Source organism: Maniola jurtina, chromosome 22, assembly GCF_905333055.1.
Source record: "Maniola jurtina chromosome 22, ilManJurt1.1, whole genome shotgun sequence".
NCBI lineage: Eukaryota > Metazoa > Arthropoda > Insecta > Lepidoptera > Nymphalidae > Maniola > Maniola jurtina.
Window position 1 is genome coordinate 9,327,316 of NC_060050.1, and position 1,126,989 is coordinate 10,454,304.

At 37.8% G+C, this 1,126,989-nt stretch overlaps 21 protein-coding genes and 7 long non-coding RNA genes across 51 annotated transcripts; 13 read left to right on the forward strand and 15 right to left on the reverse strand.

The window, feature by feature from the left end:
- The first annotated feature begins 3,059 nt into the window (after nucleotides 1-3,059).
- Nucleotides 3,060-16,636, forward strand: LOC123877105. Its single transcript, XM_045923610.1, has 17 exons — nucleotides 3,060-3,074; nucleotides 3,570-3,719; nucleotides 3,929-4,013; nucleotides 5,035-5,227; nucleotides 5,671-5,868; nucleotides 6,418-6,637; nucleotides 7,074-7,293; nucleotides 7,447-7,657; nucleotides 8,037-8,307; nucleotides 10,957-11,106; nucleotides 11,413-11,497; nucleotides 11,930-12,122; nucleotides 12,917-13,114; nucleotides 13,626-13,845; nucleotides 14,301-14,520; nucleotides 15,346-15,565; nucleotides 16,227-16,636. The coding sequence occupies exons 2-17, from the start codon at nucleotides 3,573-3,575 to the stop codon at nucleotides 16,495-16,497; spliced, it is 3,102 nt and encodes a 1,033-aa protein (XP_045779566.1). The 5' UTR covers nucleotides 3,060-3,074; nucleotides 3,570-3,572; the 3' UTR covers nucleotides 16,498-16,636.
- Nucleotides 8,445-28,743, reverse strand: LOC123876965 (UDP-glucosyltransferase 2-like). Of its 2 annotated transcripts, XM_045923424.1 has the most exons (9): nucleotides 28,563-28,743; nucleotides 25,750-25,840; nucleotides 24,609-24,801; nucleotides 23,477-23,668; nucleotides 21,335-21,554; nucleotides 19,978-20,197; nucleotides 18,639-18,858; nucleotides 17,090-17,367; nucleotides 8,445-8,467 (listed from the first exon to the last, which is right to left on the reverse strand). In XM_045923424.1, the coding sequence occupies exons 1-8, from the start codon at nucleotides 28,713-28,715 to the stop codon at nucleotides 17,097-17,099; spliced, it is 1,560 nt and encodes a 519-aa protein (XP_045779380.1). In that variant the 5' UTR covers nucleotides 28,716-28,743; the 3' UTR covers nucleotides 8,445-8,467; nucleotides 17,090-17,096. The 2 variants fall into 2 exon arrangements, with proteins under 2 accessions (XP_045779380.1, XP_045779379.1); XM_045923423.1 differs by lacking the exon at nucleotides 8,445-8,467 and having other exon boundaries at nucleotides 17,072-17,367.
- A 3,811-nt stretch (nucleotides 28,744-32,554) lies between these two features.
- On the forward strand, nucleotides 32,555-54,770 carry LOC123877106. The gene is made up of 19 exons (XM_045923612.1): nucleotides 32,555-32,587; nucleotides 32,879-33,031; nucleotides 34,472-34,574; nucleotides 35,252-35,441; nucleotides 40,623-40,817; nucleotides 41,355-41,577; nucleotides 42,321-42,540; nucleotides 43,065-43,281; nucleotides 43,701-43,969; nucleotides 47,292-47,343; nucleotides 47,392-47,425; nucleotides 47,687-47,842; nucleotides 49,023-49,125; nucleotides 50,687-50,876; nucleotides 51,221-51,415; nucleotides 51,864-52,086; nucleotides 52,654-52,873; nucleotides 53,427-53,646; nucleotides 54,175-54,770. The coding sequence occupies exons 2-19, from the start codon at nucleotides 32,879-32,881 to the stop codon at nucleotides 54,443-54,445; spliced, it is 3,234 nt and encodes a 1,077-aa protein (XP_045779568.1). The 5' UTR covers nucleotides 32,555-32,587; the 3' UTR covers nucleotides 54,446-54,770.
- A 5,400-nt stretch (nucleotides 54,771-60,170) lies between these two features.
- On the reverse strand, nucleotides 60,171-108,795 carry LOC123877107. Its single transcript, XM_045923613.1, has 12 exons — nucleotides 108,559-108,795; nucleotides 92,423-92,516; nucleotides 71,934-72,080; nucleotides 68,006-71,188; nucleotides 66,480-66,505; nucleotides 65,081-65,382; nucleotides 64,491-64,659; nucleotides 63,643-63,797; nucleotides 63,179-63,275; nucleotides 62,613-62,716; nucleotides 61,988-62,046; nucleotides 60,171-61,339 (listed from the first exon to the last, which is right to left on the reverse strand). Exons 3-12 carry the CDS (start codon nucleotides 72,020-72,022, stop codon nucleotides 61,213-61,215), a joined length of 4,311 nt encoding a protein of 1,436 aa, XP_045779569.1. The 5' UTR covers nucleotides 72,023-72,080; nucleotides 92,423-92,516; nucleotides 108,559-108,795; the 3' UTR covers nucleotides 60,171-61,212.
- An 18,210-nt stretch (nucleotides 108,796-127,005) lies between these two features.
- LOC123876973 lies at nucleotides 127,006-130,130 on the forward strand. Its single transcript, XM_045923442.1, has 2 exons — nucleotides 127,006-127,660; nucleotides 128,585-130,130. The coding sequence occupies exons 1-2, from the start codon at nucleotides 127,459-127,461 to the stop codon at nucleotides 129,220-129,222; spliced, it is 840 nt and encodes a 279-aa protein (XP_045779398.1). The 5' UTR covers nucleotides 127,006-127,458; the 3' UTR covers nucleotides 129,223-130,130.
- LOC123877108 lies at nucleotides 130,091-132,187 on the reverse strand. The gene is made up of 3 exons (XM_045923614.1): nucleotides 132,140-132,187; nucleotides 131,228-131,873; nucleotides 130,091-130,095 (listed from the first exon to the last, which is right to left on the reverse strand). Exons 1-3 carry the CDS (start codon nucleotides 132,185-132,187, stop codon nucleotides 130,091-130,093), a joined length of 699 nt encoding a protein of 232 aa, XP_045779570.1.
- A 24,711-nt stretch (nucleotides 132,188-156,898) lies between these two features.
- On the forward strand, nucleotides 156,899-831,080 carry LOC123876958 (dystrophin, isoforms A/C/F/G/H-like). Of its 8 annotated transcripts, XM_045923412.1 has the most exons (66): nucleotides 156,899-157,100; nucleotides 183,055-183,116; nucleotides 184,298-184,390; nucleotides 184,579-184,717; nucleotides 185,223-185,344; nucleotides 185,761-185,959; nucleotides 186,317-186,498; nucleotides 187,108-187,323; nucleotides 187,700-187,807; nucleotides 188,149-188,273; nucleotides 188,645-188,829; nucleotides 189,312-189,478; nucleotides 190,109-190,327; nucleotides 190,761-190,964; nucleotides 191,570-191,738; nucleotides 191,955-192,701; nucleotides 193,057-193,196; nucleotides 193,954-194,341; nucleotides 194,843-194,951; nucleotides 195,468-195,612; nucleotides 195,985-196,137; nucleotides 196,769-196,906; nucleotides 197,219-197,344; nucleotides 197,712-197,945; nucleotides 201,003-201,632; nucleotides 203,369-204,550; nucleotides 204,954-205,205; nucleotides 205,970-206,182; nucleotides 206,839-207,318; nucleotides 208,082-208,228; nucleotides 208,760-208,926; nucleotides 209,263-209,404; nucleotides 209,807-209,967; nucleotides 211,397-211,544; nucleotides 220,652-220,765; nucleotides 232,974-233,138; nucleotides 234,383-234,641; nucleotides 280,173-280,261; nucleotides 285,630-285,728; nucleotides 296,744-296,849; nucleotides 392,737-392,805; nucleotides 400,260-400,471; nucleotides 400,939-401,093; nucleotides 401,747-401,888; nucleotides 706,557-706,729; nucleotides 714,910-715,054; nucleotides 721,567-721,690; nucleotides 729,312-729,478; nucleotides 809,243-809,502; nucleotides 809,998-810,156; nucleotides 810,522-810,658; nucleotides 811,370-811,488; nucleotides 812,383-812,552; nucleotides 813,247-813,328; nucleotides 813,849-813,981; nucleotides 815,015-815,240; nucleotides 815,739-815,850; nucleotides 816,418-816,538; nucleotides 817,050-817,197; nucleotides 822,921-823,067; nucleotides 823,285-823,411; nucleotides 824,327-824,455; nucleotides 824,899-825,031; nucleotides 825,652-825,738; nucleotides 827,174-827,188; nucleotides 827,440-827,569. In XM_045923412.1, exons 1-65 carry the CDS (start codon nucleotides 156,989-156,991, stop codon nucleotides 827,185-827,187), a joined length of 12,327 nt encoding a protein of 4,108 aa, XP_045779368.1. In that variant the 5' UTR covers nucleotides 156,899-156,988; the 3' UTR covers nucleotide 827,188; nucleotides 827,440-827,569. The 8 variants fall into 8 exon arrangements, with proteins under 8 accessions (XP_045779368.1, XP_045779362.1, XP_045779361.1 ...); XM_045923406.1 differs by lacking the exon at nucleotides 827,174-827,188 and having other exon boundaries at nucleotides 815,018-815,240; nucleotides 827,440-831,080; XM_045923405.1 differs by lacking the exon at nucleotides 827,174-827,188 and having other exon boundaries at nucleotides 156,900-157,100; nucleotides 827,440-831,080.
- Nucleotides 170,549-189,170, reverse strand: LOC123876984. The gene is made up of 3 exons (XR_006798469.1): nucleotides 189,098-189,170; nucleotides 182,292-182,296; nucleotides 170,549-170,560 (listed from the first exon to the last, which is right to left on the reverse strand). It is a non-coding gene; the product is annotated as an uncharacterized LOC123876984 (long non-coding RNA).
- LOC123876981 lies at nucleotides 280,221-282,700 on the reverse strand. Its single transcript, XR_006798466.1, has 3 exons — nucleotides 282,592-282,700; nucleotides 280,754-280,761; nucleotides 280,221-280,231 (listed from the first exon to the last, which is right to left on the reverse strand). It is a non-coding gene; the product is annotated as an uncharacterized LOC123876981 (long non-coding RNA).
- LOC123876975 lies at nucleotides 520,368-533,498 on the reverse strand. Of its 3 annotated transcripts, XM_045923444.1 has the most exons (6): nucleotides 533,185-533,498; nucleotides 523,532-523,654; nucleotides 522,141-522,284; nucleotides 521,510-521,627; nucleotides 521,033-521,190; nucleotides 520,368-520,681 (listed from the first exon to the last, which is right to left on the reverse strand). In XM_045923444.1, exons 2-6 carry the CDS (start codon nucleotides 523,599-523,601, stop codon nucleotides 520,515-520,517), a joined length of 657 nt encoding a protein of 218 aa, XP_045779400.1. In that variant the 5' UTR covers nucleotides 523,602-523,654; nucleotides 533,185-533,498; the 3' UTR covers nucleotides 520,368-520,514. The 3 variants fall into 3 exon arrangements, with proteins under 3 accessions (XP_045779400.1, XP_045779401.1, XP_045779402.1); XM_045923445.1 differs by lacking the exons at nucleotides 523,532-523,654; nucleotides 533,185-533,498 and adding an exon at nucleotides 523,402-523,519 and having other exon boundaries at nucleotides 521,510-521,629; nucleotides 522,140-522,284; XM_045923446.1 differs by lacking the exons at nucleotides 520,368-520,681; nucleotides 521,033-521,190; nucleotides 521,510-521,627; nucleotides 522,141-522,284; nucleotides 523,532-523,654 and adding exons at nucleotides 525,315-525,417; nucleotides 526,254-526,411; nucleotides 526,796-526,876; nucleotides 527,569-527,740.
- Nucleotides 534,987-550,482, reverse strand: LOC123876960. 4 transcript variants are annotated; one of them, XM_045923417.1, is made up of 24 exons: nucleotides 550,288-550,482; nucleotides 549,012-549,420; nucleotides 548,552-548,619; nucleotides 548,437-548,466; nucleotides 548,299-548,355; nucleotides 547,831-548,052; nucleotides 547,000-547,137; nucleotides 546,345-546,371; nucleotides 546,226-546,258; nucleotides 545,566-545,706; nucleotides 545,046-545,210; nucleotides 543,766-543,831; nucleotides 543,195-543,332; nucleotides 542,736-542,756; nucleotides 542,632-542,658; nucleotides 541,179-541,196; nucleotides 540,881-540,997; nucleotides 540,496-540,525; nucleotides 540,390-540,404; nucleotides 538,958-540,183; nucleotides 538,417-538,888; nucleotides 537,433-537,489; nucleotides 536,055-536,187; nucleotides 534,987-535,174 (listed from the first exon to the last, which is right to left on the reverse strand). In XM_045923417.1, exons 1-23 carry the CDS (start codon nucleotides 550,382-550,384, stop codon nucleotides 536,069-536,071), a joined length of 3,693 nt encoding a protein of 1,230 aa, XP_045779373.1. In that variant the 5' UTR covers nucleotides 550,385-550,482; the 3' UTR covers nucleotides 534,987-535,174; nucleotides 536,055-536,068. The 4 variants fall into 4 exon arrangements, with proteins under 4 accessions (XP_045779373.1, XP_045779371.1, XP_045779372.1 ...); XM_045923415.1 differs by having other exon boundaries at nucleotides 538,417-540,183; XM_045923416.1 differs by lacking the exon at nucleotides 540,390-540,404 and having other exon boundaries at nucleotides 538,417-540,183.
- On the reverse strand, nucleotides 556,393-560,110 carry LOC123876979 (nematocyst expressed protein 4-like). 3 transcript variants are annotated; one of them, XM_045923453.1, is made up of 5 exons: nucleotides 559,992-560,110; nucleotides 559,019-559,126; nucleotides 558,238-558,279; nucleotides 558,058-558,123; nucleotides 556,393-556,571 (listed from the first exon to the last, which is right to left on the reverse strand). In XM_045923453.1, exons 1-5 carry the CDS (start codon nucleotides 560,047-560,049, stop codon nucleotides 556,408-556,410), a joined length of 438 nt encoding a protein of 145 aa, XP_045779409.1. In that variant the 5' UTR covers nucleotides 560,050-560,110; the 3' UTR covers nucleotides 556,393-556,407. The 3 variants fall into 3 exon arrangements, with proteins under 3 accessions (XP_045779409.1, XP_045779408.1, XP_045779410.1); XM_045923452.1 differs by having other exon boundaries at nucleotides 558,058-558,144; XM_045923454.1 differs by lacking the exon at nucleotides 558,058-558,123.
- LOC123876986 lies at nucleotides 563,196-576,791 on the forward strand. The gene is made up of 3 exons (XR_006798471.1): nucleotides 563,196-563,285; nucleotides 572,412-572,417; nucleotides 576,778-576,791. It is a non-coding gene; the product is annotated as an uncharacterized LOC123876986 (long non-coding RNA).
- Nucleotides 602,343-690,781, forward strand: LOC123876983. The gene is made up of 3 exons (XR_006798468.1): nucleotides 602,343-602,738; nucleotides 678,628-678,664; nucleotides 690,630-690,781. It is a non-coding gene; the product is annotated as an uncharacterized LOC123876983 (long non-coding RNA).
- A 1,257-nt stretch (nucleotides 831,081-832,337) lies between the features above and the next one.
- Nucleotides 832,338-834,897, reverse strand: LOC123876980 (cyclin-dependent kinases regulatory subunit 1). The gene is made up of 2 exons (XM_045923455.1): nucleotides 834,677-834,897; nucleotides 832,338-833,728 (listed from the first exon to the last, which is right to left on the reverse strand). Exons 1-2 carry the CDS (start codon nucleotides 834,733-834,735, stop codon nucleotides 833,491-833,493), a joined length of 297 nt encoding a protein of 98 aa, XP_045779411.1. The 5' UTR covers nucleotides 834,736-834,897; the 3' UTR covers nucleotides 832,338-833,490.
- Nucleotides 834,898-836,423: 1,526 nt separating this feature from the next.
- LOC123876969 lies at nucleotides 836,424-851,436 on the forward strand. Of its 2 annotated transcripts, XM_045923432.1 has the most exons (7): nucleotides 836,424-836,583; nucleotides 837,336-837,834; nucleotides 838,192-838,460; nucleotides 839,093-839,292; nucleotides 839,853-839,964; nucleotides 841,061-841,196; nucleotides 851,405-851,436. In XM_045923432.1, exons 1-6 carry the CDS (start codon nucleotides 836,506-836,508, stop codon nucleotides 841,172-841,174), a joined length of 1,272 nt encoding a protein of 423 aa, XP_045779388.1. In that variant the 5' UTR covers nucleotides 836,424-836,505; the 3' UTR covers nucleotides 841,175-841,196; nucleotides 851,405-851,436. The 2 variants fall into 2 exon arrangements, with proteins under 2 accessions (XP_045779388.1, XP_045779387.1); XM_045923431.1 differs by lacking the exon at nucleotides 851,405-851,436 and having other exon boundaries at nucleotides 841,061-841,259.
- Nucleotides 842,383-939,764, reverse strand: LOC123876959 (inverted formin-2). Its single transcript, XM_045923414.1, has 25 exons — nucleotides 939,653-939,764; nucleotides 924,052-924,215; nucleotides 878,944-878,973; nucleotides 861,602-861,710; nucleotides 860,476-860,556; nucleotides 859,275-859,434; nucleotides 858,694-858,727; nucleotides 854,328-854,466; nucleotides 853,793-853,972; nucleotides 852,970-853,087; nucleotides 852,492-852,694; nucleotides 851,912-852,016; nucleotides 851,189-851,349; nucleotides 850,452-850,640; nucleotides 849,919-850,045; nucleotides 849,534-849,686; nucleotides 849,019-849,213; nucleotides 848,698-848,820; nucleotides 848,307-848,442; nucleotides 847,806-847,931; nucleotides 847,430-847,567; nucleotides 847,175-847,316; nucleotides 846,154-846,278; nucleotides 845,461-845,568; nucleotides 842,383-845,008 (listed from the first exon to the last, which is right to left on the reverse strand). Exons 4-25 carry the CDS (start codon nucleotides 861,701-861,703, stop codon nucleotides 843,600-843,602), a joined length of 4,254 nt encoding a protein of 1,417 aa, XP_045779370.1. The 5' UTR covers nucleotides 861,704-861,710; nucleotides 878,944-878,973; nucleotides 924,052-924,215; nucleotides 939,653-939,764; the 3' UTR covers nucleotides 842,383-843,599.
- On the forward strand, nucleotides 917,386-933,764 carry LOC123876982. The gene is made up of 3 exons (XR_006798467.1): nucleotides 917,386-917,396; nucleotides 919,205-919,210; nucleotides 933,615-933,764. It is a non-coding gene; the product is annotated as an uncharacterized LOC123876982 (long non-coding RNA).
- A 6,770-nt stretch (nucleotides 939,765-946,534) lies between the features above and the next one.
- On the reverse strand, nucleotides 946,535-951,838 carry LOC123877109 (GATA zinc finger domain-containing protein 14). The gene is made up of 6 exons (XM_045923616.1): nucleotides 951,728-951,838; nucleotides 950,609-950,966; nucleotides 949,455-949,647; nucleotides 948,665-948,844; nucleotides 947,094-947,768; nucleotides 946,535-946,862 (listed from the first exon to the last, which is right to left on the reverse strand). The coding sequence occupies exons 1-6, from the start codon at nucleotides 951,836-951,838 to the stop codon at nucleotides 946,535-946,537; spliced, it is 1,845 nt and encodes a 614-aa protein (XP_045779572.1).
- Nucleotides 951,839-961,108: 9,270 nt separating this feature from the next.
- LOC123876968 (organic cation transporter protein-like) lies at nucleotides 961,109-977,494 on the forward strand. The gene is made up of 5 exons (XM_045923430.1): nucleotides 961,109-961,301; nucleotides 966,378-966,862; nucleotides 973,752-974,159; nucleotides 974,962-975,205; nucleotides 975,885-977,494. Exons 2-5 carry the CDS (start codon nucleotides 966,462-966,464, stop codon nucleotides 976,317-976,319), a joined length of 1,488 nt encoding a protein of 495 aa, XP_045779386.1. The 5' UTR covers nucleotides 961,109-961,301; nucleotides 966,378-966,461; the 3' UTR covers nucleotides 976,320-977,494.
- A 932-nt stretch (nucleotides 977,495-978,426) lies between these two features.
- On the reverse strand, nucleotides 978,427-989,613 carry LOC123876972 (pancreatic triacylglycerol lipase-like). Its single transcript, XM_045923441.1, has 9 exons — nucleotides 989,341-989,613; nucleotides 983,502-983,591; nucleotides 983,117-983,168; nucleotides 982,752-982,856; nucleotides 982,129-982,270; nucleotides 981,039-981,187; nucleotides 979,648-979,862; nucleotides 978,956-979,097; nucleotides 978,427-978,577 (listed from the first exon to the last, which is right to left on the reverse strand). Exons 1-9 carry the CDS (start codon nucleotides 989,378-989,380, stop codon nucleotides 978,505-978,507), a joined length of 1,008 nt encoding a protein of 335 aa, XP_045779397.1. The 5' UTR covers nucleotides 989,381-989,613; the 3' UTR covers nucleotides 978,427-978,504.
- Nucleotides 989,614-990,625: 1,012 nt separating this feature from the next.
- LOC123876970 (synapse-associated protein of 47 kDa) lies at nucleotides 990,626-1,087,109 on the reverse strand. Of its 6 annotated transcripts, none has more exons than XM_045923434.1 (11): nucleotides 1,086,724-1,087,109; nucleotides 1,085,706-1,085,906; nucleotides 1,082,161-1,082,240; nucleotides 1,081,159-1,081,218; nucleotides 1,079,543-1,079,664; nucleotides 1,007,454-1,007,591; nucleotides 1,005,995-1,006,134; nucleotides 1,005,154-1,005,266; nucleotides 1,004,358-1,004,471; nucleotides 992,871-993,010; nucleotides 990,626-992,079 (listed from the first exon to the last, which is right to left on the reverse strand). In XM_045923434.1, the coding sequence occupies exons 1-10, from the start codon at nucleotides 1,086,852-1,086,854 to the stop codon at nucleotides 992,886-992,888; spliced, it is 1,224 nt and encodes a 407-aa protein (XP_045779390.1). In that variant the 5' UTR covers nucleotides 1,086,855-1,087,109; the 3' UTR covers nucleotides 990,626-992,079; nucleotides 992,871-992,885. The 6 variants fall into 6 exon arrangements, with proteins under 6 accessions (XP_045779390.1, XP_045779389.1, XP_045779392.1 ...); XM_045923433.1 differs by having other exon boundaries at nucleotides 1,085,697-1,085,906; XM_045923436.1 differs by lacking the exon at nucleotides 1,081,159-1,081,218.
- Nucleotides 1,056,386-1,075,352, reverse strand: LOC123876985. Its single transcript, XR_006798470.1, has 3 exons — nucleotides 1,075,340-1,075,352; nucleotides 1,059,177-1,059,181; nucleotides 1,056,386-1,056,459 (listed from the first exon to the last, which is right to left on the reverse strand). It is a non-coding gene; the product is annotated as an uncharacterized LOC123876985 (long non-coding RNA).
- Nucleotides 1,061,270-1,077,661, forward strand: LOC123876987. Its single transcript, XR_006798472.1, has 3 exons — nucleotides 1,061,270-1,061,283; nucleotides 1,070,140-1,070,144; nucleotides 1,077,560-1,077,661. It is a non-coding gene; the product is annotated as an uncharacterized LOC123876987 (long non-coding RNA).
- A 373-nt stretch (nucleotides 1,087,110-1,087,482) lies between the features above and the next one.
- LOC123876963 (ubiquitin carboxyl-terminal hydrolase 8) lies at nucleotides 1,087,483-1,105,896 on the forward strand. Of its 2 annotated transcripts, XM_045923420.1 has the most exons (20): nucleotides 1,087,483-1,087,763; nucleotides 1,087,854-1,088,084; nucleotides 1,088,477-1,088,613; nucleotides 1,088,938-1,089,100; nucleotides 1,089,649-1,089,805; nucleotides 1,090,104-1,090,245; nucleotides 1,090,609-1,090,715; nucleotides 1,090,804-1,090,923; nucleotides 1,091,402-1,091,527; nucleotides 1,092,226-1,092,358; nucleotides 1,092,836-1,093,005; nucleotides 1,093,439-1,093,531; nucleotides 1,094,037-1,094,156; nucleotides 1,100,789-1,100,919; nucleotides 1,102,067-1,102,166; nucleotides 1,102,611-1,102,736; nucleotides 1,103,223-1,103,306; nucleotides 1,103,699-1,103,809; nucleotides 1,104,870-1,105,213; nucleotides 1,105,666-1,105,896. In XM_045923420.1, exons 1-20 carry the CDS (start codon nucleotides 1,087,663-1,087,665, stop codon nucleotides 1,105,766-1,105,768), a joined length of 2,799 nt encoding a protein of 932 aa, XP_045779376.1. In that variant the 5' UTR covers nucleotides 1,087,483-1,087,662; the 3' UTR covers nucleotides 1,105,769-1,105,896. The 2 variants fall into 2 exon arrangements, with proteins under 2 accessions (XP_045779376.1, XP_045779377.1); XM_045923421.1 differs by lacking the exons at nucleotides 1,087,483-1,087,763; nucleotides 1,087,854-1,088,084; nucleotides 1,088,477-1,088,613; ... (8 more) ...; nucleotides 1,093,439-1,093,531; nucleotides 1,094,037-1,094,156 and adding an exon at nucleotides 1,098,554-1,099,395.
- Nucleotides 1,105,897-1,110,229: 4,333 nt separating this feature from the next.
- On the reverse strand, nucleotides 1,110,230-1,113,320 carry LOC123876977. Of its 2 annotated transcripts, none has more exons than XM_045923449.1 (4): nucleotides 1,113,046-1,113,320; nucleotides 1,112,388-1,112,631; nucleotides 1,111,454-1,111,567; nucleotides 1,110,230-1,111,044 (listed from the first exon to the last, which is right to left on the reverse strand). In XM_045923449.1, exons 1-3 carry the CDS (start codon nucleotides 1,113,169-1,113,171, stop codon nucleotides 1,111,455-1,111,457), a joined length of 483 nt encoding a protein of 160 aa, XP_045779405.1. In that variant the 5' UTR covers nucleotides 1,113,172-1,113,320; the 3' UTR covers nucleotides 1,110,230-1,111,044; nucleotide 1,111,454. The 2 variants fall into 2 exon arrangements, with proteins under 2 accessions (XP_045779405.1, XP_045779406.1); XM_045923450.1 differs by having other exon boundaries at nucleotides 1,110,230-1,111,043; nucleotides 1,111,450-1,111,567.
- A 392-nt stretch (nucleotides 1,113,321-1,113,712) lies between these two features.
- Nucleotides 1,113,713-1,115,344, forward strand: LOC123876976. Its single transcript, XM_045923447.1, has 2 exons — nucleotides 1,113,713-1,114,124; nucleotides 1,114,599-1,115,344. The coding sequence occupies exons 1-2, from the start codon at nucleotides 1,113,797-1,113,799 to the stop codon at nucleotides 1,114,823-1,114,825; spliced, it is 555 nt and encodes a 184-aa protein (XP_045779403.1). The 5' UTR covers nucleotides 1,113,713-1,113,796; the 3' UTR covers nucleotides 1,114,826-1,115,344.
- Nucleotides 1,115,345-1,116,093: 749 nt separating this feature from the next.
- On the forward strand, nucleotides 1,116,094-1,118,858 carry LOC123876978 (protein C19orf12 homolog). Its single transcript, XM_045923451.1, has 3 exons — nucleotides 1,116,094-1,116,422; nucleotides 1,116,828-1,116,986; nucleotides 1,117,605-1,118,858. Exons 1-3 carry the CDS (start codon nucleotides 1,116,335-1,116,337, stop codon nucleotides 1,117,829-1,117,831), a joined length of 474 nt encoding a protein of 157 aa, XP_045779407.1. The 5' UTR covers nucleotides 1,116,094-1,116,334; the 3' UTR covers nucleotides 1,117,832-1,118,858.
- The last annotated feature ends 8,131 nt before the right edge of the window (nucleotides 1,118,859-1,126,989 follow it).

Consider the following 1,126,989-nt stretch of genomic DNA (forward strand, 5'->3'; position numbering starts at 1 on the left):
AAAAGAAAAAGGGCATCTGTGAAGTTTAAGTACTGTTCCATACATTAAAAAATGCAATGTTATAAAAATCATAGTCGAACTAGGTACTTACTTACTCGTGCATAAATCATTCAAAAAATGTTCCATAACTGAATTTCGTTGTCGATAAGTAAACACTTATACTTACCTTAACCTGTGGTTAAGACTTTGGTTTGCTATTCGGAAGCCTGCCTGAGGGTTTTTCATAATATTCTCATTCAATGTATAAGGAGACGTAGAGAATATACGTTTTGACTAAAAGCACGATGAAGCTTGCATTGGTATATTCAAGGGGGAAAACATAGTTGCAACTTGCAAGCCATTTTGCAGTTCCGCGTCATCACTCCCTCTAGTAATAACGACAACTCTATGTCACAAAGAATAAAAGAACAACTGTCTGAAATTTCTTTTATTGTTTTTCTTATCTTTAAAGTTTCGCTTGACTCACTGACATTCGTATGGAGATACCTACGACACAAGTGTAAATTAAAAATTTATAACACCCCCGACGATGACTCTGAGTTTTCCAAAACATCATTTTCAAATAAATAATTATATATCTAGGCAACGTCCATCTTGACAGCTAGTCATTTGTCAATTGACATAATATTATGAACCTAACGGTCTGTTACAAAGTTATAAGAAAACTAGAAAAGAGCTGATAACTTTTAAACGGCTGAACCAATTTTTTTGGATTATAGCTAAGAACACTCTCGATCAAGCCAAAAAAAAAACTAAAATAAAATCGGTTCATTCGTTTAGGCGCTACGATGCCACAGACAGATACACAGATACACAGATACACAGATACACACGTCAAACTTATAACACCCATCTTTTTGGGTCGGGGGTTAAAAAAAATGTAGCTAAGTATCATTAAAAATCATTTATTTTAATAATACCAGTAGTGGTAGTATAGTTATCTCAAACAGACGTGATTGCATGACACAGCAGAAAAAATATAATCTGGCTAATGTTATTATTATTGTGTCTATTGTTTCACGTTTCAAGGTCATTATGAATGTTTTTTATCCAGATAGAAGTTAGCCTTTGACTGCAATCTCACCTGGTGGTAAGTAATGATGCAGTGTAAAATGGTAACGCCGGGGTAACGTGGAAGAAGTATGGCAGTTTTATTAAACCCATACCCCTTTGGTTTCTACACAGCAATGTACCGAAACGTTCAATCGCTTGGCGACACAACTTTGCCAGTAGGGTGGTAACTAGCCACGGCCAAAGCCTCTCACGCAAGCAGACCTGAGATTTAGAAATTATAAGCAAACTTCTGCCGGGAATCGAACCCGGGATCTCTTACAAATAAACCTAAAACACAGCGCTTACTACTCGTACTCCTAATAACCTAGTAAGTTTAAACCTCATCAAACTTTCAAAAGATCATTAGGTACACATCAAAGACTCTAGAGGCCAGACCTACTGCCATACAATTTGCAATTTGAGTGTAACTTTTATTGCCAAGAAACTATGAGAGTAAGCAAGAATCCACTGAGAATTTCTTGACAAAAAAAAACTTTTTTGGCCCGACTTAGGACTCGAATCCGGGACATAATCATGAGCTGAATAAATGAATAATTAAATGATATGTAAATTTTGTTTCCATATCATCACTTAAATTATCAAAGGAAACTATGTTCAGGCGGCCAATAACAATGCAAATGGTATCTATTTATAGTGTAAGTGTTTACTAGCAATACAACTTGCTGAAAGTCAGCAGTTGTAATAGTTAAGTCATTTTTTGTACACCATGTTAAACAAGGTCCTTATATTTGTAGGTTTCCGTACCTCAAAAAGAAAAAAGGAAACCTTATAGGATCACTTTGTGGTCTGTCTGTATATCTGTCCGTCCGTCCGTTCGTCCGTCAGTCCTGTACGTCGTGACTGTCAAGAAAACCTGGAGGGTATCCGTATCTCCTTCGATGATCGCACAAAAACCATCGGTGACAAAAACTGACTGAACATGGACGGGGCTATGTCGGATATCGTATCAGAGTGGCGTATTTTGATTTCCACAATTCAGTAGAAAATTAGTAATTTATCATCGTATCACACTAATATTATAAAGGCGAAAGTTTTTGTGTGTGTGTGTGTGTATGTTTGTTACTCCTTCACGCAAAAACTACTAGACGGATTTGGCTGAAATTTGGAATAAAGATAGATAATATCCTGGATTAGCACATAGGCTACTTTTATCTCGGAAAATCAAAGATTTCCCACGGGATTTTAAAAACCTAAATCCACGCGCGCGAAGTCGCGGGCATCGGCTAGTAATTAATAAAATCTTCGCTCACTGCGCTCCTGCTCATGGTCCATCGGTTATTTTATAATTTATATCATTTTTTTGCAAGTTTTATTGCTGGTAGACACTTATATTAATATGACCAAGATAATTACATAACAAAACAAAAATAAATATTATATATTTTGTTCTTATCAGTAGTTACGAGTAGGGTAACGTCCTAAAATGTAGACCTGTGACTTTATAGTATAATAAAAGGAAAAAAAATACTGACACGTACGGTTCACATGGCTGTGAGATTTTGCTTTCTCCATAACTATCTAATAAGAGAGTATTATCAGGAATTAAATCCGACCATACCTTGTCCTCATCTATGGTGCTGAAACGTGGACTTTGACAAATGGCCTTGTTTACAAATTCAAAGTTGCTCAGCGAGCTATGGAGAGGGCTATGTCAGGAGTTTCCCTGAGGGATAAAATCCAAAATGAGGAGATCCGCAGGAGAACCAAGGTCACTGACATAGCTCAAATTATTAGCAAGCTGAAGTGGCAGTGGGCAGGCCATGCCTCTCGTAGAGGCCGGTAGATGGCCGTCGGAGCCGGAAAGTCCTTGAGTGAAGACCACGTTTAAGCAATCATTATTTGGGACGCCCTCCAGCACGATGGACCGACGATATAAGGCGGCTGGCGGGAAGTGGCTGGATGAGTAAGGCTGAGGACCGGGTGAAGAATTTAAATCATTCAGTTCATTATCGTCCAGTAACCAGTTTTATTATAAATAATAGATAGACAATTTATTAATAGTAAGTATGCCTATACGTACACAATGATATTTATTGTTAATTTATCTGCTCGAGCGGTACAAAACGTTCGTTCAACAAAACAATAATTGTATTATTTTAGTTTTTAAATCAATCTGTAACCTTTATACTTAACTTATGTTACTTACTAGTGTTAAAAAGTGTAAAAAGTGTTTCTATTTGACGACTAAGTTTCTAAATAGGAGTTAGTAAAATCAACATTAATTTTATATTTATTTGTACCAGAAAGTTGTAACAATAAAGAGAAAAAGGAAGAAAAAGTGGACAGGGAGGCCCTTATCTCTATAAGAGATCTCTACCAGTGACCCTTGGCAGTGCGAGAGGTTGTAAAGGGAGTAGAATAGGTTCAGCAAAGATATGAAGTATTCATGAAAAAAGCTTAATATAATATATCATGTTACATTATATAATATACAAGTAAATAATAATATAATATAAAAGTAATAATTACTAACATACATTTTTATTATATTTCAGAAAATGTGGAAACTAGTGCTATCCATACTATCAGTCCTAGTATGTTTCTCAGAAGCCTATAAGATTCTACTAGTAGCTCCAACTCCTAGTAAAAGCCACGATATCCTGAATCAAGGATTGATCCGACATTTGACTAAAGCTGGTCATGAGGTGAGATGAAAGGCCTACCTAAAAGGTAGTACCTAAACACACGTTGGCCAAACGTGTTGGAGCGTTGGCCCAACGTGTACAAGACTATAGTTGAATTTGTAATTAAACAACACGTTTTGACATTAGCTAATGTCAATTCGTAAAATAATGATGCCATATTTAAAACATCTCTACCATAGATTAAGACTGAATTCCTATACTTGTTACAGGTTACTTATATCGCTATCATTCCACAAGAAAGCCCCCTACCAGGAGTCACTGTAGTCGATATCAGTGATGCATATTATCTTACAGGTATTTAATTAATAGCTATTATACTCTATATTATACTTTCAAAACTATGAGGCCGGCATAAGCTTCATGGCGTGTGTAAATAATGGACTAAGAGCCAGCGCACGCCAGAAATTTTATAAAAGCTGCAAGTTTCTCTGCGTATTGTCCCCAACCCAGGGAAGAACGATGAGCGACTATAAAGTTTGGATCCAAACTTCATAGTCGCTGATCGTCTTCCCTATGTTGCGGATGATGACAAATAAATTTACTTTTAGCTTTTCTAAAATAACGAAGGTCTGGCACGCGCTGGTTTTCTCTGTACAATGTTATGTCTCGGGCCGGGAACCACAATTCCACAATTGATGTTCCACAAGTGTGAATCGACCTTTATTCCGTCGGAGGACGCGTCGACTCATTCATTTACACTATAAACTACTAATTACCCAGTATTTACTCTAATTCACGAACGTTTTCCATAAAATAACAAAAACCCGCTGTCATTATTTAGTGAAACACTCATAGTTAATTCAATACTGGTTTATTGAGTGCCCACATTTAAATATATTTTTATGCTACCTACATACACCACAAGTAACAAATTTCAATGCAGTAACAGTAATTTTTATTGCATTGAACCGTATATTGCAAGTATCGGTCTGTACATGGCATAAAACCTGTGAATTTGAAGTAACGACTGAGGATAGCAAATTACTCGCAATTAGTGTAAGAGTAATAGGAAACTGCATTTCCTCATGAAATTCCTCGAACACGTATGAAACGATTTGCTTCCTCTTTCCTGATTCGAACCGCTAGGATATGGAACGCCCTTCCGGCATCAGTTTTCCCTTCCACCTATAATATGGGTACCTTCAAGTCAAGAGTGAATAGGCAACTTCTAGGCAAGCGCGCTCCATCTTAGGCTGCATCATCACTTGTCTGCAGGTCTGATTGCAGCCAAGCGCTAATCTATATAATTAAAAAAACAATTAAGTAAACATTAAATACGATTGTTTAACTATTGACGTTTTTGTTCAATTTCCAGATAGTTTTGTTAATGTACAAGATATTATGGACAAGAAATTTGATATACACGAGGTAACTGGTTTCCTGCCATACATTTTGCGATCGAGTAAAGTTGCGATAGAACATCCGAGTGTTCATAAGTTAATGGCAGACAAAACTCAAGAATTCGACCTTGTTATTGCAGAGTTTTTATTTAATGCCGTGTATGCTGGGTAAGCAAGAATTTTTCAACTCGATTTCCGATAGACGTCTGTTGCTGGATATACGAGTCTGTTGCAGGGACCTTAACACGCCACGATCTTGCGCCGCCGCCTGAATCCAGCGGCTCCCTACGACTCGTTTGACCTGTCCACTTAGTGAGAAGCTTTCCAACGCTGCGCTTTCTGGCGCGAGGTCACCATACTAGCACCTCGGGACCCCAATCGGTTTTTCGAACTATGTGCCCTGCCCATTGCCACTTCAGCTTTACAACCCATTGAGTTATGTCGGTTACTCTGAAAATTAAAATTTTCAGACACAGAAGGATATTGGATGAAAACATATCTGGAAGCTCACTGAACGCTACTCATAACCAAGTTGATAACTATTATAAACATCAATAAAAGTAATGTACTTAAACTTTAAAAAAAAAACCTTTTTTTTCACCCTTTTACAGGTTTTCAGGGCTGTACAACTGCCCCCTGGTCTGGTTTTCACCTACCGTTCCCAACTGGATGGTGTTGGAACTGATAGACGAAGCTACCAACCCTGCGTACAGCGTTGGAGTTTCATCTACCAGCGTTCCACCGCTGACCTTCATAGAACGAGTTGCTGAACTAGGCTCCATTGTCTTTAGGAAGCTAATACAAATACTGTACGTACCTAGTAATTTATCTCAACTGCATCGGCGCGCCGGCGCACAACAGACTACGGGTCTCGTTTGAGAGTGAGAACTAAGGAAGGGTTTTTGCCATAGTCTAGCACGCTGGCCAAATGCGGATTGACAAACTTCAAAACCCCGGATGGAGGACTCTCAGGCATGCAGGTTTTCTCACGATGTTTTCCTTCACCGTCGAAGTGAATGATTTTTAAAAAAATTAGCAGTGCATGCCCGGAATCAAACCCCCACCTTGGATTAAGATGCGGATGTCCTAACCACTAGGCTATCAATGCACCAGACAGACACTGTAAAGGGTGCCTAAGTGCCCGGCAAACAACTTAGACCTGAAGCAGTAAAGTGGGAGAAAGTTGGCGAATCCGGGAAGCAAAAGTCGACGTATCAACCAATCGCGCCCATCCGCGCTGACTGATCAACCAATCGCGTGCTCCCGCCATTCATCAGCCAATCGCTTCTATGCTCAAGTTGTTTGCCGGGCACTGTTCCTGCAATGTTCTTTTAAAAAGTCACCATGATTTATTTCAGGTGGAGCTTAAGATTTGACAACGATATGTACGAGAAAAATTTCGTTCCGTTTATACGACAGAGAAGAAGCACTGTGCCAACTTTCGAGAGTCTTGCGTATAATGGATCTCTTATGTTGAGCAACTACCATTATTCCATGGGTGCTACTGTACGGGCACCCCAGAATCTGATATCAATCGGTGGTTTCCATATTGACCTGGATGTCACACCCTTACCAAAGGTAAATATTAAGCAGTCCGTCCGTCCGTCGTGTCTGTCAAGAAAACCTATAGGGTCTTCCCGTTGACCTAGAATCATGAAAGGCAGGTAGGTAGGTCTTATAGCACAAGTAAAGGAAAATCGGAAAACCGTGAATTTGTGGTTACATCACAAAGCAAATTAAAATGTATTCATGAACGAATAATTTATAGTTTCAATTTTCAAAGTAAGATTTTTATTTATTTTTATGCATAATAGTTTTTGATTTATCGTGCAAAATTACAAAAAAAAAACCCGAGTACGGAACCCTCGGTGCGCGAGTCCGACTCGCACTTGGCCGTTTTTTTTTTGAACGATTTCGCTGGGATTTTGCAAATATGTGTCAAAGGCATACGTCATTATGGTAGTACTATCATTAGCTGAATGCATTTTACCAAATCAGAGATTTTTTGATTTAGGATTTGCAAAAACTTATGGACGACGCAAAAGACGGCGCGATTTACTTCAGTCTGGGTTCGAATATGAAAAGCAAGCATTTGGCAAGCGAAATAAAACGAGACCTTTTGAAGATGTTCGGTAAACTCAAGCAAACAGTTCTATGGAAATTCGAAGGGGATTTACCAAACAGACCGAACAACGTCCACCTTGTTCAGTGGGCACCGCAACAAAGTATTTTAGGTAACCTACACCTCGCTTTTTTCAACCCCTTGTTTATGCATGCTCGGAGCACACATACAAATTCCTTGTTTATGCATTCCGTTTGGCATTTTATCGTTTCCTACCAAGAAGAAGAGGTCTGTATTAAAGGTGATAATAATAATCTGTTTACAGCACATAAGAACTGCATAATCTTCATCACACACGGAGGTCTTCTATCGACTACAGAAGCATTACATTTTGGGGTACCCATTATAGGGATACCGGGCTTTTATGACCAGTTCATAAATATTCAAAGAACTGTTAATATGGGTTTCGCTAAGAAAGTTGATCTTACCTATTCGATTCTGGAGTTGGCCATTCAAGATATTCTTGAAGATCCTAAGTAAGTAGTTCAAAATAAATAAACAGCTTGATCAAAAAAAAATAAAGTTAGTGAAGAGTTGCGGTGAAGGAAAACATTGTGAGAATCTGCATGCCTGAGTTGCCACCACACAAAAACATGAAAAGGAACATAACACAAACGGAAGAAACAGAAAAAAATCATTGTGTGCACAGACGGCCTTATTGCTTAGAGCAATCTCCACCAGGCAACCTTTGCTGAAAGGAGACACGGAGAAATCTCAGGCATGCAGATTTTCTCACGATGTTTTCTTTCACCGTTAAATCAAGTGATATTTAATTGCTTAAAACGCACATACAGCCTAACTCCGAAAGGTGCTTGTACAAGATTGAATTGTGTCCTATTGTGTTTGTTGTTTCAGGTACACCACTAAAGCCCATGAACTTTCAGAGATTTACCATGACAGACCAGTGCCTCCAGGAAAGGAGTTAGTCCACTGGGTAGAACATGTCATAAAGACGCGAGGGGCACTTCATCTGCGCTCTCCTGCATTTCTAACGCCCTGGTACCAGAAGTTGTACCTAGATCTTATCTTAGTTGTGTTGATCTTAGTTTTAGTGTTGAAATATGCATTCCAGTTCATGTGTAGTACAAAATCTAAATTAGTAACGAAAGGAAAAGAGAAAAAGAATTAATACTTACAGTATGCATTTTTTGCATAAAAGCCTCATGGCAACTTTTGAATTATCCAAACTGGATTTGAACAATAAAACAGTGTGAAGTGATCATGTTGGTATATTATTATACTTATTCACGAACTAAAAAGTAAAGTATAGCTAAAATACAATTTAATTAATTGAAATCTTTGTTTTAATGGCTTCAGATTTACAAAAGAGTTTGAATATTTTAGAATAGAGCCTGGCCTGCCTATCTTCCCGTGTTTTTTTTTTTTTTTGAAAATAGCGGCCACGCATGAAACTTGCAAACCAAATAGCTGGCATCAACACAAACCTGGTAATATTATGAGACAAATCTTCCAAAGTGCCTTTCTGATGTATAAGCTACCAAAGTTGTACTGGTGGCTAGACTGTTATACTAATTTTTTGCTTTTTTGAGTCACTGCCTGTCTGATTGACTGCCTTTAAGATGAGGTTTTATGCATGGCCGCTATTTGGAAAAAAAAATATGGTGGACTAAATAGTCCAAAATCTTCAAAATCATTTGAAGGTCAAAAAGCTGCCTTGTAGCTGTTTGAACAACTGGTAGTGCAAGCGATCTAAGGTTGATCACGTAACTATAGTTCGCGACAGGTCGAGATGGCAATTGGGGTATGAGGCGGGGGGGGACCCCGGGTACCATACATTTTGTCTTCACAGCATCCCATCCGCAAGCTTGCTCGGGCGCGCCGGCCGCTTGCTATACTTACCAAGTCCCTAAAACTTCCACTCCCATACTGCGAGTGTTAACACAGTGTAGTGACATGCCAGAGTTGATTTCCTATAAGACCTTTGGCCAAGATAATTATACAAAAACACAATGATTATATTATTATTCTTATGAGCATTTACGAATAAGGTAAAGTCCTAATATATGGACTTTTACTCGAGGATGCCCGCGACTTCATCCGCGTGGATTTAGGTTTTTAAAGATTCCGTGGCAATTATTTGATTCTCCAGGTTAAAATGCCTATGTCAATTACAGGGACGTAAGCTACCTTGGTACCAAACATACAAATCGGTTAAGTGGATGGGTTTTTAGGAATCCCGTGGAAACTCTTTGATTTTCCGGGATAAAAAGTTGCCTATGTCCGTCTCCGGGATATAAGCTAACCCTGTACCAAACTTCAGAATCGGTTAAACTGTTGGGCCGTGAAAAGGTAGCAGACAGACCGACAGACAGACACACTTTTGCATTTATGATATTAGTATAGATTGTTACTACACGATTAGTTACTTCAAGAATGCAGTCTGCGACCGTTAATGTACAGTTGGCATAAAGATTTATATTTTATTTTATTTATTATTAATAACTTAATGATATTTTGTATATAAATAATAATTAATTAATGGTGTAATCATTGAGTGTAATACACAGTCACGGCTGAAGCCTCTGACCAAACAAGATTTAATCGGTGTTTAAATGTTTTTAACCCCCGACCCAAAAAGAGGGGTGTTATAAGTTAGACGTGTGTATCTGTGTGTCTGTCTGTGGCATCGTAGCTCCTAAACTAATGAACCGATTTTAATTGAGTTGTTTTTTGTTTGAAAGGTGGCTTGATCGAGAGTGTTCTTAGCTATAATCCAAGAAAATCGGTTTAGCCGTTTGAAAGTTATTAGCTCTTTTCTAGTTACTGTAACCTTCACTTGTTGGGGGTGTTATAAATTTTTAATTTACACTTGTGAATTTCCCAGACTAGCAGGTTTCAGCTAGGCAGCGTTGCATGCTAACGGTACTAAGTACTTTAGGACGTGCATTGAGAGGAAGCGTGGGACGAGGTTACTGCATAGTTGAAGAAGTCGTGTAATAGGTACATGCAGTATGTCTATAGGATCAATACAAAACTAAATTCTTAATAATGTTTTCGTTTTAATCAGTCATCAGACCTTATAGACCTTGTAGATCTTAATATATGTAAAAAAGTGTTTTTATTCAATGTCAGCGCTCGACGGCAATCTTATCTAATGGTAAGTGTCAATAGTTCTATCCTATCCTTTATACTGTCTGGAACAAGTGGCTCCATGGAAGACCCATGGAGCCACTAGTTCCCTATGTTTCTGCCAAAGACAGCAAATACTGAGTGGAGTCTATTTTGGTACTAAACCCCACGTATCTTGTTTTGAATTAAGTATTCATCTATACTGTTTGTGGTTCCAAATAAACAATTGTTAGGGTTCCGTACCCGATTGGTGCTTGAGACTCTATTTCTAAGCGTCCGCTGTCCGTCCGTCCGTTCGTCTGTGTGCATGTCTGTCTGTCAGTTAGCCAGTATCTCATAAACTGTAATAGGTAAAGAGTTGAAATTTTCAGTGTGTATTTCTTTGATAAGATTTTTTTGATTACCTTGGTTGGAAATCAACCGTGTAGACGTAGGTTGATGCAATTTTTGGTTGGTCAACTACCTAGGTAGGTAACCTTCAACCACTGGTCGGTTACATCCCTCTCTAGCAAGGGCAAATAGATGTCATTGAGTTGCTCGCTACGATCGTTTGTATTATAGTTTATTTTTAAAATGGCTGTGACACACACACAAACGTTCATAAGAACTGGACGAAACTATAAGGGTCCTTGTTTTACAACGGAACCCGAAAACAATTTAAAAAATCATGTTTTTTTTTTTTCAGAAAATGTGGAAGACAGTGCTATTCATACTAACAATTCTAGTATGTTTCTCAAAAGCCTACAAGATTCTACTTGTGTCTCCGACTCCTAGTAAGAGCCACGATATCCTTAATCATGGATTGATCAGACATTTGACTGAGGCTGGTCATAAGGTGAGATGGAAGCCTATTAAAAGTTTTTTTTATAAGAATACTAGCCATGCTAATCATGGCTAATACTCCCCTTTCCCCTCCAATTAAGCGTAAAGCTTGAGCCAGGAGTGGGTACGACAATAGTGCAACGGGTGGGGTTTGAACCGCCGACCTTTCGTAATTCAGTCCGCTCCTCAACCGTTGAGCTATCGAGGCTCTCAGTTGGCCAAATGATTTAGAATTTGGGAGAATATCTTGGTCCAACGTGTATAGGACCTGTTTGTGTTAGGTAAATACTATAAATTAACATACCAATACTTGTTACAGATTACTTATATCGCCATCTGTCCACAAGAAAAACGCCTACCAGGAGTTACTGTAGTCGATATTAGTGATGCATTTACTCCTTCAGGTATTTATTAACCCCCGATACCAAAAGAGGTACTTCGGTATGTTATAAGTTTGACCACTTTGCCTGCCTGTCTGTCTGTTTGTCTATCTACGTGTCTATCAGTGGCATTGTAGCTCTCAATCGATAGATCGATTTCTTCGGTTTTCTATGTTAAATAATGAAAAACTATTGGATTTATGGCAAACTTTCATATTTCATTTTCATGTGGATGTTTCAACACTTGAAAAGAGCAACCGCCGAGTTTCTTACTGGTTCTTCTCGGTAGGAACGGCATTCCGAACCAGTGGTAGATTATTTTGACGATTCAAAAGCATTTTTGATGCATTTAGTTGATTGGATTGCAATACTTTGCTGAGGTCACTACTAGGCCAGTGTGTTATCAGTTCTTTAGTTCCAATTAATAATCTAGTGATATTTTCGTATACTTTTCAGACGATTTACTAAACGTACAACATATAATGAACAAGAGATTTGATATAAACGAGGTAACCGGTTTTCTGCCATTGATTTTGGAAATTAATCAAAAGGCTATAGAACATCCGAATGTACAGAAGTTAATAGCTGATAAAAGTCAAGAATTCGACCTTGTTATTTCAGAGTTTTTATTTAGTAACATCAATGCTGGGTAAGCAAGATATTTTCATAAGCATCTAATTTGGTTAACTGAGCTTGACCTATCGGTTCTTCGGTGCCCTGCCCAATTGCCACTTCTACGTTGTGACTCGTTAAGCTATATCGGGTAGTCTGGTTTTTAGGGTTCTGTACTCGAAGTTTGCCAACGGAACCCTATTACTAAGCCTCCGCTGTCCGTCCGTCAGTCCGTCTGTCTGTCTGTCAGCGGGCTGTATCTCGTGAATCGTAATAGGTGGAGAATTGAATTTTCACAGAATGTGTATTTCTATTGCCTGCCGGCTATAACAACAAATAATAAACATTTCAAAATGGCCGCCAAAATATTCATAATAGTGTTATATCTTGTGCGATAACACTACGGGCCGTACTCCGACTCCGACTCACACACGAGGGGTCCGTACCCTTGGCCGGTTCTTTACGGATCTTCTCATTCTCTAAATCTCCATCGATCTAGCAACTGTAGATCTTCTTAGTTAGCAACCATTTAGAACCAATTAGATCAAAAAAAGCAGGGAAGGTACTAACTCCCATGACACAGTTCTTACTTCTTTGGGAGTTAGTGGTCAAAAATTGATATGAACATTATTTTTGCAAATAAAGATCATTTATTTAATTCTCTGAGCGGCATATCATTATTGCCAACACGCACTTTCAAAGATTTTAGTTTTCATGCACTGAAAAACTATGGACGAGAAAAAATCTCGAAGCTGACCATCCGATAATTATTATAAAAAACATAAAGATGAAGAAAATAAAAAAGTTATGTATTTTTTCACATCTTTACAGGTTTTCAGGGCTGTACAATTGCCCATTGATCTGGTTTTCACCAAGCATCCCCAACTGGATGGTGTTGGAACTGATAGACGAGGCCACCAACCCTGCTTACAGTGTTGGAGTGGCATCTACCAGTATTCCACCCCTGACCTTCATAGAACGAGTTGCTGAACTAGGCTCTCTTGTCTTTAGGAAGCTAGTACAAATACTGTACGTACTTGAAGATTTTAACCTTACAGAGACGAACGGCTGACTTTACAACGGCGTGTTATGATTTCAGCGACTTATATCAACCCGTATAAAGTTCTGGTTGTTATCGAAAAACAAGTGTTACGAGAAAGTCCATGATACACAAGGAATAAAAAGTTTAATTAACCATATCATAACTTAAAATTTAAAAACCCCCGACACAAAAACCTCTAAGAGAAAACTACAGAAGAGCTGATAACTTTCAAACGGCTGAACCGATTTTCTTGGATTAGAGCTAAGAACACTCTCGATCAAGGCACCTTTCAAACAAAAACAAAGTAAATTAAAATCGGTTCATTAGTTTAGGAGCTACGATGCCACGACAGATACACAGATACGCAGATAAACACGTCAAACTTATAACACCCCTCTTTTTGGGTCGGGGGTTAAAAAATTTTTTTAAAAAGCAAGATTTTCTGTAAATGAGCAACTGCAATTTTTTTTTTGAAAAGAAACCATTAATTTTTTACAGGTGGAGCTCAAGATTGGATAACGATATATACGAGAAAAATTTTGTTCCATTCATACGACAGAGAAGAAGCACCGTGCCCACTTTCGAAAGTCTTGCTTATAATGGATCTCTTGTGTTGAGCAACTACCACCATTCCATGGGCATTACTCTACGGGCACCACCGAATTTTATATCAATCGGAGGGTTTCATATAGACCAGAATGTCAAACCCTTACCAAAGGTAAATAAAGTGCAATAATGATAAATGTTTTGGTCCCTGTTATTATCTATTTTGTCCCTGTGTCATAAGTGCCACTAATCACACATCTGTTCCTTTAAGCTTTTGTGCTTTTATTTTCAACGAGCAGGACAATAAAGAAATCTAGTTACACATTAAGATTTGCCAATCACAGTAGATCAGAGACGGTCGAAGTGATGCAGGGTAGTTAAGAACCTGCGTCCTGCATATAGATTAAGAAAACAGCCGCTGCAAAATCAAATCACAGATAAGTTCCACCATGTCTGAAGAGTTGAGCCATATTCTTCAAAATGTCTTCAGACTATTCCACTTCTGTTTCGCATGTCATAGAACTGACAAGTCCAACACTGCTGCAATGGTTTCATCTGGCTAAAGCTGATGCTGGTATTGCTAAAGCTAAAAAGATTACCTACCTAACAAAACGCTTCTTATTTTAGGATTTGCAAAAAATTATGGACGAAGCAAAACAAGGCGTGATCTACTTCAGTCTGGGTTCGAATATGAAAAGCAAGCATTTCCCAAGTGAAATAAAACGAGACCTGTTGAAGATGTTCGGTAAACTCAAGCAAACAGTCCTATGGAAATTCGAAGAGGATTTACCAAACAGACCGAACAACGTCCACATTGTGCAATGGGCGCCGCAACAAAGTATTTTAGGTTAGTGTACTTTTGTTTTCCCCTGTTATACATTATAACTAGATGATGCCCGCAGCTTCACCCGTGTGGATTGGTCAGATCCCCTGCAGCATCAGGATTGAGGAGTTGGAATCCTAATTTTTTATCGAACAATGTCGCAATGTTCCTGTATCGATTAAAATAAATTACGCAAATCGGTTCAGAAATCTCGGAGATACCAATATATAGGTAAAAAACACAACTCCTTCATTTTTAAAGTCGGTTAGAAAAGTAGCCTAGGTTACTCCTTGGTTAATCCTCTACTTGTCTGTGAAAGTCCCGTCAAAATAGGTTCAGCCATTCCGAAGATTAGCCCGTTCAAACAGACAGACACTTCAATTTTATTTTGTAGTATAGATGGCTATACGTTACTCTTGTCAATGCTTGTATCAACCTCTATAAAATATGGCTAATACAAAATAATCATTAGAATATGAAATGATAATAAATACAAATTCCATTTGGTATTTTCCTACAAATTCGTCCGTGTGGATTTAGGTTTTCGAAAATGCCGTATTAATTATTCAAAATCCTTTCTCATATTAGTAAGTATAGATTGTATAAAGAGAACCTAATCTAACAGATTTTCTTATTAAATCCTTTCTTAGCGACGGGCTAGAGCTACTTCATAGAAAATTCCTACACACCTACAATACAACATCTAAAATTGCTAGGCCCATTGGTTTAAGCTGCTGGGCGTTGATAGTCAGTCAGTTTAGCGTAATTCTAATGTATTATGTAGCTAGAAGAAGAAAACTAGCTTATTATTCATTTTCAGTTACAAAGATTATGTTTATCTGTTTACAGCACATAAGAACTGCACAATCTTCATAACGCATGGCGGTCTTTTATCGACTACAGAAGCAATACATTTTGGCGTACCCACTATAGGGATACCGGGTTATTATGACCAATTTATGAATGTTAAACGATCTGCTAACATGGGCTTCGCTAAGAAAGTTGATCTTACATATTCGATTGTTAAAGACCTGGAGTTGGCCATTCAAGATGTACTCGAAAATCCAAAGTAAGTACATAGTTGGACTTTGTCTGTTTTGGTGTTAGTTGGCGGCTGTGCTCTGTCTTTTTGGAGTGTTTTTTTTTTGTTAAAACTGACTGGAAAGCGCTCTAAGGGAGTGCCGTGCGTATGTCGACGAGCGCCGGCACAGACGGGGTCCATACTTGTATAGTTTCCTTAACTTGTTACAAATAACTACAAACTTGACATTGGCTAATCTTTGTAAAGCCAGACGAGAGAAAAAAAAAATTAAGTAGTTCTATAATCAATTAAAACTTAAAGCAAGTACATTAAATTCCATTGCCCACATCTGTTCAAAGGCTCTTCAAAAATACTCATGAAAACAAAGCAAATGGGTCCAAATTCGCTATGTTATCTGCCCTATGCTGGCCTGCCATGTTCATAACAAAGTGTCAATATTCACTTCCCAACTTTACCATCAGAGACGCACAATGGACTCAATGGACAACCATAACCATTTATAGACATTGAAAATACACGTGTCTGCAAAATTTTAACTCAATCGGACGAAGCAGCCGAGGAACCAGTCACCAATCTCAACGAAATGACAATATAGGCGGTGAAACCTACCATTCCCATCTCATTTCGATCACAAATATCTATGCTTTCTTTGTGGTCCTGTAGGTTTAATACAATCTTATTGTTCCAGCTACACTTCTAAAGCCCAGGAACTATCAAAGATCTACCATGACAGAACAGTTCCTCCAGGAAAGGAGTTAGTCCACTGGGTAGAACATGTCATAAGGACCCGAGGGGCACTTCATCTGCGCTCTCCTGCATTTCTGACGCCCTGGTACCAGAAGCTATATCTAGACCTTGGCTTTCTTCTGTTGTCCTTAGCTTTAGTGCTAAAATATGCATTCCGGCTGACGTGTACAAAAACTAAAGGAGTAACGAAAGGGAAACAGAAAAAGAATTGATGCTTAAGTTTTGCTTCAAGTCATAATACTCGTATAGTCATATTGCAACTTGGATTTGAAAAACTTAAATACATAGTAGGAAGAAATCGTGATACTAATATGTATAAGCGCTGTGTGGGTGGTAATTTTGTAATTAAAACAAGTGTAAATTAAAAATTTATAACACCCCCGACGATCCAAAGTATCTGAGTTTTCCAAAACATCATTTTCAAATAAATAATTATGTATTTAGGCAACGTCCACCTTGACAGCTTGACATTTGTCAATTGACATAATATTATGAACCTAACGGTTATCTAACCTTCTTTTCTACAAGAAAACTAGAAAAGAGCTGATAACTCTTAAACGGCTGAACCAATTTTTTTAGATTATAGCTAAGAACACTCTCGATCAAGCCATCTTTCAAACAAAAAAAACTAAATTAAAATCGGTTCATTCGTTTAGGCGCTACGATGCCACAGACAGATACACAGATACACAGATACACAGATACACAGACACACAGATACACAGATACACACGTCAAACTTATAACACCCCTCTTTTTGGGTCGGGGGTTAATAAAAAGCAATCGTGTAATTAAAATGCAATTTAATTAATTAAGATCTTTTCTTTTTAGGACTTTCGCCTTTTCTTACTAACCTAAACAGACATTCACAAAGTTTGAAACATAAAATAACTCCTAATAGTAAAACGAGTGCTAAATCTAAGTGAATGGTTTTGTACCAGCTGACTTGTAATGCCGGCGATCTAAGGTGGAAGGCGCCTTTAGTTTTGATCACGTACTCGACCCAATAGGACAGCTGCTGTCCCGGAGTTACAATGTTGTTTTTAAAGATGGGAGAAAGTTCTTCCACGCGTTGCCGGTAACTGGAAAATAAAGTGATCTCTTTACATAAGAAGCTACAAAGAATATACTTCTAATACTACATCCATACTAATATTATAATTGCGAAAGTGTGTCTGTCTGTCTATCTGTCTGCTACCTTTTCACGGCCCAACAGTTAAACTGATTCGGACTTTTGGTACAGGGTTAGCTTATATCCCAGGGACGGACATAGGCTACTTTTTATCCCGGAAAATCAAAGAGTTCCCACGGGATTCCCAAAAACCCATCCGCTTAACCGATTTGTATGAAAGGTACCGAGCTAGCTTGCGTCTCTGTAATTGATATAGGCAACTTTTTATTCCGGAAAATCAAACAATTCCCACGCGATCTTTAAAAACCTAAATCCATGCGGGCGAAGCTGCGGGCATCAGCTAGTATTACAAAGTATTACAATAAACCTTAAAGCTAGCCTCATTTAATTACTATACAAATCATGCCCGCATGGAATGGCGCCAAGAATACTGGCTGCTTTTCAGCGCTGGACAGCTAGACTGATCCGTTGCACCAAACATGAGCCAGCCTTTCTGTCATCAGATGAGACTATTAATCGCGGTGAAATGTCTCGTAAGAATTTTTAGCACAAAGACTGTATAGCCTCAAGACTATTGCATATTATGTAAGTAGGTACTATTATTTTTATGATAATGTTCTCATCACTGAATTCAAATCATCAAATCAAAAATAAAATCAAAGGGGTATATGGGTTTAATAAAACTGGCATAGTACCCCTTCCGAGTTGCTCGCTTCCATCTTAGACTGCATGATTATTCATCACTTACCACCCGGTTAAATTGCAGTCAAGGGCTAACTTGTATCTGAATGGAAAAAAACCGGCCAAGTGCGAGTCAGACTCGCGCACTGAGGGTTCCGTGCTCGGGTATTTTATCCAACATTTTGTACGATAAATCAAAAACTATTAAGTATACATAAAAATAAAAAATAAAACTGTTTTAGAATGTACAGATAAAGCCCTTTCATATTTGATACCCCACTTGATATAGTTATCTAACTCTGAAAATTGAAACACATTTTAATTTTTTTTATATTATATAACCACAAATCCGCGGTTTTCAGATTTATTCCTGTACTTGTGCTCTAAAAGACCTACCTACCTGCCAAATTTCATTTCATTTCATTCTAGGTCAACGGGAAGTACCCTATAGGTTTATTGACGGACAGACAGACAACAAAGTGATCCTATAAAGGTTCTGTTTTTCCTTTTGAGGCACGGAACCCTAAAAACTGACCTCACCTTGGATTTTCCACCATTTCCTTTATGGCAACTCTTAGACTCTCAGCAACGTTTTCATCAAAGTCTATCCGCATTCCAAAGCCCCTAGCCTCTGCTCTTTCGCTATTAAGGAATTGGTCAGCGTAGAACGGCATTCCTATGATGGGTACACCAGCACTCAGGGTTTCCATTATAGACAGGAGACCTCCATGTGTGATGAAGAGTATGCAATTAGGGTGACCTGAAAAAACCGAGTACATTGAAGACCTTCCTGTGAAAGCATAGTCCAGAGTCCTATATAAGTAAGAGGTCCAGGTTCTATTTATCGGTTCTTCTACTAGTTCATAACAAAATTACAGAATATTAGACTGACTTTGATTTAAGTTGGTATATTCTTCTCAAAAGTGGTGATAGCTCAATTCAAATTCAAATTATTTTTATTCAATTAAACTTTTACGAGTGCTTTTGAATCGTCAATATAATCTACCACTGGTTCGGAATGCTGTTCCTACCGAGAAGAACCAGCAAGAAACTCGGCGGTTGCTCTTCAAATGTTCAATTTACAATAATATGCCATACTGTATACAAGCAATTGCAGCGCCGTGTATTGCTGGAGCGAGTCAAATCCAAGCTTTTTTGTCATTTACATAATCTTGGATTGTTTAATAGGCTTTTTTCAGGTTTCAATTCAATGGTTAAGACACTCGCGGGGTTGGGGGTTCGATTCCAGGCACGCACCTTGAACTTTTCGAAATTTTGTGCGTTTCAAGAAATTAAATATCACTTGTTTTAACGGTGAAGGAAAACATGGTGATGAAACTTGCGAAACATGGCGATGAAACGTGTGAAGTCTGCCAATCCACACTTGGCCAGCGTGGTGGACAATGGCCTAAATCTTGCTCATTCTGAGAGTATCCTACCAGAAGTGAGCTAGAGATGGGCTAGTTATGATGATGATGTCCTTATTTTCAATATAAATATACTTAAAGGTATAATAATGTTCATGGAGGGGCGTGTGGCCTAGTTGTGACAACGCATATATCAATCGATTTTGATTATTAAACAACGTTGACCCAAGTCGGTAACTGGATGGGTGACCGATATCAGAGGTCTGAATTTGGCCTTTTCGTTTCCTCCGTGGCTCGGAGAGAACACGTAAAGCCGTGATCCCGGTTATTATCGCTAACATCTGATAATAACTGTAAATTAACCTAGTCGAAATCTCGTTCTCTTGAGTTCTATAAGGATTTTGGGGACCCACCACATTATTATCCCAAGGGGACTTCTACCATTATAGGATTAATGGAAAGGGGTCACGACCCTCAGTAATGAGAAATACGACTATGGAGAGAAATCGTACCCAAAATGCTTTGCTGTGGAGCCCAGGTAGTAACATGCACGTTCTTTGGCACATCCGGTATTACTTGTTCCAACTTCCAAATCACAGTTTGCTTTAGTTCTCCAAACATATTCAGTAGGTTCCTCTTGATGTGGTCTGGTATCCGACTGCTTTTTAACATGGTACCCATGCTGAAGTAGATAACACCATTCTTTGATTCGTCCATGAGCTTTTGTAAATCCTAAAAGTAAAAAACCGGCCAAGGGTGAATCAGACTCGCGCACCGAGGGTTACGCGGTACTACAGTCGTGTTTTTACCACATTTTGCACGATAAATCAAAAACTGTTATGCATACTTAAAAATAAATGGTTTTAAAATGTTTATACCCCACTTTGACCACATTGTAATATAACTTTTTTGTGATGTAACCACAAAGTCACGTTTTTCGGATTTTTCCCCTTATGTGTGCTATACCTACCTGCCAAATTTCATAATTCTGGGTCAACGGAAAGTACCCTATATTCTTGACAGGCATGATAGACAGACAACGAAGCGATCCTATAAGGGTTTCTTTTTCCTTTTGAGGTTCGGAACCCTAAAAATGCAAAATTTCTTCACAAAAAAATTGAATCTCGAAGTCCTTCTTGAGCAGGCTATGAAAGTTTCAAGGACACCTTAGTAGGTTTTGCTACCTCATGAAAACAACTGAATAAAAACTTCACGCTCTTCGATAGAGAAAATTTGATTAAACCAACCCTACTCATTGCTGAAAAATATCTTTACCAGGTTTAGCGAACTCTAGCAAAATAAGCTTGCTATCCCTGTTGTTATCACAAAAACAAAAACCTACTCAGTATTGAAACACGCAGCGTTGGCCTCCACCCCTTATAATATATCCTCCATATATCTTACAAATCTAACAATTCTGCCATCAAAAGGCGGTAAGGACCCTCTTACAATAGGACCTACTTTGAAAAAAAAACCATTTCATAAATCAAAAACTATTATGCATAAAAATAAATAAAATTCTGTTTTAGAATGTACAGGCACGGTAAAGCCCTTTCATATAATATCCCACTTGGTATAGTTATCTTACTTTGAAAATTGGAACACATTTTAATTTTTTTTACACGATATAACCACAAACTCGTGCTTTTCAGATTTATTCCTGTATTTGTACTAAAAGACCTACCTACCTGCCAAATTTCATGATTCTAGGTCAATGGGAAGTAGGTACCCTATAGGTTTTCTTGACAGACTCGAAGGACGGACAGACAGACAGACAACAAAGTGATCCTATAAGGGTTCCGTTTTTCCTTTTGAGGTACGGAACCCTATTAATGATTTTGGGTTTGATAATGAGTTACCAGTTCCTACCTTTGGTAGAGGTTCATCCACTTCTTTCATATGGTATCCTCCGATATGTTTATAGTTCTCTGGTAAAGCGATCCTGTCGCCTGTAACTGCGTGGGAGTTACCAAGCATCAGGGATGCGTTGTATCTGACGTCGTCAAAGTGCGGTAGTCGGTTTCCCCTTTTGACCGTGGCCGCTCCGAATACGTTCTTCATCTTTTCGTCGAATTCGTTACGTGTAGACCTTGAACATTATATCTTACTGAATCTAGATGATGTTGTAGAATGTAAGTCAGGGCGGATAAATGAATAAATGATTAAGTAAATGATATCACCTACTGGTTATAATATGTATTGTAATCAACATACAAACAGACAGACAGACAGGTAGACAAACATTTTAAAACCGTGCGATTCAATTATGGTAAAGTTCAAATAACCATAATTTGAGCTCAAAATGAGGTAGTTATTTCGAAATTACAGACAAACATTTCAATTTAATTTATTAGTATAGATATTATACACAAAATATTTTATAAAAACAATTATAATTAGTAAATATCAGCGAAATATGTGCGAACGAAAACAAAATAAACGACACTGCGTCCTTTTGTTTTTAATAAGTCAATTTTTTTTTTAATATTTTACTTAAGTATTTATTATTTACTTATATAATTGTTTTTATATAAGTAAGTTTTATTTCACAACAATTTCATTAACAATGAAATGTCACTTTTTATGTCCTCATTAACTTCCTGGTTACACAAACAATGGATAATAAATAATTAATTATGCTGAATGTATTATTGATGATGGGTGTTAGAAAAAATGTAATATTATATTATTGAAACGCATATAGGTGTTAGGTAGCTAGCTATTACCATCTCATCTTCAAATGTGTGAACATACTCGTAGTTGTCTTTATCTATATTTATTTTAGAATGTAAATTTTATTTCATATTTCATATTTGACCTCTAGTACAATTAGACATAGATATTAGTTTCTAGAATATGTCTGCAACATTTCATGGACTTTGGTTGCTTAATCTATATCTATACATATAATAAAATTGTAGAAAAGTGGTGTCTGTACAATGGAAATATATAAAAAAAAAGTAGCAGGGGTTGTTATTATATCGATGCCGAACCCGAAATTGTAATTAATTTTTTTTTTGTCTGTTTGTCTGTTTGTCTGTTTGTCTGTGTGTTTGTGCACGCTAATCTCAGAAACGGCTTATTCGATTTAGATACGGTTTTCACTAATATATTGTAGTAAGCTTCACTTAGGATTTAGTGTTTATTTCATGTCAATCGGTTCATAAATAAAAAAGTTATGTCAATTTAAAGAATCACGGCGCCTCGCGCCTGAGCGTCCGTGGCTATATAAAGCGCGAAAAGTCACTATTCCACGCGAACGAAGTCGCGGGCACAGCTAGTATTCAAATAAATTGGAACTACGATTGTATGAAACGAGTGACGGAGGGAGCCCTCTTAATGACAGGAAATTGTCGTAGCAAAACATAATTTATGTTGATTGCAGCAATTTGCATACCTGCTATCGTTTTTGCAACTCACCATCTTGTTTTATAATATTTAACAGGGCTCTCTCCGTCACTGACTCCATACAATCGTAGTTCCAATTTCATTTGAATATTAAGCAACCAAAGTCCATGAAATTTTGCAGACATATTCTAGAAACTAATATCTGTGTGGAGGCCTAATAGCACAGTTTTTGGTAATAGGGTCCCGTTGGCACCGCAGCTTTTGGGTATACAAAGTGTAACCAGAACGCTAGCAAAAACTTAGGTTTATTATTAACCACAATTTAATAGCAATAACCATTTGACTTATCTTGTAGTTTTAGTGAATCAGTATTATTCAAACCCGCAATGTATAGCGTGCAAAACTCGGGTCAATACCCCACCTACGTGACGGCATTAACTCCGAGTGGCCTATTTACGTAACCGTTCATTGACCTCTAGCGTCAGTCAGATGATTTATTTGCTATATATTGTGAACTTTTAAAAAATACTGTTTTTTTTAATTCGCATTTTTTTGTGGTACCTTATCAGTCTATCCTTATAACCTAATCATCAGTATTATCACCTGTTTTCGTTTTTGCTAGCCTTCTTGTTACATCTTGTAGAAAGCGTTCTTTAAACTCACCATCTGTAATACGTCAGTTTAGTGATGAAGCGCCAGTGCTCCAATCTATCCCAGAATGTGGTGGTGTAGTGAAAGGATAAGTGATCGACACTATACGCTGGGTTGACGTGGGTGTCTATCAGGGACAGCACTGCTGTGTGTGGGATCATCGAGGATGCCCAGATGTATGGGCAGTTGAAGACTGTCGAGAACCTGGAAAATAAATTTTAGATTTAGGTATATTAGAGTGAAGCTACACGATGCGTGGCGTTGGCAGTGCGGCGCTTTCTGAGCGCATTTTTATCTGTCTGTCTCTCTGTCCGTCTGTTTGAATGGACTAATCATCGGAATCTCGAGATCTTAAAAGATCTAGATTGTTCGTGCCTTTTCATACGTATAGGACCGAAGTTCGCACGAAAACGCATACTTACCTGTCTTTTTTTTTAATTCAGATACATATTAGCCCTTGACTGCAATCTCACCTGGTGGTAAGTGATGATGCAGTCTAAGATGGTGGGGGGTAACCAGTAAGGGGTATGGCAGTTTTCATTAAACCCGTACTCCTTTAGTTTCTACACGGCATCGTACCGAAACGCTAAATCGCTTGGCGATACGGCTTTGCCGGTAGGATGCTAACTAGCCACAGCCGAAGCCAGCCAGACCAGACCAGAATTTTAGAAATTATAAAATCTCAAACCCCTGCCGGGAATCGAACCCGGCATCTCCCACTAATGGCCACAGGGCTTACTACTGCGTAGTAAGCCCTGCTCGCTGCTTCAAAGCGAGCGTCTTAGGTAGGTACATATTATATTATAATATGACATGACATATTATATAATATGTACTTATACTTAATATGTGCGAAAGTCAAGGCGGCGCGGTACGCTCTCGACATCTGAGCGTGCTGGTCGCACCGCTGCTGAACCGACTAATCATAAAGGTGCCCACGCACTTGAACTGAACTGCAGCTGAACTGCGCGTCGTGTCAGCGCCCCGCACGATATTCTCTCCAGCCGCGACGCGCGTACGTCACTGCCGCGCGGCGCGGCTGGAAAGAATATCGTGCTGGGCGCTGACGCGACGCACAGTTCAGCTGCAGTTCAGTTCGAGTGCGTGGGCACCTTAAAGCGGCCTTAGCCTAACTATCGCTTACCCAGCAGACAATTCCGAGTAAAGCCACTCCACAACAGCAACATCGTACCGTTCCTTAGGATCATTTATAAACCTTTGTAAGACAGGCAGTTGGTACGTTTGGTACATCATATTTTCCATCGCTTTATGGAACGGCATATATTCCTGTATATTATCTAACTTGGTCATTAACTGCTTTATGTCGAACATTTCATCTGGAAATAAAAAATGTGTGACATCACAACCCATTTTTAGGGTTCCGTAACTCAAAAGGAAGAAAGAAACTTCCCGTTGACCTAGAATCATGAAATTAACTTTTATATAGAAGACTAGCTGATGCCCGTAACTTCGTTCGCGTGGATGTAGGTCTTAAAAATCCCGTGGGAACTCTTTAGTTTTCCAGGATAAAAAGTAGCTAATCCAGGGTATAATCTATCTCCATTCTAAATTTCAGCCCAATCCGTACAGTACTTTTTGCGTGAAGAAGTAACAAACATACACACACACACACACATACAAATTTTTGCTTTTATAATATTAGTGTGAGAGTGTGAAGTGTGATAGAGAATAACTTCTGTATAGAGAATAGAGTATATTAATTACATAATATAGCTTATACATTGCTAAATCAAAATCAGAACCTTTTAATTTTAGCCTTGGTAGGTACCTTTTACCTTGACAATTCTGATAAAAAAACCGAAACACATAAATCTTAATAGTAATAATCTAATGTAATTTGATGGTAGGTAATAAATCAAAAATTAAGGAAACCTTATTACAAAAACCGGCCAAGTGCGAGTCGGACTCGCACACGAAAGGTTCCGTAATATCGTACAAGAAATACCTAATAGGTACTTTTTAACTACAAAACAGTTTTCGGATTTTTCCCTTTACTTGTAGTATATCTAGGCAACGTCCATCTTGACGATGGACGTTGCCTAGATATACATAATTATTTATTTGAAAATGATGTTTTGGAAAACTCAGATACTTTGGATCGTAGGCGCCGAATAGTCAAAGAAAATCGGTTCAGCCGTTTGAAAGTTATCAGTTCTTTTCTAGTTACTGTAACCTAACCTTCACTGGTCGGGGGTGTTGAAAATTTTTAATTTACACTTGTTATTTTTAGTTTTGTCTTTAAAATGCTTTAAACACATACTTACCTACAGCGAGATATTTCAAATTTTCAGATACATCAACCTGGCGTAGTCTTGGAGGTGGTTCTTTCATAGGAACCGGTGTTATGTAAGTCACCTGTAAAAAAAATTAGTGCATGACGTAATCCTCACGAGTCGTAAAAAGGTAACAGACCTTAGCATTTATAGTATTGGAAGTATGGGTTATCTCCGTCCGAGACCTTTTATTGACTTTAGTAATATCTTATCAGTCAGGTAAAGATAACCCCTTTACTATCATAGCTAGCTAATCCACCCAGCTTGGCTTGAGTAAAAGATTTATTTCATGTAGGCCAATAATCACACTTAATATTATAAAGGCGAAAGTTTGTATGTGTGTGTGTGTGTATGTTTGTTACTCCTTCACGCAAAAACTACTGGACGGATTTGGCTGAAATTTGGAATGGAGATAGATAATATCCTGGATTAGCACATAGGCTACTTTTTATCCCGGAAAATCAAAGAGTTCCCACGGGATTTCAAAAAACCTAAATCCACACGGGCGAAGTCGCGGGCATCGGCTAGTTAATTATAATTATTACCCATCTTCTTTTTCTCGGCAGTGGTGCAACTAGGTGATTCGCCAACTCAGTAGCTAACACTGAATGGTAGCACCGAGATTAGTTTGTTCTACATTACTGCTTCAATGGGTGATATTAAAATATTGTTTTGTAGAAAACCTTCAATGGATTAAAAAATGAGCTCAGTGGCCATCATTCATTGTTAGACACTGAGTAAGCGAATCATCCCGCTGGTCTATACCTGTAGTATGTCTATATAGGTATTAACCTAAGCTAAATAAAATATAAATAAAACTATTATGAGGTAAAATAATCATTACAATTTTTTATCCAAGTATGATAGTGCGTTAATCGGCGTATGTGTGTGTGTGTTTGTTTGTTTATCAGTTCATCGACTCGCTAGTATTTCATCATGATCAACCCTCCGCCGGCACACTAAGTATAGACCACGGGGCATCTACTCAGAATGAGAAGGGTTTCGGCAAGAGTCTACCACGCTGGCCAGGTGTGGATTGGCAAACTTCACATACCTCTGAGAACATTATGGAGAACTCTCAAGTATGCAGGTTTCCTCACGATGTTTTCCTTCGCCGTTAAAGCAAGTGATACATATTTAATTACTTAAAAATCACATCATTCCGAAAAGTAAGAGGTGCGTGCCCGGGATCGAACCCCCGACGTCCTGTGGGAGGCGGACGTTCTAACCACTACGCTATCATAGCTTTTTTATCAGAATTTGCTAATAATTACTAAGTAGATATTGGAAAATGAGGTGTTGCTGGCTTCGTCTTAGTATCAAACAATCTAGATTACATAACATAATACTTATCTACTTATTTAACTTTTTTTCATAAATACTTTCTATCTTTGTTGTACCTATTCTACTCCCTTTACAACCTCTCGCACTGCCAAGGGTCATTGGTAGAGATCTCTTATGGAGATTAGTGCTTCCCTGTCCACCTTTTCTTCCTTTTTCTCTTTATTGCTACAACTTTCTGGTACAATTACTATATATATTCTAGATAATCATATCTTCCCTACTGAATTTTAATCTATAACAAATCTACTCGGACAAAGTTGCTGGGCAACGCTATAGGTATATACCATTTAAGTATTTCAATGAGAAGAGACGTATAAGTATAGACAAAAAAAAGGTACATAATATATTCTTGCTGTACCAAGGCTTTATTTAAAGATAAATGAGTTGTTTTTAGGATTTCTATTTACCTACTTATTTTTTTAGGTGCGGCCTCCAAATACCTACTGTTTAAACATAATATTATTAGCATTGTCCTAGGTACCTACTGGTAATTTTTAATCGACTTCCAAAAAAGGAGGAGGTTCTCAATTCGTCGGAATCTTTTTTTTTTTATTTAATTCATGAAATCACTGTTTATATGCCTGTAGTCTTTCAGTATAATTTTATTATTTAACTAGTTATACCACAAAGAAAGCTGTGATAGCTTAGTGGTTAGGAAGTCCGCCTCCTAATCAGGGTTTGGGGGTTCGATCCCAGGCAGGCACCTCTAGTTTTCGGAGTAATGTCATTTTAAGTAATTAAATATCACCATTCGAAAATATCGTGAGGAAACTTGCATACCTGAGAGTTCACCATAATGGTTTCAAAACTCAATAAAACGACAATTATGCTGCAATCAAGCATGTCAAGTGAAATATATGAAATGTTTATATTTTTGCGATTAGTTCGATCGATTGTTATATACTTAGATAAATAAATATTTGATAATAAAATATATTAATTACCTCATGTCCAGCTGCCAGCAAACGCCTAACATACCCCTCTCCGACTATGGATACGACTTACGAGAACTATATACCCATAACAATAGTTGACCACAACACTCAATACAAGTGTAAATTAAAAATTTATAACACCCCCGACAAGTTAAGGTTACCGTGACAAGAAAAAAGCTGATAACTTTCAAACGGCTAAACCGATTTTCTTGAATTATAGCTAAGAACACTCTCGATCAAGCCACCTTTCAAACAAAAAAACTAAATTAAAATAGGTTCATTAGTTTAGAATCTACGATGCCACAGACAGATACACAGATACACATATACACACGTCAAACTTATAACACCCCTCTTTTTGGGTCGGGGGTTAAAAACTACATAAAAAAGCATTGTCTTACTGTTACTAAGTGACATCGTAATATGAAAAGTGTAAATATAAGTGATAATAATTTTATCTTGTAGGGATTAATTTTATCAATAATAATTAATACCGATAAATCCCTAATAATAAGTAATAATTACCTCATGTCCAGCTGCCAGTAAATGCCTGACATACCCCTCTCCGAGTATGGAGTGACTTTTCCCTGGCACTGGAAATACCACGAGAATTCTATACCCATAACAATAGTTCGCCACAACACTCAATAAAATAGCGATTTTGCTGCTAACAAACATGTCTGTTACTGAGCTGTTATCGCCTTAATCTGGCATCTGTTGCAGACTGTGCTTTTTGTTGGCATTTATTATAAACTAGATGTTGCCCGCATCTTCGCCCGCGTGGATTTAGGTTCTAAAAAATTCCTTCGGAATATTGATTTTCTAGGTCAAAAATAGCTCGTCTCCGGGATGGAATGATCCTTTAAAAATCCCGTGGGATCACCAGGATTTAGGAATGCAATTCCTTACAGCATCAGGGTTGAGAAGTTGGGTCCGCCAGGTCAACAACAAAGTCTTTACTTGGTATAGATACCTTCAATATAAGTTTATAACGATCGATGTGTAAACCGACAGTTTCTAAGTCCCATCAGCTTTGGTGGTCAGGTCCCCTCCAGCATCAGGATTGAAGAGTTGGAATCCAAATTTTTTATGGAACAAATTCGCAAAGTTTTTCTATCGTTTAAAAAATAATTACCCAAATCGGTTCAGAAATCTCGGATGTAAACCCAAGTCTTCTATTTTTGAAAGTCGGTTAAAAAAGCAGCCTATGTTACTCCTTGGTTAATCCTCTACTTGTCTGTGAAAGTCTCGTCAAAATAGGTTCAGTCGTTCCGAGGATTAGCCCGTTCAAACAGACACACAGACAAAAATTTTCAAAACGTGTGATTCAGTTATGGTACAGTTCAAATAACCATATAATGAGCTTAATATTATGAGGTATGTAGTGATTTCGAAATTAGACAGATACTTACTTCAATTTTATTTATTAGTATAGAAGTTGTAAAATAACATAATCATACATATTATCACGTAAAACTGTGATAATTATCATCCGAAGTCCCGTACTAATATTTTAAACAAAAAACTGTGTCTGTTTGTGTATTACTTTAACGAAAGACAGAGGTATTGATTGAATGAATTTGTATTTAGGAATTATTTTAATTTGGGCATGCGTTTGTTTGTTAATTTGTTGATCTGTCTTAAAATTGGTAAATTATTTTGACGATTTAAAAGCACTTGTAAAAGTTTATTTGAATAAAAATCTATTCTATTCTAATGGATCGACATGATTTTTACAGAAATATCCAAGATAGGTACATTTCTATCTCTGATTAGTATAAAACAAAGCCGCTTCCTGCCGTCTGGTCCTCTGTACCTGCGCTTATATCTTTTAAAAAACTACGAAACGGTTTCTAATGAGGTTTTCACCAATAGATAGAGTGTTACCAGAGGAAGGTTGTTTAATAATTTGTCGAAATATGACGATAATTGTTCAAAATAGCATATAATATAGCGGCTTGTTCAGCGAATTCAAAACGCCTGTATACGATTCTGCTATAATGTTCCTCCAAGATCGCACATCTCGCCCTACATCAATAAAGGAAACCTGCTCAATATGAAAACCAGAAGGAAGTTGCACTTGGCCTCGTTACTGTTTGGGGTGATACAGTCTCAAAAGCCTCACCGCCTCTTTAATAAGATCGAATGGGCCAAAAAGACCAACACTCGCTCCAACAGAGTCTGGACTCTAAAAACTCCTCATCATGTAACCGCAGCATTTCGTGGTAGCTTTAAATATGCCGCTACGAAATGCTGGAACAACTTGCCTCCTCCCTTGCGCGATATAAGCAAATCAAAAACATGGTTCAAATCAAATTTAAGAATTTTGTTATTGCGTCAGCAAAAGGGTGAGGAAGGCGCGTAGTTCAGGTCCTCCCACATCTTTATTCTACTTTATTTTATTATATACCTACTTTATCATTAAATTATTGTACTAACCCTATATCTACTAACCACATTATTTATTTTGTATTGTATTTGTATTTTGTATATTGCATCCTATAGTTACCGTCCGAAACTTCTGGCTTCACGGAAGACCAGCGCTGTGCCTGCGTTCCCGACACAGGCGCAGCAAATGCTGAGTGGAGTCCATTTTTGCACCACACACCACGCGTCCCATTTCATATTTTATTTATTTTAAGTTATTGTTGGTACCAAATAAACAGTTTTTCTTTCTTTTCTTTCTTATAATATCTTAATACATAGTTCTACTCAATGTCTAGTTTTTAGGGTTGATGTTAGGTAGGTAGGTACAACACGATTACTTTATTTTCGATTTTTGGCAATTGTTTAGCTTTGTTTTGTAAAATTTTAGTTTTTGGTGTATACTTAGTTGTTCTAAGGCGACACGTTCATTATCTTGTTGACTGCATCTGTACCTACACACTTTTTTTTGGAGAGTGGCTAGTTTTTTTTTTGTAGTACTTGATGTATATTATAATAATTGAAAAATCTTCATTATTATTTCAGCGCCATCTTTCGGTCTCCGTAGAAACTCGTACGCTAGTTTGCTAACGTAACGTTCGGTTCAGTTATTACGTGCTCACTCAAGTGTAATGTGCTCACGCATACTAGTTCCGAGCTTTGAAATAGATGACGCTTGGACATAATCTGATCCTAAGATCTTGGACACACAGTTTTACGATGTACTGCGGGGTGATTCGCTACCTCAGTGTCTAACAATAAATGATAGACATCGAGCTCATTTTTAACCCCCGACCAAAAAAGAGGGGTGTTATAAGTTTGACGTGTGTATCTGTGTATCTGTCTGTGGCATCGTAGCTCCTAAACTAATGAACCGATTTAAATTTAGTTTTTTTTGTTTGAAAGGTGGCTTGATCGAGCGAGAGTGTTCTTAGCTATAATTCAAGAAAATCGGTTCAGCCGTTTGAAAGTTATCAGCTCTTTTCTAGTTATTACTGTAACCTTCACTTGTCGGGGGTGTTATAAATTTTTAATTTACACTTGTATTAATCATTAAAGGTTTTCCACGAGACAATATTTCAATATCATCCAGTGAAGCAACAAGCACCGACCAACCTCGGTGGCTATCATTCTGTGTTAGACACTGAACTCAGTTCACACCTCTTCCAAGTTCGCCCACTTCCATCTGACTGTATTATCAGTCATCGCTTAAACTGTGATCACTTATCACCACAAATTCACGGTTTTCGGATTTTTTCCTTTACTTGTGCTATTAGAATATCTACCTACCTGCCGAATTTCATGATTCTAGGTCAACGGGAAGTAGTACTCTATAGGTTTTCTTGACAGACACGAAAAACGGACAGACGGATAGACAGACAGACGGACAGACAGACAACGAAGTGATCATATTAAGGGTTCCGTTTTTCCTTTTGCGGTACGGAACCCTAAAAAATACTACTTTAGGTGCAATCATAAACTCGTAACATGACTTATAGTCAGACTGTCATGTCATCTGCCAGACTCAGGCTTGCCTGAACTGAACCTAAACCCTGCTCAGTGCTCAGATATTAGTGTTTGATGTGAGTGATAATATTATGTACCTACCTACTTCAATAATATTGCGGTGAGGAATACCTGAAGAAGTAGTAGGTAGGTAGGTAGTAGGTACCTACCTGCGGCTACGGTTTACAAAATATTCTACATAGTTTACGTTTAATAATAAGCCAAGCCTTTACTTTTTCTTATCAATTAATAGTAATTAAGTACCTATTTATTCAAAGTTTCTAAATGTATCCTAGTTAATATCTATTCTAATTGTATTAGTCAGTATACGTGTGTGTTGTGTTTGGCTAGGCCCATACCCACTGAGTTTCAATTTAATACTTACCTTAGGTATGTAGGTAGTTAGGTACGTTGCAAAAGTGATTTTGTTGAAATTATTAATAGTTATCTATTTGTTATTAAGTAATTATTATTTACGAAATATCTAATAAGTAATTTTAAAATTTTAATTTTATACATAATATAGTATAAATAATAATTTATTATTAGATGAATAATTTAATCTTTATCTAAGAATATATTTTTAGGTTGAATTCGAAGTCGGTCTCGCGTACTTGAAAGTAAGTATTACATATATTTCTTCAGTCTTAGGCCTCATTCGCACGAGAGCTTTTTTAACGTCCGTTAAAAAAGCTCTCGTGCGAACGAGGTATTAGTGAGAATGCACAGATATTAGTTTCTATAAAATGTCTGCAAAATTTCATGGACTTTAGTTGCCTAATATTCAAATGAAATTGGGACTACGATTGTATGGAGTAAGTGACGGAGAGAGCCCTGTTAAGTCTAAGCAAAGTCAAAGTGTGTTCTATAGATTTCAACCTAAGTACCTTCTAATATTTTTCTCATTACAGATGGCTTCAGTCATCATGTTTGGTTTAGCCTTCACTTTGCTGGTGGCTTCCAGTGAAGCTCTGAGGATCCTCGTATTCTTTCCTCTGCAAGCAAGGAGTCACAGCATATTGGGGCACGGCGTTGCCAATCGTTTACTAGAAGCTGGCCACGAGGTAAGCATAGCGGCGCTGCGCATCAAAATTCCGCTATGTGGAAAAACAGTTTTCAGCATACTCTTTTAAACTTAAATTTTTTTTTAAATATGCTTTACTTTTAGATCAAAATGACATAGCTAAAAAGATTATACAAGTGTTAATCAAATAACACCCCCGACAAGTGAAGGTTACAGTAACTAGAAAAGAGCTGATAACTTTCAAACGGCTGAACCGATTTTCTTGGATTATAGCTAAGAACACTCTCGATCAAGCCACTTTTCAAACAAAAAAAAACTAAATCAAAATCTGTTCATTAGTTTAGGAGCTACGATGCCCCAGACAAAGATACACACGTCAAACTTATAACACTCCTCTTTTTGGGTCGAGGGTTAAAAAGAAAGATAAGAAGCTGTACCCTACAGGTTTTCCTGACAGACACGACAGATGGACAGACGGACAGTCGCACAGACAGACAGACAACAAGTGATCCTATAAGAGTTCCGTTTTTCCTTTTGAGGCACGGAACCCTAAAAATTATAAAGCACATATTAAGTACCTAGTGTGAAATCTCGTACGACGGTACGGAACCCTTCGTGTGTGAGTCCGACTCGCACTTGGCCGGTTTTTAATTTCTCATTTTAAAAGCCACGTCACGACCGACGATAAAAGTTGTTATTTTTATAGGTAGAAACTTCTATATATATTACATTAAAATGCCTCCTTATCTATCAACGTACGCTATAGGTAGTTAAAATTAATTCAAGCGACTAATTTACTATTATATAAGCAATAGTAACTAAGTAGGTATATATACTAAGGGCGGCTACGCACTATCCGATCCGAATCCGTGAAAATACGTTTCGAAGTAGTCATAGAACTATTTGGATAATAGCTACGCACTTGATCCGACTTCCGCCATCCGATTTCTCTCCATCATCCGTGAGAATATCTCGGATATAGAATCAAATCGGACATAATGACGTATAATATATGTAATGTAGGTATATAGTATGTCAAACATGACCAATGAATAGCTTGGATTTGGATCGTAGAATGGATTAGTGCGTAAGCAATATCCGAATTCGGCCCGAATTTCCTATATCCGTATTTTCCGGATTCGGATCGGATGAGAGCGTGACCGCTCTGATTATATTAAAACTGTAACTGGACGATTCTTGTAAATTACTTATAAATAATGTTTGTTGAAAATTTTAAGTGGACGAAACATTGTTGTCATTGTAGACCCCAAAACATTTAATTTTTTATTTTTTGCCTATCTCAGATCGCATAGTCACAGCTTTTGAAGGAGATTAAAAAGGATTCTGTAGTTCCAGAGATTACTTCCTGCAAACATACTTACAAACTTTACCTCTTTATAATATTAGTGTAGATAATACGGGAAGCATGGCAACTAACACTAGATAAAAAGGAAATGTTGTTATCATGTTTGTAAATCAGGTGGTGCATATAACTTCATTTCCTCGAGAAAACCCAGTAACAAACTTGACTGAAGTAAGCTTGGAAGAGACGAGGAAAATCACGAGCGCTGCGATAGCAAAAGGTAAAACTATCATTTTTACCCGACTGCGGCAATGCCAAAAAGAAGGGTTATGATTTTAACAGTCTATGTATGTATGTTTGTATCCAGATTCTGTGTGTTCCCCCCTAGTGTCTAAACTACTGGGTCTGATGAATATTCGTCAATTAATTCGTTGTTAAGGTCCTAGTGACACAGGCTATATTTTATACGAAAAAAATTGACCTAACGGTTGTTACATCAAAAAAGTGGAAGTCTCCAAAAAAATTTTATGCTATTGTATCGAGTGGGATGTCAAATGAAAGAGGAAAAAATCCTGAGCTTATGAATATAAATGTACAACGATATTTAAATATACCAAGCGACAGAAAAACAATTTTACTCTAACATTTCAGCGTTTATTAAGACGATCACAGTCGGGTTTTAGTTTTCAACTTTATCTTGTTTTAAATCTTTTTCAATAACTTGGTCTCACCTTGTCTAGTCCTATTACTAAGGCTCTGCTGTCCGTCCGCCCATCCGCCTGTTTATCTGTCAGCGGGCGATATCTCATGAACCGTAAGAGGTAGAGAGTTGAAATTTTCATAGAATATGTACCTGCACGTGTAGAAACAAAAATTATTTTTACTTTGTTGTGGTTTTGGAAGTCGGTTTTTTAGATATTTTTTCATAATATCTAAGTTCCAATGGACCCCTTGCAGATGATACGTTCAAAATCAAGAACATGGTTGGCAGAGGAAATTTCTGTGACTCCATATTCTTTAAGTACTTCGAGTACAAGGCCCATGAGCGGATCCTCGCAGCACCAGAACTGGTGGAATTCCTCAAGGATCCTTCACAGAGGTTTGATGCTGTCATCGTTGAGTGGTTCTTCTCCGATTTTGTTGCTGGGTGAGTCATCATCAGTATCAACTGATATTTTCCATCAAAATTTTTGATTATACTTAATTCCATAGTTTAAAAATTAATAACAAATATTTATAAATTAGTAGATGTCCTTTGTCATTATTTTTAGGTACTAAAGGGGACGGTATATTCCAGGTATAATTTCAAATCTAGAGATGGCGATACACATTGTATCGGCATCTCTCTTAGACGCCCCTGAACCGGTTGCGCATCGCCACAGTGTAGATTATTATTTTCACATCGCTCCTGCATTTAATCATTACGTCACCCCACTTCAGTGTTTACGATGGAGTAAAAAGTCAAGTTATGTATAAGTTTAAAATTCAAAGTTATAGTGATAAAAAATATTTATTATGAAATAATTAAAAATTTATTTAAAAAAATTAATCTGTAGGTATCATCAGAATCGATTACATTCGACTTCGCTGGGTTACTTTATTGTTATATATAACATTGCGTATCTATAAAAAATATGTGTACAAGTTAAATATTGTTTTATATACTACTAGAGGATCCCTGCGGCTTCGCCTGCGTTGATTTCGGTTTTTTTGAATCCCGTAGGAACTCTTCATTTTTCCGGGATAAAAAGTAGCCTATGTCCTTCTCCGGGATGTATCCCAAGTCTGTACCAAATTTCATTAAAATCGGTTCAGTGGTTGGGCCGTGAAAACGTAGCAGACAGACAGACACACTTTCGCATTTATAATATTAGTATGGATTTTAATGCACACTGTTGCCAAGTTACTATCATTAGTTAGTAAACAGTCACTGATAAAAAAAAAACAACAATACTATAATGTACTTTTATTGTTTTGTCAACAACGAGAAATAATGAATGAGATCTATTTACAATCATGCTAATAGGTGTCTTTTTCAACCTGTATGCTTATTATAGTAGGAGATTTAACATTTCACCAACTTTCATAGAATGAGATCACACACACACAGTAACATTAAATTAAAATGGGCCTAAATAACCTTGACTTAAGGTCCTAAATTCAATTACACCGATTTTAATTTCTGGTTCTGTCTGACTGGCTATACATGAATGGATTAATTTGAGCTATAAAACAAGGCGGTTAAGGTCTATTTTACGTTAACGTTCTCATTATAAACCCCTATCTGCCAGTTTTGGTCATTACTGTGGTGACCATTACATTTGGCCTTGAAAGAAGATACTTCACATGGATAAAAGATTATAGCATGGACAAGTCCAAGTTTCTGAAATTTTCACTTATTGATAATGATAATACTGTCATTCCTAATTACTTACATTTATAGGTAAATCTTATATTTTCTATATCTTATTGCTATTATAGATGCTGAGATTATAGAAATTACACTCAACTGAAATTCAATGAAAATATAGTTAGCACGGACATTACACAAGTAACTATTTATTGCATTTCACTAATTACCGAGATCGTAAAATCCTATTTTTTCATATTATCAAAACGTTTACAGTAAAAAAATATCACACGCGCTAGGCGTGCAAAAACACCTGAAAGAGATTATATGCACCTGCAGCCATAACAGGATAACATTATAATATATTTCGTGTTGTATAAAAAGCTGTTTTGTTTATAATCCTTGTTTTTGTTTATTCAATATGGTTACAGTCAAACCGGCCCGCTCGGAGCTAATAGCCATAAAAGTTAACTAATTAGGTGAAATATTCCAAAAGAGCATAAGTAGGTATGTACACATTCAATACGCTAACTTAACTGTTTACGTTAAGGTTCAAAGTCAAAGCGCTGGAGAAATGTTTTTATATGATACTGAACAAAGTCAAGACAGAGATTAAAATATTTTATAGCTTTTTTGTTATATTCAGATTCGGGCCATTGATTCAAATTTTAAATTTGTAGTAATTATTTTCTCTAATTCAGAAGCTGAGCTCTTTTTCTGGATGCCTATCATTAGGCATCCAGAAAAAGAGGTCATTACCTTTTCGCTAAAAGACAATTTTACGTTGACTGACATGAAAGCAAAGTGCCTAGTAAGCCAATAGACAATTCAGCTAGATGACATCAAAGCAGATTACCCAGTCAGCAGAGAGTCAACTTAGCTGTACGCCATAAAAACAGAATGCACAAGTAGCAAAACGTCTGGAATTGTGAATAGTCTGTATGATTAGAACACCTCATGAGCCAGACGTCAAATTACATAGTTGGATGACATAAACGCTGAATGAGATAGTATCTAAAACGTCTGGAAAAGTAAATAGTCTAAATGGTCTGTTGCTTGCTCCTTTTTTAATTTTTAACCAACTTCCAAAAAGAAGGTGGTTCTCAATTCAGCCTGTTTTTTTACCCCATTGCGGCAAAGCCTAAAGGAAGAGTTATGATTTTAGCAGTCTGTATATGTATGTGTGTGTGTTTGTATCCAGATTCTGTGTGTTCCACCGTAGCGCCGAAACTACTGGGCTGATTTTGATGAATGAGGTGTAAATCCGGGTAACATAGGCTACATTTTATACGAAAAAAATTGACCTAACGGATGTAATATGAAAAAAAGTGGGGGTGAAAAGGTACTACCACTAACTAACAATTGTGCCAGGACTGGTCCTGATGGGATTTTGAAGTTTGAAAAGGTGCAGTTGGTTCTCTATATAACGTAGACCCGCACTAAGACAGGATTTTGAGAAATTTGATCTGTAAATTGACCAAATTATCATACAACAATACTACTTCTCACGAACCTATAAAAGCTACGAACAAACGATTTCAGTAGTTACATTTTATTACTGTTCTTACCTTTCGATTCAAAACAAGAAAAATTGATACACTGATTTGGCATTCCAAAACGAAGCAACTCTCGTCCTAATAACAATTTAATGTATACTTTAAGAATAACTGCATAAGGTAAGTTTTACAACGAATATTTTAACATCGATATTTTAATGTTAGTATACGTGAGTGAGAACACAAAAGCCACAAAGATCCTTTGTATTGACAAAGGCAAACACAATAGGATCTTTCATTTCTTGTAAATTGAACTAGTTTTATGAGAAAAAGTATTAAGTACGTATGAAATTTTGTTTTGCACATTTTCAACTTTTAAGCTGTGACAATAAGGTCTAAGTTGAAGGAATATTAAATAGTATGATTATTTTTTTGATCTATAAAACATTTATGACACTGCAATTTTTAGTCAAACTTATTATTGACTACTTAGTGACGTATATACATAAAAAAACCAGCCAAGTGCGAGTCAGACTCGCGCACCAAGTTTCCGTATCCGTACTCAGGTATTTTTCCGACATTTTGCAAGATAAATCAAAAACTATTATGCTTAAAAATAAATTAAAATCAGTTTTAGAATGTTCAGGTAAAACCCTTTTATATGATACCCCACTTGGTATAGTTATCTTACTTTGAAAATTGAAACACATTGTTTTTTAATGAACCCATAAATTCATGGTTTTTGCCAAATTTCATGATTCTAGGTCAACGGGAAGTACCCTATAGGTTTTCCTGACAGACACAACACACACGGACAAAACAGACTAACAGGCGGACAGATAGACAGACATACAGTTAGATAGACAGACAAACAGACAGCAAATTGATCCTATAAGCGTTCCGCTTTTCTTTTTGAGGTACGGAACCCTAATAAATGATATCATTGCATAGCAAGTGAAGAAACTAAAAATTATAACACCTTGGATAAACATCTCGGACTTGAAAGTGGATGTCATTTTCATAATAATCATGATCATCATCATCATCATTATGAGCCCGTGGATGTCCACTGTTGGACATGGGCCTTCCCTAAAGAGCGCCAGCCGCTTTATATCATCAGTCCATCGTGCTGGAGGACGTCCTACACTACGCTTGCTTATACGCGGTCTCCTCTCATCCTATTTTCATAATAATTAGTACTTTCCCCTAAAAACCTTTAAATTGATATCAATAAAGTTTTTTTTCCATCTTATCTTCTAATACTTATGCATTTTACAAGTTTGGTTTTTGATCTTTGAGCTACCGGGATAGAGCACTCAGATTAATTAATTTTTATTTTCAAATTATAAGTCCTGGTCTATAATGACCTAATATTAGCTTCACTACACTGCAATGTACTGTTTACTGCATTCTTTTTAAAATAATTACTTTTTTAATGTAATAAATGCACAATATAAACTTATCTTAAAATCTAGAAAAATCCTAAATAAAAATACTTTATAACATAGTACTGAATTTACTACTCTATGGCATTCTGTACAATTACAGTATGACAAAATGCTTATGAAACCCGAAACAGGTCCTGCCGCGCTGAGGCGACGGGTATGACTGACAAGATAACGTAATTACGGCCCATAAGACTCAACAATAGGGTCGAAAATTCTTTGTACTCGCTCTGTACGCGATTTGAAGAGAATAAGCGAGGAAGCGTGAAATCAAATAATTTAGAATATAATTTGAAATATAGCACTTACTGTGAAATGATCGGACCGAATTATTTATTTGATTGTTTTACACCTATGGTGAAAGTTACGTCTTTAAGAGCTTTGTCATTAAAGAGAAAAACCCAAAAGTCTAAGGTTTTAGACCAAACTTCTGATTTTTTTTCTATCGAGGAAAGTTTGTCCAATCATGTTTTAATCGGACCAAATCCAAGGGGATATAATGAAAAATATTATATATTAATTTCAAATTTTTCGATCCATGCGTTCCTAACTTAATTCCATTTTAGTAAACTTTAGTATCGACGAAAACGGAGACCGCCGCGTTAAGGGGCAAGCGACGGGTCTGTCCGCGAAATTCAAATTTTATTTGGTTTCGCAATTTGTAAACTAATACGACGCGCTTGGCCGGTTATTTCTTTTTTATTCTAATATAAGTTAGCCCTTGACTGCGATCTCGCCTAATGATAGTGATGAAGCAGTCTAAGAGGAGCGAACTTACTTGGAAGTTGGAATGGTAGTTTCATTAGCCCATAATACCCCTACTCAGTTTCTAAGCGACATCTCTCGGAAACTAAGCTTAGAATTTCGAAAAAATATAAAAAACTGTTTTTTACTCATCAATTAAGCACACGAAAACCTAGAAGAAATCTATGTTCTTTGACATCCTAAATCTCTCAATGTTGTGCGTGCTAATTTACAAATTCATCCTACGGAACCCTCTCCACGCGAGTTCAACTCGCATTTTTCCGATTTTTCAGAATAGCTCCGCTTTTCCAGTGTCCACTGATCTGGTTCAGCGCTACAGAAGCTCACTGGCAAACCCTTAGGCTCATCGATGAAGTACCCAACCCATCTTATAATGTGGACATTTTCTCCTTTAGTAGTCCACCTCTGGGATTGTGGGAGAGGACTAAAGAACTTTATACGATAATTAAAAAGATGATTATGTTAAGGTATGTAACAAGTGAATTTATTTGGAAAATCAGCTAGGTATTGAAATCGAGATAGATATTGAAGGAGGTATCAGCTAGGATTTGAAATGTGGCAGTGTGCCTGTCTGTCTGTTAACTTTTCACGGCTCTCATCTATGTAAATTTTTTTGACGAAATTGTGCAAAGATAGCTTGCATCCCAGAGAAGGTTACGTTATAGTCTACTTTTGTCCCCGAAAATCAAAGCGTTCCCACAAGATTCTTATAAGAAGCCCTTTTTCCCAAAACAATTACAGTTATTTTCAAAGTATGTCCATTATTACATTATTTTACTTTAAATTAATTTAAATTAAATTTATATTTCATTAGTACTATCAAATCAAAATATTAAAACTCAATAAGTACTTATAATTATTTAAAAAAAGACAAAGCGAACAACAAAAAATGACCAAAAATATTACATTATTATATTAATAAATTCGAAGGATTTATATAAATGAATCTAAGTCTACTAATGTAAATATAACAATAAAATGTTTTTACTTATATCATTTTTCAGTGTAATATTCACCCCGCTGGAGAAATCACTATACAATGATGTATTTCCAAGGATCGCTGCCGCAAAAGGACTTACCATGCCTTCCTACGATGAAGCTGTTTACAATGGATCTCTCTTATTGCTCAACTCCCATCCATCTATTGGCACTCCGTTTAGACTCCCACAGAGTGCTAAATATATTGCTGGATTCTATATTGATAGTACAATTAAGCCTTTGCCTAAGGTAAGGATCAGCAGTCAGCACAGTTCTTGGTAGGGAAAGTCGGTGGTAAGGAATATATCCATCCATAGGGATTATACCTACTAATTGCATCGAAAAATTGTTTTACGGATTGTACCTTTAAAAATTAATAGTAAAAAAATATAATAATTGCACCTAATGCATTTTATGTTGTTGTGTGTCGGTCGCACTATGTCAGTGTTACGCAAGTGTCAACAAAAAATCCTCAACTCAATCGGATGAAAGATGCGCGAACGCATTTGGTTACAGATGCTGTATGGTGAACTTAAGATGTTTCGAGTGGTTCAGGTTGGCGAATCAAAGGATATCCACAACTAATGATAGGATGAATAATAGGTGATAATTAATTACCGAACTTTTTAAAGAACCGAATGTTGTCAAAACCATTAAACTGTCAAGAATGCGATAGGCAGGACATGTGCAACGCATGTACGACACACGAGCCCCGAAAAAGTTGTTGGACAGCAAACCAGAGGGCTGCAGAGGCCGAGGAAGACGTAGAGGTCGGTGGATTGATGGAGTGGAGAAGGACATGAGGGTTTTGGGGTTTCGGAGCTGGAAGGAAGCTGCATCTAATCAGCACTGATGGCGGAGTTTACTTGCCAAGCCAAGGTCCACCCAGGGCTGTAGTGCTTTGATGATGAATCAAAATTTGGAAATCCACAACTAATAATTTAGAATGAATAATAGGTAATAATTAAAGTTCTTAAAAATTATAATTTCAGGACCTTCAAAAACTGTTGGACGAAGCAAAGCATGGCGTGATATACTTCAGCATGGGCAGTAATTGGAAAAGTGCAGATATGTCGGATAACATGAAGGCCTCCTTGCTCAACATGTTCGCCAAATTGAAGCAAACAGTGATTTGGAAGTTTGAGGAAGATATGGAGAAGGTGCCAGCTAATGTTCATCTGGTGAAGTGGGCACCACAACTGGCCATACTTGGTAAATTGTCACCTTCATCACAGTTATGATGGATGTCCACTGTTGGACATAGGTCTCTTGCAATCCGTGGAATTTCGACTACGTACGGTTGCAGACTAGCGATGCCTTGCGGTACGATAGTAGAAAGGACGTACGAAGCAATTTGCTTCCTCTTTTCTTATCCGAACCGCTAGGATATGGAACGCCCTTCCGGCATCAGTTTTCCCTTCCACCTATAATATGCAGGGTACCTTCAAGTCAAGAATGAATAGGCAACGTCTAGGCAAGCGCGCTCCATCTTAGGCTGCATCATCACTTGCTAGCCAAGCACTAGTCTAATAAAAATAAAAAACAGGTGAAGGAGAAACCAAGTCAAAAAGCCTGCTCACCTAATATCCAACTTGTCATAACCCAATACTGAAAAAATAGTTATTGACCTCAAACTTTTGAGGATCTAAAGCCCTAGACTAGGCATAATATTCAAATACCAATATCTATAAATCCCATCCATTTTAACTTTCATACCAATTTTTTTTTTTTTTCAGCTCACCCAAACCTGAAACTCTTCATCAACCATGGCGGTCTGCTATCAACAACTGAGGCCATACACTTCGGAGTGCCAGTAATTGGCATACCCCTTGCCGCAGACCACCATGTAAACATGCAGTCTGTGACCAACAAGGGTTTTGGTATATTGGTAACCTTGGCGGAAGATATGGCTAATCACATTTATGAGGCTATTCAGATGTTGGGAAGTGCCACGTATGTAATATTTTAGTGTTTTAACGATGACAAGTGCAAGCGTTTTAATACGGGGTGTAACTAGAGCGCTAGCAAAAACAAAGACCGGTAAATAAAATTAAAATGTGTTTTAATTTTCAAAGTAAGATAACTATACCAAGTGGGGTATCATATGAAAGGGCTTTACCTGTACATTCTAAAACAGATTTTTATTTATTTTTATGTCTAACAGTTTTTGATTTATCGTGCAAAATGTTGGAAAAAATACCCGGGTACGGAACCCTCAGTGCGCGAGTCTGACTCGCACTTGGCTTTTAACAAACAAAATACATTTTCATGATTCCGACAACATGTAATTAACATGTAAAACAAGGGGGGAAACCAAAACCATTCTGATATTATTCGGACTATCGTATTTTCAAACCTAATTTTTGTTACAGTTACAAAATAAGGGCTAAAGAACTATCGTTCATCTACCATCACCGAAACCAGAAGCCAGGAGACGAGCTGGTCTTTTGGATCGAGCATGTGGTAGCCACGGGTGGCGCCAAACACTTGAAGTCTCCCGCGTTGTCTGTACCGTGGTACCAGAAAATGTACTTAGATGTACTTGCAGTATTGGTCGCAGTATTATTTATAGCTTTTAAGTTGATTAAGAGGGTAGTTAGGAAAGAAAACAGTTGTATAGACAAGAAAGAGAAAACAAAATAGGTACTTACATAAAAAATTAAAGAATATCATTATTTTATTTACTTGTTTATTAATTTGAGATCTCAAGATTATGCCTAATAAGCCTCGATAGCTCAACGGTTGAGGAGCGGACTGAATTTCGAAAGTTCGTCGGTTCAAACCCCATACGTTGCACTATTGTCACGGTAATATATACATACCATTACCGTGCTATTGTCGTACCCACTCCTGGCACAAACTTTACGCTTAATTGGAGGTGAAAGGGGAGTATTAGTCATGATTAGCATGGCTAATATTTAAAAACAAAAAGTATTTTATTTATTTCAGTTTTCCCTTCCACCTATAATATGGGTACCTTCAAGTCAAGAGTGCATAGGCAACTTCTAGGCAAGCGCGCTCCATCTTAGGCTGCATCATCACTTGCTAGCAGGTCTGATTGCAGCCAAGTGCTGGTCTAGATATAATTTAAAAAATAAATTATTCATTCAAGATCTTGAGCGGATATAAAAGGATGATATTATGAAAAAATGAATTCAAATTCAAATTCAAAATATTTTTATTCAATTAGACTTTTACAAGTTCTTTTGAATCGTCAAAAGCATCTACCAAATATCATCAAAAGAATATAGCCAAAATTATAATTGACCGATTGTTCTTTGTGACCGTTGGTTAAATCGAATAAGGTAAATCGATCCATATTATTCCCCTCAAGTATGCATTAACCTCCTAACTACTTATTAGTCACAACTCACAACTTATGGTGGCCATGATCGTACGCGTAAAGAACTGGTCACACAAAACGCGGCATGACAACGAAGCATGACCGACAGCGACTCAATAACTTTTTGATAACGTCCCTGTTGCAGTAGGTAGGTAGGAACCTACTGTGCTCTTATAAATGGGAGGTCCCATTTATCCTAGGGCCATTTGGAAATTCATAATTTTTAAATGGTTTCTCAACCCATTTTTGAACACGGGTCTTTTTTTTACGGAAAATAATTGTTGAACCAACTCCCTAAAACTGGTGGTAACAATTTTTACTCTCATTGTGGTTGCGTATCAAAAAAATATCGATATCGATTACCCGTGATGTGTGTGACCTCACTAGAAACTGTCGCGAATAATAAATCCATACTAATATTATAAATGCGAAAGTGTGTCTGTCTGTCTGTCTGCTACATTTTCACGGCCCAACAGTTTAACTAATTCTGACGAAATTTGGTACAAAGTTAGCTTATATCCCGGGGACGGACCAGGCTACTTTTTATCCCGGAAAATGAAAGAGTTCCCACGGGATTCCTAAACACCCATCCGCTTAACCGATTTGTACGGGAACCGAGGTAGCTCGCGTCCCTGCAAGCTACCTGCAACTTTTTATACCGGAAAATGAAAGAGTTCCCACGGGATTCCTAAACACCCATCCGCTTAACCGATTTGTACGAAATTTGGAACCGAGGTAGCTTGCGTCCCTGCAAGCTACCTGCAACGTTTATCCCGGAAAATCAAAAGGTTCCAATGGGATCTTTAAAAACCGAAATCCACGCGGACGATGTCGCGGGCATCCTCTAGTACTCAATAAAATGATTGTCGCTACCACAGATCATGTTCGCTACCTACCTACCTACTTGCTAATTATGGAGTAAAAAGTAAAAAACACGCTTACCGCGGTTGCCGCTCGGGAGATCCCTATACCGTCTAGTTATATTCAGTCTGTCATGGGACTCAGGTCTTTGTTGGTGTGAGTGCTAACTAAATAATACTGTGGTGACGAAAATATAGCAAAAGTAGTGTAGAGAAAGTGCAACCTAGTTTACTTTACCTAATTTTGTAAGAGGTATACATATTTTTAAGAAGAAATACTTCGGTACCTACAGACTAAAAAGTGCATTTTAAAAAAGGTAAGTGAAATGGAATAATTTATTGTGAAATGATTAATCTCTCAATTATTTTCTCACGAATTTAGTGGTAGTGAAATCATGTAGTTTCATAAGCAATTTCACGTGTAAACGTCTAATTTCGTGCGTATTGAAATTAGTTGGGCGACATTAATCTCAACATGCATGAAAGTAATTTCGCAATGTAAATTCCGCTTAGCTAAGATTTTAAAGGTTTTGAAAGTTGGAAAAAGGGTTTAGAAGACAAGCATACACTACTAAGATATAAGAATTTAAGATTTTAAATAAACATGAATTATTCATACAAAAAATTACAAGAAATTATTGATTTAATGGACAAAAAATCAGTCAAGTGTATATAAATTGGTTTTGAGTCAACGTTTTACACCAACTACCACAATTTCAGCTTTGCAACCCATTTCGTCTCCGAGCTAGGAGACCTATGACACACGGACAGACAGGGTTCCGTTTTACCTTTGGGCAAGGAACCCTAAAAACTAAATTCGAGCGGGCGTAGTCGCGGGCTATTAATGTTTATGAGAATCTTCACAGCGGCACAGCATGTGAAGATGTAGACAAAAACATTATAATGGCATTCTAATAATAAACTCGTGCGTGTATGCACACCTACGACGAGCGAAAAAACGTCGAATACGACATTTTTATTTCTGTCGAAATCTCGCCTCGGCATTATCTCGACTGATTTTGATTAAAATTCTAGCAGTATTTGTATCAGTATTTCTTATTTTATTAAGTAGGTACTTGTCTTTATTTTTTCAAAGAAATACATGAGGTATAACTCAAAAATTTAAAAAACCCCGACACAAAAACCTCTATAAGAAAACTAGAAAAGAGCTGATAACTTTCAAACGGCTGCACCGATTTTTTCGATTATAGCCAAGAACACTCTCGATCAAGCCACCTGTCAAACAAAAAACTACCTAAATTAAAATCGGTTCATAGGTTTAGGAGCAAAAATACCACAGACAGATACACAGATACACACGTCAAACTTATAACACCCCTCTTTTTGGGTCGGGGGTTAAAAATAGGGGTTTGAAATTCGCGTAGTCCATATGTGTATGAAGACGCGGGTATAAGCTAGTACATTATAAGACATTTTTGTCTTTAGTGTGTTGACTCGGTCCTAATTTATGACGCGAATACTTTCAATAGAGTTAGGACGTACTCATGGGTAACAATTGTATTTAACAAGCACTTGACCATGACTACAAATTAAAGGTATTAGACTATTCTACTTATGCAATAATACAACAGTAAATCATAGATTATTCTTCAAAAAAGGAATTTTTTATACTGTGTTGCTATGTTCTACGTATCACAATATACGTAAATACCTATGATATTATTAATTGAATATTATTTTTATCACATGAAAATTTAGTCCTTGACCGCGTGCCTTGACTGTGATCTCACCTGAAGAAGCGATGATTCAGTCTACGGCACAACGCACACCGGCAGATAGAGTAGAGTCGAGGTGTAGCATCTTTTAAGTCAAACTAAGATTTTTTCACTTTGACATGAGGGCGTGGACGTCCTTGGTGTCTTGTCTCTTTCAGGTTTTATTCTTAGTATTCCAATTTTAACCGTATTCATCATTATCATCATCGGCCTGTGGAGTTCCACTGTTGAACATAGGTCTTCCCTATAGAGCGCCACCACGCCCGGTCCTCAGCCTTCGCGTAACGCTTTGGCCGTATTAAAGTAAGCTAAAATTGTTATTGAAAGATCTCCTCTCCACTCCACACCATCCGTAAGCTCTGACTCTAACGATCCTTCTGCTTTGATACTAATCAATTTTATAACATTTCTCATTACAGATGGTTAGAAACATCATCGCTTTTGGTTTAGCCATAGCATTGCTGGTGTCTTCCAGCGAAGCTTTGAGGATCCTCGTGTTCTTCCCACTATATTCCAAGAGTCACAGCATATTGGGACACGGCGTCGTCAATCGATTACTAGAAGCTGGCCATGAGGTACGTTTTGATGTTTAAATATCATTAGTTGAGCAAGAAAAGCCGTAGTAGCTTAGTGGTGAGATCCACCTCGTACTGGGGAAGTCAGGGGTTCAATCCCGGACATGCATCTCTAACTTATATCAGTCGCTTGAACGGTAAAGGAAAACATCGAAAGGAAAGGCATACATCTAAGAGATCCCCATAATGATCTCAAAGGTGAATGAAACCTGCTGACCCACACGTGTCCAGCGTGGCGCACTATGGGCAAAACTCTTCTCTCTTCTCATTCTGAGGAGGGACTCGTACTCAGTAGTGGGCTGGTTAGTTATGATGATGATCGTAATAAGCAACTTCTAGAAATTAAAGTTCTTTTTTGGTATTCTACTTAAAATTGCGAGCATTTGACAAAGTGGTTACGGTACTTCAGTCTAGCGTTATAAGGTATTTTTTATATCGATAAAATATTGGTAATAGAATATTTTTATCGCTCTTATCAATATTTTAAGAATTACTCACTAAACTTGAAATCTATCCCGTAAAAGTTATATTTTGACTTTTGATGATTTTTATAATACCTATCTAGTATCTATAAGTATGCGAAAGTTAAAGTCACCGTTCGATGCCTATAAACTTATGCCAGATGGTCGTTGCGGGAGCATTTCTTTTAATAAATCTGTCTATTGAGTAGACACATATACATAAAAAGTACATGCAGCGGTAGACTAACCGTCGTCGTAGTCCTGTGGTATCATTTACTTAATGAGGCCCCCATACTCTGTTATAATTTTTGACGTGACAACGTCTTATAATTCGATAGAGCCGGCTGCACGCACGAAAAAACATGACTCATGCGGCGTTACCTCGCTCTGAGGCGTTCCATGTAATGCAAGCGACAGCGCGGAACGAGCGACAAAGAAGCACAATCGGCCTTTGTTGTCACGTTCAACTATCGTCAGTAAACCGACTTTACAGACAACCAATTTTTTGTTGATAAGTGATATCAATCGAAACATGCACGAAAGAAACGTAATGTGAATTCCGCCTAACGGCCGACGCTTACTAACGGAATGGAGTGGAGTCGAGTCTTTAAACAACTTAAACTGAGCCATTTTCAAATAATACGGGTAATGATGACTTAGATACATTGGTAATGGTAATTCAAATAGTGTAAGTAGAATCGTTGCTTTCATGGTTTCAGGTGGTGCATATAACTTCATTTCCCCGCGAAAATCCAGTGGCGAATTTGACAGAATTAAGCCTGGAAGAGACAGGGAAACGATGGAAAGCTGCGATGGCAAACGGTAAAGTAGTTAATTGATACAAGTGTAAAATAAATAACACCCCCGACAAGTGAAGGTTAAAGTAACTAGAAAAGAGCTGATAACTTTCAAACGCCTGAACCGATTTTCTTAGATTGTAGCTAAGAACACTCACGATCAAGCCACCTTTCAAACAAAAAAAAAAACTTAATTATAATCGGTTCATTAGTTAAGGAGCTACGATGCCACAGACAGATACACACGTCAAACTTATAACACGCCTCTTTTTGGGTCGGGGGTTAAAAAGTGCCTAGTTAAATGACAAAATTGACTAAAGGCTGTTTTACGCCAGTGTTTTATTCGTCAAAGGCAAAGGCAAAGTCAAATCATTCATTCATAAAATCATAACCCTTCCTTTCGGCTTTGCCGTAGTCGGGTAAAAATAGGTACCTTTTTGATTGTCAATTCTTGGATTTATAAGATAATGATGTACTTACTTAATGGGGTTAAATTATTAGGTACGTAAACTTAAAACTAAAGTTACGAGAATTCCAATCTGCTGACGACTCTTGCTACATTTAAAATTAGGTGGGTACCTATATTTATTGTACGTATCATGCATAGGAACCAGTGACATAATGAGTTCCTTGTTAAATATTTACCTACTTGTAAACAGTATGTAAACAGTATTAGGTAAATGTTTTCCTCGTCATGTAGAGATAAGACTGATTTAAAATAGTACCTAAAGTTGACGTCAAGGAAAAGACCTCTGCTTTGCATAGATATAGTTAAAATACCTAAAAAGTTCTTTATATCCCGGAAAATCAAAGAATGCGATGGGATCCATGGGGATGGGATTTAGGTTTTTAAAATCTCATGGGATTTTAAAAACCTAAATCCTCGCGGACAAATTCACGGGCATCAACGTAGTATCTCGATAATTCTCTCCATCTCTCCATCCATCAATCACTCATGATTGACGGAATTGACTAACACAGACCCTAACTAATAGGCCCAGTGGCGTGCACAAGTACTCAACCTTGGGTAAGCATTTAGGTATGAACCTATTTAATCATATAAAAAAGGCTGACTGACTGAATGACTGATCTATCGATGCACAGTTCAACTACTAGACTGATCGAGCTGAAATTTGGCATGCAGAAAGCTATTATGACGTAGACATCCGCAAACAAGGGATTTTTGAAAATTCGATCCTTAAAGGGGTAAAACTCTTGTAGTCCACGCGGACGAAGTCGTAGGCATAAGCTAGTAAAAAATAAGCACTGAGTTATTAGAACTAGGGTCAGTAGGTTAAGCAGTGCATTTATACCTTTACTAGCTGATGCCCGCGACTTCGTTCGCGTGGATGTAGGTTTTTAAAAATCCCGAGGGAACTCTTTAACTTTCCGGGATAAAAATTAGCCTATGTGCTAATCCAGGGTTTAATCTGTCTCCATTACTTTCAGCCCAAACCGTTCAGTAGTTTTTGCGTGAAGGAGTAACAAACATACACACACCCATACACACAAAGTTACCCCTTTATAAAATTAGTGTGAAGTGTGATGACCTGCACGCTACTTTCTAATACATGCTTTACTTACAGATGAAACATACAAAATCAAGAACCTAGTGGGCAAAGGGAACTTTGGTGACTCCATATTCTTCATGTACTTCACGTACGAGATCCACAAGGGGATCTTCTCAGCACCAGAACTGGTGGAGTTCCTCAAGGATCCCTCACAGAAGTTTGATGTTGTCATCCTGGAGTGGTTCTTCTCTGATGTTATCGCTGGGTTAGTAGAAAGGCTAGCAGGCCTATGCCCTTTTCTACACCTATCTCAGACGTTATGTAGTAATTAACCCCCCGACCCAAAAAGAGGGATGTTATAAGTTTGACGTGTGTATCTGTCTGTGGCATCGTAGCTCCTAAACTAATGAACTGATTTAATTTAGTTTTTTTCGTTTGAAAAGTGGCTTGATCAAGAGTGTTCTTAGCTATAATCCAAGAAAATCGGTTCAGCCGTTTGAAAGTTATCAGCTCTTTTCTAGTTAATGTACCTAACCTTCACTTGTCGGGGGTGTTATAAATTTTTAAATTACACTTGTAAAATTAAATAGATGTCCATTCTTTTTTCAGGATAGCTCCACTTTTCCAGTGCCCAATGATCTGGTTCGGGTCTACCGAAGCTCACTGGCAAACCCTTAAGCTCATCGATGAAGTACCCAACCCGTCCTACAATGTGGACATATTCTCCGTCAGTACACCACCTCTGGGATTGTGGGAGAGGACTATAGAACTTTACACGATGATCAAAAAGATGATTTTATTTAGGTAACAAATTAAACTATTTAGAAACTGCAATGAATTAAAAATAATATGTCAAATGAGCTCGGTGTCTATCAGTCAGTGTTAGGTACTAAATTAGCGAATCAGTACACCGGTGAGAGGCTGAGGCCGTGGTTAGTAACTATTCATTATTATTTAGTTATCGTGCAAAGAAAAGTGGCAGACATGACGATGCCTGATCACACAAGCCACAAGGTTATCGTGGCCAAAAAACTTGCTTCAGTGGATTGGAAAGGGCTGCACAGCATACTATTTTGGGGCACAGTCTCAAAAATTGAAATCAAATTGTCAAATTTCAACCAATGTCAAATAAGCACGGTGGCTACTATTCAGTGTTAGACACTAAGTTAGCGAATCACCCCGCAGATGTGCACAGTATGTTATTGCTGTAAAAGCAGTGGTCATATCTGCAATATTTGTTTAAAAATTTCAGTGTAATATTCACACCGCTGGAGAAATCAATGTACAACGATGTATTTCCGAGCATCGCTGCTGCGAAAGGATTTAGCATGCCCTCTTACAATGAAGCTGTTTACAATGGGTCATTCATATTTTTCAACTCCCATCCATCTATTGGCACTCCGTTTAGACTTCCACAGAGTGCTAAATATATTGCTGGGTACCATATTGATAGTAACGTCAAGCCTTTACCTAAGGTAAGTATCACATGATGAACTTTTTTAAGGACAATGAAAACGTTTGAATTAAGGGCCTACTAGTCATAACGACGCCGCGCCTATACTGGTCAAGACTCACGTGAAATCAATTTTTTTATAGATCAACCAAGGAACGATGCGGAAAGATTTAGGAAACCGTCGATATTATCCTAATGTCTACGATTATTTATGATAAATGAAAGAGTTTATTACCCTCAGCAACGAGGAGACAGGGCAAGGAGTGTAGGTGGATTACTGAATAGGTCACGGAAATTGCATCATCAAGACATCGCCAATGCGTTACCTACATATTAGGACTTTGTTTATCTGCTCCTCATAACTAAATTATTACTAAATTATTTATTGAATTAAAAAAAAAAATATCCATCGAACAGTTTGAGTCTTAAAAACTCCTAGGTGTTATCAAACACCTTCAGAAGCAAATCTATATTACGTTCCGCTCACTCGTGCTCGCTGTCCAGAAAATGAGTTTCACTTTTTACCATTTATTTCCCCATCGCAAACGTCGAATAAGTAGGTTCACTTCAAAAATATTTGGGATTCCAGGATTTACAGAAACATATGGACGAAGCAAAGCACGGTGTGATATACTTCAGCATGGGCAGTAACTGGAAGAGTGTGGATATGTCAGACAACATGAAACTCTCTCTGCTCAACATGTTCGCCAAATTGAAGCAGACAGTGATTTGGAAGTTTGAGGAAGATATGGAGAAGGTGCCGGCTAATGTTCATCTGGTGAAGTGGGCACCACAACTTGCCATACTCGGTGAGTCAGCTTATTGGCTTACCAGATGAAGTTAGTGTGGTCAAAAGTTCCAATACAATTCTATTTCCACTCACTCTGATCACGTCATCACTCTGTTTATATCATATCAATTCTTTTTTAGGGTTCCGTACCTCAAAAGGAAAAACGGAACTCTTATAGGATCACTTTGTTGTCTGTCTGTCTGCCTGTCCCCTGTCCGTCTGTCCGTCCGTCGTGTTTGTCAAGAAAACCTATAGGGAACTTCCCGTTGACCTAGAATCATGAAATTTGGCAGGTAGGTAGGTCTTATAGCACAATTAAAGGGAAAAATCCGAAAACCGTGAATTTGTGGTTACATCACATATAAAAAAATTAAAATGTGTTTTAATTTTCAAATACCAAGTGGGATATCATATGAAAAGGCTTTATCTGCATATTCTAAAACAGATTTTTATATATTTTTAGGCACGATAGTTTTTGATTTATCGTGCAAAATGTCGGAAAAAATACCTGAGTACGGAACCCTCGGTGCGCGAGCCTGACTCGCACTTGACCGGTTTATTTCTAATTTCAGCTCACCCGAACCTGAAATTCTTTATTACCCACGGAGGTCAGCTATCAACAACAGAGGCCATACACTTCGGAGTGCCAGTCATTGGCATACCCATAGCGGGGGACCAGTATGTGAACATGCGGTCTGTGACCAGTAAGGGATTTGGTCTATCAGTGACCTTGGCGGAAGATATGGCTGGTCACATTTATGAGGCTATTCAGAAGATGTTGGGAAGTGCCACGTGAGTAATATTTCTTGGTGAAGATGTGCATTGTAGCGTTGAAGTTAGAAGACCTGGGTTTCATCCTGGCTGGTTCAATCAGAAAACGAGTATTATTACAGCGTCATTATGACGTCACTGAAACTTTATCTTCTTAGGTATGACCACGACTGCTCTTGGCAGAGCGATCTTGATTATAACTGAGTGCAATGTTATATCAACTTGTCTGTAATGCTCCATTCCTCTCTGAAGGGAGTTGACAAGTGCATTTGGATGCTTGATGAAACGATTTCTATGCTTTGTGGTTATTATCATGTTTATTTCTTCGTCGATTGTTAGCAGTTCAACATACAGTTTGATGAAATGATGTTCATACACCAGGTCCACGTCGCGTTATTAAATTGTTTTATGTTATTTCGATTCGGACCCTTTTATTAACCGACTTCCTAAAAAAGAGGTGGTTTCCAATTTGCAGCATTTTTTTCTATACCGATTTCTCCTACTGATTAGTGTTGCTCAGACAATTTGCTTACTTCTTTGTTGTTACAGGTACAAGGCAAAGGCTAAAGAACTATCGTTCATCTACCACAACCGCAATCAGAAGCCTGGTGATGAGTTAGTCTTCTGGACGGAGTATGTGGTGGCCACGGGTGGCGCCAAGCACTTGAAGTCCCCCGCGTTGTCTGTACCGTTCTACCAAAAAATGTATTTAGATGTACTTGCAGTATTGGTCGCAGTATTATTTATAGCTTTTAAGTTGATTAAGAGGGTAGTTAGAAAAGAAAAGAATCCGCAAGGCAAGAAAGAGAAAACGAAGTAGGCAAATGTGATAAAATTTCGAGCCGCCCAAATAGTAAATAAATAGAAGTTTATTTTAAACAACAAATACTCATAAAAATACTAATTACCTAAAAGATTACATGTGAATATGATGTGTACGTGAGTCACATATATGGTATGAAACCTAGGAGAACAAAGTCGCAGATTTGTTCGCATTATTTGAGGACTAAGCAAAACCTTAATTTTTTACTACCCGTTTGATAGCTGATTAAAGAAAATTAGATAAGTAGATAAGTATTAAAACATTTTTCTATATGCTGAAAAGACTATACTAAAGTAATATTGTTTTTGTAATTAATATAATAATAAAATAAATGTAATATTATAATGAAATAAAAAACATAGTACAATTGAAAACAATGTTTAATAATTTGGTTAACATTTTTGTACTTATATAATTGATGATTAAACGAACTTACCTGAAGTGAAGTTCTATCCCAATTATACGAGTTGCTTCGTCCGAAGAGATTAGGTATACATTGTAGTAATACGTCCAAGTATTGCCTTTCTACCACTTGTTTGAAAGCAGAAAATCTGCACTTCTATTTTTTGTATTTTTTGTTGGTACCACTGGAGCGTTCCCATCTCATTTAGTTGAAAGCCTGCCTGGAACATTAATATTTCACTTATCAGGGGTCCTAGGGCTGGGAGGGACCTAATCTCTTCGGACGAAGCAACTCGTATAATTGGGATAGAACTTCACTTCAGGTAAGTTCGTTTAATCATCAATTATACCTCATTGCTTCGTCCTTTGAGATTAGGTATACATTGTAGATTTTGAAAGATAGTGAAATATTAAAACACTTCTAGGTTTAATAATATTGTATTTATATTATCAATTTTGACAAGCAAAATAAAGCCAAAAATAAATAAAAGATATTATCATAATTACGGTTACTTCATCCGTATTTAAGTAGATACTTAGTGATTTTTATAATCACTGTATTATAAGTAAAAATAAAATACTTTTAAAGCTGCTGATTCAAATTTATTTTACTTAAAATAAATTTTAATCAGCTGCTCAGTGTTCCAGATTGATTTATGAATAATAAATAATAGGAGTGATAGAGCAATCTGATTAGATTGATCACATTGAATACCTCTACGATAAACTCTGGCACACAGCATAGAGTTGCCCACGCTAAGGCCGCTGTATTTCGTATTAGGTATATCAATATTGATACCTTTACTGTGAGCTGCGGAGGTAGCTGCATGCCTGACGGAATAAGCGAAAAAAAAATATAGAAGTATTATATTTTTATCCACTGACTGATACTGTTCGTAGATACCGATTTATGCGGACTCTTAAATCTTACTATTGTAATGGGGCATTTTTTTTTTTTTTTTTTTCGTAGGGGTTACATTCTATCGATGTATTCTAACAATGTTTCTGCTGGATAAAGTTATCTTCGGTGAATGTTTATTAGAAAGGAACATTTAGGCAAGGTTGAGCTGAATCTGGGTATGACGATCTTGTTAGGTCATGTATTTCGACTGATGTTTGTTAAATTAATATTATTATTAACAATTACACTACGTATCTAAATTAATTTTCAAAATATGGTTTGCACCTTATGTGTAATTATACCAGCATGAGTAATGTGACGTTAATCAAATATTCTAAATTCAAATTGTTATTTGGATTCCAATTAACAAAAATTCTAAAACTATGGACAGATCTCATGGTATAACAACATCAAATCTTGAGAGTGGAGGACGATGAAAAAACAGACGTTACTCTCGAACCTAGGATCAACGATAGAGCTGAGCCATGGCTGTGTTTTATGAACCCATCAAGCTTATAGCCTGACCGGCTAATTCAGATAGACATTTTCATCGGAGTTGACGCTTCATAATATACAATATACCTTTATTTCAGGACACAGAGTTCGTTCTGTCGTGTGCACCTATTTTTTTTTTTTTTTTACAAAAAACTAACCCAACACCATCTTGCGAAGTTGATCATAATATATACAAAGATGACGGTGCTACGCTCCTCTCTACCTAGTAGTACCGTCTTGATAACTTCCATGCAACCAACATAATATGCAATCAACAGGGTGGCTGAAACAGATAATGCATTATCATTATGTCTAAATTGAATTTAGAACCGAACAGAGAAGGCTCTGAAATGGTGGAAACCAGGGTTTTTTTTTTTCCTTTTTGCCAAAACCAACATGTGGTTGCCCTAAGGCTGGTACTATTTATTTAAATACATGTTCTTCTAGTTCCCGTTTCCCTTGATAAGATCTTCGTGACTCCGCATTTCGTTGTTTTTTAAACTAATGTATGAAGCGAACACAAATCTCCTGTGAGCTTCACAGCATAATTATAGATTTTGATATTCTCGTAAGAAGTGGACATCTAACTCCATCTATATAGTTAAATAGGAAAGAGAGCACTTTATTGTCTTACGCAATAAAATGCCTTTTTTTTTTTTTTTTATAGATTCCATTTTCTGAAAACCTGAAAGTCCAAAAAAAAAACAGTCAGTAATTTTAGCTACTTCATATGTTTGACAGATTCAAAACTAAACTCAGAATCCACTGGCCATCGGTGGTCTTCTCACAGCGTGTCGCCCCTACCCTATATCGTTAGCATCCGAAAAAAAAAAAATAATTCTAGACAGTCTATTTTGTCAAATAGGATTGACTGTCACTTCGATAGATTTTTACCATTATGTAAATAATCCTGCAAAGACTGTGTTGAATGCTGATGTGTCAATGCTGAGCTATCTTAGTGATTTGCATTACACAACAAGATATTTAAAACATCTTTCTGTCCGTTTTTGTAGGTGTACCGTATCTACTTACTAAATCGCGGGTAAGTCGCAGTAAGTCATTAACAACGAGTTTTGTATGTAAATTTAGCTCTTGATTGATTAAATATCATTTTTCTTCAGACGGGTCAACGTATTTTTTTTTTTTTTTTTTAATCAGGTAATTGCAATATTTGCGCACAGTAGGTACTCGGGCTGTACAGCTCTTTTTTACATTGATGATAAATCTTAAGAACTCTAAAGTATTTATTGTTTGTAAAATAATTTTAGATAACCCTGATAACTTTTAAAAATCAACTATATCTTGTAAATATATGTTATGTATATACCTAGTTGACAAGTAACCCAAAAATCTGAGTAAATACATAAATCACCGGCTTTAGTACTCGTAGTTTTGTAAAGACGAGAGGCGGAAAGTATATTCAGACCAAAATAGTAAACCATTAAATTGGAATAATTCTCGTTCATTTTAAATCGTAGATACTTTCTATAGATAGGTAGTAAAATCTTTTATAACTCCTAAAAAATAAATCTAACGTGGCCATCCAACTATTCATTGATGTAGCTGTAATTGACCTTAATGTTGTTATGTAAGCACCCACTTTAAGAATTTTTCGTTTAAGAATTTTAGACTTATTATAAGTCTGTTATTTCCATTGGATTTATAATAAAAAATGAAAAGAAGGAAACGATCCTTCACACGAATCACATTGTGATAAGCATAACTTCACTAAACATAAAGTCTATGATATTATATTCAGATGATAGGAGACATGCTGGGTCGTGAGATTAAGATACTGGTTTTAGAAATGGAATCCCGTATCCTCTTACCCACAATAGTATGACTGGGTCCTAAATTAATTGCCATTAGTCCTAAAAGTAGAATGAACGTTCCTGCGGAACGTACCGGGTGCAGCGACGAGGGTCCCCGGTGACACTGGCAGAGCCAGCGGCGCGGCGACTGTCACAGCTGCCGTGAGCACGGTGACTTCGTGGGTTCGTACTTCGTATATAATCGTTGCTCCCGCTTGTTGTATTGCCGGGAGCGGATGCTCCTGGTTTAAAGTCTGGATAGGAGCCGGTGTCGGCTTCTGCGTTGCAGGAGGTTTTCTTGCGGGTGGGATTATTCATATCTTGGCACCGGATCATAATATTACAAGCCCGAATGTATCGGCTAGCTTCACGCTGTATAAGACACAGTCTATTTCTGTATGAGCTGATCTTTAATATTTTTCTTTATTAAAAAAGAATATGAAGTTTTTTCTTGTCATAGATTCGTTGTGCTGGGTATCGCACATCAGTCTGGCTGGATCTTTAATAATAATTAATTTACGGACTGATCACTTTATTCTAAAGAGAAAAAATGAGTGAGAGCTTTCTCATGAGCATATCCGATAAAGCGAAGCGAAGACTAGTTTTTTCTTGACGATGGCTTAATTTTATGGTTGACGTGCTTGGCTGCGTTTCGACAACAATCATTGGCACTAACTCAGGTTCGAGTTGTAATCCGTCTGTACAATGGTATTTTAAACCATTTACCCTTAACTTTTCTATCAGTAGCGAAAGGGTACATCCTTATTAGAAGACCGCAACATAAATGTATAAACTATATGAAGGTATGAAGAAGGTATTTAATATGTGTAAATCTCAAATGATCTCATTTTTACTCGATAATAGCACTTGATATCTCATGATTCATGTAGACACATTTCATTCACAAATAATAATCAAAGTAAAGGTAATAATATTCCTTTTTAAATGTATTCCATCACGATAATATTTTCAAAGCTTTCGGAATTCCAAATGATGTGAAGGTAACATCCCCATGAGATGTACACAACACCGATTGGAAATTGATATCATTCCATTAGTCTGATACGGAAATAGTCCTAATAACTATTCACAATATCATTAGTAATAGGTAATGTTTTACTGTAAATACCTTCATGGTCTGGGCTTCCAAATGACGTGAAGGTTACATCCCCATGAGATGTACACAGCACTATTGGAAAGTGATGTCATATCATCACCAGTGTGATACGGAAATATCAGCATTTCACTGTTAAATACCTTCATGTTCCGGGATTCCAATTAACGTGAAGGTCACATCCCCACAAGATGTACACAACACAATAGGAAAGTGATGTCATATTCTCAGTGTGATACGGAAATAGTCCTTGCAACTATTCACAATATCCTAAGAAATAAATAACATTTCACTGTAAACACCTTCATGTTCCGGGATTCTAATTGATGTGAAGGTCACATCCCCACAAGATGTACACAACACAATAGGAAAGTAATGTCGTATTTTATTAGTGTGATATGGAAATAATCCTAGCAAATTTTCACAATATCCTTAGAAGTAGGCAACATTTCACTGTAAATACCTTTTTATTTCGGGATTCCAAGTGACGTATCATATATATCATATCACTAGTTTGATTCGTAAACAGTCCCAGAAGCTATTCATAATATGTTTAGAATTAGGTAACACGTCTTCACTGAAATACCTTATGGTCCGGAATTCCAAATCACGTGAAAGTAACATCGCCATGTTGTCATATGTCAAGGTAACATCGCAATGCACAAAACATTAATTGCATAGTGATATCATATCACCAGACACTATTATAATAAAACCTTATAACATAAAAATATGTAACAAATAAATAAATAAATAAATCACTATCGTTTTGGTGACTACGCTTTTGTAACGTTTTTTAAAACTTGAATAACGTGGTGATCGGCGAGGCACTAAAACGCGAATGAGATGGGAACGCTCCAGTGGTACCAACAAAAAATACAAAAAATAGAAGTGCAGATTTTCTGCTTTCAAACAAGTGGTAGAAAGGCAATACTTGGACGTATTACTACAATGTATACCTAATCTCAAAGGACGAAGCAATGAGGTATAATTTTAATTGAAATCACTACTTTCCTTACAAATTTTAACAATACACGTTAACAGTACTACTGCTTTTATATGTCGCATGGGTAAAATTAATTTGCCCAGAAAACGGGAACGTAACACCAACTCAAACGACCAATGAAATACGGACCTTATTACTTGACGTTAAGATTTCAAACACAAGAACGACAGACTCTTGCTATCTCGCTCATAATTCGTGCATACAAATCATGGCGGATAGGTAACAACCAATTGGCTCAGATAATTTCGCGCCATTCAAATAGATTTCTGCGCAGGTACATCGATGTTACTTATAAAAGTGGCAGTACTGTATTAAACTGTACTTACCTATATACTCTACTATTTTTATATCTACTAGTACTTAAGTTACTACTTAATTTTCCAACTTGACCACAATCAATGACCTGATGGATGGCATCATAGTTAGGAAGGATAGATAAGAAAGTCGCAGGTATGATATTATGGCTGATTCTGTGTACACACAAACTCTAAACTACAATGACAGTTCAGCTATCCCTTTCTTAATGCCCGTGCGGAAAATAATAGCAATGATTTAAACTTGTCAATATATTCTTGTTTAGAGATTATGTACAACAGAATTAACCAATTGGACAAGAGATCTCTGTTCCGTGATATTTCCTTAGTAGTAAGTTCCACATGTGAAATACAGAACTCCCTTTATGAAACGAAGAATTAGAATAATCCATTGAAATTTCAGAAATTTCCTGCTAGGTACGGATTCGTACAATGTGATTTGCTTCCTCACTTCTAATACGCATTTTCTATTTTTCACGCTAAATATTGGCCAAATAAACCTTCAAAAGAAGCTTGAATAGGCAGCTTCTAGGTAGGCTTGCTCCACCTTAGGCTACATCATCAACTTGTCAAGATTGAAGTCAAGTACAAGCCTCTATTCAACCAAATTACAAATCACAAGAATTTCAAAATACGGGAATAGGAAGGGAATAATGGAATATGAGGAATATCAATTCCCAGGGTAGCATAGGCAACCCCAGAATGGGAGATATGGTCTGATCTAGAAGAGATGTCGTAGATGTCGGGAAAGAGGTCCACGCGTGAGGTCTCGTTCACTCATTGAAGGCACTCGCGGTTTGCGATGGGGCACGATAGCGCTTCCTTCCACAGCCAGGCCGTTACGTGCCCTGAAAAACATAATTTTGTCTATTTTAGAGAAGCAATGGACCAACACTGAAGCATTTACCATGGACATCTACAAAATAATGCCGCTTTGCAGATGTAGGTGGAACAGTTATCGCAAAACAAGTAGTCAGTCTGAGCAGGTGTATAAATAAGTACCCGCTACTGCATAGGCAGGAAGAGCCTTCTACTTTGGCTTGTAGACAGATTTTTGGCCACCTACTTCGGTTTCATCATTCTGTTTGCCTTGGAGACCACGTAAACGAAATGTTGGCGAATAATCAGGAAAGTAGACGGCAAAAGCGTGTAGATTTCGAATACTTGAAGGTTTTAGTATGATTTTGTCTAATATACCGGTAATCCTATTGATTAAGTAGTCAGCCTCTTAGGCAAGAATCCAGGCGGGGCACGCACTTTTAACTTTCAGGGACTATGTGCGTTTTCGACAATTTAAAATATCACTTGCTTAAACCGTTAAGGAAAACATAGTGAGGAAACCAGCATGTCTGAAAATTTTCCAATTTATTCTCAAAGGTATGTGAAGTCTGCCAATCCACTCTCAGCCAGTGTGACCTATGGCCAAGCCCTGCTCATTCAGAGAGAAGATCGAGTGAGTCGACGATGGGTTGATCATAATGAGGATGATTTCTAACCTTATCGGCGTAGGCTCTTCTTCTGGAAGCCAGCAGTGCAGGGAGTACCCCCGCCGCGTCTGAAACAACCGCCTTCTTACATTGGTAAATAATACGTTTGATCACGAGCCTTTTCTTAACCAAAATTATTTGTACCACCATGATTCTTTACGATTTGACTACCAGTCTAAGGTCTTTTGCACGCAACATGTTGTTGTATACGCACTATGCATATAGAACAATATAAACCTACTATGGGATACATAGTACCTACTTGTATCCCATAGTAGATTTATAGTCAAAGACATCGACATCAGATCCCAAGTTTCGACATTTTACATTAATTCTTCAGGTCCTTAATACTATTTTAAAATTTGTTTTTTCCTTAAAATTGGCATGATTCTTTGAACCACGACATAGTTTCTCTATTTTTCTAAGGCAAAATGCAACATGCTTTGCATGCAGCGTCATGCATGCAATGCATGTTGCTGCATGCAGCAGTCGCTGCTGTACCATAGCTAGATTTATTTATATTAGATTTTTAGCACCTGTTTATCTATGAATCATGATTCATAAACATGTGTAAAATCTGCCCCATGTCAGAAAAGTTTAACGTAGTAAGTAAAGAATTATGTAGAACTCCTACCTTGACAGAGCTTCGCGTTTTGCTCCGAGAGGCGCGGTAGGTGTGCAGGTCAGGCAGGAGATCCGATGACTTCTTGACACTCTTCGACGCTACGATTGAAGAGTCTGAAATACGGAAACAAATTTTTTACTCTATGCATCGCATTCCTTAATGCTGAGGGTTGTGATAATGCCAGGAACCAGGAATGTACTTTAAAAAACACCACCGCGATTGATAGCCTAGTCATTAATGTCCGCCTCCTTAGATTCCGGGTATGCACCTCTAGTTTTCAGAGTTACAATAAAATGTCACTTACTTTAACGGTGCCAATCCACATTTGGCTAGCGAGGTGGATGCTATGCCAACGTGCCAATTGTTCTTATTATCTCATATAGTTATTACAGGTTTAATGCGTGGCCGCTACTTTGAAAAAAAAAGATGTCCATGTAGGCAGACCGGTTTCCATACTAAAATATTCAAAGCCCTTTCTACCGTCTGGTAGCACGTGATTGGTTGATCAGTCTCCTTCTTGGATCCCGCAAAGTTTCTCTAATTATGCCGCTTTTTGATAAAGTTGTTCTACTGACCTGAAGCCTCTTTCTTCACGGTGAGAGTGAGCCTGCTCGTGTCGTCCAGGACGCGTCGCGTGTGCCCGCTCTGCGTGCATTGCGCGCCGCATTCCACCTGCAGCATGATTCAACCGACTCTATAGGGCTAAGTACGATTCGAATCAATAATACAATATTCAAATATAATCACAGGAGGTGGTTTCCTGGGTATGCAGTATGCACACCTAACTTTTCAGATTTTTTATCGATTAGTTGTCCCTTCACTGCGATTCACCGGATGGTAAGTGATGATGAAAGCGGGCTAACTTGTGTGACAGTTTTATTAACAATGTACTTAGTATAAATAAGTTTTTAAGTAAATGCAAGAATTAACTAAATGTAAGAGGTCGAAATTGCTCAAAATTGACTCAGGGGGTATGAATCCTCTTAAAGTTACTTGCCGACCCCTGGTCTAGCATAAACCATCCCTTATGGTAACTTACGGCGCGGGGGCAAGCGGGCGGCGGAGGAGGCTTGGCCTGCGGGGTAGACGCGGGCGCCGCAGTCCTGCGACACGGGTCGGGGAAGCGCAGTCGCATCTCCACGTCGTTGGGCAGCGCCGCCGGGCACGAACCCGCTACCGTCACCGCCCATTCCCCTGCGGTCACACTGATCCTTTATCTATAGAAAACTGATAAAGTTCGCGCGGATTGCTGTTGGCGTCACGTAATGAGTACCTTAAACTTGCGCAGTAGATGATTTATCGATCTATTCGGTAATAAGAATTAGGTAATGAAAATTCATGTTTTATAAATTATTTGTTGTACACCAAAAGAGAAATACAAACAAACAATGAAATAAACATAAGAAAATTAGGTAGGTTACAATTGAACGAACAGTACCTACAAGAAGTTTCAAAGTGAGATGCGAAGGGGTATCTGCCCCGCCGCGCTATTTGTTCGTTAGCTTTTGCTTCTCGCGCTGTAGGAAAGAGTAGTTCAAATATATACCTACCCATGTCAGAAACATTCTCCTTTGTTGTCCAAAGCTCTTTTTTGTACCGCCATCTGAACGGCTCGTTTGTGATCTTCTTTTTTTAATTATATAGACTAGCGCTTGGCTGCAATCAGACCTGCTAGCAAGTGATGATGCAGACTAAGATGGGGCGCGCTTGCCTAGAAGTTGCCTATTCACTCTTGACTTGAAGGTACCCATATTAAAAGTGGGAGGAAAACTGGTGCCGGAAGGGCATTCCATATCCTATCTATCACCAACGAGCGGTCTATCACGAACGAGCTCCAGATCATACACTTCGACTGGTCTTAGTAGTAAAGCTAAGGCATGTGCACACCTGGGGCTGCGGCGCGTCGTCGTCTGCGCCGCGCGGTGAGCCACGCGGGCGCCAGAGAGCACAGCAAGCTGCCACTCGACTCGCTCGAGCTCCACATCTCTTCCGCTCCATCCTCCTCGCTCCGTCCATATGCGGCTTTCTGCACTCGCTCCTTCTTGTGTGACTCGACCTTTATAACTTTTTTTATTATAACGGATCACTAGGTATTTGATCACAAAACAAATAACTTAGGATCTTGCTGCTTAAAAAATGACAGAGTCTAAAATAGACTACTTCCATCATTCATTACCATACATTCATTACAATATATTGAGTTTTAGTTGATAAAAAAGACGCCGCGGCTTGCTGCCACTCTTTTGCATTTGTGGGCATCACACCTAGGTATTATAAAAAGTATAGGGTTTTTTTTAACTGGGACAGTGTTAGGAAATCCAAAACCATGGGAGATACAGAGAAACTATCTTAGGAATCCAATTTGAAAAACAGACTGTATAGGATTGCGCCTAATTGCAATCACACCAAACAGTAGACGATGATGCAGCCTAAGGTGGAGTTCACTTGCCTACAAGGTGCCTATCCACTCTTCTTACCTTAACTTCCGTTTTGCCCCGTCTTCCACCCAGCACATCTTTAACTCTCGACCTCTCCTTCCTCCGATCTACATCCCCGATAGAGGACACTTCCTCCGAAGAACGTCTCTCGCCCACTAATTTGGACCCCAGTAGTCCATCTTTCTTTCCACGTTTGAGTGTAAAGAGAGTATTTGATTCAGTTTCGCTATAACCACCACGCAATCGTCTTGTAGGTTCATGTTGTGACGATATAGATGCACGTCTTGTTGAACCTTTGGACATACAATAAAAGATTGCACCACGAATCTTTGTATAAGATTAGTTACTTCACTCCCTATAGTTCTATTATTTTTAATGTGTGTAATTGTTATGATACATTGATTGTGTGTGTGTGTTTGTTACTCCTTCACGCAAAAACTACTGGACGGATTGGGCTGAAATTTAGAATGGAGATAGATTATACCCTGGATTAGCACATAGGCTACTTTTTATCCCGGAAAATTAAAGAGTTCCCACGGGAATTTAAAAAACCTACATCCAAGCGAACGAAGTCGCGGGCATCAGCTAGTCAGTCTACAAATGATAGACACCCTGTACTATATATATACTATATACTGATTTGTTAAAAGCTGGTTCTACCTATAATAAAAGAGAATTTTATGCTGTTTTTATCTTGTTTTTGTCTTTGCATACCTACTTTACTGCCATAACACCATAATAAAATAAGACTTTTCTATAAATTTTATGACAATATAAAAATAAACATGTATAAAACACCTAGGCTCTAATTGCTTCGTAGAAAATATAACTTTGTGTATATTTCGCCTTCCATTAAAATATGCAGGTATTACGTGTACAATCTGAAAATTTTTTCACCATATTTGTTACATTCTATCTATGTGTTAACTGTCATGTCAAAAATGACATTTGACACATACAGCCAACATGGCGAGTACTTTCTCAGTTAGTACGTTATGTAATTAATTTTTGATATAAGTACGTTATATAAGTAATTGGTGGTCAAATAAAACTGTTAAAACAATAAAATTACAAGCGTGTGAAAACTTAATATTGTGGCAATGGTTAACTATGAGTGCCAGCAAAAACCATGGCTGATTTCTGAAAATTAAACTATTTTAAGCAGAGTTTACATTACGAATTTAATAGCATGAAATTAGTTTCATGACATTAATTTCATAAGCAATTTCACGTGTAAACGTCTAATTTCGTGCATATTGAAATTAGTTGCGTGGCATTAATCTCAACATGCATGAAAGTAATTTCGTAATGTAAGTTCCGCTTTAGGGACCTAAATATTTTTGTGTAGACACTTCAAACAAATATAAAAAATAAAACTACGTTCTAATTCCAATATTATTTTATTCAGACCACAAAAATATACTTCTAGTCTACAAACGGTGCTTGCTCGTGCCTCTCGAAATGCTGTGACGTAACAAACAACAATGTTAACATAACTTTGGTGTTCAAAATGTGATATACAGGATGTTATATTTTTAACTGAAAAAGGAAGAGGTTTTCAATTCGTCTGAATCTTTAATAGTAAGACAATTTTCGGAACTATCAGCTATTAAATTAAATAACTTACAAAAGTATTGAAATCAAAATTAAATATTGCTCTATCTTTTAAGTTTTCATTCCTTTTTGCAGATATCGGTTGCTACGTCGATAGACGAATAATGTGACCTAACTCTGATGGCACCGACGAACGCGACCGACATCAGCGTTAGAGAAATGCAAGCCTAATCAAAACCAATCTACCTACAGTATAAACCCGAATTTCTAATGATTCCATCATTAGCAATTCGTTTTTAATGAGGAATTTCTAATAAGCGAAGCTGAGTGAAAATCTAGTAAAACATAAAAAATATCATCAAAGTTTTCAAAGATAGCAGTTGTCTAACATCTAGGTATTTTAAGAGTTCTTAAACAGATAAACAGAAACACCCTGTATTTTCTATCTTACAAAATACATTATAATATGGAACGTAACTATACAATTTGACGTAAGCGATATTGCACGACGCAAAGAAATGCTCTAATTAACTGACATGTACAAGGATGCGGCAAAATCTGTGCTCATATCGCAAACGAGATACGTTTTTTTTTTAACATAGTAAGATCTATATACAGATGGAAATAGCCTTTTCATGAAAATTAAACGTTCTATAAGCCTCCAATAACTAATATGTATGAGGATTACTCTTTGAGCGGATTGTGTTGGTAGTCAATTTTGCGCCTAGAAAAGATGCTATACAATGCCGTAGCCATGTCACGGCATTGTAGATATAGCACGAATTACTTGATAGCATCCTCCAATTTGAGAGTAGTTAATAAAATAAATAATCCCAAAATTTACTCATTTTCCAAAACAAGACCATGTTGTAGTCAAAATCTTTTTTTTTATTGTATAAAATAGGCTTGCACTAGAGGATAATCATGTCTTATGAAAAGCAATGATGAGATCTAGATTGAAGCGCGCTTGCCTAGATGGTAGTTATTCACTCTTCGCCTGAAAGCAAGTGGCAATACCGCGTGGCAGGAAAGACGGACGCCGAAAGGGCGTTTCAAATCTTAGCGGTTCGTATCAGAAACGTTGGACAAGCACTTCGCCAAAATGAGAATCAAAGATTGCAAAACTATTAGTCTGTGTTTTAGGTGGTAAGACTATGTTGCTAACAGATACAGGTCCCCGAAAAGTTATTTAGCTACTCTGGTTTATTACTTATTAATCTTATTATAATTATTTATTAACGCAACAGACCTACATTCCAAATAATTATGAAATGAGAATATAGGTAATATTAAATAATTATTAAATAAGAATGTAGGTATGTTAAACCATAATACATTTAACTATAGGAGTTCACTAGAACAATTTTATGTAAGGGTGTAAATCTCCACTTTGGGCGTATTGGTCGGAGCTATTCTACAAATATGGTGGAAGCTGTGCGGTGAGATAGCAGCGGTGCGAGAGTGCGCGGGATACCTTCTTCCTCCCGCCTCTGAGGAGTCACTCGCTTGGCTTTTTGCTGCTGCTGGCTTAAGGGCGACTGATAATGAACCTTTTCCTTCGTCTCCGTACTGGCTATCCGAATTGGGCTGGTCCCTGCAGATTTGCGAATCGGAGACGTCATTGCACCTACACTAACTTGCGATCGATAAGGATCGGCCATTGGAGATGTCCCAGTATTCCTCACATCAGGAACTCGCGACTCCTTCGACCGGTATTGAGTCTCAGGCGATCGAATTCTCCTTTCTTCCTGATCAGTGGAATGTAATCCTTCGCTCAAACTTGGCGCCGATGCCCTACGGTTATATGAGTCATCAGTCGATTCTATACTTAGACTACTCCTTTCTTCTGGTATGATATCGAATACGTTTTTGAAACGTAAAGAGTTCGATCTGGCACGTGTTTCAGAAGGCACGGAAGCGCGACGGACTGGCATGTCATAGGCGATATCATCGTCTTCGAGCACATCCAGTAACATATTGGCTAGCAGGTGACTCGGCTTACCGTTTCTCTCTCGTGAGAGGATCGGTGGAGTTATTCTGCTACCATTACTCCTTTGGCTTTTCTGGGGACTGCCTTTATGTGTCCTTTGAACTTTTTCGCTAACAGGAACGGGAATTCTCGACTTTTTATTCCTTGAGCTCAAATTATGGTTTTCATCTGAGTTAGTTGTGTCAGAATTTTGCGGGCTGTTCACATATTCAAGTATTTCGAGAATTTCTATACATTTATTCCCATCACGTATCTCAGATTTCTGATAGATTCTTTTCGGAGGGCTCTCATCAGTCGATGAATTTGAAGTCTGATGGGATTGAAGGGAAAGTTTCCCTCGAATAAGACGTTCTCCTTTACGATGTGCCTTATCAAGGTTATCTGAACATGAATGGGAAACTATATTTTTGGACAATTTGCGAGCGTTCCTGCTGTTGTTATTTTCACTGTCTTTCTTCCAATGTTTTCTTAATAGATTTTCATCTGATTTAGCGGCACCTAATTTATTTGACCTTTGACTTATACGCATACATTTATACTCATCTTGCGCAATTTTTGAAATAACATCGTCAATAAGTGCATTTATTATGAGCATGCATTCTTTTTCCATTTCTTTCTTAGATTTGTACACTTCCTTTTGATTTTTGAGATTTTCGTTTTCAAGTTCCCTTTTGAGTTGTTTTACTTTACTTCGTCTCGCACATTCCATACGCATTTCTCTTTTCCTATGTCTTTTGAATAACCTTTGTTTTATGGTTTCTGGCATATGATCAGCTACGGTAATATTTTCTTTTTCACAATCACAATCATCATCTTTTATTCTTATAAAGAATGCTTCACCTTTCTCTTTTGGGGATAAACTTTCGTTTTTATCGGCATTTTCTGGTAGTAAATCTAAAACATCTATAGCCGAACGCACTAGCTCACTTCTTTTCATATTACTATTAGACCTTCGAAGGAAAATTGATCGTGGTGAGTTTGGATCATCCAAGCTATCTACAAGACTTGTGCAATCCGAACCGAGAATTTCAGCATCATCTGATGACGAAGTGTTTACCTCCATTGATTCTGTGTGTGGAAAAGCGGAAAACCGTGGAACAATTGCATTGTCATCATTTTCTTCGTAATAATTTCCTGCACCAACACCACCTAATACTTCATATTCAGAAGAATTTCTTTGTGTTTGCACTTCAATGGCATCATTGTTCAAGAAAGAACCTCCGTTGTTGTCTATGAATACATCTACATTTGAGATTTCAATATGCGAGATGCTCGGCATAGGTCCGTCTGGCGAGTTTATATCTGGTTCCATACTCTGAAGTTCTTCCTGAAAGAGTTTTTGTATTTGTTGTAAGACCGCTTTATTCACTGTTTCACTTGGAATATTTAAGAACGGTTCTGCTTTAGGTTGATCGTTAATATGTATTGTGTCGTCGATTCGTAAGCTCTCCGCAGATGTAAAGTTATTATTTGTTTCTATGCTTATTGCACTTTCACGAATATTGCTGCTACAGATTTCACGTGGATTGTTACAATCATCACGTCTGTTATCACTCTCATAAAGTTCCTCGTTACCAAAAATGATTTGATTATTTGACGTTGGACTCAAATGTACAATAGTGTTAACACCTGTGTTTTGAAGCTTTACCTTTATTTCTTTTTCAACTATACTCATTTTTCTATCATTGCCAATCGAGGCATTCATTGACTCTAGTTGATCTGTCAATGAATTGAGACTCTCTACCAATATATTTGAAACATACTGATCTAAATCTATATTAGGTGGCGGGGGCTTCTTGTGATTAAACAACTGTGGATTAACCACCTGATTTCGGACTATCTGTGGAGGTGATTTTTCAGGCGACACACTTTTAATAGCCGGAGGTGGTCTGATATCCAATGTTTCCGATACAACAATTTCTAAAATATCGTAAGGTGTGTCTATCGTCAGTGGTTTATTATATGGTACCATATTACTTTCCTCATTCTCAGCGCTAACAGATCTTTCACTTACTCGACCATCAATGTAGTCGCTTGTAGAAATCTGGGCGTATGATTCTGAACCTCTGTATCCGACTTCTTTCATAGTGGGCATCGATGTTGTGAAAGCATCTGAGGAGTCTGTAAAAGATCGATCGTCTACATGGAGTATTGGACTATCCACTGGGGTACGAACGATTCTCGTCTCTGGCATCCGTCTTGGCGACATCTCTCTAGGTAGTGATACATCTGGTATTGGATCTGTGCAAGATGAAGCAGCTCGGGCTGGTGATCCTGACGAGTCTGAGTTACGGTCTCGAGATGTATCTAAGCGTAACCGACGTGGTGATGTATGCAGCTCAGAGTGGGAAGCATCGAGCGACCGAGTTCCACAGGGAGCACAAGGGACACAGGGACATGCTCTGGCAGGAGATGCTCCTGCACGTCCCCAAAGGCGTAAAAGCGCAGATTTGCGCATATGTTCCCTTTCCCTTCGTGCACCGTTGCCGGCTCGAACACCGCACCACGCGCAAGAAGCTCGCGTTCCTGATGATGCCTCGGTAGCGCTCCATCTGCCAGCATCATCACCCTCACCTTCTGACCGTTGTTGGGCTAATCGATATCTGGAATAAAAAAAATGTTTGTTTGAACATAATAATATCTAGATCTATACATCCATTTAACAAAAGGGTAAATTGCGATTTGGTTGATATTGAGGCGGTGCAATAACTAACTCTCGGTTATTTAAGTAATCGATATCTACTGCTACAGAATTGCAACACGCAAAAGAGATTTTGTCGTCGATAAAGGTTTCGTTACTAATCGTGGCACCCAAAATATATTAGCAGAACTAGCTCATAAGAACTGTTGCTTGAAATTTTCACCTTAATTGCCCATTTCTGGCCACAATATGCTTAATTTTAACAAGTCTTTTGTTCCAATTGCTAAATGAAGACTGACAATGTTATGACAGAAATATGTTTGCCGCACCTCAGCGAAATAGTTGTTGTGTTTCTGAAAATATCTGATGGATTTTATTTGGGTCAACTCGCGTCACGTCGCATGACAAAGGGTGGCGTGTTGAAAATTTATTGGCATTATGTGAACCATTTAGCACACGATAGCAAGTTATTTACTCATGGTGGTTTTTGGTACCACCAGCACAGGAGGCCGAGGTAGGTGGAAGAAACAACGACAGAACATCACTGCCCAAGATATCGGCTTGCATTTTTCACCCTAGTTATTGGCGATAAGTATACCTAAACGCTGGTGCATAGATGATGTCTGATGGTACCTCTCCGCTTCACAAATGAATTCTCACCGTTACTGGTTGATCAAAGTTACTATCTGTTGCATATATAAACGTACTTTCTCATAATGGTCTCTGGCATGGAGTACCTCCGACGCAAGAGGCCAGGCGAGGCAGAGGGCCGCGCTGGGACCTCTCCACTCCACATGTTGGCTCGCACGCTTGCCTGCTCACACGTTTCACAGGAATCTTCGCTCACCGCTTTCCTGAAATTAAAGAAGTGCTTACATGAATATGATAAACTTGTAACCACGGTGGGGTTTGTTATTTTGAGGTTAACGGAGGCTGTGCCAAATTTCATTTTATTTAACGTCGCTGCGGCCTACATAAAATCCTCTGTAATCCCTTCCGTTCATGATAGCTCATACTCAAAGCCTAAGGCCCGAGAACTTATATCTGAATAAGAAATCCGGGCAAGTGCGAGTCGGACACGCACACGAAGGGTTCCGTTCCATCGTACAAGATATAACGTAGTACGTACCTACTTACCGAACACTTTTACGAAGAATAAGTAAATTAATTTTTTCGTGAACACATCTTATTAATTTTTGGAACGTTACCACAAATTCATATTATAGTTTTATAAGACCTGACAAATTTCATGATTCTAGGTCAACGGGAAGTACCCATAGGTTTTCTTGAAAGACACGACAGACGGACAGACGCACAGACAGATAGACAGGAAAGTGATCCTATAAGGCTTTCATTTTTCCTTTTGAGGTACGGAATCCTAAAAATGAGCTATTTTTTGCCCGAAACTCCTAATTTAATGCAGACATTGCAGGCATAATCATTCATCAACTATTTATCGACAAATCATGACCTGTCAGTCAGCATTAGGTACTTATAAAATACAAAAATCCATGAGCTACATTTCACCTCCTAATTTTTGACGAGGGTTTGTCACAATGAGAGGAAAATTCGCGCCGCAAATCGGATTCAGTCATTAGCGATGCGGTAACTCTTAAAACTGTGTCCCCGTTATGGGACGAGGTCAATGTGTCAAAGAAGTGTCAAAGTAATTAGGGTCCACCCCCGTTCCCAAAAACATGTGCCAAGCCATCTCGACTAATCTCTAATTCATTATGTCCTCATTTATAATAATACTAGCTGATGCCCGCGACTTCGTTCGCGTGGATGTAGGTTTTTTAAAAATCCCTTGGGAACTCTTTGATTTTCCGGGATAAAAAGTAGCCTATATGCTAATCCAGGGTATAATCTATCACCATTCTCAGTCCAATCCGTTAATATATTTATTGGTTTGAATCCCAAACTTGGAAGAAATTTTCGTATCTTTGATTAGTCCAGATGCTATTAATTAGTAAGTAATGTTTTATAGAGTTTAAGACATTAAAAAAAGAGTAAATTTTAGAGATTATAAGATTGAAAAAATTGTCTTCATCAATATTCAATAGGATTACTTTAAGATACTTAGTAATAAGGTTAGGTAGGTCTAGGTACTCATTTCCTCATATTTTAGTAACAATTTTGCTGCTAATACAGCAACTTCAAATAAATTGGCCTTGAAAGCTTTTCACCTACTAAATACCTACGTAGATAAACCTAGCGTAGACAGCAGTTTCCGACAGAAAACTGATAAGAATTTAATGCTACTTCAGGTAAAAGCATTAAGACGAAGTAAAGGGACAAATTAATTAGGTAATGGGTCTTAGAAACCAAGTACCTATCTAATATCTAGGTAACACATCATCACCACATATAATCGGATCAAAGAGATGGTTGTCTTTTAACGTTTCTTTATCCGGTAAAGTAGTTGATTGTAAGTTAAAATTGTTTAAAGGTAGGACCTTCAAACCACCTGAAATATCAGCCAAATACTAGTCGTTCAAACTGATGAGTTTTCATATTTTACAAAGGCGTGCAACCAACAAGCATGGTAGATAACAAACAATATGCGTTCCATTCCGCGCAGGTTATTGGAAATTGTAATAATTTATGGAAACGCGATGGTAGAGGCCGAGGAAACGGAGCGTGCTAAAGAAAATATGCTGGCTATTTATAAAACTGAGAAGTGTTTGCTGTGGGTCTGTATTCTCCATTGAAAATTGATTTTCAAAGAAAATAATTTAAGTGGGGTCTCTCCGTCACTCGCTTCATACAAACGTAGTTCCAATTTCATTTGAATATTAAGCAACCAAAGTCCATGAAATTTTGCAGACATATTCTAGACACTAATATCTATGTCTGTGGTTTTCCAGATTTCTGTTAAAATATTCGGTTTCAAAGTTACGCGGTCTTTAAAATTTACATACAAATCTTTGAGCCCCTGTAATTTTAAAACTACATATTTTTAGAAAAATCTAGAACACCACAGACACAGATATTAGTTTCTAGAATATGTCTGCAAAATTTCATGGACTTTGGTTGCTTAATATTCAAAGGAAATTGGAACTACGATTGTATGAAACGAGTGGAAACGAGTGACGGAGAGAGCCCTGTTAATTAGTTAAAAACCAAATATAAACGATCAAACAATGGATAGCCTGATTGTGAAAAAGTTTAGGTACCTACCTTATAAAATTTGAAAATCCTATTTGAGAACTTTCCTAGCGAATGCAATGTAGGTAGCTACTAGCTACTGTGAAAACTAAAACACAATAGGTAAAATAATAAGGTACTTAAACAAGTTAGGATACCTAACTATAATTATAAGGTAAAATAGATAAGATAGTAAGGTAAGGTATAACAAGGATTCAACAATATTTTGTGGTAAGTTTTAATAAGTACTTAATCATTTTTTTGTTGGATTTTTTTTTAAATACAGGCTGGTTTTATCAGTGACCCATTTGCTTGGCAATATGACTCCACTGGTAGGTAAGTTTATAGTCACCCAAGAATGTAGTTGGCTTTAATATACTTAAAGGTTTTTGGTTTTTACCAAGGAGTTCTTGTGACTCATAACACGTCAAAGACTTGTGTCTAGCCTTTAATAAAATTAAGCCTACGAAAAATCCATATTCATCACTACTCAGCATAATTCCCTTTTTTCGTATTAGGAATTTATTGCTTTGTTTACAGCGTCAGAGAAATAAAGGGGAGTTCTCAGAATTTATGGCTGTCAACACAAAGGTTGGGCCACGACTCTTTATCGCTTCTAAAGGTATTTGTATAAGCTTCAAGCAAGCGGAAAAGAGAAGGGACAAGATATATTTTAACGGCCTTCCAGCTTACGCTGTGGCCTGTGATAAGCCGAGTTTACATTACGAATTTAGGGGTGTCAAACTAGTTTCACGTGTAAAAGTATAATTTCGTGTGTTTTGAAATTAGATGTTTTGCGTTCAGATACGAAGAAAGCTAATAATAAGCTTTCTAGTTTAACGTTTCCTATCTTCTGTTAGGGATATCACAATAAATATTGTCATCAAATAAAACACTGCAGCTTGCCTCTAAGGTTGAAATCTATGCACTTTAGCTTTGCTTAGACTGAAGTTTCAGTTAAAACGAGATAGACTTATGTCAGCGGTATAACGCTGTCTCGTTTCAACAGTGTCTTAAGTCTGAGCAAAGTCAAAATGCGCTCTATTGATCTCAGCCTTCATTGGGACTGTAGTATTGGTATTATAAGCGTATTGTACGTAAGGTACAATACCACTAACTGTAATAACAATAATTATTTTCGAAATTAAAGCAGCCCGCAGCATTCAGTAAGCAATTTAAAGTTTACGTAACACATCCGCTACGCTAGACGCTTCATTCGCATCACCCGTGACCCTACAGCAAGGGTATTCAAGCGTCAGTGCCCGAGCCGGGAATAGAACTGGCATCCCAACAAAAGTATACCAGGATCAATCGACCGAGCAGCCGCAGCTTACTGTGACTCATGAAGAAGCTAAGTGGAGCTTAGTAATATTCATATTTGTGTTATTCATTCGATTTAAGTGTAAGCCCGCCCTGAGAAATGTTCCCAAGCGATTTTCCTGCAGAATTCCAGTTTTTTTTATTCAGATACAAGTTAGCCCTTGACTGCAATCTCATCTGGCGCTAAGTGACAATGCAGTCTAAGATGGAAGCGGACTAAGGGATTGGCAGTTTTCATTAAACCTCCTTTGGTTTCTACACGGCATTGTACCGGGATGCTAAATCGCTTGGCGGTACGACTTTTCCGCTAGGGTGGTAACTAAGCCACGGCCGAAGCCGCCCACCAGATGAGATCAGTAGAAATTATAAAATTCCAAACCCCTGCCGGGAATCGAACCCAGCACCTCCCACTAATAAGACCACAGCGCTTACCACTGTGCCAGGCCGTCATTCTATGACTATATAAAGCCATTCCCGTATATTAGCTTCGCGAGTGTGTGCGGCTTTATACAATTCCCTTATGTCATAGAATTCTGCAGTGCAGGTGAGATTGCAGTCAGTCGAAGCTACGACAGAACAGCCAATTAGGATAAGAGTTTTCCTGATTTACCAAGCCGTGAACCAAAATATGAGACCTTGCAATCGATAATCCTATCATTTCAATCCTTCGCCGACCCACTACCACCACGGATCTCCTCTTAGAATGGATAGGGCCACACTGGTCACCACAGCTGGTCAATTGTGGATTGGACCTTACACAACTTTGATGGAGATGACTGAGGCATGCAGGTTTCCTCACAGTGTTTTCCTTTTACGATACAGCAAAAGATATTGATTAATGGCATAAAACGCTCATAACTTCGAAAAGTGTGCTACAGTGTGAGGATCGAAAACGATTCTGATTGGCCGACACTCGCACACTATTAGCTGAAATGCATTGCTGCAATAAGAATGCCATAAATTCTACCAATCACAGCAATTGAGATTGTAATAATGATTGATGCTGCTTTTCTATAATCGACGAGTTGTACCCCCTGGATTGATAGCATAACATCCATACTATCCATACTAATATTATAAATGCGAAAGTGTTTCTGTCTGTCTGTCTGTGTCTGTCTGGCTGTCTATCTGCTACCTTTTCACGGCCCAACAGTTTAACCGATTCTGATGAAATTTGGTACACGGTTAGCTTATATCCTAGGGACGGACATAGGCTACTTTTTATCCCGGAAAATCAAACAGTTCCCACGGGATCTTTAAAAACCTAAATCCATGTGGACGAAGTCGCGGGCATCCTCTAATTACTAATATAGCACGAAGGATTGCATCCTACTCATGATTATGGTATTAGATAGCAGACGGAAGCGCCAAGCGAAATGACTAAAATAGTCTTCTATGTTAGAACTAGACGCTGGTCTAGAAGGCATCTCGCGATCAACGCGGTCTTGTTAGTCCTTGCTGGAATGTTGGATCATGCATGTTTATAAATATAACTGCAACGCTACGGTGTTAGACCGTTTCTTGCGTACATTAGGAAGTTACGTAGGTATAAAAGGATAATTCTTTCTACATTCAGGTTAAAGTAAAGTACCTAATATTATCTTAATTTATGATTTATCTTACACCAAAAATTATATCACTAAGGTAGAATAATATTATATCATATAATCATATATATATCACATCATATAATAATAATCGATCGATATTTTTTTAATGAAAATACCAACGAAACTTAAGTGCTTTAAAATCGCTTCCGTCTTTTCTTCTCAAGAAAAAGAAAGTTAGGTATATGTATTTAACAGAGCTCTCTCCGTCACTTACTCCATACAATCGTAGTTCCCATTTCATTTGAATATTAAGCAACCAAAGTCCATGAAATTTTGCAGACATAGTCTAGAAACTAATATCTGTGTCTGTGGTGTTTTAGATTTTTCTAAAAATATGTAGTTTTAAAATTACAGGGGCTCAAAGATTTGTATTTTTCTTTAAAAAAAGGCCCAACTTTGTGCTCGTTTTTCTAGACAACGAAGCAATTTAATGAAATTTGGAAAAACCACAGACCTAGAAAATTTAATGAATATTATGTAGTAAAAAAATTATCGTTATATATTTTATATTGTTATAATTATGTGGGAACTACGAAAACCAGAAATTACACCCAGAAATCTTGAAAATTTCGTGCTGTCTCGATTTGCGCAAGCGGGGTGGTGAAGTGCGGGGGACGACACGTAAAACTGACAGAAACTGACAGTCTAAACACACGGGCCACGTTTAGACTGCACCCAACTCCAAACTTGTCGATAGGTCTAACTAAATACACTGGTACATTTCAACTTGCGTTAGACGTATGCGTTACCTACTCAGACGTTGCCTGTAGATAAAAATATGTCTCATGTTTGCTGGCAATAGCGCATGCATCAAACCCTGCAAGTTGCAACTCTCTTGCAACCTATTCCTCACGCAATACGCACAGCTTTAATATTATAATTTTTGACAATGTATACTATATGTAATGCCATATCACAGGTCACTCTCTGATTTATTGCTAACAATTTACTTCCAAATGCAAAGAAATCTAAGTGTGTTGAATTCACACTGCCCAATACCAGGACCTTAAATGACATAAATTCATTGATAAATAATCATATGTTGAAAATAAAGGAGAACCCCGTGTTTCTCGGTATAATGTTAGATGCAAAGCTTCTATGGAACACCCACATATCAACACTTGATGGTAAACTCAGCTCTGCTGCTTACACTGTTAGAAAAATTCGACAGGTACTGACGTGGAAACTGCAAAAATTGTATATTTTGCTTATTTTCACTGTATTATGTCTTACGGACTCTTGCTATGAGATAAAGCGGTAGATATTGAGAAAAAAATGTATTACAGAAAAGGACAGGACGTGCAATTTATAATTTAAAACCGCGCGCTGCCATACAATAAAAATATAAGGAAATAAGTACCTTATCTATTATCTTATAGTAGCTTCTAAATATATTTACAACTAGCTAATGCCCGCAGCTTCGCTCGCGTGGATTTAGGTTTTTAAAAATCCCGATCCTTTCATTTCCCAGAACAAAAGTTGCCTCTCCGTAATAGCCCGTCCCTGGGATGCAACTTGTTTCTGTATCACGTAAGAATATTTAAACGGATGATCCTTTTCAAATCCCGAGGGATCACCAGGATTTAGGAATGCAATTTCTTACAGCATCAGGGTTGAGGTCAACGACAAAGTGTTTACTTGGTATAGATACCTTCAATATCAATTAATAATCGACACTTTTTAAATCCCATTAGCTTTAGTAGTCAGGTCCCCTGCAACATCAGGGTTGAGGAGTTGGAATCCAAATTTTTTATTGAACAATGTCGCAAACTTTCTTTATCGATTAAAAAACTACCCAAAATTACGCAGTTAGGTTACCTGCCAAATTTCATGGTTTTGAGTCAACGGGCAGTACCCTAGAGGTTTTCTTGACACACACGACAGACAGAGAGATAGACAACAAAGTGATCCTATGAGAGTTCCGTTTTTCGTTTTGAGGTACGAAACCCTAGAAAACGTAGGAACGGCATTCCGAACCAGTGGTAAATTTTTCTGACCATTCAAAAACACTTTGAAGTATACCTAAAAGTTTACAGGAATAAAAATTTATCATTGTATTCCATTCCATTTCATTCTATTCCATTCTGTTCAAAGATAAATAGATTATAAAAATATTTGTCATCGAAACAATAATTTACGATACATCAACCAATATCAATTTTACTGATGACAATCTGACTATTACCAAAGTGAACGACTACTATAATATCTATTATATACGACTAACATAATATGTATTATAAATTGTGTGCCGTTTGCATTCTCACTAAGTTCTCATTAAGTTTGTTTTATTTGGTTAAACTTTCTGGCATTTATATTGTTATGACGTTTAATTGGCAAACAGTCTGTTTATTGGCTGAAACTCAAAAATTCAGCCAATCACAACAAAGAAAATATTGTAATAATGATTGATGCAGCTTTCTGTAATTGAAAACAAAATATTTGACATTAACTTGAATGTGACAGTGTTTTCCGAATAGGGTTGCCAGAGGCCCCGTATTTTACTGGTTACCCCGTATTTCAGGATAGAGAAACCGGTAATTATGAAAATAAAATACGGGGCAAATAAAACTAAATATTTTTAGGGTTCCGTAACTCAAAAGCAAAAAGAACTCTTATAGGATCACTTCGTTGTCTATCAGTCTGTCTGTCTTTCCGTCTGTCCGTCTGTCCATCTGTCCTTCTATCCGTCTGTCATGTGTTCATGAACAAATATTAGTAAGTATTTTCAATTTTCAAAGTAAGATAACTACATATATCAAGTGGGTTATCATATGAAAGGGCTTTACCTGTTCATTCTAAAACAGATTTTTATTTATTTTTATGCATAATTTTTTTAATGCATAACAGTTTTTGATTTCTCGTGTAAAATGTCGAAAAAAATACCCGAATTGGAACCCTCGGTGCGTGAGTCTGACTCGCACTTGGCTGGCGAAACCGAACACTGACGTTATGTCCAGTAGAAAGAATATTTTCCTTTTGCGGCAATGCGTAGCCGAAACCCACTCGATATTGATCATGGTCGTAGTCAAGGCGGCGGGGCTTGGTTTGAGGATGTTAGCCTTTTTTTATACAAGTTAGCCCGTGACTTTAATCTTTTCTAGTGGTAAGTGATGATGCAGTTTAATTTTTTGGCCGTTAGGGCCATACTAACCATATAACTAGCCATGACCGAAGCCTCCCACCAGACCAGAAATTTAGAAATGGCGACTGCGCCTGGGAAGCCGTCAAAAACCTAAGCCTAAAATAATACTTACACTATTTCTTGCACTTGCTTACCAATTTTTTTTTGGAAATATATCCAACATTTCGCGCTCACTTCACTCGCGCTTTGAATTTGTATTACTTGGTGTAAGCCCCACAATTTCGTTTGCATGAATTTAGAGTTTTAAAAATTCCGTGGGGGATTTTCCGGACTAAAAAGCTTATGTCTGGGATGCAAGTTACCTCTGAATAGTAAGTACCAAAATTTTGGTAAAGAAGATGGGCCGTGAAAGGGTAACAAATAGATAGGCAAATAGATATACTGTCGTATTCGTAATATTAGTATGGATAGGGAGCTTTAAAAATAAAATCTTGCCATGGCTAAACTCGTTTCCCTTTCACTTTAATTCTTTCTGTATTGAACCAAAAACACTTACGCTCACTGCGCTCGCGCTTTTTTATTGTTGTATTTTATCTCACTGTCAAATTGAAAGGCGAAATTCCACTAACCAGGTAATTAGCCCATAAAGTTGAGCGAATGTTTTTTTCCTCATGACATGATTCAGTTCCGGCCCTGATAAAACCTCTCCCGCAATCGATTCCTGGCTACGGCCATAGTATTGATACTGTGAAGGTGGAATTACAAATTAAATGTAATTTTAAGTTAAAATTAAAAGATTGTATGCATGAAATGTATAACATTTTGCTTTACAAAACTAAGAGTTTTTAAAAGCTATTTAAATAAATAAATCTTTTATTTAAAACCACATTGCAAACACAGTTCACCAATCAAGACACGGCAACATACAGAGAAAAAATACAAAACTTACAAATAAACTGAAATATCTAAATAGGCTTTCCATGCATTTCAGAGAGAACCACCGCCTGTTTCTTCAAATACTTCAAATTTTCAAATTTCTTCAAATCTAAACCCCGTATTTTTGATGGTGGTAGCCTGTAAATCAAAAAGAGGCAGGTGGCAACCCTAGACTAGACCTAGACAGAATGAAAAATTGTTTTCATTACTCGGTATGCCTACTGCCATAGTGTGACAGAAAGTGTGACGGTAGTTGTGACCTCTGATTGGCCGACTCTCTTTCACTATTTGCTAAAATTGATGATTGCAACAACAATATTTTCTTTTATGTAATCGAAAACAGAACACGGACGTCAAACAGGTTGACTAATTGCAATCATTTCTGACCGGCTAACATTGTTCCACTAGTGGCTCAAACTCATTGTCGCAGCAAGAACATGGTAAATTCAGCCAATCACAGCAATTTGAATTGGATATCACAAATGTACCGATCTAGGAACCGAGAATGCACGAACCAGGGCAGATAGAGATGAGAACAATAATATCATACGTAGGAAATCGACGGGGGATCGTTGACAATGATCCTCTTAATTTTCAGTGAGGACCATAAAAAGTTTGGAAGCTGTCCAGTTTAAACAGCGTAGTTTTCAGGATTCTCTGAATCACCGCCAAAACAGGGCTAACTGTTCTTTATCCTATTGTTTGTTAACTGCTCTGGTGCTTTGCCAATTGCTAGTGAAATAATATTTAGGAAGTTCGTGGTACCTTTCAATTTTTTTTTTCTTTATTATTTTATATTTTCAAGATATTCACATATACCTACTATAAAGACTTAAATATAAAAAAAACAGGCCAAGTGTGTGTCAGACTCGCGCACTGTGGGTTCCGTACTCGCGTATTTTTTCCAACATTTTGCACAATAAATCAAAAAATATTATACATAAAAATAAATAAATAAAAGAAGGTTTCTATAATAAGTATAAGTTTAACAGGCTGATGATGATTCCCTAATGGCTCTTCATTCTATGCTTGACTTTAAATAAGTAATCGCTTCCACATTCTCTTATCTACCAAAGAATCTGTTGAGTATATCCTAAATTTCAATTAGAACGATAAAAAGTTTGGAAGCTATCCAGCTTAAACAGCGTCTGGCGTAGCATCCAGGATTCCCTGAATCACCGCTAGAACAGGGTTAAATGTTCTTTATTCCATTGTATATTATCTGGTTACAGCCACATCTTATTGGCAGTTTGCCAAATGCCAATGAAATAATATTCAGGAAGTTTGCGGTCCGTTTCAATTCAAGTTTAATAAATATTTCTTAAGGAGACAGTAAAAAATAATGGCCATGCTCTGAAACCATATTACCGAGCACTCCAATTTTTGTCCTTTCGACTTACGAGTATCCTTGACTTTAATGTAAGTAACTGGAGGTCCAAAACTAATCGGACATAACATTGTGTACTATAACCATACGCTGTTGATGAGACAGCAAAATTTATATACTATCTAATGCGCGCGACTTCACTCTTATAGATTCGTTTTTTAAAAATCCCGTGCAAACTCTACTATTTTTCGAGATAAAAATCGGGAAAAAAGATAGACCTACACTTCCGCATAAAATGAATGAATGAGGATAGATTTTAAAGTATATTTGTAAACAAAGAGTTCCCACAAAATAACCTGTGTCCGTCTCCAAAATGCGAGCTGTATTCGAGCCAAATTTCGTCAATATCGATTTAGCTGTTGGATCGTGATCTACTTACGCATATTGTATTAGTATTGGTATTGTGAATATGGATTTTAGTTTTTAAGTTATAGTAGCGGGTATAGTTAAGTCTTTGTTAACTAACCTAGTTAGGTAAATACGTGTTAATAAGCAGGTATGTGGAATCTTATGAGATGCAATTTCCAGGCTAACGCGGTCCGATAAGTATTAACCGTTGTGCTCCAGAACCGTTGAAGTGTGAACAGCAACAATTTCACCGCATAGCTAATCACAGCCAGTGCCTAGCAAACGTTGCTTCTCATTAAATCTCTACAACATATACTTAGTAGTCTCTAGAAATAGAAAATGCTTTTTGCCTACCACTGAGTAGGCCTCATACGCTCTCATTAAATTTTTATAGTAGGTAGGTAATGTTCACAGAATGCCTATTGCCTCAGAAGGCCTACCCACTTTGATAATGCGTTCTCATTAAATCATTAAATTATTCAGTAATGTTCGAGGAATGCCTATTGCCTACACCTCAGAAGGCCTTACTTTGAATAATTCGTTCTCATTAAATGTCTAAGTATATTATTCAGTGATGTTCAAGGAATGCCTATTGCCTCAGAAGGCCTACCCACTTTGAATAATACGTTCTCATTAAATCTCTGTATTGTATTATTCAGTAATGTTCAGAGAATGCCTATTGCCCACCCCTCAGAAGGACTTTTAGAGTGTTTTTTTTTAAATATCTCTATCTCCTTTATAGGAGATTCTTCTACCAACCTTTTCTTCGACCATTTTGTTATGAGTTATGGTGAATACTACTTAGAATATCCATACTAATATTGTAAAAACGAAAGTGTGTACGTCTGTATGTCTGCTAGTTTCTCAAGGCATATCCGCTTAACCAATTTTGATGAAATTTGGTACAGAGTCCTTCAATCACATCGCAACGGGGCAAGATAGCGTGATTTGGCATGGGTACAGTTAAAGACCCGGAAAGTGGCATGGAGTACTTTTTATATCGGAAACTCAAAGAGTACACGGGATTTCAAAATCCACGCGGATGAAGTTGCAGGCATTTTCTAATATAATTATTATCACACTGATAATAATTGTAACATGTTATGTATTACCCAAAAAGGTAAATTTACCCAAGTGAAGGTATTCCTTGTTTAATTAAGACTCCGTTACAAGAAGTTTGGAAGCGCGCCAGTATGTAAGCATCTGCCATATATCTAATGCCTTACATAGTCGGATATGGATAATCTCATAGTTCAAGAGTGTCTTGCACTTTAAACTCGGAATGAACCGATCTTCTAAATTAAGCGTCCCCTATTAGGCACATGGGGACAGATGAATCACGCGTCGACCTAAAAAGGAGATAACAGTCATGCGAACCGAGAAACTAAGTTGTTTTTAACATAATCTTAGTCTGCAACTAATACTTATTAGTAAGAAATAAGCTAAGAAATTCCAGATATTGTTTGTATAACAAAAATTCCAGGATGCGGGGTTTTTGTTTGACAATATTGTACATGCAAAGATTACAGTTTTTTTTTTAAATATCATAAAGATTAATTAAACATTTGACTGTAGATTGTAATGATCTAGCCGACGATTAACAGAGCTCTCTCCGTCACTCGTTTCATACATTCGTAGTTCCAATTTCATTTAAATATTAAGCAACCAAAGTCCATAAAATTTTGCAGACATATTCTAGAAACTAATATCTGTGTCTGTGGTGTTTCAGATTTTTCTAAAAATACGTAGTTTTAAAATTACAGGGGCTCAAAGATTTGTATGAAAATTTTTAAGACCGCGTAACGTTGTAACCGAATATTTTAACAGAAACAAGTTTCTTGCTTAGGAACTTAGGTAACATACGCACAAACCTTATTAGTTAACCTTACAAGTTAAAGTCGGTTAAATGTCAACACAAAAATATGTAAAGCATCATTCAACTCATAAGTCAAATAAGCGATCCCGCGTTAAAAATAATAAACTGAAGAGAAGAGGTATGTCCCAGTCACATAGACACTTCCAATTAAACAATGAACGCAACATTACTTTATTATGAAGGTACTCCTAGAACTTTGGAAAAATCTATGCATAAACTAAATAATATATAAAAGGAAAAGCTCAATGACTGGCTGACTGATCTTTTCAACACTAGCTAGCTAGTAGCTCAAACTACTTTATGGAAATTTCACATGCAGATAGAGGTGTTATGACGTAGACATCCGCTAAGAAATGAATTTTAAAAATTCAACCCTTAAAGGAGTAAAATAGGGGTTCAAAATTTATGTACCTAGTCCACGCGGAGTTAGCCGCAGGCATGAGCTAGTATACTGTAACTTTAAGATCCTTCCTTAAGCTTTCATCTAACTATAATTTCCATAAAAGAAAAGTCACAGTTTGTAACACAACATTCAATGTAACGGAATATATATCATTTTTTTAATTCTGATAAAAATATTTTGTATTAAAATTTTCTAAACTTGAAACACCTACACCCTTTATAATTGGAAATTTCTATATGACGAGGGCATAAAGTGTAGGGCTCACCTTTCAACATCCAATAATAAAGCATCCGTGGCGTTACATTTTCGAAAAAAGTTCTATTTAAATCACACACTAAACTTATTTGATTTCGGAGTTAGCACATGTTCGTTCGTTATCGTATTATTATTTTTAATTTTTTTTCAGTACAAGAGCCCACACGACTGCTCGGCGGGTTAGTAAGATCATGACTGAAGCTGAACTGAAGAGTAAAGACTGAAGTTCTGATTTTATGTAAGCACTGAAGTGGAATGGTTCATTCATAAATAATATCTTTTTAGCGCATATAACTGAATTGAGCAATACAATACAAAATTATATTATCTATACTAATATATAAAATTGAAATGTCAGTCTGTTTGAACGGGCTAATCTTCGGAATGTGACGGGACTTTCACAGACAAGTAGAAGGTTAACCAAGGAGTAACATAGGCTACTTTTTTAACGGACTTTAAAAAATAGAGGAGCTGTGTTTTTCTACCTATGTACACTGATATCTCCGAGATTTCTGAACCGATTTGCGTAATTTTTTTTAATCGATAAAGGAACTGCGAAATTGTTCCATAAAAAATTTGGATTCCACTCCTCAATCCTGATGCTACAGGGGATCTGACCAATCCACGCGGGCGAAGCTGCGGGCACCATCTAGTAGGTATATAATATAAGTCTTAGATAAGTATCCGTTTCTTTACGAATCCGTTCTATAATAAGTTATTGATCCTTTTAGGTATATTGTGGAATTGGTTTTATTTAATTCATACCGGTTAGCCCTTGTCTGCTATCTCACCTGGTGGTAAGTGATGACGCAGTTTAAGATGAAGCTGGCTAACCTGGCACCATTCCACGCGGGCATGATTTGTACAGTAATTAGATAAAAAAACCAAAGGGTGTTTCTACATAGAGTAGGTAATGTGATGATTTGTCTATGGAGAGTTTAACTGAGTCATCCTACAGGACTTCCAAGTAATTACAAAAGTACTCATGTTAGGTAAATTAGACAATCGTTAAGTATGATAATAACATGATAAGAGCTTTGTGTAACGATTGACTAATGCGGTATTTTTAATTGTAATGGTTTCTCCTAACTGGTAAATAATGACAACTGCTTTTGGAATTTTCTGAAGTTAAAACCAACAAAATAGCATTTAAAAAAAACCGTGAAAAAGAAAAAGGAAATGGGGGACCGTCAAAATTTTCAGTTTTAGACCATTTTTGTGACGGGGGCTATCTTAAAAACTAAACTAGTTAAGAATATGAAATTTCGGTATATTATGTAAGTTACTGTACTTTAAGCAACGAATACTGAAAACAACGATTTATAAAGCTGTGACCAAAAAAAGTTTTTCTTTCACGGTTTATTGCGATGTCCAAATTACGATGTTCATAATTATGTACGGAACCCAAAAACAGCGAGGCGAGGCTCGCACTTACCCGTTTTTTTTTCTCTTTCACGGTTGCATAACTCCATTACGCCGACGTAAACCAACTAATCCATACGGATTAACTGTCACGGAATCTAATGGAAACCCTATCGAGCTGCGCGCAGTATGGGCTCGCTTTGTTGCCCATAGGTAATTGTTTATTACCTTCTTAAGGCTAATACTTTTATCCTGAAGTGTGGCTATAGTGGCAGTTTTTGAAAAGAGCACCCACCGAGTTTCTTGCTAGTTTTCTTGGTTGCAAAGGCATTTAGATCCAGTAGAATCGGTTGACAATTCGAAAGCCCTTGTAAAAGTTTCATTAATTAAAAAAGCTTTTCTATTATTTTTATTACCTATCTAGGTATTTAGTAGGAATATGGATAAGACTTTTGTATGAGGAACATAACAAGTCATTTATTCGCTACTAGCTTATGCCCACGATTTTATCCGCATAGATACACAAAGAATCCCATTTTTACCCCTTGGGGCTTGAAATTTCTAAAACCCTTTCTTAGTGGATGTCTACGTTACAATAGCTATCTGCATTCTAAATTTCAGTTCGATCTATCCAATAGTTTGAGCTGTGCGTTGATAGATCAGTCAGTCGGTCAGTCAGTCAGTCAGCTCATCCTTTTAATATAGATTCAATGTATATTCCCGTCCAATCCGCTAAGACCGATAGGTATATGTGTCGCAATCCGACTATGTCCTTCATTCCCGAACCTGAAGCACAATTTCACAAAACAAAGCACGATCCATTGATCAAACGAAATTGTTCCAGAAATTGTGTTAGTGTATAGTGTTTTGTGTTGAGTTGTATGCATTTCGCGGTAAGCGATTACGGACGCCTGTATCCAGGTTACCTTCATTACTGACACTTGAAAAGCGAGAATGTATGTCTAAGGTTCAGTGTATTATTTGCAAGCTAGACGGAAAGTATTTTTTTTCTAATCTAACTTATTATATAATTGCAAGCTAACAGCCCCATTTTAAAAATAAATTAATACTTTTCATCATCATATAAGTAGGTCAATGGCTTGCATATAATATAAGTTCCTATCTCACAGACCTATCTAAGATAAGAAAAAAAAAAAGATTCCGACGAATTGAGAACCTCCTCCTTTTTTGGAAGTCGGTTAAAAAATGAAGAGAACAAAAAAATGGCAATGCAATAAAGTACCTACCTATAGTCTTAGGGTTGGATTTTCGCTAGAGTGATATTTTCAGTCCAGTATAAGTTTGAGATTCCTGCCTGCTGATTCGCTAACTCAGTGTCTAACACTGAATCGCCACCGAGCTCTTTGACATTTATTTTTAATCCATCGAAGGCTTTCTACGAAACATTATTTAAATATCACTCAGTGAAGCAGCAACGTAGAACCAACCAATGTCAAATGAGCTATCATTCAGTGTTAGACACTGAGTTAGCAAATCACGCGCTGGGGGATGCAATTAATGCAATGGTCAATTTCCAACAAGTGTAAATTAAAAATTTATAACACCCCCGACAAGTGAACTTATATATATATTGGCTAATTATAGCTAAGAACACTCTCGCTCAAGCCACTTTTCAAACAAAAAACTAAATTAAAATTAGTTCATTAGTTTAGGAGCTACGATGCCACAGACAGATACACAGATACACACGTCAAACATATAACAACCCTCTTTTTGGGATAAAAAATACGATTCACATATTGTTACCTAGTTTATTTATATGAAAAAATGTTCATATACCTACAAATAAGTGAAAAAACAGCAAAAGAAAAATGCTCAGAGACAAAGTAAGAGTTTTCATGGTAAAGAAAATTATTTTCCTAGAAAGACCTAACTGCTAGTTGGTATTCCAGAAATTCATAACTCTCCTTAAAGTCGTACAACAAAGTACCTACGGGAGAGTTTCTTTGTTGAGGAACTAGGTCGAGATGGAGTCGCGGAGTTGTAAAAACTTTTAATTTTAACAAAGATCGGATTAACTCTTTTAAAAACAAGAATTAAAAAGTGTACAACAACGATTCCGGTTTACGAGTACTTTAATTTTACTTCAAGTAGGTTCTCGGTTGTTTGGTTTGCGCTATTTAAAAGAAAAATATTTTTTATAAAGTTTCGAAGTAAAGCAGAATTTTTGTATTGTAGAGCAACTTTGAATAGCCTTTTTTCTTTTCGAGCTAAAAAATACAGATAGAATGAATTATTTTACAATAGGAATAATTTTTCGTTAGTAATTATTGTTGTTATCATAACATGTCTCTTTCTGTGCCTAAATGCGATCTATTTTTCTGTGCATCTTTGTATATGAATGTCTGTCTGTGGCATCGTAGCACACAAACGGATGCCGAATGGGCCGATTTGAATGCAGTTTCTTTCATTCGAAAGCCTGTTTAATCAAGATGGCTCTTAGCTATGTTTCATGAAAATCTGTTAATGAAGTGAAAATCTGTCGGACTGTGCAGGTGTGCGGGGCATCGTCACCCCGATAGCCATGTCGACCTGTCGCGAACTATACCTACCTATCTAAAAAAGATTTTTAAAGCCCTAAAATAATCCTTGCTTTTCTTCTTATCAGCAAGCATTTATCAATCAGAACCAATTTGTGAGGCATAGCACGTCATAGTTTGTCTGTATTCTATAAATACCTACCTACATAATATATTCCAACTAACTGCGGTGTAAAGGCTTGGGTAGAGAGAACGCGTGACGAATAGGTCCCGTGGCAGTAGTATACCAAACACCGCGCGCCGTTGGAGGGGATACTAATAAAACGACGGGAAGTGGTGGTAGAGGTCGACCTCCTATTCGGGAGGTCAGGGGTCACGAAATCCCTGACCTCTAATTTCTTGGACCTACGAGTATGTGTATTTTGTTGTGCAACTGAAATAATATACGTTGCTTAACGTTAAAGGAAAACATTTTGAGAAAACCTACATGTCATGCCATCTTCAAGTAGTTCTCAAAGAAATGTGAAGCCTGCTAACCCGCATTGGGCCAGCAGCGTGGCAGACTATTGATCTATTGGTTTTCTCTGACCCGTACTCAGTACCTAGTGGGCCGGCGATGGGTTGATCATGATGATGATGATGGACGGGAAAGGGATAAAAAATCTTTTCATACTGAAATGAACGACAGATTACGCATAGCTAAACTACACGACTACAGCAGCTAGGGCCTCTACACGTCCTGTCACGCGCCGCAACGCTCTGTGTATGTCCAGGCCTTAACTGCGGTACTCTAAAAGTATTGTGAACGAGCCACCCGTGTGGTGACACTTTCCCCCTCTCCCCACTCCACGGGACGGTAGCCAACAGAATCAGATCACGACCGAAATTCCAGTAAAAATATTTTAACATATTTTTATTTTATTCTAATATTTTTGTGTGTCAAACTCTAGTTTGTAGCTGTAGTAAAAATCTCTAAATTTTTACTACGGCTACACTATTAGGGTTCCGTGCCTCAACAGGAAAAACGGAACCCTTATAGGATGACTCTGTGGTATGTCTGTCTGTCCGTCCGTCCGTCGTGTCTATCAAGAAAACCTATAGGGTACTTCCCGTTGACCTAGAATCATGAAATTTGGCAGGCAGGTAGATCTTATAGCACAAGTAAAGGAATAAATCCGAAAACCGTGAATTTGTGTTTTCATTACAGAAAAAAATTAAAATGTGTTTCAATTTTCAAATTAAGATAACTACCCCAAGTGGGGTATCATATGAAAGAGCTTTACCTTTATATTCTAAAACAGATCTTTATTTATTTTTATGCATAATAGTTTTTGATTTATCGTGCAAAATGTCGGAAAAAATACCCGAGTACGGAACCCTCAGTGCGCGGGTCTGACTCGCACTTGGCCGGTTTTTGCTATTGCTTTGCTTTGTAATTGCACTGCACAAATATAAACGTATTTCAACTCCTCAACAGCAGTCTAATAATAGCCATAGGAAAGGAAGTAATTGCATGGATCGGCAGTTATCTTAATGCACATGTTCGCATTAGCTCGAGAGGCAGAATTGATGCTGTGCAACTCATCTCCAAATAGAGACGCCTTGTAGGGGATAGGTAAGTATGTATTTATAAACGGACATTGGCGTATGACTTATTTTGTGTTTTATTCGAATTAATAAATGTCGATCTGGTCTATGAGTCAGACTCACGCACCGAGGATTCCTTATTCGGGTATTTTTCCGACATTTTGCACGATAAATCAAAAACTGTTATGCATAAAAATAAATTAAAACCCGTTTTAGAATGTACAGGCAAGGCCCTTTCATATGATACCCCACTTGTTATACTTTGAAAATTGCAAATCCTAATTATTTGTTCATGAACACATATTAATTTTTGTTATGTAACCACAAATTCACGTTTTCGGATTTTTTCCTTTACTTGTGTTATAAGACCTACCTACCTGCCTTTCATCATTCTAGGTGAACGCGAAGTATCCTATAGGTTTTCTTTCTTGAGAGATGGTCCGACGGCCAGACAGACAGACAACAAAGTGATCGTATAAGGGTTCCGTTTTTCTCATTAAGGTACGGAATCCTACAAAACCTATTACATAAAAGCCGAGAAAGTAATAAACCACTAAAGTCTGACCACAAATATCAGTACTAAGGTAACTTAATAGCCGAGTAAAAGTGGTAAAACCTCCAGGGTGGCATTACAAACTTATATAAGAAACCAAACTACGCAAAAACATACTCTGGCTCGTATTACCTTCGGTGTAATGCGGGGGTTTCATTTTATTGCTATGGAATTATTTGTAGGCGGTAACAAAAATGTAGACAACGAGGGGGTACTGTAAATGCTTATAGTACCTAATGAATATTGGTCAGTGACCTCTACTGATACAAGTATGCTGGACTTGCTTTTAGGGTTCCACAGAAAACAACTCTTATAGTTTCGCCATGGCCGACTGTATGTCCGTCCACCCGCCGCTTAGCTCAGAGAATATTAGAACTTATTAGTACATGAAAGTTGGCTTGAATGTACCTATATATTAATCACGCGTGAACTAAAGAATGCCCGCGACTTCGTCCGCGTGGATTTAGGTTTTTAAAGATCCCGTGGAAACTGTTTGATTTTCCGGGATAAAATGCCTAAGTCAATTACAGGTACGCAAGCTACCTCGGTACCTCATACAAATCGGTTGAGCGGATGGGTTTTTAGGAATCCCGTGGGAACTCTTTGATTTTCCGGGATAAAAAGTAGCCTATGTCCGTCCCCGGGATATAAGCTAACCATGTACCAAACGTCAGAATCGGTTAAACTGTTGGGCCGTGAAAAGGTAGCAGAGCAGACAGACAAACACTTTCGCATTTATAATATTAGTATGGATTTTAAAAAAAAATTCACCATGTATATAAATTAGTGTAGTTTTCTTAGTAAAACAATGGAAAAAAAATCTGACCAGCGGTCCCTGAGCGCTCTAGGTTCGGTCCACGCCTCCCGCAGCACTCTCAAAGCTTCGCGCAAAGCTGGTGACGCGTGCCTCGCTCTTCCTCCTGGAAAATAAACAAAATTCATATCAAATCAATGAAAAACTTTGTTACAAGCAAAAACATAGAGAACAAAAGAGACCAAATAACAGATAAATCCCCAGGCTTAGGAAGATAGGTACATACCTAGGTTGTAAAATCGAATCAGATTTTAGAATTATAAAGCCGGGTGAAGGAACGAAAAAAGAAAAATCAAAGTTTGAAACCTACTGATTGATGACACCTATGAACATATTGCTAGGCCAACATACTTAAACTGCGAAGGACCTTCCCGTAGAATGTACGAGACAAACCTTCCCGTACTAGGGTTAAAAGGTATTTATTTGATGGGCCATAATATTAGGAGTACTTTTTACCCAACCTTATTTTGTGACATAATGTCCCAGATAAGGTTGATTTTACCACAGAGGTACAAAGTTATGTAGATTCCTCCGACATCAATGGATCTTATCCTCTGCTAAGTAATGCCCGGCAATCGGCATACACTAACATTCATGCAAATGCCAACAACAACTGTGCAAAATATCAATTCAATTGGATGGATGACGTGCGAATGCATAAGTGACTAACAGACAAACGTTAAGTTTTACGTATCTAATAAGATTTTACTAAGGGATTGTATAGGATTGAACACAGCTCAGCTTGAATGTCCATGTATTGTTTACTGAGGATGCCCGCGGCTTCACCCGCTTGGATTTCAGTTTTTTAAAATCCTGCAGGAACTCTTTGTTTTTCCGGGATAAAAATTAGCCTAAGCCCTTCCCCGGGATGTATCCCATGTCTGTACCTTTCATTAAAATCGGTTCAGCGGTTGGGCCGTGAAAACGTAGCAGACAGACAGACAGACAGACAGACAGATAGATAGACACACTTTCGCATTTATAATATTAGTATGGATATGGATGAAGCAAGTTTAGTCTTTGTGTTTACTGTTTATACAATAAAACAAAAAGCAAAGTTTCCGTACAGAGGAGAAAATGTTTCCATTCCGAAAATTGAAATGTTTTCATATTCTCTTTGTGGCCGAGCCATCTCTTTAATAATACAGATTATTAAAGAGAGGAGAGGTGGGCTTTGTTTCTCGCATAAAAAAGATAAGTGGGTATAAAATTTCCAAATTAAATTTCCTTTTTCCTTACTCATAAATAAGTAATTAGTGCTATTCAGATTGCCTTGAATCTAGTGTCTGTCATGTATAAAAAACCGGCCATGTGCGAGTCAGACTCGCGCACCGAGGGTTCCGTACTCGGGTATTTTTTTTTCGACCTTTTTCACGATAAATTAAAAACTATTAAGTATGCATAAAAATTAAAACTAAATAAAAAGACAAGGCTCAGTTAAATTTTTAATGCTGGCACTTTTGGCTGCTTTTGTGTAAAACTTAAAGCATAACAAAAGTTAACTAAATCTTTTCTAAATCATTTAAAAGATCTTTCTGCAAGTGGGTCTTACTGTTTAATAATAATTAATAATTAATCGATAATCGATGTTTAGTAATAAATAATAATTAATCGATACTATCAAGTCTGGTAAGAGGTAAGACTAGAATGAGTAATAATTAATTTAAAAATAATAGCACGTCCTAGGAAGTAGGAACTAAGTAAGTGAGTCATAAGTGGTAGTCTACATTATTTATGTATAGGTCCAATTGCAGGTGTCCTAGGTCGTTGAACCTAGAGTGGAGAGTCGAGACCTACATTTGGGTCACTCGCGCGGCCACTTGGTAACCTACTTGAATTACCCATGTTATGTGGAGCTTGGAATTAAATGTTTTTTCATGTGGAAAATATTATGTTAGTTATTATTTATTTTTAATTTGGTTTCTACCTGTGCCTACCTATTTATTAATGTATAGGTCTCAATTACAGGTGTCCTAGGTCATTGACCATAGAGTTGAGAGGCGAGACAGTTGGAACGGAAGTTCTGAAAAGTTTAAGATTTTGGAAGCTTTTTATTTGAAAAAAAACCTACTTTAATATATCAATATTATGTAAGGTTATTTTTAAAAAGTTGATTTGAGTTGTCAAAAATAATATAAAATTATTAATTTAGCTGATGAAGGTAGTTTGGTAAAATCGATATTTGGCTCATTCGATGTCATACAATCTGTTGCTAGGAGGCCAACAAGATTGAACTTGCATAAATACGGGTGTTTCGAAGGTTTTAGTTCAGTCTCCTTCTGAGATTCGGAGCGATATCGCATATTTTCGGTATTTGGATTGTGAACTGAATAATTAGATGTTGTGATAGCAATCACGCTCTAATTAAATTATTTATTTTGGCATTAGTTTGTTTAGATTAAAACTCTCGGATAACCTTACACATTAAACTTGTGTTTCTTTGTGTTGGTTTTGGAGAGGACATTCCAATAATTCGATAAAAATATTTAAATAATACCTGTTTTTCTGAGTGACGCCAATAATTAGGATGCTCTTTTTGGGTCTTTAGTCTAAATTCAAATCAAAAAATGGAAGGTAGAAACACGCTTGGATACAATTATTTATTCTCAGTTTCACAGAAAAAAAAATTGGTTTTAATCGGAAATTTTTCTGCATACTTTTTTTGATTATACCTACCTACTGGATAGTTAATTACAATTTCCAAAAAAGGTTATTAAATTAATTTGATTTTTGGCTTCATTGCCATTTGCCATGATTGCAGTACGCTACAGCGAAATCTATCCTTACATTTTACTTCGTCCCTGAAGTTACAAAATCGCTTAAACTTTTTTTAATGATGTAATCACAAATTCGCGGTTTTCAGATTTATTCCTGTACTTGTGCTATAAGACCTACCTACCTACCAAATTTCATGATTCTAGGTCAACGGGAAGTTCCCTATAAGTTTCTTTACAGACAGACAGACAGACAGAACAAAGTGATCCTATAAAGGTTCCGTTTTTCCTTTTGAGGTTCGAAACACTAAAGCACATAATTTTACAAATTCCTTCCCTCAGCACGGCTCCTTGTAGAGAGCAAACACGTTTATTGCTCTATTAGCATACGACATTGGCGCTTACGACTACGAGTATGAGTTAGGACGTGACTCATACTGTTCTTGTTAGGGTTGTCACAAACTCAATTCATATTACAAAGAGGCCTTTACAGCTCATTCACACAGGCTGCGTGAGAGTTGCGTAAGCGTAGACGTAGCATGTACCATTGCGTTGTAATGTATGGAACTGTATGAGACATGGCATACCGCTTGCGTGGCGTGAACGTTCGCGGTAGACGTAATGCGTGCAGTTATGTCTACGGACGTGTCACGTGTACGTGCGCGCGTATGAATCGGCCTCTACAGGAGATTTTTACAGGTTTCTTGGTGCGAATGAAGTGAATGCAACGTACGCTGCGTACCTACGCTAGATATGTTACGCATTTCAAGTTGCAATAGCAGGTACAGACGGATCACGGAGTGATGGCGCAGAAATATGTTTGCCGTTTTTTTACCCGACTGCGGCAAAGCCAAAAGGAAAGGTTATGATTTTAGCAGTCTATGTATGTATGTGTGTATGATTGTATCCAGATTCTGTGTTCCATTGTAGCGCCTGAACTTCTGGGCCGATTTTGATGAATGAGGAGTCAATCGATTCGTCGTAAAGGTCCGGGTGACAAAGGCTACAGTTTATACGAAAAAAATTGACCAATTGATTGAATTTGAAAAATTGAATTGATACTTGGAGCTGATTAAAGTTGGGTCAGCCCTTATAGATGACGCAGGACTGCCAAGCGTCTGGCCGGCGCGCGGCGCTTAGCCACAATCCACAGCCTATTTAATTCATGATGGTAGCAGAAAATCAATTATCCCGGTATAACCTAAAGCTTTCAACAAAGTTACGTCACACCGAATGCGCGCGTACCTAGGTACGTATCGTATCACGTACGATTTAAAGCTAGGACACACCAAACGCGTATGCAGCACGTAAGCGTAGAGGTAGCGCGTACCATGACGTTGTAATGTATGGAACTGTATGAGATATGGCATACCGCTTGCGTGACATGAACGTTTGCGTAGACGTAATGCGTGCTGTCATGTCTATGGATTCACGCGCGTGATCACGTGTACGTGCTTGGTGTGAATCGGCTCTTAGACACTAAACAGCTGTCTTAATCTCATATAACACAAAGAGTTTAAATCGCGCCTAAAGTTTTTGTAATAAGACCCTTAGTTATTATAGGCTAGCTGGGTCATTTTCACCAAATCCCTTAGGGTATCAACTGACCCTATTTCTTGTAAGCCTCTCAGCTTTTAGCTCTGAATGTGTCTACCTAGAAGATGTTGTGTAACCAAAACAAAATAGGTAGGCAGGAATTCTACGCAATAGAAAGGCTAGACAGTACGGGATCTAGAATAAAATACTACGCAAAGCTATTAAAAGTTAGCTATCTTCTCGTCATATTATAAGGCCCTATCTTTCGCTATAATCTAAGCGGTTTAGCTGAATCATTTTGGTTAAACCCCTTAGGCTATCAACTGACCTAATTTCTTATAAGCCTTAGCTTTTTTTAATTCTTAACCTAAACCTTATTGGTTTTTACACGGCGTCGTAACGGTACGCTAAATCGCTTAGCGGCATGGCTTTGTCGATAGGGTGGTAACTAACCATGGCCTTAACCCCCAGATAATTTGGAAATTATAAATTGTCCCTGCCTGGAATCGAACCCGGGATTTTCCACTTATAAGACCACAGAGCTCACCGCGCCAGGAAGGTCGTCAAAAGCTTTTAGCTCTGAATGTGTCTACGTAAGATGTATTATTATTATTATTATTAATTATTAAGCCTTTATTTATTCCTTATCTTACAAATTTTTCCTTATCTCTAATCTTAACTATTACAATTTAGTTTCTTAGTATTAGTATTATAAATTATTTTATCGATAAGGATCCCTCATTGGGTATAGGCCTCCCCCAGTTTCTGCCATTTAACTCTATCCTTTGCATTTTTAATCCAGTTTTTACCCGCTATGGGTACTAAATCGTCACACCAGCGTGACCTTGGTCTTCCCACGCGTCTTTTTCCTGCAGGACCAGGCCATGTTGTAGTTGCAAGTGTACATCTTTAATCAGTCGTTCTAGCAAGGTGACCTGTCCATCTCCATTTCAACTGTAATGCTCGTTGCATCGGTCAGCTTCGTCTTTTTTCTTATATTTTTCCACAGCAACATCCTATAATAGTGGCGCAGCAGAATAGCAATTATCATCTAAGGACCCTCCTCCTCCTCCAACACGGTTGGTCACCGCGGAGGAGTATGACCCAAACCCCCCCCAGTAAGATGTATAACCCAAACAAAATAGGTAGGCAGGAATTCTACGCAATAGAAAGGCTAGACAGTGGGGGATCGAGATCTAGATTAAAATAAGATTACGTAATCGTTGGTGTGAAATGAGTCATACTCGTTATACTAGTGTTGCCATATGCCGCGCATTTCGCGGAAGTTTTCCGGGGTCTTTTGTACCGGGGCTTCACATGGATAGACACAGGGTATGCCATAAGAGTGTCGATAGCATAGTTGTTAACACGTCTTACAGTTCGGCCTCGTGGGAAGGTCTGGAGTTCGGACTTGTCGGAGTTATGTGCATTTTCAAGCAATTAAATATCACTTGCTTTAACGGTGAAGGATAATATGGTGAAAACGCCTGCATGCTTGAGAGTTCTCCGTAATGTTCTGAAAGGTCTGTGAAGTCTCCCAATCCATATTTTCCAGGATAAAAAGTCGCCATAGGGCCTATGGCCGTGTTCAATCAGATCCATGCAAAGAATCACGTCGGCGTCGATCCGTTGCTCCGATGCGGTGTGATTGAAGGACAAACGAACAAACAAATAGGTACTTACATTTTCGATTTCAAATTTATAATATTACTACTAGCTGATGCCTGCGACTTCGTCCGCGTGGATTTGGATTCTAAAATTCCGTGGGAAGTCCTTAATTTATTGGTATAAAAAGTAGTCTATGTGACTCTGCAGGTCTTTAACCAGATCAATACAAAAAATCATGTCGATCCGTAGGTCCATTGCAGCCTGAATAAAGGACAAATCAACAAACCGAAAAACCAACACTTTCACATTTTGAATAATATGGGTAATGATAAATTATCCTACTAATATTATAAATACGTAAGTTTGTATGCATGTATGGATGTTTGTTATTTTTTCTCGCAAAAACTACTGGACGGATTTGGCTGATGGAGATAGATTATACCCCTGGGTCACACCCCTGGGTGTACTGGGTTACTGAGTACACATAGGCTACTTTTTATCCCGGAAAATCAATGAGTTCCCACGGGATTTTTAGAAACCTGTATGATCTACGGGAACGAAGTCTCGGGCATCAGCTAGTACCTAATAAAATAACCATCAGATAAGGTCAAGCGCAAAAAATTTAAATAAGTATAGCTAATAACTAAATAATAATAGGTATGAAATGCTATATCGAAGGAGATTCACTATGACTGTAATGATATCTTATGCACAGATGACAGACAATGTCAGGGCCGACCACTAGTCGCTTCGTAAGTCATTTGTGCTGGCCTTGTTAGGTAATTGTGCGCTGACCGGTTTGGTTTCATGATAATTTTCCATCTTGGTACACTTACTTGCTTAATAAGGTCATACTGGACATAAAGGCACGGGATAATGGAATAGCTTAGGGGTCTAGGGAATACGATATGGAATCAACATTATTAGGGTTATTTGACGACCTCTCTGGTAGCGTCGGTCGTATGTGTGAAAGTGGCTAGATTCACTCCCGGTATGTACAATTTAGGAAATTATCTATATACTTAGCTTATTTATTTACCTATATATTATGCATATAATAGGTATAGTATAGCTTAGTAAAAAACCGGCAAAGTATGACTCAATCTCGCGCACCGAGAGTTCCGTACTCGGGTAGGTATTTTTCCGACATTTTGCACGATAAACAAAACTATGCATAAAAATAAATAAAAATCTGTTTTAGAATTTACATGTAAAGACCTTTCATATGATATCCCACATGGTATAATTACTTTGAAAAATTGAAAAATTAGGTATGTGGCTCGTGAACACTTTTTTTTTGTGTGATGTAAGTAACCATCAAAATTCAAATTTCACGGTTTTCGGATTTTTTCCTTTACATGTGCTTTAAGACTTACCTACCTGCCATTCTAGATCAACGGGAAGTACTCTATAGACTTTCTTGGGGTTTCTTTTTCATTTTGTGGCACGGAATCCTAAAAATTACCAAGCTAGTGAGATAGCAAAGTTTTGAATTTAAAATCTAGGTCAGACTCGAGCCGGCCTACGCCTGCTGCGGCTTAGATACCTATTGATAAAAATGAGATGAGAAATGAAGCGGGGAAGCTTCATTAATGGAGCTTTAATAAGTACCTAAGTAGGTACTTCGAACAATTCAAAGTTTCAGTCAAATTGTGGAACTTACCACCCTTAAACTGGTGTATGGCAAGGGGTTGCCACGACACTAAGTGTCTGGCAATGCATGACGTGATTTCTAATAATATTCCGAAGAAAGTATACCTAAACAATAAGTGTAATTAAAAATTTATAACACCCACGACACGTGAAGGTTACAATAACTAGAAAAGAGCTGATAACATTCAAACAGCTAAACCGATTTTCTTGGATTATAGCTAATTGACATCTCATTCATCAAAATTAGTTTAGGCGCTACGGTGGAACACACAGAATTTGGATACAAACATACATACATAGACTGCTAAAATCATAACCCTTCCTTTTAGCTTTGCCGCAGTCGAGTAAAAAGATTGCGATTGTGTTTTAGGAGTCGATTGGTTATTCAAAGGCTTCCATAGGTCAATTATTTTCGGGCTACAGAGAATATCGGGCTTTTACACGTGACCGAACTAATTTGTTTCGATAAATACCAAGTTCGTTTCGACTTATTTAACCTTTGGGCAGAAGGCCAACTGAGGTGTTACTGCGGGGGTGACCATTTTATTCGGATTTATTACACAACTGCTCAAAAAAGAGTGTATAATATATAATTATGCCTTAGGTCGTGTCCACAAATTCAAAGTTGCTCAGGTCTATGTTAGGAGTTTCCCTGAGGGATAAGATCCGAAACGAGGAGATCCGCAGGAGAACCAAGGTCACTGACATAGCCCAAACTATTAGCAAGCTGAAGTGGCAGTGGGCAGGCCGTCGTAGAGGCGATGGCCGTTGGAGCCGGAAAGTCCTTGAGTGGAGACCGCGTTTAAGCAAGCGTAGTGTGGGACGCCCTCCAGCACGATGGACCGACGATATAAAGCGGCTGGCGGTAAGTGGCTGGATGAGGAAGGCTGAGGACCGGGTGTGGTGGCGCTCTTTAGGGAAGGCCTAGTCCAACAGTGGACTTCCACAAGCTGATGATGATGATGATTATGATGATATGTATGCTTGTATGTATGTAAGTTTCTTAATTCCAGCATAATTTCTAAATGCCTGAACAGACTTGGATGTAGGGATATCGCTAGAATCCTTACATCATACCGACTATACTTTAAACTAGACTATAAATTTAAAAAAATCAATATGGCGGCTGTTCGTCGGTTCTGCGACAGACATGCCTGCCCCCTGCTACTTCAGCTTGCTTCATTTAAAAAAAAGTAGTCAATAAAATATTTTAACGGAAGACAGTGTGTTCCATTGTGATATTTAATACCTAAGTATTATTAGAAGAGACAGCTTTTAAAAGCTCTTCAATTTGTGAAATCATTTCATGTTAACTTAGTAATTCCGCCTTCACAGAATCAATACTCAGTCAGAGTCAGCTACGCGGGTATTGGTCCACGCATTGCTGCACAAGAAAAACATTTTTTCTAATGGACAAAACGTCAGTTTGGTTTCGAAAGCCAGTTCCGGCTGAATTTTGCAAAAATACGGGAGCTTTATTTACCCCGTATTTTATTTTCGCTATTACGGGTTTCTGAAATGCCGTGAAATACGGGGTAAACCGTAAAATACATCTGGCATGACTTGAAGACCAACTTGATCGTATATGGCCAGCGTTAGAGACTCTCTTGTTGGATACTCATGTGCTCTCGGTCCAGTGGTCTGACGCCAAACGCCGCTAGCTAGTGTAGGTAGGTATATTATCCTAACATTTCTAACTAATCTCACTTTGAAATATATTAGCACAATATCGTTTGAACTTTGCTAACAAAACAGTGCCTAATTATACATACCAAACAGCCTACCCGTTACAATGTGTTTATTATGTGTGTATCAAGCGTGGGATGAACTAAAGTGCTCTAAAGACCCCATTAGTGGTTCCGTTACAATAACACCATCGTATGATGTATGACGCGATCAGTTACACTTTCTTGTATTGAGCTTCTCATGGTTACAAAGCTATTAAGTTTTTTACTGTCTGTCCGTCTGTCGTGTCCGTCAAGAAAACTCTCCGTCACTCGCTCCATACAAACGTAGTTCCAATTTCATTTGAATATTAAGCAATCAAAGTCCATGAAATTTTGCAGACATATTCTAGAAACTAATATCTATGTCTGTGGTTTTCCAGATTTCTGTTAAAATATTCGGTTCTTCGGTCTTAAAAATTCACATACAAATCTTTGAGCCCCTTTAATTTTAAAACCACATATTTTTAGGAAAATCTAAAACACCACAGGCACATATATTAGTTTCTAAAATATGTCTGCAAAATTTCATGGACTTTGGTTGCTTATTATTTAAATGAAATTGGAACTACGATTGTATGGAGTAAGTGACGGAGAGAGCCCTGGTAAGGGTACCTACTTCCTGTTGACCTTGAATCATGAAATTTGGCAGGTAACTAGGTCTTATAGCACAAGTAAAGGAAAAAATCCGAAAACCGAGAATTTGTGGTTACATAAAAAAAAAATTAGAATGTGTTTCAATTTCCAAAGTAAGACAACTCTACCAAGTGGGGTATCATATGAAAGGGCTTTACCTTCACATTCTGAAGCAGATTTTTATTTATATATTGAATGCATAATAGTTTTTGATTTATCGTGCAAAATATCGGAAAAAATATCCGAATGTATTTAAGTAAGTAATAAAGTAATTTGTTAGTGTCTATGATTATAATAATACATAATTATTGAAACTATAATAGGTGCCTATGCCTATTGCCTAGTAGTTATTATGTTACCTACTGAGATAATCTAGATACAGACAAAATAACATAAATACAATAACAAAAAATTTAAAAGTACATAGTGTATCGGTGTACGGCGGTGGTACGGAACCCTTTGTGTGAGAGTCTGATTCGCGCTTGACCGGTTTAATTTCCTTGAAAATAAAATAAATTTACTTTAATTAGGTAGGTAATTACTTTCATTATGCAAGGTCTACTTTTTTAAACACAGAAAAATGTTCTTACTTTTTACTGCATTACTTTTCCCGAAGTAGGCACTTTACATTGGCGCCATATATCACTTTTATGGCACTCTTTATGCCTATCATTTTATTCGTTGGCCTCTTTTTATCGCTAGCACATTAGGATTAAAAATTCAACGCGGTTCAATTCAGCAACTATGATCTAGTATCTAGATTCTTTTTTAAATTCATGTACAAGTTCGCCCTTAACTGCAATCTCACCTAGTAATCTCACTTAGAAGGGGTATGGCAGTTTTCATTAAACACATATGGCACATGTTTTGGTTTCTACACGGCATCGTACGGGAACGCTAAATCGCTTGGCGGCACGGCTTTGCCGGTAGGGTGGTAACTAGCCACGGCCGAAGCCTCCCACCAAACAACGGTATAGTGGATACCTAACCTTTAGGCGCAACGTAGTAGTAGTTTAGTAATCTTTATTTACTCTCAAATAATGGTAAACTTGAAGGACGTAATATACAAAAAAAATATCTGTATTATTACTTTATGAATAAAAGTATTCTTTACAATAAAAAAATTGTTAAAAAAAATATTTGACTCGGCTTCATGCAATCGTCTATATGCATCAACCCAAAATTAGTTACTTTTGTGTCTGTATGCAGTAGGTAGGTACTCTTATGTAGAGTATATAATGAAAGTATTTATATCCACAAATTATGTATAATAATTTAATAAGATAAAAACTCAAAGTGATTAAAACAACTGTAACAAGACCCAAGTGTTATAATGCGGTCATTACAACACGCATCAGTGAACCATTAGCAATGAAAAAGCCCATTGAGGACTTATCTCCCCATCAAATAAAGTTCATGGGAAGACAGACTCGAAAGCTCTCGAGGTTGTTAACATTTGCCATGGGAATGAATGGCAATGCTAAGCGTAGGATACACTGGTGTTAATTCAAATATTTTTCTTTAAACTAAATTTAGAGTATATCTGCATCTTTTTCTTTTAACATTGTCAAAAAAGGATGGAAAATGAATATATAAATTTTAAATTAACAACTCTTATCGACTTCCTACTTTACTTTAAACACTCAAGTCACTCACACTACAATTGCTCAATGTCAATATTGGCACCTAAAGTCACGAGGTTGGATAGTTCTTAATTAAATCAGCCGCGCTAAGAATGAGTACTTGTATTGATAATATTATTTTCTATCTGACTGATAGCTGTGCGTGTTTTAGTATCTTACTAGCTGATGTCCGCGACTTCGTTCACGTGGATATGGGTTTTTAAAAATCCCGTGGGAACCCGACACAAAAAGTAGCCTATGCGTTAATCCATGGTATAATCCACCTCCATTCTAAATTTCAGCCAAATCCTTCAAGTAGTTTTTTGCGTGAAAGAGTTAACAAACATACACACTTACACACATCCATACACACAAACTTTCGCCTTTATAATATTAGTGTGAAGTGTGATAATGTGATTTAGTAAATCACACTAATATTATAAAGGCGAAAGTTAGGGTGTATGTGTGTGTGTGTGTGTGTGTATGTTTGTTACTCCTTCACGTAAAAACTACTGGACGGATTTGGCTTAAATTTGGAATGGAGTTACATTATACCCTGGATTAACATATAGGCTACTTTTTATCCCGGAAAATCAAAAGGTTCCCGTATTTTAGTTTCCCCCCTTATTTTAGTCCAAATAAATTCGCACTAAATTATAATATGATTGTACTCTAAGCTTTACATGGATTGGCAATCTTGGCTGCATCCGGTATAGGTCTGTATTACTCATGCCACACTGAATTGATACACTTTATAGTTCATGCGAAGGATAAACCAATGCTAAATAAGATCATTATAATATTAATACTAGCTTATAACCTCGGCTTCGGCCGCATAAAATTCGGACCAAGAACTCATATTTTAAAAGGTTCTACGGCTGATGAAATATTACCTATCAAGTATTTCAATCGATAAAAAAAGATTCCGATGAATTGATAACCTCCTCCTTTTTCGAAGTCGGTTAAAAATGGTGTTTGCGTGATAATATGCATATTAACTAATCATCATCGTCATCATTATTATCTCAAGTTTCAACTTATCGCTGGTCCACTACTGAGCAAAAAAAATTTGCCTATATGTTAATCCAGGGCGGGTATAATATCTCCATTCTCAGCCAAACTCGTCGGGTACCTAGTTTTTGCGTGAAAGACTAACAAACATACACACACACCTCCGCCTTTAGAGCTAGTTCACACAGGCTGCGTGAGCGTTGCATAAACGTAAACGTAGCGCGTACCATTGCATTGTAATGTATAGAACTGTATGAAACATGGCATACAGCTTGCGTGGCGTGAACGTTCACGTAGACGTAATGCATGCAGTTACGCCTACGGGTTTACGGGCGTCACTACGCACGTGTCACGTATACGTGCTGCATACGCAATTGGTGTGAATCAGCCATAAGTAATACTAGTGTGATAGTGTGATACAGAAAGAATACCAGCTACCACAAAGAGATAGAATAAGTAGGTACGTAACTATTTCTACCTCTGTAGAATACCATAAACTCAACAATTGAAATTATGCCAATGATTGATGCAGCTTTTTCGCAATCGACCAGCCGGTTTTTTAACGATGTTTTGCTCTGGCAATATTGGAGTTAAAACCCATAAGCCAGCCTTGATAAAGTGCGGTGGACGCAAGCTCCATATCCCTCTTTATTATTAGGTTTCACTTAAATTATTGATTGGATTAAAATGTAAATCAACATGCTTACCTGCCTACAATAATATCGTCAGAAAGATAGGTGTAATTTGCACCTTAATCTATGCTAATGTGGATTGTGGAACACGGCTTGGCGGCACAGTATTTAGCTATCGATTTAGTCATGGCAACTAAGCTAGTCTACCACTAACTAAGCCAAAAATAGGACTGGATATCCATACTAATATTATAAATGCGAAAGTGTGTCTGTCTGTCTATCTGTCTGTCTGCTACGTTTTCACGGCCCAACCGCTGAACCGATTTTAATGGAATGTGGTACAGACTTAGGATATATCCCGGGGAAGGACGTAGGCTGTTTTTAAGTATTTTAATGTAATAGCTTTTCCATTTATTCAAGTACTTACTTACCTATTAAAGTAATTAAGACATTTACATACATAATATATCACTTCAAGTTATCCGTGTTTGTCGCGACAAGTACGCAAGTAAACCTGTCCCTACATTACAATAGTCTCATATTACCAACTAAGACATAAAATAACTTTATATTTTTTAACCCCCGACCCAAAAAGAGGGGTGTTATAAGTTTGACGTGTGTATCTGTGTATCTGTCTGTGGCATCGTAGCTCCTAAACTAATGAACCGATTTTAATTTAGTTTTTAGGGTTCCGTACCTCAAAAGGAAAAACGAACCCTTATAGGATCACTTTGTTGTCTGTCTGTCCGTCGTGTCTATCAGGAAACCTATAGGGTACTTCCCGTTGACCTAGAATCATGAAATTTGGCAGATAGGTAGGTCTTATAGTACAAATACAGGAATAAATCTGAAAACCGCGAATTTGTGGTTACATCATTTAAAAAAAAATTAAAATGTGTTTCAATTTTCAAAATAAGAAAACTATACCAAGTGGGGTATCATATAAAAGGGCTTTACCTGTACATTCTAAAACAGATTTTTATTTATTTTTATGCATAATAGTTTTTAATTTATCGTGCAAAATGTTAGAAATAATACCCGAGTACCCTCAGTGCGCGAGTCTGACTCGCACTTGGCCCGTTTTTAATTTACCGATAGCAAATGCATAACACAGCGCAGCATAAAAACACTGATAAGCAAACCGTGACCATCAAATCACGTCACAAAATACCTAATTTGTTACCCACCTATGCACGTGTTCTTGGTGCTTATCAAACAGCATATAAAACCTAACAAGTATGGTAACTTAATACGCGAATGGTATTTTAAACTCTACCTAATCTCATGTAAGTAGAGACGTTTAGTTCAATAGCCTGAGCCTCAATGGCTCAACGGTTGAGGAGCGGACTGAATTCCGAAAGATCGCCGGTTCAAGCGAATGGTACTTTAAACTCTACCTAAGCTCATGTAAATAGGGACGTTTAGCTCAATAGCCTGAGCTTCAATGGCTCAACGGTTGAGAAGCGGACTGAATTCCGAAAGATCGCCGGTTCAAGCGAATGGTACTTTAAACTCTATCTAATCTCACGTAGAGACGTTTAGCCTGAGCTTCAATGGCTCAAAGGTTGGGGAGCGGGCTGAATTCCGAAAGGTTGGCGGTTCAAACCCACTCGTTGCACTATTGTTGTACTTACTCCTAGTACCTACAAGGCTTACGCTTTGTTGGAGGGGAAAGGGGCATATTAGTCATGATTATCATGGCTAAGATTTTTTTTAAAAAGCTATGTGCTAGAAGTCCCATCCAAACCTTAATTTTCCAAATATTCTGTTTCTACTCTTTGGATCGTACTCTTCATTGCTGAGGGTCGTGCCCCCTTCCCATTAATCAGGATGGTAGGTAGGATTTTCTTGGGATAATATCGGTGGGCACCCAAATCCATCCGCATACGATTCGGCTATAAGAAAATTTGTCAGATCATTCCGCATATGATTCAGTTTTGTTTGAAAGATAAAAGAAAGTCCCTACTTACTTACCATAACTACCTTAATTAATGACACAAAGGTAACCTTCTATTTAATCATACTAGGTACCTACTCAGTCATAATCATAAAATACCCGATAATCTTAAGCCTGACAGGCAAAAGGGCAAACCTTGAAAGGAAATAATCCAACGTCCTACCTACGTAGGTATATCCTGGTAACTGCAATTTTTATGTAGTTTATTGTTTTAGTAAACCTGAAGGGTAGGCTATAAAGGCCTGGACACACAAGCAGCCTTATCGCAACCCTAATAGCTCAACAGTAATTAAAGAGGATGATGCTAGTCCCCTAGATTCAAATCCTGCACGTCGGAGTTATACCTAATATACCTTCTACATTTCATGAGATACAGCCCACTGACAGACAGACGGACAGGCGGACGGCGGGGGCTTAGTAATAGGGTCCTGTTGGCACTTGTTGGATTCGGTCTTCGGGAAAAAAGCTTGTATATTATTGTAAGTTTTAGGCATGTAGTTAGGTACTCCAAAAAAGGCAAATCTAGTAGTCTACATAATATTATTTAAATAATTTTTATAAAAAAAATAATTTAGGGTTCCGTACCGCAAAAGGAAAAAAGAAACCTTTATAGGATCACTTCTTTGATTCTGTCTATCTGTCGTGTCTGTCGAGAAACCTATGGGTACTTCTCGTTGAAATAGAGTCATGAAATTTGGCAGGTAGGGGGCTTTACCTAATACCTATATACTATAAAACAAATTTTTATTTGATTTTATTTCCACGGTTTTTTTTTAAAACCTATCTGCGTATAGGTTTTTTAAAAATCCCGTGGAAACTCATTAATTTTTCCAAGATAAAAGTAGCCTATGTGTTTATCCAGGGTATAATCTATCTCCATTAAAAATTTCACCCAAATCCGTCCATTAGTTTTTACGTGAAAGGGTAACAAACATACACACAAACTTTCGCCTTTATAATATCAGTGCGATACCTTTACCCTGGATCTAAAAAGCTTTAGTAGCGAAAGCTTCAAGTAGTGCACGCTATTAACATAAAAAGAAATCGATACTAACTTCAAACAACGGACGGTGACCACTCGTTGACCACTCGAATTGAAATATTCAAAAAAAAAAAACAGCAACTTAAAAAAATGGTAATAAAAATCGGTACCACGTTCAACACCCTTCAGGGATTTCAGAAACGCGGCGCCTATTCGAACTTTTTTTAAAAATTTCGTTTACGTTCGCTCGATTCAGTTCAGCCCAAAGGGCTCTAACTGACTGCGCGATCCACGTTCGGCCTGCTTTAGCGGCCGGCTGATACTGTTGGACCGGCTGTTTGTTTCTTGGATCGTGGGCTTGTGTTGCTATGTTAAAGCCTTCCAAGTTTCCAATCCATACTCATACCATCCATACTCCATCCATATATCCATACCCCATAGTCCATACTAATATTATAAACGCAAAAGTATATCTGTGTGTCTGTCTGTCCACCTATCTGCTAGCTTTTCACGGCCAAACAGTTAAACCGATTTTGATGAAAGGTATAGAATTAGCTAACATCCCGGGGACGGACATAGGCTAATTTTTATTCTGGATTATCAAACCAATTTACTTAAATGTTTGGTTCAGAGGTAGTTGACATAGACAACTTTACATCCTGGAAAATTAACGATTTCCATTTTTCTGAATAAGGATTTTCAAAATTTCCACCACAGCCAATAAATTCCACCAGTTAGTGAATCAGAAGACCAATTTAGAGCACTCCTAATGTAAATTAGTGTGGGTTTACGGTTTATAATACGGAAGTTAGCATGAAATCCTGTGACGAAGCGTGGAAAATTAAGTGAAAATAACCGCAAATTCCTTAGTTAACTCAAATTCTTTATCGGACGCAGATATAGGTACATTTGAAAGACCTAAAATTATAACCCAAAGATTATATAAAGTTAGGTAAGTAGATAAGTTATACATTGAAAGCATATTTTTTACTAGCTGATGCCCGTGACTTCGTTCGCGTGGATGTAGGTTTTTAAAATTCCCGTGGGAACTCTTTGATTTTCCGAGATATAAAGTAGCCTATGTGCTAATGCAGGGTATAATCTATCTCCATTCTAAATTTCATCCCAATCCGTCCAGTAGTTTTTGCGTGAAGGAGTTACAAACATACACACACATACAAACTTTCTCCTTTATAATATTAGTGTGATGCCTACTTCATTTATCACTTTATTATAATAATTCGATAGCAATATGTTATCGAAGCCATCAGTCTATCTGATGCATTAATTTAGTCAGATAAATTTCCTTTTTACAGATAAAATGTTTTGTTAGCGATTACAGTGTACTTACTTGCTATTTTATCACTAAGTGCATGTCCAATAAAACAGATAGGTTGTAAAGGCATTGGCTAAATGCCCTGTTTTACTGTTTTATTACTAGACTTACTTTGTGGAAGTCATACATACATAATGAACAAGTGTAAATTAAAAATTAAAACACCCCCGGCAAGTGAAGGTTATAGTAACTAGAAAAAAGCTGATAACTTTCAAACGACTGAACCGATTTTCTTGAAGTGTAGCTAAGAACATTGCCGATTAAGCCACCTTTCAAAACAAAAAAAACTATATTAAAATCGGTTCATTAGTTTAGGAGCTATTATGCCACAGACAGATACACAGATACACACGTCAAACTTATAACACCCCTCTTTTTGGGTCGGGGGTTAAAAACCAGCTTCATCATGATCAACCCATTACTGGCCCACTAATGAGCACTGATTTGCTCCCAGAATGAGAAGGGCTATATTCTGCCACGCTGGCCCAGTACCTACCAGGTGTCACCCAAAAATCAGCCAAGTGCAAGTCGGAGTATGAATTCGATCATGTTTGACATAATACATTCCTACAAAGGAGATGTTTACAAAAATAATATGACGCCCTGCCCAAGATTTTGTTCAGTGTAAAGTTCCACGATGGACAAAGTCGTGGAACGAATACTAGTAAATTAATAAACCTGTAAAATGTTAGTTTTTTTTTTCACTTACAGAAATTACAAAAGTAAATGTGTCTGTTTGCACATCGCAGTGTCACATTTAGACTCTTAAATACTAAACCGATTTTGATGATTTTTTTACAACTTCAAAGCCGACCGTAAAATCGTTGTGGGCATGCCCATCGTGCCCACAACGATGGATCCACGCTTGCCCAGTACGGATTATATCAGACACGCACCACACAAAAGTGTGTCTAACTGTGTTTATACACCCTTTTTTTAAAGAATATTAGCCATGACTAATACTCTCCTTTTCCCTCCAACTAAGCGTAAAGCTTGTGCCAGGAATAGGTACGACAATAGTGCAACGGGTGGGGTTTGAACCGGCGACCTTTCGGAATTCAGTCCGCTCCTCAACAGTTGAGCTATCGAGGCTCTACACTTTACCCTTTTGGTCCTGAAAGGAGACCCGTACTCAGTAGTGGGTCGGTTGTGATGATGGTAGTGACTTCGCATGATACGGGCAGCTAAATTGAACAGGGCAACACTGTTGCCGCGGTGCGGCACTCTGTGACCTCCGCGCGAGGTCCCGCGGAAGGAAGTAGCCACTCACCGGACAATAAAACTTATTGGGCAAACTAATAGCCTGTGATTATAAGTGCGTGCGTGCGTGCGTGCGTGCGTGCGTGCGTGCGTGCGTGCGTGCGTGCGTGCGTGCGTGCGTGCGTGCGTGCGTGCGTGCGTGCGTGCGTGCGTGCGTGCGTGCGTGCGTGCGTGCGTGCGTGCGTGCGTGCGTGCGTGCGTGCGTGCGTGCGTGCGTGCGTGCGTGCGTGCGTGCGTGCGTGCGTGCGTGCGTGCGTGCGTGCGTGCGTGCGTGCGTGCGTGCGTGCGTGCGTGCGTGCGTGCGTGCGTGCGTGCGTGCGTGCGTGCGTGCGTGCGTGCGTGCGTGCGTGCGTGCGTGCGTGCGTGCGTGCGTGCGTGCGTGCGTGCGTGCGTGCGTGCGTGCGTGCGTGCGTGCGTGCGTGCGTGCGTGCGTGCGTGCGTGCGTGCGTGCGTGCGTGCGTGTGTGTGTGTGTGTGTGTGTTACTCTTTCACGCAATAACTACTCAATGGATTTGGCTGGGAATGGAGATTGATAATATCCTGGATTAGCACATAGGCTACTTTTTATCCCGGAAAATCAAAGAATTCCTACGGGATTTAAAAAAAACCGAACCGACCTACTTAGTCGAAGGGCACTAACGGAAAGGGAACCCTATAATTGTGCTATTACTAAGACAGTCTGTCAGTCTGTCTGTCTCTCTGTCAGTGGGCTGTTACTACCTATCTCGTGAACTGTAGCGTAATAGGCAGAGAGTTAAGCTTTTATATAAATGACAGAATGTAGTATTTCTGTTGACGCTATAACAACGTATACCTACCTAATAAAAATTTCCAAATAGCACCATGAAAATTGATACAAAATTAAAAAGTATTATTTACTACTGACTACTGATGCCTTCGTGTGTGACTCCGACTCGTACTTGACCGATTCTTGGGTTCCGTACCTCAAAAGGAAAAAAGGAACCCTTATACGATTACTTTGTTGTCTGTCTGTCAAGAATCCTATTGGGTACTTCCCACTGACCTAGAATCATGAAATTTGGCAGTTAGATAGGTCTTATTCCGAAACCCGTGAATTTGTACAAAAAATGCTTTTTTTTTGTATAATGGTACAGAACCCTTCGTGTGTGATTCAGATTCGCACTTGACTGATTTTTAACATACCTACATATTTTATCCAAAATTAAAATCGTTATGTTTTGATGGTCGTAGGAGATATTATAAATAATTAAATATCTCGATGTTTTATAATTAACCTTAATTAACGGTACAGCCTTTTAATTGCATGCCAAATTAAGTCTTCATGCTTTAATAGTTAATGTAGGGGCTACATTTTGCCAGCATTTTTCGAGATTTTTCCTTATTCTTAATTTGGTATACGATACCCACAATTTGTTAATTTTTTAGGGTTCTGTACCCGAGGATGCCAATGGGATCCTATTACTAAGCATCCGTGTCCGTCCATCCGTCTACCCATCCGTCCGTCTATCTATCAGTCAGAGGGCTGTATCTCGTGAACCGTAATAGAGAATTGAAATTTTCGCAGAATATGTATTTCTGTTGCCACTATAAAAATAATAATAGTAAAAAATTCGAAATGGCATGAAAATTAAAAAAAAACTTGTGCGATGGTACGGAATCCTTCTTGAGCCAGCCCGACTCGCACTTGACCGGTTTTAGCCAACGTTTTACTAAAGTTTGGTTAAAACCGGTTTTACTTTAAAAAAATACATCCTGTATTTTTGAGTAATTTTATTTGATTTTGAATTCTACACATTCAATTTCAATATTTTTTTACGTGACCATTTTTTTAACTTATTTTATGGTAACCCTGATTAGCTGTCAAAATATAACCTTTTGTGTAAAATTGATAACAGTACTTATTATGTAAATACGTACAGAATTTTATTTTAATGAGTTATTTAATTCCAGTAAAATATAAGCACTTTGCTAATTAGTAGCGTTTTACCTGAAAATAAAACGCATATTAAAATACTTACCTCACTGGAAGCTTTATATTGAGAGTAGCATTTCCGTTTCCGTCGATTTCATGCCAGTTTTCGTACTTTTATTGATGTCATATCCGGTTTTGTGGCGCCACCTGGCGGGGTCGCGCTCAAAGTTTTCGTAAATTGCTCAGCGCGGCCATGGCTTCATTGGCTCAATATCACCAGGCAGGAATTACTGAAAGCTTCCAGTGAGGTAAGTATTTTAATATGCGTTTTATTTTCAGGTAAAACGCTACTATTAAATAACTTGACCGTAACTGGAAGCTTTATATTGAGACCCTGTTTGTTTTCGCCTGGTGACGCCACATAATAGATATTAGAATTCTACGCCAATGTGATAACATTTGTACCATAATGAGTACTTATATGATATTATGTTCTTTTTCATAAACAAAATTTTGTTTATTTGAATACAAAATCAATAAAGAAAAGAATTTTAACTATCAGTCATAGAACTGAAGAATAGTTAGTTGAGCGATACCACCTGGACTAAGTACATTGCCTTCAATCACTTTACATTTAGAAAATTTTTGAATTGTATTAGCTGATTGCTAATTTTCATGGGCCATCTCATCATAAGAATGATTTTCCCTGAGTTGAGTGTATGCTACTAGAAGTAGCAGATATGCTTGCTTCTTTCAAAAAGGTTTTTACCCAGTCTGCTATACCTACTGTACGAGAGGCACGTTTAATCCGTTAACCATTATAAAATATAGAGCATTATATTTTGTAGCATATCATACTCTGTCGTTCAATAACTAATTACCAATTACACATATAAATCCAAAAAGAGGGTAAAGATACCCGTTATGACTATTCCTATTACAAGCAATTTCTGATTGGTTGTCTATTTCAGATTTTGAGCCGAATTTAGGGCAAATGTCAGATTTTAATTTTATAATCATCAAATTTTATTAAATACACATCATTCGTTCTAAGGTACGATTTTGATGCAATATGAAGTTATCTGAATAGTAAGCAGTAATAAAAACGCAGATATTACAAATGATTAGTTAAGTAATAAGTTATTATTAGCACCCCAAACGGGTGGATTTCAAATCTTTCTGAAGAAATCCATTTTAAAACATGCTTGGACATGAATACATAATTGAGTGAATTTGTTAATTTAAAAAAAAAACATATAAAACACGCGCATTAACAAACGTTACTTGACTTTTATTTCATACATCCAATAACAGATCCAATTACAGATTCGTGTAAGAGGAATGAAAATTCTAAATTATGTCATTTATATTATGTGCCAAAACTGGTGCTAATTGTGATACTTTAGGTTCGTATCAATATTTTTCTTTAAAAACCATGAAGATCAACGTTTTCAAGCTTATTCAATAGTTTCAAGATAGATTTCCGCTTGAAATTAAGCAGTGATTTACTGCTTAGGTTTTATGTGTCTAATGTATAGGACCACTCATTATTTCTAGACTTCTTAAGACAGTGACAGACCCATTGCGAGTCAATGAGGCTGTGTTTTATATAAACGGTCGAGGCCCGCCAAACACTTTCGATCGGAGTAAATTATATAAACTAAATCAACTATTCAAAAAATATTCCTTTTGACCAATTGAGATGGGTCAAGAGTCAAGACGAAGAATTGAAAATAATGGCGTAAACCAACTATGCCAATGGAAACTTTCATGAGATACAGCATCGTGAAACAGGACTTGATGGTCCATCAAATCTAAGAGTGCATAGTTGTGTACTTCGAATGCTTTCTCCGAGGTGAATAGATCGACCTCCAGGATTACCCACTTTGCAAATATTATTTCCACACAAGCTCGTATTGCCACTCTGGGAGGTTGGCTATGACATTAGATACAAATTATTTACATGATTACTATACATACCGGATATAATGTTGTATGCTATGGTGTATTTGTCAAGCCATAATTCCAGTATCTGGAATGTTTTATTCAATAAGGATAACAACATCCTTAAACCATGTAAATATGCTTTATTAACAAATGAATGAATGAAAGAATGAACATCATTCCTCTTTTTCTTAGTAAATGAGAGAGTAACGTCTCGTCGTTACTAAGGCGTAAGAAGTGAGCCTTCTTGAAGCTTCTGAAGGGTAAATTAGACTATCATTTTGAAGAGTAAAGCATTTGTTCCTTTCCTGTCAAAGAGCATGATAGATGAAGATTGTTTATTAATGCTCCCAAGCCTGATCCAAAGCATCCGTTACTAGAACATGAACTAGTGAAGGTAGCTAATATTTCTCCTTTAGCCCTTATAATTTATTTATCGCATCTGCCAGCTTGGAGTGCAGCGTGGAGATCGCCACTTGATGGATAGACGACATTTAACGAGTCGCAGGGATCCGCTGGATTCATGCAGTGTAATTACGTGGCATGTGGTAGTCTCTTTATGAGACCTATGTCCAGCTGTGGACGTCTAACGAATGATAATAGTGATCTACCAGTATTGGATAGATCTTGGATTATCCAGCGGTCATTGGTTTGTTAACTAGCGTTTCTCTAACTGTTCTTACATCCAACCGCCCTCTTTGGAGGCATTTTCTAGGGTCTCCATAGTATTTCTAAATAGTTAGACTCACTCTTTCGTGGTCAAAGAACCAATTCTCAAATTTTATATACCAAAAACAGTAAGTTCGACTGTAGTAGATATTAACTTAATGCATGTAAAAAATGTACATGTATTAAGTCTCTTGTACATTTAGCATGTACTTGCCTTAACTTGCTATGACAAGTTGATTAAGTAAAATAGGACTCATATTTCACCATTCTCTTAATATCACCCATAGACACCGTGGTTAGTCCGAACGGCAGGTAGGTTATCATCTAATCTATCTAACTTTCCCGTATGGCCTCAATAAGAAGCACTGACACAAGACTGTTTCACTACATGAAAACAGACTTTGCATGTTTATCAAAATGAAATGTTCTGCCATACATACATAGTTGTTTCGTACTCTAAGATGTGGTCTTGGTCGGGATGACACTTCGGAGTTCGGTACCAGAAACAAGGTGAAAAGGAAGCTTGGCGTGCGGTGCAAGCTTCATGATTCATTTTACGCACTATTGCATACAGTTCCTTGGGAAAAACAATAGGTGGCTCTTTAAATGTTGGTATGCGATACCATTGAAATAACCTTTGTATAACCTCTGGTGCCTCTATTTTCTTTCATTGCGAAAGACAGTGCACTAAATAACCTGCTTGGAACGAGGTCGGTTTAGTTTCTCTGATTTGTCTTGGAGAATTCGGGTGCAAATAATCATGCTGTGGCTTACTTACCTTTTTGGACCTCCAGTCCTGATTGAGGAACGATAAGAACTTTTTAGATGACCTTTGTAGATATTACCGGTATGTTCGTTTCCACCCCGCGAGGGTGTATGATATAGATCATGTTGGCATCCACCCCGCGAGGGTGGATGATATTGATCATACTGGTATTCACACCGTGAGGGTGTATGAGATTGCTCAAACTAGCATCCACCCCGCGAGGGTGGATGATATTGAGCATACTGGTATCCACCCCGCGAGGGTGTTATAATATTGCTCATGTTAGGAACAACCCTGCGAAGGTTGAATGATATTGATCATACTGGTATCCAACCCACGAGAGTGGATAATATTGATCATTGAATAGGCTCAATGCACGGCAAAGGTAGTCATGGCAGCTCTATGTATTGAAATGGTAACATTTGAAATGCATGGCCCCTACGAGGGGCGGGTGACCATTTTTCAGAAAAGCAATGTGCATATCGAGTAGTTCCACGCGATGGAACGGCAACAATTATAATTTTCTGTGCTTGTGAAGCGGCGAACGCGTTCAATGTGTTTTCTATTTATTGCTGGGTCAAATAAATTTATCTTATCTTTATTCAAATACACTTTTGCAATTGCTATTGAATCGTCAAAATAATTTACCTATGTATGCAAAATAGTTCCACGCGATGGAATGGTAACATTTTCAATGCCTTGCCCCCGCGAGAGGCAGCGGACTAATAATAATTGCTTAGCTTTTGACTGAATAAATGTGTTCTTTTCGACCCAAAAAATATTAACAAACTCCACTCGTTTTTTCCCATATGGATGTAACCAAAAGACCCACCTGGCTCGTGATAATTTCGCAGCGCATCGCAATACCTTCTATGCTGTAGCTACCCACTAATTGTGGAAAGACCCGACGAAGTCTGATTATTGATTTCAGTCAATATTTTAGTTAATTTAATATTATTATTTAAGTTAATATTGATTTTCAGTTAATTTATATACGAATAAAAATAAAGTCAAGAAAGCACAATTTTTAGGAAAACCTAGGCTTATTTTTGTTTATGCAGTATGTGATAGCTGCATAAGCTTTATCTGCTAGAAATTGCAAGGTATCATACTTTTTTACCTCTTTGTTTGTTTCTAGGTCTATGAACCTTGAGTTTTATCAAAGACTTTTTAATGTACTGTGTAGGTACACGTAAAAATCAAGATGCGCTAGCTAAACCTGAAAAACCTGGAACCTGGTTAATTAATGGTTAGAACCTGTTGAAAGTAAAATCTAAACACGAACTTTGTTATTCGATTTCATCCTGATGATCGTCAGGTGTGATATTTTTATTTTTATAAAGGTTACCTGTAATTTCATTACTATTCGATGTAACAATTTGAATTAACAATAACAATAACTAGAAAAGACATATCATAATCTTAAAAGAATTTCTCGTATAAATCCGAGAGGATTCATTTCAAAATGCAATCGGGGTCATAACTATTGTCATGTACCCTCTCGATAAAATGAGCATATTGTAACAGACTTAAAAGGTAAATTTTAGCTAATAATATTAATTTCAATTATTTGAAATTCATTTCTAATAATCGGTTTCTAATTGTTACATCGTCTCAAGTACGAAAAGTTTTTAATAACTACCTTCTGGCAAATAAATATAAAGTACTGTGATCCGAACGGACAAACCGTTAAAAATATTGATCACGTACATATTATTATATTTTACATTTTACATAATGTAATATAAATTAAAAATAAGTACTAACTGCGAATTATTCACCAAATTCACTTTATAAAGTACCACACAATAAAATAAAATAAAATATCTTGCAACGTTTCGTGTTGACTGATTGCAAGTTGCTTCGACGGCAAACAAAACGCCAATGAAGCCATGGCCGCGCTGAGCAATTTACGAAAACTTTGAGCGCGACCCCGCCAGGTGGCGCCACAAAACCGGATATGACATCAATAAAAGTACGAAAACTGGCATGAAATCGACGGAAACGGAAATGCTACTCTCAATATAAAGCTTCCAGTTACGGTCAAGTTATTTAATGACTGTTGACCTACATTAATAAAGGTTGCTGCACTTTTTAATTAAGATAAAATTTAAGTTCATGCATCAAGTACTCTTCTATTGTAACTCTTCAGCTAAATTAGGGTAAAAAAACCGGCCAAGTGCGAGTCAGACTCGCGCACTGAGGGTTCCGTTCTCGGGTATTTTTTCCAACATTTTGCACGATAAATCAAAAACTATTACACATAAAAATAAATAAAAATCTGTTTTAAAATGTACAAGTAAAGCCCTTTCATATGATACCCCACTTGGTATAGTCTTATTTTGAAAATTGAAACACATTTTTTTTAAATGATGTAACCACAAATTCGCAGTTTTCAGATTTATTCCTGTACTTGTGCTATAAGACCTACCTACCTACCAAATTTCATGATTCTAGGTCAACGAAAAATACCCTATAGGTTTCTTGACAGACAGACAGACAACAAAGTGATCCTATAAGGGTTCCGTTTTTCCTTTTGAGGTACGGAACCCTAAAAAACGTAATCAAAAATTTTTTTAAACACGAAGTTACTCTGATGAAACAGTGGGTTTAAATAAAAAGAGCAAATCAGTATAATCGCCCAAATTTATTATGTCACTTCACTAAACACACTAATACAAATCACTCATTGCTTTATTACTATTGTTACTTTGTTACTATTTATATAATTTACACTTGTTTACACAAATGGACATAGTTTCAGCTTACAATGCGTACGATAGAACAATAATCCTAAAAGTGAGCTCGCATAGCTTTATATGGCGTTATCCCCACCGAAGGCATTCGGCAGTGGTGGCGGAGTTGCGTTCGGCTGTCAATGGCGCTGGCGTTGATTGGCTGTCATGGCGGCAGTAGGCTATGATTGGCCGTCTTGGCGGTTATCGGCTGTAACAGGCGGTGATTGGCCAGCTTGGCTTGACTCGGATAGTCTGCTTGGCGTTGGCGCGTTGCGATTGGCTGAGGCGGCGTGGCGTTACATTCGGCCGTCCTGAAACAATGAATTGCTCCCGCAATGGGAAAATGCTTGGTTAGCTTTCTGGTAGACAATAGCTCAACAAGGTCTTCGGTTTCAAGTTATTTATCGGAACAGTTAGCACTGTTGGATATAAGAGCCGTAGGCGCTGTGATATGGCTTTAAAGAGTCTGCTCAGGCATGTACAAGCTTCGTAGCCTCGAAACCCCTTAACACTTCGAGTTCTCTTAATGCCTACCAGCTTGGTTACGAAAATGAACCTGAGTAAATGCTATCAGTGTTTACTTCTATCGCAATGCTTGTGGGAACTTGCCACTAAATAACTAAATTCCTTTGTTATAATTAAATGAAATATTAATTTTGTCAGTTACATTATCTAGTTAGCTTTATCCTATCGCTTGCTATCCTTTACCGAGCATTTGCCTTGTTACGCATAACCATCCCGAGTTCGCTAATTTTACATTAATAGTAACATGGCATCGTGACCTAGGTAAATACCAAATTATGGATATCACATTCATTGAGAGTATTGTCAGTAGTCCAAATAATATCAGTTAACAGTTTGTCCAATCATTTTATTCGCAGTTTCGCTAGGACCTGTGGCACAACGCGTTTAACATGGTCTGGTTAGTGCTTGGCTTGGCTTGACTAGGCACTTGGCTCGTGGTAGTATCATGGAGGTCAAAACATACCTAACTATTAATCAGTCGACACTCGGAAACTCTAAAATGTCTACTAGTAAAAGCATTCTTATGCTCACTTTATAAGTTTACTAGGATGTCCAAATAAGGCAAATTATGTATAATATTCTACGAAACTGATCGTTTTCGGCTAATAACAAATTTTGCAAAAGCATCTGTAATAATCAAATTGTACCTACACTACTGATGAGCGATATCCTTTCGCTGTCTTACAAAATGGTTTTACAAAATGTGGTCAGTATGAACTCTACAAAATTCTAATCCAATGCCATTGGTCTGTGATCTAAACTGCAATCTTATCTACTTTAAAACCAAGACGAAACAAAAGAACATTATTTAATTTAAAAATTATTATCGTTTTCAGTTGTACTATTTTTCCACGTTTTACTTTAGAGACATTTTTGAAAGAAAAACCGTCAACAGACTGGCTTGTAGAAAGGAAAATAGCTTGTAAATAGCTTCTCGTGAAGCTGTGAATGCTATTACTCTGACTTGAAAAGGAATCTCACTTAAATCCTTGCAGGGAGATCTCTCAACGAGCAACGAGATGAAAGTACTCCTATCGAAAGTAAAACTAGGCTTTCGAAAGTAAAAATTGGCTACCGAAAGTAAAACTTGGCTATTGAAAGTAAAACTTGGCTACCGAAAGTAAAACTTGGCTACCGAAAGTAAAACTTGGCTACCGAAAGTAAAACTTGGCTACCGAAAGTAAAACTTGGCTACCGAAAGTAAAACTTGGCTACCGAAAGTAAGACTTGGCTGCAGAAAGTAAGACCTGGCTGCAGAAAGTAAGACCTGGCTGCAGAAAGTAAGACTTGGCTGCAGAAAGTAAGACTTGGCAGCTGAAAGTAAGACTTGGCAGCAGAAAGTAAGACTTGGCTGCAGAAAGTAAGACTTGGCTGCAGAAAGTAAGACTTGGCTGCAGAAAGTAAGACTTGGCTGCAGAAAGTAAGACTTGGCTGCAGAAAGTAAGACTTGGCTGCAGAAAGTAAGACTTGGCTGCAGAAAGTAAGACTTGGCTGCAGAAAGTAAGACTTGGCTACTGTCTTCACTTCGGCATCTATGTAATTCCGAAAACAGTTCACGATTGAATTTAGGTAATACAGGATCATCAGTCAAATAACAGTTTTCTATTCCATTCCTATTCCCTACTATGTAAGCTACATAACCAGGCAGGCATACTAACACCAACTGAACTCAAGATATTATGTAAAACGTCAGTCTAGTCGGCTTAGTGAAAATTCTTACGGTACGTCCGGTCCACCTGACTAACAATGAACGGCACAAAGCTATATCATGGTTATAATTAAAAGTGCCACTTGAACTTTCTACTTACATTATGATTGGACCGACAATCTTAAGGTAGAATGATGAAATTGACTCGATTGAAAGTTGGCAAAAGTACGTAACATACATGCTGCCTACAAGCACTACTTTTTTTTTTCTAAAATGACAAAAGCATTATCAAAATCATAAGGATATCTAACTGGTAATAGTTATTATTACGTTTCCTCCAAGTGCCCAATTCTGCCTACATTACACTACCTATTTGTATTTACTCATACGCTGTGCCACTGGCTTGTATATTATACGAGACAGTTCCAAAGCCGTGAGTAAGATCTACTTACTATGCTCTCAATCATTCAAAGAATGTGATTTAAACTACAAGTTACAACACGTACAGACTTCATAAACACTAACTTTTAGTAAAAATAAAAGAACAGTCATACCATACAGCATAAACGCTTAACAGCGCTTATGTCACCCCAAATAGGCAACAATGCGGCGGCTTATAGATACCCATTGGCTGCAACCCTGCACCGTTAGCGCGCCACGATGTGGTGCCTCGCAGTGACGCGCTCGGCATCAGGCACACAGCACACAGCAAAGCATCAGTGGTGACCATCGTAGGCGATGACGTTTGCACTTCACGAACTCACCAAAAATTCCGAGAAAAGAAAGATAAACACAATATTATTGTTTGACTACAAGTAGCTCCCAGTCGATTCATAAAGTACGTCTGCCCCAATTATGAAGATCTATATTCATATTACATAACAATCATATAACCACATGAAAATCAATTTCACAAGAAACTCAAAAGTGAACATCATAAAACAATTCGATTTTACATTCAAATTGCGATCGCCATGCTATATGCAAAACTGGATTTGAGCACACTGAAAGTGTTCATCAACCGATTCTGACGTAAATGATATTATTGTACCCTTAAAAATAATTTACAGGTACCCAACACGTACCCCGTGTTGTCTGTATGACTGCAGCGGGAATATCACCGACGACGCGAAAAAAATAACCTTAAAGGTTTATAGAACCTTATACTATAACTGAGCCTTGTGCAAATAAAAACACTAATAGCGTCAAAACTTGTTTCTTGAAAACTTCTGGTTGAAATTTTCGGGTAGTCTGAGAACTATTGTTACCATCCGATATACTAGATCTTTTTTTTTAAATTAATTCCTGATCAGTATGTATTTGCGTCAGTTCATAACCACTCAATAATTTTAACCGATTTTGATAAATGATACGTCATTCGTCTTGATGGCGTGTGTGTCAATGGATATATAAAATTCTTTAAACAATCAATGTGGTGGATTTTATACGATTTAATGTAAGAGCCGAAAAATATGCAGCGCAAACTGCAGTCGGGAGTTTTTATTTTTTATTATTTAACTTATTGAATTACTTGTTAACTTTTTCGTACCGGTAGCACTTGGTCATAATTTCCACATACTGGAAAGCACTACTACTAACCCACTAAGTACGTTTTCTAGAATTAAACTGCGAATTCAAATTGCGGGTATCTCGGCGAGATGCAACGTGAAAAGTGGATGGTTGAACGGGCTTTTACCTGATTCGATAAAAAGTTGACTAAATCAATCGGTTGCAATTTTAGCATTAGTATTCACCGCCATTATTTCATCAGTTATATATATACAACACGTGTATTTTTGTTAGGAAAACTATAAATAAAACAATACACGCAAATATCACATTTACAAAAATTAAAACTAAAACTGGTCGAGCTAGTTACCTTGCCTTACCCAAAACTAGAACAATTTATGGCAGAAAAACCCTTACCTATGAAGGAGCTAAACTGTACATCAAAATACCTGCACACATAAAAAAAATGTACACTCATTCAATCCATTTAAAACTGAATTAGCTGCTCACACTATGAGTAATGCGAATTACTTCAACAAATGCGCTGAATGAGTACTTAATTAAATGGCGAATATTGTAAACTTTATTTTCTTAGAATTAAGTTCTTATGTAAATGACTTTTTTGTTTTTATGAGAATTAAACATCTTTAAACCTAAACCTTTATTTGACGGTCAGATATGCCACAAATTATAGTTATATTTATCTTCAGCTATCACTCAAACCATTCACTATCCGCGAGCGTATAATGACCACCTATCATAACCCGCGTGCTCTAATACTAATTTCATAACCTCAAACAGAGTGTTAGCAATATTAACCTTTCACGGTCATCTCATCAGTAGAGGTTACAAACACGATCAACCTCATTACACTATGCATCAATATCATTAAAAACGGGATTAGAAATGGAATAATGGATGGATCATACCTCAGTTATTACGCGTAGAAGTTGAGGGTAGGTTGCCATCGGGCGTAGAAACCATGCACGCTGCAGATGAATGTACCTCCGGTTCGACACTCTTCTAAGGACCTTCCGGGCCCCAGAAGTGGACGATCTTCATTGTCGCTTGATTTTTACACGATGATTCGTTTCATCCTTGCGGATGAACAAAGTAGATGGCATGTCTTTGCCGACTCGTTAATTGGCGCGATTATGCATCATAACTTTCTTTATTAATCCCACTTCTGAGATGAAACAGTGGGTTTAAATAAAAAGAGCAAATCAGTATAATCGCCCAAATTTATTATGTCACTTCACTAAACACACTAATACAAATCACTCATTGCTTTATTACTATTGTTACTTTGTTACTATTTATATAATTTACACTTGTTTACACAAATGGACATAGTTTCAGCTTACAATGCGTACGATAGAACAATAATCCTAAAAGTGAGCTCGCATAGCTTTATATGGCGTTATCCCCACCGAAGGCATTCGGCAGTGGTGGCGGAGTTGCGTTCGGCTGTCAATGGCGCTGGCGTTGATTGGCTGTCATGGCGGCAGTAGGCTATGATTGGCCGTCTTGGCGGTTATCGGCTGTAACAGGCGGTGATTGGCCAGCTTGGCTTGACTCGGATAGTCTGCTTGGCGTTGGCGCGTTGCGATTGGCTGAGGCGGCGTGGCGTTACACTGCTAAAACTTGAACTTATTTAAAAAAAAATTCCTATTTGAAAATGGCGCCATTCGGCCACGATATTCATTTTTTTCAAAAAATTATATCCAGTGTTATTCGAGATAAAGTAAGACCTCTCGAATCAATATATACGGTCTACAATCTACATCCAAATCTGTTAAGCATTTAGAAGTACTTACCTGATGGTGGAATAAAAACTTTCATGAACTCTGAAAAAATTATACTCCTTTTTCTGGGCAGTCGTGGAAAAATCTGATCAAGTGCGTATCAGAAATTCAGAACACGCAAGGTAATTTCCTGAAATTCCTTTAGATATTTTTTTCAAAAGCGATTCCTTCCAAAAGGGAGAACATTTCCTTTCCGTAAGCGGTAAAGGAAAACACTCCCTTTTGAAAATGAATTCTCCTGGAAGGAGGAAATCATATGGAAAGTTCTTTTTAACCCCCGACCCAAAAAGAGGGGTGTTATAAGTTTGACGTGTGTATCTGTGTATCTGTCTGTTGCATCGTAGCTCGTAAACTAATGAACCAATTTTAATTTAGTTTTTTTTTATTTGAAAGGTGGCTTGATCGAGAGTGTTCTTAGCTATAATCCCAGAAAATCGGTTCAGCCGTTTGAAAGTTATCAGCTCTTTTCTAGTAACTGTAACCTTCACTTGTCGGGGGTGTTATTTTTTAATTTACACTTGTTATAGTGTATTGAGCGAGGACAGCCGACTCAAACGATGAGTTAAACGATTCGCAGGGAGCCAGGCTGCGCCAGATCGTGGCTTGTGGAAGTCCCTACAAGAGACTTAACCTACAAGACCTTTGGACTCTATTCGCGATGATGATGATGATGATACTGAGTCAGTTGGTAGAGATATTAGGTAGGTATCTAAGTAGCACATAGTAGGAGTAGATTCTTTGGTCTTCAAAACTTGTTTATCTGCTAGGTAGCAAGCTAGGTAGTTATATTGGTACTATAATATTATGAAGATATTTATCACGATGTAAAGGAGTGTTTCCAGTCCACGCCCATCACTCATTGTTTCATTCGGGCTGGTCTCATGTCAATTGGCGTTTATAATGATATCAGTCACATCAATGACCGTGGCACGACCCGGTCCCAGGGGGGCTAGCACGGAAGATGTGACTAACCGACTACCACATTGCGATTATCGCAATTCGTCAAGTTCTAACCTAAGTCAAAAATATGTTGCTAATTTTGAATTCAAAGTTAGCAACTTACAAGATTGAGAAAAAGCGGCCAAGTGCGAGTCAAACTCGCGCACTGAGGGTTCCGTACTCGGGTAATTTTTCCGACATTTTGCACGATAAATCAAAAACTATTATGCATAAAAATAAATAGGAATCGTTTTTAGAATATACAGGTAAAGGCCTTTCATACGATGGGTATAGTTATCCTACTTGGAAAATTGAAACACATGGAACGTTGATTCAAGCTCAAACCGAGAGTTCTCTCACTCTAGTTCACTCTGCCTATACAAAGATCAGCAATGGCCGGATGAGCTTATCAACTGTGTAAGTGGTGATACTTTGCGTCTACCTACATTCTCGCACGTATAATTTGGTCATTTGACGTTTCTATAGAATAGTCAGAGAATAGTATGAAAAACATTTTTAGTTTTTATATAAGCAAGCCAACTAAATTAACTTTTGGTACCTAGGTACTGGGTACACTAGGCATGATTTATTATGCTGGCCTCTAGGTCTATGGGTGGCCGAAACAGTTTCGTAGCCTAGCCTACTAGGTACATCGTAAAAACTAATAGGTCTATGGTCCACATAAGCTAATATTAAATGTCAAGGTAGTATCATTCCTATTTTAGGTAACTTATATTTCGAAAAATTGTGCATTTCTTTCAAGAATTTCTAAAATTATTTCTGAAAGATAATATTTTTAGAAGCGCCATCTATCAATCACCTAGGAACTAATATTCTTCGTTTCATGCTTTCTTGCTTACACAAAAGATGGCGCTAAGCTGACTAACTACATTTTTAAAATTTTTGGGAAACTTAGCTTAGCTAAACATGGAAACCACAGAGTAGGTACTTTGTTTGGAAACTGAAAAAACGAAAAAATCGGATGCGTAAAATTGATACATATTTTAAAAATATTTAGAAGCTTAAGTATCATCATTATTTATTATAATTCTAGGCGATGCCCGCGACTTCGCTCGCGTGGATTTAGGTTTTTGAAATCCCGTGGGAACTCTTTGATTTTCCGGGATAAAAAGTAGCCTCTGTGCTAATCCAGGATATTATTTACTCCCATTTCAAATTTCAGCCAAATCCGTCTAGTAGTTTTTGCGTGAAGGAGTAACAAACATACACACATACATACACAAACTTTCGCCTTTATAATATTATAGTGTGAAGTACCTGTTAATTAGGTAAGTAGGTAGGTATTATGATAGATCTAAGGCAAGCTTCTTACCTAATTAGGTAGGATGAAATACGGAAGGTACCTGCCTTCCCATCTACAAGATCTCTACCTACCTACAGCTGGCTGAGGAGGATTTATACTATCTAAAGAGATCTTACGATGCAGTTACTAAGTGTTATCTTTGGAAAGACCCTGAGCCCTGATTCGGAACGGTCGATTGCGGATGAATGCGTTACGCGAGGGAGAAACGAGGGGAAGAGGGGCAACCTCGCCTCGCCTCGCTTCGTTTCGTATGTCATCGCACCGTGCCGTCACGAACACACGCAAACCGACCAAGCGCATAGCTGGTGTAACAAGTAAAACCAGTCATTCATCAGTGTTTTGTGGTTTTAACACCGAATTAACAGTTTACTCGTGTTTAATCTTACAAGTTTTGTGATGTTTAAATAAAAATTGAGCGAAAATTTTGTATTGTGTTATGAAAAGTGCATTAAAAACTTTCGTGCGTATTCGTCTACATTCGGCGTCACACGTCACGATGTGATAACTTGGCATTGTGTGACGTTTGTTTTTATCTCGCTCTTGCTCCAACGAAGGAGAGAGAAAACAAATCTAAGCCCGCGAGTTTTAAAAATAAAAATAAACAGCAAATTTATCGATGGGCACGAAAAGTAAGAAGATTTTAGAGGAAATACATCCTTTAAGTTTAATCCAGGAAGTGCAAAAATGGCCGGTTATATACGTGAAGGACAATCCGGACAGAACAAACCATCACTTCAAGAATAAAGTGTGGCACGAAATAGCAAAGAAGCTGTTCACTGATTGGGAAACTTACACTGATTGGGAGAAGGAATCCAAAGGTAAGATCAATCTAGATAATATACCAATAAATAAAGGAATAGGTATGGGTTAAATAAAAACTGCCATAAGCCTTCCAGCTTCCAGGTTAGCCCACTTCCTTAGAGTGTATCATCAATTTACCACCAGATTGCATTCAAGGCCAATTTGTATCTGAATATTTTTTTTTAAATATTTGTCTGTGTCTGATCTGTCGATTACTCGGTAGCTGTATAGTAATTTATAGGTAACTTGGTAACTAGCGACACGCCCCGGCTTCGCACGGGTAGCTTATTACAATTTTCATAGGGATCTCTAATTTTTTAGACTAAAATATAATATAGATTCAGGAATAATGTAGTTTAAAACAAGAGTGAATAGGCACCTTCTGGGTAAACGCGTCCCATCTTAGACCACATCATCACTTTCCATCAGGTGTGATTGTGGTCAAGCGGTTACCTATAGTGAATAATAAAAAAAAAAGTTTTTTATTGGTTAAAGAATTTTCAAAATCGGTTCAGTAGTTCCAGAGATTACCTCCTACAAACGATTTTACAAACTTTACCTCTTTATAATATTAGTAGGATTAACCTATGGATTTGTCTGTCTGTTTGTCTCATTTTACAAATTATAATATGAGTTTTCCCAGCTAATCTTCGAAATGGCGAAGTCGAATCCTTCAGATCGAGTTTTTTCGCATAAAATGAACCTAGCCTATGTCACCCGGGCTATAATAACGAATTGATTGATACCTCATTCACAAAATCTGCCCAGTAATTTAGGCGCTATGGTGGAACAAACATACATACATATATACAGACATATTATTGTTAAAATCATAGCCCCTTTTAGCTTTGCCGTAGTCGGGCACTAAAAACCGCCATGTACAACTTGTAGAACCTTTAGCTTTAACTTACAAGAGCCACCTAACATTTAATTCTTTACAGTTACAGATTTAATGAAGAAATGGCGGAACCTTCGTGACACATTCAAAAGACAAATAGAAACGGAGAAAAAGATAAGAGAAGGTCAAGATATTAAGAAAAAAACATACGTTTTTTTCAAACACATGCTGTATCTGTTACCTCATATGTCAACTTCCGGAGATGCAGCATCCGATCCCGCCGTCGAACCTAAACTCGACGAGTACTTTAAAAGATCAACAAAGAGATCATCATCAAACAAACAACAAGACAGAAAGGTTAAAAGAGAGAAACGTCTTGAGAAACACATGCCTATAAATTCTGTAATAATTCCTGAGATGCCTTCAAGATCAGCAGATATAGAGGATTTAATAGACGAAGACAAACATTTCTTAATGTCTCTTGTACCGTCTTTCAAACGAATGAACGACGATGAAAAGCTCGAGGCGAAAGTTAAAATTCTCAAAGTTATTAAAGGTATAAGAAGAAATAAAAGCAACGCTGATTCCCTAGAATGTAATTCCGTAACTGATACCTTGTCGTATAATTTAGATGATATTGCTTATAATGACGTCAAAGTGGAGATGGTCACAGATGATGTCGATGAGTGTGAGAGTCAGTCCAATGCTTCGGAGTCTGATGGTGCTGATAATTCTGATTAGATAAATACCTGAGTTGATTTTAAGATAAGATATACAAGATGTGTGGACAAACTAATAAAACCCCTCAAAGCGCTGTGGAGTGAGCTATGTTACTCTCAGGTAGGTAGATATTACTCTCAGGGATAAAATCTGGAACGAGGAAATTCCCAGAAGAACAAAAGTGACCGACATAGCTCTAAGGATTAGCAAGCTGAAGTGGCAATGGGCAGCTCATGTCTGTCGCAGAACCGACGGCCGATGGGGCAGACGTGTTCTCGAGTGGAGACCGCGTACCGGTAAGCGCAGTGAGGGACGCCTTCAGCCCGCTGGACCAATGACCTGAAGAAGGTGGCGGGGAGAGGGTGAATGAGGAAGGCGGAGGTCCTTGTTTGGTGGCGCGCTCTTGGAAAGGCCTTGGATGTCCAGTAATAGACGCATACATTCTGATAGACTGGAAGAAAAGATTATAGTAGGGAACACTGGCTGAATTGATTGTTATTATTGTTTTCATCTAAAATGCAACAAGACAAGAAGTCATTGTGGCTAGTTTTTAACCGACTTCCAAAAAGGAGAAGGTTCTCAATTCGTCAGAATCTTTTTTTTTTGTTGTACAAAATCTCTAAACTAAACTAAATTGAATTGAGTTAATAAATTGGTCTAAATGCTGTCCTTATTAGCAGGAAACATTATGAATGGAATATTAATTAAATATGTTTAGACCGGTATTTTAGATTAGAAATTGTATTAACAGCTGTAATAGTTATTTATGTATTTAAATTAATTTAAAAGTAAATATTATAATATTTAAGTTGAAAATTTCGGTAATTTAAAAGATTTAAGTTAGTCCATTCCATCGTTTCGATATTATGTTCTGTTAAAAATGAGATCGCTAACCTAAGGAAAAGAAAAATATATTTTTTGTAAACCTTTTTTGTGTTAAATGTTATTTTTTTATTACAAAATTGTATTTATTAGCTTTTCTGTTTCATTTTCAAATACAATGAATCGATCGCAATAAAAAGCACAAATAATTTCTTCCAAATGGGACGAACAATTAATGAAACTCTAGAGATACCTACCTACCCGAATTCCATCTAACGCTCAGGGGTTGCGAAGCTGAAGTGGCAATGGGTAGGGAACATAGTTCAAAAACCGATAGACGATAGCGTCTCAAGGTGCTAGGATAATAGTTGTGACCTGGCACCGAAAAGAAAGTTTTTTAACCGACTTCCAAAAAAGGAGGAGGTTCTCAATTCGTCGGAATCTTTTTTTTTTGCCTGTACTATAAAATACTAAACTGTTTCATGTTGCTGGATGAAATCGGTTGAATGGAACCAGTAAAATAGCTTTACTTACCCGAATTTCACGCTGGTTTAAATCCATACTAATATTATAAATGCGAAAGTGTGTCTGTCTGTCTGTCTGCTACGTTTTCACGGCCCAACCGCTGAACCGATTTTAATGAAAGGTACAGATTTGGGATAGGTACATCCCGGGGAAGGACACAGGCTACTTTTTATCCCGTAAAATCAAAGAGTTCCTACGGGATTTTAAAAAAAACCGAAATCCACGCGGGATATTTTTTTTTCTTGTAGATTTTATTATAATAACAAAACTTCAGAGTCACTGAACAGATTACACAGTTATATTGATAGATAGATATGTAACAAAATAAATAATACTAAAGGCCGATTTATCAACGTACAAGTGTAAATTAAAAATTTATAGCACCCCCGACAAGTGAAGGTTACAGTAATTAGAAAAGAGCTGATAACTTTCAAACGGCTGAGCCGATTTTCTTGGATTAAAGCTAAGAACACTCTCGATGAGGCCACCTTCCAAACAAAAAAACTAAATTAAAATCGGTTCATTAGTTTAGAGCTACGATACCACAGACAGATACATAGATACACGCGTCAAACTTATAACACCCCTCTTTTTGAATCGGGGGTTAAAAACAAGCAAGCCTATCCATTGACTGTTTGATAGAGTTAAATAAAGGATTTAGGAACTAGAAGAAACGTACCTCTGACGTTTCGCTGGATGAGATACGTGATCATCCTTCTGACACTGCCAGCTCGCGTCCTCCGTCTCTGCTTCCTAACTCCAAACACACGTCGATGTCTCTTAAATGTTTCACTATCACACACTGACACTTTATCATCAAAGAAATCCTCGCTCACACCACTCACGGGCAACTCGATTGGGGGTAAAGAAAATTTTCCAGGATTCAAACACTTTTTTGGCCAAACATCGTCCGAACTGTCGAAATCCAACGGTAAATCTCGAGGAGTAGGCAACTGGAGCGGTGGTAATATCCTATTGTATGGAACAACGCGTCTCTCACACCCAAATCTGGAGCTGGCACTTGAACTGAACCACATATCACTCGAAAATAGTGATGAAGAGACGGAATCTCTTCTAAAATCCAATTCATAGTTCCGAACTAGGTTGATGGGGTTTCTGTGAACTGTTGCATTCCCGAGGTCATAGCTTGGACGTGTAGATGTGGTGTCATATCCTGGGGAAGAGGATGAGGTCCAGAATGGTGGGACGGGTTCCATGTTGACGTAAGTACGCGCGATGTTTTGCGGTGCCACGGTAACCGTGGGCGGCTCTGGAGATAGGACCCCGAAAGGATGCGTGAAGTAGAACAGGCAGAGTGGCCGTCCCTGAAAACATTTACTAGAATTCAAAAAAAATTACTGGATGAGTACTAGGAAATATGTAGAGTTTTATATATGGCAGCTACTAATAAAGTTCAAATAGCCAACATGAATCCAACCATCAATAAAGAGCTATACAGAAGTGGCCTTATGATTCTCTTGCATTAGCAGAAGTTTGCGATAACTAGGTAAGCCAATAGATTAAACTTGAATAACAAAGTTGATCTGGATTCAGAATCTATCTTTAAACTTAAGAAACTTATACATCATACCTTTACATCATCGGTAGAGGTGGATGCATCAGCTCTGCCACCATTCATGATTATAGGCTTTTTACTATCACACAAAAATAATCTCTAACACTAACAATACAATATAAAAGAAAAAAAAACAACGGATGTTCCATTTTTTGAGATCATAAGTTTATACCTATGCCGTGGTTTAAAAACCTAAACAAAGAATTCCGCAGAATTGATAAATTACTTTCACTCCTTTAAACGATTGAATTCAGAATAAAATTAGTTTAAGTAATTAAACTTATATAAATAACGGTTATAGATACAATAACTAAATCAGCGTTAACATCGAATATTAAAGTCTTTTTTTCAGACACTTTTTCACACGAGACTCGAGTCTAAGGTACCGATTGTAGGAGGTTTAAAACTTTGGTTTTAGGGGGCTTGGTGAGTTAGGAGAGGTATCGGAACAAGACTGAAGGTTTGTTTGGCCCACGAGGTCGGTGTCAGGCACGCGCCGCGCACGCCCCGCGCTGCCTTTCAGACTGGGACGGACTGATTACAAGATTGTTTAATCGAACTTCAATTTCTTTTTCTTTGAAATCACAATACTTTATAATGCTAATGAGCCTTGTAAGGCTGGGCTACAAATAAAAGGTTAATCTGACTCACTGATAAACAACACAGTTTTAGAGTTATGAGATTTTTCATGGAGGTTTTCGGTTTAAGGTAGACAGTTCTAAGGCAAAAGATGGACACAGATTTCTGAAGGACTTGAATGAAGTTGCTTGAACGCACTACAAAATGCAGCGTTGAAAGACCATCGCTGGATAAAACCCCACAAGTCGATTCAGTGGCTATCTGTGCAACAGACCTCAGGGTGGTTCAGACTCCGATAATGACCATGGTCATGGCCAGTTGCAAATCACTACCAGCCGCAAATGATCTGTGAAAAGATCTAGAAAAAACTAGAGGATCAAGAAAATATACAAAAAATCATTCGCAGAAACGGTCCTGTGGCGTTCAAAAGGTTTCATTCAGTACATTATTTCAGGAACATCAGTTCAGCCGCCATTATTCCATAATGAAGCCGTGCTGGGCCGCGACGTCGCTGCCACCTAATTCATCGGCCTTTCTTTGCCCTCGCACCACAACGTCCCTCCGGCCCTCTGCCCTCCGACAACAAAACACTTTCAGAACATTCGCTATTGCTATTTAGCGCTGCCTACCTCAACTCAATGTGCCTCTTATATCGTCGGCGTAACTACTTCCTTGACTTTATAGTCTTTGTCGGAATGAACGAGTGTTGTTGACTAATGATTTATTTGAATTTGGAACAGTAGAGTACGTATAGTACGCGACCGGTCGAGATGGCAATCGGGGTGCAACACCCCGCACACCCGCACAACCCCCACCGCGCTTAAAACCCGATGCGGGATAGCGCGGGTGACGTGCGGCATCCTCTCGCCTTATACCCCGATTGCCATCTCGATCTGTCGTGTACTTTAAGCACTTTAGCACAGTGCGGTAATAAGTGTTGATAGCCTAGTGGTTAAGACGTCCTCCTATTCAGGAGATCGGGGGTTCGACCTGGCCATACACCTCGTAACTTTTCGGAGTTACCTATGTACCTTTTAAATATTACTCGTAAATATCACTTGCCTCAACGTGAAAGAAACATCGTGAGGAAACCTGCATAGCTGAGAGTTCGAGCCATAATGTTCTCAAAGGTATGTGAAGTCTGCCAATTCGCACTCGGTCAGTGTGTGTGTGTGTGTGTGTGTGTGTGTGTGTGTGTGTGTGTGTCTAAACCCTTCTCATTCTGAGAGAAAACCCGTGTTCAGTAGTGTGCCGGCGATGGGTCTTTGAGCTGCAGAGCCTGCACTTTTGCTTCTTTGTGATCTTGTCTTTCTTTATGGAAACAACGCCATCTCTGTGAATTCAGTAATACCAAGTACCTACTACTAGCAGTAACCACAACCAGTGAAAGCCTACCATACTTCACCGCTAGATAGTGTATCGTGTAGCTGGTACAATATAGTCAAGAACTTTTGATCTATAGAGACAGAGTTAGGGTGCAGTAGGGTTTGACTGACTGACTGACTGACTGACAGGACGGGGACGGATCGGGATGAAAAATGGCAAGCAGATAGCTAACTATTATGACGTAGAATCCGCTAAGAAAGGATTTTTGAAAATTCAACCCCTAGGTAGTCAAATAGAAATAGAATAGAAATAGGTTGAACAAATTAAAATTTGTTCAACCCACGCTAACAACATCGTGGGGATAAGCTGTTTGGTAAATAATGTTAGAAATTAGAATGAGGAGGTTGAGGGTTCAAATCAATTAAAATCAATCTGATCACAATGCGCATTCCGTTTAATCATAATAATTAGGTATGTAGGTACTCATTATGTAGGTATGTCTTGAAATAACTTTTTATCTTTTGTTTTATAAAGAATATTAGTCATTTTTAATCATGACTAACATTCCCCTTTCCCCTCCAACTAAGCGTTAAGCTTGTGCTAGGAGTGGGTACGACAATAATGCAACGGGGGGGGAGGGGGGGGTGGGGGGTTTGAACCGGCGACCTTTCGGATTTCAGTCCGCTCCTATAACCGTTGAGCTATTGAGGCTTAACTAGATGATGATCGCGATTTCGTCTGCGTGGGAGTTTATTTAAAAATCCGGGAACTCTTTAATTTTCCAATTTCAGAGAAACTATAGAACTCCTAAGTTTGACGTCCTCTCGAGTCCACGTGTTGTCCTCAAATAGGTACACATTCTCTAATGAATATTAAATATTTAGAACAATGGCATTCACGAGGTAATGAGTACCAGGGTTACCACTTAATGGTGAAAATAATCTACCAACCTAGATAGAAATCTCTGTTGGTAGAGTTGGCAAAATAGAAGATATTTGGTATGACCTTTTCACAATACTTGCGGTGCGACATCGCAGAGTGAAATTCCACGACAACGCACCTCGCATCGTGGGAATTTACATGGGAATCATCTCAATATCTCTGGTAGAGTTCACGAAATAGAATATTTTTGGCATGACCCTTTCACAATACATGCGGTGCGACATCGCATAGTAATATTCTACGACAACGCACATCGCATCGTGGGAATTTACATAGTAATCACACTGAGGTGACTGAAGTATACAACGTTCTTGCGATGCGACATCGTAGGTACAACAAGTATTATGAAATTTTCAACTATATTATAATTTTAAGCAAACCTTTGAGTTTTTCGGCAATGAAATTGTATAAAGTTAGTTATTCTCTCAAATTGTTATAGTTTTAGATAATATAACTATAGTTATAAGTTAGTTTGCAACGATGCGATGGGGCTGGCATAAACCTAGGTCACCTATAAAAGCCCCTTAAAAAATAAAATACTTAATCAGATTTTAAAAAGTAGGTAGTGTGAAAAGGCTCATAGACAGCCCTGACTATTCAGTTGAACTTCGAAGTATCTCGGCCAAATATTAATTTATGCGCGATCGTAATTCGTAAAGCACTATGAGGACCTGTTGAGCAATTGCGCTACAAATTATTTAGATTCCTATAAATAATAATAGAACAGAAGTCTTTATTTAGATCAATTGCTGATCATATAGGATGCCTACCATTGACCATTCTAGATTTCACTCTCTTTTCACCGTACTTAATTAAAATCACGATCCGGAAAAAATCGGTCAAGTGCTAGTCAGACTCTCACACGAAGGGTTCCGTATAAAAAAATAACATTTAAATTTTTTCAAATTTTCATGGCAGCCATTTTTTTTTTTTTTTATTTGTTGTTCTAGCAGTAAGATAAATGCACATTCTATGAAAATTTCAGCTCTCTACCGATTGTGGTTCACGAGATACGGCCCGCTGACGATAGACGGACGGACGGACGGACGGACGGACAGTGGAGGGTGGGTCCCATTGGCACCCATCGGGTCTTCGGGTACGGAACACTAAAATTAACAAAATTCCAAGTGTGAACTCTGTGAAGTGTAAATGTGAATGAGGCGTAGATACGTCGCAGGCAAAACTTACTTTACTCACTAAAATTATTTTTCTATTCAACATTTCTACGGTGTGTAACATGTCTATTGCACATGCACAGCATCCCGGGGCACAGATGTTATCTCCGAACTTCAGGCGGTCGTTGACCCGGCCGCTTATTAATTTAGCGGCTTTGTCAACCGCATCACTCGCTGTGCCCGCTAGTTTCCTGGTAATTGAAAGTGTGCCAGAAAATTATCAGTAGGTAAATGAGGAAGTACCTAAACTACCTATAGGTACTCTATCTGCGAAAAGAAGTTAGTATAGCCCTTTCTTTGTTATGTAATTCCATACAAATGACAGAGACAAAAATCTCAGTGGGCCCAAACCATTTTTAACCCCCGACCCAAAAGGAGGGGTGTTATAAGTTTGACGTGTGTATCTGTGTATCTGTCTGTGGCACCGTAGCGCCTAAACTAATGAACCGATTTTAAATTAGTTTTTTTTGTTTGAAAGGTAGCTTGATCGAGAGTGTTCTTAGCTATAATCCAAAAAAATCGGTTCAGCCGTTTGAAAGTTATCAGCTCTTTTCTAGTTGCTGTAACCTTCACTTGTGTTATTTTTTAATTTACACTTGTGACTCATCAACTAATCACAAACGAACCTATGTTTATGTAGGTACCTTCCCAATAAAATTGCAAATGTTTTTTGAAAAAAAAAACTAATTGAATTTCGAATGTGTTTTGAAAACATGTAATGTGATTGATTGGTGACTAAAAATCCCAGATTGTATGTATCTCTTTCATTTTTATGGGATTGCGTAACAGAGAGAGCGCTATACTTACTAACTTTTTTCTGCAGATAGAGTATAGGTACACAGGTAGGTAGGTATTTGTAGGTATACTATAAAGTTATAAGACACGTAACGTCGTAGTCAGGCTCAGCATCTCATGGCGGCCCACTACGAAGCACTTCTCAAAAATAATAAGAAGTGTTTAGCCGAAGACCACTTTTAAAAAATAATAATGATGCCGACCATTGTTAGGTTCTCCTAAGTCCTATAAAGTAGATCCTTCAGATTTAGATCATTAAGTAGGTATAAACTCCGTATCGATACAGTCTCACGAATCATGAGTCCACCACATGGGAGGCATCAAGCAATAAACAAAAAGAAACCGATTGATGGGACAGCCGAATTAATTACTGACTGCTTTTGTACGTAAACAACATTTTGACATTTGCCTCTGCATTCGAAGAACGCGCTTAATTCGTCGACTTTATTTTTATAAAAGCCTCAGAAAAAACTATAATAGGAATATAACAGGAATACTAATACTGAGTTGCCGAAAAAACCCGAAAACATAGATCTAGATCAGACTCAGGGCCCTTCTTAGCCTTGGGCGTGTTTGGAACCCTTGTAGCTTTAGTTTTAAGTTAACTTAGTTAATTATCACCACTACATCATTGTTTGACAATCTGAAAGTGTACAATAACACTTACCCAATTTGAATTGACTTTAACTTTGATCATAGTAGGTTCGTAACATATTATTCAAAGTTTAAACTACTTTTAAGCATCAATTAATTTAATCAGGAATTAAATTTTTGACTTTTAACAAGTGAAGTAGTTTTTTTCAAAATTAGGTTTAAGTGGTAACTAAGAAAAACAAGTAGTGTAACTATAGCGCAAGCGGCTTTACGGACAAGTGTCTAAAAGTCAAAAACCAAGATCTTAGACGAATAGATTCGGATGATTGATAATAAAACCTCGTGATAGAATAGACCTAAAAACTGATCATTGATACCCAATATCTTGTCCCCCAGAAATAAAGAAACTCGTCTTGGCAGGAGCACTGCCGTGCCCCCTGATAAAAAAAAAGAAGTTTTTGTTATTAAATCTATTATTTCATTTTATTTTTTTTGATCTTTATCAATTTAACTGTCATCTCTTCATGACGATTGCAGTCTAAGATAGAATCAGGATAATTTAGAAATTATAAAGTCCCGATTATTATATTATACTAGCCGATGCCCGCGGCTTCACCCGCGTGGATTTAGGTTTTTCGAAATCCCGTGGGAACTCTTTGATTTTCCGGGATGAAAAGTAGCCTATGTGCTAATCCTGGATATTAACTATCTCCATTCCGAATTTCAGCCAAATCCGTCCAGTAGTTTTTGCGTGAAGGAGTAACAAACATACACACACACACACACACACACACACATACAAACTTTCGGCTTTATAATATTAGTGTGATAAATTAGTGCCACGAAATTAGTTTCACGATATTAATTTCACAATCGATTGCACGTGTAAACGTGTAATTTCGTAATGCATGCACGAAATTAGACGTTTACGCGTGCAATTGATAATGCAATTATTGTCGTATTGTAATTAACTACTACTACTATGTCGTACTGTAACTAATTCCGTAATGTAAATTCCACTTTATCGAACTAGGATCCTCCCGATTATAAGACGCACTTACCAATGCACCATTGCGTGTCATAAGTTCATAACACATGGAGGCGGACGGAGCCACGAGAACATATTAGTTTATAATGTAGCACGCGATCTTCTCGCATAAGTATTTATTTACGCTATATACATCGATGGCTATATCAATACGAAAGTTGCATTTCAGTGTTTACTATTGAATCGAAATACATTGAGCAGACGTGGAACGGTGGATTCCCGCGTTTTTTGACAGTTGCCCGCCGCGCACTCAACCGTAGAGACGCGTTCTACGTTCAGGATTTCGATCGAAATAAAATCGAACGCGAATCGTATCGTAATTACTGTACTTGTTATTTTTGCATTGCGACAATCGCCTTTGACACTTTATTTCTATTTTGTAATCGCAATTGTTTTATTGATGATCAGTCGTTACGAACACAAAACTCAACTAAACTACATTGCCAGTGCCAAAAATCAAGTTTTTCTCAAAACGCGACAATTTTAACGTAAAAGTTCACAAAATTTATGTCCTAAGACCTTATTAAAAAATGTAAAATCATTTTTGAAAAGAGACCGTCGAATTTTTTACAGGTTCTTGTCAGGAAGAAGAAAATCATTCCAAACTCATTATCACCTGACAGCCGGTGGACTTATCTTAGGCATTTGAAAAACTCAATTTAATTAACTAAGAATGAAATTTAGCTGGTCAATACTTCAACTAAAATTGGCTCTACAATTTGTATTATCAATAAAAATATAGGATCTAGATTTAAAAACAAATCAATTATTTAGCTTAGGTTTAGATGTTCAAGTTTTGTTACATACAATCAAATCATCATTGGCTGAATTTGAGGCACAATTTTGTTAAAATCTATCTATCAGCCCATCAGAACAATTGCGATTGACTTGATCAGGTTCAAAGTTTAGCACTAAATATTGAATAGTGCATTGTTTAGTGTTGTTTATATAGTGTGACAAATTGATTCACGACAATGATAGCCTGATATAGTGCACTGTGCCAGCGATAATTGAAATTTACTGCCTCTAGCGTGCTACATAGCGCCGCGATTAGATAAAAATATTACGACTCATATCGATCTATTTTGTCATAAACTACATTCAAATAAACTGAGGAGCTGGTGTGTAAAACGGTGTATTTACTCTGCTGATCAAAATATTTCTTTTCTGTAATCCGGACGTTTTACAGCCCACTAAATACAAATTGGAACTCATTTCTATGATCTAAAACTGATATGAAGTTGCATCCAAAGTTTACGATTTTGATCACTGAATACATACTTGAACTCGTTTTCAAACAAATATGCATAAAATTATACTAAAATCGAGAACAAAGTTTAGTATTCATTCAGTTTAAATTCAGATACAAGTTAGCCCTAGACTACAATCTCAACTGGTGGTAAGTGATGATGCAGTCTAAGATTTAAGATGAAAGTGGGCTAACTTGGAAGGGATATGGCAATTTTTAATAAACCCAATGCCCATACGCCTTATTCTAAGCCATACATACCCCTTGGGTTTATACACGGCTTCGTACCGGAACGCTAAATCGTTTGGCGGCATGGCATTGCCGGTAGGGTGGTATCTGGCCATGGCCAAAGCCTCCCATCAAAAAACAAAACTTTTTGCTCCTCCTGTAAAATTTTATTTCGTGCAATTACACCGTTTTGTTCGCCAGGACCTCAATTTATATTATTACCTAATACCTAGCAAGGTTAACGTGAAAATAGAGTTTCCGGTAATTTTTACTAGGGTCACCAACCTTTTCACATACCCCAGGACAGGAATGTAATAATTAATTTTAGTCATAATATCTTCGGAATATTAAAAAGATTATTTTGAGTAGTGTGCACGAACCAAAATCCTCTTCATCCGATACAATCTTCTTACGGCCTTAGAATTGATATATTTTTTTAATCCTATCAATCGTATTTATTTCATTTCGAAAGAAAGGTTGGCTTACTGCGGCTTAAAAAATCCTTAAAATAACTTTATTTAGTGTAACTTTTTAATGTCTAATATCTAATAGATACTTAATAGTCATACAAATATTAAGTGAAAGATTACAATATACTCACTAACACTCCACTCGATTGGATTATTATTTATCGTTAATCGAATTTTAAGTGGTTTTAAATAACAATACGAATTTTAGTAGTTCCGCGTAATATTTTTCCTAAAAAGGGTAACTAATCCATATTTATTCATACTTTACTTACTTACTAATATATTAATAAAGAGGTAGGTAAAGTTTGTGAGTTTGTTTGTAGGAAGTAATCTCTGGAACAACTGGATCGATTTTGAAGATTCTGTCACCAGTAGAACGCTACATTATTATTAGATATAATAAGAATCGAGAGTCCTGCTTAATATTATGACTAAACGATGTTTAAGGTTAGTGCAGTAAGTACTGTAGAGTTTAGTTTCTTCCATCTTCTGTCTGAATGAAGTTTTTAAATAACTCTAAATTGTAAGTAATATACGAGTAACTCAATATCAAAAATTGTGGAACCGGCAGGATTCAAACTTGCGTCTCCCTTGGGTATCGCACCCGGAATAAACCTTGAAGTGTAGGTAAAACACTAGCATAAAAATAATAGATTGAACAAGTTTTTTGTTACAAGTAAATATATAAATTTTGCAAGTTATCATTGTAACAACTTTTCACCCACCAGGTAATGCTTGTTGTTCCACCTACATCTTCTACATAAGGTGCTGCGATGCACAAGGTTGCTAAAACCCACGCTATTATGATTTTTTAACATGCAATTTTTTATACCTATTAATTACGTATATCTACAGATTTTTGTTTGTTTCATGTATTTTTGATAAAGAATTTTTTTCACGCAGGTAGAGTACCTACTAAAAATTTTAAAAAAAAATTAAGTATCTTTAACATTTCCTTTTTTAAAAACTAGACCCATTCTCAATTTTTTTGAGTATTTATTTTTGCTCTAAGTCCTTGTAATAATTGTGTTCGATAGTAACCCTATCTCTATTAATAAGTAGCGTTTAATTGGCACTTTTTCCTTGTCCATACAATAAGCAAAAGTCATTTCACGCATTAATTTTATGAAAAAAATTTATTGTTATGCCTCCATTAAAAAATATACAGTAAAAAGTTAATGAGTGCCTACTGTAACGTTACGTTACGATCTAATAATATCCCATTGGTTCTCTATAAGCAGCTAATGGAACAAGACATTCTAGTAAGTATTTACTCGTTGACAATCCAGCATCTAAGAAAATACTTTCCCAAAAATTCCAGAATATAAGAACTTAGATTTTCACTGTTTTGTTTTCTTTTGTCTAGAAATGTTGTGAGTTTGTGTACTAAATGTAGAAATAGTATGTATTTAAAAACGATTCCCAAGAGCAAGTAACTTATTATAAATAGTAAGAGAAGTCATTTGAATAAGTTTTGAGTTCAGAACATTGTCTTATAATATCTATCTTGTACTTTCTAATAATCAAACATCTTATACGATACAAAGCAGGGATTAAGTAAAGCTGAAGGGCTTAAAAAAGGAAAAAAATAAATCTGCTGAGTCAGCGGAATTCGAGCCGTTCGACTGTTGTATCAAAAGTTCATTTACCTACCTGATACATTCCTCGAACTTAGTGAGCAGGTAAATCTTAATTAATTATTGCATTAATCGAAGCGGTAGTTACCTAAGTATATGTGCCTAATGCCCGCGACTTCATCCGCGTGGATTTAGGTTTTTAAAAACCCTGTGAACGCTTTGATTTTCCGAAATAACAAGTAGTCTATGGGCGTCTCTGTACCAAGTATGTATATGATGCCCGCAAGTTCATTCATGTGGACCAGGATTTTTAGAATCCCGTGGGAAAGTAGCCTATGCCCCTCCCTGGGATGCAAGCAATCTCGGTTTTGAATTTCATCAAAATTGGTTAAACGGAAGGGCCATGAAAAGTTAATAGACAGACAGACATACTGATAGACTTTCGCATTTATACCTAATATTAAGTATGGATTAATATGGGTTACATGGACATGGATTTAAAAAATATACATTATGTAACGTAATTTTTTTAAATAATAACAGGTTGAGCACCCATGCATAGCGATCAATTAAAAGTGATGAAGTTTTATGGAATTTGCTAATCTTTAAAAAAGTAATATCGAATGAAAGTAAGTAGCTATTATAAATGAATAGAAGCGCATCAAAAACACATTTAATTTGCTGACTCAGCCATGTTCCGTAGGTTTAGTATAAGATTCATCTCACCGATATTGATAGAATTCGACCGTTGAGTCACTTCAGAGTTAAACTAAACAAGTCATAATTAATAACAATTAAAAAAAACCGACTGACCTGCCAAAAAACATGGTAAAAAGTAATAATTTGAAAATGGCACCATTCCGCGTTATAGATATTGATTTTTTTTTCAAAAAAATTATAGCCAGTGTTACTGTGGATGATGTTGGATTCTAACGACACCCCTTACATCAAAATCTATTCTAGCATTTAGAAGTTATGGTGGAATAAAGAAACTCACAATAGATGCATACATACATACAAAGTACAAACATGTTCATAATATATTATATACATGAACCCTGAGAACTTAACACTCCCTTTTTGGGCAAATAGTCGTGGCTTTGATTTGAAGTTCAAGTTCGTCCATACATCTACAACCAGCGCTCCAAGCGGAAACGTGCGAAATTAAAATGATGTTACTGAATTTTTGACTTTACACTAAGAATTTTAGGTCCATTTTACACTAACGTTATTGTGTTTCGTAGCTCGAATTCTATCAAGTATCAACGTTTTGCGTTGGTGATGTAAAAGCCCGTACTAAGCACACTGGTGGAGCCGTTTATAACAGCTCAGTTAACTGGCTTCGCTGACAAGTATGCCGACCCAAATTGATTAAAATATAGCCAGACGGACACCATTTGCACTTATAGGGATATTATATATCTATACCGCGACTTTGCACCGAATTTTTTTGAAGTGAAAGATGAAAATCTTCTTTAGGCGCGTTAGGCGATTTTGGGATGGGTGAAAACTTCAAGGTCGTGTTACTACTCACTGACATGCTAATGTTAGAAAAACTAAACTAATGTTAATGGTTACAAATTAAAACCGTTGCTATTTCATACTTTTTAAGTTTTCACTACTGTCGACAGCCTCCTAACTGCCATTTTTTATTAAATTCACACCAGAATAAATCCTATCATTGGTTTCTGAGTTTTCAGATACTGTCCCACATAAAAGAAATTATGCACACCCTACTTATCCTTATACTAATTGGTATTTATGTACTATTATTATTATAATATCTTATATAAAATGAATCTTTAAGAAAACTTGTATTTTCGTAAATTAAACGATTTTTATCGGGTGGGAGGTCTCGGTCGTGGCTAGTTAACTAAGTACCACCCTACTGGCAAAGCCGTGCCTCCTAGCGATTTAGCGTTACGGTACGATGCCTTGTAGAAATCTAGAAACTTATGGGTGTGATAAAAACTGCCACACCTTGCCCAAGTCAGCCCGCTACCATCTTAGACTGCATCATCAACTCATCATTGAAAACCAGGTGAGAGTCAAGGGTTAAACAAACAAACCAATATACTTAATTGCTTGACTTGTACGCAACTCTCTAAAGTCTAAATAGATTCTGTATGATGTTATGTCCGTCTGTACACATAGCTTGTACCTATAATATATCTAATACAAACTCTCTCTGCAGTCTGCGAGTAAGTTGTAAAAGCTGCGAATGGCTCAGCCATTAAAATCTTCACTTACACTGTGACACATTTACGCACGGCTGTAAATGATAAAGCAGCAGTAGGCAGACAGCAGCTAGGTTGGACCAAAGGGGAGATTCGCTAACTCAGTGTCTAATACTGTATGATAGCCACCGAGTGAATTTTTTAATCCATTGAAGGTTTTCTACGAAAAAATATTTTCATACCACACAGTGAAGCAGCAAGTAGAACCAACCAACCTCGGTGGCTATCATTCAGTGTTAGACATTGAGTAAGCGAATCACCCTGTAATTCCCTAACTCAGTGTCTAACACTGAATGATAGCCACCGAGTGAATTTTTTAATCCATTGAAGGTTTTCTACGAAAAAATATTGTCATATTACACAGTGAAGCAACAATGTCCAACCAACCTTGGTGGCTATCATTCAGTGTTAGACATTGAGTACCTAAGCGAATCACTCTGCAGTTCGCGAACTCAGTGTCTAACACTAAATAATAGCCACAGAGCTCATTTTGACATTTATTTTAACTAAGTAGGTAGTTGATGCCCGCGACTTCGTCCGCGTGGATTTAGGTCATTAAAATCATAATTACCCGTGGGAACTCTATCGTTTTCCGGGATAAATAAAATAAAATAAAAAAATAAAAAGTAGCCTATAGTCACTCTCCAGGTTTTTACTTATAGGTAGTGGTATGGGGTACCCATGCAAAAAAAACACGTTGATCTGTTGCACCGTTGCGAGTTGCGACTCGATTGTAGGACAAACCAATAAACCAACAAACAAACACACTTCCGCAATTGTTAAATGGATAGTGATCAGTAGTGATGTTCTCTGGTCTGTGGTAGTGATCCATTGAAGGTTTTCTACGAAAAATCATTTCAATATCACTCAGAGAAGCAGTAATGTAGAACCAATCAATGTCAAATGCGCTCGGTGGTTATCATTCAGTGTTAGACACTGAGTTAGTAAATCAGCTCGACGGTCGTTCTTTTTGTTCATTTAGATGAAGTTTCTCATTCAACATTTAGGATGAAATGTGCGAGTCAGACTCGCACTCGAAGGATTCCGCACCTACTATCGTACAAGATATAATTACACTAAAGTGTCTACTTTTAATTTTTTTATTTGGCATGGTGGCCATTTTGAAATTTTTATTGTTTGTTGTTACAGCGGCAATAGAAATACACATTCTGACTCTCAAAATCGCTACTCTCGTCCTGTTACGGTTCATGAGATATTGCCCGCTGACAGAAAGACGGACGGACGGACAGCGGAGGTTTAGTGATAGGGTCCCGTAGGCAACTTTCGGTACGGAACCCTGAAAATAAATCATATCTTTCATTTAGGTAGTAGGTAGGCAGTAGTTCCATCGAAGTGGATATTATTATATGACATCCTTCTTTTCGTGATAAATATCTAAATCCTTATAGCGATATAATTAGTTGAAGAAGTCATTAAAATTGATTAAGTTGCTAAGAAGGTATAGGTGGGTAGGCAACTCGGCGAGAACTTATTGCATACCTAGGTACCGTAACTAATAACCGTCCTCTTTAGGAGAATTATTCTAGATTTTATTGAGGGCAATCAAACATAGGCAAACTGGTTTTTTTCGCAGATTCATTTTTAGAGGATAATTATATGTTAATGACGTGTAAGTACCTCTACCTACCTGCGTGACTATTTTGCAATATCCTTCAAAAACCGGCTAAGTGCGAGTCAGACTCGCGCACTGAGGGTTAAGATAAAGTAAGATGACTATACCAAGTGGGGTATCATATGAAAGGGCTTTACCATTCTAAAACATATTTTTATTTATTTTTATGCATAATAGTTTTTGATTTATCACGCAAAATGTCGGAAAAAAACCCGAGTACGGAACCCTCAGTGCGCGAGTCTGACTCGCACTTAGCCGGTTTTTTAATACATAATACATATAGCGAGCAAACGAGCAGGTGCGGGTCAGCTGAATATGATGTTATGAGTACCGCTGCCTAAGAACATTTGCAGCACTAGAGGAGGTTCTCTAATGCGTCACCAATGCGTTGCTGGCCTTTCAGGAATTTGTTGAACTTATTGTTGTCGAGACGGGCATTCGTTCCACTGAGTCAGATGATGTTAATAAAGTAAATATACCCAGTTACCAGAGTCGGGGAGATCTAAAACAGGCGCGAAATGTCAGTTAATATTAGCCCCCTCACACACACCCTTGCGCGGTACTTTGTTTCTTCTACGAGCTGATACCACGATACTTTCACAAAAGATATAAATACCTTTTGTCTAACAATTCCTCTTATGCGCTATGTTTATCGAAATTCTAAACACGTTACAGCAGCAAGATTTTTAAGGCTCCGTAGTAGACCAAGAAACCCTTAGGCCAGCCTTACTCGGGCAGCTTGAAGCAGTCAGGACTGCTTCAAGCTGCGACTACATATTGAACTACAGTCTTCTATTTGCATAGGTATCTACTTACACGGAACCGCTCGAGCAGTTGCAACTGCTCCGGGCAGTCAGCAGCCGTTATCACTGGCAGTTTCAAGTTGTTAATCAATGACAACTTGAGCGGTCTGTGTATTTTGATCACTGGCTAACTGCTTGAACTGCCCGTGTAAGGCCGGCCTTATAGTTTCGTCCAGTCCATGTGTCTGTCGAAGAAAGTTATCCCAAATCTCTTTAAGGAAGGAAGAATACGTTGTAAAAGCACACCCAGCATGATTAGTTTCTAGGGCCGCCATCTTCTTAATAAATGTAAAATATTACCCATCCTGTTCCTTAATATCCTTTAGTTGTTAAGGTAGCCTGATCCCCAACCATCAGGGATTTTATTCCCGTACGAAGGTACGGAATGGACGGAACCCTAGAATCTAAATATCAACCAATTACATAGGTACTTTGGGAGTCCACGGAATTCCCCTTATGGTACCTATGTATTTAGGTGTGATATGTGAATGAATGTTGGTTGTGCAAGTGACAAAATGCTACCGTTAGTCCACATGAGTAGATGTCGCGGTATGAGCACATGAGTAGGTATGACTTTTTGTTGCTATTGTGTTGTGTTGAGTGATTTATGACGCGGCGGAATACGCACCGCGCATACTTAATCACCAAAATTTTTAGGCATTTACCTAGATTTTAATCTACCTAATTTCTTTTTGGGTAAGTAAAACACAAAAAACGCTTTTTAATTTTTATGGCGGCCGTTTTGAAATTTTTATCAAGAATTTGTTATTATGTACCTAAACTTAGCGAACATATTTTGACGGATTCGTACAAACACGAATCAAATGAGCGCACAGGCGAACGTACATTTTGTATAACGGCCACTACGAAAACACGAATCGTATTTTTACAAAAAAAAAATGAATACGAACGAGTGCACAAACGCCCTTATACGAGTACGTGACAAAATCAAATCGAATAGCCGCCGCCCGTGTGAACGTAGCCTTATAATATGGAAGTATTTTAAAAGGCTTAACCGCGGCAGACGCGTGACAAAACGAAACATGAGAGTCGAGAGAGCAGGTGATGTTAGTTTGAAAAAAAAAGAAAAGGCTTAACCGCGTAAAGCGCTTCCAGACTCTGACATCATTATTATCGTAGCTCGATAAAGTTAATGCAGCCACTTAGGTGCCTAGAATGTGTAGTAGGTACCACACTGTGCCTGTTGTAAGTAGGTATTCATTTTATTAACCCCCGACCCAAAAAGAGGGGTATTATAAGTTTGACGTGTGTATCTGTCTATCTGTCTGTGGCATCGTACCTAGCTCCTAAACAAATTAAACGATTTTAATTTAGTTTTTTTTTGTTTGAAAGGTGGCTTGATCGAGAGTTTTCTTAGCTATAATCGAAGAAAATCGGTTCAGCCGTTTGAAAGTTATCAGCTCTTTTCTAGTTTCCTTATAGAGGTTTTTGTGTCAGGGGTTTTTTAAATTTTGAGTTATCTGCCTCTACCTAGTGCCTCTACAACACTCTCTAGTGCATTAATTTTGAGCAAAGCTACCTATTTACATTACGAAATTAGTGGCACGAAATTAGTTTCACGACATTAATTTCATTATCAATTGTACGTGTAAACGTCCGATTTCGTAATGCAATGCAACTTTTACACGTGCAATTGATATAATTAAAGAAATTAATGTCGTGAAACTAATTTCGTGCCACTAATTAGGCTTCCGTACCTCAAAAGGAAAAACGGATGTGCAGATTTTCCAAAATTTTTCCTTTTTTCCAAACCTTGTCCTTACAAAATATACGAATAGGTAGGTACCTACTACCTATCATCCCATCAGTCAGCTGTTCATCACTTTTAGATGTACATATTTACTACTAGAGGATGCCGCGACTTTATCCGCGTGGATTTAGATTTTTATAGATCCCGTGGGAATTCTTTGATTTTCCGGGATAAAAAGTAGCCTATGTCCGTCCCCGGGATATTAAGCTAACCCTGTACCTAATTTCGTTAGAAATCCGTTACGCTGTTGGGCCGTGAAAAGGTAACAGATAGACAGACAGACAGATAGACAGACAGACAGACAGACAGACACACTTTCGCATTTATAATATTAGTATGGATTTAGGTACATACTACTTACTAACCGTACTAACCTAAGTTTGAAATTATTGTACTGGCAATACGTTCAAATTATCCGCAAAACAATCAAAGTTCGAATAGCTACAGCTGTTCTTGCCCAACCTTTAAAATGTAAAGCCAAGCAATGTTGTATCTTATCTGCTTTATCAGATAATTTCCGTCTCTACACGCGACCGTAGGAATGCTTGCGTTTTGAATGCCATTCAAACATTCCTATTGAATAATATTTGTACAGTTTCTTTAAGGAGGTATTTGCACACTTGTATAGATTTTCGGTACGCTTTGTGGCTAAAATATACTAAGTAAATTGGAACTACAGATTGCTAAAAATAGATTGGTCCTTTATCTCCAGAGATCGAGTAATTTTTTGATAAAATCATTAATTTTGATACTATAAGAACGATTTTCCTTCACCTCTTCCACGCAGAATTAACGATTTAGGGTCAAGTTTAGGTACATTTTTCTCAGTTTACGTACGGATTTTATTCTTCTAATAAATATTTTCCGTTAGCACATAATGTGCACCTCAAAATATAGGATTATTATATTAATAATAGTATAAAAATAAATAAAAACATCGTGTATAAATTTTTCACGTATTTTGCTTCAACCGCAAACCTTAATACAGTGCACTAAGGGTTATTTTGATATTGGGCAGGCAATGGTATGATTTCAAAATTATATCAGTCAGCGGCCAGCCGCCTTCGTGGGTGGTCTCTGCGTCGGTTGCTATAATTTTTTGATGTGGAAAAGATCGCTGTACGAACACAAAATAGTTCGACAAAACCCTAACTGATATTTATAGGTACTTATTCCGTGATTGTGCTGATATTTTGGCAAGGTAAGATAATAATGATAATATTATGTACCTATTATCACATTTTATCGTTAGCTGGATTTTTTTCTTGAGCATGATAGTGATCTGATAGTGAACTTCGAAGGCTGCGACAGGAACTTGAAGACTAGAAGAACTAGATGTGTCCAGTTTGGGCTGGTTTTCTTAGTCATGACGAGATCTTACCTCCGGATTTGTGGAGTGACCTGATGGTATACCTCGAAAGTCACTATTGGAACTCGGAGACGAATAGAGCTAGGTGTTTCGAGTTTGGGCTCATTTTCTTAGTCATGATGAGATCTTACCTCCGGATTTGTGGAGTGACCTGATGGTATACCTCGAAAGTCACTATTGGAACTCGGAGACGAATAGAGCTAGGTGTTTCGAGTTTGGGCTCATTTTCTTAGTCATGATGAGATCTTACCTCCGGATTTGTGGAGTGACCTGATGGTATACCTCGAAAGTCACTATTGGAACTCGGAGACGAATAGAGCTAGGTGTTTCGAGTTTGGGCTCATTTTCTTAGTCATGATGAGATCTTACCTCCGGATTTGTGGAGTGACCTGATGGTATACCTCGGAAGTCACTATTGGAACTCGGAGACGAATAGAGCTAGGTGTTTCGAGTTTGGGCTCATTTTCTTAGACATGATGAGATCTTACCTCCGGATTTGTGGAGTGACCTGATGGTATACCTCGGAAGTCACTATTGGAACTCGGAGACGAATAGAGCTAGGTGTTTCGAGTTTGAGCTCATTTTCTTAGTAATGATGAGATCTTACCTCCGGATTTGTGGAGTGACCTGATGGTATACCTCGGAAGTCACTATTGGAACTCGGAGACGAATAGAGCTAGGTGTTTCGAGTTTGGGCTCATTTTCTTAGTCATGATGAGATCTTACCTCCGGATTTGTGGAGTGACCTGATGGTATACCTCGGAAGTCACTATTGGAACTCGGAGACGAATAGAGCTAGGTGTTTCGAGTTTGGGCTCATTTTCTTAGTAATGATGAGATCTTACCTCCGGATTTGTGGAGTGACCTGATGGTATACCTCGGAAGTCACTATTGGAACTCGGAGACGAATAGAGCTAGGTGTTTCGAGTTTGGGCTCATTTTCTTAGTAATGATGAGATCTTACCTCCGGATTTGTGGAGTGACCTGATGGTATACCTCGGAAGTCACTATTGGAACTCGGAGACGAATAGAGCTAGGTGTTTCGAGTTTGGGCTCATTTTCTTAGTAATGATGAGATCTTACCTCCGGATTTGTGGAGTGACCTGATGGTATACCTCGGAAGTCACTATTGGAACTCGGAGACGAATAGAGCTAGGTGTTTCGAGTTTGGGCTCATTTTCTTAGTCATGATGAGATCTTACCTCCGGATTTGTGGAGTGACCTGATGGTATACCTCGGAAGTCACTATTGGAACTCGGAGACGAATAGAGCTAGGTGTTTCGAGTTTGGGCTCATTTTCTTAGTCATGATAAGATCTTACCTCCGGATTTGTGGAGTGACCTGATGGTATACCTCGGAAGTCACTATTGGAACTCGGAGACGAATAGAGCTAGCTGTTTCGAGTTCGGGCTCATTTTGTTAGTCATGATGAGATATTACCTCCGGATTTGTGGAGTGACCTGATGGTACACCTCGGAAGTCACTATTGGAACTCGGAGACGAATAGAGCTAGGTGTTTCGAGTTTGGGCTCATTTTCTAAGTCATGATGAGATCTTACCTCCGGATTTGTGGAGTGACCTGATGGTATACCTCGGAAATCATTATTGGAACTCGGAGACGAATAGAGCTAGGTGTTTCGAGTTTGGGCTCATTTTCTTAGTCATGATGAGATGTTACCTCCGGATTTGTGAAGTGACCTGATGGTATACCTCGGAAGTCACTATTGGAACTCGGAGACGAATAGAGCTAGCTGTTTCGAGTTCGAGCTCATTTTCTTAGTCATGATGAGATCTTACCTCCATATTTGTGGAGTGACCTGATGGTATACCTCGGAAGTCACTATTGGAACTCGGAGACGAATAGAGCTAGATGTTTCGAGTTTGGGCTCATTTTCTTAGTCATGATGAGATCTTACCTCCGGATTTGTGGAGTGACCTGATAGTATACCTCGGAAGCCACTATTGGAACTCGGAGACGAATAGAGCTAGGTGTTTCGAGTTTGGGCTCATTTTCTTAGTCATGATGAGATCTTACCTCCGGATTTGTGGAGTGACCTGATAGTATACCTCGGAAGCCACTATTGGAACTCGGAGACGAATAGAGCTAGGTGTTTCGAGTTTGGGCTCATTTTCTTAGTCATGATGAGATCTTACCTCCGGATTTGTGGAGTGACCTGATGGTATACCTCGGAAGTCACTATTGGAACTCGGAGACGAATAGAGCTAGGTGTTTCGAGTTTGGGCTCATTTTCTTAGTCATGATGAGATCTTACCTCCGGATTTGTGAAGTGACCTGATGGTATACCTCGGAAGTCACTATTGGAACTCGGAGACGAATAGAGCTAGCTGTTTCGAGTTCGGGCTCATTTTCTTAGTCATGATGAGATCTTACCTCCAGATTTGTGGAGTGACCTGATGGTATACCTCGGAAGTCACTATTGGAACTCGGAGACGAATAGAGCTAGGTGTTTCGAGTTTGGGCTCATTTTCTTAGTCATGATGAGATCTTACCTCCGGATTTGTGGAGTGACCTGATAGTATACCTCGGAAGCCACTATTGGAACTCGGAGACGAATAGAGCTAGGTTTTTCGAGTTTGAGCTCATTTTCTTAGTCATGATGAGATCTTACCTCCGGATTTGTGGAGTGACCTGATGGTATACCTCGGAAGTCACTATTGGAACTCGGAGACGAATAGAGCTAGGTGTTTCGAGTTTGGGCTCATTTTCTTAGTCATGATGAGATGTTACCTCCGGATTCGTGAAGTGACCTGATGGTATACCTCGGATGTCACTATTGGAACTCGGAGACGAATAAAGCTAGCTGTTTCGAGTTCGGGCTCATTTTCTTAGTCATGATGAGATCTTGCCTCCGGATTTGTGGAGTGACCTGATGGTATACCTCGGAAGTCACTATTGGAACTTACAAAACGAGCTCAAACTCATAACATCTAACTCTACTCGACTCGAAAGTCCAATAGTGGCTTTTGAAGTATACCTTCAGAGCACTCCAACAAGTTTCAAGGTATAATCTCGTCATAACTAACAAAACGAGCCCAAACTCGAAACACCTAGCTCTATTCGTCTCCGAGTTCCAATAGTGACTTCCGAGGTATACCATCAGGTCACTCCACAAATCCGGAGGTAAGATCTCATCATGACTAAGAAAATGAGCTCAAACTCGAAAAACCTAGCTCTATTCGTCTCCGAGTTCCAATAGTGGCTTCCGAGGTATACCATCAGGTCACTCCACAAATCCGGAGGTAAGATCTCATCATGACTAAGAAAATGAGCCCAAACTCGAAACACCTAGCTCTATTCGTCTCCGAGTTCCAATAGTGACTTCCGAGGTATACCATCAGGTCACTCCACAAATCCGGAGGTAAGATCTCATCATGACTAAGAAAATGAGCCCAAACTCGAAACACCTAGCTCTATTCGTCTCCGAGTTCCAATAGTGACTTCCGATGATACCATCAGGTCACTCCACAAATCCGGAGGTAAGATCTCATCATGACTAAGAAAATGAGCCCAAACTCGAAACACCTAGCTCTATTCGTCTCCGAGTTCCAATAGTGACTTCCGAGGTATACCATCAGGTCACTCCACAAATCCGGAGGTAAGATCTCATCATGACTAAGAAAATGAGCCCAAACTCGAAACACCTAGCTCTATTCGTCTCCGAGTTCTAATAGTGACTTCCGATGATACCATCAGGTCACTCCACAAATCCGGAGGTAAGATCTCATCATGACTAAGAAAATGAGTCCAAACTCGAAACACCTAGCTCTATTCGTCTTCGAGTTCCAATAGTGACTTCCAAAGTATACCATCAGGTCACTCCACAAATCCGGAGGTAAGATCTCATCATGACTAAGAAAATGAGCCCAAACTCGAAACACCTAGCTCTATTCGTCTCCGAGTTCCAATAGTGACTTCCGAGGTATACCATCAGGTCACTCCACAAATCCGGAGGTAAGATCTCATCATGACTAATAAAATGAGCCCAAACTCGAAACACCTAGCTCTATTCGTCTCCGAGTTCCAACAGTGACTTTCGAGGTATACCATCAGGTCACTCCACAAATCCGGAGGTAAGATCTCATCATGACTAAGAAAATGAGCCCAAACTCGAAACACCTAGCTCTATTCGTCTCCGAGTTCCAATAGTGACTTCCGAGGTATACCATCAGGTCACTCCACAAATCCGGAGGTAAGATCTCATCATGACTAAGAAAATGAGCCCAAACTCGAAACACCTAGCTCTATTCGTCTCCGAGTTCCAATAGTGACTTCCGAGGTATACCATCAGGTCACTCCACAAATCCGGAGGTAAGATCTCATCATGACTAAGAAAATGAGCCCGAACTCGAAACAGCTAGCTGTATTCGTCTCCGAGTTCCAATAGTGACTTCCGAGGTATACCATCAGGTCACTCCACAAATCCGGAGGTAAGATCTCATCATGACTAAGAAAATGAGCCCAAACTCGAAACACCTAGCTCTATTCGTCTCCGAGTTCCAATAGTGACTTCCGAGGTATACCATCAGGTCACTCCACAAATCCGGAGGTAAGATCTCATCATGACTAAGAAAATGAGCCCAAACTCGAAACACCTAGCTCTATTCGTCTCCGAGTTCCAATAGTGACTTCCGAGGTGTACCATCAGGTCACTCCACAAATCCGGAGGTAAGATCTCTTCATGACTAAGAAAATGAGCCCAAACTCGAAACACCTAGCTCTATTCGTCTCCGAGTTCCAATAGTGACTTCCGAGGATACCATCAGGTCACTCCACAAATCCGGAGGTAAGATCTCATCATGACTAAGAAAATGAGTCCAAACTCGAAACACCTAGCTCTATTCGTCTCCGAGTTCCAATAGTGACTTCCAAAGTATACCATCAGGTCACTCCACAAATCCGGAGGTAAGATCTCATCATGACTAAGAAAATGAGCCCAAACTCGAAACACCTAGCTCTATTCGTCTCCGAGTTCCAATAGTGACTTCCGAGGTATACCATCAGGTCACTCCACAAATCCGGAGGTAAGATCTCATCATGACTAAGAAAATGAGCCCAAACTCGAAACACCTAGCTCTATTCGTCTCCGAGTTCCAATAGTGACTTTCGAGGTATACCATCAGGTCACTCCACAAATCCGGAGGTAAGATCTCATCATGACTAAGAAAATGAGCCCAAACTCGAAACACCTAGCTCTATTCGTCTCTGAGTTCCAGTAGTAGGTTTCAAAGTATGCAATTTCATCAAGTCGGGAGGTAATGTAATGCTATCCTTCTCAGATTATTTTAGTCATAGTAGGAGCTCATAATTTCATAAGCATGGAAATGTTGTTCATTGCCAAGAAGTCATGGTGAAATATTTCATCATCAGACCCTTAGTCTGTAGGCACTGTTCTACTTACTGTATTATTGTCAAGATACATATTTAAAAAAAAAACTGTTAAAAAAAATAGATGACCAAATATAAAATAAAATAAAAATATCAAAGTATCAAAATCAAGTCGATTCACTCATTTTGACGCAGCTGTGTGCGTGTGGGCAGTGTACTTATGTAGTAGTGCAATTTTGATACCTATTCATTTTGCAAAGACGTCCTTAATTCTATTACTTAGATAGAAGTTAGTTCCAGCGCATACATGCGATGTAGAGTAGATATAAGGGTACGTTTTCACTGAAACGGAGCGGAGTGGACTTAACACGTCTTAGATGCTCGATTAGTTCCACACTCTGCTGGTGTGCGTTGTGCAATTCTTCATCCAAGATGTTTTTTGAGATTCCGTACCTCAAAAGGAAAAAAGAATCCTTATAGAATTACTTTGTTGTCTCAAGTGTCAAGTTATTGAGGCTGATCCGGATGACTTTACATCATTTATACATAAGTCCAGTTTGTATACGATCACTGAGGTAAGACGCAATGAGACTAAGCGCAGTGTCTTTGATTCCATAGTGGCTCAATTTAGCCAAGAGAGTCCATGCGCACTTTTGAAGTACGGAGCTCTAAAAAAAAAAAGGAAAACCTTTACTTAGGTACCTACTTCTGAAATTGAGCCACACATCACAGAAGAGTTGGTAATTAATCCCTACGCTTTTTAACCCCCGACCCTAAAAGAGGGATAAGTTTGACGTGTGTATCCGTGTATCTGTCTGTGGCATCGTACCTAGCTCCTAAACTAATGAACCGATTTTAATTTAGTTTTTTTTTTGTTTGAAAGGTGGCTTGATCGAGAGTGTTCTTAGCTATAATTCAAGAAAATCGGTACAGGCGTTTGAAAGTTATCTCTAGTAGTTAAGTAAGTTAGTTATAGACACATAGAGCTCTTTTCTAGTTTTCTTATAGAGGTTTTTGTGTCAGGGGTTTTTTCACTTGAACTCTGCTAAACGGGCCTGCAAAAATACGGCGATGCACTTTCGCCATGGCGGTCAATGCAGTCCATTTGGTTTTATTCGTCCTATTTTATCTCCGGCTATTTTAAGCGCGGTTCACCTTGAGACTGAATCCACGATCCTGCTCCTTGGTCCCTTGCACCTATGAATTAGCCCCGAGCCTAGGTATTTGCGTGATAGGGCCGACTTTATAAACTGGTTCATCATTAAAAAGCTTTAAAAAATAGTTCTCGCTTATACATAGTTAGGTTAGGTTAGGTACTCTGTCTGAATTACAGTATCTACTAGGTACTGTATGTAATTCAAATTTAATTTGGTTTTTCGCAATTTGTAAACTAATACGACAGCGTAGGCTTATGGCATTTTAATTGCGCCAATGGCAGTATCATCCTCATAGGTTGAACCTATGAGGATGATACCTGGAAGTTTTATTGCTAATGGGCACTTCGTTTTAGTTTGAATCGTTATTAATCAATTAAATATTGAAGTGAATTTTAATCTTGTTCATGCTTTTTAACAATTTTCAGTGCTAATTATTTTTGTAATTATTTTACCATGCTTTTAAAAGTGAATCTTTTGTTGTAAACGCCATCTAGTGTGAAACATGGATATTAAGTGGTGAGTGTGAAGTTAAGTTTACGTTGTGATGTATAGTGTGGCTACGAGATGGCACTACCATCGCCGTTACGCCAACGCCAGCTGACATGGATCGTAGAAATTGGCGAAGTACCGCCATATAGGACTGGGCCCTATGAAATACATCTCAACAACAGCAAATGTAAGTACATACAACTACACAGCATACTAATAAAATGTTAATATTTGAATCATGATGATTTTAACATTGTCTTCTCACTGTTTGTTAAAATAAGAATACTTTCTTACTATTTTCAATTTAGTTTTAAGTTTGCCGCCACTTAAAATGTCAAAACCACTGATGTACACTTAAAATAGAAACAGACGAACCAATTTAATTGGAGGACCACCTGTTGTTTTGGTTGATTGATCGTAATTATAAGGTTTTAATTAATAGTTAGGGGTTGAGGAAATCAAGGGGTTGGAGGTTGAAGTCGTGATAATATTGTGACTCAAAATAAAATGAGGCCGTGATGTTGTGAGTTCGTGATTCAAGAGATTGTAAAGTATTGTGACTTATGAGGACGTGACAGAATGTCAAGTCCGTGAGATTATAAAGTCATATTATCGTGAAGTTATTCCGTTGATGGCTATGCCATTATTGATTTTACACTTTTCAAAAAAGTTTTTATTTTATACAGCACAAGCTTTTCTGATGACTTCGTCCGCGTAGAAGGACGTTAAATTTTTATAGATCTTGTTGGAATTTTTCAAATTCTACCAGAGTGAAGTCGGGATGTGTCAGATATTATTGTTTAAATTGAAACTTAAACTGGAAAGGGCACGGTGCATTGTGCTATTATTGCTGCAAAATTTTTTGTCATTTCTAAAACTTTTTGGCCCACTCATGATTCGGTGTCCAGCATTCTGGGTGGACAGTAGCCACCCAGAATGAGAAAGTTTAAGCCATAATCTATTGCACAAGTCAGATGGGCAAACAATGTTTTTTGAGAACATTGTGAATAACAACATACAATATTATACATGCAAGTTCACGATGTAGGTAATAATTTTATTACTAACCCATTTTTCAAATATTACTGAACGTATTTTATTTTGTGAATTTCAGCTTGAAATCCTTCAATTTTATGAAAGTTTTTTGTGAATCTGAAAAGAAGAAAGAAATAATAAATGGTTCTTCAACTCCATTCGAGTAAACCAAGTAATTAATGAGTAAAATAAAAACATATTATAGCTGATCCGACTCACACCCGACCGTATCAGCGACAACCAAATTGGTTAGTCTGTTTAATTTTAGTTATCTGTGGTCAACCGCACGGCAAACGACGTGCGCGGCTGCCCTCCTGTCATTTTGTTTGAAGAATTGAAGTTTTGTTTCGAAGTTTGGTTTACACTTGGAATTTCGTCTCGCTTCTGAGTTCTGTCCGCGATAATGATTGCTACAATTTTAATCGCTTTTTCCGGCATATCCCGCGCGTGAATGTGAAAAAAAGTACTTAAAACTCGTGTACAAGTTGTGATAAACTTAACGTCGAAGTTGGAAAAAGTTTTGTGATTGTTTCAAAGTTTGGAATAAGTTTGTGGGAGTGGTTTGTGTTGTCATGTCTAAGAAAGTTGGTATCATCACATAAACTTGGATTATCTAGCGGAGATAATAGTTTTGAGAAGATGGAGCCCAGTTGTGTGGGTGAGTGAACTAATTTTATTGAGTGGACGCGCTTGAGCGCCAAAGCAGTCGTATTACTTAACTTCTCAAGTTATTAAGACCTTGATTCCGGCGTTTTATGTCCACTAGTGATGCAACTATGTATCACTGATCGCGCCTCAAAAGTTACGCATATTATACGATGCATGTATACCTATAAAATTATACTTTCATAAGTAATTCTGAAGCCGCGATATCTTATCTCGACAATGTGTACGTAAATATTTGATAAAGAGTTCCAAAGACTTTCTTCTCAAACTTTTAATAGATTGTCCAGTAGTTTGATAACATGTGATACTAAAAAGTGTATGTAGGTCACAGTTTCAAATACTTTAAAATGTTTAAACATTAAAAATTATCTATCTTTCTTTCTTCTTTGTAGGTTATTCAACTTAATATTACTTAAGAACTTACTTAAAAATTATTAAGTTATTCTTATATGAAGAGGAGTAGAGGTAGTTAGTTATTTTGATTGTATTAAACTAACTATACAAAACCTTAGTCATTAAGCCTTTTGGCACTTGTGAAATTGTATGCCAATTCTAGAGTTTAAAAACTCAAACTCAAAATCATTTATTAAAATTAGGCACCATTGTAATCCTTTTGGTGTTCGGAATTGTTAGGTTTGTAGTGGTGACAATTAATTACTATAAACTTGAAATTAAATATTAGCATTAGGAACTTACTTTACTAATACCATTATTTAGTAAGTAGTGTATATTGTATAAGTAGTATAAGGTCAGAGAATAAAGGCTCTTTTTATTTTATTTCACTAACTTAGGGACTTACAAGAGAAGTGTAAAACTTTAGTAGATCACAAATGTGAATTAAAAATTTATAACACCCCCGACAAGTGAAGGTTACAGTAACTAGAAAAGAGCTGATAACTTTCAAACGGCTGAACCGATTTTCTTGGATTATAGCTAAGAACACTCTCAATCAAGCCACCTTACAAACAAAAAAAAAAAAACTAAATTAAAATCTGTTCATTAGTTAGGAGATACACAAATACACATGTCCATAATGCACATCAATAATGCTTGTGGCCGTACTCTGTACCATGTCATAAGCCAGTATAAGCCTATTTTAATCAATGTTGTTAATATCTTTATGTACTGAACTATGAGTAATAGTTTGTGGATGATAAACTTAGATCATCTCACCTCTTTTTTAGTACATTTTCAGTACAAGGCTAGTAGCGTTGCTTTACTGAATCTAAACAATCACTCAGAGAAACCAAGAAATTTGCAAAGTTACACCCAGTGTTCAAATGTTCAGTACCACTAACTTTTACACTACAGTACAGTACACAGTTACAGTAGGTTATTCCTGTAGGCACCCTTTGATTTTTAGGTCAAACAAGTGTAAATTAAAAATTTATAACACCCCCGACGATCCAAAGTATCTGAGTTTTCCAAAACATCATTTTCAGATAAATAATTATGTATTTAGGCAACGTCCATCTTGACAGCTTGACATTTGTCTATTGACATAATATTATGAACCTAACGGTTATCTTACCTTCTTTTCTACAAGAAAACTAGAAAAGAGCTGATAACTCTTAAACGGCTGAACCAATTTTTTTAGATTATAGCTAAAAACACTCTCGATCAAGCCACCTTTCAAACAAATAAAACTAAATTAAAATCGGTTCATTCGTTTAGGCGCTACGATGCCACAGACAGATACACAGATACACAGATACACAGACACACAGATACACACGTCAAACTTATAACACCCCTCTTTTTGGGTCGGGGGTTAAAAATGGTGTGCAACAGGATGCAAGCTATCTCTAAAGTACATATACCAAATTTCATCAAAATCGGTTTAACAGATGGGCCATGTAAAGCTATCAGACAGACAGACAGGTAAACTTTCACATTTATAATACTGGATGAGCCTGCAACATTGTCCATGTGAATTTAGTTTTTAAATTCTGTGGAACTCTTTATTTTTTAATATTAGCTAATTCATGACTAATACACCCCTTTCCCCTCCAATTAAGCGTAAAGCTTGTGCCAGGAGTGGGCACGACAATACTGCAAGAGATGGGGTTTGAACCGCCGACCTTTCGATATTCAGTCCGCTCCTCAACCATTTCGCTATTGAGGCTTTAATTTTCAGGACAATAAAATAGTTATGTTCTTCCCTGGGATGCAAGTTATTTCTGTACCACCTTGTTTCAAAATCGGTTAAATAGATGGGCACTGGGCAGTGAAAACAATTTTTGCATATTTTCTAATATTAAGTAGTCACAGAAGTAAATTAGCAAGTAATAACTATAGAAGTATTGATATGGATTTTTTGAAATAATCCAACCTGAAACCTGTCCTAAAATGAAACATCCTCAATTTACTACCTAACTGTATGTAATAATATTGTAGCATTCCAAGTCATGCTCCAATTGCACTAAAGAAAGCAAACTCAAACTCGCAGACACTGCATCTTACAAAAAGATCAAGTATTAAGGTGCCCACGCACTCGAACTGAACTGCAGCTGAACTGCGCGTCGCGTCAGCGCCCCGCACGATATTCTCTCCAGCCGCGACGCGCGTACGTCACTGCCGCGCGGCGCGGCTTGAGAGAATATCGTGCGGGGCGCTGACGCGACGCGCAGTTCAGCTGCAGTTCAGTTCGAGTGCGTGGGCACCTTTATACACTCATGTAATTCGGTAAAGCTACGCCGCTTTATGTTACTGTATACCAAACTGACCTGTTTGTATGTTATGCAATATGTTACTAGTTAAGTTCTTATTTCACTTTCAATCATACAACTTATAATTTCAATTTTTTTGTGTGTATTTTGTAGTGTTGTAAGAAGTTGTAGTAGGTATGATGTAACTCGTGTTTGGAGAACCAATGATTAATTTCATCAATAGTTTGTGACATCATTGCTGATATTCAACTCGTTTGATGTTGTCTGTCCGTCTATTGAGGGATCTGTTAATGCTGAGCTTTCCAGTGCACACTCGCCATTCCTATAATAGACTCTACAGAACAGAATCCACAAGATACAACCTTAGTCTTGTTAGATTCAGGTGGTCTGAAATCCATATAGATTGGCCAAAATGTCCTCAAGCCTGACCAATGCATTAATATCTTGCCTACTCCTAGCCTAAGGTTGTTGCTTGATTGTAATGGAATTGGGAAGTCTTGTCATGTTGAACATAGCTAAGTATTTTCTTTTCCCTTTAATGCATAGTAGTCCTGGAACAATTAGCACAACCATCTATTGAAATTAAATGTATAATTATGTGATGTAGGACAACTTGTGCTACTTATTGTATACTAGAGGATGCCCGCGACTTCGTCCGCGTGGATTTAGGTTTTTAAAGATCCCGTGGGAATTGCTTGATTTTCCGGAATAAAAAGTTGCCTATGTCAATTACAAGGATGCAAGCTACCTCGGTACCAAATTTCATACAAATCGGTTAAGCGGATGGGTTTTTAGGAATCCCGCGGGAACTCTTTGATTTTCCGGGATAAAAAGTAGCCTATGTCCGTCCCCGGGATATATGCTAACCCTGTACCAATTTTCGTCAGAATCGGTTAAACTGTTGGGCCGTGAAAAGGTAGCAGATAGACAGACAGACGGACACACTTTCGCATTTATAATAATAGTATGGATCAGGGTTTTACTACCACTGGTTTGGAAAGAAGTTTCCACTGAGAAAAGCCAGGAAAAAACTCAAATGTTACTATTTTCAAAGCTATATCAAATCAATTTTTAAAGCAGGGTCCAAAAGTAGGTCCAAAACAATACTCTATCATAATTTACCACAAGCCGATAACGCAGTTAACCAACACCACGCGTCTGTGTGTGTGACAATTACAAGTAGGTACAAGTGATGTCATGACACTAATTTTTTGAAGCAATTTACAGTCTACTGCTATTAAACCTTGGGAGACCTTCGATTCTATTCTTGTCTAAAGTTTTTGTTGTCTTAAGAATTAGTCGTTGTTTTGACTATAAATAACGACTTTAAGCTTCACGCTTTTCTCAAACCTTGTTTAACCATGGTCACTCCCGTAGTCCCTGGGAGGTAGGTTTTTTACCCGTGGTCCCTCCGACAAATACAATGCGGCCGAGTTAAAATGATAGTCCCTCGGGTAGTCCCTGGAAGCTACCGTCCCTCCGAGAAATACATCATCATCATGATCAACCCTTCGCCGGCTCACTACAGAGCACGGGTCTCCTCTCAGTGCCTATGAGAAGGGTTTGATCTGAGAAGTACAATGCTACCGAATTAAATAATAAATTGTACCTAAGTCATGAATCTTAATGCAGTCAAAAGGTATTATTTAAAAAACTTATTTACAAAAAAAAAAAACAACGGACTGCCAAGTAAAATAGCTACAAAGTCAAAAATATTTTTAATTTCGGAAGTCCATGGCAAAAAAAACGAAAATACAAAACCAAAGACACTGACTTCCAAAATTAGATTGCATCCTGGAGGCCGACTCACTTTACATTCACAGAAAATTGGAGTTCCTGCGGGAATTTTTAAAAACCTTAATCCACGAGACAGCACGAGTATCAAACCAGTCTACAAGTGTAAATTAAAAATTTATAACACCCCCGACGATCCAAAGTATTTGAGTTTTCCAAAATATCATTTTCAAATAAATAATTATGTATTTAGGCAACGTCCATCTTGACAGCTTGACATTTGTCTATTGACATAATATTATGAACCTAACGGTTATCTAACCTTCTTTTCTACAAGAAAACTAGAAAAGAGCTGATAACTCTTAAACGGCTGAACCAATTTTTTTAGATTATAGCTAAGAACACTCGATCAAGCCACCTTTGAAACAAAAAAAAACTAAATTAAAATCGGTTCATTCGTTTAGGCGCTACGATGCCACAGACAGATACACAGATACACAGATACACAGATACACAGACACACAGACACACAGATACACACGTCAAACTTATAACACCCCTCTTTTTGGGTCGGGGGTTAAAAATATTCCTGCTTAGTTTGAATAAAATGCAATATCTTCATTATTAGAGTTAACTAAGTAAACCACAAAGTCCGATATAAAAACCAGTTGGTAGTGATTTATATCGGGATTTGATCCAAATGGTTATACACGCAGAATGCCTTGCTACCGCCGGCTAGTGGGGTTAGTATGAGATTTTAAATCTCATCAATGTTTATAGAATTCGAGTTTCGGCACTGGTATTCTACTTTTACACTGTTCCATACTTTTTATCCGACTGCGGCGAAGCCCAAAGGAGGGTTATGCGTTTGATCTGTATGTAGGTAGGTATTTCCGTTCATATGTCCGCTCGTAACTACTTAACGGCTCATATATGCATCGAACTCTCAGGCATGCACGATGTTTTCCTTCACTGTAAAGCAAGTGATATTTAACGCCCATAAATATTATTGTACCTAACTCCGTAAAGTTAAAGGACCGAACCTAGTACTCCCCGAATAGGAGGATGACATTTTAACCACTGGACTGTCACCCTTCTTGGATCTAGCCTTGCTTTTACAGCTCAATTCGTCTATATACATCTATAGTCAGTGTTCGAAGCGGAAACTTTGCGAGATTAAAATCGTTAGTACTGGACTTTTGACTCCATTTTACTCTGGCGTTATCGCTGGTCAAACACGATCAAGTTTACCGTCAAAATTGCAGCAGATTCGAAGTGGTCAACTTGATATTGTATGGTCAGCGTATTGTTTTTCAATGCTCGTATTCTATCAACGTGAGTGAGATGTCATAATCTCATACTAAGCACACAGGCTGATAATGAAAATCTTTCGTGCGTGTTATTACAACTGAGTTTATTTCTTCACATCTACAGACATTCACGTTGCGATGAAATCAATGAATTATGTATTAATTAATTTTATTGGTTTAATTAGAGAATGGGAAGCATTTGAGTTAGTAGGTAGTTACTTAGTTTATTGAATTTAACTATGTTGTTTCAACTTTCATTAATCGGCCCTTAATTTTTTTTATTTATTATTTGTTTTGTTTGTTATTCAGTGCCACAAAAACCACAGTCGGTTTTATTACCGTGCACTGTGTTCTATTATTAGACACCTACTTTAAAAAAGTAATTTATGTTATTTCCTAAAAAGTAAATATCAAAGTAAAAATCTTAACGCGGCGGTCTCCGTTTTCGTCGATACTAAAGTTTACTAAAATGGAATTAAGTTAGGAACGCATGGATCGAAAAATTTGAAATTAATATATAATATTTTTCATTATATCCCCTTGGATTTGGTCCGATTAAAACATGATTGGACAAACTTTCCTCGATAGAAAAAAAATCAGAAGTTTGGTCTAAAACCTTAGACTTTTGGGTTTTTCTCTTTAATGACAAAGCTCTTAAAGACGTAACTTTCACCATAGGTGTAAAACAATCAAATAAATAATTCGGTCCGATCATTTCACAGTAAGTGCTATATTTCAAATTATATTCTAAATTATTTGATTTCACGCTTCCTCGCTTATTCTGTTCAAATCGCGTACAGAGCGAGTACAAAGAATTTTCGACCCTATTGTTGAGTCTTATGGGCCGTAATTACGTTATCTTGTCAGTCATACCCGTCGCCTCAGCGCGGCAGGACCTGTTTCGGGTTTCATAAGCATTTTGTCATACTGTAATTGTACAGAACGCCATAGAGTAGTAAATTCAGTACTATGTTATAAAGTATTTTTATTTAGGATTTTTCTAGATTTTAAGATAAGTTTATATTGTGCATTTATTACATTAAAAAAGTAATTATTTTAAAAAGAATGCAGTAAACAGTACATTGCAGTGTAGTGAAGCTAATATTAGGTCATTATAGACCAGGACTTACAAATTGAAAATAAAAATTAATTAATCTGAGTGCTCTATCCCGGTAGCTCAAAGATCAAAAACCAAACTTGTAAAATGCATAAGTATTAGAAGATAAGATGGAAAAAAAACTTTATTGATATCAATTTAAAGGTTTTTAGGGGAAAGTACTAATTATTATGAAAATAGGATGAGAGGAGACCGCGTATAAGCAAGCGTAGTGTAGGACGTCCTCCAGCACGATGGACTGATGATATAAAGCGGCTGGCGCTCTTTAGGGAAGGCCCATGTCCAACAGTGGACATCCACGGGCTCATAATGATGATGATGATGATCATGATTATTATGAAAATGACATCCACTTTCAAGTCCGAGATGTTTATCTAAGGTGTTATAATTTTTAGTTTCTTCACTTGCTATGCAATGATATCACTTATTAGGGTTCCGTACCTCAAAAAGAAAAGCGGAACGCTTATAGGATCAATTTGCTGTCTGTTTGTCCGTCTATCTAACTGTATGTCTGTCTATCTGTCCGCCTGTCAGTCTGTTTTGTCCGTGTGTGTTGTGTCTGTCAGGAAAACCTATAGGGTACTTCCCGTTGACCTAGAATCATGAAATTTGGCAAAAACCATGAATTTATGGGTTCATTAAAAAACAATGTGTTTCAATTTTCAAAGTAAGATAACTATACCAAGTGGGGTATCATATAAAAGGGTTTTACCTGAACATTCTAAAACTGATTTTAATTTATTTTTAAGCATAATAGTTTTTGATTTATCTTGCAAAATGTCGGAAAAATACCTGAGTACGGATACGGAAACTTGGTGCGCGAGTCTGACTCGCACTTGGCTGGTTTTTTTATGTATATACGTCACTAAGTAGTCAATAATAAGTTTGACTAAAAATTGCAGTGTCATAAATGTTTTATAGATCAAAAAAATAATCATACTATTAAATATTCCTTCAACTTAGACCTTATTGTCACAGCTTAAAAGTTGAAAATGTGCAAAACAAAATTTCATACGTACTTAATACTTTTTCTCATAAAACTAGTTCAATTTACAAGAAATGAAAGATCCTATTGTGTTTGCCTTTGTCAATACAAAGGATCTTTGTGGCTTTTGTGTTCTCACTCACGTATACTAACATTAAAATATCGATGTTAAAATATTCGTTGTAAAACTTACCTTATGCAGTTATTCTTAAAGTATACATTAAATTGTTATTAGGACGAGAGTTGCTTCGTTTTGGAATGCCAAATCAGTGTATCAATTTTTCTTGTTTTGAATCGAAAGGTAAGAACAGTAATAAAATGTAACTACTGAAATCGTTTGTTCGTAGCTTTTATAGGTTCGTGAGAAGTAGTATTGTTGTATGATAATTTGGTCAATTTACAGATCAAATTTCTCAAAATCCTGTCTTAGTGCGGGTCTACGTTATATAGAGAACCAACTGCACCTTTTCAAACTTCAAAATGCCATCAGGACCAGTCCTGGCACAATTGTTAGTTAGTGGTAGTACCTTTTCACCCCCACTTTTTTCATATTACATCCGTTAGGTCAATTTTTTTCGTATAAAATGTAGCCTATGTTACCCGGATTTACACCTCATTCATCAAAATCAGCCCAGTAGTTTCGGCGCTACGGTGGAACACACAGAATCTGGATACAAACACACACACATACATATACAGACTGCTAAAATCATAACTCTTCCTTTAGGCTTTGCCGCAATGGGGTAAAAAAACAGGCTGAATTGAGAACCACCTTCTTTTTGGAAGTTGGTTAAAAATTAAAAAGGGAGCAAGCAACAGACCATTTAGACTATTTACTTTTCCAGACGTTTTAGATACTATCTCATTCAGCGTTTATGTCATCCAACTATGTAATTTGACGTCTGGCTAATGAGGTGTTCTAATCATACAAACTATTCACAATTCCAGACGTTTTGCTACTTGTGCATTCTGTTTTTATGGCGTACAGCTAAGTTGACTCTCTGCTGACTGGGTAATCTGCTTTGATGTCATCTAGCTGAATTGTCTATTGGCTTACTAGGCACTTTGCTTTCATGTCAGTCAACGTAAAATTGTCTTTTAGCGAAAAGGTAATGACCTCTTTTTCTGGATGCCTAATGATAGGCATCCAGAAAAAGAGCTCAGCTTCTGAATTAGAGAAAATAATTACTACAAATTTAAAATTTGAATCAATGGCCCGAATCTGAATATAACAAAAAAGCTATAAAATATTTTAATCTCTGTCTTGACTTTGTTCAGTATCATATAAAAACATTTCTCCAGCGCTTTGACTTTGAACCTTAACGTAAACAGTTAAGTTAGCGTATTGAATGTGTACATACCTACTTATGCTTTTTTGGAATATTTCACCTAATTAGTTAACTTTTATGGCTATTAGCTCCGAGCGGGCCGGTTTGACTGTAACCATATTGAATAAACAAAAACAAGGATTATAAACAAAACAGCTTTTTATACAACACGAAATATATTTTAATGTTATCCTGTTATGGCTGCAGGTGCATATAATCTCTTTCAGGTGTTTTTGCACGCCTAGCGCGTGTGATATTTTTTTACTGTAAACGTTTTGATAATATGAAAAAAATAGGATTTTACGATCTCGGTAATTAGTGAAATGCAATAAATAGTTACTTGTGTAATGTCCGTGCTAACTATATTTTCATTGAATTTCAGTTGAGTGTAATTTCTATAATCTCAGCATCTATAATAGCAATAAGATATAGAAAATATAAGATTTACCTATAAATGTAAGTAATTAGGAATGACAGTATTATCATTATCAATAAGTGAAAATTTCAGAAACTTGGACTTGTCCATGCTATAATCTTTTATCCATGTGAAGTATCTTCTTTCAAGGCCAAATGTAATGGTCACCACAGTAATGACCAAAACTGGCAGGTAGGGGTTTATAATGAGAACGTTAACGTAAAATAGACCTTAACCGCCTTGTTTTATAGCTCAAATTAATCCATTCATGTATAGCCAGTCAGACAGAACCAGAAATTAAAATCGGTGTAATTGAATTTAGGACCTTAAGTCAAGGTTGTTTAGGCCCATTTTAATTTAATGTTACTGTGTGTGTGTGATCTCATTCTATGAAAGTTGGTGAAATGTTAAATCTCCTACTATAATAAGCATACAGGTTGAAAAAGACACCTATTAGCATGATTGTAAATAGATCTCATTCATTATTTCTCGTTGTTGACAAAACAATAAAAGTACATTATAATATTGTTGTTTTTTTTTATCAGTGACTGTTTACTAACTAATGATAGTAACTTGGCAACAGTGTGCATTAAAATCCATACTAATATTATAAATGCGAAAGTGTGTCTGTCTGTCTGCTACGTTTTCACGGCCCAACCACTGAACCGATTTTAATGAAATTTGGTACAGACTTGGGATACATCCCGGAGAAGGACATAGGCTACTTTTTATCCCGGAAAAATGAAGAGTTCCTACGGGATTCAAAAAAACCGAAATCAACGCAGGCGAAGCCGCAGGGATCCTCTAGTAGTATATAAAACAATATTTAACTTGTACACATATTTTTTATAGATACGCAATGTTATATATTACAATAAAGTAACCCAGCGAAGTCGAATGTAATCGATTCTGATGATACCTACAGATTAATTTTTTTAAATAAATTTTTAATTATTTCATAATAAATATTTTTTATCACTATAACTTTGAATTTTAAACTTATACATAACTTGACTTTTTACTCCATCGTAAACACTGAAGTGGGGTGACGTAATGATTAAATGCAGGAGCGATGTGAAAATAATAATCTACACTGTGGCGATGCGCAACCGGTTCAGGGGCGTCTAAGAGAGATGCCGATACAATGTGTATCGCCATCTCTAGATTTGAAATTATACCTGGAATATACCGTCCCCTTAAGTAGAGATAAAGTTGTAAAACAAACTTGGTTTCTTTAAGTAAACTAAAATTAGTCATAGAATGGAAGGATGCTATTTATTGACGGAAATGAATGTTTTGACAGCCGGCATGTGCGTGTGCGCCGGCAAATGTCCTTTTCCTAGCTTGTAGCGTTGTAATTTTATTAATAAACTAGCTGATGCCCGCAGCTTCGCCCGCGTGGATTGGTCAGATCCCCTGCAGCATCAGGATTGAGGAGATGGACTCCAAATTTTTTATGAAACAATGTCGCAAAGTTCCTCTATCGATTAAAAAAGAAATGACGCAAATCGGTTCAGAAATCTCGGAGATTTCGGTGTACATAGGTAGAAAAACACAACTCCCTTTTTAAAAGTCGGTTAAAAAAGTAGCCTATTTTACGCCCTGGTCAATCCTCTACTTGCCTGTGAAAGTCCCGTCAAAATCGGTTCAGCCGTTCCAAAGATTAGCCTTTTCAAACAGACAGACAGACAGACAGACAGACAAAAATTTTAAAAACGTGTGATTCAGTTATGGTATCGTTCAAATAACCATATGAGCTTAATATGAGGTAGTTATTTCGAAATTACAGACAGATACTCCAATTTTATTTATTAGTATAGATTAGTATAGACTAGCTGATGCCCGCAACTTCGTCCGCGTGGATCACACAAATTTCTAACGTTTCAAAAACGTTTTCTTAGCGGATGTCTACATCATAATAGTTATCTGCATGCCAAATTCAGCCCAATCCGTTCTTTGATAGATCAGTTAGTTAGTCAGTCACCTTTTCCATCGACTCATAATAAAATAGAGACCCATTGTAGCGTCGAAAAAGTCAAAATTTGTCTCTTTCTATGCTATGTCTTATATCATCAAACTCGAAATCCTTAAATTAGGTCTCTATAATTCTAAATTCAAATTCAAAATATTTTTATTCAATTAGACTTTTACAAGTTCTTTTGAATCGTCAAAAGCATCTACCACTGGTTCGGAATGCCTTTCCTACCGAGAAGAACCAGCAAGAAACTCGGCGGTTGCTCTTTTCAAAGATTTGACATACAATATTATGCCATGTATAAAAGCAATTGAAGTCCTGCGCATTGCTGGAGCGAATTGCAGGTCAAATCCACGCTTTTTTATCATTTACATATTCTGAAGGGGAGACATTTAGATGGCGATTTGAATTTTCTACGTAGATCACCTATGTGTCACCATATTATGTGCCTACGTAAATGCAGTTACTTGTTGAGTACCTACATCTACATCATCAACTAATCTTGTTTATTCAGCATCTCTCTGGTACATACAGGATGTAACCAGAACGGTAGCAAAAACTTAGCGTTATTATTATACTACCTTAACACAATCTGATACCAATAACCATTTGCCTTAACTTGTAGTTTTTGTGATTTAGTATTTTTCAAACCCTCATTGTATAGCATGCAAAACTCGGGTCAACGCCCCACCTACGACGCGGCATTGACTACGAGTGACCTATTTACGGAACGTTCGTTGATCTCTAGCGTCAGTCAGATGTTTTATTTGCAATATATTGTGAACTTTTAAGAAATACAGGTTTTTTGCGTAGTTCCTCCTTCACCTTTCTACCATCGTACTGCCAGGCATCGTCAAGGTCTGCATCCATACGTAGTCGAAATTCCTCGAACACGTACGAAGCGATTTGCTTCCTCGTTTCTAATCCGAATCGCTAGGATATGGAACGCCCTTCTGGCATCAGTTTTCCCTTCCATCTATAATATGGGTACCTTCAAGTCAAGAGTGAATAGGCAACTTCTAGGCAAGCGCGCTCCATTTTAGGCTGCATCATCACTTGCTAGCAGGTCTGATTGCAGCCAAGCGCTAGTCTATATAATTTAAAAAGAAAATTTTTGTCTGGTATCTTATCAGTAATCATCAGTACTATCATTTGTCTTCGGTTTTGCTAACGTTCTGGTTGCACCCTGTATACCTACGAATCCTACGATCACTCACGTCACAAAGTCATCAGCACACATCATTATTCACACCGTGGGCCGGCTCGTCCTACGTACGTTTGTGTAACCACCTAACTGTTTCCCGTAACCGAGTGACACGTGCTTCCGCGTCGATGCATACCGGGTGTAAGCTCTCCGTTTATACTTTGTTTGCTTATACAGAGAGAGCCAGCGCGTGCCAGACTTTCGTTACTTTATAAAAAAAATTGGTTGTTTGTAAAGTCGGTTTACTGACGATAGTTGAACGTGACAACAAAGGCCGATTGTGCTTCTTTGTCGCTCGTTCCGCGCTCTCGCTTGCACTTCAGCCTTACATGGAACGCTTCAGAGCGAGGTAACGCCGCATGAGTCATGTTTTTTCGTGCGTGCAGCCGGCTCTATCGAATTATAAGACGTTGTCACGTCAAAAGAGCCCCAGACGTAGGAGATACCCCAAGGTCTATCGGTTTTTCGAATATGCAGTTAGGCTAAAACATTTATTTAGTCTATTTAGTTTATTTAGAGCATAGGCTCTTGCACAAAAAAATTGCATTTACGGGCCCATAATATAATTCTTTTACACGACTTTCACGTACAAAACGGGCCATAGCTCCACGCGGACCGCGTTCTTTGCACGTGTTTCATTGGATACCTACATACATGCCTATTACCTACATACAACGGTGGTCTTTTCCCTTGTCAATGATTTTCGAGAAAAACTTGCATAATCCATTGCCATGAACGGGTTGATGTAACTACTTAATGTTGAACGGTATAAAAGGTTTTTGAGAAAGTTTAAAATTAACCTGAAATACAGAGATGAAGAAACGCCTTAGTCCTTTCATTATGTTCCTACTTACCTTTGTGATGACTGATGTCTGTCAATCCGCAATTGATCAGTGTGGTGGACTAACGCTTAAGCAATTTTTACTGTGAGATGAGACCCGACCCACCTTAAGTATGATCGATGGTGGTTCAAGTTATTAACTAGGTGTTTAAGTTTATAACTAGGCGGTTAATTAAGTAAGATAAAAGTTAACGAGTTTTTTTTCCCTTATTCTTTTCCTGGTCTTAATCTTTTTTATTCGGGGACCATTTCCGTGCACTTGACTGTGATTTTGAGCCGATAGTGATAATGTTAAGCAATTGAAATCTTAAACGAAACAATTCGTTGAAATAGAAGCGCAGGCGCAATGACAAATGGTCAAGGAGTTATGATTGTCGTGTGAAAATGATTGTTTGATGAATGACTTCACTGATGGAATAGCTGCATGACTGTCGGGGTCAACGACCTCTATATTACGGAATAGAATGGTTATTCCGAACAAAAATCGTGTGTTCCGAACAAAATTAGTATGAAAATGGCCAATGGCCATAATGCAAAAGCGAGTTGCAGCCCGTTAAAATTTTAGCTCAGAATGATCCGTCTAGTGCATAGAGATCATTGGAAAGTAGTAGTTACCGAGTTATTGGTTTATTTCTCTAATCTCTTCTTATTCTTATTGGCACGACGAGTATCCAGCCTTAGCCTGCCTACACAATTGCATAAGGATCGGTGCATGTAATAGCTTCAATGAAAACAACTAATTTGTTAGTAAGATAGGCACGCGAGAATGTCATTAGCTAAGGGAGAAACGGTTCACTTATTACGAATGCGTTAGGACCAATTGTTACTACTTAATACCCAGAAGTTCTTTTAATTACATCAATAAAGTATTAGGGAGCCGCTGGATATAAGCAACAAGACGTGTGGAAGCCTCTATAAGAGACCTACGTCCAGATGTAAAAGGTAGAGGTCCCTTTGTAGTATCCATTTGTGGACGCCATCCATTGACGAAGATGATGACTTTTATTTTAATAAGGACCTGTAGTGAGTGCTACGAAACTCGTATTTCCAAAGATAGTATAGTGGTGATTGTAAAACAGCGTTGGAACTTGGAAGACCCATTTTTTTCCTTGAGGAAAATCCGTCATGGATACTATCGGCCACGGCGGAGCACAGTGGTTATGTCGGACTCGTACTGACTAAAAACCTCATGAAGTTCCATCCCACCGCTGACGACGGAGCACAAGGGACCGACAACGCCACGTTACTCCGCCAGCGGATGCCCGCCGCAGAAGACCCACCACTGGTACACTACATGCTCCCAAACACCGCCGGTTGAGGCATGCCGGAACCACAGCACGCCAACCAACCCGAGGACCACTGACGATGGACCGCGGCCCGTGTCCAACATCCACAGGTTCTTCCGAGGGCTAGGGTTTCCCATCCTCAACATCTCCCGCATCCGTCACCAAAATGGACAGGCGAGAAACCGGTGAGGCAGCCAACACTCATCACCAACCATCCAACACACCCAAAACAGCGTTGGGACTTGGGACTTGGGAGACTCTCCTTAAGTGAATAGAGCACCACAAGCCAGTGGCTGTGGCCTGTGAGCCACTAGACACAAACGCTTTGTCGCTTCATCCAGCAGCATAAAGGTGCCCACGCACTTGAACTGAACTGCAGCTGAACTGCGCGTCGCGGCAGTGCCCCGCACGATATTCTCTCCAGCCGCGACGCGTTTACCGCGTAGCGCGTCACTGCCGCGTGTCGCGACCGGAGAGAATATCGTGCTTGGCGCTGCCGCGACGCGCAGTTCAGTTGCAGTTCAGTTCAAGTGCGTGGGCACCTTAAATAGGCGTAAGTTAAGTAGGTACTTAAAAACACCGGTGCATTGAAAAATTATGCGACACCTTGTCGGCGGCGCCTCACGTCGCAGTCATAATGCAGCCGGTATTCAGTAGGTGTTACGTAACGCAGGTAAATTCATTCATAGCCATATCAGTAGGTAGCTACTAGCTACTAGCTTCACTTGGGCATGACCTTACGTACTTGCATCATAACTAGTATTACGAGTACATAAGTTATGTTGAATATAATTAATAATTCAATTGTTATTCATGCGAGGCGAAACGGGTAGTCCTTATTGAAATCCAAGTTTTATTTCCGAAAGTACATGTACTGCCGTTGCTAGGTCAATTCTCAGGTCCAAGGAAGAGGTCCTTGTTTTACACCTTCTAGGCAAGCGCACTCCACCTTAGGCTACATCACCTACTTTGGGGTAATAGCATAGTCATGCAAGCGCATGCCTATTTACTTTAAAAAAACATTGAACCTTAATAAACGAATTTTTGTGAATTCTTCTCGTAGCACATAATATAATATAACTATGTACTTACGTTAAACTTTAAGATGAGACATTTCTCCGCGGTTTCGTTGAGGCCCATTTTTGGCGCAAAAGAACCAATTTGTAATTATAATAAACATTGTATTAAATTTCTCGTTTGTTTCTGTTATTTAATTTTTTTTCAGTTCCGTTATTTTATTTTTTAAACATTTTTTTTAAAATATGGTAATAATAAGATAATACATAAATGAAATATTAAATATAAGTAGTATATTCCTGGCACCATTCCACGCGGGAATGATTTGTACAGTAATTAGATAAATTTTATTTTAATATTTTCCATAAATTCAAATGGGAATCAAACTAAGTAAAAGTCCCCTGATAATTAGAAAAAAATTATCACGATGTTAACTAGAAAAAAAGTCTGGCAAGATATCAACAAAGTAAACAATCTTTTATCTACATAGTAGTAGATGTTGTACGTAAACACTTGTGGAATCAAGAGAGGATTTTTTACGAAGAGAAATCTCGTCGGCAGCGCAGCGTGGCGCGTTTGGCATCCCGACCATGATCCGGGCCGTTTGTCTACGAGTACGCTGCAAAAAGGAAAATAAATGGCCTAACCACTCTTCCTATCCGACACTTTAGTACGGTCGGCCTCAGAATTCGGGTAGCAATCCCGCGAAACTTTTGCATCAAAAACCTGTAGCATTTATGTACCTTTATTGACACACACCAAATTCAAATTCAAAATGTTTTCGTTCAATTAAACTTTTACAAGTGCTTTTGAATCGTCAAAAAAATCTACCACTGGTTCGGAATGCCGTTCCTACCGAGAAGAACCAGCAAGAAACTCGAACACCTAACGCATGTGCATATCTGTGCCACGCGAATACACTAATACATGTACAGTTTTCGGATTTATTCCTTTACTTGTTTTATAAGAGCAGCTACCTGCCAAATTTCATAATTCTAGGTCAACGGGAAGTACCCCATAGGTTTTCTTGAAAGACACGACAGACGGACAGACAGGCAGACAGGCAACAAAGTGATCCTATAAGGGCTCCGTTTTTCCTTTTGAGGCACGGAACCCTAATAACTATGAGAGATTCCCTCATATTACTTATCATTCTGAATGCTGATAAGCGCGCGTAGCCGTCCAGACTCTCGACTGGCGTCACACGTGGGCGAGCCCCTATTTAATGGAAAGTTATGCCCATATCCATCCTCGTCAGCCGTCCAAATTAGTCAATTCTTGCTCACTGACATTTAAGCATGTTTTTGGGTTCCGTACCTCAAAAGTGAAAACGGAACCCTTACAGGTTCACTTTGTTGTTTGTCTGTCTGTCTGTCAAGAAACCTATAGGGCTTAATAAATTTGGTAGGTAGGTAGGTCTTATAGCACAAGTACAGGAATAAATCTGAAAACCGCGAATTTGTGGTTACATCATTTAAAAAAAAATTAAAATATGTTTCAATTTTCTAAATAAGATAACTATACCAAGTGGGGTGTCATATGAAAGGGCTTTATCTGTACATCCTAAAAGAGATTTTTATTTATTTTTATGTAAGTATAATAGTTTTTGATTTATCGTGCAAAATGTTAGAAAAAATACCTGAGTACGGAACCCTCAGTGCGCGAGTCTGACTCGCACTTGGCCGGTTTTTTCTTGAGAACTTTTCAGTCCATGCGAAGAAACTTGGATAATTTTATGAGTCCAATTAGACTTGTAAGGAAAGTTGCATTGAAACCAAGATTGAAACACTTTTTAAACGCCTCGTTATTAAAAATGTTTTTCATACTGTTTGATTCAGCATTCTTGTTCCTTCGTGCGTATCTTTTAAAATATCAACCAGGTCAAATAGGTACGGCTAATAATTGATTCAGTTGTGATACAAAGAGTTGCTTGGGATGATAGATAATTTAATTATCACCTAACAACTCGATTCGATGGTGAAGTCACAGAGATGGCAAAATATTATCAGACAAATACTCGTAGGTACTTACCTGCTTATAATGTGGCTGACTCTGTTGTGAACAATCTCTCAACTAAATAAAAAAATAAGCCTCAATAGCTCAGCGGTTATAGGAGCGGTCTGAAATCCGAAAGGTTGGCGGTTCAATCCCCACCCGTTGCACTATTGTCGTACCCACTACTAGCACAAGCTTTACGCTTAGTTGGAGAGGAAAGGGGATTGTTAGTCATGATTAAAATGGTTAATATTCTTTTTTATTTTATTTAATAAACAGGTCTAAATGTATTGTTATTCCATTCATAATGATCTCTGCAGAAAAGGATAACACTAGATTTAGACTGGTCAATTAAGTTTAGTATACAGATTGCGTACAAGAGAATTGGCCACTTATCAGACTTCGAGGTTAATTTCCAAGAAAAAGCAACATCGAAGATCAATTGTCATTAAAGAATCAGAATTTGCTAGGTTGCAGTCAGAGCCCTTTAAAATACCGGGAATTGACTTGCCATTGGCTCAATCGATATCGTCCCGTACGATTTACAAATTATAAATAGGCACATATGAAAAACCTGCCCTGACTGACCAACTGATCTATACACGCACAGCCTAAACCGCAGAAACTTAACAGGGCTCTCTCCGTCACTCGCTTCATACAATCGTAGTTCCAATTTCATTTGAATATTAAGCAACCAAAGTCCATGAAATTTTGCAGACATATTGTAGAAAATAATATCTGTGTCTGTGGTGTTTTAGATTTTTGTAAAAATATGTAGTTTTAAAATTACAGGGGCTCAAAGATTTGTATGTTAATTTTTAAGACCGTGTAACATTGGAACCGAATATTTTAACAGAAATCTGGCAAACCACAGACATAGATATTAGTTTCTAGAATATGTCTGCAAAATTTCATGGTTTTTGGTTGCTTAATATTCAAATGAAATTGGAACTACGTTTGTATGAAGCGAGTGACGGAGAGACCCCTCTTTAAATTTTGACAGTTGATTAGTAGAAGTTGGAACATATAAATGCTGTATAACATAATATTATGCAACTTGATAAACATTAAAACAATAATATCGAAAAGAATGGCTGTATTATGTACGTAATTATAAAAGGAAAATCTTGGAATCACTATAATGATATTAAGTGTGCAAAAAATGACATTGAATCTTGTCTCGTAGTGTTAGTAGGTAGCTAAAACTAAAAATATTAACATTGTCTGTCTGTCTGTCCGTCTGTCGAGTCTGTCAAGAAAACCTATAGCTTACTTCCTGTTGACCTAGAATCATGAAAGGCAGGTAGGTAGTTCTTATAGCACAAGTAAAGGAAAAAATTCGAAAACCGTTTTGTGGTTACATCACAAAAAAAATTTGAGCTCATGAACAAATATAATTAGTATTTTCAATTTTACCAAGTGACCTCACTTCATATAAAAAGGCTTTACCTGTACATTCTAAAACAGATTTTAATTTATTTTTATGCATACTAGTTTTTGATTTATCGTGCAAAATGTCGGAAAAAGTACCCGAGTACGGAACCCTCGGTGCGCGAGTCTGACATGCACTTGGCCGTTTTTTATTTAAAATTTTTGTTGCTAGACAATAAATATCTGATGCTCGGAGGTCGGGCACAAGGCCATGGGCATGGGCAAAGGTGTGGTCTAAAGTTGGGCAGGGTTTAGACAACTGTGATTTGTCGCGCGTCAAATACTTACCTACTCCCAGCACGAATGGTCGGATAAAGAAAAGTGAAAATATTTTCTGTGCAATGGGCACCCTAGTGCATGTTAATTACTATAGCCAGGGTCAAATGTGCGGTGTAAAGTGAGGTAGAATTTAGACAGTTACAGCACGTCCAATACTTACCTCAATAGGTACGAGTGGTCAGATTGTGGAAATCTCTAATGCTGCGGGATCCGCATTTCGACCCCCTCAATCGTATTTTTTTTTCCGAAAGAAAGACCTCGAAGAAGCAAGAAAAATTAAGAGATTAAGGTGGTTCTTACAAACGGCATTATTGCGATAGAGCTCGCAAAGAGAGGCATATTTATGGTACTTCAGGTTCTGCCCCCCAATTGTGTAAGAAAAACGTATTCATCGTTATCGTAATCGGTAGCAATTTCTGCCCCTTGATTGGCTAAGAAAAAAGGTAAACAGCGAATCAATCAAAGACAGTACGACAGTAGAAAGAGCACATAGCTCGATGTTTGTGGAGGTCCTTGTAAGAGATCTTCGTCTAATAGTAGACGTCTAACCGTTGAGAAGTCGATGTCATCTAAACTGATTGCTATCAAGCCCGCTATAAACAAAATACGCTCTTGATATTTGAGTGTATCTGATTTGCATGCGAGCCCATTGCGGCGTTACATAACAATGCAAACATAGACTTATATCCGTCGAAGCGCATCTAACGGGATCTGTCATTTGCTCCTGTGCATATCCAGTCCGCGATATATGCTCGAACGACTGGCTATGTTATAATATTAGTGAGAGTGATTTGTATTAGTGATATCATTCTAATTGCAATATGGGGGCAAAAAAATCTGTCGACCATTTGAAATAATCTATTAATAATCGCTGAAAGCAGCTGAAGTTCACGAATCATAATACATAAGGATATTCAGTGAAGAATTTGGATGGCTTAAGAATCCGAAGTGGATTTTGGCGCTTTCCGTGACTATGAAACGCCTGTTTTGAACACTCTCTTGTGCTCATCTTCCTAATGATATCAAGGGCAGTTTATTACAGATGAGACATCTCCTGGGCATTCCTCTTTTCTTCTCTCCTTCTTTCTACAGATATCTATCTAAGTAGAATATCCTTAATTTTCTTAAAATAGGGGTTTGATTTGATTAGGCTTTAGATAGGATTTTCTATTCATGGCTAAAAGAAAAACTCTGTAATGAGAGTGTTTCGTTAACCATCATGTAAACCCATCGCCCACCCAATCTTAATACGGGTCTCCTCTCAGAGTTAGGCCATAGTCTAGCGCGCTAGCCAAGTGCGGATTGGCAGACTTCACACACTTTTGAGTTAACTAACTATGCGCAGGACAAACTTTCATAATAACGTGGTTCCAACTTCCAATATCTTTGATTGATTTTCCCACTTGTCAATTGATTGTTTTCCATTTATTGATTGGATGAAGGAGCCCTCCTTCGTCCAATTGGCTGTCTATTTCTGGTCTTAGATATCAATTCATTGTTTAGTGCCAATTTAGAGAGAAATCAATTCTCAGTAAGAATTTCTCTCAGCAGTTAACTTTACTCTTCCTGTAGATCTTTCTAGATTTCAGCCTTTAATAATAAGTTATAACAATTCTATTATACACTGTCCTTTTTCTAAAACGCCGTTAACTGAAAGAGTTATCACCAAAATATGGGATTTTAGAAAAACTGAAGTTTCTAAAAAGTATGCTACGCAGGACCAAATCACACCAAACTAAAAAATTAACTAGAAACCTTGGTCTTGTATAGCATTTTTTTGGAAGATTAGTTTTTGATAATTTCTACGTTTTTTGGCGATAACACAAAACAATTTTTTTTCTTTTGACGGCTTTTTAACCCCCGACCCAAAAAGAGGGGTGTTATAAGTTTGACTTGTGTATCTGTGTATCTGTCTGTGGCATTGTAGCTCCTAAACGAATGAACCGATTTTAATTTAGTTTTTTTTGTTTGAAAGGTGGCTTGATCGAGAGTGTTCTTAGCCATAATCCGAGAAAATCGGTTCAGCCGTTTGAAAGTTATCAGCTCTTTTCTAGTTACAGTAACCTTCACTTGTCGGGGGCGTTATAAATTTTTAATTTACACTTGTTAGATATAACAGCATAAAATATAGGCTGCAGTAAACATGCCGGTAAGACGTGTTAAGTTAGGATTATCGTCTACTTGCTAATTCGGTGCTAAATCACTCGTGCCCAGTATCTTGGTCAGTCGTATCAATCGCATTCACCTCAATGCCCATATTGAATATCGAATCGAGGTTTCGATTATTTTATTTCAAGTGCAGTTAACTCTACATTGCTACAAATTGTTGTGATATTATGTTGTTGAAAATTTCGGAAATATCATTTCGTTTGTTGTAGTTTACTATGTACAGCAGTTGGAAAATGTGGTTGTTTATCATTGAAAGAGTGTGAAGGTTATTAAATAGAAATAATTAAGTTATTCCGAGAAAAAGAAGGAAAGGAGATATGCAATAGACGAAGATTCCAAAAATAATATTGCTGGATAGACATTACAGAACGACCTTATTCATCGAAAGTTCTGAAGTGGTTTCAGGATAAGAAGTTACTGGTTACATTTTTCAACTAATGAGAAAAATAAACGTTTGATAAGTATTTAAAAGTTTATTGAAGTTAGAATTATGGTACCTGAAGAAGAGTTTAAGAACAAAATGTTAGAATGTTGACGCTGTTGAAAACTTGGGAAGTGTTGGTCGGAACTAAAGTGCAATTGGAGGAGACTGACGATCACTTATGTAATTAAGTTCAATAAAATATTCATTAAGAGGGGTCTCTCCGTCACTCGCTTCATACAAACGTAGTTCTAATTTCATTTGAATATTAAGCAACCAAAGTCCATGAAATTTTGCAGACATATTCTAGAAACTATCTAGAATATCTATGTCTGTGGTTTTCCAGATTTCTGTTAAAATATTCGGTTTCAGAGTTCTTAAAAATTCTTCACACTTCTAATTCACGCGGTCTTAAAAATTTACATACAAATGTTTGAGCCCCTGTAATTTTAAAAGTACATATTTTTAGAAAAATCTAAAACACCACAGACACAGATATTAGTTTCTAGAATATGTCTGCAAAATTTCATGGACTTTGGTTGCTTAATATTCAAATGAAATTGGAACTACGATTGTATGAAGCGAGTGACGGAGAGAGCCCTGTTATAACAAACTAGATGAAATAGACTTTTTATGCTTAGTGTATTTGAATTATTTTAAAATAAACGGGCTGCAATCCTACTATGGCTGCAATGCTCTTTGTTGCTTTACTTATGTTACTAGCCTATGCCCGCGACTTCGTCCGCACGGACTACACAAATATCGAACCCCTATTTTACCCCCTTAGGGGTTGAATTTTCTAAAATCCTTTCTTAGCGGATGTCTACGTCATAATCGTTATCTGTATATATGCCAAACAGCCCGATCCGTACGATTGTTTGATCTGTGCGGTGATATAGATCAGTCAGTCAGCTTTTTAACCCCCGACCCATAAAGAGGGGTGTTATAAGTTTGACGTTTGTATCTGTGTATCTTTGTACCTGTTTGTGGCATCGCACGAATGAACCGATTTTAATTTACTTAGTTCACGTGAAGTTAGTCCAAGTGAATTTACGTTTCTGAAAAACCGACGGGAACTCTTTGATTTCCCTGAATAAAAAGGAGCCGATCTCACTCTCCACTTCTTTAACTACAATATTCATCCAACAAATCACGTCGATCCGTTCCTCCCTGACAGCGTAATTGAAAGACAGACTAACAAACAAACACACTTTTGCATGGGAAATGAATTTTTGAGTGACCAGACCCGCGCTCTACCAAAAGTTGCCTGCAAGAGATAGCTATAGCAATAAGGCCGCCTTTGCACCATCTAGTATAGTTTCTTCTGTATATATGTTTCTGTATATGTATTCTTTCTGTATATGTTGTGTTCAATAAAGTTTTTAAAATAAAAATAAAGACCTGGAGAGTGTCATAAGCTATTTTTTATCCCAGATAATCAAAGAGCTCCCACGGGATTTTTAAAAGCTCTACGCGAGCAAAACTGCGGGCGTTATTTAACTATACCTACTTGTAGTTATTTATACTTAATTCATTGATGCGTAAAATTTTCTCGTAAATAAATGAATTGATGCGTGTTTAATTTGAATAAATAAATAAGTAACTTTCGTTGTTAATAAGATTCGATTTTATGATAAACTTAAAAAAATATATTATTAAGTATGCTAAACTGTAGATGTTTTTAGCGAACTATTGCAAATCCATACTAATATTATAAATGCGAAAGTGTGTCTGTCTGTCTGTCTGCTACTTTCACAGCCCAACAGTTTAACCGATTCTGACGAAATTTGGTAAAGGGTTAGCCTATATCCCGGGGACGGACATAGGGTACTATTTATCCCGGAAAATCATAATCAAAGAGTTCCAGCGAGATTCCTAAAGACCCATCCGCTTAACCGATTTGTATGAATGGTACCGAAGTAGCTTGCGTCCCTGTAATTGACATAGGCATTTTATCCCGGAAAATCAAACAGTTCCCACGGGATCTTTAAAAACCTAAATCCACGCAGACGAAGTCGCGGGCATCCTCTAGTTCTAAATAAAGACGAATACTTAAATCATTTAAGAGAGACGATGGTAGAGATTTCTTTCCTTGGCACTTCTAAAACTCAATTTCGCCTAGAATTTGTACTTAGATGTTGAATTATCGACCATAGATTAGACTACGACCGATTACGATACGATACGATAGATTAGAGTTCCTAGATATAGACTATGACCTACATATAATTTGAAAATTCAACGAGTTTTTTTCTATTTTTCAGATGAGCGGGAGGATGTACAAAAGAAAACGTTTGCCAAATGGATAAACTCACAACTTGCTAAGGTAAGTACTTCCTTGATTATTTTATAAAGAAATCTTAAATTAGAAAAGAAAAATTGTCAAGTGCTTGTGAGGTAGGGCTCCGTAGCCATGCTAGTTGCTAAAAACTTTAGCGACATAATTTCGGTGTTTTTTTCGAAAACTGTCTTAGGTATCTAATAATGATTTTTAATATACCTATTTAACGACATAGGTAATAGGTATTTATCACTCGAGGGCGTAAACCAATTTTTTCTAAAATTTAATTAAGTATTTGTAGGATAACAGGTTTATGTAACTGTGCAATTTCAACTTTACAGCTTTTGTAATTTATTTTTGAATGACTGTGACACATAAACAGACCGACAGATAGACTGGATGAAATTAAGGATTCCTTGTCTTACTACTGAACCCTAAAACTACGATAACGAGATCAGTGCAACTGCACTATACGAAATATACTCGTATATATGAAGGCACTCTCCATCAAAAGGACTAAACCATTAAAAGTAAACTTGGATAAAGATGAATCAATCGGCCCCTCTATTTAATAATGCTTGAGAAATAATTTATTTTTGATATAGGACCTCCAGGACCTCGTCATCTGCAGTCCAACATTTTAACCATAAACCACCAGAGCAGCGAGGCAGTTTATCAGAAAAGAAACTATTATTACTCATTGACTACAAACTAGGCTAAAACCGCGTTCCGTCGGATTTTTATTAATATTGATAGGGGCTTCAATCGCCTAAAAAACCGGCGTTCTGTTCACATCGTGCATGTATCAATTAAGGACAATTAGAGTTTCCATTGTAGTTAGCTGTAAAAGTTTACTGACACTGCAAACTAATTTGCTAACTTCCCGTTATAGATAGAGTTAAACCTAGTATTTACAGTAAAGGTGTATTTCCACTGAAGAGGAGCGGAGCGGAGACGTAGCATAGACCAATTAGCTTATGGTTAGTTGACATGTCAATTTTATTACGTGTAAGATGCGGCGAAGAATTTATGTGCGTTCCACCGCCTAAACTACTGAGCCGATTTTGATGAATGAGATGTCAATCGATTCGTTATTATAATCCGGGTGACATAGGCTACATTTTATACGAAAAAAATAACCTAACGGATGTAACATCCAAAAAAAGTAGGGGTCTCCAAAAATTTTTTTTGCTTTTACCAAATCACTTTACTCTTGTGTATTTCAGAATGGAAAACCGTTAGTAGAAGACCTATTCCAAGACCTGCGTGATGGAGAAGTGCTGCTGTCCTTACTGGAGATACTAACCGCACAGCAGTTCGTAAGTAGAAGCCTGTAAAACTTAATTAAAATTCAGTACTAAAAAGTACCTCAGCCGGAGACATACAAAAACACCTAGATTATTAAACACGTCCCCGCCTGCGCTGAATCAAAATCGAAAATCAAACGAAAATCTTTCTACTTGTCGACATAGGTAGACAAATAAAGGTGATGGTATAATTTTTGCAGAAACGCGAACGCGGTCACATGCGTGTACATCAACTCAACAACGTGAACGCTGCGTTACGGGCTTTAGCTGCGGCAGGGGTGCGCCTCGTCAACATCAGCAGCGGAGACATTGTCGATGGCAACCCTAAGCTTATACTCGGTAAGGCTCAACCCTAACTCCAGTTAATGAAGCTTCTAAAACCTGAACACTTAACATGGCCGCTTTTAACTTCAATTTGTCCGTTAGCTTGTACAAACTAACAATGGAAATTAAATAGTTAGAATGAATCAAAACAAAATTTGTAAGAAAATCCACAGCCTTTTCAAGAATTTCGTAGTCTTGAATAGTTTAGGACTGTTGATGCTGAGTTGCTGTTGATCGTCTTTGAAATAAAATGCATTTATTTCATGTAAGACAACTTGTGCCACTTATGCTATTATGAAATGATTATACCAGATGTTCGGAAAGCAGATTCTGCTGAGAAGAGCGTGAAAGAAATTCACACTCATATCAAATCAGATTTGCGAAGCATAGAAGTTATCCTATGAATTCAATTTTTTTACATTATACAATGTAAGCGAATGTGCTATCTAAAGATCAAGAATATTCTTCGCAAACTTAGTCCTTGATTTAAGCTGAAATATATTATGTGCTGTCATTCCAGGTCTAGTATGGAGCATAATACTACATTGGCAAGTACACTACCATCTAAAGGAGTTGATGTCAGAGTTGCAACAGACCAATTTGGAGAAAACGCTACTCGCCTGGTGTCGGACACACACGCAGGTATGTCAAAAATTCAAAAATAGGAGAATCTTTCTAGGACTTCTACTTAGTCAGTCTAGCTAAGAGTTTTTCTAGGTTGATTAAAATTGGGAAATAGGTTATCTATTCTCTTCCTTCACTTTAAGTGGGATGAATCTACTAAATTAAACACGATTTGCAATTTGAATATGTTTTCTATTTAAAAGTGTTGTTCTGGAACAGCCAAAAGCAAAACCAAAAGCAGAAAATGTATATTCATTCATTCATAGTTATAGTAGATGGCAAAGAAATAGGTATAAACAAAATATATTAAAACTAAATCGACATCATACATATTTTCTGCTGAAAACATTGTGAAAAAGTTGAGGCATTATTTTAGTTATTTCAATTGAATTCAATAGCAAAGTTTGACTAATTATTGAAACATCACTTTACAGAACTACATGGGTGTTAAGGTTGAGAACTTCACATCATCATGGTCAGACGGACTGGCATTTAACGCGTTGCTGCACAGATGGAGACCACAACTCTTCGACTATTCCACGTTATTGCGCTTGACAGCTGCACAACGGCTCGAACATGCTTTCGCTTTGGCCCAAAGACACCTGGGGATTGACCGCCTATTAGACCCTGAAGGTAATTATTTTACACTAGATAACAGATCAAGGGTTAACTTCTGAATTCTGATTATGACAGAAAAAGCCAATTCTTGTTATGCAAAAGCTAAAAAATTTTTTATTTAGAACTGTCAAACCTCGTGACTTTAGGTGCCAGTTGTGAGCCTATTGTTTGTAGAGTGCTCTAAAATTTCGATTCTTTCAATTTGAAAAAAATTTCCGTCCTTTTTAGCAATATTTAAAAAAGTTGCAGATGCTCCAAAAGTTTAGACGAAAACATCAGAATCGACGCCATTGTAATTTTATTATGATTTACTGTATACCAACCGATTGTGGTTAGTTCTATATAATTTCTTAATTTACATCTCTATTTTAGATGTGAACACACCAAATCCAGACAAGAAGTCAATAATGATGTACGTCATGTGCCTGTTTCAATCACTACCTCATGCAAGTGAAGAAGTCGCCCATACAGAAAATGCAGAACAAGTAGAGCATACGGAAGGACCTTCAGACACTGGGGATGAACAGGCTAGCCCTGTTGATGCCAATGCTGAGGTACGGAATCAATCAATCAACTACCCACTGCCCAAGCCAAAAAAAATTGGTTGTCTGTAAAGTCGGTTTACTGACGATAGTTGAACGTGACAACAAAGGCCGATTGTGCTTCTTTGTCGCTCGTTCCGCGCTCTCGCTTGCACTTCAAACCTTACATGGAACGCCTCAGAGCGAGGTAACGTCGCATGAGTCATGTTTTTTCGTGCGTGCAGCCGGCTCTATCGAATTATAAGACGTTGTCACGTCAAAAACTAGACTAGACTATAATATAAATTCCCGAAATGCCCCTGCTAGGAATTGAACCCGGGATTTCCCACAGACTACAGTGCTTACCACTGCACCAAAGAGGTCTTTAAAAATGTCTTATATTTTCTTTCTTTGCCCCAATATTCTTTGACTGGGAATGTGATAAAATAATCTGGTAGCGATAAGATGTAAACAAAAAAAAAAAACAACAAAAGACCGCAAGCCACCAGATTTAGGCGGTGCAAGACCGTGGCATGTTTAAGTCTCTACAAGAGGTCTAGTTTTGCTGTGGACGTTTATCGGTTGATAGTGTTGATGGTGATGATTATTTAAAATTTTCTGCGAACGTGAATTTTATTTCAGGTTGGTGGTGGAGGAAGTGCCGCGGCATCCCGACCGGTATCAGTAGCAACAACTTGCTCAGTAGAGTTAGGCGCGTATGGCGCTGCATTAGAGGACGCGCTTGCCGCTTTATTAGATGGAGAAGAGAGATTAAACGCTTCTCCGCTGCCGGAGGAGGCAGAAGACCAACCAGGCGCATACCTTGCCGCGCTCAAGGAGCACTTCCATTCGCATGAGGTAATCATAACGCATCCGGTTCCATGGACCATTCTATGGAATCACTTAGTTACTTTTATGAGTTATCAAAGTTCCTAATAGCATGTTAATTATATTCCTATTATATTCCGGTGTTGAGCCAGAATAATTTAGCAAATTGCATCTATTTATATGAAATTGATAACTGTGTGATGTAAGTGTGATGCAAATTGGTATAGAGATATCTGTGTATTATTTTGTTAACTAAAAATATCCAAAACTTTGTGGTTCTATTTAAAACCATCATTGTTATAGGTTAGCGTCCCATTACCTCCAGGTTATACCTTATATGCTTTATTAAGTATACATCCCACTTCTGATGTTAGGTATGACTAATAAATTAATTAATTCATTACAGAAATTCCTATTGGAGCTGTCAGAGCAGCAATGTCGCGTTGGCGCCGTGTTAGAAGAAGGTGCACGTTTAGTCCGAGAACAAGCCTTATCTAGAGATGAGGCCAATGAGGTGAAAGTCTTTCACGTATATTATGATTCGCCAACTTGTAGTTTGAAAAAAACTTGCTAATAACCATAATACTTAGTGGTGATAGCCTATTGGATAGGACGTTGGCCTTCTTTTCGGGAGGTCGGGGGTTCGATTCCGGCCAAACACCTCTGACTTTTCGGAGTTATTATTATTTGCTTTAACGGTGAAGATAACATAGTAAGAAAAATTGCATGGCTGAGAGTTCTACATAATATTCTCAAAGGTGTGTGTGTGTGTGTGTAAAGTCGTCAAGTCTGCCAATCCGCACAAAGAAAGCGTGGCGGACTGTGGCTGTAGTGTAAAAGTTGACTTTTTTTTAGGTCCGGCTTCAAATGCGTTTGCTGAACCAACGCTGGGAGCAGTTGCGTTTAGGCGCTATGGACAAACAGGCGCGCGTTCACCGCGCTCTGATGCGGGCGCAACATCAACAGCTCAATGCATTTCGGTATGTAATGTCTGAATATGTCCCTTTGAATACAATACTACTACTTTTATCGCATCGGTAAAATTTGTTTGTGCAGAAAAACGCAATGTAACGTCGACTAAAACGAATGTACACCAATGAAATACAGACCTTATTGCTTGACGTTAAGATTTTAAATATAAGAACAACAGAGACTCGTGCTATCTCTCTCTAAACAGCACAAAATCGATTTTAGCACTCTAGGTTCAGAATTTTTTTTTTCCTTTACTTTTATTTATGATGTTTCAAATGAAGCCTTTTAATAACAATTATTTTGCTTCACCTTAGCGCCTCCTACTCACTACTTTTGACTACCTACACTACTTTTAAGTACATAACGTTGTTCCTTGCAGGCAATGGCTGACATCAACCGAGGACCGCATGTCTCGCATGGAGACGGAGGAGCAAGCCTCGGGGCCAGATACCGCGTTAGAGAGCACGGTCGCGCTACACGCGGACCTTCGGCGTCAGCAGCCGCTCGTCGACGCGCTCGCCGACTGCGTGCTCGTCGTCGACGACGATGACGCGCACTTGGCCAGTACGTATTTAGTTTAGTATAGTAGATAGAGAGATAGAAAACTTTATCGCACACAAAACATGAAATAACCAAGACAAAACAAAGAAACTAAAAACATGCAAAGGCGGCCTTATCGCTCAGAGTAATCTCCACCAGGCAACCTTTGGTGAAAGGAGAAAATAGGTGTGTTGGATAGTACTAGTAGTAATAGTAGTAGTAGTATTTAGTTTTATAATGCGAATCAGGAGGTAATTGCTCCCAGTCGGTATAGTTATCAAAAAAAATTCACTCATTAGGGCCTTTTCAGTGCGACGCGGACGACCCACGCGGACGCCCGCGACGGACGGCAAAATGTATGAAACCTCAACAGCGCGTTCAGAGCGACGCGGAGCTGTCCGCGTCGCGGAGTTGAGGTTTCATACATTCACCGTCCGCGCAGGCCATCCGCGTCGCACTGAAAAGGCCCTTATGTTCACACAATTCTGAAGTTGCTTTTTTCCTAGGTGTATCAGAAATCGAGGACCAACTGCGCGCTTTAGGCGAGCGTTGGTCGCACGCTTGTCAGTGGACGCTCGCCCGCCTCGAGCGGTTGCAGCGCGGCGCGGCGCTCGACCAGCAGAGCACGGAGTTACACGAACAAGTGCATACTCTTGAGGCGGACCTAAAACAGGTATGCACTCAACATGTTCCAGCCACTAACATATTGGTGTAGTTTACGACATCTATGATCAACGAACGTAAACTGTACTGTATTGTATCACGCTATCAAAAATTTTTGTTTCATATTTTTTTCAGCATGTATTTGCTGTAATAAATACTGAAATGTGCTTCAAGGTTATGCTAGTAATTAGCTTACCAGAAGATTGAAAGAATTTTGTGTTTTTCAATTGGTGCTTCTGGAATTCTGGATACAGGATTAGCTTGGGGTTCCAAGCGAGATATGTATAGTACCTCAACTTTTAGGCAGTTGATGCTACTGTATGAAATGCCCTTTGGACATGGGATGGACTATGCTCCGTTTTATCGAAATTATCTATCTCGAAACTTATTTAAAAAGACAGGCAACCAGTGATATGATTCTATATCTTTGGCTTGTCAGAGACTTCGGCCGTGTGTAGTTACCACCCTACCGGCAAAGCCGTGCCGCCAAGCGATTTAGCGTTTCGGTATGATGCTGCGTAGAAACCTAAGGGGTACGGGTTTAATAAAAACTATCATACTCCTTCCATGTTAGCCCGCTTCCATCTTATACCGAATCATCAGTTACTACCAGATGAAATTGCAAAATACTGTTTTACAGATGGAAGCATACCCAGCGAGCGAGATCGGCGAAGTCCTCGAACGCATTTCAGCGCTGCAGCGCTGTAGTTCTTCACTAGCAAGTCAACGACGTGGACTCGCAATGCTACAGCAGCGCTTGTCAGCGATTGAAGGGACGGAGCGGTTAGCGGACAGTGCTGACGCCTTGCACGATAGGCTTGATGCTTTGGAGTTGATACTTCGAGTGCAAGCTGATAGAGTAAGTTTTTGTAACTACATAATTCAATTAATTATCGACCTTACCTACCTTCCTTCCTACCTTCGAGAGTTTCTGGAAATCCTTTCTTACTGGTGCTGTATGTTATAGAGAAAACTTATAAGTAAAATCTCATCCTACTTTTCTGACTTGTCTAAGTTAGTAAGCCTGGTTTTTATAGGTATTTTTTTAATACCAAGAAGTTGCTATTTAGTGTGAGTGATTTCGCATTATTTTCGAATACGGAAGAACCGTATTTAAAATTAACCGCTAAACAGAACAGTTGTTTGGAGACCCCAAACGAAATGGGACAAGAGAAAGAAGAAGAAAAGACCAGCTGTTTGAGGCCGATCTTTTAAACAATTTTATTAAACTTTTTACTTCAACCGTGTTTAAAGGTAACCGTGTGTTACATGCTCTAAATTTTTGTTTGCAGATAAAGGAACTAGGTTTTGAATTCGATATCACGACGGAATCTAGTGCCGATGGTACCACCACCATAACTACCACGACTACGACGTTAGAACTCGACCATCGAACGAAGAAGCCACGACTCAGTGACAAATCCAGCGCGGACTTCCAGATTGGGTACAAAGTGTTTGACAACTGGGCTCAGGCTACTGAGAAGGCCCTTGCGGATGTAAGTTGCAATCAATCAGCCTGTTTGCGTTCCTGCTGGACATAGGCCTTCCCAAGAGCGCGCCACTACACACGGTCCTCCGCCTTGCTCATCCACCCACTTCCCACTACCTTCCATGATTACGCTCCCCTAAGGGAAAAAGTGCCGACAAGCAGTTTAGCGTTCCACTACGATGCTGTGTAAGAATTAGGCAGAATAGATTAATTATTTCTATTCAAAGATAACGTCATAACTTCTTCATCTATTGAATTGAAATTGAACTGACTGAACTGACTGAAAGCATTTCTTCTCCGCTCCTGAACTATTAAACTGTCATACCTGCGATCGCGATCTTATTATCGATCGATCAGTGATCCAATTTTGTTTATACACAGTCAGTAATCGTTGATGTGGGTTTTAAATATCATCGTATCTTGATTTTTTTTTGTAATTCAAAGTTGAAAATATTTTTATTAATTTAAACTTTTACAAGTACTTTTGAATCGTCAAAAGCATCTACCACTGGTTCGAAATGCTTTTCCTACCGAAAAGAACCAGTAAGATAAAAAAAAACAGGATAATCGAATTGGTTGTGTACCCACCCCAAATAATAATGTTTGTTCTAGTGTATGCGAGAGCTAAGCGAAGGATCGAGCGACCAGTCTCGCGACCAGTCGCGCGACTCAGCGCGTGCTTTACTACAGCGCGTACAACGTGAGAGCGAGGAGCAACGCGCGGACTTTGCTAACGTTGAGGAGATACAGAGGCGATTAGCTGCCGATTCTTCTCTCAGAGGTATAATATACTCTCTCTCTCTCTTTGCGTCGGTTTGCTTTGCTGAGGGTCCTGATCGCTACCATTGATTAATTACCGGGAATTTTCCATTCCATTCCATCAGCCTGTATGCGTCTACTGCTGGACATAGTCCTGCATGTTTCCGCGTTCCGAAAATGAATGTGTTTTTTTTGTTGGCAAATAACCAAAATATGTAAATTAACATTCTCCTTTCAGAGGAAGCGAAACAACACGCGGACAGTATAGAGGAACTTAAAAAACGATGGGAGGGCATCCAAGAGACCCTCCTTAGCATACGAAACATGATGAATCTTCTAGAAGATAAAGAGAACTTCTACAAGAACGTGGAAGGTTTGCAGAGGGAACTTGACGACGTCCATAAATGGAAAGACAAGATGTTAAAGGAACCACCTTCTAATAACCAATTAATACACTTACGAAACCGAATACGTGCAGTCAAACAACTAGAGATGAAACTCAAAGAATTGAACGCACAATCGATTATACTACTCACGAAATCGATATCGAAATCGCACAAAGACGATATCGAGAGGGATGCGAAACGAATAAACGAAGATTTCGAAGAGCTATTGTTATATCTAAGCAAAAGAGAAGTTGAGATTAAAATAGCTTTAAACAAAAGAACACCAACCGCGCAGAGTGAAGATGACTATAAAACTGTCCAAAAGAAAATTCAGGATATGGAGTCCCAAATTATTGCAGAACATGCAATCATATCTTCAAAGGACGAAATGGCGAAAAAGTTGGAGGATTTAAAACAAATGCGGAAGCAGTTCGACGATCTACAATCCTCTTATGATAGTGTTGTGAAACAGAAAAGGGAGAAGTATGAAAAAGGAAGTGTTGAGGAGTTGAACTTGAGGAGCAGCCTTGAGAATCTGGTTATGAGGTTCTCGGATTCTAAGACGATTTTGGAGCAGAAGATAAATAAAATAGATAAAGGTAAGTTTTTAGTGCCATCTCAATAAAGTTGCAATAAAGTTTGAAAAATATTAAATAATGCTTCTTATATTTGTCTATGAAAATGAAAAAAAAAAAATCTTTATTTTTCTCTCTACATTGATTGCCTTAAAAGTAAAGAACGGTAACAACGCCCACCTCCAGATTGAGAAATTGCTAAAGACTTGCTCTCAATTACATGCTTCTTCACAGACCAGAGTGCTTTTGGAGCCCTTGTAGCTTTAGTTTTAAGTTGGCGACTACCTCATTTCTATTAGTTGTTAAATCCAACTATTTTGACTTTTGATTTTGAACTTTTTACTTTTGTATAGTTGATCATAAACAATTTCGTTTTTAGCCATAGAGCTACTAGACAAACTGGATGTAGAACAACGAGAGTTGACCCAATGGCTAGACAAGGTGCAAGCATTTGTGGACAGCAAATCAGTCCCTTTTGGCGATGTACAGGAGTTGGAAAGGCTATTGGATACTAGCAATGTAAGTTGTGGCTATTCTTTAATTAAAGAAAATAAAGGAAATTACAATACGACCTAGATTATGAAACTTCAAAAAAAAATTTTTCTTCTGCTTTTAATAAAATTATTTATTAAAACAATGAACCTAAAACAAAAAACCTTAAAAAATTTAATACAATAACTAAAATAAATTATTAAAATAAGTCCCTTTAGGCAAGGTTCAGAAGATACTGGTACCATTCCCCCTTTGAATAGCTAGACTAATTCTTTGTCCGAGGTAGCTGCCAGCTCTTCCGTCAAGGCAGCTTCAAAGTTGTTTTTATCTATGACCTCTAAATCTAGGTACTTACCTACCTTTACCTACCTATACCGATACTTGATTATAGTCTAGCAAGTTGAATAAAAAGTAATAGTTATGCATACATTTTGAGATCGCATTCCCCATTTTTGCTAACACACAACTGTCAAAAGTACAGTTTACCCTTAAATTAAGGTCTAAAATCGTTTTTTGAGATGACAGTTGACATAATGCAAGACCTTTCTCCAAATGTACTGATAAATATTGCCCATGTAAGTTACATTAGTGAGGTACAGGTTTTTGAAAATCCTAGGAGAACTCTTTGATTTTCCTGAATAAAAAGTTGCCTATGTTCGTCTTGGTAATACATTTCATCAAAGTCGGTTAAAAGGTAACAGAGTACAGAGAGGCACACTTTCGCATTTGTATTACTAGTATGGATGAAAATCGTACGTCTTATTATAAAACTGATTTGTTTCAGAAATTCTATGACCAACAAGCCGCCTACAAACAGAAAATGGAAAGCATTGAAGCAACCAAAGAAACAATACTAGAAGACTGCGATGAAACCCTATCCAAAACGCTAATAACGGATGTCAAAGAATTGCGAAAACGATACGAAACGCTTACGGAAACCTCTCTTAAACTTAACGAGGGTTTAAGAAGGGCTTTGGAGAAGTCTGAGGGATTGTTCCGTAGGATTGACGAAATGGAGAAATGGTTAGCGGATCTTGAACAGGAAATGCCGAAGGAAGATGAGTGTAACATAACTGATTCAGCTGAGTTGTATCAGATGAAGACGCGGTTCCAGACTTTGAAGGATAAGTGTGATGATAAGACGCCAGAGTTTAGGAATTTGAACGAAGATGGTGAGTTTTATAAGCCTTACTAGATACGGGCATCATCTTTTTCGTAGCGTAAGTTTTAATTTTTTTAATCCCGTGGGAAATCTGATTTTTCGGAATTAAAAGTACCCTATCTCTGGGATGCAAGTTATCTGTGTACCAAATAGATGATACGTGTGACTTGTTCTGTATGGATTAAGTTTTTAAAATCCCGTGGGAACTCTTTGATTTTCTGGGGCAAAAAGTAGTCTGTCTTTCTCCAGGAGTTAAGCTATCTCTGTAGTCTTTACCTGTCAAAATCGTTTCAATAGATGGGTTGTGAAAAGCTGGTAGACAGACAGACGCGCTTTCGTATTTATAATATTAGTAAAAATATTCTGGCTGAAAATGTAAGTTCAGGAATCGACTAATCACTTTATCTTTACCGATACTTTTTAAATGAATATGGATGCCATTTTGGGGACAGTTTGAATTGTAAAATGATATCCATTTCATCTATCTAGCAATAATTTTATGTTTCCTTAGGAAACGAAGCGTTACTTGCTGCGGAAAGTGCTCCAGCGTTGGCTAGACGTCTAACACAACTCAATGCGGGTTGGACGCGGGCTACGCATTCTGTATATGAGAGATATAAGTGAGTGTTTTTTTTTAAATAAAAATAGCAATTGAGCAGGCGGGTCACTTGACCCTGATGGCTGGGCGAGTATGTTCGTGTTTTACCAACTAGTTAGTAATTGCTTGATTTAAGCGCACTTTAATAGTTTCTGTATAATTTACGAACAGTCCTATGTACTTTGAAAATGGTGAAATAATTTTTAAGTTAAAATCAAAATCATTTATTCAAAGTTGGTACTATTGTACGCCTTTTAAGGATCGTCTGATTCGTAAGAAGATAATATAGTGGTGATAATTAATTGTGTAAACTTAAAACTAAAGCTACGAGGGTTCCAAACGCGCCCAGGTCTGAGAAAAGCCCGCAACAAACTCAACCTATAGGCGGATCCAGGGAAATGGAATGTTGACTGAAGAAACAATCGCGCAGCGGAAAATACACCCCAACTTCGCGTCTAACTTCTTACCAACCAGTCTTCTATATACTTAAACCTGTGTTATAGGTGACGGGGAGTGAAAATTGTTTGTTTTTTATCAGGGTGCTAGCAGAGGCCTGGCACGAATCAGGCGAGTTACGCGCTTGGTTGGCTCAGCAAAGCGCTTGGTTAGACGGCTTACAACGACGACTGACCAAGGAGACAAGAGCAAGAGCTGATGCTGAGGACATCTCTGACGAGCTTTATGTGCGTATTTTACCTGAAATTTTTAAGGAGCTTTTACAAGTAACCTATCTACCAGCTAAAATCCTTACAAATTAATTACAAATCGTACGAAGCGATTTGCTTCCTCGTTTCTAATAAGCACTGCTAGAATATGGAATGCCCTTCTGGCTTTCGTTTTTCCGCTAGCTATAATATTGGTACCTTCAAAAGAAGATTGAATAAACCTTCTGGGCAGGCGCGCTCTACCAATTTGAGAGAATCACTTACGATCAGCACACTTGCTGTCATTTTACCGCCCTTGGAGATTTTTCCACATTATGAATATTAAAGATCCGAAAGACGCCTTTTTGTACTCTATCTTCTAGTCTTGATTATTTTGTCTATTTTTAACAGGATCTAGAAAACTACGTGTCCAACCGCAGCGAAGAGCGAATGTCTCGTATCGAGGCAGTGGGACGACAGTTGGCGGACGCTCACATCATGCCCAACTGGATCAGAGCCGAGATCGATGCGCTCACACGACGCTGGGAGTCGCTGCAGAAACAGGTAAAACTAATGCTGAGATCTATAGAGCGTACTTTGATTTTGTTCAGACTTAAGTATCAGTAAGAAAGAGACAGATTTATACCAGCGATATAACGCTGTCTCTTTTTAACAGTGTCTTAAGTTAGAGCTAAGTTAAAGTTCGTTCTATAGGTCTTAGTTATTGGTCACGTCTGTGGCATCGGAGCTTCCAGTAGGTTATTTAACACCGAGCAAGAAAAATATGAAAATGTATAAACAAGATAGTATTACCTATAAGCAATCGAAAAATGTTGATTTCAGTTTACAAAATTATATAATTCATTTTGAAGATTTCACTTTTTTATCTGCTCTACAAATATTCGAAACGCACGAAAATGTAGCCTCCATGATGAATTCTGACTGTGACTACACTAAGAAAATGTCGTTGTTTATCAATCCGTGTGACGTCATGACAGTTAAGGTTTCGTGGGGAAAGAAATATAAAATTTAAATGTTTTTATTGCCTTGTCGATCGAATAATTTTTTTATGAATTTATTGGTAGTTTATTATCACATTAGGATCAAATTAAGACACTTTCAAAAAAGGATATTTTACAGCCTGTTGGATGGAATGTTCGAATTGGATGATCCTAAAATATATGTTTCTGAACAGGCGGCTGATAGAACCGCGGAGTTAGAAGCCGCAGCTCGAGAGGCGGCGCGATGCGAAGTATCGCTTGACAACTTACAGCAATGGTTGACTTCGGTGCAGAACAGGGCCTTTAGAGACGACCCTCTAGATGAACAACAGGTATCGATTTATATATTTAACCAGCCATATGCCCGATTTCTCATCATCCTCTATTTAGGGTCAATTCACAATGGCAGTGAATACGAATCGACCTTTAGGGGTTTAATTTTCAATTTTACAGACAGACAGACAACAAAGTAATCCTATAAGGGTTCCGTTCTTCCTTTTAGGTACGGAACCCTAAAAAATTATACCGAGCCTACTGAACTGTATTCCATTATCAGTTGATATTTTGTCAGGGATACCGGATTTCATGTAAACCATGCGTAGATTTTAATAAGAAAAACTGTGACCAAGTCTTTACATTCGTAGTTGCCCGTGGAGTTTGCAGCACAACGCGAAGTGTTGCGTGAGGTCGAACAACAAGTTGAGGCGTATCGCGAAGCGGGCAAACTGGAGGCGGCCGACCGTTTACGCGACCAGCTAGACCATGTCCGGGTAACTGTATAATTTATATATAACTAGAAGATGCCCGCGACTTCGTCCGCGTGGATTTAGGTTTTTAAAGATCCCGTGGGAACTGTTTGATTTTCCGGGATAAAATGCCTATGTCAATTACAGGGACGCAAGCTACCTCGGTACCAAATTTCATACAAATCGGTTAAGCGGATGGGTTCTTAGGAATCCCGTGGGAACTCTTTGATTTTCCGGGATAAAAAAAGCCTATGTCCGTCCCCGGGATATAAGCTAACCCTGTACCAAATTTCGTCAGAATCTATCTCGAGAGTTACTAAAACTTACATATATCATCTTTATTTTAGCCTTTGATTCGTAAGTGGGTTTTAATAAAAAATGTTCCAAACAGCGCAACCTAAACGAAACCGAAGAACAGCTTAAAATATTGAAGAAAGAGCAAGACGAGGACTCAAACAGCGTTACTGAAGCCGGAACAGAATCGGAGTCAGAAGCTGTGCGACTTGCGACAAGATTGACGCGTGCGACTGACGCGTTGCGGGAAGTTCAGCGCGGCGCGACTGCTGCGTTGTCTCTACGCGCCGCGGATCCTGATGCGGTTCGCGCTCAGCTGCGGACTTGCCTTGTAAGTATTGCCTTTTGTATCTAGTGCGAATTGTGACAAGACTGACTTGTGCGACTGACGCGTTGTGGATTTTAAAATTAGTGTGACACAAACTTGCGTCAATTTGTTGTTAAGGTCCGGGTGACACACACTTGACACATAGGCTACATTTTATTCGAACAAAATCAATATGACGGACGGATTCCAAATAAGTGGGAGGTCTCTGATTTATATTTTGCGATCGTATCAAACAAGGAGAAAATTCTGAGTTCGTAAGGCCTCATTCGCACGAGAGAAACAAATGCATTCCCAAGTATCTGTTCACACGTCAACGCTGTTTTAACGCGCACTTTGTATTTTCAGCGCAACGCCGGGTTTTTAACGCTCGTGCGAATTAAGGCTTTTGAACAAGTAATATGTACAATAGTAAAATAAACCGACACTTAAAAAAAAATCTTGTTAAGAATACTTAGCCTGACTTTACTTTCTATTTATTTTTGATTCCAGTTAAGTTATTAATATCAAGGTATTAATATTATTGTGGTACATATCGGAAATGCGGTGAAGAGTCATGAGTTATAGCAGTATAGTTTGCGTAAACTAATATTAGTTTTGGCATTGATTTGTGGCGGGCGCCAATTAGCGGTTGCGGTTAGTGTTTGGAAGCCTGTGATAATATGTTTAGGGTCAATAAATGCTCCGTTTATAATAATGCTGTTATGCACTGTTACTCACAATAATTAATAGTACATAATATATTACGTATACTATAAATACTATAGACTAAAGATATAAGTATAGACTAAATATAGGTATTGACTGACTGATTCATCACGCAGAGCCTAAATCGCCTGGGGTTATAACCTTGCAATTTTGACCGGTTCTTTTAATAACTCCTTGGCACACAGGAAGGATTTTGTGGAAATTCCACCCCTAAAGCTGTTAAGCCCCCCACCATGGATGGGGGTTATAGGAAAGTCCATATCCCTAAAAGTTGGTATTTGGGTACATAACTTCCTATGATTTTACATTTATTTGGTACGCGAGCAGACATTATAAGAATTCGCTTTGCAAGCAAAAGTTTTATTAGTTATTATTAGTTCGACGTGAATCGCTAAATAAATGATTTAAAATAATGAGTATCTACACTCTACAGAATGAACAAACCGAAACCGTCAATGCGGTGCCACACCGCATGTTAATGTAGGTCCAAGTAGAAGTATTAATCCCATCAATAACTACGATGAGCAGTTCAATAAACTACTGGTATCGTGCGGCGGTTGAAAGGATTCTGGCCGTTCGTTATGATGTACGAATGATTGGAGCGGCTTCTAATAAATACTTTTTTTTAATTCATTAATAGGCACACGCTTGTCACGATCACATCTAATGGGGAGTGATGATGTAGGACGTGTTTGCCTAGAAGGGCTCTATTCACTCTTGTCTTAAGCAAAGTTAGGTACTCTGATTGTAGTTGGTAGGAAACACTGATTAAATTATTATTTATTGTACAATTACTACATTGTTTTTGTCTAACTTTAACTATATTTACGCACCTTACACCACATAAGCGTTCAGATGGGACGACTTTTCGGACTTGCAAAATTATCACAATATTTTCGCAAAATGTTCATAAATCTATAATTTATACCTATAACTTTGGATAACCCTTGTTGCTTTTGTGAAAATCGGATGAAAATCCGTACGGTGTTCGAGATTAGTCCGAACAAACGAGGCTCTCTCCGTCACTTACTCTATACAATCGTAGCTCCAATTTCATTTGAATACTAAGCAACCAAAGTTTCTAGAATATGTCTGCAAAATTTCATGGACTTTGGTTGCATAATATTCAAATGAAATTGGAACTACGTTTGTATGGAGCGAGTGACGGAGAGACCCCTCTTTAATTTATAGTCACTTTTACTTTCGAAACCAACTATCAACAGATGAACTCAATATTTACCTCGATTATATGATAAAAAATGCCACCTACAAACGTTTAATGCATCGCTGCCTAGAATCAATCGGAGTAGTACAATAGGACTACTCATTTCATTCGGCCGCGCCTCCGCATACCGTTAACTAGTACTAGCCAATTATTGTAGTTTGAAAAATACGATCTGTTTTGAAGTCGGTTTAAAAAGTTTACTTTCCATGCTGGAAATGAATGTGGACCTTTTCTATTTGATTGCCGTCCTGTGTTTCGCTTTGCTCAAGTGGATTGTAAGATTTTTTATAAATTTTTACTTATGACCACACTAACGTAATCACTACTAATTTATTATATAAATCTGAAAGTGCTGTTGGTTTGTCCTTCAATCACGCCGCAACACAGCAACGTCTGGTGTGATTTTTTGCATGGATATACTTAAGGACCTGGAAAGTAATATAGGCCCTTTTTTATTGCGGACAATCAACGAGTTCCCACGGGATTTTAAGAATCGAAATCCACGCGTTCCAGTTATTATTCATTAAGTAAGGACAAGCGTATATCTTTTGAAATGCTCCAATCTCTCTACTTCTTAGTTCTTAACAGAAATAGAATGTATAAAAAATTGTGTCGATCTCAAAAAGTGCCCATAGGGTTTATTTAAGTTTAAAATACAGACAGACAGACAACAAAGTGATCCTATAACGGTTCCGTTTTTCCTTTTGAGGTACGAAACCCTAAAAAACTGGAGGCTGCTGAAGCCATGACACATCAGTTAATATATTAAAAAGTTAACTAAATAATTGAAAGGATACAAAATCACACTGTCCCGTTCTACAGGTCCTTACTTCTAGACATATGCAATATAGTATATGTTAGGATTTTTACTATTACAGTAAGGTTTTGTTTAAATCAGTTTTTTTTAAAGAATATTAGCCAAATTTATTATGCTGACTAATATTCCCTTTTCGCCTCCAACTAAGCGTAAAGCTTGTGCTAGGAGTGGGTACGACAATAGTGCAACGGGTGGAGTTTGAACCGGCGACCTTTCGGTTTTCAGTCCGCTCCTTTAACCATTGGGCTATCGAGGCTATTATCGAGTTGTGGTCGCAAAATATAATTCGACTAACCTAATTTATTGTCCACAGAGATTCTACCGCACGCTAAGCGAAATCAAATCGGAAGTTGAGTCAATAATAAAAACCGGCCGTAAGATGGTCGAAGAGAAAGCCGTACCAGGACCACAGGAGTTTTCCAAAAAGATTGACATGTTAAAAGAGCTTTATAATAGACTCGGGGCTCATGTCACTGAATCAAAGACCAAGTTGGAAACTGCCTTATTAACAGCTAGGGAGATACAAAACGACCTACAATCCCTTACGTCCTGGCTTCACGGTCTAGGCAATGTCGGCAAACAGACTCTAGAACTAGAAATGTCCAGAATGGAAGCTATTAAGGACAAACTTAACGCAAATTACGTAGAATTCGGCAAAAATTGCGATCAGGTTTACTTAGAAAGTCTTCGCGAGCAAATCGACGATATTAACACGAGATGGGATAACTTAAAACGACATGGCTTAGGAAAGAAGGAAACTGAAGTGGAAAGTCTTCAAAGGTACTTAAATGATATAGAACAGGAGTTAGAATGCCCTGAAACTTTGTCGACGGCGAAACTGAGGTTACTTAAAACTGAGGTTCGAGGCAAAGCGAGCGATGTAGACGCTATGGATAGCAAAGCGTTGTCCAAACAGTGGGAGAGGATATTGGAGAAGATAACTGTGAGTATTCGCTTTATATTTATTCAAGCATTTTTATACTAAGACAAAGTTCAGACGGTCAATAAACGATACCTGTCTAATTAATTTATCATATCCTCAGTTAATAACGGTCTTATATAACATTTACCATTAAAAATAATTTAATTGAATTTCTGATTCAATATTTGGTTTTGGGTCAACGTTCTACACCAAATACCAAAATTTCAATGTTGTAACTCATTTAGTTTACGAGCTAGAAACCTGTGACACGCAGACAGACAGACAGCAGAGTGATATTTATAGGGTTCCGTTTTACCTTTGGGTACGGAACCCTAAAAAAGAATCATAACGAAGCGTATAATTAATTATACACAGGTATACAGTGTTAGTAAGATCGAATGATTTATTGCTGCTTTGTTCGATTTGTCATTTTATCGGCACGCGTTATACGTCGTTTAAACATATTTTTTTTTGGAGAGGAGCACAAATATCGTATTATTCATCGTTTGATCCTTGTCTTACACCAGAGTCAAAGCTTTGACAATAACCAAGGTCCAGTATCATGACGGCCGGTTAAAGTTACATTATGAATACCGTTAAACTTTAACCGTCAATGAAAGCAAAGTAAGTGGCAGATCAATTAGATTTTGGTAACTTTAGACCAAAATACTTTTAATCTTAATCATGGAGGTCTGAATACTGACTTGTAGAATACTCTCTGCATTTATTTGTGGTCAAAAAACGGTTAGTGTTATGTAACTTTAACCATTTGTCATGCAATTGAACCTAAGTGCAGCGATCAGTGTCGTGATGAAGATACGTGTCTTTCATTTTTTATACTATTTAACTTAGAGGCATCCACCTGAAGTTACTTGCTAGTATCGCTGACTTAAGAGCCATAAACGTAAAAGCCGTGGCTCTGGCGTTTAATTGCAGTCAGGTATAATTTTATCTTAATGTCATCCATCAATCGCGAGCATTAACAAAATGGAACTTTTTTAATCTGTTAAAAATGGGTAGCTGATTATGTTTCACTGTATTATACAATATTGCACCTGTAAAATGTTATTAGTAATTTTGCAAAGGAAGGAATTAAATACTATAAAGAAATGCTATACGTAATTATTAATGGATGACTGTTAGGAAATTGTGCTTGAAAAAGTGTTTCATACTGTTGTTTCTGTGTGCAATTTAAACTTTCCTATCATATAAGATCGTTTTTCCACAAGAATTTTTCTTTTACGCTTATTTTGATCACTGTTTATACACGAGAGCACATAGACGCTACGTCGGCCGGCATTCCGTATTGTTTACCCGTGTTTACATGACTGTGCAAGTGGACTAGTTTATAATAAACTAAAACATACTGATAAACAGTTTGTTGTGTGCCTTTCATTACTAAAAACATCGATATGTACAAAACACTACGCTACGTGAACTTTTACAACGTTAATTGAATTTAGTTTGGTGGTACTTCATTTGTAAATAACTAGATGTGTAAATAAGTGAAATTGGTGTTGGTGTTATTTTTGTGTGGTGTAAAACGCTTAATGTATCACAGCATAACGACCATTATGCCGGAAAGGCTTAAGGAGTCACAGGGATCATGCTTTCACTCATCACGCGATGCTTTGGGAATCATGCTATAAGATCATCCCGGTCATACACCGAACGGGATCATTGAGATTTCGACTAACATGTAAATAACAAGTTTTAACAAACATTATCGCAAAGTCTAAGACGGTTTGTGCTTGCAGGCCGCAACAAGTATAAATGACAAAGAATCGACGGTAATCGAATACGAAAACGTTACTGACACTATTAAAAGACGATTAGAAAGTCCAGTGAATTCACCTGAAACTGAGAGACCTGAATTTAAAAAGTCCAGAATTCCTCTGGCTTTGAAAAGTCCCGTTCCAATTAAAAAAGACGTCAAAGAAGGCGGTAATAGAAGTAGAGGATCTTCATTAGAACGACGTAAAAAGAAAGCCGATAGTCCAATGACAGATAGCATCACAAGTACTATGTCGACGGATTCTATGGAAGGGTCTATGTCTTTAATGGGTTCCGTACCATCAACTCCGGAAACGTCGCGGAAGGACAGTAGCACTTTTAATTTACTAAAGGACAGTGATTTGTTTACGCAAATATCAAAAAACAAAATAGAGCCAAAACCACCTCTTCCCCCAAAAATGGCAAAACAAGAAAAGTGTCACGTTGTAGAAGTTAAAGAACACGAGATTGTCAAATCCACCGTCAGCCCCATAGAGCCAATGGAAATATATCCATGTGATACTGTTGAAACCGTCATGGAGTTTATCCCTCAAACTGTAGAAACTGTCAATATTATTGAGGACACGGAGAATGAATCTATCGAATCCGACGAAGATACGGATTCGAAACGGTCATCGGTCGACTTGGGAACTGAACCGAAAACTTTTGTTGTTGAAGTGAAAACGTTTGAACAGCGAATGAAACCCACGCTCGGGATTCTAAAACGCAGAGGTGTTAATGACGTAGAGAAGGCTAAAGTCATGAAAGTGTCTATAGCTGAGGTTCCTGATCTAATACCAGCTTCAGAAACGCAAGAACAAGACGTGTCGATGAGAACACCGCCTCCCACACCTTTCGAAGAAGTTAACCTGGAATGTCCTTTGTTGTATGATCTTGCAGTAAGACAGACCGAAGCTCAGAAGCATTTGTTGAGGGATGAAGTCAACGAGTACTTGATTTTGGACGAAGTGCCTAAAGACCAGGCAGCGTTGCCAGAACCTTCTGCTACTGAGACGTTGGCTTCAGATAAAGTGGAAGATTTACATGCTGGTAAAGCTACAGAAATAAAGAAAGGAGACTCTGAACATGAATATGTTGAGAATAAACCATTGGGTAGTGTCGCGGAAGAAGAAGTCATATATTCAGAAGTTGAATATGCAACGCAGGTATTGAAACTTGAATTGATAAAAAACAAACGATGAAAATAAACTATGTATTAGAATTAATATAATTGCTTGTTTTGAGTGATTTAAGAGAGATTTCAAGTATTTTATATCAGCGTGTTAATTTAGTTTTAAACTTGTCTCAATCCGAATTTTAACTGTTAATAATAAATAATTATTGTTTATCAAAGAAGTCTTGGTGTAGGACGCGCAGTTTAATCATAAAAAAACAATACAAACAGTTAGACAATTTCTATCACTCAGTAAAATGTTGAAAAATGCCCTCATTAAAGTTTTATTTAGAATAACCCGCTAAACTTAGACGAATGCTCCAGTTTTATATTTCGTGTGAGACGTTATGGGAATTCATATAAAGCTTTTTGCTATAAAATACAACCATTTATAGGTCCGTCTGTCATCATCGGAATTCGATGTGAAAGAACCGTTGTCCACATCAACACCAATAAAAGACGACAAAACTAAGAAACAAGTGCAAGTAGTGGCCATGTCTCCCAAACCACCTCAAGAGGATGAAGTTCCTCCATCGCCAAAGACTAAGACCTCCGCTAGTCCACTGTTGGGACTCAAGTCACAGATACCTGTAAAAGAAAAGATGACCTTGAACGAAAAGTATCAGCGCACGGATGATTATTCACAAGTGAGTGGTCTACTTTCTATTTTACCGCTAAACCTATATTTTATTCCCGTATGCCGTTATTAAATAGAAAAATTCACATTTCTAATTTGATGAATTTAATGTGGTTTTTTCACTCCAATTAAAAAAACTATATATAAAGTTTTATTTATGTGTATTGTATTAATTTCCATTAAATGAGGATTATATTATTATCGATGATTTATTGAATTATTACTTCGAGAATGCTTAGTAGTTCAAGTTTGTGTAGTTTGTTTGACTGCAAGTATAGTACGCGACAGGTCGAGATGGCAATCGAGGGAGGACGTCTCGCTCACCCGCACATCCCCCGTGCTAGCTCGGTGCGGGATAGCGCGGGTGACGTGCGGATGTACAGGGTCCCCCCGCCTCACCCCGATTGCCATCTCGAACTGTCCTGTACGGATTAGACATACGGAACATAGATCGGTTCAAACAGTCTGCTTTACATCTCAATCTCTTTAGAAGCTAACATTCAATCACTTTTTCAGATAAAATTTCAGTTAGCCCAAATCAGTTTTTTGAAATTTTAACCACAAACTATCTCCTTTTGCCTCAAAATTAAGCGTAAACGCACGACATCAGTGCACCCGTATGGATCTTTAACATTTCTGATTCCAGCCCGTCTCTTCTCCGTAGTTCAAGGATTGAGGCGCGAAAATTAGCAGACAGACACACAATATTAGTATAGACTAAAGAGTTTAAATATAGAAGTATGTATTGTGCTTGACAAGTTTCTTTCTTACCAGGGATCCAAATCCGAAGTCACAGACGACGATATAAGCGAGACCTCAGAAATTATCGAGGTGACATCAGAGTTAAAGAAACGGTTCCCCACCGCCTGCGACGAAGAACTGGAACGGTTTGAAGCAGCGGCGGAACGTATGGCGCGTCGGATGCACGTCATGCTGCTCACTGTTGGCGGCGTGGCCAGTGAACGCGATCCTGCTAAGCGACTTGAGGTTAGTGTATGAATGAATGAATGAAAGAATGAATGAATATACTTTTATCCTACACCACAAAATTAGTAGTGTACTTAAGAGCTTCTTGAAAGCTTTTCAGGTTGAAATCTATAATGCGTAACTTTGCTTAGACTTAAGGCACTGTTAAAACGAGACAGCGCTATACTGCTGACATATAACTGTCTCGTTTTAACTGAAGAAGTCTGAGCAAGTCAAAATGCGCTTTATACTAGATCTCACACTCAAATATAAGGGTGAGATCTATAGAACGCGCTCTGACTTTGCTTAGCCTTAAGACAGAGTTAAAACGGGACAGAGATATATCTCTCATATAAATCTGTTAAGCCTGAAAAAAGTCAAAGTACACTATAGATCTCAGCCTAAGAGATAGTTTCTTAGACTAAGAAGTCATGTTTGAGCTACGCAGAGGGTCTTCAAAGGCATGTCGCTAAAAGACTTGAGGATAGTAAGTCTTCATACTATACTAGCATTCGACTAATGCGTTTGCGTTCATACGCATCAAGAAATTACCTACCTTTACAGGTTTTTGTACAACCGAATTAGCACTACTATCACAAACCCTAAACAAAGTTGTTCCTGATATTTCTACTGATAAATCTACTTTAAACGCTTATGATTGAATTTTTGCCATCCAGATCCTAAAGAACCAATTAGGAGCCGTAGCGCCAGACGCGGCAGCATTAATATCACGCGGAGACAGTCTAGTTTACGCCAAACACAAAGATAATCCACAGTTAGCAGAATACCTCCAAACACACTTCCAAGACAAACTACGCAACAAATGGTCCATGGTCATGTCTGAAATTGAGACCAAAAGAAACGCTGCCCTCAAAGCAGAAGACGATGTCAAAGAACTAACCAATCTTATAGAGTCTATCCAGAAATGGGGGGTAGGCAAAGATTATGACATGAAGAAACAAAATGGTGGCGAAAATCTTAAATCGGAACTACTCGATCGGGAGAATGATTTGGAAAGGATACAGGATCTGTGTCGGGAGTTAAGGGTACAGAGGGTTGCGTTCCCGGAAAAAGCTGCTACGGAAGTGGCAACTATTGTTGGCAAGATAAGAGACGCATATGAAGCCACCGCGCCGAAGAAGGATAAGAAGAAATTGGTAAGTTAAAGTGAATATTTTGTCTCGTGAGAATAGAATTTATTCGGGCGGTTATAGAAGTTCAGTAAAAACATGGTGAAACCTGACAAGAGATATATATGTCTCAGTGCGTAAATGCGTATGTATTCATCTTCTGGGGTTCATTTCTTTCAATTGAAGCCCATAAAATACGCTCTAAAATAGCCGTAGACCGTAATGCTGTATTTTGGGTTCGGATTACACGCTGTGATCAATGTAGTCAATACATCTTTTTCTCGTATTCTGGTCGAATTAGTGCATCTGATCGAAAAAGCGCCTTGAAAAGTAGATAATATTACTGCAGATAGATTAAAAGATTTCTCACCTTAAACCTGCGCAGTGGGTGATTTGTTGAATAGCTAATCACTTAATGACTTAATCACTTAATTATCTAATCACTTAACGATCTAATGAGTTAATCACTTAATGGCTAATCCCTTCGTGAGCTACCTAATAACATAATTATATCAAAGCACTTAATGAAGCTAAGCATTGAAGAATTACTTAATGATTTAATAATTTAATGTCATAATCACTAAATAACTTAATCACTTAATGAGCTAATCATTCAATTATCTAGGCCATAACTGGATTCGTAACCCACTCATACAAAGCAGAGGATTTCTGTCCAGTTGTGGAATTAAATGAAAGTTGCCATTTTGTTTTGTCTAAAGGTTCTTTTTTATATATTTGAAGTTTAACTGAATCCTATTAAGTAAAGAACTTTGTTTATTGTTGTTCATAGGATACATCCGATGCTCGCAACGGCGAGTTCGTAACCCGTACCAACCGCGCCCGCGAAGCTATTACCACTATCATGACTGCGCTCCGATCGCCTCCGCTCTCCGGAAAGGACTACGATGAATTCCCATTACAAGAGGACGCTTTGGCGGTGAGACTCTTATCTCTTTCTATAACATTAATTTGTTTTCAGGTTCCGTACCTCTGAAGGGAAAAAGGAACCCTTATCACTTCATCCTTATCAAAGGATCACTTCGTTGTCTGTCTGTCTGTCCGTCTGTCGTGTCTGTCAAGAAACCGGTGTCCCGTTGACCTAGAATCATGAAATCTGGCAGGTCTTATAGCACACATAAGGGTAAAAATCCGGAAACCGTGAATTTGTGGTTGCTTAAAAAAAAAATATGGTCATGAACAAATAATTAGTATTTTCAACTTTCAAAGTAAAATTAATATACCAAGAGGGGTATCATATGAAAGGGCTTTACCTGTACATTCTAAAACTGATTTTTATTTATTTCTATACACAAAAGTTTTCGATTTATCGTGCGAAATGTCAAAAAATACGACTGTAGTACGGAACCCGCGGGCCGCGAGTCTGACTCGCACTTGGTCGGTTTTTTTTTAAATTTAGATATGTTCCTGCTCATACTCTAATATTTGATACTTGTTGTTATCGGAACAGAGGATAAAATCATCAATGGAGGACGTACAATCCCAAGTGGAAGAAATAGAGAGTTCATACTCTTGGGCTGCACGAAAGTCTGGTGCGGAGCAAGTGCGTCGCGTACGGGATAAGTTGGGTACTGAGTGGAGCACGCTTCTGGACGCTTACAGAGATCGACATGAAAGGTAACAACTATTTAATAGACTGCAGCATTGCATCACAAGCTAAAGATGCTGCCTATTTTTACCTCACTAAGGAAAGGTTTTTTTTAAATCTAAATATATGAAAGGAAAAGCTAACTGATTGCTCTATCAACCCAAAGCTCAATTTACTAGACGGATCAGTCTGAAATTGGGCATGCCGACACCTATTATGAAAAGCTATTACTAATGTTATGAAAGGATATTTGAAAATTTAGCCCCTAAGGCTAATTAAATAGGGGGTAATTAAATTGTGTTTTCCACGTGAAGCAAGTCACGGGCCTAATAAAGTACATAATTAATAACAAAAATTTCCCACAGATGGTCTCGTTGCCAAACATCATGGGCTGCATTATACGCGGCGTTGGAAAAGGGAGGTGAGGCATTGGATTCCCTTGAACGTGAGCTGGATTCCGCCGCGGAAAATGTCACTTCGCAACAGTTGGAGGAATTGGAGAAACAGGTATGTATCCTCAAAAAAAAAAAAAAAACTTAGGTACAAAATCGGTTAAACTATTGGGTCGTGAAGAGCTAGCAGCAGACAGACAGACAGACACACTTTCGCATTTATAATATACGTAGTAATACAACATGGAGCTCCATATGATATGACATTCTTCGAGATTGAAGCCTCAATAGCTCAACGGTTATAGGAGCGGACTGAACTCCGAAATTTCGGCGGTTCAAACCCCACCCGTTGCACTATTGTCGTACCCACTCCTAGGACAAGTTTAACGGTTAGTTGGAGGGAAAAGGGGAATGTTAGTCATGATTAAAATGACCACAAAATGGCTAATATTCTTTTTAAAAATATAAAAAAAAAGATTGTTCTTGGTTCTATATGATTTCATTGGTCATTATACAGGTCCGAGCCCGTCAACGCGAAGCCAACGAAATAACAGCAATGGGTCGGGCTGTGGTTCGTTTGTGTGGAGGCACCCTAGCCAACGCTATTCGCGAACAACTCGACGCGCATCACTTGAGAGCGAGGCATGCTGCGTTCGCTCTAAATAAACTGCGGGACAAGTAAGTCTCTTTACGCACTGCATCATAAACTGCGGGACCAATAAAGTCTCTCTACGCACTGCATCATCGTGATCAGCCGAGATGTACAATGCTGGACATAGGTCTATTGCTTCCAAGCCTCCAGCAACTCGACGCACATCACTTGAGAGCGAGGCATGCTGCGTTCGCTCTAAATAAACTGCGGGACAAGTAAGTCTCTTTACGCACTGCATCATAAACTGCGGGACCAATAAAGTCTCTCTACGCACTGCATCATCGTGATCAGCCGAGACGTACAATGCTGGACATAGGTCTATTGCTTCCAAGCCTCCAGCAACTCGACGCGCATCACTTGAGAGCGAGGCATGCTGCGTTCGCTCTAAATAAACTGCGGGACAAGTAAGTCTCTTTACGCACTAAATCATAAACTGCGGGACAAATAAGTCTCTCTACGCACTGCATCATCGTTATCAGCCGAGACGTACAATGCTGGACATAGGTCTATTGCTTCCAAGCCTCCAGCAACTCTACGCGCATCACTTGAGGGTGCGTACCTAGGTACGCTGTGCTAGCACTAATTAACTGAACGATAAGCCTCTTTACGCACTGCATCACCGTCATTACTAACCGATAGATGCCCACAGCTGGACACAGTCTCTTGTCGGGACGTCCACACGCCTCGCCATCCAGCGGCTATGACTCGTTTGGCATCATCTGCCCACCAGTGAAAGGATTTACAACGCTGCGCTTTCTGGTGCGAGGTTGCCTTTCTTGGGATTACCAATTGCCTCCTTACGCACTGCATACATACAAATCATCATTTCAAAGAGGGCACACGATTATGATGCTTTAAAGCCGATTCACACCAAGCACGTGCATTACGTCTACGCGAACGTTCATGCCACGCAAGCGGTATGCCATGTCCCATACAGTTCTATACATTACAACGCAATGGTACGCGCTACGTCTACGCTTACGCGACGCATACGCGGCCTGTGTGGCCGACGCTTTATATGAGAACCTCTGTTTTGGAGTCTGGCAAAGAAAAACAAAAAGTAGAAAGAGATAAGCTTGTAATTTTTTTTTGTACTTCAGTGTAATAACATTACGGATACATAGCCTCCGGCAAATCAGGAAATTTTCATATCGAATTTCACTCTCAATTTTTCTGTTACTTATTTGATTACTTTATAGTATCACAGTATAAAGAGAGACACAGTAGTCCAATGCCTTTCATCTCGTAGTAAATGACGACTACAACGACCTATCAACATAGGACCCTAACTATGTATGACGAGTACGGGTCCTTCTTTGTCCCGCTCTTTCCGCACGATCGCTCTGTTTCGTCGAACCTCTGTATGTAATATGAGATATCCTTACCCTGAGATAGTATAAAGTACTAGATACTATTGTATGAAGTTTATACAACACCAATAAAATTTCTTATCAGGTGTTCTGAATCCGAGAAAAAGGCAAGCAGCGAAAAGAGTATGAGCGGCGCAGAGGCGGCTTTACACAGCGTACGGGAACTACTGTTGACTACCAGCGCCAACCCTTCTGATCACACCAGCCTGGCTATTAGACTGAGCCTTGTCAAGGTAAGCTATTACTAGTAGTTCGCCTGGAATTATCACAGAATATTTAATAGTACCTTCAAAATCCAGAAGGATCACTCCGCAAAGACGTTTCAGTAAATAGTGACTCTTGTTACGACGTAATGAAGTGCAATGAAGCTTGCACAAAACATAGGCCGCTATATTGCGCGACTGGGCACACTTGGGTTACGCGACCCGAGATGAGAGGGAGAGAGATATATGTATGTTGGAGAAGGGGAGAGAGATGGACAGACGGACTGACAATCAAAGAGAGAGAGAGAAGAGAGAGACAGACAAACAGAAAGAAATAGACACACAAACTGAGAGAGAGAAAGAGCGAGAGAGATATAAGAGAAGCGTTTATGTCAGTCTTTGGGGAGTGAGCCTTCTGTACCTTAAGGTAAAGTATTTTGTGGTTAAAGTGAGTTATAGAGAAGAGTATGAGTAGCGTCGAAGCGTGTGCGAGGCGTGTGCGTTTTTGTCAAAGGGTTTCAAAGAGAATTTTAGATGTCTAAATATACGCGGTAAAACGCGCCACTGATGAACAAACCCGACTGATAGCGAATAGACAGATGGCAGACGACAGACGATAGACATCTATTCACTGAAAGTTGATTACACATCCACTCGATGAGCGGTCGACGAAATGTGAGCAAATAACGAGCAAGTCTAAAACAGAAACACGAACCAGGCTTCCCCGAACGAAACGATGTGGATCACGATACGACGTCCATGTCCCAGTGAGATATTATATCTATGGAGGAACAAACCCAACAAACCCACAAAGCTAGAAGACTCATTGGTGATGAAGCACTGATGAATACTAAACTCCAAAGTTTAGAACATCGGCGTAAAGTTGCCAGTCTATCGGTATTCTACAGGATATATTTCGGAGAGTGTGCACAAGAACTCTTTGACCTGGTTCCTCCTTCACCTTTCTACCATCGTACTGCCAGGCATCGTGAAGGTCTGCACCCGTACGTAGTCGAAATTCCTCGAACACGTACGAAACGATTTGCTTCCTCTTTCCTAATTCGAACCGCTAGGATATGGAACATCCTTCCGGCATCAGTTTTCCCTTCCACATATAATATGGGTACCTTCAAGTCAAGAGTGAATAGGCAACTTCTAGGCAAGCGCGCTCCATCTTAGGCTGTATCATCACTTGCTAGCAGGTCTGATTGCAGCCAAGCGCTAGTCTATATAATTAAAAAAAAAAAAAACCTTAATGCGACTTGCTTCCTTGATTGGTTGATGACTCAAAATGGTTAACGCCCACTGAGATTTTTGGCTCTGTGCATGGGCCTATGTACAGAGGCCTATACTAACTTCTTTCCGTGTATAAGCTATAGAATATGGAATGCTCTTCCGGTTTCCATTTATTCCGCTAGCTATAATATTGGTACCTTCCTAGAATAGTGAATAGGCATCTTCTAGGCAGGCGCGCTCCACCTTAGGCTGCATCATCTCGTGTTTGGTGTGATTGCAGTCAAACGAAAGCCTATATAGTTTAAAAAATCATCGGAAAAAAAGGATCCACCAATCTGATTATTGAATAATGAAACGCCGCGTCTATTTTCAATCTGATTTATAACAAACCCATTATGACAATACAAAGACGTAAGCTTGAAGCTAATATTTTTACGCAAGCTTAGTTTTAAAAAAAAATTAAAAATAGCGAGCAAAAAAGCAGGCGAGTCACTTGATGTTAAATGATTAGCGCCGCCCATGTACCTTTACAGCACCAGAGGGACCGCCAATGCGTTGCTGGTCTTTCAGGAATTTGTTGATCCGTCCTTTGTATAAAGAATATTTAGTCATGTTTAAGTATTTGTGAGACATTGCTACTCTAGCAATATGAAAATCTCCGCACCTAGCCACGATACTCGAACAAATAAAAACAAAGCCTGTATCAACACACCGCCAACTTTAAACTTTATTGACTCTGTAATACGAACTAAATAGCTGTAAAGTTTGTTCAAATATTTGTTTCAAACAATCGCGAACATGCCAATGCGAATTCAACCATAAACTAATGCTTTAGAGTCTGTTTTTGAATGCGACAACTATTGTGTACGCCTGGCGTAAAGCCAGAGTCATGGGGTAAGCCAAAACTGTGACAGTATAGGTTTCAGATTTAGTAGGATTTAGTATCTACCTATTGGTAGTTGGTGCACTGACATCTTAAAATGTACCTATAGTAACGAAGCGCCATTGGAATTGTATTTATAGACTTTCAGAAGAATATTTCAGCTTCAAAGGCATATTTAAGGACACTTTGTTCCTAAACTACAGTACAATAGACAGTATAAAGTCAGAATTAATTTGTCATTTCCCCTTTTCGTAAACCTGTGTGTTCACTAGCAATAAAACTAGCCAAAGTCTGTTGAGATTATCATTATACTTTTTGCAAGCTTTGAAGGGCTTATCTAAAATTGACTTGCTGCGAGTGTTCGTTCAAACGGTACAAGAGACGTACAAGTGAATTGCTCTCAGAATAAATAGGGGTGGCGCTTCCAAAACAACAATGGACTTGCCAAAGGTAAATCTGCAAGTTTTATTGCTAGTCCACACGGCTTTAAAATACTTTCTGCAGGTAGAAATTCACCGATTTCCGCGCATTATAGAGACCTGTCATCTCCATACAGAACTTGATTTGACAGCGCCGATCGTCGCGTTGTTGAGATTTCTTTAGAGAGGACAGACTCCGACTCGGTTTTTTAATGTCAAAAAGATTAACAGGGCTCTCTCCGTCACTTACTCCATACAATCGTAGTCTCAATTTCACTTGAATATTAAACGACTTAAGTCCATGACATTTTGCAGGCATATTCTAGAAAGTCATATCTGTGCCTTTGGTGTTTTAGATATTTCCAAAAATATGTAGTTTTAAAATTACAGGGGCTCAAAGATTTGTATGTGAATTTTTATGAAACCGAATATTTTAACGGACATCTGGAAAACCACAGGCATAGATATTAGTTCCCGGATCGTTTCTAATGAGAGACGAACTACGTTTGTATGGAGCGAGTGACGGAGAGACTCCTCTTAAGGTTGAAATCTATAGAGCGCACTTTGACTTTGCTCAAACTTAAGGCACTGTTAAAACGAGACAGATTTATGCCAGCTATATAACGCTGTCTCGTTTTAACAGTGTCTTAAGTCTGAGCATATTCAAATATGGCGCTCTTTAGATTTCAACCTCGGTCCCCACTGAAGATGTTATCAAATCTAAACCAATCGTTCAGCTGTATCGAAAAAATAATTCTGACTAGATTCTATTTGAAGATTACGTTTCTGCAGCAAATCAATTTCATTTGTAGAGCACATAAGTCAGAACGAAAATAAACTGAAAATATGATTCGCAAACGAAATATTCTCCGCCCGAGCGGGAGAGGAAGTGAGAGACGCCGCCGGAAGTTGTCTCTTGCGATCGCGACGCCCACCGGACCTCGGCTTATTGCGAGTTTTTAAACCTTCCGCGCTTGAAATATTGGAACTGGAAAGCAAGTGATATAAACTGCAGATTTATTGGTTTTGCTTTTGCACTTAAAATTATAGGAATATCCCGAATATCCGAAATACACTATGAAATCACAATTTTTTTTAAATAAAAATAACAAGCAAACGAGCAGGCGGATCACCTGATGTTAAGTGATAACCGCCGCCCATAAAAATTTGCAGTACCAGAGGAACCACCAATGTGTTGCCTGTCAGGAATTTGTTGGTCCACCCCTTGAATAACCCCATGTAATCTAATGGAACTTTTTTTTTTTAATGAAAATATTACAATAAAACTTAAAGCTAGCCATATCTAATTACTATACAAATCATGCCCGCGTGGAATGGTGCCAAGAATACTTGCTGCATTTCCGCGTTGGACAGCCAGGCTGATCCGTTGCGCAAAAAATGGAACTTACCCGTAATCAACAAACAAACACATTTTCACATTTGTCGGTTTATTGGTTTGTCTTGCAATCACGTCGCAATAATCAAATGGATATTTTGCGTGGGTTTAAAGACCTGGAGAGTGACATAGACTACTTTTTATTTCGGAAAATCAAAGAGTTCCCACGGTATTTTTAAAAACCTAAATCCACGCGGTCGAAGCGGTATTTTTGTCATCGTCGTGGTCGTGGTCGTGGAATTTTTGTCATTGATATAACATGGGCAAAGCCATACTTATTTCCCAAGAGTTTTTGTTATTTATTGTTATAAATGTGATACAGTCAAGAGCTATAGGTATACTTTGGACTTGGGATAAGTCCCATGAGCAGCACAAATCGAAGCTCAGCCAGGAGCTTGGCTCTCTAGTAGGTAATCTCATAACTTTTTAACAGTGAAAGCATTATGAACTTGTGAGGGCAACCAATTTTACATGAAATATTTTTGGTGGGATCAGTTAGTCGCTTAATAAAACTTCGTACTTCTCAGATTGATACTAGAATATCACGTTTGTCACCGTCACTTTTATTTAATTCGTAATTTCACAGCGCACAGTTTAAACTCATTTTCAGCTTTCCAATCCGGAATCGCGGTCTCACAGGGTTTGCGCACTCCGCTCCGAATGAATGGGGCGTGTAATCAAGAATGAAACGAATTCACGTTGAAAAAATGCTCAAAAAGTCTTGTTTAAACACTGGAAGTCTGTGTTTACTTTCAATCTAGAGTCTCGGTAAAGTCGATATAATTGTATGGGAAAACCAAAAAGGTGCGTTTTTATTGATTTCCGTGTTCAGTAAAAATTTGACAATAATGCGGGTTTTTTACATTTTGAGCGTGGGCCAACATAAATACACGGATTGGAATGGATTCGATTCTTTTAGATACTAATTCTACGAAGTTTTTGCGCGAGTTCGTCCTGGCTGGCTTAGGCTTTTAAAAATCTCGTGGGAACTTCGATTTTCCGATATAAAAAGTAGCCTATATCCGTAAACAGGATGTAAGCTATCTCTGTATCAAAAAGATGATGCCTGCGTCTTCGTGCATATTGAATTTTGTTTTTTTTTATTCCGTGGGAACTTATTGGTTTTCTGGGAAAAAAGTAGCTCAGGTCCATCTTCGGGAAGCCAAAATCGGTTCAACGGATGGGCCGTAAAAAGCTAGCACACAGACAGAGAGACACACTTTCACATTTTTATGTTAGTATGGATTAATAGTACTTGTTGATAAGGTAAAGTTAATACATTTATCGTAAAGCTGATCGGTTAGGTAAAACAAAGAATTTGCTTCCTTTGGCAATCCACTAGTCAGTTACATTCAGGTCAGGTACATTTCTCGGGTCTTTTGTATCATAATGTATGATATACTCGTTTCTACTCCAGGTCCTTACCCCCGCTTCCTAATATATTTTTAACTAGCTGATGCCCGCAGCTTCGCCCGCGTGGATTGGTTAGATCCCCTGCAGCATCAGGATTGAGGAGTTGGACTCCAAATTTTTTATAAAACAATGTAGCAAAGTTCCTCTATCGATTAAAAAAGAAATGACGCAAATCGGTTCAGAAATCTCGGAGATTTCGGTGTACGTAGGTAGAAAAACACAACTCCCTTTTTGAAAGTCGGTTAAAAAAGTAGCCAATGTTACTGCCTGGTCAATTCTCTACTTGTCTGTGAAAATCCCGTCAAAATCGGTTCAGCCGTTCCCAAGATTAGCCTTTTCAAACAGACAGACAGACGACAAAAATTTTAAAAACGTGTGATTCAGTTATAGTATCGTTCAAATAACCATATGACCTTAATATGCGGTAGTTATTTCGAAATTACAGACAGACACTCCAATTTTATTTATTAGTATAGATGGATTAAAAGTACTTGTTGATAAGGTAAAGTTAATACATTTATCGTAAAGCTGATCGGTTAGGTAAAATAAAAGAATTTGCTTCCTTTGGCAATCCACTAGTCAGTTACATTCAGGTCAGGTACATTTCTAGGGTCTTTTGTATCATAATGTTTGATATTATACTCGTTTCTACTCCAGGTCCTTACCCCCGCTTCCTAATATATTTTTAATATCAACTCGGCGTTGCAGTTGTCACAACAAACCGTTATTTCGAGCGCGTACTGAAATAAATGTCCACTATTTTTATCGTTACATTTACATTTTTCCTTCTACATGTTGTGTTACACTCACGTTGACCGTGTAGAACATTTGTTTTTTTCATAGCTTTCTTTTAGTAATCATTGTTTGTTAAGGATTTTAAAGAACTTTTTTTCTTTGTTCTTAAAATACAAGCGTAAATTAAAAATTTATATAACCCCCGACAAGTGAAGGTTACAGTAAATAGAAAAGAGCTGATAACTTTCAAACGGCTGAACCGATTTTCTTGGATTATAGCTAAGAACACTCTCGATCAAGCCACCTTTGAAACAAAAAAACTAAATTAATAAAATCGGTTCATTAGTTTAGGAGCTACGATTCCACACACAGATACACACGTCAAACTTATAACACCCCTCTTTTTGGGCCGAGGGTTAAAAATAACATGTTTGTGTACAATGTATCGTTTTGCAATTTCTATCTACTTTTCATCTCTCTGTACTAGCTCAGAGTTAAAACTTTTTGCTATCATGTTTTCATCTATTGTAATAATTTGTAGGAAGCCTATTAATTAAACAGGTACATTTAATTAGTAGTAATATAAAATAGATATATAGAAATAGCGATAAAAGCTTACAAGCCGCTCAATAAGGAAGCTTTAGCAAAAGAAAGTAAAAGGTGTTAAATGCCCTAGTAGCGTAACGTGCGAGTTATTTCTGAAACCATGAAAATATTCCTGTCCCATCCTCCTGTTTGTATCCCAAGCACATAAAGTCATATCCCTCTATATTCATACAAGGAAAATTCAACTTTATATCAAAAGGATTAGCTTTATAATCCTTTGGTTGTTGAATGTTTGAAATGATAGGTGCAATGAAATATATTGGTACACATTGCCGGTCTTAGTCGCACACGCGGCTTTTCAGTGAGTGTCCGCTCATTCGTTTTGTTTTCCGCATTTTTCCTGTAGAGGGATTGTTTTGAAAAGTGAAAAAAGTGGCCCTGTAAAAAGTGAATACAGTGTGCAGGTTGTTTGAGTATTGTACTACATCGTTGCAGATTTTGAGTGGGTTTGAAAAGACATTTTGGGTTGGGAAACGTTAAAGGTAATATTTTGATTAATTTTTAAAAAAATCGCAGTATATAAATTGTATTAACTTATTTTAATGGGGCTGGCATATAGGACACCTATAAAAGCCCCTTAAAAATATTAGAAAAGAAAGAAAAAAAAGAAAACTTATTTTAAAACAAATAAGGCGTTTATCTTCTAAAAGTTACATTAATTTTTTTTGAGTTTTCATAGTTTTGGACTTTTAGCTTTATGAATTTATGCAATAAGTCCCTAATTCTAAGTCGTATAGGGTGTCAACTTATTTCTTCTAGATAAGAAAAAACTATAAGAGTATTGACCGGTTTCAATTTTTCGAAATCTGATTTAATTCCCGGTCGACTGTACTGGTTTAATGGTTTTGGGCAGCACTAAATTTGATAAAGGTGCTTGCTTAAGAAATTAATAAAAATATTGTACTATCGCTTAGAGTATACCTACCTACTCCTTGACTTGTACCAGTTTCTCGCTCTGAAAATCATTTCTTAGTGAAAGGCGTTCTACAGAAAGCCAACTTGCAAAATCTCAAGTTTACACTTTAAACTAATAAAGGACGTGGATTTTACGTATTTGGTAAGCCCCTTTATTTATATAATAACTAGCTGACGCCCGCGACTTCGTCCACGTGGATTTAGGCTTTTCGAAATCCCGTGGGAACTCTTTGATTTTCCGGGATAAAAATTAGCCTATGTGCTAATCCAGGATATTATCTATCTTTATTCCGAATTTCAGCCAAATCCGTCCAGTGGTTATTGCGTGAAGGAGTAACAAACATACACACACACACACATACACACAAACTTTCGCCTTTATAATATTAGTGTGATTAGTGTGATAATCACTGAGATATAATTTATTTTTGACATGGGCAAATACCGTATTCTTCTAAAGGTGCATATAAGTAGATAGATCCTTCCCATTATTTTCTATTTTGGAATGCAATTAAAACGTATTTCCTACCTCTATCTGCACAATATCTCGTCCCGGCTCCGCGCCTAATGCAAGTCGCGGCGCGCGCCATAAATTTGTTTTACGACAGTGCAAGCCGCTGTCGCGACAGCGTTTTGGAGCGTTCCGATGAGATGGCAAGAAACTGTTTAAAATATATTTTGGGCGAAGCTTTCCATTTTACTTATATATTGTTTCTATTTTCAACTCGATAACTGTAGAAAGTTTGAATCAATGTACATATCAAAGCTTAGTCTGGTAACTTGAGCTTTTGCATGAAGTTTCTCTGTGTAACTGAGACCTTTACTAAGCAAGAGTTTCCATATTCCATACCAAATCAAAATCTGCAACCGATTTTCGAGGTGGCTTAGCTTGTTTTGCTTTTTTCGGTTTATGGATTATTTGATTTCAGTCTTATGTTTTATTCAATAAGTGTCCAACTAAGCAACAGTTATCCATATTCCACACCAAATCGAAATCTGCAACCGATTTTCGAGGTGGCTTAGCTTTTTATCACTTTTTTCGGTTTATGGCTACATTGATTTCTGTCTTATGTTTTATTCAAGAAGTGTCCACTCATCATCATGATTAACCCATGGCTCACTACTGAGCACAGGTCTCTTCTCAGACGAGAAGTGTTTAGTCATAGCCCACCACGCTGCGTGTGATGTCTGCAAACTGCGGATTGGCAGACTTCACCTTTGAGAATATTATGGAGAGTTTTCAGGCTCATTCTTAATTGCTGAAGTTATGAGTGCCCGGGATCGAACCTCCGATCCCCCGTATAGTTTTCCAATGAACCTTCTTCTCTTCTTCGTCCGGACCTTGTCCCAATGCTACGTGGGTCCGACACAACATGTCTTATTCTACCACTCTCTTCTATCATCCGTCAACGTATCATCAATCCATCCACCGTTTCTTTGGTCGTCCTCCTCATTTTTTCTTCCACATGTATATTTAAAATTCTCCTAGTAATATTATGATGATTCTAACAAAAATATAATATCTTCTATCCAGGCTCGAGAAGAAGAGTTGGGCCGCGCTGCACGCGAGGCAGAGTCGCAGATACGAGCATCGCCCGACTCGCCTGATGCACGCCGCTTGAAAGGTGTTCGCGACGAACTAGAAAAGGTACAGTTCAATTCAATTCATCATCAAAATCAGTTAAATGTGTGGGGCCGTAAAAAGAGCAACTGCCGAGTTTCTTGCCGGCTCTTCTCAATGGAAGCTACTTTTCGAAAGCGGTGGTAGAGTTTTGACATAAATGCCATTGGTTAAAGCTAGCAGATAACATTTTCGGATTTATAATATTAGTATAGACTGATATGGATTAGCTGTCTGCGACTGTGGGTTTAGGTTTATAAAAATCCCGAGGGAACTCTTTGATTTTCTGGGATAAAAACTATTGGCGTCACTCAGAAAAGCAGGTATTATTTAAATATTTTTATCGAATTATTGGAATGTCCTCTCAAACCAACACAAAAAACATCAGGTTCAATGTGTAGAGGTTATCCGAGAGTTTTAATCTAAACAAACTAATGACAAAATAAATAATTTAATTAGAGCGTGATTGCTATCACAACATCTAATTATTCAGTTCACAATCCAAATACCGAAAATATGCGATATCGCTCCGAATCTCGGAAGGAGACTCAACTAAAATCTTCGAAACACCCGTATTTATGCAAGTTCAATCTTGTTGACCTCCTAGCAACAGATTGTATGACATCGAATGAGCCAAATATCGATTTTATCAAACTACCTGCATTAGGTAAATTAATAATTTTATATTATTTTTGACAACTCAAATCATCTTTTTTAAAAATAACCTTACAGTTCGGCCGTCCTGAATTTAACACGCCCTCGTGTTTCTAAATAATCTTGTCATGTCAGTCGCGGGCTTCCTTGCCCTAAGTCAAATCCAAATCATGGGCTATCCTGCCCTCCGTCAAATCATTAAAACCTACCCCTGAACTGCCGAACTCTCAGTTTTAATATCAAGTCAACAATAAATCCAAACGACTAACTTCTCATTCGATGTACACAAAATCTGAACCACTCATTACAAATTACTTTCCAATTCACAAAAGACTAAATTATTAAAAAAAAACTAAAAATTTTAATCACCAAATCAAACTCAATAAAAATTTTAATCAAATGTGGGTTGTTTACAAAAAGATACCAAAGCGAAATTAAGACAACGTGAGACACGTCCCGCTTCTGAATTATTGGCGTCACTCAGAAAAGCAGGTATTATTTAAATATTTTTATCGAATTATTGGAATGTCCTCTCAAACCAACACAAAAAACATCAGGTTCAATGTGTAGAGGTTATCCGAGAGTTTTAATCTAAACAAACTAATGACAAAATAAATAATTTAATTAGAGCGTGATTGCTATCACAACATCTAATTATTCAGTTCACAATCCAAATACCGAAAATATGCGATATCGCTCCGAATCTCGGAAGGAGACTCAACTAAAACCTTCGAAACACCCGTATTTATGCAAGTTCAATCTTGTTGACCTCCTAGCAACAGATTGTATGACATCGAATGAGCCAAATATCGATTTTATCAAACTACCTGCATTAGGTAAATTAATAATTTTATATTATTTTTGACAACTCAAATCATCTTTTTTAAAAATAACCTTACAAAACTAGCCTGTCACAGTGTAGTGTATTGGACCGTAAACAAGATACACAATAGATGGGCCCAACTCTGCGAGGCCTTAATTCGAAGTGAACCACTAGTTTCAAAGGTAAAATATTGTTTGAGAACAATCTATTCTGATACCTACGCTCCTAAATCCCTTGGCTTTGAGAGGTCCCTTTTGAGGAAATTGTATGTTACAAAAGAGCGATACCTTTCCTATCCCAAATCCCATGTTGCCTCAATGGTTTGCGAGTGTTCAGGATGTTATGATTTTATTTGTATACAAAAAAGATATAATTCTAAAATGTTTTTGGAAACGATGTTGGAATATCCCGCAAAATTTAAGGCCGCCGACCGCACTTTGAATGCGATTTCGTACGAACTTTAGTCGTGCGAATACGCACGAATAATCCTGACCTTCTAAGTGCCATGGGAGCGCCCACATAAGGTGTGAGATCGTACTTATACGTGCGTATAGTTCAGTCGCCCTAAAATAGTACGAACTTGTTGAAAATTATAAATACACTTTCGTGCGTTTTTAATAATAAAGTAGCGTGCAAACGAACTGGTAAGTCACCAGATGTTAAGTGATTACCGCCGCATGATTGAACATTTGCAGCACCAGAGGTAACGCTGATGCGTTGCCGGCCTTTCAGGAATTTGTTGGAGTTGAACATAAAAAAATGGACGTAGAAAAGTAGATGTGGAAAATTTCATTTACTTGGTTTACGGATACAAATGTTTGTGGGGTCCGGGTGGGATAAAAAAGACAAATTATGTTGACGATACATAGTTATTATTTATCACGCACCAAAGAGAAAGCGATAGCACAGGACTCTGCTTGACGGAGAAAATCGTATTCAATACGCACTCAATTCGTACGACCAGTATTCATACGTTTACGTACGATACAAATTCGTATCCATCGTGTGGTTAGTCTTAAAACCTAAATTCACATAAATTGAGATTGAAAAATGATGTCACGGTGTAAGAATCCAGAACATTGCATTGGTTTTTATGTATGTAGTCTTTGCGAAGTGGTGTTTACTTTTTCATCTGCAAGGAACAAGTCTGAGCAGAAATTAAACCAAACAAATGGCATGTTCCATGTAATAAAATTGGTCAAGTGCGAGTCGGACTCTTACACGAAAGGTTCCGTACCATCGCACAAGATATAACATTATGTACTTTTAATTTTTTTTATTTGCATGGCAGCTATTTTGAAATTCGGCATCTTGGTTTTTTAATTTGTTGTCATAACTGCAATAGAAATATAACACTGAAAATTTCGACTCTGTCGTCTATTATAGACTACACGCCAATGTCCAAAAAATTGATGGGTCATATGAACCACCAGGTGACGTATATAGGACGATATAAGAGCATAAAATAATAAGATTGAGCACTATGCCGTCACTTGTAACCAAAATGTACTCACTCTACCTGAACTTTTGAATTCTCACCAGCACTCAGTTGGACAGCTTACAAGTGACGGCATAGTTCTGAATCTTATAATTTTATGCTCTTATATCGTCCTATATACGTCACCTGGTGGTTCATATTATGACCTATCCATTTTTTGGACAGGGGCCTGTAGTCTATTACTATTATGGTTCATGAGATACATCCCGCTGACAGACGGACGGGTAGCGGAGACTTCGTCATAGAGTCCCGTCTCTTCGGGTACGGAACCCTAAAATGCAATAACACAAACGAGTTCTCTAAGTACTGTAAAGAAAAGTATAAGATTGTAAAATTGGCAGATCGCCCAGTTTTCTTCGGAAGTGGAAGTTTGCTACGCATCGCTTAAAGTTCTATCATAAATTGTGGTGTAAAGAAATATTTATTGCGGGTATTAATTATTTATTGTTTGTAAAGAGAATGAAGCGGTTATAGCTTAGTAGTTAAGACGTTGGCCTTCTATTCGAGAGGTCACGGGTTCGATCCCGGGCAAGCATTTCGTAACTTTACGCACATAACACTCGGATTTATGTGCGTTTTAAGAAATCACACTAATATTATAAAGGCGAAAGTTTGTGTGTATGTGTGTGTGTGTGTGTATGTTTGTTACTCCTTAACGCAAAAACTACCGGACGGATTGGGCTGAAATTTAGAATGGAGATAGATTATACCCTGGATTAACATAGGCTATTTTTTATCCCGGAAAATCAAAGAGTTCCCACGGGATTTTTAAGAAACCTACATCCACGCGAACGAAGTCGCGGGCATCAGCTAGTTAAATATAGAATAGAATAGATTTTTATTGAAAACTTTTACAAGTGCGTTTGAATAGTCAAAATAATTTACCACTGGTTTGGAATGCCGTTCCTACCGAGAAGAACCAGCAAGAAACTCGCGGTTGCTTTGGTTCCTTAAATATGATAATCATTCATAACAAAGCTTGTTATAATTCAAATTTAATTTCAAAGCTACTTCGCTCACATAATAACAGTTTGTAAATACCCCAACCTCAATACAACTCGAAAGTCAATGACCAATTCAAATTAACCCTAAACTGCTAACGACAGCTACCATACGGAACGAAAGCTAATTGAATACCACAACAATGATTAAAAGTACCCCCTTCGATAGCGTGCGCCAGTGAATTAGTATGCACCGGTGATGAGAGAGCAGGCTGTGATTACTGTACAATTTAGTAGTGTGCACACTTAAGACTTTTGTCGCAATAAAATTAACTGATATTAAAGGCAAATTTTATATCTCTCTAAATTCTCTCTAGGTATCTAGTTGACTATCTCCTATCTACCTAAAGCGGTAATTCAATGTGCTTCTTGATTTGATCTAAAATCAAAGTGAAAATTTTCTTTTATCTAGTGTTTTGCTGTGTTAGTGTGCATATTCTTTAATATCTCAATAGTTAAAAGATTAAGGACATTTTGGATGCGATAGATTGGAATTGAGGACGTTTTGACAGATTTTGTATTAGAAATCTGCCAAAATGGCAAGTTTATTTATCAGTTTAAGTTTATTTGGCGATCGAAAAATCTGCCTGAAGAAAAAACCGACTACCTAAATGAACAATATCTATTTATGAATACATAATACACTTTCATAAATAAATATTGTTGTGCTCACATTTTATTTATTTATTTATATTTATTAAACTTATATAATAGAATATACAGGGCATTTTACGTCACATTTAATGCCACAAAAATATATATGTATTGTGTAGACACTCAAACAAACGCTTTCGTCACGAACAAGGTACCCAGTTAACAAAACAAGCGTAACACAAACAAAGACGTAACCACTGTCAGCCAATTGTTCAAGGGGAGAAAATAGGAAAAACTAAAATCACCATCGGTTAGGGACATACCTACCCCATGCAATAACCTGACTGCACTCAATTTGCACGCGCCGGTTGATGCAGTCGCTGACGACACATTATAGCGCCGCGTAAATTAGTAGGGGTCGCGTCGGCCCCCGCTCGTATTTTGGGGTTGGCTAGAGACTTTTAGGGCGGGCTTACACTGGGACTTAATTTTATATTACAATGAATTATTATTGTTGAGGCGCGCTGTTCTTGTGCCACTTTTAGAAGCTTATTTACATAAATCCATAAATCACAATAAATTAAAAATGCATGTAAACAAAAGCGGAAAATAGATTTATTTGTCATGCTTTACCGGGGGGGGGGGGGGGGGGTGTTTTGGGTCCTACAATGGTACAACCCCCAAAGATTCTTCCCAAATATAATTCAAGATAACTCCTTCTACCAAATTGCATATAAAACGCGGATAGGCCTTTAAGAATCCCGTGGGAACTCTTTGATTTTCGGGATAAAAAGTACCCTATGTCCTTCCCCGGTATGTAAGCAATACCTCATCAAAGTGAAAAGCTAGTAGACAGACAGGCAGACAATCAGGCACTCTTTCGCATCATCATATTATAATTTCACAACTGTGTAATGTAGCTCAAACTTAACAGACAGAAATTCCCAGGGGGTGTATGTGACCGCGCCTCCTTGATTTAGCGCGGGTCCGCGGCGGGCTATTGTTGTGACTTAATCCCGATCGCTACCTTTATATCGTACCTTTACCTTTTATACTCGCTTTTGTTATATGTTTGTTTTGATCTCTACTTTTAGCCAGTCTCTAAAGTAACATTTTGACCAACACATTGTGAAAATTTGCCCAAGGATGATGTAGTGACAGCAATCTCTCTTACTACGGGTGTAGAAATGCATTATCTCCAGACATACGAAAAGTTCTTAGAAGCGAATTTAACCCATACCTATACTAAAATTTATTATCACCCCAAACTGCGATGTAACTCAAATCTATGTGACGGGGTAGGCCGTTACATGTAGATAAATAATAGTCTCAGGTCATGGGTCATCTTGTTAAGCTTTATTCTTAAACCTTTTCCACAAAACTGCTCCTTCCCTGGTACTATAAAGTTGTGTGTGAAAACTACACACGACAATTCAGTCAGGTTATGCATTGTGAAGTGACGTAGAAAAAAAAACCGGCCAAGTGCGACTCAGACTCGCGCACTGAGGGTTCTGTACTCGGGTATTTTTCCAACATTTTGCCCGATAAATTAAAAAACTTATTATACATAAAAATAAATAAAAATCTGTTTTAGTGGTACCCCACTCGGTATAGTTATCTTACTTTGAAAATTGAAACACGTTTTAATTTTTTTTTAAATGGTGTAACCAGAAATTCGCGATTTTCAGATTTATTCCTGCATTTTTACTATAAGACGTCCTTACCTGGCAAATTTTATGATTCTAGGTCAACGGGAAGTACCCTATAGGTTTTTTGACAGACACGACGGACAGACAGACAACGAAGTGATCGTATAAGGGTTCCGTTTTTCCTTTTGAGGTACGGAACCCTAAAAACAAAAGCATGACGTTGTTTCATAATTTTCCCAATTGTGTGGCGTTTTATCGAATACATGTTCAGGATTTCCGATAACGCAATCTTCGCAATGTGTAAACTGTAAAGACAATAATGCGTAGGTTCGGGTGTAACAGACCGTCCCGGGGGGTGTAAGGGACCTCCCATGGGCTATTGTTGTTCGCCTGGCGGAACAGGAGTTACGCATAACCTAATTCTAACCGATTTAGCGACAACTTTTGCTATCAGCTTTTGCTTACGGGTTCGAAACTAGTCGGGCTTGCATCGAATGAATACGTGAGTATAGAAGAAAGAAAAAAAAAGAAAGAAAACTTTTTTTTTTTTTTTTTTTTATTAGGTACATATAATACATAAAATGGAATAATCATTTCACGATAGCTGTTTAAACATTAAAACTTTTGCTAAATGTAATCGTACTGATTTGAGCTTTGGCAACTGCCTTGCTTTTTCTTTTGCATTTGTGTGGATTAAGGTTATTTAATGAATGATGATTATTTATTGATGACGATCTCTCAAAATTCTATCTGAGTGGGATAGGTTAATTTCAATACTTTTAATAAATTGCTATAGATAGACCAACGATTGGGATTAGTTGGTATAGATCAACGAGTGGGATTAGTTGATATAGACCAACGAGTGGGATTAGTTGGTATAAACCAACGAGTGGGATTCGTAGGTATAGACCAACGAGTGGGATTAGTTGGTATAAACCAACGAGTGCGATTAGTTGGTATAGACCAACGAGTGGGATTAGTTGGTATAAACCAACGAGTGGGATTACTTAGTATAGACTTACGAGTGGGATTAGTTGGTATAGAAAAACTAGAAACCTCAATAGCTCAACGAGTAAAGAAGCGGACTGAAATCCGGAAGGTCGGCGGTTCAAACCCCACCCGTTGTACTATTGTCGTACCCACTAGGACAAGCTTTACGCTTGGTTGGAGGGAAAAGAGAGGGGAGTTAAAATATTAATCATGATAATACATGGCTAATATTCTTTTAAAAAAATGTACTTATTAGTACATACCGTCTAGGCACGTACTCGTGAATCAGATACAGCTATCGGCACAGGCGGAGGGCGCGGAGAGTGGTCGAGTGCAGTCGCGACAACCCGACCACTCGTTGCGAGTGCAATGCTAATTAGATTCCTTGTCGAGTCACGCACTGTTACTCTAGTACACTTGTATATGACTCATCGTCTCACTGGCCATGGATTTTTCAATAACACGTCGAAGATATGGTGAAACATTAGAAAAGATCGACGCTTTCGTGAGCTCTTCTGATACATTTTCATGATGCTGGTCATGTACTAGCAATTACAATAGCAAAAACAAAAAGTAAAAACTGTGCTATGGGAGTTAGTTTATAACTAACTCCCATAGCACAGTTTTTACTTTTATGGGTGTTAGGGGTCCAAATCATACCTTTGTCAACGTTTTTTTTTGGTAAATAAACATTATTATTATTATTATTATATATAAAACAAGGTGTAACTAGAACGCTAGAAAAAACTTAGGGCTATTATTATACTACCTTAACACAATCCAATGCCAATAACCATTTGTCTTATCTTGTAGTTTAAGTGATTTAGTATTCTTAAAACCGCAATGTGTGCCGTGCAAAACTCGGGGTTAATGCCCCACCTACGACATTGACTCCGAGTGGCCTATTTGCGTACCGTTAGTTGACCTCTAGCCTCAGTCAGATGTTTTATTTGCAATATTGAACTTTTTAAAAATACAGGTTTTTTTTTGACATTTTTTGTGGTATCTTATCAGTAATCATCAGCCTTCATTTTGGCTAGAGTTCTTGTTACAACCTGTATACAAATTCACACTTATGCCACAGAGTAAATCCTGTGCTTATGTATATTTCTACGCTTATTTATTTAGCCAAAACTTTACATTCAAAGATCTAAGCGCAGAAATATTCATCATTACTAATTCAGTTTCTAGATAAGTACGAAGATTCCGTAAAGTTCTCCATAAGATCCCATAGGTGGCCTGCATCGTTTGTGCGTCAAAGATATCCCATGCACAAAGCATTGCCTCGGGCCATAAGCGTATATGTTTAGCTAACAAATAGAGTAAGAAAGTACTGCGGTGCATTTCTTAGAACTCCTACCAAGGCTCAGAGCTTTATTGCAGTATTTTCCTTTGCATTTATATATACTCGTACGTTATGTCTGGATGTGTCAGGTTCAGAAGTGGGATTCACGTAGGTATATATTTTTCAAATATATCGTGGCGTTATTGTAGTGTATGGTTCAAATGTTTCAAATAATAAATAGTTAAAGAATTTATTCTCAAAAGAAATTAAATGCACAAGAATCATTGCCAGTTATGATTCTTGTGATGCAATTAGTTTAATCTTTACTTACATTTTTTGTTTCGATCAATTCAAATTTAATCGTCTTCCACTTTTCAAAAGTTCCTTTTCTAATACCTATATCAATCTATTACCAATATCTAGCTTCCAAATTCATAGTTCCTTCTACCTCCGGGCTGCTTTTAAGGATCCTTGCTAATTCCATACGTGGAAAGAATTTTAAATAAAAACTTTTGACTTCCTCCGTTTCGTTATTGCATACTCGAATATCGATGTTCAACTTTTAGTTCACATTCGGTTCTTTGTGAACTTCGCAGACGGCACTCCCGGTAAAATGACAGAATTCAGGAAGCACAAAATTATCTTATCGTACCAAACCTTGCGTACCTATAAGTACCAATATGGCGGGCTTAACCTGCTTAGAGACTACATTTTGTGGCATACAAAAAATTCTACCCATATTTCAGGTGACCTAATTCAAAAGCCTGGCTAGGATCTGGTTTTTATACAATAAGCAGTCATACTCCTCAGGTTCTGGTTGGACTACTGTTTTGCGCACTCCGTACCTACAACTAACATCATGTAATATTTTATTTTCATGTATTCAATGACCACTTGGTCAGATTGCCCAGCAGAATCGGTTTTTGCGGTAAAACGGGTCTGGTCTCTCTGGTTCTATGTGCTATAATATCTTGGATAGATCTCGTAGCCGAAATTCAGTTTAGGAGGGCAATGTAATTATAAAACGATAGTGTCGGTCTAAGGTAGTACCATCAACATCAACAAAGTTCTTTAATACCCTCAAACTTTGGCCGTGAAAGTTGAAACATGGGAACAAATAACCACCTTAAGTCCTTTCGCCGTCAACATGCTGAAATTCCGTAGCGTGGTACTCCGTACGTAAGTTGCGAATTTATTTCGGGATAAACAGGAAATATGCTTTCGCTGGTAAATAACATAAAACTACTGTTCTCGAATAAATAAAGGTTTTATGAGGTTTTGAGTTTTCATTTCTTTTCTTAGATTTGATCATGTATTTGTATAGTACGCGATTGGTTGAGATGGCAATCGGTGGGGACACACACACACACACACACACACACACACACACACCCTCACATCCCCCGCGCTTACCCGGTGCGGGTGACGTGCGGGTGTGCGGGGCGTCCCCACCCCTATTGCCATCTCGACCTGTCCCGTACTATGGTTTTTACCATTGTGTAACATATTTTAAAACGACATTTTCTTACTGGTAAATTTATGCCTGTAGTTTAGATTAATATTTTACATCCCTTTTCCAGGATAGCGAATTCCATTTTAAGGTGCCCTCTGTAGGCAAGCTGTGAACTAGATATAATTTAGCATCAAAATATTACAAAATTGATTATAAGTCTGCAGGCAAAGCAAACTTTGATTTCTTCAATAATGAAAAACAGTATACGAAAGTTTCAATATTCAAATTCCTAAGTCTGAAACCCCAAAGTTTGTTCACCAAATCGACAGTACTATCAACATCAAATTTCTTTTAATACCCGCCAACTTGGCCCGCCAAAGTTAATTCAAGTTAAATAAATAAGGCGTGTTACGGCGACCGTATACCACATACCACTTGCACATACACGAGGCAACCGGCGAGACCCCCAGTAGGCGCAAGAGCCGCAACCAAACACTGTGTCACGATGAAGCATGTGTGTCACAATGAAGCATGTGTGTCCACATTTTCTTAATACTGAAAATGCTTATGTCAGAAATGAAATATGCCACATCTCGCGCATTGAAGAAATGCTGCTGACATCAGTAATCAGTACTGCTGATGTGATCTCTAGCTTTAGACGTATAATATACTGGAATTAGTAAACAAAGAGAGAAGTTATGTTTACCATCATACGGAGAAAACTTGATTTCTTTGAACACTTATCACACTATAATATTATAAAGGGGAAAGTTTGTGTGTATGTGTGTGTGTATGTTTGTTACTCCTTCACGCAAAAACTGCTGAACGGATTGGGCTGAAATTTAGAATGGAGATAGATTATACCCTGGATTAGCACATAGGCTACTTTTTATCCCGGAAAGTTAAAGAGTTCCCACGGGATTTTAAAAACCTACATCCACGCGAACGAAGTCGCGGGCATCAGCTAGTGTCTTATAAAGAGGAGCCCAATTCTTATTCCCAAGATTAATGCTGGTATTGCAAACATTCTGAGAAGATACCAAGATACCCCTGATCAGTAGTCTGGTTATGGGTTGATGATGATAGTGATGAATTTTGCACGTGCTTGAACGGCAATATACGAGGGTGGACAGGGCTTAGATATCTGATATTAAAAGGAACTGCTTTAGACGTGAGGATTAACTAACTTTGTATCAGAGAGAGTACATGTTAAGTATAGTATAAAACGTTAAGTATAGTATTGCTGTGTATACCTATTAGGGGTTGTCACTTAGATTCGGATCTATTGTTATTATGTGTTAATATTTTTTCTGCATATAAAAATCTCGAATCTTGAATATGTTTAGACTATTAAGAGTGTGTTGTGTGACTTTTTTCAATAAAAATAAATATTATAGTTCTGATAAAAAAATGCACATCTTGCGGCTCTTACGCCTACTGCGATTCTTGCAACCTTGTATGCGATCTCCTTTAAGCCCACTTTTCGTAGAACATGTTAAAATTCCTGTGGCGTACTCCGCAGAAACTTCCAAGTTTATTTGCGGCTAAACAGGAAAATATGCTCCGTCCGGGAAGTAAAAATAAAGATAAAAGTAAACATCTTGAATTAATGCTGACTAAATGTGGTTTTAAGACGAAAATTCGTCTACAGTTAAAACCCGGATCTAGCGTATTCTTATTTGGGAGATAAGACCGCTTGATTTCATTTTTATGCCTGTTTTCAGTACAAAAATATCCTCTAATTATGTTGTTTTTTTTTTTTTACTCTGACTCGGTTTGAAATCGAGGGTTAATATAAGTTTGATGTCTGTGTGGTTGTGACATCTTAAAACTTGCCTATGTTTTGAATGCAGCTATTTCTTTATTTTTTCGCCTCATGTTCAGATTAAAAAAAATAAAAAACCGAGTCGGACACGCACAGGAACGGTTCCGTACCATCCATTCGATCGTACAGGGAAAAATAACACTTTTTTTTAAAATTTTCTTGAAGGCAATTTTTAAATTTTAAGTATTCGTTGTATAGCGGCAATAGAAATACATATTCTGTGAAAATTTCAACTCTTTACCTATTACGGTTCACGAGATACAGCCCGCTGTCAGACAGACGGATGGACAGATAGCGGAGTCTTAGTTATAGAGTCCCGTTGGTACCCTTCGGGTACGGGACGAAAAAAGGATATAAGTCATATTATACATGACTTATATACCACTTTCTCCAACTAAGCGTAAAGCTTGTGCTAGGATGACTAGTTTTGCGATCACTAAATGAGTGCCATTTTTGTCCACAGGCCCAAGGAAATCTCTCAGTTCACGCTGAATACGTGAAAAGTAAACTAACGGCTCTGGGCAAATACACGACGCGTCTGGACGCAGCACTTGCCTGGGCCATGGAGACTCGGGCTCGACTGGCGTTGGCAGATAACTTGCCCAACGCTGCCTCAACGGATTTAGACGTAAGTTAAGAATATGATAGAAATATATTTGGTCACTATTCTTATCAAAGCAAATATACTTTGCGTCTCGACGCTGCATTTGCCTGGGCCATGGAGACTCGGGTTCGACTGGTACTGGCAGAGAACTTGCCCAATGCTGGCAAACTTATAACACCCCTCTTTTTGGGTCGGGGGTTAAAAAGGATCATCATCAAGCAAGAAAATCTTATCGTACAAAAGTGTTACAAGTTATTATCCAACTTATTATTATTACAAGAAATTGCCCATATCTTCAATTGTGCTCCTTTTATTTTCAACTATAATGTGTAGGTCCTGTGTATGATGCATTATTTTAGTCCGCCATGGAAATTGAAAAGTCAAGTTGGATTAATTTGTGTAAAATCTCGAATCAGAAGTAAAATAAACAATAGTAAAAAAATAGCAGAATCGACAAGTAAGAAAAACAGAAGCGAGCAGAAGCGGCCTTATTACTAAAAGCAATCTCTTAACAAGCAACCTTTTGCCAGAGAGAAATTGTTATTTAATAAGCGGGACAGTGAATGATACAGAATGAAATATAAAGGTCTAATGTAATCTTTCAACGAAAATCCAAGTGCCTGGACGAATCGAACTGAAATTTTGATATGGGCAAATCAGACCTTCAAAGTCTTGAGTGGCGCTAACTGGTTTAGTATAGTTTAGGGATTAATGTTCATGTGTATGTAAATCTCTAGCGAACTTTTCAAGAACCTCTAACTCGCTTTACAAATTGACAGACACTGAAAGTTTTATTTTCGAAAAATCCTATTAAAATGGGGTTTTTAAAAATCCATACGAATTATTGGTTTTTCTGTGATAAACAGTTGTATGTCCGTTAACAGATATTTCGGTGCGCGATTTCATTTCATTATGACATCGCATCGCGTTTTCATTTAAGTAGAACAAGATAAAGTTGAAAACTAAAATCTGACTACGATCTTCTTAATAAACGCAAAAATATTATAGTAAAATTGTTTTTCTGTCGCTTGGTATTTTTAAATGTTATATTTATATTTATAAACTCAGAAACTTTCCTCTTTGATTTGTCCCACTCGATACAATAGCAAAACAGTTTTTAGGCGCTACGGTAGAGCACACATAAATACAAACTTACATATATACATAGATTGTTAAAATCATAACCCTTCGGCTTTGCCGTAGTTGGGTAAAAAAAGACAATTCTAGCTTGACATATTTAAAAATTTAACCCAATGTTTTCCTTACAGACTATAATAAAGGACAAGGAAACAGAAATTCGCGAAGTTCTCGAAAACTACAACAACATAGAACGCGAATGCGTCGCCGCGAAACAGACAGTTTCGCCCGAAGTTCGCGAGCGAGTCCTCAAGCTGAAGGAAGACTGGGCGTTCATTCGAGAAGCTTCCAAACCTAAGGTTCGGGAAGAATCGCTCCAAACTCGGGCGCCTTCGGTCCCTAGAGCAGGAAGCCTGTCGGAGAGCGAGAAGTCTTCAGAGAGTCAGCTAGGTAAGTGTCGCTTGCGTGTCGGCGTCACTTAACACGTAGTTAGAGGGATTTGGTTTTTGCTACTGTGCTATGCTACTAACACTAATTGATGCCGTGTTCTGAGACTTTAAATAAGCATATTATCAGAAAATGTCTGTCAGAAAAAAATCTGACGCACGCTGGAAAGCACTCTACTCATACAGTAATTGTACTAAACTCCGCAGACTATTATAATTTTACTATTATAATTTTGCCTGATCGGATGTCTGCTTCTAATGCTTGCGCAGTGAGTGCAACAGAGAGTTTTTTAACAGAAAATTTCTAATAATAACTCGGTAGTCTAAGGGTTGCAATTTTTATAATACAGACGTATTTCCGAAAAGCAAGAGGCGTAAAAATGTTATAGCCCAAAGCCGGATCCCGAATAGGCTAGGCAATCCTTAGAAATACAGGAGCGCTTGGTCAAAAGCTAAACCTAAAAAAGAAGAAGAAGGTTCAGTCTAAAGAATCTTTAGTCCATATTAAGTGCCCTGTAGTTCCAAGCTGAAACTCAATTTTACCAATTTTTTCTGGCTCTGGAAATGTTCATGGGCGGCGGTAACCACTTTGCATCACTAAGGTTAGTATGAGATCTTACATCTCACCAAAGTTGATAGAAATCAAGCGTCGAAACACGTCAGAGTAAAATGGCTCTAAAAATCTTGGTTTAAAGTACAAAATTCAGTATCACCGGTTTTAACATAGCAAGGTTTCCGCTTGGAACGATAGCTGTAGCATGTATTAACAAACTTAAGCTTTAAGCAGTCCGGTTAAGGCTTACTTTGAGGTGTCTCAACGCTCGAATCCTATGAACGTCAAGATGTAAAATCTCAACCTAACCATACAGATGGCACGCCTGCTCGTTTGCTTGCTATTCATATTAAAATATTGTAAATTATTCTGGTTCAATCATATTTCGTCCTAGGTCTCTGAATACGGTGATCAATGGGTAAAAGGGTGATTTGTGATCGTTGGTCGAAATGTTGGATCAAATATTCGTCCCACTGTGCTTTAACACCATTTTGTTAAGTGTGGTAATACCTAGGGTCTTGACTTACTACTTAAAACTTCAATAAATAAGCCCAGTAAATATTACACACGAAGCTTTAGAAAGAGACAATCGCCAGTTTCGGATTTATAGAGCATTGTCTCTATCACTCATACCTATGTGACGTTTTGTCTCTGATTTGTCATTCTCAACGACAGAGACGATGCTCTTCGAGAGCTGTTGATTATCTCTTTCTAAAGCTTGGTATTAACTACAAGAATATATGAAAAGTTTAATAGAATAGGTATATTCGATCCAACACTTCGGAAAAATATATGGCTAAGCTAACAATACTGTTATTTGGAGTAAAGTTTTAAATCTCTTTAACTTTGTTTTAAATTAATGTTTGCGTTTGCAACGTCTATTGTTGATTGATAAGTATTTTAAGTTGATTATAAGTATTTGATTTAGAAAATATTGCAGTGATAAATCATTCTTTGCTCCATAGTTGTGACGGTTTCGTCAATGTGCCATTTGTAATAAGTCTTGTGCTGTTTTGGCAAATAAATGGTTCACTTACTAATTGCTTGTTTCATTCACTAACCTGGTTAAGTACACCGAACTATAATATAAGGCTAAATACATTCAAAGGTGCTTGAAAAAGTGTTTGAGTCATAACATAAGTGCAACGCACATCTGCAGAGTGAAGTTGAGCCGAGGCGCAAACGTCGTTTAAAAAAAAAAACTCAAATTCAGTTGTGTTTATTTTGTCATACAGTTGAAATTGGTTCTTATATCTCTACCCATGTTATAAATGCACAAATGTTTTTGCTGGTTTCTTCTTCAATTACGCCGAAACGGAGCAACGGATTGATGTGATTTTTTATTTGGAGATATTAGTAGATACATAGTTGAAGACTTTGAGAGCGACATATGAAAATGTCAATTTTACCTGAAAAAGAGTTTCCATGAGGTTTTAGAGAATCTAAATCCACGGGGCATCAGCTAGTAGAACATAAAACACGAAGGAGAGGGCTTCTTTTTATCGCCGCTGCTTATAAAGCTGAGTTCAAGTTCTTATAAAAAAAACACTGCGCTTCAGCTGCGGTCTTTGAGTGCGCGTTGCTCCTAAAGTAACGCGCCAAAATTGCTGACGTTTCTTTTTATGTATTTCGCCTTATACTATTGGTACCCATTTGTAAATATAGTGGTAAGTTGCACTTTACTATTAATTTTACTAATATGTAGGTAGAGAAACACAAGTAACATAATATTTCAAAGAAATCCATTAAATAGGTATGTAAATTATGAGGGTGTTATTTTGGGAGCGGTTAATACTTAGGTACATAATAAAACAAGCGAAATTGTATGCTCATAATAATCAAATCTAATGATTCTAAGAGGATTTTGCGAACCGATATGCATACCTACCTACTTATTATAAACACAATAACATTTTTGATAAAAAGCATATGCTCTTGTTTACGTTACTATGCATCCACGAGGCAGTTTACTAATTTTTAACCCCCGATCCAAAAAGAGGGGTGTTATAAGTTTGACGTGTGTATCTGTCTGTGGCATCGTAGCTCCTAAACTAATAAACCGATTTTAATTTAGTTTTTTTTGTTTGAAAAGTGGCCTGATCGAGAGTGTTCTTAGCTATAATCCAAGAAAATTGGTTCAGCCGTTTGAAAGTTATCAGCTCTTTTCTAGTTACTGTAACCTTCACTTGTCGGGGGTGTTATAAATTTTTAATTTACACTTGCAACATTTAGCCATAGTTTAACCGCGGTAATTCGATGCAGCATCGTTGTAACAATGTTTGGTAGTTAGCTAAAAGATAATAGCTCGGCCAGCCGGTGAAGTAAGGATCAAAACGTACTTGCGACTTTATGGAGCAAAACTTTTTGTCTCGTCGCGTTACTTGCAAAGGCACTATGACTCGCAGTAAATGCTAATATTAACATTTTGTATTGCTTTTCCGTGGCGGCACCTAGCCATTCTGATAAAAAGTTTTCAATGGTGGTGCCAATGGGACAATTTGTAAATTAGTTCCCGGATGGTTTGGTGGAAAGCGTAAGTGGTCGACCAACCATCTTTATAATTTTCCTTTTAAAATCAAGAACCTATAGCTACTTCGTCCAGCAACATGTCGCTAGTCTGATCTTACGGTAGGTAACGTAGAAATTCTAATTAAACTGTCGGATCCACCAAACTGTGTTTAAGGCAAAATTTTCACCAAAGTGCTGCTAATTCAAATATGATTTCGAGTAAATTGGCTTTGCAAGTTTACCTATTTTGAATAAAGTTGTTACCTATGTGTTTTGCAAAAGAGGAGCAACAAATATTTCCATCGCAAGATATTACTTATGATCGCAGTTAGCAAATCTTTTAGTCTTTGATGTTAGGATACGAGAAAACCAAAAATATATAAAAATATTATACAAATCGTTAAGTTAGTTAGGTAAGTACCTTTTTGTAATGCACTAATTAGATTGTGTACCTAATGTACCTATAGAATAGAGCCGATACTGCAACGATGCAACGTACAGGGTCAGTGCTATTGCTAAACATATAAGTTTGTTCTGGGTTTGCTATGATAATAATACTAATTAATTTTACTATATAAAAATGTACGAGTAGCTCGTACACCTATCTTAATTTGTCTAAACAATAATTGAACATGGGAACTTTGCATTCCCAGGATACCTATTGGTTAAGCGGCTGACGACAATAAGGTCGACAAAATATAGTAAATAAACTTTAACATGTAGTACCTATGTACGTGAATGTTTGTGAATGCGGGTTCACGGAACTGGAACATCCACCGTATAGTCCAGGCCTGGCCCCGTCAGACTATTATTTGTTCCCAAATTTAAAGCGGGGCTTAAGAGGAAGGGAATTTTCAAACGATGAAGAGTTGCAGGCGGCCGTCTTTAGTCATTTTGAAGACAAAGATTGAAGTCACTTTTATGAAGGTTTAGAGGTGTTAATTCTCAGATGTCAAAAGTGTGTTTATATTAGTGGAGATTACATAGAAAAATAAAATTGGTTTCATCTCATTTTGTTGACTATTTCATAGCTAGGCCAATTCATTATGGGACCGCCTAGGTACATAGCGTTAAAACTAACGCAGGCTTGCAGCCAAGTTGGAAGCTGGAGCTAATGAAAAAAGTTAGGCTGCTAATTCGTGATCAGCTGTCGGTGACACCCGCCCCTTTGTTAAGGCACCATATTTTGTTTAATTAAAGAAAACGGCCAAGTGCGAGTCAGACTCGCGCACTGAGCGTACTCGGGTATTTTTCCAACATTTTGTACGATACCTAAATCAAAAACTATTATGCATAAAAATAAATAAAAATCTGTTTTAGAATATCCTTTCATATGAAACCCCACTTGGTATAGTTACCTTAGTTCGAAAATTTAAACACATTTTTAATTTTTTTCAAATGATGTAACCACAAATTCGCGGTTTTCAGATTTACTCGTGGACTTGTGCTATAAGACCTACCTACCCGCCAAATTTCATGATTCTAGGTCAACGGGAAGTACCCTATAGGTTTCTTGCCAGACACGACGGACGGACGGACGTACAGACAGACAGACAACAAAGCGATCCATAAGGGTTCCGTTTTTCCTTTTGAGGTACGGAACCTTAAAAACGAAAATAAATATGAAAAGCTGCCTTCTGAGCACGGGACTCCTCCATTATAAGAATGGTTTAGTCCATAGTCCACCACGCTATCCAAGTACGAATTATGGAGAAATATCAGGCATGCAGGGTTCCTCACGATATTTTCCTTCACTGTTAAAGCAAGTGATATGATATGCTTTGAAAGCGTTTAAACTCTAAAGGAACCCAAGTCCAAGACCGACGCAAGCTAGATGTCAAAGCGATCAAGTGATCAATTGAATAGTTTCATAGAACATCTACTCTAATCTTTGACTTGCGCGCCTAGATCCCTTAGAGGTGTGTGTCGGTTGGACCCAGTATCTCCTGAATAAGAGCCCGACGTGTTAACCGCTGGGTTATTAGGTACTTACCATTTAACTCGTGGCCTCAAATCACCACTATTATATTATCATCAAAATGAGTACAAATAGTACCTACTTTAAATAAACGATTTTGAGTTTGAGTTTTTGAGTTTAATGCATGCAAATAAACTTAAATGAGATAACAATGTGGTTACTTAACAAAGTCCGAACCAAACTACGTTCTCCGACCAATGGGAAAGTTAGTGCTTGGAACTTCCAAGTTTTGCCTTAAATTTCTACGCCTTTGTCTGGAACCGAGACTTTCTATGACTGCTAAAGAAGATAATAGTATTGTTTGGTAAATTAAGGAGCTTGACTTTGGATAGAAAAGTTTGAGTTATATCTATTGTTAAATTTTGTTTGATCTAGGTCATAAAACTAGATTATAGCCGCGTGTAAGTATAAGATAAGAGGCATCGAAGAGCTTTGAACGAAGGAGCAGTTTTAATTTACTCATAATATCCATCATCATGATCAACCCATTGCCTGCCAGCTACTGGGCAGGGGCCTCAGAATAAGTTGCTTTATAGATATAATTACTGAACTTTCACAACGTCAATTTTTGAGGGTTCCGTATCTCAAATCTAAAAACGGAACCGGGATCGCTTTGTTCTCTGTCTGTCCGTCTGTCATGTCTGTTAAGAAAACCTGTAGGGTACTTCCCGTTGACCTAAAATCATGTTTGGCAGATAGGTCTTATAGCACTAGGTAGTAGGTAAAGTGTAAAGGAAAAAAATCCGAAAACTGTGGTTACATCACAAAAAAACTTTTAATGTGTTCATGAACAAATAATTCGTATTTTCAATTCTTATAGTAAGATAACTATACCAAGAGGTGTATTATATGAAAGGTGTTCACCTGCACATTCTAAAACATTATTATTTATTTCTACTAGTTGACCCGTTCCGATTTTGCTCAGATACTTTAAAATAAATGTTGAAAGCATTCCACAAAGGGATGAAAACACTGACATTTTAGGTCATAGTTTAATACCACTCACAAACAGAATTAAAGCAAGAGAAAAGTACAATTACTTTTGTTTGCTCGTCCGCATTCCCACTCATTATGTACCAGCCTTTATGCACCTCGCAAAGCGCATACCAGAGTGCTTAGTATAAGATTTTACGTCACACAAACGTAGATAAAATTCGAGCAACGTCGTAACACTTTAGTGTTAAAGTAAAATGGTATTTATTTGCCTAGTATTAAAGCTCATGTATAGAAGGAAAAGCTAACTGGTCTAATCTATCAACGCACAGCTCAAACTACTGGACGGATCGAACTGAAAGGCATGCAGATAGCTATTATGATTTAGACATTCACTAAGAAAGGATTTTTGTAAATTCTACCCCTAAGTGGGTAAAATAGGGGTTTGAAATTCGTCAAGTCCGTGCGGACGAAGTCGCGGGCATAAGCTAGTTTATAAATGTATCCATACTAATATTATAAATGCGAAAGTGTGTCTGTCTGTCTGTCTGCCTGCTACCTTTTCACGGCCCAACAGTTAAGCCGATTCTGACGAAATTTGGTACAGGGTTAGCTTATATCCCGGGGACGTACATAGGCTACTTTTTATCCCGGAAAATCAAAGAATTTCCACGGGATTCCTAAAAACCCATCCGCTTAACCGAAATAGCTTGCGTCCCTGTAATTGCCATAGACATTTTATCTTGTTAAATCAAACAGTTCAATGGGATCTTTAAAACCTAAATCCACGCGGACGAAATCGCGTGCATCCTCTAGCAATATATAAACTTTGCAGCCAGCGCTCCAAGCGGTATTGTTCCAAACATTTAATCGGTGTTAGTAAATTTTTGCCTGTAAATCGAGGGCTTAGGTCCATTTTTCTTTGACGTCTTGATCTCGAATACTATCAACGTTGGGCGAGATAAAATCTCATACTAAGCGTACAAAAATGTTTGCAGAGAGTTTTTAAAGAACGACCCATTTTACATCAGCGCTGAAATGACAAACAACAATGGCACAAAGAGCCAGGCCACGGAACGAGGGCGCCAATAGCGGATACTGGGAAACGGGGAAATGGGAGGAAATGCGGCGTGTTCGGCTATCAAACATAACCTATATATGGAGACAAAGCTAATGTTTAAAATAAGCTTTTACTTTTTACACAGGCCCAAAAAGGAGTGTAACATTTTCAGGGTTCATATGTATGTATGTATGTGACTTTCTTATTTCACCATCACACTTCACACTTAATATTATAAAGGCGAAAGTTTGTATGTGTGTGTGTGTGTGTGTGTGTGTGTGTGTGTGTGTGTGTGTGTGTGTGTGTATGTGTGTGTATGTTTGTTACTCCTTCACGCAAAACTACTGGACGGATTGGGCTGAAATTTAGAATGGAGATAGATTATACTCTGGATTAGCACATAGGCTACTTTTTATCTCGGAAAATCTAAGAGTTCCCATAGGATTTTTAAAAAAACCTACATTCACGCGAACGAAGTCGCGGGCATCAGCTAGTAACTTCTTAATGCCTAAACGGATAATGATTTATGGGGTACCGTTAGAATCCTTACATCCTCCCAAGTAACACAGGTTATACATTTTTTGAAAATATTCAAAAAAATTCAAATTGCAGTAGGTATAGTCGAATACAAAAGTCAAGAGTGAATAGGTATCTTCTAGGCAAGCGTGCTCCATCTTAGGCTGCATCATCACTTGCCACCAGGTCTGATTGCAGCCAAGCGCTAATCTATAAATTAAAAAATATATTGTTATTTGTTGTTTGCAATACCTATACTTACTTCAAGAGTCAGTTGAGTCTAAAAAGATCGTACATTCAAATCCATGATATTTATTTATTACTGTCGTACTTAGACCTAGCATAAGCTTTACGCTAAGGTGGAGAGGAGAATATAAATATTAGTTGTTTATTATTATTTCAATGCATTTTTCTAGAGAGGGAAAATATCCTATACTCTAGAGCCTAACTACAGTATAAGAATCAAAAAAAAGTGCCTACCTAGGTAGTAAAATTTTCATAAAATATAACGCGGTACAGCCATCTGCAGATTGTTGCGGGACCACCAGACGCTTTATAGTCCCATCGTTGACTATAAAAGTGGTGATAAATTCTAAACTTTAACGCCATTGTAATAAAGGTCTTACACTTGACAGTGTTTGCTTAGTGCTCCGACAGACTAGAGACTTTTTGTCTTAAGACTCTTAAGAGGGCTCTCTCCGTCACTCGCTTCTACTCGCTTCATACAATCGTAGTTCCAATTACATTTGAATATTAAGCAACCAAAGTCCATGAAATTTTGCAGACATATTCTAGAAACTAATATCTATGTCTGTGGTTTTCCAGATTTCTGTTAAAATATTCGGTTTCAAAGTTACGCGGTCTTAAAAATTTACATACAAATCTTTGAGCCCCTGTAATTTTAAAACTACATATTTTTAGAAAAATCAAAAATACCACAGACACAGATATTAGTTTCTAGAATATGTCTGCAAAATTTCATGGACTTTGGTTGCTTAGTATTCAAATGAAATTGGAACTACGATTGTATGAAGCGAGTGGAAGCAAGTGACGGAGAGAGCCCTGTTAAGTCGAGCTCTATATATCATACTTTGATTTTGCTCAGATTATATTTAAAAGTAAATTAAGACAGATTTATGGGAAGACAAAAATCTGTCGTGTTTTAAGGCTATGAGAAGTGAATGTAAGTTCTATACATATTTGCGCTTGCCCTCTACTTAGAAGTTTATGGTCCCAACGTGTTGTCTATGCCAGTGGTAATAGTACTTAGAAATTAATATCTTAGTAGCAAAGGTCTTAGTTGAGATCTATAGACCATGCTTTGACTCTGCTAAGCCTTTGTCACTCTTTGGCAGTGTCTTATTTTAATTCTAAGTATGAGTAAAGCAATAGAACGCTCTGTAAATTTTAGCCTTAGATGACTTTGACATAAAGCTCGGGAGACGAGACACAATAGAGATTAATAGTTTTATTTGATTTATAGTAATCGAGTAAGAGAATTATGCTGTCACAGGGACAAAACTGTTATCATATTGATGTAACATCATCTAATGTGTGCTACGTTTTTTTCAAGGCAAACAACTTTTTGTCTTGCGACATGTCTCATGATATCTCTTGCGTGGTATGGCACTGGACATCTTAAAAGAACAAATCACACTAATAATAATAATAAAGGCGAAAGTTTGTATGTGTGTGTGTGTGTGTGTGTAGTGTGTGTGTGTGTGTGTGTGTGTGTGTGTGTGTGTGTGTGTGTGTGTGTGTGTGTGTGTGTGTGTGTGTGTGTATGTTTGTTACTCCTTCACGCAAAAACCACTGGACGGATTTGTCTCAAATTCAGAATATAGATAGATAATATCCTGGATTAGCACATAGGCTACTTTTTATCCCGGAAAATCAAAGAGTTCCCACGGGATTTCGAAAAACCTAAACCCACGCGGACGAAGTCGCGGGCGTCAGCTAGTAGTATATAAGCGCGTCATAAGCGTGGAGTAAAGTTTACAGCCACGAAAACTAGCGAAGCTCACACGTCTACTAGGGCTTTAATGGAGTTGTTTACATACCTTAACACATTAACGTCTGATCTAAAGGAAGCACTAAATTCTAATGTGTAGGAACCCTAAGTCTTGGCTTAGTGCTCTCGGGCGTAGTTAAAGATTCAATGCCCCGCAGTATCGGTTCTGGGTGAGGTGAGCTACGGCGGTCTACGCTTTAACTTGCTACGACGCTACGGACCCGTAGCAGCCGTAGCTAGGTTAACTTTATTGCCTTCAGTGGTCATATGTCTTTGAGAATGTACTTTAAATATAAAAAATGTAAGAAGTAAATTCTAAACCGCAGCCAAAGCTCATTTCGTTTGCTGCATCTGCTAATGTAAAAAAGATTCTTTGAGCATGTACCTACCATGCAAAAATATAATAGATGTATGTCCAACAAAACATTGGTGGTTATTACAATTTTCGTAGCGATCTCCAATTTTTAACCCCCGACCCAAAAAGAGGGGTGTTATAAGTTAGACGTGTGTATCTGTGTATCTGTCTGTGGCATCGTACCTCCTAAACTAATGAACCGATTTTAATTTAGTTTTTTTTGTTTAAAAGGTGGCTTGATCGAGAGTGTTTTTAGCTATAATCCAAAAAAATAGGTTCAGCCGTTTGAAAGTTATCAGCTCTTTTCTAGTTCTTACTGTTACCTTCACTGTAGGGGGTGTTATAAATTTTTAATTTACACTTGTTTGAAATAAAATATAGCCTATGTCAATGAGGACTAATGTAGCTTTCTACTGGTAAAAGAATTTTCCAAAACGGACGGAAAAACAGACAGGCATTTTCGCATTATTACATTAGTATTGATTACTCGAAAGTAATATATTATATCAGTTTCTGATCTCCATATTTCAGATAAGATATAAATTCGCTAACTGTAGCATATATTCGAAACGTCATTAACATAAGTTCTAATAGAGGTCTGCGAATGAACGTAAAGTGTAAATATTAAGCCATAACAAAATAACCTGCGTAGAATATTAATTCCTATTTACCATCGTATTGGGGAATGAGCCACAGAACTCAAAATAAAGTGATAGAAAAGGCTGTTCTTTATAACAGGACAACGTTTGAGCAACTCATTTGGTTGGAGGTTTGTTGGTTTGTCTTTCAATCACTTCGGAACGCGGCAACGGTTTGACGTGATTTTTAGGGTTCCGTACCTCAAAAGGCCTTACTTTTTTACTTTTACTAGGTATCTCTTCTATATCTGAATTGAATGAATGAATATAGATTTTTGTAGGTACACCACAAAAATTAGTACAGAGATACCAAATAAAAATCGGTATCGCCAACTAGCTATCTTTTCCAGGCAACCAAAAAGAATTCTGTGGTCGTAACTGATATATTGAAATAACTAGCTGATGCCCGCAGCTTCGCCCGCGTGGATTGGTCAGATCCCCTGCAGCATCATGATTGAGGAGGTGGACTCCAAATTTTTTATGAAACAATGTCGCAAAGTTCCTCTATCGATTAAAAAAGAAATGACGCAAATCGGTTCAGAAATCTCTGAGATTTCGGTGTACATAGGTAGAAAAACACAACTCCCTTTTTGAAAGTCGGTTAAAAAAGTAGCCTATGTTACTCCCTGGTCAATTCTCTATTTGTCTGTGAAAATCCCGTCAAAATCGGTTCAGCCGTTCCCAAGATTAGCCTTTTCAAACAGACAGACAGACAGACAGACAGACAGACAGACAAAAATTTTAAAAACGTGTGATTCAGTTATAGTATCGTTCAAATAACCATATGACCTTAATATGCGGTAGTTATTTCGAAATTACAGACAGACACTCCAATTTTATTTATTAGTATAGATAATGTGTATAGGTACCGCATTACATTTGTATACATGGAGGTGAAGTACATTTATTGAATTAACTAAGGAGATCAAGTGGATTGGATTTGAATGGCATCCCTTCACTCGGACGGTCGACCTACTACTACTTAGTATGCAGCTTGTGTTTGTGTAGTTTATTTCCGCGACTTTGTTCGCGTGGATTTAAAGTAAAGATCTCTTAGAAATTACTACATTATTCTAAAAAAATTCTACAAGAATCTAATCAGCTAACAGTGCGTCATGTAAATAGATGGTAATCGCAGACACTATGAGCATCTCATTCCATAAAATATGGTATGGTAATGTGGCCTCTAAATAGCTGTTCTGTTTGGTGGCCATTAGTAATATGGACGGTGTAGCAAACATTGCTTTCGTCCGATAAAAGATCTGTGTTTATTTTCAAATCGCACTTTATTAAGTTTTACTTCAAAAATACTACACTACACAACCATTAATATAGCCAAAGTATCGTTTCCATGGAAGCACGATGCGGAAATGGCATAGTAAGCATCTGATTAAAAATCTAATCGGCTAACAGGGTGTCATGTAAATAGATGGTAATGATAATATCGCAGTCGCCGAAGCACCACTGACATTATGCGCACCTCATTATATAAAATATGGTACGGTAATGTGGCCTCTAAATAGCTGTTCTGTTTGGCGGCCATTTGAAATATTAATAAAAGCGAACGTTTCTTCCGTTCGATAAAAGATCTGTGTTTATTTTTAAATCGCACTTTATTAAGTATTACTTAAAAAATACTACATTACACATAATTAACCAGTAATATAGCCAAAGTATCGTTTCCATGGAAGCACGATGCGGAAATGGCATAGTAAGCATCTGATTAAAAATCTAATCGGCTAACAGCGTGTCATGTAAATAGATGGTAATGATAATGTCGCAGCCGACGGAGCACCACTTTGACATTCATGAGCCGCTCATTACCATGCGCCGGCTCAGCGAGATTTTAAATGAATTTTAAATAAGAGTGACCTGTATCAGACTGCTTGTTTTTAAATTTTAAAAATATTTAAATTAACCATTCTATCTTAACTTACAAGATAGATAGAAGTTCAAAGCTAAAACCTTCAGCGTTTATTTCTTAACAAGTGTAAATTAAAAATTTATAACACCCCCGACAAGTGAAGGCAGTAACTAGAAAAAAGCTGATAACTTTCAAACGGCTGAACCGATTTTCTTGGATGATAGCTAAGAACACTCTTGATCAAGCCACTTTCCAAACAAAAAAAAAATTAAATTAAAATCGGTTCATTCGTTTAGGCGCTACGATGCCACAGACAGATACACAGATACATACGTCAAACTTATAACACCCCTCTTTTTGGGTCGGGGGTTAATAAAATATAGTAAAATGATTTTCAGTCGCTTGGTATACTTATTTTAATATTTACTAGCACTACTTAGCTCGCAGTTAGCTGTAAAATTGATGCCCTGAGAGTAACGTTGAATAGGACTAAGTATACCTAATGAGCTATAATAGTTGGTTAGTCGAGCAATCCAGATGGCAATTATTATTGGTGGGTGCATAGACTAGGATAATATCAGCTTTTCTACAAAAAAAAAATGTGTATTCACTCTGGAGATTCGGAACTTTAACAAGTGTAAATTAAAAATTTATAACACCCCCGACAAGTGAAGGTTACAGTAACTAGAAAAGAGCTGATAACTTACAAACCGCTGAACCGATTTTCTTGAATTATAGCTAAGAACACTCGATCAAGCCACCTTTCAAACACAGATACACAGATACACCGATACACACGTCAAACTTATAACACCCCTCTTTTTGGATCGGGGGTTAAAAACAGTGGTTCAATGGAGTATGTCTGCATTAATTTTGATTCTTTTGTTTACTCTTTGCATAAATCCCGAAAAATTTATTGCGGCGCTTTCATGGCGCGTCATAAATTTCAAAATTTAATTAATCGGGGCGTTGATATGAATATTTTAAAAATCAGTTTTAACTTGTTTTTAAAAGTTTCTCTTTCAGAGGTGGAGGGTTTGGCGTTTTTAACTGCTTTGCAACATGCAAACTTTTGACGGTTCAGCTATTTTCCTTTTCAAACATTGATATAAAAAACAAAGATATACACAGTTAATTTTACATAGAAATAATCTGAAAAGATAAAACAGGGACACAAAGAGAAACACATGAAATTGTACTGCTAACTTAAAAATTTCTTGCACATTTTAAAATATATAACGTATGACTTATCACCGAATTTACGAATAAAAGTAAATACTGTTATAGATTATTCCGATAAAAGTTATTGTTGTATGCAGGTCACGCTGTACGCCACGTCTTTTCTGCATGTATTGCTTGGTTTTTGCACTAACGCTTTTCCGACGCCTTAAGAGTTCATTTTAGGCTGTAAGATTTCATTAATGACTTGTGTGTGAAATTAATGTTAACATGCCAATTACGCGGCCGATGAAGATAAGGTAACTTAAATAGATTTTTTTACTTGATGGATAGGAAGGCCTACCTTAGCCCTTGACTGCAATCTAGCCTGTTGGTTAAAAAAGATGCTGTTTAAGATGGATGCGGGCTAACTTGGAAGGGGTGAGGCAATTTTAATTTTTCGGACTCTAAAGTGAGACTGTATGTCTAAGCTTTTTTATATATCTATGTTTTAGCAAGAATCTTGACATGGCTGCGAGCGAACCCTTTTTACTATCGCTCAGCTTGTCAGCACGAGTTAAATTTATTTTTCTTTTTTCAGGTATGTTTGTTTTGCGTTTTCCTGTTAATGGTATGTTTTCTTTTGTTTGTTTAATAGACAATTAATTTTGTCAGTGGGGGAAAGGTGGTACCTACAAAGTTTATTATGCCTCTTTTAATTTCTGTTTTATTATAATTTGTTAACTCCCGACCCAAAAAGAGGGGTGTTTTAAGTTTGACGTGTTCTGTGTATCTGTCTGTGGCATGTAGCTCCTAAACTAATGAACCGATTTTAATTTAGTTATTTTGTTTGAAAGGTGGCTTGATCGAGAGTGTTCTTAGCTATAATCCAAGAAAATCGGTTCAGCTGTTTGAAAGTTATCAGCTCTTTTCTAGTTACTGTAACCTTCACTTGTTGGGGTGTTATAAATTTTTAATTTATACTCGTTACGTCTAGCAGCCGTTCGTTGCGTTTGGTTCTAACCGAATATTTAAGTCAAGTGTGTATAATTAGCCTAGACTTGAGAAGAGTTTTTATACAAAGATCGCTTAAAGCGATCTCTGGGTCCAAGGCATTGCAAAAGTAAATGAGAAACAGAAGTTTAATCAAGCTATTTTAGCGATATCTTAGAAAGTCCTGAAAAAGAAGATCTTTGGAAAAATAAACCTGTGGTCGCAGTAACGTTTAAGGTCGTTACTTGAGAGTTTTACCTTTTGCTACCTAGTTACTGTAGGTTTACACTGCAACGTAGTGTTTAATAGCTCACTTACAAGCAATTTGCATTACAGACCGTCTAGACGTACCCATACAACTACATGTATATACCTATACATAATATACACGGACGTTGGCTGTAGTCTCAAGAAGTTCTTGTGGTACTTTGGCACAGCTCAGCAAATATACAGTCGTGAAACTAACTTAGTGTTGACTTTTAAACAAGGCCTATCTTTGACAGGTCCAGTGTTTGGTAGGTTGATTCTGGGAAACCTGCATCAATCGTTATTACAGTCGCAATAGTTTTGATTGGCTGAATTTAAGGTATTCTTGTTGTTCAATGCATTGTAGCCAATAGTGAGCTTTTATCGACCAATGAGAAGTGATTGTGATCGTGACATCGTAGCTGTCATTTTACCGTAATCAAGCTGCAGGATACATGAGCGTCATTCAAATATTTTACTACAAAGGTACAGAAGTAGGCGAAATTTCTCCGGACGAACGTGTTCTAAATAATAAAGCAAGTACATCTTGTAAGGCTTTTATTTCAATTTTTCACGGTCGCTTTTTTGTAAAATTAAAAAAAAAAAAAACAAAATTCAAAATAGGTACTATTGTTAACCCTTTTGATGGTCAGAAATATTAGATTTGTATGATTCTATAGTGGTACTAATTAATTACGTAAACTTAAAGCCACGAGGGTTCCAAACGCGCCCTGGTCTAGGATTTTGATGAGACTGTATTTTGCAGTCTTTTTCTTAACACAGTCTTATTAATATGACGTTTACAGTCAAAGGAGCTACCTAACTGTATGGTTGCTAATCCGTCTACCTACTACATGTTGCCATCTACAGGGTACGCAAACAAATGTGTGCGATTTATTAGACGACGGTATTTGGCTTCTCGTGACAATATTACGGCGTACGTCTGTATAACAGGCTGATAACTCGTACGGGATCAACGCGGGATTCATTTCGACGCGGACGGTATTATGCAGCAGACAAGCAAGATGAGGATGGAATAGACATTATCGCTTTAACTAAACTATGTGATTGTTACACTGCGTTTGAGAAAACTGAGAATAAAATCAGGATATTTCTATAATATCTTAATAAAAATTAATTAATTGTTCAGTGTTTTATTTAGTGTTGACCACTATGCCAATTGCGTCATATTTTTTTTGGATTTCGAATTTGGAAACTTTTACAAAAATAATTTTTGATATAGATATAAGTAGTTTTTGTTTGGCAGATTGTGAAACAATTTGGTCTTAAATAAATTATTTTGCCTTGATACATTCAACCAATAAATTAGTGAGCAAATTATAATAAGTCCATTATCATATTATAATAAAACGTGAAAATTTACAAGCAATAACTCATTCATAAATAAACTTATAATCTAATAATGTGTTATGTTGCCGATCTTGCCGATCTGAAAAAGAGTCCAAATCAGTAGAGCTTACTTGTAGGTCTCTAATAAACCCGTAGGTAGGTCTTGCTTAGTATTTAACCAAAATACAGACCACTGCATAAACAATCCAGATAAGCGATTCAGCATTGTAACTGTTTAATTAAAGGGAAGACAACCCGCGAATCGCTGTGCTGTCATTGCGTTTAACTTCCATACATTGTATTACCCTCAATAATATTTATAAAATAAATATTACATCCTAGGTATGAGCAATATAATATCATAAACAAAATGATATTTGCTCAAGTGGCCAGTTTTGCACACATAATTATACACAATCTATGTGTATAATTATGTGTGTATTACGAAAAGAAAAAGTTTTATAATATTAACTTCAGTTTATTATAAACCTTAACACTTGAACATTAAGTTTAGTAACAATTGCAAAATATTTAAGTTTAAGACATTCATCGACAGTAAATTTAACAAGATCCAACAAGGAAAATTCGTTTTTAAAATGAGTAAAATTATGTACTCCACAAGTGTAAATTAAAAATTTATAACACCCCCGACAAGTGAAGGTTACAGTTACTGGAAAAGAGCTGATAACTTTCAAACGGCTGAACCTATTATCTTGGATTATAGCTAAGAACACTCGATCAAGCCACCTTTCAAACAATAAAACTAAATTAAAATCGTTTCATTAGTTTAGGAGCTACGATGCCACAGACAGATACACTTATAACACTCCTCTTTTTGGATCGGGGGTTAATGAGCAATATTTTACTCCAAAATAAAACTTAACACCTAAGTTGCTTTTATAAGTCATTGCTTTTATTTTTCGGGCCAGTTTTGAAGCACTCATTAGAAGCCCTGTAGATAGTAATACCTACCTACTCATATCGCTGTTCTACATAGAAGACTATTACAGACAAATTATTGTAGCGAAATCTTCTTTAACTATAACCCGCAAGGAATGTTGAAGGGTACTCGGAGGACATCTTGTTTTGTCAGGTTTTGTGCTTCAAGGGCGTGAGGGCCCTCGCTCGTGGCTGCGGTGTCGTTTTTCGCGACAACTTTTTTTTTTTTTTTTTTATAAAAAAGGAATCACGGTTCAGGAAATTGGTTAGAGGTTTAATTTAAAATTGAGCGAGGTAGCGGTTTTTTCTCATATCACATTTTATTATGTTTGTGTGTTCGCGGAAGCGAATGAAAGAGACAGCGACCTTTGGTCTCAATTTGTTTTTTTTTTCTTCTTCTTATACCTACATGTATGTATGTACTCGTACGTACTCTATATACTTAACTAAATGTAATCTCAATAGATCTATATCCCAAAATGATTTCTGTACAATGTACATTGTACATATTATTATTTTGTATCGGAAAAGGCATTTTTACGGATTATTTACATTGAAGAGCTTTCTCAAGAATTTTCCTTGTTATTTTTTTTTTTATATTTCTGTTATTTTTATCGATTAAAGTGCTTAAGAAGCTAAATATAAAAATTATTATTTCGACTCTATTTTCGCTCTACTTATGTACGTAATCGGCAAAATACTCGCAGTGCGAAATCCATACTAATACCACAAATACATCGGTGTCTGTCTGTTACCTTTTTACGGCACCATTCGCTTAACCGATTTTGACGAAAATTGGTAAAAAGATTGCTGCCTAGATAAAGGTATGGCTACTTTTTATCCTAAAAATCAGTTTCCATAGTATTAAAACATTCTAAAGCTACCGGAAAAAATTGCCAGCATTACCTTTAGCATTATCTAGTATATCATCTCACAACCCATCGCCGGCCCAGTACTGACCACCCGGGTCTTCTTTCAGAATGAGAAGGGTACTCGGAATTTCGTTATAAAACCTAAGGACATTTTATATAATAAGGATATTTTAGGACAAGGGTGTGTAGACAAAGACATAGTTTGAAATAATCGGCAATTTTCCGCTTTCATGTCAGTCCGTGTGACATGATTAATGCGCGGGTCATGTCACACCGTGACTCGCTTATCTTTGTACCTGCTAACGTTAAATCATGGTTCAGAGGCAAGAGCCATATCAAATGCTTTTTCCCGCAAGACTTAGATTTTGAAAATCCCGTTTTAATTTCTCCAGATCCTTTATTAATCAGATTTTATCTTGTACGTACCTATAGGTAAAATCTGATTAAGTACGGATTAAGGAAGGAAACTTACAGGCAAATGCCAAGTTTCTGGACCCAGCAGTTTAAGTTGTAAGTACGTTGTGTATCAGTCATGAGCATGACTCATGTCACTCGATGGGATCATATCAAAGTAAGCCTAGGATCTTTTACTATATTTCGTTCCTGAGAATTTGTTAAAGAAAAGTCATCGTGGAAATTAAAAAAAAACCAATTTAAAAAAATAGGCCAATAACTTGTGTGTTTGCTTATTGGATCAGAAAGGGAAACCTTCCGGACAAAGCGTTTAGCTTGTACTGGAGGTTGGTACGGCAGCAGTCCAATAGGTTGTCGAACCAATTTGGCCTTTTGTCAGCCCCTAGTTTATATACGTTACAATTAGGTTAAACTGGCGTGAAGAAAAGTAGCCGGACACTAACTTTTTCAGCAATGTCAAGCTGGCTGCAAATGTGCCCTAGAAAAACTCAGTTGGTTTCTGTATTTTTGGAATAGTTTCCAAAAATACAGAATACTGAGAAGAATACAGATATATTATACAAGCCCTTGACTGCAATCTCACCTGGTGGTAAGTGATGATACAGTCTAAGATGGAAGCGGGCCAACCTGGAAGGGGTATGGCAGTTTTAATTGAACCCATACTTCTTTAATAGAAACTAAATACAGCATTGTACCGGAGTGCTAAGTCGCTTGGCGGTACGGCTTTTAAGGTCTTTTAGATTAGATTTTTGATAGGGTTGATTAAATTCTATCCGGAAAAACAAATAGTTGTTGATATAATGGATAACCTTAAACAGGTAGAATATCGAATACTATTCAATATTCCAGAGTTTCCAAAATTTTCACCAAAAAAGCTGTTTGCATTGCTCGATACACTTAAATTGCAATTTTAATAAAATTCGCGTCCGATGTTCATAAAAAAGCTACCATTGTGTTTTCCCGTTATATCCTTTTTATTAATAAAGCCAATGTTCATTTGGCAAAGTCTATAAAATTCCACGCCCGCAATACGCTCAAAGAAATCGCATAAAAACCCGGAAGCTGCATTTTATAATGGAAGTTAGTATCACAGAGAAATAATACGCGCGAATTCTCCCTAACAACTTTTTTTCCAAAAACTTAAAAGGAAATGTGCTCTAACTTTTGAAGGTTAAGGATTATATTTGTTTAAACGATTGAAGTCGTACCTTGGAGTCCACGCTAAGGGGCAATAGGAAATATATTACACTCCATATTTCGAACAACTGTGAAAGAAAACAACATTTAATCTGCGAGCGTCAATGAAACGGCGAGCGCATTGAAAGTACCACCAGGAAAAGTCGAAATGAGATGTAGATATACCAGACAGAATGAGAAGAAAAGAGAGATGATGCTAAGGGAAAATTTCCCTCTCGTTTGGGAAAAGCTAAGCGTCAGTAATACCACGGCGTTCGGGGGAGATAGACGTGTGTGGAAAATCATTTTCAGTGCCGACCACGTGTGTTGTTGATCGTAAATCTGTGTGTTTTTTTACGTGTTTGTGTTGTGTTTTCAGGGGATTGAGTTTGGTTTTAAAAGCTATATGAAGGTACGTGTTTAAAAAAAAGCTACAATGCTTAATGGGACCCGTAACTTAGTTAAGGGAAAACTCGGGATAAACGCATGGTAGTTTACATTGTTTGTATCAATTTGTTCGTGTCTATCATTATGGAACTGTTAACGTTGTATTTATCGTATACTGTTTTGTACTTAACTTACTTGTTTTGTGATTTTTGATCCGATTGAATGGGTCAGTCCGGTTATTTTTATATCACAGAGAAACTATCCAATTTTCTTTTGAAAGTAATACGTACTTAATATAATTCAAAACAGAAGTTTTCCAAAATTCAAACTGGTCTCTATATTTTTGAAGGATCGTGCTGTACATTCCAACAGTCGGCAGCCGATAGAAAAGTCTCTAAATATGAAATATACCTATAGGTATATGTACCTGCATATCGTCCTTGTTTTGTAGAAAAGGCGAATAAGCCATTTTTCTATAATTATATACCTAGAATTCGAATATATTCGAAGTTTGTATGAAAGTCCGTTATTTTTAAAGTTACGTTGTCGAAAATTAATATTTGGGCTTTCGGTTAAAAATGTAGAAATACTTTAGTTCAGGATTTTTGGAAATTCCATCTCTACGTCGATTTTCTAAATGCCACCCAAGTGCAGCCTGGGCGGGTCAGCTAGTCTATAATATAATATATAAAATAAAGCTGACTGACTTACTGACTGATCTTTCAACGCACAGGTCTAACTACTGGACGAATTGGGCTGCATGCAGCTTCTATTATGGCGTAGACATCCTCTAAGAAAGGATTTTTGAAAATTCAGGGGTCTGAATTTGTGTTATCCACTGCGGATAATGTTGCGGGCACAATCTAGTTTAAATATAAAGTTTTTGAGCCTGCCGGTTAATTCTCCCCTGTTTGTACTACAGATGGAATTCCAAGTTTAATTTCCAAAATGAACCCTTCCGCAGTGTAAACACCCACGCGCTTTTATAACATTATTTTATAAATTACTTTGATGAATAAACCAGAAATGCTATTTTTGGAAGTCACTTTGTCGATAAAGGCCTTCCTATAGCATGTTCGAAATTCAAAATTTACTTAATTCTGACTGACTGACTGATCTATCAACAGCGCAAACTACTGGACGGGTAGGGCTTAAAGGCATGCAGATAAGTATAACCATTATGATATCGACATCTGGTAAGAAAGGATTTTCGAAAATTGAACCCTATTTTTCAAAAATATCGAATTCGTGGACGTGAGCCTTGTAGATTCATAAGTTGCTAAAACTTCCAATACATACATTGATGTTAAATTGCTTGGTGGTTCAGAAATGCCACTATTTGATTATAATTTTGTAAGAAAGAAAAAATCTCTGATTGTTATGCACCAAAAGCTCTCTCACTTTAGCATATATAGGAAAAGTACTGTGCAGATCCTCTATTACACACTCAACGCACGTTTCGCTTCGAAGCATCCTCAGGATGAATAAACACAGATATGAAAGTGCAACGTCGCTTGGAACAAGACTTGTAATAGTAGTAAAATGTTTCTTTTTTACAAAATTATGGTCGGAATAGCGTCTTTTCTCAAACACCAAGCAATTTTACATTAGTGTATGTTGTAGTGAAAGTTTTCCACAATAATTTCAAATCCCTATTTTACCCCCTTAAGGGTTGAATTTTCAAAAATCCTTGCTTACCGGATGTCGACATCATAAAAGCTATCTGCATGAAAAATTTCAGCCCGATCCGTCCAGTAGTTTGACTTTCAAAGGTCTTTAAGTACACCACACAGATCCTCTAATATACATTCTACGCACGTTTCACTCCACCACCGGAGCATCCTTAGGATATAGACTCTGAACAAACACAGATATGCAAGAACAGCGTTTCCAGTTATCTGAATCTTGAAATGAAACGTTTAGCGTCCCATTCAAAACATCGCCTGTGACAAGTTCAGAGCTTTTGATGGCCATAAAAGGGAGGAAGTGCATATAGATGGTGCTTTGGAAAAGGAAAAGTTGTAGCTGTTATTTCGAAAACATTAACCGTGACTGACTGACAGACAACGCATACTTTTCCTTTTGTTTATTCAGATATAAGTTTGCCTTTGACTGCAATCTCACCTGATAGTAAGTGACGACACAGCCTAAGATGGAAGCAGGCTAACTTAGAAGGGAACGCTCAATCGTTTGGCGGTACGGCGTTGCTTTGCCTTAACTTTAGTTTTTTAGTTAACTTTAGATTCATCTAGAAACTTGAGTTTTCGCATGTAAATTCTCTCTATGACGTAGATCATCAGTCCCCACTTAGAAAGAATTTTGAGAATTTCATAGGATCTTTAAAAACCTTAATCCACTTGGATGAAGTCGCGGGAAAAAGGTAGCAAAAATAAATGTTTTACTTTTTTTATTAAAAACTAGCTGATGCCCGCAGCTTCGCCCGCGTGGATTGGTCAGATCCCCTGCAGCATCAGGATTGAGGAGTTGGACTCCAAATTTTTTATGAAACAATGTCGCAAAGTTCCTCTATCGATTAAAAAAGAAATGACGCAAATCGGTTCAGAAATCTCGGAGATTTCGGTGTACATAGGAAGAAAAACACAACTCCCTTTTTAAAAGTCGGTTAAAAAAGTAGCCTATTTTACGCCCTGGTCAATCCTCTACTTGCCTGTGAAAGTCCCGTCAAAATCGGTTCAGCCGTTCCAAAGATTAGCCTTTTCAAACAGACAGACAGACAGACAGACAGACAGACAGACAGACAAAAATTTTAAAAACGTGTGATTCAGTTATGGTATCGTTCAAATAACCATATGAGCTTAATATGAGGTAGTTATTTCGAAATTACAGACAGACACTCCAATTTTATTTATTAGTATAGATAGCGAGCACATGAGCAGGCGGGTCACCTAATCTTAAATTTACATTATCAAGAATCGAACCCAGACTTAGGAGGTTGATTAAACTTCTTCATCGTGGTGTTTTTTTAGGTCTAGTCTGTAGTATAGTATCTGAGACCAGTGATTATACTTAAGGGTATACAATATGCATACATATTCTAGGCTTGGTTACTATGTAACAGGCATTTTAGTCTCATAATAGCATAAAGGTTAAAGAAACCTTAGGAGTCTTAAACTACTGACTTCAAAGAGGTTTAAAATAAACTATGGTTAGGGTTACCTCATGTTCACGAAAAAATAATATACTAAATCACATAACTTGCAGTATTCTACATACAAGTGTACGTGTATAACGTATATCTTGTACGACGGTACGGAACCCCTTGTGTGTGAGTCAGACTCTTTGACCGATTCTTTCTTGTCGATTTTATGTACCTACCAATATAAGGGTAATTTTTTGAGATGGATTACTTTAGATTAAAACTGTGCTAAAAACCAATATGAATACGTATATATTTAGAAGATGCTAAGAAACATGACTCACGAATATACAAGGTTACATCTAAAAATAGTTTTTGTGAGAGGCAACCCTGAGCCAAAGGTTTGCAAGAGTCAGGGGTGAGCATGGCAATAAATAATCAGATAATGGCAAAGGGGTGAAGCCATAAGGGTGCCAGGCACAAGTCTTAGTGGCCTGGCATTTCGGCTATATTAAGACGTTCAGGTGTTTTGTTTTCTATAGGATATTGTTATTGTAAAGCTATATCGTGGTAAAACTCGACTAATCGGTTAATTAATAATAGATGTTAATAAAAAAGACTAAGTATCCGATTTTGCAACTAACGATATCAAATGCTAGTGTTTCCTAAGAAAGCGGTATCGTAATGTAGCATCGATAAAATTTTCCATGGAAGCAAGATGGTGTATATTTACACACAAACATATTTATCCTCATTCATGTAACTATACAAAAATAAATTACAAAATCTATCCATTACGCCGGCCATACCCGATCAAGTTTACCATCAAGTTTGCACCGGACTTGAAGCGGCGTCCAGTCAACTTTTCGGTGTAGGCAGAGTGTAACCAGAACGCTAGCAAAAATTTAGCGTTATTATTATACTACCTAAACACAGTCCAATGCCAGTAGCCTTAACAAATAAATTGCCTTATTTTGTAGTTTTAGTGATTTAGTATTGTTCAAACCCGCAATGTACAGTGTTTAAAATTGGAATCAATGCCCTGCTTACGACACGGCAATAACTCCGAGTGGCCTACTTACGCAACGTTCGTTGACCTCTAGCGTCAGTCAGATGTTTTATTTGCAATATATTATGAATTTTCAAAAAACACAGGAGTTTTCAATTTCTATTTTTTGCGTTTTTTTATTCGTAATATCTTATTAGTAATAATCATTGTTATCACCTGTCTTCGTTTTTGCTAGCGTTCTGGTTACAAACTGTAGCTATCATCATGCACACGTCTTGTTACTATCAGTTGATTGGACACCCGCTTCAAGTCTGCTGCAAACTTAACGGTAAACTTGATCGTGTATAGCCAGCGTAAGAGAAATAATTGAAGTAGATGTTATGATGGAACTAGGAATCAGCTTTGCTTATTTGTTCTATGGATGTTGTAAACAAAAGCTCTATTTTGAATTGTTCTTTGTTTATTTTAAAGATTTATCTAGTGCTAACCAAACGCAATACATTACCTGAATCAAAGCAAATGGTGGATTTTTATTGGTTTTATTGCTTCTCGTGCGGTGTATAGCCATTTGTTTTATTTATTGCCATGGTTCGATTCTCGTCTGTATCAATTTTAGTGCAGGTTGCTATGGAATACCTATAAAACAAAACTATGACCAGTTTTAGCTAACCGCCCAATGTAAAAGGAAAAAGTGACTGTCTGACACTTCCACGTTAGCCACTTCCATCTTAGGCTGCATCACCACTTACCACCAGTTCAGATTTCAGTCAAGAGCTAATTTGTATTAATGAATTAAAAAAAAATATTGTTGATTATACATTTCGGTCGTATATGTATATGTATACCTTATATAAAGTTGATTTAGACTAGGATATTATAATTAAGAATGTTCTAAATTAACTTTTTCTTCGTAAACGTTAATAAAAAGTAAAGGTGGAAGTTTTACGAGTAACATTAGGTACATTGAGTCTATTTTCGTTAAAAATATAATAATAAGAAGCGTCTCTTTTATGCGGGGTAGTAAACTTTTATCTTTTATCCAATATCTTAGAGTCGCAGTTATTTGTATATTAAAAATCTCTCGAATGCCACTCGGCAATGGGAGGAAAAAGTAGATGAATAAATATAAAAAAAATTTACATAAATATCTTTATTGAACAAAAAGCTTTTACATGTTTAGATTCCTTAAATGTAACCCATATACAGATGTACCTAACCAGAACGCTAACAAACACTTAGATCTATTATTATATTTACCGCTACTACACACGCAAGAAAACTAAGAAAGCAATACACAACACCAAAGATGTTGATTCTATAGCATTCATCAGTTCGGAAGCTACAATGTTGCGGACAGATATAAAATAAAAAGTTGAAACTAAAATCCGACTGTGATCGTCTGAAATATTATTAGAGTAAAATTGTTTTCTGTCGCTTGCTATATTTAAATGTTGTACATTTATATACGTTAGCTCAAAATTTTCTCCTCTTTCATTTGACAACCCACTCGATACAATAGCAAATTTTTTGGAGACCTCCACTTTTTCTTGATGTAACATCCGTTAGGTCAATTTTTTTCGTATAAAATATAGCCTATGTCACCCGGACCTTTACAACGAATCAATTGACACCTCATTGATCAAAATCGGCCCAGTAGTTTAGGCACTACGGTGGAACACACATAATCTGGATACATACATACATAGACTGCTAAAATCATAACCCTTCCTTTTGGCTTTGCCGCAGTCGGGTAGTAATGAACGAAAGCACTCCTTTTTTTAGGTTGTTAAATAGAGTGTGCCCCACGAAAGATATTAAGGCACGTGTACCGAGATAATGAAGTGAGTTTAGGCGCGACCTTGACACTGCCTGACTGGTAGGTACAAGTATAAGACCGTTTGATTAAGAAGACGAGCCTTAACTGTGTACAGAATAAATAAAGTTAAATTTATATAACAGAACGCACATTGAATGATACAGTCAGTATCTAAAATAAGGCTATTAAATTCGTAAATAATAAGCTATACAATTTTGTTCCTTCCCCGGGATGTAAGCTATTTCTGTACCTCAAAAATCGGTTCAATTGATGAACCGTGAAAAGCTCGCAGATAGACAGACAGACACTCTTTAGCATTTACAATATAAGCATGGATTAAAAACTTAAAATTGGAGCTAATCCATTTTATGATCTAGTCATCTTAACTTAGATGAAGTGACAAGATTGTAGAATTAATCGGGCTGGGCGTTGACAGCCTGCCTGGGACGAGACCGTTTAATTAACAAAACGGCCTTCAACTTAGTACTGAATACTTAAATGAGTGGAATTTGCTTCTTTTTAACCCCCGACCCAAAAAGAGGGGTGTTATAAGTTTGACGTCTGTATCTGTATATTTTTGTATCTGCCTGTGGCATAGTAGCTCCTAAACTAATGAACCGATTTCAAGTTAGTTTTTTTGTTTGAAAGATGGCTTGATCGAGAATGTTCTTAGCTATAATCCAAGAAAATCGGCTCAGCCGTTTGAAAGTTATCAGTTCTTTTCTAGTTATTACTGTAACCTTCACTTGTCGGGGTGTTATAAATTTTTAATTTACACTTGTTATAAGTTACTGTTAGGTATAACAATAACAGCTTGCCTTTAATATTTCTTACGCCCGCCATTGGAGTCGAAATATTGTTTTTCAAAGCAATTTAATTTTAAATATCATCGCAGAAATCAAAAAATATAATATAATATAACAGTAGTAGATAAACTTTGCTTAGATGCAATTTTACGCGACAAAAGTCACTTCACTCATCCCCCAACAATCCCCCAACAACAAAGACGGACGTCTTACTTTTTTTTTTTTCTTTAAATCTGGCTTTACTCTGATTAGCCAATGTCAAGTTTGTGATATTTTCAAGTTATTGAATTTATACAAGTATGGACTCCATCTGCGCCGGCGCCCGCCGACATACGCGCGGCGCCCCTTTAGAGCGCTTCCCAGTCAGTTCCACCACCAAAAAACACCAACTAACACAAAAACCAGCCACTCTTATCAAAAAAAACACTCCAAACAAGCACAGCACGCGCGCCAGCAAACGCCATCACAGACGAAGTCCACGTCTTACTTAACCACTAGGATATCACCGCTCATCTATATGATGAGCGTATACCGTACCACGTATTATTTATTATTAGTTTTTTAATGCTTTAAAGTTATTTAGTTTCAAATTCCAGTAGCTGGTGCTACTGGTGGTGGTAGCTAGTGGATGAATTGATTATATTGAATATTTTACTATCTCTAGTTTCGTAGACGAATTTCAAGTTGGAATATTTATTCTAATGGTATCTGGAATGACCGGGAATCGAACCCGGCGCGTCGTAAACGTGATTTATGCGAGTTTGACGTGACGTCGCGTGACGTGCCTTATTGCCTTTGTTTTGTTGTGTCGATGTCAATGTTAGGCCGAGTCCCACTAGGACACCATGGCGTCCATTAGCGCTCTACCATGGTGTCTTAAGCTATCTGGTAAATTATTTTGACGATACAAAAGCACTTGTAAAAGTTTATTTGAATAAAAATGTATTCTATTCTATTGTATTCTGTTCTATCAGGTGAGAACTAAGTGGGTCTACAATAGAGCAATAATATGTAGGTATTTAATTCTTTTTGTGTAGCTAAAATTTATTGTAACCTGTTGATTGTCCATATAAATAACTAATTAAAAAATCAAAATCAACAAGTAGACACCGGGGTAAGATCAATCACCTGATAGCAACTATGTACTCGTGGAAATGACATTGTTACACATACACAATGTGCGGGAGGGGCGTATCTATATAGCTTGATAAACTAGTGGTTGTGCCACTAGTGAGTAATAGGTACCGGCTGTGCGACGCCACCCAATTCGTTGCGCAAGCAAGCGGACACCACATGAGGTAGTCTCTATAGAGGCTAGAGCTGTATACATTTTGTCGGTAGCGCGACTGGTTGCACTGCCACTGACGTCCTAGTGAGTTAGAGGCCTTAGATACGAGTACGTAGATAGACGACTACCTCTCCATATAAAATGCAGTGTTTTTTATCGAAATCGATGAAAGGCTTGTAGAGTCCCAATAGAATTGGGCTCTTGAATATTCCAATTTTTATTAGGTATATTTTTACAAAGTGCCTACGGAAGAGGCTGGGTGAGCATTTTTTTTACCCCGGAAAATTAAGGAGATTTTAAAAACCTAAATCCACGCGGACGAAGTCGCGGGCATTAGCTACTTTTGTAAATAAAAAAGCACAACGATACCGGTTTTTAAAATAGACAAAAAAAAATATTAAGTAAAATGTATATTAATAAGTTTACGGTATACTGGGTAATTGACTTATATCTTAGTTCTTATCCAAGTTCCAAACATATCAAAACTGTCTTTCTCACAAACCCCACGCGTCCGTCACTACACCTGCAATGCGGCAATATTCGATCACCCATTAATTGCTCTGATCTAGCCCACAGCTTTGAATATTGCGACTCCTTTCAGATTCATACTTGCTTTTGAATGGTGCTTAAGAACATTGATGGTACGAAAACTTTGACGAAAAGAAAATGCATCAATTTTTTTTTTTGGCTGTTTCATTTTATATCGGAATTTCCTATGAGGCTCGTAACACCTTCCATTAATCGTCTAATAGTAGGGATTTTCATGGTATAGTAATGCGTTTGACTGCCAAATCCTTTCGCATATGACTCGACTAAGAGTGCGCAATGGGATTCGTTGTTTTAATAAAATTATTATGATTATCAGATAATTATTAGATGATGCCTGCAATTTCGTTCTCTTCGATTTAGCTTTTTAAAAAGCAAGCGGGAACTTTAATTTCTCAGGATAAAAATTAGCCGAATGTTTCTAGGTCTTCAACTATATACTTACATGCAAAAATCCGTGGCTCCATTGCGACGTGATTAAAGGACAAACCAACAAAGAAGCACCATTTCGCATTTATAAAATTAGTAGTGATTACGAATGAAATTAGGAACAATGGCTTAGCGATGACTTTGACTTTGACTCTGGCTAGCAGCCACAAATAGACATACTTCCGAATTTACAATATAATATAGCCAGAAAGGATGTTGAAATAACAGTACAACAGTCAAGTCAAGAGTAAATAGGAAACTTCTAGGCTCCATCTTAGGCTGCATCATCACTTGCTATCAGGTCTGATTGCAGCCAAGCGCTAGTCTATATAATTAAAAAAGAAAGAAGTTTCACATCATATAATATGTATCTAAGTAGGTATATAACAAGTATGTAGGTTAGTATGAAATTCGCAACGCTGTGGATGGCATAATCCTAACGTCGAGAACAAAGCCGACAATATCATAGTAAACAGGCGAAAACAAATACCAAGTGAGCAAAGTTTCAAGTGATACGGATTACACGCGAGATTTGGATTTAGGACAGCCTTATGAAATTCCCGAGCGCTGTATGCTTATATTTTAGTTTACCTAAGTTTACTTAGGGCCGATTTCACCTACATGGGATAAATTTTATACCCAGAATAAAGTCGTTATAAATTTTCATTTCACAAAAGTTAAAAAAAAAACCTATACGAGAATAGCCCTATTCCGCTGATTCTGAAGGGATTAACGGGCTTAATCAAAATGACGTCAAACTCAAGTAATATAACAAGGCATATTATTGTAAATTGAATACCTACTTGAAAAGAGCAACCGCCGAGTTTCTTACTGGTTCTTCTCGGTAGGAACGGCATTCCGAAGCAGTGGTAGATTATTTTAACGTTTCAAAAGCACTTGTAAAAGTTTAATTGAATAAAAATATTTTGTATTTTGATTTTAGAATTTTGAATGATTTTGACAGAAACCTATTCAAACTACAACTACTTTTGGTCCCAAAAAAATCCTATGGGATTTTTAGTAAACCTAAATCCACGTCTAGTTTTGTTACTCGTATCACACTAATATTATAAAGGCGAAAGTTTGTATGTGTGTGTGTGTGTGTATGTTTGTTACTCTTTCACGCGATAACTACTGAATGGATTTGGTTGAAATATAGAATGGAGATAGATTATACCCCTGATTAGCACAAAGGCTACTTTTTATCCCGGAAAATCAACGAGTTCCCAAGGGATTTTTAAAAAACCTTCATCCACGCGAACGAAGTCGCGGGCATCCTCTAGTATTATATAAAAGCCTTCTTTGGACCAGGACACTAAAGCTGTGTCAATAGTTTGAATAGAAGCATGTTTAAGATAATTAAGTCCAGTCTGACGGAGAACTGTTAATTAAAATATAGACACCGGCTTTTTACCTCTGTATAGGGCTTCCATTTAATACAATTTAGGAAAGCTAAGCCGTGATAAGCTTGTGATTAGGACGTCCGCCTACTATTCCTGAGTTCGTCGGTTCGATTTCGGGCACGCACCTCTAATTTTTAACCCCCGACCCAAAAAAAGGGGTGTTATAAGTTTGACGTGTGTATCCGTGTATCTGTGTATCTGTCTGTGGCATCGTAGCTCCGAAACGAATGAACCGATTTTAATTTAGTTTTTTTTTTTGTTTAAAAGGTGGCTTGATCGAGAGTGTTGTTAGCTATAATCGAAGAAAATCAGTTCAGCCGTTTAAAAGTTCTCAGCTCTTTTCTAGTTTTCTTATATTGGTTTTTATGACGGGGGTTTTTTAAATTTTGAGTTATTCGTAGTTGTGTGCGTTTAAAAATAAATATTACTTGCTTTAACGGTGAAGGAAAACATCGTGAGGAAAGCTGCATGACTGAGAATTCTCAATGACGTGTGAATTCTGCCAATCCGCACTTGGCCTCAGTATTAAGAACCTATAAAATTTCATAATTCTAGGTCAACGGGAAGTACCCTATAGATTTTCTTGATAGGCACGACAGACGGTCAGAGAGACAGAGAGACAGGCAGACAGATAGACACAACAAAGTAATCTTATAAGGGTTCCGTTTTTTCTTTTTGAGGTACGGAACCCTGAAAACTAAGAAAGAATATTCGGAAATTCCACCCGAGCAAAGCCGGGGCGGCTCAGCTAGTGCATCACAATAGGTCTTACCTTGATACCAAATTCCGTCCTCGTTTCAAAGACATTCCTCTCTCCTTTAAACCTGGTAAATTGAAACCTGCAAGCGATCTAAACTCCTAAACCTGGCTTACGTTGATAAAAATATGGCCTTTGAAAATTTTGTATTGAAGTTTAGATGTAACTAGCTTTTGCACGGGGCTTTGCTCGTGGATTGAGGAGGTTTAAACTCAAAGCCTTTACGCCGGTAGCCAAAGATTATTATTAGACTTCAGATAGGCAAAACTTATACGATTGTGTACCATTTTAAAAAGTGAAGATTTATTTTTTTATTTTATTCAGATACAAGTTAGCCCTTGACTGCAATCTCACCTGGTGGTAAGTGATGATGCAGTATAAGGTGGAAGCGGGCTAACCTGGAGGGGATAATGGTAGTTAAATCGTTTAGCGGCACGGCTTTGCTTGTAGGGTGGTAACTAGCCACGATCAAAGCCTCGCACTAGACAAGACCAGAAATTTAGAAATTATAAAATTCGAAACCCCTACCGGGAATCGGACCCGGGACCTTCCACTGATAAAACTACAGCGCTTACCACTGAGCCTATCAATTATCTCAAATCAAACGACTCGAGATTCGAACCTGGACACTTTAATGAGCGTGATTGCTTGTAGGTCTTCTAATTTTGCTGCAATTCCAATAAGAGCAGTAAGTACGTAAACGAAAGTCATAAAAAAGTTACGTCTCTTAACATAAGTAGCGGCAGTTCATCTTCTAAGAAGACTCGTAAAAACTAATAAAGGAACGTGACCTGAATGCTTGAGTCTAAAGACAACTCGGCTTGAATACCGGTAGGTGGGTGGGTATTACCCGGGATGAACCGGGGAACTTTAATATATCGAGTTCATCCCGGATCAGACTTCACTAAGCTGTGAAGATCAATTCATACTCGCTCGAATATCGAAGCCTCAACTTATACGCAGGACTACGGATTTGGAACAGCTATTAGTTGCTGCTTGTTCATTCATCATCATCATCATCATCATTATAATTAAACCATCGCTGGCGCTTTACTAAGCTCAAGGCTCCTCTCAGAATGAGAAGGGTTTGGCAACAATCTACCACGCTGGTCAATTGTGGATTGGCGGACTTTACACACCTCTGAGAAAATTACGGAGAATTCTCAGGCATGCAGGTTTCCTCACGATGTTTTCCTTTATCAAGCAAGTGATATTAATTGCTTAAAATGCACATTTCTCCAAAAACTTGGAGGTGCGAGGCGACCTTAACCTTTAGGCTCTTACATCACAGGTCTTATAAGAGCATATTATTATTATGTATTGAAATATACATATAATTCACTTGAACTCAATGCATTTGGTAGGTATGTCAAGTTGTTTGAATTGTTACAAATTCAATGCATAGTAACTATTATTATTATCATTAACTAAGAAACACCTACCTACATTGAACAAAACTTAAATCAAGTCAAGAGAGTGTAAAAGCAAAATAAAAAAAATAAGCATTTAAACTATTTGCAGAAAATTGTTCCACTTAAAGTAAAAGCGTACTCGACCATCAGTCAATGGATGCTGCGCGCTTTTCACTCGCAGGCTACTTTCAGGTGGCACAATTTCTTTGAGCTTAAAGAAAATGGCGCATGCCATAAGGGAAGGACTAAAAATAGATTGATCACCTATAAAGTCCAAACGAGTTCTGTCATTAGTTTGTGTTTGCACTTACCCTGTGATCTCATCGACAGGAAATTGCGATTTGGAAGGGGTATGAAATTTTTTTATAAAGATGCCTATTCACACTTGACTTGAAGGTACTTAAAAGTGGGGGGGAAAACTAGTGCCGGAAGGGTGTTTTTATATTTTAGGGATTCGAATAAGAAACAAGGAGGTAAATTGCTCGGTATGCGTACAAATTCCTAAAAGGCTGGCAACGCATCGGCGGTACCTCTGGTGCTGCAAATGTTCATGGGCAGCGGTAATCACTTAACATCAGATGACCCGCGCCTGCTCGTTTGCTCATTATTTTTTATAAAAAAAAACGTACGGGTGCAGACCCGTAAGCCCTCTCCCGCACCCTGCTAGGGTTGTCATCTAAAGAATAATTTGTGTCAGCGATCTGAGGGTGTAGTTACAAAGTACCTACAAAAAGTTCGCGCTTCGCTCATATCTTGCGGCGGTGTCAAGTGATACGCTTCTTAGCTGATTGATGTTGACAGGGCTTACTGTACGAGGTGACTTGTTTGCGTAACCCCCTGCTAGAATTGTCAGCTAAAGAATATTGACATTCGGTTGATGTCATAAGCATTTTTCAATGGTGATTTAGATAAAGTTCGCGCTTCGCTTATATCTTACGACGTGTCAAGCGATACGCTTCTTAGCTGATTGATGTTGACAGGGCTTACTGTACGAGTTTGCGTTACTTGTTTGCGTTACCCCCTCCTAGGTTTTAATCTAAAGAATATTGACGTTCGGTTGATGTCATAAGGATTTTGTTAATGGTAATTTACAAAAAGTTAGCGCTTCGCTTATATTTTGCGACGTGTCAAGCGATACGCTTCTTAGCTGATTGATGTTGACAGGGCTTACAGTACCAGGTGACTTGTTTGCGTTACCCCCTACTAGGGTTGTCATCTAAAGAATATTGACGTTCGGTTGATGTCATAAGGATTTTGTTAATGGTGATTTACAAAAAATTCGCGCTTCTCTCGCTTCTTGCGGCGATGTCAAGTGACACGCTTCTTAGCTGATTGATGTCACATGGCTTAGTTAGGTACAGGCGGATGGGATGACTTGTTTGCGTATCATGCTGGTAGGGATGTCAGGTTGCTACTTGATATTTGATTTTTTCTCTTCTTGCATTCTTTACTACCCATTAACTAAATAAATACAAGTGTGCCTAAATTAAAAATTTATAACACACCCGACAAGTAAAGGTTACAGTAACTAGAAAAGAGCTGATAACTTTCAAACTGCTGAATCGATTTTCTTATATTTAAGGTAAGAACACTCTCGATCAAGCCACCTTTCAAACAAAAAAACTTAATTAAAATCGATTCATTAGTTTAGGAGGTACGATGCCACAGACAGATACACAAATACACACGTCAAACTTATAACACCCCTATTTTTTGGGTCGGGGGTTAAAAAGAACTTTTGGAATTCAGTCCGCTCCTCAACCGTTGAGCTATGGAGGATCTAATTTATGATTTCAATCGCATAAGCTATCAGTATCAGCTATAAGTATGATGTTACAGTTTAAAATATTAAATGATTAAAGAGCAACCAATAAAATTGCTCGTGTTAAAATATTTCAATCGGGTATCTTTAAAACAAGAGTGAATAGGCACCTTCTAGGTAAACGCGTCCCATCTTAGACCATATCATCACTTTCCATCAGGTGTGATTGTGGTCAAGCCCTTGCCTATAGTGAATAAAAAAAAAAAGGAGGAATCTATAATTTGTTCTGGGCTAAACATAATGGTATCACAGTGGGCTAAAGACGTGCCATGCTTATCCATCTACGCTCATTGTTCAACTGTATGATAAACAATCTGTGGTGATGCTAAAGTAATGAATCGCTGTTTTAAATCCATCCTCAAGTTTAGACAGGTTTGAGGGGTGCGTGCAACGTTGTATTGAAATATTTCGCTCATGGGAGTTATCTTGGAGTTGCGCGTTTTTCCATAACTCATTAGGCACATGATTAATTGTCATCCCATCTGGAGAGAGCATATTTTACTGGTAAAGGAGAGCATCTAGGTAAGTATTTACATAGTTCGTAATCCTTTGATCATCAAGCCGATTGCTCGTTAAGTCTAACTAACTGTGGAACCAACTCCCTTGGATGGTGTCCCCACTAGATGCAACATGGAGTTATTCAAGGGGCGGACCAACAGACTCCTGAAAAGCCGGCAATTCCTCTGGTCCTGCAAATGTTCATAGGCGGCGTTAATCACTTAACATCAAATGACACGCCTGCTCCTTTCAAAAGAAGCCTATCTCCGTCTCCGAGATTACAAGCTATCTCTGTATTTTTCGGCCAAATTGCTTAAAAGGATGGGCCGTGGTAGTATAACAGACAGACATACATAAAAACTTTTGCATTCATAATATCAAGTAGTATGGATCTAACCTAACCTTCGGATTTGGTATATTGAGTATATTTGTATTGTAAGGTATATCAACCAACAAAACAACCCTGGGTGGACGGGTCAAGCGAACTTTGCCATCGAGGTCGGTCAGATGCAGCTTTTTTCTAGCTCCGAATCCCCAAAACCGTCATATCCTGCTCCACTCTATCAACCCACCGATTTTTTGGTCTTCCTCGGTCGCGAAAGAGTTGTTGAACAGCAAACCAGAGGACCATAGCCTCTGGTTTGCTGTCCAACAACTTTTTCGGGGTTCTTGTGTCGTCCATGCGTTGCATATGTTAATATTACACATTGTACATTTACATGTGGATACATAACTTTGACTTCAAATATTCCGTTTCATTTCATATTCACACTCAACCAATTATAATATGAAATGGCGCCCAAAATTTATAGGTATGAGTGAACATAACAGTTTTTCACGCGCGGATGTAATTAAATTCCTCTCCCGGGATAGAATTCCCGAATGCACTACGTGTGAACATTCGCCCCTGCCTCATTAGTTACCTGAAAGCTTAGTATGAGATTTTCATCATTTTCTTATTCGAAAAACGAAAATTGGCTTTAGGGGTTAGCGAGAACAAAATCCTATTTTATTCGTATGGGAGTTTGAGCTTTCTCTCTTCTGATTGGTCTGCGTTCGTGCTTTAATATGTGTTTTTTTTCTCATAGGTAGTGATGAAAAAGAGTGTGTGTCGGGGGTCAAAATATTTTGTTCTCGGACAGTGTATATTGAATTCCTTACTACGCTGAGGATTTTTTTTATAGAGTCTTTCGCTTAGCTCTGAAATTAAAATAATGCCCTCCATAAACAAAATATCACTTTGTAACACCAGTAACTATTACATTTCGCTAACGTTAAAAGAATTCGAGCATCGAAATACAGTAACGTCAAGGTAAATTGGACCTAATGGCCGTTGAGTTAAAGTAGAAATGAGGATTTTAGTAGGGCGCCATAACTTATCCTTGTAATATTAAAGGTTTTCAACTAGTTTGTACTATAGATATCTTCTAGTAAGGTGTTATGCTTTCAAAATTAACTGTCTGTCTTATATCTTGGGTGCTAAAAGACTTTTGTACAAAATTCTTAAAAAACTTGGGCAAAACTCGTAGACTGAGGTAATGACTCTATGCACATAATTTTATGCAAAAAAATATCAAGGTGTGGCTTTAAGGGTGGATGCTTTTATGTAGAAAAGGGCAATCTGGCATTTTCATTAGTTGACGACATGGAGTTGTAGATCATAGAGATACAGATCTCATACACTAGAGACAAAAAGTCCTTAGAAGTTCATTTCAAGTAACAAAGACTCACTTATAGTATGTAATGTATGTTCGCTTAATATAATCTATAAGTAGCTACTTAATATAAATAAACAGAACTATTGAAAATTACTATTGTATGGTTATTGCATTATATGGAACCTTGAAGTAGCGTTTTGATAGTAATTAAAATATGTTTAAGTTAATTCTAATAGTATTACAAATGTGGGAATGTGTTTGTTTTTTTGTTGGTTTGTCCTTTAATCACGCCCAGTTAAAGCAACGGATCAACGTGATTTTTACACGGAGATAAAGACCTGGAGAGTGACGTAGGCCTCGTTACATCCTGCAAAAAATAACATATTTTAATTTTTTTCACTTTTATAGCAGCCATTTTGAAATTTTTATTATTTGTTGCTATAGCGGCAATAAAAATTTACTTACATTTTGTGGAAAAATCATCTCTACCTATTACGGTTCGCGAGATACAGTCCGCTGACAGACAGACGGACGGAAGGACAGACTGACAGAGGAGGCTTATAGTAATTATCGCGCTTCGGGGTATGGAACCGTTGGGGTTGGCAGGTACTAAAATAAAGTTTGGGGCCTCTATTATTATGGCATCTCTCTGGCTGGCGACATTATAAAAGAGGCTATTGTTGCGCCATGTTGTGACGTCACGCTCTAATGGCGGCCGGAGGTTCACGCGTTTTACAGTGCCCCCTTAATTGCATAATTACTCAGAGCTATTTGATGGCTGCATGGCGAGGAAAGTCTGGATGGAAACTACTGTTTTATTTTTACTCTAGGATAATTTCCGCGAATTCATCGTTTTCAGGGTTCCGTACCCAAAGGATGCCAACGAGATTCTATTACTAAGACTCTTTTATCCGTCCGTTCGTCCGTCCGTCCGTTCGGCCGTCAGCGGACTGTATTTCATGAACCGTAATAGGTAGAGAGTTGAAATTTTCACAGAATGTGTACCTATTTATATTGACGCTATATGCAAAAAATAAGAACTTAAAAATGACCGCCATATAAAAAAAAGTTGAAAAGTTTATTTCTTTTACGATAGTACGGAACCCTTCGTGTGTGAGTCTGACTCGCACTTGACCGATTTTTTAATATCCCAGGAGAAGTCTTTGATTTCGCGTAATAAAAAGTAGCCTATGTCTGTCCCTGGGAAGCAAGCTATTTCTGTGGATTTCATCAAAATCGATTGAATGGATGGACTGTGAAAACATAGCAGACAGACAGACATACCTACTATACTTTCGCATCAGTGTGGATTATTCGCCAATTTGTAATATTAATATAGTAGGTAGAAATAGTTTTCTAGGACTAGGTATATGTATTTAAATAACAAATACCCAAAAAGCAAGCACCGGAAATAACTTTTTGTAATCGACAAGCCTACCAGCACCCCAAATTGCTTTCACTTGATAAATAAAAATCGGTAAAGTGTGAGTTCTGACTCGCTCATGAAGGGTTCCGTACACTTTTTAGTTTTCCAAGAAGTAACAATTTTTTTTAAATTTTCATGGCAGCCATTTTGAAATTCTTATTATTTTTTGTTGCAGCGGCAATAGAAATACATATTCCGTAAGAATTTCAAATCTCTATTTATTAGGTACGGTTCACGAGATACAGCTCGCTCTCAGACAGACGGACGGACGGATGGACGGACGGACAGCGGAGGCTTAGTAATAGGGTCTCGTGGGCACCCTTTGGGCACGGAACTCTAATACAGAACCCTAAAAACGCGAGAATTCAAATTACGGATATAGATAATACAATCTACGCTTCCATTTCATTTGATCACGCCTTCCCCAATGTATTTCATTTTTTTCTCAATTACTTCGAATTTTTCTATTACAATATTACACGGCACTGCCTTATTGATGATGATGAATTTGATGAATAATAAACTTTAAAATAACTATATTAGAGTTGATTTTTGTATGATTTAGGTGTAGAAATTGGTTGGTAAATATCATGGCAATTTGGGTAGGGTGTAATAGCAGTTGGTACGCTATTAGGTGACGTCATTTGAAATCCTTTTTAGGGTTCCACAACCAGGGTTATTAGTACCAGGTTTCCTCACGATGTTTTCCTTCACCGTTAAAGCAAGTGATACTGAATTGCTTAAAACGCACAAACTCCGAAAAGTTAGAGATGCATGCCCCCGGATCGAACCTCCGACCTTCCGATTAGAAGGCTGACGACTTAATCACTAGGCTTTTTAAAGGGAAGTTTAAAAAAGCTTAGGCTTTTTAAAGTTTAGGAATAAAATAATAGTTAACTGAAAACACTATATTGTTTCCTGTTATGCCGTTAAACCGTGAAATAAGGCAGTTCCTAGAAAATCATTATTTCTAATCAGATACAGTAATATAATCCTCATAAGCATAAAAAAGGGAAAGAAAGAAATTGAATGCTATTTATAGCCTTGTCATTCAAATAGAAAATTATACTAAGTTACGATAAAAATGATCTACGGAACTACGATAAGTGAAGCGATTCGCACTTGACCGGTTTTTTCGATATAAAATTGAAAGTTGCAAGGAAAGTCATTTTCTTTGAAGACGACGACTGGTGTATTTGGATAAGGTTATTCACATGTGGGGGTTGATGTAATGGGAATAATATTATTCAACGTATAGCGGGAAAACATTTAAAGTAATTGACATTGAAAATACCTATGACGATTAAAAAACTAATATCGAAACGAAAAATCAAAGAGTTTCCATGAAAGTAACACCTAATTACACGCGAGCGAAGCCACCGGTATCAAATTATAGTCTACATAATATATAAAAGGTAAACGTGACTGACTAACTGATCTATCAACGCACGGACCGATCAGACTGAAATATGGCTAACTAACTTCCGCTAAGGATTGTTGAACATTCTACCCCTAAGAGGATAAAATGGGGGTTAAGAATTGGTGTACACCACGCGGACGAAGTCGCGGACATCAGCTAGTATTATATAAATGTCAGGATAAGCTCTAAAAAGTCTTCATACTCAACTTTTAAACTGCTCCTAATCAATAGATATCTGCTTCTATTCATAAAACAGGTTGTATGCAAAGCTTTTATACATGCGTACGGACGCGCGCTCTCACAACTAGAGCGTAAACACAATTGCTTACTTGCTCACTGGAAATTAGTCCCTATCGCCTACAGAATAAGAGCCATCCACATAAGCTCGGACGTCAAGAAAACATGTGTTTATTCGATAATAGGCTTTAGTGAGATGGTAATAGAAGTCATTAGGGTAATAAAAGCTATGTTCTGATCAAAGGGTAGTTTTCTATGAGTTTTAAATAACGCTATTTCTATAGAATTAGCTCGGTCGGTTTGTATTAGGATGCTGCGAGGGCGTTTTTTAATCAATTGGTATTGATTATTAATAATAAATTAACCGCCTCACAAAAGCTTCCATCAAAATTATTAAATTTTTATATCTAAGAAAGTAAAATTTGTCTCTAAGACTTTTAAAAGACCTTTTTGGATACATTTTTAAAATCAGAAAAAGCGACGGTGGCGACGCGGACGGTTTAAATCTAACCTTTGCACTATTCTTGCACCTACTCTTTTTCTCCCGTTTGGCTCTTAGTTGAGAAAGGGGAATTTAAAGTATATCAAAAACTAGCGGATACCCGGTATGTGCTACGACGACGCTATAAATATGCCTAATGCATTGCTTTTGTGGTCTAAAACCATCTTTGCATTATTGTCTTTCTAATAAAACCGGTATGGGGAACATCAATATAGGATAATTTCAAAATCTATAACGGATATAATATTAGGATTAAACAAAAATATCTTTAATCAATCAGACTTGAAGATTTTTAAACCGTCACGCGTCGGTTACTTTGTGTATTAATAATGAATTGACTTATGGTTCATAGGATTGTTTACTATGAAAGCCTTTTTTTTTTCTCGTGAGGAAAATCCGTCATGGATACCACCGACCACGGGGGAGCTCAGTGGTTATGTCGGACTTCTACCGACTAAAAACCTCACGAAGTTCCATCCCACCGCTAATGACGGAGCACAAGGGACCGGAAACACCTCGTTACTCCGCCAGCGGATGTCCGCCGTAGCAGACCCACCACTGGGACACTACGTGCCCCCAAACACCTAGTTAGAGGCATGCCGGAACCACAGCACGCCAACCAACCCGAGGACCACACTGTGAGCGACGGACCACCCCGTGTCTATCACCCACAGGTCCTCTCGAGGGCTAGGGTTCGCGGGAAGGGCGATCCCCTTTCCACGTTCCCTATCCTCAACATCTCCCTCGCCCGTCACCAAACCGGACAGGCGAGAGACCGGTGGGGCAGCTAGTGACTGGATGGGTTATGAAGCCCCATCACCAACCACCCAACACAGCCACATCCTCCGCTCCTGAGGCTATGCCCCATGGGTGCGTCTACTGCGCCCTCTGCTAGGGATACTCAGAGGGACGCGCGGACAACACCCCCTCCCAGCCAGGTCAATTAGCCATGGCCAACAATATCCCATGAAGGGAAATCGTTAACCATGTTACCAGAGTACACCGGCCCAAGCGCTGCTGCTACCTGCAACACTCGGGCACTCGAGGAGGTTACCTGGCTGGTGCCCCTTACTATGAAAGCCTACCTTAACACTATAATGTTTTCCAAAATGCAAGCACAGCTGTAGATAGTCGTCGATTATGTATAGAGCCCGCGCTTTGGCTCGCTGTTGACTGCCATTGAAATCCTGGAACCCATTTGGATTAGTTAAGCTTGTGGTATAACAAGAGTTTTATAAAACTCTAACTCTAATTTGTAAATATTCTGAGGCTGTAGGGTAAGGTTTGACGACTGTCGTCATTGACGATTGATGATAAAATGACGATCATCTCTGTCACGAACTATGTTTAGTAAAGGAAGAGATAGATACGAAAATGTATAGTTTAATAAGTTTTCAAAAAACCCCGACTGCGGTTTATACTGCGTCTTTTTCAGCTCGCACATTAAAGCGCATAAAATCCGTCATTTTGATTTTAAAGAATTTTACGAACACAATGAAATTCGCGCTATCAAGACTAATCTAATGACGTATGATTTACCGAAATTGGTTAAGCCGCTTAGTAGTTAGTTACGGGCGGTCAAAGAAACGGACATACATACATACACGTATACAGGTCAAACACATAACTCTCCTTCTACGCAGTCAGGTAAAAAGCATAGTAATCTGGTGAGTCCACAGCCTAAAACCCTTAGTACGTACCAACATTGTCTTTGTTCGGAAAGCATTTAGCAATTTGCATTACAAGCGGCGCCGTTTGAACACTCGTCCACGGAATCGCTTTCTGATAACATTGTTTGATTTCAGATATTTTACGTGATAATGTGTTTCACACGCTTTATATTAGTTCGTCTCTAACTTCGGACCAAGCTTCGTACCTATGTTAAAGAGCATAAAAAGTTACTTTTCACCCATTTTTAGGGTTCCGTACCTCAAAAGGAAAAACGGAACCCTTACAGGATCACTTTGTTGTCCGTCTGTCTGTCTGTCAAGACACCTATATGGTACTTCCCTTTGACCTAGAATCATGAAATTTGTTAGGTAGGTAAGTTTTATAGCACAAGTACAGGAATAAATCTGAAAACCGCGAATTTGTGGTCACATCATTAAAAAAAAATTAAAATATGTTTCAATTTTCAAAGTAAGATAACTATACCAAGTGGGGTATCATATGAAAGGGCTTTCTAAAACAGATTTTTGATTTATCGTACAAAATGTCGAAAAATATACACGAGTACGGAGCCCTCGGTGCGCGAGTCTGACTCGCACTTGGCCGGTTTTTTAAAGCTCGAAACGCATGTCAAGATAACCGCCTTGTTTTTTCAAGTAGGAACGTAGATACTCCACAGTTTTTAAAAACCTTGAAAAATATCAGCTAATTACATAATCTGTGGACAAGATCTATAAAAAAAGAGTGAATTGCTTCTTCTGGTAAACGCGTCCCATCTTAGGCCACATCGTCACTTTCCATTAGGTGTGATTGTGGTCAAGCCAATAATGAATAAAAAAACTTAGTGTAACATTTTGCTCTGTTTAAAAGAGTTCTTAATTTCCTGTGATTTTTTTTAGAACTGGTTGTAGAGTCTTATATGTATCATAAAAGCCGTATTTACAAGAAATAAATACTTTAATACATCTTAAGAGCACAAAATAATATTCTTGATCCGAGTCACGTAGGCGGGTAACTCTGCATACCGAAATTCTTCAGCAATACATAAATTTATCCCTTTTCTTCAGAGGAATTTTAATTATGTTTCAATGTGAAAGGGTCTGGCAACGAATAATCCAATATACCACGCGACGTGACGACAGTAGCTATTATGTATGTGTACTTACGAAGCACATAGAGATCGTTGTATAGTTACTATATACTAGACTAGCTGATGCCCGCGACTTCGTTCGCGTGGATGTAGGTTTTTAAAATTCCCGTGGAAACTCTTCGATTTTCCGGGATAAAAAGTAGCCTATGTGCTAATCCAGGGTATAATCTATCTCCATTCTAAATTTCAGCCCAATCCGTTCAGTAGTTTTTGCGTGAAGGAGTAACAAACATACGGTAACGGGCATCAGAACTTTTTTTATTATAAAGATACCACGATAAAGCTGAACATAAGTACATTATAGTTTGATGGCCGAGTTGCTCGTGGGTTCACTGAGTTATCCAGGTCGCTGCATACCCCGTATCTGTGTTAGCGATTCACATTTCACTGGCTTCGTACATAATAACAGTTATTTTAAACGACCTTGGGAGGCAAAAGGGGTGTTTTTAACGCTGTAGTCTTGTTCATCCTTCTTGTTCTTTCGCTGTAACTTTAGTACAGTAATTCTTTTCGAGATTAACTATCGTGCGTTATATTCATTATATGTAATATTATATACACATGTATTACAAATGTAAATTAAAAATTTATAACTCCCCCGACAAGTGAAGGTTACAGTAACTAGAAAAGAGATGATAACTTTCAAACGGCTGAACCGATTTACTTGGATTATAGCTAAGAACACTCTCGATCAAGCCACCTTTTATACAAAAAATAAATAAATCGGTTCATTAGTTTAGGAGCTGCGATGCCACAGACAGATACACAGATACACACGTCAAACTTATAATACCCCTCTTTTTGGGTCGAGGCTTAATAATAGGCCGGCTAAAACTAACTTTTTCCTTCAAATCAGGTATGACCGGCTTACGATTGATCAATCTTGGAAAATGAAACCATTAGTCGGGAGATGATTTGAAGCCATGTTCCCCCTAATCTTATTCCCATGCAGCGCGCAGGTGAACTGTACAGTCCATAGATAAGGACCGCGGACGGGTTTAAAAATTATAAACCTATAGTCTGGCATACCTACTCCGACCAAAAAAGTGTGTAAAGTAAGTGTGTTTTGGTAAGAAAAAAAAGTTGTCATACTGAAGTGATAAAATGTGTGTAAACGGAGCTTTCATGTAAAACAAAGCCGCGCAGTAATCTGAACCCATTCCCAAAGGGTTTGGTGTGAGCCACTGTTAATAGGGATTAGGGAGTGAACCGGCGGCGGATTAGCGGGGTGCGTCCGCGATTATACCACTAATACTACTTGTATTAGCCCTGTATGGTATCTGATCTCAGCAATAAGTACCCTTTTAGGGTTCCGTACGTCAAAAGGGAAAACGGAACCCTTATAGGATCACTTTGTTGTCTGTCTGTCTGTCCGTCCGTCCGTCCGTCTGTCTGTCTACCAAAAATTGGCGAACATAATCACACTAGGTATCACACTAATATTATAAAGACGAAAATTTGTGTGTATGTGTGTGTGTATGTTTGTTACTCCTTCACGCAAAAACCACTGGACTGATATGGCGGACATTCGGAGTGGAGATAGATAATATCCTGGATTAGCACATAAGCTACTTTTTATCCCGGAAAATCAAAGAGTTCCCACGGGATTTCGAAAAACCTAAATCTACGCGGAAGAAGTCGCGGGCGTCAGCTAGTATATTGTTTTTTTTTTTCTTTTAGACGTCATGTATTTTTGTATATTTGTTGTTTTAGTCTATTTTATTTACTTATGTTTTTATACTTTTTCCCTTTGAAACTTATCATCCTGAGAGATCTTATATTATAACAAACTAAGATATCACTCAAATAAATTCCAGCTCTCTTTTAATGTCTTATTTAATAAGTGGAGTTGCGAAGATAGAGAAAAATTCTTGTAGATAGGTACCTACTATTATTGCGTTAGTGACTTTCTTTGGTGAGGCTTATTTAACATTGGCTAACTTGCCAATGATAAGTTTTATTTCGTGTGAGTACGTGATGTCTCGGTTAGTCTGCGTATTTTTTTCCCGAAGTTCTCGCTGGTTCTTCTCGGTAGGAAAGACATTCCGAACCAGTGGTAGATGCTTTTGACAATTCAAAACTTTTACTGTGCGACTTATGTTTATGTTAATGTATGCTGTGACTGCCCGTAAGTGGAGTTGCATAAGAGCCCTAGAATTTAAGGAACAACATGTATTTAATCTAAATGTGTAACTCTGTGGGCGGTACATAAATAAATAAATAAATAAATAAAAGCTCTTGTATAAGTTTATTTGAATAAAAATCTATTCTATTTTATTCTATTCTATAATAACAATTTAGATAGTCATTATTCGAAGAAATATGAGTGAACGTTACAAATGTAATCACGGCCAATTCACCATTGAAACGTCAGAGCTTCAATGTTAAGGTTACGTAATTAATTATCACCATTATCTTACAATTCTGACTATCAAGAGGTGTACAAATAGTATGTACTTTGACAATGTGATTTTGAGTTCGAGTTGTAGTTTGGACAAGCTGATATAAGGATGGTGATGGAGCTCATCTAGTATTTATTCACCAACGCATTCATCATCATCATCATCATCGGCCTGTAGACGTCCACTGTTGGAGTTAGGCCAACCAAATCATTAATGGATCGTTTTTTTGTTGTTGCAGAGTGGGGCGCGCGGGTGGGGTCGCGGCGTGGCACGTCGCTGAGCTCGCCCGCCGCGCTGCTCGCGCACTTCGACACCAGCGTCTTGCAGGTAAACTACCTTCTTTTCATTGCTGACTGGGGGAAAATCTCCTTAACCAACTTGAAAGAACGTGGGGGGGGGGGGGGGGGTCAAGTTACAGGCGGTTTTTAATTTTACTCCCTAAAGGCTGATTCACACCAGTTGCGTACACGTGACACGTGCGTAGTGACGCGCATAAACCCCTGACATACCGGGTAACGCATACGGCCACACTTTAGCAAGCGGTGTGCCATGTTTCATACAGTTCCAAACATTACAACGCAAAGGTACGCGCTCCGTCCACGCTTACGCAGCCTGTGTGAACGATCTATTTACCTTCTAGGTATCCACCCTCAGAGCATAAAGCCTCGTATTCACTAGGGGACAAAATTTCCCGTGTCACGTGTTGCTAGAGACGTCTGGCAACATCACTCGACTTCATAGGACATCGCATGATAAGTCTAACAACATAATACGACTTTGTGTTGTTGATAATGTGATGAAAAAAGTCGTGAGACAAACTGTCAAATCTCTGACGACACGTGTCACGGGACATTTACCCCCTAGTGAATGACAGGCTTCATTTCTACAAGCGTTTTACAACTAAATTATCTTCTTTTATTGCTAACTTGGGCAAATTTTAAGGCCTTTGTGGGGGAAACTCTAAACTAAGATATCTAGGTGGCATATTAGAGACTTACTTCGACACCAATGTATTACACGTAAAGTAAGTTATTCTGTTGCCAACTGGGGGAAATTTTCTAAACCACTAAACCGACGTCTTAACCATTAGGTTAATTATTACCTTTTTCATATTTCGCCCTAAAAAGCTTAACTTTTGGTTCGTTTTCAACGCCACCACGGTATGAATACAGTATACCTGTTCAACAAAGCGGTATAAATCATTTGTATCCACGGTACAAAGGCGCGACGTTCGCTAATATCTCTCACTCCATTTATTTCTTCCGCACAGTTACGTTTACTGGAATGGCGGCAAAATTTTTTTTGGGCGGGAGCGCTTTCGAGATGTTTGAACTTGGCGACCTAAAAAACCCTTTAAACATCTATGTTTATGGATAGGCCAAAGATGTAAGACTTTTTTTACGGTTTCGTATCTCAAAATGAAATGAAACCCCTACGGGATCACTTCGTTATCCATCTATCTGTCTATCTGTTAAGACTATAAGACTACGTGGAAGAATCAAGATGAAATAATAATTATAAAATAGTTAGGTCTATGGTCCCTTGGACCTTTTAAAAAATCAAGCTTCTAAGTTAACGCATGAAACAATACGGTTAATGTGGCATATTTTGGCACTCGCAAATAAATCGAAACTTATTATTTACAGGGTACTTCCCGTTCACGTAGAATTAATCATCAATAGCAAGATGCAGTCTCACAACATAAGTAAAGGAAAATATTCGAAAATTATTAACTCCTACTGATTCGCTAACTCAGTGCCACTAACTAAATGATAGTGCTAACTGAATGATAGCAACTGGCTCATTTGACAGTTCTTCATTGCTGCTTTACTGAGTGATACTAAAATAGTTTTTCGTGAAAACCTTCAATGGATTAAAAGTAAATGTCAAATGAGCTTGGTGGTTATAATTCAGTGTTAGACATTGGGTTGGAGAATCACCCACTCAAATCCTGTCACATTAAAAAAATTGCGCTTACAAACTTACATTTTGCACTTGAAGACAATTTACGCAACAAAATAATTAGATACCCGTACTTCTAAGGTACGGAACCCTTGGTACGCTATTCGTGCTTGACCAAGGTTTTTTTATTCGAGGACAAGTTTTACTCTACAAAATTACTGTGAAAAACACAACAACAACAAAAACAAAATAGCAGGTTACTTCATCTGTTTAATTTCATAGACCCAAAAATCCTTAATTGCGGTCCCCAACAAATAACAATTTAGATGGACATTGTTCGAAGAAATAGGAGTGAACGTTACAAATGTAATCACGGCCAATTCACCGGTTAAGTTATCTTGGAATTGAAATGAGGGTGTTTACAAACTGAGCGTTTTTTTTTTTCGCGAATGGGCGAAAATTTTCTTGAGTTTTGTATTAAATATACAGGGCCCAGGGCCCCAAGTTGGGCAAATGATAATGGATTGATAGTTTATTGTTTGGCCGTTTGATGTTTGTAGACAAGTTCTAAAAACTAATATTTATGTCTGTGATTTGCCAAATTTTCGTAAAAATTGCTAGTTTTAAAGTTATATGGGTTTAAAGCTTTGCATGTAAATTTTTGAGACTGTGTAACTTTGAAACTGAATATTTTGAGCCTCGATAGCTCAACGTTTGGAATGCAGACTGAATTCCGAAAGGTCGGCGATTCAAACCCCACCCGTTGCACTATTGTCGTATCCACTCCTGGCACAGGCTTTACGCTTAGCTGGAGGGGAAAGGTAGTTAGTCATGATTAGCATGGCTAATATTCTTTTCTTTTTTTTTTAAAGGGAAAACCACAGACATAGATATTTGTTCCTAGAAGGTGAGTGAGTTTGATTAGTTAGGATTCATCAGGAGGTTTGGAGTGCACTACATATAAATCCTTCTTAAACTTGAGCGCCAATTAATAGTTCGAGCGTTCGAACGCTATGCGTGTATTAAACTCTAAGGCAAATTAATTCAATAGTGAATTCACTGAGCCCGACCTGTGCCTACATTCAATTCCTCCTTGAGGCAACGAGATTTATTCAGGCAACGTTCGAGTCTTGTTCTTTTTAGGCTAAAGGCGGTAAAAGCGATTTTAAAATACGTTTCACCGTTTGTACTCGGAAAATGGTTTTAGTGCTTTAATAAAACTGGTTGTGAATCCGAAAATTGTACTTTTGCGAATAGTTTTTGTGAATAGTATTTCAAACCTCAAAAGCGGTGAACGCCTGGTGATTAAGATGTTAGCCTGTCAGTCGGTTGATAATTCATGTTATCAGTGGTTAACATGATGATGATATATGCTTTGAACTTGAGTGCATGAGTTAGTAAATTGACCTTTTAATTTAAATGTAGAGACCAAGTATACTGTCTCTATGCGTCATGAAATAAGGGATCAATATGTTTTTAATCCAAGCCCCAAAGCTATAAGACTGGAATAGCACAACCTTCACCCTGCAAATTCATCCCGACAAAACGATACACTTGAACTGAAACTTTGTAAACATACGGGTGAAAAGTGTACATGAAAACGTATCTTGTTTTTGTATATTAAAGGAAGATCAACAATTCATTTTTGCAGCTTTTTCTCTTATCAGGTTAATGGTTATCGAGTTTACCCTTTTGTAGAAAGTAATTTTGTTTTTTGTTTCAAAAGTATGTTAATTTTTTTAGAAAAAACTTTATTGCATTGACGAAAATTAGCAACCAAAGCTAGTGGATAATTAAAAATATGTCTTAATAGCTTAAGTGTCAAATTGTAATGTAATCTTAAACTAATCAATAAAAGCAAATACTTATGTCCGCTCTAAACTCATGCCGTGTAAGCGCCAGAAAGCAGCAAAGTTTTTTAAGGAGCAAAAAAAAAATTATTACAAAAAATAAACATTTTTAACGATTTAGTCTGCCAATCCGCATTGGGCCAGCGTGGCAGACTATGGCCTAAACCCTTCTCATTCTGAGAGGAGACCCGTACTCAGTAGTGGGGCGGATATGGGTTGATCATGATGAAACATTGTTAACACGCCACGTTTTGTTACATTTAATGAAACGTGTGTCTAAAGTTTCGGGCATCAATATTGTAAATCAGTATTCGGAATGGCGACGTAACGGGCTGCGGTCCCAGATGACCGTAACCCGTGAGACCTCCCGGCCTCCCAAGGCCTCTCGCATAAAGTATTATCCGAGAGGTCATGGAAAATTTTAGCAGGTGCTTGATAAAAGCTAAAAGTTTGGTAGTTTTAATCAAGCATTTATTTGCTGTAAATGCATGTTAACAAACATGTTACAATTTATTTAAAAACTAGAGAAAAAAGAAACTTGTGGTGTACAATAAAAGTATATTCATTCATTCATTTTCAAACTTTTAAAGAAAGACTTTTTCTTGATTTCTTACTCTAGAACTTGGTTCAGACCACCGCGTATATTTTTCCATACCAACATAAAGCTAATATAGAGGGATATTACAAAGTTTCAGCATTTTTTTTAAGCACTCCTGTCAAATTTCCCACGGCCTCTTAAACTAAGAGGAGGCCTTTGAAAATGACGCTGCCATTTTATAGATATTGTTTCCGTAAATTATTATTGAAACCCAATACATTCTACAGTTTGAGGATGCCTTTATTGTTTAGGAAAATTACTTTAGCGTGATAAGCTAAAATATGGGTGAAGCTTTAAGAATTATGACTGTATTTTTATTTTTTTGAGGGTGTTTTATAGCGAATCTTAAGCTTATAGATTTGATTGATCAATTGAATTTGAACTTAAACATTTTTTTCCTGAGTAAAAGGGATAAAAAAAAACTAGCGAGCTGGCGCGGCGGGCCACCTGATGTTAAGTGAATACCGCCACCCATGAATATTTGTAGCACCAGAGAAACCGCCAATACGTTGCCAGCCTTTCAAGAATTTGTTGGTTCGCCCCTTGAAAAACCCCATGTTGTAATCTACTGGGAACACCGTCGAAGGGAGTTGGTACCATAGTTAGCATGTGATTGGACAACAATGTGTGAAAAGGACACAACGGGCGGTCGAATTGCACCCAGGTGGTGAGGGTGAAATTGCGTACGGTGTTGGTTTTGACGGATAAACAATGAAGTGATCCCATAAGTTTCCCTTTATTCTGTATGGGAGCGGTATTGGGCTCCACCGTACCAAAGGAAGATCTTCTACCGAGCGGTTGTCTTGCTCGGCCAGCTGGGCCGACGGTTTTATCTTGAAACTTCTATACATAGTGCAGATTTCTGAAAACTCTGTTAGTGTGATTCAGATTTGCGTGTTCTTTTTGCAAGGGTACTCGTGCTACCATCTAGTGAGAGCGTCCTGAGTGGCGTCCGGCTTAGGTTCGTTATTGAGGTCTGTTAATCGATACCTTTTCTTGCAACTGTGGCAACCGCCACAATTCCTTTTTTTTCAATTTAAAGACTAGCGCTTGGCTGCAATCAGACCTGCTAGCAAGTGATGATGCAGCCTAAGGTGGAGCCTAGAAGTTGCCTATTCACTCTTGACTTGAAGGGACCCTTATTAAAAGTGGAAGGGAAAACTGATGCCGGAAGGGCGTTCCATATCCTAGCGGTTCGAATTAGAAACGAGGAAGCAAATCGCTTCGTACGTGTCCGAGGAATTTCAACTATGTACGGATGCAGACCTTGACCTTGCATTACGATGGTAGAAAGGTGAAGGAGGAAGTACGGGACCCATAACTGACGTTTCCCGTGTTTGTGTAGATCCGTGACTGGCTGTCGGTGGAGGTGGACATGCTGCGCGCGCAGCCGGTCGCCGTCGGCGATGTCGACGACATTTTGCAGCAGCTCGACAAGCAAAAGGTTAGTATGAAACGTAAGCCCTTTAGTCTGCCCTGATACTTCTACGATAACCTGAGGGACTGGCAGATTTTACATACTATAAGATGAAGTTAAGCAGCACTCAAACCCGACTAAGTACCTACTATCCGCAAACTTCCGATAGATAACGATAAATCTCCCAGTTGGGGGTCTGGGGTTCGATCCAGGGTACAGTTATGTGCGTTTAAGTTATTCAATATCACTTGCTTTAATGGTGAGGAAAACATCGTGAGGAAATCTGCAGCCTGACCGTTTTCCATAATGCTGTCAAAGGTGTGTAAAGTCTGCCAATCAATAACTAGAATTAAAATAAAATAATTAATTAATAAATTGATTTTATTTGTCCTTGTAAGCAAAAATAAATTACGGTTACCTATTTGAAAATTGAAATTCTATCTCGAGGCTGTCATATTAATCAACTGTCTGAGTTAATAAAATCAGTTAACTGACGTTAATTACCTCAAATATCAAATGTAATACCTGTTTTTACATAAAACTCTGTAAATATATTTCGGTATTATATCCAAAGAGTTATCACTTTACAGTATTGTTACTAAGCGTGCGATAATAGCCTAGAAGCTAAGACTTCGGGGGTCCGAGATTCAATCCTAAGCAGGCATTTTTAACTTTTCAAGCAATTGAACAAACGCAAAACCCTTAACACACTTAAGAGTTCTCCATAATGCTCTCGAAGATGTATGAAGTCTGCCAATCTGCATTTAGCTAGACTATTACTTAACTTTAACTTAATTAGGAGTATGACCCTTTACATTCTCAGGAAATTAGGTAAAGCTCAGTAGTGGAGCGGCGATATGTTAAGATTACCCGTGTTACTGGTTAAATTACACTACAGGGTAATCGGACTTAATTCATTCACCCAAGGTCCTTTGAGGCGTATAACCAAGTTATCTAGAATATTGAAGGGACATAAATAATTTGGTTTACATCAAAGGAATGCGCGCTCCCGATGTATCGATCGATCCATGAGATGAATTTAAATTAGGTAGGTAAAAATAGTATTTGAGGTGACATGTGAGTGGGTATGGGGTATAGGCTCTTATTTAAGAGGGGTCTCTCCGTCACTCGCTTCATACAAACGTAGTTCCAATTTCATTTGAATATTAAGCAACCAAAGTCCATGAAATTTTGCAGACATATTCTAGAAACTAGTGTTCTCTCTGTCACGTAATCCCATAGAAATGACACAGCCAGGGAAATTTCAGTGATCGTGAACCATTTTGAGTCTCAGACCAATGACAAACTTGTTTTCAAAAACATTCGAAATTCAATTCGAAAATGTTACCAAAAACATTCGAAGTTCAACTTGTAAACATAGTCATTTGTATAGGATCAGGTGACAAAGACTAACTACTTTTCATGGATAGACTATAGAAACAGAAAGATTTTTATTCATATAAACTTTTACAAATACCTACTTTTAAATCGCCAAATGCATCTAGCAATGTGTTTGTACTAATATAATATAAAAATATATTCACTAATTACAAGTTTCTCAATTGAATGAATAGTAATTACAGCTATGGCTCGACCGTAGTTGACAAGACATCGCATCGATTCAAGGTCAAGCCAAGAGCCGACTCACTCTAGTTCACTGACACTACTCCGTAGGTGTGCGTCAGCCTTTAACCGCATAAATTAAAAAAAGTTCCTTCTGTACGTCTTACTTAAGTCTAATCTATGACACGAATCAAAATTGCAGAAGATTATGCTAAATAACCAAAGTTATAACCCATAACTTTTTTGCAAGTTTACGACGGATTCGGAATATTTAAGAACATAAATCGGGAAATGCGTTCGAAATGATTGAATTATTTAAAGACGTGATTTTCATGAATTTTGAAAGTTTTCAATTTATTGTTCCAGGATATTATCTATCTTCATTCCAAATTTCAGCCAAATCCATCCAGTAGTTTTTGCGTGAAGGAGTAACAAACATACACACACACACACACACACACACACACACACACACACACACACACACACACACACACACACACACATACAAACTTTCGCCTTTATAATATTAGTGTGATATCTGCCAAGAATATGATTTTTTTTTGTGCTCATGATCATCATCATTATCAAGCAATAGACATCCACGGCTGGACATTAGTCTACTTAAAAGAGATTTCCACATGACATTATCTTGCGCCGCCCGAATTCAGCGGCTCCTTGCGGTTCGTTTGATGTCATCTGTCCACCTAGTAGGGGTCTTCTAACGATCCGATTTTTACCCGACTGCGGCAAAGCCAAAAGGAAGGGTTACGATTTTAGCAGTCTATGTAAGTATGTATGTACGTTTGTATCCCGATTCTGTGTGTTCCACCGTAGCGCCTAAACTACTGCGCCGATTTTGATGAATGAGGTGTCAATTGATTCGTTGTAAAGGTCCGGGTGACATAGACTACATTTTATACGAAAAAAATTGACCTATCGGATGTTAAACATCAAAAAAAGTGGAGGAGGATGACTAATAAAGATTTTCTAATTTTTAATGGTTTAAATATGTATGTGACCATGATTCGTACATAAAATCCTTTGGCGGGAACTCACTCGTTCCAATTGTTCAGCAATCACGGCTTCCAAATTCGGTTTAGAATAATTAACAGTCCTTGATTAAATACCACGGACATGCTCTGAAGCAGACTATGTAAATGTGCCTAAATGTATTTAACGGACTCTACCATTGTCTGAACCGTTAGAGGATTTCTCTAAAATGTAATCCAAAATCAATGGCGTTGGAAACTGAGCTAACCGAGTCTTGTGGGTTTGAATGATGGATCAAATATCCTTTGCAACAGTGCAAATGAAAATTAGCTGTATTATTTCTGGTGTAAAGTTGTATTTCCTTTGTTACATGAACTTATGATCAATGGGGTTTTTGAAAACTGAGTCTCAAAACTGTAGTATTAAGGGTTGTTTTCCAATAGTCTATTTATTTCTAAAACTACTCATAGTAACTGAAATAGTCAAATTAATTGTAATTTGTGACTGAAACTGAAAAAATTCGAAACTAACCAATTTTTAACCCTCGACCCAAAAAGAGGGGTGTTATAAGTTTGACGTGTGTATCTGTGTATCTGTGTGTCTGTGTGTCTGCGTATCTGTGTATCTGTCTGTGGCATCGTAGCGCCTAAACGAATGAACCGATTTTAATTTAGTTTTTTTTGTTTGAAAGGTGGCTTGATCGAGAGTGTTCTTAGCTATAATCCAAAAAAATTGGTTCAGCCGTTTAAGAGTTATCAGCTCTTTTCTAGTTTTCTTGTAGAAAAGAAGGTTAGATAACCGTTAGGTTCTTAATATTATGTCAATTGACAAATGTCAAGCTGTCAAGATGGACGTTGCCTAGATATACATTATTATTTATTTGAAAATGATGTTTTGGAAAACTCAGATACTTTGGATCCAAGTCCAAGCTTAGTCCAAGTTAATTAGTCCAAGTTAGTTAGTCCAAGAAAATCGGTTCAGCCGTTTGAAAGATATCAGCTCTTTTCTAGTTACTGTAACCTTCACTGGTCGGGGGTGTTGAAATTTTTTAATTTACACTTGTATTATTCTGGAATATTCTTCGTTTGTTTAGTGTTATCAGAATAACGACTTAATAGCTCAAATAGATAGATATTTTTATGTATCCATTTTTAAGATAGCCCTTGACTGTGATCTAACTTAGCGCTAAATGAAGATACATGCCTGGTAAGCATTTATGCTACCAGTTCTATTAAACCTAAGTATACGCCTCGTCTCATCGTACCAGAACGCTATATAGCTTCCACCTGACCAGATTTGAGCCAACTTATTGTAAGCACCCAAAGTGACCCAGCTGGGTCGAACCCGGCAACTTTATAAACCCTGGATCAGTGGTAAAGTGTTACCACTGATCCAGGGTGGCACAGTGGTGTTTTCTCGAATCCTATAATTTGATACCCTGATATGGCAACATGCTAGCAATTTTATTATTCCATGCACGTAAATTATTTTCTTTATTCGGGGACGCGTGGCAATCGATAGAAATTTGATGTACGCTCCGCTATCACACACAGGGACACAAATTGGAAATATATTTGACATCTACAGTCACCCACAGAACAGGGTAAAGATACAAGTATTCTTTAATCAAGATATAGGTATAAGTTTAATATAATATATTCTTTAGTGCAACATAAAGATATTAAAGATAAAGAATATCTTTATCTTTTATACATCTGCTTTGGCATCCGTATGTCCGGAGAAAAAAGGAAACCGTATACTTTGTTGTTTGTCTGTCTGTCAAGAGCCGTCAAGGGAATCAAAACTTATAGGGTACTTCCCGTTGACCTAAAATTAGGCTGTATAGCACAAGAGAAAATTTCGAAAACCGTGAATTTGTGGTTACATCACAAAAAAAAATTAAGAGTCATATTTTCTTGTTCTTGTGCTGGCACATAAGATAAATATTTTATTTTTTATCTGTACATAATAATTATAACATACGTCTAAACTCCACAAAACACAAGCAATAGCTGTTCTTTTCGTATTGTAGATTTTTAATTAATAAACAGCACTATGAAAATGCAAACAGTGGGCTGTTTCCTTTGGCCCTCTCTGTTTACAATTTGTTAATTAATTAATAGTTCTGTACCAGTTTGTATTTGCTTGCAGCTTTTGCGTTTTTTGGCTTAATTTGTTCAATTGGTAAGTAATAAGGATGTACGGGAGCTGTGTGTGTATTTTGGATACCTTTATTTATATTTTGCAATTGTGGTTTGCATAAGATAAGTAAATCTATACTTATATTGTAAATGCGAAAGTGTATTTGTTTATTTGTATATCCTTCCTTCACGTCCTAACCAAGCAACCAATCAACTTGATTTTTGGCATAGAGATAGTTGAAAGGACGCAGAATAACATAGGCTACTTTTTATCACGGAAAATCATAGAATTATCGCGGGATTTTTAAAAACGTAAATCCACGCGAACGAATTCACGGGCATCAACTTGCAAGATAGGTAATTTTTAAAAGGTTATAAGTGATTGAAATTCTTTTATTTAAGTATCAAAAGATTTTGTCACTAAAACCTGTCAATAATCTGTTATTAAGTGTATCTCTCTCCGGTCAAGCACTGCTCTAACTATTCCATCCTAATATTACAAAGGTGTATCTGTCTCTCTGTCTGTCTGTTACCTTTTCAAGATTTAATCAATAAATCGATGTTAAAATTTGGGATAGTGATAGTTTTCATCTTGGGAGACGGGCACATATTTTATCCTAGTAAAAACAGAGTTCCTACGAGATAAAAAATCCACGTTGACGAAGTCCTACCATTAAGTAGTAGTAAAATATTCCGTTTTTAGGATTTAACATTGCAGATCTATACGTACAGTGATTATGTCTGTAAAGGTTTATGTTTTAATAGCATCCGCTTTTGTTTATACTTAGTAACGCGTCCCAGCTTAAAACGGGTGGAATTTCTTTGTAAGGGTCTATGTTACAAGCTACATACAAAATTGTAAGTTTCTAGCCCTAATAGCTGTAGGTACGTTGATCTTACAGTCAGTCAGTTTCTCCTCTTATAATATATAGACTATTTAACATCCTTATTTCTAAACGTTTTGAAAATAACTGAGCATTTTCACGTGAAAACTTGTTTATATAACGCGGTGGAAATAGCTACGACGCGTGCGCGAAGTTTAGTGAGGGACGAATTCGATATATTTTTGACGATAACTTTGACGCCTAGAACTGTTCTCAATTATTGTAAAAAAGATGCTTTAAACTAACTTTGCGTGATGTTTTATGCTGATTAAGTAATACTATTTTTTTTTGTCATTTAAAGACTAAAGGGTCTCTAGTGCCACCATGTGGCTCTGGTAGGTCCATACTATCTTATGCTAACACTTAAAACTATATCTAAATACTATACTAAGACTTACTTATAATTATTACAACTTCTAAGACTAATATTTCTACGGGCCATCCTGTACAAACGTTTTGCTACATCGGATGTTGGGTTTGTCAAAATAATATTTACATGTCCCAATGTCCTGTCCGGCTACTGCTACTTAAAAGCCAAAATTAAAAGAAAAGAAAGACAATATTTAATAGTACAAAAAAAGTCACAATCCATGTTTGTCTGTGAATCCGCTATAATTTTGGAACCTTTTATTTTAATATTTTATTTTAATTTGTACCAGAAAGTTGAAACAATAAAAATAAAAAGAAAGAAAAAGTGGACAGGAAAGCACTTATCTCTATAAGAGATCTTTACCAGTGAACCTTGGCACCCTTTTTACTGGATTGCAAAGCAGTTTTCACAAAAATAGTTCACACTTCACATGTAAAAATATGTTCAGTCTTACTTAAACCATACCATACAAAGCCTGCATTGCATTTCAAAGAATTTGTTTTTGATTATTATCGTCATTTCAACCCATTGCCAATTTGAATAAAACCAATTTCATCGATATGTAATATAAACATCGTTTTTAATCATTTCTTAATAGATGTTATGTGCTAATATTGCTTTTGGTACTACAACAAGAAACATAACGGAACAAGTCAGTATGTCAACCTGTTAAAGCAAAATCAATTAGAGTGTAATATTTTAGCTTAGAACTTTTTGAAGTTTTAAACATATTCTGATCCCAAGTTCTTTTCCTATGATTTTGAATTCTTGATATGTAGACGCTACCAGTGTATGGGGCATTTTTTAAAAGTTTCCTATTTAAAACCGTTTATTTAATAAGATATGTATAATACGTATATACGTATAACGTACTCTACGTTCTGGAAAGTGTTATAACATATCGACAGTCGATGGATTTAAAATGTATCGATAGAACACTTGCCATCACTATAGAACTGCGCATGCGTTGAAAAGCTCTAGTGGTGTGAGCGTGGCGGGGGTGGTTGCTAGGCAACCGCCGCGCCGGCTAGCTACGAATGCTATGATACTATTTCGGAACGTAAGCCGTAAAATGAGTTCATACTTTATCAGTCGGGGTATGCCCGTCAAAATGGATGGACCTGTTAACCGTTGATATTGATTTTATTCAAAATCAATTGTTTTTCAGAAGTAAAACGTTTATGCTACTACTAGCTGATGCCCGCGACTTCGTTCGCGTGGATGTAGGTTTTTTAAAATTCCCGTGGGAACTCTTTGATTTTCCGGGATAAAAAGTAGCCTATGTGCTAATCCAAGGTTTAATCTATCTCCATTCTAAATTTCAGCCCAATCTGTCCAGTAGTTTTTGCGTGAAGGAGTAACAAACATACACACACACACACAACAATACAAACTTTCTCCTTTATAATATTAGTGTGATAAGGAGATTCCAAAACCCATACTGAGAAGTCAGTTAGTAAAATATAAATGATTCAGGAAGATGTAGCCTAATTGCTACAGCTTATTTAATTAATCAATTATATTTGATCCAACACGAATCCTGACATAAACCTGTAGGTACTTTTCTTTCGTATATATTCTTAAGCTTGATTATTATAAGCCTGTTTCATATAGAGGCACAATTAATGTTCCAAATTGTAGCTTGCCGCATTGATGCATGTTATTTACCCTAGTGCAAAACAACCTTAAGAAATTATAAGATTTTCGGGTATTGCACCCTCAGTAATGAAGAATACGACATAAAAAGAGACAATATACCTACATACATGCATATTATATACTAGTAAGTAAACACCGCCGACAAGTGAAGGTTACAGTAACTAGAAAAGAGCTAATAACTTTCAAACGGCTGAACCGATTTTCTTCGATTATAACTAAGAACACTCTCGATCAAGCCGCGTTTCAAACAAAAAAAAAAACTAAGTTAAAATCGGTTCATCAGTTAGAGCTACGATGCCACAGACAGATACAGAGATACACACGTCAAACTTATAACACCCCTCTTTTTGGGTCGAGGGTTAAAAATAGATTTTACAGATTTAACAGTCATATAAAGTATCTTGTATTTTTTTAAACCCCTTTGTAGAGCCCGGTGCGGTGACCCAGATGTTATATTTTTAATATTTTACATGAAGAGCTGCAAAACGGCGAGCTCGTCAATTAGCGTAGTGAGGTTACGTTAAACCAATTTGCATGTAATATGATTCAGTTGCACTCATTAATGCGATGCACTCATGAGTATCATGAAAAGTTGGATGTTCGATGGCTAGAAACATGTAAAAATCCTTAATAATCATATTTTAGTGAAAAAAAATTTCGTCAATAATTTAGTTGAGTGAAGTTGAACTAATTTGCGTTTATGACGTTTCACTCATGATTATTGTGACGCATTTATTTTGAAAATTCGATTATTAAAACGTGTATAAGAATCGAGAGTTCCCTCACTCTAGCTTATTCTGATAGTAGGTAAGTACTCATATAACTGACTATTTCAAATGAAAATCATGTTCTAAGATGCTGTTCAAATTAGAATGACACTGGATATCAAGTTCTACACATCGTACCTACATTTTATTGAATAATTCATTCTCATTCATTCTTTCACAGATGACAGCAAATTTTTTCGTTAAGTAGTTTAGTGTAGTGTTTAAATAAGATTTAATAATTATTAATTTTATTTGACTGCTCGGAAACGAAGCGATGCGTGTCAATTAGCTCAGCCGAATATCGTTAAACCAAAATGAATTACGTTCTATAAATTCATTTGCACTCATTATATTATTGCACTCTACATTATTATGAATGCCCAGCCGTAAGTTGATTGCAGAATTATGGGCTTAATTATTAATTACCTTTCTGAATTAGAATGAGGTGAATATAAAATTAAATTATACGGAATTAGTCCTCGATAAAATAATATCGCATTGGAATAATGTGAATTATTTTATTCACTCAATGAATTATTATATTCTAGTTGAATTATCGAGATTGTTAGTATGATTGCTTTTAATCACAAGTGTAAATTAAAAATTTATAACACCCCCGACAAGTGAAGGTTACAGTAAGAACTAGAAAAGAGCTGATAACTTTCAAACGGCTGAACCGATTTTCTTGGATTATAGCTAAGAACACTCTCGATCAAGCCACCTTTCAAACAAAAAAAAAAAACTAAATTAAAATCGGTTCATTAGTTTAGGAGCTACGATGCCACAGACAGATACACAGATACACACGTCAAACTTATAACACCCCTGTTTTTGGGTCGGGGGTTAAAAAGAAGTTATCTTAGAGAGGCACGATCGAATCGATTGACTGAGTATTTAGTTGTATATAGTTTCATCATAATCATCATAATCAATCCATCGCCGCCCCACTACTGAGCACAGATTTCCTTCAGAATGAGAAGGGTTTTAGGCCACAGTCCGCCAAACTGGCCAAATGTGGATTGGCAGACTTCACTCACCTTTGAGAACTTTCAGGCATGCAGGTTTCCTCACGATGTTATCCTTCACTGTTAAATCAAGTGACATTTGCAACAGTTCGAGATGGCAAACGGCTGAGCGCACGTCACCGGGGCGGTGCGTCCCCACCCCGGTTGCCATCTCAACCTGTCGCGCACTAGAACTCCGAAATTTAGAGGTGGTGCCCGGGATCCAATCGCCGACCTCCTAAATAAGAGATGGAGGTCTTAACTACTTGGCTATCGCGGCTCTTACAGATACTTGTTAAAACTATCTTATGCAAGCGACTTCGTCCGCGTGGACTACCAGAATTCAGACCCCTATTTTACCCCCTTAGAAGTTAAATTTTCAAAATTAGCGGATGTCAATGTCAAATTTCAGCCCGGTCTATACTTTATTCAGTAGTTTGAGTTGTGCGTTGATAGATCAATCAATCGGTCAGTAAGCATTTCCTTTTATCACACCAATATTATGAAGGCAAAAGTTTGTGTGTATGTAGTTGTGTGTGTGTATGTTTGTTAGTCTTTCACGCAAAAACTACGCAACAGGTTTAACTGAAATCTAGAATGAAGATAGATTGATTATACCTTGGATTAACGCATAAGCTACTTTTTACTCTGGAACATCAAAAACTTATATCCACGCGAACGAAGTCGCGGGCATCAGCTAGTATTTATATAAGTTTCGGTCAAAACTGAAGTAAGAAAATATATTTAAGAGATGCTTAAATAAGCCTGGATATCTGTAATGGATAGAATCGATTCGAGTATTTACTGTGTAATAGAACCAGGCAAGCCTAGAAGGTTTCCCGGGCGAGTGTTTACTTTCCTTCCTTTATTTCCCTGATAGCTCCGAGCAAACCTTTGCGCACGTAGGTTTCTTTAATAACGCTTAGGGCACTTCTTTTTTATCTTTGACAGGTTTGCGCTTGGCTTCGGTCTCTCTTGATGATAAATGATGATGAATATATGAAGAAAAAAGATATTTAAATTTTAATATGTTTCAAATATTTAAGACTAAATGGTATGACTAATGGTAAAGTACCTACGCACTAGTACTATAACTCTATCCCACACATTTTGTTTCTCAGAAATTAAGGAACGTCTAGCGGCAGTGGGATCTTGGACCTACATGAAATCTCATATGGTTTCGTTCCTCAAAAGGAAAAACGGAACCCTTATAGGATCACTTTGTTGTCTATCTGTCTGTCCGTCCGTCCGTCTGTCCGTCCGTCCGTCCGTCCGTCCGTCCGTCCGTCCGTCCGTCCGTCCGTCCGTCCGTCGTGTCTGTCAAGAAAACCTATAGGGTACATCTAGAATCATGTAATTTGCCAGGTAGGTCTTATAGCACAAGTACAGTAATAAATCTGAAAACCGTGAATTTGTGGTTACATCGTTAAAAAAAATTAAAATGTGTTTCAAGTTTTCAAAGTAAAATAACTATACCAAGTGGGGTATCATATGAAAGGGCTTTACCTGTACATTCTAAAACAGATGTTTGATTATTTTTATGCCTAATAGTTTTTGATTTATCGTGCAAAATGTCGAAAAAACTACCCGAGTACGGAATCCTCAGTGCGCGAGTCTGACTCGCACTTGGACGGTTTATCATGACTGATTTGTCTTTCCAGGGTGTACTCCGGGAGCTGGAGCAGAAGAAGCCGCAGCTGGACGAGCTGCTGCACACGGCGGAGAGTCTTAAAGGCACGGAGAATCGGCAGCAACTACACGGAAAAGGTAATTCTAGTTAATATGGTTTTACCTTCATAATGCATCAAGTCCTCGATATTCCAAAGCATAGAGATGAGTCTTTAATGAGTGTGTCCTACCTGTGATGACGGCTTGGCGCCGAAACGTGGACACTGATAGTTGGCCTTTTCTACAAGTTGAAAGGCGTTCAGCGTACTATGGAGCGGATTTATATATCAATCATACATACCTCGATTTTATGAGGCGAGGGGACGCCCTGCACACCAGTCGCGGTATCCCGCACCAGCATAGTGCGGGGGCTGTGCGGGTATGCGGAGCGTCCCCACCCCGATCACCATCTCGACCTGTCGCGTACTATACCTTCTAAACAAGAGTAGCCTTACGCTGCATGATAAGTTTAGAGCCTCAATAGCTCAACCGGTAAAGGAGTAGACTGAAAACCGAAAGGTCGACGGTTCAAACCCCGCCCGTTGCACTATTGTCGTACCTACTCCTAGCACAAGCCTCACGCTTAGTTGGAGAGGAAAGGGGAATATTAGTCATTTAACATGGCTAATATTCTTTTTCTTTTTTAAAAAAAAGTGATCAGTTCAGGTTGCACTCATAAACTATATTAGGTAAAAAATACTAGGTGATGCCCGTGACCTCGTCTGTATGGATTTAGGTTTTTTAATAATACCGTGGGAACTCTTTTTTCCAGGATAAAAGTTGCCTATGTCAATTTTCGAGCCACAAGCTACCTCTGTATCCGTGTAAATCCGTTAAACGAATGGACCCTTAATAATTCCGAGGGAACTCTTTGATTTTCCGGAATTAAAAGTACCCCGTTATTACCCATTGATATTTCTAAAAATAATATACAAATCAGGAAAACTTTAAATTAGAAGTTTAGTGTAGGTTGTGTATTTTCTCTTCGGTTAAAGTAAATTCGAAGTTTGCCCAAATCCATTATAAGTCTGTCGGCAGTCTAAAATTGTTTATTTAACAATATGAAGCCATAAACTTTCTCTCTAAACAAAAACTTTTCTTTTACTACCCTTATAATATAACCAATTTCACTTAAACGGGCTCTGAATTCCACTTTTTTTTATACTTTTATACTACTTACCTACTCTACCGTATCTTAGGGTGTGGCACTCAAGTTTTGTCCTACCATGTTTTAGTCTCTATTAGAATGGATTAAGAGCTGTTCACAACTTTTAGGACCATTGTACTAAGAGGTTGTAAATCTTGGACCGGCGTTGATTCACGAGCTAAGTGGTGCTACATTTTGCAGCAAACGATTGAAGCTTTAATGATAATAGGTATAGGGGTGAAATTTGCGTGAAATGTTTTGATTTTTTTACGTTGCTCAGTGTATAAGAATGGCTAGATGTTAGCCGGTAAGTAGCAATATCTCGAGGGGTTTTATTCTCACCTGGTAATAAAGGAAGCTGATTGTACGTACTTTATATTTATGTCTACTTATTATAGGTATATACATTTAATGTTATACTTACCAGTTTCGCACAGGTATGTTTACCCCTATTTTATACACTGAAAATACTATGATCTCTTATATGAAAAAGTAGCTTAGAAAAAAATTCAAACTAATATTTCGCCCCCTTAGGGGCTGAACTTACAAATATCCTTTCTTAGCGGAAGTGTATACGTCAAAATAACTACATGCCTCAGTCCGATCCGGCCAGTGGTTTGAGCTGTACGGTGACAGGTCAGTCAATCAGTCAGTCAGTCAGCTTTTCCTCTTATTATAATATAATAATATAGATTACTAGCTGACGCCCGCGACTTCGTCCGCGTGGATTTAGGTTTTTTGAAATCCCGTGGGAACTCTTTGGTTTTCCGGGATAAAAAGTAGCCTATGTGCTAATCCAGAATATTATCTATCTCCATTCTGAATTTCAGCCAAATCCGTCCAGTAGTTTTTGCGTGAAAGAGTAACAAACATACACACACACACACACACACACACACACACACACACACACACACACACACACACACACACACACACACACACACACACACATACAAACTTTCGCCTTTATAATATTAGTGTGATAAGATAGTCGACAATAAAGTAAATAAGTCTCGTAGAAGCGTAGGCGTAATAACTTTCTAGTATCGGTAATAGTCCAGTTAAATAGACGAAGTCGATCTGGAAAATTACTACCCACTACACAGATACATATGTCGAACTTATAACATCCCTCTTTTTGGATCGGGGGTTAAAAATAAATCTTATTATCCGTATCAACAAAAGCTTTGGGGAAAGAAAATCAGGGGCAAAGAGTAGTCCTTGATAACACAATGGGGGGACATTCGAGCAGATAGTACTAAAGACCCCTCAGCGTCGGGTGTATCTCGAATCGAAAGCCATTCATCTTTCTAAACGATTTGCAAATTAATTGATAGGAATTTTGGTCCGTTTTGTCTCGTTCTGAAATACAAATCCTTGACAATCTATTTACAAAGGCTTTATTATGTCTGTTAAGATAATTTTCTGAAAAGAGAGATGGTAATATTTTTTTTAATTCTATGGCTACTTTTTCCCTTCGATTTCGTCCGCTTGGATTTAAATAAAATATTGCGTTGGTTTTTCTCAAAAACTTTCAAAAGGCTGCAAAAGGAGTAACATAGGCTATTTTTTAACCGACTTTCAAAAAAGGAGGAGTTGTGTTTTTCTATCTATGTACCTACACTGATATCTCCGAGATTTCTGAACCGATATGCGTAATTTTTTTAATCGATAGAGAAACTTTGTGATATTGTTTCATAAAAAATTTGGATTCTAACTCCTCAATCCTGATGCTACACGGGATCTGACCAATCCACGCGGGCGAAGCTGTGGGCATCATCTAGTTATTAATAATAATAATAAACATAGCCACACATCGAAATTCCAAATTAGCTAGTCCATAATAAAAACAGAAGAAAAAGCTAAGAGGAAAAACGCGATTTTTATGATTCAAGATTTGCATATTTCAAAGTATTCAATCGATATCTCTCCGTAGAGAATGGACGGACGGGACCCTGCATAGATTATGATTCCACTTTCATCTCTAGCAAAAAAGGTATGAAAGAAAAATATAGATTTATGAAATTTAATGGAGCTTTTTAGAGTTCCGTAACCAAAGGGTAAAAACTAAATAAAAATAATCACACTAATATTATAAAGGCGAAAGTTTGTATGTGTGTGTGTGTGTGTATGTTTGTTACTCTTTCACGCAATAACTACTGAATGGATTTGGCTGAAAGGAATGGAGATAGATAATATCCTGGATTAGCACATAGGCTACTTTTTATCCCGGAAAATCGAAGAGTTCCTACGGGATTTAAAAAAAAACCGAAATCCACGCGGGCGAAGCCGCGGGTAGTTCTAGTATTGAATAACATCAATACCGATCGAAGATTGATTAGATATCAATATTGATAGATCATGGCTCTAACTCAAAGTTTTCTCTTCCTAATGACTAAAAAGCAACCACCCTGTCTCTTAAAGGGGAGTCCACTTTGTTTTTTTGCCAGAGTACTGGATCACTAGATCAACAAAAATGTACTATCATTTAATTGTCTGTGAATTTCCGTTTAATTTTCACAAAGAAAATTAATTTGCGTATTCTGTGTCGATCGATGAAAAATGTGCACGAAAATAAAAACCAATCTATTTGATATTACATACTTTTGTCTTTGCACAATAAGGGCCAATTTTTTCATTGTCAAATAACTTTTATCTGAGGAATTTTGACGCTTTGACAGATTTTATATACAAAAACTGTGAAAACCTCTAATTTATTCCTCAGATAAAAGTTATTTGACGATTGAAAAATCAGCCCTTAGTTATTAAAATACGGTTCAGTCTTGTATTATTATTGATTGAGGCCTGATGAATTAATTTACATAAAAAAGATTATCGAAAATACTGCTATTTTTCTTTTTTAATTTGCATTACCAATCGGGTGATGGTAGTATTATTAAAAGCAAACTTAGCTAATGTTAAAATAACCTATAATGTAGACCTTACGAGTATTTGACATGTCTGTAGAATGGGTTGGGAGCGCTATGTTTTCTCTTAGACTTGTTGCTTGATGCTAATTACCGTTGCTCTGCGTTAACGAAATTGAATCCTTTCCCTGGAGATGGTACACTGTATATTATATTAACTAAACTCTTTATTAAACATTAAACTCTATTTTAATAGCAAAAAGGTTTATAGTCTATTGTCATTGCTTTGCGAGAATCAAAGAAGTATACAGTTGAATGATAATAAACTTTAAGTAAATCAAGCTAAGGTTGAAAACTTCTTTAGGGCGGTTTTAAGCTGGGATGGGATGCACATTCAAAGTTATGCACTAAGATTTGTTTATCGGAAGCTTGTTTTGGTAACTTACTAACGTTTTAAAGGTTTAACTATAGTACGCGACAGAATATTTTTCATGTCCGAATAGCTGAAAGTGAAAAATTGCTGAAAGGCCGTCAGCGCATTGGCGTTTCCTCCAAATAAATGTTCATGGGCGGCGCTTGGGGCGGCGGTAATCACTGACTAGCCTGCTCGTTTGCTCGCTATTTCTATTAAAAAAAAACTTGAGGCTATTACCACAAACTACAAAATCAATATGTACATATTGTAGTATGTACTTAGTACTAATAAGAGAGAGATATCATTTCTTTTCTACCTGGAATCGACCACAATTTTCAGTACCATTTACTATGGAATGAGCTCTATATTACCACCACACCCTACTTATTAGGGCTTGGCGTCCACCAGTAAATATATCATGACTATCCCATTGTCAGTCCACTACTGAGCACAGAATTAACAAGTGTAAATTAAAAATTTATAACACTCCCGACAATTGAGGGTTACAGTAACTAGAAAAGAGCTGATAACTTTCAAACAGCTGAACCGATTTTCTTGGATTATAGCTAAGAACATTCTCGATCAAGCCACTTTTAAACCAAAAAAACTAAATTAAAATCGGTTCATTAGTTTAGGAGCTACGATAGCACAGACAGAACACAGATACACACGTCAAACTTAATATAACACTCCTCTTTTTGGGTCGGGGGTTGAAAAGGGTTTAGGCTATAGGACTACGATGGCCAAGTGCAGATTGGCAGACTTCACACGCCTTTGAGAACATTTTGAAGAACTCATATGTTGGTTTCCTCACATATTGTTGTGCTTCACCATTAAAGCAAGTGATATTTGCGTTTAAGTCTGGGCCCTTGTTCATTAGATATTAATGCCGTGTCGCTGAAGTTGATACACGCTTTAAGTGAATCTGACTGAGCTTGGCTTATATTTAGGCCGACGACTAAGCCTTGTAAATTATAATCCAGAGAGGAAATTGCGCCAGCATCTGGGATCCACGCCCAGGAGTGGTTATTGTATATTGGTTAGTGTATATTTTTTACCCGACTGCAGCAAAGCCAAAGGAACGGTAATGATTTTAGCAGTCTACTACATACATATGTATGTTTGTATCCAGATTCTGTGTGTTCCACCGTAGTGCCTAAACTACTGGGCCGATTTTGATAAATGAGGTGTCAATTGATTGGTCGAGTGGGATATCAAATGAAAGAGGAGAAAATTCGGAGCTCATGATTATAAATGTACATTAAAATATACCAAGTGACAGAAAAACAATTTAATGTAATATTTCAGCGGTTAATAACGCGATCGCAGTCGGGTCAGGTTTTAGTTTTCAACTTTAACTGGTTATGAATCCATCTACCATTTATCACTAGGACTAACTCATTGCTAGCCTACTACTGAGAACAGGTCTCCTCTTAGAATGAGAAGGGCTTAGGCCATAGTTTGCCACGCTGGCCAAGTGCGGATTGGCTGACTTTACAAACGTTTGAGAACTTTTAGGCATGAATATTTTCTTTTGATGTTTTCCTTCACAGTTAAAGCAAACGATATTTAATTGATTATACTAATGTTATAAATGCGAAAATGTGTCTGTTTGTATATCTGTTACCTTTTCCTAAATTAATATTAATTAGTAGTGTGCCTAAGTTATTTTTATAAATATTTCATTTTTTTATCTGCTCTGTATAGCTTTTGTGTGATTATAAATAAATACCTATGACAAAGAGCTACATGCTCTTTGTCATAGGTAGATTATATATGTCATAGGTATCGTTTGCAGATTTGAGTATAATACCTACACGACATGATCATTTACCATCAAGTGAAATCGTATGTGACTCAATTTTGATACAAGGAAAAAAAGCAAAGAGAAGAATGTATAGGGAATGTTCAATAGAGGGTAACCGCCGTTGTTCATATTGACACGTCTATAGGGAGGGGAATGTTGCCTAGAGTTGAAATATTACCGTCGATAATACATCCAATATCGATATTGTGCTTCACAATACTAAAGTAAAGCGATCATCATCATCATCAACACCATCTCCTCGCCATCTCATCACTGAGCAATCGATTACAATTGATATTGATAGATACACCTTATCACGGCAGAAACGTCGAATAACTGCAAATCAAATCAAATCATAATGATTTATTCACAAGTGTAAATTAAAATTTATAACACCCCCGACAAGTCAAGGTTACAGTATCTGAGTTTTCCAAAACATCATTTTCAAATAAATAATCATCTATCTAGGCAACGTCGATCTTGACAGCTTGACATTTGTCAATTGACATAATATTATGAACCTAACGGTTATCTAACCTTCTCTTCTACAAGAAAACTAGAAAAGAGCTGATAACTTTTAAACGGCTAAACCAATTTTTTTGGATTATAGCTAAGAACACTCTCGATTAAGCCACCTTTCAAACAAAAAAAAAAGTAAATTAAAATCGGTTCATTCGTTTAGGCGCTACGATGCCAAAGACAGATACACAGATACACACGTCAAACTTAAACACCCCTCTTTTTGGGTCGGGGGTTAAAAAGTAGTCAGCTTGAGTGTAAAGGGTTCAGGTGGTGGGATGTTACTACTGCCAGCTTCAATATAAACTATTGTCACGGCCACGCCTGCGTAGTGTTGGGAACTAAATGTCGATGAACAGTCTTGTTGTCGATAAATCATAAAATTAAATAGTTTAAATAATGAAATTTACCTGCAGTATGCGACAGATCGATATGGCAATTGAAGTATGGGGGGGGGGGGGAAATGTGTTTGAGCAATTAAACCTTATTTGCTCTAAGAATTCTTCGTGCCTGAGAATTCTCCGTAATGTTCTCAAAAGTGTGTAAGTCTGCCAATCCGCACTTGGCCAGCGTGGTAGACTATGGCCAAACTATTCTCATTCTGGAAAGAGATCCGTGCATTACGGCTAACTACTGAGCACGTATCTCCTCTGTCACGGATTTGTGTAACGTTATAAATAAATAAATAAATTGACTTTTATTTCAGGCGATTAGACCCATAATTGTGTTAGTATGACAAATCACTTAAGACTATGTCAGTAGGTACTCATTTCTAGCTTAACAACTAATTCTATAACTAAAAAGCCTGAGGGAGCCTCTTGGCGCCTATGTGAGCACCCCCCAGCACCTCCAGTGATAAATTGTGATGTAACGTTAGAAATTAGTGCATAGTTTTCATAGAATATTTTGGTGAAAAAAAAAAACTTGGGATGGCATGCATGTGTATCACATGACTTAAAGTCGACAGGTCGGCGAATTTGAAAATTTAAAACTATTAAGTAATCCCCTGATACTTCACAGCTTTTACTGACTCTACTAACGCTATAAAGTTTATGTCAGTGTACCACTTGAAGTTCTAAAAGATCAATGATCTTAGATACGACCAAAAAAAACCGGAGAAAAGTCGATGCTATGAAAAATATCGACCATGCTACATCACTTTACTACACCCCGTAGCAGTCTACGCGTCTCTTATCTCTACGACCCTCGCGTAGCCCCACGCAGCTACGAGCCCTCTACGCAACTCAAAGGGACTTTCAAATTCACGTCTATGCATTGTGCCAGTTTCATTCATAACCCACGGTAATTTATGGACGTTACAAATGCAGTTTGCTGAAATATTTATTTTGGTTTATTTTACTATCTATGTACAGATAGGTATAAGTTTTTTGAAGATTTTTAGAAGTTGATTCTTGCCGGCTCTTTCTCAGTAGAGTTTGAGTTTTGGACTTATTGGTAGTCTTGACATTGTTATAAGAGCCACAAGTAGCTTGTAAATCACACTTCACAATAATATTATAAAGGAGAAAGTTTGTATGTGTGTGTGTGTGTGTGTTTGTGTGTGTATGTTTGTTACTCCTTCACGCAAAAACTACTGGACGGATTGGGCTGAAATTTAGAATGGAGATAGATTATACCCTGGATTAGCACATAGGCTACTTTTTATCCCGGAAAATCAAAGAGTTCCCACGGGAATATCAAAAAACCTACATCCACGCGAACGAAGTCGCGGGTATCAGCTAGTTTTAGATATAAGTCACTGCCCCATGAAGAAAGTTGAGATTTGGAAACTAATATCTAATGATAAGGCTAATTTGTAGGAAATGAAGCGAGACTCAAAAGAGAAAAAAACTGGGAAAATAGTCTTTATCTGCAACCGATAAACGTCCACTCCTGGGCAAGATCTTTTGTAGGAAGTTCCATACGCCATGGTCTAGCGCCCCCTGGACCCTGGACTCATTTGATGTCGTTTGTAGGCATCTTCTAGGCAAGCGCGCTCCATCTTAGGCTGAATCATCATTTGTTATCAGATCTGATCGCAGCTTAGTGCTAGTCTATATTATATTAAACAAACCGGCCAAGTGTGAGTGATAAAATACTAATTATTTTTTGTGATGTTACCACAAATTCATGGTTTTCGGATCTTTTCCTTTACTTGTACTATAAGACCTGCCAAATTTCATGATTCTAGGTCAACGGGAAGTACCCTATAGGTTTCCTTGGCAGACACGACAAACGGACAGACAGCGAAGTGATCTTGTAAGGGTTCATTTTTTCCTTTTGTTGTACGGAACCCTAAAAAAGGCTCGCCCAAGGGCTGTTACTACCACCGGTGTTCAAGGCCAGGCACCGCTGCCCGGCACAAGACGAGCTGTTATCGGCGGGACGTGATCGTTAACCTATTCCGAGGGGGGAACCGTCACCAGTCGACGCTGGCCCGCCCGCCCGGCTGCACGCGTCCACGGCGAGGCCTAAACCAAACATATCATAGTGTTTCTAAGTGTTTTTTTAATAAGCGTGAGTTTTATTGTGATGTTTTACCACCTACTAGTGTGCACACACCCTGTCTCGGATTTTCACGTGAAAAAAACGCGTGAAAATTGATGAAAATTAATCGAAAACATGTCGTATGTATTGGCTAGGAAGGGCGAAAGTTATGGTTTTTGCGTTTGCCTTTTTTCACCCAGGAAATTTTGTACCATATTTGTATCTAGTTTCACTTGGTATTTTATTGGAGCTTACTAAGCCTGCTTTGGATTTTCACGTGAAAAAAAACGCGTGAAAATTGATGAAAATTAATCGAAAACATGTCATTTAGCTTGCATTGAATTTGACAATATCAAAAGATTTTTCAGAAATCATGCTCTACTATGAAAAAGTAACGAAAACGTAATAATATGTACAGTCAGAAACAAAACTAGGTTTGCACCCGTCAGTATAAGAAAAGCGAATGTATTCGTAATTAATTGTTTATCTTTTTGTTAGCTGAAATAAACACGAGTGAAAATTGATGAAAATCAGTCATGTACCCACAATTACACATTTGTAACAAATGTAAATTAAAAATTTATAACACTCCCGACAAGTGAAGTTTACAGTAACTAGAAAAGAGCTGATAACTTGGATTATAGCTAAAACACTCTCGATCAAGCCATCTTTCAAACAAAAAAAACTAAATTAAAATCGGTTTATTATTTTAGGAGCTACGATGCCACAGACAGATACGCAGATACACACGTCAAACGTATAACACCCCTCTTTTTGGGTCTGGGGTTAAAAAAGACTAGATTGTTGTTATATTATTCGTGTTCTGTCTGTTTAATATGGTCTGTATCCAGTATCACTCATTTGGCAAACCAAATAAGTGATACTGGATACTTTAGTAATCATGGTTATTAAAAAAAAGGTAATGAATTTGGTTGAGATACTTGTTAATATTTTAGGAACCTTTTTTTGCTGGCTATCCTAACATAGGCTAGGCTAGGTTCATATTATAAATCAAAGCCAAAACCAAAACCGAAACCAAAGGGTGCAGTGGGTTTCATCTTAGCTGCATCCTCACTTACCACCATAACGCGTAGACGCGTAGATGTGCACATATAGATTCGCGTCGTGGACGCTCGCATCGCGATCCTATCCCGCGTTCAATATGCGCAGGTATGGTCGCAGCTTCATAATTTAGAGTCAACCGTAGTGTTGTCACGAATAACAGCAATTCATTATATCGATAGTACATTATATGAGGGTAATTTGGGTGGAGCTTTTGCGACGTCATCCATCAATTTGACTTGTTGATATCGCGTACACAAAATTTGAATAGGTATGAGCTGCGTGTTCGAGTAAATTATAGTATAAAAATAACTGTCGATAAAATTACTTTTGGCTGTATATTTAAATTTTTCTTATTACTCAAGATCTTATTTAAGATTTTGTAACTCTTTTTTAACATTTGCTAAAAATTATGTTAAATGTCAGTTTTACTAAAGTGATGCGTAACTTTGATTCTACAGTGTGCCTAGTGGGAGGATTTTTAACCTATTCGATCGCGTAAAAGTCAACTGCGTTTTGTATGGAATTGAAACAGCGCCATCTAGTGACAAGAATATGGCGCTGTTTCAATTCCATACAAAACGCAGTTAACTTTTACGCGATCGAATAGGTTAATAATCTCCCGCTAGGCACACAGCAATGTGATTTGAGCTTTAGATTATATATTTTAATTTAGCTAACCCACCGCGGTTGAGCTCGAAAGGGTTTTTTGAAAATCCTGGTACGCGTACTCACAACCGGAACCCCACGCGTACTCACAACCCCAAAGCCCAAATATCAATTTTCCAAGATATAACTTGGAAACTTCATCACATTTTTAACCCCCTTAGCGATGGAATTCCCAAAAAGCATTTCTTAGTGGGTGCCTACGTAATAAAAGGAGCCTATGGTCACAAGTTTTAACCCCTGTGGTTTAGGATGTGCGTTGATAGATAAGTCAGTCATTCGAGACAAGTTTTTTCATACTTTGAATTATATAACTTTGTTTGATTTCAATAAAACCTTGAAAAATAAAATTAATAACTCATGTTTTAATTAGAGGGAAAAGGTAATCTATACAAGCAAAAGGGCATTGCCTACTCTGTAATTAAAAACCGATGCAGTTCAGATATAGTGAAACGCGATCTTAATTAGTTTCGAACTGGTAGTTGTGCAACTCTATAATTTAGTTCCCAGTCGTCGCTAAATTAGGTTTTAATACTAACTAGGGAACTTTATCAGGTCTTTTAGCGCATAAAATATTTCTTTAGTTTAGACTCTTTATAATATATTTTGTCTGTCTCTGTGTGATTTTACTTAGGGCGCCTTTTTTTGTCGCAAAGTGCCGTGCGGAGGCAGCGCGATTGCAGCGCTGCGGCTGAGCGTCATTTCATCGATAAATGGATTAACTTACTTCCTACAGACAAAATGCTACCTACGTTTGACGCTAGATAGGCTTTGAAACAACTAGGTTTCTTTGATTTCAAGTCATCCCTGCCTAATATTTGACAGATGTCGATTTCCGGATCAAACAGAGAGTTTCCTCACTCTAGTTCACTCTGCTGAAATGTGATTTTACGCACCATCGTTGATAGAGTTCGAGTATTGAAACACAATAACGTCAGAGCAAAATAGACTTAAAACTATCTGATTTAAAGTCAGAAATTCAATACCACGTATTTTAATTTTAAAAGTCTTCCACTGGGAGATCTGGCTATGGTATGAACGAACTTCAGATTTAAAACCAAATCGTTAAGGTCAATTTTAGTAAAACTCCGAAGTGTTTCGCTGCTCGTATTCTATCAACGTTGGTGAATTGTAATATCTCATACTAAACACACTGATCGTGTAGGCTTCTCGTAGTAAGATAATGAATTTGCAACGATCAAGAGTTGGCCTAATAAGCCTTTGACCTCCACCTGCCATGGTGATGGCTGTAGGTGTAAAAATGAACTTGAACTTTGTGAAATGTAATATCTCATACTAAGCACACTAAACGTATAAGCTTTTCGTAGTGAGATAATAAATTCGAAACGGTCAAGGGTTGGCCTGATAAACAAAAAGCCTTTGACCTCGACCTGTCCCAGGTGATAACTTATTTAAGGCGCAGCTCTGGCCCGGCAAAGAGGATTATATCCGAGACCCGGGCGAATCTCAAACTCTATCATACGTACCTACATCACACTAATATTATAAAGACGAAAGTTTGTATATACGCTAAAATTTGGTTGGAAATGAAGATAGCTTAAACCCTTTTTTTTTCGTAAGCAAGTCTATGTTAGTATCACTTAGGATGATGTAAATGTTCTAACGATACCCCATGAATCCAAAGCTGTTCAGGCACTTAAGAGTTATATCAGTACAAAGAAGCTGTCACCACTATATCATATTAAAAATCTAACATCAAAAGGAGTACAGTACCTTCTTTGATAAATGATTTTGAGTTTGAGTTCTTCCAAAATAAAAAATGGAGCTCTCAAGTCGCCCCTAAAGAAAAATAAGCTTCGAATTGACCTCTTCCTTTTTGTGAAATCTGTTAAAAATATAATCCCCTTGTACCCAATTAAGAGCTTCGACATTTTGTACGTTAAACCGTTAACATGAAGTGCTTAAGAGGGCTCTCTCCGTCACTCGTTTCCACTCGTTTCATACAATCGTAGTTCCAATTTCATTTGAATATTAAGCAACCTAAGTCCATGAAATTTTGCAGACATATTCTAGAAACTAATATCTATGTCTGTGGTTTTCCAGATTTCTGTTAAAATATTCGGTTTCAAAGTTACGCGGTCTTAAAAAATTTCATACAAATCTTTGAGCCCCTGTAATTTTAAAACTACATATTTTTAGAAAAATCTAAAACACCACAGACACAGATATTAGTTTCTAGAATATGTCTGCAAAATTTCATGGACTTTGGTTGCTTAATAATCAAATGAAATTGGAACTACGATTGTATGAAACGAGTGGAAACGAGTGACGGAGAGAGCCCTGTTAATTATGGCCATGTTAAAATTATCTTTATCATAATGACAGGGTAAGAGTTTTAATTAACAACTTTGTCGCAGCTTGATTTTAATTAGTACAAGAGACTATATTCATATAAAATTAATAAAATTGAAAATATCATTGTGATATCTACTATCTACGCTTGGAGTATCTCACGTGATCAAATCAAATATGAGAAATGTATTATAGAAGCAGGCGTTATTTTGCGGAACTCCATGATATACAAGGAACCAAAAGCTTAATTTGCTATAATCCGCCAACCAACGAAATCTGTATGGTGCAACATGCAGCATGCGACATGCACCACTCGCCCTCCCACTGATAAACATGCAGGAAAAGCCAGCCACTGATTGCAAAATACTTTGCAATTAGGCATTGTAAGGTCTACATCTCCTGAGGATGCTCCGGTGTCGAGGCGAAACGCGCGTCGAGTGGTGTTGGGATTTGTGTGGTGCTGCGTGGTGGTGGTGCGTGTGGTTTGCTTGGTGGCTGGCTTTTCCTGCATGTTTATCAGTGGGAGGGCGGGCGGTGGTGGCCTCCCCACTAGGTGGGGGGGGGGGGGGGGGGGGGGTCCTTCTAACGCTTTCCGTTGTGAGGTCGCCATTCGAGCCTTGAGTCCCAAACGTCCGTCAGTTTCTCGAACTGTATATGCCCTGCTTATTGCCACTTTAGCTTAACAACCCGCTGAGCAGTTCAGTTATTCTGGTTCTTCGACAGATCTCCTCATTTCTGATTTTTACAGTCTTGGCAAATTGATGCAAAGCTTATAAAGTATCACTTACCATCTGGTTAGATTGCAGTCAAGGGCTAACCTGTATCTGAATTTAAAAAAGTGACGTTCCATATTACTTTCTCAGATATATCATACTTTTTCAGATATATTTTTCCACATTGCTAGTTACCAGGGTAACTAAATTAAATTCGGAAACTGAATTGAGTTGGTTACCGGTGGTGTCGTGATTTTCAGCCATTCAATTGGTTTTGGCAGTTTTGTTGATAGTATTAGCAAGGCAGGTGTTGATAAATGCATCTAATAGTTTATCTAATACTAGCCGATGCCCGCGGCTTCGCCCGCGTGGATTTAGGTTTTTCAAAATCCCGTGGAAACTCTTTGATTTTCCGGGATAAAAAGTAGCCTATGTGCTAATCCAGGATATTATCTATCTCCATTCCAAATTTCAGCCAAATCCGTCTGGTAGTTTTTGCGTGAAGGAGTAACAAACATACACACGCACACACACATAAAAACTTTCGGCTTTATAATATTAGTGTGTTGTGATTGCTAGCTTTTGCTTTTGGTTTCGTCTTCGTGAAAGATTAAAGCTATATCTTATGTGTTCGTGGACTAATCACTACCTACCAATATCTAAATATTATAAATGCGGAAATAGTTTTGTTTGTTGGTTTGTCCTTCAATCACCACGCAACGGACTTACGGATCGACCTGATTCTTTGCACTGATATAGTGCTACTTTATATCCCGGAAAATCACAGAGTTCTCACGCATTATGGAAATCTTCACGCAAGTGTCAATAACATCTGTATAAAGTCAAGTCAATCACATGTACTATAAGGGAATTCATAGGTAATGAACAGATAGACATACATACATTATTTTATTTTATTAAGCTTACTTTGAAAAAAATTGCACTAATCAAAAAATAAATCTAAAAAATATTCAAAAATCGGTAAAATTTTGTGCTAGTTTATTATTAATATAGGGTTGTAGTAACTAAATAAATAATAATTTATCGATATCATCGTAATGCATACCTAGCTTGGAATATCTTCAATGTGTACACAGTACAGTTGAGTGAATCGATACGTGTAGGTTGGGCCCCACTTCAAGTGAAGTACAAGCGGTTTAAGGGGCCGAATTCGGGCCGAACTTCATGAGACATGCCACCATTACCTTGAAGTTGCCTTGACCTAATTGGAAACGTATATTGCTAAGCTATTTAGTGTATCGATGCCATGCTAATCAGGAGTAAAAGATTTCTAAGGTAGTTTTAGTAAGTAATTCAAAGACTTTTAACACTGTGGACTCTTAAGACTTGCAGTGCAATAAATTGTCAATAGGTACTTATTCGCGGCATGGTCTGTTTGATTTGCTAACTTATGCCTGTAACTTAGTCCGCGTGGATTACCTACACTTTCACACCTTTATTTTACCTTCTTAGGGACATAATTTTCAAAAATCCTTTCATATCGGTTGATGATTTTTTACAGATTACAGCTCAAAACAGCTCTACAATATTTTAAATCAAAAATAGCCAATGTTTTCTACTTGAAATTTTAGTTTTAATCAAAAACGGTAATTTTATTTGGAATTACATTAACACCATATACAAGAACCACCTACTACGATTATTTTGTTTATTAATATACTTAGTTAATTTGATTTTCGACTCACTTCGCGGCCAACTTGCTTTCCTGCCATTACTTTTTCAGTACATTTTTCATTTTTTCAATAAATACTTTGACAGTGAATAAATTTTTCTCACATTTTTGCTAAAAATCAGATAAAAGTCAGTTTTTTCTAGCCTCTTAAACTATAAAACATATCTGAGCATTGAAATTACCTATAAAATATGCGAATACAGATGTCGATATTATGGTATCGTAAGTTCGCCATCACTACTCGTATTCTTGGAAAAGGTCCAGGCGGCTAGAGTTGACCCAATAAATATGTATAGATTGGACCACGTATCTCGAGACTTGGAACGTTCAATAATGTATAATTTGTATGAGAAAATCGTTATACAGAATTTCATGAACCTTAGAGTCTGATATTTTGTGCAGAATGGCGCACCTAGTATGTTTTCCACAGTGGACATAGGTTATGTTTTTTTTCTTGTGACGAACTATGGAAAAACCTATATACTTAAAATACCCTATATAAAATACTCTACCGAAACGCAAATAAACAGATAAAAAATCTGTATCTCGAGTATTGCAGATGTTCATGTCTTCTACTCGATTAATAATAATAAATTATTTTATGTGTTAAAAAATTATCCAGTATGCTTCAAATTGAGAAAATTGAGGATTCCGTACTACATAAGAAGTAAAGCGGTAAATGAGGGTTCCCTTTTTCCTTTTGATATACGGAACCCTAAAAATTGGTGGTTACTCCGCGGGTCTTCTAGCAAATCACTTAAACCCATACTACATAATATTAAGTAGGTACTAATCTTCATGTAGGTAGATACATTTTGTTTGAGCAAGAATTTGATGAAGATAAAGATCCGATGCTAAGTAAGCGCTTGGGAAAGAACGCACTAGGCCAAACATATCGCGGTTTTGGAAATGTCTATCATCGCAACGGCTGTGAAACGTATTTATACCAACAAATAGTGTATAAATACAAGTTTTCAAACAAAACTTTATACTCTCAATCTACTGGGAAAATATTTACGATCGACAGTCATAGAAATCAGTTCAAAGTAATAAAATAAACAAACAGACAGGAAAACAGACGTTTAGGAACATAAATACTCGGTATTAAAAATATATTATGTATGGGCTGTAGTCGAAGAGCTGGCGGTGGAATTTCAGATAGTTTTCAAAGATTATTTACTAGTATATTAAACACTCCTGTGTTGAGTGTGTGTCCTACCTGTGACGACGTATGGAGCAGAAACGTGGACACTGACAGTTGGCCTCGTCCACAAACTAAAAGTCGCTCAGCGCGCTATGGAGCGAGCTATGTTGGGTATCACTCTCAGGGATAAAATCCGGAACAAGGAAAATCGCAGGAGAACAAAAGCGACCGACATAGCTCTAAGGATTAGCAAGCTGAAGTGGCAATGGGCAGGTCATGTCTGTCGCAGAACCGACGGCCGATGGGGCAGACGTGTTCTGGAGTGGAGACCGCGCACCGGTAAGCGCAGTGTGGGACGACCTCCAGCCCGCTGGACCGATGACCTGAAGAAGGTGGCGGGGAGCGGGTGGATGAGGAAGGCGGAGGACCGTGTTTGGTGGCGCGCTCTTGGAAAGGTCTATGTCCAGCAGTGGACGCTTACAGGCTGATGGATGGATGGATGGATGGATGGATATTAAACACTCGCTTTTTGAGCGAAAATTTTTGTAGTAATAGGTATAACAATAGTGCAACGGGTGGGGTTTGATTCGTCAACCTTTTGGGTTTCAAGGCAATTAGGGCTTTATTATTTCATACGATTGCTCGGTGTACAAACTAGATAACTAAGTGATAGGTATATCGTTTAATATTATCGGTTTCGTTATTAGTGTTGAATTTAATTTAATTTTAATATTTTTAACCCCCGACCCAAAAAGAGGGGTGTTATAAGTTTGACGTGTGTATCTGTGTATCTATCTGTGGCATCTTAGCTCCTAAATTAATGAACCGATTTTAATTTAGTTTATTCTGTTTGAAAGGTGGCTTGATCGAGAGTGTTCTTAGCTATAATCCAAGAAAATCGGTTCAGCCGTTTGAAAGTTATCAGCTCTTTTCTAGTTACTGTAACCTTCACTTGTCGGGGGTGTTATAAATTTTTAATTTACACTTGTTAAAGTAGTGATTTCATCGTCTTTCCTTCGGAATCATAGGGTTTTAATAGACTGATTTTGGATTAAATAAAACTGTGAAAGTTTAATCTCTACGTATATATCAATGCAGTGGTTTTAGTGTGATGTGCGCTTAACAGGGCTCTCTCCGTCACTCGTTTCATACAATCGTAGTTCCAATTTCATTTGAATATTAAGCAACCAAAGTCCATGAAATTTTGCAGACATATTCTAGAAACCAATATCTGTGTCTGTGGTGTTTTAGATTTTTCTAAAAATATGTAGTTTTAAAATTACAGGGGCTCAAAGATTTGTATGAAAATTTTAAGACCGCGTAACTTTGAAACCGAATATTTTAACAGAAATCTGGAAAACCACAGACATAGATATTAGTTTCTAGAATATGTCTGCAAAATTTCATGGACTTTGGTTGCTTAATATTCAAATGAAATTGGAACTATGATTGTATGAAACGAGTGACGGAGAGAGCCCTCTTAAACAACTTACAACTTTATAATAACTACAACTAACAACAATGATTACAACTTCGTAATAGCAACGTCTCTAACGTCTCTGACGTTGGAGTTGAGGTCGTGTAACTTTGAAAGTTACCGTGACATGACCGTTGAGGTAAAATGTGTCGTTTGGTATGGACGAACAATTTTAGTGATTTGACATCTCCATACAAAATTTTCTTATTAACGTAACTTGAGTGTAAATTTTCCGAAAACGTATCAATCGTTTTGTTCATAAAATTTTAATCTAAATACATACAAGTGTAAATTAAAAATTTATAACACCCGCGACAAGTGAAAGTTACAGTAACTAGAAAAGAGCTGATAACTTTCAAACGGCTGAACCGATTTTATTGGATTATAGCTAAGAACACTCGATCAAGCCACCTTTCAAACAAAAAAAAACCTAAATTAAAATCGGTTCATTAGTTTAAGAGCTACGATGCCACAGACAGATACACAGATACACACGTCAAACTTATATCACCCCTCTTTTTGGGTCGAGGGGAAAGGAAAAAGGGAAAGCTGGCTGACTGATCTATCTACGCACAGCTCAAACTACTGGACAGGTCAAGCTGAAATTTGGCATGCAGATAGCTATTATGACGTAGACATTAGCTCAGAAAGGATTTTTGAAAATTCTGCTCCAAGGGGGGTAAAATAGGGGTTCGAAATTTGTGTAGTCCACGTGGTCATAAGCTAGTAAACTCATATATTTGTCACGTTAGCCATCTTTACATAGACGAAGTATGTATCAATCCGGTCAAGACGCAGGTTTTACTGCCAGGCCGCCGAAACCTTTTGAACGAATATTTCGTCAGCTCTTATTGTAATTTGTTATATTTCATACTTATAGCGGATATGTGACCTTCGTTGTGAATTTTGATTTCAAATTCCATGATTTATTCAAGGGCAATCCTTCCGGTATGGCGACTAAAATAATTCACCATGTTTCAGGTTTATTTTCCAATGGTGTCAATTTATTTTTAAACGCACTTTAAAAGAAGGTGGAAGATATTTTTTTTTTTTTTTTGGGATATAAATATATAGTTTCTTTCAATTAGAAGTGATGATGAAGGCAATACTGACAGCGAAACCTATTACGTCACTTCTGCTATTTCTTAATGGATGCTTTATAGATGTCTTGTGAATTCTATTAGAAGACTGTCTAGATACTTAGCTCTGTGCCAGGTTGCCTAGACTTCTGAATAGTGGCGCGGCTATTTACCTCAGTGACAAGACGCGTGGAAAGAGGAGGGATGGGAATACAAAACACCCTGTTTAGGTACCGACAGCAAAAAAAAAAGAAGTGGAAACTTCTTTAGTGCTTACCGTTGTGATTTAAAACTCGTTGGAACGAAAAAACCGTTAAAAAGAGACAAACATAATATACATCTATGGGATTTAGCTGGCGAGAGAATGAGATAGTATAAGTACATGATAAAGTGTTTTGTGGGGTTATGTATTATTGCATATGTACTTTAGTTACCATAATGCATTTCATGTCATTTGTTGAAATTGAAAACTTGAAGTCTGTATGATTTGTAATGTAATATACGAGTACATATTATAATGTAGAGAGAAATGTAAATAAACTTGTTAACAATAGTTTAATAAATAAGCCCTACGATTATTCTGTTTCTGATAGTCTGTATTCTCTGTTAACAATTTTTTTTCGAAAAATATCAATATTGTGTATAGTAGGTAATTATCAATATTTTTAGTTCATTATTTGCGGGGCGGTCGTGTTTTTAATTTTTGTTAATTACTACTTGTTATATAAGTTAGGTACATTGTTATTGGGAAATGGGGATATTTTGAAATGGGGAGATTACGATCTGTCGAGGCGAAATCGACACCTTTTTAGGTAATTTAACGGGTCAGACCCGTTAATCTGGGAACTAATCCCCGAACATTATCTGTAACACAAACTCGATTAATTGGGTCTGACTAAACGACGATGACGTGACGGAAGATTTTCAGCAAATTGGTCCAGTAATGCCTAGAAATGGGGATGTTTGATTATTTGTATTGAAAAAATTAATGAATGATCATATTACTTGTACACCAACCACCCAAAAGTAAGAGTTAAGTAAAAAATCGATAATCATCCATGCTATTGTCATAAATGCGAAAGTTTGTTTAGCTGTCTGCTATCTTTTTACGGCCTATCCGTTTAACTGAGTTTGATGAAATTTTGTACACAGATAACTTGTATCCCGAGGGAGAGCATAGGTTACTTTTTGTGACGGATAATCAAAGAGTTCCCTCGGGAAAAAAAATCTAAATTCACACTAAAAAAGGATAGATTGATAAGTATATGCATCTTGGAAACGGATATAGGTTGTTTTTATCCCGGAAAATTAAACGCTTCCCACGGGATTTTAACCCCCGACGCAAAAAGAGGGATGTTATAAGTTTGACGTGTGTATTTGTGTATCTGTGTATCTGTCTGTGGCATCGTAGCTCCTAAACGAATGAACCGATTTTAATTCAGTTTTTTTTGTTCGAAAGGAGGATTGATCGAGAGTGTTCTTAGCTATAATCCAAGAAAATCGGTTCAGCCGTTTAAAAGTTATCAGCTCTTTTCTAGTTTTCTTATAGAGGTTTTTGTGTCGGGAGTTTTTAAATTTGAGTTATTAAGAAACGCAGACGAAGTCGCAGGCATCATCTAGTATTATTCTAAAAGTCAAATAGTCTTTCTATATAGAAAAAAACCAAAAGTTTGGATTTTTAGTTTATTTGAATTCATAGTTTTCCCTTTACCACCCTGAAAAGAGAATTTCAATCAAAAACTCTTTCTGTTGTACGAGTAGATCTATAAGCTCTTATTACAGCTTGTATCACAAGAAAAAGAATCTTATCTCGCACACAATAAATAGCTTTATCTAACCCCTATAGAAATGCATTGAGACAATTTCCTCGTACAGAAAGACGCGTGTCGCGGCGAGGGTGGGGGTTGTCCTGACGCGTTCTGAATACGGAATGAACACTATTTGATCCTATTTCGTACTAGCAGCGACAACATAACTGTGTGAATCTGATGCTAGGTATATTGAATTGAACGAAATTAATTCGGATTCCAATAGCCTGCTGGTTAATACGTAGGCCTTCTATTTAGGCCGTCTAGGGTTCAATCCTGGGTATGCAGATCTTACTTTTCGGTGTAATGTTCATGCCTTAATGTTTTCAAAGGTGTGTGAAGTCTGCCAAATACGCACTTTGCCAGCGTGGTGGGCTATGGCCATAATCCTTCTCATTCTGATGTTTCGGAAACGGAACCCTAATTGCTAAGCAAGGTTTAACACAGAACAGTGTTTTTAAAAACTTAATATACAAGTGTAAATTAAAAATTTATAACACCCCCGACAAGTGAAGGTTACAGTAACCAGAAAAGAGCTGATAACTTTCAAACAGCTGAACCGATTATCTTGGATTATAGCTAAGACCACTCTCGATTGATCGAGATTGGTGGCTTGAGCCACCTTTCAAACAAAAAAACTAAATTACAATCGGTTCATTAGTTTAGGAGCTACGCTGCCACAGACAGATACACAGATACACACGTCAAACTTATAACACCCCTCTTTTTGGGTCGGGGGTTAAAAATATAGTAGTACTTATTTGTTTTATAAAAAAGTGTACCTATTTCATACATAAAAACTATTCTTTGCTGACGCTACCATTCCCTTAAAAGCTCCTTTATTGCGAAACAACTCGGATTCGGGTACATTACTTACCTACTATAGAGAAAATCCGAGAATTATGTTTCTGTTTTTACTAAAGAAAGCTTCTTAGTGAAAAAACTTCCATAACGGAGTTAGTGTTTCTCTACTTTTCCTGCACTACTTACCGTCAGAGTCCCGATAGTATTTTTTTTCTTAAAAAAAAAACAACTTTTCGCGCATTTTTTAGGGTTCCGTAACCAAAGGGTGCCAACAGTACTCTATCATTAAGCCTCGCTGTCCGTCTGTCTATCTGTCTGTCATCTGGCTTTATCTCATTAGAGAGTTGAAATTATCACACAGTGTGTATTTTTATTACCGCCAAACAACAGATAATAAAAATTTCAAAATGGCCGGCATGCAAAGTAAAAAAAAAAAGGTACCTTCGTGTCCACTGTCCGTGTCCAACTTGCACTTAAAATAAAATAGTAAATAATCATTTTACCATACATACTATTGCCAAATGAGATATTATTAAAACACTTACTAGGTACTATAGATCTACCAACTCGTAATTCATCACTGACTAACAGTTAAAACTCCGACAGAGTGACAAAAACTGGATAAGTACATTTTTCATTCATACCAACTTTTTATATTGTTCGAGTGCTAATGACAGGTTTACACTAACTAGAGTGTGCAAGTTTCAACGCTAAAATTTAAAGTTTAGAGTGTAAACTTGTTGTGACTGAAAAACCAATTTTCTAGTGCTGAAATTGCGTCACGTCAACAACAAGCGATTTCAGAGTTCGTGCATTGAAACCATAGAATTTGGAACATGTATAGAACTGGTAAAAGAGCGAGAGCTTAAGCGCACAGTCTAGTGAAGCCTCAGTGCACATTATAGTAAAAACAAACGTATTTGTATATCGTTATAGTATGTATTATACTGTAGATTACGGGTACATACCACGATTAATTTGGTGTTTTTTACCTGCCGCTATTTCGACTTAGTTGTATGAGTCGTGGTCACGACGGTTAATCGATAAATCGGACGGTTAATTAACGTAAACGAAATTAATCGTGGTATGTAACCGTCATCTACAAAATAATTGGCTTAAAGAACAGCAGATACCATCTCTATCGCATTATTTAGAATTCTGTGATGGAATTGAAACGATACATTTTTGTATTCACTTCAATATAGCCTTGCGAAGTCCTCCAAAAGCAAAATTAAACTGCAATCCGAAATGAAAGCTATCAAAATTCATTGAAAATGTTTCGATCGCGGCGTAGTTTTCGTAGAGAGGTGAATAAACGGAATGCTTATTACTTATTACCCGATTGTCCGTCCAAAAAGGAGTGTAATGTTTTCAGGGTGCATGTACATACCTAGAATTAATCTAAGGCATCTTGTCTAGACCTCAGACCTAGACCTCAGAATTATTGCTGTTTATTAGGCAATAGCTTATGCCCGCGACTTCGTCCGCGTGGATTACACTTTCAACCCTCTATTATAACACTTTAGTGGCTGAAAAATCCTTTCTTACGTTTACGTCATAATAGCTAGGGTTCTGCCAAATTTCCGCCAATCCGTCCAGTAGTTTGAACTGTGCTTTGATAGAACAGTCAGTCAGTCAGTCATTCAGCTTTTCCTTTTATGATATCGTGGGACATTAATGAATGTGGTGGCCTTATTGCGGTGATAGCTTGGTAGTTAAGAAGTCGGTTTTCCGTTCGGAAAATCAGGGGTTCAATTCGGGACACGCACTTCTAACGTGCGTAACGTGTCTTATGTGCGTTTTTAGCAATTAAATATTGCTTAAAACTTACTTTAATGATGAAGGAAAATATCGCGAGGAAGTTTAATACCTGAGAATTCGCCATAACGTTTTCAAAAGTGTAAAGTCTGCTGTGGTGCTTAAAATGTTCTCATTCTCAAATTTTCCGTTCATTACGAGTAATTTGTAATCGTAATCACTTTAAGTGGACTCCTAAAATTTTCTCTACGTCAATATTACTTAATCTTCTTTTATCTACCTGTTATGGCTTCATCGCCCACCCGTGGGTGGTACCACCCACTCTGGAAATCAATTACCTACGGTCTATTAATTGAAACTTATAAAGTGAACTGTAATTAAATTAATTGAAAATTGATTTTCAATCACAGAAACATGTAGATCCTAGATGGAGTTAGTGACTTTGTCCGCGTGGTTTTAGGTTTTTTTCAAAATTCCGTGGGAACCTAGCAGAATTGGTTGTCCCGTTGCATAGAACGATCTCGTCGGTTTACGGTTGCGAGTATTGGAGAGACGTGCGAAATGAAATCGCTGTCAGAACTTATTGAGTGCGTTTAGCCGTGATGATAAAAGAATACAAGCACAACATTGTGAATCCGTTCAAATGCTTCCCATGTTGCTACGAGTGTAAATTCGAGATTTTAGATGTACGTTGATAATTGTTATGTTTATCCTTTTATATACATAGATAGATAGAAAACTTTTTGCGCACAAAACATGGAATAACCAAGACAAAAGAAAGGAACTAAAAACTAAAAGCGATTGTATGCAAAGGCGGCCTTATTGTTCATAGCAACTTTTGGTGAAAGGAGAAACTAGGTTTGTTGTGAATCCGTTCAAACTATGAGTCTAAATTCGCGATTCAAGGTGTACCTTGATTTATGTTTGTCCTGTTATATGCATAGATTGTTCACTTGATCAACTACTCAGCAGAATTGACTGTCCCGTTGTATAGAACGATCTCGTCGCTTTACACTTGCGATTATTGGAGAGACGTGCGAAATGAAATCGCTGTCAGAACTTATTGAGTGCGTTTAGCCGTGATGATAAATGAACACAACATTCTGAATCCATTCAAACGCTTCCGATATTGCCATGAATCTAAATTCGAAACGTATTTTCCCCTTGCAAAAGCCACAATTCTATTTGCGTATACCCATTTATTTATTTAAACAATTTTATTGTAACAAAATTACAAAGGCAGAAAGAAGTTTTTTTATCTATGAAAAACTGAAAGGAAACGGTCAAGTGCGAACCGGACTTAGAATGGACTAAATAAGCATCATCATGATCAACCCATTACAGGCCCACTATTGTGCACGGTCTCCTCTCGGAATAAGAAGGGTTTAGGCAATAGTCTACCACGCTAGTGCAATGCCTAGTGCAAATTGAGACGATAATATAAGCATATTATCCATACTAATTATAAATGCGAAAGTGTGTCTGTCAGTCTGTCTGCCTCTTTGTCTGTCTGTCTGTCTGTATGCTAACTTTTCACGGCCCAACAGTTTAACCGATTCTGACGAAATTTGGCACACGGTTAGCTTATATCCCGGGGACGGACATAGGCGACTTTTTATCCTGGAAAATCAAAGAGTTCCCACGGGATTTCCAAGAACCCATCCGCTTAAGCGATTGCTTGCGTCCCTGTACTTGATATAGGCAACTTTTTATCCCGGAAAATCAAACAGTTCCCACGGGATCTTTAAAAACCTGAATCCACGCGGTCGAAGTCGCGGGCATCGTCTAGTTACGAAATAAAAATGGATATGAACTAAATAGTATTAAAAGAAGAACGCGAACTTTTTAACATCATTATTACCTTTTATGATGATCAAAAATGTTTATTTGCCCAGTTAATAACAAGGCACGTGGTGTTTTACTGTTGTGTGTCTATTGCTGGTTTGATAGCTCATAAACTGCGCTATAATTATCGTCTACATAAGAACACGGCTGGCACTTGCGTCGGTTTATTTTCTAGGGCATAAAATGCTATATTAAAGGCCCAGTTGTTCCGGTTGTTTGTTGCTGAATTGGACGACTGTTTCGTTTAGAAGAGATCGGCTCATACGCTCCCAAGTGCGCTACATACAAACTTAGTTTTTAACCCCCGACCCAAAAAGAGGGGTGTTATAAGTTTGACGTGTGTATGTGTGTATCTGTGTATCTGTCTGTGGCATCGTAGCGCCTAAACGAGTGAACCGATTTTAATTTAGTTTTTTTTGTTTGAAAGGTGGATTGATCGAGAGTGTTCTTAGCTATAATCCAAGAAAATCGGTTCAGCCGTTTGAAAGTTATCAGCTCTTTTCTAGTTACTGCAACCTTCACTTGTCGGGGGTGTTATAAATTTTTAATTTACACTTGTATTCTCTTTTGAACATTAACTAATCAAACTCAACGATGTGGACACGTTCTAGAAACAAATATAAATAAGCTTTATTGTTTCATTATTGCTAGTTATATAGGTACACAGTTTCTATATACTCGTATGGGTATGTATCTGTGGTTGGCCAGATTTCCGTAAAAATATTAGTCCGAAGTTTCACTACAATATTATTACAATAATTGTGATTGAAAAGTCGCACAAAAGTTAAAAATGAGGCGCACATAATTAATATCGCTTGCTTTAGCGGGGAAGGAAAACATCCCGAAGAAGCCTGCACGCCTGAGAGTTTTCCTTGTTCGTTCTTAAAGGTGTGTGAATCCTCACTTGCCCAGCATAATAGACTGTGGTCTAAACCGTTCTAATTTTAAGAGGAGACCCGTGCACAGCTAGTGAGCCAGCGTTGAAAACAACGGTGATTGTGATTTTGCTCGGAGGTTTCCCTTAAAACTTAGGTTACCTATACCCCATTTGTTTAGAATTATACCCCTACCAATAAAGTAAGGACTTTCAGAATTTTCATCCAAATCTGGGGAGGGTGAAGCAGTCTTAAATGAAGTATTAATTTAACAAACTTAAAACTCTAATTTAGTAGATAGTATTTCTTAGATTTCGTATTTGTAGACCTCCCCTTTTTCAGTTATTTCGCCCAAAGTTTGATTTTGGATCTATATCGCTTTGATGTAGCGTTCAATTGTATACTCGGCGTATATTCAGGCTCGGTCGATACCTGGTTACTGTACAACGGGCAGCGGGCTGGATGCACGCCAAGTGTTTAACCCTTGCCGCGAGAGTTGCGGGACTGCATTAGTGACCTAAACGATGCGGTGTCCATAAAGAACACAGAGTATATTATAAATATCGCTTTTTAAATCCCGACCAAAAAGAGGGGTGTTATAAGTTTGACGTGTGTATCTGTGTATCTCTGTGTATGTGTATCTGTGTATCTGTCTGTGGCATCGTAGCTCCTAAACGATGAACCGAACAAGGTGGCTTGATCGAGAGTGTTCTTAGCTATAATCCAAGAAAATCGGTTCAGCCGTTTGAAAGTTATCAGCTCTTTTCTAGTAACTGTAAGCTTCACTTGTCGGGGGTGTTATAAATTTTTAATTTACACTTTTGTATCAAGTTTAACACGCAAAGCAATCTTATGGAGCTAACGATAGACTGTCTTATAATGCACAATTCTAGCCTCAATAGCTCAACGGTTATAGCGGACTGAAATCCGGAAGGTCGGCGGTTCAAACCCCACCCGTTGCACTATTGTCGTACCTACTCCTAGCACAAGCTTTACGATAAGGGGAGGGGAAAGGAGAAAGTTAGTCATGATTAAAATGGCTAATATTCTTTTTAAATAAATAAAAATAAATTTTTCTTCCGCGTCTAATCCGTGCAGAATTTGGTTGGTTCTCCCTTAACAGTTGTATGCAACACTGGACCACAATGCATGTTTTTTTCGCTTGCAGAATTTACTATTTTTTTCCTCAAACCTTACATAAGGTATATATTTTAAGACTGTACAGAGTTAATGATGCGGTTAGGATAGGTTATATCAAAAACATTGCTTGGTACATTTACACACGATTTTTTCTGTGTATTTCCACTGGATCTGTAACGTTTGGATGTAGTACTCAATTGTATAACTTGGCATATATTCAGGCTCAGTCTTAAGTACTTAACAACTTAAATTATTCAACAATAATAAGTCTAATACATAAATTCTTACACGTACTTACCATTATTTCTGCAATAAATCATTTTCAACACACTTTATCGACCGTAAAGCGCGGTTACTCATTAGTACCAACCGGCGAGCTGAAATAGAAATCCCGTATTATACAACAATACCTTCATTATACAATTTATATACATAGTTCACATCCAGACTTCGCTCCACAAATAAATAAACTGGATTATCGCAGACGCCTCGGGGTGTCTAACGAAGTGTTCACTTAAACCTACAATCAATAATCAACTTTATCTTTTGAACTATAAAGCGTAAGTTTGCTTGACAGGACCTTTTGCCGGAAAATCTGCACGTTGCTTTCCACATCCCGACATAAATATTGCAATTGAATTTCAACCTTAATTTTAAAGCAATAGATTTCTTAATCGTGTTATATTTACGGTCAAAGTTACGCACTATATAAACCGAAGTAAGAAAAAAAATAAACGTTAAACTACATAATAATAGAATTGGTATTCGATTCGCGCAATTTGTGTATTGCAGAGGAAAAGATTTTTTAGTTATGAAATATCTCGCGTACCAATGCGATTTGAGTCTTAAATGCTTTTAAATGAGAGCTTAAATTCGTTTGATATTTTTCTATAATAATTGGAAGAAGGCACAATGTTGTCGAATAATGATTTTAGGAGTCTATTTTGTTAGGGTTAGCATGCGTACGTGTATCTCTTGCTTTTGCGTTAATTAAAAAATAACAAAAGCTATTAGGTGGTAAAAAATATTATCTACTCCACCACGTTATTTTTCTTTGGTTCACAGATAACAACTTATTGCTAATTGATTCGTTTTTAAGTTGGAAGTAACTAACCCAGACATATTGCTTTCGGATTGGTATTTTTCGGATTATTGGAACGCTTGGTAGCGCGTTAGGGAAAATTTTCCATATAAAACGTCGTTTGGTTCTCATTTGAATATTTCCAAATCAAAGTCAATGAAATTTTATAGAACTGTTCTAGAAACTAATATGTTTTCCAGATTTCTGTAAAAATGTGTACTTAATATTAAAGTTACGCGGGCTCAAAGATTTGTAAGTATGTCAGTTTTTTTTTTTTTAAATTGTCTTGGCTGCAATCAGACCTGCTAGCAAGTGATGATGCAGCCTAAGATGGGGCGCGCTTGCCTAGAAGTTGCCTATTCACTCTCGACTTGAAGGTACCCATATTATAGGTGGAAGGGAAACCTGACGACGGCAGGGCTTTCCATATCCTAGCGGTTCGAATTAGGAAAGAGGAAGCAAATCGTTTCGTACGTGTTTGAGGAGTCTTCTAGTTGATACTAGAGTCCGTGTTAAGTACTTACTTGAAAACTAAACATTTTAATGGAAATCTGGCAAACCTCAAACACAAACCTACCTGATGATTCCTGGAACATATCTACAAAATTTCATTGAGTTTGATTGCTTAGTATTCAAATGAGAGCCAAACCTCGTTTGTTTGAAGAGAACTACGAATCAACTCCTCTTATTTAGGTATCTGTGTATGAATAAAACTATGGATAATGATTATTCTGTTTCTAATACAAAAACATTATCAAAGGCTATTACTATCACTAATAAGTTAACCGAGGCAGGCAAATAACTTTAGCTAATGAATTACATTGTGCATTAAAACTCGATTACGCTACAATAAAACTCACGCAATCAACTTTTTATGTGCAGCCCATGTGTATACGGTTGTGATCATTTTCCTAAACTATTACCTACAAACATTTTGCACATTATAAATGTGGTACTTGTATATAAGGCACTTTTGATATGCTTTACGTGTAGTCAATTTTACGGTAGTGATTTATAAAAAAAAAAAAAACATTTTGATGTCGTTTACGTAGTGATTAAAAAAAAAACTAGAGAACATGACGTCTCAAATGCCGCAGCAGGGTTTTGTGCCTGAAAAAATCCAGGAATTTAACCGCCGAGCTTCGCAAGACGCTACTACTGCCACTGATTCAGGGAAAAGAAATTCCCAAGAATCTACTCCTAAAAAAGAACCTACTCAAAATGAAGTAGACAAACCAAGCGATAAACCTAAAGTCGAAGATAAACCAATAAATAGAACAGAAGCAACTCCCCGTCAAAACCATGACAGCAAAAACCCATTCTCTCCCCATTTTTATAGAAGCGGGAGAACTCATGGACACTTCGAAATGGGTCCTAGAGGAATTGATTACTCTCCTCATAGAATGGGAGTAGATTATTCTAACCGTATGCGAGATTACGGACCTCAGCGTTCAACATCTATCCACGGCCATGAATTAACGGATGGACCCATTCCTATGAAGCCAGAGTATTTAGGCCATAGAAGTCATTACGGAAGCCAGATTGTGCCAGGTGGTATTAATCACCCAGATGTGGTGTTCCGTCAGGATTATTATGGGCAAGTTGGGTTTTCACCGCCACGGGCTTCAAGGTTTTCTTCCCAGGAGTATTTGAATGCTCCTGCCCAGTATGGACGATGGCCGGATTATAGGGCTGAGTATCGACAACGGAGACGTTCTCAGCAGGATCTTCATTCTATCGGACACAGTCCTGAGTCAGGTATGTTTTAGCTCTAGTTTGTATGGAATTAGATAATTTCAATAAGTTAATTTAGCTATAATCATTGCATATATAGAAGAATTATCAGAAAACTCACAAGTGTAAATTAAAAATTTATAACACCCCCGACAAGTGAAATTTACAGTAACTAGAAAAGAGCTGATAACTTTCAAACGGCTGAACCGATTTTCTTGGATTATAGCTAAGAACACTCTCGATCAAGCCACCTTTCAAACAAAAAAAAAACGAAATTAAAATCGGTTCATTAGTTTAGGATACGATGCCACAGACAGATACACAGATACACACGTCAAACTTATAACACCCTTCTTTTTGGGTCGGGGGTTCCAGTAAATTATAATCGCCATATTATATGTCACAACATTAGGATCTTATCTTACAAAATATAGTCAGTAAGAGAAAGAGACCAAATATTATCGAATAGTTTCATAACATTATTTAGAACAGGAACTGGATACTATTCAACATGGTATTCCATATTAAATTACTAAGTACTTACTAATTTCATATCCTTTTCGTCTTAAAATCCCATTTTGTTCATGCGTTAAGTTAATCGAAATCATAAAGTCAGTAAATCGTCCACATTTTTAGATTTTGAAAGTGTGCGTGGTTATATTATAACAATTCTTGCAAATGTTCGTCGAGTGATTAACTACCAACAATGTTGTGTTGTAGTTCAAGTGAAATATTATTCTGTAAGTTATTATGATTGTTATAGTTATTATTCAGTGAAATGAGTTTGTTGTTCGCCTCAAGAATAGTTTATACTACGTTTGAAGAGTTGCTGAAAATTTCATTTCGCCCAAGGGAGCGACGAATTGTGTTTTGTAATCATTTTGTTGGTACCTCGTCTAATATATAGCGTGCCTTAACTATTTTAATCAGTTGTTAGGTTGTTTTATTACTGTTTTACGGGTCTTCCAATAGGAATGTTAAGGAAGACGTGATTTAGTTTATTAATTACATAATCAAATTCGGAATGTTCCGGGGCACAATTTACACCGAGGGATTCTCGTGATTATACAAAATTACATTTTACCCGGATATCGATTTTCACGGATAAACTTGTAATGAAGGTGCCCTTTTGCTTACCGATTTTCTGCGATGAGTAATTAAAACTTTAAGAAACGCATAGCTCACAGAGTTTTGTCTCATTTATTCTAAGATACTGATATTTTAAAGAGGTAAAGTTTCTAGGGGGTAATTTCTGGAACTACTCAACCGATTTTGAAAATTCTTTCACCAGTAGGAAGCTACATTATTCCTCAGTAATATGGGCTATATTTTATTTTCAAATAAAAATTGGAGATCCCTACGAAAGGTGTCTAGATATTTATAAAAATCTAAACTAGCTGATGCCCGCGTCTTTGTCTGCATGGATTGAGTTTTTAGAAAATTCCGACTATCCAGAACAAAAAGTAGCTTTTTATGTAAATCTCCGTAATGTACCTAATAATTTCATAATCTAACTATATGACAACTATGTACCTTTCATTAAAATCTGTTAAACTAATGTGTTGTGAAAACAGAAAATATAACAGACAGATAGACACACTTTCGCATTTAATATAATATTAGAATAGGTTAATAATATATATTGATATTTCTAGCTATTTCCCTTAACATAATTTCGATTTGTTTCTTTTCAAATCCTATGTAATAAAAATACAAAAAATTTCTTTTCACATAAACTTAACAAGTACTTATTTATGAATGGAACTCAGATATTTATCTATGATGGGAATCATTAATTTTCCGGAATGCAAAGTAAATAAAGTTTGTCGGAATTTCGATTTACAGTAGTTAATATCGAACAAGTTCGTCTCATTGGAATAGAATTTTTTAGAAACGTTCCGAGAACTAATATCTATACCTGTGGTTTCCAGATTTCCGTTAAAATATTCGGTTCCAAAGCCCGTGTAATTTTAAAACTCCGTATTTTTAGAAAAATCTAAAATACCACAGGCACAGATATTAGTTTCTAGAATACGTCTGCAAAATTTCGTGGAGTTTGGTTGCTTAATATTCAAATGAAATTGTGGCTACGATTGTATGGAGTAAGTGACGGAGAGAGCCCTGTTAATTTGTTGTTCTAATAAGCGGCAGGGTGGCAATTGTCAGATGTTCTAAACCAGCTGGCTTCCGGAGTTATTGCTGTGGTATTATAACTGTGGCTTTAAGAATCCGACTCATAACCATTATTGGAAAACTTTTAATAACTGGACCTGTAAAGAAAAAATCTTTATCTATACGAATATTAGGTAATATACCTAAAGATAGAGTGCGAATTGTGTATGTCGAGGGTTTCCGGAACTACCTTTTTCAAAAGAGCATTTCTTAAAAGACGTGATTTGATTTATTAATTTCATGTTAATTTCATAATCAAATTGGAAGCGTTCTGGAACACGTTTTACATTGACGAGGTGCTTGTGATTATCCCATTGGGTTACACGTGTAGGAGTAGGCAAGGTTCTCTCATTGAATACATTGTGTGTAGCCTGAGTGTCAGAGTTCAAGGAAACGATTGTATAACATTAGTGTTGGCATAAACTTCAAAAATATGTAAGAAATCTGTGATAAAATAAGTAAATGGGTGACTTCTTATGTTGCGAATTGTTAACTCGCTATCTTGCTCATATAGCGCAGTCTAGCGTCTGATTTTTAATGTATTAGCTTACCCTAAGAGGGAGCGCAAATAGTCGAATTGGAGAGAGATTAAGCTTTTTTATGATCTAAATATTTACCGTTAAAATTAGTATACTGAAAACAAAAGGATGAAGATGTGCGCTGCAATTGAGCGCGCCTGGGCAGCCGCGCAATGCTGCAACTGTGTCAAAAATAAATGAAACTTAGTTTGAGTTGTTATTAAGTGGGATTTCGCGCCTCGACTCTGTCGGTGAGCCTTGCTCTAGAATTATTATGAGTGGAACCTGTATTAGAAAATACTGACACAGTAAATAAACCGTCCTCACCTCTTATATTCGTACATAATTATATACTAGAACAAACGCTTATCATTTCTAATTTCTAACACACTTTAATGATACCCCTACGTATGTTTTCGGCCATGTGGTCTAACATTTAGAAGGATATCAACGTTGCCTGTAACGTCTCTCGCTCCATGGGTATGATCTTATTGCTTTTGTGATTATCCAAAATTACATTATGCCCGTATATTGAAGGTGACGGATATAATGTATACCCACAGAATATAGCTTTTTACCAATTTTCTTAGATTAAAGCAAGCTTCGAAGTGAATCCAATTCCTTTGGTATAATAATATATGTGCCAGCTTTGATGGAATCTGTTTTCGAGTCTTTCGTCAAATGATTAGCTTTAAACTCATCTCGTCTTTCTTAATTTGGTTCCGTATTCCGTATTTTCCAAATTCTAAATCTTGTAGAGTATCTTTTGTTTTACTCTCTCATATAAATAGGAGAAAAAGAGGAAAATGACGATATCTGCAAGAAATTGCAGGATAACAAAATTGGGTATCACTGTGATCTTACTAGGTCGGAATTTTTCTGTAAGCCGGTCACGCACGGGAGCTGGGATGCAAACCGGATGATACACGACACGGGTAAAGAATCGTATACTTTGGGGACTTGCCCCAACCTCGATACCTACCGTAACTTTGCGAGGAAACAAAAATACAGAAACTCTCTCTGCGTTGTTATTCTTATTAGTATGGCATATAATTGTAAATTGAACACTTGAAAAGAGCAACCGCCGAGTTTCTTGCTGGTTTTTCTCTGTAGGAGCGGCATTCCGAATCAGTGGTAAATTATCTTGACGATTCAAAAGCACTTGTAAAAGTTTACTTGAATAAAAATATTTTCTATTCTATTCTAAAATATATTCTATTCATTTCTATTACCAGTAGTTGTGATATCTTGTGGGACTTCACACATCTCTGAAAACATTATGGAGAACTCTCAGGCTTGGAGGTTTCCTTACGATGTTTTCTTTCACCGTTAAAGCAAGTGATATTTAAAGACAAAATATACCTGTAACAAAATCGGTTATTGCTGTAACCTCACTAGATCGGAATTTTTCTGTAAATGATTAGGTTTAAACTCATCTCGTCTTTCTTAATTTGGTTCCGTATTCCGTATTTTCCAAATTCTAAATTTTGGAGGGTATCTTTTAGGGAATAAAAATTGGGTATCACTGTGATCTCACTAGATCGGAATTTTTCCGTAAGGCATTCATTCATAAGCCGGTCACGCACGGGGGCTGGGTTCCAAACCGGATGATACACGACACGGGTAAAGAATCGTATACTTTGGGGACTTGCCCCAATCCTATACTACATTATACCTATAATACATTATACCTGCCGTTATAAGTATAAATTGTTATGGCTATACTCACGTATTTTATTAGTCCATGTAAGCCCGACTAGTTTCGATTCATCCGGGGCCCTTTTTCATAGGGTCCCCGTAAAAAGGACCCCGGATGAGTTCGACATGTAACACTAAAAAGTAAAAAATAATATAATTTATCACCGAATATGTGTATACAAGAGTTAATGTTGTTCTATATTAACATTTTTTTGGTTTCGGTACCAATGAGGTGCCAATGTGGAGTCACTAACAATATGAAGAGTAGACGGTTCGTGCGGCTTTTTTAACCCCCGACCAAAAAAGAGGGGTGTTATAAGTTTGACGTGTGTATCTGTCTGTGGCATCGTAGCTCCTAAACTAATGAACCGATTTTAATTTTGTTTTTTTTTTTGTTTGAAAGGTGGCTTGATTGAGAGTGTTCTTAGTTATAATCCAATAAAATCGGTTCAGCCGTTTGAAAGTTATTCTTTTCTAGTTACTGTAACCTTTACTTGTTGGGGGTGTTATAAATTTTTAATTTACTCTTGTTAAATTTTTTTTTATGTTTATGTTGTGCTAATTATGTCTACTATATTACGTATCTCTTTTGGTTTACAGTAAAGCCTATTTCATACATTCATTTATTCATTCACTTGGGTTAAAACAAGTTTTTTGAATAAATCAAAGTGTAGTAGTGTAGATAGTATCCTCAAGTATCCACTAAGTACCATTTCCGGTAAGTAGTACTTTATAGACCCACGCGAGAATGGGATCGATAGAGATCGGGTCAACGACCTCACAGCTGATACCTGGGTGCCAGCCGAATAAATATATTATTATAACAAAAATTTACACTTTCTTGGCTTCCTAACGGTAACTCATACATTTTTACTTATAAAATTATTATAAGTGATACAAGTTATATTATCTCTTCACTAAGTAGGACCTAACATTGCGTCTGTTTAATATTATGTACAGAGTGTAGTCCTTTTTTTTTTTTTTTTTTTTTTTTTACACAGGAAATGCCTAACGCATACCCTTCCGTCAGGGGAAACGGAGGGGTTATGTGGGGCTTGCACCCACTAAAACCTGTGTTTGTTCCTCAACGGACTGGCGGTTGCGCGGGTATCACTAATGTAGTATTCACCGCACTCCCGCCAGGACTTGACCCGCCGCCAAGCGGACGGGTCCCTTCGCTAGGCTGGCTGCTACCAGCTCCGTCTCAGAAGCGCACCCGGAACACGGCGCGCTACCTCCTGACCTGGATTATGTATCGGCTGACGAACGCCCCTTACGCCCGTCAACCGCAGGTCGGCAACTCATGGAGGCCGGAGGTCATCATTCGCCCTTCGGCGCCCGCTGCGTCTCCTGCGAGAGGGATCCACAATCAAAATTTCCCTCTCACGTTCCGCCGCCTCTTTTGCAGACATCACCTCCTCGCAAAAGGAGGCAGCGGCACTCCACGCTGTTTCACTCCGAACCATCGCTTGCACGATGTTTGGGAGCGAGAGACCACCAACACCAACTGCCGCATCGAGTGTACGGCGCTGTTCTGCCCAAGCTTGGCACTCCTCCAGGGTGTGCTGCGCCGTGTCCTCAAGGCTGTCCTCACAGTGGTGGCAATCGGGCGATTGCTCCCGACCTATGCGATGCAGATACCTACCGAAACAACCATGTCCGGTAAGTATCTGCGTCAGCCGGAAGGTTAGGACGCCATGTTGGCGCCCCAGCCAATCCTCCATGACAGGCCTTACCGCCGCTATCGTGGCATGCCCTGCGCTGGGATTATCCAACCGCTCCCTCCATTCCACTAATAAGACCCCTCGGAGCTGGGAGCGATGCCGCGCATATTCTTGGGGCATCGGTAACTCACCCCGCCCGCGCACCTCCTTATTCCACTGGTACAAGGAGGCGAGAGATTTTGCCTCAAGATCCCAGGGTGGACATCCGGCAAGGAGGCTCGCCGCCTCGAAGGAGATCGTGCGGTACCCCCTTATTACCCTGACGGCCATCGATCTTTGCGGTCTCCGCAATATTGCGACATTGCGGTCCGTCAGAGCTTCCGCCCACACAGGAGCCCCATAAAGGGCCATTGAACGCACGATCCCAGTGTAGAGCTTCCGACAGGAGGCATCTGGACCACCGAGATTAGGCAGCAACCGAGCAAGCGCTCCCGCAGCTCCCATCAATTTGGGTAGAAGGTGCCTGAAATGTGGCCCAAAATTCCACCGGCCGTCGAGGATGAGTCCCAGATACTTCATTGTTGACTCGACGTCGATGCGAACGCCACCCACGATGATGTGGGATCCCGAAGGTGGCGCGCGTCGAGGGCCATGAAAGAACATCGCCTCCGACTTGTTAAGCGCCACCTCGAGACCCAGGCGCCGGATCCTCCCTACGACCTGTGCAACCCCAGCGGTTGCCAACAATGTCGCCTGCCGGTGTGTCTCGCCACACGCCGTAACCAGCGTGTCGTCAGCGTAGCAAGTGACACCGACGCCGGGCAGGAGTGCCCCGCGCAGCACCCAGTCGTAACCAATGTTCCACAGGAGTGGTCCCAAGACAGACCCCTGCGGAACACCGCACAAGCACTCTCGCCGACCCCAGCCATTCCGACCCGGGTACATGACCGCCCTATCCGCCAGATAAGCCCCAACCACAAGACGGAGGTTGTTTGGTACGCGATGGTAAACAAGCGCCTCCCTGATACAGCTCCAGGGTAAGGTGTTGAAGGCGTTCGCGATGTCGAGAGAAACCGCCAACACCACCTCGCCCCGGAAAACTGCTTCCTCCGCCAAGGTTCTCACGCGCATGATTGCGTCCACTGTGGAGCGCCCCCGGCGAAAACCAAACTGATTGTCCGCCAGGTCCGGCCCCACACTCGCCAAGTGCTGGACGAGGCGATCCGCTACAATTCTCTCGAAGAGTTTTGCCATCTCGTTCAACAGCACAATGGGCCGATATGCAGACGGAGTATCTGCCGGGCGCCCCTTTTTCTTCAGCAAGACCAGCTTTCCGACCTTCCAACTAAGTGGAAACTGGCCCCGCTCCAAGCACGCGCTAAAGAGACTTAACAATCGAGGCTCAAGAGCCTTTGAGGCCAGGACCAGGGCACGGCCAGGTATGCCATCGAGTCCTGGGGCGGTGTTTTTGGCCTGAAGTCTCCGCAACACTGCTCTCAATTCTTCCGGGGTCACTTCGTGCACGTCATCGTCGTTGCCCGCGTCAGGCAATGCAAAAGGCGGAGCCATCGGTGGCGGGTTGTGTTCCTCTCTAGATGGAAACAGGGAGCAGACCACGTCCTCCAGGAGCTGCGGATCAAGACTCTGGGTCAGCGGAGGCGCCGAAGGGCGAAGTTTGCCTCTTACCATGAGGTAAGGGCGCCCCCATGGATCAGTGTCCAGAGTCTCCAGCATCTCCTCACGGGCCTTGATTTTGGCTGATTTAATAGCTGCCTGAAGGGCCCGTTTTGCCATTTTATATGCTTCATATAGCTCCGCCTCTATAGCCGGCCCAAGCTGAGTTTGGCGACGCCTCCTGCGGTGCCTTTGGTACCGGCGCCTTGCTTCAACGCATGCGGCACGCAAGTTCGCGATATCTTGCGACCACCAGTATACCTGACGTCTGGCAGGAATGTGCTTGATACGCGGCATCGCCGCATCGCAAATCTGTGACAGCGCCTCTCGGAACCACTCTGCCTCCTCGTCAACACTGACTGGCCTAACTGGTGCAGAGACCCATGCCTGTACGATAGAGGCTTCCAGGAGTACCTCTTTATTTAGGCGTTTCAATGCCCAACGCGGGCCGCCCCCTCCCGAGGCGGTGCGTACATGAACGTCCAAAGCCGAAGGGGAGATATCGAATCGAATGTATCTATGGTCCGATAGTGTCTCCACCTCCTCCATGACACGCCAACCCTGCACACGACTTGCTACAGCAGGGCTAGCAAACGAAATATCCACTATAGACCCGCCCCGCTGTCTCACGCACGTGTGAGCAGAACCTCGGTTCAGGAGAAGCAGGCCTTGCTCAACAGCCCACTCCTCTAGTACTCTTCCCCGCGCATTTGTCGTTGAGGAGCCCCAAGCCGCAGATTTGGCATTGAAGTCTCCAAGAACAAGCACAGGACTAGGACGGCTTCGACCAACGACGACGCCCAAATTCCCAAGTAAGTCCTCAAAGTTGGCGAGAGTGCTGTTGGGTGAAAAGTATACTCCTGCGACCACAAATCCACCTATCTTCGCCACTACGAAGCCCCGATCCCGAACGACACTTTCAAAGGACGGAGATTCAATGGTAGTCCGCAAAATCAAGGCCACTGTGCCCGACAAATCCTCCACCCAGTCATCCCTCTGAGGGACAAAATACGGTTCAGCGACCGCCGCGATATTGATTGACGACTGCGCCATGCTCTGGAGGAGCAAGTCCTGAGCTCTGGCACAGTGGTTGATATTCGCTTGGAGGAGGCGGAGATGTGGGCCCATTATTAAGTTTCCATACTCTCTCCCTCCTGAGCCCGGGATTGTGAAGGGTTAACCCCAGGTTTGTCTTTGCCTTTCTGTTTGGGCGCGGTACAGGTTTTTGTGCCTACCCGGTGATTCGCCGGCTTGTCTGCCGCCGCACACAACATGCAATGCGGCGTGGCCTCGCATGACCCTGCCTTGTGCCCTGGCTTGCCACAGCGGTAACAAAGGTTACTGCGGTCTATCTCCGAGGAACATTGGGCCCCGACATGCCCCTCCACGAGACATCGGTAGCACCTCATGGTCCTGGGCTGCAAGATCTTGACCTGTGCCAACACCCAGCCCACTAGGAGTCGGCCACCCTCAGCGAGTTTCTTGGCTGCCGCTACTGGACAGCTGACGACTGCTGTTCCCAGTCCATTGAAGCCCGACGAAATTGGACTTGACTTCACTTGGGCCGGAGAACAGTCTCCTACCCTGGCGATGGTAGCCTCCAACTCCTCAGTGCTTACTGAGTCATCTAGGCCCAAAATGCGTAATTCGGCGTTTTTGGTGGGCCTAGACACCTTGACTCCCATAGGCTCCAAAGACGCCTTCAACTTTTCAGCGAGAGCGTCGGCCTGTGGACCGCTGCTGGCACCCGCAACTTCCAGCATGCGGGCACCAGTCACAGTGGTTTTACACCGGACACCCGCAATGCCAAGCTCACCGAGTTCGATCTCTGCCTTCGCCTTAGCAAGGACCGTAGCGTACGTGAGGCCCTTCTCCTTGACGTCGGGCCGCAGCGTTAACACGACAGCCGCAGACCTAGGGGTGCGGAGCCGTGCCTGCTGCTTGGCGGTTTTTTGGGCCGCCTGTTTTGCCGCCTTGTTGGCCTTTGTTTTGGCCTTTTTGGCCTCCTTTTTGGCTCCCGCGGTCTGCCATTGACCACCGTTAGGCGGTGTGTTTGAGTGACTCTGATGTTCTGCATCAGAGGGGGCACTGCATCCTCCATGGGAGGTGGAGGGCTGCTCTGCATCAGGTGCTGGCGTGGCAGCAGAGGCCTTCCCCTTGCCTTTTCCCTTCCCTGAAGTGGCAGTCTCGGGTGTCTTCTGACTAGGCTGGCTGGAGGACTTCTGCGCCGCCTTCCGACTTTGTGTAGCCGACTTACTCGGCTTTGCAGCCATTTCCGCAAAAGAAGACGTCGCATTCCCTGCTACTCCTCTGTCCGCGGCCAATGGTGGGCGCAAAACCCGGCCCTCAATCACTGAGAAGCGAGCAGACAGGCTCGATACTTCTTTTAGGAGCAGGCGAAACTGCTCCGATTGGTACTCCTCTTGTGCGGGCTTAGAAGAACCCTCCTTCTCCCTCTTCCCCTGACGGATCTTTTGTAGGTCTGCCCGTAACTTCTCCTGTTCGAACCGAAGCTCCGCCATTTCCTTTGTAAGCTTAGCATTCTCAGCCTGCAGACGTTTGACTTCATCCGTTGAGGTACGCCTCAGCAGTACCTCCGCGGCTTCCTCAATCGCTGCTGCCGCATTTTGAAGGGCTTTCTGGTTCGTGCCTTTAAGGCCCTTGGAGGCTTTTGCCACTGTTTTGATAGTATTGACGGCCGAATGGACCCTGCTATTCAGTTCCATTCCCGTCAAGCCCTCGACTTCCATGCCGTCCGAAGCCGCAGAAGAGGTTTCCGACAGTTGACGTGCCCGCCCACAAAAGATTTCTGCCGTCAGTTCGGCAACCTCCTTGTTTTCGGTGGCTTCTATTTCTGCCTGCTCTGCGGCACGCTTAGCAGCCTCTAAACTCCTCTTAGCCTGTGCCAGACCTACATATTTGCCACTTGTAGGTGGCCTGCCTCGACCGCGTTTGGCAGGGCCTTCTTTGGGTGCCACCGCCACCTCTTCTCCACTAAGCGGCCTTTTTCTTGCAGTGCTCATTGTGCTTTCCGCACCTACGCTCATAAAGCTCGCCGCCGAGTCTGAGTCAGACCCAGATATGTCCACCTCCTTCGTCTCCACTTCGTTCATCTTAGGTTTGTTTGTGTTTTTATCCATAATAAATCCCACGAGTACGACGGAATTACAACTTAACAGGGGCAGAGCCGTCATTGCCCAAGAAGGTGTAAATTTGTAACCCAACCAGAGGGTCCACGAAAACTCTGGCTGGGGGTGCGCTAAAAACTGATCCCCCTCTGAGGATAGAAGCATAATCCATCAGCCATTCATCCCCTCGCCGCGCACCAAACTTTAGATTTGGATAATTTTTTATAGAGGTTTATTCCTCGCAGTCCGGGCGGTCAAGCCAAGACCCTCGGTCCCAGTATGAGGTCGTGAGACATGACCATGACGCTCCTACGGGATTACGATTTGTGGCGAGGGCCGCACAGGACTAGTTCCCACACAGCCTTCTCAGAGGCAGGGTAAGTGCACACTGAACTCGCCTCTCCCTCCACGAGGATGTCTCCCTCAAATCCACCCTCACGTCTCGTCCACTGTGCCCTCTGCTAGTCAGAAGGACACGTGGAGAGACTTCCCCCCCTGCCAGGTCATTAGCCATAGCTAACAATATCCCCAAACAGAAAATTGTTAGCCATGTTACCGGGGCGCACCGGCCCAAATACTGCTCCTCCCCTCGGACGTATCCAAAAGGGACCAGCAGCACTCAGGCACACTGGGAGGTTACCTGGCTGGCACCCCACAGAGTGTAGTCCTGCAATAAAGTATCAATAAAAGTCTGACGAGAAATTATAAATCATGTTATACCTACCTATATTTGTTTATAAACTAATATATTCTAGAAACTAATATCTGTGCCTGTGGTGTTTTAGATTTTTCTAAAAATAAGTAGTTTTAAAATTACAGGGGCTCAAAGATTTGTATGTGAATTTTTAAGATCGCGTAACTTTGAAACCGAATATTTTAACATAAATCTGGAAAACCACAGGCATGGATATTAGTTTCTAGAATATATCTGTAAAATTTCATGGACTTTGGTTGCTTAGTATTCAAATGAAATTGGAACTACGATTGTATGGAGTAAGTGACGGAGAGAGCCCTGTTAATGGGTAGGTACAAAGTTAGCTTACATTAGCGTTTGTATGGAGCGAGTGACGGAGAGACCCCTCTTAAAATCGATTAACTGTCAGGCCGTGAAAAGCTTGCAGACAGACAGACACGCTTTCGCATTTATAATATTAGTATGGATTATTAAAGGCCAAAGTTCAACGGTAAAGTAACTTTTGAGTCACTGGAGTGGCACATATTCTATTGTTTTATCTCCACATTTGAAATAGAATGCATAATCTGTTTTTGAAGCTACATCAGTAATATCTCGTATGCTTTGTTTGGAATGGGTTGCCGAGATAACTGCTTTGCTGAATGCGGACATGAGAACACTCATTTCTCGTGACATTATGAGTGCAATGGATTTAATGTTACAAACACAGAACTTTAAAAAAGTATAGAATTTTTTACACTGAAAATGTTACAGTAAAATGTTACGTTGAAATTATCCTATTGCTGTACAAATCATTTTTATTAATCAACCTTTGATAAAAAAAAAAAACTAAATCCACATAATATGATGAAGGCATCTATCTCTACTTGGTTCGGTAATGCTTACATTTTAACCCCCGACCCAAAAAGAGGGGTGTTATAAGTTTGACGTGTGTATCTGTGTATCTGTGTATCTGTATAGTCTGTGGCATCGTAGCTCCTAAACTAATGAACCGATTTTAATTTAGTTTTTTTTTTTGTTTAAAAGGTGGCTTGGCTTGATCGAGAGTGTTTTTAGCTGTAATCCAAGAAAATCGGTTCAGCGGCTTTTCAGCGGTTTGAAAGTTATCAGCTCCTTTCTAGTTACTGTAACCTTCACTTGTCGGGGTTGTCATAAATTTTTAATTTACACTTGTTATCCTAAAACATCAGAGTTACCACGTTTTTTCAATACATAATTCCCCTCAATAATACTCTGTGGCAACGTATTTATTACAGTCACTTTTCAGCGGGTAAAGTTGTTCGGAATTTGATTCAAAGTGCTTCCCGAAGACCCATCAATTCCAAAAAGTTCGGATTGAAATACTCTTTCATAAAACAAAAACAAAACCACCTAGGTTTTATATTTTGCTTTTAAACTTTTTTTATTTCCTTTAAGAAAATATCAGGAGTAAAAATGAGAGCTTTATTTACAAGATTTATCAATTAGGAAATGAATGAATGAACACTGACTCAAGATTTCCAGACAGATTTGGATGATTTCCTTTCTTAATTCTTTATTTCTTGCTACAAGGAAAGGTTGACTTTTCTTCTGATTTTCTCTTTCCAAAAGTGTTTGCTTTCTTTTTTTCTTTATAATAATAAATTTCAAAGGAAGAACTTTTTATTCCCTGATTTGGTTAAGAATTTCTCAGATTTGCGATTTGGTAGCTAATCGGGGCAAAATTTTCCCTTTTAAATGGAAACGCTTTAACAGAAAAAAAATCAGTGGTTTTGTCTGAGAATATAAATATACATATTCTCTCAGTGTGTGAGAAAAATATCCATTTATATATTTTTTTACTTTTTAAACTAAGTTTTTGGACGAGCAGTTGTGTTTTCATTTTTTAAATTACTTATTGCTTGTACCTACTTAAGTAATAACGTTATAATAACATACCAAAAAATATCCACAGTAGGGAAAGATTCAGCGAGAAATTTCTGCTCTTGTTCATGCAAATTGATGCGCATATCATTATTCCCTCACAATCGGCGGTGTTTATGATGCCTCCCAATTATATTTTGACGCCATTTGCATTTACCGTGCGACCATCCCACGCGTGTTTCACGGGGGATGAATTGATTGATTCAGGCCTTTTCGGAGTATTTCATAAAGTGAATCCATTTGAAAATTAAATTAGATCTACTCTCTCATGAGGTCTCTACCCTCTACGTCTACCTGCTCGTATTTTTACCATCGCTTCTTCCTGCGTAGCTTCCTCAACTTTGAGGATCGTGTCTCCCCTCTTTTACGACTCTTACTACGATACATATTTTTCAATAGGAGCCTCAATAGCTCAACCAGCAAAGGAGTGGACTGAAAACCGAAAGGTCGACGGTTCAAACCCCGCTCGTTGCACTATTGTCGTACCTACTCCTAGCACAAGCCTGACGCTTAGTTGGAGAGGAAAGGGGAATATTAGTCATTTAACATAGCTAATATTCTTTTTTTTTTTTTAAAGTTTCTCCATTTTTTGCCGTGTTTTTTATTTTATCACTAGAGGATGCCCGCGGCTTCCCCCCGTGGATTTCGGTTTTTTTTAATCCCGTAGGAACTCTTTGTTTTTCCGGGATAAATAGTATGCCTATGTCTTTCCACGGGATGTATCCCAAGTCTGTAACTTTCATTACAATTGGTTGAGCGGTTAGGCCGTGAAAACGTAGCAGACGGACACACTTTCGCATTTATAATATTAGTATGGATTTTATTTTATATTCAGATTGTATGGCAAATAGGTGTGTCGACTGATTCACTTATTTGGTCCGACCAACGTCTTGTCTGTTTATACTATTAGAAATTTTATTATATTAAGTAGTATGGTTTTAAACATTTTTATAATAACTTTCCTTTTCTCTTTTCAGGTGAGCGCCTAGAGTCCATACTATTAATTGGTAAGATTTTAAAGCTAAGGTTATTTTTGCCGTATACTTTTCTTCACTGATTTATGGATATTTCCAATGCTTTTATTATTTCATAAAATTACAGTAAGTAAAAAAACGTTCCTGGATATTAATTACTTGATGTCGTTACGTGCATTTACACAAGCGTACCATTTGTATTCACTTTTTAAAATAAGTTTTGCATATCTGGAGTTTTGTAATATCTTTGGTAACAGGATACATAAATTCCAAAACTTTTACTACGCAAAGAAAATGACTTTACACAGGGGGTTTCACAAAAATTTGGGTAATGAAGTCGTCTTATAGCGATCCTGTTTAGCGTGTAAAATTATGCGGCAAGCTGGAGGGTTGTTTTTATGGGCTACATTTAAATTTTTGTTATGAATAATAGGATAGGTACGTAAATAGAAAGAAAGAAAGAAAGAGAGGTAGGTATTCAAGAGAAATCTTCCAAACATTACACGTGTCTTCACTCGTGTCTTGTTCACACTCGCCTCTAACAATAGTTTCATTACTTGCTCTTGTACTTCAGTAGGTAATTTCACAACGTTTCACTAAAATACTCGAGTCTATACATTGTTGAGGTATAACTTCCGTTTAGCAAGCAAAGCACAACAAGTGTGGCAACGCTTTCTGGCGAGGTTAAAAATAAAACTTTATTTAGCGCGACTTAATTGCACATAAGTGTAAAAGAGAAATCATCCAAACATTACACGTTTCTTCACTCATGTCTTGTTCACACTCGGTTCTAACAATAGTTTCATTACTTGCTCTTGTACTTCAGTAATTTCACAACGTTTCACTGAAATACTCGAATCCATGTATTGTTGAGGTATAAACTCTGTACAGCCAACATGATCAGCGTGACAACGCTTTCTACCGAGTTTATAAAGTAAAACTCTCACTGGCTTATAAAGTAAAACTCCTTTAGGAGCAATTTGAGAGTTACTCAATTCCCTCTACAGAAGTAGATAATACAAATGTTATTTCCGACCGCATTTAAAATGGCCGCCAAACAGAACATCCGTCTTCGTGCCAAAATTTTGTCAAAATCAATTTAGAAGATTGGGTGTGAACAAGTGACAGACTGATAGTTTTAGGACCTCCCTGATCACAGCGTTTACCATCAGAAAAGGATCGACAAAGCGTTTTAAAAGTTTTTTTATTTTTTATTTTATTTATTTGACCACTTAAAACTATCATTACAGGCTAACCTAATGCGATAGCTAAGTTAACTTAAATTATTTATATCTACTGATTATTACATACTAGTAATAATAAGTAGATATCTATACTAATATTATAAAGAGGAAACCTTTGTATTTTTGTATGTTTGTATTGAATAGGCTCAAAAACTACTGGACCGATTTCAAAATTTCTTTTACCATTACTTAGAGGGATTCTTTCGAATCCGTATAGGCTATATTTTATCCCGGAAAATAGATAGGATTTTTCGTGGTAGTGAAAATTGTGGAGTAAGGCGGCGAAAAAACTGCCGTACGTTAACGATTCTCGCGAACGCTGCCTAAATGGTTAGAGATGTATGGTTGACTTCTATAAAAAAGTTGTAGAACTCAATAATGCCTACAAAAAAGTCCGCGATAGTATAAACCAAACATTTATATTTTAGCCATTATAACCACTTTTCCATTAGTTTTACGATAAATTATAACTTTGACTTGCACCCGTGCGAAGCCGGGGCGGGCCGCTAGTAAATATATAAATAGTAGTTGTGGGAAAGCGTCGTCGCATTGATCGTGCTTGGACTACAGCTGTTCTAACTCGTATATTGTGGCAATGGAAGTTTACAGCTTTCCACTTCTTATTGTCAAGGAGTTAACGTTTTTCCTCCTACAAGTAACAAGTTCCCGGTATAACCAGGGTTTACTTATTACTTCTTCTTCATTGTATTTCAAGCATTTTCTTTTATTCTTTTTTCTAATAAGTACAGGAAACGGCAGGCGGGTGACCATGTTAAGTGATTACCGCCGCCCATGGTCATTTGCAGCAGTTGTGGGCTCTTCTCAGACCAGGGCGCGTTTGGGACCTCATAGTTTTTATTTTAAGCTAACGTAATTCATTAGTTCAATTCCCAAATACTGGCTTTTAGGTGTGCCAACTGGGCAACAGAAAAGTGTGCGTTAAAAAAGATTCCGACGAATTGAGAAACTCCTCCTTTTTTGGAAGTTGGTTAAAAATACGGTTAACCGTACTTTTGACATGATAGTTGACACATAATTATGGCAAATATGGCGATTTTTTTCTTAGATTGTACGCGTAATACAACAAGTGTAAATTAAAAATTTATAACATCCCCGACAAGTGAAGGTTACAGTAACTAGAAAAGAGCTGATAACTTTCAAATGGCTGAACCGATTTTCTTCGATTATAGATCAAGCCACCTTTCAAACAATAAAAACTAAATTAAAATCGGTTCATTCGTTTAGGAACTACGATGCACATACAGATACACAGATGCACACGTCAAACTTATAACACCCCTCTTTTTGGGTCGGGGGTTAAAAATATTTAGTGGGTCTAAGTTAGTAGCGCTAAATGTCAAAATATATTCGACATTTGGCAAATTAACGTATTCGAGTGTACTTAGGGCGGATTAGCCCTGGATTTGGGGCCCCAGGTAAATATTAATGGGGCTTGAAACATGTGAATTGTTAAAAGTCCACCTCGGGACCAAAATTGGGTGCTTAAAAACTGAATTCAGGGAAAAGTTTGTGTACGGTAATTGACTTTTGTGTAGTCCATGGAAAGGAATAAAAGTAAAATGTAACATACCGGAGTATCTAAAATTTTATCTAGATCACAAATCAATGAGGTAATTGTTTTTAACGACTAACCTTGTGCTGTGGTTAATGCCATCTTATAAGTAGAAAGGTTCTATTTTCGGCAGAGGCAATCTGTCAGGTATTTTTAACCCCCGACCCAAACAGAGGGGTGTTATAAGTTTGACGTGTGTATCTGTGTATCTGTCTGTGGCATCGTAGCTCCTAAACTAATGAACCGATTTTAATTTAGTTTTTGTTGTTTGAAAGGTGACTTGATCGAGAGTGTTTTTAGCTATAATCCAAGAAAATCGGTTCAGCCGTTTGAAAGTTATCAGCTCTTTTCTAGTTACTGTAACCTTCACTTGTCGAGGGTGTTATAAATTTTCAATTTACACTTGTAAGAGTTGAGTCGTGGTTAGTTATCACCTAACCAGCAACCTAACTTTGAATAAACTTGATTTCACGCGAACAAAGTTGCAGGCATCCGCCAGTTTTCGTATATAAATCACTCAGTTTTAACCCAAAAGATAAGCAATATTTCGATCATTTCCGATTAATACCCACTAGAGACTGGTTTGATTTATCGCCGGGAAATGGTTAAAACGTAATATTTTTCCCCGGGAAATGGTTAAAACATAATATTTTTTGCTGAGATTCTCGTATTCGGCAAGGATTTATGGATCGGACGCTATTTGTCACAACTTACTACCTGTTTGATTTAAAGCCGCTGTGATGGATTCGGCTGTTCCGATTCTATTTCCATTTTTTCCCTCTTCGTCTGCGTGGATAAAGCTTTTTTACCCGGCTACGTCTAAGCCAAAATAAAGGGTTATGACTTTAGCAGTGTATGTACGTATGTAGGTTTATATTTGTGTGTGTTCCACCGTAGCACCTAAACTACTGGGTCGATTTTGATGAATGAGGTGTCAATCGATTCGTTATTATAATCCGGGTGTCATAGGCTATGTTTTATATGAAAAAATCGATTATATCCAGAAAAGGTGGGGGTCTTCAAAATTTTTTTTTTGCTATTGTATCGAATGGGATATCAAATGAAAGAAGAACAATATATTTATCGCTATTTGTCGGTTTTGGTGCTATTTAACTTTTTAAAAAGTGTGGAAACACTTTGATTGCCTATTTTTTTGAATTTGGAAAAAAAAACTTAGCCTATGTTCGTCTACAAAAATTTTGTCAAAATTGGTTAAACGGATGAGCCGTTGAAAGGTTTCAGAAATAGACTGTAAGACAGATTTTCGTATGTATAATATAAGTATGGATTTACTAGTTTCCCTCGCTATTTCATTATCGTTATATTAACTGATTTACAACCTCTTGCACTGCCAAGGGTCACACTGTGATGGTACGGTGTGATCGTCTATACTAGTGGTTAAGATTAGGCATTATGAAGAGATAAATAAGAAATAAACTCAGCTGAATTATAGAAACACCTAGGTATTTAAAGTCATGAGTTATTTACAAGTAATTAATTGGTACAGTACGTTGGGTGAACACGTAGACTTCTCGACCAGCTAACAGGTTTACACGGATTGAATTATAAAAAATTAATGTAAAATTTCAACTCCTCAAAATAGATATAATGAGTGGAGAGATTTGCTAATTTAGAACGTCCTGTTAGTGTGGAAAATCAGTTGATACGTGTATTTGCCTTATTTAGGCCATCGGTTTGAGACCAACCGGCATTCCTCAAGCACGGGGGGAGCCCTACACTGAAATCTCAGTCTTTTAGCATTGTTATCGGGGCACAGCACTTGGACTCTCCTATTTCGCTGCGAAGCGTTTTCAATTTGCCTAGGTACGGAAACCTAGGTTCTTTTCAATGAGCTCTGGGCTCGCCCCAAAACCATGGTATTTTTGTATATTTATATATTTGTTTGATTGATTGTCAATAAATTGGCCAATTTATTAGTTCGGAGAGTCCAGCTGTATAAAGACATGACGTGTTTGCTTTGTGCCGGAATCTCGCTGCTGGTACGTCACCAATCAACCATGTACCATATAATATCAAGCAAAGGAATTACAAAGTACAGCAAAACTAGTATTTTTATCTATTCAAAAACTCGGTGATTCACAAATTCAGCTGGCGTCGGTTTTAACAGATAATGTTACCTAAAATGCTGTTTGGGAAAGATCGGTACACCATAAAAAAAAAGGTACCTACCTGCCTCGCCATCTGTCCTCCGGAGGCAGCGTGTATTCCATTGTCTCGTTCAGGGTATTTTAGTAGGTAGATGAAATTTAGCTGTTACTCGAAAGTATCCTCGACAAGGTCCCTTTAAGGTGTCTTTAGCCTGGGATTCGAACCCAGCCAACCCTATTATCTTTAGTAGTGGAGAGCATTCTTGGTATATTAGTACTAATCGTTTTGTGATAATAAAAGTATAAGGAAAAACCATCGTGAGAATTTCACATAATGGTATAAAATACCATATGATGAAGGTAAACTTGATCGAGAGTTCTCTATGAAGTCCGCGCTCAGTAGTGAGCCGGTGAAAGCTGTTCATGTTGATGAAGACGATGTTTATACCGCGGTAGCTAGTAGTTTATAGCACACCACCTTATTTTAGCTATTGAGTAATTTTTCTACCAAATCTATAATTGTAACGACAAGTGTCATTCCATCAGACTGCATTAGACTGCTAATTCAATTTTATTCCCTATTTAATGCTGAATAAGAGCTAGTATTATAAATAGGTGCACTGCTGAAAAAAAAACCTAACCTAATTTTTACTTAATAATAGGAATTGTGATTGGTAAATAGGTCATATGAGAAAATCTTAATATTGGAGCTCAAGTTAGTTCGATACATGGTTTCTTCGTATCTTTGGCTTTGTTAATATTACAATACGATAGTCTAGCCTCCAAACAAATTGAATCTCCATTATTAAATGTCTAGGAAAATGTATCTAAATATAGCAAATAAAAGATGATAGTTATACCCAAGTGCATTTATTTCTGGTAAATAATTGTTTATTTACTCATACAGTTGAGTATTTAGAAAAAAAGAAGAGAAACTGAATTTATTATTTAGACTGGGAATTAAGTAACTTTATTACATTAATTAATTCCCGGCCGAATATTTGCTTCCTAAGCCATACTAATTATTGAAAGGGAAAAGCAAATATTCAAACAAAAAAACCCTTTCGGCTTTATATAATATTATGTACACCATTTTATCTAAAATACACACATGCCCACATAATCAATAGAGATATTATCTATAATTCTTACTTCTATAATAAAGTAAATTTTAAGGACACACATTATGCGTAAATTATAATATATTCATTATTTATTCTAGATATATTTGAATCCTAGTTCCACAAAGAGAAATGTCCCATTTCTATAATTTTGGATGCAAATCTAATAGTTATACACAATATTGTAACACCTCCTAATATCCAAATAATAATATCATCTCTAATTTAGTTTGTAAAATAATTCTTTACTCAAGATTTTTGGAACTGATTTTCAAATAATCTAGTTTAAAATTAAATGTAAATTAGTACATCACCATATATCAGCTTCTGCTGGCCCGGATACACACTATTTTATTCTATTTATAATTTTTCTATTATTAACTATACAATTGCAATATATTTCTACACTTAATTAATATTCACTGTTAGGCTCTACTGCACGTTGAGCCAGACCTCAATCGAATGTCCCCCTCGGTCCCCCAGTGTAGACTTAAAACGTCCACACGGATATCTTTGTCCACGCCCATGATCTGAAATGCAAAAAAAAAACCAGCGAAATTTCGGTTTCTGATTGGTTCACTCTTGCGCACAGAATTACCCTGGCTGATGGCTAATTGGCTGAAAATAAAATGTATTTCAAACATCCCTTAATGGGCCGTACCTTTTGCTTTCTCACGCTCTTGCCTTGTCTAGACCACTCTTATAACACGTGATTACAATTTTGTACACTTGTAGAGATTTCTAAGTTAAAATTTACGACTTTTATCTAATTTATGACCGACCCTAACGCAATTTAGCTTTAGAGCAATTTATTTTGCCCTTTTTGTTTTTTATACTTCCTTTCCTACAATTACTCAGAATCTTAACTAATTTATTTCTTTTCGTGCGAGATTTTTGTTTTTAAGAGCAAGGCTTCAAATTTCCGACAGTCATAAAACCTTATGACGGATGGCAAGGCCATCTCACGCTCCCCCAAAATAGATTTTTAATACACGCAGCTCCTTTTGTCCCTGCAGCTGTGCTAGTCGTTTCAAAATATATTTTTCCCCTTATCTGTATTAGAATGCTAGTATCAAACCTCCTACGCCTATCTATTATACCCTCGGGCATGACCATAACTATTTAACTCAGGTATCTCTTTGTTTAGTGTACCCCAAACTACCTGTTTTCTGTCCCTTTTAATACTCTAGTTTTACCTATCCTTCTAGTTATCTACATAGTACCTAAACAAATGAATGGCATTGTAGTTACCCTTAACTTTACCAGTATGAACGTCTATTAATGTATATACATTATTATATGGAACTGCCCCTATTATGTACGGTCCTTCATATAAGCGCATGAATTTTTTTTGTCAACTTTTTATCCGCATCTGACTTCGTAAAAGTCTTAAGTTTCACTAAATCTCCGATTTCGAATTGTATTAACTTATGATTTTTGTTATAATGTAATTGTCTACTTTCGGCCGCCTTATCCATGTTTTGTCGTGCCTGCTGTCGAATCTGTTCTAACGATTCACCCTGTAAGTCTGCCCTCACCGATGAGTCAGTGTTGAAATCAGTCGATAGCAGAGTACGTTTTCCATATATAATCTCGTTTGGCGAATATCCCGTTGTAGTATGTATTACCTGATTGTAACAATCTTCTATATCCGATAATAGATCTACCCATGAACGATGTGATTTGTCGCAATACGTCCTGAATAATCTACCTAACTCTTTATTAACCCTCTCTGTCGAATTTGGCCGCGGATTTCTAACAGATGTGTGCGTTAATTCGATACCTAGTTGGCGAATACCTAACTCGAAAACTTTTGAAGTAAAATTCGCGCCTCTGTCTGAACATAATGTCTTAATTGTGACCTGCTTATGAAACTTTTTTACACAAGTTAAAGTAGCCTTCCCACTAGCCTGGCGTAGTGGGTATAGTCTGATTAACTTACTATAAGCATCTTGCATTACGAATATGTATTTAAAACCAAATCGTCCTGCCGGTAAAGGTCCAAAAATATCGCAAAAAACTCTCTCCCCTATTTCCTTCGCTATTACAGTTTTTATCGGCCCCGTGTGCGTTTCCAAAGCATGCTTTGACTTTTGACATGCCTCGCAAGCTCTTACAACACGACCTATTATACGAGACATATTTGGGAAATAATATTGACGTTTCATCAGAGCATAAACCTTGTATCGCCCGAAATGACCTACTTCTTCATGTATGCTAACTATCAAATCCCTTAGTATGTTCTCGGGAACATATAACCTTAAGATATCCCCTTTTATGTCTCTTCTATAAAGAATCCCTTCTTTAAGCACGTAGTACTTTGATTCAGAAGTGTCTGCTGTTTGCACGCGTCTAATTATCTCACTAACAGTCTTGTCGCGACTTTGATAACTACCTATCTCTCTCCATCGCTCCCGCACTAATCGTCCTAATGATGTTTTAAATAGATTCATTTCAGGCCCCGTGGCCTTGTTAGTTAATACATCAGTGGTCCCCTTTAAGTGTCGAGACAATACGTCTGCTACAATGTTTAGTTTACCTTTCACATGTTCGACTGTGTAATTAAATCGCCCTATATAATGTACCCAACGTATCATCCTAGCGCTCAATAGTTTGCACGTCTGCAAGAAAATCAGACTTTTATGATCAGTCCTAATGACTAAATTCGCTCCTCTCAAATATGTTTCAAACTTTGACAAACTGAAAATGATGGCCCATAGTTCTTGTTCAGTAACTGTCCATTTGCGTTCTGTCTCTGTCAATGCTTTACTACAGAACCCTAATATTTGTTCTTCACCAGCTTCATTCAATTGATAGACATAACCCGAAACCCCCAAATTACTGCTATCGGTTTGTAAATAATAAGTTCCCTTAGGATCTGGGTGTACAAGAAGTATAGTGTCTATAAACAATTTCTTGACCCTTTCAAAACAATCGTTAATTTCCTCTGTCCATGACCATTTCGTATTTTGTTTTAATAGGTCACACAGTGGTTTAACCTCTTCGCTATATTTTGAAATAAATCTTCTGAAATAATTTATTAATCCCAGAAATCCTCGTAATTGTTTTATAGTCCGAGGTATAGGGAAGTCTAATATGGCTTTAACCCGTTCAGGATCCATACGTACCCCGTTAGTATTTACTATGTGTCCTAACAACTTTACCTCTACACATAAGAACCGACACTTCTCTAACCTTCCAGTTAAACCTGCGGTTTCTAATTTATCTAACACTCGATCTAAATGTTCTAAGTGTAACTTTATGTCCCCCGTAGTGAATATGACTATGTCGTCTAAATAGTTTACGCAAAACTCTCGTACTCCTACTAGGATATAATCCATTGCTCTCGAAAACCCTGCTACAGAAGTCTTTAATCCTTGAGGTAAAACATTATAAGTATACGTCTTCCCCATGAACGAGAACCCAGTATACTTCCTAGAATCTTTATGCAAAGGTATTTGAAAATAGGCATTATTCAAATCAATTAAACTGATATAATTTACTCCATGAAAGGATTGTAAAATCTCAGATGTGAGTGGAGGCGCGCCCGCGTCACCTACCATTTTCTTATTCAACTCTCGTGCGTCCAATAAGAGTCTTATTGACCCATCTCGTTTCTTTGTGAAAGTGAGAGGACTACAGTAAGGAGTCGCTTCCTGTCTGATCACGCCTAGTTTTTCTAACTCTTCTAATTCGGTTTTTACCTGTTCTCTATACGCCAAAGGTACCGGATAACTGTGTTTTACAAAAGGTGTTTCGTCTAATAGCTCAATAACGTGTTCGTACTTGTTTGTCAAACCTAAACCTTCCGTAAATACCTTACAGTGTTTGTTTAACACAGGTAGTAATAATTCCTTTTGTTCATTACTTAAGTTCGCGTCATCTAATTTTAATCCCTTAAATTTCTCATTATCTAAATTCATGTCTGATACACTTTGTTCCACTGGCCTAGAGTTTTGATTTAATATTAAATTAATCGTGGCTGCGTTCGTCTCTCCCCCTAACCTTTCGATTTTGCAGTCCGAATTCAGCCTAACACAAGACCTAACGCCCATATGTTCAATAGTCAAAGTGTGTTCACCATTACAGTTCACTATTCCTTTTACCCGCTCTAACCAATCGTATCCTAGAATCAATGACCTAGGAAGACGTCGCATAACTAGTACAGGTGCTTCAACTAAAGTACTACCTAACTGAAACTCTATTAGCACTAACCGATTTGTGCTTTCACTTCGCGATCCAAACGCGCCTTGTATTTGAATTGCTGGAATAGCGATCTCTGGCAATGTCCCATGTTCTCTTAGAATAGAGTCGTACAATTCCCTAGTTATTCCACTAATCTGACTTCCCGTATCTATGAGTGCACTCATACTTCTTCCATACAGTCTAACACATACTTCAGGTAACCTAGGTAAAGAATAATCAACACTCACATCGGTTTGTTCATCTAATTCATGATACATTGTGTACACATTCAAACCTCTCCTCATACAAGTTTCACAAGTCACGCCTAACTCATTACACTCTGTTACATTTTCAAACTGGTTTTCCAATAAGATTCCTATACTCCTAAATTCAAATTGACTACTATACTCGTTATAATCAACGCCGCCTCTTAATAACCGCTTAAGTCCCTTATCTCCGGTCCCCAAACTCTGTCCTGGCTTCCATCCACTATTAATTAAGATTCTATAGACTACACCTGTCCCTTCGTGATCTGAGGTCTTTCTGACGCCCGTGCCACACAAGACTAACTGACTTGACCTCGTTTGTGTTGGGCATTCTAGTTTTTTGATGAACCCTCCCCCACATTCTTAGACACAGTAAGATTCTCGCCCTCTTTCACGAACGTGATAGCCGGCCTAATTTGTTTAGATTCGGATACCGTAGGCCTGTTAAAGTTAACCCTAGAACCTAATCGACCACGATAGCCGCGTCCCCTCGTCGAATTTCCCCTAGCTCTCCAACTTCTTGTTGACATTGTTGCTACAATAGGTCGTCTCGATGATGACTCATTGTATCGTCTACCTCTGTAATTATTACTAACAGTACCTCTCGTAATTTGCCTAGGTTTTTCAACAATATTTTGCTCTATGTTTCGAAGAAATTTCGCTCCGTTCATGATGTTAACTTCTTCTGTTCTAGTAAACCATAATCGCTGTATATCTATAGCATAATGTCGCATAATAGAATTGACCAAATCTCTCTCACTAAACGCAATAGTTAATGACTGCATTGATTCTGCTTGCTCAGCAAAATGTTCGGACATCGACATTCCCGAATCGCTTGAATATACCGCATTAATCAATTTATATCTTATAGATTCCTGAATTTGTTCGGTCCAATAATTTCGTCTAAAATCAATCTCGAAGTCAGCGAACGTAGTCCAGCCCTTCGAATACAAGTCCATAACCTTCCGAGCATGCCCCGAGATGCAACCTAACGCTATATCTATTTCGCGATCTAATCCATTTACCGCCCTTATATATTTCTTTAATCGTTTAAGAAAAACGATGGGGTTAGTGAATGGTTTTCCGTCGAAATTTGGTTTAGTTACTGACGGCTGTACAACATATAAATTCCGGGTCTCAGATAATGTACTTGTGCTCGCGGTTTCAAGATTCGACCCCTGCCTATCAGATTTTTCATTTTCATTAATCCCGTTCGACTCGTGTGAAGAGACGCTCGCGATTTCATTTGAACCGGTATTTGAATTTAACTGATGTAATTTTGCTTCGAACTCGGTGATTTTTTTCAAAATCAACTCTAATGTAGCATTCCCTAAGGTCGTTGTTTGTTCGCTCGATTCTACGGTACTAACATCGCTTTGCCCCGCACCTACTTGCTTTGTTCTACGTCCCTTCCTACCTGAAGACATCTTTTTTTTTCAATTTGACCCTATTTCTTTTACCTACCCAAGTGCCAACTTAAATTTTATTTGAATAACTTTCATAAGTCGCGAAGCCGTATTTTTAATACTAATATATTACTGATACTAATTGCAATCACATGTTTGGGTCTGCTTCGATTATATGTATTCTCAGAGTTTGAAAAAAATTAAGTCTGAGAAATAAGCAAGGAATAATAGCTCGATCTCTGTAGTATCTTCTGAAAACCTGTAAATTTTACATTTATAAGACATACAGCTTATTTCTGCTCTCCTGCTCCCCCTATACATAAATAAATGTAAATGTACAACATATAAATATAAAACAACATGCAGTGTGTCCTTAAAACTTATAATTTATAAATAGCAATGTAAGTTTATAAATTTTTCTCTCTCAAATACCCAATCACAATTTCTACGTTGTGTTATTTTTATGTTAATGTAAATCTAGTCATATCGTTATTTCGAATACGTACATAGATCCCTGGTCACTCGGCATCAAATTTCTGTGATGGTACGGTGTGATCGTCTATACTAGTGGTTAAGATTAGGCATTATGAAGAGATAAATAAGAAATAAACTCAGCTGAATTATAGAAACACCTAGGTATTTAAAGTCATGAGTTATTTACAAGTAATTAATTGGTACAGTACGTTGGGTGAACACGTAGACTTCTCGACCAGCTAACAGGTTTACACGGATTGAATTATAAAAAATTAATGTAAAATTTCAACTCCTCAAAATAGATATAATGAGTGGAGAGATTTGCTAATTTAGAACGTCCTGTTAGTGTGGAAAATCAGTTGATACGTGTATTTGCCTTATTTAGGCCATCGGTTTGAGACCAACCGGCATTCCTCAAGCACGGGGGGAGCCCTACACTGAAATCTCAGTCTTTTAGCATTGTTATCGGGGCACAGCACTTGGACTCTCCTATTTCGCTGCGAAGCGTTTTCAATTTGCCTAGGTACGGAAACCTAGGTTCTTTTCAATGAGCTCTGGGCTCGCCCCAAAACCATGGTATTTTTGTATATTTATATATTTGTTTGATTGATTGTCAATAAATTGGCCAATTTATTAGTTCGGAGAGTCCAGCTGTATAAAGACATGACGTGTTTGCTTTGTGCCGGAATCTCGCTGCTGGTACGTCACCAATCAACCATGTACCATATAATATCAAGCAAAGGAATTACAAAGTACAGCAAAACTAGTATTTTTATCTATTCAAAAACTCGGTGATTCACAAATTCAGCTGGCGTCGGTTTTAACAGATAATGTTACCTAAAATGCTGTTTGGGAAAGATCGGTACACCATAAAAAAAAAGGTACCTACCTGCCTCGCCATCTGTCCTCCGGAGGCAGCGTGTATTCCATTGTCTCGTTCAGGGTATTTTAGTAGGTAGATGAAATTTAGCTGTTACTCGAAAGTATCCTCGACAAGGTCCCTTTAAGGTGTCTTTAGCCTGGGATTCGAACCCAGCCAACCCTATTATCTTTAGTAGTGGAGAGCATTCTTGGTATATTAGTACTAATCGTTTTGTGATAATAAAAGTATAAGGAAAAACCATCGTGAGAATTTCACATAATGGTATAAAATACCATATGATGAAGGTAAACTTGATCGAGAGTTCTCTATGAAGTCCGCGCTCAGTAGTGAGCCGGTGAAAGCTGTTCATGTTGATGAAGACGATGTTTATACCGCGGTAGCTAGTAGTTTATAGCACACCACCTTATTTTAGCTATTGAGTAATTTTTCTACCAAATCTATAATTGTAACGACAAGTGTCATTCCATCAGACTGCATTAGACTGCTAATTCAATTTTATTCCCTATTTAATGCTGAATAAGAGCTAGTATTATAAATAGGTGCACTGCTGAAAAAAAAACCTAACCTAATTTTTACTTAATAATAGGAATTGTGATTGGTAAATAGGTCATATGAGAAAATCTTAATATTGGAGCTCAAGTTAGTTCGATACATGGTTTCTTCGTATCTTTGGCTTTGTTAATATTACAATACGATAGTCTAGCCTCCAAACAAATTGAATCTCCATTATTAAATGTCTAGGAAAATGTATCTAAATATAGCAAATAAAAGATGATAGTTATACCCAAGTGCATTTATTTCTGGTAAATAATTGTTTATTTACTCATACAGTTGAGTATTTAGAAAAAAAGAAGAGAAACTGAATTTATTATTTAGACTGGGAATTAAGTAACTTTATTACATTAATTAATTCCCGGCCGAATATTTGCTTCCTAAGCCATACTAATTATTGAAAGGGAAAAGCAAATATTCAAACAAAAAAAACCCTTTCGGCTTTATATAATATTATGTACACCATTTTATCTAAAATACACACATGCCCACATAATCAATAGAGATATTATCTATAATTCTTACTTCTATAATAAAGTAAATTTTAAGGACACACATTATGCGTAAATTATAATATATTCATTATTTATTCTAGATATATTTGAATCCTAGTTCCACAAAGAGAAATGTCCCATTTCTATAATTTTGGATGCAAATCTAATAGTTATACACAATATTGTAACACCTCCTAATATCCAAATAATAATATCATCTCTAATTTAGTTTGTAAAATAATTCTTTACTCAAGATTTTTGGAACTGATTTTCAAATAATCTAGTTTAAAATTAAATGTAAATTAGTACATCACCATATATCAGCTTCTGCTGGCCCGGATACACACTATTTTATTCTATTTATAATTTTTCTATTATTAACTATACAATTGCAATATATTTCTACACTTAATTAATATTCACTGTTAGGCTCTACTGCACGTTGAGCCAGACCTCAATCGAATGTCCCCCTCGGTCCCCCAGTGTAGACTTAAAACGTCCACACGGATATCTTTGTCCACGCCCATGATCTGAAATGCAAAAAAAAAAACCAGCGAAATTTCGGTTTCTGATTGGTTCACTCTTGCGCACAGAATTACCCTGGCTGATGGCTAATTGGCTGAAAATAAAATGTATTTCAAACATCCCTTAATGGGCCGTACCTTTTGCTTTCTCACGCTCTTGCCTTGTCTAGACCACTCTTATAACACGTGATTACAATTTTGTACACTTGTAGAGATTTCTAAGTTAAAATTTACGACTTTTATCTAATTTATGACCGACCCTAACGCAATTTAGCTTTAGAGCAATTTATTTTGCCCTTTTTGTTTTTTATACTTCCTTTCCTACAATTACTCAGAATCTTAACTAATTTATTTCTTTTCGTGCGAGATTTTTGTTTTTAAGAGCAAGGCTTCAAATTTCCGACAGTCATAAAACCTTATGACGGATGGCAAGGCCATCTCAACACTGGTAGAGATCTCTTAGGCCTCATTCGCACGAGAGCTTTTTTAACGTCCGTTAAAAAAGCGTTCAAATAGAACAAAATATGCATTCCCAAGTATCTGTTCACACGTCAACGCTTTTTAACGCGCTCTTTGTATTTTCAGTGCAATGCCAGGTTTTAACGCAACGCTTTTTTAACGCTCGTGCGAATTAGGGCTCACAGAGATAAGTGCACAGGACAGGGATCTCAACTTTTTCTTTCTTTTTCTTTTTATAGTTACAACTTTCTGGTACAAATAAAAAAAAGAAATTTTCTACTTCGAAGTTTCGTTAAAATTGGTATTAACATTATTGTCGACTCACTACTGAGCACGGATCATTTCTCGGAATGACTAGAGCTTAGGCTATAGACCACGCTACACAAGTAGACACATTAGTAGACTTTACTCGACAGGTACAATTTAAATAAAACATCGTAGCTATGCAAAAGTACATAAAATGATTTTGGGTTGGAAAAACCAAAATAAAACTGACTATACATGATGAAATCATAGTTTCAAAGACATGAAATGTCATTCATTTTCTAATTCACCATCAAAACGAGTAATACATCTTTGATGTCCGCAATATGAACACTGAAACGGCTCTATTTACGTTCTTTGTAGCGTTTTACTGGCTCGGGAAATATTCTGTTTGTTTATACTGTTTGGATAACCCGGTTAGTCGATACCTGCGACCCGTTTTAGATGATGGTCACACTAGCGACTTTTTGTTTTACAACTCGTCGATGTGTCTCCACCCTGCATTTACCATTCCATCAGCCTGTTTGCGTCCACTGCTAGACATAGGTAGGCCTTTCTAAGTTTCCAAACACGGTCCTCCGCCTTCCTCATCCAACCACTCCCCGCCACCTCCTTCAGGACATCGGTCCAGCGGGCCATGACAGTCCATTTAGTATGACCTATGCGGGCGGTCATCCTGCATACGTTATACTAAATTACAGATTGTCTTCGAGTTTACGTTGTAATCGTGAGTTCTTTTTATACAGTATATAGTATATAATATACAGTAATAATACGCATTTATGTTACCTTTCAAAATGGTGTTGAGTGACTTTTAGTTGACCGACTTGTCGTAAATGTAATCTTACGTTTAGAAACTTGAAAGAAAGTACACATTACCTACTTTACTTTCTGGTTTGATGTATTTTTTATGCCCCATTGTACCTAGGAGTAGTTTAGTAGCTCTTTCAATAGCTAGGCAGTGATTTTATCAATATAAAACGTTTCCTAAAGAATTTTATATGATCTGCTAAAGGGCCTTTCAATATCCGGTTTCTAAGAAAAGTACCCGTTTGTTTTACTACTTAGGAAAGATTTTTTCACAGATTTGGGAAGACTCTATAGGAGTTCTGTGATTTTTTATTATAGATTTCATTCTGTAGATCTACTAACAGCTCTGTCTACCTACAACGAATTGCCTCTGGGTTGATCACCAATCTAGAAAAAGTTAGGCTGTTTCTTTGCCGGCGACTTCTTGCCGGTTCTTCTCAGTAGAGTCTGCTTTCCGAACTGGTGGTAAACTCATGACAATATTATTAGAATTTGATGTTTTTTTAAGTTTGCTTTCTTGACAAAACCCGACTCAAGCCCCAATAAGCTGTAGAGCTTCCAAAATAAAAGAACTTACCAAAATAAAAACTCTTCAAGATGAGTCCCGCTTCATAGCAATTTCTTTTACTGAACTGGGAATCGAATCCAGAACTTCCTACTTGTTAAGCTTAGATTTGCACCAAAAAGTAAACAATAAAAAATATGTAAACCTATCAGCTTGTAAAACTATGTAAACAACTATGTAAACTTATATTCAACTTTAAATAAAAAAGGCCAAGTCAAATTATAACTATAAAGCAAATAAGTACTTACACCAAAAAAACTCAAACTGGCCCAGATTTCAACTTGTTTGAATATTTCAAAAAGTTTTGTTATTGAACTTGTTACTGAGTCGATCGGATCGCAAAATTTCTCAATAAAAATAAAAATGGATGTTCTTTTTTTTGGCGAAGCCAGCAGAAATATTGGGTTTCGGAATATTATTTTAACGATTGTGAAATCTGTAGTATTGAGAGAAGTTATTGGTAGTGGGGTAGAGAGATATTGTTACCACTTAGCATGACGTGTGTCAATCGTCTAGGGGCAAAGCAATGTACAAGTATATCAAATAAGCATTTCAACGACCGAAAGGAAAAAACTTTTGTAGAAATGGAACGATATTATAACCTAATAATTTTTTGCTACTACTTTTGGATCGTCAAATAAGTACATCCACTGCTGCACAGGTTCAGCATGCCTTTCCTACCGAAAAGAACCAGCAAGAAACTCGGCGGTTGATCTTCATAGATTTGATTTACAATAAAATTGATTTTTCAAACTTCTGTAAAGGCAAGTTTAAAATAATGGATTACGAAATTTAGTTATAAAAACAAGTGTAAATTAAAAATTTATAACTCCCCCGACAAGTGAAGGTTACAGTAACTAGAAAAGAGCTGATAACTTTCAAACGGCTGTACCGATTTTTTTGGATTATAGCTAAGAACACTCTCGATCAAGCCACCTTTCAAACAAAACAAACTAAAGTAAAATCGGTTCATTAGTTTTGGAGCTACGGGGCCACAGACATACACACGTCAAACTTATAACACCTCTCTTTTTGGGTCGGGGGTTAAAAATAACATTTATTCCCACAAAGGACTACGGACTTTTTGAGGCGGAGCGCAGGAGTTACAAGCCTATTATGGTTCCTAGTTTTCTTATCTTACGATGTCGCCAATTTTCTGGTAACTGAGTTCAGAAACTTATAGGTATTCAGGACAAATAGGATTACACCAAAATAGTTACAATATATACCTTAATATAGCTACTTAGTAAAATCTTTGAACGTTCATTGAAGCGAACTAATTCTATTATGACAAGCTTAGCACCTTGCTTAGTGGGTACTAATCCGAATGTATAGGATTATAGTAGACATATAGGTATCAGATTAGAGATCTAATGAATTTTAAATGATATTATTAGTTGGTAATAGTAGGTAATAGCACAGTTTTACATTAGTTTAATATCGTAAAACTGTGGTAATAGTGATGGATAGGATTTGGGGGTACGGGTTTCGATTCCGGACTCGCACCTCTAACTTTTTGGTGCTAAGGGCGTTTAAACAAGTACTTTATGGAGTCTTGTCCGAGCAAATTCGTGCCGCCAAGCGATTTAGCGTTTCGGTACGATACCATGTAGAAACATAAGAGGTATGGGTTTAATAAAAACTGCCATACCCCTTCCAGGTTAGCCCGCTTCCATCTTATACTGCAACATCACTTACCACCAGGTGAGATTGCAATCAAGGGCTAACTTGTATGCCGAATAAATGCCGGCTAAATAAAAAAAACACATTAGAGTTTTACATAATCTTCTCAAAAGTTTGTGAGCACTCCCCTTAGAATGATAAGGGCTTGGCCATAGTCTGCCTAGCTGGCCAAGTGCGGATTGGCAGACATCACACACCTTTAAGAACGTAATGGGAAACTCTCAGGCTTGAAGGTATCCTCAAGATTTTTCCTTCGCCGTTAAAGCAAGTGATATTTAGTTTCTCAAAACGCACACAACCCAGAATGGTTAGAGTTGCGTGTGATGGAACCCCCAACCTCCCAAACTACGTGGACATCTTAACCACTAGGTTACCACAGCAATATACATGACTAGCTGACGCCCGCTACTTCGTCCGCGTGGATTTAGGTTTTTCAAAAATCCCATAGGAATTCTTTGATTTTCCGGGATAAAATGTAACCTATATGCTAATCCAGGATATTATCTATCTCCATTCCACAACCAAATCCGTTCAGTAGTTATTGCGTGAAAGAGTTACAAACATACACACACACACACATACACACAAACTTTCGCCTTTATAATATTAATGTGAAGTGTGATACCAGCAATACAAACTCAATTAGCAAATTAAGTTATCAGTCAACACAATATAATAGTTCATTCGGATTGGCGAAGCAAAACTGCGTACTCATGGGGCGCGGGGGTGTCGCGACCGTTTTGGTCACAGACAAATATGGCGTAGGGGAGGCAGGGGTGGAATGTATTGGGGTGAGATTTTTATCGTGTAAATATTAAAATAATACGGGATGTTATTTCATTGCGCGTAGTTTCGATCAAGTATGGTTAAATAATCGTTTTTTTAAACCTGCTTTTTAGGTTTTGCTGTGTTAAATCTGTTTATTATTTACATTCAAGTTAGTAAAAATAAATTAAATCTATCCGTGGTTGCCGCGGGATTTAAAAAAAACCCATATCATATAAACAAAAATAATATATGAACAAAAATCTTTTCTAGACCACTGAACTATTGGGGTTTTAATTTATCCTAGTTTTAGCTTTTAAGAAGCTAAGTGTCCTTTGAAGGCGTAATAGTTCCCGTATAGACAGGAATGTCGGGATAGAAGCGCGCAGTCACAGGCGCGCGTCATAGAGATATACCTACCTACTTAAAATACAGGATGTAACCCTAGCAAAAACGAAGACAGTACTGATATCTACAGTAAAAAAAGCGATCCTGTTTTTTTTAAAAGTTCACAATATATTGGTAATAAACATGTGATTGACACTAGAGGTGAACGGACGTTGCGTAAATAGGCCACTCAGAGTCAATGCCGCGTTGTAGGTGGGGCATTGGCCCAAGTTTTGCACGCTATACATTGCGGGTTTGAAAAATACGAAATCACTAAAACTACAAGATAATAGGTACAATAATCCTACAAGATAGATTTTGATTTCAATCTAGCAATCTGTTCTTTTGACAATCGTAGTCAAACATAGTCAAACGATCATTTTTGTAAGATTCTAGTTTGTCCTCTATCCTATCTATCACTAATAAAACGTTGAAATATCTTTGCGCGCGTTTATTTTAGGCGCAGACAATCTAAAATGGCGGAAAGGGGAGGCCGGGGGTAGATAAAGCATAGGGGTGAATGTTTTTGAGAATTCCGACGGCAGGAATTTTAGCTTGATTGTTATCAAGTGTGAACAATCATCTAGTTAGGTAGTTAGAGATCGTTTAACTAAGTGATGTTAAAAAAAAGTTAAAAAAACTGCATTTTTTGACTTATGACTTTTTGACTGTGAATTGTTTGAAAGCACAATTATTTTCAAGTTAAATTACCTGGTTTTGAAAAGATTATTTTCTTTAAAATCAAAAAGCCCTGATATTCTAATGGTTAAGACGCTCTTCTTCTAATTGGGAGGTCGAGCTGGTTCGATGTCGGGCACGCACCTCTAACTTTTCGGAGTTATGTGCAGCAATTTAATTAGATAATTATTTTGTACGGAGATTTTCTTGATAACGTAAACCCCTATCAAGATTTCAAAAATTCCAAGTCGGGCGTATTAGATAGTAAAAACGTATGAGAATCTCAGTAAAACGTTTTTGAACGCGTCACAGAAAAAGAAAATCAAAAGTGCGATATAAAACGATATGGGACTATTTTAGACACAGACGGCCGAAATGGCGCGCGCGAGGAGCTGGGGTAAATACGACATAGGGGGTGAATATTCTCAAATATTCGAGAGTTTACAAAATATGCTAGAAATCGCTTCCGGATTTTGGAGTGCGGGATGATTGATGCTGAATAATGCATGAGGTAACGAGGCATGTTGATATTTTGTTTCAAGTATATTAAATGCCGATATTTTATTTCAAGTTTTGAGTGATTTTATTGTAAGAATGTGCTTGAAAATCAGTAAAATCCTGAAACACTTACTTCTTTAACTCTGCTCGAAAGCCCAAATACCAATTTTGATACGTAGGTATAACTTGAAAAATGACGGAGTTTCATACAAAGTTTCATCCCCTATTTAACTCCCTTAGGGGTGGAATTTTCGAAATTCCGCTTTATTATTTTTAACCAACAGTTTTACGTAAACTTAAAACGAAAGCTACGAGGCTACGTAAAGCAAATAACTCCAAAAAGTTAGTACTTAGTAGCGAGCAACCGGGCATCGAACCTCGGATCCCCGAATAGTTCTGCTGGCTGGCTGCCGTTATTCAATAGGCTAGGACTGATTCAAATTCAAAACTTTGCGCTTGTAAAAAGTGCAATGATTTGTTATCTTTTGACTTATTTGATGTAATCTTATAGCTATTTTTTTCAATTTTGCTCTACTGTACGAAAACATATAACTTTCACAATACTTGCGGTGCAACGTCGCACCGCAAATATTGTGGAAGGGCCCTTAGTCCCATGGGAAGTAGAAAGTTTTGAAAAATACCCCAATTCCGTGCGCAAGAAATCGCAAGCAGTATCTAGTCTTAGTAATAAATATTTAAGCATTGTTTATCATCCCTTTTAACCTTCCTGAGGGAGTCGTTAATGTTTAATTGTGAGAAAGCGGATAATTTGAGGAGTCCCCCTCGTGTTAGGTGTTGGTTAGTGAGGGACAGGCTCGCCTAATGCGAGGGTGTAACGAGACATCTCCCGCTTGCTTTAGCGTTTGAATTAGTTTATCTTGAGTAAATAAATACGCGTTTAAGCAAGCATAGTGTGGGACGCCCTCCAGCACGATGGACCGACGATATAAAGCGGCTGGCGGGAAGTGGCTGGATGAGGAAGGCTGAGGACCGGGTGTGGTGGCGCTCTATAGGGAAGGCCTATGTCCAACCGTGGACGTCCACAGGCTGATGATGATGATGATGATGATGATGAAATGCCGTGACCGTCTACCGGTATTTCGAACTGTTGGAAAATAGTTATAATAGGTATCTTTGAGGAAATAGCCCTTATTTGATAGTACGAAGAGGAGGTAGGGGTGCTAGGAACATTAATTACAGCAGCGCAGTATCGCGATATGGTAATCGCGCATAATGACGGCGGTCAGGCGATAGCCTAGCACGCACACTTACAACAGAATATAAACATTCGCACAGAAATTCGCGTAGGTATAAAAGCCGGGTTCGATACCTGACAACGGCAAATCGGAAATTCCTAATTTCTAAATTGTCTCTGATCTGGTCTGGTAAGAGGCTTCGGCCGTGGCTAGTTACCACCTTACCAGCAAAGCCATGGCGCCAAGCGATTTAGCATTACGGTGCAATGCCGCGTAAAAACCGATCAAGGGTTTATTAAATTGCCACACCCCTTCCAATTTAGGCCGCTTCTACATTAGATTGCATCATCACTTACCACCAGGTGAGATCGCAGTCAAGGGCTAATTTGTATCGGAATAAAAACAATGATATTGTAAAACTCCAGATAGCCAATGCTCATACATTCGTATTTTTAACCCCCGACCCAAAAAGAGGGGTGTTATAAGTTTGGACGTGTGTATCTGTGTATCTGTGTGTCTGTGTATCTGTGTGTCTGTGTATCTGTGTATCTGTCTGTGGCATCGTAGCGCCTAAACGAATGAACCGATTTTAATTTACTTTTTTTGTTTGAAAGATGGCTTGATCGAGAGTGTTCTTAGCTATAATCCAAAAAAATTGGTTCAGCCGTTTAAAAGTTATCAGCTATTTTCTAGTTTTCTTGTAGAAAAGAAGGTTAGATAACCCTTAGGTTCATAATATTCAAGTGTCAATTGACAAATGTCAAGCTGTCAAGATGGACGTTGCCTAGATATACATAATTATTTATTTGAAAATGATTTGTCGGGGATGTTGAAAATTTTAAATTTACACTTGTTATAAAAAATGAAGACAAATTCTTACGCTTGTGTGTGTAAAGCGTTTGCGTAGCATGTCATCATGTATGATCAACCATTGATTTTAAAAGCGCCACTTATTATTTATTCTGAGTGGTCAACTCTTCGCACAGATCTCCTCTCAGAATGAGACGTATTTAGTTCATAGCATCGATGGTTCATAGACCCTAACGTTGATCGGTATTTCGAACTACGTACCGTGCCCACAACCCGTTGAGCTATTTCGTAGTACTCGTAAAATATACGCAAAGACTACTTCTCGTACTACATTTTAAACAAGGTTAAAACCAACTTGAAATTCTCTTGAAAATGGCGCTGTCCACGGCTTACGGCGACCGTCCGGCATTTGAATTATTAAATACCGTCCGCAACCGAAAAATGCTAAAATAGATTACGAAAACAACCTAAAAGAACCAGAAATCTGCATACAGCGATGTGGTGTGACCTAATGACAAAAGAAAAACTTGTTTGTAGCGTCTAGTAAGTACAGTATGGACGCTGTAACATACTATGTTATATTCTTTGTCTTTATATTACCTTCTGTGACTATAATGAATAAACTATCGATAAAGCTTTTTCGCAGCTTTTGGAAAAACTTCAAGGTTGCATCACCGACATGCTAATGTTAAAAGTTTGGCCAGTAGCCCGGTACCTACCGATAATAAAGGTAGGTTACAAAAGTAGGCATTTTCAGCCCTTTCACATAAACTAAATTACGGCTATAAAACCCGGGAACAGAATCTAAAAGATGCTCTAAAATATCTGAGTTAATAGCCTCTTAAAAATCTCAAGGTTAGGAAGTGGAAATATAACAGTAATTTAAGCAAGTCGGAAAAATACCCGAGTACGGAACCCTCGGTGCGCGAGTCTGACTCGCATTTGGTCGGTTTTTATATACTAAAGTGTTCTTTAGGATTCTAGCAAGAAATTTTCTAATCTTGTTGTAACGTTGTTTCTTGTACTTTGTAAGAGTAAAGTTTCTGTTTGCCCTAGGTCTTCCTAAAGTAAAAAGTTGTCTATGACCTGACCGTCTCTAAAGGCGAGGTGCCTTTGTACCGTGAAAAGTTATTTTCTCGTTGACCGACGATCTCACCTAATGATAAGTGCTAAGCTAAGGTCATGAAAAAAGCCACACGAAATCATAATATTTACCTCGTCCGTGTGATATACTTAGTTAGTGGATTCCTGGGGTGTGCTACTACGCTAATTTAACCATCTTTGCATTATTGCCTTTCCAATGAAACCGGGCACATCGGTTGGATGGTTCCAAAGTCTATTACAGACATAGCTAGAAACATTTTTTGTGTTTTTATAATATTAAAATAGCACTCGGGAATGATAATAGTGAAAGAATTTTAAGAATGGAATCATATAGTTCCCGAGATCATCCCCTACATCTTTTACAAATTTTTAACCCCCGACCCAAAAAAAGGGGTGTTATAAGTTTGACGTGTGTATCTGTGTGTCTGTGTATTTGTGTATCCGTGTATCTGTCTGTGGCATCGTAGCTCCTAAACGAATGAACCGATTTTAATTTAGTTTTTTTTTGTTTGAATGGTGGTTTGATCGAGAGTATTCTTAGCTATAATCCAAGAAAATCGGTTCAGCCGTTTGAAAGTTATCAGCTCTTTTCTAGTTACTGTAACCTTCACTTATCGGGGGTGTTATAAATTTTTAATTTACACTTGTTAACTCTTTGTAGTATTAGTATAGATAAATATTAGCAGGAATATAGAAGACTATTTTGAATTGGGATTAAAAACATATCCAAAGATTCGTTTCACATCTCAATCGATACCTTCCTTACAAAAGTAGGCATTTTCTGCTGAGCCCTTTTCACATAAACTTAATTACGGCTGTAAAACGCGCGGGCAGAATGCAAATGGCCGAATTGAGAAGGATTCCGAGTTTCGACAGATGTTCCAATTAGTTAATAGCAGTGTTTGATTGAATTCATAATAATTTGTTCGGTTATGGGAGAGTGAAGAAAATACATATTTTGATCACTCGTATACCAGAGTCATACCAGCCTTCTATTTGGGGGGTCCGAGAATTGATCCCCGTTTAATGACAATAAATAAATAATTTATAAAATTACAAATACATAATTTTTCAACACCTACAAAAAAGGATCGTATAACTTAAGAGGATCGTCAAGTTGTAAATTTTCGTACAAAAAGTGGTAAGTAACGTTTTTCTCCTCGTAAAAGTAGTTCAATTTTCATAATTTTTAGAACGTTTTAGCTCGTTAATTTTTAGCTCGTACGTTTTAATTTTAAAGAACTCTTGCTTATGTTAAAAGTTATTAGCGTCTAAAGATCGGGGGGGAGTAAAAACGGTATATTCTGTTGTTTGTGTTTTTTTTCTGTACTAATTTTGTGGTGTAACAGTAAAAGTATATTCATTCATTCATTCATTCATTCCGTTTTGTCACTAGTCTATAGTCAAGTTAAAAGGAAAGCGCTTGTCGTCGTCCCCCTTCAATCCGGCAAGGGCGTTACCCCAAGACGCTCCCATTTCCCAATCATATCCCTTATTGTCCCGAATTTCCGTCAATAAAGGGTTTATTCTAGGGTTCCGTAGTAAAACAAGGAATTCTCACTTTTTCAATTCAATTCAAAATTATTTATTTGCAAGTTTTCTGGTTCAGAGTATATCTTAATATCTTCTTCGTATCATCTTAACTAGCTTATGTCCGCGACATCGTCTGCGTTGACTACACAAATTTCAAGCCCCTATTTTACTCTCTTAGGGGTTGAATTTTCAAAAATCATTTCTTAGCGGATGTTTACGTCATAATAGCTATCTGCATGCCTCAGCCCGATCCGTCCAGTAGTTTCAGCTTTGCGTTGATAAATCAGTCAGTCAGTCACCTTTTTCTTTAATATATTTAGGCAATTAGAGTTGTTAAAGTGATATTTTGCAGTTAAAGAAACTTGTTCTCGATACACATTATTAAATTTTTTTTAAAAACGAAGAAAAATTGCGTAATCTCACCCCTTCAATCTGGCAACGGAATTACCCCAAGACCTTCCCATTTCCCAATCATATCCCTTGGTGCTCCGCATTTCTGTCAATAAACCCTTTCTATGGTTCCGTAAGCGGTGATAGCTTAGTGATTAAGATGTCGGCCTCCTACTCGGAGGGGTTCGGGGTTCGATCCCGGGCACGTACCTTAAACTTCTCGCACAAAAGGTGAAGAAAACATCGTGAGGAACCTACATGGCTGAGAGTTCTCCATAATATTCTCAAAGGTGTGTGAAGTCTGCCAATCCGCACTTGGCCAGCGTGGTAGACTATGGTCAAACCCGTCTCCTTCTGAGAGTAGACCCGTGCTCAGTAGTTGGCCAGCGTCGGGTTAGTGATGACCTGGAGAAGTATTAGGCTAGTTTTTACCTCAGAATATCGTGGTTTCATTTACGTGGTTGCCTGATAGAGATCGCTTCAAAGCGATAAGGCCGCCAAATTGTACTACTTACTACTATTTTTGTTGTGTAATGTTTTATTTTTGTGTTTCTTTTTATGAAGGTGTACAAATAGCAATAAAGCATATTTCAATTCTTTTTATTTTATTCAGATACAAGTTAGCTCTTGCCTGTTTTCTCACCTGTTGGTGAGTGATGTTGCAGTCTAAAATGGAAGCGGGCTAACCTGGAAAGGATATGGCTGTCAAAACCCATATTCCTTTGGTTTCTACACGGCATCGTACTGGAACGCTAAATTGCTTGGCAGCACGGCTTGGCCGGTAGAGACCTAACTAGCTACGGAAGAAGACCTCCAAAGAGTTCCTACATGATTTTAAAAAGTTAAATTCATCCGGACCAAGTCATAGGCATCAGCTAGTAGCGTAGATATATATTTTACCAAGTCCAAAAGCTGAATAAAGTGTAGTAATCTTTGACGTCACGTAAACCACCTGACGCGGAGGCAACAGTTAAGGAGATTACGGTTTGCGCTTCACTGAATTAGTTTAATACGCTAACTTGACACGACACAACTTAGCTACCAAGTTAGCTACAAAAGATTTATCTTGTTAAGCAGTTCTACTTTCACTTACTCTTTGATGGTTAATGGACTAATGAATGGTTTTATTTTTCTTATATTTAATTAGCTGGCCCACTCCGGTTTTTTCGAGTGGAATTTTAGAAAATCGATGAGGGGTGGCATTTCTAAAAATCCTGTGTCATTTTTGGCAAAAACCCAAATATAAATTTTCATTGAAAGATATAGCTTAAAAAATCGGCCAAGTGCGAGTCATACTCGCGCACCGAGTGTTCCGTACCTACTCGGGTATTTTTTTTTCAACATTTTGCACGATAAATCAAAACTATCACGCGTAAAAATAAATAAAAATCAGTCTTAGAATGAACAGGTAAAGCCCATCCATATGATACCCTACTTGGTATAGTTATTTTTCTTTGAAAATTGATAATACCAATAATTTTATTTCTTCATGAACACGTTTGAATTGTTTCGTGTTTTCTTCCACATTCTGCAGTAACGACTATAACATTGACAAATAGAAGGCGAGTGTTGCATATTATTGACGTTAATGCCAAGTCCATTCCCATACAGAAGCTTAAAGACGTCTTCCAAAGAGCAGTAAAGAGCTTCGGGGAGATTACGTCTCCCTGTTGCACTCCGCGCTGCAATTAGATTGGCTCATAGTCTGGCATATGACATAAAGCTTATAAAATTAAAACTTTTAAAACAAGATAAACACTGGTTTATGTTAATACCCGTTCGTGGTGGCAAATCAGCTTAGCAGCTTATTCTCTGAGGGAGGTAAATTAGTTATCTCAACTTAATCCGTCATCTTAGACGTTGCGTTACGCTAATCGTGTCTGAATAAGTGATGTTATGTAACGTGCTTTTAACAGGGCTCTCTGCGTCACTCGTTTCATACAATCGTAGTTCCAATTTCATTTGAATATTAAGCAACCAAAGTCCATGAAATTTTGCAGACATATTCTAGAAACTAATATCTGTGTCTGTGGTGTTTTAGATTTTTCTAAAAATATGTAGTTTCAAAATTACAGGGGCTAAAAGATTTGTATGTAAATTTTTAAGACCGCGTAACTTTGATACCGAATATTTTAACAGAAACCTGGAAAACCACAGACATAGACATTAGTTTCTAAAATATGTCTGCAAAATTTCATGGACTTTGGTTGCTTAATATTCAAATGAAAATGGAACTACGTTTGTATGAAGCGAGTGACGGAGAGAGCCCTCTTAAGCTAGTGTATATTGCCCCAATATACTCAGCCAACGGTCGCAGAAAACTTTACAACAATGTTTGGCGCACGTTTGCTGTAGTAGGCCTCGTACTCTAAGGGAGATAAAGCTGGTCCGCTTGCCATATCTTGTGGATTTTCATACAAACATCAAAGGATTTCAGGTGGAATCTATAGAGCGCACTTTAACTTAAGTTTCAGTTATTAAAACGAGACAGATTTATCCGGTATAACGCTGTCTTGTTTTAACAGTCTCTTAAGTTTGAGCAAAGTCAAAGTGCGCTCTTAAGATTTCAGTCTTAGTTTTATTTGGAAGCAGCGCTGTGCTTAGAGTCTAGACATTGGTCGGCACTTGTCCTTAAGTCCTTAAGGCATTCTCTATTAAATCTCTACACTGGTTTTTTGTTGCTGAAGTCAAAGTCAAAGTCATAATTATTTATTCAAAGTAGGTACTATTGTACTCCTTTTGATGGTCGGAATTGTTTTATTTGTACGATATTATAGTGACTTTGCTGACAAATTAGTTCTTGATTACGATTTCATCTGGCAGTAAGTGACGTTGAAGTCCAAGATAGAGGTGGGCTAACCTAGAAGGGGTAACCTAGAAGGCAGTTTTTATTAAACCTATAACACACCTCATTTCTTAGCTGTCTTGTACGCTAAAGTTTTTATATTGTAGCATTGTGTCGTAGCTTGTTGTAAAGCCTAGAATTTTTTACTAGTCACAGCGACTAGCTTTATACCTAATCTAAGTCTAGCTAGATCGAATTTATTCTAGATAGTAAAGTAAAGCCGCCTTATTGGAGAGTCTCTGCGTACGTGTCTGGCACGCTCGGTGTACGCTTTGAACCTGATTAGACTAAATTGAACTAAAGTCTAGGCTAAGAAAACTAATTTTCTTTAAGACCTTTAAAACTTATTACATTGTGGTTTCAGCGTATAGATAGAAATTTTTGTATTGACTTAAAGAAGTTGCAGATGTTTTTAGGCCTACCAGCTCAAGCACAAGAAATATAACACATTATAGAACGGCTCCACGTTAGGTGCCAGTAATAGTACGATGGCCCAACGTTGGGCGCCAGTTATAGAATGTTGGTCCAACGTTGGCACCAGTTATAGAACGACGGCTCGACGTTAGTCGCCAGTTATAGAATGTTGGTCCAACGTTGGCGCCAGTTACAGAACGACGCGACGGCTCAACGTTGGGTGCCAGTTATTGAATGGCCCCACGTTGGGTGCCAATTCATGTGTGTCGTAGCTTTTGCATCGACATGCCATCTCTGTGTAGCCCGGTTCTGCTGAACAATCTCCATTTCACGCCGGTTCAGTGGATAGACACCCTAACTCTAGATCGGATTAACTCTAGACTATGCAGTAAAGCCACTTTATTGTAGTGTTACTCATTTCGTGTTTGCAACGCTTGGTGAACGTGGTTAAATGTTAGATTGTCTATGTAAAGCTAATTTTCTTCAAGACCTTTGAAACTTTGTGAATATTGGAAAACGTTTTAAATGCATAATAGCATGTAGTATACAACAATACATTCTCATTTCTTCCTTATTAGTAACAGGTATGATTCCAGTAAAAAAAATTTTTTCGCTGCAATTCATTGTATTCAGAACATTTCACGAGAAATTATAAGTAGGTAAATTCTATATATAGAATATTATAAATGCGAAAGTATTACTGTCTGTCTGTCTATCTGTCTGTCTGCTACGTTTTCACGGCCCAACAGCTTATATCCCGGGGACGGACATAGGCTACTTTTTATCCCGGAAAATCAAACAGTTCCCACGGGATCTTTAAAAACCTAAATCCACGCGGAGGAAGTCGCGGGCATCCTCTAGTTACCCATATTTTGTCGATGAAATAGGCAGGCTCCATGTGCGAAGCCGGAGCGGGCCAACTAGTATTCGAATAAGAAACAAATTACGTTTGTTTGGAGTGCGCACGAATAAACTTCTCTATGTCAATATTGTTACGTCTATCATTTATTATTATTTGAATGAAAGCTTGATTTATCTATCCTAAAATCACGGTACTCTGTATTCTATGTAGTATGAAACATCCGTTTATCCCTTGGGAAACCGTATTACGAACTCTCTTTTATTTAACTATGACAAACGACCGTAATACTCCGTTGGGTAGGCGATTATTCCGGCATACCAAATGTTTTCTTAAGGGATCCTAGGTCCCTAATATTTTCAACACGGTTTAACAAACATACAGTTTGGTAACGGCCATACATCGCGAATTACACCCACCACCGACTAAGATATATTCAAACAATTCGAATATTTCAGTTATGCGCTGAAGTCTGCAAACTAAGAACGATCCGAGTTCGTGAAAATAACGTCTCTCCAATATGACGTACATATGACAAAGATGTTCACTGAATAGCTTGGGTTTGGATCAGAGATCGGATTAGTGCGTAAGCAATATCCGGGTTCGGTCCGAGTTTTTCATATCCGTATTTTCACGGACTGGAATCGGATGAGTGGGTAATCGTTTTAATGCTCAAGATAAATTTTTGCGAAGCGATGCGTTTTTTGTATAAAGTGTTCTAAACTTTTTAGAGTACTTACTTATGCTTTATGCTGAATGTACAATTCTTGTAAGTCCAATATCAGGGATGTGTGTAGCTTTAGTATTGAAAATGCGGATGAGACGAGGTTTGCTTTGCACTTTCCAATTTATTTTCAGTGTATTTTATAGATGCTCTCGCTCTTATTGCTACAACTCTCGAATGTATCTCTCGCTCGCTCGAATTGTGTCATTTCAAGTGCACATAATATAATGTGACGGAGTAGTACCAGAGTGAACTAAAGTGAGAAAACTCTCGGTTCGAGGCCGATTCACACCAATTGCGTACACGTGACTCGTGCGTAGTAACACGCGTAAACCCCTAACACACTGGGTTACGCATACGTCCACGCTTTACGCAAACAGTGTGCCATGTTTCATACAGTTCCATACATTACAACGTAATGGTACGCGCTACGTCTACGCTTACGTAACGCTTACGTAGCCTGTGTGAACGATCGATATCTGCCAAATAAGCTACGGGTGACGTGAAATCAAAGAGACCTAATTATTTCATAGACTACCTAGCGTCAAATGTAGGTAACAATTGACGCCTGCCGTTTTGTTACAAGATTCCTAACTATCATGAACAGTGGTAGTACCTACTGAGAAGAAGGCATGCGAAAAAAAGCTTTGCGTTTCTTCGACTTTACACTAAGGTGCCTTGAACCTAATGCAGCACTAGTAAAGTACTCATATTGCCTAGTTTTTAACCCCCGACCCAAAAAGAGGGGTGTTATAAGTTTGACGTGTGTATCTGTGTATCTGTGTATCTGTCTGTGGCACCGTAGCGCCTAAACTAATGAACCGATTTTAATTTAGTTTTTTTTATTTGAATGGTGGCTTGATCGAGAGTGTTCTTAGCTATAATCCAAGAAAATCGGTTCAGCCGTTTGAAAGTTATCAGCTCTTTTTAGTTACTGTTACCTTCACTTGTCGGGGGTGTTATAAATTTTTAATTTACACTTGTATGATTGCTATACTGTGTCTAATAGTGTCCCAGAAAGATATTGAACTATAAACAAGCACTCGGTTATTACTCGGGCAACGTTATTTGATTTTGGACTCTATCGTTTAGCAGATAAAGTCCACTTGGATAAAAGATTAACTTCTTTAATACTATAGAAATATGTACAGTGTACATGATTTTCAACTGTATCCTAAGGTTATTAGGTTTATTTTTGAACTAAAAAAAATACATTACTCAATTTCGTTTGGATGCTTTATAATTTAACAGTGAAAATTGCGTAGCGGATATAATAATTCTATACTGAATGCACTTTTTGTGCCATAATTTTTGTTTAAGGCATTTTTTTGGGTTCCGTACTAAACTTCCGCTGTCCGCCCGTCCGGTTGTTTGTCTGTCAGTGGGCTGTATCTCGTGAAGCGTAGAAGGCAGAGATTTGAAAGCACAGAATGTGTATTTCTATTGCCGCTTTAACAACAAATAAAAAAATCACATAAATTAAAAAGTATAAAATCATACCTATATCTTGTAAAACGGTACGGAACACTTTGTGTGAGAGTCCGAGTCGCATTTGACCGATGTTTCATGTAGGTTACTAATGTAGTGATTTACTAAAATTCATCACTTACATAAAAACCGGCCAAGTGCGAGTCAGATTCGCGCACTGAGGGTTCCGTACTCGGGTATTTTTTCCAACATTTTGCACGATAAATCAAAAACTACTGTACATAAAAATAAATAAAAATCTGTTTTAGAATGTACAGGTAAAGCTCTTTCATAATATGATACCCCACATGGTATAGTTATCTTATTTTGAAAATTGAAACTCATTTTAATTTTTTTAATGATGTAACCAAAAATTCGCGGTTTTCAGATTTATTCCTGTACTTGTGCTTATAAGACCTACCTACCTACCAAATATCATGATTCTAGGTCAACGGGAAGTACCCTATAGGTTTCTTGACAGACAGACAACAAAGTGATCCTATAAGAGTTCCGTTTCTCCTTTTGAGGTCTCTAAAAATAGAACAAAATTAAAGGGTAGCAGAGGTAAGTCGTTCCAACAATTCGTAAACATATACAATCATTATATTAAAAGTTTTAATAGTACACTCACCAGTCACAACACGTCCCCTACCAGACATTAAACTCTAGCAATTCAAACCTTAACCTATATCAATTACAGTTCGAAATCCTCTGGAGTTGTATTTCCACGTGATTACACCCCTATTGTAATTCATCCCCCGTCCAGATACAAGTTGCTACATTACCCTGAGTTATGAGATACGTATGATATTAATAACATCATTCTTTATTCGACTGTGCAACGTGTGCTGCTACTTTAAAATGTACTTTATGACTACGATTTTCATAGATATACCAGACCGACTATCCATTAGGTACATTTCATAACAAAGTTCTTTGCTGTTTGTTTTGATAGATGAAGAGATAAAGTGGTATAAACAGGCATTATTTAAAAAAAAACAAAAAACTGGCCGAGTGCTACTCAGACTCGAGCACTGAGGGTTCCGTACTCGGGTATTTTTCCAACATTTTGCACGATAAATTAAAAACTAAATGAAAATCTGTTTCACAATGTACAGGTAAAGCCCTTTCATATGATACCCCACTAGGTATAATTATCTTACTTTGAAAATTGAAACATATTTTACACTAGCTGATGCCCGCAGCTTCGCCCGCGTGGATTGGTCAGATCCCCTGCAGCATCAGGATTGAGGAGTTGGAATCCAATTTTTTTATGAAACAATGTCGCAAAGTTCCTCTATCGATTAAAAAAGAAATGACGCAAATCGGTTCAGAAATCTCGGAGATTTCGGTGTACATAGGTAGAAAAACACAACTCCCTTTTTGAAAGTCGGTTAAAAAAGTAGCCTATGTCCCTGGTCAATTCTCTACTTGTCTGTGAAAATCCTGTCAAAATCGGTTCAGCCGTTCCGAAGATTAGCCTTTTCAAACAGACAGACAGACAGACAAAAATTTTAAAAACGTGTGATTCAGTTATAGTATCGTTCAAATAACCATTGTCGCGCTTCGTGCGACAGGTAGGAATTTAGTAAAACGCGAAGACGGATTGATACTTATAATTATAGTCAAACAATCTTACAAATAGGTTGTGTCTTATTGTGGAACTAAATAAACATAATAGATAACTCAGTCGGGAGCGGCCGTAGGTAACGCGCTACAATCACAGGGTAGTTAATTGAGAATCGCATACGCATGAAGACACGTTGACTGTCCGAAGGAAGACAACTGGCCTTGGTCAGACGCCGGGGGCAGACACGGGCTCGCAGAGGGCTCGCAGACGCGGCGGACAATCGACGATGCTCGGGCGGCGCTGCGGTGCGGCGGCTCAGTGCTTGTGCGTAGGCTACTCGACAGCAGTGTGCAGCGTGGCTTGGGTAGACGGTACGAAGTTGATAGACACTTCGCCGGTGGGGTAGCAGTCAGGTTAATAGCAGAGCTTCAGTGTAACTGTTAGAGCTTCCTGGTAGAAGGAACCCTGGAATCGAGAGAGGCAATCTTAAATGATTTGCTCAAACTCTCGTTCCATAACTTTAGATGAGCCTTGGGTCGTCTGAGCCAAGTGCAGGTCGTATAATATAAAAGTGATGGAACGAGTTTACAGATTCTGTTAGTAAATATCCTATCGCAAGGGTTAGGTTAAACGAGTACAAAACAATTAGCCTAAACTTATAATTTAATAACATCACAGTTACCAACCTTAATCCAGGGTTACACAGAATTCACTACACTTATTTATTACTTTCACTTCACTCCTGCGTCGTGATTGCAGGTAATAGAAATCAGGAATGTCCCTGAACTAGGAGGATTGCTTATTTATATTAAATTTAGCGGAAATAAGGTGTATTCTCGAGTGTTCTGGCTACAGGAAATGTTATTAGTTTGTCGGGGAAGTTTCCAGAATGAAAGACTATTGATCGACAGATGTCGCTAGCGTATATGATTAATTAAATAGTCTTGACAGTTATTTTTAAATGGAAAGCTATCTGTCGTTAGAGGTCGCTAATTTGTATGAGTAGTTTTATTTTAAAGAATGTTCTAGAAAAACTGTCATTGTTTGATTAGTCTATGTAAACTATTCTCCGACAGATGGCACTGAATGTTAATCAGTGTTGACGTTGAAGTCTGTCAATGTCAGAAATTCTTTGTCCTAGTAATGTATTACGCGACCGGTAGATGTCGTTCGTAATTGTTTATTACAATTCCGTGATTCGATTTTTTTTCGAATCACTACATATTCCCCTTTTTAGGTTAGGATTTTATCTAATAAAATCCTTCTACACTACCTCTAAATATCGCTAAAGTTCGAGTTAACCTTGTCATGCTTCATCTTTCGTACTATCCGAACATTCTTCAGTCATTCATAAAGCGGTGGCCATACTAGTGGTCCATCGCGTCCTAGTGTACAGAGTTATCGCGTTTGTTCGCCATGACTCGCTCTCATGTTTAGCAGGTGTTATGATTGTTGCAAAGTCCAAAAATAATCGGTGTAGTTGTCTTTTCAATGTTTAGTATAGTGGATTAACAACTTGTTATAGAAGGATATCTTAACTTTTAGGTCATTAAGATATGGACGTATTTCACCTTTTTAGGTAAGCAAAATACAATTAGTTGTGTACTAGTAGTGCCTTAGTGTAGGCGTAGCATTCACCTTTTAGGTCAGTGAAGGCCAATTTTGTACTGACCTTTAGGTCATCAGCACGTTAGTGTGTATCTAGCATTATAGTAATATTCTTTTTGGACTCCGCAAGGTATGTCTGTGGAATAAGTAGTGATTTTTATGTAGCGGTTGGTACATTAGTTGTTTAGGTTGAGGGTAGATGTACATAACTTACTGAGTTTGTAGTTATGTCTAGTTAAATGTAATAGGTGAGTATATGTTAGATACTGGTGTAGGTATCTGTATAGTGTACCGGTTCTAACTACTTTGTTTTGATGAACGTAAGATTGCGCGACGCGGTGTACAACCAACCTTAAAGTTCATGCATATCGCGTGATGTTAAACTTGAGTTGACTGCTGTACATTACGTGGACACTGTTTATCGGTTGTTGTTTCTTTTTTTGAATCTAGATGCATGGAATGATCATGTTTGTTTGATAGCACTTTCCGCGGCTTTATTTACGTTCATAGGTATTTGAGATTAGGGTGATTAGCTAATGAATCGATTAATTAGTTTGTGAGTTTAGTGGATAGATGTAGTCTAATTTCTTAAAATTATGCCTAGTAGGTGGTTTGTAATGTTATATAGAAAATGATGCATAATCTTAAGTTTGAGTGTTGTAATTGGTTAGTTTTATGTCTTTGACATGCCAGGTGCCTAAATTATTACCGTCTAGGTCTGCTAGGTCATAAGCTAAGGATGATCTTTTTTTGACTATTTTGCATTTGATATACTTAGGTGCTAATTTTTTTGCAAAACGCTTATCCTTATCACTCAGATAGTATGTACGTCTCCATACAATATCACCTACGTTAAATTCGAAGTTTTTTCTCCGTAAATTGTAGTTGTTGCTGTTCCTAGAGTGAGATTTTAATAATTCTAGCTGTACCTTGTCAAATATTTTGTGCAAGGATCCTAAATTATCCGCGTATTCGTCTCTAGGAGTAAATGTAATCTCGTCAGCAGAAATGGATTCTGAGGATGGGTACTGAGATCCGCAAGAGAATAATTCCCTGCCGTAGACTAAAAATGACGGTGTGTATTTAGTGACTGTGTTCACAGAACTGTTTAGTGCAAATTGAATTTTTGGTATGTTAACATCCCAAGATCTATGATCGTCGTTTATGAATGATGATATGGCGGTTATTATGGTTTTATTGTAGCGTTCTACTGTGTTAACTTGAGGGCAGTACTTTGGAGTGTACGTAACGTTAGGGATTTGATACGTGTGAAACAGTTGAGTTAGTAGTCTTCCAGTCATCTGCCTGGCATTGTCCATCAATATAGTATGTGGTGTACCATGTACTAGGAAAACATGTTCTTCTATTATTCGAGCTATTATGGCAGCAGTTGCTCGCCGTATAGGAAAAAGCATGCAGTACTTAGTGAAACAACATACTATCACTAGCAAAAATGTGTTTTGATTTTTAGATGTTGGTAAAGGTCCAACCAGATCTAAGCTGATCATCTGAAATGGTCTAGAGCAAGCTTTAGGTTTGCCCATAGTACCTAATGTGATGTGGTTAGCGTGTTTGTGAGCATTGCAGGTGTCACAATTTAGAACAAAACTGGTAACGTCACGATGCATGTTAGGCCAATAATAGTGAAGGCTTAATCGTTTAAATGTTTTAAAAATACCAAAGTGGCCAGAAGTTGGTTCTGAATGATTTTTCACTATTAAGCTCTCTCTTAGCTCACTAGGTATAACCTCCTTCCATTCAAATTCTCTAGTTAATGGGTTCAAGCTTTTTATGTAACGATAGAGTTTATTATTAGTTACTCTGTAGTCTAGGTATGATGTGGGTGAATTTTGTGAGCCATTGTATATGTTTAGGTACCAAGAATCCGTTGTTTGGGGTTGAGTGTTTACTTGTGTAGTATTATTGATAGCTAATATAGGTACGGAGCGTGATAAACTGTCGGGGACTACGTTATCTGTTCCTTTACGATGTTTTATTTCAAAGTTGTATGCAGATAGGCGTACACCCCATCGGGCTAAACGACCTGTAGGGTTATTTAAATTGAGAAACCACTTTAGTGCAGCATGGTCGGTGAAAACGGTGAATTTTATGCCATTTTCAAGGTAACAACGCCAGTGTTCAATTGCGGTTAGCACAGACAAAGCTTCTCTTTCAGTAGCGCTGAAGTTCCTTTCACGAGCAGATAGGGATTTGCTCATGTAGGCTATAACTTTTTCTTCACCATCAATAGACTGGGTTAATACCGCGCCTATTCCGAAATCACTCGCGTCGGTATGTATCGAGAATGGTTCGTTGTAGTTTGGACAAGTGAGTACAGGTGCGGAGACAAGACATTCTTTGAGTTTTAGGAATGCTTCGTTGGCTTTAGTATTCCATAAGAAAGGTTGTGCATTCTTGCCTTGTGAAGTTAACTTGTTCAGTGGAGCGGCTAAGGTGCTGAAATTTGGTATGAATCTTCTGTACCATGAAGCTGTTCCTAGGAAACGTCTTAATTCTTTACGGTTAGTAGGTGTTGGGTAATTTGTTATAGCCTGTACTTTGTCTGGATCTGCATGGAGACCGTTAGAATCAACAATGTAGCCTAGATATTTTAATTGTTGTCTAAAGAATTGACTTTTAGTAAAATTTATTGTTAAGTTAGCTGCTTTTAGTTTTTCGAAAACGCGTAGTAAGAGTGAAATATGTTTTTCAAAGGTGGGTGAGACTATGATGATGTCATCGACAAATGCGAATACCATGTGTTCGAACTCTGGGCCATAAAATAAGCTGTCAATTAGACGCTGTTGAGTAGCTGGTGCATTAGTTAAACCAAAAGGCATACATTTAAATTGATAAGTTCCGCGAGATGGAATATAAAAACTTGTCTTACATCTATCTTCTTCCTTTATAAGTATTTGCCAGAAACTTTTCGAGAGGTCTATACTACTTAGATATTTAGCGTCCCGTAAGTTGTCTAGTATTTCAGATATGTAAGGTAAGCTGTAAGCATCTTTTTTAGTAATCGAGTTTAGCTTTCGGCTATCTAGACAGAATCGTAGTTCGCCGTTTTTCTTAGGTGTTAATAAGACAGGTGATGACCAAGGACTATCGCAAGGTTCGACAATGTCTTCTTTGACCATTTGGTCCAGTTGTTCAACCAAAAGTTTTTGTTTAACAGGTGACATTCTGTAGTACTTTTGGCGTATCGGTTGAGCATCACCGGTGTCAATTGAATGTGTAATAAGTGTGGTGCGACCCAGCCCTCTATGTTCATATGAAATGTTTTTAAATTGTGATATAATATTGTCAGCTGTTATCTTTTGTTCGGGTGTCAAATAATCATAAGAACATAGCTGCTTTGAGTCTTGTGTAGGTAGTGATGATATGAAGTAATCATGTTGTTTTAGTACAATGTTTTTCATATTCTTAGGAAATATGTTGAAGGTGAACCAGAAGTCCATGCCTAATATTAATTCGCACGTGATCTTAGGAACCACGTGAGCTCGAATTACGTGTAATTGATTAGCAAACTGAATAGGCAAATTAATGTAACCAATAGATTGTAGTTTAACGCCATCGGCAGCTGCAAATGTTAAGTGTTCAGATGTGATTAGTTCGTAGCCTAAGTTGTTTAGTTTTTCATAAAGGTTATTGCCTATGATACTAGCAGTGGAACCAGAATCGAGTAATCCTGTGAGCTGTATTCCGTTTACATCTATTTGAGCATAAGGACGAATGTGATTGGTATTGTTATGGATTGCAGAGATGGAATAACTTGAAAAATACTTGGATATTGTTTCTAGCCATTCTTGCCATTCATGTTTATTGAAGTTCTTTTTGAATTTAGGTCTAGTTCCCTCAATGCAACCCATAGTATCTAGTTTTTTTGATTGAGTGTATTAGAGTGGCATTGAGTACAATTAGGGTATTTTATGCCCTTCTTACCACATTTGAAACAAATTGGATAGTGAGGTGATCTACATTCGCTGAGATGATGAGTATTGACCCTACAGCGTGGACAAAATGGTTGCCTCGTTTTATTTGCTGTGTTCTTAGAGGTGATTGAAGCAATTTGGGGTATGTGCTGTGCTTGAGTAGTGTTAGCGTTTTTGTTAGGTAGTTTTTCCTTGATATAGTGACTGTTAGTTTTATATGAAATACTATTTTTGTGTGTGTTGTAGTTGTGTGTGTAGGCTGTACTAGGCCTGTGGTATGCAAATTCTGGTGCTATGGTGTCATGGTGTATCTTGGGAGGTTCATGGTGTTGGGTTAGTCTGGAGTTGATTATCTCGAAGTTGTGACAAAGTGTTTGTAATTGTTCAATAGAAGTGATTGTGGTCGCGGAAGCTAACGTACTGGCATATTCTGGCCGAATATTGTGTAGTATTATTTCTAGTTTTGCGTCATCGCTAATAGCTTTGGTTAGTCTTGAGAACATGCCTTGCATTATAGATAGGTATATGTTTATGTTTTCTCTATAACCCTGTGTGCGCGCACGGATCTCCTCAAGTAATCTGTAGTCATAGTCTGGAGTACTGAATACGTTTTTCAATAAGTCAGTTAGTTCGTTCCAGCTGTTTATGCTATCTTTTACACTTCTAAACCAATGCAACGCGTCGTCGGTAAATATTTCGAATGCGTACGTTAATAATTTATCGTTGCTTAAGCCTCTAGTTATCATGAATTCCTCGGCCCTTTGGATAAATGCACGGACGCAAGTTTTACCCGAGTAACGTATCTTGGTGAGGTCGGAAATTACATTTTTTTCGCACGGCGCGGTTGTACTTGAAGTCTCGCCTTTTTCCGGTGATGGTGTTGTAATGTTTGTTTTCCGTCCAAGAGTGGTTAAATCTTTTTGTAGGGCTTTGTAATTGTTAGAAGTGGTTTTTAAGAGTTCCGCGGTAGTAGGGTTGGAATTAATTCGATTGATGCGGTAGTATAAGTGGTTTAATAATGCTTCGGTACGGAAGTATAAATTTTGTTCGAATTTTGTTTTTAAGGCAGATATATTCACAGCGGCTTTAGTCAATGTCTCGTTGGTTTGTTTTAGGTCATCTAAGGGATCCAAATGTGATTCTAATATATCCTCAGGTAATATTTTTTCCGAAATTTTGATTATTTGTTTCCGTAGTTCTAGCACCGAATCGCCGGGAACGCTTCCACGGACTGCGACCTCGTATTCAAGTTCGTTCTTTTGAAGCGATAGGTATTTTATTGGGTAGGACATTGTGAATGTGTGTAAAGTAAAATGGAAGTTAAGAGTGATTAGTGGAACACTTATAAAAGTTGGTAACTGTGTTACACAAAATATAAAATATAGAAGTTAGTACAAAATATACACACGTAGTGTATCCTGAAATTTTACACAAAAATTTCAAAATATACTCGTAACCATACACTTTGTTACGGTCAGCGTATGTTAATGCTATGCGATCTCGAACCTGTGGGTGAACTGTGATTAGGCACCTTTTTTATTCCACAATAAGAGACACAAAAATTAGAGTGGGCGCCACTGTCGTGTTTGTGGTCGCCATGTGGAAAATAAATTACTAATAGATACGCGGTAAGATCACATGGGTAGTTAATCGTAGAAACTAAATGAACTAATAGGTACGCGGTACGAGAGCAGGGTAGTTAATTGAGAATCGCATACGCATGAAGACACGTTGACTGTCCGAAGGAAGACAACTGGCCTTGGTCAGACGCCGGGGGCAGACACGGGCTCGCAGAGGGCTCGCAGACGCGGCGGACAATCGACGATGCTCGGGCGGCGCTGCGGTGCGGCGGCTCAGTGCTTGTGCGTAGGCTACTCGACAGCAGTGTGCAGCGTGGCTTGGGTAGACGGTACGAAGTTGATAGACACTTCGCCGGTGGGGTAGCAGTCAGGTTAATAGCAGAGCTTCAGTGTAACTGTTAGAGCTTCCTGGTAGAAGGAACCCTGGAATCGAGAGAGGCAATCTTAAATGATTTGCTCAAACTCTCGTTCCATAACTTTAGATGAGCCTTGGGTCGTCTGAGCCAAGTGCAGGTCGTATAATATAAAAGTGATGGAACGAGTTTACAGATTCTGTTAGTAAATATCCTATCGCAAGGGTTAGGTTAAACGAGTACAAAACAATTAGCCTAAACTTATAATTTAATAACATCACAGTTACCAACCTTAATCCAGGGTTACACAGAATTCACTACACTTATTTATTACTTTCACTTCACTCCTGCGTCGTGATTGCAGGTAATAGAAATCAGGAATGTCCCTGAACTAGGAGGATTGCTTATTTATATTAAATTTAGCGGAAATAAGGTGTATTCTCGAGTGTTCTGGCTACAGGAAATGTTATTAGTTTGTCGGGGAAGTTTCCAGAATGAAAGACTATTGATCGACAGATGTCGCTAGCGTATATGATTAATTAAATAGTCTTGACAGTTATTTTTAAATGGAAAGCTATCTGTCGTTAGAGGTCGCTAATTTGTATGAGTAGTTTTATTTTAAAGAATGTTCTAGAAAAACTGTCATTGTTTGATTAGTCTATGTAAACTATTCTCCGACAGATGGCACTGAATGTTAATCAGTGTTGACGTTGAAGTCTGTCAATGTCAGAAATTCTTTGTCCTAGTAATGTATTACGCGACCGGTAGATGTCGTTCGTAATTGTTTATTACAATTCCGTGATTCGATTTTTTTTCGAATCACTACACCATATGACCTTAATATGCAGTAGTTATTTCGAAATTACAGACATACACTCCAATTTTATTTATTAGTATAGACTAGATGATGCCCGCGACTTCGTCCGCGTGGATTTAAGTTTTTTGAAATCCCGTGGGAACTCTTTAATTTTCCGGGATAAAAAGTAGCCTATGTGCTAATCCTGGATATTATCTATCTCCATTCCAAATTTCAGCCAAATCCGTCCAGTAGTTTTTGCGTGAAGGAGTAACAAACATACACACACACACACACACACACACACATACAAACTTTCACCTTTATAATATTAGTGTGATTAAAGACCTACCTACCTGCCAAATTTCATGATTCTAGGTCAACGGGAAGTACCCTATAGGTTTCTTGATAGACAGACAGACAGACAGATAACAAAGCGATTATATAAGAGTTCCGTTCTTCCTTTTGAGGTACGGAACCCTAAAAAATAGCTAACTACAAAAAGTAGTTTGTGTGTTATAACCAAAAAACATGAGAATTTAGAAAAACTGACGTTTCTAGAAAGAAGCGTATAATATTTAAAACCTCATTCTCTATTCGATTGCCCACACGTAATTCTTTGATGAAAAGTACCTGGCAATAAAATAGTTCCTCAGACGTCGATTCTACCGCGATTCACGGCTTCGGCCGTGGCTTGTTACCACCCTACTGGCAAAGCCGTGCCGCCAAGCGATTTAGCGTTTCGGTACGATACCTTGTAGAAACCAAAGGGCTGTGTATGGGTTTAATGAAAACTGCCATGCCCCTTCTAGGTTAGCCCGCTTGCATCTTAGACTGCATCATCACTTACCACCAGGCGAGATTGCAGTCAAGGGATTGTATCTGAATAATAAAAAAGGTATAGGGTTCTAAGCTCAGAACTCCACGTTCCACGTTCACTATTATCAGCTATACGCGATGGCTTACGATTAGACCGCGACGGGCAAATAATACGTAGACGTGAATATTTCACGATAGGATAGGGAGAACTCAGAACTCTAGACGGTTGCAAGTGGGTTCAACATCTTAGGACAGATGATGAAGTAGAACTAATTAAGGAAACAACTTATAATTACTTCAACGAAACGAAAAAGTTTCCATCCTTGCTTTATTAAAAAGATTTTCTTGTTCTAATGAGAAGTCCTTCAGTTGGTAGCGTGCTCTTCCGTTTTCAGACAGATAATTTCTAATTACCTTGTTTCTAAGAAATAGTCCACCTGGAGTAGTGACAGTATTCGATTTAAATAAGTAGGACAGTCCGGATTTTAAAATATTTAGAGGCGATTTTTCGATTGTCAAATAAATTTTAACTGTTACTAAATTTGACGTTTTGACAGTCAAAATGTCAAATTTATTTCTCAGATAAACTTATTTGGCAATTGAAAGGACAGTTTTTAGATAAATATGTTAAATGTGTCCTACCTAAAATTGCGTAGCTATTGGACGCAGGTGCCTAAAAAATCAATTAATAAAAAACTATGTTTTTTAATTAGGCACATTAAATTTTGATTATAACTAGTTATTAATCAAAGAATTAATAAAACATACTTGCTATACAAAGCTGCATCAATTATTTATTATTACAAACTTAATAAATGTAGTTATTGGCTTTTATAATATTTTTCTTGCAAAAATACACTGCAGCCAAAAGTAAGCGAGTGTCAGCCAATTAGAGGTGTTTGCTGTCGTCATACTGTAACTGTTAAACTACGGCGGTAGGCTTGTTAGATATAGTTGTCAAGCAATAAAATTATTATCCACCAACCCTAAATAAATCTATACTGAAACTTTATAGTCACATAATAATAGATGTCTATCTTTCTTTTGTTGATTCATAAATATAAGAGAAAACCACACCCTTAACACGTAAGCCACCCGCAAAGCGAGGACGATTTAAACAATATGCCTAACCGCGCGGCCTGAGGGACTACGGCCGTAATAGAAAAGTGCGATGGCGGTTGCGTCAGATAGCTTTATAGACCTGAAATGCTTACAAAGGCTATACCATCAAAGTCCTGTGCGTAGACTGTCTAATAATTTGTTTGAATTTATTTTTGCCTAGAATAATCATAATTTTTACACGACTACCCAAAAATAAGTCTTATATTTTCAGAATTCACATAAATGTTTGTATGTACATTGACTTTTTAAGCGCTTAGGACGATAAGTCCTAAGCGCCTGGACAAAGGATGTGTGGGGTATCGTAAGAATCTTTACAGTATCCCGATTGACACTAGCTATACAACTTCGAAAAAAATCAATATGGCAGAGCAGCAATTTTTTTTGAATATTATTTTTTTCATAAAGCTGCTCTTTTTCTGTGTTATGGCCGTCTCAATATTATTTACTGGATTAAACGTTCGCGTTGCATGCAAAAAAAGCATAAATAAATTGTATTAGAATAAATGGCGGTTTTATTTTATTAATAAAATTTGATAGCTGTCTTAAATAAAAACATTTTTCTTATCTCGAAAGAGTGACGAAAAATTTCATGAATATTTTTGGGTGGTATTGTTACACTGATAACAATATGCAAGACCGCGGGGCTCGAGGGATTGTGACCGCAACATAAAAGTACGATGAGTGGTTGTCGGGATAGTTTTATAGGCTTGAAACCCTTGCAAAGCCAATACCATCAAATCCTTTTCAAGAGACTGTCTAATAACTTGTACGAATTTATTTTGATCCCAAAAATATTTTTTCATGAATGCGTATCCTAGGATAATGAAACTGCAAACTATGGAGCTATTGAGAATATTTTCAAGGTTTTTTTTTTGAATGTAAAATATCTAGCTTCATAATATGAGCGATAATAACCTAGTGGTTAAAATGTCGGTGTCCTATTCGGAAGGTCGTTAGTTCAATCCCGGGCACGCGCCTCTAATTTTTTGACCTTAATTATGTGCGTTTTAATCAATTAAATTATATTACTCGCTTTGATGGTGTGAGGTGTGCGGGGATCGGGGACTAGACTATCTTACACCACAGGTGAAAGAAAAAATTGTGAAGAAACCTCCATGCCTGAGAGTTCTGCATAATGTTCTTAAAGGTATTGAAGTCTGCCAATCCAAACTTGGCCAGCGTGGTGGACTATGGCTTACTTTTCTCATTCTGAGAGAAAACCCGTACTCAGTAGTGAGCCAACGATGTGTTGATGATGATGGCGATGATTTTTCATATTAAAAATGAAGTCAATCTAAGACTTAATTAACTTAGTAACCTTTTGGAATTCGGTTAAAAGCGCTTTGGATGCGGTACCTAAATGTGAAAAGGAAGTTACGAGATGAATCTCATTACTTATGATGCGTCTTTATTTGACCCCCTACTTGGACGGAAGTTACGTCATGGGGGTCACTAGCCTGTCGGATTATGGGGCGGAAGATTGCTCCAAGAGCTCGCGGGAATTTTGAGAAAGGTTAAGTTCTCTGTTTGACGAGGACACCAGTGGTGGCGCTACCAGGTAGTTTTACCAGCAAAATATTACAGCCCTATGGAGGGTACCTCTCCTGATATCCACTTGTTTGCACAATCAAGTGGACACCAGGTGGGGTAGCCTCCAATACTTAGCTATGTACATTTTGTTGGTAGCGTGACCTGCTTGCTCTACTACTGGTGTCCTAGTGAGGTCATTCTAATCGTAAACAACTGATCAACCTAAAACTATAAAATCGTAAAACTACTTTAGACAGAACCATTAGGTTTCAATTTGGTTTGAAAAAGAGTGACTCTTGAGTTTCTTCCCATTAGAATTTACTTTCCGAACTGCAAGCAAGTCACTAATAATAATTGACAGATTTGAAGCTTTTAGGCAGACTTTTGCTTCTGAGATTTGGTGAGACTCGGTACTTGGTCATCAAAGTTGCACTAAAATAAATGAGTTTGACAGTCATTTTTCAGTTTGATTTCATTTAACAGTTTGCATAGTATTCAACAAATCCCATGTGCACTGATTTATGCAAAAGGCCTGAGGTTCGTAGACGTAGTGGCCAACAAGGATTTATGAAATGCTTCGTAAAAATTTACCACCAGCTCTCCTGGTAAAATTCGGGGGCGGAAAAGATTGCTTGAAGAATTTCCCTCTTTTGTATCGAGGACTTCAAAGAGATTTTTTTGTGGTTTGTCTTTGTACTGTGTTTTTTTTACGTTTTTCGAGCGAAAAGGATTTTGAATAAAGTGGACATTTGTGGTGAAGGTGGAATGTTTCAAATAATTGTAATATGAATTCATAATTTGTCTCTGTGCCAAGTGCGATTTTTACCCGACTTTAAAAGATTCGATTATAAGAAAAATAAAAATAAAAATATATATTCAAAAAGAATAATGATAATAATTTAAGATCTTCCAGCCAGTTTAAAGATTTAAAAACAATTAACAAGACTTTCATTTGAACTCTATTTCATAGTTTCATCTCCCCTTTACTTAAAAAAAAGCATCCGCCGAGTTTCTTGGTGGTGCTTGTCGGTAGGAAAGGTATTCTGAACGAGTGGTAGATGCATTTGACCATTCAAAAGTACTTGTAAAAGTTTATTTGAATAAAATTATTTACATTCTATTCTAATAAATACGAATACGTTTTGTCCCTTCCCGTTAAGGAACAAAAAACGTTTAATCTTGGTAGTTGTAGATTACGTAACAAAAACCCTCGAATGCTTCCTGCCCTTTTTCTTGTACCATGGCCTAATTAACCTCCGTCGGAGCACTTTGACTGTAATTTTTTGCGGAAAAGGTTACATCGTACGCCAGAATTATTTAGTCGCTGCAAAATTGATGTAATTTTCGTTTTTTTTTGTGATATTTGTAAGAAGCGATCGTCCATCTTATACCGGTTTCTCACGGTGCGTGATATTGCAGATCGACGCGGACCAACCTGCACTGACGCACTATGGGTAGAGTATCTATCGTACGTGGTAACGCAGCCACATCGTTGTTATCGTCCCAGGCCTGTGCGTGGTGCGTGACTGTGTGTGGTCTTTGGCCATGCGCTCCTTTTTAATTTTGACTAAATGTATTTTTTTATATTTACAATGTAATGTTAGTAATTTAAATTAATTTAAAGTGACCGCTGATAATGATTGGATGTAGTTGCATTATATTTTTGCACACTGTCTGCGGCAGTAGGTTGTATTCGGGTCTAACTATTGCACTAATATCTGTTATTTACCCACAATTTTGCAAACTAAATATGGTTATGATTATGATAATCCGTAGAATCACGCACCGTGGGAAGAAGCATTAACCACCTCTCTAAACATCGAATTTGTATAAGACTGCTATTATCTTGGCTATAAGATAATAACGCCAGAATTTAGTATAACTTCGTGTCTATTTTCCTACTCATAATTTACAGCTCTGCCTAACATACGGAATACGGATGTACGGAAAATGTAAAAGTACCTAGCACTGCATTTTTTCGGAAATCTGGCAATCCAAAGATATTCGTTTCAAGAGCATGTCTACAAATATAGAGCCTCGATACCTCAACGGTTGAGGAGCGGACTGAATTCCGAAAGGTCGGCGTTTCAAACCCCACCAGTTGCACTATTGTCGTACCCACTCCTGGCACAAGCTTTACGCTTAATTAGAGGGGAAAGGGAAGTATTAGTCACGATTAGCATGGCTAATATTCTTTTTTTTTTAATTTCATTGACTTTTGCTGGTTAATATTCAAATGAGAACTTAATTTCGTTAGTATGGGGCGCGCTCGGGAGCGGAGCCACCTCTAAACGGCTGACCCTTTTACGCCTCTACTTTATCCCGGGGCATAATTAACCCCTCGCGGTACTTTGGCCATAGTTTTTGTGGACGGCGTAAAATTATACACCCCTGTTTATAAAGCCGTGGAAATTTCATTGTTCAAGTTTTGTTTTTGTTAAGAAACGAAAAAATTTAGATGGTTTCTTGCGAAAGTGTGTTTTCTTTGGCACAAAAGAGTCTATTTTCTACGATATCACATACATCCTGTCTATTTATAGAGTTCTTTGTAATGTTCTCAAAGGTCTTAGTCTGCCAATACGCCTCAATACGCATTTGGCCAGCGTCTAGAATTATGGCCCAAACCCATCTCATTCTGACAAGGGACCAGTGATGGACTGTATGATGATAATGACGGTGAAATGGATAGGTATATGAAATGGAAATTCTTACAACGGTTGAAAAAAGAAATAAAATCTGTAAACGGCTGAACAGATTTTAAACAAATATACCCATAGTAATCGGGCTGGGGACGCCCCGCCAGCCCCCGCGCCAGGGTCTCCCCCCGCCTCATACCCCAATTGCCATCTCAACCTGTCGCGTACTAAGTATACCTAATCAAGGGCAGATATATAAGCTCTCGAATCTCTAAGATTTTCTTTATTTTACTTTTCTAATTTTGATGTAGGGTACTTAATATGTACCTTATAAATCTGAAAAGGAGAATGTTTTAATCCAGTTAAATAAGACTTTACTTAATATTTAATACAGTTTAGTAAACAAACATTAATAAATTTTATAATACCTATTTATCTTACAACCCCGAAGGGTTTCAAACAAAAATTTTACTCAAATGTTATTCTTTGGGTAAAAGGGGTTGAAACTAACTGAATTCAATTATAACTTCCTTGGAACGTCTTAGAAGTGGCCATGTTGAAAAGCAGTGTAATTTAGTCTCAGCGAAGTGCTACCTTAAGGCTGGGCTAAACACGACAGAAAGTTACACAAAATGCGAATGCGATTTGTGATGCAAAGTATGAAAGTACTGTAATAAACTATGAAGTATTTGCCCTACTCATTGAGCTTAATATAAGGAGATTCACTATCTCATCACACTGCAAAGAGTGTTAGGCCCGTTATTCACCAAAGCGGAGATTCATAGATATTTGCTAAGCACACCAAACAGATTATTGATACACGCTGTGATAATTTTCTCACACCATCTTTCAATAACTAGCTTTTTCCTGCGACTTCGTCCACTTGGACTACACTGATTTCAACCCCTTATTTTATCCCCTTAGGGGTTGAATATACAAAAATCCTTAGCAGAAGTCGACGTAATAATAGTTATATGAGTTTCTTTCAGCCTGATCCATACAGTAGTCTGTAGTATGTGCGTTAAAAGATCAGTCAGTCAGTCACCTTTTCCTTTTATACATATATTATTTAGATAATCTGATTGGTCTGCTGTCCACTTCGCTAAAGTGCATACCAGGCCTATTCTTGTACTACAACTTCTAGTGCCCACGTTGGATGTTTTGCTGTCACGCGTTGTATCTGACCAAGCCTTTACTTAAAGTGAAGAGCCGTAGTTTTAGCCCTTAAGGAAGTTTAAATAGTAGGTAAAGCTTGTTGGTGCCGTGATGGCTTAGACGGGTTAGTTTATAAACCCTGGATTAATCATTAAATACATACATAGTTTGAAACACTAGTTTCTACGTAGAGAGTAATCTTGGAGATAAACGTTTTATAGCACTTAGGAGCTTTTAGAGTTATGTTTTGAATTACTTACAACCTGTCATACCTGATGCCACCATCTATCATATATTACGTTCTTATCCCAGAAAATCAAAGAGTTAAAAAAAAAAACTTAAGTACATCCACGCGGAGAAAGGCGTGAACATCGTCTAGTAATGTACAGTCAAAGGCCGTAAGTCGTGTAGCACCTTAATGATCATATTCGCGTGAGACGGTTATGCACATGCGTTAGGTGTGTGTGGCGTGTTTATAGAAAAAAATCATAAGTGCAGGTTTTTGATGGAATTGCTAATTGAATTCTGAGGCTGACCGTACCTAAGTATATAATTTGTCAAGTACCTATTTAAAAAAAACTTTGCATATGCAAGTGTAAATTAAAAATTTATAACACCCCCGACAAGTGAAGGTTACAGTAACTAGAAAAGAGCCAATTTTCTTGGATTATAGCTAAGGACACTCTCGATCAAGCCACATTTCAAACAAAAATAATTAAATTAAAATCGGTTCATTAGATAAGGAGCTACGATGCCACAGACATATACACAGATACACACTTCAAACTTATAACACCCCTCTTTTTGGGTCGGGGGTTAAAAAACTTTGCATATCAAAAATAACACTGTCAAGAAATTGTTCCAATCGATAACCCTCACCCGGCGGGGCTGACCATTATCATACAACCGTCTCCTCGCGGTCGATTAGACCTCGTTAAAAAAAGATTTGTACGCCTGCGGTGCCGTTTGTAGCAGATTAGAGATTACGCTCCGATAGGGCTCCCCGATAATACGCATCTTTCGGCGCTCAAATATTATTTTTATAGCCCTTTCCGTGTTAACTTAAACCTTTAACATCCTTGTTGAAATAAGTCGCGAAATAAGTTTTGACAATCTCTGTGGCGTAGTGCTAAACGCTGTGGTCATATTAGTGGGGGTCTCGGGTTCAATTGCGAACTGGGTCTGGTGGGAGGTTTCGGCCGTGGCTAGTTACCACCCTACCGGCAATGCCATGTCGCCAAGCGTTTTAGCGTTCCGGTACGATGCTGTGTAGAAACCAAAGGAGTACGGGCTTAATGAAAACTGCCATACCCCTTCCAGGTTAACCCGCTTCTATCTTAGACTGCATCATCACTTACTACCATGTGAGATTGCAGTCAAAGGTTAACTTGTATATGATTAAATAAAATATCCTTGTTGAAATAAGTTGAATCTTTATCCATACTGATGTCTGTCTGTCTGTTAACTTTTCGCGGTCCATGCATATAAACAATTTTAACGAAATCTGCAAGCTTAACGCTTATTTAAAATATATTAGTATTCATTTCATTAAAAATACTTCGTTTTTCCGTTTTAAATTATCAAAATAAAAATGTAAAAAAAATAAATTTAATTTACTGGCCCCAAAGTTTCGTCAAAATAATCTTCTATTAAAAAAAACTTCTTTATAATTTATATGCAAAAGTTCCTTTCTAGGAATACTTACAATATTTACAATTTCAATATTTGTTTTTCTTTCAGCTGATATAACCGGGTTTCCGGTCTCAAAGACCAACGCTCAATTGTTGCACTTAAGGTCTCTATTAAAAGGTTCGATTTTCGTTTTATGTAATTAATTAACAGTGTGATAATTAATCAAATTAATGTAAAACATTATGGTTTGTTAATGTTGATCACTGAATTTTTTTTAATTTTTAATAAATAAAACAAAAATGTAGTTAATAAAGACCGATATTTAATTTTTAACTAATATCATTTTAAAATTCATAATATCATAACACAATAATGACACAAAATAAGTAAATCACGCTGTGCTGTAACGCTTTTTCGTCGTTCACTCATCAATAATAAAATTACCTAATCAATTTTTAAATTTAACACCAAAGGCCAAGAGCAATCTGGACCTACATGAATATAAAAAAAAAAGATTCCGACGAATTGAGAACCTCCTCCTTTTTTGGAAGTCGGTTAAAAATGATAAGTATTTTTCACGCCTACGTTATGTATAAGGATCCTTTTTAAAAGGACTGAAAAGTAATAAAGTAAAAGTACGGCGCCAATTTGAGTGAAATGTAAAATTACCTGATTTTTTTTTAATTTCATCTATTGATAGATATCAAACTATTAGATTGATATAGAATTTCAAACCCCTATTTTACTCCTCTAGGGATAAAATTTTCAAACATCCTTTCTTAGCGGATATCTAATAGCTGCTGCATGCCGAATATCAATCAGCCCGATCGGTCCAGTAGTTTGAGCTGTGCGTTGATATATCAGTCGACTGACTACTGAAAAGCTGACTGACTGACTGACTGATCAGTCAGTCAGCTTTTAGAGATATATTTAGATGAAAAATTTACAATCTCTTTTATCTATAAACTAAGTATTCAAAACGCTGCAACGGCAAGGTCTTCACCTATGCATTGTTTATTATTCGAGTTACTTGCTACTCATTCTAAGCTGAAACATAGATGCCAAAAACAACAGTAGGTAAACTTTAAATTGCACAAGTTTAGTTTGCACAAAGCTTGGGAACAAGAAAAACCCAGCGCCACTCAGCACTAACAACTGTTCGCAAAGTTGCAAAGACGTATAATTAATCTCTACCGGTGCTTGAGATTGCTCGAGTTCATTTATTTTCCAGCTAAAATTTATTGGATTCTGTTACTTGTAGCATTTACACTTTATAATGTTTGATTTAGGAATCCCTTACAAATTGTGTCCAATAAATACATTTCAGATGTATTGGACACAATTTCAGTTACCTATTTCTAGCATTTTAACTCTCTTGATATTGACCAGATATGACTTTGCGGAGTTTAATGCCATACAAAGACAAGTGTAAATTAAAAATTTATAACACCCCCGACAAGTGAAGGTTACAGCAACTAGAAAAGAGCTGATAACTTTCAAACGGCTGAACCGATTTTCTTGGATTATAGCTAAGAACACTCTCGATCAAGCCACCTTTCAAACAAAAAAAAAACTAAATTAAAATCGGTTCATTAGTTTAAGAGCTACGATGGCACAGACAGATACACAGATACACACGTCAAACTTATAACACTCCTCTTTTTGGGTCAGGGATTAAAAAATAAGCTATCTTTGCGTTAATCCGCAGTCCGCAATAAAATGCTTTTTGTTGACTAACTGTTATAGTAAACTTAGACGATGTAAATGTTATACAAAGCTGGAAACAAGAGTAATGTACTCAGCACTAACGGTTGGTAAAGTTCCAAAGACGTTTAATTACTCGCTGCCGGTGCTTGAGATTGTGCTTGAGTCCGTTTATTTTGAGCTTGAAATACATTGGGTGCCATTAAAGTTGTAACCGGTTAGTATTTTCATAGCACTTTACTTCACTTGTTAGCTGACTGTACAAGAATTGAATTCCTACCGCTGAACTCTACCAGTAAATACAGCTCCTTAATTTAAATTATCCTTTCACTATAGAGATACTAGTTGACATAGATTGCTTTTATCCCGGAAAATCAAGGAGTCCCCACGGATTTTTCAAGGCCTATCTGTTTAACCGATTCTGACGAAAGCTACAAAGATAGCTTAAATACCGGAGACTAGCTCTCCCCAGCTTACGTGATGAGCACTGCATTAATAGTTATGAAAACTAGTGATATCTGCTAAAACTTCCAGTCAACCATAATATCACAAGAGATAGGAAACAGGAATTCCGGGTGAGCTTCCCAAATACAATTACAATTTTCCAGATTATCTGAGTTTTCCCGGGAAAATAGAAAATGATATTTATTACGTTATACAGCCGAACTCCCTTCAATCAGCATTACGTTCCGTGTTACGTACGTCATGCATAATTTAATAAAATATTTTCTCATGCATACGCTGCGTAACAGACAGCGCGTGAAACGGAATGGATTGGGCTGATATTGGCTGTGTTTCGAGTTTCGACATAGACATCAAATGTAATCAGGGGGCACGGCAGTGCCCCCGCCAAGACGAGCCAAACGGCGGCCGAGGCGCTACGTACCTTTTTCTCGAAGTGTTTCGCCGTATTTTCGACCCGTCATAACTTCGGTCTGGATGACGCTAGAAAGCTGAAATTTTCAGTATAAGGTGTCCTCAGCAAATTTACCAAATATACCAAGTATCAAATATCTAGCTTTTATGGTTACATATTTATTGATACCTAAAATACGCCGATTTCGTCCCTCACTGATGATCATCAAAACCTCTACTCAAAACCTCTAAGGTACTTCCCGAAGTCCTAGAAGACTGAAATTTGGTATGTAGACTAGAAATTGACTACAAACTACAGGAAAATTAAGAAATTGGAAATGCCCCCCCTCTACGCCTCTTATGGGTGAAGCAAATCTGTAAATTCTGTCGCTAGAATGCTGATATTTTCAAGATAAGATGTCCTTGGCAGATTTATTAAACGCATTGAGTATCAATTGTCTAGCTTTTATAGTTTCATATTTATTGACAGTCAAAACTTCTAGTCTGTAATTCTAGGGTACTTCCCGAAGTCCTAGAAGACTGAAATTTGGTGTGTACACTAGAAATTGCATACAAACTACAGGAAAATTAAGAAATTCAAAATTTTTCCCCTCCACTCCCACGTATGGGGGAAGCAAATTATTTGTAAAGCCTATCGCTAGAATGCTGATATTTTCAGGATAATATGTCCTTGACAGACTTATCAAACGTACCAAGTATCAATTGTCTACCTGTTATGGTTTCAGATTTATTGCCATTCAAAACCCCTCTAGTCAAAAGTTCTAAAGTACTTCCCTAAGTATTAGAAGACTGAAATTTGATATATCTGCTTTAAAATTGAGTTGCAAGATTCCACCCAAACAAACATAGTTACATACATTGCAAGTGGAATAAAAGCTTTTAAAAAAAGAGGTAACGATAGAGAGCGGGCCATGAAAATGATGTAGGTACCTACAAAAAATAGATCAAAAAAAAATCTAGGGCACCTGCCAAAAAGAAATGAAATCCCACCAAAAACATTTCATGTAAAATGTTGCCAAGACTCACAAGTTCATAATGCTTTCACTGTTAAAAAGTTATGAGATCTCTAGTAGAGCCAAGCCCCTAGCTGAGCTTAGAATTGCGCTGCCCATGGGACCTATCCCAAGTCCAAAGTATATAGCTCTTAAATGCTCTTGAGTATATCACATTTATAACAATAAAGAACAAATAACTCTACTTAGAAGCTCTGATTTTACAAACCCTAAATCTTGGTTAAAAAAGTACGGCTTGGCCGTTTAATGTTCGTGAAACTATTACATGACATAACATATTATATTAAGGTCATAAGGAATAGTTTGTTCGACAATTACTAATTTGTATTATACTTCATGATTGTCGCACAAGATATTCCGGGCTTAAATGTCATATCAGATAAAAGTACCACGAACATTAAACGGCCAAGCCGTCCTTTTTTAACCAAGATTAAGGGTTTGTAAAATCAGAGCTTGTAAGTAGAGTTATTTGTTCTTTATTGTTATAAATGTGATATACTCAAGAGCATTTAAGAGCTATATACTTTGGACTTGGGATAGGTCCCATGGGCAGCGCAATTCTAAGCTCAGCTAGGGGCTTGGCTCTACTAGAGATCTCATAACTTTTTAACAGTGAAAGCATTATGAACTTGTGAGTCTTGGCAACATTTTACATGAAATGTTTTTGGTGGGATTATAATTAATTATGTATATTTAAACTTATCTGTCACTGACCTCTACTAATATAGGTACGCTGGACTTGCGGTTGTCGACCTGTTTTCGATAAACTTGATTTCATCATATTGTGTCATGTGACCGTACGTGGTAATGTTAGTAATCTATCAGCAGAGCCTGCCCAGCCGAGTCGGTTGTAAATTGTAGGTAATTTAATACAAAGAGAAATTGTCAGACTGACATCCTAATTATAAACGCGAAAGTTTGTAAGTATGTAGGGATGGATGTTTGTTACTCTTTCACGCAAATACTACTGGAGGGATTTGGCTGAAAGGAATGGAGATGGGTTACACCCTGGATTAACACATAGGCTACTTTTTATCCCGGAAAATCAATGAGTTCCCACAGGATGTTTAGAAACCTATATCCACGGGAACGAAGTCGCGGGCATCAGCTAGTATCAACATACAACAGATTTTGGATAGAGATTACTAATTTATGTAGACAAATAATAATATAAAATCCAACTCAAACAACACACAGATCTCTTTCCAAAAATTCATTTGGCAGCCATATTTGCCCCCGTTTTCTTTGAACATTCGTGTATTATTTGATTTCATATATTTTGTTTTGTCAAGGATGGCTTTCCAATCTGACTGCTGAATAATGTTTCGCCCGAGGTGAGAAATCGAAAACCTTGTACAAAAGCTTGGTATTATGTTTGCCAAAGGCTTGGTCCAAATTGATGTTTGGCCAATGGACTTAGGCAAGGTGGAAAAGCGTTGGTACCTACTTAGCGTAGTGAGATTGGATAAATACGCTGAGTTGACCTATCTTGTTTTAGTTTACTTAGATTAGTTTTTAATATTGTTACATATATTTTTATTTTTCATTCTTGAATATTTTTTTTTTTTAGTTTTTTTTTGTCATAATGTTATATTGTTGCCTGAATGTAATTTTATTGCCTGAAATAAAATTCATTTATTTATTCATGTAGTCAAGATAAGGTTTTTGTATTACATAATGTTAAATAAATGAGTTTGTTATAATAATGTAGTTTTACATAACGTTTGCCTACTATCTTTTGTAAATACATTTTATAGGACTAGACATCTTATTTTTTATCTAGGTACACGTCTTACTTTGTGTGTGAAGTTAGGTACGGAATATATTTCAGAGTAACGAGTTACACAATATTTAAGTTATTTACTCTGTTGACTCTTACAGTTTTAAATTAGTTGTAAATAAAAATTGAAAATATACTTACGTATATTACGTTCCTAGTTATAACCATCTTTTAAAAAAGGACTAAATACTAACTTAATTATTAATAAGCTATCACTATCATACTCTTCTATAACTTAAACAAAATCCAAAATTTGAGTCACCCGACATAATATCCGAAAAATTGTGCCAACCTGCCTATATTTTGTTTTGTGTTTTTTGAGTATTAGCTTTGTGGTATACAATAAAAGTATATTCATTCATTCATAATATGAAAGTTATTTTGGAACTTGTATTTTTTTTTGTTTAATTTACTATAGGCAAGCACTTGACCACAATAATTGCACCTGATGGAAAGTGATGATGTGGTCTAAGATGGGACGCGTTTACCTAGAAGGTGACTATTCACTCTTGTTTTAAAGATACCCGGATTGTAATTGGTATTAACACAAACCACGACAAATCAAAACGTTTCATCGCAGTGTGATTTAAACCTTAGGGCTGATGCACACTGAACTTTTTCCCGCATCGATGTGACATCAAAAGTAAATTGACAGCGTGTATCGAATGCCCTGCCTCTGATTGGACTGGCATGACAAAGCCAATATTTTATATGGAAATGAGTCCACTGGGCACTGGTCGACACAACACAATGTCGTAGCACAAAGTGAAGCGATTTTTTCGATGTCTGCTAGGCTAGATGTCTAGTAAACGATTCGTTCAGAGATGAGAAAATGTAGAGGCACAGATCTGTTTCATTTGATGCACATTTTCCTTTTTAGGTTGAAAAATAATTTAAAGTAAATTATAAACTTTGAGGGGCCGTGATAGTAAAGGTAAAACGTCCAAACGTCCGTTATAATCTGATGATTAGGTATGACTTTTAGGGTCTGAACTTAAGAAGCTGGTATGCCGGTCTAAAAGGCTGTTTGTCTAAATTTTTGCATTTTAAGCGATGTCCTCTATCTATCTATTATTTATCTATCTACCTATCTATCTAAACAGAACGAAAGTGTATCTAACGGTTTAAAACTCAGCCATAAAAAGGAGTGTGTTTGTCGTTAGAACAACGCGCTATGTGTATTGCCCCTTATACAAAGATTATTGCACCCAGTTATTGCTCTGCTTATAGAATTGACGTTGCACAACGGATTAGGACGTCGAGTCTAGGAGTATGCAACTCTATGGGTAGTTATAGAGTATTGATAATTGCGATAGGCATGAATCGGTTATACAACATCTGGATCTAAGCCAGGGAAGTCAGATAATAATTGGTTTAGTCTAGACCTAGATTGAAGCTGTCTATAAATGCGAATGCCTATTAATCTATTACTGTTGAGCAAATACAGTGTTAGGGCCAACGCAAATAGACGGAGTGGGCGTAGAGTCTTTATGATAACTATAGGTATATGGTGTATCACTCGATTGAGACTAAAGATGAACCATTTTACAGGCAGCATGTGAAAAATCACGTGAAAAGATCATCCATACTAATAATATATATGTGATAGTGTGTCTGTCTGTCTGCTAGCTTTTCACGACCCAACAGTTTAACCGATTTATATGAATTTTGGTACATAGGTAGCTTTGCATGTACATAGGTACATAGCATTTTTATCCTATTATCATAGAAAATCAAAGAGTTCCCACGGGATTTTTAAAAAACCTAAATCAACGCGGATGAAAATGTGGGCATCATCTATTTCTGTTATAATTTACTGTTGTAGCTGTGACGTCACTTGGGTCACAACTGAAAATCAGCGTTTTGCATTATTATTCGTTGGCGTATGACGCTTTGGGCAGTGCGCTGAGCTGTACACCCATCAAAATGTTACATCTATATGATTTTTGTCTGACTTTTTTCCGTCTGATTTGGCTAAAAGTTCCCGGCTGAGTTTGTTGTGACCTCTTCTCAGACCGGGGCGCGTTTGGAACCCTCGTAGCTTCAGTTTAAAGATAACGTAATTTATTATTTATCACCATGACAGCATTATCTTACAAATCCAACAATTTACAGTCAAAAAGTGAACAATGTAAATTTCGATAAATAATTAATTAAACTTTGACTTTGGTGCAAGAAGACGAGTAATTTCAGGATGTTCCCATGTTCTTGGCCAAGAAATAGTCATGTATTCATAAAATTATTCTCTTCTATTCCAGTTACAGCGCTGCGAGAACACTGGGATGAGGCGAATGCCCGCGTGCTCCAACGCAAAGCTCAGCTCGATGCGATGCTGGGCGATTCCCAGCGATACGAAGCGAGACGACGCGACGCGGACGCCTGGCTTACGCGCATGGAGACGCGTCTGGCCACCATGACAGCGCCCGGGCATACTGCTGATGTGCTGGAGATGCAGCTCAGAGAACAAAAGGTAAGAAAATAATTTACAGGGTGTAAGTGGAACGCTAGCAAAAACGAAGACAGGTGATAGTACCGATGATTACTGATAAGATACCATAAAAAGAATAAAAAACCTGTATTTTTAAAAGTTCGCAATGTATTGCAAATAAAACAACTGACTGACGATAGGGATCAATGAACGTTGCGTAGTTAGATGCCGCGGGATTAATGCCACGTCGTAGGGCGTACGTTGACCTCGAGTTTTGCACGCTATACATTGCGGGTTTGAAAAATACTAAATCACTAGAACGACAAGTATAAACCAAATGGTTATTGTTATTGGCTTGTGTTTAGGTAGTAAAATAATAGCGCTAAGTTACGGGACGGGTTCGTACGAGATTTTTATAAACCTAAATCCACGTGACCATAAGCTAGTTGTCCAATTATACGAAGGCATCTGATCACATTTTTAATACCTACCTTAACTTCTATTTCCAGTCGTTCCATGCTGAAGTGCATCAATACAAGCATCAGATCGAGCTGTTCGGGCAGCTGACCCAGCGCCTCATCGCCGTGTATCGCAATGACGATACCACACGCATCAAGCGCGCCACCGAAGCCATCAACCATCGATACAATGAGCTGAACAACAGGTAACTGCTTCATCATGTACAGCTCCATATCTTTGAACCGGAAAGCGCTGCATTGACAGATCCCCACTAGGCAGACAGACGAGTCGAAGGGAGCCGCTGTATTTAGGCGGTGCGAGACCGTGGTGTTTTCTGGAAGTACCTAGGAAGACCTAGGTCCAGCAGCAAACGTCTATCGACTGAAAGTTAATGACATCAGTCTAACAGAGAAAGGCTGTATTTTTTCTGACATCTTCAAGAAAATTTCTAAACTTCTAAGATAAGTTCTGAAGGGAAAGATCACGGTATCACCACTGGAGCACCTAAAAGAAATCGAAAAAAGCGTCTGGATGATGTAAAGTGGAAGTGGAACAGGCAAAATTACTCTTAATTGACGAAGACCTCTCAATTCGAAGTTTACTCTGAATTCACCATACTGCCTACATAATCTTCAATTATCAATCAAAAGATGACACCCTATGATGATGAAGTGCTAATCCGCTTGACTAAACATCTCACACTAATATTTGAATACTGTTATGAAAATTAGCTAAATAGTGCTTGTAGGCACTGAGAGTCCCTATATCTGCATAGTTAAAGCTTCATTAAAAAACAAGTCAAAAAAATGTACAATTTTGATATGTGATTGGCAAAACTTTTTTATTTTTCCTTTGCAGCATTGTGGCACGTGGAAAAGCACTCCATTCAGCGGTTTCATCGCTGCAGAACTTCGATCGTTCATTGGAGAAATTCGTCGCATGGCTGAGTGAAGCGGAGTCGTTGCTGGACGCGGCTGAACGGGACCCACATCTGCTCAAGGTAAGAAATAATGCTAGCACTATGAAGAAGAAAAGTTTATATTGCTCTCTAAACAAGAGTAACAAAATGTAAGTATTGGAAGAAATAATAAATTAATTGAGCCTTATTGCTGCCAATTGCAATTGCCGAGTAGGTCTTATAGATGGACATAGACAAAACGAAAGTCATGTTTAACGAACACGTTTTCTCAAGACCCATCACCGTCGGAAATGTCAGCATCGAAGTTGTTCAAGAATATAATTACCTCGGCCTGATTATACTATTCGGTAGAAACAACTTCGACAAGGCTGACGGAAGAATTCAGCTGAGCTGGGCAGGGCAGCATTTTTAAAGCTATGTCTGGTCTTCGAATGGTCGATACTGTAAAGTCTTAAGACTAAGGTCTTCAATGAGTGTGTCCAACCTGTGATGACGTAAAGAGAGGAAACGTGGACGCTGACAGTTGGCCTCGTCCACAAACTAAAAGTCGCTCAGCGCGCTATGGAGCGAGCTATGTTGGGTATTACTCTCAGGGATAAAATCCGGAACGAGGACATTCGCAGAAAAACCAAAGCGACCGACATAGCTCAAAGGATTAGCAAGCTGAAGCGGCTATGGGCAGGTCATGTCTGTCGCAGAAACGACGCCCGATGGGACAGACATGTTCTGGAGTGCAGACCACGTACAAGTGCAGTATGGTACGTCCTCTAGCCCGCTGGACCAATGACCTGAAGAAGGTAGCTGGGAGTGGGTGGATGAGGAAGGCGGAGGACCGTGTTTGGTGGCGCACTCTTGGAAAGGCCTATGTCCAGCAATGGATTCATACAGGCTGATGGAATGGAATGGAATGGCTGCCAATTTAAATAAATACCTATTTGTGCCCCATAAAAGACTAGTCCAGTGTAAAAAAACGCTATGAGACTACATCTCGGCCCAGAAAATAAATTCTACTGAGTACACGTAATAAATCTTTCAGGCAACCCTTGGCTAAAGAAGGAAAATGGTACTAAGTTCTTTTTTCCACGTATTCTGCTCATTTCCCAAACGGAAATAGGTGCTCATGTCCCGATTCAATACAAAGTAGCTTTTATTATGAAAGTAGCTAATGTAGGGCAACCTCGCTCATAATATTATAACTAAAGCTATAATAAGCTAAACTAGTTTTATACGAACACGAAGCAATTGCCATCTTACCCCTGTCGTGTAATAAAGGTAAATCAGTTCCTACCCCACTCAGGTTTAGAATAATTTACATAAATTGCAAGTAGCGTAAAAACAAAACCCCAAGTCCTAAAAAGTTTTAGCCCTGTATAATCAACGCCATCTGTTGCAAACTTTAAATAGTTCCAAGAGAAAGAAAGAAAGAACTTTGAATTATTTCTTTGACTTAGCGACCTCTCTAGGAGGGTGGTTAAACTATGCCAAGCAAAGCTAAATGTAGGTACACAAAGTTTCAGCTTAAAAACATAGATGTCTCTGAAAATTTAATTGAACTTTTCTCTGAAAATTTTCTTCAAAGCGACATCTACCAGAGGGTAGTTGTACTACGTTATAAAATGGTTCGTAAAAATAAAAGCAATAAAAAACTAGTTAATTCACTGAAAATGTGAAATTTTCTATATAGCGACATCTATTGTGGCGTGGTTGTTTTAGGTTATGAAATGGCTGCTGGTTTTTGGTTGGATAGAAGTTCTTTAGGTTCAAACAAAACGTACAGACCTAGATTTGCTCAAAGTTGTGTGTTGTCAGGTCTGGTTTGATTTTGATGTAGTTTCTTTAATCTGTGGTTCTGTTTCATTGACTATGCGAAGACTTGAAAATTTGAGAAGAATATTACCAAATCATCATTGTCATCATTCAACCCATCGCCGGCCTACTACTCAGTACGGGTCACCTCTCAGATTTAAAGGGATTAAGCCATTGTCAACTATGCTGGCCAAATATGAATTGGTAGATCGCATACCTTTGAGAACATTATGAAAGTTTCCTCATTCCTCAGGTGTGCTGGTTTCCTCACGCTGTTTTCCTTCAGCGTTAAAGCATGTGATATTATTTCTGCATACGATTATTGCATATTTTCGGTGTTTGGACCGTGGACTGGATAATTAGATATTATGATAGCAATCACACTCTAATTAAATTATTTATTTGCCACTAGTTGTTTTAGATTAAAACTCTAGGATAACCTCTACGGGTTGAACTTGTGTTCCTCGGGCAGGTTTTGGGAGGATAATCCAATGGTTCGTTAAAATTATTTAAATAATACCTGCATTTTCTGAGTGACGCTTATAATCATAATTACTAACTTTTTTACACAAATCCAGGTCACAATTTGCGTCAACAAGTTCAATAGGAATTTGTTAATAGTTCGCAACAGAAGTTTTAACGACCGCCTGCAGTCACTTCGCTAAGCAAACGAAACAGTAAATGCGAAAATTGTGCACTGCAAAATTTTACGATGGAAATTTTATTCACTACCTAATTTTGATATTAAACCTTTAAGCAGTAACTGATTGTTATAATATCTGATTGCTAAATCAGAAATGAGGAGATCTGTAGAAGAATCAGAGCAACCGACATACCTCAACGGGTTGAATAGAATAGAATAGAATAGATTTTTATTCAAATAAACTTTTACAAGTGCTTTTGAATCGTCAAATAATTTACCACTGGTTCGGAATGCCGTTCCTACCGAGAAGAACCAGCAAGAAACTCGGCGGTTGCTCTTTTCAATTGTTCAATTTACAATAATATTGTTGCGAAGCTGAAGTGGCAATTTGCAGGGCATTTTTTTTTAAATCATTAAGTGCTGACGATAATACTTTACTAACATTGCAATCTAGCCTTCGAGTAGAGCTAATAAGCAATTTTATATTAACGTAAACTTATAAGAGTACCTAGGTACTTATATCTAAGAATCGGTCCATTAACTTATCTTAGTTTACAATTAGTTTTCACTGAAAGACACTTTGTTCTTGTGTTCTTTAAAATGCACTAGCACTGAATTTTCACTTTGTTTTTTTCTAGTGTTCTTTAAATTGCACTAACACTATAACTACACTAAGCTCAAAAGTCTTAGTCCTTTTATAAGTCTACGTTTTAGGTCTGTGTTGTCGAGGAGCTGGATAGCCTCGATGTTCACATGTTGATGGAGCCTGTGTTCGTGGGATTTAGCATGTTTGCTAATAACTGAGTCCACGAAGTCCATTTGAAGATCGCGATGAATAACTTCATTATTCCGTTTTTCATGAGCTAGAACGTAGCCTAGCCTACATATTATTTCATTTCATTTTCACTATAATTTCACGGTAAAGAATAAATTTGTAAATACTACTTAACTTAGTAAAAGAAATAACATATTTTCTTACCAAGTTTGCGAAAGTGCGAACATTGTATTCGTGATTATTTACAAGTAAACTTCGAAAGTATGGCTTCCTTTCACGCCCCTGTTCTCAACTACTTGCTAACATAATATTTCGCGATCGCAACTTGCATTAACAAGTATTAACAAGTTCAATACGAATTTGTTAATAGTTCACAGCAGAAGTTTTAACGACCTGCAGCCACTTTGCTAAGAAAATTAAACAACAAATGTGAAAATTATACGTAAAAGCCATACTATTATAAAGGGTATGTATGTCTGTCTGTGCGCTAGCTTTTCACGGGATTTTGACGATAGCTTGCTCAACATAGGCTACTTTTGTACCAGAAAGTCAAAGAGTTAACAAGAGGAATTTTTTAAGTTGACAAAGTTTCGGGCTATTTGCCACAGAGATATATATTTCATCTTGCATACGAATACAGGTTACTTTGTACCAAAGAATTGCCATGGGATTTTCAGAAACCTTGGTCATGATTTATGTGACAAAAATGTGTATAAGTCATGTGACAGTCATTATCGTTTACCCATCAGGGTTTAAGCCATTGTCCATCATGCTGGGCAAGTGCAGATTGGCAGACTGCACATACCTTTATGGAGAACAGGCATGCAGGTTTCCTCACAATGTTTTCGTTCACTGTTAAAGCAAGTGATATTTAATAGCAACTCTGATAAGGTGCATATCCGCCATCGAACTCTGGACCCACCGACCAGACTCAGACTTGATGAGTAGTCCTTTAGTATTACTCGATAATAATTTTTCAAACAAATAAATCCATACTCAATCCTTTAGATACTATTTTCAATACTATTTCGACCTATTTCATTTCAAAACTACACAAAACTCCAAGAACGACGCTCTACAAACAGAAATCCAACTTTGAAAAAATACTTTTGATCTTTGCGCTGGTTTAAAAGTTTTCAGCAAAACGCATCAGTCGGCAACTGTGCTAAGTGACACCATGCTTTTTCACTATTGTTGGACATGTTTTAGTTTTTTTACAAAAATATTTCTTTTACTAATATGAAGATTTTTATAATTCAGTTCGTTCTGTATCAGTCATGATAAGTGAAAATTAAAAATTTATTACACCCCCGACAAGTGAAGGTTGCAGTAACTAGAAAAGTGCTGATAACTTTCAAACGGCTGAACCGATTTTCTTGGAGTACTTATAGCTAAGAGCACTCTCGATCAAGCAAGCCACCTTTCAAACAAAAAAAAACTAAATTTAAATCGGTTCATTAGTTTAGGAGCTACGAAGCCACTGACAGATACACACGTCAAACTTATAACACCCCTGTTTTTAGGTCGGGGGTTAAAAATAGTTCACAAAACTTATTTGTGAGTTTGTGATTCTAATAATAAAAATATACTTTTTATGTAGCCGTAAAATTTTATTTTTGTTATAATAATTTATTATGTAAGTTTATGTAAAACAAATATTTTATTAATCTATCGTAGCACTCATTACTTACTACTTCTTCTATCTACCATGAATCCTACTAATAGAAGTTCGTTTTTTGGGTTTGTCCGTCAATCAAGCCGCATTGACGTGATTTTTTACAAAACACTTATTTATTAAAGACCTGGAAAATGTCACTGACTACTTTTCAATTCGGAAAATTAAAAAGTTCCCACATGATTTTTAAAATACTTCGATTTAATGAAATCACGGGTATCATCAAGTACAAATTAAGCCTCAATAGCTCAACGGTTATAGGAGCGGACTGAAATCCGAAAGGTCGGCGGTTCAAACCCCACCCGTTGCACTATTGTCGTACCCACTTCTAGCACAAGCTTAACGCTTAGTTGGAGGAGAAATGGGAATGTTAGTCATGATCAAAAATGGCTAATATTCTTGAAAAAAAAACACAAGAACCAGTCCTGCATAACATAGACAGCTGGTCACCCCAGCGCTACAATAACATTGTAAAGGCGACGTCTTTAAGCGCAAACTTATACCAAGCTCCCTTGTGCTCAGCGAAATCATAACTTTGCATTATATTCAACATTTTTACATTGATATTATTTTTCCTTCTATTACGGAGAAGCTGTAATAAATTCTGGATATTATTTTAAAGTTCCATCTTCCCTAGCACATTTCGTACAGTTTGGTACTTTTTTACCCAGTATAATGTGCAAGTTTCCGTTGTCTTTCAATTTGTATCAAAATGTTCTAAAGAATTTTCGCAAAGATCATCTTCTCAGCCCAAGCTGGCCCACTACTGAGAATGGGTTTCTCTAAGAATGAGAAAGGTTACTTAGCCAGCGTGGTATTGGCAAACTTCACACACATTTGAGAATATTTTTTTACTTTGGTATGGGTACAACCATACGTTATACCAAAAGCCGAGAAACTTATTTGCCAGTCAACCTTACGAATGTATGACAGGCGAGAAGTGGATGTGCTGAAAAGCAATGACTGGTAAAAAATATATTTATTATTATTAAAATTTATATTTAAACCAATGTGTCCTTCCCTTCCTCACCTATGGTGCTGAAACGTGGACACTTACAAATGGCCTTGTACACAAATTCAAAGTTACTCAGCGAGCTATGGAGAGGGCTATGTTAGGAGTTTCCCTGAGGGATAAGATCCGAAATGAGGAGATCCGCAGGAGAACCAAGGTCACTGACATAGCCCAAACTATTAGCAAGCTGAAGTGGCAGTGGGCAGGCGATGTCGTAGAGGCGGTGGCCGTTGGAGCCGTAAAGTCCTTGAGTGGAGGCCGCGTTTAGGCAAGCGTAGTGTGGGACGCCCTCGATGGACCGACGATATAGAGCGGCTTGCGGGAAGTGGCTGGATGAGGAAGGCTGAGGACCGGGTGTGGTGGCGCTCTATAGGGAAGGCCTATGTCCAACAGTGGACGTCCACAGGCTGATGATGATGATGAATATTTAAAAGAAGTATTTAAAAAATTATCATACGCAAGCCTGGGAACTATAGAAGAAGCTTGTTAAGGAGTAGCGTTTTCCTCGCCTTAACGAAGAATTGGAACATTGTAGAGAACTCTAATATACAGGCATGGATTTCGCAGTCTCGTATCATACGAAAGCAAAGTAGTTCGCTAACCGCCATTAACAGGGCTCTCTCCGTCACTCGCTTCATACAAACGTAGTTCCAATTTCATTTGAATATTAAGCAACCAAAGTCCATGAAATTTTGCAGACATATTCTAGAAATGAATATCTGTGTCTGTGGTGTTTTAGATTTTTCTAAAAATATGTAGTTTTAAAATTACAGGGGCTCAAAGATTTGTATGTAAATTTTTAAGAACGCGCAACTTTGAAACCGAGTATTTTAACAGAAATCTGGAAAACCACTGATATAGATATTAGTTTCTAGAATATGTCTGCAAAATTTCATGGACTTTGGTTGCTTAATATTCAAATGAAATTGGAACTACGTTTGTATGAAGCGAGTGACGGAGAGGCCCCTCTTAACTTATGCGTACGTACGGAACAGAGGGGTAATGTATTGCATGATCTAAACTCCGCCGCAGTTTTAAATAGCCAAGTAAAGTTGGATTATGTGAGGCGCACTTTCGTTCGCTCTAAAAGGGGCGCTCGGTAATTGCTTATTAGCTATATTTTAAACTAGCTCTGCCCGCTGCTTTGCACGCGAAATTCAGGTCAAGCTGTATTAAAGCTCTAGTTATGGTCTATTACTACAACTTTGATACTAATCTTCGATTACTATCAAAGTTGTTGCAATATTTGAGTCTGACTGTATCAAATATTATGATTTTCGAACTGAAAGCACACTGAAAGTGTTTGTGTGGGAATCCTCCCAAACCGAAACTCAAAATTGTTTTATTATAAAAATGTATTAATATTGATGGTACGGAACCCTTTGTGTGCTTTGAGTTTGACTTGCAATTGACTGGTTTTTTCTTATGCTTTACCTACTTATAACTTATTTTATTCCAATTTGGTTTTTTTTTTCAGGTAAGTTCTATAAATATTGGCAGAAGATAAGATTACATGTCAGTAGGTAAGTAAATTTTTGGTATCGCGAATTTTTAATTTTCTTTATAAGACCTATAACTAAGGTGTGACACATAACGTCGGTTAGCAATTATCACTTTACCGTTTTTGTCTAAAAAATCTTGAATCTCAAGCAAAATTCGTTCACCTGGCCTCTCTCGGGGTGAGATGCAGTTAGAAGAAAAGCGATGACACGTACGAATAACGTGGTTTCCGTCATCTGTGGAAGCAGCACTATTTTAAATCCCAACCGCCAACGAGTTATCGCTTCAATGAAGCGGGCTCTTAAGTAATTTAATCTCCAATATTTAGACATACTTATCGGATCCAAATCTGCGAAAAAGAATAAGGAGCGATAAGAAAAATATAAATCGCACCGGAAAATATTACCGATATTTTCTTTATTTTTAAGCCTCTCTTATACTTGATGTGATTTATCTCAGCCAGCGAGTTAGTAATAACAGAATCTACATAAGGCGTCCTTCACACGCGACGGGCGTTTGTGACAATCGGCTCATAAATAATGCGCATATCAACTCGAATCAATTGGGATTTGTCAAATATTAATCCACATTCGAGTGTTCTCGCGAGCGTACACACCTGCGGTTCTTTGGTGAATATTATATGGGGATTTTCTCAAGACAGCAATATAAAATGTTCTGCTAGATAGGGCGCTTCTGAATTAAAAAAAAACCGGCCAAGTGCGAGTCAGACTCGCGCACCGAGGGTTCCGTACTCGGGTATTTATTCCGGCATTTCGCACGATAAATCACAAACTATTATGCATAAAAATGAATAAAATCTATCTAAGAATGTACGGTAAAGATCTTTCTTTTAATATGTCTCTTTGCAATTAGACATTGTAAGGTCTACATCTCCTGAGGATGCTCTGGTGTTGGGGCGAAACGCGATGTGTTGGAATTTGTGTGGTGCTGCGTACCATACAGATTTCGTTGGTTTAGCCCGGAATAGCAAATTAAGCTTTTGGTTCCTTGTATATTATGGACTTCCGCAAAATAACGCCTGCTTCTATGATACGTGTAGATATCTGTCGCCTAAAATTTATCTTCAGATAATAATTTAAGATTATATTTTTGTGGGTTTAGCCACTTGATAAACCTAATACAAAATAAACCTACAATACTTGTGAAGATATACCTAATAATATTATTTTCCTATTACCAAAAGCTACAAAGCGAGATTCGAAAGTCGATAAAGCGATTCCCAAACGATCTTCACGAATCAACTGCGATTAGAAGAATCGTTCCGAAGTCGTTTAAAAACAATTCTAGCCTTGGCATCCCTATTTTGTGCGAGCGAATGCATTTTATATCGAGGGGTATTTAGACTAGGGACCTGGCGAAAAATACCGGTATTTTAGCACGGGCTAGCAATCTTACAGTTGGAAAAATGTGATTAACGACTCACAATAGGCATAGTTCAGCGCAATATCATGATCAACTTATTTTTATCATAGAAAAAAGTAAGACGCTGCGTATTGCGTAAGCTAAAGTATGATTTATTCAAATGTGACGAGTGGCGTGAATATGTTTTGTCATGCTTCCTCCTTCATATGCATATAAAATATATAGATTTAATATGCATAGCGGTACCACGTCTTTATGTGTACCTACTTAAAACCATACAAGATAGAATACTACAACCAATTTATCTTGCTTTCATAGTCAGTTAGCAGCTAGCGTTATGAAAAAGAGCTCTGACCGTGAACTTACGAAACTGATGATTTATCTGGCTATTTGACAGGATTAGCGAGGGTGAGTTGCCGCGCAATTGATTCGTCAATCAACCTTTCATAACCCTCTTAGTATGAATGAACTATGCGTTTGGGCTATCACATTCCCTCCGGTGCCTACAGCTTTTTTTACAAAAATCCAACTGCTACTTGTCATTGAGAAAAAGACTAGATACATTATTCATGTTCCTTGCTATTCGCTAGACCTGTACAAGACCGAGCATAGGACGCATTTACATAGTACAAGAAGCAAAAACAAAATCTGTACACAGTAAAGCTGTACCTTCCCCACTCTGTGGTTATGGTCTTATCGCATTATAATTCCTGGTTGTAAGGGAGCAAAAAGGCGCAATACCCTGTGGTATCTGTTTTTACGAAAACTTCCACAACAAGAGTTTACACCTGTTTCTGAACTGTACGTTTTCTAAACTACGATTTTAGTGAGGAATTACAATATTTCCGCGCGGACGGCCCCAAAGAAAGACGTCCGATAATAGGCAACCCTTGTTATCGATGAAACGCGCGCTCATACTCTTGAAGAAGCCGTCACTGCGACCTTTTGTTTCCAAGTTTTAATTCAAAATGTTCGGGATTCTTCTAAAAAAGATAAGGATCCCTGTTTTGGCTCGTTCAACTGTTAAATGTATTTTTGACACAAAAAGCTAAAAAGAAAGGTTCGGAAATATGCTGGATATCTTTTATCTATTTTCGCAGTTTAGAGTTACATCTCCGCTACCCATATTATTAGAAATGCGAATCATTATCCTTTAATCACGATGTATCGAAGCATGCATACGATTGATGTTATATAATTTCTTGGATGGATACTTATCCATATCCATACTAATATTATAAATGCGAAAGTGTGTCTGTCTGTCTGCTACCTTTTCACGGCCCAACAGTGTAACCGATTCTGACGTGGTACAGGGTTAGCTTATATCCCGGGGACGGACATAGGCTACTTTTTATTCCGGAAAATCAAAGAGATCCCACGGGATTCCTAAAAACCCATACGCTTAACCGATTTGTATGAAATTTGGTATCGAGGTAGCTTGCGTCCCTATAATTGACATAGGCATTTTATCCCGGAAAATCAAACAGTTCCCACGGGATCTTTAAAAACCTAAATCCACGCAGACGAAGTCGCGGGCATCCTCTAGTCCGTATATATTTGTATGGGTACGGACAATCGGTATTTAATTTTTGGTTCACACTCTCAAATAAATTGAAGTTTCAATATAAATTTCATTTGTATGGTAAACATTTAAAACTGTTTCATATTCAGGGAACGTTTCCATAAATTGCTGAGTTTTGAATGTTACAATTTTATAAATAACTTCCACATAATAGTGTTTTTAAATGAATCAATTTGATTGGACCGATAGAATATCCTATTTCTTGTTTTTTTTTTTGCAATAAAAATACACACTCTGTGAAAATTTCAACTCTCTACTTTTTACGGTTCATGAGATACAGACTGCTGACAGACAGACAGACGAACAGCGGAGATTCAATAAAAGGAACCGGTTGGCCCTCTTCAGGTACCGTACCCTAGAAAAAAGCTTTAGTAAAATATTTCATCAGAAAGAAAATAATCCGTAAAAATGTTATTAAAGTAACTGCGCTAAGTCGCAAAGCTGATTAAAATTTGTGTTCCATTCACAAGTTGTCGTACGGCCACTACGGGGCTTAAGTCTTCCTAACTAAATAAAGGCTTGGCCATACAAAACGCGATACAAATGTGATGTGGGATGGAACGCTATTTCTAGACGTTATACCTTGTATAACTTGTACAAAGGCGTTTGCAATGCGGGGCGCCTGTAGACGCTTTGCTGATGGAATCTTACGCTGCAATGTCATGTGATTCTTAAGACCAGCGAAAGTAGCAGGGATTTGTCTCCCCGGGTACACCAATACGGGTATGTGTGCAGCTATGTGGGTTGTGCAGCTACTATTTCTATCTCGTGAAATCAAGGGTTGAGTAAAAAAACAAACCAATGATGCACAGACATCTCCGCTATTGTTCTTGAATTCGTTGTAAGAAATAAATTGACGTTCACTTTTAAGGTTTAGGATCAAAAGCCTTCTATGTGACACTAAGTGTAATGACATGACATAAATCGGCTTTTCTTGCGTGGAGGTTTTTTAAAAATGTGAGATAAGCTTGCGCTTGATGACCATCATGCCTAATAAAAAGAAATAATGAGGTCTAGTTTGGGGAGCACGCTTAACTAGAAGATGCCTATCCCCTTTGCCTTTAAGGTATTTAGGTTATGCTGGGCAGGAAACTGGAAGGAAATTTCTCACCTTAGCGGTTCTTATCAGAAACGTTGGGCAAATAAGTTTCCTACGAGTAGATTATCATGTCGATCTCAAAAGGGTGAACAATCATGGTTTTTCGCTATTCTGTGTAAAACGGTGAAAGAGGAACAAGATCCTGGAGTTCCTGAGCACACTCCAAAGTATATCCGATAAAAGGCTGATAACAGGTAACCTAGCATTTGCTTTATCGAAATATGCCTAAGTTTAGTACGTGTGAGTTTAGATCGACGTCTTGCCGTGCAATTCTCGACATGCCGCGCCACCGCTGCGCTTTGTATCTTCCCAAGCCTTTATATTCCAAACTAACTAACTATAAACTCAGAAAGTAGCCGTTTAAAATGTAATATTAATTGTAACTTAATCACTATTTCTTCTGCGAATGACTCTTATAATTAATGTTCTAGATTTTGTACAGAAGCTTAAATAGTATTTAATTACTATTTTTCCCTGGAAATGAGACTTCTCTAATTGATGTTTAAAATTTTGTAGAAAGCTAAATACACTTATTGACTATATAATTTATTATACACAGTAGTAAAATTATAAAAACGCCACGATGTAACTTTAGAGTAATTTAACATGAGATATAGATAAGTTATTTGAAGGGGTGATAGTCTATTAGATAAGATTGCCTTGAAGCTCCGATTTTGGAGCTTCAAGGTTCGATTCCGGGCACACACCTCTAATTTTTCGTAGTTATGGTGCGTTTTAAGAAATAAAATATCACTTGCTTTAACGTGAAGGTGTGTGAAGTCTGCCAACATGCACTAATTATAAAAAGCCTTTTAATATAGCGAATATTATTCGCTATTTTGTAATCTATAGCGGCATTTCTTTAAGGAAATAATTCCACACACGAAACTCAGTAAGTTATTTTTTATCCACACAAAGAAATACAGACGTTAAAGCCCAGAAACAAGCTCGTTTCCTAAATCGGGCGAAAAAGAAACTCGAAAGGAAAATGTTGTGAATTGTAGTTTATTTCATTGCTAAGCCATTTGCAATGGAGTTTTGTCCCTTGTATAAACAACTGCGGATAACGGGACGTTGCCAGCGGTACTGGATTGTCGATAGTGAATTACCGTAGTGATGGGACATGTCGATAATTTTGGCAAACTTTAATATAAGTACAACGAAACTTATGTACATAATTTTAGGTTACATACTTACTCGTAGGTCACCATCCATCATCAACCCATCGTCAGCGCAGTGCTGAACAAAGGTTTCTCTCAGAATGAGAAAGGTTTAGGCTATAGTTTGCCACCCAGGCCAAGTTTTTTTTTTTTAATTTTATATTCAGATACAAATTAGCCCTTGACTACCAAAACCTCAAAATCCTATCATCCAATCAAAACCTAAAAATTTATAACACCCCCGACAAGTGAAGGTTACTGCAACTAGAAAAGAGCTGATAACTTTCAAACGGCTGAACCGATTTTCTTGTATTATAGTTAAGAACACTCTCGCAAGTCCTTTCAAACAAAGAAAAATATAATTAAGATCAGTTCATTAGTTTAGGAGCTACGATGCCACAGACAGATACACAGATATACACGTTAAACTTATAACTTATTTACTGTACGACTTATGTTTATGTTAATGCACGCTGTGACTGCCCGTAAGTGGAGTTGCATAAGAGCCCTAGAATTTAAGGAACAACATGTATAATTTAAATGTGTAACTCTGTGGGCGGTACTATAGTAAATAAATAAATAAATAAACACCCTCTTTTTGTGTCGGGGGTTAGTAAAATTTCAAACCCTGACAGGAATCGAACCCGAGACTGCCCAGTGATAAGACCACAGCGCTTACCACTGCGCTCGGGAGATAGTCAAGTGCGGATTGTCAGACTTCCCAGTTCCCACATTTTTGAGAGCATTATGGAGAACTCTCAGGCATGCAGGTTTCCCCACTATCTATCCCCCGTGGATGTGACGGGTTTGCCCGCGAAATTCAAATTTTATTTAGTTTTTCGCAATTTGTAAACTAATCAAAGTAGGCTTATGGAATTCTATTTGCGACAATAACTGTATCATCCCCATCTATTTATATGAAAATCTTTACTATTTTGTGAGTGACAGTCGATACTAGAGCCAATTTCTTAAACTGGACCCTATCTATCAAGTAAAGATTTTTATATAAACACGTGGAAATGATACTGCCACTGTCGCAACTAAAATGCCATAAGCCTACTTTGTCGTATTAGCTTACAAATTGCGAAAAACCAAATGAACGAAACGAAAAAAAAAATTGAATTTTGCGGGCAGACCCGTCGCTTGCCCCTTAAAGCAAGTGATATTTAATTGCTCATAACGCACATAACTCCGAAAAGTTACATGCATGAAAAGAGAGATGCATGCCCGGGATCGAATCCCTGACAGTGTATTAACCACTGGTTATCACGGCTTCAGCTACATAGAGTAACAACTGTGGATAACGGAGCGTTAGCAACAGTGCCTGGTAGTCGATAGTGTTAGCCATTCGGACAGCGTTTCTGCAAGACTGCCACGGAATTGCCGTAGTGACGTGCATGCATGTCGATATAATTATTAAATTTTATTTTGTTTAATTACTACCCTACCGGAAAAGCCATCATGTAAACTTTATCGGTTTTTAAACATGGGCCCCGACCCAAAAAGAGGGGTGTTATAAGTTTGACGTGTGTATCTGTGTATCTGTGTATCTGTCTGTAGCATCGTAGCTCCTAAACTAATGAACCGATATTAATTTAGTTTTTTTTGCTTGAAAGGTGGCTTGATCGAGAGTGTTCTTAGCCACAATCCAAGAAAATCGGTTCAGCCGTTTGAAAGTTATCAGCTCTTTTCTAGTTACACTTTACACTTGTGATAGTTAAAAAAAAGCTGTGCTGCCAAGTGATTTAGCCCGCGATTTAGTTCCGGTGCGATGCCGCGTAGAAACCAGCAATTTAATGAAACTGCCATATCCCTTCCAGCACCAGGTAAAGGTTAGCCCGCTACCATCTTAGACTGCTTTGGAATTTGGCAGACTTCACACACTTTGAGAACATTATGATGAACTCTCCTTACTTGTATCTTCCTGCACCTTTAAAGCAAGTGATATTTAATTACTTAATACGCACATCACTCCGAAAAGTTAGAGGTGCGTGCCCGGGATCGAACCCCCGACCTCTGGTTAGGAGACACTAAGCTATCACAGCTTTCATAGATTAAACATCGATATAACTCATAATAACAGCACATCACTACCCCGAGCAAGCATTGCCTGCACCACACAGCCCTTTCCGGGTAACAATCTAGCAAATTGATTTATAGTTTTACATGAGCATTCCCACTGAGAATTTCTAATATACCTAACTAGAAACTAAATTCTGTGTGTGCCATAAATTAGTTTTCTTTTTCTTCACTATTTGACCCAACCCGTCTTTGTTCAAGTTTAGTTTCAAATTTTTTTTCTTACTAGATAAGCAGGTTGTACCAACCAAAACCAGTTGAGCAAAATCTCAAGTTTCTAGATCCAAACGTTTGAGCTGTACATTCGTATTATGTCAGTCAGTATATCATTTCCATCATCATCATTATCATCGTCATCATCATTTATTCATCTCTGGGCCACTACTGAAATCGGGTCTTCTTTCAGAATGAGAACGGTTTAGGCTGTAGTCCACCTCACTGGTCAAGCGCGGATTGGCAGACTTAACAAAAGTCAGCGAGATGGAGCGAGTGACCTTTGAGAACATTGCAGAGTACTCTCACTAGGCGTGCAGTACGATGTTTTCCTTCATTGAATGCAAGTCATATATATTTAAGTAACTCCGAAAAGTTAAAGTGCTGCATAAACTCTCCAAATAGAAGACTTAACCACTAGGTTATAGCTAGTTTATCCTTTATGTAAGATTCCGGGTCTATCCCGGGGTCTCCTTTGATCCTTCATTGCGTTTTGTTTATGATCCGGATTAAAAAAATCCGCCCAGATTTTGCCTTTTCCCGCCCAAATACGAAAACAATGTACCGACCGCACCCTATAGGTTTTCTTATAAGCTTAAGATTTATAGCGAGGGAGGACCTTTCTTCTAAATAACTTTCTAAGTATCTAAATATTTTATAATGTGGACCTCAAGATCTTATTGCTCTTCTAGCTCATGCCCGCAACTTTGTCCGCGTGGAAAAATCCTATGGGGACTTAGGTATTAATTTCCCGGGCTAAAAAGTATCTTATTGAGATATGCAAGCTTACTGTACCAAAAGGTAAAATCAGTTTAACAGCTGGAGCATGAAAAGGCAACAGATAGACACACTTTTTTAAGAACAGACAGACGGACAAAAAGTGGAATCACACTAATATTATAAAGGCGAAAGTTTGTATGTGTGTGTGTGTGTATGTTTGTTACTCCTTCACGCAAAAACCACTGGACGGATTCGGCTGAAATTCGGAATGGAGATAGATAATATCCTGGATTAGTACAAGGCTACTTTTTATCCCGGAAAACCAAAGAGTTCCCACGGGATTTCGAAAAACCTAAATCCACGCGGACGAAGTCGCGGGCGTCAGCTAGTTTTTTATATTAGTACTGATGCCCGCGACTTGGTTTGCGTGTATATAGGTTTTTTAAAAATCCTGTAGGAACTCTTTAATATTGTGGGATAGAAGTAGCCTTTGTGCTAAACCAGGGTATAATCTATGTCCATTCTCTGCCAAAACCGTCCAGTAGTTCTTGCGTGAAAGAGTAACAAACATACACACATACACAGAAACCTTGGCTTTTATCATATTAGTGTGAGTGTGATCGGGATTCTAAAGTATTTAGAGATGCACCTCTTCAAATCAAAAGCTCATAAAGTACTCGAACAGTTGTAATAAATGGTACGGAATAGTAACCTTTTGAAGAGTACAGGTACCGAAAATAACTACCCTTGAGAGTTATAAGATTTAGGAGTTCATTGCTACCACTTTTATAGTAAACAGTGCAGCAAGGATATGCTTTACCCATTCTATTAAAAGCTGATAAAATCCGAATGCCTCTTATGACTACCACAATACCAAGAGAGATGAAAGGTAGAGACATTTTAAATTAAAATTGCCACCCCGTTTCAATGTTACTTTTTGTCCCGGAAAATCAAAGAGTTCCCACGGGATTCCTAAAAACCCATCCGCTTAACCGATTTGTAAGGGTACCGTGTCCCTGTAGTTGACATAGGCATTTTATCCCGGAAAATCAAACAGTTCTCACGGGATCTTTAAAAACCTAAATTCACGCGGATGAAGTTTCGGGCATCTTCTAGTTTGCTATAATCCGTTAAACCAGACAAATCTGTATGGTGCAACATGCACCATGCGATATGCACAGCCCACCCTCCCACTGCTAAACATGCAGGCTTTGTAATATGTAGGTTATAGTAATCAATCGTCATCATCATCCCATCGCTGACTCAGTACTGAGCACGGGCCTCCTCTCCGAATGAGAAATTTTGGCCGTAGTCTACCACGCTGCCCAAGTGCGGATTGGTAGAGTTAACACACCTTTGAGAACATTATAAAGAACTCTTAGGCATTCAGGTTTCCTCACAATGTTTTCCTTCACTGTTAAAGCAAGTGATACTTAATTGCTTCAAACTCACATGAATCCGGAAACCAGTAGTTTTTTAGGAACCAATATAGTGGCTCTATCCGTCACACGCATAGATCCTCGACGCAGGCTTTTTATCAAATCAAGCATTCTATTTACTTAAGAGGGGTCTCTCCGTCACTCGATCCATACAAACGTAGTTCGTCTCTCATTGGAATACGAACCAATCGTACTCAATGGAATTTTGCATAAATGTTCCGGGAACTAATATCTATGCCTGTGGTTTTCCAGATTTTCGTTAAAATATTTGGTTTCAAAGTTACGCGGTCTTAAAAATTCACATACTGAGCCCCTGTAATTTTAAAACTACATATTTTTAGAAAAATCTAAAACACCACAGGCCTGTATATTCGTTTCTAGAATATGTCTGCAAAATTTCATGGATTTTGGTTGCTTAATATTCAAATGAAATTGGGACTACGATTGTATGGAGTAAGTGACGGAGAGAGCGCTGTTAACAACACCTTAACAATTGCTATGTTATAAAATGCCTTGAAAAAAGTTGACGTAGTTTGTAACTTCCGACCTAAAAAGACAAAAAGAGGGGTGTTATGAGTTTGACGTGTGTATCTGTGTATCCGTCTGTGGCATCGTAGCTCCTAAACGAATGAACCGATTTTAATTTAGTTTTTTTGTTTGAAAGGTGGCTTGATCGAGAGTGTTCTTAGCTATAATCCGAGAAAATTGCTTCAACAGTTTGAAAGTTATCAGCTCTTTTCTAGTTACTGTAAACTTCACTTGTTGGGGGGTGTTACAAATTGTTAATTTACACTTGTAATCGAAAGACATTTACAACCATAGACGCACGCATTTGTACAGAACATGATCTTGGGGCAGTATAAGACAGTGTTCTGTAGAAATCTTTGCACAAGCAGTTGTGTCCAACAACTCAAAGCGACTCACTCAGATTGTCCGTCGACCTAGTGGGGGTCTCTCCCGACGCTCCGTATTTCCCTAATTGCAAATTAATTATTCAGCACTATCTATACTTACTAATAAATAAAAGTGTCTGTCTGTAATTTCGAAATAACTACCGCATATTAAGGTCATACGGTTATTTGAACGATACTATAACTGAATCACACGTTTTTAAAATTTTTGTCTGTCTGTCTGTCTGTCTGTCTGTCTGTCTGTTTGAAAAGGCTAATCTTGGGAACGGCTGAACCGATTTTGACGGGATTTTCACAGACCAGTAGAGAATTGACCAGGGAGTAACATAGGCTACTTTTTAACCGACTTTCAAAAAGGGAGTTGTGTTTTTCTACCTATGTACACCGAAATCTCCGAGATTTCTGAACCGATTTGCGTCATTTCTTTTTTAGTCGATAAAGGAACTTTGCGAGATTGTTTCATAAAAAATTTGGAGTCCAACTCCTCAATCCTGATGCTGCAGGGGATCTGACCAATCCACGCGGGCGAAGCTGCGGGCATCAGCTAGTTATAACTAAAACAAAGCATCTATAATTAAGTTTTTTTGTACTCCATTATTATTTTTCTCTTCACAAAGTTACAGGGAAGTATTTTTTTCAAAAGTCAGTGCCCACTGCTCGGGCTAACGACTTTTTAATGCGAGATACTTACTTGATATTATTTTGCAGAGTGAATTGTTTTCCACGCAGTGTTCCCGGGTGTCTTTATTAAAAACTCGTTGATGCTGTGACTGTGTGTGTCCATTTATAAGGCTTTCTAGGTTTACCTATCCTAGCTAGCTAGCTAGCTAGCTAGCTAGGATAACCTATTTTGACGGGACTTTCACAGACAAGTAGAGGATTGACCAAGGAATAACATAGGCTACTTTTTTAACCGACTTTAAAAATGGAGGAGTTGTGTTTTTTTACCTATGCACTGATATCTCCGAGATTTGTGAACCGATTTGCGTAATTTTCTTTTAATCGATAGAGGAACTGCGACATTGTTCCATAAAAAAATTTGGTTACAACTTCTCAATCCTGATGCTGCAGGGGATCCGACCAGTCCAAGCAGGTGAAGCTGCGGGCATCATCTAGTGATGACATAGATTTCAAAGTCCTCTATCAATACCCATTTTATAAAGACGAAAGTGTGTTTTTAACCCCCGACCGAAAAAGAGGGGTGTTATAAGTTTGACGTGTGTATCTGTGTATCTGTGTATCTGTCTGTGGCATCGTAGCGCCTAAACGAATGAACCGATTTTAATTTAGTTTTTTTTGTTTGAAAGGTGGCTTGATCGAGAGTGTTCTTAGCTATAATCTAAAAAAATTGGTTCAGCCGTTTAAGAGTTATCAGCTCTTTTCTAGTTTTCTTGTAGAAAAGAAGGTTAGATAACCGTTAGGTTCATAATATTATGTCAATAGACAAATGTCAAGCTGTCAAGATGGACGTTGCCTAAATACATAATTATTTATTTGAAAATGATGTTTTGGAAAACTCAAATACTTTGGATCGTCGGGGGTGTTATAAATTTTTAATTTACACTTGTCTTGATATATGTACTTACTTATTTAAGGATCTGACGACTGACATGGGTTCCTTTGTATGCTGGATAATCAGAGTTGCCACAGGATTTCAAAAACTTAAATCCATGTGGATGAAGGTGCAGGTATCACATAGTAGTGTACAAATAGAAGCCGTGAGGCCAAATACTTTTTTCGCTTAGTAATTGAATTTCGGCTTTTTCGGAAGAATGTAAAGCCGCCCGGCTTACGCCGATGGACCGGTCGGCGGTGGATTTAATATAACAGTCCCTTCAATACAAATTTGCAAATCAAACGAAATATGCATCGTTCGATACTTTAAAAGTATGTTTAAATAACTCAAAATTTTAAAAACCCCCGGCACAAAAACCTCTATAAGAAAACTAGAAAAGAGCTGGTAACTTTCACACGACTGAACCTTTTCTTCAATTATAGTTAAAAACACTCTCGATCAAGCTACATTTCAAACGAAAAAAAAAAATTAAAATCAGTTCATTCGTGTAGGAGCTGCGATGCCATAGACAGATACACGGATACACACGTCAAACTTATAACACCCCTCTTTTTGGATCGGAGGTTAAAAACCGGCCAAGTGCGAGTCAGCCTCGCGCACCGAGGGTTCTGTACGACGGTATTTTTCAATCAAATCAAAAGTTTATTATACATAAAAGTAAATAAAAATCTGTTTTAGACTGAACAGGTAAAGCCCTTTCATATGATATCTCACTTGGTATAGTTATCTTACTTCTAAAATTGAAAATATTAATTATTTGTTTATGACCACATTTTTTTTATGTAACTACTAGCTGATGCCCGCGACATCGTTCGCGTGGATGTAGGTTTTTTTTAAATTCCCGTGGGAACTCTTTGATTTTCCGGGATAAAAAGTAGCCTATGTGCTAATCCAGGGTATAATCTATCTCCATTCTAAATTTCAGCCCAATCCGTCCAGTAGTTTTTGCGTGAAGGAGTAACAAACATACACACACACACACACACACACACATACAAACTTTCTCCTTTATAATATTAGTGTGATAAACTCACGGGTTTCGGATTGTTTTCTTTACTTGAAGACCTACCTGTTGCCAAATTGCATGGTTCTAGAATCTAGGTCAACGGGAAGTATCCTATAAGTTTTCGTGACAGACACAACAGACGGACAGACAGACAGACAACAAAGTGATCCTATAAGGGTTCCTTTTTTCCTTTTGAGGTACGGAACCCTTCAAATGTAGAGACAAATATTTCTACATATTGTAGATTATTCAATAATGGTTCAACAAAATATATTTATTTTCATACTTCTTACCTACTCATTTATAAATAATAATAATAATTGAAGCACAGTGAAATGCTAATTATTCCAGCAAAGAAGTAATTTATTAACGTTTTCAACAATACCTTTCGCTGGGTACTTCCTGAAGTACAGTTGTTACAAACTTATTACACAAATCGTAACTTTTGACTTTCTGACTTAGCGCCATTAAATTAATTCTGATTCTGTACTATTTTATAGCAATAAAAGTAATAAAATTACAACTTTTAATGACTATTACGCTAAATCGAAAGCGAATTATACCTCCATAAAAACTATGATACAACTTCAATGTCACAGTGATTTATCAGAAAACTTATTTATATCCCACTGAAAAAAAAATATCGGGAATTGAACCTAGAATCTCTAACTTGTTTAGGTGAACTCTCTGTTGTGTTAGGGAGATCGTCGCAAATTGCATTGTCGAGTAATTCATGCGAATGTATGTCTGCAGGCTGCAATGTAGGCAGGCGTAGGCGCCTTCAAAGTGTTTCGTAGAGCTCCGTAGAGTCTCGTAGACACACAGTAGCTAGAAGCTACGTGTAATTAAGCATCTTGGGTGATTACTTTTCTGTTTCATATTATTACTTATTCGTGATTAAAACATCATATTTTATGTATCAGGTATTTATGTATGATGGAATTAATTAATTGTAATACGTTTCTGCGAGTTTAATACCTACTTAATACATACGGCATCGACTTTTTTAAGCTTATAGAACTTTTAAATACTTAACTAAAAGACAATTTAATCAATTTGCTTTAAATAATAGCTATTGAATAAATTGCTGTAGTATAAAGTTGTTACGTAATATATAAACGAAATAATATTATACAGGTTGTTTAGAATTTTTCTAATTTAGAAAGAAGTTGTGAATAGGTTAGGCAGTAGGCACGAGTGTTTTCGGCATTCGAATTTCTTCGCTTCGTTATCTTTAATTAAAAATCTGTGCTCTCAACCCCCGCGTGCACGTAAATAGAACGGAAACCCTTCAATGCAATTCCCACCTATGAATCCGAACTCGAACAGGCCGGCGCTAAAAACGTGAAACCAAAACACGGGCGTCGATGCGGGGGTGAGGCGTCGCGCCGCCAGTCGGCCGGCAGACGCCGCGCGCGACGCACGCCCCGCGCCATGTGACCCTGCCGGCGCCCGCCATGACCGAGGGGGCGGGCAGGCCCAGGCCCGCGCCGCCCCGGAAACCCGACTCGCTGACCCTCGCCTGGCCGCGCTGGGACGACCCTCCCCCACCCGCGCCGGAACCCACCAAGCCGCCGCGGACGCTCGCCGACGCGGCGGACTTCGGCGGCTTCTCGCCCTACACGCCGCCCGCCCCGATACAGCCCGACCGGCGGCCCCGGAGGCCCCAGAGCGTGGTCTCCCCGCGTCAGATCCCACCAGTGCCGCGGCGGCCGCACTCGATAGGCTCCATAGATGATGAGTGGTCCGTGCCGCTCCTCCAGCCGGTGCCGCGGCGCCCGGTGCCCAACTTGCAAAACATTGCCACGCTACCGCGCGCGAGTTTCAACCTACCGTCCTCGAGAAGTGATTATCAGTTGCAACGGCCCGCGATTATGACGAACGGTTACGGCGCTGTGCCGCCGGCGACGTCTCGCAGGCTGTCCCTGCCTGGCGGGGTGCAGAGTGTCCCGAAGCTCTCCGCCACGTTCCACGGGCTCTCGGGGCTCATGGGACCCGTCCCCACGCTGGGGACGCCCGGGACCCCCAGCACGCCGGCAGCGGTACGCGAGGCCGTGAGACACCTCTTGGCGCAGCCGAGGAATGGATTCCCCATCATGGACCACAAGCTGTCCCTCTTCATCGATATTCTCGACGCTCAGGAAAGGTTTTCACAGGTGAAATGTTTAGCGCGTTTATGAATTATAAAAGCACACCCCTTAGCTGTAGGTATTTGAGGTCATGTTTACATCGGTGTGGACTTATTTTCCAGCCCGTTATACATAATGCAGAGTTCGTTAGCGCGGTATTTAAAAAGGACTAAATCCAATTTAAGTAGGGTTTCAAAAACGGTGTTTACGTAGTCGAGTGAGTGCTCGCAAGTTTATTTGTTAACTGTTGTTGGTTTGTTTAGCGCAGGACGTATCTTGGGAACATTCATTATATACATCTAGGAGTACGAATGTGGTTTTAACGTGCCAAAGTTAAAGACGAATGCAGTTAAGTGTTATTTATCTATTACTGAACCCGCGATTTGTCCGCATGGACTACACAAATTTCAAACTCCCTATTGAACCCCCTTAGGGGTTGAATTTTCAAAATCCTCTCTTAGCGGATGCCTACTTCATAATAACTATCGGCATGCCTTTCAGCCCGATCCGTCCAGTAGTTTGAGCTGTGCGTTGATAGATCAGTCAGTCAGTCAGCTTTTCCTTTTATATGTTTAGATCTTGCCGATTCTTCTTATCTGAAGATTTTCCGACTGGTAGATATTATGTCAATAAACAAACAACTTTGTGCTTCGAACTTCTAACTCAATCAAATTATTTCTTGATATCTAAGAAGGTATAGCTGAGGTACTAGCTAATCCCCGCGAATTCGTTCGAGTGGATATAGTTGTTTTAAAAATTCCGTAGGAACTCTTTAATATTCCGGCATAAAAAGTAGCCTATGTGTTAATCCAGGCAAAATCTATCTCCATTCTAAAATTCAGATAAATCTGTCAAGTAGTTTTTGCGTGAAAAAGTATCAAACGTACACACATACACACTAACTTTCGCTTTTATAATATTAGCGCAATCGTGTGACAACAATCGTCCTGATATCCTTTGACAATTCCTCTATCTGAACTCATTCGGCATTCCTTTTGCAAAGTAACTTTTTAAGATTAAAGTTACATTACGGTTATCGTTAAACTTTAACCAAAAAAAAAAGGTTTGCAAGGCGGTATTAATAATATTATTTCCATAATTAATTTTCCTTTTGAGGTACGGAACCCTAAAAAATGAAAAAAGTAACATAACTTTCCACTTAGGCATATACGAAGTGAAAGAGTGCCAGTCGGTTAAGTACAGTAAAATGAAAGCCCCGAGCCATACACCAAGCAGACTTTGTACATACGAGTTTAAACTGTACACGCAAAAGTTCACCTCATAGTAGGTATATTACGAAATATACTATGCAGGTATGAACTATGAGGTACCTATAGATATAGCATATAACCCAGTAGACTCCTGCAGTAGTGGAGGGGTGCGGGAGGGTGACAGTTGTCACAAGTCCACGAATCGCTGAGCTCTCGCGTCACGTCATCACACCCTACCGCGCCACTACCCCAGGAACCTACTCAGTTACGCGTAATGCCTATACCTACCTATGTTTTATACTCTCACTAGAGGATGCCCGCGACTTCGTCCGCGTGGATTTAGGTTTTTAAAGATCCGGTGGGACCTGTTTCATTTTCCGGGATAAAATGCCTATGTCAATTACAGAGACGCAAGCTACCTCAGTACCAAATGTCGTCAGAATCGGTTAAGCTGTTGGGCCGTGAAAAGGTAGCAGACAGACCGACAGACAGACGGACAGACAGACAGACTGACTGACAGACAGACAGACACACTTTCACATCTATAATATTAAAAAGTACGGATAATATACCCTTGTAACGTACAGTCAGAAACAAAGCTAGGTTTTGACCTGCCTGTATAAGTATGGACGTTTGCAAACCGAGCTTGGTCGCTGACTTACAAACTCACCCTACAAAGTACAAACATCGTAAGGAAACCTGAATGCCTGAGAGTTCTCCATAATATTTTCAAAGGTGTGTGAAGTTTGCCAATCCGTACTGGATCAGTGGAACTAACTGTGGTAATGGCCTAAACCACCCACTAGCAAAGCCGTGCCGCCAAGCGGTTAAGCGTTCCGCTACGGTACCTTTTTTTTTTTAAATTATATAGACTAGCGCTTGGCTGCAATCAGAAATATGCAGCCTAAGATGGAGCGCGCTTGCCTAGAAGTTGCCTATTCACTCTTGACTTGAAAGTACCCATATTATAGGTGGAAGGGAAAACTGATGCCGGAAGGGCGTTCCACATCCTAGCAGTTCGGATCAGAAAAGAGGAAGCAAGTCGCTTCGTACGTGTTCGAGGAATTTCTATTACGTATGGACCTTGACGTGACCGTGTAGAAACCAAAGGGGTAGGGCATAAGAACTGCCATACCCCTTCCAGGGTAGCCTGATTCCATCCTAGACTGCATCATCACTTACCACCAGGTGATATTGCAGTCAAGGGCTAACTTATATCTGAGTAAACAAAACCCTTCTCAATCTGTGAGGAGGCCCGTGCTCAGTAGTGGGCTGGCTATTTTTCTAGATCAAATATAGTTCGTCGAAAATTTTACAGCGTAAAGTTCACAACTTCTCCATACAAGGTTAAACAGTGTCAGTCGGTTAAGTACATACACCGTGAATCGGGGATCGCCTCGGGCCACCAGCGCGACGCGACGTATAACATGTCACAGAGCAGAAACTGTTATTATACTCTCGTGAAATACACGCGTAAAATCATACTAGCTTTATATATGCTACAACTTTTTGAAGTAAAACTACTTGGGGGATTGCTTGAGAGTAACTTAGACCTTTTTTTGGGCAGAAGTAACGTTCATACGTTAGAGGATGATCGCTATAAAGATAAGCTGTTTTCAGACTGTTATCTTTGATCAAGGTTATATTGGAAGCATAACCATTATTTACCAAATATCACAATCCATATCCCCTACTCCTCATATTATAAATGCGAAAGAATCTTCGGTTAGTGGTTTGTCCTTCAATCACATCGCAACGCGACAACGGATCCACGTGATTTCTTTTGCGAGGAGAGACCGGGAGAGTAACACAGGTCAATTGTTATATCGGAAAATCAAAGAATTTCTAAGAAGAAAACTAAACTTAAACTTTTTTAAACCGGTTGCCGGCCCACTACTGAGCGCGAGACTCAGAATGAGAACGGTTTAGACCATACTCCGCCACGTTAGCCCAGATCGGCAGACTTCACACACTTTTAAGAGCATTATGGAGAACTCTCAGGCACAGAGGTTCCCTTGTCATGTTTTCTTAATTGCTTTAAACGTAGTTCAAAAAATTAAAGGTGCCCGGGATTGAATTCCCGACTATTGAATAGGAGGCTGACATTTTAACCACTAGCCTATCACCGGCTAAATAAATTAAATATAGAAGGTAATCTATCTTCTTGTATCATAAAGGTGAGGCTTATTTATGTCTTTGATGTAGAGATGGGTGCTTAGCTCTTAGCAAACTAACATCTATTAGAAATTTGGATTGAAACAAACTTAAGTACTTCAATTTGAGATTAAAGCAACGCCTATAGGCGCTCAGACTGAGGTAAATTTAAGCACGAACCCCATTAAGCTTAATTATGTTTTAATTTTGTTTCCAATTAACTCTCATTAATCCGACCTGAATTTCTGAAATTCACGAATTAATCTTAAATTTGTAGCTAATTCAAATTCAGAATTACATAAAACATTTACAATTCGGACATGAAATTTAATTACATACGAATTTGCCGTGATAGCCTAGTGGTTAAAACATTCGCCTCTTAGTATTTGGGAGATCGGGGGATCGATCCCGGACACACACACAACCACAAATCCCCGGTAACCACAAATTCACGGTTCTCGGAGCTTGCTATACCTACTTGCTACTTAGGTACCTGCCGAATTTCATGATACTAAGTTAACGGGAAGCACTCTAAGACTTCTTGACAGCCATGACAGACAGACAACGAAGTGATCCTATAAGGGTTCCTTTTGAAGTACGCGACCCTAAAAAAAGAAAAGTGGAGAGCACACCACCAGAGCGGCTATTCCCTAACTAGGTTATCCACTTAAAAATCAAACAACCCATACCTACGCGTCCCAGAGATCTCGATTAAATAACAATTATGCCCGAAGTTAGGAAAAGTTCGGCCACCATTTCCAGCTGCCTCACAAACAATGCAAATAGACCCGTGTTCGATTCCCGAGTTGGTAAAGTATTCGTGCAGGTTGTCTGTTCGATCGAACATTGTTTACCTTTGCTCCTGTGTGGCAGAGTTATCAGGAATTTTTGGTCGGTCCTTTAGAGTTCCGTACTCGAAGGATGCCAATCGGACCCTATTACTAAACCTCCGCTGTTCGTCCGTCTGTCCGTCCGTCTGTCTGTCAGTAAGCTGTATCTCGTGTACCTACCATAATAGGAATTGTGTATTTTCATTACTGCTGCTACAGCAAATACTAAAAATTTCAAAATTATTATCACACTAATATTATAAAGGAGAAAGTTTGTATGTGTGTGTGTGTGTGTTTATATATATGTTTGTTACTCCTTCACGCAAAAACTTCTGGACGGATTGGGCTGAAATTTAGAATGGAGATAGATTATACCCTGGATTAGCACATAGGCTACTTTTTATCCCGGAAAATCAAAGAGTTCCTACGGGAATTTTAAAACACCTACATCCACGCGAACGAAGTCGCGGGCATCAGCTAGTAAGTAATTATATATCTTGCACGATGGTACGGAATCCTTCCTGTGCGAGATCAACTTGCAATTGACCGATTTTTTTTTCGGTTACCTACAGATCAATAATGTTGTATGAATAATTCATGTTTCACTAATGTTTAGATTTTTTTTTAAACCTATCTTTTTCTCATATCTAAGTAGGTACTGTATGTAGTTTAAAACTTAACTATCACGCGTTTAACACGTGAGCCGTAATAGATAAAGAGTTGCAAATTTCACAGAATGTGTATTTTTATTGCCGGGAGAACAACAAACAATATATTTTTTTAAATGGCCGACATGAAAAAAAAAAGTGATATTCCTTGTACGATGGCACGGAACCCTCCGAGTTCGAGTCCTGCTCACATTTTACCGATTTTTTTAAGTTTCAGAATTTGCAGTCTCGAATTTTCCTCTGAACTACGTTTTATGTTAGTGCCGGGAATAGGTACCTTCGATAGCTGAAACTCTTCAAATATTTGACTAATTACTTAATTCATAGTAGGTAAATTGTTAAGTTCAACATTCTTTCAAAAATGTAAAGGAGAAAATATTACCAAATAAAACAAAAATTAAACTAAAAACAAAGTTCTTTCTAGAAGAACTTTGTTTTTAGTTTAATTTTTGTTTTATTACTTATTACTAACTTATTTACTTCACTTGAACTTATGATTGGTTCCGGAGATTACCCCTTACATACAAACTCACGAACTAACAAATTGTATGCTTTCCGAATGTTAGTAAGATGGATGACTGTTAGTAAAGAATGTGTACCACTGCACTGGTTTCTAACATTTCGGTCTCTAGCCCAAACCAAAGTTTATATATATTAAACATACATTATTATAGTAGGTAGATATTGTTTTAAAATTAATTAAGTATAACATGACGCGAGAAAATAAAAAATACTCAACAAAAAAAAAAACACCAACTCCGTGAAACAAAATTCATCACAAAAACAATGTTACCAGTTTTCAGCACAATGTTACTCGTAGGCATCCCATTAAAAAATATGATTTCGCTAAAACACTTAGCTTGAAAGTGTGGGGTACCCCCCATCAAGCAACACGCCTAAGAGTAGACATTGCTCTCTGGTATAAAACAGTTTTTAAAGAAAAATAATATTAGTCATGTTCAAATACAACTAATATTCATATTATTTTTCTCAACTACAACATAGTGCTACGTATATAAAAGATATATAACGTAGCATAAATGAAGTCAATTATAGTAACTGAAAAAGTGAAAATTTGCCTGGTGTAATGTGATTGGGCATGAGTTAGAACTTAGAATGAGCTTAACTGAACGTGTTATGCTCAGTTTCACTATGAAAGTCTTTATCATCATAATTTACACACCACGGCCTTGTGCCGCTTGCACCCAGTACAGCGGAGGCAAATTTTTGCACAATTCCATACTCGTATATTCCCACCCATCCAGCGACCCAGTGGTCTAGTGTATTTGTAGAGAAGAAAAATGCGTTATTTCACCTCCCCCAGGAGGGCAAGGTCCGCTTTATGGACCCCCCACCGCATTGTCGACTGAATTTCAGCCTCACTTGACCTCCTTCTTGAAAAATACCTTTTGTTTCAATATGAAAAATCCGTGGATCGGGATGAAGAGGTTGAAATGTTAAGACCCCCGCTTCATTATATTTGGTCCAGCTATTTCAATTTCGCCTGTTATAAGTCTTGTGGGTGAACGACATTTAGTCAGTAGATTTTATGCAATTTGGAAAATATCTAGAAAGTAGTACTTAATTGATGAAAGATGATTTGATAATAATAGCTATCTGTTCCCGATCCGTTCAGTAGTTTGAGCTTTGCTATGATAGATCAGTCAGTCAATCGTCTTTTCCTTTTTACTTAGATAAAACTTTTGATAAAACTTTTACCTATTTATAAAGTGCAACGTGTTTTATTTATAAGAACGCTCCTTGTAACATAAATTAAAGTCCTCGCTCTAAAAGCTTCGGGATGTAAGATGACAGAGTAAAGGGATTAAAAAAGAAATATTAACAAGTGGAGTCGTCGGATCGTCTTGCACGACCGCTTCTGTGTCCGCGATAATTCTACCTTTCTATATCTAAAAAGCGGTTACTTGCAAGAGTAGTTTTTGAGTTATAGCCAAAAACGTGGAAATTCTAAATTTTCGAGACAAATGTTTGAGTTTAAGTTGAAAAAAAAACCAGTGTAAAGTGTCGGATTCGGGAGGTTATTTACACAAGTTTAAAAAATCTATTAAAAGTATGTTCCTGACAAAAGCTTATTATACAATCGAAGATTATGTAAATGACAAAAAGCTTTTGACACGCTCCAGGAATACACGGCGCTGCAATTACTTGTATACAGTATGGCATATTATTGTAAATTGAATACTTGAAAAGAGCAACCGCCGAGTTTCTTGCTGGTTCTTCTCGGTAGGAACGGCATTCCGAACCAGTGGTAGATTCTTTTGACGATTCAAAAGCACTTGTAAAAGTTTAACTGAATAAAAATATTTTGAATTTAAATATCAGCACGCATCTCTAACTTTTCGGAGTTATTTGCGTATTCAGCATTTACATATTGTGTGAGAGAAAACATCGTGACGAAACCTTCATGCCTGAGAGTTCTCCATAGTATTCTCAAAGATGTGTGAAGCCTTTCAATCTGCACATGTCCAGCGTGGCAGACTATGTCCTAAATCCTTATCATTCATGACACTAGTGCTCAGTAGTGAGCCGGCGATGGGTTTAGGCGGTTGTTGTCACATTGATTATGCTATTATTAGATTCTACGGTGATTGTAGCTCATCATCATCATCATCATCATCATCAGCGTGTGGATGTCCACTGTTGGACATAGGCCTACCCTATAGAGCGCCACCACACCCGGTCCTCAGCCTTCCTCATCCAGCCACTTCCTGCCAGCCGCTTTTAAATGTCGTCGGTCCATCGTGCTGGAGGGCGTCCCACACTACGCTTGCTTAAACGCGGTCTCCACTCAAGGACTTTCCGGCTCCAACGGCCATCGCCTCTACGACGGCCTGCCCACTGCCACTTCAGCTTGCTAATAGTTTGGGCTATGTCAGTGACCTTGGTTCTCCTGCGGATCTCCTCATTTCGGATCTTATCCCTCAGGGACTGTAGCTCATTGCTTGTAAATTACTGGAATAATTTAGACAACGACAGTCTCTTCCAGCGCTGAAAAGAATATACTGGATCGAGTGGCTAGAATAATGTAAAGCGGCTATAATAGAATTAAATTAAAAAAGAAATGCTATCAAGTAGAGTTGTTGCATCGTCTTGCACGACCGCCTGTGTCCACGACAATTAGTTGATTGTATAATGTTTTTACATTGTACGATCACAATTTTTAAACTTTATTAAAAATGTTACAATGTTAATGTAAAAATGTTAGCTAGCCTTATCCAATCACTCTAAAAATCATGTGTGATTGGGCTAAGAATACTGGCTGAATTTCAGCGCTGGACCTTAAAAATCTTAAATAAACACAACGCTGCTGACTAACGCTGGCTGATCCTTAAAAATCTTAAATAAACACAATAATAATCATAAATTATTTCTGTTTTTATTTACCTAACCCTGATAGTTTATGAGTTATGGCCATTTATTTACATAAACACAGAAACATTAAAAAATACAAACAAATCTTTTCCGATTTATTTAACGATAAAGAGCTTATTTTCACGTCCTTTCATTTCTGCAATTTAAGCTTGGGCATATTGTATTTTAAATAAACGCGGAGGTATTAGAATGCAACAAAATATATCTAATACGAACAAAATCCATAAACTCCCCACTATTTCATTCCATTACGCATTCCACGTACGCTATTCAATAATGGACCCTTCTAACCGAAGCAACGAATTTTACGATAGCACTACTTGATAAAATAACCCATAACATATAAAACGTATGAAAGTAGTGGCATTCTAGTAGCGAGTTCATGGATAAAGGGTTGAGAGTTCATCCAGGGAGGCATAGAATATAATAGAATGGAATGGAATAGAGTATATTTTTATTCAAGTAAACTTACGCAACTTAAACTCTCACTCAGCAGTCCAGGTAAAGAAGATTTGAAAAAATGCCTTTTCTAAGTTTTTTCATCTCTGAAAATCTTGACGCTTAGTGAAAGCAAACATCACTGTCACTTCCCTTATTATAAATGCGAAAGTGTTTGTTTGTTGATTCGTCCTTGGTGATTTTTCGCATGGGTATAGTTAAGGACCTGGAGAGTGACATAGGCTTTTTTATCCCGGATAATCAAAGAGTATCCATGGGATTTTTAAAAATCTTAATCCACGCAAACTAAGTCGCGAGCTAGTTATAAATAGGCTTATTTATCGTAGTCACCAAAAATTCTAACGCTACTTGATAAAATATTGTATAGACGAAATTACTACGAGTATATTATCGTATCGTAATCGTCTCGTGTGGTTTAAATTAGTTAAAATATCCTCCGCTAAAAGAAATTGTACTCTATTTTGTTGGCCGACTTAAAATTAGTAGGTGCACTTGCTTGCATTTACGGGTACACTTACTTGAATTTTATTTGAGTTAGTTTTTGCTGTAATGCGAGCTGCCATTAACGTAAAAATATGTTGATGCTCTCGACGGTAGAAGAGTTTTCCTATTTTAAAATTGTAATTTGGTTTTTGAAGGGTTCTATTTGTAAAGCTTTGAACCTCCATTAAATACATCGTTTTCGTAGTTTAACTTGCTCCAGTGTGGATTATAAATACCTTATTTATATACCTTTATAGCTCGTTCACACAGGCTGCGTAAGTACCATTGCGTTGTAATGTATGGAACTGTATGAAACATGGCACACTGCTTGCGTACAGCGTGGACGTACGCGTAACCCGGCGTGTTAGGGGTTTATGCGCGTCACTATGCACGTGTCACGTGTACGTAATTGGTGTGAATCGGCCTTTAAACTTTTATATGTCTTGGGTGTCTGGCAAGGGCAGGCAAGGCGGTTGCCACGATACTATGTGTCTGGCAATGCATGACGTAATTTCTAATAGGTACTTTTCCGAAGAAAACATAAATAAAATTGACTTTATACTTTGACAAAAGATTTTATAGGTACGTCTTGTTACCTGTTATTCTGCCAAAGCCTCTATGATCCAAACTTCATACTCGTTGATCGTTCCTCCCTGTGTTGGGGCAATGCACAGAAAATATTTCGGCTATTATAAAATAATGAAGATCTGGCACTCACAGGCTTTTTCATTCTGATTCCATGAAACGTTGGCATTAATTTTTGTACTACACGTATAACATATAAGTAAGAACATGGGGTGGATCAACAAATTCCTGAAAGGCCGGCAAAGCATTGGCGTTCCTCTGGTACTGCTGATGTTTATGGACGATGACGATATAATCACTTAACGTCAGGTGATCCGCCTGCCCCTTTTCTCGCTATTTTATTTAAAAATAATAGTGGTAGAGTGAAAACTGCTGCAACGTAGTTCTAAGCAACATATAAACGTGGGCGACTTTGTTTAGCTACCATTTACGAGAGAGATCGCAGTTATATATAAAACTAATGGCTTGACCAGGATTTAAACCCATCACTGGCTTAAATCCTAATCAGGCCATTAGTTGCAAGTGGATCTGTGGTTAGGATCCACATTATGACCACTTACTTAACTAGGTACCTATAAAGTTTTTCTTTGTCAAAGTTGCTCAGTTGCGTTCCCATTTTTTAACCCCCGACCCAAAAAGAGGGGTGTTATAAGTTTGACGTGTGTATCTGTGTATCTGTGTATCTGTCTGTGGCATCGTAGCGCCTAAACGAATGAACCGATTTTAATTTACTTTTTTTTGTTTGAAAGGTGGCTTGATCGAGAGTGTTCTTAGCTATAATCCAAAAAAATTGGTTCAGCCGTTTAAGAGTTATCAGCTCTTTTCTAGTTTTCTTGTAGAAAAGAAGGTTAGATAACCGTTAGGTTCATAATATTATGTCAATTGACAAATGTCAAGCTGTCAAGATGGACGTTGCCTAAATACATAATTATTTATTTGAAAATGATGTTTTGGAAAACTCTGATACTTTAGATCGTAGGCGCGGAATAGTCCAAGAAAATCAGTTCAGCCGTTTGAAAGTTATCAGGTCTTTTCGGTCTTTTCTAGTTACTGTAACCTTCACTTGTCGGGGGTGTTATAAATTTTTAATTTACACTTGTTGACTATTCAAAATTTAATCTAAAGTAACCTGTACTGCCCCACAACAGTCGGGTATTATAGGTGTTCCTCCAAATTCTTTAGAACTCTCTGTTCAGTCCTGTAACTGTTTTATCTAATCGGTCACACTCTTTGATCGGCTCAATCTACCATTCTGGCATTGATGATTTGGAGAGATTCAATAAGTAAGAGGCATATACCTATTTTACCCACAAGTCATCTAGCATAAGGCCCTCTAGAAAAAATCATCATTTCAATCCAGTGTCGGCTCACTACTAAGAACAGGTGTCATTTCAGAATGTTAACAAAATTTTACTATGACAAGTGTAAATTAAAAATTTATAACACCGTGAAGGTTACAGTAATTAGAAAAGAGCTGATAATTTTCAAACCTCAACCGATTTTCTTGGATTATAGCTAAGAACACTCTCGATCAAGCCACCTTTCAAACAAAGAAAACTAAATTAAAATCGGTTCATTAGTTTAGCAGCTACGATGCCACAGACAGATACACAGATGCACACGTCAAACTTATAACTTCCCTCTTTTTGGGTCGGGGGTTAAGAATTAAAGCAGTTTAAGCTACCGAAATTAAAGTTAGACATTTCTAGGTTTTATGTATAGGCTATAAAGTAAAGCTTACAAAATTGTATCGTGCAAGTTTAAAAAGCCCGAAGTTTGTAAAGAGCTGGGAATATTTTTTGCACTCGACTCAATATTTCAAGTGGTTCTACAGTTTTTCTAGTCTCGAATTGCAGTTCTTGCAGTGGTGCAATTAAGCGTGTCTTTCAGTAAAACCTAGATCTATATGAGTGCTCTGTAAAATATGTGCACCCACTTACTAATTAATATATCAAATAGATTAATACCTACATACCAATAAAATATGCAAAGTGTAAATTAAAAATTTATAACACCCCCAACAAGTGAAGGTTACAGTAACTAGAAAAAAGTTGATAACTTTCAAACGGCTGAACCGATTTACTTGGATTATAGCTAATAACACTCTCGATCAAGCCACCTTTCAAACAAAAAAACTAAATTACAATCGGTTCATTAGCTACGATGCCTCAGACAGATACACAGATACACACGTCAAACTTATAACACCCCTCTTTTTGGGTCGTGGGTTAAAAATATGCTTTTGGATCGTCAAAATAAATGTCAAATAAATAGAAAGGTTCCGCACCATTAAAAAGATATGACACTGTTTGTTGTACTTATTAAATTTTCTTAATTTGCATGGCGGCCATTTTGGTTTTTTATTATTTGTTGTTATAGCGGTATTAGAGAAATACGCACTCTGTGAAAATTTCAACTCTCTACCTATTACGGTTCATGAGATGCAGGCCGATGACAGACAGACGGACGAAGAGTACTTAGGGCGCCGTTGGCAACTTTGGGTAGGTACGGAACTCTAGAAATAGATTTGCTACGAAGATACAGGGAGGTTTGATCTTGAATAAGGTCTTATCTGTCGTAATTATAAAGAGGTACCCACTTCCATAATTGGTTCCTACTCTGCATGATATCGTAATTCTAAACCGTTTATCGGTAGAGCTGTCTTAATAGTTTCTACTAGAAGTATGTATGTCTAGACCTAATTTCCCAGAGAGCTTTCTCTAATAACGGTGATGAACCTTGTAATTCTACCTTACTACTACCTGATACCCGCTATTTCATGTTCGCGTGGACTTAGGCGTTGAAAAAGCCCGCTATCAGCTTACTCCTTTACTCATCCTATAAATTTAGTAATCTATTGAATAAAACCGGCTAAGTGCGAGTCAGACTCGCGCACCGAGGGTTCCGTACTCGGGTATTTTTTTTGACATTTTGCACGATAAATCAAAAACTATTATGCATGAAAATAAATAAAAAACTGTTTTAGAACTTACAGGTAAAGCCCTTTCATATGATACCCCACTTGGTATAGTTATCTTACTTTGAAAATTTAAACACATTTTTTTAACGATGTAACTAAAATTTCACGGTTTTCAGATTTATTCCTGTATGTGTGCTATAAGACCTACTTTACCTACCTGCCAAATTTCATGATTCTAGGACAGCGGGAAATACCCTATAGGTTTTTTGACAGACACGACGGACGGTCATACATAGACAGACAGATAGACAACAAAGTGATCCTGTAAGGGTTCCGTTTTTCCTTTTGAAGGACGGAACCCTAAAAATAAATCATGTAAGTCGACTTATTAGTCTAATCACGCCTGATACGGTTATAAATATGGATTAATACAGTAAAGTCGTCTAAAGTTACAGAAAATTTTGAATATTATTGTTATTTAAACTATGCGGTACGATTCTGTATAATGGACGAAGACCTATATTATCAATTCAGACGTGGAACTGAATGCGATGGCATTCCTTGACCGTCTATCATGAAGAAAGATGTGCGGGGACGGAATGAGTTCTAATTTAAGTTACTTTGTAATTGAACGTTTATAGTCTGTTTTATAGAAAGGTATTCCTATGAAAGAGTTCTAGATTCCTTTTGTAATGTGACTAAAATATCCTAGATACTTCGTCCGCCGTGATATAGTGAATTATTTATAGCCATATAACACTTAGGGATAATGTAGCTAGATTAATTATTGTTAATGAGAGAATTTTCAGAACCGAATCATTCGTTCCGGAATTACCCCCTACATCCACACTTACGAACTTAACCCCTTTATAATATAATTGTAGAGTGTTTAAATTATTATGTGCTAAAATTCGAATAAAACTGACCTCAAGTCTATTAAATTCCATTACAAGTTAGCTCTTGACTACAATCTCACCTGGTGGTAAGTGATGATGCAGTCTAAGATAGTAGTGAGCTCATTTAGGTGCATGGCAGTTTTTTTTCTAAACCATACCCTTATCAGCTCTTACACAAGAACTTACCGAAACGCTAATTTGCTTGGCGGCACGGCTTTGCTTGGGATGGTAGGGAAATGTTTGCCAACGGTCGAAGCCTCCCACCAGACCAAATCAGAAGTTATAAATGCCCAAATTGCTTCTGCCGGGATTCGAACCCGAGACCTCCCACTTATATCACCTTTGCGCCAGAAAGGTCGTCGAGTTTTCGTCAAAGTAAATATCAGTAACGGAGTAGAAGAATTCCCAATTCCCGTAAATAAACGTTGACCGGCGTGGTATTAATTTTCCCTCGATTGCTACTATTTTTCCTTCCTCGGACTCTTTTCCAATATTACCGGGACGGTAGTTGTTACACAAACTGCAGTAAGTTGTAAATTCCCAAATTGCCCCCCCCAGGGAGTGAACCCGGGAACTTCCACTTAGAAGACTACAGCACTCACTACTGCGCCAAATAGGTCGTCGAGTTTTCGTCAAAGTAAATATCTGTAACGGAGTAGAAGAATTCCCAATTCCCGTAAATAAACGTTGACCGTCGTGGTATTAATTTTCCCTCGATTGCTACCATTTTTCCTTCCTCGGACTCTTTTCCAATATTACCGGGACGGTAGTTGTTACACAAACTGCAGTAAATATTGCGTGTGTAAGATTAATTCCTTTTTATTCCGGCGTAATATTAGAGAAAATTTGTTGGGAAGTAGTTCTGAAGGTTTGGTAGCTCGATTATTATGAGAAATTGAGTAGGTAGGTACTGAGTAGGACATAGAAGTTATATTTTCCATACAAATATTATAAATCCGAAAATATGTCTGTCTATCTGCTACCCTTTCACGACTGACTGACTGATCTATCAACGCACAGCTCAAAGGGGTTGAGCACATAAGGGGTTGATTTGCTATAGAAAATATCTCAAAACCTCAAATTTATTTCTCAGACTAGCCGATGCCCGCGACTTCGACCGCGTGGATTTAGGTTTTCGAAATCCCGTGGGAACTCCTTGATTTTCCGGGATATAAAGTAGCCTATGTGCTAATTCAAGATATTATCTATCTCCATTCCAAACAGCCAAATCCGTCAAGTAGTTTTTGCGTGAAGGAGTAACAAACATACACACACACACACACACACACACATACACACAAACTTTTACCTTTATAATATTTGTGTGATAAAAGTTATTTGACGATTTAAAAATCAGCCCTTAAAGGGGTAAAATAGGGGTTTGTTTGTGTATTCTTCGCGGACGAAGTCGAAGTCAATCTATAAAATCAATTTCTATCCACTTCAAACTGTCGGATTAATTTGGATCATTGCAAACTTGCAAGTCTGTAGACAATACAATCAATTCTGCTATTGAACTGTGAAGATCGTGGGTGTAATTGCGCATCGCACTCGCAATCAATATGGCTTTGACTGTAACACACTTGACTTGAAAATGAAACGTTGCAAATAATTGTATTATGGTCTTGCACTGTATTGTAATAGAATTATGTGATGTTTTGTATAGCGGTTGTTTATGAAGCTAGAATTCATTGTTAAAGAGAATAATTAAATAAAAATCATGATATATTTTTATTTTTAACCCCCGACCCTAAAAGAGGGGTGTTATAAGTTTGACGTGTGTAACTTTTTGGGTCGGGGGTTAATAAAATGGCGAGCGAGATATCAAAATGTGTGCACAATTCCTAACTTGAGTTGTCAGGAATATCATAAAGCGAGAATTTAACTTAATAAGTACACAAACGAACCGCTGACTTAAAGAATTAAGATGGCAGAGAGAACACCTCCCTCTCTGTGAAAAAGTCAAGTAGGTACTCTCTTATGAAAGCGAACGCTTTTTCCTAGAATAATAGCAGCGTATAATATAAAGTTCTGTAAGAGTAGGAGTGTAAAAATTAAAAACCCCTTTTTATTTCACTGTAAGATCGGAAGAAATAAGAAAATTATGTTCCATCTGTATGCCTACCAATTTCTAGATGGTGGCAGTAAAAGCGTCCGATTCAGATGTTTTTAATCCTGTGGGAACTTTTAGATTTTCTGGGATCAAAGTAACCTATGTCCTTCCCCGGGATATATCCCATGTCTGTACCAAATTTCATTAAAATCGGTTCAGTTGGGCCGTGAAAACGTAGAAGACAGACAGACACACTTTCGCATTTATAATATAAAAAAAGTAAAAAGTATTAAAACATGGATTGAGAGATTACCGCGGCAGACCACCGAAAAAAATTTTTGGTTATTACCTACCCAGTTTAAAAAAAAGAGTTGTTTTTCCATATAGGCATGCGCTAGACTGCAATCACACCAAATGGTCGGTGATGATGCAGTTTAAGATGGAGCGCGCCTGCCTAGAAGATACCAATTCAGAGTTTTTAATTATTGACATGTGTAGGGATGTTACTCCATATTTACGTTCGCTATGAATAGTATGCCACAGTTAATTAATCCATAGTTTTGTTTTGTTTTTAATTCAAACTATACGACTCGCTCCAGCTGGGACTGTGTTTACATAGTATAAACTTTTATGATGAATGTTCTTTTAATGAAAACGTGATGAAAACCATTTTGTTGTATGCTCTCATCATGCTATTAACAAGTGTAAATTAAAAATTTATTACACCGCCGACAAGTGAAGGTTACAGTAACTAGAAAAGAGCTGATAACTTTCAAACGGCTGAACCGATTTTCTTGGATAACTAAGAACACTCTCGATTAAGCCACCTTTCAAACAAAAATAACTAAATTAAAATCGGTTCATTACTTTAGGAGCTACGATGCCACAGACAGATACATAGATACACACGTCAAACTTATAACACCCCTCTTTTTGGGTCGGGGGTTGAAAAAAGAGAAGATAAAAGACTAGATAGCTTCCCAGAACTTGGTCGAAAATTGGTTTATCAACGAAAAGAAACCTAAATAACGTTACAATGCTGACAATATTTTACCCAAAGGTACATTTCCCACATTTTCTTTTCAATATGAAATACGCTGTCCCGTTGTTCCCTGTAATATTTCTCGGCTACCTCTTTCGATTTCCATCATATTTCGTCCTTTATCAGATATCCTCGAGGGTGTGACTGATCGGCGATATTGTCCCATATCTCTTTTGTAATAAAGCACATATTTCTATATCTTTGTTTTGGGACAGTACCCGTTTTGAGAACCCCGGGTCCGATTCAATCGGTGATCAGACGTATATTATAAAATGTTTAAAAAAATGCGTTATGATCTTCCTGGATAAGCAATTTTTATGTGATTTTATAAAACTATTTTCTTACTTATTACACCTACATAATATATAGCCCAAAAAATAATCTACTCCAATAATAATAATCTTACTCATGGGGCTAGATAGACTAGGTAGGTATGCTTTTAGCTATTTACATTTTTTCACTTTTTGTTTTCTGTCATTGTTATAAATCCAACGGAAATCAATAATACGCAAAACAAACATTAAAAACTACATTTCACGCTTTTAAAAACTAAACAGTGTATTTCTTAATAATATAGATTGTATTTTATACTAAAGAAGTTGTATACATATATTGTACTTTATAACATCATTTGGCTTTACTCACTTTCCAGGGTTGCTCGAAGTAAAATCTCACTGAGATAAGCTTCCCTTTGTGTACTGTATTCTATAACTTTTTTAATAACAGAATTCTTAGTACATAAAAGATAATAATGAGAAATGTTCTATCAGTTAAATGTATCGTTAACAATTTGAACGATGCAAATAATAAGAAAAATATCATCACCCTATAAAGTAGGTACCTACCTATCTATATGTACGTGGGTGATTTCTTAATTCAAATATATCACTACCCATATATTAAATGCGAATATGTATGTGTTTTTTTGTTGGTTGGTCCTTCAATCACGCCGCAATAGAGCAACGGATCGAATTGATTTTTTGTATGGATATAATAGTTAAAGACCTGGAGAGTAGCATAGGCTACTTTTTATTCCGTAAAATCGAAGAATTCCCACGGGATTTTAAAGAACTACATTCACGTGGACGAAGTCGCGGATATCAGCTAGTATATTATAAAACATGAAAACAGGAAATTAAGAAGAATTATATCATCATTAAAATAATTTAAACGAAACACAAATTTACATCAAAGAACAAAAAAAAATATCTTTATTATGCACAGAGCATAACGTCAATCAGCGAACCAAATTTAACAAGCTGCGAAAATGAAAATTGGAGGAAAATTACAATTTTTAAGCCACTAAAACTCATTTTTTCCCCTACGTTAATAATAATTAGGTCAATTGGGAGAAATCGCGGGGACTGCCACTCCTCAAATGAGGGTAGATTTTTTTTTACTTTAGGGTGAAAAAAGGGAAGTATTGAAGATTAGGTTTGCATTTTACATATTAATTATAACTAGGGATAGCCGGCGTGTGCGCTACGCTAAAAAAAGAATAGGCACATTATTTTTGCATTTTAGTGGTCTAAAACCACCTTCGCACTATTGCCTTTCTAGTGAAACTGGTTTGGGGCACATCGGTTGGATAGCAGCAGGGCTAGTGTATTAATGTACATTATAAATTGTGTTACTAAATGCGTGAATATAAAATCAAAGGACTGAGCATAATAATATCTTGTCATAACTAGCACTATGGACTCAATGGTTCTCAGGCGTTACATTACAGAATTTAGCTGAAAGGGTGTCTCTTATTGAATTACAGTTGAAAGATGATACTCGGTCCCTCTTCACGCTCTATGAAAAGGACCAATTACTGCATTTATTCAGTTCGTGGGGTCTTCTGGGTACAAAGTATGCCTCAGTCCCTTATAGGGTAAGATATTGTAGACGCTATATATTATACTAGAGGATGCCCGCGGCTTCACCCGCGTGGATTTCGGGTTTTTCTTATTCCCGTAGGAACTCTTCAATTTTCCGGGATAAAAAGTAGCCTATGTCCTTCCCCGGGATGTATCCCAAGTCTGTACCAAATTTCATTAAAATCGGTTCAGCGGTTGGGCCGTGAAAACGTAGCAGACAGACAGACAGACAGACACACTTTCGAATTTATAATATTAGTATAGGATGACTTGAACTAGCTTTGCGATAGGAGTTATATTTTCAATAATTTCGCATTAGTTATTGTAGCGGCAACAATGTAATACCTAAATGTGTGAAGTAGGCTTTGTTCATTTTAAATCCTAGTTTTTGAAGTCGTTCAATAAATGCAAATGGCAATAGATCACGGAGGAATCGTAAATCGCAAACGACCATTATGTTTTTTTATTAACCAATAAAACATTCCGACTAAAGTAAATCCACCATTACAGTACAGTTCACAAATTAAAAGTACATCAGTCTAACTGACACTTAACCCCCTACCCAAAAAGAGGGGTGTTATAAGTTTGACGTGTGTATCTGTCTGTGGAATCGTAGCTCCTAAACTAATGAGCCGATTTTAATTTAGTTTTGTTTTGTTTGAAAGGTGGCTTGATCGAGAATGTTCTTAGCTATAATCCAAGAAAATCGGTCCAGCCGTTTGAAAGTTATCAGCTCTTTTCTAGTTACTGTAACCTTCACTTGTCGGGGGTATTATAAATTTTTAATTTACACTTGTACTATATCTATCGTTATCTATCGGCAGTTCGCTGGTAGTAGTCGAGTTACATTAAAACAATCTTTACATTTTAAAGGGTTTATTAAATGTAGGTATAGAGTTCTCAATAAACTGGTACTTAGAGATGAGTTAACAGATTCGATGGACGCATCATTAGGCGCCGCTTTATGCGATACGATCGTTATTTACAAATTACTCGAAAAATGATCGGTTTCGGGTTTTTTTGTGTGGCGCTAAACTCGAGTGTAATTTACTTTAATTTATTACTCAAATTCTGAAAGTCAGGTTGTTCTGTGCTGCTGAAATTTTTGCTTGCTCACGCGAATGTTCTATTAGCTCCTATATCTATGTTGACTTATAAAAAACGAACTCGCTTTGAAACGATTGTATTTTATTAGGATTTTAGTTTGACCCTATTTTAAAATAGTGGTGATATCCTAGTGGTTATGACATTGGCATCCTATTTGAGAGGTTGGAGGTTCAATCCTGGGTTTAACCTTTAACTTTTCAGAAAAAAAAACGTGTTCACGAAAAATTTAATTCATTAAATCACATATAGATGGCGCAGACTGTTATTAACTTGCAGTTCTACATAAAGGTGTTAGGTATATCTTGTACCATAGTACCCTTAGTGTGCGAGTCCGACTCGGACTTGACCGGTTTTTTACAACATAAAAACACCTACTTAATTAAAAACTCTATTTATTTCGCCCTGCTGTCCTCGGTAACCTGTGGCAATGGCGTTTCTCATAAAGACTGCCCTTTGTTCCGACCGCGCACCCCTGTACCGGAAGTTTAAACGTGAACTAGTTTTTCTACGCCTTTTGTTTATATAGGAAAACTGCAGTAGGCCTTTTGTTGGAAAACCTATAATGGCAGAAAATAGCAGCCTGATGTTTACATAATAAAAAGAAAATTGAAAATACTTTTTCAGGTCAGGATATCAGGACTTATGCATAGAAGCAAAAAGAGGTAAAAAACATGGTGAAAGGTTAACAAGTGTAAATTGAAAATTTATAAGACCCCCGATAAGTGAAGGTTACAGTAACTAGAAAAGAGCTGATAACTTTCAAACGGCTGAACCGATTTTCTTGGATTATAGCTAAGAACACTCTCGATCAAGCCACCTTTCAAACAAAAAAACTAAATTAAAATCGGTTCATTACTTTAGGAGCTACGATGCCACAGACAGATACACAGATACACACGTCAAACTTATAACACCCCTCTTTTTGGGTCGGGGGTTGATAAAAAATGTATAATAGTAATGCAACGCAGTATGACCAGAACAAAGGTTTTATCCTAATCCATGGCTGTTCGTTTCTCCTTCACGCCACAATGGGATTCATCAATCATTTGTGGGAATGGGTATAATCTTTTATATCAAAATTCCGCAATCAATCTTGGACTTGCCTTTACACAAGTTTAAAAAATCTATTAAAATTATGCTCCTGCAAAAGCATATTATACAATCTAAGATTATGTAAATGATAAACGAGCGTTTGATTTGACCTGCAGCTCGCTCCAGCAATGCGCGGGCCTTCAATTACTTTTTGTACATGGCATAATAATATCAAATCTTTGAAAAAAGCAACCGCCGAATTTCTTTCTTCTCGGTATAGTAGTAAAGTCATTCCGAACCAGTGGTAGATGCACTTGACGATTCAAAAGTAATTGTAATAGTTTAAATTGCATAAAAATATTTTGTATTTTTGTTTTTGAATGAGAAAACCCGATTTGCCTGAGGAATGGAGATACCTTGTGCCGTGAATTAGCACATCATCATGATCAACTCATCGCCGCGCCGGCTCACTACTGAGGACAAGTCTCCTCTCAGAATGAGAAGGGGTTTGCCACAGTCCACCACGCTGGCCAAGTATAGATAACACACCTTTGAGGACATTATGGAGAACTCTCAGGCATGCAGGTTTCCTCATAACGTTTTCCTTTAACGTTTAAGCAAGTAGTATTTAATTGCTTAAAATGCTCATTACTCCGAAAAGTTAAAATTTGATTGATTGAACCTCCGACCTGCCGAAAAGATGCCGGACCTGTTAACCACTAAGCTACTATAAACAGTCTCTACAGCATAAATATTCCAAGTCAATTACAAAACAAATTAAAACCATAACGCATAAAAACTATTCAAAGAATTCAATTTCAGTTTCAGAACCAGATAAACAGGTTATTATTTTTTCATAGAAAAACTTATTCCTTTCTACAAAAAGAATTTCCTCCCACAACTCAAGTTATTTTGTTGAAAGTTTTCAAGTAGTTATTGTATATTCGTACTACTTGAGAAGTTTTTTAGGTCTATGGGGCGTTAGTTTTGCCGGAAGTTGAAAAGTTGGCTGTGTTACACGCCATAATTCAAATAAACTATACTTATTTGCCGCGTCCCGTCGCTGAACTGCGCTTTGCTTCATAAAAACTCATATCTAAACTATTAAGAAACCAAAGTCCGACATATTCTAGAAACTAATATCTGTGCCTGTGGTGTTTTAGATTTTTCTAAAAATATGTAGTTTTAAAATTACAGGGGCTCAAAGATTTGTATCTTTAACTTTGAAACCGAGTATTTTACCGGAAATCTCAGTGCATTGATAGATCAGTCGGTCAGTCAGGCAGTCAGCTTATCCTTTTATATTTACAGACTACCTACTTTATTTCTAAAGCTTTTTCCGTTCAAGCCTGCATTGTAAAAATTAAGTTAAAGCCGCAAACAAAAGCCAGTATTTTCTCAACTTTGACACAATATCCTGCAAAGGTGCGTAAAACTGTATCCAATATTGAAACATAGCCCGTCGGGTGTCGTGCGGTGTATTTTTGTGATATTACTCCCACCTGCGGTACTGCTGTTAAGATGAATGGATGCCGCAAATATTTTATAAAGAACACCGCTGTAGGTAAATTTTTATACAATTTTAGTCATTATTTAGACTATCTGTAAAATAACTGGTGCACATGGTAGTTCGCATAGGATGGACTTACCAAGTGAGAGCTGTAATAGACGTCCCCTTTTTTTAGGGTTTCGTACCTCAAAAGGAAAAACGGAACCCTTAAAAGTTCACTTTGTTGTCTATCTGTCTGTCTATCTGTCCGTCCGTCGTGTCTGTCAAGAAAACCTATAGGGTACTTCCCGTTGATCTAGAATCGTGTGGACTATTATTATTGGGACAACGATTGTATGGAGTAAGTGACGGAGAGAGCCCTGTTAAAATAGAGTTCCTGAAACCACGCTAAACGTTTCAGTTTAGGTATCGTTCACAAAATCTCAATGTAATAATATTATACTTAGTGTATATGTATTAGTCATGCTATGAAAGCAAGGCAATGAACAATACCCCACTCAACGTTAAAAGGCTCCCACTTAAAAATTATTCCGTCCACACTATCCATTATTTCGGAAAATATTTTCAAAGGCGGGATTTCTTTGTTGGCGGTCTCACTTGGCGGTACAAAAGCCAAAATCGATACCCCTACATTTAAGTGTAGAGTTTCCTGCTACTTTTTAACGAAAATGATGTACTTTTGGTAACATTTTTATAAATTTTGTTTAGTGGGAGGCTTCGGCGATGGCTTCTTACCATCCTTTCAAAATGTAAAATAGAAACAGGGTTACTTTGAGTAAGTTCTTGATACACAAGGATCAATGATCTTAACCCATAATAATAAATGAGACAATGTGTCTGTCTTTATTTTTTCAAGGTCCATCCGTTTTACCGATTTTGACATTTAACATAGCATTGGTATCCCGTAGATTAGGTACATAGGTTACTTAAGAAAATCAAAGAGTTCGTACGGGAAAAACTAAATCCAGGAACGAAGACACGTATCATGTCGAGTATTCAAGTGGAAACTGTCAAGCCTGTACGAAATAATTATGTACAGAAATGCAAAAGAAAACAAAATCTTGATAGCATAATAAAAAAGCCGTAAATGCAAATTTTTCTGCGCGTGGGCTTTGTATTCCAATGCATTTTTAATCATCCAGAAAGCTGTTTATTCTGGCTATTCTTACATAATGGCTTAGTAAATTGCGTAATTTTGAAAGCAGTTTCGTATTTATATTAGAGTTTAGTTACCTATACGAGCAATATTCCCTCAATGAACATAGGTTTTTTGTGGTGGACTATGTTTAAATCCTTCTCATTCTCTTAAAGATCCGTGCTCAGTAGTTGGTCGTCATCTCGTTCTGAGAGGAGACTTATGCTCAATAAACCCTTCTCATTCTAGAGGGTATGAATTACAAGTGTAAATTAAAAATTTATAACACCCCCGACAAGTGAAGGTTACAGTAACTAGAAAAGAACTGATAACTTTCAAACTGCTGAACCGATTTTCTTGGATTATAGCTAAGAACACTCTCGATTAAGCCACCTTTCAAACAATAAAAACTAAATTAAAATCGGTTCATTAGTTTAGGAGCTACGATGCCACAGACGGATACACAGATACACAGACACACAGATACACACGTCAAACTTATAACACCCCTCTTTTTGGGTCGGGGGTTAATAAAGGGAGAGAGAGAGTCCCGTTCTTAGTAGTGATACCACCCTTTCTCTTTTTTATTTAGGTAGTACTCAAATGCTCGCACTCTTTGTATAAATCCAGAATATAACATATCGTGCTTAATTATAAAATACTGTGGAAAAAAAACATTAATTAAAAAATAGTGTCAAGCGCCCCATAGAAAGTTCGTAGCAAAAATTAGTTCGCGGTTGCAGTGTGGTTTTATTCCCTCTTGGAAAATATTGTATTTGCCTACTCTATACTCTCTGGTTATAATCTGTTCTATGATGACATTGTTTATGAAGAAATCGGTTTTAAAGTTTTTTATTAGTTTGACTTGGTCGTACGTTGTAATTCCGTAAAAATTGGTAGGTATCTAACGGATTTTTGGCTACTTCCAATCGTCCGATTGAGTTGTGCAGACACGTGACACATTCTATATTCTAGCAGTGCGTATTAGAAACGAGGAAGCGAATCGCTGTGCACGAGTCCGTGGAATTTCGACTATGAAGAGGCGCTGCCCTGTGCAATGCCTCACGGTCCAACGCGCTCAAGAATTGACATTCGCAAAGTTAAAATCCGTTAAAAAGTTAAAATTTTAAAGCTATTTAGTTATTTTTTATGGAATGTGGCAAACCACAGACATAGATAGGTATTAGTTTTTAGACCGTGATTATAAAATTTCATTGAGTTTGATTGGTGGATATTCAAATGAGAACTAAACTACGTTTGTATGGAGCGAGTTACGAAGAGTCTCGTATTTTTTTTATAAAAATAGCGAGCAAACGAGCAGGTCGGTCACTTGATGTAAAGTGATAACATTTGTAGCACCAGAAGAACCGCAATTTTTCGTATTTTGCTAATATTTTCACACAGCTGCATACGAACTCCCAATGTTCAGTCCCTATACCATGAATAAGCAACCCAGTGGACACTTAATTACGTATTCCATATTTCAGCCCCCGGCTGCAACGGTGATACAATTTGGATTTGACTTGATTGCTTCTCTCATTTACTATTAGTTGGAGGTGCGGATTAAGTACCGCCTGTCCCTTAATGCTAGGATTAAGTTAATCATTGTATTAATTAATAATGTCTGTCAATACACCTGATAATAATTAGGCTTAATTAATAATGTGTAATCGAAGTGCACTGTTGCTACGTGCTTACGAACTTAGCAACTCGTATTGAAGTAGGTACCTACTGTCAATTGTTAATTAGGCTTATTTAAATAGGCACGATACAAATATGGTCTATGCGTATTGTATAAAAGCACTGTAAAAAACGGGCCGAATTGAGAACCTCCTTTCTGAAAGTCGGTTAAAAAAATATGAAAAAAGTAGGTAGGTCAGCCGATTGCGCTTAGTAAGAAAGCGTCAGTTGACCGGGTTGGTAACTGGATGGTGACCTTTCATGCCTTGGAGAGCACATAAAGATGTTAGCACACTGCAGCTGTTCCCGGTGATAATCACTAACATCTTACAGAATAGGATCTATTAAGTATGGTAACGTGGAAGGCACCACAGGATGAGGATGGTCGCCCATGGGCTGGACCGACCAACTTAAATCTGCTGTGGGCGGTTCCTTGCACCAGGCTTTCGGCCAGCTACGAAAAGATGTGGTTATTTCTCTTGAGGTATTTAACCACGACGACCGCTCTGCCCAGAGTAATACGATGAAGAAAAGAATAGCCTCTGTAAGGTCTGAATTTGGTCTTTTCGTATGCCCATGCCTTGGAAAGTGCATAACGCCGTTGGTCCCGGCTGTTATCACTAACGTGTATTTAATAATACTGTATATAAAGACGGACGAACAGACAATATATCCGTTTGAGCAGCCTCAGTATGTCTCTAGCCGAAGTTGGAAGCTAGAGAAATCTGCTTAAAAAAGAACGAACAGAAAACTAGAGGGTACAAGACAAAGTTTTTATTACGTCCACGTTGCATTTTATTCTCAGATTCAGACAAAGGCCAAAGAATCTGCAGGAAGTGATATTAAAATTGAACTTCCCGATTTTATATTTAAAGTCCAGCTGCAACAGAAAACTATTTTGGAGACAAACCAAAAAGGGTTTCCTTCGGAAAGTTTCGTCTAGTTCCAATTGTCTTACACGGCAAACGGACAACTTTTGCGTCGCAAGATTATCTTGCAAGTATTTTACTGCAAGGCTCGGGTTTTGTTACCAGAAATAGTTTATTAAACGCATAAGAAAAGGCAAAAAAAGGAGAGAAAGTACAAACATTATTAACATTATTTTGTATTTGAACTACTAGGTATATTGATATTAAAATGCTCTTTTAAAATAGTAATAAATATTTTAATTTTATTTCAAGAGTTGTAATCCTTGAGTTCAATAAAATAAATAATAGCGCCTGAAATCCAAATTTGACAAGTGTTAATTAAAAATTTATAACACCCCCGACAAGTGAAGGTTACAGTAATAACTAGACAAGTGTAAATTAAAAATTTATAACACCCCCGACGATCCAAAGTATCTGAGTTTTCCAAAACATCATTTTCAAATAAATAATTATGTATTTAGGCAACGTCCATCTTGACAGCTTGACATTTGTCTATTGACATAATATTATGAACCTAACGGTTATCTAACCTTCTTTTGTACAAGAAAACTAGAAAAGAGCTGATAACTCTTAAACGGCTGAACCAATTTTTTTAGATTATAGCTAAGAACACTCTCGATCAAGCCACCTTTCAAACAAAAAAAACTAAATTAAAATCGGTCCATTCGTTTAGGCGCTACGATGCCACAGACAGATACACAGATACACAGATACACAGATACACAGATACACAGATACACAGACACACAGATACACAGATACACACGTCAAACTTATAACACCCCTCTTTTTGGGTCGGGGGTTAAAAAGAGCGGATAACTTTCAAACGGCTGAACCGATTTTCTTGGATTATAGCTAGGAACACTCTCGATCAAGTCACCTTTCAAACAAAAAAACTAAATTAAAATCGGTTCATTGGTTTAGGAGCTGCGATGCCACAGACAGACACACAGATACACACATCAAACTTATAACACCCCTCTTTTTGGGTCGGGGTTAAAAATTTAGCTAAGAAGAATCAAAGGGTTGCCTATTTTGCATGTCAATCACACTATCACACTTCACACTTAATATTATAAAGGCGAAAGTTTGTGTTTATGTGTGTATGTTTGTTACTCTTTCACGCAAAAATTACAGGACGGATTTGGCTGAAATTTGAATTACCACATAGGCTACTTTCTATCCCGCCAAATCAATGAGTTCCTACGGGATTTTTAAACACCTAAATCCCTCAGCTAGTGAAAAAATACACTTTCTTTCATCCTTTCTACAATTCACACGCGACTGTCGCAAATCTGCAGCATGCTGGAACGACTTCTTCCGGTGGATATTTTTTAATTTTTCCTCGCGCTCTTCAAAAGGAGCTCGCCCATTGTAATTACGCACTCATTTGCCACGGAGCTTTATTTCTAGGTCACTGGAGTGTAACTTTTCAACTTTATACTCGTATTTATCTTTTCTTGCCAGTTTTTTTATCATGAATACTGTATAATACTTGGGACAGTTTGTTCTGCATTCCATGGGTTAGTTACCTTCTTTGTTGTTAACTCCCGACCCAAAAAGAGGGGTCTTATAGGTTTGACATAGTTTGGTTTGTTATAGGTTTGATTTATCGACAATAATTATAATTAGGTCACAGCACTACCGCATTCCTGAGCTCTGCATTCAACCCGTTCGCCATCTGTAGGTAACCGAGTAGGTAACGAGATTGAACAGCTATTTTTAACCGCCGAACCAAAAAGAGGGTTGTTATAAGTTTGACGTGTGTATCTGAGTATCTGTCTGTGGCATCGTAGCTCCTAAAGTAATGAACCGATTTTAATTTAGTTTTTTTTTTGTTTGAAAGGTGGCTTGATCGAGAGTGTTCTTAGCTATAATCCAAGAAAATCGGTTCAGCCGTTTGAAAGTTATCAGCTCTTTTCTAGTTACTGTAAACTCACTTGTCGAGGGTGTTATAAATTTTTAATTTACACTTGTTAATAGTCACTTGTTGGATTTGTAAGATATAATGGATTTGGATAATGTAGTGGTGATAGTTAAATACGTTAACTTAAAACTAAAGCTACGCGGGTTGCAAACGCGCCCAGGTCTGAGAAGAGTCAACAACAAACTCAGCCGGTCTCTTGTAGAGACTTCCCCACGCCACGGTCTTGCGCCGCCTGAATCCAGCGGCCCTCTCAAATGCGCATGTGTGCAGTCGTACATAAAAACTTTTTATATTACAATATAGATGACATTTTTGTTATATACTTAATCACACTTCACACTAATATTATAAAGGCGAAATTTTGTGTGTATGTGTGTGTGTGTGTATTTTGTTACTCCTTCACGCAAAAACTACTGGACGGATTTGGCTGAAATTTGGAATCGAGATAGACAATATCCTGGATTAGCACATAGGCTACTTTTTATTCCGGAAAATCAAAGAGTTCCCACAGGATTTCGAAAAACCTAAATCCACGGGGGCGAAGTCGCGGGCATCGGCATTCATCAATAGATTTCAAAATTATTGGGTCGGTGTATGAATTTCATCAAACAGTTTCAAAATTTCCGACTTCGTGAAATTCTCTCTAGTTCATACCTCGTTTAGAGTCTGCCTAAAAACTATTTCACTAGTTAGGTATTTTAAACTACCTCGTGTTTTACTATGCGCTTAAAATTTGAATAATATTTAATTAGGGTGGACGGTATCTGCAATTTCGGTTTGCAAATAAAAGCGGAGTGTGAACAGTCAAACGGTTTTAACATTTTAATTACTGGCGAGTCGCGGTGAATTATAATTCATGCTACTGGGGTAAAATTAGGACGATGTTCCAGTAGAAACTATATATTTTTGATTAAATTTAATTTTATTTATATTATGGAGACACACAGTACTAATAATAGTAAAATGACAGGCAACACACACATAAAACACACAAACCATAACTGTCTCCAAAGAAACGTTCACACTCTATCAACAACTCATGTACAAAACCACATAAATAATAATCGAGTGTAAAAAATGCGCGTAGTATAAAAATGAAAAGAAAAAAAAGAGTGAAAGGTAGGATGTGACATAATATGCGAGCACTGGGCTAAAAAACATACATAAACATAGGTTTTTTTTTACAAGTTTTCTATAATGTTTATAAATTCTGATCGGAGGCTATGGTTATGGCTAGTTGCCATAAGCCATTTAGCGTTCTGGTACGATACCGTGTAGAAATCGATAAGGAGTATAAGTTAGTCCGCTATATCTTAAACTGCATCATCACTTACCACCAGGTGAAATCGCAGTCAAGAGCTAGCATAAAATGGAATGAAAAAACGGTTGACCCCGCTTACTCGTAGAGCTTATAAATATCGATCTGCTGCTTCAGAGTGGGTTATAAATTATTATAGTATTGTTTCAAAGTATGAATATGCATATTTCTTTTATTTAACTAAAGACCGCTAGATAGTATGCAGATTTCCTGATCTTGTTTTCCTTCATTATAAAACTTTTAATTTTATTGTTAATTTAATAAGCTTTTTTTTATCTTATTGTAGAAAAATATCTTTCAATGGCATAATTATCGCATGATTAACGTTGTTTTTTCGAAAACGTAATAGTTCATCGATAAAGATGAGGAAAAAATTGTAGTGCAAGCGATACTATAAAGAATAGTTTCTCTTGCAATACAACACAAGCTTTACCCCTAGTTGGAGCTGCGGTATTAAACCTACCTACTCGTAACTACAGGACTTGGTGCATTTAAATTTTTACCCCTTTGCTCGGTTATAACTTAAACATTGAACTGTGGGTTGTTTGAGATTAGAAGAATGACTAAACTTTAGCTATGAATGTAATATTGCTGGTTGAAATTCTTCTAGTTTGAGTTTTCCGTACCTCAAAAGGAAAAAACCTTGTTGTTCGTCTGTCTGTCGTGTCTGTCAAGAAAACCTATAGGATACTTCCCATCCATCCATCCATCCATCCATCCATCAGCCTGTAAGTGTCCACTGCTGGATATAGGCCTTTCCAAGAGCGCGCCACCAAACACGGTCCTCCGCCTTCCTCATCCACCCGCTCCCCGCCACCTTCTTCAGGTCATCGGTCCAGCGGGCTGGAGGTCGTCCCACACTGCGCTTACCGGTACGCGGTCTCCACTCCAGAACACGTCTGCGTCATAATTCTAGGTCAATTATGAAAGGCAGGTAGTTAAGTAGTAGTACAAGTTAAGGAAAAAAGTCCTTTATTTGGGCATGCACCCCTCGACACATAAATACGCCTGTTCACCGTACGACGTAAAAAAGGGCACCCCATGTAATTATCTGAATATCGCTTCATTACACCTTTGGCGGGTCCTGGCCACGACATATTGTTAAGTGTACGTGGTATTTCTTTTGTTGAGTTATAAATTATTCTGGGTTACATGATGCCCGTGATTTCGTTGCGCGTGGACAAAGGTTTTACAAAAATACATACATACATACACACATACATACATACATACCCAAGACGGTTAAGGGAAAGTAGGAAAAAAGGTGTGTGAGTGCGTGCGTGCGTGGGAGGTATGAGGTGTGTGTGTGTGGGATGTTAAGTGGTGTGTGTGTGTGTGTATGTGTGTGTGTGTGTGATATTCTTTCACGCAAGATATAGAAGGTAGATTATTCTTTGGATTACCACATAGACTATGTACTTTCTATCCTGCAAAAAGTCATGGTTCCTGCAGTATTTTTTAAACATTATATATCTAAAGTAAATAGTAGAAGCATCTTGTATCGATACAATATGAGTGTTTTATTAAAGTGTTTCAATGCAATGCAGTTAAGTGCATTCGGAAACGGTGTTAGCCGAGCGATGATAATTTTAGCTCCTTATCGATCGGTCTGGGAGCATCGCCTTAATATAGATCGGTTATTTTGTCGGTTTATTTGTATTCGATTATTCTGATACCCGTGCCTCGGAGAGCACGGTAAGCTCATACCGGTTGTTGTTATTGTCTGTTCACATTGTTAGACCAATATTTCAGTCTAGACTAGCGGTGTATTGCTAACTGGAATAATGTATTTAAGTTAGGTATAATACTGTGTAATGAGACAATTACTATAAAGACTATGCAGGCGAAATTTTGTGTCTGTCTGTGTGTGTGTACCTATTTGTGCGTGCGTCCGTATTTTAATAATAATATTGTGTAATGAGAAAATTAATAGAAATACAGGCGAAAGTTTGTCTCTCTGTGTGTGTGTGAGTGCGTGTGTGTGTACGTGTGCGTGCGTGTGTGTGTGTTTGTTAGATACTCTTTCACGCAAGCACTACTGGACGACATTGGCTGAAATTATATCTAGATTAAGACATAGGCAATTTTTCCCCAAAAATGCCACCGATTGAAACACCTAAATCTACTATGACTATAGACTGAGAAGTTTATTAAGCTTTACCCCTCCACTACATTCAAAAGTAAAGACAGTGTACATATTTGAATCATCATTAAAATGGTTTAAACCGGCTAGGCTTATTCGCGAGACCCGGTTAACCGGCACACGAGGGGCTTAAGCCGGATCCGCTGCGGTTTGCGTAATTAACCGGGCATTTGTTACTTGTCCGCGAAATGGTCCTACTAGTTAGTTATTTCTGCCATAATTTCTAGAATATCAATTGAAGGAGTCCTTAGGAAGAAACTAAAAGAAGTATTTATTAGGGACTCCTTCGCTGACTGACTTTAGTAAACTGTAAAAATGTATTAAGTAAGTATAATATTATATATTTTAATATTTCACATTAGAGGCTAGTTAAAGGCACGGCTTATGATATTATTGATTCCCGGCAGAGGTTTTGAATTTATAATTTCTAAATCACCGGTCTAGGAGGCTTCGGCCATGGCTAGTTACCACCCTACCGGCAAAGCCGTGCCGCCAAGCGATTTAGCGTTCCGGTATGATGCCGTGTTGAAACCAAAATGGTATGGGGTTAACTAAAACTGCCATAACCCTTCCAGGTTAGCCAGCTTCCATCTTAGACTGCATAATCACTTACCACCAGGTGAGATTGTAATCAAGGACTAACCATAGGCTAGAACCCCCGACCTTCCGCAAAAAAGCCGGACGTCTTAACTACCAGGCTACGGACGCTTCTATATCATATCACCAGTTTATATACAAAGTTAATCCTAAGTTCTTTGCTCAGGTGCGTCATATCCTTAAGTGGTCGCGGTAACTTTTTCATCTAACTCCCCGAGTGATTGATGACACGTGATTAAGAGGCGCGGAAAACGTTGTCATGGTAACGGAGTGCCTTAAATCCTTAACGCGTATTAATGTTGAGCGTTTAGGATTTTTCCTTGAAGTAGCTAATAACATTAAGCTCATTATTATTATGAGTTTCGTTATTTCTTCCAAACTCAAACTCAAATCATTTATTCTAAGTAGGTACTATTGTACCTATTTCTTTTAATGGTCAGAATTGTTAGATTAGTAAGATGATATAGTGGTGATAATAAATTACACAAACTTAAAACTAAAGCTATAGGAATCCAAACGCGCCCAGGTCTGAGAAGAGCCCACAATAAACTCAGCCTGGTAGTATTTTTGAACCCCCGACCCAAAAAGAGCGGTGTTATAAGTCTGACGTGTGTATCTGTGTATCTGTTTGTGGCATCGTAGCTCCTAAACTAATGAACCGATCTTAATTTAGTTTTTATTTGTTTGAAAGGTGACTTGATCGAGAGAATTCTTAGCTATAGTCCAAGAAAATTGGTTCAGCCGCTTGAAAGTTTTCAGCTCTTTTCTAGTTACTGTAACCTTCAATTGTCGGGGGTGTTATAAATTTTTAATTTACACTTGTATTATCACCACTTTACAAAATCACTCATCTGTAGTGTAATTATTATAATGTACTTGAGGGTATTTCGATAATAAATTAGTTGTTGGTAAATTAGAATTATCTGTACACTATGCTATTACATTGGTTTTAATAATGTTTTTTTTTATTTATTTACAGGTAATAATTAACACAATGCACGTCTTGAACATGAAGGTATAGTGAATACTTACTGATTGCTTAACTCTGAAACTAAACTCTATAAAGTTGATAACTCTGAAAAGTTAGGGGTGCGTGCCCGGAATCGAACCCCGGACCGTCCTACTAGGGGACCGACTTCTTAACGAGCCCCGCTTTTTACTGTAGTAATTAATTGTATAGGTATATAGCAGTGATGCAACAGACCTCTGCCTCTGCTTTTGCAACTGCGGAAGTTCCGCACGCGTTTTTCAGATCCGTTTCTGCTTCTGATTCCACAACTATAACGGAAATATGATCGGAAGTTAACGACGGTTGAGTCCTGAGCGTAGGCGCATGCGAATCGCTTGGTGGTAGAGCGCGCACGGGAGAGATGTTCCAGCACACCAGCGATCCGGGCGCAGACTCTTGTCGCAACGCAAACTTTACATATTTTTTATTGCAAAAGAATTATTTTTTTATAGCTTTTTAATATATATATATATTTTTTTTTTATGTAGGTATCATAGGTAAGCGCGTGACCACAATCACACCTGATGGAAAGTGATGTGGCCTAAGATGGGACGCGTTTACCCAAAAGATGCCTATTCACTCTCTTTTGCCATCTGTTTTCGTATCTGCTTCCGCTATGTCACATTCGTTGCATCACTAGTAAATAGTTAAAAACTAATCTAATATCAAACAAGTCCGCAAAACCATTTCTGCTAAAATTTACTTTTGCCATCTGTTTCCTTATCTGCTTCCGTCACGGCACTTCCGTTGCATCACTAGTAAATACTTAAAAACTAATCTAATATCAAACAAGTCCGCAAAAGATCTAATCTAAATACCTATTTCACCAACTGCTTCAAGTTAGCAGGAATTAGTTACATTTAGCCGGGCACGGGTGGCATTCGATAAACTTATCCGGTTCCCGTTTCCAATTACCAGACAAGTGGCAATTTTATCTGGATGTAATAAAAATTACTAGATTAAGGCTGTTTACACGCGGTCGTGTAAACTTGGCGGTCCAATCGAAGATGTAGAAGTATGAGATGATATTTTTTGTTACAACTGTAAATAATACTAGTGGACCCGCGACTTCGTCCGCGTGGATTTAGGGTTTAAAAGATCCCCTAGGAACTGTTTGATTTTCCGGAATAAAAAGTTGCCTATGTCAATTACAGGGACGTAAGCTACCTCGGTACCAAACATACAAATCGGTTAAGCAGATGGCTCTTTAGGAATCCCGGGGAAACTCTTTGATTTTCCGGGATAAAAAGCAGCCTATGTCCGTCCCCGGGATATAAGCTGACCCTGTACCTTTCGTCAGAATCGGTTAAACTGTAGGGTCGTGAAAAGGTAGCAGACAGACACACTTTCGCAATTATTAGAATGAATAAAGGAATTCGACTGCTAATAATTATTCAATAAGAATAGAAGTGAAACTTTTTCAAGTGTCGTTTGAACAATAGTCTCGAAACAATAAACTAATTTACGAAAAGCGTCAAGTTTCAAACGTCTTTCCCTAACTTTTTTAATTAGTTACCACTTGCAATGCTACTTTCTCTCTACTCGACTAACTATTTATATTGTGTTAAGACGTCTTTAAATTAAATAAGGATCTTGTTAAAGGATCTTTTATCGTCGTGTCTAGAGTAGAGATGGTTATTACTGCTTTAAAATAATTTTCATTTGGTGAAACTATTTTTTCTTCACAGGTGAGTTTTCACGGCAAGTGATATTTGCACTTAAATAGTTTATCACATTAATTTCACTAGGAATTATGAATAAGATCAATAGCTCTGATATTTTACTGGTGGTTTTTCAAGTGAATTATTACACTTACAGTCATTGGCTGCATTAATTTAACTGCATGTTTCTTTTCTTATCACGAAGCGATGTGAGTGCTCTCGCTTGCACACTCTTTAGCCTCTTGCTTATAGCTCGGGTTTATGACCATGCGCGCGTGATTTAAAAATAAACCAGGATTCCATGTAATAATTTTCTATGTGACTTTGATTTTACGGATTACTTTAGGTAAGGTAGCAAGTGCTACATATGAAAAAGCATTTAACGTGATTTTTCACATGCTATCTGTAATCTCCATCTCTAGTCTAAAGTATGTAGGCGTCCTTAGCTATCGTGAACACTCGTCTAATCTGTCGATCGATTGCCGGATTAGTTTGAAACTGGTGGATTAGTGCATTCAACTAAAATTCATATCTTTCATTTCGAATTGCAATTTGTAATTTTGCTATGAATGTCTACTCTACCATTTTTTTTAAAAAACTGGTCAAGTGCGAGCCGGACTTGCACACGAGGGATTCTGTACCAGCGTACAAAACAACACTTTTTTTGAAATTTTTATTATTTGTCGTTATAGCGGCAACAGAAATATACATTCTGTGAAAATTTTAACTATTACAGTTCCTATTACGGTTCACGAGATACAGCCCACTAACAGACAGACGGACGGAGAACAGTGGAGTGAACAGTTTGTAATAGCTCCCGTTAGCACTCTTGGGATATGGCACCCTAAAAAAAGGAATATAAGCCATGCTAATCATGAGTAATATTCCCCATACCTCTTTAACCAAGCGTAAAGCCTTTCTTGAATGACTTTCTTTGTCTTTATGAGAATAAATATCTTTAAACCTAAAGCTTGTGCTAGGAAGTTTTTAGTTGGTAGGAGTCCGACATAACCACTGTGCTCCCCCGTGGAAAGTATCCATGACGGATTTTCCTCAAGAAAAAAAAAGGAGTAGGTACGACAATGCAACGAATTGGGTTTGAACCATTGACCTTTCGGATTTCAGTCCGCTCGCTTAGAAGTCCTTGAAATGAAATGAAATTATATTTATTTATTTGCTGAATATGAGTTGAGTATCTTTTTTTTTTTAAGTTATAAGTTAGCGCTTGGCGGCAATCAGATCTGTTAGCAAGTTATGATGCAGCCTAAGATGGAGCGCGCTTGCCTAGAAGTTGCCTATTCACTCTTGACTTGAAGGTACCCTACATGGGATGTTCAAAATAAAAGTATAAGCGACCTTCATCTTCTACTACATAGCATGCAAATAAGCCTTTGTAAGCTTTTGAAGCTTTTTTTAAATTAAGTAGTTATTTAAATTATTTAACTCTTTTCCATTTTAACTTCCATCATACTTTAACAAGAACTCTAAAAACTCTGGATCATTTTATTTTATCTCGCCCTCAATGATATTATTAATTAACACCCCCCTTTTACCCCTTTTGAACAAAATTCAACTCCTATTTCAGATGAATATATTTAACAAAGGATTATTCACCCCTGTTTTAAGTTGAAGTTTAATTCGTAATAAACTTTAAATCGAAGTGTTAGGGTTGATAGTTGCGTAGATTGGAATTTAGCTTTGACAACACCTGTTGCTTCCCGACAAGTTTCTTCATAAAGTTAATTACATTATTATTACATAGGTAATAAAACCTACTATAGTATAAAACCTAAAGGGTGATAAAACCTTTTGTAGATGCGAGTTGGTCAATTTAAAATGTCTGAAAATTAGTTAGTAAAAAGGTGGCAGCATACATTTTTGTGAAATTATAGTTAAATTATCATTTAGGTCTTGAATATTAGACTAGCTTCCACCTCCGCTTTACTCAGATGAAGTTTCTGAAAATCTTATCATAATCATAATCGTTTAATTTGCTAGAATGTGGTACATGCATATTATTTACATGGGTATTAAGGATTAGGTGAAATCGCATATCCTGCATATCATGCGTGCAAAATTTATTGAACCCAGCATCTCATCTCACCTTAGTAACCTACCATGTGCAACCGCTGAACAAAGTAAAGTTAACTGATGATTTTAAGCTTAATGCGTGGTTTAACGACATTTTATACTGTAGATAACAACCACATACCACGTTAAAAAACACCAAATTAATCATGGTGACCTGTTATCTACAATATAAAAACAATTTAATTGAATTTCTAAATCAATACTTGGGGTTCGGGTCAACATTTTACACCAAATACCATAATTTCAGGTTTGTAACTTATTTCGTCTACGAGTTAGAGACCTGTGACATGATCCAGACGGACAGACAAACGGACGGACATACAGACAGACAGCAGAGTGACATTAATAGGCCTTCGTTTTTACCCTTTGGGTATGGCACCCGAAAAAGTAAAGTTACATGTAACACATTCCAAATTCGATTGCGACCGATCTTCATACGAAACTAAGACCCGACATAGTTAGCAGATAACATGACCTCAATTAACCGGGCGCGGCGGTGAAATAATCTGTTTAAAAATTCAAATCCCGCCGCTCGCCGTTCCGCTCTGCATCGTACAACTGCTTCAAATCAGAACACTGTAACTACATTAACAAGTGTAAATTAAAAATTTATAACACCCCCGATAAGTGAAGGTTACAGTAACTAGAAAAGAGCTGATAACTTTCAAACGGCTGAACCAATTTTCTTGAATTATAGCTTAGAACACTCTCAATCAAGCCACCTTTCAAACAAAAAAAAAACTAAATTAAAATCCGTTCATTAGTTTAGGAGCCATGATGCCATAGACAGATACTCAGATACACACGTCAAACTTATAGCACCCCTCTTTTTGCGTCGGGGGTTAATAAACTGGTCAAGTGTGGGTCGAAAATCGCAAAGGTAGCGTTCCGTAGCCATACTTGTTACTACTGGCCGGTAATTTTCGATGAATTCGTATTGAATCTGAACCGAAATTCGACAATTAGGTATATCTTAAACGTCAGTTTTTCGTTTTCAAAACTATCTAATAACTTTTGACTGAGCTGTGTTAATAGATCAGTCAATCAGTCAGCTTTTTCTTTTAAGGACCTATACGTTTAGATATGGATATGTGTATGTGTTGGCAAGATGTATATATAATATATGTTGTAAAATCTCACTTTTTTATGTGCTAAACTATTTAGACTGCAAACCAATTAACTTTTCGGTCTCCTAAAAAAAATAGTTATGCACTTACTCAGTTCTGATTTACAGCAGTCGCATGCAGACCACACACTGAAACCTACGATCAAAATTTAACCCAAAAAACAAGCACTTAAAACACATTTTTGTCCGGTCGTTTCCGCCGCTAATAAAACCCCTGGGCTAATTGAGTGCCGGTGTTTGGGATATACCGCGCAATCGGATAAACGTTTGCATTTGGGGGTAGATAGAAGTTATTTCGAAAAAGTTTAATATTCATTGCTGACTGTTAATGATTTTGGGGCTTTTTTATCTGGTTTAATACACTTTTTTTATTCATTTATACTCTTATGAGTGTAGACTAGCTTATGACCGCGACTTCATATACACTTTCATACCCTTACGAGTTTTATACCTTCAGAGCATTTGCGTAAAAGGTTATTAAATGGACATTCTTTCGTTTTTTTGTTCTTCTTTCTTTATTTTCGAGATATAAACTACCTGTGTACCAAATTTAACAGATAAATACATTTATCACAATTACTTAGTATGGATAAACTAATGCTTATGCTAAGTAAGAGTAGATCTGTACCAGGTACTTTTCACACAGTTTGTGCTATTTGCTCTTGAAGTAACTTACTACTACAAAACAGCTATTCGTTAACAGCTTATGAAATTGATGCCTATTTTATGGATGACAAAAAAATAAAGTGAAAATACTATCTCGGTCTCGTATATCTATTTCATTAATCGCGACCTTTTCTTCACAGAGATTTTTTTTTCGTCTAATAAAACCGAAATCCCCGAAAACACAAAGGGCAAAAAAGAGAATCGCAGCAATTTGCTACGTATTGTCATTCCTTACATTAGCCGACAATGGTTGTGGGGTATTGTCGCACAGAGGGGCGTGATCAGCATTAATTCCGTTGTAGTGCATTCATTCCGCTCATTTGTTCGTTCAGTTGCTCTATTGTATGACTCGTTCTTAGTTACAGTTTACTTGCCTGAAAAGGAGTAACTCTATATATTCCTTTTTTATTTACGTTATAAATTTTAGAATGGAGATATATTATTATACCCTGGATTAGCACATACGCTAATTTTTATCCCGGAAAATCAAAGAGTTCCCACGGGATTTTTAAAAACCTACATATACGCGAACGAAGTCGCAGGCATCAGCTAGTTCTTTATATAACTGATAATAGTTGTGGAGTATTGTCACACAGAGGGGCGTGATCAGCATTCATTCCGTTGTAGTACATTCATTCCGTTCATTTGTTCATTCAGTTGTTTTTTTTGTACGAATCATTCTTAGTTACAGTTTACTTGACTGGAAAGTGGAAAGGAGTAACTCTAGTCATGGAAACCATCGCCTATTATTTAGAATTGAAAATAAAAATTCGTACTCCCATATTGTGTGAAGTCCTCAGAGTAGGTTCTTTCCTAATGTATTGTTCACTTTTGCTTGATCCCATAACAAGTGGTCATTGAGTTGATAGATGTTAGACTCGCTGCCACCATCGATGTATATGGATGGGCCCTTCGAAGATAAAAAACGCGCTCAAAAAGTCAAGAGAAATTGCAAAAGTCTCTTGACTTTGTCAATGACGATGACGTAAGATTCAAGCGTATTTTTGCGGACGGAATTGTATGGGAAAGGCTAATCCATATACATCGATGGCTGCCACGAATCTTTGTCTTTGTTCACACTGCTTGACCCTTGAAATTCTTTTTAACCTGCGACAAAAAATTAAGGATGTTTTAGGTAATATGCAAAATATGTGTTAGACCCTGTTCAGAAGAGATAAATTCGTTGCGAATCGTTTCTCGCGAATTCATACGCGCATCGCGTCCACACTGCACAAGCACCGCGTGAATTAAAATACGCACGTAAATCGCGTGCCTGCCGTACACCAGACTCGCGCTAACTACACGGGTCCCAACAGCGCGAGTGAGATACTGTACCTTGGTTGCTTCCAGTTTAGCGCGTTGCACTCTCTTTCAATATACCATCATTGCTACTCACATTTCGCAAAATAAAGAAATCATTTCATTTCATTTTATTTCATTTCATTTCATTTCTGGACGCAACGTATGCGCGTATGCGGCGGATACGCCCTTTCTGGACAAGGTCTTAAAACGTAGCTTTTTAAAGCGGTTATGTTTGTACCACATATTGAATTTTATTTTAAAGTAACATCACTTAAGAAGTTTACGAAAAATAACTTCAGCCTTCAGCCAGTTCAGGTAACCCCCTGACCATTTAAAAAATAATACTTGAACGAACTAAAGAACTATTTTACTGATTCTAAACATTCAATTTTTCTTTCACATTTTCAGTAATATCACTATAAAAGTTCCCGAAAAATAACTAGCCGAAGAATACGCCTTATTTAACAACTATCCACATTTTCCCGGAACCCCTATTTGGGAGGTCCTAAATGTGTCAATTCACTGTTTGTGTTTACAATGGACGTCTATTTCGGAGTCCGGACTGGGTCCAACGGTAATTTGCCGTTTTTCGCAAATCATTCCATCTCGTTATCCGGTTTGGGGATGTCTATTGCTTTCGTACAAAGCGTTGGAATAATATTTTTCGAATTTTGTTTTTAGTTATTTAGAAACCAAAGGGGTATGGGTTTAGTAAAAACTGCCATACACCTTCCAGGTTAGTCCGCTTCCATATTAGACTGCATCATCACTTACCACCAGATGAGATTGCAGTCCAACTCCAGGGCTAACTTGTGTCTGAATAAGAAATAAATAAAATAAATTGGTCACGCCCTTCTAATCAAATTAGGGCGCCATTCAAAATGTCATCAAGACGTTCCATTGATGGGAAAAAACGGGCGCAATTTTTACCAAGCGCCCACGAAATTGTCTAAATTTCAATCTTCCCCAATTCAATTTCACTGTGCAAATCTTCAGGAATTAGTTACTCGAGTGAAAATGCCAGTTGGTCCTGATCCTTGCTGAAAGGTGTCCGTAATTTTGGTAACATTCCGGGAACACTTCGGGAACGTTCCAGGAAGGTATCACGGTTCCCTAACGAGCTGTCTGATAGACGGGAGATAAAAACGGAAGAGGCGTGGGACCTTGTTTGATTTAAATGGAAATTCTTGAGAAGGGGTGATTTTTCTTGTATTTATCACTTGTATCTGTGAATTTTCGACTAAATGATTTGTAGGAATTTGTTGAGTTTCAATCGAATTGTGTTTAACTTTTGCCATTAATAACATCGACTTTTGATTTTACCCAAGCCTAAGTACTTCTACTTTTATATAGATTACTAGTTGATGCCCGCGACCTCGTCCGCGTGGAATTAGATTTTCAAAAATCCTGTGAGAATTCTTTGATTTTCCGGGATAAAAGTAGATCTGTGAATATATGGTTAAATGACAAAAAAATGTGTTCTCATAACAAATGATAATTATGTAATTAGTGTCTTAAATTTTCAAAGTAAGATAACTATACCAAGGGGAAAGGGCCTTACCTGTACATTCTAAAACAGTTTTTTATTTATTTTTATGCATAACAAATTTTAATTTATCGTGCAAAATGTTGGAAAAATATCAGAGTATACGGAACCCTCGGTGCGGGAGTCTGACTCGCTCTTGGCCGGGTTTTTTTAAATGTAATACACGTTGTTCAGGATGCAATGCATAAATTATATCGCGGTCTACGAGTACTGACACAATAAATCAACAGAAATTATTTTGTCTGTCTGAAGTTTTTTATTACGTTCAAACCTCCCAAAGTTACTTGCTCAGTTGAACCGTGAAATAGAGTTGTTTTTTCGTTTACTGTCAAAAGTTTCACTTCTGCTTTTTCATTTCATTAAATCATAATGTAAAAGAAGGATCAGTCTGTGTCGGTGTTCGTATTTTATAGTTTTATAATATTTTTGTTACAATATTGTGGTTTCAGAAGAATTTTAAAGCCACACACATACAGTTCATTTGTGTTGTCGCAAACTATAAATAAAATATTATTAATAATTTCACTTATTTTATCATAAAGTAATTTGGGGAAAAATCGAACTTCAGTTGTTAACCCTGTTTTACATACAAATAATAATTAGAAGTCTGTAATTTGCGGAGTAATTTTAACATTGTATCGAAAAATAACTCCCTCATGTTTAAGATCGTACGGCACAGAATTATCCACAGGCAAATTTGAATCCAACCTGTTGAACTTTAAAGTTGAAAATGGATTGCGGAGTAATAAAGCTTACGCTCAACTTTGGCCATTTTGAGGTAAGAAGAGTATTAGTTCGACAAGTTGTGGAGGTTTTCGAGTTATCTAGAGTATTTGGAGGATTTTGTTGGAATTTGCACTTTGTCATTTGTGCGGCAAGGTTGATAGTTGTATGCAAGTTGTTAGCGATAAACGAATTCACGCGAGCGCAGGCACTGGATGCCAACGCTGGCTTTGTTGTAGTTAGGACTTAAACTATTACAATACTGTGTTATAATAGTATGAAGTCATTTTGGAATGACGTTATTGTACTATATTATGTTAATTGGATACAGGAATTGTTTAGTAGGTAAGTTGTACCGAAGTTTGGTTTAAGTACAACTTAGGTAGCTATTATAGAACCATTATAGAACTATATTGCATTATAGTGTATACTTTTTTTACAAAAAATTTATATGGAATAGATTACTGTTAAAAAAACCGATGATAATGAGACTTCGCCCTCATATTCGGGAGGTTTAAAGTTCGATCCCGGGCACTTAATTTTTCGTAGTTATATGCTTTAAGGAATTAAATATCATTTATTTCCACGGTGGAAGAAAAAATTGTAAGGAAACCTACGTCATCTGATTCTTCCTTAGTGTTTTTAGAGGTGTGTGAAGTGTGAATATTTTGCCAGCGTGGTGGACTATGGTATACTTTTGATTGAGAGAGGTGACCTGTGTTCAGTAGTAGGCCGGTAATAAGTTGAAAACAATATGATAATTTTTAGACACCAAAATAATTTCTTTTTAACCCCCGACCCAAAAAGAGGGGTGTTATAAGTTTGACGTGTGTATCTGTGTATCTGTGTATCTGTCTGTGGCATCGTAGCGCCTAAACGAATGAACCGATTTTAATTTAGTTTTTTTGTTTGAAAGGTGGTTTGATCGAGAGTGTTCTTAGCTATAATCTAAAAAAATTGGTTCAGCCGTTTAAGAGTTATCAGCTCTTTTCTAGTTTTCTTGTAGAAAAGAAGGTTAGATAACCGTTAGGTTCATAATATTATGTCAATTGACAAATGTCAAGCTGTCAAGATGGACGTTGCCTAAATACATAATTATTTATTTGAAAATGATGTTTTGGAAAACTCAAATACTTTGGATCGTCGGGGGTGTTATAAATTTTTAATTTACACTTGTTTCTCTTGCAAATGTAGTAGCTTTAATGTTCGTGCTAATAGTACTGTTGATAAGAAAATAATAATATGGGTATAGTTGTATACTTAAGACCTTTAGCAATTTACCCAGCCTTTATGCAGTAAAACAGTTTGTTAAGTGGTTTCGTTTGTTATTCAATGATTCCGTTTACAAACCCCTTACATTTGTGACATCAAAGCTTGGCACCCCCCGTAATTGACATTCCGGGAATACGTGTAGGGATTCTCTTCCTCGTTTTAAGGTCTGGAGAGATACAAAGCGGCACGGCAGATTGACTTGCAGACTTCTGAAGGTGCGTTGGACGATTATGAGACGGGTAAAAACTTCAAGGTTGCGTGACCGGCATGCTAATGTTAAAGTGGATTGCCGATAAATAAAAAAACTAAACGAATGATACTTAATGGTGTAAACTGACAAAATTATGAAATTATAATTTAAAAAACTACAATAATTAATTTGGAAACCCAAAAAACCACTCTTATTTTCGTAACCAGTTTTTATGCTCGCGATTTTTTCGGCGGGGATTACAAGTTTTTAAACCCCTGTTTTACCCCTTTAGGGATTGAATTTTCAAAAATTCTTTCTTAGCGGATGTCTACATCATAGCTGCTGTCTACAGCATACATCTGCATGCCAAATTTCAGCTCGATCATTCTAGTAGTTTGAGCTGTGTGTTGAAAGATCAGTCAGTCAGTAACTCAGTCAGCTTAAAAGGTGAAGTCTAAGATGAAAGCGGGTTCGTTTGGAAAGGTTTCGGTTCGTATACTAATTCGCCGCTTTACGCGGCGTGTGTAACCAAGGCTTACGCACTTCTAAGAAGTAAAATCTTCTTCCGGAATCCGTTTCCTCTTCATGTATACGTATAAATAGGTACACAAGTAACTTCAAAGTAAGTGGGTAGGCATATTCTTAAGATTCGTACTGTATATTTGCATTAAGTAATAATAAGCATTGAGATCTGAGCTACATTTAGATCTGATCCTTGAATGGAGGATTATAAATAAACAAGTTTGCTGCTGAAATTGATGCTACATTTGGTTTCAATATTCAATCTATCTGTAATCTGTCGATAAGTTACTCGCCAACGTTGTTAGGTATTTGATAAAACCTATTTTATTCTTTTTTGTTGATAAATGGCATGTAATCCTATTAATATTATAAACTCGATACTTTGTATGTATGGATGTTTGTTTGTTATTCTTTCACGCAAAAACTACGGGACGAATTTGGCTGAAATTTAGAATGGAGATAGATTATACCCTGGATTAACATTTAGGCTACGTTTTATCCCGGAAAATCAATGGGATTTTTAAAAACCTATATCCACGGGAACGAAGTCGCGGGCATCAGCTAGTCTATAATAATCTATCAATTAGATATCTATTTAGCAAACTTGTTATTTGACAAAAAAATATGGTATCTTTTACAAACAAAAACGTTGCTAAGTAACTAAACGTCAATTAAAAATAGATTGGATATTGAAACAAGAAAAATCAGTGTCTAAAATGGCGAATGACTACTCCGCTATAAAAGTCAAAATCACAGCACATCGTCCGCACTATTAAAAATCTCAAATAGAACCGTATACGCCATTATTTTTAATTACGTCCTTTAAGAGGGTCGTAAAAGGCTGTAAAAGGCCGTGAGCGTAATATCGGGTTATGACCGAACGTTTGTGTTTAGTTCAAATCGGTATTTTGATGATTCTGGAACATTCCAGGTCTAAATGATGCGGCCGGATGACATTGTTTTAGTAGCGTTTCAGTCTTCTAATCCATACTAATATTATAAATGCGAAAGTGTGTCTGTCTGTCTATCCATCTGTCTGCTACCTTTTCACGGCCCAACTGTTTAACCGATTCTGACGAAATTTGTCACAGGGTTACCTTATATCCCGGGGACGGACATAGGCACCTTTTTATCCCGGAAAATCAAAGAGTTCCCACGGGATTCCCAAAAACCCATCCGCTTAACCGATTTGTATGTTTAGTACCGAGGTAGCTTGCGTCCCTGTAATTGACATAGGCAACTTTTTATCCCGGAAAATCAAACAGTTTCCACGGGATCTTTAAAAACCTTAATAACGCGGATGAAGTCGCGGGCATCCAATCCATACAGATTAAGCGCTGGAATGCACTAACGTCTTTATCAAGGGACTGTAATAATGTAAACCGTCCACATCTTTCATTTGGGGGAACAAAACTGCCTCTTAAAGGAAGGTATTTTAATGAAGGTACACATATGGAAACACTTAAGCAGCTTTACCCTTATTATGGTTGTATAGAGTTCTAAATACAAATTTGGTTGTATTATGGTTATATAATGGTTTGTTCGTAGCTCTATGGGTTGGAATTTCGGTCTTTGTGATTTCTTGGTGCAAAATTCTAATTTAAAGCTTAATTGTGCATTAAGATTTTGATTGTTTGCGTGTTATAGCCGGGCTATGGTATTTTGTTAGAAGGAAAAGAATGTCAAATTAAATTACAGTAAGTACAAGTGTAAATTAAAAATTTAAAACACCCCCGAAAAGTGAAGGTTACAGTAATAACTAGAAAAGAGCTGATAACTTTCAAACGGCTGAACCGATTTTCTTGGATAATAGCTAAGAACACTCTCGATTAAGCCACCTTTCAAACAAAAACAAACTAAATTAAAATCGGTTCATTAGTTTAGGAGCTACGATGCCACAGACAGATACACAGATACACACGTCAAACTTATAACATCCCTTTTGGGTCGGGGGTTAAAAATCTACATCGTAGCATTGATATAACCTCTTTTTTACTAAGATTATGCCGAAAACAATCTATAGGTATGTCTCTAATTTTGTTCTATTTGGAGAACAAATCTTTCGATTAATTTACTTGTGGATAATAATTCTACTACTACATCTAAATGCATATCTCCTCCTCCAAATCAGTTCTTGTAATAATGTTATTATATTACAAAAATATACCTATCGAATAATTAGTTAAAAACTTGTTTTTAATAGAAAGTGTTAATGTAGCATTATTAGGTATTTGTAAGTAATATTTTTATTTCACGATGTATGTAGATAATTAATAGCTTTGTTTATTTATAAATCCAATAACCCGATAATCACACCCCAAATAAAAAGGATACCCGGCTAGTTTTGTTCTGGGCTTCTTCTCAGACCAGGGCGTTTGGAACCCTCACAGCTTTTGTTTTAAGTTTGGATAGTTAAATACCAAATCTATTCAATTTTCCAAAAATTCAATTAATTCATCGAGTTTCTTACAAATTCAACATTTTCAATTCATTCCCAATCAAAGAGCGTACTATGTTACCTATTCCAAATAAAGGCTTTGACTTTAATTTTTACTTTGATTAATTATAATCTGAGTAATAACCGAACTCGACTCTCACACAAGAATTTTTTTTTTGAAGATATTACAAAAAAGATGTGAAACATTCATCAAACAATTCGCTGTCTGTATCTCAAAAAGCATTACAGGCTTACGTAAGCATGCAATATGCCTACTGTAGGTTTAGTATGGGTTTTCACATCTCGCCAACGTTGATCGAATTCTTTGACATTAACCCAAATGGCCATAAGGACTTGTTTTAAAATCAACAAGCGCAAATTCGCCAAAGCGTCAAACGGAAATTTTGTAAAATTAAAACAGATTCGACTGAAAGCATGACTTTAGATCAAGGAAATCACGTTATTGCGATACGAATTCTATTGACGTTGGCGTAAAATCTCATACTAACGTTACTGTTGTTTGACGTCAAAAATTCAGCCGATTTTTACGTACGCTACCTTGCCTTTACTTTCTTGTCTGCTTCAATGTTATTTAGGGAACAGGGCTATGTACCTTTGTTGTTATGTTTTATGTAATGGTATAATACGTTCTTTTTATGCTTTTTCCGTGGTGTGAGCTAAGAAATAGTTACAACAGCGCATATAATGTTAGTTTCATACGTGCTTTGAAAATCATAGTAATCATAGTAATTATAATGGAGTCAAAATCGTAATCTTAGGTACTCGGGTCATTATAAACTCCAAAACACCTCTATATACATGATAACATATATATAGACCTAGCCTTTTCCCATGTTAATTGGGGTCGGCTCTCCTAACCATATTTCTCCAAGTTGTTCTGTTTTGGGTCGTCATTGTGTCTATTTGGCCTGTTTTCAGGTCGTTCAATACTACTGACATCCAGGTTTGTCGAGGTCTGCCCCGTCGTCTGGGTCCAGCGCTAACATGTATTACGCTTCTGGTCATGTGATCCTCGGGTCTTCTCATATACATGATAACATATCAAATAAACAAATTCGCCTATGTATCTATATATCGTAGAGCTATATAGAAGCTGTCATAGAAAAACCATACAGTCTGGATATCAAAATATTTTCTAACTTTTTATTTTTCTTTGGTACCATATCTGTTTATTTACATTAATCCCCATCAGTTAGAGCCCAGCAATTTTGAAACATGTTCTAATCCATCCCATGTAATGACCGAAGTTGGAACGAGGCGTCCCCAGTGGAAAACTTTCCCTTTTTTATGTACGAATTTGGGTGAAAAGATAAATAAAACGAAAGTAGGGTCTGACCAGAGGAAATGGTTTGTATAAAAATTTAATATTTAGCTACCCAGGTATACGCACTTTTTAAACAAAAATTTTAGGGTAGGTAAACACGAAAAACAGTATTTTCAAATAACAGCTGAAAATGTCTGACTCAGAAAAATAGCAAAAATGAACAGAAAAAATCATTATTGTCATCATCATCTAAGCTCATCCCGCCAGTCCTTTAGCACGGGTCTCCTTTTAGAATGAAAACTCCTTAGGTCAATAGTCCACCACGCTGGCCAAGTGCGAATTGGCAGACTTCACATACCTTTAAAATCATTATCATTGGAGAACTCTCAGATTTCCTCAAGAGTTTTCCAGAACTGTTAAAGTATTTTATTGCTTATTGCTATTGATTAACATTTCAAATTGTAAACTAAAGATCGTCTATACTGCTCCAAACTCTATTTTTCTCGCAGTGCTGTGAAAAGTGAGTTACAAGAAACACTTTGCCTGATAAAAAGTGCCACTCATGATACTAGGGGAACCTTTTCAGATAATAGGAAATGAACTGAACATCTTCTAAGGTTATTGGCGATAAATTGCTTTACAATGCAATTGCAAAGACGTGACATATTTTCAGCAAAATGCGAGGTGCAATTTTATTCAAAAAAAATTTCTAAAACTCATATTTCTATTGAAGCGAAGCTTTTGAGTACGCATATCTGACTTTTTGCAGTTTAACCGATAAGTGTAATTTGCTAACGGTAAAGGAAAACATCAAGAGGAAAACGTCAGTTGCTCCTACGGTAAATCGAATACGGGACTTCACACACAAGAACAAGTGGTCGCCAATACACGCGGAGGTCGTTGATAGTCTTTTATTGATTCCGTCGTCATCAACCAATAGACGTCAACAACTAAACATAGATCTCTAATCTCACTTCCATACGCCATGGTCTTATGCCACCTGGGTCCAGCGGCTCAGGCATTGGGGGTCTGTTACTGCTGCTCTTTCCGATGCGAGGTTAAGGTCCAGGACCTTAGGACCCCAATGTCCATCCATATTGTGTGCCCCGTCCATCAGCAACTACTTACTCTGGTTTTTCTACGGATCTCCTTATTTTTTATTTGATCACGTAGAGAAACTTCATAGCTCTCTCCATCACCCGCTAAGTAACTCTTGAACTTTCCTATGAGGTCCATAGTTAGTGACCATCCAAACAGCCTGTCTGTCTTCCAACAGTCCATGTTTTTTTTTTTAAATTATAGAGACTAGCACTTGGCTGCAATCAGACCTGCTAGCAAGTGATGATGCATAGATACTAGATAGTCAGATCTACTTGCTTTGATGTTCATGCGATCAATTTTCATCAGGCGCTTTTGAATTTCTTAGGCTGTCTACACGTTACGATCGAGCTTCGAAGTGGAAGTAATGCATCAGCGTATCCCAGTTAGCAAGTGATGATGCAGCCTGAGATGGAGCGCGCTTGCCTAGAAGTTGTCTATTCACTCTTGACTTGAAGGTACCCATATTATAGGTGGAAGGGAAAACTGATGCCGGAAGGGCGTTATATATCCTAGCGGTTCGGATTGTTTATATTATACTAAAGTTTCTTGCTGGTTCTTCTCGGTAGGCATTCCGAACCAGTGGTCTCTTTTGACAATCCAAAGCAATTATAAAGGTTTATTTATTTTTAAGTTGTTTTTTATATTCTTTTGCTATTAAAGCCTACATAATAAACGAAAGGCTTTGTGATGTAGAATTCAAGTAGTGGTTAGTTAGGTCAATTTAGGTTACGATCTCAGGTAATTTAGCAAGTTCTTGGCTCTCTCAAGTGAGAAGTTTAGACTGCGGTTAGTTACCACCCTACCGGCAAAACCACACCGTGTAATACGGTTAGATGTCTTGTATTTAAGCCAATTGTCTTTAAATAAAGCTTTGTTCAGTAATTATAGTCTATTTTTCCGGGCGCGGTCGCGGGCATCACACTTCACACTAATATTAAAAAGGCGAAAGTTTGTGTGTGTGTATGTTTGTTACTCCTCCACGCAAAAACTACTGGATGGATTTGGCTGAAACTCAGAATGGAGATAGATGATGTCCTGCATTAGCACATAGGCTACTTTTATCCCGGAAAATCAAAGGGTTCCCACGGGATTTCGATAAACCTAAATCCACGCGTACGAAGTCGCGGTCGTCAGCTAGTCTCAAATATAAATATACCCTTTCGAATTTGCTACAGATGAAAGCCATTTTTATCACAAATTTTCATTATAATACATTATTATGAAATGAAAAATCTGCGTTGATTATTTCAGATTTTTAGTGATCCGCACTCGAATGAAACATGGAATGCACGAGGTAGGAGTTTAGTATAAGTTTTTTACTTTACGAAAAATCTCTTAAAAAATCTTTTTTACTTCCGCTTGCACTGCACTCCCTCCCTTTCTTACCTTCCAATTGTAGAAATCCCAAAAATGGTAGGTTAGCAAATTATATGAATTACTAGTGTTTTGCTCGGTGCGCGAGCTGCTAAAGCAGCTCACGTGACGTGGTTATGTTAACTTTATTATATTTAACCAAATTTATTTATTAAAGATACACAATTCACCACAAAAACCCACAAAACGACGCCCATATCAATTTTTTTCTTAAAAAGTGCATGTCCGCCATCTTGGATTTCAAAATAAATGTCGTTATCAAAATCAGCACGCCGGAAAACTCTGAAAACGACATCCATATCATTTTTTGTAAAAACGGGGTAGTTGAGGTTAATAAAGTAGGGTGCGTGGGTGCGCGGACCACTAAAGTGGTCCGCGAGCATGCAGAGTTTGTTCCACCGAGTAGACCTTCGGACCCTGATCATCTTTTGCCAAGAAACCACTCTTCCATCTTTTATAGCCTCCGAGATAGACACCGACGAAATTTGTACGGCGGCCATCTTGTTTTTCCAAAATTTTCCACTTTTTCTATTAATTGTTTACTACATTCTTCAAAGATTGCGAGTTTCAACGAAATTTGTTGGAAAACAAAAGAGTCACAAAAATCATATAGGCCGCCATCTTGTTTTTCTGAAATGTCATAATTTTTTCCTACTCGCCTACCCCACCCGAACACATCTCCCCTGCATTATTGTATCGTTTTCTGTCTCTTTCTAGGAGAATGAGACATTCAATATTCGCCATACAAAATGTATGGGAAAATAAATTCCGCCATTTTGAATTTTTTTTCTATTCATCAAGTAGACCTTCGGATCCTGATCCTCTTTTTCCAAGAAACCGCACCTCCATCTTTTATACCCTCCGAGCTGGACGCCGGCGAAATTTGTATGGCGGCCATCTTTTCTTCGCCATTTTGAATTTTTTTTCAGCTTTTTGGCAATTGGATGACGTCATGAATGACATTTGCTCGAGCACCCCCCACCTATCTTCAATACCTTAAGCGGGCCCTCCACCCGTCTCCGAAACCCTCAATCATCAGCTCTCTCCATAATTTTGGCTTACTAACTTTTTGTTTTCTATACGACACCATCAGTGAAAAAAAAAATTTTCATACAAAATTTTACAGGAGTTTCTTAGTTGAAAATCTCGAAAATCTCCCCAAATGTGGCAACACTGTTTACATATTTCGATACTGCCGGTTGAGTCACACAATCGATTCATACATGTCGACTTTCCAAAATGTTGCCAACTGCCTCAAAAACGTGATCAAAATTTCGAAATATTAAAAAAAATACAAAATGGCCGCCAACTCGTTTCACAGAAAGATTTTACACGGTTTCATAATTTTCCTATTAACTACAGGATATACCGCTTCCGATGACGTTTCAATCTTTCCTCTCGCTCGCACCCACGCGAAAGGGGATACCGTGAAAAAGACCATGCCAAAAATCACTTTTTCTTTGATAAATTCCAGTGTTGCCAGTCTCCGGCGACAAAAATACCCAAATGTCATTTGTACGAGCAAAACACGTAATCGCTCATACTCGGATTTTGCTAAAAGTGCGTATTTCGATTTTTTACAATTTCCCGAAAATCTTGAAATTTCCCTAAAAGTGGGGTAATTTTTTTCCTCCAATCTATACCCCGAGTCTATACGTACAATCGCTTCATAGAAACCGAATCGCTCCGATGTTGCCAACTTTGAGATATTTAACTTTTAAAATTGCGTTTTTTCGTACCTCGAACAAAACGGCCTCCACGACAGCCGCCATCTTGAATTTTTAAAAACCACTCCCGTTCTGTCAAAATACAGGATAATCGTGGGCGAAACCAGAAAAAATAATAATCCTCGATTACCCCGTTCCGGATCTGTGGCGCCGCGGTTCGGGGTCGAAAAATGAAAATTTTGAAAACGCTACGGCTCGGCCGCCATCTTGTTTTTCCAATTTTTTCTACATTTTCTGTTAATCATTTACTACTTTCTACAAAGTTTGCAAAATTCAACAAAATCGGTTGGAAAACAACGGAGCTGCAAAAATCACATCGGCCGCCATCTTGTTTTTCTGAAATGTCATAATTTTTCCCCAGTCGAATCCCCCATCCGAACACAACTCCCCTTCATCACTATATCATTTTCCGTCTCTTTCTAGGAGAACAATTATGTCAATGAGTCAGTCAGTGAGTCAGTGGTAATCGAGCTATATATAGTATAAACTAGTGTTTTGCTCGGTGCGCGAGCTGCTAAAGCAGCTCGCGTGACGTGGTTAGGTTGATAAGTATTAAAACGAATTTATTTATTAAGATTCAAAATTCACCCCAAAAACACCATAAAACGACACCCATATCGATTTTTTTCTTAAAAAATGCATGACCGCCATCTTGGATTTCAAAATAAATGTCGTTATCAAAATCAGCACCCTGGGAAACTCTGAAAACGACATCCATATCATTTTTTATAAAAACGGGGTAGTTGAGGTTAATAAAGTAGGGTGCGTGGGTGCGCGGACCACTAAAGTGGTCCGCGAGCATGCAGTGTTTGTTTCACCGAGTAGACCTTCGGACCCTGATCATCTTTTGCGAAGAAACCACTCTTCCATCTTTTATAGCCTCCGAGATAGACACCGACGAAATTTGTACGGCGGCCATCTTGTTTTTCCAAAATTTTCCACTTTTTCTATTAATCGTTTACTACGTTCTTCAAAGATTGCGAGTTTCAACGAAATCGGTTGGAAAACAAAAGAGTCACAAAAATCATATAGGCCGCCATCTTGTTTTTCTGAAATGTCATAATTTTTCCCTACTCGCTTCCCCCACCCGAACACATCTCACCTACATTATCGTATCGTTTTCCGTCTCTTTCTAGGAGAATGAGACATTCAATATTCGCCATACAAAATGTATGGGAAAATAAATTCCGCCATTTTGAATTTTTTTTCTATTCATCGATTAGACCTTTGGATCCTGATCCTCTTTTGGCAAGAAACCGCACCTCCATCTTTTATACCCTCCGAGCTGGACGCCGGCGAAATTTGTATGGCGGCCATCTTTTCTTCGCCATTTTGAATTTTTTTTCAGCTTTTTGGCAATTGGATGATGTCATGAATGACATTTGGTCGAGCACCCCCCACCTATCTTCAATACCTTGAGCGGACCCTTCACCCGTCTCCGACATCCTCGATCATCAGCTATTTCCAAATTTTTCCTCGATTTTTTTTTTGTTTTCTATACGAAACCATCAGTGAAAAAAAAAATTTCATACAAAATTTTACAGGAGGAGTTTTTGGGGAAAATCTCGAAAATCTCCCCAAATGTGGCAACACTGTTTACATATTTCGATACTGCTGGTTGAGTCACACAATCGATTGATACATGTCGACTTTCCAAAATGTTGCCAACTGCCTCAAAAACGTGATCAAAATTTCGGAAAATTAAAAAAAAATACAAAATGGCCGCCAACTCGTTTCACACTCGTTTCACTTCGTTCTTCAAAGATTGCGAGTTTCAACGAAATCGGTTGGAAAACAAAAGAGTTGCAAAAATCATATAGGCCGCCATCTTGTTTTTCTGAAATGTCATAATTTTTCCGTACTCATATCGCGCATCCAAACATATCTCCCATACATCAATGTATCGTTTTCCGTCTCTTTCTAGGAGAATGAGACATTCAATATTCGCCATACATTTTCTATGGGAAAATAAATTCCGCCATTTTGAATTTTTTTTCTATTCATCAAGTAGACCTTCGGACCCTGATCATCTCATGCCCAGAAACCACACTTCCATCTTTTATACCCTCCGAGCTGGACACCGGCGAAATTTGTATGGCGGCCATCTTTTCTTCGCCATTTTGAATTTTTTTTCTGTTTTTTGGCAATTGGATGACGTCATGAATGACATTTGCTCGAGCACCCCCCACCTATCTTCAATACCTTGAGCGGACCCATCACCCGTCTCCAATATCCTCAATCATCAGCTCTCTCCATAATTTTGGCTTACTAAGTTTTTGTTTTCTATATAACACCATCAGTGAAAAAAAAATTTTTCATACAAAATTTTACAGGAGTTTCTTAGTTGAAAATCTCGTAAATCTCCCCAAAAGTGGCAACACTGTTTCTATATTTCGATATTACCGGCTGAGTCACACAATCGATTCATACATATTGACTTTCCAAAATGTTGCCAACTGCCTCAAAAACGTGATCAAAATTTCGAAAAATTAAAAAAAATACAAAATGGCCGCCAACTCGTTTCACACAAAGATTTTACACGGTTTCATAATTTTCCTATTAACTACAGGATATACTGCTCCCGATGACGTTTCAATCTTTCCTCTCGCTCGCACCCACACGAAAGGGGATACTGTGAAAAGGACCGTGTCGAAAATCACTTTTACTTTGATTAATTCCAGTGTTGCCAGTCTCTGTGACAAAAATACCCAAATGTCATTTGTACGAGCAAAACACATAATCGCTCATACTCGGATTTTGCTAAAAGTGCGTATTTCTATTTTTTACAATTTCCCGAAAATCTTGAAATTTCCCTAAAAATGGGGTAATTTTTTCCCACCGATCTATACCTCAAATCAATACGTACAACCGCTTCATAGAAGCCGAATCGCTCCGATGTTGCCAACTTTGAGATATTTAACTTTTAAAATTGCGTTTTTTCGTACCTCGAACAAAACGGCCGCCATGTCAGCCGCCATCTTGAATTTTTAAAAACCACTTCCATTCTGTCAAAATGCAGGATAATCGTGGGCGAAACCAAAAAAAATAATTATCCTCGATTACCCCGTCTCGGATCTGTGGCTCCGCGGTTCGGGGTCGAAAAATCAAATATTTTAAAACACTACGGCTCGGCCGCCATCTTGTTTTTCCAATTTTTTCCACATTTTCTGTTAACCGTTTACCACATTCTTCAATAGTTGCGAGTTTGAATGGAGTCCCTTAAAAAACAAAGGAGCTGCAAAAATCACGTCGGCCGCCATCTTGTTTTTCCGAAATGTCATAATTTTTCCCCAGAAGGTTTCCGAAACCGAACACAACTCCCCTACATCATTATATCATTTTCCGTCTCTTTCTAGGAGAACAATTATGTCAATGAGTCAGTGAGTGAGTGGTAATCGAGCTATATATAGTATAACTAGTGATTCGCTCGGTGCGCGAGCTGCTAAAGCAGCTCGCGTGACGTGGTTAGGTTGATAAGTATTAAAACGAATTTATTTATTAAGATACAAAATTCACCCCAAAAACACCATAAAAGGACACCCATATCGAATTTTTTCTTAAAAAATGCATGTCCGCCATCTTGGATTTGAAAATGAATGTCGTTACAAAACCAGCACCCTTGAAAACTCTGAAAACGACATCCATATCATTTTTTGTAAAAACGGGGTAGTTGAGGTTAATAAAGTAGGGTGTGTGGGTGCGCGGACCACTAAAGTGGTCCGCGAGCATGCAGAGTTTGTTCCACCGAGTAGACCTTCGGACCCTGATCATCTTTTGCCAAGAAACCATTCTTCCATCTTTAATAGCCTCCGAGATAGACACTGACGAAATTTGTACGGCGGCCATCTTGTTTTTCCAAAATTTTCCACTTTTTCTGTTAATCGTTTATTTTTTTCTTCAAAGATTGCGAGTTTCAACGAAATCGGTTGGAAAACAAAAGAGTTGCAAAAATCACGTCGGTCGCCATCTTGTTTTTCTGAAATGTCATAATTTTTCCCTACTCGCCTCCCCCACCCGAACACATCTCCACTACATTATCATATCGTTTTCCGTCTCTTTCTAGGAGAATGAGACATTCAATATTCGCCATACAAAATGTATGGGAAAATAAATTCCGCCATTTTGAATTTTTTTTCTATTCATCGAGTAGACCTTTGGATCCTGATCCTCTATTGCCACGAAACCGCACCTCCATCTTTTATACCCTCCGAGCTGGACGCCGGCGAAATTTGTATGGCGGCCATCTTTTCTTCGCCATTTTGAATTTTTTTTCAGCTTTTTGGCAATTGGATGATGTCATGAATGACATTTGGTCGAGCACCCCCCACCTATCTTCAATACCTTGAGCGGACCCTTCACCCGTCTCCGAAACCCTCAATCATCAGCTCTCTCCATAATTTTGGCTTACTAAGTTTTTGTTTTCTATACGACACCATCAGTGAAAAAAAAATTTTTCATACAAAATTTTACAGGAGTTTTCTAGTTGAAAATCTCGAAAATCTCCCCAAAAGTGGCAACACCGGTTGCATATCTTCATACTGCCAGCCGAGATACACAATCGATTCATACATACTGACTTTCCAAAATGTTGCCAACTGCCTCAAAAACGTGATCGAAATTTCGAAAAATTAAAAAAAATACAAAATGGCCGCCAACTCGTTTTATAGAAATAAATTACATCGTTGTACAAATTTTCCAATAACTACAGGATATACCGCTCTCGATGACGTTGCAATCTCTCCTCTCGCTCGCACCCACGCGAAACGATCGCCCCTGAAAAAAGACCACGTCGAAAATCACTTTTTCTTTGATAAATTCCAGTGTTGCCAGTCGACGGCGACGAAAATACCCAAATGTCATTTGTACGAGTAAAACACGTAATCGCTCATACTCGGATTTTGCTAAAAGTGCGTATTTCGATTTTTTACAATTTCCCGAAAATCTTGAAATTTCCCTAAAAATGGGGTAATTTTTTCCCACCGATCTATACCTCGAGTCCATACGTACAATCGCTTCATAAAATCCGAATCGCTCCGATGTTGCCAACTTTGAGATATTTGAATTTTAAAATTGCGATTTTTTGTACGTCTAACTTAACGGCCGCCATGACAGCCGCCATCTTGAATTTTTAAAAACTGCTCCCATTTTGTCAAAATTCAGGATCATTGTGAGCGAAACAAGAAAAAAATAATTATTATCGATTTCCCGTTTCGGATCTGTGGCGCCGCGGTTCGGGGTCGAAAAATCAAAATTTTGAAAACGCTACGGTTCGGCCGCCATCTTGTTTTTTCAATTTTTTCGACATTTCCCATTAATCGTTTACTACTTTCTTCAAAGATTGCAAAATTCAACGAAATCGGTTGGAAAACAAAAGAGTAGCAAAAATCACGTCGGCCGCCATCTTGTTTTTCTGAAATGTCATAATTTTTCCCCAGAGGGTTTCCGAATCCGAACACATCTCCCCCACATCACTATATCATTTTCCGTCTCTTTCTAGGAGAACAATTATGTCAATGAGTGAGTCAGTGAGTCAGTGAGTGGTAATCGAGCTATATATAGTATAACTAGTGTTTTGCTCGGTGCGCGAGCTGCTAAAGCAGCTCGCGTGACGTGGTTAGGTTTATGAGTTGTATTAAACCGATTTTTTTTATTAAGATACAAAATTCACCCCAAAAACACCATAAAACGATACCCATATCGATTTTTTTCTTAAAAAGTGCATGTCCGCCATCTTGGATTTCAAAATAAATGTCATTATCAAAATCAGCACCCTGGAAAACCCTGAAAACGACATCCATATCATTTTTTGTAAAAACGGGGTGGTTGAGGTTAATAAAGTAGGTTGCGTGGGTGCGCGGACCACTAAAGTGGTCCGCGAGCATGCGGGGTTTGTTCCACCGAGTAGACCTTCGGACTCTGATCATCTTTTGCCAAGAAACCACTCTTCCATCTTTTATAGCCTCCGAGATAGACACCGACGAAATTTGTACGGCGGCCATCTTGTTTTTCCAAAATTTTCCACTTTTTCTATTAATCGTTTACTACATTCTTCAAAGATTGTGAGTTTCAACGAAATCGGTTGGAAAACAAAAGAGTTGCAAAAATCACGTCGGTCGCCATCTTGTTTTTCTGAAATGTCATAATTTTTCCCTACTCGCCTCCCCCACCCGAACACATCTCCCCTACATTATCGTATCGTTTTCCGTCTCTTTCTAGGAGAATGAGACATTCAATATTCGCCATACAAAATGTATGGGAAAAAAAAATCCGCCATTTTGAATTTTTTTTCTATTCATCGAGTAGACCTTCGGATCCTGATCACCTTTTGCCACGAAACCGCACCTCCATCTTTTATACCCTCCGAGCTGGACGCCGGCGAAATTTGTATGGCGGCCATCTTTTCTTCGCCATTTTGAATTTTTTTTCAGCTTTTTGGCAATTGGATGACGTCATGAATGACATTTGGTCGAGCACCCCCTACCTATCTTCAATACCTTGAGCGGACCCTTCACCCGTCTCCGACATCCTCGATCATCAGATATTTCCAAATTTTTCCTCGATTTTTTTTTTGTTTTCTATACGAAACCATCAGTGAAAAAAAATAATTTCATACAAAATTTTACAGGAGGAGATTTTGGGGAAAATCTCGAAAATCTCCCCAAAAGTGGCAACACTGTTTACATATTTCGATACTGCTGGTTGAGTCACACAATCGATTGATATATGTCGACTTTCCAAAATGTTGCCAACTGCCTCAAAAACGTGGTCAAAATTTCGAAAAATAAAAAAAAATACAAAATGGCCGCCAACTCGTTTCACAGAAAAATTTTACACGGTTTCATAATTTTCCTATTAACTACAGGATATACCGCTACCGATGACGTTTCAATCTTTCCTCTCGCTCGCACCCACGCGAAAGGGGATACCGTGAAAAAGACCGTGTCGAAAATCACTTTTTCTTTGATAAATTCCAGTGTTGCCAGTCTCCGGCGACAAAATTACCCAAATGTCATTTGTACGAGCAAAACACGTAATCGCTCATACTCGGATTTTGCTAAAAGTGCGTATTTCGATTTTTTACAATTTCCCGAAAATCTTGAAATTTCCCTAAAAGTGGGGTAATTTTTTTCCTCCAATCTATACCCCGAGTCTATACGTACAATCGCTTCATAGAAACCGAATCGCTCCGATGTTGCCAACTTTGAGATATTTAACTTTTAAAATTGCGTTTTTTCGTACCTCGAACAAAACGGCCTCCATGACAGCCGCCATCTTGAATTTTTAAAAACCACTCCCGTTCTGTCAAAATACAGGATAATCGTGGGCGAAACCAGAAAAAATAATTATCCTCGATTACCCCGTTTCGGATCTGTGGCGCCGCGGTTCGGTGTCGAAAAATCTAAAATTTTAAAACGCTACGGCTCGGCCGCCATCTTGTTTTTCCAATTTTTTCCACATTTTTTGTTAACCGTTTACTACATTCTTTAATAGTTGCGAATTTGAACGGAGTCCCTTAAAAAACAAAGGAGCTGCAAAAATCACGTCGGCCGCCATCTTGTTTTTCTGAAATGTCATAATTTTTCCCCAGAGGGTTCCCGAAACCGAACACAACTCCCTTACATCACTATATCATTTTCCGTCTCCTTCTAGGAGAACAATTATGTCAATGAGTCAGTGAGTCAGTGAGTGGTAATTGAGCTATATATAGTATAACTAGTGTTTTGCTCGGTGCGCGAGCTGCTAAAGCAGCTCACGTGACGTGGTAAGGTTAACTTTTATTATATAAAACCAAATTGATTTATTAAGATAATTCACCCCGAAAAACCCCATAAAATGACAGGCATTTCTATTTTTTGTAGAAAATGTAAGTCCGCCATCTTGGATTTGAAAATAAATGTCATTATCAAAATCAGCACCCTGGAAACCCTGAAAACGATATCCATATTATTTTTTGTAAATTAGGATAATAAGTTAGTAGGGTGCGTGGGTGCGCGGACCACTAAAGTGGTCCGCGAGCATGCAGCGTTTGTTCCACCGAGTAGACCTTCGGACTCTGATCATCTTTTGCCAAGAAACCACTCTTCCATCTTTTATAGCCTCCGAGATAGACACCGACGAAATTTGTACGGCGGCCATTTTGTTTTTCCAAAATTTTCCACTTTTTCTATTAATCGTTTAGTACATTCTTCAAAGATTGCGAGTTTCAACGAAATCGGTTGGAAAACAAAAGAGTTGCAAAAATCACGTCGGTCGCCATCTTGTTTTTCTGAAATTTCATAATTTTCCCCTACTCATATCGCGCATCCGAACATATCTCCCAAACATCAATGTATCGTTTTCCGTCTCTTTCTAGGAGAATGAGACATTCATAATCGCCATACAAAATGTATGGAAAAATAAATTCCGCCATTTTGAATTTTTTTTCTATTCATCGAGTAGACCTTCGGATCTTGATTCTCTTTTGCCAAGAAACCACACTTCCATCTTTTATACCCTCCGAGCTGGACACCGGTGAAATTTGTATGGCGGCCATCTTTTCTTCGCCATTTTGAATTTTTTTTCAGCTTTTTGGCAATTGGATGACGTCATGAATGACATTTGCTCGAGCACCCCCCACCTATCTTCAATACCTTAAGCGGACCCTTCACCCGTCTCCGATATCCTCAATCATCAGCTTTCTCCATAATTTTGGCTTACTAAGTTTTTGTTTTCTATATAACACCATCAGTGAAAAAAAAAATTTTCATACAAAATTTTACAGGAGTTTCTTAGTTGAAAATCTCGAAAATCTCCCCAAAACTGGCAACACCGGTTGCATATCTCCATACTGCCAGCCGAGATACACAATCGATTCATACATACTGACTTTCCAAAATGTTGCCAACTGCCTCAAAAACGTGATCAAAATTTCGAAAAATTAAAAAAAATACAAAATGGCCGCCAACTCGTTTCACAGAAAGATTTTACACGGTTTCATAATTTTCCTATTAACTACAGGATATACCGCGCCCGATGACGTTTCAATCTTTCCTCTCGCTCGCACCCACGCGAAAGGGGATACCGTGAAAAAGACCGTGTCGAAAATCACTTTTACTTTGATAAATTCCAGTGTTGCCAGTCTCCGGTGACAAAAATACCCAAATGTCATTTGTACGAGCAAAACACGTAATCACTCATACTCGGATTTTGCTAAAAGTGCGTATTTCGATTTTTTACAATTTCCCGAAAATCTTGAAATTTCCCTAAAAATGGGGTAATTTTTTCCCACCGATCTATACCTCGAGCCTATACGTACAACCGCTTCATAGAAGCCGAATCGCTCCGATGTTGCCAACTTTGAGATATTTAACTTTTAAAATTGCGTTTTTTCGTACCTCGAACAAAACGGCCGCCATGACAGCCGCCATCTTGAATTTTTAAAAACCACTCCCGTTCTGTCAAAATACAGGATAATCGTGGGAGAAACCAAGAAAAATAATTATCCTCGATTACCCCGTTTCGGATCTGTGGCGCCGCGGTTCGGGGTCGAAAAATCAAAATTTTGAAAACGCTACGGCTCGGCCGCCATTTTGTTTTTTCAATTTTTTCTACTTTTTTTATTAATTTTTAACCAATTTCTTGAAAGTTTGCAAAATTCAACGAAATCGGTTGGAAAACAACGGAGGTGCAAAAATCACATCGGCCGCCATCTTGTTTTTCTGAAATGTCATAATTTTTCCCCAGAGGGTTCCCGAATCCGAACACAACTCCCCTACATCATTATATCATTTTCCGTCTCTTTCTAGGAGAACAATTATGTCAATGAGTGAGTGAGTCAGTGAGTGGTAATTGAGCTATATATAGTATAACTAGTTTTTGCTCGGTGCGCGAGCTGCTAAAGCAGCTCACGTGACGTGGTAAGGTCAACTTCATTATATGAAACCAAATTGATTTATTAAGATACATAATTCACCCCGAAAAACCCCATAAAATGACAGGCATTTCTATTTTTTGTAGAAAATGTAAGTCCGCCATCTTGGATTTGAAAATAAATGTCATCATCAAAATCAGCACCCTGAAAAACCCTGAAAACGATATCCATATTATTTTTTTGTAAATTAGGATAATAATTTAGTAGGGTGCGTGGGTGCGCGGACCACTAAAGTGGTCCGCGAGCATGCAGAGTTTGTTCCACCGAGTAGACCTTCGGACCCTGATCATCTTTTGCCACGAAACCACACTTCCATCTTTTATAGCCTCCGAGATAGACACCGACGAAATTTGTACGGCGGCCATCTTGTTTTTCCAAAATTTTTCACTTTTTCTATTAATCGTTTACTACATTCTTCAAAGATTGCGAGTTTCAACGAAATCGGTTGGAAAACAAAAGAGTTGCAAAAATCATATAGGCCGCCATCTTGTTTTTCTGAAATGTCATAATTTTCCCCTACTCGCCTCCCCCATCCAAACACATCTCCCATACATCAATGTATCGTTTTCTGTCTCTTTCTAAGAGAATGAGGCATTCAATATTCGCCATATAAAATGTATGGAAAAAAAAAGTTCCGCCATTTTGGATTTTTTTTCTATTCATCGAGTAGACCTTCGGATTCTGATCATCTCTTGCCAAGAAACCTCACTTCCATCTTTTATACCTTCCGAGCTGGACACCAGCGAAATTTGTATGGCGGCCATCTTTTCTTCGCCATTTTGAATTTTTTTTCAGCTTTTTGGCAATTGGATGACGTCATGAATGACATTTGCTCGAGCACCCCCCGCCTATCTTCAATACCTTAAGCGGGCCCTCCACCCGTCTCCGAAATCCTCAATCATCAGCTCTCTCCATAATTTTGGCTTACTAAGTTTTTGTTTTCTATACGACACAATCAGTGGAAAAAAAAATTTTCATACAAAATTTTACAGGAGTTTCTTAGTTGAAAATCTCGAAAATCTCCCCAAAAGTGGCAACACCGGTTGCATATCTCCATACTCCCAGCCTAGATACACAATCGATTCATACATATTGACTTTCCAAAATGTTGCCAACTGCCTCAAAAACGTGATCAAAATTTCGAAAAGTTAAAAAAAATACAAAATGGCCGCCAACTTGTTTCACAGAAAGATTTTACACGGTTTCATATTTTTCCTATTAACTACAGGATATACCGCTCCCGATGACGTTTCAATCTTTCCTCTCGCTCGCACCCACGCGAAAGGGGATACCGTGAAAATGACCGTGTCGAAAATCACTTTTACTTTGATAAATTCCAGTGTTGCCAATCTCCGGTGACAAAAATACCCAAATGTCATTTGTACGAGCAAAACACGTTATCACTCATACTCGGATTTTGCTAAAAGTGCGTATTTCGATTTTTTACAATTTCCCGAAAATCTTGAAATTTCCCTGAAATGGGGTAATTTTTTTTACTCCAATCTACACCTCGAGCCTGTACGTACAATCGCTTGATAAAAGCCGAATCGCTCCGATGTTGCCAACTTTGAGATATTTAACTTTGAAAATTGCGATTTTTCGTACCTCTAACATAATGGCCGCCACGACAGCCGCCATCTTGAATTTTTAAAAACTACTCCCGTTCTGTCAAAATACAGGATAATCGTGGGCGAAACCAAAAAAAATAATTATCCTCGATTACCCCGTTTCGGATCTGTGGCGCCGCGGTTCGGGGTCGAAAAATCAAAAATTTTGAAACGCTACGACTCGGCCGCCATCTTGTTTTTCCAATTTTTTCTACATTTTCTGTTAACCGATTACTACATTCTTTAATAATTGCGAGTTTGAACAGAGTCCCTTAAAAAACAAAGGAGCTGCAAAAATGACGACGGCCGCCATCTTGTTTTTCCGAAATGTCATAATTTTTCCCCAGAAGGTTCTCGAAACCAAACACAACTCCCCTACATCATTATATCATTTTCCGTCTCTTTCTAGGAGAACAATTATGTCAATGAGTGAGTGAGTGGTAATCGAGCTATATATAGTATAACTAGTGTTTTGCTCGGTGCGCGAGCTGCTAAAGCAGCTCGCGTGACGTGGTTATGTTAACTTTATTATATTTAACCAAATTGATTTACTAAGATGCAAAATTCACCCCGAACACCATAAAACGACACCCACATCGATTTTTTTCTTAAAAAATGCATGTCCGCCATCTTGGATTTCAAAATAAATGTCGTTATCAGAATCAGCACCGTGGAAAACTCTGAAAACGACATCCATATCATTTTTTGTAAAAAATGGGGTATTTGAGGTTATTAAAGTAGGGTGCGTGGGTGCGCGGACCACTAAAGTGGTCCGCGAGCATGCAGAGTTTGTTCCACCAAGTAGACCTTCAGTATTAAAACGATAGAATTTATAAAGATACAAAATTAACCGCGAAAACACAATAAAACGACACCCATGTCAATTTTTTCTTAAAAAGTGCATGTCCACCAGCTTGGATATAAAAATGAATGTCGTTATCCAAATCAGCACCCTACAAAACCCTGAAAACGACATTCACATTATTATTTGTAAAAACGGGGTAGTTGAGGTTAATAAAGTAGGGTGCGTGGGTGCGCGGACCACTAAAGTGGTCCGCGAGCATGCAGAGTTTGTTCCACCGAAAAGACCTTCGGACCCTGATCATCTTTTGCCAAGAAACCACTCTTCCATCTTTTATAGCCTCCGAGATAGACACCGACGAAATTTGTACGGCGGCCATCTTGTTTTTCCAAAATTTTCCACTTTTTCTACTAATCGTTTGGTACTTTCTTCAAAGATTGTGAGTTTGAACGAAATCGGTTGGAAAACAAAAGAGTTGCAAAAATCACGTCGGCCGCCATCTTGTTTTTCTGAAATATCATAATTTTTCCCTACTCATATCGTGCACCCGAACATATCTCCCGAACATCATCGTATCGTTTATTGTTTCTTTCTAGGAGAATAAAACATAAAATATTCGCCATACAAAATGTATGGAAAAATAAATTCCGCCATTTTGAATTTTTTTTCTATTCATCGAGTAGACCTTTGGATTCTGATCCTCTTTTGCCAAGAAACCACACTTCCATCTTTTATACCCTCCGAGCTGGACGCCGGCAAAATTTGTATGGCGGCCATCTTTTTTTCGCCATTTTGAATTTTTTTTCAGCTTTTTGGCAATTGGATGACGTCATGAATGACATTTGGTCGAGCACCCCCCACCTATCTTCAATACCTTGAGCGGACCCTTCACCCGTCTCCGACATCCTCGATCATCAGCTATTTCCAAATTTTTCCTCGATTTTTTTTTTGTTTTCTATACGAAACCATCAGTGGAAAAAAAAATTCTCATACAAAATTTTACAGGAGGAGTTTTTGGGGAGAATCTCGAAAATCTCCCCAAATGTGGCAACACTGTTAACATATTTTGATACTGCTGGTTGAGTCACACAATCGATTGATATATGTCGACTTTCCAAAATGTTGCCAACTGCCTCAAAAACGTGGTCAAAATTTCGAAAAATAAAAAAAAATACAAAATGGCCGCCAACTCGTTTCACAGAAAGATTTTACACGGTTTCATAATTTTCCTATTAACTACAGGATATACCGCGCCCGATGACGTTTCAATCTTTCCTCTCGCTCGCACCCACGCGAAAGGGGATACCGTGAAAAAGACCATGTCGAAAATCGCTTTTACTTTGATAAATTCCAGTGTTGCCAGTTTCCGGCAACAAAAATACCCAAATATCATTTGTACAAGCAAAACACGTAATCGCTCATACTCGGATTTTTCAAAAAGCCCGTATTTCGATTTTTTACAATTTCCCGAAAATCTTGAAATTTCCCTAAAAATGGGGTAATTTTATCCCACCGATCTATACCTCAAGTCTATACGTACAACCGCTTCATAGAAGCCGAATCGCTCCGATGTTGCCAACTTTGAGATATTTAACTTTTAAAATTGCGTTTTTTCGTACCTCGAACGAAACGGCCGCCATGACAGCCGCCATCTTGAATTTTTAAAAACCACTCCCGTTCTTTCAAAATACAGGATAATCGTGGGCGAAACACGAAAAAATAATTATCCTCGACTACCCCGTTTCGGATCTGTGGCGCCGCGGTTCGGGGCCGAAAAATCAAAAATTTGAAAACGCTACGGCTCGGCCGCCATTTTGTTTTTCCAATTTTTTCCACATTTTCTGTTAACCATTTACTACTTTCTTCAAAGTTTGCAAAATTCAACAAAATCGGTTGGAAAACAACGGAGCTGCAAAAATCACGTCGGCCGCCATCTTGTTTTTCCGAAATGTCATAATTTTTCCCCAGAGGGTTCCCAAAACCGAACACAACTCCCCTACATCATTATATCATTTTCCGTCTCTTTCTAGGAGAACAATTATGTCAATGAGTCAGTGAGTCAGTCAGTGGTAATTGAGCTATATATAGTATAACTAGTGTTTTGCTCGGTGCGCGAGCTGCTAAAGCAGCTCACGTGACGTGGTTAGGTTTATGAGTTGTATTAAACCGATTTTTTTTATTAAGATACACAAATTACCCCGAAAACCCCATAAAACGACACCTATATCAATTTTTTTCTTAAAAAGTGCACGCCCGCCATCTTGGATTTCAAAATAAATGTCGTTATCAAAATCAGCACCCTGGGAAACTCTGAAAACGACATCCATATCATTTTTTATAAAAACGGGGTAGTTGAGGTTAATAAAGTAGGGTGCGTGGGTGCGCGGACCACTAAAGTGGTCCGCGAGCATGCAGAGTTTGTTCCACCGAGTAGACCTTCGGACCCTGATTATCTTTTGCCAAGAAACCACTCTTCCATCTTTTATAGCCTCCGAGATAGACAACGACGAAATTTGTACGGCGGCCATCTTGTTTTTCCAAAATTTTCCACTTTTTTTATTAATCGTTTACTACTTTCTTCAAAGGTTGCGAGTTTCAACGAAATCGGTTGGAAAACAAAAGAGTTGCAAAAATCATATAGGCCGCCATCTTGTTTTTCTGAAATGTCATAATTTTCCCCTACTCATATTGCGCATCCAAACATATCTCCCATACATCAATGTATCGTTTTCTGTCTCTTTCTAGGAGAATGAGACATTCAATATTCGCCATACAAAATGTATGGAAAATTAAATTCCGCCATTTTGATTTTTTTTTCTGTTCATCGAGTAGACCTTTGGATCCTGATCCTCTTTTGCCAAGAAACTACACTTCCATCTTTGATACCCTCCGAGCTGGAGACCGGCAAAATTTGTATGGCGGCCATTTTTTCTTCGCCATTTTGAATTTTTTTTCAGCTTTTTGGCAATTGGATGACGTCATGAATGACATTTGGTCGAGCACCCCCCACCTATCTTCAATACCTTGAGCGGACCCTTCACCCGTCTCCGACATCCTCTATCATCAGCTATTTCCAAATTTTTCCTCGATTTTTTTTTTGTTTTCTATACGAAACCATCAGTGAAAAAAAATATTTTCATACAAAATTTTACAGGAGGAGTTTTTGGGGAAAATCTCGAAAATTTCCCCAAATGTGGCAACACTGTTTACATATTTCGATACTGCTGGTTGAGTCACACAATCGATTGATACATGTCGACTTTCCAAAATGTTGCCAACTGCCTCAAAAACATGATCAAAATTTCGGAAAATTTGAAGAAAATACAAAATGGCCACCAACTTTTTTTGCAGAATCAAATTCGATAATTTTACAACTTTCCCATTAACTACAGGATATACCGCTCCCGATGACGTTTCAATCTCTCCTCTCGCTCGCACCCACGCGAAACGATCGCCCCTAAAAAAAGACCACGTCGAAAATAACTTTTACTATGATAAATTCCAGTGTTGCCAGTCTCCGGCAACAAAAATACCCAAATGTCATTAGTACGAGCAAAACACGTAATCGCTCATACTCAGATTTTTCAAAAAGCCCGTATTTCAATTTTTTACAATTTCCCGAAAATCTTGAAATTTCCCCAAAAAATGGGGTATTTTTTTTCCTCCAATCTATACCTCGAGCCAATACGTACAATCGCTTCATAGAAGCCGAATCGCTCCGATGTTGCCAGCTTTGAGATATTTAACTTTTAAAATTGCGATTTTTCGTACCTCTAACTTAACGGCCGCCATGACAGCCGCCATCTTGAATTTTTAAAAACCACTCCCGTTTTGTCAAAATACAGGATAATTGTGGGCGAAACACGAAAAAATAATTATCCTCGACTTCTCCGTCTTGGATCAGTGGCGCCGCGGTTAGGGATCGAAAAATCAAAATTTTGAAAACACTACGGTTCGGCCGCCATCTTGTTTTTTCAATTTTTTCGACATTTTCCATTAATCGTTTACTATTTTCTTCAAATATTGCAAAATTCAACGAAATCGGTTGGAAAACAACGGAGCTGCAAAAATCACGTCGGCCGCCATCTTGTTTTTCCGAAATGTCATAATTTTTCCCCAGAGGGTTCCCGAAACCGAACACAACTCCCCCACATCATTATATCATTTTCCGTCTCCTTCTAGGAGAACAATTATGTCAATGAGTCAGTGAGTCAGTCAGTGGTAATTGAGCTATATATAGTATAATATAAAATTACTTGCTTGCAAATTACTTGCATCCCGGGGTGGACACAGGCCAATTTTTGTTCTGGAAAATTAAAGAGTTCTGACGGGATTCTTAAAAAATCTAAATCCACACGAACGGAATCACCAAGTTAGCTGTAAAAAAATTAATCGACTAAGATAGTGTTGATTTTCTGTTTATAGTGAGAGAAACAAGTCACTCGCTAAAAAAAACTTTGTTTTAATTTTGATTTTTGTTTAGGTAAGGAGTTTATTTATTACGGAACACTCATTGCACAAGATGAAATTTGCACTAGTCGCGTTTTTAGGGTTTCGTATCTCAAAAGGAAAAATGGAACCCTTATAGGATCACTTTGTTGTCTGTCTTTCTGTCAAGAAACCTATAGGGTACTTTCCGTTGACCTAGAATCATGAAATTTGGTAGGTAGGTAGGTTTTATAGCACAAGTACAGGAATGAATTTGAAAACCGCGAATTTGTGGTTACATCATTAAAAAAAAAATTAAAATGTGTTTCAATTTTCAAAATAAGATAACTATACCAAGTGGGGTATCATATGAAAGGGCTTTACCTGTACATTCTAAACCAGATTTTTATTTATTTTTAAGCATAATAGTTTTTGATTTATCGTGCAAAATGTTGGAAAAAATACCCGAGTACGTAACCCTCAGTGCACGAGTCTGACTCGCACTTGGCCGGTTTTGTACGTCAAATTGTCATTTTTCTTTCGCATTCGAGTCGCGAGGCGTTATTCATGAATGTAAATAAGGTTTTTAGCAGACGATCCCTAAGGAATGCATGAGGCTGAGCTTAGATGATGGTTAGCTAGCCTTGACATACGTAGATATAAGAAATGGGTGTATTTGCTACGTTTTGGTCTTTCATTTGGAGATTTTTCTTCTGTGATTTCACAGGCGATTTTTATGGAAAATGGTTTTTCAATTTTCGCGCTTACAATCGTTTGCCATATTAATTAAATGAGATGCTTTTCTCTTTGTAACACGCAGCGATGCTGGTGTTTTTACTCGTACAAAGTTTCACTAAATAGTAGCCTCCCACTTCGTAACACTAGCTGTCCGTGTATGTTTCCTCAAAATGGATTTAACTGATGAGCCGTGAAAAGGTGACAGACAGATAGACTAATAGATTAACAGGGAGACACACTTTCGCCTTTATAATATTAATATCGATTTATAGGAGGCTTGGATATGTATATAAAGGCGTTAAAAATAGTGCTTCGCTTGCAGTAAAATATTTCTCACCGTGGAAAGTGGCACTCAAAGAAGTGCGACGTTTTAAGATAATAGGAATCCGGCGACGTTTATAGCACCGCGCGTCGCTATTGGGTACAAATTGCCCCACAATGCGATTGCCCCGACGTGACACTTTAGCCCCCACGCCACGTGCAGGTGGCATGCATTCACCTCCAATAAGGTGGCAAGATAATGCCGTGTCTTGATAAATGAAAAGACTTTTGGCGAAGCAACTGTTGATACAACAACTTTTAATTTCCATTATGAAATTACAAATTGTATACCTATCGGTTTTATACTAATACTAATAGCCTTAGATACTTATCGGTAAAAATAATATGATTGTCTCGTTTTCAAGATTATGTTTTAAGATAATAGGAATCCGGCGACGTTTACTGCAGCAGCGCGCGTCGCTATTGGGTACAAATTGCCCCACAATGTGATGTCAATACGTGACACTTTAGCCCCCACGCCACGGCAGGTGGCATGCATATGGTGGATAAATAACCGGTCAACTGCCATCGTACAAGATCAACATGGCATCGTGCATGGCGGCCATATTGAAATTTTTACCATTTGTTCTTATAGCGGTATCTAATAGAAAAACATGCAACTCTACCTATTACAGTTTATGAGATACAGCCCTCTGACATACAGCTGGACGACGGATGAACGGACACAGAACCCTAAAAACAAGGTTGTAAAATCTGAGTTATTGTAATAACTAGTTTAAATATGGATGTGCAAGTTGAAATACTGTACCACTTGCAGTTAGCGCGCGTCCATAAATTTGCAATTACCTGCCACTGCAATCAAAGTGGATGTTTTTTTTAACACTCCGCCAGGGTTTTGCATAAATAACGTTTGCGTAGTCGTAATTTGATATTAAAATTTATGCTTATGCTGTTGGTAGGGTTGCTAAGGCATATGTTACCTTAGCTGATGCCCGCAACTTCGTCCGCGTGGATTTAGGTTTTTGAAATCCCGTAGAAACTCTTTGATTTTAGGCGCTACGGTGGAACACACAGAATCGGATACAAACATACATACAAACTTAGCAGTCTGTTTGTATGTATGTTTGTATCATTACCCTTCCGTTTGGCTTTGCCCTAGTCGGGTAAAAAGACTCACCACTCACCTTTATGTAATAATTCGGAAATGTTTGACGCAGCGATGGAGGCATCTTGACAAATACTCGCGGTATAAATTGTCGTTTTAACAAAGTTCCGGGCAAAGTTTGCAAGTATTCGGTTATTCCCATTTTTGTATTCGTATTCATAAACATGTTGGAGACTTGTGAAGACTTGTTGAACGTATAAAGTATTCCATATCTTGTGTCTGTAATAATTTGACTTTATCCTGGACGAATTGTAGCTAAAGGAGCTTGATGGTAGCCCATTTCACTACTTTTTTCACTAGGTAGGAGGAAATTCTCGAGTATTAATTATGCTACTTTGTTAACTTTTACCTGATTATACTGTAACTAGATTTCAATATCTCTTAGAGTCACAGAATAAATAAAATTAACTGGGAGTCCTAAAAACCAAAAGACCATCAGACGGATTCGCTAATTTCATAATTGATTTTGTAATTAATTACTTATTTCTACAACGTAAGTAGGAGGAAATCCTCGTGAATTAATTATGCTACTTTGTTGATTTTCACCTAATTAGACTGTAGAATTCAATACCCTTTAAAATTACTACAGAACAATTTACTGAGTCCTAAAAAACCATAAGACCATCAGACTCGCTAATTTCATCATTAAATACCTAACGTTTCAGGTACTGAGGGTTAAAATATTGTTTTGTTTCTAGGACCATGATTTTCGGAGCAATACATAAAGTTTAATTAATGTGAACTGTGCTGTCTGTACGCGAAACCCAATACACTGTATTGATATTTCCATTTGGCCCGCCGCCCAATGGCTGATTTAGTTTTTGATATATGGCTGCGCCGCGGCGTTGCTTGACGTACGCGTGATTTATGTATGGTTGTACAATTTTTTTTTAGATATTGTTATATTTTTTGAGGGGTCTAAATTAGCAGTGCCTATCTAGCCAAGTCTTATTCGGGGAGTCCCGAATATGATCTGGGGCATGCACTTCTAACTTTTTAGAGTTACTTATCTGTATTTTAAGCAATAAAATATTAAGTACTTGTATTAACGGAATACATCCTCAGTTCTTTGGACAATGCGTGTTACCAGTGATGATTTATGGATGCGAGACATGGTCGCTAACTAATGAGCCTCATAAAAAAGCTCAGAGTCGAGATGGAGAGAGGTGCCATACTCGGGGTTTCTCTGTGTGATCAAATCAGAAATGCGAAGGTCCGTGAGAGATCCAGAGTAATCGACATTATCATAATAGGTATCGTCAATGCCACAGCCTATCGTTTCTAAAGTTGATTTCAAACTACGGAATATAAAATATTATATAAATATCGCTCATCCTACTTTTAAATGTCACTGTTCATACTGTTAGATGTAATAATATTAAATCTAAGTGTGAACAGTGACATTTAAAAGTAGGGTGAGCGATATTTATATAATATTTTATATTCCGTAGTTTGAAATCAACTTAAATCTATACCTATTCTATAAACAAGTTCTTAGTAAGTTCCTCCGTAATTAATGTTTTTCAATGTTACAATATGAATTTGCTTTGGAAAAACACTGGTTTCGAATAATAGTGTGTCATTTAATAAATATTGCATCATTTCTCTCTTTTATTAAAAACAGAGTGCGCGTAATTAAAATAACATTTTATTTTCGCTATTTCTTATGAAGGGAATAGAGAAAGGAACTTTATGCGTTTGCGTCAGAACTCTATTTCGTGTAAAAACAAAAGGCTCCTTCATAACGCCAGGCTTCTAAGAATCTTTTTTATTATTGATAATTTTCCGCTTTGCGGAGCGAATTTATTAAAAAATAGCTCGGATGCCTCGCAGATGGCGGCCGAGTGTGAAATGTTGCTGGGAGAAAAATATGCTTTTTGACCCCTCTTGCCCAACGCTTGGGGACTTTGCCCAATTCCCACCGGTGTGGATGACATTCAAGAGGACGATACGAATTTGATTTTCGGTATAACAGGCTCCTACAAGCTAGAGTGTCTCTTCAATATTTTAGTATAATGTACTTAAATAATAAAATTATTGTAATACTATTAGGCGGCTGTAAAACATATCAAATCACCTACAACATGCCTGGAAGTATTAAAAGAATGTTTGATATTGCTAGGGAGTACCCCCGAGACGGCCTCTTTATACACACACACACACACACATACACACACACACACAAATTAGTTTCTAGAAGATATCATACATTTCACTGAATTTTAAAATATTGAAATAACAACCCAACTACGTTTGTAAGGAGAACGCTGGGGAGCGAGAAACTTCTTTTAAGGTGCCCACGCACTCGAACTGAACTGCAGCTGAACTGCGCGTCGCGGCAGCGCCCCGCACGATATTCTCTCCAGCCGCAACGCGCGGCAGTGACGCGCTACGCGGTACGCGCGTCGTGGCCTCAGCGTCGTTCAGTTCAAGTGCGTGGGCACCTTTAAAGTCTATCATAGACTAGCCGATGCCCGCGACTTCGCCCGCGTGGACTTTAGGACTTTAGACTTTTCGATATTCCTTGCGAACTCTTCGATTTTCCGGTATAAAAAGTACCCTATGTGCTAATCCAGGATCCCATCCAATCTATCTCCATTCCAAACAGCCAAATCCCTCTAGTAGTTTTTGCGTGAAGGAGTAACAAACATACACACACACACACATACAAACTTTCGCCTTTATAATATTGTGTGATTAGTGTGATACATGTCTATTTATGATATCCAAGATTTGAAGCAACTGGTCCTTAATATTGTTTACCTAAATAGAAAGTTACCGACGCAACACCCTCTTGCGGTTTCGTGTAAAACCATGGGATCCTGGTTGGTTATATATTTATACTATGGGTTTATGCAGCATAAGACCCTTGGTTTATGTTGATGTGTAAAAATGGCGAGCCCGCTTTATCCGGGTGAAAAATAACATCCCCCATATGTTATGTTGAGTATCAAGTCATATGGTTGAGAAGTTTATGAAAAAATAACACGATGTTTGTTTGTTACAATTTTTTGTTTCTTTCTTTGGCTGTTTCTCGTGAGCCATAATTGGTAGAAGTTGAAATTTTTCACAGAAAGTGTATTTCTACTGCTGCTTTAACAACAAATAATAAAAATTTCAACTCCTAACTTTCTCGCACGCTCTTTAGCTAGAGTTAATGACCACGCTCATGTGAAATTTAAACAAAGCGGGATAAATTAATCTAAAAAATCCAAATTTTGTGAAAAACTTCGAATTTTGTTTATTTAGTAAAATGTTTTACTTTCTGTTGTTTCAAAAAAAAATTGTATTACTTCATGTTAGTGATGTTAGGTTATTTTCATTCATTGCACCTGTAATGGACAACCAAACTGCAGTGAATTTGTCAAAATTCAAAATTCAAAATATTTTTATTCAATTAGACTTTTACAAGTTCTTTCGGAATGCCTTTCCTACCGAGAAGAACCAGCAAGAAACTCGGCGGTTGCTCTTTTCAAAGATTTGATATACAATATTATGCCATGTATAAAAGCAATTACATTTTGTACATTTTATGGTCATAAATATTGGAAGATGTTGGTGTCAATAAATTAAAAAAAAATTCAGATGCAAGTGTTAGGTTGGTAAGTATATATGAAAATACTTTTCACGTGATTTTTCATATGCTTCCTGTTAAATGGTCCATCTGAGCTCGCTCCATAGTCATCGAATAATAAAAAAATCGTCTCTTTTTATTCGGCGCCGTAGGTCTTTTTACTAAGAGATAGGTAATTGTGACACCTCGGAGAACCCACCTTGAACAATAGTGAGATAATAGAAAATCTATTTCGCGGTGTACGACACCCTTTTATTAGATTTCAACGCCATCGAGCACCCATCTATTCGTAAATAAGAAGCCACTAGTGCGAAAATCGAATTGTATCGTAAAAATGGAATAAAAGCGCGATGTGACAAAGTTCTACCTGTAGGTAATGGAGGCGGATACAATATAAAGGCTGGATACAATATATACAATTTATTTATTTATTATGCAATCCATACTTAATATTATAAATGCGAAAGTATGTCTGTCTGTCTGTCTGCTACCTTTTCACAGCCCAACAGTTTAACCGATTCTGACGTTTGGTACGGGGTTAGGTTATATCCCGGGGACGGACATAGGCTACTTTTTGTCCCGGAAAATCAAAGAATTCCCGCGGGATTCCTAAAAACCCATCCACTTAACCGATTTGTATTTTTCCAAGACCAATCCCTAAATTAGTACAGAGTATCATCAAATTAGGTGTTTTTTTCCAATTCATCAGCCTGTATGCGTCCACATGCGACATTGGCCTTTCCAAGAGCGCGCCACCAAACACGGTCCTCCAAATTAGAAGTGTATATTGGTAAAATTCATTTGTCAATTATTTTACATAGCGGCATTGCAACGTATTCGATTCGTGTAAAATTCATCCACAACATATCCCACGGCATTAATATAGACGACAACATAATCCTTGTCGTGTTAATTACCCAACATGGCTCACAGTTTAATAGCTATGCTTATGGATTGACCACACGCGGCGAGTGTACTAGTAACTCGCTCACTTACAAATAGGATTTAAATATGTCTAATCTAACTACTCCCCCACCTTATAGGATAAGGTATCACCTTTCCAATGTATTGGTAGCTGATTAGCTATTATCTGTTAATGATAGCATCATTAACAGAAGTCGATAAGTAAGAATTTTTCAAAATCCTTTCTTAGGAGGTCTGCTCGTACGTCACAGAGAAAACTTGCAATGCAAATGCAAAATTTTAAGTGTCTCAGTGCAGTGGTACGTTGATATGCTAATTAGTTAGTTTCCCCTTTTACATAAATATTATTATAACATGAAATACAAAACAATTTGGACTCCTAAATAAATATATAATAGATTTATTTTATAAAAGTTTGATTTTTAATTAAGTCTTGGTGAGGTAAAATTTCTAGTTCAATTTCTAAGAAAATAAATCTAACACTGTTTGATGATGGCATTATTTTCATCTCTAAATTTAGAGGTGGGTAAAATGAACACAAAATTTAGAAAAAATGGTTACATGTTTATTTATTCTACTTAACTGCGATCCCGCTTGGTGTTAGCTGACAGTGCAAGAAATGACAGTACTCTTACAAGTTGCTTGAAACTGGATCAATGTAATGCAGCCATTATCAGGGATTCCGGATTAATCAAATATGCAGGAGACTGGCCCAACTAGAAGCACGTATCATACCACATCACGTGTCAAATTATGCGTACTAAGCTTGGGCAGACATGACCAAGCTCATAAATAATTATTTGGGTCTTAAACTAGTGAAATAGGTTGAGACAGCTTGGTAAACGCTCGAATGTAGGTATCATTTTACGAAAATCCGCATGTAGTCTGCGTGTAGACATAGATTTTAAAAATCCCGTAGGAACTTTGATTTTGCGGGATAAAAAGTAGCCTTTGTCCGTTTTCGGGATTCAAGCTATCTCTGTACAAACCTCAAAATCCGTGAAAATGTAATAGATAGACAGACACACCTTTGGATTACATATGGATGACTATAAAATTTATTTTCTTATGGTTCACCTCCAAAAAATTTAAGTCAATCTGTATCGTCTTAAGTCTCTATCTATTTTGATTTTTGGACTTACCTGTAGGTAACTATTTTTTTTCGAACTTTCTTAACAAGTTCAATAATATAATGTGATTGAAGTTATAAAACAAAGTCATGTTAGATTGGATCCATCGTCGCAAAGCCTTGATGTGTATATTTCTTTTCATTCAGATACAAGTTAGCCCTTGACTGCTGGACCCATCTTCTCTTTAATATATGCCTGACGCGCATTATAGTACCATTGTAGGTCGTAAAATAACTATAAGGGATACGATGATACATTACACACACACACAGACACACATACACAGTCATCTATAATTTTAGCCTAGTTAAGTTATAATTTTAGCCTAGTTTGAATATTAGAAATTAATTAAGAAAACTTTAAACTTTGTACTCCTACCTTCTGCAATACAGGTATTTCCTAGGGTAGGAATCTCAATCTTGCTATGTAACCCATGTATGTATAAGTATCAATAAATTATTATTATTATCATTATATAATAATGTAATTTATTGACGAGTGATTAGTGAATAGTTTTTTAGTTTTGATATTACATAATGTACATGTTTTGTAAATCAATTACTTCCACTTCTAAGCTCGATCATAACGTGGAATTCCTACGTCCTAAGAAATTCAAAAGCACCTTATGAAAATTGATCGCATGAACATCAAAGCAAGTAGATCTGACTACGAATCATCTCCATGTGTTTAATTCCTAGCGCCGAAGCGCTTGACTGCTCTAAGGGAAGTCACGTAGGGCCGTGTAACCTACTTAAGAGGGGTTTATCCGTAGTAGACTCCATAGAAACGTAGTTTTGAATGTGTCATTTCTCGTACTAAGAGCTGCATTGAAATAATATATTGCGGGCCTTTGTTTCGATAACTGCAATGAGAACTGTACGTATTTTTATATGTGCATGAAAATTTTGGTTTAACCCATGATGCCCAAGTTTCACCAAAGGTTACTTGGTGGAGATTGCTCTGAGCAATAAGGCCGCCTTTGCATACAATTCTTTTTAGTTTTTAGTTTCTTTATTTTGTCTTGATTATTTCATGTTTTGAGTGCAATAAAGTGTTCTATCTATCTATCTATCTATCTATAGCCAAGCACTGTTTCAACACGTCCTTTTATTATAAATTCAGGAGCTCGAGAAAGAGAGAGAGAGAGCGTGACAGAAATAAACAGTTTTTTTTTTTAGTTTAGCCGATTACCTACATACATTTAGTAATGTTAAACTATTACACAAAGACCAAACTACGTTCGTATGAGGAGAGTGACGGAGAGTCTCCTGTTAAGGGCTGGAAAACTGGAGCGGTACTAAAATATTTACAGCCCTCGCCGACACTTAACCGATTTCTGAGCCTGAGATCCTTAGCCCGGTGATCCTGTAAGTTACGATCTTGGAACTTTGGAGATTTAAAGTTCAGCGGAAGATTGGCGGGAATCGCTTTTTGATTCACGTCGGAAATGAATTTTAGATTCGGATGTCAGTCTGTCTTTGGGTTGGTTTTGATTTTTTTTTTGCGGAGTTTTTGGTTTTAATTGCGGACGGTATTTTGAAAGTCAATGACAACAGATAAATGTAACTAGTACTTGTACTCTTATCGAAGAATAGGTGGTACGTGGTATTAACAGGGCTCTCTCCGTCACTCGTTTCATACAATCGTAGTTCCAATTTCATTTGAATATTAAGCCCCTGTAATTTTAAAACTACATATTTTTAGAAAAATCTAAAACACCACAGACACAGATATTAGTTTCTAGAATATGTCTGCAAAATTTCATGGACTTTGGTTGTTTAATATTCAAATGAAATTAGAACTACGTTTGTATGAAACGAGTGACGGAGAGAGCCCTCTTAACAGGATTAACTAGTGAGGAAACTCTCAGTTCTATCTCGACATCTGTCAAATAGTAGGCTGAGAGTGACGTGAAATCAGGTAATTTCCGTCGTTTCATAGCCTACTCATAGTACGCGACAGATTGAGATGGCAATCGGGGTATGAAGCGAAGGGACGCTCCAGACACCCGCATGTCTCCCGCGCTCACCCGCAGCCCCGCCACCCCTGCTTAGCAGTGGGCTGGCGATGGGTTGATGACGTCATCAACTCATCGCTGGCCCACTACTGAGTACAGGTATTCAGAATGATAAAAGATTAGCTATCACCGTTTTCCAACCCTATTTAGAAATTATACATTCGCCATTTGACCGGGGACACACTTAAAACGCACATGCCTACGCTTCTAAAAAGTTAGAGGTCTATGTCCGGTATTGAACCCTGATACCCAGATTAAAATGACATGTTAATTCAGTTGACAGCTTCTTTATAGTATTTCGGATTTGATTCAAAAGCACCTGTTAAATTTTATTCGAAGAAAAAAGTGTATTCTACACTAAATAATATTATTTTCTATTCTATCTTAATAGTATTTACCCTCAAAATAAACACAATTTATCTTCAACGAATATACCCTGTCAAAATCATTTGCAGTCGGTTCAGCAGATCCTAAAATAGTTTCGCTTTGTTGTTCAGTTTGTACCAGTTTTCATTGCTCGTTGCTTCGCCTTAGTCCATTCCTTCGCGAATAGTTTTTGCTGTTCCCCTCAGTTGTAGAATGCAGACAGTAACACAAATTTACAATGTTCCATGGTCGTTTGTATCTTGTGCAATTGTTTGATCTAAACTTTTGCCATCTAGAAATCAGACTTCTACAATATAGTGTATATAACAAGTGTAAATTAAAAATTTATAACACCCCCGACAAGTGAAGGTTACAGTAACTAGATAAGAGCTGATAACTTTCAAACGGCTGAACCGATTTTCTTGGATTATACCTAAGAACACTCTCCATCAAGCCATCTTTCAAACAAAAAAAAAAACTAAACTGGAATCGGATCATTAGTTTAGGAGCTACGATGCCACAGACAGATACACAGATACACAAGTCAAACTTATAACACCCCTCTTTTTGGGTCGGGGATTAAAAAGGAAAAGCTGACTGACTGACTGACTGATCTATCAACGCACAGCACAAACTACTGAACGGATCGGGCTGAAATTTTGCTTGCAGATAGCTGTTATGACGTGGACTTTTGCTAAGAAAGGATTTAATTTTGAAAATTAAACCCCTCAGGGGATAAGATAGGGGTTTAGGGGTTTGAAATTTGTGTAAGTCCACGCGAAAGAAGACGCTACCGGCTACACCTATGTTATGAATACAAAAGTGTTTGTTTGTTGGTTTTCATTCACAAACTGCCCACGGGATTATTAATACTTAACCTAAATCCACGCTGACAAGGTTGCGGGTATCGTAAATAATATGTTTTATCACAAAAATATAACACCACAAGAATTAAACGTAACAAATAGTTACACAGCAAAACGGAACGACCATTTTGTATTCCCACCATCCATCTTGCAACACAAATAAATTGCCCGTTAACACATTGCATTGAAAAAAGCACCACAATGGCATTGTGATGATATAGGCGGTCGGTTCGTCATGCCCCGGCAATCTATTAACCGACAAAAACGCCCCCCAGAACGCTCTTAGATCGCATAAAATATTTATGAGACCCCTCCCGTAGTTGTTGTGGTATAAGCGAAGAGATCTTGGGGTTTTGGGCGGTTTTGTGTCTATGGAATCGCTGTTTCATTTTGTTTTTTGGGAGATCTATGATAAAACTCATGCTTGCCAAAAAAATTATTATACAGAAGGAAAAGATTGATTGATCAGGTGGAGTCTAAGACCTAACCTTACTAGATAAGGTACAGAATAGACATATTCTGGACACCTTTAAAGTAGCACAAATTGAAGACAAACTCTTAGAGAGACGGCTGCGGTGGTACGGTCATGTCATAAGAAGAGCCGAGCATCACATGACCAGAAGCGTAATACATGTTAGCGCTGGACCCAGACGACGGGGCAGACCTCGACAAACCTGGATGTCAGTAGTATTGAACGACCTGAAAACAGCCCGAATAGACACAATGACGACCCAAAACAGAACAACTTATATAACAGAAATATGGTTAGGAGAGCCGACCCCAATTAACATGGGAAAAGGCTAGGTCCATATATTAGGTATAAATTGATACTATTCTGTAGAACAACTGTTGCTCTATCAATTTTTTAGGTATTTTAAGCAGAACATTAATCTTTGCAAGCTAATCTGCCGAGTCCCTATGAAAACGGACCACGCATGGGTTCGTAAAAGCAGCAAAGGAAAAGTAGCCGTATATGATAAGTCAGGATATAATCTATCTCCATTCCAAATTTCAGCCAAATGCATCCAGTAGTTTTTGCGTGAAGGAATAACAAACATACACACATACATACATACACACAAACTTTCACCTTTATAACATTAGTATGAAGTGTGATGTGATAATCGCCAACCTTTCGTAACTGGGACCACCCTGAGCCCCGAGTGGTACGGATTAAAGTTGGGTTGGACAAGATCCTCGGAAATCACGCTACATAAGTGAATTTTCTGAGTTCAACTGAAAACTCTTACGTTGTTTGCCATGTAGTTTTGTGCCGTGTACGATCGTTTGTGTTTCGTATGTATGTATGTAAGATGTGGAAACTTCCGGAATTTTCCAGAATTTTCGAATCGTTTTATGTATTGAAATATTGTTTGTATTTATATCTATTTGGTTTTGAGCCAACATGACCCTATTACCAAGCCTTCGCTGTCCATCTGTCTGTCAGCGGACTGTATCTCGTGAACTGTAATAGGCAGAGAGTTGAAATCTTCACAGAATATTTCGTTAATTAAAGTGTTATTTCCTGTACGATGGTACGGAACCTTTCATATATGAGTCCGACTCGAACTTGACGGATTTTTAACATGTTTTATACGTTGTTGTTACAAATTTACAAAGTTTTTTAACGTTACATGAACACGCTTTAACTGTAATGTTAAATTATGATAAATTTTAACGGGTCTTACGTACGGTCAACTAGTCGCCCGGCAACTCAGTCGACGGCGACTATTCTAATCTGTACCATATGGAAGTCGCCATGTGTAATGTGTAAGCGAACGAAGTTGCTGCTACTGCGTGTATACATGGCGACTTCCATGATTACAGATTCTTAACAGTCGCCATCGACTGAGTTGCCGGGCGACTAGTCGACCGTGCGTTATAGGTCTTAATTTGATCGCATACTATGTGGCGATTCACATGAGACGCAGAGGCCGCAAGAAAAGCAGATGACGTCAGCAGAGGCTGGCCTTCATGCGGCAGTAGGTATGCGATCATCTTTTAATCTGCTCTGAAAAAGAGCCTCGATAGCTCAACGGTTGAGGAGCGGACTGAATTCCGAAAGGTCGGCGGTTCAAACCCCACCCGTTGCACTATTGTCGTAGCCACTCCTGACACAAGCTTTACGCTTAATTGGAGGGGAAAGGGGAGTATTAGTCATGATTAGCGTGGCTAATATTCTTTATAAAAAAAAGAAAAGAAAGAGCACCCGATAGTTCATCCTAAATAACTCCCTTAGTAAAAAGAAAACGCAACATCAAAAGACTTTTTGAAACAAATAAATCAAAGTCCTTGTTCTTTTATGTAATTTTTTCACAAAGTGGTTAATGGCTCAATTTATTAGCGCGAACTGTGTAAAAAGTGATGAAACAACTTTTTATTGCCGGTAGACGGTACATTTTCAAAAGTATCTCTGAATATTTGATGTTTAAGACCTTTTAACTTTACGTAGTAGCTTTTATCCAAGCCTTTGTCGCTCTCTTTGGATGATATTTCTCATTTCTGAGGGCGGTGATCACAGCCATCATGGTGGATGGGTATCTTTGGATAATTTCTTTGTCTGTTTTGATTTTTTAAGCAAGAGAAACTTTGTTCAAGTAAAGAAAATAGTAAATCCATATTTCCATACTAATATTATAAAGGCGAAAGTGTGTCTGTCTGTCTGCTACAGTTTTACGGCTCATCCGCTGAACCGATTTTGATGAAAAGTACAGAGTTAGCTTACATCCCGGGGACAGATATAGGCTACTTTTATCCCGGAAAATCAAAGAGTTCCTACGGGACTCTTACTAATCTATCCTTTAAACCGATTTATATGAAATTTGGTACAGAGGTAGCTTACGTCCCGGAAATTAATTTCGGCACCTTTTTATCCCGGAAAAGCAGAGAGTTCCCACGGGATTTTTAAATAAACCTAAACCCACGCGGACGGAGTCGCGGGCATCATCTAGTAGTAAAATATAATAAAAGGACTTCCTGTGTGAAATTGAGACTTAGCTAGTTATTAAGTATATTTTCATTCGAAAAAATGAATGAAATGTTAACGTATGAATGCCCCTCCCTAAGTATGCCGGCTGGATTAGATTCGAGTTGTAAAGATGATTATTTCAAAAGGGGCATCCGTCTATCACACCGTTACTTTATAATAAGCGCAGCCAGAATAATCGAAATTAAATTAAATTTCTGTAATATACTCTACATTCGTATTTAATATGGATCCTATTTTAAAAAAATGTTTACCGCCCAGTAATCATTTATGAATATAGTACCCAAGACGGTGTTGCTGTTTTGACTCCATTGGAATGCCAGATTCATTGCCATTGGACTAAACAAAACGCTGGCTCTTTGTCACCTGACGCATTGATCAATTTTTGGGACACAACAATTTTTTTTTATGAATTAGGTAAATAGGATGCTCGGAAATTACTCTTTAACCTATCTCGTAGTCTGAGAAAAGTCAAAGTTCTATACATCTCAGCCTAAGACACAGTCAAAGCTAGATCGATTAATGTGTCTGACATCGCATTTTATCTCTAGGCCCACATCTATAGAGTGTTCTTGGTTTTTGCTCAGACTGAGTTAAAACTGGACAGATTTATTTATACCCTTGACATTGATTTGTCTCTGTTAACTATATCTGAAGTCGGAGCAATATCAAAGTACGCTCTATAATTATGTCAGCCTCAATAAAATATGATTAAAATTAATACGCCTGTGTAGATCTCGGCCAGATATAGATTCCGATGCTTAGTGTTTAATTTAGAATTTAAATTCGTCTAAACTAAACACACAGCATCGCAACAGCCTAACGTTCAAAGTATTCTCTAAAGTTTGAAAACTTCAGGCAGTAGGTAACATGCCGCCTTAAATTAAGGACGCAAATTATAAAAATTAATTAATGCCCAAAATTAAGCTTACAAAGATAAATGAATCCCCTAGTGTTACGGTGTCATGTGCGGCCGGTAGCCCTTATAAATTTTTATTAGGTCCAGTTGTTCAAATTAACGACAGCGGACGCTCCTGGCCCGGGGCTGATAAAAGTAACACCCCTTTTATTATTATACTTGTATAATATACCTACTTCTACCTTGCAATTATGGACCTTACTGTATGAATACGTCACCTGGTCATACAATTATTGTAAGCATCGTTAGTTTATAATCCTCTACCCATCACACTTCACACTAATAAAGGCGAAAGTGTGTGTGTGTGTGTGTGTGTGTGTGTGTGTGTGTGTGTATGTTTGTTACTCCTTCACGCAAAAACCATTGGACGGATTTGACTGAAATTCAGAATGGAGATAGATAATATCCTGGATAAGCACATAGGCTACTTTTTATCGCGGAAAATTAAAGAGTTCCCTCGGGATTTCGGAAAACCTAAATCACGTCCTTCAGTCACGTCTCAAGGGAGTAATGGTTCGGCGTGATTTTTCTCATGGATATAGTTAAAGATCTGGAGAGTGACTAGGCTACTTTTTGTCTCGGAGAATCAAAGAGTTCTCACGCGATTTTTAAAACCTAAATTCAAACAGACGAAGTTGCGAGCATCAACTAGTATTGGATATACCTTGAAGAAGCATAGTTACTTACTTATTATTTTAAAATTTTTTTTTTTTTTTTTTTTTTTTTTTTTTTATAAAGAATATTAGCCATGTTAATCATGACTAATATTCCCCTTTCCCCTCCAACTAAGCGCAAAGCTGTATTAGGAGTAGGTACGACAATAGTGCAACGGGTGGGGTTTGAACCGCCGACCTTTTTAAAATTCAGTCGGCTCCTCAACCAGTTGAGCTATTGAGGCTTTATTATGTAAAGCGTATTAAATTTAATATAATCTATTTAGGTTTGAACCTGAAACTTTTCATCTTTACCCTATTTCAAAATTTGATTACACTTGAAATGTGAAAAACTCTCGTTCGGTGGTGGGAGGCTTCGACCGTGGCTAGTTACCACCTTACAAGCAAAGCCGTGCCGCCAAGCGATTTAGCGTCTCAGTACGATGCCGTGTAGAAACCAAAGGGTTTAATAAAAACTGCCATAGCCGTTCCAGGTTAGCTCGCTTCCATCTTAGACATCATCACTTACCACCTGGTGAGATTGCAGACAAGGACTAACTTGTATCCGAATAAATTAACAAAGTAGTTTTACGCTTTCTTCTATCTAAACCTTTCTATAATAATCTTAACCGAATTTTACCCTCCAATAGGAAACGAAAACAAAATAAAACTTATTTTTAGGAAAAACAAAACCGTCCAAAACAATCTACCATACAAACAACCTTTGTCAGTCCACCACTCAGAATAAATATCGTGGCAAAAACCGACCTGAATAAATAAAGTGCTCTCGTATTTCTTCAAACTTTACCAGGTGTGTAGCTTCCAAACAAAAATTCGCCTTAAATTTTTAATACGTAAAAAAGTCGCACCAAAATGTCCGTTCGTGTAGCTATGCATATATAAATATTATGATATACTCGTCCTTTTTTTTCTCTCTCGTCTGGCTTTACAAAGATTAGCCAATGTCAAGTTTGTAGTTATTTACAAGTTAGGAAAACTATACAAGTATGAACCTCATCTGTGCCGATACACGCGCGGCACCCCTTTAGAGCGCTTCCCAGTCAGTTCCACCACCAAAAACACCAGTAAAACACAAAACCCGGCCACTTTTAACAAAAAAAAAAACACTCCAAAAAAGCAGAGCACTCGCGCCAGCAAACGCCAACACAGACAAAGTCCATACTCGTCCTTAATAAGCTGTGATAGCCTAGTGGTTTAAATGTCAGCCTCCTAATCGGAGGTCGGGGGTTCAATTCCAGGCACGCACTTCTAACTTTTCGAGTTATGTGCATTTTAAGTAATTAAATATGACTTGATTTTAACGGTGAAGAAAACATCGCAAGGAAACCTGCATGTCTGAGAGTTCTCCATAATGTTCTCAAAGGTGTGTCTGCCAATCCGCACTTGGGGCCAGCGTGGTAGACAGTAGACTATGGCTAAAACTCGTCTCACTGAGAGGAGACCCGTGCTCTGCAGTGAGCCGGCGATGGGTTGATCATGATGATGAAAAACAAAAATAATTTCGAAATGTTTTAGGTAGGACTGAACTCAAACCGAACCCAGGACTTCGTCTGTTTTGGCGTTTACCTACAGGCGCGCGTACGGTGCCGTTTTTGGGTTGTTCTTTTGTTAAAAGTGGCCGGTTTTTGTGTTTCACTGGTGTTTTTTGGTGGTGAAACTGACTAGGAAGCGCTCTAAGGGCGCGCCGCGCGTGTATTGGCGAGCGCGATGAAGTCCATCCTTATATAGTCTCCCTAAACTTGTAAATACCTACAAACTTGACATTGGCTAATCTTTGTAAAGCCAGACGAGAGAAGAAAAGAAATGGTACGTCATATTAATTGTAATATGAAATTCTTCAATATTCCAAGTTCCCCGACCTAGAAACATATTAGCATACTTGCTTACTTATGTCGAAAATATTTGGTACTCCGAGCATCCTCGTGGCTAAATTGTTTTCCACATGGGTTGAGTTTTAATAAAATGCAATTAAGGCTGAGATAGGGGAGGACCACCGCGGAATTAAATTTTAATGTTGTTACTTTTCGGGTTCCGTACCCGAATGGTGCCAACGGGAACTCCGCTGCCCGCCGTCTGTTTGTTTGTCTGTCAGCGGGCTGTATCTCGTGAACCGCAATAAGTAGAGAGTTGAAATTATCACAGAAAGTGTATTGACGCTATACCAAATACTAATTAAGGATTTCAAAATAACAGCCATGATAATTAAATAAAATTAAAAAGTGTTCTTCTATATTATATAGTGTGTACGGAAGCCATGAAGGCTGACTTTGACTCGCAACTGGCCGATTTTTTTTATTCCTTTACAAGTAAGCCCTTGACTGCGTTTTCACCTGGTGGTAAGTGATGATGCAGTCTAAGATAGTAGCGGGCTAACTTGGAAGGAGTATGACAGTACCAGGAGCATTAAATGGGCTTAATAAAAACTGTCGGTTCCGTTTCAACAGTTCGGTTCCTACACGGTATCGTACGGGAACGTGGTGGTAACTAGTCACGGCCAAAGCCTCCCACCAGATTAGACAAGAAACAATTTAGACATAAATTCTCAAATTGCCCCTACCAGCTATTTTTCTTCTGTATTTCCAGTGTATTTATATTTAACTAATCTATTAATGTTGTCTTTTCAGGTAAGCCAAAGGGTCTAAGCAGTTGCACCTCTGAAATATCTTTTAATAAAGGTAAGTTGTGTAGGTACTAGCTGGCGCGCCCCTACTTAGCTTGGGTGGAATGTTAAGAAATCGACGGAGTGAAATTTTTGAAAATCCCAAAACACCTTTTCATTTCTGATCGAAAGCTTTTTTTTTAAAATACAAGTTAGCTCTTGACTACAATCTTACATGGTGTTAGTGATGATGCAGTCTAAGATGGAATATGGTCTCAAATACCAATCTTAATGGATAGAATTTGCAAAAATACCATTTTTTTATTTTATTATTCTAACATATATTTCTTCATTGTGTACCGAAATTGAAACCCAAGTAGCAATTTCCAGGATTTAACTTAAAAATAACAGACTTTCGTACAATTTTTCATCCGCTATTAAGGGGTGGGATTTTCAAAAATCATTGTCAATTTCTAAATTCCAAAAATGTCTGCCAGGACAAGTTTATAAGTATTTTATATCCTTTGCAACACTTTGGTTGCCTGGAAGAGATCGTTAGGTAGAGATAAGGCCGCCAAATTGTACCTACATAATACATATATTTTTCTTTTGCTTTGTGTGTTTTTCTGTAATAGTTTTGTGGTGTACAATATAAGTATAGGCATTCATTCATAGACAGAAAATTACCATTACCATAATATTATTACCAAAAATCCAGAAATTACACAGAACCGCTTTAAAATTAAAATCACACTAATATTATAAAGGCGAAAGTTTGTATGTGTGTGTGTGTGTGTGTGTGTGTGTGTATGTTTGTTACTCCTTCACGCAAAAACTACTGGACGGATTTGGCTGAAATTTAGAATGAAGATAGATAATATCCTGGATTAGCACATAGGCTACTTTTTATCCAGGAAAATCAAAGAGTTCCCACGGGATTTCGAAAAACCTAAATCCACGCGGGCGAAGTCGCGGGCATCGGGTAGTATTGCATAAACATCGTGATAAATTTACCCGCCACTTCGCAGCCTGTACAGCAAGGTACTTGTCCGCCATAATTGAGCCGTGTGGCGTTGATTGGTCAACTCGTTGACACTGGATAAAGATGGCCACAGACTGAGCTGTTTTACGCAAAAAGCAAAATATGCTTTTTACGTGACCCTATTAGTTTAAATCTAAAACTATGCTCCTGAGAAAAACATACCTATACAATCGAAGATTATGTAAATGATAAAAGAGTGTGGATTTGACCTGCTCGCTCCAACAATGCGCGGGACCTCAATTAATACATGGCATAATATTGTATATCAAATCTTTGAAAAGAGCAACCGCCGAGTTTCTTGCTGATTTTTCTCGGTAGGAAAGGCATTCCGAGCAAGTGGTAGATGTTTTTGTCGATTCAAAAGTACTTGTAAAAGTCTATTTGAATGAAAATATTTTGAATAACAAACTTATCGGGCCATGTTTCTCAATGGCATTAAAATTAACTAGCTGCACAATAAAGGGGTGATAGCCGGTTATCGCATCGCCTAAGAGTTCTCCATAACGTCCTTAGCGTGACCAGCTTGGTAGATTATGGCCTAACTGGGAGGGGATTTGTGCTGAGTACTGAGCCAGCATGCGTTTATGACGATGCACAATCACTAGGTATAGTGCGAAGTACCAAGTTCCTAACCTATGATACATACCTAATAATACCACGTCCACGTAAAACAATTATTTAAGGTAAATCCACGGACAGTTAGACAAAATTTTAGTCTCTCTGAATAGTAAACCCTAATTTTTTATCTTATCGTCTTTCTTCTCACTTATAAGTGCAAAAAGCATGCCCAATTATATGCATTTTATAAATCATCACGGTTCACTTAGTAGTCAAAGTCAAAAGTTAAAGTCAAAATCATTTATTCAAAGTAGTTACTATTGCACACCTTTTGTTTGTTAGATTTGTTAGATTTAAAAGATGGTATAGTGGTGATAATTAATTACGTAAACTTAAAACTAAAGCTACGAGGATTCCTAACGCGTCCAAGACTGAGAAGAACCCACAACAAACTCGGCCGAGTAAGAAGAGCCCACAACAAACTCAGCCGAGTACATTGCAATGAAGACACCGTGAAATTATACTTTTAGTACGATGGTACTCCTGTACTCAATATAGCGGTAATGGTCTTAATGCGTTTAAAACTCCCCGTGTGTCGTCGCCCTTGAGGGCATGATGCGACAGAGGGTTGAAATGGGGTTGTCGTTGATTACCTCGCTAAATTAAATACGTAGTTAATATTTCTGTAGAATATAATATATGGTATAAATACAACAGCGACCAAACGAGAATTCTGTGTTCTGCGTTCACTGTGATGTATGCACACACAAGTAGACCGCGACGGTCATTTATGAAACTATCTGTTTCATTAACCGACTTCCAAAAAAGGAGGAGGTTCTCAATTCGTCGGGATCTTTCTTTTTTTTTATTTTTTTTTTTAATTTTTTTTATTTTTTTTTTATGTATGTTCCCCGATTACTCAAAGACCCCTGGACCGATTTGGAAAATTTTTTTTTTGTTTGAAAGGGTATACTGTGCAGGTGATCCCATATAAATTTGGTGAAGATCTGATGAATATCTTCGGAGATGGAGAACAGAACTCCTCAATGGATAAGAGCAAATTGCTCGCGATCAGTGTAATAGCTTAGTAAACAGTAGGTTTTTAACTGGGCATAGCATGTTATAGTACAGTGGGGCCACTAAAAATTGTGAAATAAAAAATTTTCAAAAGAAAAATAAAACCGACTTCAAAAACCAAAAACACTAAAAAGTAGAAAATAATTTTTGTTTAGCTACACATGTAATGTACCTAGGTATGAAGTCGGGCGAGCTTCACTCTTGGATTTCTAATTTTGTTTTAATATGCTCGCTCGACTTCATACCTAGGTACATTACATGTGTAGCTAAACAAAAATTATTTTCTACTTTTTAGTGTTTTTGGTTTTTGAAGTCGGTTTTATTTTTCTTTTGAAAATTTTTTATTTGTCTATTTTATTTGTTGTTTTTTTTATTCAAATACAACTTAGCCCTTGACTGAATCAGTCTTCATAAAGTTGAAAACTAAAACCCGACTGCGATCGTCTTAATAAACGCTGAAATACTATAGCAATATTTGTCGCTTGGTATATTTTAATGTTGTAGTAGATTTATATTTATGAACTCAGAATTTTCTCTTCTTTCATTTGAATTCCCACTCGATACAATAGCAACAAAAATATTTTTCATGTAACATCCGTTAGGTCAATTTTTTCTGTATCAAATGTAGCCTATGTCACCCGGACCTTTATGACGAAACGATTGACACCTCATTTTATCAAAATCGGCCCAGTAGTTTAAGCGCTACGGTGGAACACATAGAATATGGATACAAACATACATACCCACATACATACATACATAGACTGCTAAAATCATAACCCTTCCTTTTGGCTTTGCCACAGTCGGGTAAAAAGTTTCCATACCTATAATTTCCATTTCTATATATTACAAAGCTTCTGAAAGCCAGTATTCAAAAGAGAATGTATAAAGAATAATTGTACCAACCCTCCAATATCGTGGGGTAATATGGACCCGGCGCGAATTTATTTCGTGTATTATTGTAACCCTATATTATTTCCTTCCCTATTCTTTGACATGCCGGGATTAATACTGGGTTATTATTTTTGGGGCTATGTTTATGTTTTGTGATGGTTTTTCAAAAGATTAATCTGGAAATCTCTTTACTTTTTTAAATTTTTATGTAAAGGAAAAAACACTATAAAAAATAGTTACCTAATGCAGTTTTTACCCTTGATATCTTTATTCAGTACTAGAGGATGCCCGCGACTTCGTCCGCGTGGATTTAGGTTTTTAAAGATCCCGTAGGAACTGTTTGATTTTCCGCGATAAAAAGTTGCCTATGTCAATAACAGGGACGCAAGCTACCTCTGTACCAAATTTCATACAAATCGGTGTAGAGGATGAATGGGTTTTTAGGAATCTCGTAGGAACGCTTTGATTTTCCGGGATAAAAAATAGCCTATGTCCGTCCCCGGGATATAAGCTGTCCCGGTACCAAATTTCGTCAGAGTCGGTTAAACTGTTGGGCCATGAAAAGGTAGCAGACAGACAGACAGATACACTTTTGCATTTATAATGTTAGTATGGATTTTCAGTAAATTTTGAATGAATAATATTAATGAATTAAATGAAAATGAATTGCATGATTTGCAGTCATAAGAGTAGCGACCGCGCCCGCCTTCGCTTCCCGTGAGGATTTGATAAAACGCGGTCTTATTCCTTGTAAACATTAGAAAGGGAATAACTTTGTGCCTTCAGCTCAAGTCAAGACTTTACTGTATGAGATATGCTGCTTCTTTTAAAATAGCCAAGTTTTGTTATCAGCAACAAGCAAGAAAACAAAAATTAATTAAAGGAAGGTCTAAAATATATAACAGACCCTTTTTAGGGTATCGTTCCACAAAAGGAATAACGGAACCCGTATAGGGTCACTTTGTTATCTGTCTGTTTGTCTGTCTGTATGTCCGTCCATCGTGTCTGTCAAGTAAACCTATAGGGTACTTCCCGTTGACCTAGAATCATGAAATTTGGCAGGCAGGTAGATCTTATAGCACAAGTGAAGGAATAAATCCGAAAACCGTGAATTTGTGTTACATCACCGAAGAAAAAATTAAAATGTGTTTCAATTTTCAAAGTAAGATACCATATAGGGTATCATATGAAAGGGCTTTACCTGTACATTCTAAAACAGATTTATATTTATTTTTATGCGGAATAGTTTTTGCTTTATCGTGCAAAATGTCGGAAAAAATACCCGAGAACGGAACCCTCAGTGCGCGAGTCTGACTCGCACTTGGCCGGTTGGAAACTTGTTTCACCTGAATAGTGTACTTACTAAATATTTTCTACAATCAGGGGGCACGGCAGTGCCCCCGCCAAGACGAGCCAAACGGCGGCCGGGGCGCTACGTAGTACCTTTTTCTCGAAGTGTTTCGCCGTATTTTCGACCCGTCATAACTTCGGTCTGGATGACGCTAGAAAGCTGAAATTTTCAGTATAAGGTGTCCTCAGCAAATTTACCAAATATACTAAGTATCAAATATCTAGCTTTTATGGTTATAGATTTATTGACACCTAAAATACGCCGTTTTCGTCCCTCACTGATGATCATCACAATTCATAGTCTGTAATTCTAGGGTACTTCCAGAAGTCCTAGAAGGCTGAAATTTGGTATGTAGACTAGAAATTGCATACAAACTACAGGAAAATTAAGAAATTGGCAATGCCCCCCCTCTACGCCTCTTATGAGTAAAGCAAATCTGTAAATTCTGTCGCTAGAATGCTGATATTTTCAGGATAAGATGTCCTTGGCAAATTGATTAAACGCATTGAGTATCAATTGTCTAGCTTTTATAGTTTCAGATTTATTGACAGTCAAAACTTCTAGTCTGTAATTCTAGGGTACTTCCCGAAGTCCTAGAAGGCTGAAATTTGGTGTGTAGACTAGAAATTGACTACAAACTACAGGAAAATTAAGAAATTGGCAATGCCCCCCCTCTACGCCTCTTATGAGTAAAGCAAATCTGTAAATTCTGTCGCTAGAATGCTGATATTTTCAGGAGAAGATGTCTTTGGCAGATTGATTAAACGCATTGAGTATCAATTGTCTAACTTTTATAGTTTAAGATTTATTGACAGTCAAAACTTCTAGTCTGTAATTCTAGGGTACTTCCCGAAGTCCTAGAAGGCTGAAAATCGGTATGTAGACTAGAAATTGCATACAAACTACAGGAAAATTAAGAAATTGGCAATGCCCCCCCTCTACGACTCTTATGAGTAAAGCAAATCTGTAAATTCTGTCGCTAGAATGCTGATATTTTCAGGATAAGATGTCCTTGGCAAATTGATTAAACTCATTGAGTATCAATTGTCTAGCTTTTATAGTTTCAGATTTATTGACAGTCAAAACTTCTAGTCTGTAATTCTAGGGTACTTCCCGAAGTCCTAGAAGGCTGAAAATCGGTATGTAGACTAGAAATTGCATACAAACTACAGGAAAATTAAGAAATTGGCAATGCCCCCCCTCTACGACTCTTATGGGAAAAGCAAATCTGTAAATTCTGTCGCTAGAATGCTGATATTTTCAGGAGAAGATGTCTTTGGCAGATTGATTAAACGCATTGAGTATCAATTGTCTAGCTTTTATAGTTTCAGATTTATTGACAGTCAAAACTTCTAGTCTGTAATTCTAGGGTAATTCCCGAAGTCCTAGAAGGCTGAAATTTGGTGTGTAGACTAGAAATTGCATACAAACTACAGAAAAATTGAGAAATTGGAATTTTCCCCCCTCTACGCCTCTTATGAGAAAAGCAAATCTGTAAATTCTGTCGCTAGAATGCTGATATTTTCAGGATAAGATGTCCTCGGCAAATTGATTAAACGCATTGAGTATCAATTGTCTAACTTTTATAGTTTCAGATTTATTGACAGTCAAAACTTCTAGTCTGTAATTCTAGGGTACTTCCCGAAGTCCTAGAAGACTGAAATTTGGCATTAAGTACAAATTTCAAGAATTATGAACAACAGATAAATTAAGAAATCGGGTCCCCCTTCATCCCCTCGTATATGAGATGCATATCTGTAAAATCTGTTGCTCGAATACTAAAGTTTACATGATAAGATGTCCGTGGCAGATTTATCAAACGTACCAAGTATCTGTGTTTCCTGAAGTCCTAAAAGACTGAAATTTGGTATATCTGCTTCAAAATTGAGTTGCAAGATTCCACCCGAACAAATATACTTACATACGAGTACATTGCAAGTTGAATAAAAGCTTTTAAAAAAAGAGGTAACGATAGAGAGTGGGCCATGAAAATGATGTACCTACAAGAAATAGATCCAAAAAAAATTTAGGGCACCTGCCAAAAAGAAATGAAATCCCACCAAAAACATTTCATGTAAAAAGTTAGCCAAGACTCACAAGTTCATAATGTTTTCACTGTTAAAAAGTTATGAGATCTCTAGTAGAGCCAAGCCCCTAGCTGATCTTAGATTTGTGCTGGCCATGGGACCTATCCCAAGTCCAAAGTAATATAGCTCTTAAATGTTCTTGACTATATCACATTTATAACAATAAATAACAAATCACTCTACTTACAAGCTCTGATTCTACAAACCCTATATCTTGGTAAAAAAAGTACGGCTTGGCCGTTTAATGTTCGTAAAACTATTACATGACATAACATATTAAACGTTAAAAGTTATTAAACGGCCAAACCGTACTTTTTTTACCAAGATATAGGGTTTGTAGAATCAGAGCTTGTAAGTAGAGTGATTTGTTATTTATTGTTATAAATGTGATATAGTCAAGAACATTTAAGAGCTATATTACTTTGGACTTGGGATAGGTCCCATGGCCAGCACAAATCTAAGATCAGCTAGGGGCTTGGCTCTACTAGAGATCTCATAACTTTTTAACAGTGAAAACATTATGAACTTGTGAGTCTTGGCTAACTTTTTACATGAAATGTTTTTGGTGGGATATAATTTACCGAGTACCTTACGTCCACCATCTTTGCTTTTAGTCGATAAGTGTATTCTGCGTTTAAAAGGATTTATCACAATGATTTACCGTGAAAATAGTTTAAAATACCTTCCAGGAAAACAAACCACCTCAAAAACCTTCATACTCTTTTACCCGGTCCATTACCAGCGTATTTACAGCTTCAACACTCATCTGATCTTACCAAGCGAAAATCACCTGTGTTGCACTATAAATAAAGTTGAAACAATCCGCAAGTGTAACCCTACCCTCATTTTACGCTATACAAATTTAAGTGAAACACCCGCACAAAGGAAAAGGTTCTTTGTGCGTGTGATAATAGGGGTGGATGAAGAAGCACTATTATTTTGGATAGCGTTGTGCACTTAACGTTTCATTGTAGTCTGTCTGTCTGTCCGTCTCGATGACAAATTGTTCACTTGGCGCGATTAATGTAGTTGTGACGTTATATGGATTTATGATGTGTGATAATAGGTCGTGTATTACACAAGTATTGATATCCGGATTTCATAGGGTTTGTGGTCTTTTGATCGCGATCTACTGTTAAAAGGCTTGAATTAGAGCCTAAAAATACCCGGCATATTGGAACTTTATATTAACTTAATAATAGTCCGTTTAAAATCTTAAAGTCAATAAGTAGTTTCTTGCTGAAATGCGAGGTTGATAAAATATTATTAAAGAATAATATATCGTCTAAAATGATAACCTCTTTGAAGTGGGGTATAAATAAAACAATTTCGATTTTTCTTTTTAACAATCTTTAATTTTACATTATTTATCACATCTCCCGATGCGACTTGCTATCGGGTGTTAGGAATGTGAATCTAGCAATAGATATTAACTATTACTTAGTTAAGTTTTACCAAAAACTCGTCACCTGTAATCGGGTCGCGTTATAAGAATGTTTCCACCTTGAAAGGTGCCTATTCAGAGCGCGCTCTATACAATCGAAGTTTGATTCTTATTCGAAAATAATTAACCAATCAAACTCAATTAAATTTTGTACACGTGATTTAGAAACTAATATTTTGTATGTCTGTGTTTTAGTTTACATAAATATTTCCGTAAAAATATGTAGTTACAAAATAACATGCAAAGATTTGTTATAATAATCTTTGAGCCCGTGTAACCTTGAAACTAAATAATATAATGTTAACGGAAAACTAGCTTATGCCCGTGACTACACAAATTTCAAACTCCTATTTTGCTCCCTTAGGGGTTGAATTTTCAAAAATCCTTTCATAGCGGATGTCTAAGTCATAATAGCTATCTGCATGCCAAATTTCAGCCTGCTCCGTCCACTAGTTTGAGCTGTGCCTTAATAGATCAGTCAGTCACCTATTCCTTCTATAGGTATTTTTAAAGATTAGGAGTTTGGTTGATTTTCGAAAAGGAATCTTTCATGTGTATGGGGCGCACTTGAGAGAGACTCCTTTGAAGCAAGTCTACATGCTGTCGGAGCTGTCATCCGTCCCTGAAGACTCCTCAGTAGAGCTTCCTGTAGAATCACCACTTAGGCGAGCCTTGTAGTCGTAAAAGAAGTGTATGCCGTGAGGCCTTGGATCTCTCGGAGTGTCATTCGCACATCTATGGTCGTGGATTTTTACAAACACTGAAAATTTAAAGGGGCGGATCAACAAATTCCTGAAAGGCCAGTAACGCATTGGCGGTTCCGCTGGTGCTGCAAAACAACCGAGGGTGACCTAGACGTTTGCTTGCTATTTCTACAAAAAATTTTACAAAAAACCGATCAAGTACGAATCAGACTTGCGCACGAAGGGTTCCGTAATATCGCATAAGAAATTACACTTTTTAATTTTTTAATAAGTTTTACTAGTAATCCCCTTGCCGGGTCTGGACAGACACGACAGACAGACGACAAAGGTGAGGGTTCCGTAATTCCCCCACTGTGTCACTTAAGGTCAAAGTTTTTTTCCTGACTGCAGTAGGTATTTGTACTTACTGGTTCCATCCTGACAGTTCCTGTAATGCATCATGCAAAGGCTCTTGAAAGACCTCCTGGCTCGCTGGTAAGCTCCACAAATCCAGTTAATGGATGGGTCGCGCCATTTCTTTGCCATATCTTCTGGACACGCTTGGCATTTTCTGTGCCATTTTCTCCTTAGAATTATAAAATAGTTTGGATGAGACAAAAGAACGAGTAAATGTTGAAAACTGATATTATATACGTCAATTTGACGTTATGTTGTGACTTGTCTACCGTTACCATGGATACGACGTCAATTTAATTTTATCCAAGGAATAAGTCCCATATACTTTCAAAATCGGCGGTGTAGGACTATTCTCGTACTTAACTATATCTTATTTATTCTTAGGTTAAGTCTATGAGGTTATCTGAGAGTAACTTACGATTTTATCCTGGGTACAGGATTTATTCCATGTCGGTGAGATTTTTCCTACGTAAAATAACATGTCGTACCAGCCTGTCCTTTCCGCAGAAGACTTAGGTTTTGTTCTCTCGTCCGACGAGCTCGAATGTGACGTGGTGTCATCCGATGACAGTGCCAAGCTCTCCCCATCCCCTCCGGAACTACTTCCTTTGACAAATGATAAATTAAATGATGCGAAATTATACTAGCCATTTTCCCATAGTTCCCATTGTTAATAGTTCCCAGTTCCTTTCCAACTGAACGTAAAGCTTGTGCTAGGAGTAGGTATGCCAGTAGTGCAACGGGTGGGGTTTGACCGATCTTCCGGATTTCAGTCGGCTCCTTTAACGGTTGAGTTATTGAGGCTTGAAATCAACGAATTGAAATCAAGGAACCAAATCCGCTAAACCAGACAAATCTGTATGGTGCAACATGCAGCATGCGATATGCACCGCCCGCCCTCCCACTGATAAACATACAAGAAAAGCCAACCACCAAGCAAGCAATACGCACCACCACAACGCAGCACCACTCAAATCCAAAACACTTTGCTTAAATGATGGTATAATGATTTTTCTTATAATACGGATAATGGTACGGAACGCTTCGTGTGCGCGTTCGACTCGTACATGACCAGTTTTTTTTAGTAGCTGTTTTTGTAGTTTGTAAATAGATCTTTACTTAATTTGTCTCCTTCGGAAGATGTTGATTTTGTTTTATCTGACTTCTTTCTTCTTCTTCTTCTTCTAGTTTCGACTCCTCTTAGGTCATTCTCGGCTGCATCTATTTTCGTCTCATTTGGTATTAGAGATACTACAACGTCAGCTATAAACAAGGATTTCTTATTAAGAGGGCTCTCTCCGTCACTCGTTTCATACAATGGCGGCATGGCTTTGCTGGTAAGGTGGTAACTAGCCAGGGCCGAAGCCCCAGATTAGACTAGAGACGATTTAGACAGTATAAATTCCCTAATTGCCCCTGTCAGCTGCTTTTCTTCCGTGGAAACGAGTGACGGAGAGAGCCCTCAAGAGAGAGGATATCAATATATTCAAGACTATTGAAATCTTAAGATCATACGTTAGTTTCCCGTTAGAGAAAGTTGAGTTTGTCAGAAATTACGTGAATAATTACAAATCTGAATCATTTTTAGAAAATAGGATCTATGCACCTTTAAAGTTTGATGAAAGTCTGTCGTACAAATAATAAAATTGTATCGTTATTTTTATAGGCTGTAACCAGAACGCTAGTAAAAATGAAAACAGGTGATAATATAATACTGAGGATTAAAAATATTACCACAAAAAATAATACGAAAAAACTCAAAAAAACCTGTATTTTTAAAAGTTGTCTAGTTGCCTGTCTTAGGCTGAGATCTATAGAGCGCACTTTGTCTTTGCTCAGTCATAAGACACTGTTAAAACGAGACAGCGTTATACTGCTGACATAAGTCTGTCTCGTTTTAACTCGAAATGAAATCTAAGCAAATTCAAAGTTCACTCTATAGATTTCAATCTTAGAGGTGCAGACTGCAGAGCTTAACATTATAATTTATTAGATTATGCCTGCGACTTCGTCCACGTAGATGTAGGTTTTTGAAGATCCCGTGGGAACTGTTTGGTTTTCCTAGATAAAAAGTTGTCTATGAATAATTTAATAACATGGACGCAAGCTAACTTGGTACCAAATTTCATACAAATCGGTTGAGCGGATGGGTCTTTAGGAATCCCGTGGGAAGTCTTTGATTTTCCGGGATAAAAAGTAGCCTATGTCCGTCCCCGGGATATAAGCTAACTCGTTACCTTTCGTCAGAATCGGTTAAACTGTTGGACCGTGAAAAGGTAGCAGACAGACAGACAGACACACTTCCGCATTTATAATATTAGTATAGATAACCAAGTGTTGATCTATAAATTAAAGAAAAATGTTTCCAACAGTAACATACCTAGCACCAGCAAAATAACTACGCGTTTTCTCAATAGCATCTTAATGGCAGCTATATTATAACTAGTATTTTATTATCACGAGTATGTTTCTCAAGAGTCATTCGGAAAATCATAAATTCGTTTACTCACCGCGTTTATCGCTTTTCAATAACGTTTTGCGGAATTCCGCGCCGATTCGATACATCTTTTGGTATTTCATTTTGTATGACTTTACACTACATTCTTTAGAAATTGGATTTTTACTTTATTCCCCTTCCCATTTCGGTGGTTCTGTTCGAAAAGTCAAATATTGTTGTGGATAGGACTGTTGCATAATTTGTAAAATTTTATTTATCTAACTTTTAAAACTCTGTCAATCACACTATCACACTAATATTATAAAGGAGAAAGTTTGCATGTGTGTGTGTGTGTGTGTGTGTGTATGTTTGTTACTCCTTCACGCAAAAACTACTGGATGGATTGGGCTGAAATTTAGAATGGCAACAGATTATACCCTGGATTAGCACATAGGCTACTTTTTATCCCGGAAAATCAAAGAGTTCCCACGGGAATTTTAAAAAACCTACATCCACGGTAACGAAGTCGCGGGTATCAGCTAGTAAGTTAATAAAAATCAGTCAAGCGCGAGTCGGATTGCGTACTATTGTACAAGAAATAACACTTTTTTTTTACATACCACAGTGGCCATTCTGAAATTTTTATTATTTGTTGTTATAGCGGCAATGGAAATACATATTCTTTGAAAATTTCAACTCAACCTATTACGGTTTATGAGATAGAGCCCGCTGACAGACAGACTGACGGTCGGACAGTGAAGGTCAAGTAATAGAGTGCCGTTGGCACCCTTCCGGTTCGGGACCCTAAAAAAGAAATTCTTGGCTGCCTTTACACCAGAGATGTGCTAGCTTGCTAAGCTACAGATGTGTATCAAACCCACCAATAGAATAAAATGCTTGATTTTCATACCATAGCTTATCTTATTAGCTCTGGAATAGAATATATTTTTATTCAACTAAATTTTTACAATTGCTTTTGAACCGCCAAATTAATTTAGCACTGGTTCGGAATGCCGTTTCTACCGAGAAGAAAGGTGGAAAGGAGTTCAATGAAGCCAAGTTTTTTACATAGCTATTACCTACTACATAGTTGAAGCGAGGGATGCTAGCTAAAGATGCGAGCTACGGATGTGTTAAGAATAATATAAAATAAAATATAAATTTATTGTTAATTGTTTAGTACTTTATTTAATTTTACTTACATAATATTCCTTTATTTATTATCCATATCCATACTAATATTATAAATGCGAAAGTGTGTCTGTCTGTCTGCTACGTTTTCACAGCCAAACCGCTGAACCGATTTTAAGGACATTTGGTACAGACATGGGATACATCCCGGGGAAGGACATAAGCTACTTTTTATCCCGAAACATCAAAGAGTTCCTACGGGATTTTAAAAACCGAAATCCAATGCCACGGGCATCCTCTAGTTATGAATTCAAGACATAGATAACAAGTGTAAATTAAAAAATTTCAACACCCCCGACAAATCATTTTCAAATAAATAATTATGTATATCTAGGCAACGTCCATCTTGACAGCTTGAGATTTGTCAATTGACACTTGAATATTATGAACCTAAGGGTTATCTAACCTTCTTTTCTACAAGAAAACTAGAAAATAGCTGATAACTTTTAAACGGCTGAACCAATTTTTTTGGATTATAGCTAAGAACACTCTCGATCAAGCAGCCTTTCAAACAAAAAAAAGTAAATTAAAATCGGTTCATTCGTTTAGCCGCTACGATGCCACAGACAGATACACAGATACATAGATACACAGACACACAGATACACACGTCAAACTTATAACACCCCTCTTTTTGGGTCGGGGGTTAAAAACAATGTCACAGAGAATCAGTCACCATTCATTTATTTTACGTTTTATAAATATAAAACCAGTGTCTGCCGTGGTGGGGATCGTTTTCACAGCGGTGATCGTACAGTTTCACGAACACTGAAATGAAAGAAACAACATGAAAACAATAATAAAAGAAATCGCAACTTGTATATCCTCACAATCACTCATCGCGGTTAAGATGCACTCGAGTGCTTTTATTTATTCTGAAAAGGAGATGAAAAATTAATATACAAGTCGGATGAATGTTAAAACAAAAGCAAAATAAAAAACTCGGCGAGTCAGACTTCAGACAGTTCACACGAAGGGGTATTATTGCCATCGTGCTAGAAACACTAAGCATTTTTTTTTATTTGTATGGCAAAAAGCATGCATAGCCAACATGCTGAATCCCACGAACACAGGCTCCATCATCATGTTAACATCGAATCTATCCAGCTATCCTGGCTAGATTGTAATTAAACCCCGACCCAAAAAGAGGGGCGTTATAAGTTTGACGTGTGTATCTGTGTATCTGTCTGTGGCATCGTAGCTCGTAAACCAATGAACCGATTTTAATTTAGTTTTTTTTTGTTTGAAAGGTGGCTTAATTGAGAGTGTTTTTAGCTATAATACAAGAAAATCGGTTTAGCCGTTTGAAAGTTATCAGCTCGTCTCTAGTTACTGTAACCTTCACTTGTCGGGGGTGTTATAAATTTTTAATTTACACTTGTTTTAGTAGTGTGTTTAGTAGAGAAAAAAATATTGCATGGCGGCCATTTTGAAATTCGCCATCTTTGATTATTTTAGATTTTGAATACAGTCGCAGGGAGTCTATGACAGGGGCGCGTGATCGTGGCCTGTGGAGGTCCTTACAAGAGACCTATGTCGAACAGATGACGTCTATCAGTTGATGATCATGATGATAATGATGATGATGATGATGAAAAGCTTACTAGTCCCATCCTGGCAGTTCCTATATCTCATCATACATTCGCTCTTGAAGGACCTGCGCGCGCGCTGATACCCGCCACATATCCACTTGATCCCAAAGTTCCTATACTTCTTCATCATTTCATGAGGACACGGTGTACATGTGCGATACATTTTTGTTCTAAAACACAATATTATCCATACAGTATACATACAATACACACATGGGATTCTGAGCGCAACTAAATTTTAGAGTAGGTATTTGCATCTTTTTCTTACCAATGTAATAAGAAAAGGAGAGACAACCTTACTTAATTTAGAACTGTCAAACTTTGTAACTGGTGCCAGTCTTGAGCCTATTGTTTAAAGTAGAGTGCACTAAAATTTAAATTTATTTTCCGTCCTTTTTTAGCATAACTATTAAAAAGAAAAGGATGCAGATACTTTAAATTTAGTTTAGAGAAAAACATCAGAATCGGCAAATTCAATATGGCCGAGCAGTCGTCTTAATTGTTTTTGCTTCATGGCCTCTTCAAAGTGGAGTAAGAAGGAAAAAATTACTTACGCGCGTTTCTTTTCATCAGTTTCCATTGAAGAGGCTTCAGAGGAAAGACCTGAGGATGCGCTGGTGTCCGCATCTAATGAACTGATATATTTTGATTGAATGTTACTTAAATTAAAGTTTAAAGTATAAAATATTAGATTTTTAAGAACCTAAATGCACGCGACTTCGTTCGCGTGCATTTAGATTTTTAAAAATCCTACCTCCTAAAATACACTATTTATATAAATTGAAAATTTATAACACCCCCGACAAGTGAAGGTTACAGTGACTAGAAAAGAGCCGATAACTTTCAAACGGCTGAACCGATTTTCTTGGATTATAGCTAAGAACACTCTCGATCAAGCCACCTTTCAAACAAAAAAAAACTAAATTAAAATCGGTTCATTAGTTTAGGAGCTACAATGCCACAGACAGATACACAGATACACACATCAAACTTATAACACCCCTCTTTTTGGGTCTGGGGTTAAAAACACCGACGCACAGGCAACCTTGCACCGATGTTCCAAACTTTGAAGCCGAGAGCTAACCAACACCCGGTTGCCAATGAGTCCTCTAGCACGACGATCCACCGAATCCAATGCATCAAGCTGGTACTTGGCCATCCCACAAATAGCTGCAGAACTCCATGCAAGGAACTTGAGCCTGGTATAAGGTTAGAAGCTGTTCCGGCGTGAAATACCGCTTAACTTAATCGAGGATGCCAAGTTTCTTGCCAGCTGTTTTAGCTTTGGATTCGATCATGATGATATTGATGAATCTCATGCACATACCTGCTATCTTGAGAAGCGCGACTTTTTGTGTCATCGCTAGTTTCTCCTGAAGATTTGTATTCGTACCACTGCGGTCCTCTGTGCTCTGCATCTCCAAATCCCGCCACATCCTTTATCTCATCTATGTGTGTTAGTTCGTGAGGTGTCAGGCCTTTTTCGTGGCATTGAGATACTACATATTTAGAAGATTAGAATATTTCAATATCCTGTATTTTTGCCAGGCAGATATTTATTTCATTAACAGGGCTCTCTCCGTCACTCGCTTCATACAATCGTAGTTCCAATTTCATTTGAATATTAAGCAACCAAAGTCCATGAAATTTTGCAGACATATTCTAGAAACTAATATCTGTGTCTGTGGTGTTTTAGATTTTTCTAAAAATATGTAGTTTTAAAATTACAGGGGCTCAAAGATTTGTATGTAAATTTTTAAGACCGCGTAACTTTGAAACCGAATATTTTAACAGAAATCTGGAAAACCACAGACATTGATATTAGTTTCTAGAATATGTCTGCAAAATTCATGGACTTTGATTGCTTAATATTCAAATGAAATTGGAACTACGTTTGTATGAAGCGAGTGATGGAGAGACCCCTCTTAATAGCCCCAGTATCAGCTACCTAGGTCACGGAACAAAGACTAATTACTGATAACCTATGACAGTAACTGTAGCGATGTTCTAAATTCAGTATTTTGAAAGAACAGGTACAGGCACTGTTTTAATTCAAAGCAACTTTACAGATATTAAAAGTATTTCCTTTCAAAATGGAGAACTTTTCTTCAACAGATTTCGGTAGGCATTTCGGAGTTTTCTGATTTGGTAGGTAATCGGTATATGAGAAGGTCTCCTTTAAAATAAAATGCTTAAAGGAATCCTCCGTGCGTCGATGATAAGATAATTAAACGACACGAGTTCCTTCGTAAAATTTAGTTTTAATTTTTTCTCACAACAACATAAATAAACAATGATAACAAAACAGTCTTGACGTATCTATTATTGAGTGATGATTTTTTCTTTTTCTTTTTTTAAACATTTATTTTTAAATAAGTAAGTGTGTAACCTACATCACTCCCCTCCAGAGGCCGTGTCTACGGACGATAATAATCCGGAAACCGTACTCGTCTACCGGAACGCGTGGTTCGCAATCCGATATTGTCTCCAGCTTGTTGCTGGGGAACATCTGGAAGTTTAGGTTGGGAAGAATTTGGTGGTTTGGGTAAGGTAGTATCGTCAGACAATATGTAGGCTGGCTTTAGTCGGTCAATTGATACAGTCACGTCTCGGCCCTTAACTTTTAATCTAAAGGTTTTAGCGCCTCTCTTTAAAACTTCGTATGGCCCTGTATAAGCTGGCTGCAAGGCACCATGTAGCGTGTCTTCCCTAAGGAATACGTGGCTGCAGGTGCTCAGCTCTTTAAATACGAAGGTTTTAGGTTTAGAGTGGTGCTGAGTTGGTACTGGTTGTAACTTCTCGGCAAAGGATCTCAAGCGAGCTGAGAAGTCAGTGATGTCGGTGGTGTAGCTTGCGATATTTTGGCCAAAAAATTCGCCAGGTAAGCGAAGTGGCTCACCGTACACCAGCTCGGCTGATGAGGCATTAAGATCCTCTTTGATTGCGCTTCTTATGCCAAGAAGTACAAGTGGTAGAGACTCGGTCCAATTCTCGTCGGCGTGACAAGTTATAGCTGCTTTCAGCTGTCGATGAAAGCGCTCGACTAAACCGTTGCACTGTGGGTGGTAAGCGGTTGTGCTGTGGTGCTGAAATCCAATGGATTTGGCCAACTGCTGGAAAAGTGCCGATTGAAACTGCATTCCACGATCCGTTATGACAGCCACTGGACTTCCGTAGCGCGACACCCAACAGGAAATAAAGGCTTTGGCAACCGTCTCGGCGGTTATGTCGGTGATTGGGACAGCTTCCGGCCATCGCGTGAAGCGATCGACGGCTGTCAAGCAATACCGAAAACCGTTTGAATATGGTAGTGGGCCGACCAGGTCTATGTGGACATGTTTGAATCGCGCTGTAGGTAAAGGAAGCGTACCCAAAGGTGACGACACGTGTCGGCTTACCTTAGTGCGCTGACAGTCCAAACATGCCTTAGCCCATTCACGGCAGTTTTTGCGCATGAGTGGCCAAACAAAACGTTGTGCAACGAGCTTAGCTGTAGCGTTAGGACCAGGATGGCTAAGAGAGTGGAGGCAGTTGAAGATTTGCCTACGACAGCTCTCAGGGACGAATGGTCTGGGAGTCGGGGTACTGACGTCGCAGTACAATTCGGTACGACTGCCAGGGATTGACATTTTGGTGAGGCGAAGAGATGTTTCACCTTTAAGGTAGTTTGCAAGCTCGGAGTCTGTGGTTTGAGACTTGGCAAGGACTTCTAGATCGACTGGCATTTGTAGTTCGTATATGCGGGAAAGAGTGTCGGCCACGACATTGTCTTTGCCCGCGATATGTTGGATGTCCGTCGTGAACTGTGAGATGAAGTCCAAGTGTCTATACTGCCGTGGCGAACAGTTACTTTTCCGCTCATGGAAAGCGTAACATAGCGGTTTGTGGTCAGTATAGACAGTAAAGTGGTTGGCCTCAAGCATGTGGCGAAAGTACTTAATTCCTTCGTATATTGCAAGGAGCTCACGATCATATGGCGAGTATTTAACCTGCGATGGGCTCAACTTACGCGAGAAGAATGCTAGGGGCTGCCAAGCTCCGTCCACATATTGTTGTAGAGCTGCTGCGATGGCTTTGTCTGAAGCGTCCGTGACAAGACCTAGTTTAGCATCGGGACGAGGATGCGCCAGTAGGGCTGCATTGCACAAACTTTTCTTGCAGTCCTCGAAAGCTTGCAGTGATCTTCCTTCTATAACGACCGGATGGGAAGCTTTTACAGATCCGGTTAGCAGAGCGTTCAGAGGGGCCTGGATTTGGGCAGCGTTGGGCAAAAATCGTCTGTAAAAATTTATCATGCCCAAGAATCGCCTCAGCTCTCTGACAGTTTTGGGAGCAGGGATATCCGCGATAGCCTTGACTTTGCTAACTAAGGGTTTCGTACCTTTTTCAGAAATTTGGTAACCCAGGAATGTTACTTCAGGTGCGCCAAAGACGCATTTGGCCGTGTTCACGAGTACGCCGTATTCTTGCATACGCGTGAAGAGTTGGCGCAAATGTTCTTCGTGCTGTTCCTGAGTCCTGGAAAATACCAAAAAGTCATCGAGGTACGTGTAGCAAAAGTCAAATCCACGTGTCAGCTCATCCACGAATCTCTGAAAAGTCTGCCCTGCGTTCCGCAATCCGAACGTCATAAAAGGAAATTCGTATAATCCGAAGGGAGTTGTAATGGCAGTCTTCGGAATGTCTTCCTCAGCAACCGGGATTTGGTTGTAAGCCTTGACCAAATCTATAACTGAAAAGTACTTACAACCAGTTAAGCTGTGGGAAAAGTCATGTATGTGACGTATTGGGTATTTGTCTGGTATCGTCCTTGCGTTGAGTAACCTGTAATCACCACAAGGACGCCAGCCATTATCTTTTTTGGTCGCAAGGTGGAGAGGTGATGACCACGGACTGTCAGAAGGACGAGCGGTGCCATTAGCCAGCATCGCGTCAAACTCCTGTCTGGCGATTTTCAGTTTATCTGGAGCCAGCCTTCGGGGTGAACACGACACTGGGGGTCCTGGTGTAGTGCGGATATGGTGTTGTGTGGTGTGTTTCACTATACCTGGTGTACCGGCGGGGCGAGTGATATCCGGGAATTCAGATAAAATGTTGTGATATCTGCTGTTGCCGCCGGTTGGAACCTTCACACTTGTTACAAGCATATCAGAAGTAAATATATTGTTACAGTTAGCCAATGTAGCCGTAGTTGCTATAGAAGTGAGATTATCTAATAAACGCTTGTTGCGACAATCTACGACAAGGTTGTAAAAATTTAGAAAATCTACGCCTATTATTGGTTTTGTAACATCTGCTACAACGAAACGCCACACAAAAGTCCTACGAAGTCCGAAATCTAAAGCTAAATTCACAAAACCGTAAGTAGCTATCACAGAACCGTTAGCTGCACTCAAAGTATATTCAGTCCGAGTACGACGGTCACGTAGCGCTGATCGCGGGAAAACACACAGATCGCTACCGGTGTCGATCAGGAATTGCGTCTTCGACGATCGATCAGTGACGAACAGGCGACCAGTAGTTGATGAAGGACGATCGTTTGTCGCCGTTACCGACCGCCCATCGAGTTTTCCGACTTGAAGTCACAGGGGCGAACGCATGTGCGGGCTTTATCTCCATACTTGCTATGATACCAACACAGCGGAAACTTCCTGTAGCTGGATTGTGTTCGTTGCCTTGAGGAATTACGCGTGCCTTGGGATGTGCGAGAACGTGATCTGCTGTTCCTCTGCGTCGCCATTTGTTGAACCTGCTTCCGTAGCTCAGCTATTCCCTCAGTGAGGTCGCTGATGAGTGAGCTAGGGACTCGTACTCCAACTTTAAAAACATCGTTGTGATTTGTCGACTCGTTCCCCTTACTATCGCCGGGCGGCGATGATGCCGACGTGCCTCGTACGACCTTACTCATGTTCGTATATAGAGGTCACCAGTAAAGGAATCCTCCGTGCGTCGATGATAAGATAATTAAACGACACGAGTTCCTTCGTAAAATTTAGTTTTAATTTTTTCTCACAACAACATAAATAAACAATGATAACAAAACAGTCTTGACGTATCTATTATTGAGTGATGATTTTTTCTTTTTCTTTTTTTAAACATTTATTTTTAAATAAGTAAGTGTGTAACCTACAATGCTTTTGGAAGGCGAAAATTAAAATGAAATTTCCAAAACCAATCCAATGATGGGAAATGAAGTTTCATAAAAATATGTGCTATTTCTAGAATATACTCAATAGTTTAGCATAATCTCTACAAGCCATTAATAAAAGGAAACTCCATCTAGTGAGACAGGAAATTCTGTCTTGAGACATAAGGTTGTCACTTTTCTATCCCCAACTTTGTCGTGACAAATTGTATGAGCTTAACTAAAAGACTAAAGCAAACACAATTTCTTATTTCATTTTTCATTCTTTCTTAGCGCCAAAGAAATAATAGATGATTCAATAAGAACGCCACTTGGACTTAAAAGTTAATGTGAAAAATTATTTCAGTGGACTTATTCATAATGAAACTTTAATAGCCGTACAATAAGATCTCTTTGCGCAATTTTTGAACTGCTGATTCTAAAAATAAGGATTCGGATTTTCACTCAAAAACTTTGTAAGTCGAGTCTGACCCATTGAATACTATCATACCTTTATGTTATGACAAAACTTTTAACTACGTCATATCTTACGTCTTCACTATTATTGCCTGAAAGTTTTATAACATGTTTTACTATGCAAAATATACTATTCTTACATGCCATAGACTAGAATATAAAAAAATAACTGATCGATACGTTGAAGATACTATGTATCTACCATGTTAAACTATCAAATTAATATTATACTAATAAATTAATTGCTGTGCCAAAAAAAATGTGCCTTACAAAAGTGGAATTTAAAACAAAAAGATTTGCACAAAGCGGAGTTTCATTAAACGTATTATTAAAAACACTTACCACTAATTACGAGCAAAACAATCCACGGCCTCATTCTTTTCATTTAATAACCCTTTCAAGTTGAAACGTCATATTTTTATCACAAAAAGTATGAAAGTTGCTGGCGATATAATTTTATTGCTTATTGTGCGAATTGTTCTCTAACATTTTTTTGATATACTACCATACTAGTATTATTAAACTCGCGTACGTATGAAGTCTTGTATTTAATAATTCAATTTCATGGATAATTATTGATTATACTCGATATTTTGTCGTTATTTACTTACAACAAGTTAAATAAATGAGATTATTTATTACTAGCTGTGCCTGCGACTTCGTTCGCGTGGAATGGTGACTTTTCGGGCAGCATTCCTTATGGCAGCGGCGCGGCTCTCAGCGCGCTTATATAGCCACGGACGCTCGGGCGCGAGGCGTGTAGTACGTACTCTATACGTTAAAAATGTTCGTCGTGATTCTTTAAATTGACATAACTTTTTTATTTATGAACCGATTGACATGAAATAAACACTAAATGTGAAGTGAAGCTTGGTACAATATAATAGTGAAAACCGTATCTAAATCGAATAAGCCGTTTCTGATATTAGCGTGCACAAACACACAGACAAACAGACAAAAAAAAAATTAACTACAATTTCGGGTTCGGCATCGATATAATAACAACCCCTGCTACTTTTTTTTTATATATTTCCATTGTACAGACACCACTTTTCTACAATTTTATAATATGTATAGATAGACAAGTAACTATTTTTAGACGCTATCAATAAACTCTATTTTACTAATATATTTCAGAACATCTAAAATCTAAATTATTAAAATAATGAACCTAAAACTAAAAACCTTAAAAAATATAGTATAACTAGTAGGGCGGGTGGGTGCGCGGACCACTGAAGTGGTCCGCGAGCATGCAGTTGGTTTTTCAAAATGCGGACCTTGTCTAAATCAGATAGTTTAATAGTTTAGAAATATCCTATTCTTAAACATCCTGGCTGTGCTCCTCACCCATCTCTTAAAATGGAACCGTATCAAAATCTTCCATAGTTCCCAGAGTCTCTTCAACATTCGCCATACATTTTCTATGGAAAAATAAATTCTGCCATTATGATTTTTTTTTCTATTCATCGAGAAGACCTTCGGATCCTGATCATCTTTTCCAAGAAACCACTCTTCCATCTTTTACACCCTCCGAGATGGACACCGACGAAATTTGTATGGTGGCCATCTTTTTTCCGCCATTTTGAATTTGAGAAGAACCGAACTTTTGAAAGAACATTGCAAATCTTAGCCAAATCGGTTCATTGTGGCGTGAAAGAGTGAAAGAGTAGTAAACATCCAAACTTGCCCATTTAGTTTTTAAATACATATAAAAAACCGGCAGGAATCGAACCTGCGTCTTCTGGGTTCCCACCCGATGCTCTAACCACTAAGCTACGGCATCACTTACTGCCAGTAACGAAATCTTATTATATACTTAAATTATTTAGGAATTTCCTTGAAATATAGATAAAAACACTATCACAATATAAAATTATAAAAATACTGCCTATTTAGGTATAAAATTAAATTAAGATCGAAATAAATTATTAAAATGTACGTTTTTTTTTTGTAGTTTGGTTTCATAACTTCGTATATCTTATTCTATTTATCTACAACTCTGTTTTTTATTAATCTTTGCAATGATTACATATATTATATTGTCTGACTTGTCTTATTAAACGTATTTTTTTTAAGGTTTAAGGGTTCACTGAAAACAAAGGAGCCTGTTTCTTTATTTGATATCTAATATTATACAAAATGTGATTTCATTTGCAAATGTAATTTTATTAGTTGTAAGCGTGCTATCATTTTGCTAATCACAATGGTTAATATTCTTCTGGTACCTTTCCAGTGTTATTTTACTATTGATTGTAGTTTTGGTGACATACTTGGTCGTTCTATGTGTCTTTCTATTCCTCTGATGATTTTGGGATACTGTCATCTTCTCGACCTAAAAGAAGTAAAATGTTACAAATGGTAAAATCTTCGAAATATTTGTTAGTGATGCGATGTGTGTTTTTTTTTTGAAAGAACAGTGTCAAAATAATTGTAATTTTAGTCTGTTTAAAGCGATTATTTTTAGTTTTTATGCTAGGTGTATTTCCTCTCCTGATAATGAAATTTTACTATCCGTATATTTATATAAATGAAATAAAACATAAAAAGTAAATATAATAAAAATAAGAGATAGAACAAAATTTTTAATTTAAACAATGCAACATTTTATAAAACTGCTATAATAGTATTGTAAAATAGGAGAAGAACTTGAATGTGAAAATGTAAGTCAATAAGAAACAGAGTGATTGATTTGAAATTGTTAGTACACAAATCATAAACCGAACTTAATTCGCAGACTAAAATCATGGAGTCCTTTTCCACAGGGAATATAATGAAAGAGATAGCACAAGTTTTATGTTTAAGCTAAGTTTGTATGTTTAAGCTAATGTTTTGCACTCAACTGTATTAGAGTTGTTGTCTTTGAGATTAGTAATGTGAAAAATGGTTACAGTTCTATCACATTTATAAGTTACGCTAATGTACTTGCACAGAAATCTAATTTTTTAATGGCATGAAAATATCTCAGCCAATCATAGCGCGCGTCCATCTGCTATTGGTTATTGCGTGCGCGCCATGTTTTGTACGTACGGATTATGAGCGAGATAGCACGAGTCTCTGTTGTTCTTATGTTTAAAATCTTAACATCAAGCAATAAGGTCCATATTTCCGTGTTTTCTGCGCAAACAAATTATGCTGATGCGACTTACATATAAAAGTGATCGTACTGTATAGTGCTGTTTATTTGTATAGTAAATAGAGAGAAATTCCTAAACCTTGTCCAGGAATCCTACGCGCAAGGGTTGCCCAGACAGAGGGTGTAAATTTTGCCGCTGGCCTCCGCTAGACAGTAGCATGCTTGACAGTTGTGATGGTATTGGTCACCAGAGTACTTGCAAAGACCTTTTCCTATAACAATATGGCCTAAATGGGTGTATCGTAGATATACATTTCAAGGATGTAATTCCAAATAGGTATAGAAGTGGTAAAGCTGCGCAGATGTCTAGTGAAACATCAATTCGCGTAAAGACTGTAAAGCAGTCTAGATTAAGAATCGGTCTCTGCTACGATATTGGAGCGCGGCGGAGACCGATGCTTAAACTAACTCTAAGCGTTACAAGCTAATTTACGCTGCTTTGGATCTAGATATGCATACCTAATCTTTTATTTGTGTGAATAGTTGAAAATTTACGACAAGCTATGCTGGTATTACAGAAATAGGAGATACCATTTCTATTGCCCAATTTAGAATTCTGTGGTGTTAACTTGACCTATAACTGTATAAAGCGACTAATTAATAAAATCTTTAATGCCTTACTAAAGTGAAAAGAAAGTCATTTTAATAATAAAACGTATCTAATATTGTGTTACTTGTAGTTAGTATTTTAATTAAATTTGCTAATATTATTTTTGTAAATCGTGATAATGTTCTTGTAAAAATTGTAGCATTTGAAATAATAAAACAAGGAAAACTAGAGATTAATCTCAGATTATATTCTTGCGAAGCTAAAGAAAAGCCTGGTAGAGACGGATTTGAGGCAACGGGGACGAGAAATTATGTTTACAGTAGTCTTGCATTCACTGAAAAGTTAATTTTGCGCAAAGTCTAAAACGTAATATTCGATAAGTCAAAATTAAAACATAATTTCGTATAATTTAACTATACATCTGAGACTTATTACATTATTTTCCATCTAAGAACTTTTACGTAAAAATATGACCATTTATTTTTCATTTATGGATTGTTATGTTAAGGTTAACATAGCTTCTCGTGATCTTATAGAAATATGAACTAACCGTTGCCTCCAGAAAATCTTTCTCAAATATACCTACGTTGTGTACGAAAAAATTCAATAAGTAGTAAGCCCCGACCTGGGGGATCCAGTAGGAGTTTGATTAAATAGAATTTGCATGAGATCTGCGCGCCATCTGCTCTGGCTAATATATTTTTAAATTATATCCCAAAAGTTGACAGGGCTCACGGGGGTATTACAGGGCTATGCTTGTTGAAAAATTGTACGTAACGTCGGCTCAATGGTCCCCTCAGAAAATTGCTGGGCTTTTGTCCGTGCCACAAAACTTCTTAACCGTACATTCTAAGAGGTGTTTCGTATAAAAAAACCTATAAAGTTGTCGTAATTTTTTCAAACTTACCTGATTTTATTAAAGGTCTTCCCGATAAAGCGGCGGATTGTGCTAAACTTTGAGCAGCTGAAAATTCACAAACAAACCAGGATTACTTATAATCTTACTTATAACACAGTGCATTCTAACAAAAAAAATTAGGATAATTTTTCGGCTTGCTGATAAGAGTGTAGTGTAATGTTTTCAGGGTTCATGTATATATGTGAGTTTCCACATAACTTCTAAATGCCCGAATATAATATACGGATGCAGGGGATATCGTTATAAAATCCTCATTTAATCCCAAGTGACACTATAATATATATAATTTTTTTTTTAAATAAATTAATAACGTGTCTGAATGGTCCCATTTTCTAATGTGAATGTTTTTACTTTTTTTTCGTTTTTGTCAAGCAATCATGTTTTGTTATGACCTATTTACGTTACTTATTGTGAGAATTTATGAAGATATTAAACATGGGTTTGCATCGAATTCTGTTTTTCCTTTTGTTTTGTTACGACCGTCATAAAATGAAGATGGAATAATGCACATTTTCATTTAAGGACGTTCGCGTTTGTATGGAATATCGCCCGGCGTATGTTTCGCTAATGGAGTTCAGGCGTTAATACTGAGGGTTTAATGAAATCCCGTTTTGGTGAAAGCTTCACTTTCGAAGCTTCCATCAACGGCCGGCCATTTCACTTGATGACCTTTTCGTACTCAGTTATTAATAACCTTTCGTGAAGTTGAAATTTTTCTGTTTTTTTACTATTAATTATTATTTGTCTAGCTATTTGGCTAGTCATCGTCATTATCATTATCAATCGATAGATGTCCACTGCTGAACATGGGTTACTCTGATTCTTCTACGGATCTCCTAATTTCTAATTTGATCACGTAGAGAAACTCTAAGTATAGCTCTTTCCGTCGCCCGTTGAGTGATGATAGAAATTATTAATTCGATGAATTAGCTATGAATTAAACTGGTTAAATATTAGATTTAACCATCTTACTTGCACTGCCTTGTGCTATTGCTTCTGATTCAGCACTAGCCGAGGATCCGCCAAATAATGATGATTGACTTAAAACATCTGCTTGCGCCTGTGCCTGTGCTTGTGATTGACCTGTGCTATCCCATCCGTTGACTCCAGGCTGATACAGTTGGCCAATATTAGTGGTAGGATATGGATACATTGATGGATACAACTGAGCTGCGGAGATCGATTCCGCTTGTGCCTGTGCACCAGCTTGACTACCTCCAAAATAGTTGCCATATGGAAAATCTAAAGTTTGGGATTGGGCATTGGTCAATGCTTCAGCCTGTTCTTGGGCAGTAGATTGACCACCTGGATAGAGCTGATTGATACCGTACTGTGATGCGCCAAGGTTGCCTAAAATTTGAGTGTTTGCTGACGCCTCAGCTTGGGCACTAGATTGACTTTGTCCAGGGGAATAAAGATCACCGTATGTGCCACCATATGGAGCGCCATATAATGATAGACCACCAGATTGGGCTAATGCTTCAGCTTGTGCCTGCGCACTTGACTGACCATAATTACTGGATTGCGCTAATGCTTCTGATTCGGCAAGAGCACTAGATTGACCCCTTGAGGAGTATGGATAAACAGTATATGGAGACATGAGAGACGATTGAGCATTCGCTAAAGCTTCAGCTTGGGTTTGTGCACTGGACTGTCCACCTTCAGAATATGGATATGAATTGCTGTAAGGATACAGATTTACATTTCCTGATTGAGCGTTGGTAAAGGCTTCAGCTTGTGCCTGCGCACTTGACTGACCATAATTGCTCGACTGCGCTAATGTTTCTGATTCGGCAAGAGCACTAGATTGACCACTTGAGGAGTATGAATAAACGGGATATGGAGACATGAGAGACGATTGAGGAGTCGCTAAAGCTTCAGCTTGGGCTTGTGCACTGGATTGTCCACCTGAAGAATATGTATATGAATTGCTGTAAGGGTATAGATTTACATTTCCTGATTGAGCGTTGGCAAAGGCTTCAGCTTGTGCCTGCGCACTTGACTGACCATAATTGCTCGACTGCGCTAATGTTTCTGATTCGGCAAGAGCACTAGATTGACCACTTGAGGAGTATGAATAAACGGGATATGGAGACATGAGAGACGATTGAGGAGTCGCTAAAGCTTCAGCTTGGGCTTGTGCACTGGATTGTCCACCTGAAGAATATGTATATGAATTGCTGTAAGGGTATAGATTTACATTTCCTGATTGAGCGTTGGCAAAGGCTTCAGCTTGTGCCTGCGCACTTGACTGACCATAATTGCTCGACTGCGCTAATGTTTCTGATTCGGCAAGAGCACTAGATTGACCACTTGAGGAGTATGGATAAACGGGATATGGAGACATGAGAGACGATTGAGGAGTCGCTAAAGCTTCAGCTTGGGCTTGTGCACTGGACTGTCCACCTTCAGAATATGTATATGAATTGCTGTAAGGGTATAGATTTTCATTTCCTGATTGAGCGTTGGCAAAGGCTTCTGCTTGAGCCTGTGCACTAGTCTGCCCTGTGGTATATGGATAAGAATTGACAAAAGGATATCGATTGCTAGATTGCGCATTTGCTGAAGCATCGACTGAACTATAGCTGGAAGGAGATCCAATGAAAGGATATTGGCTGCCACTACTGGCAAAAGTATCTGCCATCACAGAACCGCTGGCTTGGCCTTGAGGGTAACCAATTCCACTAGTTTTAGCGAACGCTGCTGCTGATGCGTCTACGCTGCTGCCTGGTATTAAACCTAAAACACAAGATAATCAACCATGAGACATATTTTTGTATCAAATACCTAGTTTGCTGTCGACTTTCTTGTCATATTCTTGTCTTACTGGTATTTCTAAATACAAATGAAAATAAACATAACTATTTCAATTCATTTAAGTAAAGGAAGATGAGAAAAAGATTTAGTAAAACAATATAAAACAGAAGATTGGGATTTTTACAAACCATATGGTATTTGGCCTGGAAAAAAAAATGTATTTCAACATTAGGCCATATTTTATAATCAAACATTTTGCTGGGCACACGGGTCAAAATAGAAATATATACCTACCCATTTGACCATAATATTGTGGTGATTGACCTGAAAATAAAAAATAAATTAATATAATTAAATTTTAATGGGAGAAATTGAAAATGGGTGGATACTAATAGTTGGCTTTTCCTACAAGTTCAAAGTCGCTTAGCGTGCTATGGAGTGGACTATGTTGGGAATTTTTCTAAGAAGGACCTGCAACCGTTGGACTGACGATCTTAAAAAGGTAGCTGGAAGTGGCTGGATATTAAGAAAGGTGGAGGACCGTATGTGGTGGCGTGCCCTTATAAAAGTCTATGTCCAGCAGCGGACTAAACAAACTGATTTATTGAACGAGATAGGTATATAAATTTGAATCAAAAAAGTAAGCCAATTGCAGACAAGATAAATAAATAATAATTACCACAGTTAGGTTGAGGAGTACATTTCGCGTAAACATATTGGAACACTGTTTCACACACGCAGATGTTGCAGTCTACGACGTACGGCTCGTTCGGGGAATGGTATCGGCATTTTGGCTCTGAATATTAAAAAAAAGTCAGAAGTTTAGTAATCCTAAGATGTTACAGTCCTTTTTTCAAAGGGACCTATCTTAAAAGGGATTTTTTTGTCGTTCAAAAACTTCAAATTTGCTACTAATACATACAGAAAGTATTATTAAGATTTGTTTATTATCTCACCTCTGAAAATAGATTACTTACCAATAAATATTAGGTTCCCTGAAAGGAAAAAATTACGATTGGTCATTACTGTCCTCCAATAAAAATAAGTTATTTCACGCAATAACTCTTACAGGTAACGCCCTTACTTAAAACGAGCGAAAATACTACAATGAGTACAAACATAAAGATCCATCGGAATCGGGACCCCCTGGGGTGAGAGGCCCATAAATGGGCATTGAGAAAGCAATACACTTAGCTCGCGGTCAATCATTGGATGTTTGCCGTTTGATTGTTACAATGATTGCCCAACAATCGGTGGGACCTCTATCGTTATTTCGTTTGCTTTTAAATCCCCACTTTATCCAATCACTGCGAATTTTTCGCGCTCATATTTGAGCCCATAACGACACCTGCGGCGATTGTGTCCTGCCCCAATTTCTTCACTCGTTTGTCAGTTTTGATGGTTGCCTCGTTTGTTATTTTATATTCGTCACGTTCAGTACTACATTTAACGTTTTTATTTTTACTCTGTTGTTCCCTATGTAATGTTGTGGTTTTGATTTTCTATTATTGAAAATGGGAAGACACTACCTATTTATTCAACAACCAATGTTTGTTTTTAATTTTATTGCTACTACGATTGACAAAAAATAAATTGTTTGATGCCCAATCATCCATCTTTTTTTTTATTGTATTCGCTTTGCGAGCTCCCCTTTATCCGATCACTGCGAGTTGTCCGCGCTCATATTTGAGCCCTTAACTTCACCTGCTGCGATTGTGTACTGCCCCAATTTTTTCACCCGTTTGTCAGTTTTGATGGTTGCGTCCTTTGTTTTATATTTTTCACGTTTAATACCTACTACTACAGTTAACGCTTTTATTTTTATCATGCTGTTCCCTATATATCTGATGTTGGGAATTTGATTTTCTATTATCGAAGATCACACTATTTAATCAACAGCCAATATTTGTTTTTAATTTGATTTTTTTAGGATTGACTGAAAATAAATTGTTTGGTTTGGTGCTCTATCATCCATCTCCTTTTATTGTGTTTGCTTCGAGAGTTCCCCTTTCCACGATTGCTGCAAATTTTTCGCGCTCATGTTTTCGCCCTTAACGACACCTGTGGCGATTGTGTATTGCCCCCACTTTTTCACCCGTTTGTCAATTTTGACGGTCATGTCGCACGGCGCGTCGTAAATTTTTGGTTTTATTTGCTTCTCGTTGCCTGCTGGGGATAAACGCTTTTATTTTTGCCCCTTGCTGTTGTACGTATATTTTCATACGGGTCCGTATTGCTTTTGAGTTATTCTTTGGCTATTTATTACTTAGTAGATTTTCCCCCATAATATGATGGATGTCAAACCCCAAAGTCGATCTGTTATTGTAACTATAAGTCGAGTTAATTATTTATACACACACACATACAAACAAGTGATAAAATCACTTGTAATATGACTTTTGAATTCCTGAGAAGTTTTTTGTTACTTACGTAGATAAGGTAGAGCTGGTGCAGGTTCTGGAAAAACAAAATTGAAATAAAATGTATTAAATATAGTAATTTTTTTAAATATTAATTAATTAACAACTCCTTACCCGGTATTGGAGGCTCGATACCTGAAAAAATAAAAGATGGGTAAATTATTGTTAAATTTTATTTTAAGAGGGCTCTCTCCGTCTCTCGTTTCATACAATCGTAGTTCCAATTTCATTTGAATATTAAGTAACCAAAGTCCATGAAATTTTGCAGACATAATCTAGAAATCTATGTCTGTGGTTTTCCATATTTCTGTTAAAATATTCGGTTTCAAAGTTAAGCGGTTTTAAAAAAAATCATACAAATCTTTGAGCCCCTGTAATTTTAAAACTACATATTTTTAGAAAAATCTAAAACACCACAGACACAGATATTAGTTTCTAGAATATGTCTGCAAAATTTCATGGACTTTGGTTGCTTAATATTCAAATGAAATTGGAACTACGATTGTATGAAACGAGTGACGGAGAGAGCCCTTTTAAACAATAAAATTTTAGTTTTGTCAAAGTTATACTTACAGCATGATTTCTTAGTGTAGCAGTTAACTTCGATGTTGACTACATTGGTGCCGTAAATCTCGCTGCATATACAGATTTGACACTCGTCCCATGGATGCTGGAAGGGTGTATTGGGAGGATACGGTCTGCAAGTCTCATCTGCAATATTAAAGTATAATTTTTTTTTTAATCATGAAGTTATAATATATGATGATGTGGTTGGGACAGTGACAAAGGTAAAGGATGCTATGAATTTTAAATATAAATTGCAATTATTATGTACAATTGTTTTGAGTAATAATAATTCGTATAGAATTGGGTTAATAGTTAATACACTTTGGAACTGAGACGCGAACTATATGTAAAATTTGACCATGATACCCTTATATGGTCTTATGGTATCAAAAGTTACATATAGTTTTTTTCTTTTTTTTTTTTAATTAAAGACTTAATTAAAAAATAACATTTTATACCTATTGCTGTAGACCAAAGCACTAGATAAAAACTGAGACTGGTGTTTGAAATTTTACAGCCCAAATAGACCGCAGTCTGTGCTAGGGTTGACAACAAAAAATTTTAAATGATAACTTACGCGGTGGTGGTCCAGGAAGCGGGCTTGGTGGCCGTGGCATTGGTGGTACAACTGGTGGCCAAGGAACTAAAAGGTTTAACGTAAAAATCAATTTTTCGCAGTGAAACTAAGAATCTGGGAATACATGCGTCATAGAAGAAAGACATTTTATGGTCTCTTAATTAATTTTTTTTTTAAGATAATATTATTAATGTTAATATTACAATAAAACTTAAAGCTAGCCTTATCTAATTACTATACAAATCATGCCCGCGTGGAATGGTGCCAAGAATTAAATATGAATTAAATTAAAATAATTAAATAAAAAATTAAATATAAAAAAATTAAAAATTAAATTAAAGAATCGGTAACATCATCGCTACCCATGTTGTTAATGCGACAGTATGTTTTTTTTGTTGGTTTGTCCTTCAATCAAGTCACAAAAAAGCAACGGATCGACGTGATGTTTCGCATGATTTGGTATAGTTAAATACCTGAAGAGGGGCATAGGCTACTTTTTATCTAGAAAAACAGACTACACGGAATTTTTAAAAACGTTGGACCTGTTGATTGATAATGTTTACATAAAACGAAGTCTGTCTGTTGTCTGTACGCTTAGATCTTTTAAACTATGCAACAGATTTTGATGCGGTTTTCATCATTAGATAGAATGATTCAAGAGGAAGGTTTGTATGTATAGTTGAATATTGTTTTGTGTTAATTTGTTGAAATACGACGATTATTGTTCAAGATGTCGTAAGAAATCAAGCCGACGGAGATGATATGTTATTCTTTTAAAATATAACGAAATAAACACACTGATACCACATTAGTATCTAGGTACATTGTACCCGTGTAAGACCGAGGCGGGTCACTAGTTAATGATCAATAATTCATACTAATATCCATACTAATATTATAAATGCGAAAGTGTGTCTGTCTGCCTGTCTGTCTGTCTATCTGTCTGTCTGTCTTTCTGTCTGCTACCTTTTCACGGCCCAACACTTCAACCGATTTTGACGAAATTTGGTACAGGATTAGCTTATAGACATAGGCTACTTTTATCCCCGAAAATCAAAGAATTCCCATGGGTTTCCCAAAAACCCATGCGCTTAACCGATTTGTATGAAATTTGATACCGAGGTAGCTTGCGTTCCTGTAATTGACATAGGCAACTTTTTATCCCTGAAAATGAAATAGTTCCCACGGGATCTTTAAAAACCTAAATCCACGCGGACGAAGTCGCGGGCATCCTCTAGTAATAAATAATTGTAATAATATTAAAAATTACGAGGATTTACCTGGATCTATGTCTGTTGGTGGAGTTATAGGTGGCAATGGGGGCTGTGGTGGGGTTGGGTATGGTATTATTGGGAATTCAGTAACTGGTGGCATCGGTGGCGGTAGTGGTGGCTGTGGTGGAGGAAGTGGTGGTGTTGGTAGCACTGGCACTTTGCGAATTGTTTCTGAAAAAGATGAAAGTCATACTTCAATAGCTCCAAAGATACATATTGAAATTCAAAATTTTGATAGTTTTTGGATTTGCTATTGAGCTGGTAATTAATTAATAGCAATTCAAATAAAGCTGATAATAATTAATACAGAGATAATCATAATAAGGAGGGGGATGAAGAAAAATGTCTTGAGAAAACCTGCATGCCTGAGAGTTCTTCATAATGTCAAAGGTGTGGGAAGTCTGCTAATCCGCACTGGGCCAGCGTTGCGAACTGTGGCCTAAAATTCTTCTCTTTCTTGGAGGTTCGATGGTCTGTACTCAGTAGTGGGCCATTAATCATGATGATGATGATTGAAATTTCTTACCACAATCGATATCCGGTTCACATAGCATCCTCCTTTCTGGAATGAGGTAGGGAGTCATCTCTACCACGCACCTACATATCTTACAGTTCTCAGTTGGATGAGGGAACTGCACATTGATAGGTAAGCTCTCGCAGAGAGGCACTGTGGAATTATAAATCCATAAGACCTTGTCCAGAAGGAGCGAGTGAGTGATGTGTGAGAATGATTCGCTGCCAATTCGTCCCTTCTGGGCGAGGTCTTATATTGTAAATGCGAAAGTTTCTCTATCTTAAAAAAATAGGAAAGTGCTTAAAATAACCTAAAAATTAATGGTCAGACCTACAAACTAAAAAAAAAAGAAAATAATGATAAGAGATAATTCATACTATCCAAACTAATATTATTATCAAACACGAAAAAATGAAGAAAATGATGAATTCAAAGTAAAGTAATTTACAATTAAGACAAGAGTAGGTGAAGTTAAGTAAAATAAGTTGAATGAGTGGTAGACAGACGTCATCAAACGAGTCACAGGGAGAAGCTGGATTCAGATGGCACAAGACTGTGGTGGTGGAAATCCCTACAACAGACCTATGCCCAGCAGTCTATCAGATGATGATGATGATGATAAAGTTAAGTAAGTAAGTAATTTATATTAACGTATTGTTTTAGTATACGTACTTGGCTGAGGTATTGGTGGCTCTGGTGGCGGAGCTGCAAATAAAACAAATATTTGTTAGTTTCATCATACTGAGGGCTCAAAGCAAATATTTAATATTGATATTTATCCTCATACTTACGAATCGGGATGAATCCAGGGGGTGTTACTGTAACAAAAAGATTTGGTTTATATCCAGTCCAATTATTATGGGTAAGTGTCCGCCGTGTTTGTGTGGTCTGTAGTTTTTGACGTCTTTTCTTCTCGTGTTTGTTTAGAAATGTACACACTATCATAAATTGGTACACATTCTGATGGGATTGTGAATAGATAAGATTAATTTTACTTTAAAGGAATTTTATTTAATTCTTGTGTAGATATGCGTAGAGCTATTTGAATTAAAAATGGTCTACCTACGTAACAAAACTTGAATGATTGTGGCGTGTATGGGGAATAATTATATGTTTTCAAAAATGTCCTAAGGTCTTAGAATGGCGACCTCGCGCCGGAAAGCGCAGTATTAAAAGACCCGCTATAGGGTAGACCAGACAACATCAAACGAGTCGCAGTTAATTCAGACGTAGCGAAACCATGGTATTTGGAAGTCCCAAGAAGAGAGCTATCTCGAGCCGTGGACCAGTTCCAGTTGATAATGATGATAATACATAAAAAACCAAACATTTCTTAATTCAAAATATACAGGATCAGCAGATTATCTCAAAAGCAAAAAGCTTTATTATTTGAAGCTTAACGTTAGTGTGATAAACTATTTGGATAAAAGAATGAATAGAACTTACCGCAAATTGGATTTTCTTCGCATTTGATCTGAACGTCCACTTGGCCAAAAGCGTTTATAATGTTCTGGCATATGCACGTTTGGCATGGATTCAATGGATTTTCGAATGGCGTGTTACTTGGTAACGGTGAACAAGAAACTGAAAATGATGTTGTTGATACAGATTTTGCAAATTTCAAAATTATTATCTTTGTCATAAATACAGTCTATTCAAAAGTCGATAAAAGATTAAAACTGAATTTTCAGCTCCGAGAATTATTCAGGAATTTCAAGGATATTCTTCCAAGTATGTATTCTTCTTCTATGTATTTCAAACGTGCACAATGCAAAATTGCACTGATGATTTACCAAGTACATCAAATACTTTTAGTACTTGTAATAATAAAGAACACAATAATTTAAAACTATAGAATTGGTATTGATTTCATTAATTGGGACAACGAATTCGAAACATTTACCAAACGTAACGATAAAATTCACAATTTAATCGTTACGTTTGTACTATTATCATCATCATGAGCAACCCTCGCCAGCCCACTACTGAACACGGGTCTCCTCTCAGAATGAGAAGGAGCCACAGTCCGCCATGCTGGCCAAGTGCGGATTGGCAGACTTCACGCATCTTTGAGAACATTATGGAGAACTCTCTGATATGCATATTTCTTCACGATGTTTTCCTTCGCCGTGATATTTTTTTTTAAACGCACATAATTCCGAAAAGTTAGAGGTGTTCGGGATCGAACCCCCGGCACGAATAGGAGGCTAATATGATTTAACGCATAGAGATTTAGTGACTGAAGAAGAAAAAGAGAAAAGATCAGTAATTTTATACCTTGTGGCTCAGGTATTAAAGGTGGTGATGGCGTTGGAATAGGAGACGGTGGTGGTGGTGGTGGTGGTGGTGGTGGTCTGTTCGCACACGAGCTACATCTGACACATTTGGATCTTAAAGCCCATCCGTCTCGAACGCAGACGCAGACCAGGCATTGCAATGCCGGAGCCCAAAGAGTGTGGATTTCAGTTTCTCGCGTACACTTGATCAAGTTCAGACCTCCTGCAAGTTAAATATAAAATTAATTTCATTGTTTGTAGTAAAATGCAACGGAATTATCAATAGCGTTCCTAACGAGTAGTAAATACTTTTGACGATTCAAAAGCACTTGTAAAAGGTTATTTGAATAAAAATTCTAATCTAACAAATAAATATCCAATGGCCATTATGATTTGTTGTTTCATTAAAAATGTAGTCATTTTTGCGAAGAAATTCTAATTTTCAAACGAAATACTCGTGTTTTATTACCTGGCATCAAATCTGGCTGTATAATTTCATTTTGTGGAACTTTTCTTGATACAGCAGCTGCAAAAAATAACTGTGTTAATGTTCAGGTATACCAGCCAAAATATTTTAATGTATCAGTAATCATAATTTTATCATTACCAGTAAAATCTCCGTTAAAACTAAATCCTCCTGAAAATAAAGTTATGGTTTAACTACTTTAGGGTACCTGGTGAATTATGAGACAAATATAAATCTTTTGACCAAGATGTCATACCTCCCATTCTGCTTTCTTCATCAGGAGCGTCGTCGATATCAAGCTCTTTTCTTTCTGATAGATTTTCTCTGTGTTCAATAGAAAAACAAGTTCAAATTAGATTACCGGGTGATACCAATTTAAAAGTATGCAAAATCTAATCATTATCATCGTTATCAACATATCGCTGGCTCACTACTGAGCACGGGTCTCCTTTCAAAATGAGAAGAGTTTAGCCATAGTCCACTATACGATCGACAGACTTCTTACACCTATAGAGAACTTGCAGTCGTGCAGTTCCCTCACCTTTAAAACAAGTAACATTGCTTAAAACACATATAAGTTTGAAAAGTCAGAAGTGCGTGTCTGGAATCGAGCTGGAGTCTCTGAATAGGAGGCCGAAACTAAGCACTAGCAAATCTAGCAATGCTCTGAAACATCTGATTTTTATTATACTTAATAGGTAATTTTGCATACTTACGCTACTGCTTGGGCATAAGAGTTTAATTCAGATTCGTCTTGAACAGTACCCGACATGAATCCTGAGGAGCCATACGGAAATCCACCGCCTGCGTTAGCTAAAGCGTTAGCATCAGCATATGCATCAACTGGATTTGAACTGGGATAACCGTGGCCAGGATTATTGCCAGCTGTATATTCTGACGCCTGCGCATTTGCTAATGCTTGGGCGTTTCCTCCTTCTGTATATGTATTTGATCCCCAGGGTGGAACAGCCCAGTTAGGTCTTGTTGAGTTTCCTGGATTCACGCTATCAGCATGGGCATCAGAGTATTTAAGATCAATTTCATCTTGGGCAGATTTGTCATTTGAGTCATCCGTTTTTTGTTCTAAATCAGGTTCTGTGTCTGCTCGTGCGTCACTCTTTGAAGCTTGAAATTTATTTTTGATTAGTAAGGGTACTCCCTATCAATTTTTTTTTTGTATTATTTAACTCTCTTCCTATACAAATAACTTTGACTATGTAAATTAGTTTTATTTTTCAAAATTTACACGTGTAGCATAAAATATCCGAATTCTTTTTCATATCCAAAAGAAATATTTTAAGGTGGAAGCGACGGGCCAGCCCGCGAAATTCAAATTTAATTTGGTTTTTCGCAATTTTTAAACTAATACGACAAAGTAGGCTTATGGTATTTTAATTGCGACAATGGCAGTATCATCCTCGCAGGTTTATATAAAAATCTTTACTTGAAAGGGTCCAGTTTAAGAAATTAATTCTAGTATCGAACACATTCTCACAAATTAGTCGATACTAGAATTATTTTCTTAAACTGGACCCTTTCAAGTAAAAATTTTTATATAAACCTGTGAGGATGATACTGCCATTGTCGCAATTAAAATACCATAAGCCTACTTTGTCGTATTATTCGAAAAACCAAATTAAATTTGAATTTCGCGAGCAGGCCTGTCTCATGCCCCTTAATAACATATATTATCATAGCAAAACTAATTTGTCATGCAATAACATTAGAAGGAAAATTCACTGTGAATACATTCGTAAAACACGATATGAAAATATAATAAATGGTTATCCTCTCTATATAAAATCCAAATGTATATTTTTCATAATTAAGATGTAAACGAGGTGTACCTATGGAAAACATAATTTTAATAAGTATTTAACTTTATCCTTTCAAAGTACTAATCTGTACAATTTACAACAAGTTTCAGTTGTTTCATGTCAAGTGTTTCGTGTTGTGTTTGATATTTTTAATTATTTTACGGAATAATCTTACCTTGGAGATCTTGGGAATTTAAAACATTTTGACCTTTGGTACCCGAGGATAACAGGAAGGCTAGGAAGCACAAACTTCCAAGTAAGCCCCCCCGCATCTTTTACCTAATTTAGCACTTTGTGATCCACTTTTTCTTAGGTTTATCCCTCACGATGTTATTTACGTCTCTATACAAACTGAATGACTTGTACCACGTTCCTCGATATAAATACTTGACAGTGTTCCGTGAAAATTGTAGGTCATATTGATTTATGGTCTACAAATTAAATTCTGATTAGAAACTAATATAATTCGTTCTATCAGTATGATTTGATATACTCGTACATATCGGCTCAAATTAGCCTACAGAGCGTTTCGTGGTTGATTTACGAATGTTGTAAATATTAAATCGTTTGATAGTAATAATTACTATTGAAGTGTGTCGTGAAGTATTTTCTATTGGGTTCTTTCAGGATTTTGAATAAAAATAGTGTTTTCGTATCCCACTAATTTATTTATAAAAGTACGAAGCGTGCTTATGTATCTATTTTCTAATGCTTGTCTTATTCTAGTTCTGACGAATCCACGGTACGTGCCAAGTCATTGTAGGGAGATCATATTGAGGCTTACCTGTAACCAAAAAATTGTATTAAATGTTAAGGTTTTAATTACTATACTCATAATAATAACCACTAAGAATCTTTATGATGCCCGTGTAGATTTAAGTTTTTAAAATTCCTTTGAAACTCTTTGATTTTCCGGTTTAAAAAGGAACCTGTGCCACTTTTCAGGTCTTGAACTATATTGCTCCAAGCAATAAGGCCGCCTTTGCAGACAATTGTTTTTTTCTGTTTTCTTCTTTCTGTGTTGTAATGTGTTTTTGTGTGCAATAGTGTTCTATCTATCTATCTATCTATCTATCTATCTATCTATATCCAGGCAAAAAAAACATGCCGATCCGTTATTCTGTTTCGGCGTGATTGAAGGACAAACAAAGGTTTCCGTACGATGCCGTGTAAAAACTGATCAGAAATATAGGTATAATGAAATTGCATAGCCCTTCCAAGTTAGCACGTTCCCATCTTAGACTACATCAGCACTGGTAAGATCGCAGTCGAGGGCTAATTTGTAGTGGAATAAAAAAAAAAATTCTCTATATCGTGAAACATTACTAAGAAAGGTTTTGCGTGTCAGCTAGTCACTAATGACAATGAAAATCGAAATAAAAGAAAATTAATTACTTTGTTATTTACAATTAGGTGCTCCAAATATTCATTCTTCTTCATCCTCACCGCTCTTGAAAAGAGGTCCCCAGCCGCTGCCTCCTCCTGATACAGCCTGGGCTAAAGCGTTGGATTGTGCAGATGACCCTCCACCCCAACCGCCGTAGCCTCCTGAAACTGCGTTGGCTAAGGCGTCAGCTTGTGCAGATGATCCTCCGCCCCAACCTCCTGACACTGCGTTGGCTAATGCGTCAGCTTGTGCGGATGATCCTCCGCCCCAACCTCCTGAAACTGCGTTGGCTAATGCGTCAGCTTGTGCGGATGATCCTCCGCCCCAACCTCCTGAAACTGCGTTGGCTAATGCGTCAGCTTGTGCGGATGATCCTCCGCCCCAACCTCCATATCCTCCCACACCTGCATTGGCTAAGGCATCAGCTTGTGCGGATGATCCTCCACCCCAACCGCCATATCCTCCGGACATTGCATTCGCAGTGGCATCGGCTTGTGCGGATGTAAGACCGCCGTAACCTCCATACCCTCCAGCTGCCGCGTTGGCAACAGCATCAGCTGAGGATAATCCTCCCCATCCACCTGTCGCTGCATTAGCTACAGCATTGGCTTCTGCGGATGAAAGACCACCATAACCACCTAAGCCTCCATAACCACCAGATACCGCGTTAGCTGTAGCGTCAGCTGAAGCCGATGATAAACCGCCTAGTAACCCGCCATATCCACCGCCACTCATCGCATTGGCATTGGCCATGGCATTTGCATCAGACCAACCACCGCCTCCCAAAGCTGCAGCATTCGCTGAGGCATCGGCTTGACTTCCTGACCAACCATATCTAGGCATTCCGCCGAGACCACCATATCCACCGTTCATTGCGTTAGCGTTGGCATTGGCGTTGGCTCCTGACCAGCCGCCTAAACCACCTAAACCACCTGCATAAGCGTTTGCATTTGCTTCGGCTAAACTTCCTCCATATCCTCCCCAGCCACCAGTGTTGGAGATAGCTTCAGCACTGGCAGATGATTCACTCCAACTGTAAAGCGGAGGACTTGGTGACGGACCTGAATCTGAAAAAAAAAGACAATAATATTTCACTAAACAATAATTGACCTTGCAAATCAAAAAATTATCGTAGACTAGCCGATGCCCGCGACTTCGCCCGCGTGGATTTAGGTTTTTTGAAATCCCGTGGGAACTCTTTGATTTTCCGGGATAAAAAGTAGCCTATGTGCTAATCCAGGATATTATCTATCTTCATTCCAAATTTCAGCCAAATCCGTCCAGTAGTTTTTGCGTGAAGGAGTAACAAACATACACACACACACACACACACACATACAAACTTTCGCCTTTATAATATTAGTGTGATGTCTGTGGAAAGACATATCCATACTAATATTATTAATGTGAAAGTGTGTCTGTCTGTCTGTCTGTCTGCTACCTTTTCACAGCCCAACAGTTTAACCGATTCTGACGTAATTTGGTACAGGGTTAGCGTTAACAACTGCAACACAGTTTGAAACTAACGCAGTTGTTATCGTTGTTTAATTTTTAAGGGAATGTAAAGTGTAAAATAAAGATTTTTTCATTTTTTTCATATCCCGGGGACGGACATAGGCTACTTTTTATCCCGGAAAATCAAAGAGTTCCCACGGGATTCCTAAAAACCCATCCGCTTAACCAATTTGTATGAAAGGTACCGAGGTAGCTTGCGTCCCTGTAATTGACATTAGCATTTTATCCCGGAAAATCAAACAGTTCCCACGGGATCTTCAAAAACCGCGGGCATCCTCTAGTGGACCCATAAACTTTGAGCATCAACAAAAACAAAATGGGTTCGTTATGGGTCAGTTTAGTCTTTCAAAGTTTAATTATATTATCAAGAAGATAATGTTCTATAAATATCTGAAAATGCTGAATTAGATGTAGATCTTTTATATAGGCATTCTGTGATACCAAGTGGTTGTTAGCTAATATGGTAACTATAAAAAACTTACAGCATCCTGCCCGAACTTGTGATTCAATGTATACGTAGTTATATCTGATCTTGCAAATATGGATTTTGCAGTTGTCTCCAGGAGCGTTAAAAGGAACTAAAGGCATCTTCTTTCTGCATATTGGCTCTAAAATAGACAAAATTCTTTTAAAATGTAAGATCATTAATGTTTAATGAAGATTGAATATAATATACTTCTTCTCAATCATACGCTTTTGACAGATTGATTGGTCGTGGCTAATCTTCTCTGCTGCTCGTACGATCTTCATCTAGTAAGTTCTGTTGGTGGCGTTACGTATTGCATTGTTGCGGGATGGATTGAAAGTACGCGTATTATACTCAACTTAAAAAATTTCGAAGCATTTCGTCGTGAAATCTTGTAAAAATTAATATAATGAAAAAATTTACTTTACTTACCGACGTAGATGATATAGGGCACCGTGTATATCTTCGTATCTGTAAGACAAAGATGCAATAAGTTCTTTGAATAAAAAAATTGTAAAGTAAAAGTCGTGATAGAAAAATTATAATGAACAGTGCTCTAAGGAGCTGTTTGACCTCATTCTACTTTCCTTTTTCTACAACCGCCCCGCACGCCACCATCGCACGCACTTCGACCGCCAGGTTGTGCCAGATCCTTTTTTCCATGCACATGGAAAACTATGGAACCAACTCCCTTTGGCTATGTTTCCACTAGATTACAACATGGAGTTATTCAAGGGGCGGACCAACATATTCTTGAAGGTTGGGAACGCAATGGCGGTAAAAAAAAAACTTACTCGTTACAGGCACTGGAACTGGTATCAATCTGTCTCTGCCTGGTACAGGGATATAATTTGGTACTGGATACGGTACGGGCACTGGCGGGGATGGCACAGGCACAGGCACTGGGCGATCTATGACTGGTCCCGGAACTGGGACGGGTACGGGTACTGGAGGTGACGGAACTGGTACAGGTACGGGGATGTCCCTTGTAGGACCTGGTACGGGTACAGGCTCCGGCACTGGGATGAGTCTCGGTGGTGTAGGAACCGGGTAGGGACGAGGCACTGAGACTGGGTATGGTCTATCAACTGGGACGGGTACGGGCACAGATGGTCCACGCAGGTATATCTTCTCCGGTGGTGATGGGACGGGTACCGGTACAGGTACTAGAACATCTTTCCCTGGAACTGGGACCGGTACAGGGTAGGGTCTAGGTGGTCCTGGTATGACCACTGGTGGTGGACCTGCGAAAACAAATTTTTGATAAGTACCTACGGAAATATTTATACATTTTTGAGGATATAACTTTTTAAACATAATAATATAATTTTAATAATGTTGAATTCAATTTAGGTATGTATTATTTTTAATTTTAGGTTTTAATATTACTTGACACTGTTCATTAACCCCCGACCCAAACAGAGGGGTGTTATAAGTTTGACGTGTGTATCTGTGTATCTGTCTGTGGCATCATAGGTCCTAAACTAATGAACCGATTTCAATTTAGTTTTTTTTTTTTGAAAGGTGGCTTGATCGAGAGTGTTCTTAGCTATAATCCAAGTTATCAGCTCTTTTCTAGTTGTTGTTGTTGTTTATTTTAGTGGCTTTTTATTGTGCCACACAGCACAATTCACTTCGCCAAAGACGCGTTGTTTGGAGAAAACACAATCTTTTCTAGTTACAGTAACCTTCACTTGTCGGGGGTGTTATAAATTTTTAATTTACACTTGTTTGTATGCGGTGTTTACCTCTATTTTATCACTTTGTCTAAGAACTTTGTAAATTCAATATTGTAATTATTGATGTAGATTTCATGCCTAAGCTATTGGCAAACCTCATACACGACAAAAAAAAGTAGCGATACTCACAGATTGGTTCTGGATTTGGTGGTACCGGCCATGGATTTGGTGGTACTGGCCATGGATTCGGTGGTACTGAAAAAAAATTTGTTTGATTTTTTAAAATTTGTATACATAAGTCAAAAAAAACGAAGTCACATCCATCATAAATAGGTTAAAACATACCTGGGACTGGCATCGGCGGCACAGGTACCGGTTGAACTGGAAAAAAGCATATTATTTATAGATATAGTATAAGTATCTTTGAATATTTCTATCACCACTTAATATCATGTGAAAATGTATGTTGTTTGTTGGTTTGTCTTTCAATCACGTCATAACGGAGAAACGGATTAGCTTGATTTTGCATGGGAATAGAAAATTAAAGACCTGGAGAGTGATATATCACTTTAAATATAAAAATATATTTTTATCCTGGAAAATCACTGAGTTCCCGTGAGATTTAAAAAAAACCTAATTCTACGCGGACGAAGTGGTGGGCATCAGCTAGTCAATCGATATTCAAGAAGTAGAAGAAGCATTTAAAAAAAAAAACATAAAATCTGATTCAACATTTAAGTACGCAGTCATTATAAATGGACTCATGTTTTTTTTTGGGAGAATTGAGCCGAAGTGCTATCGACAAAGCTAAATCTAATGTTTAGCATATTCGACTGCAAATGACGAGGTTCGATTTCCAAGTTGGGCCGAAAAATAGGTTTTTGTGAAGAAATTTTTAGTACAGTCCCGGAGTTAGGGAGTTGCCGGTGTCACACTCGTGCCTCCGAAAAGCCGTCGATCCTGTGCCTGAATTCTCTCCGATCGTGTCGGATTTCCGTCCCATAGAGCTGTGAGGGAATAGAGAGTGCACCTGTGTTAGCGCACACATTGATAGTGCCCTATAATGTTTCCCGCGCAGTTGACTCATCTTTATGGAGATTGGCTGCCGTAACCAGAATTCTGTCGGTAAGATGCCGTATAGAAACCGACAAAAGGTATGAAAAAACTTCCACAACTCTTCTAAGTTAGCCCGTTTTTTACTGCACCAGGTGAGATCGCAGTCCAGGGTTAACTTGTAATAGATTTTTTTTAAATGTCATCTCGAAAAAAAATCTTACTTCCACAATTTCCGCACGGTGCGCATTTAGGGTACGGTTCGCCATAAGGCGAAGAGAAACACCCACATATGTAGCAGTCAGTCGCCGTACGCGCGTAGAACAAGTCACCGACGTTTGTGCAACCCTGGCCTGGTACTATAAAATATTAACATTTTTATAACTGCAACTACCACTTAGTACTAGATGACGCTGTATGAAAATCAATCACGCTAGTGAAGTATTCAAGATTAAAAAGATTTTTTTATAAAAAATACTTCAATTACATTATTCGGGTGGCAACAGTGAATAGGCACCTTTTAGGCAAACGCGTCTCATCTTAGGCTACATAATCACTTCCAATCAGGTGTGACCGTGGTCAAGCGTGCGCCTATAATAGTGAATAAAAAAAATCTTTATGGTTTTAAATTGATAATGTGGAGTTTTTTGATCGAATATATAGTATTTCTGTAGAGTCTATTTCTATAAGTATACAAGTTTTGAAAGGTTATAAATTGTTTTTTATTATCACGGTGAAAAACTTTTTTTTCTAAAGTGTGTAATGCTAATGTGTCTAAACTGTAATTTTTTCTTGTAAAGTGACATGATTAACTCTTTTTTTTTAATGTGTTTTTAACCCCCGACCCAAAAAGAGGGGTGTTATAAGTTTGACGTGTGTATCTGTGTATCTGTTTGTGGCATCGTAGCGCCTAAACGAATGAACCGATTTTAATTTAGTTTTTTTTTGTTTCAATGGTGGCTTGATCGATAGTGTTCTTAGCTATCATCCAAGAAAATCGGTTCAGCCGTTTGAAAGTCATCAGCTTTTTTCTAGTTACTGTAACCTTCACTTGTTGGGGATGTTATAAATTTTTAATTTACACTTGTATGTAGTGAAAATATTGTTACGTTCGTGTGACAACCAGATTGCTGGTTAATATTGAAATGTAGTTGCGTGTTACGTCAACGGTGGTGTGTTCGAACCGATTGAATTTCTCAACATGAAAACTCATAGTCCAAGTTGATGTCAGTGCAAAAGTTATGTAGTGTGTAAATTTTGAAAAAGGACTCGCCATATTTGCTCTATGTATCAATTGTCACCTCAAAAATACGGTTTACCCTTAGATTAAGGACTGAAATCGTACTTTTGACGTGACGATTGACTGAGTTAATATTATTACGGCATTTTTAACCCCCGACCCAAAAAGAGGGGTGTTATAAGTTTGACGTGTATATCTGTGTGTCTGTGTATCTGTGTATCTGTGTATCTGTCTGTGGCATCGTAGCTCCTAAACTAATGAACCGATTTTAATTTAGTTTTTTTTGTTTGAAAGGTAGCTTGATCGAGAGTGTTCTTAGCTATAATCCAAGAAAATCGGTTCAGCCGTTTGAAAGTTATCAGCTCTTTTCTAGTTACTGTAAACTTCACTGGTCGGGGGTGTTATAAATTTTTAATTTAGACTTGTGTCTAAGAAGCTTGTAAATTCAATACAAAAATAAATTGTATAATTGATATAGATTTTATACCTAAGCTGTTGGCAAATCTGAATCTGATTGTAAATTCAATAATGTAATTGATATAGATTTTATACCTAAGCCGTTGGCAAATCTTATAAACGAAAAAAAAAATAGTGGCGATAATCACTGATTGGTTCTGGATTTGGTGGTACCGGCCATGGACTTGGTGGTACCGGCCATGGATTTGGTGGTACTGGCCATGGATTCGGTGGTACTGAAAAAATGTGTTAGATTTTTAAAAATTTACAAACATAAGTCGCAAAAACTGACGAAGTTACATCTGTCATAAATAGGTTAGGTAATGTACCTGGAACTGGCATCGGCGGCACAGGTACCGGTTGTGGTGGAACTGGAAAAAAGCATAGAATATAATATAAGGATCTTTGAATATCTCTATCACTACTTATGTAAAGGGGAATATTAGTCATTTAACATGGCTAATATTAAAAAAAAAATTGACATGACGATTGAGTGATAGAGTTAAAATTATCCCGAGTCTCTCAAAATTTACACACTACATAACATTTGCACTGACATCAACTTGAAGTTCAATCGATTCAGATAATTATCTTATCGTTAATCGTCTTATCGTTTTGCGTCTTCATTCCTCATACGCATGGCTAAGGTTTGGAATACTCTCTCGCGATCTGTGTTTCCTACCAATTACAATCCGGGTATCTTTAAAACAAGAGTGAATAGGCACCTTCTAGGTAAACGCGTCCCATCTTAGACCACATCATCACTTTCCATCAGGTGTGATTGTGGTCAAGCGCTTGCCTGTAGTGAATTAAAAAAAAAATGTATAGGTGTAGATATTATCAACTGTTTGAATTATTATACATAGGCCTTCCCTAAAGAACGCCACCACACCCGGTCCTCAGCCTTCCTTAAATCCTTATCGTCAGTCCATCGTGCTGGAGGGCGTCCCAGCTCGATGGACGTGCAGATTTTTTAGTATAAAATTACCTCCATGTTTCTAATTCGAACTGCCAGGAACGCCTTTGCGGCATCAGTTATCCCGTCAATTTTTATTTAAATTAAACAAAAATTATTTTTAATTAAAAAAAAAACATTTTCGGTATATTTACGTGGTGCTGGCGATGGTCCATAAGGGAAAACGTTAGGTGTAAAAGAGCCAGCATTGGCTAGAGCCAATGCTGAAGCGTCAGCAAAGCCGCTGCGGTCTTCGGGAGCATCTGAAAAATAAGATTTTTAAATTATTATTATTTTTTGAATGCAAACTTACAAGGTTAGGAAAAATTTTAAATTTTCTATTAAACAAACCTATAATTGAATAATTTTATTTCTAAATTGTTTTGTACTATACATTTTTTGATGACAGTGTCATTCTAAAAATCGTTGTCGACTCAGTCTAATAAATAATTTTAAGGGTTCTTTATCTCTAGAGAGTAAAGGTAACTCTTATAGGATCACTTTGTTGTCTGTCGTGTCAGTCCAGAGCCGTCAAGGGAATCTAAACCTATGTGGTACTTTTCCCGTTGATCTAGAATCAGGCAGATAGCACAAGTAAAGTGAAAACTTCGAAAATCGTGGATTTGTGGTTACATCACAAAAAAGTGTTATTTCTTGAAAGATTGTACGAAATCGTTCGTGTGCGAATTGAAATCACAAAAGTTTGTGTTTCTGAGTTAAATGAAATCAAATATGAAGTGAAAGAACAAAATACAATGAACCTTAGTAACAAAAATGAAAAAGGTATATATAATAAATAGAAATACAAGTGTAAATTAAAAATTTATAACTCCTCCGACAAGTGAAGGTTACAGTAACTAGAAAAGAGCTGATAACTTTGAAACGGCTGAACCGATTTTCTTGGATTATAGCTAAGAACTCTCTCGATCAAGCCACCACTCAAACAAAAAAAAACAAAATTAAAATCGGTTCATTAGTTTAGGAGCTACGATGTCACAGACAGATACACAGATACACACGTCAAACTTGTAACACCCCTCTTTTTGGGTCGGGGGTTAATCAGTTTAGGATTAGGATTATAAACAAAACTTTTGGAATTTTCCAAAATTTGAATTTAAAGATACTTACCGTCCGCGTACACCGCGGCCGCTGCCGCAACACACAAAAGCCAAATTTGCCACAACATGGCACCGAATCTAGGGCCCAGTGAGCGGAGGCCACTCACCAAAGGTACCAAATACGCCCATACCTTTGTATTTAAACAAAATATCCTCTACGCGTTGATAGCCGTGTCCGATCAATTCACTTATTAAAAACACTGCTCCATTTATAGTAAATGAGGCATGGCGAAATATTGCCATGCCCGTGAAGGGGTAAAATTAAAATTGTTCATATCAACCGACGTATAACATTTTGTATGCCTATTTTTAACCCCCGACCCAAAAAGAGGGGTGTTACAAGTTTGACGTGTGTATCTGTGTATCTGTCTGTGACATCGTAGCTCCTAAACTAGTGAACCGATTTTAATTTAGTTTTTTTTGTTTGAAAGGTGGCTTGATCCAAGAAAATCGGTTCAGCCGTTTGAAAGTTATCAGCTCTTTTCTAGTTACTGTAACCTTCACTTGTCGGGGGTGTTATAAATTTTTAATTTACAGTTGAACCTATTATAGCACTCGTAGAAAATACAGCTAAGTATCTATCAATGAAAGAATTTTCAAAATCGGGTCATGTTCACATTCGAACTCACTAACTACCTCTTTGTAATATTGCGTGGAATGAATTTAATATATTGTTTCTAGGTGTTATACTTTCTTTGTACCTACTCTGGTATAAAAAAATTGGCATGATTCTTGGTACAGGCGTTGCGTTTGCATATCATTACTATAAGGTAAATATCATGTTCTAACCTTAAAAATATTCTACATTCTCTTGCAAATAAAAAGATACACTTAGGTTTCGAACCACACCTTAACAGGGCTCTCTCCGTCACTTACTCCATACAATCGTAGTTCCCATTTTATTTGAATACTAGCTGATGCCCGCAGCTTCGCCCGCGTGGATTGGTCAGATCCTCTGCAGCATCAGGATTGAGGAGTTGGACTCCAAATTTTTTATGAAACAATGTCGCAAAGTTCCTCTATCGATTTAAAAAGAAATGACGCAAATCGGTTCAGAAATCTCGGAGATTTCGGTGTACATAGGTAGAAAAACACAACTCCCTTTTTAAAAGTCTGTTAAAAAAGTAGCCTATTTTACGCCCTGGTCAATCCTCTACTTGCCTGTGAAAGTCCCGTCAAAATCGGTTCAGCCGTTCCAAAGATTAGCCTTTTCAAACAGACAGACAGACAGACAGACAGACAGACAGACAGACAGACAGACAGACAGACAGACAGACAGACAGACAAAAATTTTAAAAACGTGTGATTCAGTTATGGTATAGTTCAAATAACCATATGAGCTTAATATGAGGTAGTTATTTCGAAATTATAGACAGACACTCCAATTTTATTTATTAGTATAGATTAAGCAACCAAAGTCCATGAAATTTTGCAGACATATTCTAGAAACTAATATTTGTGCCTGTGGTGTTTTAGATTTTTCTAAAAATATGTAATTTTAAAATTACAGGGGCTCAAAGATTTGTATGTGAATTTTTAAGATCGCGTAATTTTGAAACCGAATATTTTAACGGAAATCTGGAAAACCACAGGCATAGATATTAGTTTGTAGAATATGTCTGCAAAATTTCATGGACTTTGGTTGCTTAATATTCAAATGAAATTGGAACTACGTTTGTATGGAGCGAGTGACGGAGAGACCCCTCCTAACTATTGACGTAGCTATTACTATCATACGCTTCACGCTTGGTTGCAGAGAAAGGGATCATCCCTTGAATTTTGTCCCACCTAATATACTCTTACTTATAAAAATATCTATTTCCACGTCAGTTAGCCTTTCAACAAAGAGTTTATATATCCCCTTTTTAACCCCCGACTCAAAAAGAGGGGTGTTATAAGTTTGACGTGTGTATCTGTGTATCTGTCTGTGGCATCATAGCGCCTAAACGAATGAACCGATTTTAATTTAGTTTTTTTTTGTTTGAAAGGTGGCTTGATCGAAAGTGTTCTTAGCTATAATCCAAGAAAATCGGTTCAGCAGTTTGAAAGTTATCAGCTATTTTCTAGTTACTGTAACCTTCGCTTGTCGGGGGTGTTATAAATTTTTAATTTACACTTGTTACAAAAGAAATTCCTTTTCTCTTGCCTTGCTCTTTAGCAAGAACACCATAAAGGAAATGGGCTGGACTTCGTCTGTGGTGGCGTTTGATGGCGCGCGTGTTGTGCCTTTTGGAGTGTTTTTTTGTTAAAAGTGGCCGGTTTTTGGTCCTGCTGGTGTTTATTGGTGGTGGAACTGACTGGGACGCGCTCTAAAGGGGCGCCGCGTGAATTTCGGCGGGCGCCGGCACAGACGAAGTCCATACTTATATAGTTTCCCTAACTTGTAAATAACTACAAACTTGACATTGGCTAATCTTTGTAAAACGAGACGAGAGAGAAAAAAGGAAATGGCCATTGTGATGTCTTATCATAATACCTACCTGTAATAAAATAAACTCAACTTATAAGAACAGACTTTATTGCATCTATTACAGTTCTTCATAAACTCCAGCTTTAGTGCTAACTTTCATCTTCTTGAAAATAATTATTATTAATAATTATTAATCATAAACACCAATCTTTTTTTTTTCTTTATCAACCAACACTCTACTGATATCCCCCACTATTCTCACTCGTGCTTTTTCTCTATTTTTTACATTCCTAATTCAAAAAGATCCTTCTTTTTTTATGGTTAAAGAAACTTTATTCTTATTAAGAACTAGCTGATGCCCGCAGCTTCGCCCGCGTGGATTGGTCAGATCCCCTGCAGCATCAGGATTGAGGAGTTGGAATCCAAATTTTTTATGAAACAATGTCACAAAGTTCCTCTATCGATTAAAAAATAAATGACGCAAATCGGTTCAGAAATCTCGGAGATTTCGGTGTACATAGGTAGAAAAACACAACTCCCTTTTTGAAGGTTGGTTAAAAAAGAAGCCTATGTTACTCCCTGATCAATTCTGTACTTGTCTTGAAAATCCCGTCAAAATCAGTTCAGCCGTTCCGAAGATTAGCCTTTTCAAACAGACAGACAGACAGACAGACAGACAGACAAAAATTTTAAAAACCTGTGATTCAGTTATAGTATCGTTCAAATAACCATATCACCTTAATATGCGGTAGTTATTTCGATATTACAGACAGACACTCCAATTTCATTTATTAGTATAGATTTAAAAAATCACTTAGGTACATGAGAAATTTTACAATACGTAAACATTAGGTATCTTATCCATAAAGTACTGCGATTTTATACAAAAACCAAGTGGAAGACATCGTTGAAGATATTAGCCATTTTTAAAACCTCTTAGTATTTTCATAATTTTTTTCAGCTAAAATATATCCATTTTCATACCAAAGTAAACATTCATAATACAATGGATAATATTACACGGGAATGTATGTGGTTGTTATTTAGTTTTGTAATGCAAACAATTATGTTAATTAGTAACTTATTGTGATTGCCGTTAGTTAATTAATTATGATTTCGGATAATCGTAATGCGATGGCGGCTTTAAAAGGCAATTTCGTGAAAATGTTTATGGACTCTAATTTTTACAAGTGTAAATTAAAAATTTATAACACCCCCGACAAGTGAAGGTTACAGTAACTAGAAAAGAGCTGATAACTTTCAAACGGCTGAATCGATTTTCTTGGATTATAGCTAAGAACACTCTCGATCAAGCCACCTTAAAAAAAAAAACTAAATTAAAATCGGTTCATTAGTTTAGGAGCTACGATGCCACAGACAGATACACAGATACACACCTCAAACCCCTCTTTTTGGGTCGGGGGTTAAAAACTAAATAGGCATGTGTTAGTCTGCATCACACCAAATTATGGGATGATGCGGCTTGCCTAGAAGGTGTCTATTCTCTCTTCTTTTGAACGCTTCAATATTAAAATTCCATATTATTAGTCCACTAGGTAGATAGCCGACATTAAATGGATCGCAGGGAGCCACTGGATTTTCGGTTCTGATTAATTTAATCATCTAATTTAATAATCATTCATTGATCATTTAATCATCTAATTTAATAATCATTCATTGATCAATTAATCATATAATTTCAATAATCAAACTACATTTAACTAAGAATAGCAAAAGAAAATGGCAATTAACTACTTTTTAAAAGGATTAGGGTATTAAAGGTAAAAGGTGTTTGTAAGAATATTACGAATAACGTGTAAACAATGAAACTTACTTTATAAGTTACAGAGAAATAGTGATTTTTCAGAGCGCCTGAAGTTTTTGGATGACAAGAACTTCGTATCGTAGAATTGCTATTACATTGGGTTAGGCGATGGGTATTTCTACTTACGTAGGTATTTTCCATAGGTTTAGAATGAGCGTAGCGAAAAAATCGTAAGTCTATGGTATTTTCAGAGTTCTGTATATAGTAGGTACTGCTTACAAAATAAAAGACGGACCTATTCCGATCTTCCAGTTATTTCTTTTTTAACCTGCTTTTAGAGCAAATAAATTTCTTTATTTATTTTATTAACCCCCGACCCAAAAAGAGGGGTGTTATAAGTTTGACGTGTGTATCTGCGTATCTGTCTGTGGCATCGAAGCTCCCAAACTAATGAACCGATTTTAATTTAGTTTTTTTTTGTTTAATGGTGGCTTGATCGAGAGTGTTCTTAGCTAGCTATGATCCAAGAAAATCGGTTCAGCCGTTTGATAGTTATCAGCACGAATTTATCTTTTATCCCATACTAGCTTATGGCAGCATTTATCCGCGTGAACTGCACAAATTTCAAACCCCTATTTCACCCCCTTAGGGGTTCAATTTTCAAGAATTCTTTCTTAGTGGATGTTCACGTCATAATAGCTACCTGCGTGCCTTTCAGCTTGATTCGTCCAATAGTTAGAGCTTAGTGTTGATCAGTCAGTCAGTCAGTCGGCCACCTTTTCCTTTTACATATTTAAAACAGTTTTTTCACCTAAAACGCGTGAATCTCACGGTGAATGTCGCTGCCGTCATTAGCGGGTCGCTTCCGCTTCCGGTTCGCTTCCGGTTGGGCGCGAAGACTCTATTGTGTGTGCTGTGATAGCATTGTTCGCAATTTTTAATTTTTCCGCTGAAGATTTGTAATCTTGACTTGAACTTTGACCTCTTAATAATACTAACGACCGCTCCCGGCTTAACTCGGTAAAATATAAATCTAAACACACGCACACACACAACACTCACTCGACACACACGCAACACGCGATGCACACGCACAACGTGCCCGACAGGTCGATCGAGTTAGCGCGCAGGCTGTGCGGGTGAGCGGGGCGGTACAACCCCGATTGCCATCTCGACCTGTCGCGTACAATAGGTACGCTCTATAGATCTCAGCCTAATATTACAAAGAGGTAAAGTTTGTGAGTTTGGTATGTAAGGGGTGATCTCTGTTGAATGAATGATCCGATTATGAAAGTTCTTTAACGGACATTATAGCTATACTCTGTTCACTAGCACAATGCCCCTACCGTATTTGTGTTTATTATTTTATTCATATTTTATTACAATATCCATAAGATAAATAAAGTATTCTGTTTTATTCTTAGGATATCCCCGAGTGCTATAAGCTATAAATTGGACTTCGTCTGTGATGGCGTTTGCTGGCGCGCGTGCTGTGCTTGTTTGGAGTGTTTTTTTTTGTTAAGAGTGGCTGGTTTTTGTGTTATTTGGTGTTTTTTGGTGGTTGAACTGACTGGGAAGCGCTCTAAAGGGGCGCCGCGCGTATGTCGGCGGGCGCCGGCGCAGACGGAGTCCATACTTGTATAAATTCAATAACTTGAAAATATCACAAACTTGACATTGGCTAATCAGAGTAAAGCCAGATTTAAAGAAAAAAAAAAGAAAAAAAAAGCTATAAATTGTGCTAAGTCAAAAGCAAGACCAATAAAGATTTTTCTCATGCGTTGGCTCGAATTGTAACGCGAGTAAAAAAACCAAATGTAATTCCGTTTTTAGATAGAAAATAGATAAAAGATCGATATCCACGTAATTTATCATAATAATTAAGCCGTCAAAACGTCCGGACACTGTAAACAATAGCCGTGAATTGTAAACAACGCCGCACTTGTCCGCCGTGTGATTGATTGTAAACAGAAACAAGATGGCCGACACCAATAGCGATCGTTATTTTATATTTTATCGACAATGCATCTACGCATACAAAAGAATGAACTGACCGACTGACATACCTACCTATCCTAATACGGCCCTCCTAAGGCAATAGGTGGCCACTCATTTTTAGACATTTTGAGTAAATTGAGAAAACGTGAAAATTGATTGCTTAAGATAGAAACATTGATTTTTTAAGATAGAAATACTTGTACAGTAATTTATAGAATTATGCGATCCAATCAATTGAATGATAAAAATGATAAATTTAATAATATTTATATATATAATTATATTGGCGCACGTCGCCACGTTAAGGCGAGGTCCCGTACTTTAGTCTTTAAAAATTAATTAAAGTAAACTTTTTAAAGTTCCAATCAGTGAATTATGTAATATAGTGTCTAATTCTTCAGTAAAAGTGTTTGTGTAAAGATTTTTGCAGTAAATAGTGCGTAATCCGTAATTTTATACAAGTACAAATAAAACTTTTGCAAACACAAATAACACTGTGTAATCGATTATAAATAAAATAAACAATATAAGAAGTGTTAATTTAAACTATCACATGTGTATAATATAAGAAAACAAACTAAAAATCAAGATTAAAGGCAATTATATTATTAGAAGAAAAAAGAGGCAGTTTAAAGGTTTAAAGTGAACGTTAGCGCATTTCCAAGGTGTAGGTAGTATAAAAACACGAACGGCAGTGATGCGTCAGTGATCGCGAACCGTGGAGTCGGCGTGTTAAATGACCGGTCGGGGTCAATATCCACTTACAACTCGACAATTAGTATAAGAACACTAAATTCAATCACTACGTAACACGCTCGCTGGCCGATCCTAAGTGGCGCTCACTTTAAACTAGATACACCAGAGTTCAAGTCCCTATCCTCAATAAAAAAAAATTTTTTTTCTTTTCTGCTTTTATCTTTTTGTATATATATTTTTTATTTTTTTGGACTTTCTTCTAAATTAAATCATTATTTAAAAAAAAAAATGCCGAATCTACACTGGAACTGTTGTAACGATACTAGAGGCAACGAGGACTATGTATGTTGTGCGATCTGTAATAATGCCTATCACCATGCATGTTTGCTACCGACCGGTCAGTCAAGCATAAGCACGGAACTAGAGTCTGAATGGAAATGCCCCTCATGTACGTCAAAAAGACCGAAAGGTAATAACGAGAATACGCCTGTACGTAATGACATGAAGTTACTTAGCGAACAAAACACAGCGAAAAGATCGAACAAACGAGCAGCTCTTTCTCCTCCGGAACAATCATGTCCCACTGAACAAAGCGATTTTCGAGAAATTGTTAGAGAAATTTTAAAGACTGAGATGAATGAGATGGTTACGAATTTAACTGCATCTATCAGAACCGTATTAAATAGCGAATTAAAACTTTTACGAGAAGAAATTACAGACATGAAACACTCAATAAATTTTATTAATGACCAATATGATGATTTTATTAAAGAACACCGCGCTAATGACACGATGTTGAAGAATCTAAAGGAAAATAATAGTAAACTGGAGGCGACCATAGAAAATCTAAATATACGTATAAACGATCTTGAACAACGATCCAGGTCAAATAATGTGGAATTGCAATGTATTCCTGAAAAAAAGAATGAAAATCTGATTTCAATCATCGAACAGTTGGGAAATGTCATAGGTCAGGATACAACACCAGATAAAATTTTAAACGTCACAAGAGTAGCTAAAGTTAATCGTCTGAGTACCCGTCCTCGATCCATTATTGTTCAATTTAATTCTCCGTTGACTAGAGACAGTTTTTTAGCGGCAGTTATTAAGCATAATAAAAGCAATCCCACCGATAAGTTAAATACTTCTCACATTGGAATTGGAGCTGTAGGCGAAAAAAAGCCCATCTATGTAGTCGAACATCTGTCACCAGAAAATAAAGCCCTGCACGCCGCGACCAGAATTAAAGCAAAAGAAAAAGGATATAGATATGTTTGGGTCCGTAATGGTCGTATCCTGATTCGTAAGGATGATAGCTCCGATTACAAAATAGTGAAAAATATGGACTTTTTAAGTACATTAAGTTAGTGTGTAGGGTAGAGGTCATGTACTGGTGTCATATTCTCCATAAAATACGCGTCATTAAATGTTCTATACCAAAACGTGTGCGGGCTTAGAACCAAAACGCACGATGTTTACCGGAACGTTGCGATTAACAATTATGACATCATTATTTTGACTGAAACCTGGTTGAATAACTCCATTTTAAGTAGTGAATTGTTTGACTCACGATATAACGTATATAGAAGAGACAGGCAAACTTCTAACCTTAGCACTAAAACAGATGGTGGTGGGGTATTAATTGCTGTTAAAAAAAGTATTAACTCCAATAGAGTTGTTTGTTGGGAAAGTAATTGTGAAGATATTTGGGTTATTGTTGATGAACCTCGTTTGAAAAGTATTAGTCACTTTGCTATATGTGCTGTATACCTCCCGCCACCTGTTAATAAGAACGTACTAGAACACTTTTTGAATAACTGTAATAAAGTATCAGAGCAACACAATATGTTAACATGTATAATTGGCGATTTTAATCTCAGCTGCATTAACTGGAATGAACCTTTTGAGGGAAAACTTGTCCCTACAGCTCAAGCGTTACTCGACTTTGTATCCGAAAATGGACTGCGTCAATGTAATTCGGTACTAAATAATAGGAGAAAAATACTGGACCTAGTTCTTGTCAATTTACCTGCGTGCTCTGTCAGTTATTCATATAACTCTATTAGTAATATTGATCCACCACATCCCCCACTAGAAATAAATTTACCTGACGTAAGACCGGACGGACTGACAGTTAATACTTCTATCGAGCGGTTTGACTACTATAAGGCAGATTACGATTCCATTATCGAGTACTTAAAAGGCATTGACTGGCATAAGCTAATGGATTTAGACGATATAAACGATTTGGTTAGTGTGTTTTACGACAAATTGCATACTGCTATCTCTAACTATGTTCCGCGACGAAAAGTAAGGGGTAATAAATATCCTGCGTGGATAAGTAGCAAGGTTGCAAAAAGAATCCAAGAAAAACATAAAATACTAAAACGATATAAAAAGTACAAAAATCCTAGGGATGAACTCGAGTTAAGAATACTTAGTGACCGATGTGACAGACTTACGCGTGACGCTTACAATAACTATAATAATGAACTTGAAAAGCAAATTCAAATAAACCCAAAAGCATTCTGGACATTCTTGAAAAGTAAGCGTAAAAACTCGAACTCGTATCCAGCAACAATGAATGATGGAGTTAATACATCTTCTAGTGGCGATGGAATATGCAACATGTTTTCAAATTTCTTTGCCTCCGTCTACGAAGACCCTAATAACACCTGCAATAGTAACTGCTCTTCTGCCAATCTGAAAAAGAATCTCTACTTAGGTTATAGCGACAACCTGGCATTTATTGAATTAAGTGAAGACCAAATCTTAAAAAAACTTAGAGACTTGGATATAGCAAAAGGTGCTGGATCAGATAACATACCACCAATATTCATAAAACTATGTGCAACCAGTTTAACATTACCTTTATATCTAATATTCAGAGCTTCTTTACGCTCTGGAAGCTTTCCCTCGGCATGGAAACAAGCAAAAGTTGTACCAGTTTTCAAAAGTTAGGACAAAAAAGATGTCCGCAACTATAGACCCATATCCATTCTTTCGGTTTTTGCCAAGGTCTTCGAATCTTTAGTGTGTCCTATAGTTCAATTGCATTTTCAACGTTTTGTTTCTGAACATCAGCATGGATTCTTGCCAGGTAGATCCACGTCCTCTAACCTAGTAAGTTTCACGACCTCGTTATCAGCAGCTATCGACTCACAAAAGCAGGTGGACACGATATACACAGATTTTAAAAAGGCTTTTGACAAAGTACCACACCGAAACCTAATTGAGAAACTTTCGTACTATGGATTTTCTGATCCACTACTGCAATGGTTTACATCATACTTAAATGATCGTTCTTTTTATGTTGTCGTTAACGGGTTTAAATCCTCAGTGCACTCAATAACATCAGGAATCCCTCAAGGATCACATCTTGGTCCGATTTTGTTTAATATTTTCGTGAACGATATTGTTTTCTGCTTTGAACACTCCACACCATACCTGTATGCTGATGATTTAAAATTCACAAAAATAATTTGTTCCCCAAGGGATTCACTTTTACTACAAGATGATTTGAACAGGTTAACAGACTGGTGCACATCTAATGGCATGCAACTTAATTGCAATAAATGTCTCCACATCAAATTTACCCGCAAGCATAACACTATACCAACGCAATATAGTCTAAACGGCATAAGCTTAAAAGAAGTTGATCTCATAAAAGACTTGGGTGTTATGTTAGATAGCAAGTTGACATATCTTAATCACATAGATAAGGTTATTGGCAAATCATCTAAATTGTTAGGTTTTATTATGAGGCAAGGTAGAACCTTTAAAGAAACTAAAACTAAAATAGCTCTTTATAACAGTCTTGTCCGTAGTCACCTGGAGTACTGCAGCGTAGTTTGGCGGCCACATTATGCTACACACTATTTAAGATTAGAACGTGTCCAAAAAAGATTCATGTGGCATCTGTCGTATTCAGAAAAAATACACAAAACAGTTATTTCGTATAAAGATAGACTAAAAAACTTTAAAATGATGACCCTTAAAAATAGAGGTGACTTGCTGGATCTTATGTTCCTATATAAACTGCTAAGAAATAAAGTAGACTGTCCAAGTTTACTTAGCCAAATCAATTTCAGAGTGCCGCGTAGATATCCACGCGCTGCCATAACTCCCTTAGTGCCACCACTCAGTAGAACAGTCTTTGGTGCCAACGCTACTCTGCCCCGGTTGTGTAAACTATACAACGAGCGTAGTCGGTCGATAGACATAAATACAAATTCGCTCGCTATGTTTCGCAAGCTAGTGATAAGCGACCTAGTCAAATAGCTGTACACGAAACTGAACATATATATTATAGTGTAAATAAGGTATTAATTTATTTTTGTATTCTTAAAATTAATGAATTTATATTTTAACTTTTCATATTGTTATTTTAGTCAGTATTCAAAATTTATGTATATATTTTGTTTAACTACCATTAGAAAATGAAAGTAGGTTTTATGAACTGTAAACTTATTTTAGAAATATGACCTTAGTATGTTTAAAATATAAGAAAACTGTAACAGTATAAACTTTAAAAATTGTATCATTAGATAATGTACCTAGTTAATTTTAATTTTTTATCTTGCTTATTCATTTTAAATATAATATGTATCTTTCATACTGCATTGAACTAGAAAAATCGTTAGTTAGCATAATATCCTCTTTGTAACTCTTTGTGGTATTTGTACGGAATTAGCATGTAGTGTTTACTTTTAAATGATTTAACATAGTTGAGCATGATAGAAAAACCAATGTATTTATTATAGTTATTAAGTTTATGTTAAATCGCTAGTAAACCTTTAAATAAAAATAAAAAATAAAATAAAATAAAATAAACATTGTAAAATAAGTGTTGTAAACACTTGATCGAACTTTTGATCGAATCTATAAATGCAGTTTTAATGAAAACTGCATTTATAGATATTGCATCAGTTTTTTGTAAAGTCTCATAAATAAGTAAAGTATCTCAAATCCAGTGTCTGAAAATATAAAAATAACATACATATTTATTATCATTATTACTTTGAGTTTTAATGTAGATTTAAGCTGTTATTTTATAAAAAAAAAAAAAAACTTATGTTGATGTCAATAAAATATATGTTTCTTTATTCTTACTTAGAAAACGTTGTAAAATGATGTACTCCCTTCGAAAAGCCGTAACATCTGGAGTAAAAAGTTCAAATACTCAGGATGACAAACTAGATTCCTCATAGGATACATTCCAACGATTTGTAATAATTTCTTAGACGATATACCTCAGAAGGTACATAAGTTTCCGACGTGGTAATAACATCGAGCTGTCAGATAGATTATGTACCCGCCTGTCTCAAATATTAATACACAGTCTGCCACAGACAGACAAGGTGCCCCTCTGTGAATTATGGACACGGGCGGTGATAATATTTAATGATATAGGAAATAAGATAGGTTATTTGTCATTTTTATCCGGATTATTGGATCATTGGCTTGTAAGATTAGGCGCAATTATTTTCTTGTCTGCGTAAAAGTTAGTCTATGACACTTTGCGCTTATGTTATTGGATTTTTAAACTGTAAGATTTGGAGCTAGTAGTTTTTTATATATTATGTGCAAAAGTGAGTCTATGATATTTTGCGCTTATGTTATTGGATTATTGGCCTGTAAGATTAGGCGCAATTACTTTAATTTTTGCGCAAAATTGAGTCTATGATATTTTGCGCTTATGTTATTGGATTATTATTGGCCTGTCAAATTAGGTGCAATTACTTTCTTATCTGCGCAATGGTGAGTCTAAGACATTTTTCGCGAATACATCGGCTTAAAATGAGCCTGAGATACTTTTGCGCAAATGTGACTCTCTCTTTGCGCTTTAAAAAAAATCTACAAATAATTATTTAGTTTTGAACATAAAAAGCATAGTTCCTACAATTCCACTCCCGTATAATCGACTCAGAAACCAGAAAATGAGATAATCTCAAAGGCCGACGTTTTTGAGCTGAAACAGTTTTGATCTAGGGGTCCAACTTTGGCTGGAGTAGATTTCTCCGACATCAATGATTAAACCTGTTCTGGGTTCAAAATGGTCTATATTATATTATGTAATAGGTACTTGAAATTGCTTAGTCGGCATAATATCACCATAATTCAAAATAGCGGAAGGAAATGCCTGCGATCAAAGAGACTATATTGCTAAATTTAATACAGTTTGACAGTTATTTATCCTCTTATGCGGAATATTAAGCGCCCTGTAGTAGACAGCCGGGAGGCTTTATTATGAGTTATAGTTTGGGAGCTTGGTGACATTTTTAACCCCCGACCCAAAAAGAGGGGTGTTATAAGTTTGACGTGTGTATCTGTGTATCTGTGTGTCTGTGTATCTGTGTATCTGTCTGTGGCATCGTAGCGCCTAAACGAATGAACCGATTTTAATGTACTTTTTTTTTGTTTGAAAGGTGGTTTGATCGAGAGTGTTCTTAGCTATAATCCAAAAAAATTGGTTCAGCCGTTTAAGAGTTATCAGCTCTTTTCTAGTTTTCTTGTAGAAAAGAAGGTTAGATAACCATTAGGTTCATAATATTATGTCAATTGACAAATGTCAAGCTGTCAAGATGGACGTTGCCTAGATACATAATTATTTATTTGAAAATGATGTTTTGGAAAACTCAGATACTTTGTCGGGGGTGTTATAAATTTTAAATTTACACTTGTTTGAGTTATTACATTAATATAAGGATTTTTTTTTAAATGAAGTTATAGCACTGTACTGTTATAAGTGAACCTGCCTACATTAGCCGCAAACCAAGTATGTAGTCCAGTCTAAAGTTACAACATGGCGGTCTGCGCAGGAAGGATAAACACGGAATAAATACAGGAGCCAGTTAAGATCTGTTTCTGCGCCTCGTCATACGCCTCGTGTTCAGATTGGACTACTTCTTTTACGGTCACTGTAACATTTTTTTACACATTATGTACCTAACTAAAGCCACTAAACCACTTTAGTAAAGTGTGATTTGTGACTTCTGTCTATAATATTTAGTTCATGGATAGCGTAATTAATTATAGAATTTCTTCTTGTTTCAGGTAATTTTCTACATGACGTCATTACATGGGGGTCATCTGCAGTAGGTATGCTCCCAATATGAACGGAAGAGCAACATTAAAGGGGTAGGTTAGGCAAACAGTGCCATATTTCGATACGTCCTAACAAAGAAATGGGAAGTAAATAAGTACTTAATTAATGATTATAATTTACCTTCAACCATTTTTACGATATCCCCTAACATTTCACGACATTAGTAAAATTATACTTACTATACAAATAAATAATTATTTGTTCGAAGTTCTGCGCGCGTTTTTCCATAATAAGTTGAGGCAGACATGTTCTGGAGTGGAGACCACTTATCAGCAATCGCAGTGTGGAACGACCTCCGACCCGCTGGACTGACGACCTTAAGAGGATAGCGGGAAGTGGGTGGATGAGGAAGGCGGAGGATCGTGTGTGGTGGCGCGCTCTCGAAGGCCTATGTCCAGCAGTGGACGCATACAGGCTGACTGATTGATTGATTGATGTCTACATACCTAAAACCTAAAGGCTGTTTTACCATTTAGCCAAAGCAACAACTAGCGACAATGCGGCATGCTACTAACATCGATTGTCCAAAGATGAGCTGTAATAAGGGCTAACAAAGTGCATAGCTAGCGACATTGATGGTGGAACTACAAGTGTATAATCCAATCTCGAAGAACAAAGCACAGAAGCGTAACCTATGTTAACAAACAGTATTTCTTGTATAATTGAAGTTGCATACAAATTAGACCGTTCAAACCTGTTCCACCCTATCCCACTTTAACAGGGCTCCTCCGTCACTCGTTTCATACAATCGTAGTTCCAATTTCATTTGAATATTAAGCAACCAAAGTCCATGAAATTTTGCAGACATATTCTAGAAACTAATATCTGTGTCTGTGGTGTTTTAGATTTTTCTAAAAATATGTAGTTTTAAAATTACAGGGGCTCAAAGATTTGTATGAAAATTTTTAAGACCGCGTAACTTTGAAACTGAATACTTTAACAGAAATTTGGAAAACCACAGACATAGATATTAGTTTCTAGAATATGTCTGCAAAATTTCATGGACTTTGGTTGCTTAATATTCAAATGAAATTGGAACTGCGATTGTATGAAACGAGTGACGGAGAGAGCCCTCTTAAGCCCGGGGGTCGGACTAGTACGAACATGTTACTATACGAGATAAACATGTCCCCAGCGAGTTTATGAACGATAAGTTAACTTGTGGCATAATTTGTGCTGCATTCATTTGTCTGTTTTGTTACCTAATGTGGCCATACATTATTTAGCTGTGTTTATTTAACCTCCTGCCAGACCATGATCGCCTGGTCGATCTATCACCTATTTAGAATTTGGCACTTACCTAAATTTTTTAAATTACCTACCCAATGGTAGGAGGCAGGAGCTTTTGTCGGATATTAATGTGATGGGTTTCAGATCTTATGTTTATTTAACCTCTTAACAGGGCTCTCTCCGTCACTCGTTTCATACAATCGTAGTTCCAATTTCATTTGAATATTAAGCAACCAAAGTCCATGAAATTTTGCAGACATATTCTAGAAACTAATATCTGTGTCTGTGGTGTTTTAGATTTTTCTAAAAACATGTAGTTTTAAAATTACAGGGGCTCAAAGATTTGAATGTAAATTTTTAAGACCGCGTAACTTTGAAACCGAATATTTTAACAGAAATCTGGAAAACCACAGAATAGATGTTAGTTCCTAGAATATGTCTGCAAAATTTCATGGACTTTGGTTGCTTAATCTTCAAATGAAATTGGAACTACGATTGTATGAAGCGAGTGACGGAGACAGCCCTCTTAAAGCCCTTGATCGCCTCTTACTTACCTACTTAAAAAATGAATATATCGGAACTCAAGAGTATGTCTTTGCGCCGTATTTCTCATTTCTGAGGATCGCGACCCCTTTGTATTAGTCACATACTCAAAGGGGTGTTCATCGAATAATGGTGTTACAAGCTTTCAGTTCCTTCCGCATAGGTCTTAAAAATATACCTAGGTAGTCTAGATACTACTGATCTGTTTCATTATTACGATCTGGCTTCGACCTAGGTCAATATACGTTCTTACCTAAATTAAGAGACTCAAAATGGGAATCCAAAGTTATTGGAAAAAAAAATACTTAGGTAGTAGGTAGATAGGTACAAAATTTAAATATTTCAGTTATATAATATGAATATCAGACGCCAAGGAAATGAAAAAGCTAGATTCAGACCTAAAAACTAGGTCACCCATCTACTCACCGACTCGGGTCAAAAAAGTTAATTTTCTTTCAATTTACAAACTGCAGGATGCCAGCAGTTAGGTTTTTATTCATTTCGCCTACTTCTTAATGCACTTAATGATTCCTTATAGTCAATAACCAGGTAGGTATCTGATAATAATCGAACTATAAAACCGTAAGCTTGGATCGCAATACACACATTCTGAGCTACCGAAACCGCAACCACAGGCCGTAACCGGTTCAAAAGGCCCTTATTGAATTCAGCACTACCCACTTACTTGGAAACAAACGCGTCCATTCCAAAATCACTTCTATCTTCCAATACATAAAGTTCATATTTCAATATAGCCAGTAGAGCTATAAATGCTATTCTGAATTGAACTTTATTCTAATAAAGCTTGGTTTGATATTCAAATGCAAGTGATTGAATCGGTGTGCAAGTATGAACGCCATCTGTCGGGGTTAATGTGTAGCGAGTTAGTACTAACACATGACGCGGTTTTCGCGCTATGCGTTTTATTGCCCCTACTATGAATGCATTTCGATTTCGGTTACAATTGAATATCCATAAACAATGCATCCAAAGTAAGTTAGGATACCTGTATCCGTCAATTGTAAATAAAAAATACAGCTGGCAAGGAAATAAAATGATTTTTTCTACATTATCTAACTAATTTGATTATTAAATTATTTGACTGAAGGGCTGGTTAAGTATTAAATTATTTGACTAAAGGGCTGGATCTCTTTTTTGCAAAAGATCAGCCTAGCTTTTCAGCGCGAAAATCTAGCCAGTATTCTTGGTACCATTCCACGCGGGCATGATTCGTACAGTAATTATTAGATAAGGCTAGTTATTAATTTTTATTGTAACATTTTCAATAAAATAGCATAATAATTCTTAGAACTTGAAAACGTGTTGAAACAAAATAAATAAATCGTGGTGAAGCGATTTATAAACTTTCGAATACGACACAAATAAAATTAACGCCTTATTAATATAATTTGTTTTTCTAAGCTACCTTACTCTCATTTTTAACCGACTTCCAAAAAAGGAGAAGGTTTTGAATTCTGCTCGTTTTTTCGAGAAGTAAAAAATCTTATTTCACAATAATTTAGTATCGATCTTCATCTTTGTTAAACAGCCATGCATTTTTAAATTATACCTTGCATACAAATTCATATCGTAACTTTGAGTAATAAAGTTTAAATTGGCTTGCTAATGAAGTTATTGCAATCGGAATTACATCAAAAGAATTGGTGTTTTATGTTGTGGGGTTTAAGGTTGGAATTGCATTGGTTGGTGATGTAGTATTAAATATCATAATTTGCTGTGTTTTATAGTTCCCTTGCGTATTCCGTTAGTCCTTACTGTGTGTATGTTTAAACTATCGTGAGAGATCCAATAGTCTGGTCTGGTCTGGTGGAAGAATTACTGCTTACTATTTATTCTTCCGGCAAAAGCTATGCCGCCAAGCGATACCGAGTGGGAACCAATAGTGGGGTAGGAAAATGACGTAGGTCGGGCTTGATGTGTCTTCATAGTAAAGCGCTTGTAGCGATTTTGTTGGCGTATTCCATTAGTCCTTACTGTGTGTATGTTTAAACTATCGTGAGAGATCCAATAGTCTGGTCTGGTCTGGTGGAAGAATTACTACTTACTATTCTTCCGGCAAAAGCTATACCGAGTGGGAACCAATAGTGGGGTAGGAAAAATGACGTTGGTCGTGGGGTGTGGGTATAAAAAACCGGCCAAGTGCGAGTCAGACTCACGCACCGAGGGTTCCGTACTCGAGTAATTTTTTAATAGGTTAATCTAGGTCAACGAGAAGTACCCTATAGGTTTTCTTGACAGACACGATAGACGGAGAGACCGACAACAAAGTGATCCTATAAGGGTTCCGTTTTTCCTTTTGAGGTACGGAACCCCAAACAAAATGGTACTCCTCCCATGGTTAGTCCACTTCCTCCTTAGACTTCATGACTTACCGCTTGGTGAGATTACTGTCAAGGGCAAATAATATAGGTAGGTTACCATAGGTACCTACTTACCTATAGGTATGATCGAAAAGTTCTATTAAAGGTGTCAAACATAGATGAGAAGCAAAACAGGGATATGCAAAGTATGTAGGACTCAATATCCGCAGTCGCACGGCACAATCAGAGGTGCGGAACCGTCGTTAGAGTTCCGCATCCCGCCCGGAAGTGAGCTCAATCCTGTTTGCCTTTATGTAAACCCTTTGTTTTTATTATTACAATAAAGCTTATATCTGCGACTTCGTTCACCTGGATTTAGGTCATTGAAGATCCCGCTGGTCTCAACTTTTTTTCTTAATAACGTTTATTTGCAAAAAAAAGATTTACAAGGTATGCATGGACCCCTAACTCCCAAAAAAGTATAGACTGTGTTATGGGAGTTAGTGCCTTCCCTGTTGCATTTGCTCTAATTTAACTTAAAGTAAGGTAGGAATAAGTAAAAGTAAAGAAATTAAAATTAAGTTAATATAAATGAATAAAAGTATTTGTGTAATGGACGTCTAGGTCATAGAGATTTATGTTTCTTACAAATTAATACTAGCTTTTTCGTTCGTGTAAATCATAGCCTTCTAGATTTTTTAAGAAGAATACTAGCCATTTTAATCAGGACTAACACGCCGCTTTCCCCTCCAACTAAGCGTAAAGCTTGTGCTATGAGTGGGTACGATAATAGTGCAACGGGTGGGGTTTGAACCGCCAACCTTTCGGATTTCAGTCCGCTCATTTAACCGTTGAGTTATTGAGGCTTCGAAGATGGTGGTTTAAATTACCTATGTTTTTTAAAAACCCCATGGAAATTCTTCGATTTTCCGGCATACAAAGTAGCCTATATCCATATAGGTACGTACCTACGGCAAGCAAGTTCTCTATTTCATTTTCCGGGACCAAAAGTAGTTATGTTTTCCCCGGGATGTAAGCTATTCTGTATCCGGCAAAATCGGTTAAACAGATGGGCCGTGAAAAGCTAGTAGACAGACAGACACATTTCCACATTTATAAAATGGAATATGGAATTACCTAGTGTGGATATGGATCGAATTAATGATGACTTATCTCAGTGAAGAATTCATAAACCTTCAGAGTCAAAAATAGTTTTGACTGTGTTTTGCACTTGACAAATATTATATAACCTTTTATATGTATATTACAGTCAAACTTTTCTCCGGATTTTTACTTTACCACATTTAAATAGGTTCATTAGACGTAATACCTCTACAATGAATTTTGATTATATTCAGGTTAAGTAAACAAAAGTTTTAATGTAGTTAGTTAGCCGATAAATGCTGTGGCTAAGTTGCGAAGTTGGTTCTACCGCTGTTGAATATCGGAAAATTGTTTGAAAGCGAATTTGTGAAGTATTTTCTAGTTTTCTTTATTTTGTACCTATTGGAGGATTATTATTGCAGTTCTTTCATGAATTGGCAAGTAGATAAGCTATTATGACGTAGACATCCGCTAAGAAAGGATTGCTGGAAATTCAACCCCTAAGGGGTAACTTAGGGGGTGGATTAGTAAGTTGAATTCTAATGGCATCCTTTATAACCTAAAGGAGTCAATAACACTATTCACACTAATATTATAAAGGAGAAAGTTTGTGTGTATGTGTGTGTATGTGTATGTTTGTTACTCCTTCACGCAAAAATCACTGGACGGATTTGGTTGAAATTCAGAATGGAGATAGATAATATCCTGGATTAGCACATAAGCTACTTTTATCCCGAAAAATCTAAGAGTTCCCACGGGATTTCGAAAAACCTAAATCCACGCGGACGAAGTCGTGGACGTCAGCTAGTAACTTATATGACCTAATTTTTTTGGAAAGGAAATTAATTTTTTTTTTAGGAAAAACAAAAAAAAGATGCATCCTTGATCCTTTCCTCTCACTTGAACTTTAGCGAATAACCCCTGTATATCGATGCGAACCAATCAGGTAAGTGGATCAGTATTTCACCTGACCCGCAAAGGAAACTAAGCATCAGTTTAGGTACTCACATAATATTATATGTGTTTGTTGGCGATCGCCCGCGGATTTGCTCGGCTCAAATGTAAATCCTCTTTCACGTGGATTTAGATTTTCAAAAATTCCGTGGCAACTCTTTGATTTTCCGGAATGAAAAGTAGCATATGTCATTCTAAAGGTCTTTAATTATTATACCCAAGTAAAAAGTCTCGTCTGATTACGTTGCTGCATTGCGACGTGATTAAAGAGCAAACTAATAGACTAACAAAAACACTTCCGCAACTATCATATGAGTATGGTTCAGATTCCACCCAAAATTCATTGAAATCCATTGAAAATCCAAAATCCATAGTGTTCAAAATCCATTGAAGGTTTTCTACGAAAAAACATTTTCCTATCACTCAAGTAGAACCAACCAATGTCAAATTGGCTCGGTGGCTATCGGTGGTCTGTAACCAATCAATGTCAAATGAGTTCAGCGGCTATCGGTGGTGTTAGACACTGAGTTAGCGAATCACCCCGCTGGGCATTTATAACTTTTTCTAAGGTATGTATCTTAGTTTAAAGAAAAAGTCTATGAAGTTTATGGAGTCTAAGAACTTTATGGAGTTTTATTACAATAAAACTCCATAAAGTTTATAGAGCGTACTCATTATCATACTTGTGTACCAAGCGGCGCCGCGGGGGAAAGTTAGCGAAAGATGCCTACGGAAACTAGAATATTTCAGCTTAAATTATGAACAGCTGGCAACTTCAACATGGCGCGGGAATAACGTCGGACTTCGGAATGGGGTGCGACTTGATTCCGAGGTGTTACTCACAAAATGGCTGCATTTTTAACCCCTGACCCAAAAAGAGGGGTGTTATAAGTTTGACGTGTGTATCTGTGTATCTGTGTGTCTGTGTATCTGTGTATCTGTCTGTGGCCTCGTAGCGCCTAAACGAATGAACCGATTTTAATTTTGTTTTTTTTGTTTGAAAGGTGGCTTGATCGAGAGTGTTCTTAGCTATAATCCAAAAAAATTGGTTCAGCCGTTTGGAAGTTATCAGCTCTTTTCTGGTTTCCTTATTACTTTTATCCCAGAGCCACCAGAGGTTACGTATTTTCTGACATAGGAAATATGTACGATTGAGTAGGGTTAGTAAGTACTAAGAAGGCATGCCTAGCCTACCTGCTAGCTTGCTTAGACGGCCAATTTTCAGGTATCTGATAATCAAGGTACATAAAAAAACCCCCGACACATAAACCTCTAAAAAGTAAAAAAATAATAGGTAAGTATGTATGGGCCCTTTAAGAATAGTATAAATAGTAAAGTTTTTATCCAAGCGTTCGTTGCGCCAGGGGACCGCTACCTATCATAAACTATGAAAATCATCTGTTATAGAAAGAATAGTCTTTAGCGGTCCCCCGACGCAACGAACGCTTGGATAAAAACTTTACTATTTATACTATTCTTAAAGGGCCCATACATACTTACCTATTATTTTTTTACTTTTTAGAGGTTTATGTGTCGGGGGTTTTTAATTTTTTTTTTCTTTTTATTATTAGACTACTATCTTCTTAAAAGTAGGTAACTTTAGTTTTAAGTTGGCGCAAATAAGTATTAACCATTAGGTCCCAAAAGAAGATTTTTTCGACTGCATACGGATGAAGTCGAGAACAAGTGTAAATTAAAAATTTATAACACCCCCGACAAGTGAAGGTTTATAGTAACTAGAAAAGAGCTGATAACTTTCAAACGGCTGAACCGATTTTCTTGGATTATAGCTAAGAATACTCTCGATCAAGCCACCTTCCAAACAAAAAAAACTAAATTAAAATCGGTTCATTAGTTTAGGAGCTACGATGCCACAGACAGAAACACAGATACACGACAAACTTATAACACCCCTCTTTTTGGGTCGGGGGTTAAAAATGGCTCATAGCTCTCTAATAAATGGAGATCGTATTTCGTCTTTTGTCTTCGAGTGTTTTCCTTCCCATTCACCCTTAATTGATTTCTATCATACAATAAAATAAAATTGGTATTTGGACTTTCGGGCAAAAATGAAGAAGTAAATAAGTAGGTACATAATATTATGATTTTTATGAATTCCACTCCTCACCGATTTTGAACAACTCCTCTCGAGCGAAGCCACGGCGCATCAGTTAGTACATATACAACACGGGCAAAGTTATAGGTAACTTCCTGTTACAAAATAAAATAAAAGTTTCTTTTTTTCTTAGTAGGGCTTTATTTTTATACCTCTCCGAATACGCCAAAACCTATCAATGTTAAGTAGCCACGAGAAAGCACCCCTAATCCTCCTAATGGATACCTACTAATAACTTTCGACCATTATTCGCGGATAGCTTAACGAAATAAGTTTTACGATAAGAAAAACCAATAATAGGTATATCCAATAGGTTTAATCTCTTACCTTATAAGTTACATCCACACTCTCGACGAGCCGACTCGAAGAAACGCGAGTGCAAAAGTGTGACGCTTTACTTTTGGTCTCGGTTTTTGCCTAGAGTACGGCTAATCTTAGAGCTAACTTTGATTTTCGTAAGATTTAAGACACCGCTACAAGTGTAAATTAAATAACACCCCTGACAAGTGCAGGTTACAGTAACTAGAAAAGAGCTGATAACTTTCAAACGGCTGAACCGATTTTCTTGGATTATAGCTAAAAACACTCTCGATCAAGCCACCTTTCAAACAAAAAACTAAATTAAAATCGGTTCATTAGTTTAGTAGCTACGATACCACAGACAGATACACAGATACACACGTCAAACTTATAACACCGCTCTTTTTGGGTCGAGGGTTTAAAAACGAGACAGTGTAATGGCTCTCACATAAACCTGTTTCAATTCAACTCTAAATAAAGTCTGAGTAGGTTCAAAGTTCGCTCTATTAGATCTCAGCCTTATTTTGCGGTTACATTAAGGTTAGCGTCAATGCCCAACAACGCCATAATTATAGCGATAATCAGCGCATTAAACTGAGTGGCCACACTTGAACGGTTAACGTCTAATGCCAATTGAATCGGGGTTAAAATCGTCTAACGCCAAATGGCATTGTGAATGCCGTTGCGCGTTGATCGTGGCTACATCTGCATCGCTTTGTTGGCCGTTAATGTGACCGGGACAAGAGAGCTTTATTTGACTTCTCAGAGATAAGACACTTCTAAAACGAGGCAGCGTTATTTGCTTGCATAAGTCTGTCTCGTTTTAAATGAAACTCTTAAGCTGTGTAAAGTCAAAGTAGACTTCATATGTAGATCCTAGTCTTGATAATGACCCAGTCAGTCAGTTTAGCCTAATTTAGGGCACAAAGGAAGTGAGGCGCGGGCAACTGAACCATTAATGGAAAGTGAGGTCAGAAAGTTTGTGTGGCTTACGCTTGGCTGATTCACGTGAGGGCCTCGAAAGAGATTTTTGCAGCCATAGTTTCGGAACCATTTTTTTCCGAGTTCTTCAACGAATTATTTCCGGAACCAATTCAAAACTTCATGCTTAATAACATACTTATAAAATAGGACCTATTGTTTTCGTATCTCCTAATCCTAATCCTAATCTTAGTAATATTATAAATGTGAAAGTGTGGATGTTTGGATGTTTGTTACTCAATCACGCAAAAACCACTGGACGGATTTGGCTGAAATTCAGAATGGAGATAGATAATATCCTGGATTAGCACATAGGCTACTTTTTATCCCGGAACAGTTCCCACGGGATCTTTAAAAACCTAAATCCACGTGGACGAAGTCGCGGGCATCAGCTAATCTATCTATAAATTGGTGTATAATTTCTCCAAGCCCAATGGAATAAAAAGCCCTGTATGAAATTCCTTTACCTTAATATAAATCTCATGGAGCTTTAACAGAGTATTCGATTGCGTTCTTGCTATAGTGAGAGAATCCAGGCCACTGTACTAGTGCGGCAATCGATACACTTTCAGGCTCGAGTGTCGAATCGTCTACATATGACGCCGAGCCTGGTGTGGGGTGACAATCATTCCTTTAGTCTATACCTATACTAATATTATAAATGTGAAAGTGTGCTTGTTTGTCCTTCCTTTGCGCCCTAACTAAGCAACCAATCGCCTTGATTTTTGGCATAGAGATTTTTTTAACTATCTCTATACCAAAAATCAAGAGACGTAGAGTAACAGAACATAGGCTACTTTTTATCCCAGAAAATCACAGAGTGCCTGCGGGATTTTTAATTGCGTTTAATCACACAGCGCCACATCCGAACAAAAAAAACATAGACAAATGAACATAACCTTCAAAATTCCAAATGCAATTAAACTTTTACAAGTAGTACTTTCGAAACTTCGCGTTGTTTAGTCATGTAACTTAACTTTGTAGACACTTTTTAGAAATTAATATATCTGGGGAGTTAGTTTAGCTACACATTTTATGTGACTCGACTAATTGCCTATAACGATTTTTGAATTTTATTGAGAATGGTATATAGATTTTCAAAATCCTGGTCACCCTACACGCCTTTATCACCCACACAAGTCGGTACCGCATGGAGAGCTCTCAGAGAATATGGTAGCTACGTAGTACGTACTAATAAAGCATAGCTTTTGTATCCCGCAGGATAGCAGGTGCCGTAACTAATGGCTTTATACACCAATTTTCCCATACAATTGACAACTATGTAGTGGAATTGTTTGCAACCTTATATACAAGATTTTGCATAATTTACATCAATTCAAGTTAGGTTACATATAGGTTGAAATGATCAAACCATTGCCGGCCCACTACTGAGCACGGGTTTCTTCTCAGAATGAGAAGGGATTAGGCCATAGTCAGCCGCGCTGGCCCAATGCGGATCGGCAGACTTCACACACGTTTGAGAACATGGAGAACTCTCAGGCATGTAGGTTTCCTCACGATATTTTCCTTCACCGTTAAAGCAAGTGATATTTAATTGCTTAAAACGCACGTACCTGAAAAGTTAGAGGTGCGTGCCCGGGATCGAACTCCCGACTTCCGATTAGGAGCCGGACGTTCTAACCACTAGGCTATCACAGCTTTCTATATAGATTACTTTGCTGTAAATTATCTCAAACTTCTCGCCCACCCACGCCTTCGTCTTCGCCTTAAAAACCTAAATCCACGCAGGATTTAGGTTTTTAAAAATACCGTGGTCAGTTTTTACTACTACCAGACTACTTTTTATTCAGGACAATTGAACATTTTGCACTGGATCAAACAACAAAGTTAAGCCTCAATAGCTCAACGGACAGATGAGATAGGAGTACAAATAATCATGCTTAATCCAAAAAATTACCAGCTCATTTGAATCATCAAAGACGTATATTTCGATAATGAATCTACGATCATATTTCTTAAATTCATCGATCAATGTTAAAATCTAGATTATGCAAGAAGTTAAGATGTACGCCCACCGAACATCATTTATATGTTAATATAATTTTCGCTTACGAAATCAAAATCATCAATGGACCGACTGGGCATACGATGTCTTACACATGGTGGGGACCTACTATTTGTTTAAATGTTTTAATTTCACTTTCGAGTTTTAGATGCTTTTATCAAACTAAACTATGCAGCTTTTAGCTTTTTAATCAATTGGTTAGATTGTTTTGTCCTAGATAGGTGGGTAGGTACTAGAGAAATCTAGTACTGGATACTGGTACAAATACTGGATGTTGGATTTGGCTAGATTGCTGTGGACAGACATGGGCATTACTGTTACTTTTAAATCATTTTTATTTGGTGAAATTATTATTTTTCTGCCAATGATTTCACAAGAGATTTTTCACGGAAAGGAATATTTCAATCTTTGCAATTAAATCCGTTTGCTACAATAACTAAGTGGAAATAAACTTAATAAAGATCAATCACGCTGATATTTCACAGGTGATTTTTCACGGAAAATGAATTTCCGCGCTTACAATCTTTGTCATCAATCATGATTATTCACCAATCTAAGTATCAGTTTACAGTTATTTAGCAGTGGCTATTTGCAGTAACTAATTTAGCTACAAATTTAAATTATTCTAATTTTTATTAATACTTGTCCGTACCTTATTGTAATGTGAAATACACGTATTTATAATGATGCACAGAATGCATGATTCATAAAATCTGTAACAGTAAAATTCGAATCATAATCGAGATTCTATGGTAGGGGTTACACATCTTCATTCATAAATATCAAGAAAGTGCGTAGGAGTCTAACTTTGGTCCCGTTACGTGCCTGTTCAACTTCTAGCTGTGTTTACTGGAACGTAATGAAACAACGGCTGGATGCTAACTGACTGTTTATTAAGAAATGCACAAGTACCTGCATTGTGCAACATTATTAGTTGCTCCGAACACTACACTTTTCCCCCCTTTTTAAACCCAATAGAACATAGTTATCACATAGTTATTAAACTAGACCTTCTTCTTACGATGATATGCTCGCAAAGCTCTAGCGGACGCGCCTGGGGGCGGCGGTGTTGGAGAGTGCACATCTTCCGGCGCCTGCGTTTCACCCTCGCCCCCAGGCGACCCGACCGCGTCTTCGAATGTAACGTCGGCATCGCTATCCACCGCTACTCTTTCATCATCCTTCTCTCCCTTCTGCTCCGCTTCCTGCCCGAGGGTGCTAGTTCGCGCGAGAGAATAACGATTTTTTTTATTTACTTTAATTACCTGATCTCGATGCCTACGCCATTCTACCCCATTTCCCATATCCACTTTATAAGACACCGGTCCCGTCTGACTGACTACTACTCCCTCTGTCCATTTATTCCCTTTAGAGGAGTAATCTCGCGCCATTACTGTATCTCCTATACCCACTTGTCTCTGCATTCCCCCTTTCTGATTAATCTGGCGCTCTTGTGCCGAGCGCACGACCAAAGATACGTCGGGACGCAATGCGTCCAGTCGGCCCCGCAATCGCCGGCCTAGCATCAGTACTGCAGGGGACACACCGGTCGTGGCGTGTTCACAGTTTCTATATTGAAATAAAAATTTATTTAGGGCAGCTGACACATTTTCTTTGACAAATAAAGCGCGTTTGATTACTTTTTTAACGGTTTTCACCATATTTTCAGCCGCACCGTTACCCTGCGGTCGATACGGTGCCGTCGTTACACTCTTAATACCGTTATTAGCACAGAAATTCTTAAAATCTAAGGCGCTGAAAGGCGGGCCGTTGTCAGTTACGAGCTGGGCGGGCTGACCAAATCTAGCAAATAATGTCTGAAAGGCCAAAATCGTCGACTCCGCATCCGTACGTGTCATACTGATCACTTCTACCCACTTTGAATGAGCATCTAAGACGATCAAATATTTCTTACCTGCACATTCAGCAAAATCGGCGTGCACGCGTTGCCACGGGCAAAGTGGGTACTCCCAGGGATGAAGTGTGGCGCGGGGTGGGGAGTCGCGGACTATCCGACACGCTTCACATTCTCGACACAAGTCCTCGATATCGCGATCTAAACTAGGCCAATAGACATAGCTACGAGACACATTTTTCATTTTATTAATGCCCAGATGGCCTTCATGTATTTCCTTTAACACGCCTTCACGCAATGATGGCGGAACTATAATTCGATATTTATAAATTAAACAACCCAGTTCTAAAACTATCTCATTTCGCCTCGCAAAATAAGCTTTTTCCTCCTCGCCGCCCGCTACTGACGACGGCCAACCAAACATCACAAAGCCGACTATTTTACTTAATAAGGGGTCTTTCTTTGTCTCCTTACTAACGTCTTTAAAACTAATCGGCAAGTTCTCTTCGATAAGTTGAACATAGCTTACGCACTCCGAAGGGGTCGCCCGTCGGCACGGCAATGGCAGGCGGGACAAAGCATCGGCCGGGCCGTTGTCCGAGGAACGCACGAACTCCACCGTGAAGTGATACGCCGACAAGCGCGCAGCCCACCGCTGCAAACGGCTGGCGGCCGTCTGGGGGATTCCACATTTCTTTCCGAAAATGAAGCTTAAGGGCTGGTGGTCTGTGCGCAATATAAACTGTCTACCGAATATATACTGGTGATGTTTTGTAATGCCAAAGAAAATAGCTAGTGCCTCTTTATCAAGTTGGCTATAATTTTTTTCGGTATCATTTAATGTTCGCGAAACACAGCTAACAGGGCGTTCACTGCCGTCCGGATAACGGTGCGCGAGCACAGCGCCCAAGCCATACGCGCTGCTGTCCACGGACAGTACCAACGGCCGACCCTCTTCATAGTGAGCTAACACCTTATCACCCAACAGTGCGCTCTTGGCCCCCGAAAACGCGGCCTCGCAACGTGCATTCCATTTCCAAGTTACATCCTTTTTCAGTAACGCGTGTAACGGAAATAATAATGTACTGAGGTTCGGTATAAATTTCCCATAGTAGTTCAATAATCCAAGAAAACTTTTTAATTGTGTCACGTTTTCGGGGCGTGGTGCGTCGTGTATCGCTTCTATTTTATTCGGATCAGGGTGCAACCCTGATTTATCGATAATGAAGCCTAAATACTTCACACTAGGTTTCAGAAAACTACATTTACTTAACTTAACAGTAAAACCCATCGACCGCAACCGTTCAAGTACCGCTCGTAAATTGGCTAGGTGTGTTTGTCTGTTTGAGCCCGTCACACAAATGTCGTCTAAAAATACTACCGTTCCAGGAATCCCTCGTAATGTTTCCTCCATTAATTTTTGGAATTTTTCAGGAATGCATGATAACCCGAATGGCGTGCGGCGGTATACGAAAGTACCTATATGCGTGGTAATAGCAGTATAGGCTTGCGAGTCCTCGGATAACATAACCTGTTGATATGAATGCTTTAAGTCTATTTTCGAAAACTCTTCCCCCCCACTCAATGAAGCAAATAGTTCCTCAATTCGAGGCAAAGGATAAAAATCACGTTTTAATTTCGGGTTAATTGTGACTTTATAGTCTCCGCATATTCGTATTTCACCGCACGCTTTTACAACCGGTACGATCGGCGTGCCGTACTCCGAGTGGTCCACGCGGTACATGTACCCCTCGCGCTCGAGTCGCTCGAGCTCGGCCTGCACCCGGCCGCGCAGCGCGAGCGGCACCGGTCGGGCTTTCACATACACGGGTTCCTGGTCCGTGAGCTGTAATTGAATGGTCTTCTTACAAGTGCCTAACGTATCCGTAAATACTTCTGGAAATTCGGCGGTTAACCGGTCCACAAATCGATCGTCGGCTATCTCTTTTAATGTGATTTGTCTAACGTCTAAAGCTCGAAGCCAATCTCGGCCCAGCAAAGGTCGAGAACCGTTTTGTATTACATATAATGTCAAGTTAGGTACACGCACTTCCCCAACCGTGACATCTACATGCACATACCCCAACGACTCGATCTGTGTACCCGAATAACAACGTAATATTAAACTATCGGAGATTAGTTTTTTATGAGAAAAAAGTTTATAAAAAAGTTGATCACTAATCGCCGAAATACGACTACCCGTATCAATTTCACATTCCAAGAGATGCTCGTCTATTTGCACTTTAAGAAAATATGGTCCGTTACCTTTGGCTGTCAGTTCGAGGTTAAAGAAGTCGTCTTCCTCCGAGACACTTCCATCCAGCACACAATTATTACGCACATTAGACTCGTAATTACGCACTTCATCACACATTATTTTTAGGTGCCCGCGGCGGAGGCACTTATCACAATTAAATTGCACATATTTGCACTTGTTTGCCCGATGCGGCTTTCCGCACCGCCAGCACCGCACAGCCGCACCCGACTCCGCCGGTCCCGACGCGCCGCGGCCGCCGCGCTCGCCGCGCCCGCCAGCAGCGCTCGACTCCGCCGGTCCCGACGCGCCGCGCCCGCCGCGCTCGCCGCGCCCGCCAGCCGCGCTCGACGGCGCGCGCGCCGTGCCGCGCCGCCCGCTCGCATGATGCAGGCCCTCGCCTGCCTCGCCGCCTGCACTCGAGGTCGATGTCGAAGTCATCGTAGACCCGCTCACCTCCGCATGCTTTTCTGCAGCCTCCAACGCAAGAGCTAGCTCCACAGCCTCCTTGTATTTGATGTCTTTTTCGGCGAATATTCTAGACCGCATCAGTTCGTTTGCCAACCCTGATATGAACTGATCTCTTAAATTTTCCTCTAACATCGTTCCAAAATTGCAAGTTGTTGCCAGATGTTTTAAGTTGTGTAGGTATTCCGTGAGGGACTCGCCTGGACGTTGACGACGTAAGCGAAAAACATGGCGCTCGGCTATTTCGGAACGTTTTGGCTCTAAGTGTTCCGAAACCAATTTCACTAATTCGTCGAAAATGAACACTAAAAAAATATATATTATAATTCACAATTTTAAGTTACAATTTGTAAACGTCAACATGATACAACGGGCTAGAGGCAACTAACTAAACTCGCTACGGCTCACACGGCTCACACGGCGTAGCTCGAAAATGCCTATTTACTAGTGCCTCTACATCACACCACCCCAAATTTTTATCTTAATAAAAATTAAACAAATACAAATTTCCGCAACCTTAATTTTATTTCACAATATTCGTTCTTTATTTTTCGACAACCCTAACAATGTTTCCGATCCGCTTACCCAACAAACCATAATTTAAACACGTCACCCAGTTAAAGTGTTCCTTTGATTCGATGCATGGTACATCTCTTAACACATCATACTTGAGATGAGGTCACTAGAACTTGAGCGGGTGGCGACGGGGTCGCTGTGGCAAGTCCACTTACAATTGTTGCTATGCCCACGCCATCCAGCCTTCGTTGCACTCAACGCTTCGAATGTTTGTTACATTACATTTTACATTTACACACTATCCAATAAACTATAACAATCGTCAACCACTCTAACACTCTTAATAATAAGGTTTAGTTATGTTTTCTAATAAAAAATAATATATGCGGATCGGGCCATTTTACAATACTTATTTCGTAATACTTATTGCTTAATTGCTAGTTGATACTCAAATTATTCTACTGATACCTAACGGGCGTTTTGCTGACTCTCCCACTCCGAGTAGTACGGATTGTATGAGTCGGCAAAACGTCATCGTCACTAAATCTACATTTTTTCTTACATGTCGTTTCACCCGGCGTCTGTCGTGGATTTTTGATATCCAGGACAAAAGCCGGTTTCAATCTGTCAATTGAAATAAGTGCTTGTCTATTGGGTAACTGTACTAAGTATGCTTTTTCCAACCGCTTTATGACGTCATAGGGACCGTCATACGGTGGTTGTAGACACTTACGCATTACATCGTTTCTAACAAAAACTTTTTTACAGTCTTTTAAGGCAGGGTGCACAAAAATAGTCCGAGAGTCTCTCTGTGTCTCGGGTTTTGGTCTTAAATTACTAATTACCTGTTTCAACTGCTTTAGATACTCCTCACCGTCCGTTATCTTACTATCCGATGGTTCGAAAAATTCTCCAGGGAGCCTCAGAGTTCGCCCAAAGGTTAATTCCGCGGCACTTACCCCTGTGTCACTGCGTGGTGCTGCACGTAGTCCCATCATAATGGTGTGCATTTCTTCAACCCACGATCTATTGTCCTTTAATCTCGCCATTAAGGCGGCCTTAAAACTACGATGCCATCGTTCGATCGCGCCATTACTCTGTGGATGGTACGGAGTCGTCCTTAACTTATGAACCCCTAAATATTTCATTAACTGTCTAAAGAGACTGCTTTCAAACTGCTTTCCTTGATCTGAGCTCAAATTAATAAAACACCCATATCTAGTAATCCATCCTTCATACACGAGTTTGGCTACTGTCTTCGCACAAATATCTTTAATTGGAAATGCTTCCGGCCAACCTGTTTCCCTATCGATCATTGTAAGACAATACCTGTACCCTTCTTCTGAAATAGTGAATGGACCTGTAATGTCAATGTGTAAATGACACATTCTATCTACTTTTGCAAATTGCCCTAAAGGTGACATAGTGTGTCTGTGAACCTTTGCTTTTTGACACTCTATGCACGACCTAGCCCAAATACCTATATCTTTATTCATCCCAGGCCAAAAATAATTATTAGTTACCATTTTCCTTGTTGTTCTAATGCCAGGATGGCTTAGGTTATGTATTGTTTCGTATGCGATACGCCTAAACTGTTTTGGTAAGTAAGGCCTAGCCTTATCGCCTCGCAAGTTACAAACAATGGGCTTATTTACACTCGGCAAGTCAATTTTTATTAGTCTCGTGTTACCGTTTTTTGTTCCTAGCAATTCTGTGAGCTCTTTGTCGTTCGCTTGCGCAATAGCCACTTCTGTGAAGTCAAGTACAGACGGGCACGAAATTGTTTCAACGCGCGATAACGCGTCCGCGGGCGCGTTCTCTTCGCCTTTTGTATAGCGTATATCCGTCGTGAACTCACTAATAAATAATAACTGACGGGTCCTTCGCGGCGTTTCTTTACTACTACTTAGCTTTTTAAACGCAAACGTTAACGGCTTATGATCTGTATACAAAACGAGATCTCTACCTTCGAACATGTTCCTAAAATATTGCACTGACAAATAAAGCGAAAGTAACTCCCTGTCGTAGGTACTGTACTTTTGTTGCGTGTCAGTCAATTTTTTCGAAAAATAACCTAACGGAACCCATTCGTTATTTACTCTTTGTTGCAATGTGCCTCCAACGCAAGTATTTGACGCGTCTGCCATTATAGCAAGCACTTGACCTGAAATCGGATACGCTAACAAAGCAGCGTTCTGTAAATTTAACTTGCATTGTTCGAAAGCTTGAATAGCACTTTCTGTCCACACTATACTACTTTTGTCACGTTTCTTTGCTCCGTGAAGATACTTATTTAATTCAGCTTGATATTCGGCTGCCTGACGCAAATGACTTCTATAGAAATTTACCATGCCCAGAAATCTACGAAGTTCCTCTACCGTTTTCGGTCTGGGAAAGTCTACAATGGCTTGGACCTTGCTTGGCAACGGCCTTAAGCCACTGGCTGAGACCTCATGACCCAGAAACTCAACTTTATCCTGCGAAAATGCACACTTTGCTAAATTAATAGTTAGCCCAACTTGTTGTAATCTTTCAAAAACGGTCTCTAAATGTTTTTCGTGGAGCGAACTATTTTCGCTAGCTATTATTAAATCATCTAAGTATGAAAAAACAAATTCTGCTTTATAATTTGCGCAATCCGGGTTATTTTGTTGAAAATTTGCCTCTAAATCCTGTAAAACATAATTATTCATGAAACGTTGAAATGTTTGTGCTGCGTTTCTTAAACCGAAAGACATACATGGCCATTCAAACAAACCAAAAGGTGTAATGATAGCTGTTTTCTCCACGTCATCCTCTGCTATCGGAATAAAGTGATACGCTCGGTTAATATCAATCCTGCTAAATACTTTCTTATCAGCTAAAATAAACGTAAAATCCTTTATGTGAGGAATTGGGTATCTATCAGGCTTCGTAATTGCATTCAGCGCTCTATAGTCTCCACACGGCCTTATATTACCATCTTTTTTAGGTACAACGTGTAGAGGACTCGCCCACGCACTCTTTGACGGGCGGCAAATACCCATTTCCTGCATAAGGCGAAATTCTTCTCTTACCTTTTTAAATCGGTCCGGCGGCAGCGGCCTTGGGCGCGCATGCACCGGAGGTCCTGAAGTCTCGATGTGGTGTCTTACGCTGTGACGTGGTGGTTCTTTGAACGTCGCTGGCATTGTTAATTCCGGGAACCTACTTAGGAGAGAATAACATGGATGCGACTCGGCTATAGTAAAAATAGATGAATGCTCCGAGTTTACTATAGTGGAAATTACATACATGTTAGTCTCCTGATCTAACAATCGTCTGTTTCTTAAGTCTACTAACAAATTATACTTAGCTAAAAAATCCGCTCCTAAAATGGGTTGTTTAACGTCGGCTATTACAAAAGTCCACTTAAACGCACGACGCAATCTTAAATTTAACACTAGAGTCTTTGTTCCGAAAGTTTGTATTTCACTACCATTCGCGGCATAAAGTTTGTATTTATTATTTACTGTACTATCACACACTGATTTATAACTTTTAGGCAACACTGAAATGTTCGCACCTGTGTCTATTAAATAACGTATGCCATTGTCCTTATCCGTAATACATAAACGGTGGTTCCCTAATTCGACGCAGGTACCCACCGGTTCCACCTGCATCTCCACTAGTTTTCCTGCTTATTCCAGGTGCACGGCTGTTCGCAGCGATTAGCTCTCTGCCTATATTTAAAATGATGCACGCAGAGCCAGTCCGGGCTACCCGGGGTACGTCTGGACCTGCTGTCCTCTCGTCCTCGGGAACGCGAACGACCACGGAACCTTCCGCGACCTCGCCTGCCTCGCCAACTGTCTCTGTACTTGTCCAGCTGGTCCAACCTTGCATGTATCCTGGCTATTTCAGCTGCCATCGAAGAATTTCCGGGTACCGCCTCCTTTGCTGCCACTTCTGCTACTGGTTGGGACTTCATAGTTTCCATTACTTTGTCAGCAATCACGGCTAGTCTGTCTAGATCTTTGGCTTCTGTTGCAGCCAGAACGCCTCGTGCTGCTGCTGGTAGCAGATTCTGCCATAAAACGCTTAGGGTCTCATTACTAATTTTACCCCTGGCCAGACCCTGCATCTTTCGGAGGAGGTGGCTGGGTTTCTGATCACCCAGTTCCATCTCCCCGATGAGCTTCTGTATTTGACGGTTCTCCGACTCTTCATATATGTTCAGCAACCTTTCTTTAAGTACCTCGTACTTACGCTCTTCCGGAGGATTGATGAGGATGTCCGTCACTTGTTGTATGACATCCTTACCCAGCTTGGATACCACTATATTATACCTGGATGCGTCTCCTTGTTTTTGTGGTGCCAGTATTGCTTCCAGCTGGATAAACCAGACCCTAGGTTGGTCGGTCCAAAACTCCGGGATCTTCGACGTGATAGATATCGACGCTAAATACGTGTCTTCATCCTTCACTACTGTCGTAGGTTGCGCCATTTTTAAAGTTTTTTAGTTTTTCACTTCCTTACACGTGTTAACTTGAGTTGCCCTAGCTCACGTTACGTTACTATTTTAATAAAATTAACACGCGCTACCCTGGTAGTTCAAAGTCCGAGTCACCAATGTACAGGTATATTTGTACATATATTTAATGTACGACTGATGTTGCTGGATATATAGTAGCGCCGTGTTCTCTACCAGGGTAGTAATAAAAACAAAAGAAATGAACACTAAAAAAATATATATTATAATTCACAATTTTAAGTTACAATTTGTAAACGTCAACATGATACAACGGGCTAGAGGCAACTAACTAAACTCGCTACGGCTCACACGGCTCACACGGCGTAGCTCGAAAATGCCTATTTACTAGTGCCTCTACAGCACTTGTAATTCATCTTTCACTTCGTTTAAAAGAATATACTGCTTAACTCGCCTTATATACGCGGGCCACTGCTTGGAATTTAAGTCAAATGGTTCTAATTTACCTATAGGCATTGTATTTTTACAATATTCACTTTAAAACGCGTGGTAAATTATATAAAATACACAAACTCGTCGCCAGTGGAACGTAATGAAACAACGGCTGGATGCTAACTGACTGTTTATTAAGAAATGCACAAGTACCTGCATTGTGCAACATTATTAGTTGCTCCGAACACTACATTTACGAGTTTTTATTTTGATTTTATTAACACGCTATTTCACGTAGATATAATTTACTCAAATTACTATAACCTTTTTTAAGGGCCTCTCAGGTTTTTTTAATGAAAAACATTATATTGACCTTGACTTGGACCTTGTGAAAGGCTACCATTCTTACCGGCAAGACTAAGTTATTTTAAAAACCATAGTCAGAAGTAATGTTATCACTTACCATCAAATTTTCTCAAAAGAGATCTTCTCTTTTTCTTTTTATTATTACTAAGTTTGTATTTTTAACCGACTTCCAAAAAAGGAGGAGGTTCTCAATTCGTCGGAATCTTTTTTTTTATTGTATGTTCCCCGATTACTCAAAGACCTCTGGACCGATTTGGATGAAGTCGGGCGAGCTTCACTCTTGAATTTCTGATTTTGTTTTAATATGCTCGCTCGACTTCATACCTAGGTACATTACACGTGTAGCTAAACAAAAATTATTTATTACTTTTTAGTGTTTGTGGTTTTTGAAGTCGGTTTTATTTTTCTTTTGGTTTTTTTTTTGTAATTGGCTTTTTCTGTTTGTGTGGTAAGCAATAAATTATATCACACTAATATTATAAAGGCGAAAGTTTGTATGTGTGTGTGTGTGTGTGTGTGTGTGTGTGTGTGTGTATGTTTGTTACTCCTTCACGCAAAAACTACTGGACGGATTTGGCTGAAATTTGGAATGGAGATAGATAATATCCTGGATTTGCACATTGGCTACTTTTTATCCCGGAAAATCAAAGAGTTCCCACGGAATTTCGAAAACCTAAATCCACGCGGGCGAAGTCGCGGGCATCGGCTAGTAGATACATAAATCAAATTATACATAGTTCACAATTTAGGAAGAGCTGTTGCTGTAATAATCTGTTTTGGTTGCCAAATAAAAATAAAATAAATAAGGTTGCCTGTAGACACAGATACCTATAATCTACCGCCCACAAACCTCAACTATAAATTAAATAAATAAAGGTTTATTAAATAAACCGACGCCAATGTATTGACGCCTTGTTCAAAACAACCTGATTTTACATTTTAGTATAGTACAAGAAGATGCCCGCGACTTCGTCCGCGTGGATTTAGGTTTTTAAAGATCCCGTGGGAACTGTTTGATTTTCCGGGGTAAAAAGGTGCCTATGTTAATTACAGGGACGTAAGCTATCTCGTTACCGAACATACAAATCGGTTAAGCGGATGGGTCTTTAGAAATCCCGTGGGAACTCTTTGATTTTCCGGGATAAAAAGTAGCCTATGTACATCCCCGGGATATAAGCTGACCCTGTACCACGTCAGAATCGGTTATACTGTTGGGCCTTGAAAAGGTAGCAGACAGATAGACAGACGGACACAAGGGGTTGAATTCAGAATAACTCGTATGTCACACCTACCTAGAATAGAGGTTGTATAAACACTCCACAATGGGAAAGTAAAGCCGGCGTTGAATTCGGCCAAGCACAAACCTGTCCACTTGTCAAGTGTCTACCATCAATCTATTACCGGCTTCCTACGCGCTATTTGAGTATTTAGGTACATGTTGTATGGGCAAAGCTATAATATGGAAGAAAAAGAAAGCTCTTAGAATGTCACACTAATAGTATAAAGGTGAAAGTTTGTGTGTATGTGTGTGTGTGTGTAAGTTTGTTACTCCTTCACGCAAAAACTACGTGACGGATTTGGCTGAAATTTGGAATGTAGATAGATAATATCCTGGATTAGCACAAAGGCTACTTTTTGTCCCAGAAAATCAAAGAGTTCCCACGGGATTTCGGAAAACCTAAATCCACGCGGGCGAAGTCGCGGGCATCGGCTAGTTTTTTTAATAATAAATTAGCGAGCAAATGAGCAGGCGGGTCACCTGATGTTGAGTGGTTACCACCGCCCATGAATATTTGCAGCAACAGAGGTACGGCCCATGCGTAGCCTTTCAGGAATTGGTTTGTCCGCCCCTTGAATAACCCCATGTTGTTACGAGTATCTAGTGGGAACACCGATGGTGGGAGTTGATTCCACAGTTTACATGGGCGTAGAAAAAAGGATTTGGCACAATCTGGATGTTTTTCTTGTGTAGAAAAGAACTGTACATAAAATTTATTTCGCAGATACTTAAATATTCATAAAGTTCCCGGTTAGAGAGGAGTGGAGTGACATAGGCTACTTTTTATCCCGAAAAATCAAAGAGTTCCCACAGAAGTCGCAGGTATCGGCTAATGTAACAATAAATAAAGCTGTATATTTTATAGCTTTTAATGTAAGCGGGGTTTTAAGCGCCAGGCGCGCGGTATCGTGTGAAACTAGTAGGCTAAGATAGGCGATAAGTGCGCCCTTAAATGGTATGGAATTTAATTGTTTTTGATTTGAGGAATTTTAATTGAAATTGAACGCGCTGACTGAAAGTCGGAATGACATACTTGGAATTAATTATTTTGATTAAGTCTCATGGTATTTTAATTTAGTTTATTTTTAACTGTGCTATAAATAGAGTTAGGTATAGATATCGCTGGCAATTTTATTTTCAGATTTACATTTTGTGACTTATTTTATAACTAGAGGATGCCCGACACTTCGTCTGCGTGGATTTAGGTTTTATAAAGATCCCGTGGGAACTGTTTGATTTTCCAGGATAAAATACCTATGTCAATTACAGGGACGCAAGCTACCTCGGTACCAAATTTCATACAAATCTCAAGGGGTAACTTATATCTGAATAAAAAAATAAAATAAAAACCACCCTAAATCAGCTACCCTAGGGTGTATATTCGGAAACTTGTAGATATCCTTTTATCTACTTCAGCCTAAAACATAATATTATACATTATCCAACCCATCTATGCTGGATAGACGGACACACGTCTCCCAAGTTTACACCATAGGCTAGCTGTTTTAGGGTAAATAAACGGAATAGTTTAGTGTGCTAAACTTCTTAATAATTTTTATAATACTTGCTTAGATTTGAAATTTGAGCCTTCATCGAGATAGTAGGCATCTAACTTCGAGGTCAATCATGAGGCCTTTCTGTCGTCAACGAAAACTCCTCGACCCTTAATGTCAAGGCTTCACTTCCGTTCACTTAATAATGACCTCTATCATATTGTGATAAAGGACATAATAGCGTGAAATGTGTTGCGTAAATAAACGTGATATGAGCTATGTATTAACATCTTTAAAGAATTTAGTAGATGTATTGAACATCAAAAGTATTCCAAGAACAATGAAGATTTTTTGAATGTTATTTAAGACTCATAAGCTTAAAGTTTTATTAGAAGTATAAATAATAATTAGAGGTAGTTAAACATAAAAAAGTGTGTGTAAAATCTTTACAAGCAGTTGAAGTAAGTACCGAAAACTAAACGCGCGTGGTGTTGCTCTCTTTGAAAATGAATCAGCAAAGAATAAATGGAGCTTTTAATCTATGACACTAACTACTTGGTACCTCGATAAAAGATGGCGACCTCTAAACAACTGCTATGTTTGGCGGTCATTTTCGGCGAAGACGAAGTATAAACGTTACTTTCGTCTGCAAAATTATATGAGTTACTCTCAAGCAATCTCTAAAGGCACGTCTAATGAAGTTTTACTTCAAAAATATTTCTTACTGCCCGCGACTTCGTCCGCGGTGATATATATTTTTTTAAATCCTACAGGAACTCTTTGATTTTCCAGTTTAAAATATGTAAGCTATCTCTATTCCACCCAAATCGGTGTAGCCATTGTAGCGTGAAGGAGTCACAAACATCCAAACTTACATATCCATACTAATTAATATTATAAATGCGAAAGTCTGTCTGTCTGTCTGTGTGTCTGTCTATCTGTCTGTCTGTCTGCTACATTTTCACGGCCCAACAGTGTAACCAATTCTGACGAAATTTGGTTCAGAGTTAGTTTATATCCCGGGGACGGACATAGGCTACTTTTTATCCCGGAAAATCAAAGAGTTCCCACGGGATTCCTAAAGACCCATCCGCTCAACCGATTTGTATTGATGAAATTTGGTACCGAGGTAGCTTGCGTCCATGTTATTGACATAGACAACTTTTTATCCCGGAAAACCAAACAGTTCCCACGGGATCTTCAAAAACCTACATCCACGCGGACGAAGTCGCGGGCATTTGCTAGTTTATAAAATTAGTAGGATAAGATTCCCACGAACTAAGAATGTACCATTATTTGCCGGGTGTGATTCAAACCTACGACTTCCGAATTGCAATCCAGATTTTAAATCGAAGCTATTAGGGCTTCCAATGAATTTGATTTCGCTCATTACTTATTTATAGATTTCTCATAACAACTTCAAACAATCGGATTAAAGAAACGCGTAACCCAAATCTTGTAATCCTATTTATACAGTGTAACCAAATATACATATCCGTTGCACAATTATAGATTTTAATGTATTCTGCTTAGTGCTAAAATCGTGTGTTATATTTGATCTTGTTACACTATGGCACATTGTAAAGCATTCCGTAATGTTCCGGGTTCAATGCTCAGTTAAACAGCGGCTAGGAATTGCGTATGGATCCGTTTTATAATAATTGTGTCATGGTTTGTGATTTCGTTGCATTACATTTTCATCCTAAGGTAGATTTTTAACTGAAATCTGATTTGCCCAAAAAAATCGTAACATTATTTACCGATTTATTCACAGATAGAAACAAGGCAAGAGTGAATATATATCTTCTAGACAAGCGCGCTATAATCTAGATTTCTATTGGGCCTATTTCACAATTTAAAACAAGTGTAAATTAAAAATTTATAACACCCCCGACAAGTGAAGGTTACAATAACTAGAAAAGAGCTGATAACTTTCAAACGGCTGAACCGATTTTCTTGAATTATAGCTAAGAACACTCTCGATCAAGCCACCTTTCAAACAAAAAAAACTAAATTAAAATCGGTTCATTAGTTTAGGCGCTACGGTGCCACAGACAGATACACAGATACACAGATACACAGATACACACGTCAAACTTATAACACCCCTCTTTTTGGGTCGGGGGTTAAAAAGTTGCTTGATGGTGGACTATGGAAGCCTTCTCACTCTGAGGGCGCTTAGGCCATTGTCTCTCTCATTCTGGAAGGAGACCCAAGCATAGGTGTAGGTCGGCGAATGGGTTATTAATAATGCATCATCACCATGATAAGAACCATCTTTTTAATCCTCAAACTCTCTCAAATTATTACCGAACTGAAACTTCATATTCAAACATTATTTACTAAAGTTTTCAGAAGTAAATCTTTAGTTAAATAATAATAATTATTATTTTCTTATAACCTATTTCTGTTCTATAAAAAACTTTCTGCCATAAGTCATTAAATGCAAAGTTTTTTTTTTTTAACTAAGGTACATAATATATTTATCTTTTTCTAGATCTACCAATGACTTCTTTAGCTTGTTACAGTGAGAAACTAATTATCCTAACCACTTTGCCATAGGGGTAAAATTTAAATGAGGCATTTATTAAAACAACAATCGACAGTACCTATCATTAGTCTATCAAATAGATAGTCATCTCGGGACCGCGTTTATTAACCAAACGAAGCTTCAAACTCCATAATTAATCATCCGCTTTTTAGTCTGTAATTATTTTTAATCTATGCACATTCTTGACACCCACATGACAGGCCACAGACAAAATAATTTCCCTTCATCAGCTCGGTAGTACAGTCAGTGTTCAAAGTGCGTATGTAAGTTATTTAGTAGCATGTGACAATGAACTGTGCGCCTACGCAAAGGTGCGATAGACCATGGAAACAAAGAGTTCAATACCATTTTGTTTCTTGGACTATTTTTGGAGGAAATGAATTGCGTTGAGAAATAACAATAGAAATCGTGATTCAACAGCTTTTATAGAATTTGTTTGTAGAACAAATGTAAAGCACTTTTAGCTCTTTTAACGTAGGTAGATACACAGCAAAGTTTATGTTTTAGCAAAAAAAAAAAAAAAATCTTAAAATGTAAAGTTTGCTTCGTTTTTTTATATTAACATACAAGAGGATTTTTTTAGAAAGGTACCTATCTAATTAAGGTATTTGCGTCATTATCAAATTATTCTTTCAAGAATTGTAAACTGCAATATTAAAATTAACATAATATTGGCATTACAAGACTTACGAGAGAAGTAAATGGCATTTTTTCCTCGTTAAAAAATTAAATATTTCTTTCCAAATAACTGCTTCGTGTTGCCTTAATCATAATAAAAAAATTGTCCATTTCTCCACCATTTTGAATTAGGTGGTTTATCGTAAACGTATTGGACTATTAGGTCTTTTATCATACACCGATTGAATTACTAAGATATTTATTATTATGAAGTTTTAATTAAGCTTTCCACTTTATCATTTCGTTTCAGTATTACGTATTTTGGAGGCCTCAAATATAGTTTTTCGTTTTTAAACTTAAGAACTTCCTCTCTTCTAAAATTGGTTAAAAAATATCTGTTGAGTCACATAAATTAGTCGTGTAAATTATGAATATTAAAGACGTCCCCCAATAAGGCGAGTTCACACTTAAGATTACCGTTCTGTACATAAAATCATACTCTGTGACCCGTTAGTGTTACGCAACGCTAGAGCGGGACGCACGGACGGACAATCGAGCCGTTATTCAGTCAATGTGATCGCTTGAAACGGCGAGCGCGTGAACTTTAAAAAAAAACTTAAACATTTTCGATTGTCTATGTACCCGTGTGACAGCGCGCGAATTTCAAAACAACGTTCCATTTCGCCACCATTTTAAATTAGGTCGTTTATCGTGTACAGATTGGATTATTAGGTGTTTTATTATACGCCGATTGGATTACTTAAGTTTGGAGTTTATAGTAAAAAGTTTTTGTATGTGGGTGTTTTATAGTGTTGTATGTTCAGTAGTATAAAGTGAAGTGAGAAAAGTTATAGCGTTGAATGAGATGTGTCAATGGAGTGAGCGCATGCGTAAGCGCGTTTCCATTCATAAGATTATGTTAGGTAAGTAACTTACTACTTATAGCTGGAGATCTGGTGGGAAATTTTTAATAGGTGCTTGATCTTGAATGATCCTAGTATCTGAGTTCTGAGGGTAACCTACTTAACACTTCTTAACTGGCCTAGGGTTTTCCTCGTATTATTTCCAAGGTTACCTCACTCAGTAGCCTTTGTACCAGCATTTGTACTGTTAGATGGTCTAATGACAGCTAGAGATGAAACTGCCATGTTATTCGCATCACCTCGTTTGGATCGCCTTATTCGGATATCGTTGTAATTTGTATCAAAATGCAATACCTATTTACTACTAGTATTCTAAACTGCGAGATGCTGTGAAGTTTATTATATTTTTTACTATTTTTGGGATGTTTACGAAAATAACTTTGAACGCGGCTAATCATAGTCGTTCTTACTTCAGCATATACACGTCCACTGCAGGACAAATGTCTCTTGTTACTATCTACACAGAGCACAGTTCATGTATCCACTGGCAGCAATTCATCCATCTATTGGGGTCTTGTAAAGCTGCGTTTTCGCCAGTGTGATGTCAACATTCGAGCACCTTAAAACCCTAGTGTAAGTTGGTTTTTCGAGCTATTTTCACTTGAACGCGCTTACCCTATATACTTTAAACTTTCAACGTTTATCAAGCATCTCCCAAACATTAACCACTAGCTCCTTTACCAATTTTTCATGACGCATTCGCTAATCACGTTAAGGCTTCGACTTACGTCATTTTGTTGTAGCTAAGTTCGCAAGGTCGACCTTGTAAGGAATTAGTAACTTGACAGAAGCTGTAATCAACGTACCTCTTTCGGCATGTTCAAAGGTTGTATTGGGCATTTTAGAATGGCATTCTTTTATGGCATTCTTTTATTGTAGAAATCGAGGTTATAGGACCTTCCATACTCAAGCTCTTTGTATCGAAATGTCTCTAGTCTCTTCAATAAAAGACTACCAACCCATCGCTGGCCTATTACTGAGCACGAGTCTATTCTCAAAACAAGAATAGTTTAGTTAGGCCATAGTCCACCACGCTGATCAAGTGTACTTTGGCAGACTTAAAAATCCTTTCAGAATATTGAGGAGAACTTTAAGGTATGTTGGTTTCGCAAGTGTTTGTATTATTATGTATTTATTGAATGCGATGATCTAGTTGCAAAGGGTTTTTAGTAGATGGAAATTCAAGAGAAGTTACTAGGTATTAGCCCATTCTTGGATCTAGATCTATACTCTATCTATGGAGAGAACTTAGTATAGGGCTCTCTCTGTTCCGTAATTCCATACAAACGACAAAGACAAGAAACTCAGTGGGTGCCAATTTTTTTAAGGGGTAATTAATCCCTTACATCTAAACTTCTTTAAAATAACAATTAGTGTAGATATTGTCATTTCCATACAATATACACACAATTTCCAAACCCGCCCTAACTTTTCCAATAAAAATAAATTATAAGTACAAATTTATTCCCCCCTTTGCCCCCCTTAAATCAAACTCCGTTTAATTCCACAATAAATACGTAACGACCGTTATTAATTCCGTTTTCAATTTCAAAAATTTCCATACATTAGCATCGGTAACGCGTTAGTAATTACAGCGGATTTGTATTACGGCTGTAATTATTGGTACAATTGGTTCCGCCATGTTTAAATTCGTTCCTTTTTTGTTGTTATCCTTACTTCACTTTCTATCTTATTTTATTGATCTAGGGTCATATTAATTTAACTGTGTAACTTGTTCTATTATTTTTTTGTTGTTGATATATTATTTATTTTGCTAGAGTTTCTATATTTTGATATCACAAAGATATCATAACTTAGACTAATATTTTAATAGTTTTTTTTAATGAATATTAGCCATTTAAATCATGACTAACATTCCCCTTTCCCCTCCAACTAAGCGTAAAGCTTGTGCTAGGAGTAGATACGACAATAGTGCAAAGGGTGGGGTTTGAACACCCGACCTTCCGGACTTCAGTCCGCTACTATAACCGTTGAGCTATTGAGGCTTTTTTATTTTTTTTATTTGACCGATAACTCGGTAAATACGCAGCATGCGAGGTCTCCACACAAACAGTCATGATATTGTCCTAATGCGGATCTTATGGCATGCTTTCTAGAAATCTTTCGCGTACCGAATGCTTTACCAATACAAATATTTCCCTAATGAAGGGCTTATAGCATGCCTTTTTGAAATTTTCTACAACTCGAATACAGTCTCTGTAGATTAAAAAAACGTTCCTCGAAGCTCGACTGTGGATGTGGGGCTTATGAATAAAGGCATGCGTTTTTGAAATTTTCTGTATCCAGAATGCATTCCATATCTTCTAATGAGTGTAACTATTACGAAAAACAGTTAGTTAGTTTTCTTTAAAACATCTCTTTATATTGGAAGCGAATACAATACATTTTAATAACTTATTGTTTGGCTTCGAAATATGGACGAGTGGGTGGAAATTGCTTAGACCACGGGGTTCTATTATTGTGCGATTATTACGTAAGGTTTGATGGAGTATAAACAAACACTTTCACATTTAGGTACAACTAGTATCATAAATATGCCCGTTTCCGTGTATGTCTGTCTGTCTGTAATACGTAATTCAGCACGCGAAAGCAAGGTTATCGAGTCCGAGATTTTGCATTTTGTATGTTCATCAATCAGAACCGTATAGCTTCTGAAATCATGAACACACTTCAAACCAATAGGTATATAATATGTCACCTATAGTCCAAAGCCGATTTAAAGCTGTAAATAACGGATGTTTACTTATAAGCTATAAGAAAATCTATACTAGTCTTATAAAGAGGTAAAATTTGTAAGTTTGTTTGTAGGAAGTAATCTCTAAAACTACTGAACCGATTTTGAAAATTCTTTCACCAGTAGAAAGCCACATTATTGCTGAGTGACATAGGCTATATTTTATTTTCAAAAAATTAGAGATTCCTACGAAAGCTGTAATAAGCTACCCGTGCGAAGCCGGGGTGGGTTGCTAGTCCTGGATATAGAGGATGGATTATTGTGCCCTAGTAAGGGATCAGTGTTGGTCTAGTGTGCGTTTCGCCTAAGACGACGTTATTCGAGTCGATTAGGTCATTTTAATGTCTGTTTTAATTGTTCATCTAAAAATCCGTCAGATTATCAAGCCATAATTATAAATCTCATTACAGCAAAGATGCTGAGCAATATAATAAGAGAATGCTCCCGAAAAGATCTTAAATGAGGCTGTAATTACGTGAACCTTGTCCTAATTACACCGTTTATTATCACTAGAGATGCCCGTGATAAGAAGTTAGGGCCGCGATAACAGTCTTTACGTAAGTAAAACATCGGTTTCAAAACGTTTTATTGAATAAAGAATGTATTTACTTAAAATAACATGTCCCTAGGTGTCTTTCTATTATAAAAATTGTAATAGACGTATTTAGTTCGTCCGAGCGAGTTTTGTGTCACTTGGAATTGGCCTGCTAAATACTAGCGCAAGATAAAAGAGTAATTAGTCGATAGGATCAATAAGAGAAAGCGCTTTTAAAGTTTTACTTGTGAGTACATTAATCAGATCGCCCGCAGTCAAAAAACAATGTATTTCACGACTAAGACTATCGCAGACGACTAAAAAAAATAAGAGTTGATGCTAAAGTATATATTTGCGAAAGTAGTAGCTAAAGGAGGATTATATTTTACTGATGTATTGCAGACGTAACATATTATACAGACGGTCTTATAACAATCGGATGTAGTTAATTCCGATTTTCACTGACTTAATCCGATTTTTGACGGAGAGAAGGACAGAAGAATAACGAGCAAATTCGACGCACTATACAGACGGAAGTATTATATTTAAATGGCGTCATATTGGACACGTTAAATCGATCTAGAGACGGTTGAAATATGAAAACAAAAAGGTATTTATTCAAATAAACTTTTACAAGTATGTGCTTTTAAATCGTCAAATGAATTAACCACTTATTCCGAAAGCCCGCATTACCGAGAAGCACCAGCAAGAAATTAGGTAGTTGCTCTTTGGTGATGTAGCATACAAATCGGTCTCAGATAAAATCGGTTATCTGCGTTAGCTCTTAACTGAAACGTTAACTTTCGGACTGGTTATGTTTTTTATCGGAATCGATTTGGCATGGAATCGATTCGCGGTTTCGAGTAGGTATTCATTAATTGGATTTCAGATTTTTTATCGTGTAATCGAAGGTTTTAATGAATTTTAATGCAGCCACCGTGATTGTACGGTGCTGGAGTGTTTGCGAGAGATTATTTACTTTATTATTTTTTTGTTTTCTTTAAGTTAAACGTTTTAAAGTGTTTTTTACCCGACTGCACCAGAAGCCATAAGGAGGATTTAGCTTTTTGGATGGATGGTATGTGATGATCGGTCGTCTTCAACCGTCAGCTTTCCTTCACTGCTGGACATAGGTCTCATTGTCTAGAATCTAGATACTCTATATGGTATGGTACCTACTCGTATTTTGGGAAGAGTCCCAATAATAAGTTTTGCAAGCTTCCGCGCAGTCGGGTTTCTTTTTTATTTACCTAATTATTTTTAACGGAAGATTTATTTTAAACCACGATTAACAATTTTTAAATAGTACCATGTATATAATTATAGATCTAGCCTTTTCCATGTTATTTGGGGTTGGCTCTCCTACCTTATTTCTCCAAGTTGTTCTGTTTTGGGTCGTCATGTATGACTTATTTATTGTTTGGTAATTTAAGTGATAAAAATAAAACATCTTTGGAAATACTTAATAATATAATTTGGATACTCAAATGTTCAATTTTTTTTTTTTTAATTCACTATAGGTAAGCGCATTGCATTTTAAACGCAGTGTTTAAAATGCAATGGCAAATCTGGGAATTCTGCTTTCGGTTCGTAAAGTAATGACTTGAGCATAGAATAGGTATTCGTTACAATGGTAATCGACAAACGTATTTTCCGGAGCACGACAAAAACCTGTCAAATACATTCGAGACCCCGCCTTCGTATGGTGATAAAAACAACAATGGGGATACTATGGTTTGATGGAAAAAATCGTTTGCGAACCTAATTTAGATGTCAAGAGTGAATATAAGTAGGTATAGGTAATCTAAATGTATAAAATGGAATGACTGACTGACTGACGGTATTTTTTACTGCGTTTTGTTCATTTACAAAAATAATTTTCAGTTAATTTTGAAGTAAGTATGGTGGATGGTTTGTTCATTTACAAAAATAACTTTCAATTCATTTTGAAGTCCCTATGTTTTGGTTAATTTTGTTCATATTAGGGTATTATTAAGATATTAACTATTGATAACCTAACTATGATTTTTCAAATATTCTAGATTTATATTTTCTAAATCCTAATAGGTAGGAACATAGTTAGGATATAAACACGGTAGGTGACGATGGGGGAATTGCGGACACGGGGTAAATACGGACTAGCAGATATCTACTCAATCCCTTTCCCCCGTGCCCATCCGCCACGATCACTAGTTACTTTCCGCCATCTTCAGTGCCAGAGAAACATTCGCGACGGAAGGCTGTGCACCATTTTTAAGGTAAATAAACTCAAACGTTTTTGTGAGTTTTGATCTAATTTGTAGTGTTTACTATTTTGAGTGTTATGTCTGTAAAATAAGTGACAATAAAAAGCTATATTTTCTATCGATTGCCTAGTTCATATAGAATAGATTACACAAATAACTTTCGATAAGAAATTTTGTTACCCAAATTATTGCCAACTTTTTTTTTTGGATCTGGTTGGGTAAATTGCGGACAAGCTCGTTGGGGTGAATACGGACGTCCGTAATTACCCCTGACTAGATAATTTGTCAAAAACTAAAGCAATTTACTGCTCATTTTCAGATGCCTCGAAAGTATATCAGAAAAAAGAACGAACGTACAACACCATCGCAACCTTGCAAAAAGTCGTACAAGAAATAAAGGATGAACATATAACTTTTCGTCAGGCGGAAGAGAATACAGAATTCCGAAGTCTACACTTCTTGACAAAGTGAAAAAGGGCTGTTCCAAAAAAGGCATAAAGTCAACTTTTAATAAAATTCAAGAATTCAAGAATAAAAAATTCAAGAAACACACGTCCGTATTTGCCCCAAGGGCTACGGGTAATTACGGACAGACAAGGTTTTGTTTTTCAATCAAAATTTGTAGTCGTTGATTGATCTCCTAGAATAGTTAATGTTAATTTTGTACTTGAATAACTAAAGTTTTATAATTAATAAAGACTGATTGATTATTCTAATAGTATGGGTTTTATACGTAATTTCCCTTCAGCGTCCGCAATTCCCCCATCGTCCCCTATAAATATATTGCAATCTTATAAAATATTCTATTTATACTATGGATGTTTTAAAATCAGACTGGAGCGTTCGGTTTGATAAAGGGAATATTTGATCCGATAATATTGAATTCTCCTCTACCTCTTCTAGTCAAGCTTTTGAGTCTCTTTGTCTGCATTGTCCTCATTGCTGATGGTCGTGACCCTTACGGCAATCACTGGTGGTGGGTTTTTAAACATTCTAACTTTATATTTTCTTGGACTATTTTTTTGGAGTAAAAATTGCGGTGTTCTTACAGATCCTTCTGCAAACGACTCAATGGGCTTCCTTCGTTTATTATTATTTTCCTTATTCTTTCTTTTGGTCTCCTTGCCATATGAGAAGAGTTTGAGCCACTGTGTAATAAGTAGACTTCACAGACCTTTGGGAAAAAAGGCCTTAGGACTTTCAAAGCCCACTGAATACTTGGGTTAACGTTGCTTGACGATTGATCTCACAACTACGCTACTCGATCCTCTTTTTGTTTGACTCTATAAGACGCTTAAGTACAATAACAATAGAACCAAATATCGTATGTCAAATCTATCCTCGAAATTCTACTATCTTATTTGTGCAGAACGGTTCAGATCACTTTGAATAATGCTCCTGCTTACTATAAATTTATTACACGCAATATTCATCCATAAACTTGGGAGCATAAAGGTTATATTCGGGTCTAGATTTAATTCGAGCCAAGTTTATAGAACAGTAACTGTCAAAGGCATGCGTTGTAGAGACCATAATATTTTGTATCAGACGTACGAATCTATGTTTTAATTTATAGGTGGGTAGGTCGAAAATGGAATGTAGCAGTTTTTTAAGTCGGCAAAGTCTAGGTTTGTAAAAGCCCGTCATACGTTCGACTATGTTTCGTTTCGTGATCATTAGTTTCGACTTCTGTTTTGAAAGTTTTTTCACGGCTTTATATGGGGGCTTCCGAAACGTAGTTTGAATGGTCTACGTTGAACTATTTTATTTTAAAAGATGAAGTACTTTTTGTATGATGAATACGTAGGCATTCATTTAATGATTTCGATATGCAAGTAATAAACCGAATGGATCCAATACATTGGGTGGATATTTAAAGATAACGTGATGAATGAGTCCATGTAAATTTTTTATTTTAGGTATAGGTATATGTACGCTTTGAAAATATATCAGACTAGCTTCATGGAGGGTGTCATGGGTTGTCTGAAGCTTCAAGATACCTATTGTATGGATCGTAAATTTTAAACCTTATTAATATTATAAATGGGAAAGTTTGTCTATCTGACGAAGTTTAGCACAGAGATAGTTTACATACCAGAAAAGACATGAAATGATTAAACTACCTAGGCCAAACTAACCACTACATAATTAAAACTACTTGTTAACAAGGTGCTAATTTAATCGGTAATTATAATCTAATCTAACTACTCGTCCTTTAATCCGTATTAAGTACTCGTAGGTTCCCATTATTAAATTTATATTACAAGACTTACAGAGCACTGGTGCCGTCTGCCAACTCACTAAGGAGTAGAGAGTACGTGTATATGAGGGTTTTGGTGGAGCTAATAAAATTAATACACGCGTACCAATCCAGTAATCGACACATCCTGTATAACGCAGCAACTAGCAAGTAATAAATCTCAACGATGTGACTACACCAATCAGCTACAGGATGTCCCAGCCCAAACTGTGTACAGGATGTTACTATTATCGCACGCGTATAAGTGACAGTTCCAACTGCACTACTACCTTGTTTATTGGGCAATTTGAAACAATATAACCTAATCGCTCGTACTGGGGCACAATTGGGACACCGCAACCTAAAAAGATAATTCTCACTCCTTGTCTATTTATGTACCTACGTAGAAGCGCTGATAGCATAGTGGTAAAGACGGTTTCCTGTTCGACGGATACGGGCTTCGAACCTTAGTTTTAGAAGTTATCCATACTAATATTATAAATGCGAAAATGTGTCTGTCTGTCTGCTACCTTTTAACGGCCCAACAGTTTAACCGATTCTGATGAAATTTGGTACAGGGTTAGCTTACATCCCGGGGACGGGCATAGACTACTTTTTATCCCGGAAAATCAAATAGTTCCCTCGGGATTCCCAAAAACCCATCTGCTTAACCGATTTGTATGAAAGGTACCGAGGTAGCTTGCGTCCCTGTAATTGACATAGGCAACTTTTTATCCCGGAAAATCAAACAGTTCCCACGGGATCACTAAAAACCTAAATCCACGCGGACGAAGTCGCGGGCATCCTCTAGTCAATAATATTCTGAAGGAAAACATCGGGACGAAGCCCGCATGCCTGATAGTTCTCCATCGTGTTTTCAAAGGCGTATGAAGTTTGCCAAACCGCTCTTGGCCGGCGTGATGGTCTAGGACCTTATGACCTAAACCTTCCTATTCTGAGTAGACTCATACTTAATTTTGGTCCAGAGATAAATGAATAAATGAATGAAATCACACCTCACACTAATATTATGAAGGCGAAAGTTTGTGTGTATGTGTGTGTGTGTGTATGTTTGTTACTCCTTCATGCAAAAACTGCTAGATGGATTTGGCTGTTTGGAATGGAGATAGATAATATCCTGGATTAGCACATAGGCTACTTTTTAGCCCGGAAAACCAAAGAGTTCCCACGGGATTTCGAAAAACCTAAATCCACGCGGACGAAGTCGCGGGCGTCAGCTAGTGAATAATACATCTATGGTTAACTCTATCATCACACTTATTTACTAGAATATAATAAGTGTGAATGTAATTATTTTCACAAAACATTCCATAACGTCCTTTCTCAAAAGCTTAAAGGCATTAAAGCCATTTATTATACCACTTAGTACTTACTCGTACACATTTGTTTTCTCTAGGCATTCACAGCATAAATTCTCATAGTAAAGGTAGAGAAATATGAAGCATGTCTCTGTCATTTTACGCTGACCTAGTCTTATGGTCTCTATGTACTAGGTATTTCAAAGCACATTCTCTGTGCGTACGAGCGCACGTCAGAAAGTGAAGTGACTTTGTACATTTCACGCTTCTACACTGACTGCCTTGAGGATCTAAGTTCGTGTTACAAAGGTCTGTATAAAGCTGGAGACTGACTTGTAACTTTATCGTGTAATGTTTAGATATTTTGTAACTCAATCCAAAGAGTAACTTGTAACTTTAGTTGGTTATGCTCGGGCCACATTAAGGTTAACGTAAATGCCCAACAACGCCATAATATAGATCGCCAATGGGCGATGGAGAGAGCTATGCTTGAAGTTTTTCTACGTGATCAACTCAGAAATGAGGAGATCCGTAGGAGAACCCGCGTAGGAGCTCAGCGGATGGTGAAGCTAAAGGGGTAGAACACATAGTTCCGAAAACCTGATAGACTTTAGGGTCCAAGGTACCAGAATGGCGACCTCGCACTGGAAAATGCAGCGTTGGAAGACCTCCCCAGTGAGCCGCCGGAATTAGCACAAGACCGTGGCATGTGGAAGTCCTACAAAAGACCTATGTCACGCAATGGACATCATCTATTGATAATGATGACGATGATGAAAATTATGATACGAAACCCAGACCTAATGACAGCTCATTCATCAAAATCGGTCAAGTAGTTTAGGCGGTACGGTGGAACACATAAATACAAACCTACACATAGACTGCTATAATCAAAAGCTTTCCTTTTGGCTTTGGCGTAATCGGTTAAAAATGGGAACGTTACAAAAGACAAAATTTCCCATGCTCTCAAACATTGTTACACATTGATTACTACACACAAATCCTACTTAGACCATTAGATCAAGTTACGACATCGGTCTTCCACCTACGAGCAATTACTTCTACGTTACTTGGATGGGATGCGTCGTAAACTGACCGACAGTTTTGATCGACATTGTTGCCGCATCGTAGTTCAGTGTTAACAGGTCGACAACACTTTGATAGACATTAAATTATTGCCCAACATTTTAAATCGACATTGTAGCACCCTTCATGACACACTAACAACATGTAATGCTCTACTTTGCAATAACATAATTGTTTTTAATTTTTCCCTAAAAAAACCCGCCAAGTGCAAGTCGGACTCGCGCACTGAGGGTTCCGTAATCGAGTATCTGTGTATCTGCCTGTGGCATCGTAGCTCCTAAACGAATGAACCGATTTTCATTTAGTTCTTTTTGTTTGAAAGGTGAATTGATCGAGAGTGTTCTTAGCTATAATCCAAAAAAAATCGGTTCAGCCGTTTGAAAGTTATCAGCTCTTTTCTAGTTACTGTAACCTTCTCTTCCTAACTTAAGCCACATTAGGCCATTAGAGCATGTTACGACACTGCTCTACCATCTTTAAGCAATTACCTCCTACGTTACCTACTTAGGTGCGTCGTATACTGACCGACACGAGATAGTTTGATTGACATTGTTGCTTTCATCCACATTTAACATAATTAGTTCTATTAGACAGGAATTCATAGGGGCTTCTTTCGGGAACGATTTAAAAATTGACAGTTTTAAACGATTTTTTTCACGGGGGCTTATCTTAAAAACTTAGTTGGGAATATGAAATTTCTGTATATTATGTACCAAATACTGAATTTAAACAACAAATACTGAGAACAACGATTTATAGAATAGTTTGTCAGCTACTGCGATAAAAACAAACGGTTTTTTTTTTTGAGATTTTCTTAACGATTTATTGTGATTTTCTAGCTCGGAAAAGAAATATTTCATAAACCCAAAATATGATGTTTATAACTATGTACGGATCCATAAAAGAGCGTAGCCCGACTCGCACTGGACCGGTTTTTAACCCCCGACCTAAAAACAGGGGTGTTGTAAGTTTGACGTGTGTATCTGTGTATCTGTCTGTGGCATCGTAGCTCCTAAACTAATGAACCAATTTTAATTTAGTTTTTTTTTTTGTTTGAAAGGTGGCTTGATCGAGAGTGTTCTTAGCTATAATCCAAGAAAATCGGTTAAGCCGTTTGAAAGTTATCAGCTATTTTTAGTTACTAACCTTCACTTGTCGAGGGTGTTATAAATTTTTAATTTACACTTGTATATTATGTATTGATATGTTTTCCTGTTTCCTAAGAACAAGGAAAATAAAGCATAACATAATTTCCAAAAAATAACGCCCCACCTCTCTGAAATTACGCGCGCAAATGTTAATTACTCATTCACTTTTCAATTAAGCCAACGCATAAATTAACGAAATTAACATAAATTAAGCGTACCGTATTGCACGTCGATTGTGTAACCTGTGCGTAAATTGTTCGTTATATTTATGTGCCAATTATTTCATGCGTTAGAAGGAAACGAAGAACCTAATTTTGTGTGTTACATCCTATCCTACAAATATTACAAAATGCGAAAGTGCGTTAGTTGGTTAATCATCTATTAATCGTTAAGAGGGGTCTCTCCGTCACTCGCTCCATACAAACGTAGTTCCAATTTCATTTGGATATTAAGCAACCAAAGTCCATGAAATTTTGCAGACATATTATTCTAGAAATTAATATCTAATTGGAACTACGATTGTATGAAGCGAGTGACGGAGAGAGCCCTGTTAATGGATTCACGTGATTTTTTGCATGGATAGTTAAAGAAATGGAGAGTGACATAAGCTACTTTTCATGTCGGAAAAACGCGCTGCCGAAAACCTGTTTTTAACCCCCGACCCAAAAAGAGGGGTTTTATAAGTTTGACCTGTGTATCTGCCCGTGGCATCGTAGCTCCTAAACTAATGAACCGATTTTAATTTAGGTTTTTTTAATTGAAAAGTGGCTTGATCGAGAGTGTTCTTAGCTATAATCAAAGAAAATAGGTTCAGCCGTTTGAAAGTTATCAGTTGGTACTATTGTATTCTTTCTGATTGTCAATCGCTTGATAGTAAAAGACGCTATTAGTGAATTTCTTTCTCAAAAAATCTCTTTAAACCTAGCATTGTTTTGTTTTACCTATTTCAACCGTTAATACCGACCAGTAATTCCTAGAAGACTGAAATCAATACTTTTTTAAAATTATTTATCTTAGTTTTTTTAAATACAATGAAGATTTTTTTTTGAAATTTATACAATGAAGATAATGTTATTCTATTACCCATTAGGTACTATTTGAATCGCAAGAAGTATTTAATTCAATACCGACACTGAGCTGTACTAAGATTTTATTGACGTAGTTCTGTGTACTATCGCCTATATCGTTTACAGAGGAACTTACCTAAACACCATTTCAGTCTTTTTACTCCAGTCTACCTAACACAACGTTAACACTGTATTAGCAGGATTCCCGGCTGAATTAAACTTGGTAGTAATACCTACTATTGCAGTTAACAGAACAGTTGTGGTCAGACTTAACCGTGCGAATTTAGCCTCTAAACCATATAGGGTTGGAGCTAAACCTAATTTTGTATAACGTGTCATACTAACTAGGATTGTTGTTTTTAAGACCTGGTCACACAAAGCGCGGGAGGACAGCGACGCGTTATAGCAGCTGCTTTAGTTGCTAATTCGAATGTGTACCTACTACAAATAACTTAATGTATTCACAATTCAGAACTTGGCGTAGGAAGATGGTGTTGTGGTTTCCTAAAGAGCGGTTTTTGGAAACCCTAGTTTATAACGAAAGCAAGTCGTTATATTCGTTTTGGACAAAACAAATCAAATGTCATCTTCCTTGCTATGTCATTATATCATCATTTTTCTTATGAGGTACAAGTGTAAATTAAAAATTTATAACACCCCCGACAAGTGAAGGTTACAGTAACTAGAAAAGAGCTGATAACTTCCAAACGGCTGAACCGATTTTCTTGAATTATAGCTAAGAACACTCTCGATTGAACCCCCTTTCAAACAAAAAAAAACTAAATTAAAATCGGTTCATTAGTTTAGGAGCTGCGATGCCACAGACAGATACACAGATACACAGACACACAGATACACAGATACACACGTCAAACTCATAACACCCCTCTTTTTGGGTCGGGGGTTAAAAAATGGGGACATTTGCTTATACCCATTGCAAATATTCTTATTGTTGTTTTATTACTACTTATTACCAATCAATATTTTGGTGCATTTTGGTGCATCTTAAGAAGCAACTGAATCAATGCTTCCGATGCTCGATTTAATTAACAGTGCATCTGTACTACTTACACCTTGACGTAGAAGTAAATTCAAACTAGAGTTAAATTGGTGAATTCTGTTCACGTAAGTATAAGAAATCAAAAGTAGGTTTTTAAAACAAACTCATATTGATAAAAAAACATAATGTGTAAGCCTCAAATTACACCACTTATTTAATAACATGCAATATGTCTTACCTTCTTAAAATAATTTAATATTATAATTCCTAATGGCTGACATATTTTCTTTACCATATTACAAAATATTTAACTGTAGTTAAAATAATTAAGACTACCTCGATCGTGTATGACATCAGCTCTTTAGCACATTTTTTCACACGTACCTTCTCTATAAATACCTAGAAGAGTTTATTTGTACCTAGTACAATTACTGGTATAACAGCTGTAATAGTAGTTTATATACCTACCATATAAGTATGTCTGAATTTGCAGGCTTTTTAGAAAGAATGATGGGAAAAATATGAAACCTGAGCGTAAGGCCAACAAAAATATAATTAGTAAGTATCAAGACTAGGACTCAATGCTAGAAATGGATTAATATAATTTAATTACTTCATATAGGCTACTAGTGTCACTACTATACGTTTGCGACTCTACCACGCCAGTTCGGAAAGAACAGTTCGAATTTTCGTTCGTAATACCTATTTCAATTCTGTTGGATTTACGTTATTTTGACCACCATTCTTTCAGTAGTATAAACTGTACTAAAATGTGATGCCTATAAAATAAAACGCTCATCAGTTAACAATTTGATAATAATATCACCGGTGCCACATGGTGCCACATGATTTTTATAAAAGTATACGACCAGGGAATATAAGTTTAGATTAATTGTGCTTCCTTGGAAAATCCCACATGCGGTTAACGTATACAGATTTTCAGGAATGGATGTCCCCAAGGTCATTTGATATTATTTTAATCCATTGAAGTTTCTCTATGACAAGTGTAAATTAAAAATTTAAAACACCCCCGACAAGTGAAGGTTACAGTAACTAGAAAAGAGCTGATAACTTTCAAACGGCTGAACCGATTTTCTTGGATTATAGCTAAGAACACTCTCGATCAAGCCAGCTTTCAAACAAAAAAACTAAATTAAAATCGGTTCATTAGTTTAGGCGCTACGGTGCCACAGACAGATACACAGATACACAGACACACAGATACACAGATACACACGTCAAACTTATAACATCCCTCTTTTTGGGTCGGGGGTTAAAAAATTATATTTATATCGCTCAGTGGAACAGCAATGTCCAACCAACCAGAGTCTAATGATTTTGATGGCTTTCAGTTAGTGATGATCACTGAGTTAACGAATTACCCCGCTCGTGGAGGTAGAATTTGTCAAGGTGGGTTAGAAACTGAAATAGAGACACGACTAACTTCATTTACTGGAAATAAATAGACTTTAGATATGACAAAAGCTTTACAATAAATAAATACATAATATGATTCTTTCAGTTCGACAAGCATGCAGCTTTCAAAATAAATAATTTACGTACTATCAAGTTTAAAAAGACACTTTATGAGATGAAATACGAGAGAAAAAATTGTCACGGATTTTTGTATGCCAACAAGTTGTCACCGAAAAATTGGGTGTCCAGTATTTGCTCAGTCGTCACTTTCAAGATTTTATGTCTTTATGAAAGAAAAGCGTGAAATAAAAATTAAATTAAAAATTTAAAAAACCCCCGACACATAAACCTCTAAAAAGTAAAAAAATAATAGGTAAGTATGTATGGGCCCTTTAAGAATAGTATAAATAGTAAAGTTTTTATCCAATCGCTCGTTGCGCCAGGGGACCGCTACCTATCATAAACTATGAAAGTCATCTGTTGTAGGAAGAATAGTTTTTGTTAACTTTAGCGGTCCCCCGACGCAACGAACGCTTGGATAAAAACTTTACTATTTATACTATTCTTAAAGGGCCCATACATACTTACCTATTATTTTTTTACTTTTTAGAGGTTTATGTGTCGGGGGTTTTTTAAATTTTTAATTTAATTTTTATTTCACGCTTTTTAAACTTTTATTCATAAATTACCGTTTATTTGTGCCATTCTAAAACCCAATTTCTATAATAATATAAATCCAATAAGGCAGCTAATATCTCTTCAAAAGTAACATCAATGTTATGTTAATTATACGTTCCATGAAATATTTTTGACCGAACATCACTAAATCAAGAATTATCTGAATGACTCACATAGTTTAACATGACCAAAACGAAATATCTGTTTCTAACATGTCGTTGCTTTAAAAATGTACCCATTTTACGTAGTCGTATAATAGTTCGCTTTTTAAGATATACCTACGATTAAATTGAAAGCGACTTTCACCCGATGAAATAAGGAATAAAGTGGCTTGTATTTCATTTTGTTTGTTATTGCATGTAAAATTTTTATTTGACATAACTTTCAAAAACCGGTCAAGTGCGAGTCTGCCTCACACATGAAGAGTTCCGTACAAGTTTTTTTTTATGTAATGACAATTCAGTTGTCGGATTTTTCTGTTTACTTGGGCCACAGGAGTAGAGTGCTTGGCCTATAAGATATTGCTACCTGCCTTTCATGATTCTACGTAAACGGGAAGTACCCAATTTATAAGTTTTGATTCTCTTGAAAGATGACACACAGACAGACAACGAAGTGGTGAAGGAAAACACCGTCAGGAAACCTGCATGCTTAAGAGTTGGCCATAATGCTCACTCAAAGGTGCGTGAGGTGTGCCAATACGTGCTTGGCCAGTGTGGTAGCTTCTCATTCTGAGAGGAAACTTGTGCTCAGTAGTAAGCCGGCGATGGGTTGATCCTGATGATGATGAATTTTTAACGTATTTTGTCAAAATAAATAAGCTGAGTTCAAGCAGATAAAATATAAAGAAGGTGCGCCTAATGCATCATCCAAACCTGCGCGACAAAGCGACTACGATGCGGGAACCTCAGCCGCGCGGAGGGTCATCACCTCCTACGATATTTAATGGTGCCATGCACACCTACGCGACTAAAACAGTCGAAGCTACAACATCTTTTTTTTTTCTACAGATACCTACTGAACCCTAAAAATAGTTTGACTATGGTTTGGGTTTGGGTTGATTGTTCGTGGCCTTTGGTTGACTGTTGGATATTATAATTGAATTGATGATTTCTCGTTTAACTGTGATTATAATATTTTATAAATTAGAAACTCCGCGCCTACGATCCAAAGTATCGGAGTTTTCCAAAACATTATTTTCAAATAAATAATTATGTATCTAAGCAACGTCCATCTTGATAGCTTGACATTTGCCAATTGACATAATATTATGAACCTCTGTTACAATAGTGAAAGATCCCAGGGCCACCAGCCGTCACGTATTTTCTGACGAACGAAATGTGGACGATTGAGTAGTGTTAGTATGTACTAAGAACGCATGCCTACAGACCTGCTAGCTTGCTTAGACGGCCAATTTTCAGGTATCAGGTAATCAAGGTACATAAAAACATTACTTACCTCACGTGAATTCTCCAATTTTTTTTAATTTTTAGCTGTTTTTTTTAATATTAATAATTAATTGACATAAGTGAACTATAAGAGAGTGAGAGAGAAGTCAATATATCCTAATACATGTCTTACTCAGTCTCATGCGCGTAGATAATGATGCCCTCGCGCTCAAACCCACAGAGGCATTAAAATTGAATTTAGGGGATGATTGGCCCTCTGGATCGGTCTGTCTTCTTGTAAAAGGTTTTAAAATAGTTGTCTGGTGGACATATATAAAAATGGAGCATCAGAATTTACGTGCAGTTAAGTAATTACTTATTTTGGGAGCTTTAAAGCGTCTGCAAAGCAATACGGCCGACGCGGGAAGTGTCTGGGAGTATTGGCGACTTATTTTTAAGGATATTGCCTAAAATATACGTAAAAATCAGTTTGGAGAATTTACGTGAGGTAAGTAATGGTTTTATGTACCTTGATTATCAGATACCTGAAAATTGGCCGTCTAAGCAAGCTAGCACGTAGGCTAGGCATGCTTTCTTAGTACTTACTAACACTACTCAATCGTACATATTTCCTGTGTCAGAAAATACGTAACTTCTGGTGGTCCTGGGATAAAAGTAATAAGAAAACCAGAAAAGAGCTGATAACTTCCAAACGGATGAACCAATTTTTTTGGATTATAGCTAAGAACACTCTCGATCAAGCCACCTTTCAAACAAAAAAAACTAAATTAAAATCGGTCCATTCGTTTAGGCGCTACGAGGCCACAGACAGATACACAGATACACAGATACACAGATACACAGATACACAGATACACAGATACACAGATACACAGATACACAGATACACACGTCAAACTTATAACACCCCTCTTTTTGGGTCGGGGGTTAAAAATAGGGGTTTGAAATTCTTGTATTCCATGCGGACAAAGTTACGGGCATAAACTAATTTTGCAAAAAACTTATAGCAACAATGCAAGAAGTGATCTTGGTGTAAACGCGGTGTGACGTAGATGTCAAAAAAAATGATGGCTTGCTTAGGAAATCAGAGCTTCGCCGACCTACTGGCGCCACGCGTTAAGTTTGACCCCGGTTTAAAATTGTATAGTAAAAGAGCAAGATAGTACAGGAGCTAGGGTTTGATAGGGATATGTAATAATCGCCTGGCAAGCGGCCAAGTGTAATCTCTGTTTAGTTTATTTGTTTATTATTGTCCTGCCTTAGTCGCTGTGTCATCGTATGGTGTTATCAGTAGAAATACCCGTATTGTTTTACAAATTTACTAGCTGGCCCGCCCTGGCTTGGCTTGAGTTGATTTTCTAAAACTTTTTTCTTAGTGGGGTCTAAATATCTAGACTCAATGGTTCGCGTTGTTCATTGATATATGAGTCAGTTAATTTCCTTTTATAAAAATACTAACCAACGTTAGTAAACGGTATGCATTATGCGCGCCACCTATTGTACGTTAAAGATCCGAAACTTTCCCGCAAGTTCCAACAATAACTGAACAAAGTTTCAACTCAATATGACGCGAAAATGCATTGATATAAAGACAAACAGACAAATCAAAACAATTACTAATAATCCAATAGGTATAAATTTTCTAAATTAACTCTTAGTTTCTTCAATAACTTCTCTTAGTTCCTTGTATTACAAATCATACACAAGTACGCGCGTGACACTAGAATTACTCTTTATGTCTGTCCAAATTTTTTAGGACCAAAGTTTAGGCATCTCAATGCATCATGTCGGATGCATAGGGTACGAGTAGGTATATGTGATAATGTATGGCGCGCATATTTCAGGCTCTGATCGCCCCACGTCTACAAGTTTTAAAGCAGTAAATGACCGCTATTCTTTATTAAAATCTCAATTTAAATCCTGTAACAGAGTAAGTATACCTGTTTTCGTAGTTATAATCGTGTAAGAGATTTAAGGATCAATTGCAGGCATATCAATATATCATGTCAGATGGGCAGGGTAAATCTGGTAATTTATGGCGTGCATACTTCAGTCTGTGATGACGACATGTCCCCATGTCTGCAAGCTTTATAGCGCTTACCATAATCTTGTTTCACTAATAAAGTAAATGAGTGCTAGTTTTACTGAAATCTCAATTTGTATCCAGTAACACAAATGTCTCTTTTCGTAGCTATAATCGTGTACGAGATTTAAGGATCAAAGTGCAGGTATGCTCAATGTATCTGTCCAGGGTAAATCTGGTAATATATGGCGTGCATATTTCAGACTGTGATCTCCTCACGTCTGCAAGCTTTATAGCGCTTACCATATTTTTAACCCCCGACCCAAAAAGAGGGGTGTTATAAGTTTGACGTGTGTATCTGTGTGTCTGTGTATCTGTGTATCTGTGTATCTGTGTATCTGTCTGTGGCATCGTAGCGCCTAAACGAATGAACCGATTTTAATTTAGCTTTTTTTGTTTGAAAGGTGGCTTGATCGAGAGTGTTCTTAGCTATAATCTAAAAAAATTGGTTCAGCCGTTTAAGAGTTATCAGCTCTTTTCTAGTTTTCTTGTAGAAAAGAAGGTTAGATAACCGTTAGGTTCATAATATTATGTCAATAGACAAATGTCAAGCTGTCAAGATGGACGTTGCCTAAATACATAATTATTTATTTGAAAATGATGTTTTGGAAAACTCAAATACTTTGGATCGTCGGGGGTGTTATAAATTTTTAATTTACACTTGTCACTACAGTAGTAAATGACCGCTAGTTTAACTGAAATCTCAACTTATATCCAGTAACACAGTATACCTCTTTTCATAGTTGTAATCGTGTATGAGATTTAAGGATCAAAGTGCAGGCATCTCAATGCATCATGTCGGATGAGCAGGGTATATCTGGTAATGCATGGCGTGCATATTTCAGACTGTGATGTCATATCCCCACGTTTGCAAGCTTTATAGCGTTTATACAGTGTTTCAGTACTGTAGTAGATGACCGCTACTTTTAACAGCGAAAACTAAAACCCGACTGCGATCGTCTTAATTAACCCTGAAATACTATAGTAAAATTATTTTTTTGTCGCTTGGTATATTTTAATATTATTTTACACTTATATTCATGAGCTCAGAATTTTCTCCTCTTTCGTTTGACATCCCAGTCGATACAATAGCAAAAAAAAATTTTTTGAGACCTCCACTTTTTTTTTGTGTAACATCCGTTAGGTCAATTTTTTCGTATAAAATATGGCCTATGTCACCTGGACCTTTACGACGAATTAATTGACACCTCATTCATCAAAATTGGCCCAGTAGTTTAGGCGCTACGGTGGAACACACTGAATCTGGATACAAACATACATACATACATAGACTGCTAAAATTAAACCCTTCCTTTTGGCTTTGCCGTAGTTGGGTTAAAAAGGCTTTTAACGTGATTTTTCACATGCTTCTATGAAATGGTCAATGCAAATACAAAACGGTGTTATCAAACACGTCGCGGCGGACATCTGACAAATTATACGATTCACCGCCATTAATCTAACTCCCATTGTCTATAACAACCTATTAAACGACGGACGTCCAATAGTAGCACGTTATTAAAAAAAATAACAATTGAAGATTTTACAAATAACAAAAAGTTTTATAATGTTTAGACTTTAAATAGAAGCTGGCGTTACTTTTTTAAGTCCAGAATTATAGAATCTTTGAAAAGAGCAACCGCCGAATTTCTTTCTTTCTGGCTGTCTGTCTGTCTGATAGCTTTTCACGGCACAACAGTTTAACCGTTTTGATGAAATTTGGTAAAGCGTTAGCTTACATCCTGGGGAAGGGCATAGGCTACTTTTTATCCCGAAAAATCAAAGAGTTCCCACGGGATTCTTAAAAAGCCTAAATCCACGCGCAAGAAATTGCGGGAATCATCTAGTAGATTATAAAAAGCTTTTAAAAAGATCATACGTTACTTTCAAAGTAAGCAGAAACTTCCAATTAAACCGATCCTAATTGCAACGGCAGTTATTGATCGCATTCCGTAATAGATCGACCGCAGGTATGTTACGCCGGGAATCGAACCCGCATACCGCACGACCGCATATCCGCTACGTTTCCTGCTTATATGCGCTCCATCTTAGGCTGCATCATCACTTGCCAGCAGAGAGAACATTATGGAGAACTCTCAGACATGTAGGTATCCGCGTGTTTTTTTCCTTCACCGTTAAAGCAAGTTTTATTTATTTATTCAGATACACGTTAGCCCTTGACTGCAATCTCACCTGGTGGTAAGTGATGATGTAGTCTAAGATAGAAGTGGGCTAACCTGGCAGGGGTATGAAAGTTTTTATTAAACCCATACCCCTTTGATTTCTACTCAGCATCGTACCGGAACGCTAAATCGCTTGGCGGCACGGCTTTGCCGGTAGGGTGGTAACTAGCCACGGCCGAAGCCTCCCACCAGGCAAAATGTTGCTAATTTACACATAACTCCGAAAAGTTAGGGGTGCGTGGCCGAGATCGAAGCCCGGATCTCTCGACGTCTTAACAACTGAATTATCACAGCTTATATCCATACTAATATTATAAATGCAAAAATGTGCGATTTTGACATACTAGTATATACATATTATAAGTCAATGGATATTGACGAAATTTGCTTTGCCCGGCTCATCTCTCGATTTTGTAGTTCGGTACCTACAGAGATATTACAATTGTCTTAAAACCAAACTTAGAGCAATTTCATCCTAATAGATAGAACACTTTTTATCTCGGAAAATGAGAAGTATCCCACGGGAATTCTATAAACGGAAATCTACGCGGACGAAGTTGCGAGTAGGTATTAACTAAATAACGTAATTATAAATATTTATATCCCCGTTATAATAATAGTTCATCTGTGACACATAACTCTCCTTCCTTATAAGTCGAGTGATAATTTTCCCGGACCGTTACTGTGTCGAATGCCATGGCCCTTTAAGGGAATCTGGTTGATCTATCTCTAATAATTTATAATGTGCCTTATATGTGAGAGAATAAGATTCATTTTGAAACCATAAAAGGGATGACGAGACGATAGGCTACAAACGTATTTATAATAAACAAGGTCTTAGATAAAGAAGTCTTAGACATCTTCAAAGCATAATTAAATACAAATGTTATCTTTATTAGAGCGGCCATAGCCTAGTGGTTAAAACGCCTTTTATTTGGGAAGGTCGGGGGTTCGAACCCGGGCACACGCATCTCTAAGTTTTCGGAGTAATGTGCATTTTAAACCTTAGCGGTGAAGGAAAAGTAAGGAAATCTTCATGCCTTAGCAAGGGAACCTCTGTGTAAAACTTAAGCTTTGTAGGTTTATAGGTATATTTATAGTATGGACTTTGGTGAGTCAATCAGTGACTCTGTTAGAATTTTTCTCTTTGTGTTTAAAATAAATTCTGGGAACTCCTTGATTTTCTGGGATTAAATTCCAAGCTTTCAATCCGTATTAATCCATAGATATATATATATTATACAAGCGAAAGTGTATCTGACCTTCTGTAGGTATGTCTGTCTGTCTGTCTGTTACCTTTTCTCGACCCATCCTCTTAAAGAAATTTGATTGGGTGAAAAATAAGTTGTTATGTTCTCTTACATCATTATAGAAGAAGTTAAAGTATGTAAAAATATGTAGACTGTAATGTGTGATCACCATAAGGGTTACACTACCCTTATATCCCAGCCCCTATACAAGCCATGTCAATCATGTCTAGTTCAATAATCTACACTGAATTTCATAAGCTAATTTCCTATACACCATGTCATATTCGTCACTCATCTTAGACATTGATTAATAACCTTCATCTTCACTAGTGAAAGTGATCCCTAAAATGATAGTGTTTAAGTTGAAATTACATTGAATAGTTGGTGTGTAAAGGCGTGAGTATATTATAGTAATAGGTACATACTGTAACTTGTATTACATTAGGGAGTTTATTAACTTGAACTGTAATAGTTTGTATTGTTGATACATTTAATATTAATGTAGGTATGTTAACTAGCTTTCGCGTGTAATCTACATCACACTAATATTATAAAAGCGAAAGTTTGTATGTGTGTGTGTGTGCGTGTATGTTTGTTACTCTTTCACGCAAAAACTACTGGACAGATTTGGCTGGAATGGAAATAGATAATATGGATTAGCACATAGGCTACTTTTTATCCCGGAAAATCAAAGAGTTCCCACGGGATTTCAAAAAACCTAAATAAATCCACGCGGGCGATGTCGCGGGCATCGGCTAGTCTTCTATACTTATAAAAAGAAAAGCTGACTGACTGACTGATCTACCAACGCACAGTTCAAACTATTGAACTGATCGAGCTTAAAGGCATGCAGATTGATATCTTTTATGACGTAGACATCCGCTAAGAAAGGATTTTTGAAAATTCGATTGAGGGAGTAAAATAGGGGGTTGAAAGTTGAGTACTTAGTCCATGCGGACAAAGTCGCGGGCATAAGCTACTCTAAATATATAAAAGGGAAAGATAACTGACTGATTGACTGACTGATTCACAAACAGTAAAAAAAATTAAATTTGTATGAAAGTCCGTGATGAGCCGTGAAAAACTAGCAGACAGACAGACAGACAACACACTTTCGCATTTACAATATTAATAGCATAATGATGTTGATCAGTTCAATGGTTTCATCCCATTAGTGAAGCTTTCCACTTTCATGCCATCCCCTTCTGCCATCAACTTGACAATAAATTCAGCTATCGGAAATTGGATATGAAAAAATACAATTCCTAACGTGAAAAACAGTTTCTGATCCACGATCGCATTGTAAAAGTAACCTTAGTGGACTTATAAATTGGGTTGCTTTTCGTTTGTATGGTTCGTGATGTGGTACAATTTTTCATTGCGGATGGTATATTGATTCTGACGTTGTTTTTGAGTTGTTCTAGTGACTAATGTCTACATTAGATGATCTATCCTTCATTTTGATGCTCCTCTACTCGAGTGCGTTTGGGAAAATAACGTTTCCTATTTCATCAGTCTTTATACCGTCACAGCAGCTAGTAGTAGTAAGGCAAGAATCTTGTAATAATAATAATAATAAAATAATAATAAAGCTTTAATTAATTCCATACAAAAAATAAATAAGTTAAAATATACAAGTTACTTTGATACCATAATTTAAAGAGCTTAAGCATAGTTTTGATTAGTGAGTTATATTATATTACAAATTAAAATTATGGTTAGTTTGTTAGTACAAAATTATTTACATTGGTGGTGTGTGTCTTCAGTCTAAGTTCTTATCTTGTATGGACCCCCTCTGGGTAAAAGCCTCCTCCAAGGAATTCCACCTTGCTCTATCTGTAGCTGAGGCTAGCCATCTACGACCCGCTATCGCCACTATTTCGTCTACCCATCTGGCATATGGCCTGCCTCTCGCTCTAGTACCTCTTGGTCCCGACCATCTAACTGACCTTGTGGTCCATCTATCATCGGCGTATCTAGCCACGTGACCTGCCCATTTCCATTTTCTTTGTAGAGAGAAAGTTAAGGCGTCGGTGACTTTTGTTTTCTTTCGGATGTCCACATTCTTCACTCTGTCTTTTAATTTTATGCCTAGATAGCTTCTTTCCATTTTTCTCTGGGTAGTCTGGATTTTATTTCTTGTTTTCAGATCAAACGTCCAAGTTTGGCAACCGTAGGTGAGGCAAGGTAGTATTTCTGAATCCATAACTATTTTCTTGGCTGGCAATGGTAGCTCCGATTTAAATATTTCTTGATGAGCCCAGTATTTATTCCAGGTGATCGCTATTCTACGCTCTACTTCTTCTATATTTCTTTCATTGTTAAAAGAGATCTGTTTGCCCAGGTAGATGTAGTTTTCTACAAACTCGAGAGGTACGTTATTGACTAAAATGCGTGATTTATGGTAATTAGTCATTACTTTTGTTTTGTCGAGGTTCATTTCTAATCCAACTTTAACACTAGCCTGATGTAGGTTATCTATCATGCTATTTAATTGCTGTGCAGTTTCCGAAAACAGGATGATGTCATCAGCAAACCTGAGGTGGCTTAGAAACTTCCCATTCATGTTGATGCCTTGGTTAGACCATGGTAAGGTTTCCATTACATCTTGTAAGACGGCTATGAACAGTTTTGGTGAGATCGGGTCTCCTTGTCTCACGCCTCTATTTATATTTATTCTTGTGCCTGTTCTGTCCAACTTGACTCTACTTGTACTGTTGGAATAGATGTTTTTTAAGATGTTTATGAATTTTTCATTTATATTTTGTGCTTTTAATGCTTCCCAGATGCTATCGTGTGATATTGAGTCAAAAGCCTTTTTGTAGTCGATGAAAGCCAGATATAATGGTTTGCGGAATTCCAAATACTTTTCTATTACTTGGTCGACTACTTGAATATGGTCCACTGTGCTGAAGCAGCTTCTGAATCCAGCTTGTTCGATCGGTTGGTGTGCGTCAATGTCAGGCGATATTCTTTCGAGCAGACAGGACGCAAATAATTTGTAGAGGCAAGACATGAGGCTTATAGGGCGGTAGTTCCCTATGTCCGCTGGATCGCCTTTTTTATATAGTAAGATGATTTCAGATTCTGTCCATATCTGTGGCACATCCTCTTCATGCAAAATCTTGTTCCATAGAAGTGTGATAGGTGTCAGTAGTAGAGTCCTTGCAATTTTGATGCATTCGTTTGTGATTCCGTCTGGCCCCGGGCTTCTTTCCGACTTAAGCTTCATAATTTGTTTCAGGATTTCGGGCTCCGTGAACTCTTGAATGGGGAAGGTATCATTGCATTGGTTAAAAACATTTTTTTGAGATAATGAGTAGAATCTTGTACTAGAGTTAATATAATAAAATAAATTTAGAATAGAATAGAATATATTTGGAATAGAATATATTTTTATTCAAGTAAACTTTTGCAAGTGCTTTTGAATCGTTCAAATAACTTAACTTCACCACTTCACCATCGCAACCTATCCAACCACTATGACCAACTACTATTAAAATATTCGGTTTCAAAGTTACGCGGTCTTAAAAAATTTCATACTAAACTTTGAGCCCCTGTAACTTTAAAACTACATATTTTTAGAAAAATCTAAAACACCACAGACACAGATATTAGTTTCTAGAATATGTCTGCAAAATTTCATGGACTTTGGTTGCTTAATATTCAAATGAAATTGGAACTACGATTGTATGAAACGAGTGACGGAGAGAGCCCTGTTAAGTACGAACAGCTCGCTGCGCGTCGTGGTTGATGTACCTATAGGTTAGGTAATTAAGTACTTAAATCACTCATACCTAACTCCGAAAAATTAGAAAGAACTCCGAAAGCTTTCAACCATAACAATCTGGAGACTTAATTATGGTTAACAAAGATTTATTTTTCGCATCCCGTCTTTCAAGTTAAATAATCCCTTATTTAATCTAACCACATAGTGGAGTGACGCGCGAAATGTAGTCCGCACCCCTCGGGATTCCGGCGGGAGTAATGAAAGCGGGCAAATTCCGGGATGCGGGATACGGGATACGCCCGGCTAACCTAATATCGCTGAAGGCAATTACAAAAATTAACACTGCACGGACCGCACGCCACCGAACTAGAGATGGTCATTATTGCTACTTTTAAATCATTTTAACCCCCGACCCAAAAAGAGGGGTGTTATAAGTGTGACGTGTGTATCTGTCTGTGGCATCGTGGCTCCGAAACTAATGAACCGATTTTAATTTAGTTTTTTTGTTTTAAAGGCTTGATCAAGTGTTCTTAGCTGTAATCCAAGAAAATCGGTTCAGCTGTTTGAAAGTTATCAGCTCTTTTCTAGTTACTGGAACCTTCACTTGTCGAGGGTGTTGTCATTTTGTCAAATTATTTTTTTTTAATTGAAAAAGGCGCGCTAAGCAATTTTAGGATTGGTAAAAACTTCAAAGTCGCCTTACTGACATGTTCATACTCATTATTTTAAAGAAAGGTGGTGAGTTATCGAAGAGCGACCTTGGACGAATAAAAGAGCGACTATATATTTAAGCGATAATTTTCAAACTTTGTACGACTTTGAATCGTTTTTTTTTGACAGGCTTCTTAAAGTAAGGTAGCTACAGGAATTGCATAACTGAATATATTCCTGCGGTAGTTGACGGTGCGGGAAAGATGTGATGACGTGACGCGAGAGCTCAGTGATTCGTCAAGTAATGACAAATATCACCTTGGTTCATCAGACATTATTTCAACATATTGTACCTACTATGTATATGCTTGTCGTAGAGGCGATGGCCGTTGGAGCCGAAAAGTCCTTGAGTGGAGACCGCGTTTAAGCAAACGTAGTGTGAGACGCCCTCCAGCACGATGGACCGATGATATTAAGCGGCTGGCGGGAAGTGCCTGGATGAGGAAGGCTGAGGACCGGGTGTGGTGGCGCTCTTTAGGGAAGGCCTATGTCCAGCTGTGGACGTCCACAGGCTGATGATGATGATGATGATGATTGTACCTACATTTTATTTAATAAATCATTCATTCATTCATTCCTGCACCGCTCTACTACCACAGGAGCCTACTCAGTTATGCGCTATACCTGCTATTACATATGAATTTTCACATGATTTTTCACATGCTACCTGTGAAATGGTCCATCTCTACTCCAAACGCTGGCGAGCCCACAAATGATTCCACGGCCTGCTTATTAGATTCCCGCGGGATCTACTGTTAATCACGCCGAGATTACGCCGTCTTACGATCCCGCTGCGGGATTATCTGGGATGACGTGTTATTTATTGACTTATTTGATTGTTTTTCCGTGACCTAGATTTTCTTTATTCGTTTATAATAATCTTATCTGATTCTTATATTTAGGGTATAAAAATCATAGAAGAACGATGATTTGAAATAGATAAATTGATTTTTGTATTAAGAAAAATATTTTACTTATGAAATTATTTATGTTGTACAAAATGAATCAGTCTTCATTTTCTCACAGGTATATTTCTTTAAATACAAACTCGATCACGAAGCTCTCTTAATGTTCAATTGACTTAGGCAACTTTTTATCCCGGAAAATCAAACAGTTCCCACGGGTTCTTTAAAAACCTAAATCCACGCGGACGAAGTCGCGGGCATCCTCTAGTATTATAATATTTATGTCGCCCTGAACACGACTACAGCGGCCAATCTCTAGACAACATTTTTAATTATTCAAGGGCACTGAAATATTTTTATCAAGAGGATCGCCTAATTGTAAATTTTTACACAAAAAGCGATAACGTTGACAACCCTAAAAATTATCTTTCTTCCGTTCCTGAAAATGTAATTTCTTTACAAGGCAAAATTATTTTACTTTTATCAAAGCCGAATAAACACTCTATTAATCTAACCGTGTAATTTAGTGACAACGCAAAATATAGCCCGCTTCCCGCGGGACTGACTAGACTGACGAGCAGAACCCAGAAAATGCTTAGTAATCTAATATCGCTGAAGGCAATCACTAAAATTAACACTGTATCCAACAAGTGTAAATTAAAAATTTATAACACCCCCGACAAGTGAAGGTTACAGTAATAACTAGAGAAGAGCTGATAACTTTCAAACGGCTGAACCGATTTTCTTGAATTATGGCTAAGAACACTCTCGATCAAGCCAAGCCACCTTTCAAACAAAAAAAACTAAATTAAAATCGGTTCATTAGTTTAGGAGATACGATGCCACAGACAGATACACAGATACGCACATACACACGTCAAACTTATAACACCCCTCTTTTTTGGTCGAGGGTTAAAAACGCCTCATTCGTGTACGGGACCCTGAAAAACGAGGATACTCCTTTTTTAGGGGCCCGTACACAAGGGAGCCAAAGGGATCTTATTACTAAGCCTCTGCTGTCCGACCGTCTGTCTGTCCGTCCGTCTGTCAGTCCAGGATCAGCCAAAAAGTTATTTTTCGTTAGTGTTAGTGAATTTTTTGTAAAAAAAAATGACATGGAGTTTGAAGTTGCGGTGTTTGACATCCCTGCTTCGGAGAAAACGTTGATCCTGCACCTAATATCTCTCCGGTCATGTTGCACTGCCGTCCCCGATTCGATGACTTAAAAGTGAGGAAATTCGAAAGTGTACCTGTTTTTACTCTATATTTATTATAATATGTTTCGTGCGGCTGAAGACAAAATTCGGTCAGTAGAACACTTCTTCAACAATGATTTAGGAGCTTCTGTCGTGATGCATTGCTGCAGTCCCGCTTTAAGTGTGACGTGCGGCCGTCATATGTCGTCTGAAGAGGGCTTTACCCTGTGAATATTTAACAACGTTTGTCCACGCTGCAGAGAGCTAACTCGACGTGGGACGGACAACCGGACAGGGCAGTTTTGTAGATATACGGGCGATTGTTTCGTAGTTTAGAGACTTAAGTAATAGGTAATAAATCGTTGATCTTACTGCCTAGGTTTCTGAGTTCATATGCCTTATGTAACTTTTCAAAACTTAACTGTGCTTAAAACTGTTATTTAGGGTTCAAACACACTCGTTACATCGTGTAAATACATATCTGTATTACGAGTACGTATTGATGAGAAGAAGTGGAACTGATTTGATATCTCCCTACACAGATCTACGCACAGTTCATTAACATATTAAAATTTAAGCTGGGTGTGTTGTGGGTTTCTCTCAGACTTGGGCGCGTTTAGAACCCTCGTAGCTTTAGTTTTAAGTTAACGTAATTAATTATCACCACTACATCATTGTTTGACAATCAGAAAGTGTACAATAGTACCCAATTTGAATAAATGACCTTTACTTTTGACTTTTAAGATATTAATTTTACTATTTTTGTTTCAGGTAAGGGGATGAAATTATGTTAAACAGACCTACTACTCGACATTTTATTTCACAAGGTAACATATCCACTATGAAATCTCTAATAGGTAAATGCCTGTTAACACACAGTAATCTGATTGCGATGAAGTTAGCCACAGGAACATAGTTGCTAAGCGTTAATGTTAAACAATTATTGGATTTAATTAACAATTACATCCGACCCCGGATAAATCTGCGCAAGTATAAGCAAAGCCGCACGATTTTAATTAAATTAATTAACGAAAACGTTTGCGCCGCGGTAAAGCAAGGTATTCTCTGTGGCGCAAAGTAAAGGCGCCAGCTGTTTAAAAAATTTCATTAATAACGTTAAAAAATAACAGACATCAATATAAGCGATTGGGTTACGAAAAAATATGGAATGCGACAGTTTCAAAATAATATTTACTAGAATCGGATTGGGAGCCACGCAGGAAAATATAAAAAAGACAATAGTTATATTCTCCCACGTACAAAAATATTGCCACAAATACCTTCATGTTTTTGATGATAAAGCTATAAAACAGCCTAGCCTTATAAAACCTAGTTAGTTATGGTAGGCCAGAGTGAAATAGATGGACCGTAGGAAGTGCCACCGACGGGCGGCAATATTTTTATTCCAAAACACAATGAATCCCAAATGCAACACAATACAAATTAAATTGTCAATGCGACAGAATAATGGAGTCTATTCATTAGTGAATATAATTAGTTAAGGTCCAATTGATAAATGGTTAAAGTTGTGACATGATTACTGTTAAATTTTGACTACCTACCAAAAAAAGCAAAACGTGTTCAGGATATAATAATAATTAAAATATATCTTTTGCAATGCAACATAATATCATCCTTACCGTAATCGCTATTGACCGTGGTTATTGCCTGAAACGTTTCTCAGAAAATACGTCCAATTATTCAATGATTACTCATGATAAAATGTTGCTTGTTTACAATGTAAATAAATATCTATGACATGATGATTTCATAGTCATTAACTTATAATAATATATTTTGTGATGCATCGTCTTTCTTATCACTTCTACCACACACAAAAACCCTTTACTAATCTCTAATAATAATAATGGAGGTATGTAAATGCGTGTATGTTAAAACCTTGCATTATACAAGAAACCATATGTTATATATGAAAATATATGGTTTCTTAAGTATGTATGTTTTTTATATCTTGTAATTTATTTAAAACTATGAAGAGTATTACATTGTATGCCAAACTAAAAAGTAGACTTTACAAATTAAAAATGCGCTCCTTAAAGGGGTAATTAAGGACTTTGTATGACTTAAGCAACTCTTAATGAAATAGTAGACTTTTATGGCATAGAAAGGGACAAAGTTACACTTAAAAATTAAGTTTCAATGTTTGCTTTCTTTTTAGGGTTCTGTCCCCGAATATGCCCTATCAATAAGCCTACGGTATCCGTCCGTCTGTCCATTGGTCTGTCTGTCACGATCAGTTTATCTCAGTAAGGTACCTATAGTTCTGAAAGCGTGTAGCGTTGTTTTCTTATACCTTGGACCACAAGATAGGTGTAGAACTAATCCCCCAATAATAATAATAGGGGATGTACATGCGTGCGAGGTGTTATAGCCTTGTTCAAATTAACACTCCACGCCAAATATTTGGTGTTCGCATTAGGTAGAATTATAGGGGCTTGTTTGTTATCTTGTTAATTTTGTTGGTTCTCATTTTGTTCAACGTGTTTGGCAAATGTTTGAACAAAGTTTGGCTGTAACAATTTATGTGACAGAAACTTTTTTACAGTTACCGAACACCATTGACCTCTACTAATACAAGTACTCTAGATCTGCCATTGCTGAATTGTCAATCTGATTTGTGATCAAAGTTATGCTAAATTGAATTGTTGTTCCGCAATGGTGTAAACTGTAACTTTTTGTACAAAATATACTAATTAGCTGTAATTCCAAATCCAAATGAACTCTTTCATATCAAATATTTGGCGTTCTCATTATTTAGAATAATTATAGGGGCTTGTTTGTGAGATCTTGTTAATTTCGTTCAAAGTTTTTGGCAAACGTTTGTACAAAATGTATTGGTTCAAACAGAAAGAAAGCTGACTGCGCGGAATCTTGCAAAAGTTATAATTGAGACTCTTAATAAAATACCATTAAAACAACATAATTAATAAAGAGGTTCTCAGCCGAGGACAAAGAAAAGTAAAGCTGTTGGTTTTGATCGCTCAATATGTCCCCGCCTGCGACACTCATTGACTGTTTTCACTTTACCTTCTATCATAGTGGGTATCAACCAATAGACGTCCATTGCTGTATATTATAGGTCTCTTGTAGGAACTTCCACATGCCACAGTCTTACAGCGCCTGTACATAGCAGCTCCCTGCAACTCGTTTGACGTTTTGTTGTCTGTCCATCTAGTCTGCCAACGCTGCCTTTACCGATACGAGGTCGCCATTCCAGCATCTTGGGAACCCAAAATCTATCGTTTTTTTGAACAAAGGCCCTGCACATTGCTACCTTTATAATATGAAAGTTAAATCACGTAGTTATTGATTATTGGACAGCAAACTTACATTACCTACTTCGTTACATAATAGAACTTTTTACGCTCAAGTTTTATTATAATAATTTTATTCGCTTATAAATTACAATTGCCTCAATAATTTTCATCATTGAATACAACATGGATGCGGTGTATCCCACGCTTTACAAGTATTTCGTGGTCTGCAAACTGAGTAACATGGATGCTTTCATAAACCTTACAAATTTTATACCACATTCAAATTTGATCTCTAAAGCCAATATCCAAAGAGTCGATAATAAAATAGTGTCATCCTTTATTTAACATGTAAAAGCACATTGAATATTAAACTTTAAAGCTCAGACGATAGAGTTTAAAATTGAATGGTTTGATATTCACCATTTCACAGGCTATATGGAGCCATTTCCGCCACTGTATGTTTTTGTGATTGAATTTTCGGAAAGCGAGATGGCATTTTTGGATTACGCTTTACTATGAAAATTCTAGAACAAAACTTTGGATCTTATTTTTTGAATTGGATTTGACTTCAAAAGAAGCTGTGTGAGGCTAAAGTATAATCGGGCTGGGGCAAACAAAAATATCGATAAAAATTGTATTTATGTAGAGACTACACCAGGATTATTAGAATTCCTAAAAAAAAGTCTTTTCTGCAATGATCTGTTTCTACCTCGCAAGCATAAAGTTTCCGGGAGTTTTTTGTATATTTTTTCATCTTAAGAAAGTTCAGTTGCGGTGTTGCGGTATATTTAGAAACCCGAAAAGTGGCATATGCTACTTTTTACCCCAGAAAATCAAAAAGTTCCTACGAGATTTTCCAAAGCCTAAATCAAAATGGCAAAAAACTTTGTTCACTTGCTTGTATAAAATTTTGTGTGGGAATAAAGAATTCAAAAAGGTGCGCATAGACTATTATTATATCACTATAACTGTAAATTGAAAATTTATAACACCCCCGACAAGTGAAGGTTACAGTAACTACAAAAGAGCTGATAAATTTCAAACGGCTGAACCGATTTTCTTGGATTATAGCTAAGAACACTCTCGATCAAGATACCTTTCAAACAAAAACAACTAAATTAAAATCGGTTCATTAGTTTAGGAGCTACGATGCCACAGACAGATACACACGTCAAACTTATGACACCCCTCTTTTTGAGTCAGGAGTTAAAAAGTGATCATCCCCTGACAATAATGAAACAATGTAGATAACCTTGTAATATACTATTACTTAAACTTTACCTACCGAAATAACAATAATATAAAATTAAACATAAATATAAAACAATTGTTAAAATAAAACAAACAAACATATTGATTAAAGTAAAACATTTTAACACCTACTGTGGGGGGTAGCTTTCCTAGGGTATCGAACCTCGCCCCCAACCCCGAGGTGCAATAAAAATGCGCTATGTCGTTCTGCAGTCTCCAGCCAGGCGTAGTGAGGCAGCGATTTTCCCAGTTTTCCGATTTTCTTGTCGCTGACTCTTGTTCGGTGATCAGTGGAATGTCCAGTCGAGACACCCCCGCGTTTATATATATTTTTGCCCAATTATCTAGAATATTCGCTGCCTCACCCCCTCTGTGGTTAAGCCTTTATTTTTCCCATTTTCTATTTACATATTATGTTGATTCCTTAACTAATACTTAGTCTAGTTTATTTACAATACCTAGAATCATGCATGCTTACTCTGCGACGTCTTTTTTCCGAATAACGGCGGAATTTCGGATTTTGCATATTTATATGACCCTGCCCCGCACCACCGAGGCTATAAATATCACCCGCGCCAGGTCCCCGCATTCATTTCGCGAGACGCGGTTGCAGCGAAAGTATGCATGTTACAAGTACAATTTGGTATGCTAGACGTCTAGATTTATCTAGACTACCTATAATAAATGTTCTACATATGTTACTTTACTAAATAATTTCATAAATTAATTCTAGTGTTTGAATCTAGATTTCCTAGGTCTTTACTTCTTATATTTGCAGTCTTTGGTTTTAAAAGGCTAGATCTTGATCAAATGAATCGTTTACAACATATTATTTTCCTGTTTTCTATTTAATCTACGGGTAATGGATTAAAGAAATTGTACAACCTTAAGTCCTAGGTTTTAGCCTTTTGCCTAAAACCTAGGTGTACTGTTTTTTCCCAGATTAGGGATCGCGCTAATCTTTATTCGTATAAACAAAAAACCTTTACAATTATTCAATACTTTGTAAGTTATTTACATTTTTCCTTAATAACTATATCGAGTTATATTTCCGCAAATACTAGACCTAGATTCTATTTATTATTGGTTTTACATAGTTTTCTTAGTTATCTACCTATACTTATACTTTAAATCAATGTATTCTTTATTAATTTGCCAAATTCTTATAAGATAAAAACATAAGTTAAAACTAATTTTCACCCTAGAATGCTCGCTCCTGATTGGTCGAGAGCGCTTTTCTGCTCGCTCATGTAGTTACTTCGCCAGTCTTGCAGCGGAACGCGGCTCCGTCGTGCACATAATTTTCAATCTTCAACCGTCATCTTGGCCGGAGACTTTAATGCTAAACATCAAAGCTGGAATTGCCGCTCCCCGAACACACGAGGACGACAACTCGAAAGACTGACTCATAGGCCCGATCTTAACTTCATAGTTATAGCCCCTGACACACCGACTCGATACCCAACGACCGACTTTACAACAGACAGACCGGACATACTCGATATAGCCCTTCTGAAGAACATCGCCCTTCAGGTGAGTCCCTTAGAGGTTCTATCCGAGCTATGTTCAGACCACCGTCCCGTCCTAATGCGGCTAGGACCCCCGCCCACCGCGGCCCCCCCGACAAAAACAGTCATTGATTTCAAGAAGCTCGCCGAGCAACTTAATTCAATAGACTCAGTGCACATATCCCAAATTCCTGACACCATAGATAACTTAGATGAAGCGCATGCAGCCTCACTGCACCTTACCAACCATATCCGCGATGCTCTCAGCGCCTGCTCCCGACAGATGCCGAACGGTTTCACCCGTCGACAGCTGCCGGACGACGCCAGAGAGCTTATCTCAATCAAAAACGCTAGACGTAGAGCCCATGACGCATGTCCTAACGCCGACAACCGGAGAGAACTCTGGAAAGCCCAGAGGGAGGTTAAGGCTCGCCTTGCCGAACTCCGCGACGAACAATGGGACAGGAGGCTGAGCGAACTAACGCCATCGCATGTAGCCTACTACAGCCTGGCGAGAGCTCTCAAAGCCGATCCTGTCTCGGCCACTCCTCCGCTTTTACGTCCCAACCAACCTCCCGCTTTTGAAGATGTCGATAAGGCCGAATGCTTGGCCGACAGCCTAGAATCCCAATGCTCCCCGAGCACCATCTCTATAGACAAAGCCCACATAGAACTAGTTGAAAACAAACTAGAAACTATCTTCTCTTCCGCCCCAGAAGGCGACCCCATCCCCCCGACGACTAGCGACGAAGTTCGTCAAATTATCAAGGAATTACACGCCAAAAAAGCTCCAGGTCCCGATTCTATTAATAACAAAACCCTTAAGCTACTCCCCGATATACTAATCAACCTCCTGGTTGTCATTTTTAACACCCTCATGGCGGGTTGCTCCTTCCCCGATAGGTGGAAAGAAGCTACCGTCATAGGAATCCCCAAGCCAGGTAAACCTAGGAACCTCCCTACAAGTTACCGACCCATCAGCTTACTCAACACCCTTGGCAAAGTGTATGAGAAAGTCATACTCAGCCGACTTAAGTCCGTGGTAGAGGAGAAAAACCTCCTAAACGACGAGCAATCCGGATTCCGATCCAGACACTCGTGCGTCCACCAAGTGCACCGCCTCACGGAGCACATCCTTCACAACTTCAATCGATTCAGCGTGAGTGGTGTCCCTACGGGAGCCCTCTTCTTCGACGTAGCCAAAGCTTTCGACAAGGTGTGGCACGCTGGCTTAATATATAAGCTATACCATCTAGGCGTGCCCGAAAGACTCGTACACTTACTACGAGAATTTCTCACCAATCGAACTTTCCGCTACCGACTGGACGGGACTCTTTCCTCCCCAAGGCCTATCCGAGCTGGTGTCCCTCAGGGCTCCGCGCTCTCACCTCTCTTGTATGCGCTGTACACCAGCGACATTCCCAGATCCCCCGATGTACACATAGCTCAGTTCGCGGACGATACCGCTCTATACAGCTCTCATGTAAAACTCCAAATTGTTAAAGCTCGACTCCAAAAGGCGGTCAGTAGCCTAGGCCACTGGTTCCGCCTCTGGAGAATAGAGGTTAACCCGGAGAAAAGCGCAGCAGTGCTCTTTCAAAAGGCAAAAAGGAAATCACTTGACACACTCCGACGGACCGAATTAACCCTTTACGACCGCCCCATTCCCTGGCAAACTAATACCAAGTATTTGGGTGTAACCTTTGATAATAAGATGAGCTTCAAGGCGCACATACGTAGAGTCCGTAAAAGGGCATCGTATGTTATGAGTCGTCTTTATCCCATGATTTGCGCTAAGAGCAAAATGTCACTCCGACATAAAGTCACGCTTTATAAGACGTGCATCCGGCCAATAATGTCATATGCCTGCATCGCATTTGCACATTTGCCACCCTCCTCCCTCAAACCCCTCCAAGTCCTACAAAACAAATTCATGCGCATGGCCACAGACTCCCCGTGGTACGTGCGTAATGTAGACCTCCATAGAGACCTCCAGCTCCCGACCATAGCTTATTACTTCAAACAGCTTTCTAAAAATTATTTTGAGAAAGCCACCAAACACCCCAACCCCCTGGTAGTTGGGGCATCAACATATACCCCCGACCGTAACGACCCTCCCGACAAAAGACGCCCAAAGCACGTCCTTAACGATCCCGACGACCAAATTATGACGGACAATGCTCCCTTTCTTGTAGGGCTACACGAAACAAACAAATTACAGCGTCTTCGCCGGCGAAGACGAGGCCCCCGATTTCTTACGTCACCCGGACGTGGACTCACGCCACGGCCTCGGGGACGTGTGGACTAGCTAGTCCGACCAATCCACCCATCCCAACGTCAGCCTAAGCCGTGGTCCGAGCCTCACAGGAGGCGCCCTTAGGAGGACGTTGCCTCCGACCTCTTCATTTATTTCTTCGAGCCCTAGGGCTCATCCCAGGCGGAGCTTCGCGCTTGCCACCCCCCCCGGTGACGCTGTAGCGGCCAGTAGGGCCTACGCAGCATAATCAATCCGAAACAACAAATAATTTTCAATCTTAGAATGCTCGCTCCTGATTGGTCGAGAGCGCCTTTCTGCTCGCTCCTGTAGCTATTTCACTGGTCTTGCATCGGAGCGCGGTTCGTCGTGCACATTTCTCCCGCCGGTCGCAGCATATTCCGTGCTTGGCCTCCGCCCCGTGCGGACGTCTTTCCATGCGCTACGCATACCACCGCTCAGTTTCGAACTCCCTCGCGCGTGTTCGCCTCAGTGCCCTGCAAGTGATTTGGATTGCCATCGGATTTGTTCCTGCGTTGTGTTTAGTGAAGTGTAGTTCTAGGGTCCAGGTTCCGTGAGTACACTAGTCTAAGCGCAACTTAGGTCCACACCCCTGTCACCCAAGGACAGGGACCTAACTAGGGCCTCACATTAGGTACTCACCTCCCTGCCTTGGCAGGGGGGACCTAATTATAGCTACCGGGCCCACCATGGGCCCCATTAACCCCGACCAACCCACTCCCGGGCCCCATCAGGGCCTGGAAATGCCCCAAACAATGCTAAAAGACTTGGACATGACTGCCTTAATTGCCGACTTAATAAAAGTCAACCCCAACTACCTTAATAAATTTAAGGTAAACCAGACGCGGAAGCCTTTGCGCTTCAGCCAACCCCCAGCTTCTCCTCCTCCGGCTATGGCTATGGAGGATGAAGAACCGCCGACCCCTAACTACGATAAGGAGCCTCTCTCCAAGACCCCTGCCGGGCCTTCAGCCCCCAAAACTCTCCCGATAGTTACCAAGGAGCCTCACTCCGAGACCTCACCAGCCTCATCAGAAACGGAGGAATTCTTCACCACCGTACAATCCAAGGCCCAGAAGCGAAAGCTAAAGGCCTCAAAATCCCATGCAAACCCACCCAAAAAGGTAGGCATCGCAGCCACAGACGCTGAGTCCCATCCCTCCACCTCTCAGGCGACCCCCGAGGAAGAGTCGGTAGACTCTCCCATGGAGGACCCGCCAAGGGAGAAAGTCCCTCCTCTCTTCATTAGAGAGAAGCTCAGCTGGCAGCGCATACTGCCTTTAATAGACCAGCAGGGCATCTCCTTCACGAGTGCCCGCTCGACCGCCATAGGCATTAAAGTCCAATGCCCAACGTCAGGCGACCATCGCCTGCTGACAAAGACTCTCCGACAGGAGAATGTAGGTTTTCATACCTACGCTCTTCCCGACGAACGCGTGCTGCGCGTAGTCATCCGCGGCCTTCCCAAAGAGCTCAACACTGAGCTCATTAAGGCAGACCTCCTTTCCCAGGAGCTGCCAGTCCTAGAGGTTCACAGGATGTACCATCCCAGAACCAAAGTCCCCTACGAGATGGTGCTCGTTACCCTAGAACTTACCCCCGCGGGTAAGAGAATCAACAACATTACTTCGGTATGTCGCCTCACCGGCCTAAGAATTGAACCCCCCCATAACCGCGGCAGATTGGGCCAATGCCACCGCTGCCAATTATACGGCCATTCCGCAAGAAATTGCTTCGCCCACCCTAGGTGCGTAAAGTGCCTAGGGGACCACGGCACCTCCGACTGCCCTAGGACGCAACCGACCGAGGAGCCCCCAAGCTGTGTTCTTTGTAAGGCCCAAGGACATACCGCGAACTATCGTGGATGCCCTAAAGCTCCCAAAGAACCCAAGCGAAGGGTCAAACCGGCCGGCCGCAAACCCGCCGCAGCCCCCCAACCGACCCAAAAATTCGTCCCCGCACCGGCTCCGGCCACAAACGCGTGGGATAAACCTCTTCCCAGGGCTAATCCCCCTGCGCCCAAACCCACCCAGGCTCCTCCAGCCAAGCCCGCCCAGCCAGCCCCGGCCAAGGCTCCCGCGCCCTCGCCTAAGCCCAAAACCCTAACGGAGCAATCCCTCCAGACGTCCGCAGTAATAAACGCTGCGGATAATCTCAGTTTAATTCAAACTGTCCTCGCCACTATTGACATAGTGGAGATGGAAGTTTTTGCTCGGACCTTCAAGAAAGATCCCGTCTCAGCACTCACCCAGCATCTGGGTCTCCTCCTCTCCATAAAAAACCTCAACTCAACCGTTAATGGGTAGTACGACCACAGGTAGATTAAAACCCCACTCCCTATCTGTCGCGTTTTACAACGCAAACGGCCTTATCGACCAAATGGACGAAGTCCGCGACTTTGTATGTGCACACCAAACAGACATCCTCCTAGTTCAAGAGACCTTCTTGAAACCTAGCAGAAATAACCCTAAAATTGCCAATTTTAACTTAATTAGAAATGACAGGGCCACTGCTAAGGGTGGCACTGCCATATACTACAGAAGGGCCCTTCATTGCACTCCTCTCGATCCTCCACAACTAACCAATATGGAAGCTTCTATATGTCAGGTGAGTATGACCGGCCATCCGTCGATCATACTAGCATCAATCTATCTCTCTCCTTTGAAAGACCTTCTAGAAAGCGACATCCGCACACTCCTCTCATTAGGAGACTCCGTCATCTTGGCTGGAGACTTTAATGCCAAACATCAAAGTTGGAATTGCCGCTCCCCGAATACACGAGGACGACAACTCGAAAGACTGACTCATAGGCCCGATCTTAACTTCATAGTTATAGCCCCTGACACACCGACTCGTTACCCAATGACCGACATTGCAACAGACAGACCGGACATACTCGATATAGCCCTTCTGAAGAACATCGCCCTTCAGGTGAGTCCCTTAGAGGTTCTATCCGAGCTATGTTCAGACCACCGTCCCGTCCTAATGCGGCTAGGACCCCCGCCCACCGCGGCCCCCCCGACAAAAACAGTCATTGATTTCAAGAAGCTCGCCGAGCAACTTAATTCTATAGACTCAGTGCACATATCCCAAATTCCTGACACCATAGATAACTTAGATGAAGCGCATGCAGCCTCACTGCACCTTACCAACCACATCCGCGATGCTCTCAGCGCCTGCTCCCGACAGATGCCGAACGGTTTCACCCGTCGACAGCTGCCGGACGACGCTAGAGAGCTTATCACAATCAAAAACGCTAGACGTAGAGCCCATGACGCATGTCCAAACGCCGACAATCGGAGAGAACTCTGGAAAGCCCAGAGGGAGGTTAAGGCTCGCCTTGCCGAACTCCGTGACGAACAATGGGACAGGAGGCTGAGTGAACTAACGCCTTCGCATGTAGCCTACTACAGCCTGGCGAGAGCTCTCAAAGCCGACCCTGTCTCGGCCACTCCTCCACTTTTACGTCCCAACCAACCTCCCGCTTTTGAAGATGTCGATAAGGCCGAATGCTTGGCCGACAGCCTAGAATCCCAATGCTCCCCGAGCACCATCTCTATAGACAAAGCCCAAATAGAACTAGTTGATAGCAAACTAGAAACTATCTTCTCTTCCGCCCCAGAAGGCGACCCCATCCCCCCGACGACTAGCGACGAAGTTCGTCAAATTATCAAGGAATTACACGCCAAAAAAGCTCCAGGTCCCGATTCTATTAATAACAAAACCCTTAAGCTACTCCCCGATATACTAATCAACCTCCTGGTTGTCATTTTTAACACCCTCATGGCGGGTTGCTCCTTCCCCGATAGGTGGAAAGAAGCCACCGTCATAGGTATCCCCAAGCCAGGCAAACCTAGGAACCTCCCTACAAGTTACCGACCCATCAGCTTACTCAACACCCTTGGCAAAGTGTATGAGAAAGTCATACTCAGCCGACTTAAGTCCGTGGTAGAGGAGAAAAACCTCCTAAACGACGAGCAATTCGGATTCCGATCCAGACACTCGTGCGTCCACCAAGTGCACCGCCTCACGGAGCACATCCTTCACAACTTCAATCGATTCAGTGTGAACGGTGTCCCTACGGGAGCCCTCTTCTTTGACGTAGCCAAAGCTTTCGACAAGGTGTGGCACGCCGGCTTAATATATAAGCTATACCATCTAGGCGTGCCCGAAAGACTCGTACACTTACTACGAGAATTTCTCACCAATCGAACTTTCCGCTACCGACTGGACGGGACTCTTTCCTCCCCAAGGCCTATCCGAGCAGGTGTCCCTCAGGGCTCCGCGCTCTCACCCCTCTTGTACGCGCTGTACACCAGCGACATTCCCAGATCCCCCGATGTCCACATAGCTCAGTTCGCGGACGATACCGCTCTATTCAGCTCTCACGTAAAACTCCAAATTGTTAAAGCTCGACTCCAAAAGGCGGTCAGTAGCCTAGGCCACTGGTTCCGCCTCTGGAGAATAGAGGTTAACCCGGAGAAAAGCGCAGCAGTGCTCTTTCAAAAGGCAAAAAGAAAATCACTTGACACACTCCGACGGACCGAATTAACCCTTTACGACCGCCCCATTCCCTGGCAAACTAATACCAAGTATTTGGGTGTAACCTTCGATAATAAGATGAGCTTCAAGGCGCACATACGTAGAGTCCGTAAAAGGGCATCGTATGTTATGAGTCGTCTTTATCCCATGATTTGCGCTAAGAGCAAAATGTCACTCCGACATAAAGTCACGCTATATAAGACGTGCATCCGGCCAATAATGTCATATGCCTGCATCGCATTTGCACATTTGCCACCCTCCTCCCTCAAACCCCTCCAAGTCCTACAAAACAAATTCATGCGCATGGCCACAGGCTCCCCGTGGTACGTGCGTAATGTAGACCTCCATAGAGACCTCCAGCTCCCGACCATAGCCTATTACTTCAAACAACTTTCCAAAAATTATTTTGAGAAAGCCACCAAACACCCCAACCCCCTGGTAGTTGGGGCATCAACTTATACCCCCGACCGTAACGACCCTCCCGACAAAAGACGCCCAAAGCACGTCCTTAACGATCCCGACGACCAAATTATGACGGACAATGCTCCCTTTCTTGTAGGGCTACACGATTCAAACAATTTACAGCGTCTTCGCCGGCGAAGACGAGGTCCCCGATTTCTTACGTCACCCGGACGTGGACTCACGCCACGGCCTCGGGGACGTGTGGACTAGCTAGTCCGACCAATCCACCCATCCCAACGTCAGCCTAAGCCGTGGTCCGAGCCTCACAGGAGGCGCCCTTAGGAGGACGTTGCCTCCGACCTCTACATCTATTTTCTTCGAGCCCTAGGGCTCATCCCAGGCGGAGCTTCGCGCTTGCCACCCCCCCCGGTGACGCTGTAGCGGCCAGTAGGGCCTACGCAGCATAGTCAATCCGAAACAACACACGGTCGCAGCATGCGGCTCTAATACTGGTAGCACGACGATCCTCTTGCTTGGTCTTTTCAGCACGTGCCCGTTGCTCGTCGTTACGTCCACGACGCGTACTTCGTTGTCCGGCCCTGGATATACTCGAGTTACTCGTCCACGTGGCCATACGTTCCTGGGTAGGTTTGGATCGCAGATGATGACTAGATCGCCGACTTTGGGGTGAGAGCCGGTATGGTAGGGCTCCCGCCGCTGTTGTAGCTGGGGAAGGTACTCCTTCACCCAACGTCTCCAAAACTCGTCCGCCAGATGCTGTGAGTCGCGCCGGTGGTAGGTCCCCCGTCGACGGTGTCATCGGCTTCGTTTTTCTTAATTTGCATATCGGACAGCTCCTTATAACACTTTTCACCGTAGGTCGTATTCGCGTGATCCAGTATCGTTGTCGTAACTCGTTCACAGTCAACTCAACGCCGCCGTGATGCATTTTTTCGTGTACATATTGTATATACATTTTTGTATATTTATGTTCTCCATCTAGCAGAGCAGGGTTGACCGTTTCCATGGCGATTTCTGTAGTCGCTTTGATTCTTCCACGTAGACGAATTAGCCCATCATTTTCCAGGTAAACACTCAGACTTGCGAGCTTGTCACGTGGGCCGGGGGCGTTTCCCCGTATGATGCGTTCTCTTTCACTCGCGTATGATTGTGCTTGCACTTCTCGCACCCATAGTTTTTCCGCTTTTAGAACGTAATCTGATTCCAAATGCACGAATTTTCTTTTTTCTCTTCTCATCACACTCGTACTTGAGTCCTTTTCGATTTTTCGGCCCCTTGTCCAGTTAGGATCTTCTGCGGGATTCGGTTTCGTACGTTTTCTTTTCGTTGCGTCGTATTTTTCCTTGAGAACCGGATCGCGGTCTAACTTTTTTTCTAAAGTCTTCAATCGCTTGAAGGCGTCATCGTAGTTGTTAGGTACAACGAAGTCATCTTGTTTCCATAGCAACGAAGTTTCGAAGCGTCCATCGGGCAATCTTCTACTATTTTCCTTTTGGATTTTCATTCCGCGTTCTTCTGGATCACTCTTCTGTCTTCTGGGACTGATACCGAGAGCTTCCATGTCGAAGAACTCCTTCCTCATATTTTCCATTTTGTTATCTTGTTCCTTGAGTATAATGTGACCACAGAAGGCGACATTCTCGTGATATGACGTGCGACATCCGTGTAGAACCCATCCTAGTCGTGTATTTGAAGCTACCGGTTGATCTCGACGACCGGTACGGATCTCCAATGCCAACAATAACTCCCAGTTATCTTGACCGATAAGTATCTTCGGGCTCGCGTTCTTGTATATCAATTTATCTTCAATTTCCTGTAGGTGGACGCAGTCCCTTAGTTCTCTTTGTTCGATATTCTGTTTCGTAAACATAAGGCGTTGTACTGTGCGGGCGTTTCGTAACGTAAACTCTTCTTCATTGAACCGTCCTCGTATCTTGATGTCGACGCGTCGGCTGTTTTCGTGCCTCACTGTTTCATTAAGGCCTTGTACCCACATAGGATCCCGCGGCCCATCGAGCTCCAATATTTCCGCCAGGTTTTCGTCGATCAACGTGATAGTGCTGCCGTCGTCCATAAGGGCGTAGGTATCGACGCGGGCACCGGTGGGTCCCGTCAGCGTGACCGGTGCAATCTTCAAGTATGCTTGTCGGCTTCTATTGCTGGCGTTTTTCACGATTTCCACCGTAGACGTGACTTCAGCGACGACCGGCGATGACGGTGACGGTGAAGCCTCTCTTTTCTTGTGATGGAGAAGTCGATGATGCGACATACTGCAGCCGTCGTGCCCACACTTCTTGGCCCTGCACGTAGACCGACGATGCGGGCTTCTTAAACATAGGAAACAGATACGATGCTTCTTTACAATTTCCCAGCGTTCGTTCGTGTTGACGTCACGGAAGCATTTGCACTCGGGTAACTGGTGGTCTAATCTGCAAACAGGACATTGTTCCTTCTTGGTATTCTGCTCTTTCGTGGAGTAGGTATGCTCGATCCTCTTCTTCGTATACCTCTCATTATACCCTGAGATGTCTTCAGGTTGCGCGTACGCTCCGCACTTGTCCGCCTCTTCATTTAAAAATGTTGCGAGTTTCTTCAAATCAGGAATGTCCTCCTTTTCCTTCGCAGCATAGTCATACCACGCTTTTCGTAAAATCGGCGTTAATTTTTCTATCGTGGCCTTCACCAACTCTGGATTGTACATATATTGAATTTTCTTCAAGGCTTCCAATGTAGCTATTATATTCGATACTTTATTTGCAAATATACATAGGTCACGTGGGCTATCACTTAATTTTCCAAGCGATTTTATTTTCTGTATTTCGCTTATTGCCAATGCATCAGGTCTCCCAAATCTTCTTTCCAGAGCTTCCATGATATTCTTGGGATCTGGTGAGCTGATGAGTAGACTGCTGATAGCTTCATGCGCCGCCCCCTTGACGCTGCGGCGCAGTCTTGATACATTTTCCGTTTTTGAAAATAACCCCTTGGTTTCTTCATAAGCAGCGCGAAACGTTAGCCAACTACCGGATTGCCCATTGAACACCGGCAGCTCCTGGAGGTACTTCGGTGCGTCTCTCGTCGTCCGTACTGCTTGACTGAGAGCTGTTGCCAGTGAGGTAACATCCACGTTGAGTGGCTGACGCGCAGGCCGGTTTTCTTCTTCCCGGTGTTCGCATTTCCCGTCGTCGTGTCGACTGCGAGCGCCCTGTCCTCGTCCTTCATTGTTCACCTTTTCTGATTTTCCCTCCAGCCATTCTTGAACGTGGCTAGAACGTTCCTCTTTTCCTTCATCTTCATTTTCCGATGTTGACGCCAGGTCCTCTTCGTCCGTAGCGGCAGCGTGATGCTTTTCCAATTGTGCTTGAGCGAGAGCGATAGATGCTCGGATCTCTTCTAACTTCAGGGCGGCCAGTTTTTCCTTCAATTCAGCTTCTTTCAGCTTTCTTGACCCGGAGCGATGTGACTTCGTCGGCTTGGCGCGCCCGGAGTCTCTCGTTGGTTTTGCCGTGACGTTAGAAGATGTCGTGTTTTCCGTGGAATTTTCCGTGGACGTGGTTGATCCACTTGTGGTGGTACGATCTGTACCCTCGGAGGTTGTGGTGCGTTCTGCACTCTCCGATGTGGCCGCTGACGTGTCGCGGCTTGATGCAGCAGTAGGTCTTGAGACGGAGTCCCTCACACCGCTGGTGGCAGTAGGTCTTGAAGTGGTACTTCTCACACCGCCGGGATGATTCTCACTGACTGGAACAATATTTTCCGACGCGTTGGCTTGAGACCGCGTTGTAGGCATTTTCTTGATTTTCGATGACCCGCACTTGGTTCTGTAGAATTTTCCTTAATCCGGCTCGAAGGACCAAACAATGTGGGGGGTAGCTTTCCTAGGGTATCGAACCTCGCCCCCAACCCCGAGGTGCAATAAAAATGCGCTATGTCGTTCTGCAGTCTCCAGCCAGGCGTAGTGAGGCAGCGATTTTCCCAGTTTTCCGATTTTCTTGTCGCTGACTCTTGTTCGGTGATCAGTGGAATGTCCAGTCGAGACACCCCCGCGTTTATATATATTTTTGCCCAATTATCTAGAATATTCGCTGCCTCACCCCCTCTGTGGTTAAGCCTTTATTTTTCCCATTTTCTATTTACATATTATGTTGATTCCTTAACTAATACTTAGTCTAGTTTATTTACAATACCTAGAATCATGCATGCTTACTCTGCGACGTCTTTTTTCCGAATAACGGCGGAATTTCGGATTTTGCATATTTATATGACCCTGCCCCGCACCACCGAGGCTATAAATATCACCCGCGCCAGGTCCCCGCATTCATTTCGCGAGACGCGGTTGCAGCGAAAGTATGCATGTTACAAGTACAATTTGGTATGCTAGACGTCTAGATTTATCTAGACTACCTATAATAAATGTTCTACATATGTTACTTTACTAAATAATTTCATAAATTAATTCTAGTGTTTGAATCTAGATTTCCTAGGTCTTTACTTCTTATATTTGCAGTCTTTGGTTTTAAAAGGCTAGATCTTGATCAAATGAATCGTTTACAACATATTATTTTCCTGTTTTCTATTTAATCTACGGGTAATGGATTAAAGAAATTGTACAACCTTAAGTCCTAGGTTTTAGCCTTTTGCCTAAAACCTAGGTGTACTGTTTTTTCCCAGATTAGGGATCGCGCTAATCTTTATTCGTATAAACAAAAAACCTTTACAATTATTCAATACTTTGTAAGTTATTTACATTTTTCCTTAATAACTATATCGAGTTATATTTCCGCAAATACTAGACCTAGATTCTATTTATTATTGGTTTTACATAGTTTTCTTAGTTATCTACCTATACTTATACTTTAAATCAATGTATTCTTTATTAATTTGCCAAATTCTTATAAGATAAAAACATAAGTTAAAACTAATTTTCACCCTAGAATGCTCGCTCCTGATTGGTCGAGAGCGCTTTTCTGCTCGCTCATGTAGTTACTTCGCCAGTCTTGCAGCGGAACGCGGCTCCGTCGTGCACATAATTTTCAATCTTAGAATGCTCGCTCCTGATTGGTCGAGAGCGCCTTTCTGCTCGCTCCTGTAGCTATTTCACTGGTCTTGCATCGGAGCGCGGTTCGTCGTGCACACCTACTTCCCTTTAAATACGAATCCATATACGGGATGCTCTAGTGAAATGTAAACGGTTTTGCGGCATTACTCGCGTCGGTTTTATTTGTTCAGCGAACGAGTGAATGAATGGACTATTGAACGAATGGACTATTGAACGAATGATCGGGCCGATAATTGTTTAAATGGGGGTAATCAATGCACGGGTGAGCGGTCGCGAGTGGTTCTTGAATACGTTTAAATGTTGCATTTGGATTCGTGTTGATATTGAGTTTTCTGGATTCAGTGAGGTTAAAAAAAGATTTATTTCAGTTCAAAAATAATTTGAAGGAATTTCGGTGAACATCTGTAGCATATAATATTTGTGACTGCACCTTACTTTGGAGTACTAACTAATGCTTGAATTTTCAACATAAAAATCCTTTGTCCGTTTCCAGAATGCAACCTATAGTAGCGACAGATCGAGATGGCAATCAGGATATGAAGTGGGGGGACGCTTACGCGGCATAGAGGCAAATGACCTAACAAATTGAATTGCCGTATGCCTACATAATTATTTAATTTACCCCAGCCCCTTTCAGACTCATGCTTTTCATTTTTTTTCCATCGCGCATCTATAATAGGTTTCCATACCTTATTTATTCATATTTTACAAACTTACAGCTTTGTAGTTTTTTTTTAATAATGGCTGTATTACACAGACATACGGATAGAGAGACTGGACATAACTAGAATAGTTCATTGTTTTCTATTTTACCATAGAAATAACTCCTTCAAAACCACTATTGATGTAAAGTAATCCTGTGAACATTCCACATGTAATTAACGCATCGTACAGTGAACATTATCGATAAAGCGTTAATCGCGAAATGGCTTAATGGCCGGAGTACATCACTAGCTCCGCTAATGTGTGCTAATCATGATGATAGGGTGTGGGCACAATGAGTTCACATGTGTAATAGAGTATTGTGGCTTAAATGCTTTTGTGTGTATACCAATTGCGCAATACATAAAATGCTTATCTTATTTCATAATAAATAGGTGTTTTCACGTGCGCAGCGTATAGTTATACTCTATCCACGGACTCAAGTCTATATCTATATTACATATAATAAAATTGTAGAAAAGTGGTGTCTGTACAATGGAAATATATAAAAAAAAAGTAGCAGGGGTTGTTATTATATCGATGCCGAACCCGAAATTGTAATTAATTTTTTTTTTTGTCTGTTTGTCTGTTTGTCTGTTTGTCTGTGTGTTTGTGCACGCTAATCTCAGAAACGGCTTATTCGATTTAGATACGGTTTTCACTAATATATTGTAGTAAGCTTCACTTAGGATTTAGTGTTTATTTCATGTCAATCGGTTCATAAATAAAAAAGTTATGTCAATTTAAAGAATCACGGCGCCTCGCGCCTGAGCGTCCGTGGCCATATAAAGCGCGAAAAGTCACTATTCCACGCGAACGAAGTCGCGGGCACAGCTAGTTAATAATATATTTCCCTCTCTATTACGTAATCCTTTACAAATGACAGAGACGAAAATCTGAATGGACGGTGACCATTTTGAGTCATACCCTCGTGTTGTCTTTCTTGTTTTAACTTTGCGAAACCCAGTGATTAACGGCCGGTTCACACATGTCTCCGTTTTACTGTTCCATTTTATCGTGCACGTTTTTTTTCCGTCGATGGCGTATGTAGTTGTATGAGCGACTTCACACATGGCACAGTATTCTGTATACAGTAAAAAATATCGTTCCGTAAAAAAATTACATTCCGTTTTGTCATCGAATAATGGACGGACGGAACGGAAATGTATATTTCCGTTCCGTCCGTCCATTATTCGATCCATCCTTGTAGAATAGCGGCGGTATACTGCGAGTTTTCTGTTCACACATCGCATCCAGTAATGACGGATCCGTTGAACGTTATACGGTGCCTATGTGTGAACAGAGCATAAATTTATGACGTATCCATTAAAAACGTACCAGTAAAACGGACTCCCATGTGTGAACGGGCCGTTAGACGGCAACAACGGCAACGCAATGGTTAGTAGTGTGCTGTCGAAAAATGTCATTTTCCAGATAAACCAGAACAAACAAAGATATAGAGATTGGTCTGTTCTGCCCTTTGATTGGCTGTGAAAAAAGGTAAACAGTGAATAAACCAATCAAAGGGCAGAGTTTCTTGACGATAACGATAACGATAACTATGAATACGTTTTTCTTACACAATCTGGGGGCAGGTTTGCCCCGTATGCGTTCCTATATACAAACAATAAAAAATTCCTGTATTCACCCCTGAAATTTTTACCGAATAGGATTGGCGTAGTATATTATTCGCAACTCTGTATGACTACATCTCAAAATTCGATCGGAATCAATCCAACCAGTATCAGCTCGATAATCGCAGTCTCACCGGCGGCTATCGACGTCGATAATTGTTCTAGTTACCTGCATTAATTGCACGATCGCGCCCGACGTGTCTGTCAGCGGGCTGTATCTCATGAACCGTAATAGGTAGAGAGTGGTCAGAGTGTGTATATTTTTGTTATTATATTTTCAAAATGGCTGCCATGTAAATGGTTCTATCTTATACGATGGTATGGAACTCTTCGTACGAATTCGATACACACTCGATCGTTTTTATTAACAATCTGTGGACGAGAAAATTGGTCAATTCACCACCACGCCACGTCTTTATTCTTGTCACATCTATAAAATTCGCAACTCGCTATGCCTCACAGCTATGCCTCCATCTCTAAATCGATCGGAATCAATCCAGCCAGTATCAGCTCGATAATCGCAGTCTCACCGGCGGCTACCGACGTCGATAATTGTTCTAGTTACCGGCATTAATTGCACGATCGCGCCCGACCTGATCCGATTTGTTGCGGTCGCCCGTTCGACCGAATCCTTTATTTTTTAGCCCTTCAACGGGATTTTTTGCGCTTTTCCTCGTACTGTCTTTCTTCTTTTAACTTTCCGACCCAATGATTTAGAGTGGCTAGTGATGTGCTGTCGATAAAAGCGATCTAGATTTAACATTTTTAACCACGTCCTCATGGCATCGAAAATCTATTATTAAGAACCTAAATTGTTGAAGATAAAACCATTTGAAGTTATTTTTTTATTTGTACACCAATTTTAACACATCCGCTATTTACGAATTAAGAATTAATCATATCCTAATAATAAATTCGTAAATGTTGTAAATGTCGTAGAAATAGGAATAGAAATACCTAGATAGATTATTATTTAAACAAACTCTTACAAACATTTGAATCATCAAGTAAATCTACCACTGAACCGTAAAAGTCGTAAATCTGAATTTTTTATTAAAAACGATAGTACATTCTCCTTTCTCACATAACTCCACAATCTTAGCAGAGGGCAGCAATAAATTCTGTTCTAATGGACATGGGTAGGATTTTTGTCCGGACAATGGTCGGATTAACCTGTCCGCAACCGGGATTACCCCGGGTGTATCCCGGCGCGGGACACCCGGAATCCGGGATTTCCGGGTACAAGTGTACCGTTAGCGGGTAGCAATTTGTCTCGCATATTAATTAACTAGCTGATGCCCGCAGCTTCGCCCGCGTGGATTGGTCAGATCCCCTGCAGCATCAGGATTGAGGAGTTGGACTCCAAATTTTTTATGAAACAATGTCGCAAAGTTCCTCTATCGATTAAAAAAGAAATGACGCAAATCGGTTCAGAAATCTCGGAGATTTCGGTGTACATAGGTAGAAAAACACAACTCCCTTTTTGAAAGTCGGTTAAAAAAGTAGCCTATTTTACGCCCTGGTCAATCCTCTACTTGCCTGTGAAAGTCCCGTCAAAATCGGTTCAGCCGTTCCAAAGATTAGCCTTTTCAAACAGACAGACAGACAGACAGACAGACAGACAGACAGACAGACAGACAAAAATTTTAAAAACGTGTGATTCAGTTATGGTATCGTTCAAATAACCATATGAGCTTAATATGAGGTAGTTATTTCGAAATTACAGACAGACACTCCAATTTTATTTATTAGTATAGATGTTTAATATTCTTCACTTGTAAGTGGAATTCACATTCGTTTCATTTCAAACTCAGCAACGACCGATAGACGTCCACAGCTGGACATACTTAAGAGGGCGCTCTCCGTCACTCGTTTCATACAATCGTAGTTCCAATTTCATTTGAATATAAAGCAACCAAAGTACATGAAATTTTGCAGACATATTCTAGAAACTAATATCTATGTCTGTGGTTTTCCAGATTTCTGTTAAAATATTCGGTTTCAAAGTTACGCGGTCTTAAAAAAATTCATACAAATCTTTGAGCCCCTGTAATTTTTAAACTACATATTTTTAGAAAATTCTAAAACACCACAGACAGATATTAGTTTCTAGAATATGTCTGCAAAATTTCATGGACTTTGGTTGCTTAATATTCAAATGAAATTGGAACTACGATTGTATGAAACGAGTGACGGAGAGAGCCCTGTTAAGTCTCTTTCTTGTAAGGACTTCCACAGTCCGCACGTCATGGTCTTGCGCCGAAAAACTCAGTTTTATTTAATTTTGACATACATACTTTCTTACTTTTGGAATTGGAAAAAGCCTTGCGAGTTTCGACCCCGTCAGAGTGAACTAGAGTGAGTAAGCTTAAGTTACTAGAATAAATGTTATATTTAAGGAATGTATTTATGGAATTGCAATAAATTGATTGAAATTGAAATTGAAATCAAGCTCTCGGTTAGGTCGTTAATTGACATCTGTCATTTATTTAGGTATAGATTCGGGCACTAGGGGTGATTTAAAAATATTATAATTTTTAAAACTTTCATTTTGTAAAATATTTCATTTACTCTTTCAATTTGGGAAAGACTAAATTAGCGCTGGAAAAAAAGGTAAAATTCGGTTAAAAAAAAGGTAGATATCGCCAATTGCCCATTATCACACGCTGCCAACATCACACCGGGGTAATTTCAACACTTTTGTAATATTCCGGTGTTTTCGCAAGGGGCTATTGTAACATAAGCGCTTAAAAAATAATAGATATTTACAAGAAAGTCATAAAGTTAAATATATCTACAATCTTTTTAGCTGCAATATAATATATACTGATATTACAAAGAGATAAAGTCTGTAAGTTTGGATCTATAGGGCAATCTCCGAAACTAATTATCCGATTCTGAAAATTCTTTCACTGGTACATAGCTACATTATCTCCGAGTGCTACAAATTACGCGAACGAAGTCTCGGTAATACGCTAGTACAAAATAAATAAATAAATAAATATCTTTATATACTACGATTTTTTATCAGTGAATAATTTTGCAATGAATACAACAATTAAGTCTAATACTTAGATATTATTATCACAATAACGTAAAAGCTTTAAAAAAAGAATGAGAACTGGCGTGTAGTGGGTGGTAAGTTAAGCTATTATAATAAATATACTTAGTATGAAATTAAAAAGTAAAAACTTAAAACAAATACATGAGTATAAAGACTATGTAACTTTTATTTTGTTTTTCTTTTGCTTTTTGTTCGATTTGTATTATTTTGTTCAGTTAGGAATTTCTTGTTTTGATTTCAAGAAGATATAAAAGTAAAATGAAAAAAAAAGAAGAAAATTCATAAATTTCGAAACTAAAAATGATAAGAATATTACCGAACCTTATTAAAAAATTTGTAAAACACAAAGAAACTCCAATCCGATGGTATGAAAAACTCCTGAAAATTATTTATCAGTCACCTTTCACCCAAAAATTACGATAAAATCTATGAAAAAGGTCTGCCTAATATACGTATCTGTACCGTAGGAAAATTAAAGTTAATGAGTGAGTAGGTAGGAGGAAAATGGGTCGTTACGACCTCGGCGCGTGCTCTATCTCTCACCAATCTTGTCCAGCTGGGCACGGGCGGTTTACATTGTGCTGTGGGTTTTGATAAGTATATTTGCTTTATTTTTTTACCGAAATACACACGCTACAATCTAAAGTAAAGGTTTGACCTTGAACTTGCGCAGTGGGGGATTTACATCATCATCGCTGGTCCACTACTGAGCACAGGTCTCCTCTCAGAATGACAAGGGAAGGAGGCGGTTTACATTGTACTGTGGGTTTTTGATAAATATATTTGCTTTATTTTTTTACCGAAATACACATGCCCCTACAATCTTTAGTAAAGGTTTGACCTTAAACTTGCTCAGTGGGTTATTTACATCATGATCATCGTAGGTTCACTACTGAGCATAGGTCTCCTCTCAGAATGACTAGGGTTTGGGCCATTTTCAGGGTGGTGAAGTGTGGATTGGCAGACTTCACACACTTATGGAACTGTATGAGACATGGCATACCGCATGCGTGGCGTGAACGTTCGCGTAGACGTAATGCGTGCAGTTATGTCTACGTGTCACGTGTATGTGCTTGGTGTGAATTCAGCGTGATATTTTATTACGTCACTCCGAAAAATTAGAGGTGCGTCCCCGGGGTCGAACCCCGACCTCCCGAACAGGAGGCAGACATCCTCACCACTAGGCTATTACGGCTCTCAGTATTATATATTGTGAACAGATATTTCAGCCCCAAATGAATCGGACCGCCATGTATCTTACATGCGATGCGATAGAGCACGACCCTCGTCACGGCTCATTGTGTTACGCACATTGTTCTTTCCTACCAGATCACATTACACGTGTTAACTCATAATGCAAGCAATCATAATAAACCACATACTAAACAGAGACAATGAGAACTTAGAATACGAAATCAGTTCAAAGTTAGATTAAAAAACCCGGCCAAGTGCGAGTCAGAGTCGCGCACTGAGGGTTCCGTACTTGGGCATTTTTTCGACATTGTGCACGATAAATCAAAAACTTTGAAAATCTGTTTTAGAATGTACAGGTAAAGCCCTTTCATATTATGATACCTACCCCAATTGGTATAGTTATCTTACTTTGAAAATTGAAACACATTTTAAATTTGTGCAATGATGTAACCACAAATTCATGGTTTTCGGATTTTTCCTTTACTTGTGCCATAAGACCTACCTACCTGCCAAATTATATGATTCTAGGTCAACGGGAAGTACCCTATAGGTTTTCTTGACAGACACGAGTGGCCGGACGGACGGACGGACAAACAGACAGACAACAAAGTGATCTTATAAGGGTTCCGTTTTCCTTTTGAGGTACAAAAAGAACAAATTTAGAAGTTGAATCACAAAAATGTGAATGAGATAACGGTGATGCATTGGTAGTTGAATCGCAAATCCTTCTGTTCGCAATCCTTTTCAACATTCGCGGAAATCCGTTTCAAAGATTAAGAAGTCGCAACTCGCAGCGCACTCGCTTCCCGACTTAGTTTTACCATCGACCTTAGGGCTGTCACGACAGGCTATAATCTTAATAATCACACTTATCACACTATCACACTAATATTATAAAGGTGAAAGTTTGTATGTGTGTGTGTGTGTTTGTGTGTATGTTTGTTACTCCTTCACGCAAAAACTACTGGACGGATTTGGTTGAAATTTGGAATGGAGATAGATAATATCCAGGATTAGCACATAGGCTACTTTTAATCCCGGAAAATCAAAGAGTTCCCACGGGATTTCAAAAAACTTAAATCCACACGGGCGAAGTCGCGGGCATCATCTAGTATTAGTATAAATTTTTTGAAGCGAAGCTGAGGACCAGGTGTAGTGGCGCTCTGTAGGGAAGGCCTATGTCCAGCAGTGGACGTCCACAGGCTAAAGATGATGATGATGATGATGAAGCTTTTTAACGTAGGTTGGAAATCAGTAACGTTTCAATCTCAGTGATTGGAGCACAACTGCTTGGCTGGGCAGTGTGTTTGTTTCACTGAGCGAAATGCTTCGCTTCTATCGGATGTCCCACAACACCACGAGTTTTTTTTTTTAAATAAAGATTAGCGACTTTCTTTTTAATAACATAAGTACAAATTTTAGTAAATTCGCCTCAGACGGATAAAAAAGAAGCTTTAAGCAAGAAATTGCATCACACTAATATTATAAAGCCGAAAGTTTGTATGTGTGTGTGTGTGTGTGTGTGTGTGTGTGTGTGTGTATGTTTGTTACTCCTTCACGCAAAAACTACCAGACGGATTTGGCTGAAATTTGGAATGGAGATAGATAATATCCTGGATTAGCACATAGGCTACTTTTTATCCCGGAAAATCAAAGAGTTTCCACGGGATTTCGCAAAAACCTAAATCCACGCGGGCGCAGCCGCGGGCATCGGCTAGTTGTAAAATAAAAATAAAAATTGGTCAAGTGCGAGCCAGACTCGCACACGAGAAATAACACTTTAATTTTTTATGGCGTTATTTTTTTATATTATTTAAATACACATCCTGTGATCAGCTCTCTACCTATTAAATACGGTTTACGAGATACAGACTGGCAGAAAGACGGACGGACAGACAGCGGAGTCTTAGTAATAGAGTTCCGTTGGCACTCTTCGGATACGGAACCCTAATAATCTAATTAAAATACTGAAAAATCTACATGAGCATCGTATAAATATTAGGTATATTACTTTTTTTTTAAAGAATATTAGTCATGTTAAATGACTAATATTCCCCTTTTCTCTCCAACTAAGCGTCAGGCTTGTGCTAGGAGTAGGTACGACAATAGTGCAACGGGCGGGGTTTGAACCGTCGACCTTTCACGTTTTCAGTCCATCCCTTTACCGGTTGATCTATTGAGGCTCTAATTGACTGTTACAAATAACATTGGTTAAAACATTATCAGCGCTTTAAAGCAATGCACTGATAAAAGCCAGCTACCGAAACCAATACATCATGAGACGGGAACACGGCCACTGACAAACGTTGAGCCATTAAACACGATCGATCGATCAACGTCAGTTAACAGTGAAAAAAAAATACATTTTATACTAGTCATTTTAACTGCAAAACAAAATGTTAAAGGTGCCCACGCACTCGAACTGAACTGCAGCGGAACTGCGCGTCGCGGCAGCGCCCCGCACGATATTCTCTCCAGCCGCGCGGCAGTGACGTACGCGCGTCGCGGCTGGAGATAATATCGTGCGGGGCGCTGCCGCGACGCGCAGTTCCGCTGCAGTTCAGTTCAAGTGCGTGGGCACTTTAAAGCTCTAATATCGTCGCGCAAATTGTTTTTGTAGCCTGTAGCTTATCTAATCCAGCCTGAAATGTACCACGATTAAATAAAAGCTCACTGCAAATCCTAATTTTATGCACTTACACCATCGTTGTTTTGGTTTTGGTATTTGAAAACCTTATGAATTAACTATACTAATATTTAGCTTATACTAATATTATTATAAAAAAGTTAGATTTGTTAGTTTGTATGTAGTGGGTAATCTCTGGAAAGTAATATAATAATCTGATTCTGAAATTCTTTCACTGATTGGCAACCTCTACATTATCTCCTCGGCCTACTAAAAACATTTTAACAAATTCTAGACAGAAAATCAATTGTTTGGTTGTTGTTATCCGTAAAACATAATGTTTTTTACTATAAAATAAATAACCTGTAAAATATGCACTAAATTAAACATGCAAGGAGTTCACTACCCATATCATGCGAAATTGTTTTTTTGTTATTGTTTTGTTGGTTTGCCCTTCAATCAAGTCGCTATTCGCTACGGAGCAACGGATCGACGTGACGTATAGTTAAAGACCTGGAGAGTAGCATAGGCTACTTTTTATCCCGGAAAATCAAAGAAAGTCGGTAAATCCACGCGGAAGTAGTCTCAGGCATCAGCTAGTCATGAAAAAAACAAAATATTTATGTAATAATTACATAGAATTTGTTTCTTCCAAAATCAATCTCTATTGAAAATGTAACTATTGAAATGGCTATCATAAAAAATCGGCAACCCTAGATGGTTTTCGCTCGACGATCAATCAACGGCGTCCGTCCGTTTGCAGCGACGTTGCTGTGTAAGCATTATTTTGGCCCGTGCTCTTTCATTTTCAAGCGTTTTCCCGAGATTTTCTCTAATTTTCATTCAATAATGGAAGAGTTGAGACCTGTGCGCAGTAGCGGCCAGGCGATGGCTTGATGATGATGAGATTATCACACTATCACACTAATATTATAAAGGTGAAAGTTTGTGTGTATGTGTGTGTGTGTGTATGTTTGTTACTCCTTTACGCAAAAACTACTGGGCACATTTGGCTGAAATTTAGATTATACCCTGGATTAGCACATAGGCTACATCCACGCGAACGAAGTCGCGGGCATCAGCTAGTCTAAATATATAAAAGGAAAAACTGACTGATCTATCAATGCAGAACTTAAACTACTGGACGGATCGGACTATTTGGCTTGCAGATAGCTATTATGACGTAGACTTTTGAAAATTCAACCCCTAGGGCGTAAAATAGTGGTTTGAAATTTGTGAAGTCATAAGGGCAAAAGCTAGTTCGTTTTATAAACGTAGACCCCATTGCTTTTGCTCTTGCAAAGGAATCTTAAATTGCTTGGGTCTGTTTATCATCATCATTATTATCATCATCCCATCGCCAGCTCACTACTGAGTACGGGTTTCCTCTCAGAAAGAGAGGGGTTGGGCCATAATCCAGCACGCTGGCCACACACCATTGGCAGATTTCACACACCTTTGGGAACTCTCAGGCATGCAGGTTACTTCACGATGCTGTCTTACACCGTTAAAGCAAGTGATGCTTCGCTTAAAGTCACAAATCCGAAAAGTTAGAGGTGTATGCCCGGGATCGAACCCCCGACTATCCGAATAGGAGGCGGACGTCTTAACCACTAAGCTATCACGGCCTAGCCTAGATACACTTGACAAATCACAACCGTCGGTCGTGAGAAGAGGTCGGGGAGTGATTGATGATGGGCGCTCACGTGTTTACTCTAGGGGTAGTTTGGTAGGAATTCAATCAGTTATGCACTAATGCACTATTTATCTAGTGCAATAGCATTATTCATATTGTAAGGTTATTTTTAAAAATTGATTTGAGTTGTCAAAAATAATATAAAATTATTAATTTGTCTAATGCAGGTAGTTTGATAAAATCGATATTTGGCTCATTCGATCTCATACTGTCATCAACATCTGTTGCTAGGACGCCAACAAGATTGAACTTGCATAAATACGGGTGTTTCGAAGGTTTTAGTTTAGTCTCCTTCTGAGATTCGGAGCGATATCGCATATTTTCGGTATTTGGATTGTGAACTGAATAATTAGATGTTGTGATAGCAATCACGCTCTAATTAAATTATTTATTTTGGCATTAGTTTGTTTAGATTAAAACTCTCGGATAACCTTACACATTAAACTTGTGTTTTTTTTGTGTTGGTTTTGGAGAGGACATTCCAATAATTCGATAAAAATATTTAAATAATACCTGCTTTTCTGAGTGACGCCAATAATATTCAATAAGTGTCGCATTCTTCGGTAATTCATGCAAAGGCAATGTCTGAAACTAACGTTAGGCAAGTGTGTTTTTTAAGCAAATACAGTTAACAAATCACAACTGATGACCGCGAGGGATGCTCGGGAGTGATTGATGATGGGCGCTCTCATGTTTACTCTCGGGGTAATTTGGTAGGAATTGAATCAGGTATAGTTTATGCACTAATGCACTACTCACTCTAGTACCATAGCATTAGATAACTAGACAAATCACAACCGTCGGCTGCGAAGGAAGGTTGGGAGTGATTGATGATGAGCGCTCACGTGTTTACTCTCGAAATCTGATAAGTATATGGGATGTGAAAAGCTAGCAGACAGACAGACACACTTTTGCATTTATTACATTACTAAATGATGTCCACGACTTCGTCTACGTGGTATAGATTTTTTTAAAACTATTTTTGATATTCGGAGACAAAAGTAACCTATGTCTATTCCCGAGCTTTAAGCTATCTATACTAAATATCGTCGAAATCGGTTTTACAGATGGGACGTAAAAAGCTGACAGACAGACGGACACACTCTCATTTGTAATATTAGTATGGATATGGATAGATTACACTAGTTATAATTAAACCGGTAATGTACACCCTTGCAGGTTTAGGTATGCTTTAGTGAACTTAAACAAACACACTTGACAAATCACAGCCTTCGGAGGGGAGGTCGGGGAGTGATTGATGATGGGCGCTCACATGTTTGCTCTCGAGGTAATTCGGTGGGAATTGGATAGTTTATAGATAGCCGGTCGCCCGACCCGCCCGACCCTACTCTGCGATATAGTGCGCTATTGACGGATACCCTTTCAGAACACTTCTCGGTTTTCTTACGATATAATGGTAGAACTGAGTTGGGAAAAATCGAAAGTGACTTTGATTATACGAATAATGCACATCGAACTTTAGAAGAAGCGTGGTCTTCGTCATGCATGCCTATGTGACGTTTTGTCGGTCTCGATGACAAAGACAACGCTATACAAAACCGTTATCTCTTTCTAATGTTCGATTTATGCAATATTTTCTGCTGGGTACCGTTGGTAGTGCCGCTCGTTAGTGTGATGGTTAAACGTCGGTTTCCTATTCAGAGGATTTGGGATTCAATTCCTGGCACGTACGACTAATTTTTGAGGGTTACTTATGTGTATTTTAATTAAGTATCACTTGCTCTGACGGGAAGGAAATCATCGTGAAGAAACCTGCATGCCAGGTATGAAGTCTGTTAACCTTATCTAGTAAGGTGGATTAAGGTGGATTTATTCTTATTCTAAGAGGAGAACTTCTCATTAATAATAAAATGATAGCGATAGGTTGTTACATAATTAATGTCAATATAAATAACCATACCCCTTTCAGGTTAGCCCGCTACTATCTTAGACTGCATCTTCACTTACCACCAGGTGAGATTGCAATCTAACCTGTATACTGTATATATAGAAAAAAACTTATAAAAACATTCTGGAAATAAGAATAAATGTACCGAGATTTCCTTTGAAGTATTCACCACAGTAATACGTACTTCGAGACAAAGTTTTAGACTGCAAAATAGTTCTCGGGGGTCGTGTTTTGTCTAAAACTATTTATATACCCGGTCTAGTATCTAAACTGAGCAACATTGTTTCAAAATTCAGCACGCTCGGAAATACCCGAGATATAAGAAACAATATCTAAATCTTTATATCCTTTGAGCAACATGCCTTGAGAGAGGAGATAATTGCTCTGGTCTGACAATTTCTGCGTTGGGAAATTAGCATTTGCATACAAGACGTGGCGAAGGATAGGTATTTGAAAAAACCGGCCAAGTGCAAGTCGGACTCGCGCGCCGAGGGTTCCGTACTCGGGTATTTTTTCCAACATTTTGCACGATAAATCAAAAACTGTTATACACAAAAATAAATAAAAATCTGTTTTAGAATGTACAGCCCTTTCATAATATGATAACCCACTTGGTATTGAAAATTTAAACACATTTTAATTTTTTAATGATGTAACCAGAAAATCACGGTTTTCAGATTCATTCCTTTACTTGTGCTATAAGACCTACCTACCTGCCAAATTTCATAATTCTAGGTCAACGGGAAGTACCCTATATAGATTTTGATTCCCTTGATGGGTATTGGCAGTCAGACAGACAGACAACGAAGTGATCTTATATGGGTTCCTCTTTTCTCTTGAAATATGGAACCCTAATAAAGCCGGATTCAAAACTTGTCTTGAAAGCGATGTTTCTTCTAAGGGAAAATCGATTATGAATGCAATTGCTATATCTGTCTTTGTCTGATCCTAATACCATAATATTATAAACAACAGCAAATCCGAAGAATAAAATGGTATAAAAAACTGGTTAACTTTTAATATACGAATATAATATGAGCGTTGCGTTCAAAGTATCTTAGAACAAGCCTAATAAAAAAGTAAGTAAGGATGATATTTCTTTTTTAATAATGTTTTTTTTTGACGCACTGGTCTGGTCATTTGGCAGATATAAACGTCGTCTAAAACGTATCCCCCTAGAGGATAGCGTCTCTTATCTTACCCGTAGTTTATAGCGGAGATTTTCCGCTATCCAGAGAACAATGTCTAGCGTCTGTCCGTTTATTATAAGCTAGAGACCTACTTAACAGGATGGTTGCTATTTCGGTTGATTTACGGCGTACAAGTTAGTTTTTAGGGTTCCGTAGTTCAAAAGGAAAAACGGAACCCTTATAGGATCACTGTGTTGTCTGTCTGTCGTGTCTGTCGAAAAAACCTATAGGGTACTTCCCGTTGATTGAATCATGAAATTTGCCAGGTAGGTAGCTCTTATAGCACAAGTAAAAGAATAAATCCGAAAACCGTAAATTTGTGGTTATATCACAGAAAAAATAATTTAAATGTGTTTCAATTTTCAAAATAAGATAACTATACCAAGTGGGGTATCATACGAAAGGGCTTTACTTGTGTATTCTAAAACAGATTTTATTTTTATTTTTAAGCATAATAGTTTTTGATTTATCGTTACAAAATGACGGAAAAAATGCCCGAGTACGGAATCCTCGGTGCGTGAGTCTGACTCGCACTTGGCCGGTTTTTATGTAGGTACGTACACACTTTTCCCTATTAAATATTAATGTGGGAAAGGAGGCCATGTTGTTCAGAAATGGTGTACGGACTTGCTAAAATTCTTATGCATCGATGTATATGGATTAGCCTTTCCCATACAATTCCGTCCGCAAAGATACGCTTGAATCTTACGTCATCATTTTGCAAAGTCATTGACAAAGTCAATAGACTTTTGCAAATTCTATTAAATTTTTGAGCGCGTTTTTTCTTCATCGATGTTCTTATGACATAGAAATAGTTGTAGATATTAGATAGTAGGAGTATTCTAAGATGCAAGCTATTTCTATACCAATCAAAATATGATGTCCGCGACTTTGTCCACGTGGATTGAAGTCTTGGAAATTCCTGTGACAACTTTATGAGTTTTGGGACTTGTCTTGCCTTGTCTGAGTCTTTTACTAGAAAATTTACTTTGTAGATACGACAAAATCGGTTAAACGGATGGACCGTGGGATAGCAGACAGACGGACATATTTATACTTAGATTCATTTTTACATTTATAGTATCAGTGTAAAAGTATAGATTTAGAAGTAGTAGGCTTGTGGCGGTCCCCATATACACACACTAGATACTTGAACTCTAAATATAAGAGATTATAATTATAGCTATCGTATGCTGCGATAAAGTAACTTACAACAGACAAACTAGATGTCGCCACCGGTTATTCAATCTCTCGCCATAGAACCTGAATCACGCTAACAAAGTTTTTGAAATTCGAAAGGTTTATTTTCCAATTTAAAAAAAAACGATATTTAAGTATTTTTTGGATCACTCTATCTTTGTTCTCTTTATTTATTTTTTATTTTCTTTCTCTCTCTTTATTTATTTATTTCTTTATTTACAAGAACAACTGTAACAACTATTGGAATAATACGAAAGTACTACCAGTATTAAAGCGTTCAAAATTCAAATATACAATTTCGAGGAGGAGCACCAAATTCGCGCCATCACGAAAACTAGTGCGGGGTTATAAAAGGATTTACGAGCAATTTATTCCGTGCAAAGTCCATCGGTGATTTAGTATGGGTGAAATTGGCACATAAGTTAACACGGAGCAGTGGACATGCGACATTTGACAACGTACTTCGCGAATGGGGAGAATATTGCCTTTTATTATAAAAAGGTTGGACGGAGATTGAAGAGTTTCTGAGACTTGGAAATGATATTTTGAATGAGTCCCTTTATTTTTCCGGTCTTCGTGAAAAGGTCGAAAGATCCACATTTATATTTTGCTCATCATGACGTTTTTTTTTCTAACATAGTTAATCGTGTACTTATGTAGGTATTATAAAGAAGCAGTAGTAAGTACGGTGGGTTTTGGTAGATTTTATGCACAGACAGATATATCGATATCGATAAAAGCAGTCTCAATACGTAATCAAGAAGGCACACAGACGTTAAACGATCAATTAGTCGATAACCGTGGCGTGTCCTCTCAAAATGCAGATAACGTGGCCATAATGGCGTCTCTTTAGCATAATTCTGATAAGGGCTCTTTGCAACTGACAGTACGTTGGACTACAAAGCCTTTTAGTGTTAATGTCTATAATTAAAACCATTTCATATTATAACCAATTCATATTATTACATTATTTTATATCATACTAGCTGACTGAATCATACTAAGACGGAACATCTGTTCTGTGAATCCGGTAGCCCCTCCAGTTTCTCTGAAATCACTTTAGATGGCGTACCCCTATCTGTTCGCTCCAATTTTTGGTACCTCGGTTCGCTTTTCCAAAACAACGGCAATATTGACCGGGACGTGAATAATAGAATTAATGCGGGATGGATGGAATGGAGACAAGTCTCGAGTGTTATATGCTACCCAAAAATGCCTCTTAAACTTAAGGGGAAAATCTATAAAACAGTCGTTAGACCTGTCACATTGTATGATTCAGAATGTTGGGCAAAAAAGGGGTTTTAGATGATCAGCTATCAATTAGCCCGTAAGCTGCATGCTCACTGACAGCGCGCAGATATCGTAACGTGAATGGCCGGCTTTAGGATAATTTCTCTTTACCTACTCGCATAGCCTTGTAAAATTGATTGGCGCTTTAGGATTCTATAAGCTATCTTCTCACTGAAAAAGCGCAGGGGCCCTACCACCGCTTAAAACAGAAACATTTTAATATTGCTTTGACATTTTCATAGAATGACTTGTATGAAAATGTCAGTACAATATTAAAATGTTAGTACTTCAATCGGTGGTAGGTAGCCCCAGAAAAAGTGATGTGACTAGCTGGTTTTAGCATACCTAATTTAATGTTACTAAAGAAACCTAATTGTGCTTGATAGATGATTTTGGTTGCTACAAGTCGCACATAGATATTAGACCTAAGACTAATGGCTGGTAAGTCGCAGGGGTGTATTAGGCCTAAGTGGGTGCGCGGAATTCAGATGGTCAGCGATCAATTAGCCGATAAGGCGCGTGCTCACTGACAGCGCGCAGATATCGTGACGTGAATTGCCGACTTTAGCATAATTTCACTCAATGGACACTTTGTGTGGGAGAAATGATTGGACGATAAAACCAGAGTGAGCTGTGATAAAACTGAAGTAGTAGATAAGCAACACTTAGATGGGTAACTTAATTCTAAATGCTTTAAATTCTAAAGCCTCCAGTACACGTTCGCCCAATTTGTTCGGCCATTACTGGCTATTATGTAAAACCTATTCCCGAATTGCACCTGGATCCTTTTGTATAAGAAACCCAGAAAAGGTGGCGAGCACGTCGCGCTAGTCACACGCAGACCAACCGGAAAGGAGTTTGGCAGTTTTTCTTAAACAAATTCTTTTTTTCTCAAGAAAACAAAGGTTTTCGTTCTAGACTTGACTCGTGGCGTCGTACTAGAACGCTAAATCGCTTGGCGGTAAGACTTTGCCAATAGGATGCCGAAGCTTCCGACGGCTCACCAGACCAAACTTTATTTTTACTGAGGGTTGCCGAGTGCATTATACCGATGTGAACTGTAGCCTTAAAAATTATTAGGTAAGTGTAGTACTAAATTATGATACAGTATGTACAGTAAGTTATGTACGGTAGTAACTTACAAGTTTACGGTAAAATGCTAATTCGAAAGAGTATCGAATAAAAGTTTATTTTGTTACAACCGGTAAAAATGAATTCAGTTTTATCAAAAGGATTCCTTTCATAAATATTTACTCAAAGCCATTGCAAATAACTCAAAGGAGCTTCAGAGCTGTTCAGGCACGGAATATCTAGACAAAGAGCTGGCGACAGAAATAGTTTTAGATAAAGTCTTCCTATCCAGTATTGTATTACCTACTACCATTATTGTATTTTAAATTAGGACTTGTATAAATTGAAAATGTGGAAATGTTAAAATAAAACTTAAAGTACTAGCTTTATTTAATCACACTAATATTATAAAGGCGAAAGTTTGTATGTGTGTGTGTGTGTGTGTGTGTGTATGAGTGTGTATATGTTTGTTACTCCCTCACGCAAAATCTACTGGACGGATTTGGCTGAAATTCGGAATGGAGATAGATAATATCCCTGATTAGTACATAGGCTACTTTTTATCCCGGAAAACCAAAGAGTTCCCACGGAATTTCAAAAAACCTAAATCCACGCGGACGAAGTCGCGGGCGTCAGCTAATTACTGTATAAATCATGCCCGCGTGGAATGGTGCCAAAAATATTGGTAAATGTGTTTTATATATTAGGATGACAGAAACATGCATGCATTCACAAATTGATATAAAAAGCGGTAGAATCCTTTGACAGCTGGCCGAGAGGTCGAACGGTCAACGTAGCAATTTTCCGCTTCTATTCAGACACGGCGCACGAATGCTGGGGAATTTTTCACCTTTTGATGTCAACGGATATTATTCTATTTGTCGTTTAAGTACCGGCAAATGTTTCGGTGGTATGTTTGTATTTTTTTTCAAGAGTTTAGTAGTCCGTATAGGTTGACAACAACGCAGCGGTAATCGCTGTGCTGTGAAGTGGAAAGTTCAAGATTTGATCTTGTACATTAAGCTAACTATCACACCAAAGTTAGCCTATTCGGAGTCAATACAGAAGATGCTGCATTTGGGCTGCAAATCGACAGTTCACAGTTAATTCCCGTACTAGATCTGCACGCTGACTGCACTGATCAGTTGCAATTGCAATAAAACTGCACCCCAACTGCAGTTTTGCAACCCAATGCAGTCAGTCTTTATAGACCCTAAGAATACATCATCATAAACATGTGAGATTACAGTCAAGAGCTATTTTATCACGAATGTCATAAATAAAAACATCGATATTTACAACTTACTGACCTATTGAAATTCAATACCGGACCATTATCGATTCGTAACTAAAAGCATTCGTAACCCTCTTCGCTTTCAGTATTTTCTGTGAGTATTTCAGTATTTCTGTGAATAAAAAGCGAAATACCAGCCAGCTGAAACAAGATAAAACTCCAACCCGTTGATAATGACTGTCAGTCAGTTTGGAGTGGGATTGCTTTGCGCGGTTTTTCCGAAAGCCCTCGATTCAACCTGACGTAGGCGAGCCGAAACGAATCCCGTTAATGGCCGACAGTTGGGATTTTTTCCTCTTATTTTAGTGAATATACATCAACCCATCGCCGGCCAATTACAATATAAGGTAGTTCTTATAGCACACATAAGGGAAAAAACCAAAAATCGTGAAAAAAAACCCAAAAACTTTAGTACAGAAACCTCGGTGTGCGAGTCTGGCTTGCACTTGGCTGGTTTTTTAACCCCCAACCCAAAAAGAGGGGTATTATAAGTTTGACGTGTGTATCTGTGTATCTGTGTGTCTGTGTATCTGTGTATCTGTCTGTGGCATCGTAGCGCCTAAACGAATGAACCGATTTTAATTTAGTTTTTTTTGTTTGATAGGTGGCTTGATCGAGAGTGTTCTTAGCTATAATCTAAAAAAATTGGTTCAGCCGTTTAAGAGTTATCAGCTCTTTTCTAGTTTTCTTGTAAAAAAGAAGGTTAGATAACCGTTAGGTCCATAATATTATGTCAATAGACAAATGTCAAGCTGTCAAGATGGACGTTGCCTAAATACATAATTATTTATTTGAAAATGATGTTTTGTAAAACTCAGATATTTTAGATCGTAGGCGCGGAATAGTCCAAGAAAATCAGTTCAGCCGTTTGAAAGTTATCAGGTCTTTTCGGTCTTTTCTAGTTACTGTAACCTTCACTTGTCGGGGGTGTTATAAATTTTTAATTTACACTTGTTAATAAATGAAGTAACCCTATCGATCGATATTACAACTAATCGGCTGATAAACATTTCTAAATTCTAATAATCATTAGAATCAGTTATGAAACAAGATTTGATTACACTTCTGTAATATGGCAAATATTCATTAATATTACCCAATCAAAGCTGTACAGTAACCGCAATATAATTTAATTATGGACCAATTGATTATATCAATTACACTTAATTAATATGTTATTAGAATCATGGAATGCTTTGAATTTGTAATATGATATAGGAAAATTCACCATCATCATCATCACCCCATCGCCGGCTCACTACTGAGCACGGGTCTCCTCTCAGAATGAGAAAACGTTGGCCTCACAGGTTCAACTACAACGGTTATAGGAGCGGACTGAAATCCGAAAGGTCGGCGGTTCAAACCCCACTCGTTGCACTATTGTCGTACCAACTCCCAGCACAAGCTTTACACTTAGTTGGAGGGGAAACGGGAATGTTAGTGTTGATTAAAATGGCTAAAGTTCTTTATAAAAAAAAAAATTGTTCACTACGCCGCCGGCCAAGTGCGGATTGGCAGACTTCACACACCTTTGAGAACATTATGGAGAAATTTCAGGCGTGCAGGTTTTTCCTTATAATTTTTTAAAACACACATAACTCCGAAGGTGCGTGGATCGAACCCCCGACCCTCTAATATGAGGCGGATCTTTTAACCAATAGGCTATCACCGTTAAAATTATTTTATCGTTAAATGAGACTTTCGTCCACGTCAAATTTTAATCAGTCATTAAGTGATTACGGGCATAAACGAAAAACTTAGCGCTGATATTATTAAAATTATATATAACTAGCTTATGCCCGCGATTTTGTCCGCGTGGACTACACAAATTTCAACCCACTATTTTACCCCCTTAGGGGGTTATTTTTCAAAAACCCTTTATCAGCGGATGTCTACGTTATAATAGATATCTGCACGCCAAGTTTCAGCCCGATCCGTCCAGTAGTTTGAGCTGTGCGTTGATAGATCAATCAGTCAGTCAGCCAGTCAGCTTTTCCTTTAGATTGTGTATGGTAAAGTAAGTCATACAAATCCGAGGTTTAACCTTGCTGACTTTATCAGTACTAGCATCAATTCTTTTTCCAAAACCCTTCTCCCTCGAAGTCGGTAGTAAGACATATCGTAAGAAGTCATTAACACGCGCGAACACAAGCCCGCATGAATATTATTCACGGTTCAACGCCGCGCCCTTGTCTTCCCTACATTTGCTTCAATACATACAGCCGACTTGTTTAGCTAGCTTAAAACTTCTTCATTGTAACACTCTTGGCAGAGCGGTCGTTATCGAAAAGTGACGTTTTTGGGGGCAGATGTTATACGCCTCACGAGCATTCGCCACTTCTCCCTGCATGCTGGCCGATAGTCTGGTACACTCGTGCAAGGGACCGCCCACAGCGGACTTAATTTGGTCAGTCCATCGTGTAGGCGACCTTCTTCGCCCTCTGATACCCTCCAGCTTGCCTTTCACTACAATGGAGGCACTCTCACGCCGGGAGACATATCTGAAGAACTTTAATATGCGACTCTGTACTGACGCCTCCGACAGAAAGCGTCTACGTATTGAAAAACGATTAATACCTTACATAGGTTGATCAGTCCTTTTCTGGTATGTATGTATGTTTAGTTGGCGTCAGAATCAGCCCCGATGACTGCTCGCGCTGCGCACAGACATGTAAGTAAGCTGTGAACGCAAGATAGTCTAGCAACAAAACCGTGGTATATTAGAAGTCATTAACACGCGCGAACATAAGCCCTTATGAATATTATTCACGGTTCAACGCCGCGCCCTTGTCTTCCCTACATTTTCTTGAATACACACGGCTGACTTGTTTAGCTAGCTTAGAACATAACTTAAGACTTCGTTCAGGGAGACGCAGGGCGTTATGCGTAGCGTGGCACTGCCAAATGAAACTTATGCTGATATTATGAGAGCATTCATGCACAAAAGTTGTCACGCACGTTTGGCTGAGTTTACAAATTTTCGCGTTTTTTTTTATTCCACTAATATGTTATCCCTTGACTGCGATCTCACCTAATGGCAAGATATGAGTCAGTCTAAGATAGAAGTGGCCTAACTTGAAAGGTTTCTCCATGAACGGAATAACTACAAAGACGCGCGACGCAATTCCTCGCGTATCTTTGAACAAGGTAAGGTTTTTTTTTGTCAAGCATTTCAATTTTCTTTCTGTGCAAAAAAAACACAATCAATAGAACTATGATATACAAAATGCGGCCTTACAGCTTAAGAATCTTATATCCCAGTCAACTTTTGGAAGATGTAGAGGTTGTTCGAAGATGTGAGAGCTGGCCAAGCTAGATCGCGTGAAATGTAGCTAATGTTAGCTAAAGATTACGTCTGTATGTTCACAGCACATCATAGCGAAGGTGGGTGTAACAGCGTGGAATGAAAAGAGGCTATTCGCGAGCGATTTGCGCCGGGAACTCTTTGATCGCGGATAACTGTAGGCGTGGAGAAATCTTGCTTTCGTATTGTTCGTGGTGAATAGCAGCAAAAAATACGTGACACTCATTTCGGCACAGTTATGTTTGCCAAAGATAAAAAAAAGAGAAGAGGACGACCAAAGAAAAGGTGGATGGATTGCGTGAAAGAGGATATGCGTATAAAAGGGGTAGATGATACGTTGATGGATGACAGAAGAGAGTGGAAGAGGAAGACATGTTGTGCCGACCCCACGTAGCATGGGATAAGGGCTGAAAGAAGAGATGTTTGCCAAAGATTTCGCTAGTAGGCAATCATAGGTCTACACTTTTTCAAAGACAGCTCTTGGGTCGTGAGGCAGAACCACAAAATATTGTGTAGAACGCAGGTTGCGGTTGCAGGTGGGTAACGCAGGTTGACGTAAAAGAAAAAACCAAGGTCACTAACACCTTCCCGCAACCCGCACCATAGGTACTCTACGAGCCATCTCTCAGCTGAAACTAATTAATTCATTTATTAATGTAGGTACTTATCTCCAATCCGAGATTCAAAGCATTCTCAGTTGGTCGATAACCACCGATTGATTTTCAATCTGTGTGCCAATATTCAAACTTGACAATCACGATTTTATTTCTCCGCAGATTATCGGGTTAACTATTCCCTTCTAAGCCTTCGTTTTAAGCCAGACGCATTCGATTTTACTGATAATACGTAACTATGACTTAAATTGTTCTCATTTTAAGAAGAATCTTCTTTAGCAAATGAAGACGTTAATAGTATTTCTTTGTATCATTTAAGAGGTGCATGAATTTCAGTTTTTTTTTTACACAATCTTAAAATATATTCAAACCATGAACCTAAAACTAAAAACCTTAAAAAATATAATATAATAACTATAATAAATTATTAATAGAAGTCCCTTTAGGCAAGGTTCTGAAGATACTGGCAGCGTTTCCCCTTTGGATGGGTAGACTAATTCTTTGTCCGAGTTAAGAGCCGATTCACACCAAGCACGTACACGTAACCACGCGTGTAGTGACGTGCGTGAATCCATAGACATGACAGCACGCATTACGTCTACGCGAACGTTCACGTCACGCAAGCGGTATGGCATATCTCACACAGTTCCATACATTACAACGTCACGGTACGCGCTACGTCTACGCTTACGACTACGTGCTGCATACGCCATTGGTGTGTTTCAGCTTTAGCTGCCAGCTCTTCGGTCGGTCGGTCAGAGGTGCATAAAGTGAGTTCTAGGCGTATAAAATACGGTACAGAGTAGAACATGATAGAGAGGCGTAGGTATAGCATAGTATTCAGGCGTACAGAGTAAGGCTCAGTCGAGAGGAATGAGTAGAGGGCATAGTTGTTCGCGTGTCTTGCTGAACGCTACTGAGGGAAATGGCGGTGTGTGGTACAAACCATAAGCGAAAAATATATGCTAAAGCATATTTAACGAAACAAGAACAAGTCTAAATTAAAAACTTATAACACCCCCGACAAATGAAGGTTACAGTAACTATAAAAGTGCTGATAACTTTCAAACCGCTATACCGATTATCTTGGATTATAGCTAAGAACACTCTCGATCAAGCCACCTTTCAAACAAGAAAAACTAAATTAAAATCGGTTCATTAGTTTAGGAGCTACGATGCCACAGACAGATACACAAATACACAGGTACACACGTCAAACTTATAACACCCCCCTTTTTGGGTCGGAGGTTCAAAATAAAACTTGTCACGTATTGAATGCTTTACAAAATTATCTGTTACCTAATTTCTTCAGAAAAAAATATTATTTATCTATTTGGTTGTTAAGTCATCGTATAAGTAATTTTACTAATCTAGCCATGATCTAGCATAATGTTATTTTTCGTGGATCATTAAAAATACACTTAGGTTTTTTGTGTCGTTGGGAGATCATGACATTTTTGAATACGAAAATATTTTTGATGTCAATAATCTTAAAATAATTTCGAACATATAGTACTATATGTTACGGGCAATTTGATAAGTCCGGGCACTATTAATAATGGCCGGTCTGTATTAATAATGCCCGACTCAATTGGGCAATGTGATTAAAACAACATGATTAATCACTTTTCCCGGCCATTATGAATAATGCCCACCCTATCTTGGGCAAAGTAATTAAATAGGTGAACTGTAGTGTTTTTGTTTATTAAATATGAAAGAACCTAACCTAACCTAAGTTTTTTTTATACGTGGGAAAATCCTCATGGATACCACCGTGCTCGGGGAGGCGAGGTGGTTATGTTGGACTCTTACCGACTAAAACCCCACGGCTTACCGTCTCAATTGTTGTTGCTGGGCACAGGGACACGAACGTATTTAACTGCGACCCAGCTAACGGCGCCCGCCAAGGCAGGCCCAGCTCTGGGACTAATAGGGGCCCCAACACCGTTTAAGGCTCACCGGAAACAAGGGCTTGCCTTCCAACTCGAGGACCTACTCTTCCGCGGGTAACAGACTCCCCGTGTCTACTACCCGGAGACCCTACTCAAGAGGGCAAGCGACGGTCGTGTGCAGCTCACCTGCGCCCGATTCTCTTGCGGCGCATGGGATGAGAGCTTTCGGCTTCCTCTCTCAGCCGCTCCGCTGCCTCCTTCTGCGTCATTACTTCCTCGCTGAAGGAAACCATCGCTTGCCAGGCCCTCTCACTGTCCACCATGGATTTCACGGCGGGCAATGAGAGGTCCTGCCCCATAATATCCACCAGTGACTGGCGAGGCTCTGCCCACGCCGGGCACTCAGCCAGCGTATGTTGTGCCGTGTCTGAGACACTACCGCACTGGTGGCATTCCTCTGTGGGCTCTCTTCGCGCCACCCTGCACAGGTATCTTCCAAAGCACCCGTGCCCCCTAAGAACCTGTACAAGGTGGAACGTGAGTGCTCCATGCTTCCTCTTCGTCCAATCCTCGAGGATGGGATGGATAGCTTCGATAATCTTATGACCAGCAGTGGGTTACTCGAGCCTCCTCTGCCAATGGAAGAGGAGTTAAACTAACCTAACCTAAGGCCCTCCCCGCGCACGTACGCGCCCCTGCCAACGGCCGCGGTCCAATTTATCAAATTGCCCGGCTACAAGTAGGGAATTATTCATACTGCCCGGTCCAAGTGATAAATTCAAGCTATCTTAAACACTGACTTATTACATGGACCACGGGCCGTTGGGCATTATTAATAATGGCCGGTCGAAGTGATAAATTAATCACTATGCCCATCGCTCTTGGGCATTATTAATAATGGCCGGCCCTTATTAATAATGCCCAGTTAATCACGTTGCCCGTAACATATACATTATAACTAAATGGATCGTAGCTAACGCTTTCCTAACATACCAACAAGAATTTGCAACTATTTGATGAATCATTAAACAATAATTTTATTAGGAAACCGGTTTTAAAACTCGACGCCTACTACCCTTATTCTGAATTTTATATGAGTAAAATTTGTGACATTCAATTTTACGACTATTTTACGACCAAAATAACGCGATGAAATAATCCAAACCTAGTCGAAAGATAAAGACTTCTTTCATTTAACGCGTTCAGGTAGAAAGATCGTGAAAGACAGAACAGCTAACGTAGGCAACCGTTTTGCTAAGCGATAACATTGAAATAAAAATGTTGAGGGTTCAAATTGTAAGCGGAAAGCTGCGGTTGATTTTCAAACATTTTAAAGACAAGTGTAAATTAAAAATTTATAACACCCCCGACAAGTGAAGGTTACAGTAACTAGAAAAGAGCTGATAACTTTCAAACCGCTGAACCGATTTACTTGGATTATAGGTAAGAACACTCTCGATCAAGCCACTGTGTATCTGTGTGTCTGTGTATCTGTGTATCTGTCTGTGGCATCGTAGCGCCTAAACGAATGAACCGATTTTAATTTACTTTTTTTTGTTTGAAAGGTGGCTTGATCGAGAGTATTCTTAGCTATAATCCAAAAAAATTGGTTCAGCCGTTTAAAAGTTATCAGCTCTTTTCTAGTTTTCTTGTAGAAAAGAAGGTTAGATAACCGTTAGGTTCATAATATTATGTCAATTGACAAATGTCAAGCTATCAAGATGGACGTTGCCTAAATACATAATTATTTATTTGAAAATGATGTTTTGGAAAACTCAGATACTTTTGATCGTAAGCGCGGAATAGTCCAAGAAAATCGGTTCAGCCGTTTGAAAGTTATCAGCTCTTTTCTAGTTACTGTAACCTTCACTTGTCGGGGGTGTTATAAATTTTTAATTTACACTTGTGAAAGTTTTTTATATGGAATTCGGTTAGGTTTAAAACCCGCTCTAAGTTTGAATATTATTGTCAAGTGTTTAAGTTTTTGTCGAAGGATGAAAATGTTTATATACCTAAGTATTTTATACGAGAGTATGGCCGCGGCTTAGCCCGCGTGGATGTAGGTACTTGAAGATCCCGTGGGAACTGTTTGGTTTTCCGGAATAAAAAGTTGTCTATGTCAATAACATGGACGCAAGCTACCTCGGTACCAAAATTCATACAAATCGGTTGAGCGGATGGATCTGTAGGAATCCCGTGGGAACTCTTTGATTTTCCGGGATAAAAAGTAGCCTATGCCCGTCCCCGGGATATAAGCTAACTTTGTACCTTTCGTCAGAATCGGTTAAACGGTTCGGCCGTGAAAAGGTAGCAGAGAGAAGTATGGATTTACGAATAGCTTCCCGTTCGTGACTTGAACCAAACTCCAAATAGGAAATAGCCGGGAAGTGGATGGAAATAAGAGCTAAACGCTACGAAGACAGATTTGTTTTATTTCACCATTCGGAGCGAATACACGCCGAAATCGTGCCACTCTGCTAAACAGCTTTGAGGCGTTTTCTCAAATAATATACCTATTCTTTCGCTGAATAAAGTGCATGGGAAAGGATTTGTGTGCAAACTCGCGTATCGAGTCTTCGTTTCGTTCGTGTTCCTTTCCTTTGTAGATATAAGGAATTTCTTTATGTGTAGTAATGATAGTTTTTAACCCCCGACCCAAAAAGAGGGGTGTTATAAGTTTGACGTGTGTATCTGTGTGTCTGTGTATCTGTGTATCTGTCTGTGGCACCGGAGCGCCTAAACTAATGTACCGATTTTAATTTAGTTTTTTTTGTTTGAAAGGTGGCTTGATCGAGAGTGTTCTTAGCTATAATCCAAGAAAATCGGTTCAGCCGTTTGAAAGTTATCAGCTCTTTTCTAGTTACTGTAACCTTCACTTGTCGGGGGTGTTATAAATTTTTAATTTACACTTGTAATAAATTATTATTATGATATAACGTTTCTGAGACATGATTTTATAACCTTGGGAGTTAAGGGTTACACCCTTAACAGCGTTTTTAAAGAATCTGTTTGGTAGAAGGCTTCGGCCGTGGACAGGTGAGATGGCAGTCAAAGGCTAACTTGTATCCAAATAAAATAAAAAACACTTCAAATTATAAAGTTCGATTAAATACTAAAATCGAAATGTTAATTAATAAATGTTAATTAATTACAAAAGCAATCAAACAATTAAAATGATTAAATAGAGCTACTAAAGTATCCATTTAATCATTCCCGTATACTATATCCATGTTCAATGAGTCGCGACGACGATAATTTTCCCAAAGGACCGGCTTTAGAAGAAATGTAACAGAACGGAATAAGTCATTGGTACCTAGAAAAATCGGCCAAGTGCGAGTTGGACTCGCACACGAAAGGTTCCGTACAAGATATTACTTGTATCCCGGAAAATCAAAGAGTTCCCACGGGATTTTTAAAGACCTATGTCCACGCGGATGACGTTGCGGCCATCATGTAGTGACATCTAATATGAGATGACATCTGTCAACATAGTGAAGAGTCTATTACTCGGTCAAGCTAAGTTTGCACCTCGCGTCGATAACGTAACACTGACGCTTAGGTACGATATGCGAACCGTACTGACGCGACAAGGCGACCGCGGGGAGGTGAGCGGGGAAGTGGGAGAGGCGCCACATTCCAGCGAGGTGCAAACTTAGTGCGACAGAGTTACAACAACACTGTACAAAACTACAAGACATTGACGGTTGGTACTGCAAATGTTCATGGGCGGCGGTAATCACTTTACAGCAGGTGACCCGACCCGACTGCTCGTTTGCTTGCTGTTTCTATTAAAAAAAAGGGGTCGATGGAAACTTCGAAAACTTTACACCAATAATAATCCATTTTAAAATATGTCTAATATGGCTTTAAAATGTTTCATGACAATTTTATTTAGTGTTATTTTTTTTTTGTTTCAGGTACTTACTGAAGTGAACTGCTTCAATCTCTGTTGCGGTAAACTACTATTTCTATAAAATATAACTTTGACAGTTATAATACTATGCAACGAACAAACGAACGAACTAAATTGAATTAAACTATTAAAAATGTTACAAAAAAAATTAAAGCCAGCCTTACATTTACTGTACAAACGTAATGTACAAATCATGCCCGCGTGGAATGGTGCCAAGAATACTGCATTTCTGCGCTAGACAGCCAGGCCGATCCTTTGCGCAAAAAATGAGCCATCCCTTCTGTTACCAGATTATTCAAATCAAAACTTACTTTTTATTATACTTATTTAATTTCAAGATAATTGGGAGAACTAAGTATTGTTACCACAACATAAAGATTTAAGAGTTTTATGTACAAGACGCGACAAGTCGAGATGGCAATCCGGGTGGGGATGCCCCGCACACCCGCACAGCCCCTGGGTGTGCGGGGCGTCATCCCGTCTTACACCCAGATTGCCATCTCGACCTGTCGCATACTATAAGTAGGTACTTGCAGGAATCGACAAACTTACTCACAGAGCTCACTCTCATCACAACTTTTTAGTTGCAAAAAGAGGAGCTTAACTTGATGAACAACAAACTTGTTGGAGCAACTAAACTGCTAAGTAGACCACAAACTAAGCAAACTTCACTATTTATTTTAAGTTTCCAAATATATAGACTACCTATATATTCTGACCTAGGTAAGTAATAACTTAGTGATACGACTAAAGGTAGTAGCTCATTTACACAACACCCCTTCTACACAACAAACGCACGGTTCCACGTCAAATCGAAGTGATCGCTAGTTGGCCACACGCCAACAGCTAGCAGAAAGTTCGCTGTCCACGCTATGACAGCTAGCAGTACGGCCTCTCCCTACACAAAAAAACCGGTCAAGTGTGAGTCGGACTCGCACACGCGGAGGGTTCCGTACTACATACAAGGTATACCTAACACGTTTATGCAGAGCACTGCAAGTTAATAACGGACTGCGCCATCTATATGTAATTTAGTAAATTAAATTTTTCTTCAACACATTTTAATTATTTTTCTTGTGATATAACCACAAATTCTCAGTTTTTGGATTTATTCATTGACTTGTGCTAAAAGACCTACCTGCCTACCACATTTCATGATTCTAGGTCAACGGAAAGTACCCTATAGGTTTCCTTGACAGACACGACAGACGGACAGACAGACAGCAAAGTAATTCTATAAGGGTTTCGTTTTTCCTTTTGAGGTACGGAACCCTAAAACTTTTAGTACGGTGGTACCCTTCGTGTACGACTTACGAGTCCGACTCGTACAGTTTGACCGATTTTTATTTTTTAACGTCAGGATTAGCTTCAAAGACAACTACAAAAGTTTTAGTTGTAAAAAAAAAACTTGTTGCAGCGACGAAATCGGCAAGTAGACCACAACGTAAACTATTTATTTTAAGTTCAAATAGAACCCAACTCGGCTAACTATAAAGTTAAGTTAGTCAAGTACCCAACCGCATCGGGTCGCTATCTTAACAGTATTGGAGCCATCAGCTGCACTTCGGTAAAATTGAGAGGAAGATACAAAGATGTATGGACGTTAGATGTGATTATTTAAAAACTAGCGACCCGCCCCGGCTTCGCACGGGTGGACATTTATTTTTTCTATTTTCCGGGATAAAATATAGCCTATACGGATTCGGAAGAATCTCTCTAAGTAATGGTAAAAGAAATTTTGAAATCGGTCCAGTAGTTTTTGAGCCTATTCAATACAAACATACAAAGGTTTCCTCTTTATAATATTAGTATAGATAAAATCTTTTTATAATTACTGTAGCAAATTTTTTGCTAGCTTCCATCATTCTTTGCTTTTGCTTTAACGGTGAAGGAAAACGTCGTGAGGAAACCTGCATACCTGAGAGTTCTCCATGTTCTCCATGGCCTAAACCATTCTCACTCTGAGAAGAAACCCGCGCTCAGTAGTGGGCCGGCAATGGTTTGATCATGATAATACTAAACCGCAAATCTACGCTTTAATCTGTTGTCACGTCTAGGAGCTCTAGATCAAAGTCTGTTTTAACAGAGATCCGGTTAGCAATCGTAAATCGGAAACTCGTTTCGAGCGATTGTAGGCAAAGGAGGATTCGGATTTATGCTCTGTTTAAATGCTCCGTCTACTCACAGGCTGACCTGTTTGTTATTGACTTTTGGGAGGGACTTTAAAGGACGGTCTGGCTTTGGCATTTTAATTGTCATCTAAACGGGAGTTGTGCAATTCATTTGTGGAGGTACTGCCGAAATTGATAACCAATTCGTCTGTAATCTGTTGATGAACTTACGACCGAAATAGGGACTTGGAATGTAGTAATAAAATGATGTGATGTTTTGTATAACGGTAATTTAAATTTCAAAATAAATTAAAATATTCGATTTTTTTTACATAATTAGTTTTACTAACGTCACGCTCTACAGAAGGCGATCACAAGGCGTAAACGACAAACATTTTTCAATTTTTTTCAACATAACAAGTGTAAATTAAAAGTGTATACCACCCCCGACAAGTGAAGGTTACAGTGACTAGAAAAGAGCTGATAGCTTTCAAACGGCTGAACTGATTTTCTTGGATTATACTCGTAGCTAAGAATACTCTCGATCAAGCCACCTTTCAAACAAAAAAAAAAAAATTAAAATCGGTTCATAAGTTTAGGAGCTACGATGCCACAGACACATACACAGATACACACGTCAAACTTATAACACCCCTCTTTTTGGTTTGGGGGTTAAAAATTTCAAAAATTGTAATTTTTTTTAACATTATAAAATTATAGGCACACGCTTGACCACAATCACACCTGTATATATAATATATAGCCAGATTAAATTACCTTCCTTTTTAGTTAAAGAAAGGCAGCGTTATAAAGGAAACCTACATGCAAAATCAAGTTTCTTTATCCGTTTAAGCTACAGTCAGTCTCGATTTTCTTTATGGCGTATATTAACAGAAACAGGACTGAGGATTTAAACGATAAAATATGATTTGTACTTTAATCCCGATTATAATTACGACGGCCTGCGCTCCGGAACGCCGCGTGCTATTTACGAGTTATGCCGAACAATTGCAGCAACTCTGTTGCGTACTACTTTACTGTACGGCCTTTATTCTTTTTAACCGACTTCAAAAAAAGGAGGAGGTTCTCAATTCGTCGGAATCTTTTTTAATTTTTTATTGTTCCATACATCACAAGAAAAAACGGAACCACTTTTTTGTCTGTCTGTCTGTCAGTCCGTCTGTCCATGTCTGTCAAGAAAATCTATAGAGTATTTTCTCGTTGACCTAGAATCGTGAAATGTGGCAGGTAGGGGTAGGTCTTATAGCATGACTAATATAAAGGAAAAAATCCAAAAACCGTGAATTTGTGGTTACATCACAAAAAAAAAAGATCCTAAAACGTGTTTATAAACTTTCATTGAGTTTGATTGGTCAGTATTCCAAATGAGAGTCAAACTACGTTTGTTTGGAGCGCACTACGAATAAACTTCTCATATTAAGTAAACCAACAACGGTTCGACAGTGGTCTTCGCTAACAACCAATAAACTATGTCGAGCGTATAAAGATTTACCGCCGTTGTAGAAAATATTCCTTGCTAGTCCCTTAACAGGGCTCTCTTTGTCACTTACTCCATACAATCGTAGTCCCAATTTCATTTGAATATTAAGCAACCAATTGCAGACATATTCTAGAAACTAATATCTGTGCCTGTGGTGTTTTAGATTTTCCTAAAAATATGTAGTTTTAAAATTACAGGGGCTCAAAGGTTTGTAAGTGAATTGTTAAGACCGCGTAACTTTGAAACCGAATATTTTAACGGAAATCTGGAAAACCACAGGCACAGATATTAGTTCCCGGAACGTTTCTACAAAATTCCATTGAGTATGATTAGTTAGTATTCCAATGAGAGACGAACTACGTTTGTATGGAGCGCGTGACGTAGAGACCCCTCTTAAAAGATAGTAGTACAAACAACCTTTCTAGAAGTGTATTAGTCGGATCGTTTAGGGAGGCTCGGAAATGAAGAAATCCGGTTCGGGGGATGGCTGAATTAATGGAATCTTGTTCCAGCCGTCTTCGAGATGAAAAATGCCCGCCGGGGTTCATTTTACTCGCGAATTTCTAGTGGACATTTTTAGATTATGCTTCATTTGATGTCGTTAGTCTTGGGTGACGGGAAATTGGGTTTAGATTGAATTTGCTAAACAACCGATTATTATGTAACTTTCTGGCAACTCAGAATGATTAGATGGTAATTTAGAAGCTCTCGGTGGCACAGGGAAATCGCCTACTGCAATTTTTGTAGTAAACTGGTTCGACAGTAATTTAAAAATTACCTATTTAATGCTTTTTAGTGTTTTTTAACCCGGTTCACTTGTAAAAAAAAAAACGTTTTTTAACCCCCGACCCCAAAAAGAGGGGTGTTATAAGTTTGACGTGTGTAGCTGTGTATCTGTGGCATCGTAGCTCCTAATTTAATGAAACGATTTTAGTTTAGTTTTTTTTGTTTTAAAGGTGGCTTAATCGAGAGTGTTTTATCTACAATCCAAGAAAATCGGTTCAGCCATTTGAAAGTTATCAGTTCTTTTCTAGTTACTGTAACCTTCACTTGTCGGGGGTGTTATAAATTTTTAATTTGCACTTGTTATAGTTTCCTCTACATGATATAACAATTTTATTCTATTCTATTTTATCGTGATCAAAATACTTCAATTTTCTTTTGAATGGTACTATAATAGTTGTCATTATATCTAATCCAAGTAACGTAGACTAAATTACTCTCAAACAATTTGTACTTTGTAGAACTGAATGCTTAGTACGGATTTTACGTCTCGATAACTTTTATAGAATATCGAACATGAAAATACTATTAGGTCAGAATAAAATGAACCTAAAGATAATAGTTTTACAGTCAATTATCTAGTACTATCGATGTTTACAACGTTTCCGCTTGGCCTATCACTGGCTGTAGATCTATGTATGAATTAGAAACTTAATAACCAAGAAGCCTATCATTATGATACTTTGACTTAAAAGATATTAGGCCTAGATATTTTTATAGTACTCAATAATCACTAATCTTCGTAGAATTTTATGTGGAAGAATCTGGTAACCCAACGCGTTACTGCCCCGAGAAAACACCCTACGATTCCCCTAATATATTTAATAAATGGAAAAAGGTCACGACGCAGAAAGAGAAAGATCTTTGACATTAGTCTTTCGATACTCGAAATCTATAACCGCTGTCGAAACGTGCTGACTTGTACTACGTCTACTGATCGATTTTCGAGTCTTATCTATGAAGCCCACATCGGACAAGCCGCCAGTGCAAGTTGGTCAAAGTTCCCGTCCGAACTTCATCTCTAATCAGAACTCAAGTTTGTGGCTGGTCAAATATCTTTAATGGATTGTGATTCTATCGGTAGATACCTACGTATTTGCTAACTCAATACTTTATGCGTAGTTAGGCTTTTTTTTTATCGAAAATATATTACAATAAAACTTAAAGCTAGCTTTATCGAATTTCTGTACAAATCATGCCCGCGTGGAATGGTGCCAAGAATACTGGCTGCATTTTCGCGCTGGACAGCCAGGCTGATCCGTTGCGGAAAAATAAGCCAGCCCTTCTATCACTTAGGTGAGTTTTAAATAATAAAATATCACTTGCTCTAACGGTTAACAGGGCTCTCTCCGTCACTCGTTTCATACAATCGTAGTTCCAATTTCATTTAAATATTAAGCAACCAAAGTCCATGAAATTTTGCAGACATATTCTAGAAACTAATATCTGTGTCTGTGGTGTTTTAGATTTTTCTAAAAATTGTAGTTTTAAAATTACAGGGGCGCAAAGATTTGTATGAAAATTTTTAAGACCGCGTAACTAATATTTTAACAGAAATCTGGAAAACCACAGACATAGATATTAGTTTCTAGAATATGTCTGCAAAATTTCATGGACTTTGGTTGCTTAATATTCAAATGAAATTGGAACTACGATTGTATGAAACGAGTGACGGAGAGACGGAAATCATCGCGAGGAAACCTACATGCCTCAGTGTTTGCCATTATGTTCTCAGAGGAGTGTAAAGTCAGCCAATACAAATTTGGCCAGCGTGGTGGACTGTGGCCTAAAAGCCTTTTCATTCTGAGAGACCTGTTCTCAGTAGAAGGCTGGCGCGGCGATGGGTTGATAATTATATTAATTAATTTAGAGTTTAAATTCTGTACCGAAATTATAATTATTATAGTAACTGTCCTGAAATAAATTCGTTTATTTCAATTGAATTAAACTATTTAATTTAAAAACGTTGATAATTTTAATTAAAACTTGGACGTATAAAGGCTTGAAATTAATTAGTGCCTTTTACATTCGTATTCATTAAAATATTATCAAGTACTCTTAAATTACAATAATTTATTTTAATGATTTTGGAATGTGGAAATACTCGAAGATATTTTGAATACCTAGGTGTATAACAAAAGTTAATTAGTCAAAAGTCAAAATGGGTAAACACTGTATACTGTCGCTGCGAAAATTCTGCTATGTGGAAAATCACAAATTTTCAGGAGACTCTTTTAAACTTATTATATTTTTTTTTAAATGTAATTTACTTTAAGATCAAAATTACATAGCTAGCAAGTATAAATTAAAAATTTATAACACCGTTATAGTAATAATAAATTATAGTAAATAAGTTACAGTAACTAGAAAAGAGCTGATAACTTGCAAACGGCTTAACCGATTCTCTTGGATTATAGCTAAGAGCACTCTCGATGAAGCCACCTTTCAAACAAAAAAAAAATTAAAATCGGTTCATTAGTTTAGGAGCTACGATGCCACAGACAGATACACAGATACACACGTCAAACTTATAACACCCCTCGTTTTGGGTCGGGGGTTAAAAAAGATTATCCCCTGAATTAGCACACATGCTAAAGAATGGGTTTTCACATGTACAAACACCTTTTAAAACCAAACAAAATAACATCAAAAACAAAAATCCTAAAAAATACATAGCGGATTTTGCATGCGCAGCGAAGATAAATCTTTTGAATGGTTCATCATCAGTACGTTGGCACCCTTCGCTACGGAATCCTAAAAAATAAGCTTCTAGAGTCTAGAGTCCAAACTAATACGGAAAATAATTTCGTTAGGTGTTTAAAAACCATCGGAACTTGCGAAGCATTTTATTGCCACCCACAGAGTCTGCCAGAAGCGCTTTATACATAAAGTGAACGCTAAACGAACCACAACGAAGCTTTCAAGCACGAACGACACTCGAAAATGTTCTCTAACGCCGTTGATATACTCGTATACTTCGGTACGAAGCCAAAAATTTCAGTCTTATGTGAAAAATGTCTTACAAAAATACTGAAATAAAAGGTTACCACCGCTGGTTACCACTAATTATTTTATAAAATCTAAATAAATATGTAAAATGAGAAACTGGCTGACTGATCTATCAAAGCACAGGTTAAACTACAATGTATACAAGTGTAAATAAAAAAATTATAACACCCCCGACAAGTGAAGGTCTAAACTAAAAAAACTAGAAAACTAACTAGGAAACTAGAAAAGAGCTGATAACTTTCAAACGGCTGAACCGATTTTCTTGGAATATAGTTAAGAACACTCTCGATCAAACCACCTTTCAAACAAAAAAAAACTAAAACTAAACTAAAACTAAATTCGGTTTATTAGTTTAGGAGCTACGATGCCACAGACAGATACACAGATATACACGTCAAACTTATAACACCCCTCTTTTTGGGTCGGGGGTAAAAAATGTCGCCTTTGTCCCCCAGACCATAATAACGAATCGATTGACACGTCATTCATCAAAATTGGCTTAGTAATTTAGGCGCTAGGGTGGAACACACATAAATACAAACCTACATACACTCATACCTAGACTGCTGACATTATAACCTTTTGGCTTCGTCGTAATCGGGTAAAAAGAAAACCCAATCTCTGGCGGACTTATCAAATATCTACGCCCAGCTCGAACCGTAGTCTATGTAGGTAGGTGAATTTTCCAAAATTTTGACAGAAGAGTCTACGCGGTAGCTAGTCACAAGTTCTATCACAATGCGAAATTCTAAGGTAATATTTCGATTAAAATGATTAGCAAATTGACAATTTTCCTCGACTTTTGTATCAATATCTAACGGTTTGGATTCTAAATGAAGTCAATTTCTTTACAATGTAGACAAGGCCGAGCAAAACCGTAGACGGTAGTTGGTCATAAGTTTTGTGACAATGAACAATTCTGTAGTGATTTTTTTCTGTAGTCCATTGTCTTCGATTTTTTATATCAATGTCTAACGCTTTGGATTCCAAATGAAGTCAGATACGTTCTGAAAAATCCGGTCTTAGCAAGATTTATACTGGAATCGTTCAGCTGTCTACTCCTTTATCTGGTTTTCTGGTTTATGAGAAGGAGCTCACAATTATCATAAAGTCTAGGCGGTTGTATGGATTGATGTTGGATTTTGAATTGAAAACTAAGACAATTTGTCTTATGAAGACTGACGGCCCAAAACTAATAACACTCTATCTGTAATCTGTCGAGAAGTTACTTAGCAAAGTTATTTGTCAGGAATTGTATGCTTTTTAGGGTTCCGAAGGAAAAACGGAATCGTTATAGGATCACTTTATTGTCTGTCTGTCTGTCTGTCTGTCCGTCCGTCCGTCCGCCCGCCCACTATAAGACCACAGCGCTCAGCGCTCATCTTTGCGCCAGTACGGTCGCCGTTTAAAGCCTCAATAACAATAAAAGGTCATACGAACACTAACTACTGTCGCGTCTCCAAAAAACCGGCCAAGTGCGAGTCAGACTCGCGCACCGAGGGTTCTGTGCTCGGGTGTTTTGCACGATAAATCAAAAACTATTATTACTATAACCTATAAACTATCCTATTATTTTAACTATCAATAACTATTATGCATAAAAATAAATAAAAATCTGTTTTAGAATTTACAGGTAAAGCCCTTTCATATGATAAGTACTCCACTTGGTATAGTTATGTTACTTTGAAAATTGAAACACATTTGATTTGTTTTTCTGTGATGTAACCACAAATTCACGGTTTTCGGATTTATTTCTGTACTTGTGCTATAAGACACCTACCTGCCAAATTTCATGATTCTAGGTCAACGGGAAGTACCCTATAGGTTTTTTTGACAGACACGACGGACGGACGGACAGACGGACAGACAGACAGACAGACAGACAGACAAACAACAAAGTGATCTTATAAGGGTTCCGTTTTTCTTTTTGAGGTACGGAACCCTAATAACACAGGATAATTGAATCGCGTAGCCATAAAACTATCGTGAATTTTAAGTGCGCCGTCGCACGCCCTGGCAGGAATCCAGGGCTGCATAATTGCTGGCCATGAAGCAATTGCAGAAATCCTTCTGTTGTATGCATTGGAACTTGGAAGACTAATTAAGTATCTCGCTAATAGACCAAGAGCAGGCGTGCTTTTTGTTTCAAGTTTTTTAGGGTTCCGTGCCTCAAAAGGAAAAACGGAACCCTTATAGGATCACTTTGTTGTTTGTCTGTCCGTCCGTCCGTCCGTCGTGTCTGTCAAGAAAACCTATAGGGTACTTCCCGTTGACCTAAAGTCATGAAATTTGGCAGGCAGGTAGGTTTTATAGCACAAGTAAAGGGATAAATCCAAAAACCGTGAATTTGTGGTTACATCATGAAACAAAAATTAAAATGTGTTTCAATTTTCAAAGTAAGACAACTATACCGAGTGGGTACCAACTATACCAATGTGGGGTATGAAAGGGTTTTCATGTACATTCTAAAACAGATTATTATTTATTTTTATGTATAATAGTTTTTGATATATCGTGCAAAATGTCGGACAAAATACTCGAGTACCTACAGAATCTTTGGTGCGCGAGTCTGACTCGCACTTGGCCGGTTTATTTCCCGTTAAATTCGGTGATAAATTGGTTCTTGACTACGATCAAGAAACATCACAAGCATCCTTATTCTTTGTCTGTACTCCTGGATAACCATTTATTAAGTGTGAATTTAGTATAGAATATAATTTTATTCAAGTAAACTTTTAAAAGTGCTTGTGAATCGTCTAAATAATTTACCACTGGTTCGGAATGCCGTCCCTTCCGAGAAGAACCAGCAAGAAACTCGGCGGTTGCTTTTTTCAAGTGTTCAATTTCCAATAATATGATAAAAGCAACTGCAGTCCCGCGCATTGCTGGAGCAATTTAAATCCATGCTTTATATCATTTACATAATCTTCGATTGTATAATATGCTTTTTCCAGGAGTATTTTCTAAAAGTATGTTTCAATAGATTTTTTTTAACTTATGTAAAGATATGTTTAAATTTGACTTGTTTAGTTACTCAGTACTGTAAATTATGTTCATAATAAAAAAAATAGAACACAAATTAATTATTTAAATTAATCCTCAATGTAAGATTTGCAGGCTTCTGCGCTGTAATGTTATTTTTTTAATAAAACTTGCTTTTAGAAATAGTTATTAACGGGTTTGGAAGGGTTATTAATGGAAGATTTATAAAATCCACCAAATAGACATTAATTAACAACTTTCGAATTCAGAAAATTAAGAAAACTATACAAAATTAATACCCCGTTTTGTAATTTAATAGGTGCGTGCCCATTAATTAGGAACATAATCTAATTTAAACGTAACCTTTAGGTAAAATCAGTAAATCATCGTTCATCCTCCATTTCCCCTCCCCCTAATGCTATCGGAGGCCTATTAATCAAATACTCCCTTGTGATTAATTAGAAAATCAGCAATTAGTCGAGAATCGCCAAAATTAAGCCTGATAGTAACCGGGGTGGTAAAATCAAAACTATGGATAAGACAAGAAAGTTGCCCCCAAGATAGATTCTTCAGAAATCTATAGTACATAATGCTAATACATCAATAAATCTTACATAATCACAATAAAAGAGTGTACAGTGGTACTTATTTAGAATTTGTCCAAGTAATATTTTTACCCCCGACCCAAAAAGAGAGGTGTTATAAGTTTGATGTGTGTATCTGTGTATCTGTCTGTGGCATCATAGCTCCTTAACTAATGAACCGATTTTAATTTTTTTTTTTTTGAAAGGTGGCTTGATCGAGAGTGTTCTTAGCTATAATCCAAGAAAATCGGTTCAGCCGTTTGAAAGTTATCAGCTCTTTTCTAGTTACTGTAAACTACACTTGTCGGGGTCGTTATAAATTTTTAATTTACACTTGTAAACTTTGACTTTAATGTTTTAAATGTGAAATCGTGTAGGTATGTATGTATGCTTTTCTGTCATCAGTTTACCCAATTTTGACGAAATTACTTAGGTACAAAGATAGCTTGTATCCTGAACAAATAATAGATACTTACATTTTATACCGAAAAATCAAAAAATTCCCGCGGGATAGTCGCTTATTTAATAAAAATTATTGTAAGTATACGGTTTGTGTCTGTTGTTATAAATGAAAAACACAGTCTTTGGCGCCTACATAACATAAAGAGAACACAGAAAACGGATTTTCAGGATTTATAATCCCACTCAAGCAAAAAACATTTAGCGCATCCAAACATAAGCAGATTTTGTGGCTCCCTAAGCTTAGTCAGTAAGAAATGAATTTGATGCTGTAATCCATTTTACTTGGGATTAATTTCTTATTGCGGGTATTTTGTTCGGAGTAATGATCGGAATAATTGTTCCGACTTCGCCGCTGAAAAATATTGCGCGAAATTGGGACAGTCTTGTTATATTAAGTACATCGTCGTCTCTATAATCCATACTAATATTATAAATGCGAAAGTGTATCTGTTTGTCTGTTTTGACGGTTGGTCAAACAGTTCCCCCAGAATTAACAACATAACAAAATAAAATCAGTTAGTTATCAATTTCTAAAACTCCATTGACACATCTCATAACCAAAATCTACATACAGTGATAAATGAGATCGCCTGTTCGTGACAATCACCAATGATAAGAAACATGAGAACGCCTGTCTAACCAACAGTCCAAAATTAGAATCAGTGATCTCGAAATGGAGATGGAGGCCAGACCAACCAGCTGATAGGCACTCCGAAGCGTGGAAGCTGCAAAGGACTCTACAAGGCCTCAGGCCTCAGAGCAGCTCGGGGACATGGCCTGGCCGCCCTCGGTCTTCGGGGGCGGCCTCACTCTGGACTGGAACATTCCAAACCCTCGAAAATTTGGGGCAGTTCGAAAAGTTCATCACAAAAGGCCTCTGCCAGGGTTGCGGTGGTGATTACAAGTTCAGAGGTGCCTTAAAAGTGAATATAGACAGTTCGGAGTATACGGGTTACAAGTACTTCTACAATAGACCTGGCTACAGGGTCAAAGCCAGGTCCTGTGAGGATGCGCGGTTTATACATATCAACTTTGTGCTGTTGGCTGAGATGAGATGCTTCGAAACGGTAAGTGTTATTGATAAAATAGTTTTTACATCAACTTGGATTTAAAGAAGTTGGAACTTCTCCAAAATTTTTTAAACGTCAGCGCAAACAGACGGAGTGCAGTCAAGTCTTTTTGCGAACAACTTCAACTCAACCTTATGTATTTGCAGTATTTAGATAGCGTTATTCGGGATGACGTATTGTCTTACAGTTTCTGTAGCGCAACCTTTTGGTCGTGTTTCGTAAGGAATAAGGATCCAACTCCTTTATTTTACTAGCTGACGCCCGCGAGTTCATCCGCTTGGATTTAGGTTTTTCAAAATCCCGTAGTAACTTTGATTTTCCGGGATAAAAAGTAGACTATGTGTTAATCTAGAATATAATCTATCTCCGTTCCAAATTTCAGGCAAATCCGTTCAGAAGTTTTTGAGTGAAAGAGTAACAAACATGCACACATACGCACTTTTATCATAGTAGGGTAGGGTAGGGTTTAGTGTGATTTCAATGGAGAAACTAGAAATTCATGTAGGTAGTAGGTAACTAATGAAAATAATCTTTGATAAATTAGTTTGCGTTCCGTAAACAGTGTTAAAACTGGAAGCGGGCCGGGTGAGCTAATCCTATTATGGGTGGCCGCAAACATCCCGGTAGGGGTTAAACTGGTGCCTTGATTATACTCCCAATATGTGGAAAATTGGATACATTTTTTGCTGGTTATGTGAGTTAGAATGAAAAGATTTTTTGCATGAATATTTAGAACTTAACTTGCTTTTATTATGAACTAGAGGATGCCCGCGGCTTCGCCCGCGTGGATTTCGGTTTCTTAAATTCCATACCACAAAAGGAGAAACGGAACCCTTATAGGATAACTTTGTTGTCTGTCTATCTGTCTGTCTGTCCGTCCGTCCGTCCGTCCGTCCGTCCGTCCGTCGTGTCTGTCAAGAAAACTGTAGGGTACTCCCGTTGACCTAGAATCATGAAATTGGCAGGTAGGTAGGTCTTATAGCACAAATACAGGAATAATTCTGAAAACCGCGAATTTATGGTAACATCATTAAAAAAAAAATTAAAATATGTTTCAATTTTCAAAGTAAGATAACTACCTTACGTACTTAAATAAGTAATATACCAAGTGGGGTATCATATGAAAGGGCTTTACCTTTACATTCTAAAACCCATTTTTATTTATTTTTATGCATAATAGTTTTTGATTTATCGTGCAAAATGTTGGAAAAAAATTCCGAGTACGAAACCCTCAGTGCGCAAGTCTGACTCGCACTTGGCCGGTTTTTTTTCAAAACCGGAGCGTTTGCGGCTATGCTAACTATGGTCAACTAGTCCGCTTTCCTCTGTGATGCTCTTTGGTTTTTATAAAGCCGATAGCGAGCGCAAACAACATCAATATAGACCTGCCGCCGGGTGTTGTGCGAGTGAGGGATGGGATGTATCGATATCGATATGGATTAAAATAATAGAGTAATATTTTTCGCTTGAATATACCAGGACATAGAGGTTATCAAGCAAAAAGGATTAGAGCCGATTCACACCAAATACGTACACGTGACCAGGCGCCTAGTGACGCGCGTGAATCCATAGACATGACAGCACGCATTTCGTCTAGGCGAACGTTCACGTCACGCAAGCGGTATGCCATATCTCATACAGTTCCATACATTACAACGTCATGGTACGCGCTACGTCTACGCTTACGTGCTGCATACGCGATTGGTGTGTCCCAGCTTTTACTTAATATTTTACTATCAATGCACACAAAAACTCCACCATAACCTTCGATAAATAATAATTATACTAGATACTTACTCACATACAAAATCTAACAGGAAAAGTGTTGCGTGTTTACCTTATTTACAAAGAATTAAAAAAAGTTCACAAAAATACAGTTTCATTCACAAAACTTTAATGCTTTTGTACAAACACAAACTTCGTATTTTTAGAGCCTCGATAGCTCAACGGTTAAAGGACCGGACTGAAATCCGAAAAGTCGGCGGTTCTAACCCTATCCGTTGCACTATTGTAATACCTACTTCTAGCACAAGCTTTAGTTATAGAGGGAAGGGGAATATTAGTCAGCGTGAGAAACTTGGCTAATATTCTTTAAAAAAACTGTAATACATAAACTGTAAACTACAGTATACCTACACTATGGTAGAGTTGTGAACAAACAAAAGCAATAGAACTGTCAAGTTTAAAGTCCGTGTAAACTACGCTCAAATCGCCTAAGCCTCGGACTCCGGTACCGACTCACGACTGCCTGCATTCATTTACCCGTACCTGCCGGCTACGTACACCTGCGACTCAATACAGAGTCATTAAAACACAGAGAGTTATAATATATTATTTACTGTAAACTGCAGTATGCACTATAGTAGGTGTAAACAAACAAAAGCAATAGAACTGTCAAGTCTAAAGCCCGTGTAAACTACGGTTAAATTGCCTAAGCCTCGGACTCTGGTACCGACTGCCTACATTCATTTACCCGTACCTGCCGGCTACGTACACCTGCGACTCGATACAGAGTCATTAAAACACAGAGAACTATAATAAATTAATTGTAAACTAACATGTACACTATCGTAGGTTTGTGAACAAACAAAAGCAATAGAACTGTCAAGTTTCAAGTCCGTGTAAACTACGCTCAAATCGCCTATGCCTCTGACTCCGGTACCGACTGCCTGCATTCATTTACCCGTACCTGCCGGCTACGTACACCTGCGACTCAATACAGAGTCATTAAAACACAGAGAGTTATAATATATTATTTACTGTAAACTACAGTATACACTACAGTAGGTGTGAACAAACAAAAGCAATAGAACTGCCAAGTCTAAAGTCCGTGTAAACTACGCTTAAATGGCCTAAGCCTTGGACTCCGGTACCCACTACCGGCATTCATTTACCCGTACCTGTTGGATACGTACACCTGTGTCTTAACACAGATTCATTATAGCACATAGATGAACTATTACAATATTTTACTGTAAACAGTAAACTACTATAATATACTACCGTAGAAGTAGTTAACGAACAAACAGCAATGAACTGTCAGGTCTAAAGTCATGTAAACTACGCCACATCTGCCTAAGCTTCGGTCTATGGTACCGACTACCGAACCTGTAGCGCTTCTGCTTTTTAACCTCAGACCCAAAAAAGGAGTGTTATAAGTTTGACGCGTGTATCTGTGTATTTGTGTATCTGTCTGTTACATCGTAGCTCCTAAACTAATGAACTGATTTTAATTTAGTTTTTTTTTGCTTGAAAGGTGGCTTGATCGAGAGTGTCTATAATTCTAGAAAATCGGTTCAGCCGTTTGAAAGTTATCAACTCTTTTCTAGTTACTGTAACCTTCACTTTTCGAGGGCGTTATATATAATTTACACTTGTCAAATATTCAATTCATGTAAATGTATTTTTTTAATTAACCTCTGTATTCACATTGCTCTGTGCTAATATCCGATATAGTATAAAAGTGGGCAGCCAGGTAAATGCGGAAGATAATAAATCTCTCTTAAAGAACCCCGACGCAAGATGGATCGCGCACCGGCTTGCCAATAATAATGAACCATCGCTGAGATTGCGACGGGATTTATGAAAACAATATATTATAATGGACCATTAATTATGTTACGGGACTATGTAGTTTGTGATGAGATTGAGTGTGTGAGCTTTTAATGAGGTTTCGGTTAGTTAAAGCGGGAAACCGTGTGCGTTAGCTGGGCCGTGGGCGTTTATTAACCCCCGACCCAAAAAGAGGGGTGTTATAAGTTTGACGTGTGTATCTGTGTGTCTGTGTATCTGTGTATCTGTCTGTGGCATCGTAGCGCCTAAACGAATGAACCGATTTTAATTTACTTTTTTTTGTTTGAAAGGTGGCTTGATCGAGAGTGTTCTTAGCTATAATCCAAAAAAATTGGTTCAGCCGTTTAAAAGTTATCAGCTCTTTTCTAGTTTTCTTGTAGAAAAGAAGGTTAGGTAACCCTTAGGTTCATAATATTCAAGTGTCAATTGACAAATGTCAAGCTGTCAAGATGGACGTTGCCTAGATATACATAATTATTTATTTGAAAATGATGTTTTGGAAAACTCAGATACTTTGGATCGTAGGCGCGGAATAGTCCAAGAAAATCGGTTCAGCCGTTTGAAAGTTATCAGCTCTTTTCTAGTTACTTGTACCTTCACTTGTCGGGGGTGTTGAAAATTTTTAATTTACTCTTGTAATATTATGGTCGTCAATCGACATGCAATCTATTGCTCAACGGTTCTGATACAACCCGCTGAGGTTTGGAACGACCTTCTGCAGGGGAACTCGCTAACTTAGTGTCTAACAATGAATGATAGCCACCGAGCCCATTTTTAGGGTTCCGTACCTCAAAAGGAAAAACAGAACCCTTATAGGATCACTTTTTCGTCTGTCTATCTGTCAACAAACCTATAGGGTACTTGCCGTTGACCTAGAATCATAAAATTTGGCAGGTAAGTATGTCTTATAGCACAAGTACAGGAATAAATCTGAAAACTGCGAATTTGTGGTCACATCATTTGAAAAAATTTATTCCTCCCAAGTTATGGAGGAATAAAGACATACATATACAATGTGAACCCCGAAAACACTCCTTTTTTGCGCAGTTGTGTAAAAAATGTTAACTCAGTCTCGAAAGTAATATTTCATAGCTCAACTCCGTTCCGTGTGTATTTGTTAGTTCCACGAATCTCTGAACAAATATGGCGGAAAACTAATAACAGTTGCAAACTCAAATATAGCTGCAACAGACGTTACTTGCTCTTTGCCTATATTGTTATGCATTCGTTTGCGTGGAGTTAATACTGTAAGGAAATGTTTGGCTTGTACGAATGGAGTTTTAGCTATTGGCTCTTAGTCTTTGTTTTCTCAATAAATAGGGTACAACAAGACTATAGGGCTAGAATCCAGAGCCGAAAAGCCGGTTTAAAAAATAAATAAAGTTGGATGAGGACAAGTAGGTAGTCTGAACTCCAAACGTTACATCTCTTCTCTAAGCTCTTTTTAACCCATTCTTTTGAAATGGCCCACTACTAAGCATAGGTCTGCTCTTAGAATGAGAATGACTTAGGCCATAAGCCATACCGCCCAAGGGCGGATCGGCAGACTTCATAAACCTTTGAAAATATAATTAAAATTTCTTTAGATTCTAAAGGATGGTTTAAGTTGTACTGTGAAAATACGGTGTTTTAAATAGAACATTATACTGTAATCTCAAGTCAACGGTTACAATCGTAAGTAAAATTAAAGTAGGTAAACCTAATAAGTAGTTTAGGAACAACACACTCACAAACAGACAAAAATAGACTACTAAAAGTATACTTACATACTCCGGTAAAAATCGTAATAAATAACCGGTCATGAATATTAACAGAAACCTTTTATTACTTCTCCATGGGCATTTAAATTCTAAACACGCACGTTTCGAACCCACGTTAAATTGCGCGAAAAATGACAAATGTGACAGTTTACGTGATTTCGACGACAATCCGCCATTTTGTCCGGCCGATGTCCGGCTGGCACGGGCATAATCCGGTTCATTAGCGATTCGGAACACGGTTAAACAAATATCTCAACACTTTATGTGCTGTCATATCCGGATTTTATGTTTTGCACAATCTCGATGTTTTTGGATCTGACGGGTTAGATCCAGCGATATAATTATTTATTACTAGAGGATGCCCGCGACTTCGTCCGCGTGGATTTAGATTATTAAAGATCCCGTGGGAACTGCTTGAATTCCGGGATAAAAAGTTGCTTATGTCAATTACAGGGACGCAAGCTACCCCGGTACCAAATTTCATGCAAATCAGTTAAGCGGACGGGTTTTTAGGAATCCCGTGGGAACTCTTTGATTTTCCGGGATACAAAGTAGCCTATGTCTGTCCCCGGGATATATGCTAACCCTGTACCAAATTTCGTCAGAATCGGTTAAACTGTTGAGCCGTGAAAAGGTAGCAGACAGACAGACAGACAGACAGACACACTTTCGCATTTATAATATTAGTATGGAATAGTCTACTAATTCTATATCAAATGGTTAGACTACAGAACAGGTGGGTTAGACTAAATAAATCTTGCGCTGGCACCAATAGTGCTGTTTGCTTGTCGCGTAGCTGCTGACGCTCCTCGGCTTCAACATCATCATTATTATCAACCAATAGAAATCTAGAATAGTGGGGATTCCTTCGACGCTGCGCTTTCCTGTCATTCCAACTTAGTAAAGTACCCGACAGGAAATTTTTTTTTTCTCTGTCTGGCTTTACAAAGATTAGCCAATGTCACGTTTATAGTTACGAGTATTTGTAACAAGTTAGTTAAACTATACAAGTATGGACCCCGTCTGTGCCGGCACTCGTCGACATACGCACGGCACCCCTTTAGAGCGCTTTTCAGTCAGTTTTAACAAAAAAAAAACACTCCAAAATGGCAGAGCACGCCCGCCAGCTAACATCAACACAGACGAAGTCCAGGAAATGTTATACATCGACCTTTAGAAAGAGATCGCGGTTTCGTAGAGCGTTGTCTCTATTAGTTGAGACCGACAAAACGTCACATAGATATGCGTGACAGAGACAGTGCTAGACGAAGCCTAAATCCCTTTCTAAAGGTTAATTGTACAATATTTCCTGCCGGATGCTTTACTAGTGATATTTTCTAAACCAAAATTTCTCCCAGAATGCTAGCTATACATCATGGAAATTACTTTGTAAAATGTTACCTTCAAGTTTCCTCCGTATTTCGCTAAACCACAAACCGCAATAACTATACGCATTATTAAAATTCTAGCCTCAAAATATTTCACTATCCATCTTGGATATTAAATTTTTGCTCCACCGCGTTTTTGCTTCAGGCTGAAAATGTTAACTCAAAGTAATGTGTGCAATGTTTTTACATTGGAATGGTTTGCTTTTGCCGAATTTCTTTTAATTTGTAGGTAAATGAAGTATAAACTTTTACTTTTAACATGTAGTTCTATTTTGCTGCTAAATCAATAAAGAAAAACAATTTTCCAAGTTTAATCTACTTACTTAATAATAATCTTTTTTGCAAAAGATTATTTTGTTTTCTTTAAAATATTTTGGAAATAGTTTGAAGAAGTTTTTTTTTTCAAAGTAGACATCAAAACCTCGCTTCTTTGTTTGTTATAGATTTAGTTTTTAAACGACTTCAAAAAAAGGAGGAGGTTCTCAATTCGTCGGAATCTTTTTTTTTTTCGTTACTGGTTGTTTCCAAAATATCAGACACATAATATTTTTTAAAGAACTAACTTACATTTTTAACATTATAGGTTTAAGACAACATAAGTATAAGTGATGAAAATCATATGATAAATAATCTAAAAAACATACGGTACACACTTGACCAGCAAAAAATGCGGAAAGTGAATAAATCAAGTCGGAAGCGACTGAAAACCGGATCAAGGCGGTAATCCCCAGTCTGGTAACCGGTTGTAACAGGATTTAACTGGATATAACCGGCCCGGGCACCTGAGATAACGACCCGGATGTAGGGTAGCCAAGTAACTTTGAATGAACTTCAAACAAGATAAGAAAGTAAAGATCGCATTGTATATTGTTAGGGTTCCGTAGGTACCCAAAAAGTGCCAACGGGACCCTATTACTAAGCACCCGCTGTCCATCCGTCCGTCTGTCTGTCAGCGGGCTGTTTCTCATGAACCGTTATAGGTAAAGAGTTGATCACAGAATGTGTATTTCTAAATACCTACTAAAAACAAATATTAAAAACTTCAAAGTGGCCGCCATAAAAATTTAAAAAATAAATTAAAAGCTTTTATTTCATTTACGATGGTACGAAACCCTTCGTGTGCGAGTCCGACTCGCATTTAACCGATTTATTATCCTTCTGCTAATGATGGAGGGTTCGAAATGAAATTCGGCTTTTATTCCACACAAAAGTTTAGCTCAACGGTTGAGGAGCGGACTGAATTCCGAAAGGTCGGCGGTTCAAATCCCACCCGTTGCACTATTGCCGTACCCACTCCTGGCACAAGCTTTACGCTTAATTGGAGGGGAAAGAGGAGTATTAGTCGTGATTAGCATGGCTAATATTCTTTAAAAAAAAATTGTGCAGTCCATGCGGACGAAGTCGCGGGCATAGGCTAGTTACAATTAAAGGTGGTAACCCTACTAGAACCGCAGTTGTCAGTTCGCCAAGTTGCTCATTCACTCGGTCGATAGCAACCATCTTTGGTTCGATGCTGAGAATTTATGTTCTCCCGACTTTTACTTTTCAATCCGTTTGTGGTTGACTAATCTATCGGTGTACTTTTCTATTGCAATTAGAAGGAAAACAATTATTTTCGGAGTAGGTATAAAAAAGGAAAGATAAAATCATTGTAGAGTTAGTTATATTCTTTAGTTCTAGAATCTAGACTAAAGTCTACCGAAAAACTTTGATAGATCCAATTTTGACATTCGAGACGCCTGGGTCGCCTTCAGTGGAAACCAAATTTTAAGCACCTAGCTCCGAAAAGTTAGAGGTAGTTAGAATATTATAGCAAAATAATCAGTTTTCTCCTAAAAAAAAATAACAAATCAGTACTAGTACCTGAAATTTCCGTGCAATTAAATACAATTTGAGGAGCTCAGGTGTTCCCCACTTGGTATTCAGCGCGCACGCCTGTGCCACGTGCTACGTTTCCACACTAGAGTGCTCACGTAGTCAGACTAACCACATGTCCAGCTATTATGCTATTTAGAAATGTAAGCTTCACATGAACTACAATACATAGCAAGCTTTACTCTGAAATAAATTTTGAGGGGTCCGTAAAACTCAAAAGGAAAAACAGAACCCTAATAGTATCACGTTATTGTCCGTCTGTCCGTCTGTCGTGTCTGTCAAGAAAACCTGTAGGGTACTTCCCGTTGACCTAGAATCATGTTTGGCAAGTAGGTATTAGGTAGGATTTATTAGCACAAGTAAAGGAAAAAAATTAAAACCTTACAAAATCGCATATTGTGCGTGCCGGCCCGCGTTTTGTCTCTCAAGGCCTTTAAACATATAAAAGTAACAAGTGTAAATTAAAAATTTATAACACCCCCGACAAGTGAAGGTTACAGTAACAAGAAAAGAGCTGATAACTTTCAAACGGCTGAACCGATTTTCTTGGATTATAGCTAAGAACACTCTCGATCAAGCCACTTTTCAAACAAAAAAATACTAAATTAAAATCGTCATTAGTTTATAAGCTACGATGCCACAGACAGATACACAGATACACACGGCAAACTTCTATAACACCCCTCTTTTTGGGTCGGGGGTTAAAAAGCCTCTTGCAATCAACGCTTTTCCACTACGGAGGGCCGTTTTTTTTTTCAATAGTAGTTTTAATTAATACCGCGTTATTGTATTAATTTTCGCATTTCCGCACGCCTGATCTGAATACGAATATAACTTTTTCGGCGAGCGCCGAAATTCGATGTGAAAGTACGTGATTATTGAATTTCACGACGATGGAATATTTCGCGTGCATTTAAAATGGATAGAGAGTTATTGGTACTGATATTATACAGCTATTCAGGCATGAGACTCCCATGTCATAATAGAAAGAGAGCCAGCTAGGGCCAGACCTTAGACTAATATTATAAAGGAGAAAGTTTGTATGTGTGTGTGTGTGTATGTTTGTTACTCCTTCACGCAAAAACTACTGGACGGATTGGGCTGAAATTTAGAATAGCAATAGATTATACCCTGGATTAGCACATAGGCTACTATTTATCCCGGAAAATCAAAGAGTTCCCACGGGAATTTTAAAAAGCCTACATCCACGCGAACGAAGTCGCGGGTATCAGCTAGTTATTTTATAAAAGCTGAAAGTTTCTCTGCGTATTGTCCCCAACACAGGGAAGAACGATCAGTGACTATGAAGTTTAGATCATGGTAGCTTTGGGAGATTGGGTAATAAATGAGTAAAAAATCTAACGTCAGACTATAAAGTTAGATTTTATATATGTTTTCCTCGGAATAATATTAGAAATTGCATGCATTGCAGATGGGTTGTTTTTAAAATACGTTTTCTGTTTCTTTGTATCCTTTAGCATGTATACAATAAAGTTGCCTAAATAAAAGTAAATGAATCCTATTTAGACATTAATCTGAACATATAAACAAAATTACAATTTTACCTATGTACGTTGTCTGATATTTTCCGTATCCAAAAAATCCCGGATGCGTTTACTCTAGTGTAAACAAAGTGTGAATTGAATACCGGTGTAGCGTGAATTCCGCAGGTTTTGAGTGAAACGGTTTTAAAAGCCCACAATCAACGGTTTTACGCTGTCGGGAAACGTCGATTTTCCGAATTTCCAAATTTTTTACTGTCTATTGTTCACAATTCTCGCAGACAATAATAATCGATCCGTTTTTTAACCCCCGACCCTAACAGAGGGGTGTTATAAGTTTGACTTGTGTGTCTGTGTATCTGTCTGTGGCATCGTAGCTCCTAAACTAATGTACCGATTTTAATTTAGTTTTTTGTATGAAAGGTGGCTTGTTCGAGAGTGTTCTTAGCTATAATCCAAGAAAATCGATTCAGCCGTTTGAAAGTTATCAGCTCTTTTCTAGTTACTGTAACCTTCACTTGTCGGGGGTGTTATAAATTTTTAATTTACACTTGTTATTCGACAACCTATAGTTCGCGATAGGTCGATATGGCAATCGGGGTATGAGGCGGGGGATGACCCTATATTCGTACGTCATCCTGTGGCTGTAATCTGAATATTTAAACAAAAGGGTAAATTAAAAATTTATAACACCCCCGACAAGTGGAAGTTACAGTGACTAGAAAATAGCTGATAACTTTCAAACGGCTGAACCGACTTTCTTGGATTATAGCTAAGAACACTCTCGATCTAGGTACCTTTCAAACAAAAAAAACTAAATTAAAATCGGTTCATTAGTTTAGGAGATACGATGGCACAGACAGATACACAGATACACACGTCAAACTTATAACACCCTTCTTTTTGGGTTACACCTTTACGTTTTGTCTGATATTTTCCGTAACCAAAAATACCCGAACGCGTTTACTTTAGTGTAAACAGAATGCGAATTGCATCCCGGTGTAGTGCGTGCCGCAGGTTTTTGACCGAAACGGTTTTAAAAGCCCACAATCAACGATTTTATACTGTCGAAAAACCAATAACGATTTTCGTCCGAATTTTATCTCTATTGTTCAAAGTCTTTACAGTTCTCACAATAATTCCGCTTCTCTACCACATCAATTAATTTCCTTCAATAATTGACTTCACATTTAAAAAAAAGGACCGGGTGTTATCTGTTATAATAACTTTTTAACACAAGTAGCTTCCAGTTCACGTTGGCCCAAAGTATTCGGCGAGCTGATCTTTTGATGTATGAAGCATTTTTTAAATTCTCTTTGCTATTAATGAAATAAATAAGTCAGGCGACAAGTTATACCACACTAAACTTGTTCAAGTGCAAATGCGCAGGGCAGAATAATAGTGCATTTGCAGGGAGTATTGGCCGAACACATTGGGCCAACGTGAACTGGGCCCTCTACAAAATGTCTATCTACTCGATTCTAAGTTTGAATAGGCATACCTAAGTTATGAGCGTCAAATTAAGCAAATTATCTCCTCAAATTCATTCCCCCCAACTCTTGAGTCACTTTAAAAAAGTTGTGTTACTTAAATAAGTTGAAGACGAAGAAAAGCGTTTAAAAGATTAAGTTCCTGAACCGATTGACGCTGAGCAAGATAAATGAGACGGTGAAACTGAGATGTGAGTGAAATTAAAACGAATGAGCATTGTAAAATTGCGAAGCATTAATCAAGTTAGCGGGGATTAAGATGTGGATGCCAGTGGTGTTTTTTTTTTTTCACTTTGAGTTATAAGATTTTTTGGAATGGAAGACTTCATTAGGTTATTAACGATTTCAGACTTATTTCGTGCATTAATTTGTACAAATACATGTTTAGGTTTTTAAAAATCCCGTGGGAACGTTTCGATTTTTGGGGACGGTCCATCCATGTTCGTCTAGTTATCTGCACTAACTCTCGTCAATAATGATTTTACTCTTTGGTCAATTCGTGAATCATGAAAAAGTAACAGACAAAACACTTTTCGAATCAAATGAATATATTATAGACACTGGGATGAAAAATATGGCATATTCTTAAAAAAGAGCATTATTTGCTTGCTAAGAATATGTTCACTCAAATGCGCTCAAAACTCAAAAGCGCTAAAGAGTGAGTTACGTTGTTTTTCCATGCAGGTGTTGAAGTATAACTTTACTTTGATGCTAAGAAAGTCTACTTCTTATAAAGGAGTTGAAAGCACTTCAAGGCAATCCAAAGGAAATTGTACATTATCCACACGTAGGCGCAAATTAATAACGTTTAATTAAAAAGTTTCCAGCGCTTACAATGCTTAATCCTCAGCCCTGAGGCGTGCTGAACTCTGCGTTTCACTTTTGCTCAGATTTTGTAAATACTTCTCAGCCTACGAGAATATAATACACGGTTGTTTGTTTCGAGTTATTAGAGAAATTAAGAGGGGTCTCTCCGTCACTCGCTCCATACAAACGTAGTTCGACTCTCATTGGAATACTAACCAATCATACTCAATGGAATTTTGAAGAAACGTTCCGGGAACTAATATCTATGCCTGTGGTTTTCCAGATTTCCGTTAAAATATTCGGTTTCAAAGTCACGCGGTCTTAAAAATTCACATACAAATCTTTGAGCCCCTGTCATTTTAAAACTACATATTTTTAGAAAAATCTAAAACACCACAGGCACAGATATTAGTTTCTAGAATATGTCTGCAAAATATCATGGACCTTAGTTGCTTAATATTCAGATGAAATTGGGACTACGATTGTATGGAGTAAGTGACGGAGAGAACCCTGTTAAAACTTTTTTTTAATTTATTTGTACCTAGATGATGCCCGCGACTTCGTCCGCGTGGATTTGGGTTTTTCAAAAATCCCGTGGGAACTCTGATTTTCTGGGATAAAAAGTTGCCTAGGTATATCTTTTCTGGGATGCAAGCTAGCTATGTTGTATGTACCAAATTTCATATGAATCATTTAAACGAACCTTTAAGAATCTCGTGAGAACTCTTTGATTGGCAGAGTTGGAATTTAATAATTTCCAAATAACTTGTCTGGTGGGAGGTTTCGGCCGCGGCTAGTTACCACCCTACCGGCAAAGCCATGCCGCCAAGCGATTTAGCGTTCCGGTACTATGCCGTGTAGAAACCAAAGGGGTATGGGTTTAATAAAAACGGTCATACTCCTTCTATGTTAGCCCGCTTCCATCTTAGACTGCATCATCACTTACCACCAGGTGAGATTGCAGTCAAGGGCTAACTTGTATCTGAATTTAAAAAAAGTGTAGACTGTTAATGAAAGGCGTCAGGACCCACAGAAAAATGAAACATACGAAGTATAGAGAAGAAACCTTTTTGGATCAAAGACTCGGCGTGATTTAAGCAGGAGTTATTGTTTTGCTAGTTTTTCTAAGTGCGCCATTTTTCTCTTAGCTCCGAATCCCGGTACAAATCGGTGCCTTTTCAATACTGACGCAGGAACTTATTCTTGGATTCTCGGCTATACCTTACGATCAGACATTTTGAAACCCAGCGAGTAATTTTACTCTTATGTTAAAAGTATTGACTACCGATCTAAAACTAATGGTTCGCCCCAAACTAAGACCTCGCGGACGTTCACGTGTTAAAATGCTGACAGCAATAACGCAAGAAGTTTGATTCACTATTCTTTATTAAGTTTTGTTAAAAACACTGATGGCCATTAAAAATGAAATAATTTAGTTTCTTTATAATATTTACATATCTAATTTTAGTATTTTTGGTCAAGTGCTGGATATGACTTATAACTTATAACTAACTGCTGGATATACTATTAAAATTATGGACAAATTATTATTGTCTGTAATATTTTTTTTTATTTCATTTATTTATTTCTAACTGAAATCATACTTAAGTTTCAGTTTCTAATATGTAGCCGTTTTTGACATAATATATATTATTCAAATTCAATCCTATTTCGTATGGGAGCCCCCTTAAAATAAAGCTTGTTATATTTTTTATGCAATATTCGACTGAAGACTATCAGCCGATTACAGATTAGTTTAGCTGTAATTCAAAATGGTTAAGAGGGCTCTCTCCGTCACTCGTTTCATACAAACGTAGTTCCAATTTCATTTGAATATTAAGCAACCAAAGTCCATGAAATTTTGCAAACATATTCTAGAAACTAATATCTATGTCTGTAGTTTGTCAGATTTCTGTTAAAATATTCGGTTTCAAAGTTACGTGGTCTTAAAAATTTTCATACAAATCTTTGAGCCCCTGTAATTTTAAAACTACATATTTTTAGAAAAATCTAAAACACCACAGACACAGATATTAGTATCTAGAATATGTCTGCAAAATTTCATGGACTTTGGTTGCTTAATATTCAAATGAAATTGGAACTACGATTGTATGAAACGAGTGACGGAGAGAGCCCTGTTAACGCTCATTGAGATTTTTGTCTCTGTCATTTGACATTACGGTTACGGAGAGAGCGCTATACTAACTTCATTCCGTGGATATAGAGTACAATCCTAATTAGCGCGCGCAGTGATAATACAATGTTTGCAGGATAAAAATTAAAGAAACCCCTAGAGATCTTACGTTTACGGGCGAGTTAACAAACCTGCCCCTCGTAAAATAATGATGTCTCAACCCTCGTTAACGAATTCACAAATTACCGGCACACGATGATCGCTGTTTTAATATTCATGGGCCGGTTCGTCACAAGACGTTAAAATTGAATTCGTTAAGGGAAACCGCGTCCCATGTTGTTGTTACGTTACATTGTAAAATTAACAATTAGTTCAGCCTCCAGACATTGATATCTAAGGTGAAAACACAGTACCAAGTTATCGGAGTCATTTTTACTCCTCTACGGCAAAAGAGTTATGATTTTGTATATACGAGTATGTATGTAATATATGTATGTATGTACGTTTGTATTTATGTGTGTCCAACGTAGAGTCTAATCTACTGAGCCGATTTTGATGAATGAGGTGTCAATTGATTCGATATTATGGTCTGGATGACATAGGCTACATTTTTGAGAACGGGTCTCCTCTAAGAATGAGAAGGGTTTGGCCATGGTCTGCCAAGTGCGGACCGGCAAACTTCATACACCTTTGAGAACATTATGGAGATCTCTCAGGCCGGTTTCCTCACGATGGTATCCTTCACCGTTAAAGCAAGTGATATTAATCGCTTAAAACGCACATAACTCCGAAAAAGTCGAACATCCGACTTCTCGAATAGGAAGCGAACGTCTTAACCAGTAGGCTATCACAGCATGACCTAAAATTGATAGTTAAATAACCACAATTTATCTTTGTTCCAGGACCTCCAATCAGAGATCGAGACGCACCGAGATGTCTACGCCTCTCTCACGGGGACGGGGCGCAGGCTGCTGGGCTCCCTGTCTTCTCAGGAAGACGCTGTCATGCTGCAAAGACGACTGGACGAGATGAACCAGCGATGGCACCACCTCAAGGCGAAGAGTATGGCCATCAGGTAGTATTTTTTTTTTTTTTTTCAAAAAATCCGTGGGAAATCAGGTGGATAGATAAGTTTAGATAGTTACGGCTTTACTCACGTATTTATAGATTAGGCCCCGACTAGTTTCGAACCAATCCGGGGTCCTTTTTAGGGTTCCGTATCCAAACGGTAAAAACCCAGCTCTTATTAGTGTCACTCTGCTGTCTCTGTCTATCTGTCTGTCCGTCTGTCTGTCACAGGTCTCTAGCTCGTAGACTAAATGGTTTCAGACCTGAAATTTTGGTATTCTAATTTTTATGCGTTTGGTTTATTGCGATGTTCTAGCTCGGAATAGAAATAATTATTTCAATACACCCAAAATGTGATATTCATTATTATGTACGGAACCCTGTAAGAGCGAGGGCCGGCTCGCACTTGACCGGTTTTTATAAATACAGTACTACTATTAGTAGCAAAATATAGCACACGAGTCGACGGGGCGTCCAGCAAAAATGGCCGCTCTCGGAAATGAAATTCCCAGTGGATATTTATCGCGCTGTCAATGAGGGCTGTTCGCGTACAAATCGCCTAATTTTCGCTCACTTCATCGAAACGTCACAAATGCGTAGTAATTTAATTTCGCTATGAGTTTTGCGAGATTTTCATAACGGCTTTGACTTTTGCTAGTATTTCATTTTTGGTAATATTTTTGTTTTCGCGTCACCCCTAGCCATGGATGTACAAAGTAATATTCTAACAAGTGTAAATTAAAAATGTATATAACACCCCCGACAAGTGAAGGTTACAGTAACAAGAAAAGAGCTGATAACTTTCAAACGGCTGAACCGATTTTCTTCGATCATAGCTAAGAACACTCTCGATCAAACCACCTGTCAAACAAAAAAAACTAAATTAAAATCGTAGGAGCTACGATACCACAGACAGATACACAGATACACACGTCAAACTTATAACACCCCTCTTTTTGGGTCGGGGGTTAAAAATCCGAGAGTTTCCTTCTCTAACTCACTCTGACACTACACTGTACACTTATACTGATATAGATATGCCTAACCGGCGTTAACTTCGTCTGCGCGATCAGTCAGACCGCAGCTAAGCCAATTACGATGCAGCTCTAATTGGCATTAAGTCCCGATACCACTCCGCTCGCAATCCCTGTAAATGAATTAACGATGCTGCCGTGTTTTACAAATAGAACGAAATAAGCACTTGAATTAAATATCACTTGGTTTAATATTGAAGGAAAGCAACGTAATGAAACCTGCAAGCCTAAGAGTAGTCAATAATTTTCTCAAAGGCCATCCACACTTGGCCAGATTGGTGGACTTTTTCATTCTGAGAGGAGACCCATGCTCAGTAGTGCGCCGGCGATGGGTCGTTGATGTGGATGATGACAGACTAGAATCTGTTGAACACTGTTTTGCCTGATAAAAGTTTGAACAAGTGTAAATTAAAAATTTATAACACCCCCGACAAGTGTCAAGTTACAGTAACTAGAAAAGAGCTGATAACTTTCAAACGGCTGAACAGATTTTCTTGGATTATAGCTAAGAACACTTTTGATTAAGCCACCTTTCAAACAAAAAAAACTAAATTAAAATCGGTTCATTAGCTTAGGAGCTACGATGCCACAAACAGATACACAGATACACGTCAAACTTATAACACCCCTCTTTTTGGGTCGGGGTTAAAAACGCACTCTTGTGGCGAAAACAAAAGGTCTTTCACCGGTTAAAAATCACCGATTTGGCTCAACGTCTTGTGGCTTACTCAGCACAATCGATTGCGCCTTACCACAGCCTTACCCTACTCCCAACCGTAGGCAACAGTGAGAATATTTTTACGAATAATTTTGACGCTCCTTGACATTATCCATGAAAGATATAACCTATAAAATTCATCATGATCATGATCAACCCATTTCCGCCCCACTACTGAGTACGGGTCTCATCTCAGAATGAGAAGGGTTTAGGCCATAGTCTGCCACGCTGGCCCAATGCGGATTGGCAGACTTCACACCTTTGGAGAACATTGAGAACTCTCAGGCATGCAGGTTTCCTCACGATGTTTTCCTTCACGGTTAAAGCAAGTGATATTTAATTGCTTGAAACGCACATAACTTAAAAGTTAGGGGTGCGTGCCCGGGATCGAACCCCCGACCTCCGATTAGGAGGCGGACGTTCTAACCACTAGGCTATCACACCTATTAAATTAAAATACTTCAAAAAAGCTCATCCATCGTCTTATTGTTTTAATATGCGCATACCGTAAAAATTCCTGCAGTACCACGCGTCTCGAGCCCGAGCCAAGACAGCTGAAGTATGTAAATAAGCCAACAATCTCGATGCTCCATGTATGAATGCACCAAACACGCAAGGAATGCCTGTACACGGATTGTTGTTCAGCGTGCGAACAACTTAAACATTTTGTTCGGGATTAAGAGGGGTCTCTCCGTCACTCGCTCCATACAAACGTAGTTCCAATTTCATTTGAATATTAAGCAACCAAAGTCCATAAAATTTTGCAGACATATTCTAGAAACTAACTGTTAAACTGTTAAAGTAACTAAATTTTAAATGAACAAATATAAAAATAGACGTACAATTTAGCGCCCTTCACCCCCGACAAGTGAAGGTTATAGTAACTAGAAAAGAGCTGATAACTTTCAAACGGCTGAATCGATTTTCTTGGATTATAGCTAAGAACGCTCTCGACCAAGCCACCTGTCAAACAAAAAAAAACTAAATTAAGATCGATTCATTAGTTCAGGAGCTACGGTGCCACAGACAGATACACAAATACACACGTCTAACTTATAACACCCCTCTTTTTGGGTCGGGGGTTAAAAAGTACCCTGTCATGTCGAGTAGTAAGTTGTTTCTCATGAGAGAAAACTACACATTTTACCAAAATCTACTGACATCTATTTGTTTTTTAATTACCTATCTACAAAGTTTCATTGTAGTTTATTGGTTAATATTTATTTAAACGACAACCAAACTATTTTTGTATGGAGATCACTGGGGAGTAGGTACGCTAGAGAAATCATGCTTTTAAAGTAAATAGATTAGCTTTACAATCTTCTAGTACATTTTATCGTAGTAAAAGCGGTTATTATTATGAAAGCGGAGAGCTGTATAAAGCTCTTTTCAGACTATGGAATATGTATAATATACATATATTACATTCCGGTCAAAATGGACATTCAAGGATACAATAATTCGCATAGAGGTAAAAATTGGTACGAATGTTGAAAATACCAATATAAATTAACTATGAAAAGTCCCCATTGATTCCAGATTTTCAAAAAATGTATATTCAAGGTCAAAGTTCACAAAAATGGGATTTTTGCATTTTCCAGCTCAATGGAAAATGCCAAAATCTCATTTTTGTGAACTTTGATCTTGAATATATTTTTTGGAAATGTGAGATCGATTAGGACTTTTCACAGTTCATTCATATCGGTATTCCCAAGATTCGTACCAATTTTTAGCTGTATGCGAATCATTGTGTCCTTGAATGTCTATTTTGACCGGACTGTAATATATATTATATGCCATAGTCTGAAATGAGCTTATGAGAGCTCGCTAAAGTCATTATAGAAGCTCATAAACCGATTATACAGCCCACTTTACACGCAGTAGCTTCAGATAAGATATGTATAGGACGTAAAGTGCCTTTATTGCCTTTCAATTGCATGTATAAAAGTTTCCGTGGTGCGGTGTTAGTGAGAGCGATAGCTTTTTCATGTTGCCTTGTCGACACAAATGAATAAATTAGATAAAGCGAAAGTATCACAACAGAAATTAGAAGACGAAGGACCTCAATGAGTTTGAACTTTGAATTTAATTGGACACTCTGACAAAACTTTATATAAAAACGAATATTTAAGTTGAATTAAGTACTGTTTTATTATTATTCGTTACGGATTTATCCTCTCTCCTCATTTCTGGGAACATTTCGTTAGAAAAGTATTGATCAGAGTGGTGATTATTATTTGTATAGAAACACAAAATCCTAAACCAAAATTAGATTAACAGGTGTAGTAATTAATATACTTAATAGCTGTTTCACGAGAACATTTAAAAAGAGATGGCTATATTTTCAGACCTGGTTTAGCTTTAAAGTTTGTGACCTGTCAAAATAGCCCCAATTTCAATAACCAAAGATTTTAAACATCTTCCTTTAGATCAGGGGGCACGGCAGTGCCTCCGCCAAGACGAGCTAAACGGCGGTTATACTTACCGTTTTTGTTTGAAGCCGAGCACAAACTCGAGATTTCATTGAAAGAAAAGAGGATTAGTCAAGTTTTAAAAATCGTCTGTACTCTCCTCTTATACTGATACCACACCCTATCAAGAGATAGGGTATTTTGCATACGTAGTAGCACCATAAAGAAAGCTGTTTAGTGATTTCATAGTGAAATAAAAGTGGGATTGTGCGGACATTTTTATTTCGAAGTTTTACGACTAGGAGCGCGCGTAAAAGTTGTTTATATTTATTTGTGATAGCTAAGGACGGCTATGAACTATAAACTTTCCAAACTCATCCCTTATATGGATTGACTAGATAATCCACGCGACTTTATCTGCGTGGGTTTAGGTTTCAAAATACTGTGGGAACTCTTTGATTTTCCGGTATAATAGGATTAATTTGATTTTCGGTTTATTCAACTTAACCGTTGATAAATTTACCAATCGATTGTCGCATTTTATTCGATTGTTTTTTTACAATAATCGCCCATCTCCAAGTGAGATTAAAATCTCGTACTACTCGTAATTCTACTCTGTTCCTGTGTAAATATCGCCCTTGTTACTACATCTATTTGAGTTTCCACGGTCTGCCGCCAGGTGGCGCCTTTTGCGGTTAGCCCTTTGATCCCTTCAGATATGCGGGGATGAGCCCTTCATGCCTAAAAGAGGGTTGTTATGTAATTTTGAAGGTATTTTTGTTGAGGCTTTCTGTCTTTTTTTTCTTCAGCGCTATTTGCGTAATTCTATTCTGTTTGTAGGTATATGTTAAGGTAAGTATTATTTGAATTCCAATATAAGATACTTCTTTTTGTGTGCTTATATAGATTGAACAAGATTTGAAGGAGATTCAAGACCTATAGTACAAAAAATTAAAAATCAAGATCACGTAAAAACTTAATACCTAATATAATTAGTTCATAAATTGATAGATATTAATTTCTTAATAAGGTACATAAGTATACGATTATTTTTAAAAATATAGAACTATAGAGTAAAGTTGTGGATTTGTTTCGTCAAAAAATTGCATTTACCTAAAGGCACAGTAGGGTTTTTAAATCGGCAAAAATAAATATCATATCTAAAAGTTTAAAAAGTACGTGCATTCTATCTAGATGATACCCATGACTTTGTTCCCATGTGTTTAGTTTCTTTTAAAATCTCTTGGGAACTCTTTGATTTTCTAGAATAATAAAAAGCCTATGTCCTTTTCTAGGATGCTAGCTTTCTGTATACCTACCAAATATCGTCAAAAATGAAGCGAATGGGCTGTCAAAAGTTAACAGACATACTTACTCTTAGGCATTTATTAGTAAGGATATTTTAAATTCTTGCTTATTTGTTTTATTCTTAGTATTGCACCTGTAATTGACAACCATACTGAAATTATGTTGTATGTAAATTTTATTGTCATTTAACTGCATGGAAGTTGTTGGTGAAATAAATAAAAAATAAAATAAAAATAAATAAATAAATACCCTCCTTTTCCTGTCCAACTATAATATAAAGCTTGTTCAAGACAGGTACAACTATAGTAGCAGATGTAAAACTTAAATCTTCAACCTTTGGCAGCGAGATAAAGACTCTTTGATCGAGATAAATTGAGGAGTTGGCGAGCAAAACGGTGTAATTGCACGAAATAAAATTTCACAAGGGGACCAAAAAGCGAATGGAAGCTGTTATTATAGTCTGATACTAGCCGATGCCCGGGATTTCCTCCACGTAGATTTGGTTATTTAAAATCCTATGGGAGCTCTTTTTTTTTTTCGCTCTCGTCTGGCTTTACAAAGATTAGCCAATGTCAAGTTTGTAGTTATTTGTAACAAGTTAGTTAAACTATACAAGTAGACCCCGTTTGTGCCGGCGCTCGCCGACATACGCACGGCACCCCCTTAGAGCGCTTTCCAGCCAGTTTTAACAAAAAAAAAAAACACTCCAAAAAGGCAGAGCACGCCCGCCAGCTAACACCAACACAGACGAAGTCCTGGGAGCTCTTTGATTTTCCAGGATAAAATGTAGCCTATGTCACTTTCCAGGTCTTTAACTATATCCATGCAAAAAATCACGTATATCCTGCTCTGTTGCGGCTTGATTGAAGGACAAACCAACAAACCAACGAACAAACACACTTTCGCATATATAATATCGGTACCTAGTAATTTTTAAGGGGCTTTTATAGGTGTCCTAATGCCAACCCCATCGTTACAAACTAAATTAAAACCAAACTATAGTCAAATCCAAAACTATAACAATTTGAGAGTATCATAGACAAATTCATAAAATTTCGTTGCCAAAAAACTCAAAAGTTTGCTTAAAATATAGTTGAAATTACTAATGTTTTTAAAAACCTTTTGTTCACACGTTAGTAACTCTCAATTTGTGATTTGGAACACAGAATGAAAGCTGTTCAAACTTTATTGTAATTGTACCATTTTGATCGAAATCACAAAGTTTGTCCTTAAGTTTTAGGCCTGAGTTTTGGTCTGAGTTTTGTTTGGAAATGAGTTCAGATTGCATTCACCGATCGAAATCACGCACTTTAGACTCATTTTAGCTCAGTTTTGGGCCGGTTTGATTGGAAATTAGCATTTCGCCATTTAGAAGTTATGGTGGAATAAAAAAATCACAAACATACAAACATGAACACGGAAAACATTACACATCTTTTTTGGCGAACGTGTGATAACCATTTCATACAAAGCAATATAATAATAACAAAGTGCTGTGCCAACGTAAGATATAAAGTTAAAATCCTCTGATATACGATTTAAGACCCTAATCCCTTATAATAAGACATGTTAAGTTAGTAATGCATATTCAACTTGGCGTCTTTAAAGTTTAAGGCGTTCGTGCCAGAATAAAATTCTTTGCAAACGTTGAGATTTATACAATTGTGTAGTGATGGGACATGTAGACGTCAGCGTATCGATATCGATGAAATAGTCAGTAAAATAATCACTAATACCTAGTATTAGTACACCGAAGGCAAAACAACCTTCCGTCCGTCCGTCTGTTCATCTGTCTGTCAGCGAGCTGTATGTCCTATAAGTATATTGAACCGTAAAAGGTACCATGCCATGAAAATGAAATATAAAATTGTTTCTTGTACGAAAGTGAAAATTAAGGTATCCTTCGAACTTAACCGATTTTTTTTATCATTTCGTCCATCTAGCGGTACTTAGGCAATCAACGGGACGTTTCCATTTATTCCATGACCCAATATGCTCCATCCATATTTATCGATATTCCGCCATCTCTAATTCTATGTAAATCCTTGGCTTAACATATTAAGGAGCTGAGCGTCGGCCAATTCTCAACAATCGCAGTCATAGCACACAGCAGCCAAGTTTCTAACATTGTTTCGGGCCATGAGACCATGTCGGGACGATAGCTTTTATGAGGAATTATAATAATATCTTAGTTATTCTATGTTCCTGGTATTTAAAATGTTTAAACAGAGTTTTTTTTATAACCCTTATATTTTTCTGGTTACCTACAGTCCATACTTCCATATTACTATTATAAATGCGAAAGTGTGTCTGTCTGTCTGCTGTAAATTTGGTACAGGGTCAGCTTATATGCCGGGGACGGACATAGGCTACTTTTTATCCCGGAAAATCAAAGAGTTCCCACGGGATTCCTAAAGACCCATCCGCTTAACCGATTTGTGTGAAATTTGGTACCTAGGTAGCTTACGTCCCTGTAATTGACATAGGCAACTTTTTATCCCGGAAAATCAAAATCAAACAGTTCCCACGGGATCTTTAAAAACCTAAATCCACGCGGACGAAGTCGCGGGCAACCTCTAGTTTATAATAAAGCGTTGTAAATTACTGACTCGCGTCAGTTAGTTCAACCTTCTTCCCTTCACCGTCTTAACTAGCCACTATGCTACCGCCCCCTACTTTGGGTCAGTGTAATTTAATCATGTCATCAAATTTCCAGGAATCGTCTGGAAAGCAACGCGGAGCACTGGTCGGCGTTGCTGCTGTCACTCCGGGAGCTCACCGAGTGGGTGATCCGGAAGGAGACCGAGCTGAATGCGCTTGCGCCGCCTAGAGGCGACCTAAACGCACTCATTAAACAGCAGGTAAGAGTTCATTTTGGTTTTTGTTTTTTAAACCTCAGAACCTCCCAAAGACAATCGTCCGTAGTGGGAGGTCCCGGGTTCGATTCCTGGCAGGGGCAATTTATATTTTCGGGAATATTTTTGGGAAAGTCTGGTCTGGTGGGAGGCTCCGGCTGTGGCTAGTTACCACTTTACCGCCAAAGCCATGGAGCCAAGCGAGTTAGCGTTCCGGTACGATGCCTGAAGGGGGTATGAGTTTAATGAAACTACAACATCCCAAGTAATAACCCGCATCCATCTTAGACTGCATCGTCACTTACCATCAGGTGAGATCGCAGTCAAGGGCTAACTTGTATCAGAATTTAAAAAAACTCAGACACGCGCACCGAGGGTTTCAAACTGGGGTTCTTTTCGACATTTTTTTACGATATATAAAAAACTATAATATACGTTTCATATACGTATAATCTAAATATTTACTTTCAAGATAAAATTGAAAAGACATCTTCTAAAGGTCGATAATATATTTTACTGACTTGAGTTAATTAATACTGTAACAATTAACTACGAATAAAGTTAAGCAGATCAGATTTTAAAGCCAGCAAAATTGCCAATTCTGTCTACCTACTGCAAATTTTCTCGTTTTTCCGCTATTTAAATAAAATAAAAGAAAGATCAGAAATCGTTAATGAGATTGGTAAAATAATCCCCGAAGGGCACCCAAGTCCTAACATAGTTTTATTCCACTACAATTGCCGTACATATGAATTAAAATGTCAATTGAGCTATCTGAGTAAAAGAGAGAAAAAAGGGAAATACAATAAAAACAATTCTTAGAGAAAAGGAGACAACAAAAGGGATTACTGTCGATGGCAAGAAAACAGATTAGTTGCCGACGTCGCATCAAGTGAGGCTTAAGCGCCAGGCTATTCTTAGAGCCCGTTCAGACATGCCACACAACCATACCAGAACGGCAGAAATGTCATGAAACTGTATGAGATTTCGTAGTTCTATTCACATGTTTCAATTCAATTCAGTTTCTACTAAAATTTAACAATTTGCCGGAACGCTAATTCACTTAGCAGCGTTTTTGCTGACTTGCCCTATTTGCCGGTAGGGTAATAGCTAGCTGTCAGCAAAACTTTCATCGAACCGAACCCAAGCCAATTAAAAGTTATAATTTTTATTATATCTAAAGGACATTGGCGAATTCCATAGTGTTTCAGACCCAAACTAACAGTACCGTGAGCCTCAAGCCCACGTTCACGAATCAAACTTCTCATGCTTGTTATAGTAAACCAGTCTACCAAAAAATTTAATCAAAGTCTACCAAATAAAGTTGAGAGAAAAAAGATATTCACTTGTATTGCCATGTAACGGTTATTTATAACTAGCTGATGCCCGCAGCTTCGCCAGCGTGGATTGGTCAGATCCCCTGCAGCATCAGGATTGAGGAGTTGGAATCCAAATTTTTTATGAAACAATGTCGCAAAGTTCCTCTATCGATTAAAAAAGAAATGACGCAAATCGGTTCAGAAATCACGGAGATTTCGGTGTACATAGGTAGAAAAACACAACTCCCTTTTTGAAAGTCGGTTAAAAAAGTAGCCTATGTTACTCCCTGGTCAATTCTCTACTTGTCTATGAAAATCCCGTCAAAATCAGTTCAGCCGTTCCGAAGATTAGCCTTTTCAAACAGACAGACAGACAGACAGACAGACAAAAATTTTAAAAACGTGTGATTCAGTTATAGTATCGTTCAAATAAACATGTGACTTTAATATGCGGTAGTTATTTCGATATTACAGACAGACACTCCAATTTTATTTATTAGTATAGATGTGTGCCTCTGAATAATTACATTTTTGATCCCCATCTTCTAAAAGTACCAGGCTTACACAGAAAAATGCTCTGAAATGTTAATTAAAATTAAATGATTTCTGAATCTGAAAATGCAGTTTCTGAGTTTTAAAAATGCTGGGTCCAAATTCGCCAATCTCCTTTAGAAATTATGATTTTCTGAATTTCACCATAAGGAAACCGAAGACCACATCGGTCAACACCAAAAGAGGCCTGATGACATTTTCCGGGTGTGGTCCGTCTGAATAGACGCTTAAGCACCAGGCTATTTTCTTAGCGTCAGGTACCTTGTCGAGTAGCCTTTCTCTCTATTGTTAGTAGTACTGCAAATTGATGGCACTTATTTCCGGAGTGTCTCTTATGTTAGTAATAAGGTCCTTTTACTTTGAACTTCTGATACGTGTCGCTAAATTGGTGTTAAGGTGACATTTCTGATGGATTTACTGCGAACAAAAAAAGTGACTGGGAGCTTTTTAAAAGGATTATTTTATTTTATTTTATTTTATCGATAGTAGGATTGATATGTAATTAGGAATGATGGATCTATCAGTTTAGAATTAATGTAGTACGTGAAAAGTCGAGTTGGCCATCGGGGTATGAGGCGGGGGGACACACTTCACCCGTACCGACTATCCTGTTAATTTTTCGGAATAAAAAGTTAACTGTACCTATTGTCTATCTTCTCTGTACTAAAGTTCATTAAATCGAATAAATGAATGTGAAAATCGAATGTGAAAAGGTATAGACAGACAGACAGACATATTACCTTCGTCTGTCTGTCTATCACAGACACCCGTCTGTCCTTCCATCGTTTCGTTTTATCGAAATTGTGTACAGGGAAAGCTTTTATCCCGAAAAATATATCACAGGATTTAAAAAAAACAAAAGTCGCGAGCATCATTTAGGTTTAAATAAAATGTACAAGTATTTTAAAAGTAAGCACCCAAATAAAGATATCGCAATATTATGTGATAAACAATTTAAACAAACCGCAACAATACGTTAAATCACCCGGGGAAAATCGTTTCGCCTGCGCGGCCATTTTGGTTACAGTCGCACCGCAAAATGGCGTCCACATAGCAATAACCATTGAGTTATCGTCTATAGAGACACAGACCTTAATACCTCGTACACTACTGACTAACACTAAAGTTTATGAGCTACTAAGGCGATCGCAATCATCTCTAATTGGCTATCACTCTCACCGAATGAGAAGAGAATCGGTCAAGTGCAAGTCTACCTACCTACTTTAAGTTTTTTTTTTAATTTACATGGCGGTCATTGTGAAGTTTTTATTGCTGCCGAAGAAACTTAAAGCCGATTCACACGCGCGCATGTACACGTGACACGCGCGTAGTGACGCGCGTAAATCCGTAGACATAACTGCACGCATTACGTCTACGCGAACGTTCACGCCACGCAAACGGTATACCATGTCTCATACAGTTCCATATATTACAACGCAATGACACGCGCTACGTCTAAGCTTACGCGACGCATACGCGGGCTGTGTGGCCGGCGCTGTTGTTCCATAGTCTACCTAGCGTCAAAAGTACGAGTAGGTAACATTTGACGCCTGCCTGTGTGGGTGAAGCTTCCACGTTTTGTTAGAACTGTGTCCTTACTCTATGCCTCTAGTATATGGCAGCTCTCTACATAATAGCATTCACATAGCAATAACGGTCGTATGGTCACTGTAGATTTATCAACAGCTATTCCCATATCCCGACTGATTGTAATTTCGCAGTTAGTTAGTGTATGTATTTTCTAACCTGCTGCGTTTAGATAATTGAATTAAGTTTGGAAAAACAATAAAAATCGCTGTGATACAATGGACAAACAATAAAATCAAATATATTCTTTTTATTTTGTTTTCTATTTTGGACATGGCTTTGGCTCCAAGACAAATCATTTATTCATCGTCAACCCCTCGCCGGCGCACTACTGAGTACAGGTACTCTCTACGAATGAGAAGGGTAAGGCCAACAAGCTGATCAAGTGCGGTTTGTTACACTTCACACACCTTTGAGAACATTATGGAGAACTACCGCCCGGCTACTAGCGGTGCCCGTAACACAGGTTTTCCTAGTACGGGTGCCAAAGTACTCACAAAAAATCTTTATTTTACTTTGTGCTTTACTTTGTTTTGTATTCTCCGTTTTGGAAGCCCTGTTTTCCGAGACACAGTTTTTACTAGTTCAGGAAACAGGTGCACATGCAGTAATGTTTATTATTATAACTAATTGTGTTTTGTTATGTTTATGTTACATTTGTTTCTGAGCCAAATAAATTTATCTTTATCCTTTAACACGCATGCAGCTTACATCACGATGTTTTCCTTTACGGAAGCAAGTGACATAACGCACGTAACTCCGGAAAGTTAGTGGTGCGTGCCCGGAATCGAGACCCCGTCGTTCTGAATAGGAAGCAGACGTTTTAACCACTAGGCTATCACGGTCTACCTAGCCTAGACTATTTAAAGAACTAATTTGGCATCCATTTGGTAAACAAATTTAATTACGTTCTATTTACCTTATGATAAAATGTTTCGTATTTAAATTGAATTTCTCCGCTCCCCTTCCGAATTGGCTCTCCGCTAATCCACTTACCCCGTTATCAGAAGAACGTTACTTTCAAAAGGCCTGTTCGTTTCTCTGATCCTAATATGGTTAACTCCCACGCTTAGGTTACAAATACTGAAGTATCTTGAAATTTTATTACACTAAGCAACTACTGTTGCAACTTACAACTATTGTTGAATAATTATTTTATCATCAAAATATCAGTAAAATCTGTTTCCAAAAATGACACTATTGCCCATTGATAGTGCCATTGGATAGCAGCTAGTTTTTTTTTCAAGTAAAAAGTAGCTAGCAATCGAGCAGGTGGGTCATCTGATGTAAAGTGAGTACCACCGCATTTGCAGCACTAGAGGAACTGCCGATGCGTTGCCGGCCTTTCAGGAATTTGTTGGTCTGCCCCTTGAATAATAACCCCATGTTATGTTATTTTTTGTTGGGATTTTAGTAGGTCCGAATAATTGATCTAAACTGAGTAGAGTTTGACAGCATATTCTGAAGGAAATTTTTAACCCCCGACACAAAAAGAGGGGTGTTATAAGTTTGACGTGTGTATCTGTGTATCTGTCTGTGGCATCGTAGCTCCTAAACTAATGAACCGATTTTAATTTTAATTGAATTATTTATTGATCAATTTATTAATTGATCCAAATTGAGTAGTTTGACAGCATATTCTGAAGGTAATTTTTAAGTCCAGTTTATTTGGACGATTTTATAACCTAAGGTTACATTTTGGACGTCCGTAAAGTAATTATTTCTGGTATCTGCACCTTATCGTCGTGCAACATTGCATCCTTGGCCATAAATGTCTGTAGCCGGCTCAGATAATGCCGTATCGATTGGCACCGAGGGCTCGTTATTCATAATTTCCGCACTTGCACGCGATTTATTGCGAGCGGCGGCCGAGAACAGAAATATGTTTTCCGTGAAACGTATCCGCTGTCTGCCGCGGTGTCGTTATCGTAAACAGTGTCTTCTTTGTTACAAAATGGAAAAATAACGGTATTATTTTCTCTATCTGACTTCACTATATTATATTCTCCTTATGTATCTCCTATTGAAAACTGAAGCTTTTTTTTTTTTGTAGATACTGAGGAGCATTGATTTGAAGATTGATTTATTGCAGTTGTTTAACTTGGGGAACATTATAATCAAATGATAATTTTTTATATTATAAATGCGAAAGCTTGTCTGTCTGTCTGATAGCATTTCACGGCCCATCCGTATAAACGATTTTCAACGGTGGTCGAGAATAGAAGTAAGTTCATAGTCATAGTCATTTATTATTCATAAATTAATATACATTATACGTCACTTACAAATCAAATTATTTTTTTCAACAGATCATGCTACAATAGGTTTTTTTTTAAATTTAAAATACAAAAATATAAAATAAAATAAATTATAACAATTAATTTCGTCTTGGATCTTTCCAAGTAGAAATTCGTTATAACTATAGAAAGACTTGCTATGCTCTCCGTGAACCGTATCTTTTGCGGTGTCGTTATCGTAAACAGTGTCTTCTTTGTTAGAAAGTGGAAAAATAACGGTTTTATTTTCTCTATCTGACTTTACGATAGTGAATCCGCGATTCTATATCTCCGGTCGAATACTGAAGAGTCTGGTTATACTTTGAACTTTTAGGAGCATTATTTGGAGATTGGTTTCAAGATCTTATATAATAGAAACTCGCTGATTTTATATTTAAGATGCTATCAAAATCGACATGTTCTTTCTTCATAACTTCACTGACTGTTGCTTTCCTACGCTGTATAGTAAAATACTCTGTTTTATTTGCTGTATTGGTAGTATTGGGCCGTTACCGCTAAACGTTGTAAGAATTTAAGAAGTCGATGCCAGACACAGAAGATCCGACCCATCTTCTATCGAAGAGCTTTTACAAAGCCAAGTATTATTGATGTTGTGAATTTATTATCCCACATGCTATTTCCAAAGAAAATCTCAGACTGGATCATGACTTGCCTTGATCTAGGTCTAAGATTTTCTTTGGCTTCAGTTCAAATAAAAAAAAAGTGGAGAAATAAAAACCCTGAAACCCTTTCTAACCCTAATACGGTACTTTTCTATTCACAGGACGACCACAGAGCGTTTAGAAGACAGCTAGAAGATAAACGGCCAGTGGTCGAGAGCAACCTACTGAGTGGCAGACAGTATGTTGCCAACGAACCTCCGCTCTCTGACACCAGTGACACTGAACGTGAGTTCCCTCTTAATTTTAGGAAATTAATGACCCCTGCCGGGGTTGATTCCCGGTAGGGGCTTGGAATTTTATAATTTCTGTAGTGTGGTCTAGTGGGAGGCTTCGGCCGTGGCTAAATACCACCTTACCGGCAAAGCCGCACCGCCAAGCGATTTAGCGTTCCGGTACGAAGCCGTATAGAAACAAAAAAAGTGTGGGTTTAACAAAAACTGCCATACCCCTTCCAGGTTAGCCAAGCCAAGTTTCCAGGTTGCAGTCAAAAACTAACTTATATCTGAATAAATAAAAAATCTAGAAAATCTTCTGCTGAACATAGGTCTTGTAAAAATTGCCACAGGACACAATTGTGCAGCGACCTAGCGACATCTTGAGGTCATCTATTAACTTACTGAGAATTTACCCAACGCTGCGATTTCGGGTTTGAGATTCATGATTCTATATTTGCAGAAACATTTTTTACAATGAGATGTAGCTAGCTTTAAGTTTTATTGTAATATTTTCATTAAAAAAAAAAAAAATTAGATGTTATTACATATTGTCCAGTAGAAATGAGGTTACCATTTAACTTTGTTGAGACCCCAAAGTCTACTGGGGTCAAACTATGTGTCTCGCTCATTTCCATCAACTAAAAAAAATGTTGTAGAAGTACAAGCTATGTTTTGAAGAGTGTATATTCATCTTTAAGTACTCTCAAAAACTCAACCACTACGATTTATTCAAACTTTTTGTCACCGCACCATTTCGCTATCGAAGAATTCAAAGATCGTTGTATTTTGCAAAAATAATTTAGACCGGGGATTTAAATTGAGGGATGTATACGCCATTTGTTTTTACGCTTCTCTGATTTTTTTTACATTTTTGCAGTAGTTTATTTAGTAGTAGATTTATTCAAAAAGCTTGTACCGAGCTCAACATTGGTACATCGTCTAATCAGTCAGGCATAGCTTTTTGATTGTCGTCGTCATCTCAACCGATAGAGGTAAATTGCTGGGCATAGGTTTCTTGCAACGATATACCACTTGTGGCTAGCGGCTTCCAGCATTTTGCTTGACATCGTCCTTCCACGTATTGAGGTGTCTTCTAAATTTTATATCGTTTTCGTCTAATTGTGTTCAGTTTCAATCTTTTTTTTTTTTTTTAGGCGATGCCCAGACTTCGTCCGCTTAAATTGAGGTTTTTAAACATCCCCTGGGAACTCTTTAATTTTCCGGGATAAAAGTAGCCTATGTCCTTCCCCAGGGTCTAGGCTAACTCTGTACCAAACATCAAAATTAGTTAAACTGTTGAGCTGTGAAAAACTAACAGACAGACATGCTTTCGCATTTATAATATTAAGTATAGAAGTATGGATATGGATGGATGGAAGTATGGATGTAAAAGTATACCTATAAGTAGCGGGTACTGCAGCACCAGAAGATCCACCGAATGTAATGTTGGCTTTTCAGGAATTTGTTGATCCGCCCCTTGAGTAAGCCCATATATCTAGTTCTAGTGGGATCACTGCCGAAGAAAAGTTGGTTGATATTATGGGATAAATACAAGAATGATATCAAACGAGCCACCGAAAGCCACTTTGAAAAAAGCGGGCGGTATAGTGTCGAGGTCCCTACTAGAAATCTGTGTTCAGCAGAAGTCCATCGGCTAAGACGATAAAAAATAATAATTAAGAAAACACAAACCTCATTAAATTTGTTTTTAAGGAATAGAACCGGATATTGTATACAGAAGTAATTAAGACTGAAGTATTCCATGCCGGTACCGGATTGAGACTGGCTTTAATTAAAAGAGTGCTTGTGCATTCAAAGGCTTGCATCGTTTTTGAGGTAACTTCGTTACTTGCTTCATTTCTGTTACCATTTTCTTTTTTGTTTCTACCCGCAAATCTCAAATCTGAGGTAGGATTTCGCCTTTCGTGCTTTGGTCACGGATATTGCGTAAACCTTTCAATTAGCAAGTCCAGAATTATTTTCTTTAAGGATTTTTATATCAGATGAACAGTAGGTAATTCCACAGATTCGTACGAAGCGATTCGCTTCCTCGTTTCTAATATGCACTGCTAGAATATGGAATGCCCATCAGGCTTCCGTTTTCCCTACTAGCCAAAGTATTCTAATTTTCAAAAGACGAGTGAGTATAGGCATCTACTATCTAGGCAGGCACGCTCCATCTTAGTCTGCATCATCACCTACTATTTGGTGTGATTTTGCAGTCAAGCGCATGCCTATCTATACTAATAAATAAAATTGGAGTGTCTGTCTGTAATTTCGAAATAACTACCTCATATTAAGCTCATATGGTTATTTGAACGATACCATAACGGAATCACACGTTTTTAAAATTTTTGTCTGTCTGTCTGTCTCTCTGTCTGTCTGTCTGTTTGAAAAGGCTAATCTTCGGAACGGCTGAACCGATTTTGACGGGATTTTCACAGACAAGTAGAGGATTGGGCAGGTAGTATAAAGTTAAATAGCTCTTTGCCTGCAATTTTTCCGTAATGTGTATGTCCAATAAAATTTTCTATCTAAGAAAATATATGGAAATGCCTAATTGATGTAGAGCCTGCGACGCGTTCTTCGCATACTAAACAGTTATGCATTATGCGCTGCGATTATGCATATGCAAGCCATGCTAATTCCGTGTAACGAACTGAGACACGATACACGGTCTCAGACTCAGTCAATAATACCATTGTTGGACTTAGGATATGATAATACATGAGCCAGAGTAATATCCTGATAGAGAGCTCTATTAAGCTCCATTTACGCCAGAGTAATAAAGCGTGGCGTAGCGGCATGCCACAGGGCTACATGGTAAAATAATTTAAAATATAGCAATAATCGTCCATAGACCATCGTACCGTAATAATATTCCAGTTCTACGCACTCGATATAAAATTACTGCCGCATGCTATAATTACAAGTGTAAATTAAAAATTTATAACACCCCCGACAAGTGAAGGTTACAGTAACTAGAAAAGAGCTGATAACTTTCAAACGGCTGAACCGATTTTCTTGGATTATAGATAAGAACACTCTCGATCAAGCCTCCTTTCAAACGAAAAAAACTAAATTAAAATCGGTTCATTTGTTTAGGATACACACACAGATACACAGATAAACATGTCTTACTTATAACACCACTCGTTTTGGGTCAGGGGTTAAAAAAATGTTTCCATTTGTAGCATGCCGCATTTTTGCATGCTCCGGCGTAAAACACCATTTGGGGTTAGAAGTTAAAACCTACTTCCTTCCCTTATTTATTTATTATAAATAAGGAAATTTGTTTCTGTCTGTTATATTTTCATTATATTGAACAATTTCAACGAGTTACGATTAGTTTGCATCTTGAAAACGGATACAGATCTCAAGAAAATTAAAGAATTAAGTATTACTTGATCTGCTAATTACGATTTGGCATAACTGGATTCAACTCTACTAGATTTTTTTAAAGGGAAGAGGGAAGCTCCAAGGTTTGTATTGCCTGGGGGCCTTTACATGGCTTGATACGGCCCTGTCTACTTAATACTGACCCTTTTCTAAACTCTATTCAGTGTAATTATTGCCACCAAGCCCACTAATCAATGAGTTTACCCATCCCCCAAATAAATTGCCAACAATTCAATCAAGCCTAATATTATATATAAAAATAAATATAAATCTGTTTTAGAATGTACAGGTAAAGCCGTTTCATATGATACCCCACTTGGTTTAGTTATCTTACTTTAAAAATTGAAGCACATTTTAGTTTTTTTTTAATGACGTAACTACAAATTCGCGGTTTTCAGATTTATTCCTGTACTTGTACTATAAGACCTACCTACCTGCCTTTCATGATTCTAGGTCAACGGGAAGTCCCCATAGGTTTCTTGACAGACACGACGGACAGACAGACAGACAGACAGACAACAAAGTGATCCTATAAGGGTTCCGTTTTTCCTTTTGAGGTACGGAACCCTAAAAAGACAAGGGATCTTCTAGGTTTGTATTGCCTGGGGACCTTTACATGGCTTGATATGGCCCTTTAACTGACCCTTTTCTAAAGTCTATTCAGTGTAATTATTGCCACCAAGCCCACTAATCAATGAGTTTACCCATTCCCCAAATCAATTGCCAACAATTCAATCGAGCCTTGTCCTTCGCATGGCCGGTTTCTATCAACACACGTAATTACTGACCCACTGTAGTCCACTTAGTTATCTCTTTACCCTGTTACTCCTAAATAAACGGAATTACTAAACAAAATCGTGCTTACAACTTAATGAAATAATAAATTAATAATGAATAGTGCTCGAAAACGAAAAAAAAATCATACTTTCTTGGGATGATTCTATCTCTTTTACCTTACCTCTATCACGTTTTTTTTTCGCGTTTTTTTGGGGTAATCATCAGTACTATCACCTGTCTTCGTTTTTGCTTGCGTTCTGGTGGTTTTTGGTTGTGTTTTGGCTGGTTTTGGTGGTTTTGCTTGCGATGCGTTCGCTTGTGGTTTTAGTTGCGTTTGGTGGTTGTGGCCTTGTATAGGTATATGTTATACGAGTATATACGGACTATGGGCTATTGTTTAGCGCCTTTGTTATCCGTCAGTTTGTTTATACCGATTGTTCAGCCGCCATTTTATTGTAGTTGAATTGATTTTGATTATTACGGCACGATCATTAGCCTCTGGGTACGGTTCATTGGCATTAGTGTTTGTGGTCGGAATACCTATTGTATATCTTTAATTAATAATACTCTAGCATTGTACCTAGGTACTAATGTTACCTTACATGACAATCTGCTAAATCCATACATTTGCAGTACCAGAGGAAACGCCAATGCGTTGCCGGTCTTTCAGGAATTTATTGGTCCGCTCCTTGAATAACCCCTTGAACATGACGTTTACAAGGATCCTGGTTAGGAACCATAATAATTAACCGTTATTGTTCGAACCGTTCCCAAGCCGTGGTGTGCGCTAGCCGTAAGCCCGGTAATGAAAAATGCAGAGATAAATATTCAAAATATTCCTCAACGAATCTCGGCACTGAATGCCTCGTTTACTCTCATTCGAGTACTGGCACGCGCGGTATGGAATTCATCGAATTTTTATTTTAGAATTTTGTTGCTCTCTCTCTCAAGTAGCGAGGTACCTAGGTAACGCAAAACCGACGCAAGTGAGAGGCCAATTTAAGTAACGATTTTTCTGAACTTACTCTGTGTTCTACGTATTCTATATACTATACTATATCTGTGAAAAGATAGTATTCGTAACAGGCAACAGCGTTATCACATACAAATGGTAGAGCCAAAAATCCCAGTGGGCGCTAACCATTTTGAGTCACCAACTAATCACAAACGACACTATGTTTCCCAATCGAATTTCGAATGTTTTTTTGAAAAAAAAATCTTATTAAATTTCGAATGTTTTTTGAAAAAATGTATGTCATTGGTTGGAGACTCAAAATTATAGACGCCCACTGAGAGTGCTCGTTCCATTGAAACGGACACGTTCCATTGAAAAAGTTTGCATATTTGATGAAAAAGTAGAGTCATAAATTGTCTTGTGATAAGTTGAAAGATATGCAACATTTGTTAATAAAATGGGTTCAGAATAGCGATTTGAGGGAGCATGTTGTGTCCCTATTGAATATTAAAAATTATGAAATTGGATTCAGCGAAAATTAGTTTCGGCTCAAATTCTATTTGGCTTATAGATAAAAAGCGTTAAAAATTGATTAGGAAGTACTGTTACATTAAATTAGATGTCATAACTAATAATTCATTCATTTTTCATTTCATTTTCAATTATTATCAATGAGGTTGAAACATAGAGTAAGATACATAGGACTGTCATATATACGTATTGTATAAAAGCCCTGTAATAACAATGAATAAAGATTTGAACAAATATATTATTTAGTTTTATAATTTACTAGCTGATGCCCGCTACTTCGTTCGCGTGGATGTAGTTTTTTAAAAATCCCGTGGGAACTCTTTGATTTTCCGGGATAAAAAGTAGCCTATGTCCATTCCCGGGATATAAGCTAACGCTGTACAAGTATAAATTGCATCAAAATCGGTTAAACTGTTGGGCCGTGAAAAGGTGGCAGACAGACAGACAGACACACTTTCGCATTTATAATATTAGTATGGATTGCTTCAAGCAGTCGTTTTCCGTAGATTTGAGTTGTTGAAACGGTTCGTAAAGATAAAACACGAGCCCATTGGTACAGAAAGTGCAAAGCCGGTGCTCCTTGGCGCGGAAGTAACGATGTAATTATTACATTCCTTTCGACTGCACGCGCCATGTATTATATTAATTGATAGCTTCAACCCATTGAATTAAATGTACGGAATGGTTATTCCGAACAAAAACGTGTTCTATGAAGATATTCGACAGTAAATTTTTGCCTAGGTATGTGTCTGTATCAGAGATGCAAGCTTTCATTGTACCAAACATGATAAGATAAATAACTAAGATACGGGTAGAGAGACACACTTTCGTGAAATGGTGCATGTACAGGTAACAGACAGATACACAAACGCCTTCTAGGCATTTTCTAGGCAAGAGCGCTCCATCTAAGGCTGCATCATCACTTGCCATAGATATGATCGCAGCCAAACGCTTATAAATTCGAAAAAAACACTTTCGGATTTTTGAGTTTTCAAACTTCATCCACGATAGAATTGGCTTCATTTATATGTAGAGCTATACATAGTTCTACGTTGGTTTAATCGCATCATGTACTGATCCACGTTAATCACTGAGGGCCCGTGTCGGTTTAATTAAGTGGCAACTCGAACATTTGCACTGTGATGTCATTACCTATATTGATTCGTGTAGGTTGGCAGACAACAATGTATTCTGACTGATCTGAATGATCTATTTCTATTAGTCATCGTTGTGGTCTCAAACGATAGATGTCTACAATTCGAGATAGATATTTTACAAGAATCTCTACCACATCTCCACAAAACTCGGCCGGTATTGTTTTCTGACTGCGAATCAAAAGGTATTGGGACTAAGATTCATATTCCGTTTAAAGAGATAATGGTATACAAGAATCCAACGTTTAATTTACTATAATCCACTGAAACAGACAAATCAGTATGGTGCAACATGCAGCATGAAATATGCACCGCCTGCTCTCCCACTGCTAAACATGCAGGACAAGTCAGCATGGAAGCAACATCTGATGGTGGTGTTACATCCCGTCTCAGAAAGCACGTGAAGTCGTTAGTCCTGCGCCTAATCTCTCTCTGGTCGTATCGAATTTCTGTCCGAGTGAACTACGAAAGGGAGGGAATTGCACTCGTGTTGTGTTTACACTTGTGTCCTATATCTTGTTTATAGTTGCCTAGTTCCCGTTGAAATTGGCTATTAACCTAATATCCAAGTAGTCCATAACTTTACATGGTTCGTCTACTTTTTATAATTTCTCATATTTTTAGGGTTTCGTACCTCAAAATGAAAAACAGAAACCTTATAGGATCACTTTGTTGTCTGTCTGTCTGTCTGTCTGTCTGTTTTTGTCGGAAAAAATTATCGAGTACGGAACCCTGGCCTCGGTGTGCGAGTCGGACTCGCACTTTGGCCGGTTTTTTCTGATCAAAATATTAAAATGGTATAATTTCTCCTACAGCAAGCCGCGACAGCGAAGGCGACTCCCGCAGCTACAGGTCTGCAGAGGAGCAGGCTCGCGATTTGGCGAGGTCGATACGCCGTGAAGTGGCCAAGCTAGCTGACAAGTGGAACACCCTGGTGGACCGCAGCGACGCCTGGGGACGGTGCTTGGATGATGCTGTACAGGTAAGCAAACACTATTAGCAATGCCGTCAAAATAAAAATAACTTTGATCTCGAACCTGGGTGATTTTTTTAATAGGTAAGTAGGTGAGTACCTAAGTAGGTAAGTATAAAAATTAAAGGGCATCGGAAGTGTCTATTCCAATTTCAACCGCATCTTGGAAGTCAGATCTTGAAGAATCAGGAAAAAAAATTATTCAAGTGAATTAAAAAATGTTTAGTCCACTAATCTCAACTTCTTTAACGTAAGAGATAATCAATCGCAAAAATGGTATGTCTTTTATAATAGTAACAAAATTTTACTTTACGTTTCTTTATTATTGTTATCTAATCTGATTATATATAGTTAATTAATAACTGTCATACTGTCCAAAAAAAGTAAGACTAAACGAAGCACAGAACCCCACGCCATCTATGAGTACACGCTTAAAGTAACATAGGCAATCGATGGTAGTTTCTAAACCAACGTAGTAGTTCACTTACTTAAATGTAGATGGCGTTAGAAGGTTTTGAATTAACCTAGCTTTTCTCCCACTAGAGTAGGCTCTGTCTAATTTTTTAATTAGACAGAGCCTATATAATAATTAAAAAACCTAAATCTACGTGGATGTACCACGTAGATTTAGGTTTTTAAGGAATTTAAAAAAAACCTATTTAGTTTCTTCTTACTTACTACTTACTACGACTTAAAGAAGTTATTTGGCATTCCTTGAGAATTGTTAGAGTAGGTATGCTTTGGTTGAGTTTGTACCTACGTTCAAAGATGTCTATCAGTCAGTCCCGGTAGGTAGTAGGTAGGTAGGTACGTACTGCTTTGGTAATTTTAAATTTAAAAAAAAAACCAAGTTTAAAAAATTACTTTATTTCATTAATCTTTTAATTATAATCCATTTTTTTCTGATCTCAGTTTATCAATCGATTTTTTTTATAATAGACTAGCTTCGGCCGCGTAAAGTGCAATGTCCCAAAAAATATCTAATAAATTTCAAACCCCTATATTATGACCCTTAGGGCTTGAATGTTCAAAATCCTTTCTTAGCGGATGTCTACATCATAATAGCTAAGTATATGCATGCCAAACAGCCCGATCCGTCCAGTTGTTTGAGCTGTGCGTTGTTAGATCAGTCAGTCAGTCAGCCTTTCCTTTGATTTTATCATTTAAATTTCCAGCCAGCCGGTTAATTTTGTTATATCTAAGTAGGTACGTTTAATGTACTTAATTCACGTAATACATAGAGTAGGTACTTACGAGTACCTATGTGTTGCGGAGTGCACGCGGTGAACGCTCGAGTGCAGTTTCTAGGCTGTGTCTCTAGGTTAAGTGGGAAAGGGTCAGATTTAGGTTGAAAAATGCCATTTTGAGGTGAACCTTATCGTTAACATTTTAATTCTAACTCAAAATATCATCATCATCATGAATTCATCGGCGGCTCACTACTGAGGACGGGTCTCCTATCAGATGGCACGGCTTTGCCAGTAGGATGGTAACTATAGCCACGGCCGAAGCCTTCCACTAAACCAGACTAAATACCTATTAGAAATTACAAATTCCTAAATCTTGGACAGTTGACTTTAGCTATAGTACAGGTCAAGATGATGGCAATCGGGGTATGAGGCGGGGGGGACGCCCCGCACACCCGCACGTCACCCGTACTATTCCACCCCGGCTTAGCGCGGAGGCTGTGCGGGTATGCGGGCCGTCACCACATCGATTGCCATCTCGACCTGTCCCGTACTATATGTTAGTGATGATTATAAAAAATCTCTACCGGATTTCCGGCTAAACTCCGAAGTAAAGAAATAAGTTATTATAATAACAAAAGGCTATTTGCTCAATAGAGCACGTGAGCGCGCTTTAGTTAAATCTAGCTTTAGCGGTCAAAGATTATGTTTTCCAAACACCAGATATGGCTGTTTAAACACAGATTAAAATAAATCATTTATTATTGTTACATAATTTGAAAACTATGCAAGTTTGGATTAAAACTTGTGATAAGTGCACAATTGAATATTTAAAATCAATTTGTTACACAATTGGTTTTGAATACAGAGTTAATCTACCTAATTTAATTAATTACTACCCTATAGGTTTTTGAGTTAAGTAACTGTTAACCTCAGAATTTTCCTAGAAGAAAAGGAAAAATATGAATATTTTCGGAATGCTATTTTAACGTTATATTTAGGACTTCGTCTGTGTTGGTGTTGACTAGCGGGCGTGCTCTGCCTTTTTGGAGTGTTTTTTTTTGTTAAAACTGACTGGAAAGCGCTCTAAGGGGGTGCCGTGCGTGTGTCGGCGAGCGCTGGCACTGACGGGGTCCATACTTGTATAGTTTAACTAACTTGTTACAAATAACTACAAACTTGACATTGGCTAATCTTTGTAAAGCCAGACGAGAGATAAAAAAAACGTTATATTTAGTATAGAACGTTTTTACAGGACATATCAAGTAATAGTGCGTTAAAAATAGAAGACACACAATGAGCAAATCACGTAAATGGTTGCGTATAATCTTTAAACAATAAGTTATCATATTAGGTATACCTGATATTATAGCTTATGACGAAGCTTCGTAGCAAGACAGGGAATTGAAATTCGCCCGTCTATTGTTGTTAAGCCGAGCGAAGGAAGATTTTGCATACATCAGCTATTGTCGGCTAGCCGCCATTATTCTGTATGACAGCCATTTATTCGTCATTCTGAATTAAGGCTACGAATATGATAACAATATCCAGGAAAATGTATATCAAACTCAAAATGGCACCATGCAGAACATATCGCGGTAGGTTTCTAAAAATCACTCAAAACTATACCTCCGATGCCAATTATATGAAGCGACGAAAATTCTCAATGCAATTGAGATTGAGAGTGTGGGAGTGATTATTGCTGTAAGTTGGTATACATTGTATTTCGAAATCGATAGCCGTAATTGTATGAGAGTTATATTTCTTCAGATATTGTTATTCGTAGAATTAAGGTTTCATTAAAGTCATTTATCAAGTCATTTTGTTTATTTAATTCTAAAATAGTAACAGGTGACTTTAAATTTAAATCGACCTTTAATTTTAACTGCACGTAGTATAGGTAGGTACAACAGAAACATTTGACGCGGACTTATTTGTAAACACATTGTATTATTAAAAACACGATAATATTTAAGAACTAACTTTTAGTCTCTACAGGCGCTCGTAATAATATTTATTTTAATTTAAATGTTTCGACTTTATTTTTAACATAAACCATACTTTCCAATTTAGCTATTGTTTTGCCATTGGTCCCTCTGAGTAATCTGCAAATTAGGCATACAACTCGAAACTACTTGAAAGGCACCGTCACAAATGTTATTTATTTAATCTATGGTGATCAGGAAACGTGCGCATGCTCAATGCTCGATTAATATCCATCGTGGAGTCCAGATCACGCCCATGCTGACCTGAATATCTGATATTCAAAGCATGCTTGATAATATGCAATAAACATAGGAGTCGCATTAACTGGATACGTTTATAATTATTAACAACAATAGTTGTGCACGTGGCTTAATAATTGTGTACATTTACAAACAACCAAAATGGCAGATCTAAATATTATATTGAGGCTATTCCTGTCCTACGCTAAAGGATAACACTAAATTTGGACCTTTCAATTTAGTTTAGTTCAGAGATTGTGCAGCACAACGAAATTAGTTACAATCAATGCATTATTTTATTCTTACAAAATAATAAACTTGCGGGTTGCGTAGTGTCTCCCAGAGTTTTTGAGCAATTAGGTATAAACTCGTTAGTAAATGTGATAGATATTTATTTTAATTACTTAATCTGTGTTGCTCAATACAAAATATCCATCGGAGTCCAGATCACGTCCATGCTGGCCTGAATACTGCATGTTCAATGAATGCCTGATAAATATGCAATAAACATGGGTGTCGCATTACCTGGATACGCGAAACTGTAATTATACTCATAATTAATTAAACAGAAAATCCACATAATTGAAGAAACTTTATTTTAATTTGGACAGCAAATATTGGGACCATTAATATCGTACGCTTTTAAGAGGCGTTTATTCGTAGCTCCAAATAATACCTACTTTGGTTCTTATTGGAATATTAACCGATTAAACTCAATGTATAGACGTTTTGTAAAAATTGAAGTAATTATGTCGTGTTAATTAAATATTGAAAATTGTATCATAAGTAACACCATATAAAGCTCTCATTTCCATGCTTAATAGCTCGTTCACACAGGCTGTGTAAGCGTAGACGTAGCGCGTACCATTGCGTTGTAATGTATGGAACTGTATGAAACATGGCACACCGCTTGCGTAAAGCGTGGACGTATGTATAACCCGGTGTGTCAGGGGTTTTCGCACGCCACTACGCATGTGTCACGTGTATGTGCTTGGTGTGAATCAGCCTATAGAGAGTCAGAGTGGAGTCGGCTTCGAGTCTGTGTAATTTGTGAAGACCTTTAGAGGTCTTTAAATCGCCTATTCTACGCTCACTAGGCCCTTCCATTAATTCTATGGTTGTTAATTGCGGGCCATGTTCAGATTAATTGCATCGACCATTGTCTGACTTCGCCCTAATCCTATACAAACGGAGCTTTCTAAGGACTTGTACATACAATTTATAATTGTATACGCTTAGTTTGTTTTCATTAGAAATAAGGTCACTTACCTCCATTTTGTTCTGAGCTATTTGAACCGCTGGGTTGGGAGTTTGATTCCCAACTACGGAAAGAAAATAATTGAAAAAAAAACCGGCCAAGTGCGAGTCAAACTCGCGCACTGAGGGTTCCGTACTCGGGTATTTTTCCAACATTTTGCACAATAAATCAAAAACAATTATGCATTAAGATAAGTAAAAATCTGTTTTAGAATGTACAGGTAAAGAAAGCCATTTCATATGATACCCCACTTGGTATAGTTGTCTTACTTTGAAAATTGAAACACATTTAATTATTTTTTTCAACTTCACGGTTTTCAGATTTATTCCTTTACTTGTACTGTAAGACCTACCTACCTGCCAAATTTCGTCAGAATCGGTTAGACTGTTGGGCCGTGAAAAGCTAGCAAACAGACAGACAGACAGACACACTCTCGCATTTATAATATTAGTATGGAAGTACCAAAATCCGAACCCGTGGAGAGATATATAAGGTTAATATGAACTTGAATATAGGCAGCAAGTAGGTACGTATGTAGAGTAGAAATGCATTCTCTACGCTGATCCGTAAAGGCTTTGTGAGTGGGCAGTGACTGTAACGTTCTGTAGGCACACAGTAGAATGGTAACTACTCATAGCACGGTCTGTTCTCTCTGTACATACAAATTACAACTGCAAGTTTTTAACCCCCGACCCAAAAAGAGGGGTGTTATAAGTTTGACGTGTGTATCTGTGTATCTGTGGTATCGTAGCTCCTAAACTAATGAACCGATTTTAATTTAGTTTTATTTTTGTTTGAAACTTGGCTTGATCGAGAGTGTTCTTAGCTATAATTCAAGAAAATCAGTTGAGCCGTTGTAAAGTTATCTTATCTTATAGCTAAGAATACTCTCGATCAAGCCACCTTTCAAACAAAAAAAAACTAAATTAAAATCGGTTCATTAGTTTAGAAGCTACGATGCCACAGACAGATACACAGATACACACGTCAAACTTATAACACCCCTCTTTTTGGGTCGGAGATTAAAAATCCGTTAAGTGCAAATATAATTTATATCTGTCGCAAAAAAATGTGGTACTTTTCAAAAACTAAGGTTTCTAAAATAGTGAAAGGTTTTTTAAGAGAAAGATAGTTCTATGTAGTAGGACAAAGGTTTTTAGTTAGTTTTAGTTTGTTTCTACGTATCTTAGTCCTTTTTTGCAGACTTCACACACCTTTGAGAACATTATGGAGAACTCCTGGGTATGCAGGATTTCTCACTGTTTTCCTTCGCTGTTAAAGCAAGTGGTATTTAATTGATTAAAACGTACTTAACTCCGAAAAGTTAGGGGTGACGATGCGTGCCCGGGATCGGACACCGTAAGTATATAGTATTCAGCGACTAGGGATCGCTGTTTCTAAACAAGTGTACTGTCAGGAAATTGGAAAATCCAGGTTTAACTTTGAACATTTGATAGAAATCTTGGGAGATAAAGGAAGAACTAGTTCTTCAACTGCCAGCGGCTCCAACTTTTTCGTCTAACATAAAAAACTCAAAATAAACCTAATTTTCCAGTGCTCCATTTTGTTAACCCACCAAAAACTTTAACGTAACAAGATACCTTCTAGCTCGAAAATCCTTAAAGCAGGTAGCTTGCTCGCGTTCTCTTTAAACTCTTTTTAAAACTACCAACCAACTAATTTACAAAACTTGTTGGTATCTCCAAAAGGAAGAGGTATAAAACCACAGATTAGCTACTTAGTATAGTTCTGAAATGAATTTAATTCTGCCAAAGGATTAGACCACTTGGTCATATTGAGATGATAACCACGACTTCGTCCGCGTGGATTACATGGATTTCAAACCTTAATTGTACGCCTTTTGGCTTGAACTTTCAAAAAAAACCTTTTTTGGCAGATATCTACGTCATCACACTAATTTTATAAAGGAGAAAGTTTGAATGTGTGTGTGTGTGTATGTTTGTTACTCCTTCACGCAAAAACTACTGGACGGATTGGGCTGAAATTTAGAATGGAGATAGATTATACCCTGGATTAGCACATAAGCTACTTTTTATCCCAGAAAAGCAAAGAGTTCCCACGGGAATTTTAAAAAACCTACATCCACGCGAACGAAGTCGCGGGCATTAGCTAGTAACTCATAATAATGCATCTGCATGCCCAGCCTGATGCGTTCAGTTTTTTGAGCTGTGTGTCGATAGAGCAGGCAGTCAGTCAGGGCGAAAAAATTGCATGGGGTAGAATGATAAAAATGCAACAAATACGCGCAAATCTGTCACAGCAAATAATTTTCATGTTGCTATACCTACAATTTGATCATACGCTCAGTTGGAGCCTACTAGACTAGGCTCTCTGTATGTTCGCTACACTGTGCAAGAACTATGGCACAGATAAACTGGAAAAAACATAAAGCACCGGCCTTTGACATTCATTTCAATATTTCGCTTTTCAAAAAAGGACCCTGAAGAGGATCTTTTATCTTAGAGCCGCGCGCGGCCGGGATCGTGAAATGAAAGTTCGGAGTGCTCTCAACGAATATAATTAAAGTGCTTTACATTTAAAAAGTTGAGGAAACTGGTTAAGATACGGTGGGATTATTATTTGGAGGGTTCCGTAAGTTTATGGCGTCATCTCCACGGGCGAGAGTATCGCGGCGATTGTCTCGTCGTGCCACCAAATCCGATATAAAATCGATGGGCCTATTTCCACAGGGCGATACAACGAGTGACTCTGGACGAGTATAACGTTGCGGACTATTCGTGTTTCGCGTGACAGAGTTTCGTAATATCGTCGTCAATGTCATATTTTAATTTTGTCACCACCGGAATTCACAGTCAAAATAGGGGCTTCTTTAGGGGACCATTCAGGTGACATGTCATGGTCAACCTTAATGCATTGCGTCCTAACCTAACCTCTAAAAAAAATAAGACCGCCCTGCCAAAAAAGAACTTAATAGTAAAAAAAAAAATTGCGAAATGCGCCATATAGCTGCATGTTAAATGTTTAAAAAAATATATATAAGCAGTATCACTTATGATGATGCAAGAATTCTAACGATACCCGATACACCCAAATCTGTTCAGGTATTTAGAAGTTATAATAAACTAAAGAAACTAACATACAAACATACATGAACCCTGAAAACATTACACTCCTGTTTTGGGCAGTCGTGTAATAATATAATTATCAAGAGGGTTCCCTTAAGTGCGGATCCCTAAAAGCATATAAAATAAGATATAATTGTGGCGAGTCAGCGTTGCTTTGCATGTCGATAACAATGCCAGGCTCGTTATCGATGTCGTTATGCGACCACTTGCGATGAGTGCTAGTGACGACACTTTATCGATACTTTGAAATTATTTGAATCAGCTTTGTACGGGTTTTAGTATAGAATAGAATAGATAAATATTTATTCAAGGTATCCTATAGATATAATTATCTTGACAATAAATATAGCTAGATTAGATGTGACTGCATCTTATAGCTATACTTATTTTGCACTTGGTAAGTATTGATTGACTTGATTTTTCCCCTATGTGGAAACAGGGACGGCTTTCCCAATTTCTCATTCAGTTAAAATTATATACAACTTACTCGATTTTAAACATTGACATTATCAGCGTAATCTTTAAAATCGAGGAGATTCTAATTGCTGGCAACATTTGTTCTCCAACTACGCACCCCTGTCAATGTCATTCAAGTGCCCAAAAATCCTTGTCGCACTGTAAGTAAAGTAGGTTGTATTGTACACGTAATATTTTTAGGATTTCCATCGATATTTCGATAAAAAGCTATGGACATCACTATCGTAAAGCTTCAGCGCAGCCCCGCAGCTCGTTAGTGTTACGACCCACAATCCATTTCGGATTTTTCCTGATTATCTATTTTCTGCCTTCCGTACTGTAAGTGACAGCAAAATCTACTGAGAGAGTTTTAGTTAACCTATACCGATGACTTATATAGGTTAGGTTACATAAAAAACCCGGCCAAGTGCTAGTCCAAAGAATAGACCAAATAATAGATGCCCATAGATGCCATAATATGATAGATAGATAGCCTAGTGGTTAAAACATATTTTCGGTCTCCTAATCGGGTGGTTCTATATTCATTTTATTAACCCCCGACCCGAAGAGGGGTGTTATAAGTTTGACGTATGCATCTGTGTATCTGTCTGTGGTATCGTAGCTCCTAAACTAATGAACCGATTTTAGTTTAGTTTTTTTTTTGTTTGAAAGGTGGCTTGATCGAGAGTGCTCTTAGCTATAATCCAAGAAAATCGGTTCAGCCGTTTGATAGTTATCAGCTCTTTTCTAGTTATTACTGTAACCTTCACTTGTCGGGGGTGTTATAAATTTTTAATTTACACTTGTTATCCAACCACTACCTTCATACTTTCATACCATACCAATCTTCACACCAACATACCTTCTTATTGTGTGCCAATACATAAGTCAGTAGGTACTGGTACCTAATGATTCCACCACACGTTGGACAGATTATCTATCATCATCAATCATCATCATCATCATCATCACCATCTTCAACTGATAGACCTCCACTGCTGGACATGACAGGACTTCAACACGTTTAAGGTCTTGCGCCGCCTATTAAAATCAGCGGCTCTGTCTGTCCACCTAGTGAGGAGTCTTCCAACGCTTCGCTTTCCGGTAGAAGGTTGCTATTACAGCACCTTGGGACCAACCTTTACCGGTTTTTCGAACTATGTGCCCTGCTCATTGCCACTTCAGATTCACTACCCGTTGAGCCATAGCGGTTACTCTGGTTCGTCCATTTATTAGTACCATTTTAGAGTTACATTTTAGTTTCATTTTAGAGTTAAATGTTTTCTATGTCCAGGGACCCTAAGGCCCTTGACCTAAACGGGCCTTAAGGTAACCTTAAGGCCCGGTCTCCACCTAAGCGGAGCGGAGAGGACATGTTTACAGTCAACCAATCAGATTTTTAAAAAATGACGTGATAATATTTTTGCGTCAATTATTATTATGAATCTGATTAGTCGACTAAACACATCTCCTCTCCTCTCCGCTTAGGTGGAGATCGGGCCTAAAATGTCAAGTCACATATTTAGCCTATGTTATACACACATAACATTATAATTAATGAGTATGTATGTGCGTCAGCATCAATATCGCGTACCGCACTCGCCGGGCCGTCAGGGTGTTAATTTATGCGCGCGCACGCTTTCCGTCCATCCATCCAGACATTATTATGGGAATATGCAAGCCGTGCTTTAAAAAACATCCTGTATATGGTGTTTTTATATACGGTACTGTATATCTAAATAAATCAGTCGCATAAGTTAAAGTTTGTAGCAAACTTAAAAATCGGTTAAATGGATGGCCTTTGAAAAGGTAACTTACAACAGACACACTTTGTTATTTACAAAATTAAGTTCTATGGTTTTGGAAGTGTGTCTGTGTGTAATATTTTAATACATTATAGATAAACCCCTATTTATATTGTTTAAGCGAAAAATAAAAGTTTAAAGCTTATGAAAAGTGTCTATGAGTCTGTCTGTATTTTCACAGGTAAACCGCTTAACTGATCTTGAAAGACATAAACATAGCTTGCATTCTGAAAATAGATATAAGATGCCTTTTATCCTGAAAAATTAAAAAAATCCCGTGAAGTTTTTAAAAAACCTAAACGTATACGAATGAAGTCGCGGGTATCAACTGGCATCTACTATGTAATAAAGAAAGTAGGCATATAAGCGAAATAGGTATAGGTATCAATAAATAATCTTAGACAGTCACTTTGCTAGTGCAAATCCGGCGCAATTCATGCGGAATGAATGCGCCGGCGCCGGCAGGATCGTATATCTGTCACTTGCAATCACGATCTCACTCAAGCTCCACTCTCGTGATAGGCTCTGCTAAACACAACAACTACATATCATAAGATCTATATCTATATTCATACACAAGTGTAAATCAAAAATTTATAACACCCCCGACAAGTGAAGGTTACAACTAGAAAAGACCTGATAACTTTCAAACGGCTGAACCGATTTTCTTGGATTATAGCTAAGAACACTCTCGATCAAGCCACCTTTCAAACAAAAAAAAACTAAATTAAAATTGGTTCATTAGTTTAGGAGCTACGGTGCCACAGACAGATACACACGTCAAACTTATAACATCTCTTTTTTGGGTCGGACTCGGGGGTTAAAAAGGAATTGACTGATATATCAACTTACATACGTCTTTAGCTCAAATAGATCTTGAAACTTAAGATTTTAAAGCTCAAATTAGGTGATGCCCGCGACTTCGTTCGCGTGGATGTAGATTTTTTAAATATCCCGTAGGAACTCTTTATTTTTCCAGGATAAAAAGTAGCTTTTTTGTAAATCCAGGGTATAATCTATTTCCATTCTCAGCCAAATCCGTCCAATAGGTTTTACGTGGAAAATTAACAAACATACAGACATACACACGAACTCTCGCCTTTATAATATTAGTGTGAAGTGTATGCACTGTGTATAGTATATAAGTATTAAGATTAATTTACCAAATGAAAATTTTAACATTTTTCTTCTTTTTTGCAGGTAAGAGCTGTTCAAAACACAACTAAATGGAAAATTAGCAGTAAGTACACAAAATTAAACGTTAACTTTCGTACACAGTAAATGAAATTTTGTACAAAATGCACTGCTTTTTAAAACGAAGAAAAATCTAGCTTTTATAAAACTTTTATGGAGCTTTCAGAAATGCTTTATATTTTCCAAATGTCTGTAAAATAGTTTGAACTTTTTGCGACCCTAAATATCTTCGGGGTAAAAGGATTCTGATTTCGGATTCTTGCTAGATTTTTCGAATGTTCCAATCATTTCACACTTATTTAAGCTTTTTTAACCCCCGACCCAAAAAGAGGGGTCTTATAAGTTTGACGTGTGTATCTGTGTATCTGTCTGTGGCACCGTAGCGCCTAAACTAATGAACCGATTTTAATTTAGTTTTTTTTTTGTTTGAAAGGTGGCTTGATCGAGAGTGTTCTTAGCTATAAACGAAGAAAATCGGTTCAGCCGTTTGAAAGTTATCAGCTCTTTTCCAGTTACTGTAACCTTCACTTGTGGGGGGGTGTTATAAATTTTTATTTTACGCTTGTTGATTAATCGATTGATTCTTACATTCTACGATAAAAATACGGGTCTTATAAGAATACTATGTTCTGGCTTATACCTACGGGTGAGTTAGAGCCGAGTCGAAGCGTCCTTATTCAGATTTATGTAAATAGGTACTTCGAGATAAGATTGAAATAGGTATTTATGACAAAATCAAAACACGAAGGAGATTCACGAACATATAGTAGCGCGCCGTTCGCCTGTAGTCTCTATTGTTCACGGAGACGAACTACTATACGACGCTCTCTCTCTCTTGCACAATTGCATAGAGGTGTAAAGGATGCACAATGACCATGATTGGTCAGCAGGTGTGACCGTACCCTAAAATTTTACCATATGCATACTTCCATACTCTTTACTGATATCATAAACGAGAAAGTATGTTTGTCTGTCTGCTAACTTATCCGTTTAACCAATTATGACGAAAGGTACAGAGAAAGCTTGCATTTCGGAGATGGACATAGGCTACTTTTGATCCCTGAAAATTGAAGACTTTCCATGGGATTTATAAAAAACCTAAATACACTTCACTATACTTCACCATAAAGTTAGACGTGGGTGCCCAGGATCCCCCAAAGAGGAAACCGATATCTTAACCACTAACATAGTCTTCATGGTGATAGTACCATGAAGACAAAGATATCCATAAATAAAGTGTTATAATAAAGTTATGTGTAGAAAATTACTCGCCCTTTTATGACCGCCATTGTCGCTAATTGTGATTCTAGTTGTAAATCGCTCTGTGTTATTTATTGTGCCATAAATACGGGGCAGGATGTCGTCAATTCACGGCACAATGGTGGTAATTATGTAATAATGGGTGTGGTACAAACGGGACACGATTTAGAATGGAACTTACTACTAGTAGGTTATAATACCTAGGTATCTGGCCCTTCACATGATGTTCAAGGCGTCACAAAACTTATACTTTCTTCGTCTTTGTACAAAGTATGGGTTTTGCGACAGCAGTACAGCCAGCTGTCATCGCGTGGACAACGAGCTTTCTGCTAGCATTCGGCGCGCGGACAATTACTAGCAGTCACTTGACGAGGACCCGAACGTGTGTTATGTGGGAACGGTGTTGTGTAAATGAGCTACGACCTTTAGTCCTCATCACACTAATCACACTTCTCAATATATTTTTTTTTTTTAAAGAATATTAGCCATTTTAATCATGACTAACATTTCCCTTCCTGTCCAACTAAGCGTAAAGCTTGTGTTAGGAGTGGGTACGACAATGGTGCAACTGCTGGGGTTTGAACCGCCGACTTATCGGAATTCAGCCCACTCCTATAATCGTTGAGCTATTGAGGCTTAATCAGGGCGAAAAGGCGAAGGTTTGTGTGCATGTGTGTGTGTGTGTGTGTTTGTTACTCCTTCACGCAAAAACTACCGGGCGGATTGGGCTGAAATTTAGAATGTAGATAGATTATACCCTGGATTAGCACATAGGCTATTTTTTATCCTGGAAATCAAAGAGTTCCCACGGGATTTTTAAAAAACCTACATCCACGCGAACGAAGTTGCGGGCATCAGTTAGTAATATATCTCTCAAAGGTATCACACACACTCTCACACTACGAAGCTCATTATTTTTTTGTTACATCTACATATCAGCCAAAACCTTATCTTGCCAGTATGTTAGGGGCATTATCTTACGCCTTGGTCCTTGTGTAAACCTAGACTAGTAAAACTTGCATATGCAACTTGCATGTAATATGAATAGCAGATAGAACATTTACGTAATTCATTTGTCAAAATGCGCTTCTCAAATACAGAAGCATTATTTATTTAGCGCGCTGTAAGTGCCGCTCGCGCTCACAACAGTGTCTTAATTAACCAGAAACAGTACTAGAACGAGTATAGGCATAAGCGAGAGCGGGTTGCGCGGTCAAAGACATGAGCGGTAGCGGGCTCACTACTAGCGCTTTAAAAGCTGACACGGCCTGTTCAAAAACTATGTTTAGCTAATAGATTTTATTGTTCTTGCAGATTAAAAGGATGCAAGCTGTTTAATTTTTGCAGATAGGGTGTGCAATTTTAATCACTGACATTATAATTTTTTTGAGGGCAAAACAACTGACTTCCTTAACTAATTTTCAGTCCTTGTTGATCGAAAACAATATGGGTATATAACAATACCGCTGACCAATTATAGTGCATCGTATTCACTTCTATATAATTGCGCAGAGAGCGCTCTAGATTAGCTCGTCTCCGCGAATTATTACCAGCGGCGAGAGGCGAGCGGTGAACTTTTCTGAACATTCAGAATCTCCTAGGCTCCGTGTGGTCATAAACCGCTACCGCTTATGCATTGTTCTCGTCCACTGTCCCACATCTTCGCCTAGGTTTGCATTTTCCCCGCTGCTCATAAATTCATAATTAAATAGCGAACTACGGCTTTGGCTCGTTACGGAGGATTTTATTTAATTTTTCCCTCCTGCTACCGTCCCTCTGAGTTACAGACTTCTCAGTTTTCAGTTGCAGTATTAGAGGATGTACTCATAATGTTGAGGATTAAGGCGGTTTTTACTCCTCTGCGGATACTTAGCGATGTAGTAAAGTTTAAATAGCAGTGAAATTATGTACCTGACTAGTCGCTACTATTTATTATTAGGGTTCGTCTGTCTGTCAGCTAGTTGAATCTCATGAACCGTAATAGATTTGTTTTTTGATTAATTATAGGCAAGTGCTTGACCACAACCACTGATTGACTGAAAGTGATGATATGGCATAAGATGGGATGCGTAGACGATGCCTCTTGTTTTAGAGATAGATTGTTTGAAAAATATGGCCGTCATGCAAATTGATTGATATTCGCTCTTCCATTTAGGTCATATTCATACGTTATTAGTAGGCACTTATCGAATCCACAAACGAGTTAAGCAAACGAACAAACAGTAATAATCCAATCAGTCTCGACCGTGCTCAAACATATTGTATTATTGCGTGTAATTTATTTGTGTTATGGTTCTGAGTGATAAACTGTTGGTCTTATTATAAGCAGAAAGCGTTTTTGATGTGGGTTAGTTTTCCTAAAACGTATGGATAGCTGTTGTACATCAGGCCCCAAATCATGTAAGGAATACGTTTTCTGTCCCTTGATTGGCTTTGAAAAAGAAGTACACAACGAATCAACCAATCAAAGGACAGATTTTTCTGTCGATTACGATAACAATTAACACGCTTTTCTAATGCGATTGGGGGGTAGGTGATTAAAATGAATGAGTTACCACCCTACCGGCAAAGCTATATAGAATATTGCCAGAGTATGGAATATTCCAACTGCTTCCATTTTATGGGATATGCAATTTCACCCTCACCACCTGGATGTCTGGTGCACATTGACCGCCCGTTGTGCCCGATCCTTTTTTACACGCACATGTAAACTATGGAACCAATTTCCTTCGGCGGTGTTCAACACTAGATTACAACATGGGTTTATTCAAGGGGCGGATTAACAAATTCCTGAAAGGCCGGAAGCTGATTGCCAAACCGTTTAAAATTTGATCACCAAATAAAGCTACGGTTTATTCAAAAGTATAAGAAGATTCACATTTTCTTAACTTATACAATTTGAAACTTTTTTTCAATAAAACGGCTGTGACAACTTGACGAATGATCACAGATTTATTTTGAGTAAGGAACGTGAAAAAAAAAATTGGGGATTCAGAAACAATTATTAGTACCGTCGAACAGAGCGGGTTAAAATGATTTGCTGTTTAAACTCGCTCCGCTTATGAACTGATGCCACCTTAAACGTACAAATAATAATCTCACCGTACGGAGTTAGGATGTTTACCGAAATAAAGTTATCTGTTATAGAGTTATTCAAATGGAGTAGTTACGCGGGAAACGATGTAAATTCACTCGCTTTATTTCGATTTCATGCTGCGAACTGAATTGTTATGTCCGTATGATAGTTTAGTTTTGTATATATTGGCTTATTTATTTTAATAGTTTTTCGTAGTTTAGTTATTTCACGGTCTTATAAACTACACATAAATCATTTATACGTATATACGTTAGTAGTAATTAATATTTTAAAGGAGTAAAGTTTGTGAGTTTGTTTGTAGGGGGTAATCTCTGGAACTACTGAACCGATTTAGAAAATTCTTTCACCAGTAGAAAGCTATATTATTCCCGAGTACACAACTTACAAAATAAACGTTTATCTTTCTTTCTTTCAAATCTACCGTTCGGCGGTGGTGTAAGCTATTTTTTTTGCGTGATGATGTTTTATTATTTCCTTTTTTAATTTAATGTTTGATATGTGTTATAAATCAACATCAGCGTACTGTTTGTTAAATTATACTGTTTGTTAAGTCGTCTGGGGGAAGGCTTCGGCCGTGGCTAGCCACCAGGTGAAATTGCAGTCAAGGCTAACGTGTATCTGAATATAAAAAGAATAAGTTTTATAATAGTTTCCAGGCGCGGATTTATGGAATTTTGAGCATAATTTGATAACAATAAATAGCAACCCTAATTTATACTAGTTTGTAAACTGTAGAGAACCTCTTTCTTTTAACTAAGTACTTTAAAAAAGAAATGATCAGGTTCTGGCCACTCGGTGGCACTTGGAAATGTTTCTTTGTCAGCAAAGCTCGAGCTTACAACTTAGCTCAACTTTCCATCACTTAAAAGCTAACTTAATTAAGTTCTTCAAGCGCCATAGTTGCCGAAGTGTATTAATTAATATGGATAATATTACCGGAGGACTCTTCTAAAGTTTAACGGGAAAGAACTGTAAAATAAACTTTATGGACTCTTAAGATAGGCTAGGATAATTTACTTAAAGTGATGTTAAAAATAAATTGTGGTTCCTCCTTAGCCGCTAGATATTTTATATCAGTACTAGTTGATTCCCGTGGCTTTGACTGTTATATAGCCCAAAAGGAGGGCTATGTAATATTTTACCTGTATGTCTGTATGTATGTATGTCAGTTTGTAGGTCCGCTCATAACTTCTAAATGGCTTTGATAAATGATAGTGATTAGATTGGTCTGAATAGCGCGAGTATCAATGGGTAGATTCCTTAATGTGCGGCATGAAAAAAAATTGCAATGTATGGTAAACCGTAGTCGGGGTTCTTTGAAACCTTTTTAAATTACCTGTACTAATACAAAATTTCGAATTTCTAGACGAAGTACATAGTTTAAGCTGTACTACCTTGATATATCAATCGGTTAATTTCACCTTTATAGTAGTCGTATATATATAAAATAAAACAAAAACCGAATATTTAGTACAGTTATCGAAAATGCGTTTTTCAAAAAGTAAAACCTTAATAAAATCAAATTCAATTGAAAACAAAGCAAACTTAACCATACAAATCAACGCCCATACAATGGAAGAACGTAGTTATTCAAAGCCTAAAATAGTTTCCCTAATAAAGCCAAACTCGAATGTGCCTAAAATAGTCAAACTGTACGTAAAGCGGGCGAGCAAAATTAAAAACTAGAACACGCTCAAACTAGAGTGTCCATCAATTACAGTTTTGTACTGAGACTCTATTTATTGCTAGCCAATTTATTTTCGTTTTTGATAGGTTTATTTTCTTACTTTGAATGGCTAGGAATGAAGGAGTAGTAATGTCGTGACTTGTCAAAAAAGGAAATGTTTTGAATTTTATTCTTTTTTTTTTAATTCCAGAGACCAAAATTACAGCTACAAATGTCAAATTTAAAAATAATGATACCAGCTTAACAAAAATAGTGCCGTCCTCGTGTTTCCAGTTCAGGTTAAAATCGTTAAAAATATAATATTTCGTGCAAATCGAGTAAAATAAACATCCAAAAGTGTAATTACAAGACTAAAAAGTAGCACTAATCACATTTTATTTGAAAGACTTTAAAGAATTATTAGTAACAAAAAACACATTTGTGTTTGCACACGTGCGTGTGTGCTTTTCCGTATGGATTTGGTTTTTTAACGATCACGATGGATTGTTTTCTCAATATCCCTCTATAGTATAGAGAAAACAAACTACGGTTAGAATTACTGTACGTTGATAAGTTAGTTAATCAAATAGTTTGGTGTGCTATCAGAGTATAACACACCAAACTTGGCCTATGTGGTTCTTTATATTACAAGTGTACTTAAATTTAAAATTTATAACACCCCCGACAAGTGAAGGTTACAGTAACTAAAAAAGATCTGATAACTTTCAAACGGCTGAACCGATTTTCTTGGATTATAGCTAAGAACACTCTCGATCAAGCCACCTTTCAAACAAAAAAAAACTAAATTGAAATCGATTCATTAGTTTAGGAGCTACGATGCCACAGACAGATACACAGATACACACGTCAAACTTATAACACCCCTCTTTTTGAGTAGGGGGTTAAAAAGAAAGAAAAACATTTATTTTCAAGGTAAGGCAGCCACTTAAAGTTTTTATCCAAAATTAAATATATGTATTATTGTGAAAGTTTAAATGGGCACACATCATTTAAACCATGTAAGTACCTACACTCATTTGAACGCGGAACTGAACCGATGAACCGTGACAGAGAGCATTGTGTCCGTGATCCGTTTGTTAGCATCCTGTGGTACTGCAGTCTGTATACAAACATTGCAACAGACATACTCGTACTCATGCCCTACCGTCAAAGCAGTGCCAAGCGATTCAGCGTTTCGGTACGATTCCGTGTAGAAACCAAAGGAGTATGGGTTCAATAAAAGCTGCCATACCCCCTTCCAGGTTAGCCCGCTCCCATCTTAGATTGCATCAACACTTACAGTGAGATTGCAGTAAGGGCTAACTTGTATCTGAGTAAAATAAAAAAATCATAGCCTTAGGCTAGGAACAAATCGTGTGGAATACCGCCAGCGGAAAGACACGTGCGGAATTCCCCTGTAATATGTTGTATTGCAGTTGCATAAGTAGGTATATAGCATGATAGTCTACCTAGTGGTTAAGTTCGGCCTATTCGGGAGGGTTTGATCCCGGGTGGTTCGACCTGTTACTTTCTGGTGTTATGTGCGTTTTAACCAATTACAATAAATATCACTTACTAATAGTGAAGGAAAAAGATTGTGAGGAAGCCTGCATGGCTGAGAGTTCTCCATAATATTCTCACAAGTGTGTGAAATCTGCTAAATCGCGTTTGGCCAGCGTGATGCAATAAGGCCTAAAGCCTTCTTATTCTGTGAGGAGACTTCAGACTCGTACTCAGTAGTGGACCGGGCGATGGGCTGAGATGATCATGTATGTTATAGGTTCCTTTTGTTTTTAACCCCCGACCCAAAAAGAGGGGTGTTATAAGTTTGACGTGTGTATCTGTGTATCTGTCTGTGGTATCGTAGCTCCTAAATGAATGAACCGATTTTAATTTAGTTTTTTTGTTTGAAAGGTGGCTTGATCGAGAGTGTTCTTAGCTATAATCGAAGAAAATCGGTTCAGCCGTTTGAAAGTTATCAGCTCTTTTCTAGTTTTCTTATAGAGGGTTTTGTGTCGGGAGTTTTTTAAATTTTGAGTTATTTAACCCCCTATCGACGATTTAATTAACCTGCATACTATACCACTACTTTCCTTTTATTACACTTAACAGCTACGTATAGCCCGCATCAAACCAGCCCCTACAGCGTAGCTAAAACTCATTACTCCCCCTGTAGCATTAAAAAACGCCCTAATTTAAAAGTACGTTGAAAAAATTATAACAAAACCTATGGTTTATTTGTGTCGCAGAATCACTGCTTCTGTCTTTAGTAACACTTATAGGGGTGCGCGGAAGTCTCAAAATTACTATCGATGTTTATCGCCATGTCACTTTAGTGTAGAGTCGAAGATGCAAATAAGGTTTTACAAGAATTTTTGTATGATTTTAGTTCGAAACGCCTTTCCTACTGATACCCAGCAAGAATCTTGGCGGTTCCTCTTTTCGGATAGATCTTTTCAGACGACGCGACGCTTACAACTTCACCCACATGAATTTAGATTTTCAATCATGCTGTGGGGACTCCTTGATTTTTCAAGATAAAAAGTGGCCTTTACTCGTCTCTGCGATGCAAGGTTTTTTCTGTTTTAACCTTTGAACCTTTTGCCAAAATCCGGTAAGCAAATGGGTGTTGGTAAGAAAAGGTAACAAACAAACCGATAGACACGTAGCTAGACACAATTTCGCATTTATATTAGTATGAATGTAAAAATTTATATTAGAAGAAATATGAAGCATTTCTTACTCAATTCAAAATTCAAATAAGTACTCCGTTTTAAAATATATTTTTTTAATACATTCAAATCACAAAAGGCTTGCTTGAGTAACAAATCGAAACCTATAATGATTCTGTTTAAGACTTTTACATGTGTTTCTTAATTCATATGATAATAAAATAGGTCAACTTTTATGGCTGTGAAATAGTTCCTAGAATAAATTTCTTCATTTCAGAATTCGCGCCAGACGTTATTAACTCTAGTTCATATTTGTAGCAACTGGAGAAAATTTGCAGTTCCATAAGTCAACACAAGCTATTTCTATGCTGATTCCAATTTTATTTTTGCATATTTTGCATTAGACACGATACTACTCTACATAACACTGTTATTATAGAGTGATACATCTGTTATGACAAACAGTTCAAAATTTGACAGATTCAGAGCCTGGGGAGTTTGTCAAAATTATAAATAAACAGAGCCTGGAGAGATCGTCAAAAAAAACACACCTATTCAGCCTGATAAGTTTTTATCATTAGAAGTTCGTTTAATCACATCTAAATTCGATAAGGTGGGTACTACCCTTTAGCGAAACAACTGCCTAGATTTTTATTTCTGAAAATTCATAAAGCCAGAGTGTGAGAACTTCGTCAAAAATCCAAAATAAATGTTATTAATATTGTAATTGTGAAAGAATATGATACATTTTTACGACCCATCCACGGAACGGATTTTGACGAAAGGTACAGAAAAATCTTGAATCCCGGAGATGGACTTAAGCCATTTTCATTCAATGAAACATTTCCTATGGGATTTTTTAACCCTAAATCCATGCGGATGAAGTGCCGGTATCATTTAGTAAAAAATAGACAAAGTTCAGCCGAGTGAGCTTTTATCGATAAGTAATAAATAAATAATCGGTAATGGCCCTTCCCTATGCTGAGATCATGTATGGCAGGACCAAACCAAGTACAATAACGATTATGTAAATACATGCGCCGGCGCAGGGCGCGCTAGCTTTTGCATTTTGACGCGTCCAGTGTAATGGCGGCCGGCTGCCAGGCGCCCGCGCGTTCGCGCCTCGCGCCATCTTGAATAAATAAACAATAATTAATTAAATATCTGCATTTCTCACAACTTTTTTAGATTACCACATAGTTTTTGTGAGATTTTAATGCAATTCAAATGATAAACAAGTGCAATACAGATAATAAATATACATTCGGATGCTTATAATTTTCTAAACGGTAAATTGTCACTTTTTTTCGTCTGCGAACTTTTTTGCATGCCGATAGGATTCTTGCGGTTTTGATCTTTCTTTTTTTCGATGTTTTCTTTTCAAGTGACTTTGATATTTGCGAAGTGGTGCACGGATTAGGCTTCAACCTGCTTTATTTTTTGTTGTTTTTTTTGTTGACAACAGTATTATATTAGAGTCCCAGCTGAATATCAGTGCTTAAGCTCTTGTGTATGTACCAGCAAGGCATACAGCTTTATACTGAGAAGGGATCTTTTTTGGGGCTATGCCACATCACACTAATATTATAAAGGCGAAAGTTTGTATGTGTGTGTGTGTGTGTGTTTGTTACTCCTTCACGCAAAAACCACTGGACGGATTTGACTGAAATTTAGAATGGAGATAGATAATATCCTGGATTAGCACATAGGCTACTTTTTATCCCGGAAAATCAAAGAGTTCCCACGGGATTTCGAAAAACCTAAATCTACGCGGGCGAAGTCGCGGGCATCGGCTAGTTTAACATATATTGCCCCGCTGCTGTTGCCACTTGAGCTTCTTCTACTTGTTCAAGTGTTGAAAGCATCAGGGTAGCATATATGAGTGGGTGCCTAGTTCCTACTGCCTGAGACTCGGGGAACTAATAAGCCTAAACTTTTGGGTTTGGCTTCTTGGTTCCCCGAGGCTATGGTAGGTCCAGGTACCTACTTCATCTTTGATTAGTCTGTATCTTTGTATTTGGGTAGTGGTGATAGATTGTTAAGATCTCAACCTTCTATTTGGAAGGTCGGGGTTTCTATTCCGGACACACACCTCCGTCTTTTCGGATTTATGTGCGAGCAATTAAATATTGCTTGCTAAACATCTGCATACATCTGCATGCCTGAGAGTTCTCCATAATGTTTTCAAAGGTGTGTGAAGTCTGCCAATCCGCACTGGGGACAACGTGGCAGTCTATCGTCCAACCCCTTCTCAATCTGAGAGGAGAACTGACAGCAGAGGGCATAGAGTAGAATAGAATAAAATAGAATAGGTTTTAATTCAAATAAACTTATACAAGTGCTTTTGAATAGTCAAAATAATTTACCAGTAGTTAGGAAGGCCGTTCCTACCGAAAAGAACCAGCAAGAAACTCGGCGGTTGCTCTTTTCAATTGTTCAATTTACATTAATATTCCATACTATACAAGCAATTGCAGCCCCGCGCATTGCTGGAGCGAGTCAAATCCATGCCTTTTTACCGTTTACATACAAATACAAAAATACAAAATACAAAAATATTTATTTCCAGTATCTTTTGCCAGGAGCATACTTTTAATGGATTTTAAACTTTTGTAAAGGCAAGTCTAATATTGACTGTAGGACGTATAGTGGGCTAACGATGATGGTTTGATTATGATGATTGATGATTGTCTTTGGCTGACGTTATTATTTATTTACTCAAATACCCTGAGGTAACATGATGTTTCGGACAGCTTGAAAATAAAAGTCTTTTGTTTCTTTCTCTCTTTATGTTTACATCTGGAAGGATTATGGTTGAAAGCTCAAGTGGAATGTCCCGTTTCTGATATCAGTGTTGAATTACCCCGCCATTTGTCCGTGTATCGGTTTACATTGTGCAGTGATATGGAAGGATTAGAGTAATTGTGTCAAGTGATTAATTCAATATTTGTTTATCATTAAATTTTATAGCTGTTTGTCTCGTTATCAGTATTAGGAACTACATATTTGGGCCTGATTTAGTAGTGCTTGAAATAATAACGATAGGTATAAATTGGTGTTTAGAGATGGACAGAGATCTATATACTTACCTATTTGTATTTTAGAACTTAGTTCATTAGATTATTATTATTTACTAGCTGATACCCGCGACTTCGTTCGCGTGGATGTAGGTTTTTTAAAATTCCCGTGGGAACTCTTTGATTTTCCGGGATAAAAAGTAGCCTATGTGCTAATCCAGGGTATTATCTATCTCCATTCTAAATTTCAGCCCAATCCGTCCAGTAGTTTTTGCGTGAAGAAGTAACAAACATACACACACACACACACACACACACATACAAACTTTCTCCTTTATAATATTAGTGTGATAAGCCTTACTTTAGATTGATGGAGACAAGGAATATATTGATCATATTTAAAGTCGAACAATCTATTAAGTAACTTCACTGTTTTTATTTTTCTCATTTATTGCTTTCGCAATCAAAATATGTAAGTATAGTGTATTATTTATAAGTATATTAATTTTATCCTTCTCTATAGATTTATGCCTAGGTACTTACCAATTTTTCTTTGCTTACAATTCATCTCACACCTTTATTTCTGGCATTTAAATTCTGAATTTATCATTCGCTCAGGCGAAATTTTCGAAAAACTTGTCTTACTAAGGTCTACAGTCTAGACTCTACATTATACCTAGAGAGATCATAATTGTTTGAGCTCATGTGTTTCTAAATCGAGTTTCTAAAACCAATGATGATTTGATCTGAAATATTTAATGAGCACTGAAATTGTTCAGTCAATAAACGTCCACCCATATTATGCCAACAGGCTATATCGCATCTATTTAGCATCTTATTTATTCCACCTTGGCTGTGTATAGCAGCAGAAGCAAATTAACGGAGTGCAACGATATTGTTCAATTAGTTTAGATTAATATGCAGTAGTATCGGTCAACGATGCCTGACCGTAATAACTGCTAATAACCCAAATGATGATTGATTTGTCCTGTATGTTTATATTTGGTGTAATTAGAACGCTTGCAAAAACTTAACGTTATTATTATACTACCTAAACATAATCCAATACCAATAACCATTTGCCTTATACTTGTAGTTTTAGTGATTTAGCATTTTTCAAACCCGCAATGTATAGTATGCAAAACTCGGGGTGAATGCCCCGCCTACCTCGCAGAATTAACCCCGCGGCACGTAACTACGCAATGTTCGTTGATCTGTAGCGTCAGTCAGATATTTTATTTGCAATACATTGCGAACTTTTAAAACAATATAGGTTTTTAAGTTTTTTCATGTTTTTTCTATAGTATTTTTCATGTAATCATCAGTACTATCACCTGTTTTTGCTAGCATTTCTAATTACATCTTGTATTTTAACAACCTCTATATTTATACTGAACTCCAAGGTAGATATCACAGAAATCAAAATAAGTATTGAAGTGAAGAAGCTTAAAATTGTTATAGCACTGATGGGTAAAAAAGTGTAAAAGTTCACTTGGTTGCATCTCGTAACAGTTTAATCTACGTAACTTTGGATGCTAGAAAAATGTTGTCTCGTACATATTAGCATGTGTAACCGGCGACACGCGGTCCCTGTACAAAGAATAAAGATATCAGACACCATTTCTATTACCTTAATTAGAGTTCTGTGGTAGATATCATTTGGTTTGAAAACAAAGTTTGATTTAGTTACTCGAGAGTTTCTCAACAGTTTGATCTACCTTACACTTCTCGGGTTGTGTTAGGTTAGTTCTTGAATAACTAATGTATTTAGATTAATTTGCGTTGTCTGTACCAACATTATTCGACCTCTCTGACTAATCTTACTATGTACTACCTACCTACTAGATTCGATTCATAAAATTGATTTTGTAATTTAACTTATCCTTTACTAGCTGATGCCCGCGACTTCGTTCGCGTGGATTTAGGTTTTTTGAAATCCCGTGGTAACTCTTTGATTTTTCGCGGTAAAAAGTTTCAATTACAGGGACACTACTTCGGTACCAAATTTCATACAAATCGGTTAAGTGGATGAGTCTTTAGGAATCCCGCGGGAACTCTGTGATTTTCCGGGATAAAAAGTTGCCTATGTCCATCCCCGGGATATAAGCCAACCCTGTACCAAATTTCGTCAGAATCGGTTACACTGTTGGGCCGTGAAAAGGTAGTCGTAAGATAGACAGACAGACAATTCATAATGATAATATTATTCAATTAGGACGTTGAAATTTAAATTCACTGTTAAATATTATTTTTCATTGTAGTGATAACCATTTTAGTCAACTTAAAACTAAAGTACAATACGAGGGTTCCAAAAGCGCCCTGATCATAAAAAGCCCACAATGAACTGCGTTTGATATTCTTTCTCCACAATTTGACAGGAAACTTATACCAGCTGCTCTCCTAAGCCATCTTCATCAGCTCGAATTCCATTTAGGAAAATTAAGAGAGAAACTAAGATAGGTACTATATCTACTTATAACAATTTTGTTCTTCTGCAAGTCCCATTCCTCAGAATAGTATGTAGAGTGAACGTTACTCTTAGTCATTAGATAGACTCATTATGTTATTGTAAACATTTTCTTCGACTCGGAATGTTATCAGTATTCAGCACCATATCCGTTTAACCTTATTTAGAAAAGATAGACTGAATTAGGTTTTGTCTGAATTTAAGTCTAAAGTCCTAAATATTTCAAATTGTGCATTACGTCTCGCTAAAAGTGTATATTACTCAATATGTCAATAATCGTTATGTTACATAGTGTAGGTAAACATTTTTCTGCCAATCCGAATTTGGCGAGCGTAATGGACGGCCAACCCCTTCTCATTCTGAGAGGAGACCCATGACCGTAGTGAGTCGGCCGCCGGTGATGATTTGATCATTATGACCTGAAAAGTGCAGAGTTAGGGGATCCTTTGCTATGGTCACAGGGTCTCAAAAACATGTTAAAGTACCTATACTCAATTGTCAAGGGGCAATCCTTGCAAGATACCTATTACATTTATGTCCAGCAATGAACATTTATCCGTTGAATACGACAAGAAAGAAGGAGCTCTTTAGATACGTTAAGTTAATGACATGCTAGGACGATGTTACTGATAATAATTTATAATGAAACCAACGGTTATGGGTAAACCATTTTATAACTTTATAGTGCAGTCTCCACATAAAATCATTACATCGTATAGTGCTATTATAGGTCTCTGAACCGGTAAAATGAGTCACAAAGTAAACTTCCGCGCATGGCGTTTGAATGTGCTCGCTCCACGTGAAAGTGTAGGCCCTACAATGTACCATTGTGTCCTGAGAGACAGGGCCGGGTACCTAGCAGGACGTAGCGCGTAGAACGCTTCTAGATAAATGATTTTGAATGAAATGAGATCTATTAAATGAATTAATGAATTGTTAAACAAAGGCGGTATTTTTGGAACTCTTTCAGGTAGAGTTTGGTGATCGATTTGCAGACAGATGTTATTGATGTTAGTGCATCGTCACAATAATTAAGACTCCCTACTTAAATTTCTCCCCTTTTTACAAGCTTGTCTATAAATATCATATTTATAGGTTCTCCTCGCGGATTTAGGTTTTATAAATCTCATGGGAACTCTTAGATTTTGCGGTAAAAAGTAGGTTATATCTCCATCTCTGGGATGCAAGTTATATATGTAACTATTAAAGAATGGGCTATGAAAAGGTGGCGAATAGACAAACGGACTCTTTTGCATTTAATTATAATAGTATGTAAAGCATTATTTTAATAACATTATTTCTTTACATTAAAGATCTGTCTCCAAAATGACCTTAAAACTACTTCATCTACGATCAACAATAGATTCTATATCGATGTAGGAACCTTATGATACAAGTGTAAATTAAAATTTTATACACCCCCGACAAGTGAAGGTTACATACAGTAACTAGAAAAGAGCTGATAACTTTCAAACGGCTGAACCGATTTTCTTGGATTATAGCTAAGAACACTCTCGATCAAACCACCTTTCAAACAAAAAAACCTAAATTAAAATCGGTTCATTAGTTTAGGCGCTACGGTGCCACAGACAAATACACAGACACACAGATACACACGTCAAACTTATAACACCCCTCTTTTTGGGTCGGGGGTTAAAAAAAAGTATTGCATTGCTCAATTTTGGATGAATTTCATTCTTTTACGTAGTAGGTAGTAACCGTACTAACTTGTAAGTTATTATCAAGTAAGTATAAAATAAAGCGTAAGTACAATATTTTATTTTTCTGGATCGTAATAAATGGTAGCTCTCAACGAAAAATTTATGTCAACACCCGGCGTCCATCTGCAAAAATGTCGCGCCATGAGTCACCGTGACAGATAAAAAAGCAGATGTCCTGTCATTTCTCCCGCGCAAACCGCAGTGTTGCCACACCGCGCATACAAATTGGCGGCCATCTTTATTCAAGGCAGGCCCGTCTCGAATGTCGACCGATTTATTTTCACTCGCGTTTCAAATGAAACTCACTTTCTGCTCGGTTTACTTGGAACAATCTATTTTCTTGAACGAAATGGAAAATAATGAATAGCAGCAATGCCTGTACTGGTTTTTTATGGGCATCCTTTTGACTTAAAATCGGACACTTGTAATACGTAAACGTATGTAAAAGGTTGATAGAAATTATACAGGTATACAATCTACTTATTTTATGTTATTGGCATAGTTTTATTTTCTCTAACGCAAGGATGTCTCTCTAAATCCTTTTGGCGTATGCTACTTATCTACATCGTAATTTTTATCCTCATTCCCCATAGTAATTAATGTACCTAGCTAGCTAATTACTTACTCAGTTTTCATTACGGTACGATATTTATATCCTGGACGTTGATTGATCAGTCGTCACTCAATCTGATTGTATTAGAAGCTTTTCGGATTAGATACTGATAAAGTTGCCTACCATTGTTTCCTTTTTTTTACTTTTAATGATTCTTATGTATTAGTACCTTTATACCTTTATTAGATACAGTTGTTTTATGCACTTATTTTACCTACACTTGAAATCGACGCTGAAACTCTTTAGGTTCCAGCAATCTCCAGTTTTTTTAATGTTGCAATATTTCTATTCTCTTCTCCATTTTGTGGATTTATCCATCCTTCTTAGGTTTTCATTCACAGATTCAACTCAAAGTTTTGAGGTCTGTCTTTTGATCTTTTCTGTTTGAAAGTCCACCTACTTAATAAGATCCTTATGGGCCTTGTGTATGTTGCCTGAATACCTAGGTACCTTCTTACTTTCAAAGTGAACAACATTTTACAAAATGTAAATGACTAGAAAATCTACTGATTCCGTGCCAACTCGGTCGAGTTTAGTAAACCTCCATAAAATCTAGACATAATCTAGGTAGGTATTGAAATCTACTTAGTAGCAGATACGCCCAATTCTTATTGTAATGATTTCACATTCACTTTTAGGAATCGTACCTATAAATAATTCCACTTTACTCTACTTTTTTACCAAAAACACCCTTTTCTAAATGCATTTGCAGAAAATAGTAAATTTTGCTCACTTCATAAATTAAATTGTGGGCAAAACTGCTAACTTATACTCCGACGCTGAATGCGCACGTAATTTGTCCCGACACTGCAATTTGTTTATACATTGCCGTGTTGGTTCCGCGAACTTTGAACTGTTCGCTAATTTACCCAGTAGTGGACCGAGTTGGAACAGTTTGCGCCGGTTCTGCAAAATGTTAAACTAATTATGACGTGTGCGCTTCCCTTTAGAAATGTACACATTCATACATACATATTTTGCATGTTATTAACCCCCGACCCAAAAAGAGGGGTGTTATAAGTTTGACGTGTGTATCTGTGTGTCTGTGTATCTGTGTATCTGTGTATCTGTCTGTGGCATCGTAGCGCCTAAACGAATGAACCGATTTTAATTTAGTTTTTTTTGTTTGAAAGGTGGCTTGATCGAGAGTGTTCTTAGCTATAATCTAAAAAAATTGGTTCAGCCGTTTAAGAGTTATCAGCTCTTTTCTAGTTTTCTTGTACAAAAGAAGGTTAGATAACCGTTAGGTTCATAATATTATGTCAATAGACAAATGTCAAGCTGTCAAGATGGACGTTGCCTAAATACATAATTATTTATTTGAAAATGATGTTTTGGAAAACTCAAATACTTTGAATCGTCGGGGGTGTTATACATTTTTAATTTACACTTGTTTTTAACTTTTTAATTGTTATGAAATGCAAAGGTTTTGTCCATTTTTTCACAATGTGTAAGTTGGCAACAGACTGAATGTAGCCAAGTTCATTTTGCTTTTCAATGGTAAAAATACCATCAGCATTACTTGTCATTATCCACTTACTATATATCATTACTTGCCATGTCGGATTTACACACGAAGGGATCGAACTTCGAAATGCCCTATTGATTATCTTTACCGGTCTTGACTGACACGATAAATAGACAGACAGACAAGGAAGAGATAAGGGTTCCTTTCTCCTTTTGAGGTAGGTATCTACGGAACTTTAAAAGTAGCCATTTCAGAATTTCAGGATCTGAAATTCTCTTTCTCAGTAGAATGATAGGATTGTCAGATGCCCCGTATATTTTTACGGGTTACCCTGTTTCTCAGGCTATAATAATACAGAACCCCGTAATTGCGAAAATAAAATACGGGGTAAAAGCTGCCGTATTTTTTAAACATTCAGCCGGAGCTGGCTGGTGAAATCAAACGCTGACGTTTTGTCTGGCAGGCTGGCGCGTGTTAGTGGGTCTTCAATCTACGGTTTCAACTTTTCGTTCGTCGCGCGAAGAGCTTTTAAAAGCTGTTTCTATAAGCAATAAGCAATACTTAAAAAAAAATACCTTCATAACAGAGCTGTTATATTATTCGTTACCCGTAAAAAAATCTAAACCCCGTATTTATTGTGGTGGTAACCAAAAAGAGGCAGGTGACAATCTTTAATTTCCGAACCTTTGATTGAGTCATAGACGTAGCCTATATATAGAAGACACTAGTTACATGAAATACCTAAATAAGTAAACTGAATTTGAATTTTTTAGAATCTCTAAACTTTGAACTTTAGCCACTTGTCCATTTATTTTAAAACTAACCGTATTAAAATGATAATATTATTAAGTTGAAAATAGTTTGGCATGCAAATTCGAGCACATTTAAGGCAATAAAGTACAGGCTAAGACAAATCAGTGCTCCTCCGAACCGCTTACTAGATCCTTTGGGATGCTGCCAACGTTGTGCTATTATTAAATTGGTCTTAAAGTGGATATTATTTGCTTTGAGTTTTGTCACACCTTGTTAAGTTAATATTTAAGCGAAATTATTGATTTAAAATTATTTTTTGTAGCACTTAACAGGGCTTTCTCCGTCTCCATACAATCGTAGTTCCAATTTCATTTGAATATTAAGCAACCAAAGTTTATGAATTTTTGCAGACATGTTCTAGAAACTAATGTGCCTGTGGTGTTTTAGATTTTTCTAAAAATATGTAGTTTTAAAATTACAGGAGCTCAAAGATTTGTATGTGAATTTTTAAGGCCGCGTAACTTTGAAACCGAATATTTTAACAGAAATCTGGAAAACCACAGGCATGGATATTAGTTTCTAGAATATGTCTGCGAAATTTAATGGACTGTTGCTTATTATTCAAATGATATTGGAACTACGCTTGTATGGAGCGAGTGACGGAGAGACCCCTCTTAACTATACTATACTTACTTACGTTCATTTGTAATTTTCTCGGGATAGAGGGATTTTTCTCCATTGCAATATGAGGTGGCGCAATTTGAAACATCTCCTTTAAATACATCATTATTTTGATTACCTTTGTGCATTAAATATATTATGTGGGTGGTCCAAAGTCCTACCTTGGCACGCTTCTCTAACCTTTCTTAGTTTTTAACCCCCGACCCAAAAAAGGGGTGTTATAAGTTTGCCGTGTGTATCTGTGTATCTGTCTGTGGTATCGTAGCTCCTAAACTAATTAACCGATTTTAATTTAGTTTTTTTTTGTTTGATAGGTGGCTTGATCGAGAGTGTTCTTAGCTATTATCCAAGAAAATCGGTTCAGCCGTTTGAAAGTATCAGCTCTTTTCTAGTTACTGTAACCTTCATTTGTCATGGGTGTTTTAAATTTTTAATTTACACTTGTAAGTAATTAAATATCACTTGCTCCAACAGTAAATTATTCAATTTTAATAAAGTAATTATTTCCGCATAGTTATATAATGACCTACTGTCATTATTTTGATGGTATGTTATGAAGAAGCAGGAAAGCAAGCCACCAAAAACGCAAAGCAAACATAGCAATGCGTCTGTTTTAGATGATTTGTGTGATGTTGTGTTTTGGTAGTCTGTATTGCTTTTCCTGTTTCTTTAGTACAAGTGTATATCGCATACTACACATTTGGCGGATTATAGCGAATTCATGTTGTTGTTTCTTGTATATCATGGACTTCCACAAAATAACCTAAAATTAGAGCCTCAATAGCTCAACCGGTAAAGGAGTGGACTGAAAACCGAAAGGTCGACGGTTCAAACCCCGCCCGTTGCACTATTGTCGTACCTACTCCTAGCACAAGCCTGACGCTTAGTTGGAGAGGAAAGGGGAATATTAGTCATTTAACATGGCTAATATTCTTTTTATAAAAAAAAAATAACCCTGTTTCTATCCAGATTTTCAAACCCGGAATTGAACCTAGAATTACGTGCAACAGAAAGGTTATTTAAGAACAACCAATTCCTACTTTATTTATATTTATCTTTTCATGTTTATTAAACTTATAGAATGTACAGGGCGTTTTTGTTACTTAGTTAAACAAGATCAGGTTACAGACGTTTTCTTGGTTCTTAAATAATGAGGCGTTGACGCGACAAATAAAATTAGTTTATTTCTGACTGACCATAAGTTATGTAGAGTTCAGACGTTGACAAACCGGTGTTTAAAGTATATTTAGACTAAAACTCAACTAATTCCTATGACGGAATTACTGCAAGCTAACTGTATTAGGATAAAGAAATGTCCGGACAGTCCGGTCCAAGACCGAGCATGGGTCTTATCTCAGACTGAAAAAGGCTTAGGTCATAGTCCAATATACTAGCCAAATGAGGATTAGTAGACTTCACATCTTTGCGTACATTGTGGAGAATTTTCAAGGACGCTAGTTTCCTCGCGATGTTTTTCTTTACTAACCCCCGACCCAAAAAGAGGGGTGTTATAAGTTTGACGTGTGTATCTGTGTATCTGTCTGTGGCATCGTAGCTCCTAAACGAATGAACCGATTTCGATTTAGTTTTTTTTTTGTTTTAAAGGTGGCTTGATCGAGAGTGTTCTTAGCTATAATCGAAGAAAATCGGTTCAGCCGTTTTAAATTTATCAGCTCTTTTCTAGTTTTCTTATAGAGGTTTTTGTGTCGGAGTTTTTTAAATTTTGAGTTATCGTTAAAGCAATGGATACTTAATTGCCATTAAACGCTGATAACTTCGAAAAATTAGACGTTACTCTAGGCTCCCGCCGCTTTTAGAAAATACTTAATATAGAGTCTACATATACATAGCATTTACCATTCACGATTAAGATAACCTCAATAAATCTCCATTTTCGAAATATAAACAACTTCTAGCTAAATGTCAAATTAAACTGGCATTTTCAGTATCAATATATACGAGTATGTACATGTTCCACTAATATACAGTGTGTTTCAATTACTCTACAATAATTTTATAATGTTTTTAAAATTATTAAAAAAAAGTAATCTCAGATATCTAAGTTGTTAGATAACTGAAAGGTTTCAATCAGGCTCAGTCTACCCCACAAGATTAAATTAAATGTCGGTAACAGACATATAAAGGTATTTGTATTCCATTTTCTATTGTCGAGCTAAAAATCTCTTGTTTTTCTGTTGTACTAAAATACGTAGTCATTATATTAAGTTAGTATGTAGATTGTAGGTACATATACTTTTTAAATTTCTAATCTTAAACTGTCACTAAAGATAATAATAGATGCCTTACCATGCTCTAACTTATTTTTTTTTAATTTACATAGGTACTTAAATGATAAATGATAGGTAATACAGATTTACAATTCTAAAAGCTTAATTATTGTGTCCAATGAAACATTTAGCACTTATTGCATAATTTTATGCCTACAACTAAATATTTGGGTAGGTACAGCATCATACAAAAATTTTAAAATAAATAAATGTACGAAAAATTACTCCTTGCATCACCAGTTTCAAAACGTTTCAGCAATAAAAATAAATTCTTATGACTTTCAAAACGAGGCAATGATAAAATCAACAGGCAATCTGAATATGCAATTCTGATAAGAACATTACCTACTTGGAGTTGGGACAAAAATTAAGCAATAAAATATTACCTAAGAGGTCCTTTAAGTGTGTCAAAGTGACTACAGAAACTACTTTGGTTGCTAAATTTCAACAAATTACACCAAAATGTATCCAATAACATTTGCATCTCGAAGGTAATTATCAATTACCAAAACACGTTAATTTATCCAGTTTTTTATTACATTTTATCACCAGTGTAATATTTTAAAATATTTCACTGTGTAGTTTTCTGTAGGTAATTTTAATATACCTATTTCATCAGAGTTGATTCCATAGTTTTGCATCAATTTTTTTATTTTTACCTATATAATAATCTAACATCATAAGTATTTATTTATACTAATTCTACGAGTAGCTATGTGAGCAGCACTTCGCAAACATCTGTTTAAGATAGCAAAGAAAAGATTTTATTAACATAAGTGATGTTCACTTTTTCGACGTTGGTATAATTTTTTTTTCATTCCAATTCCTTCCTAGCACCCTGTATTAAATACTCCTAGGATAATAATAAATGTAAAATAAGCAAAATATATACCATAACCAATAACCATAGTAAGTTAAGTGACATTAAAAGTTAGTTGTTGGTAATAAAGTGCCTAGAAGTGTATATCGTTAGTGAAAAAGTGAAGTGAACTGAAAGTGAAAGGTCGAAAAAAGTGAATTGAAAGTGAAAAGTTTTTGATAAAACAATCAAAATGCATCTCCAAACGGAATTGACGTGCGAGATCACCTGCTGTGAGGGTGAGAAGGTGGTGATATCGAAGGAGGCTGAAATGCTATACTACGAGCTGATGCGAGCTTTAGAGGAAGATGAACTGGTAGGTACTGTGACATTCACTTATACTAATTTAACGTGATTGTTTTTTTTTTTTTTAAATCTGGCTTTACTCTGATTAGCCAATGTCAAGTTTGTGATATTTTCAAGTTATTGAATTTATACAAGTACGGACTCCGTCTGCGCCGGCGCCCGCCGACATACGCGCGGCGCCCCTTTAGGGCGCTTCCCAGTCAGTTCCACCACCAAAAAACACCAACTAACACAAAAACCAGCCACTCTTAACAAAAAAAAAACACTCCAAACAAGCACACCACGCGCGCCAGCAAACGCCATCACAGACGAAGTCCTAACGTGATTGTAAGAAGAGGCGATAACAAGTGTAAATTAAAAATTTATAACACCCCCGGCGATCCAAAGTATCTGAGTTTTCCAAAACATCATTTTCAAATAAATAATTATGTATTTAGGCAACGTCCATCTTGACAGCTTGACATTTGTCAATTGACATAATATTATGAACCTAACGGTTATCTAACCTTCTTTTCTACAAGAAAACTAGAAAAGAGCTGATAACTCTTAAACGGCTGAACCAATTTTTTTGGATTATAGCTAAGAACACTCTCGATCAAGCCACCTTTCAAACAAAAAAAAGTAAATTAAAATCGGTTCATTCGTTAAGGCGCTACGATGCCACACACAGATACACAGATACACAGATACACACGTCAAACTTATAACACCCCTCTTTTTGGGTCGGGGGTTAAAAAGATACTGATTTGATTAGTTGTCAAAGATCTATTTACCACCGAGATATCGATTGCGTACAAGGGAGGTTGTAGTCAAGTGCAAACCTGTCAATAATAATAAAAAAAACTATATCTTTTATCTTAATAGTGATCTCAAGCCTTTCATCTTTGTCTTCTGATCTCGTTCACGCATCCGTTGGTATCAAATTTCCGAATTCGTTCTCACGACCACGCCGATATTATAGTGGTCTTTGTGTACTTTTGCTTATTGTCACTTTTTATTTGCGGTTTTCTATAATAGTATTGTAAGAAATTGATATTCTGCGGAAAAAATTGTTTGAGACCGCAAGAATTTCATGTTGTAAATGTTATTTGTAGGTTGTATTGTGATTTTTGGCGTTATAAGAGAGAAATGTGATATACAGGTGGATTTTATTTCAAGCTTATTTTGTTATAGTATATAGTTGATAAAATAACACTTGCTCTGTGACTTGTATGTATATCATCAACTAAAACTAATCAGGAAGTTACTTTGAAATCCATTGCGCAATTTGTACTGAACAAACAAGAAAGCATGTTAATAATACCGTGTCAATAATAATATAACCAGTAGTAATATATCTAATCAATCAATGCAATAAAAAGTTACAAACAATTATAGCAAACCGTAATTTAACTAATAGTTACATAATATAACTTGCATTATATATTATTAGCAAGTGTCGAATATATTTTGCGTGGTTTAAAGTTAATTAACATTGTTTATATATAATATTTATTTAATATTAATTAAAAATACCTAGATAAAACATTATTACTAACTAGAGGATGCCCGCGGCTTCGCCCGCGTGGATTTCGGTTTTTTAAATCCCGTATGAACTCTTTGAATTTCTGGGATAAAATGTAGCCTATGTCCTTCCCCGGGATGTATCCCAAGTCTGTACCAAACATTAAAATCGGTTCAGCGGTTGGGCCGTGAAAACGTAGCAGACAGACAGACACACTTTCTCATTTATAATATTAAGTATGGTTGTGAATTATTTTTAAGAGGTAGTACCACTGAATATATAATAGACGTAGTAGTGCTTTGAAAGTCAACAAGTCACTTGAAACACTACATTAAAATTATTATTAGTTCTCAGAATAGTCAGTGAATTCGGAATTTGGATACTTTAGAACTTAAAGCAGCTCAAATATTTATTTAGCGCCGGTTCGCGAACGCTTCATTAGTCTACGCCAAATAAACAACTCACACGGACGGTACGAACTCGTTTATATATACATACAGGATGTTGATAAAAATACACTGCAACATTTCAATTTATAAGTCAACATTACTTAAACTCTATTTTAGAACTCGTAAATTAGTGCGCAGACGCTCTTTTGCATGTAGATTTATTATACACAAACAGTCATGAATTTATGTATTTATTTCTTAACATGAACTATTACACTAATATTATAAAGGCGAAAGTTTGTATGTGTGTATGTATGTACCTATGTATGTTTGTTACTCTTTCACGCAAAAACTACTGAACGGATTTGGCTGAAATTCAAAATGTAGATAGATTATACCCTGGATTAACACGTAGGCTGCTTTTTATACCGGAAAATCAATCAATCAATTTATTACAAATTAGAAAGAGTTCCCTCAGGATTTTGAGAACCTAAATCCGCGCGGACGAAGTCAGCTAGTCTTACATATTTTTATTATTAACCAATTTGGGTCTTGATTATGTTTTCAACTTTTGAGTTAACATTTTTTTTTGAAGACGTAAACCAGAGCACATGCAGATGTTCTGTTGCATGTATATTATGTGTGCGCCTTGTATTTTAATATGATTTTGCTCTTTTATTTTGAGTTAATACCTTAGACTACAGGCCCATGTTTAAAAATGGGTGGGTCATATGAACCACCAGGTGACGTATACAGGACGATATAAGAGCATAAAATAATAAGTTTCAGCACTATGCCGTCACTTGTAAGCTGTCCAACAGAGTGCTGGTGAGAATTGAAAAGTGCAGGTAGAGTGAGTACATTTTGGTCATATATTTTTGTACGGCATTTTTACCATCGATAGATCCATGAAAAATAATAAGAAAGCGCGCAGTGCCGTAAAAAAATGGTGCGCCACAAAGTCAGTAAATGTTTTGATTTTCTGACAATTTCCGGGGTAAATTTGGTCATTTAATTCTGTACGGCACTAGTTTCATACTGTTTCAATACAGCCTCTAATCCATTATTCCGCAACGCCGTACAAAAATCATGCGACAAGGGGAAAAAATTGAGGGTAGCAACCCCCTCTCTTTCCGTGGTCCGGGGGGTGATTTGACAAAGTACGGCTTTGGTTCCAAAACATTATCTAGCACTCAAAAGTACTATTAAAAATAATGCCGTAAAAAAATTAGTGTTCATTTGAATGTGTATCAATAATTATCTTAATTTCATGGTATACTTAATTTTTAAAGCTGTAAAATCATTTGACTCTGTACGGCAACTTTTTTTTTTAACATGATAGTGTAAAATACTATTGTTATATAGTATTGCCGTTCAAAAGACTCTGTTCTAAAAAAAATTATAGATAAATACAAAAACTGAAATTTTTCAAATTATTGCAAAAGTTTAAATATTCATAGATTAATAAAATATAGCAATTTTCTACGCTTTTCCCTTGTTTTAAATAGTATTGAGATAAATAAATTAGGAAAAAATTATGCCGTACATTTTAATGCAGACCATATCTTTTAGGCTGATGAAAATGACGCTACCATTTTAAGGGTGTAGTACTTTATGGCCATCTGATACTGTACGGCATTAACATATTTTTGAAGAGAACAATTGATAATATGATAAAATCACTATGCCGTCTAACTGAAGTGAACGGGTGTGTATATAATATCCACATCCCCTACAAACCTTTGGACCAACGAAAATGTACGGCATGTAAAAAAATATTATCTATGCATAAAACACTTTCAAAATAAATTAATTTTATGTTGTTTCAAATCACCCCCCGGACCACGGAAAGAGAGGGGGTTGCTACCCTCAATTTTTTCCCCTTGTCGCATGATTTTTGTACGGCGTTGCGGAATAATGGATTAGAGGCTGTATTGAAACAGTATGAATCTAGTGCCGTACAGAATTAAATGACCAAATTTACCCCGGAAATTGTCAGAAAATCAAAACATTTACTGACTTTGTGGCGCACCATTTTTTTACGGCACTGCGCGCTTTCTTATTATTTTTCATGGATCTATCGATGGTAAAAATGCCGTACAAAAATATATGACCAAAATGTACTCACTCTACCTGCACTTTTCAATTCTCACCAGCACTCTGTTGGACAGCTTACAAGTGACGGCATAGTGCTGAAACTTATTATTTTATGCTCTTATATCGTCCTGTATACGTCACCTGGTGGTTCATATGACCCACCCATTTTTAAACATGGGCCTGTAGTCTACCTGTGTTTGACAACGCTCTTATTATTCATAATTTTATTTTATAGTATTCTCTTGTTTTGACAAGAAGTTTTTGAATAAATGAATGTGTACCTAAATAACTAATTTCTCATAATTTATTGAGAATTGTCTATAAAATAAAGGATATAACATAAACGATTTAACAATGAAAAAATATTGAAATAAATATAGTATTACGTAACAGCCTGTATATTATAAGTACGAATGAACTTTAGGTTCTGGCGCAATTCTAATTGAGCAATCGCTATCGGAATCGTAGGAAACCCCTATGATTCCGATCAGATTTATACTTACTAACACCATATCCTTCTCTATTGTAAAAGCTCAACTTTGGAAGTTCCACAATTGGGATAGAGACCCATTGGAGACTACATCTTATAAAAGTCTCACAATTCTCTCAAACTCGAAATCCTTAAATTTTCAATTAGTTCTCTATTATTTGATATATCGATTTATCGATGCGATACATCGATTCTAATCACTCACACTTGCATCGAGATGTTGATTGCTACGGTATCCCACGTTAAAATATTCACGGAGAATGCAAAAACCTGTTTGTTTGGGTAACAGGTTCGAAAAAATCTAGAGTGGAATAACTGGTTGGATAATATTGGACATCAACCTTTTTAATTTAAATGATTTATAACCTAGTGCCAAATGTATTTGGCTGTATGAATAAATGGAAGAGTAAACGGGTTCAGTGACCGATTAGGTCTATCCATAGGTATCTACGTCATTTATAAGTAAAAAGACTTATCCTGACTGAATGGCTGATCTATCGACACACAACTCAAACCACTGTGGCATAAAATACAATTTGTGACTGTAATTAAAAAAGTTTTTAAGAAAATTCGCCATTTTGATTTTCTAAGAATTTAATGTGTGATACATTGACATTGACAGTGACACTCGCCGTGTTGTTTGGGTTTCGCCGCAGTCGGGTAAAAAAGGGAAATGTCGGTCAAAACCTGTCAACGTGTCCAGTTAAACTCCGCCCCTGTCAGAATTATTACAAAACCGGTAAAATGCGAGTCGGACTCGCACACGAAAGGTTCCGTACCGCAAGAAATAACACTTTTTAATTTTCTTAAATTTTCATGGTGGCCATTTTGAAATGTTAATTATTTGTTTTTGTAGCGGCAATAATTAATACACGATATGTAAAAATTTCAACTCTCTACCTATTACGGTTCACGAGATAGTACGGCTCGCTGACAGACAGACGAACGGACGGATAGCGAAGGCTTAGTAATAGGGTCCCGTTGGCTTCGGGTACGGAACCCCGAAAATTACAATATGGGATTTGTTTAGTTTCGAATACAGACAGGTTCTTTGACCCTGGTTGACTAGTAAGTAGTGACTACCGGGAACTTGCTGAGTTGAAGAGTAATGGGTCGTAAACGGGCTATAAAAATTGCATCTTGCTATAAATCTTGCTGACAATTACAGTCTATTAAAATACATTGTTTTATTTTTATTTACTGACCTGCAGGCTAAAAATGTTTTATAGATAGACCTCATTAAAAATACTTTTAAAGATTGATAGATCGACTTTTTTAGCGAGTTAGAGATAATACATTAATTACTTTTATATTATGTACATATATAAATAAGTATCAATAGTTTTGTTAGGTTCCTACTTGTTTGTTATTTAATTATGGACGTATTTTCTGATAAAAGTTCCAACTTATAATGGAGTAAAAATAATTCATCTGGTGACAGAAGGGCTGGTTCTCATTTTTTGCGCAAAGGATCACTGTCTAGCGTGGAAATGCAGCCAGTATTCTTGGCACCATTCCATGCGAGCATGATTTGTAGTTTGAATATTTGAACAGTAATTAGACAAGGCTAGCTTCAAGTTTCATTGTAACATTTTCAGTAAAAATTACAAACATAAAAAGTGAAAATATTTACCTAACTGAGATATTGTGAACAAAGTCATAATACCTACCTGCCATCTGGAGAGTACCTACGGTAATATGATAGTAGGTATCATATATCCATTACTGATATTATCTACTATCGAATATCTATCAGAAATTATTTCATATCTGCACTAATGACTGTGCCTGATAGCCTAGTAGTTAAAACGTCGGGATCCTACTCGGGGTTGGGAGTTCGCCCCCAAATTTTTCGAAGTTCGTTTTAAACAAGTAAATATGTATCATTAGGAAAATATAAATACAGGTTTCTCGTCAGGTCAGGTTTTTCAGTCCTCTATTATATTCTCAAAGATATGTTAAGAGGATTCATGACCCCTGAGCCATTTTTGAGCAATTTTGACCCCTTATTTGTTACCCCTTTGTTTGCATTTACTTAACATATAAGGGTCAAAATTGTACTCAGGGGGTATGAATCCTCTTAAGTCTGCAAACTTGCCACTTGGCCAGCCTGGTAGACTATGGCAAAACCCTTTCTGAAAGGAGACCCGTGCTCAGTAGTTAGCCGGCAATGGGTTAATGATGATGATGATAATCATGATAGCTCATGATTGAAACCGCGAAAATACGTTGAGTTTACTGTATATCTATTGTATTTTAATTGAGTATCTTAGATATTTAAGAGGAATGTGCAATATCCACATAAACTCAAGAGAGTTTCAGGATGTCAAGTGGAATTATTTGTTTTAAATAAAGAATTTAATAATAATAGTAAATAAATAAATAAAAAATCCATTTTTCCATATTATCTGCATTTATCTGAAACGTAAAGTGGCTACCAACTCCTAACAATTTTAACAATAATACTTACCTTGTGTATAGTTTCTATAGTTTCAAGAAGGTAGCGCATAAAAATATTGTGTTTTAAGTAGATAGCTAAGCATACGGCTGGCCGCAAAGTCGGACGGAATCCGGAATGACCCCTTTGTGCTCCTTTTAAATCCCCTAGAGGTCCGACCCGTCAAATTCCCTCTTAGCGGTTACCTGGATTACACAAACTTTGCGCAAATTTCATCTTCCCGGCTAAGCTGTTTGTGTTCCGCGTTGATTTTAACATTTACACTTTTTAGGGTGCCAATGGAATCCTATATGGAAGCCTCTGGTGTCCGTCCGTCCGTCCGTCTGTCACTCATATCTACTCAAATTCAAAATTCTAAATATTTTTATTCAATTAGACTTTTACAAGTACTTTAGAATCGTCAAAAGCCACCGTACCACTGGTTCGGAATGCCTTTCCTACCGAGAAGAACCAGCAAGAAACTCGGCGGTTGCTCTTTTCTATCAGCGGGAACCGTACCTATTATCTCATGAACCGTAATAGGTAGAGAGTTGAAACTTTCACAGAGTGTGTATTTCTATTGCCGCTATAGCAATAAATAATAGAAAATTTTAAATGCCCGTCATGAGTAAAAAAATAGTAAGTACATGGTGTTATTTCTTATACGATGGTACCTACGGAACTCTTCGTGTGCCAGTCCGACTCGCACTTAACCGATTTTTTGATGACGTTTCTCTCGCTTTGCGTCGTCGTAATTACCTACTGGGGAGGGATTTTCTTGGGATAATAATGCGGTGGGTTCCCAGATCCTTCAGCATTCCGTTGACTGATTCCTTTCATCATGATCAACCAACCCATTACCAAGCCACTACGCTGATATCCATATATTTAGGAAAAAGGAGTTCTGTGGTGATATTCTAGCCTAGCCTATACATCGGCCTCCTATTCGATAAGTCGGGGGTTCGATCCCGGGCACACACCTCTTAACTTTTCGGAGTTAAGAGCTTTCTAAGCAATTAAATATCACTTGCTTTAACGGTGAAGGAAAACATCTCGGCGAAACCGGCATGCCTAAGAGTTCTCCATAATGTTCTCAAAGGTATGTGAAGTCTGCTGATTCGCACTTGGCAATGGTCGTACACCTATACCTTACAGCAAGAGAATCTAGGTACTTAAAATAGAAGTGTTTTTATAGAACTGATGATTATCGAACCCAGGACCTCATTTAGCAAAGTGCTAGTCAATTATTTGACAAGGATCAATAAAAAATGTGTCATTTTTAACGGTTACCGTTGGGCATTGACACCTAAAAATACAAACTGTCACACGTCAGAGTAGCTAATCAGTTTAATCAACCGTTAAATGCGATACTAATTATGCTAATCCTTCCAAAGATTGGCGTATGGACCAGTTTGAAATAGGGCGTCTCAATTAAATACTCTACATTAATTTCACGGACAATATTTTTTTTGTGGCATGATTAATAAAAAATTAATGTGCAACTAAAAAAATTAAGCAAACCAATTATTTACAAGGAATCAAATGCTTAAATTGCTCTAATACGCTGAAAAAGGCAAAACTGTATGGTAAGTACATAATGCAGCATGCGACATGCACTACCCGCCCTTCCACTGCTAAGCATGCAGGAAAAGCCAGCCACCAAGCACCACCCCACAAATCCACCAGAACACACTCGACGCATGTTTTGCTCCGACACCGGACCTCAGGAGATGTAGACCTTACAATGCACAGTTGTAATACCGCATTAAACGTAAGCTCGGACTTTAATATAACTGTTTTTACTCATTTACATTTATAGTAAAGACAATATTTGAGCTTCCGCAGTGTTTTTTACCCACGCTAAAGTAAGCAGTAACATTCATGTTCACTTAACTGTCACGACATAAAGTAAACTTGGGAAGAATAGTCGGGAAGTTAGGTAAGTAAACATCAATATTGGCTCGAACAACAGGCACACGTGGTGTCGAGTGAGCGCCAAAAAGCAGTAAGCCAAATATTTATACTGTACTCCTGAAGCCCGCGACTTCGTACGCGTGGATTTAGGTTTTAAAACTCTTGAACTCTTTGATTTTCCGGGATAAAAGTATCCTATGACACTCTCCAGGCTTTAAATTATACCCTTGCCAAAAAACACGTCGATCTGTTGCACCATTGCGTCGCGATTGAAGGACGAACCAACAAACTAACAAGCAAACACACTTTCGCATTTATATATGTCTGTCTGTCTGTCAAGACTGGTTAAGGGAATCAAAACCTATAGGGTCCCCTTGAACTAATCATGAAAGGCAAGTACCGAAAATGAAGGGAAAAATCTGAAAACCTTGAATTTGTGGTTACATAAAAAAAAGTGTTATCTCTTGTACAATTGTACGGAAACCTTCGTGTGCGAGTTCAACTCGCACTTCACCGGTTTCACTCGCTCTCCCCCCTTTCTCTCTCTCCCTTTCTCTCTCTCCCTTTCTCCCTCTCTCTCTCTTTCTCTATTTCTCTCTCCCTCGATTTAAGGTTACGTACTAGAAGCGTGCCAATGGTAACCTATTACTAGGCCTCCGCTGTCCGTCTGTCTGTATATCTGTCTGTTAGCGAACTGTATCTCGTGAACCGTAAGAGTTTTTAAGTCTGTTAAAAGGACGCTATGCCTCGATTTCACTCAGGTGTGTGCGTTATGCTTTAGTGAGAAGGTTGGCGCCAAATTAAATAAAAGCATTTTTCATACACAATGACCCCATGATAACCCCATAAAGCCTATACAATAGGTACATTTAACAAAGAGATCCAAACAATCCCATATCAAAGCCCCATAATATTATGAGTCACGCGCATCCAGACGTGACCTGCACACCATACTATAACGTCATTAATGTACATTTTGACACGGTTCTATACCTGTCACTTACTTATTAGATTGATTTAGCAATAAGGCCGCCCTTGCACCCCGTGCATAGTTTCTTCTGTATCTTTATTATGTGCAATAAAGATGTCTAATTATATTTTTTTTAAATACATGGAACTTTGTTATAGTAAACTAAACGATGTCCGCAGGGATTTAGATTTTACGAAAATTCCGTGGGAATTCCTTGATTTTCCGATATAAAAAGTAACCCATGTCCGCCTCCGAGATGTATGCTATATTATCTATTAAATATCATCAAAATTGGTTAAGCGGATGGGCCATGAAAAAAGCAGTTTTGCATTATGTATAATATTAGTACATAATAATATGGATTTTGTTATCTTTATGATGTTATTTTTTTTTTGAAAAACAGTTCTACATGCTTTTACTTTATGTATATCGATATATTTTAGTATTGACATAGGATATCGAAGTAATTTTAATGAATACTTTTGCAAAGTTCTAATCACGAAAGCTTCCATGTATTACATAAAACTTTGTCATAATAACTTAAGCATACATAAGAAGTAAATAGGGATTGGTAATATTGTTTTCGCCGTTAGCTTTTAGAGTCATTTATTAAAGCTGCTAATATAACGTTCAGGCTTCTAGACAGTTTACTAATTAGCTCACAGTTCAAATATTCAACTAACAATGACTTATCTTCTTAAATTTTAAATCGGTCGATACGTATGCACTATACAAAATAAGTAAATAATTAATCTTTTCAAATGCATACACACATAAACATTCACACACACACACACGATTGTTAAACCTGTATTAAGTACCTGTTATTTCCCAAAGCCACCATGATCCAAACTTCATAGTCGCTGGTCGTTCTTCCCTGTGTTAAGGACTATAGGCTCAGAAAACCTTACAGCTATTATAAAATAATGAAGTCCTTAACTTGTATCAGAATAAAAAAAGTCAAACAAATGGTGTGACATAAGGAACCAAAAGCTTAATTTGTTTAATAATCCGCTGAAACATACAAATCTGTATGGTGCAACATGCAGCATGCGAAATGCACCGCCCGCCCCCCCCCACTGCTAAACATGCAGGGAAAGCCAGCCACCAAATAAGCAATAGGTATGCACCACCATCACGCAGCACCACACAAATCCCAAAACCACTCCGACTCACGGTTCGCCCCGACACCGGAGCATCCTCAGGAGATGTAAACCTTACAATGCAGATTTATCTGTTTCAGCGGATTATAGCAAACTAGCCGATGCCCGCGACTTCGCCCGCGTGGATTAAGGTTTTTCGAAATCCCGTGGGAACTCTTTGGTTTTCCGGGATAAAAAATAGCCTATGTGCTAATCCAGGATATTATCTATCTTCATTCCCAGTTAAATCCGTCCAGTAGTTTTTGCATGAAGGAGTAACAAACATACACACACACACACACACATACAAACTTTCGCCTTTATAATATTAGTGTGATTAAGCTTTTGGTTCCACGTACAGAGGGGTCTCTCCGTCACTCGCTCCATACAAACGTAGTTCGTCTCTCATTGGAATACTAACCAATCATGCTCAATGGAATTTTGTAGAAACGTTCCGGGAACTAATATCTATGCCTGTGGTTTTCCAGATTTCCGTTACAATATTCGGTTTCAAAGTTACGCGGTCTTAAAAACTCACATACAAATCTTTGAGCCCCTGTAATTTTAAAACTTCATATTTTTAGAAAAATCTAAAACACCGCAGGCACAGGTATTAGTTTCTAGAATATTTCTGCATAATTTCATGGACTTTGGTTGCTTGATATTCAAATGAAATTGGGACTACGATTGTATGGAGTAAGTGACGAAGAGAGCCCTGTTGACGGCTGCTTCTATACTTATAACCGGTCGGTGTGACATTCATTTACTTATTTATTTATTATTTGTTTCAGGTAAGGAAAATTACAAGACGAATAAAGAAGGCAGGTTTGCAAATGAAACATAATTAAAATGTGGTACAGCTGCTATGATATTGACATCCAAGCTAATATCGAACATGGCACCCCTAATTGGATCAAAACCGATTGAACTCAAAAAACACTTTTTTCGGAAACTAAAAAAGACAGTTTTTTTTAAGGATTTAGAAGGAATTATTGTGCTTTGAATATTACTTTACTTAGTAACTTACCTACACAGTTTTTCCGTACAGTTAAAAATTGAATCAGGGATCATCAACCGAGCTTTTTTAACTACTAAACTCTAAAGGCAAGATTTTTGAGTTGTGACATTATAAATGCGAAAATGTCTATCTGTCTTAACGAAATTTATCACAGAAATAACTTACATCCTGGAGACGGCCATAGGATAATTTTTATCCCAGAAGATCCCATTAGATTTTTAAAAACCTAAATACACGTGGATGAACTCCCGGGCATATTATAAAATGATGCAATCCAAATTGAAAACAGTATATTTAATATAATAATGATACTACAAAAGCATACCAACTTTTAATAATAGCAAAAAATAATAGCCAAGGCTTTTATAATAAAAAATACAATTTGAAAAAGCAGATGCTTCCCAAGGTTTAACATTCCTGGATAACGATATGAATAATAATGCCATTTCACATTCAAATTTCAACTTTATTTCAATAATCGTAGCTTACATTTTTAATTTGTATTATAATAATTCCACCGTTGATTGAATTTCAACTCTGTCTCGATGAATTTAAGACACATTTAAATTGAATTGGCAAGGAATAGTTCGTTTCAATCAGGGATGAAATCACTAGACGTTTTTCATGCGATAAAAAGTTTATCTGAATACAGACTCTATTGCAATGAGATAAGGTGTGTTTTGGTTTGTATTAAAATGTGTTTGCAGGATAACTCATATTGACTATGAGTCAGGCTTTGCTTTGTGGGTGTTCCGTAGAAGAATGCAGATTCTTTTTATTTGCTAAGCCTTTAGTGATTCCTTTTGTGATGTGATAACGGCGTTTCGTACTTTGCTTTTAATCTCTACTTCAATTGCAGATTCGCAATTGCAGATGGATTTTCTAAATTAAAAATAGGTACCTACACATCCGTTGAGGTCACTGGTCAACACTTTTCTTATGTACAATCGAAATTTTCTTTAGCAGACTTAAACGTCAAGTAAGTCGCTTATTACAGAAACGCGTAAGCGACGTGCTAAGCAAGGCGCATAGGACATTTTTATCGAATCAGTTATGAAACTAAAAACTTCAGTGGTCCTTTTAAATGGTTTTTTTTTTAACTTAATAAGTAATGATTATAAAATACCTATTTAACTTGACGGAGTAAGTCAATGTTCGACTCACTCTTTTTCATGCTCAGGAATTATTAGTTAACTACTAATTACTAATTAGATTAAGACCTATCCTAATATTTTTTTATTCAAATTCAACATTCCTCGATTTATAGCGGTGATGTTTTTATAATTGTACTATAATTACAATCTTAAAACTCATAGTTTATTTTTAAAATAGGTGTGACAGACAGATGGACTGGCAACTGGACGAAATTACAGGGGTTTCTTCTTTTATTAGGATGCCCCAAAAATACTACTAAAATCGGAACTCCTACATATTCGGCTACTTAAATAGTCCCCCGCTGTACAAAGTCATATCTCCAATATACAGCTAATCCGGGCAAATCCGCGCGCCATAAACCAAGAAACATGAACGTCGCGACGGATATCCGGGCTTTGCGAGACCAATGGAAACGGAATCTTCGAGATTGCGAGGCCTTAGTGTTTTATTGTTCTTGTTTGTGGTCCTATAATAATAGAATCTAATAAAGAAAATCTTTTTCTGTTGTCTTCCGGACTTACCACAACACAATAAAATGCTTTTGCGGGCGTGGCAACTCAAGGCAATATAAAATCTACTTAATAAAACAAACAACTGACTGAATCACAAACGCATGGCTTAAACTGGTGGACAGAGTCGACGACACTATGAGTATAACCTCAATTACTACAGAAATTACAGGACTTCGTTAAAAATGTTTCAAGGAAGGGTTCAATCTATTAATTGCCTGAACATGTAACATTACGATTTTACTAATTATGCCACAATGGCATAGGCTACATATTTTTATCCCGGAAAATACAAACCTTCTCGTAGGAATAAAGTATACATCTATGTGTATCTGTATGTACTTATATATCTACGTATGTACATACTATATTATAATACAGTACTTAATTACTTTTTTTAATTTGCGAGTATGTATCTGCCTGTCTATCTATCTATCTGTCTATTTGATACCTTTCCCCGGTGCATCCGTTTAACTAATTTTGACGAAATGTGGTATAGAGATAGCTTGCATCCCGGAGATGAACATAGTTTTTATCCCAGAAATAAAAAAGTTCCTAAGGAAGTTTTAAAAACCTAAATCGCGGGCATTATCTGGTACATAATACCGGTCAAAATAAAACCTCAATTTTTAACCTCAATTTTTATAAACTTTGTATAAATATATTAGAGTTGATTTTGCGTTCACGTTGCGTCATACGTAGCCTAAGGTCTAATATTGCCGATTTGTTTCTATCATTATTGTATCCGCGAAGAAATCAATTTGTCTGTATGTACCCACGTATCTAGAAAAATACGCCCACGTAATACAGACTGGTACCCAATTAGACAAACTGGGGCTATGTACGACTTGACCAAGACAACTTGTTACCTATTTTCCTAGGACCAACCTAGAACACTAATTAAGACTGATATATTTACCACAGGCAACGTTTATGTCCGTACGTTGCACAATTTATTGTCTCTACTCCAACTTCTTAAGACTAACTTAAGCTCTTGGTCTACAATGTAAATATGGATTTGCTTTTTTATCCATATCCCATATTATCCATACTAATATTATAAATGCGACAGTGTGTGTCTGTCTGTCTGTATGTCTGCTACCTTTTCACGGCCCAGCAGTTTAACCGATTCTGACGAAATTTGGTATATCCCAAATATCCCGAAGACGGACATAGGCTACGTTTTATCCCGGAAAATCAAACAGTTCCCACGGGATTCCTTGAGACCCATCCGCTCAACCGATTTGTATGAAAGGTACCGAGGTAGCTTGCGTTCATGTTATTGACATAGACAACTTTTTATCCCGGAAAACCAAACAGTTCCCGCGGGATCTTCAAAACCTTACTCCAGGCAGACGAAGTCGCGGGCATCCTCTAGTTTTAATACAAATCGTAGTTTCTTACATCCCTCGGATGAAAAATTACCTAAATATACCATCGAAATAACTTCTTTTTGTAACAAGTTTATTTATTCAAAAGCATAAATTAGAGCACAGACGTAGTAATCTACAAGTGAATTAATTCAAATGAATGCGCTGAAGCCGATTGAAATTACAAATCCTTCCTGTATGATTTAGTTCATTCACCGCTGGGCTATTACGTAACGGCTAACGTAACGTTAGGCTAATAAGTAAATCAAAACTGTTACAACTCAAAAAAAAACTTTTTTGAATCTAAGAAAGACTGCTTTTTAGGGTTCCGTACCTCAAAAGGAAAAACAGAACCCTTATAGGATCACTTTCTTGTATGTCTGTCTGTCTGTCCGTCGTGTCTGTCAAGAAACCTATAGGGTACTTCCTAAATCAGATTTTTATTTATTTTTATGTATAATAGTTTTTGATTTATCGTGCAAATTGTTGGAAAAATACCCGAGTACGGAACTCTCAGTGCGCGGAACTCGTACCTACTTGGCCGGTTTTTTTAAATGTACAGAAGATAATATTAAAGTTTTAATAAATATTTAGAAGGAATTGTTATGTTTGGAATACATAATCAGAAACTGAGGATATATACTCGTATCAAAAGACAATATTTTGAGTTGAAACAGTTTTGATCTATAGCTCGACCAAAAGCTTACGGCTTTTGGTCGTAGGTATAGAAAGTGATATTTATTTGCTTAGAACGCACATAAAACTTCGAAAAGTTAAGAGGGCTCTCTCCGTCACACGTTTCCACTCGTTTCATACAATCGTAGTTCCAATTTCATTTGAATACTAAGCAACCAAAGTCCATGAAATTTTGCAGACATATTCTAGAAACTAATATCTATGTCTGTGGTTTTCCAGATTTCTGTTAAAATACTCGGTTTCAAAGTTACGCGGTCTAAAAATTTTCATACAAATCTTTGAGCCCCTGTAATTTTAAAACTACATATTTTTAGAAAAATCTAAAACACCACAGACACAGATATTAGTTTCTAGAATATGTCTGCAAAATTTCATGGACTTTGGTTGCTTATTATTCAAATGAAATTGGAACTACGATTGTATGAAACGAGTGGAAACGAGTGACGGAGAGAGCCCTGTTAAGAGTTGTGCCCATGAACCTTCATATGCAACGAGATTAGTAAAAATAATTCGTCCTGAATTATTCACCCGTTCACCGCTGTGCTGTGCCTGGGCTATTATATAAGCTTTTGTAACGATATGCTGTTATTTATGATAATCGGTTCATACTTATCAGTATTGCGGCTGCAGTTTTATGTTCTGCGATATGTATTGTCTGTGGTATTAAATATTGCTGTTTTATGTAAATTGTAAAAAGCTTATTTCAAACTTTAATCCAAAATATATAAATCAACAGCAGATGCCTGCGAGCATCGTCCGTATGGATATAGGATTTCAAAAATCTCGTGGTTTTTCGGAATTAAAAGTAGTATCGCTGACCTCCGTGACGCATTGGTAAGCGCTGTGGTCTTATTAGTGGGAGGTCCCGAATTCGATTCCCGGTAGAGGTTGGAATGTTATAATTTCTAAATCTCTGGTCTGGCCTAGTGGGAGGCTTCGGCCGTGGCTAGTTACCCTACCAGCTAAGCGAGTGAGCGTTCCGGTACGATGCGATGTAGAAACCAAAAGGGTGTAAGTTTAATAAAAAGTGGCATACCCCTTCCAGGTTAGCCCGCTTCTATCTTAGACTGCATCATCACTTACCACCAGGTGAGATTGCAGTCAAGGGCTAACTTGTATCTGATTAAAAAAACCTTTTTCAAGCTATGTATCTCTGTAGGTTAAGCTAGCAGACAAACAGACACACTTTCGCATTTATAACATAAGAATCGATCATGGATTATTTTGTGTGAGTATTTTTTCAAACTCATAATTTTTTCTCCACGATGGATATTTCCCTTGGATGAATTAAACACTAATTCATCCAAGATATTTCCCCTCCAAGCAAATCTGTCAGTCTGCTTATTAGTCTAGTTTAATCTTCAAGTACATAAGATTATTACAGGTAAAAAAGTTGATTGAAATTTCACATCGTTCCTGAGCTTTAATCATTTATGGAGCTAGTAATAAGCTAACGGCTTTTCGTTAGGCTGATATTTTTATTAACAGCTAATCTAAACCACTGTTCACAAAGTATGCGAATGCGAGTAATTTGTTACATGTAAAAATATAATAGTTTAAATTGCTCATCAATTCTGAATTTTACTAATTTTCTTATTATAACTATTATGTAACGGCTTTCTGTACCTAATATTAGGGCGGTTGCGCACTGCATCCGATCCGAATCCGTGAAAATACGTTCCGAAGTAGTCATAGAACTATTTGTATAGGTATATTACGCTCTAGCTCCGACTTCCGTCATCCGAGTTTTCTCCGTCATGAGAATATCTCGGATGTGTCTCGGATACAAATCGGACATAATATGACGTAGATATGTCAAAGATGTCCATTGAATAGTTTGGATTTGGATCAGAGATCGGGATTAATGCGTAAGCAATACCTATCCGAGTTCGGTCCGAGTTTTTTATTTCCGTCCGTATTTTCACGGACTCTGATCGGATGAGTGCGTAACCGCTCTTAGGCTTTTATTTGTGCGTGAGTGATTATTTATTCGAAAAGTTGGTTAAAAATTTTAGTGAAATTTCGTCTTAGTGAAGTTTATCGTTTTTTGCCCATTTTCAAGAGTCCAGATTATTAGGCTACTATTTACTAGTTTTTCACTTCACACAATATTAGGTATATTGCTTTGATATAATTTATACCGCTGTATATTCTGTTGGTAAAACCTCATCGTGGCGGATTCCAACTAGCGAAGATTCCTACAAGATTACTACTAGTTTACCTTACAACTAGTTACAAGGTCTAAATATGACCGACGTTTACTGCTAGTTTTTACTGGCATACGGTTACCGTTACACCCATAATAGGTAGATATGTAGAAGAGATAACCCGTGTATGTAATTTTTAACTAGGATGATGCCCGCGAATTTGCTTGGATTTAGTTTTTTTTTTTAAATTCCTTGGGAACTCTTTGATTATTCTGGATATAAAGTAGCCTATAATGTGTTCGTCTCCGGGATGTACTTAATCTATATCATGTGAAAAATAAGGGTCAGTTCCTATCAAAAAGTTTCGGCCATTAAAAGTAGTGATATCAAAAATTATGGCCAGTTCTTTGCTAGTCTCGGTCTCGTATCTTCTTCGACCACCTTCAAGCTGTCATCGCATTCATAGGGATCCTGTTAAAATGTGTCTTAATATTAACACCACAATTTGAAGCTCATTGAAGCTCGTTGCCAGTTCCAAATAAGCTTCAAATTGTGAACCAGAGTTTTGAGGGGGTCAAAACAGCGCGAAATGTTTCGTATAAGTAAATTATATTATTTACTAGCTGATGCCCGCAGCTTCGCCCGCGTGGATTGGTCAGATCCCCTGCAGCATCAGGATTGAGGAGTTGGACTCCAAATTTTTTATGAAACAATGTCGCAAAGTTCCTCTATCGATTAAAAAAGAAATGACGCAAATCGGTTCAGAAATCTCGGAGATTTCGGTGTACATAGGTAGAAAAACACAACTCCCTTTTTGAAAGTCGGTTAAAAAAGTAGCCTATGTTACTTCCTGGTCAATTCTCTAATTGTCTGTGAAAATCCCGTCAAAATCGGTTCAGCCGTTCCCAAGATTAGCTTTTTCAAACAGACAGACAAACAGACAGACAGACAGACAAAAATTTTAAAAACGTGTGATTCAGTTATAGTATCGTTCAAATAACCATATGACCTTAATATGCGGTAGTTATTTGGAAATTACAGACAGACACTCCAATTTTATTTATTAGTATAGATTGCGCGCTTAGGCTGGAACTGCCCTGAGTGCATCAGGGCAGTTCCGGCCTAAGCACTCACTTTGCTTAAAATTAGGAAAATAAATAAATGTGACGTGAAAAAGTAACAGACGCTGAGTGAATCAGAACATCAAGTACCAATCAGGGTCTTGATAATGTTCTGATCATCATCATCATCATTATTGCCAACCGATAGAGTATAGACTACTACTACAGCTAGGCAGAGATTTTTTGTAGGGATTTCCAAACGCCTCGTTCTTGCGCCGCTTGAATCCAATAGCGGCTAGCGGATATCTATCTATACAATAATAAAATTGTAGAAAAGTGGTGTCTGTACAATGGAAATATATAAAAAAGTAGCAGGGGTTGTTATTATATCGATGCCGAATCCGAAATTGTAATTTTTTTTTTGTCTGTTTGTCTGTGTGTTTTTGCACGCTAATATCAGAAACGGCTTATTCGATTTAGATACGGTTTTCACTAATATATTGTAGTAAGCTTCACTTAACATTTAGTGTTTATTTCATGTCAATCGGTTTATAAATAAAAAAGTTATGTTAATTTAAAGAATCACGGCGAACATTTTTAACGTACAGAGTACGTACTACACGCCTCGCGCCTGAGCGTCCGTGGCTATATAAGCGCGCTGAGAGCCGCGCCGCTGCCATAAGGAATGCTGCCCGAAAAGTCACTATTCCACGCGAACGAAGTCGCGGGCACAGCTAGTTATGGTTATATGTTGCAAAACAGAGTCCACTAAAGCCCTTAGCAGCTCTTCGGTTAGGCAGGGTACCTAATCTATACACTTACTTACCGATTACTATAACGACAACCAATTACCTTCATAATCACCCACTAATCACCTTCCATAAACACACGCCAGTATGTATGCAGTTGTGTCTCTCATAGCTAGCTACACGCATGATATTATTACACAAACAAACCAATTCGCCTTCACTTTTTAAAATACAGACGAGCTTTGCTTACCTATCTGGAATTTTATAATATCGTTGGTTTACATACTTTACCAGACGACAGTTTAACTATTTAGGGCCGTACTTGTATAGATGTATTAACAATAAAAATTAAATTAAAAATTTAAAAAACCCCCGACACATAAACCTCTAAAAAGTAAAAAAATAATAGGTAAATATGTATGGGCCCTTTAAGAATAGTATAAATAGTAAAGTTTTTATCCAAGCGTTCGTTGCGTCGGGGGACCGCTAAAGACTATTCTTTCTACAACAGATGACTTTCATAGTTTATCATAGGTAGCGGTCCCCTGGCGCAACGAGCGCTTGGATAAAAACTTTACTATTTATACTATTCTTAAAGGGCCCATACATATTTACCTATTATTTTTTTACTTTTTAGAGGTTTATGTGTCGGGGGTTTTTTAAATTTTTAATTTAATTTTTATATTTCAAAAAAAGGTACCTTCCATCTGCGTTCCGTTGTGGATAATAACCACAAGTAATAACTAAGAAAGATTTCGTGACAATCCCGAAAAATTCAACCACATGGCGGTCCTAATCTCATACCAGAGGCGGAAATTACTTTTGCTGACCAAAATAAGCTACCCGCGTTATCTGGCATAACGACTCATATATTTTTTGTTCGCTTATCTCTATGCGACACGATGTCTTAAGGGACTCATGTCTTATGTCCGTTCTGAGGGGGATCCTGATGTTTTGCTTTATCTCGTTACACTTTCGTGGTTGTGGGTAGCGTTACAATATAATCTTGGTATAATAAGTGGCTATTACTGTCAGTATAAACACAGTTTGGTAACTTTATTTTTACCCGACTGCGGCAAAGCCAAAAGGAAGGGTTATGATTTTAGCAGTCTATGTATGTATGTATGTATGTATGTATGTATGTTTGTATCCAGGTTCTGTGTGTTCCACCGTAGTGCCTAAACTACTGGGCTGATTTTGATGAATGAGGTGTCAATTGATTCGTTGTAAAGATCCAGGTAACATAGGCCATATATTATACGAAAAAAATTACCTAACGTATGTTACGTCAAAAAAAGTGAAGGTGTCCAAAAAGTGAGCTCATGTATATAAATGTACAATAACATTAAAATATACCAAGCGACAGAAAAACAATTTTACTCTAATATTTCAGCGTTTATTATGACGATCGCAGTCGGGTTTTAGTTTTCAATTTTATCTTGTTAAACCGTGGCTTCATTCTTTTGCTTGAGTGGACTACTTTGAAGGTCCGATTTTGGTATTTTCGTTTCATCTGTGCATCTAAGAGTCGGAAATTTGATTTAATGTATGCATAAGGGTCTGGAAACCCGCCGCATTATTATCCCAAGAAAACTCTAACCAATGAAAAGTACGATACAGAGAGAGAAGCTGTGCTTTTATGCCTCTATGATTTGCCCGCCACTGATAAATGGCTGTTAGTTTATACCACAACATAGTAAACTAGAGTGAGGGAAGGGATGTTTGATCCTGAATCGACGATATGTCAAATATTAGGCTATGGGTGACGTGAAATCAAAGAAAAATAGGCGATTCATAGCCTACCTAGCGTCAAATGTAGGAACATTTGACGCCTGCAAGTGACATCGAAGCATCGACGTTTTGTGTGACCACAGTTCGGTTTTACGTCATATTTGTCAACTTCTACAATCATACAGTGATTATGAATAAAAATAATTGACTTTGACTTTGACTAGCCACAACTGAAACCGTACAAGATAACAGCAACGAGAAACCTATCATTTGAATGCAACGAAGTACCTATCAGGACTCTGATCGCAAAATTTCTCTTATTTTCCTGACTATAAATGCTTAGTTAAATCCTATTTTAAGTACAATCTTGACACTCGTGACCAGTGTTCTGTGTGGTCTGTCTATCTGCGTTCGTGCATCTAACTGCGAAACCAAAAATAGAGACTAATGAAACCTTTGAGAGAGATATTTAAACTCTGACTAGGAAGTTGGATTGAATTGTTTAAACTTAACTTTCATCTATTTCTATCATAGCCGTGAATAGTCTAATATAATAAGGCGGGGGGGGGGGGGGGTTAAGTGATCTATTCAGGGGGTCCTGTCTTCATCACGAGTAGGCACTGACAACTTCTAACTCACAACCTCTAACTTTTGGGAGTTATGTTTAGTAAAATGTCACAAAAACTTATTTCTGAGTTATGTACGTTTTAAGCAATTACTTACTAAGTATCACGTGATTTGATGGTGAATTTATGGTAATTTATTTTTTATTTTTATTATTCACTATAGGTAAGCGCTTGACCACAATCACACCTGATGGAAAGTGATGATGTGGTCTAAGATGGGACGCGTTTACCTAGAAGGTGCCTATTCACTCTTGTTTTAAAGATACCCGGATTGTAATTGATAGGAAACACTGATCGCGGAAGAGTATTCCAAACCTTAGCCATGCGTATGAGGAATGAAGACGCAAAACGTTACGTGCATGTAGATGGAATGTCGACGACATAAGGATGGAAACTCGCCCGATGTCTTGCGATTCGGTGGTAAAATGGTTAAGATTCTACTTTACTGATTTTCAAAAATTCCACTCGAGCGGGCAGGTGATGCAGTATTTAAGGTTGTTTAAGAATAAAGGCTAACGGTCCTTTTGCAAACGACTGTAACCACTATCTTGGCTTTAATGAAAATGGTTAGAACAAACAATGATGACAAATATGACGCTGGTGCGGGCTTTCAAAACTCGAATAAAAGTACACTGTATAAAAATTAAATTAAAAATTTAAAAAACCCCCGACACATAAACCTCTAAAAAGTAAAAAAATAATAGGTAAATATGTATGGGCCCTTTAAGAATAGTATAAATAGTAAAGTTTTTATCCAAGCGCTCGTTGCGCCAGGGGACCGCTACCTATGATAAACTATGAAAGTCATCTGTTGTAGAAAGAATAGTCTTTAGCGGTCCCCCGACGCAACGAACGCTTGGATAAAAACTTTACTATTTATACTATTCTTAAAGGGCCCATACATATTTACCTATTATTTTTTTACTTTTTAGAGGTTTATGTGTCGGGGGTTTTTTAAATTTTTAATTTAATTTTTATTTCACGCTTTTTAAAATTTATTCATAAATTACCGTTTATTTGTGCCATTCTAAAACCCAATTTCTATAATAATATAAATCCAATAAGGCAGCTAATATCTCTTCAAAAGTAACATCAATGTTATGTTAATTATACGTTCCATGAAATATTTTTGACCGAACATCACTAAATCAAGAATTATCTGAATGACTCACATAGTTTAACACGACCAAAACGAAATATCTGTTTCTAACATGTCGTTGCTTTAAAAATATACCCATTTTACGTACCTAGTCGTATAATAGTTCGCTTTTCAAGATATACCTACGATTAAATTGAAATCGACTTTCACCCGATGAAATAAGGAATAAAGTGGCTTGCATTTCATTTTGTTTGTTATTGCATGTCAAATTTTTATTTGACATAACTTTCAAAAACCGGTCAAGTGCGAGTCTGCCTCACACATGAAGAGTTCCGTACAAGTTTTTTTTTATGTAATGACAATTCAGTTGTCGGATTTTTCTCTTTACTTGGGCCACAGGAGTAGAGTGCTTGGGCTGTAAGATATTGCTACCTACCTTTCATGATTCTACGTAAACGGGAAGTACCCAATTTATAAGTTTTGATTCTCTTGAAAGATGACACACAGACAGACAATGAAGTGGTGAAGGAAAACACCGTCAGGAAACCTGCATGCTTGAGAGTTGGCCATAATGCTCCCTCAAAGGTCCGTGAGGTGTGCCAATACGTGCTTGGCCAGTGTGGTAGTTTCTCATTCTGAGAGGAGACTTGTGCTCAGTAGTGAGCCGGCGATGGGTTGATCCTGATGATGATGAATTTTAAACGTATTTTGTCAAAGTAAATAAGCTGAGTTCAAGCTGATAAAATAAAAAGAAGGTGCGCCTAATGCATCATCCAAACCTGCGTGACAAAGCGACTACGATGCGGGAACCTCAGCCGCGCGGAGGGTCATCGCCTCCTACGATATTTAATGGTGCCATGCACACCTACGCGACTACAACAGTCGAGGCTACAAAATATTTTTTTTTTCTACATATACCTACTGAACCCTAAAAATAGTTTGACTATGGTTTGGGTTTGGGTTGATTGTTCGTGGCCTTTGGTTGACTGTTGGATATTATAATTGAATTGATGTTTTCTCGTTTAACTGTGATTATAATATTTTATAAATTAGAAACTCCGCGCCTACGATCCAAAGTATCGGAGTTTTCCAAAACATTATTTTCAAATAAATAATTATGTATCTAGGTAACGTCCATCTTGACAACTTGACATTTGCCAATTGACATAATATTATGAACCTCTGTTACAATAGTGAAAGATCCCAGGGCCACCAGCCGTCACGTATTTTCTGACGAACGAAATGTGGACGATTGAGTAGTACTATATACTAAGAACGCATGCCTACAGACCTGCTAGCTTGCTTAGACGGCCAATTTTCAGGTATCAGGTAATCAAGGTACATAAAAACATTACTTACCTCACGTAAATTCTCCAATTTGTTTAATTTTTAGCAGATTTTTTTAAATATTAATAATTAATTGACATAAGTAAACTATAAGAGAGTGAGAGAGAAGTCAATATATCCTAATACATGTCTTACTCAGTCTCATGCGCGTAGATAATGATGCCCTCGCGCTCAAACTTACAGAGGCATTAAAATTGAATTTAGGGGATGATTGGCCCTCTGGATCGGTCTGTCTTCTTGTAAAAGGTTTTAAAATAGTTGTCTGGTGGACATATATAAAAATGGAGCATCAGAATTTACGTGCAGTTAAGTAATTACTTATTTTGGGAGCTTTAAAGCGTCTGCAAAGCAATACGGCCGACGCGGGAAGTGTCTGGGAGTATTGGCGACATATTTTTAAGGATATTGCCTAAAATATACGTAAAAAATCAGTTTGGAGAATTCACGTGAGGTAAGTAATGGTTTTATGTACCTTGATTATTAGATACCTGAAAATTGGCCGTCTAAGCAAGCTAGCAGGTAGGCTAGGCATGCTTTCTTAGTACTTACTAACACTACTCAATCGTACATATTTCCTGTGTCAGAAAATACGTAACCTCTGGTGGTCCTGGGATAAAAGTAATAAGAAAACCAGAAAAGAGCTGATAACTTCCAAACGGCTGAACCAATTTTTTTGGATTATAGCTAAGAACACTCTCGATCAAGCCACCTTTCAAACAAAAAAAACTAAATTAAAATCGGTTCATTCGTTTAGGCGCTACGAGGCCACAGACAGATACACAGATACACAGATACACAGATACACAGATACACAGATACACAGACACACAGATACACAGATACACAGATACACACGTCAAACTTATAACACCCCTCTTTTTGGGTCGGGGGTTAAAAAAGTTAAAATCACCCATTTAAATAAACATGGTCTTAAAAAAATGCCTAAAAAACTACCTAACTAAATATAATTACGAGGAAACAGAAAAACTACTAAATACATACATTGCGCAAAATATAATCTGATCAAAATCAAAGACATATACGCACACACATACACACACACACACACACACACACACACACACACACACACACACACACACACACACACACACACACACACACACACACACACACACACACACACACACATCAACCTTTACATAACAATTTATATTTGTATTTTTAACTTATAATTAGATTTATTTCAATTAATTATAAACATTGTATGGGAAGGCACTGGCCCCTATAATACGGGCTGTCCTAGTTTAGGGGCCAGGACTCCATGAAATGCGTGTATCTAAATTTGTGAAATAAATTTTCATTTCATTTTCATTTCATTTCATTTCATTTCATTTCATTTCATTTCATTTCATTTCACTTAACACTTATATTATTTTTTATTTTTTTAATAAAGAATATTAGTCATTTTAATCATGACTAACATTCCCCTTTCCCTTCCAACTAAGCATTAAGCTTGTGTTAGGAGTGGGTACGACAATAGTGCAACGGGTGGGGTTTGAACCGCCAATCTTTCGGATTTCAGTCCGCTCCTATAACCGTTGAGCTATTGAGGCTTGATATTAAAAGAGTTCCTGCTCTATTTCCTCCTCTAATTCCTTACTATACTAACTAAAACGGTGCTCTTTCACGGCCCAGTGTGCGATTCTCATTACGGGAGTCAATGACCCGGCGTTAAGTTAGACTCACACTGATTAATTGCGATAAGCTCGTGACACGTGAAACTTAGCACACCGGTTAATACAGTTATAGTGAGTATGATTCAATTTACCATTAAGATTTTTTTTATTCAGAGACAAGTTAGCCCTTGACTCACATGGTGGTAAATGATGATGCATTCTAAGATGGAAACGGGTTAACCTGGAAAGGGTAGGTACCTATGGCAGGTTTTAATAAACCCATTACCGGAACGCTAAATCGCTTGGCGACAAAGCTTTGCCGGTAGGGTGGTAACTAGCCACGGCCGAAGCCTCCCACCAGACTAGACCAGAAAATAAATTAAAATTTCCCATACACCAGCCGGGAATCGAACCCGAGACCTCCCACTAACAAGACCACAGTGTTAACTACTGCGTCAAAATATTGATATATATATTCCAACCTACCTCCCATATGATAATGATCAACCCATCGCTGGCTCACTACAGAACACGGGTCTCCCCTCAGAACGAGAAAGATTTGAGCTTAGTCCACCACGCAGGCCAAGTTCGGATTGGCTGACTCCACTCACCTTTGAGAACATTATGGAGAACTCTCACGTATGCAGGTTTCCTCACGATGTTTTCCTTCATCTTTAAAGTAAATTATATTAATTATAAGTATAGATTGTTATGTAGTTTCGAATCCATCCGGGGTCCTTTTTCATACGAACTCAGCTCGCTGTGCGTCGCGGTTGAGACTCGAAATCACTCACGATAGTTTAAACGTACAGTTATTTAATTGCTTATAACTCAAAATTAAAAAAAAAACCCCCCGACACAAAACCCTCTATAAGAAAACTAGAAAAGAGCTGATAACTTTCAAGCGGCTCAACCAATTTTCTTAGATTATAACTAAGAACACTCTCCATCAAGGCACCTTTCAAACAAAAAAAAACTAAATTGAAATCGGTTTATTCGTTTAGGAGCTACGATGCCACAGACAGATACACAGATACACACGTCAAACTTATAACACCACCCTTTTTGGGTTGGGGGTTAAAAACTAACATAGCTCCGAAAGGTTAGAGGTGCGAGCCGAGGATCGAACCTATGACCTTTCGAAGTCGATGTTATAACCAATAAGCTATCACGGCTATTGAGGCCTACATTGCATACAAATTGCATATGCCTAATAGATATGAAGTAACTTTTAAAACGTGGTTAATCTACGTAATTGACTTTGGCTATCTCTATTCTGTTGTAACTTTAACTAGATAACAATTAGCACCTTTCTAATGTTGCGAGCGTTTATTGTAAAGGTTATTGCTTAAATTGCCATTGAAATATCCTATCTAAAGTAATTGCAGGAACGTTCTTAGCAACTTTGAAAAGAGAAACTGCTGAATAGGGTATTGGACTGTACTTAGTAATAAAATGGTCTGATGTTTTGTATCTATAGCCATAATGGGGCTAAAATTGATTATTAATAAAAATTAAATTAAAAATTTAAAAAACCCCCGACACATAAACCTCTAAAAAGTAAAAAAATAATAGGTAAATATGTATGGGCCCTTTAAGAATAGTATAAATAGTAAAGTTTTTATCCAAGCGCTCGTTGCGCCAGGGGACCGCTACCTATGATAAACTATGAAAGTCATCTGTTGTAGAAAGAATAGTCTTTAGCGGTCCCCCGACGCAACGAACGCTTGGATAAAAACTTTACTATTTATACTATTCTTAAAGGGCCCATACATATTTACCTATTATTTTTTTACTTTTTAGAGGTTTATGTGTCGGGGGTTTTTTAAATTTTTAATTATATTTTATTTCACGCTTTTTAAAATTTATTCATAAATTACCGTTTATTTGTGCCATTCTAAAACCCAATTTCTATAATAATATAAATCCAATAAGGCAGCTAATATCTCTTCAAAAGTAACATCAATGTTATGTTAATTATACGTTCCATGAAATATTTTTGACCGAACATCACTAAATCAAGAATTATCTGAATGACTCACATAGTTTAACACGACCAAAACGAAATATCTGTTTCTAACATGTCGTTGCTTTAAAAATATACCCATTTTACGTACCTAGTCGTATAATAGTTCGCTTTTCAAGATATACCTACGATTAAATTGAAATCGACTTTCACCCGATGAAATAAGGAATAAAGTGGCTTGCATTTCATTTTGTTTGTTATTGCATGTCAAATTTTTATTTGACATAACTTTCAAAAACCGGTCAAGTGCGAGTCTGCCTCACACATGAAGAGTTCCGTACAAGTTTTTTTTTATGTAATGACAATTCAGTTGTCGGATTTTTCTCTTTACTTGGGCCACAGGAGTAGAGTGCTTGGGCTGTAAGATATTGCTACCTACCTTTCATGATTCTACGTAAACGGGAAGTACCCAATTTATAAGTTTTGATTCTCTTGAAAGATGACACACAGACAGACAATGAAGTGGTGAAGGAAAACACCGTCAGGAAACCTGCATGCTTGAGAGTTGGCCATAATGCTCCCTCAAAGGTCCGTGAGGTGTGCCAATACGTGCTTGGCCAGTGTGGTAGTTTCTCATTCTGAGAGGAGACTTGTGCTCAGTAGTGAGCCGGCGATGGGTTGATCCTGATGATGATGAATTTTAAACGTATTTTGTCAAAGTAAATAAGCTGAGTTCAAGCTGATAAAATAAAAAGAAGGTGCGCCTAATGCATCATCCAAACCTGCGTGACAAAGCGACTACGATGCGGGAACCTCAGCCGCGCGGAGGGTCATCGCCTCCTACGATATTTAATGGTGCCATGCACACCTACGCGACTACAACAGTCGAGGCTACAAAATATTTTTTTTTTCTACATATACCTACTGAACCCTAAAAATAGTTTGACTATGGTTTGGGTTTGGGTTGATTGTTCGTGGCCTTTGGTTGACTGTTGGATATTATAATTGAATTGATGTTTTCTCGTTTAACTGTGATTATAATATTTTATAAATTAGAAACTCCGCGCCTACGATCCAAAGTATCGGAGTTTTCCAAAACATTATTTTCAAATAAATAATTATGTATCTAGGTAACGTCCATCTTGACAACTTGACATTTGCCAATTGACATAATATTATGAACCTCTGTTACAATAGTGAAAGATCCCAGGGCCACCAGCCGTCACGTATTTTCTGACGAACGAAATGTGGACGATTGAGTAGTACTATATACTAAGAACGCATGCCTACAGACCTGCTAGCTTGCTTAGACGGCCAATTTTCAGGTATCAGGTAATCAAGGTACATAAAAACATTACTTACCTCACGTAAATTCTCCAATTTGTTTAATTTTTAGCAGATTTTTTTAAATATTAATAATTAATTGACATAAGTAAACTATAAGAGAGTGAGAGAGAAGTCAATATATCCTAATACATGTCTTACTCAGTCTCATGCGCGTAGATAATGATGCCCTCGCGCTCAAACTTACAGAGGCATTAAAATTGAATTTAGGGGATGATTGGCCCTCTGGATCGGTCTGTCTTCTTGTAAAAGGTTTTAAAATAGTTGTCTGGTGGACATATATAAAAATGGAGCATCAGAATTTACGTGCAGTTAAGTAATTACTTATTTTGGGAGCTTTAAAGCGTCTGCAAAGCAATACGGCCGACGCGGGAAGTGTCTGGGAGTATTGGCGACATATTTTTAAGGATATTGCCTAAAATATACGTAAAAAATCAGTTTGGAGAATTCACGTGAGGTAAGTAATGGTTTTATGTACCTTGATTATTAGATACCTGAAAATTGGCCGTCTAAGCAAGCTAGCAGGTAGGCTAGGCATGCTTTCTTAGTACTTACTAACACTACTCAATCGTACATATTTCCTGTGTCAGAAAATACGTAACCTCTGGTGGTCCTGGGATAAAAGTAATAAGAAAACCAGAAAAGAGCTGATAACTTCCAAACGGCTGAACCAATTTTTTTGGATTATAGCTAAGAACACTCTCGATCAAGCCACCTTTCAAACAAAAAAAACTAAATTAAAATCGGTTCATTCGTTTAGGCGCTACGAGGCCACAGACAGATACACAGATACACAGATACACAGATACACAGATACACAGATACACAGATACACAGACACACAGATACACAGATACACAGATACACACGTCAAACTTATAACACCCCTCTTTTTGGGTCGGGGGTTAAAAAGAATCCTACTTATATTATAAACGCGAAAGTTTGCGTGTATGGATGAAAGTTTGTTACTCTTTCACGCAAGCATTATGTGCATTTTATTTATTTTTAACTAGCTGATGCCCGCGACTTCGTTCGCGTGGATGTAGTTTTTTAAAACTCCCGTGGGAACTCTTTGATTTTCCAGAATAAAAAGTAGCCTATGTGCTAATCCAGAGTATAATCTATCTCCATTCTAAATTTCAGCCCAATCCGTCCAGTAGTTTTAGCGTGAAGGATTAACAAACATACACACACACACTCACACACACGCACACACACACATACAAACTTTCGCCTTTATAATATTAGTGTGAAGTGTGATAGTGTGAAGTGTGATTTACATGGCGGCGATTTTGAAATTTTATTACTTATTGATATAGCGACGATATAAATACATACTGTGAAGATTTTAACGCATGAACCTTAATAGAATTAGGTAGAGACTTATTACGATTCATGAGGTACAACCTGATAACAGACGAACGAACGGACTAACAGCGGAGGCCTCCCTTCTCGTTAGCACCCTTCGGGTACGACCCTAAAAAGTATAAAGGAAGTGCCTCTGAGGCCCTAGGCATGCCTATAGATTGAATTTGTTGCAAATTAACATTTCTGTTACCTAGCCTTTATCTAGGCAATGAAAGTATTTCCTAGAAACTGTAGCCAGGACAGATGTAGGTCGCAGCTCTCCGGTGAATAGGCTTATGCGGGAATATAATAGACTTTTCAAAGATCTCCCAATTGACACTATTTTCAGGTGGCGCAATGAAAAATCCTTATCCATTGCCGAGTTAAATGCCCCAATTTGAAGTCTAATTACCCTGCTTTAAAAAGAGTTATGATTTTAACAGTTTTATCTTTTTAGTAAAATACCGAATTGAGAACCTCCTAGTGTATCTAACTATCACTACCGATACTATAAATGGAAAAGTGTGTCTGTTTGTTGGTTTATTGGTTTGTCCTTCAATCACGTCGCAACTGAGGAACGGATCAACGTAATTTTTGGCATGGTTAGGTATAGTTAAAACCTGGAGAGTGACATTGGCCATAGAATTACCACGGGATATTTAAAAACCTAAATCCACGCGAACGAAGCCGTGGCCATCAGCTAGTAATGATTAAAAAACATACAACTACCCCAAATACAAATAGAAACTAATTAGAATTATAATGAAGAGGGCTCTGAAAAGCTGTTTGACCTCATTCCACCCTCCTTTTTCTACAACCGCACCGCACGCCACCGTAAGCAATTTCACCCCCACAACCTGGACGCTGGTGCACTTCAATCGCCCGTTGTGTTAGATCTTTTTTTCCGCGCACATGCAAACTGTGGAATCAACTCCCATCGGCGGTATTCCCACTAGACTAGACTATACTAGACCACTATAACATGGGGTTATTCAAATTCCTGAAAGGCCGGCACCGCATCGGCGGTTCCTCTGGTGCTGCAAATGTTCATGGGCGGCGGTAATCACTTAACATCAGGTGACTCGCCTGCTCGTTTTATCGCTATTTTTTAACCCCCGACCCAAAAAGAGGGGTGTTATAAGTTTGACGTGTGTATCTGTGTATCTGTGTATCTGTGTGTCTGTGTATCTGTGTATCTGTGTATCTGTGTATCTGTGTATCTGTGTATCTGTGTATCTGTCTGTGGCCTCGTAGCGCCTAAACGAATGAACCGATTTTAATTTAGTTTTTTTTGTTTGAAAGGTGGCTTGATCGAGAGTGTTCTTAGCTATAATCCAAAAAAATTGGTTCAGCCGTTTGGAAGTTATCAGCTCTTTTCTGGTTTTCTTATTACTTTTATCCCAGGACCACCAGAGGTTACGTATTTTCTGACACAGGAAATATGTACGATTGAGTAGTGTTAGTAAGTACTAAGAAAGCATGCCTAGCCTACCTGCTAGCTTGCTTAGACGGCCAATTTTCAGGTGTCTAATAATCAAGGTACATAAAACCATTACTTACCTCACGTGAATTCTCCAAACTGACTTTTTACGTATATTTTAGGCAATATCCTTAAAAATATGTCGCCAATACTCCCAGACACTTCCCGCGTCGGCCGTATTGCTTTGCAGACGCTTTAAAGCTCCCAAAATAAGTAATTACTTAACTGCACGTAAATTCTGATGCTCCATTTTTATATATGTCCACCAGACAACTATTTTAAAACCTTTTACAAGAAGACAGACCGATCCAGAGGGCCAATCATCCCCTAAATTCAATTTTAATGCCTCTGTAAGTTTGAGCGCGAGGGCATCATTATCTACGCGCATGAGACTGAGTAAGACATGTATTAGGATATATTGACTTCTCTCTCACTCTCTTATAGTTTACTTATGTCAATTAATTATTAATATTTAAAAAAATCTGCTAAAAATTAAACAAATTGGAGAATTTACGTGAGGTAAGTAATGTTTTTATGTACCTTGATTACCTGATACCTGAAAATTGGCCGTCTAAGCAAGCTAGCAGGTCTGTAGGCATGCGTTCTTAGTATATAGTACTACTCAATCGTCCACATTTCGTTCGTCAGAAAATACGTGACGGCTGGTGGCCCTGGGATCTTTCACTATTGTAACAGAGGTTCATAATATTATGTCAATTGGCAAATGTCAAGTTGTCAAGATGGACGTTACCTAGATACATAATTATTTATTTGAAAATAATGTTTTGGAAAACTCCGATACTTTGGATCGTAGGCGCGGAGTTTCTAATTTATAAAATATTATAATCACAGTTAAACGAGAAAACATCAATTCAATTATAATATCCAACAGTCAACCAAAGGCCACGAACAATCAACCCAAACCCAAACCATAGTCAAACTATTTTTAGGGTTCAGTAGGTATATGTAGAAAAAAAAAATATTTTGTAGCCTCGACTGTTGTAGTCGCGTAGGTGTGCATGGCACCATTAAATATCGTAGGAGGCGATGACCCTCCGCGCGGCTGAGGTTCCCGCATCGTAGTCGCTTTGTCACGCAGGTTTGGATGATGCATTAGGCGCACCTTCTTTTTATTTTATCAGCTTGAACTCAGCTTATTTACTTTGACAAAATACGTTTAAAATTCATCATCATCAGGATCAACCCATCGCCGGCTCACTACTGAGCACAAGTCTCCTCTCAGAATGAGAAACTACCACACTGGCCAAGCACGTATTGGCACACCTCACGGACCTTTGAGGGAGCATTATGGCCAACTCTCAAGCATGCAGGTTTCCTGACGGTGTTTTCCTTCACCACTTCATTGTCTGTCTGTGTGTCATCTTTCAAGAGAATCAAAACTTATAAATTGGGTACTTCCCGTTTACGTAGAATCATGAAAGGTAGGTAGCAATATCTTACAGCCCAAGCACTCTACTCCTGTGGCCCAAGTAAAGAGAAAAATCCGACAACTGAATTGTCATTACATAAAAAAAAACTTGTACGGAACTCTTCATGTGTGAGGCAGACTCGCACTTGACCGGTTTTTGAAAGTTATGTCAAATAAAAATTTGACATGCAATAACAAACAAAATGAAATGCAAGCCACTTTATTCCTTATTTCATCGGGTGAAAGTCGATTTCAATTTAATCGTAGGTATATCTTGAAAAGCGAACTATTATACGACTAGGTACGTAAAATGGGTATATTTTTAAAGCAACGACATGTTAGAAACAGATATTTCGTTTTGGTCGTGTTAAACTATGTGAGTCATTCAGATAATTCTTGATTTAGTGATGTTCGGTCAAAAATATTTCATGGAACGTATAATTAACATAACATTGATGTTACTTTTGAAGAGATATTAGCTGCCTTATTGGATTTATATTATTATAGAAATTGGGTTTTAGAATGGCACAAATAAACGGTAATTTATGAATAAATTTTAAAAAGCGTGAAATAAAAATTAAATTAAAAATTTAAAAAACCCCCGACACATAAACCTCTAAAAAGTAAAAAAATAATAGGTAAATATGTATGGGCCCTTTAAGAATAGTATAAATAGTAAAGTTTTTATCCAAGCGTTCGTTGCGTCGGGGGACCGCTAAAGACTATTCTTTCTACAACAGATGACTTTCATAGTTTATCATAGGTAGCGGTCCCCTGGCGCAACGAGCGCTTGGATAAAAACTTTACTATTTATACTATTCTTAAAGGGCCCATACATATTTACCTATTATTTTTTTACTTTTTAGAGGTTTATGTGTCGGGGGTTTTTTAAATTTTTAATTTAATTTTTATATTTCAAAAAAAGGTACCTTCCATCTGCGTTCCGTTGTGGATAATAACCACAAGTAATAACTAAGAAAGATTTCGTGACAATCCCGAAAAATTCAACCACATGGCGGTCCTAATCTCATACCAGAGGCGGAAATTACTTTTGCTGACCAAAATAAGCTACCCGCGTTATCTGGCATAACGACTCATATATTTTTTGTTCGCTTATCTCTATGCGACACGATGTCTTAAGGGACTCATGTCTTATGTCCGTTCTGAGGGGGATCCTGATGTTTTGCTTTATCTCGTTACACTTTCGTGGTTGTGGGTAGCGTTACAATATAATCTTGGTATAATAAGTGGCTATTACTGTCAGTATAAACACAGTTTGGTAACTTTATTTTTACCCGACTGCGGCAAAGCCAAAAGGAAGGGTTATGATTTTAGCAGTCTATGTATGTATGTATGTATGTATGTTTGTATCCAGGTTCTGTGTGTTCCACCGTAGTGCCTAAACTACTGGGCTGATTTTGATGAATGAGGTGTCAATTGATTCGTTGTAAAGATCCAGGTAACATAGGCCATATATTATACGAAAAAAATTACCTAACGTATGTTACGTCAAAAAAAGTGAAGGTGTCCAAAAAGTGAGCTCATGTATATAAATGTACAATAACATTAAAATATACCAAGCGACAGAAAAACAATTTTACTCTAATATTTCAGCGTTTATTATGACGATCGCAGTCGGGTTTTAGTTTTCAATTTTATCTTGTTAAACCGTGGCTTCATTCTTTTGCTTGAGTGGACTACTTTGAAGGTCCGATTTTGGTATTTTCGTTTCATCTGTGCATCTAAGAGTCGGAAATTTGATTTAATGTATGCATAAGGGTCTGGAAACCCGCCGCATTATTATCCCAAGAAAACTCTAACCAATGAAAAGTACGATACAGAGAGAGAAGCTGTGCTTTTATGCCTCTATGATTTGCCCGCCACTGATAAATGGCTGTTAGTTTATACCACAACATAGTAAACTAGAGTGAGGGAAGGGATGTTTGATCCTGAATCGACGATATGTCAAATATTAGGCTATGGGTGACGTGAAATCAAAGAAAAATAGGCGATTCATAGCCTACCTAGCGTCAAATGTAGGAACATTTGACGCCTGCAAGTGACATCGAAGCATCGACGTTTTGTGTGACCACAGTTCGGTTTTACGTCATATTTGTCAACTTCTACAATCATACAGTGATTATGAATAAAAATAATTGACTTTGACTTTGACTAGCCACAACTGAAACCGTACAAGATAACAGCAACGAGAAACCTATCATTTGAATGCAACGAAGTACCTATCAGGACTCTGATCGCAAAATTTCTCTTATTTTCCTGACTATAAATGCTTAGTTAAATCCTATTTTAAGTACAATCTTGACACTCGTGACCAGTGTTCTGTGTGGTCTGTCTATCTGCGTTCGTGCATCTAACTGCGAAACCAAAAATAGAGACTAATGAAACCTTTGAGAGAGATATTTAAACTCTGACTAGGAAGTTGGATTGAATTGTTTAAACTTAACTTTCATCTATTTCTATCATAGCCGTGAATAGTCTAATATAATAAGGCGGGGGGGGGGGATTAAGTGATCTATTCAGGGGGTCCTGTCTTCATCACGAGTAGGCACTGACAACTTCTAACTCACAACCTCTAACTTTTGGGAGTTATGTTTAGTAAAATGTCACAAAAACTTATTTCTGAGTTATGTACGTTTTAAGCAATTACTTACTAAGTATCACGTGATTTGATGGTGAATTTATGGTAATTTATTTTTTATTTTTATTATTCACTATAGGTAAGCGCTTGACCACAATCACACCTGATGGAAAGTGATGATGTGGTCTAAGATGGGACGCGTTTACCTAGAAGGTACCTATTCACTCTTGTTTTAAAGATACCCGGATTGTAATTGATAGGAAACACTGATCGCGGAAGAGTATTCCAAACCTTAGCCATGCGTATGAGGAATGAAGACGCAAAACGTTACGTGCATGTAGATGGAATGTCGACGACATAAGGATGGAAACTCGCCCGATGTCTTGCGATTCGGTGGTAAAATGGTTAAGATTCTACTTTACTGATTTTCAAAAATTCCACTCGAGCGGGCAGGTGATGCAGTATTTAAGGTTGTTTAAGAATAAAGGCTAACGGTCCTTTTGCAAACGACTGTAACCACTATCTTGGCTTTAATGAAAATGGTTAGAACAAACAATGATGACAAATATGACGCTGGTGCGGGCTTTCAAAACTCGAATAAAAGTACACTGTATAAAAATTAAATTAAAAATTTAAAAAACCCCCGACACATAAACCTCTAAAAAGTAAAAAAATAATAGGTAAATATGTATGGGCCCTTTAAGAATAGTATAAATAGTAAAGTTTTTATCCAAGCGCTCGTTGCGCCAGGGGACCGCTACCTATGATAAACTATGAAAGTCATCTGTTGTAGAAAGAATAGTCTTTAGCGGTCCCCCGACGCAACGAACGCTTGGATAAAAACTTTACTATTTATACTATTCTTAAAGGGCCCATACATATTTACCTATTATTTTTTTACTTTTTAGAGGTTTATGTGTCGGGGGTTTTTTAAATTTTTAATTTAATTTTTATTTCACGCTTTTTAAAATTTATTCATAAATTACCGTTTATTTGTGCCATTCTAAAACCCAATTTCTATAATAATATAAATCCAATAAGGCAGCTAATATCTCTTCAAAAGTAACATCAATGTTATGTTAATTATACGTTCCATGAAATATTTTTGACCGAACATCACTAAATCAAGAATTATCTGAATGACTCACATAGTTTAACACGACCAAAACGAAATATCTGTTTCTAACATGTCGTTGCTTTAAAAATATACCCATTTTACGTACCTAGTCGTATAATAGTTCGCTTTTCAAGATATACCTACGATTAAATTGAAATCGACTTTCACCCGATGAAATAAGGAATAAAGTGGCTTGCATTTCATTTTGTTTGTTATTGCATGTCAAATTTTTATTTGACATAACTTTCAAAAACCGGTCAAGTGCGAGTCTGCCTCACACATGAAGAGTTCCGTACAAGTTTTTTTTTATGTAATGACAATTCAGTTGTCGGATTTTTCTCTTTACTTGGGCCACAGGAGTAGAGTGCTTGGGCTGTAAGATATTGCTACCTACCTTTCATGATTCTACGTAAACGGGAAGTACCCAATTTATAAGTTTTGATTCTCTTGAAAGATGACACACAGACAGACAATGAAGTGGTGAAGGAAAACACCGTCAGGAAACCTGCATGCTTGAGAGTTGGCCATAATGCTCCCTCAAAGGTCCGTGAGGTGTGCCAATACGTGCTTGGCCAGTGTGGTAGTTTCTCATTCTGAGAGGAGACTTGTGCTCAGTAGTGAGCCGGCGATGGGTTGATCCTGATGATGATGAATTTTAAACGTATTTTGTCAAAGTAAATAAGCTGAGTTCAAGCTGATAAAATAAAAAGAAGGTGCGCCTAATGCATCATCCAAACCTGCGTGACAAAGCGACTACGATGCGGGAACCTCAGCCGCGCGGAGGGTCATCGCCTCCTACGATATTTAATGGTGCCATGCACACCTACGCGACTACAACAGTCGAGGCTACAAAATATTTTTTTTTTCTACATATACCTACTGAACCCTAAAAATAGTTTGACTATGGTTTGGGTTTGGGTTGATTGTTCGTGGCCTTTGGTTGACTGTTGGATATTATAATTGAATTGATGTTTTCTCGTTTAACTGTGATTATAATATTTTATAAATTAGAAACTCCGCGCCTACGATCCAAAGTATCGGAGTTTTCCAAAACATTATTTTCAAATAAATAATTATGTATCTAGGTAACGTCCATCTTGACAACTTGACATTTGCCAATTGACATAATATTATGAACCTCTGTTACAATAGTGAAAGATCCCAGGGCCACCAGCCGTCACGTATTTTCTGACGAACGAAATGTGGACGATTGAGTAGTACTATATACTAAGAACGCATGCCTACAGACCTGCTAGCTTGCTTAGACGGCCAATTTTCAGGTATCAGGTAATCAAGGTACATAAAAACATTACTTACCTCACGTAAATTCTCCAATTTGTTTAATTTTTAGCAGATTTTTTTAAATATTAATAATTAATTGACATAAGTAAACTATAAGAGAGTGAGAGAGAAGTCAATATATCCTAATACATGTCTTACTCAGTCTCATGCGCGTAGATAATGATGCCCTCGCGCTCAAACTTACAGAGGCATTAAAATTGAATTTAGGGGATGATTGGCCCTCTGGATCGGTCTGTCTTCTTGTAAAAGGTTTTAAAATAGTTGTCTGGTGGACATATATAAAAATGGAGCATCAGAATTTACGTGCAGTTAAGTAATTACTTATTTTGGGAGCTTTAAAGCGTCTGCAAAGCAATACGGCCGACGCGGGAAGTGTCTGGGAGTATTGGCGACATATTTTTAAGGATATTGCCTAAAATATACGTAAAAAATCAGTTTGGAGAATTCACGTGAGGTAAGTAATGGTTTTATGTACCTTGATTATTAGATACCTGAAAATTGGCCGTCTAAGCAAGCTAGCAGGTAGGCTAGGCATGCTTTCTTAGTACTTACTAACACTACTCAATCGTACATATTTCCTGTGTCAGAAAATACGTAACCTCTGGTGGTCCTGGGATAAAAGTAATAAGAAAACCAGAAAAGAGCTGATAACTTCCAAACGGCTGAACCAATTTTTTTGGATTATAGCTAAGAACACTCTCGATCAAGCCACCTTTCAAACAAAAAAAACTAAATTAAAATCGGTTCATTCGTTTAGGCGCTACGAGGCCACAGACAGATACACAGATACACAGATACACAGATACACAGATACACAGATACACAGACACACAGATACACAGATACACAGATACACACGTCAAACTTATAACACCCCTCTTTTTGGGTCGGGGGTTAAAAATCAATTAAAGTACAAAATTACAAAAGTAACTCGATTCCCAGTACCCAAGGACTGTCCTTTACGACAAATTGGTACTGAATACCTACCAATTATTCCATTACGTACAGACGGCCTTTACGTCTTAATTATAGCCTGTCCCTTCTCAGACAGATGCATTTACACCCACTTTGCACCCTTCGCCGATGCTTTCAATTAACTAATTTGTCTGCTCTCATTTTGATATAACATATTTGTGCTAAATAGCTATTTATATCTATAGAATAAACCTATCTACGAGCCTAGTCTTGCGACTTCGTCCGCGTTCTTATCCATACTATTAATATTATAAATGCGAAAGTGTGTCTGTCTGTCTGTCTGTCTTGTCTGCAACGTTTTCACGGCCCAACCACTGAACCGATTTTAATGAAATTTGGTACAGACTAGGGATACATCACGGTGAAGGACATAGGCTACTTTTTATTCCGGAAAATTGAAGAGTTTCAACGGGATTTAAAAAAATCGAAATCCACGCGGACGAAGTCGCGGGCATCCTCTAGTAGCTTATATTCGGAAATACCTAAGTAGATAGATAGATAGAAATCTTTATTGTACACAAAAACACATGTAAAGTAACACAACACATAAAGAAGAAAACAGGAAAAACAATTGTGTGCAAAGGCGGCCTTATTGCTTAGAGCAATCTCTACCAGGCAACCTTTGCTGAAAGGTTAAGCTAGTGTTGGATAGTACCAAGTCGCAAAGTAGTAGCTATTTATTAGGAAAAGAATTTTTAGAATTTTATCATTAATTCTGGAGATTACCCCCTACATACAAAGTTACAACGAACAAATCTTACATCGTTAGGATAACACTAGCTTATTCTAGTTAGTCATATTACTTGGAAAATGACGGAGTTTAATTCAAACTTTCATAGGAATTTCTGAATCCTTTTTTATTAGGTAGGCAAATGTCATAAAAGGAACTTACTTTCAAAATTCCCAAGTTTGTAACCCCAGCACTTTACGCTGTACGTTGATAAATCAGTCAGTCAGTTAGAACAAGTACTTTTATTGTATGTAAGACAAGTATTTTTATAAAAGTGTAGATTATCTTGTGCAACCAATGTGCAACCCATTTTCTTTTTTATTATTCAAACATAATGTTAACCTTTATTTATCTTTAACCGCCTGTCATACAACGGACCTTAGTAAAAGTGGTAAGAAAAATGAAAGTTATCCCATTAACGTAGGTGAGTTTGTAGATTTCACGTCTAATGAGGAGCTTGGATGCTGTTCGCTGTGCCAACTATACCTTCTCAGTGGAAGCTGATCATTATACCATAGATATGCCTTATTAACTCCAGTAATGCGCGGGACTGCAATACATGGCATCATTTTAATGATGATGATGATGATTGGTTCAAATGGCAATCGGGGAGGGAACGCCCCGCACACCCACACAGCCCCCGCGGTAACCCAATGTGGGCGAACACGGGTTACGTACAGGTGTGCGGGGCGTCCCCTCATCAGAGCTCGATCACACAGGCTGCGTAAGCGTAGACGTAGCGCGTACCATTGCGTTGTAATGTATGGAACTGTATGACACATGGCATACCGCTTGCGTGGCGTGAACGATTCACGCGCGTCACTACGCACGTGTCACGTGTACGTGCTGCATACGCAATTGGTGTGAATCGGCCTTTATACCCTGATTGTCACCTTAACCTGTCGTGGGCTATACACACCTTTGAGAATATTATGCAAAACTCTCAGGCATGCAGGTTCCATCATGCTATTTTCCTTCACCGTCAACAACCCATCGCTGACTCACTACTGAACACGAGTTTCCTCTCAGAAGAGAGGGGTTTGTCCATTAGTCCACCACGCTGACCAAGTAGCAGACTTCACACTTTCTGGAAATTCTGGAAATCTGAACATTCTGGAAAACTTTCAGGCATGTAGGTTGTCTCACGATGTTTTCTTTCATCGTTAGCAAAGTATATTAAGTTGCTTGAAACGCATTTAAGTTCAAAAAGTTATAATAAAGGTTTTTCCGGGATCAAATCTCGAACCTCGCCGTATAAGAAGAAAAGGCACATGGCATAATATTTGTAAATTGAATATTTGAAACGCTGAGTTGATTGCTGGTTCTTCTGGATAACCAGGGCACAGTGATTCAGAGACGTTTATATGCAGTTATAAAAATAATTTTAAATAGAAATCTTTCTTTTTCTCGACAAGAAATATCTAAAACGTATTCAATTCTTATACGGGAGGACGAACCTAGTTTAAATACATGAGATTCATAAATTCATTGTCTTAACAGAATCCCCGATTCGAATTCAAAGCAACGCATACGCTAAAGGGTTTGACAAATGACACAGGAACCCGAAAGCTCTGTAAAATTTCCCTAAACGCCATCATTTTATTGCTCGGGGAATTGGGACTTTCATAAAAGAAATTGTACAAAGGAAAACAGGCTTTATTATAATTTAGCTGAAGGTTTATATATCCAGGTAAGATTGGCTTCTGTTGTATAAAACACGCAATCCGTCACACGCAATCCAACCCTGAATTTTAAGAAGATAACCCAAATGTACGCTCGCTAGAAATGTAAAGTAAAGGGAAAACCGGCCAAGTGCGAGTCGGACTCAGACGCAAATGGTTCCGTACCATTGTATAAAATGTACGTTATGTAGAACACTGCAAGTTAATGACGAACTGCGCCATCTATGTGATTTACTTAGTAAATAAAGATTTACTTAGTAAATACATTTTTCACGAACAAATTTAAATTTTTTGTGATGTCACCACAAATTCATGGTTTTCGGTTTTTTTCCGTTACTTGTACTTTAAGTTCTACTTAGGTAACACAAACAAAATCGCTACACAAAACATCACATCACTTTAAACCCCCGACCCAAAAAGAGGGGTGTTATAAGTTTAACGTGTGTATCTGTGTATCTCTGTAGCTGTGTATCTGTCTGTGGCATTGTAGCTCCTAAACTAATGAACCGATTTTAATTTAGTTTTTTTGTTTGAAAGGTGGCTTGATCGAGAGTGTTTTTAGCTATAATCCAAGAAAATCGGTTCAGCCGTTTGAAAGTTATCAGCTCTTTTCTAGTTACTGTAACCTTCACTTGTCGGGGGTGTTATAAATTTTTAATTTACACTTGTATGACTGTAGAAATCAATTCCATGTAGTCCAAGACCATATTTGTACGAAAATACGTAAACATGGGTCGATTCCACCACTCTATAGCTAAGGTATGCGGGAGCGCACCCCAAGTGTGTCGATTACGGGCCTAATGGCGACGTGAGTGGCAATCGTAAAGGGAAAAGTCTGTGTTCTCCGGGACAGGGAACAATCTGGGATGTTAATGGGGCATCCAATACGCTATTTGCATGACAATGCTTGTTGTGAACGTTAAAGTTCTTAGAATTTGTCGCGACCTTTAGACGAGAGGCTCTTCATCCGTGATTCCTTCAATCATGATTGATAAAGATGCCTGATTCCTGCAACTTGGTCTGCTTGGATTTACGTTTTTCAAGGTTTCCGTTAACGCGAATATTTGTGAGTCTATGTTATTATAGAGAGAACCTACATGCAAAATTGCAAATTTCTATAGGTCTGTGTGCCAGGTGTCAAGTTCGTCGATTACAGGCCTTAAGTTCCCTTCAAACTACGGAAATATAATATAATATATAAATATTGCTCCCCCTACTTTGAAATGTCACTGTATAGTGTTTACACTTAGATGTCATATTATATTAGCGATATTTATATATTATATTATATTTCCGTAGTTTGAAGACAACTTTATGGCGTAGTCAGTCAAAGCAGGGACTGTAGCAAAACTTACAGCCTGTTGTATAATGGACTCCTTAGGTTCTCAGAATTTAACACATTGGCATGCGTGGAGATATTGGCATTAGAAATTCAATTGAAGGCGTTGTTGTAATACATGCCATGCATTTGTCGGCTTGTCAATACCTTAAGATGGCTTTTAGGCTGGTGCGCCTGCCTATTGCCACGATCACTTGTTTTTGACAGCTAACATTTACCAGCTTAAGATTTCTTTGAAATGCTCTGGAGTTTGAGCGTCGGGATAGAAACATATTAAGCATTTAGCATTCCATATCTGTTTCTTTTGTAAATAACATAATATTATTTCTAGAAGTCTTAGGCCTAGCCGGCACAGCGATTCTGTAATATGATAGCAAGCCTACGTCGTAAAACTAAGCATCCTATATTTTTTGTAATTTCTACATTTTGGCACATAAAATTAATTGTTCCACTTAGAGACGATACAATTTAAAACTTTTTAATATCTATCTCCAGCTATCATCTTAGAGACTTAGGTAATAAATAACGAAATACCAAATATTATCTCTGAGATAAGGTCAAATAACGACTTTGTTATAATATTAATAAAATACTAAAGCTGTTATTATTTTTATTTAGATATTTTACAAGTCTTACCGATTTTCCGGTGATAAACTGAACTTTTTAATTTTATTATGTCCTTCTCCGGCATTTATGGTATCTCTATTTTTTTCAATGGTTGAGCCTTGAAAATGTAACAGACACACTATCGCATTTATAATATTAGTTATGGCTATGAATATTGTATGACATTGGACAGCGTAATAAATAAGCGCGAACAACCTTGGTAACCAGAGTCGCCCTGCCAAGGCTATACCGTGTTCCCTTACAAGGCTGTTGTCGGGATCTTGGACATGATCCGACGGTTTTACTTGTTTCAAACCTTTTTTTTATTTAATGACAATTATAATTTAGTTCTAGACTCATGTCAATTAACTTGATATCTATTAACGGTCGAAATTAATAATTAAATGGATAGATATCCATAATCTGTCGTTAAGTTACTTATAAGTTAAGTTAAAGTTTAAAAGTTTAAGAGTGTCTGGCAGGAGGTTGCCACGATACTAGGTGTCTGGCAATGCATGACGTAATTTCTAATTAAAATAAATAAAGCCTTTATTTACTGAGGGTTTGCACTTAACAGTCTTTAAATTTAAATTATTAAGTAAGAATTTCAAGTTCAAATTTTTCAAGTTGCGTCAATCGGTAGTCGTTGTAACTCCCCAATGTCTTTCGACATAGGCGTCCTCCATTCCCTTAAAAAAAACTAATTAATACTCATCATGAATATTAGCCATTTTCATCGACAAAGCCTTACAAAAGCCGCGAAAGAAATATCTGTCGTACTGATTGTGCTAATACTGCTGGTAGTAAAAAGCAATAAAGTTTACAAGCTTTGGCAGCCACATCGATCTGAATTTTTATGTAAACATTGATTTTTACAGGAAGTTAGGGAATATTAGATATTTTATAACGGTATTCCTCAGTCATATCCCACGATTACCAGACGTCTTTCATAACATCTTGTTTTTTTTTTAAATTAATAGTCCAATCAGTGTCAGAAATGATAAAGGTACTCGTACATGTAAAATGTAAAGCTTGGTTAGTGTAAAAACCTATATGATTATTTTCATACGTGCCTATCTTAAAATTCTACCAGTGATGCAACAAATTATGTCGAAATTAATCGGAAGTGTTCTAGTGACTATGAGCATTCTCACATTATTTCCACACTCTCATCCTACTTATATTATAAACGCGAAAGTTTGTAAGTATTTATGGATTTGGCTGAAATGTAGAATGGAGATAGATTATACCCTGGTTTAACACATAGGCTACTTTTTATCTCGGAAAATTAAAGAGTTCCTACGGGATTTTTAAAAACCTATATCCACGCGAACGAAGCCGAGGGCATCAGCTGGTTGTACATAATTTGGTCACACTTTCTATAAAAACTGTAAGCTTAGGAATTCGTGTCGCTAGATTTGACTTCTAATCTTCGGCGTACTTTTGTGTCTTGTAGGCCAAACCACCCCTGAACTTACATACCCATACTTGGAGCAGAACCATCACAATCACATATTTTTCTTCTAAGTAAATAAAAAAATACCAAGCAAATGCGATTTTACCTTCACCTATCTATATGCTGTTATATAGGTACTGTCTAGCAATCAAGTGAAAACGTATCTAAGAAAAACTTTGTAGCTAAAAGATATGTTTTAATTCTTTCCAGCGCGTCCGGACCTTCACGACATCGCTCGACGAATTAGCATCGCGGGTGCAGACTGCAGAAGCTGCCAGAGCGTCATGGCGAGCTCCTGGAGACGCAAGAGATGCGCGAGCGCAGCTAGACGCGGTATCCCGAGCCAGGGCACAGCTACCGCCCCTGAAGAGGCTGGTGGATGAGCTCAGAGGCCAAGCGCAAGCGATGGCAAGGGATAACGTCCAGTTACCTGAACATTTGGTTGCGAGACTTGAGGATTTGAACACAAGGTAAGATCTAAGGAAACACTCCATATTATATGGGAATCAGTATACATAAGTCCACTTACAGCTGTGAAAGAGGCTGATGGTTGCATTTGCTTGATGGTTATTGCTAATGGTTTAGACGCAAAGTGCTGGCGGGAAATGACAAATAAAACCTGAGCATTATTGGTTGCATTGGTAAATGAGATTAAGGATTTGAATACAACATTAACCGAAGAAATTATGGCTTGATCCTGTAACAATAAGACAACCATTTTTTTCATTAAACTCTTCGATATTAATCTTTGTATCTATATCTTCAGTGGTACAATGGTTGTTGCCTCAAATACCTATTTGTGTGCAGAAATTGCGATTTCCCATTGATTCTATCATGTAAACAATTTGATAGAATCAATGGGAAATCGCAATTTTTTGGCTGATGACATAGATTGTCTAGATGGTTAAATAGTAACCCTGAAACTTAACTGTTTCACTAGGAATTTCAAAGTGTTCTTCTTCCAGGATATCAGCTTTAACTTCTGGTGGTGAAGAGCGGGCAAGACAGCTTGCTGGAGTGGCTAGGGACGGTGGAGCGGGTGCTGCCCAAGGTTTCCTCGCTGGATCTGTGCGTACCCCCTGGGAGAGAGCTGTCACGCCAGCTAACGTACCGTATTATATTAAGTGAGTACTGAATAATATTGCAAAATCGAAGTAAAGCCTTGCAAGTAATTGGGTTATAAAAAGTACATCTTTGCTGAGTCTTGTTAACAATAGTTGCCCAGCAAAATTTGCCAAAGCTCTCGAAAACGATTGAACTGAATCTTGCTAACTACCTAGCGAATAGCAATGATTTAAATAACTAAAGTCTTGAATTTCCTAAAAAAAAGAGTCCATTCAAAAATGTCAGGCACATACCCAGGGGAGATGCAGGTTCAAATTCCTTGAAGTGTATGTAAAACAATATCATAAAAGTTATGAATAGACAAAATGTTATTAGTTTCACTCTATTGTAACTCTAAACATAACTTTTTTCCATTCTTTTTCAGCCATGAATTGGAAACGACGCACTGGGACCATCCAAAGATGATTGAACTGATGAACTCACTAGCTGACCTGAACGAAGTTCGGTTCTCGGCGTACAGAACTGCCCTCAAACTTAGAACTGTCCAGAAGGCACTTTGCAGTAAGTTACTTACTTATTTCCATCATGAATAAGTTTCTCAAAGTCTCCATGACTATTTCTGGTGCAATGGGCAGTGGTTGACATATAGGCTAGAGAAATGAAAGTCTACCTCGATTTTCCAAATTGGCTCTCTGGTCTTTTCGATGATTCCACGTGGTTCTAAACGATTACGACGTAAATCGATAAATCTTTAGCCATTGAGCTAATGCTTTATATATAGTTCTACGGTCGTATCGTACCATGTCGTTTAGACAGTGACGATAATGGTCTTTAGAACTGACAGGGTTAGGCATAGACTTATCCTGGATTGCTCTAGTGTTCCAATATGGTTACAACGAAATGTCTACATATCCTTAAGGACCACTTTAGTGATTTATAATTTAATGCCTAGTTACCTTGAAAATCCTCTTGAGTAAGCGTAATCGGATTTTAACTGAGTCGTCCTATCCTACTAATGTTATAAACGCGAAAGTTTGTATGTATGGATGTCTGTTACTCTTTCACGCAAAAACTACTGGACGGATTTGGCTGAAATTTGGAATGGAGATAGATTATACTTACCCTGGGTTAAAACTTAGGTAACTTTTTATCCCAGAAAATCAATGAGTTCCCACGGGATTTTTAAAAAACTATATCCACGGGAACGAAATCGCGGGCATCAGCTAGTTTCTTATACAATTTAACTTTATACATTCTGATTTTTATTTTCAGTGCACATGCTACAGTTACCAGCTGCATTGGAAGCGTTCGACTCGCACGGTCTTCGGGCGCAGAATGACCGCCTGATCGACATCCCTGACATGATCACCGTTCTTACCTCCTTATATGAGGTAAGTTCCACCTCTGGTATTACAAGAACCATTAACAGAAAGAAAAAATTTATAACACCCTCGACAAGCGAAGGTTACAGAAATAACTAGAAAGAGCTGATAACTTTCAAACGGCTGAACCGATTTTTTGAATTATAGCTAAAAAGACTCTCGATCAAGTCACCTTTCAAACAAAAAAAAACTAAATTAAAATCGGTTCATTAGTTTGGGAGCTACGATGCCACAGACAGATACACAGATACACACGTCAAACTTATAACACCCCTCTTTTTGGGTCGGGGGTTAAAAACATGTGCTATCAGCGATACACTACATGATAGTACGCGCGGCTGACATACGTGACCGACATCAGCGAATGGAATACAGGCGTAACGATACTCTCCTTTTTCAACTCAGCGTTGTCTAAATCGTCGATTCCTGGTTCTACTGCCCACTTTCCTACATTTTGCCACCCAGTTTGTTCGGTCTTAGCATCCCATTTTTTGACTGTCCAGCCCGCACTTTCTTAATGGTCTGGAAATTTAGCGTTAAGACATCTGTTGTACGGATGTAACTTTGGGGTTTCCGTGCCACATGACTGTAATATCTAAGAAAGCCATGTTGCAACTTATCACCGACAAGCCTGACGCTATTCTATTAAGTAAGCCTATAGGCAGAAACCCAAGAAGTTATGAGGATCATACTGATATTTTTTTTTTCTTAAATTGGCGAAGATCGTTAAAAAGGTATTTAGTATCTAAAAGCTAGTGCATTACGTAACTACTAAAAATTCTTTAAACATACCCAATGGTTCATGATGGCCGATGATTTTATATTTCAAACCACTCTTGGTGTTCAATGAAAGGTATCCATCAGAGAACCCAAAACTAAAGAATGATCCATTATTCTTTCCAGGTGATAGCAGCAGAAAATCCAAGTTTAGTAAACGTGCCTCTGTGCCTGGATCTGTCGATCAACTGGTTGCTCAACGTGTACGACAGCCAGAGGACCGGCCAGATCCGTGTGTTGAGCTTCAAAGTTGGCCTAGTGCTGCTGTGTAAGGGACATTTGGAAGAGAAATATAGGTGAGCATTTGGAAATACAAGTATTGGCTCTCTGCTTCATCGTTGTAACACTCCTGGCAGAGTGGTCGTGGTCTTCTCAGATCTGGGCACGTTTGGAACCCTTGTAGCTTTAGTGTCAACCCTAAAATAGATTTACGTAACTAAGCTTATTTGTTTCTGTCGCTTTTAACACTTTAATTACTTTAACTACCAGGCTGGGGTTGTAGTGTGCTCTTCTCAGACCTGGGCGCGTTTGAAACCCTCATAGCTTTAGGTTACGTAATTAATTATCACCACTACTTATATCATCTTACAAATCTAACCATTCTGACCATCAAAAGGAGTACTTTGAATAAATGATTTGAGTTGAATTGAATCTTAACGTCTTTGGAGGCAGATGTTATGCGCCTGACGCGCATTCGCCACTTCTCTCTGCTTGCTGATAGCCTGGTACACAGGTGCAAGGGATTGCCCAGAGTTGACTCATAGAGTTTGGTCAGTCCATCGTATGGGTGACCTTCCGCGCCATCTGGTGCACTCCACCATATTACACATTACTACATTAATTTACTGTTTGGGCTTTACAGGTCAATAAAGTCTTGTAGCATTTATTCATTACCCGTTTTATGATAAAAAACATACTTGGACCAAGTACTTAGATATACATGAAAATTTATTTCTTTCTAATATACTTAATAAACTTATTTTATTTCAGGTATTTGTTCCGGTTAATCGCCGACCCATCATGTCGTGCTGACCAAAGAAAACTGGGACTTTTATTGCACGATTGTATACAAGTGAGTGTTCTTCCTTTAAGAGGGGTCTCTCCGTCACTCGCTTCATACAAACGTAGTTTCCATTTCATTTGAATACTAAGCAACCAAAGCCCATGAAATTTTGCAGACATATTCTAGAAACTAATATCTATGTCTGTGGTTTTCCAGATTTCTGTTAAAATATTCGGTTTCAAAGTTACGCGGTCTTAAAAATTTATACACAAATCTTTGAGCCCCTGTAATTTTAAAACTACATAACTTTAGACAAATCTAAAACACCACAGACACATATATTAGTTTCTAGAATATGTCTGCAAAATTTCATGGACTTTGGTTGCTTAATATTCAAATGAAATTAGAACTACGTTACGTACGTATAATTACTACTTCATACAATTATGAAGCGAGTGACACAGAGAGCCCTGTTAAAAAAAACCGGCCAACTGCTAGTCAGACTTGCACACTATGGTCCCCTATTGTGATGTGCCGGAATTTCGGCTTTGACCTATAATATTTTTACACTAATCTATTTTTCTACCAGGTACCGCGACAACTGGGCGAAGTAGCAGCGTTCGGAGGATCGAACATTGAACCCTCAGTGCGCAGTTGCTTTGAGCAAGCCTCCGTCGCTACGAAGGAGGGCAATAGAGGAAGCACGCTAGACAGAAAAACAGGTAAAACTAAATATAAGCCCTCATCATTATAGTTCTAAGCTTTTACACCCCAACGATAAATCTCGTATAGAAGCCAGCGCTACTTTGCGGAAGTCCATAATATACAAAAAAATCAAAAGCCTAATCCATACTAATATTATAAATGCGAAAGTGTGTCTGTCTGTCTACTACCTTTTAACGGCCCAACAGTTTAACCGATTCTGACGAAATTTGGTACAGAGTTAGCTTATATCCCGGGGACGGATATAGGCTACTTTTTAACCCGGAAAATCAAAGAGGTCCCACGAGATTCCTAAAGAGTTCCCACGAGATTCCTAAAGAGTCTCCGCTCAACCGATTTGTATGTTTGGTACCGAGTTAGCTTGCGTCCATGTTATTGACATAGACAACTTTATATACTGGAAAACCAAACAGTTCCCACGGGATCTTCAAAGACCTACATCAACGCGGACGAAGTCGCGGGCATCCTCTAGTTTGCTATAATCCGCTAAAACAGGTAAATCAGTGTGGTACAACATGCAGCATGCGATATGCACCAACCCGCCCTCCCGCTACTAAGCATGTAGGAAAAGCCCGCCACCAAGCAAGCCCCAAGTACCACCCCGCAACACCACACAAATCCACCAGAACACATTCGACTCACGTTTCGCTCTGACACCGGAGCATCCTCAGCAGATATGGACCTTACAAAGTGTGTGTGACTTTGCAATTGTGCATTAAGGTGGATGCGACGGGTCTGCCCGCGAAATTCAAATTTAATTTAGTTTTTCGCAATTTGTAAACTAATGCGACAAAGTAGGCTTATGGCACTTTAATTGCACCAATGGCAGTATCATCCTCACAGGTTTATATAAAAATCTTTACTTGAAAGGGTCCAGTTTAAGAAATTAGCTCTACTATCGACTAATTTGCGAGTTATAGTCGATACTAGAGCTAATTTCTTAAACTGCAAAAAACACACCCGTCTCATGCCCCTTAATCAAGGTCTACATTTTTGAATGTTTTTCGTTTATAATTCCATCCAATCTGACAGTAGGTGAAAAAGAGAAAGAGAAAGAAGACACCAAAGAGAAGACTCTTGAAAGGGATGCAGACGGGCAACTTCAGTTCATAGAAGCGTTCCACTTCCTGCAATGGTTGCAGAAGGAACCACAGTCCATGGTGTGGCTTCCAGTGCTGCACAGACTGGCGGCAGCGGAGAGTGCTAAACACCAGGCCAAGTGCAATATATGCAAGGAGTACCCCATTGTTGGATTCCGGTGAGTACAGACGGGCTACACAAATTGCTGAGAATACTACCATACAGGCTATAAAAATTTGCCGAGAATAGCGCGGCAATTCAAACAAAAGATTTGTTTGTATTGTGGCCGTAAAGTGGCTACTATAAAATTGCCCGTTTTATAGCCCAAGCAATATTTGTAGGGGTTTAGTGTAGACTTGGCAATATGGGCTTGACTTCAATTGAATGGCTCCAAAAATGCTTGTTATCAGTAGACAATATAGTAGGTACTTATCCCAGGAATATCTAAAAGTTAAGTCTTAATGCCAGTTGAAAACCATTGCAGAAAATCTACCCGGCAAGAAATAAGGTTTCTTCTTATATTATAGATAAATCAACGATTTTAGGCGAATGCTCAGTGGCTAGATAAGACTGTTTAGCTTGCGACTATAACCCACACACTATATTTTGGGCTTGGTGGAAGGTGCAACAAGCCAAAGTCATTCTTATGGTAATATCCTTAAATCTCAATTTCCAGGTACCGCTGTCTCAAGTGTTTCAACTTTGACATGTGCCAGAAGTGCTTCTTCAACGGCCGAAAAGCCAAAAACCACAAACTCACGCATCCTATGCAAGAATACTGTACTGCTGTAAGTTCGAATTATCCAACTAATCCACAGGTCTAAATTAAATTTAAAACTGTCAAACTGTGTCTGTCCTTTTCATATTACATTAGTAAGAAGAGGATGCGAATACTCTAAAAAGTCGCCAACAGAATCAGTACCAGTATACCTATAGTAATTATAGTATACCATTTCACTAAGATAGCTTGTGGGGTAGGGCGCAGGTTACGGGTCAGTGACAGTGAGGGAGAGTGACGTAAAAACCAATTTTTTTTTTTAAATTTATCATCAACATCACTGTCACCCTCCCGCAACCCGCACCCTACCCCACGAGCCCTATCAATCAAGCGTTACAACTGTTTTTTTTAAATTCACTATAGACAAGCGCTTGACCACAATCACACCTGATGGAAAGTGATGATGTGGCCTAAGATGGGACGCGTATACCTAGAAGGTGTCTATTCACTCTTGTTTTAAAGATACCCGGATTGTAATTGGTAGGAAACACAGATCGCGGAAGAGTATTCCAAACCTTACTGTACAATACTGTAGTAAAATATTGATGTATTAGGATACCATTAAACTATATTCCAGACAACATCTGGAGAAGATGTTCGTGACTTCACGAGAGCTCTACGTAACAAGTTTAAATCAGCGAGATACTTCAAGAAGCACCCACGAGTTGGATACTTGCCAGTTCAAACTGTTCTTGAGGGTAAGTCTTTCATTATCAGGTATTTTGCATCCACTGTTGGACATAAGCCTCTTTAACGCAACACCAACTCTTTTTGTATGCCTTCGACCCAAGCATTGCCGCAGTCGCTTTCTGGATATTATTTTCATAAACCCATATATGGTTAACTAGATGATGCCCACGACTTCATCTGCGTGGATTTGGACCTTTTTGATTTTCCGGGATAAAAAGTTGCCTATGTTAATTTCTGGGACGAAAGCTATCTCTGTACCCATATAAATAGGTTAAACAGATGGACCTTTAAGAATCCCGTAGGAACTCTTGATTTTCCGGAACAAAAAGTAGCCTATGCCCTTCACCGGTGTGTAAGCTAACTCTGTACCAAATTTCATCAAAATCGGTTCAACTGTTGGGCCGTGAAAAGCTAGTAGACAGACAGACAGATACATTTCGCATTTATGATATTAGTATGAATGTGAAAGGAAAGATCTCTAATTAGTTCTAGTGTTTTATATGCATAATGGTTTTTCAGGCGATGCATTAGAATCCCCGGCGCCGTCACCACAGCACGGCGCGGGTACAGGCGCAGGGGCGGACGATATGCACTCGCGCCTGGAGCTGTACGCCTCGCGCCTCGCTCAGGTTGAACTGGGTGCTAGAGCTGCTGACACCCCTGATAGGTGAGAACAAACCGCCATTGTTGAGTACAATCTCGAGGTCGTCCACGCGGACCCTTTCGGGTCCCGGGGTGACTGGTCAGGGCGATGGCCCTCTTCAGTGGTGGCTACGCCGCCTGCGACTGCGGGCGGGGCACGGGGTTGGACCACTGGTCTGGGTATCAATTCCGGATTGTCATGTCCGGTAGTGGCCGCACGGCAGTGCGATCGAGCCCGCGGATGTTCGCGAGCGATCGGCTACTGCGGCGGCGTGGGATGTCCGTGAGGCTAACGCCCGCGGCTCGGCGAGGTCGAGCCCGCCGGCGATGTTCCGGCGAGCGCCCGTCAGCCAGCGGCGGGGAAGCAGTGGTGTCTTTTCAGGTAGTCAGGTCACGTGGCAGACCTAACTTGTCCGGCAGACGCCGATGGTATGGCGCGATGCCCCGCAGGTGCTGGGCTTGCGCTCCATCGGCGCGCGCGAACATCGAGGTGCTCAGGCGGCGAACGTGGTCGTCGAGGCTCTCCATGCGCAGGTCCCTGGAGATGACCGCGTTCCGTACGAAGCGTGGAGCTCCGGCGATGGTGCGGAGCGCTAGCGACTGCTGCGCCCGCAGCGACTTGCGGTCCGTTTCGCTTAGTAACGCGTACCAAGCTGGGGCCGCGTAAGTGAGTCGCGTGCGGACGTACGTCTTGTAGACGCACAGCCTCGTACGGAGATGCAGGTGGGACGCCAGCACTGGGCGCAAGAGAGCCCGTGCGGCGCGCGTCTGCGCGACCACGTTCTTCACGTGGGATCGCATCTTGAGTCCCCTATCGATGGTCACCCCCAGGTATTTAGCCGAGGGCGTCCACTCGATGGTCTCTCCTAAGAGCGATACCCGTGGCGGCGGGGCAGTCCGCCCGAAGGATACCGCCTGAGTCTTCGCCACGTTGACCTTCAGCCTCCAGTCATTCAGCCAAGCGGGAAGTGCATCCAGTGCACGCTGCATTTTGATCGCCGCGTGCGGTCCTTTGATCGACTTTGTTATGAATGCAGCGTCGTCGGCGTACAACGCCAGCATGGCGTCGCCGACCACTGGGATGTCGTCCGTGTATCTGCCATAGCAGACGGGCGACAGGCAGCTTCCCTGAGGCACACCGGCTCGGATGGGGCGCTCCGTGGACAGGGCGTCTTCAACCGCCACTTGAAAACGTCTGTCTCGCAAAAAGGTGGCCACAGTCTTAACTACTCGACGGGGAATAGTAGACGTGGACAGCTTGTAGATGAGCCCGGTGTGCCAGACGCGATCGAACGCCTTCTCCATGTCGAGGAATACTGCAATGCACCGCTCTCGCTTGTTCATGGCGGCAGCGAGATGGTGCAGTACCCTCGAGACTTGGAGCGTGGTGGTGTTCGGCACGGAAACCGAACTGTTCGTCGCGTGGCTGAATGTGAGGCGTGATGTGCAGCAACAGCAACTTCTCGAAGACTTTCGAGATCGTCGACAGCAGCGTGATGGGACGGTAGCTCCCAGGCTGCATGATGTTTTTCCCCTGCTTCGGAATCATGATGACTCGGCCGAGCTTCCACGACGATGGGAAGTGCCCGGTGCGGAGTATCCCGTTGAATAGCCGCGTCAACGTCGCGATTGCTCGCGGGGGTAGGTGACGCAGGGCTTCGTTGGTGACTCGATCGGGGCCGGGCGCTTTGCGCAGTTTAGTTCGTCGAATCATCCGAAGGACTTGTCCAGGGGAAAATACGACGGGGTCTTCCGTCGGCGCTATCGGCGACTCGAAGTATGCCTCCAAGTGTCGCTCGATGGCTTCTTCGTGCTGCACATCTGTGGTCGGGTTCGGTGTGAACTGCGTCTCCAGGTGGTCCGCAAAGATCTCCGCTCGGTCCTCGGCACGGTAACGTGGGGTTCCGTCACCGGCCAGGAGGGGCCTAATCGGAGGCGGTTTCCCGGAGAGTCGGCGGCAAAGGCGGTGGATGCCGGACCAGTCATCGCCGGCTCGCTCGATGGTCATATGCCAAGACTCGTCAGCGATAGTTTGTAACGCTTCCGAGATCTTGGCGGCCAGAGCGTTGAGCCGCGTCTTCATGGTCGGGCACCGCTGGTTTTGCCATGTCCGGCGCAGTTTCCTCTTCTCCTCCAGCATCGCTTGGATGTAGGATGGGAGCTGGCGTGGTTTTCGCATGGCTGCAGCGTCGAGTCTGGACTCTCGAAGCGCGGTGGACATAGTCGCGCTGAGGTCCTCGGCGAGTCGGTCGACGTCTGCAGGGCTCTCCACTCTAAAGGACGGCGAATGCTTGGCCATGTGTTCGGCGAAGATTCGCCAGTCCTGGCGATGCTTTGGCGGAGGGAGAAGAGAAGTCATCGGCGTTGTCTTCAGCGTCAAGAGGACTGGTTGGTGGTCGGAGATGAGGTGGTCATCCAGTACGTCTAACGTCGGCGTGGCGGACAAGCCACAGGTGACGGCTATGTCGATGACGTCAGGCGTATATGCTGCGGCGTACGGGTAGTGCGTCGGGACCTCTGGCCCCAGCACCACGTACCCGTGGCGGTCTGCATCGTCCAGGAGGCGTCTGCCGTCCGGACACACGTGGTTGGAATTCCACGCCGTGTGTTTCGCGTTGAAGTCCCCGGCGATAATCGTGGGCAGTGGCGAGTCCAGCAAGGTGTGGACATCAGTCACTGCGAGGCGATTCGTCGGCGGCTTGTAAAAGGCGAACACACGGGTGGGTTGGCGGTCAATGCAGACCTCCACGCCCAGTGCGTAGGTCGTCTGCAGCTGAGGTACTGGCAGCACTTGGTGGATGACATTCCGACGGACCAAAACTGCTAATCCCCGGTAAGCAGTCCCGATCGGCGAGGCGTGGTCCTCCCGGTAGACGTGGTATCCCGAAAAGTTCAACCGGTCTACTGGTCTGAGGTGAGTCTCGTTGATCAGGCCGATGTCCACTCGACGCTGAGACATCAGGTTCTTGAAAAGACGGGCTTTTTGTGACGAAAGCCCGTCGGCATTCCAGAATGCCACACGGAGCTCACTCAGAGCTGCAGAGCTCCATGATGCAAGCGAGGATCAGCGGGGCTGGATCCCGCTGCTCCTGGATTGCCAACAGAACCTGGTGTAGGGTGCCGATGACTTTGGTAAGTCTGGAGTCCAAGTGGCCGGGGGCCGGCTGAGGTGCCGGGCGCGGCGCGCCCTTCCGCTTCGCCTTCGTCTCCCTCGCGGGAGCGGCGACCACGGTGGGCTTGGACTGGGCGGCGGGCGGCGCGGGTGCAGCCGCCGTCGGGCGCTTGGTGGGAGGCTGTGGCGCGGCGGGAGCCGCGGATGCGGCCGCCGTCGGGCGCTTGGCAGAGGGCTGTGGCGCGGCCGGCGCCGTGTCTTGGCGCGGCTGCGCGCGCTTGCCACGTCTGCGGCGGCGCTTGCGGCCCGGTTGCTGCTGTGGCTGGTTGGCGGCAGCCATGAGCGAGCCGGGTGCGTCGGCCTCGGTTGTCGAGGCGGCGGCGGCGGCGCGCGCCGGTGCGGTGCGCGCGACAGTGCCCGCCCTACGGTTCCGCAGCTCCTTGCGGAACACGGGGCAGTTGGCGTTGTTCGCCGTGTGCGCGTCGCCACAGTTGGCGCACGTCGGCGGCTCCTCTTTGGGGCGCGGACAGTCCCTGGCTGCGTGGTTTCCCGCACAGGCCACGCAGACTAGGGGTCGGTGACAGTTCACCGAACTGTGCCGCCACTGCTGGCACCTGTGGCATTGGGCGGGCCCCTTCCTGCCACGCCAGGCCTCGATGATGATGCCGGGCATACAGAGGAGCTCATGCACCTCGTATATGCCCGGTGTGATGTCTGGAGTTCGCTGCAGCTGCGCGAACATGAGGCATCCAGGCCTGCCTGGACGCGCGGGGATCGTCCTCACGTGCTCGGGGACGTATCCAAGTTCGCGCAGCTCTGCCTCGACGAGCTCCGGCTCTGTGTTCGCCGGCAGACCGCGGATCGCGACTTTGAGGCTCCTTTCAGCCGGCAGCGAGTAGCAGAACCAGGAGATTCCGCTGGCGCTCTCCAGCTGCGTAAGGTAGCGCTGGATGGCGCGGAACTCCTGGTCCGACTTAGGTATGAAGCGGACGCCCTTGCCAAATGGGCGTCCGTTGGGAGCGTGGCCGAGGAGCCTCTTCAGCTCGCGGAAGTGGGTGGGCCAGTCCGGCAGCACCTCCACGATCAGCGGAGGGTAGCGGGCGGCCTTCGACTTCGGCGCCTTGCTGGGGTCGACGGTGGCGGCGGCGGCGGGCGCTGGCGCAGCGCGCACTGGAGCAGCGCCCGACGGGGTTGTCTTGGGCCTCTTTGCAGCGGCCGCAGCAGCTGCGTAGGAGGGGCCGGGCTCACTCGCCGGCGCGGTCTCCATGGGTTCCGGAGACAGGGCCGGCATATTTGGTGGAGTGAAGGCCGGTGTTTTCTCTCCTCTCCTTTGCGGCGGAGAGGGAAAACGGCCCACAGCGATGTTGTGCTGTGGGGCCGGGAAGCGCGGCGCGCGCGGCGACGGAGAGAGAGTCGCCGGCGCGGCGGGTTGGAGCGATGCGCGCGGCGCGGCGGTCGGTGTGGTCGCGGGCGCGGGCGCGGGTGCGGCGCGCGGGGCGGCGCTCGCGTCAGCGCGGGACGCGGCCGCTCCCGGGTCGGCGCGGGACGGCGCAGTGCGGGACTCGGCAGACGGCGCGGCTGCGCGCGGGTCGGGGCAAGGCGCCACGGCGCGGAGATCGGCGCGGGGCGCGGAAGCGCGCGGGTCGGCGGCGCGCGGATCGGCGGCGCGCGGGTCGGCTGAGCTAGCCGGCCAGGAGATGGCCGGCAGCGATGAGGCCGGGGAGGAAGGAGCCGGCGAAAGTGCGAGTGGGCTCGCGGCGAAGGACTCTTCGCCGGCGCCCACTGCCGGGCTGTGCAGGGCTGCTGCGGCGCGGGCGGCGAGAGTCGCCTGGCCCGACGCGATAATAGCCTCTAGGGTGTCCGATGATCGGACGAACACCCTGCGGCGGATGGGGCGCGGGCGCGTCGCGCGGCGCTGCGGAAGCGGCGGTGGCGGCATGAAGCACTTTCCGCGCGTTACCACCGGCTTCTTGAACGCATGCGCACAGCGCGAGTCGCGGACGCGAGAGCGCTATCGGAGCGCTGGCGGACGAAACGGTGGCGGTCCTTGCCTGGCGTGAGCCCGAGACAAGGGTGTCGGCACGTCGACCCCACCGGCCCAGCTCCCGGGGCTTGCCGCTTGTGGCAGACCGGGAGACTAGACCGGGAAGCACGAACGCGTGATTCCGAACCACCCCCGCTGGACGCAGTGAGTTTCGGACAGGCAAGTCGCGAAAATGGTCCGAAAGACTGTAAGCGGGCTCCGAACGCCGGTGCGCAAACGATTCGAGCGCACTCGACGGCAGACGGGCTCGTCCTGTTGAGTACAATTTATAGCTATAGAACTTAAATCAAAGCAGCAGGTCCGGCAAATTACGCAAAGCCAGCGTATTATAGTGCGCGCAAAACAAGTCGACCAATCGGAACCATTGATTGGTCTATTTGACCAATCAATGGTTCAGGATTTGGTCACTGATTTTACGCATTGTACCTGCAAAAAAGATCTCAAACCTTCGTTTTTGTCTATGACCTGCGCAGATCGCGGGCATTATACCTATTATAATTTAGGAAAAAAAAATTGCCTTTTTGCCTTACCTTGAAATAATCCTTCCAGGATTGTTTGTTAAACGTGATTTAACTGATATGTTTGTTTCCAGCGATGAAGAGCACGCGTTAATAGCCCAATACTGCGCGTCCCTCAACGGCGCTTCAGAGGGAGAGGGTGAGGACGCGCCTCGCTCGCCTGTTCACGTTGTATCCGTCATACATCGCGAGCAGAGACACGAACTTGAAGCCATGATCAGGTTAGTTTGGATTTATGGAACCCGTATAATGTTCTCCTTGCCGCACACTAATATTATAAAGGCGAAAGTTTGTGTGTGTGTATGTTTGTTACTCCTTCACGCAAAAAGTACTGAACTGATTTGGCTGAAATTTAGAATGGAAATAGATTATACCCTGGTGCAACTACACATTGTTAAATATTTTCCTCAATTTACCTATATTTTTTGTGAATTTCAGGGAGCTGGAGGAGGAAAACGCGAGCCTCCAAGCGGAGTACGAGCGGCTGAAGGCCAAGCAGACCCCGGGCTCCACGCCTGAGGAGCAACATGCGCACGGCGACGGCAGAAATGCTCCTGTTGACCAGGTAATGCCAGGAATAGAATAGAACAGATTTTTATTCAAGTAGACTTTTTTTCTCTCTCGTCTGGCTTTACAAAGATTAGCCAATGTCAAGTTTGTAGTTATTTGTAACAAGTTAGTTAAACTATACAAGTATGGAATCCGAATGTGCCGGCGCTCGCTGACACACGCACGGCATCCCCTTAGAGCGCCTTCCAGTCAGTTTTAACAAAAAAAAAAAACACTCCAAAAAGGCAGAGCACGCCCGCCAGCTAACACCAACACAGACGAAGTCAAGTAGACTTTTACAATATTATGTTCTTTTCTTCCGAGTTTTGTTAGATATAATATGAGGTTATAATGGGGAGTGTGTTTGGATTTGGATGGGCTTCAGTGCGAAGAAAACTTAACATATAGAAACAATATCTGAATTCAGGAAAGGAGAAAGCATGGCTTGCCTAAACAAACTTATACCCGTATTCACAATCGTTACTATGAGGTCTCATAGTGCGCTCGAACGCACAGTGTAGATTCCACCAATCAGATGACTGTCACGTCAATTTACAACGATCTGATTGGTGGAACCTATACTATGCGTTCGAGCGCACTGTGAGACCTCATAGTAACGATTGTGAATACGGGTATTAATCAGATTTTTTGGTTGAAATTCTCCCATTCGGTAGGAATGTAACGAGAAGAAAATAATCGGAACAAAAGATGAGACAACATTTTTCAAAATTTTCAAATGTATCTAGATCTTTAAGCTTTTGATATGAAAGCTCAAATTGAGTTTACTTTAGGCAGTTAAAAACTGTTTTTTTTTTTACTTTAATCCAATGTGATAAAGGCCCTTTCCTTATCGTTTCAGCATTCGCGTCTCAAATCCAACAAATTCAGTGTTTTTCAGTGATAGTGATTTGTGGACTTCTGTATTTTCCAGGACATGATGGCTGAAGCCCGTCTGCTGAGGCAGCACAAGGGCCGACTGGAAGCTCGTATGCAAATCCTGGAGGAGCACAACCGACAGCTGGAGGCGCAGCTACAGAGACTGCGCAGACTCTTGGACGAGGTAGGAATTCCTAGGAGGACACTATGGTGGAGTAGCAAGAAGGGGGGGGGGGGAGTAATTAGGGTCTGGGAATGACCTGACTGGGAAGGATGATGACTACTAGTCAAATTAGTGACTTTTATCAAACTTGAAAACGCTTGCTTAGTAAGGGAGCTTGTATGAAATTCACAGATGTGACGTCATAAATATTTGACATAATTTGACGTACTTTTTTACTTAAATCGATAATTAAAAATTGTTAGCAAACTCAAAACTAACAGCGGACGTGGATTTCACGAATTTTGGAAGACCTTATTTTTAATTATTCCTAAGAAGTAATTTATTTTTGACATGATCATCCCAATTGTCTGGGATTTCGGGGAAAAGGGTTGGGTGGGGGCTTGGTTGAGGTCTAAAAGTAAGGAAATGGGCATTAAAAGCTAAAACTATAACTTTTCCACCAGCCGGCAGTGACGGGCGGCGCGCAGGGCTCGCCAGGTGCACGTACCGGTACGCTACAGACGCGCTCCGTCACCGCGTCGCAGCTAGCCACTGACTCGCCCGCTAAGCTGCACAACGGGCTTTACCATGATACCAGTAAGTATATTTATTTAATCTTTTGTTATTTTGTTTGATTTAGAGCTGCTCGTTCACACAAACTGCGTAAACGTTGCGTAAGCGTAGACGTAGCGCATACCATTGCGTTGTAATGTATGGTACTGTATGAGACATGGCATACCGCTTGCGTGGCGTGAACGTTCGCGCAGACGTAAAGCGTGCAGTTACGTCTATGGGTTCACGCGCGTCTCTACGCACGTGTCACGTGTACGTGCGGCATACGCAATTGGTGTGAATCGGCCATTACAGTCGGACTGCGGAAAATTTACCTCTCTGTCGATGGCAACAAATTCTACGTTCGATTGAAATTTCTACATTTAAGCGAGGATTTGCTTTCCTAAAAAGTGAAAAAATGAGACAAAAAACACCTACAAAATCTACTTATTACTTCTGCTTAGGCGAGCCACGAAGCCACGAAGGGGTAGATAAAAGTTCTTAATAAATTGTTTTATTGGGTAGTATTATTACTATTTAGATGTTATTCGAAAAAAAAATGGTCTATCATCTGGTTATAAGACCTCATTGAACCTATTTTGGAAACACACACGCTTGTAAGGTGGACAGTGGCCGCCATTTTAACTCGTGACGTACATTGTAAGATGGCGGGCGAGCTGAGCGCGAGGCGCGCGACATGGAGCGGCCGCCGCCGCCGCCGCACGCCGTGCACTCGCTCATGCACTGCGCAGGTCAGACACGGCTAATGGTTGCTCAACTGTCAGCCGAATTAAAACAAGATAAAGTTGAAACTAACAACCGACTGCGATCGTCTTAATAAACGCTGAAATATTAGAGAAAAATTGTTTTTCTGTCCCTTGGTATGTTGTATGGATGTTGTATGTATGGATGTTGTTGTACATTTATATTCATGCGCTCAGAATTTTCTCCTCTTTCACTTGACATAATAGAATAGCAAAGAACATGATAGAATAGCATAGACACGATAGAATAGCAAAGAAAATATTTTTGGGGTAGTCCACTTTTTTTGACGTTACATCCGTTAGGTCATTTTTTTCGTGTAAAATATAGCCTATGTCGGCCGGACCTTCACAACGAATCAATTGACACCTCATTCATCAAAATCGGGCCAGTAGTTTAGGCGCTACGGTGGAACACACAGAATCTGGATACAACATACATACATACACACATACATGTACAATGTACATACATCCATAGACTGCTAAAATCATAACCCTTCCTTTTGGCTTTGCCGAAGTCGGGTAAAAATTTAAGCCTAACGGCGTGGTCGGAGTAAGAAGCGCCGATTTGTTTGCGGTAGATGTACACTCCATAGCGGTAGAGTCGTAAAATTGTATTCAGAGTTGCCATATTTAAAAATATTGGTTAGTTTTACTATCATTTCGAATTTAATCTCTTAAATTAAGTATTAAATATTTTTATAATAATCTATTAAATATTAAATATTTAAATAATAATCTATTGAACTTAAATACAAGAACGAGTTTCCTACCTTATTTCTGCACTAGGAAATATCTGTATTGCAGAAGGCAGTCCCTCAGGAATACAAAAGTGTTCTTAATTCTCACCAAAATTCGCTAATATCTAATCTAGATATAAATCTAGATTAGGAATTAAAAATTTAGACATTTATTATTTTTAAATTTGAATAACTAGAATAAAAAAGCGAGTTTCCGAATGAAAACAAATATTGGATAAAACTGACGTTGAGCAACTATAGCCAAGTGTGATTTAGAGGAATGTCATCATTTTCGGTTTTTGCTTTTTCCTAAGGATCTTTTTTACTGAAAATTATTTTACTGAATACATTTACTTTACCCATTTTTTCCTGATTTGCAGCGTTGTTACAACTCTACTAAATTGTTATTTTTTGTTTGGTTAATATATTGTATCAACTTAACTTATCCCTATCTTCATATTTATGAGTACTTACCTACCTATTGCATGTTTTTTATTAATATGGAATAACTTAATCATTATTTGTAAATATAAATGTATGTCATATATTTTGTGATTTTTATTTATTGTGTAGCCTTTTCTTATTTTTGTTTTCTTTTTATTTATTTGTTTATTACTATTACTAATATGTCTTACTGAAATTATGAATAATAACATGCCATCTTTTTTATTGCTCTCATGCAGGACGTATACCTTGAGGTAATTTCCAGATTATAATAGTTTATTTTATTTATTAAAGTATTACTTAAATTGTATTTTTTAAATTTAAGAAAATAATTACTTACTAAGATATTACAAGAAGCGTGGCAGGTCTTGGTTCCAAAGGAATTGGCGATATTTTAACTACAATTGGAGTATTTTTAGGCCATTTGCAATCAATACATTGCACAAAACAAAGTGTTCTATTAATTTAACTGCATATAATATCAACTTCGTTTTATTTTTTTCAGATGACCTTGGCCGAGCTGTCGAAGAACTTGTATCAGTAATGACGGAGGATCAATCCCAGAATCCAAACGCACCTCCCCAATACACCAACGGGAAACCAGAAGAGAAGGACAAATAGGTTTCCACTTCGAGAACATTCGATCCAACGCGCTATGGTGCTGAAACGGGCAAATGTTGCCATAACATATTTCATGGTAGCATTTTGCTACCGTTTTTTTTTTTTCGCTTTAGCAACACTGCTGAATTATCTACTAAACCTACCAAAGATACAACGCTTTATTTACCCTTGAATATGATTTTATATTGCACAATTTTAAACTTTTTCTTTTGTATACAGTTTTAAACACAATTCTTGTTTACACAGTAATTTTTAAGTACTAATTTTCGACTCATCACTAACAATACTAGCACGTGCTTATCTGTACAAACTTAAAACCACCATTTCTTAGTTATGTCACACAAATTCCTTTGACTTCTTACTCCTTCCGTACTTTTAAGTTACTTTTTTCCGTAAATGGGACCTTCTCTAATGTGTTACTATTTTTTTTAATAATATTTTTAAAAAACTATAGTTTTTAATATTAGTGTCTGTGTAAAGTTATCTATGATATTATTAATTTTAAAAGATGTTCTATATAAAAAGCCGCGTTGAATTAGTTATAAATTATAATACCTACAATTATTGTGATTCCGTATCACTCCTTCCTTTCCTTCCGTTAAGATGTCTGTCCACTGGAGTGTCATTACCCTCCAGTGGACAGCTCCATTGAGCGGAGAAGTGTTCAACCAACAATCTGATTACATAAAGATGACATAATAAAATTGATACATCATCTATCAGTAATAGGTTTGTCTGTTAAAAACAATAATATATCAGCTCCGCTTCAGTCACCAGGGACCTTAAAGTGTGATGTAATTAAAATATGGTTCCGAAAGGCTTAACTTCATGTCCATTCTCCTATTTATTAACAGAACCGAGCTTTCTATAATTTAGCGGGTCGCGGGAATTTATTTCCTTTGGATCGGAGCCTCAAGTTGATCAGTTGTTCAGGTGAACAAACTTATGATAGCTACGGTTACGAATAGACGATATTCGTATGCAACGCTTATTGTATAGATAAGGGCATGCCATTGTTGCAGTACGTATCGTGATCGAGTCGTAATCTTATTTCATTTTTACCCTTTTCTACCATTTAGTAATATTTCCTCAAATTTTCTACCAAATGGTAGCATTTTTTCTCCCCTGGTAACTCAGCATTGATGCTAAAGCGAAGCGATTCAACGAAAAAGACATTGTAACGAGCATTTACTTGTACTTTACTAAAAAATGTACCAAACTTGTCAATACTAATAATACTTGCGAGAAAACTTTTTTATTGATCGTTTAAGTACATATCTATTAGTACAATTTCCATATATCATATCACTTCTTGTAAATTGCCATATCATTTTTTGCTGTAAAATAAAAATACTGATGCGATAAAAAATGACACGTTTGAAAAAACGCGTAAACGCCATTTTAGAGCGAAACGAGATGTTTTTGAACGACAATTTTCATAGTCTAAAAGCTGGCGAACGATTTGTTTAAAGTGTTTATACGGCTTCAAATTTTACATTATAACGGCGATGGGTGACTTTATCAGCGATATTAATTGCTCTAATAGATTTCTAATATCTGTATTGTAAGTATAAAATAAAAATTGTTTTGTAAAATTTGGACCGCTGAAATCACTTGCCAGCTTCTATGGCAGCTTAAAAGGGCTATAAAGCTTTAAATACATATATTATCACAATGTTAGCTTTAATATACCCTATGTTGACATTATTGATTGCAAACCGGTAAATTTTACCAAAAACGCGACGTAAGGGCCTACGTTTTAGTGGAAAGTGTATTGTTATTAGGTGAAGTCCCGTTTTTCAACGTACAATATTATGCCATTCCCAATATGGCCGTAGTTAAAGAATTCGTTAAACGGTTTTGCAGTAGTATTAGATGTAGCCAAATAAATATCGAGCATGTTATTTAATATACGTTCCCTTAAAAATTTCCAACTACGTAAAATGCCAGAAACTACAAATTCATCATTCCCTGATGTACATTCCGCCATAATTTACAATATTACCTACTCTTATTTGACTGTCTAAATTCAGGCTTGAAATACTCACTGAATAAAACTTAAATTGTTATATAATACTTAATTGGAAATATTTAAGTGAATACATCTTATGTGCATATTATGTGTATGTTACATATATCGAGTTATCAAAAAATGTATCGTTAGATGAAAAAATATATGAATAATCCAGCTTTCTACTTCATTAGTCACTTTCTGTTAACTATCGAAGTCTGAAATAGTAGGAAACTCTTCTTAGTGGCTATGGAAATCATGTAACCAATCTTTTTTCACTATTACAAAGGCATTACACCTTTCTTCCTGGCGTGAACATAGCCAGAGATTTATGAGGTGAGTCACGGGAGAGGTCTAGTAATTTCTAATTTTTTTTGTTATATTCAGGCTACCTGAATTAAAGATCCAATAATAAAAATCGCAAAGTTTTTTTTGTTGATTAATTTTTTTTTGTAAAAAAAATATAACTATGTGTATAAACTATTCAGATTTTGTACAGAATATTAATTGAACATTTTTTTTTTATCTTAGCCGCAGAATTTGAATTTTTTTATACAAAATAACTAACTATCTATCAAATTTATACCCATTCGAATAAAAATGACAAGATTGTTATGTGTAGTGTGTATGCTTGAGCTGAATCGCGGCTCAGAGATGGGTCGTGAGTAACCGTGCTCCCCTCCTGGCTATGTCCACGCTCCCTAGTTATAATTGAATGCGACAATCTCTATGTCCCATTCGTATGTTCGGATATTTTGTATCGTGTCTACTTGTAAGATGACGCCTACCTTTTTTAGATAAGATTATATTGGAGAGATGACTTTTATACGAATGTTAAGTAAACTGTTGACGCTAACTTTACAATAAGTACTTCCAATTAACCATATCAATATTTGTTTTAATATTCGGCCAATATTGTTTGAATAGTCACAAAATATAATATTTCATTATTCAGATAAAACTTACATAATAATATGATTATAACAAAAAAATGATTCTATAAAATTTGTACAATTGTTGACGAAGCTTTTTGGTGACCGTTCTTCGAAGTCCGAAGTACTTATTCAAAACTGGAATAAAAATAATTGAATTCGGAATATTATACTTTGTGTCTATTTTATTCAGTACGTACGGTTTTTTTTAAATTTGGTAAGTATAATTTTTTTTAACTGGCAACTCGTTATGAATTCCGTTCCGTTCCACGACGGTATTCTAGTTTTAATTTGGCTAATATATATAATATTATTATTATTATAGATTTTAAGAAAATATGAAAAGCACAATTTATTACTTAACGAATGAAGAAAAAAAATGTTATTAAAACAACACTAATATATTGTTAATAATTTTATTGTATTTGTTTAACGTGTAGGACGAGTTTATTTCTCTTTTTTGTTCATAAGTATTGGCAAAGTTATATAAAATATACTACTTTCGCATTTATTTGTATATTTTTACTATGTTTATAATGTTTTAGAAGTTAAATCCAAATAAACGTTCTGCATAGTATTTAATATCAATTTTATTTAATTACCTACCTACCTATATTCCTCATTCATAGACAAAATAATAGGTTTTAAAAATTAGCGCGCATAAGATTAGGTACCCTCACGAAATCTTTTTTTTTGTATCTTAAAAATTAGTGGACTGATTCTGATGAAACACTAAGACGGGGAGATGAGCGGTGTTTTTTTTTGATAATAATACTCGCTCCTCATTGCCCACCACCTGGTTTAACTAGTTTTGTTTCTCGCTATCGTCCATGGTGAGAAAAGTTCCTTATTTTCTTTGAAATAGGTATATATTAATGGAAAAAAAGAAAAAGACTCCAGGGCCCAGTGACTCGCTGAGGTAGCGAATCACCCCGCCGCGCTGGCTGGAGTGTAAAAATTTGATTAAAGAAAAGAAACATTTGTCAATAACTTTTATTTTATTTAACAATAATTTTTAGAAAGCTTATAAAATTGTTAAATTAAGTCCTCTAAACTTTATGAAATATAATAATTTATACATTAACATGTAGGGCAATTAAACCTGTTCTCGTACATAAGATCGTCTTATACATACAATCGGCGGATCACACACGACGCTATATATTGAACAGTGCCACAGGTTACAGGCTTTTCACACTTTACAGCCTTACCTCAAAAATAATAAGCGTAAACATATATTTATGAGTAACCTGACATATTTATCACACAAAAATATCAAAACAGCATAGCACTTGTAAAAGTTTATTTGAGTAAAAAATTCTTCTATTCTATAAAATCAGTTTAGTGTTTTATTTTTTTGTGGTAAGACCGGTAAGACAGTAAGCGTCGCCAGCGATCCTTACTGAGCAAATTAATTCTAACAGCTTCGGCGATGCGATGAATCGGGTGTCCGCACATTTCCTATTATTAATTAAAATGCTAAGGCTGCTAAATTATACGCTCAGCCTAATTGGCAGCTGCTAATTAATCTGTTAGGATGACAGTTCGCGAGCATTGTGCGACGACGGTCACTAAAAGTCAAACTATTTTGTAGGCCAAAGAACAGGCTAACCCTACTTTTAAGCATAAGAGCTTACACCATTATACCTAATAAGTATATCAGTCTAAGGCCACATATTATTACATATTATCATACCTGTTTCAAGCACCTATTATTATATTTTTAATAATTTTAATATAGACAGGATTCCTTTTAGATAGATGCAATTAGTGACTTACACATGACAATAGCACATATTTCGATCACAATTAAGATGTGTATAAATCATGACTAAACAGTATTAGTAAAGGGATAATTGCTCAAATAAAACACCCAGGTAAGAAAAACTCTTACTTTGAACTAGGTGGTTGGGGCCTATTTATTTGGGGCAGCACACTTTTGATTCGTCAGTCAACCAACGCTTCTCACGCTTTCCACCGTCATCTAGAGTTTTTGTCACCTGAAGACTTTATTTTGCAAATTTCGTTCTGTTATGACAGAAAACAAGCCAAAGCAATCCAGACAATCGATTAGAAGTCTACAAAATGTGCCTGCCTTTTTTATGACTTAACTATTTATAAATGCATACTTAGAAGTACATACAAGTTAAATATATAGGCACAATATTTGCACACTCATGACAGTGTGTATTTTAGTCTTTACATACAAATAGTAAATAAATATAATTACTACATTAGCTAGCAATAAAATCCATGTGGATAAAACAACTAGTGTTTAAAAAATTAAAATTTTAATAAATAAAGTAGCAGTTTTTTGGTTTTACAATGTCCTGCAGTATTCCTGTATAAATAGATTGAGATAAAGTCTGGTTTTAAAATCGCCAAGTTTAACAGCGACACGACGTAAATAGGGTGATTTACCCTAGCTGTGGAGGTGATTTGGCCATATTTGTTTTTTCATAACCTGTTTTCATATTATTTATAGAGCTGATTGCATATTAGGAGGAGACTGACCATCCCTATACACACTTTTTTTAAATGCAAACATTATAATGCATCCAAACTTCCACGTTTTTGACCTCTTATCTAGAAATATATATCACATTTTCAAGATAATATTACTCTTATGCAAGAGACCTATATACAGCAGTGGATGTCTTAGTTGATAATGATAATGATTATATTTTCAAAGGATTTTGTAAAACTTAGGCTTTTTATCTAGATATAAATCTGTCTTGCTGTAGCTCTGTCTTAAGTCTGAGCAAAATCAGAGAGCACTCTATAGATCTCACAGATCTCTATATAATGTAGAAATTCATTAATAATTAAATTATTATGCAAAGTATTTTCTGTGCAATCCACATTTTTCAAGTGACAGTTGACATATAAGTTTTTCTTCTAGTTCAGATGCATTATACAATATTCATACATTTTTTAATAAGAAAATCGTACAGTATGTGAGTATAGACGGTGGTCTCATGATGCAATCAGCTTAGTTACACAATCCTTTAACTAATACTTTAACTGAGGTAGTATTTCCATATTCTAACGCATCTACAGGTACATCAGGTCTAGGTCTTCGGAACAATAGGACATGGGGTTCGGGATTATGCACCATGAAGTGTAGCCAGCCAGGGCTCTGTTGGACTCCGAGGTTACGCCATTCTGTCTCTGTCATTAGATGGGACTTTGGGACTAGCCGGGCAATGTCAGGTGGGAGGATTACATGTCTGAAACAACAAAAAAATGTTGTAAAAATACTACAGAAGAATTTCATAAACCTTAGTCCAGGGATTTTTATAGATTACATATGAGCCCGTGACTGCAATCTCACCTGATGGCAAGTGATGATGCAGTCTAAGATGGAAGCACACTAATTTGGAAGGGTATGGAGGTTTTTATTAAACCCATAGGTACCCCGCAATGTACCAGAACACTAAATCACTTGTTGGCACAGGTTTGCTGGTAGGGTGGTGACAGCAGAGTGATTATGACTTATGCCTCCTATTCGGGGGATCTGAGGATTGATCTTGGGCATGGGCTCTAACTTTTTAAGTTATATCTTATACTTTAATACTTTAACAATAAAGGAAACCTGCATGCCCAAGAGTAACATTATTATACTTACTTATGATCCTTGACCAGACTAGACAAAGTACTGAGTTGACCACTAAAGTTTCAATTCTATTGCATCATTCAATAAATTACATGCACCATCCTACCTACTATAACTGCCTACTTAAGTAATACCTACAATTCTTTTATAAGTGCTCTTTGATCATGGAATAAGACCTTTATATATTTATTATAGACCTTTTTATTCATAAGTAGCACTTATATGTTATCACTGGCTTAAATTATCAAGTTATAAGTATTATCAATGATTATTACCTATTATTTTATATTACTTATTAATGAGTTATATAATGGCAATGGTTGATAAATACTCGATATCTAATGTAAGCAATATAGAAATTAAATTACATAGTTTTATTTCATAATTATCTACTTATTTCGATATTTTTGAAAAATATTTAACCACGACATATGGATGTCAAATTTGTCCAAATTTACTAAATGATGACAAAATAATCAATGCACCGAGGTTAAAATACCCGCATCGTGGTCAATAAATAATGATAAATTGAGAATTTTTAGTAAAATCAATAAGAACATACCTGTATTCATAAATGTCGTCGTTGTACCTTTCTGAGTATTGTATTTGGTCTACTGGCATTTTATTACTACTTCTTTAAAATATTGAGTTCTTTCAAAGCTCTATTTTCAAACAACAAATCATTTATCTTATGAAGTATTTCACCAGAAATGTAAATTACAAAAATATTGATCTATTAAAGGATTTCGTTTCCCAGCTGTTTCACTTTCGTTAAACTCCAAATCAAACTGTCAAAGTTAATTGTCAAATTCATCGACTTGACATTAGTCATTTGTGTTCAAAAATTAAATTTCATTTATTCTGATGGAATTCACTCGAGTTGAACTTTGTGTCACTTTTTTTGAGATAAATAAGTCATTGGTTCAATGAGAATTTTGATAGTACCATCAAAACAGTAGATTTTGATGATTATTATTTTTTAATAATTAAGATTTTTTTTTTAATTTTTGAACGTAATTTTATTTACGAGGGAATGTCATGTCAACGTGAACGTCACAGATTCAGCACAGATTAGACGAACGTTTCATTCCACGCAAGAATTTTTTTACCTTTTAAACTACCTACTTATTTCAAAATTATTCATGACGTGACTCGTTTTTTTTTTACCAAAGGTTTTTTTATTAAAAGGACGTAACTATGTGAAGTTATGTAAGTATCCTACTCACAAAAATCTGTTTCTTCGTGGTAAGAGATGAATGATGCCTTTCGAAGGCGCAGTGGTAAGCGATGTGGTCTTAATAATGGAATGACTCGGGTTTCATTCCCAGCAGGGATTTGGAATGTCATTATTTCTAAATTTCTGGTCTGGTCTAGTGGGAGGCTTCGGTCTTTGGCTAGCTACCACCCTACCGGCAAATCCGTGCCGCCGATTTTATCTAGTATTTTATATAGTAAGTAACCAGTAAACAGATTTTGATGCTGTTTTTGGCATTAAAAAGGTATCACTTCAGAGAGCAGTATTCGTATTTTTAAAATTCATCGTTTTATCCCTAAGTAGTTAGGTACGTAGCTAGGTAGTTTGTAAACGCCAAATCATTATCCATAAGTACCCACAGGAACTTAGGTACGTATAGGAAGGTGGGACATTACCGTCGCATTATTCAATCTATGCGACCCCTCTGATATAAGCAATTCAATCGTGAACCCCGCTGTCTCCGATGACCATGATTTTAGATGTCGGAGTCCTAGAATGTTTGTATGACTGCGCAAAGATATTATGAAACTCCAGATAGGCAAAGCTCACCTACTCAGTAAGTATTTAAATAACCGGCCAAGTGAGAGTCAGACTCGCGCACCGAGGGTTCCGTACTTTTTTCCGACACTTTGCACGATAAATCAAAAACTATTAAGCATAAAAATAAATAAAAAACTGTTTTTTTAAATATACAGGTAAAGCCCTTTCATATGATACCCCACTTGCTATAGTTATCTTAGTGACTTATGAGGTCCATTAACTACTATAGGTACACATGGATCCAAACCATAGTCGCTAACTAGCGATCCATATCTGTGACTGGCAACACGCACTGTCCAAAGACATTCGTTTTCAAGCATGAATTAGGACGAGAAGAATCTCAAAGCTTATTGAACTCGGCTGGACAGCTCAGTCGAGTTGACTCGGCGGCTAACGTAAAATTGGGTTGATAAAATGTCAGCCTTAACCTGCCAAGTATATTCCAGCTCATTCCCATTATTCCAAACATGGTGGTCACACTATATTTGCAATATAATAGACACCTATTACCTACTCATCAGTGCCGGTGCTCTTGCATACATCCATCTGAAAGTTGATTCAGTTGGTACATTATACATAATACGACACAGGCCGACATGACCAGCGTGAGTTTGGAATTTCTCCAGGACCTCATAAAGGAAGAGCATCCTGATGTTACTCTACAGGATTTTGAGGCAAGTGGATTTGAAGTGGAAGTGAGGGAAGTGGTTTGAGGCCTGTGGACTTCTAGTGTCATAGGCCCCTTTTAAGTAGCGCCAATTTTCTCTGTTCTACCCACCCACTTTCTTACCGTATATGACGAACTATCGTCATGTACGGGAGGAGTGTGCGTGCTTGCCCATAAGAAAAGGAACGTATCATGCTCAGGCCTCCCCATCTGGTCCAAGCGTTGTATCTTGGAATTTGTATAATAATATATAGTTTTCTGAGATTAAAACTTCGTTAGCGTGATTCAGGCAACTTACTTGTTTTATTTTCGTGGCTGACTGTTAAAGATACCTGTGATGCCATCAAGGTCATTGCGAGTTGCTTCCCATCTAAGGTTGTTGTAACCGCCATCTGTACTTTGTTGGAGCACCTTACACTCCATTTGCCAAGACGCAGTTGCCACTCGAGGATCTGTTGACTCTAAACGTCCATTCATTTGTTATTTTTGTTGTTGGTAAGAAAACGTTCCGAATCTTTGGTAGATTTACTACCGATGAATTAAATTAATAAGTATTATATCTCTTGCCATTCATCTATTCATGAGGATTAAAAGTCGCTTAGACTGGAGAAACACAAAATCTAATTAATAAAATCATGGGGTGTGATTCTTGTTCTTCTTCTCCTTGTTCTGGTGCTAAATAGTCATATATATATGCATAGGGCATTCGATAATTTGATGTGGTGAGCAAGACGAATTTATCGGCGTTCGATTTCCCAGGGTGCTCCGGGATCCAAGCGTGGAGACAACTATACCTCAATGGTATACCGGATAAGTCTGAAAGGTAGCCGCAAACATACAGAATCTGACGGCACTGAGATCATAGAACCTTGGCAAGGTTCCCTAATATACAAATGCTTACCAGAAAGCATAATATGCCGTCAAACCTTCAAGAGTGACGAGCTGTTCTGCAACGAGGTAGCTTTCTACAACAAAATATGGCCAGCATTGTCCACTTTCCAGAGCAAATGGGAGAAGGTTACGCATCCATTCAAGTCCATACCAAAATGTTACTTGGCGCAAAACGATTTGGTAGTCCTGAAAGATTTGAAGGAGATGGGTTTCGTTATGACGGACCGGAGACAAGGGTTGAGCATGGAGCAATGCTACTTCGTGTTGAAGCACATATCACATTTCCATGCTCTTTCTTTGGCTATGAAGTATTATGATCCTGAGGGTTTCTACGATTTGCTTAACGTTCATGATGGCATTTCAGAAGGTAAGCATATTGTCACGTATATTTCTGGTAAGTAATTATTTTGTCAACTCGGACAAAAGATTAGGAAAGGCTAACATCATATTGTCTGTTTGAATACAGTGAAATGGAAAGAAGCTAAACTTTAGGCTTAGTTTCACATGTAAAGAGAAGGAAACCTTTGAGGAAAAAATTATGTTGGCCACTTCCAAAATATATATGATACAAGTTAGAGCCTAACAAAAAATATTTTTGATGGTAATAATTAATGATGAGGACTGGGTTGAAACATGCATGGTTCTGAGATGCTCTTTCCACTATTGCGTTAAATAGCAGGATTTTAGCAGTTCCTTTGGCAAAATTGTTGATTTATCTTCACAGTATTTTTTCTCACGGAGAACATAGAATATTACAAGAGTTACTACACAGAAGCGATTCGCAATGCCATCAGCATGGTGGAAGAGGAGCTCCAAGAATCTCCAGACAAGGACAAGTATCTGGAACCCTTCAAACGGTTCTGCTGTGAGGACACCTTCTTTCAGACCATGGTGGACAGAGTGACTCCTCGAGAGCCATTGGCTGTCATCTGCCATGGCGACTGCTGGACGAATAATCTTCTATTCAAATATGTCAATGGTGATATTGCTGAGGTAAGTATGTGGTATTTTTAAATTCAGTGCACTGAAAAGTAGGTACACTTACCTCGTTAATTTATTGGATAATGCAGATATGTTAGGTATGTGCTTGTCTCTGATCATCGTTATAATAAGGCCTTTGAGGGAAAGTAAAAAATACCGCTTAGACCCAAAGCCATCAAAATAAAGGTTTTTTATTTATTCAGATAGGTACAAGTTAACCCTTGACTACAATCTCACCTGGTGGTAAGTGATGATGCAGCCGAAGATGGAAGCGAGGTAACCTGAAAGGGGTGTGGCAGTTTTTATTAAATTTATACCCCTTTGGTTTCTAAACGCATCGTACCGGAACGCTAAATCGCTTGGCGATGACTTTGCCGGTAGGGTAGTAACTAGCCACGGCTGAAGCCTCCCACCAGACCAGACCAGAGAAAATTTGGCAATTATAAAATTTCAAATTTTCCCTACCGGGAATCGAACCCGGGGCCTCCAACTAATAAGACCACTGTGCCAGGGAGGTCGTCAAATGATGATGATCAACGGTTTCGTAAATTGTTGCACTTAAATTGCATCGGGAGAGCGTCAAGAGCGTAGGTACTGAACCTAAGGCCTTATTTCTTTCTTTGTGACCTCTTCCAATCTTCCAGATGTACATAGTGGATTTCCAACTGGCACGTTACGCGTCACCAGCCTCCGACCTGGCCTTCTTCATCTACCTGTGCCTGGACAAGGAACAGCGTTTAGAACACCTGGATGACTTGCTGAGCTATTATACTGATGAGCTTTATGCTCGCCTGAGCGAGATGAGCGATGGGAATATACTGGATAAAGAGACGTTATCTGACATGTAAGTTATCTACCTGATAACTACAACACTGACGAAAGTAACGCTCGCCTGAGCAAATGAGCGATGAAAATGTCCTGTATCAGATAAGTTTAAGTTATCTTCTTATGCCTGGATGTACACTGATGAGCTTTTACGCTCGCTTTAGCAAAATGAGCGGTTGAAATGTCCAGGAAAAAAGAGGAACAAGGTCGAATGCAGTTCCTGAGCACACTGTCCAAAGTGTATCCAATTTAAAAGACTGATAAGCAGGCGACATTGCGTTGGTGCAGTAAGCCGAGCAATTTCATCAGCGTACTTTCGAGTGGTTGATCGCCAATTAATTCTTTGGGTGCGGCGCTCTATGGGTAAGATCTATAGAGTGCACTCTGACTTTGCTTAGACTTAGGACAGAGTTAAAACGAGACAGATAAATATCCCTCACATAAATCTGTCCCGTTTTAACTCAATCTTAAGGCTGAGCAAAGAACGCTCTATTAACTCACCCTTAGTGTCTAATACTCTAATGCATCGAGTTGTTACTTAGCAGAGCCATCCCAATCTTATGAGTATTTTCTTTTCAGGTTGCAGGAAGAATTCAAAAGGAGCAGCCTGTTTGGGTTGGGCAGTGCCTTAGATATGTACCCCATCCTTACGTGCGACAGCAATGAAGCACCCAATCTTTATCAGGAAAAGGTAATCTTTATTTTCTTTCGGGGCAGTACCTACTCACCCCGTTCTTATGTTAATTTCAGTGCGACATGCGGCTTACTTCAAACCCCATAAGCGGGTAGGTAATAAAAATATACAGCGGTCCCTCGACGCGACGACTCATTGGATCAAACTATTACTAGGTATTCAACTTAAAGAGCCAACTTTTTAGAGGAATTTTTATGTCAAGGGCACTCGGGGTTTTTAAATTTTAAATGTTTCAGTGTGAAAAATAAAAGCGGTTTTAGCCCCATAATGAACAATCACCATAAGCTATGTCCACACTGTGCCTTGTCATCTTCAACTTTCATCGTCATCTTTCTATTCAACTTTCGTGCCTTTTCACTTCAACTTTCGTCGTCATCTTTCTATTCAACTTTCGTGCCTTTTCACTTCAACTTTCGTCGTCATCTTTCTATTCAACTTTCGTTTGACATTTGATTCGAATGCGTCAACGAACGCGACGCTACCGTACCTAATCATTTTGGTTCTGTCAGTGTTGAAAACATGAGTGACGAGAAAATTTTCGTCGTTCCTCTTTATCGTTTCCATCCCATCCCATCTCCATCGTTTCTCTTTATTTTATTTGTGTAAAGCTTATTATTTTGATCCCAAAGTTGTGAAAAGCTTCTGTAATCTTCAATAAACTTCAAAGTAATATTTTTTTCTTCGTCCGCCATCTTGTTGTTGAACGCTTTGTGGCACAGAAATCCACCAGACGCGGGAAATGTGTTTCACAGCGCGCGCTGTGCTTTCAACTGTCAATAACGCATGCGTCAAGAGCATGCGTCGCGTGCGCTGTTGACTGCGCTGTGACGCATGCCCTTGATGAACGAAAAAAGGCACAGTGTGGACATAGCTATAGAGCAACGTCTTTGCTACCAAACAACGCCTGGTCTCAATTTTATTTTTACCGATAAAAAAAATATTTTGAAATTTGACATACCAACCTAGCCAGCGATTTCGTCCGCGATTTTATAATAGTGAAAGGATTATGAAAATCGATTCAGTGCTTTCAGAGTTTATCGATAACAAACAAAAAACAAATCGATACATTAATTTATCTTTTATTAATTGACAGGAAAGCGAAGTGGTCTCGCCATCAGACATGATGCCAGTCCTGTCGTCCAACGCGCGGTGCCGGAGGAAAATGACAGATCTCGTCATAGAGCTGGTGGACGGGGGACTTTTGTGATTTTAATGAACTTTTCTATGAATGTAATATTTTGTTAATATTGAAAACGTTAAAATAAAACCTACAGCTACAAACGTAGCGTAACAAACCATGCCCGTGTGAAGTTTGCACCTCGCTGGAATGCGGCGCCTCTCCCACTTCCCCGCTCACCTCCCCGCGGACGCCTTGTCGCGTCAGTACGGTACGGTTCGCATACGGCATACCGTACCTAATCGTCAGTGTGACGTAAACGACGCTCGGTGCATACTAAGTTGACGGAGTAGTACGTTAGTAAATAAGTACCTAATGTAAGTATGCGATAACCCGATGCGGGCGAGGTGCGGGTGTGCGAGGCTTCCCCCTGCCTCATACTCCGATTGCCATCTCAACCTGTCGCGGACCATACCGTCGTCTTAGAGTGAAAACCTCGGGAATACATTTTTGCTCAAATTTATTTTATTGCGTTTCTAGAAAGAAAACCTCGCAACGCACATCCTGATCTGACTAATTTGTTCATTCGATACTCGTAACGCCATCTATGACATTAAATGAGAAACTCGCAAATACTTGCTTCTAATTTTACAGCACGCAGTTTTTTCTTCCTCCTGAAAAGTTACTTCTTTTACATTTACGAGGTTTTCACTCTAAGCCGTCGATAGGTAAGATGGTATCTAGAAAGCAAAGATAGCTTAATACTTCAGCCTCCTTTTTGCAGTTCGGGGATTCGATCCCGCAGGCACAATCTCTAACTTTTCGGAGCTCACATTTTAAAATTCAAATCCTCTCGAAGTGTTGTTATCTTATATGCAAATCCACTGATGGTCAAAGACCTTGCATGCCACCACACAGTATAGTAGCACTTTTCTCATCTACCCACTCCCTATATCCTTTTTAACCCCCGACCCAAAAAGAGGGGTGTTATAAGTTTGACGTGTGTATCTGTGTATCTGTCTGTGGCATCGTAGCTCCTAAACTAATGAACCGATTTTAATTTTGTTTTTTTTTTGTTTGAAGAACACTCTTGATCAAGCCACACAGGCTTGATCAAGAGTGTTCTTAGCTATAATCCAAGAAAATCGGTTCAGCCGTTTGAAAGTTATCAGCTCAGGGTGTTATAAATTTTTAATTTACACTTGTTAAAAACGTAAAAATCTTAGAATGTCGGTTCAACAACTTGGAGCCTGCAGGGTTCGGTTAACTTATTAAAAAAAAAATAACACCAATAAAAGTCTTGTCGAATATAAATTTATTGTATTTCCTTTTAGTAAAATATATAAACACGTAAAATATAAGACAATTGGTGTTAACACTTATAAAACGATTTACTTTGTGACAGTAAAATATTACTAAAGCTATAAGTAAAAAGGCTTACGAATAAAATCAGATCGTGAAGAAGAATAAAAAGTGTTTTTTACACGCATAATAATGTGAACAAGTATTTAAAAAAAAAATGAAAAAAGATGGAAAAATGCTGGTAGGTACAATTTTTTTTTATCAAATCACAAGTGCAGAAATAAGGAGGGTAACTAGTTAGAAAGAACTTAATTTATTTCGTGCTTGGACGGAAAATTTTGATAGAACATTTTAACGACCATTACTTTTCCAAAATTAAATTAGATATACGAATGTTATAATATCCGAAATTAATTAAAAATAAAATCACTGGTATCAACTAGAATAAAATGTTTACATAATATATTACCCGTACAAAATCGTGGCACATTAAATAAAAAACGTAAAACTAAAAATTTGATCATTTGGAATTTTCTCGATCATAAAATTAAAAAATTAAAAATCAATCGTAAAAATTACGTACGGGCCCAATTATGAAAATAACTCATAATGCATTTTTATATTTACTTTATAATTTCAATTCTAAACAGATCTAGGTGTTAGACTTATATTTAAAACTCAGTCATTGAAAGCTTCAGATTTTCTTTCGTTGAGATTCAGCACCAGTTATCTGAAGATTCCAATAATGTTTTTTTTTATGATTGGTTATTTTTGTATATTATAATACTCTGCCGCCATCACTGGCCGTTTCCACTGGTATAACTTTTGATATCACGCATGCGAACAAACAGAAGAACCGAAACAAACCAGCGTCTAATCATGCCGTCTCCATCACACACTACACCGAGTAAGTAAGTGTAAGTGAGATCGAATGATTAACGCTGCTGTTATCGACTCGTCTCCTTATTGGGACGCATTGTACCAATATTTCTTTAGTTACAACTTACAATATGGCCGATTATATGCCAAGCATAACCTTATTCAATCAAGCGCGGATTTGCCCCTTCTGCTATGTGCTAACTTCAATCACAACTTTGTTATGTTAGCAACGTTGGATTTCAACATTGTTGGGCGGAGTGTAAACCGTGTTTGACAATAAAATGATTATAAGTTACAGTAATTAATCTTGTCACAATAATCCTAATCAGAATTTTTATTTCACACTGGTTTTCAAGCCAGTTGGAGGAGTCGATCCTCTGCCTTTAGAAGCTTGAGTAGGTCTCATAAACCCTGAACTTTTGGCAGCTGTTTTCATCAGCGGCCTTGCGCCTACTGAACTTCCGCTCGAAGAAGACCTGGATGCAGGTAGTCTAGAGATTGGCTTTGGGATTGGTTTTGGAGCAGGTTTCGCTGGAGCTGGAGGAGCCCTCTTCACGGTAGCGACAGACGCAGAACTGTTCAGAGAACTTCTGGAACTCCGTAAGGACGCACGGGAGGTAGACCTTTCGACCCTTAAAGAGCTCGCCCGTTTCGCGAACGGGCGCTTCGGATCCAACGGTGTCCGAGGTGGCGTTTTTGTCTCTTTGGAAGCAATTTTCTTTGGAATTTCTTTAACTTTCTTCGGCGTAGGAGATTCACATTCCATATTGCAACCCGAGGAAGCTCCCTGGGATGCACTTTCCGAATTCAGACTTTGCGTCTCCTCGAAACCTTCGTCGTTGAGCTCGTGCTCGCTTTTAACTTTCGGTATTCGAGGTGACGTCGTCCTTTCCGTTGTGGGCGCTCTCTCGGTCTTCGTGTTTAGAGATTTTCTATACGCACTCCTTGACCACACACCGGTAGGTGTTTGCGTCGGAGATTTTAATTCTCTGATAGCTTTCTGAACATCCTCTTGATTGATCGAAGTCTGCCGCCTCATCCTCGAGTATGGCACCGATTTGTTATCTTTGGTTGGCGTTTTATCCGTGCTTTGGGTACTTTGGTTTTTTAATCTGTCCTGCCAACGTTTCAACCTAACCTCCTTCTCTTCTTTGACTACTTCTTCCACCGGTTTCGCCACAGCCGTCTCTTTAGGAGTGTCGACAGGATATGAAGCTTGGATGTCTAGTTTAGACGGTCGGATCACTTGTGTCTCCGCAACTAGTTCTGATGAGACATCCGGTTTCTTCTCTTCTTCAGGTGAACTCGATTCTGGGGTTCGTTTGTATCGTCTCGTTCTTCTAGCTGCAGAGAATCTGTCGAACTGTCCATCACCTAATATCTCTTGACACAAATCCTTCATTTCCGCTGAAGCTTTATCCGTGAGACTAGAACTTGAAAGGGAAGGATGGAATTTCCGACATGGTTCTCTTTCTGGTGGAGGATTGAACATCTTCCTTTGAACTGGTGGCGTTTCAATGTTGTCAGAGTCGATACCGACTCTGTCCGACTTGTCTGTCTTGTGGTCTTTGGCAGTGGTGACGGTAATGTCTGGCAGCTTGCGCTTGTCCTCCTCGCTGATGGAGACGAGGGGCTGAGGGGATTCTATTTGTGGTCGCGATCGTTGTCGTCTCAGTCGCCTCATCTCTTCGTTTTCTTCCGTCTTTCTCCATGGTAACCTTTCTTTTGGTTTTGGTTGAACATCTGGAAGTAAATTATTATAAAAGTTTACATCTGTTTCATCTTAGAATGTTTTATAATAGAAATAGAAAGACTTTTCATTCTTATAAACTTTTGTGTTTCTGTGTTTCTGAAACGTCAAGTGTGTAAGTGTGTATTTCCAAGAGCACAAACCATTAAACCCGCCTTGATGCTGCTAATCTGCTGATCTTTCTGCAGTAAAGTCAGTTTGCTGTCTGATCGGAATATGAGTGTGTACGTGTATTTGCGCACACTCTTGTGTCCTATATGCCCCCTGGTAGTCTTTATTGAGATTAGCTGCCTGGTCAAGAGATCATAATTACCATCGACTGGTTCAATGACCCATCGAATGTGCAGCAGCATGTTAGACTAATAGAAGTAAACGAAAGAATCCATTCGAGGACAGGATCTGGATTGATCTCCTCAATCCTCAATGAATAGAGGGAGATAATTACCTTCGACGGCTTCGATGGCACGCACGAGGTCGTTGTCGGTGGGCACTGCGGGGCGCCACTCGGCGCGCCCTTCCGCCAGCGTGTCCAGCGTTGTGCTGCGCTCGCTCTCTGGACAAGTTACATCACAATTAATAAAATCTGTAAGGTCCCTAAGCACGTCTTCCTCCCCCTCGCACAGATGTTCGGCGAGGGTTCAGATATCGTCCGTATACACCGCATACAGACACGGAGACAAGCAACTGCCTTGTGGTACTCCTACTCGTATCGGGTACGGCTGGGAGTCCGTGCCTTCTACATACATAGCCTTAAGGACCTGCCTTCCAGAAATGAGGCTACCAGCTGCATAATCGCGGGTGGTAGAGTGGTGGATTGTCTATCGCCGAACCGACAGCAATTGGGACAGACGTGTTCTGGAGTTGAGACCGCGTACTGGTAAGCGCAGTGTGGGACGACCTCCAGCTCGCTGGACTGATGATCTGAAGAAGGTAGCAGGGAGCGGGTGGATGAGGAAGGCGGAGGACCGTGTTTGGCGGCGCGCTCTTGGAAAGGCCTATTTCCAGCAGTGGATGCTTACAGGCTGATGGAATGGAAAGATTGGTGGAGCAGGAGTCCAGCGTGCCACACTCGGCCGAAAATGATTGCGACATTTCAGTAGCCTGTCTTTCTCACTGGCGATGAAGTAAGAAGACTTACCGGAATCGTTTTCCAAGGAGCGCCGATGGAGCGCGGTGGTGTGCAGGCTGAGCGGCGAGCGGCGCGGCCGGCGCTCCTCCTCGCTGCTGGCGCGAAGCCACGACTCGATCTTCTGGCGCCATTCCCTGAACCAACGATCAACGTATCAACGTCAGTCAGTATTTTATTAACCCCCGACCCAAAAAGAGGGGTGTTATTCTTTTCGTGGTGGTGCGGTACCTTTTATAATGTATTCTTGGATCTTGGCGATTGATTGAACCGGATCATTCAAAATGAATGATTGCCATCAGACCCGACGGTCAAAGTTCAAACGACCGAATCGTTCATGATTGGCACAGGACTAATTTATTCCGATTTCGGCGGTTTATGGCGCGAATAATGTACTTATATTAACTTTATTATATTAACTAAAAATTGTTTAGAATATTTTATTTGTTTCATTTTTCCCCAACAACATTTTCCCCAGCATAAACACAACAGCTGAATGAAATTTGAACTACAACCCGACTTTCGATAGTCATTAATTGCGAAGGTTGAAGGTAAAAAGTAATTAATTATTATCAGGGGTCGCTGCAGTGCCCCTGCCAAGACGAGCCAAACTAAGGGACAAGGCACTATATACCTTTTCTCGAAGCGTTTCGTCGTATTGTCGAACCGTCATAGCTTCGGTCTGGATGGCGTTAGAAAGCTGAAGTTTTCAGTATAAGGTGTCCTCAGCAAACTTATTAAACTTACCAAGTATCAATTTTATGTTTACAGATTTATTGTTATCTAAAATACGTCGATTTTGACTCACTGATGATAATCGAAATTCCTAAGTTACTTCCTGAAGTCCTAGAAGACTGAAATTTGGTATGTAGACTAGAAATCGCATATAAACTACGGGAAAATAAAGAAATGATAAACTTTCTCCCTCTTACCCCTAGTATAGGGGATGAAAATCTGACAGTTTGTAATTTGAGGCAGGCCGCTCGCGCTCGCCCGTGCACTCTGTGTCGGGTATCGGACACCCCATACATACTTAGGTTTAGCGGTGGTGGCGTCGGGCGCGGCGGGCGAGGGCGGCGAGGGCGGCGAGGCGCGCGGCGAGGCGGGCCGCTCGCGCTCTCTGTCGGGGATCTCGAGCCGCGCGCGCACCGGGCCTCGGCGCGACCACGATCGATCTGAAACAGATCATTATGTTCTTCTTATCCTCGTCATTATCGTTTTCTGACCGTGATAACCTAATGATTTAAATAGGACTTCCGCCTTCTATTCTGGAGGTGAGGACACGTACCAAGGCTTCCCCAAGCGCTTCTCTCTCTCAACTCGTTGGCAGCGGGTGACGAGTGTCGTAGGAACTCCAGCAAGCCGTCCTCGTCGTCCCCTGGACTCGCTCTGCTTCTGCGACGCAGGCTACCCGTGGGAGTTACGTCTGGAGGATTAAAAAAAACAAGTTAGATTCTTTGCTTTCGTTAATTTACTGTACAAAAACACTATCACATGATGAACCGTATTGTTTTCGGTACCAAGTTAATTTGTCTTACATCCTAGACAACATCAAGTTTCAGCTTTAGAAATAAAGTAGATAGCGCACATGTTACCAAAATTACCAAAAAGTTGTAAAAGATAACTAAACAGTTATAAACAATAGAAAAAGGGAATACTTGTACCTGGTGATGGTGACATATCGTGCGGCTTTCTTAAAGATCTCCGTCCGAGACCGTTCCTTATATCAAGCAACAGGGATTCCATGAGAGATTCACACTCCGATACTGGTGTGCTGCAGACACTACCACCTGCAATCAAAACATAACATTTGTAAAAAACGCTGTGCAAGTTTTTTTTTTTTATTTATTTATTTAGGAAAACATACATCTTAATCTTACATGAGTTCATAGTCTATTTTAGGCAAATACACTGAGCCAGTTAAGTTTTCACACAAAGGACTCATTACCTAATTTACTACAATCCCGATCAGACAAAATTATTATTTTGGCTTTCATATAGGTAACTACCAACATATTGATTCCGTGTGATGTGTGACCGAGATAGAGCTTCCCTTCCGTTGGGTGTCCCGGTCTCACTCCCACAACACCCGACGACAGAAGGTAACAGCTTTGTTTTTTCTACCACTTGTAATAAAATAATTAGGCATGGACCACACAACGAACCTGCCCTAGTCTTGGCGACATTGATCGCCGCCTGGTCGCGCGCTCGTCGCCTGGCAGCCGCTTGCTCCTCGTGCGCTCGTCGCCGCTCGTTGTCGCTCACCGCGGATCGGAACTTGCTGCAGAAGGTTACGAATATCTGCAAAAATAACTATCCGTTAGGCACATCTTACAACATTCATATCATTAGAAATTACGCCAGGAACTCGGCAGGAAAGATTGCACATCGAATTTCCCGAAAATCTGCTTTCTGAATGGCGGTGGTAGAGTCAAGATAACACAAGTGTCAAAAAATTTCCATAAGAATTTGGAAAATAAGTTTAGACTGAATTTTATCGAACCTATTATCGATTCTTACGTGGCATGTTCAATGGAGATTTAATTAATTACTGACCTTAAAGCATTCCTCAAGTTTGAAAGAGACTGGATCTTCACAAAAGAACTCTGCGAGCTGTTTCCTCATACTCTCCACTTCTTCCATATCTTTGTTGAGAGCCGATACTTCTCTTTCAGCAACCTGAATGAATAGAATAGAAATATTATTGTACCTTTACCTTTTAATCTTAATTTTTTCACTACCCATAATAAATGTGAAAGTATGTTTGGTCGTTGTGATTTTTTTCATGATTTTCTAGACCTCAAGAGTGACATAGGCTACTACTTATCTCAGAAAGTCAAAGAGTTCTCACGGGGTTTTTAGTACTTTTTGAGGTACCTGCAAGAAATCCCACATCTGCTCCTTGATGTCAAGATGCGTGGTGGCTTGTATGTCCCTCTTCAGAGTGCTTATCCGGAGGGAGAGGGTGTTGATTTCGTTGTGAAGCTGTTCCACGCTCGCTTTTGAAGCCTCTTCCAAAACTCGGATGTCGTCAGCGAAATGGATCAGTTCTTTGTTCTTGCGTTCTGCTTGCTGTAAAAAAATACTGATTTTTAACATTTGTAAGTATTTACATACCTACATTTTTTGACTTTTCTAATAGTTTATTGGACATTGTGAGGTCTACACTCCTGAGGATTATCCGGTGTTGGGGTAAGCCTTCGTCGAGTGGTTTTAGGATTTGTGTGGTGCTGCGTGGTGGTGGTGCGTATTGCTTGCTCGATGGCTGGATTTTCCTGCACGTTTATCAGTGGGAGGGCGGGCGGTGCATATGCACCATACAGATTTGTCTAGTTTAGCGGATTATAGCAAATTAAGCTATTGGTTCCTTGTGTCGGTTGACGAGTACTCACCATAGCAACGTAGTGCATCAGGTTCATGCCGGGCTTGTTGGCGCGGATGTCAGATAGCTTCTGCAGGGAAGACAGCTTGACGCCCGCGGCGCCGCCCGCGTACCCGCCCGCGTTCAGGAAGTTGCCGGCTATCAGCGCGATGTAGAGGATTTCCTGTCAAAATACATAGATTAAAACTTTAAACGCCTAACAGATGAACCAATTTTTCCCAAAATCCTTATCAAAAGAGTATAATTGAGGATAATCATTCTAAGTGTGCAGATCTAGTACTAACAGACTCCAATAAAGTCAAAAACCAACGCATTGAAATCGATATGAATTCAATACTAAGCGTTTTTGCATTTAATTATGAATTCTTGGATCTCTATAACCCTTCAAAAATCACCTGGATGGCCCTAGAAGACATCAGATCGTCTCCAGCTACCAATATCGCGTTGATGGCACTCTCCAGGTAGCCAGCAGTCGACGCCCATTCCTCTTTCAGCAGCATGCATTCTATCCGTAATTTGTAGCTGGAACAAAGATACCAAACTTTCAAAAAAATATTAAAATACCCTCTTTTATCGTAAAATTCATAAATCAATTACATATTTCAATTAATTTAGTATAATCTATTGCTGGGAATGATTTTTCTAGAAGGGCCACTTTAACGACCTTTTGTAGACAAAAACTTACATTGGAGTTACTTTCTGTAATTTTTTACTCAGGCTCCCTATCTTGCTGAGTGTCCTTAGACGATCTCAAGCAGATTGCTGATAATCGCTGAGTACAAGTAGCAAAACCTCGTGTTCTGTAACGATCCTTGCAAAATACTATGTTCAGCAGTGGACATCCAATAATCGTCCACAGCTGGGCATAGTAATTTTCAAGGCCAATAGGTTGAGTATTTTACAAGCCTAGGTTGAGACGATAACTTACTTGGGTAGCTGGATAAGTTGCAGCAGGAATTTCTCAGCATTGCCCAGCTTGGTGACATCACCGGTAAACGATTTCAGCATCTCGGACTCGTCTATCTCGGGAAGGATCTTGAGAAGGCCGCGCAGCTTTTCTGTACCAATATCGTCGTGAGCACCTTCGCGTATTAGCTGAATTATGTCTTCATTGGAACTGGAAATTGAATGGAATTATCCTTGAAAAGGTGGAATTAAAAACTTTTTTTTATCCAGATACAAGTTAGCCTTTGACTGCAATCTCACCTGGTGGTAAGTGGTGATGCAGTCTAAGATAGAAGCGAGCTAACCGGGAAGGGGTATGGCAGTTTTTTTTTTTTAATCTTTCCATTGTGTACATGATATACCATGATCATATCCAAAATTGAGGCGTATGGATAACTTTACGTTCCCCATCCCATAGCCAGTCTTTTCGAAAACGTTGGCTTCCTTTTCCTTTTTGCATAGCTAGTAACATTTCTGAGAATCCATAATATCATAAGCTCTACTATCAGGGTGTCTTTCAAAGTCTTCAACATGAATAAAGTACTTCTGGGCAATGTACTTGATCTGATGGGTATAGATTTTGTTGCAGATGAGATTTTAGTCAAATGGGAAGTAAAATAAGGTAAGTCGATAATTCTAGCCCTGATTTCTAACGCAACTTTTCATAAATCAGGTTACAACTGACAAAGTGTTAAGAAAGACAAAATAACTTATCTGTACCTTCGGAACTGCTTTAAGAATATGTTGACGTTTAAGCTCCGTTTGCCATCCAGGAGTGTGATCTCAGAAGGCTCCTTCCTCGGTTTCCTTTCCCCGGAGCTGTCACAGATGGGGCTTCGCCCAAGGCGTGGTGAGGACCCGGCTGATCCTGGTGGTTGAACCTGCGAAATGATGCGATCTTAAGTAAACGTCTACTTTTTAACTTTTATGATGATAAATTGAAAATATTACAACAAAACTTAAAGCTACTTAGCTCTAATTACTGTACAAATCACGCCTGCACAGAATGGTGTCAAGAACTGGCTACATTTTCGCGTTGGACAGCCAGGCTGATTCTTTGCAAAAAAAAAAATGAGCTAAACCATCTGTCCCCAGATGCAGCTACTACTACTACTAGAACTGCGGTAAATAATTTTGATGTTATGGTTATTAGAGCCTGACCAGAAATATTAATAACTTGCTCTGGGGGCACCATATGGTCTTTCCGCAATATGGCAAGGTATTTTATATTATGTCTGGTAACGCTTTAAAATCGTTATTAAATTCGATCTTGTCTCAAATTAAAAAAAAGCGTGATTTTAAAGGGCAGACAGACAAAATCTGGTTCCACAATTAGCTTAGAAATGAGGCACTTAAGTCGATGAAATTCGTTTATTTATAAATAAGGTTATTTATTTATGAAGTGAAAGCTAATTATAGATTTTGAAAAGTGATTATAAATACCTGCTGGCAGAAAAGTCCTTCGATCTCACTCCAATCCAGTTCTGTCTTTGGCGAATGCTTGTGACTCGATGCTACTATTGACCAAATGTTGTTTTGGCCAACCACCTGGAAAAATAAATAATTATTGCACATTCATTGTTACCCTTTGACATAAGTTTTAATATTTTCCATAGTAAGTAAAGCTAAGTAAAGGCAACCTAGGAAATCTATTTAGGAACAGGGTGCTTCTGTCACCATCTCAATTTTGTGGTTTAAACTTTTTTTTTTAAATTAAAATAGCCATGATAATATGACTAAAATTCCCCTTTTCCCTCCAACTAAGCGTAAAGCTTGTGCTAGGAGTAGGTACGACAATAGTGCAACGGGTGGGGTTAGAACCGCCAACCTTTCGGAAATCGGTCCGCTGTTAAACTTTTGATTTATTCAAAGTAGGTACTATTGTACTCCTTTTGATGGTCGAAATTGTTTTTGTATAATATAGTGGTGATAATAATTAATTACGTAACTTAAAACTAAAGCTACGAGGGTTCCAAACGCGCCCAAGTCTGAGAAGAGCCCACAAGAAACTCAGCTCTCTTACCTTATTGCTGGGTATTTTGTTCCAATTGATGGTCTTCATCTTGGTCTTGGGTAGCGGGGTCTCCTGCTGGGGCAGCGTGATGACGGGCGCGGGTGCGGGGGGTGGGATGGGCGCGCCGAGGGGCGGGGGAGGGGGTGCACCACGAAGAGCGGGGGGCGCGGGGGGTGCGGGCGGCGCGGGCGGTAGCGGTGGCGGCGGGGCAGCTGGAAGTGTTAGTATACTAAGTTAGTATATTGGCTTAACTTGAAAGTGTATTCGCGTTATTAGTATATTGAAAATAGCGGCCAAACAGAACTTCTGTTATTTTTATAGAGGTGTTTTTAAAGTATGTGCAAAGTAATTTGTGTAGGTTGCGACGTTTTAAAGTAGATAGTTTCATACGTTCTAATTGTTACTTACTACGGAATGAAAACCTTTTTTTAAAAAAAATTTGGTCAGGGGAAAATTACTATAATGTAATAGAGTCTTTAGGGTTTACCAGGAGGAGGCGCGGGAGCGGGCGGCGGCGGCGGTGGTGGTGACAAGGCCCGCTGTAGACTCTGTTTGCGATTCGAACCCGACAGGTCTCTGTGTTGACATGTGCACCCCATTTTAGCCTGAAATACGAAATTGTTAACTGGAGTTACTTACTGGAGAAGGGTTTGGCTGTAGTCTAACACGCTGGCCAAGTGCGGATTGGCACTCACACACCTTTGAGAATATTATGGAGAATTCACAGGCATGCAGGTTTTCTCACGATGTTTTCTTTCATCGTTAAATCAAGTGATACTTAAATGCTTAAAACGTAGGTAGGTGTACACAGCTCCGAAAAGATAGGTAGAGGTACGTGTTCGGCATTGAACCCCGGACTCTGCCGATTAGAAGGCCGACATTTTAAACCACTAGGCAATCATCGCTTTTACTATAAAAACTGATACAATTTAATAACTAATTACATATTATCTTGTCTCAGAAGATAGCTACAGGAACAAATCTATAGCAAATAACGCGCGTTCTTCGGCGTTTTGTCCACGCAGATATTATCCCTTACGTTTTTAGGGTTCTGCACCCGAGGGAACCCTATAAGCCACCGCTGTCCATCCGTCTGTCCGTCAGCAGGCTGTATCTCGGGATACGAGATATCCAAGCACGGGATTTCGCTAGATTTATCTCTTTAAGACTTTTACGTAAATCAAAACTCTTAGTGAAGAATTAATTTGGTCTTTTGTTATTACTGGCCCAAGGTTCAGGGCATGTCTGCTGTGCGTTGATAGATCAGGCAGTTAGTCAGTCAGCGTTTCCTTTTATTTATGTAGACTAACCTGAACACTAGGCGCTCTGAGGAGTTTGGCAGCGTCTTCCCTCGTCTCCAAGAGAGTAGCCCTGTGTACCAGCGTCTCCGCCGTGTCCCAAACTATATCACTGACTGCCTCCTTGGGGTCTATCCGAAGCAAGTGTTGTAGGATGCTCAGGAATGGGATTTCTTGTGGTGTATCTGAAACCTGAATAAAACCCTTTTATACAAGGAACCAAAAGCTTATTTTGCTATAATCCGCTAAACCACATAAATATGCATGGTGCAACACGCAGCACACGATACCTATGCACCGCCCGCTCTCTCACTGCTAAACATGCAGGAAAAGCCAGCCACTAAGCAAGCAATAGCCACCACCACGCAGCACCATTCAAATCCCAAAACCACTCAACGAGAACAACCTTAGAATCTACAATTGTTAATTTATGCATTGTAAGGTCTCCTGAGGATGCTCCGGTGTCATCCGTCGAGTGGTTTTAGGATTTGTGTGGTCTACATGCCTTTGTTAGCGTGGATATTGGATTTGCTATTTTATATTTTACCTGTTTCAAAATAGCGTAGAAGACGTCGAGATGTGAGTTGAGATTGATCCCTCCAGGGCCTTGCGCCTCGTCGCTCTCCCGCTGCTCCTCGAACACGTCGAGTTGGACGCCCAAGTTCGGGTGACTGGCAGCTTCATGCCTGGAGACAATAAAAAAAAATTGAAGTTTTTTTTTTATTCAGATACAAGTTAGCCCTTGACTGCAATGTCACCTGGTGGTAAGTCATGATGTATTGTAGTTTAACGTGGAAGCTGGTTAACCTGGAAGGGGTATGGTAGTTTTCATACTCCTTTGGTGTCTATACGGCATTATACCGGAACGGCAATTCGCTTGGCGGCACGCTTTGCCGGTTGGGTGGTATATAGTCACGGCCGAAGCCTTCCACCAGACAAAAAAGTAGACTTGATTGCAAGAACTAAATGGTCACCTTTTGATTAGTTTTCACATCGTTGCCTGTCTAACTGTTTGTCGTGTCTGTCAAGGTAAGCGAATCCTATAGGGTACCTACTTCTTGTTGAACATAGAATCATGTTTGGCAATGTCTAAATCTTATGATTCCTAATGTCTAGTACCTAAAGGAAACAAGTAGAGAACCGGGCATTTGCAGTTACATCATTAAAAAAGTGTTAACGAACAAATCATTTGATTTGTTCATAACATATTTATGTTTACTAATTCACACATAGATGGCGTTGTCCGTCATTAACTTGCACGAGGTCATGAGCGCACGGTGGGTTAGGTGTGGGATAAAATGGTGTTATTTCTTGTACGATGGTAGTTGGTACGGAACTTTTCGGGTGCCAGTCCGACTCGCACTTGGCCGTTTTTTCCTAGTTTGACCCAAATCTCGCTGGAACTGGGAGGTTATAGGAACTTGTCAATATGCCATCTTCATAAGGCAGTTGTCCCATCGCCGCAGTGAAATCGTCGAAAAACGAGTTATCTAAGCTAAAACTTAACTAAGCTTAACGTTAAAACTAAAAACCAACTGGTTTTTAGTTTTAGCTTAAGTAACTCGTTTTTCACATACGTAGTTGGACTAAATACTGTATCTGACAATATACAGATTATAATCTGAAGATATAGTGTGTCTGAAGATACAATGTTATCTATCGTCTTGGCACGGCTGCTGCTGTTACATAAGAAATTATCAGAATTTCCAATTTTACAAATTGTTATGGTCAAAAAATTATTCAAATCGAGTCGTTAGTACCTTTATTAGTAATATTATTCACCAACATGCCCTCCTTATTTGGTCTGAGGCGGCGTGCGCCCACGCATCGCCTTTTATGTCGCTTTGGACAATCGGACAGGACGGACTTTAGACCGGAAGATGTAATTGGTACGAAATGCGGGACGGTTAGTGTCTTGGGAACAAAATGTTTGTATCATATCAATCTAGACTGGTTTATGTGCGTGGATTTTATCTTCGAACCGGGTAGATTGATTTAAGATATTGAATTTTAGATGATATTACGTAGTCGAGCTTTGCGGTTAAATGTAGATAGGTAGACAAACTTCCAGTAATAAAAAAATTCGCTTGAATTATATTTAACTTGTTTTAGTTAGAACATAAAATACGAGTAAAATAGAGGTTGAAAGTTAGTATAAGAATCCGTTATCTTTCAAGTTGTATTCATGAAAATCAATTCACCACAAGTAGAGTTAAAAGGGATGAAAATATGTAGGTATAAAAGTTAGTAATTTATCTTGATAAATAAAAATCCATGAAAATGGTATTTAGGCTTTCTATTAAACTTCATCATCACCCCCTCGCTGGCTCACTACTGAGCACGGGTCTCTTCTCCGAAAGAGAAGGGTTTGTTTCCCCCACGCTGGCCAAGTGCGGATTGGCAGACTTCACAACCTTTGAGAATATCATGGGCAATTCTCAGACATGCAGGTTTCCTAGTGAGGAACATAGTGATGTTTTCCTACACCGTTACAGCAAGTGACTTTGAATTGCTCAAAATTCTGAAAAATTGAGGTGCGTGCCCGGGATCGAACCCCCGACCTATCTAATAGCAAAGACGTCGTAACCACTAGTCTATCACGGTTATAAAAAAATACCTACTTAGGTACGTTAAGTCTATATAAAAATTCGCGATTTTATAAGAGTAGCTACCGTGCAAGACAAGTTATAGGTATTGCAAAATGATACAAGATAAAGATTTGGATTGACTAATAGTGCAACTTCCACTTCGTTACACTAATTCGTTGGTCCGCTGCATCAATTACTGTCCATTTCGCCGGCTTCAAGACTGATCGCTTTATTTAATGCCTACATTAGGAACTTACTGCCGTAGACGAAGTAATTAATGCAATCGCCTATTAATTATATTAGATGAGGTCCGTGACGTTTTTAAAATCGTATGGAAAATATCTATTTCCCGTAGGTATTGTTTGTATAGATCCATAACTAATATTATAAATGCGAAAGTGTGTCTGTCGGTCTGTCTGTCTGTCTGCTTGCTTTTCACGGCCCAACAGCCGTTTAACCGATTTTGATTATATTTGGCACAGAGTTAGCTTAAATCCCGGAGATGGACATAGGCTACACTTTTTTAGCCCGGATAATCAGAGAGTTCCCACGGGATTTTTAAAGGCCCATCCGTTTAACCGATTTATATGAAATTTGGTACAGAGGTCCCGTCAAGGAAACTGACATCCTACGGGACTTTTAAAAACCTAAATCCACGCGGACGAAGTCGCGGGCATCAGCTAGTTTACAATAATTAAATCAGGATTGTTATTAATATCATTGTTTAGTCTGGTTCAAAAGATCATGTAAGTAGGTAAGGGAACAGCGGTCCGTGGCATTTCGTCTGCGCGAATGTTCTCACAATGATTAAGCGATATTATTGGCTTCGGGTCACGATCGCCTTGTACGAAATATTGGGGTGATGTCTTGTAGTGGGACTTCGCAGAAAAATCTTAGCTAAACATAATATTATTGATTTATTCAACTGTTGTAAGTATCTATGATCTATAGTGTCAACTTCGGCTTTGCTCAGCCTGTTAAAACGAGACAGCGTTATATCGCTGAGATAAATCCATCTCGTTTTAACTGAAACTTAACAGGGCTCTCTCCGTCACTCGTTTCCACTCGTTTCATACAATCGTAGTTCCAATTTCATTTGAATATTAAGAAACCAAAGTCCATGAAATTTTGCAGACATATTCTAGAAACTAATATCTGTGTCTGTGGTGTTTTAGATTTTTCTAAAAATATGTAGTTTTAAAATTACAGGGGCTCAAAGATATGTATGAAAATTTTTAAGACCGCGTAACTTTGAAACCGAATATTTTAACAGAAATCTGGAAAACCACAGACATAGATATTAGTTTCTAGAATATGTCTGCAAAATTTCATGGACTTTGGTTGTTTAATATTCAAATGAAATTGGAACTACGATTGTATGAAACGAGTGACGGAGAAAGCCCTCTTAAGTCTAAGCATCTCAGCCTATGTCTTCTCATACAAAATACCGCAGTGCTTGAAGACACAGAAGAAGAATGAATTAATAAAAGCATATTCATTCATTCTTTCAAGATCGCAGTTTTCGAACTGTGCGCATTAAGCAATACTTACATATTTTATACTTACGGCGCTCACTATAGGGTCTATAGGCTTTATAAGGAAGCTCTGAATCACTCAGCGGGCGATGAAGAGAGCTTAGAGGGCTCTATCCGTCACTCGTTTCCACTCGTTTCATACAATCGTAGTTCCAGTTTCATTTGAATATTAAGCAACCAAAGTCCATGAAATTTTGCAGACATATTCTAGAAACTAACATCTATGTCTGTGGTTTTCCAGATTTCTGTTAAAATACTCGGTTTCATAGTTACGCGGTCTTAAAAAATTTCATACAAATCTTTGAGCCCCTGTTATTTTAAAACTACATATTTTTAGAAAAATCTAAAACACCACAGACACAGATATTAGTTTCTAGAATATGTCTGCAAAATTTCATGAACTTTGGTTGCTTAATATTCAAATGAAATTGGAACTACGATTGTATGAAACGAGTGGAAACGAGTGACGGAGAGAGCCCTGTTAATCTACGTGATCAAATCAGAGATACGGAGGAGGAAATCCGTAGGAGAGTCAGAATAACCGACAGGGTTGCGAAGCTGAGGTGCCACACCTTTAAATAATTTCATGACGCATACCTGCACTTTTTCGATTTTTTTAAATCCCGTAGGAACTCTTTCATTTTCCGGGATAAAAAGTAGTCCTTCCCCGGGATATATCCCAAGTCTGTACCAAATTTCATTAAAATCGGTTCAGCGGTTGGGCCGTGAAAACGTAGCAGACAGACAGACACACATTCGCATTTATAATATTAGTATGGATTAAACTTACCTTAGATTACTAAGTGTGGGAAGTAGTCCAAGTCCTGGAAAAGATAGAAAAAGGTTTGTGAAAAGCTAGAAAAATTATAGGTAAGTAGGTAAATTCTTTACTAATACTATTTTTTCCATTAAGTAGGTATTATAGTATGATCACAACCGCGCATTTCCAATTACCACACATCAGTCAGCCTACCGATTTCGATCTAGAAGAGAAGATCGATTTCTCGTATTGGAAAAAAGATTTATAATATTGACAAAGAAATCAAAATAAAATAGGTGCTCTGACTCAAATTTAAGACACGCCTGAATGGATGGTTTACAGTATCTAGCTAGGCACTCAGTCCGTATTTTCGTTTAAGACCGTTTTTTAGAGCCTCAATAGCTTAACAGTTGAGGAGCGCACTGAATACCGAAAGATCGGAGGTTCAAACCCCACCCGTTGCACTATTGTCGTACCTACTCCTAGCACAAGCTTTACGCTTAGTTGGAGGAGGAACGGGAATATTAGTCATAATTAGCATGACTAATAATCTTCTTTTTTTTCTTTTTTTTGAAAATTCCCTCTCTAGAAAATTCCTCGTGAGAACTTACCAATAAACTCGTTTCTAACTCGAATCCTGTCTGGAAGGCGGGGAGCTGATATGATGAGGCAGTTGATGAAGGCCACGAGCGCGGTCTTGTAGTCGATGGTGGTGGCATTCTTCAGTTCTTCTACCACCACGGTCAGTCGGTACCGATCGCCTTTGAGAGCCTGTGAACACGAAATTATTTTACTACTAGCCGATGCCCGCGACTTCGTCCGCGTGGATTTGGGTTTTTCGAAATCCCGTGGCAACTCTTTGATTTTCCGGAATAAAAAATAGCCTATGTGCTAATCCAGGATAATATCTACCTCCATTCCAAACTTCAGCCAAATCCGTCTAGCAGTTATTGCGTGAACGAGTAACAAACATACACACACACATATACACACACACACTTTCGTTATAGTGTGATAATACTCGTATCACTATTAAATTTGCCTTGGCATTGCATAAACCATTGTGTTAAACAACATTTTTGTAGTTTGTGCGATTAAATACAATATTGACGAACTTCTAAATGAAAAAGTTGCATGGAAACGACCGGCTTTGCATTTAGCAGCACACAAGGTAGTGTAATAGGTACATACCTACTGTTATGGTACTTATGTACCTATTGCATTTAACATTTGCATGTAACATTTTTTTTTTAGGTAACTAAGTACTCTTTATTCAAAATTATTATAATCATAATATTCACAGATACTATAAATACTTTAATATAAAAATTACAAACTATTTTGTATGTATATAACATTTTGTTTAAAAAAAAGAACAACTGCTGAGTTTCTTGCAAGGTCTTCTTATTAGAATCTGCTTTTAAAACGGTGGTAGAGTCTTGATCACAGAAATCCAAATAATACTATACTGTCTTGATATATCATAAGTGGGCAATGGCACATGCCGTTTTACGTGAAATAAATAAATTCATTTCATTTCAGTCAGGGAGTGAGAGTCGAATGCCTCTAGCACTTCCATGATAGTAAGGAAAGCATGCCAGGAGGCATGAACGGCAATCTATAGAAGTGATGAATCCCTATGACTTTGGACGTAGACATGGTTCATGATTGAAACTGTCAACCTTTCCTTGTTTCCTTTTTCCTTTCTACCAAAATTTCCTCACTCCCCAGTCAAATATCGAGTATGGAACAGTAGTGTTTGACAAGAATTCAAGATTAGGCAAGTAGAATGAATATTAGGTTAGGTTATACCTTGTATCTGTCAAGTGTGTCGACCGCTCGAGCGTATCCATCCGCATTATAAACGCACAGCGCTGACAGCAACTCGAATACCTGCAAAAAATACATCATTATACCTATAGGTATCATAAATATAATAACTAGATATTATTATTACAAGAATGGGGATCAAAATTCGTCAGTTCAGATGACGGGCGTCATCTATGCGTATGGCAACTCCAATTGTATTGTATATCATCACTAGCTGATGCCCGCGACTTCGTTCGCGTGGATGTAGATTTTTTTAAAATTCCCGTGGGAACTCTTTGATTTTCCGGGATAAAAATAGCCTATGTGCTAATCCAGGGTATAATCTATCTCCATTCTAAATTTCAGCCCAATCCGTTCAGTAGTTTTTGCGTGAAGGAGTAACAAACATGCACACACACACACACACACACACACACACACACACACACATACAAACTTTCTCCTTTATAATATTACTAGCTGATGCCCGCAGCTTCGCCCGCGTGGATTGGTCAGATCCCCTGCAGCATCAGGATTGAGGAGTTGGACTCCAAATTTTTTATGTCGCAAAGTTCCTCTATCGATTAAAAAAGAAATAACGTAAATCGGTTCAGAAATCTCGGAGATTTCGGTGTACATAGGTAGAAAAACACAACTCCCTTTTTGAAAGTCGGTTAAAAAGTAGCCTATTTTACGCCCTGGTCAATTCTCTATTTGCCTGTGAAAGTCCCGTCAAAATCGGTTCAGCCGTTCCAAAGATTAGCCTTTTCAAACAGACAGACAGACAGACAGACAGACAGACAGACAGACAAAAATTTTAAAAACGTGTGATTCAGTTATGGTATCGTTCAAATAACCATATGAGCTTAATATGAGGTAGTTATTTCGAAATTACAGACAGACACTCCAATTTTATTTATTAGTAAGTATAGAGTATAGATTATTAGTGTGATAGTGTGATGATCATGATCAATTCATCGCCGGCCCACCACTGACGACAAGACCCTTCTCGAAACGAGAAGGGTTTAGGCCATATCTTTGCCAGCGTACTCCACGTGCTCCGTTATATTATAGTCCAGGCCCACGCACCTCTGCATACTTGCTCAGAAGATAAGAAATAATATCTTACTTGTTTCTTGACAGCTGCAGTGGGCGACGTGAGCGCGGCCGCTAGTTTGCCAGCGTACTCCGCGTGCTCCACTATGTAGTCCAGGCCCACGCGGCTCTCCATACTTGCTCTGCGGATAAGGAAAGGATAAAATTCGTTAAAACTTGATTTTATCAGCTAACTTCACGATTTATAGCTGTTAGAGCGAAAATGAAGAATTGAGGAGGAAGAATAGTTCGCACCCGTAAGGAAAAGCATATTATTCTTGTCAGTCGCAAATATAGTGGTTACGCGACAGGTCAAGATGGCAATAGGGGTGGGGATGCCCCCCGCCTCATTCTCCGATTGCTGTCTCGACCTGTTGCGTACAATAAGTATCCGCTGCATATATTATTATATTAAGATTAGATTAGATTTAATCTATACATATAATAAAATTGTAGAAAAGTGGTGTCTGTACAATGGAAATATATAAAAAAAGTAGCAGGGGTTGTTATTATATCGATGCCGAACCCGAAATTGTAATTAATTTTTTTTTGTCTGTTTGTCTGTGTGTTTGTGCACGCTAATATCAGAAACGGCTTATTCGATTTCACTAATATATTGTAGTAAGCTTCACTTAACATTTAGTGTTTATTTCATGTCAATCGGTTCATAAATTAAAAAGTTATGTCAATTTAAAGAATCACGGCGAACATTTTTAACGTACAGAGTACGTACTACACGCTTCGCGCCTGAGCGTCCGTGGCTATATAAAGCGCGCTGATTCCACGCGAACGAAGTCGCGGGCACAGCTAGTAAATAAATAAATCTTTAGTTAAATTTACAATCTTTGATTAAATAAATATATCCTTCCTTCCTTCCTCCTGGCACTTCTGAGCGGGCTGGTTTGCCGCCGGAGAGGGTGTGGTGGTATGGTCCTCGAGTTGGTTGGCGTGCTTCCGGCATACTTCTAACGGTGGTTGAAAGCCCGTAGTATCCCAGTGGTTAGGATCTGCTTTAGCGGACATCCGCTGGCTGAGTAACGTAGAGTTGTCGGTCCCTTGTGCTCCGTCGTCAGCGGTGGGATGGAACATTATTAGATTTTTAAGCGATATGAGTTCGACATAACCACTGTGCTCCCCCATGGACGGTGGTATCCACGACGGATTTTCCTCACGAAATTAAATTAAAAGGGATCCCAAAAAGACGCCGATTTCGCCCACACTTGGTTTATTCCATAAAAAAACTTCGGCTTATAAATTAGGATCTTTATACGACAGGAATAATAAAGACTTTCTAAAGAAAGTTACGTGACATGGGCATACAAAGTATAATTTAACTTCATAATGGTCGGTCCCTTTGAGGATTGCGTGATGGCGCATAGGCGCAAGGGATTAGGTTTAGGGCGCTTTGACGTGAACTGAATATTATTATACCATAATTTAATATTGTGATATGTAAATGATGTTTGTGTAGGTAATGAGTTTTTGGCTTCCACTTTGATTGCGTCAAAAAACGCTAACCAAAAAGAGAACAAAACCAGTATTAGGTAAACCTATATACAGATATAATGCCGAATGAATCTATCTTACTTATAATAGGTACTTAGTTCGAAGATGTGATAGATGTTGGGGTCCCAACTCCTAAGGTGCTATAGAATGACAAACCCTCGGCCTCGGTGCGGTCTGACTGGTAGGTACTTGGCCGATTTTTTTACAAAGTACCTACTACACTTTATCGATCGTAATGGCCAATATAATAAATTATAAATTAGCTCGACTAAAAGTCAATATTTAGAAAAAAAACATTTCTTGTGTGTAAATAAATAATTATTTAAATTAAAAAAAATATAAAATTTTAGAAAATATCACTTGAAATAACTAAAATTTCATCAAAGTGAGACATCTGGGTGTCCTTACAGGTACTACTCAATGCGATCAACATAATGGGACAACTATTTTGGTGTATGGCACAAGTTATAAGAAGTGTCTGTATTATAAGAAGTGTAGAACTGTCCTGACCGAATTTTGGCCACGGTGGCCATTCTGCATAGAGATTGGCCAACGTGCACTCTCTATTCCCTCACTCTCATAGCCCGATGGGAGGGAAACCTGACACGACTGGAGGGAGATCAGGTGTAGAACCGACGGATTTACGTGCTCTCCGAGGCATGGGGGCGACACAACCATTCTCATTTTGAGGCTATAAATTTACCAGATGGTTTTACACCTCCTTGGAACGCTTTATCAGGGAGTTGTACAAAGTTCTGGCATATTTAGACCTATCCTATTGTAGGTCTAGTGAGTTAGTTCAGGTCTATTCTAATTATTTCGTCATACATTGCCAGATTTCTGAACACCTCCGTATTTGAGTTTGGTTTAGTTCCTGGCAAGAAATAATTTTAATTTCTACGAGCTTATAACTTATACCACGACGCGATCAGGCTATCGGCCTACGCGTTCTATGAATGCCAACACCCGGGCTTACAGTTCGCAGATAGAATCAGCTTCAACACAGCAAATATGCCGCTCTTGCATACACTGTAACGTGATACCCATGAGGTATCAACTATCCATGGGTATGATCGCTATGTAATTGCATCATGGGTTAAACTGTCACACCCAGATCTTTCTACTTTTCAATTATAAATGCCTAGACGTTACCCGCAAGAAATTAAAAATTCAGACTGGCTTCTGAAGTATAGTCACGTAAAAATGAGTGAAGCCTCAATAGCCCAACGGCTAAAGGAGCGGGCTGAAATCCGAAAAGACGTCTTAGCTGGAGGGGAGAAGGGAATATTAGTCATGATTAACACGGCCAATATTCTTAAAAAAAAAAGAAAAACCACTCTAGCTGTGTACTTTCCACAGTGTTTTTTTTGCTTCAAAGATGACTTCATCTGCTTTTTATTGAACATTAATTTGTACTGAATAGTTCATTACAAATGCATATAACTCCCATGACTGTCAATTATTTTAGATTATATTTGAAAAGAGCAACCGCCGAGTTTCTTGTTAGTTCTTTTCGATAGGAAGGGCATTCCGACCCAGTGGTAGATTCTTTTGTCGCTTCAATTTCAAAAGCACTTCAAGACTTGTACAAGTTTATTTAAATAAAAATTTTTGTATTTCTATTAGTAAGAGGAAGTTATACTTAATCTAATTAAGTGGAAACACTGATCGTCAGGTTAACAAACAAAAAAACCGGCTAAGTGCGAGTCAGACTCGCGCACCGAGGGTTTCGTACTCGGGCATTTTTTAAACATTTTGCACCATAAATCAAAAACTGTTATGCATAAAAATAAATAAAAATCTGTTTTAGAATGTACAGGTAAAGCCCTTTCATATGATACCCCATTTGGTATAGTTATCTTATTTTGAAAATGAAAACAAATTTTATTTTTTATTTTTGAGATGTAACACAAATTCACGGTTTTCGAATTTTTCCCTTTACTTGTGGTATAAGACCTACCTATCTGCCAAATTTCGTGATTCTAGGTCAACGGGAAGTACCTACCCTATAGGTTTTCTTGACAGAAACGACAGACGCACAGACCGACAGACAGACAAAAGGTACGGAACCCTAAAAAAACCATACATTAAAATTGAAACGTGTAGGAGTAGATTAATTTCCTCGACGGTTTAATGTTCAATTATTCGCCGATCAGCCTTGACGATGGGTCACCGTCACGCAGAAACCATGTTTTTTTATCAACCATCAGACAAAGGTTAATTATTGGTTATTTCAGTGTTAAAGGCTTTTGTTTTCTTGTTTTTTTTTCTAAAAAATGTACTATGGTTCGCTGGCAGTCTTCCGACATTGGTTATCGAAAACTTGTATACTTAGTTTATTTTCTTGTTATTATGATGCCTAGAGTAAGCACAAACTGTGTGACCACTCGCCGCACGATTTTTTAACCCCCGACCCAAAAAGAGGGGTGTTATAAGTTTGACGTGTGTATCTGTGTATCTGTCTGTGGCATCGTAGCGCCTAAACGAATGAACCGATTTTAATTTAGTTTTTTTTTGTTTGAAAGGTGGCTTGATCGAGAGTGTTCTTAGCTATCATCCAAGAAACTCGGTTTAGCCGTTTGAAAGTTATCAGCTTTTTTCTAGATACTGTAACCTTCATTTGTCGGGGGTGTTATAAATTTTTAATTTTCACTTGTTCACAAAATTCTTTGACATGGAAATTGTACGATTGACGTTCTCGTAGTAAAGACCTCCTCCGCCTCCGATTCGATGGGTCTGACTTCGATCCCGGGCACGTATCTCTTACTTTTCGGATATAAGTAATAATACGTTAAATATCACTTGCTAAGGAAAACATCGTGAGGAAATCTGCTTGCCTGAAAGTTGTCCATATTATTCTCAAAGGTGTGCGAAAGCCAGTCCGCACTTGCTCTGCGTGGTGGACTTTGACCTAAACCCTTCTTATTATGAGAAGAGACCTGTGCTTAGTAGTGTGCGGCAATATGTTGTTGATGATGTTTAGGGCTTCTTGAAGTTCTATGAAATGTAGGCACTTAACGTGCAAATGTTTATCATTTCGCGAAACCAATTCACAACATTTGCATCCCAGTACGATCTGAGATACAAATGTTTAAATACGAAGTGTTCTCGAAACTTATGCGATAGTACCACAGCGTAGCAATAGTACAGTTTTGAAACGGACGTATCAACTATCAATATCTGTCATGTGTTGTTTGCAGTTTAACACGTAGTAGGGCTCAAAGTAGACACCTTAACTTTGAGTTTAAAAACCCCTATCAAACGATTGATTTTCCAAAAGAATTTTATACTGCTGGAAAAGAGTTTATTTAATTAATGATATGGGATATTGAAATAATTGCAAATTGAAAGATATACCTATAAATCTAAACGTCTAACGTCTAAATTACGGTATCTTGTGAAAAATCGTCTAACTTGTAAAAAAATCGCTTTGCCTGAGCGGCCGCGTAAAGTGGCAGCTGCGGGGTACGGGCAACGTGTAGCCCTAAAGTTACTGTTTATTTTTGACTAGTACTTACTACTAGTACTAGCTACTACTAGAATATAATTATTGGCTAAAATGTATAGTTGCAGCAAGAATACCATGAATTCAGCCAATCACAATAATTACGATTTAAGAGTGCTTATTGAGATGATAGAGCTGTATCCAAACTGTATGATTGCTAAACTGTGATGACACTTAGATATACACCACTACACTTTAAGAGTGCATTCTTAGAAGTCGTCACGTCATCGTTCCTCTAACTTGGAGAGTGGAAAGTGATAGCTTTGATTGTTCTCACGAATCGAAGATCTATGCAACCTCTAGGTATATAAATCTAGTCAGATCTAAGATAGAATATACTATGTTGACCGAGTTCACACCTGAAAATAATGATTCACCTAAAACCATCATGATCAACCCATGGCCATGGTAGGTAGTAAACCTATGTTTAAAGCTAGGGTAAGCATTAAGGCATGAACTTATTTTCTGGCATGATGACGAGTATATAAGCTTGTATAAAATAACTAGGTGATACCCGCGACTTCGTTCGCGTGGATGTAGGTTTTTTAAAATTCCCGTGGGAACTCTTTGATTTTCCGGGATAAAAAGTAGCCTATGTGCTAATCCAGGGTATAATCTATATCCATTCTAAATTTCAGCCCAATCCGTCCAGTAGTTTTTGCGTGAAGGAGTAACAAACATACACACACACCCACACACATACAAACTTTCTCCTTTATAATATTAGTGTGATAGTATGAGTTAAAGAATAAACAAAATAAAGCGGGGGCAGAACGAATAGGATAATTCTCGATTAATCGAGGCAATAATCATATTCTACTAGGCTTACGTGCCATAACATTATCTATGGCTAATCCATGGTGTGTTGGCGTAATAATGCCAAGGCTACGGCGTTTGAGACATAATTATTTTGTCTTAGATTTATGATCTTGATAGTGGCCTGGAGAGGTAACTTGGTTGTATAAAAACCGGCCAAGTGCGAGTCAGATTCACGCAAAGAGGGTTCCGTACTCGGGTATTTTTTCCAACATTTTGCACGATAAATCAAAAACCGCTTGCTTAAAACTGTGCTTAAAAATAAATAACAACAGACACACAACGGACAGACAGACAACAAAGTGATCCTATAAGGGTTCCGTTTTTCCTTTTGAGGTACGGAACCCTAAAATTAGCCGATGCCCACGATTACATCGGCAAGGATTTAGGTTTTCAGAAATATAGTGGGAAATCTTTGATTTTTCGGAATCCTATGCGTATTTCAAGGTTTCGAGTGAAACTCTGAAAGGAAGAAAAAGTAACAGCGCGATACCTGGAAACAGCACATAGGCACTAGAGTCAAACCTTGAGCTCCGGAATTCCGGTTTTGGTGTGACTCCAGAGTTTCGTAAAATTGAGCACAGATTCCTTTTGAAGACCGGATTTGTCGTAAACATAACCGGAGTATCGATTTTAATATTTTTAGAAAAAGGTCGATGTTTTTCAGCGATTATTTTTACAGAACAGATTATTCATAAGTTGCGCATGGTTGACAGACTTGAACATTTAAGACTTGAAATATTTAAATTAAACGCATTTTATTAAAAACCCCGTATTTTATTGACTCAATTACGGGGTTCTGTATTGTCATACCCAGAAAAACTGGGTAATCCGTAAAATACGGGGCATCTGGCAATCCTACGAGTACTTTACCGTAACTCGTCCGCGCGAAATTACGTGCGAACAGTCCCTTATATTTCCTGTACGTTGTAACGGAAGTAAACAAGCAAGTATAGTACGCACTTTCAATCATCGTAAGGTAAGGTAAGGGCAAGAGACCTGAAGCGGACGGCCTAACCAAATTGGGAGGACCTTGCCAGGAGGCCACTCGAAAAATGTGACTCGGGGAGTATTATTAAATTTAATGTATGTCGTGTTACTAATTATTATTATTAAAGCTAAAAATATTTTAAGACTTAAAACTGTTCTGTTACCTACGTAGAATTACTATCTAGGCAAATTACATAAGTACCTACGTAGGTTAGTCTATACGTCCAGACAGTTAATCGATGACAAAATAAAAGCGAAGCTCAGGAAAAACATCTAAACTTCGAAGTCGCGGGCACCACCTAGTAGGTAAATACTTACCGATGCGATGTTTAATATAATTGCGACTAGATGATTAGAATAGAATAGAATAGAATAGATTTTTATTCAAATAAACTTTTACAAGTGCTTTTGAATCGTCAAATAATTTACCACTGGTTCGGAATGCCGTTCCTACCGAGAAGAACCAGCAAGAAACTCGGCGGTTGCTCTTTTCAATTGTGCAATTTACAATAATATTCTATACTATACAAGCAATTGCAGACCCGCGCATTGCTGGAGCGAGTCAAATCCATGCTTTTTTATCATTTACATAATCTTCGATTGTGTAATATGCTTTTGCCAGGAGCATACTTTTAATGGATTTTTTAAACTTTGGTAAAGGCAAGTCTAATATTGACTGTGGAATTTTATTATAAAATATTACACTCATTCCCACAAATGACTTTCCCACTTTTCTGAGGCGGAGCGTAGGAGTTGCGAGCTTATTACGATTTCTAGTTGGCCTGTCATGGAAATCACCGATTTTTTTGTAGCTGAGGATGTTTTGTCGTACAAAAATTATATTATTGTAAATGTATTGAGAAGCTACTGTAAGAATACCTATTTCCTTAAATTTCTCTCGTAGGGAATCGCGCGGTTTTAAATTATAAATTGCGCGTATTGCCCTTTTTTGTAAAACGAAAATTTTTCCAATATCTGCCGCTTTACCCCATAGCAAGATTCCGTAAGACATAATACTGTGAAAATAGGCAAAATATACAATTTTTGCAGTTTCCACGTCAGTTATCTGTCGAATCTTTCTAACAGCGTAAGCAGCAGAGCTGAGTTTGCCAGCAAGTGTTGATATATGGGCGTTCCATTGAAGCTTTGCATCTAAAGTTATCCCCAGGAACACGGTGGTCTTCTCCTCGATTCCCGAGACTTCGTCCGCGTAGATTTAGGTTTTTAAAAACTCAATGGAAATTCATTGACTTTCCGGAATAAAAAGTAGCCTTTGTCCGTCTCTGGGTTACCAATTGCAAGCTATTTCTGGACTAAACGTCAAAATTGATGTAACAGAAAGACACACTTTCGCATTTATACTAAGTACTAGATGATACCCGCGACGCCGTCCGTGTGGATTTAGATTTTTTTAAATCCCGTCGGAACTCTTTGCTTTTTCGGGATACAAAGTTGCCGAAGTCAATTTCCGGGGCGTAAGCTACCTCTGTATCAAATAAATCGGTTCAGCGGTTGAACCGTGAAAACGTAGCAGACAGACAGACAGACAAACTTCAGCATTTGTAATATTAAGTATGGATAGTATGGAAGCAAGTATGGATATGGATGAGTATGGTTATCTCGTCGAATAAGTAGTTATGGGTGTATCTAGTTTTCCTAGGTAGGTTAGGTAGGTACGAAGGTATGTATTTACGTAACGGCACACATCACGAAGGCGTCAAGCTCCCGTGTAATTATGCGGTCACCGGACACCTCCCGTCGATAACGATTCGATGAACATACCACCTACCACAGCGTGCGATCTTGATGCTTTGCACTTCTGAACTAATTCTCAATAGTTCAGTGGTTAAAGAATGGGTCAAGTGAAAGTCAATAGTTCAAATTCAAACCCCACGCGTTGTCGTCCTTTCAAATCCGTCATGGATACCACTGGCCACGGGGGAGCCGGTAGGAGTCCGACATAACCGTTGTGGTTATGTCGGACTCCTACCGACTAAAAACCTCACGAAGTTCCATCCTACGGACGACGGAGCATATTTTACACTAGCTGATGCCCGCAGCTTCGCCCGCGTGGATTTAGGTTTTTAGAAATCCCGTGGGAACTCTTTGATTTTCCGGGATAAAAAGTAGCCTATGTGGTAATCCAGGATATTATCTATCTCCATTCCAAATTTCAGCCAAATCCGTCCAGTAGTTTTTGCGTGAAGGAGTAACAAACATACACACACACACACACACACACACACTGACACACACACACACACACATACAAACTTTCGCCTTTATAATATTAGTGTGATTCTGTTATTTAGAGTTCTATATTTTGCACCCACGATTTAGTCGTCAGTCCACTAACTATTTATAAGTGATTTGACTCAACTTTGAATAATCAATTATACCTACTTGTTTATATCAACGCTCGAGCCTTATATGGCAATGATCTACGTTACCTACCCATTTACTATTGTTGATGGTGCGGTGTGCACCGCTAACTTGCACTAGTGCTCTGAGTAATAAAAACCGGTCAAGTGCGAGTCGGGCCTGGCTCTTTTAAGGTTCCTTACATAATTACGGAACCCTAAAAACAAGTTTTTTATGATACTTGTTATAAATATGAAGTTTTTATCTTGATGATATGTCCAAAACTTCTTCAAGTGGATTTAGGTCTTTGAAAATCCCAAAGGAACTTTTTTATTTTCCGGGATCATAAAATTAGTTTGTTGGTTTATTGTTTTTGTCCTTCAATCATGTTGCAATGGGGCAACGGTTCGGTACAATTTTTTGCACAATTATTTAGAGTCGAAAATTTAGAGAGCGACACAGGCTAGTGGCTACTTTTTATTCCGGAAAATCAAAGAATTCCCATAAATTTTTTAAAAGCTTAATCCACGCAAACGAAGTCACGGCTAGTAATTATTATTAGATTGATTTACATAATATGTAAATATTTATTCAGTGGAATACATACATAAAAACAATACTTAGTTAAAAAAATATTATATGTATAGGTAGGTATACATTGAGAAAAACTTATCACTATAAATAAATATTTGCAAAAAATATAAACCGTCCAAATAGTCATTAAATGGGCATTGTACCCAATATGATGGCAGATTCACATATTAAGTAGAACATAGTTTTTATCCATAGCTTAATTCCATGTTAATCCAGATCCTTGTTCTGGTTGAGTGACGTATCAATGGTTGTATTTATCCGAGGTCGCCGGGGTCGCGGTTTTTGTGACGACTCACAATCTCAGCTCCAGAAACCGGATCATTGAACCCTTTTCTGTCTGTGTATCAGTTACAGAGGCGATTATTGTGTACATCGTTGTTCTCGTCTGTGAGCTCGCCGGCGACACAGAATAAAATTGATAAACCAACCTTTCTGGCATTCGAGATAAGTTAGAAAAATAAAAACATGTGATTCAAAAAGTTTTCAAAATAAGTGGTTGTATGTTGCTACAATATATTGTATTTAACATATTATATTGTATTTTCATAATATATTATGAAAAGACACTGCCTCCTAAAACACAAATTTCAGTAGACAAGGCCTCACACTAAAGCTTGTGAACAGTATATTTTGTTAAGTTATTAAGGATTTATTTATTTATTTGAACTATCTACATTTATAGCTCTGTGTATGATATGTACCTAGAAATACACGTTAATGTAGCAAACTACGTAATTGATACGTAATTTATAATAATAAAATAGGTATTAACATGTATTGTAATCAGGTTTTATAACAGAGTGCACATCCACCCTTATAACGATGAACCAATAGAGCCAAAACAATCCTTCCATTTGTCTTACATTGTGAGTTACATTTCATCTCTGTGTCATCGTTGAAGCGGTACGTTTACAAAATAAGCGCGCAGCGTCCCCGCAGCCCACAGGTTATTATCAACGCACAGACAAGACAGACTATCGGATAACGTGCAGATTGGCGGGAAATCGCGAGTTGACACGGTTTAACTGCCTCTAGAACGGAAGGCATAATCTTAATCCATTTGGTTTAACGATACGCCTTCGCCCTCTTTGTTCCGAACTCCGAATAAGCTCTACCATACCGAATAGTACTCGTACCTACTCCAATGGTTATACGGTTAAGGGACGTTAACCTAAATCGGTAATCGGATAAGTGATTTTGTAGGTCCGAATTTTGCCCAATACTCGTAAGTCCAATAACCTGCCTGCCTGAACCTGCGTGAAAAAGAGAGCACTAATCCATACTCCCATACTAATAGACCTAGACCAATTCTGACAGTTGGTTCTTACCAACTTTATGCTTCTTTATGGTTAAAATCCATCCCAGGGACATAGACAACTTTTTCCCCTGGAAAATCAAATACTTAGTTCCCACGGGATTTTCAAAGTCCCAAATCAACGCGGCCGAAGTCGCGATCATCGTTAGTCATAACTAGCTGATGCCCGCGACTTCGTCCGCGTGGATTTACGTTTTTCAAAATCCCGCGCGAAATCTTTGATTTTCCGGGTTAAAAAGTAGCCTATGTGTTAATCCAAGGTATAATCTATCTCCATTCCCAGCCAAATCCGTCCAGTAGTTTAAGGAGTAACTAACATACACACACACACATATACATACACATATACATACACACAAACTTTCGTGTTTATAATATTAGTGTGATTAGGCAGTCCCCCATGTAGCATTAGCCCAGGGCGCCAAAAACTCATGGTCCGTCCCTGATAAATTAGGAGTTATCTGGCTACAAAGGTCATCAGAAGCACTCCCAGTAATCTGGGTTAGTTGCGCAACCAACCGGTCCGCAAGGTCTGTGTCACTGTACCGATCTATACCGATCGGTACATGATCTTATGATTAAACTTGAATTGAATCAGCTACGCAATATTATGTGTACACGATTAATGAGGGGCTATTAGATGATCAATCTTCAATATGTAGGTACATTATTATAAATAATGACTAGCTGAACCGCCCCGGCTTCCCTCGAGTGGAATGTTTGAAAATCTGTGAATAGGCCCGGCAACGCATCGGCGCGGGCGGTTCCTCTGGTGCTGCAAATGTTCATATGGGCGGCGATAATCACAAAACATCAGGTGACCCTCCTGCTTGTTTGCTCGCTATTTTTTATTTAAAAACATAGTGGAATTTACAAAAATCCAAAAATATAGGTATTTCTTATTTTTTGCCCCAAAGCCCCAGTTCCTAATTTAATTTATATTATTTGAAAAGTGACGGACTTTCAAACAAACTTTCAACCCTCCGCCGTCAGCGGTAGAATTTCCCAAAAACCTTTCTTTATGAGCAAACTACGTCAAAAAGTGAATTTTTTATCTAGATTTTAGTTTTCTAGGTCTGCGTGTTGATAGGAAAATCAATCAGGCAGGACAATGCTTAATGTATATCGTAGAGATAAAGAGACTGACTCAGTTAAGAAACGACGATTTGCACAATATAGGTTCTTACTAAAAACTTGTGCATACCCATGGTAAGTAAGTTGTACTTTATCACGAATTTTAGTGAGGGGCAACGGACTTAACCGCAATATTTTGACATGTCGATAAACCTAAACTGGCTCGTATACATCGATGCTCGTAATAAAACCTGCCCATAGTCGATGAAGTGTGACGCATTGGGGTCAATCGGGACGTTTGGCTCTACGCGCCATAACGGTCTATAGGATGGACACAACAGACTATTGTTTTGTCATGTATTCCAAACTAGGGTTGATATTTTTTTAGTAAGTAACTTTTTGATAGCTAAAATCGATTAAAAAGTTATTTTTTTAAATCTACTCAAAAGCGATTTAAAAAAATGCCAAACGCGTATTTGTAACAGACTACAAAAATTAAGAAGTTATCAATCCGGGGTGTAATTATCTTACTAATAAATAATAAGTTCAAGAAAAATAAAGCTTCTCTCCATAAGGGATCGGATTAAGGGATGTAACCGCAATATTTTGACATGTCGATAAAAATTGAATTAGGGTCAATCGGAGTTAAAGAAAATTAATTTTATCGAATACTACTTAGAAAGTGATGATGGCCTAGTGGTTAAAAGACGAAGGTCTTCGATTTTGGGGGGCAGGTATGCTGGGTACGCATCTCTTACTGTTCGGAGCCATGCGTGTACAAACAAGAAAATATCTCCATAATATTCTGGAAAATGTAGGTTTCCAATCCGTACTTCTGGCCAAGTACGGATTGGCAACCTATGGCCAATAAATCAGTTTAACAATAAATCTAAACTATATCAGGCTCGCATCGTTTTATTAGACCTCAATATACCTACCTGCCTAAATTTAGTTTCTCGAATAAAACCTCTGATACAATTTAGTACCAAAGCTACTATCAAGAGACTAAAAATAAACTCTTCCGAGTAGTTATATGCTAGCAAATGTTCTTATCAGGTCACTGGAACGCCCCTTTGTTCGAAAGAATCCATCGCTAAAAGTGCAAATAATAGTCAATTATTCCACATTGCGACTCAAACGGCTATGCAAATAGGATTAGCCTTGCAAAAATAACCTGTTAAGCCGACGACATGATTTAATATGTATCATTGTTTAATCATTAATGGTATTTAATGGTGTTTAAATGTTTAATGATTTGGAACGGAACGTGTTCGATTTTGACCATACCCGGTAGCACTGAGTGTCATGTTTTATTATTCTTACCTATTAAATCAATTGAGTTGAAAAAAATACTTTGTGGAAAATGCTGACCTGAATCCGCATTCATTAATCATTCATACATTGAATGCCTATTATTTAATTTACAAGAATAAATGATGTGTGAAAGACTGATTATATTTCTTTGAATATAGCGAAACCAGTTTTTTTTACTGATTCTTCGCCGTAAAAAAAAATTATAAGTAAGTAGAGTACAAACAGAATGGACGTGCTAAAAATTCCAAATTATTTTGAAACGAAATAGAAATTGTTTTATTATTTCTGCTATAATTTAATGTCACTTAATATCATCTTGTATTACAAAAAAAACCGGCCAAGTGCGAGTCAGACTCGCGCACTGAGGGTTCCGAACTCGGGTATTTTTTCCAACATTTTGCACGGTAAATCAAAAACCGTTATGCATAAAAATAACTAGAAATCTGTTTTAGAATGTACAGGTACAGGTAAAAAATTACCTAATCCACGTATTTATGTATACCAATACTATGTATTATATGCCAAAAAATATATTTAAATCCAAGTTTTCAATCGCAATTCGCATGTTGTCATAACGAGTTAGTCCGTTAATTAATTTCCTATTTAATCGATATTTTAAAATAACATGTTACAAAAACTATAAAACGTGTTGCCAATAAATTACAATTTTTATCGAACTCCTAAATAATTTATCACTTTTTTACTTAAAAACATTAACTATAGTATTATGTTTATTCATTTTAAACGTTTTTTGTAACATACCCATTAATAATTTATGTCAACAGAATGTTGTTTCTAGCAATCATAAAAATGCATTTCCTTCATAAAAACTAACTATTATTAATAACTAACCATTTACTATCGGAATTTAGAATCTAATTATCACCAAACAAGTTATACTTGCGATTTTGTACAATAAGCTGCTTACTTACTGGTAGCATATTTCTTTTTCTTTCGATTATTCAAACAACGCAAGGGATTGACTGTAACATTTTTTCCGTGAGAAAAATCACACTAATATTATAAAGGCGAAAGTTTGTGTTATGTGTGTGTGTATGTTTGTTACTCCTTCACGCAAAAACCACTAGACGGATTTGGCTGAAATTCAGAATGGAGATAGATAATATTCTGAATTAGCACATAGGCTACTTTTTATCCCGGAAAATCAAAGAGTTCCCACGGGATTTTGAAAAACGTAAATCCACACGGACGAAGTCGCGGGCGTCAGGTAGTTCGTCATAGATAGCACCGGCCACGGGGGAGCACAGTGGTTATGTCGGACTCCTACCGACTAAAAACCTTACGAACTTCCATCGCACTGCTGACGACGGAGCACAAGGGACCGATAACGCCTCGTTACTCCGCCAGAGGATGTCCGCCTCAGCAGACCCACCACTGGGACACTACGTGCTCCCAAACACTCTTAGAGGCATGCCAGAACCTCAGCATGCCAACCAACAGAGGACCACACTGCATACTACGTGAAATGATAATATGGGCTCCATGATCCTTCCGTATAAAAAATACTTGGGTACTTAATATAGATCGTTTCATCGAATAGTACCTATGGCGTTATCTTGGCTCCCCTGTCTGTTGGTGGTCATTGGCACCATATTGGCATGAGAAGACCCAGATTTTGTTAATTCTATTTGTACTATTCGTTGAAACGCACTATACCTACCAAGTTTGTAAGCGAATTTGACATGTTATATTAAAATTTAAAAGTTAAAACTATGTACTGTTTTAATCTAACACTTTGTGAACTTGCTGTTGGTGTACCAAAATAGAATAAATAAATGAATGTATTACTTGAAGTACGTAAGAGCTTTATCAATCTTAACTCAAAGAAAAAAAAAGTAATATCAGACTTGTTATTATTATTAAAAAAATTAAGAACTGTCAACCCTAATCTAAACCGGAAGCTCGCACTTGAAGACCCGCGATGCATTCGAAGTTCGAACGACCGGATGCGATGTCCTACGACCTACACTACAATACTAGTGAAATAAACAGGTTTTATATGGATTATCTTGGATGAATTAACCACTCATTCACGATTAATAAATACTACGACTAATGGCTAGCCCCAAAAATAGATTTATTGTTTTTGCAAAAAAACATGGGCATTTAGAAAAACTGATGTAAGTGCCTACCTATCTAAAAAGTGTGCTACGTAAAATCAAGCTAGGCCCTAGACCATAATATTTTTATGACATAAACTAACAGACCTACTTAGTAGGCGCCGCGAATGAAAAAGAAAATAGCTATAAGGTATATCCAACTAGGTGGACTTCGTCTGTGATGGCGTTTGCTGGCGCGGGTGCTGTGCTTGTTTGGAGTGTTTTTTTTTGTTAAGAGTGGCTGGTTTTTGTGTTAGTTGGTGTTTTTTGGTGGTGGAACTGACTGGGAAGCGATCTAAAGGGGCGCCGCGCGTATGTCGGCGGGCGTCGGCGCAGACGGAGTTCATACTTTTATAATTATTCAATAACTTGAAAATATCACAAACTTGACATTGGCTAATCGGAGTAAAGCCAGATTTAAAGAGAAAAAAATAAAATCCAACTAGGTTTTTTAAAATCAATGTTTGAAAAGATTTTTTAAGTAAAACTAGGTATAAACTAGTCGCGAATTTTTTTTTTTTCTTAGATTGTGTACGGAACGTAACTTATATTTATAGGTACCATGCAGCTGCACTGGTTAATGATCGATGATTTTAAGTTTGGTAGAGTTTTGAGTATTTTTTGTTCGGTGGCAACTTAGCCAGTGAACGACAACGCGAATCTATTAGAGGCAAGGTAACGAATCTCTACCGTGGTCGGCGGTGCATAATTTGTAGTCGCGCACGCGTCTTCGTAACTTTGAGTAAGTCAATCATGGCAACCAGTATCACATGATACACAGTACTTACGTAGTACGAACCTAATAATGAGCCTAATTGGTTGAAGTTACGTGTTTCAACAAAAAATTACGTCTGCTAAACAGTAGACGTAATGTTTTGTTGAAACACGGTTTCTATGCCTTGTCCTTCACTGAAGTTAGCCCTTGGTTGCGATATGATCTTGTGGGAAGTGACGTATAGACCGAAACATTTTGGATACCATTAACTTGCCCAAAAACATTTGACACAATCACCAGATGGTGGTCGCAAAAAACACCATCTAAGCTCTAAAGGACGTAAAGATCTTAGCTTTTGTACTTATCTACACAAATATGCTTAACACGTTCGCAATCTAGGAAGCATGGTGTTTACCTTTTATGGCGGTTAATGCCATGCGGGGCGGACATGGGAACAAGACCTTGCGCGTGATTATGGCGAGAAATGCGCAGATCCGCCGTTTATGGCGCAAATGGCTAAATCGATGTTATAATCACGGTTTGCGAACGTGAAAATGAATGCTTTTGTTTACTTTGTTATACTTAAGTTACCACCTCTTTGGTGCAGTGCCTTATTATGCGAAAGGTCCCGGTTTCGATTCCAAGCATGAGCCATTATGGTTGCTAAGTTGGCAGTCTGGTTTGGTCCTTCTAGATCCTTCTAAACCTTTCTAGACCCGCTGCCATAGCAGCGTGGCATTTTAAGCGGATTTGTCAATTTTTCATTATTATTTCCTTATCATTATTGAATGGAAGAAAAACAAAAATATTGTTGTGTGACCTTTGGCTTGAGCTGCATTTTACGTTCTAGTTAAGACCGATTTTGATCAAAGATGGGTAACCTTAAATGATGTAGGAACATAGCTAAGTATACCTATGCTTCGAATTGCTAAAGCTTCATCTTTTAAGCCCCAACCAGTCTCGGGAAATGTATGTGAGTTTACGTAATATTATTACGAAGTGCTATAATATAAGAAAATATTGTGTAAATAGGTATATGATAATACTAAGTAGGTACATTACTTACAAGATTTACAACATGACACCGCTAGGAAACCTGTAACAAAAAAAAACATTCATTATTTTTGGCTTTCTTACACCAAAAAGTGTGCAAAATCGCCTCTTCATATACCTAGATAACACCTTTCACTCTTAATTACTGACAGGATCTGAGGAAGCAGAAAATTCCAAGACCAAAGATGACGACAGTTAGGGAACTTCTAACAAAACGTCGACGCTTCGACGTCACTGGCAGGTGTCAAATGTTAATACATTTGTTGCAAGTAGCCTTCTTCTTCTCTCTGGGCTGGTTTCCGCACTTAAATGCAAGTAGCCTTATGATAGCCCTATTTTTCTATGATTTCACGTCACCATAACCTAATATTTGACATATCGTCGAGGATCAAACCGAGAGTTACCTCACTCTAGTTCACTCTGCCAAGACTTTGGGGCGACCGAATACAGAAAGCTTCCGAAACTTTGTCTTCATCTAACAAAACTAATTCAAATCCGCAACTCTAGTCTGCAAGTAGGTACCTATAGTGTAAGGCCGTCCTTACACAGATAAGCAAAATGAGTGAAAGCAGGTATTTCCACCGGCCAGGCTCCCGTTTTAGGCCGAATGACTTGTCACTGATAACGCTAAGGTATTCAGCGAAACTTGTTAGTAGGGTAAAACTTTCGTAATATCATCATCATCACGATCAACCCTTTGCCGGCTCACTACAGAGCACGGGTTTCCTTTCAGTATGAGAAGAGCTTGGCCATAGTTCGACAGGGCAAGTGCGGATTGGTAGAAAATAATATGAGCCATGATAGCCTATAGCCTAGATTCTAGACTTCATGTTATAAGCTAGCTCTTGATAATCCTTCACAAGTGAGTCGAGTGCCAGTACACCGTATTTTGTCCTTATCAATTTTTTTTTAAGATAAACCTTCTTTAGGAGCATAGGTGATTTTTAAATGAGTAAACTTCAAGATCGCGTCACCGACATGCTTATTAATTATGTGTCTTCATAGTGATACCAAAAGTAAACAGCATTATCCGAACGGCATTGTACAGACAAACATACAGTGCTCGATATGCAAAACATAATGACCTTAGGTCGGTAAATACCACCAAGGAAACGCTTCCGCCTTATTTGTACCTCTAATTGCGTTAAAGTAGGTTAAATAGTAAAAGACTGTAATTTTGGACACGCCTACCTTTAAAGGAAATCGAAAGTCAACTACATATTTTTCTATTTTTGCTAAGAGAAGAAACCTAAGTATCAATATTGATACTTATTTAGATTAATTGATTATCTACATAAATTGTAAACACATAAAGACATAACTCAGCAGGATCCAAAGCTGAAGTGGCATTGCCAGGGCACGTAGTTCGAAAAACCGACCAAGCGTGAGTCAGATTCGCGCACCGCAGGTTCCGTACTTGGGTATTTTTCGACATTTTGCAAGAGTAATCAAAAACTATGCATAAATAAATATCCGTTTTAGAATGTACATGTAACATGTAATGCCCTTTCATATGATACCCCAATTGGTATAGTTATCTTACTTTGAAAATTAAAAACGCTAATCAATATTTGTTAATTTTGTTTTTGTGATGTTATCAGAAATTCACGGTTTTTGGATTTATCCCTTCATGATTCTAGGTGAACGGGAATTACCCTATAGGTTTTCTTGACAGACACGACAGACGGACGGACAGACAGATAGACAGCAAAGTGATCCTATAAGGGTTCCTTTTTCCCCTTTTGAGGTATGGTACCCTAAAAATAATAACAATAGGTAGCAGTTAAGTTGTTTCAACATAAAAGTTTAGTTAGTTAACACCTCTTTAGACACAGTATAAGTACTAACTTAATGTGTAAGTAACGAGCAAGTAACACAGAACTATCAGTAACTAGCGCCTAAGTACAAAAGTAAACATTTGTTAACATTACGTCTTCATAATGACATAAAGCTAGCAACCAATACAAGCTATACAATGTATTTCAACATACAAACTATGTTTACTGCATTCTTATTTTGTGGAAATCCTAATATATAGGAAAAATCCTACAGGAAAAATCTGAGATATCCGTCAATAATTTTAAAAATATAAAGTTTTGATGGTTTTGAACTGTTTAAAATACTTAGTAGGTAGTAGGTACGAGTAGGTTTTAGGCATCGATTTTAAACAAAGGAAAAATTTTAGGTTTTTGATAATATTTCATAGCCTCAAATTTTACACAAGATCTCAGTTTCTTTATTTTGTTGTAATAACAAGTAAACTATGATTATACTTCTAAATATTAATGTTTCTTGTATCTAAGCCTCGAGATGCCTCGAGTGTAAAATAAACTTGTCCAATCGAATCCTATTTTTAACCGACTGCGTCGAAGGGTTACGTGTTCGACCTGTATATATATGTGTAATTGTGTATGTATGTCCATTCCTTTGACCGCTTGTGTTAATGAAAATATATCATGCGATATTATAGGTCCATACTTCATACGGGCTGATTATTATATTATAGGTATAGTTTAAATTACGTTGGATTACATGCCTAAAGAGTTAGTGCAGCCAGATGTGGTCAAGTAGGTCAAAATCGCGCGTCTCACGGCCGCCCCCCGGCTTTAAATGATCTATAATCATTTGTTAATATTGTATATCTATCTGTATATTATCTTATAGGTAAATGGAGAAACTTATTGATTGACATATCCACGTAGGTATAGCTCGAACCGCTATGGGTCTGTCTTGAGATTTTGCATGTAAGTTTTCTTTAAAAAATAGGCTGAAAACTTATTTTAAACTAGAGAATGCCCGCGACTTCGTCCGCGTGGATTTAGGTTTTTAAGGATCCCGTGGGAACTGTTTGATTTTCCGGGATAAAAAGTAGCATATGTCCGTCCCAGGGATATTTGCTAACTCTGTACCAAACGTCAGAATCGGTTTAATTGTTGGGCCGTGAAAAGGTAGTAGACAGACAGACAGACAGACACACTTTCGCATTTATAATATTAGTATGGATTTAAGAAACTCCCCACTAAGAAATATTATATTCTAAGTTTTAGAATTTCTATCCGAGCGAAGTCGGGGCGAGTAGTTAGTTAATAAATTAAAAAAAATATCCTCCGTAACGTCCACCATTTTAATTTTGTTCATATAAAATGTAGGCTATGTCGCGCGGACCATAATAACGAATCGATTGACACCTCATTCATCACAAGTGTAAATCAAAAATTTATAACACTCCCGACAATTGAAGGTTACAGGTTACCGTAACTAGAAAAGAGCTGATAACTGTCAAACGGTTGAACCGATTTTCTTGGATTATAGCTAACAACACTCTCGATCAAGCCACCTTTCAAACAAAAAAAACTAATTTAAAATCGGTTCATTCGTTTAGGCGCTACGATGCCACAGACAGATACACAGATACACAGACACACAGATACACACGTCAAACTTATAACACCCCTCTTTTTGGGTCGGGGGTTAAAAATCGGCTGCGTAGCTTAGGGGCTGCAGTGAAACATACATGAATACATACACATATAGACTGTTTTCGGCTTTGCCGTAGTCGGGTAAAAATACCTAACCGGTTTTCTTTTATCAACGTTCAGTGATAAGAAGAAGAAGGAAACTTCCTTCGTCTTGAAGGTAAGGTGAAATTTTTGCTGCCGCAAATGATAACGGCTAAACCTTCAAAATTGTCGTTTTAACATATTTTAAGACTATCTTATACCCGTGACTTTGTCCGCGTGGACTACACTTTCAAATCCCTTAGGGATCAGGGGGCACGGCAGTGCCCCCGCCAAGACGAGCCAAACGGCGGCCGGGGCGCTACGTACCTTTTTCTCGAAGTGTTTCGCCGTATTTTCGACCCGTCATAACTTCGGTCTGGATGACGCTAGAAAGCTGAAATTTTCAGTATAAGGTGTCCTCAGCAAATTTACCAAATATACCAAGTATCAAATATCTAGCTTTTATGGTTACAGATTTATTGATACCTAAAATACGCCGATTTCGTCCCTCACTGATGATCATCAAAACCTCTACTCAAAACCTCGAAGGTACTTCCCGAAGTCCTAGAAGACTGAAATTTGGTATGTAGACTAGAAATTGACTACAAACTACAGGAAAATTAAGAAATTGGAAATGCCCCCCCTCTACGCCTCTTATGGGTGAAGCCAATCTGTAAATTCTGTCGCTAGAATGCTGATATTTTCAGGATAAGATGTCCTGGGCAGATTTATTAAACGCATTGAGTATCAATTGTCTAGCTTTTATAGTTTCAGATTTATTGACAGTCAAAACTTCTAGTCTGTAATTCTAGGGTACTTCCCGAAGTCCTAGAAGACTGAAATTTGGTGTGTACACTAGAAATTGCATACAAACTACAGGAAAATTAAGAAATTCAAAATTTTCCCCCTCTACTCCCACGTATGGGGGAAGCAAATTATTTGTAAAGTCTATCGCTAGAATGCTGATATTTTCAGGATAATATGTCCTTAACAGACTTATCAAACGTACCAAGTATCAATTGTCTACCTGTTATGGTTTCAGATTTATTGCCATTCAAAACCCCTCTAGTCAAAAGTTCCCTAAGTCCTAGAAGACTGAAATTTGGTATGTAGGCTAGGGATTTCATTCAAACAACAGGAAAATAAATTTTTCCTTGTCTGTACATTTAAAAAATGTGTTTCCTAAAGTCCTAAAAGACTGAAATTTGATATATCTGCTTTAAAATTGAGTTGCAAGATTCCACCCAAACAAACATAGTTACATACATTGGAAGTGGAATAAAAGCTTTTAAAAAAAGAGGTAACGATAGAGAGCGGGCCATGAAAATGATGTAGGTACCTACAAAAAATAGATCCAAAAAAAAATCTAGGGCACCTGCCAAAAAGAAATGAAATCCCACCAAAACATTTCATGTAAAATGTGGCCAAGACTCACAAGTTCATAATGCTTTCACTGTTAAAAAGTTATGAGATCTCTAGTAGAGCCAAGCCCCTAGCTAGCTTAGAATTGCGCTGCCCATGGGACCTATCCCAAGTCCAAAGTATATAGCTCTTAAATGCTCTTGAGTATATCACATTTATAACAATAAAGAACAAATAACTCTACTTACAAGCTCTGATTTTACAAACCCTAAATCTTGGTTAAAAAAGTACGGCTTGGCCGTTTAATGTTCGTGAAACTATTACATGACATAACATATTATATTAAGGTCAAAGAAATAGTTTGTTCGACAATTACTAATTTTTATTATACTTCATGATTGTCGCACAAGCTATTCCGGGCTTAAATGTCATATCAGATAAAAGTACCACGAACATTAAACGGCCAAGCCGTCCTTTTTTAACCAAGATTTAGGGTTTGTAAAATCAGAGCTTGTAAGTAGAGTTATTTGTTCTTTATTGTTATAAATGTGATATACTCAAGAGCATTTAAGAGCTATATACTTTGGACTTGGGATAGGTCCCATGGGCAGCGCAATTCTAAGCTAGCTAGGGGCTTGGCTCTACTAGAGATCTCATAACTTTTTAACAGTGAAAGCATTATGAACTTGTGAGTCTTGGCCACATTTTACATGAAATGTTTTGGTGGGTTGAATTTTCAAAAATCCTTTCTTAACAGATGTCAACGTCATAATAGCTATCCGCATGCCAAATTTCAGCCAGACTCGTCTAGTATTTTCAGATGTGCGTTGATAGGTCAGTCAGTTAGTTAGCTTTTACTTTTTTATTTATATTATATAGACATCTAGAGCCTGTGAGGACCAGACCTTCAGACTCCCAAGACATTAAAGTTTAAGGGTCTCTGGCAGGGGGTTTGTATACAAATCTTTGAACCCGTACATAACTTTAAAACTACACCTTTTTTCAAAACATTGGCAAACCACAGACTCAGGTATTCTTTTTTCATGGGATTACTAGGACGCAACGTAAAAACAAGAGTTCAACGGCCTCATATTATTATTGTGTTATCAGTACAAACATGTGATAACAGCCACTGAGCCTACTGAAGCTCGGGAGATAACATTCATTCATTGGGCAACTATGGGGAGAAAATTTTAATCATAGACTAACACCGGAATTCATAGTCAAGAAAGGGGATAGAAGAAGAATATTTTTATGTTTTTTGATTTATCGTGCAAAATGCCAAAAGAAATACAGAGTAAGTACGGAACTCTCGGTTCGCGTGTCTGACTCGCACTTGGCCGGGTTTTTTTCACATTAACATGCAAACAAGTACAACAAACATGCAGACAAAGATCTCATTCGTCCAGTTAAGCACTTCCTGCTCCCAGTTAAGTAACGGATAAATATTTATTTATTACAATATCTAGTTAACTTAATATAACCATGTATGTAATAAATAATAATGTATACCTGTTTGATTTATATGTTTAACTTTATCTGTATAAGGCTTTACATACAGACAGATATGAATGATCTTTGTTGCCATTTTTGTATAACTAGTTTACTAGCCCCAGCTTCACGTGATATGTACCTAACCTTTCTATAGACTAAAAATGGAGTTCTCATCCATACTTATCCATACTAAATATTATGAACCAAAGGTGCCGGTTTTTAGGAAATCCCGTGTATGCTCATGCCCATTTATCTAATGTCTCGTTTAAAATAAATAACTGATCAAATGCGAAGAGAAAAATACACACTGACTAACCATTAAAATACTTTAAAAAATTGTCCAGTAACAGCCATGTTTTTAGCAAACAGATAGGCAGTAGGATTTACGTTCGTGTGAATTTTTTTTTAAGTTCCTTGGGAACTCTTTAATTTTCCGGGATAAAAAGTAGCCTATGTCACTCTCCAGCCCTAGCATGGGCAGTAGATAAAATTATATCCCCGATTATATCCACTGATTTCTATGACATCAGTGGATATAATCGGGGGATATAATTTTTATCTACTGCCCATGCTAGCCGGGCAGGTCTTGAAATACGTACATACTAAGTTATATCCGCCCAAAAAGTAACGTCGATTCGTTGCTCCGTTGCCGCGTGTTTGAATGACAAAATAAAAGAACGTTATTATTAACTGCACATAAACACTTGAAGTTCTGATATCAATAAAGGAAAACTAAAGCCGAATTCCATTAATACAATCAATGACTAATACAAAAATAATCATCGATTGTTCCCCCATTCTGTAACACAATAGCATCATCACAAGAATGACAATAAGGGCGTAATAATGATTTTTAGATTACACAAAATGCGTACGTCATGCATTAGAATTGTTGATTCCGATCATGCAGTGTGTGCTGACCCTTATACTTTGTAGGGTTGGCACTTTATGTCACTGTTTTTGACTAAAGAAATTATTTATATCAACACACGACTACCTTTTAAAATAAGTAAGACTAAAAAATTTAAGGTCGAGAAGAGGAAATATTTGTTTTAAATGTGTCATCGGATTTGTTTTTTACCTTATTACTTTAGCAAAGTTATCAAAGTTTGTTTTGTTTTGAAATTTATTACATAATAGCAAATGTCAACGCTGTACTTTACGTATTGTACTTAATATAATAATTTAAGGATATTTTGATTAACTATTGCTATTTTTAACCCCCGACCCAAAAAGAGGGGAGTTATAAGTTTGACGTGTGTATCTGTGTATCTGTGTGTCTGTGTATCTGTGTATCTGTCTGTGGCATCGTAGCGCCTAAACGAATGAACCGATTTTAATTTACTAGTTTTTGTTTGAAAGGTGGCTTGATCGAGAGTGTTCTTAGCTATAATCCAAAAAAATTGGTTCAGCCGTTTAAGAGTTATCAGCTCTTTTCTAGTTTTCTTGTGGAAAAGAAGGTTAGATAACCGTTAGGTTGATAATATTATGTCAATTGACAAATGTCAAGCTGTCTAGATGGACGTGGCCTAGATACATAAATATTTATTTGAAAATGATGTTTTGGAAAACTCAAATACTTTGTCGGGGGTGTTATAAATTTTTAATTTACACTTGTTATAGATATTTTAGGGCACTCGATTTTAATTTTTATATTGATCTAAATATCAAATTCTGATTAATTAACTTTTTCTTATGGCAATTATAAATACCTATAACAAATGCTATATATACCAAACGTACTCAAAAGAAAAACTGACTGCCTGACTAGTGGCGTTTCTTTCCTACAAACCTGACAACACAAAAAAAAGAATTAAACATCCAATTTGGTGCAGTCGTTCATAAGTTATGCGCGTACATACATTTCGGCTGTTTATATATTATATCATATTTATAATATGATATAGCAGCAATATAATAGCAGTGATTTTATGTCTCTATAGCCCATGACTCACCACTAACAAACTTGTTAAAACAACAAGACTACTTTAGTTTAAGTATTTAAAACAAGGCTGATTAAGATTAACTTAATCTGTGTTAAGTAGGTATCTATTAGTGCTTTAGCAGTTTTTTATAACCATTTGAATGTAGTTATCTGAAGAAGATATAAATACTGTAAATATACACAAATTAACTATTTGCCCAACATCATGACGGTCAACAGTTTTTTAGGGTTCCGTACCTCAAAAGTAAAAACAGAACCCTTATAGGATCATTTTGTTGTCTGTCTGTCTGTTTGTCCGTCCGTCCGTCCGTCGTGTCTGTCAAGAAAACCTATAATGTACTTCCCGTTGACCTAGAGACATAAAATTTGGCAGGTAGGTAGGTCTTATAGCCAAGTACAGGAATAAATCTGAAAACCGCGAATTTATGGTTATATCATTAAAAAAAATGTGTTTCAATTTTAAAAGTAAGATAACTAACCAAGAGGGGTATCATATGAAAGGGCTTTACTTGTACATTCTAAAACAGTTTTTTATTTAGTTTTATGTATTATTTAACAGTTTTTGATTTATCGTGCAAAGTGTTGGAAAAAATACCCGAGTACGGAACCCTCAGTGCGCGAGTCTGACTCGCACTTGGCCGGTTTTTTTTACGGCAAATCACTTATTATAATATTTCGAGGTCTTCTTACGAAGCCACTTAAAATAAGAAGAAGACTAATTTTACGATTACCATTAAGATTTAACAGTTTTTATAGTGGTATACATATAAAGTAGTATAATAAAACTGTATTTAGCAAATGGAATATGAATATTCAATTTTTTAGTACCCATTTGTAGAACCAAAGAGCTTTTAAGTATCTATTTGAATAAATTGAATTTTTAACTTTCTTATAAATATACATCAAAGGGTTTTTTGACGTGACAACGTCTTATAATTCGATAGAGCCGGCTGCACGCACGAAAAAACATGACTCATGCGGCGTTACCTCGCTCTGAGGCGTTCCATGTAAGGCTTCAAGTGCAAGCGAGAGCGCGGAACGAGCGACAAAGAAGCACAATCGGCCTTTGTTGTCACGTTCAACTATCGTCAGTAAACCGACTTTACAGACAACCAATTTTTTAAAACAAAATCACCACCACTGGGATTCATAAATCAACATAGGGGGCTATGAAGTCTCTTCTTCTGCGTAGATTTATGTTATTAAAAATCCCGTGAGAACTCTTTTATCTTCGTTAACCGGAAAAACTCTGGACTGATAGAGCGATTTCCACAGGGGACGCCAGCAATTACACAACCAATGCATGATAAGAGAAAACAGAAGATATTTCCACTGCCGTATGTCTTGCAGGAAATATTCCCACTAGCAATTAAAAGCTACAATCCGTTTATAATTTTATATTATGGACGAGATAATTTTATTTTTCTGACAAGTCATAGAGTCTATCTATCCCTCGAAAAATAACGACACTACGCTCATAGACAAAATGCAGTTTATGCGGTAATTCAGAGTATAAGCTATCTCCTTTCAAAATTTCAACCAAACCGGTTCAGTCATTGTGTCGTGAAGGATTAACAATCATCCAAACCTACATATTTTATGATACTCGTATTATTAGGATGAGAAATTAGGATTTAACATAGGCCATCTTATAGCCTTTTATTCAAGACTATCACAGATTCGGAAAGCATAATATACTACAGAGTAGAGCCGATAAGAAATGAGCAGTTACCTGCTCAAAAGGTTAATGTTACCAACAAATAGCTATATGTACCTATCAATATCACAGATCTTAACAAAATCACAAAATATTAACGCTTAATACATAAAGATCGCACTCCTCTCCACTAATTTATCGACGCAAGCATTCCGAGAATGGAAATAAGATTTTTACCATTAGATTTTTAAAAATCTCGTGGAAGCTCTTTGGAGATTATTTTCAAATCTAAATCGACAAACAAACAGCCAACAAAATTAATTAATAAATGAAAATATATTCTTTTCTTCAGCTGACAACCCTATGCGGCATAAAGCATGCCGGTCAAGTGGCAAGCTTCCCGTCGCGCACCAGCGATCATAGAGCTGAATGACATTATTGTTGTGTTGTGAACGTAATCCGATATTGATTTAAGGTCAATGCCACTAATTATCTAGGGCTGTAACAAATTTTAACTACAAAATGTTTTAAAAAATCTTACTATACTCTAATAATATTAAAAAAATAAAAATTACAACTGGAAAGCGCCTATCTGTCTGTATGTTTGTTACCTTTTCATATCCTACACGTTGAATGATTTTGGTGAAAGGTTCAGAGGTAGCTTGCATCCCGGAGAAGGATATAATACAGCTTACTTTTTATCCCGGAAAATCAAAGAGTTCCCACGGGATTTTTTAAAAACGCAGACGAAGTCGCGGGCCTCATCAAGCAGGTAGATTGATACAGTAATGAAGAGATTTGTCAATTATAGCAGTTAGACAATGATACAGTAATGAAGAGATTTGTCAATTATAGCAGTTAGACAATGATACAGTAATGAAGAGATTTGTCAATTATAGCAGTTAGACAATGATACAGTAATGAAGAGATTTGTCAATTATAGCAGTTAGACAATGATACAGTAATGAAGAGATTTGTCAATTATAGCAGTTAGACAATGATACAGTAATGAAGAGATTTGTCAATTATAGCAGTTAGACAATGATAATAGGTATGTCGAAATTCAGAAGTTGGCTTTGTGAAAATCAAAAGGCAAGTAGGTAGGTATGTTGTATCCAAGACATGCATAGTTCAATAATGCATTCAAATTTTACTATTGTCGACACTAAAAAATCAATTACTGATTGGCAAATTGAAACCTGCTAATTTTTTTAGCCTAGTTATCTCCCTACCGGCAAAGCTGTGCCGCCAAGCGATTTAGCTTCCGGTACGATGCTGTGTAGAAACCAAAGGGGTATCACTTACCACCAGATGAGATTGCAGTCAAGGGCTAACTTGTATCTGAATAAAATAAAAAAAACATCGCCTTGGTTGCAGACAGAAATAATAAAAGCTTGTTGTAGAAATAGAAAGAATAAAAGTTGCTCCTTTTATATTATGAGTGATTTCCTCAAAATTAATATAACACATAACATCATTTCTATTACTTTATTTACAGTTCTGTGATCAATAAATTACTTTTTTATAAACATTATAAAATCTATTGCCTCATTCCAATATCACATAATTTATCACTTAGTTAACAATCAGGTTCTAACGGTACCTAATGTGACTTAACAATTTTATGACAAAAAAACGGGCAAGTGCGAGTCGGACTCGCACTCGAAGGGTTCCGTACAAGAAATAACACTTTTTAATTTTATTTTTTTTCGACGGCATCGGCAGGCTATTTTGAAATGTTTATTAAGTACCCATTTGTTGTTTTAGCGGCAATAGAAATAGGTACTCATTCTGTAAAAATTTCAAGTCTGTACCTATACACGAGAAACACGGTTCACGAGATACACCTCGCTGACAGACAGACGGACGAACGGACGGACGGACGGACAGCGGAGGCTTAGTAATAGGGTTCCGTTGGCACCCTTCATGTACGGTACCCTAAAAAACATCGATATATTATATTATTTACTTTAAAGTTCTACTACCGGTTACCATTTAGCTTTCAAGGACTTCGGAATTACTCTGTTTAATCGATACAAAGTGAATTAGGGCACGAGCAGATGGTAGGTATTCGCTGCAAATTGTCATGATGTCCTTACACGTTTTATGTGACATCTCAATTAACGACGACGGGATTTTAAAGAATCTGTTCAATCGATCCAATATGGAAATAAATACAAATAAAAAAGAAGCCCCATTAGCTTGAGGAGTTCGAATTAATCAGCCATAATTTACATTTAGGCAAATATAATTAACTCTAACAGGTGTAAATTAAAAATTTATAACACCCCCGACAACTGAAGGTTACGCAGTAACTAGAAAAGAACTGATAACTTTCAAACGGCTGAACCGATTTTCTCGGATTATATCTAAAAACACTCTCGATCAAGCCACCATTCAAACTAAAAAAAAAAGTAAATTAAAATCGGTTCATTAGTTTAGAAGCTACGATGCCATAGACAGATACACAGATACACACGTCAAACTTATTACACCCCTCTTTTTGGGTCGGGGGTTAAAAAATGCTGCTTTTTCAACCAAAAATATTTCGTGATACAGTTCGCTGACAGACAGATTGACGGACGGACAGCGGAGGCTTAGTAATATGGTTCCGTTGGCACCCTTCGCTTTTTAGTGTTAAAAACTTCTAGTAATGTACACTCGGCCTTATCGTTTTTGTTATCGATTTTACGTTACTAACGTTACAGTTTGTGACTACCATTGTAGCGATAGTCATTTTTGTCATGACATATCTAATAAATAATTCTTCATCTCCGAAATAACGATGTAGCGTTTTTTTGGGGCTCAAAAGAAAAATGGGACCCTTATTATAGGGTCACTTTTCTTGTCTGTCTGTCTATCAAGCAAACCTATAGGATACTTCCCGTTGATCATGTTTCATTGAATCATGTTTGGCAGGTAGGTAGATTCTATAGCACAAGCAAAAGAAAAAATTCGAAAACTGTGAACTTGTGGTTACGTCACAAAAGTGACGAGATAAAAGTGCTAGGGTAATCATGTACGATGGTACAGAACCCTTCGTGTGCAAATCCGACTCGCACTTGACCGGTTTGTTTATTTCTTTACAAGTGAGCCCTTGTCTACGATCTCATAAATGGTGGTAAGTGATAACGCAGTCTAAGATGGAAACGGATTAACTTGGTACGGGTATGGCAGTTTCATTAAACTTATACCCCTGACCGGTTTCTACGCAGCATCGTAGGCACATCGCTTGGTAGCGTGACTCTGCGGGTATGGTGGTAACTAGCTAAGCTAAAGCCTCCCAGCAGACCAGACCAAAGACAGTTTAGAAGACAATTTAATTTATTGTAATGTACGGAACTCTCGGTGCGGGAGTCTAACTCACATCTGGCCGGTTTTTATCATAATGAACCTACTAGTAGGTACATAAGTCTAGCAAACTAATAAGTTCCTACTCTGGTTTTGAACCTTATGCTTGGCTACTACATACTACATAGTAGCAAGCACACTACTGGATGACACAAACACACTATCTGGACATCCAGATGTGGACATCTATTTGAAGACAACGAGTAGGTACTTGAATAGGTAAATATTTGGACATTTCTAAGTGAACAGATCATAGAAGAGCATACACTATCTAATTGCACCCACCATAAACAGTGTCCAAGAGCAAATAATATAAACACACTATTGTGAAAGTGTATGTTTGTTTGCGTCGACCGCGTGACCCCGATGACCTTCGGGCCCACCGTTTACTAAATACTAAACACTTAGAGTTGGAACACACTAACTACATTACGCACTACTATTTATCGATAAAAAATGCACAAAATCCGTCCAATTATTTTGTCCGCACATTCATCAGTGCTGTTTTAGATTTTTAAAATGCCCTTAGGAACCCTTTCATTTTCGGGGATAGCATATGTCCGGGGTGCTAGCTATCTCTGTACCGCATTCCGTCAAAATCGGTCACACGGCAACCACAATGGAACAAATTAATGCTTTCAAAGCTTCAAGCGAAAGATTATAGGCATATCTCGCTGTTACCTTTTTGCAAAAATGGTTTATTGAATCAAGACAAATAAGATAATTTTACCTGACTGCAGTAAATTATGATATTTGATGTCACCATAAGTATTTGCACCTCGTGCACCGTTTATCTTGGTTCTCCGAAAACAGTGGGTCTAGCGACTTTTTGTCAAGCGAATTGTCGCTAGTGTGTAGACGTTGTGTGAGAGGAGATCTCGAACGGTTAGCGGCGGCGTGACATTTATAATATTATAATGGCCCGCACAGACTATAATAGCACTAATAGCCCAATACTTGAGATAAGGCTACTTGTGTAACCTAATAATAGGTTACTATTAAAGTTATCTGATCTATATGCGATATTATCATCGTATTGGCTGTAACTTTTCAGGATTCGGTAGATATATTTTTTTATTCTTTAAAGCCAAGCATTTAACCACAATCACACCTCATCGTATTGGCTGTAACTTTTCAATATTCGGTAGATTTTTTTTTTTATTCTTTAAAGCCAAGCCAACCACAATCACACTTGATGAAAAGCGATGTTGCCTAAGTTGGGACGCGTTTACCTAGATAATGGCTATTCGCGATTTTTCTTACTCGTAGGACCATTTTTATGCTTAGTTTGAGGATAATTAGGAATAGTTACGTCACACGGCTACAAATTCTTCATTAAAAATATCGATTCCTAGAGTTTAAAATATTCGAATTGATTAGTTGGTCAATTTGCCTTTGGAATATTACCTTCCTATTATTTCTAAAACACGAGATTTTTGCTTAGTTCGAGGGAAAAATTTAGCTTTGAACAGATATAAATTATGCTCTTTGTTAAGAGACGTAAAAAATTAATTATTTGACTTGATCACTTGATCAATTTGCTCAGCAGAATTGCGGATATTGCCATAAGACTTGGCCGGTCTCATCTTATGGAGTGATCGCGTCGGTGTACGCAATTTATGATAAACTACCCGAGTAACCTTGTAACGTTGAGCAAAGCAAGGGCGGAACACTAGTCCATAAATAACATTCGAAATACACATAACTGTTACAAAGGATTATAGCCTGTAAGTCAAAGATAAAAGGACTAAATTAGGATCAACAATAAATACCTAGGTAATAGGTAGGTACATAATATAGCGAGATGCTAAACACAAAACACTTTCTCCTGCAAAGACTTTCTATGTGACACTGAGTAGGTACTTGAATGTAAATATTTGAAGATAATTAGCTGTGGTATGTTCAGTTGTAATAAATATTTTCTGCAAACATTTTTTCTCTAGTCTCTACTATTAAAAAATTGTAAGCCATTTGTATGTGCATAATACCATCTAAAAATCAGTCAAGTGCGAATCGAACTCGTAGGGATTCCGTACCACCGTACAAGAAATACTTAATACTTTTTAATTTTGATCAACCCATTGCTGGACCACTACTGAGCACAGGTCTCTTCTCAGAGTGAGAAGGGTCCAGGCCATAGTCTGCCACGCTGGCCCAATACGAATTGGCAGATTTCACACACCTTTGAAAACATGGAGAACTCTCAGGCATGCAGGTTTCCTCACGATGTTTTCCTTCACCGTTAAAGCAAGTAATATTTAATTGCTAATAAATGCACGTAACTGAAAAGTTAGAGGTGCGTACCCGGGAACAAACTTCCAACTTCCGATTACGAGGCGGACGTTCTAACCACTAGGCTATCACAGCTTTTAATTTTTTGATATTTTTATTATTTTGTTCCTCCTGCTGACAGACAGACGGACGGAGGGAGGGTATATAGAGCATTTTTGGGTCGGGGGTTAATGAAAATAGGAACTAAGGAATTGATTTCCTCTCTAGTGACAATCTCCTCAAAACGTTAGCAAGATAACGGAGAGCTGAGCTGTTGAAATCACGACAACTTATAATGTTTTATTACTTAGTAGTATTTTCTAAACGTATTTTTACTTATGCGTTAAGATTCGTGAGAAAACATTGACGAAATGCAACGGTTTAATTGGTCAACTGTTACGTAAATAAATGCCCACAGGCGAAGTAGAAATTCACTTGTGAAGATGGCCATTGACCATTACAGAATTGTAGCTAAATTCTTTCAATCATTTTTATTATAAAATCAATCAATCGACGTTCAAGAAAAAATTACTTAACTAACAATTCTTCATTCATACCCATATATTGATTGGTTCTTACGTAATATTCACCATCGTATGCCAGACTAAACGATAACTTCAGTCTTCAGCTATGCTCAGAGTAAGTATCTCTAAATGATCAAATCAGAGATAAGGTAATCTGTAAAAAATCAGAGTAACCGACATTTTTTTTTATTCAGCCCACAAGTTAGCCCTTGACTGTAGGACCTACCTAATCTTACTAGATGGTAAGTGATGACTGATGATGAAGTCTAGATGGAAGCGAGCTCACCTGGAAGGGGTATGGCCTTAGACTCAGCAAAGTCAAAGTTCGCTCTTTAGATTTCAGCTATACGGATCTCCATAGCCGATATCCCTTCGATTTCGATTTTATCCGTCGAAATTATTGATCATACTTGATTTTATTTTAGTGTTTTAAAATTACAATTACAATCCGGGTATCTTTAAAAGAAGAGTGAATAGGCACCTTCTAGGTGAACGCGTCCCATCTTAGACCACATCATCACTTTCCATCAGGTGTGATTGTGGTCAAGCGCCTATAGTGAATAAAAAAAAAACTATCGTGAGTAACTAGGCGGGAGGGAGCATCTACAAACTTGATTTATTGATCAAACGAAAATGGTGAGTAACCAGTTAATCACTAGCCGGCGCGTGTCGCAACCCTCGTGACTGATCCGACCATCGCTCGGCTCCCTAAAATATTCTAGTCAACCTTCAAAGTGTTAACCTTTACACTTCCATATCACATAAGCTCATTTCACATCTTTAAGCTTCTACCACCCATCGTGCCAGATATCATCATGATCAACCCATTTCCGCCCCACTACTGAGTACGGGTCTCCTCTCAGAATAAGAAGGGCTTAGGCCATAGTCTGCCACGCTGGCCAGTGCGGATTGGCAGACTTCACACACCTTTGAGAACATGGAGAACTCTCAGGCATGCAGGTTTCCTCATGATGTTTTCCTTCACCGTTAAAGCAAGTGATATTTAATTGCTTAAAACGCACATAACTGAAAAGTTAGGGGTGCGTGCCCGGGATCGAACCCCCGACCTCCGTTTCGGAGGCGGACGTTCTAACCACTAGGCTATCACAGCAGTGCCAGATATACATGCCGCAATTTACATATGCGTGGAAAAGCAAATGGAAATTATGGCGATAACGGATTTATATACAGGAGATAGGCGGTTTGATCACGGGTACGCACTTCCTAACTTTTGTCTGCTAATCCGCACTAGGCCAGCGTGGTAGACTAAGCCCTTCTCATTCTAGTAAGAAGAAACTCGTGCATGAGAAGAGTTGATCATGGTCGTGAAGATGATAAAAATCGTGGAACCAACTCCCTTGTAAAGAGGCGGATCTACAGATTTCAGAAAAGCAACACATTAGCAGTTCTTCTATGGTTCACTGCGATGTTCGAGGCGCTAGGCGGCGCGCTATTTTTTAACCCCCGACCCAAAAAGAGGGGTATTATAAGTTTGACGTGTGTATCTGTGTATCTGTCTGTGGCATCGTAGCTCCTAAACTAATGAACCGATTTTAATTTAGTTTTTTTGTTTGAAAGGTGGCCATCGAGAGTGTTCTTAGCTATAATTCAAGAAAATCGTTTCAGCCGTTTGAAAGTTATCAGCTCTTTTCTAGTTACTGTAACCTTCACTTGTAGGGGGTGTTATAAATTTTTAATTTACACTTGTTATATAAGGTCAAGTGGGGTAAGAGAAACATACTTTACTGGTTTGTGAACATTTTGGCCTTCAGCTATCAAAATTATACATTTATTTCGATATTAATTGAAACAAATCTTCGCTTTTGAAATATACTAACATTTTTTTTGATACAGAACTAGATTGTTCGTATAATTACAGCACAATTTAGCAACAAAGCTAGGTCATAAAAATGTTCCTCTTACCCGAGATTTGGGGTAAGAGGAACACTCGATACTTTTAAGTAATAACTCGTGTTTTTAAGTGTTTATATAGCATGTATTAAATTTTTTTTTGAGTTAAGGGAATGAAAACCTTACCTCGTTAAAAAAAAAGGTCTTATTTAGGCTGACAGCATACAAAAACGAAATTTGGGGTAACAGGAACATATAGGTAAGGTCAGAGGTGCTAAACTTTTTCTGGTATTAAATGAACGTATTAAAAACTAGCTTTCCGCCCGCGACTTCGTCCGCGTTTTGGTTATATCGCGCTTGGCACAATTTTTCAAAACATGAACCCCCTTTAGTGTCCCGTGATCGGTTAAAATGAAGCCTATGCCCCTAGCCCCGGGTGTCAAGCTACCTACCTTCCAAATTTCTTAAGATAGGTTCAATGGTTTAGGCGTGGAAACGCAACAGACAGACAGACAGACATACAGACAGACAGACAGACAGACAGACAGAAAGACAGACTTTCGCATTTATAATATTGGTCGGAATAGTTGGGATAGAAATGTATTCTAAAAACAGATATGGTTTTAGTGAATTTCTTTACTTAATAACAATTTAAAAAATTAACTCGTAAGAAACAAAACAAACTTCTAACAATTTTGAACTTTTCTCACTTTGGCCTATACGCGTAATTGTAAACAACAATGTATCACAACAAAAATACTGTCACAAACAATAACATTCGTAGTGAAATATAAACTATAACATAATGTTTTGAAATATAACTATAACATAATGTTTTGAGGCTGCATAACCTGACAAAGTGCCACTTTTAACGGCCCTAACTGCTTCTAATAGTTTTTCTTTCGGGTAAGAACTTCTATCGGTCTTTTTTTCGTAAGCTCGAGGCATTTTGCTTTTTCTGTAACAAATAAACAGTTAAACAAATCATGGCTATTTACGGAACGTGTTATACCGGCTGACTTTTTAAGTCCTGGCCAAAATTTGTAGGATAAACCTTAACCTTTTGTATTGGACCAACTTTCGTACTCGAAAAAAAAAAAATTACTAAGTATTTCATACATTTTGGTCACAGCTGATCGATACTTTTGTATGCAACAGCTGACTTTTTATTTAGAAAAAGTTGTTCATATTCATAGGTAGGTTTATCCTACAAATCTTGGCCAGTACTTAAAAGTCAGCCGGTATTTTAGTGGATTTTAAAAATGTTTGTTACCCCCTGAAACCGGGAAAGAGGAACATATGTTTCTCTTAACCTAGTACAGCCGTTCCTCTTTCCCAGCTTGCCATTTTGAAGGTTATGTTTTTATTGACATCGAAAAAGCACTAAAAACACACACTACAAACAATACAATACGTAGAAAATAAAGATTAAACGTAATAATTACACTTACCATAGCAATCAACCGCAAAACTGATGTTTTTAATATTTTAATAACACAAACAAGGAACGCCGCTAGGTCTAGGTTTTTTTAGTTTGACAACTGCTTTTTTTTCTCTTTTTTACTCGCTTATCTGCCGTGTTGTAGCGCCATGTATCCAAGAATATATGAACTACGCCTAATACTGTTATATCAACGTAGTGACCATAGAGCTCGCCGTTATAGTTTTCTTTTTACTAGTTACAGTTTCTCTTCCCCCCGCGTCCCTCTTACCCCACCTGACCTTAAACAAAATAGGAAGGGTATACAAGTTACAACATAGTGTAGGTAATGTTTACTAACGTCAGGCTAAGAGTCGATTAGGTCTTTCCTACGATAAAGTTCACACAAGGTTCACACAAATCAAAGTGCTACGAACTGAAACTAAAACAATAACTTACGCAGCTGCCTAATGACTAATTTGTTATAACAACACGTCACTCCAATGTTATCGAAACTATGTTATTACTAGCTGATGCCCGCGACTTCGTTCGCGTGGATGTAGTTTTTTTAAAAATCCCGTGGGAACTTTTGGATTTTCCGGGATAAAAAGTAGCCTATGTGCTAATCCAGAGTATAATCTATCTCCATTCTAAATTTCAGCCCAATCTGTCCAGTAGTTTTTGCGTGAAGAAGTAACAAACATACACACACACACACACATACAAACTTTCGCCTTTATAATATTATAGTGTGATTGGATAGGGCACCTACTTTCGCTAGCCCTTGTGAATCAGTAGAGTAGGTGATTAGTTCTAACTTTAATTTGCGCGCCCCACTTCAAAGCTCTATACATATCTATATCACACTAATCACACTTCACACTAATTACTAATCACACTAATATTATAAAGGCGAAAGTTTGTGTGTATGTGTGTGTGTGTGTGTGTGTGTATGTGTATGTTTGTTACTCCTTTACGCAATAACTACTGAATGGATTTGTCTGAAATTTGGAATGGAGATAGATAATATCCTGGATTAGCACACAGGCTACTTTTTATCCCGGAAAATCAAAGAGTTCCCACGGGATTTCGAAAAACCTGAATCCACGCGGGCGAAGTCGCAGGCATCGGCTAGTCATACATGAAATTTTTTTCTTCTTCTTGTAGTGCCGTCTCCTATCGGAGGAGGTCGTTTTTGCTGTTTCTCATAATATGGTCAAAGTCCAATTTCTGCAATTTATACGGTCTTCAGGATTTCAAGATCTTTGTGCTTAGCTTTTGTAAATTAAAATAAATTATTTTAAATGCAAAACTGTGTTTGTTTGATGGTTGGTCCTTCAATCTTTCACTATGCAACAGACCGACGTAATTTTTTGCATTAGTTAAGTTTGAAAGTGCCATTAGATACCTAAATTTATACTGGAAAATCAAAGAGTTCCTACGAGATTAAAAAAAAATTCAATGATAATTTTATAAGGAGAAACTTATTAACAGATATTATACAATAAGTAGGTAGGTAAGTAGGTATAGCTCAAACCGCTGCGTTTAGAAGGGTTTTCAGAAATTTCAGACGATTCCACAACAGGTAAGTTAAGATACCTATAGTAGAAGTTTTTACTCGCGACTCTACTAATCAATCAATAACTAAGGATTTTTTCATCAAAAGATTATTTATTTATTTAAAAGTACTTATAAATAATCTATTATGGTTTTTCATAATATAAAAACCATACGTCGAACCCATTGTAAACCGATCAATAAGAAGGTACCTACGATACAAATCTAACAAGTTTTCCTTAAATATCCTTGTATGGAACAGATTAGCGATACAAAAAACGTGTCTTACATTATTAATCAAATAAACATTAACAAATTATAAATTAAGTCCGAGTCACATATCCCACAAGGGTTCTGTAGGCTTAAATAAAAAGGTCTCGTTTCAAGTCCAAGAAAATATCCAAAAGGCAAATGGACAAATTGCTCAAAATCAAGCAACGCATTGGCGGTTCATCTGGTGCTGCAAACGGTTAATGGAGTAATTACTTAATATCTTGTGATCCGCTCATTTGATTATTATTATTAAAATTAACAAAAAAATAATTAGAAAATAACAATACTTAGTTGCAACTTACTCAAGTACTTAGTGAATATTATACCGTAGATTATGCTACATTCATGTTACGTGGCATATAAAATCCGTCGGATAAGCAAGACAAAAAGATTTGGTGATGGCATGGCATAAGATCCCTTATTTGTATCCATCTTATGATAGTGAAGCCTGTATGAAATTGGAGCTATGTCCTCGCGCAAGCTTTAAGTCCGTACTTTGTCCCGTGAGACTACAATAATTACATACGGAACTCTAAAAATAAGCACATTAAATCCGCTAGCACACGCGCGCTGCCTACATCATACATGTGTCGATGTTATCTTACTGGGCGCCAATTATATTAGAATTAATTGAATTGATTACACCAACGGTTGTCTCTCACCGTTCAGATGACTGCCATGATAAATACGTGGTGGGCATTCGGTGCTGACGTTGAATTGAAAAGATACGCTGTTCAATATAACTGTTATGGTTCCGTACCCGAAGGTTGCAAACGGGACCCTATTACTCTGCTGTCCATCCGTCCGTCTGTCCGTCTGTCTGTCAGCGGGCTGTATCTCGACATAAACCATAAAAGGTAGAGAGTTGAAATTTTCTCAGAGTATTTTTATTACCACTACGACAACAATTAAAAAAAGTTTCAAAATTGCCGCCGTGAAATTTAAAAAAAAATAAAAAGTGATATTTCTTATATGGTACGGAATACTTCGTGCTAGAGTCCGATTCACACTTGACCGATATTTTGCGACTAATTTCGTCTGCGATAAGTACAGAAATCCTTCGTAAGGCTATTTTGTGTTTGCCTGTCCACTATTTTAAGCAAGGAACTTTCTCTTAGAATAAGAAGGGTTTAGGACACAGTCCACCACAGACTAATATAACCTGGGTGCTTAAATTCTAAGCCTATAAAAGACACCAGTGTAATACATAAAATAAATAAACTATTCGAAATATGAATTTGATTAAGTTGATTAATCAATACCTAGTCAACAGATAGTAATGATTTCATCATCGAGGCAGGTACGCGTGCGGAATGTAGCGGAAGGTCGTCTGTTATCAATGCTATCATCGTTTATCACTGCGTAACCTTATCTGAACAACTTTCAGTTTTACAGCTAATTAATTTATCGCCTATAACACCGGTTTAGGGTGCGTTTGCACATGCGGAGCTGGGCCCAGTAGAGCGGAGCGGAGCAGACCGTGAATTGGCCAATCACAGTGCTCGAAATCTGTACACCGCATCAGGGAAAACTGTTTAAGTAGAGCGGAGCGGACTTTCAAATATATGAAAACGCGGCCCCGAGCCGAGCAGAACGGAGCTGTGCCGAGCGGAGGGCACGAATCAGAGGGTTGCAAAACGGTGCGGCGGGCGGGTAGGACGCTCGGAACACGGCTCAATGCAGGTCTAGTCTGCTCAGCGCAGCTCCACTTCGCCCCGCTCCGCTTCAATGAAAACGCTTGCCACTTTTCTTTTATCACTCCGTTCAGCTCCGCGTCAGTGGACACGCACCCTTATACCTAGCTTAAGGACAGTTGGTTTTGTTAGAGTTTTTATATGCAGATCTTATATTTTATCCTATACTAGCTTATTTATTCCCGCGATTTCGGGCAATTTCAGTTCGATCCGTCCAGTAGTTTGAGCTGTGCGTTAATCATATTTATGGCGTTAATAGATCAGTCAGTTAGTCAGCCAGTCAGTTAGCTTTTCCTTTTTTATATATACTTATATATATATATATATATATATATATATATACTTATATATATATATATATATATATATATATATATATATATATATATATATATATATATATATATATATATATATATATATATGTAAGACTTAGATATAGTAAGATAAAAGAAAGTATAATAAATGCATCTAATTTAAAGCTACTGCATCTGCATATTACTCCGTGATTACTTAATACATCTACTGGATTACCGGTTCAAATGCTCAGATACAATTCGTCATACTATTATGATCAGCATTACTCATACAAATATTAAACTCCACTGAATTTAGACACAGACTACTTACACAACAGAGATTACACATGAAATCTTACATGGTATTTACGAACAGAATGATTACAGAGCTCAGTTATTCAGCTTAGTACTACAGAAAGAAACAAAGAAAATTAATTTATTCGAGGTCACAAACAAACACAATTGTACTTAAATAGTTATTAATTTTATTATTTATATTAATAATTATTATAATTTATCTCAAAATAATTTTAGATCCCTACAAAAATGGTAATAAATAAGCTACCCGTGCGAAGCTGGGACGGGTCGCTAGTAAAGTATATTTATCTGTCAATATAAGTACAGTACATCCCGACAGCAGCGAATAATTCTTTCAGCTGAACTCCGGAAGAAATTCTACGAATATTTCGTCGGTACCGAGTTACCGATCCATGATGATAAACGTGCGATTAGCTTTAAAAATCATGTGAATGTTACGTCGAAATACTTGACACCTCTTCCTAAATAGGCACATAATATTATATAAAGAAAGCAACTCTTTGAATTTTCCGTATTAAATGTTAGTATGGTAATGTACCGTTGATGTAATGTAACTACCATAATGAGCAACATAAGATGGGCAATTCTGAAAACTCCTTTATGTATAACTAGATGATGCCGGCAATTTTGTCCGCGTGGATATTCATTATGTTCGAAAAATACCCCTGGATTTAGGGTTTAGAAGATCCCGTGGAAACTCTTTTATTTTTCAGGATAACAAGTGTAAATTAAAAATTTATAACACCCCCGACGATCCAAAGTATTTGAGTTTTCCAAAACATCATTTTCAAATAAATAATTATGTATTTAGGCAACGTCCATCTTGACAGCTTGACATTTGTCTATTGACATAATATTATGAACCTAACGGTTATCTAACCTTCTTTTCTACAAGAAAACTAGAAAAGAGCTGATAACTCTTAAACGGCTGAACCAATTTTTTTAGATTATAGCTAAGAACACTCTCGATCAAGCCACCTTTCAAACAAAAAAAACTAAATTAAAATCGGTTCATTCGTTTAGGCGCTACGATGCCACAGACAGATACACAGATACACAGACACACAGATACACAGATACACACGTCAAACTTATAACACCCCTCTTTTTGGGTCGGGGGTTAAAAAGTAGCATAAATGTCCGTCCTTGGGATAAAAGCTAAGTATCTTTCGTCAGAATCGGTTAAACTGTTGGACCGTGAAAAGTTAGCAGACAGACACAATTTTGCATTTACAATATTAAGTGTGGAAGTATGGATGCATTAAAAATTCTCTGAGAAAATTACTCTGTACAAGTCATAAAGGAGCTGTGCATTTAAGTGTATTAAGAGCACCGGACAGACAGACGTGCAGTGTTTGCGTCGAATTGATTAAAGTTGAACGCAAATTGACCTTAATTACCTACTCGCTTCGGCGCAATTTCGCATGGCCGTGATTCACCGCGAAATAATGGCCACTTCCTCGTCATTATAACAAAAATGCTAAGCCATAAATTCAGTGCTAAATGCATCAAATTAATTTGTTTTTATGTTCCACGCACCACGGTAAACGGATGATTCATATAGATTTAAATATCTAGATATCTAGATGAAATGCGCCGTTCTGCGTTCAGGATAGAGATAGAAGTGCTAGAACGAACTACATTTTGATTGGAAGCTACATGGCCCTATGTAGAGTCAAACATCATTGCAGTCCGCAGAAATAGACTAGAAACAGAAAGATTTTTTTTTTCAAATAAACTTTTACAAGTGCTTTTGAATCGTCAAAAACATCTACACTGGTTCGGAATGTTTATCCAGCAGCCATTTTTTGCCAGTAAGAAACTCGGTGGTTGCTCTTTTCAAACATTCGACTTAATAACAATATTATACCTTGTATAAAAGTTATTGTAAGTTGTATAAAAGTCATTGCTGCGCTGCGAGTCAAATTCAGGCTCTTTTATCAGGAGCATATTTTTAACTAGCTGACGCCCGCGACTTCGTCCGCGTGGATTTAGGTTTTTCGAAATCCCGTGGGAACTCTTTGGTTTTCCGGGATAAAAAGTAACCTATGTGCTAATCCAGGATATTATCTACTAGCCGATGCCCGCGACTTCGTCCGCGTGGATTTTGGTTTTTCGCAATCCCGTGGGAACTCTTTGATTTTCCGGGATAAAAAGTAGCCTATGTGCTAATCCAGGATATTATCTATCTCCATTTTAAATTTCAGCCAAATCTGTCCGATAGTTTTTGCGTGAAGGAGTAACAAACATACACACACACACACACACACACATACATACAAACTTTCGCCTTTATAATATTAGTGTGAAGTGTGATCTCCATTCCGAATTTCAGCCAAATCTGTCCAGTAGTTTTTGTGTGAAGGAGTAACAAACATACACACACACACACATACACACACACACACACACACACACACACACACACACACATACACACACACACACACATACAAACTTTCGCCTTTATAATATTAGTGTGATAGTGTGATGTGATAGATTTTTAAACTTGTGTAAAGGCAAGTCTACTCGTATTTATCACCTGGAAGGTGTATGGCAGTTTTCATTAAATCCATATACATACTCCTTTGATTTCTACATGGCACGTACCGGAAAACTAAATCGCTTGGAGACACGCCTTTGCAGGTAGGGTAGTAACTAGCTACGGCCGAAGTCTCCCGCCAGACCAGAAATTTAAAAATTATAAAATTCAAAACCCCTGCCGGGAATCGAACCCGGGACCTTCCACTAATAAGACCACAGCGCTTACCACTGCCCCAGGAAGGTCGTCAATTTCAATTACCAACTTACATCATAAACTTTACTCCTCTATAATCAAGCACTTACTAGTGCATCTGGTCATTTGTTATTGTTAAATTGATTAATGGGCCACTATGTAACCATTAATTGGTTTCTGTTTGTAGGGTGCGTTTATTGGTAGTAACGTCTTTATTACCAGTGGAGTATTACTTACTGGCTGATGGCCGCGGCTTCGTCCGCGTGGATTTAGGTTTTTAGAAAACTCTTGGGAATTCTTTGATTTACCGGGATGAAAACTAGCCTATATCACTCTCCAGACAATTAACTATAGCTATGCAAAAATCACGACGATCCGTAGCTGCGTTGCGACGTGACAGAAGGACAAACCAATAAAGAAACACACTTTAGCATTTATAATATGGCTAGTAATTAGAGCTTTGTATGAGCTTTGTATATTGTTGTGAGGAATTTCCGGATTTTTCATGAGTGCCCGATAACAATTTCGTCATTTCACCCGTCGTCAACAGCTATTGAGTATGGCTCTCCTTAGAAGGTTTAGTTCACCACGTTGCCCAAATGTGGATTGACAGATTTCACACACTTTTAAAAACATGGGGTTTGAGAACCCCATGCAGGTATCCATAGAATGGTTTCCTTCATCGTAAGGAAATTTTATTGCTTACAAAAGGCACAACTCTGTAAAGTTCGATCGAATCGAATCCCTGACTTCCCAAATAGAAGACCAACATCTTAACCACTATAACACCACTCATTTTTTTTAATAAACAGTTAAATGCAACTTAACTATAACAAGTGTATATTAAAAATTTATAACATCCCCGACAAGTGAAGGTTACAGTAACTAGAAAAGAGCTGATAACTTTCAAACGGCTGAACCGATTTTCTTAGATTATAGCTAAGAACACTCTCGATCAAGACCTTTCAAACAAAAAAAAAAACTAAATTAAAATCGTTTCATTAGTTTAGGAGCTACGATGCCACAGACAGATACACAGATGCACAGATAGACAGACACACAAGTCAAACTTATAACACCCCTGTTTTTGGGTCGGGGGTTCAAAAATATAAATATCTACCTGTAGTAGGTCAAAGCTCAGAATACCTAATAGTTAGAAAATAATGTCCTTACTCTGAGGAGTCTGAGGCCACAGTATTTTCAGTCTGTGTGTAGGTAAGTACCTAGTAGGTAAGTATCCACATCCTCGTTAATTTTATAGCATATTCGCAATGAGGTTAATGCTTCGTGCAATAGATTTTTATTAAACGTTAGTGTATTGCTGTAATGTAAACTTGCGGCTTCCTTCGGCCTACTTTTCGTGTAGCCTCTGTGCCCTCTACAAGCCTACAATTTCTTTAATATACGTACTTAGTTATGAAAGATATAGCATAGGCAATAGGGATGATGACTAACTAGTCAAATCAGCGACTTTTTATCAAACGTCAAAACGCTCGCTTAGTAAGGGAGCTTGAAATACACAGATGTGACGTCATAACATTTGACGTAATTTGACGTACTTTTTTAGTTAAATCGATAATTTAAAATGGTTAGCAAACTTAAAACTACCAGCGAATGTGGATTTTACGAATTTTGGAAGACCATCTATTTATCACACTAATATTATAAAGGCGAAAGTTTGTATGTGTGTGTGTGTGTATGTTTGTTACTCCTTCACGCAAAAACTACTGGACGGATTTGGCTGAAATTCGGAATGGAGATAGATAATATCCAGGATTAGCACATAGGCTACTTTTTATCCCGGAAAACTAAAGAGTTCCCACGGGATTTCAAAAAACCTAAATCCACGCGGACGAAGTCGCGGGCGTCAGCTAGTAATTACTAAGAAATAATTTATTTTTGACCTAGGCATCATCCCCATTATTATAATTTATAATGTGATTAACTGTAAGATGGAGTCCATGGCTGATCGATTGGTTAATAAAATCAACAAACATTTTCGCCAACTGCCAAATTGTTATACTTACCTAATCAAAAATAAAAAAAATTGCTTAATTTTAAGGTAAGTACCCATCCTAATTTAAATACAAAAAAGAAATTATATTAGGTGATTGTAAAAGGACCGATTTCAGCGATGAAAGCCTCCTCCAACCTTTTCCATGACTATATAATATGTCTCATCATATCTAATCATAGGAATAGCTAGATTACCTACTGTAATTACTTTAAAAAATAAAATTTTGAATGTAGGATCTCTCTACAACGTTGACTCACACTAAGAAAGGGTTTTTTTTTTTAAATTTCAACAAAATCTTTTAAAAATCTAAACCCATGCTGATTGCTGACGAAGTCCCAGGAATTAGCTAGTCAATACCCATATTATAAACGCAAAATTTTGTTTATTTACCGATTTGTCCTTCAATCACGCTGTAACGGAGCAACGGATTGGATTGATGATTTGATGTATTGATATAGTAAAAGACCTGGGAGAGTAACATAAGCTACTTTTTATCCCAGAAAATCAAAGAGTTCTCTCGAGGTTTTACAAAACATAAATCCACGCGGACGAAGCACGGGCATTTACCTAGTGAAGATAAAAAGGGTCAATCTCTTCCGCTATGAGAACTGAAAGGGATATCCAATAAATGAATGAAATACAAGTTATCTAGTTATCATTGAGATTTATTTGACAGATCTAATGAAGCAGATACAAGACACCAATTGGATAATGCCACTGGACATGACACTGTATACATTAACTGTTTCGCAATCGAATACCTACTTAACTTGTATACTATCGTTTTGTTACAAAACTGAATAAATTTAAAAATTCGTTATGATATCTGATAAGAGGTCACGGCTTTGATTTTTTTACCAATCTATCTTTTTACTCTATGACAAATGAATGATCTTAATCTATGAAAATTGGTATTTAGGCTTTCGGGAAAAAACAAAAGTAGAAATTTCAGGATTTGCGGAAATTCCACCCCTAACCGATTTCCAAAAATTCCACTCGCAAAGTCTAGTTAGCTATCCAAATCATAATAGCTCATAGTTGGGAAGCTGGCGGTGCGCTCCTGAGCTTCGGAAAAAAATGAGACCACGTATCAGAATTCTATTCTATGAACAACTTGCTGCTTCTTCTCGGTAGAAAACGCATTCCGAACTATAGTGTAGATGCATTTGATGATTTAAAAATACTTGTTAAAGTTTAATTGAATAAAAATATTTTGAATTTTGTTTTTTTTTTTTTCAACGCATCGCGACGGCCCACTACTGCGACGGATCTCCACTTAGAATGAGAAAAGTATAGCCACGCTGGCCCAGTGTGGATTGGCAGACTTCACAAACCTTTGATTCAAACGCACATAACTCCAAAAAGTTAAGATGCCTGTGAACTAACACCGACCCTCCAAATACTGCCACGCCTACTTTCAGTTCTATTGAGTAGAATAGAATTTAGACGTTATGGCAGGCATCTCGGCTCATTCAGCAGGTGTGCGTTGCGCCTAAAAATTTCTTAATCGAACTTATGGCACTTCCGTTTAAAAAATTACCACTCGCATCTTCTTTAGGACGAATAATGAATAGGTATCTTCATTCTGTATTTCTCGCGCAACTAGAGTATGCAATAAACTCCGTTTTATTATAATAGATAGAAAATTAAGATATCAGTACCGCTGGTTCCACTTAATCAGTGCTTTGTGGATTCTATTGCATGTCATTGACCCTAACGGCGTCCATAGTTACGACTTGACTGACTGATTGTATGAATATTAACACCTATCTTTATTGATAACTGGTTTACGCTTGACAACGGCGAGAGATGCCATTGCTAAGTCACTCTGAACTAAGAGCCAGCGCATGCCAGACCTTCGTTATTTTATAAAAAACTGGTCAAGTGCGAGTCGGATTCGCATACGAAGGGTTCCATATCATCGCACCAGATATTTTAATATTTTTATGTGCAACACAGCAAGTTAATGACAACAGCGCCATTTTTATGTGATTAAGTGAATTAATTTTTCGTGAACATATTTTTTTTTTGTGATGTGACCACAACTTCGCGGTTTTCGGATTTATTCCTTTACTTGTGCTATAAGACCCACCTACTTTTTTGTGATGTTACCACAACTTCACTGTTTTCGGATTTATTCCTTTACTACCTACCAAATTTCGTGATTCTAGGTCAACGGAAAGTGCCCTATAGGTTTTATTGACAGACACGACGGACGGACGGAGAGACAGACAGATAGACAACAAACAAAGAGATGCTATAAGGGTTCCATTTTTCCTTTTGAGGTACGGAACCCTAAAAGATGAAAATTTTATTTTTATTGTCGTTGGAGGAACGATCATCGACTATGAAGTCTGGAGGCTTTGGGAGATAACATGTACCTAATAAACGTGTAAAAAATCTTACGTCAAAGTGTAAAGTCTAATTTTTTATATTTTCTTCGGAATAGCATTAGAAATCGCATCATGCATTGAAGGGTGTTCTTCAAGTTAGCCCGCTTCCATCGAACTGCATCATCACTTACCACCTGGTAAGATCGCAGTCAAGCGCTAACTTGTAATCGAATCAAATAAATATTCAATTACATACCAATACAATGCTACAAGCCCTCCTAATTAATACTTCGACTCGAACATTTGCCCAAACATACCATAGACAAACTAATTTGATTGGGTGCAAGTGTCAACGGCTGAATGGGTGGCGGTTATATTTATCCGGAAAAAAAGAAGATAGTAAATAGTTGGCGCGCCGCGTGCCGCGCGTGGCGACAACGCACCTGTCAAGCGTGCGCCATTAAAAAAAATATACGCACCGATTTGGCGGGAAATGTGACGTTTTGTTGCTTTTAGTGGCGCTTATTTTCAAGGAATTTTCATTTTACGTAACTAGTAATAATTCCTTATTCAAGAAAGATTCCGCGCGTTCAATCGCGTGGATTGTTTTTTTTTTAAATCCCGTGGAAACTCATTGATTTATTATCCGTTGTATCACTCTCCAGGGTCTTTAACTACGAATATCCGTGCGAGACCGTTGCTCCGTTGCGGCGTGATTGAAGGAAAAACCAACAAACAAACACACTTTCGCATTTACGAGTATAACATGGATAGTGATATCCTACACAAGTCCTCCGAATTGGCTTAAACATTTGCCCAAACATACTATATCTTCTTTCTACCGAAAAGAACCAGCAAGAAACTCGGCGGTTGCTCTTTTCAAAGATTTGATGTACAATATTTTGCCATGTATACAAGTAATTAAAGTCCCGCGCATTGCTGGAGCGAGCTGCAGGTCAAATTCACGCTCTTATATCATTTTTAACCTGCCTTCTTAGTGTATTTGGATTTCTATGGTATAACCATTAGCCACTGAGATACGAAATAACCTTCTTCGGCGGTAAAAATAACGCATTGCACATAGACAATGATTAGAGACTTTAGTCACTTCAATAACGCGCAAGGAAATATTATTAAGATGTGTTATTTTAATCAATTCAGACAAGTGAGCTACGCGTTCGAACAATGGCAGGCTGTTAAATAGGGTTGCCACTTATGAGAGATTTAATTAAAGAGATTTAAATAAAGAAAATCAAGTACATTATTTATTAGAGCTGCGTAATGGCGGTGGTTTTCTCGGCTGAAATGCATGGAAAGTAAATATTGTAAGTTTTAGTATGTTATGTTGCTGCTGTGTTTTATTCGTTGTACTGAGTTGTTGTTTGGGTCCCAAATAAAAGAGTATTTATTTATTTACTTATGTATTTAAAATACTCATAGGAAAGTTCAGCGTCACTCAGCGGGCGATTGAAAGAGCTATTGATAATAGTTATCTACGTGATCAAATCAGAAAAAGAGATCCGCAGGAGAGCCAGAGTAACCAAATAATTAGACTCACGTGATTAGTCGTATTATTCTCGACTAGTTTCAAACCCGTCCGGGATCATTTTAGGGTTCCGTAACGTTTCTAAGACAGTTTCCCTGTATCTTCTATTGTTTTGGATTTCCCCATACTGTCCCAGTTAGAAAAGAACACACTGTATGCTGTCAAAAAGATAAAGGTGATTTTCCAAGATGTGACAACTGACAACCCTATATGGTTACAAATGTCGGTACATTATCAATGTGTCGTTGGAGCCGGGCGTCCTTGGTTCGATTCCTAGTAACAATAGATTAATAATACTGACATCTTGACTATAGCTCCCGCGCCATACCTATATATTACAGGTACTTACTGTGACAAGGTTCTATGTCAGCGAGTTGAGTACAAAAGATAGAACCTTATTGTAGTAATGTGGAGCTTACACCGACCTATTATTTTAAGTATTCCAAGACTTGCCTTACTTTGAAAAAGTCCTATGTTAGTGTACCAAGTACGATAGTTAAAACCTTCTTGTAATGTAGAGCTGGAACTATTTGCGTATGCAGGTAATACATAATAGTTTGTATACATGTATTCCTAAGTTCAATGTGACAAAGTTGTATTTAAACTACTAAATGTTCAAGATAGAACCTTATTGTAACGTATAGCCCAGTAATTTGGTCGTCAAAAAGGGGCTTATCTGGAAAGTTTTCAGAAAGTTATGCAAATTGGTGGTTTTATAGATTTCGATGTGCTCTTTCCGAATTTTTATTTTGCCACCTCGTACCTTTGCCGCTCGCGCCGCCATCTTGGAAAAATGGCACCCAAAAACAGTTTTTTCACGATAACTTCTTTCCCATTCATTTTACGACAAAAATTGCTATGTAACAATTAAACTAGAGACAATTTCCTACAACTTGTGTAGTCACCTTTTTTTGTAGTCTCAATAGTTTCAGTGTACGAGCGCCACAAAGCCCACTCCAACACTCGTTTTGGCTAAATAACTAAATATTCAGGCACAGAATTTCGCATTATGATAAGGTTTCAAGTTAAAGTAGCACGTCCAAAAGTTAGAACTTTTGTCGCAATGAAAAACTTCCCAGACGTCTGAATTTTAGATTAGTAAGTGTGTTATAGGTACTTGTAATTCAATACACCTAGGTAAACTTTTGGGACAGATAATACTTATACAATTCAAACTGAAACTTAAAACATTTATTCAAATTGTTAATTGTGGAATTTGTAAAAAGTGTAGATAATCTTAAAATATGATTCACGTTTATTTAAGGGTCATGAGAACGGCCTGCCCACGAAATTCAAATTTAATTTGGTTTTTCGCAATTTGTAAACTAATACGACAACGTAGGCTTATGGTTATTTTATTTGCGACAATGGCAATATCATCCTCGCAGGTTTATGTAAAAATCTTTACTTGAAAAGGTCCAGTTTAAGAAATAAATTAAAGTATCGACTAATTTGTGAGAATAGTCGATACTTTAATTAATCGGTCTCATGACCCTTAAATGAGCGATTTAAACTAGGGGGAAGACCGCACTGCGAAATATCAAGGCGCCATTTTTTTCCGCTGAATCACGAATTCTGGGACATAGGAATTGTATGAAATCTTTCGCGCGCTTTTTTTCGCGAATTCATGTGGCTTTTTACAATTTCTATAATCATACCTATCTCACAGAAATGTGCGGGAAAAGTCGCGTGGTGAAATTCTGCAGTGCGATCTAACCCCAACAGCGTAACTTAGTATATTTTGAAATTTGAAGTAGTAGGTACCACTTTTAATTTAAGTTACATAAAAGAAGTAGGTGATTAGTCATATCGTTCTACAACAGGAAAAAGTTCTTACAAAATGGTTAATGAAAGTCAATCTGTGAATTGAACTTGCAGCCTGCAATCTACCTACTATTTAGAGCACGTTTCTCAGAAATCCTCAATTTTTTTTCCTTTCGTTAAATCACATCTCGGGAACCAAGCCCCAATTATACGTATGTGTGCTAAATATAATGAGCTATCTAAAACGATACCTGGCATCGACATATTCCATGACTCGGCTATTGCCTTCAAAAAAAAAAAAACTCACCGACCATATTTTACCCAAAGCTAACTGACTGTATTTTTTAGTACTTAACCTTTGTTTAACTTAGCTATAGTCATTTTATTTTTATTTTTTATAATGTAATTATGTTTCATATACCTTTTATTTAAGTACCTACTTGTATGTATCTATTATATCTGTTAAGTCTATTGTAATATAAAGTTTACTGGCGCTCTACAAAAATGTTGTGGACGCTAGTTATTGATATACATATCGGTCATGTAATAGTATGTAAGTAGTATATAAAATGTTAAATATGTATATTGTTAGCGTCCCTTAAAAATAAATAAATAAATAAATAAAATAAATTTTTGCACTTGGCCACCATGGTAGACATAGACTAGCCCTTTCTCATTCTGAAAGGAGACTAGTGCTCAATAGTGAGGCGGCGATGGGTTGATGAAGATGATGACAATGAGTGCTTCATGATCGCCATCATCATTAAGTATCAATCATTAGACGTCCACAGCTGGACCTAGGTCTCTTGTAGGGACTTCCGCATACGGTCTTGTGCCGCCGCCATCCAGCCCATTAAGAAAACTTCATAATCTTGAGTCTTGACTAAGTGGAATAGGTACATCATTTATTATTCAACCATGTTTCTGTGATTAATAGGGTGAAAAACGGGAGCGATCCTGTACCTATTTCGAGTATTACAGATTTTATTTTATAAATAATATTACCCATGTCATGTTAAACACTTTATTCCCTCCAACTACTAAGCGTCAAGCTTGTGCTAGGAGTCGATACGACAATAGAGCAACGAGTGGGGTTTGAACTGCCGACCTTTCGGTTTTCAGTCAACTGCTTTAACCGTTGGGCTATTGAGGTTTTTATTAGGACTATCCGCTTATTTCAAAATTAGTAGAAAATCTAATAATATCAAGGTTTAGGAATGCAAGCGATCAGCACCTATCATCGTGACTGCATTCCGCGGCGTCCTATTCCTCGAACAGGGCTGGAGACTTTATTCTTGTATTTTTTGTACAATGTTTTGTTGAACTGAACCGTTCGTGTTGATGTCACTTCTTTTGTTAATAATATTGATAAAATAAATAATACTTTATCAATATTATTAACATTAATCTAAACTATCTGTAATCTGTCTTCAAATTATGTAAATTCTAAATTCAAAATCAAATTTTTTTCTTTTTTGTTAATAATATTGATAAAGTATTATTTATTTTATATTATTTGATCAACCCATTGCCGATCCACTATAACTGAGCACGGGTCTCATCTCAGAGTGAGAAGGGTATAGGCCCTATGGCCTATCCTACCTATCTTTCACGCTGGCCCCATGCGGATTACAGACTCACATGGAAAACTCTCAGGCATGCAGGTTTCCTCACGATGTTTTCCCTCACCGTTAAAGCCAGTGATATTTAATTGCTTATTTTTTTTTAAATTTGATCTTGAATGCGGCGAATGGATTTTGTCTACAAGATGCAAAATTAAAGGGATGCGCTAAGATTAATCTTGTCGTTTTGTCTTTTTTGTGCAATGTTTTGTTGAATCGGTCGAGTTGATGTCATCGCATTAGGCACTAACCTTAGACGAATGAAATTCCAAGCACTGTGACCTGCGATGACGTAACTATCAATCGTATAGTTAATAATACAATACAGAGAAAATGTAATTAATTAATAAGGCAAAGGTCGTTTATAAATAAAACTCCGAGAATATTGCCTCAGCCTCAATAGCTCAATGGTAAGAGCGGACTGATATCCGAAGTAGACTTATTCTTTTTCAATACCTCATGAAAAATTCCATATTTTTTTTTATATTTCGTGGTTTACAAAGGAAACTCCTAATTATAATTTCGGATATCTCTCATATGCAAATTTTAAATCGTTTTTCCTATAATGCTGATTGCTTAAAAACAGAGGTCGGCGACTCTGGCAATAATAATAGGTAGGTAACAATCCTATAATCCACCATCTTATTATGTCCACCATAAAACTTAATACTTCTAATATTGACTTATATAGTAACTCTAACAGTAAGTAAATGGAAGTCAATGACTTCTTTCTAAAACATGCCGGTATAATCCATACTTCCTTATATATTATAATAATATACCTATATTATGAATGCGAAAGTGTCTGTCTGAACTGAATTTAACCGATTTTGATGCAATTTGGTACAGAGTTAGCTTACATCCTGGGGTCGGACATAGGCTACTTTTTATCCGGGAAAATCCCATGGGATTAAAAAAAACTAAATCCACGCGGAAGAAGTCGCGGGCATCATCTAGATTCTAGCATATTGTAAATGAGAGTGCGTCTGTCTGTCTGCTAGCTTTTCACGGTCCATCTGTTTAACCGATTTTGATGTGGTTCAGTACAGAGTTACCTAATAGTACCTATCTACTTACATCCCGGGGATGGATATAGGCTACTTTTGTTTCGGAAATTCAAAGAGTTCCCAAAGGATTTTTTAAATAAACGCGGATGAGTCGATCTATTAAAACCTACATACTTACGTATTTTGTCCTTTTCTATCTTTGAAATCGGTCGTAAGGATTAAATAATTCAAATTCCGAACTACCCATGAAATACCTAATCCTCTCAATCGAAAACAGGAGGGGGAGTGAGATAGGTCGGGATTCAAAAATATATTTAGACTCGAAGCATCATAATATATTACTGATTTAGATTCAAAGTCTTAACTTAATTTCGAACACAGGTGTCCAAATTGTTACAAAACTGTCTATTTTTGGTTATAAAAACAAAACACTATCTATTGTTACTTAATACCTATAGATTTCGGGATAAACACTTCATTCGGGAGCTTTCTCGAATATTCCATATGGAAGTCATCTTACACCTTTATTATCTTTTATCTCCCAAAGCCACCATGATCCAAACTTTATAGTCGCTGATCGTTTCTTCCTGCTCGAGGGGCAATACGCAGAGAAACTTCCAGCTTTTATAAAAAATTAAAAAACCGACTTTTTTGAATTTTTTTTATTTAAGTACTGTACTAAAATATGCTATGCCTACTGTTTAGATACTAAGCTATTAGACTGATCGCGAGCAATTTACTTATCCATTGAGGAGTTCTGTTCTCTATCTCCGAAGATATTCATCAGATCTTCACCTTTATATGGGACCACCTTCAAAGTAAACCCTTTTAAACAAAAAAAATATGTCCAAAATCGTCCAAGCGTCTTTGAGTAATCGGACCGCATACGTAAAAAAAAGATTCCGACGAATTGAGAAGCTCCTCCTTTATTAAAGTCGGTTAAAATACAAAGGTCGTGCACGCGCTGGTTCTCTCTTTAAATGTACCTATCTAGGTACACTTTCCTACGAGTTAGTTGCATCTACAAAAATAAAAATGGCCATGTATTCTTTCCCTGTAAAACTATTATAATTTACATAATTTTCACATAACTTTACATAAGCTCGTATACAAGAAATATCTTTAATAACATCGTGTTGGTGTCACGCCCATAAATGGTTGGTGAAATTATAGTAAAAGTCGTAAAATCGCGGAAAATCGGTATAAATACGCATCTTGTAACTTATAGCTTCTTTGTAGCGATCGTTTAACTTATGTCATATCAATCTTGTTATGTAATTTTGTTATGCTATAGAAAATAACAGCTGGTGTAGAATCCAAAAATTTATTCTTAACTTAATTTTCTTTGGTAAAAGTATTTCTAGTAAGCTTTACAGGTCATAATATTATGTTTTTTTTAAAGATTAATTTTGTTATAAACTTGAACTTAATAAAAGTTTAAGTGAATAAAAACAATGTTTTTTATATAGGACACTATTAAATAATTGAATTGGGTCTAAAATACTAATAAATAAATTAAGTGCATTCAACGGAGCCCGAGGAATGTTAAGTGAATCAACAATTGCATCCCGCCAGCTCATTGCGGCTAAAAATATAATCCAAGTTCACAGAATTTGTCGTTTTATTCATATTGTACAGAAAAGGAAAACTAACTAACTTTGTTACGTACATCAATCATACACAGTTGATAAGACAACTAGTAAGAATATTAAATAATGCCATAATATAACCATCATCATCATCAGCCTGTGGACGTCCACTGCTGGACATAGGCCTTCCCTAAAGAGCGCCACCACACCCGGTCATCAGCCTTCCTCATCCAGCCACTTCCCGCCAGCCGCTTAATATCATCGGTCCATCGTGCTGGAGGGCGTCCCATACTACGTTGGCTTAAACGCTTAATATAACCATATTTTTAATTAATGTTTTTTTTTGACTCATAAAAATCATCATTTGCGAAAGAGTAACAGCCGAACTAAACTGTAGGTAAATCATTACTTATTTGACTTTGGCCAAACTCTAGATAAAGTTCTGAAAAACCTAGAAGTACAAAAATGATTTAAAAAAATATTTCTTCCCAATTCATATTATTAATTATTTATTAAAATAAATCGGAAAAATCTCTCCATAAGAGATACGAGTAAGTTGTACTTTGCGCACATTTTTTCACTGTAGTATTTAGTTATTGGTACATTAATAATAAATACATAATTATTAATTAGGCCTGTGCCCAGTTCTGTACGAGGTCCGGAAATACCTACCACGTTTTTTGGCTGACAAAAGTTTGAATTCTCTTAAATAAGTATGGAGTGACCCTGAACTCAAGTTCTGATAAAAGTGATGCCATATGGTTCTGAGCAAACTTTGAGTAACAGGCCCTTGGCCTCAATACGCGGACTATATAATATTATACGTACTGATTGACCTTAAAATATATTGTAAAGGAAAACATAATACTGTACTTTGAAATGTTGTTTAGCTTTTGCCTATTTCTTGACTTCTATATCTAACTACATTGGGCGATTTTTTTAATTTAGATTCAAGTTAGCTCTTGACTGCAATCTCACATGGTGGTAAGTGATGAATGTAGTCTCAGATGGAAGCGGGCTAACCTGGAAGGAGTATACCTAATTTAGTATCTAAGCTACACATCGTTTTTTTTATTATTCTCATACAAGTTAGCCCTTGACTGCGATGAGATCGTGTAAGTGTAAGTACCTGATGGTAAGTGATGATGCAGTCTATCACGGAAACTATGAAGGCGTATGGCAATTTCATTAAACCTGATTGGTTTCTATACGGCATCATACCAGAACGCGAAGCTCTTGGCGGCACGGCTTTGCCGGTAGGGTGGTAACCAGCCACGGCCGAAGCCTTCCACCATACCAGACCAGAGACAATTAATAAAATATAAAGTACCAAATGCCAGGAATCAAACCCGAGACATACATACATAACACATGGACACATAGTCTACTTGTCTTTGTATGTTTTTAACGGAAAAAAACATAAAAATAACATAAAGCCTAATCATCAGTAGGCAGTGCGGCGGGCGCGGTAACCTTCGCGAACAGATGTTCGCGGGAATGTTATAAGGTGGGTTTTCGCAAGCGCACTTATATGGCGAAACGGGTCATTGCTAGCCGAACGTGACCTTAGCCCGGCGCCTGGCTTCCACCGAGTGCCGACGTACAGATCACTTATCTTAGATCGGCGAGATTGACTGCTGAATTGATTTAGTGTTAGCCGTTTAGCTGATTTGTCGCCGCTTCGCACGTGTGGCCTTAACTATTAATCTATACCTACTAATAACAAAAGTTGTGTTAGCCTAGTGGTTAAAACGTTCAAACGTCCGCCTCCTAATCAAAGGTCGGGGGTGCGATCCCGGGCACGCACCAGCTTTAACTTTTCGGAGTGATGAGCGTTTTTGCTTTACCGGTGAAGGGAAATATCGTGAGGAAACCTACATGCCTGAGAGTTCTCCATAATGTTTCAAAGGTGTGTGAAGTCTGCCAATCCGAACTTGACCAGCGTGGTAGACTATTGGCATACCATTCTCATTCTGATAGGATACCCTCAGAAAGTGTGCTCAGGCTGGCGATAGGTTCATACACATGGGAAATAATCATACTTACTGTTTATACAGTATGTGTGTGGATGTAAATAAAGCAAAACACCAACAGTGAGCAATAACTCAATTTGTGTGTGACAGCTTGTTTCTTCACCGTTAAGTAAATTGTTTACTTTACTGTGTTCCAAGGTAAAGGAAATGGCGAGAATAATATTTTTTAGCTTCCTTTGTGTTGCATAACATCATCCACAACAAGTATATTTAAGGACGTCTTTGCAAAATGAATAGGTATCAAAATTGCACTACTACATAAGTACACTGCCCACACGCACACAGCTGCGTCAAAATGAGTGAATCGACTTGATTTTGATACTTTCATATTTTTATTTTATTTTATATTTGGTCATCTATTTTTTTTTTAACAGTTTTTTTTTTTAAATATGTATCTTGACAATAATACAGTAAGTAGAACAGTGCCTACAGACTAAGGGTCTGATGATGAAATATTTCACCATGACTTCTTGGCAATGAACAACATTTCCATGCTTATGAAATTATGAGCTTCTACTATGACTAAAATAATCTGAGAAGGATAGCATTACATTACCTCCCGACTTGATGAAATTGCATACTTTGGAACCTACTACTGGAACTCAGAGACGAATAGAGCTAGGTGTTTCGAGTTTGGGCTCATTTTCTTAGTCATGATGAGATCTTACCTCCGGATTTGTGGAGTGACCTGATGGTATACCTCGGAAGTCACTATTGGAACTCGGAGACGAATAGAGCTAGGTGTTTCGAGTTTGAGCTCATTTTCTTAGTCATGATGAGATCTTACCTCCGGATTTGTGGAGTGACCTGATGGTATACCTCGGAAGTCACTATTGGAACTCGGAGACGAATAGAGCTAGGTGTTTCGAGTTTGGGCTCGTTTTGTTAGTTATGACGAGATTATACCTTGAAACTTGTTGGAGTGCTCTGAAGGTATACTTCAAAAGCCACTATTGGACTTTCGAGTCGAGTAGAGTTAGATGTTATGAGTTTGAGCTTTCCAATAGTGACTTCCGAGGTATACCATCAGGTCACTCCACAAATCCGGAGGTAAGATCTCATCATGACTAAGAAAATGAGCCCGAACTCGAAACAGCTAGCTTTATTCGTCTCCGAGTTCCAATAGTGACATCCGAGGTATACCATCAGGTCACTTCACGAATCCGGAGGTAACATCTCATCATGACTAAGAAAATGAGCCCAAACTCGAAACACCTAGCTCTATTCGTCTCCGAGTTCCAATAGTGACCTCCGAGGTATACCATCAGGTCACTCCACAAATCCGGAGGTAAGATTTCATCATGACTAAGAAAATGAGCTCAAACTCTAAAAACCTAGCTCTATTCGTCTCCGAGTTCCAATAGTGGCTTCCGAGGTATACTATCAGGTCACTCCACAAATCCGGAGGTAAGATCTCATCATGACTAAGAAAATGAGCCCAAACTCGAAACACCTAGCTCTATTCGTCTCCGAGTTCCAATAGTGACTTCCGAGGTATACCATCAGGTCACTCCACAAATCTGGAGGTAAGATCTCATCATGACTAAGAAAATGAGCCCGAACTCGAAACAGCTAGCTCTATTCGTCTCCGAGTTCCAATAGTGACTTCCGAGGTATACCATCAGGTCACTTCACAAATCCGGAGGTAAGATCTCATCATGACTAAGAAAATGAGCCCAAACTCGAAACACCTAGCTCTATTCGTCTCCGAGTTCCAATAGTGACTTCCGAGGTATACCATCAGGTCACTCCACAAATCCGGAGGTAAGATCTCATCATGACTAAGAAAATGAGCCCAAACTCGAAACACCTAGCTCTATTCGTCTCCGAGTTCCAATAGTGACTTCCGAGGTATACCATCAGGTCACTCCACAAATCCGGAGGTAAGATCTCATCATGACTAAGAAAATGAGCCCAAACTCGAAACACCTAGCTCTATTCGTCTCCGAGTTCCAATAGTGACTTCCGAGGTATACCATCGGGTCACTCCACAAATCCGGAGGTAAGATCTCATCATGACTAAGAAATTGAGCCCAAACTCGAAACACCTAGCTCTATTCGTCTCCGAGTTCCAATAGTGGCTTCCGAGGTACACCATCAGGTCACTCCACAAATCCGGAGGTAAGATCTCATCATGACTAAGAAAATGAGCCCAAACTCGACAAAACCTAGCTCTATTCGTCTCCGAGTTCCAATAGTGGCTTCCGAGGTATACTATCAGGTCACTCCACAAATCCGGAGGTAAGATCTCATCATTACTAAGAAAATGAGCCCAAACTCGAAACACCTAGCTCTATTCGTCTCCGAGTTCCAATAGTGACTTCCGAGGTATACCATCAGGTCACTCCACAAATCCGGAGGTAAGATCTCATCATGACTAAGAAAATGAGCCCAAACTCGAAACACCTAGCTCTATTCGTCTCCGAGTTCCAATAGTGACTTCCGAGGTATACCATCAGGTCACTCCACAAATCCGGAGGTAAGATCTTATCATGACTAAGAAAATGAGCCCAAACTCGAAACACCTAGCTCTATTCGTCTCCGAGTTCCAATAGTGACTTCCGAGGTATACCATCAGGTCACTCCACAAATCCGGAGGTAAGATCTCATCATGACTAAGAAAATGAGCCCAAACTCGAAACACCTAGCTCTATTCGTCTCCGAGTTCCAATAGTGACTTTCGAGGTATACCATCAGGTCACTCCACAAATCCGGAGGTAAGATCTCGTCATGACTAAGAAAACGAGCCCAAACTGGACACATCTAGTTCTTCTAGTCTTCAAGTTCCTGTCGCAGCCTTCGAAGTTCACTATCAGATCACTATCATGCTCAAGAAAAAAATCCAGCTAACGATAAAATGTGATAATAGGTACATAATATTATCATTATTATCTTACCTTGCCAAAATATCAGCACAATCACGGAATAAGTACCTATAAATATCAGTTAGGGTTTTGTCGAACTATTTTGTGTTCGTACAGCGATCTTTTCCACATCAAAAAATTATAGCAACCGACGCAGAGACCACCCACGAAGGCGGCTGGCCGCTGACTGATATAATTTTGAAATCATACCATTGCCTGCCCAATATCAAAATAACCCTTAGTGCACTGTATTAAGGTTTGCGGTTGAAGCAAAATACGTGAAAAATTTATACACGATGTTTTTATTTATTTTTATACTATTATTAATATAATAATCCTATATTTTGAGGTGCACATTATGTGCTAACGGAAAATATTTATTAGAAGAATAAAATCCGTACGTAAACTGAGAAAAATGTACCTAAACTTGACCCTAAATCGTTAATTCTGCGTGGAAGAGGTGAAGGAAAATCGTTCTTATAGTATCAAAATTAATGATTTTATCAAAAAATTACTCGATCTCTGGAGATAAAGGACCAATCTATTTTTAGCAATCTGTAGTTCCAATTTACTTAGTATATTTTAGCCACAAAGCGTACCGAAAATCTATACAAGTGTGCAAATACGTCCTTAAGGAATTTTGCTGAATGGTAAGTAAATGAAAATTCTAACCTAAATGTATTCGTTTAGCTTTGTCTTGTTTTAAGTTAGTTTTACATCTTACAATTGTAAATTAAATATTTATAACCACCCGACTGATGAGCTGATAACATTCAAACGGCTGAACCGATTTTCTTAGATTATAGCTTAACGCTCTCAATCAAGCCACCTTTTAAACAAAAAAAAAACTAATTTAAAATCGGTTCATTAGCTTAGGAGCTACGACGCCACAGACAGATACACAGATACACACGTCAAACTTATAACACCCCTCTTTTTGGATCGGGGGTTAAAAAGATCATAACATCACAGCCTGTTTCACGGAACTCTATAGGTAGACCGAAATTGCACTGGATAAATCGAATTGGGTACCAAAATGCTAAAGCCATCGGATCGGATTCAAAAACAGAGGAAATAATTAAAACCAGACTGTAGCGCTAATATTAAGATTATGGCTTAGTGTTATGATAAGAAAACAGATCCTGATGACCTATATCTTGGTGGTGTTTGATTAAAAAAAAAGATAATCGCTATCGCTTATCAATTAAGCGTCTAGAAAATTGGTCAACGAGCGCTAAGTGAGTGCAATTGTGTAATTTCTATCAATCGACCGCAAGTTCGATTCGCCGATAGATAGCCACTTGGTATTCTTTAGTTACTGGTATAAATATCGAGTGTGTGTCTGTCTATGTGTGAAATATGAGTATTGAGTACCATCCGCACTAGGTCAGTGTTATTGTACTTAGTACTTACCTATCAAAAAAGTGACAGGGGTAGACAATGTCTTTATGTATCTGGTAGCTGATGTCCGCGAATTCACCCGTGTGGATTTGGATTTTTGAAAATTCGTGGGAACTCTTTCATTTTCCGGGATAAAAAGTAGCCTATGTTAAAAAAAATCGGTCAAAACCCAAAAGCGAGCCGGACTCGAAGTCATGTACAACACTTTTTTGTGGTGTAAGCACAAATAGACGGTTTTCGGATTATTCCGTTTACCTGTGCTCTCTTATCTCTATTAGATATACCTATATAGACTTTGATTCCCTTGACGTGTCTTGACAGACAGACTACGAAGAGAATGTTGAATGAATGAATGAATGAATATACTTTTATTGTACACCACAAAAATAGTACAGAAAAACACATAAAAAGCTCAACAAAATATAGGTACAATTTGGCGGCCTTATCGCTACCTAGCGATCTCTTCCAGGCAACCAAAATGGTCCAAAGGATATAGCTATAGATATTAGAGGTAGGTGGTGCAAGTATACATTTATATATAATATTAGGATAAATAAATACATAAATATATAAATAAATAAATAAATACATAAAAACATGTTAAAATTTAAATAATATACTACTATAAATATGTTCTTTTAGAAGGGAGATACGGAAACCTAAAAACGGTAAAAAATAATTCTATAACTTACCGATAGCGAAATCCAACAAAACACAGCACAGAACAGCACAGAGTTAGTCCACCATTGTCACATCACAGCACACACAATTATTTTTTCAATATTTTTCGAAATAACTTCACATTGTAATTATAGTTAAAGCGCACAGTTACTGAATTTAAGTTGTTTCGTAGAACCTGAAACAAACAAATTGTTTTATTTACATAAACTTATATTATTATAATTATTAATTAACAGTAAAGTACAATTATTTAGAAAAAGCATCTAAGTTAATTTTTAGGGTTCCGTACCTTATAAAGAAAAAAGGAACTCTTATTTATTATCAATATGTTGTCTGTCTGTCTATCCTTCTGTCTGTCGTGTCTGAGGAAAAAAATTGAAAATCGTGAATTTGTGGTTACTTTACAAAATAATTTAAAATATATTCACGAAAAAATTAATTTACCAAGTCACATAAAGATTACGTAGTCCGTCATTAGGTAACTTGCAGTGCTCTACATAAAAGAATTAGGGTATATAATTTTTTTTTAAATTATAAAATATTACTTGAATTTAGTAATCAGATATAATACTATTATGTTTAAGCAATTAATTTTTCATAGTAACAAAAATATTCATATTTTAAGAGTATTACTGAAAATTGTTATAACTAGCCCCCCGCTCGCCTATACACCTAGGTGACCTAGGGTGGCTGTTTTAGGGAGGATAAACGAAATAAGCCCATAATAATAATAATCCATACTATACTTAACAATATCATAAATGTGAAAGTGTGTCTGTGTGTAAGTGAATTTGACGAATTTTGGTACAGAGATAGCTCACATGCCGGGACGGACAGGCATTTATTGTCCCGGAAAATCAAAGAGTTCCAAGGGATTTAAAAAAAATCCACGAGGATGTCCATTTGATACAAAGATAGCTTGCATCCTGGAGACGGTCATAGGATATTTTTTATTCCGGTAAAGATAGAGACCCCACGGGATTTTTAACCCCCGACCCAAAAAGAGTGGTGTTATAAGCTTGACGTGTGTATCTGTCTGTGGCATCGTAACTGCTAAACTAATGAACCAATTTTAATTTAGTTTTTTTTGTTTAAAGGTGGCTTGATCGAGAATGTTCTTAGCTATAATCCAAGAAAATCGGTTCAGCAGTTTGAAAGTTATCAGCTCTTTTCTAGTTACTGTAACCTTCACTTGTCGGGGGTGTTATAAATTTTTAATTTACACTTGTAAAAAACCTTAATTTACGCGAACAACGTGGCGCGGGCATCGTCTAATAATAATAATTATATGGGTATCCATTTAGGTGTAAGGTTAGATTCTAACCTTACACCTAAATGGACCTCTGGTATATAATTAAATAATCTCTTCTCCAACGATGTTTTTCCCTTACCATAAACAGTATAGCAAAGAAGACCGATACCCATAAACGTTATCAACTTTCTATAAATACCGCGGCTCTACAAAGCGGGTATTTTTAACTGAGGAACTCTCGATGAGATATGTGGCGGTTCATTAAGATTATATACTAGTTTGTTTTAAATGTTTTTAGATTTATAGGATCTTATTGGATCACTTCATTGTCTGTCTGTCTGTCACGACCCGTCAGGGGAATCAAAACCTATAAGGACCTCACCTCAACGGAATCAAGAAATTCTGCCCTTTGATTGGTTCATTCGCTGTTTAGCTTTTTTCACAGCCATCAAAGGGCAGAATTTCTTGACGATAACGATAACCATGAATACGTTTTTCGTACACAATCAGGGGGCAGGTAGCAATATCATAAAGCACCAGAAAAAGGAAAAATCCCAAAACTTTGAATTCCGGTGACGTCACAAAAAAGTGTTAGTATTTCTCGTATACGATGAAGCGGAACCCTTCGTGTGCGAGTCCGACTTTTTTTGACCGGTTTTTAGGGTTCCGTACCTCAAAAAGAAAAACGGAACCCTTATAGGATCACTTTGTTGTCTGTCTGTCTGTCAAGAAACCTATAGGGTACTTCCCGTTGACCTAGAATCATGAAATTTGGCAGGTAGGTAGGTCTTATAGCACAAGTACAGGAATAAATCTGAAAACCGCGAATTTGTGGTCACATCATTTAAAAAAAATTAAAATGTGTTTCAATTTTCAAAATAAGATAACTATACCAAGTGGGGTATCATATGAAAGGGCTTTCCTTGTACATCCTAAAACAGATTTTTATTTATTTTTATGTATTAATAGTTTTTGATTTATCGAGCAAAATGTTAGAAAAATTGCCCGAGTACGGAACCATCAGTGCGCGAGTCTGACTCGCACTTGACCTTTTTTTTTGGATTTAATTTTTATCGAAAGTCTCAAAGGGCGTTAAGTAGTGAAACGACGACCTTCGATATGCTAATCACTACAGGTAGCTGGTAGGTCCGCGTGTGTTTATTTTATCTCACTTTCGGTGTTTGGGCGATTTTCACTTTTACTGATTATGCCCTAAACTAGGTTAGCTTGGAAATTGGAAATTTTTCAAGTAAAACTTCTTTGGACATTTTGACGGCCGCCCTGGCGTAGTGGTAAGCGCTGTGGTCTTATTAATGGGAGGTTCCGGGTTTGATTCCCGGCAGGGGTTTGGAACTTTATAATTTCTCTGATCTGGTCTGGTGGGAAGCTTCGGCCGTGGCTAGTTACCACCCTACCGGCGAAAGCCGTGCCACCAAGCAAATAAGCGTTCTGGTACGATGCTGTGTAGAAACCAAAGGAGTATGGGTTTAATGAAAAACTGCCATACTGACACACCAAAACTGACAGGAAACTTCTAACAAAATTTTCACTGGCAGGCGATAAATGTTAGTACCTACATTTGACGCAGATAGTCCTAGAGTAGCCCTATTTTTCCATGGTTTTACGTCAACATAGCCTCCTATTTGACATTTCATCGATTCAGGATCAAACCGAAAGTTCCCTCACTCTAGTTCACTCTAGTACCGGGCTAACTCAGTAGTATAGGTCGACCGATAAGAGAGATTTTAGATTATGGGTAGAGAGTAGAGGCAAATTCAGGTAAATAGCAAATATACTGAGCCTACGCTGTTTAATTACAATTTACACCATTCACAAGTCTACCAAATTTCGAAATACAGGTAGGCACCTCAGGCAAATATTCCGATAAATTCACACAAAAATGAAACGAGCTAGACGAGTTCCCGCTCGGCAAGCGCCTGCGCATCCCACGCGCGGCCTTGCGCCCACGCCCACGCCCAGCGCAGGTTTCCGAGATCCTAACGTTTACCTAGTACCTATTGGTGATAATAATAGTACTTTCTTTGAACAATATTGGCTCAACGAATGATTTCTTTAGTCAAAAAACCGGCCAAGCGCGAATCAAACTCGCGCATCGAGGGTTTCGTACTACAGTCGAGTTTTTTCGACATTACGCACGATAAATCAAAAACTATTATGTATAAAAACTATAACTATATAAATAAAATTCTGTTTTAGAATGTACAAGTAAAAAGCCCTTTCATATACCTATGCTACCCCACTTGGTATATTAATCTTACTTTGAAAGATGAAAATACTAAATACATTTTTGTTCATGAACACATTTTAATTTTCTATGTGATGTAACCACAAATTTACGGTGCCTTAGATATGCCTACCTGCCAAACATGATTCTAGGTCACCGGGAAATATCCTATAGGTTTCTTGGCAGACACGACATACAGACAACAAAGTGATCCTATAAGGGTACCGTTTTAGCTTTTGAGGTACGGAACCCTAAAAAAACAATTATATTTTTTAACCCTGATTTGAGCAATTTAAGTTAGAAAATCACACACAGAACTCATATAATAGTCCCTACCTAGTACCTAGTTTCATGTTAAATATTTATACTAGAAAGCCTACTTGTTCCAAAGAGATTCCCAATGCAGGTAAATAACTGACAATTTGCGATTTAAGGCTTCGTCTCGTTAACCTTTGCTCCGTCGTGGCCTATCAATGGGCATTAGCCATGTCAAATATTTGTAGAGCCCATGCTTAGGTAGGTACACCTTAGTAATTGCGTGGTAGCATTTCTAATGCGAAAGTTTGAAAAGCTAATAGGTAAGTAGCTTTACATATTTACGGACTAAGAGCCCGTGAGGACCAGACCGTCGTTATTTTATAAAAGCTGAATGTTTTTTTTAAAGAATATTAGCCATGCTAATCATGACGAATACTCCCCTTTCCCCTCCAATTAAGCGTAAAGCTTGTGCCAGGAGTGGGTACGACAATAGTGCAACGGGTGGGGTTTGAACCACCGACCTTTCGGAATTCAGTCCGCTCCTCGACCGTTGAGCTATCGAGGCTCTTAAACAACACACAACACAGGTAGGTCTTATAGCACACGTAAAGGGAAAAATCCGAAAACCGTGAATTATGTGGCCACATCGCAAAAAAACAAAATTAAAATGTGTTCATGAAGTATTTTCAACTTTCAAAGTAAGATTAATATACCAAGTGTTGTATCATAATATGAAATTTCTTTGACTGCACATTCTATAAAAACGGATTTTCATTTATTTTTATGGATAATAGTTTTCGATTTACTTATCGTGCAAAATGTCGAAAAAATACGACTGTAGTAGGTACCTACAGAACCCTTGGTGCGCGAGTCTGACTCGCACTTGGCCGTTTTTTTTAACTTTATATTTAAATTTATGATGGAAAAACAGTTCACTTTGTGTTTATTTGGATGCCCAGATACCTCAAAAATGCCTGAATAGGGCACTAGGCGCCAACATTAATTGACTCTTGCCTAAAAATTCCGCCAAGATATTAAAGTAGGTACCAAAGTATAAATAAATATAATATTACGAAGCTTTTTTCCATAACGTTTCCTGATCCAATGTAGACGAACTATTATGGCATCGAATTATTTACATAAAAATAAACCTTAAAATTTCAACAATAGATTTTATTATTGAATGCAGTTGTTCTGAAAATTCTTAATCGCAGTGTTAGGTGACAAATTGAATGCTGCAGCTACTGAAATTCAGTAAGGTCTTTAAGTTTAGAGTAGTAAGATTTAAAATTGATTACAGATTAGTTTGTCAACTGTAAAATAATTGTATTTGAACGGATGCGTTTCAAGTGTCGAACGTGAGGGGGATTTTGATTGTTTTTTTATTGGTTGACAGATATCGCGGGAAGGTGATTCCCGTCTTGGACATTTACACTAAGACAGGCCTGGGTTCAATTCCTGCTCCTCAACTTACTCCTAAAACAAGTGTAAATTAAAAATTTATAACACCCCCGACAAGTGAAGGTTACAGTAACTAGAAAAGACCTGATAACTTTCAAACGGCTGAACCGATTTTCTTGGGTTATAGCTATTCCGCGCTTACGATCCAAAGTATCTGAGTTTTCCAAAACATCATTTTCAAACAAATAATTATTTATCTAGGCAACGTCCATCTTGACAGCTTGACATTTGTCAATTGACATGATAATATTATGAACCTAACGGTTATCTAACCTTCTTTTCTACAAGAAAACTAGAAAAGAGCTGATAACTTTTAAACGGCTGAACCAATTTTTTTGGATTATAGCTAAGGACACTCTCGATCAAGCCACCTTTCAAACAAAAAAAAGTAAATTAAAATCGGTTCATTCGTTTAGGCGCTACGATGCCACAGACAGATACACAGATACACAGACACACAGATACACAGATACACACGTCAAACTTATAACACCCCTCTTTTTGGGTCGGGGGTTAAAAACAGAACCCTTTTAGGATCACCGTGTCTCTATCTGTATAGAAGTATTTGTCTGTCCGTCTGTCACAGCCAATACTCCGAACCTGTTGGACTAGCGCTTGGCTGCAGTCAGACCTGGTGTCAAGTGATGATGCGCGTAAGATGGAGCGTGCTTACCTAGATGCTTTAATTCACTCTTGACTTGAAGGTACCCATATTATAATTGGATGGGAAAACGGATGCTGCAAGGGCGTTGGATAACTCAAAATTTTAATTTCGGCCGCTAATAATTATTATTTCAAAGTAAAACTAAATAATTTATCTATTAATGATGATTTTTTCGCGATGTGGTTACGTTTAAAAATAATAGACAGTTAATTAAAAATTCAACAGCCAAAATGTAAAACGATTACTGCCAAGTGCACTCCTGAAATAATGCGAAATTAACTTTAAATTATATAGTATAAGGATGATAATGGATTAAAACATGTGTGCGTCTTATAAGGCACGAGTCGACCGTGAGTCAAAATGTACTGTGACTAATGCGAGGTTCCGACCTTAGTCAGGATAACTTATTGTTCGATGCGGTTTCACTTGAAGTTCACAATTCAATAGCTCTAACGACAGTTACTAAATACCACATTAGGGGTAAAACGTTGTAGGGGGTAGGTAAAATTTCCAAAAACCCTTTTGTTTTTGGAAATTTTACCCCTCATGCATATTATGTCTACAATGTGTCAAATCAAAAAAAAAAAAAATCAAAACATTTTATTTGCTTAAATGCGGGTTAAATAGTAATTACAATTTTATATTGGTATCACCACATTTGCCATGGAAATGGCGTGCAAATTACGTACATACATGAATCATTACAAGTTACCATCACTCAAAGTCCATAATAATATTATCTACTCAATTTTAAGTCAAAAAATTCTTTGAGCTCATAAAAATTGTGCATATTAAGCTCATTAATGTCCAGTTATAAAGTGCTCAAACGAAAGGACGTGAAACTACTGTTAAAAATAGTATTAAAAAATCTGATTTTTTATTTCTCCTTAAGTATATGTCAATAACTTAAGTACTGTCAGGGTTTATACTGTTTTTCGGGGAAAAAATACTTTAATTGAAAAAATACTGCAATTGCAAAAAATATATTGTACAAAACAAACAAATATTTACCGATTTTTTCATATTTTTTTTAAAGATAAAGAGTGTAGGTCACGTCTTTTCGTTTTGTGACATTCATAACTAAAATGAGATTAATATAACAAAATAAAACAAGATAAGATTAAAATTACCAAAAAATACGGGACAACTTTGAAGTTCGATTTCTTCAAAGGTGTTTTTTCAAGCTTCTTTTCTTTTCAACATAACAATTCTTTATCTTCGCAACATCAAGAAAAATTGCCTTTATAAGAAAACACGTTTGAGATAAAGTATAATATTTTATAGCCCGATCAAGTAAAACTACTAAACAGAAATAGTAGGTAAGTATCATGTAAGTACTTATAATATTAAAAAGCTAACACCTTTTTACGACCGCGTAAGGCAAAACTTCTTTGTTTTAACATCGTTGGATAATGTTGTTTTAAACAAGCGAGCATAAAGTTCGGTCACCTCAAAATAGCAAAATATTTTGTGTCGATTTTTTTGTAAAAGTGAGAAAAGTCGCTATCGAAAAAGATGAAAACTAAAACCCGACTGCGACCATCTTAAATAAACGCTGAAATATTAGAGTTAAATTGTTTTTCTGTCACTTGGTATATTTTAATGTTATTGTGCCTTTACATACATGAGCTCATTTTCTCCTCTTTAATTTGACATCCCACTCGGTACAATAAATAGTAAAAAAAAAAATTTGAGACCTCCGCTTTTTTAGATGTAACACCCGTTAGGTCAATTTTTTTTCGTATAAAATATAACCTATGTCACCCGAACCTTTACAACGAATCAATTGACACCTCATACATCAAAATCGGCCCAGTAGTTTAGGCACGACAGTGGAACACACAGAATCTGGATACAAACATACATACTTATATAGACTGCTAAAATCACAACCCTTCCTTTTGGCTTTGCCGCAGTCGGCTAAAAATCCAGAAATTGGTTACTGAAAAGTCTGATGAGGTATAGTATTTTTGAACTATTTCGCAACTATTTTACTAACTATACTATTACTAACTACATATAATATGTATACTTCTATGTCGGTTTCTTTGGTTCTCCTACGAGTCTCTCATTTCTGATTTGATCACGAAGCTGAACTGGCTAATGGTCAGGGCACATAGTTCAAAAGTACGATAGACCTTGGGTTCCCATCTAAAATGGTGAGCTCGCATCATAAGGCGCTGCGATAGAAGAGCCTCCCTAGGTGTGAAGAGCACGAGCGACGCTGGATTCAGGCGGCGCAAGGCGCGTGTGGAAATCCCTACGAGACACCTATGTCCAGCTGTGGAGTCTATCGGTTAATAATAATGATGACGATAAAGTAATCGAGTGACTTGATCCTAAACGACTAAACCCGTGGTTACTTCTAAAGTTATGTCTCATTAGAACAAAACTGATCCAGTTGGCCATCTTTAAAACTGATTCTTTGACATATTTTACTTCTGGGCGGCGCTGGGCTGTGACGCATTCACATTAAATCCTTTCTTTTATAGTTAAAGTTAACACTAAAGAAGTATTTAGGAGGAATCTACAATGTTTCCGAAAATCCATTTTATGAAATGACCGAACTTTATTGCACGTCAGTTTGTTTTTGCCAGCAAAGCCTAGTTCAGAAATGTCATTTGAAATTTCAATAAGTAGGTCTAAATCTAAATAGATGTAGGTATTTTCTGAAAAAGTTCTAAACCACAATTTTATTAATATTCAAGATATAATAAAGATATTTCTTTTCCGATGCAACTTGTCATTTTACTGTATGCCCAGGTGTAATCATTTCGTTCATAATATCTGAATTTTGATATGATTGTGGATTGCAACGTTTTTCAGAGAATACGTCCAAATATTATTAAGATGGCCCACTTAATTTTGATGAAAATTAATATTCGGTTTGCCCGTTTGATCTATTTCGGAGTTGGGACGAGGAAGCGATGGCCCTTAGAATGTGACCCAGCTATATTTATGGCACGTAGCGAAACGCGGACACCTTCCGTCGGTGGCAGTCAGTGGCTACCGACATCCGTCTTTACTAAACATTAGCTCCATACCCCACTGGAATTTTAACAAGGGATTGTGCTGTTATTTGCTTTTTTTTTTTAAATATTAGCCATGCTTATCATGACTAATACTCCCTTTTCCCCTCCAATTAAGCGTAAAGCTTGTGCCAGAAGTGGGTACGACAATAGTGCAACGGGTGGGGTTAGAACCATCGACCTTTCGGAATTCAGTTAGCTCCTCAACCGTGGAGCTATCGAGGTTCATTAATTAAACAAGTGTAAATTAAAAATTTATAACACCCGCGACAAGTGAAGGTTACAGTAACTAGAAAAGAGCTGATAACTTTCAAAAGGCTGAACCGATTTTTTTGGATTATAGCTAAGAACACTCTCGATCAACCACCTTTCAAACAAAAAAAAAACCTAAATTAAAATCGGTTCATTAGTTTAGGAGCTACGATGCCACATACACAGATACACACGTCAAACTTATAACACCCCTCTTTTTGGGCCGGGGGTTAACAAATTTTTCACAAGGGACTACAATCTTATTTTTGTGGTACTAAATGACCCAAATTGATAAGTAGCCTTTTGGTAAAGACGTCGGTCTGAGGCCTCCTATTCCGGGTGCCCTGGGTTCGAATCCGGACACGCACCTCTAACTTATCAGAGTTATATTCGTTTTAAGCATTACGTATTAGGTACTTGCTTTAACGGTGAAGGAAAACATCGTGAGGAAACTTACATGCCTGAGAGTTTTCCATAATTTTCTCAAAGGGGTGTATAGTCTGCCAATAAGCACATGGCCAGCGTGGGCTTTAACCAAAACCTTCTAGTTCTGAGAGGAGATTCATGCTTATTAAGACAACGATGAGTTGATAATGGTGTGAAAGTTAAAGTTTTTCTCATGCCATTGAGTTATCAAGCCTTTTTAGCCATTTCTAAGGTCACAAAACATAATGAACTCTAAGTACGTATCAGAAATAAGCTGAGGGCAGGTATTGAACTGTAACTTAGTTTTAGTAATGAATCATAAGTAGAACTTAGAATAATTTTACTTACTAGCCTATAGGCTAGATAGTAGTAGGAATAAAGCTGTCATTGCCAGAACTTTATGGCAGAAAAAACTTTTAAGCTGCGTAGGACGCTACTCATCTGTATAATGTCTGGCTATTCAAATAATGTTTTATGTATTACGGTTTATAAATCAGCCATTAACGACCAATATACATCGAAAATGGTCCCATATTAACCCAAATCTCAAGAGAATCGGTAGACCCACAAACCTAGTTTATACATTTGAGTACCTAACCGAATATCACAGATATCTACTGAATTATTCATAAAGGGCTATTGGGACCAATCGAGATCCCAATGCGATAAGATTGAATGACACCATCCTATAGTTAACGTGAATAAGTTCTGATTTATCGAAAACTAGCTTATGACTGCGACTTCGTCTGCGAGTACCTACTACACAAATTTTAAACCCGTATTTTACCCCCTTACTTAAGGGTTGAATTTTTAAAAAACCTTTCTTAGAGGATACCTGCGTGAAAATAAATATTTGCATGCCAAATTTTAGCCCGATCCATTCAGTAGTTTGAGAGCGTTGATAGATCAGTCAGTCAGTCAGTCAGCTTTTCCTTTTATACGTCATTAGGAGGGCATTGTATAGAAGCAGGCGTTACTTTGCGGAAGTCCATGATATACCTATATGGAATCAAAAGCTTAATTGGCTATAATCCGCTAAAAAAAGATAGGATACTTTGCGATTGTGCATCGTAAGATCATCATCTCCTGAGGATGCTACGGTGTCGGTGCGACACGTAGGTCGAGGTGGATTTGTGTGGTGTTGCGTGGGGCTTGCTTGGTGGCTGGCTTTTCCTGCATACTTAACAGTGGGAGGGCGAGTGGTGTATGACGCATACTGCATGTTGTGCCATACAGATTCATGTTTTATCAGCGGATTATAGCAAACTAAGCTTTTGATTCCTTGTAAATTAGGAGGACCATAAATAAAAACTTCAAAAGGGTGCTCTTTTTAGGGAGTATAATATAAAAAAAATTGTAGTTAAAATTTTACCCAAAGGATGCCAACTTATTACTAAGTACCTCCGCTGTCCGTCCTTCTGGCCGTCGAATCAAAGCTTCGTTATGTTTTCTCGTCCAAAATTCCTCAGCGCTTGAAGATCAAAGTCTTCGAACAATGCATCTAACTATGGGCCTCATAAGAAAGCTCAGTCACTCAGCGGGTGATGGTGAGAGCTATGCTTCGCGTTTCTCTAGGTTATCAATTTTTTTAACTTTCTGTTTTAAATTTTGGAACTTTAAAATAAACTGGCCAAGTGAGAGTGGCCAGACTCGCGTACCGAGGGTTTCGTACTCGGGTATGTTTTCCAACATTTTGCACAATAAATCAAAAACTATTATGCATAAAAATAAATTAATATCTGTTTTACTTTGAAACACACATTTACGCATTTTAATTTTTTTTTGTGATGCAACCACAAATTCACGGTTTTCGGATTTTTTCCTTTATTTGTGCTATAAGACCTACCTACCTGGTAAATTTCATGAGTCTAGGTCAACGAGAAGTACCCTATAGGTTTTCTTGACAGACACGACAGACAGACAGACGAACAGACGGACAGACAGACAACAAAATGATGCTATAGGGATTCCGTTTTCCCTTTCGAGGTACGGAACCCTAAAAACGATAAGCTTCTAGATTGGTCCCTAAACGGTGTCGCGAATGCATCTGTCCCTGTGACCTGGTCGCACCTGGCCTCAGCGGCTTATATATAAAATGTTTTGACCCGAGATTTCTCTTAAATAGCTACTGAACGAGTTTCGCTTTCATTTTATATTTTATTTGATCTTGAACTTGTATTTTTGTGTCATAGTAGCTTTTGGTAGCAGCTTCGCACGCACGCACTTAAAAGCCAATTTTTTTACGTATAAATAATTTGACAATTTAGGTATGTTAGCGACATTGCCTTTGCCTAGAGTTGAATTTAAAAAAAAGAAAAGACAATTGGGGAGAGATAGAGAATGGCGGCAAGAAAAGTGGTTGTTATTGATTTGAAGCAGAAAAGATTGGAATTTCTTAATATGTTTATTATGTTTTCAATAAGTTAGTGCTTTAGAATTAAAGTTAAAGTTTATCATGCGTTGTATAGCTATGGAATAAAGTCAGTTCTTATGAGTTGAGGTTGTTTTGGTACTTGATTCGAGTGTATTTTGAAAATCCTTTGTTTTCCGAGGTATAAAGTAACCTTTACCAAATAGACGATGTCCACAACACGATTCATCTAGGTGAATTTAGGTTTTTTAGAAATTCCGTGGAAGTTTCTTGATTTACCGGTACTAAAAGTAGCCTATTTCCGTCAACGAGATGTAAGTTGTTTTTGTACCTACTTAGCGAGGGTCAAAATTGGTTAAACGGAAGGAAATAGAAAATAATTAATGTGGTAAATTAATTTGACGATTCAAAACCACTCGTAAAAGTTGAATGAAAATCTATTATATTCTATTAATTATTGATTTTGTTCTTTTTGACTTGTTAAGGGTGTTATTTTTTTATTTAAAAAGGATTTCTGCCGTTTACTAAACTTTGAAAGTATTTAAATTCTTTAACTTGTACCTACCATGTACCTACTTGTAAGATATCTTGCACTAGTTTGATGGAGCCTGCAACATACAAGTTCACACGTGGGACGGGTATGATAAAAAGCAAAAGCTGACATTGACAGTTACAAGTGAGTTGTCAGACAAAACCGGATCAATCCCACGCGCGGTCATGTAGGCATGTGTTAAAGTAACTACTGGTTTCGGTGGAACTACTCGCCAATATTTAAAATTATTTTCTGTTTTAGGGCTAATTCGCACGAGAGCTTTTTTAACGTCGTTTAGGGCTTAGGGTTTCGTACCCGAAGGCCTCATTCGCACGAGAGCTTATTTAACGGCCGTCAAAAAAGCGTTCAAATAGAACAAATGCATTCCCAAGTATCTGTTCACACGTCAACGCTTTTTTAACGCTCGTGCAAATTAGGGCGAAGGTTTCCAACGGGACCCTAAACTCAAATTCAAACTCAAAATCAAATAGGTACTTATCTACTATTGTACCTTTTGATAGTCAGAATTGTTAGATTTGTAAGATGATATAGAGGTGATAATTAAATACGTAAACTTAAAACTAAAGCAACGAGGGTTCCAAACGCGCCCAGGACTGAGAAGAGACCACAACGAATTCAGCCTGGTCTTTATTATTATTATACTAAGCCTCCGCTGTCCGTCTGTCTACCAGTGAGCTGTATCTATCTCATAAAGCGTAATAGATAAAGAGTTGAAATTTTTACGGTGGCATTTTCATAGGCTTTGCATTGCGTGCATTGAGCTATTTACACTTGGGCATTCATGTCCTTAAGACCCTCCCCCAAAAACTAGGTATTATTGGAAATTAACTGTTTTCGCTAATAATAGCCTCAATAGCTCAACGGTTGAGGAGCGGACTGAATTCCAAAAGGTCGGCAGTTCAAATCCCACCCATTGCAACTTGCACTATTGTCGTACCCACTCCTGGCACAAGCTTTACGCTTAATTGTAGGGGAAAGGGGAGTATTAGTCATGATTAGCATGGCTGATATTCTTTAAAAAATATATTTATATATATAAAATACAGCTGTTCTAGTTATCTGTTATCAACAACCTTGCCATATCTTGAGTTTATCTCAAAAATCCATTACGTTGTTATCAGTTTCAAATAAACTCCGCCATCTACTGATATCAGTCAATTTACACCATACAGACTGAATATAGGTAATTTTTATCGGGTTTCCTATATAAATTTTCATAAAACACTAACTGTTTACATAGGTAGGTAGGTACGTTAATTAAGTTTTATGTATATAATGGTACTGATCGCAACTAAATTTTAGACTATTCGCATCTTTTTCTTACCAATGTACACCTACCTAATAAGAAAGGGACAGACAAACTTAATTTAATTTAGAACTGTGACACGTCTTGAATTTAGGCGCCAGTCGTTACCTAGGCATAGCACTAAAATTAAGAGTCTTTAACATAAAATTCATTTTCCGGCCTATTTTATATTTATATTATATAAGCTTTTCTTATGTTATATAATATAAAAAAATGTAGCAGATATAATTTAGTTTAGAGAAACACTGCCATTCAGAATCAATGCCATTCCATCTACTTGTAGGTACACAACTTTTGTTTCGAAATAAGTGGTAATTAAAAACAGAACTGGCCTGCCAAAAAAGGGGCTAAAAAGTTAAAAAAAATCACATTTGAAAATGGCACTATACAGCTGCTACCTATATTTTTTTTTTTTTTCAAAAAATGTCACCAGGGATGAGGGGATTCTAACGATATGTAGGCACCTACATACAAATCTGACACATAAATACATATAGGTAGAGACATGAACCACGAAAACATTACACTCCTTTTTTTAAACAGTCGTGTAAGACCCTTTAAAAAAATAAAAAATGTCATAATATTCCCGTGTCTATGATCAAAATTGAGTGGAGTTTGATCTTTTAGCATCTATGTTAGCAAAATAACAACATAGGACACAAAATAAAATAAGTATTTAAGATCCAAGTTCAGATCTTTATTTAAGTATACAGTAGGTATGACTTCTAATCACTCGATTACTTAGTAATCATAAATTAATCATTGTAGTGTCATCGTCGTGTTAACGCCCAAAACATCATTTTTATCAGTTGATAATATTATTTATAATATTGAAACGTCATTTTACTATCATTTTCTCACGTACACAAGAAATATTTATAGCTGAAAAAAATGTGTGGAAATATTCTTATCAAAAATAATAATTATTTATAATTCTGGAGGTCGAATGAACAAAGTACCTAAGTAACTAATTAATTATTTCTGACAAAATTCAAATATGACTTTTGTTTTAATTGTATATTATGTTCAAGGTTTGAAAGTTAGCATTTTTTTAATTCATTATAAATTCATCACTTATAATGCGTCATAGACACAGAAATTTAAAAGATAATTTAGAAAAACTTTTCCCAACTATTAGAAAAATTCAAAAACAAATTAAGTAGAGCTTTGATAAAAATGTTTGAAAAAAATAATTCAAAGTTTGTCTCTACCCATTATAAAATTTAAAAAACAGAGCTTTTAATTTCTTAGAAACTTAGAAGCTATGGAAAGAAGTTGTACCCATAGCTTTTTCAGATTACAAAACAAGACAAAAGCTTGTAATAATTAAAACCATGGTTTATAAGAACGTCTGCTCTACATATTACCGACTTTGTTTTTTTTTAATAAGCCGCAAGGCGTTCCATTATTTTTAAATTAAAATCAACCGTTACCATCTACGACCGTTAATTTCAAATTAAAAAAAAGAAAATGAGCTTTCAGTCATAGAGTAAAAAAAATCCATTACTACGATAGAGCAGAAGTTTTTCTCACTTTCAACTGTAAAAAGATTATGAATTCATAAAAACTTGCGTAACATAACAATTTCTTAACTTCTAAACATCTAACACTTTAACGTTTTAGTCAAGGTGAGGCCTCAAAACAAAAAATAATTTATGCACACAACAAAATCATAAACCTGTAAAAGGGGGCGAAAATTAGCAACGGTCGTTCAAAAACACTATTTTAATTATTTAACCGACCGTTAACTTCCGGTCAAAGCTTACATAATATTAAAAACAAAAGAGTAACATACTTAAATCAGCACTTGAGTGACAGACGTCAAAGTTTCGAACGCGCGCGCGATTTGATTCGAAACACGACACAAGCGTGCTACTAAAGCGTCGGTGGCAGACTGGCGCGCGTCCTTCGACTTTCACTGCGAACGACAAAATATTGGTCTTGAGACGTTGATATACACAATACTCAAGATAAACCGTTTCTACATAACATAAGCAAAGTAAACTTTCATAATGTTGCAGTAACTGAAGCAAATCTGAAGTTTGAAAGCCGGTAAACTAATGGGACTACTTACAATTTAGGACACATTACATTACCTCTAACTTTTTGAAGTTTTTATTTATTCATTATAGGCAAGCGCTTCACCACAATCACACCTGATGGAAAGTGATAATGAGACCTAAGATGGAACGCGTTTACCTAGAAGATGCCTATTCACTCTGTTTGTGTGCATTTTAACTTTTAAGCAATTAACTATCATTTGATTTAACGGTGAAGGAAAACATCGTGAGGAAATCTGCATGCCTGAGAGTTCTCCATATTGTTCTCAAAGGTGTGCGAAGTCTGTCAATCAAATGTCAATGTTTAGGTCCCAAACCCTTCTTATTCTAAGAAGAGACCCGTGCTCAGTAATGGGCTGGTTTGGTTGATCATGTTGAAGATGATAAATGATTTGATTTGAAAACGAAGATATTCTAAGATACTCTAATGAAGATCTTCTGGTCTTTGATGATTCTGTAAAATATTAATAGTGCCAAGTCCCTTATCCTAAGCACAAAACAATTTGTAATCTATTTCTTTTAATATACAAGAAATTAATTAATTTATGTGGGACAATAGTACATAGTTAATTTAATAGTACGACAACTAATTCGCTCTCGACACAAATATAATAAACCATTAATTAAGGAACTGCGTATCTTAAGATATTGTATATCAGTGGTGTCAAGTGTAAACTTTAGCTCAAAGGCGTGGTCTGAATGCCTAGGTTATTCTCTTGGGCGCAATAAAAAGTAATTGAATGCGTGAAGATTTGAAGAGCAATCTTAATGTTCCACCATTTTCACGGTCACTGTCTCTTTTTTTTATTCAAATACAAGTTATCCCTTGACTGAAATCTCACCTGGTGGTAAGTGATGTTGCTGTTTAAGATAGTAGTGGGCTAACCTGGACGCGGCACGGAAGTTTCATTAAACCCATACCCTTTGGTTTCTACACGGCATCGTACCGGAACGCTAAATCGCTTGATGGCGCGGCTTTGCCGGTAGGGTGGTATCTAGCCAGCCCGGCTAGCATGGGCAGTAGATAAAAATTATATCACCCGATCATATCCACTGATGTCATAGAAATCAGTGGATATACTCGGGGATATAATTTTTATCTACTGCCCATGCTAGCCGGGCAGGTTGAAATCTCCCACTGACCAAAACCTGCCAAGCATCAGAACAGCCCCTGACAGGTAGTAGTTTGTTTAGCTAAGCTTTTTAGGGCTAACTGAAAAGTCGTTATGTGCAAAACAATATTTTTTAAGTTTTCTCAAAAAACGTGGGAATTTCCAAAACTAATGTTTCTAAAAAAGAAAGCTACGTAGGGGTAGAGCCAAAGTTTTTCGTTACTTCTTAGTTTTTTCTTAGTCCTAGGTTTTAAAAGTCCGTCTATCCGAGTGTGTGTAAACAGCCATTTTAAAAATAAATTAAGTAGCAAAAGTTGTACAGTTGAAAAGCACTAATAATTTCCCTAACTTGTAAATAACTACAAACTTGACATTGGCTAATCTTTGTAAAGCCAGAGGAGAGAGAAAAAAATTCAGCCCTTGACCGCGAATCTACTTGGTGGTACCTAAATGTTGATGCAGTCAATAAAGAATCTTGAATCTAGTCAAGATTCAAGATTCTTTATTTGCAGAAACATTTTTTACAATGAGATGTTATTATGTATTGTCCAGTAGAAATGTTTCACTTTACATAATCAGGCTTGCAAAATTAGTACATACAAAGTACAATTCAATATTTAACCTATTCTTTAAAATCCAAAAATTCATCTATTGTGTAGTTAGCACTTTTCCTAGCCATCGTATTTATAAGCCTTTAATCTAAGATGGAAGCAGGCTAAGTTTGAAGGGATATGGCAGTTTTATTCAACCTTTCTCTATAACCTACCACTTATCGGTTTCTGCACAGCATCATATGATCGTACCGAAACGCTAAATCTCTTGGCGGCACTACAAATTAAAGGTAAACCAGTTGTATAATTAAACACCTTATTAGGCATGCCCGTGGAGACCAGGTGCAGTTGAGACGCAAACAAAGTGCGGAAACGGGGACATAAAGGAATTCCGATGCGTTTTCGCGTGACTAATCGTACCAACTTACCAACAAAAGCACCGCTAGTGTGTGCGGAGAATAACTTACACAGAGTTGCCAACTTAATAGATCAAAAGTCCCTACCGCTAAAGAGTCTAAGTTGACAGACAAAAAAGTGAACCTATAAGGGTTCCGTTTTTCCTTTGGTACGGAGGTACGGAATGAATGAGGTACGGAACCCTAAAAATGCGAAAATAAAAACTCTGTATTTTGAAAAGTTTGCAATGTATTGTACAAATAAAACATCTGTCTAACGCTAAAGGGCAAACGACGTTGCGTAGATAGGTGCCGTGGGTCAATGCCACGTCGTAGGCGGGGAATTGAAGACCTACAGGCTCCAATAAAACGGGGAGAATGTTTTTCCTGGCAACATTGAAGTGGAAAACCTTGCATTTGTTTATTTCACTCTCGATGCATGCCGCGTCTCGTTATATAACCATGTCACTCACCATATACTCCGATTTGCATTCGCTTTGTGCCCATAAACAGTTTATATTGTAGATTCAGAATAAGTCACGCCATTTTGAATTTAAATCACAATAAGACAATATACTTGTGACAAACAGACTTACTGGCAACGTAATTTCTATGTTAATAAATAAACGTTATTATAATATGCGTCACGTAAGTTGAGAAAGTAGATAGGCATTAGTTAGCATTACCACAAGTATTACGCAGATTTTGATATCATGAAGCAAGATCGGAGTGAATTAGAGCGAGGAAACTCGCGGTTTTGATCCTGAATCGACACAAGTGTACCTAAATAAAAAATTTAAAACTCCCCCGACAAGTGAAGGTTACAGTAACTAGAAAAGATCTGATAACTTTCAAACGGCTGAACCGATTTTCTTGGATTATAGCTAAGAACACTCTCGGTCAAGCCACCTTTCAAACAAAGAAAACTAAATTAAAATCGGTTCATTAGTTTAGGAGCTACGATGCCACAGACAGATACACAGATACACACGTCAAACTTATAATACCCCTCTTTTTGGGTCGGGGGTTAATAAAACCAATGTCAAATATTAGGCTAGGGGTGATGTGAAAGCAAAGAAAAATAATCGTTTGGTAGCGTTGGTAGCGTCCTGCTCGTAGCGTCAAAATAATATGTATTTTTGACGGCCTCCTGGCGCAGTGGTAAAGGCTGTGGTCTTATAAATGGGAGGTCCAGGGTTCGATTCCTGGGAGAAGTTTAGAATTTTGTAATTTGAGGTCAATTCTGGTGGGAAGCTAACAGCCGTGGCTAACCACCCTACCGGCAAAGCCGTGCCGCCAAGCCAGCGTTCTGGGACGATGCCGTGTAGAAACCAAAGGAATACGGGTTTAATGCAAACTGCCATACCCCTTCCAGGTTAGCCCGCTTCCATCTTAAACTGCATCATCACACCAGGTGAGATTGCAGTCAAGGGCTAACTTGTATCTAATATAACTCAAAATTTAAAAAAACCCCTGACACAAAAATCTCTATAAGAAAACTAGAAAAGAGCTGATAACTTTCAAACAGCTGAACCGATTTTCTTCAATTATAAGAATCTAAATTAAAATCGGTTCATTAGTTTAGAAGCTACGATGCCACAGACAGATACACAGACACACAGATACACAGATACACACGTCAAACTTATAACACCCCTCTTTTTGGGTCGGGGGTTAAAAATAAAGAACGTTTTGTTACAAGTTACCTATTCATATTCTTTATTTTGCATTTCACATGTAGGTTAGGTGTGGGAAAAAGTATAGATACAATTCACACATTGGTTATAGTCATTTTTGTCTTTTGCCGTGCAGAAATGAGAAATCACATGCATTATTAAACAGTGTAGGTACTTCTTATTATAACTAAGTATACTATTATAATATTTTGTGACAAATTACGTAGCTTTTATTAGTAAGGGCCTTAATCACAAACATTAATTTAAGTACAATGTATGAAACTAGTATCGCGGTTTAATAAAAATAATGTAAGTTCAAGGCGCGCCCTGGCGGAGGACCCTCGTTTTTCCTAAAGCGGCAAATGTCATGAACAGGCCTCTACTACCATTTATATCTTACGATTTTTAGTTCCGTACCTCGAAAGGGAACCCTTATTTATAGGATCACTTTGTTGTCTGTCTGTCCGTCCGTCCGTCCGTCCGTCCGTCGTGTGTGTCAAGAAAACCTATAAGGGTACTTCCCGTTGACCTAGAATCATGAAATTTGGCAGGTAGATAGGTCTTATAGCACAAGTACCTAAAGGAATTAATCCGAAAACCGTGAATTTGTGGTTACATCATTTAAAAAAATTAAAATGTGTTTCAATTTTCAAAGTAAGATAACTGTACCAAGTGGGGTATCATATGAAAGGACTTTACCTGTATATTCTAAAACAGATTTTTATTTATGTTTATGCATAATAGTTTTTGATTTATGAGGATATAGGATTTAGTTTTTAAGAGGATATGTGCTCAGTAGGTAGTGAGTAGATTTTATTAGTATTACAAAGGACAGATGTCTTCATAATGTAACAAGATGTTTCTTGCAGGGTCAAGTTTTCTTAGAAACTAATCGTCTGTTAAATAATTAATTATTATGTCGTCGTGATCTGCATCAAAGAAAAATTCCATTCAAACCTACAATTTGCATTATTGACAGTAGGTATATAGCTTTGCTTTACAATTAACAAGAATCATGCATATTCTCAACCGATTAATTTTTTTGCTAACTTGGTTCTTAATAAGTAGGTACATTTTTTGTAGTAAGCCGATACTAGGTATATGGTCCAGGGTTCTACCCCGGGGCAGCACCGGCGTTTATATGCGTTTTTCACGATAAAGGATCACCCTTAGAGCAAATCAAATTAAGTGATGTTTAATTTTTGAAGGATAACATGAAAACATCGTGAGAAAACCTGCATGCCTGAGAGTTCTCCATAATGCTGTCAAAGTTGTGCCAAGTCTACCAATCCGCACTTGGCCAGCGCTGTAGACTACGGGCAAACTCTTCTCAATGAACGGAGACTCGTACTCAGTACCTAGTGATCAGACGATGGGCTGATTGCGCAGTCACACGCCTTGTGTTCGGATTGGAGTAGTTGTTTTGCGCGCACTGGTTAAACTGCAGCAAGGGCTAACATCCGATATAGCACCTGCACTGAAACCCCAAACACAGATCAAGTCTCTCACTAGTGACTCTATGCCTCTACCAACGACTTTCAAGCGATCGTGTCGCAACCTTACTTACATCTTATCGTAAAGATAGAAGACACCTCGTTCGCCTTTTCCGAAGGGTGAACGGCTTAACCAAAATAAAGTTAAGGCCGTTCGTCGTAATCGCGTTATGATAATGTATTTAATTGGAATTTCCATTGAAATTGATATGTTCTCGACAATAACAATAAATGAACTTCAATTATAAAGAAGCTGAAAGGTTTTACCGAATCATCGTAATTTTTTAACCCCCGACCCAAAAAGAGGGGTGTTATATGTTTGACGTGTGTATCTGTGTATCTGTCAGTGGCATCGTAGCTCCTAAACTAATGAACTGATTTTAGTTTAGTTTTTTTGTTTGAAGGGTGGCTTGATCGAGAGTGTTCTTAGCTATAATAATCCAAGAATATCGGTTCAGCCGTTTGAAAGTTATCAGCTCTTTTCTAGTTACTGTAACCTTCACTTGTCGGGAGTGTAATAAATTTTTAATTTTCACTTGTTTACTATGTTCTGTGCCCTAAATATAGTGAAAAAAGTGACATCCGAGTTTCATTAATCGTACTACTTATTTATAGTAAGCGACGGAGTCCGACACCCACGGGCGTCCCTACTTTGATTGCCATGTCGACCTGTCGCGACCTACACTTAACAGGGCTCTCTCCGTCACTCGCTTCATATTACAATCGTAGTTCCAATTTCATTTGAATATTAGGCAATCAAAGTTCATGAAATTTTGCAGACATATTCTAGAAACTAATATCTGTATCTGTGGTGTTTTAGATTTTTCTAAAAATAATGTAGTTTTAAAATTACAGGGGCTCAAAGATTTGTATGTAAATTTTTAAGACCGCGTAACTTTGATACCGAATATTTTAACAGAAATCTGGAAAACCACAGACATAGATATTAGTTTCTAGAATATGTCTGCAAAATTTCATGGACTTTGGTTGCTTAATATTCAAATGAAATCGGAACTACGTTTGTACGAAGCGAGTGACGGAGGGGGTCTCTCCTTAATGAAAGATTTGTAATCAATTTAGATATCTGTGGTCTCATAGAACCAATATATAATTACAATAGCTATCTATATCTACCTACCAGTACCTACATCTTGATTTAATAATAATTATTATTATTACATTGAGGTGTTCTTGCGATGTCTAGATTATGTTCATTCTGCTCTGCTCGATTAGTTAGGTGATAACTGATAGGTTATTGTTAAAGAAAACTATAATATTTTTCACAAACTTTATTCATTAAACAGTTGTAAAATAATCATTACAAAATTCGTCTAAACCTTAAATTAGTGTAAAATACATAATAATAATATTATGATTAATTGGACGTACATCAGTGAACAGTTTGCCCAGGTCGTAATTTATGAATTTCTGGGTTACTTGGATCGCCGTTACCTCTAACCACGTAAACTGTTCGCACTCCTTGCAAATCATCATTGTTATTGTAATTATAGTTATTTGCATAGTTATCATTGTTATAATTATAATTTTTGTCTTTATTTGCATAATTATCGTTATCGTACTTATTTTTATTTGCGTAATATCGATTAGCATAATATTCATCACGATTGACATATTTGTTTTCAAAATTATTATTTGAAGCCGAATTATAGTCTGGATATTGTCTATTATCATGATAATTGCTATTATAATCATTACTATTCCTTGTAGGGGTATTATAGTCGGGATATTGTCTATTATCCTGATATTTGCTATCATAATAATTACTATACTTTGTAGGGGTATTATAGTCTGGATATTGTCTATCATCATGATATTTACTATTATAATAATTAGGATTCTTCGTAGGAGTATTATAGTCTGGATATTGTCTATTATCATGGTAATTGCTGTCATAATAATTAGTATTTTTTGTAGGAGTATTATAGTCTAGATATTGTCTGTTATCGTAATATTTGTTATCATAATTATTATTCTTCGTAGGAGTATTGTATTCGGAATATTGTTTATTGTCTTGGTGTTCAGGGAAAAAAGACCCACGATTTTTATCATAATAATTGGCCTCTAAATAATCTTCTTCATTATTGACACCTGGAAAATTGAGAACTTTTCCTTTTCTTTTGTCATCGTGATACCGATTTCTATCATTCTGGTCATCAAAATTTATTCTTTTATTATTATTATTTAAATTGTATTCATTAGAACTATAAAAATCAAAGGCATCATTATTTACGTAATTAACAGGATTTCTATTTCCTTCTGGAAACGACCATCTTGGATTCCGGTCTTCTAAATCGTCACTGTAATGTGTGTTTGGTTTAATTTGGATACGTTTTTCGATTTTATTCGTATTTTCGTTGAAATCATTATTTTTGAATCGAATTTTTTGACCATTATTCTGATAAGGGTATGCCAGTCCATAATTTTGATTATAGTTAGAATATAGATTAGGGTTATGAGAACCATAATTTTGTTGATTGTTGTTAAACCCGTAATTATTTTGCTGATTGTATTCCTGCTCCGGTTGGTTCAGCCCGTAGTTTTGTGAGAGTTGATTGTAGAATTGTTCAAGGTTTTGTTGTCCTTGTTGCGGTGCGTTGAAGAACCTGTAAATCAACAGTGAGAGCTTAAAATGTTGAGCAAAAAAACTTGATACGAAATTGGATCTATCGATTACCCATTACCTACCCAAGATAGATAATATAGTTTGACCCGATTTTCACATTTGTGTACTTGGCTTGCTTGAACGCACAAATTACCATACGTCAATATTCTTCCATACTAATATTATAAATGCGAAAGTGTGTCTGTCTGTCTGTCTTTCTGCTACCTTTTCACGGCCCAACAGTTTAACCGATTCTGACGAAATTTGGTACAGGGTTAACTTATATCCCATTGACGGACACAGGCTACTTTTTATCCCGGAAAATCAAACAGTTCCCAAGGGGTTTTTAAAACCTAAATCCACGCGGACGAAGTCGCGGGCATCCTCTAGTTCTAAATAAGCATGTTCCCATCTAGACCGCAAAGCATCATCAGGTTAGAAATTCAAAATCAAAGTCAAACAAAAATATCAAGAGCGGTGATAGCCTGGTGGTATATGAAGTATACCTTCTATTCGAAACGTCGGGGTTTCGATTCCGGGCACACTGTACACTGTGCAATGTACCTATAATTAATATGTAGCCTATAAGTACATATCTTAATTAATGCCTCAATAGCAATAAGTTAGTCCAAAACCAACGCTCGGTTCGTTCGCTCATTTTCATTACCTTGTCCCAAACTTAGAACGCACCTCTAACTTTTCGGAGTGTATGTGCGTTTATCATTTGCTATATAAAGGAAAACATCGTGAGGGAACCGGTATGCCTGAGAGGTCTCCATAATGTAAGACGTGTAAAGTCTGCCAAGTGAGCCAGCGTGGCAGACTATGGCCTACGCCCTTCTCCTTCTGAGAGGAGACCCGTGTATCAAGATAATGATAATGAAAATTTTTTATCACCTGAAGAATCCTCCATTGTGGTTGTTCAGGTAATGGACCAGCTGCTCCGGGTCGGTGGGGCAGGCGGTGTAGGCGTAGCGGCAGGTTGCGGGGTTGCTCTTCGATGCTGCACCCAGCAGCACCGCGCGTCCGAACACGAACAGGGGGTTGCTGGTGAGGCCGCTGTATGCTGACAACAGACTGGAAAGCAAATCTTAGTTATTGGTTTCAATATCAAAGAAATTTTGCTGTAATTTTTTCTTTTTTTTTTTAAATTGCAGAAAGTCTAAACAAACCATGACTAGATGACGACTGTCTTTATTGGTAACTACCAATAAATAGTCATAATGCCAACTGGCAAGGCCTACCTACATAATATTTTTTTTTCTGAACCATGAATCTATTCAATATATATTATATTTTAATACTATTAACTAAACTTGTCACCTTCTGCAGAGTAACCGACATCTCAATGTTGAAATGGCCATGGGCAGGGCACATGGTTTGAAAAACTGATAATCGTTGGGTTCCCAAGGCGCTGGAATGGCGACGTTGCATCGGAGAGTACAGAGTTGGCAGACCTCTCACTAGATGGACAGACGATGTTAAACGAATCGTAGGGAGTCACTGGATTCAGGCAGCGCAAGAGCATGGCCGAGGCGTGTGTAAGTCCCTGCCTACCTAGACCTATGTCTAGCAGTGAACGTCAATCTGTCGACGATGATGATGAAGAAATCATCCAAGTATTTTTTCGAAACATATCAGTAATGATTAAGGCTCCCGTCACAGCTGATAGGGCTTCGTCACTCACGTCAGTAAAGGCTGTAGCCCGGACACAGTCTGCAGGATCCCTGAGGAGCCCAGCGCTCCGCCGGCGGCCGCTTCGCACAGCAGTCGCGGCACACACTGGTAATCGTCGTACAGAGCGATGGAGGTTAGGGCTTCCGTCACGGCTGATAGGGCTTCGGAGGCTAGTGATGGGCGGGGACGTGGTCGCGGGGGCTCTATACAAAAATAACGTTATTTGTTTACTCACTAAGTGAAGTGGTTACATCACTAGCTGCACTTCTCAGCAGTCCGGAAGTATTGTTGCACCATATAAAAAAGTAAAAAATGAATAAAAACTCAGACACAATCTAGGTACACATCCCTTCAACAGCAGCTGAATATGAGCTGAATAAACTGAAAATAAATTAGCCTGGTAAATTAATAGCAAACCAGCTAACAAACAAAACTGCTAGGTATCTAATTTGAAATGGCGGATGTACCTAATAGATAATCCATACTAATATTATAAACTAGCTGATGCCCGCGACTTCGTTCACGTGGATGTAGGTTTTTAAAATTCCCGTGGGAGCTCTTTGATTTTCTGGGATAAAAAGTAGCCTATGTGCTAATCCAGGGTATAATCTATCTCAATTCTAAATTTCAGCCCAATCCGTCCAGTAGTTTTTGCGTGAAGGAGTAACAAACATACACACACACACACACACACACACACATACAAACTTTGTCCTTTATAATATTAGTGTGATGTGATAGTATGATGTGATGCGAAAGTGTGTCTGTCTGTCTATCTGTCTGTCTGTCTGTCTGTCTACCGGCTACCTTTTCACGGCCCAACTGTTCAACCGATTCTGACGACATTTGGTACAAAGTAACTCAGCTTAAATATTCCGGGGACAGACATAGGATACTTTTGGTCCAGGAAAATCAAAGAGTTCCCACGGGATTCCCAAAGACCCACTTAACCGACTTGTCCAAGTAATTGACATCGAAAACTTTTTATCCCGGAAAACCAAACAGTTCCCACGGGATCTGTAAAAACCTAAATCCACGCGGACGAAGTCGCGAGCATCCTTTAGTTTTTAATACAGCTTTCATAGCTTTGATTAATCAATCAAAGCTATGAAAGCCTGATCTCTTTGACACCAGATGAGGTACACCATATTTAACTAAACTTACTATACTGTCCTCCGTACGTAGGTCCAAGTCCATTCCCATAATATCCTGGAGCATAAGGCAGATTCTGTCCATTCCCTGGAATTTGCTGACCAAAATGTTGCTTAGGCTTTCTTTTCCTGCGCTTCTTCTTTCTAGAACCATCCTTCTGTCCAACAACATTTTGAACATTTGTATCATACGTAGGTTCATATTCATTTTCAAATTTTATAGAGGCTTCATTTGTGTAACTGTTTCCTCTGTTATCTTCTAGATTATTCTGTGTTTCGAAATTGACAAAGTCTAGCTGTGGTGTTTGACCCTCGAATTGGATTAAACCATAATTGGCTCTTGGCAGTATGGTATCGTTTGTGTTGAAAATCTTCCTGGAAGAGAATATTTATTTTTAGAAGCTGAAAATGTGATGGAAGCTGCAAAAACTACGCTAAGCTGGTGTACTCGTAAGTTTTAAAATAATATCCCAGAGTAACAATACATATTTTAGTTTTCTATCTATCATCAGTGCAAGGAATCAATTAAGTATTAATTATAAGATATTATAGTATTTTTATTTATTTTGATACGTTAGCCCTTGACTGCTAGCTCACCTGATGGGAAGTGATGATGCAGTCTATGATGGAAGCGTGCTAACTTGTAAGAGTATGGCAGTTTCATTAAGCCCCTATTTCTGATCTGTTTCTACACATCATGGTACCGGAATACTAAATCGCTTGGCGGCACAGCTTACGCTGGTAGCGTGGTAACTAGCCACGGCCGAAGCCTTCCACTAGACAAAACTAGTAGTAGAAGTAACTACGCCGCGTTATCGTGAGAAAACTAATAAAATCATGATAGCTGGGCAAGCTGCCCAGAAGAAGCGTGGTGGTCACACTTCATAAAATATGCCCATAAGTAGTTGGGTACTTACATCTTATAATATTATTAACTTCATATGCCCATAAGTACTTACTTACATGTTATAATTATAATATTATGTGATATGTTAGGATTTAGCATACAAATTATGCTCTAGTAGTAAAGTCTTACTATAGAGCACCTTTTCTTTGTCATCTAGTTAGATGACATAGTTAAGGTATCGTTTTAAAAGCTTCTAATTAAAAAAAAATTATTAAGATGATGTACTTGCCTTAGCAATTCCGCTGCATCGTACTTTGCTGCAACATTTTTGGCAGACGTCTCACTAAAAACATTCGCTAACAAATGCGTAAAAAACGCTATTGTGAGGCACTTCATGTTTCACCTAGAAAGATATCAAAATCCGTATTAAATCTCAAAATCTGATAAAAAAATTCAGTGAACTCACAATATAATAATTATACTATAATCTCTTACTCTTTATATTATTTAAATGCAAAAGTTTGTCTGTCTGTCTGCCTGCTAGAATTACACAGCCCATCCGTTTTTAATGAAAGGTACAGGGATAGATTTGCATCCCAGGGACGGACCAGGGACGTGGATTCTAGTTTTTAAAATTTTCGTGGTCCACTCTTTAATATAATTTCTCCAGGATGCAAATTATTCTTTTGCACCTTTTGTTAAGGTTGGATTAGCGGTTGAGCCTTAATAGGTAACAAACAGACAGGCAAAAAGATTTGACATCGATTAGTAGAGAACATAGATCATACAGATAGTTAAAATCTCATTTGAAGTTTTAAGAGGGCTCTCTCTGTCACTCGTTTCATACAATCGTAGTTCCAATTACATTTGAATATTAAGCAACCAAAGTCCATGAAATTTTGCAGACATATTCTAGAAACTAATATCTAAGTCTATGGTTTTCCAGATTTCTGTTAAAATATTCGGTTTCAAAGTTACGCGGTCTTAAAAATTTTCATACAAATCTTTGACCCCCTGTAATTTTAAAACTACATATTTTTAGAAAAATCTAAAACACCACAGACGCAGATATTAGTTTCTAGAATATGTCTGCAAAATTTCATGGACTTCGGTTGCTTAATATTCAAATGAAATTGGAACTACGATTGTATGAAACGAGTGACGGAGAGAAAAACAAGAATTACGAGGGATCTATTTTCATTGAGAAAAACAGCTTATTAGTTATTACCTCGATGCACTAAATAGCTCGTTGAGTTTAATAGGCGCCAGCTCTTGGGTTACCAGACGCGTAGATCAACTTTTCGGGCACTATTATGTATGTATTCCACTGATTGAACTATTTTTTGAAGCATAATAATTATAAGCAACGAAACTTACCATCAGGCCACATGTCCTCACGCGCAAATCTCGGAAGCACAAATGATGTGAATATTTTCTCTTCCTTGCGGAGGTGGTAGAAAGTATAATGATATCATTGTGGTGTTGTTGCCTAATGGGTTGCCCTACAAGGGTTTATTAGTGGCTTAGAGTCTTAATGGCTTAAAGGTTAATAGAAACAGGATATGCCATAATCCATACTAATATACCATACGTAATATTATAAATGCGAAAGTGTGTCTGTTTCCCTATCTGGTAGCTCTTCACGGCCCAACAGTTAAACTGATTTTGATGAAATTTAATACAGAGTTAGTTAACATCCCGGGGAAGAAAATAGGCTTTTTAAATGATAGAGTTCCCACGGGATTCTTTTAGATCCACCCGTTTGAGCGATTTATTTGAAATTTGGTACAGAGGTGTCTTGCGTCTTGGAAGTTGACATGAGCAACGGTTATTATCCCGGAAAATCAAACAGTTCCCACGGGATTTAAAAAAACGATGTGGCGGGCATCATATTGTTATTATTGAATAACTGAAGCGCATTACTTAACATTAACAAACACCTATCCATATTTTGGGACGAATCCCATGGGGGTGTTGCCGGTTGCGCAAGGGAGGCCATGACGTCACGATCACGTCACGAAATCTCGGAGCCTCCGAATAGGCGCTGAGGATGACCACCGATTGGGTTTAGTAGGTAAAAATCCTACACAACCCGATGTCATAGACGTCGGGCGAGTTTCCATCCTTATGTCATCGACATTCCATCTTCACGCAAGAAAAGTTTTGCGTCATCATTCCTCATACGCATGGCTAAGGTTTCGAATATTCTTCCGCGATCTGTGTTTCCTACCAATCACAATCCGAGTATCTTTAAAACAAGAGTGAATAGGTATCTACTAGATAACGCGTCTTAGGCCACATCATCACTTTCCATCAGGTGTGATTGTGGTCAAGCGTGAGCCTATAAAAATGTCTTTTCCAGGAGGACTATCTATAAAAAAGTTTTTCCTAAAAGATCGGGTATCTATCCCACGATCCCGGGGACGGACATAGGCAACTTTTTACCCGGGAAAAAGAGTTACCACAGGGGTTTGAAACCATTGCTGAAATACAATAGTTTTCAATTAAACATTTACTCTAACTACCAAGGTTCAATTCAGGGCATGCACCTCTAACCTTACGGAGTTACGTGCGTTTTATGCAATTAAATATCACTTGTTCTAACCACGGAAACATCTGGGAGGAAACGTGCATGCCTGAGAGCTCATCATAATGTTTTGAAAGGTATTTGAAGTCTACTAATTCAGTGAATGCCTTCATTCTTGGTGGACTACGACCAAACCCCTTCTCATTCTGAGAGAAGATAATATGTGCTCAGTTGCAGCAATGGGTTTAATGATGATTATTAAGATACTAGCCGATGCCCGCGACTTCGCCCGCGTGGATTTAGGGTTTTCAAAATCCCGTGGGAACTCTTCGATTTTCCGGGATAAAAAGTAGCCTATGTGCTAATCCAGGATATTATCTATCTCAATTCCAAATTTCAGCCGAATCCGTCCAGTAGTTTTTGCGTGAAGGAGTAACAAACATACACACACACACACACATACAAACTTTCGCCTTTATAATATTAGTGTGAAGTGTGATAATCTATATCCAGTTGTTAATGTGTAAAAAGTAAAGATTCACTTATGTAAATATACAGTAATGTATCACTAAATCCTTGCAAAGTGGCTCATTAATATGCTACGTGTGAAATGTCAAACCGTTCATTGTTCAAAACAGCCGGAAAACGTGGCATCATGGTCACAGAGCTATTTCACGGTCATTAGAGATTTGTCACTGCTTGTACCATGTAAGTTACATTGTATTTTATAAATAAAATTGCTCGCATCATTATATATATTTATAAGAGTAAATTAAAATCCATTCAATGGTTTTTGTATGGATGCGCTCACAAAAAAATTAACAAACTTATCGGCGCAATAATGAGACACGTAATTCATAGATCGAATGACGAGTAGAATCCTCAATGACGCATCGTACGTCGTCGACGTTTCCGAACCCCACCGCCACGATAGTATTTAAAAGCGAAGCGGTCCAGCGGAGCGGCGATTCCGTGCTTGGCCTCCGCCCCGTGCGGACGTCTTTCCATGCGCTACGCATACCACCGCTCAGTTTCGAACTCCCTCGCGCGTGTTCGCCTCAGTGCCCTGCAAGTGTTTTGGATTGCCATCGGATTTGTTCCTGCGTTGTGTTTAGTGAAGTGTAGTTCTAGGGTCCAGGCTCCGTGAGTACACTAGTCTAAGCGCAATTTAGGTCCACACCCCTGTCACCCAAGGACGGGGACCCAACTAGGGCCTCACACTAGGTACCCACCTCCCTGCCTTGGCAGGGGGGACCTACTTTAGCTACCGGGTCCACCATGGGCCCCATTAACCCCGACCAACCCGCTCCCGGGCCCCATCAGGGCCTGGAATTGCCCCAGACAATATTCCAAGACCTAGACATGACAGCCCTTATATCGGACTTGGTTAGGTCCAACCCCAGCTACCTGAATAAATTTAAAATGGACCCGACGCGAAAGCCTTTGCGCTTCGGCCAACCCCCAGCTTCTCCTCCTCCGGCTATGGCTATGGAGGAAGAGCCGCCGACCCCTAACCTTGTTAAGGAGCCTCACTCCAAGACCCCAGCCGGGCCTTCAGCCCCTAAACCTCTCCCGAAAGCAACCAAGGAGCCTCACTCCGAGACTTCACCAGCCTCATCAGAAACGGAGGAATTCTTCACCACCGTTCAATCCAAGGCCCAGAAGCGAAAGCTAAAGGCCTCCAAATCCCAAGCGAACCCACCCAAAAAGGTAGGTATCGCAGTCCCAGACTCAGAGTCCCAGCCCTCCACCTCTCAGGCGACCCCCGAGGAAGAGTCGGAAGACTCTCCCATGGAGGACCCGCCAAGGGAGAAAGTCCCTCCTCTCTTCATTAGAGAGAAACTTAGCTGGCAGCGTATACTGCCTTTAATTGACCAGCAGGGCATCTCCTTCACGAGTGCCCGCTCGACCGCTATAGGCATTAAAGTACAATGCCCAACGTCAGGCGACCATCGCCTGCTGACTAAGACCCTCCGACAGGAGAAGGTAGGTTTCCATACCTACGCTCTTCCCGACGAACGCGTGCTGCGCGTAGTCATCCGCGGCCTTCCCAAAGAGCTCAACACTGAGCTCATCAAGGCAGACCTCCTTTCCCAGGAGCTGCCAGTCCTAGAGGTTCACAGGATGTACCATCCCAGAACCAAAGTCCCCTACGAGATGGTGCTCGTTACCCTAGAACTTACCCCCGCGGGTAAGAAAATCAACAACATTACTTCGGTATGTCGCCTTACCGGTCTAAGAATCGAACCCCCCCATAACCGCGGCAGATTGGGCCAATGCCACCGCTGCCAATTATACGGTCATTCCGCAAGGAATTGCTTTGCCCACCCTAGGTGCGTAAAGTGCCTAGGGGACCACGGCACCTCCGACTGCCCTAGGACGCAACCGACCGAGGAGCCCCCAAGCTGTGTTCTTTGTAGGGCCCAAGGGCATACCGCGAACTATCGTGGATGCCCTAAAGCCCCCAAAGAGCCAAAGCGAAGGGTCAAACCGGCCGGCCGCAAACCCGCCGCAGCCCCCCAACCGTCCCAAAAATTTGTCCCCGCACCGGCTCCGGCCACAAACGCGTGGGACAATCCACTCCCCAGGGCTAATCCCCCTGCGCCCAAGCCCACCCAGGCTCCTCCAGCCAAGCCCGCCCAGCCAGCCCCGGCCAAGGCTCCCGCGCCCTCGCCTAAGCCCCAAACCCTAGCGGAGCAATCCCTCCAAACGTCCGCAGTCATTAACGCTGCGGATAATCTTAGACTAATCCAAACTGTCCTCGCCACTATTGACATAGTGGAGATGGAAGTCTTTGCCCGGACCTTCAAGAAAGATCCCGTTTCAGCACTCACCCAACATCTGGGTCTTCTCCTCTCCATAAATAAACTTAACTCAACCGCTAATGGGTAGTACGACCACAGGTAGATTAAAACCCCACTCCCTATCTATCGCGTTTTACAACGCAAACGGCCTTATCGACCAAATGGACGAAGTCCGCGACTTTGTTTGTGCACACCAAACCGACATCCTCCTAGTTCAAGAGACCTTCTTGAAACCTAGCAGAAATAATCCTAAAATAGCCAATTTTAACCTAATTAGAAATGACAGGGCCACTGCTAAGGGTGGCACTGCCATATACTACAGAAGGGCCCTTCATTGCACTCCTCTCGATCCTCCACAACTAACCAATATGGAAGCTTCTATATGTCAGGTGAGTATGACCGGCCATCCGTCGATCATACTAGCATCAATCTATCTCTCTCCTTTGAAAGATCTTTTAGAAAGCGATATCCGCGCACTCCTCTCATTAGGAGACTCCGTCATCTTGGCCGGAGACTTTAATGCCAAACATCAAAGCTGGAATTGCCGCTCCCCGAACACACGAGGACGACAACTCGAAAGACTGACTCATAGGCCCGATCTTAACTTCATAGTTATAGCCCCTGACACACCGACTCGTTACCCAACGACCGACATTACAACAGACAGACCGGACATACTCGACATAGCCCTTCTGAAGAACATCGCCCTTCAGGTGAGTCCATTAGAGGTTCTATCCGAGCTATGTTCAGACCACCGTCCCGTCCTAATGCGGCTAGGACCCCCGCCCACCGCGGCCCCCCCGACAAAAACAGTCATTGATTTCAAGAAGCTCGCCGAGCAACTTAAATCTATAGACTCAGTGCACATATCCCAAATTCCTGACACCATAGATAACTTAGATGAAGCGCATGCAGCCTCACTGCACCTTACCAACCATATCCGCGATGCTCTCAGCGCCTGCTCCCGACAGATGCCGAACGGTTTCACCCGTCGACAGCTGCCGGACGACGCTAGAGAGCTTATCACAATCAAAAACGCTAGACGTAGAGCCCATGACGCATGTCCTAACGCCGACAACCGGAGAGAACTCTGGAAAGCCCAGAGGGAGGTTAAGGCTCGCCTTGCCGAACTCCGCGACGAACAATGGGACAGGAGGCTGAGTGAACTATCGCCATCGCATGTAGCCTACTACAGCCTGGCGAGAGCTCTCAAAGCCGACCCTGTCTCGGCCACTCCTCCACTTTTACGTCCCAACCAACCTCCCGCTTTTGAAGATGTCGATAAGGCCGAATGCTTGGCAGATAGCCTAGAATCCCAATGCTCCCCGAGCACCATCTCTACAGACAAAGCCCACATAGAACTAGTTGAAAACAAACTAGAAGCTATCTTCTCTTCCGCCCCAGAAGGCGACCCCATCCCCCCGACGACTAGCGACGAAGTTCGTCAAATTATCAAGGAATTACACGCCAAAAAAGCCCCAGGTCCCGATTCAATCAATAACAAAACCCTTAAGTTACTCCCCGATATACTAATCAACCTCCTGGTTGTCATTTTTAACACCCTCATGGCGGGTTGCTCCTTCCCCGACAGGTGGAAAGAAGCTACCGTCATAGGCATCCCCAAGCCAGGGAAACCTAGGAACCTCCCTACAAGTTACCGACCCATCAGCTTACTCAACACCCTTGGCAAAGTGTATGAGAAAGTCATACTCAGCCGACTTAAGTCCGTGGTGGAGGAGAAAAACCTCCTAAACGACGAGCAATTCGGATTCCGATCCAGACACTCGTGCGTTCACCAAGTGCACCGCCTCACGGAGCACATCCTTCACAACTTCAATCGATTCAGCGTGAATGGTGTCCCTACGGGAGCCCTCTTCTTCGACGTAGCCAAAGCTTTCGACAAAGTGTGGCACGCCGGCTTAATATATAAGCTATACCATCTAGGCGTGCCCGAAAGACTCGTACACTTACTACGAGAATTTCTCACCAATCGAACTTTCCGCTACCGACTGGACGGGACTCTTTCCTCCCCAAGGCCTATCCGAGCAGGCGTCCCTCAGGGCTCCGCGCTCTCACCCCTCTTGTACGCGCTGTACACCAGCGACATTCCCAGATCCCCCGATGTCCACATAGCTCAGTTCGCGGACGATACCGCTCTATTCAGCTCTCACGTAAAACTCCAAATTGTTAAAGCTCGACTCCAAAAGGCGGTCAGTAGCCTAGGCCACTGGTTCCGCCTCTGGAGAATAGAGGTTAACCCGGAGAAAAGCGCAGCAGTGCTCTTTCAAAAGGCAAAAAGAAAATCACTTGACACACTCCGACGGACCGAATTAACCCTTTACGACCGCCCCATTCCCTGGCAAACTAATACCAAGTATTTGGGTGTAACCTTCGATAATAAGATGAGCTTCAAGGCGCACATACGTAGAGTCCGTAAAAGGGCATCGTATGTTATGAGTCGTCTTTATCCCATGATTTGCGCCAAGAGCAAAATGTCACTCCGACATAAAGTCACGCTATATAAGACGTGCATCCGGCCAATAATGTCATATGCCTGCATCGCATTTGCACATTTGCCACCCTCCTCCCTCAAACCCCTCCAAGTCCTACAAAACAAATTCATGCGCATGGCCACAGGCTCCCCGTGGTACGTGCGTAATGTAGACCTCCATAGAGACCTCCAGCTCCCGACCATAGCCTATTACTTCAAACAACTTTCCAAAAATTATTTTGAGAAAGCCACCAAACACCCCAACCCCCTGGTAGTTGGGGCATCAACTTATACCCCCGACCGTAACGACCCTCCCGACAAAAGACGCCCAAAGCACGTCCTTAACGATCCCGACGACCAAATTATGACGGACAATGCTCCCTTTCTTGTAGGGCTACACGATTCAAACAATTTACAGCGTCTTCGCCGGCGAAGACGAGGTCCCCGATTTCTTACGTCACCCGGACGTGGACTCACGCCACGGCCTCGGGGACGTGTGGACTAGCTAGTCCGACCAATCCACCCATCCCAACGTCAGCCTAAGCCGTGGTCCGAGCCTCACAGGAGGCGCCCTTAGGAGGACGTTGCCTCCGACCTCTACATCTATTTTCTTCGAGCCCTAGGGCTCATCCCAGGCGGAGCTTCGCGCTTGCCACCCCCCCCGGTGACGCTGTAGCGGCCAGTAGGGCCTACGCAGCATAGTCAATCCGAAACAACACACAAGCGGAGCGGCATTCTATTATCGACAGTCGAAGTGATAACACGTTGAATTTGTCTACCTTTTTAATTTATTCGGTTTAGTTTGACAGTTAATTGTAACTTTGGTTTAAATGTTGAGTTTCTTAACTTCTTTCAAATTTGTTCGTTTAAGTTTGACGGTTAAATGTAATTTCGGTTAAAATATTGTAAATCGAATCTTATTGTAAATCAAATCTTTGAAAAGAGCAACCGCTGAGTTTCTTGCTGGTTCTTCTCGGCAGGAAAGGCGTTCCGAACCAGTGGTAGATTCATTTGATGATTCAAAAGTATTTGTAAAGGTTTATTTGGATAAAAGTAATATTAAAGATGGTTAAAAGTTTGATAATAAACTGTGATGAATAATAACAATGGCGCGAGTTTTATTGGAGCTAGTTCTCCTACTCTTACAAACTCTTAAATAATAATTTGACTAGCTGACTCAACCCGGGTTCGCACGGGTGACTTCTCTTGTTTATAAAACTACATGACTTCCAATTGTAAGTCTAATTTTTTTAATTTATGTAAGTATTTGCAATAATTGCATTTATATGTACCTCAGTACACGAGTGAAATGTTTTTAAATCAGTGAGAGAGTCCTTTAAATACTACTACTTACTTTGTAATTTTCATTTTTCCCTAATTTTGCCAAAAAACCTATTTTTATACATTTTCATTTAACTTGAAAATGATTGACTTTCATACAAACTTTCATCCTGTAGTGATGGAATTCCCAAAAATGCTTTATAAGGGGGTAAATTAACTACCATTAATTAAAACCAGACGCTAGTCTCATACTATTTAGAGATAATAGTATTTTATTTTATTTACTAAGGAAAGCCAACAGTTAATGCATTAATTAATAACTAGATGCAATTTTATCTAAGGGAAATATGATAATTAATACTCAACACAGCATGCATGCACATTGCACAGTAGAGAATATTATTCCGAATTTTTTACAACTCGACCGGACAGACACTTATCATGCGACACGCGTCATCACGATACAATATATTATTTTCTTAGCATTTATGTTTGCTTTGACAGTTCTATTTTTTTAGAAGTTTATTGGCCCGGATATTTCACAACCAGTCCGGATAGACATTTTAGCCGCAACAGTCGTACACTTACGAATTGAAACTATGAAGATACCTCAGTATTTGTGTAGTGCTTGCTTCGCCTTGACGAGAGACATTTGTTTATTTATTTAGAAGGATAGCGTGGCTTTTTTAAAATATCTTTTTTTTTCGTAATTTATGCTGCTTGTGTTTTGAAATCGGGACCCTGAACTAATTGAATGTGAGTTGTTTTTTTTGTTTTGTTCGTGAATTTTGTTATTTTTTTGTGATTTAAAGGTGGATATTCTAATGTGTAATTTTTGGTAAGATTTAACAGGGCTCTCTCCGTCACTCGTTTCATACAATCGTAGTTCCAATTTCATTTGAATATTAAGCAACCAAAGTTCATGAAATTTTGCAGACATATTCTAGAAACTAATATCTGTGTCTGTGGTGTTTTAGTTTTTCTAAAAATATGTAGTTTTGAAATTACAGGGGCTCAAAGATTTGTATGTAAACTTTTAAGACCGCGTAACTTTGAAACCGAATATTTTAACAGAAATCTGGAAAACCACAGACATAGATATTATTTTCTTGAATATGTCTGCAAAATTTCATGGTTTTTGGTTGCTTAATATTCAAATGAAATTGGAACTACGTTTGTATGAAACGAGTGACGGAGAGAGCCCTCGTAGTTTTATATTCATTTATCACATTTATGTAGCTACTATACTATACTGTAATATAATTTTACTTGTTGAAAAAGTAAGCAGGTAGCTGTTGAGTTTCTTGCCGGCTCTTGTCAGTAAAATCTGCTTACCGAACCGGGTGGTAAAGTCTTATCTACATACAAAGGAATTATCCTGACTGACTGACTGATTTATCAACGCACAGCTCAATCCGCATAGGGTGATCCGCATGACAGTTTGTATGAAAATCCATCATTTTTCAAGTCACAAGTAGGTACTCGTAGGTATATCTATGAAACTGGGTAGGTATTTTGGATTTCAATTAAAAATTAAAAATACGACGTATTTCATGATTTTTAAAAACTCTATCCTCAATTTTGACGGACGCAAACTTCAGAGATAAGTTGTATCCCGGAGACGGACATAGATGTCAATTTTCATCCCGATTTTTAAAAACAATCCACGCGGACGAAATCGCGGGCATAGTCTAATAAACTAATAAACATTCAAATTTGGTATGATTTAGGTATTCAATTAAAACCAGTTATATTAATACAACAGCAATAAAATAAATTACTGTAATCATTAACCTACCTGATAAAATATCTATAGCATATTAATTCAAGGACCGATTTTTAGCCGACTCAAATATTTTTGACCATGGCCTCCGAAATGACGCCAACAAAACATTTCTTTCAAACGTTTTCTCTACAACTTCTCTACACCTTACTATTTTTATAGTATTTCTAACTTTTTATTCTACATGTTTAAAAATATTAGTTTAGGTATAAGTTAATGTAGGTTTGTAAGAGGAAATGCGGTCGGAGGTGCTGCAGATTTCTTTACTCAAACAAACTTTTGTGCAAGTGATTTGAACCGTTAAAAGAATCTACCATTGCATTCGGAATGCCCGTTGCTGAGAAGAACCAGCCAGAAACTCGGCGGTTGCTCTTTTCAGATGTTCAATTAACAATAATGAGCTTTGAGCTTGTGTAACTTTAAAACTCTTGACTGAAGTTCAGTAATGAACTTAGCTATACCTATGTAGGTAATCGTTAGGACAAGGTACCTATACTTACTTATTAACCTGACATAAAATTAAATAACTGTTCACAGTATTTTAATAATTACCTACTGGACAAAAAGGTTTAAATTCAATCATCTTCTTATTTCTTTAACCGTTCACTGACCCTATCTTAGCAGGTTCTTGGACCTCAGAAATCTACAAGTACCTACTCGTATCTTCAGGTCAAATACACGTCAATCATTTATATCCATCAACTTCGTGATAGTATGACTTTGATGAGTAGTAGTAGCTAATTAATAAATATTATAAGTAATATTATAAGTAAGTACATAATATATTTAGACAACAAAAACTATACTTAAATACTTTTTATTTACTGTAGTCTAGTCTAGTGATTAGAATGTCCGATTGCGGATGACGAGGTCCTGGTTTCGATTCCCGAGTCGGGCCAAAAATTGTTAGGTATTGGGTTAGTGGTATGCCTGCAGGGCAACTTTGTATAACTAAGGTGGTTTATCCTTCCCACAACATAGCAGAGCACATAAAGCTGACGGTCCTGCTCCTGATTTCTCTCCGGTGGTGTTGGATTTCCGTCCTATCGGAATATGAGAGAAGGGGAATATAGAGTGCACTGCACATGCACCGTTTAACAGTTCTATAAGTTCTGCCTGGAAGAGATCACTAGAGTGATAAGGTAGCCCTTTGTTTCTAAAGTCTATCCCGTATTTTATTCTTTGTCATCACATCACAGTAATATTATGAAGGCAAAAGTTTGTGTGTATGTATGTGTGTTACTCCTTCACGCAAAAACTACTCGACGGATTTTGCTGGGAATGGAAATAGATATAATTTGACTCTCTGATAAACTCTCTGACTCTGACTTCGCTCGATCAATAAAAAAATAAGGATTATTATATAAATGCCCATATTATTCTCCTATGTATAAAGTTAAAGGTCATATTTTAACCATGCAATAACTCAAAGTTTACCAAAACGTCTACTTACATCACTTCAACAATGCTTTATAAACTTTTTTATAAAGTTTAACCTTTCGTGAATAAAATATTGTTATATCGTAAACGTATTGCACAATAACACGGGTCTAAGACTACGAGGCACATGATATAAACAAAATTCGAGCTTTTGCAACTTTTGTTTTGAATTCGAAAAATTATGGATCATCATCATCATTTCAACCCATTGCAGGCCCACTATTGAATAAATACGACTTTCCGTCCAACAATTTTCATTTTTTCTTTCGAGATTTTCTTTCTGGTTAAATGCGATGCTCTAGCTCACAAAAGAAATATTCGGTTCTTTGTGTTTTGGATGAATATAGGATATAGATGCATGCCCGATATCGAACCCTAGACCCCCCAAATGGAGGTAGATGACTTAATACTTCGATACCGTATAAAACGAATACCTACCTTAGACCAACGTAGACAAGTAAATTAAAAATTTATAACAAGTGAAGGTTACAGTAACTAGAAAAGAGCTGATAACTTTCAAACGGCTGAACCGATTTTCTTGGACTATAGCTAAGAACACTCTCGATTAAGCCACCTTTCAAATAAAAAAACTAAATTAAAATCGATTCATTAGTTTAGGAGCTATGATGCCACAGACACATACACAGATACACACGTCAAACTTAAAACACTTCTCGTTTTGGGTCGGGGGTTAAAAATGACTAACAATACCTACCAATTAGACGTCCCTTCCAAAAACTAATTTTCTAAAATTAAACGAAAAAAAATAAAAAAATTGTATTATTATACCTAGTACCGACGCTTCATAGTTTAATCTATATCAAACATAGTAGGTAGGATAAGAAAATTATCATACGACCTACATACTTAAAACTCAGAATATTTAAACAACATAGTGGTCGTCCATGACTTAGTGCTTAGCAGATTAGCTAAACCTAGGTAGAGATACCTACTTATAAAATAAGATAGCTGCTCTTACTTTTTACCCGACTACGGCAAAGCCGAAAGGAAGGGTTATGATTTTAGCAGTCTATGTATGTATGTATGTTGATTTGTATTTATGTGTGTTCCACTGTAGTGCCTAGATTCCATTTTGATGAATGAAGTGTTATGTTTTATTTTAAAACCCGTGGAATCTGTTTAATTTTCCGGGGCAAAAAGTTTATGTTCATCCCCGGAATGCAGGCTTTTTTTTGTCAAAAAAGTAAAAGCGGTGGAAGGTAACAGACAGACAGATACGTTTTCGCATTTATAATATTATACGGATGGATGTATGTATGGATGGATTTTACACTTCACAAAAGATGAAAAAGTCTTCATACCATCTACACACTTTTCTATCACAACAACGATACAAATGCGTGAATTAGAAGCTATACATTACCAGCCAAAGCACCTATATTTTTAATATTGTTCCTAATTTTGGAATTGCCCAAGGAAGTATTTTAAGACTGTTATTCTTCCAGATTTACATTTGAGTTGCAAATATCCTTATATATAGGTATGGTGATCTTCAATGACTGCAAAATTATGCATACTTAATAGTTATGCTAAATAAGTTTTTAACTATCATAATAAACATTCTAGAGGTCATAGTAAATTCGTTAAACGTGGAATGAACTAACTTAAGATGGTATTTTAATTACTACCTTGTTTGTTAATATTTCACTAATAAAAAAAAAATACATGGTATCTACGGGAAAAAAAACGATATATAGATATAAAATATAGCCTGTTACTCAGGCATAATGTAGCTTTCTAGTGTTACAACATGTTACAAGAATTTTCAAAATTAGTTCAGTAGTTCCAGAGATTATCACCCACAAACAAACTTACAAACTCCACCTCTTTATAATAAGATTTATAGTATAGATGGAATGAATAGTAATCATCTATTGAGTAATTAAACTAAATCTTTCACTACTAATACTCGTAAATACTTAATATTATATTGCCACTTAGAGCATGACGAAACAAAGAGTTATGAAAATCATTATCAGGTTGTTTCAGTGCACGTGATTACAGATGCAGCATTCCCAAGAGATTCTTTGAGACGTATTTTAATATAGATACATATTACACTATAAATATAAGAAGTATAGTGTACCTGTTTGTCGGTTTATAGCCTTTTCCCGGTCGAACCGATGAACGGACCTCGATAGAATTTAAAATGGATTGAATTTGGAAACTAAAAACGAGATTGAAAGCAAAATTTTAGTCCGACGTAGGTTGTGTATCGGTGCTAACCATATTTAGAGGACTGTTGGTACTAACCAACAGTTGGGAATTAATTAGGTACACGTACAGACCAATACTACTCTAAATTAAATATTTAAACAAAATTGGTCAACAGAACTGCCCGTGGAAAAAATTGGAATAAACATTCCAATAGATACCTACATACGAGTAGCTAAATTAAGTTAAACCGGACTGGCCTGACGGACTCCGTGCTTCCCGATTGCAATTAAATTCCGGTTCTCCCAGATTTTTAAAAAACAATTTCATATAATATACCCATCGACGAAGTCGCGGGCATTGACACCTTGTTAGAGCTATAATAATATAACAATTAATATGTTGCATCAATGTATCAATATTTATCATTACAGATATCAACACAACGTTAATAATGCTTCCGTCGTAAAGGCGTATCCTACGCATCATCACGAACAACAAGATCCCATAGCGGCATAATGGTCCAGCGAATACTATCAGTACAGTCCACTCAAATCAAAAAGGAGGATGCCTTGGCGAATTTGATCGGACAATTCGGCAAATGGCAGTTGATAGTGATAGCGACGGTATCGCTGGTGAAGCTGTCGTCAGGATGGGTGCAAATGGCGATCATATTCCTGACCCCGAACCTGGTGTTCTGGTGCGCGCAGTTCGCGGGCAACTCGACGGCAGTGGGCGCGAACATGACGTGCTACGCCGACTGCGCGACGTACGCGTACGACAGCGCGCCCTTCGAGAACACCATCATCACGCAGTGGGGGCTGGTGTGCGAGCGCACGTGGATGGCGAGCTTCGCGCAGATGGTGCTGCAGCTGGGCGTCTTGATCGGCAGCGTCTTGTTCGGATTCCTCTCCGACAGGTAAGCTTTTCCTAGATCCAAACTTCTTCCATACTATACTACGAGTACATTATACTACTAGAGTACACGCAACTTCGTCCGCGTGGATGTAGGTTTTTGAAGATCCCGTGGGAACTCTTTGGTTTTCCGGGATAAAAAGTTGTCCATGTCATTAACATGGACGCAAGCTACCTCGGTTAGTACCGAATTTCATACAAATCGGTTGAGCGGATGGTGGGTCTTTAGGAATCCCGTAAGTATGGATATGGATAATATTATTAAAGCGAAAGAATGTCTGTCTATCTGTCTGCCACCTTTTCACGGCCCAACAGTTTAACCGATTCTGACGAAAGGTACAGGGTTAGCTTATATCCCTGGGTCGGAAATAGGCTACTTTTTATCCCAGAAAATCAGAGTTCCCACGGGATTCCTAAAGACCCATCCGCTTAAACGATTTGTATGAAAAGTATCGAGGTAGCTTGCGTCTGTGTAATTGACATAGGCAACTTTTTATCCCAGAAAATTAATCAGTTCCCACGGGATCTTTAAAAACCTAAATCCACGCGGACGAAGTCGCGGGCATCCTCTAGTTCTAGATGAAGAAGTGTAACACTAAAGAGATGGTTAAAGAAGATACCGAATTAAATGACTAACGAAAAAGTGTTCATGTAAAAAAAACGAGAATATTTTCAATAAAAAACTTTAACAATGATGTCTTGTTCAAGTTTTTATTTCACGAAAATCCGCGTGATAAAAAAACACATAGGTAGGTATCTAGTATCTATCTATTGTATTGTAGGTTACCGATAGCAATCTTCATAGGTTTTTCCGACCAATCAATTTTTTGTAACATTTGTTGTAATTTTATCAATCATGTTATTGTTTTATCTACTCAAATCTGACTCTTGAAAATAATAAGCACCTAATAACTAGGTACCTACTACCTACTAATCATAAAAAAACACGAATCTAATGTAATAGGTACTAACCTGGACTTCGTCTGTGTTGGTGTTAGCTGGCGGGCGTGCTCTGCCCTTTTGGAGTGTTTTTTTTTTTGTTAAAACTGACTGGAAAGCGCTCTAAGGGGGTGCCGTGCGTATGTCGGCGAGCGCCGGCACAGACGGGGTCCATACTTGTATAGTTTAACTAGTTACAAATAACTACAAACTTGACATTGGCTAATCTTTGTAAAGCCAGACAAGAGAGAAAAAAAAAGGTACTAACCTACCTAATTTTTATTTTAAACCGACTTTAAATTTAGGGAAATTCTAAATTCAGCACGTAGGCATTTTTTTGCCTAGGTTAATTGCAAAAAATATAGGAAGTAAATATCTACCTGTCTTCATTATAGCGTTTCATAAAATCCAATTTTAACGGTTATTATAAGCGTTATTTCGATGGTTATATTACAAAATTATTATTAGCCTCGATTTGTTTTTGGTTTTATTGTGCACGATTCTTGATTTACGATCTGTTTGCTATTTTGCAGCTATAGCTATTATTATTTGAAATAATTAAGTATTGTTTTATTATAATAATAGTCAATACTTAAAACTTAAACTGAGATGCATCCCGTTTGTGTTGGTTTACGTTGGTACCTATAATATCAATTATTCACCATCCAAAATCCTCATAGCATATGAGTGCAGTACTACCTTGCAGCATCAGGGTTGAGAAGTTGGAATTTGAAGTTCAATCATGACGACTCTACCACTGGTTCGGAATGCGAACAGCATTCCGAACCAGTGGTAGATTATTTTGACGATTTGAAAGCACTTGTAAAAGTTTTTTTTTTTTCTTTAAATCTGGCTTTACTCTGATAAGCCAATGTCAAGTGTGTAGATATTTTCAAGTTATTGAATTTATACAAGTATGGACTCCGTCTGCGCCGGCGCCCGCCGACACACGCGCGGCGCCTCCCTAGAGCGCTTCCCAGTCAGTTCCACCACCAAAAAACACCAACTAACACAAAAACCAGCCACTCTTAACAAAAAAACACTCCAAACAAGCACAGCACGCGCGCCAGCAAACGCCATCACAGACGAAGTCTTGTAAAAGTTTACTTGAATAAAAATGATTTGAATTTGAATTTGACGTAGTTAGTCATTGTTTGGTACCTTCAATATTAATTCGCTAGCAGTGTCTGAACTCTGAATAAGTACCTACCTAAGTACCTATATTGGCTGAATTACGACTTGCGAGTCGACGACCCGAAATAAATCTTCCTTATACTCGTAAGTAAATACACTTGACATTTATGCGTTTTATCGTTATGAAAATACATTGCAAAAACCTAGCAAGCCACTTGTTACTTTATAATGCCGCTTCTACACATAGGGCAACGTGTTGGCAAGCGCGCTGGCCCAGCCACTGGCCCAATATGTAGAACGGGCGTTGACGCATTGGCGGTAGGTATTTGAACGTTGGCTGGCACGCTTGCGAGCATGCCGCGCGGTGTCGGCAACATCAAAGGACACTTGTCGCAAGTTTGGCGCACCATCCACACATTGGTCGCACGATTAGTTTGCTCGGAGCTGCGATCAAGAGTGCACGTTTTCTTCTTGCAGCGAATTAACACCTAACTTAACGTACACATTAACAAAGTAATTATAAGCTGTGAATAAATATACAGCTGTAGCTGTTAGCGACTCAACATCCATTTTGAATCCGTCCGCACATTGGCCCGAACCAAACCATACTGAACGACCTTCCAATGTGTGGATTATTCACAAGCGCGTTGGCAAGCGCATCGCAAGCGCGTTGGCGAATGCGCTGGTTATGTGTAGAGGCGGCCTAAAACATACTTCATGTACGGAATACAACAGGTACCTAAATAGGTAGGTAGGTACATTTTTTATGACGCTATTATACTTATTCTAGAAGAATCTTACACTAGCTGATGTTACGATAAGATACCTACCTACTACCTATAAGTGGGATTTGGCTTGTTAGGGTTCAGTACGAAAGCAAGGAATCGCCATTTCCGTCCGTCCGCGGCTTAGCATGTCTGTCTGTCTGTCTGTTGTGTCTGTCAAGAAAACCTATAGGGTGCTTCGCGTTAACCTAGAATCATGAAATTTGGCAGATAGGTAGGTCTTACGCAAGTAAAGGAAAAAATCCGAAAAACCTGAATTTGTCGTTACTTTTTTCAAAGTAAGATACAAAGTGGGGTATCATTTCAAAGTGATTTATTTGCCTGTACATTCTAAAACAGATTTTTATTTATTTTAATTCATAATAGTTTTTGAGTTATCGTGCAAAAAATTGGAAAAATACCCGAGTACGGAACCCTTAGTGCACGAGTCTGACTCGCACTTGGGCGGTTTTTTTATGATAGCGTTATATAACAAAACTTCTAGGAGAGCTCTAAATCTCGATCATCAAACAATAGATTAGTGAAACATAACTTTAGTATTGTTATCGTCGATATCGGATGATAAAACGATAGATCTTACTCGTCAATCAATCAAACTATCATTCTAAGATAAAACTACATGTTTTCCTGAAAGCCAGAGGTGATGTGGCGCTTCCAAAATCAATGGTGGTAAATAGTACATTACAGTCCAGGCCTGAAATAAAGCGATTACTGGTCGAGTATTATTGGAAGGCCAATTCGAAGCCGAGGACTGCTGAAGTAATTAACTTTTCGGAGCAATCAAATACATATCTCTTGCTTTAACGGTGAAGGAAAACATCGTGAGGAAACCTGCATACTTAAGAGTTCTCCATAATGTCATGTACTAAGTAGGTACTTATTATGTACTAGCTGATGCCCGCAGCTTCGCTCGCGTGGATTGGTCAGATCCCCTGCAGCATCAGGATTGAGGAGTTGGACTCCAAATTTTTTATGAAACAATGTCGCAAAGTTTCTCTATCGATTAAAAAAAAAATTACGCAAATCGGTTCAGAAATCTCGGAGATTTCGGTGTACATAGGTAGAAAAACACAACTCCCTTTTTGAAAGTCGGTTAAAAAAGTAGCCTATTTTACGCCCTGGTCAATACTCAACTTGTCTGTGAAAATCCCGTCAAAATCGGTTCAGCCGTTCCGGAGATTAGCCTTTTCAAACAGACAGACAGACAGACAGACAGACAAAAATTTTAAAAACGTGTTATTCAGTGTTGGTATCGTTCAAATAACCATATGAGCTTAATATGAGGTAGTTATTTCGAAATTACAGACAGATTACAGACAGACACTTCGATTTTATTTATTAGTATAGATTCTGAGATGCTTTTAAAGGTGTTAAGTTTGCCAATCCGCACGAGGCAGACCGTGGCCTAAACTTTTCTTATCTGAGAAGAAAACCGAGCTCAGTACTGAGTCTACTACTACTACACTGAGCTCAGTAGTATTAGGCTGGCAATGGGTTGATCATGATGACAATCATGATGATTCCCATAAGTAGGTAAAGCAAAAAGTAGGTAAGGGTATCTAAATAAATAAAGAACGCTTAAAAATTTTGTTTTCAAAATAAGCGCAAACATTGTCTCACAGGTATTAATTAATTACTATTAATTAATTATATTATTATTTAGATAAGCACAGCTGATATTTTAAATTATAAAAATGCCAACGGTAGTTGTGAAAGTATCGTGGCATTTAATTTGAAGCCTTGAGCAAACAAAATGATACGAATGTAAAGTGCCTCCATACTTCAGGCTCTAGAGTAGGTATGAGGTCTTTGAGGTCGAGTGAATTCTTTAGCCGTAGGTACCTAAGTACTTCCTATTTGACCAATAGAAAATCTTAGATATTACAATTATACCATTTTAACCCCCGACCCAAAAAGAGGGGTGTTATATAAGTTTGACGTGTGTATCTGTGTATCTGTCTGTGGCATCGTAGCTCCTAAACGAATGAACCGATTTTAATTAGGTTTTTTTTGTTTGAAAAGTGGCTTGATCGAGACTGTTCTTAGCTATAATCGAAGAAAATCGGTTCAGCCGTTTGAAAGCTATATCAGCTCTTTTCTAGTTTTCTTATAGAGGTGTTTGTGTCGGGGGTTTTTAAATTTTGAGTTATGAAATGTTTATTATTTGATGTTATAGCGGCAATAGAAATAAACATTCTGTGAAAATTTCAGCTCTCTACTTATTACGGTTCACGAGATACAGCCCGCTGACGGACGGACAGCGGAGTCTTAGTAATAGGGTCCCGTTGGCACTCTTCGGGTACGGAATTACGGAACCCCCAAACTTTGAGACTAAGGGCCGGCACACATATGGCGGAGCGCAGCGCAGAGCATTTTTCACAAAGTATTATCGACATTGTCATCATTGAAATAATATTATCTAAAATCAATTGTGCTTCCGTGCGGATACTCGCGCATCCGCGCGCAGTCCGGCGCGTGCTCGCGCATTCTCTGGTAGAAATTCGCGTAATGTGTCACGCGATTAGAAAACTTCGCGGGCATGCTCTGCTCTGCGCTCCGCCGCGCTCCGCCATATGTGCGCCGGCCCTTAGTATTTACTTCAGGCATGTATTAAAAGCAAAACCTGCCCCTTAATCATTTTTTAAACGAGTTCTGGTATCAATTTGATAAAAGAACACAAGCTATACGGTCTCCAATAAAATTGTTTGTAGATTACTATTTTATCAGTAAAAAATACAAATAAACACTAAATGTAGACAGTGACTAATTGCTAAAAATACCTATTATTGATTTTTTTATTGATTTATCGATAAATCAGCGATGTCAGGGGTTACATATCTATTTGCCATCTTCCACTCGCTTTTTCAACGCATTAGATCCTTATGGTGCAGGATAAGGACACGCATATCCTCTTTCACGCAAACAACTTTTTTCTTTGCTCTTGGTCTTCCTCTCCTATTTTTACCTTCCACAATGCATATTAATTAAGTATGCATGCATATACTTAATTAATATGCATCAGAGAAACTCAATAACAAAATTTTGGACCTATGGCAATATGCGCCAAATATTTGATGAATTAGAACAAATTAAGTAATTATGATTTAAAACGGTAGATAAGTGTTATGCTTTAACGACTGTTAACGTAATTTCTACACGAATCATTTATAAATACAAGCTTTAAACATGGTATTAATTACCGTAACAATATAACGGCGTGAATAACCTAAATAACGTAATGTATCCATTATCTTCGAAGACATTCATCAGTTCTTCACCAAAATATGGGACCGCCTGGAAAGCATACCCTTTCAAACAAAAAAAGAATGTTCCAAATCAGCCCAGGCGTCTTGGAGTAATCGGGGAGCATACATTAAAAATAAAAAAATTCCGACGAATTTAGAAACTTCCTCCTTTTTACTCGACTGTGGCGAAGCCCAAAGGAGGGTTATGTGTTTGAACTGTATTTATGTATATCCTATTCTATGTCGGCTTGTAACTACTGAACGGTTCAAGCGATTTTTTTTTAAAACAGCAAAGTAGACCTCACCTAGGTGGGAAAACGCTAAGTCTAGGGAGAAGGCTGCTAATGTGTCGAACGCGTTTGAACTATTGTATTGAATGGATATAATATTGTATGTGTATAGGTATAATATACTTAGATCGTAGGTGGAGCGTCATAAAATCGCGGATAATAATATAAATAATCATTCAGAATATTTTTTCCTGTTACAAGATCCGTATCTTAACGTACCACTGGCCAAACAAGGAAAATAATTGAACTATTGATAGCTAAAAATATTAGAAATAATGAAATTAATTTAACGCGAGGTAGTTTAACGCTGTTTCGTCCACTGTTGGACATAGACCTTTGTGAGAGCGCCCCACAACAGACGGCCCTCCGCTGATAATGGAAAGTACCCAAGTACAAAACAATTCATCTAAGAACGACTAAAGGACGATATTTCCCTTAGGACTTTTTTTCCCTGCAAACACGAAACTCTAAAAATGTATTTCTGTGTATTTCTTTTTCAGATACGGCAGAAAGAACACATTTCTAGTATCAATCACCGCTGTCATAGCAACCGGATTCGCCGTCTCGTTCCCTAAAGACTACATCACCTTCACAGTCCTCAGATTCTTCTTAGGAGTAGCAACTGCTGGAACTATGGTCATCTCTTTCGTCATGGTTATGGAAACGGTTGGGACGAAGTACAGAGAGTTATGTGGTTGTCTCTTTCAAATCCCGTTTATGATTGGGCATATAACGACACCGATTTTCGCGTATTACTATAGAAGTTGGAATACGTACAGCCTGGCTATGGCGGTGCCCCCGTTGATATATTTGGGCTACTTCTTCGTGCTGTCGGAGTCCCCGCGGTGGTTGGTGAGCGTGGGAAGAGTCGAGCAGGCGACCAAGATTGTGACCAGAGCTGCGACCATGTAAGCAACTATTTTTTTTCTAATAAACATTCGTAAGTTTCACTTCTGGTGTAAGGACCTAAACACATAACCGCGGTGATACACGAAGCGAATTTATAACGCGTAAGAACGCGCTGTGCGGCTTATCACGTCGCGTCGCACGCAGTTACAGTTCATGAAGTCGTCGGCCATCGCATCGCGATTTGAATTTTCTACCCTACGCTTTAGTGTAATTGGCAGCGAATTCAAGCGAATAAAAAAAAAAACGGAGCACATCCACAATGTAAAGCGCCAATTTCTACCGAGAAAAAAATTCAGAATTCGCGCACATTCTCACGAATTGTTCATTTGGGCAAGTTTTTGGTTTATGTGGTAGATAAGGGTATGATCTACTTATTAGGTAAAATTTTAAAAATTCGCTCCTATTCGCTTCCAAAGTGAATCAACCCTAAGCTAGACAAGATTATACCGCCGAAGATACTCCAGAATAAGTACGCAAAGTTGCTCTTGATTTTAAGAAAGACAAAACACTAACTCAGTGCCATAACAGTGGATTTCATAGGCGAAGAATAAAACTATTTAACTAACTTTAGTTATTTTATAATAATAACTAACCAACAGGTCGACAGTAGTCGACACTATTTGATGATCTAAAATTAGGTAACTATTTCTGTAATAGTGTTTCAAAGAAGAATGCTTGAGTTGATCAAATGCATTGAATAAATCCAGAGTTACAAGACAATTCTCAATTTATTCACACAAAAGAGTCAATTCCCGTGAAATCTATCTCTATAATCTGCTAAGTATATTATTTCACTTTCAGGAATGGTCTACCCACTTCAAAAATCGAGGAAACGTTAAAGAAGATGTCTGAAGACATAAAAGACATAACCACTGCGGCGAAGTTGAACTACAGCGATCTATTCAAAGTTGACCTGCTCCTCAAAACTGTGGCTTCTTGCATTATTTGGATGATCTCCGGGTTCACGTACTTTGGCTTTAATCAGTACGTTAGCCAGACCAGTTCGGATCCTTTTCTCATTGTGGCAATTGTTGGGTCAATCCAGGTTAGTTTATTTACAAGGTATAATATTGATCCTATTATATTATTCTTGGATTTAGTCCTGCTGTTTTTGATCGTTGATTAAAACCCATGTACGGTTTAAATTATCGACAGGTTCCAAAACTGCCTTTTAACCCTTTTAAGATTGTCATGTTTGAGAAACCTGGCTCTCCATATGGTACCTAGCATTGCTTTGTTTTGTAACGTCTAGCACAAAAACTATAATGAACATTATAAACACGTATGTATTATTCTGGATAAAACTCGACCAAGGCCTCAAAAGTTCAATATTCTTTAAAATTGTGCGATTGTGCGAACTTTTCTCCTATAGGTACCTAGTCTCAATAGTCAGATTGATGTAATCTGTTTTTCTTCTCTTGTTTTGGGGCTTTTCGTCGTGCCAAATCATTTCAATGAACTTTTCCAATGTCCAACTTGCCGTATTCTCATACTATAAAAGAAAAGACTTCATCGCTGAAAAACCCTTGCATAAGTAAGTCAGTGACTAAGTCTTTTCTTATTATCTACAAAGGTACAGAGATTGCCTTACATAAAGTAAACAAGGAATAAGGCCAGATTTTTTCCAAATTTTCCACCGGAGCGAAGCTTCGAGCTATTGTTAGTTTTAGTTATAGGTAATCTTTAAACTTATTTTGAATAACAAATGTTTTCTCCCTTTTCAGATACCAGCAATTCTGATTTCAGTATGGCTACTGAAACATATTGGACGCAAAGCCGCGGTCGTCACATTTTTGGCTTTAGGCGGCCTTTGCGTCCTTACTTTAGGAGTGGTACCTGACACATTCTGGATCACTCTAACATTAGGATGCATTGGAGTCAGTTGCGTATCCATAGTGTGTACTTGCATCTACATTTATACGTCAGAACTATTTCCTACAGTTGTGAGGAACATGGGCATGGGAGCATGTTCGACGAGCATGCGCGTCGGATCCATGATAGCGCCGTTCGTGGCGGATCTGTCCAAGACGGTGCCGTGGATGCCGACTGTCATCTTTGGCCTGGCGCCGCTCGCGGGTGCGCTGGTCTGTCTGTTGCTGCCAGAGACTAAGGGCACAGCGTTGCCTGATAGTATGAAAGACCTTAAAGATAGTGCGTAATTTTGACAAATGGGAGCTTATCGTTGATTAATTTCCAGTTGCATTAGATTGGAAAAGTGCGTACTAGTAAGTACAGTGAATGTAAAATCATAGCGTTGTGCGACAGTGCAATGTATCTACATTAATGCAATTAAACCTATAAAGCAATATATCACTAGGACACCAAGGCGACGCCAGCGGTCGCGCTACCCTCGTGCCTTGAGCTTACAAACGAGAAACTAGAACAGACACCAGGATCATCAGTTTCAAAATAAACGTCGAAGATTTAACACTACTTTTAGTATGACGTAAAAAAAGTTAAATAAAAATACTATACTATTCTATTTTCTGACCAAAGAAACCTGACCGCCGCAAATTGGTTGCGTAACCAAGCGTACACTACGTGAGGTACCCTCCAGTACACAATTTGTCGGTCGCGTGATTGGTTGCGTCACCAGTAGAATCCTAGAGAGATAAGGTGTTGCTCTAAGTGTAAGTAATGATTAATACACTGGCTTGCACGTCATTGACTTGGATATTATGTAGGTACAAACACAACAGCTGAATGACTTTAGGTAGGTACGTAAGAAATTGTGAATATGCCTGTCAAGATGCTACAGGATATTGTGATTAATAAGTTTAAGATTTCGATAAGTAATTCTATTGATGTATCTAACGCTCCATCTATACGCTCCGTCTTGCCTGCGCAGTTAAAATTGCACAGCCAAGACCAAGAACTGCGCAGTCCAATCTTTAGCAGTTTTGGAATTGCACGGTCTTGCCGTCAACACTTAACTGCCCAAAGTGGCTTGTGCAGGTAAGCTCTCAGCTGAGACGGAGCGTGTAGCCGGAGCTTAAGGCTAATTTTCAAAACAAACACCTAATTATTAGCTATCATCTTAATATTACGAGCTATAAAAGACAGAGTGGAGAGAACTGTGAATCTGTCTTCTAATTATATTCATAAGGCTTAACGTATATTGGAGTAGATAAACAGAGTTCAAATTAATTTTGTAATCATTTTAGCGATACTTAATAGGAAAGACGCGGAGCTGCGCTTCAACTTGCCACAATGTGCCTCGAGCCTAAGAATTATTACTAGGATACTTACTGTATTATTAAAATAATATTTAGGATAAGTTTTTGTGCTAATAATAATAGTTTAATGACTTTGATATTAAACGATACAACAATGATTCTTATTATTGATAAACCTAGTAAGAAATATAATAATTAATATTTGCGTGTCTACTTCTTTTGCTCGACATCTAAATAGGCCTTCTTTGTTGACCTTTCCTGGCGCAGTGGTTAGCATGTGGTCTTATAAGTGAGACTTCTCGGGTTCGATTCCCGGGAAGTTTGAAATTTTATAATTTCTAAATTTTCTCTGATTTGTCTGGTGGGAGGCTTGGGCCGTGGCTACCCAGCTGCAGCACCATCTGCGCGAAGCTCGCCATCCACGTGCGCTCGCACACCAGCGCCCACTCCGTGATGATGGTGTTCTCGAAGGGCGCGCTGTCGTACGCGTACGTCGCGCAGTCGGCGTAGCACGTCATGTTCGCGCCCACTGCCGTCGAGTTGTCCGCGAACTGCGCGCACCAGAACACCAGGTTCGGAGTCAGGAATAGAATCTTAGTAATTGGTAGGTATACTTTAAAGGATTTTCTTTTATTACCATAGTAAAATTTCATCTCCTTATCCGATTAAAAAAAATTGTGGGTATACATATATTTTTATTTTATTTGCATTTTACAACCATACTTAAAGAGAATTTTTTTTGGAAAATTAAAAGATCGTGAAGTACGCGACAGATCGAGATGGCGATCCGGGTGGGGACGCCCCGTACACCTGCACAGCCCCTGCGCTAACCCATTGCGGGATAGCATGGGGTCGTACGGGCGTGCGGGGCGTCTCCCCACATCATACCCCAATTGCTATGACCTGTCGCGTACTATAAGTGCCCTTTGCTTGTATTTCTTAACACCTAGTTACCTCATTATTAAAAAAAAAATTTGTACCAACAGAACTCGTTGGAAAATTCGCATGAAATATTTAGGTGCGGTCTATCAGAAAGATTTAAGGTAAAAAGCAAAAACCTTTTAGTTCCATAAACTTTTATTTTGTATTACAAAAATGTTGCCTATTATTATTTAATAACAACAGTTTATTCCTTCCAGTCCGGTGATTCGGAGATTTTAAACAAGGTTTATATAGCTCCTCGTTCTCCTAAAGCAAAAGGCTCCTGGGTTGCCGTTCTTAAATAGTAGTTTCCACGTAAGCTGAGGGCAAAATAAAAAAATATTTGAAATATGTATGGATATAGAGTTAACTGTGACAATGTGACTTGACAGGAGAATGGAAGTTTTGGGTTGTTTCTCATAGATCTTCAGGGCAATTTTATTATATTAGTCGTCTGTATCTCACTTGCTGAATATATGTACATTATAGTTCTCTTGCAATATCGTCCTTCCTTAGGTACGAGTAAGATTTTAAACTAAATGTTATGGGCTCTTCTCAGACCGAGACGCGTTTAAAACCCGCGTAGCTTTAGTTTTAAGTTCATGTAATCAAATAACAGTACCTCATTGTCTTACAAGTTCAACAATTGACGATCAAAAAGTGTATGGTAAAGAATGGCAAAATTGTTATGAACTCACTCTGGCGTAGCAGCGAGCCCCATAGAAGCAGTTCCATAACAATTCCCTCGCAGAAAATCGTCGTAGTTATCACATTTTCGAGCTACAAAGTTGTCTGCATTGACTGACTCAGCCCAGTATGAACGCCAGTGGTTACAGAAATCTGAAGAGTAAAAATTATTTGCATTAGTGGTACTGCACAACTTTTTAGAGTATACGCATCCTCTTCTTTCTAATGTAATATGAAAAAGACAGACACAGTTTGACAGTTTTAAATTTAATTTACAGCTGTCAAACTTCTGTTAAAGTTAGTGGCAAAGTGAACGCCAAACGTCCAGACTGCATGGCCATGCCATCATTGAGCCAAAAGTCAGCACGGCCAATACTGGTAGAGACACCGAACCAGCCGCCATCGGTGTGGATGATGTCAACAAAGTCTGCGTTTTTGAGATGATGGACACAGTTTGTGGTGGGGGATAGAAGCCAGGGTATGCCGCGTAACTTACTTTCAACTGTCAACGGCAAGGTGAAGGGCAAACATCCAGGCTGCTTGGCCATGCTGTCATTGGGCCAAAAGTCAGCACGGCCAATACTGGTAGAGACACCGAACCAGCCGCCATCGGTGTGGATGATGTCAACAAAGTCTGCGTTTTTGAGATGATGGACACAGTTTGTGGTGGGGGATAGAAGCCAGGGTATGCCGCGTAACTTACTTTCAACTGTCAACGGCAAGGTGAAGGGCAAACATCCAGGCTGCTTGGCCGTGCCATCGTTGGGCCAAAAGTCAACATGGCCAATACTGGTCGAGGCACCGAACCATCCGCCATCAGTGTGGATGACGTCCACAAAGTCTGCGTCTTCCGGGTTGATGGGCACAGTCTGTATCGGGGGATAGAAGCCAGGGTACGCCGCATCCAAAACCGTTAACCTTTATTCATTATAATTCGACATATTATAATGTTTAGCATAGATTAACACTGGAATTCATAGTCAAGATAGGGATCTTTTATTTTTCTCTCTCATCTGGCTTTACAAAGATTAGCCAATGTCAAGTTTGTAGTTATTTACAATTTAGGGAAACTATATAAGTATGGACTCCGTCTGTGCCGGCGCTCGCCTATACACGCGCGGCACCCCTTTAGAGCGCTTCCCAGTCAGTTCCACCGCCAAAAACACCAAAAAACCCAAAACCCGGCCACTTTCAACAAAAAAAAAAAACACTGCAAAAAGACAGAGAACGCGCGCCAGCAAACGCCAACACAGACGAAGTCCCAAGATAGGGATTTCTCTAGGGGAGCATTCAGACGACATGTGTCATATATTAAATGATACATGTCATCGGAATGGCCCCCTAACTTGATTATGAATTCCAGTGTCTTGTAAAATCAATTAAAAATATTCCTACTATTTAATCTTTTCAAGTAATATGTAATACTAGCTTATAGCCTCGACTTCGTCTGCGTGGACTATACAAGTTTCAAACCCCTTATTCACCCCCTTAGGGGTTTAATTTTCAAAAATCCTTTCTCAGCGAATGTCTACATCATAATAGCTATCTGCATGCCTTTCAGCCCGATCCATCCAGTTGCTTGAGCTGTGCGTTGATAGATCAGTCAGAGTCAGTCTTTAGATATATCGAGGACAATCCAATCATGTAGGTAGGTATTTTTTTACAAAACTGATAATACTTAGATAATGTACTTAGCTTAAATGAATTTTCAAAGCTTATTCTTAAATCCAATAATCTTTTGTAATGCATTCATTTTGATAAATCTTTAGATTTATGCTTTGAGATTTTCAGTAAATTACCTATAGCACATTAATAGTATGGTATTAGTAATATGGTACTTCTGAGCGCAACTAACTACATTTTAGAGTATTCGCATCTTTTTCTTACCAATATAATAAGAAAATGACAGACAAACCTAATTTAGCTTAGAACTGTCAAACCTCGACTTTAGGTGGATGCCAGTCGCGAGAACTTACAGTAGAGTGCACTATTTAGAGTACCTAAATTTAAAATTCATTATCCGTCCTTTTTTAGCAATATTAAAAAGAAAAGGATGCAAATACTCTAAATTTAAAATCGACGCCAATTATCTACCTTGGTACAGTATATCCTCTAGCCTTCAGAAACCTCGCGATAACGGCTGCAACATGAGCTCCCATAGAATGTCCCACGACATGTAAACCTTGTATATTTAATCCCTGTTTTAGAAGCTTCAATATCGCTTTGCCGGCTTCGTTTCCCACCTGAAATAACAATTTTAATTCATCATCATAAACAACCCATGGTCTGCTCACTACAGAGAACGGATTTTTGTGTTTCTTAAGTTTAACTGTAAATTTACTTTCCATTGTTTTAAAAATATATACATAGATTAAGAATTTGTACTGTAGGTTAGTGTTAGATTAGTTTTCCTATAAAGTATACACCTGTAATTGACAACCATACTGAAGTTATTTTTGTAAAGATTTTTGTCTTATTTGTATGGAAGTTGTTGGTGTAATAATAAATAAATAAATAAATAAATCTTCTCTCAGAATGAGGAGGGTTTTAAGGCCACAGTCTACCACGCTGGCCAAGGGCGGATCGGCAGACTTCATACACCTTTGAAAACATTACAGAGAACTCTTAGGCATATAGATTTCCTCACGATGCTTTACTTCACCGTTAAAGCAAGTGATATTCAATTTAAAAAAAATATTTTTTATTTACCGTTACTACACATCCATGACAAATGATCGAGTTCCTTTCAAACTGAGATTGAAAATCATAACCTATTATAGATACCGACAAAGTGTGCAATTTCAAAAACTTTCGATTATGCTTTTCTTGTCTTTTTTTAAATTTATTTATTCATATTAATTCTACAAGGTTCTTAAGATTACTAACTCGCTAAACTGGTGGGCCAGTTTGTTGGCGAGGTCTTGTCCAGCCCTAATGGCTACATTTACCTACTTTAGATATTTCGATTCCTTTCCTTAGGTATGAGAATCCTAACGTACAAAACATGGATTTTACCGTACCAGATTCCCATTTTCAAAGGATCGACTTGGTATCAATCAATGTTTGCAGGAAATGGAATTTGGAGTGTAAGTTTCCAAAATGTTTAGGGTTTAAATTGATTGTCATCCTGATTATTATCAGCATCTGTGTGAATATATTACTTCATCTATTTAGTAGTACTTACCGGCTTAATATTATACAAGACGCTGATATAATCCCCGAAAGCAAGGTTCGACCAATCCAGGATGAGTATGTTGAATCCACCGTTCTTGATATATGCCTCCAGTAACGTAGCACCACTGGAATCGCTGGTAACTTCTAGATATCTGTAAATAACAATATTCATACTATTATCCATACTAATATTATAAATGCGAAAGTGTGTCTGTCTGTCTGTCTACTACGTTTTCACGGCCCAACAGTTTAACCAATTATGACGAAAAGTACACGGTTAGCTTATATCCCGGGGACGGACATAGGCTAGTTTTATCTCGAAAAATCCCACAAAAAATAATCGGAATCAAAAAATAATCGGAGTTCCCACGGGATTCCTAAAGACCCATCCGGTCAACCGATTTGTATGAAATTTGGTAGCTTGCGTCCATATTATTGACATAGACAACTTTTTATCCCGGAAAACCAAACAGTTCCCACGGGATCTTCATTAACCTACATCCACGCGGACGAAGACGCGGGCATCCTCTAGTATTTTATAAATGCGTCCTGCTTGCTTTTCCTGCTTCTGTAGTAGTGGGGGCTGCTAACATTTAAATGATTAGATACGAAATGGATACATTTCATACTAACCCACCGACGTAAATCACTGTAGGCTTCTGCCGCTCAAAAGTAGGATCTGATAACAGTAAAACAGAATTCTGCATTCGGTAGGATGTGTGATTTTTTACACTATCCCTGAAAATAAAGTGGTTGAGTGACTTTATGGGTAGAAAGGTTAAGTTCAAGAGGCCTACTAGGTAATTTAGGTATAGACGCGACAGGCTGAGATGGCAATCGGGGGAAGAGGCGCGGACGCCTCGCTCACCCGCGCTATCCCGCACAGGGTTAGCGCGGGTGTGCGGGGGGTTCCCACACCGATTCCCATCTCAGCCAGGTACCTAGGTAGGTAGTTACCTAGGTACTTTATTTTGCCTCATTTAAATAACGATACTAACCTATAATATTTTAATCTGATATCACTCAATTCAGCTTTTCGTCCTCTAGGCGCTGCAAATGTTAAAACCTCAGATTAAAAATAAGCCTAAGTACCTATAGTTTTTATTATTATGCTTGTTATTTAAGTTAATTTTTAAATTAATTTAAGGACGTCTTTGGCCAACTGGATACAAATCTGAACTCATTCCCACTGCCTAAAACTCTGCTAAAATATCCAAATTTCGTTATTTCGATCAAAACGTAAAATTACATACAGTAAAGTTTCAAAAACTTTAAGTTTCTTGCTTCTCCTGTACTATTTAATTTCGAGTAGGTAATTACCCCGTCATGTCCACCAGCTCCTCAATTTCAAATTACATAAGTCTTGTATAAAAGTATTCTTACTTGGTATAAAAATTCGCTGAATCAGTTGAAAGCTGTCTTTGGATAACGGCAAGGATGGACCTCCGTGACATTCGGCACTTACTGTAAGAACTAAACCATAGGTAATAGACTACAGGCCCATGTTTAAAAATGGGTGGGTCATATGAACCACCAGGTGACGTATACAGGACGATATAAGAGCATAAAATAATAAGTTTCAGCACTATGCCGTCACTTGTAAGCTGTCCAACAGAGTGCTGGTGAGAATTGAAAAGTGCAGGTAGAGTGAGTACATTTTGGTCATATATTTTTGTACGGCATTTTTACCATCGATAGATCCATGAAAAATAATAAGAAAGCGCGCAGTGCCGTAAAAAAATGGTGCGCCACAAAGTCAGTAAATGTTTTGATTTTCTGACAATTTCCGGGGTAAATTTGGTCATTTAATTCTGTACGGCACTAGTTTCATACTGTTTCAATACAGCCTCTAATCCATTATTCCGCAACGCCGTACAAAAATCATGCGACAAGGGGAAAAAATTGAGGGTAGCAACCCCCTCTCTTTCCGTGGTCCGGGGGGTGATTTGAGAAAGTACGGCTTTGGTTCCAAAACATTATCTAGCACTCAAAAGTACTATTAAAAATAATGCCGTAAAAAAATTAGTGTTCATTTGAATGTGTATCAATAATTATCTTAATTTCATGGTATACTTAATTTTTAAAGCTGTAAAATCATTTGACTCTGTACGGCAACTTTTTTTTTAACATGATAGTGTAAAATACTATTGTTATATAGTATTGCCGTTCAAAAGAAACTGTTCTAAAAAAAATTATAGATAAATACAAAAACTGAAATTTTTCAAATTATTGCAAAAGTTTAAATATTCATAGATTAATAAAATATAGCAATTTTCTACGCTTTTCCCTTGTTTTAAATAGTATTAAGATAAATAAATTAGGAAAAAATTATGCCGTACATTTTAATGCAGACCATATCTTTTAGGCTGATGAAAATGACGCTACCATTTTAAGGGTAGTACTTTATGGCCATCTGATACTGTACGGCATTAACATATTTTTGAAGAGAACAATTGATAATATGATAAAATCACTATGCCGTCTAACTGAAGTGAACGGGTGTGTATATAATATCCACATCCCTACAAACCTTTGGACCAACGAAAATGTACGGCATGTAAAAAAATATTATCTATGCATAAAACACTTTCAAAATAAATTAATTTTATGTTGTTTCAAATCACCCCCCGGACCACGGAAAGAGAGGGGGTTGCTACCCTCAATTTTTTCCCCTTGTCGCATGATTTTTGTACGGCGTTGCGGAATAATGGATTAGAGGCTGTATTGAAACAGTATGAAACTAATGCCGTACAGAATTAAATGACCAAATTTACCCCGGAAATTGTCAGAAAATCAAAACATTTACTGACTTTGTGGCGCACCATTTTTTTACGGCACTGCGCGCTTTCTTATTATTTTTCATGGATCTATCGATGGTAAAAATGCCGTACAAAAATATATGACCAAAATGTACTCACTCTACCTGCACTTTTCAATTCTCACCAGCACTCTGTTGAGTATTCCATCTCATTTTCCTGATCTTTTAGCTTCTTTTGAAAATAATAATTACATCCATGCTATTTTAGTGTCTGAAACCTTCCTCAAACCATGTTTGCCTTCTATCTCCTACTCTATTCCTGGTTTCCACTTGATTCGAAACGACCGCACGGGAAAAGGTGGGGGTGGTGTGGCCATTTATCTTCGTAGCCATATTCCCTTTACTGTTTTGGACAAGTCACCCAGTTTGTACTCGGAATCTGCTGAACACATTTTCATTGAAGTATTATTTGGTCAACTGAAACTACTCCTTGGTGTTTATTACAGCCCTTCTCTACATATTAACTATTTTCATTCGTTTGAAACTCTTCTTGAACAATATGTACCGACAGTTGACCATACAATTATTTTAGGTGACTTTAATACGTGTCTCCTCAAAGATGATGCGCGTGCGAAACGCTTGACTAATATTGTTAATAGTTCCAACCTACAGTTGCTTCCATCCTTGGCCACGCATTTCTTTCCAAATTGCGCTCCCTCTCAGCTGGATTTGATTATGGTCTCCTCTAGAGAACATGTAAGCTCACATGGTCAATTTTCAGCAGAAGCCTTTTCCTATCATGATCTCGTATATGTATCATATAAAATACGTCCTCCGAAAGCCAAGCCAACCGTTGTCATGCGACGGAGCTTCAAGAATTTTAATAATGATAGGTTCCTACAGGATCTCAACAACATAGATTGGGATACCATTTTTGATGCTGCTACAGTGGATGAAAAGCTCAATTTATTTAATTCTTTGTTAATTGAAATCTTTGATGTGCATGCACCACTGCGCCCAATCAAGTTGAAACATTTACCGGCTCCGTGGCTAACTAAAGAAATAAAAATTATTATGTCTAAACGTAACAAAGCAAAAGCTAAATATAAACTACAACCAACTGAAGAGCATCTCGATAAATACAAAAAACTACGGAACCGATGCAGTAAACTTTGCCGAGATGCTCAACGTGACTATATTCATAAGTCTATTGATAACAGTAACCCTTTTAAAACCTGGAAATTCCTAAATTCACTTGGGATTGGCAAGCAACATTGTCAGACCGTAAAGAATGTAAACTTGGATGACTTGAATAGACATTTTACCGCAATTACGCCAATGGATAGCCATATAAAAAATGATACTTTAAACCGTATTACTGCATCACCTACTCCTGACTCTCCCCCATTTATATTTAACTCAATTACTCCTGATGACGTCAAAAAACACATCTTGGCAATCAAATCTGATGCTGTTGGCAGTGATGGTATAAGCCGGAAAATGATAATGCTTGTGCTGGAAAAAGTGACCCCGATTCTTTGTCATATTCTTAATTACTCGTTATCGACCAGTACTTTTCCCAGCGCGTGGCGTGCAGCGTATGTTATTCCTGTTCCCAAAACAACTAATCCCTCATCTTTCTCTCACTATCGACCAATTTCTATTCTTCCGTTCCTTTCTAAAGTAGCTGAACGTATAGTTTCCTCTCAACTTCGCCTTTACCTATCCTATAATAACCTACTTAATCCTCACCAGTCAGGTTTTCGGCCAGGACACAGCACTGTCACTGCGCTCACTAAGATCTGTGATGACATTCGTTACGGTCTTGACAACAAACTTGTGACAATTATTGTTCTTCTTGATTTTAGTAATGCCTTTAACACGGTTGATTTTGATATAATGCTAGCCACGCTTAAGTCTATTAATATATCACAAGACGTTGTGGACTGGTTTCACTCTTATTTATGGCATCGTCAGCAACGTATCCGTATTGATAATAAGTTTTCCTCCGTCTCCTGTCTCCGTGCTGGTGTGCCTCAAGGAGGTGTCCTTTCGCCACTTCTTTTTGCTATATTTATTAATTCTATCTCCCATTCCCTCTCCTCGTCTTACCATCTTTACGCCGATGACCTACAAATTTACTTATCCGTACCTGCGGATGAAGTGATGATGGGTATTTGTAAAATTAATTCAGACTTATGTAAAATTAGTACTTGGAGTGAGTCGCACGGGCTAACTATAAACGCTAGTAAGTCACAGGCTGCTATCATCGGTAACCCTAAGCTAACCTGTAAAATCGATCCCAATTCTGTAGGTTCGATTGTGCTGAATAACTCTACATTGCCTTTCAGTCATACTGTCAAGAATCTCGGCTTGTTTATTGACTCGTCATTCTCCTGGATTCCGCATATCAATTATGTAAGCAGACGCCTTTTCGCTGCTGTCGGCTCCCTTAAAAGATGGAAGAATCTCCTCCCAATCAAAACAAAAATATCCTTGGCTGAATCTCTGCTCTTACCCATTCTTGATTATGCCGATAGCAGCTATACGGATTTGAACGAGGAGTTACTAAACAAGCTGGAACGGTTGCAAAATCTTTGCATTCGATTTGTCTTTGGCTTGAGAAAATTTGACCATGTCAGCGAATACCGTTCTCGTCTCAAGTGGTTGCCAATTAGACGGCGACGAAATTTCCACGTCCTCATTCTACTCTTTTCTATTCTCTATGAGCCTCACACTCCTCCCTACCTTAAAGATCGCTTCACTTTCCTCGGTGCTGCTGATCGCCACATGAAGTTGCGCTCTTGCTCGGATAACAAGCTCCAAACCCCAAGAAATTACACAAAATTCTACGGGAGGTCCTTTACGGTACATGCAGTACAACTGTGGAATGACCTCCCCAAGAATATTCGAAGTTCGAAATCCCTGCCCATTTTTAAAAACCGTTTGAAAGAATTCTACTTATCTATGCCATAATAGTTTAAATATTGTTTTTATTTATTATATTATTATTTTTTATACTATATGTATCCCTTTTATATTATATGCAAGTAACTATATTGTCCTATATAGCATATACATATATATTTATATATTATATATATATAATTACTTTTTTATGTTTATTAGTATATATATAAATCTTTGTAAAAAATCCTTGCGACTTGGTACTATCCAACCTCCTTCCTAGAACTTCTCCTTTCAGCAAAGGTTGCCTGGTAGAGATTGCTCCAAGCAATAAGGCCGCCTTTGCACACAATTGTTTTTTTTTCTGTTTTCTTCTTACTGTGTTGTTATCCTTATATGTGTTTTTGTGTGCAATAAAGAGTTTCTATCTATCTATCTATCTATCTGTTGGACAGCTTACAAGTGACGGCATAATGCTGAAACTTATTATTTTATGCTCTTATATCGTCCTGTATACGTCACCTGGTGGTTCATATGACCCACCCATTTTTAAACATGGGCCTGTAGTCTATAAGTACAGTTAAAACTTTTATTTAAACATTATTAGATAGATCTAGTAAAATTGGTCGGTCGCTCGGTGTATTTTAACATTGGGCTATATTTATAGGTATTTATGAATTCAGGTTTTTTTCTCTCTTTCATTTGATATCTCACTCAATAACATTGGGAAGAAAAGGAGACCCCCACTTTTTTGAACGTAACATCCGTCAGGTCAATTTTTTTCGCATAAAAATGTAGCCTATGTCACCCGGACCATAATAAGGAATCGATTGACATTTCATTCATCAAAATCGGCTCAGCAATTTAGGCGCTACGGTGGAACATACATAAATACAAATCTACATGCATGCATAGACTGCTAAAATCATAACCCTTCCTTTTGGCTTTGCCGTAGACGGGTGAAAATCACAAAATAGCACTTTGGCCTCTTTAAGTCAGGGGTTCGGGCTCTATCCCCTGGAGAACCCAAATGCACCAACTTTTCTTTTGTATTTGTCTAGTTGAACTTCACAACATTGACTGAGCTTTGGCTTAGCTCTTGGTTTGCACGCCATTTATTTCTAGCTTAGCTTAGCTTTGGCATAGCTTAATTTTCGGTCTGCAACCGGCTGGCTCAACACCGGGATGTTTCCCGCCGTGGATTGGTTCATCAATCCACCATTACCTTCGCGTACTGTACTGTGGGAAAGTAGGTACAGTAGGTAGGTACAATCCTTGCACAGACGCATATCCAGTACCAGTGTCATTCAGATTTTGACGTGACGTCTTATAATTCGATAGAGCCGGCTGCACGCACGAAAAAACATGACTCATGCGGCGTTACCTCGCTCTGAGGCGTTCCATGTAAGGCTTGAAGTGCAAGCGAGAGCGCGGAACGAGCGACAAAGAAGCACAATCGGCCTTTGTTGTCACGTTCAACTATTGTCAGTAAACCGACTTTACAGACAACCAATTTTTTTTTGTGACGCGTAGGTAATACATAGATTAGGTACATACCTGCTATAAAAAGACAAAATCTGAAGTTCACTTCCAACATTTTCACTCAGGAGTTCTAACTTGTAATTTATTACTTAAAAAGTCCAGCTTAACTGCATAACTTATTTCACTGTAGGTATAAGTATGTTAATATATATTAAATAGCTAACTTTTTTTTAAAATACCTACTACTTATTTAGGGAAGTACCTATTTTGTTATAGGGTGTATCTGCACTTCAAGGCTATTTTTTTTTAATTTACTGAATTAATTTCCCCAGATGTTTATTTAGTATCAAACTAGAGATAAACTAATTAGTTATTAGTTTACTACTCAGTTAGTATTTATCTATCAAAAACTAACTGAGTAGTAAACTTGTGAACTCTACGCCAGGTGAATAACAACTATACAAGGTCCAATTTAACCAGGAGTAACAAATTGCAAGGTTAAAGCCAATCAATTCAGAGATAATCATTATGTTTTTGTGCATACTTAATCACTTCCATATACCTATCCATAACTACTACTAATATTATAACTATTAAAATAAATCCGTCAGTCTGTGTTTTTGTTCATTCGGTTGATTTGATGACATTAATTGATAGAGACAGCTTTCATCCTGGCCGAAAAACCTGCATCGTGTATTATAGCTAATAGGGAAAGTGTTGGCCAAGGTGATTACGATCGTCACACTGTAACTGTCATTTTACCGTGATCAAGCCTCTATAAGAGTCGACAGCTACTTTTTAACAGACTTCAAAAAATAAGAAGGTTCTTAATTCATCGGAATGTTTTTTTTCTTTCTTGAAAATCAAACTATGCAGAAAATCAGAGATTTTTATACACCTAAGTTCATATGAAGAAGTCGTGGGCATCAATTAAGTACGACCTACCTGCTAATAAACAGGTATTAGGTATTGCAAGTATACCTGTCAATTGCTGCACCGATCTTGATGAAATTCGGCATAAAGATATCAATCCTTGAATCCTCAAGACGGACATTGGATACTTTTATCCAGAAAATCCAAGTTCCCACAGAAATTACAAAAACTTGAATTTAATCGGATGAAGTCGCGAACATCAGTTAGTATATTATAATGTTAGGTAGATTTTTATGTGAATTACAAATTACTTACAGTACCTAATAATTTTATGTATGAAGTGAGTACCTAATTTCGAGTCAGTCACGAATTTCCTAGGAATAACACGAAATCCCGTATCCCATTTCACTAACAAAATCTGGAGAAATGACAAATCACTGAGCATTTGGCTACCTCTACAATCCAAATTGAAATAAAAAGCTTTTAGAACTTTAGAAATGCTTTATTTACGTAGTTACACATTATTTTAGGAATGTTTACAATAAAATAAAGTATTAATAATATTAAGGCTAAAGGCACATTGCGGCGGAGACGAAAAAAGCGACACTTTTCTAAATACAAAGTAAACCAAATTTTATTTCGCTACCTAAATACACCTCGGCCACAACACAACTACTTTGGAACACGAACCCAAGCCTGACTACTCACGACGCTCGCACTAGATGGCAGCACGGGTACATGTCAAAGTAGAGTTACACGCAAATCTGAATCACACTAACAGAGTTATCTGAAATCTGCAGTACATATAAGTTTTAAGATAAAACCGTCGACCCAGCTGGCGCTCCGAGCACAACACCGCTCGGTGGGAAATTTCCCTATTTGCTACGGTCGAGCACAAAGACACCGCTCCCGTACAAACGTGATAGGGTCAACAAGAGTCCTGCACAGCTGCCAATCTCGAGAAGAAGAATGTACATGCAGGGATAAAGTTCAGCATACTTTGTGATATTTTAGAAAAGACGCGTCAGAATTCTCTGCCGCAATATGCCTTGAGCCTAAGATAACGATAAATAATCTAGGTACGTACATTTAAGTTTCCTTCACACCAAGGTTCATATTGCACCATACATAAATCACATTTATAAAAACAAACTTAACGACTCTTTTATTATAATCGGCCTGGCAGTTAATCGATTAATTTATCGTGAGTGATTTCCATTATAATTATAGGTTATTTAGCTATAGTCAAGTATTTAGTCGATGTAAAATAGGGTGGTTTTTGTGGATGAGGTCCTTTTTTCATAGGGGTCTCAACCACGCAGCGAGATGAGTCCCTATGAAAAAGGACACCGGATGGGTTCGAAACTAGTCGGGCTAACATCGACTAAATACGTGAGTATAGCCGTAACAACCTATACTTATCGTTGAATCGGTTCATTACCTAATGAATGCATTCGTCACTTATGATACATTTTGAGTTCAAACGTTTCTTTCTGAGTGAAGGATGCCAATGAAAGGCAAAAATGAATAAAACTTAACCCGTCTGGTATCACCTTTACATTTTTAGCAGACGCAATAGGATCTTTAAAATACTCTAGGGACTTCAGTTTACTTTTGCGTATATGATTATTTGTACAAGCTTGAATAACTTTAACTTTGATACTAGAAAGATTAATACTACCATATAAACGCCGTAAAATTTCAAATTTATGTTTTTACACCATTCTGAAATGTTATAAGCATAATAATGTACATCATAAGTTTTACATAGCTTTTAAAATAAAGATTATTATTATTTATTACTAAAGAAATCAACAGCCACACTATTTGTTAAATTAAAACTAATAAGATAAACATATTTACAAACTTAATAATTGACAGCTATAATGAAATATTTATAAAAAGAAGCTATTAAAGATTTCACGAGTTTTAATCAAAAATCTTAGGTCTTTAAAAAGCTCTTTTCACGAATGAGCTATAACTTGTTTAAATATGTAAATGCTGTTCAGTTTGTCTTAACTTGACAATATGAGTACGAAGACAACATCCAAGCAACATCCAGTCTTCCCTGAGATGATGGTTATACCTATACACTGTGATGTTCTACGATTAAGATCGCCAAATGCCCCGTATTTTACGGGTTACCAAAAATAAAATACGGGGTCAATAAAGTTTCCGTATTATTTACAAATTGGTGAAACCAAACCTTGACGTTCTGTTCAGTATAAAGAATATTTTCCTTGTGCGGCAATGCGCGGACAATATTGATACTGTGAAGGCGGAATTATAAGTTATATGTATAATTTTAAATTAACATACAAAGATTTTTATACATTTGTGTCACAAAATAAAGAGCTTTTAAAAGCTGTTTCTTCAACGTATTAAAAAAATATCTAAGTATGTAAAATACTGTCTCGTAAAAAAGTCTAAACCCCGTATTTTTGATGCTGGTAACCCGTAAATCAAGAAGTGGCAGGTGGCAAACCTACCTACGATGCATGCAAAGCAATCTAATCCAATCTGAAGTTGTTGAAGCTGAAGACTAAATACACAAACCCGGCTGAGATTTGCCCTTAATTGGCTGTGGAATAATGTAAACAGCGAATCAACCAATCAAAGCGCAGAATTTGCTGTTGATTACGTTTTCCTTACACAACCGGGGAGTGTTTTTGTACAATGCGCAGTCATGCGCCTACGTTCAGATTGCATTACCTGTTTTGCGCACAGTATACCAATGTTTATTATATTTACTTGAGATCCACATCGTCACCAAGTAGATCTTCACACTCCTTCTCCCATTTATCATCGCTGGATTTTTCCGCTACCACCTCGTATTCTTTGAGTTCCGCCTCCAACTCTTTCTCCCATTGTTCTGAAAGTTTTCGTCATTATGGCTAATTTTGTTGTACACAATTTGTTGAAATTAATAGCTAATCAATCGTATCCGTAATCCATCGATAGGTTACTTAGCAACATCGTTTTTGTTAGGTTTTCTTGACAATTGAAACGAGTTATGCAGAAATCAGCCAGATGAGGAAAAGTACAAATCGAATTATGAGTTTTATTGCTACAAGTTAAAGCTCATAATTTGATTTGTACTTTTCCTCACCTAGCTGATTTCTGCATAACTCGTTCCAACTAACTTATCGACAGATTACTGATAGATTGAGTATATTATTATACTCTATCCACGGAGAGAAGCTAGTATAGGGCTTTTTCTGTTACGTAATCCAACGCAAATAACAAAGACAAAAAGTAAGTGGGCGTTACCATTTTGAGTGGCCAACCAATCACAAACGAGCCTATGTTTTCCGTTAGTCATCTTTGTCATTTGTATGGGATTATGTGACAGCGAGAATCCTATATTAACTCCTCTCCGTGGATGGAGTATAATTTCGGCAGGTATAATATTGACAGGTCTAAAGCTAGAGCCATCCTTTTCCGCGGGGAGCATTTTGAAAAGGATAGCTGTAAGTAGTGCATGATAGGTTATTTTCCTTCATAAGTACACATGTAGGCAATGGACAACCATACTGCAGAGAATTTGTACATTTTATAGTCATAATTGTATGGAAATTGTTGGTGTAAAAAAAAAAACTTTAATTAGACCTGCCATTTTAGTTTAACGGTTGTGTACAACGGAATTACTAATTAGTAAATAAGTATAGTACGCGACAGGTCGACATGGCAATCAGGGTAGGGACGCCTAGCACATTCACACAGCCCCCCCCCCCCGTGCTAACCCGGTGCGGGAAAGCACAGGTTCCGTGTGGGTTTGCGGGGCGTCCCCCGTCTCATAACCCAATTTCCCATCTTGACCTGTCGCGTACTATAACTCTGCAAAGAATCATATTATAAGGAAAAGTATCTTCTCTACAAGCATTCGTAAAAAATTGTCTTCTTAAGTCATTTTTACATTCCAGCCAATCGTATCGGACAATCCAAAATACCTAGTCTAAATTTTTTATCGTAACTACTTTAATAGAGTCTTGAATTATTCTTCGACGCTGATGTCAGCCGCTTGCATCGGTCGCGCGTTCGAATACACATTATGTTATGATACTAGCGATCGCCCTTGGCTCCGCTCCTGTGCGAATTCTGAAAAATCGCATAATAGGCTATTTGACCAATTTTTTGAAATCGTTTTTAATTATTCTTTATGACATAAAAAACACACTACATTGATATTTTCGTAAGATCTACTGTATTAAGAATTAAAATCAATGACAATGCTAAAGTTTTGAAGTCCGCGCCGAAAACAATATTTATTTTCTGTAATGGCGCTTGGCACACGACACGTGTGACGTCACACGCTAGTAAACAAGTTCACAGACGTTCACATAATGTGAACCTAAGTGAGCTTGTTTACTAGCGTGTGACGTCACTCGTGTCATGACAGACTATGGATGGGTGTCAACCTAGCTATGTCGCTGTCCCTACGTAACTGACATCAGCATAGACGCAATCCTGGTCCAAGGAGGCAAAATAACAAGACGAATGTTATTTTAGAATAATATAATTATTTCAATTCATAATAACTAACTATAAATGCCATTATTAACTATAATGTTATAATTTCACTAAACATTTTTTAAGTATTGACAATAGAAAGTGTTTTATGTCTATGCCGTCACTAGAATGATGCGGGGTTTACCAACTAAGGCCGCGGCCGGACTGACTAGAGACTGGTTTAGGCTTTATACGCACTGGGTTCGCGATGTTTCGATACAGGTACGTAAAGGCCAGGAGCGAAACTGAAGTGGCAATGGGCAGGACACAGCCCAAAAGACGTTGGGGTACCAAAGTGCTGGAATGGCGACCTCGCACTGGAAGGCGCAGCGTCGGAAGACCCCTTTTTATAAAAGGGGTCTTTATATAAAGGGGGGATTAATAATTTTTCTTTCAGTACAAAAATTATTTCAATTTTTTCGTGATTCCCATGACTCACAACAACGCGACTTATGTCGATGTAGACCAGAGCCTTTTTTGAATACATACTGTTAATTTCCCACCACAAACCAGATCTCCAGACATTCCAAACGCGGCCAAAATAACTTCTATTTAACCTAATGAATTTTATTTTAAAAATTAACGTACTTAAAACGACATGAAGCGGTCTCATCCAAAGGGTCCGTTAAAAAAATTTACAAACCTACAACCGCGCTGCAAGACACGACAAGAATGAATTTTCTTTCAAAAACAAACATATTTGAGCATTCACAATTAATATAATACTATATAATGTATGGCACGACAACAATTTCGATACTTGGTGTCATCAAAATGCAATTTTCCCTTAGCACAGTTAGGCCAAAAGTTTTTTATTTAATTTGCCAAAGTTAACTGCGCCACATGCAAAATGAAGAGTGACGAAAGAAGACTTTCTAGGAAAAGAAGAGACTGATTTTCATGTAGGTAACTTAGTTTGTACTAGCCGACCAAAACTTTGTAGTTTATGGTACATCTACCACAGCTCACACATTCACCTCTCACACAAGTTATTAATAATAAACTTATGCGTTGAAATATCCGCCCAAATAAAAGAGAAAACTAATAGACCTCAATAATTTTATTCAAAGGGTACCTAGCTTTTTCCCGCAACTTCGTTCGCGTTATTTATAGCCATTAAATTGCTGAATAATAATAATTTTTAAATGCGATCAAAAATTTTGAAACCGGCTGGATTCGAACCTGTCTCACCTGGCTTCCTAAACGCCTTTTGGACGCTAGACTGTGAACTGTGGTTCACAAAACTGCTAAGTGCCGAGAGATAATACGTATTTTCATTCAGTACTCAAGCGCCTGTTAATGCCATCTAGTAGCGAAATGTTGCAGTTATCGAAACTATTTTCAAAGCCCCATATTTCTCACATACTCTCACATATTCTATCCATACCAGGGTCTAAATGAAGGCTAGTACAAGACTAATTTAATCATCAACATAGAAACAAAATTATTGCTACCTTCCGTCGCTTACGCCATATGTAGCGGCACGTTTTAAACTATAGGCCCGTGTCGTATCACCTGTCTTTGACGATCATTTACATTACACCACCTTACAACTATACCAACTAAATCTACACAACTTTATAAACACTGGATTACAGACATAGAATGGATTCGTAACTTTTTGTAAACAATTGGCTCTACGAACGCACTGTATATGAGTCCATGAATTACGATAGAAGTTTCACTTCTGCAAATAACTGACGCTACTTAATTCTTTGTCATTTTTTCTGTCTTACAAGGCCTACTGTAGCTTCCTAAGCTATTAATTGTTATCATGTGAGTCTAATTTTTATCAGAAGCTGTGGGCATTCCAAAGAAAGAGTCCTCAAAAAACATACCAGGCGCATTTTTGTAAAATAGTAGAATATGATCTACCACCAAGACTGTTTTTCCAAATACTCCATTTCACACTCACGCTAAGAACATTCGAGAATATATAAGAACGCACGGTTAATATTCTCGCCTGTTTTAGGTTCGGAGTCAGTTTTATTGGTTCACGGTGCAAAAACGAAAATTACGCCCCCTTCGAGGCTAAGAATGCTGAGATCTTTAGCGTTCTTTGATTTTGCTCAGACATAAAACAAAATCAAAATGAGACAGAGTTATGCCTCTATATAAATCTGTCTCATTTATTCTTTGCTAAGTTAAAACGAGACGTTATTTCTCCTTTTAACTCTTAAAATTCGAGAAGTCTCGAACGTTCTCGGCGTGTGATCCATTTTTTAACGAGTACACCGCCAGTATATTTTTTCTATTCTATGCGTTCAATCATAGACTATTAACAATGCGTCCGTAGACCCCATAAAAGGAAGGAGGGAAGTGTGTTGTCAGACATAAGCTTACAGACGCAGTTGAGACGGCAGTTAGTGTAACATTTAATTGACTGACACCCATAAGTGATATGTGGCGGCTATAATTTACTGAAATAGTTTTTTTTTTTTCATTTCAATGACATCGTTGAAGCCTTTTTTGAGAACACTCAACTTACTCTTTCTGAATCCCAATTAAATATTATGATCAAATATTCACAAAACTTATCTCGTACTCCTATAGGTATATTTCACAGAACTTCAAAATATGCGAATGAAGTTCGTTGTCTCATTCACACAAAACATTCAGTCATTTTTCATTATTTCCATTTTATAACAAGGCGATATATCTCAAATAGTTTTAAATTTGTTCAGAGTTTGATAGTACCTACTATAAGTATGCAAAGATGTGGCTCATGATCTATGCGTCTATTAAAAGTATCAGAAAAAATCCTGATTGGCAATATATCCATGTATAATTTTGGTGATATATAGTTGGTACTTTGACTTTTCTCACACTTATACCGGGGCTAAAACGAGACAGATTTATGCCTCTATATAAATCTGTCTGGTTTTGACTATCTTAAATCTGAGCAAAGTCAAAGTGCGCTCTACAAATCTAAGCGATAATGTTACTTTGCAAAACGTTATACACTCATATCTTAATTATACAAAATGGTATTTTTTTTTTCATAAAATAAACTATCCTGTTTGTTTTTAAACTACTTTTGAGCGTTATTTCTTTAGAAAGAAGTTTTTTAAGTTAACTTCGTATGAATGTAATTAATGTACGTAAATTGTGAATTGGAATCAAAAAAGACATCAACAATCGTTTAGAATTTTTATTATTTTTTTAATTAATCCATTTTTATTTTCTTAGATTTAACGACTGAAAATTCTGACAACACAGTGTGAGTGAAAGACAAGTTTCAACATTGCTACGCGAAAGAATACACTAATATGGTGCTAATTCATTGGTACACTAAACTAGACTTAGAACATGCGACACGATGTCGTATAGTATGTACTATCTGTGACTAGACACACGTCAAATCGAGAGTTTCAAGAGTCTGTCTGGATATCTCAACTCGTTCTGGTTGGATAGTAGTCGAGTAAAAATATGCTTCTACCTTTAAAGCACTATCCCTTTCAAAATGCTTTCTGCAGAAAAGGTTGGCATGATTTTTAGCCATTTAAAAGCTATGACATTGAAATCGTTACTACATGCATGTTTGACGTCAAATCTGACACTTGTTGAAACAAGCTCTGTCCAATTTGACATCAAAATATGTAGCTAAGAGTGACAAAGCATTGCGCACTTTGTTTTAGTTTAGTGTATCTGAATTAGGAGTTTACTCGCGAAATAATCAAAACCAACTTTGAGAAAACATGTAGATAAAAAGTATAAATGCAAAAAAACAAGCGTTAGGTATGCGTAAGATGCTTCGTAAAAAATAGCTGTGTTAAGTATATAAATTGCTAAATATAAAGCGCAAATTCATTTGCTCAAAATGAAATATGTAGCTCTTAGGAAAGTTTATGGATGTATTTACAGGAGACGCAATTTCGTATAATATTTTGTAAAGTTTTAAATAAAAAAAAGAAATAAAGATAGATAGATAGATAGATAGAACACTTTATTGCACACAAAAACACATATAAAGGAACACAACACAGAAAGAAGAAAACAGAAAAAACAATTGTGTGCAAAGGCGGCCTTATTGCTTGGAGCAATCTCTACCATTCAACCTTTAGAATAATTCTAAATATTCTGAATAATAAAATAATATTCTGAATATTAAAATATATGTTATAGATCTGTTAGGTGTTGAACATATTTGGGGCAATGATAATTATATATTGTAGCTGAAAAAAATATGGAGGCAGTCAATTTAGTTTTAAATTAAAAATATACTTCACTACAACACTTGACTTTTTTGGACTCGGTACTATCCAACACTAGCTTCTCTTTTGAGCAAAGGTTGCCTGTTAGAGATTGCTCTAAGCAATAAGGCCGCCTTTGCACACAATTGTTTTTTCTGTTTTCTTCCTTCTGTGGTGTTCGTTCACTTGTTTTTGTGTGCAATAAAGACTTCTATCTATCTATCTATACTTCTTTTGACAGCTTAAGATAAACACCTCAGTGATATTTTTATTAAGTACTTTACTAAGAAGGAAATAAGAAGCATAAGAACTATAAAGTTCACAGATTACAATCAGGTATAAGTAGAAATCGAAGTAATTTAAAATTCGTAACTGAGTTTCCCATAAATAAATACGTTTTATTTGGCACCTCAAGCATATAATAAGCGTTGTAGACAAAAGTAGCAATGTTCAAACCATTCAGTACAATTAATTAGGTACTACAGAACAGATTTTAAGTGATGCTATATTAATTATCATTATAATATTATGATCTTAATTACTTATGCATATATATAACATTCAGTTTACATTGAAGTATTTTCCCATTGAGATATTTATTCGTTAGACTCTAAATTTTAAAATCACTTTGAAAAAATAAACAATAATTATGGCTACGTAAACGACCACAATCCTAATAAATTGCTATTTCATAACACAGATTTGTTTTAATGGAACAATTATTGTAATGGTTGAAACATACTTCCGAAACGCGAAACGTGTCGACGCCATGTTGCTTTACGACACGCAATGCCATGCTATTCCAGCAAATCAGTAGATAGCAATAAAAGTATACAACGAATTTAAAACTTTACACTAAAGGTGTAAAAACATTACTGTGTTATGGTGTCAAGTGTACACGACACACGTGTGAGTGTGACGTGTACACTAACTAGTGTTCACGTATAAAATGTATAGCTCCGATCGCTTATTTTCGCGTCAAAACACGTTCATGTGCCTACACCTTAAAAAGTTGGATGACACGCCGATTAAAACGCTGGGTAGCATGTGTATTGTGTAAGCAATAAGTTTGGTATAGTGTTCAAAGTGGGATTCTAGCAAATGCCCCAACAATCTTGTTTTGTCGCGTCGCAACGCGTTCCGCCAGTCTGTTTCCACCCTTAGAGATGTCATGCATCTCTCTTACTATAATAACATTATTTTATGAAAATAGCTATTATAGTAAAGCTACGAAGAAGTTAATTTTATCGTGAAAAATAAAACTCGATATAAATGTATAATACGTCGCAGCGAGGATGTAAAATGCGTCGTTTTACAATATGGCTAGTTGCTTTATTAACAGCTCGATTTCTCAATGGCTTACGAACGCTTTAATTTTAACAAGGCAATGATCTTTGAACCCAAATTACTCACCTGCACCGTTATTTTGAAAGGCCAATAGGACAAAAATATTGAATCTAAGCAAATAATAAGCCACCTTAATAAAAATGCAGATCCATAATTATTTGTTAATAGTACAGAAAAACAGTGATGTTTCATAAATTGCCTAGCAATATTGTAACGCGGCGAATCTTATATATCTACCGCAACATACTTAGGTATATAAATATATATAACATTACAGTAGGGTAAGAAGGTATATATTGTCATATAACATCCAATTATATTTAAACGACACACGATTTAACAACAAGAGATGAGGATATGATAATATAGTGATATAGCTTATATTATATATAAACTTTTTGAAATATATATAAAAAAAACTAATGAGCCATAGTAGCTAGGCATAAATTTCGTAAATTCTATACATATATAACGCTCGAAACGATATATAATGAGTGAAAGAGTCAACAGTGAGTCGACTTGAATTGATAACGCCAGAACATAAACCTTTGCCCAGATTTATACATTTCACATTGTATATATTATTTGTATGTACGTACAACATATATTATATATATTTTTGGAATAGAATATACATCACATAAATAATGTATACAATATATTTTTAGAATACATATTTCACAATCCTGCGTTTTATGTTGGACATCATGCTTTTATATCCTTATTAGAATAAATTGAATTTATGGGCCCATAACTGTCTTCATATACTGCAGGTAAAGTAAACATTATTGCACTAACACGGCTGCCATAAACTGTACCCTACATAAATTTTATTGGATACAACTATGAACTATCACATACCAAATATGAAGTAGCATTTATCCAACAAAATACATGGCTGTAAAAAATTACTAGGCTTAAGGCTGGCTTCTATATAGTGTATACACTTTGACATTGCTCAGACTTCAGACACAATTAAAACGAGACTGATTTATGTCAGTGATATAAATATGTCTCGTTTTAACTCTCTTAAAGTCTGAGCAAAGTATTAGTACGCTCTACAGATCTGTCTTATGCTGAGATCAATAAAGCACACTTTAATTTTGCTCAGACTTAAAACGGAGCTAAAACGAGACAGACTTATATAGAGTACATAAATCTTCCTTATTTTAATTGAATCTTAAGTCTAAGACCTAAGTAAAGTCAAAGTGTGCTGTATAGATCTCAGCTCGTGGAAAAAGGACATTATTAGCTTGGTCTAAAGGGGTGCTAAGTTCTAGAACAAGCAAACATCCCCACCAATGTTAAAAGCTACGAACTTTTTTTTATACTTTTACAGTCAAGTAAAGTCTGAGCAAAGTCTAACCCTCCCCATAGATATAGATGTCCCCATAGGTATAGATCCCAGCCTCAACCTTAGGCTGAAATCTATAAAGCGCACTTTGACATTGCTCTGACTTAAGATTGAGTTAAAACGAGACAGATTTATGGGAGAGATATAGCTCTGTCTCGTTTTAACTCTGTCTTAAGTCTAAGCAAAGGCAGAGCGCGCTCTATAGATCTCACCCTTGGACCAAGGGTGATTGGTGGGTTGGTCTACAAGGACGTTAAGTTTTAGACGACAAATTTTGTCGCATATAATAAACCTGATGTTTCCAGTTTCTAATAAAGGATTCGACATGATTTAAGTAGAATACCCGATTTAATGTGGTGTAAAATATATTATAATTTTGGTATCAAGACGCCGAATTGATGTTCTAGAAAACTTAGATAATAATGCAACCTTTACCAACAAATCTTAAGCCCTGAAGTATTACAAGGCAATATTTTGGTATGTTGATATCCTAGACTTTATTTTGATAGATACTATAAGTACTTGGGTTTAATAAGTTTTAATACTGTTATGGCATTACCTAATCAAGTTCGAAACGATTAATATGAGGGCATTAAAGATATAAATACAATATAGGCTTGACGCAAGCAACGGACTGCTTCATATACTATCGAAGGCGAAAACAATTGGTTAAAAGTCAATAATGGCCTTAAACAACATATTTATTTGGGGTAGTCAGCTTAAAGCCACGCATAACCTGAATCGCAGTCACAGCACAGATTTCGCTTTGTATTTTTCAAAAAAAAAAAAAAAAATATTAACCATATTTAACATGCCAGCTGTCCCGACTAACAAAGCGCACAGGATATGATAGGATAGGTCTAGATGACAGCGGTGTTCTTGAATTCAACTCTCTAGCAACTATCACCCTCCCGCTGAACGCGCTCTATCTCACGAGCAGTCTCATGCTGAGATCTATAGAGCGTACTTTGACTTGCTCAGACTTAAGTTTCAGTTAAAACGAGACAGATTTATGCCAGTGATATAACGCTGTCTCGTTTTAACAGTGCCTTAAGTCTAAGCTAATTCAAAGTGCGCTCTATAAACCTGAGCCTAAGTGAAACGGTATACCTATACCAGGCAACTGTCACGATTTTGTAAAATTACTAATATTGGACTGTTCTCCCAATTTTGGACTATGCTATGCTGCGTACTGCGTTCCAGCATATGTTTAGCCTTGAAAATATTTTTGTAATTTGTACCAACTTAACAGAGAGATAGTATTGTGAAGCGACCGAGGTGTTTTACGTTGTTACTATAGTGATTTGCGAATTTTCCTTGGTGTCCGTGATTCTGGCTTAAGCTGCATTCCGAAAAGGAAAAATATCTCATTTTAGCACCTTATTTACATCTACCTGTCTTAAACTTACCTTGTTTATAAATTATATTGACACCGTAGCCTGATAGAAATCACAATGTACTACAAAGAGCTAACTAAAATTACAGTTTAGAAAATTCTCACAATTTTGGTTTTTGGTATTCTAACATTAAATTTTTGGCATTTATCAACACTCAAAGAGATAAAAAGTGACAGCACAGATTTTCAATCAAGCTACGGCATTGCAAACAAAGTTATAATTCTTTCCAATCAATATTTTCTTGATTTTTTATGTCCCTAATATCAATGATGAATTGCATCAAAAAATAATGGTCTTTTGATTTGACAAGAACAAAACAGCATGCTGTAAGACAATTACATGTATTTCTCAAAGTTGGTTAAATTTTGAGACGACATTTAAATAAGTAAATAGCAATGTGATTAAATGTATTTGTGAATGATTTTGTTTCATGGCTTAAAATAATAATCTGGTGGCAAATATGGCATAGTGATAACCTAAAATATTAAAAAACAACATAAGAAGACAAAACAATCGTTTTAATGACAACAACGATGAAGCTTAAAAGAACGTAAAAATATATAAAAAATAATATAATGATAGTCCCAGCACCTTTGCCTATATCCAATCCAATACAATTTTATATCCCGTAAAGTGAAGAAATTAGTATTGAATAAATAGGTATAATTCAATATTTATTGAATTATACAATATTTACTGAATGGTTGCATCCAAACTGACAAGTACGTTGACGTAACATTCATCCCTAATTCTTTTGTAAAACTAATAAATCTTGTAGTTTTAATTATGAAAGCAAATAAGACGAAGTTAACAAAAAAGATAAAATTCTGTCCAGGAAATATTAGGAAATGCAAATGAAAATCAATGATGTTTCAATTAAACTATTTTTAGACCAATAATACAATAATAACCAATAATGCTATTAGTCGACCAAGATAATGTATAGCTGGGGTGATGTAAATTTCAAACAAACAATATAATGAAAGAAAAAATAAAATTAATAACCATTATAGTTAGAAAGAAATTCCTTACAAACGTGACTACAGTTATACTAATTGTTTTAACACAGACCAAAATTCAATCAATTATTATAAATTTAATTTTTGCTTCAAAGAGTTTTTGTCTACTCGAGGAAATTGTTATAAACTGGTTGTTGGATTTCTTTCTCTAGCTCTTTGAAGTGTTATATAACTTAGTTTTTTTATTGCGAAATAAGCTTGCTGTTGACGACAATCATTCTTAATTAAGGCCAATGATGAGGTCTAGTTTCGAGAACGCTTGCCCAGAAATGGTCAATGGAAAAATATATAATATATAGATTTTTCGTTGTAAATCCTGTAATCAATACTTTATCATTTCGGATGCAACCCCCACAAATAATAACTTTAAATCAGTCATCAGACAATTTAACATACTTACCATCATCATTGTCTCTATCGACTTTAAGCGATTTAATTCTTTTCTTCGCGTCATCTATCGAGTCTTGAGATGCTTTCTCTTTGATAATTAGCTTGTCGCTCGCTGATTTTACATCTGGGTTTTGGGGGAAAATAAAAATGATAACATAAAAAACTAAACTAAAAATATGAGTGCATGATTTGTGGTAGCTTTTGAAAAAAAATTATGGTGATGGTAAATGGAATAGCAATCACGCTCGAATGTAATTAGCTGCATAGATTTAACATATTTTTGTGATATTTATACTGTCTCCACTGGTAGGTATATACAATTTGAAAAAGCAAGTATGCCAGCGAGGTTACACCTTTTTTCCTTCATCCTATAAAGTTGATAAAATTAAGTACTAGAGCGAGAGCCTCCTGTGGGCCAGACCTGCCATAGCCACGAAAACCCAAGCTTCATAGTCGCTAATCGTTCTTCGCTTTGTTCGGGACAATGCGCAGAGAAACTTTCAACTTTTATAAAATAATAACGAAGGTCTGACTCTCACGGCCTCATAGGTTGAAATGTATAGAGCACACTTTGACTTTGCTCAGACTTAAGTTTCAGTTAAAACGAGACAGATTTATGCCAGTGGTATAACGCTGTCTCGTTTTAACAGTGTCTTGAGTCTGAGAAAAGTCAAAGTGCTCTCTATAGATCTCATCGTTAGTCCATACCGGTTGGCAGTTCAGTTGATATGTCACAGCGTAGCAACTAGCCATATAATTTCATATTAAGTAGGAAATAAAAGGAAAGATGTGTGGTGATGTCTTACCCTGCGAGTCATCGGTGGTGGATGGGCGCGCGCCGGCCGCGTCGGCCTCGTTGGCCTGGCAGATGAGCGACACGCGGTAGAAGTAGTTCCGCCAGAAGTTCTCCTCCGTGATTCTGGAATGTTTCATCAAAATCATTGCAATTTATACCAAAAAGATCGCACTGAAGAGGTTTTGAGTCTGATTTTGCCCTGAAGCGAAAACTTTTTTGGTTGGTAAAGAAATATTGGGGGAAAGGTTGGGTTGACCGACAACGCAATGATCCCATCATCGCAGCAGGCTATGTGCCAGTCTCAAGGCCACCCAAGAAAGGGCTGACTCCAAGTTGTGAACACAGATTTCGAGACAATAGACACAAAAAATTGGACGCTCAAGGCCGCTCAAAGTGGGAGGCAAACTGTAGGCAAGCGATCCTACCTAAACGTAGGAAAACGGATCATTTTTTGTAAAATTAGCGGCATCAAGACCAGCCGATTATTATCAGAAATTGACAGGAAAAATTTCACCAAAAGATTATCGATCCATCTATAGGCATAGGCTCCCTGCGGCTCGTTTGCTGTCGTCTGCCCACCTATTAGGAGGTCTTCTAACGCTGCTGCCCTGCCCATTGCCTCGTGAGATATGTCGGTTACTCTGGTTCTCCTACGGATCTCCTCATTTCTGATTTGATCATGTAGAGAAACTCTAAGCATTGCTCTCTGTCGCCCTATGAAGCTTTATATAGTTTTTTTTTTGAGGCTGATTTAACACGCACAGTTTGAAGGGTTTGGTCTTCAATTCAAGCACTGAAGATATTTGCACATAATTTTTGAAAAAGTGTAATTTAAAAAAAAGTGAACTTACACTTTAGGCACGAGATCGAAGCGCATCTTCTCAAGGTTGTTGTCTTCATTCATAATGGCGAGTGCGACTGGGTACATCTTGTCGTAGTCGAAGTCGAACTCTACGCCCGCTGGCGGAGCTCGGACGAAATTCCTTCGGTCCTACAAAACACACTCGGCATCAATAAAGGACGAGTATCTGATAATCCAGGATTCTACCCCGAGCACCTTAGACTAGCTTTAACGGTGAAGGAAAACATCGTGAAAAAACCTACATGCCTGAGAGTTCTCCAAAATGTGCTCAAAGGTGTGTTAGGTCTGCAAATAGGCACTTGGGCAAGCCATACCGGCTTAAAACTTGAGACCCGTGCTCATTAATAGGTCAGCAATGGGATAATGAAGTTAAATTGTATGTATGTATATACTTTATTGCACCATAAAACACAAATGACAGGTTACAAAAAAGAAAACATAAAATCACACTAATATTATAAAGGAGAAAGTTTGTATGTGTGTGTGTGTATGTTTGTTACTCCTTCACGCAAAAACTACTGGACGGATTGGGCTGAAATTTAGAATGGAGATAGATAATATTATTATACCTTGGATTAGCACATAGGCTACTTTTTATCCCGGAAAATCAAAGAGTTCCCACGGGAATTTTAAAAAACCTACATCCACGCGAACGAAGTCGCGGGTATCAGCTAGTGTATTAATATAGTACCTATGTATTGATTGTAATTTACAGTTTCTGACTAACTCGATACTGTATCAATTTTCTTTATTTAATTTATCCAATACAAGAACCGTACATCTCAATTAGGCTTTGACAATAAAGGCTCTTTATTTGCCCGTAATTAATTCACTGTCTATTATCAGTTTAATTTCATCAAATAGCTCCGTTTCGTTAATTAGGTCACCTTTGCCAATTTAACCACCATTATCAAATTAGATGACTATTTTATAAAATCATTTCGTCAATTCCGTTAGGTATTTCGCTTTGGGGTTTTTAATAGATTACGTACATTTTTCAATTACTTAGTTTAATATTGATAAATTCCTCCAATAATGTGTTTTGCTTTAGTTGGGTTACTAATCGTAAATCAAGCTTTTTTATCAATTAAATCTCTTTAGTTAGTAAAATCCCTTTCCTGAATATGATGATCACTTACATCTTCAAGTGTGACATTATGTTAAAACGTATGAACATGTAGTTATATGCCAATTCTTCAAATAACACTAATATTATGAAGGCGAAAGTTTGTGGGTATGTGTGTGTGTGTATATGTTTGTTACTCCTTCACGCAAAAACTTCTAGACGGATTTGGCTGAAATTTGGAATGGAGATAGATAATATCGTGGATTAGCACATGGCTACTTTTTATCCCGGAAAATCAAGGAGTTCCCACGGGATTTCGAAAAACCTAAATCTACGCGGGCGAAGTCGCGGGCATCGGCTAGTGTACGCATAATAAACTCACAGTGGATAAGGACAGGCATTCCTCTTTGAGCGCAGCTTCGTTGGGAGCCCCGACCCAGGGCGCCACTGCCGCACCTCCACCGCCGGCCTGGCCCTTGATGAAGGCGTCCTGCTCACGGTTGAACTCTCCGAGAATACTCTGTGGACAAACAATATTATCACTTTTAGTATCTAGCTTTAAAATGCTTCAGGATTCAGATTGAAAAAGAAAAGGAAGTTGAAAAAGATCTGGCTTGAAAAAATCGATTATTTCTTTGACGTGACTATCAAGCAACCATCTCGATGAAAGCTGCTTGCGAGAAAACTGGTCTGAAATGGCAAATCCCGAGCTGGTATAAGTTAGCGAATTATTTTGATAGTGGTGGGACCACAGACCCGTCACGAAATGGTGGTATGCCATAGACCCATCAGTAGGACCACGGATACATGGTGGTATAACGTAGAACCACCAGTGGGGAAAAGCGGCGGGACCACGGACCCGTCACCTTTCATTTTAATTTAGAAAAAGTGGGGGCATGATGAACACGATAGCAATTATACATTTAGACCTGATTTAGTTTAGACTTTGTGTACCACAGAATTACATTTTGTCAAAAGAAAATCGTGGAAATATTTTGAAATATGTGAACGTAATATTTTTCCATTGGGATTTGGTTGTATAAATAAAATAAGTGTAAATTAAAAATTTATAACACCCCCGACGATCCAAAGTATTTGAGTTTTCCAAAACATCATTTTCAAATAAATAATTATGTATTTAGGCAACGTCCATCTTGACAGCTTGACATTTGTCTATTGACATAATATTATGAAACTAACGGTTATCTAACCTTCTTTTCTAAAAGAAAACTAGAAAAGAGCTCATAACTCTTAAACGGCTGAACCAATTTTTTTAGATTATAGCTAAGAACACTCTCGATCAAGCCAAGGTGGCTTGATCGAGCAAACAAAAAAAACTAAATTAAAATCGGTTCATTCGTTTAGGCGCTACGATGCCACAGACAGATACACAGATACGCAGATACACAGATACACAGACACACAGATACACACGTCAAACTTATAACACCCCTCTTTTTGGGTCGGGGGTTAATTATCCTCGTTTAGAAGCCTACGTTCGCGACGACGAAAACAAGAGAATCCCAAGAGATTTTATTATGAAACGAAACATTTACTGAGTTACTAAAGAAACATAAAAACTTATGTTCACGGCATCAACTACGCATCGACAGTTGTTTTTAGATGTCTACGGTGCTCCAGGCTTTGCAACGAGCTAGTTAGTTTGGGACCGTCCATGAGTCGAACAGCCCGCCTTTGGATACGATTAAATGGAAGGAATTATTTTCTAATATTATTTCCTTTATATTTAGTGCAGGACCACGATAACTACAAGATATAATTATTTATCTGGAGCTCTACTTAATACAAGGCGACGACATCGCTTCGGGGGGTCGAGTGCTTGACATAATATTTCGGCGTCTGCATTACTGGGCGCCACGGCTCCGACGGCTTATTACGCGAACCACTCTACACTCTGTAGCGAATTGTATTAACGACACGGGTGGCTACAGACAAGTGCCTATTATGTCGAGGAGACAAGTAATAAAGATACAATAAAATTGCTTTCCGCTCTCGAAAATTACTTTGTTTGCAACAATGATACAGAAAGGTTTAAGGTATTTAAGGGAATAACTAGTGATGTGTAGATGTTACTAGCTTATGCCCGCGAGTTCGTCCGCGTGGATTAGACAAATTTCAAACCCCTATTTTATCCCTTAAATGTACGCTTACAAAGGCAATTTAAATTCCCCAATTCTTTCTGTCCATTTATTTTAACGCTGAAGCGTTTCAATGCTCGAATTCTATCAACGTCGGTGAGATGTAAAATCTCATATTAATTTCGTCGTCGCCGAAATATGTCAAGTACCAACCAAGCCCGGAGGCTTGAATCAAGTGCCTCTCGAGATTTTTGCTTACACGCAAAATATAAGACCTACCAAGTCAAATATAACTAAGCCTAATAAAATGTGATGAAAAATGCGAGTGTTTTATGAAATATTGTAATGTAGCTACTACGGTTCTGTTTGTATTTATCATACAATGAATCCTCGTTGCCAATATACCAGCTTCTTTTTCTCAAGAGATCTACTATAATCCATACTTCCATATTAATATTATAATTGCGAAAGTGTGTCTGTCTGTCTGTCTGTCTGCTACGTTTTCACGGCCCAACCGCTGAAGCAGTTTTAATGGAATTTAGTACAGACTTGGGATACATCCCGGGCAAGGACATAGGTTACTTTTTATCCTGGAAAAACAAAGAGTTCCTACGGGATTTATAAAAAACGAAATCCACGCAGGCGAAGCCGCGGGCATCCTCTAGTCTATCATAAATCAAAATAGATTGGGTACATTATAGTGCGTCACAACTAACAAAGGGATTGCCTTGTCGTGACGTCTTAGCTGGAAATATACCTACGAGTATTTTACCTAATAGGTACATTTTTCCAAAAAAAATCCATTAAAAATATATTGAATCAAAATATACGTATATTCGGCTAAGACATTACATTCTTATGGTTTTTATTTAACAGGTTTTTATTTATTTTTATGCATATCTAATAGTTTTTGATTTATCGTGCAAAATTTCGGAAAAAACACCCGAGTACGGAACCCTCAGTGCGCGAGTCTGACTCGCACTTGGCCGGTTTTTACTATGGGTAGTGATAACATTCTCTCGGGTCTCCTTAAGTAACTAGATAAACATAATAGAGGTCAATAGGTCCCCACATTAATCTGTGTTAACTCCCCCTAACCAGCCCCAGTATTATATTGCTCCGGACGCAAGGCAAATGGGATTAAGTGATCGCGTATATCGTGATACTCCGTTATGTGTGTGGCGAACAGATAAGTATGAGTGAGTTGGGAAGTTGGCGGTCATACCCCCGTGCCTCAGAGAGCACGTAAAGCAGTCGGTTCTGCGCCTGATCTCTCTCCGGTGGTATCGGATTGCTGTCCTAACTCCTATCGGACTATGAGAGTGAATGAAGAACGCGTGTTCGAAGTGTAAATTAAAAATGTATAACACCCCCAACAAGTGAGGGTTTCAGTAACTCGAAAAGAGCTGATAACTTTAAAACGGCTGAACCTCTCTTGGATCATACCTAAGAACACTCTCGATCAAGCCACTTTTCAAACAAAAAAAACTAAATTAAAATCGGTTCATTAGTTTAGGAACTACGATGCCACAGACAGATACACAGATACACACGTCAAACTTATAACACCCCTCTTTTTGGGTCGGGGGTTAAAAACGAGACTTTATGCCAGCGGTATAACGCTGTCTCGTTTTAACAGTGTCTTAAGGCTGAGCAAAGTCAAAGTGCGCTCTATAGGTCTCAGTCTAAATATTTTGTTGTATCCACTTTGTATGCTGTGAGAATATAAAGAAACACACATTACTCAAAGCTCGTTGTCACTTAAATGTAACCGGATCATCCTGGTGACAGAGACGGATGTTCTCCCAGCGAGAATAAAAGGGAATAATATACGCGTGGTAAAAGAAACACATTGGATGGACTATGAATATACCTACTCTTTCATGCCAAGCTATTATGCTGATGATGAACCACACAAACAACAACTTGTGCATTACACAGTCTACATTTCCTGAGGATACTCCAGGGTCGGAGTGAAACGTACATTGAGTACTTACGTTTAGATTTGTGGTGTGTTGTGTTGTGGTGGTGTGTTTTGATTGCTTGCTTTTCCTGCATGTTTAGTATATGGAAGGAGAGCGGTGCATATTGCATGCTGCGTGTACGGACGCGGCCAGTGATGTAGGAGGAATGGAATCTACTCCTGGCGTAGCACACCAAGGCGAGGGCTACTTGAGATCCCCAGCCTCGCTCCAGAAAACCCTCGGCAACCTAGGCGGTCTACTTAGCCTTTGGAGCGAGCTTGGATGGCTGGAGTGACGACTTCAGCAGGGAGAAGCATTTCACGCACAATGGTCGGAAACGTTTAAGTGAGGAAACCTTCCCAGATAGAAATCACACGCTGCACGTTGTACCATATAGATACATTGGTCTGTTTTGGGAATTATCAAGATTTGTAAAACAGCATCAGATATAAAAACATAAAAGATATACGTGTTATTAACAGGTGAAGGCTGATTTAGTTCACACTTCACAGGGATCCTATCAAAGTAGTAAAGCCGGTACATCGAGCGCCCATTTCATAATTCTAAACAAGTATGCAGGGTGCCTATAGTAGTTCGATTCCTTGAACAAGTTATAGATAGATGAACGATTAATCCTGGTTTCAAATGACCTTTATAAAGATTCACTTACAATGCTCTATATAAATACGAGTCTGAGGGAATTTTAATAAAAGTGTAACGCAATGTAACATACATGGAAATACATCTTCGCTACCGGCAATAGATCTTATCCGAGATAATCCGTCTTAACTCGGATACGCCGGGTGAGCCGAACGATAAATACGGCCAAATCGATCCAAGCATTAGTTTCCTGCAACGCAAATATAAACGAAGATGGTGAAATTATTGTAGGAACGCAGAATAGGGATGGTGCCTAGTAGTCGAATTAGCAACTTTTTATCAAACGTCAAAACGCTCGCTTAGTTAGGACGCTTATAAGGGATAATATGTGACGCCATAAACATTTGACATAAATCGATAATTAATTTGAAATGAAAATAAAACTAACAGGGGACGGGGTTTTTTCGAATTTTGGAAGACCCTCTTTTTAATAGTTACTAAGAAATAATTAATTCTCGAAAGAGGCACCATCTCAATTCTTTGCAAGAGAAAATATAATGCAACAAGTGTAAATTAAAAATTTATAGCACCCCCGACAAGTGAAGGTTACTGTAACTAGAGAAAAGCTGATAAATTTCAAACGGCTGAACCGATTTTCTTGGATTATAGCTAAGAACACTATCGATCAAGCTGCTTTTCAAATAAAAAAAACTAGATTAAAATCGGTTCATTAGTTTAGGAGTTACGATGCCACAGACAGATACACACGTCAAACTTTATAACACCCCTCTTTTTGGGTCGGGGGTTAAAAAAGGCCTAGCTTGACATAAAATTCTTGGCTTTAAAACCGATGCCCATGGTTGAAATCACTGAACCATAATAGAGCTAAGGCACTGTTTAGGACAGTGGTTTATATATTTCAATGCCTCGTTGGACTTTATGAATAGCTGTTCACGGTTGCCACCCCCAAAGTTCTCTAGAATTGCTGTTCACAGTTGCCGACTCCAAACATATCTATACACTACTTACTAGATAGGGTCCAAATAAGATTTTTTTAATAGGAGTTGATGGTTGACAGTCTGCAGTCTGTTTCCTTTTTAGGGTTATTAAAATCCAAGAAAATAAGAGTTACTACGAGATGTTTAAACACCTAAATCCACGTATACGATTTTGCGGGTAAAATCTAGCTCTAGATAAGAAAAGTAGAGCATAAAATTGCAACTCTTGCAATTGAGCTTGGTCTACTTCATGTTTTAAACTAGCTTGACATGCTACAAATCTTTACACTGGGCGATTGTCGTCAGATCGTTTTCGGCTGGCACTCTTGGCAACAATTCAGTATTAGCTAAAGCCATAAATTCAGTCATTAACAACGGTAGTAGCGACTACCGCAATGCATCAATTCCTCCTTTGGAAGAAGCTTTCAGCTCTTAAACTCTAACACTAAAGCCCTAAAACTGAACCTTCCTAACTAAACCTAAACTAAATTCTTCCACCTCCAGTAATTTTAGATATTTTATGGCATTTTTTTTAAATTTATAGCGTTTGGCTGCAATAAATCAGCGTAAGATGAAGCGCGTTTGTTTAGAAGATGATTTACCTATATTTTCAACAAAAAAAATAGAGATCCCTACAAAAATTGGAATAAGCTACCCGTGCGAAGCCCGGGCGGGTCGCTAGTTAATCATAAAGTTTATGGAGGCAGTACTTGAACTCAGCTCTTGGCAGACAAAAAGCCTAGAACTGACAAAAATAGCGTAAAAGCGCTTATAGCCATAAAGGGCGCTGAACAAAAGCGTTTTAAACACAACCCGTATCAACTGGCACTGGACATTGTTATATTCTTATCTTTTATTCGCTTTACTTTTACTATGAAAGATTACTTTGTAACTTTTTCGCAATAGGAACCGACAATCATACCTATTATACTTTATCACTTGCAAAATTTTAGAAAACTTTTCGGGCAATTTTAATACAACTATTGTAATATTATCTTTTTTTTTAATTCGTTATAGGCAAGCGCTTGACCACAATGACACTTGATGAAAAGTGAAGATGGGACGCGTTTACCTAGAAGATGCCTATTTGATGCCTATTCTCTTGTTTTATCTAATTTTGCCATGTATCGATCACAATTCGTCTTCTTTCTTGGTGAGACATCGCGAGTCGATGGTAACTCTCTGAAAAGACTCCACAATGTTATCAATGGTCTTACAAATTCTGGTAGCTCAGTAATTTTCTGTAATCAACACCGATTCATATTTCATATTATGATTTTCATTTATTAGGCTAAGAAGTTTCTTTAACACAAGCAACTTGAGTTTACCAATCACCAGTATACAGAAACTGTTCTTAAAATATCCTTATACACACCCTAAAAATATGTTTTTGCGAATTCGCCGCCAAAAAACTGATGATAAAAAAGTGCACTCAAATAAGAATCGTTTAACATTAAAGCGATCGTTGGACACCAAAAGGACTTCTAAACTCAATTTCTTTTATCTTCTTCCTTTTATTAACAGCAAAAGCATTTTATTTTCCACCATAGTCATACTGTAGCGAGTACGAACAACGAGTAAATTCATACAATAGCCCTCGGACAATAGAAGTTGAGCATTCAAAGGTATCGCCGAGGGCTGTCGACGTTGTTACGATCGCGCGAATGTAGGATTTTTTTACTATCTTGGTTTTTATCTCTTCTACATTACTAACTCAGTTGTAAGCAGTAGTATCCTTTTTATTAGCAAGAGCTTTAAAATGTTCACTTATTTCTATTTCCTAAAATTGTTTTCATTCTATGCCCTGTTATAACACTTTATTTGGCTTTGGATTAGAATGAACCTGGATGCTGTACATGTGATTATTATTTGTCGATGATATCTAGTAAGATAAACTGTTGGACACATGCTTTTTCCAGATAGCGTCATCACACACCATTTTATTCCTTTCCTATTCATTCATGTTTCACTCCACCCGCTTACCAGCCTATGTATAATTTATTGGTATGTGATCTTCACACTTAAACGACTCTCACTGTCATAGGTTCTGCGACCGATAAGACCGGATGCCTACTGCCACTTTTTGAATTCTTATAAGAAATATTTTCATAATCTGTTATAAGAAGTTACTACTATAATATCTAACATTCTTCGTTCATGTTCAAGATATGAGTATAAGAATTTTTCAATACAAAAGACGCCTACATTACAAACCGAGATTGTAAATGGGACATCTTGTCTCGTGTCTTTATTCATGAATAATGGATAGCAGCCAGCGCCGAGGGTCTTATGTAAAGCAATAATATTCTACTGGCGCATCTATCCTCTTTTCTATTTCGCTTCTATCTTTTCAGTAATTTATTAATGACTCACTTTATCGTTTGGAAGAGACTATTTGTACTTACATTTTAGTTGTTTTATTGTAATCGCCATTTTCTGTTGTTTTCATCTAATACTGATCAATTCTACGTACATCAACATCCTCGATACGATTTACTTTAGCTTTCAAATGTATATCCATTTTTTACGTTATAGTAGTAATAAATGATGCGTGCATAATATGTGAGCCCGAGATCTAATAACTATCTTATGACAGCGCAAAGGTTTCCCTCCTCTCTATAATATACTCGTAGACCTCTATTAAGAAACCATTTTCAGAAATTCTACATTTTACAATGTAATAAACTAGTTAGTCATTATCTACAAGCTCCCCATGACCTATTTATACTAAAATAATCCCCAAATATTGTGTAACAACTTCACCGATAGAGGCTCCATTAATCAATCTTTCTACTAAACTTCCATTGGGGAATAAAGAATGGAGAGCATCTGACCCATTGATAATGGAGACTCATCAATCACACATTTTTACCAGCCTTCTCACAAGTTGAGAAGACAAAAGCTTTACAGAAAATGTTTAGTACATTTCGTACAAATTTGTTAGAGTAAAATTGATAAAGAAATTTTATTATTACTTCATAATATAAAAAAATATATATGGAGATAATTGGGGTTGGAAATCTAGCACGTTAGGACACCTAATTGCTAAAATGGCGACATAACACCGAAAAGCGCAGCTTGAAAGCTGGTTAAAAAATTGGAAAAATCTTATTTTTATTTTTTCTTTAATAATGTATTCTAGTCCCATAAACTAACGCTATACAAAACTTCATATCATTTTATTACTACACAGTCCAAGACCCTATTTTGTAAATGTAAAGACCAAAATTTATTGTGGGATAATTTTTGTGTGAGATATTCGAAAAATCAAAAAGATTATTTAATCAATTCAATTTGAAAATTTACGATATGTATAATCGAATTCTCCTAAAGACAATCATTTAAATGAAGTCCGCCCGGCGAGGCAGACAACAGGGTGTCTAATAAGACTTCCAAGGGGATCCGTTAAAAAGCTCGATTAGCAGGTGGTAATTAGTTTTCATGATCTAATCAGAGGTTTGGTTGACTGAACAGGGGTTACGGCAAGAAAATTGTTCTTTTTAAACGTCCAGTCATTTATAAGTCATGATTAAAAATGTAAATATATTTCAAAAATATTAAAGAACAAGAAGAGATAGCGATATTAAAGTTTTTTTTGATTATTGTGTTTCGTGAGTTTTATACTCGTAGTAGATTTTTTTAACTATTATTAACAATACATATCACCTACAATCCGAAAACTCTGAAACAACAAAGTAAAGATTTTGTATTTACATTAGAGATTTGACTTTTGAATTATACAGGGTGTTTGGTAATTAGTATATAATATCGACACGTACCCATGCTACTTTGATCTGATAAATACAATGCTGAAGTATATTGACGAAATTTTCCATACAAAATTTAAATTTTGTTTTCATGTCAAAGTTTTCATGACCCTAATGTGCCCTAACTCACTGAGATCGTTAGCCATCTTTGAATAGGCAAAAGATTAAATTTTGTATAGAAATTTTTATAATTTTATTATACTTCAGCATTGTATTTATCAGATCAAAGTAGCATGGGTACGTGTCGTCATTATATACTAATTACCAAACACCCTGTATACTTAGATGATTTTATTCGCACTTTGTCGTAACTAATCGCCCAATTTCCCGTAACAAAGTCAATAAATTCTAATGACAGTCTCGCCGGTAGAGTAAATGGTGGGCGTACCTACAATCTACTGATAAAGCTTTGAAGGGTACCGATACAAAGGCCTGTTCTAGTGGCGCTTTATTAATGTTAATTAGGCTCCAATCTGAAACGTTGGCCTCATTTCTTTACATTGATAATGATAACTCCTACTATATTTCTTAGTATTTCTCGCTTTTGTATTATTTTGCTAATTTTGTATTATGCCAAAACATAAAATTCTCCACGAGTCAGACTCGTACAAGAAGGGTTTCGTACCATCGTACACGAAATGAAACTTTCTAATTTTAAGGATTTTCATAGCGGCCATTTTGAATTTCAAAATATTATTTTTTGTTATAGCGACAATAGAATTACAGTGCAATTAATTATCACTTGCTTTGACGACAAAGGGAAACACTGTGAGGAAACCTGCATGTCTGAGAGTTCTCCATTATGTTTTCAAAGGTGTGTGAAGTCCGCCATTTCGTCTGAGCCAGCGTGTGGCAATCGTGGTAAACATGCTATTTAAGGTAACGTGAAAACACGGACCATTTATAGGTCCAAGGTTACAAATAAGAATTTACAAAAAACGTCACACATTATAAAACCATTTTTATCAAAATGTCAAATACTGCAAAATGTGAAAAACGAATTTCAACGAGGCCAAATTCAATGAATGTCAAATATTTCGCCACCCCGACCCGGCCTGATGTAATCTGGCATAGGCGAATTTACATGAATATCAGATTATGCTAAAAAGCTCTACTTTGTTTATGGCCGCATTGCTTTGGAAAATAACATGCATGAAACTCAAATACATACCTACAGGAACCATAAAAACATTACACTCTTTATTTTTGGCAACCGGTCGTGTAAAAAAGTCACACCTTGTAAACAATTTTCATCAAAAAGTCAAATACCTACTGCAAAATGTGAACAAGTGTAAATTAAAAATTTATAACACCCCCGACAAAGTATTTGAGTTTTCCAAAACATCATTTTCAAATAAATAATTATGTATTTAGGCAACGTCCATCTTGACAGCTTGACATTTGTCAATTAACATAATATTATGAACCTAACGGTTATCTAACCTTCTTTTCTACAAGAAAACTAGAAAAGAGCTGAACTAGAATAGTAATTAACTAATGAACTAATTTTTTTGGATTATAGCTAAGAACACTCTCGATCAAGCCACCTTTCAAACAAAAAAAAGTAAATTAAAATCGGTTCATTCGTTTAGGCGCTACGATGCCACAGACAGATACACAGATACACACGTCAAACTTATAACACCCCTCTTTTTGGGTCGGGGGTTAAAAACTAATTTCAACGAAGTCGCATTCAATTAGTGTCAAATATTTTGTCACCCGACCCGGCTTGATGTAATCTGGCATAGGCGAATTTACATGTATATCAGATTATGCTAAAAAGCTCTTAACTTGTTTATGGCCACATTGCTGTGGAAAATCACATACATGTTTTTATCGCCGGCTATTGTTACTTTTTTTCATGCATTTAGGTTACTTTTTAACATATTATGGTGTTATTAATTGGAAATGGCGGAAATTAGCAGAAATGAGTAAATATATCGAAAACATTTGGATTTGATAGGATTTTAAAACGGTGAAACTATACCCCTCAAATAGAATAGCTACAAATGAAAAGCAAAAAGACGAGTAGAATGAAGAATAACATGTAAAAACGTTTAGAAGTAGGTATTCTTGAATCTCTACTGGTTCGGAATACCTTTCTTACCGAGAAAATGTACCTACCTAATAATATTAGCCTGTCACAACGGTTTAGAATAATACGAAACGCTTAGTCAAATGCCAAAAAGTAGGTATACAGTCCAGTAAGAAGACTAAAATGCTAAGACAAAGAACAAAAGAGTAGTGGTAAAAGTGAATCGGAAAATTAAGAAAGATCAATAAATCGTATCAAAATTTACAAAAAAGAATGCTCGCAGTTCGAAATAACGAATCCCTTAAAAATGGCGTTCACTTCAATAACTCGGGCATAATTAAGCTTTCTACGGATTTGTCCCAGTTTCGACGTGTCCAAAGCTTTTGAATTTTTTTATTTTTTTACAGACTAGCGCTTGGCTGCAATCAGACCTGCTAGCTAAGATCTTAGCTAAGATGGAGCGCCCTTGCATAGAAGTTGTCTATGCTATTAACCGCAAAAAAACCGCGAAATAAAACATAGTATGTTTACTTCGCGGTTAGTGCGGACATTTCATAAGGAGTAGTTTATAAGGTAAATATGTACTTAAATAGGTATTTAGACTTAGAAAGCTAGTCGGCTGCCCTCGTCTAATGAGGTCCGACTAATAGTGCTAGAGTAGTGCACTTAAAATGCCGGTGGGCGGTTAGCAAATCTAGAAATAACCCAGTAAGTATATTTTCCAACATTTACTTAATTGCTCGACAGGGAAAGAAAATACATGTAGGTAAGTAAAATTAGAACTATCTACGAAATTATTCCTAATATGTATATAAAACACAAAAAATGTTACTACCTATGTCCGTTCGTATCCAACCGATATGACCCAAACCGATTTCATTAGAAAGGCAATACTGCAAAGATGGTTTAGACCACTTCATGGGTATAGTTAAAGACCTGAAGAGTGACATCGGCTACTTTTGATCCCGGAATATCAAGCAATTCCCACGGGATTTTTAAAAATCTAAATCCTCGCGGGTGAAGTCGAAGGCGTCATCTAGGTTATTTATAGCATTAGTATGGATTTCATCTAAATTCGTAATAATCATAATCATAATTTCATGTTATACCATAATCATGTCGTGTCGTGATCATAATCGTGTCGTTGCGAACTTAAATACATAGAGGACTACCTTTTTTTAACAAAAATAGCAAGCGAACGAGCAGGTGGGTCACCTGATGTTAAGTGATTACAACCGCCCATGGACATTAGCAGTACTAGAGGAACCGCTAATGCGTTGCCGGCCTTTCAAGATTTTGTGGGATCTTTTCCACCAAAGAGTTGAACGCGACAGGCAGAATGTTCAAAGAGCCATTTATACCTCCTCTCCTCGCATTGGGTCTGTTTATTGCCCATTTTATGAACTCGCCACATTTCACGTCCGTTCGTCGCAAGTTTTATTCCCTCATCCGATTTAACTACCTACTGCTGACGACCAACTTTAACGTATTCCCGTTTCAAATAGGTACTGCTGACTATATATTTTGCCAATGAAGCCACGATGGGTTAGTGGTTAAGTCCGCCACCTATTTGAGAGGCCAGTAAGTCGATCCTAGCCACACACCTCTCGCTTTCCTGAGTTTTTTTTAAATAAAAATAGCAAGCAAACGAGCAGGCGGGTCACCTGATGTTAAGTGATTACCGCCGCCCATGAACTTTGCAGCACCAGAGGAACCATCGATGCGTTTCAGGAGTTTTGTAAGTTTAAAATTATTTGCTTTGACGGTGAAGGAAAACATCGTGAGGAAACCTGCATGTCTGAGAGTTCTCCATAATTTTTCCAAAGGTGTGCGAAGTCTAACAATCCGCACTGGGCCAGCATCGTGGCGGACTATAGTCTAAACTCTAAACCCTTCTCATTCTGAGAGAAGATCCATGCTCAGAAGTGCGTTGACGATGAGTTGATCATGATGATGATCATGTTTGAAGTATTTTTTTTTTCATAAATAAGCTGTAAGCACTGAGAGGAGTTTAATTGTCACAAAGTACTCCCAGCATCCAGTATAGCGTAATTTACATAATATTCTCACAGTTTATGATTCCATCTGCGTTAACAGTGGGGCCACAACATATAATTAGGCCTGCGGTAGTAACATATCTCTGTATCATAATATTATACTGAATTATGCTAACAGTTCCAGCGGTAACCCTGTACAAAAGCCATTTCCACAACGTAGACTTATTTGCATCTCCAACCGTATATTCTCATATTATATGTGTGAAAGAGACAAAATATGAGGCTCTACAGAATTGGATACTTTTTGTAATATCGATGGTGGCGTCAATTCTAATGTTTCTCTATACTGAATTTAGAGTATCTGCATCGTTTTCTTTTCAATATTGCTAATAAAGGACGTAATAAATAGTGCACTCTACAAAGAACAATAGGCTCTCGATTGGCACCTAAAGTCACAAAGTTTCATAGTTCTAAAAATTAGGTTTTTCTGTCCTTTTCTTATTACATTGGTAAGAAAAAGATGCAAATACTCTCAAATTTAGTTGCGCTCAGAATCAGTACCAATTTATGATGATGGGACTGCTAACCGAAATCACAGAAGTTTCAAAGATTTATATTTCCATTGATTTAATTGAAAAAACTGGGAAATAACAAAATTGCTTTTGCTAAGACTCTGAGATCTTATATAATTTTATCTTCCGCGTATAAAAGTTAAAGAGCGGACAAAATGGATTATTTTATCACAGTTTTATGGCACCTCATTTAAGATTATCAACCCAATTGGCTTAAAGAACATTACTCAAATGTGAAGACTTGTAGCCCATTATGGGCTTAGAATAATAAGCAGAATCTGTTTTTTTTTTTTAATAAAAATAGCGAGCAAACGAGCGAGTCACCTGATGTTAAGTGATCAGCGCCGTCCATGAACATTTGCAGCACCACAGGAACCAATGCGGCCGGCCTTTCAGGAGTTTGTTGGTCCGCCGCTTGAATAACCTCATATTGTAATCTAATGGGAACACCGCTGAAGGGAGTTTGTTTCACAGTTTGCGTATGCGTGGAAAAAAGAATCTGGCACAACGGGCGGTCGAAGTATATCAAGCACCTAGGTGGTGAGGGTGAAATTACTTACGGTGGCGTTTGTAGAAAAATGAGGTTAAATAAGTACCTAGGCCACGCAAAGATAAAGCAAAAGGAGACCAAGAATTCCAAAAATTTCAAAAACCTCAGTAAGTAACTCTAAGGCAAATAAAATGTCAGCAGAACCTAACTGAGAAAGGAAACAAATAGTGTCAAAGCAGCTTAGATATGTGCATTCTCTAACACAGTATTAGAATCTTTTATTGCGCGGTCCGGATTTCCTGGAACTTCCTCGGGACACGTCCGGTTTCTATAGCGAAACGACGTTGCTAGACGCAACTTTAATAACGTTAGTCTTTTGTTCCACATCAATATCAACAACTATTACTAGAAATGCTTTAAATTGGATTGTTTCAAAATGACTGAAATCTGATTTTCTACTCCTTGTACAAGTATGCGTTTATATCCCGTTTTTAACCCCCGACCCAAAAAGAGGGGTGTTATAAGTTTGACGTGTGTATCTGTGTGTCTGTGTATCTGTGTATCTGTCTGTGGCATCGTAGCGCCTAAACGAATGAACCGATTTTAATTTAGTTTTTTTTTGTTTGAAAGGTGGCTTGATCGAGAGTGTTCTTAGCTATAATCTAAAAAAATTGGTTCAGCCGTTTAAGAGTTATCAGCTCTTTTCTAGTTTTCTTGTAGAAAAGAAGGTTAGATAACCGTTAGGTTCATAATATTATGTCAATAGACAAATGTCAAGCTGTCAAGATGGACGTTGTCTAAATACATAATTATTTATTTGAAAATGATGTTTTGGAAAACTCAGATACTTTGGATCGTCGGGGGTGTTATAAATTTTTAATTTACACTTGTCTACAAATGAACACAAATGACATTGACTTTAAGTAAAACTACTTGTTCTGCTGAAACGTATAAAGTCAGTCTATTATTGTAGATAATGAGGGTACGTACCACGATTAATTTGATGATTTTTATTTGCCGATATTTCGACCCAGACTGGAGTGCTGCGAGATGCTACGATATAATAAATTCGGTCTGTTTATAGTTATTTTACCACCGGATTGGAAAGCAGATTGTACTGAGAATTTGTATCATATTAATATTAATTTCCTGCTCTTCTATTTCTACAAAGCTCTGTCTTGTTGGTTTTTATTTTCATTCAAGCTAATGTAAAAGCAACGAATGGAGACCCTCTGTTGTTGAAGTCGATTGAAAAAATTATGACTAACGATTTTCAAAACATAGTAAACAACAGAGCAACAATCAGTATTTATATTTAAACGGAGAAATATATTTTCCTTTCTCTACCGAAAGTATTTTCTCTAAAGAACAGAGGGATCAGGAATTAATCCGCCCAAGCGTAACTAGGATTTGTGACTTCAACGCGGCTTTTGAAACAGAATCTCTAATTTCATTTTCTAACCAGTTTTGGTTTATATTAAACTTCAACACTTTCAAAAGGGTTATACTCGTATGACAATAGCGACCGACGTACTAGGTCAAAAGATTAGCAAGCTGAAGTGGCAACAATGGGCAGTCTGTCGCAGAAGCGACGGCCAATGGGGCAGACGAGTTCTGGAGTGGAGATCGCGTACCGGTAAACGCAGTGTAGGGCGACCTCCAGCCCACTGAAACGATAACCTGAAAAAGGTGGGGAGTAGCGTGTGGATGAGGAAGGCGGAGGACCGTGTTTGGTGGCTCGCTCTTGAAAAGGCCTATGTCCAGCAGTGGATGCTTACCAATTGATGGAATATGGATGGAACATAATATGGCCTATCTCCAACAAGATGGACTTGCCACCTAATCCGCCACTAGCTTTTCTATCATCATAACGTGGACAGACCAAGGAGCTGCGATGGACCTCCCGTTAATGCTCCCGTTGCGAGACAAAGATGTTGCTACACAGGCATAAAATGAAATCTGCTGGAAATTACAAGAATAACATAGAAGAAATATAGCCTATAACCACGACCATTCTGTTCAGAGTGTGCAGTTTAGAAAAACAACATTCAACGTTTATAAAGAAGCAACTTTGTATTGTAGAAAAGCAACGGATACTATACATGTTGGCTTTAATGCTTATGTGGAGCCGAGACGCTGTGATAATCCAACTCTTGGTTATAAGATGTGATGTGTGGCGCTATTTAAAAAATAAACATTTTCCTTTCTCTCTTTACTTCTATTCCAAATCAAGGTATTAGAGAACAATCTAATAAAAACTTGCCTGCATTTCAGCAGCCAAGAAGCCTAATAAAGTTGAGATAAGCACAACAATAAACAACGATGAAGATAACCTCTCAGAACGTTACAGAACTCGTTCAAACTACACCTGGTAGAGAAAGAACAATGGATATTGGAACAGCCATTTGTAGAGATGCTGTTATAAAAGCTTTATTGCAAAAGCAATTACGAAGTGCAGAGAGAACTTATTCGGAAAATAAACTTGAAAGAGTAAATACGCTTGCACACTTATCTTAACGAGACATAAGCTTTATTCTTGTGCTTGTCTAGTGAAGGACGCATTCTACTGTATTTCCACCGATGGATAGTATGTAAGCATAACTGTCAATAGCAATCCATCCATACTAATAGTATTAATGCGAAAGTGTGTCTGTCTGTTAGCTTTTCACTTGCCCAATAATTTAACCGATTTTGATGGGTACAGAGTTAGCTTACACCCCGGGGAAGGACATAGGCTACTATTTATCCCGGATAATCAAAGAGTTCGCAAGGGATTCTTAAGGGCCTATCCGATGATCAAGCGATTTACATGTGGCACAGAGGTAGCTTGCGCTCCGAAAATTAACACAACTTTTATCACGGAAAATCAAAGAGTTCTCATTTTAAAAAATCTAAATCCAAGTCTCAGCCATCATCTAGTTTTATAATAAGCGACATCATAAAAATCAGTGAAGAAGAGTCAGTGAGAAGTGGTTGAACGTAGGTTAACAAAAAGCTTTTGATGGTGCTCATTAGAGAATGCTATGTCCAACAGTGGACTTCCACGGGATCTATGATCCCGACGATGGCAATTCAACACCTGTTTTTTTTTTAATTGCAAGATGACAACAATCATACTTAACTAATATTATAAAAGCGAAAGTTTGTATGTATGTGTGTGTGTGTGTGTGTGTGTGTGTGTGTGTGTGTGTGTGTGTGTGTGTGTGTGTGTGTGTGTGTGTGTGTGTGTGTGTGTGTGTGTGTGTGTGTGTGTGTGTGTGTGTGTGTGTGTGTGTGTGTGTGTGTGTGTGTGTGTGTGTGTGTGTGTGTGTGTGTGTGTGTGTGTGTGTGTGTGTGTGTGTGTGTGTGTGTGTGTGTGTGTGTGTGTGTGTGTGTGTGTGTGTGTGTGTGTGTGTGTGTGTGTGTGTGTGTGTGTGTGTGTGTGTGTGTGTGTGTGTGTGTGTGTGTGTGTGTGTGTGTGTGTGTGTGTGTGTGTGTGTGTGTGTGTGTGTGTGTGTGTGTGTGTGTGTGTGTGTGTGTGTGTGTGTGTGTGTGTGTGTGTGTGTGTGTGTGTGTGTGTGTGTGTGTGTGTGTGTGTGTGTGTGTGTGTGTGTGTGTGTGTGTGTGTGTGTGTGTGTGTGTGTGTGTGTGTGTGTGTGTGTGTGTGTGTGTGTGTGTGTGTGTGTGTGTGTGTGTGTGTGTGTGTGTGTGTGTGTGTGTGTGTGTGTGTGTGTGTGTGTGTGTGTGTGTGTGTGTGTGTGTGTGTGTGTGTGTGTGTGTGTGTGTGTTTGTTACTCCTTCACGCAAAAACCACTGAACGGATTTCGCTGAAATTCGGAATGGAGATAGATAATATCCTGGATTAGCACATAGGCTACTTTTTATCCCGGAAAATCAAAGATTTCCCACGGGATTTCGAAAAACCTAAATCCACGCGGACGAAATCGCGGGCGTCAGCTAGTACTTAATAGAATGCAATCATGAGGTCTACGTTGGAGCGCGCTTGCCCAAAAGATGCCTATGAGTAGGGTAAAATTGGGAGTTGTAGCTCACGTCTCTAGATAAAGCGCGGCGCGTCTAGCGGTCTAGCTGCGCCGCGCCGCGCATCGTATAGACGTGAGCTACAACTTCCAATTTCACGATCGATGTTAAATATAATCAGTAACAAGAGAATGATCAGGTTGTCAGAAACTCCTCGAAGATGATTCAATGGTGATATTATTCTTGGATAGCCTACTTATCACTATTGACATCTCATTTTAGAATTATTTGGATTTATATAAGTAATCGTTTATTTTAAATCGTTCAACAAATTACTTTTAATGTGTCAATTTCAGATAAATCCTAATGACTCAGCTTTATAAGGTTATTTATGAAAATCAGCCGATTTTAGTTACACATTAATCAGCTGATGGTATCAAGTCAACATACTTATTATTTATTCTTAATACGCGTGCGGAAACTTTAAGACCTTTATAATAAATGTTGGATTTCTTTGAGATCGTTGATATCAGAATACCATCGTATTCCTTATAGTTTAATATATGTACATGATGCAGCCCACACAAATTCCATTTTACAATAACAACGTCAACTAAATCATTAACTTTTAATATCATTTTTATTTGTTTATAATTATGATGATAACTTTGAGTTTTTGAAAAGGAATGACTTCCTTAGACCATGTACATGAATAAACTAAAGTCGTATTGATCAACAGCTAATAAAAATATTGACTATACTTTGCTAGTCATACTTATATTACTAATCAACCCTTAACAAAAGGAAAGTAAATAAAACTACTAGATATATATTTTTTAGAAAATTTTATTATCGAGACACCATTTTCTTAAAACAAGCACGTTTTTTAATGCACATATTGAAGGATGGTATAAACAACTAAACACATCACTATTCGTTTCGTATTGTTCATACAAACTTAATAAGCTAGGGCAAGATTTATCTTCCAAATTATAAACACTATCGCAACCAAACATTTTCGATATCCACTGCACTTTTTCTACACCTTTAGCATAAACACGTTTATTATTTAAATAATTATTCATGTTTACATATCCTTTGTAGTTTAAGTATGAAATAAAACCTTCTTTCCAATGTATTCCTCTGTTTCTTTCTATCCAACAAACTTGTTTTCTTTCCGTTTTCGTTAAATTATAAAATGGGTATGGTGGCTTGATTAAATAAGTCTGGATATGGTTATTACATAATATAGCTATTTCTTTTACTATAAACTCATTGGAATCCGTCTTGAATCCTTGTACATCAATGATGACATTCATGACAACTTGCGGACAATATTACTTAAGGGTTTATATTCAAAGAGGCGATCGTTTATTATAAGACAATATGCTGATGTTTTATCCGGGATTTCTTGCGAACTTTCAATTTCCAAACGTACGTCTACAGGTCCTGTCTTTAAATTCTCGTTTTGTCTTGAACAGTCAATTACAAACAGTGGTGCCTTTTCTTTAAATGTGATCAGATCAAACAACGGGTCAACAGGAAGATTATAATAAGACTGACGAAATTGAGTGTACATTTCGTATAATATACTGTATTTATTTTCATCAAATTTCAAATTAAGTGAATCGTATGGGTAATATTGTGAATTTAAAAACAGTGTTACATTTGTTAATTTGCAATGATCAAATATAGAACTATCATTAGTCTTACTGTTTTTCCTATTAGTTTGTAGACCAAAAATAACATATCGAGGCTTTTCAAGTTGAGAAGTAGTTTTAATTGACCACGAATGTTTTGTAGTTTTAGGAAGTAAAGGATATTCATATAAATCCCAATTTCTGAATGCTATTTGAATAGGTTTGTCTTTTTCTAAATACTTAAGTAGTGAGAGTCTTTCACGATCCGAAACTTTTATATGCGGCACACGCCACTGAATTGTTCGTACTTCTATATGTATATTATCATCCTTGTGAATTGTTACACTATTTAAATTACTATTACTTCTATTCAGAATAAGTTCATGTTTACAGTTTATAATAATTTTATTATAATCCTCGGCAAATCCCATTATTTTATTCAATGGTATAACAGCATTAAAATATCCCTCTGTCATTTTAAAACCATCCATTTGCCAACCCCACAATGCTGCGACTTTGCTATCCCCCTCATTCATCGATATGTATGATTTTAATGTTGTGGTTATTCCAGGGTTTCTTACGCGATCTATTTCAATACCGTTCATTTCATACCTAATGTCTTGAAATAGAAACATAACAGGGTTATTAGTAAAATTTACAGGTTTCTTTATTTCTTTCCCCGATTGATCTTTTCCAGTCACTGTGGCAAAGCCTTCAACATAAATTGAACTATTACATGGTAATATGTATATGTCTTGCTGATGTATTGGAATGCGAATTTCATCATTTTCTTTAAAGCTGTTATTGTATGGATTGTACGTGTGGATCTCATAACTTTCGATAGAATTATCGAATACTGGGGTGTTATTAATATTTAGAATATTCATACTTTGAATCCGAGTGATCGGAGAAAATCTTTGTTTCTTTTTGTTACAATATTACGATTTGCTTTAATACGTGTACGCGCTTTAGTAGCAGGCAAATGATTGATTCTTTTCACCTCATATCCAAGTGTTTTATTAAACACTATCATTTTGCTCTACGTAAATGAAGCCTCAGTTGGATATTTTCTTCTCTAAAATCAATATTGTTACCGTTTTCGTCAATGATTTTAACAGTTATGGATGATATATTACTCTTATTAACAGGAAGATAAATAATATTTTTTGGAATTTCTATATATCGATATCCTGGAGGAACGTTAGGAATAAATTCATGAATAATATGTGATGCAAACCCATTATTAAATGATCCGAATATAAGATCACATTCGATCCTGATGACAGACAAGGGAAGAATGTTAACTGGATTAACAGACTCATGCCATTTATTTGCTTCAAGTTTTACATTTGGGAAACCAAGTAAGCGTCCTAAACTGTTTTCTACGTCAAAATGTACAGTTTTGGAACAAAAAAGCGAGCATGTTAAAGTATTATTATTTGGTTTTATTTCAATTTCACAGTTGTCTAACTTACTCGCAAGATATTCTCTTATGTCATATAAATCATAAGTACCATATGGAATTTTTAAATATTTACATTCATCACCATATGCAAATATGTTATTGCTATGATTTATGTTTGGTATTGAGTTCAGAGCAGAAAAATATAATAAACCGCATTCATGAGAATAAGAGGAGGTTGAAAAAATGATTCCAACACAGATTTGTGCCCGGTAATAGTGATTGTTACAGACATGATCGTAAACTAAATATTTACTGATTTTACTGAACTATTTATACATTTTATTTTGTGTATTCCAAAAACTTCTTAAAAACTTTATACATAGATGACCACAGTTATAAGGATGACTACCTTGAAAATTTTTGTAATTATAACTCATACCAGTTCCTAAATATTGAATTAACTCTTTAGGTGGTTTTAAATTTCCATAGCTGTCAAAGTATTGAATTTCATTATTTACTTTTGCATAGGCTACCCAATGAGAGCCAGGATTATTGGAGCTATCCAAATTAACTATACCACATTCTTTTCGAAAAGGATGTTTTGGCATCTCATCTCTCATAAATACCCCTCGAAAGTAAGGAATGTCTTGCGAATGGTTGATGATGTCAATATTGGTGAGCGCTCGTTTGGGTAGCCTTTCTCTTAGTTTTTTTCATTTGAAATGTAAATTCCTAAACTACCTCTATGCGGTTTGATATGTAAACCTTTGCCTATATGGAGGGTTTCCATTTTTTCATGATGCCTCTTTAATTCTGTAAAACGTTTTTTAGCGTCTTTCAAATCATTTATAACTTTAGCGATTCCTGCAGCACCACCAGCTAAGCTACCCGCAGCAGATAATCCGGCAAAAATAGGTATCAAAGGAAGTACTCCACCAGTTTTTGGAATTGGTATAATTCGAGGAAGTTTTATTGACGAGTCTTTAGTCAATTCTTTAGCTGCTGCTATGGCTAATTCTATAGCCATTTTCTTACATTTGGGTTTCATTTTTTGCACATGCTTTTTTGCATGAGCAACAACATGTTTAAAGTGTTTTTTCAAACCAGTGCCTGAAGCGGATTTTTTTGGCGACACTGTTTTAGAATTGTTGGCTTTACTAGTCAGTCCCGACCCGGTATACAATTTAGCTATCATAGCTTTATTAACTAATTTTGCTGCTATCTTTTCTCCCAAAGTTGCATCAGATGCTAAAGCACGTTGCTTAGCCCTTTTCATCAATATTTTATCAGCCTTATGACGATCACTTAATGAAGTTGACAAGTCGTATGCAATATCGTGTTGTTTACAATATTCATCCAATTTATTTACACCTTGATCTCCCCGTGCAAGCCTTTTATACAATTTTGTACCAGCACCACAGTAATTATATCCAGGTAGATGAAGTTCAAATGGTAAATGATTTATAAACCAATTCAGAATACTGCTCTCTTTCATTACTTTTATTACAATGAATGAAAAATAACTATACTATCACTTAAATAACAATAAATAAATTGGGAACTGGTTAGTTATAAAATATTCGTTCTATCTATCCAACTATTTTCACTCGATGGAAATCCTAACCACTTTACAAATATCTTGTTTCCTTTTCTTTTTAAAACTTTTTCAATAAGATAGACATTAGGATTTTCTGTTTTTTGAAGTTCTTCTGCATAAAATGAGCCCAAAATTGGCTGATGTTTAGCATCTTCTATAAGGTAAGTAACAGGATTCGTTTTCTGTACTTTTTTAATTTGGAATATTTCGGTGGACCAATTAGGAGTATAACCTTTTTCAAAAACACCTTTATACTTACTAATGCGCACAAAATCTCCAACTTTTAAATTTCTCTTCTTCAGGATTTTTAACTGTTTTCTTACATTAAATCTTTGAAGTATAAGTTTCTTATTATTTTCATTAACTTCGTTAGGAGATAAACCGATCGTTCTGTGTTTAGAGGTGTTATAATTTTCAACTATTTCTTCTAGCACACCTTTAGTCCAAGTGTAGTTTCCTTGGAAACTGAATTGTTTATACATTTTATTTTTTAAAGTTCTTATAAGTCTTTCAACTATAGAAGCTTTTTTAGTGGAATATGTAGAATAATGATTGATGTTAAATTTTTTGACTATCTTTTTAAAATTTTCGTTGTAAAACTCAGTTCCAAAATCTGTTTGAAGGTTTTTTGGAATACGTCCTTTCTTTAATATAGATTCAAACGCTTTAGAGACCTGATCTTTATTTTTAAACTTTAGTGGAAATGCCCAAGCATATTTTGAGAATGTATCAATTATAACTAAAATATATTTATAACCTGAATTTTGTTTCGAAAGAGATTTCATATCAATCAAGTCAGCTTGCCATAAATCGTCTATATCTCTCATGACAACATGTCGACGAGGAAAGTTTACTCTTGCATTTTTATGTATTTCATTTACGACGCTGTTTTTGCTCATGTTTTACTTTACTAGCCTCGGTGATTTCGATCAAATTACTTACTTTAATATTTATTTCTGTAATAAACTGATTAATTGATGATATTTTTTTTGAAAGATTGTCTGCCAAAACATCAACGTATTCTTTTGTTACACAATCGTTAGAATCTACCGGTTGCGCAAGATTTTTTACTCTTTTATGCTGAGCATCCAAATTATTGTTTGTACACTTCAAAGCGCATTCTAATAACACTCCTTTCATTCTTCGCATCTTATTAACATGATGTCCAAACTTATCAACTTTCATGTTCATACTGAACACGCTCCATAAATGTGCTTTCTTTTATTCTTTTATTATACCCGCTTCTTTTAACTCTTCAATAATCGAAAGAATTTCATTATCATGATTAGTGTTGCCAGCGTCTCTGGACGCAATAATCAATCTTAATCTTTCAATTAACTCATTAGGATCATCCCAATAGATGAGATCAGTATCAGTTTTGTATTTCTTTAAAACTGGTAGCCTACCACCGTACTTTAATTTGTTTGTTTCACACATATCCTTTTCATAAAATAATGGTTTGATGATTTGAGAATATTTTTTTCCTTTGTCACCTTTAATTTGATTAGCAGGATTGTAATCCCTTTTATGAGCACTAGTACTAATTAAGATATCTTTATATGTGATTTTATCACTTTCGGTTACTTTATTCAAGTTTGGTTTATTTCTTAATAAAAGTTCTATTAAACCACCAGTTAGTTCATAACTTTTATCATCAATAGTAATAAAAGTTAATTTGTTTGAAGACATATCATCTACAGTTGAAAATTTGACGGGGGTATTTCCTATCATCAATTTTTTGTTAATGCGACGTATACCAAATGGTATAGATACATTGCTTTGCTCGCCAAACAGATCATTGTCTGCCAGTGTTTCGGAAATGTTGACTTCATCATTTAGAAATTCCAAAGGTTCAGACATTTCCTCTTGTTTTTTCGGATTTTCTTCAAAGTTATTATCGTTGTGAGTAATTTCAATATCACCATCTTGTTTTGAGTTTATATTTGGAATTTCAGGCGATTGATTATTTCCAACACTTGCGTTGTTACAATTAGTTTCGTGATAAGATTTGTTTGTAGCATATTTACTTAGTGTAACAATTGCTTTCAAAGGATCAGACAGTGGTTTAAATATTTTTTTCCGCCTCAGTTCTAACTCTTCATCTTCATCACGTAATCTTTTTACTTTACTTTTAATAGCCTTTACTGATTTAATTAACTCTTTTTTCAAACTTGTTTCCATTTCTTTTTTTAATTATTTTACACAACCATTGAACTATGTAGTAAAAATTAAAATGAAACTAATTTTAAATTACAATCTGTTTAAATAATTTCATTCAAAATTTTACAAAAACGTCGAAAGATTTTCTATATCTACCGTTGTTTAATTCACAATCTTTGTTAATTATTAAACATGTGTATGGATCTTTCCATATATCTGAACATAATTTTTTGAAGTCTGACCAAGTCATGTCAGAATTGACATGTTCGTTATAGATGTGTTTCAAATTTATATCATCTTGTTTAAAAATTATTAAAAAATTTACGTTATCTCGAATTAATTGTTTTGGTATCTTAGAATATGTTTGAGTCAAATAAAAACAGTCGATGTTCTTATGTCTACCCATTGAAAAATAATCTCGGATATTTACTTGGTTCTCGCAAGTAACATCATCAAAAATAAATACAGAATTTTTCAAGGCTTCAGTAGGAGGAATAACCTCTTTATCATCTTTGAAGGTAAAGAGCTTAACAGCTGGAACCATGCTTAAAACTTTATTCAAAAAACAATATTTTGGTTGAAATGTTGTTTTAGAATATAGGTAAACATTTTGAAACTTGAGACCATTTTGATGTAGTAATAAGCTTAACATTGTGTTTGTTTTGCCACAATTTGACGGTCCACATATTATACAGCGAATCGTATCGGGCAACAGCAAACTATGCCTTTTTTGGATTGATGACGCTTCTATATTTAAATTGTTAATTTCCAATGTTACTGGTTGTTTGATCAACTTCATTGTGTTTTCTGTTAAAAAAGATAAAATCCTGTTATAAAGTCTTCACATTATATTCTATATAATTTTATAACTAAAATGTAACATAATGTTAATAACCAATTTAAAGAAATGACACCATACACGTGTAAACTCGGAATGCGTTGCTGTGTCACTAAAGATTTGTTTTCACTTTGCTCAAATTACCCATTTGAGAATAAAATTACCCATTTGAGAATACAAGATTATATAAGATTTTACTATCGATGCATGTTCATTCCTGTTACAGCTCTCGGGAAAAACTTGGAATGTGATGCTGTGTCACTAAAGCATTATGTTTTCGTTTTGCTCAAATTACATCGTTTTAGATCGCAAGACAGTATTAGATTAATTATTATTTATTAAAGCTTCATTCCTGCTACAGCTCCCGAAGAAAACAGTAGCCGCGCTCATAATTTTATCATAATAAATATCGAGTATTTTACTTGGTAAGTTATTATAATTATTTTATAACAATGTGCTGACTTTTAATAAAGCATGTATTTTTTTACCGTTATTTATTAATTATTTTTCTTTTTGTTTCAGAATTATGTCGACTCCTATCTTACCCAACGAAAATCTAACAAATCCTTTTTACTACGCACAAGATGTAAACGGGTTCGCGGAAACTGAATTTCAGAGACTTTGCGAGGATTTAGCTCAAAAACAAGCAGCAGAACCAGTTCAAGCATCTAGTAAGGAGATGAAAAAAAAGAAAAAATGCAGTTTATCACTATTGAAGCCTGTTTCACCCCCGACTTCTACATCAACATCCTATGTTATTCGCAAAGCAACTGGAAGACGGCTTCATTTAATAAAAATAAATATTTATGGACTAAATGGAGGAGAACAAGATGAAAATATAAATGGTGATACTCCTAGTGTTAGTGCACAGTATGTAGTCAAGGATAATTACGATGAAGTTATGGATGCTACAGAAAATTTGATAGGTAAAATAATGTCAAAAATTACTCACTCCATATAAATGTGAACTATTGTTGAAATGTAATTTGCTTATTTTTAAATATCATCATATTTTTTGTTTATAAAAATAGTGTTTTTTAGAGTAAGGAGCTGTAGCATGAATTCATTATTTATGAAATAAACGTGGTTTAAAGAATAAAATTGTTTTTTTAAATTTTAAATTATTAATTGAAAACATTATGATTGTACTAAGTACCTAATAATATTAACGTATTCCATGTAAATATTAGGTAGTACAATCAAGTTTTTTCAAATATTTCAAGGGTTCGATTCCCTTAAATGTAAAGGTTTTTTTAATTTTGCTTAATGTTTGCTTACTGCATTTTCATTTCTTGACCAAGGTGATAAGGATATAATGTTGAAATTGAAGGTCTATATAAACAAACGTAAAGGTCAGTAAGCAAACATTATCACCTGCTATGATATCATTATAACTCAAGTTATTGATCTCGATAAATATAAAAATAAAAAACTGAAAGGTAAAATAATAAAATGTCAGTTATGATGAGTAGTAAATATTTATTTCAATATTTGCTTGCATACATGAACAATCAAAATTGCACAGTAATGAATAACATAAAATCTAGTACAAATTAACAACTAAAAAATTGTACTGTAGTGCCCCCACGGCAACGTTTTAAATTGCTCCTTTAAAATTTGTCTTTTATCATCTTCACTATTTAAAACTAACTTATTAATTTTTTGGGTATATACATTATGATTTTTAGATCTAATAACACACATATTCTTTCTGACTGATTGATTGTAGTATAACACATTTTTGTATTTATCTATATCCAACCTTTTGGTAACAGATGTTGTCACTCCTTTTGCCTTTTTAATAGACATTTTTTGTGATTCAATACAATACAATTTTGCTCGTAAGCCAACAAATTCAACAATAACATCTCCACCCATCTCATCTTTAAAAAACCCCGGAATTTTCATATTTGCTTGAGGGATATTGTAAACATTTTTATCGCTAAAATTGCTGGTATCGAAAAACTTAATATTCTTTTTCATGTCTGAATAAAAATCATCAGTATATATGCGATATAGTAAGCTATCAGTATCAGTATAACAAAGTTCAATATTTTCTTTATATAATGGTTTCATTATAGAATAGTGAAAGTTATATAAATGTGTTTTAGCTAACTCTAAAACAGTAAACCCCACATAAATTGGTCTATCCAAAATTAATTTCGTTTGTTCTAATTGGATTGCCACCAAATTATCTGTAAATATCGACAAACATTTAAAGTTAGGCGCACTTACATACTTTTCTGCTCCAATAATCCTGTTTGTCTTATTATTCTTATCTGTCCATGTATTAACAAGTTTTACATTTACTTGTTTTCTTTTATTTTCTATGGTTTTACCAAAAATAGCATTATTTTGTTTTTTGAAAAAGTCTTTTTCAAATTCAGACTCTGCTTTTTGCCTCAAAGAGGTATTCAATTCAATATATGGTTTCAAAAATTCTTTTTGTTCAAATGATAGAATTCTATGAATTTTTAACAATTTTAGACCGTTTTTAAGACATTCTTTTAAATGGATGTAGTGAATAACATAGGAACATTTGTCGTATAAATTTGCAATAAGCTTGGCATTTCTATGACCAAAATCAGCAGCAAATGGTAAATCTGAGTGAGCGTCATGTATTTCAGATGGATAACTAAGATCTACTTCAAGTATATAACCAATGTTACTATCAACAGTAATAGAATCAATTTCAAATGTCTCAATTTGGTCTTTGTTCAAAAATTTAAAATTACTTGTAGGAAGTTTCATCATCATTGCATAACCATACAGGTTCACACAGTCTAAATATACCAAAAAGCTACTTGATTTGTTGATATCATAGTCAGACATATATTTATTGTTAGCTTTAGCATATCTTAAAGAACACTGAGCTAGACCACCTCGTATACCTTTTTCAATCATTTGATACATCTCCACATCAGTTATAAGGTCTAATTTTACATTGGTATGCAAAAGCATTGCATCCCAACTTAAAGAAGGTGAAGAAACATAATAGCACGGATCTAAGCAATAGGTTGCTAAGCTAATTTTCCTGAATTTTTCGAAACTATCTGCTAGTAATAGTACATCACATTTTAAATATAAATCTGTATATTCGCCTAAATTTTTTATTTTAAAAGTTTTCCAAACTTTCATTGCATGTTTATAATCTTCTTCCGAAATAAGTTCTGCAGTAAGTTTATTAAAAAAATGTTTTCGTTTTGGTAACTCAGTTTCATCGTAACGTTTTAAAGAGTCTATATAATCATAGCAGTAGACACCCTTTCTGCAAATCAAATCAAATAAATACTGATCACTGTAATACCTACGCAAGTTTACGAAGTCGTCTTGATGTAAAGATCTAGCTAATTTATCTAAGCTACAACTGAGAAAATTAAAAGAATCGATGAATTTCAATTGAGCAGCAGTTTTTGAATCAACTGATATAAATTTTGTGAACGATATGTATTTTTCTTTATTTTTTGGAATAATATTTATACGACCGTTAATACTCGCTAACTCTTTAATAAAAAGATGGCAATCGTAATTACTTAAATTATGAAATATAATAGGTATAAAAGGACATTTCTTTGCACTCAAGTTGCAAATGTTGTGAGCCGCGCCTCTATATTCCCCTGTAAAATGATCATGATCTGCTACAATTTTATCTGTGGATGTAAATTTTTGTTTACATATACAGCAAACTTTTGCATTATGAAAACATTTCTTTTCAGTTTCAGTAAGTAGTTTCATGGGATTATTTTCTAACAAAATTGCATGTAATCGTTTGACATCATTTGAAATTGTTTCTACAAATTTTTGAGCACAGTTAGCTCCTATGTATGAAACCAGTTCATTAAGTTCAGGTTTAGACTCACAACAAATATAGTACGCGAAAGATGTGGCTTCATGAACCTGTATGGTTTCAGTATGCCCAGATTTACTTTTATCAGAATATTCTCTTAATAAACTTTCAAAATCACCATAAATCACAATTGGTATTCTTTGAGTTCTTTCATAATTATCAAAATATAATTTACTATTTTTCTCTGGAAGAACAGTTTTAATTCTAGCACAATTATGTTTGCATAATTTTTCTTCTGAATTGAAATAAATGAAGCACTCCTCACATAAAAAAATTTTAGACTTATTTTTAGTAAGTTGACTATGAACCAACCGTTCAAAGTTTCTTATCAAACAAAAATGTCTTTTATTGTTTTTAGTAATGTAAAGCAAATTAACATGAGCAAGTTTACGCTTGCTGGTTTTGTACAGAGGTCCATTAATTTCACCATTTTTTTCTAAACTGTATATATTAACACTTATGTCAGAATTATTTTTTTCAAATAATGTGATATCCTCAAAAGATGGTGGAAACGACATACCATCTATTTTTAAAACTTTTGAATAATGAGGATATGAAGATACTCTATTACAGTTTTTATTGGTGGGATACATATGTGCTAATATACTCCACAGAAAACACTTATCATCACTATTTTTAATATTTACACAAGATCTAGTTTTCAGAATTTTTATTGGTAGTGGAATATAGGAGCCTGTCCTTAAAGGATTGTATTTATTAATGTTTACTTCTAAATTATTCAAAGAGTCAAAAGACCAGCCTGATTCTGAATGTTCAAACTCTGATAATTTGTTAAGCAGGCTTTTTACACACTCTAAATATATATTTTTTATGTTTGTGGATTGAAAAATTTGTACATATTTAGTATTAAACGACTTCAAAGATTTTTCATTATTTTTTGGCAAAGTAAAAGTCGCAAATAGTTCAAAATTTATTTTAAGAGCATTATGTTTCTCAAGACTTCTTTTTACTAAATTACATATCGTATTTACAACTTCAGATAAAAATTGCTCAGGTAACAAAAATTTTTTTGATGGACATACACGATAGCTTAGTATTCTGTTCTTAAAAGCAGTTCCAATTATTTGAACATTATCGAATTCTGTGCGAAGTAAACAATTAGACTTATGAATATAACTTTTTTTGTGTGAAAAGTATTTTGGCACTGTTATATTACAAATATCACAAAGTGTCATTATGAGATTATACTAAGTAAGAGTACTTATTATTTGAAGTTAGTAAAATACAGTTAAAATTTTCATGCTGGGTATAGTGTAGGTTTAACCCCTTTAAAATCTTCCTTAGCAGCAGCGACCAAGCGATTCGTTGCCTGCCAAATTTCTGAGTTGGTATCCATACATGACTTATAAGTAAAAAGGGCGTGACGCCATCGATTACCCGGGCTTATCTTTGATGCTTCAGCAGCGTTATAGATGCGGAGTTCTAAGTAATAATCGCCTTCCGTTATTAATTTCTCTGGTTTTCGCTGGGTAGAATACCCTGATGCTATTTTCTTGGTGATAAAATTTTTAAGTGGTTCAAGCTTTTGCACCACTTCTTCTTCGTACTGAAAAGACAAAAATAATATTTTTAGTTATTAAAAAATATTAACTCACTTAATAAAATGTTTATTAATAAATTGTTTATAGGTTTCCATCAATAAATTCAACAACCCAGAGTTGAGTTGCGAAACCTCTCCTAAAGCTAACAATTTATTTGATCCAGCTCAAGAATCGAACTTTAGACCTTAGGCTCCATATTCAAACGTGCGAAACTAATATTAACTAATAATTAAATAATTAAATATAATGATGTAAAAAACCATTAATATCTTCTCAAAGAGTTTAGTTGATGCTTATATTCAGTCAGAATTCTAATATTTCTTGAAAACAATTGTAATAATATTATATTTACCGTAAAAATAAAGTGTAATAACTCACCTCAGACTCCCATGAAGGACGTACAGCCTTGACAGGCTTTTTTTGAAGCGCTTTCTTACGCTTTACAGGTGGTTCCGGTTCAGATTCTGAATCTGACTGCCGCCTTTTTGATTTCTTCGTTTTATTGAGTGATTTACTCTTTGAAGTTGAATTTGAAGCTATAGGTAATTCGTCATCCGAATCAAAAGGATTATTACTAAAGCTCGAAGCCCTGTTATAGAAAAAACATTTTTTTAATGTTGTTACATCATACTATTAACTAGTTCTGAAACAATTAAAGATTTTTTTGGTGAAATGAAATTTAAACATGTATGTACTTAATGTAACTTTTTAAAATACTATTAGGTAAGAAGTTAATATTAAAAAATATATTATTTTTCTGTAGATGCAACAACTCTTTCATTAAAATATGTAAAAAAATAAAAATAAAAAAATACATACATACTGAAGCTAAACAACTGCTTATTTGAAATTTAAAAAATGATTTTTTAAGTGAATTAAGTAAACGTTTGCTCGTTGAAGTGCTCACAAAAGAAATGCGTAGTGAAAACAGTGCTTACAGAATTTAGGTTCTTCTAATAGTCAATCAATAAAGTCAAAAGTTCATAGTATTTGCATAGAATAATGACTCTTAAACATAAAAGTAATTAGAATGACATTCAAAGATCTCATTATTACACACATACATAAGATGCCGCATGCATGTTTAGGATTCCCTATTAGGAAGCAAACTGCAAAAATGCAATCCTGCAATACGAGTCATTAGACACCGAAAAGAATCACTTTTAGTTAACACATGATGTATCCCAACTATACCTACTTTGATATTATTTTTTAACACTCATGGCGTCTGTTCTGTATTTCTACATTAGATAAGTATATGCATATTATGCACTATGTAGGTAATGTTTACAGCAGTTGAAATAGTGTAATGCCAAAATACAATATAGTATTTAATTAGTTACTTACCAAAAGCGGATCGATTAATAATAATAATTTTATAAAAATTATCGCCTATTTAGAGAATAAAAAGTACTTATACTTACTTATATGAAATATGATTTTATCGACAAAAATAGTTAGGTAGAAAAGTGTTAATGTAAGTATTTTATGGAATAGTAGGTCTATCAACCGAACTCGATCTACTCTATGAGTCATGATAGCATAGTGATTAAGACGTCCGCTGCCTCCGGTTATAAGTCGGGCAGGGGTTCGATCCCAGGCATGCACCTCTGACTCGGACACTTGCTTTAGTGGGATACCATAACACTAGAATGAATGAATGAATGAATTGGATGAAAATTAATACTACAACACTTGAATTTTAACCTTCTATTATAAGAGTGTGGTTAGTAATTATTATTGATACTTATATACCGACATACTTACCTGTTCCGGCATAGCGTGCTTTCCATCCTAAACTGACACACCACTTACCATGTTTTGAATACTTGAATAAATGAATGAATGAATGATTGAACGATCGTCTTTGAACCTTTATACCGCAACACTTGAATTTTCGATAAGGGAGTGTGGTTACTAATTATACTTATATTAATAAACTGACAAACGTACCTGTTCCGGTTTAGTATGCTTCCATCTTAAACTGACACACCACTTACCATGAATTGAATACTTGAATAAATGAATGAATGAATGATTGAATGATTGATCGATTGTCTTTGAACCTTTATAGCGCAACATTTGAATGTTCGGTAAGGGAGTGTGGTCACTAATTATACTTATATTAATAAACTGACAAACGTACCTGTTCCGGTTTAGTATGCTTCCATCTTAAACTGACACACCACTTACCATGAATTGAATACTTGAATAAATGAATAAATGAATGATTGAATAATTGAACGATCGTGTTTGAACCTTTATACCGCAACACTTGAATTTTGACTTTACGATAAAGGAGTGTGGTTACTAATTACTTATATTAATAAACTGACATACCTGTTCCGCTTTAACATGCTCCCATCTTAAACGGAACCTCTGCTTAACATAAATTTAAGATGAGTGCTACATTAATTGCATTAGGTAGGTTCTTAAGGGTTCCAGTACAAAATATAAATTATTCTAAATAATCTAATCGATGCTTAAGAATAGATTTTCTATAAAATATTCCAACTCAGTATCGTAACTAGTTGCATCACTTGAGAATGTGCTAAATCAACCATTGAATCATCTTTCTACATGAGTTAGTAACAATAACCTGATCATTCTCTTGTAACTGATATCTATTGTGAAAATATTGTGTGTTCTAGCTTAAGTCTTATAGATCCGGCGCGCGCTGGCGCGCCGCGTCATCTAGAGACTTGAGCTAGAACACACAATATTACCCTACTCCTATGCACTCTTGCCTTGAAGATATTTAGGTTATACCGTGTACGTGGCAGGAAACACGGAAGCCGGAAGGGCGATCTAAACCTTACGGCCGTATTCACAATCATTAAGATGAGGCCTCACAGTGCGCTCGAACGCATAGTGTAGGTTCCACCAATCAGATCATCGTAAATTGACGTGACACTGTAATCCGATTGGTGGAACCTACGCTGTGCGTTCGAGCACACTGTGAAACCTCATATTGTGAAAACGGGTATTAACCTCGTATCAGAAACGTTGAGCAAAACCGTTTCGTGCGCGTGAATTGGGTAATAACACGGTTTCTAGTTGTTTTGTGGTAGAATGGTGAAAGGGGAATAGTAACGGTGAATCCTCATCATTTCAATTTACATTTCTGAAGATAATCTGCATAAATAAAATAATTCAGTTATGTCTGATATTGTATTGATATCCGATGAGTATTCAAAAGTGCAATTGTGAGAGATATTTGTTTCATTCCCTCTCTGTATTGAAAGCATTTGTAGCGAATACAATTTGACGGGAAACTTTCAACAAATCTGATCACTCGGAACCGAATTGAATGACCGTTATAATAAATTGGCAATTAAAATCAAAGTGATTTACGATAATATCATTCTGCTGTAAAATGAAATTTCACTTAGTGTTTTTTGAACTGGAACCATAATTTATCTACAAATGCAGTTTTTGAAACTGCAGCTATAGGGCGTGCGCTTGACTGCAATCACATCAAACAATAGGAGATAATGCATCTATTCAGTCTCCTCTTGAACGTACCCATATTATAGCTGGCGGGTAAAACGGACACCGCAGTAAGGGCATTCAATATTCTAGCAGAGCGTGTTAGAAACGAGGAAGCAAATCGCTTTGTATAAGTCTGTGGAATTTTGACTATGTAGAGCACAAACCTTACAATGCCTCGCGATAGTAAAATTGCGAGGGAGGAACTAGATCGAATAGTTCCTTAGCAAACTCTCCGAAATATATCTTGTAGAATACCAACAAACAACCTCACGCCGATGTTCCAAGCTTTGAAACTTAGAGACAATTCTAAGTAAGCAAGTAAGTCATTTCTATGTTTCAGAGACTCATTGGAGGCTCTTCAATGAGTCTTCTAGCACGACGATCCACCAAATCAAGGTAAATTCATGAAAATCAGCCCAGTAGTTTAGGCGCTACGGTGGAACACACAAAATCTGGATACAAACATACATACATAGACTAAATTCATAGGCCTTCCTTTTGGCTTTGCCATAGTCGGGTAAAAAAGAGTGATAGGTAGGTTACAATGATTACAACTTTGTCGTGATCTTTAAGAGGGCTCTCTCCGTCACTCGTTTCATACAAACGTAGTTCCAATTTCATTTGAATATTAAGCAACCAAAGTCCATGAAATTTTGCAGACATATTCTAGAAACTAAAATCTATGTCTGTGGTTTTCCAGATTTCTGTTAAAATATTCGGTTTCAAAGTAACGCGGTCTTAAAAATTTACATACAAATCTTTGAGCCCCTGTAATTTTAAAACTACATATTTTTAGAAAAATCTAAAACACCATAGACACAGATATTAGTTTCTAAAATATGTCTGCAAAATTTCATGGACTTTGGTTGCTAATATTCAAATGAAATTGGAACTACGATTGTATGAAGCGAGTGACGGAGAGAGCCCTGTTAATCGTACACATGATATTTTGCTTTTAAAGACTTTATATTCGCTTTGGAAAATTTTAACTTAGCATATAAATAATATGTTATATTTTCAGGAGCTCCTCTACAACATTTCAAAAACCTTTTACGCCTCATAATACTTTAACGCCGTTGTATAAAACTTTTGTTATGTCTCTAACCATTTCAGTTTCTCAGTTTTCCGACCAACAATTTTGGGTAGTTTTGTATTTACACCAAAACCCCTTCTTAGCGAGCAGTTATTGCCTTCTTCAAAAATAGGATTGTGGGATGTGCAGAAAATGTTTTTTCATCATGCAATATACGAGTGGTCTTCAATCATTCCTTCAAATTGATATCTGCTTTCCGTTAGTAAAATGAGTCGATTTCACACATACTACTGTGCATGTTTTTTCGTTGAATACATTTTTCGATTGTTTCTGATAGTACATAAAAATCATTTCTATTATTAGCGAGAGTTCAGAGATAATTCAATGCGTTGCCGGCTTTTTAAGAATTTGTTGATCCGCCCCTTGAAATACGCTCATGTTGAAATCTAGTGGGTACTTCACCGAAGGAAGTTGCTAACACAGTTTTTTGTGCGCGTGGAAAAAAGATCTGGCACAATGGATGGAAGTGCACCAAGCACCCAGGTGGTGAGGGTGAAATTGCTTACGGTGGCGTGTGGTACGGTTGTAGAAAAAGGAGTGTGGAATAAGGTCAAACAACGCCTCAAAACACTCTCCGTTATGAAGGCGATCATCACCTCAATTCACTCCATCATCATTACTTGTTATTGATACAAATGTGTATGATAAAAATACAGAGTAAACAAGAACTAGTATTTTAATAGCTGAAGGAAAAGTAGTTACTGTATACCAGTACAGTATTCAATGCTATCAGCGGCCTGATATATCACAATTTCAATGATTCGCTACGGTAAATTCCTCCAAAGCGTATATAATACCCGTTGTTGGTTGGATGCCAATTTATATAGGCTTTAGGCTTTTGTGTCAGCTGGAAATTGCGTTTTGTACCGCCCTAACCTTTGTGCTGCGATTTACCCGCATTGATTTTAATGAGCACATCGAATATTTAACGTACCTAATTACGTAAGTACATACTATTCTAATCTAATATTCTACCTCCATGTATTAAATATTTATTATTACGTAATTAATAATAGCGGTGATGCCCTAGTGGTTAAGACGTCCGACTTTTCGTAGGGTCTGGGGTTCGATCCCGGATACGCACCTCTAAGTTATGTGCGTCTTAAGCAAACAAGTATCACTTGCTTTAACAGTGAATTAAAACATTGTAAGGAAACCTGCATGCCTGACAGTTCTCCATCATGCTATCAAGTGTGTCTGAAGTCTGTCAATCCACACTGTGCCAGCATAGCAGACTATGGCCTAAACTTTTATAAATTCCGAGAGGCGACCCGGGCTTAGCAGAGTGCCGGAAATGGGTTGATCATGATGATGATGAATCAGAAGAGGAAATATTATGCGCTAGTCGCTTTTTTATTATACGGAGGAATATGAAACTTCTCTTTCCGCTTGTACTCCTACGGGGTACTCTCTCTTGATAGATAAGAAGAGGAAGGTACACCCTTTATAGATAAGAAGAGGAGAATTTCATTCGAATGGCTCTACCTGCCTAAAAAATTTCTCTCGAGATTTGAAAGTTTTCTTACAACTTCGTAACATGGAACGTGAAAATTTTACATCAATAGAGAGAAGCTCTACAGAAAACTCCCAAGATCTCCCCCTGTCCAGAATTCCAAAAATGGGACACACTTTTGTAACATTCTTAAGGAAATCTTAGATCTAGCTAATACAAATGAGTACAATTTTGTACTTTTGCCTTTTGAAAAGAGTAACTGCTGAGTAGTGAATTTCTTATCGGCTCTTTCTTCTCAGTAGAATTTTCTTTCCGAACCGGCGCGCGGTAGTCTTGTGTAAAGTTTTTGACCTTTTTTTTACCATTTTTTTTTATTCATTAAAAACAAGCGCTTGACCACAATGAAATATGATGGAAAGTGATGATGTGGCCTAAGATGGGACGCGTTTACCTAGAAGATGCCTTTTTACTCATGTTTCAAAAATACCATCGGCTTACTACAGAGAAACTTCTTAATAACGTAACGCGGTAGTAAAAGTCCACTGGAAGCCATTACGGACTTTCGCCGTTTATATCAATTGTTGTTTTGGGAACAATGCGAGAGGCAAGTTTTTGCCGAGTTAATTACTTCCAGTTATTAAGGAAATCTGATTACAAGAGAAAGGAAAACTTGCACAAAAGCATAATAAAGTTATGTCTTTAGAAATAAAGAAATTACCAAAAAGTATTTTTTTTAATATTCTATCGAATTCTAGAAAATGCAACATGACCATTAAGATAGGCAGTAACAATGTCAATATTTTCGATCTTAATTTATTTAGGACTCAATAATATAGGCATAAAAAACTCTATATTTGACCTTTGATTATAATGTTTCATTACCGCATTAAAAAAAAAAATTGTATCTTTTTTCTTAGTACGGATGTCTTATCCTTGTTCCTAGGGTTCCTAGCATGTTTCTCTATTTTTCTAAACTCATATTTGACACAGGTTTTCTTATTAGTCCGCTGATACGCTACAGTGGAAAGAAAAGACCCTATACGTTGGTCAAATCAAAACGTAGTGACGTTTTGATTTGATATCCCAGAGTAGTGACTCTGGGATATCAAGGTCCAGAATGCTCTACATGCCCCCAAAAACTAAGGCATGAAGCATATAGTATATATCGGAAAAGCGGTCTCGTTATTAATTTTTTAAAAGAGCAGAACCGTTGATCTCACTTGGGTCACCGGTTCTGCTATCACTATCCACAATAGAAGCCAGGAGCAAAAGCTAAACAAAACCTGATCTGAATATCTAAAACTAATTTAACTTTACGTTACCATCAATTTTACTCATAAATTGTTGTTATGAAATCTCTACCCACAAAGCTTAACGGAACAACTAAAGAAACTAAAAGAAAGAACTAAATTAATTGAAAGAAACACTGGATTGAAAAGGTAGGTAGGTAGTCAACTTATTTAACACCGTAGGTAGAATCAAAGCATTTTGTTACGATTAAATTTCACCATAAATTATTTTTAAAACAACACTGATGTAGATAGTAAAATAATTTTAATACTGAAGGTATTGGAAGGTACTGGAAGTACTTGCTCAAGAAAACCAAATAATGAACTAAGATTGTTGTTTGTAATATTTTAATTAACTAATCAAGAAAACGAAACATTTAATTTTAGATCTTGATTTATAATAATTGTCAGGAATTACCAATTCCTGCAATAACTTCACTTCCTGCAATAACTTCACTACCTACCCACTTAAAACTCTGGGTGTAATCTATAAGGGGATTTTGCAAACAAACACGTTCTAATTGAATTTATTTTATTACGAAACTGTAGGTAGATTTAGAATAGAATAGAGCAGAATTATTTTTATTCAACTAAACTTTTAAGAGGTATTTTTGAATCGTCAAATGCATCTACCACTGGTTCGGAATGCCTTTCCTTAAACCGAGAAGAACCAGCAAGAAACTCGGCGGTCGCTCTTTTCAAATATTTGATTTACAATATTATGCCATGAATACAAATAACTGAAATCCCTTGCGTTATTTATCACTTTATCACAATCACTTTATTACGTTATTAATTGGTTATTTAAGGAAAAGACTCGTTTTACAATATTTCGGCATGAATTGCAATTGCTATTGCAATTCTGTGCGTTATTTACTTTTCACAAACATTTCACTACCATAACGATTATTTAAACGAAACATCACTTGTGAATTTAGCTTAAACGATTATAGGAATTCACTAATATTAACCACAACTCGAAACTACTCTGTAAATATTATTTTAAAGCTAATAATAAGACCTAGCCAACCTAGCCTTCTATTTTAGCACTAAAATTGGGCAGAGTTTGCCCCTACAACCTTTCTCTAGCGCGTGTTGAAAAATTAATCCTAAATTCTCGTAATTCCGAACAAGTCCAAGCCGGCAGCGCCCCCACTTTTACATCATAGCGACAGCAATACTTGGCTCCCATTGGTTCTACTGTTTCGCTTTGCATATCAACAACTTCTATTGGCTGCCGGCGTCGTACGCGCTCGGAAATTCTTGTTGCTATCCAGAGTTTGGATAGTAGCAAACTATTTAAATAAACTAAGGTTAAAATTATAATGAAAATAAGCTTCTAAAATTATCTTAACTATTTAACATAGATTCTCCAGCAATTTGAACAGCAAAATCATTACACAAAAATAAATAGGAAACATAACGAGTACTTACTTACTTCCGAGCATACAAAAACATTCTTTTACATAAAAATAAATAGTAATCAACGTGCATCATTTTTATATTAAAATTAACACTAAAATTGCATGATTTGATTAAAAACTATACGGTTTAACCTTAACTTAATAGATTTATAATAAAAGTAGTTTAATGGAGTGATGAAATAAAAGCCCGCCAAGCCTCCGCGGCGACACGGCCATTCTGCGCGCGATGCGTGCTCTGCAGCGCTTTACTTTTGAGGTTCAGTTCTGTAGGCAAAGAAATTAGCTTTGAGGCTAGGCACTTCCACAGTTAACCTATACCTATAAATTCTCATTTATTATTTATTTAGAAGCAAGATTTTTGCAATGTAGGATTCCCTTAGACCAAGGGAAACCCTAAGAAACTTAATTCATATTTTTGAAAGAAGTTATTATTGCATAATATTAACATTGCTCGCTCTACGCGAAAATAGATCAAAGTAAATTAAGTTGTGTTTAACTGTTCATACTCATATGACAACAGTGAAATAAATAATCTTACACATAGCACATGGCATTTGTTGAGTAAATAAATTATTTTTATGTAATGTCTAAACTGGTCATTCCACATGACAACAGTTAAGTTAATAAATTATTTCATAAAATGTAACTGCTCATTCCACATGACAACAGCTAAGTAAATAAATTATGTAATAATGTGTAACCGCTCATTCCACATGACAACAGTTAAGTAAATAAATTATTTCATAATGCGTAGCTGCTCATTCCACATGACAACAGCGATTTTTTTTTAACACTCAAAACACTGCTCATAATTGATATGAATACAGTTATATGAAGTGTTAAGGGGCAGGATGTGAGGGGGACAGGTCCACGAAGAAGGCTCTAAAAGAAGGAAGAATGGATAGGAAGTTGGAAAGGTCGATGCTGTGCCTCTGAGCGGTCCTGAGCGCCGTGTATCACAGGGGACCATATTTCTTTTCGGATAGGATTAACCATTGATCGGCTCCACACGTCAATAGTTATTTTAAATAGATTGGTCGTTGATCGGCTCCACACGTCAACGTACCTCTTTATGTTTTTTTTTTTTAACATTTTTGTTTTATTTTTCAGTCAAGGTCAAAGTCTAAGTCAACATCAAAATGGAATGTCAATATCATCATAACTTATTTTATTTTATTATTACTTATTATTTTAAATTTGCCATGTGATATGAGTAAGAAAAAGAGTTTGAGAAAGACAGTAAATTATACAGTCACCGGGCATAAAATCCAAGCTTGCTTTGGTCATCGCGTAGGTCATCTACCCAGCACAACGATTGATGACACAGCTGAGGGTTGCGAAGCCAGTTGCTGCTGATCATCTTGAGGCGACACGGCCGCCTGAAGGGTTGCCCTTGGTTAGCCGCCCATGACAATCGATTAAATCTTGATTGGGTACAGCACATGAGAAAACTCTGTAAAACTTTACAAAACTCATTAAACCCGAGGCCAAGCGAGGCCTTGTTTCTGTGGTTATTATTAAGCAAGAATAATTAATAAACTAAATCTGAAACCAAGCGAAGCCTGGTTTTTGCAGTTGTTTAGTAACAACAGCTATTTTGGTACTAATATAGTCCAATTGTTTTAAATTATAATTTTTTTTTGCCCGCTCTATCAAACCTTTGGCAGACTATTTACCGATAAGTTACACAACTTGACGAGTTTCAGGGGTCCCGGTACTAGGTACACAGTTCCGACGATTTGAAGGTCAGTTAGAAGCCTTCTAGTGCCAAGTGCCCACGATTGAATTAATTTTCTTTTCTTTTCTCTTTTTTTTTACACTTTAGGATAGCACGGAGATATTCATGACAAGAGAATAAATAAGACATTTCTGCTGCTTAATATTGACGTTAACTGTAATCATTGCTCTAAATTTGTGCTTAAAAATTTAGCATGTTGGTACGCTCGCCCATCCTGTATTGTATACTCGAAGTTTTGTAAGATACGCCCAGCGTAGTGGAACTTGCTTGGACTCCTTCAGCGCTTTACAGTCAGTTACCAATTACCTATTACCGTGAACTTACGCCCAAGAGCAAAAAGTGCTAAACCAAAGGTACAGCTGATGTTTAGCATCCGTAATCACGTGCTGATAACCATTGTTGTCTTTGGGTCAGTCAAAGCTAAGACTTGCGCTTCTGGCACGAATGTAAAATCCAATAGCTTACCTTTTTGAATTTGGTATTGTAAACGCTGGTATAAGGGTGGAATAATCTCTTCTTAAATAAGTTAAAAGGGAGAGCAATAAAGAATAGAAAATATCTGGCTAGGTTATCAAATGAGGCATCGATCGAAAGGATATGAGAGCTTCAATCTTTTGGAACTAAGTTAGACGAAATCATCTATTAAATTATCACGATATTTCAGCAGTGATCAGAAGAAAGATAACTATTGGTATTAAATAATACAAACCCGTTATACGAGTATGAAAGGTTGTTTAAAATAAATTATGACTTTCTAAGTAAAAATTGAATGAGATAACTTATAGAGATGCTAGTTTCTAGAGTTTATAGAGATACTTAAGTCGATAGAGGCTCCAGAGTTAATAGAGATTCTATCGTCGATAGAGACTCTAGAGTCGTTAGAGATTCAAGAGTCGATAGAGGCTCTAGAGTCGATAGAGGTTCTGAGTCGATAGAGATGCTAGAGCCGATAGAAATGCTAGAGCCGATAGAGATGCTAGAGCCGATAGAGATGCTAGAGCCGATAGAGATGCTAGAGCCGATAGAGATGCTAGAGCCGATAGAGATGCTAGAGCCGATAGAGATGCTAGAGCCGATAGAGATGCTAGAGCCGATAGAGATGCTAGAGCCGATAGAGATGCTAGAGCCAATAGAGATGTTGATAGAGATAAGTCGATTTCCTCGCGACTGGAGGAAGAAGCTGACAGGAATTGAGTTAAACGTTGTAGAATATTGATGGTTAATTTGGTTGCTAAATTGTTTTTATTTAATGTAAATTTATGTAATTTAATTTAATTTAACATATTGCATGCATATAAGCAGAATTTGGCTGTACCTTTTTGTCTTTGTAACATCTCCACTGTTTACCCAAATTCGCAATAAAGAAATTTAATTTGATTTGATTTGATTTGCTCTGATCTCCAATGAAAGGAAGAGACGCGTAATAGAGACGAAATTGTTACACAAATCGGTTTTACATCAGAAACGTTTGCAACTCAAATTAAAGTAAGAGTACTCATGATAATCAGGACTTCATGATAAATGCACGCTTCCAAAGAAGGTACCAGGTTTTGAATAATAATTAAAAATAAAATATTAAAAATTCATTACTTTTGTCAATTTATTGGCGTTCCCAATAATCATTCAAATTAACATTTAAAGCATCTTTGATGTGTCCAGTAAAAGTTTTATAGGTATCGTGTCCCAGACTTTTTTTTTTTGTTTAAATTTATTTTATTAAATTGCATAGAAAAATTTATTCTGATGATTGTCAAAAATAAAAAATTTGAATTATTTTATAAAAATTTAAAATTTAGGAGCTGGTTTAAAACATCTGATTTACTAGAGAGTTTAGTGTGAGTAGTCAAGTAGAGAAGATAACAATTAGTGTTCATCACTTACTGTTTCGATGCCTGGCTGGACGGCATCAATATTACCAATTTTTGCTCAGTGATGCAATGTCATTATGAGCTACGAACGTGTTTGTGCTAAATCTGTAAAATAACTACTAACACACTACTCTCTAAACCTAAGTATGTTGTGAGTTTACGGTAATTAGGCTCGAACGTGGTAAATAGCCGGTTGTCTATCCAAATCTTAGCACGACTTGAGCAAAGACTCGTAGTCACAGTGGTGACAATTACTTTTAGCTGTAGGAATATAATCACACACTCACGTACTCCCACGTTACCGTCCGAGTCGTAAGACATCGGTTATCTTCACTTTTTCACCTAGTTGTGGCTTGTCTGGAGCGGCTGCGGTAGCAGGACAGCTGGGCTATTCGTACTCTGCATAACAGGCGCAGGCGAACTCCGGCCATGTGCACCACCAAGCAGTACCTCTGGATTCACATCGTTAAGGCCAGGATCTGTAACATACTGAGCGGCAGAAAGGGATCGCTGGAGCGATCCCACTTCTGATATCGGAAAAGCGGTCTCGTTATTAATTTTTTAAAAGAGCAGAACCGTTGATCTCACTTGGGTCACCGGTTCTGCTATCACTATCCACAATAGAAGCCAGGAGCAAAAGCTAAACAAAACCTGATCTGAATATCTAAAACTAATTTAACTTTACGTTACCATCAATTTTACTCATAAATTGTTGTTATGAAATCTCTACCCACAAAGCTTAACGGAACAACTAAAGAAACTAAAAGAAAGAACTAAATTAATTGAAAGAAACACTGGATTGAAAAGGTAGGTAGGTAGTCAACTTATTTAACACCGTAGGTAGAATCAAAGCATTTTGTTACGATTAAATTTCACCATAAATTATTTTTAAAACAACACTGATGTAGATAGTAAAATAATTTTAATACTGAAGGTATTGGAAGGTACTGGAAGTACTTGCTCAAGAAAACCAAATAATGAACTAAGATTGTTGTTTGTAATATTTTAATTAACTAATCAAGAAAACGAAACATTTAATTTTAGATCTTGATTTATAATAATTGTCAGGAATTACCAATTCCTGCAATAACTTCACTTCCTGCAATAACTTCACTACCTACCCACTTAAAACTCTGGGTGTAATCTATAAGGGGATTTTGCAAACAAACACGTTCTAATTGAATTTATTTTATTACGAAACTGTAGGTAGATTTAGAATAGAATAGAGCAGAATTATTTTTATTCAACTAAACTTTTAAGAGGTATTTTTGAATCGTCAAATGCATCTACCACTGGTTCGGAATGCCTTTCCTTAAACCGAGAAGAACCAGCAAGAAACTCGGCGGTCGCTCTTTTCAAATATTTGATTTACAATATTATGCCATGAATACAAATAACTGAAATCCCTTGCGTTATTTATCACTTTATCACAATCACTTTATTACGTTATTAATTGGTTATTTAAGGAAAAGACTCGTTTTACAATATTTCGGCATGAATTGCAATTGCTATTGCAATTCTGTGCGTTATTTACTTTTCACAAACATTTCACTACCATAACGATTATTTAAACGAAACATCACTTGTGAATTTAGCTTAAACGATTATAGGAATTCACTAATATTAACCACAACTCGAAACTACTCTGTAAATATTATTTTAAAGCTAATAATAAGACCTAGCCAACCTAGCCTTCTATTTTAGCACTAAAATTGGGCAGAGTTTGCCCCTACAACCTTTCTCTAGCGCGTGTTGAAAAATTAATCCTAAATTCTCGTAATTCCGAACAAGTCCAAGCCGGCAGCGCCCCCACTTTTACATCATAGCGACAGCAATACTTGGCTCCCATTGGTTCTACTGTTTCGCTTTGCATATCAACAACTTCTATTGGCTGCCGGCGTCGTACGCGCTCGGAAATTCTTGTTGCTATCCAGAGTTTGGATAGTAGCAAACTATTTAAATAAACTAAGGTTAAAATTATAATGAAAATAAGCTTCTAAAATTATCTTAACTATTTAACATAGATTCTCCAGCAATTTGAACAGCAAAATCATTACACAAAAATAAATAGGAAACATAACGAGTACTTACTTACTTCCGAGCATACAAAAACATTCTTTTACATAAAAATAAATAGTAATCAACGTGCATCATTTTTATATTAAAATTAACACTAAAATTGCATGATTTGATTAAAAACTATACGGTTTAACCTTAACTTAATAGATTTATAATAAAAGTAGTTTAATGGAGTGATGAAATAAAAGCCCGCCAAGCCTCCGCGGCGACATATATATGCCAAGAAAGTCTTCAGTACGAATCACAATAAAACCATATGAAAACCAGCAATATACGCACTTGTTAATTACTCCATAGCGAACGGGGTTGAAGAGGATCGGGGGTTGAAACCCTACCATAGTTAGTTCATAAGCTGAAAAGAACGGAAAATGTAAGCGACACGGGGTAGCGAGGTGCTATTGGGAAATTGAAAAACTTTTCTCGTTAATGAAAACGTATGAATGTTTCGGACGACAAAAACTGTAAAACATGAAAGTTGAGATAATTAATAGAGTAGTTTTTAAAACTGCAAAACACTGAGATAATTTTATAGACTAGGTAGGTAGTGTACGTAATATAAGTTAAGAGTTTTACAACCTCATTATAAAGATTTCGTTTTATTTTTATTGCGAAACTAGAAGATGCCCTCGGCTTCGCCCGCGTGGATTTCGGTTTTTTAAAATCCCGTAGGAACTCTTCGATTTTCCGGGATAAAAAGTAGCCTGTGTGCTAATCCAGAATATTATCTATCTCCATTCCAAATTTCAGCCCAAATCCGTCAAGTAATTTTTGCGTGAAGGAGTAACAAACATACACACACACATACAAACTTTCGCTTTTATAATATTAGTGTGATGTGATTAGTGTGATACGCTTGACAACAATCATGCCTTAAAAGAAGCAATGTATAGATGTAGGCTGGAGCTCCCTTGCCTAGAAGATGCCTATTCACTCTCCGTCTATACCTATTATACAAAAACATTAATTTATATTGTGCCAAACGAGTCATTCGAGATATATAATCTACATCCACCACTCAGTTTAGGTATCACTAGATGATATCAAAGACTTCATCCACACGAATTTACCTAAGTTTAAAAAATTTGCGGGAACTCTTTGATTCCCCAAAATCAAAAGTAGCCTATGCCACTCTCCAGGTTTTTATGTAAATCAAGTCGTTCTGTTGGGGCGTGATTTAAGGAGAGGTCAATGAAGTGATTATTTATATGGTACGTCTCTAAGATGTTCACTAAGTTCATTAAGTTTTTTTTACGGAAAAGAACGTCCTTACTTCTGGACCTGATTGGAACTTTTAGTTTTAAGTTTTATGGGCAGCAAGATTGATGTCATTGGCTTTTAAATGGCTTCTGTGTTCAAGTTTTACAGCTTAATAGGTTTTACGTGCCAAGCATTTGCCATGTACGTAGACTTGGCAATCATCCTAGAGCACATAAGTGGTAAGTTCAAACATATATTGTCCATTAGTAAACAATTTAGAGAGTTTTTGAAAATTATGGAATACAGTACAACTACCCATGGATTTTGTCCAAACTTAATAAGTCTGAAACAGACCATTAAATACATGGTATGATTCAGATAAGATCCCGTGCTGAGATCTAAAGGCCTTAGTTTGATTTTGCTCGGACTTTAAAAGTCGCAGACATTTTGACTAGATAAATATGTAATAATATATCATCGCGAATTATAGCGATATCGCGATAATTCTGCCAATATCAACGCGTTAAATTGAGTGGTCACACTTGAACGGTTGACGTCTAATATATGCCAATTGAATTGTGGTTAAAATCGTCTAACGCCAAACGGTAATGGGAATGCCGTTGTAAAATTAACGCGTTATGTAGTGGTGACACCTACGGTTAACGGCTATTAACGCGTATTTCAACGGCATGTAGCCGGGCCATAAATCTAGTTCGGACAGTCAAAATCATTGGACTACTTTGATCCACTCCCAGTCAATGACCAGAAAACCCTGAATCCGAGTTTATTCGACTAATCAATCAACTATCGGAAGGGGCAGAGTCGTAAAGTGAGCCGAGATGAAAACTTGGCGGATTAGGAATCGATATTCCCTCATCCGGCTGACTTATCGTAACAGGGTTCAATGGGACGAGAATATCCGGCGCAGAACTCGCTGGATTAACTCTCAGTCAATACAGGATGTCTATATAAGTTGTATGTCATGAATCCTACTAATACAAGTGTGAATTAAAAATTTATAGCACCCCCGACAACTGAAGGTTACAGTAACTAGAAAAGAGCTGATAACTTTCAAACGGCTGAACTGATTTTCTTGGATAATAGCTAAGAACACTCTTGACCGAACAACGGGCGGTCGAAGTACACAAATTACCCAGGTGGTGAGGATGACATTTCACACTTTGAAGGTGCACTCGGCAATTCTAGAGATAATTTAGGACAATGTATGTCTGGCGTGATAATAAATCGAGTTTAATTAATTCTTCACAATGAAACAAAGTTAGTCGCATAGTGGAGAAATGAACGGGCGTGAAAGTCAAGACGCTATCAAACTCATCGGGGACTTATCGACGAAGTAATGAACGCCTTTGCGAAGTAATCGAGACGGAAACTTGGAGCAGCAATCTATGTATGGGTACGACACAGGAACAAATTGATGACTTATTTATTTATTTTATTTATTTAGTAATAGACTTAATTTAAAGAGAAACATTTTTCACCAGTTGTCATAGACCAAAGCACTAGATATACAAGTGTAAATTAAAAATTTATAACTCCCCCGACAAGTGAAGGTTAGGTACAGTAACTAGAAAAGACCGAAAAGACCTGATAACTTTCAAACGGCTGATCTGATTTTCTTGGACTATTCCGCGCCTACGATCTAAAGTATCTAAGTTTTCCAAAACATCATTTTCAAATAAATATTTATGTATTTAGACAACGTCCATCTTGACAGCTTGACATTTGTCAATTGACATAATATTATGAACCTAACGGTTATCTAACCTTCTTTTCTACAAGAAAACTAGAAAAGAGCTGATAACTCATAAACGGCTGAACCAATTTTTTTGGATTATAGCTAAGAACACTCTCGATCAAGCCACCTTTCAAATAAAAAAAAGTAAATTAAAATCGGTTCATTCGTTTAGGCGTTACGATGCCACAGACAGATACACAGATACACACTTCAAACCTATAACACCCCTCTTTTTGGGTCGGGGGTTAAAAAACAGACTGGTGTTTGGAATTTTGCAGCTCAAATAGACCGTAGTCTGTGCTAGGGCTGACAAAAAAGAAAAAAAGATAAGAATAAAAAGAAAGACTTCCAGAGGATATTAAAGCCAGTCATCAAATAATGCCCTGTAATGGCCTACGCACACTGGAGGATGGGACGGCAGAGGATTTTAAATTTATCAATTGAATTAAATATTTATCCCATCCAAATCTATACTAATAAATAAAATTGGAGTGTCTGTCTGTAATTTCGAAATAACTACCTCATATTAAGCTCATATGGTTATTTGAACGATACCATAACTGAATCACACGTTTTTAAAATTTTTGTCTGTCTGTCTGTCTGTCTGTCTGTCTGTCTGTTTGAAAAGGCTAATCTTTGGAACGGCTGAACCGATTTTGACGGGACTTTCACAGGCAAGTAGAGGATTGACCAGGGCGTAAAATAGGCTACTTTTTTAACCGACTTTTAAAAAGGGAGTTGTGTTTTTCTACCTATGTACACCGAAATCTCCGAGATTTCTGAACCGATTTGCGTCATTTCTTTTTTAATCGATAGAGGAACTTTGCGACATTGTTTCATAAAAAATTTGGAGTCCAACTCCTCAATCCTGATGCTGCAGGGGATCTGACCAATCCACGCGGGCGAAGCTGCGGGCATCAGCTAGTAAAGAATATATTTCAATGCTCAGTAATTGACCTATCTCAAATCCTGTCGTCCCATCCTCTAGTGTGCGCAGGCCATAAGTGAGCTTAAGGATCTAACTGTATTGACGTCTTTGCAGTCACACCACATCTTTCTGAAGCAACAGTCATAAAAATTAACCCCATCCAAACCGTTTCATTGAGATGGCTTGTGACGAAGGTTGCGGAGGATGACAGTTAAAGTCTTCAGTTGGCAATCCCTTGGGAACCCGCATCCTACCTCACGCGCCATCTCAGTCAAGTAAGTACTAATAGAAGTGTCTTTATTTGTGCGTGAAGCGAGCAGGGAGCTGACAAGCATTTTCACCGTTTTACCATTCCTAGGCGGTGTATGATTTAACCTGTTCACATAAAGCTAGTTTCTGCTGGCATGTTTTAAGATAATCCAAAAGACTACATGTTTCAACAAGTGTAAATTAAAAATTTACAACACCCCCAACAAAGTATTTGAGTTTTCCAAAACATCATTTTCAAATAAATAATTATGTATCTAGGCAACGTCCATCTTGACAGCTTGACATTTGTCAATTGACATAATATTATGAACCTAACGGTTATCTAACCTTCTTTTCTACAAGAAAACTAGAAAAGAGCTGATAACTCTTAAACGGCTGAACCAATTTTTTTGGATTATAGCTAAGAACACTCTCGATCAAGCCACCTTTCAAACAAAAAAAAGTAAATTAAAATCGGTTCATTCGTTTAGGCGCTACGATGCCACAGACAGATACACAGACACACAGATACACACGTCAAACTTATAACTCCCCTCTTTTTGGGTTGGGGGTTAAAAAAGACAGAGAGGGAGAAGATATTGAAAATCAATAACTGTTATTATTACTAACAAAACTGCCTAACAATAACCTACAGTATTATAGTTCCATGAACAAAAGAAACTCAGAATGAAGGAAACTGCTTTCAAACATTTCCTCACTTAAGTTTGTATAGCCAACAATCAATATTGGAAAACCTACGAGTAAAAGGACTTTGAAGAAAAAATAAACAAAGGTGTCAGAGAAATCCCTTACAATTGTGACAAAGGTTTTACAAAGAACGATTGGTATACAAAATGTTGTTAGGAATTTAGTTTAGGTAAAGCAATAAATCTAAACCTAGCACTGAGAGCTATGAATCAAAGTACAGTGAACTGAGCCAGGTTTGTGTTCCATGATATATTACTGGGCAAGACGTGGAAGAAAATATATGTGGATTTTATGCTAAATGGATGGTCATTACAGCCCTTACTTGATTTATACAGGGTGTAACCAGAACATTAGCAAAAACTTAGCGTTATTATTACACTACCATAAGCCAATGCCAATAACCATTTGCTTTATCTTGTAGTTTTAGTGATTTAGTATTTTTCAAACTTGCATTGTATAGCGTGCAAAACTCGGGTCAATGCCCTACGACGCGGACTTCGATTGACCTATTTACGGAACGTTCGTTGACCTCTAGCGTCAGTCAGATGTTTTATTTGCTATTGTAAGCTTTAAAAAATACAGGATTTTTAAATGTTTTTTTTTCATAGTTTTTTTATGGTACCTTATCTCATCGTCAGTATTATCACCTGTCTTATTTTTTACTAGCGTTATGGTTACACTCTGTATAACAACCATTTTCACGTCTACAAAATAGCAAATTGCTGATTAGTTAGAAAGTTAATGCAGAGGAAGGTAGCATTGGACATCTTCAAAGAGTATCCGGAAAGTCAAAATTCTGTGAAAAAGAGCACCTGGAAGACAGAAGAGAAAATCCATAGGTAATTATTTCAAGTTACATTACAGGATCGTACATTGCCCAGATAACCCAAGCCAGGCAAAGATTAAAATAAAATATGGTTATGAGAAGATCCTATAACTCGCAATAAATGTTCAGTAGACAAGGTACAACCAACAAAGTAGAGCCTAGAATTTGATCTAGGCAAGGCAATAAATCTGAAAGAGCTCGTAAAATAGCCTCACAGCTTCCAGAATAAAGAGGGTCGCAAGGACCATAAATTTAACTACCACGGTCGCTAGGACCGCGGTCGTGTTTCTGATATTGCGTTGTAAAAGTTGGGGGTTGGAAAATATACGACGTTTATGCGGCTTTAATATACATTGTAATTTTATGTTAAACTAGGTGACCCACCCGCGGCTTCATCCCTATGAGAATTTCCAAACATCCGGGCCTATTCCTTGTCAACAAATTCAAATTATTTTTATTCAATTAGACTTTGACAAGTACTTTTGAATCGTCAAGACTGGTTCGGAATGCTTTTCCTACCGAGAAGAACCAGCAAGAAACTCGGTGGTTGCTCTTTTTAAAGATTTGATATACTATAGGTATATTTTGCAATGTATAGAAGTAATTGAAATCCAGCGCATTATAAAGGGAACTCTGTGCGAAATGGCATGTTTCTAGATCCAAAGATTTGGGCTGGGTATTGATATCTCATAGACCTATTTAGACTAGCTCATCAACCCCTGCTTCGCTCGGGTGGAATTTCAAAAAACCTTTGAAAGTGGCATTACCAAAACACGTATTTTTTTCATTTTTTAACCGAAAGCTCAATTTTCATGGTATATCTATGAGAATTGGTATTTGGGCTGTCGGTTTGAGTTCGGTACTTAAAATTGGCGTATAAACTTATGTATTAAATAAATTAACATTGACAAAACATCTAGCTTGGACCGGTGGGTCTAGACTGTAGAGACAAGAAACTTTGCATATAGGTTATCTTTAAATGTAAAGGAGCCCTGCACTAAGAAAATATTTCAGAAAATTCCAACGGAATCTTTAAAAACCTAAATTCAAGTGGACGAAATCACAGAATCAGAGTTAGTTTTAGAGAGAATTTGAGTTTCAGTTGCATTGAGAAGTAGTTTTAAATTCAATACAAATATCAATTTCCAAACATTTTCTTTTGGAAACCATCATTCCATTACGAACTTTTACATCCGATTAGTTTACACAATGGAGAAAATGATGGATGAGACATTTGCAAAAATTTTCGACCCATCTCTCGAAGCTTATTTGTATTCTGTGCTAACTTTGCCGCCGTCGGATCGGCAGGTATTGTTTTTTAAGAAACCATCAGACTTTATAATAAGAAAATAAATTGGTATTCATACACCAAAAATTTATACCTACAACATATACAAAATATATTTTATCTAAATCCTAAAAGTATTAAGATTTACAAAATACTAGCTGATGATCACGACTTCGTCCGCGTGGATTCAGATTTTCGAAAAATCCGTGGGAAGTGGGAACTCTTTGACTGCCAGATTGAAAAGCTTATGTCATTCTCCAGGTTTTAACCATATCTATGCAAAAATTACGTTGAACCGTTGAACCGTTGTTCCGTTGCGACGTGCTTGAAGGACAAACCAAGAAACAAACTCAGTTTCGCATAATATGGATAGTGTTTAAAATTAAGACCTAGTCTAATAATAAGAAGTCCAATTCTATTTTTCAAATAAAAATGATTCCGATAACGTTATGATTTTCATATGTACGCATATTCAAATCGAGTTCAAATCCTACTAGTGACAATGAACGTAGGTAGGTACTATACAATCGGAAAGCCCCATAATTAAATTAATTGAGGCTTAGCATTCTAACAAAACAATCCTTTTTAGTTTATACCTTTATAGCCGGTTTAATATAACTTCTCATAAATATGCCAGGATATTCCACCGAGCTTACAAGGTAACCTCTAAACTAAACATCATAAAGTTCAACAAAGGGGTTAGAAATACTTAATTCCCAGGCGTTTATAAAATGTAAGTAACTGAGTAAGCCATTGGAGTAACTTTATTCATTCTATTTCAGTGTTAACAATGCGTGCACAAGCCACGAGGCGCCGACTGCTTACGTAACTCGGTATTGATCGCAGCTCCCCCCACCCCCGGCCAACCGCCTGCGCGCTCGACCAATCAGCGACATGGATTTAATTTTAATTTGATAGCCGTTCGAAGCGCGCGTCCTCTGATTCGTCAACTCCTTACGCACACTTACATACGTATGCCACGTATATTAAAGCGCACGTACACGCTAATCTTTGTTATTATTTTTTGTAACACATTTTCATATTACATTGAAAAGCTAATAGAGGTTTATTTTTAAACTCGCACTCTCCGAATATTAAAAGGTAAAAGCTTTTCGCACGAATAACCACTGCTACTAAAACAATGTATTTACTTTTCATTTACAACAAGGAAAACGAGACACGTATTACGAAGAATTGAATTTCGTAAAGGACAGTTTTCTTAATAAAACCTTACAAGATTTTTATTCTAATTAGGAAAAACAACATAACAATTATTCAGCTTTTTGTAGCTTTGTAAGAAATACTGAAAGGAATAAATTGGTTGTCTGTAAAGTCGGTTTACTGACGATAGTTGAACGTGACAACAAAGGCCGATTGTGCTTCTTTGTCGCTCGTTCCGCGCTCTCGCTTGCACTTCAAGCCTTACATGGAACGCCTCAGAGCGAGGTAACGCCACATGAGTCATGTTTTTTCGTGCGTGCAGCCGGCTCTATCGAATTATAAGACGTTGTCACGTCAAAATCCGAATAGAAGGAGAGATAAATTGAAGAAAAACTTAATATGTACCAAAATTAGACAATGTGGCTATTTCTGCTATACACAATCTTAAGATTGCTATATTGGAAGATCTAATGCTATCCTTTTCTGCAGAGAGCAATATGAAATGGATAGCAACACATTTGAACATGCCATTTTGGTTCAGAGATTCTGTCCTACGACAAAATTAGCCACAATATCTGTAATGGAATCAGTGACTTTAATGGAGAATATTGGGTACTTTATACCCCCGTTAGAGATACGGAAATTCTACTGAAGTCATTACCGTAAAGTTCATAACTCGGAAAGTACTATCTGAATGAAAGGCGAAAGTTAATAAAGCGGAAGCCATAGTTAATTCCAGAGAGTAGTCTTGAAGTAAAGAGATTATAAACGCTTAGGTGCTTAAACATTTTTAGAAAAGGTAACGTTCAAAGAATATGCATTTTTGTTCCAGATATCGACGATGTGAGATTTTGTAGCTAATTCTCTATTGTACACAATTTTCAATGTTGTTAACTAAATTGACATGTAACAGGTCTAAATTTAGTGCTATCCTTTTCCGTATACAGCATTATGAAAGGGATAGCAAAATGCATTAGTATCCCTGATCTGTCATTTTGGTTCTGCGGTTAAGCACAGTAGAATTAACCACCATATCTGAACTGGAATCAGTGACTTTAATGGAAATATCGGGTACTTTATACCCCTGTTAGAGATACGCAACTCCAGCTGAAGTCATTACCGTAAACTTCGTAACTCGGAAAGTAATATCTGAATGAAAGGCGAAAGTTACTCAAGCCGAAGCCATAGTTAATACTCCAGAGAGTTTCGTAAGCTCGAAGTAAAGAGATTATAACTAAATGCTTGCTTATTTAAGGAAGCGTTTAGGTATAATCTCAGTTACGAAGATTTTCATTAGTTTATTACATTTAAAGATTGATGTGCTCTCGACAATAAAAATAAGATCTTCTTCCCGGCTGTTGTATTGAAAACTTCGTTTGCGCGATTCAGGCAATGTGGAGAATAACCGAAGATACCTGTGGCGACATCTAGTTGATTCGTTGTAAGTAACTTCGTCGTAGTGATCTGTATTATCCTATCGTGTAAGTGCAAGTAGCGTCATCAAGTATAAGTATGTTTTAGGATACCTACGTATTTAACATAAGAAAGACGTAAATCGTGTAGCAGAAATCGAATATAAGGCAAACAGTCGAAATAAACGTCCTCGTTTCTTTTTTAGTGGCATACTAACGTTGAATAAAGTATCAAAGGGCGATATCCCGGAGAGAAGAGTAAATAAGGAAAAGAATTCGCATGAATGACGCCGTTCCATCTCTAACGCCTACGACTAACCGAGGGGCTGTGATTCAGACACTTACGCCATGTCTGCCCCATTAGTGCGACGATTTATCAATGGTGATATTCCTTAACGTAAAGATAACAAAGAGAATACAATAATAATAAATTAAGGGTAGTTTATTATTACGGCTTTGTTATAGTAGTTAAGCCTTGGGCATCTTAGATTAGTAATATCAGCCTTCATTTCCTCTTAAATTAAAGTTAAGGTTGTGAAGACTTTGATAAAAACAATAACACTAAAATACATAATAGGAACTATTACAGAAGAATGAAAAGAATCTTAAGATAGTAATCCACGTAAAGACAATAAATTAATCGGTTCATTCGTTTAGGCGCTACGATGCCACAGACAGATACGCAGATACACACGTTAAACTTATAACACCCCTCTTTTTGGGTCGGGGGTTAAAAAGAAGACGATATACTAGGTTGAAAAGGCTGCCTTACCACTAATATTACCTTCCAAGGGATCTTGTTTATTAAAAAAATTAGAGGCTAAGATTATTTGTAAAATATTGAAATGATTACTAAATGAACTATCGAATTATTATCAGTTCAGACTTGCATACTTTATAATATGTTTCCAAAATTGAACATACCTACAAAGGACTGAATCACTAATGAGCAATGTTCAAATCGATACGAATAATATTCGCATGAATGGATTGTTACGGCCTTTGCGATGATAGGTTAGTTACATAACAAAGGATTCATAAATATGACAAAACATTAACATTGTTCTTTTTGCTCGAATACCGTGAAAAAGATAAGAAAAAAAAACCAAAGATGATTCTACGTTTGTTGAAAGGTAGACTGTTGAATAAAACAAAATAATGAGTCCTACAAAGTCAATCATGAACTCGATCGCAAAGGACACACCCCTCTTCAAAGTTCTACAATAGGAAAGATTCTTTAAATCCTTACAAGAGAACTTTCCTATTGTAGACCTTTCGTATAGCAGACGTCACCATTTCCGTAAAAAGGAATAAAAAAAATTCAAAAGAAAAATAAAACCGACTTCAAAAACGACAAACACTAAAAAGTAAAAAATAACTTTTGTTTAGCTACACGTGTAATGCACCTAGGTATGAAGTCGAGCGGGCATATTAAAACAAAACTAGAAATCCAAGAGTGAAGCTCGCCCGACTTCATACCTAGGTGCATTACACGTGTAGCTAAACAAAAGTTATTTTTTACTTTTTAGTGTTTGTCGTTTTTGAAGTCGGTTTTATTTTTCTTTTGAAAATTTTTTATTTCACAATTTTTAGTGGCCCCACTGTACTATAATATGCTGTGCCCAGTTAAAACCCTACTGTTTACTAAGCTATTACACTGATCGCGAGCAATTTACTCCTATCCATTGAGGAGTTCTGTTCTCCATCTCCGAAGATATTCATCAGATCTTCACCAAATTTATATGGGACCACCTGCACAGTATACCCTTTCAAACAAAAAAAAAAATTTCCAAATCGGTCCAGGGGTCTTTGAGTAATCGGGGAACATACATAAAAAAAAAAAAATAAAAAAAAAAAAAAAGATCCCGACGAATTGAGAACCTCCTCCTTTTTTGGAAGTCGGTTAAAAAAGGAAAGCTCAAAGGTTTAAAGCATAACCAAACATAAATTCTGGAACGTCAGTCATCAATTCCGTCGCAGAGGGAATAATCCATTTTTGACATCATTGAAACTGGAGTATAAAACATTGTGATCGGTGATGTAGATCTTTCATGGAAACATTATGTAGTAATGGGGCAATTTAAAAAGTATTTAAAATACAATTACTGTTGTTAAATATTAATTAAGATTACCAACTTTTGTAATATGCTCAAGTTTCGCAGTCAGAACGCCCACGCTTGACTTTAATGCGCGGGACTTCAATTGCTTTTATACATGGCATAATATTGTATATCAAATCTTTGAAAAGAGCAACCGCCGAGTTTCTTGCTGATTCTTCTCGGTAGGAAAGGCATTCCGAACCAGTGGTAGATGCTTTTGACGATTCAAAAGAACTTGTAAAAGTCTAATTGAATTAAAATATTTTGAATTTTGAATTTTTGAATAATATACCTACTTATTACGTAGTCCGTACAGTCAGCATCTGCGACGGCTTTATTACGTCATTCATCACAAAACGCTGGCTAATAAAATTGCTATTGAAATTGGTGGTTCCTATTAACAACGGCAATTCAATTAACAGGGACAATACACAATGTCTGCAATAAAAGTGGCCGTAATTTGGAACATATCCAAACTAAATAAAAGCATCAGATGAAATATTTGTGAAGCCTTTCCAATGTGCTGGAATTGCAAAATCGAATCTTTGAAAAGAGTTTCTTACTCGTTCTTCGCTGTAGAAAGTGGATTGCGAACCAGTGGTAGATTCATTTAACGATTCAAAACCACTTGCGGAAGTTTATTTGAATAAAAATCTTTCTATTAAACGCAGTATTAGGAGATCCTCAGTATAGGATGATCTCGGGTAAATTTTTTATTTAGCCGCAGCCACAATAAGACCGTGGATAGGATTGCTAGATGCCCCGCATTTTACGGGTTACCCCGTATTTCAGAGTATGATAATGCAGAAACCCGTAATTGCGAAAATAAAAACGGGGTAAATAAAGCTCCCGTACTTTGACATTTTGCCCAGTAGATAGAATATTTTTCTTGTGCTGCTATGCGTGGACCAATACCCGCGTAGCCGAAAACGATATTTTTCATACATTTGTGTCACAAAATGAGGAACTTTTAAAAGCTGTTTCTTCAAACAAAACACTTTCTCCCGTAAAAAAAACTAAAACCCCGTTTTTTGATGCTGGTAACCCGTAAATCAAGAAGTGGCAGGTAGCAACCCCAACCGAGGATTTCATCTACTCGTTTAACTAATAGTGGACGCACATCAATTGAGACAAGGAAAGTAAGACTAGCTTCAATCCAAAATTGGTGATACTTCTAGGAAACATGCGCTTGACAACAAACCTAGTGGAAAACTATGATGAGAACTAGATATGAACCCGCTTGCCTATAAGATGCCTATTCACTCTTGCTTTAAAACCTCTGAAGTGCTACGTAGCAGGAAATATTATGACCGCCGCGCCGAAAGGGCGTTCAATATCTTAGCGATTCTAAGTAAAAACGTTGAGCGAAAACGTTTTTAAAAACTACCGGGCAGAAAAAGCGAGTGACAGGCTACGAGCTATGGCCTACGAGCTACGGCCTACGTGCTACGCCCTACGAGCAACGAATACCTATCTACAATATTTACATGAACAGAGTTTAAAGTACGTATTGGATTTATATGTTACTACAAATTAGTCACTCAATCATAATTTTACACTGGCTAATCATAGTTTTTGGTGAGCTAAAATTGATTTAGTAGTTACCTGATTAAATACGACCCAAAAAACTAAAACATGGCGTTGTTTACAACGTTACGGTAAATATATTCCATTGCATTAAGAATTTCGCTTTTCCTTAACCTTGGCAAAATGTTCCATTTGGGGAAAAATTAATTTCAATTTACAATAAAAGCTTTTCCCCCTTCTAAGTCCTTTGAATAATTAATATGAAGTGCCAAGAAGGACATTTGTTTAAGTGTAAGGGGTCATGAATAAATGATGTTCTGTAATTAGACCCGTTAGCCCCCGGAGTTGGTCAATACATCTGGAAGAACGTAATGAATTATTTAGACATGTTAGGCCCAGTACCACAGAGATGGGTTCAACAGACCAATTAGGGCGCGTTTCCACTGACGCTGAGCTAGGCGGAGTGGATCGGAGAAGAACAGTGCAAATGGCAAGTGTTTCCATTGAAGCGGAGCAGAGCGGAGTGGAGCTGAGCAGACTAGAGCTGTATTGAGCCGTGTTCCGATCAGTCAATTTTTTCTACTCTACCCGCTTCGTGCCCACCGCTCAGCTCCACAGCCTGCTCGACTCTGTTCTGTCCGGCTCGGAGCCGCGGTGTTTATTTATTTTATTTGAAATCTGATTGAACAGAAATTCGAAATTTTCCTCCGCTTCAGTGGAAACATACCCTTGAACGCTGGTCGTTAGGTTGGGGATTATTTACTTGACTAACTCTATATGCTCTCTACGCTTCTCTATGTTGGGTAATTTGAGATTACGTCAATTTTTGCGGCGGCGTGATTGAAGGGCAAACCAACAAACAAGCACACTTACGCATTTATAATTTTAGTAAGATAATATAGACCCGTAAACCTCCATGGTTCCCGAGGGATTTTTAAACATATATCCACGCGGACGAAGTCGGGGGCATCATCTAGTAAATAACAATAATAAGCATTTTCTCCAAGGGACAGAGCAGTTTCAAGTTGATTAACAAACACAATAGTTTGTTCAATTAACGACACAATCAATCCTGGCACAATACAGCCAAGTTCTCTGCTTATTATTTGAATTTCAATTGACTTTGTCTTTTGTTGTTACTAAGTTAAACTCTACCAGGCCTCCAACTACTGTAGATTGGATCATCCATCTCGGATCAAACTTTACCTAATACAATTATGGCCCCAAAAGTTTATACAAATAAGAAATATGGATAGAAGTTTATTTAATTAAATAATGATATACAATTAGCCCCCTCCAACTACTATAGATTGGGTCATCCCTTAGGCACGGCTTGCTCGTCTCGGATCAAACTTTACGGTCTAAGACAATTATGGCCCCAAAAGTTTATACAAATAAGAAATGTTAAACGAAAGTTTATTTAGTTCAATAAAGATAAACAATTAACCCTTTTCTTTTTCTGCAGTACAGTTAGCAAAAATTTCGAAGTAAGTATAATTTTCAAATATTGTTTCTCAATTGCATTCGGTCCTTATGTAATCCATCACATAATATTGTTATAGGTATGATAGCGACCTCTCCTAACTCGCAAATGAAATTATAATCCGAAACTAAGAACTTAGCCGACCCTCTTCATTCCACACCCACATAAGATTAGCAAACTCTCGGTATAGAATATTGACTTACCCTCGAAAGTTGGCAGTGTGTATTGATTCAAGCACTCAGATTTGGGCCCAAGATTGGTTTTCTATCTATCTCTATATCTACTACACTAAAAGTGTGTTTGTGAACGCCCAGTAACGTACATGAGAAAGATCTATAGCCTTGGTATATGAAAAAAAATCTTTTTAAGTAAAAGTAAAAAGTAAATGAAAAGAAAACGAGAACTAAGTGCTCCTTTCTGAATTCAGGAAAAAACCGTACTTAATTTAAAAGTGCCGCTAAAACTAATGATTAAGTAACACTCATTAGTCTTACTCTTAAGGATAGATGGTACTTAGTAGTTGAAGTAAGAAAAGAAATTAACTAGGCGTTAAGAAAGGTAAGGTAGACTCGATTATACAGATATTGGAGCACGTTAGACTTGACTAGGTAGTTTGCAAAAGAAAGATAAATGATTCATGCTTTTCATTAACCCCCGACCCAAAAACAGGGGTGTTATAAGTTTGACGTGTGTATCTGTGTATCTGTGTGTCTGTGTATCTGTGTATCTGTCTGTGGCACCGTAGCGCCTAAACTAATGAACCGATTTTAATTTAGTTTTTTTTTGTTTGAAAGGTGCCTTGATCGAGAGTATTCTTAGCTATAATCCAAGAAAATCGGTTCAGCCGTTTGAAAGTTATCAGCTCTTTTCTAGTTACTGTAACCTTCACTTGTCGGGGGTGTTATAAATTTTTAATTTAAATTTGTTTTGCTAAATTTCTTATATGCTTTTGGATTACCTACCAGGAAAGACTTATAAATTACTGCAATCTTTACAGATGGTACTTAGTAGTTGAAATAAGAAATGAAATTAACTATGCGTTAAAAAAGGTCAGGTAGACGTAGATTCAATTAAAGAAAAATTAAGGTGTATAGAACACGGTAGACTTGGCTATTTCGCGAACGAAAGACAAATGATTTAGCCTTTTCTTTTGTTAAACTTTTTATATATTTCTGGATTACCAGGAAAGTCTTAAATTACTGCAAACAAACTTTCTGTAGAACTTCAAAGGTCTATTTGAAAACCAAATTGTAAAAATATGCCAAAATTTCTGGAAACGGAAAATTAGGCAAGAAAACAAAGAAATGAAATTTGATTTATTAGCTGAAACTCGGATCTTCATAAACGTGGTTTTCGGTTTTGAAATCTCGAGACGACTCTTTGATTTTCCGGGATAAAAATTAGCCTATGTCCTTCCCAGGGGTGAAAGCTAGCTATCTTTGTACCAAACGTCAAAATCGATTAAAAGGATAAGCCGTGAAAAGATAACAGACAGAAACAGTTTTGCATTTATAATATTAGTATGGACTTTGCTAAATACACGCTCAATATATTTATAAGCTAAGCTAATTCCTTGTTCCACAGTTTCGACTTTTGACCATCTTGTTTCCAGATGTTAATAACTGAAAAAGCACCAGTACAAAGATTCTTCTTCCTTTATACTGGTGCTTTTTCAGTTCAGTTTAGTTCAGTTTCGAATAGCTAACTCAATTAAAGTTAATTTCCAAAATAAATTTCTGACACTACTTTTCAACTAGTAATAATTATTATTATTACATAACGTAAAATTTAAAAACCCCCGACACAAAAACCTCTATAAGAAAACTAGAAGCTGATAACTTTCAAACAGCTAAACCGATTTTCTCCGATTATAGCTAAGAACACTCTCGATCAAGCCACCTTTCAATCAAAAAAAACTATATTAAAATCGGTCCATTCGTTTAGGAGCTACGATGCTACAGACAGATAGATACACACGTCAAACTTATAACACCCTTCTTTTTGGGTCGGGGGTTAAAAGTGGACTTGGTAATATTGGATACCTAAGCATAGACTCTCTTTCAAGTAAGCACCAAATACTCGAGAAGCCTGCCCCGATATTGAAGTCTAACGGAGCCCAAAACGACACTTGACCTGGACTGAATACGAATGAGACCATTCCTGAAACAAGGTCGAATGCCTCTACGGCCAAGTACCGACGGCGTATTATTTTGTTTTAATTATTTACAATGTAAGGCAAAATGATTGATCTCGAAAAATTCTAAATACGCCTACTTTTCAAGGTAAAACTATCCACTGACTTCGTCTGTGATGGCGTTTGATGGCGCGCGTGCTGTGCTTGTTTGGAGTGTTTTTTTTTTTGTTAAGAGTGGCTGGTTTTTGTGTTAGTTGGTGTTTTTTGGTGGTGGAACTGACTGGGAAGTGCTCTGAAGGGGCGCCGCGCGTGTGTCGGCGGGCGCCGGCGCAGACGGAGTCCATACTTGTATAGATTCAATAACTTGAAAATAATTACAAACTTGACATTGGCTAATCAGAGTAAAGCCAGATTTAAAGAAAAAAAAAAACTATCCACTAGAATCTAGATGGTCAGACGACATATACGATACAGGCGGCGGCGTGCGGAAGTTTCTAAAAGAGATCCATATAGAATTATGTCTAGCAGTGATCATATACCGGTTAGCGACGACGACTCCGCTTTAATTTTTAGGGTTCCGTACCTCAAAAGGAAAAACGGAACGGAACGGAATAGGATCACTTTGTTGTCTGTCTGTCGGTCCGCGCCGTCCGTCCGTCGTGTCTGTCAAGAAAACCTACTACTTCCCGTTGACCTAAAATGAATCGTGTTTGGCAGGTAAGTAGATCTTATAAATCCGAAAAACGTCAATTTGAAAAATTAAAATGTGTTTCAAAAGTAAGATCACAATACCAAGTGGGGTATCATATGAAAGGGCCTAACCTGTATATTCTAAAACAGATTTTTATTTATTTCTATGCATAATAGTTTTTGATTTATCGTGTAAAATATCGGAAAAATTACCAAATACGGAACCCTCGGTGCGCGAGTCTGACACGCACTTGGCCGGTTTTTTACAAGCCTTGTAGGATGGTGGCTAATGGAAAGGCGCTTCTACACAATAGATGAATTTTGTTTTTTTTAAATAGGTTAAATATTGAATTGTACTTTGTACTTATTTTACAGGCCAAATTATGTAAGATGAAACATTTCTACTGAACAATATGTACTAGCATCTCACTGTAAAAAAATGTTTCTGTAAATAAAGAATCTTGAATCTTGAAATTTAGCAAAATTCCACAAAGGTAAACACGCTCGCGAAATTTTTCTTAAGCGTCTTGGCGGCGTAGATCTTCTTTCGCTACCTTAAAATTTCTCAGTCAAATTCCGTTCCCGTTAGCATCTAGCCTTATAAACATGCAAAATATCAAGGAATTTACAACAGAGAAACTAACTCGACAAATCATTGCATAGTTCCCAATTCATAATAAAATTCTGGTTGAAAAATTGTGGTTGAAAATCATGTAAAAAGATCACGAACCCATTTCTATCGAATCCTACCAAGAATATGTATGATAATTTCATATGTATCTAACATTTCGAATGCCTTTGATGTTACCTGACAAAGTGTACGAAATATGACGCCTTTTCAAGGTAATAGATGGGAAAGTATGCAGCGGAACATTCTGGATTCTCATTCTTCCTGAATATGATCGATGGAGCTTCCGCTCGGAGTGAAGGATTGTATCGAAGAGAGATTTATTAGTTATTTTGGCCCATTTTGTTCAGAACATATTATAGGTACAGTACAACCAAATTAATAATGCGCATAGAAATCTTCGTCACTGTTCGGCAACGGTCGTATGATACACATAAAATTGACTCCTATTTGTTTATAACAAGGTGCAAAATGCAAGTGCATTGTTTAGGGCTCTTACGATTCAATGATTTCTGGGAAATCATTGAATATGATTCTGGGAATACGACGAATTTTGCACCTTGTTATAAACAAATAGGAGTCAATATCATGTGTATCATACGACCGTTGCCGAACTGTGACGAAAATTTCTATGCGCATTACTAATTTGGTTGTACTGTACTATTCGTATGACGTATTAGCAGATTGGTGCCAACGGTCAGTGACAAAACGCGACACGAGTAGGTATTTTCAAAAATGCGATCTGTTTCGGAATCTTCAAAATAATTTATCCGAGAATTCAGAAAGAGATAACGGTTTCGTAAAGCGGTGTCTTATAAGTATGAGTGAAAGAGACGACGTTCTACGACGGCGAAATCTCTTTCTAAAGCACGATGTGTAAGCAATCTTTCCTGTCGGGTACTGTATCTCCTTTTTAGCCTTCCATACCCAAAGGATGCCAAAGGGACCCTATTACTAAGTCTCTACTGTCCATCCGTCTATCTGTCAGCGGGATGTATCTCGTGAACCCTAATAGTAAGAGAGTTCAAACTTTCACAGAATATGTATTTCTATTGCCGCTATAACAACAAATAATATGAATTTCAAAATAACCGCATTAAAAATTTAAAAAAAAAATACACATGTTATTTCTTGTGGGATGGTACGGAACCCTTCGTGTGCGGATTCGACTCGCACTTGACCAGTTTTTATGTAAAAAATATATAAATATGCAATCCACGATCTTCCGTTACATAACGATATCCATCCGAAGGTAAAAAGGTTTTTCAATTAATCCAGCGACCAACCGCCATCGCATCGCATTGACCCAATTTCCCCCTCGCCGGTGACCTTTGAGCGTTTTATGTACGGCGATTTAAATCTAGAACTCTCTTTGATTTTATTCTAGCTGGCACTGGTATTGAATTGACGTCGCCCGTTCCCATTTTTCTGGACTGCATTTTCGGTATTTGAACGGTGAAATATGAAAGGTACGTATTTGTGCAAAATTGGGATGATGCCTATGTCAAAAATAAATTATTTCATAGGAATTATTAACTCTATTTAATAATTCCTTAAATAAGTTCTTCGGACATTCGTAAAATGTTAGTTTTAAGTTTGCTAACCATTTTAAACTATCGATATAACTTAAAAGGCACGTCAAATTACGTCAAATGTTTATGGCGTCACATCTATGTATTTAATACAAGCTCCCTTACTAAGCGAGGGTTTTGACGTTTGATAAAAAGTCACTCATTTGACTAGTAGTCATCATCTCTATTGGGTCTACCTGTCCCTCCTGCACATAATATCTTGAGCCTTAAGCCATAGAGACGTATCCGTAGTACTTACCCTTACTTTTCAAGACCCATAAAAACTAAATAACTTTCAAAATGTATTAAAGGGGGTTCCAGACCAGACAATTTACGAATTAGATAAATACACATTTATAACAATAATTCATAAATTGGAAAAGAATATGACTACATCACATTATTCAAATCAAATCGACTTCTACTTCAAACTTCAAAATCTACTGCTACTTCAAATACGGAAATCACTTGTCTGAAAAGTTTGTACTTCGTGCCTTCAGAATAAATTTACTCTCCAAATTATACATTCTCTCATCCTTCCTTTTCCACTTCCAACAACGTATGCAAACAACGATTCGCAATTCAAATTGACGCACATAAAACAGTGAAGGGTCAGGAAGGAAATTAGACCAATGGCGGTTGGACGCGGGAATAATTGAAAACTTTCACCTATTGGTCAATAATCACGTGCAAATGCGGTCCGACCTTTAAATAACTCATAAATTGCACGAGTATAAATTAAAAATTTATTACACCCCCGACAAATGAAGGTTACAGTAACTAGTAAAGAGCTGATAACTTTCAAACGGCTGAACCGATTTTCTTGGATTATAGCTAAGAACACTCTCGATCAAGCCACCTTTCAAACAAAAAAAAAACTAAATTTAAATCGGTCCATTAGTTTAGGAGCTACGATGCCACAGACAGATGCACAGATACACACGTCACACTTATAACACCCCTCTTTTTGGGTCGGGGGTTAAAAAGAATATTACTTCTTCAAATCTATTTCTACTCCAAACTTCAAATACAGAAATCATTTATCTAAAAAGTTTGTACCAACGGAATAAAACTCTCCAAATTACACATCCTCTCATCCTTCGCCCAACAACGTATGCAAACGACGATCGCAATTCAAAAGTAGGGTCAGGAAGGAAATTAGGCCAATGGCGGTTGGACGCGGGTATTAATTGAACAGCTTTCACCTATTGATCGCTGGTTACGTGTCTATCAAGGATTTTGGTGTTAGGAGGATAATTAAAATTTTCAAACTGCGCCTTTGAAAATTTCTTCTGAACACGCGGTGATAGCCTTTTTTTAGGGTTCCGTACCTCAAAGTGAAAAGAGTAACCCTTATAGGATCACTTTGTTGTCTGTCTGTCTGTCGTTTCCCGACCTAATTCGAAAACCTATTTCCCGTCCCGTTCCATTTTTCAATTTCATGATTCTTGGTCCCGTTGCGCGTTGACCAAGAATCATGAAAGTCAGATAGCAATGTCAACGATAAGTACCCTATAGGTTTTGATTCCCCGTATTGACAGAGACGACGGACAGACAGAGAGACAACGAAGTAATCCTCGATAGCTCAACGGTTGAGGAGCGGACTGAATTCCGAAAGGTCGGCGGTTCAAACCCCACCCGTTGCACTATTGTCGTACCCAGTCCTGGCACGCTTTACGCTTAATTGGAGGGGAAAGGGGAGTATTAATCATGATTAGCATGGCTAATATTCTTTTTTTTTGTAATCCTACAAGGGTCCTTTTTCCATTTGAGATACGGAACTCTAAAAAATGAATCCATTACAATCCATTTCATCTCATTTAAAAGTAAATCGAAATAAAACCATCAATATGAAATTATTCGGAAAGGAAGTCTCGGGAACGTGGAGAGATAAAAAGATTTCCTCGTTTTACAATTCGCTGGGCAAATTTCAGATTGCTATCGATATTGGAAGCTCTTAAGAGATCCTTCGTTTAGTTTGTGAGCGGGCGACCCAGATATTGAGATAAGTGGCGTAGTAAGGGACTAAGATTTTTGTATAGCTAAAATAGAATCATCATCTAATTTTATATCTATTTAACTAGCTTCGCCCGCAGCTTCGCCCGCGTGCATTGGTCAGATCCCCTGCAGCATAAGGATTGAGGAGTTGTTATCCAAATTTTTTATGGAGCAATGTCGAAAATTTCCACTACTTATAGATTAAAAAACGGCCAAGTGCGAGTCAGACTCGCGCACTGAGGGTTCCGTACTCGGGTATTTTTTTCGACATTTTGCACGATAAATCAAAAACTATTATGCATAAAAATAAATAAAAATCAGTTTTAGAATGTACAGGCAAAGCCCTTTCATATGATACCCCACTTGGTATAGTTATCTTATTTTGAAAATTTAAATACATTTTTTTTAAATAATGTAACCACAAATTCACGGTTTCGGATGTATTCCTTTACTTGTGGTATAAGACCTACCTGCTTGCCTTTCAGAATTCTAGGTCAACGGGCAGTACCCTATAGGTTTTCTTGACAGACACAACGGACGGCCGGACGGACGCGACGGACGGACAGACAGACGACAAAGTGATCCTATAATGGTTCCGTTTTTCCTTTTGAGGTACGGAACCCTAAAAATAACAATTAGTAATTACACATATTCTAAATTAAAATCCAAGATGAAACCTAAATACTAAACTGCTATTGCCGAAATGTCTGCTTTTGTAACGACTGAATGCAAATTACAGCCTCTTTCTAAGCCGAAAAGGCTTATATGGATTCAGATGACTGATAGGTACCCTTATAATCACAGGAACGGCAGTGACAGAATTTAATATTGCGATGGAATATTATACGCTGTCACGCTCTTGGAATTAATAAATAGGATTTCACATTATCCATCATTTAAATATATAAAAATTATCAAAAAAAAAATCTGAATTCAATAACACTAAAAAGTAAAAAATTATTTAATTTATTACTGAATATATTATGTATACCTACAAGAGTTGATGTAGTTCTATATTAACATTTTTGGAGCCAAAAAAAAGATTCCGAAGAATTGAGAACCTCCGACTTTTTGAAGTCGGTTAAAAAGGATAAGATGAGTGACTAACTGATCTATCAACGCACAGCTCAAACTACTGAACGTATCGTGCTATTTGGCATGCATGCTATTATGACGTAGACCTCTGCTAAGAACGAATTTTTGAAAAAGTCGCAGGCAACTAACTACTAGTTTAGTATAAAAAAAACCTAGACTTAATTAGTCTAGGTTTTTCTCAACTACCTGTATTATTCTGAGAGTCGTCCAAAGCACACATTAATTCATATTTAATAACTAATGCTATTATATAAGTGCATACATATATACCTAGCTATTATACCGTGCGAGCTATTAAGGTCACAGTTCCATTAACTAGCCACCGCTATTTCTAAGAGGTATTATAATAAAGGGGTCTTATAGTCGCAAGGAGCACTTAACCCCAACAATATAGCTCGCCAAATTGTTGTTATATTTTGGGGAAAGAATGTGGCCTTGCGAAAATGATTAAGGTTATTAAAAAGTTTATACGTGCCTTCCCATTACAAGGAGTTTATTCGTAGTGCGCTCTTAACAAACGTAATTTGACTTTCATCACACTAATATTATAAAGGCGAAAGTTTGTATGTGTGTGTGTGTGTGTGTGTGTGTGTGTGTATGTTTGTTACTCCTTCACGCAAAAACTACTGGACGGATTTGGCTGAAATTTGGAATGGAGATAGATACTATCCTGGATTAGCACATAGGCTACTTTTTATCCCGGAAAATCAAAGAGTTCCCACGGGATTTTTAAAAACCTAATTCCACGCGGACGAAGTCGCGGGCATCGGCTAGTTTGAATATATTAACCAATCAAACTCTAAATAAAACTCCAAGTCTGCAGTCTAAGATGGAAGCGGGCGGGATAGTCTGGAAGGGGTATGGCAGTTTTTATTAAAATCACACATACTCCTTTGGTTTCTACATGTTAATATTCATATAAGAACCAAACTACGTTTTGTATGGAGAGCCTAAGAAGCGCGCTAAAGAAACTTTTTTCCAGCTATGCAAATTAAAAAGTTATACATGCCTTCCCATTAAAAAACATTTTTTGATAAAAGAATTTCAGAGGCCTTTAGCGCTACAACCCTTTGTGGGATTTGACCTTCTCTACAATTTTTCTTCATTAACTTCTGTCCTTTACGTCCATCATTCACGATGTTATCTTTTCTAATTTCCTTAGCTCTATATACCTACATCTATCTTTTTTTGGGTCTTTCCTTAGATATCTGTTGTTGTGGCGTCCATTTTGACACAACTTGCACTTCTGTATCATTTAATAATACTTATAGATGATGCCCGCGTCTTCAACCAGGAGGACTTAGGTTTCCAAAAATCTCGTGGAAACTCTGTAATTTTCCGGGATAAAAAGTAGCCTATATTCATATCCGGGATGCAAGTTATCCCTATACCAAACTAGTTCACGTGGCTTTAAGTTTTTTTTATTCTGTGGGAACTCTGAATTTCCGGGACAAAAAGTAGCTTAAATAGCTATGTCCGTCCCCGGGATGTAAGCTAATTCTGTAGCTGATCAAAATTGGTTATCGAGCCGTGAAAAATTAGCAGACAGACAGACAGATACACTTTCGAATGAGATGCAGCTCCCTACGTCCTACATTGTAAATATCGAAGAAGGAAGCGTAGAAATATAATTTCCTCTCTCAACAAAGTCGAACAAAGTAGTACTAGTAGAATCTGTTGGGAACACAATATACGAGTAAGTCGCAAACTGATGAAGTCGGGTCGATAATGGAGAAGCGTGGAGGCAATTCAATTGCTAACGTCGTCAGAGGAAATTACGACGGTCTCCACTCTCGGAGAATGGAGGCTTGTTTATCTACCTACGATGTTTGGCTTTCGGTTCTTACGTAATAATAAAATCGTTTAAAAAGATCAATAGGATTTTTTGCAGGATGATTTTAAGGCGTACCTCTGTAATAAATGTCAAATCAGAGCCTCGATAGCTCAACGGTTGAGGAGCGGACTGAATTACGAAAGGTCGGCGGTTCAAACCCCACCCGTTGCACTATTGTCGTACCCACTCCTGGCACAAGCTTTACGCTTAATTGGAGGGGAAAGGGGAGTATTAGTCAGGATTAGCATGGCTAGCAATCATTATTTAAAAAAATGTCAAATAGGAAGGCTGGGTTCACTAATTGGTCGTGTGACCCGAAACAGTGCGTCCCTTCCACGGCACCCAAGGAGCCGACCAAAGTTTATGCTCCCTGGTTCCCCAAGACCCAGGCACCAGACAAGGCAAGAAGTTAAAAGCTTCTTAGTGGATATGAACGCAACGCAGACTGCACAACGCTGAGTTTAGCGTACATATGATGTATGGGTTGGGTTTATAATACGCACCAAGGAAACTCTAGGAAACCATGCTATCTTGTTTAAACAGTCAACGTTTCAGTGACTTCATTCGCAGATAGCAATTATCTAACTTTAGGAACCAGTCACCTTCCATAAAAGTTACATAATATTATGGTCCCTTATGCTTATTGATGAACTATACACCTTAAACGTATCACAATAAAGCCTGACCACGCACAACGCTGCGTTTAATATACACGGGGTGTATGGGTTGGGTTTATAATACGCACCAAGGAAATATTCTCTTGGAAACCATGCTATCTCGTTTTAATAGTCAATGTATCTAGCGTTAAACTATCGTGAGTGATTATCATTATAAGTATAGGTTATTGCGGCTATACTCACGTATTTAGTCGACGAAAACGCGACGCGTAGCGACCTGAATCCCTGTGAAAAAACGGTCCAGTGCGATTCAGACTCGCGCACCGAGGGTTCCGTACTCGGAAAAATTTTCCGACATTTTGCACGATAAATCAAAAACTATTATGCTTAAAAATAAATAAAAATCTGTTTTAGAATGTACAAGTAAAGCCCTTTCTTATGATATCCCACTTGATATCCGTTTTTCCTTTGGAGGTACGGAACCCTAAAAAGGACCCCAGATGGGTTCGAAACTAGTCGGGCTTACGTCGACCAAATACGTGATTATAGCCGTATAATAATCTATACTTATAATGGCCAACGTTTCATTGATGCCTTACATACAGCACTATTATCTAACTTTGGGGACCAGTCACCTTCCCTAAAAGTTCCATAAATTCCCTGATACTTGCTGTTGAACTATACACCTTACGTCTATCGCAATAAAGCCTATACGTGTATTAATTACTGGAATGTCGCCAAAGAATAGAGAACGGGTTGGGTAACGGTGCGGTATGATTTTCTAGGTCAAATTTTAACGTGATTAAAGACCTAGCCCCGTAGATCAAATCCATTTTCTGTAGGCGTTGGTCCGATCAAATAGTACCTATAGAATGACATTTTCAGTTCACATTTGAACTCATATGTAACATTTTTTTAATCTGAAAAATTCTGTTAAGTATTCGATTATTAGAAAAAGAGAGAATGAATGAGAGAACTGATTTCATTGATCTTTAAGAATGATTCTTCAAGCCAGATCTTTTGTTTTTCAAACGCAATAAAAAAAAATCTTTTTCGCTGATCCAAATACTCATGTTACTATAAGGCCGCCTTCGCCGCAAAGTGCAGCTCGATTGCAGCGCTACACCCCCGTTGCGGCCGCGCGGCAGTTCATCGATCGAAATTATATGGATTTACAAAGCAGCGCAGCCACAGCGTTGCAGCCGCGCTGCCTCCGCGCGGCACTTTGCGGCAAATTTGAAGGTGCCCTAAGCGAAATCTTTTTAGTTTTTTGACGCACAACAAACATAAATCTACTACTCACGTTTTCTTCAACGGTCTTCTTGATCTTAGCACTCGCTTCGCTGACCTTCGCACCAGCCTTGTTCACCGCCGAATACAAGAAGTTGCCAAGCGACTTGGCGCCAGCCACCGCTTTTGTAGTCACTGCCAAGTCAAGTTTTTCTACGTAAATTATACTGTACAATTGTACATACAGTTATTGCCCCGCTTTTTTTTGCAATTGGCAGATCAAAATATTAGTACGAAACAATTCGATAAAATTACGGTACATATTTTCTGTATTATTTAGTGATAAGTTTTAATGTAAAAATAGATATTTTTCTTTTTACATAGAGGAGATATTATATTATGTGATAAAAATACAACAAAAATTGAGAAACTCCTCCTTTTTGGTAGTCGGTAAACATGTGAAGATGACTGGATATAGGCAAAAATCCTACACCGCCAAATATCGGAAGTTGCCAAGCGACTTGGCACCAGCCACAGCTTTCGTAGTCACTGCCAAGTACGAATTGTAAAGTCAAGTTTTTCCATTTCAAATTATACTTTACAATTAATTGTACAATAGGTATAACAGTTATGGTGCTGCTTTTCTGCAATATCAGTGAGATTACCAGATCAAGATAGATATTAGTACTAAAATATTTTTGTGAACGCCTATGTCATAAGCCTACCGTCAAAATTTCAAGTTTCTTATCCCAGCGTTGATAGATCAGTCAGTCAGTCATAACAAATCTTTTTTGATGTATAGAACATTTAAACATATTATATCGTGTCATCACACTAATATTATAAAGGCGAAAGTTTGTATGTGTGTGTGTGTGTGTGTGTGTGTGTGTGTGTGTGTGTGTGTGTGTGTGTGTGTGTGTGTGTGTGTGTGTGTGTGTGTGTGTGTGTATGTTTGTTACTCCTTCACGCACGGATTTGGCTGAAACTCAGAATAGAGATAGATAATATCCTGGATTAGCACATAGGCTACTTTTTATCCCGGAAAATCAAAGAGTTCCCACGGGATGTCGAAAAACCTAAATCTACGCGGACGAAGTCGCGAGCGTCAGCTAGTTAACCATATTATCATATTATTCGGATATTGGGGCGATTTTCAGTTGAAACATCCTGAATATTCCGGAATAGGTTTTAAAATATGCAGCAAACCACATACATTCATAAAGCATGGATTAACTGAAAACATACATCGCTTCGGTGCATTTAAAACGGAAACCACACTCATTACTTAATTCCGACATTTTGACCGCTTACTGACTGTAAATTGGTAATGGCGTGTAGGGTTTTAGAGTTCCGTAGTCACTTGACTTGGTCATTTAAGCAATTAAAAATAATTTGTAAAGGAAACCATCGTGAAGAATCCTGCATGCTTGAGAGTTTTTCCATATTGTTTGCAAAGTCGTTGTCGGTTATATGCGAAGTCTGTCTATCTGTACTTGGCCAGCATGACGGAATTTGGCCTAAACCCTTTTCAGTCTGAAGTAGATTCATACTTGTGGATCAGCGAGTTAAGATGATGATGATGATGAAGACATCAAAAAAGAACATTCAAAAATTCATGCCAAAGCCAAATATAATAAATTAAAGAAAAAAAAACTTACAACGAAAATAAAAAAATAAAAATCTACTAACACTCCTGCATATCTGGCACTTCGATGGCGTCTACAGCGAAAAACTTTCTACTCTGTGGACCTGAAATTGTGCATAACAAAACAAAATGTCAAATCTAGCAAACTACGGAAATTAAAATTCATAAAGAAAAGTGTGTTTTATAGGTAACAAGCAGATATTAAGGGGTCTACTTTCGATCATTTGATTTGTTACATCCATGTCTCTACGTGAGCTAATCAGAAATGAGATTAACTCAAAATTTAACCCCCGATATAGGGGTGTTATAAGTTTGACATGTGAATCTGTGTATCTGTCTGTGGCATCGTAGCTCCTAAACTAATGAACCGATTTTAATTTAGTTTTTTTTTTGTTTGAAAGGTGTTTAAGAGGGTGGAGAGTGTTCTTAGCTATAATCCAAGAAAATCGGTTCAGCCGTTTGAAAGTTGTCAGCTCTTTTCTAGTTACTGTAACCTTCACTTGTATAGGGTAAATTTTTAATTCACACTTGTACAATAAATTAAGTAATTTCATGTAATGTAAGATTTTTCCTATTAGAAAAGAGTAACTGCCGAGCTTCTTGCCAGCTAATTTCACTGGTACATGCTTGCTGAAGCGGTGGTAGAGTTCTCTACCATAATCAAGAGATGAATCTTTAGTTTAAAATAAAGCAAGTAAACACTTCTTATTCGTCTTATTCTTATTCTTTACAACTTAATAATACCATACAAAGTAATTCATACCCGGCTGAGTTTGTTGTGAGCTTTTCTCAGATTTGGGCGCGTTTGGAACCCTCGTAGCATTATTTTTAAGTTACGTAATTAATTAATCACCACTATATCGTACAAAAACAATTCCGACCATCAAAAGGAGTACAATAATACCTATTTTGAATAAATGATTTTGACTAATCTTAATAATATCAAATTAATGACTTACTATATAAATAAAAAAAACCACTATCTACACGAGCTCTATCAAAGCAACTTTCTACTTAAGATAGCTAGGACATAAACAACATCCTACCGTTTCCAACTCCAGCTGGTTGTTCTTCTGTGGGAGTCCCGCCAGTGGAACCGGGTCTGCTGTCAGCGCCTCCGGTCGCACTAGTGACAAGAGAAAGAAACGTCAGTATGGCCGTAGCAGACCCTAGGGTCTGTAGGGTTACAAATTATCTAAAAGTGCTGCGCCCGAAAGCTTGCATCGGCGTCTCTTCATTCAGCTTCACCTACACGAAGGCCCGACGCTAGCGTATACTAGCGTGTCGTGTTGTGTTGCGTTGTGATGCGTCAGAACTCAGAAGCATATTGGTTTTATACATCTAATATTCTTTTTTTATTTAAGCCATGTTAACCATGACAAATATTCTACTTTCCCCTCGAACCAAGCTTGTGCTAGGAACAGGTAAGACAATGGTGCAATGGGTGGGGTATGAACCAGTGACCTTCCGGATTTCAGTCCGCTATAATCGTTGAGCTATTGAGGATCATTAGATACTAGCCGATGCCCGCGACTTAGGTTTTTATAGGACTTTAGGTTATGGATTTAGGTTTTTCGAAATCCCGTTTTCATTTTCCGGGATAAAAAGAAGCCTATGTGCTAATCCAGGATATTATCTATCTTCATTCAAAATTTCAGCCAAATCCGTCCAGTAGTTCTTGCGTGAAGGAGTAACAAACATACACACACACACACACACACACATACAAACTTTCGCCTTTATAATATTAGTGTGATGTGATAGTGGAGTGGCGTGTCGTAACGCCTTCTGTCGTGACGACTTGTCGTAAATCTCTGTAACTATACCAAATGTATAAAACCGATATGCTTCTGAGTTCTGACGCGTCACAACACAACACGACACGCTAGAATATTTTCAGTCTGATTCATTTCACAACAGGTTATGGCCACTGCATACGGATTTCCAATCAGTCTGACATGGCTTCGTATTAACGGATTAAAACGGATTAAGACTGGACGTGGTAGTCAATCCCTGCAGAATAATATACTGTGTTTCGATGTTAAACTCTGCTGCATTTATAGTTTATCCACAAATGAAATCCCGTAAAATTCAACTGATGCTTTGAATGTTTGGCTTTTAGGGTTCCGTATCCAAAGGGTTAAAACAGAGCTCTATAAATGTCACTCTGCTGTCTATCCGTATGTCCGTCTGTCTGCGTGTCACAGGTCTCTAGCTCATAAACGAGTTACAAGCCTGAAATTTTAGCATTTAGTTTAGTTTTGGTGCTTGCTGGATTCAGCGTCAGATGCTGGATCCAGCAAGCACCTAAAGCGTGCTGGATTAAGCTCGATTGCGGACCCATCATTGCAAATCCTATATAAGACAACATAAGGCTATTTTACCCGAACCGAGCGATTCCGAACCGCACCGACTTTTGGTACCGAAAACCTGGTTTTTTATGCCAGTACCCTTAATCTATATAAGCACACCGGTTATACTTAATGCGTAAATCGATATTCGCGAATGATATTCTACGACACGAATATTAATTTATTACGTAATGGTTTTTGGGGGAAGGTTCGAGCGAAATCTTATTCGGGCAGATAGGTATAGGGGTTTGGTTATACACGGTTACTGGTAAAAGGTCACGATCTTATAAGGCCGGCCGCATATCGGAAATTTTTGGTCAGGAAAAATTCCGACGCGCGCCAAAAGGCAATCTGCTCATATACTTGCTTGACGCCTCTTTTCACTGGAAATTGAATCAGAATAAGTACATTTTGTACTAGGCATATAGTTACTCCACCAGTACGACTTCTAGCCCGCTGGACCGATGACCTGAAGGAGGTGGCGGGGAGCGGGTGGATGAGGAAGGCAGAGGACCATGTTTGATAGCGCGTTGGAAAGACGTGTCCAGCATTGAACGCATACAGGCTGATGGAATGGAATATAAGTAGGTACTAGCAGGCTAGGCTCACTTAGTTACGTGACCTAAGAAATATACCTACGAAGCGGGAACGTCAACCCCACAGCGGTCAACTTTCAGGATATTGATTAAGGCGCCACTACGCGACCACTACACCTGCGCGTATAGATTCGCGTCGTAGACGCTCCCGCATCGCGTCTCGCATCCGCGTTTATGACGCGTAAGTGTGGCTGTAGTTTTATATTATTTGAATAACTGATAGATTTATTTTTTCACACAAATGACGAACTGGGTATTACCTTAGTATGTATGTAGTAAAATATATAAAGCACACTCAATTACAATAGTTAATTTCACTTGCCATAAAAATAAACAACCATTTATTCACGAAACATAAAAGTACAACTCAAAATATTTTTTTAAAAATAGTAACGCACAAATAAAGCAATATGTGTAAGATTCGATACATTGGAAGTTTAAAAATATAGACAATTTTTTTATATTTTATAAAAAAATATTTTGAGTAACTCCAAGCATCATGTGAAACAAGAAAAGAAATATGAGAACAAGATGCCAACCTTCGTATTAATTTGTCTACTAAAAATTCACTTCGAGAGAGGAAAAATTGATAAAGCACAGTTTATAAACTAGAGAAATGCATAAAAATGAGAAAAAATGGGGATTGAGCAGAATAAATGAGTTCACTATCAGTCCGTGTGATTTTATTCTAGAAACAACTAAAAGAAAATGGTTTTTGAATCTTCTATAGAAAAATATTGTTGTAAAGTTAATATGATAAAAAGTTTTAAGTAAATTTTTTTAATGTAAATTATCATGATAAATAAAAATATACATATTAATTTATTTTTGTAAAATAATAAGTAAGTAATAGGTATTAATAGACCAGTATTATTTATTAAATTACACAGAAGTGCCAATTATTGTTAAATGCGTAAGATGTGCCAAAAGCTGTAAAATAAAAAATGAATTTTGAAAAAGCTTTTTGAAACCATAATTTTGGTGCTAATATTGTGATACAAGTTACACCAATTTAGATTTACAAAAAAAAAATTTGGTATGCTATTTCTTATCCTTTTACACAAACTTTATATTACAAAATAACCTCTCAGAATAAAAGTAGATATGACAAAACAGCAGGGTGAAAATGATAATAAATCTATCTGTAATCTATCGATTATTGTGTGGCCATTTTAAGTATTACATTTTTGACACTCTGACAGTTACATAGAAAATAATATTGTGTGCCCTTTCACACTCATTATTTTTTATGTGACTGACAAAACGCATACTTAAAACAGCCGATCATTACTTAGCAATGCTGTTATTTGTCGAAAATAGTACCGATAGTCTTTTGCAACAAATAAAAATATTGCTAAGTAACTTCTCTACAGATTACTGATAGATTGAATATTGAAACCAGCTGTTAAGGATCACTGACATACTTTGTCATACAAATAATATTATCAGTTTTTAACCCCACCCAATTTTTTTTCACAGACTGTCATTTTCATGTGACCACTCCCATTTGACTTATGTAATAATGTTAAACTATTATGAAAACACTAAATATAAATTTTCAGACCAGAAATGGCACACCATATTACAAAAAAAAAGGCAAGAGCAAACTCATTGCTTCCGTTCAACCCCTCGTACCTATTATACCTAGAATTATCATCATCGTCCTTCCCCTCAGGCTTAGGTTCGGCTGGCTCAGCTGGTTCAACTGGTACAGGCTCTGTGGCATCAGTTGGTGGAACTTCGTTTTTTCTGAGACCTGGTATAGGTATTCCCGAGCCTAGCCATCCGGTCATTTGTGATTTGACATTGGTGATGAGGTCCAATTTGCCACCCGCCTTGGTTGGACTGTAAGAGAAAATTTAATCAAATTCTGACTTTAAACACACTAGTTTTGTTAGTTAAAAATTATTGGAATCAGGTGAGTGAAAATCAAAAATCGTTTTCACTAAACATTATTACATAAAACGTTATTACATATCAGTAGAAAAGTAGGTACTGTTCAAAAGTATTAAGTACATTATTTAGACAAGCTTTTTTATTAAACTATTACACATTATTACAACAATATTTTTTTAATAAATTGTAATACAAAAAGTTGTAACAAAATTGTATTTGTAGTAAATTGTAATACAAAAGTGCAAAATTGTAATTGTGTGAAAGAAATTGGATGGATATCCGAATTTTGTGTAAATTGTAAATCATGGAATTTTTGGCTATAATAAAGGTAAGATGATGAGTGAATTTCAATCAATTCATTCTAATCAATGCTTGGATCTGGAAGAATTGACACAGCATTGTAACTGGGCACCTTGGCACTTGACCTAAATAATAATTTACATGCCAGTGCTGGATCAATAAGCTTATTATGCAACGTCTAAAATTGTAGGGAGAAAATTGTGACTCACGTATTTTTTTAATGAGCTATGCACTCAAGTGTGAAGGATCTTTGCAGTTTGCTTTTAAAGTGCGACGTAATAGCGCAGAATCTTGAGTAACATTGTAATACGAAAACTCTTGCTGAAATGATTATTTTAGAACTATTTCTAGGATTTAAAACTCTGAACAGGGCTAAATCTACGATTTTAGCTTCCTTCCTATCGATTTTACACGAAATATGCGAAGAATTTCCTGAAAGAAAAATGTAAACAAAGAGCTTACACACCTTTGTCTTTCGCCCTCCGCCGCTGCTTCCGCTATAGCTTCTTTGGTTGGAGTAGGTACTTCTTCATCCTGGGGCTCGCCCTTCGCCGCCCCCATCCAAGAACTGACCTGGTTTGTAAGTCCTGAAAACATTTTCACTGCCACTAGCTAGCAACTACACAAGACACGGCACTCGTCTTACTACGCTGCGACAGTCTCGTACATGACACACGCGTCGTCTGCGAAGCGCCCGTAGAAAGCGTGATCAGCTGAAAAACTAAATGGAACACCGCAATCGACCAGCAGATTTAGGTTTTCATTGCGCATGAAAACTTGCGCAGCTTGCGCTTATTTTGCAAAATACATACACAAGTAAGGTATATAAAAGTTGTATATAAATTATTTATATGTGTTTGTGTGAGCTACATAGTACTTTACTCTATGGTGAGCTATAGTTAAAAAATTGACATAATGTCAAGTGTACACTGCCGACTACACATTCTGGTCTGTAGATTACACAATAACGCATCGCGGCCGATTGCACAGCCGGAATAGGGAATTAATGCCACGAATAACAGTAAGTGCTTCCTATGGTGCTTCCAGTCAAACCATTTGTGATCTAACATCGTTCACGAATCATTTGCCGAATCCCGATAGTAATGTCAATTTTCACAAAAGTCTGGAGTCCATAACATATTATAGCAGTTAAAAAATAAGTGAATGGTAAAGAACGACAAGCACAGAGTAAAAATTAAACTCGATGCCAAATTAAAAGAACGAATGAAAACCAGTGACGTTTTATTAGTTGAAGAAGATTATTTGTAATTAATTTTTTGTTTGTCTGAATTTGGAAACAATTCCTGTGCTACCGATATCAAATGTAACGCAAAAAGGGTCCTGGTGACTTGTAAAATTGCATATATTTTGTTACACGTTAGTGGCTGCTAGGTAAACAATAAAAATGACTGAGACGCGTCGTTCGCAACTCCATCTGGGGAAGTGCATAGAGGATTTGGACAAATTACACAACGTACCTGACTTGAAATCAAAAAGAGCTACTATGTAAGAATGCCTTTATCCTTCTTTATCTATAATTTGCAGTTTTCGTCCAAAAAACTGTATGATAGTCATCATATTTAACCTTGTTTTTAGGTTATGCAAAACTGCACAGAAACTCTTCGAATCTGCTGAGGAGGCTCGTGAAAAGGGTGATGAAGAGACTTCCTACGTTCAGTATATGAAGTACCTTCGTGTTATCGCGTTTATCAGCAAAGATAAGGACTATATTAAAGACAAGACTTACTATACAAGTATGCTTGGTGCCAAGAACCCTAATAAGGCCTTAGATGCGGCTGAGAAGTTGAAAAATAGCTTGATTATGAGGTAATTTCGCCAATTATAATGAGATTTATGAAGACTTGCGATTTGACACTTGCTTACTATTAGCTAAAATGAATTCAGCCAATCATAACAATTGAAATTGTAGCAATTATTTTAAAAAGTAATTGATCTATTATAAACTACCTGATGCCCGTAACTTCGTCTGCGTGGATTTAGGTTTTTACAAATCCTGTGGGAACTCATTGATTTTCCGGGATAAAATATAGCTTATGTCACTGTCCAGGTCTATAGCTATACCTATGCAAAAACCCATGTTGTTCTTTGGCTAAATCCAGTGGCTCCAGTTGACTTGTTTGATCTTGTCTATCTACCTATAACATAATAATGGAACTAATGTTTTCCTTCAATATTATAATTTTCCCCTTTCCTCACAGATATGAGGAAGAGAGACAAAATGAGCGGCTCAATGATATCAAAGAGAATGAGTTGATCAAACAGAAGATAGATGAGAACAGAAAGAAGGCTATGGAAGCTGTTACTGTGAAAGAACCTGCTAACCAGGGTTTGCCTGGTGAGTACTTTACTGAATAATTATAATCCTAATCCTAATCCTGATAATATTATAAATGAGAAAGTGTGGATGTTTGGATGTTAGTTAATCACGCAAAAACTACTGGACGGATTTGACTGAAATTTGGAATGAAGATAGATTATACCCTGGATTAACACAGGCTACTTTTTATCCCGAAAATCAAAGAGTTCCCACAGGATTTTGATAAACAATTAAGTAATTTAAAAAGATCTATAATTATGTATTATTAAAACCATATGTACCTAGGATGCCTAATTGTAACTGCCTAAATTTTTTATAACATTACTTTTAATTCCTTACCAGGTCCTGATGAAGTAGTGATAAATAGCGAGCAGTTGTACGCTACACTGAAGAGTGGCAAGTTGAAGGTGATGATCTTGGATGCGAGGCCGGGCAAGGATTACATTGAGTCCCACATCAACCACCCTGCTTGCATCAGTGTGCCGGAAGAGTGTATATCACCTGGGTATGATTTTTACTTCACATTGTATATCATATTTATGATGAGCTAGTGAACAGAACTGGACTGTCTTTTTTTTATACCTCTAAAGGAAAAAACCGGCCAAGTGCGAATTGGACTCGCGCACCGTGGGTTCCGCACTCGGGTATTTTTCCAACATTTTGCATGATAATTCTAAAAACTATTTTGCACAAAAATAAATGAAAATCTGTCTTAGAATGTAGCCTAATTATAATACCCCACTTGGTATAGTTATCTTACTTTGAAAACTGAACCCATTTTAAATATTTTGCGGGCTCAATCCACCCGTATCGTTCACAGTGATATAGCGTCTGTTAGGTGACTACGCTTGTGGTTCTAAACCATTTTGATTCACCCGCCGAAGCGTCGTCAATCGTCATGGATATGTGCAATGACACTCGTAGCTCGTTCTGCACTGTGAATACGCAAACGCCAAGACCCGAGCGCCTGCGCCCGCCCCCGCACCCGCTAGGGCAGTCTGATTGACACCTTATACTTGAACTCGGTTATATTGAATTTACACTTATTTTCAGCCAATCAGCCAACGTCTTAGAGCAGAACCTCCCAGCCGCGTCCAGACCAGTGTGGGCTGAGCGTGCGTCCATGGACCTTATCGTGATGCTGGACTGGAACAGCTCCGCCGTCATTCCGGGCAAAACACTGCATCTGTTGAAGACCATACTTCTTCGGGTATGTCACATCTACAAAAGTAGTAATTTTCAAAAATCCTTTCTTAGCACATGTCTACACCATAATAGCTATCTGCAAGCCAAATTTCAAGCTGATCCATCCAGTAGTTTACGCTGTGGGTTGGTAGATAGTTTTGTCTTGTCAACTTTTCTGGCTTCAATCCTATTGGATAAGGAGCCAACCCTCCGTTATCTGGCTTCATGTCAGATCAGTCAATCAGCCACCTTTTCCTTTTATATATTTACTGTGAGAAAGTATTGATTTATTTAGGCATTTAATAAAACATTTTTTGTTTTAGTGGGACATCAAAGTGCAGTACTCCAGGCAACCCCTGGCATTACGGGGCGGCTATGAAGACTGGCTGCTGAAATACCCAGCCTTCACCACCAACCCTCAGCCCACCACACCCCATCATGATACCATGCTTGATGATATGCTAGGTAAGGCCTATCTGCTACTGGAAAACGGGAAAAAATTGTTCATAATCCATAATAACACTTTAATATTTTTTTTAATTTTATGGCAGCCATTTTGAAATTTTTAGTGTTTGTTGTTATAGCGGCAATATTTACTAATTTATAATTCAATATTTATTCATTTATAATTTCAATTCTCTGTATAAAACATCAAAAAAAAAATGTGTTGCACAGTGGGGTAGGTGTGGAATTAAAAAGTGTTATTTTATATCTTTTACGATGGTACCCTTCGTATGCGTGTCCGACTCGCACTTGACTGGGGTTTTTTAAGTACAAGCCCTTGCTGAAGGCGCATACAATTACAAAATCTCCTTTTGTCTCTTACAGGAGAGATAGACTACCCGAACTGGTCGGACCTGAGCCCACCCATGGTCACAGTTAATCGTGTTGCCAAGCCCACCAGTGGGGGACCTCTTATAGACAGAACTAGTAAGGTAAACCACAACAATAGCTTTAACTTCTCTACTCAATCAATCAATCTACAAAAATTGTTGCTAATATTATACTGTAATAATTATACAGATGGCAGCTGTACAACTGTACGAGGAACGAGCTAGAAGCATGCAGAACATTCTAGAACAGCAAGAGCGCATCGCTGATACCTCTCTCACGCTCGAGATGCAGCGCTTGGAAGCTGAGCAGGTAACGTCATCAACCCATCACCGGCCCACTACTGAGCACAGGTCTTCTCTCAGAATGACAAGGTGACATACTTCACACACCTTTGAGAACATTATGAAGAACTCTAAGGATTTCCTCACGATGTTTGATGAGGTTTCTTTACGATGAACAGGTACCAGTATCATCATCAAATAATCAGAATGATCCCGCAAAATTTTATCATCATATTATTTCAAAAAAAAAAAAATATCCTGCAGAATTTACTCAATTTTTACGTAAAAATTTGAAAAATATTTGTTGTTTACACCTTGTGACGTCATTGATCGCCTTCCATCTCAATTTTTTTTAATTATTTTCTTTCATAATGAATTCTAGCCCCATAAACTACCGCCACACAAAACATCATATCATTTTATTACTATATAGTCCAAGATCCTATTATGTATATTAACTTGACTCAGTTCTAGAAGTTTCTAAAAGGTGTTTTTCTTGTATCCAGGATTGGGAGAAGATCCGGCAACAGAATGAAGATGAGAACAGGGACGAGATTCGAGCTATGTACAAGTTGCGCGAACAAGAGATCATATCGCAGCTGATGCAACTGGAGAGCAAGCAATATGATATGGTGAGCGACAATATGATACTAACCCTTGTCCATAATCATAATTGAAACATATAAAGGCACTTCATCAAAAGGAAGAATGATGATTATTAAGATTAAAGACTAAATCGCTAAAAGTAGTAGTAGTGGTAGTAGTGCGGGTCTTCTCCGTTTGGTCGGAACGGCCAAGCGGGGGTACGGGCCACGAGGCATGGCCTCCTTACCCGGGTGAGGCGCAGGGCAACATTGTACCCTGGTGGTGATCTTTTAGCCGGGATTTCACCGGCTAGGGCCTAACTTAGATAATAATTAACCCATGACGTGCGCACTAGATGGCAGCAAACACGCAAAATCTGAATCACACTATCAGAGTTTTCTGAAATACATACCGCTCCCGTACATATTTATTTTACAGTGTTTTTTTTTTAACTGGGACAGTAATGGAAAATCTAAAACAATCGGAGATACAGGGAAACTATGCTAGGATCCTTTAGATCTTTTTTTTATGCAAACAATAAAGGCTTAGATAATTTTTTGGTCAAGCGTAAGTTGTCCTTAAAAATCAATGAAATTGACAAAAAAAAATCGACTCAGTTTCATGTAAGGATTATTTCATTGTATCGAAAGAAAAAAAATCGGGACAGCAGAAGTTGGTCAAATTAAAGTAATTATTTTTTCATGCTGCATTGCAGCAACGCTAACAGTTGCTATGAACTCTTTAGGAACAAGAGAACCAAACTCTCCGCGAGCAGTTGGAGGAGTATCAGCGGAGAGAGAAGGAAGAGGCAGCCAATATCGCGGAGACCATCGCCAAAGTCGCCGAGCAAACTGGTGTCACTGACAATGAAGCACAAGGTATCTATCTATAATTGAAATGATGCCAATCTCAAAAAAACCTGCCAAGTGCGAGTCAGACTCGCGCACCGAGAATTCCGTACTCACGTAATTTTTTCGACATTTTGCACGATAAATCTAAAACTATTATGCATAAAAATAAATAAAAACCCTTTCATATGGTAGCCCACTTGGTATAGTTATCGAACTTTGAAAATTGAAAATACTAATTATTTGTTCATGAACACATTTTTTTTTTTAGATATGTTACCACAAATTCATGGTTTTCGGATTTAAGCAATATCATATAGCACAAGTAAAGAGTACTTGTGCTATAAGACATTCCTACCTGCCAAATTTCATGATTCTACCCTATAGGTTTTTTTAGACAGACACGACAGGCAGACAGATAGACAGACAACGAAGGGGTCCTATAAGGATTCCGTTTTTCTTTTTGAGGTACCGAACCCTAAAATTCATATATTCGTTTCCCTCTAGTGGACGAGCGGTCTCGCCAAGCCGCGGCAAGGGACGTGGCGGCCAAGCGAGCTCGTATAGCGGCCGTGAGAGCGCAGAGAGACGAGCTGGACCGGCGCCGCGAGGCCATGGAGGTGGAGCGCAAGCGGAAACTCGCCGAGGCCCGGACCAAGCGGAAGCCGCACGAGAAGGTAATAAGATGAATCGCGCTCGCTCCACTCGGCCCTCATTTTTTTTTTAATTTTAACACTTACAGCTAAATTAAGAAAAGTGTCTGATTTCTGGGATTGTATTTGTTATACACGCTGAAATTTTACCACCGTCAGGAAGATCGTCGAACCTCATAACTGTAAAACATGCATGTTAAAAATCCGTGCAAGTGGATGTAAGACTTGCGCACCAAGGTTGAAATCTATAAAGCGCACATTTGACTTTGCTTAGACTTAAGTTTCAGTTACAACGAGACAGATATATGCCAGTGGTATAATGCTGTCTCGCTTTAACAGTGTCTTAAGTCTGAGTAAATTCAAAGTGCGTTTTTTATAGTCAAATAGAACATTAAATTAAACTGTTTTAAATTAATTAATATAATTAATAATTTAAATTAAATTAAATTGTTTATAGGAGGATGATGGCGACGCCTACATGGCATCTCCCACCGATAGCACCGGGGCGGCCGGCCTCAACCGGTCACAGTCATCGCCCAACATTGCTAAGGTTTGTACCCAGTAAGGGGACCCTATTACTATACACTATCTGCGGAATGAAGATAGTATAGTGCTCTCTCTGTTACGCAGTCCCATACAAGATAGTATAGCGCTGTCTCTGTCACGCAGTCCCATACAAGATAGTATAGCGCTGTCTCTGTCACGCAGTCCCATACAAGATAGTATAGCGCTCTCTGTCACGCAGTCCCAAACAAGATAGTATAGCGCTCTCTCTGTTACACAGTCCCATACAAATGATAGAGGCAAGAATCTCAGTAGGCGTCAACCATTTTATTTCACCAACCAAATTCACGGTTTTCGAATTTTTTCCTTTACTTGTGCTCTAAGACCTACCTGCCAAATTTCATGATTCTAGGTCAACGGGAAGTACCCTATAGGTCTTCTTGACAGACAGACTGCAAAATGATCCTATAAGGGTTCCTTTTGAGGTACAGAACCCTCAAAATGTCGTAAAGACCTCGTTACTAATGAGACGTCTTCTCCACATTGTTCAGCTTTCGTCAGACGAGGATGAGGTCAGCACGCCAACCTTCGACCGAAGCACGAAGCCGACCAAAGTGGCACCCTCTAGTGAAATGCACCACCGGGACTTCCAACCCGTCTGGGGTGATGTGGTAAGTCACTTCACTTACCATAATTTTTTTTACTTATATACCCAGTTCCACGGCTTTATCGTGAAAAGCAAAAAAAAAAAAACAGGTAAGTATTTTTTTGCAATGGTTTTCTAGGTAAGAAGGGTATTCCCAACCAGTTAATTCGTTTACGTCGACTGCGCCACTTATGAGTATAGTAAGAAGCTGACCAATGTGGTGCCGTTCAACAAAATGTACTATCGAGACCCATCTGGGGAGATGTGGTAAGTGGTAAGTGGCTTCAATTTGTACTGTAGGTTGCAAATATTGTCCCTGTGGCCAAGCCGTAAGGGTCTTCTTTCTTTCTTCCTTTTGGGCTGGTTTCCGCACTTTAAAGTTTCTGTTAGTTTGACTCTCCCCGCCCCGAAGTCTTCACTCCAGCCATCCAAGCTCGCTCCAGAATAGAATAGAATAGATTTTTATTCAAATAGACTTTTACAAGTTCTTTTGAATCGTCAAATAATTTACCACCAGAAGCCGAGTAGACCGCCTAGGTTGCCTAGGGCTTCATGAAGTGAGGTTATATATCTATAAATGTAAATCAAATCAAATCATTTATTTGCTCTATGCAGGTTAACAAACAAATTACAATTATTTTTAGTATCACCACATTTGCCATGCAATAGTGTGCAAATATTTTACATAGGCACCTAATATTAAATGCAAACTGTACAAACTTTACTACATAGTCGAGAATTAAGAGAGACTTTTATACTGGAAACTTATAAAAATAACAGCTCATTTTATAATCCTGTTATAAGAATGTGCCGCTCCTATAATAATATAACAGATATAGACTTAGATATTTTTGATCACAGATTTAATATCTTTGCTAGAAAAGTAGTTAAAATAATTAAGTAAAATAATAGAATAACATTGTTATTTCGTCGAATTCTTAGGTTATTATTTATTGTAGTATAAGTGTACTTATTAAGTGTTTATATTAAATTTAATTTATTAATATTAAATAATAATTAAGCGTGCCTAAAAAACCATAGTCATGTTGTGCGACCATATCGGATTACAATAAGGTCAAAATGTATCAATTTAAGAATTAAGTTAAAGTAGTTATTGTAATCTGTTTTGGTTGACAATAAATAAATAAATAAATAAATAAACAAACAAATGTCACTATGTAGTAACAAACTACTCAATTAGTTGCCTATATTTTTTGTTTCCAAGCTTATCACATTAACTCAGCAATTATCTAATTTTCGCACGTGTTAAAACGCGTGGTGGCTTTCACGCATTTACCTGAGGTATCACACATTCGGTCACACTTCTAAACTGTCCCTTAACTTCTAACCTATTAGCCATATTATAAATGCGGAAGTGTGTTTGTTTGTTGGTTTGTCCTTCAATCACGTCGCAAAGAAGCAACAGATTGACGTGATTGTTTGCATGGATGTAGTTAAAGACCTGAAAATATATATGTTACTAGCTGATACCCGCGACTTCGTTCGCGTGGATGTAGGTTTTTTAAAATTCTCGTGGGAACTCTTTGATTTTCCGGGATAAAAAGTAGCCTATGTGCTAATCCAGGGTATAATCTATCTCCATTCTAAATTGCAGCCCAATCCGTCCAGTAGTTTTTGCGTGAAGGAGTAACAAACATACACACGCACATACATATTTTCGCCTTTATAATATTAGTGTGATGTCAAAAATGTACTATGTAGTAACAAATTACTCAATTAGTTACATATAATTTTTTTTTGTTTCCAAGCTTATCACATTAACTCAGCAATTATCTAATTTTCGCACGTGTCAACACGTGTGGTGGCTTTCACGCGTTTACCTGAGGTGTCACACATTCGGTCACACTTCTAAACTGTCCTTTAACTTCTAACCTATCCATACCCATATTATAAATGCGGAAGTGTGTTTGTTGGTTTGTCCTTCAATCACGTCGCAAAGAAGCAACAGATTGACGTGATTGTTTGCATGGATGTAGTTAAAGACCTGAAATCGTATACGTTACTTTCATCCTAGGTTTTCAGTTTAGATTTTAATTGCATTATATTTTGTCAGTAAAATAAACTTTATTTATTTATCCCGAAAAATCAAAGAGTTTCCACGGGATTTTTAAAAATCTAAATTCTTGCGGATGAAATCGCGAATAATAACTTGTTAGTGTGTACTTAGTGTTTTTACATAGTTTACACACTTAGTACATAGACAGAGTCGTAGTTCTTCGCTAGTAAAATGTGACTCACCAGATCCACTAAGCCGCGTGAAGCCAGAACAATGCCAACTGAAATCAACACGTGTTGTGACGCTTGGCTATATGACTGATGACATAGTTTGTACAAATCTAAATAAAAGAAAAAGCTGACTGACTGATTGACTGACTGACTGATCTATCAATGCACAGTTGAAACTGGACGGATCGGGCTGAAGCATGCAGATAGCTTTTATGACTTCGACATCCATTGAGAATGGATTTTTGAAAATTCGACCCCTAAAGACCTCCTTACGGGTCGAATTTTCAAAAATCCAAAATCGGGGTTTGAAAATAATCCGCGTGGAGGAATTTACGGGCATAAGCTAGTGTGCCACATTCTGAGACGAGACCCGTATTTAGTAGTCGGCTGACGATGGATACATCATATTGATGATTGATTATGAGTTACGAAGAACGTAGTGGCTTGTTTAGTCTTCGTTATTTGAAACGCTTTGTATATCTTATTACATAGATAAATTTAATCCATTATGTTGTAGAAAGTGTTCGCTTTATGTATCAAACGATCACGAAGGTCTGTAAACACTTAGTGCGCTAATGAAAATGAAAGAAATAAAGCGTTAGGTCAGAAATAAACGCTCGACACGCACGCGAGCTTTGCAGTAGGTACACAATTCCTCGCTTCGCCATAACAATAACCCTAGAAATGTTAATTACAAGGTCTGTGGCCGTTCTTGATATTAGGGTTCCGTACCTTAAAAGGAAAAACGGAACTCTTTGTTGTCTGTCTGACCGTCTCGTGTCTGTTAAGAAAACCTATGGGATACTTCCCGTTGACCTAGAATCTTGTTTGGCAGGTAGGTAGGTCTTATAGTACAAGTAAAGGAAAATCGTGAATTTATGGTTACATCACAAAAAAAATATATTAAAATGTGCTCAATAACAATAAACAAACAATAATTAGTATTTTCAATTTTCAAAGTAAGATACCAAGTGGGGTATCGTAACAAAGGGCTTTACCTGCACACACTAAAACAGATTTTTATTTATTTTTATGCATGATAGTTTTTGATTTATCGTGCAAAATGTCGGAAAAAATACCCGAGTACGGAACCCTCGGTGCCATGCACTTGGCCGTTTTTTTTTTTAATTTCTATTAATTCCTTCGCTTCATCATCATCATCATCATTATCAACCGATAGACGTCCACTGCTGCCAATAGGTCTCTTCCACACGCCAAACGAGTTCAATAAACAGGGTGCGTCGAAGGGAAACGAACGGACAATCTATCAAACAGTGAGTTCCACCACATTATAACACCACCTCGCCACCTTCATGTAGGGTAACCATGATGTATCTTCGAAATTCAATATCATTTATTTAGACATACTTTTGGTTCTTTACCAGTTTTGAAAGCAGGTTCTACTCAGTGCAAACAGGAAATCCAACAGTTAGTAACAATATAACAAATCATCTTTACTAATCCATGCTTCCAAACTTCTCTACGGCCCATCCGTTCAACCGACTTTGACGAAATTTGGTACAATGTAGCTTCCATCCATCCATTCATCAGCCTGTATGCGTCCACTGCTGGACATAGGCCTTTCCAAGAGCACGCCACCAAACACGGTCCTCCGCCACCTTCTTCAGGTCATCGGTCCAGCGGACAGGAGGTAGCTTGCATTCAAGTAATATAGTGCGCGACAGGTCCGATATGGCCATCGGGGTGGGAACGCCCTGCACACCCCCTATTTTACCCTCTTAGGTCATAAATCTTTTCTTAACAGATATCTTCGTTGTAATAGCTATCTGCATGACAAATTTCAGCCCGATCCGTCCAGTAGTTTGAGCTGTGCATCCATATTTAGATATGGATTTTACATAGTATATTCTTTATTGACAAAAATTGAAGTTAATTATAATAGCCTCTTATCATAGAAATAATCTTCAAATGTGTATTCCCATACTTAATTACTTCAAAGTACCTAATATATAATTGCAACATTGAACCATCAGGTATTAATACCCTTGTATAAGTAGCCTCGTAAAACAATAGTCGCGATATAAATTGCAAAAAACGAGGACTTTCAACGAAAACAAAAAGCGAAAGCCTTCAGACATACTCACCCTGCCACCCACCCTATCAACAGACCTCCCCTAGACACGTGCAATAGTTTTAGTTAAACCACAACTTTGATCAAGGAAACACGTTTATACAGTGGACAACAACAAAAAACATAATAAACAATTTTATTAATTTTATCAAAGTTCATTTAATAATTAATTGCGTTATAAACGGTTAAAATAATCATTTAAAAATTGATTAAGTAAAATATCAGTGTTGCTAAGCGCAAAAATTGTTTTTTTGGTGCAATATAAATGTTGCCAACTATAATATCGACAATTTTCATGATATACCTAATAGTGCTTCTAGTTTTGGTGTTTCCATTATCGAAATATAAAAATAGACAATTTTAATGGAACTAAAAGGTGAAATAAATGTAAATTACCCCATGTCCGGTTCAAAAATTACAAAAATTGTAACAAAAATGACTAATAAATAAATCCTACGTTTGAAATTTTTAATTCAATTCAAAATCGACTACAATTTTTACGACCAAAAGTCGGCAAAGATAAAGGACAAAACAGCGTGGCACCTAAATAGCCTTTTAAAATATTTATTAATAAATGATACTGTAAAAAGTACAATACAAATAGAGTGTATGGAAGAATTAAAAACTGAATAAAGGATCCAAATCGAATATGGTGTTTTAAATAGACCAACTATAAAAAATAAATGCCCCATTAATCGTAACAAGACAACCGTTGTAAAAATACAACTAAGCATAACCTATAAACTAATGTACCTATGTAATAGGGACCTTAGGGTAGTAGGTATTTAAATAAATAGCTTAAACAGTCGCCACCATTCTTCGCTACGAGCAACGATGTATTCCGCTGGACGCGGCCAACATGGTGCTAAAGGTCAAGGTCAGGCTAAAGTACTCGCAAAACCACATCGTCTGGCTGTTTCGACGGGTAAGTGTTCACTAAACGCCCTTTTATAAACCTAGTGTAAGTTGTAACATCAAGTATATAATAAAACAACAAAGTATGGAATATAGAGTTAGTATTGGTCGGTGATAAGTGATAACAGATGGCGGCACTCATGATTACATCGCGTGGACGTTGTATCACGTAAGAGACAACTGCACTGAGACATCACAGCTTATAGTATTATAAGGTAGGTATTTATATTAACAGTCGCCATCATTCATCGCTACGACCAACGGTGTATTCCGCTGGACGCAGCCAACATGGTGCTAAAGGTCAAGGTCAGGCTAAAGTACTCGCCAACATGGTGCTAAAGGTCAAGGTCAGGCTGAAGTACTAACCACATCGTCTGGCGTTTCCGACAAGTAATTTTTTGTTAAGCACATTTTAAAATTTTAGTATGGTTAATATACTTACTAGTTACTACTTATAATATTAACGTCATCAAAAATTCAATATAATACGCGCTCAAAATTTTGAGGCGCGCTCAGTGTTCTCAGGTAAGGTTAACATTTAAACAAATTGCGTGAAAAGCGATTTATACCACTGGACGGCCAACCTAGACTAAAAGGTCAAGGTCAGGTTGAAGTACTAAAATCACATCGTCTGGCAGTTTCAAAGAGTAAGTGTTTATTATAGAAACACCCCTTGCACGTTGATTATATTATGCTAACACCAGTTCAAGGTTGCCATATAAGGGAATGTTAACTGGTTGGATATTTTTTTTCTTACTTATTTTTACTCTAAGATAACAAATAAAGGCTCGTTTTCATTCGCCGCTGGTCGATTACGAAAAAGCTGCATCAATCATTGCTACAATCTCAATTAATGTGATTGGTTGAATTTATCATATTACTTTTGCAACAATGCATTCTGGCCAATAGTTAGTCTGGTATTGATTCTGATTGCAACAAAATTTTAGAGTATCCACGTCTTTTTCTATTACCAATGTAATAAGAAAAGGACAGGAAAACTTAATTTAATTTAGAACTGTCAAATCTCATGACTCCAGTGCCAGTCTTGAGCATAATGTTTTTACACGGTAATCACTTAACATCAAGTGATAAGCCTGTTTGTTTGGTCGCTATTTTTATTTTATTTTTAAAATTGTAGAGAGGCACTAAAGAGTGTTCAATTTAAAATTCATTTTCCATCTTTTTTTAGCAATATTGAAAAGAAAAGATGCAGATACTCTAAAAAATATGATCGTCTGTTTGCGTCCACTGCTGGACATAGGTCTTCCCAAGAGCGCGCCACCACACACGATCCTTCGCCTTCTTTATCCACCCACTTCCCGCTATCTTCTTAAGGTCGTCAGTCCAGCTTTTATTTTCCATATCGTTTATCAAAATATAAACAGCGATTCCTGCCGTTTCAGGGGCGAGGTCTGACGGGTCTGAAGAACCTCGGCAACACTTGCTATATGAACTCGATCATCCAGTGCCTGAACAATACCGCCATCCTCGTCACATACTTCTGCAACGGACAGTACCTCGAGCACGTTAACAGGTAACCAATAATAAGGATTTAAATTTTGAGGCCAGACTCACGGGATTGGGCAGAGAATGCCTGACTCCTTTAGAACCCTTAGGGTCCTTTTACAAAAGGTCTCTGTTTGCGACGCGGTGCAACCAGAGACCTTTCTCTACCAGAGAACTGTATCTACTCGTACCACAGACAATACCTACTAGGCTACTCCGTTTCAGCATTATTGAATAAACAATATACTTAGTCAACTTCGTTAAATAATAAAAATACAACAAGAATAAATAAATTAAAATTTATTTTTGGTTAATACCCGAAAAAGTACATGTTAGTACTTTCTCGCTGTAGTGTTGTGAAAAGTTGTGTGCGCAAAATTGATTGCGCTCTCGTAGAACTCGTAGAACCTAACGCTACCAAGAAAAATGAGAAGATGAATTCGCTTGCTCGGAATTCAAAACAAACGCGCCAAATGACAACTTAACAAAGAATATATTATAAAGGGAGCGAACCGACCAAACAGACCTCTCGCTGGCACTTACAGGCCTTATGGACAGTGGCTTGCAAAGGGTTTAAACCCAGGGTAAGCATTAAGATATTAACTTATTTTCTGGCCAGGTCATAAGGGAAAATAAGTGTTGATTTATTACAACTAGGGTAGGCAGTACTTTTATACCTCTATGAGCTGCACGCCACTGCTTATGGAACTGGAACCTAATGCCCTGGTAGTGTATGCAACTGTCGAAAGATTTATCGATAGCTACTGCTACCTGCTAGGCCCAGCTACCTGCGTACAAACGACACGGCCCTTTATCGATAACGACTTCTGAGGCATTCTCACATCCCTATGATCGTAATAATTTATAGAATAGAATAGAATAGATTTTTATTTAAGTAAACTTTTACAAGTGCTTTTGAATCGTCAAAATAATTTACCACTGGTTCGGAATGCCGTTCCTACCGAGAAGAACCAGGAAGAAACTCGGCGGTTGCTCTTTTGGATTGTTCAATTTACAATCACATGCCGTACTATACAAGCAATTGCAGCCCCGCGCATTGCTGGAGCGAGTCAAATCCATGCTTTTTTATCATTTACCTTTGATTTTTATCTTTGATTGTGTAATATGCCATCTATAGTAACTAACGAAGGTTAAAGAACGCTTATATTCGTAAGGTCGCACAGTACGCGAGGGGCGATAGCTGAGGAGCTGGCGGCGGTCGTCCGCGCGCTGTGGTCGGGGCAGTATCGATTCATCGCGCCCAAAGATTTACGGGTAATTTCTTATAATTGTTGGGTAAACCACGGATAGTTTCTCGGGTAAGTAGTAAATAACTAGACGATGTCCGCATGGATTTGGTTATTATTTTTTTAATCCTGTGGGAGCTCTTTGATTTTCCGAACTAAAGTAACCTATGCCCTTGCATGCGATGCCTCTTGCAAGTTACCTTTGTACCAAATTTTGTCGAAATCGGTTAAACGAATGGGCACTGAAAAATTATCAGAAAGAGAGACACACAAAGATGGACTTTCGCATTTATATGCATGGATTTTCCGGATGAGTTGTATGAAATTTTTCGGGGGCATTCTACAAAAGATTTGATCGTTATTTTATGACAAATGATTTGGTTATTAAGTAAAGTAATTATATAAATAAAATAAATTCGAACCTGACCAATTTTTGCCAAAATGTACTTTCATGATTTTTTTTATTTTCTAGAACGAAGTAGGTAAGCACCAGCGCGCGTTTCGCGGCACAGAACAGCAAGATTCTCACGAATTTCTAACTATCCTTATGGATTGGCTACATCTCGACCTGCAGTTCACCATCAAACCACCACACAAGGTAAAAACCATTTGGCAAGTGTATCCCCGCTATTTTGGGGTTACATACATTTATTTATTTATTTATATTTATTAAACTTATACATTTTTATTCCATTCAGTGCCACAAATACCACAGTCCACAGTCTATTTTACCAGGCACATAATTATGGTCTGGTGGCTTACAAACTACTTTATGAATCGTCGTTTTCAGTGTTTTTTGTTTAAAAACAGTACATGGTACATAATATACCGAAATTTCATATCCCTAACTAGTTTTGTCGTTGAGAGTTGTTAGACCCTGTCTGGCTTAAAAATGACAACGGTGACGACTTATTCAACTTGCCCATTTCTTCTTCTTCTTAAAAATATGTATACGTTTTCTACTCCATGAGTACAAATTATATGATAAGCATTTTTAGAGAGGGTCATAGGGACATTAAAAAGAATATTTGGACGTTTTCACAGGCATTAATCATCTACTTTTTAATACTACCTTTAATTTCAGGAAACGTTGGGCGCGTCAGAACGCGCATGGCACGAATACACCAAGTCAAAAGAAAGCCTGGTTTTAAGGCTATTCTATGGACAAGTAAGTGCTAGTGAACTAAAGATGTTGATTGTGTTATGTGGGATTTCTACCCACTAAAACATATAACATTCACGGAACCCTCTGAACTAAAGCCCGTATAGGCCGTAAGCCATAAGAGCTAGATAAAGAAGGGTTGATGGGAAATCCCACCGGCACAGTTTAAGCATAACTTCTGGCTTAACGGAAGATCAGGGCTGTGCCTTAGTTTCTGACACAGGCGCATAAAATTCTGGGTCCATTTTGGTACCACACACCATGCATCTCATTTTATTTCGAGTTTATAATATATGTTATCTTATTTTCGTTGGTGCCACAAAAGTAAGATAACATATATTATAAACTATTTTTCTTTTTTTCTTTTTCTTTTATCTTTCTTTGTCTTTATTGTTCAGATCCGGTCAACGGTGCGGTGTTCGGTGTGTCGAGCAAGCTCGGCCACGTACGACTCGTTCTCCAACTTATCGTTAGAACTGCCCGCGCACGCCTCCAGGTGCACGTTAGCTGTGAGTATAATCTCTGCATAGTCTATACATATAATAAAATTGTAGAAAAGTGGTGTCTGTACAATGGAAATATATTAAAAAAAAGTAGCAGGGGTTGTTATTATATCGATGCCGAACCCGAAATTGTAATTAATTATTTTTTTGTCTGTTTGTCTGTTTGTCTGTGTGTTTGTGCACGCTAATGTCAGAAACGGCTAATTCGATTTAGATACGGTTTTCACTAATATATTGTAGTAAGCTTCACTTAACATTTAGTGTTTATTTCATGTCAATCGGTTCATAAATAAAAAAGTTATGTCAATTTAAAGAATCACGGCGAACATTGTTAACGTACAGAGTATATGCTGACCGAAAAGTCACTATTCCACGCGAACGAAGTCGCGGGCACAGCTAGTATAAAATAAAGTCGTTTGCCACTGTCTGTATGAACGCTTATATCTTAAACTACGCAACGGCTTTTTAGTGAGCTTTTCAAAAATAGAGAGTGGTTCAAGAGGATGGTTTATACATCGTTTAATATTGTTTTGTGTTAATTTGCGATAATCTACATAGCACCCATGCGAAGCCAGGGTGGGTCGCTAAGGGACGGCTTTGTGTATTTTTTTAACCGATAAAGAAAATTTGCGAAATTGTTCCATAAAAAATTTCGATTCCAATTCCTCAATCCTGATGCTGCATGGGACCTGACCACCAAAGCTGATGGGATTTACAATGTCGGTTTAAAATTGATATTGAAGATAGGTTATATCAAGTAAAGACTTTGTCGTTGGCCTCGAGGATCCAACTCCTCAACCCTGATGCTGTAAGGAATTGACTGATTCCTAAATACTGGTGATCCCACACGATTTTTAAAGGATTAACCGTTTAAATGTTTTTACGAGATTTGGTACAGAAATACCTTGCATCCTGGAGACGGACGGGCTATTACAGATAGGCTACTTTTGCCCTGGAAAGTCAAAAGTTTCCACGGGATTTTTAAAAACTTAAATCCACGCGGGCGAAGCTGCGAACATCATCTAGTAAAAAATAAATAAACAAAAATTTTGCATTTCTTTTTTAGGACTGTCTAAAACTCTACCTAAACGACGAAATGATACCAGGATGGAACTGCCCGAACTGTAAAGAAAAACGAGATGCCGTCAAAAAACTAGACATTTCCAGACTACCCCCCGTTCTAGTCATACACTTCAAACGATTCTACGTAGACCCTAAAGAATACATGTGCAACGCGTATAGAAAAAAGCAGACTTATATAGACTTTCCTTTAGAGGATCTGGATATGAGGCAGTTTTCGCTGCAGTGTCCCGGGAATCCGATATATAATTTATACGCCGTGTCTAACCATTACGGGTCTATGGAAGGTGGACATTATACTGCGTACTGCAAAAGTAGCGTCTATGGCAAGTGAGTATATTTATTTTTTACCTGACTACAAGCAGGGTTGCCAGATGCCCCGTATTTTACGGGCTACCCTGTATTTCGGGGTATGATAATACAGAAACCCGTAATTGCGAAAATGTAATACGAGGTAAATAAAGCTCCCGTATTTGTTAGAAATTCAGTCAGAGCTGGCTAACGAAACCAAAAAAGTAGCCTACGTCACTGCATTTAACCAAAAACTCACGTCAATCCTTTGCTTGGTTGCGACATAATTGACATTAACAAACAAACAAACAAACTCTTGCATTTATAAACAACGCCCGTCTATAATAATGTTTTATACAATGTGACAGTAGTTCATCAATTTACTTTGTTTGATCAAAAGATGTCCGAAAGCGGCCTTTACAGATAAAAATTTAACGCTCACTGCGCTTGCGTTGATATCTTCATCTTATTTATTCGTCCATAATTTCCAGATGGTACAAATACGACGACCATCTGGTAACCGAAATCCCCGCGAGCGAAGTGCGCTCGAGCGCGGCCTACATCCTATTCTACTCTGCCTGCTCGCGCTCGTGATGCCGCGCCACGCCACGCCACGTCGCGTCGCGCGACGTCACGCCACGCCACGCCACGCCCTCGCGTAGCGCGCCCGACCACCGAGTGACGATACATTAAACCTTAATAAAATGCTTAAGTTTCTTCCATCTGATTGTTATTATTTGTAAATGGTATACTTAAAGCGTCCACATCAATATAAATTCGCGTTGAGCATTTCGGACTGGGATCTATAGAGTACACTTTGACTTTGCTCAGACTTATGACACTTAAAAGACCGATTCACACGCGCGCACGTACACGTGACACGTGCGTAGTGACACGTGTGAATCCGTAGACATAACTGCACGCATTACGTCTACGCGAAAGTTCACGCCACGCAAGCGGTATGCCATGTCTCATACAGTTCCATACATTACAACGCAATGGTACGCGCTACGTCTTACGCAGCCTTTGTGAACGATCTGAAAACGAGAGCGTTATACCGCTGGCATAAATCGGTTTCGTATTAAAATAGGATAGAATATATTTTTATTCAATTAAACTTGTACAAGTGCTTTGAATCGTCAGAATAATTTACCACTGGTTCGGAATGCCGTTCCTACTGAGAAGAACCAGCAACATTAACTTGAACTTAAGTCTAAGCAAAGTCAAAGTGCGTTCTATAGATCTCGGCCTAAGACTGCGGATCCATTAGGCAAACAGTTCGTGGCTGACTGTTTGCCTTCCCATTATATTTTAAATGGAGCGAGTACATCACTGTTGTACAATTTTGAAAACTTGGACCCAAAATGACACATGGTCTTTTATTGACCATCTGGCCTCAGGTACCAAATTTTTAGTTTAATTCAATTCAAATAGAAAAGTATGTTTTGTACTATCCAGTGAATTATTTTAGTGTCTTAAATGGAATTGTCGGTATAGGTACCTATTGTAAAAATACTTAATATTCGTTGTGATTTAATGTTAATATGAGTAACACCACAGTGTGGCTAATTCTGTTGTACGCAATCTCTAAAAAAATAAGGCCTTCTATGCAATAAGCATTGTGTAAGGGATAACTATATTTTCCTTCCTTTAATTAAAAATCCGTAAAAATATGTTTTGAGTTATCAACAAAAAACGGTTACTTTCAAAAACTAAAACAGAATGTTATGTATGACCAAGGTTTTTAGTTTAGCCCTATAGTAGCATTTTTTTTAACATTTGTTTTTGAAAGTTCCTTCGTTCTTTGGGCGGTAATTTAAAAAATCTTTTTTGCAGTTAACAGCTGTTTTTTAAAGAACGGGAGATATTTAGCTCCGTCATTTTAGTTTTGTTTAGAGATGTGTACAAGAATTTGCCACAAAAATAGAATTAATAGGTTTACCTACTCCACGTTACTGATAAGTTTTCGGCGTTATCTTATAACGTGTTCCTAGGATATTGAAATGCTTTTTAAAGTTTAAGGACAACTTAATTATTAAGGCCTACTTACACGAGGACACGACTGATTTAGTTTTTTCGATGCTGTCATTTTTTGGCAACCGCATTAAACTCTTGCGAAAAAGCGAGTTTTTGAATCACTACAAAGTTTTTTAGCTGTTCATTACTTTTTTTTTTTTTTGATAATTATATCGAACTGCGTTTGCGTTGTCAGTAGCTTATTGAACATGAACTTATTCAAGACATTTCATGGTTTTTGACATCTGAAAAATCAAAGAATTTATTATATTTTGTGTAAGGAATTTCAACAACAAACGCCGTTATGAGATACGTATTTATGACTCAAACCTTTGCATGTCTATGCCTAATTAAGGCCTAATTTTCATCAAACAAACATTATTCACTTAAACATTCGTTATATCTTTTGTTTTTGAAAATTGCATGTCTCATCTGCCAAAAAGAGACAGCATTACAATGTTTAACTAAACGGAGGTTAAATTTAATGCCCAGTGAAATTGGCTTTGTTTTTTTGGTGCAAACTCACATTAGATTACCGACGACAAACAGGCGGGGCCAGATGACGTGGGAAAGCCAAAATACATCAATAAAAATTTAAGATGGCCTTAAATTTTGAAAAGCGTTTAAGTATTTTTAGTATAAAGTATATGTGTAATATGTTCATCCATGTTGCACGCTTAGAAATATATTGTCGAGAGAAAAAAATTGCTGGTCAAGAAAATAGCCGTCTATATTTTGTGTAGAGCTCAAGGCACATTGTAGGGCTCGAAGCGCAGCGACGTGTCTTGTATCAAATGTTGCATAGTATTCTGTATGTCGTATTTTCCATTGCGCTTCGTTTTCGCAGCAATATGCCTTGACTCTAAGGCGGCGATATATGCTCGGATAGTTACGTGTATAATTTATACATAATATATTATGATAGCTTTAGATATGTAAGGTTTCGATTTCTTCCGCCTCCAAACATTATTGAAGAAAGGCTCGATTATTGTTTTGATTTTTAAATTTTTGTGCAGCCGTCGTCATTGTTCATTGTTATTGTACAAAGTTTTAACTAAAAATAACGTAGCATATACAAGAGAAACATAGAATTTCGATAAAAACGAGTGAAGTTACATTTGATAATTCGTCAACGAAAACTGTCGTTTTATTTTGTTTTAAAGTGAATCGTCGACGTAATATTTTTTTCCGTAAAAGCTTTCATAACAATCCATGGTTTTTAATTTAACTGTAATCAAATGTGAAGGAACATTGAAACAGAATCGAAATTTTTCAAATATTTCGAAGTAAACTGAACTTTAACTACACTAAGTAATGTTCAAATTGTGAAGTAATTATCTGCGATTCACGCATCAATATTGCCATGAATCATGTTGATTATGAGATCAATACATTGCAAGCTAATACACGCATCGACGCGTGATAACGCCTCGGTGTCGGCGATTATGATGCAACAAGTTACTTCGCCTCTGCGTCAATGTGCCTTGACCCTCAACAGGGACTAGTTATTTGGAATAATATTTTATTTATTTTATTACGGCTGCATACTTTTAAATCTTTGAAATATACTTTTATTTATTTTTATTTTAGTTTGTATATTTAGGTAGACATATTTGTGTGCGCGCGATTCAGAAAAGAAAGACTGAGTAGAGTGCGGTAGTCATTTAGAATCCAGAAAGAATGTTATTTTCCCTAATTTGTATAATATACCTAATGTATATTGTCTATGTATATAAAAGCCAATTAGTTCACTCACGAGTTCTGAAAATTAATTTCGTTGCATACAATACAAAAACTTTTTGTTGAAATGCCTTCAGAGAAATCAATAAAGGTAATATCAGACTGGAGTAAATGTTCACTCCAGTGATTGTCTCATTTTATTTGACACTTTTGATTCATTTTTGTTTCATGATAGACAGAAATGAACAAAATATGAATCGGAGAATGGAACAAACGCAATTGAAACATATTAAACTTGGGCCAAGGATTTGAGGCAAATAAAAAAAAGTTGATTTTAAACGGTTTTTAATTACGACTAACATAAATTATTTTATTACTTAATACTATTATCAGTTTCCCTTTTTTTTACACCTTTGATGTCCCATACTTTGTGACATGACACAAAACTGTCAATTTGTGTCTGTGGTGTTTTAGATTTTTCTAAAAATATGTAGTTTTAAAATTACAGGGGCTCAAAGATTTGTATGAAAATTTTTAAGACCGCGTAACTTTGAAACCGAATATTTTAACAGAAATCTGGAAAACCGCAGACATAGATATTAGTTTCTAGAATATGTCTGCAAAATTTCATGGACTTTGGTTGCTTAATATTCAAATGAAATTGGAACTACGATTGTATGAAACGAGTAACGGAGAGAGCCCTGTTAAAGCTACTACCCACGATTCTGCGGCAGGACCGATTTAGGAGGCAGCTGATAGGGCAATCCAGGGTAGTCCCTACACACGACACTGACAAACTCAATTTGCCACAATCTAGGAGAATCGGTCGCATTGCCCTCCTGCTTGCCAATCTAGAATCCTACTTGGAATGATCCTATATACGACACGTAGGAGGCAATCTAGTATCCTACCGACTTTTTCAACCCTAAATCGGCCCTTGTTTTTATTCAGATACAAGTTAGCCCTTGACCGCAATTTCACCTGGTTGTAAATGATGGTGCAGTCTAAGATGGATGCGGGCTAACGTGGAAGGGGTATGGCAGTTGTTCTTAAACCCATACCTTTTTGGTTTCTACACGGTAAAGTACTGGAACGCTAAATCTCTTGGTGGCACGGCTTTGCCGGTAGGGTGGCAACTAGCCACGGCCGAAGCCTCCCACCAGACCAGACCAGAGATTTAGAAATTATAAAATTCCAAACTAATAAGACCACAGCGCTTACCACTGCATCAGGGCACTGCAGCAGTGTCGTAAGCAGAGGGCTTTAGCGGTACCCTATCAGTCTGGTTGCCGGAAATATCTGCATACTATACATCAATATAAAGACAGCTGTCCCTATTCTGAGTACCGTACTATTTTAGAAACTGTTTTTGTTATAAATGTAACTACTTTTTGCCCGTCAATAATTTAGTTTGTACACTTCGTGTACATTTTAATTGAATTAACAACTCTTATAACTTATTGTAACGAATTTTAGTGCTTAAACTAAATCGTGAAATAGGCAATTATTATTAAGTCAAAGTATTAACATTTTAGTGCCATCACACTACACTATGGTGAAATCTATAGACAAAAAGTTGCATCAAAATGGGTTTAATAATAAACTGTTAACCAATCAGAGACAGTTCTAAGCAACATAGGCTATCAATTTTATTGTATAAACTCTTTATTACACTAAAAAACTATTTTTGTTCAGTTAAATGAGAAGAAACTATTTTTGTTGATAAAATAATTGTGCTATTTTACATATTAACTGTACATAATATTACTATATTATAGTGCATACATTTTGAGAATGCACTCGCTATATATGGCTGAGATATATAGAGCGCACATTGACGTTGCTCAGACTTAAGACAGTTAAAACGAGACAGTGTTATACCGCTGGCATAAATCTGTCTCGTTTTAACTAAAACTTAAGTCTAAGCAAAGTCAAAGTGCACTCTATAGATTTCAACAACCTATGTATCATGTCAAAAGTACGATTTTAGTAATTAATCTAAGGATAAACCATACATGACAATTAATAATATTATGAGTGTGTTCTCGAAATTTATGCATTATTACTTACGTATACTTTAAAATTGATGAGGTAATTACTAATTACTGTGTAAATGTAAGACAAACTTTATTAAATTCCTTGTTACTACATTTTGTGTTTTTTATTTGACTCGCCTGCACGGTGATTCACTAACTCAGTGTCTAAATGAAACCACCAAGCTCATTTTTTAATCCTTTGAAGTTTTCTATCAAACAATATTTTAATATCACCCAGTGAAGCAGCGATGTAGAACCAACCAACCTCAGTGGCTATCATTCAACATAGACACAGAGTTCTTTCTTTCTTTCTCAGGGTTGGTTTCCACAATTAAACGTTTCTGTCGGTTGTGCGTGCAATGCCCCTCCCCACCTAAGTCTTCATTGCAGCCATCCAAGCTCGCTCCAGAAGCAGAGTAGACCGCCCTGGTTGCTAAGGGCTTCATGAAGTGAGGTTGGGGATCCCAAATGGCGCTCTCGTTCTGCCATGCCCGTGTACTCTAGGAGCATGTAGAGTTGAGTTAGCGAACCACCTAGCTGTGCAGGCCTTAGAACCGAGAGGGCACTCCGTTCATGAACATGTTCATATCAATGAACATATCATCATTGTTCTCCTCTTCATCGTCCTCCTCCATATCTATATCTTGATTGAGATTCATATCTGAAACAATAATGGTGATATTACTCGTGGAGTGTGGGTTATGTCTGTAATTTCAAGATTTTGTTTTTGCTTCCCTTGTAAAAATTAGTTCACGCAAGTACACTATTTTATTTGCCAGCTTGGTGAAGAAAAAAGTGAGGAATCCTTCATGTCTGAGAGTTCTCCATAATGGTCTAAAAGGTGTGTGAAGTCTACTAACTCTCACTCAGCATGATGGACTATGGCCTAAGCTCTTCTCATTATGAGGGTATCCACCGGTTCTTACTAGTGGGCCAGTGGGTTGATGATGGATGATACTTTGCTTTAAAATTAATCCAGCAAAATTTTTTATGGGAAAAAATTGCAAATTGGTACAGAAATCAGTGTGCATACATTAAAACAAGTGTAAAATAAAAATTTATAACACCCCCCATGATCCAAAGTATTTGAGTTTTCCAAAACATCATTTTCAAATAAATAATTATGTATTTAGGCAACGTCCATCTTGACATTTGTCTATTGACATAATATTATGAACCTAACGGTTATCTAACCTTCTTTTCTACAAGAAAACTAGAAAAGAGCTGATAACTCTTAAACGGCTGAACCAATTTTTTTAGATTATAGCTAAGATCACTCTCGATCAAGCCACCTTTCAAACAAAAAAAACTAAATTAAAATCGGTTCATTCGTTTAGGCGCTACGATGCCACAGACAGATACACAGATACACAGATACACACGTCAAACTTATAACACCCCTCTTTTTGGGTTGGGGGTTAAAAACACGCCAAATTGAGAACCATCTCCTTTTCGGAAGTTGTTTAAAAACATGTACTCACCAAAAACAGCATTATTGACAAGTAAGTCTAGCTCCTCATCATTGACAGTTGCTCCGTCAAGCCTCAACTCTTCAACTTCATTCTGTTCTGTGCCCTTTGCTGTGGAGTTCTGCATCAAGTTCAGCGCGTCTGTTGGCTCTTTGATCTCTTCTTCTGGAACTTGGGATTCTGGTGATGCTGGCATGCTCAACTTAGAGTTTTTTTTGAGCATTGATTTCATACTCTCCAGATGAAGTCTTTCTATCTGAATAGAATAAAACATGCTGGATAGAAGCAGGTGTTACTTTGCAGAAGTCCATGGTTTTTAGAGTTCTGTACACAATGGGACCTTATTACTAAGCGTCTCCTTTCTGTCCATCTATCTGTCGGCGGGCTGTATCTCATAAACCTTAAGAGCAAATGAACCTCTTTCCAGTGAATTAATAACTTGCATTATTTAAATACTTAACTATAATTTAGTGCTCACAAGGTGCTCACGCTTACTACTACGTACGTAGTTCAGATTAAGTTACGGTTAGGATTGTAATATCTACAGTGCAAATATATGAACCGGTGTAGGTTTTAAATTTTTCAGGATCTCTCAATTTTATTAACCTCAAGATTTTTTTAATCATTATTTTGTTCAAACTGGGTTAGCAAATCACTGTGTTCCCCTCACCTGTAAACAGTTGCGTTGGTTCTTTATTTTATTGAGTGCTCCTAATATCCATTTCTGTTCAGCCAAGAGCTGGAACTCCTCTGACATTCTTAGCCCCAACCTTTGGTATACACCCTCATAAGACATGATGATAAAACTTGGAACCAGTTATTCAGTGCCTAGGTATTTCAATGTATTTATCGGATTTTTTGCGTTTAATTTTGTTGAATGCAGTTAATTTTGATGTTGCAAAACAAAACAATATTTGTGAATTTTGTTTTGCTTTAGTCTTTGTCCTTTTTTTTTTAATTTATTTTACGGGCCGGGATAACAGTCCTTTAAGGCCTCTTTGTCCTTTGATTGGTTTTAACCACAGACCAGGAAGTTTTGACCAGTTTTGACGTGGTTTTGACAGAAAACCATAGAATGATAGACAATGGAATCATGTGTGCACAGATAACTCTCTCATTTGAGCAACTTGGATCATTTCCTATTTTCTTTTCTTGTTTTTTTCTGTATTAACTAACTAGTTATGTAAATATTAATAATTTATAGGTTTAAAAAATATTTTTTAAAGAGATAAAATATAATTTAGAAAAATTAAAATTGTGCACAGATTTGCATTCTCTGTTAAATTGAGTTGATTTGAGGGTAGACAAAAAATTAAACACAGCAGTTGACCGTTTCTATATTGCATCGTCATTCGCTAGTCGCTCTCGTCACGCGCTGTACGCAATATCTGCCTCAAGCTCTGAGCTGTGAAACGAGAAAAATGAATTCCTTCTCTGCATCTTCCAGTTGTGATTCGTCCGATTCAGATATTGAAAGCGAATTCGAAATATGCTGCAGACCAGGAGGATCGTGTTCTAGGGGCACCAGCAGCCTACCCTTCGACCCTACATCTATCGAAAACGTGATTCTATCCATCAGCGACAAATTCAACTTCCGTGTGCTTCTAAACGATAGTCGAACAAAGAAAGCTGTTATCGTTACTGCCGGGCTAACGTTAGCCGGAAGTCTGATCGGGAAGCACTATGGAGGGAAAGCTGGTGCGGCGGTGGGCGGTGCGATTGGTGGAGTTTGTGGGCTTGGAGTTGTCGGTAAGAATATTTTCTCGAAACTTCTCTCTTTTAATGTTCTACATCTTTGAAAACTAGTAACTATTTATCCCTTATGTTGTTTAGCCTTTAGATTTTAGAAGTAAGTTGGTACTAGAATGCTGTTCTTGGAATTATCACAATTTCTTAACAATTATACGATTAAAAAGCTTGAAAGGTTTAATTTTCCTAACAATTGAAATGCTTCATTATTTAAATTGCACCCACCGATATGTTATTTTATTCACCGGACATTTTGTTTGACCTTAGTCCGACCTTACCTTTATAATTTATTCATTAACAGGGTATTTCGATGTTCAAAGTCCAAAGTACATTTTATATACGGGAATGAACCTGTGCAAATGGTTGATTTACTTAACAATAATTCAAAAGCACCTGTAAAAGTTTAATTTGAATAAACCATCTTACTATGCACTTCTCAATATAGCTCACTTAAACCGAATGTCTTTGTTTCAGCCGTATCAATGCGTGATATTTGGCAAGATATAAAGGAAAAGCTGTGGGAACTATTTGATATCGTCTACGATTACCTAGCTGGACTGGGAATCGAGGATTACAAAATGGCTGCCAAGTTCTTGATGCAAAATAGTGGACACAGCTCGCAGCTAGCCATGCTTATTCTGCAGGTCTCTTCTGATATTTTAGGGAAACAAATATTATCCAGCTTATCCGCTAGTTTATAAAGATGGCTTTGATGTGCTTACTCCTAAATTTAGTATATTTGAATGACTAATTTTTACCCGACTGCGGCGCAGCCCAAAGGAGGGTTATGTGTTTGACCTGTGTGTATGTTTAACTGATATTAGACTAGACAGAACTACATATTAGGACTAGGTAGGTACCTAAACTGTAACTTACTTGACTTATTATAATTAACAAAGACGCCTTATGAATATTTTGACTCTGTATACCAAAAAGATGTGACTAGGATAATAATTTATGTTTTAGGAGATAGGTATAGAAAAATGAATACTATTTTGTAATTTTTTGGTTATTTTAATTATTCTGAACAGGTTTCTACAGGCTGATACTTAAATATGTTTCTTGCTTTATTTTGTAACTATGTTGTATTTTTAAATGTTCTTTCCAAATAAATAGGGAGGTATAATAGCTTGTTTGTAAAAATGTTGAAATAAAATGTATTTGTATTAACAATAGATAATAATAATGTGAAAATAAAGAAATAAGTTGCGAATTTAATATTTATGTGGTTTTATTTCGTGCAATATTTTTACAATGTTGTTGACTGTCATATTTAAACACAATTGCAGTCTGGATGAAACTAGGCTTCCTTTTCTTTAGTAGTAACCCAAAGTACAGTTAAGTTAACCCTAACATAGAACCTACAAACCCTAAAAAAGAGTAAAGTAACTAGAATGTGTAGAAGTTCTAAGGGTTCGAAGTTCAAGTAACTCGAAATAACGGTACTTCATACACAAAGTACTCTGTGGGTAGTTCAGGTTGTCTTTCCGCAATCGAGTCTGTGATTTGACAAATGACAGCACAACAACTGTCATATTCGTTTTTCCAATTACCAATGCTGCCAATTTAGCGACAAAGTCGTCAGATTTAGCGACATTTTGAAACTATTGGCCACTTTTATCCACTTTTAGCGACAAAAAATATTTAGCTTTCTTTATCCACTTTGTTGAATTTTTTTTTCCAATGAAATAGAGATCACGGTATTACATACAGATAACTTGTACCTTCGAGAATGAGGCTGCTTTGCTTCTAAAAGTTACTCCCTTGGTGTACTTTTTGTATTAGATGACAATGAATTAGAGTTAGATTTCATTTAAAAATATGTATATAATATTATATAATATTAATCATCATTTTATTTTGTAGTGATTTTCTATTCTGATTTCAGCTACTTCTAGTAACTTTTAACAATAATTTTCTACATCTGGCGACTTTTCGGAGGCGGCATAGCGACAAACGGATTTAAAGAGTTGGCAGCACACTGTTTGTAAATTTTTAATCTGTATTTTAAATGGTAAAACTGGGTAAAACTTTTTTTGTCGGTGATGGTGTAAATATTTTGGATTTGTACTGGAATAAAATTCGAACATAATTTTCGTCATTTAATTTGGCTGTGCTCCAAGTCCAAAGCATCAGAAGACAGTAATCAAGCTGAAAATTAAAATCAAAACACGTAATATTTTTGTTTTTGTGCGTAATAATAAATCACGATGTCCTCTCTCGTTGAACCCTATTATAATATGACGACACAAATAAATTTTGACCAACGATGGATTGAGGGAATCATACTTAAATTAGGTAACTTGCTTATTTTATCATATTTTATCAAAAACCCTTACAATAGTCAGAGTAAGATGTCCAGCAGCTTAGATTAGAAACTGCGTTATTATTGTACGTAAATCAGATCATCTGGTAGACGATCATTTCAAGGCCTTTTGAACCTTTTGAAGTCCCGAATTCCGTATTTTGTTGCCTGCTCGGCATTTTAAGTTGAACTTTTTTTGTAAAAGTAGACAACCTTGATTCGAATGGAATTTTTGTATCCTTAACTATTGTTGCCTTCATATTATATATATGGCATAGAAGAACTTTATGTAGAAGCGCTTTAAAAAGTTGATTGATTTTGGAGGAATTTTACCTTCCTCTGTGCCTCGAACTTATAAAAGTGGTAGTATTGTTAATGTATCAGTATTTATTTTACAGCCGATGCATTTGAGATAAGAGTGAAATGGGATACGGAGGCGGCCATGTTAACAGGGGCCTTTGCCCTGGCGGGTGGGCTAGTGGGAGGGTATGCTGGCGGCAGGATGGGGGCTGCGTTGGGCGCGGGCCTTGGTGGAGCAGCTGGTTTTGGGGTATCAAGTGAGTTTTATTTTATAACTAGACTACCTTGCCTGGGACTTCATCCACGTGGTCTACACAAATTTCAAATCCCCATCTTACCCCTTACCCCCTTAAGGGTTGAATAATCCTTTAGCAGATGTCTGCGTTATAATAGATATGTGCATGCCAAATTTCAGCCTAATCCGTCTAGTTATTTGAGCTGTGCATCAGTAGATCAGTTAGTCAATCACCTATCCTTTTATGTACATAGCTACACAAGCTGATGCCCCAGACTTTGCCCACGTGGATTTAAGATACTGTGGCAACTCTGATTTTCTGGGACAAAAAGTAGCCTATGTCACTACTATAGTGACACAAGCTACTTTTTATCCCATTACTTTAATTATACCCATCCAAAAAGTCACGTCTATCCGTTGCTTCGTTGTTACGTGGTTGAAGGACAAACCAACAAACAGATAAACCCGATAGCAAACACTTTCAAATCTCTAATATTATGGGTAGCGATGATGCTTGCGACTTTAGTCTACTTTTTCATCCCTAAAATTATAGAATAGACCAAATTTTTTGAATAAGTTGAACATTTTGGAATATATTGCTAATTCCAATTACATAAAGCATTGTTTTTCTACATTACAGCCATGGTGTCGCTTACAGAAATCTGGGACTCGGTCAAAGCCAAGCTAAAGGAGCTGGTATACATAGTGTTCAACTACTTGCGTCGCCTCGACCCTGCGGACTACGTCCATGCTCTCAACGTGCTCATGGCTTGCTCGGCAAGTAAGCGTGAGCTAGTCATGACTATTCTGGATTTTGTCGCTCACAAACTGGGCCGGGAAGTCATTTCTAGCATCACAGCTGCATAGTTATTCCTTGTAATCATTACATGATTTAGCAGTGAACGATAAAGCATAGAACGCGCATTTCTAACAATAATTATTAGGAAATCGCCGTGAATACACGTCGGTTTTAATCGTATCAGGGTATTGATTAGTTCCTACTCTGTATCATGCGGCAATGACCGCTACTGTGATAAGCTAACACAAAGTTAGTTACAGAAGTTCAATTGAATTGATCACGTGTGGTACAATATGCACTGGCCATCACGGTAGAGATTTCGTTACGCTGTAAAAGCGTACGAATATTTCTATGCTTTGTCATTCACTGTGATTTGGTATTTTAGGGGTTTGGTGCTTCAATAATTTTTAAGTCGTTTTTGAACTTACCAAGGAACAGTTATCCAAATGTTTTTACTTTGAAGGAAATATTGTGTACAATATTAGCGCCAATATTTCTTCTGTTCCTATATAATTAGTCTAGTTATAAACTGGCAATTTTACCTGATTAGTAATAAAAAGATATTGAATCTCAAAAAAGTATTGCAACTTTATTTTTAATTAATGATAAATTAGATGCTATTGGTTAAGCTATATTTTTTTATAAATCACCACAAGAAATGGTTATTGTTTTGTTAAGACTGAAAATTAAATAGTAGTCAAGAGTTTTTTTCGTATCAATAAAGTTGCCCAGTACTTAAATTAGGTATTATGTTTAGAGATTATCTGTGTTATATAATGCATACAAAATGAGATTTCACTCACCATTTTGACGTGACAACGTCTTATAATTCGATAGACCGGCTCTAAAGTATGATTTAGGCCTTATTTTAAAGGTGAACCCATGCAAGCGAGTGAGTTCTCATTTTGTACAAACTATATCTATGTGTGACTTGCACTCTGTGCCTTATTAAAGAATTTTTTAATTCGTTTTAACAATCTCACTGCTCAAATAATATGTATGAATCACAATTTGTGGATTAGGTACCTATCTAATAGGTTTTAAGGTGGAGACATATCACATTTTTGTGTAAAATAAAAGTATTATTTTAAAGAATTACTAGTTTCATTTATTATGGGGTATAACCATCAGAGTTTAAGTTGAAAGTTGAGAGTGATTCGCTAATGCAGTGTTCAACACTTAATGATAGCCACCGACCTCATATTTTGAAATTAGTTGTAAACTAGCCGATGCCCGCGTGGATTTAGGTTTTTCGAAATCCCGTGGAAACTCTGATTTTCCGGAATAAAAACTAGCTTATGTGCTAATCCAGGATATTATCTATCTCCATTCCAAATTTCAGCCAAATCCGTCCAGTGGTTTTTGCGTGAAGGAGTAACAAACATACACACACACACACACATACAAACTTTCGCCTTTATAATATTAGTGTGATTGCTGCTTCACTGACTCATACTATAGTGCGTTTCATCGGTAGTACCTATGGTGTTATGTTGGCTCCCCTGTCTGTTGGGTGGTTGTTGGCACCATATTGGCATGAGAAGACGCAGATTTTGTTTATTTTCATTTGATTTTCATTCCATTCATTCAGGAAAATCAAATGAAAATAAACAAAATCGCGTCTTCTTATGCAAATATCGTGCCAATGACTTGGACAAACAGGGGAGCCAACATAACGCCATAGGTACTATTCGATGAAACGCACTATAAAGGTGAACACACACTTATCCGAGTCAAACGAAACGTAATGAAACTTCGCACACTTCCGAATTGCACGGTTTCATAATCAGAAGTGTGTCCTTCCCGTCCTCACCTATGGTGCTGAAACGTGGACACTGACAAATGGCCTTGTTCACAAATTCAAAGTTGCTCAGCGAGCTATGGAGAGGGCTATGTTAGGAGTTTCACTGAGGGATAAGATCCGAAATGAGGAGATCCGCAGGAGAACCAAGGTCACTGACATAGCCCAAACTATTAGCAAGCTGAAGTGGCAGTGGGCAGGCCATGCCTGTCGTAGAGGCGATGGCCGTTGGAGCCGGAAAGTCCTTGAGTGGAGACCGCGTTTAAGCAAACGTAGTGTGGGACGCCCTCCAGCACGATGGACCGACGATATAAAGCGGCTGGCGGGAAGTGGCTGGATGAGGAAGGCTGAGGACCGGGTGTGGTGGCGCTCTATAGGGAAGGCCTATGTCCAACAGTGGACGTCCACAGGCTGATGATGATGATGATGATGATGATAATCAGAATTCCAAAATTCGTTTCGTTCAATTCGGATAAGTGTGTGTTTACCTTAAAATAATTTTTCATAAAAAACTTTCAATACCTAGGTTATAAAAGAAAGTCAGAATAGGATTTAAAATGCTTTATTTATTTATCATCATTAATGACAAAATAAGGTACAATAGCGTCACATCTAATAAATTACTTAAAACGACACAATTTCTAGACAATTTGTAGATACCTCAAAAATAGACTCAGACTGGAATTAAACACTCGAAAATATAAGTAGGACATAAGCAAAGATTCATAGAGGTAAAGACTACAACTCCAGATAGATAAAGTTCACACATTCATATTTTAAAAAGTGAAGCAAATTCGTATACACACGTATGGTCTACAGTGAAGTGTGTGGGTGACAGACTGCATGCAAGGCAACTTGTTTGCTTGTTCTATATGGACTTTTGAAGCCGACTGTACCTATTTGTGTGCGACATAATGCATAGACGCATAGATTAGGTATATTATTTACGCACCTTTGGGTAAAACGACACCTACGAGTTTGCTTCAAAACATGGCTGCCTGATACCAGTCTAAGTCATTGATAAAAGGTGTCTACAAAGAGAGTGTATATTATTAACAGCTATTTTGAATGTTAAGTACATACATACTATCTCACTAACCGTTACCTTCTATATTATTATTAGATAATAAATAGATTTATTTTATCCTAATAGGAATGTCTACATTTAGGTGTGCGAAATTTTTCGTCTAACACATAGACATAACTTAGTTTATTATTACTTTGTAACTACAATTTTGGTAAGTACATGAACAATAAAAATAAATAAATAAATAATTTATGCAAATAAATAAATAAAATTAGTGTCTGTCTGAAATTTCTATTCTAAGACTGGCCACACATTATCAGGAAGTTTTCTGACGGACATTTTGCATTGCGTCGAACAGAAGACATCGATGGCGTCGATTCTGATGTTTTTCTCTAAACTAAAAGAGTAGGTATCTGCATCCTTTTCTTTTTAATATTGCTAAAAAAGGGACAGAACATAAATTTTACATTTAAAGACTCAGGCTCACGACTATCGACTGAAGTCACGAGGTTTGACAGTTCTAAATTAAATTAGGTATGTCTGTCCCATTCTTATTACATTGGTAAGAATAAGATGCGAATACTCTAAATTATAAAATTTAGTTTCGCTCAGAATCAGTAGCATTATTCTTTATTACTTAATATGTAGTTTCTTAGCCTATTAAGGTACTGTCAGCTTGATTCTACAGAAATAAATTCCTGTTAAATAAATACTTTACACCCGTTAAAATTATTAGTAGGTAAGTGATAATTCTGTTGTACACAAACTACTAAATTAAAACGACAGGTCTCTGATAATACTCCTTGCGGAAAGGATCCTTTATATAATAATAATAACTTTCCGCAATAATATCCTTTTCTGCAAGGAGTATTATGATTATTTATTGGAAGTTGTTTAGCAACAGAATTAGCCACACTGTCATGAATAAATGAGATTTCCCATCTTTTTTAATGATTTTTTGTGATTTGATATATTTTGTAATAAAATAATTAAAATAAATCACTGACATAGTACAACAAAAATAAATAACAACAATTGTACAAATAACGTTTAACTTTTTTTTGTCAATCGGACCAAAACAAACGTGGTTGGTTTTTGACGACCTCCCTGGCACAGTGGTCTTATTAGTGGAAGGTCCCGGGTTCGATTCCCGGCAGGGTTTGGGATTTTATAATTTCTAAATCACTGGTCTGGTCTGGTGGGAGGCTTCGGCCGTGGCTAGTTACCACCCTGCAGGCAAAGCCATGCCGTCAAGCGATTTAACGTTGCGGTATGATGCCGTGTAGAGAAACCAAAGAGTGATTAATTAAAACGTGATTTAATAAAAACTACCATAGCCTATACCCCTTCCAGGTTAGCCCACTTCCATCTTAGACTGCATTATCACTTACCACTAGGTGAGATTGCAGTCAAGGGTTAACTGTAATATGTTTTTTGTAACTTGAACTGCTAATTAGGAACAGCCTGGACCAAAGCCTTGTGATATATTTTTATATTATTAAGTACCTACTAATAAAATAAATATACACTTAGGTAAGTAATATTTTGTGTGCTTCAGAAGCTCTATTGCCTAAGATTATGTTAATTAATCATTATTTTTATAATATTTAACAAGAGATTGTGTAAATCAGCCCAAACTTAACTATTCCAAACTAATCACAACATAATAATAACATAATTATTAGGAAATATTGTTAGTAACACACTAACTGTAAATGTATTTGTAAATGTGCCATAAATCCTATTTTGTATGGGACTTAGTATAGAATAAAATATTATTTCTTCATTTAATCTGGTTCCCCTTCAAACTTGACCCCTGGAGTTGAAAAAAGGCTTCAATCGAATCATTATGGGTCTACCAGAATTTCAAACGTGAGGATGGCTTTGAGCTACCATAGTGGAATTCAGTGGTAAATTATGTAAACCAGCGTCGTACAACTATTTTCTTTTTAATTTATAGTCTAGCGCTTGGCTGCAATCATATCTGGTGACAAGTGATAATGCAGCTCAAGGGCGGTTACGCACTCATCCCATCCGAGTTCGTAAAAATACGTTATAGAACTATTTGTATGGTAGCTTACGCAATAGCTCCGACTTCTCATCCGAGTTCTCTCCGACATCCGTGAGAATATCTCGGATGTGCCTCGGATTCAAATCGGATGACGTAGATATCGTCGTCTTAGAGTGAAAACCTCGGGCATGCATTTTTGCTCAAATTTATTTTATTGCGTTTCTAGGAAGAAAACCTCGCAACGCACATCCTGATCTGACTAATTTGTTCATTCGATACTCGTAACGCCATCTATGACATTAAATGAGAAACTCGTAAATACTCGCTTCTGTCAGTTTGGCGTGAAAACCTTGGAACGAACGTTTCGTTTCATATTTAAAAATTGCTTACTTGAGTTGATTTTGCTGTTGCTGTATAATAGTGTATAATTTAGTGTTTATAAAACATAATAGATGCCATACGAAAATTTTACAGCATGCAGGTTTTTCTTCCTCCTGAAAAGTTACTTCTTTTATACTTACGAGGTTTTCACTCTAAGCCGTCGATATGTCAAAGATGTCCACTGAATAACTTGGATTTGGATCAGAGTTTAGTGCATAAGCATTCAATATCCGAATTAGATATGACTTGACTGATATATTGACTCTGATACGTGCGTAACCGCTCTAAGATGGAGTGCGCTTGTCTAGAAGATGCCTATTTACTCTTGACTTGAAGGTACCCATATTAAAATTTGAGGGGAAATTGATGCCGGAAGGGCGTTCCATATCGAAGAAGTAAATCGCTTCGTACGTTTCCGTGAAAAAAAAAAACCACAATACTGTTTCGACTGATTTAGACAATCTCTATTATTCGTAAGATTAGGAATAAGTTAAGGAACATTTGTATTTGTTGTGGAGATCCCGCCTCATAAATAAATATGAATAAATGAAGGATAATGTTTCTTTCCCTCATAATACAGTTTTTTAAATACAAGAAAATCAACAAAAATCCACGCAAAAACAACATACCACCACCATAAAGATAAATTAATTATTACTAGATAACTTCGAATTTATTCGTAAACGTGCAAAATTTTTAATTTTAACAAATGAATAGCATTTTTGTTACGAATTATTAAGGCCTTTTATTACCCTGATATCAGGCGGTTAGCATCTCATAGAGACAAAAAGGCAATGCTTACCCTGCCTTTCAAAAATCCATACTAATATTATAAATGCGAAAGTGTGTCTGTGTGTCTGTCTGTCTGCTACGTTTTCATGGCCCAACCGCTGCACCGATTTTAGGTCCAAAATTTTGTTATTGAGTTTCTCTGATGCATATTAATTAAATATATGCATGCATACTTAATTAATATGCATTGTGGAAGGTAAAGATAGGAGAAGAAGACCAAGAGCAAAGAAAAAAGTGGTTTGCGTAAAAGAGGGTATGCGTGTCCTTATCCTGCACCATAAGGATGTAATGCGTTAAAAAGCGAGTGGAAGATGGCAAATAGATATTTAACCCCTGACATCGCTGATTTATCGATAAATCAATTAAAAAATCAATAAAAGGTATTTTTAGCAATTAGTCACTGTCTACATTTAGTGTTTATTTGTATTTTTTACTGGATAAAATGGTAATCTTCAGACAATTTTATGGGAGACTGTATAGCTTTTGTTCTTTTACAAATTGATACCAGAACTCGTTTAAAAACGATTAAGGGGCAGGTTTTGCTTTTAATACATGCCTGAAGTAAATACTAAGGGCCGGCGCACATAATATGGCGGAGCACAGCGCAGAGCATGCCCGCGAGTTTTCTAATCTCGTGACACATTACGCGAATTTCTACCAGAGAATGCGCGAGCACGCGCCGGACTGCGCGCGGATGCGCGAGTATCCGCACGGAAGCACAATTGATTTTAGATATTATTTCAATGATGACAATGTCAATAATATTTTGACTGTGAAAAATGCTCTGCGCTGCGCTCCGCCATATGTGCGCCGGCCCTTAGTCTCAAAGATCGGGGGTTCCGTACCCGAAGAGTGCCAACGGGACCCTATTACTAAGACTCCGCTGTCCGTCCGTCAGCGGGCTGTATCTCGTGAACCGTAATAAGTAGAGAGCTGAAATTTTCACAGAATGTTTATTTCTATTGCCGCTATAACAACAAATAATAAACATTTCATAGCTCAAAATTTAAAAAACCCCCGACACAAAGACTCCTATAAGAAAACTAGAAAAGAGCTGATAGCTTTCAAACGGCTGAACCAATTTTTTTCGATTATAATTAAGAACTCTCGATCAAGCCACCTTTCAAACAAAAAAAACTAAATTAAAATCGGTTCATTCGTTTAGGAGCTACGATGCCACAGACAGATACACACGTCAAACTTATAACACCCCTCTTTTTGGGTCGGGGGTTAAAAATGGTATAATTCTAATTGTAATATATAAGGTATCAAACTCAAATTATTTTTATTCAATTAAACTTTTACAAGTGCTTTTGAATCGTCAAAATAATCTACCACTGGTTCGGAATGCTGTTCCTACCGAGAAGAACCAGCAAGAAACTCGGCGGTTGCTCTTTTCAAATGTACAATTTACAATAATATGCCATACTGTATACAAGCAATTGCAGCGCCGTGTATTGCTGGAGCGCATCAAATCCAAGCTTTTTTGTCATTTACATAATCTTCGATTGTATAATAAGCTTTTTTCAGGAGCATACTTTTAATAGATTTTTTAAACTTGTGTAAAGGCAAGTCTAAAATTGATTGTGGAATTTTATTATAAAATATTACACTCATTCCCACAAACGATTTTCCAACTTTCCTGAGGCGGAGCGTAGGATATGCGAGCCTATCACGGTTTCTAGTTTGCCGGTCGTGGAAATCACCGATTTTTTTGTAACTATGAATGTTTTGTCGTACAAAAATTATGTTAGCGTAAATATATTGAGAAGCTACTGTAAGAATACCTATTTCCTTAAATTTCTCTCGTAGGGAATCGCGCGGTTTTAAATTATAGATTGCGCGTATTGCCCTTTTTTGTAAAACGAAAATTTTTCCAATATCTGCCGCTTTACCCCATAGCAAGATTCCGTAAGACATAATACTGTGAAAATAGGCAAAATATACAATTTTTGCAGTTTCCACATCAGTTATCTGTCGAATCTTTCTAACAGCGTAAGCAGCAGAGCTGAGTTTACCAGCAAGTGTTGATATATGGGCGTTCCATTGAAGCTTTGCATCTAAAGTTATCCCCAGGAACACGGTAGTTTCTTCTACTTTCAACATATCATTATTTACCACTACATTAAAATCATTTGCCGTCTTAGTATTGGGCAATGCGAATTCGACACACTTAGTTTTCTTTGCATTTAAAAGCAAATTATTAACAGTAAACCAATGAGTAACCTGCGATATGGTTCTATTTACATCGTCAAAATTATTATAATTTCTATCGACTTTAAAAATCAATGACGTATCATCAGCAAATAGTACAATATCGCAAGTATTTTGGACGAAATATGGTAAATCGTTTATATATACCAAAAACATGAAGGGACCTAAGATAGAGCCTTGTGGAACACCCATTAGTGAGGCTGATCCGGATGACTTCACATCATTTACACATACAGTTTGTATACGATCACGGAGGTAGGACGCAATGAGACTAAGCGCAGAGTCTTTGATTCCATAGTGGTTCAATTTAGCCAAGAGAGTCTCATGCGCAACGCAATCGAATGCTTTAGACAAATCACAGAAAATTCCAATAGCATTCTGTGAGTTCTCCCATGCATCGAATATATGCTTTAAAAGCATTGCGCCCGCATCGATTGTTGATCGACCTTTAGTAAAACCATACTGCTCCGAATGAAGTAATTTATTCAGATTAAAGTGCTGGATCAGTTGGTTGAGCATAATTTTTTCAAATATCTTGCTAAAAGTCGGTAAAATTGAGATTGGCCTGTAATTATTTGGGTCAGTTTTACTACCCGATTTAACGGGTATTACTACCCGTATTCCATTGGTCAAATAGGAAGTACTTAGGTAGTCGACCTCAAAGACCTCATATCTACTCTAGAGCCTGAAGTATGGAGGCACTTTACATTCGTATCATTTTGTTTGCTCAAGGCTTCAAATTAAATGCCGCGATACTTTCACAACTACCGTTGGCATTTTTATAATTTAAAATATCAGCTGTGCTTATCTAAATAATAATATAATTAATTAATAGTAATTAATTAATACCTGTGAGACAATGTTTGCGCTTATTTTGAAAACAGAATTTTTTAGTGTTTTTTATTTATTTAGATACCCTTACCTACTTTTTGCTTTACCTACCTATGAGAATCATGATGATTGTCATCATGATCAACCCACTGCCAGCCTAATACTACTG

Excerpts from the sequence above, each read along its gene's own strand:
- LOC123877105 (XM_045923610.1), top strand. The coding sequence starts at position 3,573 with ATGTGGAAACTAGTGCTATCCATACTATCAGTCCTAGTATGTTTCTCA. Across the intron at positions 7,658-8,036 it reads GATATTCTTGAAGATCCTAA|GTACACCACTAAAGCCCATG; the intron begins GTAAGTAGTTCA and ends TTGTTGTTTCAG. Across the intron at positions 12,123-12,916 it reads TTTAGTAACATCAATGCTGG|GTTTTCAGGGCTGTACAATT; the intron begins GTAAGCAAGATA and ends ACATCTTTACAG.
- LOC123876965 (XM_045923424.1), bottom strand. The coding sequence starts at position 28,715 with ATGTTTGTTAGCAGCAAAATCGCTATTTTATTGAGTGTTGTGGCGAAC. Across the intron at positions 24,802-25,749 it reads TTTGAAATATCTCGCTGTAG|ATGAAATGTTCGACATAAAG; the intron begins GTAAGTATGTGT and ends TTTTATTTCCAG. Across the intron at positions 17,368-18,638 it reads GAAATGGTGGAAAATCCAAG|TTACCGGCAACGCGTGGAAG; the intron begins GTGAGGTCAGTT and ends TTTATTTTCCAG.
- LOC123877106 (XM_045923612.1), top strand. The coding sequence starts at position 32,879 with ATGGCTTCAGTCATCATGTTTGGTTTAGCCTTCACTTTGCTGGTGGCT. Across the intron at positions 42,541-43,064 it reads ACCACAACTGGCCATACTTG|CTCACCCAAACCTGAAACTC; the intron begins GTAAATTGTCAC and ends TTTTTTTTTCAG. Across the intron at positions 53,647-54,174 it reads AAGATGTTGGGAAGTGCCAC|GTACAAGGCAAAGGCTAAAG; the intron begins GTGAGTAATATT and ends TTGTTGTTACAG.
- LOC123877107 (XM_045923613.1), bottom strand. The coding sequence starts at position 72,022 with ATGTGGAGTGGAGAGGTCCCAGCGCGGCCCTCTGCCTCGCCTGGCCTC. Across the intron at positions 63,276-63,642 it reads CGCCCGCTTGCCCCCGCGCC|GTGGAATGCGGCGCGCAATG; the intron begins GTAAGTTACCAT and ends ATCATGCTGCAG. Across the intron at positions 61,340-61,987 it reads GAAGAGCCTACGCCGATAAG|GGCACGTAACGGCCTGGCTG; the intron begins GTTAGAAATCAT and ends TATGTTTTTCAG.
- LOC123876973 (XM_045923442.1), top strand. The coding sequence starts at position 127,459 with ATGGGCACGAAAAGTAAGAAGATTTTAGAGGAAATACATCCTTTAAGT. Across the intron at positions 127,661-128,584 it reads TTGGGAGAAGGAATCCAAAG|TTACAGATTTAATGAAGAAA; the intron begins GTAAGATCAATC and ends AATTCTTTACAG.
- LOC123877108 (XM_045923614.1), bottom strand. The coding sequence starts at position 132,187 with ATGAATGGTGGCAGAGCTGATGCATCCACCTCTACCGATGATGTAAAG. Across the intron at positions 131,874-132,139 it reads CCTCTACCGATGATGTAAAG|GGACGGCCACTCTGCCTGTT; the intron begins GTATGATGTATA and ends AAATGTTTTCAG.
- LOC123876958 (XM_045923405.1), top strand. The coding sequence starts at position 156,989 with ATGGCACTACCATCGCCGTTACGCCAACGCCAGCTGACATGGATCGTA. Across the intron at positions 184,391-184,578 it reads TACTAACCGCACAGCAGTTC|AAACGCGAACGCGGTCACAT; the intron begins GTAAGTAGAAGC and ends TAATTTTTGCAG. Across the intron at positions 825,739-827,439 it reads CTCGCTCATGCACTGCGCAG|ATGACCTTGGCCGAGCTGTC; the intron begins GTCAGACACGGC and ends TATTTTTTTCAG.
- LOC123876975 (XM_045923444.1), bottom strand. The coding sequence starts at position 523,601 with ATGAAATACCAAAAGATGTATCGAATCGGCGCGGAATTCCGCAAAACG. Across the intron at positions 521,191-521,509 it reads TCTGCGGAAAGGACAGGCTG|GAGAAAATGGCACAGAAAAT; the intron begins GTACGACATGTT and ends TATAATTCTAAG. Across the intron at positions 520,682-521,032 it reads GAACTGTCAGGATGGAACCA|TGTTTGTAAAAATCCACGAC; the intron begins GTAAGTACAAAT and ends TTAAATTTTCAG.
- LOC123876960 (XM_045923415.1), bottom strand. The coding sequence starts at position 550,384 with ATGCGGGGGGGCTTACTTGGAAGTTTGTGCTTCCTAGCCTTCCTGTTA. Across the intron at positions 548,053-548,298 it reads ACAGCCAGATTTGATGCCAG|GAGGTCTGAACTTGATCAAG; the intron begins GTAATAAAACAC and ends TTTAACTTGCAG. Across the intron at positions 547,138-547,830 it reads TTTAATACCTGAGCCACAAG|TTTCTTGTTCACCGTTACCA; the intron begins GTATAAAATTAC and ends CATCATTTTCAG.
- LOC123876979 (XM_045923452.1), bottom strand. The coding sequence starts at position 560,049 with ATGTTGTGGCAAATTTGGCTTTTGTGTGTTGCGGCAGCGGCCGCGGTG. Across the intron at positions 559,127-559,991 it reads GGCCGCGGTGTACGCGGACG|ATGCTCCCGAAGACCGCAGC; the intron begins GTAAGTATCTTT and ends CTTATTTTTCAG. Across the intron at positions 558,280-559,018 it reads TGGACCATCGCCAGCACCAC|TTCCACCACAACCGGTACCT; the intron begins GTAAATATACCG and ends GCTTTTTTCCAG.
- LOC123876980 (XM_045923455.1), bottom strand. The coding sequence starts at position 834,735 with ATGCCAGTAGACCAAATACAATACTCAGAAAGGTACAACGACGACATT. Across the intron at positions 833,729-834,676 it reads GACGACATTTATGAATACAG|ACATGTAATCCTCCCACCTG; the intron begins GTATGTTCTTAT and ends TTGTTGTTTCAG.
- LOC123876969 (XM_045923432.1), top strand. The coding sequence starts at position 836,506 with ATGACCAGCGTGAGTTTGGAATTTCTCCAGGACCTCATAAAGGAAGAG. Across the intron at positions 838,461-839,092 it reads TCAATGGTGATATTGCTGAG|ATGTACATAGTGGATTTCCA; the intron begins GTAAGTATGTGG and ends CCAATCTTCCAG. Across the intron at positions 839,293-839,852 it reads AAAGAGACGTTATCTGACAT|GTTGCAGGAAGAATTCAAAA; the intron begins GTAAGTTATCTA and ends TTTTCTTTTCAG.
- LOC123876959 (XM_045923414.1), bottom strand. The coding sequence starts at position 861,703 with ATGGAGAGCCGCGTGGGCCTGGACTACATAGTGGAGCACGCGGAGTAC. Across the intron at positions 848,821-849,018 it reads AGATGTGGGATTTCTTGCAG|GTTGCTGAAAGAGAAGTATC; the intron begins GTACCTCAAAAA and ends CTATTCATTCAG. Across the intron at positions 847,568-847,805 it reads CGATATGTCACCATCACCAG|ACGTAACTCCCACGGGTAGC; the intron begins GTACAAGTATTC and ends TTAATCCTCCAG.
- LOC123877109 (XM_045923616.1), bottom strand. The coding sequence starts at position 951,838 with ATGAAGTGCCTCACAATAGCGTTTTTTACGCATTTGTTAGCGAATGTT. Across the intron at positions 950,967-951,727 it reads CAGCGGAATTGCTAAGGCAA|ATTTTCAACACAAACGATAC; the intron begins GTACATCATCTT and ends TCTTCCAGGAAG. Across the intron at positions 949,648-950,608 it reads TACGTACGGAGGACAGTATA|AGCCCCCGCGACCACGTCCC; the intron begins GTAAGTTTAGTT and ends ATTTTTGTATAG.
- LOC123876968 (XM_045923430.1), top strand. The coding sequence starts at position 966,462 with ATGGTCCAGCGAATACTATCAGTACAGTCCACTCAAATCAAAAAGGAG. Across the intron at positions 966,863-973,751 it reads TTCGGATTCCTCTCCGACAG|ATACGGCAGAAAGAACACAT; the intron begins GTAAGCTTTTCC and ends TTTCTTTTTCAG. Across the intron at positions 974,160-974,961 it reads GTGACCAGAGCTGCGACCAT|GAATGGTCTACCCACTTCAA; the intron begins GTAAGCAACTAT and ends TTTCACTTTCAG.
- LOC123876972 (XM_045923441.1), bottom strand. The coding sequence starts at position 989,380 with ATGTTGGAAGTGAACTTCAGATTTTGTCTTTTTATAGCAG. Across the intron at positions 983,592-989,340 it reads ATTTTGTCTTTTTATAGCAG|TTCTTACAGTAAGTGCCGAA; the intron begins GTATGTACCTAA and ends CCTATGGTTTAG. Across the intron at positions 983,169-983,501 it reads TCAGCGAATTTTTATACCAA|CGCCTAGAGGACGAAAAGCT; the intron begins GTAAGAATACTT and ends TAACATTTGCAG.
- LOC123876970 (XM_045923433.1), bottom strand. The coding sequence starts at position 1,086,854 with ATGTTTTCAGGACTTACAAACCAGGTCAGTTCTTGGATGGGGGCGGCG. Across the intron at positions 1,085,907-1,086,723 it reads GCGGAGGGCGAAAGACAAAG|TCCAACCAAGGCGGGTGGCA; the intron begins GTGTGTAAGCTC and ends TTTCTCTTACAG. Across the intron at positions 1,007,592-1,079,542 it reads AGAAGACCGTTGAAGAAAAC|AGTATTCTCGGAGAGTTCAA; the intron begins GTGAGTAGTAGA and ends GTTTGTCCACAG.
- LOC123876963 (XM_045923420.1), top strand. The coding sequence starts at position 1,087,663 with ATGACTGAGACGCGTCGTTCGCAACTCCATCTGGGGAAGTGCATAGAG. Across the intron at positions 1,090,246-1,090,608 it reads CATGCTTGATGATATGCTAG|GAGAGATAGACTACCCGAAC; the intron begins GTAAGGCCTATC and ends TGTCTCTTACAG. Across the intron at positions 1,102,167-1,102,610 it reads TCGCGCCCAAAGATTTACGG|AACGAAGTAGGTAAGCACCA; the intron begins GTAATTTCTTAT and ends TTTATTTTCTAG.
- LOC123876977 (XM_045923449.1), bottom strand. The coding sequence starts at position 1,113,171 with ATGTCTTATGAGGGTGTATACCAAAGGTTGGGGCTAAGAATGTCAGAG. Across the intron at positions 1,112,632-1,113,045 it reads ACCAACGCAACTGTTTACAG|ATAGAAAGACTTCATCTGGA; the intron begins GTGAGGGGAACA and ends TATTCTATTCAG. Across the intron at positions 1,111,568-1,112,387 it reads TGTCAATAATGCTGTTTTTG|ATATGAATCTCAATCAAGAT; the intron begins GTGAGTACATGT and ends TTATTGTTTCAG.
- LOC123876976 (XM_045923447.1), top strand. The coding sequence starts at position 1,113,797 with ATGAATTCCTTCTCTGCATCTTCCAGTTGTGATTCGTCCGATTCAGAT. Across the intron at positions 1,114,125-1,114,598 it reads TTGTGGGCTTGGAGTTGTCG|CCGTATCAATGCGTGATATT; the intron begins GTAAGAATATTT and ends TCTTTGTTTCAG.
- LOC123876978 (XM_045923451.1), top strand. The coding sequence starts at position 1,116,335 with ATGTCCTCTCTCGTTGAACCCTATTATAATATGACGACACAAATAAAT. Across the intron at positions 1,116,423-1,116,827 it reads GGGAATCATACTTAAATTAG|CCGATGCATTTGAGATAAGA; the intron begins GTAACTTGCTTA and ends TTTATTTTACAG. Across the intron at positions 1,116,987-1,117,604 it reads AGCTGGTTTTGGGGTATCAA|CCATGGTGTCGCTTACAGAA; the intron begins GTGAGTTTTATT and ends TCTACATTACAG.